Genomic DNA, 1,106,124 nt, shown 5'->3' with positions numbered 1-1,106,124 from the left:
TGGAATTTTTACTATATGAAGGAAAAGTTCGAAAGTTCTGCGAAATTACCTCAAAAGTTGAAATTTTTCGAAAAGTTCGAAAAATATCATAAAATTTTTTGCTAAACAGCTTCTGAATAATTTTAGAGAACAAGACTTCTCTTTTTTTCAGAAACTCGGCAGTAACCACTTTATTTATTTTGCCCATTACAATTTTTTTTTCGCAATTTTAGAAAAATATAAACATTTTTTTTTAATTTTCGAATATTTTTAAATTATTTGGAAAAATATAAAAATTTTGTGTAATTTTGCAGAACTTTCTTCTTTTCGGGAACTCTAAAATTATTTGAAATAAACAATTTTTTTTTTTTAGTTTTCGCATATTTTTAAATTATTTGGAAAAACATTAAAGGTTTCTAATTTGCAGAGCTTCTTGGTCCTTTTGAGAAAATCTAGAACTACTAAAAACCTCCAACATTTATTTTTAAATTTCTTAAATTTTTGGAAATTTTGTAGACTTTGTTTTGTTAGAAACTCTTTAACTATTGAAAAGCGAACCAAAATAGTTTTTTTGTAGAATTTTTTCAAATTTGTTTACATTTTTGAAAAATAAAAAAACTGTTATAATGTTGTTGCACCTTTCATGAATCGTAGAACTATTGAAAAATTATCCAAAACAACTGTTCCATTTCTTCAAATTTAACTTCTTTACACCAAAACAAAAAAAGTTGAAATTTTTCAAAAATTGTTGAACTATGCAAAAGATATTCAACACAACCTTTTAACTATTGCCACCTCTATAACTATTGAAAAGTGACCAAATAAACTGATTTTTAACTCCTTCAATTTTTTTAATTTTTAGACTTTTGAAAAGAAAAAAAAAAACTTGTGTTAAGCTGCTAAAATTTTCCAGAACTTTTAAACTATTTAAATACTACTCACAGGAACCTTTTTTAATTTTGCAAATTAAAATGTTTTCTAATTTATTTAATAATTTGGGAAAAATTTAAACAACGTGACATCAGGACGGACAAGGCGACAGCTATTTCGATTATACCTTGTAAATCTCTCCAAAGCCTTTTCTCCCGGGAGTGGGAGTCGAACCCGCACTCCTACGATAGTTGAAATGGTTATAAACGCATTCAGCTACGTCATGCCTTAGTTGTTGTAAAGTTTTTTCCCAATTGCCTCCTTTTTTGCATATTTTAATCTTTTTACACATGCATACTTTGTATGCAATTATGTGTTAATGTGTTATGTGTTTTCTTTTCTCTTAACGAAAAAAAAAAAATAATAAAACAATTTTTGGAGAATTTTTTTGTCTTTTTCAAAATTTCTAGAGCTGTTGAAAAGATATTTTAAACAACTTTTCCTGAATTTAAAAAAAAATTTTTTTCTGTTTTAGAAGCTCAAAAACTACTCAGATTTGTTTTTTTTGAGTTTTTCATATGTTTTTCTACCTTTTAGAAGAAATGTCTGTTTTCGGTGCTCTAGAACGACCAAGTAGCCCAGAACAATTCTTTTTTGCTATTTGGTGAAATATTGCAGAACTTTTTCAAGAACTCTAAAATTATTGAAATTGGTACAATTCTGAAATTTCTGTAGCTTTTTGGAAGCTCTATAAATAGCATAAAAAATTTGAATTTTTTTTACTTTATGGAAAACAATATTTGGGAGCTCTAGAACTATTGAATCATAATTTACAATTTTTTTGTTTGTTTTTGGATAGATATAAAAATTTTTGTGTAAATATAAAAGTTGTGGGCAACTTTTTAGAACTTTTCTACTATTTGGAAATTCTTGAACTATTGAAAATCTACTCAAAACAATTCTTCCCTCAAAATCTTTTAAATATTTTAAAAATTTTCGAGCATTTTGAAAATTAATAGAATTTGACTATTGATATTAGCGAAAGTTGAAAATTTTATACACAGCGATGGTTACCAGGACATGTTTCTGAATTTCACTTCTTCATCAGGTAGCTTTTCGGGTGCTGAGTTTTAAACTGGAAATCATCTGCATTTATACTGGTGTTATGGTAGATGACTTTTAGTATTTTGCCTTTGTGTTGCTATTCCTTTTATACACAACTAGATACATATAATTATACTATATGCGTTTAATCCAAAATTGTGGGGAATATTTTAAGGCTCGTTCAACAGAACTTTTTGGAAAATTGAAATACTTTACACAATTTTCCGGAAGTTTTTAATCCTGTTTAGAAGCTTTATTTAGACATTTTAAAAGCTACGTAGAACACCTTTTTATAGCAATTTTTTTTTGGAAATATCAAAAAATTTAAGTAATTTTGCTAAATATTTTCTCACGTCTCAGGTGACAAGCTACTTAGAATTTTAAAACTTTTGTTTAACTTTAAATTTTGGAGAAATATTTAAACATTTTCCTCCTTTTTAGAAACTTTAGAAATATTGAAAATCAACCAAGAGCAACTTTCTAAAACTCTTCTTTAACTTTAAATTAAACAAGTAGGTCCCGGCCCGGCAATTTGTAGGAAAAAATTATAAGGAGCACGACGCAAATTGGGAGATAAGCGCGGTCTAAAATCTCTACGAAGGTTATCGCGCCTTTCATTTATTTATTTAAAAATTTTCGACATTTTGGACAAATATGAGAATTTGCTCTAATTTTGCTGAATTTGTTTAAATTTTTCAGGGACTCTAGAGCTATTGGAAAGATACGCGGACAATCTTTTTCGTTTTGCGAGATTTCGTAACCCAAATTCAAAGTACAATTAAAGAGAGATCCCGTATAGTGTTCATGTGATAGCCACACGAAGTCTGCATTACTCTTCGCTTGAGTAGTAACTTGACTCTCAGCTCTACCAAGCATCAGTCATCCAACATTAGCGACGCTAAAACCAAAACTACGTTGATTTGTGGAAACACGTTAAGCAATATCACGTGACAGATATTGGTAGAATACCTGCTTAGGGTGTTCAGTAGTTGGTTAAGTTAAGCTTAAACTAAGTTTGCTTAAACTCTAGTAAAATTTAAACTCCAGTTAAGCTACTGATCAGCTTTTCAGTCACAGTTTAAGGCCGCCTTTGGGGTAGGCTTTTTGTACGGCAACATTGGTTTTTTATTATCTCGATAATTTGTAGATTCGACAACAGCTGGATTTTGTTTACCCAACAAACATTTAAAATACATTTCTCCAGCGAAATATATATCTAGTTCCGGAGGTGATATCCAACATTATTATTTAATTATTGTTAAAGCAGATAGTTCTCCAGATAGTATCTGTAGGTTTAAAGTGTGTAAAACGAATAATATTTTATTCAGAACTTTTATAACGTATTGAAACAATGCTTATTATGATCCAAATAAATTAGTATACAAAGTTGTTCATTTGCAAGTACATATATAAACATATGTCTATATAATAACTTATCGAATAAGTTCCAACACCTCCCCTCAAATGACAGCTCAAAACGAAAAATTATTTAGAATTGTTCTGACCCATCATATTTTTGCAATTTTCGTGTTTCATGTGCGATATTGCTTTTGTTAATATATCCGCTGGCATATTGTTAGTGTCGACGTATTCAACTTGAATATCTCCCCTTTTTATTGCTTCTCGTATGAAATGGTAACGGATATCGATATGTTTTGTTCTGTTATGAAAAACTGAGTTTTTGCAAAGTCTTCCAGCACTTTGATTGTCATTAAAAATTACAGTAGGCTCTTGGGCATTTAATATTTGTGCTAAAAAACTTCTCAGGTATATAGCTTCCTTCGATGATTCCGATATGGCCATATATTCTGCTTCGGTACTTGACATAGCAACTGTTCTTTGCTTTCGCGATTTCCAACTAACTGCTGCTTTACCAAATGTAAAAACATAGCCTGTATACGACCTTCTATCGTCTATGTTAGCACCCCAATCAGCATCTGCATAGCCTGTTAAACTTTTACCGCTCTTTTTAAATAGAAGTACTTGATCCTGTGTTCCTTTTAGATAACGTAAAACTCATTTCGCTGCTATCCAGTGACCCTTTCCAAAATTTGAATTAAACTGGCTAAGCACGTTGACAGCATGTACAATGTCCGGTCGAGTAGATACAGCTAAGTACATTAGACATCCGATTAGATTTTGATAAGGTAATTTTTCAACTTCTTCCTCTTCTTGATCACATTTTGGACACATATTCTTCGAAAGTTTTTCATTTATATTCATTGATGTTCTAACGGCCTTGCAGTCATTCATGTTAAAACGATTCAATATATCTTTAATGTATTTAGTTTGCGTCATTAAAATCTGGTTTCGCTCAAAATTACATTTAAATTCAATTCCTAAATAGTAGTCTAAAATTCCCAGATCTTTCATTTCAAATGATTTGCAAGTTCGAATTTTAATTTATCTAATTCATATAAATTATCTGACGCCAATATAAGATCGTCTACATAAATTGTTAAGATAATAATATAATTACTTGTTTTCCTAATATAAACACAAGGATCTGTTTTTAGTGGGCTCAAGCTAAGTTCTTTAAGTTTTTCATCCAACTTCTTATACCATTGTCTTCTGCTAAACCAGCAAAATTAAAATCAACCCAATCCGCTTCTTCGTTTGTTGTAACCATGTTAAATAACTTCCTTGATCTACCCCGCTCGCCTGTTAACAATTTCTTTGGTCGTCCAGGACCTTTCTTCGATGTCTGTGGGGTTTGGAATTCTTGCTCTGATTCGCTGCTTTCATCAAATACCATTTTTTCTGGGGTTTCATTTTCTTCATTACTTATTGATTTGCTTTGTGAATCGTTGCTTTCATTTAGTACCACATTTCCTTGGTTTTCGTTTCCGCCATTATTTATTGGATTTCTTTGGCCTGTTTCTTCTTTAAAATTTATATCTATTACATTTCTTTTCCAGTATTCTGTATCTATGAAATCTTGTATTTCGTTATTTCGCTTCTGAAAATGTTCTGTAAATATTACATCTCTACTCCGTAAAATTTCTTTAGTAACAGGACACCATAATCTATAAGCTTTGGACTGTAAGGAATAACCAATGAGTACGCATTTTCGAGATTTGGCTTCAAATGTATCTTTATTCCCTCTCTTATCTAGCATGTAGGCTATCGAACCGAACTTTTTAAAGTAACTTACCACAGGACTGCGACCTGTCCATAATGTGTATGGTATTTGTCCATCTAAGCTTCGCGATGGGCATCTGTTCCTGATGTAATTTGCCGTTAAAATTGCTTCTGCCCAGAAACCACCCGACAAACCTGATTGTAACAACATACATCGCGCCATTTCAATTAGAGTTCTATTTTTCCTCTCAGCGACACCATTCTGCTGAGGCGTATACTCCACTGAATATTCATGTTTTATACCTTCCTCTTTTAAAAAATTCTCTAGCTTCTGTAAAGTGTATTCAGTTCCGTTATCTGATCTCAATGTTTTGATTTTCTGCCCAGTTTGTTTCTCTACTAAATTCTTATATTCCTTAAATTTATCTGCAACTTCGTTTTTATGCTTTATAAAATATACCATTTTGTTTTATCGTCAATAAATGTGACGAAATAACGTGAACCCCCAATAGAGTTTATTCGCATAGATCCACAAACATCGCTATGTACAAGCTCTAGAATATCTTTACTTTTAGATAATGATATACGATATGGAGCTTGGACGTGTTTTCCTTGAATACAAATTTCACATTTTGGAACGTCTACATTATTACCAATACTTACACCACGGATTTTATTCTGCTGTATGATTTCCTTCAAATTCTTGAAATTCAAATGGCCGAAACGTTCGTGCCAATCAAGCAATGACTGTGTAGACATCCGTGCCGTTCTGCTTTCTTCACTTGATTCGCTAATAAAATATAAACCTTTGTGCTTGTGAGCAATCATCATAATGTCACCTGTCTCTGGATTTTTCACCACAGCCTGTTTTTTCGTAAAGATGACTTCAAAACCGTGCTCTGTAATTCTTCCAACTGATTACAAATTTGAACGAAGATCCGGAACGTACAATGTGTCCTCGAGTTTCAGATGCCTACCCTCTTCTGTCTGCAATTTTACGACTCCGTTACCAGCAATATTTGTTGACTCATTATTCGCTAAATTCAAAATGTTTGATTTTGGTGGTTCAATCTTTAAAAATTTAGAATTCTACACTTTCTTGCTTCGTACTCTTCTAGTAATTTAATCTTCAATATTTCTATTTCTGGAAGCCTTTCTTGTGTCTCAATCGCAATCCTGAACGTTTCGTACTCATCTGGAATGCTATACAGAAGCAAAACAATGAGCAGATCTTCAAGCATTTTAACGTCCATTTCTTCCAGACGGTCGACAATCTCGAAAAAATTACGCAAATGATCTCTTACATCATCACAATTCTTCATCTTTGACAAAATTAAAGACTTCAGTAACATGGCCTTTTTAGCTGGACCTTTCGATTGATATACAGCATGCAGCTTGATCCATATATCTCTCGACGTAGAACAATTCCTTATTTGCCTTAATTCTGGTGGTGAAAGCGTAAGATTTAAATCCGATCGTGCTTTAGCGTCCATTGATTCCCACGCTGTAACATCCTCTGCAGGTTCTTCTGGCTTCACACATGTTCCGGCTACATATTTCCACATATCATTCTTGATGAGTAGAGCCTCCACCTGAATTTTCCAGGTATCAAAATTCTCCTTCGTAAGAGGTTCTATCTTGAAGCTTGTGTAGCTCATTTTTTTATATTAGTTTTTTTTTTTTTATTTAAACGGCAGCAAAAGAAAAAAACTACTTTTTATTTTTGATATTTTCCTGGGCCCATAACCTGTAGGTTTAAAGTGTGTAAAACGAATAATATTTTATTCAGAACTTTTATAACGTATTGAAACAATGCTTATTATGATCCAAATAAATTAGTATACAAAGTTGTTCATTTGCAAGTACATATATAAGCATATGTCTATATAATAACTTATCGAATAAGTTCCAACAGTATCCAACTTCATTCTCCAATCACTATCCAACCTTTGAGAAGTTTTGTAAAATTTAGAATTCTCGAGTTGATCTACAACGTTATTATCTTATCAAATGACTATCCAACGCATTTCTCCAGTTGATATCCTACATATATATTTATATTTTATCTTATTTTCGTGAAAATACTGTAGTATGAAATCTTACATTTGAGTCCAGGTAGAGAACCACAAGTTGGGAATTAAATTTTTTTAACTTAAGAAATAGTAGGTTTTTTTTATCTAGGAATGATCCTAGACAGTGAGCTGTCATGGAAGCTCAACGTGGAGAAGAGGGTGAAGAAGGCCTCAATGGCACTTTATGCATGTAAAAGAATACTGGGGCGTACGTGGAGCTTATCGCCCTCTCTTTCTCATTGGGTTTTTACAGCGAATGTAAGCCCTATTTTATACTATGCAGTTCTTGTTTGGTGGAAAGCCACACAAAAAACAACCTATCAATGCTCAGCATTGCGGGAGCCCTGAAAACAACCCCGACGGCTGCACTGTATGCCATTCTGCACATTCCACATGTAGACCTGGTAGCAAATAACATAGCGTTAACAACTGCAACCAGGATCGGTGCCTCGAAAATAAACAGATCCTACAGGCTCCCAGATTACTGTATCGTTTTCGAAGCGGAAATATTAGCCGTAACCAAAGCAGTAGAAACCCTGGAAGAGAATAGCTTAAGCTGCAACCGTGTTAACTTTTATATTGATAGTCAAGCAGCAATTAAGGCAATAATCTCGCATAGCACAGCATCTAAATGCGTGTTAGAGTGTAAGCAGTCTCTGGAGAAGCATACATCTATATTGGGTCCTAGAGCATATGGGAATAGATGGGAATGAAAAAGCGGATGAACTAGCTAAAAAGGGCGCATCCCTTGAAGCTTGCTCCGTAGACGTCCCAATTAGACATGGCGAGATTAAGCGAAGGCGAGAGGTGCACATGGTCGACCAAGCATGAAAGGCGTGGGTTCAAGCGCGGGGCTGTAAAGTGTCGAAGATTATGTGTAGGTCTTACAACGTTAGACTAACAAAGTTGCTTCTATCATTAAAAAGAGAGGACTGTAGACTCATGACGGGTATTCTGACTGGACCCTGCCTTCTGGCGTCACATTCCTTTAAATTAGGCTTGCTCAATGATAGCAGATGTAGGAAACGATCGAGCACGTTCTATGCTCGTGCCCTGCGCTTGCCAGGCTAAGACTCCAGCTATTAGCAGTGATACAGCTGTCAGATCTAGAAGCAGCAAGTGGCTTAAGTCCTAGGAAGCTTCTAGTATTTGCCAAGGGGACACAGTTATTTTATAACATACGATCTGGTTTTTGATAGGGTTTTTCAGTTTGGTCGTTAAAACAAACTTCCTTCTTTTGCTGAGAACGCCATGATTCTCGAGTTGAGCCACTGTTTCGAAACAACTCTTGAGTTTTTAGAAGTATGCCTAGTTATCAACATGAGCTCTAATGGTACTCAAGCCCAAATGCTTGTTGGGTATACTCGACGCCATTTCGAACGAACGCAAATAACTGATAGGTTAACTAGGGTTTAATCCTGCCAGATCGGCCGCTTAAGCTCAGCTTAAACTTCAGTTAAAGTGGACTGAAAAACTGCAGATTTGAACTTGTATGAAAAACCGGGCCTTAGTGGCAGTAAGAAGGAATCATTTTTTGTGCCCTTTTTGATCTGTAAGAGTGTTCTTCGAGGATAAGGCTAATTTCAATACACTGTTATTTACTATCATTTACGCTGTCTGTTAAGTCTTGGTTCCTAGTTTTGGACAACACTAGTCAATCCTACTATGAGATAAGGTAACTAGGAACGAGGAAACTTGGGTCTCAACAGAAGTTTAAGTGAGGTTTTCGACTATGAGCTAAACTAGCTCTGAGAACCGAAACTTTACAGGAATTTTGGCTGTAATCAGCAGTTTTTGTATTTAAAAGTAGCACATTTTGAAATATAATTCACATACATACATACATACACACATACCTGCCTAAATATTAACATTAAATGCTACCCATTATTTATTGGGTTCACACAATTTGTGCCATTTAGTACAATTCATATATATTTTTTTTTAATAAAAAGATAGTCATAAATTTATAGAAAACTGAGTGAATAGCACAAATTCGCCCATTATGAGCCAGCAGAATACAATAAAATGGTTCTTATCATTTGTGGCTGGGGGAATGAGTGGTACGAGTATGACCACTTTGTATCTCTTGAATGGCGCATGTCCTTGTGCACACAATAACTCTCCGTATGTATGTTTGTATGTATGTAAATGGTCCAATGTTCGTTAGTTGGAAAGCCATTCCAGCTAATGCGAAAATTTATTGTTTGAAAAACAAGTTAATAATTCATGATTTAGTAGCAGCAAAAGCGCAACGCAGCACAGCTGAAGTGGATGATAGAGGAAAACAGAAGAAATTTTAATGGTAAGTCAAGAAGGACAATAAGAGCGTCAGCTGAAATTTAAAATAGCATAAAAGCCGTTGAAATATTACATAAAAGCAATTGTAGATATTTTTTTGGGTAAGACTGAAAAATGTGCTATTAGAACCCTATAAAATGATATTGAAGCAGTGATAGAGGCACACCACGAAGGTTTCCAAGTGATCTCTGACAAGGAGTATTTCGATTCGGAACGTTCCTTCCAGCTGGTGGCAGAGCAGAAAACTCACTTAGTTTCCTTGATCTTGTGTGAGAACCAAATCCATTTCATAAAGACGTCTAGAGGGATAACAGATTGTTTGTCCGTCAACATAAACAAACGAAACTGGAGGAGCATCACAATAACTGCAACCACACTGCTGGGTTAAAAAGCTATATTTAACCTATTTATCGTTGCCGCATCCGACGAAACGTGACGACAAAGTGCTTGTGGTACTTGACGACAAAGTTCTGTCGCTCTAGAAAGAATGCGCTGTTACCCATTTGCATCGCAATGGCAGAGATTGATGAGGCCAGCCGAAAGCCTAAACCTTTAATATAATTAACCCGAAAGCACATGAAAAATGAAAGCCTGGAAACCCAGCTAACCGATGAAGAGTTAACAATTAGCTGTACGGGCTTTATGTCGCCAATAACATAGCACAGCGAATCAAAACACAGCGGCTATGCTTGCTTAACCATGTTATGCGAATGAAAGATGATGCTCTGGTCAAGAAGGTATTATTACGTAAGTAGACGAAGAGCGCGCTACCGCTCTGCTGGAAGCACCAGGTGGAAAAAGACTGAATCCTTTGGTGTTAGCAACGAAGAAGGGACGGCTGCGACTTGTTGGGCGGTCAAAACCGGTAAAAGGCTAAGCACCAACCAAGTACTTAAGTAGGTGAGGAAATCAGCTAACCAAGGAGGAGGGTCTTATCATCATCAGATATTTCGTCTTACGCCAGATATTGAAACCGTTTTTCTTCCTTACTTCACCGCAAATCTTCGGTCGTAAGTTATCACGAAAAAACCAACCCAAGGGGCCGGCACTCGGGTATTTCACCTGTTAAAAACTTTTGAGATAGTAACCATGGCACACTTCAACTAGATCTAGATGTATCATATCCTCATCCCAGACTAAAAATATGTATCGAAACTATTTCAATGATACCCAGAGGTTTGTGCAATTTCAAAAATGTAACATCCAAATCTAGTAGAACTAAAGAGGGAGTGCCACGTAGTGAGGTCCTTCCCTTACCAACCAAAAAGAAGTGAAACGACTGTATGGAAATGCACCCAAGCACAAAAGCCCCAAGTCCATTCACAGATAAAGTATGGTCCAAAATAAACAGCGATTTTCCAAGTTTACGGCCCTTTACTCACGTCGTGAGTGGAGCAGAGGAGAACAATTTAATAACCGCAATGGCCTCTTGCAACAAAAAAATCATGAAGTCACTTGTCGATAGGTCACACCTGAAACTTGGGGAAAATAAACAGGAGCGCTAATTTCGATTGACCAGTGACACACCCGGGAGAACGCCTGTCCTTATGTCTCCTGCGCATTTTTTGCCTGTTTACGCGAAAATTCTCAATATAAAAGATCAAAATGAAATTCTGAAGTGGCAGTTCCTGCTGAAAAATAGAAAATCAGGTGAACCCTCGTATACAATTACTTGATTTAACTCCGCCTCCTAGGCAAATATGGGTACATCTCCATCAGAACTGTGAAGGGATTGGATCTGTCATCATGCCAACCTTATCCACACATGTTGGTCAACTTCTTTGTGAAGTCACGGCCGGTGATCAACGATATCAGAGCCAAACACCAAATTTTGTCATTCTTAACCAGAGTCACCTTCGGTATACGTGATGTACATATGTCGGGCATAAGATGTGTCCACACTTTACAAAAAACCATTTTTCAGTAGTAAAGTGGAATCAACGACAGAACTGAACAGCTTTACCAGATACATCTTATTCGAGGGCTCAGGCTCAATACACATCTAACCGCAGTTCCATCTCACGACAGCGTCGGAAAAAATCTTTAACATGCTTCAGTAAGCACTTGGGAAGAAGATAAGGACGTGCTGTTCGATGTATGTCTTAGATGAGAAGTGTCTCCACATGATAGAAACGATATTTTCAACAGCAATGTGTAACAGTGCCAACAGGGTAATCGTCCTCTGTATAACAGCATTTAAATGGCTACTTTTTTGGGCTTCCGTTGGAGTATTTTGATGAGACGGTTCTTCTTAAGGTATTACACTGGGAAGGGCAACTAGGTCTTCCATTCCATTTGCGACAATCTGATCGAAAGAAGCTGCAGGATAGGTAGGGTGCAACGTACAGCAGCTATTCCTATAACTTGGTTATTTTCCTCCACATCCTTACTCCTTACGACTAAACCATGATATGAGTTATCCGGGTATGAACTGGCTGTGGGAAGAATTGTCTGGGACTAATTGTCGAAGTTCCCCACAGCGATTTATATTGAAGTAAGACTAAATGCAATATTGTCCTGAATCAACATCAGATTTCTTATCCGAATTTCGCGATACCTGACACCAATTTGGAGTACCAAGAAAGTTGTTGTTGTTGTATTAACGTTGCTTCGCCCCACTAAATAGCACGAGCACTCACAAATTGTCATCAAGATCCTCTAACGGAAGTCCAAGGAAACTGGCTGTTTCAACAGGGGCGGACCACAGGGAGATGGGTGTTAGAGGCGTAGGTTCCACATTACAATTGAAAAGATGGTTGGTGTCATGTGGGGACACATCGAATGCAGGACATACATTACGTATCCCGGGGTTGATTCTGGACAAGTAAGGGTTTAACTTGTTACAGTAACCAGAACGGAGTTGGGCCAGGGTGATTCGTGTTTCCCTTGGTAGTGTGCTTTCTTCTTCTGCAAGGGTGGGATATTGCATATTAATAACGGGGTTCACCGGGCGCGTCCTGACAAAGGAGTTTACCTATTCTGTGTGGATTTGGCTTAAGGGCCTGCTTATACTTGCCTGGATCAAACGACAGTGTTGGCAGGTGTCGGATCTCGTCATAGTGCTTTAGGAGATGTTCCCTTAATCCCCGAGGAGGCGGTGCTAGATCAAGCAGTTGTTTGCTAGGATGTCCTGGTTTGTGACAATTAAGCAAGAACTGTTTCTTGAGCATTTCATTGCGCTCCTTGATATTGAGGTCTTTGGCCTCATTATGTAGATGGTGTTCGGGAGTCATAAGGAGACATCCGGTGGCAGTTCTGATTGCAGCATCTTGGCAGGCCTGTAGTCTCTTCCAGTGTGTATTTTTAAGACCAGGTGACCAGACTGGTGATGCGAGCTCAAGAGCGGCCGGCCAATTGCTTTGTGCCTGTCAGCGACATTTCTTTATCTTTTCCCCATGTGCTGCCGGTAAGCGACTTGAGGATTTTGTTGCGACTTTGTACTTTGGAAACAATCTCGGTGGCATGAGCCTTGAAGGTTAGAGTATTATCGAACGTTACCCCTAAGATCTTTGGGTGACTGACAGTCGGTAGTGTGACACCATCGACGCGTATGTCCAGTATTTGCGACATCTGTTCCTTCCACGTCGTAAACAGGGTGGCCGTGGATTTTGTCGGTAATAATGTCAAGTTGCGCGAGGTGAGGAAACCGGAAAGTTCGAGTCTTCTATCGCCCTTCCTAACAACTCAGTATTTAGAGGGCTGACCAATACCAATACCGCAGGCGCATTAAGTCTTGTTTGATAAACATACTTCATTCCCTTAACAATTCGAGTAGCTCAGCTTGGAAAACCGAAGCATATTTCCTAAAAGAAAATGGAATTGGCCATCGCTTCCTTTAACAAAGTTAGATTTGCAGCCGTCAGTAGAGGTTCTGATGACTATGTAAGCCTTTCCTATTCCGTGATATTTTAAAATTGTTGCTGTGTTCTCGCATTAGCTTATCACGAAACGAATGTTCAGTGGCTAACCAGATGATATTTGGATGGAAGCGTTCAGAAGTATTGGGCTACTTGAGTCGCGTGCATAGGTGAATGATATCCTGAGCTTTTCCCACTTGGGTGAACGAAAATATGATACCCACATTGTTACTCTGCTTCGTCGGCTCACCCTAATCTATGTTGTAAACACTCATCAAACTCAAACATTTTTTTCAGTGTAGCCAGCCAACCTGTTGAATATGGTCTTCACTTGTGTCGTCTAGCTCTTTTTGTGTGCCATTATTTGACAAATGCCATTGTGTTACAAAAATAAAACCAAAAGTTTCAGTGTCCACAAAACTGGTTAATGTGTGGCGTACAAGAACAAAGATTGTAAGCAATAAAAGGGGACTTGTATGCATGTTGTAGCCAGTATCGAGGGATTCATAATAGCCGCCCACTTGCAGTCAAGTGTAAAAATAACCGTCTACCATACTTTTCAACGGTATGAGCTCTATTTACGTATTAGAAGTATGAGTGAGCTTATCGTGGTGAGGGTTGCCGATGGTTTGTGTTGCCGGTTTGCACTATGCCATTGGCCAAATAATTTGAAAAGTGTTCATGCGCGTTTCGCGTTTGTATTTGGCGGTGTGAGCAGGTGGCGGCTCAAAAGCAATGTTTTATGGATTGAATTCCCATACACATGCATGCCAACAAACGCACAAACAGCCACCAAAGTGTTCGAGATTGCGAACTTTTACACATACACATGCACTCTCCTTTGCTTGTATGTACGAGAAAAGCTTACAAGGGTGGCAGTTGCCATTTTCAATTGTGCGGTGATTTCCTTTTATTTTATTGCGCTCCATCGTTTATTGTCAGTGTGTTGTGTTTGTGTATGATTGTTTATTCGGGCGGGGGTGGGGGTATACCGTTTTCAGATTTGTTTCTTTTATTTATTTAGTCAATTGGTTCATGACTTTCGCTTCGTCGTGGTTTAGAGAGGGAGTAATTTCTACGAAAATATTGGAGACTTTACTGACGCATGCGCTTTGGTGCGTTAATTTTTTGGCGCCAACATATCAAGAATCATTACACTGCTAGAATATGCTGAAAACGGTACTGCCAATTCAAATTACTACGTCGAAGATCGTGAAGGTGATATGCTCACTCATAGAATTGTCATTAAAAACTCGCTACCGGATGACGTAGGAAAGAGTTTGTTTAAACATGACATTGAAGTTTTAGAGAGCGTGTTTCGCCGAACAACTAAAATAGTGTGGCGAATATTAACAGTTCTATACATCACTACCCTGCTACTAAATAAATGCACAACAAAAATAAAGCAAGCAGCCATACTTATGTACATGTACACAATAAAGCAAGCAGCCACACTTATGTACATGAAAACATCATAGGAAGCAGTCACATATACAAATAAGCAGCAGCTTGAAGAAAGAGAAACAATCATACATCACGTTATCATCAGCTAAGAGCAGAAGTTGTTACTCACACAGAAGTTGTTATTCACACATAGCTAAATAACCAAGTATGAGATACAACTAACTGTTCCAAAAAGTATGTTCGTGAAAAGTCTAGATCTTAGGAGAAATATGCGAACGAGGCAACAGAGAGTCTAAAAGAAGCGCAAGTTGAGGAATGACAAGTCAATTTGATTTTAACACGCTCTAGCGAAGTACGCAATTATTGTTATTGTACTACTCACAAAGTAGTCTTAATAAAGACCATTTTGCCATACTGAATATTGAAGTTACTTATTCGACAGTTTAGAGATTCGAACGATAGAACAAGGTGCAAAATTGACAGGAATTTCGCAAAATTCGTTACAATAGAAAAGGATTTAACTTAACCTAACCAACTTCCGCTGTGCTGTCGAGGTAGTACGCTGGCTCAATCAAACAAAGTTCTCCGAAACAAGTGACAGGTCAATCAACATAAAAAAACTTAAGAGCTGCTTCGATTAAAGCTCTTCAAAGAAAATACTCCTTTCGGAGTTGGCATAAAAACATGCAGGTCCGCCAATTTGTAGGATAATTTAAAAGAATGCAACACCGTAAATGTATTTATGTCTTGAGAAGCTTTTCAGTAAAACTACTCAAGCTCGGCCACAAGAATTTCAAGGTAAGGCTACCGTCAAGAATGGATTGGTTAGCAGGCAAAGTCAACAAAGAGGGCATAATAACCTCTGTTTGAATATCCATCCACCTTCCAAACTCAATTAGTATCTTCCAAGCAGAGATATTAGGTATAGAGAGGGCCTCCATTTTCCATGAGATACGCATATACTCGGACAGCCAAGCAGCGAGCAAAGCGCTAGATTCTCTAAGGCCATCGAAAGGCTCTCAAACCTTGCGCTTAACACGCTCACTTTCGTATGCGGTCACAGGAGCATTGAGGGCTATCAAAAAGCATATGAACTGACAAAGGCCGGTGCATCGTTAGACTTTTCTAGAAAGTCATAGTGATCCTGCCAATCAATCTCAATTAGTACTCTACGGATACCTGCAAAATCACCCAGAATACATGGCCTTACTACAACCAAAGAAGATCAGAGTCTCTACTGAATATGTTCAGGAGAGAGATATTCAGGCGAAATGAATGCGAATTGCCTGCAACGACATGTGCTCGAGCTGTAGTGCGGAAGCTTGTAAATAGACTTTCATATATTTTCTCTACGAGTGCCCAGCCGTAGCAAACATAAACCTCTAGAGTCAAGGAAGTTTTGTGCTCATTGGCCTAGGGAGCGGTGTCATATTATTGAACTAATCAAATGGTTTTAGCAAGCACACAGGTTAAACTATGCTATTGGTTCCGGGAGACTGTGCATCAAAATGATGCCTAGAGCACTGCTTGGGCGCGGTCTCTTCGGCCACGCAGCGTAGCAAGCAGTCAACAGGTATAAAAGAATCAAGGCAGATATAAGCTTCCATATATCAAAATCATCAGAATCGAAAAAAAATTGATTAAACCATGTCCGTCCGTTAACACGTTAACTTGAGCAAATATTGAGATATATTCACCAAATTCGGTATACGCGCTTGTCTGGACCCAGAATAGATTGGTATTGAATATAACTACGCCCACTTTTTCGATATCGTAAATTTAGAAAAATGGAAAAAATGAGATATTTGAAAACTAACACCGCTAAGCTAATGAAATTTGGTGACTTCATTGGATTTATGACGCAAACATAAATCCAAAAAATTTTGGAATATGGGCGTGGCACCACCCACAATTAGAAGTAGAAAATTTGGAAGTTTAACAAGTTTAAGTTTAACAAGCCGTTAAAGATATTACATTACAATTTGGCAGAGATACTATCCTTGCCAAGTTATATAGACTGAGTGAAGATAATCAAAATCGGCTTAAGACCACGCCCACTTTTCTTAAAGGTCTAACATTAACAAAGTTTGCAATAACTTTATGATATTTAACTATATTTGGCTGATATTCTGCCTCAGTAGTGGTATGGTTGGGTTAAGAACAAAACTTAAACAAAATTTGAAAATGGACGTGACCCGCCGCTCTTTTTGTTACTCTTTCCAAAATACTTTATTTATTTATCTCGTATTAATCTAGATAATGCGAACATTTTCATATAGATTACAAGAGAAAAAATTAGACACACAGTTTTTTAATCGTAAAAACTAAAAGTTACCTAAAAGTTTACGTATATAAGTCATTTAATATCGATTTAAACATATGTTTTGTGGAGGAAAAGTCCAGACCCACAGGATTTGAAAGCATATTAAACTCTTTTAAAGCTATCGAAATTGGAGCATTGGACGCGTAATTTGTTCTAACCGTGTCGAGCCAGAAAGTATCGTGATTGCGTAGGCTCCTCTGTGGGATGTTGAAACAAATGGCCAGTAGAAATGGGCAGTCAATCGCTCCACATATCAAGTCGAAAACAAAGGTGAGAGACAGAATAGAACGTCTGCTGTTTAACGATTTTAGGCTTATAAGCAAACAGCGACTACTGTAAGAAGGAACCGGGTCATTGAAATGCAACGACCGTAGGGCAAAGTGAACAAAAACTTTTTTCACACGTTCTAGCCTGGTAATGTGACAATTATAGAATTCAAATGGGTTTGAAACAGAAATTTACAACCAAATACAACACAAGATCAGTAATTTCACTTAAAGTGGATAATCGAAGACCATCGATTTTATACCATGTAGGTAACGGACAGCGAGACTTTTTTAAATGCCATAAGTCGAACAGAAGTCTGCCAATCCGAACGAAATTTGGCTTAACATTTTTTTTTATAGCTACAACTCTTAAAATGCATTTTTAACCGCTCAAGGTCATTAGTGGTAGCCTCTGTATACTTCTTGCTTCTTTTGCACCAAAATGAGTTCAGAATAGAACCACATATGTAGGTAATATTGCGCAGCCTTATCACACTATTAACCACACAAAGCAAACAACAACAGCGTTTCCATAGAACAGTACTCGTTGCGCTAGACCTATCAAAAGCTTTTGATACGGTCAACCATGGCACGTTACTGCAAGACCTGGAAGGATCCACCTTTCCTCCAAGTCTTAAAAGGTGGACTGCAACTTATCTGGATGGTCGGCAGGCATCGGTGCAATTTAGAAACGCAACAGCAAAACCAAGAATAATTAAACAAGGGGTGCCACAGCGTGGACTCCTATCCCCACTTTTGTTTAACTTCTACATATCAAAGCTACCTTCGCCACCAGAAGGAGTTACTATCGTTTCCTACGTCGATGACTGCACAATAATGGCCACAGGCCCACAGATCGATGAGCTTTGCAACAAAATAAACGGCTATCCCCCTGATCTCTCCAGTTTTTTCACCTCGCGAAACCTGAAATTATCACCGACTACATCATCGCATACCTAATTTACAACATGGACTTCTCAAATGTCGACCAGTTTGAAGATCTATGTCAATAAAGACTACTCACTGGAAGAAGCTACAGGCCTGCAAAAATACTGCCCTCAGAACCGCCACAGGTTGTCTTCTTATGTCCCCCGAACTCCATCTACATAATGAGGCGAGAATGCTCCCCATCAGGGAGAGAAATGGGATGCTAACCAAACAGTTCCTGTTGAATACCCAGAAACCTGGGCATCCCTGCAGACATCTGATTGATGAGCCGACACCGCCCAGGGGCTAAAGGAGTAATCTCCATTAGCATTATGAGGAAATACGGCACCTGAGAACACAGCCGTATGAAGCCAAAAAACACAAGCAAGTCATCAGCGAACTCCACAAACAGGCGTCGGACGTCTATGCCAGGAATTGCCCGGTGAATCCTGTACTCAAAGACCAATACCATAAACTTGAAGAAGAGGAACGCACACGCCCTAGGGAAACACGAGTCACTCTAGCTCAACTTCGATCTGGATACTGTAACAGGTTGAACTCTTACCTATCCAGAATCAACCGCGACATACAAAACATATGTCCTGCTTGTAACGTGTGCCCACATGACACCAACCATCTCTTCAACTGTATTGTGGCGTGGCACCAACGCCTCTAACACCCCTCTCATTATGGTCCACCCCTGTTGAAACCGCAAGTCTCCTCGGACACCCGTTAGAGGATATTTATGACAATCTGTGATCGGTCACACCTATTGGATGGGGCGAAGCACTGCTATAACAACAACAATAACAACAGCGTTTCAAGTGCAGAGCTGGGTATGTAATTTTCTGTTTCACCCGAACTTAGACTTTCTTACCTGTTTAACTTGGTATTACCGTTTGAAAGAGCTAGACTGGAAAAATTTCTTTATTTCAGTTATAAGAACCACCCTAATGCGCATACATACCTAAGATTTTACAAATTGTCTCGCGATAACGAAACGAAACCAACCAAATATTTACTCCCAAGGAACATGATAAACAAAATTTTATACACCAAAAAGGAAAGCCTCAGAATGAACAAAAATTCTATGTAGTGTAAGCATTCAATGATTTCCGAATGCATATTTTACAATCGGTACATAAATTACAACAACAATTTAACAATTGATAAAATAATAAAATGTTGCACGGCTATTGCGTTGCATGGTAGTTGTGTGTATGTGTGAGTGCATCACTTTTTTCATAAATGTTTTTTTTTTGTACACAAAAGATCGTAAACAAATCGAATCTGCTGCACGATTTCCTGTACACTCACACAAGCACAGTTTTACGAACTCTCCAAACGGCATATACGCCCACCGATTTATAAAAGGACTCAAACGCGCACACCAACGTATGTATATACACTCTGAAAACACGAGGCACACACGCACACATTCACAGTGCCAACATTGTAAGTAAGTTCAAGCAAGGCAACAACTCCCCCTTCACAACCATTTTTATGCTATTACTCCAATTGTTTTATTTTGTTGCGGTTATGTGTTTGGGCGGTTGTGGGTTTATGTATGCTTGAGTATGTGTTACACTTGCAATGTGTTTGTTGTAAATTCTTATTGTTTGTATTGTTTTGTTTCGTGGCTTTGACTATTTGATAACAAATTCTATGCGACACTCGTCTAACTCGTACGCCTGCTTCGACACCTCGTATGCAACGGTGTTGTGCTCCGTTTTTTTGTTTGCACTGTGCACATGGTCGCGCGTTGTTTCTTACTTGGTTTGTTTTTTTCGTACACAGGCACATTAATTTTGCCGCTCATTTTGTATTTTTCACTTACGCGCTGAGCGTTGTAGGAGCGCATGGGCGCGAATTTGAAATTTGTTGTGATAAAAAAGGCGACACATTCGTATTGCGTGCGTTTCGTGATTGAATACCTTTTCGGAAAATTTGACATACATATGTACATATATTAGTGTGTGTGTGTTTGCGTTTTAAAGAAAAGGTGTGTATGTGCAACAATGCTTGCCATTTGTATAACAATTTGAAAATCACTTGTCAATTGACGCGCAACGTGTTCGGATGTATTTTTACGCAAATATTCTTACATTATTTTAATTGTTTCGTTGCGTAACTGTAAGGATAACGGCAACTTAAACGAAGTTAAAAAGTGTTTAAAAGAAACATTGCAATATAAATAAATATACTATTGTGAATATCCGTAACAGCTACATTGTGCATAAAAAGCACTTTTATTAAATGGAATGAGTGCAATCATTTTTTTTTAAATATTTTAACAAGTAAAAGTTAAATTTAACAGATTTTGACAGTGCGTTAAAAAATTTGTTTATGTTATCGAATAACAGAATATTGCATTGACAATTCTACGTTTAGCAAATGGTGAGAAAAATTGTAACGGTAAAGTTTGTTTTTTCCAAAACTTGTTAGGCAAATATTAAAATACAGCTCGATTATCTGGAACACTCGTTATCAAGTCCATGCAAACAAGCTCGTATCAATATAAAAACAATTTTTAATTTTTGCTCTATGAATTTTTCAATGGGATTCTTTATTTAATCTTGCACCTTATATTAACCGTGACGGCCGCCGTGGTGTGATGGGTTCACGCCCCGGGCAAAGCAATATCAAAATTTTTGAAACAAGTTTTTTCAATTAGAAGAAAATATTTCTAAACGGGGTCGCCCCTCGGCAGTGTTTGGCAAGTACTCCGAGTGTATTTATGCCATGAAAATGCCGTTCGGAGTCGGCATAAAACAAGTAGGTCCCGTTCCGAAAATTAGTAGGCTAAACTAAAAGAAGCACGACGCAAATTGGAAGAGAAGCTCGGCCTAAAATCTATTTATTTATTTATTTATACTAACCGGTTAAAGCTCAACAATCTTCCTACTCTTTGTAGTGAAAGGGAAACGTTTGGTGTATTATTTTAGTGTTCCCTCTAGAACTACGAGACAAACATCTTCTTCTGAAACAATGTAGAGCAAACTGCGAACCAAGTGAACCTTTTTGGTGCTTACGCCAGGATTGTAACTCTCACTCAAACCCATTTGATAGCTCGTACTCGCTTTTTTCTCTAAAAAAAATACTGTTCTTACCTCACTTAATAATTAATGTTGTTGTTGTTGTTGTAGCGATAAGGACACTCCCCGAAGGCCTTGCGGAGTGTTATCGATGTTGATGGTCCTTTGCCGGATTCAGATCCGGTACGTTCCGGTACCAAGCCCGACAATCACGGGAACGATTTGTTATGACCACATGCGACCTTCTTGGCCATACCACCCTCCCACCCCCTAGATCCATGAGGAGTTCGGGGTCGTCTCGGCTGTTAATGAAATAGGAACGTTCGCCACGGAAAGGTGAGGTTGACAATTGAGTTTGGAGAAGCTATGTATCGCGCTGGCAACCTGAAAGGGTTGCGCTGTACAACCCCTTGAATATGGTATTTTAGTCGCCTCTTACGAGAGGCATACCTACCGCGGGTATATTCTGACCCCCTAACCCGCTGGGGGATAATATAATTATTTTTAATAATTAATGTAGTATTTGTATGTTTTGTATGCAACCGCCGTGGTGTGCTGGTAGCGTGCTCCACCTACCACACCAAAAATTCTGGGTTCATGCTCCAATCAAAGCAGCATCTGAATTTTACAAACATGTTTTTCTAAGCGGTGTCGCCCCTCGGCAGTGATTTGGCAAGTATTTATGCCATAAAAGCTTCTCAGTGAAAACTCATCTGCCTTGCAGTTGCCATACGGAGTCGGCATTAAATATGTAGATCGCATCCAGCCAATTAGTAGAAAAAATTAAAAGAAGCACAACACAAATTGGAGAAAAGCACGGCCTAAAATATCTTCGAAGGTTATCACGCCTTACATTTATTTTTATTTATTTGTATTTTTCTTATACTTTTTCTATTTATTAAAGTATTATACACTCAGCTAAGATCTCGACGCTTGACAAACCGCTGCCCATCAACGACCCGGCACAAAAAGAAAAAACTAGAAGAGGATTACCCCGGTTTCATTGGCCACTTGAAGGCAGCGCGCTGTCACAACGTCCATTAAACAAAAAACTTGAATTATTGTATAATATTTTTTTTTATGAATCCGCTTGTATTTTTTCAAATTATTCCAAATTCTGAGTCCAGATCTTTCCCATCCCGTAAATGACCTCTTCTTAAAACAACAACCTTGTTCTTGAACTGACACCATTTTCTTGAAATGAGAACGGCTGGTCTTAAATTATGAACAAATGTTCTATTAATGAGAAAAATGTTCTTAAAGTAAGTTCAAGAAAAAAGAAACGGTACAATTCGTGTGCACTACAATGCTAAATACACCATTTGGCATGAGCTATTAAGCACTTGTATTTGCCCAGCGGCTATGATGTTGTGGTTGCGATCGTGTGGCGCGAGTTCGATCACCGTCAAACTCTAAATTTGTTTAAAACAATTTTTTATGTTCTATTTTTTTTATACTCATTAACTTATTATTAACTTTGATTGGATAACGGTTGGTTGTACAGGTATAAAGGAATCGAGATAGGTATAGACTTCCATATATCAAAATCATCAGTATCGAAAAACAAGTAAGGAAGGTTAAGTTCGGGTGTAACCGAACATTACATACTCAGTTGAGAGCTATGGTGACAAAATAAGGGAAAATCACCATGTAGGAAAATGAACCGAGGGTAACCCTGGAATGTGTTTGTATGACATGTGTATCAAATGAAAGGCATTAAAGAGTATTTTATGAGAGAGTGGGCCATAGTTCTATAGGTGGACGCCATTTAGGGATATTGCCATAAAGGTGGATTAGAGTTGACTCTAGAATTTGTTTGTACGATATGGGTATCAAATTAAAGGTACTAATGAGGGTTTTAGAAGGGAGTGGTGGTAGTTCTATAGGTGGTCGCCTTTTCGAGATATCGCCATAAAGGTGGACCAGGGGTGACTCTAGAATGCGTTTGTACAATATGGGTATCAAACGAAAGGTGTTAATGAGTATTTTAAAAGGGCGTGGGGCTTAGTTATATAGGTGGACGCCTTTTCGAGATATCGTCATAAAGGTGGACCAGGGGTGACTCTAGACTTTGTTTGTACGATATGGGTATCAAATTAAAGGTACTAATGAGGGTTTTAGAAGGGAGTGGTGGTAGTTCTATAGGTGGTCGCCTTTTCGAGATATCGCCATAAAGGTGGACCAGGGGTGACTCTAGAATGCGTTTGTACAATATGGGTATCAAACGAAAGGTGTTAATGAGTATTTTAAAAGGGCGTGGGGCTTAGTTCTATAGGTGGTCGCCTTTTCCTGATATCGACAAAATGTGGACCAGGGTGACCCAGAACATCATACATATGTAATACCTGCCAAGATTTCAAGGGTTTTTTATTTCGCCCTGCAGAACTTTTTCATTCTCTTCTACTTAATATGGTGGGTGTCACACCCATTTTACAAAGTTTTTTTCTAAAGTTATATTTTGCGTCAATAAACCAATCCAAATACCATGTTTCATCCCTTTTTTCGTATTTGGTAATTTTCGATATCGAAAAAGTGGGCGTGGTCATAGTCGGATTTCGTTAATTTTTTATACCAAGATAAAGTGAGTTCAGATAAGTACGTGAACTAAGTTCAGTAAAGATATGTCGATTTGTGCTCAAGTTATCGTGTTAACGGCCGAGCGGAAGGACAGACGGTCGACTGTGTATAAAAACTGGTCGTGGCTTCAACCGATTTCGCCCTTTTTCACAGAAATAAGTTATCGTCCCAGAATCTAAGCCCCTACCAAATTTCACAAGGATTGGTAAATTTTTGTTCGACTTATGGCATTAAAAGTATCCTAGACAAATTAAATGAAAGAGGGCGGAGCCACGCCCATTTTGAAATTTTTTTATTTTTGCATTTTGTTGCACGATATAATTACTGGAGTTGAAGGTTGGCATAATTTACTTATATACTGTAAAGACATTAAATTTTTTGTTAAAATTTGACTTTAAATTTGACTTTGACGTGATCGTTCTCCGATTTTGCTAATTTTTATTAATAGGGGTAACGTTCCTGCCAAATTTCATCATGATATCTTCAACGACTGCCAAATTACAGCTTGCAAAAATTTTAAATTACCTTCTTTTAAAAGTGGGTGGTGCCACGCCCATTGTCCAAAATTTTACTAATTTTCTATTCTGCGTCATAAGTTCAACTCATCTACCAAGTTTCATCGCTTTATCCGTCTTTGGTAGTGAATTATCGCACTTTTTCGGTTTTTCGAAATTTTCGATATCTAAAAAGTGGGCGTGGTTATAGTCCGATATTGTTCATTTTAAAAAGCGATCTGAGATGAGTACTCAGGAAGCTACATACCAAATTTCATCAAGATACCTCAAAATTTACTCAAGTTATCGTGTTAACGGACGGACGGACGGACGGACGGACATGGCTCAATCAAATTTTTTTTCGATCCTGATGATTTTGATATATGGAAGTCTATATCTATCTCGATTCCTTTATACCTGTACAACCAACCGTTATCCAATAAAAGTTAACATACTCTGTGAGCTCTGCTCAACTGAGTATAATCAAGAGGAGCATGACGCAAATTGGAATAGAAGCTCGGCCTTAGATCTCTTCGGTGGTTATCGCGCCTTACATTTATTTTTTATTTTTTTATCGTGTTAACGGACAGACGGACGGACGGACGGACATGGCTCAATCAAATTTTTATACTCAGTTGAGCAGAGCTCACAGAGTATATTAACTTTGATTGGATAACGGTTGGTTGTTCAGGTATAAAGGAATCGAGATAGATATAAACTTCCATATATCAAAATCATCAGTATCGAAAAAAAATTTTATTGAGCCATGTCCGTCCGTCCGTCCGTCCGTTAACACGATAACTTGAGTAAATTTTGAGATATCTTCACCAAATTTGGTACACAAGCTTATCTGGAACCAGAATAGATTGGTATTGAAAATGAGCGAAATCGGATGATAACCACACCCACTTTTTATATATATAACATTGTGGGAAACAAAAAAACCTGATTATTTAGTAAATAATACACTTAGAATGTTGAAATTTGACATGTGGACTGATATTGAGACTTGATAAAAATATGAAAAAAAAAAATTAAAATTTAAAATGGGCGTGGCACCGCCCACTTGTGATAAAATCAATTTTACAAATATTATTAATCATAAATCAAAAATCGTTAAACCTATCGTAACAAAATTCGGCAGAGAGGGTGCCTTTACTATAAGGAATGCTTAGAAGAAAAATTAACGAAATTGGTTAAGAACCACGCCCACTTTTATATAAAAGATTTTTAAAAGGGTCGTGGACGAATAAAATAAGCTATATCTTTGCAAAAAAGAGCTTTGAATCAATGATATTTCACTTATCAAGTTTTATTTAAAAAGGAAATGGGGAGAAATTTTTTTCTTAAACGGGCGGTGCCACGTGCTATGTAGAAAAATAATTTATCTGAAATGAAATGTACAATTGAAGCTCACGCTGAGTATATAATGTTCGGTTACACCTGAACTTAGACACCTTTACTTGTTAACTCTTATTTTTCGTTCAGTCCCATTCACATATGCAGAGGTAATTCTCAAACTTGTTATGAAATGTTTTAAATATATATGCAGATTACGTCTTCAAATAAGAATAACTTCTCAATAAGAGAAATATATGATAAAATGCATAAATAAAAAAGATAAATGTAAGGCGCGATAACCTCCGAAGAGATCTAAGGCCGAGCTTCCTTCCAATTTGCGTCGTGCTCCTCTCGATTTTCCCTACAAATTGGCCGGACGGGACCTACATGCTTTATGCCGACTCCGAGCGGCATCTGCAAGGCGGATGAGTTTTCGCTGAGAGCTTTTCATCGCAGAAATACACCCGGAGCGCTTGCCAAACACTGCCGAGGGGTGACCACGCTTAGAAAAATTGTCTTCTAATTGAAAAACCTTATATCTAAAATTTTGATGTTGCTTTGCGCGGGGTGTGAACCCTGGGCATACGGTGTGGTAGGCGGAGCACGCTGCCATCACACCACGGTTGCCGCCATGCTATGCATTTTTTCTTAACCTTTTGAATTTAAATAAACATTTTTTTGTTCTAAATATTTTTTATTTACGACAAAAAAATTATTATTAACAAAAATAAATGGGTACCTATTGAAAAAAATACATTCCCCTCCCACCAAAGATCAAGCACGAACCGTTCTTGAATTGAGACCGAAAAATGTTAAATCGACCCCAAATCGTTCTCGAAGCGTGAGGGCGACAAATCTTAAATCAAACCCAAGTAGTGCTTGAAATGAGCACAGAAATTTCACACATTAATACCAAACTGGTCATAAAATACGAACGGTGTGCTTGGAAAAACTGTTCTTAAAACAAGCCCATCGGTCACGAGTTAAGAAAAAACGTACTTAACAGGCTTTTGTCAACGATGTTCTTAATTTTGAACTTGTTTCGTTCGTTTTAGAACGATTTTTTCTCTGAGTGTATAACAAAGCTTACAATAAAGCAGAACATTTTTTCGCTTTAAACGATGTAGAAGCTGTTAATTTATTTTTAGAAATTGCAAAAAAATTTTACCAAATCCATGTATGTACAATCTAATTTTTTTTATCAGCTTTTCATTTTTTATGGCGGCCGGCGTGGTATCGTGGCAGCATCACATAAAAAATTTATAAACAAGTTTTTTCAATTAGAAAAAAGGTTTCCTAATCGGGGTCGCTCCTCGATTTGACAAACACTCCGAGTGTATTTCTGCCCTGAAAAGCTTCTCAGTGAAAATTCATTTGCCTTGCAGATGCCGTTCGGAGTCGGCATAAAGCATGTAGGTCCCTTCCGGCCAAATTGTAGGGAAAATTAAAAGGAGCACGACGCAAACTGGAAGAGAAGCTCGGCCTAAAATCTTTTCGGAGGTTAACGCGCCTTGCATATTTTTCTTTACTATTTTATTTGCGAGCATATACAAGTCCAAAAAAGCTCTTTGGTTCGCTAAATCTGAATATCGAACCAATTAGAAGCGGTATAAGTTAACTATTTCCGCCGAATTTCGATGAATTCATTATTTTCCTATATATTTCAATACGAAGTTGTTTACCGTGTGTGAATTAATATTGTGAAAAGCAAAATAGTAGAAGAATTTGTATGCACATGCATAAGCTTTGCAAAAGTTCAAGTTTTGGCGTAATTTTAAAATACATATTTCAAGTATTTCTGCCAATAAAGCCAACAATTGTGCATTGTTAGACGCACAAACACTGCTGGAATGAAAATCTAAATTTCACTGAAAAGCTTTTCATGGCAAAAATGCAATCGGAGTATTTGTCAAACCACTGTCGAGGGCTCACACCTCTTTGTTTAATAAAAAAAACTTGTTTCTAAATTTTCGATGTTACTTTGTCCAGGATTTGAGCCCAAGAACTTTTGGGTGGTTGTCGGAGAACGCTACCGCCACACCACGGCGACTGTTAGATAACGGTTAAAAGGTTACATATATCTGCCTATGAAAAAATGAGGTGTTTGCCTCCTAACTCCCGATATTGAGGGTTCATTCGAAATTCTTAATTTTCAAATCCCAACAAACACCCTTAAGTTAAATAAAGATTAGATTTTGATCAGATAAATATTCCCGTTCTCGAATCTCTAGTATCTGGATTTTGTGCAAATGGTCTAGCATCATTGTATTTGTAAACTGGTGTAGTAAAAAAATTATACGACTATGCATTTGCTACGTCATGGCAAATATGCAACATTAAAACCCGTAGTTTATTTTTTCAATTTTGAATAGCAAATTTACAACTGTCAAAGTAAAACAAAGTATGCAAGGAAAAAATTGAAAACGAAAAAAAGTTGTTCACGATCCGTAGCTTTCATTTGTTATTGCAACGTATCCAACACCAAATACACCAAATACACAAAATTCTGAATTCCCTTATAATAGTACTTCAGTCGAACTCTAAGGTATTCCTCTAGTGGCATGCTAATATGAATTGAATTTGCAAAAGTTCTCTAATCATTTTCGACTGGATTACTAGTGTAGTTCTCCAACAACTTTCTCGAGTCCAATTTGCACTAGTTATCAAACGTGTCTACAGAAAAAATCAAAATAAAATAAAGGAGTTAAGGACTTTGTGCAAGCAGTCTAGCATCATTGTATTTGCAAAAAATTGTTGTATATTTGCACAATACACTAACAAAATATACGACTTTTTATTCGCTACGTCATTGCAAATATGCAACATCAAAATTAATGGAGTTTAAGATTTTGTGCAAATGGTCTAGCATCATTATTATTCAAATAGTGCTAATAAGTTTGATGTAAGATACACTTTAAAATCACTTCTGATATATTTATTATTTGAACTTGGAAAACAAGGGTTCTTTTGTAAAAAGTCCTTTCCATAGTTTTTTAACCCTAGAAATGAAAATGCCAAGTAAATATTTAGAAACACGTCTCAACAGGACGTAGAATCTCCCTTCCTTCGCAAATATTTGACGTTGACGTCAATGGTGTTACGAGTGAGAGTTCACCTTCAAGACGCATGCCATGGAAATTGTAATCAAAAGTTTAAAGCCGCAACAAGGAACGTTGCTAACCACGTACAAAGCAATTGGCCGTCCGCTCATGTGCTACGCGTCACCAGTTTGGTCGCCTGGTCTTAAAATACATACTGAAAACAGTTGCAGGCCTGCCTGCTGCAATCAGAACTGCCACGGGATGTTTCCTTATGACTCCTGAACACCACCTACATAGTGAGGCCAAAGAGCTCAACATTAAATAGCACAACGAATTGCTGAACAGACATTTTCTGCTAAACTGTCACTGCCTCCACGGGGTTAAGGTAACATCTCCATAAGCACTAAGATGAAATGTGAAACCTGCCAACACAGCCGTTGGATCCAGACGAGCATAAGGAAGCCTTAGGAAAAATCCACACAGAATTGGTAAACGCTTTTGTCAACCCGCGCCCGGTGAACCCTGTTATCAATATACAATATCCTACTCTTGCAGAGATTGTGCTGGGGTATGGGGTTGCCTGTTTCAAAAATTTACATATGTATCTCCATCCACTTTGTGTCAAGACAGAATATTTAACATTACCAGAAAATGTTAGAAAAAATGATTAACATAACCTTTGCCAATCCGCCTGATAGATAGGCAGCTTTGACCATTAGGAGTAATTAAACGAAGATAGAGTTCCAGTTTTAGTGACAGCTGTGAAAGGCAATATTAGTCATAAGACTCCAGCAGTTATTAGGGAAGAAGGTCGAATCTGGCTGTGTGGTAAAATGATCGACGTATCGTTTACTGGAAAACATCGAAACAGGGCTTAAGAAAAGAGCAGAAAAGGCAAAAACGAACTCACACGGCTTGCAGACATCAGATACTGGAACTCATTAAAAAAAAAATTGTTTGAAGCGTTTAACCATCCAATGTGCCTGAAATACCAAGGTGTCCTGGAATACCGAGCGATGTTAACCATTAAGTGGACCTGAAATATTGAGGTATTGGGCGTTTGCGCTTAACTTCACAAGAAGGCTAATGGGGAGTGTTGCCGATATTGGTGGTTCTTTGCCGGATGCAGATCCGGTGCGTTTCGGTAATAAGCACCATTAAGGTACTAGCCCGGCCATCACCAGAGCCTCGGTTCATAAGGAAACAGGATTTGCCACGGGAAGGTGAGGTTGAAATTTGGGTTTGAGAAGCTATATATTGCGCAAGCAAACCCTGAAAGGGCCGCGCTATACAACCCCTTATATCAACTTGGTATTTTAGTCGCCTCTTACGACAGGCATACCTGCCGCGGGTGTATACTAAGCCCCCACCCGCTAGGGGTGGGTAACGAGAGAGACCCGCCATATTTTACTCACCTAGGAATTCCTCTTCCCATGATACCCTTTGTGTAGAACCTATGACACTACAATGCATTATGTTAGCTTGAACTGGCGGTTCAATGTACCGAATTTGTTCATAGTGTCACCAGAATTTGTTTGACGACCAACGGGAAGAACCACAATCAGCTGCCAGGACTTATGTTATAGAATAACTCCGTTCTAATACTAGAAGTTTTATAGGGCCTAGTTTAACTGCTGCCTCGAGATCTTGCAACTTTGCCGACCCCAATAGCTGGAGGCTTGACCTGGTGAGCGCAGGACACAAAGACAGGACGTACTCAACCATTTCTTCGTGCAGCTCGAACTTCCTGCACATGCTGTTACTGACGACGCCCAACTTATCAGCATGTGACGCCGGAAGACTGTGTCCAGTTAGTATGCCATCGTGAGCTTTAAGTATTCTTTCTTCAGAGATATGAGCTAATTAGTGAGTCTAATATCGTAGGCTTTGCACTTGATCTAAGAAATTGTGCAGCCCCGCGCTTTTGTCGACGCCTCTCCTGCTTGATGGATCATATGCAGCTTTTGTCTCCTTTTTATTTCTCCGAAACGGATTGGGTGTTGCACCCTTCTTTGCCAACTCACGGGCATTTTCGTTACCTCCTATCCCTTTATGACCGGGAACCTAGTATAGATGTATGGCCCGGTCTGACAGAAGTTTTTCCAATGCTTGTTTGCATTCTAGAACACTTATTAATGAAGTACTATGTGAGATTATTGCCTTAATCGCCGCCTAGCCATCAATTTATATATTGACGCGACTGCAACTTAAACACGCTTCCTCCAGTATTTTTGCTGCTTTCTTAACGGTTATAATTTCCGCCTGAAAGATTCTACAGTAATCTGGCAGCCTGTAGGATCTACTTTCTGGATCGCCACTTTAAACGGCAGACCTAACGCCTTTCGTTAACTTATAACCATCGATATAAACGTGAGTAGTATGTTCTGTCGCCAATCCTCCGGCTCAATTTCTTTACACGCTACCACTAATTTTTATTTTCGAACCGCATGAGACTCTTATTTCTGTAGAGAGAAGGCTTGAGGCTCATGATGGGCGTAGTAATAGGGCATTGCTTTCTACTGTCTCATGCTAAATAAGGCCTCGCCAGCAACAGGACAAGTAGGAATGGTTGTAGGCAAAATAAAACAATTGAGCACGTTCTGTGTTCGTGTACTGCGCTCACGAGGCTAAGACTTCGGCAACCAAAGGCGACAGGCTTATCGCATATCGAAGTAATGGGTCCTAGAAAAGTGATCGTTTTTAGAGTTAAGGTGATTGTCATCACTAAGCTGCTACTAAATAAATGCACAACAACAATAAAGCAGTCACTCTTATGTAGAAGGCGACGAAGAGATATCTCACACATACAAATATGTAGTCATCAGCCGAAGTAGTTACTCACACATGCACGCTCATATGGCTACAAACTACAAATAAACATGTATATAGCTGGTAACCAAGCATGAAGTTCGCGAAAGTACCAGACCTTAGCAGAAACGGGTGAACGAGGAAACCGAGAGTACAAAAGCAGCGCAAGCTGAGTAATAACTGATCAGTTTTGATTTAAACACGCTACTGATTGGGAAGTATAATTGTGAAGTACTATTCCCAAAGTAATCTAAATAAAGACCAGTTTGCAATACTGAATATTGCAGTGATTTATTCAACAGTTTAGCGATTCGAACGTCAGCAGAAGGTTTCAAATAAGCGGAATTTCCCTTATTTCGTTACAATATGTGTATACATATTTTTAGGCTGAGCTTTTTGCATATATATTACGAAATCTAATTATAACGATGCTGCATATGTAAATGCTTAAAATTTGTTTTGCATACTTTTAGGTGCCGTTCACAAGTACAAAAGCTTAATTCAAACATTCGTGGCATACCTAGCAAAAAAAGGGACTTTAAAAATCACTCACTATTCGGGCTAAAACAGTGGCGCTGTGCCAAAATAAAACCCAATCAAGTTTACCAAGTGTAAAAAGCCAATTCGCATTTTACGTTGGCGCTTAAATTACAGAACAAAAATGACAAGCATCACTACAATTCTACAGCAACAACATCAACAACACAAAGAACAACACCAAAGACCAACACAATACCGTTCACATTTACACAATGGCGTCGGCGCTGGTGGTGGTGGAGGTCACAGTAGTCGAAGTAGCAGTGAAGTTAGTAGTGATGGTGAGTCGCCACCGCAATTAACTGGATCGGATGCGTTGAACATGACGATGGCGGCGGCAACAAACACAACGCCAACAATGCCACTCAAGCACAATCATCATCATAACCACCAACAGCAACAACAACAACAAACAAGTATAACAGTAAACACCTCATTTTCAGCTGCCAATGCAGCGTACAATACACAACAGCAACAACAATCGAACCAGCAACATCAACAGCCCCATCATCACAATCATCATCATCATCAACAACAAAACGACCATATTAAGCGGCCAATGAACGCATTTATGGTTTGGTCACGAGGACAGCGACGCAAAATGGCACAGGATAATCCAAAAATGCACAATTCAGAGATTTCAAAACGTTTGGGTGCCGAATGGAAATTACTTACAGAGGGACAAAAGCGTCCATTCATCGATGAAGCGAAACGTTTACGGTGAGTGATTATTGTATTTGTATTTCTAGTACAAAGTAGTTGTTGTTTTATTTTAAACTTACTTGTTAATGTGTGCACTGTTTTTGGGCATGTGAAGTTTAAAAAAAATGTTGAGAGAGGTGCAGAGTGTCTCCTAAAACAACGACGCTTATTGTTCTTTACCACCCACATTATCCCCGTATCCCCCCTAATTTCATGTAGTTCACAGTTCCCACACATTCTTACGTATGTGCTTACATATGTTGCTGATATTTTTATATCTATATATAAGGCAAACATTAACGGTGAAGTGGGTATAATGAGATTTAATTATTTACCCCCTAATAAGTTTACACATAAGTATTTGATAAACAAGTTTTTTGGGTGTATCGCGTGAAAAAATCTCGTATCATTGATTACGTGTGTTGGTGGCTTTCAGTAAAAAGTATTTCCTGAGAATAAAAAATTGTGTTCCTAAAAAAATTTAGCAAAGGACTAGCTTCATAAAGCTTTATACTATTCGTACAGATTGTGACTTTCGAGCTCTGTTGCTCAAGCTAAATCCAAAATTTTTCTGATAGGATTCTTCTGACGCTACCCTCCAAAAACAAAACATACGTACACAAAAGGCAAGTCTCTAAACAGTAGATCGTCAAGAGTAATTCGAAGTGGGACTGTATGAGGCCACAAAATTGGTGGACAGAGGCACGCCGCAGGGCGCGGTACTATCACCTGTTATATGGACGTTTGTCATTAACTAACTGCTCATGCGGTTCGATGTGGGACCCGTCAAACTTGCGGCGTACGCAAATGGCGTTGTCATAAGTATAAAATGCCTTCCAGCAATTAGCTCTTTGATGGATCGGGAGTTTCGGGATATACATACCTGGGCATCTAATGTCGGTTTGAGCGCCTAAAGCGGATATCCATTCTATTCTTGTTTACTAGGAGGCATAAGGTCCCGAATTGGACTAGGCCTTAGCAAGGAGGGGTGAACTTGTACAAAAACAGAAGACACTTTGTACAAAAATATCTAGGGATCATTCTAGACAGTAAGTTGTCGTGGAAATTCAACGTGGAGGAGAAGGCCTCGGCAGCGCTTTATGCATGTAATAGAATGTTGGGGTAAACGTGAGGTCTATCACCTTTTCTCTCTCATTAGATATTAAGAGCGATTGTAAATCCTATTCTATTCTATGGAGTTCTTGTTTGGTGAACGGCCACATAATAAGTACGCTCCTCAAAAATTTAGCAGCGGAATGCAGACTATCAATGCTTAGAATAACGGGAGCACTGTATGTAATTCTGCACTCCACATAGTGGCGAAGAACATAGCGTTAACGACTGCTACAAGAATCAATGCCTCGGAGCAGCTTGAGCGCAGCCCATACGGCCATAGTGGTATAGCGTCATTAAATATAGGGCGAACGGGGACTACATGGTCCCTTGCCTGAGCTTCGAAAGAGATCTTGGTGCCATAGATGGCAGACCATACTATACACGTATATACTGATGGCTCTAAATTAACGGAAGCGCTCGAGTCTGCTGTTTACTGTGTAGATCCTACAGGCTGCTAGAGCACTATAGTGCCGTTCAGGCGGAAATTGTAGTCTTGAAGAAAGCAATAGAAATTCTGGAGGAAGTTTTCTTACGCATCAGGCGGTGATTAAGCAAATATTCTCACATAGTACTTCAAAAGGAAGTTGAGTGGAATGCAAAGAAGCACAGAAGGTTCAACTGGCCGGTCAATAAAGACCTCACATAGACTGAATGTGTTCAAAGTGTTACCAGAATTTGTTTGACGCCCAAACCGAAAAAACCCTAATTAAATACCGGACTTATTTTATAGAATAACTCCATTCTCTTGTGAAATACTAAACGTTTCCTAGGACCTAGCTTAATTGATACCGCGAGATCGTGCAACTCTGCCGCCCCCTTGTCGCTCGAAACTTGACCACGCGAGCGCAGCACACCAACAGAACGTGCTCAACCATTTCTTCTTGCAGTTCGTACTCGTTCGATTTTTATAGCCTTCGAAGTTTGGATCATCTTACAATCTTATAAACTGAGCTTTATTAGTGGATACTCAACATGCAAATAAAAGACTTTTTCAATTTTCAGAAAGCTCGACCTAATTTAGAACCACAAACTATAACTATACGCCATTGTATTGGTGGCTTGGAGTGAAAGGAGAGAGACGAATAAATTTTGTCACATATCCCTGTTTCAACATAACTGAAACCAAGGAGGATCAAGTCTTCTTGGCGGAGATCGCCACTTCGTATGTAATGGAGAGGACCATAAAGCATTGCCAGTACTTTTCTTCCGAACACTTAAAGGACAGTTCCATCGCCTTTCGACACGGAAGCTTTGGTTGGAAATTTATAGAGGGTTATTGAAAAGAGTTATTCTACGTTTGTTCTCTAAGCAAACTTTGCAGAGAGGACAAAGGTTAGGTTAGGTTGCAAGGGCTGAGCTGAACACTATGGTAACAGCTCACTACTTAGGCCACCAATGGGCCCATTGTAATACCCTATACGGTCTCAAAAGAGGACCCCTACCCTGCCTAAAGCGGGTCAAACCACCTCGTGGAAATTATAAATTTTGCCAGAGCCTTTACTTCATAGCAAGAGACCTCAGCGAGGTCATGTAGAAAAGGTTTATCGAGGATAGTCAACCTACGCCTACTAAGCGCTGGACAGTGACAGAGAAGGTGCTGGACGCTCTTTTCCTCTTCTATACATCTGCAGCTGCGACAATATTCGAAGGTCGTTACCCCCATTCTAGCACCGTGCGTGCCTATTAAGCAATGCCCTGTTAGAACCCTTATCAGGGACGATAGAGCTGATTTGTTTAAAATCATAAGCGCTTCTGTGCGCCCCTTGTCATATGAGGGCCAGGTTTGCCTGGATGTCTCACACGATGATATGGCTGACCATAGTCCATTTGCAATTCTTATAGTGCTTTCGTTCACACGAAGCCTGAAAGTGGCCATGGGTATGCCTACCGAATCATTTCCCGGAAGGATATGGTCGGTGGTGCCTCTTCTGGCCAGCTCGTCTGCTCTGCAATTGCCCTCAATATCCCTGTGCCCAGGTACCCATATAAGGTTGATACTGAAGTGCTGAGCCATCTCATTAAGATATCTGCGGCATTCAGTGACCGACTTTGCGTTGTCGACGAATGAGTCCTTTAATGCGGCCTGGCTGTCTGAGAAAATAAACACCCGTTTACCATCCTTAGGCATAGACCCGAGATGGTTCACAGCCCTGTGTATTGCCAGCATTTCCGCTTAGTAAACACTGCAGTGATCTGGTAGGCGGAAAGAGACCTCTAGACCCAGATCCGGCGAAAAAAGGCCTGCTCCCACCTACCCGTCAAGCTTAGAACCATTCGTGAATATGTTGATGGCACCCGGTACCGTATGTTGTCTGGTATTCCAGTCCTGTCGCGATGGTATATATATACTATAATTTTTAACGAAGACGTTATTTGGCGTGCAGTAGTCAGTGCGCACCGGTATTGGGACTGGGGCGCTAGTGCCCAGGATTGTCGCGTGTCCACTACATCCATTTGACCAGAGACCTGTTTCCCTTATGCGTAGAGCGGCAATGACCGCTATTTCCTTCGCGACCAGGTCAAGAGGTGGAAGGTATAGCATTGTGTTGAGTGCTTCTGATGGAGTGGAGCCGAGAGCCCCGGTGATACAGAGCTCCGAACTCCGTTGCACCTTTTGAAACGTCTTAAGATAGGTAGTTGTAGCTAGTGCAGGCCACCAGACCAAGGCACCATAAAGAAGAATCGGGTGCACAATGGCTGTATAAATCCAGTATGTCACCTTGGGGGAGAATCCCCAGGAGGTGCCAATTGCCCTCTTGCAGGTGAACAGCGCTGCTGCTGCCTTCTTGTATCGCTCCACTATATGGTCATTCCATAATAGCTTCCTATCCAGAATTATTCCCAAATACTTGACTCGATCGCTAAACGCTAAAAACGTACCCCCAATTCTTGGCGGTGTTAGATTTGGTACTTTATACCTCCTCGTGAAGAGGACAAGCTCGGTTTTATCCGAGTTGACTTCCAAGCCTGTGGCTGTGGCCCAGTGCGAGATTTTGGATAGTGCCCCTTCCATTAGGTTGCAAAGAGTTTGCGGAAATTTCCCCCGCATGGTGACGCAGATGTGATCTGCATAAGCGATCACTTGGTGACCTTGCGATTCCATGAGGCGGAGTAGTTGGTTGACGGCAACCACCCAAAGTAGCGGAGAGAGGATACCTCTCTGCGGAGTGCCTCTGCTGACCGGTCGGCGGATCACGCATCCACCTAGCTCAGTTTTAATCTGCCTACACGTAAGCAGATTGTATATAAACTCCACCAGGCACGCGTCCACCCCCAGATCGGTCAGCAACGAAGTGAGGACCTCCGGGAGAACGTTGTTGAAGGCACCCGCTATATCTAGAAATGCCACCAATGTGTATTCCTTGAGGTCTAGTGACCTTTCGATAGCGGATACCAGTGAGTGCAAGGCCGTGTCAGTTGACCTGCCCTTAGTATAGGCATGCTGTGCTTGCGAAAAAAGCGACGGCTCAATACTCCTCCTGATGTGGAAAAGAAGATAAGCTTATAGGCCTATAATCATTTGGTTTAGAGTGGGAGGGTTTCCCTGCCTTGGGGATAAAAACCACGTTGACTTCCCTCCACGATACTGGTACGTAATTGAGCCTAAGACAACCTATAAACATCCCTTTAATCCAGGGCCTTATAAGTTCGGCAGTATACTGGAGCTGAGCCGGAAAAATTCCATCCGGCCCCGGCGATTTGTAGGGCTTGAAGGTCTGTAAAGCCCAATCTATCCTTTTATCATCTGTGATTTCGCTTATCAGCTGATCATTAGGTGACCCTCCGCTGACAATATTTGAAGACACGCCCGTTATTGCTGGGAAGTGCGTATCCTTTAGCAAGTTTATGGTTTCAGCGCTGGAGTCCGTCCAGTGCCCATCCGGCTTTTGGACGTAACTTAGCTGAAGAGAGGACAAAACTTACTAAAGAAATTTTTCTGTGCATAAAACTGGAATGTGTTAAGAAAATTGTCTATGCTCTATGGTACCCGAGGTCGGTCTCTCTACTATAAATAAATTTGAAAAACACAAAAGGTATGATATTTCAGTATCGAAAATACGTATAATCCCTATGGGAGGAACAAGTGAAGAACAATGTGGTACTCCTCGATGTTGCCAATTATCCTCAGTTTACGAAACGAGGAAGAAACTGGCGAGCGCTATTAAATGGTAAAAATTGAGTAAGCAATTGAGTAGAAATCACCTTTTTTCACTCGGTTTAATCGATTAAATTGATTTTTTTTTTTGAATCGAATCGAAAAAATCAATTCTCCAAAAAATCGAATCGATTCCAGCTCTATTGTATATCCTAAAGTGCCCGATCAATAAGACATTGAGTTTTACCAGGAATTTGGCACTTACGATTACTGAAAGGCTTTGAAGAGATTTATAAAGAATAATCGTAACCACTGTTGCTTTGTCCATCCTTATGTCACGCTGTTTAATTTTTTTTCCAAATTTTCAAATAAATTCAATATTCATTATTTACATACAAACACTTGAATTGAACTGTCATAATTCTTTAATGATTATTAAAACACTATGGGCTCCCTCATGTCTATGTTTCCCTGTTCATGATCAACAGCAACACGATTAACTCTATACATTACATATCTGTCATACATTAATTAATTGCTCAAAACACTTGTGAATTTATTTTTATGATTAAATAAACTTTAAAATAGATAATAAACACTTGAGAACTCTTACTCGAAACGCCGATCTTATCAAGTGATCTCTTTTTACGTGGGTAGAGCTCACGATGTTATAAGAACCCAGCGCTGTCAGATACGCATATGTCAGAGTTTGAGCAGTCATTTATGAATTTTCAATATTATAATTAATTATTTATATATGTGGGTTTCCTTCTATATTTATTTAAAATAACTATCTACGTGATCGTCAATTCGACATTTTGCTATGAATTCACTTATTCTTATTTAACACCATGAATATCTATTTATCTGTTTAGCTCATCATCATGAGCTATCAAAATTGTCAATCAGTGGTTTTTTCCAATCTTGTACGAATATTGATGATACCATTTTTTGACATTTGTATTTTATTTTTTGTTTATATTTGATAAATTGGATGTTATAGACAAAATATGAGTTATCAATTTTGCTTTTAAAAAATTGTATGGAAGTGGATAGCAAATATTATTTTTAATTGTAAAATGCAAATTGCCGTGATGAGCAGTAAAATTCAATGGATGCGGCCAAAGTAAACTGACCTCAATTTCAACTGAAGTTGAAACTTTCATTGAAAAACGGGACATGGAAGGAAGATGTGTTATTCATATATTGTACGTATGTATGTCAGTTATTTAGTTGAACTTTACTGCCTATTGCGGCACCTAAATGGGGTTCGGATTCGATGAAAAGCTTTACAGTCACACTTGGAAGTGATCGTTATACTCTTAAATGTGTTTCCATTCCTAAAAATTTATTGAAATGTTCATCAGCTCTGTTGATTTGTCGTTGAGAGTCAGAAGTAAATCATATGCCCTTCTATATATTGTAACGAATTTAATGCAAATCCTCTTATTCGCAACCTTCTACTAACGTTCGTATCGCTAAACTGTTGAATAAATACCTCCAATATTTAATAATGCAAAATGGCCTTTATTAAAGTACTTCACAATAACACTGATACTTCACAACCAATAGCTTGCTTAAATGAAACTGATTGTCGCGCCTTTACTGTTGCTGCCTTTTATACTCTATGATTTCTCGTTCGCATCTTCTAGGCGCTTCCATTTTCAGAATCTACTAGTTGGTTATCTGCTATAAATTTCTCAACTATAACTACAGATGCACAATTTTTATAGCTTCTCTCACAGCTCATGCGCGTGTGTTTGTGAGTAATACTTGCACAATTATTGCATACTTTCAGGAGTATCTCAGATATATGCATGTTGTTGTGCGTTGCTTCTCTGCTGCGCGTACGTACATATTAGTACACATAATGATTAATTTGGTTATGTGCATACAAGTCACTGCTTAGCATCGGCATAGAGATGACAGTACCCCTTAGTGTTGCTAATATTCGTAACAATATAAACTTAATCATAAGATCCCCCAAAAACTCTTGACAGTTGTATTCATGAGGAATTACTAATGTTACCAAGTTTTTATATACCAAAATTTGAGGGAACAGACTTGCCCAACGTCTGTTGGCCTAGAACCAGAAGATGCTGATCCGAAGCGAGTCGGATTCATATATTCTAAATTACAATCCTTAAGTGTAGCACCAAAGATACCCAAATGATGATTCTCTCTAATTAAATCCATTAAAGGTCCATTGATATTCACCTAATAGTTTATGTGAAAAAAGTACTAAAAGTGGAATATATTACTCCTAAAAAATGCAAAAAGCAACACTTTTCCGAGGACAACATTGGTGAAAAATTTTCAGATAGCCGAATGACAGAACAAAGAAGAATTTAGAGTAAGACAATTGGCGGCTTACTTCATCTGGTTATTTCACCATGACCGTGTTTTAGAGCGGAGCAAATACCAGAAGAAAAACCATGAATGAAATGATATTTTTAGTGGAGCGATAGAAAAAAAAATATATACTTATTGCAACTACTTTCAATGCAACGTGGGAAAAGAGATGGCTGATGTAATAACATTAACAATAAAAACTAAAAGCTACAAGAACAACTTAAATACCGACAAATAAAACCAGAAATACAAAAGCAAAAACCATCTCAACGTTACATGGGTTCCAATAACAAAAACAAGAGAAAGGATACAGTTCTGCATAACAATGCCCGACAAAGCAAATAGCAATAAATACATTTGTTTGCTATTGCTCCACTACAAATTGCATTTCGTTCTTAGTTTATATTATGATATTTCCTCCTATTTTTAATGCTACGGCTCTGCTCTATGCTCTGTTGATGTTCAGAGCCAGAGCTGTAGTAGAGCATATTTTTCGTAGCAACATATATCTAGGGTATATATACTGTCACGGATATTAGCATCACTAAGCTATACCATCACTAAGGCGATGCTAAGGCCATGCTAAGCGATATTTAGGTCAATAATCAAATCATGTATACACATATATAAGGCAGCCGAGAAATGTCACACACAGATGCATTTACTTATACGCCTATGTGTGCGCGAGAGACTGTAAACTACAAACAATCACATCAATAATTCAATCATTATGTCCACACATATGTAGGTACACGCAGCTGAGAAGCAAGGCACAACCATATGCAGACATCTTATTTGAGATGTTCCTAAATGTAGGCAATTATAATTGTGAAAGTGTCGCTCACACATACAAGCATGTGGTATGAGAGAAGCTATAAAATCGTGCAATTTTTGTTATAGCTGAGAAGTTTGAGAGCTCATGGACAATGCTAGTAGATTCTAAAAGATGCTAACGAGGAAACCAGAGAGTATAAAAGGCCGCAGATATAGAGGCGCTGGAATTCAGTTTGATTTGAGTTGTGAAGCAGTTACGACTAAGACGATATCTAGCGAGCAATAGCAGTATTATTTTGAAAGTCAGTTTCCTTTAAGCTATCAGTTTGGTTATTAAGCTATTCGTTGCACAGTTTGAGTGTTATTGTGAAGTATTTTAATAAAGGCCATTTTTCCATTATTCAATATTGGAGTTATTTATTCAACAGTTTAGCGATACGAACCTAGCAAAAGGGCAAATAAGAGGATTTGCAGAAAATTCGTTACAATACTCTAGAGTAGCAATTACAAACAGTGCAACAGATATCTTTTCGAGATGATATATTTGCTTTAATTTAGAAAATAAAGGAAATAATTTTGGTGTTAAAAGAAACAATAAGTAGTAAAAATTTTGCCAGGATGGAACTCTGCAGCGTTGGAACCACCCAAATTTTATGAGGTTTTTTCTTCGAATAGTTTCATTATAACTTCTAATCGTCTAGACGATTTTGGGACTAGCGTACCAAGACACTCCTAGCTATCCCTGTTTCGCTATAACTCATGCCGATTGGAAGCACCAATGGAGTTCAAAACTTCCTCTGCTTCCGAATATGGGTGCGAACAGGAATACTATCTGATGGATCAAGGACAGAAGAACCATGCATTTACCGTAGAACTTTTCTCTCGAACTCGACAATGGTCATCAAATCTTGCCCCAATGCAGTACATGTTTTGGAGCCATACGTCAGGACGGGTATGATGAGAGACTATTAGAGCGTAACTGTTATTTTCCAAGAGAATACTTTACTTTTCAATTTCCTACTCAGTTCAAACTAGCACTTTTCGACAAGGATGATTCCCTGTATATTTTCTAATCTGACATTGTTTTCGCTACTAATGTCGGTTTCCAGTTAGACAAAGTCTTCCACAGTCTCGCGTTTATATATGTAGTGGTGGGTAGGGCGCTAAATCGTCCATTCTATCGTTGATGACAGCAAGTACGCCGTGTTGTCGTCCTTCTTTGAAATACTAAATTTTTTAAGTTTTTATCCAATCCGGAGAAGACTTTCGGTGCGTTTGTTAAGTCTAATAATATCAATATCATCAAGATGCGCCAGCAGTTGTTTGCTCTTATAAAATATTGTACTCTCTTCCATTATCAGTTCAAGGAAATCGTACGACAGGAAGCCGCCTTGTATAAAGCTTGGTTTGATTTCGAATGATTTCAAGAGGTTTTCCTCATTTCTTATGGAGCCGGTGGTTGCTATACGTCCTTGAAAAAGCCTTGTAAGGTTTGCAGGGAACCTAGATCAAACGACAAAACTACGTGTCGTTTCTTTTATCATCTTCAGGATATAGCATATCGTCTGCTAATACTGCGCTTTCGTAGTTGGCACTCAGTCATAGTCGGTCGGTGAAACGCAAACTCCGCTTTCAGGTTTTGGGGTTGTTAGGCGTCGTACATAGGTGATTAGCTTCACAGCTTCCCCAACCCAATTGTCAACATCACCTACCCGAGGCGAATCGTGTTACAAGTATGAAGGTGTCATACACATATTTATAAGGTGGGACTCTGGCGACCTTAAGTTCCTCATGGAATAAAGGTAGGGCGGGGGATGACCTAGAAGGCTTACCGTGATCATATAAAATCGTTCCCGAGAGGGTCGGGCTAGTACCTTAACGGTGCTTGTTATCGAAACGTATCTTTATCCGGCAAAGGACCAGCAACATCGATAACACTTCTCGAAACCTTCATGGGCTGTCTTTATCGCTACAAGAATAATAAAAAGAAGAGGAAGAATGTTCGTACCCTTCCTCTTTAACTAGCAATATTGCGAATTGTTCGCCATTATAATTCCTGTTGTAATTTAACCTTGTCCTGAAACCTTTCGTCATTGGTATAATTTTTGAGCCTTATTTCTTTGCGACAGCATCCGAAAAGCCTCGGGATTGCGAGTTCGGTCTCGTATTTTTTTCTGAGTAGGCGTCTCCTATCCTGCGTCGGATCACAATAATTTTATCGCCCACTGCCGTACGTCCTCCCACTTCCTCCAGCTTCTCAGCTACATCGAAAGGTAGAAAATGTGGAGTAATCAGCCACTCTCTTTTTCGTGAGCAGCTTCCTTCCTTGTATCGCTGTGTATTTTTTCTTTGCTGCCTTTAATCACCAAGCATAATGGCTATGCCAAGTTTCTATAAGCCTCAAAGGCCTTATCCACGTCTACCGCTAATAGTTGAGGTACGTAGCCGTTGATAAATGTTGTTTTAAGGACTTCGCCTCGTTTACAGAAGTCCCTTTGCCACACAAAACCAACTCCGTGCCTACGTTTTGTGCTTCCCCATTATGTTCACAATGGTAGAGGTCTCAATTGCCTGTGGTCGCGTTGCCTTGCTCCGTAGACTGAATATGTGTCCAGTTAGTATGCCACTCGTAAGCCTTAAGTCTTCTCTCTATAGACATATGTTTGAGCAACATTTGGATATTTTGCGTAGGATTTGTACACGATGAATAATATTAATAACAGAAGAAAATAGTAGGGCAACATATTCGAAAGACAACGTATGATTGCATGCAGCCGCAATTGTACCTAAAGCCCAGAGATGTAGCAAAATCCTTAAAACCCTTGCCTCGCCGAGCCTAAAGGAAACACACTTGAGAAAACTGCAGGCCTGCTAAATCACCGCGCTCAGAGCAGCCACGGGATGTCTTCTTCTGTCTCCAGAATGCACACAAATAGTGAGGCGAAAGTACTCTCCATAAAGAAGAGAAGTGAAATGCTGAATACCCAGAAACCAGACATCTCAACAGACATCTGATTGAGGCACCACCTCCCAGGAACTTAAGAAGTAATCGACGTAAATACCATGAAGAAATACGGAACTTAAGACTTTGATGAAAACAAGCATGAAAAGGGCATCAAAGACATCCACAAAAAGGCGCCGGCATACTGTGCCAGTGATTGCTCGGTGAACTCTGTCCATAAAGACTAATACCCGTACCTAACAGTTGAGAAAAGGCAACCTCTCCAGAGAGACGCGCTTCACTTCGATCTATATACTGTAATAGGATAAGCTCTTACTTATTCAGAATCAACCCCGACATACCCAATGTAAGATCCTGCTTGTAACGTGTCTCCACATGACACAAGACCTTTTCAATTGCAATGTGGAACCAACGCCTCTAACACATCTATCTCTCTGTTCCAATCCTGTTGGCCCAGCAAGTTTTCTCGGGCTCCCGTTAGAGGATATTGATTGCGAGTGGTCGCACCTATTGGATGGGGTGAAGCACTGCTACAACAACAACGCTTGGCAGAATATATCCGAAATCTTCGCCATTATGTGCTACACAAAGAACAAGGTTTCGAGCGACACATAAACTCTCGATAAAAAAAGACAAAAAAAAAAAAAAACAATTCCTGCGCATGACAATTTGCTGATAAGAGAAAAGAGTCGCAAGGCGCTCAAAAATTCAAAAATCAAAACCAATAAAGTCGTAAACCAACAACGATCGTCTACATATGATACACGATCCGTGTATAAAAAATCGTCGACGTGAGATTAGCAAGTTCGCATATGCACGATCGGGCCGAGCCAAAGTCAATGTAAACAAAAATTTCTTTCGCAAACAAGGAAACACATTGTTTGTCGCACCAAAACCGAGCAGCTTTTCATTGTTGGTATTGTCTTGTAAAGGTGTTTTTAGTATGTTAACATACAAACATACATACAAACATTTATGATGAGCGCATACAAAAACCTTTATCGATCAATAGATAAGCGCATATCAATTTGAGAAAAGAACAAAAAGAAGCGAAGATTCGCTTGTTTACAATCAGAGTGTGTGTGTGTATGTTTGTTTGTTTGCATATCTCATGTTGTTTAACTTAACCAAATGGTATCACCACATTGAAATGGGCTATAGGGAATTGTCAGGTAAGAATGGCAGTTATTATTTGAATTATAATTGCTGGTATTATCGATTGACAAATAAATGCAGAAAGAATGAAAAATGAAAAGCCAACATTGCTGAGACATTGTCGTTATAACAATGAAATACTTTTGATTTTTGAATAGCATTAGGGTGACTAAAAATTGTGTTATTTAGAATGTATAGTTTTAGGATCGTATGCTGGACAATTTCTGGCTAAATAAGAAACTGCTTTGTGAACAGTTTTAACATTCTCACATGGTGTGTGCCGGGTGGCGGTACATTCGTTATACCAGCTTACTTCCTAGTGGTCCACAACGAGCCAATTAATTTCTCAGATACACTTAAATAGGAGTGAAAGTACTACCTTCCCAACCTTTGCCGGACTGTTAAAAAATTACGCGCCTAGAAATCTAAGTCGTCTTGCTACCACTGCTCGGCATTGGCACAGAAAGTGATTAATGAACACCCCTTCATACTTGCCCTGATAGCTTCTGCAGAGGCAACTGCACCATCGTCAGAGCATTGGTGCAATAGCGCAATGATCTGTGATTTGTTTAGCTTGAGAAGGAAGCTAATTCCTTTCCTACCTGCATTAGGCACCTAGAGACCTCCCAATCATTCCGGTTTGTCCGGAGCAAGTCCGACCCTAATCTTATATTACTGACGAATAGAAATCAGGCTCTACAAGTCCTTCATTACACACCTCCTGATGTATGGCTCGGAATCATGGACGGTGTAGAGAATTTAAGATGGCCCTTAGAGTGTTCGAACGCGCAGTTCTGCATAATCTGGTATAATGATGAGCTGTATGAGCTTAACGCAGAAGAAGGTAGTGCAGCGACTAAAAGCTCAAAGGCTTTGCTGGCTAGACCATTTTATGTGAATAGACGAAGATACACCGGCTAAGAAAGCCTTTCAATCGACACAGCAATTTGGAAACAGAAGAAGGAGGAAGAAACCTCCATTGAATTGGGAGTGGCAGGTGAAGGATGACTTTATCTCCCAAGGATAGCTGGCGTGACTTATTACGAAACGGCCAAAATCGCTTAGGCGATTAAGCGCCAAATAATAATGATGATATCAGTGGATGATTGACAGATTTTATGCACCCGTTTCCAACCAGATTTTCGGATTTTAAAAAGCAACCGGTTCCACAAAAGTTATAAGAAAACGCAACTAATTTTCAAAAAGAAAAAGAGTTCCCGAAAAATGGAATAATCACAAATATTATCGTTTCCAAACAAGAAAGGAAGAAGTTAAAAAAGTAACCGCTTCTTTAAAAGTGTCAACGAATTCTTTAAAAATAACCGGTTCCAAAAAGAAACAGTTTTTTTAAAAGTAACTGCTTTCAAAAACAACCAGTTCTTTAAAAGTAACTGGTTCCAAAAAACAACGGGTTCTTCAAAATAACCGGTTCCGAAAAGTAGAAGTTTGTTTAGAAGTAACCGGTTCCAAAGAGTAACCACTTCTTTAAAGGTAACCGGTGCTTTAAAAGTAACCGATTCCAAAAAGCAACGGGTTCTTTAAAAGGAACCCGTTCCGAAAAGTAGAAGTTTGTTTAGAAGTAACCGATTCCAAAGAGTAACCACTTCTTTAAAGGTAATCGGTGCTTTAAAAGTAACCGATTCCAAAAAGCAACGGGTTCTTTAAAAGTAACCGGTTCCAAAAATTAGCGCTTATTTAGAAGTAACCGGTTCCGAAAAGTAGTCGCTTGTTTAGAAATAACCGGTTCAAAAGAGTAACCACATCTTTAAAGATAACCGGGTTTTTAAAAGTAACCGGTTCCAAAGAGTAACGCTTCTTTAAAAGTAACCGGTTCCAAAGAGTAACGCTTCTTTAAAAGTAACCGGTTCCAAAATAACCGGTTCCAAAAAATAGCCGGTTCCGAGAAGCAACCGCTTCGTTAAAGTAGCCGCTTCTTTAAAAGCAACCGGTTCCAGAGGGTAATCGCATCTTAACCGGTTGCTAATATGACCGATTTCTTTAAAAGTAGCTAGCTGAAATAAGTACGTATATAACAGCTTTTCTTAAATTAACTGTTTTTTAAGAAACCCGCCTTCAAAAGTAACCGCTTCTTGAAAAGTAACCAGTTCCAAAATTGTAACTATTTCGGTAAAAGTAACAGTTGGCAATTTAATAACCGGTTTCACAAAGTAACCGGTTCCAATAGAAAACCGATGTCGAAAAAGCATCAGCTTTTCAAAGAGTAAGCGGTTCCAAAAAAAATTACCGCTTCTAGAATGTAATCGATTCAAAAGAGTATTCGCTTTCAAAAAGGTGGGTACTCGGTTTCAAAAAAGTAATCGGTTTAAAAATATTAACCGGTTTCAAAAATTTAACCGCTTATGTATACAATTTAGCCACTTACCAATAATGTGTACGCATATTTGGCTTTTTGATGAACCACATTTTTGTATCATCGATACCAGTTGGGTTATGTAGAAGAAACCAATCCAAAGACTTCACACCTTCTTTGTGGCACACCCTAATTTACTGCTACATCCCAGACTATATTTTGTTTTATTAGACTCTTAACCACTAGAGGGACTATACACATATATATATTCAATGTGGCAAGCAATAAAGCACTAAAAGCCCTCAATTTCCGTTTCCACCTTTAAATTTGTTAAAATTTCTTTTTTTTCTTTTTAATTCTACTTGCAGTGCCCTACACATGAAAGAACATCCCGACTACAAATATCGGCCGCGTCGCAAACCTAAAACTCTCAACAAATCACCAGTCCCTGGCTCAACAACGAATGTTACACAAAAAGATTCACAAACTAGCCACTTAGGTGCCTCAGCGGCAGCAGCGGCTGCGGCTGCTGCAGCTGTTGCTGTAGCAGCGCAACATCCGCACCATCCACATCATGCACATCAACAGCATTCACCGACAAGTCATCATCATCATCATCATATTATAAGTGCGGCTAAGTATGGTTTTGCTGCTACACCATTGGAGTTGACGTTGAATATGCCAACGCGACATTTACCTGGCGCTTTTCCCGCGGCTACAGCGCTCACTCACTATCCTCTGGATCCAACAATTGCACTTGATCTACAAGCGCGCCTTCAGGCTATGTATGCAGGTACTTTGTATCATCCTTGGCGTTATTTTGGTTGTACGCCACTTATTAGCCCCGAGACACCGCCGTCGCCACCTAGCAGCAATGGTACGGGTAGTATATCTTCATCCTATGGCTGTGGTATTAAATCGGCTAAATCTTCACCTACATTGCCGTCGTCGGGCACACAAGCGCCGAGTAATATTATTTGACCAACTCCGCTGCGTTTTGGTGGGAGTGCGGGGAGTAATGGCACTGTAGCAATGGTAGCTGATTCGGCCTTGTAGGCTTTTAAGTGAATTTACGTAAGCTTTAGTGTAAGTATTTCAGTTTTTATTGTTTATATGTTAAAGTGCTTAAATATTTTAGCTGCCAAAGGTTGATAATTCAAAGTGCTTAAAATTTTTTTAATATAAATAATAATATCATGTACATATTTCTATGTATGTATGTACATATGTGTAAGATCTAAGATTATCGGTAGTTACATAAAATATTAGATATTTAGGTATTTTTAACTTGATTCCACCGAAAGTTTAGTATAACAACTTGTAAATTTAGTTCTACCGCTCAAATTCTAACCAAAGAGCAGCAGATCAAATAAGTTTCATTCCCAAATCAGGCAGCGAAATTCCGAAGGCAGTCTCAAGCTCAGAAACCGAAGAGAAGCGGTTGTTCTTTGAAACCGGTCACTCTTAAAGAAGCGGTTACTTTTTTAACTTCTGCCTCTGTTGGAACCTTTTTCTCGTTTGGGAACGATGATATTTGTGAACGATTTAGATTTTCGGAAACACTTCTTTTAGAAGAGTAGTGCCGTTAATTTATTACTTTTGTGGAGCCGGTTGCTTTTTTAAACACGAAAATCTTTTTGAAACCGTTTGCATAAAAGCTGCATCCACTGATATCATCATCATTAATTGGCGCTTAGCCGCCCAAGCAATTTTGTCCGTTTCCTAACAAGTCACGAAAGCTAGCCCTCCACGCGCCTCTCCCAACTCAATGGAGGTTTCTTTCTTCCTCTGTGTCTAAATTGCAATGCCGATTGAAATACTTTCTTAGCTAGTGCGTCTGTGTCTATTCACATAACATGATCTTGCCAGCAAAGCCTTTGGCCTTTCAGTCGCTGCACTGTCTTCATATCTGCGTAAAGGTCATACAGCTCATCATTAAAGCAGATGCGCTGTCGGCATTACGGACAAGACCATTTTCCGCAGAACTTTTTTCTCGGACTCTTCAAGGGAAATCTTATCTTTTCTCGGCACGGGCCGAGCCATGCATCAGGACGGGTGTGATGAGGAACTCTTATAGCGTGCATTTTATTCGTCTCCACTGAAAGGCATGTTTAAATTATAGGTACCTGGTCGGACGAGTAGATCATCATGACAGTTGCAAGCTGTATGTGGTGCCCCTGGGATAGCTTGTATGAATATGAGGATCGACGCCACTTGGTGCGAGGTCAAGGCATCACTCGACCTCACTATGGCTGACTTTGGCTTTGAAAAAGTGGAAGGCGCTCAGAATACTACAGTTTACGTGATTCACAAGCTCATATCCCTCGTATCGGAGTGGTATTGCCACCCACACCACTGCCAATTTGCACAGGATGTTAACGGAATACAAGCTCACCATTACGTTTAATGTTAGTATAGGCGCTGCACTAAGTGCTCTGCTTATTCTAACAAGTGCCAATCACTGCAGCGCTCCCTTTTGATCGTGAAAGAAGTATGTAGTCCAGTCCATTATAGAGGAAGTCCATGAACAGAGTCGATTAGCCACTTGACATCAAAACAAGGAAAACGAAACCTTCCGGTCTTTTTGCTCAATATTAAGCTTCCATGACAACTTTCTGACCAAAATAATCTACGGTACTCAACACTTACAAAAGTACTAAAAAATGGATACTTTTCTTATTGAAAGGCATGCAGAAAGACTACGAGTGCCTATCACCGATGCTTTACGAAGGGAGTCTCAAGCTCGGAAGGTAAATGAAGTGCCCGACAGCAGATTTCTAGTTCGAGTCCTTGACTGACTGTCACCTAAAATTCCATTCAAAGCGTTCGACTCTTCAGTTTGTCACCGTATATGTAGTACTTATTATGCATATACCTAGCCGTCAGAAGTTTTATCGGGGTCACCCACTGAGCTTATAGGGATGGTGGAAAGAGTTTGCATGGGAGATCCGCGCACTTCACTCGTAAGCATCCTCAGTGAGTTATGTCTGGGAATATATTCGTCAAAACAGATATTAACTTAACAAAACTGCGTACTTTATACTTTCCCATTTGAACCTAGTAAGAGCCTACGATCCAACTCCCTTACCTCTAGTAGACTTTCATTTTTGGTGTGAAAACCCCATTTTTAACAGTATACGTAAGACTACTTATAAAATATTTGTAAATTTTCAGTTTCAGAAATAAAAAATGCAATTATCATAAAAAATTACTATTGAATAAAAATGAGAAAAGTATTGAAAAAATAAAAATTGGCTTGTTTGTAAAATTTGGCATGATATTTATTGTTAAGTTTTGCAGAAAGGTATAACTGGAGAAAGGTCTTGCGACAGTCGACCTGTGAGATTCTCTAATTTTAGCGTAATGTCAATCGCACATATGATCCTGTCAAGCGTTTTGTGCGAAAGATTGAAGTCCATCGTGAATCAGCTTATTGGACCTTATAAGTGAGGCTTCAGACCATCGAGCCAATTTTCAAAATGCGCAAAATCTTGGAAAACAAACGCGAAAAAAGAATTGACACACATTACCTCTTCGTCGATTTTAAAGCCGTTGGAAACTAAACGAGGTTTCAGACAGGGTAAAGCCCTATCGTGCGATTTCTTTAATTTGATGCCAGAGAAAACTATACTGGCCGCTTTGGAACAATTCTCTATAAACTGGTGCATGATGACATTGATATCATCGGGCTGAAAACCCACGCCGCGAGTTCTACTTTTTTCAAACTAGAAATTGAAGCGGAAAATATGAGTTTGGTGGTGACTGAGGACAAAACGAAGTACCTGGTTAGCGGTACCACAATCTGTCTGCCGTTTGTCAACTAACGTGTAGCCATAATCGAATCTAACCTTTGTACAATAGGTAGAGCGACACTTTGCTCATTTAGAGCACTTAGAACTTCTCAGGCATAAGCCATTGGGATCGACCAACTTACTTACTAACTTCATTGGCGCTAACCGTTTAAACGATTGTGGTCGTCCAACATGGCGCGCCTGTCGCTTCTTCTCTGGGTTAATTGGTCACACCAAGAGAATTTAAATCGTTGTCCACCTGGTCTTTCCATCGGAATTGGGCCGCTCTCTTCCTCTGCTTCCATAGGCGGAGCATCGTTTTTCAATCACATAACACGGCCTAGCCAGCGTAGCCGTTGTGTTTTAATTCGCTGGACTATGTTGATGTATCATTAAATCGTCTTCGCCGTCGTCAACGCATAAAGGTCTGTAAATCTTTTCGAAAAACGTTTCTCTCGAACACTCCTAGAACCCCTTTATCTATGCTTTTGCACCATAAATGACTTGTAGAGCATGATTTTCGTTTGCCGAGAGGGGACTTTACTTTCAATTGCCTACCTAGTCCAAAGTGGTACTTATCGGCAAGAGCTGATGTTGTTGTTAGTGTTCATGCTGGTTACCAAATAAACGAAATCTTTTACAATTTCGAAGTTATTGCTGCCAGAAGTAGCATGGTTTCCAAGGGGCATATGGGCTGACTCTACTCGATGACAGCAGGTACTTCGTTTAGTCGTCATTCCCCCACCGCTTCGGTTTCTAGTTTGGAGTAAACAGAACTTACGACGAGGGTGTTCAGGCTGATGATATCAATATCGTCATGCACGCTTTTATAGAATATTGTTTCAGAGCGGTTAAGTTCTGCAGCTAGTATACTTCTCTCTGGCATAAATTTAAAGCAATCGCACTATAGGTCACTCTGTCTGTTGTTTAGTTTCGGACGACTAGGAGAGGTCCTTCCCTATTCTGACTGAGCTGGTGGTGTTGCTCAGCGTCATCTTTCTCAACATCCTCGTCAATCTAATAACAAATCGATAACTTTCCGATAATTAATAGATAACTTTTCGATAAAAAATCGATAATTTTGCAAGACCAAATATATACATCTTCTATATCATATCGATAAGTTGTAGAAAAAAAATTGCTAACACTCCGATAAAAAATCGAGGACTGTTTGACAACATATCGATAAATTTGCGATGAATACATACTCGATAAAATTTCGATAGTAAATTAATAACAATTCAATGAACAGTAAGCTGTTACTTTTCAAAAATAAATTACCTTTTTGTTAATGAATCAATTACCTTTTTGTTAATTAATCGTTGATATACCAATACCAAATTGGCAATGCCACGATAACTTTTCGATAATCAATAACATTTGGATAACTAATCGATTACTTTTCGATTACAAACCGATAACCGGTCGATAAAAAATCAGTAACTCATTGATTATATTTCTTATCGGTAGCAAATTTACAACACCTGGATAACAAATAGATAACTCGTCTATACCTCATCGACAACGCACCGCCAACAGACATGTTGTCCTTTCCTTTCCTCTACTATACTTTAGTTTCCTTTTCTACCCTTGTCTTTGATCGTATCAAGTATACCACGTTAGAAAAAACGAGAAAAAGATAAAAATAATAGTTAATATGATATATGTTAACGACGAAGAGTGGACGAAGATGTTGAAAAAGACAAAGTCGAAAATGAAGAAGCTAAGCCCGATCATACCGTGACGAATATTAGCATCACTAAGTGATACTCAAATCACTATTCTGATACTAAATAAATAAAGGCACAACAACAATAAAGTAACCTGCCACTCTTGTGTACATCAAATCAATCATCATTTACTCACTTACATACAAGGCAACGGAGAGATACGCACAAACACATGTAATCATCAGCCGAAGTAGTACTCACATATACACACGCATATGGTTACAAACTACAAATATACATGTGTATGGCTGGTAACCAAGTATGAAATTCGCGAAATTACTAGACCTTAGTGGAAATGAGTGAACGAGTAAAACGAGAGTATAAAAGCAGCGCAAGCTGAGGCATGACTAAGCAGTTTGATTTAAACGCGCAATTAGTTGTGAAGTAAGATTTACTGTGAAGTATTCTCAAAGTAGTCTAATAACGACAATTTTGCATTACCGAATATTGGAGTTATGTATTTAACAGTTTAGCGATTCGAACGTTAGCAGAAGGTTTCAAGTAAGAGGAATTCCTCAAAATTGATTACAATACTAACAGTTAAGGTTACAGTTACAGTTATGGTTACCAGTACGAAGGCAAAATTGTTTACATATTAAAAGTTTTTAGGCCTAGATTTTTATTTCGGAAAACTTCGAAAAACCATTTTTAGCGAACCTTTGATGCTAAAGCCTTATTGCAATCGCTTTCCTTAAATCACAGCTCAAATCTTTGTTCATAAAAAAATCTAAATATAAAGCAATAAAAACATAACAATCAACATCTTCACGCCTGATTAATTACGACACTTGCTAAACAACAACAATAAACCTACCACGAACTCAAAACATATTTATTAAGCCCCCAAGCGAACGTTGAGATTTTGAATAAGGCAACTGTCAAATCAACTTTGCATAGCAGAAACGCATAAAGATAACAAATTAAGAAGGCAGCATAAATAAACAACCCCCTTTACGCTGCCATACACACACGCAAACACACACTTTTGTTAATACATCATAATACAAGTGTGTGTGAATGAATGAACGAGTGTGAATATAAATGAGTTTAACAAACAAGCAACAACAACAGCGGGGGAAAAAGAGAATAATAGAAAAATCACAACATTGTTTGTTGATGCGTTGATTATTAGGTTAAATTGCAGCAGAAGCCAGATGTAAAAAAGGAGGGGATAAATGTCGCATGCTGTGGGCCAAGCACCATACGCGCGCATGTGTGTGTGTGAGTATATCCTTTTTTTATTTCATAGCATAAATATAGGCGTTTAGGCGTAGCAAATTGAATATAAACGCCCACTTATGTGCGCACTCAGCTGTGGGATTATGAAATGCCGCTTTATGTAAGTATGTGTGTACGTAGCTCTATAATAACTGTATTTGTTCTTTGTGAGACGCGTTGTAGGGTAAATTGTGGTGAGTATGGGAATCTTAGAATTGGTTTTTGTATGAGTAAATAATTTGAAATCTGAAGAGGAAATACTTAAATAAGCAAACAAAAGCTTAAATACAATTTACTTATATGACGTTCTAACATTGAGGCGCAAAGAGATTTGAACAAAAGAATATCTTCAAAATGTGTATGTGTGTGTGTTTTTGTGGAAGGGGTGTGGAGTATGAGTTGATGATTGTAAAAGGATTATTTATGAAGTGGTAATGAATAGATAAAACTATTGATAGATGCATATTAGGGTGGAAACACAAAAGCGATAAAATTCCAATTATAGAGCGCTGTAGTTGTTTTTAACGCGGGGACAGTGTCTTGCGGTATACGAAGCATATTCATAATCTTAATATATAAATATCACGTGTCACTATGTTTGTTTCCGATGGACTCCTGAACTACTGAACCGATTTTGAATTTGTTTTGCACCCCGTATGTAGTTTGATCTAACTTGAAACATACGATACGTTATATCTCAGTTTATAGTCGTAATATTATTTTATTGCAATTTTTTTAAATGTTTATACGTAATAATAAAATGTTACGTATACGCAGCGGCACTGATATTTTCAGGTGGTGCGGATATACTTCCGTGTAATTGGTTGGTGTTTAATTAAATAACGTGCTTATCAATAAAAAATATTATAGCGAATGATATCAAGTGTAGCACATCACCAGGCCGGCGAGAGGGGGGGGGGGAGGGGGGGGATCTGCTTTTCGTTTTAATATTATAGTGAAGTATGAAAAATAAAAATCTATATATATAAAAGGAAAGGCTAAAATGTGTGTTAATTTGTCGCCAGTGTTTGAAGAGATGCGTCGGTCGATTTTGTTCAAACTTTCACACAAGTTGCGTAAACCTCACGGGGTGGTTACTAAATAGGTTTGGTTGCGATCGACGTACAGGGTCTCGATATATAGACCGACGCGTGGACCCGAGTACCCCTACAATGTGTTTATAGAATATGGATAACAAATGAAAGCTGTTGATGAATGCTTTAGTTGAGGGTAATTTTCATAGTTCTGGGTGACTAGAACTGGGACTGAGACTCGGAGTGGGACTGGGACTAGAATAAAATACATACCACCCTCTGGGACAGGCAATAACGGATGCAGAAGAATAAGAAGAAATTGAGAGAAGAGGAAAGAGAGAAGGAGATTGAGAAAGAGATAGCATGAGACGAAGATGGAGATAGTTGAAGCGGAAAAGACGGAGGGAGGAATGAATAAAAGGATTAGGAAAAATTGAAGAGGGGGGAGGGCAGATTCAGACGGAAAAATCTTATTAAAATGTATGCAGATAGGCCAAATTTAGGGCAGAACAACGACTGCCGGATCTTCTAGTATACCATATAATGCTGTTCCTTTAAGGATTACGGAGACGCTGAGATTACGTCATATAGAGGGACTAAACGAGATATGCAACATGTCGCCTTTCGACCTTTTTATCAAAAAAAAGATATCCCGAACTGCCCTTAGACAGTTGGGACACTGGAAAGAGAGCGCACACGAAGGAAGGCACCTCGGCGGTTCAGGGGGTTTGGAAGTTTGCCGTGGCAGGCATGCATAAAACCGACTAAAATCTACAGACTATAAGGTTCAAGGGATAAAAAATCGTTGCCTAGGCAGTCGGTATAGTGTCGAAGTTTACCGTATTCATTTCAGGCCAAGGACGCCCCACGTTCGAAGCGCTTCACCAACCTTTTTTGCGGCTACAACATAAACAGCGCAGATGGACGCGGCAAATCATAACGACATATATGTTCATCAAAAGGCGAAGAATCACATTATTTTCATGATGGTCTTCGATACAAAATGATAAATGATTTTGTTTGTTGCTATCAAAGGTTAAGAAGGTGATAAACTTTCCAGGGATTCAACATTTTAATTCGCATGGACGGGTTCATAATGGTATGTGAAGTTGGAACGCGAACCTTCTGAAAGTGGGCGTCCAGCTTCAGAGAACATAGTTCAATTCGAAGTCTTCGCTATACAGGAGACGTGTAATCCTTTCCTACCTTACGAACAAAGAACGTACTTTCATGCGTTAGTAACGAATTCACTCCGCTGTTTTAAATAAAAAACTCGCGGTTAATTGCCCTGTTCGTGATCTATGAGCTGAATGGTATGCGATATTGAGTTCTCTGGTTATTCTATCCTCTTTGATACCAATAGTCACGGTAACAGAGAAACCAACTGCATAAATAGCCATGCTACAACTTTAGCAATGTTCCAGGGTAGGTTGGTTGGTTGGTTAAGAGGCTGAGGACATTCTAGCGATAGACACGATTGCCGTAAGGAGGCGACTAAAATTCACAGAACTAGACCAGGTTAGACGTAGTCATATCATATCGTCCTCGAGAAGATTGGGATAGGACCTCAATGGGGCTAATTTCCAAAACGTACCATATCAATATCAGGCCAGGCACATCATGATAGAAAAAAATGCCACAAAACCTTTTAAAAGCGTCTTTATCTATTTGGCTCCTTGCAGAGAAGCTTCTAAGATTTCATATCCCGGAATTCTGACAGCCTCTATAAAATGTTTTTTAAAGGCACTAATATACAACTGCCTGTTCCATTCATCATGCGAATTTTTGATGTCTGTAATTCTTTGTAACTCTGCCTAGTAGAAGCACTGCTCGTGATGAGCTCAGTAGTTGCAGTAGCCAATCTCTGCTGACTCGTCACCTCTTTCCTCAATTTTTGACTTTCCGGCAAGAAAACCAAACTCTATGTAGGTTACCCTAGCTTATGGCACACTCTCAACAACAAGTGACCAGACTCAGCACTAGTGACGTTTACCTGAGAGCTTGACAAGCTTCTTGGTTCATCGGAAGGATGGCAATCCGATTATCGGTGCTATCATCGGTTTGAAAAACATTCGCTGAATCTGGAAGCCGAAGAACTTGGGAAGTGACGTGTGAGTGTTGTATGTGCTGAGGTCATGTATTCCTGGTTCGGTGTCGCTTTAGACAAAGATCTGAAATTTTGTTAGCACCGAGGTATCCATTCCTTGTTTTAAACCTCGGTGGTAAATTTTGGAATAAAACCATCGTCAATTGCTCTCCAACTTTGGGGAACACCATTCAACCAAATGCACGCCCTCTTAATACGTACAATACAACCAGAGTGGGTTTCTTGTAGTATAGCTAGAAAAATTGCATCCAGATTTGGAGACTTATGTGACCAAACATTTTTGCTCCGTCCTTACCTGGCGTTATAAATCCACTCTTTTTTAGCAGAGGGAAGACTAAGTCTTCAGTTTACTGATTTCATTTAATTTGGTTTGGAACTAAGGCCTGCTCTTTTTTGTTGTTGGTGTTGTATGATAAAGACCCTACTGGAAGATTTAATAGGGCGTTCTGTGTTGATAGTTCTTTGCTATATATAGATCCGGTATTCCCCAGAACTCGAACCTTAAGATATTAGCTCGGCCATTTCGAGAACGATTTGATATGATTACATCGAACTACCTAAGTTATCTTCTCCGCCTCACCCTCCTTCTATGAAGAGTGTCGCATTATACCGTTGCATCTTTGAGATACATTTGAGGTTCTTATAAATTCCTTGAAAAACTCTAACACTTAGTGCGTCCGGTGGCCCTAGTGGTTTAAAGAGGGCAGAAACTATTCTTAATGACGTCTGGCTCCTAATGGGTTAATGCATACTTTTTTTATTTCAGCTCCTTGAGTTTATCACGTAACACTTTCCTAGACAAGAGTACAAAGAAAAAAATTTACAACAAAAAATCTGAGAGTTATATTTTTTCACGTTCACTTTTGTATAAACTAATTTCAGTGGCAACGCCCCCGCGGCCGCTATTCATCTTAACACAATAAAACCGTTACAATAGTAAGTAGTATGTGCGTGTAAAAATATATATAAAACAAGTAAGGAAGGTTAAGCTCGGGTGTAACCGAACATTACATACTCAGTTGAGAGCTATGGTGACAACATAAGGGAAAATAACCATGTAGGAAAATGAACCGAGGGAAACCCTGGAATGTGTTTGTATGACATGTGTATCAAATGAAAGGCATTAAAGAGTATTTTATGAGGGAGTGGGCCATAGTTCTATAGGTGGACGCTATTTAGGGATATCGCCATAAAGGTGGATCAGGGTTGACTCTAGAATTTGTTTGTACGATATGGGTATCAAATGAAAGGTGTTAATGAGGGTTTTAAAAGGGAGTGGTGGTAGTTGTATTGGTGGTCGCCTTTTCGAGATATCGCCATAAAGGTGGACCAGGGGTGACTCTAGAAACTGTTTGTATGATATTAGTATCAAATTAAAGGTATTAATGAGAGTTTTAAAAGGGAGTGGTGGTAGTTGGATATGTGAAGGCGTTTTTCAGATATCGACCAAAATGTGGACCAGGGTGACCCAGGACATCATCTGTTGGATACCGCTAATTTATTTATGTATGTAATACCTGCCAAGATTTCAAGGGTTTTTTATTTCGCCCTGCAGAACTTTTTCATTTTCTTCTACTTAATATGGTAGGTGTCACAACCATTTTACAGAGTTTTTCTAAAGTTATATTTCGCGTCAATAAACCAATCCAATTACCATGTTTTATCCCTTTTTTCGTATTTGGTATAGAATTATGGCATTTTTTTCATTTTTCGTAATTTTCGATATCGAAAAAGTGGGCGTGGTCATAGTCGGATTTCGTTCATTTCTTATACCAAGATAAAGTGAGTTCAGATAAGTACGTGAACTAAGTTCAGTAATGATACGTCGATTTTTGCTCAAGTTATCGTGTTAACCGCCATGCGGAAGGACAGACGGACGACTGTGTATAAAAACTGGGCGTGGCTTCAACCGATTTTGCCCATTTTCACATAAAACAGTTAGCGTCATAAAATCTATGCCCCTACCAAATTTCAAAAGGATTGGTAAATTTTTGTTCGACTTATGGCATTAAAAGTATCCTAGACAAATTAAATGAAAAAGGGTGAAGCCACGCCCATGTTGAAATTTTCTTTTATTTTTATATTTTGTTGCACCATATCATTACTGGAGTTAAATTTTGACATAATTTACTTATATATATACTGCAAAAATATAAAATTTTTTGTTAAAATTTTACTTTAAAAAATATTTTTTTTAAAAGTGGGCATGGTCCTTCTCCTATTTTGCTAATTTTTATTAAGCGTACATATAGTAATAGGAGTAACGTTCCTGCCAAATTTCATCATAATATCTTCAACGACTGCCAAATTACAGCTTACAAAAATTTTAACTTACCTTCTTTTAAAAGTGGGCGGTGCCACGCCCATTGCCCAAAATTTTACTAATTTTCTATTCTGCGTTATAAGTTCAACGCACCTACCAAGTTTCATCGCTTTATCTGTCTTTGGTAATGAATTATTGCACTTTTTCGGTTTTTCGAAATTTTCGATATCGAAAAAGTGGACGTGGTTATAGTCCTATATCGTTCTTTTTAAATAGCGATCTGAGATGAGTGCTCAGGAACCTACATACCAAGTTATCGTGTTAACGGACGGACGGACGGACAGACGGACATGGCTCAATCAAATTTTTTTTCGATCCTGATGATTTTGATATATGGAAATCTAAATCTATCTCGATTCCTTTATACCTGTACAACCAACCGTTATCCAATCAAACTTAATATACTCTGTGAGCTCTGCTCAACTGAGTATAAAAAGAATCAATATTAAATTCATGACCCTCTTTATTTGTCTTTCATATACTTTTGTATTTGTAGTTACAAAAGTAAAAAAAAAAAATAAAGAAAGAAGTAAATCGAAAATAAAGAAGTCAATAGATGAAACTTTTTTCATTCGAAAGTAAACAAAAGCATTTGGCCATGCCACCAGTCAGTCCGCCAACCAGCCATTCACAAACATAAGGGAACATACAGACAATGAATTGGCGAACAAAAGTCATCATAATGTCAAACGATGCTCATAAAAAACAAAGTGTTGCAAACTAACAAAATAGAAGCTGGCAACAGACGTACTGATAAGACACAGGCAAGTACCGCCACCACAACCACCACCACCCAAGTATCATCAAAACATAACAGACTCACGCCCTAAAGTATGCTTTGGCCACGCGCTCATACACTATCAGTATTATCATCGAAATGTTTTTATTTTTTGAGTGTGATACGTAGTTGTTGTTGGAAGTGGTTAAAACTCGTATATGCCATGTAGGAAAATCGTATGGACTTAGCTAGCTCTAAAGTATGCTATTTTGATATCTTAACTTTTATTTTGTGTTTGAAAATTTTAATTCCTCCTCATTATAAAAATTTTGTATAACTTCCCCGAAGATCATGCAACACCATTGCTGACATAGTTTCACCCTTCTAGTAGGAAAATCTATATAACTAATTTGATTATACACCTTATCAACCAGAGGTTATCCAGTTGCGTCGCACCGTATAACTTCCGGTTGGAGTGTCCTGCCAAAATATCAACTACTGGGTACTAATGACCCTCACATAACCCAATGCATTGGACTAAGCGCCACCATCTTTCCAAGAGCTGCGTCTGTAAACTCCCTGTAGTCCAACATATGTGGAACTCCGATTAAATTTATCGTATAACACTCGAATGAATTACTGTTGAGTATAGAGCAATACAAGAGTACAAAATACTATCATATCCTCCACATATTTGTCTTTAGCAACCACTGATTGGACGTGCCGTAATGGGTAGAGACATGCAACTCAAAGGCTGTGGAACAGATTTCATATCTTTCAACTCTTCCAAACAATATCCTGTTATTCTTCAAGTTGGTTGCATTTCAAATAACTTTTGTATTGCATGGTTAGGGGACTCTAAAGTTCTAAAGTTGAAGGAACTCGCTCCCGAATGTGTCTGGTTGTTGTTGTTGTTGTAGCGATAAGGACGCTCCCCGAAGGTCTTGAGCAGTGTTGATGGTCCTTTTCTGGATGCAGATCTGGTAGGTTCCGTACAAGCAGCATTAAGGTACTAGCCCGATTATCTCGGGAAGTATTTGGTATGACCACATGAAACCTTCTAGGTCATCCCTCTGCTGTTAAAGAAACAGGATTCGCCACGGGTATGTGAGGTGTACAATTGGGTTGGAGAAGCTATTTATTGCGCTAGAAACCCCTTGAAAGGGCTGAGGCATACAACCCCTTGATTGAATCTGGTACTTTAGTCGCCTCTTGCGATAGGCATACCTGCCGTGGTTATATTCTAAGCCACCTAACCTGATGGGGTGCACGTGTCTGGCTCGTATCAGAAGGTGCAGTATCGTATTGTGACTGAGATTTCTCATTTGCTGAGATATTTATCCGTGACTGCGACCTCACTATGAAAGAGGACCGTCTCGCCTGGTTATTGCCGTTTTAAGCTTAGGTGCATAGGCTAAGAGCGCCTACCATATCTATTCCTATCTCTGTACTAGACTATGAAGCTTTAGTTTACAGGGTTCAAGGACATTCAGTCCATACGCAGTCTTAATGTCATCGTAAGCGAGTTACGCTCTGTGATAACCATAAATGATTTTTTTGAATCTAAATTATCATCTTGACTGCGCTTGACGTGACTTGTGAAACACATATAATTGGGTGTTGCGCCAAAAACCGACTAACTTGCCAACTCAGTGCAAGTCTGTGTCTTTGAGTCGTATGTAGCAAGAGATGTTAAGGATTTCAATTTATCTTTAGCTCTTCCATAGCTTGTAGGATTTCTTTTGACCATTCAAAACTAACTCATTAAAAAATTTCCTACAGGGCATGCATCATTACACATTTACTCTCGCACTTGAATTCCGACCAAAACAAACACACATAACTAGCCGTGGGGCAAGGCCATTTTCTGCCAATCCTTGCCATTCACACCCTCCACAACTTTAACCTCAAATATATTTATTGCCTTTTCTTCTTCTTCTCACCATCAATATCATATTTTATGAGCTTTCAGTTTCAAACTCTCCGTTCAGTCTGCCATTGGTTTTCTTAGACATTTGTATGGTTCATTGCAAATATTTGGCTATGTCATTGTTTCTTGTGGTCTATGCTATGTCTGTGTATGCGCTATTCGTTAAACGTTAAACGTTTTCTGTTTGTCCCGACATTTTTTTGTTTCTTTTAACCGCAAACAAGAGCACAATGAGCAATCTTATTGTGGTTGGTTTCATTGCTGATAAAATTCTAAAAAAATATTTATACAATAAAGATGTCAACGATTTCAGCAAACTCTAAATGAAGTAAGGGGACATTAAACAATATTCGCCTGTCACTTGCGTGGGATGGGAATAAAGAGATGAATTACAAAGACGCGCTGGTCTGCTATAAAGTATTTGTTCTACCTTATTTTAAAGTTAATTTAGTGTGGATGAAGATCTCATCATCTCGGTAAGAACAGGTTTTGCAGAACGATAGATATATCCCTAGACCGGTCTGAAGCAAGCGCAATACAAAGCTTAATAGCTTCATGACTTTCGCAACCAAATTGTCAACCTCACCTACGCGAGGGGATTCCTGAAACAAATATGAATGTATCTTAAATATATTTAGCAGGCGAGGCTCTAGTTACCCCAAGTTGCTAATGAAACTAAGGGTGGAGGGGCTGTATGGTCTAGAAGGTTTATTGTGGTCAAATTTATTGTTCCCAAGATGGTCGGGCAAGTACCTCAATGGTGCCTGTTACCCGAACGTAACGGATCCATGTCCGCCAAAATACCATCATCATCGATAGCACTCCCCAAACCCTCGGGTAGTGTCTCTATCGTCAATACAACAACAACCGTTCAGAAGCAACAATTTGCCTCATAGCATTACAATAAAACCCCATCACGGATAACGAAATCTGAATATATTTTCGGTTCTCCAACCTAATTGTTAACCTTACCTGCTCGAGGCATATTCCGTTTATTTAGAAGATGTGGCTCTGGCGTTTTAAGTTCAAATCGGGGGCAGGGGATGACTTAGAAGATTAACGTGGCCATATCAAACCGTTCCTATGAAGGTCGGGCTAGTACCCTAACGTTACTTTTTTCCGGAAAGTATCAGAAAGATATATGACAAGGGACCACCAATATCGATAAAACTCCCCAATATCTCCGGGAGGCCTCCTTATCTATACAAGGAGAAGAAGCATAATCGCAAAACAATTTGCGAAGAGAAGCGCCCGACGGTATGAGTAGGAAGGGCTTCAGATTCTGACTGATAGAACGCAAGTTTTGGAGAGATCCTTTTTTTTATTGTGGAGGAGATGACGAGGGAGATCACGAACTCGACTGCCCACTCTACGTTTCGCCACCCTACTATGGCAATGTCGGGTCAGCTATTGCGAAACAGGGATTACTGGCGCTACCTTCTAACAACGGTCAAAATCGCTTAGACGGTAGGATGGGTATCGTGTGAAATACTCAGCCTCAACTAACTGAATGGACCTCATCAGTGCGCTTCATGCCTGATAAATCTACTATCGGCCAGATCATAGATAAGACTCACGTAAAGAAAATCGGGACGCACCAGTTTTTCGGTTTCGTCAGGATTAGGACGTATTTTCTGAGCCATTCAAAACCAAGCGAAGCTTCAACAAATTTAGTTTGGATAGTTCCGTTCCCATATGAGTTTAAAGCCCATTCTCCAAAATCCTATGGGCGGCTACGCACCAATTAAGGATGAACGACGATGAGTTTTAGGCAGATATAAAGACAGAGCAAGGAATAAAAACCCCATTGGATTTGCTGCCTAAGTCATGTTATGCGAGGCTGAATAAAATATTTCAAGATGCCATCATTTGGAAGTAGTGGAAAGACTTACACTGAGTAGGGGGAGATAGGTGAAGACCGAATCAACCTTCCTTGGTGTTCCCAATTGGCGTCGGTTATCGCGAAGCAGGGATAGTTACGAAACGATCAAAATCGCTTAGGTGGTTAAGCGCCAATTAGTGATGGATGGATTGGACAGGTTTTGCTGGGCTGGGATACGACAGCTCGAAGGGAAGGCAATCGTCTTCAACGTATGCTATGCTACTTCAATTGTGGACGTTTGCGCTTTCAGAGAAATTTGCATTTAAATGTCAGCACACCCAAAAGACATTAAAGCTTGAGTCGCATTAGACCTCAAATTGAAAACTAGCGTATGTTGTTTCTCCTCAGCAAACCCATTATTTAACGTTAGAGAATGTTTGCTCTACTCAAGAAATTGGTTAGAGAACTATACTAGTAATCGAGACGAGAATGATTAGAGAACAAGTGCAAATTGGACTAAAATTAGAATCCCATTAGAGAAATGCTCGATATAATTTCACCACAGGTCGATATGGTAAGTCAAGGCAAGGCAAGAAAGAAAATGAAAAGGAAATGAAGGGATTGTTATATGTGTGCTATAGATTTGTTGTCTAAGTTCTATAAATTTGTTATCGATAATAAATGTTATAAATAAGTTATTAGTCTCTTATCGATGTTTTACCGATATTTTATCGAAATTTTGTCGATATATTGTAGAATAAGTAACGGGTTTCTATCGAAAAGCTATCAATTTCTTATTTATGATTTGTTATCAAAAAGTTATCGATTTGCTATAGAAAAGTTATCTATTTTTTATAGGATTTTTATCGATTTCTTATCGTAGTGCTATGAGTTTTTTATAGGCGTGGTATCGATTTTTAAACGACGATTTATCGGTTTGCTATGAATCAGATTCCGGTAAAGCATCAATATAAAATCGATGACACATCTGTAACCCGTCGATAACAAGCCGATAAGAAACCATCATCATCATTAATTGACGCTTAGCCGCCTAAGCGATTTGGCCGCTTCGTAACAAGTCACGCCAGTTTTCCCTGTTTCGCGATCAACGACGCCAATTGGGAGCACCAAGGGAGGTAAAGTCTACCTCCCCAACCCAGTGAAGGTCTCCCCACTTCATCTGCTACGATACCACTGTTTCGACTAATACTTTCTTGGTCGGAGCGTGTTCGTTCATTGACCTAGTCAGCGAAGACCGATAAAAACCAATAAGATTTCGGATTAGGAAATTCTGTAATTTTCAGTTCCGATATCTAATCGCTTGCATTAATTTTAAAGAACAGCTTACATATCTAATAATGAATATGCATTGATCGATTTCCTTACATTTACACATACATTCACTCATATTCCTGTATATTGTACGTATTTATGAGTTTCGATTTACGCAAGGATATTGCAAGCAGTTAATCAATTCAAAAGTTCAATCTACGGAAATTTGCAATAAATTCTTTTTCTTTAGCTCTCCTACATAGCAGTCGGATCTATACACACATGCTTACTTCTATAGAAGGATATCAAAAAATAAATCAAAAAGTATTGTAATTCCATACAAGGTTTGGTGTTAAACAATTTGTGGCAACCATTAAAAGGTTTATATGCTTGGATATCCCTACATAGGACTTGATGTATGTATGTATGTAAGAAAACTTATTTGATATTAACATAATCAGAATATGCTTATCAATTATTGAATCATAGGAAATTATATTAATATAAGGAGAAATAAGATTTCATTTATTGTATTAGTTATTTACTAAGGTGGAGCTGGAGAAATGAGATTCCGTGGTAGTTTCAGCGTTACTGAGTGAGGAACTTAAAAATAAATAAATTTAGGGCGCGAAAACCTTCGCCGGGCTTTTCTTCCAATTTGCGTCGTGCTCCTTTTTTAATTCTTCCTACAAATTGGCGGAACGCGACCTACTTGTTTTACGCCGACTCCGAACGGCATCTGCAAGGCAGATGAGTTTTCACTAAGATCTTTTCATGGCAGAAAAACACTCGGAATGCTTGCCAAACACTGCCGAGAGGCCACCCCGCTTAGTAAAATTTTCTTCTAATTAAACAACTTTGTCTATCAAATTTTGATGTTGCTTTGCCCGTTGCGTGAACCCAGAATCTTCGGTGTGGTAGGCGGGCAAACTGCCATCACAACACGGCGGCCGGTAAAATTACTGTTGACATCCCGTTAGCGCCAGACCAGTGACCAATACTTGTATCAGATTTATTATGACTGAGGAAGAGATGCTACAGACCTCTGATGGCAAATATTTTTTGTTGATATTGTGGCGAATATTATCAGTTCTATACATCACTATGCTGCCAGTAAATAAATGCACAACAACAGCGAAGTAAGCAGCCAAACAAATGTACATGTAAACATCAAAGCAAGTCGCCACACATACATAAATCCGCTAAGCTAAAGCAAAGAGAATATTTCACATACATATATGTAGTCGACAGCTAAGAGCAGAAAAAGTTATTACTCCGGCATATACACGCATATAACTAGAAGAGAAACATAAATATCAGATACACAAAGGAGACATAAATAAGTAGCTGTTGGCAAAAAGTCTAGACCTTAGGACAAATGGGCGAACGAGGTATCCGAGAGTATAGAAGCAGCGCAGCTGAGGAATAATGAATCAGTTTGATTTTAACACGATATTAGTGAAGTGTGCGAGTATAGTAATTGTGAAGTATTAGGTAGGTACTACAGTAAAGTTGTAAATAAAGGAGATATTGCTATACTGAATATTTGGGTTATTTATTCGACGGCTTAGCGACTCGAACGATAGCAGAAGGAGATAATCAGAATTTCCCAAAATTAGTTACAATATTATGTGAGAAACATTTTCAGCACTCTAAAAAATAAAAAAAAAAAATAAATGTAAGGCGCGATAACCTCCGAAGAGATCTAAGGCCGAGCTTCTCTTCCAATTTGCGTCGTGCTCCTCTTGATTTTCCCTACAAATTGGCCGGACCGGACCTACATGTTTTATGCCGACTCCGAACGGCATCTGCAAGGCAGATGAGTTTTCACTGAGAGCTTTTCATGGCAGAAATACACCCGGAGCGCTTGCCAAACACTGCCGAGGGGCGACCCCGCTTAGAAAAATTTTCTTCTAATTTAAAAACCTTATTTCTAAAATTTTGATGTTGCTCTCTAAAGGGGAGGGGGGATTCATCGATTTGTTATTGAAAAGTTTTCGATAAATCATCGATATGGTAACCAAAAGTAATTTAACAGTTATCGACCCCTCATTAAAAATCTAACGATTTGTTTTTGAAAGTCATTGGTATTTATCGATTTATATCGAAAATATAGCAATTTTGCATCGAAAATTTATCGACTTAATTAAAAAATATAATTATCAAAAAGTTATCTATTTGTTTTCAAAAAATGTCGATACGGTATCCAAAAGATAGGCAATAATCTCGCACATGATCGACCAAGCAGAAAAGGCGTGGGTTCAAGCGCGGGGCTGTAAAGTGTCGAAGATTATGTGTAGGTCTTACAACCTTAGACTAACACAGTTGCTTCTATCATTAAAAAGAGAGGACTGTAGACTCATGACGGGTATTCTGACTGGACACTGCCTTCTGGCGTCACATGCCTTTAAATTAGGCTTGGTCAGTGATAGCAGGTGTAGGAAGTGCGGGTTGGAGGAGGAAACGATCGAGCACGTTCTGTGCTCGTGCCCTGCACTTGCCAGGCTAAGACTCCAGCTATTAGGAGTGATACAGCTGTCAGATCTAGAAGCAGCAAGTGGCTTAAGTCCTAGGAAGCTTCTAGTATTTGCCAAGAGGACGGAGTTATTTTATAACATAGGTCCTGGTTTTTGATAGGGTTTTTCAGTTTGGTCGTTAAAACAAACTTCTGGTAACACTACGGACTCAATCAGTCTATGTGAGGTCCTCATGGACCGGCCAGTTCAACCTACCTACCTACCTATTTGTTAACGGTATGCTATCGAATTCTTATCAAAAGTTATCGATGATTTATCGAAAGTTTAAGATTTCTGATTGGAGTGTTACCAATTTGTTAAGATAAAATTTCAATGTAAAATCGATAACACTCTTGTAAACCGCCAAGCCATCGATAACAGGCCGATAAGAAAAGAATTACTTGTAAGTATCGGTTGTTACCGACAAGAAGCCGACAGAGCTCTTCTCGAAAAGCTTCATCTGTCTGTAAAAACATTGATATTGTTACGAATATTAGCAAAATTAAGCCGATGCTAAACAGTGATATCATGCACATCCATAGATCAATCATTATGTATCTACATAATAGACGAAACAATAATTGCGTCTACAGATATGTACCATGTACTTGTACGAGCAGCGGAGAGCCAATGCACAAACGCATGCATATATCTGACATACTCCTGAAAGTATGCAATGAGACAAGCTATAAAATCGTGCAATTGTAGTTACAGCTGAGAAGTTTGAGAGCTGATGGCAACTAGTAGATTCTGGAAGCGCCTAGAAGATGCGAACGTTGAAATCAGAGAGTATATAAGGCAGCAAATGTAGAGGCGCTGGAATTCAGTTTGAGTTGAGCTATCAAGCAGTTATTGATTAAGCACGCAATCTGGCGGGCAATAGTAGAGTTTCATTTGAACTATCAAGCAGTTTGGTTGTTAAGCAAGCTAGTTGCAAAGTATAAGTGTTATTGTGAAGTACTTTAATAAAGGCCATTTTTCCATTATTCAATACTGGAGTTATTTATTCAACAGTTTAGCGATACGAACTTAGCAAAAGGGCAAATAAGAGGATTTGCAAGTAAATTCGTTACAATTGGTGTCAGAAGAGGAATTGTTGAATAAATTCCAGAGGACACCAAGGACACGGCAAAGTTCAGTGAATTGAAGATCCAGCAACTGAAGAAGGAGTTGGATAGCCGTGGATTGAATACAAGCGGCGTTAAACTCGAACTTCAGGCACGGCTACGAGAGGCAATGGAAGCAAAAGGAATTGATGTGGACGAGTATTTCTTTTACTGATGGGGACGAGACAACAACAAAAATTGAAGAGAAAAACGAAATATCGCAGACAGTTACGAGTACAGATTTGAACATGATTTTGGTTGCAATATCTGCTCAAACATCGACAATGTCATCTCAACTAGAAGAATAGAAAACGTATATGTCATCACAGATGGAATCCCAAGAGACACGAATAACATCGAAGATTGAAGCACAGGAAACACAAATTTCTTCACAACTGGAAGAACAGAAGACGTATATGGTATCCCAACTGGAATCGCAGGAAACCCGTATAACATCACAATTGGAAGAACAGAAGACATATTTGGCATCTCAACTGGAAGCGCAAGAGGCACGTATATCTGAAATGTCGGCACAAATTTCGGAACAGGTATCATCGCAGCTCTTTGTGAAACTGGAAGAGCAGGATGCAAAAATTTTACAACTCGAGGACAAAATTGATGCCGAAATAGAAACGTTAAAAGGTCGTATGGAGCAGTTACAACTAAACCGCCCAGCTGTTTCAGCAAGCAATCCAAAGGTAAAAACACCATCATTTGACGGTTCTGTTCCTTTCCATGTCTTCAAGCTATACTTTGAGAAGACCGCAGCAGTGAACAACTAGAATGCGGAAGATAAAGTTGCAGCACTGTTCGTGGCATTGAAAGGGCCTGCAGCGGAAATCTTACAGACGATTCCAGAGTACGAACGGAACTGTTATGAAGCATTGATGGGCGCTCTAGAGAGACGATACGGAACTGAGCATAGGAGACAGATATACCAAATGGAGTTGCTGAACCGCTTCCAGAGGCCTGGTGAAACATTGCAAGAGTTTGCGTCGGATATTGAAAGGCTAGCACATTTAGCGAATGCGGACGCACCCGTGGAATACACTGAAAGGGTAAAGATTCAGAGCTTTATAAATGGCATACGGGACGTCGAAACAAAGCGAGCTACATACTCAAACCCAAAGCCAACATTCGCAGAAACGGTATCACATGCTCTGATTCAGGAAACAGCGTCGCTTCTGTGTAAGCCAGTTTTCAAAGCACGCCGTGTGGAAATAGAAAGGCCAGAGTGGGTAGACGCAATATTGGAGGCGCTGAAAGGATCGCAAAAGCGGAGTGAAAAAGTTATCAAATATTTCAAATGCGGGAAGCCCGGTCACATTGCACGTCATTGCGAACTTGGTCCTGGTAGTTCCAACTTGGGTGGAAAAATCGAGAGCTAGCTTCAGCTATTGAATGTCCTGTGATATGTGAAGTCCTAATTGGGAAGGTCATGGTTTTACACAAATTCGTTGTTGCGGAGATCGTTGTTGAAGTCATATTGGGAGTGGACTTCTTGGTTGACCATGACATCAAGATCGATATGCAGAAAAGGTTGATGCGTTATAAGAACCAGGATATACCACTTAACTTCAGTTTGCGGAAAGGATTCAGTAGTAATCGAGTACTGGTGGAGAAGACTCGACAAAAACCACGGAAGTCAAAGGCAAACGTTAATAGGTCGAATGGGCCAAATAAAGCAAAATCAAAAGTACCTGCGAGAGAAACACTGGCATTGACAAAACCTCAAAAACACAGGAAAACGAAGCAACGAATTTCCGAGAAAGAATGCGAGGGTAGTTTCAAGCCGGAGCGCACTACTGTTGTGAAACGTGGGAACGATATTGATTATGCGAAGCCAATCCGTCAAGCGCAAGCTCTACGAAGTAGTTCATTGGCCAAGCAACAGAGTGCGAGGGAACGATCCAGGATAATGAGTAGTAAGATGAAACACAGGTACGACAAGGAAAATAATTTGGAAGGTTTCCGGGAGGGAGATTTGGTACTGTTATACAACCCTCACCGGCGGAAAGGTGTTCCATCCAAATATCGATGCAGTTGGGAAGGCCCGTATAGAGTTGTGAAGACGATCAGTGATGTCATCTACCGCATACAAGCAATTGGGAAATCACGAAATAGAAGAGTGGTACATTTGGCCATGCTAGCAGCGTTTAGATCGAGAGATTTGTCTGATCGGGACGATCAGACTTAGGTGGAGGGCAGTGTTATGAATATTAGCAAAACTAATGGGTGCTCCTATCTCTAAGCTGAGAAGTTTGAGAGCTGATGGCAACTAGTAGATTCTGGAAGCGCCTAGAAGATGCGAACGTTGAAATCAGAGAGTACATAATGCAGCAAATGTAGATGCGCTGGAATTCAGTTTGAGTTGAGCTATCAAGCAGTTATTGATTAAGCACGCAATCTGGCGGGCAATAGTAGAGTTTCATTTGAACTATCAATCAGTTTGGTTGTTAAGCACGCTAGTTCCAAAGTATAAGTGTTATTGTGAAGTACTTTAATAAAGGCCGTTTTTCCATTATTCAATATTGGAGTTATTTATTCAACAGTTTAGCGATACGAACTTAGCAAAAGGGCAAATAAGAGGATTTGCAAGTAAATTCGTTACAATATTGTGGCGAATATTAGCATCACTATGCTGTTAGTAAATAAACACAACAACAAAAGCAGCAACATTTATGTAAGTTAACGCAAATTACACAGAAATAGGGTTACACTATTTTACCCAAACAACCAATGTCCCATCGCTGGCGTAAGCTACTAAACGCTTACGATGCGTTATTTCGCATAACCAAGGCAACGAAGAATATTCCATACACATAACCAGCAGCTTGAAGCATATAGATTATTTCACATACATATACGTAGCCGGCATCTAAGATTAGAAGTTATTACTCACACATACACACGCACATGGCTAGAAGAAAAGCATAAACTACAGATATACATGTATATAGCTAATAACCAAGCATGAGATACAACTGTTCTAGAACACATGTTCGTGAAACGACTAGACCTTATGATAAATGGGCGAGCGAAGTAACCGAGAGTATAAAAACAGCGCAAGCTGGGGAATCAATAATCAGTTAGATTTAAGCACGCTATTAGTGAAGTATACTTTTAGTTGTGAAGTACTACTCCAAAGTAGTCTAACTATAAGGTCATTTTGCAATTCTGAATATTGGAGTTATTTATTCGACAGTTCAGCGATTCGAACGTTAGCAGAAGGTTTAAAATAAGCGGAATTTCCCAAAATTCGTTACAATATTCTAGACGTACACCGCTATATTTACACATCGACCTTCACGAATACTTAGTACTCACATCTTTTTTTCGCTAATCGCATTCAGTCATTAGAAATATCTACATGCGAAAACATTCATACATATTTAGAAATTAGAAAAATTCCTTAAGGGACCTTATTAAGGCAAACAAATTTACTTTGGCAGTACCATCATCCCATTAACATTTTATCATATTAATCTCATGTAATAAATTTTAAAGCTGCGTTCTCAAAACATTCCTAACCTTTTTATCACTTAAAAGCTCCAAAAGAAGCACAAACAACATAGCTCACACAAATAAGTTAAAAAAACAAGATTTTCTTCTTCTTCAAAAAAAAAAAAAAAGCAAAGATTTACGCATTAAAATAAGGGAGGGTTGGGTTGGATGTTTAAGTTCAGGACAATGTTGATGTGGTTAAAGATAGGAGCATTGAATGTGTAACAAATTAGCGAAACATTGTTGACTTTTTTGTGTGCTTTCGAGTGTCAGTCGTACGCTCAAATACGCTATGAGTGTGAGGAGGCTGAAGTGGATGGGTGTGAACAGCAGCCAGGAAGGCTTCGTGAAGATAAACAAAAAAGTGCGCAGGGAAGCGATGAAATAAAAAAAATGTACTAAACCTTATTTGCTTAAGCCGCTGATACCACATACGCATACGTGAATAACATGCTCACCCCTCTTGCTTTTAGCACAGTTTCAACAGGAACATAATATTTTTCATTTGCTACATCTGCAGCCTGAGAAAAATCTCGTTTCTTTTTACGCACGTATAACCAATCCATAGACAAACGTTTTACCCTACTTAAGTTCGCGTTCAAGCAGAAAACTCATTGCGTCAAAGGAAAGCTGAGCAAAATAGCAAAAGTATTCAGCATTACTGTAAGCATAACTTCCTTTTAATTCGTTATTCGCCGCAAATCGTATACATGTGAGAGGTAGGGGGTGACTGTGGAACCCATGAATACAGGTAGGTCCTTAAGATTGTGCGCTTACAAGTGCCTACATCGTACTCCTAATTTAATATTGGTGCTATATGTTGGTGTAGACTTCCGTTTTTGAATGGTGTCAAACGGATTCTACTATACCGATAAAAAGAAAGGTGAGTAAGTAAGCAAAGAAATCTTGATTCATTCCGATTGTGCTGATTGATTCTGCTGAGAAGGATCCTTGGATGAATATTTATCTACGCACAGGCAACACTTTCGGCCGGTTTAATCAAACATTGCGCTGATCAAGGTAAGGTACCATAAAATAATTAAACAAATTTTAGTTAAACGGTTTTATTGAAAACAATAATTACATGAAGTAATAATAATACTAAAAGCTAGAAAATAATTAGGTAGGTCCAAAAAACTAGTCGTCACACTCCTCATAAATCTAGGGCGTTGATTAGACAATTAAATAAAAGCGTTGGGCGCGTGAAATTTCTAAAAATGTGAGGTGTGGCATATCCTGATTAAGGTTCAGTTGGTCTTTTATATGACTGTCAATAGACATTTGACGCGTCCAGTGCTTTTATGTAATTGTCTGATCAACGCCCTTGATTTATGAGGAGTGTGAGGACTAGTAGCTAGGACTTAACTAGTTATTTTCAAGCTTTTAGTATTATTATTACTTAATGTAAGTATTGTTTTCAATAAAACCGTTAAACTTAAAAATTTTTTTAAATTATTTTATTTTCAAGTTTTTAGTCTTTATTTAATTGCCTATTATTTTTCATTCTATTTATTTCATTTAGTTACTCATTATTTCAAGGACTCTTTCCTGACAATTTCTTACAATCTAAGTCCTCAATACATAACCCTTCCAAAGACTTTGCTCGACTATGCGCTACGTATGCTTGTCCCTCCTCCAACTCTAAAATATTTTGATGTCACTACTACCGGACTGTATATAATATTTGTTCCAAATATGTGCCAAATCGGACATCATAGGTCGCTTTCTATTCATGTATGTATTATGTGTTCCAAATATGAGCCAAATCGGACCACAAATACGATTTTTTTCAATATATCTCGATCCTTGCGCCACCTAGCGGCGATTTTTTTCATATGTCGCTTCTATTCGTGTATGTATTATGTGATCCAAATATGAGCCAAATCGGACCACAAGTACGATTTTTTCAAATACTTCCATCCATGCGCCACCTAGCGGCGATTTTTTTCTCATTATTGCATTGTCATCGGGTTCTAAACTGTATTCCAAGTTTCAAGCTTGTAGTTTATCGGGAAGTCACTTAAATTTTAATTACAAAATTCGTTCACAAAGGCCGTGCGGCCGGCCGGCCTGTCAAGTTAAGCTATATAAAATCGGTTAATAATAGACAGCTTCCATTTACGCAAAAACTAAAAATAAGCTGTATTGAAATTTCCTATTGAATTTGGACGTTATTTACTAAAAAGCTGTTCTTTTCCTCCTCTACCTCCTTTTCCATCTCTCTACCTTTTTCTTCTTTCCTCTCTCTCTCTCTCTTTTCCTTATTCTATCTCACTTTCACACCTTGTGCTGGCTTGCAGCTCCGTGAACTAAGGCAGCTACCCTTACTCTGCTCAAATCTTACTCCTTTGCCTCCCCGTCCCTCCTTATTTTTTCCTGGATTTTTCATCTCCACAAACCTCTTCATTTTGATTCCCTCTGACCAGTGGCGGATCTAGGGGGGCTATTGGGGATGTATCATGTCTTCTCCGTTCGAACTAAACTTGTGGAGAGAATAAAAAAGGCCAAATTTTACGTTTTGATAGCTGATGAAACAACAGACGCAAGTCATAAAGTTCAGCTAACCTTATGCATCCGGTATGTCGATGTGAGGACATTGTTCTACGCGAGGACTTTCTAGGATTTATATTGTTGACATCGACTACTGGACAAGACGTGAAGGGGCGAATATTTGAAGAATTGAACGTCCTAGGACTGTATATAATCAATCTTCGAGGACAAGGCTACGACGGGGGATCGAATTTCTCTCGAAAAGAAAATGGAGTTAGCGCATTGATTTTGAAAGAGCAACCACTTGCATTTTACACTCATTCGAAATATGCTTGGAACCGTTTCTGCATTAATAAATTTTTTCACATCATCACACAAAAGAACGCAAGCACTTGAGGATGAAATCAAAGAAAGATCACCCGAATCACAGAAAACTCGCCTCAGAACACTTTGCCTCACTCGATGGGTTGAAAAACACGATAGTGTGGAAACCGTTAGTGAATTTCTCCCACATATTGTTGAAGTGTTAGGTAACTTGAAGTTTGATAAAGATTTTGAAACGTCTTCAAAAGCGTCGCAACTTCTCAGTGCTATTGAGAAATCCAAATTTCTGATCGCTCTCCAAACATTCAACGATGTGAATTCGCCGATTGTGACTCTCAGCAGAACACTTCAACAACCTGAATTCCAACTGAAATCGGCCTGTGCTCATATTGATCATATAGTCATAATTTTTGTCAAGACACGTGAAGACGAAACATCGTTCTATGAAGTCTTCAAGAGAGCCGAGGAAAAAGCATGTGAATTGGGAATCAAACTCGAAATTCCCCGCATTTGTGGCCGACAAAAGCACCGCTCCATTGTTCCAACTAAGAGTAGGCTCGTCTTGAATTTTTCCGGTGAGTTCTTGTTGATTAAATGCGTTTATTTACGTTTTTAGTAGGGGTGAATGATTCGTTGACATTGTACTTACAGATCTACAATTTACTACCCTTTACGGGACTACATGATTTCTTCATTGACGTCAAGGTTCAAAAGTGAATTTTGAAGATACTGCCCCTGAATGGACTGATTCCAGCATACTCTGCAGGAGTAACTATTGAAGAAATTGTACTTGCTGCTAAAGTTTATAAAGAAGATTTCCCCAGTCACAATGAGACAGTACTGAAAAATGAGATTTTATTGTGGCATAACCATTGCAAAAGTGATCCATTCAAGAGTGCCCAAACAGCTACTGATGCCCTGAAAATCATTAAATCAGCACGCGACTATCACCGTGATATCAGCGACCGCAGAGCGTTCTTTTTCTGTTCTAAAGTGCTTGAAGACTTATTTGAGAGTCAACATGTCTGAAAATCGACTGACTGGTCTGGCATTAGGGAATGTCTACAAAGAAATAGAAACGGACATTGAAGAAATAACCGATCTTTTCTGTAAATCGAAGCCCCGACGACTCGAATCTTTGGATTGGTCGAAAGAAGATTGAACCAGCAATAAGTGGGTTTGAAAGAAAGGTTTTTATGACTATTTTTATATGGTTGTTATATCATTATCTCGAGTTTGCTGAATAAAAGAAGAACTTCATTTCAGAAAATATTGCTTGTACTTTATTAGTAAGTTATTTAATTTTTTTTAATTTTGAAAATCCTCGTTTTGTCATGTCATTTTATATTCTGTATATATTTATTTAAAACATCATGGAAAACAAAAACAAAATTTGATAGTGAAAAAATTTCAAGCCGCCCCAGTACCAAATCCTAGATCCGCCACTTCCTCTGACATTGTTTTTTCTATCATTCTCCTCCTCTTTTTTCTGTTGTTTCCTATCCCTATCTTCTCTCTCGTATTCACTTTGTATATTTTTGTTTATTTTTCCCACCTATTTACTGCATTTGCAGGAGCTGCGGTGAGGAAGGCATCAAAGAAACAGTCGCGCTCTATTTGTGTGAATGCCCAGCTTTAGCGTGCACTAGGTTTCTAACCATGGGCAGTTATGTACTGCCGGAACTTAAGGAAGTGGCTAAATGCTCTGTGAAAGATATCAGCAGGTTCATCGTCCGGTCCGCAAGGTTCGAACGGAGTGCCTACTAGCCATACGAAATCAAAACTTTTCAGGTGTAAGCCTGGAGAACAAGAGTACGTCTGGTCCGTCTCGCGGCCTTGGGACTGGACCATTTCTTCTTCCTCTTGTTTCTGTTGAGCTTGGGTGGACCACTTCTCCCAAGGGTTAGACAATTAGTGATGCACCTTACTACGAGAGAGCTCTCTTGCTTCCTCTGCTTCATACTCTTCTCCACTCTAGTTTTTCGTTTGTATTCACCTTGCGTTCCATCACGGAGCTCGTTGATTCTCCACTATTCTCGCTCCCCGAGTTCTACGCACCGCTTATAGCGATTTTGTCTTCCTTGGCTTGGGACCTCGTTCTCGGGGGTAGTTCCTGGTCAGAGACATCCCGCCGCCCTCCTATGAGGCAGAGCGACGTAAATGTAAGGTCCCTATTATGGTTACTCTGTTGTCAAATTGCTGTTGTACAGTGTATTTTTTTTCTTGCATCATTAATCGGAACAATTTTAAAAATTACCAGCTATTTGCAATTTGCACCCAATTTGTTGCATTTTCTTTTTGATGACCTTTTAAATAATCTATTATAACTGTAAACGAAAACATATACTTTCATGTGTGTGTGTATAGGTATATGCGAACACTAAAGTAGATATTTCATGAATAACATTTGCTAGTGAATACAGTAATAGATCGATATATGGACATGCCGCAACTGTGCCGAACTATGCCATAACTTCTTTCCAGCGCTAATAGGTCGATGGGAACTGTTCCGCTAATCACTTGTATGGCTGGTCATGATAGAGTGCCATAAGTGGAGACTACTTTCAGAGCTTCTGTTCGCTGTACAGATGTTCGAAGCTTACAACGATACTACTTAGGAAATATATTTCCCTACAGTTCGGAGCCATACAGTAACGGTTGAAAGCGTTTCTTACGCCCAAGGTTGCAAGAAGGACAGCTCGCTTGGATTTAATTTTACCTCCCTGTGCTATTTCTATGCTTGTAAGGACGTCTTCTGATACGTTTTAAAACACACTGATTGGGTGTTAATTGTCCTGCTTATTCTACTACAACACGTGGTTTTGGAACTCGGGTCGCCCTTGCCCGACTATTCCGACATGAACATCCCTACTTTCATTCGAAGCCTGACTGTTTCAAATTATACTCTAAATTGCATTCAGAATTGCATATCCTACACACATATGCATGTTTCATGTAAAAACATATTCAAACACGCACACACTTTAAGACTAATGAAATTGGAAAACTATTTTATGGATAATTGACAATTTTTACCATTAAAGATTGTATTATGTGAGAAGGATATGGTTCACGTAAGCAATATCCTACGCTTTTAGTCTAATATTTGTTTCTTTCCCACGTCATTGCCAGTGGCTGGTAAGAGTTTGCGGAGCCTAGATTGTATAAAGTGGTGGGCTCAAGTCGGAGCATAGCCTAGAAGGGTTTGCGTTTGGACAAGCTAAAGCCATGAACACTTTCACTGAACGAAGTTTTCCCGTATGCATATTTGCAGTTCAACACTCACGTCTTGCTTTCTTTCAAGCAGTCGGACAAAAACTTGCAAAAACTGCATCTAAATTTGACGTGGAATTTTTTTTAAATCTTTGTAAATATTATTATTATTATTATTTCAGCCTAATTTTGTATGTGGAGGCTTTTGATGTATCTAAGTACCTCTTCAGGCGTTTTACTCCATATCACATAGGGATTAAGAGTCACACCACCTAGATGGGAGAGTCTCTGCGTTGCCAGAGCGACGCATTCGCAGATAATGTGAACCAGCGTTTCGTCCTCCAACCGAAGCTGGTTTATTTTAACTGGGTTATGTGGGCCACGGTATGGGGGAATCGAGAATATAAGCGTAAGGCAAGGTAAAGCGTATGCGGAGTCTTTGGCAGGAAAGGAAAAGAGAAAAGAAGAAGAGAAAGATAAGTCAAAACTGAAGCCGAAACCGCAACTGGGATGCGTGTTATTCATTTTTTTCTCGAAGTGTTAACGGTTTGTTATCGGAAAAGTTATCGATTTTTAATCGAACAATAGTGGATATTATTTCAAAAGGTTATTAAATTGTTATCGAAAAGTTATATGTTATCAACGTGTAGTAGATTTGTTATCGGAAAGTTATGAAAATGAATATATTTGTTATGAAAAAGCTATCGATTTGTTAGTAAAAATTTATCGATATGCTAAAGAAAAGGTGTCGATATGTTATCGAAAAATTGTCGATATCTTACTAGAAAGTTATAGACTGGCTATCAAAAAGTTAACACTTTGTTATAGCAATGTTTAAAATTTTTCATCGAAGTGTTATCGTTTTGCTATCGAAAATTTATATATGTGTTATTGAAAAGTTATCGACGTGATATTAAAATGTTATCAATTTGATATCGAAAAGTTATCGCTGTGTTTTCGACGACTCATCGGTTTGTTATGAAAGACGTACCGATAAAATTTCAATATAAGATCGATAGCACATCTGTAACCCGTCGATAACTAGCCAATGAGATGCCGATGACTCGGTAATAACAAACCGATAAATAAATAAAAGTAAGGCCCGATAAGCTCCGAAGAGATTTGTGGCCGTGCTTCTGTACCACTTTTCGTCGTGCTCCTTTAATTTTTCCTACAAATTGGCGGTACGCGAATTACATGTTTTATGCCGAATTCGAACGGCATCTGTAAGGCAGATGAGTTTTCACTGAGAAGCTTTTCATGGCAGAAATACACTCGAAGTGCTTGCCAGATCACTGCCGAGTCGCGACTTCACTTAGAAAAACTTTATTCTAATTAAAAAAAGTTGTTTTTTAAAATTTTGCGGTTTCTTTGACCGGGGCGTGAACCCATGCTCTTCGGTGTGGTAGGCGGAGCGGCCGATAACTCGACGATAGTAACCCGCTATCGATAAAAGGTCGATAATAAAATAATAACTTGTCCGTATCTGTTGTTACCGATTAGAGTCCAAGCTCTTCTCAATGAAAGCCAAAAATGTGTTTGTTTCTAGTAAAGTTATCTCTGTTGTCGTATAGTTTTTACCTTTGGGGGAGTTCTAATTAACTTAAAAACATTAGTTTTCTATACATACAACTGTATGTTTACACAACGAATCTAACGGTATGCATGCCTTTTTGTGTCCTGGGAAGCTCTACAAATCTCCTTTAGAGCTCTGAAGTCGTTTTCATATGCTTCTGTTAGGTAAATCAGCTGTAGCACATTAAAATATGCTTCCCGGCTTCCCAAATTGTGAAAAACTGACTATATGAGTCAGTGGCGTAGATAGCTTTATTATTAAGTTATTTTTATTGGTTTTTTTTTTTTTTTTGTAATCATGAGAATCACTTATTATATTGTATAAAAACAAACGAAAACTAGGTATACATATTTTACTTAGGTGCCCTCAATATGCGAAAAAGTCTTTCAATAATTGAAAAATGAAATCAAGTTTTCGGGATACCGTTACTCGGAGAGAAAATTTTGTACATAAGCTTTGTTCGCGTATTTTTCCAACAGAAATTTACAAACAGCCAAAATCCTTTCCACTATTAGCTATTTCCTCTCATAGAGAAAAATAAGTAAAAAAGTATGCGAACAGAAATCCATCAAAAACTATCACAAATTGCGAACAGCTGATAAATTTTTTGGCGGTAATTTTGGCAATGTTGTGTCATAGCTAGTGGATGTCCGTAAAGTTTGTCCATCTTGTTCCGCGAGAGTCACCAATTCATCCAGATGTTCGCCCTGATCATTTTCATTAACATATATATTTTCCATGCTTTATTTTCCGGCTGCAATACTTAATTAAATTTTGCAATTTACGTAAATTACAACCAGCAGTTTTTCGATTAGCTGTTTTTCTGTTTGTAAATTGCTGTTGGCCAAAATTTTACCAACAGAAAATTGCAGCTCTCAGCAAAATGAAATGCCACTTTACTCTCTCTTTTTCTTAATTTTTTGTTGGAGAGCCGGGTACGCTAACAGAAAAACCTGCAAAATCAACAGAAAAGTGAAGTACCCGAACGAAGCTATAGTCGACCGAATGAGCTGATTATAGTAGTCACATTTTATTTTTTCATATGTAACGGAAAACTACAAAATTTTAAACGTCAGCCAGACTCTTCTACATCAAGGTCGACTGAAATTTGTATGTATTAGTGTAGTCGAGTGGTGTCGTGACACAAATTCAAAACTATCATGAAAATATTTTTTCTTTTTAATTTTAGAGTGATATAAATGATTTAATACTGCAAGAAGGCTACAGAAGGTACCCGAATATTGTAAAGATTTTTGTGGAGCTGCTGATAATTATGTACCTTCGGCTAAGGTTCGAATCGCTGAACTCCAATACTTAGTATTGCAAAATGGGCTTTATTTAGACTACTTTGAGAGTAGTACTTAACAATTATACTTCATTAATAGCGTGTTTAAATCAAACTGATTACTGATTCCTCAGTTTGCACTGCTTTTATACTCTCGGTTACCGCGTTCGCCGATTTGTCCTTAGGTCCAGACGTTTCACCTTCTAGAACAGTTGTAGCTAATACTTAATTATTTAGCTATAGCGAGTGTATGTGTGAGTAAAAACTTCTGCTCTGCTTCAAGCTGCTTGTTATGTATATGGAATATTCTTCGTTGCCTTGTACATAAGTGTGGCTGCATGCTTTAATGTTTACTTGTACATAAGTGTGGCTGCTTGCTGTTTTGTTGTTGTGATTATTTACTAACAGCATAGTGATGCTAATATTCTCTACAATATCTACATATAAGTACAATTTTTCAAAATTATATTTCAATTTCCCATGGGGGGGATTGATCCCCTTGCTCCTCCCTGTCTGCGCCACTGATATGACAAAAATAAAGGCGTACCTATTTTAAAAATCGGATGTCAAATAACCAAAATACAATATATAAAAAGCCGAGCCCCTCTCCTCATAAGCTTTAAATATAGGGGCGGTCATTTGCAGCTTTTTTATTTCGTTTGAGGGCCGCCTTTATGTTCCAGAATTATATTTTTTCCTAAATGGTACAAATATCTGATCAACCTGCACTTCTATGGTGGCAACATCATTCAATTAACTTGCAATATCAGCACAAAAAGTCTATAGAACCGCAGATATGCCACAACAATGCGAATCACACACCGCCATCGCCATTAAAAACGATTAACTGCATAAATTATGTGGCAAATCCAAATTTTATTACTAATGAATGAATAGAGGAACACTCCTACCAAAAAAAGGGGGTGTTTTAAGTTTACGCTCACAAACGCACACAATCGCAGAAAAAGAGAGAAGAAAGGAAAGAAAGAGAGAGGAGGATTTAAGTGTTTTTTCAAACTGCAGCCAAAAATAGCAAAACAAATAAAGTCATTAAGCTAGGCGAAGAATAACGCGAAGAGGATGACCGGGATGTGGCATATGTGGTGTAGGAAGTTGGGTGGTATTCTTTTGCATTCTGGTTGCATTTGTTAAAAAATATTTTTAAATGTAGACCGAATTTATATGAACAAACCCACGAAAATTATGCTTTATTGTTTATTTTCAATTTGAATACAAATCTAATGCAATTGTGGACGCAAAACTGCGTGCATTCACAAACACATAAAATGTGCCTACAGTGGTGTGCATTAAAAGTGCATAGTTCGAAAAATTGTATTCCTAACACAAACTCAATGTTGATGGCAACAAATGTGCAATGACTTTTAGAGCAAGGGGTGAAGCTGATTTGGAATAGCTTTTCGGTTCCGGTTTTGCTAAATGTTACGTTCAAAGTTTTGGTGTTATTCCTCAAGCCTAATACCAGTTTCAGTTTTGTAATAAAAAAATTGTTTGAGAAGTAAATTGTCTATTTCTATAAAATTCAAGATCATGGGCAGGTATCTTCTGAATACAGGTGGAAGGAAGCTCTACTGCCAATTAAAATAATGCGAGGATTTAATCTAAAGAGAATTGATGAATTTGCCCTTTTCTGGTTGCATTTACAATTAAATAAATATATTAAATGCTCCGTTTAATTCTGCGTGCGATTCGGCGGAACGTGACCTATATACTAATTTACGCCGACTCCGAAAGGCAGCTGCAAGGCAGATGCATTTTCACTGAGAAGCTTTCATGGCATTTAATGCGCTCGGAGTGCTTGTAGAATCTCTACCGAAGGGGGGGATCCCGCTTAGAATAACGTGTTTTCTAATTGAAAGGACTTTTTGCAAAATTTTTGATGTTGCTTGACGCGGAGCACGCTACCACCATACCACGGCGACCACCAGCCTTCACTTTACTTCAGGCGTTTTATTAGAGCCACCTCCCGCTTCAGCGTATTGGGTAGGTTTCAGCTTTATTAAGTAGTAGTCTGAGATTCTAATCTTGAAAACCGAGAGCGTGCTGTGAATGTAATTGGTGGAGGCAAATGCGAAACAATGCCAAAAAAAGAATATTTTGGTCACTGAAAAATCATTGTGGTAGGTAGAGCCGATGGTTTTTGCAATGAAGTATATCTTTCCTTGACTGGGAATGAATCATGACCCCGACAGATGTGGTCTGTATGCAAATGACTCGGAGATTAACCAACCAAGGGATGTTAAATCAGTATAAGTGACCCTAACTAGTTCAGTTTCCAATGAATCGATGTACCAACGAGGCATTACAGAAATAGAGATACGACCAAATCTCCCAACCGTAGTGGCCGCTTCGCCACTTGTCGTTGAAAGGAATATCATTATCTCCTCATGCAGGCATAATGCACCGGGACTGCCTCAGAATTATCTGTGATTAGCTACCGAAATTAGTTTGAAGGTTTTTGTCAAAGCCGCAAAAGCACATTGAAGGTTGAGGAAGTGTTGTGACTGTGGGCAGCCCTTTGGATAATAATCTGGTACTATCCGGTAGTAGCACCCCAAACCGTCGGGCCGGTGTATTTTATTCGCTTCATAAAGCACCAATGTACAGTTGTGGACATCCTTACAAGACGTGAATGGGAAATCTAGTGCCATTACGCTCTGAAATGCATACATTACGACCACATTGTCTTGACAGGTACCAACTGAGTTTGGAGAATGGAGAGCAGGACTTTTAGCTATTGTAAAAAGATAATGTGGCGAATTTTAGCACCACTATGCTGTTAGTAAATAGTCACAACAACAAAAACAGCAAGCAGCCACACTTATGTACAAGTAAACATTAAAGCAAGCAATCACACTTATGTACAAGGCAACGAAGAACATTCCATACACATAACAAGCAGCTTGAAGCAGAGGGGTTATGTAGCCGGCAGCTAAGAGCAGACATTTTTACTCACACATACACACCCATATAGCTAAATAATCAAGTATGAGCTACAACTGTTCTAGAAGGGGAAACGTCTAGACCTTAGGAGAAATGGGCGAAGAAATTACGGAGAGTATTAAAGCAGCGCAAGCTAAGAAATCAGGAAGCAGTTTTGATTTAAACACGCCATTAGTTGTGAAGTTAAGTATAATTGTGAATTACTACTCCCAAAATTGTCTAAATAAAGACGATTTTGCAATACAGAATATTTGAGATATTTATTCGACAGTTCAACGATTCGAACGTTAAAAAAAGGTGCATAATTATCAGGAACTCCCCAAAATTCGTTACAGTATAAGAGGGTGTGTGCACACGAACGATCTGACTTGCATTTCTTTTTCTTAATCCGAGGAAGTTTGCAAGTAGTGTACAAGAAGGGCGGACGCCCACGCACAACACATAACTAACATATCAGAACGAAGTATGTGTATGATGTCAAAGCCTAAAACATATCGTCCTTCTCCTACCATGCCTTTATTGTCTTCAAATTTACTAAAACTATTACTTATACAGGTGTTTACAAAAAGATAAGGCATATCAGCCTCGAGAGTGTTTCGTCATCGTAACAACTTCAAAAGATACATCAATTATTTAAAAGTGGGCTTAAAGTTACCAGCTAATTAAGATTATGAAAAGAACTGCTAAGTTGACGATAAATAAGTAGCCGCTTAAATTGTTTTGCTCACCACTGTATGTTACGCAAAAGCAATACATTCTGTTGCAAAAATGAATAGAAAAAGTTGCATAATCAACAAAGTGGTCCTATGCGTCGCATTAACAGCGTAAATAATAAAAACAACAACACTCAAAATCAACGCCGAATATTCGTTGGATAGACCAAAATAGCAACTCAGCTAACACAATGCACAAATGAAAATGAAAGAAATAACAAATTCACACAAATAAATAATAATGAGTAGAGCTAGAGTTTTGGAATAAAGCCATGATGACAGAAGCCTGCGAAGTATCGAGGGAAGCATGATGTGATGATGTGACATTTCTGATGTGATGCATATAAACAAATCGCAAATTTTTATTTTATTTGTTTAGTCAAAAGTGATGTAAATAAAGGACCGGTGCTTAGATGGGCGTAGTGGTGGGTGGGAGCGTGAAATATTGATTGTGATGTGACCACAATAAAAATAAAAGCTTTGATGAGCCTGAACTCTGAAGGGTTGTTCGTAATACAATGATAGTCTACTTGAATGCACTTAAACCAAATAAGCGCTTTGATAAACATATACATATGCACATGGCAGTATGCACAAATACACTAGCATTTATTCATAAAAAATATGTGTGCATGTGTATACTTTTGTTGTAATAAAATAATTGCAATGCACGTGTCATAAATATACAAAAAGGATGCAAGGATTAACTATGGCATTGTCAAATGTTATTGTTGCTATGATACGCTCACACAAACACACACATAGATACAATTCAAAATGAACTGACAGACTAGCTCACAACTTATATGAGTCCCCACTCGCATTAGTCAACCGACAGTACTTCTTAAGACTTAGATAAAGGATGAAAAACGCGTTATAAGGAGCAGGTCATGCACCGGAGTCCTAGTACTGTACCGTCCAATTTAAGCCAAAATGCTATTTAGTTTGAGTCGTCCCGCCTCAAAACCTTAGGGCTTTACATAGACTGATTAACTCTGATCCTTTTCAGACCAGTTTGATATCAGCGACAAGCATATGTGAGGTACAGGAACACGCGAGTGTTACTATCGGCATCGCAGCATATCAAGTTGATGAGGGTAGGACATCGTAAATGGCTCTTCAATCGATTATAAAACAAGAAGAAATGCCCTTAGAAGGATCAGAGGTGGCTACCTTTCCAGGCATAAAAATGGCCTTTAATACTACCTTGCCTGGGGCCATAGAAATAAGTCGGTGTAGGTCTGGCTGAACTCATTAACAAACTTCAGCGAAACTGAGCTGGCACAGTGGAATGTGGTGGGCAGGGCACGCCACAACGAAGTGTTCTGTCTTTCCTCCTCGGGATTATGTTAGTAGCTCGAAGCCATCGACTATGAATAATCCTGGTCGGGGTTCTTGTGTAATTCTTTTTACCAGGATAGACCATTGCAAAAGGACTCTCAAAAAAAGTCATATACTGACTTATTAAGACGTTATTAAAACGACTGTGCTCTAGGGGTGCTGCTCTGGTAGAACGCACTTCTTCTTTTTATTCCCCTCCCTTCCAAAACCCTTCTTCCATGAGGAATTTGAGAGTACCAGAGCCTCTCCGAGAGCACCAGAGCCTACCAGAGCGGCCACCGTGGTGTGATAGTAGCGTGCTCCCCCTACCACACCGTATGCCCTGGGTTCGCACCCCAGGCAAAGCAACATCAAAATTTTAGAAATAAGTTTTTAAATTAGAAGACAATTTTTCTAAGCGGGGTCGCCCCTCGGCAGTATTTGGCAAGCGCTCCGGGTGTATTTCTGCCATGAAAAGCTCTCAGTGAAAACTCATCTGCCTTGCAGATGCCGTTCGGAGTCGGCATAAAACAAGTAGGTCCCGTCCGGCCAATTTGTAGGGAAAATCAAGAGGAGCACGACGCAAATTGGAAGAGAAGCTCGGCCTTAGATCTCTTCGGAGGTTATCGCGCCTTACATTTATTTTTTTTTGTTAGCTCTTGAAAGGATTGCGCTACAAAACCAATTGAACTCCGGTTGAACGCACTGGATACGGCGAGCACTATCAAAATCTTCGCGTTCGGACTATAACTTATTTGGAACAGAACATTTTGCTGATCATACATCTGGTACATATTGCTGAGAGAGTACCTGAGACCGGTTTTTTGAAATGGGGGCGGTTACTCTAGCAATCCCTTAAACTTCGACCGTATCCCCAGGAGAGATTAATAAGTTGAGGGATTAATTTGGGGCAAAGCACTTGTAACCCATTTCATGGATGGGTGGAGGAAGGTTGGTGGTGGTTTTCAGTCGGAAGTCCGTGTAAAGCCGCATATTTAAAGTTATCGATCACTGAAGCGTCTTCCAAGTGGAAATCGACATGCAGCTCGAAGCTACTACGCTTAGATAGTTTAACACATAAGGAATGGGGCGACATCCATTGCCACTACGGTTAAAGAGCTCACCATCTACTCGGATAGCGGCTATTATGGCCCTGTGCTCGTGTGTGTTCTCGGAGCGCCTGGCATCGCTTTCGGTGGTCTCGAACCCGTTGTAGTATTATGATCATACTGTCACACTGATCTCTTAGCCCTCATGAGAGGAAAATAGTTACGCCGGTCAATAGTGAAGAGGGATGTGGAGATTGAGAGGGAGATGGAAACCAAAAGAGAGACGGAAAGGGAGCTTGAATGGAAAAGGGAGAGGAATAGGAAGAGGAGGAATAAACTATGAGGTAGAGTGACTTTGAGAAATTAGAAGGTTCTTAAAATTGTGCAGATAAGCTAAAGCTAGGACATTACAACATCTGCTGGTGTGCTGCTTTTGTTAACTACCGCAGAGGATCAGCACGAGTCGATACACGAAACGTAAACAAGAAAAAAACTTCACAGGTATCTTATCTACCATGCTCAGTAGTAGACCATATTTAGCATTTTGTAGTGCACAACGACCCAGAAAATAGCAACTCTACAATCACAGATAAGAAAAAATCTAAAAACAGTGGCAAGTGCCATTATGTGCTGCCTTGCGACATGCGCTTACGATCCATGTCTTCCGCGCGACTTCCTCGCTTTGTATCGCATTGTATTTCATTTCCTTTTCATTATTAAGTTTGGTTTGCCTGCCGAGTGGGGCGGGATTTCTTCAGCATTTTCATTATTTCATTTCTGCTGCAATGCTTTTGCGACCAGCACACACTCACACATACATGCATACAATCAAATACTTTATCAGAATTTTACCGTTATTTGCTTGTTTATTATTATTTTTCTGGTTAGTTTCATGGCTGTTTTTTCCCCATGATTCGTGGGGGTTTGTTTTCTAGTACCGTTTTGTCGCCTCTCTATGTGTGCATTTAATAACAAATATGTGTTTGTGTGTGTGTAGATTTTTATGTCAGTGTAAGTGCGTTGGTGTGTGTTGATATTCGACTTCCTGCTATCGCGCTAATTTCCGTTTCTTTATCTTGACACAATGGTGCACATTAAGACGAGCAACGAACTACACAACAACACCAACAATTGTGAATGGGACTGTCAAATGGACGACGTTAAATTTGTTGCTGCTTTTGTTCACGCCAACAGTCAATACTATAAACGTTTTAGCTACTTAGTCCGTTGAAAGAATATGAACAGAGCTTTGAGTATTGTGCAAGACTAAGAAGAAAGTATGTTTGCCAATTTGGCGCTTAGAGTAAAAAGCACTTCAAGCTGAGTACCAAGGACTGGACGGGACTGCACAAAAAATGCCAAAATGGACACAGTTGCTTTATTTAAGCGATGCCTAATAGAAGAGCGACGCCTAGTATTAGATCGTAAAATTATATCTGCAGTCCTTTGCGCACCAATAAATAGACCAGCCTATGAACTTCTATGATGGGGCTTCAAAGTTGTGACCGGTTTAGCAGGACGCCAGGATAAAGGATATCTTTTTTCCATCACGAAGGCTATCACCTTGAGGTCTTCAGGGCTGAAATTAAACAACAAAACAGAATTGGCGGCGGCTGTGATGTGGTGGTAGCGTGTTCCTCTACCATACCGAAGCTCTCGGGCTCAAGCACTGGAAAAAGGAACTTCAAAATAGATGTATACTGGATTATCCACCCTGTCCGAAAAAAAAAGTTAGTCAGCTTCAAAATACTTAAGAAAAACGTTTTCCAAGCTGGGTCGCCTCTCGGCAGCCACTTGGCAAAAACTCGGAGTGTATGTTCGCCATAAAAATACCCTAACCAAAAATTATTTTGTCGTTCGGAGACCGCATAAACCACAAGTAGGATTGACGGAAAAACTAAAAACTAGCACGTCCCAAATTGTAATAGAAGCTCGGCCTAAATCTCCTCGGAGGAACATCCGTATACCGCTTCAAGTTATTATTATTATTGATGAGTTTATCTGCAGCTCTCACCCTGGACTCTGTTTTCGCAAAATAAGTACCGAATGCAGATGCTCTGAGTTTATAAAAATTTCCTGCAGATCAGAGTCATGGCTCTTGTTTTAGCACCACGTCAAAGGAACGATTCTCAAAATTCAAATGGAGGAGATCGACACTGTTTTACTTGGTCGGAGATTTATCTGTAAGATTCGCAGCATCATTGAACTGTTTTCCCTCTTCAACATTCCCGCCGTTAGGCCTCTCTTAGGCTCTCAGGAGCCTTAATGCCTACTCCGAACGCCAGCTGCAAGGCGGAAAAATGTACCCTGAAAAACTTTTTATGACAGAAATGCTTTTGGAGTGTTTGCCAAAACCACTGCCGAGGGGCAACGCCGTGAATTCAAGCGAGGGCCTGTAAAATCTCTAGGACAATGCGCCTGTCTTACGATATTAGACTAAATAAGTTACTGCTGTTTGTAAACGGAGAAGTTTTGAGGCTTCTGATGGGCATACTAACAGCCTACTGCCTTCTGGCGCCACATGCTTATAAATTAGGCCTCGACGTTGACAGCTGATGTAGGTAGTGAGGTCTGTACAAAGAAACGGTTGAGGTGTTAAATTTTTATGTCCTCAAGGAAACAAGACTCCGATAGCTAGGGTCTACAGAGTTAATAGAACCCAAAGTAGCATTAAAGTGAAAATTTATCAGAGGGGATCTGCTTTAATATTAGCTTGCGCTTTAAAACATAGTTTAGCTTCTTCTGAAAGCAAAGCCCTCTTTTTTCGGACGGTAAATTTAAACGGCTCATTGAATATAATTCGACATCGCCTAGCTGAAGTGTCCGAGTCCTTATAAGGAAAAGAATAGCCACCTGCTTGTCGATACCCTGCAAAGGCTTACGTTACGGTCCTGCAAAAAAGGCGGTAGACGTGGATATATCTGAAAAATATTGGAGTTTGCGACGTCTGCTACAGAGATAAAAAGGCGCAGTCGGAATGTTGGATTTGTGAAGGGAAAGAGACAGTACATTTTTTCTCATTCGTAGTGAACATCACGTTTCCCGAGTTTTTTATTTCATCCTCAAATGGAGAGATAACCAAGAGCTATTAGTCTAAGCCCCTGTGAAACCGCGGAGAGTATAAGTCCCGAAGACTCAATCGACCAATCATGCCCTTTTGGGGTACTGGAAATATGTACCCGAAAGCTGGGCGATGCGAGGAAGGAAAATAATTTTCCGAATCTGCTAGTTGCGCAGGAATATTCTTCACCAAAAGCGATTGAAGACCTAGGAGAAATTATATGCGGAAACTTTGGCAAGGGAAACTAGCTAGGGTCACCAAATCATTTAATCCCCACTTGTGTCTGGACCAGATGGGAATTACCCTCAGCTAGTAGTTCCTATTTACTTCGACTGCGATTGGGCTATATCCCCAGACCTTCGCTTCAAAAGCACTCACATCACTCGCAAAGACTTAAGAACAATCTGCCTTCTCTCGTTCATTTTAAAAACTTTGGAAGGCCCGATTCATATTTATTTAAGAAGCAGCGTTCCTGGATAGTCGCTTCGACAATCCCACTTTAAGGCAGTTCTACAAAAGCGGCCATCTATTAAGTTTTTAAACTGTAAGAGAGGTAGCTCGAGAGTTTACATTTGTGCCAGCCTCCTTTTTTGGCAGCGAAAGAGCCTTTAAAAATGTTCTTTCTCCCCTGCCTTGAGTTGTGGCTATGAACAACCAATGACCTAAAAGACCGGCGATGATGACCTATCAACCCTTGTATGGGGAATACACTAAGGGAGTTTTTTGCTAGGAGCTCGATGTCAGGCGTAAATTCTGGCTGCCCAAACACTGCAGCGTCTGCCAGGCGGAGGTCGCCTCTATCAAGCATGTCAAATGGCTATCAAAGGAATAAGCTCTACAACCATGCTGTAAGAAATTGTTTTATCTCACTCAAGCTGACAGCTGATTTCTTGACACAAGTCGCCATTGGAGAAGACTTTTGTTTAACACCACCTCTCGTCAGGCTTGGAGTTCTTTCGGGCAAGTTGTTGACTTCAAAAACTCGGTAGAATATTAGGGTATATGAAATTAATATGTCAGTGGGAATTAGGCATTGCGTTAAGGGGGCTTTGTTCAATGGGTGACCATCTTAAGCACCTCAGCTGTGTGGACTGTATGGAGGACTAAGCGTAAATATCTCAATCGGAACTTATTCAAATGTCCGAACGAAATATCGGACATCGATGTCAGTCTTGTCCGTAATGCGGTATTATTGATAGATACACAACGGAGCATTAGTATCCAAGTGAGTTGACGACCATAAATCTCCCGGTGAACTTTCCTTCGTATACCCCCCAATTGTCCACTTTATAGGGGTGTGTTGACCTTGGGATATAAGACAAAATGAAGATCCAATTAAAGGAGTGGGGAAAAAGACCTTGCAAGTACGTTATCAATATATTTACTACAGAGCTTTCATATCTTCACAGCCTTACACTAATCTCGAGATACATAAAGAGTCCACCATAAAAATACCATTGTTTCGTCATTGTCTTGTTACCGCCCACACTGTCTTTCATTGGCGGAAATATTTCCTGTCCTCATTTGTACAGTAAATATTAGCTACGCCATTGTTGTCGAGTATCCACATTTTGGTAGCATTGTCATTTAGTTGTTGTAGACATAGCTTGGAGTGATTTTTTTGGATGGCGAGTTCTTTGTTTGACGCTTTGCATTATGGTCATTCAACGAATTAGTAAAAAGAGCAATGGTATTTCATAGTCACAATGCTTCTCTTAGTGCTTGTACCAATAGATGCCATATTTCGTTTCTTTTGCATGGAAGATTGGTTGTACGGAGGTAGGTAGTGTTTAGAAGTCGACGCAAAAAGAAGAAGACGCCAGCTTCTGATCGCTATTCACCAGGACATGGACGGTCTTTGTGAGGGCAAACCACGTAAAGTGCATGAACTACCTTTTCAGCTCTCACTTCTTAAATCTACTGTCAGACTGGGCGATTCTTTTACAAGACCACGCTGACATAATCGGTTTAGCAGATAGCTGAGGGGATTTCATCGGCAGCGTCTAACCACCACGGCATGCGGCTGCAAGTGTCTTGGATTAAGTGGCCCGCTATACGTACATGTAACGAAATATCATTAAGCTGTGAACCGTGATAATCAGCATAGCAAACCTATGATTAACTGCAGGCAATGTAGTGACGTCATAAACTACATTCACACAGATTTCTTCCAACTTCTTTGGCAGCTCTCCACGGGTGAAAAGCGATCGATATCGGAGCTATAATAGATAGGTCACATTTCGGGACCGGTAGAAAACTATCCAAAACATATATGGGCTGTCGGCTGTGGAAATGGTTTGCGACAAGATGTGAGGTAGTGTACTGAGCGACAGTGATATCGGCATTTAAAACGTCAATGTACGTTAAATTGTAGGGCTCGTTAAATTGTATAGTACTTTGACAAATGTTCTGCTGCGGTCAAGTCGATCGCTGATGATGTTGTTGTTGTTGTTGTAACCGCAAAAACGCTCCCCAAATGTTAACGGTTTGTGTCCGAACCAAAATTGACAAGGGATGTCGGAAAACTGATCTAAAATAGTTATTACTCTTATCCTAACGGAAGAATAAAAACAAAGGATACTAAGCCCCTATAAGCAGCTAGGTAAAGTCGATCGCCAGTCTTGGGTTGCACAGCGTCCTTCAGACATCTCAACAGAAAAGCAATATGAGACCATCTGTAATGTTCGATATGCTCAAAACTTATCAGCCGCACAAAGCTCTGGGTAGAATCTTAAGACGTTGGCTTCCGCGCCTTTTTTGCTTTGACTATGGGGCAGCACACTGCCGTCAAGTGGTCCAATGAAATCAGGCTAATCCTCTTCATGTACCCACACTTTGCGGTACGCCGTTAAGCATAACGTCACGTGGGGAAAGGGAATTTTGTCGTCACTGCTTCGCATGCGCCATTTAACTCACAGCAATTCAAGAGTACATTTCTCTGCACATTAGGGGAACTTACTTCCTAATGGAAGGCTCTTCTCCAAAAACTCTGTACACGGAGAGTCTTTCGCCGCGAAAACGAGGGAAATGAAAGAATAACTGTTCTGCGTTCTCCACTTTGGTGGGATAGTGTGAAGAGAAAGGATCCTCTCTATCCTGCGGTTATGTACATAGATACTGCTTAAAACGGCTGTGACCACTCAATATCTGCGTGAGGTGGTAGTTTAGCTCGCCGTGCTTTCACTCGTATCATTCTGCTAAATTCCAAACTAACATGAAGCGCCAGCGCCCTTTCCCCGATTCTTACCACCGTTCTTGCCACCCAACTATTGCTCGTGACCTCACGCTTTTCTTGGCATCTTCAGATGGTCGGCCGATTCCATGACCATTTCACTTGACAGTATATCTACTAGGATTTCCGAGATAAAACAAGGATTGCGTCGTCGGATACGGTCCAATAATTACATCCTTTTCGTATAGAAGTAATACGGTAGGCTGCTTGTTTATCTTTTTAGTGGGTCATTTTAGATCCGTACCATACTGCTGCTGCATATAACATTATTCGCGCTGGTTACGTTGGATAATCGCTGACGGGTAGCTTCGCCTGAGCCGCTGTTGTTGGGCATTATTCGCGTTGGAGCTCCACTAACTCTAGCAACGTTCTCTTTCACCGCCCTCAAGTGCTCCTTAGAAGTTAGTTTTGAGTGGATGTTTACTCCTAAATATTTCAAGAAAGGCTTAGACTTTACTTCATAATCTCTTATGGTTAGCACTAACTCATCCACTGTCGACTTTGAAGTCACCAAACCAATGTTCGTAAGCCATTCTTTTATCCTTCTTTCGGCGTCACAACATAATGCTTGCTCAGCTGCAGTTTCTTGGCCACTACTACTACGACAATATCATCCGTATAGTCGACAATTTGTGTGCCTCCGGAATGGTCGATTTGTAGCGAAACGTCATACTTGGCTTCCGTGTAAAAGACTGTCACTTCGACGATACCCTCTCAACCCTGCTAGGAAGCTTATAGCTGTTAAATTAACAACAACAGGTACATAGTTGTAATGCGATCGCTCAGTTTTCGTAGTAAAAATAATCATATATATTATTCTAATCGCTGTTTTTATGTACGGGTCCCTTTTTCGCTTTTATTTGGAATCCAAATCTATAAATAAAGTTTTGGTTGTAAAGATGAAGATTCGGGCCATTAGCGAGCTTTGGGCAATTTTCGTCGTAGTGCTTTTGCTTAGCTATATTTTATTAAAATAATTTGTTAAAAATAAACGATTGTGAGCACACAAATAAATATTTTTACTATGGCAAATATTCGCACTACATTACCGACAGTTGCTACCGTACGCCCGACGGCAGCGCAATTTTAATTGATTGATAGAACAGCTGATTTCTGTTGATATTTGATAAGAGACATTTAGATTGGTTGCGCACGGGTACGGCTCGTAACAACAAAAAAGTAGGCTTTGTCGTTTTTGCTGTGGATCTTCCATAAAAAAAAGCTTTTAAAAAAACTAATTTACTTAAAAAAAAGAATTCATTAGCTGCCTATTTAGCCACAAAACCCCTATTTTATTATTTAAATTTTGGGTTCAAACTTTTTTTTTGAAACGTTCCAAGTAATATTTGTAAAATGCTTTGCTTTGAGAATTCAAAGTTGAATTTGAATAACTTTTTTTCTTTTATATTTCTTTCTATTTATTACATTGGCTTTTTATATGCCTTAATTGTCAAGCTTCTAAAAACTGAACTTGGCTTGCATAGCATTGGCTACAAGCCATGCATAACGGTATTATTAGCTTACCCAAACCCTAATTGTGAATTTGATGCACAAGTGGCATAATTAACGGCATTTGCTGTAAAAGCCGTAAATTGAAAGAAAGCGAAATTATTTAAAATTGTATTTTGCTTTTTTTTTGTTTGTTCTGTGGCGCTGGAAAAATTAAAAGCTTTCACTTTTGCTGTGCCTGCATATAAAATAAGGGAAAGCTCTACAATAATAAAATTTAATAAGCTAAAATGTTCTTTATAAAAGTTTATAAATGATAATTAGTAATATTTATTGTCGTCCTAATCGAGGATTCTTCTTAAGTCAACCGCAAATTAAATATGAAAAACTTACATTTACTTGAGAATTTGTTGTCAATAAAAGCTAATTTTCTTAACAACAAGTAAGTAAGTCTAAGTTCGAGTCAAACCGAACATTACATACCCAGCTGTGCATTTGAAATGCTGTTGTTGTTTGCTTTGTGGGGTTAATAGTGTTATAAGGCTGCGCAATAATACATAAGTATATGGTTCTTTTCTGAACTCGTTCTGGTTCAAAAGAAGCAAAAATGATACAGACGCTACCACTTATGAACTAGAGCGGGTAAAAGTGCAATTTTCCATCAGATATGAAGGCGTGGGTCCAGATAGCCCATATACCGAATTTGGTGAATATATCTCAATATTTGCTCAAGTTATCGTGTTAACGGACGAATAGACTGACAGACGGACGAACGGACATGGCTTAAACAATTTTTTTTTCGACAGTGATTTTGTTGTTGCTGTATTAAGGCCAAATACTCTCCCTGAAGGTTTTTGGGAGTATTATCCATGTTGATGGTCCTTTGCCGGATATAGATCCGATACGTTCCGGTAACAAAGCACAATTAAGGTACTAGCCCAACCATTTCGGGAACGATTTACATGACCACATTAAACCTTCTAGGCCATCCCGCCCCCCCCCCCCCCTCTCCACACCCCCTCGTTCCACGAGGAAATGATCAGGATGAATAGCTGAGTTGTCTGTCCGTCTATCTGTTTGCACGCAAATTAGTCCCTCAATTTATGAGATATCTTGATAAAATTCTGTGAGCGTGTATATTTAGGTGCCCGATTAGAACCGGCCGAATTGGACCTTTATAGCACATAACCCCCATACAACCGTTTTTTTAGAAAAGAGGATTTTGTCAAATCTTCCTGAATTTATCAGATTGAAGTTTCAAACTTCACTAAATACTTACGTATATAGCGTATATTGTTGTCTGAAAAAATCATAGCGATCGGTCGTATATATAGCACATATCCCCCACAACCGATTGTTCAGATAAGCACCTTTTCGTAATTGTTGCCCCATTTTAACAGCTAGAGGCTTCTAATTTCACCGAATGCTTACGTATAGAGCATAAATTGTTGTCTGAAAAAATTGTATAGGTCGGTGGTATATATATTATATACCCCATATAAACTGTCATTTTTGCCTCCTTTTTAACGGTTAAAAGTTCCAGACTTCATCTACTTACGTTTACGTTATATATTATTGAGATAAGTAATTAATTGCCATAGCTATTTCATGCAGACCACAAAAACGTGAAACTTATCTTAAAAATCGCTTCGGTATGTGCGTCTGTCCACTATATATTACACATATTGCACATCCCATTATTTGAATATTACGAATGGGATAAGATTATTGTAGAGCTCCATTCATGAATTTTATGAAGTCTTCGGTCTTCGTGAAAGGTATGAAGACGGCCGAAGACAGTCCGGTCCTTACTTGTTTGTATTTAATTTTACTTCTTAGCTAATTAGGCCTATCATTTGGCGTGAATAAAACAACAAAATTGAATGAGCATTGCCTACATTTATTTCATACAAATCTGGATAATCAGCAAAAAATTTCTTTTGATTTTAGCGCGCTATCACAGCAACCCTTTTTTTGAACATAAGTATTGATGAAGCTAAGTAATTCACTTGAAAATCCCTTTAAAATCACCGTATGCCAATTATATGCATTTCACACACAAACAATAATTTCAATTTACATTTACCCCATTACCATTTCTTATTTGATTCCAAATACCTATTTGGTTGCGCAAGTCGCGGGCGGAGCGCTCACTTCCACCCCAGCTATTAGAGCATTTACCACTTGGCGCTTATCTGTCAAGGAACACACGTCATATCTTATGCTTTTAATAACCTAACAATTGCAAAACTTCGCATGCCATCTCATTCATACTTTGGCTCTTCAATGTTTTACTCTTTTGTCAAATGCTATAAAAAGTTGCCTTCCCCCTTTTTTTGCGCATTTTAATCCTTACACTTTTTGGCAAACATTTTTTTCAGTTTGAGTGTTTTTTTTGTATGAAGTGAGCATTTTGTTCGCCTGTCTCGAAAAAATAAAGAGCAAGTAAAGTACAAGCTTAGACAATTGCATTTAAATGTTTGCATTTGTTTTTATACATTCATTCAAAAATTTGATGATACTCCAGTGCTCTCTTGGTTTGCACAATGGGGCCAAACTCAGAAATAATGTCACTTATAAAAAAAAAGTTACCGATTCCTTTAGAACACAAACGAAGTTTAAAAGTAAACGAAACATCTCTCTAGAGCAGTGCTGGGAATTTTTAAGCTATTACCTGGGGCATATCTTTGGTACTATTGTCAGTTGATCTTATGGCCATTGACCTTATGTCACCCAACCATGAAATGTAGAAATAAAACGTAAACCGATCCTGATATTATCCATAAAACACTCCCAACACAGTCCAGAAATCAATTCTAAAACACTCTCTAAGTAAAAAAGTCTCGAAATGAAAACAATCCCGAAATGGTCCAAAAATAATCTCGAAATGAGCCATGGATTGTCTTGAAATGATGTGAAATCAATCCGAAATATTCTTGATATGATTCTTAAAACAGTCTCGAAAAGGCAGCTAAAACCATTCCAAATGGTCTATTATTGGTTTGTTGATTACTGTGCTGCCTAGCTAGAGGCCAGAGCCCAAGTAGTGTACGGGACTCTATTTTGATGCACTTTCCCCTGGAACTAATCGTTGTTGTTTTTTTTAGTAGTGCTGTGCTAGAATTTCCGACAGTATGTAACTGCCCATAGATTCAAACCGAGCGGGTGGTACAGCTGCGGTGAAGGGGCAAAGGTAGTGCGCTCCTGTTTCTTTGCTGCCCTGCTCACCCCAGCTTTCGAAAATCCTGTTACAAGGGATCATCATTCTCCCAGCACGTCGGCCAAGCGGCCAGTGATTGGTAGGTCCTCTGTTATCCTACCAATTTTGCTTGGTTATCTTGCAGATGTCTGAGGAGTATCATTTACCAGCAGGATAATATCCAAGTTGAGAATCCATATGTGAGGATTTATAGAGTTGAACTGTCTCGCTAGGTCACATCTAGGTCTTGCTAGGTTTGCGGCTTCAGCCGGGAAACATGGTATGATTAAGGGTTTTCTACCGGCCGGAATAAAGCGTGCCAAAGCTGAAGCGATGACTTTGTGGAACGCGCGCTAGCCTTACCGGACATTAGTCGGTATGAGGTGAACAGCAAAAGATCGATATGTGAAAGTTGTACAGTCTTCCCAGCATGCTTTATTTTTTAAATTATTAAAAATTCGCCTTCGAAACGTGATGAAATTTGTTAATCGCTGTATTAAGTGGAGCTGGGCAGGTGGTCTGATGCTAAAGTAAGCATTGACTGCCATTCAACGCAGGCCTGCGCTTACGATGGAAATGTTTGGCAAGCTGTGGCAGTTTCCTGCGATTCGTGTGGGAGAATCGTTTATCGTGCAGAAAGTCGCATTGTACATTTGATGTGCTAGCTCTCCGCCTGTGATGCCAGCTGGCATTCTGGATTAACAGTGATCGTGGTATGCGTTAAAATCGCCAAGAATAAGACGGTGTTTGCCTCTAAGTAACGCACTGATATCATGGCGATAGAAACTTGGGCAGCAGGTGGCAGGAGGAATATAGATGGTAATCTTTTCAAGGTCAACCTCACCTGACAGGAGGGTTATACCTTGACCTTCTAAGGTTTTGCTCTTGCGGCTGATGTACACCGTATTTCACGGTGTGTTGGGTCATAAAAGTAAGGCTTCCACCATTATCCCATTCGCGATCTTTTCTATGCATGTTGTAGCTTTCGCAAGTTCGGAAGTCCGGTCTGGCTGTTAGGTTTGTTTCATGAATTTTGTGCTATACGGATATTATTTTTATTCATATAATCGATTATCTACGCGACCTTTCCGGTCAGCCTGTTATAATTCAATTGCAAAATTCTTAAGTGCAACGAGGCGGCAGTCCTCGCTCTGGGAGTCAGGGATGGGTAGACACGCCTTGAAGGATTAAGGTTTTGTCGTATGTGCGGTCCGAATACTGCTGGTGCTTCTATTGTTGATGGACTGGTACTTGTATTTTAGCAGTACGGTGCAACGAATATGCCCGTCGGAGGGTTGCCATTGCAAGGCCCCAAACATCTATGAAGGTGGGAGAGTCCAAGGCAAGAACCGCATTGGACTCATGTCGCAATCATAAATATTAGCTGGCATATGGAGCACGTGGTGTGGGAGTCTAGGAGTTTATGAATCCATTTTACCCGAATGCGTGTAGCGGAAAAGGAGAGGCGAGACGGGTTTAGAGGCTGGTGCTCGAAATTGCTTTCATCCATGCTACGTGTGAGCTGGAGACGGCGTTTGGTGCAAGCAACAGTGGGCAGTTGACGTGGCCTACTGGGCAGCGTTGCTGGTAGAAGGTGGCGGAGGTACGCTTGAGCGGGTCGTCCTTGGACGCGAACGGCAGTTTTGTAAAAATGTCGGAGTTCACGAATGTTGGATCCTCCTCAGAAGATCTCGAACGATGGAACCATCTTTTCCACGTGACACACTAACAGGAGTATGACCTTCTGAGATAGATTCTTTTCCGGCATATGCAGGAGAACAACAACCTAGGACTGGGGCTGGGGTCAATATCTTCCCAGAGCAGGAGGGTATGGAGCAGTCCAGCTACCAGGCTTACACTAAAACTACAGGAAAAAAAGTTCCGAGTCGCCACGGTATATAGAACCGGCTGCCGTGGGAAGCGGGATAACTTGTCGGTACCGATTGTTACCGATAAGAATCCTAGGAAGCTCTTCTCAAAACGCCCGAAAATGTTTGTTTTCGGTTGATTCTACCAGCTGTTTTCTTTCAGTGTAATATAGAACTGCTACAAACGCCTTATTAAAGCTTATTACAAGTAAGTATTTCAACCAACTTTTCATTATTTCGCCCCATTGTGAGTTACTCCTTTGTGCCACGTTTGTGTGTGTGTTTATTTGATTTTGAATGTTAGCTCATAACTGGCAATACCGCCTGCTCCTTCTCGTATTTTAGTGCTTATTTCCTTAAATACCAGTTCTTCTTAATATTTGTACAAAGAATAATACCCACAACAACACATACAAACACACTAACTAGACAAGTCTCCAATTTTAAATGTGACAAAATAAAGACTTCACCCACATAAAGCTACATATTTATTTGCGGGCATGCTTCTTAATACACCACTTCCATTGTACCATTGTACTATGGGCAAAGTGATTTTATTTGTACATTAAATTAAATTTAAATCGTTAGGTATAACATTTTCACCAGCAATGGTGAAATTAGTGCGCAATAGTTCTTAATCAGGGTAAAGATATTAGGTTGCAATAATTCATAATAATAATAGCGACCTCGCATATGCACAACCAATACAGCCAATTTGCGTTCTTGTTGACCAAGAGAGCATAAATTGTGGCGAATATTAGCAGTTTCGATACGTAACTATGCCGCTGGTAAAAAATGCTGGACGACAACAACAGCAAAGCAAGCAGATCCCTGCAGAAAATGCGATTAGTCTAGGATGAATCCGAGATGAGTCGCAAAGGAGTATGCGACCAATACCAGTTTTGATCTCTTTGTATGAGTTCAACTGTTCCCTTTTGTTTGACCATGTCCAATGAAGAGACTAGTTGTACCTATTTATACCCGAAAGGGATCGATAGGAACAATACCCTTTGTAACCATATGGGAACATATGAAGACTAGCTCTTTTCGTATCTATAAGAATTGGCTCTTATTGGTGTTGTAGAAAAATATAACAAAAACATATCCTGCGATATTGAAACGTAGCATACTGGTATATTAGGCTCGGTATGCGGCTCCGGAAAATTAGGAAAAAATTCGTTTCAATTCCATAATATTATTTTTTAATTTACACTTTTCGTTTCCTTTTGTTTTGTTTGATCGGTTCATAAAATTGGCTACATAAGTTTCAAACTAACTTATGCCAACTGCACCCGAAAGGGACTCGAGGGGTTCAATTATACTCCAATGAAGACAAAAGAGACCAATCACAGATCACTCTCTTTAGGGATTAATCACATGATTTTTTTGCAGGGATGAAACAGAAAACATACAAGCACACAGCAATAAATAATACTCTGACATTTACACACATTACATAGAAGTAGGAGATGTAGAGATAGGAGAGAAGTAAATAAAGAACTAATCCAGAAGGCTGCTCGCGAAAAGTCTGCACCCTGGAAGAAATAGGCGAGCTGAGAGTACAAAAGCATAAAAGCATCATCAGTTTGATTTTAATACGCAATAAGTAAAGTGCGCTAATACATTAAATTGTGAAGATCTACTACCATAGTAGTGCTGTTAATAAAGGCAATTTTTAAATGGCGATTGCCGCAATCGTAAGCATTGCTCGTTTGATAATAAAGCTGAAATTGCGATTACTCGCGATAACACATTCAATCTTCGCGCCCACAGTGCATTGTAAAAGAAAGGCTCTGTATATTTTGGCAAGATTCTACTGCCTGTTTGTTATGATTATTGTTTCTTATATAACATTGTATGAGAGTACACATGATTCTATATTATGTTTATGTTCTTATACTTGCTGTGTGTACTGCCAATGATTTTGTGATTTTGTCAGTTTGTTTGTCGTGTGTGGTTTTATGTCTGCCATTGTAAGGAATATTAAAGACACATTTAATTTTACTATTATGCCATTTTTTTGATACTTTGTCTGTTGTTGCAACATCTTTTTGTTATCACATAATAGTCATAAAGTAGAATGACAGTATATACAGGAAGAAGAAGATGAAACGACTTAAAAATTCGAGAGCTCTTTTATTTTGTGACACTTGCGATATTTTTCACGGAATAGTATTTGATTTCGGTAAGAATTGCGAAAATTATGTCAGAGAAGTATTATCTCTCAACTAAATATTGCTCCTGCCTTCGCTTTTAAAGAGGACGTGGCATACTTGAGGAGATAATAAGGTGAGGTTGAGCCATTGGGCTAGACCTTTCAGTAACGTGGTATGCTTAATCCTTACTCTTGCGCTCTCGTACGATAAGATAATCAACCTGTTTGGTACCAAGATAAAGAGAGAGTCTCGGGAGAGCTACGCCGGCTTTCTTTGCCTATGTATTAACCGAGGATTGGAGCTTATATTCACTATAAGGTGTGGCAACAAGCGAGCTAAGTGCTGTCGTTTAAGGCTGTCGACTCGAAAGATCACCTTTTGGCAGCCAATATACGTGCGCGCATCTGTACAGCGAGTTAAGTGCCAGGAGCGATCTAATGTAAGTATGCTGCTACTTAATAGATAGCTGTCAATGAAAACACCCGCCTCTAACACCAGCTCACAGCGAGAGATCTTCGGCCTGAAGTTATAACCAAGTATCGGGAGCAAATTTATCATGCAAACCGTATCCCTACTTCTGCCGTCATTAGGCTCCAGCGAGCGCGGCACAATAATTAATACTATCACGATTAAGAGAGAGGCGTAGTTTTAAGAAAGAATCGTAAGGAGAAGCGGTGTGGGGCGAAAGCATAAAATATTTGTTAAAAATAATTATTCACTTTAAATCTACCAGAAAACTTGACAGATGACAGAGGATTTCAAAGTCCAGGGAAATTCCTGCAGGAAAGATAATGATGACGTGGTAACTAATATTCGGATCGTGCTAAAATTGTTGAAGAAACATGTTGTTGTAGCGATAACGACACTCCCCGAAAGCCTTGGGGAGTGTTATCGACGTTGATGGTCCTTCTCCGGATGCAGATCCGGTAAAGATACTAGCCCGACCATCTCGGGAACGATTTGGTATGATCACATACAACTTTCTAGGCCATCCCGCCCTGCCACTTCATAGATCCATCAGTTCGGGGTTGCCAGAGCGTCGGCTGTTAATAAAACAGGATACGCCACGGATAGGTGAGGTTGACAATTAGGTTGGAGAAGTTATATATTGCGCTGGAAACCCCTTGAGAGGGTTGGGCTACACAACGCTTTGAATCAATTTGGTATTTTAGTCACCTCTTACGACAGGCATACCTACCGCGGGTATATTCTAAGCCCCTAAACCGCTGGGGCGAAGGAACATGTCACTTCATTGTTTGATAAGGAAGAAGATGACGAAGCAGACGCCTTAATTCTTGGCGACGAAATAAGGCGATATACCGTTTAGTAATTAGCCAGCGCCGCACGCTGATTGGAATACAAGTATGCTCTGCCCAATCCACAAGAAAGGCTGCCAAATGCCAATGGGCCTCAGCCTGCTGAACATCGAATATAAGTTCTTAACTAAGATATTGTGCTAAAGACTGAAGCGCATAGACAAGGAAGAGGTGGCAATGCTATGAACGACCTGAGGCCTTGCAAAAGCTCATACGGTTTTATAAAAAATAGGTATTAAGCAACACACAACCAGCTCCGTCAGGATTGGGAAGAAGGCCTTGAAACTTTCGAAATCAAACAAGCCGAATCCCCACCCTTTTATAGCTTAGACCTGATGCTCGAGAAGGTAATTGTAACAGATGATGGTTCAATCGATTCAATCGAGCATAATATTGGCAGCGAATGCTGACGATTTTGATATCGTTGATCCTGATAAGCACGCTGTAGGTTAGGTTAAGAGGGTGTGCATGGGGACTTTTTTGCCAAAAACCAAATTTTAAGTCCTAAGGCCTAGTTTACTTATAACGAAATTATTTAAATTTTCGTACTTAACTGTTAATCGGTAATTAAATGACTCGATTTTCCATATAAATTTTTCTTTAACATAATCGTCCATTATTTCCTAGACATAGAACCATCTCTAGGCTGTCATCTCTAGATGGAAGAACGAGATAAAACGGAAACAGCAAAATGTGACAACTAATAATCTAGTTCCAGGGTATGGGACATATGTGAACGCCTAATCTTCTTATCATGGTTTATTGTAGATTAGTGCCTGAGTAAGCGTGATCTAAGATTACAACTCTCTACAATATCTGACCATTTAAAGCTTTCAAATCACAATAACTGACATCCAATAACTTCCATTAACTACGTACTTTTTGTATTTGCTATTTGAGCTAACAAATTTGCAAATAATTGCAGAGTTGCATTTTTTACAAACTACAATACATTGCTATCAAATAGAGAAAAATGAAATAAAAAACGAAGTGCACCCACGTTTCTCACAGTTCCGGTGCATTCAAATTCAAATGCGAACACATGAAAAATGACGTGACAAATTGGCAGTGATGTGCATGCCACGCCTCTTACCACCACCCTCTACAAAATGTACTTACATATTATTTCTTTGGCTTTTTGACAGCTCGTTAGTGGCACGTAAAACCCTTTAGCACCAAAAAAAGATGCAGAAAGTGTTGATAAAAAGCACAAAAAAAAAACACAGTAACTTAACGACACACAGCGATTGTCCTTTGCAATTTTCAATTTTGAAACGTTTGATTTGCATTTGGATTTCAATTTGAATTTGCATTTGAATAGCAAAATTGCAATTGCGTTGCACATCAAAACAAAAAAACCAGAGCACCCATTTGTGTGTGTTAACATTTTGCGTTTGTTTTCCACATCCATCAAATTATTTAGTACAACGTGAATTGACAATCGCCAATCACCGCCGAACAATCAGTCAACTCAATACATAACAATCGACATCACAATTGCATTTGCATTCGAATATTTTTTCTTCTTCTAAACGTTTCGTGTTTTGCCTCTCGCTTTTTGACTCACATAATTGATTCTTTTCTTCTTGTATTTCTGCACCCCCTTTTTGCTATTGCAATGTTTAGAAATTTGTTGCTGTTTGTTATTTTATGCTAACAATGGTCGAAATGTCATTTGGCGGTTCGTGTTGCCACTTTGACTTTGACACTTGCATACTGATGAGCTGACGGTCACGCTTTTGCGGGGTTAATAATAATGCATTCAAATGAAAAATAAAAAATTTGCAACACCCTGTACTAACCACATACAAATTTATAGGGCTTATTAAACTTCCTTAACCCTAACGCCATAGTCGTAACCATACCCATATCCATAACCATCTCAGGTGATCGATTAATGGTGCCTTAACCTAAGAATCGTGAAAATTTCATAAAAATGAAGAAAACGCAAAAATTACAAACATATTCCACAAAAAATAAGTCTCTTAGTCATAACGTATCCAAAACAATGAATAAAATCTACAAAAAGTTATTAAATTCACCAACTCAAATATTTTTGGGTTATGGATATGGCGAGAAACCAAAAATGAATTGGTTGGCTATGGTATGGTTATGGCGTTAGCGTTATGGTACGGCACCATTAATCGATTACAGTGATTTCCATAAGGTAGGTTCGATCAGCTGTTTTATCTGGTTATGGTGATATGGTTATAAGTCACATTGGCCCTTATCACCCGGTACTAGCGCCCGCCGTGGTGTGATGGTAGGGTGTTCCGCCTACCACATCGAAAATCCTGGGTTCACCCACGGGAAAACCAACATCTACATTTTAGAAACAAGTTTTTTCAATTAAAATAAAATTTTTCTAGCGGAGTCGCCCCTCGTCGGTATTTGGCAAGCACTCCGAGTGTACTGCTGCCATGAAAAGCTCTCAGTGGAAACTCATCTGCCTTGCAGATGCCATTCGGAGTCGGCATAAAACAAATAGGTCCCGTCCCGCAAATTTGTAAGAAAAAATTTAAAAGAGCACGACGGAAATTGGAAAAAAGCTCGGCCTAACATCTCTTCGGAGGTTATCGCACCTTTCATTTATTTTTATTTATTTACTGGTAGGGGATGATGTGATGTTTTCACACACTTTTCTTCCAACCATAACCTTTCGAATGTGGAATAAAAAAAATTACCACACCCTGTACTATCCACATACAAATGTACCACCCGGTGCTGATATTTGAAGACTGGGTGTTCATATTACATATTTTTTTTTTTTTTATTTCATTTTAAAAGATTAGTTTATTTTTAGTAGTATAGCATCATCAATCACAAGACGAACAGACTACCTGATTCCCTATCTGCGCCTCGAGGGCGATCTTAAGGCCACAATAGAGGTGGACGGTTGGCGAAAGGGTGCTCAAATGGCGGACGAGGCGATACATGTGTACACAGATGGTTCAAAAGTAGCGGAAAGAGTAGGGTCTGCGGTATACTGTGCTGATCCGGAAATAAATTAACAGATCCTACTGGCTGCCGGTTTTCCAAGCGGAAATAGTAGCCGTAACCAAAGCAGTGGAAACCCTGGAAGAAAATAGCCCAAACTGCAATCGTGTTAACTTTTATACATCTATATTGGGTTCCAAGGTATATGGGAATAGATGGGAATGAAAAAGCGGATGAAATAGCTAAAAAGGGCGCATCCCTTGAAACTTGCTCCTTAGACGTCCCAATTAGACTGGACGAAATTAAGCGAAGGCGAGAGGTGCACATGATCGGCCAAGCAGGAAAGGCGTGGGTTCAAGTTCGGGGCTGTAAAGTGTCGAAGATTATGTGCAGGTCTTACAACCTTAGACTAACAAAGTTGCTTTTATCATTAAAAAGAGAGGACTGTAGACTCATGACGGGTATTATGATTGGACACTGCCTTCTGGTGTCACATGCCTTTAAATTAGGCTTGGTACAGTGATAGCAGATTTAGGAAGTGCGGGCTGGAGGAGGAAATGATCGAGCACGTTCTTCGCTCTTGCCCTGGGCTTGCCAGGCTAAGACTGCAGCTACTATTGATACAGTTGTCAGATCTAGAAGCAGCAAGTGGCTTAAGTCCTAGGAAGCTTTTAGTATTTGCCAAGAGGACTGAGTTATTTTATAACATAGGTCATGGTTTTTGATAGGGTTTTTCAGTTTGATCGTTAAAACAAACTTCTGGTAACACTACGGACTTATTCAGTCTATGTGAGGTCCTCATGGACTGGCCAGTTAAACCTAACCTAACCTGGTTTATTTTAGTCCAACTATACAACGCAAGCATCCGACCAGTAACAGAAGGTGCTCATACTGGAGATAGATAGATAGATAAGTGTTGAGGACTGCACTGCGACCATTTGTCTGTTTCGACCTTATCTCCTTAACAGCACTTCATTCAAGCTGGCTTCCCTTATAAAGTCTGGCAAATTGGCTTAAGGGTTTATATGTGTGAATGCTAAAAACTAAGCCCCACGTCAAATTCCAGGAGGATATGCTCAGCAATCTGTACCATAAGACACCGGCCTCAATCTCCTTTTGTGTTTTCGAGTCATCTATAAATCATACGATTTTGTAAAGGCCGTAGATAATTTCTACTCTAGCTGTTGTCTATGTTGTCGGGACTTTCAATTCTACTTTTTATCTTTTCTAAAAGACTATATGATTGGAATCTTCTCTTCTATATGTTACCGGAAGGATTAATCTCTGTTCAGGCTACCAAGCCATAGGTCATAATGGGTTTTATCTTGGTAGTATACATCAATCTAAGGGTATGTGGGCTGCAGCTCTATGATTGTTTGCTACTATTCGTTTGCATTCCATGGACTTCGTCCTTCTAGTTGACATGGAATTAAAGTGTTGTTTCAAAACGAGCTTGGTGTTAAACATGACCGCCAAGTATTCTGTTCCGCACCTGTTGATTAAACTCTTCTTCTGAAAGAGATGAAGGCCGCCTTTGAAGGTTGATGTTGAACCCCATACTGGCGCACCATCTCTTTGTTATAATTTAATTCTCTCTGTATGATGTCACATAGCGTGCTCTAGAATTTAGTCCTTGCAACAGTTACAGCGTAGTCCGCGTAATCTTGCCGTTTGATACCATTGTCTTAGAGAATTTGCAGGAGTTCATCTACTACTAGACTCAGACAGAAGAGGTGAGAAAAGCTCTCGTGGTATTGCCCTTCACTGCGCTTTTGATAGAGCTCTCAATTCCTCTTTTCACGGTGGTGAGATGTATTATCGACAGTTGATAGGGAGCTATGTTCGTGGACCTGCCAGCTCTATGGAGACTATAATGTAGATTGCTGGTCTATTATTTGTTCCGTTGCATTCAAGACAAAGGAGGTCAGACCTATTGGTCTGAAGGTCTTCGCTTGCGAGTAGCTTATTTTTCCCATTTTGGGTATAAATACCATTTTTGCTCTTGTACTCACCGTAGGTATGTAGGCCAGCGCCAAGCTATCTTTCATGATCCTGTCGAGGAAGTGGAATAAGATTAGGCCCCTACTGCAAAAGCATTGGATTCATATCATCGAATTCCGTAGATTTGTTTTTCACAAAATATCCCACTGGTCAATAGGATGAAAAAAGATGAAAGTGTTGCAGGAGAAGATGAACGTGTAACTTACAGCTTGTAGCCCAGTTAGTGAGCCTCTTAGTAAGTAAAAGAGTCGCACTCATCTATTTCATGGATTAATATCCAAAAAAAAAAAAAAAACCATCTATGCTATTTGGTGCATACTTGGAACTAGCTTACCCGACAGGCGTTGGGTTAGGGGGTCGGTATATACCAGCGGTAGGTATGCCTGTCGTAAGAGGCGACTAAAATACCAGATTCAAGGGCTGTGTAGCACAATCCTTTAGGTTGCCAGCGCAATATATAGCTTCTCCAAACTCAATTGTCAACCTCACCTATCCGCGGCGAATTCTGTTTCACTAACAGACGAGGCTCTGGCGACCCCAAGCTCTTCATGGAACTTGGGGGTGGGGCGGGAGGGATGGGCTGAAGGTTTAATGTGGCCACATAAATCGTTCCCGAGATGGTCGGGCTAGCACCTTAATGGTGCTGTGTTACCGGAGCGTACAGAATCTGTATCCGACAAAGGACCATCACATCGATAACACTCCCCAAAGACTTCGGGGAGCAACCTTATCGCTACAACAACAACAACAACAACAGGCGTTGTCCTATCCGAAAGTTGACGGACCTTTTGATTTTCCCCATCTTTATCACTTCCCTCCTCCCAACTTGCTTTCTGTCCTGCATTTTTCTTCCTACTCTTGTACTTCTCTCATTCTCATTCTCCCTCCCCCTTCACTATCACATTCCCACTCTCACATACTTTTTCACGCTCAGTCCCACTCTTGCAAACAGTTGCAATTCAACTTCCAATCCCATTCCGCCCTTTGTCTCGCCTTGAAGCCTTACTTAAGGTTGGAATGCGGCAGCAGGGCTCTACAAAGAACAGCAAACTGAGCAATCAACGAGCTCGAGCTTATCGAGGACTTTTGGCTAAGGGTCAAACCATCATTCATAAGTTTCACTAACTTCATAAGCAAATTAAGTCAACAACTTGTGGTCGGAGATCTTTTCCCAAAAACACATAGAGTGCAAGTGTATAACAGCCCATTTAGATATAAAGAAAGTGGTCAACAAGGAAATGCAGTGTATCGTAAAGTGAAATGTGAAAAATTGCAATACAACAATAATAATGCATTAAGCTTTGACAATGAGCTATCGATGATGGGCGGCGATGGACGACGCGTGAATGGAGCAATAAGTGGTTGATTGTATGGTTAACACAGTGACATGACGATTCCATTTGATTGAATTGGTGGAATCTTTTTATACTCAGTTGAGCAGAGCTCACAGAGTATATTAAGTTTGATTGGATAACGGTTGGTTGTACATATATAAAGGAATCGAGATAGATATAGACTTCCATATATCAAAATAATCAGGATCGAAAAAAAATTTGATTGAGCCGTGTCCGTCCGTCCGTCCGTCCGTTAACACGATAACTTGAGTAAATTTTGAGGTATCTTGATGAAATTTGGTATGTAGGTTCCTGAGCACTCATCTCAGATCGCTATTTAAAATGAACGATATCGGACTATAACCACGCCCACTTTTTCGATATCGAAAATTTCGAAAAACCGAAAAAGTGCGATAATTCATTACAAAAGACCGATAATGCGACGAAACTTGGTAGATGAGTTGAACTTATGACGCAAAATAGAAAATTAGTAAAATCTTGGACAATGGGCGTGGTACCGCCCACTTTTAAAAGAAGGTAATTTAAAATTTTGCCAGCTGTAATTTGGCAGTCGTTGAAGATATCATGATGAAATTTAGCAGAAACGTTACTCTTATTACTATATGTACGCTTAATAAAAATTAGCAAAATCGGAGAAGGACCACGCCCACTTTTAAAAAAAAATTTTTTTAAAGTAAAATTTTAACAAAAAATTTAATATCTTTACAGTATATAAGTAAATTATGTCAAGATTCAACTCCAGTAATGATATGGTGCAACAAAATACAAAAATAAAAGAAAATTTAAAAATGGGCGTGGCTCCACCCTTTTTCATTTAATTTGTCTAGGATACTTTTAACGCCATAAATCGAACAAAAATTAACCAATCGGTTGATGTCACGCCCAGTTTTTATACACAGTCGTCCGTCTGTCCTTCCGCATGGCCGTTAACACGATAACTTGAGCAAAAATCGATATATCTTTACTAAACTCAGTTCACGTACTTATCTGAACTCACTTTATCTTGGCATGAAAAATGAACGAAATCCGACTATGACCACGCCCACTTTTTCGATATCGAAAATTACGAAAAATGAAAAAAATGCCATAATCCTATACCAAATACGAAAAAAGGGATGAAATATGGTAAGGTAATTGGATTGCTTTATTGACGCGAAATATAACTTTAGAAAAAACTTTATAAAATGGTTGTGACACCTACCATATTAAGTAGAAGAAAATGAAAAAGTTCTGCAGGGCGAAATAAAAAGCCCTTAAAATCTTGGCAGGTATTACATATATAAATAAATTAGCGGTATCCAACAGATGATGTTCTGGGTCACCCTGGTCCACATTTTGGTCGATATCTGGAAAACGCCTTCACATATACAACTACCACCACTCCCTTTTAAAACTCCCATTAATACCTTTAGTTTGATACCCATATCGTACAAACGCATTCTAGAGTCACACCTGGTCCATCTTTATGGCGATATCTCGAAAAGGCGTCCACCTATAGAACCAAGGCCCACTCCCTCTTAAAATACTCATTAACTCCTTTCGCTTGATACCCATATTGCACAAACGAATTCTAGAGTCACCCCTGGTCCACCTTTATGGCGATATCTCGAAAAGGGGTCCACCTATAGAACTAAGCCCCACGCCCTTTTAAAATAATCATTAACACCTTTCATTTGATACCCATATCATACAAACAAATTCTAAAGTCACCCCTGGTCCACCTTTATGGCGATATCTCGAAAAGGCGAACACCTATAAAACGAAGGCCCACTCCCTTTTAAAATGCTCATTAACACCTTTCATTTGATACCCATATCGTACAAACGCATTCTAGAGTCACCCCTGGTCCATCTTTACGGCGATATCTCGAAAAGGCGTCCATCTATAGAACTTAGATCCACGCCCTTTTAAAATACTCATTAATACCTTTCATTTGATACCCGTATCGTACAAACGCATTCTAGAGTCAACCCTGATCCACCTTTATGGCTATATCCCTAAATGGCGTCCACCTATAGAACTATGGGCCACTCCCTCATAAAATACTCTTTAATGCCTTTCATTTGATACACATGTCATACAAACACATTCCAGGGTTTCCCTCGGTTCATTTTCCTACATGGTAATTTTCTCTTATGTTGTCACCATAGCTCTCAACTGAGTATGTAATGTTCGGTTACACCCGAACTTAACCTTCCTTACTTGTTTGTTATTGTTTGCATTCATACAAGGCATTTGCTTGCAATCCTTAATTACTCCTTTGTATGGGAAAGCGCGTTTAAAAAATGCGTAAAAAATATTTTTTGATTTGCATCGCTCAGCAATTATGGACGCAGCAATTTTTTGGTGTGCACAATTTAATTGCTCTTTTGTGTGCAACGAATGCAGCGGCATTCAAATTTAAATGAGACCAACAAAGAAGACACAAAAGTAAAGATAGAAATAAATTAATGCAGTTGTTACAAACTTGTCAGTATCCTGTAGTGGGGCTAGTGCCAGAATATGCTGGTACCGCATTCGTGTTCGGCAAAGGAATGTCCACATCGGTAGCACTCCCTCGGATTGTGTGTTTGTAGTTACAACTACGATATCAATCAGGCCTAGAAAGATTAGCTAATATCTCCTCAGTAGGAATTAAAACTCAAATCTCGCAGAACTTGGGCGCGTTGGCTAAGGCCAATGATATTGTAACGAATTTTGGAGGGTTCCTGATAATTATGTACCTTCTGCTAACGTGTGAATCTCTGAACTGTCTAATAAATATATCTAATATTCAGTATTGCAAGTCTTTATTTATACTACTTTGGAAGTAGTACAATTATACTTCACTAATAGCGTGCTTCGTTCGCATATTTCTCCTAAGGTCTAGACTTTTCACGAACATGCCTTCTGGAACAGTTGTATTTCATACTTGGTTATTTAGTTATATGCGTGAGTAACAACTTCTGCTCTCTGAGAACTTCATATGTGTATGTGAAATAAACTCTTTGCTTCAAGCTGTTGGGTATGTATGTGGAATATTCTTCGTTGCCTTGTACATAAGTGTGGCGGCTTGCTTTAATGTGCACATGTTCATAAGTGTGGCTGCTGGCTTTTTTTGTTGTTGTGATTATTTACTAAAATCATATTGATGCTAATATGCGCCACAATATCAACGTCATCAGCATATGCTAGCAACTGAACGTTCTTAGATTGGATTGTGCCATCGCGTTTACAAATACACCACAGCGGGTTACGTGGCTTAGAATATACTTGCGGCAGGTATGCCTGTCGTAAAAGGCGACTAAAATACCAAATTAATTGAAGGGGCTGTGTAGCGAACCCTTTCAAGGGGTTTCCGGCGCAATATGTAGCTTCTCCCACTTAATTGTCAACCTCACCTACCCGTGGCGAATCATGTTTCTTTAACAGCCGAGGCTCTGGCGACCCCAAGTTGGATCCCTACAACAACAACAATGTCTTACTAGCTTTGTATGGAATTTAAATTCAGATATAGCAGCATACCAAACCAATCCTTTTCAAACTGTCGAAATCGGCTTTGAAAGCCGCCAAAAAATGGGGCGTACACATTCTCTTATCGTGGGTGTTTTTCATGATCTGGCGTATTGTAAAAATTTGCAGCTGGCTATATCATGTTATGCGAATGGACGAAAACGCTCCGGCCAAGAACCACCTTTTCTATTGACACCCGTATTTGGAAGCAGTGAAATTGAGGACCTCCACTGAGTTGGGGAAGCAAGGAGGTGTACGAGTTGACCTCCCTTTGAGCTCTTATTTTGTGTCAGTTGTCACGAAACAGATATAGATGTCGCGACATATTAAGCAGTGGCTTAAATAGCCTAAACGGCTAAGTTCCATTATTGAAAAAATAATAATGAATCAACAACAAAGTCTCGGATATTGAGACAACCATTGCCATGCACCTGCTTTGACCATGCAAGACGAGGTGACATCATCAGCAGTCAAGGCGAAATGGATGAAACCTGAAACCGTAATCCTAAAGCAAGTCCCCGATACATTATTAAAGCTAGACGATACAATACCGTCGCCTTGCTGGGTCAACAAATTTTCCACAAAATTCACAGAGAGGAACGAGTGGGCAAATTGCATGGAACCGGGAAGACAAGAAATCTCTGTCTTCACGGACGGCTCTAAAATGAACAACAAAGCTGGCAGTAGAATGCTCTCAAGGAAGCTCAATATAAAAAGGAGCCTACGTTTTTACCGGACCACTGCAGTGTTTTTCATGCTGAGCTTAGAGGAAGCTGCTATGTATCTAATTAACCTGCCTGCCATTAACGCTATTTCCATTTTTTTCGACAGCCAAGCTGTCATAAAATCTCTGCAATATAGTGATACAGCATCACTAATGGCGTTAAAATGCAGGTAAGCTCTAAACCTGCTAGCTGATAAGTGTAACCTGAGCATAATATGAGTCCCAGACCACAGTTACAACTCGGAAAACTGCACTGCTGGTGAGCTAGCAAGGGATGGCAGCAGCTTGCAAACAATCACCTCTGCTGGCGGGGTTAATCCTCGCTGCGATCTCAGTTCACGAAACAAGCTAATGCGAGATGGGCCATGGAACCAAAATATACCCTGCATGGCGCAAGCTGGATGCAAAAAGATCGCATTTGGTCATACTTCTTAATCGGTAGCCCATAAGTGGTATTCTGAGAGGTCACTGTCTTATGGGCGGTCATGATGCTCATATGAGCCTGCAAACAAACGAGGGACTAGTAAAAGATAGAAATCGTAGAGCATTATCTATGCCATTGTACCGAACTTTTGAAGACCAGGTACCAATATCTCTACAGACAATTCTTTGCATGCCTTGCGGATCTAGAATATGCAAATATAAACAGAATTCTGCGCTTCATTAGGCAAATGCGCTGGCTTAGCTTCATGGGTGTATTAACCACATTCTTCAGAAAAAAACAAGGGTTCCTTCGTGGTATCACACCAGACCAACACGGCCTACGTGAGTATCCGCTTGGGCAGCGGTGGTGGCCACTTTAACTTTACCTAACCTGACCTACAACGACAAAACGAAGTAGCTGTGGTCATGCAACAAAGATTCAGCACATTTGCGCCTTGTCAAACCACGTCATTCTTGGCAGCCTCATTTCGAAATAGTAAAGAACTTCGTTTATCTGGGAACAAGTATTAACACAAGCAACAGTTTAGAAATCAGTCAGCGGAGAAATCCAGCGAAGAATCACTTTTTCCAATTAATACTAGTTTGGAGTAGGTAGACAATTGAAAAGTAAAGTGCTCTCTCAGACTTCTAATTGATTGAGAATACCGAGAAAGATCTAACGATGAGCTCTACACGTTTTATGCAAGCACGTTCCAACTGATCAAAACACAGCGGCTACGCTGGCTAGAAAGAAGGAGAGTCGGCTCAGAAGGTATTCTTATCGGAAACCTCCTATGGTAGCAAATGAAGATAGAGTACCACACTCCTGTGGAAAGACTAAGTGGAAACGATTTAAGTTCGCTTTGTGTTTGTAATAGTTTACTGTTAATTAGTTATTGGCGTTATTTGTTGGACTGCGAAAACCTGTTAAGCGTTTAAGCACGAACTAAAGCAGATGTATTGAAAGTGCTCAGTATCTTATCGATCATGTACTAGTCCTTTTGCCTGCTGGGCACATTTCGGTTAGCTGTAGAGCTCTGTGCTTGAAACAATACAGCTTTAATTGATTTAAATATGTTTTTTATTATCTCTGAATGAATTTATTTTATTAAGCTTTACATGATATGAAGCCTTTATTGTTGTAATTGCACTTTTTTCTACGTGTAGCTGTTTCATTAATTCAACACTGTAAGCTTTTATGAGTACCTTAGCATTGTAAGCTTTACAAGTAATTAATTACTAATAAACTAACACAATCACATATAAAACCGTATATTTTTAGGTGTGTATATGTGTTGTTGTTATCTACGCTAAACTTTGCGTAATTCTTGCAGTATTTAGCGCCTATCATCGCGCTATAATCTTAATTTGTAAACTTTGCTTTGAAAAAGTACTAAGGCCCGGTTTTTCAGTACAACTTCAACTCAGTTAAACTACGCTTAAACTTATTCTGCAGTTTTTCAGTGTACTTTAACTGAAGTTTAAGCTGAGCTTAAGCGGCTGATCTGGCAGGGTTAAACTCTAGTTAACCTATAGCCATCATCCAGTGAGTTTTCTAGCTCCGTATCACGCTCAATTCTCACGGGAATGCTCTGGATCATTCGTCGTGATATTTTCGTACACATGAGCTGTGATAAGCAGATGCCGCTGTTGTGTTTCATTTAGCTCATACGAATAAAGGCCATGCTGTGACATATATTTTTCAAAAAGATGGTTTACTAAAGGCAGCGTTGCCAAACTAAAGACAAGAAATTAAAAAGTTATCTGGCTCACCAATTGAACCAGACTTCCAGCTGGATTTATCTGGCTCAAATCGTTGTTGTTGCATTTACATGCAAAATTGTTTATCTGGCTCTTGATCATTACGACGGAATGATTGCGTCGAATATACTCAACAAGCATTTAGGCTTGGGTACCATTAGAGCTCATGTTGATAAGTAAACATACTTCTAAAATCTCAAGAGTTGTTTTGAAAGAGTGGCTCAACTCGAGAAACATAGAGTACTCAGCAAAGAGGGAATTTTTTATAAAACAAAAAAAATGATATTACTTAAGTTGAAAAAATTTATTTCCCACTTGTGGTTCTCTAACTGGAATCGAATTTAAGATTCCATACCAGAGTATTTTCACGAAAATAAAATAAAATATATATAATTTATTTTTGATTAACTACGCTTTATTATTGCTATCAACCAGATGTTTATTTCTCAAAATAAACAGCTGTTGGTTTTGGTGGTACCTCCATGGAGATTTTGTTTTCAACTCCACCTCAACTCGATATCCAATGTGGGTATCAACTGAAGAATGTGGTGGATATTCATTTTAGAACTGTACATTTCTCAAAATCTCTCAAAGGTCGGTCAAATAATTTAACAATAACGTCTTAAGGAAGGTTTCGACGTTGGAGATTTGAGAGCTATACATTTTACAAAATTTTTCAAAGGTTGATAGTGGTTGGAGAATGAAGTTGGATATCAACTAGAGAACTATCTGGTTTGAGAATAATTAAATAATGATGTTGGATATCACCTCCGGAACTAGATATATTTCGCTGCAGAAATTTGTTTCCATGTTTGTTGGGCAAACAAAATCCAGCTGTCATAGAAAATAAAAAAACAAAGTTGCCGCACAAAAAATCCTACCCCAAATGTGGCCTTAAACTGTGACTGAATAACTGCTCAATAGTTTAACTGGAGTTTAAATTGTGACCAGAGTTTAAGGAAACCTAGTTTAAGCTTAGCTTAACCAACTACTGAAGAACCAGGCCTTAAACGGTAGTAAACGCCTAAAAGTAGATAATAAACTTTTGCAAACTAAAAACAAGCAGCATAAAGCATAGAAAAGCGGGCACGTAAAACTTAGCGTTTGGTATTGGATAAGCATTGCGGAAAATTTGCAAAACTTTTGTCACAAACAATAACAAATAATACACACAAATAACAACAACAATTAGCTAACTCACGATTTTTCGCTAAAATAATTTGCAAACAAGCAAAGATGCGTGATCATTAATTTGCGTGTGCGCGCCTAAAACTATGCAACAGCAATACAAGGAGGGGAGAAATTGTACAACAAATGTTTCTAGAATAAATATAAAAGAAGAAGAAGCAGCAACAGCCAGCAACCAAAAAAAGGCTTCAAACTTTTCAACGCTCGAGACGGAAATCGCTCAACTGATGATGAAGTGGTTGATATTTACAAAACCGAGACAACATTTCCGTTTGGCAATAAATTGTGAAGACACTCTCCACACTCACACTGTACACGCCTAACGCTGTGCTATGCTTACCGTTAATAAGTTTTGCGTTGCGCGCTTAAAGGCTGCAGCACTCTTCAGCAGTTCCTCAGCAAGGCTGCGCATACGAATTTTTCACAAAAGTTTATTAGCATTTAATTTTTACATTTTTGTTTAATTTCTTTGATTTTTATGTTGATTGTAATCAGCAAAGTTTTTCACTTGGAAAAACACTTGTATTACCATTCTCACAATTTGTGTTGCATACTTTTGTGCGCTTTATAATGAACTTAACGAACAGACAATTAGCTTTGCAAAAATTTTTGCGCACAAAATGCGCAGCTTAAAAAGAAAATTATGAAATGAAAATAAAACTTGCAAAATGTTTCACTTGTTATCTTTTGTAAGAGCACTCAAAAGTTGGTGTTTCCTCTCAACTGTAAAGGCAAAGGTTAAATTTGAGTTAAGAGTCGACCGCCTTTAGGTATGCAAGTAGGCTAAGCAGCACTAAGCTTTATGTTTGTTGCGATAGAATCTTTTTAATTATTTTAGCATTTTATTATCTCTTGTAAATATCAGTTAAGAGTAATTACTAAAATTGTTAGAGTTTTCTTATACAAGTGCTAATAATAGTTGATAAGTGCCTTGCATCTGAAGATGAGTATAAAAAAGTGAGGTTAGGTTCGGCCATGTTAAACGAATGCTTACAACTGCTTCTGCTGAGTGTTGGGTCCACCAAACACATACCAAAGCCTGCAGATCGGCCACAGAAGCACCATAATAAACATACCGAGCATAACATATGCGATATGAGTGCTAAGTATGACCCCTTAACAGGCCAGCTGATGAATCAGACATTGGCATTGTGATGCTGTAGCTTCGAAAGCAGAATATTTCGGCCAAACACTTTGCGTAGCGAGATTAATTTAGATTGAACTGGCCGCACCGTGAGAATCTGACATCGACTGACTGAGTCCATAGTGTTACCAGAAGTTTACATAACGACCAAACTGAAAAACGCTATTAAAAACCAGGACCTATGCTATAAAATATCTCCGTCCTCTTGGCAAATACTAGAAGCTTTGTAGGACCTACGCCACTTGCTGTTTCTAGATCCGACAGCTGTATCACTCCTAATAGCTGAAGCCCTAGCAAACGCAGGGCACGATAACAAAACGTGCTCGATCGTTTCCTCCTCCAACTCCCACTTCCTAAATCTGCTATCACTGACCAAGCCTATTTTAAAAGCATGTGGCGCCAGAAGGCAGTGTCCAGTCAGAATAGCGGTCATGAGTCTTCAGTCTTCTCTTTTTAATGATAAGAGTGACTTTGTTGGTCTTAGGTTGTAAAGCCTACACATGATCTTCGACGTTTTACAGAACCGCGCTTGGCTCCACGCCTTTCCCGATTGGTTGATCATGTCCAACTCTTGCCTTTCTTAATATCGCCCAATCTAATTGAAACGTCTACGAAGCTACCTTCGAGAGATGCGCCCTTTTTAGCTGGCTTATCCGCTTTTTCGTTCCCATCTATTCTCATATGCTCTGGGACCCAATATAGATGTGCTCTGCGTAGCTAGGTGCTGCTCTGTTTTCAATTTGACTGTCCGCTCTCCTAGCTCACAGTTTATAGCATTCATTCTGTTTAATGACGTTTTTGAAACTCAATTTTGAGATATGAAATTCAACGGAATTCAGTGAAATCCAAAGAGAGAGATATTTCTTTACAAATTTGATGACGTAAGATATTTTCTAAACGAGTTTTATATGATGTAATCTTAATTGATATATCTCCAAGTTAGCCAACACACCAGGAAGTATGTATCGCAACAACCGCCTTTGGCTGCAAAGTTAAAGAGAGTTCTTTGCATCTTTGGAATAAGGGAAAAGTTGGCTTACCTCGATAATGGCTTTGATTTTATCGGGATCAAAACTAATTTCTGTGGTCCGGTAACTAACTACTAGCTCGGATAGGCAGAAAAGAATAGAAAATAAGGCATTTTGGGCTGCGAATGGCGCAAGTTCCTCAAAATATTTCAAACAGAAAAAATATCATCACTAACCCGAGAAAAAATACGTACCCGGCGACTGCCACGCTAGTCTCTTGGCCCGCACTTTGTATTCACACATGGTGGGCAGCGAAGAATTAGGTGATTCGCTGGTCACCTGTTATCTGCCGTTTCACAGATTGACTTGACAAACCTTCCTGCAGAGTATAGAGATCGTTCCGGCAAGATGAAATCGACAAGCGCTGAGCCGGTCTCATTGTGTATTACAGTGAACGTGAGCAATCTATGTACAGATTGAAGAACAGATAAGTAAGGGCAGTGAACTCGAAGTTTCAAGGACTTAAACGAATCGCTTCCGCGGTAATCGGGTTGGCATGACAAGGTGCTGGTATCCAAGCGTATCGACGATTCGATCTCCTTTAGAAAAAGTATTTTGATGTTGCCTTTTCAAAACTTGAACCTGTGACCTTCGGTTTAGTTCGTGAACACACAACCATCATCGATGGATGGAGTAATCGTGTCTTATGACATCTGCTAAAGTGAAAATGAAGTAAGAAGACGAATAAGCAATCATCTGTGGTAGGAAGGAGACTGCGCCGCCAAATACTATAGAGAATGTCTTGCTTCAAATGAAGGTACCTCACAAGACGTAGGAGACGCAGGACGTTCTATGATCACACCATCGCTGAACTTGAACCCATCACCTCACAAATGCATCTTCCAATCCTGCCGCCCCTCTCGCGGTATCTAAGTCTTTGATGTTTGTTAACAGAGATATATGGGATGCATTCATCTGGGGTTCAAACTTGCTTGTTCCATAGTTAAGGAAAAAAAAGAGTAGACGTATTCAAGAACTTCGTTATGAGCTAACTTTCTCACTTTTCAGTTGTCGTTGGTGTTTTCTTTATTGACAACGTTATTCTGTGATCTTATGGTTTGAAACGGCATCCTTCCACATTCGCACGGCTTGATTCCTTTGACGGGAAAGGCGTTCGGGTGTCCCATATTCTACCTGATGCGGAAGCCTGTGCGCTGGAATCGTTAGCTGCATTACTGAACAATACAGAGCATGACATGATCCACAATTGACCAATATAGTGGGCATGTATATTCTATACAAATGAGCTGTGGAGAACGTGTGAATTACTTGGGCGAACGGTTTTCTTTTTCAATTAGTTGGCATGCTGAGAAATTATCTTGTAACCGTTGAGAATACGCTACCGGGATCGTAACTTTGTGCAAGCCGTTGAGGCGCTCTAAACCAGCTCTTAACGTCACATCCACGAGCCTAGAATCGGAATGACCTAGGTCAAATGATGGCCCTCGAGAGGAGTAGTAACAGTATCAAGTGGACGAGAAATTTGAGATTCCCCCTTCTTACACGAGTGCATGTGCGGAAAGAGGAGGGGCGGGACGGAGGTAAGAACTGGTGCCAAGCATTTCGCCTGCTCATGCTACGTAAATTTGGCGCGAGCAACAGCTTATGTGGCATGCTGGATAGCTTTGCTGATAGAGGTTGGCGGAGGTACGCTTGAGTGCGAACTGCGGAATGTCCTTGCACGCGAACAGCAGGGAGCCACAAAAGTTTTGTAGAAATTTCGTGTACGACGAATGTTTGGTTCCAATCTAGAACAACCCAAACACTGACAAGAGTATGACCATCTGAGCTAGATCCTTTTCCAACATATACAGCAGAACCACATTCTGGAACATGGTTAGGTTGAATAGTTTCCCGAAACGGGAGAGTATGGTGCAGTCCAACTGCAAGGAGCTGCTCGGAGAATGACAATTTGTGGGAGGGACGCAACAAACTAATGGGTTTAACAAACGGTTTGCTGCTCATAGTCGTATGCTCTTTAACACACACATTAACCTACAGCACAAGTGAATAGAGGGCTTCGTTTGTTTATTTCATCCTGCGCATTGGGTGGTCCTGTCGCAACTATTCAAAAGTATCGCATATGGGTATTTTCACTTTTCCAAGTATTTTTTAAGTTGGTTATTATATTCTTTGGATGTATGTATGTATGTGTGTGTATATTAGTGTGCTGTTCCAGCGTTGAAATAAGATGTTTTATGCTCAACTTGATAGCTAAATATTTCTATTTTATGCAAACCCATTCTCCGGCTGGTATCCTTTTTACAAACTTTTTTTATTTTTGTTTTTTTATTTCTTCAAAATTTTCACTGTTCTCCGCCTTTGAGTAGAGCCCATCATGCATACAATACATTCCAATCCCTTCATTCAAATACGTGAGAATATTTATATGTGAATATGTATATTGTTGTTGTGGTTATACTCTTTTGGTGCTTCCTCTTCTTCTTCGTCTTAGGACATATTTAAATGCGGCACAAGTCGTCTTTCACTTTGATTGTATTGTAATTCCGTTTTGTATTTTTCTTGTCATTTCTAATATTCCCCACACGGCGCTCAAGTCTTGCATGTATGAGTAGACAATTTTATATTTGCCTATTATTGCAATTTGTTTGTGTTATAAAAAAAATAAAAAAATTGCTAAAAAATAAAATCACACATCTATACAAATCAATTTGGCTTTACACTTACACCTCACTTCCCTTCAGCTCATCCGCCCATTCATAGTTGCTTTTGTTGCGATTGGTTTTCAAGTTGAATTATTTTTTTTTTCGTGCTCACTCCACCCATATCCTCTTTCCAAATTTTCCTTACAGTTACTTTCTCGTTTGTGTGCTTTGAATAGAAAGAAGTGGCGTTTATTCTCAAGCTTTATTCCGTTGTGATTCCTTTTGATATTAAATCATTCTACAATGATCGTCTTCTAAAAAGCCCCTTGTGTTGATTGTTGAGTAACGTGTTTCGTATTTGGAAAGGGTACAAAGGATGCTATGCATGTACGTATGTATGTATATTTGTATGTGTGTACTCGTACATGCTTATGATTCGTTTATACAGCAGGATGCTGGTTTTTGGTTATGTTAAAAGGTGTTATAATGACTCAAACGGAAGTGAGATTAGTTTCGCATTGTGCTCGATGTTTTTTTTATTCTTTGCATACATTAAGGCGCTTAAGTCTTATTTAATACATTTCAAAACGATATGCCTGGAAAGGCAGACTTTTCTGAATTATCGTTTGAACCAATTTCCTGCTCGTGCCAAAAATTCATTTAAACTAGCCAAAAATGTATTACACATATCACTCAGTTTAATTTTATCTAATAATTTTTCTCCAATGATTGCATATAACAGTTAATCAGAACAAGTAAGGAAGGCTAAGTTCGGGTGTAACCGAACATTACATACTCAGCTGGGAGCTTTGGAGACAAAATAAGGGAAAATCACCATGTAGGAAAATGAACCTAGGGTAACCCTGGAATGTGTTTGTATGACATGTGTATCAAATGGACGGTATTAAAGAGTATTTTAAGAGGGAGTGGGCCATAGTTCTATAGGTGGACGCCATTTAGGGATATCGCCATAAAGGTGGACCAAGGCTGACTCTAGAATTTATTTGTACGATATGGGTATCAAATGAAAGGTGGTAATGAGTATTTTAAAAGGAAGTGGCCCTTAGTTGTATATGTGAAGGCGTTTTCGAGATATCTACCAAAATGTGGACCAAGGTGACCCAGAACAACATCTGTCCGGTACCGCTAATTGATTTGTATATGTAATACCACGAATAGTATTCCTGCCATGATTCCAAGGGATTTTAATTTTGCCCTGCAGAACTTTTTCATTTTCGTCTACTTAATATGGTAGGTGTCACACCCATTTTGCAAAGTTTGTTCTAGAGTCACATTTTGCATCAATCATCATGTTTCATCTATTTTTTCGTATTTGGTATAAAGCTATAGCATTTTTTAAATTTTACGAAAACTTCGATATCGAAAAAGTGGGCGTGGTCATAGTCGGATTTCGCCCATTTTCAATACCAAGATAAATTGAGTTCATATAAGTACGTGAACTAAGTTTAGTTAAGATATATAGGTTTTTGCTCAAGTTATCGTGTTAACGGCCGAGCGGAAGGACAGAAGGTCGACTGTGTATAAAAACTGGACGTGGCTTCAAACCGATTTCTGGCATTTTCACAGAAAACTGTTATCGTCATAGAAGCTATGGCCTTACGAAATTTCACAAGGATTGGTAAATTTTTGTTCGATTTATGGCATTAAAAATATTCTGGAAAAATTAAATGAAAAAGAGAGAAGCCACGCCCATTTTGAAATTTTCTTTTATATTTGTATTTTGTTGAACCATATCATTACTGCAGCTGAATGGTGACATAATTTACTTATATACTGTAAAGATATAAGTTTTTTTATTAGTTACTGTAGACTTAAATTTTTTTTTATAGGTGGGCGTGTTTGTCATCCGATTTAGCTAATTTTTATTCAAGACACATATAGTAATAGGAGTAATGTTTCTGCCAAATTTCATCATGATATCATCAACTACTGCCAAATTACAGATTGCAAAACTTTTAAAGTGCCTTGTTTTAAAAGTGGGCGGTGCCACGCCAATGTCCAAAATTATACTAATTTTCTATTCTGCGTCATAAGGTCAACCCACCTGCCAAGTTTCATCGCTTTCTCCGTCCTTGGTAATGAATTATTGCAGTTTTTCGGTTTTTCGAAATTTTCGATATCGAAAAAGTGGGCGTGGTTATAGTCCGATTTGGTTCATTTTAAATTGCGATCTGAGATGAGTGCCCAGGAACGTACATACATACCAACTTTCATCAAGATACCTCAAAATTTACTCAAGTTATCGTGTTTACGGACGGACGGACAGACGGACGGACGGACATACCTAAATGAATTTCTTTTTCCGCCGAAATCATTTTGATATATAGAAGTGTATATCTATCTCGATTAGTTTATGCAGTTACAGGGTACCGTTATGCGAACAAAATTAATATACTCTGTGAGCTGTGCTCAGGTGAGTATAAAAATCAATTTATCACGAATAAAACAGCAAGCATCCGGGATTGCTATGCCGATGCTTAAAAGCCTTGGATATGAGGGATTAATATACCTGGCGCTCGTCTTAAATCGGTCTCTGTCCACTTTCGAAATTCCCGAAAAATTAAAAATGGTGGAAGTGGTACTGCTATTAAAGCCAGGAAAACCAGCTAACGTATTAGAGTCATGGCGTCCGATATCTGTACTATCGCGAGTAGCCAAGAGACTTTAACCTGCTCCTTTTTTTGAACTCAAACCTGCGACTTGCCAATTTTTAGCAAAGCACCACCACCGCGCTAAACGTCATAACCCACAAATAAATTGCGTATTAAACCAAGAAACTCACCAAAGAACAGTACTCGTACCGCTACCCCAAGACATGGAATGGTCTATCCTTCCACCCAGTCTTATATGAAGGATCGGCAAGCATCTGTGCAGGTCAGGAAAGTAACATCAAAACCCAGAAGAATTAAGTAAGGTTTACTTTTTGCTCAATGAGCTTCCTTCTCTACCAGAAGGAGTTACCATTGTGTCTTACGTCGATGACTGGCTTATACATTGATGAGTTTTGCAGTAAAACTAATGACTATCTCCCCAGTCTTTCTAGTTTATTCACCTCGCAAAATTGGGTACTGTTACCGACCAAATCCTCAGCAACCTTATTTATAACGTGGACGTACATGGATGCATTATTATCCTATCCACTATACTAAACCCACGAATACTCGGTGCGACGTTCGATCTTGTTCTACATTTTGGTAGCAAGCAGCCGCAATTGTATCTGAAACTCAGAGCCATAACAAAAGCTTCAAGTCCCTCGCTGGCAGCACTTATAAATTAGTTGCCCAGCCGATTGCAGCATTGTGTGTCAAAACATCGCGCTCAGAACTGCCACGATATGTCTGAGTATCACCTACACAGTGAGGCGTGAATAATCCCCGCAGAGAAGAGACATTAAATGCTGAACAAACAGTTTTTCTTGAAAACCTAGTAACTTGGGCATCTCAACAGACATCTGATTGAAGAGGTCCTGCCTCCCAGGAAGTTAAGGAATCATCTCCGTAAGCTTCATAAAGAAATTCGGCGCTAAGGAAGTCAGCCGCATGAAGAAAATAAGTACAAAAAGGGCCGCTCAGACATCCACAAAAAATCGTTAGACTATTATGTCAACAATTGTCCGGTGAACCCCGTTCTCAAAGACAAATAGCCTAAACTCGCAGTTGAGAAAACAACCAGCACAGAGATAGGTGCGTCACTCTGACCCAACTTCGATAGTGATACTGTAGTAGGTTAAACTTCTACTTATCCAGCATTATCCACACACCCAATGTATGCCCCGTTTGCAACGTGCCTCACATGAGACCAACCATCTCCCACCAATATCTCTTGTGTAAAACCCTGTCGGAAAAGTAAGTTTCCTCGTACCACCGTTAGAGAATGTTGATGATAATTTGTAAGTGATCAACCTATTGAATGAGGCGAAGCACTGCTACAAGAACTACAACAACAAAGAGCTCTTTCACAGTAAGAAATGTTTATTTTTGAATTTTTTTTGGTTTTCATAGTGATTCATTTTTATTTTCAATGTTTTCTCACTGAGATGATTTAGTGTGATTTATTGCCTAAGGTTGTTTAAAACTGTTATTTCGGGAACGAAATTTGTTTCGGGAATGGTAAATCTCTCTTTTCCTCTGTTAGAATTAGCATAATCTAAATTTCTCGCTATGTTGTTTTTTGGGGTCTGTAAACAGCAGTGTATCTTCAAAATTTGTACGGAAAAATCATACTACATCCCGTTAGTATATTTTTGGGGACCATTGAAAATATTTGCTGAAATGTTCGGGTATAATTTTGGCATCACTTTTGTAGTAATGTTGAGATCATTTTGAGATTATTTTGGAATCATTTCGGATTACTTTGGATATTTTCGGAATTTTTTTAGGTACTGTTTCGAGTTGATTTTGGGAGGGTGTTAGGGAATAATTTGGGACTATTCGTACGACAATTTCGGGGTCGTTATTTTCGGAAAATTTTGGGGTTAGTTTGGAATCACTTAGCATTTTTCAAAATATTCATTTATGAACATTTATGAAAACGGAAGTAAGATGGTTTATTACTGAAGTGTTATCAACTTGTTATCGATAACGCTTGTTATTATTGGTAAATAATCGACGGGAATATCGATTTGATGTTGAAAAAGTATAAATTTTTTGTCGGAGAACATCGATTTGTTTGAGAAAAGTTATCGATTTTTATCGAAAATATACCCATTTATCGATTTGTTATCGAAAAACGAACTGATAATGAAAAATTATCGATTTGTTATTGAAAAAATATCGATTCCGATAGCAGGTAGATATTTTTGTGATAACAAATTGCTAAACTTTCGATGACAAATCGATATTTTTTCGATTGGGAATCGAATTTTTTCTACATACAATCTATACGTAGATAGCTTTTCAGTACTAAATTACTTAATCATTGATAACGATTGCTTTCGATACCAAAATTAAAATCCTCGATAACAAATCGCTAATTCGTTTTTACCTTGACGATAAATGAATAATAATAACAAACCATAACCCAACCAAAAAAGATATTTAACACACAATAAACTGTGAAAAACAATTAAAAAGCACTTCGATAGTGGTTGTTATCTGTTCTTTAAATTTCCCTTCTTTCTTTCCTTTCCTTTTCTTTCCTTTCCTTTCCTTTCTTTTCCTTTTCTTTTCTTTTCTTTCCTTTCCTTTCCTCTCCTTTCCCTTTCTTCCCTTTCCTTTCCTGTCCTTTCCTTTCCTTTCCTTTCCTCTCCTCTCCTCTCCTCTCCTCTCCTTATCTTTCGCTTCCTTTCTTCTCCTTTCTTTTCATTTCCATTCTTTTCCTTCCCTATCCTTTCCTTTCCTTTCCTCATCATGCCTTTTTTTCCCTCTCCATTAAATTCCCTTAAAAATATTTTATCAGCCGAGTTTCTCTTCCAATTTACGTCTTGCTCTTTTACATTTTTACTACAAATTTGCGGGGCGTGACCTACATGTTTTACGCCGACTCGGAATGGCATCAGACAATTTCAGACAAATTCGTAACTCATTCAAATTGTACAACTCATTGAATTATAGCGAGTAAGGGGCAAATTCGACGTCACTAAAATTGTTTAATGATTTTTAATTCAAGGAGCAAAGAACTTTATAAAAAGGTGAAATTGTGTTTCACCTCAAAATATGCATCCATATTTCCATAAATTTTTTTGTTTCTCTTCGTTATCTTTCGAAAATAACGGCATTGTTGCTACAAATATTGAATACCCCACCAGTTCAAATATTAAATGCCAAGCTGATAAGGAATACAAAGTATTTAACATAATAAATAATTTACTTATTTCTACGTTTTTTCGGTCAAATCAGTATTTTTAGAAATATTATAATGAAATGTTGAATCATTGAACTGATATTGCTGCCGAATTCACATTTGATTTATTGACAGATCTGCCGGCGCAAGCAAATGAAGAAGGTTGATTAAACTGAATAATATTAAAAAGTTGCGATTTCCCTTTCTCTTTAACTGAAGAGAGGGAGATTTGACATTGATATATCATGTGTCTATATTTACTAGAGTTCGCCCAGTGATTGAAATTTAACCACTGTAGTGGTCACTAAGCATACCACACACAACAATAAAACCCCACAGTCTTTCATTTCTTCCTTTCTATTCATTCCAATTCCTTTTACTTTCATTTACTTTTCTTTTCATTTCATTTGTTTTAATTTCCTTTCACGTCTTTTCCTTTCTCTTCCCTTCCATTTCTATCCTTTCATTTCTTATCCTTTCCATTCCTTTCTTTTCCTTTCCCTTCCTATCCTTTCCTTTCTTTTGATTTCCTTTCCTTTCCATTCCTTTCCTTTCCTTTTTTCCTTTCCTTTCCTTTACTTTCCTTTGCTGTCCTATCCTTTCCTTTCTCTTCCTTGACGCCCGTGGAGCTCCTTTTCCCACACTATCTTCCTCCTCCTTTCTAATAGTATCTCTATTGTACTATGAATACAGTTTTTTCAAAAGGACCCAACTTCGTAAATTCCCAAAAAAAAGTATACCAAATATTAACTCAACCAAAAATTTTATTTTTTACCAAATATCAAACAAACCGCTTTATGAATAAGATATTTAGAAAAAAGTCGATTTCTGGCGTACTTCCCAGAAGAAAAAGTTTCCCAAATATCAACCTAGGCAAAATGATGTCGATGCAATAAGTTTTAAGAATATTGCATTGCACAAACGATTTTTTTGAATATATCGGCCCTGACCCTTTTCCCTAAAAGTATTTATTACAAGTATTATAGATAGGGCCTTGGCCCATTTTACGGAAAGAAAAGTTTCTCAAATATTAAGGTATTGGTTCCCCTGCACCAAGTTTCAGCAAATACGATTTTTAGAAAAGGCCGGCCCCTGTCCCACTTGACGGAAAAAACAGAAAGGAAATGGAAGAAATTGTAGATCCATAATATTCTCTAATCCCCATAAATACATGTTTAGAAGAAGTACAGTGACATACATACGCACACAAGACATATATAAATATATATATATAAAGACTAGCTTTTACCTAGAAAATCAAGCAAAACTCCTTCAAATATAGGCTTAGTCCAATTAGGGAACTTATATTTCCTAGTATATAATACCCTATTAGTTTTTTCCACGTTGGCAATCAACATGACTCTAGATGCCCAGGCATGTACATCCCGAAATGCCTGATCCATCAGAGAGCTGATTGTTATTAGGCGTCCACAACACTGGCGATAAAACCCCACCCTGCGGCGTTCCTCTGTTTACAGATTTTGTTGCCTCGCATAGACCCCATTGCGATGTAATCATTATGCAGGTTAACATGGAGTCGAGCGAATTGATTTAAGCTGGATGAATTTCAATCGTGTTGAGACTGTCCATGATTGCTCTTTTCGAAACATTGTTGAAAGCTGCGACAATGTCCAGAAAAACACCTGCGACATATTCATGGTATCCCATGGCTTTCTCTATATTCATGACCATCTAATGGAATGCAGTATCAACTGACTTGTCTTCGGTGTAAGCATGTTGCGCTGAAGAGAATAATTTTTCGTTCATAATTGATTTTATATACACATCTATTAATCTCTCTAGGGCCTGTAGTCTTTCGTATGCAGGTGACTGGCTTTTCCAGCTTTCGATTCGAAGACTATTTAAGCCGTTATCCAATACTGCGGGACGTGGTTCAGTTTCAAGCCACCCTGGAATTTATTTATTCTATATAGCTTCATTATGATTCTTAAAACTGTTCCGAAATAATTCGAAGATTAATCTTCAAACTTAGCAATGAAATGTTCCATTGATGGACGATCCAAAGGTAGTTTTGAAATTATCCCGAAATCATGCCGGACATAATCTCGAAACTACATTTAGTATCACCAAAACTGCAAAATTTTCCAAGACTTTTATACTCAGCTGAGCAGAGCTCACAGAGTATATTAATTTTGTTCGCGTAACGGTACCCCGTAACGGCATAAACTAATCGAGATATATATAGACTTTTATATATCAAAATGATCTGGGCGAAAAAAGAAATTAATTTAGCCATGTACGTCCGTCTGTCCGTAAACACCATAAATTGAGTAAATTTTGAGTTATCTTAATGAAATTGGTATGTAAGTTCCTGGGCACTCATCTCAGATGAACGAAATCGGACTATAACCACACCCACTTATTCGATATCGAAAATTTGGAAAAACCGAAAAAGTACGATAATTCATTACCAAAGACGATGAAACTTGGCAGGTGGGTTGACCTTATAAAGCAGAATAGAAAATTAGTAAAATTTTGGACAATGGGCGTCGCACCGCCCACTTTTAAAATAAGGTAATTTAAAAGTTTTGCAAGCTGTAATTTGGCAGCTGAGTATGTAATGTTCGGTTACATCCGAACTTAGCTTTCCTTACTTGTTTATACGAAAATCTGTACGAAGAATAATCTATAAAAAAAAATATTTTACTAATATATGTATCTTCGAAAAGATTTACGCTGAGCTTTTCTTCCAATTTGCATCATGCTACTTTTTACTTTTTCTTACAAATTATAGGGGCAGTGCTTACATGTCTTAAGAAAACTCCGGACGGCATATGCAAGGATGAATTTTTGACGAGAATCTTTCTACACACAGGCGGCTTGCTTGCCAAACCTTTGGCACGGAGCGACCTAGAAGGTTCGATATAGTCATAGTAAATCGTTCCCGTGATGCCAGTTTTCTGAACGAACTGAATCTATATCCCACTAAAGGCTATCTACATTGATAACAATTACGAAAATTTTACGGATCATTCCATGCATGCAGCTCACCTTGATTGCCTTGCCTGCCATCGCACCCAGCAATGCCCCATAGTCTCTTAGTATGCCTATAAACTGTTTACAACTCATACACAGTACAACAATGCAGACATTGTGCTTGAGGCTCTGACGAACCCACATCATTTCACACTTTCTATGGCAAGGTAATGGAAATTGTTCTTATACATACATACTTAGTATTGTAGGTAGATGGATTACATATCTAGCATATTCGGTGCATTGCATTTTTATACTCAGTTGAGCAGAGCTCACAGAGTGTATTAAGTTTAATTAGATAACGGTTGGTTGTACAGGTATAAAGGAATCGAGATAGATATAGACTTCCATATATCAAAATCATCAGGATCGAAAAAAAATTTGATTGAGCCATGTCCCTTCGTCCGTCCGTCCGTCCGCCCGTCCGTCCGTTAATACGATAACATGAGTAAATTTTGAGGTATCTTGATGAAATTTGGTATGCAGGTTCCTGAGCACTCATCTCGGACTATAACCACGCCCACTTTTTCGATATCGAAAATTTCGAAAAACCGAAAAGTTTTTATTTTTATTTTCGGCCTTTCAAAAGTTATATCAGTGCATTCACAAGTCCCTGAAGATGATTTCTAATTGAATTCGAAATATCGACAAAATAAATAAATACAACATATATGGTATAATTAATTGCATTTTTATTATTAATATATATGTGTGGCCTAGAGCTCGGAAATTCTTCTTGATATAATTTTTTTTTAAAGTAAAATTTTTACAAAAAATTTAATATCTTTATAGTATCTAAGTAAATAATGTCAACATTCAACTCCAGTAATGATATGGTGCAACAAAATACAAAAATAAAAGAAAATGTCAAAATGAGCGTGGCTCCGCCCTTTTTCATTTAATTTGTCTAGAATACTTTTAATGCCATAAGTCGAACAAAAATTTACCAATCCTTTTGAAATTTGGTAGGGGCATAGATTTTACGACGTTAACTGCTTTCTGTGAAAATGGGCGAAATCGGTTGAAGCCACGGCCAATTTTATACACAGTCAGCCGTCTGTCCTTCCGCTCGGCCGTTAACGCGATAACTTGAGCAAAAATCGATATATCTTTACTAAACTTAGTTCACGTACTTATCTGAACTCACTCTATCTTGATATAAAAAATGGCCGTAATCCTACTATGACCACGCACACTTTTGCGATATCGAATATTACGAAAAATGAAAAAAATGCCATAATTCTATACCAAATACGAAAAAAGGGATAAAACATGGTAATTGGATTGGTTTATTGACGCGAAATATAACTTTAGAAAAAACTTTGTAAAATGGTTGTGACACCTACCATATTAAGTAGAAGAAAATGAAAAAGTTCTGCAGGGCGAAATAAAAAACTCTTGAAATCTCGTCAGGTATTACATATATAAATAAATTAGCGGTATCCAACAGATGATGTTCTGGGTCACCCTGGTCCACATTTTGTCGATATCAGGAAAAGGCGACCACCTATAGAACTAAGGCCCACTCCCTTTTAAAACCCTCATTAATACCTTTAATTTGATACCAATATCGTACAAAAACATTCTAGAGTCACCCCTGGTCCACCTTTATGGCGATATTTTGAAACGGCGTCCACCAATAGAACTAAGGCCCACTCCCTTTTAAAAATACTCATTAACACCTTTCATTTGATACCCACATCGTACAAACAAAGTCTATAGTCACCCCTGGTCCACCTTTATTGCGATACCTCGAAAAGGCGTCCACCTATAGAACTAAGGCCCACTCCCTTTTAAAACCCTCATTAATACCTTTAATTTGATACCAATATCGTACAAACACATTCTAGAGTCACCCCTGGTCCACCTTTATGGCTATATTTTGAAAAGGCGACCACCAATAGAACGACGGCCCACTCCCTTTTAAAACCCTCATTAATACCTTTAATTTGATACCCATATCGTACAAACAAATTCTAGGGTCACCCCTGGTCCACCTTTATGGCGATATCTCGAAACGGCGTCCACCTATGGAACTAAGGATCACTCCCTTTTAAAATACTCATTAACACCTTTCATTTGATTCCGATATCGTAGAAACAAATTCTAGAGTCAACCCTGATCCACCTTTATGGCGATATCCCTAAATGGCGTCCACCTATAGAACTATGGCCCACTCCCTCATAAAATACTCTTTAATGCCTTTCATTTGATACACATGTCATACAAACACATTCCAGGGTTTCCCTCGGTTCATTTTCCTACATGGTGATTTTCCCTTATGTTGTCACCATAGCTCTCAACTGAGTATGTAATGGTCGGTTACACCCGAACTAAACCTTCCTTACTTGTTCACTATGTATATGGAAGCTCTATGTATGTCTGTATGCATGTATATAATGCCAACCATACTCCATTATTTTCAAGAGTACGCTAAAATAATGAGTTTTTGTCTGCTAGAGAAAATGAATTTCTGCTCCATTACACTTAATTCAAAAACTGTTATTATATGCAATATTCGATCACAACTACTGATGTAATTTGTGGTATATACGAACGTACATATATATGTACACATGAATGAAGTGTGTGGCATGTCTTTTATCAGGGATCGTACATGTTGTTGTTGCAGCGATAAGGACGCTCCCCGAGGGCCTTGGGGAGTGTTATCGATGTTGATGTTCCTTTGCCGGGTGCAGATCTGGTACGTTCCGGTAACAAGCACCATTAAAGGACTAGCCCGACCATCTCAGGAACGATTTGCTATGACCACATGAAAACTTCTAGGCCAATCCGCCCTCCTACCCCCTAGATCCATTAGGATATCGGGCACCTGCCGCTGGTATATTCTAAGCCCCCTAACTCGCTGGGGTAGGGATAGTACCTCCTTAAATTTTATTTAAAAAAAAGTTTTAAAATTTTTTTGAAATAACAGTTATTTTCCGATATTTTTTTATTTTGCTTGGAAAAACAGTTATTTTATGATGTTTTTGTTTTGCTTGGAAGATAATTGTCATATTGTGAGTTTTATAATTCGATCTGAAAATAATAGTCATTTTTTAACTTTTCATTTATCTCGGGGGAAAACATTCAAATTTTGAGTTTTTTTCGCTCGGATAATTATTTACTTATTTTTTTCGCCTGAAAATGAGGGTTACTTTGTTTTTAATCAGGGAAACTAAAAGTCATTTTTTTAGCTTTTTTTCGTTTGGAAAATAAGAGCTATTTCTTTGAGCCTTTTACTGTCACTATTTGAAAATTATTCTAAAGAACGGTTATTTTCCGAATTTTCCTTTAAGTTTTTCGTTTTACTTGTAAAATTAAAGTCATACTTTGTGTTTTTATTTCGCTCTGGAAATAACAGTTATTTTTTAGAATTTTATTTTTCTCGGAAAAAAAACTGTTTTTTTTTTTTGAGTTTTTTATTTCGGTCGGAAAATAAAAGTTTTTTTTTTTTATTTTGCTTAGAAAATAACACTTATTTTCCGATATTTTTTATATTGCTCGAAAACAGTATTGTATTTTTTAAGTTTTTCGTTTCGCTTGGAAAATAACAGTTATTTTGTGAGTTTTTTATTTCGCCTTGAAAGTAACAGTTATTTCTTGAGTCTTTTATTTTACTGGGAAAATAACAGTTGTTTTTTGAGTTTTTATTTCTATCGTAAAAAACAGTTATTTTTCGATTTTTTATTTTTGCTGGAAAATAACAGTTATTTTGTGAGTTTTTTATTTCGCTTTGAAAGTAACAGTTATTTCTTGAGTCTTTTATTTTTCTCGCAAAAAAAACTGTTTTTATTTCGGTCGGAAAATAAAAGTTATTTTTTAAATTTTTCGTTTTGCTTGCAAAATAACAGTTATTTTGTGAGTTTTTATTTCACTTTGACAGTAACAGTTATTTCTTGAGTCTTTTATTTTGCTGGGAAAATAACAGTTATTTTTTGAGTTTTTTATTAATATCGTAAAAAACAGTTATTTTCCGATTTTTTTTTTGCTGGAAAATAACAGTTGTTTTGTGAGTTTTTTATTTCACTTTGAAAGTAACAGTTATTTCTTGAGTATTTTATTTTGCTTAGAAAATAACACTTATTTTCCGATATTTTTTATATTGCTCGGAAACAGTATTGTATTTTTTAAGTTTTTCGTTTCGCTTGGAAAATAACAGTTATTTTGTGAGTTTTTTATTTCGCCTTGAAAGTAACAGTTATTTCTTGAGTCTTTTATTTTACTGGGAAAATAACAGTTGTTTTTTGAGTTTTTATTTCTATCGTAAAAAACAGTTATTTTTCGATTTTTTATTTTTGCTGGAAAATAACAGTTATTTTTTGAGTTTTTTATTAATATCGTAAAAAACAGTTATTTTCCGATTTTTTTTTTGCTGGAAAATAACAGTTGTTTTGTGAGTTTTTTATTTCACTTTGAAAGTAACAGTTATTTCTTGAGTATTTTATTTTGCTTAGAAAATAACACTTATTTTCCGATATTTTTTATATTGCTCGAAAACAGTATTGTATTTTTTAAGTTTTTCGTTTCGCTTGGAAAATAACAGTTATTTTGTGAGTTTTTTATTTCGCCTTGAAAGTAACAGTTATTTCTTGAGTCTTTTATTTTACTGGGAAAATAACAGTTGTTTTTTGAGTTTTTATTTCTATCGTAAAAAACAGTTATTTTTCGATTTTTTATTTTTGCTGGAAAATAACAGTTATTTTGTGAGTTTTTTATTTCACTTTGACAGTAACAGTTATTTCTTGAGTATTTTATTTTGCTGGGAAAATAACAGTTATTTTTTGAGTTTTTTATTTTCCTCGAATAAAATTAGTTATTTTATGAGTTTTTATTTTGTTCGGAAAATAAAGGTTTTCTTCGAGTTTTATTTCTCGCTCGACAAATAACAGTAGATTAGGTTAGGTTGAACTGGCAAGTCAATAAAGACCTCACATATACTGAATGTGTCTATAATGTTACCAGAACTGATGTGATGACCAAACGGAAAAACCCCAATTAGACACCAGGACTTCTGTTATAAATTAGCTCCGTCCTCTTAGCAAATACTAGAAGTTTTCTATGACATAGCTTAATGGCTGTCTTGAGGTCTGACAACTCCTCCGCCTCTAGTAGCTGGAGCCTTGATCTCGCAAGCGCAGGACATCTTCTTGCAGCCCGCACTTCCTACATCTGCAACCGATGACGCGTAACTTATTAGCATGTGACGACAGAAGGCAGTGTCTAGTTAATATGCTCAAAATGAGACATAAGTCTTCTTTCTTTAAAGATATGATTAGCTTTGTAAATATAATACCGTTGCAGCACCCTAATTTGCTCAATAATTGGTTTTTTCTTAAACTTCAAACCTTTTATAACCGGTAACTCATTATGGTCCGGCCGGCGCGAAGTCTCTTCAAAGCTTGCTTGCATTCCAGGATACTTCTAGATGGAATACTGTATGAGATAATTGCCTCAAGGTCGCTTCGCTTAAGCCCGCTTCCTATACAATCTGCTTTACTTCCCCCCGACATTGTAAGCAGCAGATTAGACCCGTTACCGTACCCTTGCGCCAACCATTCGAGTCTATTGTTGCTTCAACATCTCCTTCGATGCTCAGGCACGGAGAGACTACAAGTCTTCAGTATAATTTTTTGTAGTTAAAATTTTGAGTTATAAAATTTATTTGCAATCCCTGGTTTTTATTGAAAATTTTCACTTTTTCGATTTTTAAAAGCTATCAATATTTTTATCGACACATACATATATACATACAAATTATATATTTTTAATTACAATTTATAGCACACGCTCTCTCCTCTTTCGATATGCATTCGCCTTTCGTGAATGGTATTATCTCGACAGCTCAGTATTCAAGTCGACCAGTCATGAACTTTCACTTGCTTATCATGATAGATTTTCACATCCATCAAATGCACATTCGATGCTGACAAAAGCTCTGATGCACTATTTACAGAACGATCCATAGGGAAACCGAGTGGTAGAAGATCCAAATTTGCGCTACCAACACCAATACCGCATACACGCTGATCCAAAGACCATTTTTGCACACTGCGGTCTTCATCTACGACTGGTGTAATCACAACAAGCATTTGCATTGGCAGACCATCCTCTCGACCGCGTGGTAAAAGTAAACGATGTGGGAAGCGACAAGTTTGTCCACGTACCTCATCGACAGTGATTTCTACTTCAGCACCCTTTAGTGCACGTATTACGCGTTTGTAAATTTCAGTAAAGGGTGTGGTGTCTGCAGCAGTCCATGTGATGTCACGTGACTTACGTTTCAGCTGATTGCGTCCACTGTGAAGTTGGACAATGTGAGCATCAAGTAAGATGTAGTTATGACGTTGGTCATTTAGTTGCGCTATAATTTTATCGCTAGATCCTTCAATCTTCGGACCGAGCAGCGTGCGTACAACTACACGTTGATTGTGTACCGCTGTGACATCAAGTTTTATAGTAAACTCTTTGTGATTGAGACGTTGTTGACGCGCGACAATCATGCGTGTTGGTCCATCCGCAGTGTGCTTGATCGTTTGTGTTGCATCAAGCGCATTTATGAGATCCACATCTGTTGGCTCCACGTAAGTACATAATTTGTCTACTTGAACTTGGTTGATGGTAATACCTTCCGCCTGAATATCTTCCTTGCGATATTCATCCACGTTTTGTTGACGTTGCGCATCGCCGATGTGCACAATTCTGCGGAGTACATGCAAGATCGCGGGATTCTTTACATTCAAGGACGTTTGTGTTAGCTTCTGCGCATCACTTTGCGCGTCTTCAGTTTGTTTAATAATTGCGCGTAAAATACTTACGATATTCAACGCATTTTCATGTTCCCTGTTCTTACCCAAGAGCGCGTCTCCAATCACGTTATCGATCTCAGCTTGATTACGCAAAGTTTGTTTTTGGGTTGTGCCGATCTTTTGCTCCACTTCAGCTCGAATTATGCTTTTGAAATGTTTTTCAACTTCATTAATGTTCTCGCGCAGCCCTCGATTTTGATCCGTCTTTAGGTTCGCCTCATCGGTGCTGATTCCTTGTAGGCTGTTTCCGCGCCTTGCGGTGTCGACATCATACTGTGATTCAAGTTCATCTCCACTATGTCCGTGTGAGATCTGCTCCAAATTAATACGCGCTACTAGTTGTTGTAAATTGTGCAGTAACAATTCTCCGCCACGCATTTGCTCAATACTACGTTCGTGGTCCGCGTTTGTGCTACTACTCCAATTACGTAAGGAACGTTTATGACGTAAGTTTCCCAAACCAACTCGTGCTCCTTGTGCGTGTTGGGAGCCAAGTTCAGGACCATTTTTGTCAGTTTCATCTTCCCACTGTGCCCCCTTTTGTGTTTCATCGGTCGAGTGTGTTTTCTGACTACCGCGGTTTTTCATTGTCCAACGTTCCATATCATCTGTTCTTGTTAATACATTATTTCTGCTCACTTCATGTGCCTCGTGCACACCGATATTACCCATACCACGTTCTGTTTTCACTGTCCATGCTCCATCGTTGCTAATAAAACTCATCCCTTTTTTGTTCTTTCCTTGCGCCGTTTCCATCAAACTATCATGCGCCCAACGTTGGGATCCACGACTTCCGGTATATTGATCGTCTCTTTGTTGTGGCTCATCTTGTTGCTTGGACCAATTAATGTTGCTAATCTTACGCCGACTTATTGGTAATAAACGTTCATCGTCAATATTGACTTCGCGCAAATTATGTTCCACTTCATCCTCACCCGTGTAGCCACCCTGGTGTTCATCAACAGCTTTTGATTTTTGTCGGTGCATAGCCATTTGTCTATTCCAATCCATTTGCATTCTATTCGTCCAGCTTTCGTGCATACCCGCGGCTTCATGACCCTCTGGCAGCGCTCCACCCTGGCTTTGAATTGGGTTCATGAAACGTTTATGCGTATTGGCTTCATCGCTGTCATGTGATTCATGAGTCCAATCTGACACCACGTCCCGTCCACTATGCGTATAAAGCTTGTCGTTCATTACAGCGGCATGTTGTCTGAGTTGGCTGCGGTAAAGCAAGTTTTCATCGTCGGCAGTGTGTGTTGGGAGTCCTCCACCTAGAAGTTGGGAACTCCTCATAGAATTACCATCGAAGCCATTTCTCTGATGCATCTCATAATAGTTTCTTGGTGCATTCCGTTCTAGCCACTGAAGATTTGAGGTGTCATCTTCCAAACCATAGTTGTAGTGTCCGCTAGTTGGTACATGTTCGTCACTATTTGTGTACGGATTCCATTGAGACCATATTTGTTGTCCACCCTTCATCGCAGCATCATTTTCGGCATCGGAATCCAAATTTTGCTTGTTCCAGATATCCTGTTTGTTCCAGACACCCTCTTTTGCGGCTTTTCCAATCTGATTTCGTGTTCCGCTATGAACCATTGCTCCCTCATTCCTGTTCAAGCTTACATGACCAAATCCAGCTCCACTTTGATACTGATTGCCTTGCGCCCACTGACGGCGAGCAATAGGTAGTGAACGTTCCTTGACTGCATCAATATTCATATCTGTATCTTCAATTTGGCCATAATGATTCCGTAAACTGCTCTTCAACATTGATCCTACATTTCTATTCAAGCCAACGCGCCTTATTTGCGCAACATTTTTATCGCGATTCATGTGTTCCTCGTTTGTCATCCAGGTGTCGTGTTCTCCATTCGCATTAACATCATGTTTCACTGGAGTCCAACGGCGACGAGCAGTATCTGTATTCCACGTATCGTCATCTCCGGATTGTTGATCATAATACCGCATCTCTGTTGGCGATGTCGGTACTACATTCTTCCTCAAACCCACTCTAGCTAGTTCATCTCTATTTTGTTGCTGCCCACTCATCTGCTTCGAATCCTTTTCGTTCAAACATAAATCAGCCATAAAACTTTGCAAGTATGCCTGAAAACCCACATCTTCGGTTAGCAGCTGTAGTCCGCCTTCGTCTCCATCCTCCCCTTGCGATTTCGTATCCGATATAACAATGCGATCATCAGCCGTCAACGATACATGCATTGGAGCCTTACCAGCCTTACGTGATTGTATTTCCAAGCGCATTTCACGCCAAGGCATCCACAACTCCCGATCATCCAGAGAGCTTACGTTCTTGCTATTCTTGCTACGCAACAATTTATTCATACCAATCATTTCGAGTATAGTAGGAATATGTAGTCCTGTGTTCATCTTAGCTTGTGCATCATCCAATTGATTTAGATTTATATTTTTAGCGTGTTCTATGAGCTCCTCATCGAGATAGAGTTCAGGCAAAATTTCATGTATACCAGGTAAAATCAATGTTTGCGTATCCTTGCGATCTCGTATGGCCGGAAGCAGCGCGTTCACAAAGAGTGCGTCATTAATGTGTGTGCGTGCATGTATTATATTCTTTTGTAGAGTTTCCCAATCTCGTGCGCAGGCCAACAGACGATAAAGTCCGATCATTTGGCGCATATGCTCCTCATTGGCTAATGTGAATGGTTCATTCTTACTTAAAAGCTTTTGATTGCGACTTAATTGGATTACATGAGCCATCTCCTCATCTATGCCCTGGAAGTGGAGAGTTTGAAAAAGATATAAGTATTATATGGAAGATCTTGGAGACATTAAGAGCTGTACCTCATTATAAAGGTCCTCATCGTCAATAAGTTGATTCTGAGCAGCATTGGAAATTTGCAAGAGCTGCTCATTTTCAATCGGTGCGTTGATGTGTTGGACTATATCGAGCAGGAGTTTTTGATGCATCAAATCCTCATGAGACATTTGAGATATGTGTTGTGTACCTACAGGAAAAAATTACAAGGTGTGTAAATCTTTTAGCTATACTCTGGAAATAGATAGATCAAACGAATTACCACTCCTTCCATTGCTTTCGCTATCGCGCTCCTGTCCGACTATACTCAGCTCCTCGTCTATTTTATCCAGCACTCCAGCCGCTACCATGCCGATCAAGCACATCAGCGTTAGTAAACACCACTTCATTTTGATTGGACTCCTTTTGAAGACTTGAACAACAACTCTACTCTGCTATAAGATTGAAACTGTGAAGTAATATCGCTACTCTGCGACCTTTTATACAAAAATTTCAACCATTTACCTCTACAAGATAATGAACTCAGCGGTAGATAACCACATACCTCCTCATACTGCATGAGCTTGATGAAATTATCTTTCCGCTAAAGTGCACATTTGCAGTGTAAACATATTTTTTAGCCAAACTTTTGTCAATATTTTCGTAGTTCAATTATACTCCTTCCCAATTATCGATAACAATTATATGCCTGCTTAAGTTTTTTGCTTTGTTTAAGACGCCTTATCAGCTTGCTGTTGTGAGGCTCCGATATAGCTGTAGGTATTATGCAATCTTACCTTGCATATTTCGTCATCTATAGAGAGAGTTGAAGTGGCTCTGGGAGTATTCTGGAGAAAAGTTCTATGAAGGATTTACGGATTTCTGCGAATTGGCGACGATACGTATAGAATGAGATTTAATGATAAGCTGTACGAGCTTTACGCAGACATCAACATAGTCCAGCGAATTAAAATACAGGGGCTATGCAGGCTAGGCCATGTTATGCGTATGAAAAAAGGCGTTCCGCCTAATAAATTTTTTCATCGGAACCCGCTTATGAAAGCAGAGGAAGCGGGTGGCAACCACTCCGCTTGAAGCTGCAGATGGAAATTCCTTTGATGCCACCAATTGGCGCCAGTTATCAGAGCAAATAAGCGACTGGCGCACCCTGTTGGACCGCCACAACCGATGAAATGGTTTAGCGCCAATTAGGTAAGTAATCCTCCAGCCACCTCTTTGAGTTGCCCAAGTCTTGCCTCTATACATATCCAGAACTTGTATCAGTCCGTTGTCCTAGGTTTCTAAAGTTTCCCGTTTCTCTTTAGGGAGATGCTGAAGCTGATATATGCATAGACTGAGAAGGAATGCCTGTCAAGGACCCTCTATTTATTCCCTGGTACATCATGCTCAGAATTTAAGCACATTACTTGACGTTGGCCCAGCATATACGTAGGAACGCTACTCATCTAAACGAAGTAGAAAATAAAATAATAGGGATGCACCTCTATCGTTAATATCGTCCCCTCCCCGTAGACTGCGATGTGCGTTCACAATCACGGCTATCACAAACCAGCCCTTGCACGCTTCTCGGTTCACTAGCTCTTTAAACTCCTCTGGTGGAGCTTCCATGTTTTGAGTAGCCTGCCAGGATAAGGGACTGTTCTTTCTTCCGATCTATTGCTGCTATTGTTAGGTCTTCAGTACTGAAGTTAGATATCATAAAATAGGTTTTTCCTTACCATTACTGTAGCTCTACCTCTGCCTGCTGTCTTTGCGTAATAGACTCTGAAAGGAAGTGATATAACCTGCAATGAAAAAAGCGTACCGCTGAAGCTCTTGTTTAGGTTTTACTTTTATATGAAAAAACTATTTTGTAAAACTTTCCTTCTCCTTCAAGTCTTCCTTTACACACTCCTCACCCTCCACCTTCACTCTCCGCCACCACCTCTGTTTTGTTTTACGTTTCTCTCTCCTGCTTTTCACTTAATTTTGAAATATGTGCAAGGTTTAAAGCCTGTAGCTCAATAGAAAGTGCTATAAAGTTTATAGAAAGACTCTCCCGTTTGCGCATGAGATATCGATCAGTGCGCCCTCTAGAGAGTTTTTTTATTCTCATTTTACTGCCATTGACCTCTGAGCCACATTTCATATTCCTGGTACCTAGCTTTTTCCTCTGAAATACGTTTAAAATTTCAGTTCTCTAGCTTACCGGGAATTTGCTTAAAAATCGATCAGAAGACTCCAAGTCTTGTTATAATTTTCATTTCGACCCGTGCGCCATCTGGCAGATTTTTTTTTTCACCTTTTGTTGCATTTTCTCGGTGCTCGGAACTATATGTGAAGTCTCAAATTTGCAGCTCAATGGCGATTCTTTTGCAAATTCGTGGCAAGATCGTGTACGCTTAATACCTCGATGGGTGCGACCCCTAGCTAAACTTTTTGTGGTAGATGTTTCACACACTTTAACATCAAAAATACGTGTCAATTTTCAAGATTCTAGATTTCCAGGAGAATATACATAAAAAACCAGCAAAATATTCCAAATCTCATATGAATTTTGTAACTATTTATACCCGCGCGTCACCTATCGGACTTTTTTCTGCTTAAGTTGCATTGCCTCGATCCTCCTATAAATATAAGTGAGCTTTCAACTTGTAGCTCAATGGAAAATTTATTGAAACTTGATCGCAATGTTTCTTCGTTTGGTACGTACTTTCTAAAAATCCTGCCCGGGGCCGCCGCCTATTGGCATTTGTCCACTCTCTAATATATTATCATCAGGTTTCCAACCAAGTGTGAGATTTTTAGTTGGTTACGCAATGTGAAGTATCTCGAAAATTGATCGCAGGATTATATCGGATCCGAGAAAGTTTTCTAAAGATTTAGATCCGTGCTACACTTAGCGACAAGCCTTGCCATATTTATTAAACTGTCACTGATCACTGAAATTTTCTCTACTTCGATTACATTGTCACGGTCCTGATCTGAGTGAAAGGTTTCAAGTTTCTGGCAAAGTGACTTAAAAATCAACCGCAAGATTCCACATGCTCTTCAGGGAATTTGTAAACATCTTTAAATATATAGGCCCCATCCGGTAGAACATTTTATCCTAAGTATTGCAATCTAAATAGCTATTCAAATCTCTAGCTCACCGGAAAGTTATTTGAAAACGGACCGGACAAGTTTTTTTAAATATCACGATCCCTGCGCCACCTAGTGAACGTTTTTTCTCTCATGTTTCATTGTTATCGGGCTCTGAAGTATGCCCCAAGTTTGAGGACCACAGCTCCACAGGAAGTTACTCAAGAATGCATTGAAATATTCAACGTATTCAGCTACGTTTATAGTACCCATAGTTTTGAAAAAGTACAATCGTATTGAAAATTCCATCAACGCATCCACACTTGTGATGCTCTCGAAGTCATACCCCTAGTTATTTTATTGTGTACTCCTAAAACTATGCAGTATAAAATTATATGATGTAGTATTGGATGATAAGACCGGATATGGCCTATGTACTGTCATGGCGTAGAAGGGTGTAGAGCCCTGTAGGAATTGAAGTCAAACTTAAACTGGATTCGAACAATTTTTTTGATAGTAACTGAAAAAATTTTGAGTTGGTTACATTCACATTACTCCGCAGCTGCGTAATAGTGCACTTACTTTTTGGGTAATCTCACTACCTATCAGTTTGATGCCTCTTACAGAATAAATCAGTCTAGCTTTAACATTGGTTTGATAGTGAAATCTTGAGTTCCCATGGTTTTAATACTCCCGGATATGAGTGAAGTCGACTTCGGTTTAATACTGCAGAGCTTCGAAGATGGAAGAGCCTGTCCAGAATGTTGACACGCGCTGCGTGTAAGATCTATATTGCAATGTCCTGTCGTTTACCAGTTAATTAAATCTGGAAAGTTCGACTATACGTTTGGCCAAAGTACTTAGTCTGCCTATCTATAAGAGCGTTTCACCTGACCGAAAGCCCAAAGGCCAGTTAGATACTGTCAACATTTTCTTATTGTGATTTAGGTAATGCTTAGTAAAGTATGTAACCTAAACTAATGGCCAACCGTGAATCCTAAACAATATTTCTCACCTTTTATACACCCACACATACGTAAAGTCAGTACAGATGACTACTTAAGTACTCTAGATAATCTCTGCCGGCCCCTCTACTATATGTGTTTGATGAAGTCGATGATAGTAAATTAGGAGTCTTATTGTAGCAGGGGCTGAGACAGGTTTAATGATGAACTGTACGAGATCTACGCGGACAAAAGTATTGTGTAACAAAAGTACAAAAAATGGAACAAGGCGCTCCGGCTCAGAAGATATTCTTGTCGGCATCCGTATTTGGAATCAGAGGAGGGAAGGCCTCCACCTGTAGAAATTGTTAAATGGCTCGATATACAGTTTTCAGAATAGCTTGCTATCTAGTAGATATTGAGCTTTGAAAAAAGTACTTCCGTAAAACAATCAATTCATTCGCTCCCTGACTTCAACGTGACTGTTCGCGAACATTGAAGAGCTTCGTCAAACTTCCAGTCAGCCTAAACAACGAAAACAATATCAGTAGGCAACAGAAAACTAAAGTGATCTGTACAGATGGCGACGAATCATGCACGGTGTAGAGGGAAGATGAGTTGACGCGAGGAGTATTCTAGAGAAAATTTCGTCGAGAAATGTATGCTTCTGTGCGTGATGATAAAGGTGTAATTCGAGGGAGCTTTAATTATATACTCTATGGGCTTTACGTAGACGTGAACATAGTCCAATGACAGCTGAAAATGAAAATGACGCATTTCTTGCGGTACTCGTTTGTGAAAACAGAGGAATGTAAACACCACTACTCAGTTTGGAAGGACACGTGAAGTGTGCCATTGGAGTCATAAAGGTGATAAAAAACTCCACCTAATTTTCCTTCGAAATTCTGGAAAGAGCGTGCCTAGGCTGCAGTTGCGTCAATATATATATATATATATTGAAGCTCGGCCTTAGATCTCTTCGGAGGTTATCGCGCCTTACATTTATTTATTTTTTTTATATATTGATTGTCAGGCGGCGATTGAGGCAAATAATCTCACACAGTTCAATGTTGTTGTTGTTGTAGCAGTCCTCCGCCCCATCCAATAGGTGCGACCGATCACAGATTTTCATCAATATCCTCTAACGGAAGTCCAAGGAAACTTGCCGTTTCAACAGGGGTGGACCATAATGAGAGGGGTCTTAGAGGCGTTGGTTCCACTATACAGGTGAAGAGAGGATTGGTGTCATGTGGGGACACGTTACAAGCAGCACATATGTTTTTTATGTCGGGGTTGATTCTGGATAGGTAAGAGTTTAACCTGTCACAGTATCCAGATCGAAGTTGAGCTAGAGTGACTCCAGTTTCCCTAGGGAGTGTGCGTTCCTCCTCTGCAAGTTTTGGGTATTATTTTTTGAGTACAGGATTCACCGGGCAATTCCTGGCATAGAGGTCCGACGCCTGTTTGTGGAGTTCGCTGAGGACCTGCTTGTGTTTTTTGGCTTCATACGGCTGTCTTCTCAGTTGCCGTATTTGCTCATAGTGCCTACTGGGATGACTCCTTAAGCCCCTGGGCGGCGTTGGCTGATCAATCAGATGTCTGTTGAGATGCCCAGGTTTCTGGGTATTCAACAGGAACTGTTCGGTTAACATTTCATTTCTCTCCCTAATGGGGAGTATTCTCGCCTCATTATGTAGTTTCTGTTCTGGGGACATAAGAAGACAACCCGTGGCGGTTCTGAGGGCAGTATTTTGGCAGCCCTGTAGCTTCTTCCAGTAAGTAGTCTTAAGGTTTGGCGACCATATCGGGGACGCGTACCATGCAATCGGCTGGTCAATTGCTTTGTAAGTGGTAATGAGCGTTTCTTTTTTATTTATTTTATTACGGCTCTGGATTTTCGGTACAATTGCGGCTGCCTGCTCACCAAAATGTAGATCCTGATCAAAGGTAACCCCATTTAATTTGTTGTAACCCCTCACACAGTTCATCATCAAGAAGTGTGCTGGAATGCAAAGAAGCATTTGAAAAACTTCACTCAGGCCAGAAAATACATCTAGGTATACTGTGTTCCTAGTCGTAAAGGGATAGAAGGTAACGAAAAGGTCGATGAAATGACAAAGGAGGTTGCTGCACGCGCTGAAGCGACAGTAGACGACACAATCCGTTTGGGAGAGATCAAAATTAGGAAGGAGTTGCCTATGATCCATGCAGCAGTAAAGGCGTGCACAGAAGCGCGGGATTGCAAAATTCCTAAAAGCATATGCAAGTCCTACAATATTAGGCTCACAAAGTGGTTCTTATCGCTGAAGAGAGATAGCTGTAGGCTCATGATGCGCATAATAACTGAACACTACCTTCTGGCGTCACTTGCTTATAAGTTAGGAAGTACCGGCCAGTTCAACCTTAAACTTACACCCCAGCGGGTTAGGGGGTCAGAATATACCCGCGGAATATCAGAATGTACCCGCCTGTCATAAGAGGCGACTAAAATACTAAAATACCAGATTCAAGGGGCTGTGTAGCGCAACCCTTCAGGTTGCCAGCGCAATATATAGCTTCTCCAAACCCAATTGTCAACCTCACCTATCCGCGCCGAATCCTGTTTCACTAACAGATGAGGCTCTGACGACCCCAAGCTCCTCATGGAACTTGGGGATGGGGAGGGAGGGATGGCCCGAAGGTTTAACGTGGCCATATAAATCGTTCCCGAGATTGTCGGGCTAGCACCTTAATGGTGCTGGTGGTGGTGTTACCGGAGCGTACCGGATCTGTATCCATCACATCGATAACACTCCCCAAAGACTTCGGGGAGCAACCTTATCGCTACAACAACAACAAAAACAATAACAACAACCTTAACCTTACCTTGATGAAATGCAGATGCCTCCTTATTCGAAATTTCACGAAATGTAGAAGATACAATTAAACCTTTGTACATTTAGTAAATAGAGTTGCTATCAATTCCGAAATGACAATTTTCTTTTATTATTTTAATTAAAGTATAAATTGATGCATTGAAAAAATATTTTTAAAAATACATGAGTAATTTGACGTATAGAAATTTAAACACGAACACTATTGTCATGCCTAATCGCTGTCTCGATCACTTGAACATTTGGAATATTCAAAGCTTCCTCGTCGAAGATTTGTCTATCCAGTGGGTAACCCAAAGGCAATTGATCTGCACCAACAGCAGAGATGCCAAAACCACTAATTTGCTGAGGATACACATCTCCACTAAGATATTGGCGATACTCTTCAGTCGACGGCGTTGCGATAACCAAAATTTGTACTGGCAAACCACCGTTAACGTTGGTGCCATGCGGCAACAAAAGATTGCGTGGTAATTGACGAACGCTGCCAGATTGTTGCTGCGTTATTTTCCCAGTCATAACTTGACGATAGAGTTGACTAATCGTGGTAGCATCATTGTCATAGCCATTAAATTGACGTGAACTGCGTTGTATATAGTTTTTGCCAGACTTAAGTTGTTGTACAAAAGTATCCATAACAATATAGTTTTGATTACATGCTGTCAATGGCACATGACGTCCATTATAATCGATTTGTGGCACCAATAATACACGTATTGCAACCTCTTGTGCCTGCTCCACTGCAATATCCATAGAAACGGTAAAGGGTTCATGGTTCAAACGCTGCTGACGTGCCACTACTTTTTGGTTCAAACGCTGCAAATTGTTGGTATTTGTTTGTAGTAGCTGTTCATCGAGCAAATTGATGAGATCGGCATCGTAATTTTCAGTGTAAGTGATTAAAGGTGTGATTTGCACATTTTGCACCGCAATATCACCGCTCAGCTGGTCTTTGGTGTAGGGTTGCAATTGTTGACGATATTCAGCTATCAACTCAGCATATGCGATTATGATTTGTTGTGTGAGTGGTTCACGTAAATTACCATAAAAGAGTGCAAGTGGCATAAGTGCATTCACTGCACCAACTGGATAGCCGACTATGTTGGCGATTTGTTGTTGTAAGGTGAGTACTGTACGCTGTGCGTTATACGGTAGTTGTTGTTTCTTCAATATCAAACGTCCATTAATAATATCAGCAATGATTCTGAGTGTTGCTTCGCTGCTCTTGCTTATCTTGTGCTCCTCACGCACTTGCTCGATGAGTGTATGCATTAGTTGCATCAATTGTGCGATTTTTACGCTCTGTGCTTGAGAATATTGTTGTTGTTTGTAAGTTTTATGCTCAATAGCATCAATAATTTGCTCAATATTCAAACGCGCCGCTAGCTCTTGTATGCTCTGCAAAAGTATTTCACCACGCCGTTCATAACTCAATTTCTCTGCAGTGGCAATGTATTGCTCAGTTTCACCACCCGACTTAATGTCGTTCCCGTTTTGGTTTTCACCATGTTTGCTGTCACGTTTACTTTCACCATCACGACTACTCTTTTCACCCTTCTGATGTTTGTGTGCATCACGCACCCAACGATTCAAATCAACCAAGTCTTCGTCATTATTGTATTGTCCATAAGGTTTATATGCCTGCTGACTCTGATACGGAGTTTTGTATTGGTTTTTGGTATGGTAACCGTATGGCAGATTACTGTAGCCATACGAAGCGTCTTCTTGTCTTTGCTGGCGTCCGTAGCCACTAGTATAAAATGGATTATCGTCAACATTCTGAGCTCCATACTGAGTATCTTTACGCCCATAAGTGCCAGTATAGTATGGACTGCCTTTCTTGTTTAGAGATTCATACTGAGTACCTGGATATTGCTGGCTTCCGTAGTCTCGAGTGTAAGATGGATCGTATGCTTGTTTTCTGTAACCCTGGTATTTGGGAGAATCATACGCACCGTTAACATCTCGCTCATATCCCTGATATTGTTGAGGTACGTATGATCCTGTATAAGTTGAGTCATACTGCTCACCCTTGTAACCATATTTAGTAGCGTCCTGATATTGCTGCTCAACAGCTGACTGTCCGTAAGGACCATATGAACCATACACTTGCTTACCATAGCCGTATTGACTTTGTATACCGTAGAATGGATTCGCATGCACTGAGTATGCACCATACTGTTGTTGTTTAATCCCTGTATAAACTCCATGCTGATATTGCGAGTTCTGTGCTCCGCTGCTGATCCCAACAATTTGTTGCTCATACTCAACAGCTTCCGTCGCTGTTTGTGCTAATTGATCAATAACAATATTACGCCATGCAACATCAAGTTGAATATCATTTGCAAGTTCAGTTGAGCTATCGTCCTGCTGCCCCACTGGCACAACAACTTTTGCTGCTATTTCATGTTTATCCACACCGAACTGATCACGACCTCTCGCTGCGACACTTTGCATACGTCGGTTGCTATATTTGTCTGCGTCGAATAGTCCGCCAAAGAAACCGCGTCTGCCAGATTTTGTAGTTTTATCTGTAACCTCGCTAACCAGTTGTTCAAAGTCTACATTTTGCGCGGCATACAATATATAGTTTTCGTAGTAGAGTTGTGGCAAGATCTCATTGATGGCAGGCAAAACAAGATCTTGTGTGTCTTTACGTTCGCGTATCGCTAATGTGAGTGCATCCACAAACATGACAGCATTGATATAAAGACGCGCATAGACGACATTCTTTTGGAAGACCTGGAAATCTCGTGCTAACACAAAGAAGTGTTTCAATCCCACTAACTGGCGGAGAGTTATTATATCGATTGGGTTGTAAATATTATTGCGTCCGATAACTTGTTTATTGCTTGCCTGGTGCAAGAACTCTTGGAGGGCTACGTCATTGGGCTAAGAAGAAAAAATTTTATTTTTATACATTGTCAGTACATGAGCGACGCAAAGACTTACCTCCTCATACATCTCCGGCTGCGTTACGAGTACTTCACCCATTTGTATGAGCTCTGTGTTGACTAAAGGCTTTTGAACCTGTAATAGGACATCGAGCAAGAATTGCTGGCGTTCGTTTGTAAAACTTTGCTCTAAGTGAATAAAGAATTAATATACTAGCAGTACATAAAGTTGACTCAAACTGTCGCTTACTCTGTGCCAACCCTAAACGTCCTGCTGTGATGGAGCACGCCAAGCAGCTTAGTAAAAGTAAAAATGTCTTCATTTTCATCAAGTACGTCATGTTGTACCACTCAACCATCAGTAGACAACTCTGACAAACTTGTAGCGTACCTGAGCTTATATAGCTAGAACAAAAGATTTTTTTGGCGATTTTTTGGGATTATCAATGTTTTCGCTAGCTGCATTATCTCTAAAAAAAACAAGTAAACGTGTCTAAGTTCGGGTGTAACCGAACATTATATACTCAGCGTGAGCTTGAATTGTACATTTAATTTCAGATAAATTACTTTTCTACATAACACGTGACACCGCCAGTTAAAAAAATTTTTCCCCATTTCCTCTTACAATAAAACTTGATAAATGAAATATCCTTGATTCAAAACTATTTTTTGCTAACTTATAGCTTATTATTCTAGTCTACGACCCTTTTAAACTTGTGTTATATCTAAGTTGTCTTTAACCGATCTCGTCCATTTTTTCTAGAAATATTTCCTGGTATAGGCAAAATTTGTGCACCAAATTTTATTACGATCCCTTAATTTTTCTTCGAGTTACGGCTCCCGAAACATAGAAAATTGCTTAGTCATAAAAGGGGCGGTGCTACGCCCATTTTTTTAAATTTTAAGTTTTTCCTATTTATTGTTATAAATACACTTGGGAAGTGAAATACCATTTATATAAAGCTCTTTTTTGCAAAGATATAGCTTATTTTATTCGTCCACGATCCTTTTAAAAATCTTTTATATAAAAGTGGGCGTGGTCCTTAACCGATTTCGTTAATTGTTCTTCAAAGCATTCCTTATAGTAAAGGCAACCTCTCTGCCGAATTTTGTTACGATAGGTTTAACGATTTTTGATTTATGATTAATTATATTTGTAAAATTTACTTTGTCACAAGTGGGCGGTGCCGCGCCCATTTAAAAAAAAAATTTCAACATTCTAGGATATTATTTACTTAATAATCAGGGTTTTGTGTTTTCCAAAATGTTATATATATATTATAAAAGTGGGCGTGGTTATCATCCGATTTCGCTCATTTTCAATACCAATATATTCTGGATCCAGATAAGCTCGTGTACCAAATCTGGTGAAGATATCTCAATATTTACTAAAGTTATCGTGTTAACGGATAGACGGACGGACGGACGGACACGGCTCAATCAAATTTTTTTTCGATACTGATGATTTTGATATATGGAAGTCTATATCTATCTCGATTCCTTTATACCTGTACAGCCAACCGGTACTCAATCAAAGTTAATATACTCTGTGTGCAAGGCACTCTGAGTATAAAAAAATATTTTGCTATTATGCACTTAGTAAATTTACAAATCATTGAACCTTTTTTTTGACAACATTTGTTATCACTACGTGACCTCATTCACAAATGCTTTCTCCACCGAATTTAAAGATGGCACCTCTTGTTGGCAGTTTCGGTAGCTACAAAAAAGAAGGAGTGCGAAAACAACAGAAAGATCCTATATACGCGCAAAAAAATTTCTTCTTGGTAGCAATCGGAAGGAAGATGTATCTTTAAGTTGTGAAATAGCAGCGATGGAGCAGCTGAATGTACCACTGCGGATATAAAGGATCACAACTTCTTCAAAATCGCATATCACATCTGAAGTCTATGTAATACAAGGGACACACAGGCAAAGTTTCGGTAATGCTTCCCAACAAAACCGTATTCTGAAGAAAAGTTACACTGGCCAAGTTGCACCTGCACCGATTAGAAGACGCTCACTTAGACTGCATAAAGGCTCAAGCAAAGCTGAGATACTTTATAAACCCCAAATACGTCGCCTGTGTGCCTGCTTTTCAACTCCGTATGTTCCTATTACCAGCGACTTAAATGTTATTTAACCTAAAATAGTTCGTGGCAGTCAAAAGTTAACTTAAGCTTTCCCAAATCAACTCCCAGCACACCTTCGTTGAGGTTGAAGTCTCAATTGTAGCATGGCTCTTCGATTAAATGTCTAATTACTTTACCGTATTAGCCCTGGATCCCATCTCCCGCTTCATTAATCACAGTAACTTTCGTGTGGAAGAACTTAAGTCATTATGTTTCAGTAAGAATACCAAACTGTTCCCTTCCATCATCGATCCATCCGTGACCATATTCAGAAGTCAACTGCAATATACGAGTTTTACAAAACATTTCCCTCTCGAGGTAATGAAAGTGTAAGCTAGCAGAAGGGGTAGTTGTCGGCACACGATAATGGGTCTTCCTTGGTATCAAGTTGAAGCTGGTATAAATGCTGGAGTTTCCGCAGTCCTCAAGCCCATATGCCTTGCTCGGCATATCCACTGAATGTATATTGTGGCGAATGTTGACATCAACCCTAATCCAGGGTGTTATGCGGACCGTGCCTATTGGACGATTTGCAGCCAGGGGATAAATTCGGCTGTATTCGAACGGAGTCTTCCCGATACCGGGCCACCTCGGGAAGTATTAATGGTAGTAAGCGGCGCTGCTGTGGCGGACGGTTCTTTCCCCGTATATAATACTGGACCGCTGAGCCCGCCTTGTCGGGAAGGTGGTCGTACGACCAAGATGAACGACTCATTACCTGATTGCAATAAGGACGATGTAAAGAGGAGGAGTGAGTCGCAATCCCAGGACGACAAATACGAATTAAGCGATGCGTCGGACTCGGGGAGCGAGAGTAGTGCTGATTCAATGAACTCCGTGTTGGAGAAGCACACAAATGAAAACGTAGTAGAAGAGTGGAGAAGGGTACGGAGCAGAGGAAGTAAAAGAGCTCTCTCGTAGTACCGTGCAGCACTAAGAATTGTACAACGCTTGGGAGCAGTGGTCGACCCAACAGAAGTGGAGAGCGAGCGCTTGGAATGGGCCCATGAAGCGGTAGAAGTAGGTCAAAGGCAGTTCAAAAGGTTTGTTGCGAGAAACCCTCAGTTCTGCAACCGGTACGAGGCGGAAGAAGCGTCCAATGGCAGAATGAAGAGGCAACGTTCGGCGGAAGGCGACAAGCCTGCTTTCAAGAGGCAGAAAGGGCCCAGTCCTAGAGCCGCGAGGCAGGGCAGTCGCATAGACAAGACAAGTAGGCCCAAAGCTGTAAGACAGATGGGCTCCAATAGCGAGGTAGCAACTACCTCGAAAGCTGCGAGTCAGAGGGAAGTTCCAATTAAGGAAGTAGGAGATAAGCCAAAGGGAGATAACGCTAAGACTCCGGCTTTCTCGGAGGCGCTAAAGGGAGTTAACGCTAAGACTCCGGCTTTCTCGGAGGTGCAAAGGGAGATAACACTAAGACTCCTGCTTTTCCCGAGAAGATGAGTGATGTGGCAAAGCAGTCACTGTCCTTTCGGACAAATGACTACTGAAATGTGGAGATCTGTGGAAAGGGAGCTTATTAGCTTAATGCTTAAGATGATGCGGGAACAACCAAGTAAGCCCCTTCCAACCTTTGATTCGGTGGGATGGTATAATGGTGTGAAGATGATAGCGTGCGACAACATCGCGAGCTTGCGGTGGCTAGAGGAAGTGGTTCCAAACCTCCAAAGGCAAGGCACGAACGCGCGGTTTGAGGTGGTGGATAAAGCGCAAATCCCCATGGTACCAAACGTTAAGGTATGGATACCATGCGTGATGAAGTCGGAGGATACACTGCGACTTCTGCAGAATCAGAATCCGAACATACCAACACAGGATTTGAAGGTACTTACTGTATCTCGGCCTACCGAGGATGGTCAGTTCTACATCTTCCAAATAAACAAGCAGGCGGAGGATATTTTGTACACGCAGCTTGGCAAAATGTCCTTTGGCACTGGCAAAATTTACATGCGACTCAGGAAAAGAAGTCCCGAGGATAAAAACCCTAACACGATAGAGGTGGGCGAAGTCGAAAAGGACCTCAAAATCCTAAGGGAAAAAAGACAGGTGGAGGTCCCCGACGTCACCACAAACGTGCTAGAAGAGGACCAACCGCTAAATGGTGCTGTGACTCGCACAGAGGGACACCCGGCACATCAGTCACGACAGGCTGAAGGGGGCCTCGAATACTCTAAACCAAATGGGAAAGGGGAGGACGACGACGTCAAGACGAAGGTGCTGGAGGGGGACAAACAGCCCAATGGTGCTGCGAGTCCTACAGATAAACCTCCAACTCAGTTAAGTGGCGTCGAGCGAACTCCTCCTAACCCTTGAGGGGGGTTCGTTTGACGTGGCGCTGATCCAGGAGACGTGGCTCTCATCGGGAGCAAAGGTTTTTGGACTTAGCGCGCGCGGGTTTGGCGTTTACTACGCGCAAACGGAAGGACGGGTGCGAGCTGTAGTAACGGTAAGGAAACAGCTGCATTCATATATGCTGCCTAATTACACCACTGAGGATCTCGTAGCGGTGGCCGTTGAGCAAAAGAATAAGCAGGCATTTATCCTGGCGTCCTGCTACATGGCCCATGCTGCGGAGGTTCCACCGCTGGAATGCAACAAACCTAGTACAGGAGGAAGGGCGCAAAGGGCGGTTGGTCATAGGCGCAGATGCAAATGCGCACCACAATGCTTGGGGAGGAGCAGATACGAACGAGAGAGGCGAATATCTGTTTTGTTACATCCTGCAAACCAATTTGCAGATAGCCAACAGGGGAAATGTCCCTACATACATTGGTACAACATCCAGCAATGTTCTGGATATTACATTGAGCTCCGAGCGTGATATATCAAGGTATGATTGGATGGTTCTTGATAGACCATCCTTCTCCGACCATGTGTATATCAGCTTCAGCATCCCCCTAAAGAGGGTAGAGAAGGGAGGAACCTTTAGAAACCCTAGGTCAATGAACTGGTCTAAATCCCAGAAACATGTAGAAACAAAACTGGGACAAACCCAAAGAGGTTGCTAATGTAGGAGAACTGGAGGAGTCGAATGAATTCCTAACAAGGACGCTTATGACTGCGTATACCAAAGCTTGCCCTCTAAGAAGATTCAGAGGAAAAGCAAAGCCGCCATGGTGGAGCAATGAGCTGAGTCTTCTAAGAAGACAGGTAAAAGAAATGTTTAAGCTCGCAAAGACCGCGGAAAGCGAAGCGTGTCGTGACGAGTACAGGGATCTACTGAGGATTTAAAAGCGTGAAATTACCAGGGCGAAGAGAAACTCATGGAAAAGTCTCTGTACGGACCATACAGTGCTCCAGCGAAACAGCACGGTTAAAAAAAGTCCTAGCAAGGGGAAACATAGCCCAGGGACTAATAAAGAAAGAGAACGGGGAATGGTCACGTAATAGTGAGGAATCCCTTGAGGTGCTTCTCGATACACATTTCCCATCGGGAGACAGTTTAGAAGAGCCAGCAGACATCACTCACACTTCGATCACGGAGCTAGTAGTGCCGGGCTTGGTGACCGATACCAAGATCAAGTGGGCAGTGAAGACGTTTTCTAAGTTTAAATCGCCGGGCCCAGATGGTATATTCCCAGCCATTCTACAAGTCTCAAGTAGGGCGGTCGTGGAATGGCTTAAAATAATATTCGATGGGTGCATAAGACTGAGTCATGTACCGCACTCTTAGAGAACTGCTCGTGTAGCTTTTCTACCAAAGGCGGGAAGATCGGTCACGTGTATCCCAAAGACTATAGACCCATTAGCTTAACATCATTTCTGCTCAAAACCTTTGAGAGGCTGATAGATCTGTACATAAAGTCCAACGTGGATGAAAAGCTGTTCTCCACAACACAGCATGCGTACACCAAAAGCAAGTCGGTAGACACCGCATTGCATAGGGTGGTAATAAGCATAGATAAATCCCTGGAATATAAGGAGTATGCTCTAGGAGTCTTCTTGGACATTGCCGGGGCTTTCAATAATGTTTCTACTGGCCGATTATGGATGGTCTTAATTAAATTAAAGTACATCCCACCTTAATTAGATGGATCGGTTGCATGTTAAGTAGCAGGAAAATTACATCACAATGGGGACTGTCCGAGGCCACGAAATCAGTGGACAGGGGCACGCCGCAGGGAGGGGTGCTATCACCTCTGCTGTGGACGCTGGTAATCAACCAACTGCTTAGGCAATTCGATGAGGGACCCGTAAAACTTACAGCTTATGCAGATGACGTTGCAATTGTCATAAGTGGAAAGTGCCTTCCAACGATTAGTTCTTTGATGGATCGGGTGCTTCGGGATATTCATACCTGGGCATCTAATGTCGGGTTGAAAGTCAATGCGGAGAAGACGGATATGGTCTTGTTTACAAAGAGGTACAAGGTCCCAAATTGGACCAGGCCTAAGTTAGGAGGGGTGACCTTACAGGAGGAACCTTGCACAAAATATCTAGGAATCATCCTAGACAGTAAGCTGTCATGGAAGCCCAACGTGGAGGACAGGGTCAAGAAGGCCTCAACGGCACTCTATGCATGTAAAAGAATGCTGGGGTGTACGTGGGGCCTATCGCCCTCTCTTTCTCATTGGGTTTTTACAGCGATTGTAAGCCCTATTCTATACTATGGAGTTCTTGTTTGGTGGAAAGCCACACAAAAATAACATACCTCAAAAAATTTGAGGGGGTATGCAGACTATCTATGCTTAGCATTACAGGAGCCCTGAAAACAACCCCGACGGCTGCACTGTATGCCATTCTGCACATCCCACCTGTAGACCTGGTAGCAAAGAAATAAGCGTTAACGACCGCAACCAGGCTCGGTGCTTCGGGGCAGCTTGAGCGCTGACCATATGGCCATAGTAGTATAGCGTCATCAATCACAAGACGAACAGACTACATGATTCCCTATCTGGGCTTCGAGGGAGATCTTCAGGCCACAATAGAGGTGGACGATTGGCGCAAGTGTGCGCAAATGGCGGACGAGGCTATACATGTGTACACCGATGGTTCCAAAGTAGTGGAAGGAGTAGGGTCTGCGGTATACTGCGCTGATCCGAAAATAAGCAGATCCTACAGGCTGCCGGATTACTGTAGCGTTTTCCAAGCGGAAATATTAGCCGTAACCAAAGCAGTAGAAACCCTGGAAGAAAATAGCTCAAAGTGCAACCGTGTTAACTTGTATATTGACAGTCAAGCAGCAATTAAGGCAATAACCTCGCATAGCACAGCATCTGAATGCGTGTTACAATGTAAGCAGTCTCTGGAGAGAATCGGGACAGGGAGAAGCAAACATGGGTCCCAGGGCATATGGTAACACTACGGACTCAATCAGTCTATGTGAGGTCCTCATGGACCGGCCAGTTCAACTTACCTGACATCACTAGGCTGTTAGTAAATAATCACGCAACAACAAAAACATGAAACAGCCACTCTTATGTACATGTACAAGGCAACGAAGAGATACCTCACACAAACAAATGTAGTCATCACCCGAAGTAGTTACTCATACATACACACGCATATGGCTATGGGAGAGGATTGGACTACAGATATACATGTATATAGGTGGTAACTAACCATGCATGAGCTACAACTGTTCGCGAAATTACTAGATCTTAGGAGAAATGTGTGAACGAGGAAACCGAGAGTATACAAGCAGCTCAAGCTGAGTATAACTAATCAGTTTTGAATTAAATACGCTATTGGTTGTGAAGTACTACTCCCAAAGTAATCTTAATAAAGACCAGTTTGCAATACCAAATATTAAAAATAAAATAAATGTAAGGCGCGATAACCTCCGAAGAGATCTAAGTCCGAGCTTCTCTTCCAATTTGCGTCGTCCTCCTCTTGATTTTCCCTACAAATTGGCCGGACGGGACCTATATGATTTTATGCCGACTCCGAACGGCATCTGCAAGGCAGACGAGTTGTCACTGAGAGCTTTTCATGGCAGAAATACACCCGGAGCGCTTGCCAAACACTGCCGAGGGGCGACCGCGCTTAGAAAAATTTTCTTCTAATTGAAAACCTTATTTTTGCTGTTGCTTTGCCCGGGGTTTGAACCCAGGGCATCCGGTGTGGTAGGCGGAGCACGCTAATCACACCACGGTGGCCGCCAATATTGAAGTGATTTATTCAACAGTTTTGCGATTCGAACATTAGCAGAATAGCAGAAGTCCCCAGAATTCGTTATAATATTTAGTATACTTAATACCCTTAGATTAACATAGGTTCTGGTTTTTGATACGGTTTTTCAGTTTGATCATTCAGTAAACTTCTGGTAACACTCTGGGCTCATTCAGTCTACATGAGGTCCTCACGTACCGGCAAATTCAACCTACTCTATACCGTAGATCGTAAAGTTCTGATTTTCTTATAGCAATATTTAAACAGCAGTGTCCGGTTTGTTGCATCCACCACCCCGTAGAAAACTATCTTCTTGACCACCCCTTCCAAAAGATAGTGCACAACATTCAGGGAGGAGGTTCAGACTTTTTCTGGAGCCCTTTGTTATTACAAGAGCCCTTTGTCACCGAAGCGTTGTTATCTATATCCTAAACCTAAAGTTTCCAGATCAGCTTCGTACCCACTAATATTAATCCCCCAATCAAGGACCTATTTAAGGCAGGTATCATAAAAATTCTCTAAAGAAGAATGTGCTCCCTTTTGCTATAGTAAGCCGCCAGATCGCACAACTTTGTCAACATTGTCACCTCTGACCAGGATGCTAAGATCATCTGCGATAGATGATTTATAACAAGGGTGACTTTATCGATATTTAAGACTTCAAAGTGGGATCCTCCCACGATTTTTCTTTTAAAACGCGACGCGAAGGAATATGTAAAGTGCGAGCTTTTTAGAGGTTAAGTGCGTATGACCAGCTGGTTGATGTCCTAGTTCATGCAAAGTTTGATGTCCTTGCCCTAAGAAAAGTGCAATGAATTTAACAAGGACGGAGCTTGTATTGAGACTAGCGACTGTTGTAGACAGTATTAATCTGAGAGGAATTTTTACAACGAAAAACGTAAGCCCGTGGTTGATGATATGTTGTAGCATAACGCTTTCAAGGCATTGCGAGCCCAATTTACAGCTTCTACAACCTCACCAGCACGTGGCGAATATTACTTATTTATAAAGCGAAGCTCTGCGGACTCCAAGCCCAACACGAAAAGATGGTTCGTCAGACTAGTATCTTAATCCGAAACGTACCGCATCTGTATCCGACAAAAGCCCATCAAAACCGATAAAATGCCCCAAAATCTTTGGGGAGTCTCCTTATTCCTAGAAGAAGACGAAGAAGCATGACTCAATAAAGCAGTTATAGAAATGTCTCATTTAGGCCGTACTACCGTTGCTGATATCTTGAGACGACAGAGAACCGAGGAGAGTATGCTGGAAACGGACTGTGTGCGTTAAAGAAGCGGAGAGGCAGAAAAAAGTGGACCGGAAAGGTATGAGTATCACTGTGGAACACGGGGGGTTTTGAGATTACACATAAGTGAGCATTTCCCCCCATAGTCGGAGCCTAGCAGAGGCCGTATCTTTAGGTAGATACTTGCAAATTAAGAATGTTTATGTATCTCTCTTGAAACATTCATTGGCAATAAGACTTCCTGACTGTTGGAACTCAATGTAATATGTTCATCTCATCCTCAGCAGGCTTCCCGGTATAGTTTCGAAATCAGATTATCTATCGCACGCGCTCGCTTAATTTTGACAACACCAATATGGTAGGTTTCCCCTCAAGAAGGCTTTAGTGGAGACGGAGTGAGATGGCATTCAGCAATGACGATGAAAATCGGAGGCATATTTGAACCCTGCTGACAAATTTGTATCACAGATTTCAGGACATAGTTTTGTACAGCTGACTTACATTGGTTAGAGAACAAGGAACCTGCAAAGTAAGCCATGAGAAGAATTACTGTAACAAACACGGGTCACCGGCCTATTGGCCTGCAAGAGAGAGTATGGGGATCCCATTCAACAGAATTTTTAGGAGTTGAGGAGCGAAAGGCAGTTATATGCTGCCGAAATTTCAAAAGCTTACAAGATGATCCATAAAACATATTTGCAGGTTCATTGACTAACGAAAATGGTTTGAAGAGTGTCGCGCAGTCTTACTGCTGTCATGAATAACTGGTTCCTACGGAACTTCATCGAAATGGCGCTGTCCGCGCTACTTGGGAACTTGTTTTTTATAACCAGGCAACGCATCAATCAAACAATGAACCGTATCAATATCGAAATCTTCAACTGCCAGTTTCGGGTATTGGACTACGCGAGCGAAGTTCACTGGGCTTTTATCGGCACAAGGTTTCGCCGCCTCATTGTACATAAGGCTGAAGACCTTTTTATGCTCATCTGGGTCAAAAGGCTGAATTCTTGCTCAGCATTTACTTTCTCTCCTTTATCGGGAAAATGATATTCTGGCGACACAAGATTCGCGATGCATGTTGCCACCACATTAGTAATCCACTCGTACCGTCGACAAGTGTCTTGAGGTTTTCTTGGTCGTTATGAGATTCTGGCAAGAATTTCTATACGATACCATATAGATATAGCTCGATCTCGATTTTTTGTGCTCGATACTTTTATATATTGAAGGATCAAGTATCCAAACGCTGATTATGAAAAGAATTGGATCTTGGCTTGCACAAACGCCTTTTGGTGCCATTTGCACGTCTGTTTTGAGCCGCTGTAATACTCGTCTGTGTACTTTACTTAGCTTTTTCCAGAAAACTTTATCCGGGAAGTGCGTCGAACACCGATCTTTTTTTTTTTTTCTCGGACGTTGTGACAGCGCACTGCCCTCAAGTAGCCCGATAAATCCAGGCTAATCCTGTTTTTTGTTTTTTTTTTAATTCATACATACTTGTTTTTTTTTTTTTATCCTAATTCTTATTTATGTGTTATTTATAATTTTTTTTTGTTACCGAGTCTTTGAGAGGCAGTGACTTCTTAAGCGCCGAGATCTAAGACCGCTCAGCTATAGAGAAACTCATCAGCTGAGAAATATAGATTCACAAAATACAATAGATTAAAAGTATAAATATAATTTTTTTATTATTAAGAGAACACAGAACCGTCTTTTTTATGGCAAAGAGCGAGTCCGAAACATCAATTATTCTCGAGTGAGAGTTATAATCTCCACACAAACAAAGAAAAGTTCGTGTAGTTGGAAATTGCTTCTGCATTGCTTAAGAATTATAGGTTTATAATGCCTTGAAACTCGGCATGGAACATTCAAGTTTACTTCGTTCAAAAGAAATGGGTTTGAAATCGATCAATTTAAAAGTCTAGCCATAATAGTACACCTAGCATTTCTCTACGACTTGCAAGGGTAGGAAAAAATAATATTTTTAATTACTCCATTCGCCTGGAATTTGCTGCTTAGGTAGCCTTTTCTCTAGGTTATTATTTGGGGCGCCTTTTCTGCGAAAAATGAACCGAAGGCAGACCTGGGGCCCGCTTCACAAAAATACAACTCTTGTAATACAAGTAGATGTGTTCTGACAAATTGTTTTTTCAAAGATAGTTGTAAAGGGATGGGATGGAGATAGGGACGCGGATAGGGTCATCAGCAGCAGATGCAGAGCCAGACGGAGGGGAGAAGTGAGAGTAAGAAGAAAGAGGTGATGGATAGCATGAAGGAAGGAGAGGAAGTAGAGAAATAAAGGAGGAGTGCGAGCAGTATTTTGTAATTTTTCGATAGATAGAATTTAAGATAGATAGAATTTAAGGAAAATTGCAGATAGGAAACCCCAAGTATACCACTAACAACGTCGGATATTCTTTTAAAGAACAACAACAACATAAACAGTTCGTGTTTTATAAAGTAGTATTTATTTTTCGATTATCAAAGTATTTAACTTCCAAGAGAGTTTACTCTTTTAATATATTATATTTAAATACCTATAAATCTTTTAACAAACTAATAATTTTCTTGGTATCTTCACGACATTGACAGACTAACCACGAACAACATCGTCATACTGGATCGTGGTCTCGATCACCTTGATATTTGGTACATACAAACATTCTTCATTGTAAATTTGTCTATCCAATGGATAGCCCAAAGGCAATTGATCCGCACCAACGGCAGCGATACCGAAACCACTAATTTGTTCAGGGTACAAAGCCTCGCTTAAGTATTGGCGATTTTGTTGAGTCACTGGAGTAGCGATAACCAAAATTTGTACTGGCAAACCACCGTCAACGTTGGCGCCACGTGGCAGCAAAAGATTGCGTGGCAGTTGGCGAATGCTGCTTGGCTGATATTGCGCTTCCGATAATATTTGGCCGGTCATTACTTGGTAATAGAGTTGACTTATGGTAGTAGCGTCATTATTGTAGCCATTGAATTGACGTGAGCTGCGTTGAATATAATTTTTACCAGCTTCCAAACGTTCTACGAAAGTATCGATAACAATATGGTTTTGAGGATATTCTGTCAACGACGCACGACGTCCACTAACACCGATTTGTGGTACCAGTAAAACGCGTATAGCGACCTCTTGTGGTTGCTCTACAGCAATATCCAGAGAAATTGTGAAGGGTTCATAGTTCAAACGTTGTTGACGTGCTACCACTTTTTGGCTCAATTGTTGCAAATTGTAAGTATTCGATTGTAAAAGTTTTTCATCGAGCAAATTGATGAGATCGGCATCGTAATTTTCGGTGTAGGTAATCAAAGGTGTAATACGTACACTTTGCACCTCAATATCACCGCTCAGCTGATCTTTGCCGTAGGGTTGCAATTGTTGACGATAATCAGCGATTAAGTGAGCGTATGCGATTATGATTTGTTGGGTGAGTGGTTCACGCAAATTACCAAAGGAAAGTGCGAGTGGTGTTACTTCACGCACTGCACCAACATCGCTGCCGAGTATGTTAACAATTTCTTGTTGCAGTGCTTGCAATGTGCTTTGCACAGCACTCGAAAATTGTTGTTGTTTCAATATCAAACGACCATTCATAATATCTGCAATGATGTTGAGTGTTGCTTCACTGCCTTCGCTTATGCTACGCTCTTCACGCACTTGCTCGATGAGTGTGCGCATTAATTGCATCAATTGTGCGATTTTTTCTCTCTCTGCCTGATAGTATTGTTGTTGTTTGTCAGTCTTATGCTCAACAGCATCAACAATGCGCTCAATATTGAAACGTGCAGCCAATTCTTGTATGCTCTGCAAGAGTATTTCACCACGTCGTTCATAGCTCAATTCTTTCGCATAGGCAATGTATTGCGCTATTTCACTCAAAGATCTTTCATCGTAACTGTATTGGTTTTTGTTACCATAACCGTGTTTCTGATATTTGTAGGATCCTTCAGTTTGTTCACCACCATGCCGACCATTATAATATGGCGCATATCCTTGGCGGTAGTGAGGTTCGTAACTTGGATAGTTTTGGCTATAGCTATTATAATATGGACCATATTTGGTGTACTCTGCACCATTGTGTGGTCCCTCATAAGGCGTAGTATAAGCTGAGCCGTATTTCTCGTAGTTGTAGCTGTAAGGGCCCTGATACTGCTGTTTATCACTACCACTCTTGTAACCATAATCAGCACTCTTATATTGTTGGGGTTCATAGCGACCATATTGGCCTCCTTGATGATATTTTGGTGCATAGTGGCCAGTATAAGCTAAACCATATCGCTGATCGTGCACGTCACGATACTGTTGGCCCGCATAACCATTTGAACCATATCTCTTGTCCGATGCATCATATTGAGCTCCTTGGTAATATTTAGCCGCATAAGGCGCATAGTAATCTCCCTGATAATACTGAGAAGCATCGGGTCCAGTATAGGCTGAATCATAACCCTGATCGTATAGTCCTTGATATTTTTGCCCGGCATAGTCATTATATGAACCATGTTTCTTGTTGGGTGAGCTATGTTGTGCTCCTTGATATTCTTCGTATGTTCGTGGTCCGCCGGTATAATGTGAACCATAACTCAATTTGTTGTAACCATATTGACCTACACCGCCATATTGTTGACCCTTGTAGCCATATTTTGTTGCGTCTGGATATGGTCCGTATGGGACGTATGAACCCTGGTATGAACCAGATGCCGCATATCCTTTATTTCCGTAGCCATATTCGCTACGTGGTCCATAGAAGGGATTTACATAAGTGGAATATCCACGACTTGGGTCATATGAGCCAGATGTGCCGTAATCTTGACTTCCGTAGCCATATTGGTATCGTGGACTGTATGAACTGTGTTCTTGACTTCCGTAGCCATATTGGTATCGTGGGCTATATGAATCATACAAGCCAGATCTTCCGTATTCTTGATTTCCAAAGCCATATTGGTTACGTGGTCCATAGAATGGATTTACATAGGTTGAGTGTCCGCGTGCTTTATTACTGATGGGTAGTAAACGTTCACTGTCAGCGCTAACTTTTGGCAACTCGTTGATGTTGACGAAATCTTGTACCTTGTCTGCAACACCGAGGAAACATTTTATTGATTTCTTGACAGGATGGGAAGTTGCTATATATTTGTACGATTTTCCGTCAACCCTTGTCAAATATAGTTTGGGGAGAAGACTTGTGATATCTTCTGTGCTATCTGTAGTTCACGTGCGAAGAATGGTACTGAAGATGGCAGCACCACACAACAAATTTTTTCCCCAAAGTAGTTTTGACAAGGGACGATGACAAAACAACCCAATACACATCTTGTAAAAGTGACTTCACTTGCAGATTGAGAAATTTTTGACCTTTCAACTTACCTCCATATCCCTGGTATGATCCTCTATATTGATCTTGTGCGCCGTAGCCATAATAACGTGGGCTTTGTTCATAACGTTGGCTCTGTCCATAACGTTGACCATATCCTTGTGCGTAAATATTTGAGTAACCACCTCGTTGATATTTCTCTCCTTCGCTATAGTATACACTGCTGCCTCCACCACCAATTCGTTGTCCACACTCAATACTTTCAGTTGCAGTTTGTGCCAATTGATCGATGATAATACTCTTCCATGCGATATCGAGTTGAATGTCGTCGGATAATTCAGTTGGAAGATCATTTTGATTCTCTACTTCCAAAACAATTTCCGCAGATATTTCCTTACCTGCACCATATTGTTTACGTTCCGGTAGCTCTTCATTGTAGCTAGCATATTTACCTACAGGGTAGAGAGCACCAAAGTAATCCAACAGACGCGAACCGGTGCCCTTAACTTGATCAACTAATCTTTCAAAATCCACATTTCGTGCAGAATACAAAATATAGTTGTCATAATAGAGTTCAGGTAAAATCTCATTCATGGGCGGCATAACAAGATCTTGCGTGTCTGGACGTTCACGTATCGCTAGCGTGAGTGCATCTACGAACATAACGGCATTGAAATAGAGACGCGCATAGACAACGTTCTTTTGGAAGATTTGGAAATCACGTGCAAGCACAAAAAAACGTTGTAAACCCACGAGCTGGCGTACGTGTGTCATATCGACTGGATTGTAGGCATCGTTGGGTCCAAGAATGTGTTGACTGCTTGCTAATTGCAAGAATTCTTGGAGTATGATGTCGTCGTGCTTTAGGAAAGAAGTGATTGCTTTGTGATACTAACATCTGAGACGCTTTAATTTTCAAAGACTTACCTTAATATACATAGCCGGTTCTGTCACGAGCTCTTGTCCCAATTGTATAAGCTCAACATTTGCTAAGGGTTTTTGAACTTGTAGGAGCACATCGAGCAGGAATTGTTGCCGCTGTTGGGCACCTCCATACGCATAACCTTTACTTTCATTTAAAGTGGAGTTTAATTCCCATTACGGTTATAAAGATCTCATCACACGCTTACCTTGCTTACTTTCACCGATGCTTTCCAAAAATCTTGGCTTAGTCGTCGCGCCTAAACGCCTTGCTACGACGCAACACGCCAAGCAGCTTAGCAATATTACGAAAGTCTTCATTGCCAGAAACAAAAATTTCTTCCGCTCTTAGTTTTCAAATTAAGAATGCACCGTTATGCTCTACCACTCAGTATCGGTAGACTACTATGCCAGACTTCACACCAACCTGAGCTTATATACCTGCAGCCGAAGCGCTTTTCCTTTGCCAGATCTCTTAGGTATTATCAATGAGTTTGTCCATCGCGCATTATCTCGTTTGTATAGAAAAAGTATTTGCAATATTTTTTGGTAATTAAATTACTTTGTCGCTTTATCATTAACGAGCATTTACATTTCCGAACCATTGAACTTCTTATTACCCATTAGTCTTATCACCTAGAGTCGAGTACGTGCATACCAAAGATATTTTGCATACGAACGTAGGTAGGCTCACAGCCCAGCATTGTTGGAGTCGAGATTATTTTTAATGGGCATATTTTTCATATATTCCTTCGTTTGTTGTGAACCCAAACTCGACCCTTTAATAGGCATAGCATGTTTTTATAAAAACATACATATGTAGGCACTGTCAAGATAGATCAAAGGAGCGCCTAGCAACAGCTGGAGCTTTTGTTCAAAAAATGAAACCAAAACCGTAATCGTCAACTTTTTAGATCATTCGGTTATATATAAAGGAAACAAGCATCTTCTTTTTCTTGTAGCAATGAGTGGATTCCAGAAAATTTTAGAAAGTTTTACCAAAGTTGGGATGTTGATCCGGTAGGTTCCGACAAATAGCAGCATTAAGATAGCACTCCGACCATCTCGGAAACGATTGAATATTCTTTTGTTAGGAGCTTTGAATTGTCCGAGCTTCGCCTGCTAAAGAAACAAGATTAGCTCCGGGTAGGTGAGGTTTGCAATTGTGTTGAAGAAGGTGCAAATTAAGCTGTCAGCTCCTTGAAATGGTTGAGATACACAACCCCACGAATCCCCCAAAGCTGTTGGTTAGTACACCTAAGAAGCGCGATTGAATTATTTGCCCTAGTCACAAGACTGACTTTATTGTGCGGGTTAGCTGGCTAAGAATATACCCGCAGTGGATATGCCTGTTGTAAGAGGTGACTAAACTCCAAGTGTTGTTCCTGGAGTAGGCGCTACGCTTGGGATTCGCTAAGTAAAAATGATATCCAAAGAAAAATGCAACAAGCCTTGGATATGATCTATTTTTTGTGATGGCGAGCCCAGAAAACGATTAACGGACTATGATTTAAAGGAGCACGATCTTATAACATGCACCTGGAATGTCCGCACTCTGTCAGGAGAAGGCATTGATGACTGGCTGTTTCGGTTATTTGATGTTTTCATCAACGTAAATGCCGAAATCACCACAATAGAGGAATCACGTTGGACGCGGCAAGTTAGAAAGACAATAGGACCTTGCGACGTCTACTACAGTAACCATATAACCATAAGCGCAGCTAAGTGTCAAGATGCTGGTTTTGTGGTGGGAAAGAGACTTCGCCGGCAAGTACTGTCGTTCACTGTTGTGAGCGAGCATCTAGTCGCAATCCGCGTCAAGGTGAGAGTTTTCTATAGACTATGCGAACGATAAGGATAATCACTCATTCTATGAAAAAATACATGACGTATGGTATATTCCGCTGCCGTGACATCAAAATCATGATTGATGACTTTAACTCCAGGTTGAGCAGGAAAGGAAAGTTTATTTGATTCTATTATTGAAACTCACTCTCTAGGATGTTACATCAGCCAAAGGGTTGAAGCTTATTGACTTCGCATCATCATGATCGGCGACTGGCATAGCACCATTACCCAGAATGTGCGAACGCAACGAGTTCAAATATCGGCATTGCCTTGTGGCAGCCAAGATTAACTATAGCCTCAGTGCAGTGAAGAAAGAAGGCGCAGTGACATATAAATATTTACCAACGAGAAGCTGCGAGCAGGACAGACAGCTGGTAAATCTCTCCAATCTGCGCTACCTCGGTAAGAAAATACGCTGTTTATAAAAACATGCTACCTAGGGGCGCGCAATGCATTAGAGGGATATCGTGGCGCGAAAAGGAAAGATAGATGCCTCCAGATACTGGCTGATGGAAATTGTACCCGAAAAATTGTAGCGATGGATGGTGGATGGTTCCAAGACCGTGACTGATTCTTGCAGTTATGATAACGGCGACCTGGTTACTGACGTACAGAGTGTGCTTTGGTTGTGGACGATGATGGAAAACACGTTCGACTATGACGAAATGAGAATGCCAAAATCCGGGCTTAAAAATAGCAAGGCGCTGCGTAACGAGGAACTACCCGCTCAGCTGTTCAATATCGCGTATAATGCTCTATCCAGGGCATGGTGCGAATGACTAAAGGCCGAAGCCAACGAATTGATTGTACCTTAGTGCGGCTGCAGACCTCGTAAATATCGACCAGATCTTCACTATTCGTTAGATCCTGGAGAAGATTAACAATAAGTGAATCGACACGCAACATCTCTATGTTGACTTCAAAGCAGCCCTAAACAGCGGTAAAAGGACTTGCTTATATGCTTGTAAATTCCGAAGAAAAGCAATATTCGCGAGCTAGATCTTTATTATGGATGAACAAAAAAGTGTCGGCCAACAAAATATCAGCACACATATTTGGAAGCAGAGAAAGGGGCAGACCTCCACTGAGTTGGAGAAGCAGGTGGAGGAAGATTTAATCTTCCTTGATGCTCGCAATCGGCGTCCGCTATCGCGAAACAGGGGGAGCTGGCGTGTCGTGTAACGTATTAATGATGATGATGATGTACTACTGCATGTAGTTAGAGTAGAGACACCGAGTCCAAAGATCTAACCTAAAAATATCGAATCAAAACACGAAAGCAATATAATTTTTATTCTTTCTCAATTTACCTTACTAACATATAAATCTGATATACTCTTGTGAATATGACCAATGTACTCAAATGAGATCAATTTTCTTGATTCATATTTTTCTATTTTTCCATTTTCCTTTAATTAAGACTATTTAATTAGTTCTTCATTAATTTTTAATGAACATCAAACGCGACAAACTTAATTATTATTCTGAGGCAACAATGCGCATCTACATTTACATATACATATGTTTACCTAATAGGGCGGATACAGAGGGAAACTTGGGATTGGTTAAGCCCTGTTCTGATACTAACATTCGAAGTATCAGTAGTCAAAATGAAACCGATGGAGAACTAGCAACTTGGACTTACGATGGCACAGCACTGGACGACAATAATCCCACAGCGGGTTAGGGGGTCAGAATATACCCGCGGTAGGTATGCCTGTCGTAAAAGGCGACTAAAATACCACATTCAAGGGGTTGTGTAGCGTAACCCTTTTAGGTTGCCAGCGCAATATACAACTTCTCCAAACCCAATTGTCAACCTAACCTATCCCTGGCGAATCCTGTTTCTTTAACAGCCGAACTACTCCTGGATCTAGGGGGTGAGAGGACGGTATGGCCAAGAAGGTCGCATGTGGACATAAAAAATCATTCCCGAGATGATCGGGCTTGGTACCGGCATCCGGCAATGGACCATCAACATCGATAACACTCTCCAAGGCCTTCGGGGAGTATCCTTGTCGCTACAACAACAACAACTGGACGACAAATGTCATCACCAATGACATCACCGTCTAGAAGTTGATAGTTGAATCTATTGGTTGTGTATTGAGCTAGAAATTCCTAGAAGTTTTTTTAAAACAGTACAGCGCCATCTAATAACGGGCAAACGGAATATATGGTCCCGTGCCTGAGCTTCGAGAGAGGTCTTGGGCCACAATTAAACCCTTGGGTTGGTGCGGAAATGGTAGAACATACCATGCACGTGTCTACGGATGGTTCCAAATTAATGGTAGGGTGGATCTGCTCTTTACTGTGTCGATCCAGAAATAAATAGATCCTACAGGCTGCCAGATTACTGCTGCGTCTTTCAGGCGGTTAATATAGCCGTGAAGAAAGCAGCAGAAATTCTGGAGGCAATAATCTCACACGGTCCTTCGTCAAGAAGTTTCCGGAATGCAAAAAAGTTCAGGCCGCACCATACATCTATACTGGGTTCCCGGTCATAAAGGGATAGAAGGTAACGAAAAGCCTGATGAGTTGGCAACGGAGAGGGGAACACTCGCTGAATCGACGATAGACGTCCAAATCAATTTGAGAGAAATCAAGAGGAGACTGGAGTTGCATATGATTCATCCAGCAGGAAGCAGAACAAAAGCGCAGGCTGCATAATTTCTAAGATCATGTGCAAAGCCTGCAATATTAGACTCACAAAGTGGCTCATATCTCTAAACAGAGAAGACTTAAGGCTCGCGATGGGCATACTAAGTGGATACTGCCTTCTGGTGTCAAATGCTCACAAGTTATGCCTCGTCAGTAACAGCAGGTGTAGGAAGTGCGAGCTGCAGGAAGAAATGATTGAACACGTTCTGTGTTCATGTCCTGCGCTCGCCAGGTTAAGGCTTCTGCTTTTACGGCCGCAGAGTTGCCAGATTTCGAGGTAGCAATTAAGCTAGATCCTAGAAACCTACTAGTATTTGCGAAGAAGACTTAGTTATTCTATAACATAAGCCCTGGCACCTGATTGGAATTCTTTCGTTTGGTCGTCAAACAAATTCTGCTAACACTATAGACACACTTAGTCTATGTGAGGTTTTTATTGACCGGCCAGTTCAACCTAACCAGTCGATAAAGTATCGAAACGGAAAATAATGTCTTCTCTACTGTAATGCGTCAGTTAGCGTTTTGAAGCAAACTTATTGAGAAGGGTAGAGCTGACATTGATGCCCACAAAAGTTGTTTATTCAGAACTACGCTCAGAACTAACAGCTTTGGTACTAGCCCGAATGTCGCCTAGATCGTCCAACCTTGCTTGAGTGAAAAACCGGAAATTTATGGTGATAGATGAATGGCAGCATTTCCCGGGCCGCAGAGTTTGCATCACAACCTCCCCCGTAAAAAAATTTAGGGTAGGCAGTGAACGCCGCACACACAAAAACGAGTACATATACTTGCTTACATACTACATAAATCCTTCTTACATAGTATTTCCGCACCTGAACACAACGCCCACAAAGTCGTACATGAAAGCGTACTTACATACTTATGCATTAGAGCGTCCAGACAAAAAAGGAACTGTTTTATATTTGCAGGATAATCCTAATGACGTCTTAAATATTTTGTTATTCTTCTTTCTAAAAGCTTATTTAGAAGCTAAGGAGATACTTACGAAGCTGAATAAGCGCGCCAGTCGTCCCTTTTTGAGATGACTGATGCGATAAAGAGACACGCACGTCTTCCTCCGCATGATTTTCTCAAAGCAGTGACATCAGCAATTAATTTATAATTTTTTATTTATGGCTCAGTTACCTGGGATCCAAGCACAGATTGCCCAATAAAGCCTCAAAAGATTAGAATATGAACTTTAATCACTGTGTGACACCCCTTAACCGTGTGGGCCCAAAACGTACATTTAATATTTTTGACCGACCTAGGTATTATCATTTGAAGCAGTTAGACTAGATAAAGAGAGCGCACCAGTTATTCCATCGTTGGGCTAACTGACGCCAAGGGAATTTTAATCGTTTTCAACTTGGACCTTAGACCCTGTGGGCGGGTTCCGAAAAGAATACGTTTTTGGTCGGAGCATCGTCTTTTATTCAATGCATCTGCAGAACAAATGGAGCATCACGTAAATTGGAAGAGAAGCTCCGTTTAAATCTCCTCGGAGGTAAGTCACGCCAAGAATTTATTTTTTTTATGTTGGTGTCTGCATAAAGCTCGTATCGCAAAACTCGCCACCGCCGACCCGTAAATGCCGATGAATCTTTCCAAGAACTTTTCTCTCGAACACTCCCAGAGCTGCCTCATCTGCTGTTGTCATGTCCCAAGTTCCTACACCATTTAGCAGGTCGGGTACGATAAATGACTTGTAGAGCATGATCTTCGTTGGCCGAGAGATGGCTTTACTTTTCCATTGCCTACTCAGTCCAAAAGAGCACTTGTTGGCAAAATTAATTCTTCGCTGAATTTCTGGGCTGACATTGTTGTTTGTGTTAATATTGGTTCCCAAATAAACGAAGTCCTTTACAACTTCGAAATAATGGCTGCCAACAGTGACGTGCTTCTCAAGATGCAAATGCGCTGAATACTTTGCTTAATGACAGCATGTACTTCGTTTTGTCGTCATTCACCATCAAAACCATCTTTTCCGCCTCTTTTTCCAGTTTGAAATAAGCAGAACTAAAGGCGCGGGTGTTCTGGCCGATGATATCAATGTCGTCAGCATACGTCAGTAATTGTACTCTCTTATATAATATCGTTCCAGAGAGGCTAAGTTCTGCAGCTAGGACCATTTTCTCCAGCATCGAATTAAAGAAATAGCATGGTAGAGGATAATTCTACCCGTAACCCCGTCTAGTTTCGAATTGCTCGGTGAGGTCCATTCCAATTCTGACTGAACTGGTGGTATTGCTCAACATCATTTTGCACAGGCCCTTAATATAGACAGCACCTCGACGAAGAGGTGATGCGTGTGAACTCTTTTTCTTGCGCATAGTGAAAATCTAGTCGATGTATATTTGCCAGGTCTATGACCGCACTGATAGGGTCCAATCAACCGGTTCACGGTGGGCTTCAATCCCTGATTCTGCGATAGTTGACGCAGTTTGCAGGATCACTCTTCTTGTGGAGTTTGCAATAACACTTATGGTGCTTTCTTTTCTTAAAATAATGTCACCCTGTTGCTTTTTTCTGCTCTCTCCTAAGCTGGTGGGCTCCTTTCACAAAATGTTTCCCCTTGAATAGATATTACCTACAATATCAGCCGTTGTGCAAGGCGCTAGGTGACCTAGTTCAAAGGATAGATTTTTAAAGTGCTATATGAGGGCAACATATTTTCCTGAAAAGAAAACGTCATTAGATTCCAATCGTCGAGCATATCCGACCACATATTGCATAAAAGTTGATGCATGCGCCTAACAAACTCCTCGCCGCCGTAATTGAATAGTTTCGCATGCAATCCATCAGCGCCAGCGGCCTTGTTGTTTTTTGGGTGTGTATAACATAATACAGAAGTACAAAATCCCGAAACACATAATGGCGACATGACCAGATCCAGACAATTCATAACCACGACCATTCATAATCCCGACACCACCAAACTGGCAACATGTAAATTGGGATATTGCACGGGTGTATAACATAATACAGAAAATCAAAATCCCGAAATTCAAAATGTCGACATTCAAAATGCAGACAAATCAAAAAAAGATAATTTAAAATACGGACAGATCAAAATATAGACAAATACAAACAAACCAAAAAATGGTATTTTGTTGGCCCCATCATCTGATTCTTCTATTAAGAACACTTTTCTGCCCGACTATGGAAGCAGAGGAAGAGGGCGGCCCCCACTCCGCCGGAAGGACCAGGTGGAAAACGACTTAAACTCCCTTGGTGTGACCAATTGTCGCCAGTTGGCAGAGTTTAAACGGTTAAGCGCCAATTAAGTACGTAAGTAAGTCATCTTGTTCTTCCCGTAGCAGCACTTCGCTCCATACAACAGGACGGACCCTTAGCCGATCCAACATCGGCTACGCGATCCACAGTATTTGTGCGCAGAACACTTTTCTGTGTAGGCGGTCGGCCGCGCTTCAAAAAAAAATCCCCTTAGCCGATCCAACACCGGCTACGCGACCACAATATTTCTGCACAGAACACCTTTCCGCGTAGGCGGCCTTCAGCCGCGGTTCAAAAAAATAACCCTTAGCTGATCCAACTCCGGCTACGCGATCCCCACCCTTTCCGGCTACGCGATCACCTCGCTGAGCTTATTTAAACATACATACATAGGTTTATCTTCATTTATGAAGATACAAAATATTAATTGAAATAAAAATCCATAGTCGTTTAAAGTATGTACTTATTCAAGAAATCACATTTATTTTTGAACGGAGAGTCTAGAAATTTCCGTATTATGATTAGTCTGTATTTTGTTTTTCCTGAATTTACATTCGTCTGTATTTTGATTTGTCAAAATTAAGATTTGTCTGTATTTTGGTTTGTCAAAATTTTAATTTATCTGCATTTTGATGTGTCTATTTTTCGATTTGTCTTAATTTTGGTTTGTCTGTATTTTGACTTGTCGTAAATTTAGAATTTTCTCTGTATTTTGGTGTGTCTGGATTTTGATTTTCGACATTGGGAATGTTTCCCATATTGCACATGATGACACATCTTCGGTACTGTTCTTCAGAAATCTTTGTATTACAACACTTACTCGATCCAACATCGGCTACTCGATCGACAGTATTTCTGCGAGGAGCACGTTTCTGCCTAGGCGTAATGTGCACGAACGAAATCTTAGTAAGTTTGTCTGGATTGTGTATTGTCGAGATTTGCAGTTGTCGTGATTTTGTCTACTCGGGATATGATGTTGTCCACATATTGTGTTGTCGGTATTTCGTTATGTCTGGATTGTGTCTAGTCGGGGTTCTGAAAATTGTTAAGATTTATTTATTTTCGGGATCCTGAAATAGTTATGCACACATACACACGCATATGGCTATGGGAGAGCCGTGGACTACAGATATACATGTATATAGCTGGTAGCTAACCAAGCATGAGATACAACTGTTCGCGAAATTACTAGACCTTAGGAGAAATGGGTGAACGAGGAAACCGAGAGTATAAAAGCAGCGCAAGCTGAGTAATAACTAATCAGTTTTGATTTAAACACGCTATTGGTTGTGAAGTACTACTCTCAAAGTAATCTAAATAAAGTCCAGTTGCAATACTGAATATTGCAGTGATTTATTCAACAGTTTAGCGATTCGGACGTTAGCAGAAGGTGCATAAATATCAGATATCCCCAGAATTCGTTACAATATTTATGTTATTAATATAATGAAATATTCCTACATGAATATCTAATAAAAGCAATTTACCATGATCGAAAAACATGTCGCCCGAACTAAGCTAAGATGACTAGTGCCACCCTAGTGACGCGAAATGTTCTTTCGTATCCACTCTAAAGCTGCACACATTGGTGCTTTATCGGTAACCGTATCGGTAACCTTATAACAGCTGATTCGACCAACCTTATGGGAATCAATGCAATCAATTATTGGTGCCGCTAAGGTCGTAACCGTATCGTAGCCAACCAATTGGTTTTTGGTTTACCGTCGTAACGATAAACAGCTGATTACGTTAGGGATACGACTACAGTGATACGACATACGGCACCAATGACTCCCGCTTAATATACAGACAATATGTATGCTCTCTTTATTTACCACAAATCTAGACAATAACCCCCCCTAGAACAACTGTATATGTATTGCAGTATATGTTGTCTCATCCAGCTTTTAGAGCTCGTCCATCTAGGGTTGACAAATAAATGCAACACATTGGCCCTTTGGTTGTGTAAAATATTACATTAAATATCAAATATAGACAAGACTTTATTGCATTATGTATGGCACAATGAATTGTTGTTTATTGTGGCAAAAATATTGTTGCAACAACAGTGACAGGCAGCAACACGAGTACTAGCAATAGTTGCTGAGAATAGCCTAAGGAAAAGTTAAAAAAAAAACTCATAAGAGCTTTACACTCCATGAGATACAAAAGCTACTGCAGCAATGGCCGGAATGGAATTGTTGGCTTCAAATAAGTAAATAGTGATGAATGTTACAACTCGTACGCCACAGGGGTTGAATGAATGTGAAAAGCGTATGACAAGTGGAGATTTGACTTCATTTTAATACACTTTATACATTATAGGGATTCACATGTTCATACACATTAGGGTGTTCAAATAAAAGTTTCAGTTATTTTCATAATGAACTTACGCTAGGAACGTAGATTAAAAGGGAACGTAGTTTGAACTGATCGGTCAATATAAACCTCACATAGAAAGATTGTGTCCAAAGTGTTACCAGAATTTGTTTAACGACCAAACAGAAAATCCCATTACTTAGGCCCGGTTTTTCAGTACAAGTTCAACTCTGTTTGTCAGTAAAACTATGTTTAAACTTATTCTGCAGTTTTTCAGTCTACTTTAACTGAAGTTTAATCTGAGCTCAAGAGGTCGATCTGGAAGGGTTAAAGTCTAGTTAACCTATCGGCGATTTGCGTACGTTCGAAATGGCGTCGAATATACCCAACAAGCATTTGGGTTTGAGTACCATTAGAGCTCATGTTGATAACTAGCATAAAGCTAAAATCTCAAGAGTTGTTACGAAACAGTGACTCAACTTTAGAATCATAGTGTACTCAGAACACAAAAGGGAATTTTATGTAAAGCGGAAAACGCTATTACTGAAGTTGAAAAAATTATAGTTCCCAACTTGTGGTTCTTGAACTGGACTCCAGTGTAGGATTCCAATACTACAGTATTTTCACGAAAATAAAATGTAAAATATGTATAATTTATTTTTGATCGCTACATTACTGCTATCAACCAGGTGTTTATTTCGCAAAACAAAAAGATGCTGGTTTTGGTGGTACCACCTTGGAGATTTTTTTTCAACTCCATCTCAACTCGATATCCAATGTAGGATATCAACTGGAAAAATGTGTTGGATATTCATTTGAGAACTATAAATTTCTCAAAATGTCTCATATGTTAGAGAATACTTTGATTATGCCGTTAGAGATCAACTCGATAACTTAAGAATAATTGGAGCATGGTGTTGGATATCAGCTCCGGAAATAGATATATATTTCTCTAAGGTTGGAGAAATATTTTTGCCATGTTTGTTGGGTAAACAAAATCCAGCTGTTGCCGTATCTATAAATTATCTAGATAATAAGAAACCAATGTTTCTGTACAAAAAAGCATACCCCAAAGGCGGCCTTAAACTGTGACTGAAAAACTGCTCAGTAGTTTAACTGGAGTTTACATTTGACTAGAGTTTTATGCAAACTTATGCCCCTATTACCGTTTACAACTCAACTCTGATTGGGTTGAAATTTCGCAATTTGGTATTACAGATTACAACTCAACCTGTCAAAAAAATTTCGGTTGAGTTGTCTAGTCTTACAACTTTTTGTGGTATTGCCGTTTACAACTTTGTGTTGGTGTAGTTGTCAAAGACGTCAAAATCTTACAACTGCTTACTAGCAGTTGTCTCATACAATTTTGCAGTTGTTTTGAAAAAAATTTTAACGGTTTAGAAGACGGTTCACCACCTAATTTTTAACAAAAGTTTTCAAAGTTGGTATCAAAAGACACGTTTCGACCTCCGATTTAAGAATCCGAAAACAAAGATGGTAATTCTTTACGACAGCATGACACTGCTAATACGCGTCCAGAGAGAGGTGTCAAAATACGCGTATTAATCTCTAGAACAATAACCCGAAGACGGAAAAGAAACATTTTATCTCTGTCCGGAGACATTTGCAGTTGAAGTTGGCGATTTTCATGTGGTTGTTGTAATGTTGTTGTCTTTTTTCGGTTTTTGTTTAATATCTTTTGAACGAGTTAAAATTTTTATTTTCCGCCTTCGGATTATTAATACTGATGTCAAGACGCGTCGTTTAATACCTCTACCAATATTTTTGGACTCGTATTAGCAGTGTCGTGCTGTCGTAAAGAATAAAATCTAATTTCATGTGGTTGTTGTATTTTGCCTGATTTTTTGTACACAGCAATGCAAAAAGGTGTTGGACCCAACCAGGGTTATCTTTACGAATCGCGGCTAAAGGCCGCCAACGCAGACAGATGTTCTGTGCAAAAAAACTGTGGAACGGGCCTCATATTTCAGCCCCTCTCGGGCCATTTTGTGGGTTTTTGTAAATATCTTTCGAAAGAAATAAAATTTTTAATTTCCGCTTTCGAATCCTAAACACGGAGATGGAAACCCGTCTTTTGATAGAGTTAGCTGGAGCACGGGCTCATAAAACGTTACCAAAAAAAAACAAAAAAATTAAAGCCGGTAGCTAAACCTTTTTTTAACAAACAATAATCAACAATTTTGTACATATTTATAGAAAAAACAAGGTTTAAACGAATTACATTGAATAAATTTTTGACTTTATGTAGCGACATTCCAATGTTGGACGAGGCTGGCCGCAGTTCGGATGCAGCCAAAATAGGTGAAATTATGCGAGTCCCATTGATACTAATCACTACACCTGAGAACCCTGTTTGAGTAAAATACAGTTTTTTCTGTTTGGGTTTTAATCCACTTCCCACAAATATGCTCCTCACTAATGTCTAAAACCAGTCCAACACCAAATTCCTGCCGTCAGCAAGGAATCCGAGTGTGGCGCATAATTTTAAAATACGAACGCGGATGCGGAAATGGTCCTTAATTTTGTTTCAAATCTGCAAAATAACTTCATATGAAGCTCATCGTTTGTCACTTAAACATTTTCTTACTTGGTGCTTGGTAGTTCCAAGGTATTGGAATGATCACGCGAATGTTTTCCGTATTCGCGACATGTCAATCACCAACATTTTCGCCATTATAAAATATATTTTATATAATATTAATAATAAAATCACATTTGAAAATGCTTAAATTTCTGCCACAAATTGATCAGCTGTTTTTTTATCTGTCAAATCATCACTTTCTGAAGTTGGCAACTTAATTCAACTTCAACTGAAATAAGTTGTAATTCGTAATACCAAACAGGGGCCCTATTCGCTAACTGTGAGTTTTAAAATGTACACAAGAAATTGTGTAATCTTTGAAATTCTGATTCTGTAAAGCAAAACTGTGAAAAAAAAACTCACTGATAAAAACTTCGTGAGTTTTCTTGGCAGCCAGTGTACACTATTCTGACATTCAAAACTCATACGCACTGTTGCAGAATGACTTTTTTGTTTTCATGGCGTTTGATGAATATTTTCTCACTGACATAAGACTTTTACATTCAGCGCTCATTCAGTAAAACAATGTACACAATAATTTACATAATCGCATGATAATTTAAAGTGTAAATTGTGTGTGCAAATGAGTTTTCAATGAGTGTACATTTTTCAGTTTTTCTCAGTTACGGAATTGACCCCCAGGAGTTGTGTTGTCTTAAAGTTTAGTTGTTTTAATTACAACCCAACTAAGCTGGAAACGGCAATAGGGGCATTAGTTTAAGCTTACCTTAACCAACTACTGAAAACCGGGCCTTAGATGCTAGCGTGTCTGCCTAAAAGTATGCAATGCTAATTTTACTGATTTACAAGAAGCAATACAATTAATGAGAAGTGTCCGCTTGTGTAGTTCTGCGAGCCTGGTGACTGATCACTGTGATCGTTGTAGATGCGAAAAACGCCAGCACCGACTGTGGCAAACAAACAAACAGATTCATTCATGGATACAGATAGTGATTGATTTCTAATACTGTTTTCACACAGAAACTTAATGATCTCATTTCACCTGCTAATGAAATCGTAAATTTTTTGCTTTCACACAGAGGTAACTGCTCGATTAGTATGAAGGATGAGACAGACAATCATGGCGGAACGATACAAGGTGGGAGCATGTTGACATACCTACAAACAAAAAAAATTCCATGTGCTTGTAAATTCGATGGACAAATGTCAAAATCGTACTGCGCCGGTAGTTGATGTATCAAATCAAATAAAAAAGGTTATAATCAGCTGTTCGATGCGGCCACCTTGTATCGTTCCGCCATGCAGACAATGACATTTGCTTTGAAAACTAAGAAACGGAAACGGAAGCGGAACGCTGCCAACAGAGTTGCATTGTGCTTTTGACTTCATTAGGCATTCGATTAGCTACTAATGAAATAATAATAGATTCGAATTTTGTAGGGAAGATTGAGCTCAATAAGCGTCTTAATGTAGAAAATTGCCTTTATTATTCAATAAGCCGTCTGTGTGAAATTAGTATAAGGCCGCTTTGTGATAGCTGAAGGTAACAATCGCATTCGGACAGTCAGTTGACAGTATTACAGGGTTACACTGAAATAGCAGCCTTGGGCGGGTCAAAACGAGTAATTTCCGATGTAGACCCAAAGGTTGTGGTAACTCAGTGGTGCGGGTGTCAATTTACAGCTGTAACGAATTTACTTGCAAATCCTCTTATTTGCCCTTCTGCTAAGTTCGAATCACTAAACTGTTGAATAAATAACTCCAATATTGAATAATGGAAAAATAGCCTTTATTAAAGTACTTCACAATAACACTTATACTTTGCAATTAGCTGGCTTAATAACCAAACTGATAGCTTAATGAAACTTACTTTCAAAATAATACTGCTATTGCTCGCTAGATATTGTCTTAATCGAAACTGCTTATAGCGCCTCTACCGCTGGTGCTTTTATATTCTGTGATTTCCTCGTGGCATCTTCTAGGCGTTTCCAGAATTTGCTTAATTGCCGTCATATAATCATAACTACAGATGCACGTATATAGCTTCTCATATGCGTGTATTTGTGGGTGACACTTCAACAATTACAATTACATACTTTTGGGGGCATCTCTTCTCTGCTGCGTGTACGTACATATGTGTAGACATAATGTTTTATTCATTTATGTAGATACATAATGATTGAATTATTGATGTGAATTCCCGTCACTGCTTAGCATCGGCTTAGAGATAGCAGCACTCCTTAGTTTTGCTAATATTCGTAAGACAGCGGTATACCTTGGAATTTCACTGCTGAAGACTTATGAAGAAAAGTAAATCCGCATTCAACGAATAAAAAAACATCGCGTTTCCTTTCGCTATATTTAAGCACTGGTTTGGGTATGACTTAACATAAGAAGCAAGTTCCAGATGGCCGCTAAAACCCACATGTGAGATGTCTAAGCAAATTTGACCCAGCAAGAATGGGAGGGAGCAAATCTGCTGATTACCCACCATTGGCTCACTCTAGGTCTACTCGTTTAGGTATTAGCAAATAAACCACCGCCTGAAGGAATGGCAAGCGCATGTGACCTGTCACGAATGATATTATAGCTACAGGGCCTGCTCTATTGCATCAAACGTAGCTCTTTAGTTCATATAAATTGTACCACAAAGCGACTGCTGGCCTTGGACAACCTATCATATAAGAGCATATCCGAGTTGAAATTCACTACCACTTTTGTAACCATTCTAGATAACCTTAAATACCACCTCCTTTGAAAGGTCTTCCAAAACGAAGTTACATCTAACAACCATCCTCCATACCAGACGTAGTTGATAGGAGCTCTTAACATTTGTCACATCTGCTAAGAATGCACGATTAGAGAATAACTTCATTTTCAAAAACAATTATGAAATCACTCCTACTAACAGCTAGACCGACCGCAGCAGCTGGATCCTTGACCGCGGGCGCAGGACACGTACACAGAACTTACTTCCTATATATCCTGTTATAGTGTTCCGTTAGTACATTCATCATGAGTGGTATGTCTTCTCTTTTAAGAGAAACCCGCTTCGATCCACGCCTTTTCTGCTTGATAACTGTATGCAGCTCCTGTCCCTTTTTAATTTCTCCCAAGCGATTTGAAATGTCTATCGTATATTCATCAAGTGCTCCATACTCCTTTGGCAACTCAGCGGCCTTTTCGTCACCCTTATGACTGGGAACCCAATATAGATGTACGCATCGACTTGAGTGATCCTCTATAATGCTTGTTTGCATTCCAGGACATTTCTGACTCGCCTTCAGCGCGTATTTTTGCTTGCAATAAAATACAGTTAGTTGATAGCCTGTTGGTTTTACCTTTTTTGGATCAACCCATTATACAGAAGACCCGACCCATTTCGTTAATTTGGAACCATTTGTATGGTATATGTTCTGCCCTTTCAGCACCCTTTCTCCATCCCGCCAGCTCCATTGTGGCTTCACGTGCTCTTTCGTAGCTTAGGCATAGGACCTGATCGCCCTCCCGGCTCCGGTTATGTTTATCATTAAGATGACTCTACTATAGTCTGGAAGTTGGCTTTCTGAACTTCAGATACTTCGAGTATCGAGTCAGCGTAGAACCTATCCTTCCAATCATACCTCTATAGAAGGACATTTGATATCCTATCTTGAAACCAAAGCGTTGATGTTGTTTAATGATGTGGCGGCCGCCGTGGCATGGCACTAGCTTGCTCCGCCTGCCACATCGAAGATCCTGGACACAAGTCCCGTGCAAAGAAATATCAAAAATTTAGAAACAGGTTTTTTCCACTAGAAACAATTTTTTCTTAGCGGGGTTGCTCCTCGTCAGTGATTTAGCAAACACTCCGAGTGTATTTCTGATATGAAAAGCTTCTCAAAGAAAACTCATTTACATTGCAGATACTGTACGGAGTCGGCGTATAACATATAGGCCTCAACCCGCCAATTTGTATGAAAAATTAAAACGAGCACGACGCAATTTGGAAATTGGACGTTCACTCATTTCTGTGGTGCGGTACGTGCTGCGCTTGTTATTCGTAGGTTTTTCGGTGCTAGTTTTAACTCAATTTAAAATTTACTAGAGTTCAGCTTTGACACTTTGGTTGATAACTGGAGCTTACAGTCTTCTTTGTTCTCTTCTCTGCAATTTTCAGCTTGGGATGTCGACGGGCAATATGGCCAGGTAGCTGACTTCGGAGAGCAGATTTATCGTTGTGCGGTCCAGATTCGTTAAGCTAAGAAAGACAGATTTATTTTCATATTGAACAGAGCCTCCAACAACCCTGTCAAACAAGTAATATCGCACAGGACTGTTTCCAAGAGCTCAATAGGCCATAACTGAATGAAACTGGTTACATTGCAGATCCTACTTCAATAAATAAAGCTCATTCATGTTTCTACAGGCATTGAGTTACATGACGCAGATTTGCCCTGCAAAAGGCCTTTGTTTCTTTATTACCGAAAACATCTACATCAGAGGGTACAGTTTGTAATATCAGAATGCTTTCGATAATGCAAATGGCCTCATGTAATACTAGTCTATGGATACTGGGTTCTTTACCTCTCGCTATTCTGATTTCCTTCACGAAAGGTGGCTCTGTTAACTACAAATATCTTTTATAGAACAAAAAGCCAGGTGAGACGACCCGAAGGTTCAAGGAGCTGGTTACGTGTTAAACGAAAAATGGCTTATTGGATTATATGCTTCATGCCCAACTGCTATGATAGCAAACGGCCTCGGCAATTAAGCAATCTCCCAACAGGCCCTAGTGGTGTGAAAGACAGACTCGACAGCGGTTACAAGGCGCTAAGGACGTACTTAAATTATGCAGGGAAAACTTCCCATTATTGGACCTCATCGGTCCACCACCCGACTAGACGAAATGAGAATGGTACTATCTCTCCTGAAAAGCAACAAGCTACTGGGATTACCGGCCCAGCTGTTCCAGCATCGAAGTGAGGAGGTGGTAATGTGTATACAGAGTTTGGTCTGATCAGTGTACTTGTGTATACCTTCTGATTAAAGTCCAAACCGGCGCTACTGAATACCCAAGCAAAACTTCCATTAAAAGGTGCATAAATTAGGTCTAGGGTTTAGCTAGGACAAGGCTACAAAGAAAAGTTCTGTGTACTTGCAACTTGGTAGCCAAGTAAGAGTTTACAGCTACAAGTTTACGATTGTGAGGGACTTTGGCTATGCGAGAACCTATATTATCACGTAACGTGTAATCAATATTTCCAACAGTGCTACTTTGGAATGGATAGACAATTGAGAAAGTCTCTGGCTTGATGATCAAGGATCATATGCTATAAGATAAGATTCTAAGATCATATGAGAGAAATGTTCCTCGGATGCTTAAAATACCTTTACGTTATGCCAACGGCAAGTATCGCAGGAGATTTAGAGATGGGTTGAACTAGCATTGTACAATGAATAGAAGGCCAACACATTCGCTAGCTAAGTCATGCTATATATGTGTAAATAGCATTTCATCCAGAGGGTTTTATCATCGACACCGCTCTCGTTACGAAACACTGATGGAGAAGTATTTAGCTTCTCTTGGAAGTACCAACTGACGTCAGTTATCAGAAAGGTATGATGAATGCATCGATTTGTGTGAGACAGTAGCAGTTTCATTTACGTAGAGAAGTAAAAGTTGGGAGATCTAAGACAATTCCACTGCTTAAAATTAAGAGCCACCCTCATAAGGGTCCCTACAGGCATTCTTACCAACAAGCGTATATGCCTTTTATATAATAAAATGAGCTACCGAAAGGGAAGAATAATGGAAAAATCTTTAGAGCACATGTGTGGGTGTAGATGTAAAGTCCCATTCGATACGTCAACAAGGGGCTCACCCTATATGAGCCAATATTCAAGTACCTACACCTTTACGTGTGTCTGCAACCATTCGTCGCAGCCACTAACAAAGCCAGCAAAACAAACCCAATGTGTAAAACCATAATAAAAAGAAAAAAGAAAAAATAAAGAAAGAAAGAAATACGCTATTTATGCGATGCGAAGAATGGAACCCACCAGTGCACATGAGCTGAGCTGAGCAGACAGTAAAAAAATGCTCCACACAATCTCCAACGGCGTAATCATTAAAAGCAGCGAAGCGTATTTAATTGAAATGTGATTGAGGTAGCGAATAAGAGATGAAGGATATACAAACACCCACAAACGAACGTAGCGATGTATGTATGTATATAAAAACATATGCTATACTCGAGTGGACCAATAGAAAGATATATACATTTGTCTGTACATGCCGACGCATAAAAAAGTCCGTGATTTGTATTATGGATTGTGAGTAAATTGTTTTTGAAAATGAAGTTCAGCTCTAATCGTGCATTCTTAGGAGATGTGAGAAATATTGGGAGCTCCTATCAACTACGTCTGGTATGGAGGATGGTTGTTAGATGCAACTTCGTTGTGGAAGACCTTTTAAAGGAGGGGGTATTTAAGGTTATCTAGAATGGTTGCAAAAGTGCGAAGGAATTTCAACCCGGAGATGGTCTTATATGATAGGTTGGTATAAGAGAGTAATGCCAAGGCCAGCAGTTCCTTTGTGATACAATTGATAGGGACTGAAGAGCTTCCTACTTTTTTACAGCAGATCCCAACTTTTCTATACGTTTGATGCAATAGAGCAGGCCCTGTATCTACAATATCATTCGCTAAAGGTCCCATGCGCTAGCTTTTCCTTCAGACGGTGATTTGCTAATACCTCAACGAGTAGACCTAGAGTGAGCCGATAGTGTGTAATTAGCAGATTGGCTCGTCTCACATTCTCGCGGAGTCAAATTTGCTTAGACAGCCCACATGTGGGTTGTAGAGGCCATCTGGAACTTGCTTCTTTTGTTAAGTCATACCCAAACCAGTGCTTAAACGTAGCAAGAGGAAACGCAATGTTTCTTTATTCGTTGAATGCGGATTTACATTTCTTCATAAGACTTCAGCAGTGAAATTCCCAGGTATACCGCTGTAACCTGAGATCCGCACCACTGATTTACCACAACCTTCGGACATACCTACGGAATTACTCGTTTTTAACCCGGCCAAGGCTGCTATTTCAGTGTAACCCTATTAATACTGTCAAATCCCATTTCATGAGTAAATGTACCGACTTAGCGACTGCCCGAATTCGATTTTTACCTTCAACTATCGCAAAGCGGCCTTAAGCTGCAGACATTGGTGCTTTATCGGTAACCGTATCGGTAACCTTATAACAGCTGATTCGACCAACCTTATGGGAATAAATGCCATCGATTATTGGTGCCGCTAAGGTCGTTACCGTATCGTAGCCAACCAATTGGTTTTTGGTTTATCGTCGTAACGATAAACAGCTGATTACGTTAGGGATACGACTACAGCGATACGACATACGGCACCAATGACTCCCGCTTTAGAAATCAATCACTATCTGTATCCATGAATGGGTTTGTTTATTTCTTTGCCACAGTTGGGGCGGCTAATTTTTTCCATTCGCGTTTTTCGCATCTACAACGATCACACTGATCAGTCACCAAGGCTCGCAGAACTACACAAGCGGACACCTCTCTTAATTTTATTGTTTCTTGTAACTCAGTAAAACTAGCATTGCATACTTTTAGGCAGATATAGTAGAACGGAAGTGAATATATGAGATCGCCACACATATTCACAAGTGGATGTCAGCAGCCTCTAAGTATGCAATGATTTTGAGGAAGCTACACAATTTTTCACAACACACACACCCACACGTATTAGTGGGAAGTAAATTATCCGCTTTTGTATTTCTGCGAGCCGGGTGACGGGTCAATGTATCGTTGTAGATGCGAATCGAAAAAATTAGCCGCATATTTGTTGTGTGAGGGGTAATTTTTGGCAAATGGCTTGTACCAAGTGGGAGATACATGATGCGGGCGGTAATTCTGGGTAGATGATTGTATGATATATCAAGTTGAGCCATAGTGACGCGTGAAATTGGGTTCGGAAAACGTGGTTCACCATGCATAATTCGCAAAGTAGGTTAAATATTCCGTCGGATCAAACATACGAGTTATGGGTGGCCCAATATAGATAGCCATAGTGCGCAGGGAGATGTCTCTTTATTTGTTTGATAGTCGAAGCGGCATCACAGAGTTGTCTACTAGCAGGTTTCCGCTTGGGAAACCATTTTATACCGCATTTTAATATGGTGTACTTCCTCCTCGCTGTATTGGTGGTTTTCAGGCAACATAAAGAGGAGTCTCATGGTAGTCATGAGTACAGAGTTTTGGTAGGACTGCGTTTTCTTCAGTGGATATCTTCTAGTTGGAGAGACCATACTGACGATGCGTAACATCGTAAACTCCGTCAACTGGCAGCCGATGGTAACATTGGCATCCGACCACCTGCCTATACTTATTTCATTCGAAAGTGGGACGAATACAAATCTTTTACAGGCAACCTCTTTGCTGCCCTCCCTATCCCGACTGATGCTCGCCAAGGGGAGCGTGCTTTTCGCAAGGTCGTTGAATCCGCCTCGGCACGTTTCATTCCTGCCGGGAGAATTCCCGAAATTCGGCCCCACTTCCCGGCGGAGACAGCAAATTTAGCGAGAGAACGTGACCTTATAAGACAGCTCGACCGAGGCGACCCCCAAATAAGGGATATAAACCAACGCATCAGATTGCTTGTTATGGTATCGCATTTACGATGGAAGCAGTAAGGAAGGCGGTCGGCATGATGTTGTGGTGCACAGTGGCTAGTCATTGTCGGCTGGGGCGGGTCCTTGCCAACCTTACTGTTCCTGCGCCATAAACAGAGAAAATGGTCATATCATGCCTGTTCAAAAGCAACAGCTGTCAAATTCAAAAAAACCTGACAGAAGCGCAGAGACCGACTCAAAACGCTTGAAATTCAAAATAAAACAACATCCGGCTGAACCGGATGTCACGGACAGACCGTTGACATTCAAAATTTAAAAATTCAAAAAAAATAAAAAAAAATAACCGCAAAAAAAAGAAATTGACGCAAAAAAAAATTACCGAACCGGAGATGACCGGTTACTAACCGTTAAAATCAAACTCGGAAAAAAAACGCTGAAAAATAAAAATAATATACAAAAAGCTGAAAGATAAAAGGGCCGAATATACAGAGGGGGCGCCGCGGGTGGTGTTGCGACGCCCGGTGCCTATACCCACCCTCAAAATCCATGGCCACCGACGCACCTAAAATTTCGGTGGCCCCTTACCTGTTAACCCTACGTGCCCTCTAAATAAATGGCGACGCCAGCATTCCCATTTTAAAGGTTAATTTATTTACAGTTCATTATCAAAACATTTCAGTAAGACTTATTCCGTATATACCTGGCATTACAGGCTATATAACTAAAGCTATACTAAGGCTTATGAAAAATTATTATAAGGGAAACCTTAAGCAAAAGAAAACTCAAGGGTAAGTGTATTTTAAGATGTGAGAGTATCTGACTTACTTGGATATCCGTTTCTACGGCGAGTACAACCCAAAGGCTCCTAAGACAATTGCTACTCTAAGTTTCCTATCTCTTTCTTACGCTAGACTTACGCCCGATGCGTACCTGTACACCCTCTCTAAAAGTTTCCTCAACTTCCTACCTATTCTACCTTTATTGAGTTTTATTTTATTTTACCTTACGTTCCTTCCTTTTCTATTTCTTTTCTTGGATAATCCTGGTAAGTAGTGTTGTTCGGGTTTTAATAAGGTTTCCAAATAATATAGATACATAAATAATATAGCAACTTAGGAATAACTACGCAATATATTTACAGAGGCACGTCTCTTAAAAATTCAATTTTGTGCTAAATAAACAAGACTGTCATATATTTCTTTTTATCATTTACGCAAGCTAGCAATTGATTGTTAAGACCTCGTCAAATCCGAGTTTGATTAACATAGTGTTAGAAGGTTTTTACTTACAAGCTCAAGTAAAGTTACTATAACTATGATTATATATTTAACTGATGCTGTGGTTCGCTGTTTTATAAGCAATGGAGGGAGAAAACTTGTAATAATAGCGATATTCTTTCGTAATCGCACTGCAAAGAAAAACAGCCTGAAGAGTATTGGAAGCATAAGACTTGGGCAATATCAAGCCGTTTGGAAGCAACTCGCTCTGCTTAAGTTACAAAGACTCTTTCGATTCTCACGTTCTCACATACGTCGGTTGAAGATGTAAAGAGTCGACGATTTTCAACAGTGATGATTTCGAAATTTCATCAGTTCCTTCGTTCATTTTAGTTAATAAAAGAAAGATTCTTTAATACCGAAATCTTTATAAACTGACTCTAATATTTTAGAAAAGTTAGAGGATTCACCAAAAGGAATCTTTTATTGAGAATTTCAAAAAAAAAATTTAGAAGTTCAAGAAACTTTCTTAGTATGAAGCCCGTTTTCGAACGTGCCTTCGAGAAGTTCCAAAGATTACCCAAAATTTTAGATAATTCCAAACCGTTTCCAAGCATTTACTTAGAATTTCAAGAATCTTATAGTGTGCATGGTTCCAGTTCAATTAATGTTAGTTAGTTAATCAAAAATATAATTTTCTTTGTCCATCCCTCTTAAAGAGTACTCCAAGTTTTCTCCCCTAAGAAAAACTTAATTTTACATACATTATATAAAAAAATCCACAGATGCCTTTGAGAAAAAAAAAATTGTCAAAATTAAGTGTTATACCGGTCTGGGCCGAAATGAATTAGACGATACAACCCAGGGTAAAAGTAAAGTTTTGAAGCTTAGATAAAAATTTGTAGATTTAACAAAAAAAAATTCATCAGAATTTCTCATTCTCTTGTTTTGAAAATATCTTCCGTAACCGGAACGAACTCACCGCTTTAGATGTTGTTGCTGGTAGTTGGTACTATGAGGTCATTGCCGGTAAGTTGTCACAGCTGGGTGGTAGTAGCAGGCCTATATGCGGCGGCCCTGCTATTGCTGTTACTAAAATCGGTGGTGGTTACGCTCGTTGTTGGCGCAATCGATTTGGTAGCGCGCGGTATTGCACGCAATAATGGTGGCAGCCCTTAGGCCTGACGATGCTGTTGGCTCCGCGAACGTCCAGATGTGAGGAATGTGGATTTTGAGGTGCTATCAATTGTTGATGTTGCTGTTCGAAAGATTGCACACGCTGTTATTGTCGATATGTCACTCTAGGAGTGGTACGTCTGGCGTCTTGGCATATGACGGTGCCGGGGTCACTGGATATGGTTGGTGCTATTGTAGTTGGTGTGGATGGAAATGACACCGCTAAGCCAACACCACTATTGCTAAGTTGAGGAACCATGTATATTACGTGGCAATCGTTGGGAATATTCCAACATTCCCGTGCTCCTCGCATACGCGGAGAAGGCAACGCCGATGCCTTCCAATTACTATTTATTAGTATTCACGATGTTTGGGAATTTAGCACGTCCTGAGAGTAGGTTAAAACAATTTCAACGTGGCCACCGGCTAGCTTACTTCGTTTTTAATTGAATTCACTCATTTCGGAGACAATTTTCGGGTTAAAATGTTGAAATGTAACTTCACGTATGAACATAGCTCCTCAGCCTTTCAAAATTTGGCTATGTACATAAGCACGGCTTTGAGGAATTCAGAAAATACGATGGACATATGTAGAGGAGTGGTTTTATGGTTGCTATAAACCGCCCGATTTTTGATGGTGAACTATCTGTATTTGAGGGCGGCGCTCGTCAGTTCCACCAACTATATGTGGATGCACTTATGTATCCTGTCTGCCGAATGTAAAACAAATTTTCGTGCAACTTTTTACCGGTAACCTTTTGCAATTGTAATCGCTGCAATTTTCACTTGGCCACTTTTTGGTCACGAGGGTTGTCTGCTCTACCGCTTCAGACCGCAAGCAAAAAGGAAAAGGATCTTTTTCTTTTTCGGAAACTCGTGGTGGTTTTTCTTTTTTTTTCTCCCGTCTTCTAGTGATGGCCGGTCTGTCTGTTCCCTTCTTTTCCGATATTTTTCATCGAAACCTTTTCCACATCGCTAGGTGTGTTCCCGTGAACACGCTCCCAAGTGGGTCGTAGCCGTAGACCGTAGCAGCAGACCGTAACAAACCTGCTTCGCTTTGAAGACCTGACGATGAAGCGAACAGGGAACCGGATCATCTGTGGGAAGCTATTGCCAGGGATCTCCGATGACAAGCAACGTGGGGCACGACTCACCCCTGAGATAAGAGTCTCAAAGTCCTACTACGAAGCTAGCCGGGCAACATGGGTCCATCAAAAAAAAAGTTAAGTCAAATTTGGGAATTAATTCTGTTTCCTAGTTTAAAAGGGCTTTGCGGCAATTAGACATTTGTTATGGAGAACTCGTCAAAACTCCGAAAGGTTTTAGTGGTTATCGCCCCCACAAAAGGCAAGACAAAAAAAAATAGACATTTTGATATGGAGAACTCGTCCAAACTCCGAAAGGCTAGTCCGACCTAAGCGGGACTGCCAGGGTGTTCACGGTCCTCGGTGAGTACGCGCGTGAACATCCTATGAGGTCAGTGCTCGGGGAGAATACTGGACGAGATGTCCCCGACCGCCAAAACGCCCAGACAAAAAAAGTCCAATAGGTGGATATATAAACAAAAAAATCAAATTGTAAATTGGCAAAAGAAACGCCCTTGTTGGTTCATTGCGGACGAATATCCGAAGCATGGAAGCGACCTATCAATTTCCCGTTTAGGTCCTCGAGATCATACAATGCGTTACCTATTTTTCGAAGCACGCGACACTTCAGGTATTTGGGTAGGAATTTGGCATTAATGCCCTGTTTAAAATTACTTAAGGCAAAGTTTCTCCGGAAAACTTCCTGACCTTCCTTATAGTTGACGTGTCTAGAGCGCTTGTTATAGGTGGTTACTCCCCTATCTTTGGCCTGATCTAAATTTCTGCGGATCTGCTCACGAATATTAGTCAACTTGTCAGCTCGGCTTACTACCGTAACCTGGTCTTCTCGAAGGCTGCCGAGTTTCCCTAAAATGTTGTACGTTGAGGCATGTTGGACCATGTTTTGGCCATATAATGCAAAGTACGGAGAACACTGAATCGCTGTATGAAAATCACTTCTCAAAACTGATAAAATTTCGGGTATATGCTTATCCCAATTAGTGTGGTCAGGTTTATCCTTCAGGAAAATCCTAATCTTAGAAACAATTTCTCTGTTGACGCGTTCGGATGCGTTCGCTTGGGGAGAATATAGCCCCGTCCTCACGTGCGTCACCCCGTAGTTTGCAAAAAAATTGGTTCATTTCCTTCGAGATAAACTGTTTACCATTGTCACTGTGAATAAACTCAGGGACCCCTACAGCCGGAAAAATTTCTGAAGCGAAGTAATTTATAACGTTTACAGTGGTGGCTCTCTGCATGGGCTTTAGCCAAACGTATTTTGAAAAATGGTCTAGTACTATGAAAAGAAATTGATTTCGCCGCTTAGATCTCGGATACGGCCCTAGAAAGTCGCAATACAACCGCTGAAATGGCCTTTCGGATTCAAAGGTACTCCCTATAGGTGGTCTCGACTGCTGATTGGTGGGTTTTACCGTTTTGCAGGTGTCACAACGCTGGACGTAGTCCCTGACGTCCTTAGTCTGCTGCGGCCAGAAGTACTTCTGCCTAACACGTTCTAAGGTTTTCAGCCATCCGCCATGGTAACTCCGGTTAGCGTCATGTGCTAATCTCACTGCTTCCTCAGTCAACCCTTTTGGCAACCATAAACGCCACAGCGAGTCTTCTTCCCCTTCCATCCCCTTACGAAACTTAACTCTTTTGAAAATTACACCGTCCACCACTCGTAAATCCGGAAGTGATTCCTCGTTTTCGGTGACGGTCCGAATTAAGTCTAAATACTCATTGCTGGTAAATTCGGGAGAGACTAAGTCTATTTCTCCGGGTGTGGTAGTGAAAGTTAACTCGTCAACGTCAAAACGCGACAGCGCGTCTGGTACTACATTCAGGGTGCCCTTACGATGTTCCATTCTAAAATCGTATCTTTGCAGTAAGAGTGACCATCTCGCCAACCTCCCGCTCAAGTCCTTTTGTGTCATCAACCACTTGAGACTGGAGTGGTCCGTAATAATCCGAAAAGGTAATCCTTCGACATAGGGTCGGAAACGCTTCACGCTAATTATGGCTGCAAGACATTCCAGCTCGGTTACTGTATAATTGCGTTGAGCATTATTCAGCTTTTTCGACACGAATGCGATTGGATGCTCAGCGCCATCATCATCGACCTGAAACAATACTCCGCCAACACCTATTTTGGAAGCGTCACATTGTATCACGAATTCCTTTGAAAAGTCTGGTTGGGCCAAAACAGGGGCGGAACTCAAAGCTACTTTTAGTTTTTCGAACGCCTCTATAGCTTCAGGAGTGAGTTTAAACGGGCCTGCTGACTTGCGGAGACAGTCGGTTAAGGGACCTGCCAAGTCAGCAAAATTGGTAATAAATGCCCGGTACCAATTCGCCATGCCCACAAACCTACGCACTTGCCGAGGGGATTTAGGGATCGGGAAGTTTTGTATTGCTTCTACTTTTCCCGGATCCACTTTCAGGCACCCGCTGCCTATCAAATACCCTAAGTAGCGTATTTCCTTCTGACAAAATTTACTTTTTTCCACATTTATTGTCAGACCTGCATCTCTCAAACAGTTCGCCACTTCCGCTAGCAATTTTAGATGATCCTCAAAATTAGTGCTACATACCATCAGATCGTCCAGGTAGATAAAGACGTTCTCTCGCAGACGCGAAGGGATCGCCTTGTCCATCAGCCTACTCATAGTCTGCGGTCCATTGCACAGACCAAATGGCATCACCTTGAAGTGGTACAGAGGCCTCCCCGGAACTGCGAATGCTGTTTTTTCCTTCGAGGACTCTGTCAATTTGATCTGGAAGAACGCGTCTTTCAGATCAATGCCACTAATAAAATGCGTATCTTTCAGTCTGCTCAATAAGCCGTTGATATGAGGCAGGGGGTACGAATCCTTCTTAGTCACCGCGTTGACCTTTCTCGAATCTATACACAGCCTGACTTTGCCTGGTTTCCGGACCAGTACTACAGGACTACACCACGGGGAGTTGGATTCTTCTATAACTCCTAACTGTAGTAACCTGTCTAGTTCTCTAAAAGCTTCGGCTTGCCTCGGCGGCGAAAGAGGAAAATGCTTGCTTTTTATAGGCACAGCATCACCGGTGTCGATGTGATGCTCCACTAATTTAGTTTGCCCTAGGCCTAACTTCTCGTACGAAGGAAACGTCTCGATGACTTTTCGCAATTCTGATTTCTGTTCTGGTGACAATTCATGGAGGTTAAGTTCCTCTTCCTTTTCAAGCCTAGTCTCTAAGCACTCTACGCTCGGGAATATTTCGGGAGCTAACGCAAATGCTCTCCAAAAATCTACCCCGAAGTATGCTTCTTGGAGCAACGAGGGAACAAGGTAAAAACGAATAATCTTTGTGATATTTTTAAAAGTGACCGGTAGGGATACTGAGCCTAAAATTTTTTGCTTGTTGCCGCCCGCGGTATATACGAACGCATGTAAGGGCTGATATTCGAAGCCGTTATCCTCTAGGAATTCTACTCCATTTTTCCCTAAGATGGAGACGTTGGCTCCCGAGTCTAACAACCCTACAAGAAAACTATTTTTAATTCTAGCCTTTACTAAAGGCCTTTCGTCCTCTGTAAGCGTTAACGTGGTGGCTTGCAGCAGTCTACGCTCCTGTACTCTCCGGTGGTATCTCTTCCTACACTTCAAAATATTGTCCGATACCGGATATTGGTCAAAAATGGTATGTCTCATTTGTTCATACCTATCCTCCCTTCCTTTTAGGGTTGGGAAAAGTTGCGTTTGGCACGCGACATCCCTATGCTGGCGTCGCAGGATTTTGATTTGCTCGCCCATCGTGAAAGAGGACGTTCGACTCTCGGATTCAGAACTATTCGAATCGTCAGTACTATCGGGGAAGGTTATTATTACAGTCGAGGGTTCTTCTGCCAGGGTACTACTGCACCTCGGAAGCTCACCACCTCCATGCAGAGATTCGCCCTCTGGTTCAGCGCACGGGACGACGCCTCGAGCACTGGCTGATGTGGGAGCTATGAAGCCGAACGAGGTTCCCCCATCTTCTCGCTCGGGTACTGGTTTCCCTGCCTGCGATGGTCCCTAGGGCATTTAGGAGTGAATACACCCTTATACCCACATTTAAAACAAAAAGGACTTTTTATGGGTTCCTCGCAATATATATAGGAGTGCCCCATTCCCTGGCAATTCCAGCACTGGATTCCCGAGTAGTCCGGTCTTCTGCTGCGTCTATATTCCAGCGCCTCTATCTGCGGATCTATCTCGCCGTTCTCGCCTTCCATCGTCATGTCCGGGGTTGTCACGCGTGCCTCGCTTACATGCCGTCCTGGGTAATTGGCTCCCAGCAGCTTGCTCTCTTTCAGCACTTGTTCACCTCGGCGTGCTACATCGCGCAGATCATGGAGGTTCCTTACGTCCGCATTAAAAAGCATTAGCTTAAGGCTACTGTTGACGTTCCTTTTTATTATGTCAATCAGTAGAAGCTCTGACATCGGCTCCCTTAAGCGCGCGTTCAAGGAGATTATGTCCGCGTGAAACACGTCATAACACTCACTTGCCTTTTGCTTGCGCATGGAGATCTCCATCATGATCTCGTGGTCCGTTTTCAAGGTGCCAAACTCTCTTTTTAAGGAGTAGCACAAAAAGGCATATGTCGCATTTGGGTTTTGTTTTGTGAACAGCCAGTACCATTCTTCGGCTCGTCCCGAAAGGAATAAGTGGAAACTGGCCATTATTTGTTCGTCAGGGCATTGTGTGCGCTCACACAAGGTGTTTAATTTGAAGAGGAAATCGCTTACACTCCCAGTGCCGTCGAATGCGATTTTCCACTCCTGCGGTTTTACTGTTATGCTGCTTGGAGTCGGGTACATTGGCGGTACTACCGATGGCAATGGGTTACGGTCCATCCTGCTTGCGTTCCTGTGTTGCTGGTGTGCTTGCTGCGTGGATTCGAGAGCGGCGTTGAGCTGGGCCATGTTGGCTCTAATTGAGCCCATCTCTCTCCGCATTTCCTCCTGCGAAGCCTGGAACAGTTGGTGTAGCACGTCCACCCACGAGCCTCCACGAGTGGCTTCGTCCTGCATTCCTAGGAGGTTCGCCTGATCGCTGGTAGCGTCCCCAAAATTTCCAACCTCTTGATTTGGTGGTAAGGCACCCGCTCCATCTGGTGCATAGTTCGACACATTGGTCATTATCCCCGAGATGTTGTGTGTGTTTAGCAGCGATGCATTTAAATTGCTGGTGCTTACAGGTATGTCCAGTTTGTCGCGGTCGTCGTTCGGGCCCGAGCCTATATGAGTCCCCGCGGGATTTCCGTAGGATCCTCCTACTGGGGTATGCACCACCAAAGGACGCCTTGCTTTCGAAAAAGCCCCCCTATTAGCACCGCCCCGGTTTTGGTTTCCCCGGAACCCTCCCGCACTCCCGAACGGAGTATTTCGCCCCGGTTGGCCGAACGATTGCTCGCGTGACATAATCAAAATAATTATATAAAAAAAATGTAGCTCGTTACGTAGTAGTTAAAAAAAACTTTTGCCGCGTAGCGCAGTTAGGGGTCAACAAAAAAAATCAGAATTCCCCCTTTTACCTTATATTTTAGGCGATGCCTTGAAAAAAAAATGTGTATATAAAAATTACGCGAGGAGTTGAGAAAACTTGGTAGCAATTGTAATGGGAACGCTGACATCCCATTCCCAGAAGGCACTTGGGCTACAGGTTGAGAAAAAAAAATTTACTACAAACACATTCATACTTGGCCCTAGTGCTCCCAACCGCAGTGCGAGGGGGTCTTAAGGCCCCCCTCCGAGACTGGTCTGAGGCCACTAGGGTCACTCCAGGCACACACGGGTTGGTCTCAACACGCCCAGCCGCAACGCAGGGGCAGTCTCCAGGGGCTTGCCCCTGGGACTGGTTGGGGGTGTTGAGGCCTCCCGTTCATTTTTACTGGACACCCCTCCTGCCTCCGCCGCAATGGGTGGAGCGGTTTCGGAACCGCTCCCCCAGTCTGGCGGGACAGGAAGGAGTGCCACTCTGAATCCCAGCTCAACCCTCCACAGTCCAGGTGGTATTCTAAACTACCACCTGGGGCGTGGGATGAGCCGGGGTTCTTTTTCCACATACATACACGCACTCACACTGACGACACAAAATTCGGCAAATAAAAGAAAAAAATTTAACATTACAAAAAAAAAACCCAATTAGCGGACATATTATTACCAAACCGACTAACGGACAACTTCCGGTAACTAAAATCCCACTTACAAAAAAAATCAAGTGCGTTTAGCACTGCCTCATCGGGTGGAAAAAAAAATCCGGAGACTTGACGTAAAGTCCGTGGCTCCTTCGGCCACTGCCCCCGATGACCAGCCCGGACAACCTGATCTGTCCAACCATCCCACCGCAACGTAGGTGGCAGCTGCTGTGGCTGCTCACTCGGACTGGTGGGATGGTCAACTTCACAGGTTGACCCGACTGACCCCCGCGGCCAGCGCCTCAGGCGCCACGTTGGGCGCCATCTGTTATGGCGCCCTCAGCAATTGTCATCGATGATCATTCTGGACAACTTGATCCGTCCAACCATCCCACCGCAACGCAGGTGGCTGCTCCTGCGGCTGCACACCTCGGACTGATGGGATGGTCAACTTCACAAGTTGACCAAAATGACCAGCGCGACAGCGCCTCGGGCACCAAATCCCGTTGGGCGCCATCTGTTATGGAAACGCATCTACAGTGGAAGCAGTAAGGAAGGCGGTCGGCATGATGTTGTGGTGCACAGTGGCTAGTCATTGTCGGCTGGGGCGGGTCCTTGCCAACCTTACTGTTCCTGCGCCATAAACAGAGAAAATGGTCATATCATGCCTGTTCAAAAGCAACAGCTGTCAAATTCAAAAAAACCTGACAGAAGCGCAGAGACCGACTCAAAACGCTTGAAATTCAAAATAAAACAACATCCGGCTGAACCGGATGTCACGGACAGACCGTTGACATTCAAAATTTAAAAATTCAAAAAAAATAAAAAAAAATAACCGCAAAAAAAAGAAATTGACGCAAAAAAAAATTACCGAACCGGAGATGACCGGTTACTAACCGTTAAAATCAAACTCGGAAAAAAAACGCTGAAAAATAAAAATAATATACAAAAAGCTGAAAGATAAAAGGGCCGAATATACAGAGGGGGCGCCGCGGGTGGTGTTGCGACGCCCGGTGCCTATACCCACCCTCAAAATCCATGGCCACCGACGCACCTAAAATTTCGGTGGCCCCTTACCTGTTAACCCTACGTGCCCTCTAAATAAATGGCGACGCCAGCATTCCCATTTTAAAGGTTAATTTATTTACAGTTCATTATCAAAACATTTCAGTAAGACTTATTCCGTATATACCTGGCATTACAGGCTATATAACTAAAGCTATACTAAGGCTTATGAAAAATTATTATAAGGGAAACCTTAAGCAAAAGAAAACTCAAGGGTAAGTGTATTTTAAGATGTGAGAGTATCTGACTTACTTGGATATCCGTTTCTACGGCGAGTACAACCCAAAGGCTCCTAAGACAATTGCTACTCTAAGTTTCCTATCTCTTTCTTACGCTAGACTTACGCCCGATGCGTACCTGTACACCCTCTCTAAAAGTTTCCTCAACTTCCTACCTATTCTACCTTTATTGAGTTTTATTTTATTTTACCTTACGTTCCTTCCTTTTCTATTTCTTTTCTTGGATAATCCTGGTAAGTAGTGTTGTTCGGGTTTTAATAAGGTTTCCAAATAATATAGATACATAAATAATATAGCAACTTAGGAATAACTACGCAATATATTTACAGAGGCACGTCTCTTAAAAATTCAATTTTGTGCTAAATAAACAAGACTGTCATATATTTCTTTTTATCATTTACGCAAGCTAGCAATTGATTGTTAAGACCTCGTCAAATCCGAGTTTGATTAACATAGTGTTAGAAGGTTTTTACTTACAAGCTCAAGTAAAGTTACTATAACTATGATTATATATTTAACTGATGCTGTGGTTCGCTGTTTTATAAGCAATGGAGGGAGAAAACTTGTAATAATAGCGATATTCTTTCGTAATCGCACTGCAAAGAAAAACAGCCTGAAGAGTATTGGAAGCATAAGACTTGGGCAATATCAAGCCGTTTGGAAGCAACTCGCTCTGCTTAAGTTACAAAGACTCTTTCGATTCTCACGTTCTCACATACGTCGGTTGAAGATGTAAAGAGTCGACGATTTTCAACAGTGATGATTTCGAAATTTCATCAGTTCCTTCGTTCATTTTAGTTAATAAAAGAAAGATTCTTTAATACCGAAATCTTTATAAACTGACTCTAATATTTTAGAAAAGTTAGAGGATTCACCAAAAGGAATCTTTTATTGAGAATTTCAAAAAAAAAATTTAGAAGTTCAAGAAACTTTCTTAGTATGAAGCCCGTTTTCGAACGTGCCTTCGAGAAGTTCCAAAGATTACCCAAAATTTTAGATAATTCCAAACCGTTTCCAAGCATTTACTTAGAATTTCAAGAATCTTATAGTGTGCATGGTTCCAGTTCAATTAATGTTAGTTAGTTAATCAAAAATATAATTTTCTTTGTCCATCCCTCTTAAAGAGTACTCCAAGTTTTCTCCCCTAAGAAAAACTTAATTTTACATACATTATATAAAAAAATCCACAGATGCCTTTGAGAAAAAAAAAATTGTCAAAATTAAGTGTTATACCGGTCTGGGCCGAAATGAATTAGACGATACAACCCAGGGTAAAAGTAAAGTTTTGAAGCTTAGATAAAAATTTGTAGATTTAACAAAAAAAAATTCATCAGAATTTCTCATTCTCTTGTTTTGAAAATATCTTCCGTAACCGGAACGAACTCACCGCTTTAGATGTTGTTGCTGGTAGTTGGTACTATGAGGTCATTGCCGGTAAGTTGTCACAGCTGGGTGGTAGTAGCAGGCCTATATGCGGCGGCCCTGCTATTGCTGTTACTAAAATCGGTGGTGGTTACGCTCGTTGTTGGCGCAATCGATTTGGTAGCGCGCGGTATTGCACGCAATAATGGTGGCAGCCCTTAGGCCTGACGATGCTGTTGGCTCCGCGAACGTCCAGATGTGAGGAATGTGGATTTTGAGGTGCTATCAATTGTTGATGTTGCTGTTCGAAAGATTGCACACGCTGTTATTGTCGATATGTCACTCTAGGAGTGGTACGTCTGGCGTCTTGGCATATGACGGTGCCGGGGTCACTGGATATGGTTGGTGCTATTGTAGTTGGTGTGGATGGAAATGACACCGCTAAGCCAACACCACTATTGCTAAGTTGAGGAACCATGTATATTACGTGGCAATCGTTGGGAATATTCCAACATTCCCGTGCTCCTCGCATACGCGGAGAAGGCAACGCCGATGCCTTCCAATTACTATTTATTAGTATTCACGATGTTTGGGAATTTAGCACGTCCTGAGAGTAGGTTAAAACAATTTCAACGTGGCCACCGGCTAGCTTACTTCGTTTTTAATTGAATTCACTCATTTCGGAGACAATTTTCGGGTTAAAATGTTGAAATGTAACTTCACGTATGAACATAGCTCCTCAGCCTTTCAAAATTTGGCTATGTATATAAGCACGGCTTTGAGGAATTCAGAAAATACGATGGACATATGTAGAGGAGTGGTTTTATGGTTGCTATAAACCGCCCGATTTTTGATGGTGAACTATCTGTATTTGAGGGCGGCGCTCGTCAGTTCCACCAACTATATGTGGATGCACTTATGTATCCTGTCTGCCGAATGTAAAACAAATTTTCGTGCAACTTTTTACCGGTAACCTTTTGCAATTGTAATCGCTGCAATTTTCACTTGGCCACTTTTTGGTCACGAGGGTTGTCTGCTCTACCGCTTCAGACCGCAAGCAAAAAGGAAAAGGATCTTTTTCTTTTTCGGAAACTCGTGGTGGTTTTTCTTTTTTTTTCTCCCGTCTTCTAGTGATGGCCGGTCTGTCTGTTCCCTTCTTTTCCGATATTTTTCATCGCAACCTTTTCCACATCGCTAGGTGTGTTCCCGTGAACACGCTCCCAAGTGGGTCGTAGCCGTAGACCGTAGCAGCAGACCGTAACATGCTTGTGGATGAACACAAGCGGGCGAAATGAGAGGAGCATCTAAGAGGTTGTAACCTCTCTGCCGGTGTGGGTAAACTTTGGTCCACCGTAAAGTCCCTATCGAATCCGTCTAAGCACAATGACAAAGTTTCCATCGCCTTCGGCGATAAAGTGCTGTCGGATTCGAAAAAATATCACTGATGATAATTAAAAATTTCAAAATGTTCTAGTTACCCTTCAACGAGATACTATTTCTAAAATTTTTGACGTTATTAACCCTCCTCCTCTTTTCAATAAATATGATACAATCAAAAAAATTGTATGTGAAATATTTTCTCTTAGCGAAGAAAAACGATTAGAACAATTATTTTCAAAAATTGAACTTGGTGATCGTTCACCATCTGAATTATTCAGATTTATGAAATCACTTATAGGTACTGACTCCATTGTAAGTCAAGAATTACTTTTCAAATTATGAATTCGTAAATTGCCACAAGAAATACAAATCCATTTAACTTCTAATAACAATCAATATAAAGATGAAGTAATTATTTTAGCTGACAAACTTTTTGATTTAATCAACAAACCTCATTCTTCCAAATCTCCTATAGTTTCGAGTATAAATAATAATATTTTAGAACAATGCGTTAAAAATTTAACTGAATTAACTGCGGCTATTTATCAAAATTTATATAAAATGTCTAATGATATTAATCAATTACAAATCAGTTCAAGATCTAAAGATAGAAATAGATCTAAATCTCGAAATTTTTCAAGATCCAGAAATTTTTCAAACACTCGTAATTTTAATTCACAAACAAATATTTGTTGGTATCACAAAAAATTTATGAATAACGCGCTACAACCCCCATGCAACTTTAATCAAAATCATAATTCAAATTCCGAACAGAATTTAAACTGAAACGATCCATTATGACGGTGACGGATAATGGAACTTTTATTAAACCTACTCCTCGCCTATTCATATTTGATAAATTCAATAAACTTAATTTTCTTATCGATACCGGCGCAGTCGTATCAGTTATTCCTTTTTCTAAATTTAAAATTTATAAAAGAAATTCGGATCTTACTTTGACTGCAGCAAACGGTTCTTCAATTGAAACTTTTGGTACACAACCACTTAAAATTGATTTAGGTTCAAGAAGAGATTTTGAATTTCCATTCATTATTGCGAACATTGATACACCAATTTTAGGAGCAAACTTTTTAGGTAAATTCGGAATTATTGTCAATATTAAGAATAAAGGAATAATGGATTCTACTACAAAAATTAAAGTTGCTGGATCTTCTGGATTTTCTGATATTTTCTCACTCAAAATTCCTATTGTCGAAAATAAGTTTTCAAAATTACTTAATGAATTTCCGTCTATTACCAGTGAACCAGATTATACTAAAAAAGTTAAACACCATACGGTTCACAGGATAGAAACAAAAGGTATTTTACCATTTTCGAAACCCAGACGTCTTGATCCAATCAAACTTAAAATTGCTAAAGCTCGGTTTACGAAACAGTGCTCAAACTTTCCAACGCTTTATTAATGAAGTAATTTCTGATTTCGATTTTGTATTTGCATACATTGATGACATTCTTATTGCCAGTGATAATGAAGATCAACATATAAATCATTTAAAATCAGTTTTCAAAAGACTTGAAGAATATAATTTAAATATCAAAATGTACTCTCGGTGTAAATAAATTAAATTTCTTAAGTTACGAAATTTCAGGCGAAGGTATTAAACCATCTTTAGATCGAATTGAAATCATAACAAATTTTGAAAAACCAATTTCTATAAATAAATTACAAAAATTTTTAGGTATGATAAATTACTATCACAGATATATTAAAATGTTAGCAACAGAACTTAGTCCTCTGCATGAAATGTTAACACATGCAATTAAAAACAAACTCAAACAATTAAATTGGACAAATGAAACCACAACAGCTTTCGAAAATGTTAAAAAACTTTTTGCTAAAAATACTTTACTTACACATTTCGACAAAAATGGTACTTTATCATTAGCAGTATATGCATCAAATGTTGCCATTGGAGCAGTTCTTCAACAAACTAGCAATAATATACTAGAACCTTTAGCTTATTTTTCAAGAAAATTAACTACAACAGAAACTAAATATTCAACATTTGATCGTGAACTTTTGGCAATTTATAATTCAATTAAACATTTTAAACATTTTCTTGAAGGTAGAACTTTTACAATTTATACTGATCATAAACCTTTAATTCATGTTCTAAATTCTAAAGTAAATAGATCTCCTCGACAACTACGTCATCTTGAATATATTGCTGAATTTACAAATGACATTCAATATATACGTGGAAAAGACAACATTGTTGCCGACACACTTTCCCGTATTCCAGAAGTAAATGCAATTTCAACTCAAGATATAAATTTAGAAACTTTATATAAAGAACAACAAACTGATACATTTTTACAAAAAATCATTTCTGATCAAACTTCTAAAAATAATTTAAAAGAAATTCATATTCCAGTTATTAATTTAAATATATGGTGTGATGTTTCTCTACAACCTTTAAGAACTTATGTTCCACATTCTATGAGAAGAATTATATTTGACAAAATTCACTCATTATCTCATCCAAGTATAAGAACAACTAGAAAATTAATTCAAAATAAATATTATTGGCCTAACATGCGTAAACAAATAAACGATTGGACTTCATCTTGTATCAATTGTCAAAAATCCAAAATTTCAAGACATACTAAATCTCCTATTCAAAAAATTCAAATACCGTCAGGTCGTTTTGAACATATTCATATGGATATTGTTGCACCTCTTCCATTTTCAAATGAAAATTGTTATATTTTAACAATTATTGATAGATTTTCACGTTGGCCTGAAGCTTATCCACTTAAAGACATTTCAACAAATACTATAGTAAAAACTTTTATTCAAAATTATATACCACGATTTGGTATACCATTAAATATTACAGTAGATCAAGGTTCACAATTCACATCAAAATTTTTTACGAAATTAACTAAACTTTTAGGTTCTCATAAAATTCATACATCTCCTTACCATCCCCAAGCAAATAGCATGATAGAGAGATTTCATCGAACTTTAAAAGCAGCAATTATAGCATCAAACGGCTCGGTTCATTGGTCTGACATTTTACCATTCATTCTTCTTAGTTTACGAACTTCTATTAAAGAATATTTAAAATATTCTTCTGCTGAACTTGTTTATGGCCAAACACTTAGAATACCTAGTGAATTAATTATTTCAAATAGTAATAAAGAACATGATTTTTCTAATGACGCTCTTCACAAAACAAGAGAATATTTTTCACTTGTTCGTTCTAAAGTTTTTCATCATAGCAAAGACAACTTTTTCGTTCCTAAAAAATTGGAAAATTGTGAGTACGTTTTTGTTAAAGTTCTTCGTAAATCTAATTTAGAATCACCTTATGAAGGACCTTTTAAAGTTATCTCTAAGAAACATAAAACATTTACAATTCAATACAAAAATAATATTAAAAATATTTCAATTGATTTACTTAAACCAGGAAACATACTTATTAACACTAATTTAAATACAAATACATTAAACAACAAAAAACAAAAAAAGGTTACATTTAATATTAATTAATAAGCCATGCCGATGCTTAAAAGCCTAGGGAAAGAGGCTTTCAAATACTTAGCACATGTCTTCAACCTGTCTCTTTCCACCTTTGTCATACCCGAAAAATGGAAAATGGCCAAGGTGGTCCCGCTACTAAAGCCTGGGAAACCAGCTAACATAGGAGAGTCGTATCGTCCGATATCTCTCCTATCGCCAGTAGCAAAAACGCTTGAAGCCATTTTGCTCCCCTACTTCCAAGCAAATTTGCAGTTAGCCTGTCATCAGCATGGCTTCAGAAAACTCCATAGCACCACCACCGCGTTAAATGCCATCAGCACCCAGATAAATTGCGGTTTAAATAAAAAGCCCCACCATAGAACAGTACTCGTAGCGCTAGAACTATCAAAAGCTTTTGATACGGTCAACCATGGCACGTTACTGCAAGACCTGGAAGGGTCTACCCTTCCCCCATGTCTTAAAAGGTGGACCGCAAATTATCTGGCTGGTCGGCAGGTATCGGTGCAATTTAGAAACGAAACATCAAAACCAAGAAGAATCAAACAAGGGGTGCCACAGAGTGGTATCCTATCCCCACTTTTGTTTAATTTCTACATATCTAAGCTACCTTCACCACCAGAAGGAGTCACTATCGTTTCATACGCCGATGACTGCACAATAATGGCCACAGGCCACACAGATCGATGAGCTCTGTAACAGAATAAACGGCTACCTCCCTGATCTCTCCAGTTTTTTCTCCTCGCGAAACCTGGCATTATCACCGACTAAATCTTCCGCGGCCTTATTTACGACATGGACGTCCCAAATGTCGACCATTTTGAACATCCACGTCGATGGCACTACGCTACCGACTGTCCTACACCCCAAAATCTTGGGTGTGACATTTGATCAGGATCTACATTTTGATGAGCACGCAGCCGCAATTGTTCCGAAAATCCAGAGCCGTAATAAAATCCTCAAATGCCTTGCTGGCAGTACCTGGGGAAAAGATAAAGAAACGCTCATTACTACATACAAAGCAATTGGCCAGCCGTTTACGTGCGTCACCCATATGGTCGCCAAGCCTAAAACCTGCCCACTGGAAGAAGCTACAGGCCTGCCAAAATACTGCTCTCAGAATCGCCACGGGCTGTCTTCTTATGCCCCCAGAACACCATCTACATAATGAGGCGAGAATACTCTCCATCAGGGAGAGAAATGAGATGTTAACCAAACAGTTCCTGTTGAATACCCAGAAACCTGGGCATCCAAACAGACATCTGATTGATGAGCCAACACCGCCTAGGGGCTTAAGGAGTCATCTCCGTAAGCATTTTGAGGAAACACGGCACCTGAGAACCCAGCCGTATGAAGCAAAAAAACACAAGCAGGTCCTTGGTGAACTCCACAAACAGGTGGCGGACCTTTATGTCAGGAATTGCCCGGTGAATCCAGTACTCAAAGAAAAGTACCCAAAACTTGTGGAAGAGGAACGCATACTCCCCAGGGAAACGCGTGTCACTCTTGCTCAACTTCGTTCTGGATACTGTAACAGGTTAAACTCTTACCTATCCAGAATCAACCCCGACATACAAAATGTATGCCCCGCCCCACTTGCAATGTGCCCCACATGACACCAACCATCTCTTTAATTGTAATGTGGAACCAACGCCTCTAACACTCCTTTCATTATGGTCCACCCCTGTTGAAACAGCAAGTTTCCTCGGACATTCCGCATTCGACAACTGGGTGTCTTTGGTCTTGAGGATCGTGTTAGAATCTTTCAGGGGCAGGTATGTAGCAGCTAACTGGTGTGGTAAACGTCAAAAAGGCCAAACATTATTATCTAAACAACAGCAACAGTACGTAGTCTGATATGCGCCAACCAACATGGTTCTGTTAGGTCCACAGTATTGTTGTTGTTGTAGCAGTCCTCCGCCCCATCCAATAAGTGCGACCGATCAGAAATCAATCATCATCAATCAGTCATCAATATCCTCTAAAGGGAGTCCAAGGAAACTTGCTGTTTCAACAGGGGTGGACCATAATGAGAGGGTTGTTACGAGGCGTTGGTTCCACAATACAATTGAAGAGAGACACGTTAAAAGCAACACATGTGTTTTGTATGTCGGGGTTGATTCTGGATAGGTAAGAGTTTAACCTGTTGCAGTATCCAGATCGAAGTTGAGCTAGAGTGACTCGCGTTTCCCTGGGGAGTATGCGTTCCTATTCCGCAAGTTTTGGGTACGGTTCTTTGAGTACTGGATTCACCGGGCAATTCCTGGCAAAAAGTCCGACGCCTGTTTGTGGAGTTCACTAAGGACCTGCTTGTGGTTTGGCTTCATACGGCTGTATTCTCAGGTGCCGCATTTCCTCATAATAATTACGGAGATGACTCCTTAAGCCCCTGGGCGGTGTTGGCTCATCAATCAGATGTCTGTTGGGATGCCCAGGTTTCTGGGTATTCAACAGGAACTGTTTGGTTAGCATCTCATTTTTCTCCCTGATGGGGATTATTCTCGCCTCATTATGTAGATGGTATTCTGGGGACATAAGAAGACAACCCGTGGCGGTTCTGAGAGCAGTATTTTGGCAGGCCTGTAGCTTCTTCCAGTGAGTAGTTTTTAGGCTTGACGACCATATCGGGGACGCGTAACATGCAATCGACTGGCCAATTGCTTGTAAGTGGTAATGAGCGTTTCTTTGTCTTTTCCCCAAATACTGCTAGGAAGAGATTTGAGGATTTTATTATGGCTCTGGATTTTCGGTACAATTGCGGCTGCATGCTCACCAAACGTAGCGTAGTGCCATCGACCTGGATGTTCAAAATGTTCTTGAGGTCTTTCAAAGCTCTTCTCTATGCTGATGACCTTAAGATATACTCCGTGGTTCGAGGTTGAAAAGAAAAGGGAGGGATAGAGTGAGGAAGAGCAAGAGGTAAAAACTTAAAAGTTATGCCAGACTAAAGTGAGGGCAGAACAAACTCCGCCGGATCTGCTAGCTTTTATATAAAAATCCAAACGGCATACTTGGCTCCGGCCTTCTTTAAGTCGAACTTATTCGTACTGTTAAAAATTCCTCTTGCATTTATTTGCGAAATAGAACTTAAAAGTCCCAAAAATTAATAAGAAACCAAACCATTTTATAACATATCTACAAGGTAGGTACATATTTACACAAAGCATGTAAATATGCGACCTGAATACAAAAATAAAATCAATTTACGTACTATTTTAAAAGGTAAACAAAAATTTCAAACCCCAACTTTGTATGTACAAACTCCCAACTATGCCAGCGTGGCTCGCTTAGCGACAAAGTCACGTGCACCACCGCGTTCCTTATTCGTGAAACGAGCATAACTGCAAAACAAAAGAAAACAAAAAATCACATTTAGACAAAGAGTTAAGTAGTTATTTATGTAATATTTCTAATTTACGACTTACGTCTTTTGATATTTGGCTAAATCAGCTGCACTAAGCGACGGACGTGTTGAGTTGAAAGCTTCAATTAGATGCTTCTGTCGTACCAAAATTCTTGTTGGTAATTTCTGTAAAGAGGCAAATTTGTAGATAAACAACAGAACAACAAATACATACCAAAAGACCAACGAGGCCAAATAAATGTTTAGCTATTAAAACTTTATGACTTTGCTAATTACCATTTATGTATGTAAATCAAAATGCACAAACACCCACACATCCACACATCCACACGCAGGCATTAACACATTCATTTGTAAACTATCAATTTGAGACAATACAAAATGAAACAAAACTTAGAAAGTATCAATGTAAAAACAATTTGTCTGCTAGCGATAGGACTACATCGACAGTCTGTCTGTAACATCAACAGACAGACAATCAGGAAGTTTGAACCTTTTGACTTGTCCGTAACGGTGTTTCTTAATTTGTGGTAAGGTCATGCATGTGTGAATGACAGTTGGTATATGTTTATAGTTTCAAGATTCAATTAGCACGTGTTGGCATCATTCATACATTATTGGTTGCTTGGGTGACCCAAGATGACAATGATGATAGAATTTGGAGTAATGTGTAGCATAAATTCCCAAAAACTTTCTTAATAGAGACAACATTACCAAACTAAGTGGGATTGCACGTGAAGTTTAGGCCACCGCGTATATCGTCCTCACACAAAAGTACCAGCCAACGAACCTATACATACGGGCACGGCCGTATCCTGCTCAATATTAACGACTCCCGCATCTTGTCAAAAACGGACTACATATGTCCAAGGAAAGTCTTCGACACAAACTACACAATTCTCTTCCCCAAAAGGAAAGATTGGAAAGTTGGGGGGATCACTCAGAGATGCGACATCTCGGATGGTTCTAAAATGGCTTGCGGACGTCCTTTCCCCACTTTCAAAACCAATCTTTACTGAGTTTTGACATATCCTATGGAATGTGCTGCTTGGTTTGGAAAACTCAGTAACGATTGGTTTTGAAACTGGAGCACGAGCACGCGGCAAGAAAATGAGACTAAGAACAATGGCCTTTAAGATGCGTGCACATTAAGTGATGAGAAATGTAGCTACAGCAGCACGATACTTTTTTGCCTTTTTGATAAGCATTGTCGCTCAATGCTGCGTCGCGTAGTGTTGTGCCGCTAAGTGTGTCCAACGCTTTATAGTTTTGGCTGGAAAAGGCTCCGAATAATGAATAACTAAAAAATTCGTATGTCGTGCTACTCGAACTTTGGCGTACCAGCAATTTCTGGCTTTCCCCATTCTTCTTTCTTTTTAAGCTATTGCATAGATTTTATCGCGGGCTTGGCGACTAAATCAAAAAAAACCGTAACGGATATTTGTCAAAAAAGGCTCGAAAAGGCTCGAAAAGGTTCGAAAAGGTTCGTAAAGGTTCGGTGTTAGCAACAGGCCAAATACATAAAATTGGATCTCTATCATAAACAGCGGTGGGCACCACTACATTTACACGGTTACCAAATTGAGAATGTGTTAGTAAACACGAACGCGTAGCGAGCACGAAAGCAAAATCAATTATTTATTTAGTTTGATTTCAATGCTTGAACGGTGAAAACGTGTCGCACGCACTCTTTGGTACTCTGTTTAAAGCGCGCGTGCGACACTTCCTCACAGTACGACCATCGAAATCAAACTAAAAGAGCTGTCGTTGATTTTCACGAAGTAGCCATTGTGCTATCGCTTATCGTATACATATATGGTCGCTTAAAAGCCAACCTAATAAAACCGCACTGCGTTTTTTTAGCGCACGCAAACAACCGGCGTTTTTTGCCCTAACCCAAATAAGCATGCGTTGCGACAATGTAAAGCATGTGTGCAAACGTCAAATCTAAATGTCACGCAGAACAAAAATTGGAAATCGAGTTAGGTTTTCACACAGCAAATTCAATTTGAGTTGCTCTCATACAAGTTGTATGTGCATGAGATATTTTTGACAGAAAATGACTTGCGTGCGTTTATATTAGGTTGGCTTGTTAGCAGGTGCTAAGCTCACGCCCACCCCGAATCATAAAGTTAAAGCAACACTGAATAAATATAGTTGGTAAAAAGGAATAGAAGTAGCAAATTTGCCAGTCAAACAAACCACCGCTGTATAGCTAAATGGTTAGCGCAGCATGCCTAAAGCGTACTGATGATGAAGGCTTAGCACCCTTCGAAATGGATCTATCTACTTACTATTCTAAAAACAAAATACAATTTTTCAAATTTAGAAAAATTAAAAAATAACAATAATTATCATTAGAAAAAAATTATTGCTCTCGCCTTGAGCTCGATTCGAACCTTGAATGATTTATCAATAGGCCGATAAAAACAAAAACAATTGTTAAAGTTAAACATAAAATTAAAGTTAAAGTTAAAGTGAATGTTAAAGTTAAAGTTGAAAATAAAGTTAAAGTTAAAATTAAAGTGAATGTTAAAGTTAAAGTTAAAGTTAAAATTAAAGTTAAAGTGAATGTTAAAGTTAAAGTTGAAAATAAAGTTAAAGTTAAAGTTAAAATTAAAGTGAATGTTAAAGTTAAAGTTAAAAATAAAGTTAAAGTTAAAGTGAATGTTAAAGTTAAAGTTGAATATAAAGTTAAAGTTAAAATTAAAGTGAATGTTAAAGTTAAAGTTAAAGTTAAAATTAAAATTAAAGTGAATGTTAAAGTTAAAGTTAAAGTTGAAAATAAAGTTAAAGTTAAAGTTAAAATTAAAGTGAATGTTAAAGTTAAAGTTAAAAATAAAGTTAAAGTTAAAGTGAAAGTTAAATATTCACTTCTCATTTATTCAATAAAAGTAAAAAATTTGTTTTCTTATCGGTCACCACGCTTAAAAAGGTTAACTTGAATTAATATCAAAGACAAAACTTGAATTAATATCAAAGAAAACAAAATGTTGCATAAATATTATAATTGCATAAGTTGATAATATGCAATAGCTTTACCGCGACAGTCCCCGAGTGCCACACGTCCTTTTTTATTTTTCTCTTCCTGTCACTCGCATCTCTCTTATTAATTAGGCGGAAAATACATAGAAATCGAAGCAGCGGCGCAAAAGTATTATAGATCAGTGGTCGGCACGCCATAGCTCAATTGAGCCAGACTTGCTTCACACATATTCTTACTCTCCATCATCAGTCGTTAGCGAGACAGCAACGAATAAACACTGCGCACGGCTTTCGCAAAAATGTTAAGGTTCTTTGTGAGAAATATGACGATTGGAAACTGGTATGACGGCCTTTCCATATGTATTTCATCTTCCAAACATGTTTAGGTGTGGGTTTTACCTTTTTGGGTATGTTATATTAAATAACTTTTCACTACAATATGAGTTTTTTAAATTATTTTAACAAAAGTTGTAACAATTTCACATTCAAAAAAATGTTTACTTCAGCACTGCAAAAAACTACTACTTATGACCTAGAGCCAGCTATTAGTTAATAAATATAATTGAAATCAAAGGTCGGAAAAACAATAATATTACTATAGAATGTTAAAAAAACTTAGCGAAATAGTAAAAAATGTGTTCTATAATTCGTTTTTTATGTCAGCTCCATATATTTTAAACATTTTGTATTTCCCCGGTTGCGGCAAATCGCCTCTATTTTTGCGATATTACTTGAGAATATTTCAAACTATTTCTGAATCAAAAATGAAACTTTCCAAAATTTTTGCTATAAATGCATCCTCTGCATGTTGTAATTTTTACTTTAATTTCCTACTGGGATGCTCATGCTCTCGCTCTCACTAATACACTTACATTTTAATTTTTGCCGGCCACTGTTATAGATACAACCGGGCTTACTATTCCTATTGATTCATTCCTCTCTACCTCTCCCTCCCTTTAGCTTTTTTTTCATATTTTGTTTTATGTAAAGTGCATCTGCCCGCTTTTTTAAATAATCTCGATTTGCATTTTATTTTATACAATTTGCATATACAATCTTATTATAAAACAAGTAAGAAAGTCTAAGTTCGGCTGAAACCGAACATTACATACCCAGCTGTGCACTTGACGCGGTGTTGTTGTTTGCTTTGTGTGGTTAATAGTGTTATAAGGCTGCGCAATAACACATATAAAGAGTTTTAGGAAAAGTGGGCGTGGTCTTTAACCGATTTTGATTATCTTCTATATAATTTGGCAAGGTTAGCGTGTCAGAATATTTCAATGTAATATATTTAACGGCTTTTGATTTACGGTTTAGTAAACTTCGACATTCTCTTCTTCTAAATGTCGGTGGTGCCACGCCCATATTCCAAAATGTTTTGAAATTTATGGTTTGCGCCATAAGACCAATCCACCTACCAAATTTCATTAGCTAAGAGGTATTCGTTTTTGAATTAGCTCATTTTCTCCATTTTTCTAAATTTTCGATATCGAAAAAGTGGGCGTGTGGTTATCGTCCGATTTCGTTCATTTTCAATACCAACCTATTCTGTCGCCCCTCGTCAGTGTTTGGCAAGCACTGCTAGTGTATTTCTGCCATGAAAAGCTTCTCAGTGAAAATTCATCTGCCTTGCAGACGCCGTTCGGAGTCGGCATAAAAACAAGTATGAGATCCCGCCAATTTGTATGGAAAATTAAAAAAGGAGCATGACGCAAATTGGAAGAGAAGCTCGGCCTGAAATCTCTTCTTCTTTTTCTATTCTGGGTCCAGATTAGCCCGTATACCGAATTTGGTGAAGATATCTTAATATTTGCTCAAGTTATCGTGTTAACGGACGGACGGGCGGATTCAAATTTTTTTTCCATACTGATGATTTTGATATACGGAATCGATTCCTTTATACCTATACAACCAACCGTTATCCAATCAAAGTTATAATACCCTGTGTACAAGTGCAGCTGGGTATAACAAATAACTTAAAATTATAAAGATGGCACTAGGCACCCACGATAAGTACAAATCTCTTAATTAAATATGAGAGTTATTTATGTGGCTAACTAGCTTTGTAATCTTAATTTTTTGTAGCTTTGGGAGTTTTGAGTATTTCGTTGTACAAAAAATTTAAAAGCTACATATAGATGGGGCATTCTATGCTAAATCATTCTACCGATGGAAAATGCATAAATGATTTTGATGCAATTTAAATATCTTTTGCACCACTAAAAAAAAGTTCTATGATTTTTTTTAAACTTTTTTTTTTAACCAAACGTCAGTGATTAATTTGCAACAATTATTAAAAAACTCGAATTGTTTTAAAAACTAACCTAAATTTAGGTATAGTAGACAAAAAAAACGTATAACATACAGCAAAACAACAAAAAAAGATGTGGAAACATTTGATGCAAAACCCAGCAGTGGGATAAGTTGACAGGAATGGCCCATATACAGTTGCAAACACGAAAATAGCAGCGAAAATTTTTGGCAATTTTAATCAACTATTTTCTTCTAAAATAAAAAAATCTCCAATGAATTACGAAAAGGCAATTGCATAGTTTCAATTTCAAAAATGTTTTCGAAAAAATTCGATAAGGGTGTTTCAGATTTGCTATCATAAAAAAATTAAGATTATGCGCACTTTGTATGGAAGCAAATCTAAAGCACGCTCAGAAAAAAAAAATTTCAAAAACCGATGCGTATTTTGATAGACCTATAACTTGTACTTTGTCACAAGGAACTGCGCTCTCTTCTTCATATGGTCTTTTCAGCGAAGTGGGGGCCGCCCTCTTCCTCTGCTTGTATAGGCGTGTTCCGATGAAAGTACTTTCCTTGCCAGAGTAGCATTCGCATCACATGACTTAAATAGCGTAGCTACTGCGTTTTAATTCGCTGGACCATGTTGATGTATGCGTAAAGCTCGTACAGCTCATCATCGATATTCGCCGTCGCCAACGCATACAAGAACTTTTCTCTCGAACACTTCTAGAGCCGCTTAATCTGATGTTGCTTCTGCACCATATAGTTAGCAGGACAGGTACCATAAGTGACTTATAGAGCATGAGTTTCGTTTGCCGAAGAGGACTTTACTTTTCTTTTTAGTTATAGCCGGTCAATAATGTTTACATTTCTGTGTTATGGTGGGTTTTCCTTGACCATAATATTGCTTTTAGTGCAAGTAAAACTCCACAGGGGCGAAACTGCATTTATTTAAATATTTTTTACAATTTAACAACGTAATTTGACATGAACTTATAAAAATTATTGTATAAAATTTAAACAATGCCCAAAAATTTGGTTTGTTTTTAATTTGGTAAATTAGAAAAAATACTTAAATAAATGCAGTTTCGCCCCTGAGGAAGGTAAGGTGTTTAGCGAAACGTTGGGACGCAATAGTGGAGTTTTACTTGCACTACAAGCAATATTATGGTCAAGAAAAGCCTATCATAACACAGAAATATAGACTTTACTTTTCAATTGCCTGCCTAGTCCAAAGTAGCATTTAGTGGCAAGAGTGATTATTCGCTGGATTTTAGAGCTTGATATTGTTCTTTGTGTTATTCAAAATTTCAACACCTCTCAACAAAAAAGATTGAAATTTTCGTATGATCTTCTAGAGTTCTCTATTTTTTCGAAAATGTTTTTGAGAATGATTTAATAATTTTTGAAAAATTTAAATAACGTGACACAGGACGGACAAGGGCGCTCGATTGTACCTTGTAAATCTCTTCAAAGCCTTTTCTCTCGGGAGTGGGATTCGAACCCGCACTCCTGCGATGGTTGAACTGTTTACAAACTCCTTCAGCCAAAGCAATGCCTTTGTTTTTGGCGGTTCATTTTGAGAACTGGTTGTGCTTTGTCTAAGTTTTTTTCTTAAATTATCGAAAATAAAAAAGGAATTTAATGAACGAAATTTAATAAAAATTGTCACTGCTATTTTCGTGTTCGCTGTTTCGATGTGTTAAGGCAAATATTTTAGTATTAGTCACACCGACATATCTCTGGCTTATTCGTGAAAATCAAAATGAGTTTGATATTGACAGCGATGACAGATGACTCGCGAGTCAGACGCGCTGTGTGTAGACCCCATTACATTTAAGATACCAAGTATGCATACGTATTTCTAAATTCAAGTTTAAAACTATTTTTTAAGTCATGCCTTAAAATATTTTATACTCAAGCATAAATTTGAATGAAAGCAATCTTAAAAATCTTAAATTTATGCTTAAAGCAAAACTTGATAATGAAGTTTAAATAAAAGCCAACAAAAATGCTCGTTTCAACAATTAATCGAATAATTCTAAAAAGTAAATGCATCGTACAATTAAATTTATCGTGTTATTATAAAATTAAAATTTGTTTCTTATAATATAGCCACTAACTTAAGTAACCTGCGCTAGGTTAAGTCTTTTCGTTTTTTTTTTTTTTGTATTATATGTATATTTATGAATGTAATTCAATGCAATTAAAAATTGTAGTATGTAAATCATAACGTTTAAAAAAAAGCCATTGCGATACAGTGAAACCTCGCTATAAATTATTCATAAGTTTTTACTTTTAAACTTTTTGGACAATTTTTTGGCATAAACATATCTTTAAAGCTCACTTGCACAAAGGAAAGTTTTTTTTCTAACTCAGAGTTAACCTGTCATGGAGGGTTTAACTTATGCATTTTTGACAAATTTTTCAAACTAACTCTGAGTTAAAAAGATTATTTACCGTTCTGCAAGATGAAAAGCGAAATCCTAGCCGAATTAAATCTTTGATTCATTGGTAAAAGGACACCTTATCCTTCTTGGCTTTCCAATTCTCGCAAACATTCATGCATCGTCTAAGGTAATTGTTGTTTTTTATTTGGGACGGTGACTTTTCAGGTTACACTCAATTTTATGGCAGCGTTGACTTTATCGCTACTGGTTACTTTTTTAGAACCGGTTACTTTCACGAATTCCATTATTTTTTCCATACCAAGACCTTTTGCAGTAGCTACAGCTACAGATAAATATTTGTCAGCGGCATTTCCTTTAAAAGAACCGGCAGTTTTAAGTGAGTTTTAAGGAACCTATTCCTATTTCGTTTAATTTCCAAAGCTAGCAACTTTTGCGAAACGTTTTACTTTTTTTTGCTAAACTGTTTACTTACAGTCTGCGTGACTGCTTTTACCGTAACCGCACCTTTTTCGAAACACGTTTCTTTATCGGAAGTGGCTTGTTTTTCGTTACCACATATTTCATTGCAACAGGCTTTTTTCGCTAGAGATTACTTTAACATTACAGCTTACTTTACCGAATCCGTTTACTTTTTAGTATAGAAACTATTGGTCGATATAGCTCCAAAATAAAAGCTTGGGACGCTAAGAAGAGTTTCCTTTACTCTCTTCTTCTCTAAGCCAACTTTTTTATCCATACATTTTCGTGTAAAAAAAAAATGTCCTCAAATCCATAGTGGATTAAGAACTCACAAAACCAATGGTCTATAAATGTTGCGAAAAACTTTTTCGTATACCGGAGCCCCTAATCAGGGCATAAACGGGTACATTGAAGTTACAGCGCATACATTTATAGCTATAGCACACTTGATTTTTCTAGCTTTTTCGAAAACTTTTTTGGTGTTGCTTTACTTAAGTTTCAAAATAAAATTCATTAAAGCTTCTTTCTAAAATTAACAGAAACAAAGAAAAGTTTTACTTTTTGAATTTTCACCTTTTTTCGAAAATGATTTTTAAATTGCTTTACAAAGTTTTTGATATACAATTCACTAAATTTTTTTTTTTTTTTTGATAACTGAGAATAAGTAAAATTTTTAGGGTTTTCCGAGCTTTGAACTGTTTTCGAAAACGTTTTTGAAATTGCATTACAAAGTTTTCGATATAAAGTTCATAAATTTAGGAAAATAATAAAAGTTTTAGATTTCTAAACTTGTGTGCATGTTTCATTTAATTAAGACCTTGAGCTCAAAAAATTTTCCGAAATTTATATATTAAAGGCCAATAATTATGTCAAATATTTTACAAATTTTTTTTTTCAAATTTTGAACTTTTTTCGAATTTTTTTTTTGAAATTGCTTTTCATAGTTTTCGATATAAAGTTCATTAAATCAGATTTTAAAATTACGAAAATAAATAAAAGTTTTAGGGTTTTTTCGAACTTTAAAATATCAAAAATGTTTTAGTTTATTTTTTTTTTAATACTGAACTTTTTTTGAAAACGTTTTGTAAATTGCTTTTCATAGTTTTCGCTATAAAACTTATTAAAGCATGTTTTAAAATTAACGAAAATAAACAAAAGCTTTAGGAATTTTTTCAAATTTTGCACTTTTTTCAACAACTTTTTTAAAATGTTTTTCATAGTTTTCGATGTGAAATTCATTGAAGTTTTTCTTAAATTAACATAAAAAAATAAAAGTTCAAGGATTTTTTTTTATTTTTAACATTTTCGGAATTGCTTTTCATATTTTTGGCATAGAGTTTATTAAAGTATATTTCTTAAGTTAACGAAAATAAATAAAAGTTTTAGATTTTTTTTCAAATGTTAACTTTTTTGGAAACAGTTTTTAAAATTGCCCTACAATGTTTGCGATATAAAATACATTAATTCTTGTTTTCTAAAATTTAAAAAAATACATAAGATTTTTAAACATACCATTAAACAAACAAACATTTACGAAAACAAATAAAACCGAAAGGGGTTTTTCGAACATTGAATTTTTTCGAAAACGTTTTACAATTGCTTAACAAGGTTTTCGATACCAAATTAATTAAAGTTGTTTTTCCGAAATTAACGAAAACAAAGAATAATTTTAGGTCTTTTTCGAATTTTCAGCTTGTTTCTATCTTCACGAAATTTGGTATACCGGGTTTCATATCTGGACCCAGAACGATAACCACGCCCATTTTTTTGATATCACAATGTAAAAAACGCGATAATTTATTACCAAAGATTGATAAAAAGATGAAACTTATACAAGAATTGACGTTATAACGAGAAAAATAAATTTGGTGAAATATTGGAGAATGGGCGTGGTACCGCCCATTTAAAAATTTTAAAGTTTTCAAGGCGTAAATGTTCTTCAAAGATATCATATAGAGATTTGGCATTAAGGATGTTTTTGTTAATATACAAATATACATTTATGAGAACTAATAAAATCGGTTTGGCGACCATGCCTACTTTGTAAAAAATCTATATCGAAATTTCGAAAAATTTATGCGAAAATTCATTACCGAATACCGAGGAGGTGATGAAATTGGATATGTGAGTTGATTTTATGATGAGATATTGAAGTTTGGTAAAGTTTTGGAAAGTTTGGGTGGTCACTCACATTTTTTAAACTTTTTTTAATTTCCTGTTTTTGTATTTTATAATTTATTATTATTATAATTATTTTCTTTGTACCTATAAAAGTAGTAAAAGTAACGTTTGTCCCTCCCAGCGTGGTTTCACTGTACTCACATTCCCATTTTCTCTTCAAGCCTTACTTTGCTTTATACAATTCGCTTAATTCATTAAAACATTTAAATATACTCATATCCTACTTAATTCAATTACATTTATATGTATATTGATAGCGTAATGGTGATGTTTCTTGAAATGTATCCGCTTCCGATTCATCATCACTCGATGATGGTGGCGTCTCCAACATTGGCATTGACAAATCCAAGTACTCCTCATTTGTAGCATGATTCGATGCCAATTGCAATATTTTGTCTAAATTCTCAACAATCTCAACAAATGTCGGTCTGACGTTGGCGTCAAAATGCCAACATTGCCGCATTAGCATATAAATATTTAATGAACAACGTGCCGGTTTCTCCATACGTTTACCAGTTATTAAATAGCTGTAAAGCTCTTCAGCAGACATTATATTCGGATAGGGTTGTTCGCCAAATGTCATTATTTCCCATAATAGTACACCGTATGACCAAACGTCTGATTGTGAATCGTAAAATTTTTCTTGTAGCGATTCAGGCGCCATCCATTTAATGGGTAAACGTCCATTTGTATTCTTTCTATAATAATCTGTGTCCTGTATGTCGCGCGCCAAACCGAAATCGGCAATTTTCATAACATAATCATCGCTCACGAGTACATTACGAGCAGCCAAATCACGATGTATGCACTATGGAGAATATAAATTTAAGTTGACATTATTTTTTTTTTAAGTTCAAGGAGACTTACAAATTGATCGTGTTTGATAAGAGCGTTATCAGAAGACATTTTAGATAACTAACCTAAAAATTGGAATGAGAATTCACTTGACTGCCCTATTAAGTGCATACTTTTAGGAGTTAAATGAAAGTAATTGTATGTGAGTCGCTTTAAGCTGGAAGGTACACGGTGTCCAGAAATGTGATAACTTTGAAGCTGAGCTCAAATTATTATACAAATCCAAACTTGGAAATCTGGGAGGTTGTGTTTTCTCCAAAATAAAAGATCAAAAACATCAATTGGTCAAGTCAGGCTTACATGATATAGGACTCCCTGAAAACTTCGGAGTTCACTCTCTCTCTAATGCGCCTGTTTTATGGTCGAATAAGAGCTTACTTTTAGGAGTTAAATGTAAGTAATTGTAGGTGAGTCACTTTAAGCTTGAAGGTATGCTTGGTCTCCAGCAATGTGATAGCTTTGAAGCTGAGCTCTCCGATCTATGGAATCTGCGAATTGGTCCTCATTCCAAAATAAAAAACAGACCAAAAACCAACATTGACCAAATGTTATGCTCATATGATATCAGGACTCCCAGAAAACCTCGGAGCTAACTCTCTGTAAAACAGGGGTCCAGGAGATCTTTCGAACATTTGGGAACTCGATTCAGAATGAAAATTCGTGGTATTTGCGAGAATCCGGTCAATCTTGTAGGATTTGGAACTCAGAGAATTAAATTTATACAAGATGTAGTGCAGATTTGAAGCTCAATGGGCTGATAGGAACAAGTTTGTTTCAACTTCCTGTTTGTCTCTTCAATACGCATCTGCAAGAGTGAAACGTCGCTCGAATATCATCAAGGGGAGCGAAAAGACTACTCCTTTCCTTATTAGCTTATCTGCTTCCGCAGGGGGAGGTTTCTATAATAGACGTTGAAGATGACTGTCCGATTTTTATACAAAATGAATATCCCTCCACGTCAATGCGCTTTTAACCCAACCACTTACCACTGAGGGCGTGTCGGATAGGTTAAAAGCATGGCATAATTCATCTCCCGTGCCAGATGACCTGCCCTACTGTAGGCTGCCACGTTCAAATCCTTGGAAGTACTGGGGCGTGGAAAGAGAGTCATTCCATCCTGCATTACAAAAGAGATAAATTAGGGGATAAACGGAAGACCCATCTCCTTGATAACAATCGAAAACGTCGGCCATACACAACTATCGTTTTAGCACTACACACAGAGACTTTCTAGACTCTGAAGTGCATTTTGAGCACAATTAAGTCCTCCAAAAGGTGCTGCGCGATGCAAAAGGATGAAAAAGATATTGTGGCCACGTGGCTCGACTTTTCCAATGCGTTTACTTTAAAGTCGCACTCGAACTTAAAATCGTTTCAGTTGTTTCGCCTTTCAAGAAAAATCATAAATGCCCATTCAGCCCGATCGTTGCCAATCTGCATTAAGCGGTCGCCATAGAGGCACTGGCTCAATAGAGGCTCAGGACTGAACGCGGATTGTCCTAGAGGTATGACTAAACTTTTCGAGGTAGCCTATCTAACTACTCTTCTTCGTTCAAGGTTAACCTGTAATGACATCAGATACGAGATACAAGTTCGGCAGCTCCCGATGAGCGGGGGATGGCGCAGGTCCAGTGCTTGGCGAAAGCTAGAAGCCGGTGCAATCGTTTACTGAAAATACAGTCAATATGCTATGGTCGCAATGCTGCTGCCCCTGTCCGACCTGACAGACCTGCTCGCGGTAGCTCACGCATTTAAACTGCTGAATTCAAACGACCCGGCAGTGAGAAGCTTAAATTTAAACACTGTATTCTTTTTTGTTTACTGCACGAATACGCTCTCATAGAAACATATAGCTTGGCACGCCCCAGGAACGTGTACGTAAGTCATAAAAGACAGCATATTGAGGCCTGACGGGAAGTGAGATGTGATATGAAGTCAGCGGGGGCATCACACAGTAGAATGAAAAACTTCTCTAAGGACCTTCAGCAAAATTTTATGAAGTCTAGCCATTAGCTGACCTGCTGACGAAGTTAGAGTGTGGTATTTATAGTGGGGGTTTCGGCAGAAGGGACAATGCAAACAAGCGGAACCTCCTCATCAATGAGGAGGTTTATGATATTTGATACCCTTCGCTGATCCAAGCACCATGGAAATACCAACTATTAGCAAACCCGGCACGATGTCAGGGTACGGGTGTTCATAGCGGGGGCCCGCAACTGAGCGGGTGTTGAACCTTCTCAACATCTCGCGTTCAACCGGGATGAAAAGTTATAATAAGCTGTAGCCCCCCGGACAACATTCAAAAACTCTTAGCTGTAGAGAATTGTTTTGGTCTTATGGATAAAAAGTGATAGTAGATGTAGGAAGTGCGGGTTGCAGGAGGAAACGATCGAGCACGTTCTGTGCTCGTGCCCTGCACTTGCCAGGCTTAGACTCCAACTATTAGGAGTGATACAGCTGTCAGATCTAGAAGCAGCAAGTGGCTTAAGTCCTAGGAAGCTTCTAGTATTTGCCAAGAGGACGAAGTTATTTTATAACATGGGTCCTGGTTTTTGATAGGGTTTTTCTGTTTGGCCGTTAAAACAAACTTCTAGTAACACTACGGACTCAATCAGTCTATGTGAGGTCCTCATGGACCGGCCAGTTCAACCTAACCTAACCTATGGATAAAAAGTCTCAAGCAGATCTAAAACATTTTACCTAAACCAGACTTCTGGAGCATATGCGTATTTCATTAAGAAGGATTTCAAAAAGCACTCAGATCTCACTCTTATCAATTATACAAATAATATCATGTACTCACCCTCCGTGAAGCGAGATATTCCATACCACGCGCTATTTGAAAAGCGAACGATACTAAATTCTTCTCCGTCAACTGTGGCATATCCTCCAGACAATCGCTGCTACGCTGCAAACTCGGACTGCCCACAAAAAGAGGGCGATTCTTTTTCAAAAAGTCTTTCAAATTACCATGCGGAGCAAACTCGACAATAACCCACAGTGGACCATTCTGCGTGCAACAGCCCAACAAATTGATAATGTTGATATGCTTGCCAATCATTTTCATAACCTCCATTTCGCGTACCAAGCTCGCCATATCCGCATCGGTATGTTCCTCCTTAACCATTTTCACAGCCACTATACTGGATGTATTTTTAGCGGTACGTGACAAATTGCACGCATCAGCCATCACAACACGTCCAAAAGCGCCTTCACCCAAAGTCGAACCTAGATTGAGCTGTGTGCGTGGAATTTCCCAATTCGAGTCGAGTGGAAACTCATATTCATTGAATGCTTGTGATGGATCCATGTTCGAAGCTTGAAATGTCGTGCGTTGTTTCTCAATTTTAATAACAGGCATGTGAAGATCGCACGAACTACCCTCTGATGAAGCGGGTTTGTAGATGATTACCTTTTTCGTCCATTGATGTACCGTTTCAATGCGATGTTTAAGTAGCTTTTCATGTTTCAGCTTACGCAAAACATATATAATGAAAATGGAGCCGAAGAGAAAGAGCAGTACAATGACCATTACCGCCATAGTCGTCCACACAGGATGTGCGCGCCACAGCAAATAGACCTCGCGACTCGGTAGCTTATCAACAACATGCAAGTAAGCGCTAGCCAATGACTCGCCTAGTCTGTTCGCTGCCACACAAGTGTACCAACCCTCATCGGCATGTGTGACATTCTCTAAACGCAACACATTCGGCTTATCCGGATCGCCCATGAGCTTGATGTAATCCTTTGTTGTGTGTTGATCAGAGTTTGTATTCGCATTGGCGCTCGAAACCAAACGCTCCAATCTATCTATGCTCATATTTGCGCTTTTATATTTAATCCAATATATATGCGGTTCCAGATCGGAGACGACGCGACACTCAAAGTAGGCGCTGCTATTGTTTAGCACGGTTTGATTTTGTGGAAACTTGTCGCTATGTATGGGACGTGAACGCAAGCGATCCATAATCGTTAGCTTCCTCAAACGTTCAATGCAGCCAAGCTTATTGCATACGGTGCATTTATAGGTACCCGAATCCTCGGCAATTACATCATCCATATGCATAGACCACTTTTTATATGTTACTTTACCAATATGACGCATAATTTCTGTGAAGTTCTTATCACCCACGCTACGTGTCCACGTGATATTAGGCATTGGATTGCCATGCGCAGCGCAAGCCAATTGTATTGTAGCACCAGCGGGCTTATGAAGTGGACCATCGTCCTTGTCGGTTTTTTTAAAACGTGGTGCGCTTTCAACTTCAGCTGGCTCTGCCGGCTCATCATTGGTATCGGCAGCATCTGTCTCGGTAGCCGCGTTTAGCTTTTCATGATCTGCAGCAGTTGGGGATGAACTGTTTCCGCTTTCTGTTGAATTGGTGTCGTGCTCCTCTGCTGTGAGATTTGTTGTGTTTAAAGGCGTATACGCGTTTGTACTTCTTGGCGCGACAACGCGCAAATATGTAGTAGCCATTGCTTGTCCTACATCATTGACGCCCATGCAAGTGTAAAACCCTTCATCTGCAAGCTGTACTTGTGGTATTTCCAAGAACGCTGGACTTTGCTCAGTCCATGCATACGGCGAAACATCCAAACTATGCGAAAAGTTCGAGAGATCAAGTTCGACGCTTATGGGTTGCTTATGCTTTAACCAACCCAATTTTACTGGAGTTGACGCCTCGACCGCACACTCAAGTCGCGCGCTGCTATTAACCAACAACGTTTGATTGGCTGGTAAGACGCTTACGATGCGCGGCTTAATAGCTGTGTGCCGTGGCTCGACTATGTCTAATCTTATATTATGGTCAATTGTGCCAAATTTATTACTCACTTTGCAGGTATAGACGCCTGCGTCTCCAGGTGCCAATTGCTCTATAAAAAGCGTCCACTTTTTTAGTCTAAAACGTATAGACGTCAAATCCATTTTGGTGTTATTGTGCCACCAAGTGATGATAGGTAACGGATTGCCGAACGCTGGGCAGCTTAATTGTACTAAACTATCAAGCGCTTGTGTGACGTTTTCTAAGAGTTTGTAACTCTGCTGAAATTGTGGCGGTCCGGAATTGGGTAAGTGCACGAATTTAAAAGCAGTATTATTGCTGGTTTTCAACACAATCATTTGCGTTGTTGTCTCCTCTTCTGCTTCGTCTAAAATGTCATCATCATCATCATTTTCTTCCCAACGCAAACGCGCATCAGCCTCATCTTCTACCTTACTAAAATCCGCAATGTCTTCTTGAGTTTCAGTTTCAGCGCGTATTAGCTTCTGCTCACGCTGCTCTGCTGCTGTTTCAAGCACTTTCAATGCTACACTTACATACTTGGGACCCAAATGCACTTGCACCGCTTGACAGCTGTAAACACCAGCATCTTTACGCTGCACCTCCTTCAGCACTAACAATCGATTTGCGCTCAAGAACTCTTCATCCTTGTACCATTTTATCATACCACTTAGCATGCACATTAAATGCACTTCTGTATTCGGCGCCACCACACGTTTGGTGTGCCTAAAACTAGGGCTAAGCGTGACATTGACAATACGTTGTGGGTAAACGCTATGTGCGCTGTGTTGCGCCTGACTGTCGCCTCCTAAACTTTTGGCTAATGTCAAATATGGCGCGCTACTCGAATAGCAAATGATCGTGATGATCAACAGCGATAAACTCAAATTGGGCGGTTCATAAAAAAATGATTTCAGTCTGATTTTGGTCATCTTTGCGGTGTTGTATTTGGTGTGGAATTTGGTATGATTGCGACGGTAGTGACGCCAAAGAAGAAGGTAGCTTACATCTGCTGCATTCGTAACCTTCTAATTGCGCGTCTACACTTTTTTTTACGTTTTACTTTTTTTACTTCTTTACACTAGTATTCGATGTTTGCCCCGCGTCACACGCGCGGCTTGCATTTACCGGCACTCTCACTTGCGCTGTCGCTTCTCTTCTGTCCTGTGCTTTATATGCGCACACTTTGTTGTTCTTAGTATTCAAAATTCATATTGTTATTGAGTGGCTTTGCATGTCATCGTAAGGTGATGACAGTTTTTATAACTACACATAAATACATCTCGTATTGCTTGCTACTAAATATTAAAATGTCGTCGTTTATTTAATTTTATCGTTTTAGTTGCGAATGTCCTCAACATTCACTGTGCAACACATTAAAAGAAAGTTGTCACCTTGTTTGATTATTGTTTAAATTTGTTCGAGTGGAAATCCCCATCGTTATTAAAAAACTATAAGTAAAACAAATATGAATGCCTTTTGTTCGAAAGTATGCAGTCGAATTTCCTTCTCCCATACCGGCTCTAACCCTCGTAATCTCCTTCGACCTACTCATCTCGTTTTCAATCTACATGGCACTTTCTTTAGCGACCGGAGCGCCTCCTATCTCAAACAAATGAAGCCTATAACTATGTATAAGGGGAGTCACGCAAGCGTATACCGAATTTCCACGACACATCGTAATTCAAATTTATATTAGCTGTGTTCTTTCACATCTATATACGTTTACGCTTAAACTTTATATGGACTGCTAAGCGACAAACATTAAATACACCTCTGAAATTGCTACGCATAAAATTAGCACTACTAAATTTCAATACGCATTATACTCAGATGTAACTGAAATATGTGTCTATGTTTCACCCTCTGCACTAATTCTATGTATTCTATGCGCGCCCACTATTTATCACACTAATTCAGCTATATGGTATCCACAGAAATACAACAGAGGATTGTGTCTCCGCTTTTCGGTACACCCTGTGCTGTAGCTAGTTCTTTAACCACTGCCGCTAGATGGGCCTCCTAAGCATTATCTAAGCGAGGATAGACGTTTTTTTCACGCGCAAACCAAACGTATACGCCTGTAAAAAAACACGGCTAATATGTGTTACGAGCCGGACCCGTGGGCATCTTGCACAACCAATATAAAAGTATCTTATCAAATATCAACAGAAATCAGCTATTCTATCAATCAATAATCAATCAAACTTACAGCTTGTGCTGCCATCTAGCGTATGGTAGCAACTGCCGGTAATGCAGTGCAAATATTCCCAATAGTGCCATAGTACAAATAGATTTCTTTCTGGTGCTGATCTAAAAATTCAATACGTTGACATGCGCTCGTCCGACCTATTTTGCCTAAATTACAACAAGTATTCAATAAACATTCGCCTCCGTATTTTAACTGGTCCTCCATTCCCTGGTGCTTTATAATTTTTGGGCCAGAATGTTGGTTTTCTTACTTCTTCATGGCCGTCGGTTGGAGTATCGGCTTCCTCGTCACTCTAGCTATTCACCTATGAGGATAAGTGTGCCCAAAATTCTTCATACAGATTCTACATTGCAGATATTCGCCCCGTTCAACTTTTCGGGCATTATTCTTATCAGTCAGCATTTTCTACGCTGCACAAAGGCATGTGCTTAGCACAAACGTCGACTAGATGTTGAAACCTCGTAGATTGTGGAACGCAGGAGCTATGCGTGCCTTCGTAATTAATTTTGTTTTGCTGTTTCATTGATAATGGGATAGCCATTTAGATAGAAATCTTAATATATTTTTAAGCTGGGACCTGGTATTGGATATTGCCATATTTTTAGGTGTGGCAAAGTCAATCAGCCTATTTTCGTTAGACTGCATTTTTAGACTGTATTATCAAAAACTCGACTCCTCTTTTCTCTTCGTACATATTTTCTAAATTAACACAGGCCTTAATGGCAGCTTTTTGGGGTACAATCACTTCCCACTTAATACACAATACTATGACTTCGTATTTTCAATTTCTTCGTTGTTAACATGGCTACTGCAGCGGACGTTCCAAGCAATAATTTTCCTTTTACCTTGTCCGCCACATTTCGTGTAGGCTCTTCTTGCTTTCATGATAGCATCAACCAGCTGCTCAGCGGCATTTTTCTTGATTGGCTTGCAGACCCATTTATCTTGGCCGAAAATAAAAAAATAGAGCGCTCATCCCGGGTTAAAAGGGGTTATATTGAAATAACAGCCTGGTAGAGGAAAAGACCCCAAGCCACTCAATCGCATAGAACATAGACATTTGCCAGCGTCCTAATTATAAAGTATAGTTCTTAACGGGGGTTAAACGCGCTTGCATTGAAATGACAGCCGAGTCACACCGGACTCAGAACTGATAAGAGATGTCTTTAAACAAAGCCTGAAAACCACTTACACAGGGAGGCCAAAATATTCAATGTTAAACAGCGTAATTAACTGCCATGATTGACCTTCAACCTTTTACTTTATGTGGAGGCTTTTAATGATTTTAGTCCCTCTTCAGGCTTCTTAATCCATGACACGGAGGATTTAGGAGTCACGCCACTTATAAGGCAGTGGCCTTGCCAGAGCGAGGGTGTGAACAGGCGTTTCAACCTACAGCGCACAGTAGCGACAGATTTGCGTATCGGATAAATTTAACTTACTTAAGTGATATCGTTCTACAGTGTCACGTATAGTACTCAGTGAGAGTTCATAGGTCCTATCTGCTTAGATTAATGAATTTGGCTGATACTCGCGTTGCTGGGAGATTAATAAATCATTTGGCCTGCCTTTGCCCTGGGCATTCAATCCTGTGTCATCTCATCGCCTTTGTTTCCCAGTTACTTATGTTGACTTTGTAAGTCCACAGAAGGCCTCTTGACCATAGAAAGCTGCTAAATCACGCAGCTTGGCTATGTGATCTGCCTGGCCATTAGCTGATGAACGGAAACCCATCCTAACAAAATCTTGTTTTTGGCTGCTAGATCACTTAGGAGCCCAATGCATTCAGCCACTAGCTTAGAAGTAATTGTGATAGACGGAAAGGCACGTAACGCTAACTTCTATTACATGGATTTCTGCCTGAAAAACAGTGGGCCGATGCCGATCGATTTTTTGAAGGTCGGCCCATATACCTCTCAGTCAGGGTGATTAGATTCAATCCCTGTTTCCCAAAGAGTTATGTCACTAATGCACACCTCAAAACTCCGTGATAGTCTGAACGTGACATAGTTGCAATACGGAATTTCCTATTACGTACTTTCATATGCCCTGTCATGTTTCCACTCATTGCCTCAGAAATATTTTGAAGTCATTGTGCAGCAAGTGTTCCCTCTTTCGCTTTTAGAACAGGGAGGCATTCCCACTAAGGCCCTACCTGGTGCATCAGCAGGGGACGTCCTCATCGCACCCGTTATGCCAAAACAAACTGGTCGATGCAGTTTGCTAAATTTTGCTATTCCCGTTCTTTGTATGGTCTTCGGCTACCAAACTAAGGAAGCATAGATTCGGTTCACAACAGTTAGTATCTATTAAATGTACAGTAAACCATTTTGGGAGATAGCGAGAAAAGATATTGTTGTTGTTGTTGTAGCAGTACTTCGCCTCATCCAATAGGTGCGACCAATCACAAATTGTCATCAATGTTCTCTAACGGGAGTCCATAATGAGAGGGGAGTTAGAGGCGTTGGTTCCACATTACAATTGAAGAGATGACTGGTGTCATGTGGGGCACATTGCAAGCAGAACATACATTTTGTATGTCGGGGTTGATTCTGGATAGGTAAAAGTTTAACCTATTACAGTACCCATATCGAAGTAGAGCTATAGTGACGCGCTTTTTCCTAGAGAGAGTGCGTTCCTCCTCTGATAGCTCTTGGTATTTTTCTTTAAGTACCGGATTCGCCCGACAATTCCTGGCATAGAAGTCCGACGCCTGTTTGTGTATATCACTGAGGACCTGCTTGTGCTTCATAGCAATAAAATCTCTTGTTTCTTTGTTTAAAGTAGTATCTAGTGTTGCCCCAAGATGCTAAACAAAATATTTTTTATTTATTTACTTATACATTTTTTTTTTTATTTTTCCTTATTCGTCAGGAAATTTTTGCACTGGCATTTACAATTTTTTTCTTCTTTTTTTGATGTTTTTCTTTAAACTGTGCAAAAAATAAGTATCCACTTTTTTTTATTAATAATTTGTTAAAAGGTCCTGTTTTAGCACTAGAAAATGTCGATTAAGTATTAATTTAATTTAAATTCAGTTCGATTTCCAATTACCCGTAATTGGCCTGTATAATTAAGTGCACAAAGTACAGAATCACATTTGATGTTACACAGTGTAATTGACAGTAACCACGAAAGCGCGCCCTTCACATTCACTCGCACTAACACGTCCGTCCAACGCAGCTTTCGTATCCCAAGAAGGCTCAAAGCAACTCACTGTCACAGCAAATTGTAATGTAAAAAGGTATGTTTTATCACCAACTAAGAGGCTTGACCACTGTGATTTATTTACATACGATTATAAACACATAAACAAGTAGCCAAGACTCGTCAAGTTAGGCCACAGCTATGCTGGAGCAAAATTATTTAGTAGGCACTGTCTGTTTGGGCAGCGCAACGCGAGGACGCGGCAGGCGTAACGAATAAAAGGAAAAGATTGAAAATAAAAAAACGATGTGCATAGATTTCATAATGAGTTTTCTCTTGTTTATTTTCATTTTAAAATTCATTTTAATTTCATTTTTTTTTTTCTTCACTTGCTTGCTTATTTCAATTACTACGCGTTAGCTTAAGCGATGGTGCGCGTGCGCGCGCTCTCCTTACGCGTCACCTAACTTGGTTAAGACAGCGCGTTTACAATGTATGTCTGTATGTGTGATCTTGTATACGGATGATCGCAATTAATGCCGGTATGCGTATTTGAATGCGCGAATCTAATTGCTCCGCGTGACGCTTTTATTGTTAGTTAAGCGTAGAGAATTGAAGCTCAGCTTAAAACGTCGTCTTATATATTAATTCAATTCATAAACGGCAACATCAGCAACAACAACAACAACAATTATACAAATGACAAAAATCTAGCAGTGTCACTCAAGTAGAAAATAATATTAATTGCAAACATTTTTTTATTATTTTTTTCTCACCGCATTAATGGATTTGAGTAAGAAATTTTTGCTTCATAAAAAAAAACTTACTTTCAGAAAAAATTTGATAAAAAATGTCTAATGTACACTAACAATTAGCCAAAGCGAGACCAGCTTGAGGTGATGATCGTTTCCCTGGAAGGAATGCACTTAGAAACCTGAGACAATTTTAAGGGACTTGTGAACGGCATGCTTCAGGACCTAAAGAGCAGGGGCTGCCATGTGATGACCTAGTCTGAAGACCTGGCAATTCAGAGAAGTTTCTGAATATACTGAGGGACGTTCTAATATGATACCTGGGTGCCCACTAGTTCTGCTCATGAGGGAATACAAAATTGTTGAATTTAGACCACCCCAGATGAGGGAGTATGCCTAAAGGCTTTCTGACAGTATTAAAAACCTTGGGAATATTCTGTTCCGCAGGCTACCATGTAAGCTTAATACAGAGGACAGGGCTACGAAGGCTGCCGTTGCCTAATACTGCAGTCGAGGGACCATTGGCGAAGCAGTGCCGCAGGGAGCCGAGCCGAGCCGAGCCCATGAGACAGTTCGCGTTTACGGGCCTCCCCTAAAAAATAAACTCAATCCAGTAAAAAAAATAACATAACATACACAAATTTTTCAATTCACATTGTCAGTTTTATCTAATATAAAATAAGATTTACTGGAGCACTTATGTACATAAATGAAATGTTAGATTTCATTGTTTAATTTGCTTACATTACTCTTTTCTAAATATGTACATTTTAAGAGCTTGAATCACCAAGGAAAACATTCCGTGCTTTTTGGTCTGCGAATATGGAAATTACCGATTCAAAAATAATGCTGCGAGCAAGGCTGGACTCCAGCGCCAATGTTCCAAGGCTTGTCAAGCGATTTTGGCCCATAGTAGAACGTAACCAATTTTTCACGCGAGACAGTAGACTAAAAGAACGCTCTCCCCTTCAGCCACACTGACTGGAAGTGTGCAAAATATTCTTAATGCTATGCAGATGTTAGGAAATAATACTTCCATCTTCAAGTCATTAAATTTGTTTAGAAGTTGAAATGGTGACAGCGAATCACATCCCAAATTTGCTAAGTGGATGGCTTTGAGATGAATGATTTCATCTATTAGATTCGTCGAAATATCGATGCCATAAATCGTGCAGAATGCCGCTGCCTTTTCTCCAGGGTTGCGCGTTTACAACATTTTTTGGATTGTTTACATTTTCATTGTAAACAATTGTAAACATTTACCAGCATATGTCATTTCAACTTATAATGTAAACTGTCAAGTCAAACAGATCGATTTGAAAGGTCCAAAAAGTTACTTTTTTATGTATTATAAAATGGAAATTGACCAAAACAATGAAGAATCGGACAGTGAAAATGAATAAAAATATTAAAATACTAAATATTAAAGCTTATTTTTTATTATTTCTTTACAGGCTTGGAAAACTGTTTGAAAAATAGTGAAAATGCTTAATTAGTAAAAGCAAAAAAATGAATTGTTTACGTAAACAATTAGCTTGTAAACAATTACATTGTTTACATGTAAACAATTGATGTAAACAATGAGGCCCAACCCTGCTTTTCTCTGAGCTCTTCTTCCGTCAGATCCCGATACTTCCACAAAAAACTAAATTTAATCGCAATGTCGTTTACGGCTTCGAAACGTCTTGTCATGTTACCAAACAAGCAGTCAAAAAGAACGTAAAAAAACTTGCTGTTTGAATTGAGTTTCGGAATCACACTCAGGTGTTTCGCCAGATAATTCATCGAACTGGCGCTTTCTTATTTTCCTTCTTTTCTCTGCGAAGGTATTCACAACTTCTATACTCCCTGCCAGAACCTTACATTCTTAGTTTAGTGATTTTCAATTTTAAAACAATTTTTTGTAGCAACAAAATATGTATGTATCTATTGAAATCCTAGTTAGAGTACTGTCAATACTGCTTTGACTTTGCGGGCCCCCAAAAACCTTCCGGGCCCATGGGCAATTGTCCTGGCTGCCCCCCCCCCTCTCCACGGCCCTGTGACGAAGGCCGGAAGCACTCACCAGGGGTGGTACATCGGTTATATGAAATTGTTGTCGAGCTGATTTGCTTCTAGAAGTAATGGTGGACAGCACTGTTCTTGCATGGTCAAGCAGATTGAATACAGTACAACGATTGGTGTGGGTGCAAAAAAAAAACCATCTTAACGAACGACTGGCTGTCAAAGCAATACAATATTTCTACCCGGTTGGCATTATTCTTAAAGACTCTGGATATGAGTTTATGAATCACAAAGAAAATAATATTGGGCGCCATCTTTCGCCCATGCCACTAGATCAACCACCTATGTATATTTTCTCAGGAGTAAGAGCGGCTGGCACACTTCTATGGGCGGTAGCCTCGTGAGACTGGTAACGCATGTATCCTGGTTGGAGAGAAGAGCTCAAAGAGAAATTTCAGAATACGCTGAGGTATGCCTGTCGTAAGAAACGACTAAAATACCAAATTGATTCAAGGGGTTGTGTAGCGCAACCCTCTCAAGAGGTTGCCAGCGCAATATATAGCTTCTACCAACCAATTGTCAATCTCACCTACCTGTGGCGAATCCTGTTTCACTAACAGCCGAGGTTCTGGCGACCCCGAACTCCTGATGAATCTAGGGGGTGAGAGGGCGGGATTGCCTAGAAGGTTTCATGTGGTCATACCAAATCGTTCCCGAGATGGTCGGGCTAGTACCTTTATGGTGCTTGTTAACGGAACGTACGGGATCTGCATCCGGCAAAGGACCATCAACATCGATACCACTCCCCAAGGCCTTCGGGGAGTGTCCTTATCGCTAGAACAACAACAACAACAACAGAATACGCTGAGAAATGTTTTGCAGGCTTGCCTAATACCAGATGGTCTGAATCATGTCGATTAAATGTCAACTCTGGTAAAACTGGGGAGGAACAAGATCGCTGAATTAACACCTGCCTCAATTGAGGACAGTTTCGGTTGCCTTTTACGGCGTCCCCTAGTGGCCACAAATGAATGAATTCATAACTCCAATTAGAAATTTTTAACCTACTTTTGACCTGCATCAAAGCAAGTTCGAACTGCAAAAATACGGATGTGTTGTCGTATTGAAATTAGTGTTCCCAATCAAGCTCCTATCATGAAACAGAATTCTAAAATATCCAACACCAATCTCAAGCAACAAATAATATAATAACGAAAGCTTATCAGACCAAAGAAATATAATCTAAAATATGGGTTTACTTAAGCGCCTAAAATGTTCTTTACAAAGAACTTCAACTGGGTCAACCGTTAACCAAACAAATTGAGGTGATTTGACCTTAAGTGTTTAACTCAATTAAAAAGTCCCGATATTGATCAAATAACAAATTTGTTCAAATAATTTAATACTTTTTATTGGCTACAATCGCCTTTGTCATACGCAAAGCAATACTTCACTCCAATTTTCTTTCATTTTTTTTTTTTTTCAGAATTTAGTAAAAAGTGGCATAAGAAGAAAATAATTGGACTCTATACCAATTATAGGAGCAGCGTTTTCTTTTTTTGCTTTTGTTGTTGTATTGCCTTTTTGACATACTGTTAGCTTTTTAATGCGTCTGCCGCCACTAAAGCGTCTAAGCGTTTTCTAACGTTTCGATTCAAAAGGTATGGGTGCGCATGCGCAGGTGTTTGTACATTGTGATATGTAGATGAGCGTGTTGGAATACTTGGCTAACAGCGCTTACAATCGATCATCGACAATTTTTAATTCTTTATATGGTGTTTATATTATTAAGAAATCGCATTATATATATGTAACTGTTTTATTGGATTTTCGAAGCTAACAATCTCATACATTTGGCAAGTGCTCACCATGGGCGGCAAATTTCCATATATGGCAGTGTATGTTTGTAGGTTTACGCATTTGTAAGCCGTTTAAAAAAATTTGTGCGTTTTGACTTTGATATTTAATACTCTTTGTATGCGCCTGCGCATGCAAATTTGTATGTGAACGTATGGCAATCAAGGGTACAGTGGCGGGTAAAAGTCATTCCACCAGCATTAATTTAATTAAGCAAGGCGAAAGATTTCTTGACTTCCTTATGAATATGCATTTCTCTGGCTGTGATCGCACACCAAATAAAATAAACCTTTTGAGTCACTCTCGAAGGATCTGCGTTTTTGATAACAGCCAATCATAACTCAAGACTTGCAATCAACAGCTTTATTCAATACTCATTGTTTGACCCTCATTACGACACAGAATCTGGGTGATCGCACTCAATGGCTGGAAAGTAAATATAGTATGGAATAGACGTATAGTGGCCGGCGTTGAGCAAGGCGTCAAACCTAAGCTTGTTGGGTAAAGTCCCCAGCTCAAATATGATCAGCACGAGTTGTGCACTAAGAGCAACGCCTAGCGAAGCTCTTCAGAGCCTCCTTGACATACTACTATTGGATCTAGATGGTTATCGATAGAACAGCGGCAACGCATGAACTGCCCTCCAAGTTTAACATTAAAACCATAGGACACTATAGCATACTTAACAGATACAGCTTTCTTCTTACTGGCGCAGATCCCTGTGCGACCACACCAGTTGCGAAAATTGTATATGGTATGGTACAAATTTTCCGTAGAGATGATTGAACGAGCCGAATAGGCATAAATATCAACCGTAATGGGAGCCGCAGTTAGTATAGGGACACATAATATCGGCAACGAAATATTTATTTTCACCGACAGCCAGGCTGGTATAAAATTCTTTAGCTCTTACTCCTTCAATTCTGAACTAACACTAAACTGTCGCCAATATCTTCAAGAAATGGCCCAATAGAACCGTGTACACCCCACATGGGTACTGCAGCACAGGAACATCGCGGGAAACTGCATTCCACACGCACTTGCTAGAGAGGGTACGACCAAGCAGATTCTTCCTAACCAAGAACGCTTAGATATACTCCTTTCCAATATGCAAGCTAATGCTAAAAAAAAGAGCACATGCGCTGTCAAGTGGACGAAAGATGGCTACAAACACTGGGTTGTCGGACATCGAACGAAACATGGCCAAAATGGGATCGTAAAATGTTCCTTCACGTTTACACCCTAAAAAGGGATAAAATCTCCGCACTTGTAGGAGTACTTACTGGGCACTTCCTTCTATTAAGCCATGCAGAAAGGTTAGGAGCACCTTAATGTCGTGGTTGCAGGAGTTGTAAAGACGATGAAGTGAAGGAAACGGTGGTTCACCTCACCTGCAACTAGGCGGCGGTAAGTGGCGCAAAACAGCGTTTTTTGGGAGCTCCCTTTCTAGATAATTTGCGCCAAGTCTTGGAGTATAACATCAAGGACTTGGTATGGTAGCCTTGATCCTCAAAATAGTTCAAAGAGGAAAGGTAATGGTGTCTTTTCATGGTATCACAACGGGTCTTATGTCACTGGCCTAGGTGTGCCCTCGGGCTGCTACTTCAACCTAACCCAACCTAATCATAGAGTGAGTAGCATTATATAATATTGCATATAGATGGAGGAAAGTCAGAGTAGTATTCGTAACAGATTTGCATATGCCAAATACCGTAGTCCAATAAGCCTCACGACCTTTACGTTGAAGGTCCTGGAAAAAGGCCTTAAAAATCGATATGCCATCAGTTAGAATAAGACCCAAACCATCAAAGCATAGCATGCGTACATAAAGGGCAAATCAATCACAACTTTTCCCATTTTCCAATTTTATGCTATTGTTTTCACCACTGCTGTAACTACATACGTATGTATGTCTGTACTTAATTCGCAGTGACAGGCACGCAAATGAACTTCAATCATTTACTTCCACTTGACGTTTTTTCAAGAATTTTTGTTTGTTAAAAAAACAGTTAATGGATTTTTGATGGAAGGTGTTGATGGATTAACGGTCGTTAGCAAAAGTTATTTGATTATTATTTGTTGCCTAACTTTTTTGAGGCAAGGTACGAAATAGCAATATTTCTGACTATTTTAACTTTTGGATTTCTTTACCTATTACCCGTGGTGCTCTTCCATTTTTGCTGTGCTTTGTCCTAAAAAAAATTCCCCCTTGGCTACCCACAGGGGTATGCAAACTTCGACGCTGGTCTCTTCCTCCTGCTGAGCGCCTACGTTTCAGCTCATCCGCCACCTAATTTCCTTCGGTTCTTATCGTGCAGCTAGCCCCTTTGTTGCTACTTGGCTGTCGAAAATAGATACTTTGCCAGTTATGTTCGGGACCTCGGGTAATTTACGTGGACTTCTGGTAGAAACACACGTAAGTAAGTAAGACGGCTCAATAATTAAACAAAATGGTAAGCAGGTTTAAGACAGGTTTAAGATAGGGTCCAAAGGCGCAGTGTGGCAAATGCGGCAGGCCCCGGTGACACCAGCGCACACACTGCGCTGATCTCTCTTTAGGCCGGTAAGATAAATAGTAGTTAGTTAATTTTTATGTAAAAAGTATTATTACATTATGTATTTATTAAACAATTTTGTTTATATTTTTTTTTTTACTATTTTTCATTTCTTTTTTAATATTTTTTATTTTTTTTTATTATTTTTTTAACGAAAATTTCTTTTTAAATTGTTTTGTTTCCAATTTCTTAGGTTTTCCTATTTTAATTTAATTTGTTTATATTTTTTAAATTCCTTTATTATTTGTTATTTTTTTTCCATTATTTTTTTATTATTGTTTTTTCTTTTTTTACTATATTCTTACTGAATAACTCTTATTGAATTTTTTAATTTCCAATTTCTTTGGTCGTTTCTTATTTTATTTGTAGAAACTTAATTCTTTCCTGTTTATTTAAACTTTGTATCTTAGATTTGTTAATAATTTTTTTAATATTGTTTTGTTAAGTAATTAAATTTTTTTATATTTTTTACTTTTTTCTTGTTGTCTTACTTTTTTCATTTTCACAGTTTTACACTTATTAAATTTTTTAGCATTATTTCGACAATTTTATATACTTATTTGGTAATTTTTTAGTGTTTTTTGCTGTCTTTTAATTATTTTTTGTGGCATGTTTTGCTTATATTTTTATTTCAAATTTTATATTTTTATGATTTTTTACTATTTTTTTATAATTTGCATCATTTCATTAATATTCATTTTCTCAATTATTTTTTATCCTTTTGCTTTTTTTAACGAAATTTTCTTTTTTAATTTGTTTTGCTCCAACTTCTTTGGCCATTTCTTGTTTTATTTGTTTAAATTTAATTTTCTTTTAATTTTCTTTTATTTTTCTTATATTATTTTTATATTTTTTTGTTTTCGTTAATATTTAAATTGTTTTCTTTATTTTTACTATTTTCGTAAGGAATATTTTTTATTAAATTTTTTTTCCCCAATTGTATTTGTCGTTTCTTATTTAATTTGTAGAAACTTAATTAATTATATTTATTTAAATTTAGTTTTTAATAAATTTAAAAATTATTTTTTGTCAAGTATTTTATTTTTTTTTATAATTTTGCTCTTTTTTACTTTTTCTTATTGTCTTACATTTTTATTAATCACAATTTTTTTCTTATTACATTTTTTAACATAAATTCGTCTTTTTGTTATAATTGTTAATTTTTTTATAGTTATTTTTGGTAATTTTGTATGGCTTTTTTTGCTGTTGCTTAATACAATTTTTTTTGCATGTTTGCTAATATTTTATTTTATTTTATTTTATTTATTTTATAATTCTTAGCTAGTTTTTTTATATTTTTTTATGAATTTTTTCTAAATTATTTTTTATTTTTTTTTACGAAAGCTTTTTATAAAATTTTTTGTTTCCAATATTTTTGGTTGTTTTTCTATTTTATTCATTTATTTAAACTTCGACTATTTTTTCCCAAATTTTGTTTCTATATTTTTTTAAATCACTTACTTTTTTTACGTCTTCTCACTTTTATTTTATTTTTATTTATTTTATTTTTTTTTTTTTTTTTTTTGTGTATTTTATTTTTTTTATTAATTTTTATTTAAATATAATTGCATTAGGTATTGATTTTTTTGTTGTTACAGTAACTTGTTAATTTAAATTTGTGCTAAATATATAAATATTTGTTTAATTTTTTAGCAATATTCGTGATTTTTATTTATGGTTTTTTGTTTCTATTTTTTTTATATTCAAATTTTAAGTTTTATATATTTTATGATTTTTCATACATTTTTTTTTTATATTTTGTTTAAATTATTTTTTATTATTACCTTTAATTATTATTTGTTATTATTTTTTTTATTATTTTTTTTTATATTCTAAATTTAACAAAGATTCCTTTCAATTTTTTTTTTGCCCCCAATTTCCTTCATCGTATTCTATTTTATTTATTTAAATATAAATTTTTAATTGTTTTTAATTTTATTCCCTTAATTTTTTAAAAGATTTATATTACTCTTTTTTTGTGAACTAGTTTAAATTTTATATATATTTTCCTACTTTTTTTATTTTTCATACTTTTTTTTTTCTTGTCAATTCTTTTTTACTGTACTGTATGCTGCTTCTTTGTTAATGTTTTTTCTTTTGTATGTTTTGCAAATATTTTTATTTCAAATTTTTTATTTGCATTGACATTGCCTATTTTTTATATCGTATTTATTCTATTCTTTTTTATAAGTTATATTGTTTTATTTTATTTTTCTTTCCACATACATATATTTGCTGTTATAAATATTGCGGTATATACACATTTGTTTCTTCAAATTTCTTTATTGAATATTATTTATTTAAGTTTTAGCAAAAGTATTTTAGAGTAAACAATTAACATGAAAGTAAAAATTGCCAATAATTTATAAAAAGATTTTTTCTTGTAATAACTTTTTTTTTAATATTTGTTAAAATTAGATATTATTATTGCATGTGTTGAAAATATTATTAATTATGTAAGACACATATTTTTTCTTATTAATTGTTATAAATATTATGTGCAATTATATTTATGTGTAAAAAATTTTTTTAGTGTTGTTTTTTAATTATTTCTTTATATTTTTTAGTTTTTATATTTTTTTATGCTTTTATACATTATAATAAAAACATTTTTTAAATTATATATTTTGTTGTTTTTTGTTTGCCAAAATATTTCTTCGCGCACTAACTCAGATCAGTACCCATTGGTCATTTGCATAACTATTGTTGTTGCCGCAATTGTTACTGCAGCACGTACAGAATTCTATAAGTATTTTTTTAATAATTTAACACGCATTAAATGCCATACTAACGGTGCACAAATTATTATTATTTTTTCTCTTTTGCAATCAACGACAGTCATAAATCTTCGGGCAAGCACACTCTAGTGGCCTTTCCAAGCTTAACGACATGTACATATATCCATACAAATGTACTTTCGTAAAATGCACAAAATTATACGAATAAAGATCATAAAAAGTCCATTAAGCGACACAGTCAAATATTCAGTCAAGTTTGAAAGGATTATACCGCAGGCACAAACAGCAAATCAAACGAAACGCTTCGTTCCGCAGCCACTTCCGCAAACTGTTTCCGCTTCACGCACGCGTACCACCCGCAAAACGAGCGCAAGAAAGCAAGAGATAGAGAGAACACGGTAAGAACTTTTCAGGTACACACCCTCTTCAAATTTAGAATATAAAACACCTTCAATCATTCACTTTAACGTTTATTCAACACTTGAATCATAAGAATTGCGCGCGTCCATTCGTTGCCAATGTTAAAACTCAACTGATCGTGCGCTCAGTAGGGAATTGCGGCCTCAACATGAGCGCTTATGCATGTACAAATACAAAAACTTTGATATGCGTTCAAAATCCATTGTTAAAACACAAAAAAAAAAAAACAACAATAATCGTGAAGCAAAAACAAAAAGGCAATATGCAATACAACAACAACCAACTGTGAATTGAGAAAAAAATTACAAACGATTTGCTGGCAGCATTAAAGCACTTGCTAACACAACAATAACAGCAACAACAATAAGCAATGATGGTTATATGGTGACGTTATTGGCTGTCAACACGATTCATTGCCACTACCAACACCACTACATGTTTATGCTCTACCGGTCGATGACGTACGCGCTGAAGAAAAGAACTCAGAACAGAAATGCATTTGAGGGTACTAGGAACCCTTGCAACGATGCTGTTGTTGTTGTTGATCCCACAGAAACACCTCTGGAATGTTGTAGGCCAGTGTTGTGATTCCAGTAGGTTCGGTGCCAACACCTTCTGATAGAAGCCCGACTGCCAGGGGAACGATTTGTTAACCGCTTCAGAACTTTTAGTCTGTAGATTCTACTCCGCTCTTACGACAGGCAAGCCTTACCACTGGTATAGCCTAAGCTCAATTACCCGCTGGGGACACCGTTGTGGCAATATCCTTTTATTTTAGCTTAGGTCGATGCTTACTTGTACCAAAAAATTGCTCAGGAGGAAAAGATTGGCTCATTATGTTGCTGATCACAGTATTGTGTTTAAGCGACCTACTAACAATACTTCAGATTGTATGCAGTTCCGTCATGAGATAAGAAGTCAAGCCAGACCTTCTGATGTTAATGGCATCAAGAGTTAACTCGTCGATGCTTCCCAGTCGCGACTGTACATTCTTAAAAACTTCCATGTAATACGTCATCCATAGTATACTTAAAGATATTAGGTTTGAAGACGCAACTTACATTTCCGAAGTTCGCAGTCTTCCTCCTTTGAAAAAGTGTCGTTTGAGAAAGATGCGAAGTTCACAACATAGAGGGAACTGGTGCGAACTGTACTTGACCTATGCTAGGTTGAATTTGCTATACGAGTATATTTTACTGGTTGTATGAGGGATTAGGAGCTGGGTGTCTTGTCGTACCCGTGTTAAAGAATAAAAGAACTCGCAGGATTGCCGCAGAATGTGGGGCAAGAGAGGTGCCGTTTGGCTATGCTCCTGGCTGCATCGTATCTTGATTGTTATTATGAGAAGTCAACTAAGCAAAGCTCTATTCTTTCTCCTCTTCTTTTGCAGTGGAGGCCCTCTTAAAGAGAGCGGAGCAGCTTTGGCGGCACTTGTACGGGGACACTAAAGTGCAAGATTACCCACGTGGCACAGCCTTTTTGCATGAGCCACAATTAATCAAATATCAAAGTTCAAGGTATTTATTTTTCCGGCAGATATTGTAATATGTATATTGTTATATAAAATCGGCGGAATTTTACCAAGAAACTCCAAATGGCGATATCAGAGCAAAGTTCTTATGTGAGTCGAATATAAAATAACTGATCAAGTTGTCAACTCCGTTGAGTCTATGACTTCGGAAGGCGGAGGGACAATACAGTGAATGTTTTGACTAAATTGCCCGTACGAGGTTGGCGTTTCCGAGGTAACGTTACCACGACAACCTTTCCACGATATTGAGTGTTCCATATATTTACCTATCTACCCTACCAGAAGCAGGTTCTAGTGGGAGTTTTGTCAGCGATACTAGTACTTGGATTCACGAGTATCTGAAGGAAAAACAAGCAAAAGTCGAAGTCTTCGACACGTTCTGGAGCATAATTTTGAAGTCATTGACTGGGTCGTTTAGTAACATCAGATCATTGAGGGCAGTAGAGCTGGTGATTTCGCGACAGCCGTATAAACGAGGCTGAAAGAACATTCAAATAATGCTCGTTTCCGAAGATGGCCAATTCAAGGACTCATAGTTGTATGAAGCTGGAAAAGGGGCACCCCTAGTATAGTCGGATCCACAAAATCAAGCTACCACAATAATCTGATGAATCTGATACGTTGCACGGATTGGAAGTTCAATGGCAAGGTCATTTAGAGATATAAGAGAGTTTTATGCAACTTAGAATCTTAAAAAAAAAGACTTTTCCAAATGCCTCTCACTTTTCGCCAGCTGGGGTACATATATATGCATGCACATAAGTATTCAGAACCAATTATAGAATTGTTATTGTAATATGTCTTCAAAGAGTAGTGTCTACACAAACATGATAATGTGAATGTAAATATGTTTTTAGTTGACAGCGGCATTGGTGACATTTTGCTATCTTTACTATCACTATTTTTCTGTCTTGTTTAATGCCTACCGTCGGCTTTGATTTCCACCAAAGTATGTACTTTGCATTAGTGTTTATATGTTTTTTGTGATATGTTTGTATGTATTGATTTCCTTCGTTTGCCATTTGTCTTAATTTATGCGCATGCGCGTGCGCAACAAGCACAAGTGCAGGCCAAATGATTACCGGCGCACATACACACTCATACTCCCTCACCCACAACAAACAAACGAGCACTTGAATTATCAAAAAGGCAGTACAACAAAGTCGGAGGTGGAATAACAACCAAAAATAATTTTTTTTCAATAATTCTCATAACACATCTGCTTGGGCGCGCTTCTGAGGACGGACCGCGTACACTATTCATTTAAATATTTACCCACATAGTAAAATTCTAAAGCAGTTAGGAAGGGACTAATCTTACTAAAAATTTTTAGAATTACACTGTTGCTTATTTCAAAAAGGGAAAATTGCAAACAAGACGCAACTAATAAGCTGGGTCGATTTATTAACCTATATCGCGCCATCGATTTTTCGATAGGTTTTGGGCTCAGGAAAAAAAAGTTACACTAAGCATACCAAAAAAAAAATAATTTTCGAGCCTGCAAAATTTGAGTTTTTTGACTTTTTTTCTTTGATTTTTAAGGTTTTTTTCATGACCTACTTAAAAAATTTTCATTTGATTTTAAAATTTTCATGTATACCCTCCTGTCCGACTCAAAATTCTCCGCTAAAAACTTTGGCGATAACAGTTTTTTGAAAAAAAAAAAAACTATTTTTTGGGTTTTGAGGAGTGTTTTGGTGAAAAAATTTATTTTTTCGCTATTTTTTTTAAGGGTTTCTTCAGAAACGTGCAAAAGTGTTGCCGATGAAAACGAATTTGTCTAATAGTTCCTATCCCACTTAAAATTATGCGATAAAAACGTTGGCATTAACAGTTTTTAAAAAAATTTTTTTTTTTGTTTTTGGGACTTGTTTTGGTCGAAATCGATTTTTTTCATTTTCAAGGCTCCAGATCATTTTTTATGTATATGTTTCCGTTAGACCCACCAATAAGTATACCAAAATGATCGGGGGACGAGCTGAGTTGATTTAGCCATGTCCGCCTGTCCGTCTGTCCGTTTGTTTGAACGCAAACTAGTCCCTCAATTTTTGAGATATCTTGATGAAATTTGGTAAGCAGGCATATTTTGATGGGGGATTTGACATTTGTCGGAATCGACCGGATCGGACCGCTATAGCATATAAAAGGGTTTCGCCATTTCTGCCCTATTTCTGCCTCATTTTAAGAGCTAGCAAGATCAAATTTTACCACAAGCTTACGTATTGGGCATAGATGGTTGTCTGAAAAAATCGTCAAGATCGGACATACATTTTTTTTTTTAAACTGCACTTACCACCGTCTTTACCGCATGAATTCACTTGGAACAAAAAAAAAATATATGTCCGATCTGGACGATTTTTTCAGACAACCATCTATGCCCAATACGTAAGCTTGTGGTAAAATTTCATGTTGCTAGCTGTTGAAATGAGGCAGAAATGGGGCAGAAATGGCGAAAACCCTCTTATTGAACAATCGGTTGTATGGCAGGTATATGCTATAGTGGTCCGATCCGGTCGATTCCGACAAATGTCAAATACCCCATCAAAATATGCCTGCTTACCAAAATTCATCAAGATATCTCAAAAATTTAGGGACTAGTTTGCGTTCAAACAAACGGACAGACTGACGGACGGACGGACAGACGGACATGGCTAAATCAACTCAGCTCGTCCCCTGATGATTTTGGTATGTATACTTATTGGTGGGTCTAACGGAAACATATACATAAAAAATAATTTGGAGCCTTGAAAATGAAAAAAATTGATTTCGACCAAAACAAGTCCCAAAAACCAAAAATATTTTTTTTTAAAAACTGTTAATGCCAACGTTTTTATCGCATAATTTTGTGTTGGATAGGAACTATGAGACAAATTCGTTTTCATCGGCAACACTTTTGCACGTTTCTGAAGAAACCCTTAAAAAAATGGCGAAAAAATAAATTTTTGCACCAAAACACTCCTCAAAACCCAAAAAAAAATTTTTTTTAAGAAACAGTTATCGCCAAAGTTTTTAGCGGACAATTTTGAGTCGGATAGGGTATACATGAAAATTTTTAAATGAAAATTTTTTAAGTAGGTCATGAAAAAAACCTTAAAGTCAAAGAAAAAAAGTCAAAAAACTCAAATTTTGCAGGTTCGAAAATTATTTTTTGGGTATGCTTGGTGGAACTTTTTTCCTGAGCCCAAAAGCTATCGAAAAATCGATGGCGTGATATGGGTTAACTTTCGTCCATGCAAATTAACCCAGCTTAGCAACTAATCACAGAAAAGTCCAAATATACGAGGTTTGTTCAGAAAATAACGGGAACTTTTCGTTTTTGAAAAAGATATTTATTTATTCATCTACATTAATATTGTCGCCTTCAAAAGAGCCCCCATTAGATATTATGCATTTGTGCCAGCGCTTCTTCCAATCCTCGAAACTCTTCTCAAACTCAATCTTTGGGATAGCATTCAGCTCTTTCAGCATGCGTTTTTAATTTCCATTGAATCAAAGAATAATGTGAGCATAACCTTCACGTTCGACCGCACTTGTCGAGCCTTTTCGGTTCTTGGCGATCCAGAATGCCTCCACTGTTTTACTCATTGCAGACTCACCGTAGGCCTTTGTTAACATTTCGCACACTTTGTCACACTTTATTTCATTCTTTACGCAAAATTTGATACAATTAAAAAATTCCCGTTATTTTCTGAACACACCTCGTATTTCGGACAAATTGGTTTTCTAAAAAACCCACAGTTTTTTGAAATATACTGAAGCTTTTTGAAATACTTTTGAGCTTTTATAATTTGCATTTGAGCCTTTTTTCAATACTTTTGAGATTTTCTAAAATACAATTTAAACTTTTTGAAAACCGCTAATATTTTTCTTGAATATGTATGAGCTTTTCTGAAACACATTTAAGCTTTGTGCTTCTCTTAAATATATTTGGGCTTTTCTGAAATATATTCGAACTTTTATCCATTGTGCTTTTTTTAAATGCTTTCGAAGCTTTCTGAAATACTTTTGAGCTTTCCTAAAAATATTTGAGCTTTTCTGAATTACATTTGTACATATCCTATATGCATTTGAAGCTTTCTGAAAAATACTTTTGAGATTTTCTAAAATATATTTGAACTGTTTTTTAAATACCTTATACTTTAAATACATATACATACTTAAAAAAATTGCCTTTTTCTAAAGTTCATTTCCGTTTTTCTGAGACACATTTCAAACAAATCGAAAGGGCTGAACCGAACTAGAAATTACGACACAATAAGGCCATAAGTGGGCAAGACGTAATGAGCCAGTTGAAGTACTACATATGTAGATGGAACCAATTTGTGGAATCAATATATTCAGCAGCCGCTTTCTTTCCCGTTTTGATGCCTCCATAAGGTAATTTAGAAACGATTGACCGAGAGTGACTAAGCAGCCTCTGCTTAGTGCCGCACTTTGACATAGCAGATCTTTACCGTAAGCTCTAGTGCCCATCCTAGTGGCGTGTGCGCCTATGAAGTACGCGATGTCCAGTGAGAACGCTGTGACAACATTCTAGAGATATTCTGCGTCAAAATTAGTTTGGGTTCCGTTATGATATGAAGACCAAATTAGACCTAATATAGCGGTCATAACTGGATGACCATCTTAACTGCTTTACAATTGCTTTAAATATCCCTCTGCCTAGTTGCACATATAAAGCTGATACCGAAGCGCTAGACAATCTCGTGAAAGCTCTGCAAAACGCAGTGATCGAATTTGTGTTGACCAGACATGAGTATAGTGGCATTAGCTTTTTGTCGCTATATTCAAAACTGCTACTGCACCTTCTTCGATTCTTGCAGGATCTCAGCAAAATATACTTCATCTCATATGCAAAGGAACAGAGTGAAACTACATAGTAGAAGAGCTTTCAGTAAAAAAACGTTCAAGCAGATTTATGCATGCGTTGTGCCGCTTGCGGAGTGAGAGTGAGAGCCTTTGCAACACTTCCGCCACGTTCATACTCATGCGCCCTATCGACTCAGCCAACTTACATCAATTCGAAATTTTCCCTATCAATGAGCCATGTAAGCAATTACTGGCAGTACCGAAAACATGGTAGCGACGATACCATCAAGTATGGTTGGTCAGTGTTAAGAGTGGGTTATGAATTTAGCGAGTCGACATAGCTTCGCCTGATTTGGGTGTCGAGGCAGCGTAACCCTGCAGAGAAAATGAGGTTTAATGACACCTGTATGGTGCTAATCGCATGCAGAGCGGGACAGTTGGCAGCTTTACTTGTACCAACAATGCTCGAGTCTAAGTTAAATGCATTTACATTAATCAATCAAGGGCTGCGACTATCTCAGATCCACCTACAACTGGATCAGTTCAGAACGACTTAAAAAGGTCCCCATAGTGCAGTAATTGCCATTTTGTAGGATATAACAATGTTAAAAGTGTCAGTTGAAAGCATTTGGAGGGGGCCAGAGTAGAAGTAGTACTGACTCTTTGTGTAATAGTTAGGAGGTACACCTTATTCAGTTTTAGCTTAGAAAGTTACAAATGAAGTTCAGAATTTTCAATTGAAGTTGGGAAAATTGCAATTGAAGCACAGAACGGTTCAATTGAAGCTCAGAATTTCTATTTGAAGTGCAGAAAATTACAATTAAAGTTCAAAATTTTCAATTGAAGTTCAGAAAATTACAATTGAAGTTCAGAAATTTCAATTACAGTTCAGAAATTCTATTTGTAGTTCAGAAAATTAAAAGTCAAGTTCAGAAAATTAGAATTCAAGTTCAGAAATTTCAATTGAAGCTCAGAATTTCTATTTGAAGCTCAGAAATTAAAATTAAAGTTCAGAATTTTCAATTGAAGTTCAGAAAATTACAATTGAAGTTCGGTAATTCTATTTGTAGTTCAGAAAATTATAAATCAAGTTCAGAATTTTCCATTGAACTACAATTATAATTTTGTGACCTTCAATCGTAGTTTTCTGAACTACAAATTGAAGTTCTCAACTTCAATTGCAACTTAAATTGGAGAAGGTGTAGTGCGATTGGCTGCAGCGAACATACAGGGCAACGAGATGGCTGATGAGCTAGCACGGTGAGGATCGGCTCTTGACGTTCTAGGAGCGAAGAAGATCCTTGCAGTCCTGTAGAGGTCCAACGAGCATGCGACCATCGTACAACAAAAAACATCTGTAACGGTTTTGAAGATTGAGCGATATCTTGTCTCACAGCGGATATCTCGTCTCGCAGCTCCAAAAAGCAGAGGAAAAGTGGAGCATCTACTATGTTAGGAGTTTCTTAAATTTATAGAAGGAACGGAATGGGTATAGTGAGGCAGAATTCCCATGGCGGCTTTTGATTCATATTCAGTTTTCGTATAATATTTTTCATTCACGAGCTGTTGTAGCAGTCAACCACGCCGGATGCTGCTTGTTAAAAATAGAGTTAAGAAGATTCAAATTGGGGGACCGAATTCGGCTTACAAGCGGAATAAACTGATTTTTTTGATACCACAATGACGTAATGGACGTAAGTGTGCCACTGATTGGCGGCAGTTATTCCTACCTACCTACTAATTCTTCACCCTCAAGATAAGTAAAGTTGTATGAAGGGAGTTTCATTCTAGTGTTGAAGCGGTTTGACCCCTGGGTGTATCAACTTATAGACAACTATTGCATTTATATTTGGTTACATTATGCTTCTACAATACTTACTCCACAATGATACGCTGTAATTCTCAGCGACATTGTAATATGCATATTACGCTTTCCTTTTTTATTGTTTTTTCACCATTTCCCACATACTTTGTTTTTACGCGATCGACCCTACATAACTATGCAGGTGAGTTCGTTCGTAACTACAAAACGTTATTTTTACATTTGTGTGTGCATACATACAGTGCTGTGCATTTAAATAGAATCAACTTGGCACGAGTGAATAAATCTGGTATGAAACAATAGGATGGATGTAGCAGTGAGCTCGGGTGTACCGACTAGACGGTGCCGAGCAAAATTTGAACTCAGTCGTTGTATTTACAGAGGACGTTAAACCAGGAATAAAATATATTGTGCTGTTTTAACAGAAATCGCCAAGTCTGCGTCAAGTCAAGCGGTAGATTGGTCGTTAGACGTAAGTTTGATTCGTTTCGGAGGGAATAATAAAAAATTACTTCAAATCACACCGTTTTTAACTGAATAGTTGCTTCCTGGCTTAAATCAAACCCACTTTAGTTTAGTGTGGCAGTTGTTTCCCGTATATTACCTCAGCATTTTATGGCGCTAGCACCTTCATGGGTCAGCTCGAATATCATACGAGCAAATTGATTTGACCACTCACTTTCTTTAGGATACTGGTAGTTTGAGGTGAAAGACGTGACATCAGTAGATCAGCCACCATCATCTGATGTTGCCCTCGTTCGTGCTTCTTATAAAAAGACGAATATTATAATAACTTATAAGGCATGATTTTTAGATGCTTTAAAGATGTCGCTGATTATAGATTTTTAAAGTCAGAAGACCCACCCATAATATCCAAACAACTTATTCATAATATGACATATTGAGGATGCTGATTTAAAATGGGTCTGGGCCAAGCATGCCTTTCCGAATAGAGAATATATAAATTTCAATTGGCAGGGTTTCAATCCATATAATTTAAACAGTTCAAGGGGTTGTTCAGCACAATACTATCTTTTTAGCTGTAGCTACTCCAACACAATTGTCAATCTCACCTACACGATACGATATCCTTAATGTGAATGTATACGTACTCATATTTAGCAGACGAGGCTCTTATTACGGCAAGTTGCTTGCGGAAAGAAGAAGTGGAGGGAAGGATGACATAGAAGCATGTTCAACGTGGATACATGAAATCGTTGACGTGATAGTCGGGCTGGTAACATAAGCGTCAACGTCCGGGCTTTACGGATATATATCCGGCAAGAGCATGGCCGATCGAACGCACTCCATAAAACCTTCGCGGAATATTTTATCGGTATTACAAAAAAACCACCAACCTTTCTTCGACATGCTTGAATAGATCGATGGGTAATCGGTTATTTACCGATGTTTTGTTGTCTTTGAGGAAAGATATCGTTATTTTCACTTCATCATAACCGGTTAGCTAACGTAGATTTCATAGCTTTTGTTAAAAGTATCGGGTTCATCATTTCATTCTTCGCCATTTAACAATTGGGTGAAGTGTGAACTACATAATTCAAGTACGCTCTAATCTTCAAATACCAGAGGTATGTACATTAAGTAGCTTCTAATCCTATGTCGGTATATTCGGGTTCTGACTTTGCAGAAGTCGCAGTGTATCCTCCGACTTCATCACGCATGATATTCATACTTTGAATTTTTGTATCGTGGGAGTTTGCACCTCCATCCGCGCGATCTTTCCTTGCCGCAAGCTCGCGATATTGTCGCATGCTATCATCCTCACGCCATTGTACGAGCCCGCCGAATCAGAGGTTGAAATGGGCTTATTTGGTTCTTCCCGGATCATCTTGAGCATAAAGCTAATTAGCTCTCTCTCTCTACGGAGCTCCTTATTTCAGCAGTCATCTATCCGAAAGGATTGTTACGATGAACCAGCGCCACAGTCAATGACTGCTTTACCTGCTACCTGCCTTTGCACCTCGGAAAAATCCGGAGTCTTAACGTTATCTCCGTTTGGCTTCCACAACCGTGGTTGGCACATCTCCGCCTCCAACGTCCTCTCTCTGACTTTCAGCTTTCGAGGTTGTTGCTTTCAAGGGTATTACTACCTAGCTATTGAGGACAATCTGTCCTCCAGCATTAGATCCACTTGTCTTGACTATGCGGCTGTCTTGCCTCGCGGCCCTGGGTCCGTTCTGCCTCTTGAAAGCAGGCTTTTCGCTTTCCGCCGAACATTGCCTCTTCTTTAGCTTCTTCCTCCACGTAGCAATCGCAGGACCAAGGGTTTATCGTAGCAAACCTCTTGAACTGCCTTCGGCTTACATCTACTGCCTCACGAGCTCACTCCAAGCGACCGCTCCCCAGTACTGTTGGGTTGACCATTGCTCCCAAGCGTTAGTGCTGCACGGTACTGCGAGAGAGTTTTTTTACTCACTCTGCTCCGTACCCTTCCCAACTCTACTTCTCCGTTTGGATTTGTATGCTTGTGCATCACGGAGCTTGCTGACTCTTTACTAATTTCACTCCCCGAGTCCGAAGCATCGCTCATTACATATTTGTCTTCCTTGACTCTGTTCTTCCTCTCTTATCCTTCTTTTTAAAATAAGATCTCGAGTCGTACGACCACCTGCCGTATAAGGCCGGCTCAGCGGTCCCGTACTAAATATGGGAAAAGAAGCGTCCACCACAGCAGCGCCCCTTACTGTGGTAAGGCCATTAATACTTCCCGAGGAATGTGTCTCCTTGCTGCAAATCATCCAATAGGCACCGTCCGCATAACACCATGGATTGTGGGGGTTGTCATTTATATATTTTTGCCTCGCAAATCTTGTATACAAACAAGAGCTTTTTGTTTCCCCTTCATTGAGTGTTAATGATATTTCAAATTATTTATGCTCTAAACTTAACCTTAATAATTCTAGTGTAGAAGTTTTCAAATTTAACTTTAAATATGAAAGAGAAATTTCATCTTTCAAAATAACTGTGCCAGACCTTTATGTTGATAGTGTTCTTGACTGTTCTTTTTGGCCGGAGCATTCTGTGGTGCATTTGTACAAGAAAAAGACCAATATAGTGCCAAACGACTCATTCTCTCTTGTCGTTCACTACCAAAATGTCCATGGTTTACGATCTAAATTAAATACCTTTTTTCTTAAAAGTTTCGCTTTTACAGCGCAGGTTGTCGCTTTCCCCTAGACCTGGTTAAAACCTGCCCATTTTAACGCTGAGCTTTTTTCAAGCAACTACGCCGTTTACCAGCGTGATCGTATATGTAGAGCAGGCGGTGTTCCCATTGCCGTGGACTCAAGCCTTTCATCCGAGTTGTTGTCGGACAACACATTTGTTATTGAGTTTATAGCAGTAAAGATTTCATTGCGATGTGTTAGCTTATATATTTGTTGCTCATATATTCCGCCCGGTCGGATATGTATGTTTACAATTGCCATAAGTTAGCTATTCGCAACTTGTACTCTCGGTTGCGAGACAAAGATCGCTTAGTAGTTCTTGGCGATTTCAATTTGCCCTCGGATTAGCTTGAGCGACTCAAACACTTTGACTCCCACCTGCCAGCAAAGCTGTGTTCTCCTCCGATGTGTTAGTGTTGGAACAAGTAAACCACCTTGGTTCACAAGACAACTTATGAGACTCAATAACATAAAATCTAGGCTTTATAAACGTTTCAAGGGATCAGGATCTTCTGCCGATTTTTCTAAATATTTTTCTCCGGGTCCAGATGGTGTTCCTAGTTGTGAGCTCAAATACTGTGCAGTTAATTTATCTGAGCCGATATATAAATTATTCCAATGAAATCTGCCACTTTTCCGTTGATTTGGAATAAATCATTTATTATACCATTGCAGAAAAGAGGTAGTAAGTCTAGTATCGAGAACTATAGAGGTATAGCTAAGGATTCAGCTATTCCCAAACATTTGAGCAAATAATTACATGTCAACTTCAACACATGTGTAGCTCTATATTGTCGCCCTGCCAGCATGGTTTTGTGCCGCGTAGATCAACCACTACCAACTTGCTAGAGTTCACTTCTTTTGTAATGGATGGTTTTTTAAACAATAGGCAAACGGATGTGATCTATACCGACATCAGTAAAGCGTTTGACTCTGTCAATCATGAGCTTTTAGTTTACAAACTTGATTTACTTGCGTTTCCGAAGCATTTACTTGTATGGGTCGAAAGCTATCTCGCGAATCGCACTCAACAAGTTTTGTTTAAAAACAGTCTTTCAAGGCTGTTTGATGTAACATCTGGTGTGCCTCAGGGTAGTCATTTGGGTCCATTACTTTTTACCTTGTTTATAAATGACTTACCACAAACTCTTATACATTACCGAACTCTTATGTATGCGGATGATGTTAAACTCTGCTACTCATACTTGCCTTCGGAGTCTTCCCGCGTGGAGTTTCTTCAGGCAGACTTGGATTCATTTCAATGCTGGTGTACTGCAAATCTACTAGTTTTGAACTGCTCGAAGTGCAAACTATTGACATTTCACCGAGTGAAGCCAAGTTTGACATCGTATACACTAAAGAGCACGCCTTTGGAGCGTATATCTGTTATAAGTGATCTGGGCGTTCTTTTTGATCCAAAACTAACTTTTAGTACGCATATTTCATCAATGATAAGCAAAGCAATGGGTATACTCGGTTTCGTGAAGCGATGGGCTAACGAGTTTAATGATCCGTATCTGACTAAGACGCTCTACACATCGTTGGTACACCCACTCTTAGAGTATTGTTCGTGTGTCTGGTGCGTGGTCTTAACTGGGATTCAAGTGTGCATTTGCCACCATATAGAAATAGGCTTCTCCTTATTAATCTGCCAACTTTAGAAAATCGAAGAACTGTACTAGAGGTAATGTTCATTCATAAGCTCATTATGGGCGAGATTGACTCCTCTGATCTTGTGAGTCGACTAAATTTTGCTGTGCCTGGTAGAACGTCCAGGCACTTTGTGCCTTTTAATTTACCACTTTGCCGGCAAAATTTTGCCAAAAATAATCTAATGCGTAACTGGTGTTCGCACTACAATAACTTGTATAACTACATCAGCTTGTATCTTCGAGATGTTCGTTAACCGCGTTGCATAATTCAATACTCTCACGTCTGGCCTGATTATTTGTACTTTCTTTCATATGTATGGTTGAATTTAATATATACATCTGTATTTAATTATTTTTAATTGTAACATTAATTTATGTTAATATTGTCTTAGTAGTCGACCGCTTTGTGTCTGTGTCGACTTTAATCCAAATAAATAAATAAATAATTATATATATGGGAAAACAGGTGATGGATCTCGATTCCGTATTGCGAAGTCCTTTGAAAAAGTGCAAGCTGTGTCGGCAGGTGTTATTAGCCTTATCAAATGTAGGCAGTTAATATCATTGACGCTGATTCTATTTCATCGCACAATACTGTATTGCTAGAACCGTATATAAATTTGTGTGTATGCGTGTGCGCGATTATCGAATATCAATTGGTGAAACATCCGTTACGTGACTTATGCATACCTTTCTTTTGTTCGATCAGTGTCAACAGTTCGTTAGTTTTCTTTTCCATTTCACTGATTGGGATTTGTAGATATTTGTATATACTTCAGTTAAATTGTTAAATTGTCTTTACGTATTATAAAACGATAGGTACTACTTCATCTTTATTGCTATCATTTTTCTTCTAGCTTCCAAAAAATACCGTACGTATTCGCTTACCATTGGTTGTTTGAATAGGGATGGGATGGCGATAGCTGCGTAAGTTCACGCTGCATAAAAACATGCTAATATTTCTCTATGATTTTATAAATATGTAACTATGTATGTATGTTGTTTATGTATGATTGTGCATATAATTTACAGCAAGCAGATATCCTTTTGTTGAAAAACAATTTAATATTTTTTACTTTATTCTCTCTCACACTCACTCTTTCACAACAGATATCCATTGCAATGTCATCAATTTATTATCAAAACTTCAACGCACGTATCTTTTGTATCTTCAAGATGTTTATGACGGTACTGTGAACCTAATTCTATGTACTATAGACGTGTACCTACGTATTTTCAGGAGCATATGAATAAGTATGTATGTGTGGTAAACTATGAAGATATTATTTTACAGGAGTAAAAAATTTGTGTTTTTTGTTTGTTGTTATAAAAGAGTTGCACAGTGGTTAGGATAGGTTGAACTGGCGGGTCAATGAATACCTCACATAGGCTGAATGTTTTAGGTTAGGTTGAACTAGCCGGTACATGAGGACCTTACATGAATAAGTCCGTAGTGTTACCAGAAGTTTGTTTAACGAACAAACTGAAAAACCCTATCAAAAACCAGGACCTACATATGTTATAAAATAACTTCGTCCTCTTGGCAAATACTAGCAGCTTTCTAGCACCTATGCCACTTGCTGCTTCTAGCTCTGACAGCTGTATTACTCCTAATAGTTGGAGTCTTAACCTGGCAAGCGGAGGGCACGTGCGCAAAACGTGCTCGATCGTGTCCTCCTCCAACCCGCACTTCCTACATCTGCTATCACTGACTAACCTCAATTTAAAGGCGTGTGACGCCAGAAGGCAGTGTCCAGTCAGAATATCCGTCATGAGTCTACAGTCCACTCTTTTTAATGATAGAAGCAACTTTGTTAGTCTAAGGTTGTAAGACCTACACATAATCTTCGACAGTTTACAGCCCCGCACTTGGACCCACGCCTTTCCCGCTTAGTCGATAATGTGCACCTCTCGCCTTCTCTTAATCTCGCTGAATCTAATTGGAACGTCTACGGAGCAATCTTCACCGGATACGTCCTTTTTAGCAACCGCTTTTTCATTCCCATCTATTCCCATATCCCTGGGACCCAATATAGATGTATGCTTTTCTCCGTTCCGATTCTTTCCAAGGATTGCTTGCACTCTAACATACTTTTTGATGCTATGCTATGCGAAATTATTGCCTTAATTGCTGCTTGGCTGTCAACATAAAAGTTAACACGGCTGCAGTTTAAGCTATTCTCTTCCAGTTTTTTAATTGCTTTGGTTTCGGCTAATACTTCCGTTTGCAAAACGCTACAATGATCTGGCAGCTTGTAGGATCTGTTTATTTTCAGATCAGCACAGTAGACCCTACTCCTTTCGCTACTTTGGAATCATCTGTGCACATATGTATCGCATCGTCCGCTATTTGAACACCGTTGCCAATCCTCCACATCTCTTAAACTACTCGAAGCGCGGATAGGGAATCAGATAGTCTGTTCGTCCTGTAAATGATGGCCGTATTGTCTGCGCTCAAGCTGCCCGAGACACTGAGCCTCGTTGCAGTTGTTAACGCTATTTTCTTTGTTACCAGGTCTTCAGGTGGAGTGTGCAGAATGACATACAGCGCAGCCATCGGGGTTGTTTTCAGAGCTCTCGTAACGATAAGCATTGATAGCCTCCATACCCCTTCTAATTTTTTGAGGTGGTATTAGCAGTTCGTTTGACGACCAGATGAAAAACACCAAATTACGTACCAGGACTTATGCTATAAAATAACTATGTCTTCTTCGCAAATACTAAGTTTTCTAGGACCTAATTACTACCGCTATTTGGCTGGAGCCTTGACCTCCCAAGCGCAGAACGCGAACACTGAACGTGCTCAACCATTTCTATCTGCAGCTCCCACTTTCCGCAACTGCTGTTACTGACGAGGTCTTATTTATAAGAATGCGACGCAAGAAGGCAATGTTCAATTAGCATGCCCATTCATAAGCCTTAAGTCTTCTCTCTTTAGAGATATGAGCGATTTTGCTAGCCTAATATCATTGGATCTGCACATGATCTTAGAAATTTTTGGGTAGTTTTATCGTTGTCGATGGGTCTTTGGCCGATATTGATCCAGTACGATCCACAAAATATCACCATTAAGGTATTAGCCCGACCATCTCGGGTTGGATTTGGTATGACCACTCTTAGTCTTATAAGTCATCCAAATCCCTCCTAATGTGAGGATCTTAAGGTCAACAGAGCCTAGCCTGCTAAAAAAATGCTGAGCCTTTGTTCCCGTTTCTACTTTTGAGCCTTTCGTGAAAATCGAGTTTTCTAAATAAATAAACTTATAAATAACTAAGCCCTTCTCCCAAAATATACTCTACACTTTGTTCATGGAAGTGCAAAACTAGCATGGTATAGTTCATGCCAGATGTTAGATCAGTTCAAAAACAATTAACAAGGGGAGATATGGAGAGTCTTATTATTTAATATGAAGGCAGGCGCTTTCTTTAAACTCTCCTCAACATATTTCGCTTTCAAAATAAGACTGTGCAATGGTCGAGAACCTTCCTCTCGAATATTCCCAGCATCATCTCACCAAAATCTGTTAGTGTCCTTAATTTTTCCTGGAGATAGAGAGCAAAGAGGTCAAGTTCTACCCTCTCGGACTACACCATTTGCAGTTATAAATGAGAAAGCGTCAGATATAAATGCGAAAGCGATGGAAATGAGAATAGTCAATTGTAAATGCGAAATCGTCACTTCGATATGAGAATACCCCCTTGTAAATAAGAAAACGGTAAATTGAAATTTCGAAAGCGTCAATTGTATTTGAGATAGTCAGTTGTAAATAAGAATAGTGTATTGTAAATGCGAAAGCGTCATTTGGAAATGAGAATAGTCAGTTTTAAATGCAAAAGTTTCACTTTTAAATGAGAACTCGTCATTTGAAAATTAGAAAGCGTTAGATGTAATTTCGAAAGCGTCAGTTATAAATGAAAATAGTCAACTGTAAGTGCAAAAGTTTCATATGGAAATGAGAATAGTCAATTGTAAATGCGCAATCGTCACTTCGATATGAGAATAGCCACTTGTAAATAAGAAAACGGTAAATTGCAATTTCGAAAGCGTCAATTATAATTGAGAATAGTCAGTCAGTTGTAAATAAAAATAGTGAATTGTAAATGCAGAAGCGGCATTTGGAAATGAGAAAAGTAAGTTTTAAATGCAAAAGCATCACTTGTAAATGAGAAAGCTTCATTTGAAAATTAGAAAGCGTTAGATGTAATTTCGAAAGCGTCAGTTATAAATGAGAATAGTCAATTGTAAGTGCAAAAGTGTCATATGGAAATGAGAATGGTCACTTATAAATGAGAAAGCATCAAATTAAAATGCGAAAGCGTCATTTGTAATTGAGAATATATAACCAATTATAATAAGAAAGTATCACATGAAAATGCGAAAGCGTCATATGGAAATGAGAATAGTCAATTGTAAATGCGAAAGCGTTATATACATAGTTAACACTTGTTTGCAAGAGGGATTCTCAGTTCATTTCTATGCTGACATATTTTTATTTGCGAATTGCTCCACTGTTCTAATTGTCCTTCGATCAAACATATACCATTTCGTTTCTTGTCTCTATGAATTTATAATCGTAGTTGGTCTTAGCGCTTTTATAGCGTCTATGTAGTTTGAAAAAACAAAAATATTATATTGTAACACGTATTGATAATAGCTATAGTTGTTATTGCTTTTGTCGCAGTTATGATTCTTTTAATATGCCAAGCACAACCTTTACTCGTACTCAAATACTACAAACATATAAATTGTTAGTTCCTCTCTTCTTGCCTTTTATTTATAATCGCTTATTCGTACGTGTATAAATGAGGCAAGAGTTCAAGGGATGAAGAAAAGAATCGTGGTTTTTCTTCTTTTTCCATTTAAGGGGACAAGTGCTTCCGTTGTGGATTTCAAACATGAATTACAACATCCGTTACACGAGGTCAAAGGCTCATTTTGATTAAAAATTAGAGAGTGCATCCTTCATTGAAAGTATTTTCTCAAGATTACGCAAACCTTTTGCTCATTCAAAAGTCACATTTTATTCAAATCCATACATAATTCATTCCTTCACGCTCATCGCATTCTCACCAATAACGTATTTGACTTATATATGACCAATCAATCACACAAATTTTACTCACCTCATGTCCATGTTGTGCCAGAGCTTCCTTTACCGCCATCATATTGGCTGATGTTAGTAAACTTTGTATATCAGCACCTGTGTAAGTTAGTGTGCGCGTTGCAAAATAATCGAAATCGACAGAGTCATCCAAATTCAGTGATGCAGATAATGCTTCAAAGATGCGTACACGCGCCGCTGCATCTGGTAGGCTACATTCAACTAAACGATCTATTCGTCCTGAACGCAGTAAAGCGGGATCTAATAGCTCGGGACGTGAAGTCGCTGCAATTACAGTTACACCTTGTAAACTCTCCACACCATCAAGTTCAGTTAGTAATTGATTGACCACACGATCAGTAACTCCTGTTGAATCATGTCCACGTTTTGGTGCTAAGCTATCGAATTCATCGAAGAATAGTACACAAGGCTTGGCGCTGCGAGCACTAAAATATAAAAAAAAAATATTTTTATAATTTTTGTTGTACGAAAATAGGATAAGCACATACACCGGTCAAAACATATATGCGACAAAACTATTTTGATGTGTAAACATCTTTGGTCACGGCATGCAAAATAACGAATTTGAGCGTAAGGTGAGCGTAATATTTGGTACGCTGTGTAGAAGAATATAGAATGTATGTAAGTATAGGCGTAATATGGAAAGGGAAGTAAAGGAATAGCAAGGAAACAAGAGGGGAAGGCCAGGAAAGTTAAGAACCAAAAACTGTTGTTGAACTGTTAATGGTTTGTTATCGATGAGTTATCGGATTTTTATTGACGGATTGTGGGAGTGCTCTCCATTTTTTTCGGGGAGTTATCGGTTTGTTATGCATTCGTTATCGCCGTTTTGTCGATGACGTATAGAAGAATTATATAAATGTTATATATTAGTTACCGATAACAAGCTTTATAGATGAGTTATTGGTTTTTTATCGAAAACTTATCGATTTTGCCGCAAAAATGTATCGATTTGCTATCGTTTTGTAGATGAGGTATAGAAGAATTATCTAAATGTTATAAATTAGCTCTCGATAACAACCTTAATCGATGATATATCGATTTTTTACTGATTAATTATCGATTTTTTATCAAAAAATTATAAATTTGGTAACGAAAATGTATAGATTTGCTATCAAAAAAAATCGATTTGTTATGCACTTGTTATCGACGAATTGTCGGTTTCTCATCGAAGTATTATCGGTTTTATCGATAAATTATCGGTTCCTCATTTGTTTGCCAAATGACGTTGAGCAAAACCACCAGATCCGTATGGGTTGGGAAGGACCTCACCGAGGTATTTGGAATCAAACGAGACTTCAGGCGAGGCGATTTCTTTAATCTAATACTGGAAAAGATAATGCTATTATAAGAGCGTACAATTGCTGATTTATGCTGATTGATATCGCGCACTAAGTTCTGCTTTCTCTCGATTGGATAAGCGTACAAAAATCACGCTCTTTAAGTCGCACATCGCCAAGATATCAATACCCCTGGGAGCATACCCGAGCATTTTTCAAGCGGAAGTATTCGCCATAAGCCAGTGCGCGGACCTGAACCTTCAGCGAAAATACTCTAATGAAAAAACTACAATACTCAGCGACAGTCAGGCCGCCTCAAGGCGATCTCGGCATTTGAAATAAAATCAGCACTGGTCTTTGAGTGCGTTGAAAAGCTAAATCAACTAGGAGCACACAACGAACTATTGTTGGCCTGGGTTCCTGGCCACAGGGGAGTTGAGGGTAATGAGCAGGCGGACAGCCTGGCCAGAGAGGTAGCAACGAGACGGCCTATTGGTTCTGAGCCATTCCTGCCAGTAGGCCCGCAGGAAATTAGGGGGCATCTATTAGTAGAAGAAAGGGAAAAGAGGGAAGAACACTGGCGTAATATGCCAGGCCTGGCACACGCCATCATTTTCAATATTACTAAGTGATCATTAAGTTAATCATATATTACCGATTAAATAAATTTCGCACATTCTCCTCACTCTGGCCAATATATTTAGCCAAGAGTTCCGGACCCTTAACAGATATTGTACGTAAATTCCATGAGCTGGCAATTTTCGATACCAAAAAAGTTTTACCAGTACCAGGTGGGCCATAAAGCAATACACCAGCTTGATTGCGCAGGGGTGAATTTTGAAAAATATTGGGAAACTGAAAAATAAAAATAATATTAATAACATAATTATACTGTTGATGCCGCAGTAAACACTTACTCTTGAGGGCCACATTAAAACCTCTTCCAACACCGAAACAACTGGCTCCAGACCAGGCACTTCATCGACAGACAATTCTTCAAGATTATCATCATCATTAAGCTTTTGATTATTTTCAATGCCTTGCAGGCAATAAGAATTTGTATTCGCCAGTGACTCAATTAACAGCTCATTTGTAAGTATTGGATGAGTTTTACCTAATAATAAAGTTGCAGAGATTGTAATAGTACAGCGTTTGAAACATTTTTTTTTTTACAAATCCACTCACTTATTCTGTATGCATAGAATATGGCACGTTCAACAAATTGCACTAAATCGCCTTTATTGTAGCCCTCGGTCAAGTTGGCAAATTTACGCAATTCTAATTTTTCCGATTCAATATGACCACAAAGCTCTTTGAGTATAACTTCTCTACCTTCGCGCTCTAGACTAGGCAGTTTGATAACATTTTGAAAGAGGTGACGTCCACGTGGTGAATATAGACGTTTATTTAAGTTCTGCAAGCTATTAGCTGTTGCAATTACAGCAATTGGATTGCTGGTGGTGTATTGCACAATTAGTTGATGCACTGTATCAGCAATGCGATTATAGTATTCACCATCTTGCGTCACCTGATCGCCCGCAGCATGTGCTAATACATCCAAATTTTCCAATACAACAATCGATGGCGCATTTTGTAGGCAAGTGGTGAATATGGTGCGTAAGTCTTTTTGTATTGATTCAGCCTGTTGATGGAGAGTGAAATAAATTGTGTTATTTGCTTTTGTTTTTTTATATACAAGTTTTTCAAGCAACCCTGTTATGTATTATCAGTTCAACATGCTGCGATTAAGGATGCGGTGTATGAAATGCTATCCAGTGCTACAACGGTTAGGAAATTAAGCATCTACTCTGATAGCCAAGCGGCTATCATGGGCTTGAGTTCAACTATAGTGCGTTCGAGTGTGATATGGGAGTGACTGAGCTCGCTTGCGATTGCATCGAACTATTTTATGATTAAGAATATCTGGGTCCCGGGCCATAGTGACATCCCGGGCAACTGTCAAGCGGACCTCTTAGCCCGCATCGGTACAGCTGAAGATGGGCAGGGATTTCGGGACTCCGCTGGCCACATGTGGTTTGCTCCTGCATAGAAGGGCCTCGAGTCAGCACAGCAAGCGTTGGGCGGACACCACCTCTTGCAGGATAGCAAAATCTTTCTTAGCGGAAGTGGATGGCATGCGGTCTGCCGTAATCATTGGGTTGGCTCATCTATCAATGGTCATTGGAGTTTTGACAAGGCACTGTCCAATGGGAGTCCATGCCGCACGTCTCAATATACTGGAAACTGGGGTGGCATCATCTTTTTTTCACGAGGACGTCGGGTTTTGGGTCTAGCCTAGAACATCCCGTCCGATGCAACCATCCCTTGCACGTGACACACTGACAATAGTGTGACCGTCCTAAAAAGATACTTTTCCGGCAAACGCAGCCAAACCATTTCTCTTGACCGGGATCAGGTACAGGTCCCGGATGGGGTTCGATACCTTCCCGAAGCAGGAGGATATGACGCAGTTCCGCTGCAAGGATCCGCAGGGAGGATGACAATTTGTGGGTGGGACAAAACAGATTAAATGGAGTTACACCGAAATGACAGCCCTTGGTCGGGAAAAATTCCGAGTATCTCCGGTACATAAAACCGGATGTCCTGCTTGCAATGTGTACCCACATGACACCAACCATCTCTTCAACTGTAATGTGGAACCAACGCCTCTAACACCCCTCTCATTATGGTCCACCCCGGACCGAATTTATATTGGGCAACATCGATAACACTACCCAAAACCTCTCTGTCTTTATCGCTACAACAGCAACAACAACAACGCAGTCTTGAAAATTTTAGATTTATTACATTTATCTGTTGTTGTTGTTGTAGCGTGTTCGCTGGGGTATCTCGCACCTGTCGATGTAACTCACGTTCCGCAGCGCCCCAACGGGTTATGGGGCTTAGAATATTTCGACGGTAGGCATGGCTGTCGTAACAGGCGACTAGTACCTTAATGTCGCTAATTTCTGGAACATGTCGAATGAATATTCGGCAAAATACCACCATCATCGTTAATATTATCCAAAACCCTTTTGGGAGTGTCTCAATCGCTACAATAAGAAGAAGACTACGTTACGTGTTTCGGCCGCACAAGGGAGATTGAAAGTTATATGACAAATGTGGGCTATTCTCATAAGGCATTAAAGCGCGACGAGCGGTATATTTTAATGTTATAGTGACGCGATATTTCAACCGAAAAATTTTGTTTTCGTTTCTGCACACTTTTACTAGTCTCGTCTAAACCGAACGTCCAGTGACGAGGTAAAAACAGTCTAACGAGACTTTTAAATTAGTGAATTTTAGTACATGATATAGCCGAACAATCTTTTATTTGTAGTCAAAGAAAAATACATACCTTTCGACCTTTACTCCGCGAACAGTAGAAGATGTCAAAGAAACAGCAAAAGGGCTTTTTCGTCAATTCATCCAACACCCGTTCGACTAGCACCGTTTTTCCCGCACCAGAAGTGCCTGTTGGTAGAGAAAGCAATCGTTTCGTGTGTAATTTGAATGTTTAGTTTTACACTATCATATACACTTACCCGCTAAAAGCACATTCCCTTGCTTAAGCACAGAGTTTTTTGCATCCAAGCACAAATTTGTTTTCAGTTCTTCTGCTAAATTGACAACAATTTCATCAAATGCTGGCAGTCGTATTAAATCTTTAACACTCAATGGTGACTCTATTTTCGATTGCGTTTCAACTAAATCCTCAACTTCACGCAGCAAATCGGCAGCATAAATTTTTGATTCCTTCAAAAATTGCGCATCTATAACGCAATAACGAAAATGTGAGGGCAATATGCCAGCAGTCACCACAAGATTATCTTCTAAGCGTAAAACTTCATTTTGATTTAGCAGCATTGCTGATTTTTGTGTTCTCTCTATGACATAGCGTTTAAAAGCATTTTCCAAAATTTTATAATGCGTCTTTTTTTGCGCGAATAGCTCAATTTTTTCTACAAAATTTACAACTGCCGCTTTCGGTTTAAGCATCACTTTTTCCATTTCTTTTAATTTTAATTTTTGCATAAGATTTACATTGACTTGTATGCTGGCGTGTGCAGTGCGTGGCAGTTCATCATCTGCCAACACGCGCACTTTAACATAATATTCTTGTTCGCTTAACGTTTGTATACAATAAACATTATCCAATTCCATATATTCAGGCCAATTACTTTTACTTAAATAAACATCGGAGATTTGTGCATGATCTAGCCAAGCACCACTAATAGCACGAAATTCAAAAATACGCGTACTTTCACGCAGCAAATCCTTTTTCAAACGTACCATTTTATCCTGACGATTTATTTTGGCTAAGGAATCTGAACGTGTTAACTTTTTAATATTACTCGCCGTGGTGGAGCGTACCAATTGAGTTGGTTCAACTTTGGTGTCATCCTTTTGATTGCGTAGCCGCGCTGTGGTCCGACTGCGTGTTAAATGACCTGTACTATGTTGACTGGACTCACTGGTATCGGATGAATTTCCATTGGTAGTGCCATTTGTAATATTTTTGTACAAATTTGGTGATATAACCAATTCTGTATTATGATCTATACGGCCATAGGCGACAATGGGACGTAAACGATCTGCAAAGAATTTTATTTGTTTAGTTTATTTGGGCAGTTTAAATTGAAAAAAATTAAAACCAAGTTTCACTTACCTACTGTTAAGGCCACTTGCATTGATTTGTTTATCCATATTATAAGAATTTGTGTTGCGTTGACAATGCGTGTTTGATCTAGGACAGTGTTAGAGATTTTTTCGCCGCTAAGCTCCTGAGAAAATTAAGAGAATAAATATGTAAATAAAAATTCCGAAATTTGTATACTGAATTTTCTTAACTTATAGGAACAGACTATTTTTACTTAGAGTATAGAAACCAAATTGCATTATTTTATCGATATAGCTAGATAGATTTGGCTGTTGTGAGGTATTGCCATGAGACCTATAGGTCTATTGTACCCTCAATCACTTCACAGCACCTCATCCATGCTAATCTCCCTGAAGAAATCCAGGGTGGTGCTCGGCTTTAGAGGGTGTATATGCTTACTTTATAGTTTAAGCGCTTCAAGGATCCTTAGCCTTATTCTCGCGACAACATCACATTAGAGAAGGTTGTGTTCTCATCCTCGCTGTCACAGAGCCGACGGAGATTATGTGCCTAGTTTTTACATGTGGCTATTACGTCTGCAGTGACTTATGAGTATACTTGGTAAAATTCTAAGACTTCTTTTTGGGAGGTTAATTATGGCTTTATATCGTTTTGTGTTATATCCTCCTATCAGTGCCTTTGCTTGACGTAGTTCAGGAATTCCATGGCAGTATATGAGGCATGCCTCGCACAGTCTGAATTCTTCCCTCATTGTGTGAGACCCTATAGAAATGGTCTAAGCCTTTCGGTCGCTCGTTCGCTTCCTCGGTTCTCTCCACTCTTCTGTGGCCCGGTACCCAAGCCAAACTATTGGTGTTATTAGCCCCTAAGGGTCCAACCATTTCGGGTTTTTCGACCCGCCAAACCAAGTGTCCAAGAACAATGACAACCACAATGCGTCTACTTCTTCAACTAACATGACATCAAAGTATACAATGTATTATCACAACGTCAGCGGCATGCGAACAAAATCAACGCAACTTCGGCGTAACGTATGTGCTCATGATTATGATATTGTTGTGATATGTGAAACGTGGTTAAATCAACATATTTCATCCTGTGAATTTTTTGATGATTACTACCATGTTTATCGCTTGGATCGTTGTCCTGAAAGTTCAGGGCTTGAGCGTGGCGGTGGAGTGCTGATTGCTATTAGAAATGACTTGTGCAGTAGTGCTGTGGATCTTAACTCATATGGCAATAAGATTGAACAGATCTGTGTTAAAGTTAAATTTTCTAAATCAAAATGTATTTTCATTGCATTTAGCCAACCTAATCTTGGTATACAATAATTTAACTCAATTCGATGAACTTATTTACCTTGGTGACTTTAATTTAGGTAATATTGAATGGATATCCACTGATAATTTAACCTCACCATCCAATTTGAGACCAGATATCGATATACTGTTTGTGAGCAATATATTATCTTATAACTTAAATCAAATTAATTCTATTGTTAATTATTTAAATCGCTTTTTAGACCTAGTTTTTATTTCTGCTGATTTGAATTCTTCTTGTGGGGAATGCATTGCACCATTATTAAATAATAGTATTCATCACAAAGCACTAACCATAGAATTTCAATTCTGCGAATTCGATAAGAACGTCGTTGATGATACCAAGTCATATAACTATAATAAAGCAGATGTTACTGGAATTAATAATTATCTTAATAATGTTGACTGGTCATTTCTAGACTCCCTAGATGATCCACAGTTATTATACAGCAAGATAACCCAGATATTTACTCTTATGATTTCAAATTTTGTTCCTAAACATAAATTAAGGTCCAACAATAAGCCTCCTTGGTTCAATCACAGATTGTGTCATCTCAAAAATTTAAAAAATAAAGCCTACAAAAAGTATAAAACAACGGCTTCAGAGGCCGACCATTCAGTCTTCATCCGTCTAAGAAAGGACTTTGATTGTTTGAATAATTTTCTCTACAAGCAACATATGTTTAGAATTGAATCCAACTTGAGACAAAATCCTAAAAGTTTTTGGCAATACATCAACACGAAACGGAAAAGTTGTGGGTTCCCAACTACCCTGTCCTACGATGGTACTGTATCCGACAACATAGTTGATTCTCTTCGCAAATTTTTTTCAAAAAGTATATGAAATTCATGCACCTAGTGACTATGCAACGCCCAATGCCTTGACATTGGATCAAGTTGATGGCTTTAGCGTCTCGCCACAGGATGTTGCGAACGCAATATCTATTCTAAAAAACAGCTCAAAAGCTGATCACGAGGGGTTTCCTCCAATATTTTTCAGGCTACTTAACTCAATCATATCTACTCCCATCGCTAAATTATTCAATAAGTGCTTAAGTAAAGGTATCTTTTTAGACTCTTGGATGCTTTGCACAATATTGCCAGTCTACAAATCGGGTAACCGAAATGACGTATCTAACTATAGACCCATTGTGAAACAAAGTAATTTTGCAAAAATCTTCGATCACGTGGTCAAAGCTAAACTGTACGATCACGTTCAATCATATATCTCTATACATCAACACGGATTTGTACCCTCGATATCAACTTGCTCAAATCTGGTCTTAATTACAAACAAAATAGTTAACGCCTTTGAGAGCCAAGCACAGTTAGATGTAGTTTACACTGACTTTTCTAAGGCATTCGACAAGGTAGACCACTCCATTCTCTTGGAAAAACTCAAAGCATTCGGCATTAACGGAAACCTTCTAGATTTTTTCTCAAGTTTTCTTATGGGACGAAAACTTTTCGTCCAATTGGAATCCGCTAGATCTCAAACTTACATACATGATTGGTCAGGTATCCCCCATGGTACAAATCTTGGGCCTCTCCTCTTTTTACTATTTATTAATGACCTTCCTGATCAATTTTCAACTGCGGATTGTCTTATGTTTGCGGATAATGTTAAATTATTCCTAAAAATTCAAAATACAATTGACTGTTCTAGTCTTCAGTCTGATCTAAATAATCTTTCTAATTGGTGTATATTAAATCATCTCCATCTAAATGTTAGTAAATGTTGCGTCATCACGTTTGCTAAAAAGTCTAAGACAGTGACTTGCGACTATGTACTAAATGGACAAAAATTGTGCCGTAAAGATACTATTAAGGATCTAGGGGTTATTTTCGACTCTAGGTTGACCTTTTCCAACCATGTAAACCATGTGGTGTCGAAGTCTTTTTCTATGATTGGTTTTATACGCAGAAACACTGTGGATTTTGTTGACCCACTTACTCTCAAAGCGCTGTACATATCTTTAGTGCGTAGTCAATTGGACTATTGCTGTATAATTTGGAACCCTTACTATCAAAATCTTAATTCTATAATTGAAAAGGTGCAAAGGGTGTTCACTAGAATGGCTTTGCGTCCTCTGTCGTGGCCTGATGGGCTTCCAAACTATATTGGCAGACGCAAGTTGCTAGGTCTACAAAGTTTGGAAGAGAGAAGGTCTTATTTTTCTATTATTTTGGTGTATAATGTGATGAATTCTAAAATCAACTGTGAACTCATTTCTAATTTAATACATGTTCACTCATCAAGTCTTAATTTAAGGACAACTCGTTTATTCGATGTAATTTTTCATGCAACCAATTATGGTTTCAAGGAGCCACTCACAAGATGCGTTCGAATATGCAATTCATATGCTAAAAATTTGAATTTCAGTTTAGAGATAAGTAGCTTTAAGACTAGTCTCTTTATACTTTTTAATTAATGAGTCTGTTAGAACTATTCGGTAGACAATAATAAATAAATAAATAAATATACGATTCAAACTAGCCACGCAATCCTATTGTGCTTTCTGGTGTTATCTCTGAAAAGCAGTATGTGTGGTATTTGTTCTTTTATTATCTCAATATTCCGGGACTGTATCACATTGTCTCTGCCAAACCTTCCTTAGCTATGTTTATCAGCGTGCGCCTGGCTGCCTGCTCTATCACTATGTGTATCAGTGTTAGCTCGAAGAGCACCTCGATTACCGCCTTCGGGCATGTACGCATGGTTCACGCAAATGCAGACTCATGCCCTGGTTTGGGCTTGTTAAGTGATTCCTTATTACTAGAATTGCTCTTGGTGACAGCGCAACTGCTACATACAGTATTATAGGTCTTACTATCATCGTGTAAATCCACCTAAGTATATTGGGGCTACATCCACAAGACTTTCCTGCAGTGCGTCTGCACACTTTTCTATCATGGCCTTTGATACGATGTTGTCGACGTACTTGGAGTTGAAAGTGACCATAAGTATTTCATATTTCTTTATTTCAGTCTATGGCATTTAAAGCCCTTACAGAGTAGATAACAATGTTGAATTAAAATTAGATAATTATTTAATAGTATAGTACATAAGTTGAGTATAGACACAATAAAACTTACATGCTATAACGAGATTGACCAGTACATTTATCTGTTTGAAAAGATATCAGTAAGTATAGTTTTAAAAGTAAACTTAGAAAGAGCAAAATCAATAGCTGAAGAATCCGAGATGCGATTAAAGTCGGCCATAGCTCTAAGCAAAGGTGCGTTTGAGGCATAGAGGGTTCGGACAAATTGGTATATTGCGAAGAGGCCTTATAGGGATATGGAATTGGAGATTCCTGAGGAGACAAGGTGCATCAACTACACCATTAATGATGTCATAAACAAACGTGAGCGATAGGACAGTTCTTCTGCATTCCAGGGACTCTAATTTGATAAGTGAGCACCTGGATTCATAAGATGGAATCGGTTCAGAAAAGTTCATCGAGCGCGGCGCGAACCGAACAAACGCTTTCTGCACACGTTCAAGCCTAACAATATGGCATTCATGATACGGCCTCCAAATAAAACAGGCATATTCCAGCTTCGAACGAACTAGTGCAGTGAACAATAACTTGAGGGTGTAGGGATCCGTGAAGTCTGTGCAGGAACGCCTAATACAAGCCAGAAGTGAATACGCCTTAGCAATAGTAGAATTTATATGAGTCGTGAAAGAAAATTTCGAATCGAAGACAACCCCCAAGTCCTTTATCTCGTTAAGAGTTGAGAGGTGGGTACCATCGAGAGAGTAGGAAGCATTTGCTAACATTTAGTGGCAAGTTATTGGCACGACACCAAACAGCAACGTTATCTAAATCAGATTGTATTTTACTCACGTCGTCTGAGTTTGCGATTGTATTTAAAATCTTTAGGTCATCAGCGTATAATAGAAAATTAGAGTGCTGGATGCAGGTGGAAATATCGTTTATAAAAATTACAAAAAGTAATGGGCCAAGTATGCTACCTTGAGGCACCCCGGAGGTGGCTGTGAATGTGTTTGAAGAGTTATTGTCAATAACCACAACACAGCTACGCTGGTGGAGGTATGATTTAATCCATGATAAAAACATCGAGTGGAAGCCCACGCGAGTCAATTTAGAAATCAGGATAGAATGACTAACTTTATCAAATGCTTTTGAGAAGTCGGCGTACACAGTATCAACTTGACAACGGTCATTAAAAGAAGATATGCAAAAATCAGAGAAGATAGATAGGTTTGTTACAGTGGATCTACCGGCCATAAAACCATGCTGATTTTCAGTGATTAGAGGTTTAACAGCAAAGTACATTTTTTTTTTTTCACAATGTACTCGAATAATTTTGAAACAGATGATAATTTTGCAATGGGCCTATAATTCGCGACATTGTTCTTGCTACCACACTTGAAAATAGGGCTGATGAAGGTTATCTTCCACGCATCAATAAATTCGCCGCACTCTAAAGATTTGTTGAAAATTAAAAGGAGGGGAAATACCAGAGCCAAACAATTTTTCAAAAGATAAGACGATAAGCCGTCAATATCAGTATGGGTAGATGATTTAATATTCTGGATTCCATCGACCATATCTTCAATTGATAGAGTCAGCGCACCAAAGTTAATGGGACTGTCAACCACAGTGGGCAACTCCTACGGGTCTTCCGGTGGTGTCACGAAATTGGAGCTGAAGAAGGCTGCAAAAAGGTTGGCCGCTTCAGCTGTTGATGAAGCATGCTAAGAATTATAGATGACTGAGGCAGGGATACTTGAGTATCGTTTTTTGGACTTTACATAAGTCCAAAATGCCCTAGGGTTTTCCTTAATGTCGGATTCAAAATTACGAACATAGTTACCATGGAGCCTCTTGCCTAACGCTTTGAACGATTTGGAATAACGCAGGTATTTTTCTTTATACGCCATTAACTTAGTGGCCTTGAACTTTTTGTAAAACCTATTCCTCTGATTCTTAAGCCTCTTTAGTTTTCTAGTATACCATGGTATTCTGTAACACCGCTTCATTTTCTGAGGTATATTGACCTCGCCCTCATGTTCTAATCGTACTCCATCCATTCCTATTTGCTTAATATTGTTCAGTTTTCTTCTCCAGGTAAATTTCGGAATTGTCGTGGTCAAATGAACTGAATGCTGTATCTTTTGACCTTCCCGTCCTATAGGCATGCTGACCTGGATGCATCCGTATTTTCTGAAGAGTATTTGATCCTTATCTTTTCAGGAAGAAAAAAGCAGAAGCAAAAAGGCGTGAGTGCGAGGAGCTTGAGCTGCTAGCCACCAGGAATAACGCCCGAAAATTTTACCAAAAAATACGGTGACAGACGGAAGGTTTTAAGACCGGGGCAAACTCCTGTCGGAACGAAAACGGCGACCTTGTAACTGATGACCAGAGAGTGCTTAGATTATGGAGGGAACACTTCTCTGCTCTCTTAAATGGAGACAGTAATTCACCGCGCAGAGATGAAGAACCCGATCCCGCAATCGGTGATGATGGAATATATGTCCCCCCGCCCGATTATGACGAAGTTAGAATAGAAATAACCAGATTGAAAAACAACAAGGCCGTGGGCGCTGATGGATTGCCTGCGGAGCTATTCAAGTACGGCGGCGAGGAGTTGGTAAGGCGAATGCAGCAGCTTCTTAGCAAAATATGGGCGGACGAGTGCATGCCCGACGGTTGGAATCTAAGTGTTCTTTGCTCAATCCACAAGAAGGGGGATACTGCAAAATGCACCAACTATCGTGGAATCAGCCTTCTTAATATCGCATATAAGGTCCTTTCAAGTGTATTGTGCGAAAGATTGAAGTCCGCCGTGACCCGGCTGATTGGACCTTATCAGTGCGGCTTCAGACCTGGTAAATCTACCATCGACCAGATTTTCACAATGCGCCAAATCTTGGAAAAAACCCGTGAAAAGAGAATCGACACACATCACATCTTTGTCGACTTTAAAACCGCCTTCGACAGCACGAAAAGGAGCTGCCTATATGCCGCTATGTCTGAATTTGGTTTCCCCGCAAAACTTATACGGCTGTGCAAAATGACGTTGAGCAACACCATCAGCTCAGTCAGAATTGGGAAGGACCTCTCCGAGCCGTTCGAAACTAAACGAGGTTTCGGACAAGTGACCCCCTATCGTGATTTCTTTAATTTGATGCTGGAGAAAATTATACTAGCTGCAGAACTTACAATATACTATAAAAGCGTGCAATTACTGGCATATGCTGATGACATTGATATCATCGGCCTAAACACCCGCGCTGTTAGTTCTGCTTACTCCAAACTGGAAAAAGAAGCGGTAAAGATGGGTTTGATGGTGAATGAGGGCAAAACGAAGTACCTGCTGTCATCCAGCAAAGAGTCAGCGCATACGCGCCTTGGCAACCACGCTACTGTTGGCAGCCATAATTTCGAAATAGTAAGACTTCGTTTATTTGGGAACCAGCATCTAGCAACAACATCAGCACTGAAATACAGCGAAGAATCAATCTTGCTAATAAATGCTACTTTGGACTAGGTAGGCAATTGAAAAGTAAAGTCCTCTCCCGGCGAACGAAAATCACACTCTACAAGTCACTTATCGTACCCGTCCTGCAATATGGGGCAGAAGCATGGACCATGACAACAGCAGATGAAGCGGCTTTGGGAGTGTTCGAGAGAAAAGTTCTTCGAAAGATTTATGGACCTCTACGCGTTGGCGATGGCGAGTACCGAAGAAGATTTAATGATGAGCTGTACGAGCTATACGCAGACATCAACATAGTCCAGCGAATTAAAACGCAGCGGCTGCGCTGGCTAGGCCATGTTATGCGAATGAAAGATGATGCTCCGGCCAAGTGTTTCTATCGGAACCCGCCTATGGAAGCAGAGGTAGAGTGTGCCCCCACTCCGTTGGAAGGACCAGGTGGAAAACGATTTAAACTCCCTTGGTGTGACCAATTGGTGCCGGTTGGCGGAGCGAAGGAGCGACTGAAGTGCCTTGTTGGACGGCCATAACCACTTAGACGGTTAAGCGCCTATTAATTAAGTAAGTAATTTGATCTTATTTCGTGGTTGTTGTTGTTGTAGCGATAAACACACTCCCCGAAGGTTTTGGGGTGTTATCGACGTTTACGGCCCGTTACCGTTTATAGATCCGGCAAATTCCGGTAAAAAGCACCGTTAATGTACAATATCCACCATCTCGGCAACGATTTAATATTTTTAAATGTTTTAGAAGTCCTTTTGACTGAACCAATTAAATGAATAAAAAAGATAAGCGCACAAAAGAAAACACGTTTAATTAACAGTTGAACAATTCGCTTTTATGGAAAGAAAAATTTATTGAAGTGCTTCTTCTATAAACGTCACATTTCAACTGTAGTTAACGAAGGTAAAAATAGTAAAATAGAATACAGAAAAAAAGGTTGCCATCTTTGTTTCGACAATGGATAATTCCAATACTCCCACTCATTGTTGTAAACAAAATCGGCGACGTTCTCTTATGATGTCATCTCCATCAAATTACACAAGTATTTATGACGATTCCTATTCAATGCTTTCGTAAATATATCCGCGATCTGCTCACAAGTATTTATATATTCTAAGTTGAATTGACCATCTTGAAATTTTTCTCGGATAAATTGGTACTGGACATCGATGTGCTTGGTTCTTTTATGAAAGACGGTATTCTTAATTAAACGAATTGCGCTTTTTTTGTCCATATATAGGGTTGTTTTTAATTTGGTTCATACAACAAACTAATTTAAAAACTTTTAAGCCAGATTAGTTCCTTGATTACCTGACAAGCCGCCACATATTCAGATTCCGTTGTTGATTTGAGACCGATTTTTGCCTTACTGATGCCCAGCTTACGACACCGGACCCAATATGAAAAACATACCCCGATCGTGTTGTTTCGCTATCGCCAGCATAATCGGCATCACTGTAGCCGACCAAATCAAGAACACAATCATTTTTATAAACAATACCCATATCGATTGTGCCTTTAATGTACTTGAATATGCGTTTCACCGCAGTTACGTGTGCTGAGCTAGGCTGTTCCAAATATCGACTTACCACACCAATTGCGTAGCTTATGTCTGGTCGTGTCCCAATAGCCAGGTAAATTAAGCTACCGACCGCTTCATGATATGGATATACAGCATCATGCTCATCTCTTGCGAAATCACCAAGGTTCTGATTGTTATCCATTGGAGTTGATACAGTTTTGCTTTCAATCATACCAAACCGATTCAATAACCTTTTAGCATAAGCCTGCTGATGTATGCGTATTGAACTATCCTGACGTTGATCAATTTCGAGACCCAAAAATCGCTTTGCCTTGATAACTTTTACTTCAAAACTGTCTTGCAAGTGTGAAATTATCGTTATTTGTTACCATCAACCCATCAACTACATAAATCGCGATGATCGTTATTGTCTTATCCTTTCGCCGTATGAAAACGCATGAGTCTGAATAACTTTGTGTGAAATCAAATTTGCAAAGAAATTACGTAAATTTTTCATTCCAACATCGTGATGCCTGTTTCAGACCATATAAACTTTTGATCGGCTTGCATACGCGTCCACTGTTGTCATTATAGCCGACTGGCTACTTCATAAAATCGTTTTCTTTCAGCTCACCGTACAAAAATGCAGTTTTAATGTCGAACTGCTTTGGCCGCATTTTATTCATTGCCGCTAGAGACAGAATTGCACGAATCGATGTATATTTGACGACAGGACTAAAAGTCTCTTCGTAATCGACACCGTATTGCTGAGTGAACCCACGAATCACAAGACGCGCTTTATATCTCTCAATTGAGCCATCAGTATTTTCTTTGATTTTAAACACCCAACGATTATCAATAATTTTCTGATCATCTAGTGGCTCTACTAAATCCCATGTATGATTCTTGATCAATGAATTAAACTTCTCATCCATTGCACTCTTCCATTGTTGTGCATCGGGTGAGTTCATTGCCTCTTCAAGTGTTTTTGGTTGAACAATTGTTGCTGAAAATCCCCTTTCAATTAACCGATCTGGACTCTTTACACTTTCTCGCAGATCGTAGCGTTGATTACTTCTCTGGGGTCGAACCCGTTCATGAGTTTCCGCAGTTGATTCTCCTTCAGCGTCAAGAAAAACATCATTATTATCAGCTGATTCAACGACGATTTCACCTGAAGCATTTTCAGACACTTCTTCATCATCAGTATCAATGTAATCCCGAAGTAAACATTTTTTTGATACTTGCTCATTAAAACGGACATTTTTTGATACTTGCTCATTAAAACGGACATTACAGCTGAGAAAAATATCTGTCTATTGTTCGGATCAAATAGTCGAAAATTTTTGGTTGTGGGCTCAAATCCAATCAAAAATACTTTCTTCGCTTTTGGATCCCTTGAACAAAACATTCTGTTCCAAATATTTTGATATGATCCAAACATGGTTTTCGACCAAACCATTTTTCATAAGGTGTACTCCCTGCTATTTGTTGTGCGGTTCAATAAATACGTTGCTGTACGAACAGCTTCAGACCATAAATATTTTGGTAAACCACTAGCAATAAGCATAGTTCTTGCACATTCTTGAATTGTTCGATTATCACGTTCAATTCTCCCATTTTGCTCTGGAGTATACGGTGCAATATATTCGATTTGAATCCTATCATTTCTTAACAATTTCTTGACTTCTTCGTTGACAAATTCAGTACCGTTGTCGGAACGAAAAAATTTAATTTGAAAGCCAAAAGCCTTTTGTACCATTGGAATGAAAGAGCTCAAGCATCCATGTACTTCACTTTTCGACTTTATAAGATATGTGAAACGAAACGTAGTTGCTTCGTCTTTAATCAACAAGAAGTAACGAGCGCCACCAATTCCAATTTCTTCCATGGGACCACATAAATCTGCATGCATGTATTCTCCAGCAACTGATGGTCGTTTGATCGATTCCTTATGAGTTGATCTCGTCATTTTTCCGTATTGACAATCCTCACAAAAAAATCTTTCACTGTTGGACAAGTCGACACCTGTAATGAGACCATCTTTAACAATTTTTCTTATTGAATTGATGTTGACGTGGCCCAATCGACAATGCCACTGCTCGAGCGAAACAGCTGCAACATTTGCAACTTCATTTGTACGTACACGAAATTCCATGCGTATTTGTGTCATTTTATCACGCTTACCTAGTGCAACGATTTTACGCTGTTTATCAAGTATTTTGCAACCACCACTTTCAAATAAAATTTGAAAACCTTTATCTGTCATAACTATTGTCGAAAACAAATTTTCACCAAGTTCTGGAAGATACATCACGTTTTGAAGGCGACGCTGCTCCCACTGATTGTTTACCTTCGCATCTATAAGAATGGTACCAATTCCATGAATCTGGACACGATGACGATCGGCTAATTTTACTTGAACACTATGTTCTCTTAGCTCTGAGAACCACTCACGACGAAAAGTCATGTGACTTGTTGCACCTGAATCAGCACACCAGTAATCTGGATTTAATTCGTTTGATTTGTCCGAATATACTACTGTACACCATGCCAGTTCGTTTTTATTTGCAGTTTTATTGCTATTCGACGAATTTGTTTTCTTTGGAATTTTTATTCTTTTGCCCAATGGCCCATTTGACCACAAGCGTTGCATTTCGTTCTCTTCTTCAATTCATCAACATTTGACTTTGGCTTGAAATCTTTTTTGTAGTCTTTGTGTTTATTGTATTTAAACCTAGCAACAAATGCCGCATCTGATGAATCATAATGTTCATTGTTCATTCGATTCAAATTATCCTCCTCTAATTACAAAAATTCCATAAGCGTATCAATTGTACGAGTTTCTTATGTATTATACCAAACAGATTTGCTTTGGCTACGTAAGAAGCGACAATTTCATCATCCTTCATCTTGAGTGAAAAATATTTTTCATACAAAGTCATGGCACGAATTTCCGAATTTTTTCGTATACACTTTCCAATTTGTCAATCATTTCTTTAGCGGTTTTGCATGTTAGAACAAGATTTGCGCGTTCTATATCCAGCGATTGAAATATAGCATTCATGGCTTTACCTTCATTTCTTTCAAAAATATTCCTTTCATCCCCTGTTGCATTTTCTGTCGGTACTATCCCGCCATTATCTGGAATTTCCATAAGCGATAGTTTGAACCATTTAATACGTGGCCACTAAAATTGTTTTCATTTTTATTTCCATCCATTTTAACTGAACTTTAGTTGTTGTGAGACGACAAAGCAACTTTACATAAAACTTGTTGTTGTTTTGCCTACTAGTCTGCGAACGAATATATGTACAATATTGTATGCACAAACGTGATAACGGGAATCCTATAATGTTGATGCAATTTTTTTTAAGGTAGTGAAATTAGATTTTACCTCATGCGACGATGCTTTCTTTGTTCTGTAACACAGCAATTATTTCCACATGCTCTATTTTATTTACGCTACCAGAAACGGTATAATATAGAGACATTGCATGGACGAAAAATCGTGTGAGGCAAGCTTCACAAAATTCTAGTAGGTCACATTCACCACTTACCACAGCAGAATTTGTTAAACTACCACTGTCTGTATTTGTTATTTAATAATTATTTGTACACTTTTTATTCAGCTAATGTGTTCAGAATTCACATTTTTACTCTCTAAAACTCCAATCAGTGTATTTCTGTGCTTATATTATGTTAAAAATTGTGTTAAAGTTTTTGGTGTGGTGAAAGTGACTTACTAGAATTTTGTTACGCTCCGCTGCTTTCCACCGAAGTTCGCGCATGCAATATCTTTATATTAAAAAATTTTTGACGCTACGAAGAGACGACTTTTTTCTAAATGTGCGCGCAACTTTATACAGTACGACGACTTGACTCAGTTGTATTAATCTCTTTTAATTTATTCACTGAAGCTCTCTGAGCACATAACTTTTTAAATGTTTTAGAAGTCCTTTTGACCGAACCAATTAAGTGAATAAAAAAGATAAGCGCACAAAAGAAAACACGTTTAATTAACAGTTGAACAATTCGCTTTTATGGCAAGAAAATTTTATTGAAGTGCTTCTTCTATAAACGTCACATTTCAACTGTAGTTAACGAAGGTAAAAAATAGTAAAATAGAATACAGAAAAAAAGGGTTGCCATCTTTGTTTCGACAATGGATAATTCCAATAAATATGACCACATTGAACCTTCTAATTGTATGGAATGTGGAGAGGCTAAGTTTATATCTCAAATTTTGAGAACGGCCTTTTTCCAAGGTCTCATCACCTTTGCAAACTTATCAATGCTACTACATAAAATATGACCACTAAACAAATAATAACATATCAAAAAATTAAAAATTTTGAGTTACATCTGTTTTTAATAAAGTGATCTGTATATGAGGTGTCATGAAATAATAAATAAATATAATGTAATTTGTGTCAAACGAAGCATTCGCACGTTTCGCAAGACATCAACCAAATGTGCACTTGCTCTCAAAAACAAATGTGTTCATTAAAACAACAAATCTCTTAAGCTTTTGTAAGCCAAAACAAATAAAATACTTCAGCTGCATGAAAAATTATGTTTGTAGAAGCATGTGTAAGTATGCACAAGTGCATTAAAAAAAAAATAATTATAACAAACACAAATATTTGAAATTCATTCATAAATATTTTCCAAGCGAATTTGTTTTTGAATTTTTTTCTTTTTGCATTTACAGTCAATTAGACGCGCTCCAATAAAAATTGCGTCAGTTGTGCTGAATATATACCTGCATATATTAATTCAGCAAGGTGCGTTACGTTATTTACGAAAGTTTCTTTTTTCTCTTTTTTGCTTTGTACTATAAATAACTTTCACTCACAATAATTTCCCAGTCCTTGGCCGAGACCGGTGTAACGAAAACGCTCTTCAATGTCAATACGTCAGCAATAAGCGTACACTTCACCAAATCATTTTCACACAAACCTAAAAAATAAAAATAATCAGAATTAAAAATATAATAATTATAATTAGCATTATACACTTATCAAATCGTCTTGAGACTGCTGACAACAAATTTGTCTCGCGTGGGTTATATATATATATTTTTTTTCATTGCGCTATATGAATAAGTGATATGTATGAACAAAACACATACAGTTGTGGTCATACAATTGAAAGCTTCGCAAATTTTGACCATACTATAACTAAGCTTTGGATTAATCAAAGAAGCATACGTTATTCACTGAATACATATAGGGCTACATATAGGGCTAAAGTCACGCGAAGTTGCGTTAGCAATTATAGCCACCATCGATTTTCGCTTATAGAGCTGATTGGAGGGCCTGCACACAATTGATCTTTCAATATAGCAATCAGTCCGTGCATATCCTTGCCATTTCTAGTAAGAATGAACACTATAAACTCTCTTAATTGCTCTGTTTATAATTGTATCAGCAGAAACATTCATTTTAAGTGTAAAAGAGTACTGCTAAGTCACAGTCTTTGTCTATCTGTACTTTGTTCTCTGTGTTGTGGACAAGCGCGATATGTATTGCATGCATTGAATAATTGATTGCAAACTTGTATGAGGCGACTTTCGAAAATATGTAATGTGGTTGTTGTTTTTGTTCTTATAGCGATGAGGATACTCCCCGAAAGTTTTACATAGTGTTATTGATGTCGAAACAGGATTCGCCACGGGAAGGTGAGGCTGATAATTGGGTTGCAGAAGCTATAAATTGCGCTGCCAGCCCGTTGCTTTGAACAAGACAGAGTTCCACAATTTCCATAAGTTCAATCTTTAATATATTTGCTATGAAGTTTCTCGGCCACCGTGGTGTGATGGTAGCGTGCTCCGCCTACCACACCGTATGCCCTGGGTTCACACCCCGGGCAAAGCAACATCAATATTTTTGAAATAAGGTTTCAATTAGAAGAACATTTTTCTAAGCGGGGTCGCCCCTCGGCAGTGTTTGGCAAGCGCTCCGAGTGTATTTCTGCCATGAAAAGCTCTCGGTGAAAACTCATCTGCCTTGCACATGCCGTTCGGAGTCAGCATAAAACATGTAGGTTCCGTCCGGCCAATTTGTAGGGAAAATCAAGAGGAGCACGATGTAAATTGGAAGAGAAGCTCGGCCTAAAATCTCTACGGAGGTTATCGCGCCTTACATTTATTTTATTTTATGAAGTTTCTCTAAAAAGATACAAGCTAACACTGGTTTATGAACCACACCACCTTTAGCTGATTATTCAGTCCTCCCCAACAAGCTTGGTAGATACATCCAGCTAGAAACTGGCTGTCTTATAGCCGCCAATGCAAAACGTTTCGTGCGAGGTTCTGATTGTTCTCACTATTCGTTGATTTGATTCTTAATTTGATTAATTGTTAAAATGTTCACATGAATTATATTCGTTCATTGGGTATATCGACGTCTACCCATGCTCTTCTTATCTTCTTTGGAAATGATCATGCTATAAAGATGACTTTCTGGCATTCTGGTTTTCTAACCAGTTTGCTATAACGACCTTATGCGTAGTGCTAATTTTTTTGGTTTCTTCATGGCTAGAGAAGAAAATTTACCGTATTTTGCTTCTTGAACCAATGCGACTTATTTGATTTGATACTTCCATACAACTCGTACTTAATCCCTGTTGTTGTTGTTGTTGTTGTTGTAGCGATAAGGTTGCTCCCCGAAGGCTTTAGTGAGTGTTATCGATGTGATGGTCCTTTGCCGGATATAGATCCGGTACGCTCCGGTACCATAGCACCATTAAGGCGCTAGCCCGACCATCTAGGGAACGATTTATGTGGCCACATTAAACCTTCAGGCCATTCCCTCCCACCGCACCCACAAGTTTCATGAGGAGCTTGAGGTCGCCAGAGCCTCGTCTGTTAGTGAAGCAGGATTCCCCGCGGATAGGTGAGGTTGACAATTGGGTTTGGAGAAGCTATATATTGACCTGGCAACCTGAAGGGTTGCGCTACACAGCCCCTTGAATCTGGTATTTTAGTCGCCTTTTACGACAGGCATACCTACCGCGGGTATATTCTGATTCCCTAAACCGCTGGGGAGTACTTAATCCCTCAAAAGTAGCGTTTAAGCACCGGACCAAACTGAATGCATTCCTGCAGCAACTTTATGGGAGGAATTGTTATTCAAATGTTTAAAAACTTAGTTTCACTTGATCCTTTGAAAGAATAAGAATTTCTCCCCAGGTTCTGTTGAGGTTGGCATGGACTGATGGTCTCACAACTCGGGATATTGTACATTTATACGTTGTTGTTGTAGCGAGCAGTGTCCGTGCACGCAGTGTCCAGTTAGTATGCCCATCGTGAGCTTTGAGTACCGTCTATTTAAAGATATAAGCCACTTTGTGAGTCTAACGTCGCAGGTTTTTCGCATGATCTTAGAAATTTTGAAGCCTCGTGCTCCTTTTTACGCCTTTCCTGCTTGATCGATCATATGCAACTCCTGTCCTCTTTTGATTCCATGTCTTAGAATTAATTGATTTATTCTCATTCGCTTTATATGGTCGTGACTGTAATACATAAATAGATTTAATCGAAAATATATTCATGATTTTATAAATAGATTCTCGCATAATTCTGGAGGCGTTGTCTCTAATAATTTGTTTACATAAAACACGTGTGTATTGTTAATGAATGAATATTTGTCAGGTTGAAACCACAAAATTTATTGCGCCAACTGAGCTATTGTGGCCTTAGTAATCTATGCATTTGAGGCGCATTGGTTGCGTTTTTGTTTATATTTTTTTGTCTTTGTTGGCAGTATTTGCAATTGAGAATGATGCATTAGTGCTTTGAACAACAAAATGGATATGCAATAAAGACCAATGTGATTTTTCTTATTTCTCGCTCTATTTATTACCTACCGATTTCTTTCGCCACCCTGGCATTGATCCCAATTTCGGTATCTTTGACAGCACCAGCGTTAGGTGCCCAAGATGCGTAATGTGTATGCCCATTATATTGCAAACTCAAGCAGCCAGTATCCTACATATTTATATATAAGTGAGTTTGTGGGATTCGTCAAGTCCGCAGCAATGCAAGCAGGCGAGAAGCGCATATAAAGTAAAAAAGAAAATGTATTTTTAACTTTTAGTAGTACGATATAAAAGGGTAATAAATTATGCACATTATAATGTGTCTAAAAATCAAAGTTCGTTACACACGTAAATACAACTTAGTCTTATCATTCGAATATTCTTCTCAGCCACTAATGCGTTTATGAACCTCCGACACATCAACCATTTCAATGGCCACTGATACTTACAGTTGTTCTTAACCAGTGGATGCATACTCACATATGTTGATACGACGCCATAATAGTTCTCCGGCAGCAATAGGAAATTACTTTTTGTTGGACGGATTACCACTTTAAATGTGCGTTTAAACATTTTTTTGTATTAGAATCTTCGTTTGTAATTCAACCGCTCACACATCAAATGTTTTGGCTTACAGTTTCGCCGTTGACTTGCTCACCGATTGTTTCACATTATCATTGTGGGAAAATTATTCTCTAAATTCACTCAATACCTTGCTAGTCGCTGTATAAATATATTTAAAACTGTGCCAAACTAAACCAAATACCAAAATATACTGCCCATTGGCCGCTATTGAACTTTTGAACGTTGTGTTTGTTGTGTTGATGAAATTTCGCTAATTTCCACTTTGACAGTTCGAAAACGGAGTGCTGCCACACGGCGAGAAAATTTTACAATATAAATAAATCAACTGGCAACACTAAATGTATTTCGAAGGAGTTTGACAGCAATTTGGAATAACGTTAAGAAGATGAAGAGCAGCAGAAGCAGACGTATTTAATTCACACATATTTTATAGCTTGTAATTTGTATTAATGTATTTCATAATTCTAATGAAATAAACCTTATATTGTCTTGGTAATAATCAACGCGTGATAAGGTCACAACAGTAATAGAACTATGCAGTTGCAGTTGGTGCTGTGATCGCGAAAACTATGATGGTCTCCCAGTCTACCTCGGGAAGACTTCGATTGGATGGTTTCACCAAACAGACAAAAATTTACGTAACTGCTTAACTCAACTTATCTGCCTATGTGGTTATACTTTATAAAATAAAATACACTCTAGAAAATAGTTTTTAAGCATCCCCTTAAACATTCTCGGAGCGCTCATAATTTTAGAATCTAATATGAGTCCGAAATATGTATGTGAAAAATATGAGCTTCAGAAATATGATCATAAAGTATCCTTTAAGGTCTCCGATATAATGAAAAATTTGAGCCTTTTGCCAAGAGAATAGTGTGTATTATGGACTTTTTTTGACAACAAATTGCTTCCATTGTACGTCCCCGTTGGTGTGTGGGTGTGGTGTCTTTTATATCTTCGATAAACCCTGTCGCCCAATATTATACTTTCCAACAAGGCTTCCCAATATGCTGCCCACATCGGACGACCATCGCAAGAAGGGAATATCCATCATTTCGGACCCCAAAACGAGCTCGTAAAGAGCGTATACGATTTAATTTAAGACACCTTTCTGGCTCTTTTAAAGACTCCGAATGTATGCTGGGATATACACAAATTGATAACGAGCGTTCATTTAAACGTATAAAATCTGTTTATTATAATGCATCAATCTTAAAGACTTAAAAGGTTCCATACATACATAGATAAAATAATATTTATTTAATCATTCTCAGTTTTCCATTTTTCACGCGCCTCCACCATAGCTTCAGGTACAAGTGAGCTCTTCACCCCGCCTAAGATGTTTGTAGTAGCCTGTGTAGCCAAAACCGCCGGGCAAACAACCAGTTGCGGTATCTGTCGCATAACAGCACCCACTGCACCCGTATAACCTTTTTGATCATGCTCAGCCACTGCTGTTTCAATGAGTGTCGCAGCTGAATCATTTATACCCTCCTTCACTATCAGGTACGCATTTGTCACACCTTCACGCATATCTTGGGGACGATGTGTACGTCGCTTTTTATCCTTACGATGCTTACGACGAACGGTGGCTATGGAAGGACCCGAGGAAACCAAATCAAAAGCAGTCTCAGCTGTAAATTGTAGTAATTGTATGACACGTGCTGTTATTTCCAAAGCAGCCAATGCGGTACCTGCAGTAAAGCTTTGTGCGCCTAATTGTAGACCACGTATTATACGACCATCCCGTTGATATTGTTCAATTGGTAGGCGAAATAGATCAATTACACCTTGAACAAATTGCACAAATGAATATGTGGGCCCGACACCTTTTAAAATTCTTGGTAATTGATTACGTTTGATATCATTCAACCATTCCTTACATAAATAAGTAACTAATTTTTCAATACCCAAAACACCACGACGATGTACAATTTTCTTTAAACGTATTTCAGAGCATTGTAACTGACCCAAACCCATAAGAAGACCGGCAATGGGACCGCGTGATAACTCTACGCGATGTCCATGATAATCGAAGCGTATGGGTACATCTGGGCTAAATGACACCTCGCGAAAATATATGGGTGCTGATTTCTGCTTTGTTTCTACTACTTCATCAAGCGCCTCCTTATTTATCACCTCATTTTCGAGTAAGTCAAGATTTGTTGAAATCAATTCTCTTGCCTGTAATTCATCATCCAAATTGGAGATTGTATCAACGCCTTCCACAGCCAATATAGGCGCTTGTGGCTCATGCGTTGGCGTTGGTGGATTATTAACAGTGATTGCGCTTGTTTGTGGCTCTTTCGTGTTATCACCGATATTGGTAAAGAAATCAGCTAAGAAAACTAATGTATCCTGGTCGATATGCAGACGGAGCGGAAGCAACGAAATGCGTAACGAACACTCCTCAGATGCGCTCAATTTGGGTTGCGGGCGTATATGCAATGCTTTTATCACCAACATTTGCTGTGGACTCTTATGTGTTTGTTGCGCTCTTGGATGATAGAGAAATTTATTTATTTCTGATGATTGCAAACGATCTCTTATTTCAATGTCATTGATTACAAGCACCTGACGTGACGCCTGCGTTGTATAGCTTGGATAGATTTCGTGTGATAGACGTGCTTTTGTCAGTTGTATTTCAACGATTACTTCATGATTGCGTTGCTCACCACCCAATGATTTCCATGAGATATCGCGCGGTTTCTTAATCGCATGCACCGTAGTATCCCCCTTAGAGTATGATACGCCATGTCTATAGGCATCAGACATGCGCAAATGACTTAACTCCTTTTTGGAGGTAACATCTTCTGTGTTGGTTGTGTGCGGAAAATCGTGTCCACCATACAAATGCCAAGTAATAGTCATTTCACAAAGCGTGTAACGCGATACTGGCGTGGGGAAATCATCTGGCGCTTTCAGTAAATCTACTCTGTTTGTAGGCAAACTGAAGTGATTGTCGACTATGCATATAGGATCCTCGGTTAGTTTTAAATTTTTTATGCCACATTGTTTTATTAATTGGAGTTCATCCTCGGTTATAACACAATAACCCTCCTCATGCACTCTGGGCTTACGTTGCTGCGTTTGATATTTAACTTCTGGAATATTTACATCACCCAAATCGGACTTGACTTGCGGTAGTACATCATCTTCAACTGGTACAATTGCCGTATATGATTGTAACATGACATGTTGCTCAAAGTTCTTTATTTCTGCAAATTCCATTTGTTCTTCCAAATCCACTTCCGATTCGCTTGTTTGCTGCTCATCTGGAAAGTAGTAAGGTTCTATGCCATAAACTGTGCTGAATGCTGTGTGCTTTGATGTTGTAGGTATTTTCGATATGGTAACAGTATCACAGAGTGCCTCAGCCATCATTAAGTTTACACGCTCTTGTTTCAACTCCAGCTGCTGTTGCGTCGCACTCTCACGTCGCAGCCGCCGCTGCAGCTCTTCATCTGACAGACGCGTTGATGAATCAACACTAGCATTATCACCACCAACGCCACTACTACATTCGCTCGATTGTGTTGTTATGCTTGTTTGTGCTGTAGCAGTAGCAGTATCCGCTTCAACACCATCACCATCATTTGCCAAATGTTCAATAAGTTGCGCAAGTGCTTTAGCAGAATCGCAACATGTGCGTAGATGTGCATCATGCATGGAGCAGCGCAAATCAAATTTTGGATATTTATCACGTGCATGCTCATTCAATCTAAGTGAAATATCAAAAAATCCTATATCTAGTACTGGCACCAACTGCTTGGAATCGATAAGTAGCTTGTGCTGCAACTTTGTCTCTTCATACGGCGCTAAAGATAAAATGAAATCCTCTATTATGAAACGTAAATTACAACCAGCTGCGGCGGATATTACATTAGTACTTGTAGTGAAAGCGCCTAGCTCTATAAGTGCGCGATATTCAAAATTCTTGGGTCTATAATCGATTGCACAATTCCATAAATGTAGTTGCATTTCAATGACTACACCAAATGGCACATAACCGTCTATGGGATAATAAAGTACATCAAAGAAATCTATGAGTTGATGCAACCAAAACTGATTGCCCAACATGGTGTAGTAGCGCAGCGTAGTCTGTTGCACGCCAGTAGACAATCTTAAACGTTTTATACGCTGATCTGGGACTCGTTTTGTTTCGATTACCATAGAGAACATTTCACGTTCTTTAATTTTTGTTTGATTCGATTTTGTTAGACCTTGCGGTGTTTTATAGAGCGTGTGCAACATTTTACTCCCTGCAGAAGCGCCTGCTGTGTATAGTCCACAGTGCTGCATTTGAAAATCACTTAATTGTAAACATAAATAACAAAGATCCTTATTATCATTATAGCCGTTAACTGAAAATATTTTAAGATCATTAAACATAAAATCAATTTTACCTATACCATCTGTTAGGGCTTTATTATCTTTATTGCGTACGGGCACACATAAACCAAGCGTGCCGTTCTCAATAACAATTTCTATAGCAAAAGCACTCTTTTGTAAAGCAGGCTCTTCTCTATCGCATTCTTCTGCCGTCACTGGAGCTGTTTCATGTAATGAGAAGTATATGCTCTCTGTCATTGATATATTATTTAGATTGATTTTAGTGCGACTGCTTGTTGTGTCACTATCCGCATCGTCAGAGTCATCAGATGCCGCCGTGCGCTCATTTATTTGTTTATGAATTATATGTGCAGCCGTTGCTGTTGTTATATTGCGTATGCTTTGTTTATTTTCTGACGTGCTCTGTGCATTATTTGTGCTCAGTATAGGAGAACTGGGTTCCCACATGAAGATATCTGTATTGAAGCGATTGTATATGATTTCATAGAATTGCTTGGACTCCAAGAAAATTTCTATCGAGGGTACATGCATTTGTACTTGTATTTTCGCGCTGAGCATTGTATTGGCACAAAACTCAGCCAACTCTGCTGTTTCGCCAGGCAGTAATATGGTCTCCGATTCTGTTGCATCATGTTTGTTATGCAGCGTATCGCTTTCGCGACATACATACTTAGCGCTGAAGGGTAACCTATCAGTGGCTTGTGCTTTCGTTTTATTTGCGCTGCTACTGTTGCCATATAATAGGGCATCTAGGCTGCTACGTTTTAACTTTGTCCAGTAGCAATCATCTGGTATTGTTATTGTAATTTTTAAAAAGTCTAATTTATTTGTTTTACTTGTGCGCGCTGCAATTTTGGAACTTGTTTTTAATAACCAAATCTTTTGCTCCTCATTCTCTGCAACATAATGCACATTTAGCTCATTGGAAAGCAGTTCCAAACCCCCTGCATCTATTTTCATATTCAAATATTCGAGCGTTAGGAGTATATAATCAGCGCGTATATTTTGTTGCCACCAAGGCACGCGTTGGGGATCGTGTATTGGTCTGGCATCGTAAATGGGAAACCGCAATTTTAACTCTAATGATTGTGCAGTTACATTTATAGTTACAGTGCATTTCGTGGTGGCTGTTGCCTCTGATTTTAAGTAATAGCAAGGCGTTTGTAGTGGCGTAGAAAATGTATCAAATGGCGATGAGCACCAGATAGCGCTTAAGCGATCATAAATTGATATATCAAATTCGATTTGACATTTCTGCAAGAGAATGTCTAAAGTTTTTGCATTTGCTTCCGATTTGATGTTAATGCTGAGGTCAGCCGTATTTAAACCATCAGGGCGCTCAAATGTTATGAGTTCAGTGATTTTACCGCTCAACACTTCGAATAACTCCAATCTTTGTGCTATGAAATTAATATTTGATAAAATCAAATGTTTAATTCTATGTTGACTACCTTCCGAAATTATTGTCGCTATGCGTATGTAAATATGATTTTTACCCTCAGTCAACTTTCTCGTATCCACTTGATTATCATGTATTTGATGCGTGCACTCAAAGAATTTATCAGCGAAATTTATCATAGCTTCTTCGCTACTTTTATTTAAAGGACTTTGTGCATTATTGCTGCTTTCTACTAAAATATCCTCCATTAGCACGACTGCAACAAAAGAGCATATTTTCAATGAAAATTTTAATATTTCACCAGTATAATCCAAATTTGTTGTTGGTCTGCGTTGCCATCTAGAGTAGCCAGTTAGTGTTGTGCTCGAGCTCATCGAACTGCTAGGCGGTGAGTAACCTCCTCTGGTTATATCACGCAAACCTGCTGTACGTATATGCTGTTGTAACGTGTTATCTCTTTTGCTGCTGGTGTTTGTATTGTGCAGCGTGTCACAATCCATCCAATTACCCAACTCAACAATGTCATCACCACGCCGCGCATATATAACACCACCGTGCTCACTCGGCGCATCACCACAATAGCTTCCCGCATCTAAATTTGTGTCATGCTGTTCATATGGCTCATCTTGAAATGCGTCCATCAACTTAACGAGTAAATGTATTTGCCTTGGCGTTAGTAGCATATAGATTGCACCCATTTCTGTGTCAATCACAACTTTTGGTCCATTTATGCTTTCAGCTTGTTTCATTTTAATGCGCATATTTAAATGTTCATTTATTTCGAGTATAGGTATAGTAGCACCAGCACCATTATTTGTATTATCTAAGTGTTCTTCGCCGCAAACCTTCAGTTCTTCTGTATATATACGCAAACCTCTTATGCTAATATTGTGCTTTGCGAACATTGGCAGCAAGTAAATATTTTCGTCCTCAGCATGACCAGGTGGTTCTACACTGCCAGGCAGTGATGCTGTTCGATTCGTATTATAAGCGCTATATTGCTGTTGTTGTTGTTGTACAGCATCCTTTGACAAACGCTCACAACCAGTTTCATTTTCATATAATAGTTTATTTATATCGATACATAGTGATATAGCATTTGTACCATTCGCAGCGTGATACTCCAAGCATAAAGTTGTATTTGTGAATGTTGCTTTAATGCGATTCAATATATTATCTATAGTTTCTGCGAACTTTTCTAGGCCCGTTAATGATTTATTATCGATTTCTGTTGTTGTATTGTCATCGAAATCATCATCTTTTTGTTTCATACACTCCTCAGCTAATTGCATAGAGCTACTTGCTGATGACCACATTGATTCCAACATGGACGCACCTGTATTTTGCCTTTGAACTGGTCTTACTACTATGAACGCATCTTCAACTTCTATGTAACTATTATTAGACATTAATGCATTCCACGGCACAGTGACTGTGAGTAGTCCAATGTGTCCACTGATGATTTCTAACGACCATCCTTGATCTTCGAATAGTTTATTGAATGCATTCACATTTAGTGATACATTTTTAATTGTAGCTTTACCATTGTAAAGATCAACTTTGAGCTGCTGCAAATTGATGCTTCCCTCAAGGAATTGTCCTAAATAACGTTCTAAAAGATATCTACATGTTTTATTTTTGATGCCCGTCCACACATTAAACCACGACATCCTGGCTTTTATATCACTCTAAAACTAAAATATATAGGCTTTGTCTTACTCATAGTGTACCTATACCAAGTGTGTTCACTAAGCGATAAACGTCAAAACTACAAACAGCCTCGCTCACCTGATGGAAATCTCAGGTCTAGAGTCGCATTTTTGGTCTCAACGACAACATTTTTGACTACCAATCGTATGGACTTTTTCAATTTTTCAATCATTCGGAGCATTCGGTAATGGTATCCATTTTGAATTCGCTGTCATTCCGAATCTAGCGAGTGCCTGTCAGAATGCTTGACAGATAAGTCAACACACTTGTACTTGTACACTATGGTCTTACTTTTACACTTATATGCGACGAAGTTATTATCGTTTTTCAGGTAAATATTTTTCAGATGAAAACAGTGCTACCACATCCATATGTTTAGCGAAAAGGTACTTTTTTGGTTTGTTCGGCTTCGTTGGTAATACAATGACACTATTAGACTTTAGGGAGATTATTTAAATTAAACGCATTTGCAAATCATCCATGAATTAATGAGCCCCATTCTGCATTTCGACTTGGATTGGAATTTTTTCGATTTGGCGATTTTGGTATTCTGTGTTCCAATCTCTTTCGATCCAACTTCGAATCGTTCGATTTTGTGTATTCTGCATTTCGATCGTAGTTCCGTTTTTCTACGTTGAAAATTGGTTGGCGGAAAAATATTTTCTTTTTATTTTTTTATTAATTTATAACAGAATTTTAGCAAAAATATAAGTAAAACTTGTTGAGAAACGTAAAAGGTTTGATTATGATTGTTTTTTATACGTTTCCAGGTCAAAAACAACAATTTGATGTCGAAGTCCTTGGACGTATTTGCCCCGCAAAAGTATCTAACACATACTTGAAAGCATCCTTGTTAAGTCGAAAGTTTTTTTGAACCTAAATAAGAAAATAAGTCATTAAACTTTACCACTTTTAAGTTCAATTTCTTACAATTCGTCACTCATCTCAAATGGATTACACAAATTTCGCAATATTTGCCTTTCCATTCTCGCCTGGCAGTTTTCGTATGCGTTGCTTTCCAACTCTATAAATAATGCCGCGGCTATTGATTCCATTATAATAGACAGCTATATGTTGTGTCCGTTCGTTGGGTCCAGTTATATGTCAAAGCAAGCTACCTGCGTAGAGGAAGGTGAAGCGAAAACGTAAACAATCCTTGCGGAAAGAATAAATAAACGTTTATAAAGTATTTTAGGCCAGTGCAATGAAATTAGCATCCTTAAAATTCAGAAAATGTCAACTATATTCGTGCAGGAATCCGTTTTAACAAAACTTGGTGGCCACGGCAGGGAATTGGCCAAAACAACGACAAAGCACACTTACAATTATGAAAGTAGTTCACTCAAAAAAATATAACACTGCGGCAATATTTTCTATTGCTTTTTTTTGTACAAAATTGCGTGGATAATAAAATATAAACGTTTTTCAGTATTTTTTACAAATTTTCTTTAATTTATTTTTTTCCAATGTTCACACATTCCGTACCAACATCTGATTTCGAAAAATTATTTGCTCTTCCTCTTCTCTTTACGATTCCGTCGTAATGCAGAATACCAAACTTCGATTAGAGCGGAGCGTAGAACGGGAACGTAATCGAAATGCAGAATAGGGGTGAATACCTAGAACGGCTGATGATTTAAACAAAATTTTACGAACGAAAGACGATGGCATGGTAAAAATGTTTGAATTTAATTTACACATAATCTCTTAGAAACGTTTTGGGTAACATTTTACAAGACGTTGCACCACCTAATTTTAATCAATAATTATCAAAGCGTGCTATCAAAAGACGCGTCTCGACCTCCGTTTTTAGAATCCGAAAGCGAAAATTAAATTTTTTATGCCTGTCAAAAGATATAAGCAAAAAATCGGTTCAAATTTTCATGTGGTTGTTGTTTTTTGCCAGATTTGTTGTACACACACACATATACTAATGCAGAAAGGTGTTCTGCGCGCATTTAATTTTAATCCCCAAACCGGTGTCGCACCTACCCAGGGTAATTTTTTATAAGCAGGGCCGAAGGCCGCCAACACAGAAAGTTGTTCTATGCAAAAAAAACTATGGATCGGGCCTCATATTTCGGACCCTCTCGGGGTAATTTTACGATTTTTTGTGAATAACTTTCGACAGAAATTGATTTCCGCTTTCGGATTCTTAAAACGGAGATCGAGACGCGTCTTTTGATACCACCTTTGATAATTTCTGTTAAAATTGGGTGGTGCACCGTCTTGTAAAACGTTACATTTTGTAATGGTTACAACCAAATTAATAATAAATAGAGACAGTTTATAGTGCTTTGTAAAATAGTGTTTAAAACCCAAATATGATTTATATGAGCATTACTAACCACTTTGGGTTCTAATTAGCTTGGGGTTTTTTTTTATAAAAAATGGCAACAAATGGTTTCGCTTTGTAAAATTTCCTCGTACTTATCATTATCTTCTCACCATAGACGGCACCTGGTCGTTGGTGTGAGGGCTTAGCCGAATTCCATGAAGCCTGAGTATAGGGATGAGTGGTTAAGGGACCTGAATCTTCGCCGTTTCGCTCCATACGAGGGCGGCGGGATGTCGCTGATCAAATTCCAGCCCCCTAATGCAGGGTGTTATGCGGACGGTGTCTATTGGACGATATGCAGCCAAGTAGCATTTTGGGCTGTATTTGAACGGAGCCTTTCCGACACCGCAGTACATTACAGCAACGGCAGATGTCTACCAAAATCTGAAGATCCTACTAGTCGGATGATTAAAATGATTCATAATGAACCGAATAAAGCGCTATGGTACAATGGGGTTAAACTGATGACCTGCGCCAATAACGCGACTCTACAATGGCTGCAAAAGTTCATCATAATAAAACACTTATAGGGTATATCCGTTCTCTCTTGTCAAGCGTGATTTATTTTTTGAAGTCTGTGCGCAATTTTAAATTTAAAAATCAATATCAAAATAAAAGGACATAGCAAAATAAAATATTCGAATTGGGGTTTGTTTGAGAAACTGTTTACATATATGTGCAACTTAGTAATTTGAAAATGTTTTCTATGCGAAAGAACGTCAACAATGTCAGAAGCGGCGAAGGTTTGGTTTCCTCGAAAGCGGTGCCGTTATATACCGGCCAGTACATAGCGGTAGAGTACGTTGTCAAAAATGCTGCAATGTAAAAGTAATTATGTGGAAACTAAGTATATGCTGAAGTTCACCGTAACGTAAAATAGCAGCAGTGCATAGAATATTACGGTCGTTATGACGGTAGAAACTCGTTCATTAACTCCCCCAACACCCGCTAATCCGAAAGCGGTGAATATTTCTTCAAATATCTAAAAAATAAACAAATATTCAATCTTCAAATTTATTTTTGAAAATCTATTTACAAATAAAAAAAAAGCAAGCAAAAAAAAAACAGGAAAAAGAATCAATTAGGTCAAAAGATCATCGATGCAACCGGCTGAATAAGCTCTTTCAGCTTTACAAACAAGCGGTGCCGCTAATGACGGTGAGTATAAGCAAACGTTCTGTTCTTTAACAGCACTGTTTTCCGAGGATACCAAGTCTTTATACTTAGGTTTTTTTCCTTTTAAAAATTTTGCTCAGTGTATTAATTATTTATAACCAAAAAAAACGAATACTTCAAAATTTCCCTTGCGTCAAGAAAATGCTACAGATTGGCAGCATCGTTTTCCTGGAACCAGCTGAGATGCGAATTTCGAAGGAATTAGTTGTTTATTGACATATGATCTTAGAGATGTAAAGTAAATTATAACAGTACCGAATGGTGGCCAGCACGGTATTTAGGTAGCTGAAGTCGGTACATATATTCAGGGCCGTAGAGAAAATCCGGGCCCGGTACTAAACAATTTACGGGCCCCCTATAAAAAATCCACTAATACATTTGATAAATTTGAATTAATGACGTCTCAGTCATGAATCATCATTGATGGATTACATCAAAAAAAAATTTTTGCCACATCAACTAAATGATTTTTGGACTAACAGCTGACAATAAAATTAACACAGAATATTTACTATTTATACTATTTTATTGTAACGTAGAAATAAAACCCTCTTTTACCACTAATTGTTTTAAATTATCTGTTCTAGTTATCTGGTAACATTTTAATACATTTCTGATAAATTTAATAATGATTATAAATTTTAATAAACTGTCTTGCCAAAACGGATTCAACACAAAGCGTGGCAAGTCCTGAAACTCGCTCTTGAGATGAACACGATCTATGAAAGTTTTTGATTCTTGAAAGGACGCTGAAGGAACGTTCTGCACTAGCTACAGTGACAGGTATGGTTAAAAAGATACGTAAATCAACAGAAATGTTGGGGAAAATCGTATACAGATTTTGAATATATGTAGATGGCATTTAGCAATTCCAATGGTGACAGACCTTTATCAAAATTTGCTTCGTAAATGTGTTTCAAGTGAATTATTTCGTATTCTAAGCTTTGAGAAATGTCCGACTTGTATTTTTCGACAAATTTTGCCGTAGTTTCATCCATGTCTTCAAATTGCCACAAAAAGTAAAACGTCTCGCTCAAATTTCTCATAGCTGCAAATCGTTCAGTAATGCCAGTGATCACCGAATCGACGATCACCAGGAATGTGTTGTTTTGAAAATCAGACTCTGAATCATCCGTAATCTTCTCATTTAAATTATCTTCAGAACGTCTTTTGGGTTTTCTCTTTCGAATGTCCGGAAGGTAGGTAGGTAGGTTGAACTGGCCGGTCCATGAGGACCTCACATAGACTGATTGAGTCCGTAGTGTTACCAGAAGTTTGTTTTAACGACCAAACTGAAAAACCCTATGAAAAACCGGGACTTATGTTAGATCTGACAGCTGTATCCCACCTAATAGCTCGAGTCTTAGCCTGGCAAGTGCAGGGCACGAGCACAGAACGTGCTCGATCGTTTCCTCCTCCAACCCGCACTTCCAACATCTGCTATCACTGACCAAGCCTAGTTTAAAGGCATGTGACGCCAGCAGGCAGTGTCCAGTCAGAATACCCGTCATGAGTCTACAGTCCTCTCTTTTTAATGATAGGAGTAACTGTGTTAGTCTAAGGTTGTAAGACCTACACATAATCTTCGACACTTTACAGCCCCGCCGATCATGTGCACCTCTCGACTTCGCTTAATCTCGCCCAATCTAATTGGGACATCTACGAAGCAAGCTTCAAGGGATGCGCCCTTTTTAGCTAGTTCGTCCGCTTTTTCATTCCCATCTATTCCCATGTGCCCTGGAACCCAATATAGATGTATGCTTCTCCCTGTCCCGATTCTCTCCAGATACTGCTTACACTCTAACACGCATTTAGATGCTGTGCTATGCGAGATTATTGCCTTAATTGCTGCTTGACTGCCAATATAAAAGTTAACACGGTTGCAGCTTAAGCTATTCTCTTCCAGGGTTTCTACTGCTTTGGTTACGGCTAATATTTTCGCTTGGAAAACGCTACAGTAATCCGGCAGCCTGTAGGATCTGCTTATTTCCGGATCAGCGCAGTATACCGCAGATCCTACTACTTCCACTACTTTGGAACCATCGGTGTACACATGTATCGCCTCGTCCGCCATTTGCGCACCCTTGCGCCAACCGTCGACCTCTATTGTGGCCTTATGATCTCCCTCGAAGCGCAGATAGGGAATCATGTAGTCTGTTCGTCTTGTGATTGATGACGCTATACTACTATGGCCATATGGTCGGCGCTCAAGCTGCCCCGTAGCACCGAGCCTGGTTGCGGTCGTTAACGCTTTGTTCTTTGCTACCAGGTCTACAGGTGGGATGTGCAAAATGGCATACAATGCAGCCGTCGGGGTTGTTTTCAGGGCTCCCGTAATGCTAAGCATCGATAGTCTGCATACCCCCTCTAATTTTTTGAGGTATGTTGTTTTTTGTGTGGCTTTCCACCAAACAAGAACTCCATAGTATAGAATAGGGCATACAATCGCTGTAAAAACCCAATGAGAAAGAGAGGGCGATAGGCCCCACGTACACCCCAGTATTCTTTTACATGCGTAGAGTGCCGTTGAGGCCTTCTTGACCCTCTCCTCCACGTTGAGCTTCCATGACAGCTTACTGTCTAGGATGATTCCTAAATATTTTGTGCAAGGTTTATCCTGTAAGGTCACCCCTCCTAACTTAGGCCTGGTCCAATTTGGGACCTTGTACCTCTTTGTAAACAAGACCATATCCGTCTGCTCCGCATTGACTTTCAATCCGACATTAGATGCCCAGGTATGAATATCGCGAAGCGCCCGATCCATCAAAGAACTAATCGTTGGAAGACACTTTCCACTTATGACAATTGCAACGTCATCTGCGTAAGCCGTAAGTTTTACGGGTCCCTCATCGAATTGCCTGAGCAGTTGGTTCATGACCAGCGTCCACAGCAGAGGTGATAGCACCCCTCCCTGCGGCGTGCCCCTGTCCACTGATTTCGTGGCCTCGTACAATCCCCATTGTGATGTAATCTTTCTGCAATTTAACATGCAGCCGATCCATCTGATTGAGGCAGGATGTACTTTAATGTAATTAAGACCATCCATAATCGCCCATTTTGCAACATTATTGAAAGCCCCGGCAATGTCCAAGAAGACTCCTAGAGCATACTCCTTATATTCCAGGGATTTCTCTATGCCTGTTAGCACCCTACGCAATGCGGTGTCTACAGACTTGTCTTTGGTGTACGCATGCTGTGTTGTGGAGAGCAGCTTTTCATCCACGTTGGACTTTATGTACACATCTATCAGCCTCTCAAAGGTTTTGAGCAGAAATGATGTTAAGCTAATGGGTCTATAGTCTTTGGGATACACGTGACCGATCTTCCCCGCCTTTGGTAGAAAAGCTACACGAGCTGTTCTCCAAGAGTGCGGTACATGATTCAGTCGTATGCACCCATCGAATATTATTTTAAGCCATTTCACGACCGCCCTACTTGAGACTTGTAGCATGGCCGGGAATATACCATCTGGGCCCGGCGATTGAAACTTAGAAAACGTCTTCACTGCCCACTCGATCTTGGTATCGGTCACCAAGCCCGGCACTACTAGCTCCGTGATCGAAGTGTGAGTGATGTCTGCTGGCTCCTCTAAACCGTCTCCCGATGGGAAATGTGTATCGAGAAGCACCTCAAGGGATTCCTCACTATTACGTGACCATTCCTCGTTATCTTTATTTATTAGTCCCTGGACTATGTTTCCCTTTGCTAGGACTTTTTTCAACAGTGCTGTTTCGCTGGAGCACTCTATGTCCGTACAGAAACTTTTCCATGAGTTTCTCTTCGCTCTGGTAATTTCACGCTTGTAGATCCTCAGTAGATCCTTGTACTCGTCCCGACACGCTTCGCTTTCCGCGGTCTTTGCGAGCTTAAACATTTCTTTTACCTGACTTCTTAGAAGACTCAGCTCGTTGCTCCACCATGGCGGCTTTGCTTTTCCTCTGAATCTTCTTATAGGGCAAGCTTTGTTATACGCAGTCATAAGCGTCCTTGTTAGGAATTCATTCGCCTCCTCCAGTTCCTCTACATTAGCAACCTCTTTGGGTTGTCCCAGTTTTGTTTCCACATGTCCAGTTCGTCGACCTAGGGTTTCTAAGGTTCCTCCCTTCTCTACCCTCTTTAGGGAGATGTTGAAGCTGATATACGCATGGTCGGAGAAGGATGGTCTATCAAGAACCATCCAATCATACCTTGATATATCATGCTCGGAGCTCAATGTAATATCCAGAACATTCCTGGATGTTGGACCAATGTATGTAGGGACATTTCCCCTGTTGGCTATCTGCAAATTGGTTTGCAGGATGTAACAAAACAGAGATTCGCCTCTCTCGTTCGTATCTGCTCTTCCCCATGCATTGTGGTGCGCATTTGCATCTGCGCCTATGACCAACCACCATTTGCGCCCTTCCTCCTGTACTAGCCTTTTGAACTCCATCGGTGGGACCTCCGCAGCATGGGCCATGTAGCAGGACGCCAGGATAAATGCCTGCTTATTCTTTTGCTCAACGGCCACCGCTACGAGATCCTCAGTGGTGTAATTAGGCAGCATATATGAATGCAGCTGTTTCCTTACCATTATTACAGCTCGCACCCGTCCTTCCGTTTACGTAGTAAACGCCAAACCCGCGCGAGCTAAGTCCAGAAACCTTTCCTCCCGATGAGAGCCACGGCTCCTGGATCAGCGCCACGTCAAACGACCCCTCCTCAAGTGTTAGGAGTTCGCTCGACGCCACTTTACTGTGTTGGAGGTTTATCTGTAGGACTCGCAGCACCATTGGGCTGTTTGTCCCCCTCCAGCACCTTCGTCGTCCTCCCCTTGCCCTTTTGGTTTAGAGTATTCGAGTCCCCTTCAGCCTCTCGTGAATGTTGTGCAGGGTATTCCTCTGTGCGAGTCACAGCACCATTTAGGGGTTGGTCCTCTTCTAGCACGTTCGTGGTGACGTCGGGGACCTCCACCTGTCTTTTTTCCCTTAGGCTTTTGAGGTCCTTTTCGACTTCGCCCACCTCTAGCGTGTTAGGGTTTTTATCCTTCTTTTCCTGAGTCGCATGTAAATTTTGCCAGTGCCAAAGGACATTTTACCAAGCTGCGTGTACAAAATATCCTCCGCCTGCTTGTTTATTTGGAAGATGTAGAACTGACCATCCTCGGTAGGCCGAGATACAGTAAGTACCTTCCAATCCTGTGTCGGTATGTTCGGATTCTGATTCTGCAGAAGTCGCAGTGTATCCTCCGATCACACATGGTATCCATACCTTAACTTTTGGTACCGTGGGGATTTGCGCTTTATCCACCACCTCAAACCGCGCGTTCGTGCCTTGCCTTTGGAGGTTTGGAACCACTTCCTCCAGCCACTGCAAGCTCGCGATGTTGTCGCACGCTATCATCTTCACACCGTTATACCATCCCCCCGAATCAAAGGTTGGAAGGGGCTTACTTGGTTGTTCCCGCATCGTCTTAAGCATTAAGCTAATAAGCTCCCTTTCCACAGATCTCCACCTTTCAGTAGTCATTTGTCCGAAAGGAGTGCTACGATCAACCAGCGCCACAGTCAGTGACTGCTTTGCCACATCACTCATCTTCTCGGGAAAAGCAGGAGTCTTAGTGTTATCTCCCTTTGGCACCTCCGAGAAAGCCGGAGTCTTAGCGTTAACTCCCTTTAGCGCCTCCGAGAAAGCCGGAGCCTTAGCGTTATCTCCCTTTGGCTTATCTCCTACTTCCTTAATTGGAACTTCCCTCTGACTCGCAGCTTTCGAAGTAGTTGCTACCTCGCTATTGGAGCCCATCTGTCTTACAGCTTTGGGCCTACTTGTCTTGTCTATGCGACTGCCCTGCCTCGCGGCTCTAGGACTGGGTCCTTTCTGCCTCTTGAAAGTAGGCTTGTCGCCTTCCGCCGAACGTTGCCTCTTCATTCTGCCATTCGGCGCTTCTTCCTCCTCGTACCGGTTGCAGAACCGAGGGTTTCTCGCAGCAAACCTTTTGAACTGCCTTCGACCTACTTCTACCGCTTCATGGGCCCATTCCAAGCGCTCCACTTCTCCACTTCTGTTGGGTCGACCACTGCTCCCAAGCGTTGTACAATTCTTAGTGCTGCACGGTACTGCGAGAGAGCTCTTTTACTTCCTCTGCTCCGTACCCGTCTCCACTCTTCTACTCCGTTTTCATTTGTGTGCTTCTCCAACACGGAGTTCATTGAATCAGCACTACTCTCGCTCCCCGAGTCCGACGCATCGCTTAATTCGTATTTGTCGTCCTTGGATTGCGACTCAGTCCTCCTCTTTACATCGTCTTTATTACAGTCAGGTAATGAGTCGATCATCTTGGTCGTACAACCACCTGCCCGACAAGGCGGGCTCAGCGGTCCAGTATTATATACGGGGAAAGAACCGTCCGCCACAGCAGCGCCCCTTACTGTGGTAAGGCCATTACTACTTCCCGAGGTGGCCCGGTATCGGGAAGGCTCCGTTCGAATACAGCCGAATTTATCCCCTGGCTGCAAATCGTACAATAGGCACGGTCCGCATAACACCCTGGATTAGGGGGTTGGCAGTTCTTGGTCACCGACATCCCGCCGCCCTCGTATGAGGCGAAACTGCGTAGATGTCAGTCCTAAACAGCTCCGCCTCATAGTCGGGCGCTATGAAGTTCGGCTAAGCCCTCACACCAACGACAAGGTGCCTACCCTAGTGAGGGCGAATGTCCGGAAACTTTGGCGGGATGTTCAATTGAATAGCAACTGTTTTGCATTCGTTAAAAATTGTTTCCCATTGGTTCCTGATCAACTTCAAATCAGCTAATAACGCATCTATATGTCGGACCTCAACATCTATGTTGGCGTCTCTAGCTCGGAGGACCACGTTTCTGTCATTAATGGTAGTCAGTATTTTGAACCAAATTGAGGACAGCAAGATACATTCGAACTTGTTGATGTACTTGAGAATGCCGGTAACATCGCCGTATGCTTGCGCAGTCAAATTTGGCTGTTGGCTGAAGAGAGCTTGGTGATTTTTTTTGATGTCCCATCGTTGTGGAGTGCTGCTGAAAATAGTAAAACATTTTTTTACAACTCCGAGAAAGTAATTGCAGCCGTACAACATTCTGCAGCATCAACACCACATAAATTGAGACTGTGGGTTGCACAAGGCGAGTAATCAGCATTCGAGTTTATGTCGAGAATGTTACGTAGTGCTCCGTTGTAAGCTCCTTTCATATTGGCGCCGTTATCGTACCCTTGTGCACGACAATCTTCAATCAAGGTTTTCTGACCAGTTTTTTTGGTTACAATTCACGAAAGCCAAAAACCGTTCTTTAATTATAAAATTTGTTGTTTTCGAATTGAAACGGAGTTAGCGCAAAATAAACGTAGTCAACGTGACTAGATCAGGCTTAGCATCAACGATAACAGCAAAATACTAGGCTTTCTTGCCTTGATCTAATATAGTTTCCCTCACGTGCTTTGCACAAATTTCTATAAACTCGTTCTGAATGTCTGGGGAAAGATAGTGAACTTGTAAACGTTTGTGCTGCTGTTGTGAAATCCTAACTTTCTCCAAATGATCTCTAAGTATCAGATCATATTGGCTTATGAGATCTTAGATGCCCAAAAAATGTCCATCGTTTCGTTCACCAAGATATGTATATACTTTCGCCGCTAGGCCTCTTTCAACCAAAAATAAAAAAGTGTCCAAAATTCTATACAAAATTTCTTTCCACTTTTGAGTTTCAGTGATTAGCTGGTCATTGATAAGTGTATCAATTGTAGCTTCCTTTTGAATTAGATTTCGTAAAGATGGCCATTTGAATATAACATTTAATGTGATCTTGGGCGTTTTCGTGTAATGGCAGTTTATCGTATAGCTTCTTCCATACCTGGAATTTCGAATATCCGCAGAACAAATTTTAGGTCGATTTAAAGCATTGGTGCTTAATAGACGACATGGTAGGCAATAAAAAACATTGATAATGGCACTCCATACTAACCAGTCACGCTTCACTTTCTCTCCATTTGGCAAGATTCTGTTTAACAACGAGGTAGGAAATGCCTCGTCATGACAATCACGTGGAAAAATAACGGGATACTTTTGATGACCTAGACGAATTATTTCGTTGACTTCTTCAGATCGCAAAAACTCATTATTCACGGTACCGATATAGAAGTCGTTTAAATAATCTGGACTTTGATACAGAGTTGGTGGTATTGTTGGAAGACTTTTTGAAGATGAACCTTCATCAGTGTCACCACGAAAACTTTACGATTTCAGATTCATATAAAGCAAAAAATCATTAACAATATTCGTTGCTTTTGAAATTCGGCTTAAAATTTGCACATGGAAAAATGTCTTAGTACCTCTAACTCGCGAGCCCGCTCTCGTCGGGCCCGGGGAAGTCCCCCCCCCCCCCCCCCCCCTCTCGTCGGGCCTGCATATAATGTTATGAAACTTACCTGCTCATTGATTTAACGATAATTAAAATATTATTTTGGTATGATTTTCATATTTTAATTTATTTTATGCATTTCTAGGCATAACGCATTGAGTGTGAATATTAAGGACTGTTTAATTTTGATAAATGTTTACGTTATACTTAATTCATATAAGTAGTACCTACATATTTCTTAGAAAATAATTTCCCTGTAACAAAAGTTAATACATACAAACCAGTTTAAAACTATGCAAACTCATTTAAAGGCAGGTTAAAACATCGTGCATATTTTCTAAAATTAATTAAATTTTTTTAAATGTGGCTTAAGCATTTTTATATTATTAATTTGTGTTTAAAGATACATATATTTAAGAGTAACTACATATGCATATCTATATTTGCTATAAAAACATAAAAAAATCAATAAAAAGTATCAATTAACATAAATAAATTTCATAAAAAAAAAACAATTTTATAATCATTCATAACTGTGCATTAAATATTAAATTAAAAAAAAAAACACTAATTATCAAAATTTTAATTCGAATTTTTTGATTGATTCTCTATACGAAATAAAAATGTTGGAAAAACCGGCTCCTATATTTAAGGTTATGCTGAAAAGGTCTCGGAAAAATATATTTGCTTGAAAATGAAGTCGAAATAACCTATTTATGTCACTATGATTATCGGTGTATCTGTTCAAAAATTATTTCTGTCTAGAGCAGTTTGTTTTTCTAATAGTGTAAAAAATATAATCACATAAACAGATATCCTTATAAGCATGCCTACGTGAATAGCCCAAAGAAGAGAATATAAGTTCATTAAAAACACAAAAAATACTCTAACGGAATTGTTTCCTCCAAGGAGATATTTAGGCGAATAATAACTGTGACGTTTTAATTTTTCCTTTACTCAATTAAATTCATTCACTGAAAAAGTGTACTCAACAAATGTTATCGACTAGAAGGGTTCATGTGGTCATACTAAATCGTTCCCGAGATGTTTGGTGCTTGTTACCGGAACGTACTGGATCTGCATCCGGCAAAGGATCTACAACATCGATAACACTCGCCAGGGCCTTCGGGGAGTGTCCCTATCGCTACAACAACAACAACATTCGGTTATTTGCTTAATTGTGCTCACATTTGAATGACTCGGTACAATTGGCATGGAAACAAAATCAGAAATCAAATTCCCAAAAATTATTTTCACAAACGCGACATGAGTTAGTTAAAACATCCCCAAAGCTTTCTTCCCTTCGCTTCTGCCTTAATTCGAATGCTGGCGTTTTGCGAATAGGAGATATTGTGAATTGCTTATATTTTTCGCAAATTTTAAAGTTCAAACCCCTCTGTACATGTAAGTGTATATTGTTTAAAAAAATTTCAAAAAGCGTATATATTTGCAATAGCTTTTGGGGTACTTAATTTTTATTTTTTTTATGTGCATTGGCAATAATTTTTCATAGATCTTTAATTTTTTATTATTAGTTTTTTATTTAATTTATTTACATTTTAAAAAATTCTGTTGATAATTGTTAAAGTACTATTACTAGTTGTTCTACCTGCATATTATATAATTTTTGTAAATTTACTTTGAACTCTATAATCTCACTATAACACGCTAGACGGATGTATGCATGAAATTGGTATTTTTCCGTACGTTTTTATGTTTAAGACCCGGTTTTTAGTGCGAGCTTAAATTCCAGTCAAAGTTGACTAGAGTTAATCCCAATCACTTCGCCGCATAAGCTGAGATGAGTAGCAAAATTTTATGTTATCGAACAAAGTGGCAAGGTTAACCTCTATTGAACTTTAACTGGAGTTTAAACTCGCACTGAAAAACCGGTCCTTAATCTGGAAAACTGTCAAAAGCACAGAACTCACTGAGAGCGACAGAGTAAAACTGTGCATTACCTAATTGAGGTCCTCTCAACAGTCAGAGAACCGAGTACGGGATAGACTTCCTGCAGTTTCTAACTGTTGGGAATTGAACCTTATTCACATGTAGAAAGAAACTTATGTATGTTAGTTATTTGCTCGCTTAGAACCTCAACGCATGGTGAAAGGTCTTTAATGGAGCCAATATAAGCGACGAAGATGACGTAATCTTGTTGTAACAAAATATTACCAGTTCCCTGAGTATTTATTGCCTCGCACAACATGACGTTACGATAATCTGTTAAAGTTGTCTGGATAGAGTTCCAACCACCCACAGTGAATCTTAACAGAATATATTTATTTTGCCCTTTCTCAATCCTATTCTGACCAATTTATGTTTTTGCGATTCCAGCTTTACATTGGGAAATTCTATTTGTGGTAAAGTCGCGTCTTTTCTAGCCAAGACCCATAATATCAGAATTTTTCCATAAGCGGCGCTGTACCGTTAATATTCTAGTTTTTATGTTTAAACTATCTTTCTATACCGCGGTAATTTCGGGAGCAGTTGTAAATCTATTTAGAAGATCTTTATTGAAGGTATCCCTAAGTTGTAGCAGTGCTTCGCCCCATACAATGGGTGCCACCACTCACTAATTGTCATCAATAACGGAAGTCCAAGGAAGCTTGCAACCATAGCGGAGACTCGTAGCATACAACCCGCTCGTCAATTGATTTATATTGTAACGAATTTAGGGAAAATTTAGCTTATTTGAAACCCTCTGCTAATGTTCGAATCGCTTATCTAAATTACTCCAATATTCAGTATTGCCAACTGGTCTTTATTTAGATTACTTTGGGAGTAGTACTTCACAATTATACTTTACAACCAATAAATAGCGTCCTTAAATCAAAACTGATTCGTTATTACTCAGCTTGCGCTGCTTTTATACTCTCGGTTTCCTCGTTCACCAATTTCTCCCAAGGTCTAGTAAGTTTGCGAACAGTTGTAGCGCATGTGTGGTTAGTTACCAGCTATATATGTACATGTATATCTGTAATCCACGCATCTCCCATAGCCATATGCGTGTGTATGTGTGAGTAACTACTTCGGCTGATGATTACATATTTGTGTGTGTGAGTTATCTCTTCATCGCCTTCTACATAAGAGTGGCTGCTTTATTGTTGTTGTGCATTTATTTAGTAGGAGCTTAGTGATGCTAATATTCGTCACAATATGTAGGTAGCTACGAGCGCTTCTTTGTTTTTGCCCCAAAGTCTTCCAGCAAGGAGCTGGAGGATTTTGTTACGTCGCTGAAATGCTAATCGTGATCGCAATTCGCACCCAAAATTTTTGAGTGTAGGACAGACGGTAGCGTAATTGTTACGACGTGGATGTCCAATATGTTCGACATTTGCAACGTCCAAGTTGTAAATAAGTTCGCCTTAGATTTGATCGGTGATAGTGTTAAATTTAGCGAGTTGAAAAAACTGGAAAGAAAACTGAATTTCTACCAAAACACGTATGTCGCAATACATATCCATTACGACTGTTTTTGTGTGGAGATCCGAGTTTGCTTGAAATGGCACAATAACATACTTCTAGGTAGGCTTCCAATATTCTTATCCCTAACATCCTATCGATGGATGATCTGCTGATTTGATACCCTTGCCCTCACACTGTAAATCGCTTGCTTTCCGTTGCGTTATGTGGCACTGTTGACTCCAAAACATTAACGGAATTTATCCACAATTTAACGACAGTCGTAATCAATAACCTGACATAACCTTAATTATAACAATTTTGTTAACCATTAAACATTTGATTGCACAATTCAACAAAAAAAATGTACAAAGTCGAAAATGGACAGCTAAAAACCAATGGATTTTGGTTTGCTGAACACGAAACCGTTGTTAGAATTTGAATGTCAGCTCCTGCTTTCTTCCTAACCTCAAAAATTTCAAGTTCGTCGGTTTTTTTTAGTTCGGGCAGAACAACGTACGCATGGCTGCTTTGCATTAATTATAAATAATTTAAAAAGAAATCTATCACTAAAAATCATAAAAAAATAAAACATATAGTTTAATGTTGTAACACATATTAAATTATTATTATTATTATTGCAATATATTTACAGACAATAGAAAATTAGTTAACAATAAAATCGTTAATACATACGAAAGTATATGTACAAGTATGTGTATGTAAAAAAATAAAATTATATAAAATTACATATACTCTATGTACATCAAATCATAAAATATTTGTTTGCAAAGTAAAAAAAAATTAAATGAGATTTTGAGAAAAAAAAAACAATACTTACATACATTATTTAGTATTGTAAAAATGCATTATATCTAAAAATATAATTATTTTAGATATAAAATTATAAATCTGCATTTGATTGTAAGTACCGCTGTACAACGGTAAGTCTGAGCTGACAGATATTCACTTAAAGACTTTTATTCGATTTATGTGCATAATTACATATTATTATTATTTTTTTTTTTTTTTGTATAAAAACATAATTTATGCTAATTTAAAAATGCATTGCTTCAAATCTTAATTGGATATGCTAAATTTAATTAATTTTTAAATTAAAAGCTACTGCTCATTAACTACAACACAGAAATACCAGCGCATTTTTACATAACTGTACATTCACAATTTAAAATTTAAATTTTTATTTAAGAAAAGAAATAAAAACAAAATAATTTTGTTATCATCGAAAGGAATGTGGCATTTAATTAAAAATTGTTATACAATAAAACGAATACGGTTTTTTAAATTTTTTGCATATAGGGACACAAAATGCATTAGTGTCGATAACACTTTTCCTACTCGATACTCGAATATCAATTACTCGATAGTTTTATAGCGAAATTTCATTTTATGCTGAGTGTATGCACTACAGTACCATATCAAGTCACCAAATACGTTTTTTTTTGTACGGCTCGTATTGAAAAGTGTAGGAGTAGCTAGTTTGGTTCGGTTTAAACATGTATTGGAATAAAGTCGTTTCACCGTTTTATATGCGATTAGGTGCGAATAGGTAAAAGTTAAATATTTTTGTTTCGATTGTATTCTTTACTCAGAGATCAGGTGAGCCTGAGCCGAAAGTTGCTTGCATTAAGCTGGGCTGACTGCTTAGAACGAATTTAATTTTCGTAAATTTTTGCTTCGATTTTAACAAGACAGTTCGATAACTTTGTTTCATTTCTAGTAATTAGTTATTATGAGGCTGCTTGTGAATTGATATCGATACTTTACTTAGCTAGGAGGCTGTCAAAGTAAGCAGCCCACACATTAATGTAACGATCTTTGTCGACAGCCAGGTCGCCTTAAAGGCATTAGAATCCAACGTGATAAAGTCGAATACCGTGCGGAGGTGTCGAGCATCACTTGTGTCTATACGGCACTTAAATGTCTGGATCCCTGGGCGATATTGATTGGGTTTAATTTGGGGGATGGCGAAGACGGTGACGACCACCGTATCTCCTGAGTAAAATCGAGGAATATGGGATTAGGGTAACAAATTTGCTGTGGACTAACCGCGCTGATAGTCTTATGACCATGTTGGGGTAGGAAAGGAACTGGATTCTTTCTCCAGCTAAACAAATCTGCAGTGAGAGTAGTAACAGGCGTCTTCACAGGTTATTGCTTCGACGTTAGCACATACCAACAAGCTTCCCCTGCAGAAGCAGTCAGGATGTCAGGAATAGAAACAAGACGACTCAGTTTTCTTTACGCATGGTTTTGCGACAGTCTGGCAGAGGTCGCGCTAAGTTCATCAGAGAAAGCAAGTGGTTTGTTGAGCACGACTAGATAGTAACATGGTTAAACGAATGTGCTGCCACTTGGGACTCTCTGAGGGCACTCATAATAAACGAAAATGTCTCCATATGGAAGTGTGTGAAATTCCCAGGCACGCCCTCTTAACCTAACCTAACCTGTGAGTGGTATCGATATTTTTACGATTTACTACTCATATACTATTCGAATATTTTTAGAAATTACCACATTTCTATGCTGAAATAGTGGTGCAGAACGCCGCAGAGCTTCGAATACAAACGCAACTTTATATGTAGTAGTAAGTTTCAACATTGAAAACGTTTGAGCATAGAATTCACGCATGAGATGTTTACTGCTCGAAGTATAAGCTAAAACTGAAAATCGCTGCGCTCACACGACATGTAGGTGAACGTCGAATATTTTTCCGAAGCTCTCGAGTGCACCACTGTGCCAACATCGTGCCCCTATATACTAATTAGAATATTTTTATAATTTTCATCATCTTCTTCGTATGCACAGCTGTTTGTGTTTTATGGTATTACATATTTATGTCTAAATTGTGCCAAAGTAAAAATTACATAATATTACATTTAGATATTGTATATATGTATGTAATTATAATGTATATTCGTTTATGGCAATTTATATATTATATATATGCATATGTATATATTTACTATATATTAATGCATTTCTATGTATGTATGTACGTATGTACGCTATTCGAAAAGTTTATCAAAAAATTCTATTTTTCTATTGGCATTTAATGCTATTGTAGAAAATACAATTAAATTTGTTTTTTAAAAAATTTGTTTGCTTATAAAAAACAGTTTAATATATATAAAAATTGTACATGCAGCACTTAATTTTTTATTTTATTTTTTTAAATCTTATTTTTTCTATAACTTCGAAATTTCGTTATTCGAAACTTTTTACTATCCTCCTTCACTCTCTTACACGTCCAACTCTTCGAGCGTACGCGATAGCCGATTATTATCGATGCGTCGCCGTTGGCTACGTCGCACTGCATCGGCCCGTCGATAGGGTTCGCTCTTCAAGCCCAATAATATATCTTCAAGCGCACCGTTATACACTTCATCCTGCTGCAGTAATTTCTTTTCACGCACCGAATTCGTTTTACTTTTCAGCTCATTAATGACAGCTTCCTGTAAGGAGAAGCCACAGCCGGGCAACTGTTATTCCAAATAATTTCAAAATGTTTACATACATGGTAAAAAAAAAATACAACAAAAACCGAAATTCGAAATTTTTTGTTTGTTTATCGTTATATCATTTTAAACGCATTCCAAAACGTAAATCAGCAAATAAAGGAAAATTTGCCCCCATCCCAGCACAGAGTAAAGTAAGCCAAGTTAAGCGCGTATGTAGAATGCACATGAAAATAGCAGAAAATATAAAAAGAAATAGAAAATAATTAAGTTAGTTTAAGGCCATCACCAGATTTTTTTTATTTTTATAAAAATCAAATCATACATACATAAATAAAAACGATACAGCGCGTTATGAATTACAAACTAAAAAAAGGATTGACGATTTGGAAATGGTCGGAATCAAATATCTCACACACATTCACATTTTTCCCTTACCTCCTATTTTCGAACACTCTCCAAGAACCAGCACACTCTATTTCTATCTGTAGCACACAAGCAGACCCAACTAACGTTGTCCCACCCGTGTTTTTGTTAACAAAATAACAGTGTTTTTAAACTATTTACTCTTGCACTCCTTTCATATGTATAACCTTCGACCTTCCTCTTATTATACCTTTCATGAACATGAAATGGTATATTAACTTTGGTCCGATGTTTGTAACGTTGAGAAATATAGAAGATAGACTCACCATCAAGTATACCGAATTGATCAGGGCGACGAACCGAGTTGATATAGCCATGTCCGTCTGTCCGTCCGTCCGTCTGTCTGTTTGAACGCAAACTGGTTCCTCAAATTTTGAGATATCTCAATGAAATTTGGCACAAGGATGTATTTTTGTATTATATTAGACATTTGTCGGATCCGCTAGGATCGGACCACTATAACATATATCTCTCATACAACCGATCGTTCAGATAAGACGATTTTGGTCATTCCTGCCGCAATTTAGAAAGTATAAACGTGAAACTCGGTGATATATATTCTAATATATCATAGAATATATCCTGAAAAAATCACTTTGATCGGAGCTATATATAGTTATATCCCATACAACCGATCGTTCAGATAGAAAGATTTTTGGCCATTTCTTCCTTAATTTAGAAAGCATAAACGTGAAACTCGGTGATCTATGTTTTAATATATCATAGAAGATTTTCTGAAAAAATCATTTTGATCGGAGCTATATATAGTATATATCCCATACAACCGATCGTTCAGATAGAAAGATTTTTGGCAATTTCTCCCTTAATTTGCAATATAAAAACGTTAAACTTGGTGATATTTATTCTAATATATCATAGAAGATTTCCTGTAAAAATAATTTCGATCGGAGCTATATATAATATATATCCCATACAACCGATCGTTCAGATAAGGGGGTTTTTTGCCATTTTTATACTCAGGTGAGCAGAGCTCACAGAGTATATTAACTTTGTTCGCATCACGGTAATCCGTAACGGCATAAACTAGTCGAGATAGATATAGACTTCTATATATGAAAATGATCTGGGTGAAAAAAGAAATTCATTTAGCCATGTCCGTCCGTCCGTCCGTCCGTCTGTAAACACGATAACTTGAGTAAATTTTGAGGTATCTTGATGAAATTTGGTATGTAGGTTCCTGGGCACTCATCTCAGATCGCCATTTAAAATGAACGAAATCAGACTACAACCATGCCCACTTTTTCGATATCGAAAATTTCGAAAAACCGAAAAAGTGCGATAATTCATTACCAAAGATGGATAAAGCGATGACACTTGGTAGGTGCGTTGACCTTATGACGCAAAATAGAAAATTAAAAAAATTTTGGACAATGGGCGAGGCACCGCCCACTTTTAAAAGAAGGTAATTTAAAAGTTAAAAATTAGCGAAATCGGATGACGAACACGCCCACTTTTAAAAAAATTTTTTTTTAAGTCAAATTTTAACAAAAAATTTAATATCTTTACAGTATAAAAGTAAATTATGCCAACATTCGCCTCCAGTAATGATATGGTGCAACAAAATACAAAGATAAAAGAAAATTTCAAAATGGGCGTAACTCCGCCCTTTTTCATTTAATTCGTCTAGGATACTTTTAATGGCACAGCCGAAGACAGTCCCATCCTTACTTGATTTTTCTTTCACTTCGCTTTTTTTCTCATTTCTCTCTTATAGCTCTCTTTATGTTTCTCGTTCTCCTAGCTTCTCCAGTTTGCGAGGTCGCTACCCTTACTCCCTCGCTCTCTTTCTCTTTCCAGTTATCTTTTTCCATCCTTCTCTCTTCATTCTTTCCCTCTCCTTTGCAGATAATTCTTCCTAAAACTCTACTGTGATCTGGTAACTTGTAGGTTCTGTACAGTATAGCGCAGCACAGTATACCGCAGAAACTACTCTTTCCATTGCTTTGGAACCAACGGTGCCCAAGTGTATCGTACCGTCTGTCATTTGGACATCCTTACGCCAGCCATCCACCTCTATTGTGGCTCTAAGAGCCCCTCGTAGCGTAAATACGGAATAAGGTAGTATATTCGTCCAGTATTTGATGATGCTATATTACTATGGTCTGAACTTAAGGTGTCCCCAAGCACTTAGACTTCCTACAGCTGATAACAGCATGTATTCTACCACCAGGTGGAATGTGTCGAATGGCATAAAGTGCAGTCGTCGGAGTTATTTTCAGGGCTCCCGTTATGCTAGGCATTGAAAGCATAAACATCCGCCTTAATTTTTTGCAGAAAGTACTTTGTTTGTGGGGCCTCCACCAAACAAGGACTACATAGTATGGTATATGCTTTATAATCGCTGTAAACATCCAATGAAAGAGAGGGTGATAGACCGCACGTACACCACTGCATTCTTTTATATACATAATGTGTCGTCAATGCGTTCTTCACTCTCTCCTCCACGATGAGGTTCCACGACAATTTACTGTCTAGAACTATTCGTAGATATATTGTACAAGGTTTCTCATGCAGCGTCACCTCTCCTAGCTTATGCCTAGTCCAGTTCGGGACCTTCTATCCCCTAGTAAACAATATCAGCTAGAACTAAAATTGTTTTTTGTTTTTCGATTTGTTCCAGAAGGTTACACTATAACAGAGCGTTCTTTATAGAGTGCGGCTGTTTTAAGTAACTGGACTGAACAATAACATCACCTTTTAGAGAAATCGATTCCGTCGATCGTCGGATTATTATATTTGAAATCTTTTATATGGAAGAGTTGTTTTCTTATCATTACGCACTGTTCACACACTTGTGAGCACAAAAATAGCAGTAAAATTATAACCAACATTTGTTCAAAATCAATACTTAAAACTGATTGAACTACAAAACTGCGTACTCAAAAACTTTTTGAAACTTTTCAAGTAGTCATGAATATTTTCAAAAAAATTGTTTTCGAAAACGGGTTTGAAACAGATAAAAGAAGTTTCAAAGTTTTTCTTAAATAAAAAAAGCAAATATGTATGTTAGTGTTATAAGTTGTTAATAATTTTCGCTACCATTTTTGTACACACCGGTGTATATGTATAAAAAAAACCAAAATTTTTTCTGTACATAAATTGTTTTTAGAATTATAATTTTTAATATTCACACTACAGATCTAATTACATATTATACAATAAATACAAGCAAATATTAAAAGAATCAATTAATTACTAAGCATATTTAAAAAAAGATAATGTTGCATGACTTTGGAAATGTTTAGTAATTTGTTTTTATTGTTATTGATATATGTTTAAACAGTTTTATTATTTAAGAACATACAAAATGGAAGTTTAAAAGTTATTTTAAGGACATTTTTAGAGTAGTTTTATGTGTGGTTTATATGTATGTGTGCGTTATTGACGATTTTAAAAGACTTGTCTTTGATCAGATTTCAGGCTAGGAAATTAACCCTAAATACGCCCCAGATGATCCTGCAAAAACTACCGAAATATTCCCAGAAATCATGCCGGAATCATACGAAAATACGCACGAAACTGTTCCAAAATGATCTTGAAACATACCCGAGTTGATTCAAAAACAATCTGGATATAATCGAGAGATAATTCCGAAATGATAGTGATAGAGCACAGAACTTATCCTGCAATTATTCCAAACCCGTTCTGAATTTATACCTAAAACGATATCGAAAAGACCTTCCGAAACGGTGCCAAACTACCCCTTAAGAAACGCGAAATGATCGGTAGATAATCTCGAAATAGTGCAAATCGACTGCTGAGTGGAATATCGCCCTCCTCCCTATTGCTAGTGTGAATTGCTGTAGATTGTCGACCGCTGAGCTATAATCGATTATCTTTATAATGGATGAAAATTATAAGATAACTGTTTATAATATTGCAAAGATTTAGCGGTTAATTTGCATAGTAACAAAAATGAATGGAAAAGATGGCATCGACAAATAGTCGTATCTATATTGATCGACACCCGCAATAGGGGAGCCTATCTCGGCTGCCAACTCGAAAACGCAGTGCTCAGAATATTTTTTCAAAAGTGCTCGGTATTCGGTTGAAAACGCTCGATATCGGAATTTTTTTTCACTAACGTCATATCTAACTTCAAAATGTATTGAATTTTGACTCATATTGGGTTTTTAAAACAAATTCTGAAATAGGGACTTTTTACTAATTTTTTTGGGTTAGAGCCTTTTCGAAATGGCAGCCGAGATAGGGTGATATGGAACTCAGCAGTCGGAATAATCTCAAAACATCCCAAATTGATCTTGATTTTTTCAATTAGAAGCAAAATTTTCAAAGCGGGGATGCCCCTCGGCAGTGTATGGCAAGCACACCAAGTGTATTTCTGCCATGAAAAGCTCTCAGTGAAAACTCATCTGCATTGCAGATGCCGTTCGGAGTCGGCATAAAAAAAGTAGGTCCCATCCCGCCAAATTTGTAGGAAAAATTAAAAGGACCATGACGCAAATTGGAAGAGAAGCTCGGCCTTAAATCTTTGGAGGTTATCGCGCCTTACATTTATTTTTTTAATTCCGAAATCATCCTGAAACAGTGCTGCAGTAATCATTATACCGAAAGCAATCCCAATACGTACCGAAACAGTTCCGAAATCATTTATAAAAAATCACAAGATTATCTACAAACACATCATTGCGAAATTATACGGATAATTCTGAAACTATCTCGTAACTAGTTCGAAATGATCTGCAAGACAATAACTAAATGATGTCAAAATAGTTTCAAAACTATCCAAAAATACTTCCAAAACAACGCCGAATGCTCCCTTCCAGTGAAAGGAAGTGTTGTTCTACCCACTTTTCCAAATTTGATTAGAAAACGGACTATCTTAAAATTCTATTAAAGAACCTACATCTGAGAGCGCACTGAAAAAAAATTCTGTGATGGGACATTCTTCATATAATCGTTGGCTTTGGAAATGACAGCTGCGTAGGGGGATCTTCCACTTGGCTGTCGCCATTATGCTAATGGTTTCCTACTCAGAAAGGCTTATGTCCTAGATATACGCCGCCGCCGATTCGCGACGTTTTCCGCACGTCGCCGCCGCGAAATAAGTGATGCAAAATGCTTTAGTAGGCTCCAATGGTTTAAATTCTCCTTTGAAATGATTCTTAGCTCATACTTAAGTTGCATATACATACCTTCAACACGTATGAGTAGGGTTTGAAAAATCACTTTATTTGCTGAACTATAAAATAGCGTCTGAAATCTTAATTTTGATTTTCACACTTCATCATTCAACAACCAGGTCTCGCGGTTCGACATTTCCTAAAGTTGGCGGCCCTATCCCCAACTAGTCCCTTGGAGTGTATCACATTGGATATAGCCTATCAACCATGTTTAAATATGACCTACACGTGACGTCTCCTGTTAGAAATGTGAATACATAGGCACATTTTTTAGCCAGGTTAGGCTTTGTCCTTCGCAAGAACACTCAAAGTGGTGAAGCAAAAGCTTTCTCAAGAAAGTTGGGATGGAATAGTTTTTTGAATCTTATCTTGAAATTTTCAACCGAGTCATAGCTTAGCTACAATTTTGTTAAGTTCCGGTAATAGCAACGTCAACATCTTTAGAAAGAGATGTTTCAATTAGAAAAAATATTTTTAAGCGGGATCGTTTCTGCGTTGAAAAGCTTCTCCCGTCAACTCTAAGGAAAAATTAAAAAGTTGTACAACGCAAACGGGAAGAGAAGCTTGTTCTAAATCTCTTCGGAGGTATCGATTATTATGGATTACAATCGGAATCAAATCGGCAAGCTGTTCTGAGTTCAAAACTATAAACAGCATGCCGTTTTTGCTCAACCACTGCTGCCTCCCGGCTCAGTTAAAACGAGTCCTATATAGAAAATTTCAAAAATCGTATATGTAAATGAATGTTACATACATATTCAGCTGCAAAGGATGTAAGGATGAATAAATGTTTTTTTCAAACAAAGTCTGACAGAAGATGTTTGCAGATTAATTCTAATTCCACAGACATTTTTTTTATAACCTTCAAGAATATTTTTGAATAAGAGCGACGTTATTTGTGTTTAATGTTAAACATATATATTTATTATATTATTAATTGTTAGTTACATAAAAATTTAACTTAATAACTAACATAAAATGTGAGTAACAAGAAATTACAATACATAAAATTAAACAAAACACAATGCCAAAAACGAAACATTGAAACACATACACAACAAATGCGAACAAAGCACAAATAAGACATAACACAAACAAATTGAGAAACATACAAATGAAGAGAACAACATAAACCATTAGGAATTTTTACAAGAACTTAAAGGAAGAAAAAAAAAACGCTATTGCTATGCAAAATTTAAATATTTTCTGTCTTTTTTGTTACTACGAAGCAATTCAAGTTATTCTGATTTGTGATGAATGACACTTACTCATTGACGCATTTGGACAGGCGTTGCGAGAGAGAGACAGAAACACACACCCGCAGAGATGCCAATACAAAAACGATATCTGATGGGATTATTAGGAGCATTATCCTTAACGCTTAACAGGTAGATTGGTGATGATTCTTGATTGTGATTGCGGTGATGATCTTAATTGAACGTAGGAGGGAAGCGTTTCTTTTATTTAAGGTAGATAATGATAATTTTTTTTTCTTCTTTGTGATGGTAGTTATTGTTACCATGATGATGATGTTAATATTATTAATTATAATAACTTAAAGGCACTTTTTCTTCGTTTTTCTTATGCTATGTTGTATGTATTTATAAATATATATTTAGAGTTGATTATGTTTTTTGGTTTTGGAATTATGTAAACTAAGCATTAATATATGGACTGGTACAAAAAGTTCTGTAAAATAAAAAATACTCATAAAGTGCTAACAGTTACTTTGTTTGTACTTTTTTTTTTATTAGCATGAAAGAACATACTGTAACGAATTCTGGTAAATTCCTGAAAATTATACACCTTCTCCTAACGTTCGAACCGCTGAACTGTCGTATAATTAACTCCAATATTCAGTATTGAAAAATGGTCTTTATTAGACTACTTTGGTAGTAGAACTTCACAATTATACTTCACTAATAGCGTGTTTAAATCAAACTGATTCCTGATTCCTCAGCTTACACTGCTTTTATACTCTCGGTTACCTCGTTCGCCAATTTCTCCTAAGGTCTAGACGTTTCACGTACATGCCTTCTAGAACAGTTGTATCTCATACTTGGTTATTTAGCTATATGTGCGTGTATGTGTGAGTAACAACTTCTGCTCTTAGCTGATGACTACATATATGTATGTGAGATAACCTCTTTGCTTTAAGCTGCTGGTTATGTGTGTGAAATATTCTTCGTCGCCTTTCAATGTATGTGTGTAAATGGCTTACTTTGATGTGCTCATGTACACAAGTGTGGCTGCTTGCTTTATTGTTGTTGTGCATTTATTTGGTAGCAGCATATTTATGTATAGAACTGCTAATATTCGCCACAATACTTATATCAATGAATGGTAAAGAAAATTCAACAGTTTATTCGTTGCTGTCCATACGACCGGATTTTTCTCAAGAGACCCGACATCAAGTTTTGTACAACGGTTTTCTTACTTTTTGCGATACCGCTCGCCACGTAACAAGTAACACGTTCTGTAGCGGTTTTTGTTGGTTGCCTATTTTCAAAAGTTTTTCTTTTTGCTTTCATCAAAGCCCAATAATGCTCAATTGCCCGCCGCAACTCAGTCACGTTAGGTGAATTCAAATTTTTCCTAACACAATGAACCACTATTTGGTGACACGAGCGTAATGTAAATGGCACGGCCAAAATATAGTTGGACCATTATGAAGACGTAGGAATTAAGTGAAAAGTTTTACGTGAGTGCCTGCCATTGCTGGCCTAACCTCACGGTGCATCCAAGCATACATTACCACCCCAAGACCCGCTACCTTGGTCCCAATCGATGATGTGAGTGCACACACCATCTCCTTGGTGGGGTTGGAGGCCTATCTAACACCTCTTCTATTCTAAGGGTGCCATGAGGTTGCAATGCAACTACACATTCGAGATAACCAACTCTTACCGCATTCGGATATCAACCATAGCCACCACGATGCTCCCAAAAGGGGCCTCCCGCAAACGTAGGAATTGCAGAAGGCACCCCGCTCCTGGCAACGTTCTCAGACGCGTTCTGTCATCCATAATGACACAAAAAATTTTGTTTGCAAATTTGGTCTCATAGAGCTTAGGAAAGCAAGGGGAAATGCTTTTTGACGTCTGTTTTTTTTATTTCGTTTGGGAAATTTTTTCTTTTTGTTAGTTTTAATACCATTTCTCTGCTTAATTTATGTAACCTGTACACGTGTGGTTTGGACTATTTTGGCAATATCTCTTGCTGACATGGAACGATTTTTTCTAATTAGAGATAGAACATTATTCTCCAACTGGGCGTCTCCCGTTCCCTTTGAACGGCAACCCGTATTTTTCGGGCAGTATGATAGAACCATACTGTGAATTTCGCTAAATTTTTGTTAGTTAAATTGGGATTATTCGCCGAAATGTAGAAAAAAAATCTCCGTAGCTTTTCGATCTTATTCATTTTTCTCGCTGTCATTGGGGATAAAACAAGTGTGATAACTTCTGAATAGAGGTCAAAATTACAAATAGAATGGATCGCATGACTTTTAATTGACTATCGTTGTCTCATTCTGTATCTCTTGCTATCACCCGCTGAAGATAGCCGGCCCTATGCTCCGCCATATTAAACATCCTGTCAAGACGCTGCCAAAACGATAAAAAGTGGCTATCTTGAACATCCTGTCAGGCAGTTGACGGATAAGATATCACACTTGTTTTATCCACAATGCTCGCGGTTTAAGGCATTGTGAATCAAACCAGTGTGATATCTTCTGCATAGACGTCAAAGTTCCAAAGGGATTGGATCACCTGATTTGGAATTGACTATCGCTGTCTCATTCTGTATCTCTTTCTATCACCCGCTGAAGATATGCGCCGCCATATTGAACACCCTGTCAAAATGCTAAAAAGTAGCCATATTGAACATCCTGCCACACAGTTGACAGATAAGATATCACACTTAGTTTCATCCACAATGTTTTAAGGCTTGACTTCAGAAGCTTATACTCGTATATTTTTAAAAGTGTCATGAAACGCCCATTCAAAAAATGTATTCAAAGCGTACCAAGTCATTACAAAAAAACTTATAGGGAGTTCTAAATTTTGCAGAGCTTTCTGTGCTAGTCCTTATGTACGTAGGTATGTATGTGAGTGCTTTATAAGTGTATATATAATTACATATGTGTTTGATATTTATGAGCTATAAAATCGTATATGGTATGTATATTTATGTGCTTATGATTGCATTTTAGCAGTGGATTACTTTTTTCTCTTACACCATTTTCAATTTTCGCAATGCAGTTTGTCCTTTTGAAAATGCGCGCTTACGCAGTGCATTTCAGTTTTGCTCTCTAGCTGCAGTGGTAGGTTTGTTTGTATGTAGATACCACCACCAATTTTTATATCACACAATTTATGATTATTTATTTATACTTAAACCGAAAACACCTTACAAATTTCTAATTTTTACAATAACAAAATATATAGGTTTTTTTCATATTTTCCAAAAACAACATTCCACACGTCACAATTACAATTATGCAATACATAACGTTTAACAAATAAGCAGACAATTCATTTTGCTAGTATCTTTTGCTTAACTGTACATCAATCAACATTTCATTTAATGTTTCTACTGCTTAAAAATTTTGATATACTATTTTATTTTTACTTTGTTTTATTTTTTTTTTTGAATTGATTATTTTAACTGCAATTAAACATTTGCTTTGTCTTTTCTTTTTTTTGTTTTTTCTTTTTTTTTCGTTTTTTTTTTGGTTCACGCCGAATTAATAAGCGCTTTGTGTAGTAAACTGCTTTCCATAGTCACGCAACCCAGTTTCTGTATATGGATGAATGAATGAAGAAAAAAAAAACAATAACAACTGCAACCAACACAATTACCAAAAAAATAAATCATTAATAATATATATGAAGTACCGCAGCCAAAATAATGTTTGTCAAAATTATGCATACTTAAATGAGTTTTCGAACATACTTTTCATATTTCAAATACAAATTTTAAAAAAGCCTTGCAGTCTAACGAGCATAGAGTGAATGCTTTAAGTTAAAATAAAAAAGAAGCAGAAAAAGGCACCATACATTTAAATTGGACACTCTCTTACCTGCTGTTTCTTCTGGTTCATTTTATTGCGCAGTAATACTTGATCGCTTTCTTTTTTGGTTGCAGCTTGTGCTGCAGCTTGTTCCAAGCGTCTGCGTTGCTCATTTTCTTGATCGTGAATCTAAAAAAGGCAAAACCATTTTTAATATTGTGAATTTGTATATGAGTTTAATTTCGAAAACAAGTTCGAAAGTAGTTTCAAAGATTAGTTCGAAAGAAATTCGAAGTAATTCTGCAATACTTGAAAAATGTATGTGTCGTAAACAATACTGAAATTATCCTAAAAAGGACAAATTATCCGCATATCAACTGCAACGTACACTGAAACAATTCTGACAAACAAATGCTGGAAAAATCTAATTGAAAATGTTCCAAAACAACAGATCCTGGAATATTTCTGCTAAAATTAAAAAATCGTGCTAAAAAGGCTTTGAAAACTATGCTAACAAAACCAATAATTTCGAAAGGGGTTGATCTCATAGTGAAAAAAGTCCCCAAAACTATACATGATTTCAAAAACAACACCGAAATAGTTTCAAAAATAATTTCGATATGTTCCGAAAGAATCCCACAAAATTTTTGACAGTCCCGAGTTCATCAAAACTGAGGCCAAATAGATCGCCACATCAGCTCCAACGGATCCTGGAATCTATATATCTATCTATAAATCTTATAAAATAAAGTCGCTAAATGCCATGTATGCACATAACTTCAAACAGAATGCTCCGATTTTAAAACGGTTGTTTGCATTTGAAAGCTTAGCTACGTGAGATGGTACGGTTAATATAATTTGACGATATATATTATAGGGGCGTGGCAAATTGCCAAAATGTAGTAAAAAATCATAAAGTTTTTGTTTACACAGCTATAACTCATAAACGGATGGATGGATTTAAAAAATTCTACTTTTCAGTAAAACTTTGAAATATTTACCTTCGATCTGCATCAAAAAAAATACTTGATTCCTTTCTTATATCAGCCAAATTGTTTAAACAAAAGTAACATTTTTACCAAAAAATGTGTTTGTGTGGCTGTTCGCTGTGAACTGTGCGCGCTAATCACTTTTGAGTGAGGATGATGCGACACATACATACGTACATATACAGCATTCGCTGCGTTATTTAACTTCAGGCGTAGGTTTATAGATATGTATGGATGCACATCACTACATAGTATAAAACAAAGTCGCTTTTTCTGTCCCTATGTCCCTTTGAATGCTTAAACCTTTAAAAATACGTAACGGATTTTGAGGCGCTTTTTTTAACAGATAAAGAGTGATTGAAGAGGAAGGAACGGATGAACATATTTGGCTGAAAATTGGTGGAGGGGTAGCTCAGAACCAGGAGACAGACATAGGATAATTTTTATCCCGTTATGGCTAGGGTCTTGAGATTAAAACGTGGACCTGGGTAATCCTGGGATATGTTTGTACAATATGGGTATCAAATGGAAGCTGTTTATGAATACTTTGATACGGGGTATTTTTCGTACCCGCGGGTGACTAGGGTCTCGAGATATAAACGTGGACGCGGGTACCCCTAGAATGTGTTTATAGAATATGGATAACAAATGTAAGCTGTTGATGAGTGCTTTAGTACAGGGTAGTTTTCATACCTATTGGTGACTAGGGTCTCGAGATATAGGCCAAAACGTGGACCCGGGTACCCCTAGAATGTGTTTATACAATATGGATATCAAATGAGAGCTGTTGATGAGTGCTTTAGTACAGGGTAGTTTTCATACCTATTGGTGACTAGGGTCTCGAGATATAGGCCAAAACGTGGACCCGGATACCCCTAGAATGTGTGTGTAATATGGATATCAAATGAAAGCTGTTCCTGAGAGCTTTAAAGTAATTTTCATTGCGATATTCGATTTAGTCGCATCAACCTGGCAATACTGATGCGAAGCCGAAATAAAGACATGAATTAATAATACACACATACCTATTTACATACGTACTATTCGATTTGCCTGAAATTTGGTATGTAAATTTGTCTATATTAGTATTTACGATCCTTTTTTCCGGAAAGTAGACCAGAGACGGACTGGGACTGAGACTCGGAGTGGGACTGGAACAAAATAGATACCACCCTCTTGGACTGGCAATAAATGATGAAGAAGAATGAGAAGAATTTGAGATAAGAGAAAAGAGGGAAGGAGAAGGAGACTGAGAAAGAGATAGAGTGAGACGAAGATAGAGATAGAGAAAGCGAAAAAGACCGAGGGAGGAGTGAATAAAAGGATTAAGAAAAAGTGAAGAGGGGGAGGGCAGAGTTAGACGGAAAAAGCGTATTAAAATGTATGCAGATAGACCAAATTTAGGGCAAAACAATGTCTGCCGGGTCTGCTAGTGATTCATATAAACATTTAAAAATCGCCCTAAAATGATGGTTCCGTAACAACAGATCGTGGAACATTCCTTCGTTCAATAAATAAATCTCACCTTAGAAAACCTTCGAAATTATGCTAATAATAACAATAGATTCGAAAATAATTTTAAAAGAGTGCTAAACTGATCATAAAAATAATCTATAAACAAATATTCGATGCCTAAACCAACACTTTACTAACTCTTCAAAAAACGTTCCCAAAATCAAACCGAACAAGTTCTAAAATATACCTAACAACATCTTAAACTGCCTATAACTTTGGCCTGAAAAGGCTCTGAATTCCGAAAATAATTTCGAGTCTGCAACTGTTCTAAAAATATATTCTAGTTCGAAGACATCACCAAAATGATTCCAAAGTTAATTTCGATAAGCTGTAGAAATATTGCCGCAAGAGTCCCATAATGTTGCATTATTTCCGAAACTAGTTTTGAAATTGTCTGGAATAGTTCTTGAAAATACCTTTTTTTTAAATATATCAATTCGAGTACACCAAAATGATTCTAAAAATAGTTTCGATACATTACCTCGAGTATCTCTAAAGATCCTGTGATACCAACACAGTCCGAAAATTATCCTTCTTAAAATCGAAACATCATCCCGAAAGGGACCTAAAAATAATTTCGTAACGAATCTCAGTTTTACCCAAAGAATGATTAAAAAATGGTCCACAAATCATTCCAGATACTAAATCAAAAAGTCACTTCAAAGCATTCTTGAAATGATGCCAAGCACATGAAAAAATGTCGAAAGTAGTTCGAAAACTATTTCATTTAAAATTTCAAACCTTAACAAAGCCAAATTAAAGCTGAAACGAGCGCTAACATAGTGCCGCGTTGATTCTGGAAAACTGCCGACGGTAATCAACAAATTATTCTGAAGTTACCATGAATGTTGCCGCTTGAAAACTTTCCCGAAGCATTATGTGGTTCCGAAAAAAATTTTGGAAAACATGACCGAAACGATACCGCGTATAAGCCGGAAATAAAAAATCTCTACTTCGAAACAAAATTAATTCCAAAAAATATAAAGAACCCGAAGTGTTTCAAAAATACTCGCGTCTACATTCTGGCAGCTCGTGGAAAATGATATCGAAATAACAGCGAACTCATTAGGAAATATTTCAAAAAGTTTTCGAAATCATTCCGAACTGGTTCCGCATAAGTTTCGAATACAATCGAGAAATAACACTGAAATGAACAAACAAAGGACGCTGGGAAGCCCCCGGTAATAATTAAGATTAATTTTGAAAAGGCCGCGAAAGTATTATCGGAATTGTACCAAAATCATCAAGTTCGCAAATCCTTTACAAAACGTTTCCGAAGTGGTCTAAAATCCTCCCAAACATGTTCCAAAAAATTTCCTAAAATCGTCCAAAAGTCATTCCATTAAGGGCAAAATGCAATGGAACGGAAATCAATAAGAAAAGATACCAAAGTTTTCCAAAAACCAAACGAAATGATCATTCTGAATGAGGAACTGTATTTGAGGCTGGACTAAGCCAAAAGCGATTCTAACTTTTGCTCAACGAGATCTGCATACCGGAGTTACTGTACCATTTGTGGATCGATTAGTGACTAACCAGCCGAACCCTCCAGCGGATTAAGGGGCTTGCGGTATTCAAGCCTGTCGTAAGAGTCGACTCAAATCCACAGTCATAGAAGGTTCGACGTGGTTTTCTTTTTTTGATCACCGCTTGGGGTTATTGCTTCTAATGAATTGAAATTCCATCATAACTTACCTTAAACGCACGCGTAAAACGCACAATCAAAGCAAAAAATGCTGCCGCATCGGCATTACGTGATGATTCACCAAAATACTCAACACATTCTTTGAATGCATCCTGAGCATTTTTCAATTCCATTTTGATCTTTTTCAATTTATCCTCAGAATTGTTGAGAAAATCGCGCAATATATGCGTTTGTGCACCTTTTACACGTTGCTCTGCCTCCTTTTTAACCAATTCCATACCTTTTTCAAGATCATGCACATCTGTGACAATGTTTTCTAATGACACTTGTGACGCTTTATCCGTGCAATATAATTCCGTATCGAAATTTAGTAAATCTGGGAATTTCTGTCTTATCGTAGCAACAATATAATGTAGGAGCGAGGTGCGTTTATCAGTGGATTTGGTGTCGATGAGTGTGTCAAGCGATTGTAGCTTGAAACCATAGGCGGGGCCACGTTTACTGCTATTGAGATAATTACCAAAAGCGAGTACGATTTCAAGCACAGCTTTAAATTTCATTGATTTTTTGAGGGAATTTGATGCGCTGGTTATGGCTAGTATTTGCTGTGGGCGAGAGAGTGAGATAATTTTTTTATAAATTTTTTTTTTAATATAATCAATATCAACTTACCGGGCTAATGAGATGCAGGCAATCGAAGAAATTACCCATGTAATTCATAATTGATAGCTTGGATGAAATACGTTCCACACGCGATAGCTGTAACATGAATTTATCTTCTTCGGTGAGTAGATTTTGATCTTTACGCTCAGCTATGTACTCCTTATAGGTTTTCACCTCAACATCGGTTGGCACCATCTTCTGCAGTAACTCAACATTTTCCAATGAGAGCTTCTTCAAATCTAAGCTATGTATGGCGGCAATGACCTCATCGATGGGCATATCCAATTTACGCCGAGATATTGCTGTAATAAAGAGTGAGAGAGAGAGAGAGTTGAAAACAAGTTTAAGAGCGTTTCGTCATAAAATATTTTCGAAGAGAGTTTCCACTTATTAATAACCTAAGACAAATTGAATTATTTGGTAAAATAGAGTACTAACTACATACTCGTCGGAGGAGACTAAAACACACAGGTCCAAAAGTTTAAGGGGTTAAAAAAATTTGTTGCAAGACGTTCGGAATGGTACCAGAAAGTACTAGTACCGAAGTTTACCGGACTCAAATGTGGCAAAGGAATGCCCGTAACTCCCTAAGCTTTCGGGGACTGTTTTTGCGGTTAAAACAACAACAACACCACTAGTGCATAAAATATAAATCACCTTATTGATCCAAAAGATCTGTATTTGTAAAACATTTTTAGGGATAAGGTGTCATCTGTTTTATTATAAGTTTGCCATCTATTCAAAGATATAGAAATACATTCGACGGTCTTGCGTTGAAGATCATCTTGGCATGGGAGATTCCTAGTAGCCCCCGAGCACACACGTGAATGCCCAAGATGAAGTGTGAGAAAGGAAGCATCCAGTATTAAAGGTGACGTATTAATGGACAACCGAAAGGTTCTCAAAATAGTGCAACACTTGAGAGCACTCGAGCAAAAGGAAAATACGCTAAGGTTCGCCATCAGAGAAACCATGGTAAACATTATCCCGGCAGTGGTTGCACCGGATGACAACTTGTACAATGCCTATCAGCTCCCGATTACCTTAACCTTATACGGACGATTAAGGAATTTCCTCGCCGATATCTGAGCCAAGTGCAACGGTTTCGCTCGTCGACGACAGGTTTGCGCAGATTAATCTACAGAAATCTCATCACTACGGACTAATTCAATTTATGTGAAGTCCTCACGGACCGGCCAGTTCAACCTAATCTGCGGAAATCCAAAATTGCCCAGCACAATCTTATGCCCCCCTTGAATAGGGGGATCGACGATATCTCCTAAAAAAGGAGCGGTAGGTCTGGCGCTTAAATATTATGGGCATATAGACCAGGAATTACAGCCTGTTTTACACATTTGGAAAATATGGAACTTCTTAGATGAAATCTCCTATATGAATCTCCCGAGTTCAGAGAATTTGGGAGAGTTGGGGAAGTTCGTAACATGACTGTAGAAACTGATACCTTGAAGTTCCTTGTAAGGAACTGGGAAGTGTTGTGAAAATGTGCCAGGATAAAAATATAAGATAAGGTGGCTCATGGAGTGTTCGAAAAAAATGCTCCGCAGATTTTTTGTCTTGTCCGTGATGCTGCCGCGAGATAGTCATGTTATGAGGATGGACGAAGAAGCTCTGACCAAGAAAGTATTTGAATCGACAGTGCAGTTTGAAAGCGGAAGGGTGAGACCTCCTGTGTGTTGGAAGAGGTAGGTGCAGGAAGACGTGGCAGCTAGGAGATGGGAATAATCACTCAACAAGAAGTCAAAATAACAAAAAACTTTGAATGGCCGCATTAAGTCTCTATAAAATCGACAGTTCACTCTCGAATAGTAAAGGGCCGAAGGTTACATCTAAAGAGATTCTTCAACGACCGCTACTCAAGAAGGGGAGGTTGCGTGAAGTACTCCTGTTGTGCGTTTGCTGGACTAGCTTGCTTAAGTTCAGCAAGTTTTGACGAGTTGCTTTTCTTACAAATTCCTCCGCTTTCAGATGTTTACGGTATCATTCGGAATAATTTCGGGACTGTACCGGAATTTTTTCTAAGCGTTTTAAGGGACTATTTCAAGACGCCAGATTTAAGGTTCATTTTGGGACTATCTCCGGATCATTTCGGAATTGATTTCGGGATTAGTTGCGTTATCAATTCGATATTATTTTTAGCTTCATTTCGGAACATTTTTAGATCATTTCTTAATTATCTCCGAAACATTTTAGAATGACTTTCGGAACCTTCCGAAATATTTTCGTGGATGCTTCAGGATTGTTTAAAGTTTTATATCAAAATTGCTTCCAGATTATTTCAGGATGGTTTCTGGTTTATGTCTGGGATAATTTCAAAAGCATTTGGATGTCATTTTGGAATGACGTCCGATCACTATTCGGTATTATTTTCGTAATAAATTCAGGTCTGCATATATCGAAATCTTCCTCAATTGGTTTTGAAGTGAGTAATGAATTACAAACTTTTGAACAATATATAACTCTGAATTGACATTTGACTAGACTTTCGGCATTTGGTACACGAGTCATATGTATTAAGGTTTAAGAAATTTCGGAAAAGTTGCCACTGCTACTGGATGCTACTGTTTGATGTATGTAGGATGCAATTTCGGAAAAGCGGGAAATAGACTTTTATGTTTTATTTGTTGCGTGCAAGGGGTTACTACCTGTTTTAAAGTGTTATTTCAGATTAAAAGCATCTTTTAAATACAGTATCCAAAACTCACCAATATTTCTTAATCTCGTGTGCTCCAACAGCGAAACGTGGTCCGGTTTCTTGAATCGTTTACTGGGATATGAATGTAGACCATCAACTTCTGTGTTGCTGCCATTAGACAAACCGCCACCAATGCCGATTTTGAAACGCTCCTCGAATTCGATGAAATCAATATGTTTGAAGATCTTTTCATCGTCCAATTCGTTGAAAATTGTGCCGCGTACCTATAAAACAAAGATGAAGAAAAGTGATTACTGCTACACAGCAAACTTCAAGACCAACACACAATCACACTTACCTGATTTGGCTTCAAAGCTATCCAATTAAGCGTTGGCAGCTTATATTTCGTAGGCACCTTGCGTTTGATTGTCATGGCACCGTCTGGAGCGGGCATGAAACCGGCGACTGGTGGTGGTGGTGGTTGGAATGCACACATCATAGGACCACCATTTGGACCAGTGCCGTATGGTGGTGAACGCGAGCCTGCCGAGCCACTACCATTGGCTGACATTGTGGGTGATAGGGTGCCGCCATTACTCATACAGCCGCCAGGTTGTAGAGGCGGTGGTGGTGGCGCTGGTGGCGCAGGTGGTGGCGGTGGCGGGGGTGCGGCGTTACTCGGTGACATAGCATGTGGCAAAGGAGGCGGTGGCGGCGGCAGCGGAGGTGAAGTACATTTATCCGGTGATACACCACCATTTTGCAGTGATGTTTCACTATTCGAACCGGAACGTGGCAGTGAACGCGTTAAAGTTTGTAATTCGAGGTTTTTGCTTTGTAATAAGGAATCACGTTTCTTCAACTCTTGTTCATTTTGTTTGAGTATGCGTCGTAGTGTTGTGACCTCTTCATCAAATTTCAATTTTGTGGTAAGCAAGTCTTCACGTTCCGCCTTTAGCACTGCCACTTCGGTTTCGAGCTCTGCAAGCTTATACATGAATTCTGAATTACGATCGACTTCGCGTTCCAACTGATCCTCAAGCTCTTGCACACGCTCTAACGCAGCAGTCTTTGTTTCGGAGTCTTCCATTAAACCCGCCACATCGAAAACGTTGTCCAGATAAGCGGATATTTGCACTTTCAACTCTTCCGATTCAGTCATGCGTAACTTCTCCAGATATTTATCCAAACCTAACGCAGTAAATTCATATTGTAAATGCACGCGGTAATTCATATCCTCCACCGAGTGTACGACGATATTCATGAACTGCATGCAGGCTACCATAAAATCAATATTAAAGGCTTCAAAGTTCATAAAGTATTCCATGAGTGTTTGGAAGCGACGCTTCTCTTGGCACACATCTTTAAAATTATCGAATGAAGACAATATAATCTCGTGACCACCCTTCACCAAGCATATGGCGGCTAAGAGTTCGAGCACCAATGCCTTCGTACGCAACGATTTATGTATCAAACTCAACGCAATACAATTGATCGCCTCACGATGTTGTATCACCATATTGAAGCCATATTTATTATTCATAATTGCACGCAGACACATTATACAGACGTGTATATCATCTGTAGATGCGCCCATATTCAATTTAGCTATGTGTCGTGAACGTCGTTTTATGCTGGGACTATCGAGTACCTCGGCCAGCGAGGGACGTAGAAAACCATTGAGATTATTACCGCTGGAACCGTGCGCCGATGTATGCGAATGTGTGTGATGATGTCGCGTACCATCCAAATTGATGCTACCACTTAAAGGTGAACTCACGCCAACGGATGTCGTACCCAAACCATCTGCTGAGCCAGCACCAACACCAACGCCAACCGTTTGACTGCTGGTCATATTAAGACGTTCATCCGAATCGGAAAGTGCTTCTTCAACGCGCTGTTCATGACGCATCATTTGCAAACGAAAACTTAAATAGTCAACGAGTGCATCGAGGCCTTGATTCGTATCGTCTAGAAACTCTTTAACCCATTCAATGTGATTGGTACGTAACGAGATCTCAAGATCACGCAAAACTTGCGTCGATGTAGACTCGCCAACCATTTTACGTTTCTGACAAAGAAAGTAGAGGAAGAATAGCTGTAAGTGTACAAAATTGTCCCGGGCAGGAAGCGGAGAGGAAGCGGGGAGGAAGATGGAAGGCGTTTGAGTGAGTGTAGTTTTTTTTGTTTTCAAAAAGGTGTGCGGATTGGTTAAGGAAATAATTTGTATTCCGCAGATCAATCACATATATTGTGACCCACGGGGATAACACAAGGGTTAATAGGATATTATAGGTTAAAACACAAATTTGGGACAGTGGGTGGAGTGCGCAAAAGCGTACAGAAAACAAAAACAAAAAATTGCATATTACGTGTACATATAGTGGTTTTATCCAAAGAATTTAGTGTAAGGAAGAATAAAGAAAGTTATGATTGTAAGTTCAAAAAAACAAAAGCATGAAACGAAAAAGAAAGTAAGAAAGGAAGGAAGAAAATGAAAAACAGAAAAGAACAAGTTACAGTGTAAGTGTGTGAGTGTGTGAGTAGAGAAAATGAAAATATTGCATTAATTTTCAGTATTTTTTTTTAATAGAAATTTTATTTTTACTACATACAGAAATTTTAAGAAAAATTCTGAATTTTTTTCAAGCCGCAAAAGTATGGATAGTAGTAGCAGGTGAGTCGCTTAAAGGCCAAAGCCAAGGCATTCAGTTCAATAATAAAAATGTATTTGATGGTTAATCAAAATCTTGAGGCGTCTAAGAATAGCTTGAGGAAAATATGTTAAGGGTATATTTTTTATATTAAGTTAAACCAATATTATAATGGCTGTTAGATGTGCTGGATAAGATGGAGCTATAAGCACAAAAGTATTTCCTAAAAAAAGCTAGATAGACGGCAAAGCTTTCATATGGGTACAAGCTTTAGCTTTAATAACAACTACTCCGTAGTATCTTTCCCTTTTTGATAACTTTTCCTTAAACGATCGTTTATCAATAGAGGGTGAAGCTTTTAGCCGTTTAAGGAAACGAATTGTAAGCTTTTAAACCATCCACTGCTTTAAATCTTTGCTTTTAAGAGAAACATTTTTCTAAAACTTCCTTTTATTAATAGTGTTCCAAAATTTAGAAGTCAATGCTCAATGGAAAGACAAATTTTAAGTTGTTTATGTGAGAAAGCTTTCAGCTTTGGTAGAAGTTTTTATATGAAATTCTTGCCTTCTTTTCAGAAAATATCATTCACAGCTTGTGTTCAGTACTTACTAATAATGGACGATTGCTATATGGAGTCCTTCAAACCAACAAAACACAAATAAAATATTTCTGGTAAACACTCATTGCTTGGAAAGTTATGTAGGTCTAATAAGCTTTCAATGGCTCAAGGAGCGCATAATAAACCTTAAAAGCTCACTTATTGGCGCTAATAGAAAAATTAGAGATAAAGTTTAGTACTGTGCAATTCGATAAGCTCAATGGAAAGAATAAACACTTTTATTGGGTAATAGAATCTTTTTTTTTTGTTGTAGGAGTATCTGTATAAAAGCTGTATTCTTTCTTTTTAATAGCTTACGTATATTGAGTAGTTTAATTTTATTTATAGTGAGTACTGAAAAATAGCTGCTGGGAGTCTGTAATAAAAAAAAAAGCTTTAACTTTTTTATAAATGAAAGGTTGGGATATATCTGCTTTAAAACCAACCTTGTCGGCTGTTAGCGAAAAGCTGCACATGGAGAAAAAGCTTTTAACCTCTATAAGAGAGTGAGCTTAAAAGCTTGCGTATAGAAAGTAATGGAAAATTGCAGCGTGGTATCTCCAAAACAAAAACAGGGTTTCCTGTAAGAAAAATGCGGGAAATGACACCAGCTGGTTAAGAGGCTTAGAACTTACTCGCGGCAGGTATGCCCAAATGATTCTAGGGATTGTAGAGCCAGATTGGTTGCCAGCACAATGTATAGCTTCTCCAAGCTAATTGTCAACCTCACCCTACTCGTGGCGAGTCCTGGCCTAGAAGGTTCAATGTGGTCATATTAAATCGTTCCCGAGATGGTGGGGCTTGTAACTTTATGGTGTTTGTTATCGGGACGTACCGAATCTATATCCGGCAAAGGACCATTAACATCGCTAACACTCCCCAAAACCTTCGGCGAGTGTCTTTACCGCTACAACAACAACATAAATGGGGGAACCTTGTATCCCATTTAAAAGCCTCTGTATAAAAACTTTATCTTCTTCTCACAAAGCGAGCTTTGAAAGTTGCATATAAAGGTACTGGAAAATAACCACCCGGTGTTCGTAAAATAAAAGACAATAGGGAAAATGCGTTTTCCAATGAGAAAAAAATCTTCTTTAAAAGCTCGCTTGTTGGCTATGAGGAAGAAACCTTCGCGCTGCACATACAAAATATTCGTTAGGGAAAATCCTTCCGACATACACATCACCTTTTCACTCGGCCTGTAAGTTATCATAAAACGAATAACCGAGTACTAGGACGAGTTCTTAATTCGATACGAAAAAATTATACAAACGACAACACTCCAAATAAGAATTCAAAAGAACTTGCCATATCCACCAAGTTCGCTTGGATCATCATCATTTATTCGCGGTTAACTGTCTAAGCGATTTTGGCCGTTTCGTGAGAACTCCCACCAGCAGTTGTAGAGATAACTGACGTCAAGGGCGGTCACATTTTCACCCACCTACCTCTCCCGACTGAGTGTAGGTCTTCCTCCTACCTTTAAACACGAAAATTGGAAACTATATTTTCGAACTTTAGAAATCTCAGAAAAATGCGCTTAAGTAAGAATGTGCCATTAATTAGTTAATAAATTGTCAATTAATATCATATTGTAACGAATTTACTGCAATTCCCGTTATTTGCAATCCTCTGCTAACGTTCGAATCACTAAACTGTTGAATAAATAACACCACTATTCAATAATGCAAAATGGCCTTTATTAAAATACTTTTCAAAAATAATACTGCTACTGCTCGACAGATGGAATGCTTAAATCAAACTGATTCTCGCGCCTCTACTGTTGCTGCCTTTTATAGTGTTTGGTTTCCTCGTTGACATTTCTATGCGGTTCTGTTCTAGAATCTACTAGTGATTATCTGCTATAAGTTTCTCAGCTACAGACGCACTTCCTCAATTATAATTGCATACTTTTGGGAGCATCTCAGATAAGATATCTGCATGTGTTTGTCCCTTGCTTCTCCGCTTCGTGTACGTACATATGTGTAGACATAATGATTGAATTATTGATGTGCATACACGTCACTGCTTAGCATCGGCTTAGAGATGACAGTACCCCTTAGTGTTGCTAATATTCGTAACAATATATATTATTTCTAATTGCTGTTTTTATGTACGGGTCCCTTTTTCGCTCTTATTCGTAATCAAAATCTATAAATAAAGTTTTGGTTGTAAAGATGGAGATTCGGGCTATTAGCGAGCTTTGGACAATTTTGGTCGTAGTGCTTTTGTTTAGCTATATTTTATTAAAATAATTTGTTAAAAATAAACGATTGTGAGCACACAAATAAATCTATTTGTACTATGGCACTATTGTGAATATTTGCACCGAGCATATACCGCCATGGAATATGCTATTCGGAGGGTCTGTATATGAAGTCAATGGTAGGAACAAGATGACTATTGTTAAAAGAATCAGGTTTTCTTATAAAAGATTCTTCTTTTAAACGAATAGCTATAAGGAGACTCTTTTCAGGGTTTTGGGAGTTTTATCGATGTTGATGGTCCTTCGACGGATACTGATCCGGCACATTGCGGAAAACGGCACCGTTAAGGTACTAGCCCGACTATCGCGGGACGGATTTGAGTACCATACCATTTGTTTTATTTAGTTCGTATTTTTCTAACATGAAGTTTCCTCGATAAAAGATCTTCCGTTTTAGTAACCGCATCCTGATTATAAGGTGAATTTATATACATTTTACAATATATAGCTGTATATTATATCGATACAAAGAAAAGGATATCTAAATGTAGCTTTAGAAAAAATTTAGACATACTACTCTGGTTTAACTTTCCTAACCATATACCTTGAAGAAAGTTGTAGCACCCAAAAGCCATTATAAAATATATTTAGACAAATTAAAGAAGAAAGAAAACTAGAGAAAATAATACAACAACATTGTAACAAGAAAAGGCGACTAAACTACAAAAACAGAACGTAGGACAAACAGAAAATTACTCTTTCAACCACAACTGCAACTACAATACATTTACGCAAGAAAAAATAAAAATTATTTACTACAATAAGTTATAAGTATATAGCTTTTGAAATAAATTAACTTACCCGATGACTTCGCGATGCTTTTGGATCCAAATATGTACGCAGTTTGTTTAAATAATGAGAAGGCGGATCTTTTGCCTGAACCATTTCCTGTAAACAAAAGAAGTTTTGAATGAATAAAAACTTTTCGTTTTGTGGCGAAAATTCCTTGACAAGGAGAGGAGAGCGAGATGGCGACTAATGGGAGGTAAAAAGGAAGAAGTAGCTACAAAAAACAGCAACACGATAGAATACCAAAGAAAATTTGCAAAGTTTACAAACGGCGATGGTTACTAGGACATGTTTCTGAATTTCACTTCTTCATCAGCTTGCTTTTCGGGAGCTTGCAAAGCGTGCAGTGGGCCATTCATAGGGCTGAGTGGTTAAATGCATCTTCCTTTACACTAGTGTGAATGTTGGAGATTCGAGTTCAATACTCAGCTCCCGAAAAGCTAGCTAATGAAGAAGTGAAATTCAGAAACATGTCCTAGCCACCATCGCCGTTTGTAAACTTTGCAATTTTTCTCTAATATCAATACAAAACAATTGTATAAAGCAATATGAGCAAGTCTCGCTAATTAAATACAGATGATAAATAATTCAAATTTGCCAGGGTGCTCATAAAGGGAGCATGTCCCGCACTTAGACCTCGTTGTTTCTATAAACAATCGTTCTTAGAAGAACACTAAATACCTGCTGCCTCTTTCTGGATTAACAAAACAACAAAGCATAATTGAGCTTACTGGTCCAATCAAACCAAATTAATTCTCTCGCAAGATAGTAAGGATAGTGTTAGTTGGTTGCTGTGCAACCCGAGCGGCGAGACCGGGCCCATGTATTGCTCTACGTGCCATTTTGATGCATTTTCTCCTGGCACCTATTAGTTATCATGTATGTATATTAAATTAGTGTACAATGAGCTTGTTTTTACTCGAACAATTTGGTTAGTGCAATAAACCTGTTGATGTGCATTTCGATACCTCTCTTAGATCAGACAGCAAAAAACCGATCAGAGTTCGGTATCTGATATTTCGCCAGGGTTGCACATTTGCAGAGGTAGTGGATTGCAGTTTTCTTAAACCTTTTGGTTGCATTGGAGGGCATTCCCATTCTTTCAGTGTGTATGCAAAATCACAAATGTGCTGTAATTGTTGATGTCATCATAAATATTTATTTCCTACAAATTTAAGAGAACCCTGTTTTTTTTCTTGTTTAGTCTGGTCAACTTTTTTTGTTGATCCTACACGAGTCCGTAGATTACTAATTTTGAACAGCGGTCGATGTACCGCGATTGTCTCAGTGGTGTCTAACCGTGCATCGGCCTCTGTCAGTTCAGCCTCATTTTCATTGCCGTCTATATGTTGCTGTGACCTGGTACCCATGTGAGTGTAATGCTCCCTGAGTTTTCTGCATTGCGCAGCACCTTTTTACAGTCATCGACGGCCTTGGGGGACGTAAGTGGTGAATCTAACGTCATGAGCGCTGCTTGGAAGATACTAGCTGAGTTTAGACGATGGATTGAAAGTGCCACATCTAGCTGTTTGGAGAAGACCCCTACACCAACACCTCATTCCATTTGGGACCCGCTAGTAAATAGTGAGGTGACACCCTCACTACATACCATGTGACCTGAACAATCCGTTCTCGAGGGTATCCTCATCTTGAAGTTCTTGTCAAACTCCAATATAGCCGAAAGATAATGTTTTGTCCAATCTACATCGGGTAGCCTTCTAAGGACACCGCTGTGGCCATACTGCTTCTCGTTCTAGCACCTAAACTCCCTAGATCTGATGGCAGAGTTTGTAGCTGTAAGGCGTATGTGGAGGTCCAGTGACAACTGTTTAAGGATAAAATTTAATGCAGCCGTTGCACACGAATTAAATGATCCTGTTACCCTTGTAGAAGCAGGCCCGTTGTACTTTTGATACGTTATATTGCTTGTCCAGGCTTGCCACCACAATACCTATTCGTACAATAGGATGGATTATATAACTGCTGTGTAAAGCTACATCGTAAGTTTTGATCATAGGCCAGAGTTTCTGCTAACTTTCCTCTTACACGAGTAGTAGGTTGTTGTTGTTGTAGCGATAACGACACTCCCCGCATGCTTTTGGGAGTGTTATCGATGTTGATGGTCCTTTGCCGAATGCAAATCCGGTACGTCCCGGTAACAAGCACCATTAAGGTACCAGCCCGACCATCTCGGGAACGATTTAGTCTGACCACATGAAACCCCCAAGGCCACTCCGCCCTCCCACCCCCTGGATCCGTGAGGAACTTGGGGTCGCCAGAGCCTCAGCAGTAATAGGATTCGCCACGGGTAGATGAGGTTGACAATTGGGTTGGAGAAGCTATATTTTGCGCTAGAAACACCTTGGAAGGGTTGAGCTACACAACCCCTTGAATGAATTTGGAATTTTAGTCGCCTCTTACGACAGGCATATTCTAAGCCCCCTGACCCGCTGGGGGTAGTAGTAGTAGTAGGAGATGTCATCCCTACTCTTCGTTCAATATTGAATTGCCAGTTTAGCTTATTTATTATCTGTTTGGACTCCAACATATTTAATCCTGGTTGAAAGCGAGAGCTCTGTGCCGTTTAGTGAAGGCAGGCGAAATTGAGCTACCTTTGCGCTATTCTTAGCAAGCTCGAGTGTTATATCGGGAGAACACCACCATGGGGTGTTCATCTTTTCACGTTTCGGGTTGTTGTCACCTAGCCCATGCCTGCCTGTATAGTTCTGTTCTCCCGCATTGATTGTGTCCAACCGCGAATGTGCTTGTCTACTACGGCGATTTCGAAGGCTTGACAATAGCGCTGGTTTCTATATTATTCAATGCACCCTCTGTCTAAGAAGGCAGCTAGGATGTTATATTTGTCATGGAGTGACTTTTCTACAGTACAAACGAGCTCGAGGAGGGCGGTTTCTGTTTACCTGCTCTTCATTTAAGCTTACTACGCCTTTGAAAGATTTGGCCTGTTATTCTTGACCTAATATAGATATCCAAAAGTCTCTCAAGCACCTTAACCTTTGCTCCCTGGGGCAGAAAGGGATAGGGTTAATATCCTAAATTATTACATTCGGTAAGTGTTTTTCCGACGAGGAGAATAGATCATGATAAAAAGTATAAGCTCTCTCTATCATAGATAGCATTTCAATGTTATATATAAACCTACATATTTCATTTGAGGATCGGCGTCTTTTTGTGACACGACTGCATAAGATCACAGCTAATGCAATTTTTATCTAACGTATACGCAATAAAAGCATAAACCGCCGCGAAATGCATTGAAATCGAAAAGTCGTCTGGTGTATCAGCATTGGTTTTACTATTAAATAAATCCAAGCGATATGACCCATTGTGATGCGACATACAGAGTCATATATCAGCGTATTGAGTGCAATAAACTTTGCTTTGATATTTTGTGATCCACTTTCAAGGGGAAACAAACAAAAAGATATAAATAAAAAACATTACAATATTAAAGATAAGAAAATCCCATGCGCAATTTGCTTTTGGTTTCCTGCTTGTTTAACCTTTTTGCGGATATTTAGAACTGAAGTTTATCTGCTTAATATAATTCTTATAACCGAGCTTGCTTGTGGTTTTCCTTGTGATAAATGGTTTCGCGAAGCAAATATAAAAGAATAAAGCAATATCCGCTACCCCTGTGTTTAGAAAAAAGGAAGCGCTCACGCAAAGTAGGTCGTTGATATCTCGAGAGATCCAAGTATGGAGTCTTAGGCTTAGTAGTAGTTAGCCACCGCCTTTGGTGGTTAAGGCATAACAAGCTATTCAATAGAAAGATTCGCATGTTTAATGGAGCAAACGTTGAGTACGTCCACACGGTTATACGCTGGTGGAACCAATATTCAAAAGACACTATGTCAGAGATTCGCTGAAATTATTGGGTACCATGCTAGAGCTAGTTGAGCCGTATGTCGCTTAAACAAGCCCAGTGCCCAGGCACCAGCTATGGGTCCGCCTCCAATCAATAGATCAACTCCCTATGTGAGGCCTAGACTCCTTCGGCTCAGTAACAGTCACAGTGCGAAGTAGTACCGAAAAGAAATTGATGGCGTTATTGAAATCTTTGATCATCAGTGCGGTCCATTTAGTTGCCATACGTTACTTAATAAGCCGCCGTGCCATTCCCGCTCGAATAAGAGCTGGTAATGGGAAACATTTTGCTGGTGCCGACATGGAAACAAAAAGGTTCAACGATGTGTTTGATGGTGCTCGCTTACAGAGTGAATTATCGCAAAGACGCCGTGCGTATTCACCCCAGCGGAAGGAGGCGGCTGGGAACGGTTGATGCAGTACGTCAAGCGAGTTCTTAGCGGAACTTTAAAGGGAAGCCTCGAGAGCTACGCTTAACTGTTTTCGAAGCTGAGAATATTGTTGATTCTCAGCCACTGACGCAATTGCCCATCGAAGCCGACCAGGAGCAACCAGAAAACATTTAGAAGCGATAGAAAAAAAGGTCCAAATATTCAATACTTGAAAACTTCATGAACAAATTTTACGCCACAGAAAGTTTCACGAACGTGGATGGCACGTCAAATTAAAGTTGTAGCGAAGCGTTGCAGTAGTATGACCACGCTGTTATTATACGCGCGCCTAAAACATCACTATCTTAAAACACACAGAGACCAGCTTACCAACAGCGAGCGAATATCAGCTGAAGGTGACAAAAATGCTATACTTCTCTACCACTTTATGTGATTCGCTATTTAAGTACAGATTAGGCCAAAATTATATATATACTCTACGTTGCCAGCTGTCCAAGAGGAAGGGAATTGATGCTTCGGCATAAAATATAATATTCGCTTTGCTCTGATCTTGATTGTATGACAATTTGCGTGTTGGGGAGAGCTGGGATAATTTAGGCTTAGTGGTTGCCTTAAAAGATTTGGAACTATTATTATATGAGTATATATTTCATCCAGACTCCTTTTGGCCCCGAAATTGTTGCGCAGTGTTATTGATGCGACGCAGTCATGACCGAACTATCTTAACTTCTTCATTCATGCAGTTTTGTAAACTGAAATATGGTTTCAAATAAAAAACTATTTTTATAATCAGCTGAGCAGAGCACACAGAGTATATTAATTTCGTTCGCATAACGGTACCCCGTAACGGCATAAACTAATCGAGTTAGATATAGACTTCTGTATATCAAAATGATCTGGGCGAAAAAAAATTAATTTAGCCATGTCCGTCGGTCCGTCCGTCCGTCTGTCCGTAAACACGATAACTTGAGTAAATTTTGAGGTATCTTAATGAAATTTGGTATGTAAGTTCCTGGGAACTCATCTCAGATAGCTATTTAAAATGAAAATCGGAACATAACCACACCCACTTTTTCGATATCGAAAATTTCGAAAATCCGAAAAAGTGCGATAATTCATTACCAAAGACGGATAATGAGATAAAACTTGGTAGTTGGGTTGACCGTATGACGCAGAATAGAAAATTAGTAAAATTTTGGACAATGGGTGTGGCACCACCCACTTTTAAAAGAAAGTAATTTAAAAGATTTACAAGCTGTAATTTGGCTGTTGAGTATGTAATGTTCGGTTTCACCCGAACTTAGCCTTTCTTACTCCTTATTTTCCAATTTGTTCAAAGTATTATGCAAATAATAATAAATGATAATTAAAACTAAAAAATATACATCCATAGAAAAGGTGTCATCCAATTAGCATATCAATTTATTTCATTGTTACTTTGTTTAACTTAATTCGTAATATTAAATGTATATTACATATTTCATTTTCGTATTTTAGATTACTAATTAAGTTAACAAGTAGCATTTTGTCAGCTGAATTGGTTGATTCCATAATCATTCGGACATCGTGCCGTTGCTATTTGGGTTCGAAGAGTAGGCAATCATCAATAGATGCAGCAAATGTTTACGTGTTTCTTGTTTGTTTTTTTTTTCGCGGTGCTGCTGTTTTTTCTTTGTTTATTTATGCTCCCATAATTCGCATTGAGCATTTGTTATTTCTGTTAATGTTGTATCACTTCTTTCCGCACTACTTACATATTTATGAACAATTTGTCTGTTAAGCTATATAAATACATAGAAGTAAAGGGTGTAGCAAAAAGTTGTACGATATTTAAAAAATTCAATATTTAAATTCTTTCGCGAAGTGACGAAATCAAGTATTTGCCAACAAAGTATATTGAATCGCTTTCCGTTGTACCTTGTCAAATTTTGTTTGGAGAAAAAACGGTTCCGCCGCTGCACCATCTTCAGTGCATTTTTTACAGGGTGGATAATTGATGTATATCATAACGATATTCCGTCATCGCTTGCCATATTTGATTTAGAGACAAATTGGTAATAGTGCTGTGCCATCTTCAGTGTCTTTTGTGTTGATTTTTCGAGAGGGTGGATAATTGGTGTATATTTGAACGATTTACCCTTATCTCTCGTAAACTTTGTAAAGTTTGGTTTGAAGGCATATGTTGTTGTTACTGTTGTAGCAGGCATATCGTATTCGGCGTCTTCAGGGACATTTTATTATTGTTTTGTAAAATTTCTCACGGGCCGCTTTTCGTATTTGGTTTTGAGATAAACATGTTCTGGGGCTTTGTGCATGTAGGGTTCTTATTATTTTTATTTTACTTTGTATTTTAGTTACTTTGAACTTTTTAATGTTTAAATGTATTATCAATATTTTAAGTTTCAAAATTGATTTTCAATTTTCAAAAATTTTCATTATTGTGAAAAATAAAAAAATAAAATAGACGCATACTTTTAGGCGTCGATCTAACTCGAGTAATAATCCAAATTGGTTGTGTAGATTTCACTACAAATTTGGAAATAATGCTAGAAGTTATGAACATCCTTGTTCTTATAACAAAAAACAAAGACTCAACAACCTAAATTCTTCCGTTGTTGCAGCGACGAACAACGGAAACTTAGAATTTTCGACGCGTCGCTTATTTATTTTTGACAGAGAAAACAAACAAAATTTTTTAATTGATAGTGGAGCAGAAATTTCGGTATTACCCGCGTCTAAATTTCCTCATACGAAACGTTCAGACATAATTCTCACTGCAGCTAATGGCTCAACAATTGCCACTTACGGGAAAAGGCTTTTAAACGTAAATTTGGGTTTAAGACGTGAATTTCCGTTTACATTTTTGATTGCAGATATAGCCAAGCCAATAATTGGCGCTGATTTTCTTTGTAAATATGGTCTTCTTATAGACATTAAACATAAACGTTTGGTAGATCCATTAACCAATCTCTCAGTTAATACAGTATCCTACTTTTGTGATATTCCATTACCGAAATTATTTGTGGTTGACAATAAATTTACAAAATTATTAAAAGAGTTTCCGTCACTTATTTCTGAACCAGATTATACTAAACCTGTTAAACATACAACAGTACATCGACTTGTAACAGAAGGTAATCTTCCATTTTCTAAGCCCAGGCGCTTAGATCCGGTAAAATACAAAGTCGCGAAAACGGAGTTTGATTTCTTAGTTAAAACAGGCATTTGTCGGCCTTCAAATTCTTCAGTAGCATCACCACTTCACCTTGTACCTAAAAAAGAGTTGAATGATTGGCGTCCATGTGGTGATTTTAGAAGATTGAATATTGTAACTGTTATCCCTTACCTCACATTCAAGATTTTAATATGAACCTTCATAATAAAAATATATTTTCAAAATTAGATTTAGTTAGGGCATATCACCAAATTCCTATGGCTGAAGAAGATATTTATAAAACTGCTATTACAACTCCTTTCGGTATGTTTGAATTCATGAGAATGCCTTTCGGACTTAGAAATTCTGCACAAACCTTTCAACGATTCATAAATGAGGTAGTAGGTGACTTAGACTTTGTATATGCTTACATCGACGACTTACTTATTGCAAGTACAGACGAAGAACAACATTTAAAAGATTTACGTATCCTTTTTCAACGCCTTACAGAGTACGGTTTAAACATTAAACCAAGTAAATGTACTTTTGGTTTAACGAATATAGATTTTTTAGGACATAACATTTCTGGAACAGGTATTCGACCTTCCGATGAAAAGGTATCAGCTATTCGCAATTTCGAACGTCCAAAATCAGTTAAGCAGGCACAGAAATTTATTGGTATGGTAAATTATTATCATAGATACATTCCAAAACTAGCAGAATTTACAAACAAAATTTATGATCTAATTAACAAAGTAAATAAGAAACGTGACAAAACTTTGGTATGGGATGAGAATTCGAATGAAGCTTTTGAATGCATTAAAGATAAATTTGCATCTACGATATTGTTAAATCATTTTAACAAAGATGCTAAATTATCTTTAACAGTAGATGCATCTAACACAGCGATTGGGGGCGTTATACAACAAAATTACAATAATAAAATTGAGCCCATTGCATTCTCTTCTAAAAAAACTTTCTCCAACTGAAATTAAGTATAGTGCTTTTGATAGGGAATTATTGGCGATTTATTTAAATATAAAACATTTTAGATATCTTTTGGAAGGACGACAATTTACAGTTTATACGGACCATAAACCTTTGACTACTGCTTTAAATTCAAAAACAGAACGAAGTCCTAGACAAACGAGACACTTGGAATTTATAGAACAATTTACTGATGACATACAATACATTAAAGGAGAATCCAATGTTGTAGCAGATACGCTATCTAGAGCTTTTGAGGTTAATGCAATATATAAAACAGAACTGAATTTTAAAATTTTACAAAGTGAACAACAAAAAGATGATGACTTAAATCAATTTGTATCTGATTCTCAATATCTAAATTTAAAGTTAATTAATATTCCCATTTTAAATTTTGATATTTGGTGTGAAATTTCAGGAGAGACTCCTAGGCCATTTGTACCGAATAATTTGCGAAAGACAGTATTTGATATTTTACATGGAATAGCACATCCGGGTACAAGAGCTACACGACGGCTCATAGTTAAAAAATATTATTGGCCTAATATGAATAAGGATATTAATATTTGGTCAAAAGAGTGTCTTAATTGTCAAAAGTCTAAAGTTTATCGTCATACAAAATCCCCTGTTGTCAAAATTCAAATTCCCAAGAATAGATTTGAACACATCCATTTAGATATAGTTGGACCATTACCTATTTCAAAAGGACATCGCTATATTTTAACGATTATTGAAAGATTTACCCGTTGGCCTGAGGCATATGCATTAAAAGATATTTCAGCAACTACAATTGCAAATAAGTTTTTTAGAGAATATATTTCTCGGTTTGGAGTTCCGTTAAAGATAACAACTGATCAAGGTAGCCAATTTACATCGAAATTGTTTTCAGAGTTAACTAAATTACTTGGTAGTCACCAAATTACAACATCCGCATATCACCCTCAAGGAAATGGTATGGTTGAAAGGTTTCATAGACAATTAAAGACTACTATAATAGCTAGAGAGGACACAAATAATTGGTATGACAAGTTACTTGGTTTGCGATCTATTTACAATGAAGATATTTCGGCTACACCAGCGGAAATGGTTTTCGGTCAGAATTTACGTTTGCCAGGGGAACTTGTTGTGCCATCAGCTAAAAATTTCTCATCAACTGAAGTTTTAAGTAATTTACGTGAACATTTTCGAAATGTTAGATCAAATTTAAGTCATCATAAAGATGCTGATACTGGAATTTATGTTCCAAAAGATCTTCAAACTTGTAAATTTGCATTCGTTCGAGTCATTAATAAACATTCATTACAACAACCATATGAAGGACCTTACAAAATTGTGGAAAAAGACCAAAAATGTTTTAAACTTGAAATAGATAATAATATTAAAACTATTCCTATTGATAGATTAAAGCCTGCAATAATTGAGACAACAGACACAAACAACACCAAGAATTTACATAAAAAGAGAGTTACATTCAATTTGTTTAATGATAAATTTTCTTGAAGGGGGAGTAATGTAGGGTTCTTATTATTTTTATTTTACTTTGTATTTTAGTTACTTTGAACTTTTTAATTTTTAAATGTATTATCAATATTTTAAGTTTCAAAATTGATTTTCAATTTTCAAAAATTTTCTGGATTGTGAAAAATAATACGTGGTTTAAATTACTACAGTGCAATCTGCCTTTTGTGCTTTTTTTGTTTTTCCGACAGGGTAAAGACAAACAAGTTTCGGCGTTGTGTCATCTTCGGGTCTGGCTTATTCATGCATGTTGGAACAATTTGCTGTAACCTCTTGTCGAATTCTGTTTGAAGACAAACCGGTTATGGCGTTGACTTCAGTGCCCTTTTTGTTGATTTTCCGACAGGGAGATTAGTTTTATGTACGATTGATGGAACGATTTTTCCTCATCTCTTGTGAACTCTGGTTTGGAGTAAACCGATTTCAGCGCTGTGCCATCTTCAGAGGCATTATTATTATTATTATTTTTTATTTTTTTTTGTATACTTTCTGGCAGCGTGGATAATTGATAATTAGTGGAATGATTTTTCGTCATACCTTGTCAAACTTGGTTTGGCGACAACCCGGTTTCAACGTTGTGCCACTTTTAGTGGTCCCAATATTAATCTTCCTTCTTAGTTTCTGGGAACCTAACTACGCAAATCTTTTGAGATACCCTTGCTCGGACTTCCTTGGCTAGGTATTGTAAATTTTACGATCTTCAGACTAAGTTGCAGAGAATATGTGAACCGGACTGATTTTGTGTCAAAAAATACCCGATTTTGTCCTGTAACCTACCACTCAATTATTTGTGTCCCTGCAAGCAGGTTTCCATTTTACACGGCTACCTCGATCTACAAAACTTTTTCTTCTTGATAAATTGGTATAGAATCAACAGTTTGAGATCGATTCTTTCGGCCTTAAGCCGTTAGGCTTGACTGACGCTCTCAGCGTGACTACTACAATTAAACTAGCAAAGACCAAATAATTTTTTTTTTTGTAGTTTCATTCATCGAATTTTTTTTTTTTAATTCAATTCCTAGCCTTTTATGCCAAGTTCTTCCTGACTATAACCAGATCCTAGTCTGTTATCTCAAGTATTAAATGATTATCGTTCAGAAAGAGTTTTCCGTTTAATAAAGCAATCTGCAATTCTTCATGAGCCTTATAGATGGGTAGTTTCTGCGCCGCTTCCTTAAGTTTAGGCAGCATAAACCTTCTTACAGTTGTGTTTCAGACATTAGTTGATCTATGGAAGAAGTGACATAGGATCGATGGAAAGCGTCCGGTTGCCAGTGGAATCGGTGGACAAGCGGTGGAAACGGGTCAGCACCTTACGGTTACTGGTGTAATCGGTAAATGGCGACTGGATTTGCAGCGGACGAGTGTACTTTCGACCAACTGGAGGTTACGATGGTTGGAGAGGTGATTGGTGGCGTTGATGTCCTGCCACAACCGATGGAGCGGTGGATCGGTTTACAAACAACCGGTTGTTTTTGAAATCGGTACTCCGCGAGTCGTAGCTGAAGAATCTGTGTATTGATGAATCTCGGAATTTTCGAGCCACTGAAGGTTGGTGAAATCGATATCCGGAGTTCCAGGCGACGGACTGGTGGATCGATTTCCAAATAACTTATGGTTGGTGAAATTGATAATGCCTAGTGTGATTTATATGGTGGCCTGGCCCCGTAGGTATGGCGGCAGTGGACGCAGTTGTGTCTGGGAAGAGGATGCAGGAATTTGGTTCCTTTACGCCGAACACCAAAAACTAGTGGCGACTGAGGTCACCTACTTGCAGGCCTATGCAAGCTAAGGAAATAACATCTATTTTTAAAGTATTTGCGGTACAAATTTCCCTGATCTTAGGTCGCGGCTTCGATCCCCTATCAAATGCAAAATGTTTCGGCTTAAGTTTAACTCATTTTTTCTGTGCATTGTTGTTGTTGTAGCGATAAGGACACTATCCGAAGGCCTTGGGGGTGTTATCGATGTGATGGTCCTATGCCGGATGCAGATCCGGTAGGTTCCGGTAAGAAGCACCATAAAGGTACTAGCCCGACCATCTCGGGAACGATTTGGTATGACCCCATGCAACCTTCTAGGCCATACCGCCCTCCCACCCCCTAGATCCATCAGGAGTTCGGGGTCGCCAGAGCCTCGGCTGTTAATGATTCGCCACGGGTAGGTGAGGTTCACAATTGACCTTGAGTTGGTTGCGCTACACAACCCCTTGAATAAATTTGGTATTTTAGTCGCCTCTTACGACAAGCATACCTACCGCGGATATATTCTAAGCCCCCTAACCCGCTGGGTATTGTCCGTGCATTCTTATTCGCTTGCTGATCGCTGATACAGTGGCGTCGTATGTATTGGTAACTATATGAATGTGTGGTGGTGATGCTACTAAATACTTGTGATGCTACTGAAAGCGGCTTTATAGGTTTTCTAACATGAATCCGTAGACCCTTTTAGTTTCTATTACTTCTTGAAAATTACTAGTTGGGTTTGCAATAAGGTTAGAAACTCGAACTTCTAGTTGTTCTTCTGATACACCTGTGACATATTTGAGTACGTGTGTGAAGTGAGATATGAAACCTCCTTCTTCACCCCAGTGAGCTTTATAAAGTATAGACAATAGATATACAAGTACGCAGGTTGATACTGAAATATCCTAAAAAGTTGAATACTTTTTGCAGCACCTTGTACAATTACTATTATACTTCATAGTTTCTGATGTTTTGCCAGCCGGTGGTATGCTTTTTTACGCTCATTGCTTTCAATAACAAGCGGCTTGAGCCTAAGCTGCGTTGATGTTTCACTCGTTGGTGGTGTTTGTGGTTGTTGTTGTTGCTATCAAAGCGTCTATTACAATTTAGCGCTGTGCCAAATATACATATCATTTTGTGTTGTTGTTGATTATACAAACAGATGGTAGATGGTTCATGTTTCGTGAGCTGTTCTTGTTTTGGTGTTTTGGTTTTTGGTGTTTTTAGCTTTTTGTTTTTGCCTAAAATATATGTTGAAGCTTTATTTGTATTTGCAATAATTCAACGGTTTGTGATTCTTGCAGTTGCTGCCAACTATTTTCGTTGTTGTATTGTTTTTGTGTTTTTTTGTTTAAACAATGTATTACATTCATTATAATTACGTTTTTGCTATGGCTTTCGTAATATTTTATTTGTGTATGTAATAATTTGTTTTTAATTTTAAGGCTTTGGTCATTGACGGTACAATTTGGTGTAGCAATTAATTTAGTTTTAATTGCATTTATTTATTTATGTTGGTTAACATGTTGAGGATTTTTGTAGACGGAATTCGGTTTCTTCGTTGGTAAAATAAAAACTATAATGGTGAGGTAAGGTTAAAAGGGCTTGGTCGAGAAGCTGCACCCCAGCCCGCCACTTAGGCCATCAATGGGTCCATTGTGATGACCTAAACGGTAAGTAACCCTTACTGTACGAGCTACTGCGGATCGAACTACTTAGTGGAAGCAATAAATTTAACTAACGCCCTAATTTCGTGCTTGGAAACCTCCGCTAGATAATTTAAAAACGGTTGGCCGAGAGCAGCCAATCTCCTTCCATTTAGTGCCGAACAGTGGGACAGAAAATGCTGCATGCTTTCCTTCTCCTCTGCATCTGCAGCTGCCGCAGTAGTCGTAAGATTCGATGCCCATCCTAGAGGCGTGAGTACCTATCAAACAGACGAAATCCCTTACTTATTATTATTATTAGGCCTGGAAGCACTGCGACATTTGTGCAAATCTATTGTGCATGACTCTTCAGCCTAATTTTGTATGTGGAGGGTTTTGATGTATCTAAGTACCTCTTCCGGATTTTTACTCCATACCACATAGGGATTAAGAGTACCACCAGCTAGATGGGAGAGTCTCTGCCTTGCCAGAGCGACGCATTTGCAGATAATGTGAACCGGCGTTTCATCCTCCAGCTCACAGAAACGACAAATTTTTAGTATCGGGTAGATTTAACTTATTTGGGTGATATCGTAGGCCACAGTGTCCCGTATAGTACCCAGTGAGAGTTCTTAGGTCCTCCCAGCTTAGATTAATGACTTTGCCTGATACTTTAGTTGCCGGAAGTATAAACAGTTCGGCCTGTCTTTGCCTTGGGCAATCAATCCAGTGACGTCTGAATTGTTTTGTTTTCCAGAAGCCCTTATTTATTCAGAGTCAAAAGAGTGTTAGTGCTTACTTTATCATAGGAAGGCCAAACCAAACTTGATGGCCAGAACAGGTTAGCCTGCTTACGAGTTCTTGCTCGCACGAAACTGAAAAGAGGCCATGGGCATACCTGCCTAGTCATTTTCGGCAGAGGATGTGGACGGTCATATCCCTCCTGGTCAGCTCATCCGCTATATAGTTACCTTCAATACCCCTGTGTCTAGGTAACTATACAAGGCTCATACTTAAGTGCTGAACCACCTCATTGCGAGATCTGCGGCATTCAGTGATCGATTTTGTGTAGGCGAGGACTTCCGCTTGATAAACCCTACAATGGTCGAACAGCCGCAAGGAGATCTCTAGTCCAGAGTGCCGATGAAAAAATACCACCATCCTGTTAAGCTTGGAGCCATCACTAAGTATGTTGATGACAACCTGAACAGCATGTGGGCTATTCGCGGATTCTTGTCGTGTGAGAATGCACACTGTGTAGTTCTTAGTGAAAATATGGCAGGGGGTGCAATAGTCAGTGAGTACTGTTATTGAAAGTGGGTGCTCAAGATATAAGTTTGGCCACTTTTTCCAATCTTCCAACTGTCAGTTTCTGTAATTCGCAGGGCCGCGATAACAGCTTTTCCCACGCTACCAAATATAATGGTGTTAGATGCAGAATTGTGTTGAGTGCCTCTAACGGAGTGAAGACAAGAGCACCGCTAATACAGAGATCCTAACTCCTCTGGATTTTTTATATACATTTGAGCTTCTTGGCCTTTGTAAGTGCCGGCCACCAAGCCAGAATACCAGATAGCAGAATTGGGCGTATATTGGCTGTATAGACTCAATTTACTACTTTTGGCGAAAAACCCCACGAGACAGCAATTGTTCTTTTACAGGATAAAAACACAGGTGTTGCCTTTTTTACCCCATCAAGAATAGTTTCCTATCCAGAATGATTTCCAGAAACTTGACTTTATCGCTGAAAATCAGGCATTTGTCTTCCCCTTTAAGTGGTATAAAATTCGGCGTTTTGTACCTTCTTGTGAAGAGGGTCAGCTCAGTTCTCTTCCACCCATTGTAGCTGGAGCCTTAACCTGGACAGCACAGGACACGAACACAGAATGTGCTCAATCGCGTCTTCCTGCAGCTCGCACTTTCTGCATCTGCTGTTACTGACGAGGCCTAACTTATAAGCATGTGACGCCAGAAGGCAGTGTCCAGTTAGTATGCAATCGTGAGTCTGAAACCTTCTCTCTTTAGAGATATGAGCAACTTTGTGAGTCTAACTTCGTAGGCATTGCACATGATCTTATAAATTTTGCAGCTTGATCGATCATCTGCAAATCCTTTCTACTTTTGATTTCTCCCTAGAGATTCATCGAGTGCTGCACCCTCCTTTGCTAACTCCCTTTATGATCGGGAATCCAATAAAGATGAATGGTCCGGCCTGAGGGGAGTCTTTCAAATGCTTCTTTGCATTCTGGGACACTTCTCGATGAAGTATTGTGTGAGATTATTGCCTTAATCGCCGCCTGACTTTCAAAAAAACTTAATTTATATATATATCTATATAGGCGACTGCAGCTTAAGCACACTTCCTCCAGAATTTCTGCTTCTATATTTAAGGCTACAATTTCCGCCTGAGACAGAATGCAGTTATCTGGCAGCCTGTAGGATCTACTTATTTCTGAACAGCAGAGCCGACCACTTCCGTTAAATTGGAAGCATCGGTATGCACGTGTATCGTATGTTCTGCCATTCCAGCACCCTTTCCTCTACCTTCCGGCTGTATTGTGGTGATGTCCTTCGAAGCTCATGCATGGGACCATGTAGTTCGTTCGCCCTATATTAGATGGCGCTATACTGCTATGGCTATAAGGCCTGCCCTCAAGCTGCCCCGAGGTCTTAAGCCTGGTTGCAGTTGCCTGTGCTGTATTATTTAACAAAAAATAAAAGTATTTAGTCTCCGCCTAGATAGTGTTCCCAACCTGCTGGTTCTATAACATGTTGGCATCAGCGTAACTCATGGTATCCGCAGGATAGTTCCAAGAGCATCCCAGTATCCTTACTGCTTTGTTGTTCCCTACACTGTAGTTCTTATCATGATACAAAAAAGAAGGTAGTTCCACTCAAAATTCTTTGACGTATTTGGGGATTTTTGAAGTTTAATAATGTTTATTGTTTTTCCAGAAGCATTGCCATATCGTTACTGTTTAAGGCGAAATTGTGGTTTTTAGGGTTGGAAATTTCCTTTAGGATAAAAACGCAATGATCATCTGAGACCATGATAATATGCTTTAGCACGATTTATGTGAATTCATATCGATTGAGAATACAGTAAACATGCAATTTTATTGAAAAATAGAGGATAATGACTCATACATTGGTTAGTGACTCATATCTTCATGGCAGCTTGACCCCTAGACAGAAAAAATACACGAAAAATCCTGTTGTTCTAGCATGGCCCTATTATCATGCCCCTACAGTGCATATTTATCAAGGCATGTTGAGAAAACGTGTACCTCCAAAGTCTACACATCTATGTCAATGCTAAAAGGGCACAGAATGTGCATAGGCGGGGCTGCCACAAGGTGACCCCTAGTACAACGGGCAAAAACACTCTCATAACTAGTGGCTAACCTGCAGAGCTACAGGGCAATGTTCTCCCTAAAAAGTGGTTTAACAATTCCCTCATAAAGCGCAACGCTTGAATTATACAATAATAAAAAAATAAAAAATGTGGACTTGTAGCCCATTTATCAATAAATTGCGGTGTCGACTTATAAGGACCTCCTTTGAGCAAGCAATTGACAAACGTGTATGTTTTGTCAAAATGTTCTGAGTAAACGTACGGACACTTAAGAAGGCTATATTCCCTTCCTTTGCATACTTCGATCCATGTTTCTTCTACCAAAACAATTTTCGGGAGCCCGAAAAACTTATTAAAAACCTTCTTTTCTAGGCTGATATTTCGTATTAAAATATTTCCAAGGCATGGAGCTCGTTTTTTTCTTTTTCATATAAAATAACTATGAAAGTAATTTAGTCGTATTCCTTAATATGAAATCCATCAAAATTAGAAAAATTCGTAACATTTTTCAATCTGGTAGCTTGTTTTTGGTGAAATTGTCATTGTCCCCGCAAAAGTCAAGTGGCTAACGTCACACTAAATGGAACTATCTCCGTTTTTTGTAAAATGGTTCTTATTAAGCACTGTATTGTAAGTAGAGTTTTGTTATAAGTGGGAAAGTGTTCTAATGTCACTTTTGTCTATGGGTCTGTAGGTCAATATTCAATTGGCAAATACAAAAAAAAAAAAGAAAAACAATCTCGCATATAAAATATTTCCCTAGCCGAAGAGAACATATTTTAAAAGCCTAAATGCACATTTAAATTTACACACGTACATATAAGTGTTTACATATGTAAATTACGTTTGGTTAATGAATGAAATTACAACAAAATATATAAGATGAGCACAAGTAATGACCCTGTCACTTAACCTGCTGACAGATGTACAGGCTGCAAGTTCCTTCTTTTCTTTCTTTATTAATATTTTTATATACATACATACATTTTTTTATTAACCCACTTTAAGGCGAGAAAAACATTTTTGATTGCGCACCTTGTCATCTTGACTTTGAAGAGTCACTCAGTCATGATCTAATTTAGTTTGGTGTATTTTGGAATTTGAACGTGACGTTTGTTGCCTTCTTCTTAAAAAGGTGAACTTTGTGTGCGTAAATTTTTAGTATTTTTGTTAATTAAAATTAATTGAGTTAGTGTGATTTTGAAGCGACAGAGAAAAAGTGTCTGGAAATTAATGTTTATTCCGCGTTTTGTTTTTGTTGTTTTGCTCCAATTTTTATTTCCTGTTGCTTATCCATGCAGCCGCCATGATGTGGTGGTAGCGTGCTCCGCCTACCACACCGAATGTCGTGGGCTCAACTCCCGGTCAAAGCAGGAAAAGAAAGAAGTTTTTCTAAGCGGGGTCGCCCCTTGGCAGTGCCAAATCACGAACACTACGAGTGTGTTTCTGCCATGAAAAGCTTCTCAGTGAAAATTAATCTACCTTGCAGATGTCGCTCGGATGCATAAAACATGTAGGAAAAATGAAAAGGAGCACGACACAAATTGGAAGAGAAGAGAAGCTCGGCCTAAAATCTCCACGGAGGTTGCCTTGCATTTTTTTTTTGTTGCTTATGCAATATATTTTCATTTAGCAGTTCCCGAAATGGATCTATACAACGAGCTTTGGCAGTTGTCTAAATTTTTTCTTTCTTCTATTCTAATTTAAAAATTTTTTCAATTAAGAAAAAATTTATCATAACAATAATAATGATAAAAAATTATTGTTAGGCCTTGAGCTCGATTCGAAACGATCTTAAAATCAGTAGGCCGATATAACAACAAAAATTGTTTTCATTTTTCCTTTAACTTTTTGTTATTTTCCTCTTCTCTTTTTACATTCTTGTTGTTTCATAGTGTTCCTTTTTTTGCTTGTGTTTCAACTGTTTTTCATTTTTAATTTTGTTTTTATGTATTTATTTGACATTTACATTTGAGTATGATCACCTCGTCTTTGCTTTTTTGTTATATTGCTTTGCACGCAGAGAATATTAACTTTGGTAATATAACGCTTGGTTGCACAGGTAGAAAGGAATCGAGATATATATAGACTTCCAAATATCAAAATCATCAATATCGAAAAAAAAAAAATTTTTAGCCATGTACGTCCGTTCGTCTGTCCTATAACCCAAAATAGATTGATATAGAAAATTAATGAAATCGTATGGTAACCACGCCTACTTTTTATATATATAACATTATGGAAAACAAAAAACCCTGATTATTTAGTAAATACTACACCTAGAATGCTGAAATTTGACATATTGAGACTCTTGATAAAAATTTGAAAAAAAATTTTTTTTTTAATTTTTAAATAGGCGTGTACTGTATACACCGCCCACTTGTTATAAAATCAATTTTACAAATATTATTAATCATAAATCAAAAAACGTTAAACCTAACATAACAAAATTCGGCAGAGAGATTGTTATTACTATAAGAAAAATTTACGAAATCGGTTAAGGACCACGCCCACTTATATAAAAAAAATGGTAGAATAAAATAAGCTATATCTTTGCAAAAAAGAGCTATACGCGTACTCTTTATTTTTTTTCCACTGAATCTATTTTTTTCTCTATTTGAAGTCTTGTCTTAAAACAATCTCTATGAATACACAATTTATTTATAAAAGGTGTGAAAAGTTAAAGTTACAGCGCCACAGTTTGGCCATCCTGATTTGCAATCGCCCCGATTGCTTCTAAGTCTTTATTTACCAACCATGATTTCATATTCGCCGCTTCCCACACACCCTCGTACGGTATGTGACTAACCTGGAACCCTTCAATATCAGTTAACAAATATCGGTCATTGGGCAAAACTTTGGATACTCGATACGGCCCTTTATATTTAGGAATAATTTTCTTACAAGCCTCCGTCAATTATATTTCTTTTCCCAAGTGGAATTATAACAAGAAATAGAAGAAAATAAAATGTTTGAAAATGGGCGTGGCGGCGCCCTTTTTATTACTAAATAATTTTCTATGTTTCGGGAGCCATAACTCGAAGAAAATTTACCGGGTCGTAAGTTGAGTACACATTTGTTCCTTATAGCAGGAAATATTTCTGGACAAGATCGGTTGAAGACAACGCCCACAATTGTATAAAGGACTTTTAAAAGGGTTTAAGACGAATATAATAAGCTATACCTTTGCTAAAAATAGTTTTGTATCAATGCTATTTCACTAACAAAGTTTTATTGTAAGAGCAAATTGGAATACTTTTTTTTAATGATCGGAGCCACGCCCATATTTCAAGCATTATACAACATTTCTAGGGCCTCAAAAAAAAAAAAATAAATCCCTCGTAACAAAATTGGAAAAAGTAATTTATCTGAAATGAACTGTAAAATTGAAACTCGCGCTGAGTATATAGTGTTCTGTTACAACCGAACTTAGACACCCTTACTTGCTAGTTTTGTTTTAATGTATTTGCAGGACTTTTTTGCTTTTTTATTTGTGTATGCTCGCCTCGTCTTTGTTTTCAGTTATTTTTTATTATTGACTATTTCTTGTTTTTCACTGTGCTTTAGCTTTTCCTAAATCTTCATGAAGTTCCATGATTTTTGCTTAAGATCTATACCAAATGGTCTTAGTTTTGAACTAAAAAACTTAGCCGCCTAAAAGCTAAACAAATTTTGAACCACCTCATCTGCGGACAATCTAAAAAATATATATATATAACGATCATCAAACAAATTATTAAACCAAATCTGTCATCAAGTGAGATATACACTTCAGAACATAATCTAATACTCTTTTAAGCCTAAAAATAAGCGTGACATACTATTGAGAAAAGCACTCCATCTCGTACTAATTTCATAGATATTTTAAAATTTAGAAAAGCACAAAGATCTAAGAGAATTGGATGTGCTAGAAGCCGTTAAATATTTCCGACTTTTAAATATTTAGTCATAGAACTCCAAAAGAAAAAAAGATGAAAAAACATTTTTAAGAGAGCATCTCTAAACTAAAATTCGTAAGTATTTAATTAGCGAGCTTTGTTCATATTGCTTTATACAATGGTTTTTGTAATTGATATTAGAGAAAAATTGTAAGTTTACAAACGGCGATGGTTACTAGGACATGTTTCTGAATTTCACTTCTTCATCAGCTAGCTTTTCGGGAGCTGAGCGTTGAACTCGAATCTCCAACATTCATATCAGTGCAAGCCTTTAGCTGCTAAGCCATATGAATGTCCCGTTGTTCGCTGTACAATTGGTCTCTAATACTGTTTTCACACAGAAACTTAATGATCTCATTTCACCTGCTAATGAAATCGTAAATTTTTTGCTTTCACACAGAAGTAACTGCTCGATTAGTATGAAGGATGAGACAGACAATCATGGCGGAACGATACAAGGTGGGAGCATGGTGACATATCTACAAACAAAAAAAATTCCATGTACTTGTAAATTCGATGGACAAATGTCAAAATCGTACTGCGCCGGTAGTTGATGTATCAAATCAAAAAAAAAGGTTATAATCAGCTGTTCGATGCGGCCACCTTGTATCGTTCCGCCATGCAGACAATGACATTTGCTTTGAAAACTAAGAAACGGAAACGGAAGCGGAACGCTGCCAACAGAGTTGCATTGTGCTTTTGACTTCATTAGGCATTCGATTAGCTACTAATGAAATAATAATAGATTCGAATTTTGTAGGGAAGATTGAGCTCAATAAGCGTCTTAATGTAGAAAATTGCCTTTATTATTCAATAAGCCGTCTGTGTGAAATTAGTATAAGAGTTGCCTTTTTGTTTATATTCCTTTTGATCACCATGTAGGCACATACACTCTGTATGTAGTTTATTCCTAATGGTGTGGATATGATTTTTAGGCGCGCTTTTGAAAGCTTAGTAACATTTGTTCGGATTTTTACAGTATTTGTTTTTTTTTTAATACTTCCGCTGTTACTATTATATCAATATGATCATATGTATTTAATTAGCGAGCTTTGCTCATATTGCTTTATACAATGGTTTTTGTAATTGATATTAGAGAAAAATTGTAAGTTTACAAACGGCGATGGTTACTAGGACATGTTTCTGAATTTCACTTCTTCATCAGCTAGCTTTTCGGGAGCTGAGCGTTGAACTCGAATCTCCAACATTCATATCAGCGCAAGCCTTTAGCTGCTAAGCCATATGAATGTCCCGTAAACTTACAATTTTTCTCTAATATCAATTACAAAAAAATTCGTAAAGTTTAGCCACTGTAAGACTCACTTGCAAAACAATAAGTTTTTTTCCCAACAAACACTGAAGATAGAGTGGTAAATATTAGCATCACTATACTGTTAGTAAATAATCACAACAACAAAAACAGCGAGCAGACATACTTATGAACATGTTCACATTAAAGCAAGCAGCCACACTTACGATTATCTCACATACACATATGTAGTCATCAGCTAAGAGCAGAGGTTGTTACTCACACATACACACGCATATAACTAAATAACCAAGTATGCTATACAACTGTTCCATGTTCATGAAAAATCTAGACCTTAGGAAAATATGCGAACGAGGCAACGGAGAGTATAAAAACAGCGCAAGCAGAGGAATAACTAATCAGTTTGATTTAAACACGCTTTTGTGAAGTACGTGATAGTGAAGTATAATTGTACTACTCCCAAAGTAGTTTAAATAAAGACCATTTTGCAATACTGAATATTGGAGTTATTTATTTGACAGTTCAGCGATTCGAACGTTAGCAGAAGGTGCATAATTATCAGATATACCCAGAAGTCGTTCCAATAGGTAAAGATTAGATAACAACACTTGTTCTCGAATATATAATGTTAGAGGACGACTCGAGAAACCATAGAGAAACATAGCGTTCCCAGACAAAATTTTACTTTATTATCAAATCGAGAAAAGATATCGTTATCCAATCCAGCTCTAATGTATTTCTCTAGTGAGCTTCTAGTGTGAATATAATTGGCAATAGCTCTCTAACCATTCTCGACTCGACTACTAATGTAGCACTCTACCAATTTTCTCGAGTCGAAATTACACTCGTTATCTGACGTGTCCACATAAGAAATATCTCACGTTAGATACTGTGTTTACAGGGTTTTACTTAGAGTTTACCTAAGATGAGCCATTAAAAACCTAAACTGTTTTGCACAACGACGAGTTAATAAAGTATTATTTGCTCACGCGCGAGTTTCTGTGTAAAAAGTGGCTTGTCTAGTCTGAGTTCACAAGCTATAGATATGTTTGGTATGTAGAAACTGCTATTTACATCCAGGTGATATCGCTACAACATCCAGAAATAGTATAACTGATCTTAATGGAAAAGAAAATAGTTTTTCAAATCCAATTCTCAATCGATAGTAAAAAAGTAATGTTTCTTTCACATATAAACTCCTAATTACAACTACGGAATCGGAAAAAAAAGTTAAGATGTTATGAGTTTGGGTCCTCGTGTTTTGAGGTATGCCCGCTTAATTTAATAACTAGTTAATTGCTCTACATAAATTGTATTTTAGGCTTAAATAGTAATTAGTAAAATGCTCCCATTTTGTGGTTTTGCGGCATTGCGGCAATTTGGTGTTTTTTTTTTTTAATGAAGTGAGAAAACGACAGCTAGGCTAGTAAGAGGATGCTAAACCGAAAAACCAAACAAAACAAAAAGCACCGGATGAGCAACTTCACCAACGCGCATGTAGTAATAAGCAAGTACAAGGATGCCGTGTAGGGAAATTGAAACAAAGGTTAAGGTTCTTTGAAAAATAAAAACTAAACTAAAATATTTCTATTTTAGAACTTCTGGGACTTGATTGGGTACACATTTGCTCTATCTTCGTTATTCTTCTTGACTGGCAACCCAGTCGCTTCTTCGTTGGGTCAAATGTCGCCAATTCGTTTGACCAAGCGAATTAAAATCGTTTTCCTACTGGTCCTTCCAGAGAAGTGGGGCCGCCATCTTCCTCTGCTTCCACAGGCGGGTACCGACAAAAAGACTTTCTTATCCGGAGCATCATCCTTCACTCGCATAAAATGACCTAGCCAGCGTAGCCGCTGAGTTTTAATTCGCTGGACTATGTTGATGTCTGCATAAAGCTCATCATTAAATCTTCTTCGGTACTCGCCGTCGCCAACGCGTAGAGCTCCGTCATCTGATGTTGTCAGTGTCCATGCTTCTGTGATCCTGCGCCATATGTTAGGACGGGTACGATAAGTGCCTGGTAGAGCATATTTTTCGTTTGCCGATAGAGGACTTTACTTTTCAATTATCTACCTAGTCCAAAGTAGCGTTTATTGGACAGAATGATTCTTCATCTTCATTGGGATGCCTTCATTTATCTTCTCGACATTATGCCTCAAAGGGCTCAGTTGTTAGAACTTTCTGAGTTCCAACTTTTTGAACAACGGATGTCTTCGATGCAAGGGTTAATCGCATACTCTGAAATGACAACTATCACCATCCGACTAAAGACTGTTACACAATAGAATTGCTAAGACCATTCGGGGGAAGTTTTATTCTGTTCAGCAGCAGCAGATATCTTACAACCCAAAATTAATCTTGAGCAGGGCGAGACCAAGTTGTGAAGTACCAAACAGCTGCGCATGCCTGCAATAGTTCCATTACAGAGTTTTCCAATTGGCTCTCGTCACTCCTGAAATATTACTGATTTCCGCAGCAGTGAATGCACTAGAAGCATCGAGGACTAAGATGTAGATCGGAAGTTGTTTTCTATTTCAACTAGACAACGAGATGTGCGGAAAATAGCACTCAAACCAAACAGGATGTTTGTGTATCAAAGGGCTAAGATGTTCGTCACTTAACACGTCCATCCCAAGAGCTCCATACCTGATCCTATCGAGGGCGAAGACAGACGCATAGATAATGTTCCACCGTCTCGTCTTTTTCAAGGCAGGAAGAGCACATTTAAAAAAATAATAAATTAACAAATGTAAGGTGCGATAATCTCTGAAGAGATTTGAGGACGAGCTTATCTTCCAATTTGCATGGTGCTCCTATTACTTTTTCCTACAAATAGGCTGGACGGGACCTATGTACTCGTTTTATGCCGACTCCGAACGGCATCTGCAAGGCAGATGAGTTTTTACTGAGAAGCTTTTTATGGCAGCAATACACTCGGAGTGTTTACCAAATCACTGCCGAGGGGCGACTACACATAGAACAACTTTTTTATAAAAGGTGCTTTGCCCGAGGCGTGAATTCAGGAGATCTTCGGTGTGATAGATGGAGCACGATACCACCACACCGCGGCGGTCGCCGTCAAATATTCCTTTCCTTCCTTTAGTACGGCAGGTAGGCTGCTCAGTAGACGATTGGTGAAGCATCACATCCAATGCATCTACGAAAGAAAAGTTCTTTGTTTTTGGAACATTAAACCTCTGGTTCCGCTTACTCCAACACAGAAAAACCATAAAGCTATTTTTTTCAGCCTTCAGGTGGAAATCCTTCCATAGAAGCCAATAGACTTCTAGGACAGCCCACGTGCTATGAATTAAGAACTTCATTTCCTACCAGGTATACATGCGAAACCAATTAAAAGCCGGGCACCTACATACTTCTATAAGCGGCATTCGTTTTGGAGTTTGCTTGTGCTTGTACTATGTGTTGTACACCTTTGCGACGCGTCAGTCAATAGTCACAGCAACAACTTCTTCTTCACCACCTAGTTTTGAGCAACCTAAAAAATTTTACTATTAAAAAAGTTGCGATAGATACTTTGTATGTTGAGCGAAGTTGCAGTGGTTTGAGTTGCGCGCATGCGCGTGGGATATCCTCTTAGTAGTTGCACACATTGCCGCATAATCGTCCGGATGCTAGTTTGAGTTTACAAGTAGGCAACATACATAACTAGCAGCATACGCCTATTCAATATGTTTTAAGTGTCACAATTTTGAAATTGTATGCTGCTAGAGAGAAATGTGGTGGATCAGGGAGAGGTCACGGAAATGTGGTAATTATCAAATTCACTTCTAAATTTAGTTAAGATGGCTTTGAGCAGAAATAGGAGTATTTGAGTTTGAGAGATAGGTCGAACAAGTATGATGATATTGCCATGGGTTATCGATTATATTAATGGTGATCATAGGTTTGCTCTAAGGACTGTCTCGCAAAGTTCACAGTCATCATAACCTGCACCAAGGATGCTCCCAGATTAGCTCTAAAAACAGATGTGTAGTAAACAAACCATCAAACGAGCATGACTGCCGTTCGTTTGTGAGCATAACTACAATAGATCAATCGCAAAAGCGAAGAACGATCAATCTCGTTAGTTTGTTAGATACTGATCTCATTTTGAATTTTTTGGTATGTAGAAGAGATAAACCGATTCAAGAAATGCATTGTGAATGATGAAGGCAGTTAATATTAAAGTTTCGAAAATTAAGAAGTACAAAAAATAACCTTGAGTACTATGTACTCCTAACGTTCGATGTTTGTGTTTTTAGGTTAGGTTAACTAGAACCCACCCAGAGGTGGAGTTGAGTGGAGTTAAATTACAGCAGAGGTAGCTTAACCAGAAACAAGTAATTTCGGGATTTTTGAGAAAAGTTTCGGCTTATTATCGGTAGCGAATTATTAACACTGAGTTATCGGCTTTCTAACGCAGTCTTGGCTTCTGACCGGCTTGTTATTGACGAGTTACAGATTGGTTATTGATTTTATAACGATTTTTATTCGGTATATGATTCATAACAAACCTATCCGTCGTTGATAACAAATCGCTAACACGCAGATAACAAATTGGCGACTCTCCGATAGAAATCGATAACGTTTCGATATCAAATAGATAACTTTGTGATAGTAATTAGATATTAATTTCGATAACAAGCCGGTAGCACGCTGATAAAAAATTGTTCCGGTTTTATAGAAATCGATAACTTTTAGGTATAAAATCGATAACTTTTTATAAAAATCGATAATTTTCGATAACAAACCGATACAACGCCTATAAAAAATTGGTGGCACTGTTATAGAAATCGGTAAGTTTTCGATATCAAATCGATAACTTTTTGATAACAAATCGATAACTTTTTGATAACAAATCGATAACACGCGGATAACAAATTGGCGACAGTCCAATAAAAATCGATAAATTTCATTAACAAATCTGTAGCACGCCGATAAAAAAACTTTTGTCTAACAAAACGATAGCTTTTTGATAGCATATCAATAAAATTTGGATAAATCATAGATAACTTCGAGATAATAAAAAGTTCAGTTTTCGATAAAAGATCGATAACTTTTACTTGTCAATGACATATGAATAGCCCTTCAATAAACTTTTGATAACATATTGATAACTTTTCGCTTAATAATCGATAGCCTTTCGTTAAAAAAGTGATCGATTTTCGATAAAAAACCGATGCCATATAACACTTCGATAACAAATAGATACCTCTTCGATAACTAGACTACTACAACAAACCGAAAACTTGTAGATAAGAAATGGATATCAAGCTCATAACCCGGCGATAACACATCTATAGCAAACCGTTAACACTTCGATAACGAATTGAACGCCGTCCGGTTTCAGTTCCGGCTTCAGTTTTGGCATCGGATTTGACTTTTAATCCTTCCTTTCTTCTTCCGACTTTTCTTTTTTCCTTTAATCCTCTACTTTCTTTCTCTTCCATTTCCTTGCCTTGCAATGCAATGCTTTGATTTGTTGTCATATTTGGTTCATATCAACGAACTTTACTTATTCCCACATTAAGCTGCAGTGTAGTGACTACACCTACGCTTACCTTCTGTATCCCCCCATACATTCAGCAAATATTTTTCGAACAAAGCGAACTTTTGTTAATCCCTTTATATACTCGTAAGCACGCGTAAGTTTAAAATTTTATTTAGCATTCTCAATAATTTGTTGATGTTATGTGATAAAGAAAAACTTGTTTGTCCTGTTCGCTTTGCACTGTGTTGTTGTTCTGTATAGCGTTTTGTGTGTGACTTTATTCTAGCCTGTAGGTGGTGTAGCGCACAAAATCGCATTGCGATCACAACACACTAACTTGCCATATTGTTTTCATTTCATTTTTGTTTTTTTGTTACATTGTTGCCAATAAATGGTTTAGTGCAATATTATATGAGCATACCTTACTTTTTTCCAATCACCATGATTTAGATGAAACTGAGGTCAGCGTACGCTATTGACCCATTTATTGTGAACGATCTAGATTGATACTCTAAGCATATGCTGGAGAATTTAAGGCAAGCCTTTGAAAAAAACACGTTGTGAGTAGCAAATACTCATGAAATTCAATAGGGGGAATCATGAAAGCATATAAACTTATAAGGTGTAAAATTATATCCATTTAGACACGCTGTTATATGAACGCACCTAGTAATACTCTTGATAAACTTGATTGTTTATCAGCTGTATTATTGCCAAACAAAATTTTTTTGATTGTTATACAAATTAAAAAATGCCAAGATTAAGTGAAAAATCAAAACTAAAACACCTTTACTTGCTGATGTTGGAGATTTCTGATGAAAATGCCTGCTGTAATGTCTGCAGGGTTGCATTCCTTTGAGTTTATCGCGTTTACGCAATGAAATGTGCGCGTAAATTTATACAAATTGTGTAAATGATTTTTCATACAAAATTTGACAGCTCGTTTACGCACTAGATAAATTTATACGTTTACACACTTTATAAGGCATTTATACGGTTACATGAGTCCCCCTAATGTGTAAACATACGTCAATGTGTATGTCTGGAAACTAATGTTTTCAAGCCGAGCTCTAGGCCCAGGAGTTGGAAGTTAAAACACAATAGCGTCCGTTAACACGATAACTTGAGTAAATTTTGAGGTATCTTGATGAAATTTGGTACGCAGGTTCCTGGGCACTCATCTCAGATCGCTATTTAAAATGACCGAAATCGGACTATAACCACGCCCACTTTTTCGATATCGAAAATTTCGAAAAACCGAAAAAGTGCGATAATTCATTACCAAAGACCGATAAAGCGATGAAACTTGGTAGGTGAGTTGAACTTATGACGCAAAATAGAAAACAAGTAAAATTTTGGACAATGGGCGTGGCACCGACCACTTTTAAAAGAAGGTAATTTAAAAGTTTTGCAAGCTGTAATTTGGCAGTCGTTGAAGATATCATGATGAAATTTGGCAGGAACGTTACTCCTATTACTATATGTATGCTTAATAAAAATTAGCTAAATCGGAGAACGACCACGGCCACTTTAAAAAAAAATTTTTTTTAAGTCAAATTTTAACAAAAAATTTAATATCTTTACAGTATATAAGTCAATTATGTCAACATTCAACTCCAGTAATGATACTAAAATAAAAGAACATTTCAAAATGGGCGTGGCTCCGCCCTTTTTCATTTAATTTATCTAGGATACTTTTAATGCCATAAGTCGAACAAAAATTTACCAATCCTTGTGAAATTTGGTAGGGGCTTAGATTCTAGGACAATAACTGTTTTCTGTGAAAAAGGGCGAACTCGGTTGAAGCCACGCCCAATTTTTATACACAGTCGACCGTCTGTCCTTCCGCTCGGCCCTTAGCACGATAACTTGAGCAAAAATCGATATATCTTTACTAAACTTAGTTCACGTACTTATCTGAACTCACTTTGTATTGGTATAAAAACTGGCCAAAATCCGACTATGACCACGCCCACTTTTCCGATATCGAAAATTACGAAAAATGAACAAAATGCCATAATTCTGTACCAAATATGAAAAAAGAGATGAAACATGGTAATTGGATTGGTTTATTGACGCAAAATATAACTTTAGAAAAAACTTTGTAAAATGGGTGTGACACCTACCATATTAAGTAGAAGAAAATGAAAAAGTTCTGCAGGGCGAAATCAAAAGCCCTTGGAATTTTGGCAGGAATACTGTTCGTGGTATTACATATATAAATAAATTAGAGGTACCCGACAGATGATGTTCTGGGTCACCCTGGACAACATTTTGGTCAATATCTCGAAAACTCCTTCACATATACAACTACCACCACTCCCTTTACAAACCCTGATTAATACCTTTAATTTGATAGCCATATCGACAAACCCATTCTAGAGTCACCCCTGGTCCACCTTTATGGCGATATCTCGAAAAGGCGTCCACCCATAGAACTAAGGCCCACTCCCTTTTAAAATACTCATTAACACCTTCCGTTTGATACCCATATCGTACAAACAAATTCTGCAGTCAGCCCTGGTCCATCTTTATGGCGATATCCCTAAATGGCGTCCACCTATAGAACTGATACACATGTCATACAAACACATTCCAGGGTTACCCTAGGTTCATTTTCCCCTTATTTTGTCTCCATAGCTCTCAGCTGAGTATGTAATGTTCGATTACATCCGAACTTAGCTTTCCTTACTTGCTATCTTATCTTATTTTCACTCCTTTGTATACAATTTATTATTTCATATAAATCTAACCAAATAATCTAAAAAGATTTTACACTTCGTATATATCTGGCTCTTTATTTCCAATAAAACAGCAGTGTATATTTCTGTTCGTGCACTTGTGTATATGCTCAGAGATTTTGTGCACAAAAATCGTGTATATGCTCAGAGATTTTAATTTAATTAATATGTACATAGGTGGCATGTTTGCCTTGAGTTTGTGGGTGACTTCGCTCATATTAACTCTACCATATAACATACTACGCTTACTCTTTCACCTTACGCTTACATCCAGGGTTCCCCCATACCGTGCGCAATGATATTTACACATCAAAAAATGTTAAAATTTAGTTCTATCAACTTTTCGTACTGGCAGAGCTTCCCAAATCAGTTGCAATTCCTCTGGAAAAATTAATTTCGAACGCGCCTTTTATTAACCACACCATATCAAAGCGAATTTAATGAGAACTCTTTTATTTAGGATGGTGTAAAATTTTTCAAAAACGTGCTAATTTAATGCTTAAATGGCATGCGGCACCATACCTAAAATAGACACTAAACGGCATAAACGAAAAGGTGTGTGTTCCATCAAAAAAAGGAGGCAATGCGCGGTTATTTTACATAAAACAACAACAACAAAATAACAACAATAACATCCCAACTTCATGCATGCATTTATAGTATATCGGAAATTAGTAGAAAAACTCATTTAACCGGTTTTGACAGAACTAAATTTTGAGCCATTGAAGCGCAACGTTACTAAAACAAAAATTACCATACAAAGCCAGACAATTTTTTTCTTAATATTAACAAAAATTTAAAAGGCACTTAATTATTTACATATGTATGTGTGTATGTGTGTGTAAAAAATTAGGAATCACTCAATATTTTTATGTCGACATTTTTTCTGTGTCACATAAAGCATTTTTGGGCATGCCACAGAACGAACTATTGCATCTGCCCCAATATGCATGGAGCATGTACAGGGTGATGCAAAAGCGATAAATGTTTGATAATGATGTCCGTAGTCTCGGCGACAAATAGAAGGTTTTAAGCTCGGGGCAAACTTTTGCAAAAACGAAAACGACGACCTGGTAACCCATTTCTAGAGAATGCTAAGATTTTGGAGTATACATTTCTCTGTGCTCCTAAATGGCGAGAGCGTTGAAACACGCAGGGAAGATGATGAGCCCGAGTTCGTAATAGATGATATAAAGGAGTCAGAATGGCAAAATCCAGATTAAAAAACAACAAGGCCGCGGGTACTGATGGATTGCCTTCGAACTATTCAAATACGGCAGAGAGAAGTTGGCAAGAGACATGCGTCAACTTCTATGCCAAATATGATTGGACGATTGCATGCCCGACGATTAGAATCTAAGCACAGTCCAAAATTAGGTGATCCAGTAAAATACGCCAACTGTAGCGGAATCAACCCTTTTCTTATCGCATATAAGGTTTTGTCCAGTGTATTGTGTGAAAGATTGAAGCCCACCGTGAATCAGCTGATGGGACCTTATCAGTGCGGCTGCAGACCTGGCAAATCTACCATCGATCAGATTTTCTCAATGCCCCAAATCTCCGATTTTAAAGCCGCCTTCGACAGCCGCTATGTCTGAATTTGGTTTTCCCGGAAAACTTATACGGCTGTTTAAAATGACGCTGAGCAACATTATCAGCTCTTGTCAGAATCGGGAAGGACCTCTCCGAACCGTTCGAAACTAAACGAGGTTTCAGACAGGGTGATCCCCTATCGTGCGATTTATTTAATTTGATGCTGGAGAAAATTATACTAGCTACAGAACTTAACCGCTCTGGAACAATGTTGTTGTTGTATTAACATAACACTCACAAATTGTCATGAAAGTCCTTTAACGGTAGTCCCAGGAAACTGGCTGTTTCAACAGGGGCGGACAATAGGGAACAATATTCTGCAAAAGCGTGCAATTGCTGGCATATGCTGACGACATTGGCATCACCTGCCTGAACATCCGCGCCGAAAGTTCTGCTTACTCCAAACTGCAAAAAGAAGCGGAAAAGATGCGTTTAATGGTGAATGAGGACAAAACGAAGTACCTGCTGTCATCGAGCAAAGAGTCAGAGCATTTCTAAATTGGCAACCACGTTGCTGTTGGCAGCCATAATTCTGAAATAGTAAAAGACTTCGTTTTTTAGGGGATCAGCATTCACACAAACAACAACATCAGCTCTGAAATACAGCGAAGAATTACTCTTACCAATAAACGCTGCTTTGAACTAAGGAGGCAATTGAAAAGTAAAATCCTTCCTCGGCAAAAGAAAATCATGCTCTACAAGGCATTTGTCGTACTCGTCCTGCTATATGGCGCAGAAGCATGGAGGCTGCAAATGTCTGATGAAGCGGCTCTGGGAGCATTTGGGAGAAAAGTTCTTAGAAAGATTACGGACCTCTGCGCATTGGCGACGGCGAGTATCGAAGGAGATTAAATTATGAGCTGGACTAGCTTTACGCAGACATCAACGTAGTTCTGCGAATTGAAAAACAGCGGATGTGCTGGCTAAGCCATGTTATGCGATTGGAAGATGATGCTCCGGCTAAGAAAGTATTTTTATCGGGAAGAGGGCTGCCCCTACTCCGCTGGAAGGACCAGTTGGAAAATGATTAAAATTTCCTTGGTGTGACCATTTGGCGCCAGTTAAGCCAACGAAGAAGCGACTTTCGTTGGACGATTAAGTAAGTTATAATCGATGAAGTAAATTTTATTATTAATTAAAAAAAAAAAAATTGTCCGACATACATCTGAAAGCATCGCATCGATCAATTCCAGCCGCTGAAGCTCTTTGCGAATTTTAAATGCCTGCTGTTGCAAATCGAGAATGTGATGCACTCAGTCGTAAATTAACGCTCCAAAGCAGACACTAATTTAAATGATTGGTAAATAAACAGGGGTACATATTTAAATGATATGAAATTTAATTTTATTTGGAGTAGAGCGCATGGAATTAGAAAACTCGGCGCGAAGCCCCACAAAGATACATATATACAATCACATGAATTGATAATATTTATATAAAACTTATTTGACCATGAACTGCCATGAACTTTGGTTGCCTTTTTACGGTTTATGAAATCGGCGGTTCAGTGAAAGATTACGCTGCCAGTTCGAAAACGCTCTATATCAACAAACTTTTGAAAAGAGCTTTATATCTCATCGCCTTTAGAGACATCAGAGGTAGTACTTTTCAAAATGATTCTAAGGCAGGGCGTTTTTGGGTTTGAGGCTCTTCTGATCTTCGGTTCAACCCGACGATATGCTGTTTAGGAACCCTGCCAAAAAAATGGGAGACAAACACGCAAAGCGACAGTTTTGCCATCGAACTTGGGCTAAACAGTTGGTAACCACACTACTACCACATCGCTGAAGTCTGAACTATGCATATGTATTTAAATTAGTTAATCAAAGACTGCAACTATTGTGGGACTACCTACGACTGAACGAGTTGTGTGTGGAAGCGTTCAAAAGGTCTGCAAAGGAGGGCTATTGCTTTTTCGTTGGATATCATAGCATTAAAATTGTTTATTGAAAGCACTGCAAGGAAGCAGAATTAGACCTAATACCGTCTCCTAATACTATAGTTCTGCGCTAGTTCGGTGCAGGCGTAATACAAAGCTTCACAGCTTCTCCAACCCAATTGTCAACCTCACCTAGTCGAAGCGAATCCTATTACAAATATGAAGATCTGATAAACATATCGAGCTGTACTGACAAAGGACCATCGACACTGATAACACTCCCCAAACCATTCGGGAAGTGGCTTAATATTTAAAAGAACAACATGCCCTCACCCTTTAGACCTTACTCTCATTCTCCCTCGCACTCATCCTCGCTTTCATCCTAATCCTCTTTCTCTTCCTCCTCCTCACCATCACTTTAACCCTTATCCTTACCTCCACGCTTATCATTTTCACTGTCACCCTCACCGTGGTCGCATTGACGTCATTAGAGCAAGATATGCTGTTTATAACCCGCCCTAGACATCGTCATTCATTAATTGACGGTTAACCGCATAAGCAAGTTTCGTTGATACCTCAAAACCCCTTTAAAAGGCTACCAGTTTTTTGGACATGGTGATATCAAGCTCTCAAAGGGTTGGGCTTCTTTAGGATCCCATTTGTGCAAGGTTTACTTAGACGTCCGACATCCCGACGTTAGTATCCATCTTTCGTCGGCTTGACTGTAGATGTGCTCTTTTAGCAATAGCTTGCATGTAGCATGTTCTGTATCAGGAAGAATCTGCTGGGTCGTATCCTGCCTAACGAGCTCATCTGCAACGCAGTTTCCCTCTATCTTCCTGCGCCCGGAACACATGTGAAGTGTACACGTTTCTGTTGGGCCATCACTTGCAAATATCGGCGACAGTTCAATGTTAGTTCAGAATTAAAGTAAGAGTAAGAGAAAGTAAGAGCCAAGGTATTTGATAGACGTCTGACTGTCGCAGAAAATAAAGATTTCGTTGTCGATATTGCGTGTACCTACGCTTCCCGTAATGTCTGATACTTCTGCCTGGAATAAACTACAGTGGTCGGGTAGTCTGAAGAGGAATTTGAGGTTTAGTTCATTTGGAAATACTCCTCCTCCTCGAACTCTGCCATTTAGCTTAGAATGGTCGTTGTATATGGAAATATTTGCGTCAAAAGCAAGGCACCTATCCGATTCCACCCAATCATCAAAGTTGCTTTACGAAACAGTTATGGCCGCACAAGAATCTGTGCTAGGAGGAAGAAATCTGTATTTGTTTATTATGGCCTATGAGTTTAGCGGTTCGATTGGATAACTCTTTAAACGCACCGCTTATGTTGGCCCTGATCGGTAACCAGCAAGATTTAAGGGTAGGATGTCAGGAATGATCTGAAGATATTCGATAAGCGTCCTTCTTAGGGCAGTAGTTATGCTGATCACACTAGATCTATGACGCCTTGCTCAAGGCTGGGTAAATAGAACGTATTACTTTGCCCAACACTGTTTTTGAAATAGTACCTACTGAATAAAACAAATTATAATTATTTAAAAGAGAAATCGGTCCAATTAAACTTCAATTGCTGTCCAAAATTTTGTTTGAAGATGAATGATGACGGGTATAAAGCTTTTCTAACGCTTCGTTCAACAATTTGTTGTTATTTTTTTTTTATGACGTAAAGCATTTTTTCCAAATATACCCATCAAACAAATTGCTACTCACAAATACACACGCACATATCTATAAACTAACAAAAGAGACCACCTTTTGAAAAATTGGGCTAATGCACCACTTCCTACTGAACACGTCACAATACAATAACAAAATGTAAACAAAGCAAAAACAATTTATAATTGACAATTACGACAGCAACTCGTAAGCGGGTCGCGCGACCCACACGTCAAAAATGTCGACGCAGCATCATAAATACAAACAGTAAACAACTTGTTTATGCAGGTTAGAGATTAACTTTTTGAATTACTGTATGTATGCGCCAGCCAGTGTGCATAAAATTTACCTGCTACATAAACCAGTTTTCTTTTTGCTTAAGAAAAGTCGATATGGCAACATTGAATTTTCGAAGCGCAGCAATTTATAATATTTTTACTATTTTTATTACTTTCATTTAAGCTCTATTGCACACGCATTTGAAACTAACGCCAACGCACGAGACTACCCAAAATTATTAGGTAATAAATAAATATGAAAAATATTTCAAGAAGTAGGAATGTGCCGAATATTTGAAAACTCGGTACCTCCGTATTACTTTTAACATTCGCTTTCGAAGTGCCAAGTCCAAGACAAGAAATCATTTGAATGCCTTATAAGTCTGAAATTATAAGTTTAAGGTTAAAGTAACCAACAAAAAGAAGGTGGTGACACGCCCCTTTGGGGAAAAACTGAATTCGGTAGATTTACGCAACTGTTTTCAAGTAAATATTGCATTCTTGGTGTAGTGATCCTATATTTGTAAGATGAGTCGGGGTAGAGCGAAATTAAGGGGGAGAGGTAGAGAAAAGGTAAGGGGAAGGGGCTGAAGTAGGATCGGAAAAAGGAGAGGGATACAAAACCGCAAGAATAGGAACAGGAGGAACCGATCGTTGGAAAAACAGATGGAGGGGAAGAAGGAACGTTAGAAGAAGCGTAGGGGACATATAAAGAGGTTGGAGAGGAGTGGGAAGAAAAAGGGGACAGAGAAGGAGTGAAGTAGAAGAATGGCAAGGAAGAGAAAGGAAAAAAGAGAGGGAGGGGCCTTTTCAAGCTAGAAGCGAAGTAAGGAAAAGTGCAAGATGAAGGATTAGAAGCGGCCGGGGGTATTGGTAGTGAGAGACTCACCCCCCTCATAGATATGGAATGAGAAAACAGAAAGCTCTGAGCAGCGTAAGAGAAAAAGGGAGGGATTGGTAAGGAATAGGGAATGAAAAAGGAGTGGGGGAGGAAGAGAGAAAAAGAAGAAGAAAAGAGAAGAAGGATAAAGGGAGTGTAAAAATAGAAGAGTAGAGAAAATTAAAAAAATGGAGGATTTGGAACAAGGGGGGGGGGGGGGGGGGGGGGTAAAATAAACGGGAGTGGCAGTGAAGAAAAAAAATGGAAGGGTAAAGTACAAAAAGTTGGGAAGAATAGGAGAGTAAGACGAAGAAAAAGAGAATGAAGATGGGGAATAACATGCAAAAGTGAAAGAAAAAGTGAAGACAGATATACAAATATAGACAGGAAAAAGCGACGGATTGGAAGTTGGGGAGTGGGAGGGGGCTAGAAAGGGAGCGGTAGAGAACAAAGCTGAGGCGACGGCTAGGGGAAAAAATGTAGAGAAAGAGGAAGAAAAGGATAAGTAGCCGCAAAAGTAAGTGCAAATGTAAAACTACAAATAACAAGAAGATTCAGGCAGAAAGAGATCGGCTGATGGTAATACAATGTATTGATCACTTTTCAGAAAAGGATCAGGAAAAAATTCTACCTCAATACTGGTAGCATTGCGGTGGGGAAGGAGGTGAAGTTTCGCATGAGAATCTCTACTGTAGTTGGGATTGTAAACGAAGTACCTGCTGTCATCGAGCAAAGAGTCAGCGCATATGCGCCTTGGCAACCACGCTACTGTTGGCAGCCATAATTTCGAAATAGTAAAAGACTTCGTTTATTTGGGAACCAGCATCAACATTAGCAACAGCATCAGCACTGAAATCCACCGAAGAATCAATCTTGCCAATAAATGCTACTTTGGACTAGGTAGGCAATTGAAAAGTAAAGTCCTCTCTCGGCGAACGAAAATCATACTCTACAAGTCACTTATCGTACCCGTCCTGCTATATGGGGCAGAAGCATGGACCATGACAACAGCAGCTGAAGCGGCTTTGGGAGTGTTCGAGAGAAAAGTTCTTCGAAAGATTTATGGACCTCTACGCGTTGGCGATGGCGAGTACCGAAGAAGATTTAATGATGAGCTGTACGAGCTATACGCAGACATCAACATAGTCCAGCGAATTAAAACGCAGCGGCTGCGCTGGCTAGGCCATGTTATGCGAATGAAAGATGATGCTCCGGCCAAGAAAGTGTTTCTATCGGAACCCGCCTATGGAAGCAGAGGTAGAGGGCGGCCCCCACTCCGTTGGAAGGACCAGGTGGAAAACGATTTAAAATCCCTTGGTGTGACCAATTGGCGCCGGTTGGCGGAGCGAAGGAGCGACTGGCGCGCCTTGTTGGACGGCCATAACCGTTTAGACGGTTAAGCGCCAATTAAGTAAGTAAGTAATCTTGGTAGCATACCACCCTCACCCTCCGACGCCCAGGCAGTCTGGGAGATTAAGTGACTTCTCTACACATAGCGACTGTGTGGATCCGTGAGCAACACCTTTCGTGCACACTCGTGCGGCCGAAAGTTGATTCAAATTAGAAGAAAAATAAATGGAAATATTTAAAAAAACAACGACCAAAAATAACACGACCGACAAGAGACTTAGGAGGCGCAAGACCAGACGACGTGGACAGCACGAGCTGAAACGAGGACATCACTGTAATAAGCATAAAAACAATGTATGGCGCTAGGCTGGGCGATGTCGTCTCTTCGGTTGAGATGCTGGTATCTTCCTGTCAGGATAAAGGATTGGATAGTGGCGTGGTAGTACTTTGTGCAACAGTTTTCCACCACGATATCAACAAGTTCCGAATAGTACTAGGGAGCAATGGATACTAGTACGAGGAATAGGTTTCTGAAACCGGCCTGGGAACGGACTGGGAACGGACTGGGACTGAGACTGAGACTCCGAATGGGACTGGAACAAAATACATACCACCCTCTGAGACTGGCAATAAGGGGTGAAGAAGAATGAGAAGAACTTGAGAGAAGAGAAAAGAGAGAAGGAGACTGAGAAAGAGATAGAATGAGACAAATATGGATATAGATGAAACGAAAAAGACGGAGGGAGGAGTGAATAAAAATATTAGGAAAAAGTATAGAGGGGTGAGGGCAGAGTTAGACCGAAACAGCTTATTAAAATGTATGCAGATATACCAAATTTAGGGCAGAACAACGTCTGCCGGGTCTGCTAGTTTTTTATATAAATAGAAGGATTACTAACAGAGCACAGTCGAAATAGATTGGAGTTTTTGGAAAACACTTTTTCCAGAGCCTCTCAGAGCTCTGATATGTTAGGCCTAGGGACTTCTTAAATATCTTAACTCAACGAGATTCAAATTGCTTATTCACGAGCTGTTGTATTTATGGAGAGCTTCTCAAATATTCAACTCAACGAAATGGAATCGGCTGGGACTCCCACCGGGGATTTTAAACATTTGTTGGTCTTCTTACGGCACATACCAACCAATCCCAGCCAGAGTCAAATATAGCATATAGAAGTAATTTTTTGGGTTCTCTAGCTAGATTCCTTGTGTGATGTGTCTTGCAAAAAACCGTACCACAGTCACATACTAGGCTTTCATTGATTTTGGAAACGATTTAAATCTCAGCAACACTAATATGGGTTTTCATATAACAAGACGGAAAATTTTCAGAACGAACTCTCTTTTTTTTTGTTGACAAACTCTTGTCCAATACGCCAACCTGCAAATTATGTGCATTTAACTTGGCTGCATCACGTACACCGTGAAACGTGATCGAACCATTGTGATACAGTTCTCTCGCTAAATTTCCATTATGGTCCGTATATGTGTGTATGCGTCCATAGGTATGTACATATGTAAACCAGATTGATAGTGTGGAAATTTGTTCCATCAGAGGCGACACACTTCTAGCTATGCGCCTATAGAAGCCTTCACAACCCACCAAATATGTAACATGGAGCCCTGCCATTTTCAGTCAATCGACGCGCATAAACGGCGGTAGTCGTGGAATGATTATGGATTAAGTTGTGAATTTGAATGCATTGGAGAATAATTTGAATGACTACTTTGACCATTAAGGCTATCCACTGACATGTATGCAGTTGCACGTGCATATAGAGTACATAAATACAAGACATTATGCAAGTGTATTTGTTTATAAAATTGGCATGAACTGTCAATTTTCATGATAAACACATTGGCTTGGTTGATATGGCCAGGGGCGTATAGGGAGAAGGGGTGGGTAAGACACGAAGATGAGATCAAGATATTATCATTACATATTGAATACTTTAAAACCGAACTGCTGCCACTAGCTGATTTCGGTATTATACCGAAGGAAGTGAGTGGGGTGCACCTCTGGACGCCGTCCATTTCTTTTTTCTCTGGGGTAAGGTGATCATGTGGAAGATTTGGATCTGCGAAGACTTCCAAAGGAGGAATTTCTGTCTCTGAAAGAGATGCTGCAAATGTGTCTATTTAAAGGCCTTGAAGGCATAACCCAAGAAGCCAGCGATAAAGGATTCAGCTAGGATGCATAGATTAGTTTAGGATAGGTTGGGTGAAAGCTGACACCGGTTAGAGAAGCTCACATAGCCTGCGTTTCAACGTACCGTAAAAGGCTGCTCTCGATCTAAATCTGGGAAAATCTGATTGAACCGCCTAGTTCTGACAAAAGCTGGATAGTTAAACACGAAGTGATTCGCTGATTTCACCTCGTCGTTAACCATGCAGCTGCATAAGAAAGGATTTTTCAATAAGTATGTTGAGTCGCACCGCAAGGACTGTTATTTCAGAACAGGCGTAAGCAAATTTAGACATAGTGAAACCAAGAATATAGCATAGGATCTTGAATTTTTTGAGACAAAGGTCTTTCAGAAGATCCATGGTCCTTCCCGTGACGTAAACGGCGTTTATAGAAGAAAGTTTAGTGACAAGCTGTAGAAGCTTTACGCAGATATAAACATAATGCAGAGACCGACAGCATTAAGGCGAATGGTTGAAGACGCTCCAGACCAAGAAGTGTTTCTCGGTGGCATAGAAGACACGAGACATCTACTGCTTTGGGAGAGACAAATGGAGGAAGACTTGATCTCCTTTGGTGCTCCCATTTGACGTCAGCTATCTTGAAGCAGAGATGACGGGCATAACTAGGAACCCAACAGTCAAAATCGGTTTGAAAGTAAAGCACCAATTAATGATGATGATGAGCTCAAGAAGTTCGGCAGATCATCTGCCATTCACTTCAGGCCAGAAGCATCTCGCTACATTGCAAGAGGCAGTGTCTGTCAAGCGTTTACTCAGCCGACTAAAGTTCTTCTTATATAAGACAAGCCTGCAGGTGGCGGGCGCAACTTCGAATTCCCAACAGCTCGCCACGTCCGGTTCGCAAGCTCATAACAGGGTAAAAATATCTGTTTGACAGTTGTTGGGAATTGGTTGCCCACTGAAAAGATATTACCCTTTCGGCGGTACTACTCGGATACAGTGCGTTTCTCATCAGACAAGACCTCCTTAAAAGTCTTGTACGACCATGGCGGAAGATCACAGCTTAAACCAATGGCACCAAAGCCTTCAAAGCCCTATTCTGAGTTTTCAGGGCAACTTCTTGTCCAGTTAAATAATAAAAAAGTTTGAGAGATATTATGTCTTCTTCTAAACCATCCACAGTACTTATAATTCTGCAAAACATCGTTATGAAAACTGGCCTCTAAAGAGGATTGTAAGCTCATCAACCACCAGTCAGTCACTGGCTTTAAAGTTCACCTAAGTCTAGCTTAATTCCAAGACCCTGATTACAAGAAACATAAAATACCTTAGGACTACATTCTCCGCTGTTACTTAGCAGGCTCTAAATAAATTCAACCCGACCTTTTTACTCCTAAACTTACCAGGACTATTTCGATAGCCTCAAGCTGGACATTGTTAAACGCATATTTGATGTCTAGAAAGGCATCCAGAACTCCATATGTGTATTAAGATCAGGTCGTTCGTGATGGCCTGCCCTCTCAAAAGGCAGAAGGCATGCCTTTAAAAAAATTATGAAATACTGCTTTGTATGAGGTCCTAAAGTCATACATGAGAGTTTTTACCCGACTTAGCAATCAAGGTAACTTTGGCCATGTTCTAGGATTTCTAGATGTAGCGTAGTTTAAGGCGGTAAGCGTAATCGATAGCCAACCAGTCGCAGGAAATATCGGATTTTGGCTCCAGGTGCAAGCTTCCACGTCTCTTTGATCCACTTCTGTTGAAACTGCAAGTTTTCTTGGACTCCTGTTAGAGAATGTTGATGACAATTTATGAATAGTCGTACCTATTTGATGGAGCGAAGCACTGCTACAACAACAACATCACATGTCCAAATGGATCTCGGCCCAATTCACTAAATCACGGTTTCACCCGAACAGTATTCAAAGGGATGCCAGTTTTATGGCGTATGAAGAAGAACAATCATTCGGCCACTTCATACTTAATTATATCCCACGTGTGGCCAAGCCCTACCTACGCCCTGCAAACGCTCGTCAATCTAAAATAAAAGCACTTGTTTGACAGCGACGTTGTCGCCATTCCAGCAATTGCATTAGTGCATTGGTTCATTGGTGGTGGTTGTGCCCATTATTAGTCATCACCCGTCGATTAATCGTCATCATAATGAGCAATTGCATAAACTTGGTAACAATGGCATAATAACTTTTAGTATTATCAAGTTCTGGTTGGTGTTGGGAAATGCATGCATATTCGTACATCCATACTTAGAGAGTAATTAACTTCTTGTGTCCGCTTTTGTTGTGACAGCGCCGATATCACCAACAACAGCTTTGAATTGCTCATCAAAGCTTATCAGATAGCAATTATAACTTCAGTTGTTGCTTGGCAAAAGCACAATAAAAGAACTGGGATAGTCTAGTATAACAAAAAATTGTCAAATTAAATTGTAATAACTTTTGAATTTCAGAAATGTTGCGCATGCGCAGTGAACGATTCAATTTTTCTGCTGATTTTTTGCTGTTTGACAAAATTTTCGAAATCGCTCTATCAGCAGTTTAGGTAACTAGGTTGAACAAATAAGGTATTTGCATTGCGGCATTTGCTGCGCTTGTTTAGATGCTTTTTCTTGGTGCTGCGCTAAATTTACGTGAACCAAAATAGTAACAAAATTTTTCTTTTCGCACCTAATTAGCGCATAATACTCGACAAAATACCATATAAGTCGCATTTCGTTTCGTCAGTTTTTACTAGGTTGCTTTGCTACATTCACGTGAACACCCAAAACAGCACTTAGAAAAGCGCAACGAACAATTTCTCTTTGCAAAAACTAGCGACTTATTTGCGGCAAAATACTAATATATTAATTTTTTTATCCGCCGAAGACTTCGCTAACTTCATGCTCATCGAGAAACAATTCACTTGTTTGGAAAAAGTTTTTTGCGTGTAAGATTTTAAAGAGTGATGCGAAAGGGACTATCCTATATAATTCTGTATCACTACTGTACTTATGAAGATGCGACTATATTAGGCTTACGAGAGCTTAAATGTATCTTGTTTGATAGTATTTAGATATTAGCTGTGCTTTTTTTACATATGCACTTAAACTTTATATGGACTGCTAAGCACAGAACTTTATAGACACTTATGAAATTGTTGCGCAAAAAATAGTACTGCTGAGCTTCAGTATGCATTATACTCAGTATCAACTGAAATGTGTCTCTACATTTTATCTCCATACTATTTTTCCCTTCTATGAGCGAAAAGTGTGTGCTTCCACGATTCATCGTAACCGATTCATCTTTAGATTATACACTATGTCCAACAAAGGTCTGCCGCGAGTCTTCAATAATTGCCGCTAGACGGGTATTTTAAACATTATCTAAGTGCATTTTTTTAACTGGAAATGTAGATGTATATACATGTAAAAAAACATGGCTATAATTGCTACCTGTGACGGTGAATGCTCTCTATATTATTGTAACGAATTTAGTGCAATTCCTCTTATTTGCAACCTTCTGCTAACGTTCGAATCACTAAACAGTTGAATAAATAACTCCACTATTAAATAATGCAAAATGTTCTTCATTAGACAATAACACTTCTACTTCTCAACAGATAGCCGGCTTAAATCAAACTGATTATTGCTTTACTCAGCTTTAACTCCTTTTATACTATGTGATGTCTCGTTCGCATACTACGCGATCCTATTTCTAGAATTTACTACTAGTTTACCAGCTATAAATTTCTCAGCTATAACTACAGATGCGCGTGTATAGGTGAGTGATACTTCCACAGATGATTGCCTACCTTTGGGAGTATCCCAGATATATGCATGTGTTTGTGCCTCTCTCCGCTGCTTGTATGGATATATGTATAGACATAGTGATTGATTTGTTGATGTGCATACAAGTCACTGCTTAGTATTGGCTTAGAGATGATAGTATCCCTTAGTATTGCTAATATTCGTCACATTATTAAATTAGTCGTAGTAGGAAAATCACGGCGTGAAAGTTTTGAGTAGTGATACGGTATAACTAATTATATTCGGTCATGCTTCTAAGTCACTAAGGTGCTTTTATACGAGTGTCTTACTTCCTCTAGATTTCCTTCTGAGCCTATTGACGAAATTATATTAACTGTTTGGTATTTAGAGATGAACGATACCGTGACTTTTGAGCAACTACTTAATAATAAATTTTAATAAACGTTTATTGCCTACCGTGACTTTTATTGGAAACGTGCTCGGCGCTGCCGGTATGGCGACCAAATTTTAAAAATTAGCGTCACTTTTTGGTGACTTGAAAAAATTTGAAAAATGTGCAAATTTTATGAATAAACTCATCTTGGAATTTGCGCATTTATTGGAATGTTTGATTTAAGCTTATGTGTTGGAAGCAATCTGAACATAAGTTTCTTTTGCTAGCGATTTAACTGACAAAATGTACACAAAATGTTGAGATTTTGGCGATATTGAAGGAGCTAGCTGGCGGCATTATGTAAAGCAATGCACACTATCCAGCAAACAGTGCCAACCCAAAAACTACATAAACACTTAACTCCGCTTTTACTGTTACTGTCACAGTTAGGGATAGTAAGTCTTAATGCTTTTTCTTAGTCGTCGTGACTTGAAAGCTTTGATTTTGGTTGGTTTTAGTGAAGTTTTTTAAAATATCTCGGTGCAGTTGTTGCGAATTTTAAGTAACGATGACAAGGTCACAGTTCCTAAATCATTTCTCACCTCTAGTTGTATTAATAATAATAAAAACTTTACTTACCTGATCACATATTATGTCCCATTTTTTTTCATCGTCATAATTCTTAAGCAGTTTCGCTTTATCCGGCGGCAAGTCCATGGAAGCCTGAAAGAAACAACAACAAAAAGTTGGTTATAAAAAACCCATCGTTAAGTGAAAAATGTGGCACACACTTTGAAAGATCGCACGTGACATTATAGATATTTGACGATAAATCATTTGATTATATTTAGTGTGTAACTGAACTTCATAAAAAATTGTAGTAGAAAATCCATAAAAAATACATAAAAACAGATTTAGGTCCCATACTTGACATTAACTAATAAAAATATGACAGCGGAGTACAAAATTCGTTAAAGGGGTTTACTGGCTGAGTTTTATTATGACACGTTATATATAAAAAACTATCCAAACTATAATGGCCTGGGCATGCTTACAATGCATTTTCATGACAGTTTCAAACATTATTATTACGTGCATTGTTGGCATTTTGTCACACCTTAAAAAATAGAAGAAAAAAACGATTAACTTCACTGAATGCATTGTCACAACTTCCACATTTACCCAGCAATTATAGTATGCCACATATTGCAGTAAAAAATGCAAGTATGTACAATGCGTTACAGAAATGTTCATGAAAGTAATTTTTTCGTAAGCAACCCATGTAGCAAAAGTAAAGCCAATTGGTGACTTTTAAGACAAAGGCGAGAGAGAAGACCCTTCACTACTTCATATTATTATTTTTGTTTTGTAAAGTTATGCTATATGTTTTGCTATGCTATGGTATGCCATGTTATTTTATGTTATGCTATGCTATGCTATGTTATTATATGGTATGTTATGTTATGCTATGTTATGATATGATATGGTATGTTATATTATGCTATGGTGCGCTATGTTACGTTTCGTCATATTATCCTATGCCATGCTCTGCTTTATTATTTTATCATATTGTGTTCTGCCGTATCCTTTTATGACATGTTATGTTTCTCTTTTGCCATTTTATGATTTGTAACTTTATTGTATGTTATATTATGTGAGCGTTCATTTTTGCCACATTTTGGTATATTTTGTTATGTATTTTATGTTTCAAAATCATGTTTCATTATATTTTATTAGCGCGCTTGGTCCCGTTATGTTTTGGAATGGTATATCATGTAATGATATGCTATTGTGAATTGTCACGCTTGGATATGTAATATGTTTTTTTATGTTACGTAAACTTATGTTTTTAATTTCGTTATGTTCTATGCGATGCCAATTTGTGCTATTTCTATATTTTTTTCCTCTCATTTTCTTTGATCATACTAACCAAAGTCAGTGATTAAATATAGGGCGAAGGCACTACATGGTTCCGCGCATGAGCTTCGAAAGTGATCTTGGAGCCACAATAGAGCCTAAGGGTTGGCGCAAGGGTGCGAAAATAGCAGAACATACCATACACGTGTATCCCGATGGTTTCAAAATAACGGAAGGAATCGGGTATGCTGTTTACTGTGTCGATCCACTAAGTAGATCTTGCAGGGTTGCTTGTATTTAAGGCGGATATTGTAGCAGTGACGAAAGCAGCAGAAATTGTGGAGGTTTCATAGTGAGGCGGCGATCAAGGCAAATATCTCTAACAGTACTTCATATTATGTTATTATATTTGAGCAAACTCAACGCCATTTGAAAGAAGAAGACTTGATGATGCCATTCTTCAATTTTGGTGAAAGAAAACATCTGCAAGGCTACATAACCTCCAATCTGGGCAAAAACGGTGTTTTTTGCACTTTTAGGTTAGGATATCTCGAAAACCGGAGCTGATATAGCTATTTTGAGGCCAGATTTCGATTCATCGTATCAAAATCCTTCGAAAATATTTAGTCCGGTTTCTGGGTCTGAGATGCTGTCTGCCTGTGTAATCTGCTATGGCGTCAGCTAGGTTGCAATCTAACGGAAAAACACCATATGAGAGAGCGAGTTACTTGGCAGTTAAGAAAAAAGTTGTTCCGGAATATTTTAGTAAGGCACTGTAAGTGTGTTAAGCTTACATACTTTAAAGGCGGGATGTCTAATTGCAATGATATATTTAATATATTTAACCTAAATATTTGTAATGTTTATATCTATATTTAATCGGATTTCCTATCAGACTGCAGTCAGTAGCAAGCAACAACAAATAAATACACACATACATATGTATGTCAGTGTTCCAATGGGTATATGATTATTTTATAGCACCACTTCTAATCTTTTATTGCTTTATTATTTATTGACATAATGTCTCATCTTTTTGTTGAAGTACAATATGCTTATTGATAAGTAGTTATATTGAGTCGGTCTGGTATATAGAGTATGTGGACTATAGCCATCATTAAATTCTAAAATAGTTTTCAGGCTATATGGATCAGCTTTAATTAAGTATTACAACTTTTACAGTTATAATACAAAATACAGTTAACGTCATCATAATCACTCTAAGCTCTATTGTTTAGCTGAGCTTTATAAATTTGCTATTGTTGCTTATTTCATATATACTTAGTATGCATTACGTAATACCGTTAGAATTTTTATACCCAGCTGTACTTGTACACAGGGTATTATAACTTTGATTGGATAACGGTTGGTTGTACAGGTATAAAGGAATCGAGATAGATATAAGTATAATTCCATATATCAAAATCATCAGTATCGAAAAAAATGTGATTGAGCCATGTCGGTCCGTCCATCCGTCCGTCCGTCTGCCCGTTAACACGATAACGTGAGTAAATATTGAGATATCTTCACGAGCTTATCTGGACCCAGAATAGATTGGTATTGAAAATGAGCGAAATCGGATGATAACCACGCCCACTTTTTATATATATAACATTTTGGAAAACACAAAAACCTGATTATTTAGTAAATAATACACCTAGAATGTTGAAATTTGACGTGTGGACTGATATTGAGACTCTTGATAAAAATTTGAAAAACAATTTTAAAACGGGCGTGGCACCGCCCACTTGTGATAAAATCAATTTTAAAAATATTAATCATAAATCAAAAATTTAAACCTATTGTAACAAAATTCGGGAGAGAGGTTGCCTTTACTATAAGGAATGCTTTGAAGAAAAATTACCGAAATCGGTGAAGGACCACGCCCACTTTAAAAGATTTTTAAAGGGTCGTGGACGAATACAATAAGCTATATCTTTGCAAAAAAGAGCTTTATATCAATGGTATTTCATTTCCCAAGTGGATTTATAACAATAAATAGGAAAAACTTCAAATTTAAAAAAAAGGCGTGGCACCGCCCATTTTTATTACTAAGCAATTTTCTATGTTACGCGAGCCATAACTTGAAGAAAAATTAGTTCAGAATAGAACCATATGTATATGTATTGTTGCACAACCACACTATTAAGCACACAAAACAAACAACAACAGCATTTCAAGTGTACAGCTGGGGATGTAATGTTCGGTTTCACCCGAACTTAGACTTGCTTACTTGTTTTAACGAATGTTCATATACATAACAAAAACCTGTTGTTCGGCGAGAGTTCTAAGCTTTAGTAATTTTATAATTTTTGTATTATGGCTTTGTTCATAATTCAACTTTAAACTCAATATTTCGCATTCCGACAGATAATTCGGATCTTTCTGATGATCGCTATACAATCCAATATGTTTAGTTAGCGTACATTCTAACCGCACTTAGCATTAAATTTGACAAATCATATAATACACAAATTTATCTAATCCACTTGCAATTTACTTGCTGTCATCTTAGGTGCCATTATTCTGTGGCTTCATGTCGTTTGACTAGTTTTAAGATTTCGAAACTGTGTATGATGCATAAACGACGTACAATTGTACTTACTGGGCTGAATGTTTTCTTGTGTTGGAGATGGATAGTAAATAAACTTTTGTTCATCGAGAGGACTTTACTGTTTTCAATTGCCCACTCAGTCCAAAGTAGCACTTGTTGGCAAGAGTTATTCTCCGTTTGATTCCTAAGCTGACATTGTTTCGCTGTTAAGGGTGGTTCCCAGATAGACGAAGTACTTCGCAGTCTCAAATGTATATCCATCAACAGTAACGTGGCCCGAGTGAGCCGATTATTTTCTGAATGAGCGCCAGTACTTCGTTTTGTTATTATTTACCTCAAGACCCACTTTTTCGTAGGCTTACGCTAGTAATTGTACGCTCTTACCACAGATTGTGCCACTACAGTTTAGTTCGGTTGCTGGAACTATCTCCTCCAACACGAAGCTGACTACCTCCTTGTCTGAAGCCTCTGATAGGTCCTTCCATTCCTAACGTAGCTGGTGGTGTTGGACAGCGGTAATTGGCAGAACCTTTTTAGATTTGCAGGGGGCCTAAATTTTTAAACTACTTTTCGTGTTATCAAAGGCTGATTTGAAGTCGACATAAAGATGGCAAGTCTTCAGGATAAGGCGCATTGTGAAGATCTCGTCGATGGTAGATTTACCAGGTCTAAAGCAGCACTGATAAGGTTCAATCAGTGCGTTGAATGTAGGCTTCAGTATTTCACACTGTGCGTTAAATATAATCTTATACGCGATATTAAGCAGGCTGATTCCACGGCTGTTGGCGGGCTTGTGCGATCACCTTTCATGTGAAGTGCACTTAAATTCCAATCTGGAGGCATGCGCTCATCCGACCATATTTTGCTTAGGAGTTGATGATCTTTCCCAACTCTTAGCCTACGTGTTTGAACAGCTCGGCGGGTATTATCGCATTATTCAGCGCCTTCTTATTCTTTAGCCAGGATATTGTCATTCACACTTCAATTTTCTTTCGATTAGGTATCGAGTTAATCTTCTCCCTTGCCAGTTAGCAATGATGAGAAGTGTTCTTTCCACAGCTTAAACACAATCTGTAGATCAGTAACCATCCCGCCATTATCATTTCTGTAGGTGCCTACCCTGGTCTTGAAACTTTTCGCCATCGTCGGACTTTTGGTAGAATTTTCGCGCAATATTCCTATCAGCCACCATCTGAAGGTCCTCGCACTCACGCCGCTCTGTATCACATTTTTTCCTTCCAAACTCGGCGTGTTCTAAGAGCAGCTTCATTTTTTCCGAGCAGCGCGACATTCCTCATCATGCTAGTAAGCAGGTTGTTGTTGTTGTAGCGATAAGGTTTCTCCCCGAAGGCTTTAGGGAGTGTTATCGATGTGATGGTCCTTTGCCGGATACAAATCCGGTACGCTCCGGTATCACAACACCTTAAGGTGCTATCCCGACCATCTCGGGAACGATTTATATGGCCAAATTAAACCTTCAGGCCATCCCTCCCTCCCCACCCCCAAGTTCCATGAGGAGCCAGAGCCTCGTCTGTTAGTGAAACAGGATTCGCCGCGGATAGGTGAGGTTGACAATTGGGTTTTGGGTTTGGGCTATATATTGCGCTGGCAACCTGAAAGTGTTGCGCCACACAGCCCCTTGAATCTGGTATTTTAGTCGCCTCTTACGACAGGCATACCTACCGCGGGTGTATTCTGACCCCCTAACCCGCTGGGGGTCTAGTAAGCATTGTGAGAGCCGAGTGGAGTAATCATCAGCTCTCTATTTGGCGCACAACTTTTCGATGGCAAACTTTCCCTGCATCAATGCGCATACTTTCTTTGCTTCAGAGAAGCGGGTATGTATCTTGGCGGTCCCAAGGTAGTGTTACGAGTCGATATTTGGACCTCGTAGAGTTCATACACCCAGGACAATGGCGCGATCTTCTCCATACTCAATATAATTCCGATATAGGGCCAAATATATTTTGAAAGACAAAAGAAAAAATTAAATTGAGGAGGTGGTTATAAGAACATCGTTTCACGATTTTCGGAGCCTTGATAAACTTGAAAATTCTAGAGTAAAAAATGTATGTTCAAACTTAATTTTAGAAATCCATCTTTAACCACTGAATTATTATAATTTCAAATGTTAGGATTTCATTTTGCTGGAACCATGAATATCTGAAAAATCTTTTATTCTTACCGTTAGCATCTCACATGCCCAAAAGTTTGAGTCATCACTCATTATCTACATCACTCGCCACTTAACATATCATTAAGTGTATCTCATCAATAACGAAAAACACTCACAATTGCAATAAAGTGCCCAAAATTCGCACTTATTCAAAAAACTTGTTTATTATTATATAATGAAATAAAAAGCTAACAAAAAAAGACCACAAAGCAACGCCCACAAATGTACTACAAATGCGCACACGACGCACATTTGTATGCTACAAAACGTCAATTGACCCAATTCCGAAATACAATTACTTTCAAAATCCCTAATCGAATTGTGATGTTGAAGAATATAAAAATTTAAGTGCCACAAAATATGGTCTAAGTATCATAACGCATAAATTTAATCATAATTGAATAGATAATGTGCTGCCACATATTTTTAGATACAAATTCACATACGAGTGCTCTGTAGATTTTGCAAAATAATACGCTGACTCACATGATTTCCCGCAAGTGATATTTAACGCCCATCAAATCGCGTCATCAATATCTTAGCAACTTCTCATTCTCACACACACATACACATCTTAAGAATATAGACAATAAAAATTCTAAGGAATCTCTTTTCAAAACATTCTACATATAACTTCTAAAACGCTGAGCACTGGAAAAAGGCAAAGATACTTGATTTCGGTTCTTTTTTTCATTCTGTTTGGTTTCTGGATTATTTATTACATTTGCAGTCATAAAGTGTGGAAAAAGCTTTTAGCGTCACTGTGTTTTCTTTTTATTATATTTGGTTCTTTTCTTCATCCAATTTTTTTTTTTGTTTTTTATATTTGTTTTAGTTTTTTTTGTTGTTATTTCATACGTTTTCATTGTTTGTATTATATTCATTTGTTTATAAACAAATGTGTTTACTCTTGGATATACGGTTGTTTATCTATATATTTTACGAACCTATAGCAAAACGTCAACCTAGTCAGACAAAATACTAGATTAAAACTAGATAGGTTTTGCTTGAAGTTTTAATAGCACGGAAAATTTCAGTCCTATATTAAGTAAAAAAGCATACCCTTGAAATCTATATATGTCAAATGAAAGTTTTTTCAAGTCAAATGAAACTTTTTTCAAGTCAAATGAAACTTTTTTTCAAATTAAAACTTTGTTCAAGCCAGATTAAACTTTTTTCAAGTTAAATGAAACATTTCTCAGAGGAAATGAAACTTTTTTCAAAACAAAACAAACTTTTTCCAAGTCAAGTAAAACTTTTTTCAAATTAAAACTTTGTTCCAGCCACATTAAACTTTTTTTAAGTCAAATGAAACTTTTTATTCAAGTCAAATGAAACTTTTTTCAAATCAAATTAGACTTTTTCAAGTCAAGTTAAAGTTTTTTCAGGTCACATGAAACTTTTTTAAATCAAACGCAACTTTCACATGGAACTTTTTTCAAGTCACGTGTCAAGGTGTATTTTAATCAAGTTAAATGAAACTTTTTTCAAATCAATTGACACTTTTTTTATATGAACCCTTCTTCTTCGTACCGGTTGCAGTACCGAGAGTGTCTCGCAGCAAACCTTTTGAGCTGCCTTCGACCTACTTCTACCGCCTCGTGAGCCCATTCCATGCACTCGATCTCCACTTCTATTGGGTCGACTACTGCTCCCAGGCGTTGGGCAAGTCTTAGTGCCGCACGGTACTGCGAGAGAGCTCTCTTACTTCCTCTGCTCCGTAGCCTTCTCCATTCTACTACTCCTTTTTCATTTGTATGCACACGGAGTTCGTTGAATCAGCACTAATCTCGCTTCCCGAGTCCGACGCATCGCTTAATGCGTTTTTTTTCGTCCTTGGCTTACGACTCAGTCCTCCCCTTATTATCGTCCTTATTGCAATTAGGTAATGAGTCGTTCATCTTAGTCGTACGACCACCTTCCCGACAAAGCGAGCCCGAGGGTATTATAAACGGGGAAAGAACCGTCCGCCACAGCACCGCCCCTTACTGTGGTAAGGCCATCAATACTTTCCGAGGTGGCCCGGTATCAAGAAGACTCCGTTCGAATACAGCCGAATTTATTCTCTGCTGTAAAACGTTCAATAGGCACGACCCGCATAACACCCTGGATTAGGGGTTTGGCAGTTCTTGGTCACCGACATCCCGCCGCCCTCCTATGAGGCGAAACGGCGTAGATGCCAGTCCTAAACCGCTCCGATTCACAGTCGGTCGCTATGGATTTCGGGTAAGCCCTCACACCAACGACAATGTGCCTATCCTAGTGAGTGGTTTAAGTGTGTAAATGAGAGTAAATAAATACGCGAATGTCAAAAGTTATATCTTTAGTGAGGGTCCTCAGTTTCTTACGACCACCCTGCTTCAGCAGGACTGCACTTGAATTTTTTTTTTGATATATGGTTTCCTAAATATTGGTTCTTTTTCGCATTCACATTAAGTCTACATACGTACGACTGATTGCTCTGCATTAAGGTAGCGTTTTAGCAAAATATTAATGACTTCAGAATAATTGTACCAGTAAGCCACAACTCGGCAGACCGAAGGCTTCACAAGTATGTTGTGTTTAAATTGATTTTTTGATACACTGATAAAACTATTGTTAAGAAATGTTTAAAGACCGACAATTGTTTAATATGTAATATGGAATTTAATTTAATAAAATAATTTAGAGAAGTACAATACAAAGTTTAATTATTTTAATATATCAAAATTAAGTACGTTCGTCGTGATGGCCGTTCATCTACCAACTGACTAGCTGCTCTTCGTCTCACATCTTCGCTGTCGTCGTGACTTCGCTCTCTCTCATCTCTTTATTCTCCAGGCTTGCCATCTGACTTTGACAGCTAGGCCTTTCCTGATCGATCGTATCTCCGGACGATTCTTCGCTGTCGTACCCATCGATATTATTGCAATTGTTGCGGTGATCGGATTTTTCAATCTCCAAGTCGTCGTCTACTAAACTTTGAGTACACCATGGTTTCATGTTTTCATTTGTGAATACGCCTATATAGGGTTTTCGTCGAGTTAAATTATCTGGGAGATCTTCTACTACGTAGCGGTTGTTAGGTAAAACTTTGGTTACCAAATACGGTCCTTTGTACGACGGATCAAGCTTGTGCGAGGTACCAGTGGGTTGAGGTACATAGTTAACCATGATCAAATCTCCTTCGTTGTATGTTTTTGGCGTTTTATGGTTCGCATCAAACCGTTGCTTCCATTTGGCCCTTTCAGAATTAATTCGTTCAGCCACTGATTCCATGCGGAAGTCGTCGTGGCGACTAGTATCATCACGTTCATCTTGCACGGCCTGAATCAATCGATTTGTGGTGACGTCACGAAGTTTATATGTAAAAATGAGGCTATTTGGACTCTGCTTGGTCGTTGCATTACTTTGAGAGTTGATGCACCACTGAAGTTGTGGCAGTGCTTCGTCCCAATCCTTGTCGGATTTAGTGCTGCATTTAAGCGATGCCAAAATAGTTTTATTAACACGTTCTGCCTGACCGTTGGCACGAGGTGTGCGTACTGCTACTTTTGTATGACGGATGTCGTATCGTTCGATAAAGTTTTGAAACTCTTTGGAAGTAAATGCCGTTCCTCTGTCCGAAACAATTTGCCTGGGACATCCGTAAACCGTCATAAAATCACGTAATGCCTTTAAAACTGGAGTTGTTTTCGTATTCCGTAATGGTCGTATAACTACATATTTCGTGAAAGAACAAACAATTACAAGAATGTACAAATTACCGTGTTTACTGCGTACGAATGGTCCTAAATGATCTATATGTACGCAACGGAATGGTATTGGGACAACATCGCTAATATGTAGCTGGGCTTCTTTTTTACCCCCTGTGACTTTATTGATACAACATTCTGGACATGATGCTATGTAAGATTTCACATATTGACGCATACGAGCAAACCAAAAGTCTTTGGATAACCGTTCACAAGTCTTTTCCAACCCGAAGTGACCTGCTTCGCCATGGCACGCTCTTGTTATTCGCCATTTCACGCCCTTCGGAACTACCAGTAGTTTATTTCCATTGACTTTACGATATAGACGTTGACCTTGTAGTACGTAGTCATCCTTCAATTGACGTGCGTTAAATGTTTCCTTACCGTTAAGAACATCGACGATCTCTTTTAGGGTTTCATCCTGTCTCTGCATTGCCGACACCCAATCGTTGTCGATATTGACCAATTGGTATACTGATTTCGCTATCGTTATTGGTTCCGTTGGTGGAAGAGTTGGACTTCGGCTTAAGCCGTCAGCCAGTGTATTCTTTGCACCTGCCCGATGGATACATTGAAAATCAAACTCCTGTAGTTTGAGCCACCATCTAGCCACTCTGGGTAACAATGGGGTAGTTGCTTTTGTCACGGCTATAGCATTACAGTCCGTGATTACGTTAAATTTCTGTCCAATTAAATACATTCTGTATCGTTGCAAAGTTTCAACTATTGCCAGAACCTCTAGCTCATGGCTGGCATAGTTTCGTTCAGCTTCGTTACATTGTCTACTAAAATAAAATACAGGTTTCCATTCAGTGCCGTTGTCATTTTGTAGTAATACTCCGGATAGTCCTATGGAACTCGCATCTGTATGCACCTCATGTGGCTTAGTTGCATCGTATATTGTTAGTACAGGCTTCGTGATTATCATTGTTTTTAGTTTTTCAAAAGCGTCGTTTTGTTCCTGATTCCAAACAAACTCTACATTCTTTTTAAGCAACATCGTTAATGGACGAGCCAATATACGATAATTTTTAACAAATTTTCTGAAATAACCTGTCACTCCTAAAAACTGTCGCACCTCTTTGGTTGAAGATGGTTTTGAATATTCTTCGATGACCTTTGTCTTATTTTCGCCGGGGCGTATTCCCTCACTGTTGATATCGTGACCAAGGAACTGAACCTGTTTGGCCATAAACCTACACTTAGATGGTCTAAGCGTGAGACCTGCTACTTCGATAGCTTCCAAAAACCCTTTAAGTACCGTGACACCTTCGTCGACTGTCTTCGTGGCTATAATGACCTCATCAACATAGCTTACCACCTGTTCACGATGCTTAAGTGACTTGATTAAGTTTACAACTATTTCCTGAAAAACCATCGGCGCGTTGACTAAACCAAAAGGCATAACGTTATGCTCAAACAAACCCTCGTGAGTTAAAAATGCTGTATACTTTTTTGATTCTTCGTTCATCGGTACCTGGTAATAACCGGACGTCATGTCTAATGTCGTATAATATTTATTACCCGAAAGACGTGAGAGTTGTTCCTCCACTATTGGCATTAAGTAGTTTTTCCTTACCGTAACTTCATTAAGTGCACGATAGTCGATACACATTCGATTTTCGCCATTGGATTTTTTTACTAGAAGTACTGAAGCTGCATGTGGTGAACTACTTGGACGTATAATATCGTTGTCCAACAGCTCTGACAAAATTCTCGATAGCTCTGGGCGTTGTGAAAAAGGAACTTGATATCGTTTACCAAGTATAGGACCTGATTTAGTTACCTCTATCGTCATTTGTGCGTTTTTGCATCTACCAATGCGGCTTATATCTTCCGCAAAACAATTTTGCTTAGCAATTAAAAGATTACGTACCTTGTTTTTCTCTTCTTCAGATAAGTCGCTGAATATATTAAAACTATTTGACTTAGCTTCGTCTAGATGTAATACATCTCTGTCTATAACCATGTTATACCCATTATTTTGTAAGACATCCCGACCCAATAAAATTTCGTAGGGCAGCAGTCTATCCGCGACAACATAAAGAGTTATTTCTTGTTTAACGTCATTAATATTTGCGACGACGTTGACTTGCTTTGTCACTTGGACCTTGGACCCGCCAAATCCCGTAAAGCATCTGTTAGCCTCCAGTATTTCCATACCATCTGTAGCTGATTCGCGTATCAAGGAACAAACGCTTCCGGTGTCAATAAATGCTTCGAACTGTTTTCCATTTAACTCAACCGATTTCATGACCGGAGGAGCTTCGTTGCTTTCATTGTGGTTACCAATCTTTGTGACTGTTGGTTTCTTGTTGCAGTTCTTAGCTTCGTGCCCTATTTTCGTACATACAGTACAACGTATCTTTCGTTGAGGTTGTGGACACTTGATTGCGATATGACCGTTCTCATTACAATTGAAGCACTTTATTTGCGTTGGCTTCGAATTAGATTTCGTTTCGGACTTCAATGCTTGCTGCGTTGGAACTGTGGATGTTGTTGAAATACTACTTGTCATCGTTAAGTTCTTGAGTGCAAGTAATAATTGACTACATGTACCAAAGCTCATTGCTGCTAGTGCTTTTGTTAATGCACCGTCGTTGATACCACTAATTATATGTGTATTGATGGAAACATCATCCACCAAACCCTGTCTACCTATAGTTAGCATAGAATAATAATATTCTACATAGTCTTCACCATTTTTCCGCTTGCGTCTCATAAGCATTTTATGTGCCTCAGCTGCATTGTGTGTTGAAGGAAAATCGATTTTAAATGCGTACACGAATTGCGACCATGACTGAAAAACAGGTTGTGCATCCAGCCAACGTTTGGCCATACCCTTCATTTTGTGCTGAACTGCAATCAACACCATTTCTTCTTTCCAACCGTGGCATTTTTGCAACTGCTCAATTCGAATTAAAAACTGCGTTGGTGATGCTGACGTTTTGAGTGGGTCGAATTCGGGCATCACCCCGATCATATCTTGAATAGTTACTCTTGGATACGATACTCTACGTAAATCATCAGCCGACGCCCAAACTGGTTCATTTACAACTGACTCAGCATCGTCGTTATCGTTAAATACTGGTTCAGGTGCGCTGTTGTTTGGTACCTGTGATCGATTTAAATTGAATGTCCCAAGTGCTGACGTTAACCCCGCCATTGCTTCCCTCAAGCTGTTGAGTTGTGTTCTTAAATCATTTGTTGACTCGACACTCTCGTCTTCCAGTTCTGCCGGATCTATTTCATCCACGCCTAAAATTTCTTGAAGCTTCGATACTTTGGCTGCCTTAATACCAGTCGTTGGCAAACCATTGGCCCGCAGCAGTGTATTCAACTGAATTACCCTTAGCGTATTCAGTTTAATCATTGTGCATGTAAAATAAAATATTTTATTACTATAAAATACAATTCGTTTATATTTTATTTCACCCTCCTTGTAAATTTTAGCATTTGCCGTTCGCTAAAATTATACTACCCGTTCTTATTTCTTTTCCTTCCGCTGTATTTTACTTTGATTTTTCGTCGTTATATATTCCTATTCGTATTAATTTGCTTTGCTACAAATTATGTTACCGATTTTCAATGCTGTATACACACTAATACCTATGGCTGTGTGTGTTTCGCTCTTCAAATGGGTACGTTGGTTCTTTTCAGCAGTGACGATGAGTTGAAGTCGATTCGCTTCGTAGCTGCGCAGTCGAAAATGTATGCGCAGTGAAGTTAGCGCCTCTGTTGGTTTGCGACGTCAACTGCTCTGTCGTTTATCTGCTGATCGTTGTTTGTGAACTTAAGCGTAAAAGTTCTACAAAATTTAACGTTTTTCGTATTTGCAATTCGTTGCAAAATTCGTGTATTAAATAATTTTCGTTATACAACGTTGACGATACGTTGTTGCGTTTTATTGCAGTACTAATACCTGACTGCGTCGTTGAGACTTCTCTGTCCAAAAGCTGCTGCCGTTTAGCAACCACTTGCAATTTGCGCTGCTTTTCACGTTGAAAGTTCTCGAAGAATTTTTTTTTTTTTGTACGTATGTATATTTGTACAACGTTTCGTTTTGTTGTAGGCGTTTGGATATACAATCCCGCTGTCTGAGTTGTTAAGAAATGTTTAAAGACCGACAATTGTTTAATATGTAATATGGAATTTAATTTAATAAAATAATTTAGAGAAGTACAATACAAAGTTTAATTATTTTAATATATCAAAATTAAGTACGTTCGTCGTGATGGCCGTTCATCTACCAACTGACTAGCTGCTCTTCGTCTCACATCTTCGCTGTCGTCGTGACTTCGCTCTCTCTCATCTCTTTATTCTCCAGGCTTGCCATCTGACTTTGACACTATCGTATTCGCTTTGGTACAAGGCACCACGTTATCAAAGATATTGTCTTAAGTTCTAGACAAGTGCCTACATTTTAAAACAAAGAACCCAGCCAGCATTTTTTGAAATTTTTGATCATAAATTATTCAACTATCATACCCCAAGATGATTAAAAACGTTAAAATTTAAAAGTATTTTCTATTCGAAAATTAATGTATCGTCGGGAGAAAAATGTACCATAAATGTGATTATTCTTGAATAATCATTTTTGGTTCATGTTTCGAAACGCTTTTTATTCATATTTGTTATCATTGTAAAATTGAACTTTAATTCTTTTAGAGTAATATTTGACTGCTTTTCATAGTTATTTTCTAATTATATTCGTGAACATGTTTCAATCGTTTTGGTTGAGATTTTTGAATCATTTTTGAATACTATTATCATGATTTATTCTTCATATCTCATACAAAATAAAATACTACATGATAATCATATTTCATCAGGGGACGAAAGCATGCAGAAGTGCGCTATTTGAACCACAGGTAATTCGCAAACAAAGTTGACCCATATACACCTGCGACTACAACATCCAACATCAGCATTATCGTCTGCATCTTAAAATACGGATACGATACGAGATGTTGAAGCCGTATCCAGGTATGTCAAGAGAGTTTCACTTACCTGGGGTTAAAATAGCTCACAATCTTTGTATTGTCCAACCATTTTGTATTTTCTGGGAAGCCGAAGGTGAAGAAATAATTGGAGACATCTTCGGTTACGAGCAGCATTTACAATATCTTTTGTATAAATACAAAAAAAACTTTATATATTTTTTCTAACTTCGTGATGGAAAAAATGTGTGCACGTGAAAAAAATAAGATTTTCAATGAAAAGTCAATTTTTAAAAAAATTTAAAATTTATTGTTCAGTCAACAAAGATAGTCGGAAAAGATTCGGAAAGCTGATTGAAAAATGATTATCAATTTTTGATCACCTAAAGTAAACACATTTGATTCAAATATGATTCCAAAATGTGATTGAAAAACAATATTCAGTTTTTGATAATCAAAAGTATTCATATTTGATTATTCTTTTTGTTGATTTTTATGAAATATTAAAATTTAATCATCAAAGGGCTTCAAAATTGATTCCAAAAAGTGATCGAAAAATGATTTTCAGTTTTTGATCATCAAAAGTATTCAAGTTTGATTATTTCTTTTGTTCAATTGTAGGATAACTCATTATTTAGTCAGAAAGAGTAATCAAATTGTACTGATATGTAGGGAAATTCAAAATTTAATCACCTAAATGCTGAGTGGGAAGAGGCTTTTAATAACATGCGAATCGGCTTGATTTCAGATACTCGATATGGCGGTGGAATTAAAAAACATTTCTGTACATGGGCGCTATTAAGCGGAGAAATAGGACAATACAAGTTGAAATGGTTTTGATGAGAAGCCACTATATAATCAGAGGAGTTCACCAGGACGCAGCTCTCTGTTCACTCACGTTGTCGCACTGAATTAGTTTACGCAGACCACGTTACTTTCGCAGTATCAGGTCCATCCCCCTTAATGTAAAGTAATGCCCACTCAGTCTGGTACTGCATTTTCTAACTCATCTGAGATGGTATCGCGGCGTCGAAACACACAATAAGCTCAGCTTAAAAATCAATATCGCAAGAAATTATCAAATTCAAACCAAACTTACGATTGGCGATTTACAGACCAGCTCAGACCTGCAATAACGCATGAGGCGATTATGCTGCCCCACACTGGGCCAACAATACAACACCAAAAATCTTAGTAGGGTACAGCGGAAAGCTTTTGGAGCAGTCATATGCTGGTTACAAATGTGATCTACTAAACGTGATCCTATGTCAGTTACTTCCGGACCTTCTAATGTAGTTTAACGATATGGTTTCCACATCTTACCATCATACTAGTCGCGGAGGTACTTTATAACCAGTTGGTTCAGACGGCTGGGCATGTCTATTAAGTAAATATGTGCATAAGTACACATGTGCATGTAAACGACTCATCGAATCACACATTTTTCTCATATGTTAATGCTTTTGATAGCTATCAGTTGGGAATTATCGTTCTGAGCTTAATAAATATTTAAAATCAATAAATTTAAGTATGTAAATCTGTATGAAATTATTTGCAGATGTCGATTTGTATTTACTTGGACTACTTAATGGTATATTGATTCGGTGAAAAATCATTCACTTTTTTGTTTTTTTTTTATATATTGAAATTTCTGGTTGCACCGGAAGTGTCTGGGAGAAGTTATGTTTCCAATATAGTTACTTAGAAGCTGAAAACACAAACAGACGTTATTACATATTGTAACGAATTTACTTGCAATCCTCTTATTTGCCCTTTTGTTAAGTTCGAATCACTAAACTGTTAAATAAATAACTCAAATATGTAATAATGCAAAATGGCCTTTATTAAAGTACTTCACAATAACGCTCAAACTGTGCAACAAATAGCTTGCTTAATAACCAAACTGATTGATAGCTCAAATGAAACTCTACTATTCAAAATAATACTGCTCTTGCTCGCTAGATAGCGTCTTAATCGAAATCTCAAATCAAACTGAATTCCAGCGCCTCTACAATTTTCGCCTTTTATACTCTCGGATTTCAACGTTCGCATCTTCTAGGCGCTTCCAGAATCTACTAGTCCAGCAGCTCTCAAACTTCTCAGCTGTAACTACAATTGCATGATTTTATAGTTTTTCTCATTGCATACTTTCAGGAGTATCTCAGATATATGCATGTGTTTGTGCATTGACTCTCCGCTGCTCGTATACGTACATGGTACATATGTGTAGACGCAATTATTGTTTCGTTTATGTAGATACATAGTGATTGATCTATGGATGTGAATTCATGTCACTGCTTAGCATCGGCTTAGAGACGATAGCATCGCTCAGTGCTGCTAACATTCGTTACAATATGTATATATACGTGTGTAAGAGTGTGCATATTAGCGTTCGAACGAATATTGCATTTGAGTTTGGTTCGGCCTGGTAGAGTACGCGTTCGATTCGGATTCGGCTTAAATGTTCCTCGAATAGATCTTCACCTTTTGGTAGACATTTGTTCATAGCGATTGCTGCGATCTATTAGATTCACAGTCAAGGAGTGCATCATTACCAAGTTTATCTTCTTGCTATAGCTGGAGTCGTAACGATAGCACTTTATGCCATCTTGGCAAACTACTACTCTCTCCCTGCTTACAGCTTCCAATGTACGCAGTTTCTGGCAATTGCAAGTTGCTCCCTTACTTTGGCATGCAGCTTGTCGTCGCGGTTAGCTTGATTCACGGTCCTGGAACTAGCACGTATCTCCTCGCCCTTCCGCCTTATAGGTGTTGACTGCCTCTTCGTGCCAAAGGTGGGTTGTTCTTCCTGAATTCGTATGCATAATCAAGGACTGGCTTGTCAGCTGCCTTTAACTTGCTTGCATTTTCTCACTGGTACATACTAAAGTCTCGCTCTCCAGGCCAGTTGGGTCGTCGACTACTGCTTTCAAACGCGGGATAAATATAAATGCCTGTCCGGCATTCTCAAAGAGTTATCTTACCCGATCTGTCTTGCTCTTTTTTTTCAAATGTATTTGTCCAGGCTCGGTGACCACTCCCTCACTGACTCAACGCTTCCCCCGCTATTCAGATCCGAATTATCACTTATAGCAATTTCCTTTCTACAAGTTGACAAAACCTTTATCCCTTTCCTGATCCATATCACCGTCAAGTCTTGGCAGAAACAGAATATATCCGATAAGTTATAAGTGCCCTGTACTGTGGTAAGGCTCCCTTACCTACAGAGGTAGCCGTGTGTCGGGAAGGCTCCGTTCAAATATATACGATATATACCTTATGGTGGCACATGACAGGCACGGTCCACAGCATAGTTTCACAGCAACCATGGGAGTCTTCCTTTGTACTTTTTCTGGAAAGTGGCCCGGGGGACTGATATATTTGAAAACAGCCTGTACATATATGATGCGATTTGCGAGAAGCGAAATAGGGGAGAACGAGAAGAAGGAGAGTTTAAGGCTAAGCAGATGGAGTGGGATAAGGAGAGGGGAAAATGATAAGAAGATAGGATCATGTGTAGGATAAGGATAGGGATACGGATACGAAAGAGAAGTAGAAGAAGTGGAAGAAAGAGTAGAAGTAGAAGTGGAATTTGAAGTAGAAGTAGAAGGAAAAGGGTACGTAGAAGGAGGATAAGGACAGAAGAAAGATAAGGATAGGGAAAGGATTAGAAGAAGAAGAAAAGGGAAATATATAAGGATAAGGACGAGGAGATAGAGATGGAGGAGAAAAAGAAAATAAAGGTAAGAGAAATGGAAAGTTGAAAGGAAAGAGATAGATAAAAAGGGAAAGAAGAAGAAAGATAAAGAGAAAGGGGAATCGAAAGAGAAAAAGAGGAAGAGAGGTAGAAGGATAAGGCCAAGAAGGAAACATAGAGGTAAGGAACGAGACGAATAAGGATAAGGAGGTTGAAAAGGTCAAGGTAGAGGAAAGGTAAAGATAAAGGTAAAGATAAAAGCAAAGGTAAAGATAAATTTAACGTAAAGGTAAAAGGAAAAGTTAAGGTAATAGTAGAAGAAAAAGGGAAAGAAAAAGGGGAAGAAAAAAAAACAGAGGGAACAGAGGAAGGAAAATGCAACAGAGAAAGGTAAAGCAACCCGATAAAGCAAAACAGGAAACATAGAAAGGATTAGGAACCAGAGAAAGGAAAAAGTTGATTAAAATGAAAATTAAAAGGAAAACGAAATAGAAAAATAATAGGTGAAAGAGAAGGAAAATGATAAAAAGGAGAAGGTGAAAAAGTAGAGAAAGAAGGATAAGGAGAACAAAAGGGAGAATATAAGGAGAAATAGAAGAACCAAAAGGAGAACAAGAATGAGATTGATGGGAGGAAAAAGAAATACAGAAAGAGGAGAGGAAGAAACAATCCAATATTTATTTCTCACACCTCACGAACATTTCGAAACCTCAGCTTCAACTTTATGCACTCAAACGTCTTCAGCTCTTATTTTCAATGCCATTTCATCTCTGAATCGTCATTTAAGTAAATAACTCAAATAAATATTTATGTCTATATGACAATCTCATTCCTTGACACCAATAAAAATGCTCCAATAAATTGAGTTATCAGCAAAAATATTCAATGTAACAACAAGTGTGTGTGCCTTGCTTCCTTTATTGTTGTAGCATCTTTTTATATCTGAACATTTGCTTCATTTTATTGCACTTCTACGAATAAAACTACAAAAAAATAGTTCTATAAAATGCATTAAATCATTAGCGTACTTGGCACAAAGTTTGCTGGAAGAGATACAGAAATTTTTAGAGATATACAGATGTATGTACTTAAGATATTTACAATCTGACGCTAATAAAGACATAAGAAGATGATAAAAGAAAATAAATTGAGTAAATGTAAATGGCACTGAAATATTCTGAATTCCTGCCTCATAGTTTGTCAATTATGTTGAGTGAATCTCTTCATATATGGCAACCATAAAATGGCAGCTGACATGGTCACGAACTTTTATTGTATACCTACTACACTAAGCTTAGCTGGAAATCGAATATGGAACGTAAAGTCGAAAAGACTTACGTAGCCTTCTATTCGTTCAGAAGAATTGTCAGCACAAATCGCGGTCTAAAATCCAAAATTGTGATGTGGATATATCAGACCCATACTAACATATGGAGCTATAGCATGATAGCCGGCCATGGACACACAGTACAACATTTAAGACCTGAATAGAATACAACGGGCAGCTATCGGAGGGGCAACAGGTGCACCAAAGTCTTGTCAAACTAGCGCATTAAATGTACTCCTAAACCAGCTAACTATGAACCTTCGCATACGTGAAAAGTGAAAGTTTCAAACTTGTTCGCTAGTGAGACTTTTTCAGTCTTGGAATTCGAGGTAGTATGGCCACAGACGTATCCTGAGAAGGCTTCACGGTGTGGCTCCCTCATCAGATTATCACTCGCCTTCACTAAGTCTTAACAGGTATCCTAAGGTTAAGTTCCCTTCCAGAGGGAAATGGAGGGGCGACAGGGTGCAAAGGAAGCACGCAATTTGATTTTACACCGACGGTTCCGAAATGGACTGCAGTGTGGGAGGAGGTGTGTTCTGTTAATATCTGAAGGTGTCGCTGTCAGTGGGTTTAGTGGTTTTTGCTAGTATATTCCAAGCGGAAGAATAGGTGGGGGACACGAGGTGTGCATTTACTCAGATAGGCAAGCTACGCTCATGGCGCTTACTCCCTCGCCACTTCGTAGTAGGAGAACTGAAGACCTACTAAATAGGTCAAGGAAAGAAATCTTTAGGATCACTGCCGCAATCACGGCACACTGGCTGTTTGGCCTGAATGCCAAGAGAATGCGGCGGGGAGGGCAGCAAAGAAACAGTCGCGCCCTAACTGTATGAATACTCAGCTCCATCACACACTCGGTTTCTAACTATGGGCCGGAACTTAAAGACGTAGCTAAATGCGCTTTAACACATATCAGCAGGTGCATTGTCCGTGTCAAATGGAGCGAAAGGAGTACCGACTAGTTATAATAAAACAGTAGCAATTGGTTCCAGGATAAATATTCCGTGCTAGATCAGAAACATGTAACTCTTACTTACGAGCTTTTGTCTTGTTATGGATTTTCATATTCCCGAGGAAAAATTCTATTAGGGACTTTAACGCGTTCTTTTTTATCTCATTTCAAAGTGCCTTAAACTCAAATCAAAATAAGCAAGCAACTATCAAAAAATCTTCGTTATTGCTGCACATATTATAGTTATGGCCAAAAAATTACCACAGAGCAATTTTCCAATATCCTTAGAAGTTCCACCAAAAATTTCGTTGGCCAATCGGGGATGGGCTCTGAAATCTCGTCATTTTAACAATATCCGAAGTTGCATGCTTTTATAAAAGCACAAAAAATGTATGAAAAAAAATTGTATGTGGAACCTAAGTCCAAGTAATGTGGTTTTGTTGTGACGTGAAAAATAATTTATTATTGTAACGAATTCTGGGAAATTCCTGATAATTATACAACTTCTGCTAACGTTCGAATCGCTGAACTATCGAATAAATAACTTCAATATTCAGTATTGCAAAATGGCCTTATTTAAACTACTTTGGGAGTAGTACTTCACAATTACAATTATGCTTCACTCATAGCGTGTTTAAATCAAACTGGTCATTATTCCTCTCCGTTGCCTCGTTCACATATTTCTACTAAGGTCTAGACTTTTCAGGAACACACCTTCTGGAACAGCTGTATCTCATACTTGGTTATTTAGCTATATGCTTGTGTATGTGTGATTTATTTAGTAGCAGTAGTAGTGATATATAAATCTGCTAATGAAGTGCTAAAATCATCATTTTCTAGCCGCGTAACTTTACATTTTAATTGATTAATCAAAAACAAGGAATAAAAAGTGTTAGCCCCTTATACATGAAAGACTTAAGAGTTTAGGCTATCCAAAAGTATATAAATCTTTAAATAGCTTGATATTTGCGGGAGATATTGACTACTACGCAAATCCATAATTTCCCACTATGTTTAAAACAAAATTAGTTACGTGTTTTTGTTCTATCATCGCGTGTGCATCAAAATGGCGCCCCGTGCGCTACTTGTGCTCGGGTCTTTGGTATCCGCGATACAGCAACCAACCTACTACTCGTAGTTGGTTTTATCGAAACAAGATCTTTTCAAATAATTTGTGTCAATTATTGGCATAGCATCTGCAGTAATTACAACACATCTGAGTTTATTTATACGAAAAGCTCTTGTAGAAAACTGTTACTGCAATGGTGCAAGGTTGTAAGAGGAAGAGTGCAACCCGCAAGGCCGATAATTAAGACACGCGAGCATTCTATTTCATTCGCCCTAAGTGAACTCGCTTTGTTTCATTTTTCTTTGTTGTTCTTTTTTTCTAAGTTTTATTGTGCCAGAAAAGAATGTTGATAAGCTAGACAACATGACAACGGAACATAACATCAAAAAAATAAAATAAAAAACCATAAAAAAAAGCATAAAACGAAATGAAAAAGAATAAAATGAGAATAAAAACAAGTAAGGAAGGTTAAGTTCGGGTGTAACCGAACATTACATACTCAGTTGAGAGCTATGGTGACAACATATGGGAAAATAACCATGTAGGAAAATGAACCGAGGGAAACCCTGGAATGTGTTTGTATGACATGTGTATCAAATGAAAGGCATTAAAGAGTATTTTATGAGGGAGTGGGCCATAGTTCTATAGGTGGACGCCATTTAGGGATATAGCCATAAAGGTGGATCAGGGTTGACTCTAGAATGCGTTTTTACGATATGTGTATCAAATGAAAGGTATTAATGAGTATTTTAAAAAGGCGTGGGCCTAAGTTCTATAGATGGACGCCTTTTCGAGATATCGCCGTAAAGATGGACCAGGGGTGACTCTAGAATTCGTTTGTACGATATGGGTATCAAATGAAAGGTGTTAATGAGCATTTTAAAAGGGAGTAATCCTTAGTTCCATAGGTGGACGCCGTTTCGAGATATCGCCATAAAGGTGGCCCAGGGGTGACCCTAGAATTTGTTTGCACAATATGGGCATCAAACGAAAGGTGTTAATGAGTATTTCAAAAGTGAGTGGGCCTTAGTTCTATAGGTGGACGCCGTTTCGAGATATCGCCATAAAGGTGGGCCAGGGGTGACTCTAGAATTCGTTTGTGCAATATGGGTATCAAACGAAAGGAGTTAATGAGTATTTTAAGAGGGAGTGGGCCTTAGTTCTATAGGTGGACGCATTTTCGAGGTATCGCAATAAAGGTGGACCAGGGGTGACTCTAGACTTTGTTTGTACGATATGGGTATCAAATGAAAGGTGTTACTGAGTATTTTTAAAAGGGAGTGGGCCTTCGTTTTATAGGTGTTCGCCTTTTCGAGATATCGCCATAAAGGTGGACCAGGGGTGACTTTAGAATTTGTTTGTATGATATGGGTATCAAATGAAAGGTGTTAATGATTATTTTAAAAGGGCGTGGGGCTTAGTTCTATAGGTGGACCCCTTTTCGAGATATCGCCATAAAGGTGGACCAGGGGTGACTCTAGAATTCGTTTGTGCAATATGGGTATCAAACGAAAGGAGTTAATGAGTATTTTAAGAGGGAGTGGGCCTTAGTTCTATAGGTGGACGCCTTTTCGAGATATCGCCATAAAGATGGACCAGGTGTGACTCTAGAATGCGTTTGTACGATATGGGTATCAAATGAAAGGTGTTAATGAGTATTTTTAAAAGGGAGTGGGCCTTCGTTCTATAGGTGTTCGCCTTTTCGAAATATCGCCATAAAGGTGGGCCAGGGGTGACTCTAGAATTCGTTTGTGCAATATGGGTATCAAACGAAAGGAGTTAATGAGTATTTTAAGAGGGAGTGGGCCTTTCTGGACCAGGGGTGACTCTAGACTTTGTTTGTACGATATGGGTATCAAATGAAAGGTGTTAATGAGTATTTTTAAAAGGGAGTGGGCCTTCGTTCTATAGGTGTACGCCTTTTCGAAATATCGCCATAAAGGTGGACCAGGGGTGACTCTAGAATGAGTTTGTACGATATGGGTATCAAATTAAAGGTATTAATGAGAGTTTTAAAAGGGAGTGGTGGTAGTTGTATATGTGAAGGCGTTTTCCAGATATCGACCAAAATGTGGAACAGGGTGACCCAGAACATCATCTGTTGGATACCGCTAATTTATTTATATATGTAATACCTGCCAAGATTTTAAGGGTTTTTTATTTCGCCCTGCAGAACTTTTTCATTTTCTTCTACTTAATATGGTAGGTGTCACAACCATTTTGTAAAGTTTTTTCTAAAGTTATATTTCGCGTCAATAAAACAATCCAATTACCTTACCATATTTCATCACTTTTTTCGTATTTGGTATAGAATTATGGCATTTTTTTCATTTTTCGTAATTTTTGATATCGAAAAAGTGGGCGTGGTCATAGTCTGATTTCGTTCATTTTTCATACCAAGATAAAGTGAGTTCAGATAAGTACGTGGACTGAGTTTAGAAAAGATATATCGATGTTTGCTCAAGTTATCGTGTTAAGGGCCATGCGGAAGGACAGACGGACGACTGTGTATAAAAACTGGGCGTGACATCAACCGATTTTGCCCATTTTCATAGGAAACAGTTAACGCCAATCTATGCCCCTACCAAATTTCAAAAGGATTGGTTAATTTTTGTTCGACTTATGGCGTTAAAAGTATCCTAGACAAATTAAATGAAAAAGGGCGGAGCCACTCCCATTTTTAAATTTTCTTTTATTTTTGTATTATGTTGCACCATATCATAACTGGAGTTGAATCTTGACATAATTTACTTATATACTGTAAAGATATTAAATTTTTTGTTAAAATTTTACTTAAAAAAAAATTTTTTTTTAAAGTGGGCGTGGTCCTTCTCCGATTTTGCTAATTTTTATTAAGCGTACATACAGTAATAATAGTAACGTTCCTGCAAAATTTCATCATGATATCTTCAACGACTGCCAAATTACAGCTTGCAAAACTTTTAAATTACCTTCCTTTAAAAGTGGGCGGCGCCACGCCCATTGTCCAAAATTTTACTAATTTTCTATTTTGCGTCATAAGTTCAACTCATCTACCAAGTTTCGTCGCTTTATTGGTCTTTTGTAATGAATTATCGCACTTTTTCGGTTTTTCGAAATTTTCTATATCGAAAAAGTGGGCGTGGTTATAGTCCGATATCGTTCATTTTAAATAACGATCTGAGATGAGTCTTCAGGAACCTACATACCAAATTTCATCAAGATACCTCAAAATTTACTCAAGTTATCGTGTTAACGGACGGACGGACGGACGGACATGGCTCAATGAAATTTTTTTTCGGTCCTGATTATTTTGATATATGGAAGTCTATATCTATCTCGATTCCTTTATATATGTACAACCAACCGTTATCCAATCAAACTTAATATACTCTGTGAGCTCTGCTCAACTGAGTATAATAAAAATAAATAATAGAAAAGTATAAGAAAAACAAGTAAGGAAGGCTAAGTTCGGGTGTAACCGAACATTACATACTCAGTTGAGAGCTATGGAGACAAAATAAGGAAAATCACCATGTAGGAAAATGAACCGAGGGTAACCCTGGAATGTGGTTGTATGACATGTGTATCAAATGGAAGGTATTAAAGAGTATTTTAAGAGAGAGTAGGCCATAGTTCTATGGATGGACGCCATTTAGGGATATCGCCATAAAGGTGGACCAGGGCTGACTCTAGAATTCGTTTGTACGATATGGGTATCAAATGAAAGGTGTTACTGAGCATTTTAAGAGGGAGTGGGCCTTAGGTCTATCGGTGGACGCCTTTTCGAGATATCGCCATTAAGGTGGACCAGGGGTGAATCTAGAATGTGTTTGTACGATATGGGTATCAAATGAAAGGTGGTAATGAGTATTTTAAAAGGGAATGGGCTTTAGTTCTATAGGTGAACGCCTTTTCGAGAAATCGTCATAAAGGTGGACCAGGGGTGACTCTAGAATATGTTTGTACGATATGGGTATCAAATGAAAGCTGTTAATGAGTATTTTGAAAAGGAGTGATCCTTAGTTCCATAGGTGGACGCCGTTTCGAGATATCGCCATAAAGGTGGACCAGGGGTGTCTCTAGAATGTGTTTGTACGATATGGGAATCAAATGAAAGGTGTTACTGAGCATTTTAAGAGGGAGTGGGCATTAGGTCTATAAGTGGACGCCTTTTCGAGATATCGTCATTAGGGTGGACCAGGGGTGACTCTAGAATGTGTTTGTACGATATGGGTATTAAACGAAATGTGTTACTGAGCATTTTAAGAGGGAGTGGGCATTAGGTCTATAGGTGGACGTCTTTTCGAGATATCGCCATTAGTGTGGGCCAGGGGTGACTCTATAATGTTTGTACGATATGGGTATCAAACGAAAGGTGTTACTGAGCATATTAAGAGGGAGTGGGCATTAGGTCTATAGGTGGACGCCTTTTCGAGATATCGCCATTAGGGTGGGCCAGGGGTGACTCTAGAATGTGTTTGTACGATATGGGTATCAAATGAAAGGTGGTAATGAGTATTTTAAAAGGGAGTAATCCTTAGTTCTATAGGTGGACGCCTTTTCGAGATATCGCCATTAGGGTGGGCCAGGGTGACGCTAGAATGTGTTTGTACGGTATGGGTATCAAACGAAAGGTGTTACTGAGCATTTTAAGAGGGAGTGGGCATTAGGTCTATAGGTGGACGCCTTTTCGAGATATCGCCATTAGAGTGGGCCAGGGGTGACTCTAGAATGTGTTTGTACGATATGGGTATCAAAAGAAAGGTGGTAATGAGTATTTTAAAAGGGAGTAATCCTTAGTTCTATAGGTGGACGCCTTTTCGAGATATCGCCATAAAGGTGGACCAAGGGTGACTCTAGAATGTTTGTACGATATGGGTGAGTAAGGGAGTAATCCTTAGTTCTATAGGTGGACGCCTTTTCGAGATATCGCCATTAGGGTGGGCCAGGGTGACGCTAGAATGTGTTTGTACGATATGGGTATCAAACGAAAGGTGTTACTGAGCATTTTAAGAGGGAGTGGGCATTAGGTCTATAGGTGGACGCCTTTTCGAGATATCGCCATTAGGGTGGGCCAGGGGTGACGCTAGAATGTGTTTGTACGATATGGGTATCAAACGAAAGGTGTTACTGAGCATTTTAAGAGGGAGTGGGCATTAGGTCTATAGGTGGACGCCTTTTCGAGATATCGCCATTAGGGTGGGCCAGGGATGACTCTAGAATGTTTGTACGATATGGGTATCAAACGAAATGTGTTACCCAGCATTTTAAGAGGGAGTGGGCATTAGGTCTATAGGTGGAGGCCTTTTCGAGACATCGCCAATAGGGTGGGCCAGGGGTGACTCTAGAATGTTTGTACGATATGGGTATTAAACGAAAGGTGTTACTGAGCATTTTAAGAGGGAGTGGACATTAGGTCTATAGGTGGACGCCTTTTCGAGATATCGCCATTAGGGTGGGCCAGAGGTGACTCTAGAATGTGTGTACGATATGGGTATCAAACGAAAGGTGTTACTGAGCATTTTAAGAGGGAGTGGGCATTAGGTCTATAGGTGGACGCCTTTTTGAGATATCGCCATTACGGTGGGCCAGGGGTGACTCTAGAATGTGTTTGTACGATATGGATATCAAATTAAAGGTATTAATGAGGCTTTTAAAAGCGAGTGGCCCTTAGATGTATATGTGAAGGTGTTCTCGCGATATCGACCAAAATGTGGACCAGGTGATCCAGAAAATCATCTGTCGGGTACTGCTAATTTATTTATATATGCAATACCACTAACAGTATTCCTGCCAAGATTCCAAGGGCTGTTGATTTCGCCTTGTAGAACTTTTTCATTTTCTTCTACTTAATATGGTAGGTGTCACACCCATTTTACAAAGCCACGGAGCCACGCCCATTTTGAAATTTTCTTTTATTTTTGTATTTTGTTGCATCATATCATTACAGGAGTTGAATTTTGACTTAATTTACTTATATACAGTAAAGATATTAAATTTTTTGTTAAAATTTGAATTTATAAAAAATTTTTTTTAAAAAGTGGGCGTGTTCTTCATCCAATTTTGCTAATTTTTGTTTAGCACATATATAGTAATAGTAGTAGCGTTCCTGCCAAATTTCATCATGATATCTTCAACGACTGCCAAATTACAGCTTGCAAAACTTTTAAATTACCTTCTTGTAAAAGTGGGCGGAGCCACGCCCATTGTCCAAAATCTTACTAATTTTCTATTCTGCGGCATAACTTCAACCCATCTGCCAAGTTTCATCGCTTTAACTGCCTTTGGCAATGAATTATCGCATTTTTTCGGTTTTTCGAAATTTTCGATATCGAAAAAGTGGGCGTGGTTATAGTCCGATATCGTTCATTTTAAATAGCGATCTGAGATGAGTGCCCAGGAATCTACATACCAAATTTCATCAAGATACCTCAAAATTTACTCAAGTTATCGTGTTAACGGACGGACGGACGGACATGGCTCAATCAAATTTTTTTTCGATCCTGATTATTTTGATATATGGAAGTCTATATCTATCTCGATTCCTTTATATATGTACAACCAACCGTTATCCAATCAAACTTAATATACTCTGTGAGCTCTGCTCAACTGAGTATAACAACACCACAAACGCCCCATAATTGACCCCAAGCACAAAGAAACAGCACATAAACGTCCAACTCTTGTATAGAAAGCGAAAAGCGACAACTTCATCGACAAGAATTTTTTCATTACAATAGCTTGTTAAGTACGTTCTGTCAATAGCACCTTGATTATGTTAGCTTATGTGCTTAGATTGTGTTGTATGTATGTATCGTATATCTGTGTGCATGAAATCTTACCTAACTTTATTCGGGTTACACAAGTTTACCAGCGTAGCAAGTACCAACAACAGTTTAATTAAGCTCAAAAGTGACAAAACAAAAGGCGAGTAAATCACACAATCTCTCAACACACGTGCGCCTTTTAATTTATATTTAGATTAGCAGACCCGGCAGATGTTGTTCTGCACTAACTTTGGTCTATCTGCATAAGTTGTATGAAGTTGTTACCTCATACTCTACCTCCGCCTCTCAGCTCCTCCTTTCCATGTCCTTTTATTCACTCCTTCCTGTGCCTTTCTCTTTCTAGACGTCTCTTTCTCCCTCTCCGTCTTTTCCCTCACTTATTTTCTGATCCATCTGTCCTTATCTCTTTATATTCGTCTAACTTTATCTCTTTCTCAGTCTCTTACACCTTCCCTCTTTTCTCTTCTCTGTAGTTCTCATTCTTCTAAATCCCTTCTTCCCAGCCTCAATTCCAGTTACACTCCCAGTCAAAGCCCTAGTACCAGTCTCATTCGGATCCCCGGTCCACTTCCCGAGAAAATTACTTAAATACTAATCCAGGCAAAGGTAGAAAAACAAATTAAATTTGTTCGAATAGATCGGCTTCTGGTCCACTATCTGGAAAAAAAATTCCGTAAATACTAATCTAGGCAAAGGGCTACCAATATATCAAATTTCAGGTAAATCGAACCGTAACTAGAATTGGTTCAAATTGATCGGTCCCTGATCGACTTTCCGGGAAGCAACTTCGAAGAAACAGTCTTCGAGTTGCTGTAAAGCGACCCAGCAAATTTGAATAAAATCGAGGGAGTGGTTTCGGAGTCCATAAACTGCATACAAACATACATACTTCTTTATATATATAGAGATAGATTAAATCTCCTTAGTGCACAAACATTATTAGCATATTCATACAAACATACCAAAGGATAGAACACTTGTTTAAAAATTTTAACGAATGTTTAACATTTTCAACGAAAGAGTATTTTTCAAGAGATGTCTGCATTCTTAACCATTTATGATGCATTAACTTGGCAAAACGCGTAAATATGTAATACATATGTATGTCAAACTGATATGAAATGAAAATACATATATACTTCCGAAGTTAAATAACGCTAGCGAATGCTATGCATGTATGTATGTGACCAATAATGTCCCACTCAAAGCAAGTGTGCTCGTAGAGTTCACAGCGAACAAACATATGCACTGCATTTTTTGGAAAAAATGTTACTTTTGTTTAAACAATTTTGCGCATATTAGAAAGGAATCAAGTATTTTTTTTTATGCAGAACGAAGATAAATATTCAAAGTTTTACTCAAAAGTAGAAATATTCCAATCGATCCATTCGTTTTGAATTTATGGCAGTGTAAACAAAAATTTGATGGTTTTTTACTACATTTGGGCAACTTGCCACGCCCCTATAATATATGTCTTCTGACTATATTGAAAATGTCCATCTAACGTAGCTAAGCTTTCAAATGCAAAAAACCGTTTTAAAATCGGACCATTCTATGTGAAGTGATGGGCGTACAATGACATTTAGAGACTTTATTTTATAAGACTTATAGACAGATGAGTCTCTACTCTACCTTATACCTAAATTAAAACCCCTAACTTCCTTAGAGCAATACAGCCGATCTACTGGGCCGATTTTCCTAATTCAAGTCTTCAAAGGGCATATGTCTGTCCCAAATGTACATAAGATTAATTTCGAAATAATATATATATCCATGTACAAGAACAGTTCTGTTTGGTAGTTCTTCAAAGATGCACTTCTTGAGCAGGTAGCTCATTAATGCGGCAAATGCGGTTGTCATATACTTATTATAGACAAATATTTTGTGTTTAAGATTCTGTCATTCTGTTTTCTTAGTTTATTTATCTCGCATGGCAGTTCTTCAGTGGTTAGTCAAGACAGCGGAACAAGATATTGCTGCGGCATATGACAAAGAAAAATTTGCTGATATTACTCTTGCTGTTAAAGCAAATTGCGTTTTAGTTGTAACTAATACCAGCTCGTATTGTGTAAATCTCTTTTATGATTGTTTTTGTTGTATGTGAACAGGAGATTAATTGAAAACAAGAATTTACAGTCTTACTTACAAATTTTGCTATGGATATTCATTACATCTTTATATCTGTCTCTTGCCCATACCTCGATCTGTTTCTAGCCCTTCGCTCTCCAGAAATACGGCTGAGTTGTATGGTCTATTTCTCTATCTTTCCATATTATCTTCTACCTAGCCATTTTTTCTAGAATTGCGTTTTATGGAGGAAAATCTAAAACAACCTTCGGGAAAAAATTTTGAGAGACCTGTGTCCTGTACTTTGTTAGACTAAAATTGATTAAAAATATATAATAATATAATAATAAAAAGTTCAAAATTTTCGTACAAGTTTCGAAAATGTTTTTGAGATTGGGATTTCTTGAGTATCTTCTCAGAATGATTAGTTGGGAATATCTTCGCGTTAATTTATCACGTTTTTAACTATAGTTTGAGATCTTCTTGGAACGACTTCGGTGAATAACCGTTTTATAGCAAACTTCGAAACTTATCGTGTTTTCAGAAGTACTTTGGTACAGTCTGCAATAAATTCCAGACCGTAATTAAGTCATTGAATTTCGGCATTGCTTTCGGGATTATTTTGGAACCACGTTGGTACTACTTTGGTGCTCGTTGAGATTGCTCCGGGATATGTTTGAGATCATTCCGGAACTAAGGACTATTTAAGAACAATTTTAGAATTGTTTTGGGTTTTGCTTCGGGATTGCTTTCGGGTCCACATTAGGATTACTTTGTAACTTTTCGGGATAAGTTTGGGACCACTTCGGTATTATTTCGGGATTATTTAAGCAAAATTTCAGTATTTTTTTCAGTTTTGTTTCGGGATCGCTTTCGTGTTTATTTCGGAACCACATTGAGACTACTATGAAACTTTTCGGGATTGTTGCGGTAACAGTTTGGAACCGATAGGTGACTTGTTGAGCTTTATTTTCGATTGCCGAGAATACTTTACTTTTAAATTGCCTACTTAGTCAAAACCCGAATTTATTGGCAAGAGTGGTTCTTCGCGGGATTTCAAAGCTGTCCTTGTCGTTTGAGTTTGTGCTGGTTTCCAAATAAACGAAGCCTTTTACTATTCGGAAATTATGGCTACCAACAGCGGCGTGGTTGTCAAGACGCAAGTGCGCTGACTCCTTGCTTGATGATAGCAAGTACTTCGTGTTTTTGATACTAATTCCGAACAATTTCGTGTTTGCTTCGGAATACCGAGAGAACAGTTGTACACAAGATTTTGCGCTTTTACGCAAATGTGAACATAGTACAATCAATAAAAGCCAAAAGGCACCGCTGGATAGGTTATATTGTAAGAATTTATGAAGATGCTCCGGCCAAGAAAGTGTTTTCACTGCACCCGTATTTAAAAGCAGAGGAAGCGGGAAATCTTCACTTAGTTGGGAGACACGGGTAAAAGCATTGATATATTTTGGTTGTTGGTGTAGCGATAAAGGCATTCCCGAAGATTTTGGGTAGTGTTATCGATGTTGATGGTCCTTGGCCTGATATATCCAGTAAGAAGCATACGCTACTTCTTCAAAGCGTAGCTTCAGATTTCTGAGGATGACTTCAAACTGAAGTCGAAATATTGAAAAATAAAACCAAAATAAAATACACATCCAAGTGTTTTATTTAAGAAAACCCGGCCTTGAGCCCAACCAAAAAAAAAATAATAATAAAAAATAATAAAAAAAAAAATAATAATAAAAAAAAATAAAAAAAAAATTTAGAAAAGAAAAACATTTACTTTTTGTTTATTTTACCGGTCGAAAATCTTCAATAATCACAGCAACAACTAAACTCTTGGGTTATGGTTGGTTGGCAGCTGTGCTGCACGGCTACTAGAGAGCCGACCCCAAGTAGATCACGGAGCGCTATTTTGATGCACCTTTCTCATCGAACTTATTACTGCGGGTAAGCCCTCCAAGTGCTTATTATTTTACTGTACTGTTCGAACCATTTAATTCGATCAATCAACCTTCTTATGCTTTTTACAGAGCATTTAGCAACTTCTTGAAGTTTCGATAATATCTAACTACCCATAGTTTGAGACCGAAAGTGTGCTAGAGTTGGCCATTAACACAGGTAGCGCGTGAGTGTTTCTTTGCTACCCATCTCGCAGCAGATCCTGCAAATGCCTTTAAAAGGGACCTCTTTTCTTTCAGCATGGAGAACAAGTGGCCAGTTACCGTTGATTGTGGCAGTGATCCTAAAGATTTATTTTCTTGATCTGTAGGTTCTGTTCTCCTATTTTCTTAAGTTGGCCGAACTTGCTGGGTTATAGCGCAGGTGTAAAATGCTTGTTTGCTACTTTTCAGTGATGTGAGTGGGTGCCGCTGCCTATGCAAGTTGGTTTGTCTTCTCGTTGCCCTCAATGTTCCTATGACAAGGAATCCACATATGGGTAATACGTGATAATAAATACCTCGCCTTTACTTTAGGGTCACTCCTAAGGGACACTACTTTTAGGGTCACATTAAGTAACAATTTTACAAAAAAGTTATACTCATGAACAAATTTTATAGTAATCTTTCTAAAGACCTACCGAAGTTTTTGTGCTCTTTTATTTTTCAATTTCTAAAAAGAAACCACTTAGTGAGCCACCGACTGCAGATAATGCTTGCAAACTTTAGGGGGTTTGTTTATTGTCAAATGATTGTTTATCATTTTTGTTTCATTCTTTCTTTGCTACATGAATCAGTGCAGTGACCACAACAACAAAAATGGCAGCAAAAACAAGCAAAGCAACCCCACGCATTCAAAGCAAAAAAGCAGTGGGTACATAAATTTGCAAAAAAAAAATTTAAAAACAAAAAAATATTGCAAAAATTAATCATAACCAACAACAAAGCCTAACAATGTCAACAACAGCAGCAGCAGCAGCACAAACCCACCGGACGTGTCCATTTGAATTTATTCAATAAAAGAATGAATGGAATAGAAATAAATTAAGTAATTTTAATACATTTTTTTTCATTTATGTATATGTACATTGTTGTTGTCAACGGGGTTATATGCGTGGAACGAATAAAAGAATAGGGAATATTGTCTAGCGTATGGCGTCGTTGGGTGACTCACGCGGTGTTTTATTAGTGATAAAAATAAATTATGGAATAAATTACTATTCATTTTTTTATTGGCCTTATTTATTTATAGACATGGCCTTTGATACAGCGATAAATTGCTAAAAAATACAACAATAAAATTAATTATTACAGGCAACTTAGGTAACAGTGATAGCCTACGGATTTGGCTTGAAGCGTTTTACTTCCTGAATAAAGCTCTTATTTGTGGCCATTTGAGAACTTCAAAGCTTTGCAAACCTTTGAAATGCTTCTGGCCTTGTTTTTATGTTAAGATTCCAGGATACAGCATTACTTTTTGTGTTTGAGAGCTTAACAGTTTTACAAAGCTTCTGATCAAGGTTTCTTTCCAACTTGTAACAAGGTTTTTTCAATAATTTTTTAAGCACGGTTGCATGTAGGCCACTAGCAAATTATTGTGCTGTTTTTAATTAATATTTTTTACTAAAAGATTTTACTTATTTTTATTGGTTGTAATACTGTTGTTATTGCTGTTGTTTTAATAATAACAAAAGTGTATGCCTTTAGATTTTTATTGCTATATACAACTTTGTTAAAATTGGAAAAAAATCGGATTAGTTTTGTAGAAGCTTTTTGAGCTTTAAAGCTTCAATAAGTTTATTGCTCTGAAATTTCAGCCTTTGTAATGTTTCTGTCATTATTGTTGTCGTTTTAACAGTAATTGTGCGCCGTAAGATTTTTTTTATTGCTAGATGAACATTTGTGAAAATTGGAAAAATCGGATTAGTTTTCTAGAAGCTTTTAGACCTTTCAAGCTTCAAGTATTTGTTATGCACTTTTACATGGCAGTTATCTAATGCTTTTTATAACAGAATTAAAAAAAACAGTTTTTTTTTTGCCTTAAAGCTTCAAGCAGTTGTTAGCCCATCCTCCCAGGCACCTTTTTATACTCCGCGTGCTTTGCACACAGAGTATATTAACTTTGATTGGATAACGGTTGGTTTTACAGGTATAAAGGAATCGAGATAGATATAGACTTCCATATATCAAAATCATCAGTATCGAAATCGGATGATAACCACGCCCACTTTTTATATATATAACATTTTGGAAAACACAAAAAACCTGATTATTTAGTGAATAATACACCTAGAATGTTGAAATTTGACGTGTGGACTGATATTGAGACTCTTGATAAAAATTTGAAATTTTTTTTAAATGGGAGTGGCACCGCCCACTTGTGATAAAATCAATTTTACAAATATTATTAATCATAAATCAAAAATCGGTAAACCTATCGTAACAAAATTCGGCAGAGAGGTTGCCTTTACTATAAGGAATGCTTTGAAGAAAAATTAACGAACTCGGTTAAGGACCAGGCCCACAGGGTCGTGGACGAATAAAACAAGCTCTATCTTTGCAAAAAAGAGCTTTATATCAATGGTATTTTATTTCCCAAGTGGATTTATAACAATAAATAGGAAAACTTCAAATTTTAAAAAATGGGCGTGGCACTGCCCCTTTTATGACTAAGCAATTTTCTATGTTTCGGGAGCCATAACTCGAAGAAAAATGAACGGATCGTAATGAAATTGGGTACATATGTATGTAAATTTTTCCTATAGCAGGAAATATTTCTAGAAAAAAATGGACGAGATCGGTTAAAGACCACGCCCACTTTTATATAAAAGATTTTTAAAAGGGTCGTAGACTAGAATAATAAGCTATATCTTAGCAAAATATAGTTTTGAATCAATGATATTTCACTTATCAAGTTTTATTGTAAGAGGAAATGGGGAGACATTTTTTTTAAAGGGCCGGTGCCAAGTGTTTTGTAGAAAAGTAATTTATCTGAAATGAAATGTACAATTGAAGCTCACGCTGAGTATATAATGTTCGGTTACACCCGAACTTAGACACCTTTACTTGTTCAAACTAAGTTTTAGGAAAGCACAAATCAATTTTAGATGTTTTAGAGAGAAATGTCAATATAATTCATGAGAATAGCATTTTGTATCAAAGAAAATCAAACGAGATTTAGAAAATTTCAAATAAGATGGTAGTGGGAAGGAGTTGAACAAGCATTCGGAATTTGGTGTGCTTTCCTAATGAGAGCTTTATAAACTTTTTCTATTTTTTTTATGGTGTAAGAGCTTTAAAGGTATTCGAGTTGATATGTAGACTTGATTTGAATATCTCTATAAAGATAATCGGACGGTCTTGTGTTTACAAAGGCTTGTAGCGCTTGTTTTTATGTGCAGAGCTTTAAGGCTGATATAATTAAAATGAAGACTTTATTTTAGACTTTTTAAGATATATCACTGCCTTTATTTCGTCAGAGATATGTAGAACAGTTTACATATAAGCGCTTTTTTATCTTATTCTATTTTTTCCATGCTGCGAGAAATTTAAAGCATTTCGAGTTGAAATGCAAACTTCATTTTGGGATTTTTCAAAAAATTTTAACAAGCTCATTTAGTCATAGTAGCTTTTCTAAAGCTTATTTTCTATGGGAACTTTTTAAGTTTTTTCTATGCGGCAAGAATTGTTATGAAGACTTGAAGCTTTTTCTACTTTTTCTAAGCAGAAAGTGCTTTTAAGCTAATCGAGATGCGATGGTTCAAAATTTTTCAAAGAGCTTATGCTGTCAGAGCTTTTTACTTATGAGGGCTTTTAAGATTTTGTTTACATTTTCTATCAAGAAATAGCTGTAAAGCTGTTCGAGTTGCAATGCCGACTTTGTTTTGAGATTTTTAAAAAATTTTAAGCGACTTTTTTGTCAGAGCTTATGTAGAGCTTGTTTCTTATGAGAGCTGTTTAAGCTTTTTCCACTTTTTCTATTTTTTTATGCTGATTCGTTATATTTTTTCTATGCAGAAAGTCCTTGAAGCTAATCGAGATGCGATGGTTCAAAATTTTTCAACGAGCTTATGCTGTCAGAGCTTTTGTAGAACTTGTTACTTACGAGGTCTTTTTAAGCTTTTTTTACATTTTCTATAAAGAAATAGCTGTAAAGCTGTTTGAGTTGAAACGCCGACTTTATTGAGAGATTTTTAAACTTTTTTGGTCAGAGCTTATGCTTGTTCCTAAGAGAGCTTTTTAAGCTTTTTCTACTTTTTCTTTTGGTTTTATGCTGATACGTGTTAAAATATTGACTTGATTTTGAGAACTTTTAAGTTATTCTAGCGACCTTATTTTGCCTAAGCTTTGTTTATACAACCATTTTTAGTGTTTTTTGATTTGTTTGTTCTTATTCTGTAGAAACTGAAGCACTTCTGTAAATTTTAGAGCTTTTTAAGATTTTTTACGCTATTTTGGAGGTTTTGTGGGAGCTTTCTATAATTGTTTCTTTAGAAATAAGAATAATCATTTAACTATCATAACCAGAGCTTAAATAAATCTGTAGCTTTTTAAAAGCTTTTTCATTTAGTAAATTTTTCTAGTTTGCTATTGTTTTATTTTTTAGCAATTGCGTATCTGTATAGAGAAATATTGCTAAGCGCAGCAAAAGCTCTGTAAAATGAAAATTTAAAATTTGGCTAAGAAGTTTAGGATAAAGCTTAACAAAAGCTTAAAAGTTTAAGATTAAGCGTGATTTGTTACTTTATCAACAATCAAACTAGGGCCTTAATATGCAATCCGATTCGAAAAAAAACTTTCGAATCTGAAAAAAAATGCATGTGATTTGACAGCTTTCGATTGGCATTTCCATTCGAATCGAGTTACAGATTGTTTACAGCCCCTGAAATTCCCACAACAGCTGTGTAAACAAAACTATTTTAGAAAGCTCAAACTAAATACGACTCATGTTCGAATTAAACTTGTTGTATTAAGCGAAAAAAGAAATTAAATACTAGACAAAGCTCAATCAAGCTCCCCTCCATAATTATATTTTTTTTTATTTCCTACGCAACTACAACATCTACATAACTCAACCAAGCGAATTAAAAACTGTATATTGTAGTACATTTTTAAAAATTTAACCAGCAATCGAAATAGCAGACATGCCCATTTTGCCGCCGTATTCATGCATATGGTTAATATTTTTTTGTACGTACTTTAATCAGTGCATAACCCTCGATAACTAAGCTTTTTTTTGAACATTTGCTTTGCAACAACAATAAACAAATGCAGAACATAAAAGAGTTGATGTTTTGAATTCAACATGTGTTTCAATGGCCAGATAAACAATCAAATTCATTATTTAACAGCAGCGCAGCTCCGCCACACGATCAACAGTTGCAATTCTTATTAGATTTTATTTGTATGCCTGTGGATACAGTGAGTCATAAAATTGTGTCTTTTGTGTGTTCTTTCGTAGTTCATGTAGGAGATCAAGACTTTTAAGTCTTTAATGTATGAGCTCCTTTCGCCGTTGGTTTTCTGAATGTTATTGTAAGTGTTAGGTGATTCATCGAGTTATCTGCAGCAGTTCCATCAAGACTCACCGTATCCGAAAAATTCTCAGGAAATAATTTTTTAATTATTCTGGCCGAAATGGTTTTTTAACTGTCGTTTAGTACTCCATATTCGATTTTTAAAATTGATGTCCTTATTTTGGTCTTGAGCAGCCAAATAATTAGAAGTAAATTTATTTAGGATGAAAAAAAACTAAAATTTGTTCCAATACGCTGTCTGGTCTTTAAGTTTTTTGTTCGACACAGTTTTACGTTTATACGTTGGTATTCAGGGCTCGAGCTCAACCGCTCTGTGCTTCAAAAAGCTTGAGCCATACGTTTCTTTTAAGAATCACCATTTCACAGTTTCTTCCTTCGCCCACTTATATCGGATTGAGTTTGGCTACACAACAGTCATGTATATCTTCCGGATTCACGGTTGTAATTTATAAGATATCGGCAAAGAACCACTGTTATTCAATTTGCATGATGGGTCCTTTTCCTATGCTACTTCCCCCTATCAGTTTATCTTTCTCTTCTAATACTTTAGACATCCACTTCTTTCACTCTTGACTCCCTAAATCACTACATCTGATCCTCTCTCACTATATCTTTTCCTCTCCTTTCGAACGCATATCCTTTCTCTCTTCTCTTATTTTGACTTAATGTTCTTTCTTCTTATTGTATTTTTTTTGTCTTGTAGTTTTCTTCTAATATTCTTGTGATTTCTTCTTGTCATTTTCGTCTAGTAAATTTTCCACTTTTATTTTTCCTCTTGTAGTTTCTCTTTCTGTCTTTTTTCATCTTGTCCCTTTTCTTCTTTTCTCTTATCTTTTTACTATTTCTTCTTGCCCTTGTTTTTTTATCTTTTTTCTTTATTTTTCTTCTTATCGTTTTTTCCTCTCGTTTGGTCTTTTTTGGTTGTTGTTGTTGTAGCAGTGATTACACTGAAATTAAAGCCCTTGGTCGGGAAAAATACCGAGTCGCTCCGGTACATAGAACCGGCTGCTTTTTCTTGGTCCTGCCGGCATCTTTTTTCTAGTCTTTTTTCTTCGAGTCTTATTTCTTCTTGTGTTTCTCTTCTTGAATTTTTCTTCGTCTGTTTTTGTTCGTGCCCCCTTTATGTCTTTTTTCCTTTTGTCTTTTTCCACGTGTTTTTTTTCCTTCGTATATTTTTTCTTCTTGTCTTTTTTATCATATTTTTTCTTCTTTTTTTCATGTCCTTGTCTTTTTTCTTTCTTATTTTTTCTTGTCTTTGTCTTATTGTGTTTTTATACTCAGTTGAGCAGAGCTCACAGAGTATATTAACATTGATTGGATAACGGTTGGTTGTACAGGTATAAAGGAATCGAGATAGATATAGACTTCCATATATCAAAATCATCAGTATCGAAAAAAAATTCGATTGAGCCATGTCCGTCCGTCCGTCTGTCCGTTAACACGATAACTTGAGTAAATTTTGAGGTATCTTGATGAAATTTGATATGTAGGTTCCTGGGCACTCATCTCAGATCGCTATTTAAAATGAACGATATCGGACTATAACCACGCCCACTTTTTCGATATCGAAAATTTCGAAAAATCGAAAAAGTGCGATAATTCATTACCAAATACGGATTAAGCGATGAAACTTGGTAGGTGAGTTGAACTTATGAAGCAGAATAGAAAACTAGTAAAATTTTGGACAATGGGCGTGGCACCGCCCACTTTTAAAAGAAGGTAATTTAGAAGTTTTGCAAGCTGTAATTTGGCAGTCGTTGAAGATATCAGGATGAAATTTGGCAGGAACGTTACTCTTATTACTATATGCATGACTAATAAAAATTAGCAAAATCGGATAACGACCACGCCCACTTTTTAAAAAAAAAATGTTTTAAAGTCAAATTTTAAAAGAAAAGTTAATATCTTTACAGTATATAAGTAAATTATGTCAACATTCAACTCCAGTAATGATATGGTGCAACAAAATAAAAAAATAAAAGAAAATTTCAAAATGGGAGTGGCTCTGCCCTTTTTCATTTAATTTGTATAGGATACTTTTAATGCCATAAGTCGAACAAAAATTTACCAATCCTTGTGAAATTTGGTAGAGGCTTAGATTCTAGGACGATAATTGTTTTCTGTGAAAAAGGGCGAAATGGGTTGAAGCCACGCCCAGTTTTTATACACAGTCGACCGTCTGTCCTTCCGCTCGGCCGTTAACACGATAACTTGAGCAAAAATCGATATATCTTTACTAAACTCAGTTACTAAACTCAGTTCACGTACTTATCTCAACTCACCTTGTATTGGTGTAAAAATTGGCCGAAATCCGACTATGACCACGCCCACTTTTTCGATATCGAAAATTACGAAAAATTAAAAAAATGCCATAATTATATACCAAATACGAAAAAAGGGATAAAACATGGTAGTTTTATTGATCTATTGACGCAAAATATAACTTTAGAAAAAAACTTGGTAAAATGGGTGTGGCACCTACCATATTAAGTAGAAGGAAATGAAAAAGTTTTGCAGGGCGAAATCAAAAGCCGTTGGAATCTTGGAAGGAATACGGTTCGTGGTATTACATATATAAATAAATTAGCAGTACCCGACAGATGATGTTCTGGGTCACCCTGGTCCACATTTTGGTCGATATCTGGAAAACGCCTTCACATATACAACTTCCACCACTGCCTTTTAAAACCCTCCCTAATACCTTTAATTTAATACCCATAGCGTACAAACACATTCTAGAGTCACCCCTGGTCCACGTTTATGGCGATATCTTGAAAAGGCGTCCACGTATAGAACTAAGGCCCACTCCTTTTTAAAATACTCATTAACACCTTTCATTTGATACCCATATGGTACAAAAAAATTCTAGAGTCACCCCTGGCCCACCTTTATGGCGATATCTCGAAAACGCGTCCACCTATAGAACTAAGGCCCACTCCCTTTTAAAATACTCGTTAACACCTTTCATTTGATACCCATATCGTACAAACAAAATCTAGAGTCACCCCTGGTCCACCTTTATGGCGATATCTCGAAAAGCCGTCCACATATAGAACTAAGGCCCACTCGCTTTTAAAATACTTATTAACACCTTTCATTTGATACCCATATCGTACAAAAACATTCTAGAGTCACCCCTGGTCCACGTTTATGGCGATATCTCGAAAAGGCGTCCACATACAGAACTAAGGCCACTCCCTTTTAAAATACTCATTAAAACTTTTCATTTGATACCCATATCGTACACAAAAATTCTAGAGTCACCCCTGGCCCACCTTTATGGCGATATCTCGAAAAGGCGTCCACCTATAGAACTTAGGCCCACGCCCTTTTAAAATACTCATTAACACCTTTCATTTGATACCCATATTGTACAAACGCATTCTAGAGTACCCCTGGTCCACGTTTATGGCGATATCCCGAAAAGGCGTCCACCCATAGAACCAAAGCCCCACTCCCTTTTAAAATACTTATTAACACCTTTCGTTTGATACCCATATCGTACAAACAAATTCTAGTCACCCCTGGTCCATCTTTATGGCGATATCTCGAAAAGGCGTCCACCTATAGAACTTAGGCCTATGCCCTTTTAAAGTACTCATTAATACCTTTCATTTGATACCCATATCGTACAAACGCATTCTAGAGTCACCCCTGGTCCACTTTTATGGCGATATCTCGAAAAGGCGTCCACCTATAGAACTTAGGCCCACTCCCTTTTAAAATTATCATTAACACATTTCATTTGATACCCATATCGTACAAACAAATTCTAGAGTCAGGCCTGGTCCACCTTTATGGCGATATCCCTAAATGGCGTCCATCTATAGAACTATGGCCCACTCCCTCTTAAAATACTCTTTAATACCTTCCATTTGATACACATGTCATACAAACACATTCCAGGGTTACCCTAGCTTCTTTTTACTACATGGTGATTTTCCCTTATTTTGTCTCTACAGCTCTCAACTGAGTATGTAATGTTCGGTTACACCCGAACTTAGCCTTCCTTACTTGTTTCTTTTTGTTTTTTTCTCTTGTCTTTTTTCTTATCTTTTTCAGTCTACTTCTTTCCTTTTCCTCAATTCTTTTTTTAGCCTCTATTTTTTACAATATCTCTTTCCTCGCTCTATCTCACTTTTTCTCTATTTCCCTCTTTTTTCTCTTTCGTTCCATTTTTATTATCTCTCTCTCTCTCTCTCTCTCTCTGTCTGTCTGATTCCCTATTTGCACACTTTTTTCTCCCTATATTCCTCTTTATTTTCTGACCTTATATCTATCTTCTTCTCATTTTTTCTTTCAGATATCTTTATCTTTCTCTCTATATAGTTCCTAACTCTCTCTTAGCCTCTCGATTTTTACTACATTCTTTTCACATCACACCTTATCGCACCCTTTTCCGCTCCGCTCGCTCTCTCGTTCACCTACTCTCTTATCCTACCTACTTTATATGTTTTTCTCTTTTCACACTATTTTTTCTACCTGGCCACCGTGGTGTGATGGTAGCGTGCTCCGCCTATCACGCCGTATGCCCTGGGTTCAATTCCCGGGCAAAGCAACATCAAAAATTTTAGAAATAAGATTTTTCAATTAGAAGAAAATTTTTCTAAGCGGGGTCGCCCCTCGGCAGTGTCTGGCAAGCGCTCCGATTGTATTTCTGCCATGAAAAGCTCTCAGTGAAAACTCATCTGCCTTGCAGATGCCGTTCGGAGTCGGCATAAAACATGTAGGTCCCGTCCGGCCAATTTGTAGGGAAAAATCAAGAGGAGCACGACGCAAATTGGAAGAGAAGCTCGGCCTTAGATCTCTTCGGAGGTTATCGCGCCTTACATTTATTTTATTTATTTTATTTTTCTACCTTATTTCATCTGCATGTGTTTACTTCTTTAAATGTATCTCACTTTTTCTCTGCATATCTAAGACCCCCTACTTTCTCTTGTGTCTTCCCTTATTAAATCTCTTCTTCTCTCAATCGCATCAGACTTCAGGCCATGTAGTTCTCAAAAATCTGGTGTTGCCAGGCTTGTCATTGTTCATATGGATGGTGCAGGCCCAGCCGCAGTTTTGGTTTCAACTTTCTCAGCGATGAGAGTGGCAGGGAAATTACCCTTTAAAGCGTTCACGACTCTGTGTGTTACCACGCCCATTTGTCATCCAAAACTTCTTTTATGTTGCCTATCATATTGTCATGGCTTCGGAATCATCACATTATATGAAGGTTCGGTAGATTAAGTGCTACCTCCGTCATCTTGATCACAGGACTCCAAATCTGACGGGTCAAAGCAGTTATTTCAAGAAACTTTAGGATCGATAATTAGAGTGTAAACTACGTAAACTAGAGTCATTAGTCCATGAAAAATGTAATATATTCGAATTCCACAAACTTTAGAACCCAGATGAACAGTCACAGTACACAAGGTGAGTCCTGCTCTAGAGGCTACTAAACTAATACATATGAGGGGATGGTACTGAACGTTCAATACACGAATAGGCCAATCATAATGTCGACTAGGCAGGATGAAGTACCACTACAACAACAAGACATCCGAAAAACTGAAGGCACTGTGATGCTTTTTTCCACCAATCTAGCAATTTGGTTTGCAAGACCAGAAATTTAAGGAAAAATCACATCAAAGAAAGTCAATGCCAATCCCTAAGCAATCCATAAATGCAAAAATACAGATGTTTGCGTCCAAAAAAAAATCCCTAAAGGACACACACACACGCACATGCATAAAACTTTTTCCAATGAATTCGTCACAAAAAAGGCGTTGATGAGTAGTGGTGTCTGGCCAAAAGACGGAAGTGATGGTTGGTGTGGTGTGGGATATGGATGACATATGCGAAAAACAAATACAGAGCACATGCAATATGCAATTGAGGAAACAACACAACAACAAAAACAAATAAACAGAATAAAAACAAATGTGCCAAGCAACATAAGAAATTCCCATCATTAGAATAACATAAACACATGTGAGAACATTTTCAAAACAACCTCAAGAGCCATGATGGGTATTGGCCTACCAAGAAGACGAACAATTTGCAGTACCCTCACGGGATTTTCACAAGTGCGTAAGTGTAAGCGTACTTTTGTTTACTAACGCCCCGATTCTAGTGTGGTAACAACATTCTTCACCACGGTAACGAAATCATGTGGCAACTTTTACACCCTTTTGGTATTCTACCCGCGAAAGTAGCCGGATAATTTTTTATCCACAAAAGGTTACATCGAAATAACCACACAACAGCTTTTGTTTAGAAAAAGAAAAACGGAAAAATAAAGAACTATACGCGCAAATAAGTAAAGATAATAGTAAAAAAGTGTTGCCTCTTGCTATACATATTTGTTTACATTATGTACTTTCACAGAATAAATTACAATATACCTATGTAGAAACTTATCATGCATAATATGCATATACACATCGTCCCGTATAATTTTATACAAAACATTTCTTCCGAAATCAAATCTCTTTTGCATTTGCTTCCTTCTGTCTTCGAGTTAAAATTATTCTTGTGCCAAGATACTTAACACCACAATAGTCCTGAAATTCCTTGAGCAGGGTGAGAAAGATTTAAATATCAAAGTGCCAAACGAGAAGTAACGCATATAATTTCTTTGTATAAGTTTTGAAAATGTTAGACTCACAGCAGAGTGCCCGTTATAGGCTATGCTAGGCGAGAAGCAATTTTTATTTTCATATATTTTACAGTGTTGTATAACCGATCGAAATATCTAGCCGTTATTAATATTATTATAAAACAAGAGTTTTTTTTTGATTAGTCGGTTATTTCATCATCAATTAAAGACAATGTGTTTGCCAACACTCTTCTTTTTAATGCCTGGCATAAATTATATCCTAGGTGAAATGTTATTGTTCTCATACATTTTATTGACTGAGCAATTTTTTATGGTGAGAGTTCCATTGAAGTAAATTCAAAATTATATGGGGCTAACGAAAGTGTGGCGAATTTTTGGGCAATATTATGTATTTTTACCTGAGTGAAAAATAAAGAAAAGTACCAATCGTGGCTACTGCCTAAAAAGGACCAAAATTGAAGAAAAGGGACCAGCGGACCAAATGGGTTTGGAAGGGACCATTTTTGGTCCAAATGGACGGAAGTTGCAACCGTGAAAGCGAAGCAAAATACCTTTCAAATTTCTCCACAGACGCTGGTGCGTTTTTCGTTGATGAAAGCGTTACCACTTGGGCCAGAATCGCGGATAAAAGAACTGGTAACGATATTCGGTTACATAATGTTCTGGGTACTATTTTACCGGTAACGCTCAGAATCGGGGCGTAAGTCACATTTACATATCCTTCTTTATGTATGTATGCTTGTAAGAAAAATTTCAGTTTGTTATTTTTATGAATTTCTAATGTCTTTGTATCATTAACGTAGCCAGTTGTTGTTGTTCTTATTTTACTGTGGATTGATTTGTAGTATTCAGTTGTTGTTTTTGTGCTTGTTTTGTGGTCATATTATTGTCTGTAGTTCAGCACCTACCTTCTGCTACATAAATTTTCGCCATGCAATGACCTACGTTGGACTGTTAATGACCTCGACTGGCTATTTGCTGTGATATTTTACGATTCTAAGGATTCACTTTAAGCTTGTGGCTAACTGCTTGACAGAACTGAACTGGACGTGTGTTAAGGCTACATTATGTCGCAACAATGTGCGTCGTTTCACTTACATATATCACTATACGAATTTGTTGGTCTCGAATTACATACCAGACCAGTCTGGCACGCGTTGTGCGGGTCAAGAGCAATAAGGTAAAACAAAGCAATAGGAAGTAGGTGGGGCATTTATTTGTTGGTATGTAAATTTAAGTGTACTTTGTGTTAATGGTGGTTTTTTAAGTCTTTGGAATCAATAAAATAAAAATTCAACTAGTGGTATTTACAACCCTTTCAATACATGGAAATTCTGAAAGAATAGTTACAGGGTGATACAAGCGGCCTTAATTATATTTAACGTTTTAAAGTTTCTAAAGACAAACAACATCTCATTGTAACCCCAGTGACTGCTTTAGTAGCATATACGTCGCTCATCTCAAACTATTGATGTGTGGGTCCAAACAGAACCTATTCAGTAGAATTTCAAATGTAGTATCGAACCTTCTAAACCTACTTCGCTTCCATTATTAACGTTGTTTTTTTACTTTTCAACTAAGTCCCAGTTTCCGTTCTTTTAAAAACTACCCAATTTCTCGTAATCGTTTCTCTTTCCTTTATAAACATTTCTGATCGATTTATTTTGTTTTGCTGATTTTCCCACAGGGTGAATAAATGATGTATCGTTCAGAATGAAAATCGACACTGATAATGGCACAACGCCGAAACCGGTTTGTCTCGAAACCTAATTTCACAAGGGATGACTGAATCGTTCCAATATACAACATTTCTGATCGTTTAAAACCGTGTCTCAGCTTCTACGCTCAGCTTGGTTCCCGACGTTGTTTCCGTTCCCTCTCTGTTATTGGAAGTCTCAGTTCCTGAGTAACCTTTTTCTATTGACATTTTATTCGTTTGGAACTTATTCTCGGTTTCAACGAACTGGCTCCACACTCAGTTTCCATTCCTTTGCAAACAATTCCCAATTATTCTTTTGCAATTAAATCTCGGTTTCTTTGCATTCCGTTCATTTGTAAACGATTTCTGAAAGTTCGGAACTAGGTCTGACCTCAGTATGGTTCGGTTCCTGCCCAGTTTCCGCTCCTTTGAAATCTCTTGTACTTCCATTTTTACCATTGGAACGCACTTCATAGCGCAATAACAATGAAACATTAGAGAAAAAAGTGTCTGATCGGTGGAGCCAGGAACGTTATATTCAAAAAAAGTCATCTGAATTCGGAAATTATGTGGCCGAGTTTAAAGTAACTTCCCGGCAACCTAGAGACCTGAACCTTTGAACAAGGCTTCGAGACTTTTAAAAATGCAATATTTAGTATAAAAAATGCTTCTATATAGGGCAGGGATCGAGAGATTTGTGGCAGTGATAGAGTTATTTGGAAATTTTCAGATAATTCATACAAAGCAGGTGGAATTTTGCGGTGGCTTTTAAGAAACTTCTCATTAAGCTAGAAACTTGAAACCTAACATTTAGTTCAGGGCACCGAGACAATTCAACGAAAGGGGAGGGCCTAGAATGTTTAATGTGGTCATATTAATAGTATAGTGATGGTGCTTGTAACTAGAATATACCGGATCTGTATCCGGCAAAAGACCATCAACATCGATAACACTCCCCAAAACCTTCGAGGCGTGAGGATCGAGGTACTTGGACAAATCCTACTAAACCGAGGAATATCGGGAACACCGAGATATTTCAACAAAGGGGGGAAAAAGGAAAATTCTTATGAGATTTCGAATCTTGGTCAAGCTTTATAGGTATTAGTCATCAGTCCTTAGCTCACGGACGCACCGAAGATACTGAATTAAAAGTGGAATAGAAGTGGCACTAGAATGTGTGGTTACAATATGGGCATCGAATTAAAAATATCAGTGAGAGCTTTTGCACAGGATTATTTACAGTTCAAACTCATGCGGTTGCAAAGGCTTTTCGGCATCTAAAGTGCCTAACAGATTGCGCTGTCGTCAACATATTTCAACAGATACCAGGCAGGTGCAGAGTTAGATTTACAAATTGAAATAAAAACAGATGTCGAGATAGGAGATGGGATAGAATAAGAGGTAGAGGTACAGGTAAGAGTTAGAGGCAGAAATACAGGCAAATTCAGAAGAAATATAACTTGACGTAGGAGAGGTAGACAAAGACAAAGGTACGGCTAGAGGTGGAAATGAAGATAACGATAGATATAGAAATAGATATAGATGTAGATTTAGATAAAGATATAGTTATAGATATAGATATAAATATAGATATACATTAGACTGGGCTGGTCCCCCATACAAAAAGAAAAGTTGCTAGTGTCCGCCCCTAAATTTGAAGATTATGTTGAGAGGGTTTCGGAAAATTTTTATTTTATTCTTATTTTTATTTTATTTTTTTTTTTGATCCTTCGAAAAACAGCCGAAAAGGTTTTTTCGTTGTAACTTGGATATTTGAGGACCGATTTTTAAAATTTATATGCCATTATTTTGGCCTTGAGAAGCTTCACATTTCCGTTTAATGTCCTTTTAAGCTATGAAATCGTATTCACATGATTAGGTCAGCTAACAAAGTTGTACCCCCCCCCCCCCCCCCCCCCTAAATGTAACATTTTTCCCTTCCAAACGAAAGTACTTCAAAATTCAAGATAATGTTGCTTTGATACCATATTACTAAAATAATAAACAAAGAGGCCACCGTGGTGTGATGGTAGCGTGCTCCGCCTATCACACCGTATGCCCTGGGTTCAACTCCCGGGCAAAGCAACATCAAAATTTTAGAAATAAAATTTTTCAATTAGAAGACAATTTTTCTAAGCGGGGTCGCCCCTCGGCAGTGTCTGGCAAGCGCTCCGATTGTATTTCTGCCATGAAAAGCTCTCAGTGAAAACTCATCTGCCTTGCAGATGCCGTTCGGAGTCGGCATAAAACATGTAGGTCCCGTCCGGCCAATTTGTAGGGAAAAATCAAGAGGAGCACGACGCAAATTGGAAGAGAAGCTCGGCCTTAGATCTCTTCGGAGGTTATCGCGCCTTACATTTATTTTATTTTTATTTTTAATAAACAAAGAAGTTATAGAGGTCCATTAAGCTGGACCCCCCCCCCCCCCTCCACGATGGATTCGAAATTTGGTAGGCCTGGTATTATTTGCTATGTATGCGCTAATTTGTTCCCAAAATAAAAAATGTTGTGCTCAAAATTTAAGTACCTTTTTTAACCTCAAAATGGGGGGTCCAGCTGGACGCCCAGCTAGACCCCCCTCCCCCCTCATAAGCACTAGGTCGACCAAAAAATTTAAATGTGGGAATTATGTGCTATTTATGTGCTCAATAGTGCCAAAAAGCATTCGGTTTTTTGACAACTTTTAATGATTTTTTTAAAACTTCAAAAGTGGGGGTCCAGCTGGACGTCCAGCTAGATATCATGATATTTTTGGAGGAAAAATTATTATTAGGGTTTGCATTGAAAAGTTAATAAAGATATGTCAAATATCATGAATAGGGGAAGTCAAAGTAAATAAGTGAGTCAACCCTGTTGTTTCATATTTATAATAATAACACTATGCTACAAAATCAACTTTTTTTCTGGGTATTGGACAAAACCCACATTTTCGTAGAGATTGAGGCTTAAGTAGACAAATTACTATCTCCGTTTTTCGAACTTAGCTGATAAGGAAAAAAGTATACATTAGGGGGTACAATTTTGTTAACTGACCTAATCATGTGAAAAGGACTTCATAGCTTAAAAGGACATTAAACGGAAATGTGAAGCTTCTCAATGCCAAAATAATGACATATCAATTTTAAAAATCGGACGTCAAATATTCATGTTACAATGAAAAAACCTTTTCGGCTGTATTTCAAAGGATCAAAAAAAAAAAATATTTCCGAAACCCTGTCAACATAATCCTTAAATTTAGGGGCGGACATTAGCAACTTTTTTTCAACCCAGTCCAATATACATATAGCTCTAGATACAGATACATATATGAATATAGATAAAGATACAGATATATGAATATAGATAAAGATAAAGATAGCGATCAAGATAAAGATAAAGATAAAACAAAAGGACAATGATAAAGATAAATATAAGGATAAAGATAGTGATAGGGACAGATATAGAAACAGGGACGGACATGGAGATATGAATAGAGATGGAAATGGAGATAAAATTACAAATAGAGAAAGAGATGTTTGGTTTTCGTTACGTCAAAATGAGAATTTAATATCAAATTTACCATTGTATTGGGCAGTGGTCGATTTCACTTATTGGTCCTTTCAAGTCAAAATTTGACAGTGTATGACACGCCGTTTTCTTGATATGGCCATGACTGTGCTCAAATTTCACCTTGTGAAAACCAAGCAAGAAATACAGGTAGAGGTAAAGGTTGAGAGAGGAAATAAGGAAAGTTGGCAACTTTTTGGTTGTACTTCTTGTTCCCGGCTCGTTGCTGCCGCAGAAAAAGTTAATTCAGAAACTAGTTTTTCTCTTCTATACTTTTTTTCCACTTCTTCTCTTTACTTCTTTTTGTAGCCATATACTACTCTCTCTCTCTCTCTCTCAAACTCCCTCTCTTACAACGACATTTCCTCTACCTTTCTCTATGCCTCACAATAGCCCTTTTCTCTTCCTGCGCCACTCTCCTCCACTCCCTCAGCCATTTCCTGTCTCTTTCCCCGACTTAGTTCCTGTCCCGCTCCCGCCCTTGTACATCTTCCTTTACCTTTTCATTACTCTATCCGCGTCTTGCTTCTTTTACCTCTCCTCTTTTTCACCGTCCCGCATCCTCTCCCTTAGCCACCTTCTAGCGTAACTACCACTCTCCTCCTCTCTATCGAGCCACGAATATGATTTTTTCTAAAGAGTTCGTTCGCAGGGATCGTGAATATAAATTACAGCATATTTAGGAGACTTCAATAGCAAACAAAATTGTAAAAACTACAATACAATCTGAATTTCCGGTCGATGTTGAATACACATAAACATATTTACACACTTAAGTACACATCAATCGCGCTTACAAATATCTCAATTTAAAACAGCATTGTCTACTCGTTTATTTTATATATATATATATATATTTTTTTCATTATCCAGGAAATCTAAAAATACACAATGCCAATACAAATCGTTGAACAAAAACAATTACAAACGCGTGCTAAAAGTATTAAATACATAACTACTCTTACATACTTCATAGTACATATTTAATGCGTAATGTGGAATGCCCCTCGACAAATATCTACTCGTAACACTCGCTCATATGTAGATATCTACATATGTATGTAGGGCTGTTGTATGATAATTTAGTCTTTATTCCTGATAATTGTTTGCAACTGCGTCTTTTGTATCCATTTTCAATTCCACAATCGTTCTATCACGCCATGCCACATTTAAGGCTCATAAGAAAGAGTACGATGGAATGTTTTTCTTTTGTTTTGTTGCAAGTTGATTGGATGATTGACTGTTTGTTGCAGACTGTAAACTGGTTGATTGAGTAAAATTGACTATTTGAATTCTTACTTTTAGTTTAAAGGGCTTGATAAGTCCCTGTGTTGGTGAATTTTTTCTTGCTTTTTTAATAACTAATCACTGGAAACTGGTTTAGTTTAGATGAGATTGCATATTTTTCACTTAATTAAGAAACTTTTTTTTCTATGTACATCCTTTTGTTGCAACCCTAGAAGTTCTACATGGGAACGATCAATCTCTTTCTGTTACTCAATAATTACCAACTAGGGCTTGTTTTTAGGATGTTATGGACGAAGCGTAACACGCCTCAAAAATGTGAGCTGCTTCGATGTCCTTACTCTAATTTTCTCTCAATGGAGTATGCACTTATAAACAAAACTATTCGGGGTGGCAGATATTTTGCAGAATAGCTAAGATGTGGTTTTGGCAACTAGCCAAGATTCTGAGGAAGCGACAGGGGGTTTCGTCACTTGCTAATTGAAACATTATTATGATGGATTAAGTGGTTCTCAATTCGATTGTAAAGCAAATTGAGGTTGGAGATACTCGTGAAGCACAACGGTTTCGTTCTAAGCAATTTATCAAGTCAACATACATATATATCCGGCGTCTATAAAAAGAGCTCCCGTTATACTTTTTCACAAGATGTTCGACCTTGCTGACGAAGCTGAGTACTATAAATCAAAGAAAGGCGAGAACGGTTAAGGCAAAAAGCTAGATGTCGTCCAATAGGATGGATGTTATCCAGTGCTCATAGATAAGAAAAACACCACGGCCTCTGGCTTTCTTAGATCTCTACAGGACCAATCAAAAGATGTGTGATCAGTGTTATCTTAAATAATAGGTATCGTCGCAACGCCGGAAATCCCTAAGTAAATAAAGCTGGGTATGTCAGGGAGAGCTACTCCTGAGACTGCTACTTAGATTAAGCGTGTGTTGAAGGGCTTGGCAACACGCCGTATAAGCTTATGTTTTGTAGATACAAAAAATCAATATAACGGTGATTTAATAATATCATATTTCTACTAAATTTACTTTTGCTTCTAGTTTGCGCTTTTTTGTTTCGCTAATGTCTTTTTGGCACGCAAAAGGCTTGAGTTCTTCATTCATCGTTGGGTGTGCCACAAAAGGGACATTCACAGCGTTGAAGCAAAACTAAACACAACAAGTAAGGAAGGCTAAGTTCGGGTGTAACCGAACATTACATACTCAGCAGAGAGCTTAGGAGACAAAATAAGGGAAAATCACCATTTAGCAAAATGAACCTAGGGTAACCCTGGAATGTGTTTGCATGACATTGCTTTCAAATGGAAGGTATTAAAGAGTATTTTTAAAGCGAGTGCGCCATAGTTCTATAGGTGGACGCCATTTCGGGATATCGCCATAAAGGTGGACCAAGGGAGACTCTACAATGTGTTTGTACGATATGGGTATCAAATTAAAGGTGTTAATGATTATTTAAAACGTAGTGGGCCTTAGTTCTATAGGTGGACGCCTTTTCGAGATATCGCAATAAGGGTGGACCAGGGGTGACTCTAGAATGTGTTTGTACGATATGGGTATCAAATTAAAGGTATTAATGAGGGTTTTAAAAGGGAGTTAGTTGTATATGTGAAGGCGTTTTCGAGATATCGACCAAAATGTGGATCAGGGTGACCCAGAACATCATCTGCTACCGCTAATTTATTTATATATGTCATACCACGAACAGTATTCCTGCCGAGATTCCAAGGGCTTTTGATTTCGTCCTGCAGAACTTTTTCATTTTCTTCTACTTAATGTGGTAGGTGTCACACCCATTTTACAAAGTTTTTTCTAAAGTTATATTTTGCGTCAAAAAAACAATCCAATCACCATGTTTCATCCCTTTTTTCGTATTTGGTATAGAATTATGGCATTTTTTTCATTTTTCGAAACTTTCGATATCGAAAAAGTGGGCGTGGTCATAGTCGGATTTCGGCCATTTTTTATACCAATAGAAAGTGAGTTCAGGTAATTATGTGAACTGAGTTTAGTAAAGATATATCGATTTTGCTCAAGTTATCGTGTTAATGGCCGAGCGGAAGGACAGACGGTCGACTGGGCGTGGCTTCTACCGATTTCGCCCTTTTTCACAGAAAACAGTTATCGTCCTAGAATCTAAGCCGCTACCAAATTTCACAAGGATTGGTAAATTTTTGTTCGAATTATGGCATTAAATGTATCCTAGACAAATCAAATGAAAAAGGGCGGAGCCATGCCCATTTTGAAATTTTCTTTTATTTTTGTATTTTGTTGCGCCATATCATTATTGGAGTTGAATGTTGACATAATTTACTTATATACTGTAAGGATTTACATTTTTTGTTAAAATTTGATTAAAAAAAATTTTTTTTCAAGTGGGCGTGTTCGTCATCCGATTTTGCTAATTTTTATGTAGCATACATGTGGCAATAGGAGTAACGTGCCTGCCAAATTTCATCATAATATCTTCAACGACTGCCAAATTACAGCTTGCAAAACTTTTAAATTACCTTCTTTTAAAAGTGGGCGGTGCCACGCCTATTGTCCAAAATTTTACTAATTTTCTATTTTGCGTTATAAGGTCAACGCACCTACCAAGATTCAGCGCTTTATCCGCCTTTGGTAATGAATTATCGCACTTTTTGTGTTTTTCGAAATTTTCGATATCGAAAGGGTGGGCGTGGTTGTAGTCCGATTTCGTTCATTTTAAATAGCGATCTGAGATGAGCGCCCAAGAACCTACATACCAAATTTCATCAAGTTACCTCAAAATTTCCTCAAGTCATCGTGTTTACGGATGGACGGACGGAGGGACGGACGGACATGGCTAAATGAATTTCTTTTTTCGCCCAGATCATTTTGATATATAGAAGTCTATAACTATCTCGATTGTTTATGTCGTTACGGATTACCGTTATGCGAACAAAGTTAATATACTCTGTGAGCTCTGCTCAGCTGAGTATAAAAAGAACTAGCAAACGAACGAGTATTTAGTGGGTACTCAAAGTAAATGTTTAAAAGTAAAGTAATTAAAGCAAAGATAAATGAGGGTACTGACAAAAGTTCGCTTTTCAGTTATTCTACCACACTTCTTCCAAAATTTTAGCTACTAGGAGCAGCAAGGTTGACAGATCTCAAGGCAGCTATTAAGCTAGTACCTAAAAAGCTTCTAGTATTCGCCAAAACGATGGAGTTATTATGTAACGTAAGTATTGGTACCTAACTGGAGTTTTTCCGTTTGGTCGTCAAACAAATTCTGATAACAGTATGTACATTAGACTGGGTCGATTTATTAACCGATATCGCGCCATCGATTTGTCGATAGGATTTGGGTTCAGGAAAAAAAGTTCCACTACGCATACCCAAAAAAATAATTTTTGAGCCGGCGAAAAAAATGGCGAAAGGGTAAATTTTTAGACGACATATAAATATATGGGGTATTCCATCCCATTTCGACCAATTTTGAACCCGATCCCCTTAGAATTGGCTGAAAGTTTTTCTTCTTTTTCTAGCTTACGAAAGACGTTTTTCAGAATTTTTTCAAATTTTTTCATCCAACTCAAAAAAAGTTATGAATTTTTAAAAAAACACCGTTTTTGTTTTCAAAATGCTATAACTTTTTCAAAAATTTACCGTTTGGGATCTTTTTTTTTTTAAATTTGTTTTAAATGTACTTTTCGGAAAAATACAAAAAAATTTTTAGTTTCTTTTTTTAATTTTTCAGTTTTTCGAGATTTTTCGAATTTCGCCATTTTTTTTTTATTTTTCTCGTAAAAAACTTCAATCAATTCTGCAATCATCCCCACTAATCCCGGAGTGGGCTGATTTTTTTTATATTTTTTTTTTATTTAATTGAAAAAAAAACTCAAAAATAAAATTTTTTTATCAATTTTAGTTATATAACAAAAAAATGTAAGAAAATGATTTTTAAGTATTCTCTTCTTTATATATTATGGTAATCTACGATTAAAATGACTCGCTTTCGCTGTCCAGCAACTGCATCAGGCCGGTGTACACCATAATTACCATAATATATAAAGAAAAGAATACTTAAAAATCATTTTCTTACATTTTTTTGTTATATAAATAAAATTGATAAAAAAATTTTATTTTTGAAAATTTTTTTTCAATTAAATAAAAAAATATAAAAAAAAAATCGGGCCACTCCGGGATTAGTGCGATGATTGCAGAATTGATTGAAGTTTTTTATGAGAAAAAAAATGGCGAAATTCGAAAAATCTCGAAAAACTGAAAAATTAAAAAAAAGAACTTTAAAAATGTTTTTGTATTTTTTCCGAAAAGTACATTTAAAAACAAATTAAAAAAAAAAAAAGATCCCAAACGGTCAATTTTTGAAAAAGTTATAGCATTTTGGAAACAAAAACGGTGTTTTTTTTAAATTCATAACTTTTTTTGAGTTGGATGAAAAAATTTGAAAAAATTCTGAAAAACGTATTTCGTAAGCTAGAAAAAGAATAAACACTTTCAGCCAATTCTAAAGGGGACTGGTTCAAAATTGGTCTAAATGGGATGGAATACCCCATATATAAATATATTTTTTTTTTTTTTCAAAAAACTGTTATCGCCAACCTTTTTACAACAGTTTTTTGAAAAAAAATATATATATTTTTTGGGGTTTGGGGAGTTTTGATCGAAAAATTTACCCTTTCGCCATTTTTTTTTTCGCGGGCTCGAAAATTATTTTTTTTGGGTATGCGTAGTGGAACTTTTTTTCCTGAGCCCAAATCCTATCGAAAATTCGATGGCGCGATATCGGTTAACTTTCGTCCATACAACACTCAGGTTAATGTACATATTCAGTCTATGTGAGGTCTTTATTGACCGCCCATTTCAAACTAACCTTTCCTATTCAAATCAACTGGAAAAAGCGGCATTCTAGCAGCGTGTTACAACATAGACTGCTGTCGACGACAAAAGCAGAAAAGCGATCTTTTGTTAAACACAATCCCAAAGTACTAAGCACCATCACAGATAGCCTAACAAATGTACATCGAACTTCTGTTTTGGGTATAAAAAATTTCTAATTCTTCAAAACTTGATAACATTGCATGTCACACTTGAGCACACCCAAAATAAAAAGAACCAGAACAAACAATAAGATAAATTTCTTCTCATTTAACAAAAAAAAGGACATGCATTTGCCGCCGTCTTCATGGCGCCTGGATGTCAGTATAAGAAACATAATCAAGCAATCACATATACGATATCTGAAGCAAAAGGACTGATAAGCTAAAAGGAAATACAAACGTAACTACAATGCAGAACAGTTAAATACACACGAAAAGTCATACCAGAAGGCATTCAGTATAAAACACTTATGATTGTCAGACTAGCGCATTGAGGCTGATAGACAAAAAGTCAGATAAACAGATAACAAGAAACTGAACAAATAAAGGAAAGTAACGGCAAACGTGAGCAAACATTGAACCGGTTTAGTCAACTGTAAACATTTTGGCGTGGAATATAAGAACCTACGAATATCATCTCATACATATGTATGTATGTACTTCGTCTCCTACTTTATCTCTGTCTGTTTTTAAATAGATTTTTTTTTTCAAGTATTAATACACAGATTTTATTGCATATTCCTTAGAGTTGTGATGTAAGTACTGTTATGTATAACATGCATTATTCAAACCGACTGCGCAAACAGCCAAAAACTCAATGAGTCAAAAGCAAAAGTACACAAGGTTATAGCTATTTTTCCCCAAGTTTTTCTTTATTCTATCGAACGCGTTTCGGTGCATTTTGTACCTTCCTCAGCGATATCTGTTGTTGTCTCGCGAAGTTTCTCCCGCAGTCTAATCTACATCATTATATGAATATTGTTTCGGAGTGGGTAGAAGGTTACATTACAAGGGAAAGGCTTTCATAATGCACTTATCCTGAGTCGCATGTGACTCGAGTAACTTGTTACAGTTGACATTTCGAGCTATGAAGAAGGACTACGTTAATGCGCTTGGACTTCATCACAAGTGGCTCGCGAAACTCGAAGTCAATACCTTGTTATATAGGTAAAGTTTGCACGCAAATGGTAAGAGTTTCTAACTGAATTTTACAAGGCGTATAGTTAATTAAGGTTTTCCTTAGTTGGTTTTGTCATTTTTAAAAGAAATTAAAGTGATCAAAGCGAGAACACTGCGAGGCTCTACTTCATAAGTAAAAATAGCGGATTGTGGAATAGGAAATATCCAGTAAAGCCAGCTGCTGATAAACGGTCGGTCAGCTGTAACCTGAAGTACATTTAGCCTAGGATAAAATTAACGTATTTCGATATCTAAGGCAAAAGTTTAAAGGATATCGTTTGTAAAGATGCTCATATAATGTCTGATCTCTTAGTTTCGGTGTAACTTATGCCCTTGTATTGATGAAAATTGGTACTATCGCCACTTAAGCCGAGTTAGTATGAATCTCAAAAGGCACCAGAATGAGCAGTGCTGTAAGTTTTGGTAAAACAAAGAAAAGGATAGCGAAGCATTTTCAAAGACATCACACAAAGTATGTAATTTCTTCCGCAAGTTCCGCTTGGCGAATGTCATAATTGAAAAAAAAAACAATAACTGTTGGTGAAAACGAAATAATCTCCCAAGGGATAGCGCATTAGTCTGACATAACTTCGATCAGAATGCAGAAATAGGTACATCTCTACATATGTACACAGGCTAAAGCCTGACTTACCGTACGTAGTAAGACATTTCCTGACAAGCCCCTTGAATCAAGGTCATCTACCACCAATGTGATTGGCCCGGATCCTTTTGAAGCGGTAGGCGTTATTGGCATATCCTATAAGATGACACACCAAAAGGAGGAACCTATTAAGCTTTGAGAATGCTGTTCATGCCTTTAACGGCATCCTTTATGCAGTTGCGGCGTGCATATTGGTGTAGTATTAAAGGTAACTTCAAAGACTTTTGGGTGGTTGAAAAGCAATCGGTCATCTGCAGAAGAAATGATCCTGTGGAAATATGCTACCATTTCCATGAGAGGAGTGAGGGTAAAAACGTGAAATTTGATGGCAGATCTAAAGTCTAAGATGTTCACGGATATGACCCCTACTACGGATCTTGTGCTTCCCTTGACGTTAGATAACTCCTTTTGCTCCAAAAAACAGTTGTTGGGGAACAGATAAGCAAGATCAATCAACTTGAAGGTTCAGCGAGGTCAATCATCGTTTCCACCGCATAGCAGTGGGTAGTGCTGAAGTGTGCTAAATTTAAGTACGCCTAAGGTCTTCGTAAGTTAAGTAAGGTTTTGTTAAGACTTGTAAGAGCCTCTGAAGCTACATTGGAGATATCAAAGTCTTCTTCTTTTCTTTTATGTAATTGCCTATGCTTGATGTAGGGCAGTTTGCACCAAAGTTATCTCAGATATAGCGTCCGAACGATGCCCCTATAACGAATCCGGCTTGTTCCAGTTCCTGAACTAACCAGTCGTGGGCTGACATTACAAAGGCCAACATTTTTTTCTTGTTTAAAAGCTCGATGTTACTCTTACTTGAAGTGACTTTCTTCTTCTTCTTGTAGCGACTACACTACGAAGGTTTTGGGGAGTGTTATCGTTGTGAAGGGTTGTTTGCCAAATATAGAGCCACTACGTTCCGGTAAAACACCATTGAGGTACTAGCCGACCATTTCGGGAGCAATTTTATATGACCGCGTTGAACCTTCTAGGTCATGATAGGATGTGTGCATGTTAGGATGTGTGCTTCGGTGATCCCGCTGCAATAATGTGTAAATATCTATCATTACCGTAAACGTAAAAACCTCTCACATATCAATAATATCAATTAGTATACATTGAGGGCAAGTACTTGTAGTGTCTGAAGTTTTTTAACCGAAGAAATGGATTCAAGGCTGACATCATCGCCATACAGGAAATGTCAGAAAGGCAATATGATCCTCGGACATCTACCAAAGCGGCGAAGAAAAGGAAACTTAAAAGACATATGTACATATATCATACATAAAAACATGTTTGGCGACGTTCACGTCGAGGTGAACAAGGAAGGAATCTTTGCTTATACAGTCGTAAACTTCAGGCTCCATGGCGTAAGAAAGTTGATCGATTTCTGATGAGTACCAGTATTCAGCTTAAAACGATACGCCAGGATAAGTCGCTGAATCCTGATCAAAGTATATGAAATCTAGGGTAGGCGTAGCATCAGTGTCTTGAATATCCGCACTCGACTCCACTCGGTTTTTAAACCTGCTCCCTGTAGGCAGTATCTGACCGTGGATAAAACTTCTTACTTCGTCATGAAAAGTGCTTTAAAACTCGACAAGAGAATCTGAGCGATGATAGAAATTTTCTTATCCAGATTAAAATCCTATGGTATGGAGGGGCAAATTTTTGGTCTAGCTAGATTGCGAGGAAGATGACGAAGCCAACCTCCTGATACCTGATGACAGAATATTGTACCGACTTAGCTATTCCATCACGGAGGCGAGCAGTTGGGACTTGTTTTATTCTTAGTTGTACAGTTATTTACTAATCGAAAATGTATTTCTCCTTCTATACCAGTTATTTTGCGATTTTTTTAAATGGTCTAGAAAGATCCGAGAGCTCTGGTTTTATATGCTATAGGTTATATCTGATCAGCAAGGGGTTTCATGAAATTAAATGATACTGGTTTGGCCTTACAACTGCATTCTTTTTCTGGAATAATTTATTCACATACATCTATAAGTACTATCACCATAACTAGTCATAACTGTATTCTGTGACAACCTATTCACCTTAACCTGATCTACTTTAAGTAGTTTCCGGAATAAACTATTTAAAGAAAACCAACTCCTATTGACAATAAAATTTAAGAGCAGGCTCCTTATTCGTAGATATGTACCTATAACAAAACACAATAACAAATCTCTTGCTGACGCCACACCCTGAGGTGTCCCAAATTATCGATCTCCAGAACGGTCTTATCTTCATTCTTTCTTTGATGGAAGTCTGAGAAATTTGCAATCCTGGGCATCGGCAGAGAAAGTGATGAATCGACTCCTCTTTCTTCTCGTCCTGACAGCTTATACAAAAGAAGCTTGTTGGTAAGCACCCCGTCGGATTATTGGTGCAATAGCGCAATAATGCTATCACTGCAGATTTGTTTAGCCTGTGAAGGAAGCCAGTTTCTATCCAAACATGGCCATAGGGATCTTGAGGCCTCGCAATCACTTTGGTTGTTCCACAGTGAATTTGTTGTCCTAATCTCATATTCCTCAAATTTTCCTCAGGAAATAACCCAGCAGTGGTCGCACGGAGCTGTCAGCCTCTCTGATGTCCATTTCGGTCATCTCCACTGCAAATTCATTCCCTTCAATGGCGCTGTTTCCCAGGATCCAGCAAAGGAAAACATTTAGGTGTCTTGTGGGCTCAAGCAAGGCTCGACAACTCCGCACGATATACGAATTCATCACGTTGGATTCTAATGTCTTCAAGGCGGTCTGGCTGTCGACAAACAATGTTACGTTGATATCTAGGACGCAACTATCATTGAGAAGTCTGGCTGCTCTCGCTATGGCATAGACCTCGGCTTGGAAGACACTAAATCAGTATGGAACGCGTTACGATTGATCTACCTGCAGATGCTTTGAGTACATTTCAGCTTCAGTTCACATTTCCATTTTCGGGCTTTTTGTGTGGAGTATAATGCCCCTCCCGTTCCTCCCTTGAAGGATATCCTATGCTCTGCCCCTGAAACTCAAAAGCCGGCACGTCAAGTCAGTTGTGATTCCGTTTCATCATCCCTTGTTATCTAATATTGTCGTGTGCCCCTATTCGATTGATTTCTTCATGTTGGGTTCTCTTAGCCATAGAGCCTCTTTCGCAGCCAATACTGGCACGAAATCGAGTGAAAAATTAGGTTAACCCTTCCTGAAGTGCGCTGTTCACTGGCTCACTGTGTCTGACATACCCACCTTCGCAACCCTGTTTTGATTGATCTAAATGATGAAAACTAAACAGAAAACTCATTTTAAAAGCCTAAACAAAGCATACGAGTAAATACCACTTCAAAATCTTAGTAATTTGAGTCAACCACGATATATTGACATCTTACACGCCCACTTCTTTAGGCAATGAATTTGCTTTTAATATAAACTAAGTACATATTTAAATATACTTAGTAAGCAGCATTTAAATATCTGCGCAAGTTTATGTGGAGATACACTTTTTAAGAGCACCCCTCCATGATGTATTTGAAAAGCTATAGATTTCCTCCTTATTGTTTGAAGCCATTCAAGTGTCAACTTTCACTTGAATGTAAGTCCACATTATCTTCAAATAAGTAAATATGTACGTCTTATGTATGTGGGTATATGAGAGTATGTCAATCAATGACATTTATGATCTGTTTATGAATTTGAATGATAATCACAAATGAATATTGAAGTCACCAAAGCAAATTAATTAGCGTTTGAATGTGAGAAAAAATAAGGGAAAAGGGAATAAACTTGTGATGAAAGTTGTTTTCTGGCTAATGAATGATAAAATTTGAATGCTTAGTCTTGCTGGTGACAGTTATATTCATGATAAAACTATAAGAAGGTAAGACCATTCTCTCTTCTCGGCAGCCATAATGGTTTTTTGATTTTTTAAAAATTTTAAAAACCTCACTCCAAAATCTTTTGTGAATGCCAAACCAAAGGAAACATATATAAATGTGATACTTTTTCAAATGTTATATAAAAGAATTATAATAAATTTATCGAAAGTTATTTTAAAATGTTGTGTTGGCGGCCACCATGGTGTGATGGTAGCGTGCTCCGCCTATCACACCGAATGCCCTGGGTTCAACTCCCGGGCAAAGCAACATCGAAATTTTAGAAATAAGGTTTTTCAATTAGAAGACAATTTTTCTAAGCGGGGTCGCCCCTCGGCAGTGACTGGCAAGCGCTCCGAGTGTATTTCTGCCATGAAAAGCTCTCAGTGAAAACTCATCTGCCTTGCAGATGCCGTTCGGAGTCGGCATAAAACATGTAGGTCCCGTCCGGCCAATTTGTAGGGAAAATCAAGAGGAGCACGACGCAAATTGGAAGAGAAGCTCGGCCTTAGATCTCTTCGGAGGTTATCGCGCCTTACATTTATTATTATTTTTTTTTTTTTTAATGTTTACTATTTGTTTATTTTTTTTTTTGTTTAATTTGGAGGACAAACCAGCCCTTTTTGTTTAATCAGGTTGCACGTGGCCTTGCAGGGAGACCATACAATGGGGCAGTATACTTGCCATTAACAGCACACTGATAAAAGGGACACCTTTTTCCATTTTGGCGCTCAGTCGGAAAATCTGATCTTAATGTCAAGCAGATAACAGCGCTCGAACGACATCAATTTTATCACAAATCGGGTCCTTATCGGCGGCGACAAACCTTTTCCGTCCACCGAATTACTATTGCAAAAAAGCTCCGCTCAAAATGCTCAAGAAGCTTTAATTCAACTTTTCTAATGGTTAAGGAAACGAGCAGTTACAACGAGGCTTGGCCATAAGAATTAGTTTTTTTTATCACATCACAGTTGAATAGACCCTTTGCGTCATGTGGTGATAATCCGCACAGTGGCTGATCTAGTTAAAGCAAGGCGACCGGCGTCTTCCTGGGAAGTGGGCTTTCTTCTGCAATGCCTGTAGAGGTTCACCGAGCATGACTTTTTAAAGGAAGCCCTTCTACCTGTGTGCATACATTTGCGATCCAGCTCCTGTTATGTTCTAGTTCATATGACTGTCTTGTACATTTGTGGCCGGATGTTAACTCTGCAAGAGTGCGGCTGCTAGCAGGAATGCAATACGGGCCCCGTATTAGTGAATCAGTGCACAGACAGCCGAACAAAACCATGCCCTTCATTAAAAGTCCAGCATTATACCCGAATGGGGGCGGGGACTTTTAATCTAATTTGGAAGGAAGTTCGCTTCCATGTCGCCCTTGCACCGTTGCTTATATTTCGCATACTAAAGGGCGGATTCAGTATTGTACATGGCCGTTATGATAGCTCTCCCAACTAAAATAATTACAAAAACACCAAAAGCTTCAAAGAAAAATGTTTCATGTAATAAAGTTAAATGAAGAAAAAATGTTTTTTATGTTTGATTTTTTTTTTTAATAAAAAACATAAAGTCAAAACAAAAAAATAAAATAAAATAATTTAAAAAAAATTGTAACTTAAACGGTTTTATTAAAAACAATAATTACATGAAGTAATAATTATACTATTAAAAGCTAGAATAGAATTAGGTAGATCCTAGGTATCTATCGGGCGTTGATAATACAATTAAATAAAACAAGTAAGGAAGGTTAAGTTCGGGTGTAACCGAACATTACATACTCAGTTGAGAGCTATGGTGACAACATAAGGGAAAATAACCATGTAGGAAAATGAACCGAGGGTAACCCTGGAATGTGTTTGTATGACATGTGTATCAAATGAAAGGTATTAAAGAGTATTTTATGAGGGAGTGGGCCATAGTTTTATAGGTGGACGCCATTTAGGGATATCGCCATAAAGGTGGATGAGGGTTGACTCTAGAATTTTTTTGTACAATATGGGTATCAAATGAAAGGTGTTAATGAGTATTTCAAAAGGGCGTGCGTCTTAGGTGGTCGCCTTTTCGAGATATCGGCATAAAGGAGGACCAGGGGTGACTCTAGAATGCGTTTGTACAATATGGGTATCAAACGAAAGGTGTTAATGAGTATTTTAAAAGAGAGTGGGCCTTAGTTGTATAGGTGGACGCCTTTTCGAGATATCGCCATAAAGGTGGACCAGGGGTGACTGTAGAATGTGTTTCTACGATATGGGTATCAAATTAATGGTATTAATGAGGGTTTTAAAAGGGAGTGGGGGGTAGTTGTATAGGTGGCCGCCTTTTCAAGATATCGGCATAAAGGTGGACCAGGGGTGACTCTAGAATGCGTTTGTACAATATGGGTATCAAACGAAAGGTGTTAATGAGTATTTCAAAAGGGTGTGGGGGTTAGTTCTATAGGTGGACGCCTCTTCGAGATATCGCCATAAAGGTGGACCAGGGGTGACTGTAGAATGTGTTTCTACGATATGGGTATCAAATTAATGGTATTAATGAGGGTTTTAAAAGGGAGTGGTTGTAGTTGTATAGGTGGTCGCCATATCGAGATATCGGCTTAAAGGTGGACCAGGGGTGACTCTAGAATGCGTTTGTACAATATGGGTATCAAACGAAAGGTGTTAATGAGTATTTTAAAAGAGAGTGGGCCTTAGTTCTATAGGTGGACGCCTTTTCGAGATATCGCCATAAAGGTGGACCAGGGGTGACTGTAGAATGTGTTTCTACGATATGGGTATCAAATTAATGGTATTAATGAGGGTTTTAAAAGGGAGTGGTTGTAGTTGTATAGGTGGTCGCCATATCGAGATATCGGCTTAAAGGTGGACCAGGGGTGACTCTAGAATGCGTTTGTACAATATGGGTATCAAACGAAAGGTGTTAATGAGTATTTCAAAAGGGCGTGGGGGTTAGTTCTATAGGTGGACGCCTTTTCGAGATATCGCCATAAAGGTGGACCAGGGGTGACTCTAGAATGTGTTTGTACGATATGGGTATCAAATTAAAGGTATTAATGAGGCTTTTAAAAGGGAGTGGTGGTAGTTGTATATGTGAAGGCGTTTTCCAGATATCGACCAAAATGTGGACCGGGGTGGCCCAGAACATCATCTGTTGGATACCCCTAATTTATTTATATGCAGAACTTTTTCATTTTATTCTACGTAATATGGTAGGTGTCACACCCATTTCACAAAGTTTTTTCTAAAGTTATATTTTGCGTCAATAAACCAATCCAATTACCATGTTTCATCCCTTTTTCGTATTTGGTATAGAATTATGGCATTTTTTCATTTTTCGTAATTTTCGATATCGAAAAAGTGGGCGTGGTCATAGTCGGATTTCGGCCATTTTGTATACCAATACAAAGTGAGTTCAGATAAGTACGTGAACTGAGTTTAGTAAAGATATATCGTTTTTTGCGCAAGTTATCGTGTTAACGGCCGAGCGGAAGGACAGACGGTCGACTGTGTATAAAAACTGGGCGTCGCTTCTACCGATTTCGCCCTTTTTCACAGAAATAAGTTATGGTCCCAGAATCTAAGCCCCTACCAAATTTCACAAGGATTGGTAAATGTTTGTTCGACTTATGGCATTAAAAGTATCCTAGACAAATTAAATGAAAAAGGGCGGAGTCACGCACATTTTGAAATTTTCTTTTATTTTTGCATTTTGTTGCACCATATCATTACTGGAGTTGAATGTTGACATAATTTACTTATACTGTAAAGATATTAAATTTTTTGTTAAAATTTGACTTTAAAAAAAAATTTATTTTAGAAGTGGGCGTGGTCTTTCTCAGATTTTGCTAATTTTTTTTAAGCATACATATAGTAATAAGAGTAACGTTCCTTCCAAATTTCATTATGATATCTTCAACGACTGCCAAATTACAGCTTGCAAGTTTTAAATTACCTTCTTTTAAAAGTTGGCGGTGCCACGCCCATTGTCCAAAATTTTACAAATTTTCTATTCTGCGTCATAAGTTCAACTCACCTACAAAGTTTCATCGCTTTATCCGTCTTTGGTAATGAATTATCGCACTTTTTCGGTTTTTCGAAATTTTCGATATCGAAAAAGTGGGAGTGGTTATAGTCCGATATTGTTCATTTTAAATAGCGATCTGAGATGAGTGCTCAGGAACCTACATACCAAATTTCATCAAGATACCTCAAAATTTACTCAAGTTATCGTGTTAACGGACGGACGGACGGACATGGCTCAATCAAATTTTTTTTCGATCCTGATGATTTTGATATATGGAAGTCTATATCTATCTCGATTCCTTTATACCTGTACAACCAACCGTTATCCAATCAAAGTTAATATACTCTGTGAGCTCTGCTCAAATGAGTATAAAAAGCGTTGGACGCGTCAAATTTCTAAAAATTTGAGGCGTAGCATAACCTTATTAAGGTTCAGTTGGTCTTATATATGACTATCAATAGAAATTTGACGCGTCCAACGCTTTTATTTAATTGTCTGATCAACGCCCTAGATTGATGAGGTATGCGATGACTAGTACCTAGGACCTACCTAATTATTTTCTAGCTTTTAGTATTATTATTACTTCATGTAAGTATCGTTTTCAATAAAACCGTTTAACTTAAAAAAAAAATATTTTTTAATTATTTTATTTTCAAGTTTTTAGTCTTTATTTAATTGCCTATTATTTCTCATTCTATTTAGTTCATTTAGTGACTCATTATTACAAGGACGCTTTTCTGACAATTTATTTCAATCTACGCCCTCAATACATAATCCTTCCAAAGACTTTACTCGACTCTGCGCCACGTATGCTTGTCCCTCCTCCAACTCCAAAATATTTTGATGTCACTTCTACCGGACTGTATATTTGTTCCAAATATGAGCCAAATCGGACCACAAATACGATTTTTTTGAATATCTTCATCCTTGCGCCACCTAGCGGGGATTTTTTTCATAGGTCTCTTTCTATTCTTGTGTGTATAGTGTGTTCCAAATATGAGCCAAATCGGACTACAAATAAGGTTTTTTTTAATATCTCGATCCTTGCGCCACATAACGGCGATTTTTTTCATAGGTCGCTTTCTATTCATGTATGTATTATGTGTTCCAAATATGAGCCAAATCGGACCACAAATACAATTTTTTGAAATATTTCGATCCATGCGCCACCCATCGGAGTTTTTTCTTACTATTGCATTGTCATCGGGTTCTGAACTACAATTCCACGTTTCAAGCTTGTAGTTTATCGGGAAGTTACTTAAATTTCAATTACAAAATTCGTTCACAACGGCCGTGCAGCCTGTCAAGTCAACCTAAATAAAACCGCTTAAAAAACCAAAAGCTTCCAGGAAAAATGTTTCGTGCGATGTCCGAACAATTTGAAACACCCTATACAATTTAGAGCACTTACAGTTTTTATTTTCAAATATGACTAATCGCATCATCATTAGAATTTGCATTGCGTTTAATTGCTGAGAATTTTTTTTTACGTCTCTCTAAAAAAGATTTTTCTCAAAAAGGCATGCATGACTAATAACAGTTATAAAATTATAAATGTATTAGTAGTTATCGTATATGAGACAGTAAGTATTATATGAAATATTTGATTCTTACCAAATAGAATAGAATATAATATAAAAGGCAGACCCGTCATTGAAGCGAACGATAAATAAGATTTACTCACCTGAAACGAAAAAAAGTGTTACGTTTGAGATTAAGAAAAAAAAGTTTAAATGGTGTTAGAGAAATTATGTGCCCAGTGAAGTGAGGGAAGTGAGTAACTAATGATACAAATTTCTAATTCAGAACTAGACCTTTAAGGCCAAATAGGAACTAGTTTGATAGTAGATAGATATTCGCTAGTTCGGAACTATAGAGATAATCACCCCTATTCTGCATTTCGACTTGGATTGGAATTCGATTTGGCAAATTTGGTATTCTGTGTTGCAATCTCTTTCGATCCAACTTCAAATCGTTCGATTTTGTGTATTCTGCATTTCGATCGTAGTTCCGTTTTTCTAAGTTGCAAATTTGTTGGCGGAAAAATATTTTCTTTTTATTTTTTTATTAATTTATAACAGAATTTTAACAAAAATGTAAATAAAACTTGTTAAGAAACGTAGAAGGCTTGATGATGATTGTTTTTTTATATGTTTCCATGTCAAAAACAACATGTCGATGTCGAAGTCCTAGGACGTATTTGCCCCGCAAAAGTATCTAACACATACTTAAAAGCATCCTTATTAAGTCGAAAATTTTTTTGAACCTAACTAAGAAAATAAGTCATTAAATAATATTTTTATTGCAGCTTTTCGGCCGGGTTTTTTTTTTTTCCTTCTTAATAAAACAATGTTTTATTTTGTCATCCTACGCGTTTCGAGGCAATTTTTGCGTCTTCATCAGGGATTTTTTAATTATAATTTTTTGTACATTAACACTAATTATTTTTTGTTAAATAACATTTAAAGTATAGACATACACATCCATAAATACATCATTGACTGTACACCCTTTGCTTTCACCAGTCAAAAATCTAGATAGATAGAAAGAAAAAAAACCCCGGCCGAAAAGCTCCAATAAAAATATTATTAAAATTGTTACTTGGCCCAATAAAAATAATTAATAAGTCATTAAACTTTACCACTTTTAAGTTCAATTTCTTACAATTCGTCTCTCATCTTAAATAGATGACACAAATCTCGCAATATTTGCCTTTCCATTCTCGCCTGACCATTTTCGTATGCGTTGCTTTCCAACTCCACAAATAATGCCGCGACTATTGATTCCATTATAATAGACAGCTATAATTTGTGTCTGTTCGTTGGGTCCAGTTTTATGCCAAAGCAAGCTGCCGGAGTAGAGTAAGGTGAAGCGAAAACGTAAACAATCCTTGCGGAAAGAATATATAAATCTTAATAAAGTATTTTAGGTCAGTGCAATGACATTAGCATCCATAAAATTCAGAAAATGTCAACTATATTCGTGCAGGAATCCGTTTTAACAAAACTTGGTGGCCACTGCAGGGAATTGGCCAAAAGAACGACAAAAAAAAAATTATGAAAGCACTTCACTCAAAAAAATATAACACGGCGGCAATATATTCTATTGCTTTTTTTTTGTACAAAATGGCGGGGATAATAAAATATAAACGTTTTTCATTGCTTTTTTACAAAATTTCTTTAATTTATTTTGTTCCAATGTTCACACATTCCGTACAAACAGCTGATTTCGAAAAATCGTTTGCTCTTCCTCTTCTCGTTACGATTCCGTCGTAATGCAGAATACCCAACTTCGATTAAAGCGGAGCGTAGAACGGGAACGTAATCGAAATGCTGAATAGGGGTGAATAATGCAGCGGGGGACAATTTCTACCGCGTATGACATCGCTATATACAATTCGTAAGTTGAAAGCCTGTAAACGAGATTGAGGGCGTACTAGTAATGGTTCTAAATGCACTAGAAATTTACCAGTTCAGAACTATATATTTTCCCTACAGTGAGAATTTTTACCAAATTTCGTCAATTATATGCTTCTTTTTTTATTTTCGAAATTTTAGAAAAATTCGAGAAAATTTACAAAAGTTTCGAACCTTTTTTGGTTTTAGTGTATAAAAACATTTTTCAAAGCAATTTTTTAATTTTTATTTGTTTATAAATTCGGCAAAATAAAAAGAACCTGACATCAGAACGAACAAGGTGGCAGCTGTTTCGATTATACCTTGCGAATTTCTACAAAGCCTTTTCGCCCGGGAGTGGGATTCGCAACCGCATTCCTACCATGATTGAACTGTTAACAAACACATTCAGCCAAATCCATGTCTTTGTTGTTTTGCAACTTTTCGCAATTGCCTTAGATGTATTCTTAGGGTAGTCATACTTTATATGTTAGCTTGTGCCAAAGCTATGCTTTGTTGTTGGCGGTTCATTTTAAGAACTGCTCCCAAAGTGCAGCTTTCGCTAACGCAAAATTTAGGATTCTTCTCCAGCCGGCCGTAGCGATTAGCAGACTCTACCTCCGCTAGCTCTTATACAGACAGGGCAATATAGTAGGTTAGCCCTTAAGACCTTTTTTTAGAAGTTTGCAAAATACTCGTTTATAATTTAAATTTGAAAATACTTTCCTTTTATATCTCAAGTAGTAGGCACTCTCTCCCCCTATTTATAGGAACCCTGGACGGACCGAGCACACCCCGTCACATTTTGGCGTCCGAGCAGGTTTAATAAACAAAAAACAGAGATGCCACTATCGAGTAATTAACAAGGACGTGGAAAAACATCACATAACATGGAGTAGAAGGCTACAGCAAGATTTTCATCGTAGAGCCACATAGAGAAATACACAAGGAATATACAGGAAAAGAAAATCAATAGAACAGCCAGGTACATACGCCACAATAATGGACCGCGTAAGGAAGTAGGGTTCATCGCACGTGTCGAAGAGCTGGCAGACCGACATGAAATCGACCGGGACTCCGTCCCAAGAGCATTACCAGAAAATACAATTTTTAATAAATTATGCCAATTAAAGTCTTTTTTGTACTTGCGATAATTTATGAAAAAATTCATCCATTTTCGTTACTGGAATAAGCAAACCAACCTGAAAAACGTTCGAGAAAACGTAACGAAACTTCTCGAACTTTTTATTTAAAGTTTTCTGAATTTGTTTGAGTATGCGATTTCGTAGCACAATCAAGTTTAACAAAGTACAATTTATAAGTCTCTCGAAATTTGCATTGACGTTTGAAAACGTTTTTTCTGAAAGTTTTTTTAGCTTATTCTATTTAGCGTTTGTTTATCGTATTTTTTATAAGGAAGGAAATCGTAAACACCCTTCGAACAAAAATTGTCAAAAATCAATGCGAATTTTGAGAGACCTCAAGCGTGTAGTTTGTGAGAATAAAATTGTTTGGGCTACAAAACTGCATACTTAAAAAAATCAAAAAAAAAAAAAATGCAAAAAACAAAACATCAAATCGAAAGTTCGAAATTTTCGTAAAATTTTTTCGAAAGTGTTTTTGGAGCTAGGTTTACATAGTTTTAATTACACAATTCATGGCAGTTTTTTCTTAAATTATCGAAAATAAAAATACGAAAAATATAGACTAAAATTGTTTGGGCTAAGTCACTGTATACTTAAAAAAAATAAATAAAATAAAAATATCAAAAAAACAAAACCATCAAATAGAAAGTTCGAAATTTTCGTAAATTTTTATTAAATACGAAAAATATAGACTAAAATTGTTTGGGCTAAGTCACTGTATACTTAAAAAAAATAAATAAAATAAAAATATCAAAAAAACAAAACCATCAAATAGAAAGTTCGAAATTTTCGTAAATTTTTTTCGAAAATGTTTTTGGAGCTTGGTTTACATAGTTTCAATTACACAATTCATGGCAGTTTTTTCTTAAATTATCGAAAATAAAAATACGAAAAATATATACGCCGAAATTTGCTTAAAATGGCACTATTTTCGTGTTCGCCGCTGTACATTGAACAAAGTATCTAAATACCAAATAAGTACACTTATTTCACATAAGAATTTTGAAGAATCGGGTATTTCAAGGGTAAAGATTGAAATATCCCTATCAACTCACCCAAAACACATTTACATATACATACATACTTCTCGCAGATGTTCTTATTTATCTATCCACGACTGTACATATACACCACTGGGGTGGCGTGACATGTGGTTGGCATTTGCGGCAGGTCCCTACAATTACAAATTGACCTTCAAAACAAGTTCAAATGAATGTCCAATTGCGTTACTTGTTGAAAATTCATTTCGCGTTTGTTGTTTATTTTTCCTTTTTTTTATTTTTTTCACGCTTGAGCTTAAGTTAACTTTTATTGCTAATTTAGGTATGCACAAACATACGCAGGACGTAGGAAGATAAATTTTATTTGCGAAAACAATTTGCGTGCAAACTCAAACTAATGACAGCAAACAGCGACAAAAAGTGTACTAAAAGAAAATAATAAAAAGCTATAAACAAGCAGAAGGAAAGATGAAGCAAAAAACAAATTAAATTATCGCAAGTGTTAAAAGCTGCTTAAGTGAGCCGAATCAATGTGATACGCATTTCAATGGCATTTAGATTTAAACACCTTGATAGGTAAACAATTTCAAAGTGAGCAACAATTTTTACCAAATCGATGATTCAGATAAAAAAAAACTCCTATGCATTTTGTAACTGAAACTATTCAAAACAATCTCAAAAACGTTTTCGAAAAAATTCAAAAACTCTAAAAAACTTTACCAACTTTTTATTTTGAGTTCTCTTTTGGCACTTTGTATGGAGGAAAATCTAGAACACCATTTGTTAGACTAGATGGATCGGGCTACAAAGCTGCCTGCTCAAAAAAATTCAGAAAACTTAAAAAAAAATTTCTATAATTTTCTCGAATTTTTTCCAAATGTTTTTAAGATTGGTTTTCATAGTTTCAATTACAAAAATCATAGAAGTATTTCCCTAAAATATCGAAAATAAAAAGAGAAAAGGCTTTGCAGAGATTTGCAAGGTATAATCGAAACAGCTGTCGCCTTGTCCGTCCTGATGTCACGTTGTTTAAATTTTTCCGAAATTATTCAAAAAAAAAAAATTAATTGACGAAATTTTATAGAAATTTATACTGCAATTTTTCTGTTCGCTGCTGTAATTAGTGTGTGCTTACGTAAACTAGGGATGTTGTGGATCTTCAGCTGCAGAAAACCTAAGGTTTTTACCTTGAATAATTTACAGCATGGAAAGACCTCTTATATGCATTGTTGGTATTTCCTTAAGTCCAGAGTATTTCGGAATCTTGACGGTGTCGAGAGAAGATGTGTTGGATCTTGAAGTGTTGGGAAATTTTTATAATGGTGACTGTGATGCTGACGGCGAGTATTGAAAGAGGAATGATAAACTGTATGAGCTTTACGCAGTTATCAAGATAGTGCAGCGAATAAAAACCCATAGGCGTCGCTCGCTAAGTCATGTTATGCGAATTAGAGGTTTACGCCGATCACTTTATCGGCGGCGGCGGCGTGAGCGGCGCGCCGACGTACGCCGGTGTTCTTACTTTTCTTGATTTTTCTATTTAAAAAAAAAATATTTAGGAAATTAACGTTTTGGCCATTTCGGAAAGATCCTAGGTTTTTGCCCCAAAATCTCTCAGATCGTTCAAAAATTTTCGGGAGTAGCTCTTTGCGGAGGGATTGTCCCTCGTTCACTTACTCCAGGAATTGGTACTGCTGCGTCTGCTGAAGAGAAATGGAGATACATAAAATGGTGACACTTTTGTCTGTATATCTGGGGTTAACTCCTAATAATCGTCGCAAACACAATTTCTTTAAATCATTTGTGGCTCCTTGGCGGTCACGCACAAAGGCGACTTATGGTTGCTATTAATGGTCTAATACTCAGGATTCTCGTGGCACATGGGCCTCCAGTCTTTTCGGCTGTGTTTAAGAGCTACAATTCCCGATGTGCGAACAGTAGCAATCCCGACCACCAGTCGCTACCACGCCTCCTGCCCTCACACCATATGCCAGCACAGCCAGCAACGTCACTTTCCTAGAAGCTCTAGGTGTAGCTCGGAAGACTTTAAAACGGATGTTTTTGTCTCGCTATGCTGCCTAGCTACAACAGAGAAACACCTTGAAACGTTAGGGAGTGACTATTCGGCCATGGATGCCGCCCTCGAAATCATAAGCAGTCTAAGTGGATGTCATTGCGTAACTCATGGGTGAAAACCTCGGCGCATCTATATAATTAAAATTTTACAAGGACCCTGGATAAAATTTCTAAAATGTAGACCAAAGTTTGCAGACGTTTGTGTTCACAACATTAATTTCGATAGTCTTCGTTAAATCAAAACGATATTTAAGAATGAAAGTCGACCGATTTTAAGCTGAAAGATGTTAACTGCTGTTTTCCGGCTTTATGATATAAAAGCTCAATATGGTAGCACACACGGTCATTAGTTCGACTGTCTTGGGAAAGCTTTTTTGTCGCCCCTTTGAGTGTTCTTGCGAAGAACAAAGCCTCACCTGGTAAATATATGTATGTGCCTACGTATTCACATTTGTAAAAGGAGCCGTAACGTGTAGGTCATATTTAAACTTGGTTGATATGCCATAATCAATGTGATTCACTGCAAGGGACTAGTATGGTATAGGGCCACCAACTTTAGAAAATGTCAAACCGGGAGACTTTGTTGTTGAATGATGAAATGTGAAAATCAAAATTAACATTTCAGCCGCCATTGTATATTTTCGCAAATAAACAACAGATGTTTGAATGTAAGCCCTTCTCATACGTACATATATCCTCAACTTAAGTATGAGGTAAGAAGCATTTCAAAGGAGAACCTACTAAAGGATTTTGCCTCACTGATTTAGCTTATTCTTTCAGCCAATCGCAATATAAAATTCTTTAAAAAATCGGCACCTTTTTTGGGTAATTTGACTTTTTTAACAAATTGAGGACAATTTGAAAACATGTTCGCCGTGGGTCATTTTATTTGAATTCATTAGTCATTATTAATTTTTTGAAAAAAAAAAACATGCAAACTGAGCATATATGTAAATTTATTATATAACTTTTTTTTTTGGTGTTTTGTTTTAATAACTTGGTGAATTGGGTGACATCGAAAGCGCCTGTATTTTTTTAAATAACTTTTGAGCAGTTAGAAAGAGTTAAATTTCGCAATTAGTTTGGCAGTGATGCGCATCCCTTGATACCATTTTCGACCATATCCGACAAATTCTCGACATGAACAATAAATGGCCTAAACAGTCTTAGTAGAAAATATAGTAACGCGCCGGACGCCGCCGCCGCCGCCGAATGTCAAAAATATATTTTTGACATTCGGCGGCGTATATCTCTAATGCGAATGGACCAAGACGCTACGGTCAGGAAAGTATTTCAGTCGATGCCGAAGTTTGGAATCAGAGAATTGGGTCACCTTTACTGAGTTGGGAGAGGTAGGTGGAGGAAGACCCGATCAATGCTTGGTGCTCCCAATTGGCATCAGTTTTCGCGAAACAGAGATAGCTGGTGTGGCTTCTTACGAAACGGTCAAAATCGCTTAGGCGGTAAAGCGCCAATTAATGATGAATGATGTTGGTGAAAGAGACCATCCAGCGGGTCAGGGGGCATAGAATATACCCGCGGTAGGTATGCCTGTAGTAAGAGGCGATTAAAACACCAAATTGATTCAAGGGATTGTGTGGCGCCACCCTTTCAAGGGGTTGCCTGCACAATATATAGCTTCTTCAACCCAATTGTGAACGTCACCTACTCGTGGCATACTCCTAATGGATCCAGTGGGTGAGAGGGCGTAGAAGGTTGCATGTGGTCATACCAAATCGTTCCCAAGATGGTCGGGATAGCACGTTTATGGTTCTTGTTATCGGAACGTACCAGATCTGCATACGGCAAAGGACCATCAACATCTATAACACTCCCCAAGGCCTTCGTTGAGTGTCCTTATCGCTACAACAACAACAACATGGTGAAAGAGACAATTACCCTAAAAAAATTTTTACAAAACCCACCCAGTTTTCATACGAATACTTAACATACAAATTTTGCCAAGTGCAATGAACTTGAAACTACAAAAGAGATTCAATGGCAACACCGATGATAATTTGAAATATGACAACACCAAATTGAATATGAATGCTGAGTGTATACAACAATAAACCTTTGTTAGAGTGGCTTGAATTTCAGCTACGTACACAATTGAATGTGGTGCATTACAACAACAAATATTTTCCAATAACAACATATTTACTGCAACAAATGACTCATACTCATATTTCTTATACTCTTAGTGCATGTTTGTGCGTATGTATTTTTATCCCAAGGAAGAACGCAACACTGCAATTGACAACGAAGTCTGCTGCTGCCAGTGCTGCCTTCCCAACATCTACAAACGTTATCTTTTGCGTATACAACAAAACTAAACAACAACTACAACAGCAATACGAACTTATAGCAGATGCAAAATGTATGCTTCATACTGTTTTCGTATTTTTCGTTTTATTTTTTATTTTTATCCTTTATTTTTATTTATTTACACACGCCCTTTTGAGGAGAACATTTTGTTGCGCAGACATAAGTAGAAATTGCATTAACCCAAACATACACACAACTTATGCTTATTCTTCTTCGCTGCAAAACTCTTGTGCAACATCTTAACAGTGGCGTAGTGAGGTTTTCTTGCGCCCGGGGCGTAATATACTTTTCTCCTAGGGAGTACAATAATTGGGGAATATAAATTTCGAATTTTCGAAGTCAGCTGTTTTGTCAATAGCAATTTCGTTGCGCATTTCTTTTTTTTGTTTAAAGGGTTGAAAAGTTTAATTATTGTTGCGAATTCGTTTGAAATTAAGAAATAAAATATAAACAATGCCCAGTATTGCATTTCATGTGGTATTCACTGAAATGAATAATGAATTGGTGCCACAGCAACATCAACAGAGGAGCATAAGAAGAAGAAGACGGCGGGATAACACAAATCTGCCGGAGGTGCCTGCTTCCATTCAGCAAAGCAATTTTCTGGCGGCCAAGTCAAGTTGAATTCGTCTTTCGTCATATGCCAAAATCTATTTAAGCCTTCTTAATGAATCCTTGCGCAATTTCTGGATGGCTGCATCAAATATACCAAGAGCTCTTCCGTTGCTTATGATATACTTTTCGACTTAAAATAAAGAATATTGTGGTAGAATGTAAATATTTTAGCACAAATTTGTACAAATAAGTGTTCTTTCTTATAAGAACCAATTTCCTTTAACTATTTCGATGCATTTCCTTTAATTTAACAAGTGAAAAAACTCCTAAGTAATGGCAGAGGAATCTCCTTCTCACTCACATTCATAATACCTACTTTTCTCCCATAACCGGTTTCCGCTTTTTCGAACATTGTTCAGAATAGGAGGAAAGGGAGAAGTGAAAAAACTCACAACGAATTTTTATTTAGAATACAAGGAATGGGAGAAGGGAAAAAACCCGCACGGAATTTTTGTTTAGAATTGGGCTGTATATCAATGATATCATCAAAATTTATCATTTCAAAATTTTCTTTTTCCACATTAATAATGTTAGGTCACTAAGGCGACCCTGCCCCATCGCCGATAGTAAATATGTCAAAATCAGTTTTAATTTCGCAGCTAGCAATTGATACTGAGATAGTCAAGAGTATTTGAGGTGCCGCTCGCAAGTTTGGAAACACATCTTCTCCATACGAGATTATAAATGTAAGTAATTCTAACGGAGTTTTAGGTTCAATTTATTTTCTACTGCGAAGTAATATTTTGCAGTCACATATTTCGATAAAAAGTTCTGTTCCATCGAAATCTGTATTATAAAATTCGCCCAAGTCCATACAATTTCTTTCTAAGTCGTTAATATCCTTGTTTAACAAATTTCCAACGTCTAACAGAAATCCAAATATAAAATTAAGGTCATTTAGTCGTGTAAATCTTGTACGTATTTCTTGTTGCAGACGATCGAGAACACTTTTCATAAGGCGAGAAATATCACATTATGCGGAAAGACCAACATAGCCCATTCTCCGGGCATTTTGCGGTGCCATCGTTCTTACACGTTTTACTATATTGTAACGAATTTACACCTTCTACTAACGTTCGTATCTCTACACTGTTGAATAAATAACTCCAATATTCAATAATGCTAAATGGTCTTTATTAAAATACTTCACAATAACACTTATACTTCGCAACCAATAGCGTGCTTAAATCAAACTGATTGCCCATGCCTCAGCTGGTGCTGCTTTTATACTCTTCGGTTTCCTCGTCGGCATACTTCTAGGCGTTTCTCCTTCTAGAATTTACTACTTCTTTACCAGCTATAAACTCACCAGCTATAAACTACAGATGCAGGTTTATAGCTTCTCATATGCGCCTGTATATGTGAGTGATACTTCGACCGATGATTGAATACTTTTGTGAGCATCTCCGATATATGCATGTGTTTGTGCATATCTCTCCGGTTCTTGTATGTACATATGTGTAGACATAATGATTGATTTGTTTATGTAGATACAAGTGACTGCTTAGTATCGGCTTAGAGATGATAGTATGCCTTAGTGTTGCTAACATTCGTCAAAATATCAATATCCAATTCTTCACAAAGAGACTTCGCTTTTTCTATTGTTTCTTCAGAGAGAATGCCTCGAATTTCGAATAGTTCAGTCGCTAATGATTTATAAGATCATGATACGCTTCTCTAAAATTCATCCCCGGATATCGTAATCTGAGCTGCACACGATCAATCCTACTTAAAATTTCATACCAGAAATGAACTAGTGTAATGAAATTAAAATTTAGTATATTTTGCAACAGAATTATAACTTCGCTTCTGGTGTCACTTATTAACACCACTAATGTCCTCTGCTAATTGTTATAAGTGTTCTACTACATTCTCTAGCTAATGATAACGACTAATGATAACGCTAACCGCTTGTATTCTGGTGTTCCGGATATATGCATGCATATTTTAGTATAGAAAATTTTTTCCAGAAATCAATATTTTCCAGAAATCAATTATAAAAAATTACAAATTATCCAGGAAGTTCGGATTTTCGGACCATTTGGCGTCCCCTTGTGAGTAGCGCCCGGTGCAAGATGGCCACCTTTTCCCCTCTCGCTACGCCACTGCATCTTAAAGAAAAACTTCCTTATAGTCATGTGTTTTCGCCTCCTTATTTTTTGTCGTCTGTTCAACTTTGTAGCGGCAATAAGTAGTCAACTTCGTCTTCCTACACAATATCTTGCGCTTCAGCATCTTGTTTATCATTGTGGCTCATTTCGTACGCGCGTAGTTTTAAGTGATACTGCAACAACTGGCATTTTCTGTTCGCCTGTTACTCACGCAGCATCAAATGTTGCATGTGTTATTTAGTTTGCTACTCATGCTGCATGCAAGCTGCAGTTTGAAGAGCGTTGTTGCTGCAAATGTTGCAAGTGGCAAGTTTAGCGATCTTTGGTGTTGCAGCATAGCAAATTTGTTCTTCAATGACTTTGTGTTGTGCGCACTTTTTTTCATTATTTTTGGTTGTTTTGTTTTTTCTTCGGAATTGTACTTGCATAGCTGCATAATGTTGGGAAGCCTATTTATCTATTTGTGTTTGTTTTGCTGTTACACTTTTGTTTTTTGCTCTTTTGCTCATTAGTTCAAGAGTACAAAAAATTTACAGATAACATAACATGGCTTTGCTTTTTGTATGTGTTGTTGTTATAGAAGTTTAGCGCTGCTGTGAAGTATTTCTTTGGGTCACATTCTAACAATTCTCAGACGTTTAATGGCAAAACCACACAGAGGTAAAGATTTTTTTGTTTTACTTCTAACAATCAAAAACATGCGGTTTTTGCATATAGCGTCATAACCGTAAATTTAGTGTAACCAACAAAAATAAAATTTTACATCATCATTAAATGACGCTTAACCATCTAAGCATTTTGTAACAAGACACGCCAGCTACATATATCTGCTTCACGGTAACTAACGCCAAATGGGAGCACCAGACAGGTCAAATCTTCTCCTCAAACTCAGTGGAGGTCTTCCCTTCCTATGCTTCCAAGATGCGGTGCCGATTGAGTTACTTTCTTAGCCGGGGTGGCTTCGCATCGATAAGGTCCAATCATTTCGTTGATATCAGTCTTTCGCACAGTACGCTAGATATAATCTTATATGCGATATTAAGTAGGCTGACGCTGCAGTAATTGTTGCGGTTTTTGGGTTCGCCTTTTGTTGTGGATTGTGCAGAGCATACTTAATTTCCAATCTAGAGGCATGTGCTCATCCGACCAGTTTTTGCATAGGAATTGATACATGCTCTTCATCAACTCTTCGACTCCGTGTTATTGTTATAGTCGGGTGCCGGGTTCGTTGTTGTTGTAGCGAGTCGAGTGTTATCGAGTTGATAGTCCCCTGCCGGATGCAGATAAGGTACGTTCCGGTACCAAGCCCGACCATCTCGGGAACCATTTGTTATGACCACATGCGACCTTCTTCGCCATACCGCCCTCCCACTCCCAGCTCCATGAGGAGTTCGGGGTCGCCAGAGCCTCGGCTGTTAATGAAACAGGATTCGCCACGGATAGGTGAGGTTGACAATTGGGTTTGGAGAAGCTATATATTGCGCTGGCAACCTAAAAAGGTTGCGCTACACAACCTCTTGAATCTGGTATTTTAGTCACCTCTTACGACAGGCATACCTACCGCGGGATATTCTAACCCCCTAACCCGCTGGGGGTGTGTCGGGTTCGTCCTTCCCTTCGCTAGCTAGCAATGAGGAGAAGGGAGAGAACACCCTCCATAACATAAGCACACTCTGTACGTCAGTTACCAGTTCGCCATTATCATTCCTACCGTCATCCGCACGCGAAGGGGCAAAACTCCAAGAAACAAGTTGGGAAAAAGGGAAGAACTCAGAAACAGATCCAACCTACAAACATTCGCAGGGTGAAACTTCCACAACGTTCATCCCAGACGTGCAGTATTTCTAATCAATGCTAACATTGGTTGTAAGAATAACAGCGACTTCATACGACGTAATGCCAGTCGAATTTGGCAGTATATTGTAGTGGACAGAATCTTACGGAATCAGTGTCGCAATATTCAACCCAATGGGAGTAGTTGCAAACTGTTGCAAGCTACCAAAAATTTCCACCGATTGCTAAAACTACATTTCCCAATGGAGTCGACTTTATCATCACACAACTCGCAACCTTTGTCGACATCACCAACAGCCTATGCTTTGGCTACATTAGCTGGACTTTGGGCCAGACTGGTTCCAAACACTCCTTCCTTCCGTCATCGAAGTAAGAGTCAAAATCTGACTGAATACTTTGTTCATTCATGACTGAGGATCATTGCAGGGCTGCGGGTTAACCCTTCGCGCATCTCGTCGTCTGTATGCTACGAAATCCTGGTACGCAGATAAAGAAATTTCTATGGAGTTTTGCCAAGTCCAATGCCAACTGCAATATCTAACAGGGCTCGATTTTAACATAGCTGAATATTTGGCTTACCTATTGAAGAAGTTGGCAGTCTCTGAGGGTTTACGCAGTAACCTGGGGTCAATGTGCATCCACTGAAATCATTGCCATTTACCAGTGCTAGTAGTACTTTTCTTCCGATATTATGCTGTGTGGTCACAAGCTCACAACTTTGCCGCCCTTATCATTCTGAGAGGCGGGACCAACACTCTCCAATTTACAATGGGCTCTCCAATACCAAAAGCAGAGTCGTTTTCTATCAAATATACCTATTATATGTCCTGGTGAAAAGGGTTGTACTTTAGAAATACTGGAGACCACTTCGTGTAAAGGCGTTCCTGTAGAACGGCCCTTGAGATAAGTTATTTTGAGCTGATGACAACATCGGATTATTAAGGCCGATAAAGATGCGGTGGTAATGATGCGGTTTTTTATCCGTACATTGCATAAGGGCAAAGGTAGGTTGAAGACCTTCCTGAGATTATGATCGTCATATTAGCATAGCCAAACAAAAAATTGCACAATTCCGAGTCCGTTTTGTCTCCAGACCAAATCTGCTAAGGGAGAATGGAAAATCATTCCAATTTACAGTAGGTAGCCCAACTTTACCGAAAGGTTAGCTCGTCTGTAAAAACTTAACGTATGAAAGCTTTCAATAAAGTAAACTGTAGTATTTAATTATTAAATAAGGAACATTTTTAATTTCCGCAAATGAAATTGAGTCTTTATAGCTCGCTTTTTAACTTTAATAAATAACAGTACAGCACTAGCCATAACGCAAGTTTGTATCTATGTATCGTTCATATTGTCATTTTCAAAAGGCGCTTTTGTGTACTTGAAAGTGTCATACATGACTGCCTCTAACGTCAGCGCGCTGCTCGCTTCTTCCCCTCCCACTCATTCACTATTTAATAAACCTTCGTGCTGTTTTTCTTCATTCGCCTTCAAAGTCTCAATGCCATGTGGCCTTTATACCACATAAAATAAAAACTACTTAAGAAATCTTCAACTCTACCATTGCTACGTTGTGTAGTGGTTTCACACAACGTCTGTGACAGACTCAATTTGTTGGCGTATAAGACAAAGACAGCACCACAACGAAACTTCATAAAACAGTTGGGGCTAAGCTTAGTTGCGTGTAGCTTTATAGCTGGCGTCGTCGGTGTCGTCTTGGGCATATTACGTATGCATATTTTGTAGGAGACGAGTATAGGACAGTTTCGGAAATCGACGACGTCTCCTATGTACATATATACACTTCTACACATACTCCCAGCATAGTTAGTTATGAGAACAGGGATCTATTAAAGGATGACAGTCACGTCTCAAGCCAAACAAATGCAAAACGCTTTACGTTTTAGCGCTCGCTTTTTCTTTGTCGTGATTTTCACCACAAATGCTACGTTCGACGTACAAGAGTAGTGTGCTGGATTACAAGGGCAAGGGCATCGTAAAGAAAAATATATAGTTAGATACGCACAGGGTGAACCGTAAATAATAGGACAGTAGACAATGTCCTTTGCTTCAAAGTAGTTAATAATTAGGAAGGGGCTATTAATTAGGAAACGGCAGCAGCTACCATTAGACCAGTGAATGTGAATGTTTGTTTCACACCTGATTACTACAATATTGTAACGAATTTAGGGAAATCCACTTATTCCAAACCTTCTGCTAACGTTCGAATCGCTAAACTGTTGAATAAATAACTCCAATATTCAATAACGCAAAATGGTCTTTATTAGACTACTTTGAAAGTACTTCACAATAACACTTATACTTCACAACCAATAGCGTGCTCAAATCAAAACTGATTAGTCATGCCTCAGCTTGCGCTGCTTTTATACTCTCGATTTCCTCGTTCACCCATTTCTCCTAAGGTCTAGTAATTTCGTGAACTGCATGCTTGGTTACTAACCATATACATGTATATTTGTAGTTTGTAGCTAAATGCGTGTGTATATGTGAGTACTACGTCGGCTGATGATAACATGCGTTTGCATCTCTCCGCTGCCTTGTATGCATGTGTGTAAATGGAGATTGATTTTTTTACGTACATACGAGTGGCTGCTTAGTATCGGCTTAGTGATGATAGTATCGCTTAGTGATGCTAATATTCGTCACAATATTATAAATGAGATCAATATCAGATGAACTACCCTCTAAGCGCGATCGTAGTTCATTATTAAGATTACATAAGAGTACAAGTGACTCGCAATCATTTTCGCTTGATGGTTGTTTGCTACTAAACTGCTTTGTCGTACTTCGCTCTCGTGCATGTGAGCTCTGCTGATACCTGTGTTAGACCCTAGATGCATAGGCTTGTATGCGGGTAGCAGGAGGGCTTGTTTGCTGGCTGTTCTATTCGTAAAATTCCTCATCCTTCTTCTTGGTATAGAAAATCTATGAACAATCGGTAGACTCTCCGTTCCAACCCTTCAAAGAAGTTCTGGTAGAAATAAGTTTAAAGTAAGGTAACTTCAAGATTATAAGAAGGCAAAGACATTCTACTTCCCAAAAAGTAGTTTTTTTGGGTGCTTCGCATATTTCACGTGACGTTAGTGACCAACGATAAGGGAAGTCTGTATCGCAAAAACCTTTCGTGAACAGACAAAATTCCCCTATTTTGCACAGGCCCGCCACTTCTGATTAGTAGGTGACCTTGGTCGCCCACTAAGTTTCGGTATGTCCGGAGATGGGCGTAAAGGAACATAGTTCCTACTTCCACCCTTTCCCAGACACAATTACGTACACCGCCCCTTCTGTATGGGGCCAGGCCACCATTTACATATATTAGCTGCATAACATCGTTTCCACCAACCGTCGGTTGCTTGGAAATCGATTCACCAACTACCGATTGCTTGGAAATCGATCAGCTGATTTGTCATGTGCCCATCGCTGATTTACCAATCTTATCCCGCGACATTCACTCAATTGCCGGCTACGAATCGCCGGGTATCGATTCCACTAACCACCGGCTGCTTCGGAATCGATCAACCGATTCGTCATCTGCGCCCCGCCGACGTAACAATCCTGTCTACCCACATCCACCAATTCGCCAGCTACGAATCACCGGGTATCGATTTCGCCAACCACCGCCTGCTTGGGAATCATTCGTCATTGCCGCCACCAATCGCCTGTCCAACCAACGTAAGCTTCCTTTACTGGTCGATATGACACTAGTTCGCTGCAAACCCAGCCATCGTTCACCGATTACAGCAGTAACCGTAAGGTGTGCGCCACCAATACACCGTTCTAACGTTTTCCTCCGCCTGTCCACCGATTTCATCGGCAGCCGGACGCTGTTCATCGATCTTACGCCTGCCATCGCTTCCATCAATCAGCGGTTGGTTACAGTTCCCCTTTAATATCACAACTTCGTGTGTGTGTACGTCTGAACAAAATACCACCAAAAAAGTCACGTGTTTTCATTTAGAAAGGAAGTAAGTGCATTCTCGACTCTGGATTGATCGAGTGCAACCCAGCATCGACGAAACCCACCTTTAAGTTTTTTTACAATTACTGAAGTTTATCGAGCATTTTCGAGTTCGCTCAGTCGTCTTGGTACTTTTGGAAAGCGATGTAAATGCATTTGAAAGCGAATTGCAAGAGAAAGAAGAAGAAGCATGTAAAGAAGTACTGGAAATAATAAAAATTCAAATAAAAACAGCAAAGCACCAGGAACTGGTTAGAACAACAACAATATCTACAATGTCAGTGCAACGCTCATAGACTTTGGAATGCAATAAAATAATAAAAGCGACATCAAATTTTAAAAATACTTTACAACAACAATATTGTATGTTAACTTTGTCTTTTGAACATTAAAACTAAAACAAAAAGAAAAGAAAATAAAAAAGAACAACAGCTAGTATAAGGGGGAGTAAATTGGTGTGTTATTGCTGGAACTAACAACGAAGAAAGACCTTCCCGAAATTATAATTTTTTTATTGATTTTTTTTTGTACAACACATCCATATGCATTATTATTTTTTGTTTTTACTCTCATCATGTAGCGTTGCCCTCTAACGAATGAGGCGTTCTGAACGCAATATCGATGAATGACTTGATGCCAAGGAAAATGTTATAGAGGAAGTTTTATGTTATTGCTGCTGTAAGGTGAACGTTGCTTGGTTCTGATTGTTGAGGGCGGACACTTGCCTATGACTGATCGACTGGGTCGGTTGATATGTGTATGTAGCTGAGTGCTGGTGATTGTGAAGTTCAATGATGGGGCACAAAAATGTTGGCTGCTCGTAAAATATTGTTGATTAGTGCAGTCAAGTTTTTAGATTCAGTTGAAGTTTGCTGAGTTGTCTATACATCAATCCGACACCTAGAGCGGCACAAGTGAGTCGGCTAAGAAACAATATTGACGGCTGTGTAGCAGATCGGCCTTTTCGACAGCGTGGTGAAAACAAACGCCTTAGCTCGGCGAACAGATGAAGTTTATTTTTTTTTCAAACCCTCTATCTCAACAGAAACAAATTCTGATAAAAAGTATTCCTTAACTCAATTCTGATGAAGTGAGTTCTTCAACCAAGTTCTGATATGGCATGGTTTTGGACCAAATTCCGTTTGCTGAATAAGACTCGGTGATAGCCAGTCCCATCATACCTCGTTCGAGCAGCACCATAGTAAGTAAAAAAAAAACTCAACAAGCACCCTATCGAAGGTCACCACTGATGCATCAAACTTAGAAAAACCACATTGCTGGTGTGGAAGGAAGTTCGCAAATCAATAGATCAATATGTCCTCTCCACAGCTTGGCTAGGCGAATTCGGTAGATAATTTTGAGTGGAAATAACTTTCTCGCATAGTATCAAAGTCGTCGCTGACTTCTCGTCGCTCATTTTCATTACTCGTTCAGATATCTGGGTTATTCAGTGACAGTATTTGTGCTATTGGTGAACGAGTACAAAGCATTCAATGCTGCCTGACTGTCTAGTACTGCTGCATAAAGGCTGATTTCCCCTCCTAGCTCTCTCTCTCTCTCTGAAGTCGACACTTTGGTGAAAATGTAATTGCGCCGAAAATATGATGAAGTCTGGTATCCACTTTTGGTTCGTAAGCCTATTGTCTTTAAGAGTGTCAACAAATGTGTTGATAGACGTAGAATGTTTACCATTGTTCCAGTTCATTTTACTATTCAAGATATGGTTGTGGTATTTAGCCTCCGGTAGACCATTGGGCTTCACTCGATTTAAGAGCAACGGCCTGAAGAGCATATTTTGTAGAGCCTGAGGGATAGAACCACAACAATGCTCGCAGGATTCCCTTTGGGGCCACATATACGTAACCAGTCTTCCACGAGTTTCAATGTGTTCTGCAGTAGCTCGACAAGAGCTTGAATGGCATCTGCAAGGCAGATGGATTTTCACTTAAAAGCTTTTTATGGCAGAAATACACTCAGAATATTTGCCAATTCACTTTTTTCCAAGTAAAAAAATTTGTTTCTAAATTTTTGATGTGTCAAGTTTGAAGAATTACCTGGCAGTGGGATCAAACTTTCCAGTCATTATATCAAATCTCAAAAAAAAATTTTTTTTGGATGTTACTTTGCCGGGAGTTGAACCCAGGACCCTCGGTGTGGGAGGCGGGCCACCACACTACGGTGGCAAAGTCTCTCCATAAAGTTAGGGGCACGGAGCGCCTGTGGACGTGCACCTTTTATAGAAGTCTCCCAGACTTAATTGGATAGTCCTTCTTCCAGTAAAAAATTTGCTCACAAATTCCACATGCGGCCGATCCAGTCACAAATTAAGACGTCAACAACGGTTTACGGTTATGTATTGTTAACCGCCAGCGAGTTAGGGGGCTTAGAATGTACCCGCGGTAGGTATGCCTGTCGTAAGAGGCGACTAAAATACCAAATTGATTCAAGGGATTGTGTATCGCAACCCTCTCAAGGGGCTGCCAGCGCAATATATAGCTTCTCCAACCCAATTGTCAACCTCACCTACCCTTGGTGAATCCTGTTTCATTAACAGCCGAGGCTCTGGCGACCCCGAAATGATTCCGTCGTCAGCAAGCTTCTTGGACTAAGCCTACAAGATCGTACCAAATTTATATCGGGTGCTTTACTCTCCAAACCATGAGAGCACTCTGACAGCGTTGCTAAGTATGAGCTTTTTAGCGTCACTTAAGGTTAAAATATAATAAGGCCTTAAGTACCTATCAGGTGCTCAAAAGTCAAGTAGTAGTCACACTTTCCGACGCTGAATGAAAAGAAAATGTTTTTTTCATATATGATTGAACACAAGCACAAGGCTAGGTGTACGAGCAGACGTGCAGATTTTTGGTCAACAAGAAAGTAAAGAAAGCTAGCAGGAAATTGGGAGTTATTAGGCCGAAATAGTTGACGCTCCCGCAATAAAATATCGAATATCTAAATAACATACAAGAGGCAACCAGTGCCAACTTACAGGAGCACTCAGTGCATATCTAACAGGCGTACTAAATATGATACGCGACAAGCTACTGCTGGACCTTCACATACGAGTAACTACAGTACGTTCACGCATAAGGCTACAGAGTCTCGGTATTAGAACGAATAAACGAAAAGCAGTATTGGCCATAGGCGGCTTCGCAGCGTAGACTCGAAACAGATTACCTTCCGGTCTTTTGAACTTCGAAAACAATTTTAAGATGAGGTTAAAAAGTGTATATAATATGTATATATATACTTAAGACGGGGATGAATACAATTTATACAGATGGGCATAAACGGAATGTAGTGCCCGAGCAGGGACCTTTCTTTAATTTTCAATCGAATATACTTACTACAAGTTGAGAGGTCCTGCAGCTTCAAGTTAGAAAACTTAAGCACTGGGAGAGGGGAAAGTATCTGAAATGACGAGTTGCGGCTAAGAGAATTGCAAAGAACCGATTGCTCCTTAGCTATTCGAATATCAAGGACAAAACTTTGGACAGGTTTGTGCCTAATCGCCAAGAAGTACCCAATAAATATGAAGCTTCATAAGTTATATCACCAGATTTGTTGACCAACGCACAATGTTTGAAACGAAAGACGAAGAGAGTAAAATAGCTTGATAAGCTATAACAAAGTAGGCCGCATGTATAGGACTTAGGCTGTTATTGGTTGTTATTGGCGCTGATTGGGATCAAACTCTTAGGTCGGGCGCACACATAACAAGCAGCCACAAAAGACGTAAAAGGATTGGAACTAGTTGGCATTAAACTCAAAATACACTAGAAAATATTGGAAATTAGATCTGAATTTCAAAGAAGACTTTACTATCCAAAATATATTCCCATCTCAACTGCTTCTCCCTCCCACAAGCAATCAATCCATTTGTGATTTTCGCAATCTATACTGATGATGATAAAAACAAAATTAAATGAGGTGTGGTACAACATAAAATTACCCACATACAACAACTTCAGGAAACATCAAAACAGCTTAATTCTGTTGTAGAAAACACACCTAAAAATGTCATAGAAGCATTTCGATTTCATTCTGTATATACATATTACATGGATTACTTTTCCTAGAAATTGGATTACAAAGGGAGTATACAACAACAAATAGAGCTTAGCTAAAATAAAAGCAAAAGTAAGACAAAAGCAAGAAAAGAGGTCAACTCCGCACACGAACTGCAGCTGATTCTAGGCGAGTTCCGCGTGCCAACTACTGTTTTTCAATTAATCATTGCCGACGTTTACATACGTACATAAGTACCAGTACGAGAGTGGAAGTGGGAACCCCAAACCACTGAACATAAGACCATATGTTTCGGTTCAATCTATGTACGTTAATACATAAGACATACATAATTATGTACGTGCATAAAGGCATGAAAGCACATAAATATGTTGGCAGGAATGAATGGTCCTACTTATGGTACAATAGTACTTATGTATGTATGTCAGCATGTTTAGGATCTAAGAATTAGAAATGAAAAGATTACATAGTTATCAGAAAATAGGGGAAATAACGGAAGTGTACACATGTGGAAGAATAAAGAGCGCTTAAAGTGGCATGTACTATGCTTTTGAGGTAAAGCTCGAGCAAAAGTACATACTAGGGTAAGTCATTGACGAAGGTATATAAATAAAAAAAGATCTGGTTTTTGTACCCCTACACTTACAAAAATTATTTTTAGCTTATGAAGTTTCTCTTATAGTTTCTTTAGCAACATTTTTCAGAATGAGTCGTAAAGCATTAGCCGCATATAACAGAGTTGTTAAGGAATGCATTCCATTCGGAATAATTTGCAGCCCTAGAGAATTGCAACACTTTTTTCGTTAGTACAGAATAATGAATAAAAAAGTTTAGCCATGACTATTTTTTGGAATTGCTCTTTTTTATTCCATGGATTGCATTCAATGGATTGCAATATACCGAGTTATGCATTCCGGAATCCTTTGCATTCTTTTTGCTGCGGACTGCTTTTGATTTTTGTTATTCCACATTAGAAATGCAAAAAGGAATAATTAGTCCGAACAAACAAAAAATGAATAATGACAAAAAAAAACCTTTCATTATTCTAAAAAAATGAATGAAGACTGCAATCCAAAAGCGTTAGTCCAGGAATGGGAATGCCTAGATTGCATTCCGGGATGATTGCATTCCTGAACAACTCTGGGATATGAGATTTTCCCGCTGTAATACTTACAGTAGCTCTAATAAATATAGCAGCAAAAATTATTAACACATTTCATTATTTTTTATTTTCGTAAATTTTAAAAAGAATACACAGGCCGGCAGCATCTCAGACCCAGAAACCGGACTATATATTTTAGAAGGATTTTGATGCGATGAATCGAAATCTGGCCTCAAAATTGCTCTATCAGCTCTGGTTTTCGAGATATCCTAACCTAAAAGTGCAAAAAACACCGAAAGGATGGCATCTTTAAATACAAGTCTTCTTCGTTCAAATGGCGTTGAGTTTGCTCAAATATTATTATTCGCTGAGATATCGCATTTTGAAATCTTCATGTGTATAGGGATTAGGAGATACATGGTTATATGATGGTTTCTAGGGATTGGGAGATACGTGGGGGGTTGGTGGATTAGGAGTTAAGTGAATAAGCCAACTTGTGTTATGAGACATCAAGAAAAATAAGACTTATTTCAAGAAAAATATGCGACTAAACTCGCTGTTCCTAAGGTTAGGTGGGTTTGCCTGCTTGTGGTGTGGTAGGAGTGGTTTCTAGGGGTTAGGGGATACGGGAGATGATGGGTTAAGAGTTAAGTTGGTTAGCCCACTTGTGGTGTGACATATCTAGATAAATAAGACTTATTTTAAGAAAAATCTGCGAGTAAACGCTGTCTCCAGGGTTAAGTGGGTTAGCCTGCTTGCGGTATGATAGGGGTGGTTTCTAGGGGTTAGGGCTGTGTGTGACTTGGTACCCGAGGGTTAAATAGTGTAGGGGTGTGGTGATATTTGAGCAAACTCAGCGCCATTTGAAAGAAGAAGACTTGTACTTAAAGATGCCATCCTTTAATTTTGGTGAAAGAAAACATCTGCAAGGCTACATAACCACAAATATGGGCAAAAACGGCGTTTTTTGCACTTTTAGGTTAGGATACTCCAAAGCCAGATTTGGATTCAGCGCATTATAGACCTTCGGAAATATATAGTTTGGTTTCTTGGTCTGAATGTTGGTTAAATTTTGTCGACCTGTGATATCATAACAATCAAATTTTGAAAACATTTTTGAAAAAAATAGAAAATTCTGGAAGTGTTTGAAAATTTTTGAAATTTCGTAATATTTACTTTGAATTATCAGAAGCTTTTCGGTTTTTCGTCCTATCTATTTCTTATCTATTTTCTAACAAAGTGTAAAGCCAAAATTCGCATTAATTCTTCGCAATTTTCGGTATGGAAGAAAATCTAGAATATCCTTCGGAAAAAGTTTTCGAATTTTCAGAAAATTTTTGATTTTGTGGTTTTTAGTCCAATTTATTTTAAAAATACACAATTCGCAGTGATTTTTTCCAATTTCATGTATGGAAAAAACCACCCGTCGAAAAAAGTTTTGAAATGTATAAATTTGTACTCTGTTGGGCTAAAATGCGTTGGACTGTAAAACTGCATACTTGAAAAGTATCCAAAAGTTCGAAGTAAAAACAAGTAAGGAAGGCTAAGTTCGGGTGTAACCGAACATTACATACTCAGCTGAGAGCTTTGGGGACAAAATAAGGGAAAATCACCATGTAGGAAAATGAACCTAGGGAAACCCTGGAATGTGTTTGTATGACATGGGTTTCAAATGGAAGGTATTAAAGAGTATTTTAAAAAGGAGTGGGCCATAGTTCTATAGGTGGACGATATTTCGGGATATCGCCATAAAGGTGGACCAGGGGTGACTCTAGAATGTGCTTGGGAATCAAATGAAAGGCGTTAATAAGTATTTTAAAAGATAGTGGGTCTTAGTTCTATAGGTCGACTCCTTTTCGAGATATCGCCATAAAAGTGGACCAGGGGTGACTCTAGAATATGTTTGTACGATATGGGTATCAAAGTAAAGGTATTAATGAGGGGTTTAAAAGGGAGTGGCCCTTAGTTGTATTTGTGAAGGCGTTTTCGAGATATCGACTAAAATGTGGACCAGGGTGACCCAGGTCATCATCTGTCGGGTACCGCTAATTTATTTATATATGTAATACCATGAACAGTATTCCTGCCATGATTCCAAGGGCTTTTGATTTCGCCCTGCAGAACTTTTTCATTTCCTTCTACTTAATATGGAAGGTGTCACACCCATTTTACAATGTTTTTTCTAAAGTTATATTTTGCGTCAATAAACCAATCCAATTACAATGTTTCATTTCTTTTTTCATATTTGGTATAGAATTATGGCATTTTTTCATTTATCGTAATTTTCGATATCGAAAAAATGGGCGTGGTCATAGTCGGATTTCGGCCATTTTTATACCAAGATAAAGTGAGTTCAGATAAGTACGAGAACTTAGTTTAGTAAAGATATATCGATTTTTGCTGAAGTTAAGTTATCGTGTTAACGGCCAAGAGGAAGGACAGACGGTCGACTGTGTTTAAAAACTGGGCGGGCTTCAACCGATTTCGCCCATTTTCACAGAAAACAGTTATCGTCATAGAATCTATGCCGCTACCAAATTTCACAAGGATTGGTAAATTTTGGTTCGACTTATGGCATTAAAAGTATTCTAGACAAAATAAATTAAAAAAGGCGGAGCCACGCCCATTTTGAAATTTTCTTTTATTTTTGCATTTTGTTTCACCATATCATTACTGGAGTTGAATGTTGACATAATTTACTTATATACTGTAAAGATATTAAATTTTTTGTTAAAATTGGACTTAAAAAATTATTTTTTTTTAGTGAGCGTGTTCGTTATCCGAGTTTGCTAATTTTTATTTAGCTCGCATATAGGAATAGGAGTAACGCTCTTGCCAAATTTCATCATTATATCTTCAACGACTGCCAAATTACAGCTTGCAAAACTTTCAAATTACCTTCTTTCAAAAGTGGGCGGTGCCACACCCATTGTCCATAATTTTACCCATTTTCTATTCTACGTCATAAAGTCAAAGCACCTACCAAGTTTCATCGCTTTATCCGTCTTTGGTAATGAATTATCGCACTTCTTCGGTTTTTCGAAATTTTCGATATCGAAAAAATGGGTGTGGTTATAGCGATCTGAGATGAGTGCCCAGGAACCTACATACCAAATTTCATCAAGATACTTCAAAATTTGCTCAAGTTATCGTGGTTACGGACCGACGGACATGGCTTAATAAATTTCTTTTTTCGCCCAGATCATTTTGATATATAGAAGTCTATATCTATCACGATTAGTTTATGCCGTTACGGATTACCGTTATGCGAACAAAGTTAATATACTCTGTGAGCTCTGCTCAGCTGAGTGTAAAAAAATAAATCTTGTAAATCTCGCAACATACCTCCGAAAAGATTAGGCCTCTTCGAATTTTCGTTGCCCTTGTTTTTAATAATTTTTCCTACAAAATTTTACGCCGGCTCCAATGGCAAGCAAGAAATCGGGGTGTTATCGACAAGCTATAAAAGTGATATAAGCTTGCTATCGATAACAAAGGATATATATTTGTTGCCGATTTTTCAAAGATTTACATATCGTTTTGGTATGGAAGAGTAGTCGATTATTTATCGAAAACTTATAACTTGGTCATTGGAATGGTTAGCAATTTATTATCGGAGCGTTATTCTCGAAAATGTATCGATTATTTATGGAAAAATTATGGATAGGTTATCGAAAAAATTTCGATTTTTCAACGAAAAGTTTGTTATTGATTTTTCATCAATTTGTTTTTAAAGTATTATCGATTTGTTGTCGGCGACTCATCGGTTTGGTATGAAACGGATGCTGCTAAAACTTCAAAATAAAATCATTGACCTAACCGTAACCCATTGATAGCAAGCCAAATAAAACGCCGATGACTGACCGATAACAAGCCAATAACAAACCGATAACTCGACGATAATTTCGGTTTTGATAATAAGCCGATAATAAAAATATAACTTTTGAGTATCGAGTATTGCAGATAAGAATCCGACGAAGGTTTTCTCATAAAACTCGAAACTATTTATTTCTAGTAGTTACCTCTGTTGTGGTTAAACTTCAACCCGTAGAGGGGGTATTCACACCTTTTTTAATGGGCGTGGGCCACCACCTTTCTTATTTAATCTCTCTACAATACCTTTTAATGACAAATTTAAAAATAATGGACTTATCACAACAAAATTTGGTGGAAAACTTGAATTTTTATTTACGTTGAAAGTTTGCAGTTAAAATGGACGAAATCTCTTGGAACGAGTACTCCTTTTTTACAGAAGTCCTAAAAATAAACTCGATACAATTTTAAAAGCGACATCACTGTAACTAAATAAGATATACATATAAACAGCATTTTTCATACCGCTATTACTATGGAGCCGTACACTAGTAAGCCATAACTTCAGAAAATTTATTTTTTGACTTAGCTTCCTCTAGGTGCAATTGGGCGTCAGATGAGCACATAATTATGTGCATATATAATGAATGTAGTAACCCAAAGAAACTAAGTATTAACATTTTCCTGGCAATATTACTAATACGAGTTTGGAACCAAGAAAGCAGGTAATGAGCGATGATCGGATCATATTTATGCTAATCAGAAAAAAAGAACCAACTACTTGCTATGCTTATAACAACACAGTTAACATTTTGAAGATTGTTCCGCCCGAGATGCAAATACTTTTATACTAAATGGCTGTGTTCATATGAGCGCAACAACTATGTACAACAAGAGAAATACATAAACCAAATCAGAAAATAAAAAAGAAAAGAGATAGCGAAGTAGGAAGAAGAGAAATAGGCGGAGAGCGAAAGGAGAATGGAAAAGAAAAGAAAATCGAGAAAGGACTGAAAAGGAAGGAAAGCAAATCTAATGAAAGTATGCTCACTAGACTGGGTCGATTTATTAACCGATATCGCGCCATCGATTTTTCGATAGGATTTGGGGTCAGGAAAACAAGTTCCATTACACATACCCAAAAAAATAATTTTCGAGCCTGCGAAATTTAATTTTTTTCGACTTTGATTTTTAAGGTTTTTTTCACTACCTACTAAAAAAATTTCATATTTATGTATATATTTTTTTTCATAAAACTGTTATCGACAACGTTGTTAGCGAACATTTTTGGGTCGGACAGAGTATACATATGAACATTTTTTTTTTGGTATGCGTAGTGGAACTTTTTTCCTGAGCCCAAATTCTATCGAAAAATCGATGGCGCGATATCGGTTATCTTTCGTCCATACAAATTGACCCACCCTAATGCTCACACCATATTCGTGTTCAATTCATATTCGGCAGAAGACTGTCGCATCATAAACACCGTCTTTCGTCCATACAAATCGACCCACCCTAATGCTCACACCATATTCGTATTCGATTCATATTCAGCAGAAGACATGCGCAACAGAAACACCGTCCAAAATGTTTGGGTAATATTTTTACCACCGAAACAACACTTATAGCATAACTATTATTTTGGCATTAAAAAAGCGGTCTTCCACGATTCGTTTCCGGTATACACCAAAACGCTGACTGGGTATACATGTGTTGTACATTATGCTAATATGTGGCCCACTTAGATAGAGTTTGACTCCGCAACGCCCACTCATTTTAACTGTAAATTCGATATGCTTTCATTGATATTTTAACTTTTCTTTTTCTCATCTATTTGACAGATTTACATCATAAAACGAACAGAATAACATAAACAAACAAAAGCAAAATAAATGAACAAAATCGTGCTTTAAACTTGTTTTTTTAAGTTGATACCAAATATGTGTGGAGCTTTGCTGTGTTGCACTGAAAAAAATCTATTTTGTAATAACTTTCTAAATAAGGTCTGAGACTAAACCGTCGCCGATCTTTTCAAGAGATTTCCCAACAGAACCGTGTACATCTCATGGGCATGGGCATATCGAGAGCAACTGCATTGCAGACGAACTCGCTAGGCAGGATACGACCAGACACATTCTTACTGACCAAGAACGCTTATGTGTGCCCTTTCCCACATGCAAGCTAATGATCCCCAGATCAAGCCGACGAAAGATGGCTACAAACATCGGGATATCGGTCAACGAAAGAAACCTGACCAAATTGGATCTTAAAATATCTCGTCACGTTTACACTCTAAGTAGGGATCCGATTTTCACACTTATTGAAGTTATAACTGAACATTGCCTTGTAGATAGGCATGCGGAAAAATTAGGAGCGCCCTATCATTGTCGCCATCGTTTCTTTTTATACTCAGTTGAGCAGAGCTCGCAGAGTATATTAAGTTTGATTGGATAACGGTTGGTTGTACATATATAAAGGAATCGAGATAGATATAGACTTCCATATATCAAAATAATCAGGATCGAAAAAAAAATTTGATTGAGCCATGTCCGTCCATCCGTCCGTCCGTCCGTCCGTCCGTTAACACGATAACTTGAGTAAATTTTGAGGTATCTGGATAAAATTTGGTATGTAGGTTCCTGAGCACACATCTCAGATCGCTATTTAAAATGAACGATATCGGACTATAACCACGCCCACTTTTTCGATATCGAAAATTTCGAAAAACCGAAAAAGTGCGATAATTCATTATAAAAGGCAGATAAAGCGACGAAACTTGGTATATGAGTTGAATCTATGACGTAGGATAGAAAATTAGTAAAATTTTGGACAACGGGCGTGGCACCGCCCACTTTTAAAAGAAGGTAATTTAAAATTTTGCAAGCTGTAATTTGGCAGTCGTTGAAGATATCATGATGAAGTTTGGCAAAAACGTTACTCCTATTACTATATGTACGCTTAATAAAAATTAGCAAAATCGGAGAACGACCACGCCCACTTTTAAAAAAAAATTTTTTTAAAGTAAAATTTTAACAAAAAAATGTATATCGTTACAGTATATAAGTAAATTATGTCAACATTCAACTCCAGTAATGATATGGTGCAACAAAATACAAAAATAAAAGAAAATTTCAAAATGAGCGTGGCTCCGCCCTTTTTCATTTAATTTGTCTTGGATACTTTTAGCGCCATAAGTCGAACAAAAATTAACCAATCCTTTTGAAATTTGGTAGGGGCATAGACTTTCTGACGGTTGACGCCACGCCCAGTTTTTATACACAGTCGTCCGTCTGTCCTTCCACAAGGCCGTTAACATGATAACTTGAGCAAAAATCGACATATCTTTAATGAACTTAGTTTACGTACTTACTTGAACTCACTTTATCTTGGTATGAAAAATGAACGAAATCCGACTATGACCACGCCCACTTTTTCGATATCGAAAATGACGAAAAATGAAAAAAATGCCATAATTCTATACCAAATACGAAAAAAGGGATGAAACATGGTAATTGGATTGTTTTATTGGCGCGAAATATAACTTTAGAAAAAACTTTTTAAAATGGTTGTGACACCTACCATATTAATTAGAAGAATATGAAAAAGTTCTGCAGTGCGAAATAAAAAACCCTTGAAAGCTTGGCAGGTATTACATATATAAATAAATTATCGGTATCCAACAGATGATGTTCTAGGTCACCCTGGTCCACATTTTGGTCGATATCTGGAAAACTACCACCACTCCCTTTTAAAACTCTCATTAATACCTTTAATTTGATACCCATATCGTACAAACTCATTCTAGAGTCACCCCTGGTCCACCTTTATGGCGATATCTCGAAACGACGTCCACGTATGGAACTAAGGATTACTCCCTTTTAAAATACTCATTAACACCTTTCATTTGATACCAATATCGTACAAACGCATTCTAGAGTCACCCCTGGTCCACCTTTATGGCGATATCTTGAAATGGCGTCCACCTATAGAACGATGACCCACTCCCTTTTAAAATACTCATTAACACCTTTCATTTGATACCCATATCGTACAAACAAAGTCTAGAGTCACCCCTGGTCCACCTTTATTGCGATACCTCGAAAAGGCGTCCACCTATAGAACTAAGGCCCACTCCATTTTAAAATACTCATTAATTCCTTTCGTTTAATACCCATATTGCACAAACGAATTCTAGAGTCACCCCTGGCCCACCTTTATGGCGATATCTTAAAATGGCGTCCACCTATGGAACTAAGGATAACTCCCTTTTGAAATACTCATTAACACCTTTCGTTTGATGCCCATATTGTACAAACGAATTCTAGGGTCACCCCTGGTCCACCTTTATGGCGATATCTCGAAACGGCGTCCACCTATGGAACTAAGGATTACTCCCTTTTAAAATACTCATTAACACCTTTCTTTTGATACCCATATTGTACAAACACATTCTAGAGTCACCCCTGGTCCACCTTTATGGCGATATTTCGAAACGGCGTCCACCTATAGAACTAAGACCCTCTCCCTTTTAAAATACTCATTAACACCTTTCGTTTGATGCCCATATTGTACAAAAAAATTCTGGGGTCACCCCTGGTCCACCTTTATGGCGATATCTCGAAACGGCGTCCACCTATGGAACTAAGGATTACTCCCTTTTAAAATACTCATTAACACCTTTCTTTTGATACCCATATTGTACAAACAAATTCTAGGGTCACCCCTGGCCCACTTTTATGGCGATATCTCGAAACGGCGTCCACGTATGGAACTAAGGATTACTCCCTTTTAAAATACTCATTAACACCTTTCATTTGATACCCATATCGTACAAACGCATTCTATAGTCACCCCTGGTCCACCTTTATGGCGATATCCTGAAACGGCATCCACCTATAGAACTAAGGCCCACTCCCTTTTAAAATACTCATTAGCACCATTCGTTTGATGCCCATATTGTACAAACAAATTCTAGGGTCACCCCTGGTCCACCTTTATGGCTATATCCCTAAATAGCGGCCACCTATAGAACTATGGCCCACTCCCTCATAAAATACTCTTTAATGCCTTTCATTTGATGCCCATGTCATACAAACACATTCCAGGGTTTCCCTCGGTTCATTTTCCTACATGGTTATTTTCCCTTATGTTGTCACCATAGCTCTCAACTGAGTATGTAATGTTCGGTTACACCCGAACTTAACCTTCCTTACTTGTTCTTACAAAACTTGGAGTCGCACTAGCGTCTAGAGTTTATCCTTAAAATATATTCTTCAGCACATACACATTTAGATATAACAGCTGGTAAAGCAACAACATTTATACCTTTTTTGACCACAAACTTCACTACCACCCAACGATTAAGATGACTTTTTAGGCCTACTGTCACAAATGCATACAAATTCAATAAGCTATGCTAAAGACTGGATCTCCAAAACATATACATATGTACATATATGAATGATGAAAGGAAGAAAGACACCAAAACAACAATGTCTACGCCAACACCAGTAATGGCACCACCACCGCCACAGGCCAATGACAAAAGCAACAGGAATGACAACAAGGCAAGCTAAAGACAACTAGAGAAGCTGTAGAAAAAAGAATAATAACACTTACAGTAACAGCAAGAAAGACAACAACAGCGGCAAAATTAAAATTGTTTTCTACCAAATATATAGCCATACAACGAACACCCAAAGTCTGTTAGGTTAGTAAAACTTAGGTTTTTATTTGTGATTTGTATCTTGTTGCTGTTGGTAACAAACTAGCAATAAGAATAACAACATCTACAACCTACAACCGCAACAACACTACAGAGCATAATCACACATTGGGCTAACAGTAAGTTAAAACTAGATACTTGAAAAAAACTTGAACTGTCGAAAACGTTCATTTGTTTTTCCATTGTTCGGTTTATGTCTTTTATTTTCTGTGTTTTATAGTTTCTGTATCCTTGCTCTTGTTCTGTAATTCTGTTAGTGTTCCGTGCCTATTTTTCCTTTTCTGATGCCAGGTTTCAAGTACCATATGTACGTTTATGTTTATGTAGGCCTAAATTTTTCGGTTATCTAATTACCTCTGTTATGTTTCTTAGTTCCGGTGTTTACGTTTATCTGTGCTTACTCTGTTTCTATTTTTTTGCTTCTGCGCCTATTTTGTTTTTATGTTTCATTATTTCTGTGTTCTTGTTGTTGTTTCTTTTTTCTGTGCTTATATTTCTGTTCTTTTTTCTATGTTTATGATTCTTTGCTTCTGTGTTAAACTTTTTGTGTGTAGGTTTATTTGTTTCTGTGTTTAAGTTTCATTCCTTATGTTACGTTATTTCCCTGTGTATACCTCAGTTTTTTTGTGTTCACTGTTGCTGTATTAACGTTTCTCTGTTTCTGTGTGTATGTTTCATCGTTTCTATGTTTATATTCCTTCGTTTCTTTGTTTATGGTTTCTTTGTGTTTTTTTTTTTGCTTTTATTTCTATGTTTGTTTTATTTCTGTGTTTTTTCATTTCCGTTTTTTTATTTGACACAAACTCTGTTTCTATATTTCCGAGTTTTTGCATGTACTTTCTATCCCTTGCTTCTGACCGTTTTTTCTGCTGCGGTTTCCCGCTTCTATGTTATAGTTATTTCCGTATTTTTATTTCTGCTTTCGTGTATAAGTTTCTGGTCCTGTGTTTGTCTTTCTTTGTTCATACTTAATGTTTCTCCTTCTGCTTTTCTCGTAATTTTTTTTTGTTTCTTTGCTTTTTTTGTCCGTTTTTCTTTTTTCCCAAATTTCATTTATATATATCGTATTTTTGTTTCTGGAGCCTGTGTTCTGTTTTCGTGATTATGCGTTTCGTTTTCTGCTTCCGCGTTTCCGGTTTTGTGTAAATGGTTCTGTGTTCTTGCTCTAGTGTAATTGTTTCTTTGTATCAGCTTTATTTTTCTGTTCTTCTGCTCTCTTGTTTACATTTCTTTAATTATATTTCTGTGTTTTTGTTTTTTATTTAGGTATTTCTACTAAATCTTCTGTTTGTGCTTATGTATTTTTTCTTATTAATGTCCGGCCTGCTTTGGTGTTTTTGCTTCGTATTTTTTTTTATGTTTCTTGGTGCTATTGTCGTCTTTCCGTGTTATTTATCTGTGTTCCTGTTTTCGTCTTTAATTGTTTGTGTTTCCTTGTTCTGTTTACTTTTATCATATTCTCACTTCAATGTTTTGTGTATCAGCTTTATTGTTATTGTTTCTGCTTCTGTTTCCTGCTTAAATAGTTCCGATTAGGTGTTTTCATCTAATTGTTTCCTATTCTGAAGCCGTGTTCTCATATCGCTTTACATTTATTCTCATTAAATGCATATTTTGGATGGCAGGACGAAGTGCTCAGTTCGTGATTTTGTTCCGCAGAGGGGCTCATGTTTATTCATCAGGCGGTATCGGAGATGATAGATGAATTTGCATTTTCATCGACTTTATTTAGATGCTATTCCTAGGAAATAGATATATAGCGGAAATCCTTCATATAAACTGACTAAACCTGCTAAGGAATCGTTGAAACGTAGCCAGACTTAGGGGTCTAATGAAGTGGTTCTATCAAAAAATATATCGCTTTTATCACCACAACTCCGACTTTTTCTCCGTTTTTTTTACCGATTCCAGAAATTTGCTTTTACCTCCAAATCAAATCAACATGCCCACAGTGCAATGCAACAATATTGCAAAAGCGCCTAAGCGAACAAAACAAATCGTTGATGTGTATTTGTTTGGGTTTGGTGGTAGAAAAAATTTCAGAAACGTGTTGCGGTTTTTGGATTTCTTCTTAGTCCACACACACACACGCACATAAAAAGATATCGGCGCATACCTGTAGAAACATTTCTTACAAATATTTTTATGCTCACATATTTACATGGTAAGCTTTTTATTTAACCGCACACCGAGCTCTCTGGTGTATTATGCTGTTATGGCTATGCGGTTGGTTGAATGGATTATTGACTAGATCTGACTGGTTGGTTGAGTTTCATGGTTTTCCGTGGCGGCATTTGAAAAAAAAAAACTGGTTCCGTTTATACTCGCTCACCAAAGCCAAACGTAATCTAACGCGCGCTGCTTTAATCGCAGATCGCTGTTACTGCTAATGCTTCTTAAAAGTATCGTAACATTACTTTTTCACTGCCACATCAAGCCATGGTTGTGATCGTCGTCTAAACACATTTGCGGCGTCTAATTTACAAATTAAATAGCGACTAATTTTTTCTGATGATTGAATGCATTCAAGTGTTAGGGGAACGTCTATCATAATTGTGTGTTTTTTTTTTTCATTTCTGGTTTTGAAAGCTCGGCGTGTGGTCTCTTCTCTATAATTTTCACATATTTTTCGTGACTGCTTGTAGCATTTTATGATAATTATATGTAAGATGTTAGAATGTGGCGCGTGGCTTTTATTTATACCATAATCAACAAGTGTGGATAAGAGGATTTCTGTATGAGCTCATAAGATACCTGGGTTTTCAAGTCAAACGTATCTTAGAACTGCAATTTATCACCTGTTGAACGGTTGCTTACTAAAGCCAGTTTTCTATCCTTTATATCTAGTTTACGATATGGAAGTCTTCGAACTTAAATTCTACGAAGATGAATTGGCTTGTAACCACAGTACCGTGTACCCAAACATACAAAACTCTCAAAAATTATCCTTAACTGATGAATTATATTTCTTAATTAGATAGGAATATTACCCTATTAAATAAAGACCTCAATACTTAAGACCCAGAAAGCGCGAAGAGGGCATAATGATGTCGGTGTTGGTACTACAGCTGTTCCGTTCCTTAAAAAATGAGTGAACTCATTTTACGTCCTTTCTTGCATTAGTCATATCATTTACCGCTTAACCGCCTAGGCGATTTCAGCCGTTTCGCGAAAATGTCACGCCAGCTATCTTTGTTTCGCGATAACTGGTGCCGCACAGTGTAACTTTTTTCACTTTTAGGATGCCAAAAGTCCAAAAAACAATGTTCTCCAATCTCAAAAATGTTTTGACATGCAACAGATTAATAACCAAATGTTAAGAAAATGTATACAAAGCAAAGCAAAAAACCCACGATCGCCATGATAAGCATTATGAAACTTGGATAATTGAAACAAGTGTAAAAATTATTTCACAGTCCAAATTTTTTTACCAACTTTATGGCCACGTGGTGGATTTTTCGATAACTGTTTTGACTTCAAACTATTTTATTTAACATACTTGGGTAGTTTATAATAGCGCTGGTAAGTTTCAGCCCCGTAGGCATTTTTTAAATGTTTTTTTTTTGTTTTAGACAGCCACTAAAAGTTTGGTAAGCTTAGAAAATGTTTCGTTTTCAATAGAATAAAACTTGCCTGATTCCGCCCAATTCCATTGAACGAATACATACACATTAAAGGGAATTTCATATAGTTTCAGATAAAAAAAACCCATTGCGAAACTTAAGGTCTATATGCCCTCGCTCACGTAGGAAGAGCAGTGACCTAACAATGGAATGTCCTCAATTTAAGTCTACAATACTAGATCCCAAAAAAAGACAGTTATTCCTGAAATGGTAAAAACCCAGAAAAAGGAAATTTGTGCACTGAATAGCCTTCATTGTTTGTCATATGAGTTTTCCCATAGTTAACGAGTTGTGCACTTATCCCATCAACTTGTGTTATGTATGCACGCCTATCTGATGGTCGTCTATTATGGGTGATACTTCTAAGCAATTGAGTGCTTCTTTCCCTGAGGTTAAAGAACTAAATGCAATTATAAAATGGGGATGTGATGGAGCTGAGCATATCTGTTACAAACAACAATTTTCGGAAGAAAACAAATCGGACATTAGTATGTTTAAATTTCACTAGTACTCCTTCAAATGTATACAATAGTTGACAAACGAAAGGTTATAGTTTGGACTAATCCTGCTCCATCTTCCACGAGATACTGCCGCCCGATAAAATTTGTTTTTACAAAAGAAACACGAGATGTCATTTCAAAGGAGGTGCAATCTGTCAAAGACCAAATTTCCAGTCTTCGTCCTACAACAATTCAAAGAGATAACCTAAACTTACTGGTGAAATCAACGTTTGTGTTGTGCATGATTGATGGCAAAGTTTGCAACGCTCTGTCGGAATATACATCATCGCAAAAGTGCTACATATGTGGGGCTTCTCCAAAAGATATGAACAATATGCGAGCCCTGTCAGGGCGAAATGTTGACAAAAGCAGGCTTGCTTTCGGAATTTCCCCTTTTACATTCTTGGAAACGATGCATGGAATGTATGCTACACATCGCTTATCGAATGGAAATGAAGACCTGCTGTGTGCGGGGCGAAGAAAATAAAGAAAAAATTGAAAAAGAAGAAAGAACATATCCAAAATAGATTCAGGAAAGAAGTTGGTCTTTTAATTGATATGCCAAGGCAAAAAACCGGCAACCTAATTGATGGCAACACTGCGAGAATTTTCTTTGGAGATCTTGAAATAACATCAGACATAACCGGCATAAACATCAATCTTTTGAAAAGGTTTCATATAATACTTTCATGCATAGGATGTGGGTTTCAAATAAATTCCGAAGCTTTTGACCACTATGTGACAGAGACAAGGGTTGCTATATTTATCGGAATATGCTTGGTACAATATGCCAGTGAGCGTACATAAAATTCTGTTTCATGGAAAGAGTATAATCGTGTCTGCATTTCTTGCTATTGGTCAACTTTCGGAAGAAGCTCAAGAGTCCAGAAACAAAGATGCACGAAACTATCGTGAACTTTTCACCACAAAAAGTTAAGAATTTGTAGTAACTTGGATTTGCTGCACATATTGCTGATACCGTTCATAAACAGTTTGCGGAAAACCCCTAGGTCAAAGCGGCAAGCATTAATGAGTGAAGTTATTGGCTTATTATCTGAACCAGAGCATGCCGACGATATTGACTCCGACTAACTTTATACCAGTTAATTTATCACTTTTTATTTATAAGTATGTACATATTTCGATTCAGTTTTTACAAATATATGTACCTATGTTTGTGTTTGACTTTGAAAATAAAATTTTTTAAATATTAATCAAAAGCCTCTAAGCTAAAGTTGAGAAATCTAAACAATTTTTATTTATATTGGCACTGACTTTGAAAACAAATTTTTTAAATATTAATCAAAAGCCTCTAAGTTAAAGTTGAGCGATCAAAAAAATTTCTATTTATATTGGCACTGGAAAATGCTTTAAAGTAGAAAATATGATTATGTGAAATTTCACCTTATATGAGGGCAAGAAGAAAAAGTGGGCGGATCACGCCCATTTTTATTCTCAAATCAGATTTAGGTATCTGCAACCACACTGCAAAATTTAAAATGAATTACTCTATTGGTTTGGCCGATTGGGATGAACGTGATGTTAGCGAAACACCTTCGCTGAATCAAAAAATTATGAGATCTGCATTTTGCCGCAAATTATTGGCTTATTAGTTGCGAAGAGTTACAATTTGCCGCGCTTTTCTTAGTGTATTTTTTTTTTGGGTTATTCGCTAAGTTCACGAAGCAGACTGAAAAAAGAGTGCTACAATTTTTTTTCGCAAGAAAATATTAGCTAATTCCCATTTCGATCGGAGAAGTGTAAGTCAGTTTTTACTAGAGTGCTTCGCTAAGTTCACGTGAAATTAAACTTAAAGCAGAAAAAGCCATAAATCTAAAACATGGTGAAACAATCTATTCTTTTCGCAACAAAATATCAGCTAAATCGCATTTCGAAAGTGTGATAGAAGTCAGTTTTTACAAGGGTGCTTCGCTAGCTTCACGTGTACATAGCGAGCCACCCCAAAAAGAGTACTTAAAACATTTTATCTCTGCGCAACTAATTAGCAATAATTTGCGGCAAAATACCGATGTATTAATTTTTTGATCCGCCGAAAGTGCTTCGCTAACTTCACATTCATACGATTGGGCGCCTCTTCCAACTCAGTCTCTCCCCTTCCTCTGCTTCCAAATAACCGACACCCTGTTGAAATACTTTATTTGAATGCGCATTACGAACAGCACTTTAATCTTCTGGCTAAGCCTTCTTCGTTCTCCTCTTCTGCTATCGCAACTACAGGGAATTAACTTAGGGGCCTGATTTTCGTTATACTTCGGCAAAGGTGCTTCAACGTTTTCACAGACCGTGAAAAATTGCATTCACGAAACTGAATCGTGTTTTCCAATGCCAATCGTATTACATAGGCTCCAGTAGCCTAGTGCTAAAGTGATTAAAACAACTAATCTAAATATGTCCCCTGGGTTCCCGCCCCGGGCAAAGCGGCATCAAAATTTTAGAAACAAGTTTTTTCAATTAGAAGTCAATTTTTCTAAGCTGTGTTACCCCTCGGCAGTGTATGGCCTCAAATCTCTTCGGAGGCTATCATTGTTGTTTAAGGAATGTTATTTCGTGGTGCAAGACAAAGGTAAACAATAACTTCCGTTGCTCCTACCATATCAAACGCCGATTCCCGCCAAACGGCTGGCTCGCTTCGCTAAACGTTATGATGACCGTACAGCCAAAATTAAAGAGTGAAGCAGAGTTTATTCTAGCGTTGCTCTGCTTAGGGCCCGAGGAGCTGTGCCTGACTATTTGAGAAAATGACTGCCCCATTGTCACTTCCTACAAAATGAACAAGCCTTTTGTATAGCGGGGACGCAAGATTCAAACACGCCTCACTGAATCGTGGAGACGCATATACTTTTCTTTAGGTGATCGGTAATATTGCAAAGATTCTCGCTCCTATTCCATAGACTATTTTGGATTCATAAAACTGATGTTTCGAGTAGGAAACAGTTTTATCGAATACAGTCGTGGGACAGACGTAGTGCGTTTTTTAATTGATAGCGGAGTCATTAACATTGTGCAAAATATGGCCGTACAAGCAGCAAACTAGGGGTACCTTGGGATGCCGTTTCCTTGATCGACATGTGACACCCTGCCTATCGCATACGGAAATTCCTGTTGAGCTCGGTCTCATTGTACTTTACCTAACATCTAATCTGGAGTAAAACTCTATAGATCTGAGCACACTTTCGCCTTGCAAAATCTTTCCAGGAAACAAAAGCATTAGTGATGAAAAAGTTTAGAAGGTAAACTTCTAAATATTTAAATTCAATTAGACATTTAATAGCCTTCAAATTTACCGCATTGTACGTCCTTTATCATTTTATAGAAGTTGCGATTGAGAATAAAGAATCACAAATAATAAATTTATAAAATGACCTCAACTGAGTGACTCAATCAATTTAAAGTTAATTGAATTTATTGCAAATATGATGTATGTGTTTTTTTATATTTCCTAGAAAACAAAATCAAAACTGAAATTGTATGGACACGCCTTAGAACACGTAAAACCACAAGCAAAACAAGGGATAATGCGCATGAAAGAATTTATTTCATATTATTTTATTAGGGTGGGTTTGCTGTGGAGGGACATTCTACTTTTGCCACTAAGTATGTGTCATAGCTATAATAGAGACATCTTCACCATATTAGTTCAATGAGCCAATGACGGGATCCTACTCATTGCTTTCTTATAGATTGTTTCCTTTGTAAGTCTAAAAACGATTCCGCGTTCACTGCAAGTGAGCCGGAATATTTCACTTTCCTATTCTGTTAGAGAAATTTACCACACTTGGTGTCCCAAGACAAAAAAAATTCCTCTGATATAAAGATCAGGAAAATGGCGAGACATTTGAAGAAAATAATAAGTTCAAAAAACACCAAAGTTCGAATCCAATGTAACTCTAGGAAACAAGAAGTTCAGGTACTGACCCGTTCTGTCAACTAGTCGCGTTCATGCCCCACTCTCTATAATTTCCAACCAGACTCCATGTTAGCGTTTCGAGCTCTAAAACGTTGCTAATCCGAAGATCAGCTTTGCGAAAGGAGAAGATGACTACTCAATCATAAACATACGCCAAAAATTTTGGATCAGCATATTAGTTAGTTCAACATAAACAAACTCCCTCTGTATAGGAATCAGTTTTTCTATTAGTCAGTAAAGTCAACGGAGATGGTTATTCATAACCTCAGGGAAAAAATTCAAAAGTCTTTGGAGTCTAAAAATATATAGCACCTGTGCTTTCATTGGCATTTCAGGGGCTTGCGACAACACGACACATTAGGGATAGCTTTAAAAGCTATGACTGGCAAGGATATAAGCCCAATGATCATTCGCTGGTGTTATCTATGCTAAAGGGGAGAAAAATCAGTCTTGAGCTGGGAGGAACAACTGAGGGAATTGGAGCCACTAGGGGCTGTACTCTCTCCTCTCTTCTGGACTCTAGTCATATATGATCTATGATCTCCTTCAGTAACTGAAATCCAATGGATTTGACACAAAAGGGTATGCAGATGACTTAGTAATCTGCCTCACAAGGACACGAGGAAACAATATCCAATCGCATGCAAAAAGCCCTGTGCATCATAGAAAGGTGGTGTGATACCAAAGGAATGTCTATCAATGCCAACAAAATTTACCTAGTGCCTTTTACCCAGAAAAGAAAACTATCGATGCCAGAACCATCCCTAAGTGGCAATAAAATCGGATTTTCAATGGAAGCAAAACACCTAGGGGTTACTATGGACAGAACCCTCACGTGGAATGCTCATCTAGAGGCCACCTTGAACAAAGCAACAAGAGCTTTCTTTATTTGATATACTGGATATTTAATACTAACAGTCACCTATGCTTTCTTAGTTTCGTGGCCGAAGTCTCCGCAAAGCAATAGCAAAATGAAACAAAGTGCATCGACTAGTTTGTATTGCCATAACGGGTGCGATGACAATGTCCTCTGCTGATGCACTTAGTGCCTCTGTGGGAATATCTCCATTACCTATTTTGATATTGATTTTTTATAATCCCAGTAACGAGAGTATCAGCTAAACGCGTTAATCTAAGCAGATAGGATATACAAACTCCCCCTTGGTATTATAAGGGACATTGAAGTCTACGATATCATCTAAGTAAAATAAATCTAACCGATACACAAATGTTGTTGTTGTTGTTGTAGCGATAAGATTGCTCCCCGAAAGCTTTGGGGAGTGTTATCGATGTAATGGTCCTTTTCCGGATACAGATCCGGTACGCTCCGGTACCACAGCACCATTAAGGTGCTAGCCCGACCATTTTGGGAACGATTTATGTGGCCACATTAAACCTTCAGGCCATTCCCTCCCTCCCCACCCCAAGTTCCATGAGGAGCTTGGGATCGCCAGAGCCTCGTCTGTTAGTGAAATAGGATTCGCCGCGGGTAGGTGAGGTTGACAATTGGATCTGGAGAAGCTATATATTGCCCTGGCAACCTGAAGGGTTGCGCTACACAGCCCCTTGAATCTGGTATTTTAGTCGCCTCTTACGACAGGCATACCTACCGCGGGAATATTCTGACCCCCTAACCCGCTGGGGTCGATACACAAATCTGTCGCTTTTGTAAGCCAGTACACATTCCCTGCTAATGCGTCGCAGAGACTTTCCCATCTTGGTGGCGTGACTCTTAAAGAATTTATTTTCATAGAAAAACAAAATTGTTATATTAAGATAAAATGGCCCTCCTTAATACAATTAAATACCTATACGCATTTTTTACATAAGTAGGCATGAGTAGGCACAACAAAGGCCACACACAAACCAATGAAATACAATTCAAAATTGATTAAATGTTTCACACTTGACATGCAATCAAAACTAGATTTGCTTAAGTGGTCATACTAGAGATGAGCAGCACTGAGCAGACGGACTCGCTTAACCGGTCGTTTAAAGAAGAGACGGGATTACAGGAAACCGGTGTAAAGGTGTAGATTCCAGAACAAACACAATTAGAAGAAAAAAGGGTCACAGAAGTGGGAAAAAAAAGTTTAAAAGAACCGACCTTGTATAACTATTCCTTGAGTTTTTGTTAGGATTATTACTAAGGGAAGGCAACAAACACATCACTAAAAATATAAATGTCTGTGTTGATAAGCAATACTCGGATAAGTCCCATGAAAAAAGATATGACTTAGGCGTTTATTACTTGTGGCCACAGCTTCATGGAATAACTCCAGTACTAGTCCCACACTTTACTTACTTGGGACCCTTTAAAAAACTTTTAAGTTCATAAAAAGTGCATCATATTTCGAAATATTAATTTGTATGCTTTCAATACAGAATTCATGGGAAAATTCCGTCGTTTAACATAAAAATAGTTGAAACCATGTCGAATGCAATTAAAAACTAATATTGAATACCATATGTTGGGAAAATATTTAACATAAAAACATATATACAGCAGCGAGCAAAAAAATTGCAGTGACAATTTTCATCAAGTTTTGTCCATTATTTATTTTTTTTTTATTTATTTGTATACATACTTAACAATAAATCAGCCTAAATATAATTACAAATTGAATGCACATAAATATACAAAGTGATCGAAGCTTATACTGTAGAATATATGTTATTAAATAAGCTGTTGGGATGAACTGTAATGCCGAGCAACGGGAATTGGTTATGCTGTCGCGATGGACTGTGATGCCGAGCAGCTAATATATATATTTACAACCCCATAATAAGGGCTGTGTTGTCTGGGAACTTGGAAAGGACGTGATTCCAAGCCAGCCGCCCAAATCATTGGAGCTGGCGAAAAGTGTGGGAGGTTGTAAAGGACGTGATTCCAAGCCAGCCGCCCAAATCATTGGAGCTGGCGAAAAGTGTGGGAGGTTGTAAGGGACGTGATTACAAGCTACCCACCCAAATCATTGCGTATTTTAGGTAGTGAGGAAGTATTTGTTTATTCCTCGTAATCGTGAGTCGCAAGTGTACGTAATTTTGCAATGCTTATTAAAATCAGTACACAGACAATGAAGAGGTTCACGCATTTCGAAATTCGATCTGCATGTTCTTATATGAAGTGGTTGAAAATTCGTGTGAACATTAAATAAAATATCACCAAACAGAGTGGCGCCCGAGGGATGGTAACCTCTAATAAGTTTTACATAAAATAACACACCTACCATTTCTCTATAACTCTGTAACGTAGGAAGCTGAATAAATTTTAAACGGGTGGATTAGGGGAGAAGCATGCTTGAGGTACCGCTAAGACGCAAAAGCAGGAATTGTATGACGTCTGATAACGTGGGTTCCATATTATCAAAGCATATTCCTATATTGGTCTCACCAAACATATATGGCCGAATTCTCTATTACGAAACGAACGTTCTTTTCGCTTCAGAGATGAATCGCTAGTGTATTTGAACTATTTAAACGATGTCAACATATCATTGGACAATTGCGTTCGCCTTCCTGTTTGACATAAAGTAAAAAACGTAAAGGCCGAACAAAAATTATAGACAATAACATTGCTAGACAAAATCGTTTGGAGCGAATCTTCCGTCTGAGCTACCGTTTGTAATACAGAATGAAGCCCATAAAGAGTTTCTTCAGGCCATCGTTCGACGAACACTAAAGTTCCTTTGGCTCTGTTCATTCTGCAGCGTTCTACGTGCAATGTAATGTCAACCTTAGGGCACATTGTAACGCCTAAGTTTACAAAGCTAACGATTTGCTTAATATGATAACCGTCAACAATGTACTGGGGGGATGGGTAGGATTTCCCTGTGAAGTACATGAACTTGCACTTCGGCAGGTTAAGAGACATTCCATTTACGTTACACTATTCAAGTACGCTATTCAGATTCAATTGAAGCTTGATCTACCCGCTGGTGAACAGATAGGCATAACAAGTTCGACGTCATCAGCGTACATTAGCGGCTTATAGAACTTCAAAATATTTGCAAGGTCATTATTGAACAGCAGAAACAGCACTGAACCAAGGTGGATGCCGTGTGGAACGCTAGAAGTAACATGGACAGATTCTGACCGGCAATTGTTAAATATAAACGTTTATTTTCTTTCCTTCAAGTTTGAAGATACCCAGGAGAGAAACAAAGGCGGCAAACACAATCGATCGAGTTTGAACAGAAGAAGTGACCTCTCTGAAGTTGGCAAGACAACTATTACGTGGAAAAAAATTACCTATTGGGAAAATTGCGGTTAATTTGCCGTAATTTATCCGTGAAACAAAAAAATTTGCCGCGGCCATATTTTAGAAAATACAGGGTGGCACGCTAACTTCACGTGAAGTTGACGGTGCACCATAAAAAAAGTAAAATATTCTTTTTTCGAAATTATAAAATATGCCACAAATTTACGGCAAATTCGCGTGCAAGAATTATTTTCCTAACTGGTGTCTAAGGTGGTGTTCGAAAAGTGGCACGCTAACTGCACACGAATTTGCCGTAAATTTGCCGTAGATAAGTGGCATATTTTATAATTTCGAAAAAAAAAAATTATATTTTTTTTTATGATGCACCGCCAAAAAAGTTTCCATAAAAGAATTGTCAAAAGTCAATGCGAATTTTGATAGACCTCTAACTTTTACTTTGTTAGCCTAAAACTGATTGTGCTAAATGACTGCACACTCAAAAAAATTCGGAAACATTTTTGAGATTGGTTAACATAGTTTCAGCTACAAAGTTCAAAGAAGTTTTTTCTTAAAATACCGAGAATAGAACAAAAAAAAAAAAAGAATTTAATTGACGAAATTTTAAAAAAATTATACCACTGCTATTTTTCTTTTCACTGCTGTAGTACAAAGTTCAGTAGTATGAACTAAGTAAGTCTGCACATATCTTAAGTATACTAAATACATATGCACATATGAACAAATTTAATAAAATTTGAAAATAGTAAATAAGCAATTTCACTTTCATCTTCCTTTTTTATGAGCGCGACTAATTTTCAATTTAATAGCTTTTGTACTCCCTAAGTTGCTGCGTCTGCGAGAGGCAAATGCTGAAGCTGAACTCATGGTATTTTTTTGATAATTGCATCTTAAGACAATTCATTATGTTTAAGACTTCATGCTGAATATGTTATTAAAAATTTTTAAATATGTATATGTAATTAATATTTTTTTAAATACAACATAGGCAAATTATCACAGTTTGAGATTTTGCAAAAAATACCAACCAAATGAACGAGAGTCACACTCGGTTGATAGCACGTTTTCTACTGATCTATTTTTCTTGTTGTACCTAAAATTCAGACAGCTGGGCAAGCCGTGCTTTCCTTCAAGGCGAATATATACAAGCAAATCGAATTCCGCCCAATTCGCCATAGAGCGGAATGTCAAGCAAAAAGAAAATTGACATTGATTTCGATTAATGACGCAAGACTAATCTATACCAGATGGTGGCAAAGCGAATTCAACGAATTCGCCGTGAAAACTAATGTCAAATCAAAAGAAAAATTTAATTGATTTCCATTAACTGACATATTAAACTACAAGGCGCTGTATGGAAAATAAACAAGAAGAAGCAATCAGCTCTTGGGATAACAACACCTGATACTGAATTCGCTTTGAACGGACCTCTTGTTTTACCAAATTTCGTCAGAAAAATCGCAAGAACATTCAATCAGCTGATGGGATAACACCGGCCGTTACATAGCGGTAGAGTACGTTGCCAAAAATATTGCAATGTAAAAGTAATTATGTGGAAAATAAGAAGACGGCGAAGTTCACCGTAACGTAATATAGCGGCCGGGCATAAAACAACACTGCCGTTATGACGGTAGAAACTCGTTCATCACCGTTTTTTCACAGCGCTATTGTCAAAGCGGTGAATATTTTGTCAAATATTTCAAATTATTTATAAAATAAACAACATTTTTGAATTGAATTTTTTTTCTTGTGAGTTTATTAAAAGAAAAATTATAAAAAAAACCAAAAAACATGCAAAAATGTTAAATTAACTTTTGCAACTCGTCTGCCATAGCAGTTCGTAGTTTCCAACAAAGCGTTGCCGCTAGAAACGGTGAGTATACCGGCCGCTCTTTAGCGGCCGTAACATAGCGGTACCGCTTTTGGAGGAAACCAAGCCTTTAGAGATCTCCCTGCCATTGATTTAAGGCGAAAATAGTTTCGAAATTTCCCCGAAATGATCGCTCGAAAATCTCGAAATGATTCCGAAAATAGTGTAGCACTTACGTTTTCTTTGTAAAAAATTTTGAAAGTGCTACTTTTCGAAGGGGACGCCAAAATACATTATTTACAGTATTATAATTTCAACTCATTTGGGAGATTTTGTAAATCGCTTAACGAATCCTTCACTTATCACATTCTGACAGTCCAACAGTACTTAACGCACATTAATCTTTTAATTCATACTTTCAATAATCTTGTGTTTATTCTAAATTTAAAAGCAACTTCTCATGGGTCTTATCACATCTTTCATATAAGGCCTAAACACACTATCGACGAATAACAAAATTTTCGGCGCGAATATTCGCGAGCAAAATTAAAATGCGCTAATAAACATGAAATCGGCCAATCAAAAACGAGTGATCAAATTCTTGTGTCAAAATTTTATTAGATTTGTTGTTATTTTCTGAGATCTGAGATATGTATTGGTTATTTTAAGCGCAGGAGAAGTTACTACGCAGGGCTTGGAGCCTCCTAGCCGATTGAATTTTTAGCTTAATTTTTTGATGTTTAACAAGCTGTTCCGGGCAGGTGTTGACCCTAAGACAGGCCCCAGAACGTGCACCTATTGCAGCGCGGACTTGACACCACCGCAAGCAGACATAATATTTTCTTATCCACTATTGGGTCTTACGCAATTGTTAGAATAGGCAGCTTGTCACTGGTGCGAGGGCTAACTGACGCAGTATTTGAAAAGAGTCTTCCCATTACTGCACCGACTTGCGAAATAACGGTGCCTTGTCGCCGCTAAGGACGCTTTTGCTACGAAGTGATTGATAAGCCTAAGGGAGGTAACACAGAGACTCCGGTTTTGCTCTAAAATTCTAAAAGAAGCAATAGGAGTTTCGACTATCGCGGTAAGAGATCGCAAGAATTCCTATGGACAGATGTGGAGATTTTAAGAAAGGAAACTGCCTAAATGTCATGGTTAGAATAATGCGGGACGAACCAAATAAACTTTTAACACTACTCGATTCATCAGGTACAATCGAGTTCAGTTTAAAAAAGAACACAGGGATGGTTTCAAGGTAGTGATGAGGCATTGGCCAAACGGCAGAGTGAGAAACAGCACGATCCTACATAGTAAGATGAAAAACAAGTACAAAAAAGACAAAACTTTGGAAGGCTTCCTGGAGCAAGATTCGGTACTGTTATACAACCACCAACGGCGGAAAGTGGTTTCACCCAAATTTCAGTGTAGCAGGCAAGACGGCAGAAAGTAGTGAAGCGGATCAGCGATGTCGTCTATGGCATACGAAAAATTTGCAAACCAAAAATAAAGGGTGGTTCATTCCGAGAGGATAGCAAAGTTTGGATCGATAGATTTGTCTGACCGTGACGAACAGACTTAGGTAAGGGGCAGTGTGGCGAATATTAACAATTTCGATACGTCACTATACCGCTGATAATAATAATACCCAACGGATTAATACCTTCCAAAGCCCGACCGACCGGCGCGAGGGGCGCATCCGCATGACGCACGGATTTGTTTTTGCCGAGTTGTTGATAGGCGGAGGTTTGTTAAGCGTCGAGATCTAAAACTGTTCAGCTACAGAATAAAAATCATCAGCTGAGTAGGTACTATACATAACAGTTAGAAATTACATAACAGTTAGAAATTATACATATACTTACTACATTGTTTTTGTTAAGAGTTAAGATAGGATAAGACAGTTTTCTTTATGGTAAAAAGTGAATCCGTTATATGAAATGAATTCGAATGAGAGTTAAAATCATGACACGAACACCGAAAAGGTTCATTTAATTCGAAATTATTTCTGCACTGCCCCAAAAGAAGAGGTTTGTAATGTCTTGAGACCCGTGATGTGACGTTAAATTTTACTTCGTTCAAAAGAATTGGACTAGAAATCACCTCTCTGAAGTTGGCAAGACAACTTTTACGTGGAAAAAAATTACCTATTGGGAAAATTGCCGTGAATTTGCCGTAATTTATCCGTGAAACAAAAAAATTTGCCGTGGCCATATTTTAGAAAATACAGGGTGGCACGCCAACTTCACGTGAAGTTAGCGTGCCACCCTCGGAAAACCACCTTAGAGACCAGCTAGGAAAATAGTTCTTGCACATGAATTTGCCGTAAATTTGCCGTAGGTAAGTGGCATATTATATAAATTCGAAAAAAAAATTTTTTAATTTTTTTTACGATGCACCGCCAACTTCACGTGAAGTTAGCGTGCCACCCTGTATTTTCTAAAACGTGGCCGCGGCAAATTTTTTTGTTTCACGGATAATTCACGGCAAATTTACGGCAAATTCACGTGCAAGAATTATTTTCCTAACTGGTGTCTGAGGTGGTTTTCGAAAAGTGGCACGCTAACTTCACGTGAAGTTGGCGGTGCACCATAAAAAAAAGTTAAATTTTATTTTTTCGAAATTATATAATAATCCACTTACCTACGGCAAATTTACGGCAAATTCGTGTCCAAGAATTATTTTCCTAGCTGGTCTCTAAGGTGGTTTTCCGTATTTTCCGTGTATTTTCTAAAATATGGCCACGGCAAATTTTTTTGTTTCACGGATAAATTACGGCAAATTCACGGCAATTTTCCCAATAGGTAGTTTTTTTCCACGTAAAAGTTGTCTTGCCAACTTCAGAGAGGTCTAGAAATCAATCCATTCAGGAGTTTAGCCAAGAGTTGGAAGATTGATAAGCTTCAACCGACTAGTATAAGGTGGAAGATTATAAGCAGAGTTCCACTGAAAATTCCTTAAACAGAAAAGTAGAAATTGTTTTTGTATTGATTCAAGTCTATCTGTATGAACTCGATATTGTGGATTCCAGACTGTTGATCCGTATTTCACTAAATTCTTTGGACCACCGTTTCAGGAATGAAAGAACACCTCTAGCATTATTGACAGTATCATTAATATGAAGGTTGAAACTAAGTTTAGCATCCATCGTGACTCCCAAGTCAACAAAATAATTTACTGCTAGCAGACAAAAATTGTTAATTACGTAAGAGGCTGCTGGCAAAGATCTTCGAGAAAGGCACATGAATTTGCATTTACTGAGGTTCAGCGGCATTGAATTTACGTTGCACCAAGTAACTAGACAGTTTAATTCCGCTTGAAGCAAGGGACGTTCTTCGAAGGACGCATAGGACCTAAAAAGTTTTACATCATCAGCATACATTAAGATTTTGGAATATTTTATTGTGGTACAGATATCATTAGTAAATAGCAAGAACATAATTGGACCAAGGTGACTGCCTTGTGGGACGCCAGAGGAAAAAAACATCGATGACATTTGAAAACGTATTTTTAAAAATAACTTTTTGCGTTGAAACGCAGAGATACGACAAGATCCACTGGGTGAGGCCGAGTTGAAAGCCAAGCCGATTCCGCTTGAAGCTAAGTAAGGAGTGGGATACTTTGTCAAATGCTTTACTGAAATCAGTATAAATAACATCAGTGTGAAGATTTTCTCTAAATCCATTAGGAACATGAGTTGTGAATTCAAGAAGATTAGTATTGGTAGATTTGCCTTTACAGAATCCGGGTTGCCGTTCTACAATCAAAGTAGAAATGGAAAATGTTAGCTGATTGGTAACGATTGCTTAAAACAACTTTGGGATGGCCGGCAACTTTGCTGTTCCTCGATAGTTTTCTACACACGACCTACTACCACTTTTGTGAAGGGGTATGAGAAAATATTCCTTCCAAGCAGAAGAAAATACTCCACGTTTTAGGGACAATTGAATAAATCAGTTAGAGGCTGATAAATGTGTTCAGCGCATTTTTTAAGAAAACAAGTGGGAATTAAATTCTTTAAAACAACAACAACAGCAAGGCAAGTAGATGAAATAGGAAACAGCCACACATACATGTACCCAGCAATAAAGAGCGCCTATTATTTAGAATTATACACACATATCCAAAGAAAGCGACAGTGAATATGAGATGTAGAGGTATGAGAGAAGTAAATAAGCAACTAATCGATAAGGCTGTGCGTGAAAACTCAAGTACCTGGGAGAAATAGGTGAACGAGGCAACTGAGCGTATAAAATCAGCGTAAGCTAAAGAATATTCATTAAGTCTGATTGAAGATCTACTACTATAGTATTGCTGTTAATAAAGAGCATTTTATATACAAAATATTTGCTTTTATTTATTCAACAATTCAGTGATTCGAGCGATAACAAAAGGCGCAGAATTAACAAGAATTCCCTAAAATTCGATACAATAAGTGACTTTACTGAAAAATTAGCTCACAATTTACTTTTTAATTTTTTTTAGTTTGTTTTATCTGGTGAATCCACCCAACTACGAGTATGGTTATTGCGATCATGAGCAGAGCGAAATTCGTCGTTCGTCTATGTTGTGTTTTTTTCGATCAAGCTGCTCTACGTATTTCGTATTGGTGTATGTTTACTCACTCAATTTTGAATTTTTGTACTTCGTGTTCTACAAATTACTTGACCAGCTTTATTAATCTACTGAGTAAACGACAAATGAGCCTGGGAGTCGGGATGATGATGTCAGCGTTTGTTTTTTATAAGTTTAAACACACTCTACAGACTTTAAAGTACATAAATAGCTACATACACGTATGCTCATTAGTTTATACATACATATATGTATACAAGTACATATATTGTACTTAAGTACCTGCCACATGCTATATAAAAACTACTTACTCATATTCATATCTAAACAAATAAAAAAAGCCTTTTAATTTAAAATATTCAAATAAATCTTACGTTCTGCTTTGGTTTTACTTAAAAGTCTAAAGCGGCAATTACCCACCGACGTGTGCCGTACGTACGGACGTTGGTCGTACGAAACACGTTTGACCGAACCCTCAAGCCCGTACGAATCAATGTGTGCGTCTGTGTACATGTACATAACATATTTGTGTGTGTATTGGTTACAGATAAGCACTGTTACCAATGCCCATTTTGCATGCATGCTTATGGAAACATCAACTTTTTCCAATTTAATTTTTGATGTTGTAAAAGGCTGGAATTAATATTAAATAAATATAAATAGATTACATATATATAATCTGCACTTTTACATAATTATTTCGAATTATTTTCACAATTTTTCAAACTTTAATTAGGTGTTTTTGCATAAAACTGCTAACGGTCAAAAATTAGCGCACAAAAATTTACTAGGCAACTCTGTCTAGTGAGAGAGCGATCAGCTGACACGTTCTTAGGGAAAAAATCAAAATTGTTTTGATTTTAACATTCCGGGCTACGTACGTACGGGCGTTGCACGTCGGTGAGTTTTCGTTTACATTGCACACTCATAAGATAGGTCGTGTCAGCTGACACGTTTTTTCTACGTACGTTCGTGGGTAACTGCCGCATAAGTAGGAACGAAATAAATCGTGAAGCACTTGCTACAGGTTTTTTTTTATGATGTCACGGTGTTAATTAAGAAAAATGTTTTTATATAAACAATATTGAACTTCCTGTGTAAATTATTCAATTGTTAAGAGCAATTAGAGTCTTGACTTATGTTATTATGTATTATAGTTATTATATTATTATATTAACAGCATATTGACTCGGCTTGATTTTGTTAGGTTATGTTAGGTTAGGTCGGAGGAAGTTTTAACTGGATTTTCTTCTCGTAACATTGCTTAACTTATTGAAACTTTGAAGCGGCAATTCGACTGCGTATCACTACGTATGTTGGGACTCGTTTGGAAATACTCTCGACGTTATTTTAAGAAAGCGATTACCCAAAACTCCAAACTACGATTTCCCCGAAGGCCTTGGGGAGTGTTATCGATGTTGATGGTCCTTTACCGGATGCAGATCCGGTACGTTCCGGTAAGAAGCACCATTAAGGTACTAGCCCGAACGATTTTTCGAGATATCGACCAAAATGTGTACCAGGGATCACCCAGAACATCATCTGTCGGGTACCGCCAATTTATTTATATATGTGATACCACGAACAGTATTCCTGCCATGATTTCAAGGGCTTTTGATTTCGCCCTGCAGAACTTTTTCATTTTCTTTTACTTAATATGGTAGGTGTCACACCCATTTTCCATTTTTACGTCAAAAAACCAATCCAATCACCATGTTTCATCCCTTTCTTCGTATTTGGTAATGAATTATGGCATTTTTTCATTTTTCGAAATTTTCGATACCGAAAATACCAAGATAAAGTGAGTTCAGATAAGTACGTGAACTGAGTTTAGTAAAGATATATCGATTTTTGCTCAAGTTATCGTGTTAACGGCTGAGCGGAAGGACATACGGTGGTCTGTGTATAAAAACTAGGAGTGGCTTCGACCGATTTCGCCCATAGAAGCTATGCCCTTACCAAATTTCGCAAGGATTGGTAAATTTTTGTTCGACTTATGGCATTAAAAGTATTCTAGACAAATTAAATTAAAAAGGGCGGAGCCACGCCCATTTTGATATTTTCTTTTATTTTTGTCTTTTGTTGCACCATATCATTACTGGAGTTGAATGTTGACATAATTTACTTATATACTGTAAAGATATTCAATTTTTTGTTAAAATTTTACTTTTTAATTTTTTTTTAAGTGGGCGTGTTTGCATACGATTTTGCTAATTTTTATTTAAAACACATATAGTAAAAGTAGTAACGTTTCTGCCAAATTTGATCATGATATCTTCAACGAATGCCAAATTACAGCTTGCAAAACTTTTAAATTACCTTATTTTAAAAGTGGGCGGTGCCACACCCATTGTCCAAAACTTTAAAAATTTTCTATTCTGCGTCATAAGTTCAACTCACCTACCAAGTTTCATCGGTTTATCCGTTTTTCGTAATGAATTATGGAACTTTTTCTGTTTTTCGAAATTTGCGATATCGAGAAACGGGCGCGGTTATAGTCCAATTTCGTTAATTTTAAATAGTGATCTGAGATGAGTGCCCAGGAACTTACATACCAAATTTGATTAAGATACCTCAAAATTTACTAAAATGATCGTGTTTACGTACGGACGAACAGACGAACGGACATGGCTAAATGAATTTCTTTTTTCGACCAGATCATTTTGATATATAGAAGTCTATATCTATCTCGATTAGTTTATACCGTTACAGGGTACCGTTATACGAACAAAATTAATATACTCTGTGAGCTCTGCTCAGCTGAGTATAAAAACTGAATATGCAGCTTGTACGCAAACTTTTCAACGCTAGTGTAAATGAATTTTATTTAAAATAGAACATGAATATTTTATCACAATATAGCGCCGATATCAAAATGCGAGCCCAGGCAAAGGCAACGACCTAATCTGACAACTGTAAATATTGTCATGCATTCGAAATCCAAACTATGCCCATATAACAGAAATTACATATTTAGAATAGATTTGAAGAGGCATTAGAGTATGAGCTCTAATAAAATAAAATTGTATACATGAGTGTTTATTGTTGTATTTTTTTTTTTAGCGTTAATGTGTGACCAAAGAAAGCATGCTCAAATTCTTTTGTTTTATTCCCTACTTAGGTGGAGAGTGGAATGTACAAATAATATTTATTTTACTACAAAGAAGTGATAATAATAAAAAATTTGGTTTAAAATGATAAAAATGTAGAGCATTTCAGGTTTGTGTAGCAAATTTTTTTAGAGAATGACATCATAAATGAAGTAAGTAATAGAAAAAAGATATTACTACAACATTTCGCCTGATATTGATCGTGAAAACAACGTGGCAAGCACTACAACCTGAGCACCTTTTCGGCTAGACTTCATTCACTTATTCGGCACAGCATTCGGTCTGGCGACCCTTATGGTTTTCTAGTGTGTGCCTTTTTTAGTCCACCGAAGGACGATAGAATGCTGCTATAGCACCCTGCTAGGCTAGATTATCTGCATGTTCATAACCTCCATGTCAATGATAACCGGAGGAAACGGTAGCAAAAACAAGATAAGGAAGCTAACTAAACCTACCATTAAAAAGAACGAAGACGCAAAAAATAACACCTAAACAAAAGTTGTAAACTTCATCTATCATAAACAAGGTATCGGGTGTACTTGGATTTATTAAAAGATGGGCTAAAGAATTTGACGATCCTTATCTAACCAAGACCCTTTACACATCATTGGTACGCCCAATACTAGAGTATTGCTCCTGTATTTGGTCTCCGGGATATAAAAATCATATAGATCGAATTGAATCGGTACAGAAGCAGTTCCTAATCTTCGCATTACGTGGTCTTAACTGGGAATCAAATTCTCATCTCCCGCCTTATAGAAATGGAATTCTTCTCATTAGTTTACCAACTTTAGAGAATAGAAGAACATTACTCGGGGTAATGTTCCTTCATAAACTGATTATCGGAGAGATAGAATCCACTGACCTTATGAGCAGACTAAATTTTTCTGTTCCCGCGAGAACTTCGAGACACTATGCTCTCTTTCATTTACCCATTCTCTGGCGTAATTTTGCCAAATTTAGCCCTCTTCGCAATTGGTGCTCGCGCTATAATGAACTGTATAACTGTATTAGTTTTGAATATTCGGCTGCTGCTATCCGTAAGGAAATACTCTCACGTCTGGCATGTTATTTTTCAAAGATTTTTAATTAGATGACGTTTTTTTTTTCAATTTTAATTTTGATTTATATATTGATTAAAATTAAAATTTAACTTAATTAGTTTTATTCTTTATATTTTTGTGTTTTATTTTAAATTTTGTTTTTACACACGTTTTTTCTTATTATTTTTACTGTATCTTGTATCCAGTAGTCGACCGCTTTGTGTCTGCGTTGACTTTAATATAGTAAATAAATAAATTAATTAATTAATTAAAGGCAACCTTATTTCGAGAATAGAAAAGGCCATAGCTCTTCCATAGCATACGAAGAAGAATTTCGAAATGTTTATTAGTAAAATTTCGAAAAAAAGTTTGACCTTTGCGAAGAGATAAAAGTGAATATGACTTCTTTAAATGTTTCTTCCAAATATAAGCCAAAGCGGATAATAATACAGAATTTCCATGGATCCTCTCTCGTTTTTATTTTTAATTTTTAAGATCGCGTAAGGAAGGAGAGTTATCGATGTTAATGGTGCTTTACCGAATATAGATTCAGTACGTTCCGTCAACAAGCCTCCGTACAAGCCTGACCGTATTGGGAACGAAAAAAAGTTGTGAAGTCTGCGTGTTCTTTTCTCAGCATCATCCCATGAATATCACATTTTTATCAAATCCGAAAGAAAGAAGTTTCTTTCGAATCGAGTTACATAATGAGTCCCCAGAAAGGCTTCCGATTATTAGGTACGTTGAAGTTTCCAGAAATTGCATAGCCATCCGATCGGTTGTCGAATTAATATTGAGAAACAACTTGCAACAACAACAACAACATGCAGTAAGGCATCACGAATGTGATTTCCATAACTCCGACTATATTCCAATATTCTGTAGGTAAATTGAAGATCAACAAATCGGAGTAGTGCAACAGTCAGCTAAGGTTATATTATTATTATTATTATTTATTTATTATTACGGCATTTTAAGCCTAAAAATTAGATTATTACAAATTTTTTAATACATTTTAATAATAATAGGATTTCTAGCGTTTGGGGTGTCTTTGCGAGTCTTGGAGTCATATCATTGGGGGTTGGAAGGACGTGTTCTCGATCCTGCCCTACTCCAAGACGTATGATAACACAGTTTTATTATTTATGCTGTCGGAATGCATTTGATTCCGGTCAACCCAAAAGCTAGCAGCTCAGCAGAATAAGCCACTCTTATCGGACGGTTGGAAAGGACGTGTTTCCAATCCTCCCTGTACCAGCCTTTATGTAAACATAATTAATTATAATATATCATTGTTGTAGGAATATACGTGATTCACATGAACACTCCAACTGTTTGTCTGGGACGATATTTTCAGGAATTCTTTACTAATTTGATTGCGAGCAATATATGTATTTGACCTGATGCATAAGGTTCCTCTGTGTCTATTTGGATTGCCGTGTACGCTCAAGGATCAGTAACATGAAATACAGATACAAAATATTTTATCTTATTGGAAGGGTTTTGCAATATTCTAATAAACTTTTTTTGAAGGTGTTTAAGTTTTCACAATTTTTAACATGATTAGGTAGTTCATTAAAACATTTCAGGCCTTTGTAAAATATATTTTGCTTTTCCATTTCTGTTTTGAGAAGAGGTAATCTAAAATTATTATTTTCCCTGATTATGTAAGAATGGGTTTCATTCACATAAACAAGTTTTTCACTTAGGTAGGCTGGTAATTTACCATGCTTGATATAAAATACAAATTTCATACTATGGTAAAATATCAACTGTTTCACGCTCAGCCAGTTTAGTGCATCAAGCATACTCTTTATGGAAGTGTCGTACCTCACTTTCAATATAAATCTCATAGCTTTGTTTTGCGTAATTTGTAACCTGTCTACTTGTGTTTCATTGGCAATAAAGAATATTGTAGGGCAATATAAGAAGTGCGGTTCTATGATGGATCTATAAACTTTCTACTTATATTTCTTACTAATAAGTTTACACGATCTCTTCCAAAATCCAATTTTTTTTTGCCCATTTTGGCAACAATATAATCAATATGATCTGCAAACATCAGTTTATTGTCAATCAGGATCCCTAAATACTTAAATATTTTGACATCCTCAATGCTCGTATTCATTATTTTTAGATCAAAATAAAGTGATTCTCTATTGGTCGTCCTAGATAAAACCATGAACTTAGTTTTGTTAACGTTAAGCTTGAGTTTATTAGTGCAAAGCCATCTATACAATGAGTCCAAATCTTCTTGCATTTTGCTCCTTGCTATTGAAATGTCCGTTTCATTTACTTCAAGTAGCGCATCATCAAACAACCTGACTTTACTATATTTCAGTGCTGATGATATGTCGTTTATGTAAATGTTGAAGGATTGGTGCTAATACCGACCCTTGTGGTAAACCTATGTCCACTTGTGCCTCGGATGAGACTACTGACTCGATGGTTGTTCTTTGTTTCCGGTCTGATAAGAAGCTTCTAAACCACTGCAATTCATTTTCCCTAATACCAATTGTTTGTAGTTTATCGAGCATTATATTCCTATTAATTGTTTCGAACGCTCTTTTCAGGTCAATGAAAACTGCTACTATATGTTTTTTTAGGCTCAGCTCTTCCTTCCAGCTAGATATGACGTAATTTAACGCCGTATCGCAAGAGTGCCTTTCTCGGAAACCGGATTGTTCCTTTATAAGGATTTTATTATTTTCTAAGTAATTAAGCAGTTGATTTTTTATTACAATTTCCAGAATTTTTTCGATGTTCGGCAATGTATTTATCGGCCTTAGTTCTTCTGCCATTATTGAATCTTCTACTTTCCTAATTGGTACTATTGTCGAAATTTTCCACATGTCTGGTACTATTCCAGTAGTCATGGATTTGTTTATAGCGGTTGCATAGAAGAAACCCATGTACGATACCGAATCTTTAATTACGCCTTCTGAAAGTAAATTTTTCCCTCCAGTTTTATTTTTGAACCTTTTTGCTATACGTATAACATCCTCAACCGTAATTTCTTCGAATTTTAAACATGACCTAGTTGTAAATTGGAAGTCGTTCTGACTCTGAACAACTTCAATTTCCCTGTTTATATCAACAATGCTATCTATAAAGGAGTTCAATGCTTCAGCAGTATCGCGGGGTGTATCATATGTCACACCTTTTACGATCAGCGTCAAGATCTTTTCTTTTGGCCCCGTTAAGTTTACAGCATGCTTAAGATACTTCCACATTAGCCTGCTATCTGAACAATTGATATCAATATTAGCCGTGTTTTTTAACACGCGTATATCCGTTTACGCTTAAACTTTATATTGACTGCTAGTCGACAAACTATAAATACACCTCTGAAATTGCTGCGCATAAATTTTGTCCTACTAAATTTCAATACGCATTATACTCAGATGTAACTCAAATATGTGTCTTTGTTTCACCCTGTACACTAATTCTATGTATTATATGTGTGTCCACAATTCATCGCAACTGATTCAGCTATATGTTATACCCTATGGCCATCAGAGCGTTGCGTCTCCGCTTTTCGCTACACCCTGTTGCTGTAGCTAGTTGTTTTACCACAGCCGCTAGATGGGTCTCCTAAGCATTATCTAAGCGAAGATAGGCGTTTTTTAACACGCGCAAACGAAACGTATACGCGCGTGTTAAAAAACACGGCTATTATTCTCCATGTATTTAATCTTTTTAAATTTGATTAGTTTTTTGTAGTACTTCGCGACCATGTTATATTCGGTATAGTCACCCGTTGCTCTAGCTTGTGAGTGCAATCGGTATTTTAGTTTATTCAATTCTGTCAATTCTTGGTCATACCATTTATTTCTTAACTTTACCGTACTGTTTTTTTTTCAAACGTTAGTACTCCCATACAATCTAGTAAACAAGTATTTATATAGTTGACCATGTCGTTGACATTCATGCTTCTTATTAAACTGAGATCGCAATTCCTCAGTAGAGTCGTCAAGTTATCGGCCGAATAATTCTCCCAGGATGTTGATGAAATGACTCTTCGTAACGGGTTTGAATTACTTACTTTTATAGCAAATGAAATAGTTTCGTGATCGGATATTCTGTGGTCTTCAAGATTTACACAAGACAGTATATCAGCGTTTGCATATAATAAATCTATTTTTGTTTGAGAAGTTTCCACGACTCTTGTATTGAAATTTATTTTTTGTTTCATTGCGCTACGTGCACAAATTTCATTCAGTTTGTAGCTACTCGAAGAGTTAATATTTAAGTTTATATTGAAATCTCCAACTAGAAGGGAATTCGTACCTGATTCTAATACTTCTGATAAAATACTCTCTACGTGATTTAAAAATTCACTGTCACTAGAACTTGGGGAATGGTACAACACACCTATTTGCCACTTAATGTCCACTTTGTACTTGATTTCCTTTTTCAGTAATAAAACGACCCCTCCCGTATGTCTACTATGAGAGTCGCAGCGAATTAATGTATACGGTGCAATATTAATTTCAGAATCAAGAATATCTGAAGTTATACGTGTTTCTGAGCATAAAACAATGTCCGGATCCACTTCTTCTATCATTTTTTCGAGCTCTGCTTTATTTGCTAACAAACTACAAATATTCAAGTAGACACATTTCAAATCAAAAACATTTATTACTGGGCCTGTACGTCTTGGTTGCTAAAAACCAACTCGTTGTCTTTCCAGTTTAAGCTTCCTTTGATAAGCTGGGCAGTCATGGCTCATTATGTTATGGTCTATATTGAGCTTAAAACCTAACTGATTATTGGCATCTACGCAATGACCACATTTATTAATGGGCATGCTCTTGTGGTTTGGGCGGCAGCTGTCGATACTGACGTCACTAGGTGCTATAGGTATAGAAAATCGACCGCTATATTCCGTAGTCAAAATAGACTAACTCTTTATTCACATTCCTTCTTACTATCTATATGTAATTACAGTTAGGTATAATGTATGTATGTTTGTGTTATGTGGTGGCCTGATTTAACAGGGATATTCCAAGAGAGTTGGTATTCAGTATTTATGTAAATTTGTATGTGAGAGCATATAGAGTAAAGCTAATATAATACAGTGTTGCATTAAAGCGTATGTAATATACCTAAGATAAGCTGTATACATTCTGCGGGATTAGGTACATGTATTTCATGTTGTGCGCGCCACACTCTCCTTGCAGTTTTCTGCCCCATGTTCTCCCAGACATTTACTACATCTTTGTTTCAGAGTGCAATTGGCAGTTATATTATACACATTTTTATCCAACTTTTCTGTTAGCGTATCTCTAATTTTATCCTTATCGCCTGCGGTATTAGCGCTTATAATTATCGTGCCCATTATTTTTGTTTTGTACCCTTCCTATATTTAAATGGGATGGATCTATTTTGTTTAAATCCGTTTTTGTTTTCTCAATGGCTTGTTTCACTTTGGGCTTAATAACAATTGGAGGGATGCCTTTTGTAACAGTGGCATATGTAGAAACATTTCCACCGTCAAAACCTTTATTCTGATTTGCAGCCTTCTTAACCTCTTTTATAATTTCCTCTTTCTGTTTATTAAATGCCTCATTAGGGATATTAGCAACCTTTTTAACTTCATTAATAATTTCATCCTTTTGCTTAGTGAACGCCTCGTTCGGTATACTAACTTTACTTAGTTTATCCTTATTTTCTAAGCACAAGCATTCTATTTTTTTCATTAACTCTAGTTTTTCTGAGTTCACCTTATAGATTTTTTCTACTATTATTTTCATCTCTCTTTCGTTGTGAGTTATGGAAGCGCTTATTTCCCTTTTATGCTCACTCAACATTTTTTCAATTTCGCTTTTTTGCTCTTTCAAATTTACTTTGTTTACCTCTGAAATAGCCAAGATTTCCCTTAAAGCCTCATCAACATTGCAAACATAAGTCATGCAATCATCACAAATAAATCTTAAGTCTTGCTCGGCTTATTTGTCATATTTACAAGTTCGTAAATATTTTGAATCTAATCACAAGGAAGTAGTCGGTGTAGACTCTAATGCATACCGGGAGCACATATGTACCTCAGAGCTTACGATTTCTTCTCGAACACAAGCGAGATTTTTGAGACCCGAGAAAGCGAGAACTCAACTTCTCGCGAGATTCTGTTGTTGTTGTAGCAATGTTTCGCCCCACCTAATAGCTGACACATCCAGGCAAACCTGGCCCTCATATGACAAGGGGCGCACAGAAGCGCTTCTGATTTTAAACAAATCAGTTCTATCGTCCCTGATAAGGGTTCTAATAGGGCATTGCTTAATAGGCACGCATGGTGCTAGAATGGGGGTAACGACCTTCGACTATTGTCGCAGCTGCAGATGTACAGAAGAGGAAGAGAGCGTCCAGCACCTTCTCTGTCACTGTCCAGCGCTTAGTAGGCGTAGGATGGCTATCCTTGGTAAACCTTTTCTACATGACCTCGCTGAGGTCTCTTGCTATGAAGTAAAGGCTCTGGCAAAATTTATAATTTCCACGAGGTGGTTTGACCCGCTTTAGGCAGGGTAGGGGTCCTCTTTTGAGACCGTATAGGGTATTACAATGGGCCCAATGTTGGCCTAAGTAGTGAGCTGTTACCATAGTGTTCAGCTCAGCCCTTGCAACCTAACCTAACCTAATAGCTGCGACCGGTCACAAATTGTCATCAATATCCTCTTACAGGGAGTCCAAGGAAACTTGCTGTTTCGACAGGGGTGGACCATAATAAAGGGGTGTTAGAGGCGTTGGTTCCACATTACAATTAAAGAGAGGTTGGTGTCATGTGGGGACACATTGCAAGCGGGGCATACATTTTGTATGTCGGGGTTGATTCTGGATATGTAAGAGTTTAAACTGTTAGAGTATCCAGAACGAAGTTGAGCCAGAGTGACTCGCGTTTCCCTGGGGAGTATGCGTTCCTCTTCCGCAAGTTTTGGGTACTGTTCCCCGAGTACTGGATTCACCGGGAAATTCCCGGCATAAAGGTCCGACGCCTGTTTGTGGAGTTCACCAACGACCTGCTTATGTTTTTTTTGCTTCATACGGCTGAGTTATCAGGTGCCGTATTTCCTCAAAATGCTTACGGAGATGACTCCTTAAGTTCCTAGGCGGTGCTGGCTCATCAATCAGATGTCTGTTGGGATGCCCAGGTTTCTGGGTATTCAACAGGAACTGTTTGGTTAGCATCTCATTTCTCTCCCTGATGGGTAGTATTCTCGTCTTATTATGTAAATGCTGTTCTGGGGACATAAGAAGACAGCCCGTGGCGGTTCTGAGCGCAGTATTTTGGCAGGCCTGTAGCTCCTTCCAGTGGGTAGTTTTTAGGCTTGGCGACCATATAGGGGACGCGTAGCACCCAAACGGTTGGCCAATTGCTTTCTATGTGGTATAGAGCATTTCTTTGTCTTTTCCGCAAGTACTGCCAACAAGGGATTTGAGGATTTTATTACGGCTCTGGATTTTCGGAACAATTGCGGCTGCGTGCTCACCAAAATGTAGATCCTGATCAAACGTCACACCCAAGATTTTGGGGTGTAGGACAGTCGGTAGCGTAGCGCCTTCGACGTGGATGTTCAAAATGGTCGACATTTGGGACGTCCAGGTTGTAAATAGGGTCGCGGATCATTTAGTCGGAGATGCCAGGTTTCGCGAGGATCAGGGGGTAGCCGTTTATTTTGTTGCAAAGCTCATCGATCTTTGGGCCCGGGCCTGTGGCCATTATTGTGCAGTCATCGGCGTAAGAAACGATAGTAGTAACTCCTTCTGGTAGCGAAGGTAGTTTTGATATGTAAAAATTAAACAAAAGTGGGGATAGGACACCACCCTGAGGCACCCCTTGTTTAATTCTTCTTGGCTTTGATATTTCGTTTCTGAATTGCACCGATGCCTGCCGACCACCCAGATAATTTGCGGTCCACCTTTTAAGACATGGGGGAACGGTAGACCCTTCCAAGTCTTGCAGTAACGTGCCATGGTTGACCGTATCAAAAGCTTTTGATAGGTCTAGCGCTACGAGTACTGTTCTATGGTGGGGCTTCTGATTTAAACCACAATTTATCTGGGTGCTAATGGCATTCAGCGCGGTGGTGGTGCTATGGAGTTTTCTAAAGCCATGCTGATGACAGGCTAGCTGCAAATTTGCTTTGAAGTGGGGGAGAAAAATGGCTTCAAGCGTCTTGGCTACTGGCGATAGGAGAGATATCGGGCGATATGGCTCTCCTATGTAAGCTGGTTTCCCAGGCTTTAGTAGCGGTACCACCTTGGCCATTTTCCATTTTTCGGGTATGACAAAGGTGGAAAGAGACAGGTTGAAGACATGTGCTAAATATTTGAAACCCTCTTTCCCTAGGCTTTTAAGCATCGGCATGGCTATGCCGTCTGGGCCCCCTGTTTTGGATGGTTTAGCATGACCGATGGCATCCTCAACCCCGTTGGCGGTGATGGTAATTGGTGGCGCTGAACTTATGTTTACGTGCGTGTCTGTTGGCCCTCCGTCTATTTTTTTCGACCGTAGAATGCATTATGTATTGCCGGCAGAAAGCGCTCGCGCATTTTTTCGCATCCGACAGCACTTTGTCGCCAAAGGCGATGGAAACTTTGTCATTGTGCCTAGACGGATTCGATAGGGACTGTACAGTGGACCAAAGTTTACCTACAACGGCAGAGAGGTTACAACCGCTTAGGTGCTCCTCCCATTTCGCCCGCTTGTGTTCATCCACAAGCAATCTGATGAGTTGGTTTATATCCCGGGTCGCCGGGATCGAGCTGTTTTATAAAGTCATGTTCTCTCGCTAAACTTGCGCCCTCCCCCGGGAAGTGGGCAGAATTTCGGGAATTCTGCCGGCTGGAATGAAACGAGCTGAGGCGGATTCAATGACCTTGCGGAAAGCACGCTCCCCTTTGCGGGCATCAGTTTGGATAGGGAGGGCAGCAAAGCGGCTGTCTGTAAAGGATTTGTATTCGTCACACTTTCCTTTTTTAAAGTTAATTAAAGTGCATTTTTCTGCTACGATGAAGTCGGCGGGACGCTCGAGTGAAATAAGTATAGGCAGGTGGTCGGATGCCAATGTTACCATCGGCTGCCAGTTGACGCAGTTTACGAGTTCTGCGCTCACGATTGAAATATCCGGCGAACAGCTTCCTACCATACGTGTGGGGACGTCTCCGTTTATAGTGCAGAACGTCGTTTCTTCTATTTGATCCGCTAACATCTCACCCCTACTGTCCACCCGCAAGTTTGAATGCCAAAGATCGTGATGGGCATTGAAATCGCCTAAGATAATGCGATTGTTTCCAGTGAGTACGCCGCTGATATCAGGGCGGTATCCACTGGGGCAACAGGTGACAGGAGGGATGTAGATGTTGATGATTTCAAGATTTGCATCGCCTGACCGGACAGATAATCCTTGACGTTCTAAGACACTGTCCCTGCGGTCGATGTCGGGATCAAATATATGATATTGCACAGTGTGGTGTACGGTAAACGCGAGGCCGCTTCCATTTCCGCTCTCGCGATCTTTTCTGTGGACATTATACCCAAAACAGGTCTGCAATGCAGATCTTGCTGTGAGTTTAGTCTCTTGAATCGCAGAAATGCGGATGTTGTACCGCTTCGCGAGATTGTCGTGTCTCGAAGTACTCGTAAATCTCGCGAGCTTCTCGACATTCTTACTTAATCTGTATAGACTGTATTTATACACTTGGTTTTTTTTTACTTTTGACTTTTTTGTTGATTATATTGCTTCAATGACATTTAACTCAAAACATAGTTATTATACATATAATTTTGTTCGCAATATTTTATTTTTTAACGAGACATCAAGAACACGTCTTTCCGCGAGATTCTCGAATCTCGAATTACTCGTAAGGCTCGCGAGACTCGAATCTCGAATTATTCGTAAGGCTCGCGAGATTCTCGAATTACTCGTAATACTCGCGATCTTCTCGACTTTCAACTCAGTCACTGCATTGGCAATATTCTATACATTTCGGGGTTTTTTACTTGTGGTTTTGCCAACATTTTGGCTTGTGCTCCAGAAGAAATCGTAAGCTCTATATAAAACAGCCAATAATGAATCGATTAAGTTGAATGTCGAGAAGTGCGAGCCGTACGAGTATTTCGAGATTCGAGAATCTCACGAGGCGACACTCGAGAAATCTCTTTTCGAACATGTTCGAGAAATCGTAAGCTCTAGTATGCATATCTTTTCATAAAAACATACATATATTTTTTTTTTTTCTTATAAGCTACTTAGAACATTAATCAACATTGAAAAGTTACTCACCAAAACTTTTGCGAATCTTCGATCCAATTCATCTGCGGTGGGCATCGGCTGTTGACTGCGGCTACGTACGCTCGGTTGACGTACATGATGATATTGTGAACTTGAGCCGATGTCATAATGTAAATCTTGTTTTTGTAGAAAACCACCACTTGCTGTGGTTATACCATTCTTATGTGTAATTGAATATTGACCATTGCCATGATTATGATCGTGACTGCCGCCGCTGCCATGATGTCCGCCACGGCCGCTACCACCACTGCCGCCTTCCTCTACCAGCACATCATTGGTATTAATGTGACGCGAACTGACGGCACCCATTATAGATGCTAAGCGACTAACGCCCGCCGCACCACCACCACCACCGGGTCCTGGTCCGGAACGGCCACCGGTGCCGCCACTGCTATCCGTCGATGATGATGTAACTGCCCCACCGCCTCCACCACCACCAAGTGCTACGTTCAATGAGGATACAACAGCACCCCACACTGTCGTCTGAACAGTGCGACAGAGTGCGCGTGTCTTCTCGGGGCAACTTGAAAGTTGCTCTTTTAATTCGTTGAACAGATCCAAAATTTAGCGTTTATAAAAATGTGGGGTTATAAAGTTTTTACGGTTTATATGCCACTAAAATGACTCGGCTAAGTTAATGTGCACTTTTTGGACGTAAGTTTTGCTTATGCGTTGTGCTCGATGATGATGTTGTCGTTTATTTGGACGGTTGTTGAAACTGGAAGCCAGTACAATAAACATGTGCCCATTTAATGTGTTGAAATAAGAAGAGTGAGATGAGTTCAGGTTAAATTAAAAATAAAAAGGTTCGGAATCTGAATTAGGAGAGGTGGATCGCTTTCGTTGAAAATTTATATAGTTGCTGGCTTTATTATTAATCTATATGTTTAGCCAATTTTTTAATAACCAATTAAAGTTTTTTTGCTCAAATTATTTTTTTTTATCTCACTGATAATTTTTAACACAATTTCCAATGGCATTTTTTTAGTTTTGACATGCAAAATTAATTTCGAATTTTGTCTTCAATTTGTGTATTGACAAGTGTTGCATAATGAACGGAAATATATTGGGATGGTGGGAAATTAAAAGCTTAGTTAATACAGATTCAGCAGATATTTCAAAATCCATATTTCGAAGCAGTGGAGTACAAGCCGTATAGAACTAAATGAGACCTATTTAAACAGAATATAACTTTATAGATCGAGCTTTGGGTGTATAGAAACCCTTCTGAAAATCAAGTATATGTTTTGGTATAGAACTTTCGTTTTTTTGCCAGTGTTAGTTTCACCGCAGAGAAGTTGTGGTTTTTATGCTCAGACTGCTTATTTCGTAGCTTATTTTCCTTCTTGTAGCAGTGCTTCGCCCTATCAAATAGGTGCGGTCACTTACAAGTTATCATTGATACTCTAACGAGAAATTGCCAGTTTCAACAGAGTTATACCTAAGACAGATGAGTGTTAGAGGCGTTTGTTCCACATTGTAATTGAAAGTATATTTGGTGTCATGTAAAAAGCATACATACACTGCGTATGGCTTAGTTGATTCTGGATAAGTACCTTTTTTACTTTAACCTTTTACAACCTCCAGATCAAAGTTGTGCCAGAGTAAGGCGCGTCTCCTGGGCTCGTATTACGTTTTACGATTCGTGTTCCGTGTGATTTTAAATCACAATTGCTCTGAAATGGTGGATCGGATTAATAACGTATGTAAAGTAAGAACAAAAAGCGTATACCCCAGAGGGTTAGGGGCCTTAGAATATGCCCGTGGCAGGTATGCCTGTCGTAAGAGGTGACTAAAACACCAAATTTATTCAAGAGATTGTGTAGCGCACAACAGAGTGTCCTTATCGCTACAACAACAACGGCATAATTAGATAATTAATTGAGGATCGCACTGCGACCATTGGTCTATTGTGCCCCCACAACAACGGCATAACTTATTATAATTACATGTTTAAAAATAGTTTGAGGGTTGGATAGTTCTCGTTTGAGAAAGGTTTTCAATCACTGATCATAGCACGTAAAACGGGCTCAGCTTTAAACACCTGCGAGCTCGATATAGTATGGTATAACTTAACAATTCAAAATTTCTCCGTGGTACTATACTTCAGTTGTTGGTATTGTTGTAGCAGTGCTTCGCCTCATCCAATAGGCGCGACCGGTCACAAATTGTCATCAATATCCTCTAACGGGAGTCCAAGGAAACTTGCTGTTTCAACAGGGGTGGACCATAATGAGAGCGGTGTTAGAGGCGTTGGTTCCGCGTTACAATTAAAGAGATGGTTGGCGTAATGTGTGGACAAATTGCAAGCAGTGCATATATTTTGTATGTCGGGGTTGATTCTGGATAGGTAAGAGTTTAACCTGTAACAGTGTCCAGATCGAAGTTGAGCTAGAGGGACTCGCGTTTCCCTGGGGAGTGTACGTTCCTGTTCCGCAAGTTTTCGGTACTGTTCTTTGAGTACTGGATTCACCGAGCAAATCCTGGCATAAAGGTCCGACGCCTGTTTGTGGAGTTCACAGAGGACCTGCTTGTGTTTTTTCGCTTCATACGGCTGAGTTCTCAGGTGCCGTATTTCCTCATAATGCTTACAGAGATGACTCCTTAAGCCCCTGGGCGGTGTTGGCTCATCAATCAGATGTCTGTTGGGAAACCCAGGTTTCTGGGTATTCAACAGGACCTGTTTGGTTAGAATCTCATTTCTCTCCCTGGTGGGGAGTATTCTCGACTCATTATGTAGATGGTGTTCTGGGAACATAAGAAGACAATCCGTGGCGCTTCTGAGAGCAGTATTTTGTCAGGCCTGTGACTTCTTCTAGTGAGTAGTTTAGTTAGTAGAGTTTAGGCTTGGCGACCATATAGGGGACGCGTAGCATGCAATCGGCTGGCCAATTGCTTTGTAAGTGGTAATGAGCGCTTCTTTGTCTTTTCCCCAAGTACTGCCAGAAAGAGATTTGAGGATTTTTTTACGGCTATGGATTTTTGGTACAATTGCGGCTGCATGCTCACCAAAATGTAGATCCTGATCAAACGTCACACCAAAGATTTTGGGGTGTAGGACAGTCGGTAGCGTAGTGCCATCGACGTGGATGTTCAAAATGGTCGACATCGGGACGTCCATGTTGTAAATAAGGTCGCGGAGGATTTAGTCGGTGATGCCAGGTTTCGCGAGGCGAAAAAACTGGAGAGATCAAGCAGGTAGCCGTTTATTCTGTTGCAAAGCTCATCGATCTAGACCATTCCAGGTGTAGCAGTAACGTGCCATGGTTTACCGTATTAAAAGCTTTTGGTAGGTCTAGCGCAACGACTACCCACATGTCGTTGTCGTGTTTATAGGTAACCTCAAGTCTGCCTCGTATTCTAGAGAAAACTATCAACAAGGCTGCTGCTTAAAGAGTCGAATACTAAATTCCTTGAAATCAAATTATAGCCATACAACTTTTTCAAACGCGATAACATACAAATTATTTTTTAATTTTACTTGCACAACGTTCATTGCAACAAAAAAATTTTAAAATATTAACCGTATTTCATTTGAAAGAAGAGTAGCAGTACTTCCGTGCTGAAAATTTCTAGTGTTGTTAAGCGAGTACGTAATCTAATAAGAAGAAAATACTTCAAAGATACATAAATCCATATACTCCATAGATACATAACAAGTAGTATTCCCTAGAGTGAAATATCTGTATTCTCTTCCCATCATTGTGCATATGGATGTATGCATGGGCAAACGCCGGCCGTTGCATATACCAACACACAACCAGATAGAGTAGCCAAACGAACTACGAGCACTAAATACATGCACATCCATGCATGCACATTGTATGCAGCGCCTTTGTTGTGTATCTCGCAAAATGCTGTCTGGCTTATTTTTTGTGCTTCTTGATATGCATCAAGTAAAAACGAAGTTAAATTTGTGTAGTAGTTAAGTATGTATATAGGTTTTTATTAATAAGGAATTACCGAATTCGGTGGACCGATGAACTCGCGATTTAACTCACGTACGCAAAAAAAAAACAAAAATATTTTCACAACCACCAATAAATTGTTTTATAGCTACTAAACTAAGCAGAATTATTAATTCACTTTACAGATATTCAAAAATATATTTCGCATCGAATTCGTAATTGTCGTTTTGCTTATTTTGCGTTTCGCATATACACAAACTTTTTCCAATTTGCTCTTATAAAAATTACACATTCACATATACTCCAGACTTTTACCTATACAAATGTTGAAATTTATGCTTATTTCAGCAATTTGCTCTGTTTTATTAGTATAAATTTTAATCAAAAGACGGACGCGTCCCGGCACAAATTTCTATTTAATTTTTTTTTGTTTTATTTCCTTTCTTTCTTTATCCACTCGGCTGGACAATCCGCAACTTAACACTTCAACTTCACCACTCCAAGACAAAACAAAGACTGACAATTAGGATTCAAATTTGTATTTGCAATTGCGTAGAAATGTCAAATTGAATGGAATGTGTGGTGAATTTTAATTGGTTTTGTCAACATATGTGATACCAGAGCGATAAAAAATTTAGTAATTTAAATTTTAATTTCGTGAAATATTCGGCGTGTTCCAATGAAGAGTGAGCCAGATGCAAATAGAAATTTAACATGCAAATGCAACAATAATGTGATTAAATTTGTTGTTGCATTTGTAGTTAAATTTTTATCGGTATCTGGATCACTGCGCATTGGAACACGAGGATTGTATACTAAGGCCCGTTTTTTCAGTAGCTGGTTAAGCTAAGCTTAAACTAAGTTTGCTTAAACTCTAGTCAAATTTAAACTCCAGTTAAACTACTGAGCATGCTTTTTGTGCGGCAACATTGGCTTTTTTATTATCTAGATAATTTGTAGATACGGCAACAGCTGGATTTTGTTTACCCAACAAACATGGAAAAAAATTCTCCAGCGAAATTTATATATATAGTTCTTATTCTATAGTTCTTGTTCTATTGTTGATATCCAACTTCATTCTCCTATCACTATCCAACCTTTGAGAAATTTTGTAAAATTAAGAGTTTTCGATTTTATCTCCAACGTCATTAATATTTTCCAATTAATATCCCTAATTGAGAAATGTACAGTTCTCAAATGAATATTCAACAAGTTTCTCCCGTTGATATCTTACATTGGATATCGAGTTGAGGTGAAGTTGAAAAAAATCTCCAAGGTGGTACCACCAAAGCAAATACCTATTTATTGTGAGAAATAAACACCTAATTGATAGCAGTGATGAAGCGTAAGGAACCAAAAATAAATTATATATGCGGCCGCCGTGGTGTGATGGTAGCGTGCTCCGCCTACCACACCGAAGATCCTTGGTTCACGCCCCGGGCAAAGCAACATCAAAATTTTAGAAACAAGGTGTTTCAATTAGAACCCAAATTTTCTAAGCGGTGTTGCCCCTCGGCAGTGTTTCGCAAGCATTCCGTTTGTATTTCTGCAATGAAAAGCTCTCAGTGAAAAGTCATCTGCCATGCAGATGCCGTTCGGAGTCAGCATAAAACAAATAGGTCTCGTCCGGCCAATTTGTAGAAAAAATTAAAAGGAGCACGACGCAAATTGTAAGAGAAGCTCTGTCTAAAATCTCTTCGGAGGTTAGAGTGACACATTTATTTATTTTTTAAATTATATATATTTCATTTTATTTTCGTGAAAAAACTGTAGTATGGAACCTTAGATTTGAGTCTAGTTAAAGAATCGGAAGTTCTTAATTAATCAACTTAAGTAATAACATTGTTTGCTTTATAAAAAATTTCCTCTTTTGCTGAGTACGATATGATTCTCGAGTTGAGCCACTGTTTCGAAACAACTCTTGAGATTTTCGAAGTAGAAGTTTAAACTCCAGTTAAACTAGAGTTTAACCCCGGAAATCTGTTCGATAACAACAAACTTTGCTGCTCATCTCAGCTTAATTGGCCGAAGTGGCAGGGTTTAACTCCAGTCAACTTTAACTGGAGTTTAAACTCGTACTGCAAAACCAGACATTAGAGGAAGAATTTGAAATAATAACCAACACTTCAAAATTTCAGGTAGCTACAGAAACACGTTCAGCGAATCCTGCGAAAAAAATGTTCCTCGGTAATTTGACGTAAAAAAATAAGTGCATTCAAAATGTTTTCCCTTGACGACTGTGTTCGTGCTGAGAGAGCCTTTTGTATTGAAAATTAAAAAAAACTTTTTCCCCACTTCTTCTGGCAACGCTGACCGACAGCCGGGACCCTTCCACCCTTCCATTTTCTTCGATTTTCTTATTTCCTTTCATTCGTGCCACACAATATTGTCATCCGTTTTTTTAAGCCTACTTCTTTATCACAGTTGCCATTGCTATTGCCACATCTCCTTAGTTTCGACCCATAGTGATAAGAGTTTCACCGGTATTGTATGTATGTACTGTTTAAAAGTTATCGATATTTTTTGATTCATTAATGAGTATCTACAAACCATGAGCTACTCCACAAACGTGAACGTAAATGTCGAAGAAACACCCGCCAGTTGCTTCCCAAGACCGAAAACGTTCAACCTTGCAAGATTTCCTGTGGTGAATTAGTTGTCAAAAGTGAGCTGAAGGTTTAAAATCATTTCAGATACTCTTTTAAGATTAAATATGGCGGATCTGCTTTTTAAAAACCAATGAATTTTTATCAAAATCAATCTGAGTGTGCTTCGGCCAATCCGTAAGCAGAGCGATCCCCAAACTGTGTTGATTAACCACCGGGGTCTTTCTACTTGTTATCGCACACAGGGTTCCATCCACATGTAAAAACTTAGCAACAATTTTCGCATCAGGGTTTGTATGGCGATAGATGTAAAAAAATACGATAGCAATGAGAGAGCTGTAGGAAAATAGTTAGAGAATTTCCCTCTCCAAGCAATTCGCAGCCGAAAGGGGCTTTAGAAAAGGTCACTCTCCATCATGCGACTTCTTTAACATATTATTCTTATTGTGTATGTTTATGTCGAAGGTAGAAACCCAAGAGAAAGTCACTTTTGACAACAAGTGATGGAGAGTTACAGAAGTATTGACTGGCATTTTTTGCTTCGCATTGCCTGTTTGGGTGGTGAAGAAAAAATAACGATTATAATAACAAAACCGAAATAATTGTCCTTAGTTAGGTAAAATTCGTCCCAGGTGGAAAAAATTATCATTTCTCCAACTTTTTCAACGAGACTATGTGCATAAGTGTAGGAAAGCTGCTTTCACTTCACTATAGGGCTAATTAATGGTGACTTATAACCATAAAACCATAACCAGATAAAACAGCTGATCGAATCTACCTTAAGGGCCAATTAATGGCTTATATTGGTATAACCATTTAACCAAAAAAAAATAAATAAATGTAAGGCGCGATAACCTCCGAAGAGATCTAAGGCCGAGCTTCTCTTCCAATTTGCGTCATGCTCCTCTTGATTTTCCCTAAGAATTGGCCGGACGGGACCTACATGTTTTATGCCGATTCCGAACGGCATCTGCAAGGCAGATGAGTTTTCACTGAGAGCTTTTCATGGCAGAAATACACCCGGAGCGCTTGCCAAACACTGCCGAGGGGCGACCCCGCTTAGAAAAATTCTCTTCTAATTTAAAAACCTTATTTCTAAAATTTTGATGTTGCTTTGCCCGGAGTGCGAACCCAGGGCATACGGTGTGGTAGGCGGAGCACACTACCATCACACCACGGTGGCCGCCAATATAACCATAACCAGATAAAACAGCTGCTCGAACCTACCTGATGGAAATCAATGTAATCGATTAACCATAAGCAGATAAAACAGCTGATCGAATCTACCTTAAGGGCCAATTAATGGTGACTTATATCCATATAACCATAACCAGATAAAACAGCTGATCGAACCTACCTTATGGAAATCAATGTAATCGATTAATGTTTCCATACCATAACGCTAACGCTATAACCATACCATAGCCAACCAATTGGTTTTTGGTTTCTTGCCATATCCATAATCTAAAAATATTTGAGTTGGTGAACTTAATAGCTTTTATGACTAAGAGGCTTATTTTTTGTGGAATATTTTTGTAATTTTTTGCTTTTTCTTCAGTTGTATGAAATGTTCACGGTTTGTAGGTTAAGGCACCATTAATCGATCACATTGGAGATGGTCATGGATATGGATATGGGTACGACTATGGCGTTAGGGTTAAAGAAGTTTAATTTGGCCATATCTCGCATGTTCGCGTATACAGGAACCTCTTCACAGTTAAATGCCTTCTCAGCACCATACTTTCAGTTTTTACTCCACCTTAATTGATCGATATCACAACACAATTCTCAACATCGATATTAAATATCGATATATTGATTATTGTACGGATTACACACATACCTAGTCGCCAGCAAAATTTTTTCCAAAAGAAAAATTTTTCTCAAATATCCATTTTGTGTTTTAAATTGTGTTTATAATCTCTAAATGTTTATAAATTACAAAGTAAGTGCAATTTGTAATAAAAGCAAAACAAGTGTGCAGTGTATATCTAGAAAATGGAGGCCGTGGTGAATTGAAAAAATTTTTATTATACATATTCCAATTGCGAATTGGGAACTTTTTGTTGGTGTTTTTTTATACTTTTACACATCATAATTGGTGGTATTTTTATTTTTTTTTTTGTTTTTTATTTTTAGCCTGGACAATGCAACACTAGCGACGGATGAACCAGTAATTACAATATAACTAGTATTATAAGTTAAATAGTGGTGGAAGTTGCACCGAGTGCCACTGGTAGTACTACCTTGATTATCAATGATGGTAGCACTAGCAATACAAAGTAGTGCTGGATTAGTTGGTGGTGGAACATCGGCAGCAGCTGCAAATAATCAACTAGAGCAATTAAATAATATGCGTGAGGTACTATTTTCCCAGGATGGTTGGGGGTGCCAGCACGTTAAACAGGACACCAATTGGGATGTGCCAAGCTCACCGGAGCCCACTAACAAGGATCCAGCTGGTGGACCAATGTGGACGCCTGTTACAATCAATAATGGTACTGAATTATGGGAACTCAATTTGCGCAATGGCGGACAACCGCCAACTCAACCAGTACAAAAAACTCCTTGGGGCCATACACCATCATCGAATTTAGGTGGAACATGGGGTGAAGATGATGATGGTGCAACCAGTAGTAGTGTGTGGACTACATCAACTAATAATCCCCCAGCTGCAGGTGTAGCTGGTGCGACTGGTGTTACATCGGCGGGTGTAAGCGCCAGTAGTTCCGGCAATGCGCCACAATGGGGTCAAAGTGCTGTGGGCGTGGGCGTTGGCGTTAGCGCTGCTGGTAATGCTACTGGATCATCAAATGTTAATCTGGGTGGTGTTTCTGCAGTAGGTGGGTATTGAAAATTCTGCTAAATGCTTATATATATATGAATAATATACATATGACGTATGTATGTATGTATATTCAAGCTGGTGCTGTAGGCGGTGCTGGAGTAAATTTACCTGGTAATGTTAATACTGCGGCAGGAAGTAGTTCTGTTGTTGGAAGTAATTGGGGTGATACACGTGATCTAAATAGTGGTACAATAAATATGCGTGGTATGGACACGCGTGATCCATTGCGCGATCCATTGCGTGGAACGTCAGCGGGTGAAAAACGTGATTTGCGGCTCTTAGATCCGCGTGATACAATACGTGGTGATCCTCGTGGCATTTCTGGACGCTTAAATGGTCAGTCAGAAATGTGGGGACAACATCATAACATTGCACATAACCAAATGCCAACTATGAATAAAATAATGGGACCAGGTACCGGCATGTCTGCCAGTGCTGTAGTTAACACAGGTGGTGTTACTGGTATGGGACCCGGTGGTGTTAACAATATGAATACTGGTGGTGTAAGCGGTAATGCGAATGCTCATTGGGGTGCATCTGCGGTCGCTGGCGGATCAAAAGACATTAGTTCGTTGGTAGGAAAAGTATCTGGATGGGGTGAACCATCTCCACCTGCACAACGACGCAATATAACGAACTATGATGATGGCACATCATTGTGGGGACAACAATCTCGTGGTGTATCTGGTGGTAATGCATCTCATTGGCAAGATATTACAGATCCAATGAATAGAAATTTGACACGCAACATGTTGGGCAGTCAAAATACTACAAACCCGGGTGTAGGACTCGGTAATGTCTCTGGTAACAATTTGGGTAGTCAAGGTGGTGTACTAAGTGCGCCAGTCGTTGGTAGCAATACGAACAATCCTCTTAGTGGTGTTGGTGTTCCTCAGGGAAGGCTTGGCGGTTCGGCAGTTGGCGCTGGTATTGCTGGGGTTAATCAACATAAACCTGATAATAATATGTGGGCACATGCAAATAATCCAAATGTCAGTGCACGAAACACTACTGCTGCTTCTTGGGGTGATGAAATCAACCATAATGCTGGCATTAATTGGATGTTGGATGATAAACCCAATACAAATATTGGCCAAATGGGTGGTAGTGCTGGTGGTGCTGCAAACTCTTGGAACGATCCCTCCGTTTCATGGAATAAAAATCAAAATAAAATGCCTGGTGGCATTGCAAGCGGTTGGGGTACAACAGGTTCCTCAAATGATTGCCCACCTGACTTATCAACCGACTGGAGTGGTCACAGTGGTATTATGAACAAGGCGCCACAAAAAATGAATAATATTAATGTTGGTTTGGGTAACCTAAACACCGATCTAATCAAACAAAGTAAACAGTATCGAATTCTTGTTGAATATGGCTTTAAAAAGGAAGAGGTTGAACGCGCACTAATTAATACTAATATGAACATCGAAGAGGCAGCGGAATTATTACGTGCTAATGCAATGTCTATGGACTGGAGAAGACGTGAAGACAAAACGCTAGGTTCCTTTAGTGAGCATACTAATCCTAGTGGCAGCTTTCCGGGACGCTACCCGCCAACTGGCAATCAGGCCACCAATATGCCATTCCCTCCGGTATATAAATTGCTTATATTAATAAACGTAGCTTGTGTTTGATTGCTCTATTATTGTGTAACATTTCCAGAATATTATGAATCAACATATAAGTGGTAACACTGTTGGCGCGAGCAGTAATAACTCTAATCTAGCAGCGCTCAATTCCATGCAACCACCAAACCCAGTGCAAAAGTATCTGAATCCAACACAACAACACAATATGACAAGCGGGCATCAGAATATGAATCCTGCAGCGTTAGCATTTGGTCAGGGACTTGACGGCAATAGTGTTACAGCAGCTGTTAATGCAGCTACTAATAGCAACAATCAACAGCCATCTGCACAGCAGCTACGCCTTCTTGTACAGCAAATTCAATTAGCTGTACAAAGTGGATATTTGTCTAGCCAAATTTTATCAGAGCCTTTGTCATCATCAATGCTTGTACTTTTATCTCAATTATTAACTAATATAAAGGTAAAATGAAAAAGTATTTATACTGTAGAATTTAATGTAATTCAAAAAACTTATTATAGCATCTGCAAGCAGCACAACAGTCTTTGGTTCGTGGTGGTAACAATGCCAATACTAATGCTCAGATAAATTATGCCATTTCCAAATATAAGCAACAAATTCAAAATTTACAAACACAAATAAATGCACAACAAGCGTTCATGAAGCAAAAGCAACAACAACAACAACACCAGCAACAGCAGCAGCAGCCTATGCCACAAAATATGCAGCAACAGCATCCTGCATCACATGCCAACAATTTAAGTAACTTAGATTATATGAGAGGACAGCATGATGCAATTAATGCTTTACAGAGCAATTTCTCAGAAATGAACTTAACCAAGGTAAATGTATTTTTTTTATGTGTCAGAGCTTTTAATCTAATATTCGTATGTGTTAAAAAATTACAGCCCAGTGGTTATCCAGGCGCTCCTACTTCACAGTCAAAACTTATAAATCATTGGAAACTTCCAGAAAAGGATTTAACGTCTGACAGCACAGATTTCTCTCGGGCACCAGGTGCCACCACTAAACAAAATCTATCAAATACTCCTTCAAATACAATGGGACTTTTGGGTCTTCAAAATGATGGGTATGTTTTTATACAAATTTCAATCTTGATAATAGCTATGCTTTCTATTACTAATGGCGTTTTCTTTTCTGAAAATGTTACCCTGTGTTTATTTTGCGCAGAGTATGCAAAGAAACAAAGATATGTCTAAACATTTTCTAGTGATTACACAAACTTTTAAAATGTTTCCCGTGAGTAACAAAGAACCATTACTGGAAATTCCTGGAATAATACCTGAATATCCCCAAAACAGTCCACCAAAGATGTATTATATTGAAGTGATTTATAAAGAACCTTGCCAAAGAATGCCGAACTTGAATTATACAATTATTGGGAAAAATCTTAGAAATTATTCAAAAGCAGTTGCGAAATATTCTTCTATAATCATGCCACCATCCCTAAAACAACGTCAAAATCCTTTCAAAGTAATCATGATAAGAAATCAATTTCGAAAATGTCCTTAAAAAGTATCGAAAAGAACGCAAGTTGATTTTGAAAACCAAATGATCCCAAATGATGCTATAAAACTATACGGCAAATAAATCTTATTATTCTGGGTATTGTGCCTTCATTTTTTATTTAAACTAAACACATTATTTTCATTTTCAGCCTATATAACAAGTATTATAAGGGTCAAAAGCAGATCTTCGAAAAAATTAAATGTAATAAATTTCACATGTACACAAAAAAAAAAAACAAAAAATGTGCAGAACAAGTTTGTACTTCAACACGCTGAATCCGAACCCACTGGAATAGTTTGTTTTGTTGATTTTCCGAAAATCGACACTAATGATGACACAAACCGGTTTGTCTCGAAACCTAATTTGACAAGGGATGGCGAAAATCGTTGCAATATACACCACTGGCATAGCTTAATCGCAAATAATTTAAATTTTTTAAGGTTAGGGCCGAACAAAAGAGTTTTTTTACTCTTTATTTATGAATAAAAACTCTTTGGCCGGAAGACCTACATATGTTGCATTTCGATATTCGCGATTTGTATGTGCATCTGTGTAATTTATCGCTTTTATTTTCTGTGAAGAATATTTTTTTGACCCTTTATAAAACCTGTTGTATAATTTGACTTTAAAAATTTTAAAACACAACTTTTAAAATATATAGGAGCTAATAGTTATTTGCGTGTGTTATGCTTCAAAAAGTAGATTTGGTTCAATACGGCATAACACAAAAAAAAAAAACATCCAGAAAATTCGAAATGATTCCGAAATTGCTGCAAGAAGAGTGTGCGAACGACCGCGAGTTGAAAAGTGAAGCGAGGCGCTTCTACAGCCCCAGCGGGTTAGGGGATCAGAATATACCCGCGGTAGGTATGCCTGTCGTAAGAGGCGACTAAAATACCAGATTCAAGGGGTTGTTTAACGCTACCCTTCAGGTTGCCAGCGCAATATTTAGCTTCTCCGAACCCAATTGTCAAACTCGCCTATCCGCGGCGAATCCTGTTTCACAAACAGACGAGGCTCTGGCGACCACAAGCTCCTCATGGAACTTGGGGGTGGGGAGGGGGGAATGGCCTGAAGGTTTAATGTGGCCACATAAATCGTTCCCGAGATGGTCGGGCTAGCACCTTAATGGTGCTGTGGTACCGGAGCGTACCGGATCTTTATCCGGCAAAGGACCATCACATCGATAACACTCCCCAAAGCCTTCGGGGAGCAACCTTATCGCTACAACAACAACAACAACAACAACAACAAGCGCCTCTACAGGAAGGAAAAATCAGAGGCAGAAAGGCGTGAGTGCGAGAAGCTTAAGCGGCTACGCACCACCAGGATTAATGTCCGTAAATTTACTAAAAAAATCGGTCTTACGAGTGCATGCCTGACGATTGGATTCTTTCTTTGTGTGTTCTTTGCCCAATCAACAGGAAGAGGAATCCTACAAAATTCGCCAACTATCGCTTAATTAGCCTTCAGTATTGTGCGAAAGATTGAGGCCCACCCTGAATCGGCTGATTGCACTTCATCAGTGTGGCTCAGGCTTGGTAAATTTACCATCGACCAGACTCACTAGATATTCACTACGCCAAATATTTGAAAAAAAAACCCTCGGAAAAAGATTTGACAAACATCACCTAAAACAGTTTCGCCTTCGTTCTATCACGTATCCAAATAACGGTTTCGGTTATGGAAAATGAAACGGGTTTAAAAGGTTAAGGTTGACATAATGAAAGAAACTGAGCATATTATTATAGTTAGATAAATAGCTATAATTCGTCTTTCTGAAGATGAGAAGCAAAACATGCCCACACATTTTTAAATGATCAGCAAATGCCAACACTTCGCTTTAATTTGCAGTTTTTTTGTGCTTTGCTTTATATATACTAGAGCAGAAATATTTGATGTTGTTTGTTTGCTTACTCTGACTTTAAGTACATACACACTACTACACACGTACTAAGTATTGATACTCTAATATATTCTAGTACTTGGTCGTCGACTGCACGAGGATTGGGAGGTGACGGTTGGCCGGACTCATCCACTGAAACTGAGAATAAAGACTGGTCTCTTGCACAACATATACCTGCTGTGACTTACACTGATTTAGTCCCAGAGTTTGAACCAGGAAAACCATGGCAGGTTTGTAACTTAATAAAAAGTTATTACTTTTTAAATATATATATACATACAAATATTTGGTTTTTGTTAATGTTTAAGGGCGCTCATCTCAAAAGTATAGAAGACGATCCAACTATAACTCCTGGCAGTGTAGCTCGTTCTACGTTGTCCATTAATTCGACGCCAAAAGAAACAACTGACATATTTACGAATCCCAGCAAAAGTTCTCCGACTGATTTAACACCGCTAAGTTTGTCTTCATCCATTTGGAGCTTTAATCCATCATCATGCAATCAAAACTTTCAAATGTAAAGCTTCTAATGAAACAAAAATTATGTATTTGAAAACATCGTAGCAGTAACCTATGGCTTTAAATGGGTATTTCATGAATAAACTGCGTTATAATGACCTTAAGGTTTGTGTAGGTTTTAGATTGGTATGCAAAAACAAGTACACTCGGTTGGGCCACGGAGGCTAATGCTTGAGGTAAGTCAGTTTTTGATTTTTTCTTAACAGAGTCTTTATGTTTTTCTAAGCGGCGGATGGCCCAACTGGCTAGACGCTTGCTCTGGTCAGATGCACTAAACGACACTTTATTAATTCCAAGAGTAACAAACTGCACGCAACTTTGGGTTGTATCTACAGAAATTGAAATTGGAGAGGTAAGCGGAACAGCTTATACCAAAAAGTGGGGAATGGTTGTTGTGGTTGTAGCGATAAGGACACTCCCCGAAGGCCCTGAGAGTGTTATCGATGTTGATGGTCCTTTGCCGGATGCAGATCCGGTACGTTCCGGTAAGAAGCACTATTAAAGTACTAGCCCGACCATCTCGGGAACGATTTGGTATGACCACATGAAACCTTCTAGGCCATTTCGCCATACCACCCCTAGATACATGATGAACTTGGGGTCGCCAGAGCATCACCTACCCGTGGCAAATCCTGTTTCATTAACAGCCGAGGCTCTGGCGACCCCGAACTCCTCATGTATCTAGGGGGTGGGAGGACGGTATGGCCTTGAATGTCGCATGTGGTCATAACAAATCCTTCCTGAGATTTTCGGGATTGGTACTGGAACGTACCGGATCTGCATCGGCCGAAGGACCATCAACATCGATAACACTCCCCAAGGCCTTCGGGGAGTGTCCTTATTGCTACAAAAACAACAACACGAAGAACGTGGATGAAAGAAAGCTCTTCCTACCTTGAGCGGAACGGCTTAATAGATTAACTCCCGAATAGACAAAGCAAAATTAGTGAAAGTGCAAATTTAAAAACCCACACTTACTGAATCTAGAAGGGGAGAAACAACGTTTCGAGAAGTACATCGCCACTCTGCACATATCCCAGTTGTGGTCACATTTGATGACGAGCTTTAGGTCAACTGATTCGATGATTAAGCAAATGAAGAAGTGGAGCAACGCCAAAGACGCAATATATTATGTAGCAATACGTTGCCCTGCTTAGTGAGGACGCGACGGATGGTGTAAGTGTAAAAACGCTCCCCAAAGACTTTAGAGAGCTTAATCGTGTGCTAGCGAGACTCGGGAACGATTAGATATGGCAACGTTGAATCTTCTAGGCCATCTAATCTTCTTCCGTTAGAAGGTCGGGATCGGCGCCACACAACCCCTTGAATCCGCTATACTGGAACAACAGTCCTCGCAGTGGTTAATATCTATGCATTGCTATACCTTGAACCGGCTGTCGTCTAATATTACACTTGCTATATTTTGTGCTTACAACTTCCCAGGCGAATTTAGTACCAGGTGTTCTTAACCCAACAGATGTCTGCTTCTTTATGATTATTTTCAATACAACGACTTGGTACAACAAGTTGTCAGTTGAGCGAAATCAGAACGATTTTTTTTGACATTCTTCAGCGCGGCGAATCGAGCTGAATTCGTTTTGCCAAAACCAAGGCGAATTCAATACCAGTTGTTATCCCAACAGCTGATTGCTTCTTCTTGATAATTTTCCATACAACGCCTTGTACAATAATATTTCAGTTAATTGAAATCAATGAAAATTTTCTTTTGACTTGACATTCTTCTGCACGGCGAATTGGTTGAATTCGCTTTTCCACTACCGGTATGGATTCGCCTTTGTTTTGCCAAAACGTAGAATCCTCATCAAGGCGAATCCATACCAGGTGGTGGCAACGCGAATTCAACCAATTCGCCGTACAGAAGAATGTCAAGTCAAAAGAAAATTTTCTTTGATTTCGATTAACTGGCAGTTGCAGTACAAGGCGTTGTATGGAAAATTATCAAGAAGAAGCAATCAGCAGTTCGGATAATTTTTTTTTCCTGTTTTGGGAATTGAATCTTTCAATTCCAATAAATGGCAAGAGGACTTTTAAATTGTCTCTTAAATCGCCAGGTTAACAAACGTATAAGGGTAATATACAAACGTATAAGGGTAATATATGTCGCACAGTAAAAACCCGTAGCACAAATTTTTTCCTTGTACTTATTAAATATATGACTTTTTGCCATGTGCTTTATCAAGATTTGTAAATCTTCATGAATTATATTTTTATGTCGGTACTATCATTTCTTTTAGGTAATTCCCAGTGATGACTTGTTTTCTTTATACCAGGTACAAACACACACCAAATTGGCAATTTATACCATTTGGGCAATTTATTACGCAATTTATCATATAATAAATTGTAATAACAAATTGCCAATTTAAAAAAAATTACGTTATGAATTGTTTCAAACTGCAAATACAACCTTGTAAAGTGTGTTTATTGAGTAGATTTAAACGTCAGTTGCGCATGCCTCAACTACATGGTTGGCTCATCTCATCAGCTTATATTATTTTTTTAATTTCACTGGAGTAGGAATTGTCAAAAGAGGATGGCAAACTCAAAATGAAACTAAAACATTGAACACATTTTCTTACAACACACAAAAATTTCAAAGTTTTATGTTTTCATTCCATTCCATTCGCCTAATTTCAACACGCACATTTTGACATTCTGAACAAAGGTATGTTGTTGCTGTAGAGATGAGCCGACCGGCTATCAAATTACTATTGTGTAAGCTAAATTGAGTTGTATGAACACCACTCAATTTAAATTGAAATTGCCTCAATTTATTTTTCTGTTTGAACATAGTAGATTATTAAATTTTTAATTGTAATTTCAATTGTAGACTTATTTTTGTAGATGCCCTGCAAAAATTGTTGGATTACGTGTTCCATTTTCTTCATGTTGGAGTACTCTAACAATACTCCTTTGCAATGCGTTTGCGGACCACCATCAGCCGATCATTGCTCGTTTTTTAACGACCGTGATCACGACACGATGACGATCGAACAGAGTTGCCAAAAGTAAAATATTGCATACAAATAACTGATAATAAAATTTTACTCTGGCAACTCTGATAAAATGCAACCGCGCACTGGTTTTATCTATACATACTATAGTATAGAAAAATATTAATTTCTTTATTCACGAAAATGCTAAATAAAATAAGAATATTCGTAGTAAAAAATATAAAAGTTGTATTGCCCCTCTTCATTTACTTTCATTTTAAATTAAATTCACTCCGATAATTCTTTCCGACACAATTCCTCTTTAGTAATTTGGCATATGCTCCTCTGGGGGTGCTCCATGGAGCACTACAGTGAAAGTACTTTGGAAAGTACTCTCACGTATGTACTCTATGGAATACCGCAAACAAAGCGAGAGTGGGATCACCTACTCCTCTCCTAGGACATCGCAATGTTAATTAGAGCACATTTTTTGTATGAATACAGATTAGTTTTGGAATACTCCCATACTCCCAAAGGAGTATTCCTTACATTATTTATGGAGTACTCGCGTTTTTTGAAGGGTAGGTAAAAGGTGTGACATATGATACACCCCGCGATATTGCTGAAGCATTGAACTCCTTCTTTATAGATAGCATTGGTGATATAAACAGGGAAATTGAAGTTGTTCAGAGTCAGAACGACTTCCAATTTACAACTAGGTCATGTTTAAAATTCGAAGAAATTACGGTTGAGGATGTTATACGTATAGCAAAAAGGTTCAAAAATAAAACTGGGGGGAAAATTTACTTTCAGAAGGCGTAATTAAAGATTCGGTATCGTACGTGGGTTTCTTCTATGCAACCGCTATAAACAAATCCATGACTACTGGAATAGTGCCAGACATGTGGAAAAGTTCGACAATAGTACCAATTAGGAAAGTAGAAGATTCAATAATGGCAGAAGAACTAAGGCCGATAAATACATTGCCGAACATCGAAAAAATTCTGGAAATTGTAATAAAAAATCAACTGCTTAATTACTTAGAAAATAATAAAATCCTTATAAAGGAACAATCCGGTTTCCGAGAAAGGCACTCTTGCGAGACGGCGTTAAATTACGTCATATATAGCTGGAAGGAAGAGCTGAGCCTAAAAAAACATATAGTAGCAGTTTTCATTGACCTGAAAAGAGCGTTCGAAACAATTGATAGGAATATAATGTTCGATAAACTACAAAAAATTGGTATTAGGGAAAATGAATTGCAGTGGTTTAGAAGCTTCTTATCAGACCGGAAACAAAGAACAACCATCGAGTTTACATAAACGACATATCATCAGCACTGAAATATAGTAAAGTCAGGTTGTTTACAGATGATGCGCTACTTGAAGTAAATGAAACGGACATTTCAATAGCAAGGAGCAAAATGCAAGAAGATTTGAACTCATTGTATAGACGGCTTTGCACTAATAAACTCAAGCTTAACGTTAACAAAACTAAGTTCATGGTTTTATCTAGGACGACCAATAGAGAATCACTTAATTTTGATCTAAAAATAATGAATACGAGCATTGAGGACGTCAAAATATTTAAGTACTTAGGGATCCTGATTGACAATAAACTGAGGTTTACAGATCATATTGATTATATTGTTGCCAAAATGGGCAAAAAAATTGGATTTTGGAAGAGATCGTGTAAACCTATTAGTAAGAAATATAAGTTGAAAGTTTATAGATCCATCATAGAACCGCACTTCTTATATTGCCCTACAATATTCTTTATTGCCAATGAAACACAAGTAGACAGGTTACAAATTATGCAAAACAAAGCTATGAGATTTATATTGAAAGTGAGGTACGACACTTCCATAAAGAGTATGCTTGATGCACTAAACTGGCTGAGCGTGAAACAGTTGATATTTTACCATAGTATGAAATGTGTATTTTATATCAAGCATGGTAAATTACCAGCCTACCTAAGTGAAAAACTTGTTTATGTGAATGAAACCCATTCTTACATAATCAGGGGAAATAATAATTTTAGATTACATCTTCTCAAAACAGAAATGGACAAGCAAAATATATTTTACAAAGGCCTGAAATGTTTTAATGAACTACCTAATCATGTTAAAAATTGTGAAAACTTAAACACCTTCAAAAAAAAATTATTAGAATATTGCAAAACCCTTCCAATAAGATAAAATATTTTGTATCTGTATTTCATGTTACTGATCGTACACGGCAATCCAAATAGACACAGAGGAACCTTATGCATCAGGTCAAATACATATATTGCTCGCAATCAGATTAGGAAATAATTCCTGAAAATATCGTCCCAGACAAACAGTTGGAGTGTTCATGTGAATCACGTATATTCCTACAACAATGATATTATATTTAATTATGTTTACATAAAAGCTGGTACAGGGAGGATTGGAAACACGTCCTTTCCAACCGTCCGATAAGAGTGGCTTATTCTTAACCCAGCGGGTCAGGGGGTTAGAATATACCCGCGGTAGGTATGCCTGTCGTAAGAGGCGACTAAAATACCGGATTGGCCTGAAGGTTTAATGTGGCCATATAAATCGTTCCCGAGATGGTCGGGCCAGCACCTTAATGATGCTGTGTTACCGGAGCGTACCGGATCTGTAAACGGCAAAGGACCATCACATCGATCACTCCCTAAACCTTCGGGGAGCAACCGTATCGCTACAACAACAACAACAACAGTGGCTTATTCTGCTGAGCTGCTAGCTTTTGGGTTGACCGGAATCAAATGCATTCCGACAGCATAAATAATAAAACTGGGTAATCATACGTCTTGGAGTAGGGCAGGATTGAGAACACGTCCCTCCAACCTCCCAATGATATGACTCCAAGACTCGCCCGTTGGGACCACCAGTTCCCGTGCTGATCGGAATCTCATGCATTCCGACACCCCAAACGCTAGAAATCCTATTATTATTAAAATGTATTTAAAAATTTGTAATAATCTAAGTTTTAGGCTTAAAACGCCGTAATAATAAATAAATAATAATAATACCCATTTAAGCGCCATAACATTATTTATGGAGTACTCGCGTTTTTTGAAGGGTAGGTACCCATCTAACGCCATACGCCTATTCTCTGAGATCCACTAAATATATATAGACACACAATCCACAAATTTTATATTTTCCGGTGGCATCATTGAATTACGCCCAATGAAAAGTGAAATTCTGGCAAGGCCAGTAAAGTGCAACCCTGGGTAGTTCACAATAATGATTTTCTTCATTTTGTATATTCGGCAGTGAGGTTAAAACAAAAAATTAATAAACAAAAATAATACAGACAAGCGCTCATTTTAAATAAATAAGGAGGATAAATGAGACTAAAAGCAAATATCTAAAAAATTTAATTCAATTTTTCATTAAAATTTGGCATTGTTTTTTCCTCATTCCTTCATTACACATTCGTGAATGTAGTTTTTCTAAAAACAAAAAGAAGGTAGAACATTTCAAATTAACAAAATAAATAACAACAGAAAAATGTCGCGGAATTATGCATCCCCTTACGCCAAGCAATTGCCCCAATATCCCTCACAGTCGGAGGATTACATATCATTGGAAATAGGCGGCCCAGGCAAATGTTCAACGCCAGCGCGCCCCCAATACACCAACCGCCTTAATAGCAAAGGAACAGGAGGAGGTAACAGTTATTATCAAAATAGACAGCAACGAGGACATGGGAGCCATCAAAAACAACAAAATCGATTTTCAGGCAACTGTCAAAATAATCGCAACAGTACCGGAGGTTTTGCAGGAGGAGAGTGGCAGCAACAGACACCACGTAGCAGCGGTGTGAATGAATGGCAGAGACGTGGTGGTGGTGGCGGTTATAGGCAGCGAAATAATGTAAGTAATTCATTAACTTATTAACATACTTTATTAACTTCTTAGTTTTGCTTTTCTAGCGACAATCCTTCAATAGCAAAGTATGTGATATATCATCTTATGTGCATCCATCTATGCTTGAAGATCCGTGGAAAGATTTGAACGAACGACGTGATGCAATAAAACGTAGCGAGATTAATTTAAATACATTCACGAAAGAGAATAAAGAAATTGATGAAGACGATGCGGCGTCCAGCGCTAACGAGGGCAGTTGCAGTGATGGCAATGATGATAAAGAAAGCGAGATGTGTGCTGTTTCAGCAGAAAATAATGAAGCAACTAGTCCGTAATAAAAAAAGCTGCGAATCTTGATAAATGTATGCAATAGCTCATGTAGTTGGTAATGTTTACCAAACAAAATAAGAGATTTTATCCAAACTCAGCAATGACGTACTAGTTACATCGATAAATTAGTAATTTAGTATAATCAAACTGTACTTTTAATTAGAAAAAATAATCATTGAGCTCAGTTTTCATAAAATACTTTAACACAAATTAGCTCAAATGTTTCATATTTCCAGGCACTTGTTTGAATACGATGTACATTTAAATATACTACTTTAAAAATATGAATTAGATTATTGAGTTTAAATTTGATTCGAGGCAAAATTCTTGCGTTTGGTACATTTGAAAATAAGAATTTTAAACATGCAAATATTGTGGTTAGTACTAAATTGTATAATGATAAGGAAAAGAGCTGTAAAATATGTATGTCTTAAATAAAACAAATCTGTATATACTTAAGTGAAAGCTTGAAAATTTTTGTCGACTAAAATAGGATTGCAAATTGTTGAGTCCAGGGTGTAGATTCTTCATTGACTGTCCGTTTGAATTCAATCATTTTAAACCCGGTGAACGGATTTGGATGCATTTTGACAGACAGATATAAAGTAGTCTATAATAATCTTCATGGCAGAAGTAAACACGGAGTGTCGGAATTGTTTTATGTATGTTTTCGGATCACATCGGGCTCGTCGTGCTATTTCGTAACTATTTGGAGTTCATATCGGGACTATCTCCGGATCATTTTGAGATAATTTGTTGTTGTAGCGATAAGGACACTCACCGAAGGTTTTGGGGACTGTTATCGATGTTGATGGCCCTTTGCCGAATGCAGATCCGGTACGTTCCGGTAAAAGGCACCATTCAGATACTAGCCCTACCATCTCTAGAACGATTTAGTATGACCACATGAACCTTCTAACCCGTCCCGCCTTCCCACTCCCTACATCCATGAGGAGCTTGGGGTTGCCAGAACCTCGGCTGTTAAAGAAACAAGATTCGCCACGGGTAGGTGAGGTTGAGAATTGGGTTGGGGAAGCTATAAATTGCGCTGGTAAACCCTTGAATGGGTTGCGCTACAAAACCTCTGGAATCAATTTGGTGTTTTAGTCGCCTCTTACGAGCATACCTAAAATAAATAAAAATAAAAGATCTAAGGCCGAGCTTCTCTTCCAATTTGTATATGTATGTATATGTTTATTAAGTCTATGATCGAAAAGAACCTTACAGACTAGATACAAATGAATAGAAAGATATAAAAACTATATAGTCAAACTTATATATGTAATTACCGTGTAAATAATAAAAAAGAAAAAAGATAACAATGAGATGAATAAATAATAAAAATAAATTACAGCCACAAATCCAGAGAAGACTTGAACGTACTTCTCGACAAAGAGAAATCAAGAAGGAAACTCCCTGAGAGTCTATTAAATACGGTAAGTGCGCGGAAAATCGGGTAAACATGCAATAGTTAGCTCTACCGACACGCAAGTAAAAGGGCAAAAAAGTACGAAGGCACCTATTAGGTACATTAAAATTAACTTTAGCTAGAAGAGCTGAACAATCCAAAGAGCCAGTGATGAGATCATAAACAAACATTAGTAGATGCGCAGTTCTCCGGATTTCAAGAGACTGGAGATTGATAAGTATGCATCGCTAGTAATAGGATGGGGTTGGGTCGTCAAAGTTAATAGAAATTAAGCAAAATCTAATGAATTTTCTTTGAACCCTCTCTATTCTGGCAGAGTGGCCACTATAGATAGGATTCCAGACAACTGAGGCGTATTCTAATTTTGAGCGAACTAAAGAGATAAAAAATGCCTTCCTCGTATAGGGATCCTTAAAGTCTTTTGCATATCTGCGAAGGAAGGCAAGGTTTCTGTAAGCCCTCGGAAGGACATAACAGCTATGACTAACGAAGGAGAAAGAGGTGTCGAAGACAACACCTAGATCAATAAACTTCTTTGACAGAAGCCAGTGGAACACCTGAAATACCGTAGGGTGTGGTATGCAGGGTAGACGACTTGGAAAAAGACATTTGAAAGCATTTTTTGACATTTAAGTAGAGACTATTGGCATTACACCAAGAAACAAGATTATTTAAATCATTTTGTAGGAGCACTGCATCTGACGGGCCAATAATTCTACGAAAAATCTTAAGATCGTCTGCATATAAAAGGAAATCAGACGAATTAAAGCAGGAACCAATGTCATTAATAAAGAGCACAAATAAAAGAGGACCAAGAATGCTACCCTGAGGTACCCCAGATGTTGCCAAGAAAGGTTGGGACTTACAGTCTTCAATTTCGACGCACAAGGACCTATTCGACAAATAAGATTTTAACCATGATAGGAAAACAGAGTGAAATTCAATGCATTCCAGTTTAAATAATAAGATTTTATGAGATACTTTATCGAAAGTCTTCGTGAAATCGGTGCTCCTCTTGATTTTCCCTACAAATTGGCCGGACGGGACCTACATGTTTTATGCCGACTCCGAACGGCATCTGCAAGGCAGATGAGTTTTCACTGAGAGCTTTTCATAGCAGAAATACACCCGGAGCGCTTGCCAAACACTGCCGAGGGGCGACCCCGCTTAGAAAATTCTTCTAATTTAAAAACCTTATTTCTAAAATTTTGATGTTGCTTCGCCCGGGGTGCGAACCCAGGGCATACGGTGTGGTAGGCGGAGCACGCTACCATCACACCACGGTGGCCGCCTACGAGCATACCTGCCGCGGGTATATTCTAAGCCCCATAACCCGCTGGTGGAGATAATTACGCGAATACCTTCCGATCATATCAGTGTGTTTTCGTGTTCATTGTAGGACTATTTCGTGGTTGTGTTCCGGATTTCATACGCGGCTTATTTTAGAGATTGTATTCAGGATTATTTGAGGTCTATTTCGTATCCGTTTCGATATGAAGTGATTTCGGGAGTAATTCGTTAAAATTTTTGATGTTTCCGAGGTAATTTCGGACTATTGGCAGTTTCCACAATTTCGGAATTGATTTGGGGCTAGTTCAAGATAGTTTTGAGTTGCATGATCCTGGAACTATTTCAGAATTGTTTAAATTTTTATATTAGGGTCACTTCGGGACAGTTCATACTTGTTCTAAGGATTATTTAAGTATCATTACAGGACCATTATCGTATCAGCATACCACGTTTACTTTTCTATAAGTTTGAAGCCTTCTTTGTAATGCAATACGAAATAAAGTACTATTCGAAAGCTAATTGTCCGAACTGTTCCTTTTCTTCGCAAGCGTGAAAGCTCCCAGCTGTTCATACTATCCTCTTCCAAACAAAGATGGTATATCATATCCCAGTTAAAATGAATTCTAAAATGCTTACGGGGAATGATATTTCTCCTTCGATGGATATATTTACGAAGCTTCCTAGGGTGTCTAAAATAAAACACACGTTTGAAAAGTAAACATTTTTTAATATGAATAATTGTATATTAAATAATTCTTAACATATTTCATTGTTTATTATCTTTAACAATCGATAGTAGTCGTCTTCTTTTACTTGCAATTATACATTTACAAATAATAATTATAATTAATAACATAAAACGTACTACAAAATTACTACTGGCCCTAATTCTGCTAGTTTTAAGATCAGCGTAAGACGTTTTGCTTTCGTAAAATGTGAAAATGTTTTTTTGTTATAGACTTCAGTGTGTGCAGGTTTGTGGATTGTGTGCAAAAACGAAGATTGTACGAAAGGATTGGGTCCCAAAACAAATGGTATTTATATTTTTTCGTTTTAAATTTTTTTCTAGCCAAGTGAGATTTTTTTTGTAAATGTTTAATGTTAAATTTTACATTGTTTATTACATTTTTTGTTTTAAATTTGTTCTTGTTTTATGTTAAGTAATTTTTTATTGTTGATTCCGTCAATGACGTGAGGTGAGATGCGCATACGAGTAACTTAAGCCTAAATTCATTTAATCGGCACAATGTGTACAAGTAGGAAAAAAAAAATAATGTTATTTTGATAAATAACAATTAAATGAAACCAAACTCTTCTACTTTTTACAGTTTGGCTTGTTTATCCATTAGCGGCAACTATTTGTGGAGCCTTTCATGATTTTGTAAATGTTTTTCCCAATCACTACTTAAACGATTATAAATTTTCATGGCTGCGCGAGCATCTTCTATAGAATTATGTTCACCAACTTGTATTTCTATGCCCAAAATCGCTTGACTAAGTAGTTTAAGGCTTGGTGTGCGTCCATTAGAGACTAGACGGCACAATGGTTTATAACGTGCAGTATCGCGTATATTTTTGTATGGATGTTTGATGTGTAACACGGCCAAATCGTTACGTACAGCATGCCCAACAAGAATTTTACCTGCAATGGAAGTGAGGTGAAAGTTATTCATTAATATAAACTCAAAGCAAAAATAGCGTATTTCATGTAGTGTTTGGGAAGCGACAACTTCAGTGAAAACTAACACAAAGAAACTAAAGAATAAGCATAGGCATACCAGTACATATAATCCTACAACTAAACAACAGCCCAAGTATGGCTAAACAAATAAATGACTTTGATTTGAGGATATGTATTTGGAGTGCTTGTATCCTTAGTGAAGTTGTGTTGTTGTTGTAGCAATGCTCGCAACACCTAATAGCCGCGACCGATCACAAATTGTCATCAATATCCTCTAACGGGAGTCCAAGGAAACCTGCCGTTTCAACAGGGGTGGACCATAAGGAAAGGGGTGTTAGATGCGTTGGTTCCACATTACAATTAAAGAGATGGTTGGTGTCATGTGGGGACACATTGCAAGCAGGGCATACATTTTGTATGCCGGGGTTGATTCTGGATAGGTTACAGTATTTAGAACGAAGTTGAGCAAGAGTGACACGCGTTTCCCTGGGGAGTATGCGTTCCTCTTCTGCGAGTTCTGGATATTTTTCTTCAAGTACTGGATTCACCGGGCAATTCCCGACATAAAGGTCCGACGCCTGTCTATGGAGTTCACCAAGGACCTGCTTGTGTTTTTCCGCTTCATACGGCTGGGTTCTCAGGTGCCGTATTTCCTCAAAATGCTTACGGAGATGACTCCTTAGGCCCCTAGGCGGTGCTGGTTCGTCAATCAGATGTCTGTTGGGATGCCCAGGTTTCTGGGTATTCAACAGAAACTGTTTGGTCAGCATCTCATTTCTCTCCCTGACCTTAGTGAAGTGTTTACCCTGAGTCAGAAAGTCGTGACTTTTAGGTACTGGCCCAGAAGTAAAATGGCCATAATTAAAGTAAGAACATGTTGCAATGTCTTTCTTTATTTATATATCCTAAGCCACATGTATTTTTGCTAAGCTGAGAAATACACTCGGTGTGTTTGGCAAACGATTGTAGAGGGCCTTATGTATGCTAGCTTCAAATTTAAAATGTTTATTGTGTTACAACATTTTATCAAACAACCACTTACCCTGTAGTATTTCGATCACTTGATCTTGCACCACATGAAACTCTTCACCATTTTCAATGTCCTTGGGTCTAATGCCTGATATGCTTGTTCTGTAATCGATTACTTTTTTAAAAGGCTTCACAAATTTATCCAAAAGTACTTCGCCCTGCTTATTAACGATTGATACACGTGCCAGCATATCGTCTTGTCCCTTATGACCCACACCAACCATCTCACAATCAATAGCCACATATTTATTACGCAGCGTCTCTTTGCGTTTTCGTCGTAGACGTGCTGATTTACTCAGTGGTCGATTGTTTTTGACATTAAGTTCATATTCTGTTGTTGGTGATGGCGGTGATGAATCAGATTTGTGTCGTTGCAGTTCCAAGTCTTTACTACATAATAGGATTGAGTGCATTCGGCGCTGCAAATGATCTACATAAATATTTAAAAGATTGGCATCAACTGCTATGTTGTTGTTATGGTTCAGTGCATCAGACTTGGATTGTAAAGGCTGTTTTGATATTTTCGTTTCGAAGTTTGTATGCTGGATCGGTTGTTGATGCTTATTTTTGTGAGTCCCACCATCGCCAGCTCCTTCCGCCGCTAGCGAATTATCCTCATGCTTGAATTGTTGATTCTGATGGTTATCGCCCTTTTTCATCCTTTTGCCTCTATGTCTCCTTTTCTTGCTTTTACTTGTTGCAACATTTTCCTCGTTTGGTTGGTGCGGCTGTGGTTGGGACATTGTTGTTGTTGTCTGTGGTATACCTCACGCCACTTGACTGCTTGTTGAAAAGATTTAGAATTTTGCGTATATATTTACTTGGGCACTTCTGTAATTTATTGTATTAATGATTTTTAGTTTTTTCTATAAAAGTTAAACTAAAAACTAAATGAAAATTGAATGTGTGGAAAATTGACAGCAGCTCACGCACAAACGCACAAAAAAATTGTCTTCTTCTTCGCTTGTCTATTGCATATGCATTAACAATCATTGTTTACTATATAGTTTGGCAGCTTAAGTAGAGGTTATGTTGCGAATATAGTGGAAGGCAGTGGACTAGGCAGTCGAATGTCATATAATGAAGGAATGGTGTTCGGAGATTTTTCAAAGTTAAAAAAAAAAATGATAAAAGCTTTAATATAAATAAAACTATTATTTTAATAACTGAGTCGAGAACTGGGCAGTGCTGCTGCCGCTAGGTGTGAATTGCCTCATAAGAATACATGCAAAGAATTTTGCACCATCTTTTATCAATCTGGGCAAAAGAGTGTGGAACTCTCCTTCCTCATATCTTGAGGATGAGATGCCTTGGACCCATAGCCACGACCTTTTTCTTGTCCTTTCCCCTTCTTCGCACAAAAATGAAATAATTACAGCTTCAAAAACTGTGTCGTCCATTTTGCAAACAAAAATAAACAGAAACTTTTGCCGCAATGTGTCGCTCGATTGCCGCTTAATGTGAATTGCCAAAATTGTCGCTCTGTGAGGCGGCGCTGCTGCTACGTGTCACGCAGCGTAATGTGCGCGTACCTTTAGCGGCACCAATAATCGATTGCATTGATTCTCATAAGGTTGGTCGAATCAGCTGTTAAAAGGTTACCGATAAAGCACCAATGTCTCCAGCTTTATTTTCGTGTATTTTTTCTTGTATTTTATCTTCAATTTTTTGTCGCACTCCCTTCTAATACGGCTTCAGTACTGGTGTAAGTGTGTAAACTATATTTCAAAAAACTAACGAAATACAAGGAAAATACAATCTAGTTCATTAAAAACAAACGAGCCAGTTTGTATTTCGATAAGTTTTTTTGACATTCGGCCGTTTTTTCTTTATTTTTTCTGACACATGAAAATTTTGTTTTTAGTTTGAAAATTTGGTGCATAAAAACGCATCTAAAATCAACTTTCTTGTGAAAAAAGTGAACCATTAGAGACCGAAATAATTTTTGAGTGTTATAATAAAATGTAAAATATAAACAAAAACATGTCAAACTCACTAATTTTGGGAGAATAGTGGTCTCGCTTTTTCATGATAGAAATTGTTTTTGTGTTTTGAAGTTCCGATAAAGTTTCGTCAGTCAAAATTTTTTTGGATCACTTTTACAAGCATTCTCACTATAGAGTTTTTTGCTGTGAAAAATGTTAGACAAGCTACAAAGAAGTGGGAAAAATAAAATAGTCTAGAACAGCGGTTGGCTGCAAATATGCGTCCAAAAATATTGAGAGAGGTGTCAAAAGATACGTGTTCACATCGACAACCGAGGGGGGGAAATAAAAAGGTATATCTATCCTCTTTGCTATTATTATTATTAAGTTTGCAATAGGCCGACATACATGCAAACATACATACAAATTCCATTTATTTTATTTTGTAATGCCTTAATGTCTAATTCGTTTTATGCCAGAATATGAAATGTCATATCTGATGAAAAAACTACCAATCAGCTGATTTCCTTCCAACGACTGTATGCTTCGAAACGAATCGAAGGTCGACACATTTTCATAGCGTTTTCTTTTCCAACTTCGGGCTATTTATACCGAGGCCAAAAGGTGTCTCGTCATTTTTCTTTCAATATTTCTGAACGTGTTCTGGCAGTAGACCTCGGTCGAAAAGTATTACCATTGATTGTGTCATGCTCGGGTCCACCGTATCCCTAACTGGAACGTGGTGTTGATGCCGTTTATAGGGCGAATTAATGGTGACTTATAACCATATAAACATAGCCAGATAAAAAAGTTGATCGAACCTACCTTATGGAAATGATTGTAATCGAATAATGGTGCCATACCATAACGCTAACGCCATAACCATTCCATAGCCAACCATTGGTTTTTGGTTTATCGCCATATCCATAACCTAAAAATATTTGAGTTGGTGAATTTAATAACTTTTTGTAGATTTTATTCATTGCTTTGGATACGTTATGACTAAGAGACTTATTTTTTGTGAATATGTTTGTAATTTTTTGCGTTTTCTTCATTTTTATGACATTGCCACGATTTTTAGGTTAAGGCACCATTAATCAATCACATTGGAGATGGTTGTGTATGGTTACGACTATGGCGTTAAGGTTAAGGAAGTTTAATTGGCCTTATGACTTAAGAAAACATTTGGGCCGTTCCATTGGTTTATCGAGCTCTGGCTCTAACTCAAATCTCATTGGAACGATCTGGATCAACTTTATGAGAGCTGGCAGCACTAATATAAAACATCTGTTTTGTAGAAAATAAGAAGAAACGTAAAAAAATGTTTAAGATACTGATAGAATTATTAACATTTAAATAGTTTCGCACGTAAGCAAACTATTTATTTTCTTTACATCATCTTCAAGTTGTTTACTCTTTCAGTGTTTTTGCTTTTAAATATGGCGAGATCTTTTATGTATACACAAATGTACACGTATTTAGTTCAGTGCTACAATGGCTCAACTATATGGTTGGCTCATCTCACCAGCTGATTTTATTTTTTTTATTTCACTGGAGTAGGGATTGTCAGAAGGAGATGGCAAACTTAAAAAGAAACCAACGAATTTACAACATTTTCTTACTACTTACAAATTCTGCTAAGTTTTATGTTTTCATTCCATTCCATTCGTCTAACACCAACAGGCTAATTTTGGCAATGTGAACAAAGGTATGTTATTGCTGTAGAGATGAGCCAACCATATAGTTGAGCTATGAGTGCTACCAACTCAAAAGTGGTTAGCTGTCAAAAAATCTACTACAGAAAACGAAACGAACAGAACTGCTATACGGATCAGAAATTGAACGAGATAAATATCAGGATCACAACGTTGTTGTTGCATTTGCATGTTAAATTTCTATCCGTATCTCGCTCAAGTCTCAATGGAACGTAACTATTGCCAGTGCGGCAGCACTTTTCGATTTAACGAACATAGGAAATGTTCTTTTGACCGCCCATGATCGAACAAAGCAGCCTTCTGTTTAACTACCACGTTTTCTCCGGGTTGTTGAAAATGCCGCCTTTGTTTCCACAACGACAAAGAAAACACGTCTAAAGGGCCTATTACGGTACACAACTCAACTTGGTTGGGTTGTAATTAAAACAACTCAACTTTCAGACAACTCAACTCCTGTTTGGTATTACGAATTACAACTTATTTCAGTTGAAGTTGAATTGGTGCTGCCAAGCTAAGAAAGTGATGATTTGACAGATAAATGAACAGCTGATCAATTTGTGGCAGAAATTTAAGCATTTTCAAATGTGATTTTTTTATTAATGTTATATGAAATCTATTTTAAACTGGCGAAAATGTTGGTGATTGACATGTCGCGAATACGGAAACATTTGCGTGATCATTCCAATCCCTTGGAGCTACCAAGCACCAAGTAAGAAAATGTTTAAGTGACAAATAATGAGCTTCATATGAAGTTATTTTGCAGATTGGAAAGGAAGCATTTTACTCAGTACTAAACAAAATTAAGAACCATTTCCGCATACGCGTTCGTATTTTAAAATTATGCGCCACACTCCGATTCCTTGCTGACGGCAGCTATCAAATATGCTGTGGAAATGATTTTGGTGTTGGACTGGTATTAGATATAATTGAAAAGCGTATTTGTGCGAAGTAGATTAAAACCCTAACAGAAAAAACTGTATTTTACTCAAATAGGATTCCCAGGAGTAGTGATTAGTATCAATGGGACTCGCATAATTTCACCTATTTTGGCTGCATCCAAACTGCGACCAGCCTCGTCCAACTATGGAATATCAATAAAGTCAAAAAGTTATTCAATGTAATTCGTTTAAACGTTGGTTTTTCTAGAAATGTGTACAAAATTGTTTATTATTGTTTGATTAAAAAAGGTTTAACTACCGGCTTTAAATTTTTTGTTTTTTTTGGTAACGTTTTATAAGCCCGTGCACCATCTAACTCTTATCAAAGGTGGTATCAAAAGACGGGTTTCCATCTCCGTTTTTAGGATTCGAAACCGAAAATTAAAAATTTTATTTCTTTCGAAAGATATTTAAAAAGACCCACAAAATGGCCCGAGAGGGTCCGAAATATGAGGCCCGGTCCACAGTTTTTTTGCACAGAACATCTTTCTGCGTTGGCAGCCTTTGGCCGCGATTCGTAAAAATAATCCTGGTTGGGTCCAACACCTTTCTGCATTGCTGTATACAAAAAATCTGGCAAAATACAACAACCACATGAAATTAGATTTTATTAGAATTAATGTTTGTGGTAATTCTTTACGACAGCATGACACTGCTAATACGTGTCCAAAAATATCGAGAGAGGTATTAAACGACGCGTCTTGACATCAGTATTAATAATCCGAAGGCGGAAAATACAAATTTTAACTCGTTCAAAAGATATTAAACACAAACCGAAAAAAGACAACAACATTACAACAACCACATGAAAATCGCCAACTTCAACTGAAAATATCTCCGGACAGAGATAAAATGTTTATTTTCCGCTTTCGGATTATTGTTCTCGAGATTAATAGCGTCTTTTGGCACCTCTCTCGATATTTTTGGACGCGTATTAGCAGTGTCATGCTGTCGTAAAGAATTACAATTTTTGTTTTCGGATTCTTAAATCGGAGGTGGAAACGTGTCTTTTGATACCAACTTTGAAAATTTTTGTTAAAAATTAGGTGGTGAATGAACCGTCTTCTAAAACGTAACATTTTTTCAAAACAACTGCAAAATTGTATGAGACAACTGCTAGTAAGCAGTTGTAAGATTTTGACGTCTTTGACAACTACACCAACACAAGGTTGTAAACGGCAATGCCACAAAAAGTTGTAAGGCTAGACAACTCAACCGAAATTTTTTTTGACAGGTTGAGTTGTAATCTGTAATACCAAATTGCGAAATTTCAACCCAACCAGAGTTGAGTTGTAAACGGTAATAGGGGCATAACATTTGTAAACAGATTGATGCAACCGCAGAGGAGAAATCTCTAAAAATCATGATAACAGAAGAAAAGGATTTTATATTAACAGTGAAATTATATCCAGAGCTTTATAACTGTTATAAAATACATGGACTCAAAGAGCATAAAGACAGCGACGAAAACTGGAAGAGGTTTGCGCGAGAAAACAAATTCCAGAGTGGTAAGTGCTTGTTGCCCTTCATTACTTGATATGAACGCACTTAAGCTCTCCCCTCTTTCAAGGTCCTGCAGCAGAATCTAAATGGCGAAAATTGGTTACAAATTACATATCGTTTTTAGTTTATGGTACATCTTTTGCTTATGAAAAAGAAATGCAATTTATGCAAATGCCACTACTGAGCGCCATGCATCTAGGGTAAGTCTTCAAACGCAAATCAAGCTAGTATGTCTGATAAACACATTATTTATAACGCTTGCAGCGATGATGACACACAATCTGAGTCCGATATTGATGAAGAGATGTTGAAAACTGTGTTAAATACTTACGAAGACGACGATGGTCCAACAGATAACAAAAGGCAATGCAATGAAACAACAGACGTTAGTGCAGAAACGTATAATAATGAAAATTTTAAAATCGTGAAATTCGATTATGGGGAGGAGAAGCAGATTACACATTCTTCCGAAGTTACAAATATAACTAGTAAAGTACATACACATTTAATAGAAAACGCAGAAGCAGATAACAATAAAAATGTAGAATCTCATGGTGGTGAAGATGGCAAACTTAAAAAGATTGAAACGTTCGTTCAGCCAACTATTGAGCCACCCACAATATCTACAAACATCGCCGATTATACGCAGAGCATGTCTGGTGGTTTTACAAATTTGACTTCATTGGAACTGATATTTTTGGGTTACGCCAAGGTATTGCAGCGAATGCCCAAACGTCTACAATTACAGACTAAACGCAAAATAGCAGATATAATGGATTATGCAGAATTGCAAATGCTTGAAGACAGAGGCAATGTAAATTTCATTAATTAGGTAGTTTAAGCTAATTAAGCACTTTGTTTTATATACTACATATTCTTCATCGAAGGGTCTTCAATACATTTGTTAATATTTCTTGGCTGGGTCTGTTTCAAGCCTATGTTATTTTTATTTATGCCATGGTAAAAGTCTAGAACAGGGACGACTAGTAATACGCTTCCAAAAATATTGGGAGAGGTGTCAAAAGACGCGTATTGACTTCGATAACAATAATCCGAAGGCGGAAAAGACACATTTTTTCTCTGTCCGGAGATATTTGCATTTGAAGTTGGCAATTTTCATGTGGCTGTTGTGATATTGTGCACTGAAAAATTTTGTGTACTAAGGGATTTTGCACGGATTAAATTTTGATCCCATCCCATTGGTGGACCGGCCAGAGTAATTTTTTATAAGTGCGAGCGAAAACCGCCAACGTCCAGAATCAACCCCGACATACATAATGTATGCCCTTCTTGCAATGTATCTCCACATGACACCAACCATCTCTTCAATTGTAATGTGGAACCAACGCCTCTAACACCCTTCTCATTATGGTCCACCCCTGTTGAAACAACAAGTTTCCTTGGACTCCCGTTAGAGGATATTGATGACAATTTGTGATCGGTCACACCTATTGGATGGGGCGAAGCACTGCTACAACAACAACAACAACAACAACAACCGCCAACGCAGAAAGGAGTTCTGCGCAAAAATGCTATGAATCCTGCCTCTGGTTTCGGATTGATACGTGGTCATGTTGTTGTTGTTGATTTTGAAGCCAGATATACATAGATCCGGTACGTTCCGGTAACAAAGCACCATTAAGGTACCCGCCGGACCATATCGGGAACGATTAAACCTTCTAGGCGTCGTTTGACACTTCCCGATATTTTTGAATTAAACTTACCTTTTATTTATTTATTTTTTAAATCTAAAAAGCACAAAGCATTTGTTTATTTTTAAATGTATTGTATATTTATTTATGCATTTTTATATGTATTACACGTAATTATCATATTTATTTTTTAGTCTAAATGTTTGTATTTATCATAAATTACATATAACTTTTATCATTTAATATTTTTAGGAATGCTTTTTTTTTACTTTTGTTCACATATACAATGGTAAGATTATGGTGTTATCTGGATTTCTTTAGGTAGTTTTATATTTTTAGTTTTATCATTCGTTTTATTATGCATCATAAAATATATATTTATTTTACAAAGATGAACAGTACTATTTTAATTTTTTTTTGTATACAATAAAGTAAGTGATTACTATTACGCCGAGTTCCATAACGGCTATCATATTTATTTAAAAAACAAGCTGAAAATAACTAATTAAATTCAATAAAAAATGGAGTTTCATTTTAATTTTTAAGTCAGAAAAAAATTTGCAGTTCGACCGTTTTAAGTAAAAGAAATGTTACTTTGCTTTTAGTTTTATCTGCAATAAATCTATATATATATATATATATATATATATATATCTAGATATATATATATCTAAAAATAATATCATAATATATAAAGAAAAGGATACTTAAAAATCATTTTCTTACATTTTTTGTTATATAAATAAAATTGATAAAAAAAATTTTATTTTTGAAATTGATAAAAAAAAAATTAAATTTTTGAAATTTTTTTTTTTTTTCAATTAAATAAAGAAAATAAAAAAAATTATTTTTTTACATTTTTTGTTATATAAATAAAATTGATAAAAAAAAAATTTTATTTTTGAAAATTTTTTTTTCAATTAAATAAAAAAAAATATAAAAAAAATCGGCCCACTCCGGGATTAGTGGGGACGATTGCAGAATTGATCGAAGTTTTTTATGAGAAAAAAAATGGCGAAATTCGAAAAATCTCGAAAAACTGAAAAATTAAAAAAAAAACTTTAAAATTTTTTTTGTATTTTTTCCGAAAAGTACATTTAAAAACAAATTAAAAAAAAAAGATCCCAAACGGTCAATTTTAGAAAAAGTTATAGAATTTTGAAAACAAAACGGTGTTTTTTAAAAATTCATAACTTTTTTTGAGTTGGATGAAAAAATTTGAAAAAATTCTGAAAAACGTCTTTCGTAAGCTAGAATAAGAAGAAAAACTTTCAGCCAATTCTAAAGGGGTCGGGTTCAAAATTGGTCGAAATGGGATGGAATACCCCATATATAAAAGCTGACTACTTTTTCCATCCAAAAATAAGAGATAAAATATGACGTTTAATTTTTTCAATATCAAGGAATAAATTTTAAAATTGAAATTTAATTTTTTAAGCCTGAAAAGAAGGGAATAAGCGAATAAAAAACTTCGAGAAACCTAAGAGAATTTTATTCAACAGTACTGGCACTAGAGGGAATGTTTCTCATAAACCATCTTAAAATTCAGAAGTGGAATGTCACCCTATCTATGCAACTGCATCAGTAATGCCCAATCTAATAAAATGTAAATTGGACTTTAAGTTTATCGAATTGTAATATGCAACTGCGAAAAACTAATTAAATTTTTATCAACAGTCCCGGGAATGTTTCGCATATACCATATTAAAATTCAGAAGTGGAATGTCATCCTATCCAGGCTGCTGGATCAATAAAGCCGAATTTACTTGAGGAACTAATTTTTACACAATGTTTTTCAAACCGTCCTTTTCAAACGTTTCTTTTTTTTTCATTAACCTCAGAACACTATTGATGAACGCTTTAACTTATAGCTTTTTCCGAAAAATTCATTACATCTTAACTGATATACATAGGTCATTTATGGAACAAATTTATGACAGGGCGTTTGGTGAACATAAATCTGCGATATGAAGTTCGTTATTCAGAAACATTCAGACATATGGCACTTAGGGATAGAGCTTACGATTTCTCGATCATGTTCGAGAAGAGATTTCTCGCGAGTTTCGCCTTCTCGCGAGATTCTCGAATCTCGAATTACTCGTAAGGCTCGCGAGATTCTCGAATCTCGAATTATTCGTAGGGCTCGCGAGGTTCTCGACATTCAACTTAATCGATTCATTGGCTCTTTTATATTGAGCTTACGATTTCTTCTGGAGCACAAGCCAAAATGTTCGGAAAACCACAAGAAAAAAAAACCCCGAAATGTATAGAATATTGCCAATGCAGTGACTGAATTGAAAGTCGAGAAGATCGCGAGTATTACGAGTAAATCGAGAATCTCGCGAGAAGCCATGTTCTTGATGTCTCGTTGAAAAATAATAATAAATAAATTTTAAGTTAAATGTTATTGAAGCAATATAATCAACAAAAAAGTCACAAGTAAAAAAAAACCAAGTGTATAAATACTGTCCATACAGCGATTAAGTAAGAATATCGAGAAGCTCGCGAGATTTACGAATACTTCGAGATACGAGAATCTCGCGACAAGTCGAGTTCTCGATTTCTCGGGTCTAGAAAATCTCGCTTGTGTTCGAGAAGAAATTGTAAGCTCTACTTAGGGCTGGTTCTAGTAGCCGAGCTCAATATTTTGTTTTCATTGTGTAACTTAAATTTTTACTCATGGATTTAAAAGGAAGGTCAGGAAAACACCGTTCGAAAATTTCCGGATTTTCATATTCCTTATTTTGTTATCTTTTTTCCATGTACTTTATTTCCCAACAAAATTTGATTCGCCGAAAGAATAACCAATATTGACAAATAAAATTCCGAATTTAAGTGTTTTAAACAGAAACTTGAATGGTCCAAAATTAACTATTATATTTGGATATAAAAAATATAAGTCCAAGTTCAACAGTTATATTTGCAAATAAAAATTTAAACTTTAAATTTAAATTTTTTATTTGAACATAAAAAACTACGTTCTTAAATTGTTATTTATCAATATTGTTTGAAAAAGTACGAAAAGAGAGATTGGTCGTTCTTCAAAATTTGTATACAAATATTTAATTTTTTTTCTAAATTCTAGAAACAAAAAAAAAAGTTTGGAAAATACGTTGGTTTAAAAATAATTTATTTAAGAAAATGCAGCAGTTTAATAAATGTGGAATTTGGACATAAAACAATCCGAATGTTATTTATAAATGTGAACATTTTTCTAAAAATATATCGACTGTTGAGTGGAATATTACACTATCTCTGCTGCCTTTTCGAAAACGCCCTATCTCAGAAAACTTCTGAATAACGCCCTATCTCAGAATTTGTTTTAAATGCACCCTATATCATAATTTGACGTTTGAAGAACAACCTATCCATGGCTCAATTATATGGTTGGCTCATCTCATCAGCTGATTTTATTTATTTCATTGCATGGTCGATGGGATTGTCAAAAGGAGATGGCAAACTCAAAATGAAACCAACACATTGGCAACATTTTCTTACAACATACAAAAACTGCTAAGTTTTATGTTTCCATTCCATACAATTTGCACCAACGCCAACACGCAGATTTCGACAATCTGAACTAACATATTTTGTTTTTTGTACAGATGAGCCAACCATATAGTTGAATCGTTGTCCTATCTCAGAATTTTTTTCAAAAGTGCCCTATCTAAGCTCAAATTCAATATATTTTGACTTTTGCTGCTGCGTCTACTTCTGCTGGTGCACCTATTATTAAACCGAGTTCTGAGATATGACGTTTTTGTATCAAATTCTGAAATAGCGCGTTATTCAAACGTTAGGGTGTTAGGGTGATATATATATATATAAAAGTCCACAAAAACAATTAATTTTATAAAAAATATAAGTCCAGTTTTTTTTTTGTATAAAATAAAAGTTTAAATTAACGCTTACTTTTTAATATACAAAATCGAGGTCCCATATATTGACATTTTCGAAAGAGTCCGTAAAATAAAAATAACATGTTCTATATATGCATAAATAAAATAAAAAATAAAATAAATAAAAAAATAAATAAATTAATTAAATTAATGAAACGAATTGTAAAATTTTCAGTTCAGATACATATATTTTTTATTATACATATAATATTATTCTTAAATAATGATTTTTTTGTTTTGTTAGGAAAGTTGTTTGCATACATTTTAAAGTTTTTAGTTATAAAAGTAGTTAGCGTTTTTTAAATGTGTGAAATCGATTTTTTTCCTTGTAAAATTAAGTGCTCATTTTTTATTATTGTATTACAATTTCCCTCACAATGTCATTTATACGCAAGCATTTTTTTAAAGATTAAAAATTTTTTTTTTTGTAATATAGCCTATTTTAGTTAAGTAGTTAAGATGATAAATTTGAATACATATTAGTATATTAGTTTTTCTTTTTCGTTAGTCAAGTTTACATGAGTTGTAAATTTAAATGATTTATGCACGTTTGTTGCTAGAAATTTGTGTAATACACCGAGACTAATTTTTTTGATTTTAATATTTATTTTTTACATTTATATATTTATATTTATATTTATATTTTTTTATTACTATCTAAAGTTTGAAATAATTTTACATAAAGGTATGCGCGCTTACATATATGTACATATATGCATGTATGTATGTTTGTATTTTTTATATACATATACTATTTATGTATATGTACTTAAATATATATACATGTATATATAACATTTTTCGCCACAAACATTTTTTAATCAAAGGTTTCAACTTTTCTCAAAACAAACAGAAAATTCTTATAAACACTAATATTGTTTTGCATTATTCGAAAGTTCTTATATGTACTTCTAAATAAAAAACGTCCATGGCCAAAAATAATTCCCATTTTGTTTGTTCTGAGAAAGTTGTTTATTTTTTTTTTTTCAGTGTACATACTATTAAAATATGTGTACGAATGCTCTTATGTACTTTTATATACTTATACACACATAACTATACACAGGTACATATGTTCTGTATTTATGTAGTATATATGTATTTTTGTATGTATGTATGTTTAACTATATTACCTCACCCTTTTAAACGCTATTGTTAACCTCACTAAAGTGCAAGTGTTCATACATTGTTTTTTGTTTATTTTTTTCGTATACATAAATAATATTTATTTTATTTATAATAATTCATTTCAACATTTTATATACACCAAACATAAACAACAATTATTTTTTTTTACTGTTTGTAAATATAATTTTTTGTATGAAATATTTTAAATTTGCTTAAATTTCCTTTTTTATTTGTATGTAGTATATGTAAATTTTATTCTGTTGTATATTATGTTATATATTAATGTTCATGCATGCATATAAGTGCAAACCGTTTTTGATTTTGGAACAAAATTTTGCATTTTGAAACCTTTGTCAATAGTTTTTTTCTTTCAGCAAATTTTTTAGGTGGACTTATGTTTTTTGTTGTACTGAATTCGGAGCAAAAGTTGTACTTGAAGTTGGATTTACATAAATATGTACTTTTAAAAGTTTTGGTTTATTTTAAGATGAATATTTATTTCATTTTTTTTTTAATTATTAAACCTTTTTATCATATCTTTTTTTTTATTTTATACTTCTTACTATTATTTTTTTGGTTATGGCATTTTATTTACTTTACAATGTTTAAATTATATTTTTGTTAACTTATTAAAGTTTTTTTATTTATTTATTCTGTTTAAACTCCTTTTTTGTTAATTAAAAATTTTTTTTATCCCATTATTTTTTTAGTTATTTTTGTTTTGCCTTGTTAATTTACGGGCTTTTTATGTTTTTTAATTTGTTTTTGTGCTTTCTCAAAGCTCTAAAACCCCCAATGATACACAAATTTAAAAACAAAATTAATTTTATAAATATTTTTTTAATTAACTGAATTCAAAATTATTTAAATCATTTATTTTCACGTTATTTTAGTTTTTGTTCTTTATCTAAATATTTTATTTTAATTCCTATTTGATATATATAAGAATATATTTATTTACTTTTTTAGCATCTAAATCTGGCAGATAAGACCAAGTTCCTAGGCGTAGCTTTGGGCAAAAAGCTGAACTAGAAGGATAAGATCATTCGGCGCCAAAAGAAAGTCTACATTACATTATATACATACATACGTGTAAAAAGAGACATTGGCAGCCGACTCATACTGCTGTATGGGAGAATCGTATGGTAGCCAGCCTTGAACAGGGCGTCAAACTTAAACTTGTTGGGTAAAGTCCACAGATCTAGTATGATCAGCATAATTTGTGTTCTGAGAACAACGTCTACCGAAGTTCTTCAGATTATTCTTGACATTCTGCCGTTGGATCTAGCTGGTTATCGAGCAGCGGCAACTTCAATGCTCCGTTTAAGAGAGTTGTCCAATTGGAAAACTAAAACAATAGGACACTCAAGCATACCAAACAAATTGCAAGCCCCAGCGGGTTAGAATACACCCGCGGTAGGTATACCTGTCGTAAGATGCGACTAAAATACCAAATTTATTCAAGGGGTTGTGTAGCGCAACCCTCTCAAGGGGTTACTAGCGCAATATATAGCTTCTCCAACCCAATTGTCAACCTCACCTACCCGTGGCGAATCCTGTTTCATTAACAGCCGAGGCTCTGGCGACCCAGAACTACTGATGGAACTAGGGGGTGGGAGGGCGGTATGGCCTAGAAGGTTGCATGTGGTCATACCAAATCGTTCTCGAGATGGTCGGGCTAGTACCTTTATGGTGCTTGTTACCGGAACGTACCGGATCTTCATCCGGCAAAGGACCATCACCATCGATAACACTCACCAAAGCCTTCGGGGAGTAACCTTATCGCTACAAAAACAACAGCAACAGTTGTCTCCATCGTAGCGCGAATCGCTGTGCGAACACAACATTTGCGGGAAACAACTTTATGGTAAACATTCCAATTAGGGATGATTGGGCGGAGTCCGATAGGTGTCTTGCTGTTGACGGCAGCATTTCCATATACAAGTATACCAATGGCTCCAAGCTAAACGGCATAGTTGATCTCTTCAGACTACCCGATCACTGTCGTGTCTTCCAAGCAGAAGTATCAGCCATTATGGAAGCCGCAGCTAGGATAGGAACACAAAATATCGGCAATGATATCCTTATTTTCAGTGATAACCAGGCAGCTATCAAATCTCTTGGCTCTTACTTGTTCAACTTTGAACTAACACTAAACTGTCGCCAACGTCTTCAAGATATGGCTACAACGTGTACACCTCACACGGGTCGAAGAGCACAGGGATATCGAGGAAAAATACATTGCAGTCGATGTCGCCAGGTAGGGTACGACCAGGCAGATTCTTTCTGTCCCAGAAACTTAGGTATACCCTCTTGCAAACTTATACCAAAGCAGCACATCCACCGACGAAGCTTGGCTACAAATACCATGGTGTCGGATAGCGCAGTAAACCTGGCCAAAATGGGATCCTAAAAGATACAGTCATGTTTACACACTAATTTGGAATACAATTTCCGCACTTGTAGGAGTACTATTTGGGTACTACCTTATAGATAGGTATGTATGGAAAAAGGTTAGGAGCGCCTCATTGTCAAAGGATGGAGTGGAAGAAATAGTTGTTTACCTCATCTGAAACAGACCGGCGCTAAGTGACGCTCCCTTTCTATATAATCTGCGCCAGATCATGGAGTATGACATGAAGGAATTTGTATCCTTCATCACGTCTTCAAAATGGTTCGTCTTTTTCGTGGTATCGCAAGGGGCCTTATGTCAGTGGCCACGGGCAGCTACTTAAACTTAACCTAACTTTATTTTTTGTAATTTTTGTGTTGTATTTATCAACTTTGATTTCTTAAAATGTTTGTTAATATATTCTTGATTTTTATTTTTATATATATTTTTTGTATAAATTTTCAGTATACAATGTATGTTAGTTAATTTACAGTTAAATTTTTTTCATAAAATTTTATGTTTAGATAGATATTCTATTTGTTTTTTTTATTTATTTCTTTAACAATCATTTACAAATTATTATTTTATTTTCTTTTTTTGGAGGCTGTTCAATTATAATTTTTATATATTTATTTTAGACTTTTTCTCGTTTCAACGTCTTTATTATTAATTGAATTTCTATGCTTCTATATGTTTTATTTCAAACTATTTATTTTTAATTTTTACTAAAATTTGTATATGTTTGAACATTTTTCAAACTTTTTATATAATTTTTTATTTTTTTAGTTTTATAAAATTAAATTTTTAGTTTTATAAAATATATTTTTTATGAGAACATGTTTTATTTATTTATACATAATTAGATTTTTACTGAACGTTTTTCCATTATTTTCATAATGATAAAATAATTCCACAATGTTGTAAAATTTGTAAAATCCAAAAAAAAAAAAAAAAAAAAAATATTTTTTTTACCTCAGTTTTTTATTGATGATTTAATTGAAATTTATATTTTTACCATACAAAGTCAAGGCGAATCTATACCAGGTGGTGTCAAAGCGAATTCAACCAATGCGCCGTGCATTTTCATTGATTTCGGTTAACTGACATATTGTCGTACAAGGGTCGTACAAGGCGTTGTATGGAAAATAATCAAGAAGAAGCAATCAGCTGTTGGGATAACAACACTTGGTACTGAATTCGCCTTGTACACAGTATTATATAGAACCTTTTTTGTGTACTGTTATTTTTGATTCTATTGGATAATTTTTTATTTTTACTTATATTTTTTTTACTACAAGTATTATTTATTTATGTTAATTTGTATAATTTTAGTAATACTTAGTGTATTTCTTGTAAGTTGTATCTTTTGGAAACATTTGTCGTTGGTTGAAATGTAAAGTTATTCCTTTTTGGACATTTCAGCTAAAGTAAATATTAATTTGTTTTTAGTTCAGTGTTTAGTAGTAAAAAATAAAAGACAATTTATTTAAAAAATGGACGCTTAAGATAAACTGCGAGGAACTTTTTTTAGAGAATCGCACTAAATTAAAAAAAAAAAACAGTATGTAGTAAATGTATAGTAAATTTAATGTATATAAATTTTTAATATATAAATACAAAAGTTGTAATGAAATACTAAATATACTTTTTAATTGTGTTTTAAAAATTTAAATTTATTTTTTTTGTTGTTTTTTATATGTACATATAATAGACTGTATCAAAGCAACAAAATTGTTTTCTAGTCACCGTGAAGGACACATTTTCACATCTTACGTCATATTTTGGGTAGTTCTTGCAGATGTTTCAGTATTACACATACATATTTTTGATTTTAATTTAAACAATGGGAATAACCCATTGAATTTAAAATGAGTTTTAAGAAAAAGAAAAGCCCCATGGTGACCGGAGTTTGTTTTTAAGTACATTGCAGAAATACTCAATATTGTGGATCACGTCGATATTTTCCATATTCGATACGCTATAGTGTAAAAAGTTTTAGGTATATATGTAAGTATATATAAAAAAAAATTACAAATGTACATTTTGTGTCACGAAAACATGTCTCTCTAAGTAATTTTTTGTTAACATTTGTTTACACATGTTAAGATTTATACATTATGGCATACATACAAGCAGACAATTTAATTTTTATGTTTTTGTTTAATTTAAATATAGTTTTTAAAATCAGTTTCTTTTTTTTTTTCAATTTTGAAGACGAATTTAGTTTTAAGCTTAGTACTAAAAACTAAAATTTTGCCATTTAAGTAACTCAAGCCATCTTTTGAATTATAAAAATATTACATTACAATGACAAAATTTGAACCAAATTCGATACCGAACGCATTAAGCTCGATGTCTATTAAATTTTTTATGTAGTGATCTAAAGATTCATGTTATACTCGAGTGGTGACTGTCAAGGTAAATGATTTTTGTCAGATATTTTTTGACTTGATATGCAGTGGCCATCATATAAAAATGTCCACTTAATTAAAACTCAAAAAATTACCAAAAACCCAAAATCAGAATCTTTAAAACTCCTTGTTTCCGTGTAACAACGAAGGATAGAAATATTTTGAAGACTCTCATTGGAAAACTTGCTGCCTCTCGTGGAAAATAAATATGTTGCCATCAGAATCGAGATGTCTTTTTGCGATACACAAATAGTTTCACTTGTGGGATTGTTTCTAGACCGAACTAGTGCGATTAAGTTCAATCAACACTTTGAGCACACAGTATAAAGTCCTGTCCTAGGATAGATATTACGCAGTAACATTGAGTTTTAGATAGGTAGAGCCTTACCTCTATAAGATTGCAGGCACCCAGAAAGCCATAAGCGATACTTCAAAAATGGCATGCTAGGTTCCTGCGATACTTTCCAGGAATAGCGAAGTGGAATAACCAACTGGATCCTCTTGGCGATTCCAATTCTTTGCTTTAAAGCGACCAAAGCGTTTGTGTAAATTCGCTATGCAAATTATCGACGCTTTACTGTATCTTCAAATCCTTTTGGCAAAACTGCTATTTGGCGCTTTGGTACATCAAAAAGGGTGCTTTCGCACGAGTGCATTGACAATGTAATGTTTGTGTGTCACTACTTATTTGCTCAATCTGTCATTCCGCTCAACCACTTAACACATTCATTGACTCTTTAGATTTATTGTCTGCCAAAGAATGATTGATGGCAAATTATGAATAAATTATAAATCCTTGTAGTATGTAATACAAACTCCATAGAGGGCTATTCTTAAAGAAACATACATGAATAGATGCTCAAGTTGACAAACGCGTTGACAGAACATATTTACAATGATACCTATACGTAGGGTAGGTTTCAAAGTTTACCTTTGCACCCGAGTAAGATATTCGCTAATTGAAATATCGCTTGACATTTGACAGGCATAAGTACTTATGCACAGTCGAGGATAGTTAAGAAAAACGAAGGAAAAATTTCAACTTTTCGAGAACAAAAAAAATCGAGCTCTTTTTTTAAAAGTGTGTTTGTTCTTTTAGGTAATTTAAGAATACCCAAGAAATGTGCGATTAGTTAAATGTATAGTCAAGTCGCACTTTGTTAAGCTTTTGATGTTTAAGGTATAGAAGGGCTTTTGAAATTTTTAAATATGTAAGGCATTTCGAGTTTGAGATGACAAATATGTATAGTTCTACAAAACGGCAGTGAAGTTGAAGGGAAAGTCATGCAAAAATTATATGGTCACCCTATATGAATTTTAAAATGAGAACTATAATTTATTTTTAAAGAAAATATTCTATTAGTACGATGTTTGCTTCCTTACAAAACAACAACATGCTCGTCTTTTTGAAAAGCAAAAGACAAATCTCATGCACCAAAAATATTATTCCACATCGTCAAAGTCTTCGAAAGAAAGCAGCCCGATGTATGTTCGACAGGGCTGCGTGAAACGGCTCCAACAAACGTCTTACATGAAGAGTGGACCTTATAAAAGGTAATCACCTCTGCAGCTGTTCGTACTATTTCGATAGATGGATCAGAGAAAATTATCGCTAATTGTTCTGGCAAAGGTTTCAGCCTTACACAGACGATGTCAAAGCGCATGCCAGTCAGACCATAAGACTTTGAAACAGTGTTCTAAAATAGAAAATCTAAGGAGGCCGGTAGATTAATACAAGCACAGCAAATGGGAAGTACACCTCAGCGTTCGCAAACTCCAACACTGGAATTAACAATCGTACAAACCTTATCGAATCCGTCCAAGAATAACCAAATGTGTTGTCCCACTCTTGGCGTCAATGTAGCGTCAGAGCTGAATCGAATTTCGAGACAATTATGTCGGAAATTCGTTTTGTAGCACCCTTTTTCTTCTCCGCAGTAGTATACAGGAAGACTTCAAGTCTCCATATCCACTCGTCTTGACTAAATATATAACCTGACACTGAAACGTCTCACACCACAGGGATTACGTTTCAAAATGAAGATGCTCAACTTTTTACTATTCTCTCGTATAATTTATGAATTATGGAAATTAATAAAAGCAGCTCCTTGAAGCCCAGAAACCCGCTAGCCCAAGAGTGTTATAGCAGCATCTGCTTCTCATTTAGGTGATAGGAGTTTAAACTAGAGTTAAAGTTGCCTAGAGTTTAACCCTGTCACTTTGGCCGCTTAAGCTGAGATGATCAGCAAAATTGTATGTTATCGAGCAAAGTGGCAATGTTAAACTCTAGTCAATTGTAACTGAATTTAAACTTGCACTGAAAAACCGGGCCTTAATAAGGGAACTTGCTAATGCCATATTTACATAGAACGCTTCGTTGCGTTGCTTCGGCTGACAAATGAGTTGAATGCATGATTGCACATAAATATTGCTACACAAACTTTGTGGAATGTAAAGCCAGGCAAAAAAGTTGAGATATTGTTAGCTTATGGCGCTGTCAAAGCCATTCCATACATTGAACTCATCTGTCAGGCGAAGCAAACCAACAAATACTTTTATGTAAATTGGACATAAGCGTCAGAACACATTATGCTGGCATAATGCCAAATATTTTATGACACCTTGTAGATCACCTAATGCCCGGCTTTTCAGTGCGAGCTTAAACTTCAGTTAAAGTTGACTTCACCTTGCCACATTGCTCGATAACATAAAATTTTGATCCTCCTATCAGCTTAAGCGGCCAAAGTGGCAGGGTAAAACTCTAGTCAACTTTAGCTGCAGTATAAATTCACAATGAAATCGGGCTTAAGGTCCGGTTTTTCAGTAAAAGTTCAACTCAGTTTGTCAGGTAAACTACGCTTAACCTTATTCCGTAGTTTTTCAGTTTACTTTAACTGAAGTTTAAGCTGAGCTTAAGCGGCTGATCTGGCAGGGTTAAACTATAGTTAACCTATCAGTTATTTTCGTTCGTTCGAGAGTATTTTCACGAAAATAAAATATATATAATTCATGTTTTCATTACTGCAATCAACCAGGTGTTTGTTTCTCACAATAAACAGCTGTTGTTTTTGGTGGTAACTCCTTGGAGATTTTGTTTTCAACTCCACGTCAACTCGATATCCAATGTGGGATATCAACTGGAGAAATGTGTTGAATATTCATTTGAGAACTGTACATTTCTCAAGATATCTCGAAATTAGGATAATAATTGAAAATATTAATGACGTTGGAGATCAACTTGAAAACTTTTAATTTTACAAAACTTTTAAAAAGTTGGATAGTGATTGGAGAATGATGTTGGATATCAACTCGAGAACTATCTGGCTTGAAAATAATTATGTTGGATATCACTTCCGGAACTAGATATATATTTCGCTGGAGAAATTTTTTTCCATGTTTGTTGGGTAAACAAAATCAAGCTGTTGCCGTATCTACAAATTATCAAGATAAGAAAAAACCAATGTTGCCGCACAAAAAAGCATACGCCAAAGGCGGCCTTAAACTGTGACTGAAAAACTGCTCAGTAGTATAACTGGAGTTTAAATTTGACTAGAGTTTAAGCAAACTTAGTTTAAGCTTGGCTTAACCAACCACTGAAAAACCGGGCCGCATACAAATCTATTTTACGTATACTTAAAACTAAAGGGTGATTAGGTTTCATATTTAAATTGAACATTTTCGGACAAATAGGAACTGTCATATTATTTGAACTCATTTATCTTAGTTTTGGCTAGTCATTATATGAATGTCTACAAATTTTTTGTTTACTTCGAAAATAAAAATTTCTGAAAAAGTTTCTTAGCTATTTTACTCAGCTAAACATCTGATATAGTCCAAATATTTTTCAGTTAGATTTTGCTGGCGTGAATACATTTATACGGTTAGAATTGAGCTTGTGCGATTAATCAGTTCCACAAAATTTTATTTTCAACATTTCTGATTAATCGAAAGCTTTGATTGATTAGATTCGCACTTAGCTGAGTAAATATTATTAGTTACAAAAAGCTTTAATTAGATTACCTACTATATTATTTTTCAGTTACAAAATTGGGTTAAAATACGTCAACAATAAAAAATTCTGAATAGTCGGCTTAATGATAATGATGAAACAATGTGTGACTAATCGGATTAATGAAAGGACAATGACTACTATTTGAATAATAAAATAAAGCATTTTTTATTTAACGGCAACTAATTCAACTAATTGATTAATCGCACATCCCTTGTTAGAAGTGTGAAGCACTTTTATATTTAAAAATTAGTTCTTATTTACTTGACAGCATTTTTAGCGTATGTAATGCCACATTGCAGTTGGTTTACGAGCATTATTTATCATGTCATGCCAATGTTGACAACCAGTGCCGATTTCTTGTGGCCCAAGGCCACAGCTTCCAATTTCAGTACCTTCACCACCGGCATCAACAACATAAATCTGTAAGGAGTATGATGATTAAATTTGTGATTATGTAGGTATTTTATTATAGCTCTAGGTACATAAGATAAGTCTGATATTAAACTGTGGTAAGGTATTGTCGTGATCCAGGTAATGCACTTTTAGGGATTGTAACGATTTTCCAAAAGACGAAAATAGGCTTATTTAGTTATATTGTTTTGAGATCTATGTACAAAGACCTCCCAACGATTGTTGTTCAAGTTTTGGAGTTGTGTTTTTGTTGTAGTGGCGCTGAAGGGACTCGCTAAAAATACTACAAGGTTTTATATATGCTGACAGTCTTTTGGTGGATACGGATTCGGTACCGTTCACTATAGGTACCGCAAAACCTGAACACCGTAAACTGCTTGATCCAGCCGCCCACGCCTCCAAGAGGGTTAAGGGAACATCTCTATAAGCAATATGATGAGATTCGGCACCTGCCAACACAGCCGTTTTATCCAGACAAGCAATAGAGGGCCTTAGGCAAAATGCAAATAGAATCGGTAAAAACCTTTGAAAGGACGCGCCCGGCGAACAACGTTATCAAGGGGTTGTGCAGCGCAATATATAGCTTCTCCAACCCAATTGTCAATCTCACCTTCGAACGGCGAATCCCGTTTCACTAACAGACGAGGCTCTGGCGACCCGAAGCTCCTCATGGAATTTGGGGGTGGGAAGGGAGGGATGGCCTGAAGGTTTAATATGGCCATACAAATCGTTCCCGAGATGGTCGGCCCAGCACCTTAATGGTGCTGTGTTATCGGAGCGTACCGGATCTGTATCCGGCAAAGGACCATCACATCGATAACACTCCCCAAAGCATTCGGGTTGTAGCCTTATCGCTACAACAACAACAACAACAACATCGTTATCAATATACACTACCCTACCCTTGCAGAAAAGGAATGCATACTACCAAGAGAGACGCGCCTCACCCTGGCCAACTTCGTTCTTGATACTGTAATAGGTTAAACTCTTAATTGTCCAGAATTAACACCGACATACGTAATGTATGTCCTGCATGCGAGCTGTCTCCACATGACACCAACCATCTTTTCAGTTTTAATGTAGGACCTACGCCTCTTACACTAACTTCCTTCTTACACTAACTTAACCCCTGTTGCAACTGCAAGTTTCCTTGGACTCCCGTTAGAGGACTTTGATGACCATTTTTGAGTGGTCGCACCCAATGAATGGGGCAAAGCGCAGCAACAACGTAGATACCTTAAAGTACTAACACGTTTGACTCATGATTTATTAAATGAACTTGCCTATCCTATACGGTCAACTCACTTCTTATAACCGTAGGAAGCTTGGAGTCGCGAGAGCCTAATCTGCTAAATATGTGTACGTGAACATTCATATCAAATTGAAATAACTCTTTTAAACCCCTTCAATCCCGAAGTTTCTGAGGAATAGAATTCGTTGGAGCCCTAGCTTTGAAAAGGATATATGATTTATTTCCGATTCACTCTAAGATATACGATGCCGGAAATAATTAATCGATTTGTTCAGATTTCGTTACTAAGACGTGCCTGAAATCTAAGTTGTAAGTGTAAACCTATATCGAGAACTCCCAAGCTACATTCATTACGTAAGTCATACATCAGGTAGGTCAACAAGGCCAAAAACGTTGATAAAGAAATTCGTTTTGAAAAAATAACTGCGAACGACCTCAGTGCTGATATTGCTGATCCTTCCAGATTTAGCTCGACTAGTATATCAAAATCCTTTACGATCCCATGGGTTGTCTTACGTGGCGGGAAACTATAGAATTTCTGCTAAATACTTTTCGTCAGCGGAACTAGCTACGTCCTCAGGGCTACATCCAGTAAATTTAGTGTTATTAGTAAAAGCTCTTAACGGTACAAAAGGGCGGGCTCGATGTGACGGGATATGAATGCATTTTCGAGGCGTGTCCTACTTTCAATTTCAATCCAAGGACGTGGAGTTATATTTTGGTTGTTTTTATTCATATAGCTGGTAAAGCATCGGTCTACGAAACTTCAGACCTCATAGTACGCTCTTCCTTCTTTGTATTTTAAAGCAGCAATGGAATCGTAATATACGATCACGGATCGAAAACTATTTTCACTCAAGGGATTAAAATTTGGCTATCCAACTATTTAAAAAAATAATAATATATTATGGATCCAGTGAGTACGCGTTGTCCCTAGTTCACATATTTCATTAACCCGATACATCATTTCGGAGCTATTGTGAATTAAAAAACGGCATTCGTTCACGGATCGTATGTTACGATTCAGCCACTGGTTTCTGCCGTTTGATATTCCTTAAAGATTACGGAAAATTGTCCTGTAGCATTCCTCGACATTGGGAATTCTTTCAACTTGCTTTACTCCTTGCCTGATTATATGAAGCCTTGAAGCGCAGAGATGGAAGGGCTTAGCAGAGATCTTAAAATAGTTTCGAGCGAAGCGTTGAACCTTAGACTTTGCCGATCGCAGCTTTATGGTCAAAATAGTCGACTCAATGGGATTCAAAAACCAGTGTGATCGAAAGGGCCTGTGCGAAAGTAGCTTGAGTTCTTTGATTCGCAGTACGAACGCTTTAGCTCAGCCAGGTGGGAGGATGACATACTTGAGGCAGTTTCAATGTCTAAATTTCTTGAAGGACTGTGGACCAACAAATAAAACACCGTAGATTGGCGAAATGATAGGGGTAAGGCTAGAAAGAAAGCTTACCTTGTTGGAGGGCATTCGAGGAGTCTGCGAGGGGGTTACGTATATAGTTTACGAATATGAATCGCTTAGTGACCAATATGGGCGGTTATAAGCCATGCCTATTCAGGATTCTATACTCTTTTACTGCGCAGAAATTTGGGCGGATGCTATGAAATCGCTCAAACCACGGTTCTATAAAAGGGAGCTCTGCGAATTCCTTCAGCTTAGCGCACCGTTTCTGCAGAAGCTGCCTTGGTTGTTGCTTACTGATTTATATTTAGCTTGAGGAAAGAAAAGGAACATGCGACATCGAGGCAAAAGCGAGTAAGAATGTATTTGCTATACAGGTATGAGAAGAATCGATCCGACGCTGACGCTGAAGCCATAATTAAAGCGACCACTTACGGGGGTCGATATTAGCTTGACTCATACACGGACACAGTTACTACTTGTGATATCAATAATCGACCTGCGGAAGTGACAGACAGGATAGGGCCAGCAGATACATGAGACACACACTTCTCACGCAGAGAAGATCATTGTCTAGCCCATATGTGTGAGAGTTTGATGAAAGGATAGGGTTTTAATAGGTAGCTCTCAAAAGAAGAAGGAAATATTTCTCCCTCGTAGAATATTAACATCGATGGTGATGGTTTTGCGCAAAACGGAAGAATTGGTGGCGGAGTATTTTATTTTAGGATGGAAAAGATATTTTCATGTCTAATCAAAACCAGGTTGCGATAAAGAGTTTGACGTCATTCTGCACAAAGAACGCAGCTTTAGCACCCCTCCAGGTGTTATTGTAAACTTTATAAAGGGTAAACTTTATAAAGTAGGGTTTCCAGTCGGTTAAAGGAGGTAGAATAAACTAAACTTGTGGTAACGATATACTCTAAGAAATGGCTTACCTCTATAGCCGCACTGTGCAAGTACATCGAAGGTAAACTAAATGTGAATGCTTCATTCCAAATAGGATTCACTGGATCATCAGATTTGCTAATGCTAGTCTTCTTCTTCTTAATACGTTTGCCATTCTGAATTAGATAAACCTAAGTAATGAGGAAAAAGCTGATAACAGAGCTTGCATAAAAACAAAATATGTGACGCAGAGTTACCTTCACGTAGGGCTCCTGTATAGTATCCAAATTCTTAGCTTTCATAATCACCACAGTCAGACGTTCAGCCTGTGGCAGGTAGTTGAGCGAACATAAAAGCTCTGGACGATTCTCTTGTGGTTTCTTGATGCGCAACAAATCACCCCAAATCTGAGAAGAATGAATGATGGAATGTATTTTTTTCAAACTCGATACATGGATATACATACATGAATATTAGGCCGGGTCGATTTGTGGGGAGGCAAACAAATCGGCCATTGCTCTGTGAAAATCATATTCTAGGGATCAAAATAAGAAACTTTGCCGAAGGAACCATACCTCTAAAACGAATTCTGATGTCCCCCAATTTGGGTAGAACTTTTGGGTAGGGGCAAATTTTGAAAAATCCTACTTTGACCCATTTAGAGTGCTCCAATCGAGTCCAAATGTATGACCGACCCCCACTAACTTTGGAAGCCCGACCCACAGATGCCAGTGGCACACCCCCTGGAACCCCCCTGGGGGTTCACCATACACACATTTCAAAAAATCGCCGGTTTTGCACTTTACATGAAAAAATCAGCGAAATGCCTATGTTTTTTCTTTTTGGATTTTATTTTTCTCTTTAGAAATTTATTTAGTCAGAAAATATGTAAATGAAAAAATGAATTTAACTTAGTAATAGAAAAGAAATTAAAAAAAATTATTAGAAATTAGCGTTTTTGCAACCCTTTTAAAACCAAGGCATCACTGTGATGCATTTGCATGTCGTAAACAAAGTTGTGTGGGCTTTTTATTCAACCGTTTTAAAAAATGAAGGTATCACTGTGACACAATTGCAGATCGTAAAATTGCTTGTGTTGTTTTTTTAAGCCACCACAAGAAACAGCAGGTAGAATTGAAATTACCATTTAATTCTTATTACCTCGCCTCGTAGACCATATATATGTGAAGTGACCATTCCAAATCAAAAAGTTTACAATGAATCCACCATCCTCTACACCGCAAGATGAAGCAACTACATCAACAACTATCGAAAACCCAATGAGTCATATACCCAAGCATGATGTTCCTGTTTTTGGTGTGTCTACTGATTTAACTGATCTTAATTTACCAACCCATCTGGATATCTTGAGATATTGTTTTTACTTAAGCGAACGTGCTAAAACAGAACAAAAAAAGTTTTCCCATAAATCATTCACTATTCAAGTACAAGAGAAGTTGATTGGAATTTGGGAAAAACTTGGCATGGAAATAATGCTGAAAAAAAGTGTATTTAATAAATTGAATAAATTGCTTGACAAGTATCAAGAGCAAATCAAGAGAAGAAACAACACCCAACAATTTACAGAGTATGTAAAATCTCTGGAAACAATTTTTGACTTGTGAAACTCTTCCGGTAAGTTATTGCTATCACTCATTTATTATAATTGTCAACCATTTTTAATTATTTTATTATTAGATATTTTCAGGTGGTGGACAGCTTCCAGAAAATTGAGTTGCAAAATATGCCCCCTGCTCCAGAAAAAATTGAATTTTCCACCGATTCGAAGTACTTATACGACATGGCCCATGCAATTTCTAGCGGCGTGGTTCCGGTGGATCTGGCTAACATCAAACCAGGGAAAATTGTACATTCTCGGTGGTTCACCAAGGTAGCTAGATTATTGCGATAATATGTGACAACGGAAAATCCAGATGCAAATTTAAGAATTCTGGTTGAATTTATATTAAATGTTATGTGCCAATGTACTTCTATATCAAGTATTACAGCTCTGTTGTTGTTGTTGTTGTAGCAATGCTCGCCACCTAATAGCCGCGACCGATCACAAATTGTCATCAATATCCTATAACGGGAGTCCAAGGAAACTTGCCGTTTCAACAGGGGTGGACCATAAGGAAAGGGGTGTTAGAGGCGTTGGTTCTACATTACAATTAAAGAGATGGTTGGTGTCATGTGGGGACACATTGCAAGCGGGGCATACATTTTGTATGTCGGGGTTGATTCTGGATAGATAAGAGTTTAACCTGTTACAGTATTCAGAACGAAGTTGAGCAAGAGTGACACGCGTTTCCCTGGGGAGTATGCTTTCCTCTTCCGCGAGTTTTGGATACTTTTCTTTAAGTACTGGATTCACCGGGCAATTCCCGGCATAAAGGTCCGACGTCTGTTTATGGAGTTCACCAAGGACCTGCTTGTGTTTTTTCACTTCATACGGCTGGGTTCTCAGGTGCCGTATTTCTTCAAAATGCTTACGGAGATGACTCATTAAGCCCCTAGGCGGTGCTGGTTCATCAATCAGATGTCTGTTGGGATGCCCAGGTTTCTGGGTATTCAACAGGAACTGTTTGGTCAGCATCTCATTTCTCTCCCTGATAGGGAGTATTCTCGCCTCATTATGCCGATGGTGTTCTGGGGACATAAGAAGACAGCCCGTGGCGATTCTGAGAGCAGTATTTTGGCAGGCCTGTAGTTTCTTCCAGTGGGTAGTTGGTGATAATGCCAGGTTTCGCGAGGCGAAAAAACTGGTGAGATCAGGGAGGTAGTCGTTTATTTTATTGCATAGCGCATCGATCTTTGGGCCTAGGCCTGTGGCCATTATTGTGCAGTCATCGGCGTAGGAAACGATTGTGACTCCTTCCGGTGGTGAAGGTAGCTTAGATATGAAGAAATTAAACAAAAGTGGGGATAGGACACCACCCTGTGGCACCCCTTGTTTAATTCTCCTTGGTTTTGATGTTTCGTTTCTAAATTGCACCGATGCCTGCCGACCACCCAGATAATTTGCGGTCCACCTTTTAAGACATGTGGGAAGGGTAGACCCTTCCAGGTCTTGCAGAAACGAGCCATGGTTGACCGTATCAAAAGCTTTTGATAGGTCTAGCGCTACGAGTACTGTTCTATGGTGGGGGTATTGATTTAAACCGCAATTTATCTGGGTGCTAATGGCATTTAGCGCGGTGGTAGTGCTATGGAGTTTTCTGAAGCCATGGTGATGAGAGGCTAGCTGCAAATTTGCTTGGAGATAAGGGAGCAAAATGGCTTCAAGCGTCTTTGCCACTGGCGATAGGAGAGATATCGGACGATACGACTCACCTATGTTAGCTGGTTTCCCAGGCTTTAGTAGCGGGACCACCTTGGCCATTTTCCATTTCTCGGGTATGACAAATGTGGAAAGAGACAGGTTGAAGACATGCGCTAAATATTTGAAACCCTCTTTCTCTAGGCTTTTAAGCATCGGCATGGCTATGCCGTCTGGGCCCACTGCTTTGGATGGTTTAGCGCGACCAATGGCGTCCTCAACCCCTTTAGCGGTGATGGTGATTGGTACCGCGCTGAATTTGTGTTTATGTGCGTGTCTATTGGCTCTCCGTCTATCTTTGTCGACCGTAGGATGCATTATATATTGTCGGCAGAAAGCGCTCGCGCATTTTTTCGCATCCGACAGCACTTTGTCGCCAAAGGCGATGGAAACTTTGTCTTTGTGCTTAGTCGGATTCGATAGGGACTTTAGGGTGGACCAAAGTTTACCCACACCGGTAGAGAGGTTACAACCTCTTAGGTGCTCCTCCCATTTCGCCCGCTTGTGTTCATCCACAAGCAATCTGATGCGTTGGTTTATTTCCCTTATTTGGGGGTCGCCTGGATCAAGCTGTTTTATAAGGTCACGTTCTCTCGCTAAGTTTGCGGCCTCCGCCGGGAAATGGGGCCGTATTTCGGGAAATCTCCCGGCGGGAATGAAACGTGCCGAGGCGGATTCAATGACCTTACGGAAGGCACGCTCCCCTTGGCGGGCATCAGTCGGGATAGGGAGGGCAGCAAAGCGGTTGTCTGTAAAAGATTTATATTCTTCCTTTTTTGAAGTTTATGAAAGTGCGTTTTTCAGTGACGATGAAGTCGGCGGTACGCTCGAGCGAAATAAGTATGGGCAGGTGGTCGGATGCCAATGTTACCATCGGCTGCCAGTTGACGCAGTTTACGAGTTCTGCGCTCACGATTGAGATATCTGGCGAGCTGTGACAGCTTCCTACCATACGTGTGGGGGCGTCTCCGTTTATTGTGCAGAACGTCGTTTCTTCTATTTGATCCGCCAACATCTCACCCCTACTGTCCGCCCGCAAGTTTGAATGCCATAGATCATGATGGGCATTGAAATCGCCTAAGATAATGCGATTGTTGCCAGCGAGTAAGGCCCTGATATTAGGGCGGTATCCACTGGGGCAACAGGTGGCAGGAGGGATGTAGATGTTGATGATTTCTAGGTTTGCATCGCCTGACCGGACAGATAGGCCTTGACGTTCTAAGACATTGTCCCTGCGGTCGATGCCAGGATCAAATATATAATATTGCACAGAGTGGTGTATGATAAACGCGAGGCCGCCTCCATTTACGCTCTCACGGTCTTTCCTGGGGACATTATACCCAGAGCAGGTCTGCAATGCAGATCATGCTGTGAGTTTAGTCTCTTGAATCGCAGCAATGCGGATGTTGTGCCGCTTCATGAAATCGACTATCTCCGTAATCTTCCCAGTTAGTCCATTACTCTTTAACTGCAGAATTCTGAAGTGCATAAGGGGAGACGCCACCACTCTGGGGGTAAGTGACGGGTGACTACGCCTGGGTTGAGGAAGGCCAGGACGCAATTGCTGTTGTGGCCCTGGGACTGGGCGTCCTTGGGCAAGCATTGGGGTACCCGGATGATTTGGGTTTGCGACCTGGCAACATGGCGCGATGAAACCCGTCGAGGGGTTTCCGTCGCGGAGACCAGAACATCTAGGAAAGTGGCACCACCCAAGGCAGGAGCTGCATTGGGCGGATGTCGCAAACCTATATATTCTGTGCTGGCAGACGGTGCAAACGGAGGTAGGGACTAAGAGTCTGTTTCCCTGACCTGCACGATTGCTGCCGGAAAAGAGGGGGGGGGGGAGAAGACGGGGGCAGGGGCTGATGCTCAGCATTGCTACCAACTCTACTACGAAGGTAGTAGTTATGAGTGGTATCAGCTGTTTGAGTTGTTGGCGCCGTGGGGCGCGAGCAGCAGCGGGGCTTCTGGAAGGTAGTGGGGGGGCGCTTAGGCGTAGACTACGGGACGCCCTTGGGCGTGAACAGCAAGGAGCCACAAAAGATTTATAAAAGTTACGTGGACGTCGGGTTTTGGGATCAGCTCTGTCGTGTACGGCAGTGCATTATTTTTCAAGTTCATTGGTTGGTCACGATTTCTAGAACCTCGTTTACGCAAAATTGTCAATCAAGTAATTAAAGATAATTCATATTATGCGCATTCGGAAAATATCTTGTTATCAATGTTGTTTGATGATAGCAAAGAAAAGCGCGACTGAGCCATCAAGAAAATTCTACGCTATCGAACAGATGTTGACGAGCCAATGAAACTTAGAGTTTATAAAAAACCAGATATAAACTTTAGTTGCACAAGTTATACGGAAATGATCAATTTGAATGATATAAATATCGTATTTGAACCACCATTCACGCGAAGCATTCCGTACGATACATTGAAAGAATATTTAAATCAAGATGATCCACCGTTTAATGATCCAAAAATTCCATCACACATATAAGGAACGGAACGACATGTTCAATTGCTAGCTAACATTTCCCAACAGGTTATACCGGGAAATGTAGAGGCTGTTATGGCGACGACATTAGAGAGCCGTGCGAAATTGCCCAGACTTGAAAGTAAAAAAGACTTCAACGAATAATTTGTTTTTAGTTTCTTTTCTATAACTCACTTAAATTAATTTTTTAATTTACAAATGTTCTGACTAAATAAATTTCTTAAGAGAAACAAGTAAGGAAGGCTAAGTTCGGGTGTAACCGAACATTACATACTCAGTTGAGAGCTATGGAGACAAAATAAGGAAAATCACCATGTAGGAAAATGAACCTAGGGTAACCCTGGAATGTGGTTGTATGACATGTGTATCAAATGGAAGGTATTAAAGAGTATTTTAAGAGAGAGTAGGCCATAGTTCTATGGATGGACGCCATTTAGGGATATCGCCATAAAGGTGGACCAGGGCTGACTCTAGAATTTGTTTGTGATATGGGTATCAAATGAAAGGTGTTACTGAGCATTTTAAGAGGGAGTGGGCCTTAGGTCTATCAGTGGACGCCTTTTCGAGAAATCGCCATAAAGGTGGACCAGGGGTGACTCTAGAATATGTTTGTACGATATGGGTATCAAATGAAAGCTGTTAATGAGTATTTTGAAAAGGAGTGATCTTTAGTTCCATAGGTGGACGCCGTTTCGAGATATCGCCATAAAGGTGGACCAGGGGTGTCTCTAGAATGTGTTTGTACGATATGGGAATCAAATGAAGGGTGTTACTGAGCATTTTAAGAGGGAGTGGGCATTAGGTCTATAGGTGGACACCTTTTCGAGATATTGCCATTAGGGTGGGCCAGGGGTGACTCTAGAAAGTTTGTACGATATGGGTATCAAATGAAAGGTGGTAATGAGTATTTTAAAAGGGAGTAATCCTTAGTTCTATAGGTGGACGCCTTTTCGAGATATCGCCATAAAGGTGGACCAAGGATGACTCTAGAATGTTTGTACGTTATGGGTATCAAACAAAAGGTGTTACTGAGCATTTTAAGAGGGAGTGGGCATTAGGTCTATAGGTGGACGCCTGTTCGAGATATCGCCATTAGGGTGGGCCAGGGTGACTCTAGAATGTGTTTGTACGATATGGGTATCAAATGAAAGGTGGTAATGAGTATTTTAAAAGGGAGTAATCTTTAGTTCTATAGGTGGACGCCTTTTCGAGATATCGCCATAAAGGTGGACCAAGGGTGACTCTAGAATTTTGTACGATATGGGTATCAAACGAAAGGTGTTACTGAGCATTTTAAGAGGGAGTGGGCATTAGGTCTATAGGTGGACGCCTTTTCGAGATATCGCCATTAGGGTGGGCCAGGGGTGACTCTAGAATGTGTTTGTACGATATGGATATCAAATTAAAGGTATTAATGAGGGTTTTAAAAGGGAGTGGCCCTTATATGTATATGTGAAGGCGTTCTCGCGATATCGACTAAAATGTGGACCAGGTGATCCAGAAAATCATCTGTCGGGTACTGCTAATTTATTTATATATGCAATACCACTAACAGTATTCCTGCCAAGATTCCAAGGGCTGTTGATTTCGCCTTGTAGAACTTTTTCATTTTCTTCTACTTAATATGGTAGGTGTCACACCCATTTTACAAAGTTTTTTCCAAAGTTATATTTTGCGTCAATAAACCAATCCAGTTACCATGTTTCATACCTTTTTTCGTATTTGGTATAGAATTATGGCATTTTTTTCATTTTTCGTAATTTTCGATATCGATAAAGTGGGCGTGGTTATGGTCGGATTTCGGCCATTTTTTATACCAAGATAAAGTGAGTTCAGATAAGTACGTGGGCTAAGTTTAGTAAAGATATATCGGTTTTTGCTCAAGTTATTGTGTTAACGGCCGAGCGGACAGATGGTGGACTGTGTATAAAAACTGGGCGTGGCTTCCACCGCCCATTTTCACAGAGAACAGTTACCGTCATAGAATCTATGCCCCTACCAAATTTGAGAAGGATAGGTAAATTTTTGTTCGATTTATGGCATTAAAAGTATTCTAGACAAACTAAGTGAAAATGGGCGGAGCCACGCCCATTTTGAAATTTTATTTTATTTTTGTATTTTGTTGCATCATATCATTACTGGAGTTGAATTTTCACTTAATTTACTTATATACAGTAAAGATATTAAATTTTTTGTTAAAATTTGAATTAAAAAAAATTTTTTTTTAAAAAGTGGGCGTGTTCTTCATCCAATTTTGCTAATTTTTATTTAGCACATATATAGTAATTGTAGTAACGTTCCTGCCAAATTTCATCATGATATCTTCAACGACTGCCAAATTACAGCTTGCAAAACTTTTAAATTACCTTCTTGCAAAAGTGGGCGGTGCCACGCCCGTTGTCGAAAATCTTACTATTTTTCTATTCTGCGCCATAACGTCAACCCATCTACCAAGTTTCATCGCTTTAACCACCTTTGGGAATGAATTATCGCATTTTTTCGGTTTTTCGAAATTTTCGATATCGAAAAAGTGGGCGTGGTTATAGTCCGATATCGTTCATTTTAAATAGCGATCTGAGATGAGTGCCCAGGAATCTACGTACCAAATTTCATCAAGATACCTCAAAATTTACTCAAGTTATCGTGTTAACGGACAGACGGACGGACGGACGGACGGACGGACGGACATGGCTCAATCAAATTTTTGTTCGATACTGATCATTTTGATATATGGAAGTCTATATCTATCTCGATTCCTTTATACCTGTACAACCAACCGTTATCCAATCAAAGTTAATATACTCTGTGAGCTCTGCTCAACTGAGTATAAAAATAGATATTATTATAAATAAATAATAAATATTATTATAAATAAATAAATAAAAATAAAGAAAAAACATAGCCATTTTAGCTGATAGCTGATTTTTTCATGTAAAGTGCAAAACCGGCGATTTTTTGAAATGTTTGTATGGTGAACCCCCAGGGGGTTCCAGGGGTGTGCCACTGGCATCGGTGGGTCGGGCTTCCAAAGTTAGTGGGGGTCGGTCATACATTTGGACTCGATTGGAGCAATCTAAATGGGTCAAGATGGGATTTTTCAAAATTTGCCCCTACCCAAAAGTTCGACCCAAATTAGAGGTATGGTTCCTTCGGCAAAGTTTCTTATTTTGATCCCTAGAATACGATTTTCACAGAGCAATGAGCGATTTTTAAATCGACCCGCCCTAATGAATATCTAATTACCTCCACTGATTTGGAAAGATCCAATTCGTCGACTAAGATGCGCACCTCACCGATTATGTCATTATGCGAGTAGCGATCATAGTCCAAAACTTGTAATTTCAGCTCTTTACCCGGCAGTTGATCACGTGAAACGGGGAACTTGAAATGCTGATCAAAGTAAGGATTTGATTGGCCACGGTGGATGTGAGTCTGTCGCTTTCGATTGTCTACTTCTGGCTCAAGCATTAAACGTACATAGGGATCACGAAAACCACCCTCCTCAATCGGACAAAGATTGTGAGCTAGAGAGAGACAGAAAGAAAAAAGAGATAAAGCTTTTGAACTTTAGATGACAAAAACAAAAATGGATTCACCTTCAATCAAATGCACCGTCAAATCGAAAAGATGATAATCATATTTCACGCGCAAGTGCAAACGTCCCAAAGCTGGACTCGACTCAGGCGCTGTCAGGTAAATTGGACCATCAGGCACGCGATACAAGTCTGGCTGTAAAGCGCCAAGTGGCGAAGCTGGCCCTAGAAGTGGATCAACCCCTGCTGGTGTACGTGGCGGTATTAGTAGCGGCGAGAGACAGCGACCAACTTTTGATGAGTTCATGCTCATATTGGAAGCAACCGAACCGGCGGCTATAGAGACGAGGCTACTTTGTGATGGACTAGGTGTACGCATATCGCTAACATCAGTCGAAGCGGGGCTACCGCAACGCGCATCCAATGAAATAGTGCGCAAAGGGCTTGGTGAGCGCGCCAGCTGTTTGGAAGGAATAGGAAGCGTACAAAAAAAAAATGATTTTTGTTTTTTTTTTTATAGAAAAACAAAATTTCAAATTCATAACAAACTTACGTGATGAGAAAAGCCGTGATCGGTGGGAAGTGAGCTACGTCCATCAGGTCCGAATGTGCGTATTTGTGGCGATGAGCCGCGGTGGGTCTTGTATAGAAAACAAAAAGTTCGGTTAGTTTGTACTTTCTTGGAAATGCACATATTTTCAACTCACCGAATGCTTTGATGGTGCGCTATCCACGCTCGACTGACTGGATATTGATGGCGTGCGTTGTAGACGCGGTGGAAACGAACGACTCTGGTGATGTAAATGTAACGGACTGTGTAGCATTTCGGCAGGACCGCGTAATATATCAGCGTTTACCATATGCGGTGGGCCAACCAAATTGGATGGTGGCTGTATGGGTTGAGTCTCTTTTACGACGTTAACTTCCTGTGTATAGAAAAAGAATAACATAAAGTAGGCAATTAGTATGAGACCTTAAAAAAGTAGTTTGTAAAAAAACAACCTCTGTATCCGTTGGCAAATCACAACTATCGCTGACGCTGCCCGCTCCACTGCCAATACCGCTAGTAGTCGATGTGACCGACGAAGCGGATGGTGGCGGTGTCATTGGCGCTGGCATTGGTGGCATTGAGGACGACGATGTCGTCGCTCCATCCTTATCTTCCGCATTGCGATCGAGTGTTACGCGACGCACGGCACCGACACGCTCTTTGGCCATACGCGACCACGATTCGATACGTTTGTGGGCGAGCCAACAGGCGGCGGGTCCGAGACCGCTCATTCTCTCAAAGAAGCTGATGGCGATGGTTTTTGTTTAATATCAACGTTGAAGAGTTTATTTGTTGTTTTAATTTTTTTTGAACTTTTTCGGTTTTTTTTTTTTTTGATTTTTTGACTGCGTTTCAACGGTTCATTGTTGGGTTGCGTTTTATAAATTTTTAGCCAAATAACTTCATTTTCCTTCAATAATTTCCTTTTATTAAGGAAAAGTTGATTACAATTCTCATTTAGTTAATAATAAAAAAGTAAAAAAAACTTAGTCACATCAATCTCTGAGTTTGACCATCACTTCATTTTCCTCGTCATCTGCTGTTCGAAACTCATCGTCGCAGCCATTTTACCTACATATGTACCTACCTACCTGTCGTCGTCTCCCTGTTATAGTATCCTATCTTATATGCATAAGTAAATGGAATAAAGCTAATGATAGGCCTAAGTTCATGAAGAGCTCATGCCCAACGTCTGACACTCCAAAAAGCATGGTGATCCAGTTCAAGACAAAAGATCAGGAAAGGCAGGCAGTTTCAAAGAAAATAAATATATGTGGTTCCTTCAGACCTTAACTCCTTAGGCAGAAAAGGTTTTCATTCTCTTCGATGGATGTTTATATCTTGCAGTAATCTGATGATCTGTTTTTGAGTGATCAATGTTACCAGGATTATTACGTTCTCCTAAGTGTGGTTCACGTTTCAAAGCTCGTTTGACGCATATTTGCACATGGCCCAGACTCCGTGGGTTATTTATATCCCTTCTCGATGCTTTCTTATATCAGTAATATAATGTTAGTGTGTCTAAGCGAAATTCTTTTTAGGCCCAAGCTACGAAGTTTATCCGTCTTGAGTCATGTTTAGTCTGAAAAACCTTAACGAAGCGAAAGTGGACGACACTCACGAAGTATGATGGGTTTTGAGACATATGATAGCTATAACTGTGCCTGAAATCTTACTTTGAGTAGAAAAAACCAAGTCCTACTTAAAGAAGCCTCCGTCCCAACCCATATCCGCTGGTAATGGTATTGTAGAGATAACGTATCCCAAACAAGCCTGCCTCGATAAAAATTCATATTTCTCTTTCCAATGCAACAATATAAGTTAATTAGTGTTTGGTCCATTCAGCCCGATGACATTAAATTTAGCTTACTGTCTGACAAGTTCTAACAAGTGGGAACGGCAGTAAGAAGGAAATTTTAAAGCTTCGCCATAAAAACAGCCATCGAATTGAGGACATATCACCATCGACTTTTTTTAACAAAGTCCGGTACATTTTTGTTTAGTCACTTGAAGGCTCGGTCGTAGTCATATCCGATATCTTAAACAACCTCCTACTAAGGCAATGACTAATGTTTGGAAGCAAGTACTTTTAGCGAGTCAACACGGATATAGGATTTTTTGAGAGCGAGACTTTCGCCTGACGGCAATGAAATGGCTCGATTTTCTTACGCTTAGAAAGATCCACAGAAACTATACGAGTACCATTCCTAAATGCTCAGGGCCGTGAAGCTAGTGCTTTGTCAATCTCCCACTCCTACAGCTCTATAATTCTTTTGAGAGATAGTATCGGAATAGTTTTGAACTTCACCAAAATATTTAGATTCAGGTCGGGTTAGACCTGTACTTCATTGACCCATTGAGGGCCCAACCTCTTAAAACAATCCTTTTCTTATTTTGTGACGATAGGCTGGGAGAGTTTACTACACAAACTTGCATTTGGAATAAGCGTGTTGCGAGCTAAGGAGTTTATGCGTGTGTGAATTATTTCTAAAAAATAAACCTGCGAGCCTCCCAAGCCTGGGAGTTTTAGGCTCTCTTCTTTAAATATAATGTGATCTGCCGCCATCACGACAAGGTTAAAGACCTAAAGTGTTTGTAAGATATTTTTATTGAAAAAGTCTGTTGTCCATAACACAGGCTTAACAAGAGACCACGCCAGCCAAAAATATCTATCAGACCATCCAAATAAATACAATCATCGTTATCCAAAGTTGATTGCGTTCACATTTAACCATACGTGTTCCCTAAATATCAATATGTTAGCCAATTTGAGTGGACGGCTTTCATCAAATGAGCTGTAAAACCCATCAGCAACTCCTCAGGCGTCCACTGCTAGTTTGCAGTGCTATTTTTATTTCATGCATTGTGTTTGCAAAAAACTCTGAAGGTGGTTTCCTAGCCAAAGCATTAATTAGCTTCATTCCGGTATTGTGGTGACTACGAGTTCAGTTCGAGTGCTGATGTAGCATTAGAAAAAAAACACCGATAGGTAAAATGCGGCTGAATGTGATATGCATAGCTGTGGAAGTGTCCATGTTTGCTCTCACTACATTTGTGTGTCGCATTACCAAGGACTAAAGGGATTAAAGGGAGGATTATAATCGAAGCTAAATTACAATGTAACTGTGTTGGTAGAGTCCATATGAGCTCACTTAACTCTATATACTTTACTCTAATATGGAAATGGCTATTTTGATATGCATGTAAGTATGCACCTTAGCAAATGAACTCTGCTGTGGATCACTAGACTAGTCAAAAAAAGAAATAGTTGAGTCACTAGATCTTTGAGATCGAAATAGTATGAAGAAGACTTCACTTGTACTTGGTAAGGTTAGATTGAACTGGCCAATCAATAAAGACCTCACATAGACTGAACGTTTCCATAGAGTTACCAGAATTCGCTTGACGACGAAACGGTAAACCCCCAGGTAGGTACCAGTACTTATGTTATAGAATAACATCGTTCTCTTGGTAAATACTAGAGGTGTTATATGACCTAGTTTAGTTGCTCCCTCGAGATCTGGCAAGCCTGCCGCCCCTAGAAGCTGGAGCATGACCTTGCGCGACAAGAACACAGCACTTTCGATATCTGCTGTTAGTGACGAGACCTAACTTATAAGCATGTGACGCCAGAAGGCAGTGCCCATTAGCAGCCTTGAGTCTTCTCTCTTTAGGGATATAATCAACTTTTTGCGTCTATCGTCGTAAAATTTTGCACATCATCTTAGAAGTTGCGCTCATCTACCCACGCCTTTCCTGCTTGGTGGAGCATATGTAACTCCTGTCTTATTTTTATTTCTCTCAAATGGATTCGGACATCTAACTTCGATTCATCGACTGCTGTACTCTCCTTTCGCAACTCATCAGCCTTTTCGTGACCTTCTGTCCTTTATGACCTGCAACCCAGTATAGATGTATGGTCCGGCCTGAGCGCAGTCTCTCCAATGCCTCCTTCCTTTCCAGGACACTTCTTGATGAAGTACTGTGTGAGATTATTGCCTTGATCGCCGCCTGACCATCAATATATATACTGAAGTGACTGCAGCTTATGAACGCTTCCTCTAAAATGTTTGCTGCTTTCTTTACGGCTACGATTTTCACCTGAAAGCCACTGCAGTGATCTGGCAGACTGTAGGATCTGCTTATTTCTGGATCAACACAGTATACAGCAGACCCGACCTCTTCTGTTAATTTGAAACTATCGGCATATAGTTGTATAGTATGTTCTGCCATATCCGCACCTTTGCGTCAACTCTCCGGCTCCAAGTTTACCGAATGATTCTTACAAATGACCATTTTTGAGTGAACTCGATTGAGACTGAAAACTATCCACACTTGTACAAACAGCTTCATAAACGGCTGAATTGAACGCATCCGGTGTTTCCGCCGCCTAAATGCATCTCGAGCATGCGAATTCGATATTCCCACTCCACTACTATAACAGAGAGTACCGCTCACGGTATTACTGCCGTCGCCCATACTTATTCCCCAATCACCAATAGATTAAAGGACAATTTACTGTGGGCAGAAAAATGAAAATCAGATTTAACCTTAAGTATCAGTCTCTTGACATAATTATCCTGGATAACCGATTTGCCGGGTTTGGCTAGCCGGCAAACACGACTTACGCTTCAAAGTTGTACCATATCCCTTCATGTGAGTTGTAAGAAGACGAAAGACGTCTCACCACGTCAATTTAGGCTTGACTGTCCTATATTTGCGAGGTTCGACTTCGAATAGTCGAGCACTTTTTTGCCAGTTGCTTGTATTGGGCAAATATTAACTAACTTTTTCTGGGTAGGATTTAAAACTAGTTGTGAAGTAGGTTATAACTGGTTGATTGTACTGCAGGGTACATTTGCTCGTATGTGCGTTTAAGAGCTGATGCTTTTGTCATTAAGGGTTCTTAGTGCTTGAGGTAGTATGTGAATATGCGGCTAGTGTTTGAGGTTGTGTTGGTGTCATTTGAGTGGATTAATTAACGTGACAATGTAGTGGAATGTACATATTTATGTATGCTTGCGAGCCATCTTGGACAATGCAACAGCGCTGGTTACACTCACTTTGGTTTGAACATAGTCATACATAGAAATATGGAGATGTGCGTTGCCGAGTAATTAAAAAAATCGGTTTTTTACAGTCTTGCTATTTTGAGGAGTCTTTCAAGTATTAGCCTTTCCCGAAGCAGTAGAGCAGTACTGTAGGAAAAGATCATATCAGCTATTAAGATAATAAATCATGCGTCGTCAGTGATAGCAGACGTAGGAAATATAGGGTTGCAGGTGTTTATTTCCTGAGCTCATCAGACTAAGACTGTAGCCATTAGGACTGACAAAGCTATCAGATCTGGAAGCAGTACATAGGATAGAAATCTTCTATTATTTTATAACTTAGGCCTTGGTTTTTCGATGGGGATTTTTAATTTAGACAAGTAAACAACATAGACAAGCGTAGTCCATGTGGTAATTGGCCGGCTAAACTTTATCTACCGTAATGCTTTTCACTAGGTCAAATTCGACTACAATCCTGTCCATATCCATGAAAACGGCTTGTCATACCACGTCAAATTAATTTGCCGTCCGTTTTGACTATTAAGTGACAATTAAATTGAATAATAAGTGAAAACGGCAATTGCCCAACAGTATGGCAAATTTGACATTAAAATTTCATTTGCTAACATGTTGGCAGTTTATTTTAATTTGCCAACTGATGTCACATCATAATGCCACATCGTGTGAAACAACGGGAAACAATGTAGCGGGTTGTGAAATAAATGAACATAAAATTTTAGCGCGGGTTTTGAGCAGACACTGCTTTATCGACTTGGGGTCAGTAGTGTGACATATGGAACACGCCTTTGAATCGAATTGGCCAGCGAGTCAGCTTGAGCCGGTTTTTGATGTCAGTCATTTCGACCCACTGAAAACCAAGCATAAGATCTACTTTGGGTTCATTTAGAGCCGTCGCATTCGGCCTCAAACATTATCATTTCAATCAAAACGGCTTGTCATATGACGTCAAAAGGGGTTGCTGTCTGCTTTGACTGGGAAGTGTTAGTTGCAATAAAAAATAAGTCAACAGTGCGACTGCACACTGATATGGCAAATTTGACATCATTTCCTTCATTGCGTCAAGGTTTACCTCGAACTTTGCAATTTTAATGAAAACCGCTTGTCAGACAACGTCAAATGCGTTTGCCGTATGTTTTGACTAAAAAGTGATAATTAAATTGACCAATAACTGAAACAGCGAGTCCCCAACGGTATGGCAAATTTGATACTCAAATTTCATTGGTTGGCAATTTATTTTAGTTTGCCAACTGGCATATGAATAATATCACAGCGTATGACCAACACTGTCCAGCGGGTCAGCTTGGGGCTGTTTGTGATGTCAGTTATTTTGACCTAATGAAAAGTAAGCATAACATAATGGCAGCTCCATTTCGTTCGCCAACTGTCCTCCTTTCAATTTATGCTGCGTCAGCATGTGAAACAATTGGATGAAAGAAAACGGTATGTAAAATGAATGAACATACAAGTTGTGGTTATTTTGACAGGCACTGCGACTTCAAGTCAGTTCTGTGACATATGGGAAACACATTTGACACTAAGCAACCAACCATTTAGTACGACGCAGTTTTTGATGTCAACATTCTAGGTGTATTATTTACTAAATAATCAGGTTTTTTGTGTTTTCCAAAATGTTATATATATAAAAGGTGGGCGTGGTTATCATCCGATTTCGCTCATTTTCAATACCAATCTCTTCTGGGTCAGGATAAGCTCGTGTACCAAATTTGGTGAAGATATCTAAATATTTACTCAAGTCAAGTACTGATGATTTTGATATATGGAAGTCTATATCTATCTCGATTCCTTTATACCTGTACAACCAACCGTTATCCAATCAAAGTTAATATACTCTGTGAGCAAAGCAAGCTGAGTATAACACAAACCCAATATGGGCTGTTCATAACCATAAATAAAAACCACGTTCCTTTCCGTCTGGTTCATCAATTCTATGCATCACTACTATAAAAAAAATTGCTGTATGTACAAAGATTAACAGAACAAACGTCATATGAGATAAATCAGATAGGTGCATGTATTATGTATGTACACTAGAGCGGGTCAAATTGTATGGATGGATTTTTTTTCCATCAGGAGTATAGCAAAACCGTAACCTACAGATGATTCTAAGAAAAATTGCTGAAGACACCATATCTCTAAGTTCGATTTCGAGTCCCCCACTTTTGCAAAATAGATATTTTGCCAAATGAATGTAGGGTTTGGCCCAAAAATCTTCATAGCTTCTGATAGAATTATAGGAAAAATATTATATTGGGCTTACATAAAGGTATTTTACGCAGGGCGGAAATTGTTATTCCTCTTATAATATAATTCCTTGCCAAACTATTAATGTTGGACTTTTAATAAATTTGGATCAAGATAAAAATTATTTTTGGATTTTTATTACCTGAGTCCGATAGAACTAGTTAAACTCGGAATTTTAAAAATAAAAGTCCGGAGATAAAAGTTAAATCCGGACTTTTATTTTTTAAGCCCAAAATTAAAGTCCGGCTTGATAACAAAGAAACGGCTTATCCGAAATAAATTTTTTTTTAATTCGAATAAGCCGTTTCTTTGTTATCAAGCCGGACTTTTATTTTGGCCTTAAAAAATAAAAGTCCGGATTTAATTTTTTTTACGTACATTTCAGAATCTGTATTAATATCTATAGTGTTTTTGAATTTTAGTAGAGATATCAGGCTTAAATTATGAGAAATTAGCCTAAAATGAACTTTTTATATATATATTATAATTTTTAACAAATTTCCTATGGAAATTTTTTTCTTTGCAGCTAAAATAAGTTCAGAACATTTCGAACAATTTTCATTCAGACAGTTTTTCTTTTTTCGAATTCGTTTTAGTAGAAAAAATTTTCAAAAAAACTGTATTTTCAAGTAATAAGCAAAAAAACAAAATTTTTATAATTTTAATGTAATTTATTTAAAAAATTATTTCTTTACTTAGAATTGACCATTTTAACGTATTTTTCAAAGTAGAAGTAATGTTATGTTATTATTTTTCAAAATCTTTTTTGCTCTTCATTCGGACCTGTTTTTCACGACTTTCTGTTCACGTTTTTTTCTATAAGACGTTTGGAAACAGATGTTAACAACTGTACATTATCGATTGCTAACCAAAGCAAGCATGGTATTACGTCTATATACAACAACTAATACACCATCGGAAAATTTGAAAACTCTAGCAGTTTATATTATTAGAATTTATGTGCCAATGTATTTCAATGTAAAATACTATAATTCTGTTGTATAAAATATTTGACCCGCTCTAATGTACACCCCTCTATCTTATATTATCTTTGGCTACGTAAGACAGATTAATAAACTTGGTAATTTATGCATACATATGTACAACAATTTAATATGTTGTAATTTGTTTTTATGTGTTTATTGATATATGTTGACCTGTCGTAGATACATATGCTTCAATCCCTAAGGGATGATTAAATTGAGGCAGTATTTAAAGTAATCTAAAATTATGCAAAAATCAAGGAAATACCTTCATAAGTAAAATTAATGCATAGGTTGACCTGGCGGGTCAAAAAGGGCCTCACATAGGCTGAATGAATCCATAGTTTGTAAGAATTTATGCATAAAAAAATTGTTTTGGGTCCAGCTTCGAAGCCAGTATTGACTTTACTGTTTTTAAAGGTTCGCTGGCTGAACCGAAAATAAATTAGCTTAACTCGAAACACCTGCAGGTCGAACAGTTAAATCGTCTAGTGCTGGTACAAAAGAAAGCCTATGACAGACAGATGCACATCAACTTCTATAGAAGCTTGCAACTGATCGATTTGGCTCTTGATATGGCGATCTCTAATCATACTTTAATGTTTGAGGATGAATCAAGATACATATATAAATCTAGGTAAGCGATTTGTGCAAGTTGTGATCAATCAAGAGGCCGAGCCTCAACGAAACACAATGTTTCTCTAGTCCAATTCTTAATCTCACATATCCGAAGCGAATACTGTTATCAATATGAATGTATCATACACATATTTAGGCAGCCTCTAGCGACCACAAGTTCTTCATGGAGGGGCGGGATGACTTAGAAGGTTCAACGTGGTCATATTAAACCGTTCCCGGCATGGTTGGGCTAGTATCTTAATGGCGCTTGTACCGAAAAGTATCGTATCTATACCCGGCAATTGACCCTTAACATCGATGGCATTCCCTATAATCATTGGGGAGTTTCTTTATTGATATAAGAATAAGGAGAGGGGAATTTAAGGATGTTCGAAGATATACGACTCTGAAAAAAATTCTATCCCTATAAAATTTAGACCCCAAATCTGCAAGTTTATTCTAAATTCAATCACACCATGTCCACAGAATATATTACTTACTTAATTGGGGCTTAACCGTTTAAACGGTTATGGCCGTCCAACAAGGCGCGACAGTCGCCCAGAATATATACAAGGCTTACAATCTAAACCGCCTGCTCGAGCTGTATAGGGACCAGAGGTCTGCTTTGAGTACTAATAAAATTAGTGCACTTAGTCATGAGCCAAAAAATTGTGTCTAAATGTGTACTTAGGCAAGTACAGACAAATACTATGAGTGATAGCACATAAAATAGAAAATACATACGAGTGCCCCGCAACACATATGTCCCATACATATATGATATTGCTGAGTATAAACTGAAATCATAGTCGCTTTAACTCAGTAGCATGTTGGTTTCGTGGGTAATACACTGTAAACTTCGTTTATTATCGGTTCTTCTTTAGCGCTGTATTCAGTTTAGTTTCGTGTACCTCGTTGAGTTACTAGCGTCAGAAGACTGATTTGACTATATTCATTTTATTGTACTGTTAGTCATACTGATTCAAATAAGTGTTTTCGTATAACACAGTTGACTTTCTAGCTCAATAAGACAATTGAGTACTGAACTGCTTCGTGGCTTATGAGCGGTTATTCATTTTACGAAGCATGACTATGTAAATGTGTTTTAGTGGATATAAGTGCTTGATATTCTTTGTTTGTGTACGCACTAATACTAATTTTTTGGTTAGTCCACTAATAACTTTAAAACATGAATAATTGCAGCTCACTGATAGGGACTGATACCCCTCTTCTCAAATTTGTTTTACCCAAGAATAAGGAAGCTATCTGGGTAATTCACAAGAGTTTTATTCATTGTGGATTAGATAAGTGTGATATCTTCTGCATAGTGTCCAAATTACAAAGAGAATTGACCACCTAATTTTTCAAGTGATTATCGTGATCTCATCCTATATCTCTTCATATCACACGCCGAAGATAGCCGATCCTGTGCGTCACCATATTGAGCATCCTGTCAAAATGCTGCCAGTACGTTAAAAAGTAGCCATCTTGAACATACTTCCAGGCAGTCGACGGATAAGATATCACATATGTACACAATAGTTTCGTTTTTGTTGTAAAGTCTGAAGTTTTAAGTTGTTTCCATGGCTTCCAATAGAAAATTTCATAACGGCCAAGTCACAACCTTCTTAATCAGTATTTGAAGAGTATGGTTTTTTCAAAATCAATGTGAGCTTCGATCTCCAAAAGAACGCCTAGAAGTTTCAAGACCCTGCCTAGTTCCGGTTCATATTATTGTAGCGATAGAGACACTCACCGAGGGTTTTGAGGAGTGTTATCGATGTTGATGTTAGTACCGGTAAGTACCATTAAGGTGCAAGCCCGACCATCTCGGGAACGATTTAATATGACAGCATTGAACCTTCTAGGCCATCCCGCCTTCACCCCCTATTTACAGTCGCCACGAGTAGGTGAGGTTGAAAATTCGCGAAGCTATAAATTGCGCTGCCGCCTTTTATGACAGAAATACCTGAATCGGACAAATTCTAAGCCCCTTAACCCGCTGGGGGTACCCTGACTTGTCGAAGTTTCTAAATATGTAAAAAACCTTTGACCGATTCGAAGGTCACTATTGTTATCGCACAAGTTCTGGGATAAAATGAAGGCCAAGTCATTAGAACATTTCACGTTAGTTTAGCGGCCATTCAAATAAAAATTAGAGTGCGCTCTTTTCGATATGCATTTGGTCCAAGCTGCCATTTAGCTACCTTATGAAATGCCTGCTGGAGAGTTCAAGAACGAAAACCACCAGACCACTTCCCAATGAGAAACGCTTGAGCCTAGATGGTGTAGTGTTAAATGGCCTAACGAAATAAGAACACTCACGCGTGCAGACATCACCTATTGAACTGAGTAATCGATAATAAGTTAGGGGAATGCACGTTTTTATTGCTTCTTAACACCCCAAACTGATATTTTAAAAGTTTAGTCATCCACAAATTAGGCTCGAACGTATCGTAGATGAGCTCAATGTCTTGATTATTAAATTACGTGTCATAAGAGTAATCGCCGAAGTGCTCATCTTTGGCTTTCTTGATGTTGGTAGCATACAGAGGTGTTGGCAAAATGTCTTACATATAGTAAAAATGGGTGATAACATTTGGGTCACACTAGGCCAAGTAGTCTAGTGAGACCAGTGCATGTCAAAAACATACTGCCCAACGTTTTTCTTTCCCGCTAAATCAAAAATTTTCCTTTTGCATGGATTAATATTTGTTTTATATAATAATTTGGGAAAAATTGAAGCAATGGGAAATCACGACGGACACGGCGAAAGTTGCTCGATTATACTGTACTATGCCGTTAGTAAATAATCACTACAACAAAAACAGCAAGTAGCCACACATGTGTACAAGGCAACGAGGAATATTCCATACGCATAACAACAGCTTGAAGCAGAGAGATTATTTCACATACATATTTGTAGCCAGCAGATAAGAGCAGAAGTTGTTACTCACACATACACACGTATATGGCTAGAAGAAAAGCATTAACTGCAGATATACATGTGTATAGCTAAGCAACCAAGCATGAGATACAACTGTTCTAGAAGGCATGTACGTGAAACGTCTAGACCTAAGGAGAAAAGGGCGAACGAGGTAACCGAGAGTATAAAAGCAGCGCAAGCTGAGGAAACAATAATCAGTTTGAATTAAACATGCTATTAAGTGAAGTATAATTGTAATTGTGAAGTACTACTCCCAAAGTAGTCTAATAAAGACCATTTTGCAATACTAAATATTGGATATATTTATTCGACAGTTCAGCGATTCGAACGTTAGCAGAAGGTGCTTAATTATCAGGAACTCCCTGAAATTCGTTACAATACGATGTAAATTTCTTCAAAGCCTTTTCTTCCGGGAGTGGGGTTCGAATGCGCACGCCTTCGCTTGAACTGTGAACAAACACATTCACTCAAAGCCACGTGTTTGTTGTTGGTTCACTTGCAATACAATATGAACTTAAAGCTATATTAAAAATTCCGTCATATTACAAGGACTTCAAAAATACAATGAATCGTGATTACGATAAACATCAAAGGGATTATCGTTTTTTTGCTTGTCAGTTGTGACTGATTAATGTTTGTTACATTAAGTTCAAATTGAAATTTAACGCTGAACTTAAATTATTTTTAATGCACTCGAATCACAGAAAGATGAAAATAATAAAAAACGATAAATATAAAAGAGAGGGAAGACGAAAAGTGAGACAGAGCGAAGGGAGGAAAGAGCCACAAAAACATGTTCCATTGAGGAAGAAAATCAAATGCTATTCACTTACGTAATTGATTTCAGTTGACAGTTGAAAGTGGTTGATAATAAATTTTCATTTGATTTCCCTAAAGTATTTCGAGTGCAATATTGGAGTACGTACCTACCAACAAATGAAAAGCAAATCCTTTTAAATGCATGAAATGGAAAAAATGCAGGAACAAATTTTATTGTGGCATGGCAGTGGAAAAGGGGATGCGCCAATAGATACAAAGGTAATACATACATATAGGGTTTCGCAATAAGGGTGGGTTCTTGTTGAAAGCAATAAATAAATCAAGGTGGCTAAAATTTTTTTATAAATATCGTTAAATCGAACATAATGAGGCTCTTGTGAGGCATTTACTCGATCTCGAGTTTCTAAGTAAAAGCTGAGTATTTTATTTCTTCAGCAACAACAGACAAGCCACCTTTTACTTAGGAAATTGAGTCTTAGCAAGTGCTCACTTTTAATGCATGATGCCCAATATTCAAGAGAATGTTTCTTTTGCGAGCTTGACTGATATTGCCGTTAAAGAAAGCTCGAGGTGCATAGCAATCATGAATAAAAAAAATAAATAAATTCAAAGCGCAATAAACCTCCGAAGAGATCTATGCCGAGCTTCTTTTCCAATTTGCGTCGTGCCTTTCTTAGTTTTTCCTACAAATTGGCGGGACGGAATCTATGTACATGTATAACGCTGACTCTGAACGGCATCTGCAAGGCATATGAGTTTTCACAGGCAAGCTTTTCATGGCAGAAATACACTCGAAGTGTTTGCCAAATCGCTGCCGAGGGGCGAACGCGCTTAGAAAAAATTTATGGACCTCTACGCTTTGGCAATGGCGAGAACCGAAGAAGATTTAACGATGAGCTGTATGAGCTTTACGCAGATATCAACATAGTCCAGCCAATTAAAAATGGGTGATGAAACGTCGCTTCACATTCTATGCGAATGAGTCGCTCTGGCAAAGCAGAGACTCTCCCATCTAGGTGGTGAGACTCTTAATCCCTATGTGATAATGAGTAAAAAGGATGAAGAGGTACTTAGACATATCAAAAGCCTACACATACAAAATTAGGCTGAAAGGTCATGCACAATAGATCTACACAAAGATTGCAGTGCTTCAAGGCCTAATAATATTAATAATAACTCCTGTTTGAGTCATGTTAAGGTCAAGAATATAGCTCTTCGGTTGGAAATGACGGCAGTCTTCGCTGATGGGTCATAAAATATATGTGATCTTATATCTGCTAGAATTCTTAGACAAAATCAGACGTATTGTGTCAATACTCTTGCCTTTTATTCCTTGATTCGCGCATTATAACGATCCTAATTATAAGGGGCTGACTGTGCGTTCCTCTTTAAGTTATCCGCTTGTTCATTACCAGTCATCCGTTTGCCTGGAATCTAAGTCAGTGTTATCTTTCACGCACAACAAGACTAGCGCTGATTTTATTTCGTATTGAGGCCGGTTTGACTGTCGCTTAGAGTGCCGATTGTCGCCTTAGAATGTCCACGTTGTAGGTGCTCCGCTTGAAATACATTTCCAGAGGTACCGATATTCGTGCACTCGGCCCAAAGAAAGCGCCGACGGATGGTATATGCGAGGCACTAATACGACATAGACCTCAGGGCTTCACGATTATAGCAATCATTGACTCAACGCATAGCAGTAGATTAACTAATGCAATTTTGGGCTCGGGTTATGTATGTTAATTGATTGACAGGGTCAATTTTAAAGTAAAAATGATGGAAACTCCTCGCAATATTTTATGAAAGACAAGGGAAAACGAGCTGGAGGTGAATCCCAACTACACGAAGCTCATTCTGGTTACTAGAAAAACCAAGATATACTTTTCGACTACCGCAGTTCAGCATCATGATTAACCTTATCTCTGATACCGACTACCAGGAGGTATTGAGAAAGGGTTCAGGCTGCTTTTAAGGCAATGGAACAATAGCGAGAAAATTGCTAATTGTGCAAAATTGTTAGCCCCGTTGGTGTCTTAGGAGCATCTCCATATTTCTTATTCTTGGAGCGATAAAGATACTCGGCGAAGGTTTCGTGGAGTATAATCGATGATGATGTTCCTTTGCCTGATGTTGAATCGGCACGTTCGGTAAATTAGCATTAAGACCCTAGCTATACTATCTCGGGAAGGATTTGACATGACCACGTTGAAGCTTCTATATATGCGTATTTTATTCGTCTCTCATGATATTCTAAGCACCGTAACACACTGTCAATGCAATATTTCTCGCTGATAGCTTCCTGGGAACAACAATAACTAATGATATGGAAGATGTCAGCATGAAAAGGAAGGGCAATTGCAATGCAATCTGAATACAATTTCAAAAAAAAAAAAAAAAAAAAAGCACAAGCAGGTCCGTAGTGATATCCACAAACAGGCGTCGGACCTCTATGCCAGGAATGACCCGGGGAATGCAGTTCTTAAAGGAAAGTACCCAGAACTCGCAGAAGAGGAACGCACTCTCCCTAGAGAAACGTGCGCCACTCTAGCTGAACTTCGATCTGGGTACTATAACAGGTTAAACTCTTACCTATCCACAATCAACCCAGAAATACAAAATGTAGGTCCTGCTTGCAATGTGTCCCCCCATGACACCAACCATCTCTTCAATTGTAATGTGGAACCAACGCCTCTAACACCCATCACCTATTAGATGGGGCGAAGCGAAGCTAAAACAACAACAATTTCGGCTTCGTGATCTCTCGATAGTCTTTTGAATGTCTTTAGATGAATGAAGACAAGTACTACCTTGTAATACCAATGTTAGTGGCCTATATTTTCATGAGTCATGAGTTAATGACTGTTTTAGTTAAATGATCATGGGTGTAAGAGTCCATGAATAGGAGGGCTTTTCCGAGCATTATTACAGGAACACGCAGAACACAAAAGATGCAAACTTTGTTTGAGTAAACGATATATATTGGAATGATTTTCCGTCTTCCTGAGCTAAATTTTGTTTGGAAAACACCCACTTATGGCGTTGTGTTATCATCAGTGCCTCATTTGGCTGTTGCTACTTCTTCATGCCGACTACTGAATTTCGCTGCCATTGTATAAAAAAATGGCTTTAGTCGTCGTGAGTCCAAAAATACCACCAACATTGCTCGAACCCATGCAACAAACTCTGGATATCTCAAATGATTTAATGTGGCCACATTGAAACTTCTAGCCCATCCCGTTCCACCCCCTATTTCCATAAGGAACTAGCGTTAACCAAAGCTTCGCTTTCTAAACAAATAAGATTCGTCACGGGTAGGTGAGGTTGAAAATTTAAAGGATTGCGCTACACAACCCCTGGAAATGGTCCTTCATTGCTCGAACCCAAATGGTATACCCTTTACATATATACGACTAGATAAAAATGAATTTGTCTATTGGGTGGTGAGTACTTCGACAAGGTGCTAAGTATTTGCAGGACATGCAACAAACTCTTGAAATCTCAAAGTCGCTACATTCGTAAACCGAAAACAAATATTAGCCCATCTCCTTAACTGACTTCATATTTAAAAACGCTTGGTAACACGTACTCATAACTACTGTCCCTTTTATAAAAGATATGAGCATCATGCACACAAGCACTTATGCGAGCTCGAGGGTTGATACTCTCCCGTGTATGATGTTCACTCATCGACACTCGAAACACCCGGCGTTATTAAACGCTATTACCGCTATCCACTTTCCATTTTCAATCATACATCCATTTTTCTTTCTCCTTTTTTTTTTGCTGTTCTGTGATATTTTGGCTTGCATGTCCATTCGTTCCACACGCTTTTACGCCTCACCTCATTTGCCACCAATTTGTCGTTTAGATTTAATTTATTTAATAGATGGTAAATGTCTTGTTGGTCTTTTTTGTATTCACTCATTCTCATTTTCGAATTGTATTTTAGTGCGAAAATCATAGTTCGTTGCAATGAGCGACGTACGTTGAGGGTCGACCGTCCCCACTTTGTTAGTTCGCACGAGTTGGTTTGGTTTTGTAAGAGGCGTAACTGTTACGAAATTAATTTTATTTATAACAAAAAAAAAACAAAATTATTTCGCAAAAAAGGAACATATTTTCTATGCTTAGTTAAGTGTTGTTGTTGATGTGATATACTTCGGAAAACTGCATATCTGGGTGGGGCAAGGACAAATCGACTAACATCATAGGGATGATGCCCTGTGCTTTTAAGGTATGCGGCAAAATTAAAAATTGCAATGGGACAAAATTTGGAAAAACTTTGATACGAGTTGTCCATGCGGAATCGGGTTGGGGTGGCTGTTAGCTAAGAAGCTAAGGGGGACACATTTTGGAGCGCCATCGTAGGAGGAGACTAAAAGACATTGACCCTATTGTTGGAGGCAGCGGGGCTGGTACCAGAACCTTCTTTTACCGGAGAGTGCCGGATTCATATCCCACAGAGAGCTGCCTAAACCTTTGGAGAGTATTTTTGCGGTTTCAACAGTGCAACAACAACTTTGAACTGAGTTACTCATTGATAGGGAATAACTAGCTTCTCATTATTTTATGCCCTACCGTCTCCTGTATGAGATGGCATAGTTCCTGAGCAGCTACAGAGTTCTCTGGCGGTTAGTTGCAGCTGGATGAGTCCTATATATGCCAAGTCTCATTATATATGGTAAAATCTCCTTAATTCAGAAGGCGGCAAGAGCTCCAACGTCTTTTTCTTTCATTAACTGTTTTAGGAAAAATTGATACAACATCAGGACTGATAAGGCGACAACTTTTTTGATTATACCTTGTAAATCTCTTCAAATCATTTCCTCCCGGGTGTAGGATTTGTTCCCGCCTTCTTGCGAAGATAGATTTATTTACCAACACTCGCGACCAAAGTCACGTCATGACGTAATGCAACTTTATCCCAATTGCCTTCTACTGTTCAGAAAATTGGGACGCCTCATCGATCACTACGTACGAAGTAGCATCTGTTATCGGCATGGCATCATATGCATGATCTGAAGGTGGGTCTACTTTCAAAGAGTTCGTGTGTATTGCCTTCCACAATATCAGGCGTTGCTAAGAGGTGGACTATTCCTACGAGTCCAGATCCAGACACCCTATGGGGCGTTTTGGGATTCAAGGTTCTTGGCTGGGATATCATATGTGGTTCCAAGCTCTGAAACAGTGACTTTTAGGAGCCAAAGACTGGCTATAGTCAAGTGATTTCACATCCTGCTATGATCTGTCGATGGTTGGATAAGATTGGCTTCTGGGCTGTTGGCTTCGGTATTCTGGCTCCTCTGTAAGTGTTGGTGAAACCCTGCTGAAATGGCTGGTAGATTAACATATCGGCTGCCGTCATAATTAAGTTGGTGGTGTAGGTGCGGTTCAAGATTTTCCCACATATCTAATAAGAGCCTGCGCCTACACTCAGTGGCTTCCTTGCTTACGTAGGGCGACTACATATCTAGGTCCAGATAGCGAACCTGAGTGGGGAATAATTTAAAATGGACAATGTAACAAACAACAGCTACAACAAATACAAAGGGACGGTAGTAACTTCGACAAGGACAACGATAACTACAATACAACTGGACATTCCAATGCTGGGCGTCATCAAAAAGCTGCGGTTTAGGTAGTCGAGACGGCCACAATAGCAGCGACAGGACTAGAAATCATAAGCCCTGACATGACGCTCCCGGATGAGATAGTAGGGTTGGCTGTAAGGACGAGAGAAGAGGATTGAAAGCAACTTTAAACCTGGGGGTACTACCCACAATGTGGGGACTGGTGATGCTTGATATGAAAAACGTGGGTTGCAAACCTTCGATTTTCAACCGCTCAGTCGCGTGGACATCGATTAGCTTGGATAGAAAACTTGTACCTTCTGAGCGAGCTGGCATTATTGAAGTGTATATGCGGAATGGAAACCCGTGCTTTCCAACCTCTTCACAAGACCAAAAACGCGTACTTGAAACCCAAGTTAGTCAGTACCAACGAACATTAGTGCAGATGTGAATCTAACACCGACCGAGCTTTAACCAATAGCCGAAGATGAGAAAGTGAAGTAACGGATTGGAGATTAGCTGCTTTCCAACCGGAGGTTCGTTTTCTGTATACAAGCGAAAGCAGATACCTAGATGATCGAAAACCTACGGGCTCTGCAACGACATGCGCTTCATTCATATTTTCCTGAAAGATTTTCAGAATTCCCCGCGAGCTCAGTGCCGCATTTATAAACACTATGGACTACATATGTAAGGTTCATTGATCGGCCAGTTCAACCTAACCGTTTTCATATGGCTTCCACACTGGAATTGTTTTAATCAAATAAAATTGAAGTTCATAAACCTAGTTCAACTGTAATCTATAATCATTTTAAGTGTTACATAATACTCTTAGATTAATTATCAGTTTCTAAATTCCTAAGTGAATTTGTTGAAGTGTTTTTATGAAATTAATGACATATCCATAGCAATTAAGAGGTAAATACAGCGCAAGCGCAGCTACGCCTATTTTTGGAAGTGTTGAAATGCGACTTATTTAGGCTTCGCAGTACTTAACCACATCAAAACATAACTGTATATGTAATTACATGGACTTAAGTACAAAACTGTGGGGTTGAAAATAAATCCCAAAATTTCTGGTCTAAAAATACACGAAAAGACAGCAAAAAGGGAACATGTCATACCTAAAATTGAAAATTCGATCGTATAAATAAGATGAATTGAAGGGTGCCGCATAAGCTCTTCTGATGCATAAAATGTGGCTATTCAAGCTTAAATCAATTATTTTAGTTGCTTGGATTCTTTAATCCCAACCATTATCATTATTAATTGGCGCTTAACTGCAAAGGCGACGATATTGACCCCTACGTAGCAAATCCCGCCAGTCATTCCTGCCCTGCGATAACTGACGGCAACTAGGAGTACCACAGCGATCAAATCTTCCTCTATATGTCCCTCCCAACTGAGCTGAAGTATCCCTCATCCTTTGCTGCCAAATATAGATGTCGATAAGAATTCTTTGTTGGTCGCAGTGACTTCATCCATTCGCATTACCTGCCATAGCAAGCGTAGCTTTGGTGCTTTTATTCATATCTGCCTTCCTACCTCATCTCTCACTAGAATTATGTTCTCCATATGATAAAGAGTTGTATTGTCTGAAGCCTTGTTTAGTTTCCATATGGAGCTATTGGTGTTGTATAATTTGGCAAAGCCTCATACGAATCAGTCCCAAATAAATGGCATCGAAGACACATAGTTAAGAGACACTTCGAACTTTTCCTTATCGACAATCCCTTATCACAACCGCGGTCCGAAATGGTACCGGTTTAGAAGAAGCCAAAACGAAGGTACCTCAGAACTTTCTGTAATTAAAAAGGTTGAGTACGAGTTGCGAAGTAATGCACTGGGAAAAAATTTACCCCATCATCGTCCTCGTCGTATACAAGTTGAAAGCATTGATGAGCTCTTTAGCTAGAACTACCTAGTAGTGTAGGCAATTGAACCACGTTGCTATATGAGTTTTCTGCAGGGCTTTTCCTTTGGAAGCGAAAAGGGAATGCCTTCCAATGAGACATTTGTGAATAACCTATTCTATAAGCCAGGTTTGAAAAGCTAAGCCCATTCAAAATGTTTGGAAAAGTCGGTGCCACTTTAGAAGCAGCAAGTAGCATAGGTGGTAGAAAACCTGCTCAGTATTTACCAAGAGTACGGAGTTTTTTAAAACATAGATACTGGTTTCTGATAGCATTTTGTAAATTGGTCGTTGAGCAAACTTTTGGTAACACTAAGGCCTTATTCAGGCTATGTGAGGTCACGGACCGGCAAGTTCAACCACGGCTAGGCTGTCATACCTCAAGCAAAAAAAGTGTCAATTGTTAAAACTTTGGAAAAGGATGGGAATATGTTTACTAACATACAATTCTGCGAAGGTGGGCGGTGCCACACACCCTAAATTTGCTACGCTTCAGTGAAATTTTGTATCAGCAATGTGTTGTGGCGAATCTTGACATCACTAGGCTGTTAGTAAATAATCACGCAACAATAAAAACAATAAAGTAAGCTGCCACTCTTGTGTACATGAATACATGAATTTAATCCATTTACACACGTACATAAAAGGCGACGAAGAATAACCCACGCATACACATGTAGTCATCAGCCGAAGTTAGTTGCTCACACATACACACGCATATGACTACGAAAAACGCTTAAACTACAAGTATACATCTATATAGCTCATAACCAAGTAGGAGATTCTAGAAGGAGAAATATGCAGACGAGGCAACAGAGAGTATAAAAGCAGCGCAACCTGAGGAATTGGTGGTCAGTTTGATTTAAACACGCAATAGTTGTGCAGTATAAGTGTTGTTGTGAAGTATTCTCAAAGTAGTCTAATAAAGACCATTTTGCATTACTAAATATTGGAGTTATTTATTCGACAATTTAGCGATTCGAACGTTAGCAGAAGGTGTATAATAACAAGGATTTCCCAAAATTCGTTACAGTATCTTATATTTTATATGTGGGGAGACACAGAGTAAGGCGAAGGAAAAGAAAGAGGGAGAAAAATAAGAGGTATAGGGGGAAAAAGAGGAAAGTGTACAGAAGCAGAGAAATAGGCAAAGTAGAGAATATACTGATATTTTATAGAGGAAACAGAAAAAGAAAGAGGAAGATTGTGACGTTGGAAAAACCTGAAATCGGATTCGTGACCAAGAATGGTGCCTTCAAGATGTTTAATAGCAATAGGGCCACTTTAGACTCGTAAGATTGCCACAGCCAAACGGCATGATTGTGGTGGACAAATGTTACTCACATTGAAAAGGAATGTTAAACGTCGCCCTTGCAATGGACAAGTTTACACTATACAGTGAGATATGAAAATGTTAAGTGTCTAAAATAAGCTACAATAACATTAGAGTCAATGCAGAGGGGGCAGCGGCATTGATAAGCCGCAACTTCCAAGGTCCTTTTATAAGAGCAAGCACAACAGGCGTTCGACGATGCAGTATCTAATCGTTAAACTTGCATTGGAAGAAAGACCCATTAGCATAAAAGGAGGATGATAGCCTTCACGTGCCATGTACGCAGTACCCCTAAAGCTTACTTTGCTTTGTCTAAGTTGAACTTGCGGTCTGTACTGAATATGGTAATAGTGCTTTGCTGTGCACTATGAGTCCAACATTCTTTACGTTGTGTTTCTCATGTTATGTTACCTTTTCTTACTTAAGCGTTGTCGAATGTGGAATCCATACTTCTTAGCTAACAAGAATTGGATCTGCCTTCTTAGCTTTCAGCGTGACGTCAAACGCACTTGCCTTGAACTTCAGTGGCCTTTCGACATATCACCTTAGCAGTTGGTGAACGAACATCATACAAAGCTCCAAGCTTCTTTTCCAATTTGCGTCGTGGTCCTTTTAATTTTTCATACAAAATTGGCGGAACCTACGTGTTTTATGTCGACTCCGAAAGGCATCTGCAAGGCAGATGAGTTTTCACTGCGAAGCTTTCCATGGGTAAAATGCGCTCGGAATGTTTGCCAATTAACTGCCGACGGGTGACTCAGCTTAGAAAAACGCTTTTCTTATTACAAAAAAAAAAAATTGTTTCTAAAATCTTGATGTTGTCTTGCACGGAAATTGAACTCAGAATCCTCGAAGTGGTAGGCAGAGGACGCTACCAACAAACCACGGCGGCCGCCTACTCCTTAATTATCACACTCTCACAATTTTTTTTCCGCCAACATAAGGTTAATCAATTGACTTAAATTCCTTCTTCATGTACCTATTTATGACCATCAAGCAAAAGAGGGGCGTAAGTAAAAAATTCCAGCATTTTTACTTGTTGAATAGGCAATTAACTACACAGTAGGGTGGGTCGATTTGTATGGACGAAAGTTAACCGATATCGCGCCATCGATTTTTCGATAGGATTTGGGCTCAGGAAAAAAAGTTCCACAACGCATACTCAAAAATATAATTTTCGAGACTGCAAAATTGAATTTTTTTTTGACTTTTTATCGACTTTGATTTTTAAGGTTTTTTCATGACCTACTAAAAAATGTTCATACGTATACCCTGTCCGACCCAAAAATGTCCGCTGAAAACGTTGTCGATAACAGTTTTTTGAAAAAAAAAAAAGTGATGGAAAAATGAAATGAAATTTTTTTTAGTAGGTCATGAAAAAAATCTTAAAAATCAAAGTCGAAAAAAAGTCAAAAAATGAAATTCCGCAGGCTCGAAAATAAATTTTTTGGGTATGCGTAGTGAAACTATTTTTCTGAGCCCAAATCCTATTGAAAAATCGATGGCGCGATATCGGTTAATAAATCGACCCAATCTAGTATACATACACTCGGCTGTATCTACGTATGTACTTAGGTGCTATGTATGTAAACAAAGTTTCTGGAATTAATTAAATGCCAATTGATGCGTCAAATTCCTGTGTTACAAATCATTAGTTATGCAAATGAGGTGCTCTTGTTAATGCTAACATTTCCATCGAAAATGCAAGAAATAACAACAAATCTAAGTAAATAGTTAAACTGGTTTTTCGCGGAAACATGCGATTTGTCTAACAATAAAGCAGTTTTGGTTGGTTGATTGTTGTTGTTGTTGTTGTGTTTTGGGGAGTGTTATCCATGTTGATGATTCTTTGCTGGATGCAGATCCGGTACGTCAATTTAACAAGCACAATTAACGTACTATCCCGACCATCTCGAGTACGGCCACTGAAACCTTCTATGCCAAACCGCCCTCCCACCCCTTAGATTTATAAGGGACTTGCGTTCGCCAGAGCCTCGGCTGCTAAATAAACAGGATTCGCCACGGGTAGGTGAGGTTGACAATAGGGTTCGAGAAGCTATAAATTGCGCTGGAAACCCCTTGAAAGGATTGCGCTCCACAACCCATTGAATAAATTTGGTATTTTAGTCGCCTCATACGACAGGCATACCTGTCGCAGGTATATTTAAAGCCCCCTAATCCGCTGAGGTGGTTGGTTGATTGGTGGGACCGAGTTTCCAACGAGTAGAGAGTAGGTCTCTCATAGTGATGGCGACGAGACATTAACAAAAACCGAAGAGGAGAATGAAAGCCGAACCCAGTCGCAAGCGGTTGATACTAATGCGATATTGGCTTTGTTGACTTCGATATCGACAAAAATGGAAGCCCACTAGATACGTATAAGAGAAATGTCATCACAAATATCTATACATCGAAAAACAGAGGCAGATGCGAGTATAAATAAATAAATAAATAATTGATGCGATATACCTCCGCAGATGTTTAGACCGAGCTTCTCTTCCAATTTGCGTCGTGTTTCTTTTTAATTTTTCCTACAAATTGGGGAGACGAGACCTACGTGTTTTATGTCGACTTCGAACGGCAGCTGCATATGAATTTTGGCCGAACTACACTGCGCTTGTTTGCCATAAATGTTTGAATAAATGTTTTCCAAATTTTTGTTGTCGTTTTGTTCGGGACGTGAAGCCAGGGCCGATGGGTTCTGAAGTTAAAAACTCCATCCTTTGACGGCTCTGTTCCTTTCTAGGTATTTTGCGCCGTTCAGCCAGCTGCACTGTTCGTGACATTGAAAAAGCTTGCTGCTGAGATCTTGTCAACCATCGTAGAGGGAGAACTAAACAAGTATGGATCACTGGTGGCCACCCCTGCCGATCGAGGTTACGGAAGCGAGCATATGAGGCAGATATACCAAATGGAGTTAAAAAAAGCTAGTGAAATATTGCAAGAGTTGGCGGCGGACATTGAAAGATTGCCTAGCCATGCAAATGTGGACTCTTTATTGGAGAGCTGAAATTCAGACGTTTATAAATGAAATTGGGGATGTCGAAAAAAAGCCTCGTTAAGCCAATACTGAGGAATTGTTGCCGAATTGCAAAGCACTTTCTCCGCTCATATCTTAATCGTTGCTACTTAACCGGTTTCAATCAAATTTGCTTACCGTGTGTAGTTTGATCCAACTTGAAAGATAGGATAGCATTCCTGTGAAGTTTCTTTCAGGGAAGTGGCCCAGGGACCCATCTATTCGAAAAAATTCCATTCACGGTTCGATTTGCCTGAAATTTGGTATATAGTTAGCCCTTTGGCCAGATTATTTAGGTTAGGCTGAACTGGCCGGTCCATGAGGACCTCACGTAGACTGAATGAGCCCGTATTACTACCAGGAGTTCATTTTATCAAAACCAGGACCTATGTTATAAAATCACTCCGTCCTTCTGGCAAATACTAGAAGCTTTCTCGGACTTAAGCCACTTGCTGCACCTAGATCTGACAGCTGTATCACTCCTAATAGCTGGAGTCTTAGCCTGGCAAGCGCAGGGCATGAGCACAAAACGTCTGCTATCACTGGCCACGCCTTACTTAAAGGCATGTGACGCCAGAAGGCAATGTCCAGTCAGAATAACCGTCATTAGTCCTCCCTTTTTAGTAATAGAAGCAACTTTGTTAATCTAAGCTTAGTATTTGCGATTCTTTTTTTTCCGGGAAGAGAGCCAGGGACCGATCTTTTCGGGAAATGGAGCAGGAACCGACTGGGACTGGAATTGGAAGTGATACTGGGACTGGGACATGGACTTGGGGACTTTGGACTGGGACTGGGGAAAAGGGATGGAGAAGAACAAGAAGAACTAGAGAGAAGATGGAAGGAGAAAGAGATAAAGTTAGACGAAGATGGAGAGATATGGATAAATGGAGCGGACATGAAGTGAGGGAAAAGAAAGAGAGGGAGAAAGAGGCGGAGAAAAAGAGAAAGGCGAACATTAAAGCAAGCAGCCACACTTATGTATAAGGCAGCGAAAAATATTCCATACACATAAGCAGCAGCTAAGAGCAGAAGTTGTTACTCACACATGCACGAGCATATGGAGATACATGTATAAAGCTAAATAACCAAGCATGATATACTACTGTTCTAGAAGTTGAAACGTCTAGATCTTAGGAGAAATGGGCGAACGAGGTAACCGAGAGTATAAAAGCAGCGCGAGCTGGGGAATCAGTAGTCAGTTTGATTTAACCACGCTATTAGTTGTAAAGTGAAGTATAATTGTGAAGTACTACTCTCAAAGTAGTCTAAATAAAGACCATTTTGCAATACTGAATATTGGACTTATTTATTCGATAGCTCAGAAATTCTAACGTTAGCAGAAGGTGTATAATTCCCCTAAACTCCGTTCCAATATGTATGTATATAGGTATACATATAAATTAAGGTAGTATATGTTTATATTACAACTGATATTCATACATCAGCTTAAATGCCAAAATCAAAGGACACAACTTTTCCGCGACTTTTCGTATTATTCACATATCCAACACGAAGCAACGTCTTAAATTCTGTTGTTGTTTTTCACACAACTGTTTGTATACATCTTTAGTTGTCAACAAATATGTTAACTGGATACAGTTAGCAGGTGTAAGCCATCTCACGCTTAATACGATTTTGCCAATGTTAAGGGAATAATAAAAATGTCTTCATTGTTCAATTTTGCTGTGTCCTTGTTGTTGTATATGGAATTTAAAATGATTGTTACACGCTTGGATGGCATGAATTTCAAGATGAGAGTTATATGATAAGAGATGAGAAAATTAGAATAAATTTGAATTTATAAAAATAGAAAATAAAATTTCTCTAGCAGTTGACTTTCATGACTCATTGCAGTGTGAATATTTTCTCGCGATTTGACGAAAAGAGTAGTAAAGAAAAACATCGCCTTAAAATTTTTGTTACCGAACAACCTCGATGGTGGTCTGGGAGTGCCTGGCCTCGCTTGCGATTGAATCGAACTATTTTATGATTAAGATTATCTGGATCCTGGGTCATCCCCAGGCAATTGTGAAAACATATATCTTAGCCTGCATAGGTACAACTGAACCGGATGAAGATGGCTCTAGGGATTTCGGGATTCGCTGGCCACCTGTGATTTGCTCCTGCATAGATGGGCCTCGAGTCAGCTCAGCAAGCGTTGGGCGGACACCAACTCTTTCAGGGTAGTAAGATCTTTCTGAAGATATGTGTGTTTTTCAAGCAGAAGTCTTCCCAATTCGGCAGGCCTGTAAATTACTCGAGGCCAGGAGCACAACTGACAAAGTGTCTATCCTTTCTGACAGTCAAGCAGCAATTAAGGCATTAGCTGCACCATATACTAGCTCCAAGCTGGTACGGTCATGGAAACAACCCTTATCGGCGCTGAGATGGCTGACGAACTGGCACGTAGGGGCTCAGCAGAGGGGGGTGAGGGAATAAACAGTGTCGAAGTAGGTATACCCCTGGGGGTGGCCAAGGGAGATATTCGAGGTTTTTATGTGAACAAAGCCCAACAAAAATGGAAGAGCACCACGGGTTGAGCGATTTCAAAAGCCATTTGGCCGGACTACAACGAAAGGAAAACAAGGTATCTGCTGTGGAGATCCAGGACCGACACCCATATACTTATAAAGGTCTGCACTGGTCACTTAGGCACTTTAGGTACGCATGCGGAAAAGATGGGTATTTCGCAAAATGACCACTGCAGAAGTTGTAAGGACATAGATGAAAAAGACTGTCGAGCACTTTCTGTGTAAATGCCCGGCTCTAGCTAGAACCCATTTAAGATCATTCGGGAGCCCTTTTTTGGAAGATCTAGGAAGATTAGCGGAAATAGGGATGGCAAACATTCGTGATTTTATAAACAACTCAGGCTGGTTGTAAAACATATCCATGTAGTACTCAGTAGATTCAGACGAGTTTTATGGCATCAAAACGGCTTTTTATTAGCTACTTTGGCGACCAGGGTCGCAGCCGTTATACCTACCTAAGATATTTCTGGCCGGAAGCGGAAGCCAGGAGGTTAACCGAAATAGTTGGGTTCATCAAAGCTCTTCTATCAGTGGTTATTGGGGTATTGACAGGGCACTCTCCAATGGGAATCTATGCGGTACGTCTCAATATACTGCAAACTCCATCCTGCTGTAGCTGTGTGAAAGATAACGAGGTGAATTCGTTTAGGTTTAGGCGAAAGTAATTCACTCGCGGCTCACTTGAATCTCCGGAGGATTTATCCAAGGCTGAAATCGGCCGCATTCGAAGCTATATCGTTGTAACACAACGATTCTCTAAGTATCTATATCACAACGGGCCTTCATGCTGTCCAAGTGAGCTTACCCTATCAGGTTGGCTACCACTTAACCTAACCTAAGGTTTACTTTTTGTATGGCGTTTGTTAAACTATGAGCAATAAGATTTTGACCTGATTTCCGGCTAAAGTAAATTACAACCACTCACTTCATCCCAATTTCAACAACATGTAAGGAAGGTTAAGTTCGGGTGTAACCGAACATTACATACTCAGTTGAGAGCTATGGTGACAACATAAGGGAAAATAACCATGTAGGAAAATGAACCGAGGGAAACCCTGGAATGTGTTTGTATGACATGTGTATCAAATGAAAGGCATTAAAGAGTATTTTATGAGGGAGTGGGCCATAGTTCTATAGGTGGACGCCATTTAGGGATATAGCCATAAAGGTGGATCAGGGTGACTCTAGAATGCGTTTGTACGATATGGGTATCAAATGAAAGGTGTTAATGAGTATTTTAAAAGGGAGTAATCCTTAGTTCCATAGGTGGACGCCGTTTCGAGATACCGCCATAAAGGTGGACCAGGGGTGACCCTAGAATTTGTTTGTACAATATGGGTATCAAAAGAAAGGTGTTAACGAGTATTTTAAAAGGGAGTAATCCTTAGTTCCATAGGTGGACGCCGTTTCGAGATATCGCCATAAAGGTGGACCAGGGGTGACCCTAGAATTTGTTTTTACGATATGGGTATCAAATTAAAGGTATTAAGGAGGGTTTTAAAAGGGAGTGGTGGTAGTTGTATAGGTGGTCGCCTTTTCGAGATATCGCCTTAAAGGTGGACCAGGGGTGACTCTAGAATGCGTTTGTACGATATGGGTATCAAATGAAAGGTGTTAATGAATATTTTAAAAGGGAGTAATCCTTAGTTCCACAGGTAGACGCCGTTTCGAGATATCGCCACAAAGGTGGACCAGGTGTGACCCTAGAATTTGTTTGTACAATATTGGTATCAAAAGAAAGGTGTTAATGAGTATTTTAAAAGGGAGTGATGCTTAGTTCCACAGGTTGACGCTGTTTCGAGATATCGCCATAAAGGTGGACCAGGTGTGACCCTAGAATGCGTTTGTAAAATATGGGTATCAAACGAAAGATGTTAATGAGTATTTTAAAAGGGAGTAATCCTTAGTTCCATAGGTGCACGCCGTTTCGAGATATCGCCATAAAGGTGGACCAGGGGTGACCCTAGAATTTGTTTGTACAATATGGGTATCAAAAGAAAGGTGTTAATGAGTATTTGAAAAGGGAGTGATGCTTAGTTCCAGAGGTGGACACCGTTTCGAGATATCGCCATTAAGGTGGACCAGGTGTGACCCTAGAATTTGTTTGTACGATATGGGTATCAAATTAAAGGTATTAATGAGGGTTTTAAAAGGGAGAGGTGGTAGTTGTATAGGTGGTCGCCTTTTCGAGATATCGCCATAAAGGTGGACCAGGGGTGAGTCTAGAATGCGTTTGTACGATATGGGTATCAAATGAAAGGTGTTAATGAGTATTTTAAAAGGGAGTTATCCTTAGTTCCATAGGTGGACGCAGTTTCGAGATATCGCCATAAAGGTGGACCAGGGGTGACCCTAGAATTTGTTTGTACAATATGGGTATCAAAAGAAAGGTGTTAATGAGTATTTTAAAAGGGAGTAATCTTTAGTTCCATAGGTGGACGCCGTTTCGAGATATCGCCACAAAGGTGGACCAGGGGTGACCCTAGAATTTGTTTGTACGATATGGGTATCAAATTAAAGGTATTAATGAGGGTTTTAAAAGGGAGTGGTGGTTGTTGTATAGGTGGTCGCCTTTTCGAGATATCGCCATAAAGGTGGACCAGGGTGACTCTAGAATGCGTTTGTACGATATGGGTATCAAATAAAGGTGTTAAAGAGTATTTTATGAGGGAGTGGGCCATAGTTCTATAGGTGGATGCCATTTAGGGATATAGCCATAAAGGTGGATCAGGGTTGACTCTAGAATGCGTTTGTACGATATGGGTATCAAATGAAAGGTGTTAATGAATATTTTAAAAGGGAGTAATCCTTAGTTCCATAGGTGGACGCCGTTTCGAGATACCGCCATAAAGGTGGACCAGGGGTGACCCTAGAATTTGTTTGTACAATATGGGTATCAAAAGAAAGGTGTAATGAGTATTTAAAAAGGGAGTAATCCTTAGTTCCATAGGTGGACGCCGTTTCGAGATATCGCCATAAAGGTGGACCAGGGGTGACCCTAGAATTTGTTTGTACAATATGGGTATCAAAAGAAAGGTGTTAATGAGTATTTTAAAAGGGAGTGGGCCTTAGTTCTATAGGTGGACGCCGTTTCGAGATATCGCCATAAAGGTGGACCAGGGGTGACTCTAGAATGTGTTTGTACGATATGGGTATCAAATTAAAGGTATTAATGAGAGTTTTAAAAGGGAGTGGTGGTAGTTGTATATGTGAAGGCGTTTTCGAGATCGCGACCAAAATGTGGACCAGGGTGACACAGAACATCGTCTGATGGATACCGCTAATTTATTTATATATGTAATACCTGCCAAGATTTTAAGGGTTTTTTATTTCGCCCTGCGGAACTTTTTCATTTTCTTCTACTTAATATGGTAGGTGTCACAACCATTTTATAAAGTTTTTTCTAAAGTTATATTTCGTGTCAATAAACCAATCCAATTTTTTTTTTTTAATTATCTTCTTTTAAAAGTGTGCGGTGCCACGCCCATTGTCCAAAATTTTACTAATTTTCTATTCTGCGTCATAAATTCAACTCATCTACCAAGTTTCGTCGCTTTATCTGTCTTTGGTAATGAATTATCGCACTTTTTCGGTTTTACGAAATTTTCGATATCGAAAAAGTGGGCGTGGTTATAGTCCGATATCGTTCATTTTAAATAGCGATCTGAGATGAGTGCTCAGGAACCTACATACCAAATTTCATCAAGTTACCTCAAAATTTACTCAAGTTATCGTGTTAACGGACGGACGGACGGACATGGCTCAATCAAATTTTTTTTCGATCCTGATTATTTTGATATATGAAAGTCTATATCTATCTCGATTCCTTTATATATGTACAACCAACCGTTATCCAATCAAACTTAATATACTCTGTGAGCTCTGCTCAACTGAGTATAAAAACACAGTCGTAATTTGTTCCGAATCTAATTTATCCAATTAAAATTTACAATGAAGTCTTTTGAATTAACTTGATTTGAATATTTCCTCACATTTTCTTTTGATTGTTCTATTTGTATTCACTCATTTATTACTTTTTTTTTGCGTTCCGCAAAATTTTTTGCAGTCACTCAAATCGGATAAGGTTTCGTAGCATAGTTGGGCACAGTGCGCTGAATTTGTATTTGCACTAAAACTTAAAACTTTGTGCTAGTCAAAGAATGTGCAAAAATAACTGAAAACGTTATTCGAACATGATTTTTACGCACTAAAACTTAATTAATTAATTAATTATCATTAGGGGCGTGCAGTTTTGTTGTGCTTCAAATTTGAGTCGCCAAAGTATCTTGACAATATTTTAATAGTCGCTGTTGTTGGGAATGTACACATGGGGAATGAATGTTTCTAAATCCCATCTGTTAGTAATAATGCAATGCGTATTCAATGCACTAAATTTTTAGCTCACTATGCCCATCTATGTGTAAAAATTAATGACAGTACAAATAAAAATGACCAGTAAAACAAAATTTGTTAGTGTTCTCTATATTTCGTTAGTAATATCCAATGCACTACATTTTAAAAACAGTATGCCCATCTATGTGTCGAGGTAATGAGATGTGCAAAAAGTAAATGATTTAAATACTTTGTGCGACACGTTTATTCCAATAATGTTCAATGAAGAAGAAAGATAGTACATACAAAGTCGTTTTCAACCAAATGAGCTGTGAGCCAGAGTTTGAAGACCCACACGCGTATGAATAAAAACAATGACAAATATGCCGACATAACAAGTAAAATGTTTGTATTAATATAATCTGAACGAAGTACAATTGATTCAAATTTTCTAATGCTAAGATGATTGTATAAGCAAGTACTGGGCACAAAAAAAGACTGGTGGTCTTAAACAATAAGCTGCGTCTCAAGAATATGCAAAGACCAGCGAAGGTGAGTGAGTGGAAAACGAAATCATAAGCAATCTAAGTGGAAGTCATTGCGTAATGGGTGAAAATCATATAATCCTCGGCGCATCTGCATGATTAAAATTTTACAAGGACCCTGGATAAAATTTTTAAAATGTAGACCAAAGTTTGCAGACGTTTGTGTTCACAACATTGATTTCAATAGTCGACCGATTTTAAGTTGGAAATGTTTACTGCTGTTTTCCGGCCTTATGATATAACAGCTCATTTTGGATGACCGCGTAGCTTCAGTTTTCAGACTAGTTCGACTATCCACTACGTTAGGGTAGTAGCACACACGGTCATTAGTTCGACTATCTTGGGAAAGCTTTTGCTTCACCACTTTGAGTGTTCTTGCGAAGAACAAAGCCTCACCTAGTAAATATATGTATGTGCCTACATATTCACATTTGTAAAAGTAGCCGTAACGTGTAGTTGATATTTAAACTTGGTTGATAGGCTATAATCAATGTAATTCACTCAAAAGGACTAGTTTTGGATAGGACCGCTAACTTTAGGAAATGTCAAACCGGGAGACTTGGGTGTTGAAGGATGAAGTGTGAAAATCAAAATTAAAATTTCCGACGCTATTGTATAATTTCGCAAATAAACAACAGATGTTTGAATGTAAGCACAAGCGATTTTTCAAACCCTTCTCATACGTAAATATATCCTCAATATATGAGGTAAGAATCATTTCAAAGGAGTGTTCATGCCCCTAGAACCTACTAAAGGATTTTGCATCACTGATTTCGCTGTTCTTTCAGCCAATCGCAATATAATATTTAAAAAAAAATAATCGGAATCTTTTTTTGGGTATTTTGGTTTTTTTACAACTTGAGGACAATTTGAAAACAATTTGAAATGCCTTGGGTCATTTTATTTGAATTCATTGTTCATTATTAATTTTTTGAAAAAAATATACAAAGTGAGCATATAAATTTATTATATAACTTTTCTTTTAGTGTTTTGTTTTAATAACTTGGTGAATTGGGTGATGGAAAGTCCGTGTTAAGCAGATATCGAAAACGCCTGTTTTTTAAATATTTAGAACGAGTTAAATTTCGAAATTAGTTTCTTATAACTGGCAGCGATGCGCATCCGTTGATACCACTTTCGACCATATCCGACCAATTTTCGACATGAAGAATAAATGGCATAAACAATCTTAAACGAGTAGAAAATATAGTAACGCGCCGGACGCCGCCGCCGCCGCCGCGCCGATATTTTTGGCTTTCGGCGGCGGCGTGCGAAAAACGACCCTAATCGGCGGCGTATATCTCTAATATATACAATATATCTAAGATATGATGTTATTCACGTCATATTATCCTATGCGATGTGAATTTATTTAACAAAATGCGGTATGTGAAAAGGCAACTAACTGGCCCTTCACCATACTCCAGTTAAGAAGCATACGACAACAAATAACGGAACACTAGGCAAGAAGCGAAAAGAAGAAGATATGAACTTTATATGTAATAGAAAATCATATCACATCAGCTAAATTTAGTTAAAAGTCAAGAGTTAGAGTATGCTCAACTCCCAAAGTATATTGCATTCTCATACTCACATTTAAGTAGTACATCCGTACACACCATGTAGGTATGTAAGTTACTTACAATATATATTACATGCCAATTGAACTCTTACATGCTGGCAAATTTGAATACCCAATAATTAAGTTTCCGTCTCACTTTGTAATTTCCGGCGCATACTCTCTCGTACATTTTGAATTAAATTTAAATTTGTTTCCACTTCCGTTGGCTGAACGCACGTTTATAGCAAACATACTCATGTAACTGTATATATACCTACATAAAAATATGTAATAAGCGTGTAGGCTGTCATTGCCATATTCTAGCTATTCGAATTCAGCTATGCTATTGGCATAAGTCTGCGTCAGTGATGCACACCACCAAAAAACGTCCAAATACAAGTAAAATAATTTATGTTCAGTAACTTTGTTACCAAGAGAGTCGTGAACGTTTGGCATAGGCTGAGCGCTTGACATACAATCGAATTCGTAACCAAAGCTCCATAAAGCACTTTAGTGCACGGCTGGAGCACTTTTATAGAGTTTGCAGGGCCTAATGTCGTAATTGAAAAACTTGCACGGCATACGTTTAGTATGCTAGGATTTAGTCTGGGTAATATGAGCAAACATTTAGATCGTAGTCGCTCTAGAGTAATACGGTTCTCCATGGGCAGGATGCGTTTGTTCTTTGCTCACGTGTTGGAATCGAGCTTCAAAAACTTGACGAACTGCTTATTTTTGTCGCTAAGGACAGATCAGTACACCATTTGATCAAAGGACTGTGGAATGTTTTGCCAGATCCCATATTTCCGCTCATCAAGGAGCTTCCTTATCTGTCTGGAAGTTGATTCGACGCCAAGCACATTGTATGTTATTTATCAGTTTACTTTCGAAAGAAGCTGTATGTAGGATTTTCTCGAAGGATTTTTCAGCATTACTCTTACCAGCCAGAATCTAAAGGAGATGGCACTTGTACACTACATTTATCAATCTGCGATTTTGGCCGTTATGTTCCTAGTGGGAGTCTTCTTCCAGCTGTCTCTTTCAGCTCAAGGAGGTCTTCCTGTTTCTCAAACTGGCTTTCCCAACTCAACGAGGTCTTCCTCTTCATTCACGGGAGCTGTTGGAATTTTATTCGTTACAAAGCCATTTCTGAGTAAATCTATAAAGCTTCTCTTTTAACTCCTCCATTGGCATTACGGGAAGGATTATAAATCTTTCGACAAACTTTTCTCCGCTGCCCTTCTAATGGCTGAAGCCTTGTGGGATTTTATCAGTTAAATACTGAGTTTTTATTCAGTATGCATTTGTGGAGCTTCTACTTAACCCTGAACTAGGGGTGATTCCATAGCACAATTCTGCTCTCATTGCGAGACTCTCGCCCTGAATTGACTGAGTGTCAGCTCAAAAATCCATAAAATCTTAGTAATGGCGCCCGAGCCGGCATATGTCATCTTTTATCTTCCATAAACCTGAATCATACTTTAGGACAAATATCATGATACATCTCTAATTACACCAGTCCTAAAGTATGTTTCGGAATCATGGCCAATGTGAGGATAATATGGGATGTCCTGCTCAGGCACCATTTATAAGATGGATATTACTACAGAAAGGTAGTAGAGCAGAGCGGCCGGTGAAGTCAATCGGTCCTAAATTTTCGTTTAAATCGGTTTGCACGATTTTAGTAGCATGGCTGGGTCAGCACTTTCACCAATTTCTGAGGTGTCATATTAACCCTTTTTCGCGTTTTCCCTCGACACCTGAACTTACATGGTCACATGGTCGTGGGCACATGGTCATAATGACTTGCATGCTGGTTTGACTATCACTGCAATCTTCTAGATAGTAAGACTGGCTTGGAAATATTTCATATCAATATTATTTAAGACTACTTTGGTCTCTGGCTGACCTAGACATACTTTTGTTAATATTTTGGTGGATGTTTTCCCCACTGTGCGTCAGTAAATTTCTTGTGAAAGCATACGCTCTTAATTGCTATCAAGAAATTACATATGTATGCGCAACTATCGATTGGGCATTTTGTGCCATGGGACAAAATTTAGTCGAATGTACAAATGTATGTGCGAAGTAGTAAAAAAGTTTTAAATAATGCACACTTAGGTATCTATCTACATACATGGAAAGCAACCCTGCAGGGAAGTCAATGGCTATAGATCTGGTTTAATGGTAAAGCTGCAAACAGGAACTGGTACGATAGACATTAGATTGGAGCTTATTCAGTAAGCCGAAAGTGTCATGTCAAGGAGCTCGTGATTATGGCAATCAAAACTAAGACAATTTTTGAACAACGTCAACGACTTCAATCTGATTAATAAAGATAGTTTACTCAATTTGCTTGATTCACTTTGTTAAACCTGCTGTTCCAATAACGGATGTCGCTAGTGCGCCGTGATTTGCTAAGCTATGTTTGCCATTAGAACAACAACGGCATCTGTCTCCTATTTGAATTGAAATTCCGGCAGGATGACGACTAAAATGTAGAATTTAGCTAGTTTCGAGCTACCCAGATTCTTTATACTGCAAGTTCACATAAACGCTTTGTTCGCGTTGCTTTGCTTCGACGCTTGGCGCTGCCAAAGATAACGATGAAACGCTTTGCCACTTTCTTCGCTTTGAAGAGACCAAAGCGTTTATGTAAATCCACCTTAAGTAGACACTATTGATATTTTTCGTACTACCGACTGTTTTCCTTATTTATTGTAAATTTGTTTTTTGGTTTCGGGTTTACAGTCCAATAAATCAGAAAAACGTTTTTTTTATTTTCTCGCCAACGACACTATTGGTTTTTAAACCACTAAGTTCCGAACTATTGTAAAGATAATGCAGCTGTAACGCTTTCTAATTCCTGGGAAATATTAAATGCTCCCGTGGATTGCTTGCATAAGACATTCAACACTAAATTTTGCGAATCATCCTATCTCCACTTAGGCGATAATGATTTGTGACCACAGAATTATGTCAAACTAGAGAGATTAGGAATTCCATTAACGTTATAAGTGTACCAGTTCAGAGTTTGAGTGATTCTTTCCTACAGGGTAGCTTGAGGTTGTGTAAGCTTTTTTACCACATACATGTCTAGCAAGCAAATTTTAAGAAAGTCAGCCACCTACTAACATGCATGTATTTTCCAGCCATAGCTCCATCCTTTGAAGTCTACGCCATTGATAATCTCTCTGTTCACCCACTTAATTTGTGAGCTTAATCCTTTTAAAATTATCTGGCACGCCGCATGGTGCCATATACTACACTGTGGAGCTTACTCGTACGTACTTCTGTAAGTATTTAGATATATGTCTACAAGCGTTTAAACTCATTTGAATACAACGGCAGAGAATAAGCAAAGTTCAGTTTAGCTTAAGCGTCTGATTTCTTAAAAGCCAAATATACGAAGGCGGGATTATCTTTCATCAGAGCCCAAACTTCCCCTTTAATGCAAACAACTGAACCATTTTGGCACATATTGCAAAGCCACGCCGGAGAAGGCCAAGAAAGTAGTGGGAGTACTTCTAAAATATAAGAAGGTCTCCTTTTACACACTACCACTTCTAACATTGAGCTCTCTGATGGATCGGTCTTTTCGGGAAATACATAACTGGGCATCGTTGAGTTGAGTTTATCGCCAACTCTGAGAAAACGGAACAGGTGTTGCTTACGAAAACGCATAAGGTCCAAAAAATATCTTGGATTCATTCGAGACAGTAAGTTCTCGTGTAAGGTCAACGTGGAGGACAGAGTTAAAAAGCACCTAGGGCACTTTATGCATGTGAATGAATGCTGGGGCGAACGTGCGGCCTATCGCCCTCATTCTTTCAATGGGTATTTAATGCGATTGTGAAACCTATCCTAAATTCTGGAGTCCTTGTTTGGTCGAGAAGATATGCAGGCTATCAAAGATTAGCACAACGAGAGCCCTGAATCGACGGCTGCATTGTATACCATTCCGTACATTCCAATGCCTGCCCTTCGATGGGGATCTTAAAGCCACAATAGAGGTGGAAGGTTGATGCATGAAAAGCAATAGCTAATGGGGCGATGTGCGTCTACACCGAAAGTTGAAACGCATTGGAAGGGATATGGTCTGTGGTATACTCTGTTGATCCGAAAATAAACAGATCCTCGAAGATGCCGAAACACGGTAGTGTCCTTCAGGCATATGCGATAGTCGTGATGGAAGCAGTAGAAACCCTGGAGGAAAATTGCTTAAAGTGCAGTCAACATCAGAGTGCAAGAAAACTCGAGAAAGAATTGAGATAGGGGAAGCATCATCTATATTTGGTCCTCGGGGAGATGTGAAAGGGTGGAAATGAAAAAAGCGCAGACGCCTCAATCAGATGGGTCGAGATTAAAAGAAGACACGGGAAAAGCAGAAAAGTTGTGGAAACAAGCGTGGGTCTTTTAGCAGGACTGTAGGCTCATTGTGGGTATTCTGATTACACTGTGCCCTCTGCCGTTACATGCTTTTAAATTTGACATCGATAGTGAGAGTAGATGACAGTAGTTGCAGGAGGAAAATATGGGGTACGTTATGCACTCAATACTCCGCTTACCAGACTAGGATTTCAGCTATTAAGAGTGACTTACCTATTAGATCGTAGAATACTTCTAGCATTTGCCAAGAGAATGGAGTTATTCTATAAAATTGGTTTTTGATTGGGTTTCTCGGTTGAGCAAACTTCTGATAAAACTATGTACAAATTAAGTCTATGTGAGGCCCCCAAGAAGGGATCAGCCCAACCTAACCCCGGTTCTAAAGAATAGCACCAACTTACCGAATCCAACACTCTTTTTTGCCCCATTTCTCTTCCTCCTCCAGTAAATATTACCTCTCCTCTTTCTCTTCCTCTTAGACTTACTCCTCCCCTTACTCTTATTTTCTTTCCTACGCTCACCCTTGCTTTAACTCTTACTCTTAGCTTTTTCTTACTCTCTTTTTGACGCTTATTCTTACTCTAACCCCTGCTATTACTCTCACTTTCTCTCTTAATTTAACCTTTACCCTAACTCTTATTCTTACTATTACTTTTACTCCTGCCCTAGCTTTTACTACTTCTCTTACTCTTACTTTTACTCTTACTCTTTCTCTTACATTTACTTTTATTCCTATTCTAACTTTTAATTAGATTTTTTTGGAAGCACCCATTGCGGTTCTTCGTGAAGGGGTTTTCCCCCACAAGAGCACAGCATCGCTCTGACAATTTATATCAGAAAGTCCTTTAAAGTGATTTATTCTGGAGGCTATGAGTGTTAAAGAGCGGCAATCTTGGCCCTAATAACAATAAATACCACCATACGTCATGTCTTTACTGACTTAAACCTAGATCACGCTCTTAGTCTCATATACGAGCTCATTTTAAAGTGGAAAATTTTAAATATTTGACGCAGCAGCTGTGTCTTTATGGATCACATATATATGATAAACATCCAAATGCAATCGGCGATAAAAAAATGCATTTAACATTTTTATATATATGTTTCAGTATCTGTGCTTACGTATGAGTACTTTCGCAGAAAGTTCGCTTCCATCGTCTATGGGAGCTCTATAAATTTTTATAGCATTTGTTTTAATGCAATTTAAAAATTGAGTTCGCGTAAAGCAGCCGCGTCGAGAATGAGTTTGTTTGGTGACAGTGTTTTTTTGTTGTTGGTTTATTTTCCATTTACTAACTATTTGCAGTAAACCAATGTTGAAAATTTAACCATGTGTGATATTGACACTTAACAACTTTGTACTTTGGCACATAGTAGTGTTAACTAACGTACGTACTTATATAACAATATTTCTTTCGTCCATCTCCCTCTCACTCTCACCCCTACTCTCCTTTTCCCTCTCACTCTCACCCTCACTCTAATTCTCACTTTTATGATGTATATTGGAAGGACTTTCCGTCATCCCTTGTCAAATTTGGTTTTGAGACAAACCGGTTTCGGCGTTGTGCCATCATCAGTGTCAACCGGTTTCGGCATTGTTCCATCATCAGTGTCAACCGGTTTCGGCGTTGTGCCATCATCAGTGCCGATTTTCGTTCGCTGGAAACCAAATTTGACAAGGGATGACCGAAAATCGTTCCAATATACATCATTTATCCATCCTGTCGGCATATCAACAAAACAAAATAAGTCTCACTTTTACCTTAACACTATCCTTAGCCTTCTCCGTATCTCCCGCGCAAGATGAAGGAATGTTATTTAAAGGAGTATTCTCTCTTCTCTACTCTGGGACCTGATTAAAATTTACTTGCTACCAAGTTGAACGCATACACCTTTCTCATAGTTTTAATGGCAACCGGGAATAACCTATACAATCTCAGCGACCTTCCTCTAATGTCGATTCTTGTCCTATAAATCCCTTCAAGGCAGAGATGGTGTTGTTTATAAGGCGCAACAGCTTGCTTCACGTATAGCCCATAGAAACGCTATGGGATAATTCAGCACTCCCGTGTAACAAACTATAGAGCTATAACGGTTACATATGCAAAAAATCAGATTGCAAGCTAAGGATGCGACATTAAAGTGGATTCAAAGGGTTGTGTAGCGCAACTCATTTAAGGGGTTGCCTTCGCAATATATAGCTTCTCCAACGCAATTGTTAACCTTACCAACCCGAGGCAAATCCTATTCCTTTAGTAAGCGAGGATCTGGCGACACCAAGCTCATCATGGAATTATGCGGCGTTGGGGTGTTATGGCCTCGAAGGGTCAATGTGGTTATATTAAATCGTTCACGAGAGGGTCGTCGTTGTGCCTTAATGGCGCCGGATCTACAACTGGTAAAGGACCACCAACATCGATAACCATTCGAGCAGTGCCTCTAACGCTACAACAATAGCAACAACATGGGATATTAAACTACCTATGATATATAATATAGAGGACTAACATTGGAATGGTCAAATCCATCCTCCTCTGCATATTTTCCATCTTCCCCTGCGTCCTGATTGAGTGGTATTGCAAATTGTAAGCGAGCTGCTGCCGCTATGTAGAACAAACGGTTCTTCTTGTGGTTCTTGTGGTTGAAATATAATCTCGAACACTCTTTTTATCACTGCTCTACCCTAAACCACGATGTCAATTCGTAACCCAATACTTTTAAATTAGGTTAGCCTTGCGAATACCTTATGAGGTTATAGTACGCCATGATACGTGGATATGGCTAGCGCTATCACAATGTCACTACAAACTTAAAAGTGCCTCCCTGTCTTTAGCGCAGGCCAGTTCTTTTCATCTTATCTTATCGGATCATACTGTTTTTCTGGATTTGAAATGTATTGTTCATACGTGTGGTAGATATGCCACATATCTTCGGCCACGACAACATCCTTGCCAACTTCCACGTCAGCTTAGGTGAACCGAAAATTGCCTTCTGTGTAGGCTTCAACCCTTCTGCTTTAGTACATATAATGCTAAAGTAATTTAAGCTATGGCTGGGGAAATGCTTCTTATTGTTGTTGTTGTGTAGCAGTGCTTCGGCCCATCTAATAGACGCGCCCAATCAAAAATTGTCATCAATATCCTCTAACGGGAGTCCAAGGAAACTTGCAATTTCAACAGGGGTGGACCATAGTGAGAGAGGTGTTAGAGGCGTTGGTTCCACATTGCAATTGAAGAGATGGTTGGTGTTATGTGGGGACATATTTAATTTGTAACCCCAGAAATGTTTCTTCTTGTAGGTCAGTAAAATCTTTCTGGTTGAAAGTGGATGGCGGGTAAAGTATTCTGCTTTTCATTTACTTCTGCGGAGGATATTTAGATCTGCGAGGGATATTTAGAATGTCGAGATCAATCCTGCTCTTAAAATTCAGAATACTCGTCACGCAGCGATTCTTCAAGTAATTATAGCGTATGTCACCTTTGTTACCAACGGACATTTAAGTAGTCCAAGGGTTCTCACAACGGACTTTTATTAAGTTCAAGCGAGCTTATCCTGCAGGGACTAGGTAGAACTTGAATTAATCTAGCCGAATATATTGTCTCTAAGATTCCTTAAGCGGCTTGAATTAGAATACGTAAAAAGTTACCGATACAGCGATGTTGTATAAATATTGTTCTAGGCTTTGGGTTTTCCGGAAAAAAAATCTTTTTCTAGAAAAACCACACGTTTGCTTAATTAAAAACAAATAATCTCGTAAGTCAAGATCGGGAGATATAAAAAAGAGGTATAGCGAGAGATGTCAAGAGGGGTGGGGGGAAGAGGGAAAACATGTAGTGTTGCTGGGCATTATAAAGGATAGAAGCGGAGAGAAGAGACAGTGATAGTGGATTGGTGAAGAGGCAGGTAGGAAGGCCAGAGTAAGGAAAGTGACCTCTCCTCCTCCCTGGAAAAGAGTGTGAAACATAATAGGAACGGCTGGTATCCTGTAAGCATGGAATATACGTATGTATACTCTCGTTCTCGCTAGTAAGCTTCCCATATTTAACCGAATATGAGTCCATGGCAAATAATCGCATGCTCGCAGCATAATCATAGAAAGAAGTTAATGACATAGAAAACAGAATTGGCACAAATTAAGGTATAATGCGTTGAAAAAAGGATAACAAGCAAATCGGCTGACATGTAAAGCAAACAAATACACACACACACATACACGCACACTCAGATGCACATCCTTACATTTAGGGATATGTGCGGATATGCTCTTAGGATCATTTGCAAAAAATGACAATGGAATGCCAGAAAGCAACTAACAAGGTTAACAATTCTATAAACAACACTAGCAAAAACAACAACAGCAACAATGGACAATGCAAACAAACAAAGAAATCAAACAAAATGCGGCATAAACAAATAAATAAATAAATATACGTAAACAGGCATTCAGACGATGGAAGCAGCGATGATGATCGACGTATGTGGCCCCAGGCACAAAAGGGTTAAATGCATCTATGAAAATCAACAACAACAACAACAACAACTATTATAAGTGGCAGCAAACATAGTTTTGTTGGATACACGGATTAGAAACAGCAATAGAGGAGAGACACTGCAGCCGCCGGGCAGTCAATGGGACTGAAACTCTTGAATGGTGTTTGAAAAAAAAAAAATTCGCACAACGATTTTTCACAACTCAACAATGGATTGCGCGCTTTCGAGTGCATTCGAGTATGATAAGATGAGCATTGTTGTTTTGCTGAGTATTTGCAATAAAATTGCAGCTTATTTATGTAGTTGTGGATTTCATTCGCCAAAATAGTCAGTCCGTCACCTTTGTATGGAATTCCATAATATCATTTCGTTTCTTTTCTGTTCTTCATGTGCTTTATGTTTGAATTTTTTTTGATTCAAGGATTTATTTTTTGATCTCAACCGCAAATATTGTCATTGATTTTTTGGCTGATTTGAGATGCATGAAGATGAGAAAGTTGCAATAGTTCATGTGAAAATTTCGCACGGAAATATATGTACATATATACAGCTCCAAGGCAGGGAGAGATGAACTCTCACAGGAATTCTTCTTGTTAATGGCTAAATAAAATACGTCTCGCCTCTACTTCCAACACTCAGTCGTTTGGAAGGAAACTTGCTTTCGGATACATTTCTGTCCCTTGTGTATGTTCTCAGTGAGTGCCGAGTGTTTGCACATTCGTCTATCCAAATTTTTTCTTAATATTCCTCAACGAACCACTTGCTTTCTCTGATGAACTTAAGTAGTAGGGAAAGATCCACCTTCCCAACCTGTGTCAGACTGACGCAAAACCGTACACTCAGAAGTTTGAGTTCTCAGTGAACGGCGGGGAGATTTGTCCAACGAGTTATTTCCTACTTAAGTCCTATTCATCATCATCTCAAGCTATTCTGAACCGGCTCTTAAGCGTATAGGCCATTTTGGCCAATTGGGAGATCCAAGGAAATCAAGTCTTCCTCCAACTATTGCTCTCAACTTAGTAAAGGTCTCTGCTCCCTTATAATTGATGATGAGAGGAATACTTTCAATGCCGAATCATCGTCATTCATTCGCAGAACATAACATAGCTTAGGTTAGGTTGGATTAGGAAGGGGAGCTTGGAACTTTCCACACTTCCTTCCACTCAGAGACATTTTTGTCCATTGTGAATGCTCTCAGTGAGTGCCGAGTGTTGGCACATTCGTCTATCCAGATTATTTGCTAATATTCTTCAACAAACCACTTGCTTTCTCTGATGAACTTAAGTAGTAGAGAAAGATCCACCTTCGCAACTTCTATCAGACTTACGAAAAACCGAGCATTCAGTAGTCTGAGTTATTTTGTCTGCAGTGCTGGACAACGACCGAATAAGTGATGCATCGACTTCTCTTAATCCTCCATACCCTGACCGCTTCTGTACAGAAAGCTTGTTGGTATGCTTCACCATCGGAGCATTCGTGTAATATCGCATTGACCTACCATAACACCCTTTAGTATTTTCACTACAAACTTCTTTAACCTCAGAGGGAAGTTAGTTCCTTTCATATCTAAACATGATCCTAAGGACCTTGAGATCTCGCAACCATTCCGGGCGATCCAGCAATACACCAGCGTTTCTAATGCGTTCCGCTCTCATCGAATTCTCGATATATCTGCAATTCCCAATCAAGTTCAATCTTCAATTCGTTGCGCAGTGCCGAACAATGACTGCAACGTTTGATTGAAATATTCAGTTATGAACTCTATTGCCCACTGAAAGCTCTATGTGGAAGATGATAGCTTTCATGGCAGAAGGCGCTCCTGACGACCTTAAAACTTTCAGCAAGCGGCTCGAAACTCTTTATGTACACGTTTTTTCACTGTCCTGGTTGCTCAAATATTCGCTTACTCATCACCACCGATTCCATTGAGATGCTAGTTTTCGCATGGTGAAGAGCTCGTTGCCTATTGTAAAGGGGTTCTACAGTAATGACATTTCGTTGTTAAACTATTAGAATAGTCACTCGGAAGCATGTACCGGGCGTGTCTCTTCACATCAAAGGAATATTCAAAATGCTCCTTCGTTGAAAAGGTCGAACTGAGTCTGGTTGTGTTTAATAAGGCACTTTTTGAATACCTTTCAAGAGCGAAGAGGTGACATCAGACTGAGTTAAACTTTTTCTCTTCTGGGGTGAAGTTTCAGGAACGTGTTTCCGTTATATCTCGATATGGTGAAGAGTTGGTACGAACCCTGCGGTTTCGCTGTCAACACAAGTAAACCACAGCTAATTTTCCACAGAAGGAGCTAAAAAATTCTTTTAATCAAGTAGTACTGCAGATACTGTATGATGTGGTTAATTATATTAACATAGACCCGATAGTAATTTGTAGGGAAGCTTCATGGAGAGGACAGAGCTAAGACGACCTCTGTTTCCATATTTCTGTCTTGGGGCTATTGGCAAACGCGGTGGAGTCCTCTACTTGCTGTGAGATATGGCGATTGATATTGTTCACGATACTTGTAATTAGGTTTCGTGATGAGGGGTATAAATTCGAGACTGTTAAGGATTTCGTCTCCTTGGGATCCAGCATTAACAGCAAAAACAATGCCAGGCTAAAAATCAAACAAATAATAACTATTGGCAGCAGGTGGTACTTTGGACTGAGTAAGCAGCTGCAAAGTAATGTCCAGTCCCGACAAGCAAAAATCACGCTCTACAAGTCGCTCATCATACCTGTGCTGAAGTATGGTTCAGAAGCATGGACGTCGTCGAGAGAAAATGTAATGGCTCATGTAGTTTGCGAGAGAAAAGTTCTCCGAAAGATTTATGGTCCTGTACGTATTTTGAAGGGGGCATAATGTTGAGCTGTATAAGCTTTACACAGATATGACGACAGCGCAGCGAATAAAAACCCAAAGGCCTCGCTGGCTAGGACATGTTATGCTTCCGCCAAGAATGTTTTTCAGTCAACACCGCAGTTTGGAAGCAGAGGAAGGGGGAGAACACCACTGACTTGGAAGAGGCATGTGAAGGATAACTTGACATCCTTTGGTGCTCCCAATTGGCGTAAGTTAGCGCGAAACACTGGTATCTAGCGTGACTTGTTACGGAACGGCCAAAATCGCTTAGGCAATTAAACGCCAACTGATGATGATGATGTTGAAAGATAAAGAAAGATGCCTCATTAATTTAAATAAATACATTTAAATTAAATACGTGACAGTTCCATCAAAAAAGGGTATTCCTTAAAGTTTCTGTCGCCGTTGATGTCTTTGTTTTTTTTTTGGAAATTTTCTTAATGCTATTGTTGTAAATTTTTAAAAGCTTTTATAGCTCACTCGCTTACTAAATTAGTGCCAAAAAACCAACAACCATATATACATATTTACATATAAATATATAGTCGGATATAAGTCTTAGAAAGACTTTGTAAAAAATATTCAAGATGACAGTAGCGATTGCCCAAAGCTGCGTGGCCAAGTAAACAAAAAAAAACTAAAAGGACAAAACACCACCACAATACATCATTTCTTAGTTTAACAATACAAGATACAATTCAAAAATGTACATCAAGCCTTTAGATTATTTAAACGCATATACTACAGTATATGTAGATTAGCCTGTTCCAGTATTTGTTCTTTTTTTGTCTCAGCGCGAAACTAGCAAATTTCAACTCATTGCATAAAATAATGCAATCAAAGACTTTTCGTTTCGGAATTGTCATTGAACGTAACTTTAAAAGATTATCAACTATTTGAATTAAAAAAAATATTGTGGCGAATGTTGACATCAGTATGCTGTTAGTAAATAATCACAACAACAAAAACAGCAAGCAACTTATGTACAAGGCAACGAAGAATATTACACACACATAACCAGCAGTTCGAAGTGAAGAGATATCTCACATACACATATTTAGTCACCAGCTAAGAGAAGAAGTTGTTACTCACACGCATATAGCTAAGTAACCAAGCAGGATATACAACTGTTCTGGAAGGTGAAACGTCTAGACCGTATGCGAACGAGGCAACAGAGAGTACAAAAGCAGCGCAAGCTGAGGAATCAGAATTAAAACACGCTTTTGTGAAGTACGTGATATTGAAGTATAATTGTACTACTCCCAAAGTAGTCTGAATAAAGGCCATTTTGCAATACTGAATATTGGAGTTAATTGTTCGACAATTCGCCATTCGAACGTTAGCAGAAGGTGTATGATTATCAGGAAATCTTCATAATTCGTTACAATATGTATCCCAACATGGGCATAAAATGAAAGGAGTTATATGTGGTATTTTGCAAAGAAATTTACCACCTAGCGTTAAATTGATGTTTATTATATTAGTTAATTATACATCCGCTGCTACTTCTCTGAATATAAGTTAGTTTGTCTATAAAATGCTCTAAAATATCTCAATTTTGACGGCCTTCCCTAAATTGTACTGAACTTCCTCTCTCAACGAGACACAAGTATGTTCCTTGTTGCGAATAGTCAGCTGGAACTGTGGCTTAAAGCCAAAGATTTTGGTGTGGTTCTACACAGTGATCAAAAGGCCAATAGCAGCGTACGAAGTGTTAGTATGGTGGCCATCCGTAGACAAGCAGTATAACATTAAAAAAGAATTAAAAACACAAATTTAAGTTAAATGGTTTTATTGAAAACAATACTTACATAAAGTAATACTAATACTAAAAGCTAGAAAATAATTAGGTAAGTCCTAGGTACTAGTTATCACACTCCTCATCAATCTAAGGCGTTGATCAGACAATTAAATAAAATGGTTGGGCGCGTGAAATTTCTAAAAATGTGAGGCGTAGCATAACCTTATTAGGGTTCAGTTGGTCTTACTTATGACTATCAATAGAAATTTCACTCGTCCAGACTGGTAAAATCAACCGTACGGGCCAATTTAACCGAAATTTCTGTAAATGTTTATCCATCGCAACAAGATGTTGAATCAACTGCGCACAAATCGTTGATTCGTAATTGACCGTTTTAGTAGTCAAATGACAAAAAAAGTTGTTACGACAGCTTTGTACGAAAGTACCTATGTTGCGGCATTTGCAAGGCAGATGAGATCTTTTCATTGCAGAAATACACTCGAAGTGCTTGCCGAACAGTACCGAGGGGTGACCCCGCTTAGGAAAATTTTCTTCTAATTTAAAAACCTTATTTCTAAAGTTTTTATGTTGCTTTGCCCGGGGTGTGAACCCAGGGTCTTCGGTGTGGTAGGCGGAGCACACTACCATCACACCACGGCGGCCGCCATATACATACGTAAATATGTGCATATATTTAGTACACAGCATACATAAGTACAAAGTAGAGAGCGCAGTGAGCGTAAAATTCTCTTTGAAATTTGCTAATGTATTGACTGTTGATCGCTGTTGAAATGACCAGTGAGATCAGTTGTGTTAACAAAAAAATCGGTTAGATTGGTTGGGAATCTGTCAATTTTACAGAATTTTGTTAACCTAAGAGCGACAATTTCTCTTCTGTTGAAATGACTAATTTGTTCGCTTGACAAAGAACTCGGTCGAATTAACCATAATTCGATCAATTTCACCGAATCTCCGTGAAGTCAAGAACAAAAGAACCGATTTGTTGATTTCACTAGCACAATTTCTTTCAGTGTAGGACTTACCTAATTATTTTCTAGCTTTTAGTATTATTATTACTTCATGTAAGTATTGTTTTCAATAAAACCGTATAACTAAAATTTTTTTTTTTAATTATTTTATTTTCAAGTTTTTAGTCTTTCTTTAATAGCCAATTTTTTCTCATTCTATTTAATTCATTTAGTGACTCATTATTATAAGGACTCTTTTCTGATAATTTGTTACAATCTAAGTCCTCAATAAGTAATCCTTCCAAAGACTTTACTCGACTCTGCGCCACGTATGTCTTTCCTTCCTCGAACTCCAAAATATTTTCATGTCACTTCTAACGGACTGTATGGAATATTTCTATTCATGTATGTATTATGTGTTCCAAATATGAACCAAATCGGACCACAAATACGATTTTTTCGAATATCTCGATCCCTGCGCCACCTAGCGGCGATTTTTTTCATAGGTCGCTTTCTATTCATATATGTATTATGTGTTCTAAATATGAAAAAAATTGGACCAGAAATGCGATTTTTTGAAATATCTCGACCCAGCGCGATTTTTTCTTTTTATTGCATTGTCATCGGGTTCTGAACTATATTCCAAGTTTCAAGCTTGTAGCTTATCGGGAAGTTACTTAAATTTCAATTACAAAATTCGTGCCGGCCGTCCACCCTGTCAAGTCAAGCTAAATAAAACCGTTAAAAAAAAATGAGATACTTCAATCTGATGATAGTATGCCATCTTGTCATACCTTTGATTCTGTTAATTATTGAATTTTATTCTTCCTCTTCTCATTGTTTCGGTCAAGGGCTCAGAATTTTTCTTCGCTCTCCATTCTGATTTCGTTTTGGTTGCGCTTTCGGTTAATTGTTCAGTGCAGGTTTTGATTTCAGTTAAGCACTCGATTCGGACATTCGTTTCGGCTTTCAGTTTCATTTGCAAATTATGCTGGTTTCAGTTATGGCTAAAATTTCATTTTTTCCTTTTTCATCATCTTCGGAACGATTTGATATGAGCAAATTGATCTTCCTAGCTCATCCAACCCCCTCCTTCCGTGTGGAACTTGGAATTTTGTTTTCGTTTTAGCTTTTAGTTGTGGTTTTGTTTTCTGTCTTTGTTGCTCTTTCGGTTACGAACTTGGTTTCCATCTCTATTCCAGTATATGTTTTTGACAATTTTCTACGGGTTGTAGTTTCAGTTGATTTCGGTTAGAGTTTCCCTGCCGGGGTTTGTTCTTGTTATGGTTTCGATTCAGTTCCAGTTTTCATTTCGGCTTCCGTAAGATGCTCAGTTACAGATTCCATTCTAGTTAAAGTTTAAGTTAGAGTATCAGTTCCAGATTTCATTTTGGTTTAAGTTGCTGTTACAATTTCTGTTCCAGATTACATTCCGGTTTCAGTTTTAGTTACAGTTTCTGTTCCAGATTCCATTTCGGTTTCAGTTTTAGTTACTGTTTCTGTTCCAGATTCCACTCCGGTTTCAATAGCAGTTACAGTTTCTGTTCCAGATTTCTTTCCGATTTCAGTTTAAGTTACAGTTTCTGTTCCAGATTCCATTCCGGTTTCAGTTGCATTTACAATTTCTGTTCCAGATTTCATTTCGGTTACAGTTGCTGTCTCCAGTCAATTTCGGATCCGCTTTTGATGTTTTTCTGTTCAGTTTTGGTTACTCTTTTGGTTTAGTCACGGTTATAGTTTCGTAATTGGATACTGTTATTGTTTCGTTTCTTTTTAAAGTTCGGATTGCAATTGGTACAGAGTTCATTTATCACCTCAGTTAAAGTTTTGTGTTCAGTTATTGGTTGGGTTTTTATTCCATCTTTCGTGTTGGGTCTAGTGGTATATTTTACTTAGACGAGGAATGGGAAATGTTCGAGTTTTAATGGTTCAAACTTTTCATAAATAAGAATTTCTATTTTAGATCTCAGACCATGATCTTATTTTTTGTTCCTTAGATATACAATTTAACCGCTGTGATACTGGTAGTACCTTTAGTTTTAGGGATTACCGCTTACTTGACTATAATGCTTTGTGTTCTGATTTGTCCTGTGTTAATTGGAGTGATTGTTGGTTACTAGTTTCTGCTGATGAAAAACTTGAGTTCCTTAACAGCAAAATCGTTAATGCCTTTAACATACATGTGCCTATTCGCTCAAGTAGACCGAGAAATGTTTCGTGTCCGTGGTTTAATGGCCAAGTTCAAGCGGCAATAAAAGCACGTAGTAGGGCATACCAATCGTGGAGGAGGAGTAAAAGTAATGTTGCATGGCTTGCCTATAAAGCTGTCAGAAATATCGCTACTAAGATAATAAGGAACGAAAAAAGTAGATTTTTTACCTCAAGGCTAAACCCTTCGCTACCTCCAAAAACTTTTTGGCGTAATCTAAAAAGCTTGCGAGTATATGGAAGGGACAAACATGTATGCGAACTAAATGCTGACACCCTTAATGATGCGTTTGTGAGTAGTCCTGCTGTAAATCCTACTGCACCTTTTCCAAATGCTTATGGGCGCTACTGTGGAGAAAATTTTGAGTTCAGGGCGGTATCCGAATGCGACGTGGTAAGGTGCTTACTTAAAGTTAAATCCAATGCCATCGGGGTTGATGGTATACCAATAAAATTTGTAAAAATTATTCTACCATTTATACTGAGTACGTTCACACACATCATCAACCATTGCATCACAACTTCTCGGTTTCCTGAATCGTGGAAATGTGCTATGGTAAGACCCGTCCCGAAGAAACGGCTTGCAAACTCGGTCCGTGATTATCGACCCATTAGCATATTGCCCGCGCTGTCGAAAGTTTTTGAAAGGCTGCTAGCAGAGCAAATAATTTTGCACATTTCTAGAAATAACCTCTTATCACCACACCAATCGGGCTTTAGAGCCAAGCATAGTTGTACAACGGCACTACTTAAAATTCTTGATGACATACGCATACCTTTTGATAAAAACCAACTAACTCTGCTTTGTCTATTAGATTTTTCTAAAGCTTTTGATTCTGTTGACCATGCGTTACTTTCTTATAAACTTAAAACATATTTTGGATTTGCCTACAGTGCTTTGATGGTAATGGAGAGTTACTTAACAGGAAGGTCACAGCTTGTTAATACTGGTTGCGAAATTTCGGGGACCAAACACCTACCCCGAGGTGTTCCGCAGGGTTCCATTCTTGGGCCTTTGTTATTCAGTATTTTCGTAAACGATATGTTTTCGGTTTGTCAGCACATGAAAATGCACGCATATGCAGATGACATACAATTATATTTGTCTGGTAGTTTCACGGACGAAGCCAACCTCTGTCTTAAAGTAAATAATGATTTATTGTCAGTACAGAGCTGGACCAATAATAATGGTCTCTGCCTTAATGCAACTAAATCGTTCATTTTGCCCATTTCGAAGAATAGGTCCGTTGATGCCCTTGCCTCACCAATATACATTGGAAACACGGCTTTACAAATTGTTTCTAGAATTAAAAATTTGGGTTTCGTTATCAACTCTAATCTAACTTGTGAAGACCACATCAATACAGTCATGGGTAAAGTGTATACCACTTTGCGCAATCTTAGGCAATCTGCACCTTTCACACCTCCGCATATTAGAAGAAAACTGGCCGTACAGCTTCTTTTGCCAATAATAAACTATTCAGAGCTTATTTATAACAAGTTGGACTCATGTTCTGCACACAAAGTTGACGTCGCCTTTAATCATGTAACTCGTTACGTTTTCGGGTTACGAAAATTTGATCATATTTCGGCTTGGAGGTCCAAGCTATTAGGATGTAACATATTTGACTACCAAAAAGCTAGAAGTGTTATTTTTTTGTACCGCTTGATTGTCACAAAATCACCAGCATATCTTTTTGAGAAATTGCCATTCACTAGGTCTCCCAGGACGAGTAATCTAGTTGTGCCTAACCTTAACTTCGTTGCTTCGACAAGGCTGTTTTTCGTCAACACCGTACGTATTTGGAACTCTATCCCAGCTGCAATTAGGAATAATGTAAACCAAAGCAACTACAAACATATTATCTTCAGTTATTTTTCTAGTCAACAAACTTAAACTGGGCATTTATTTTATTTTTATCTTATCTTAATCTAATTTAACCAAAATTTAAAATTAAAAAAAAAATAAAAAATTAAAAATTTTGTGTATTGTTTTGATATTCTTGTTTTCTAGCATCTTTTATTTATTTATTTAAATGAATTATATGAATTATGTTTGTTGTACTACAAAAGACAATTTGTCTTACTGTACTAATGTATTCTCACCGAATAAATGAAATGAAATCTCTGTTTTTGAACGAGCATATATGTATGTATTAATTTTTCGTCGTCGCTGTTGTTTTCTATGATTTTTGCTCCACCCTAAAGAACAAATCCATTTTTTACTCAAACTTGTTCAACTGTCGGCTTATTGAGGTTGGATTAATGGATTATAGACATGATTTTCATTATAATTTTCATGCAGGCAAAACGTGTATATAGTACGTTCGTAAATGCAATGAACGTGTTTACCCTGCGGTGTACATCCTTTTCCAATATTCTGCGAACACGTAATGGGAAATTATGCGTAAAAAGACAAGTTGATTTCGAATTAAGCAAATGTAGCTTGTTTGGCAGCATTATTGAGTAATGACCATAACACCTATGCCAGAACCCAATTTCTCCAAGAGATATTTCCCACTCATTATCTTTGTCCTTATGTTTCTCTTTCTTATTCTCTTTTCCTTCCAACCGCCTTTGTCTATTGGTCTGTCTGTGCCCTCTCTGACGTCCAAATATCGTAGAGCATGATTAATCACTTCTATGTAGCTCTCACTATTGACGGATGTACTACTGCGCCAAAGAGGACCTTGATTTAGCTTGGTTTGTCCGAACTACGAACATATATAGACGACGTACGCCCCATCTTCTTTGAGTACGATCTCTATACTGAATGGCCAGAAAAAGTGGTAGAATCCCTTCGTCACATGTCAAGTCCAGTATCATTCTTAAAATGACCAACGAAATGGTCAGCAGATATGCGAGGATCATTCTCACAAAAACGGAAAGCTGGTTTCCAAGTGCCAAGTGAAATAAGCGGAATGTGAAGGTTGAAGAGGCGAGTTCTACAGTCGCAGAGCCTCGCAGATAGAGCATCTCGTGTCTAAGCATAAATAATCCAATTAGTACATATACAAATCATTTCTACGTAACCAAACAAAAATCACTGAAAGACCACGTTGAGAGAGATGAAAGAACTGCAACAAAATCACATGCTAGCCACAAATCTAAAAATTCCAGTACTAAAGCCGATCTCTACCTATAAGGCAACCTAAGCCGAATGGACGAAGCTCGCGAAGCGAAAGCCGATACCCCTGTTTGCGGAAACGGTGGAACTCGGTTTGATTTTATGCATCTTAGGAATACTGATACTGTTCAGCTGAAGGCTAAATCGATTTTTTCTTCAAGACCGCCAATCCGCTGCTAAAACAAGTGCGAAATTGAGTGACTATATCTCCAATCGACTTGACCTTGAGTCCTTGGACTTTGGTTCTGAAGCGTAAATCAAAATTATGCACCAGAACAAAGGTAACTCGGCTGCGACCACCCCAAAGCGATAAGCAATGGTCTCGAGAAAATACCAAAAGACTATACAAGGGGTGTGAACTTTTGGATGTACTAAGTAGCAGTACATAGGGGAGCTGAATTCCGTGCTGAACTATTGATGCCAGAGGTGATTCCGGAGCACATTCGTGAGTGAGAGTGAAGAAGGCATCCTTTTTTATCGCAGATCTCTGTTACAAATATGCATGCTTAAGTGCATATATTTAGTATGCGAGACTCTGATTGACCCACATTTCTTCAACATAAACATCTCAAGTCCTTTCGGAGATATTCGGGTAAATACTTTAATGTGCAAAGCTCGGAGCGTACCGGATCGATAACTTTTCGTTAAAAAAAACGGAAACTTTTCGAAAATAAATCGATAACTTTCGATAGCAGGCCGGTAGCGAATTGATAATACTACGATAGTAAATCGATAACTTTTCGATAGCAAATCGATAACTTTTTGGTAACACATCCATAATTTTTCGATAAAGACAATGCTTTTTAAATTTCACACTTAATCAACATCGTCTAATTTTCTAAGTTCATAAGCTTTGTTGTCTATTGAAATATGTGCGTATGTAACATTTTATGGAATTCTATTGAAACGATGAAAAGTAAAGGCCTCTCTCCGTAAACGAAAATTATACTCCACAAGTCACTTACCGTACTCGGCCTGCTTTATGGTGCAGAAGCATGGACCATGACAACATCAGATAAAGCGGCTCTGGGAGTGTTCGAGAGAAAAGTTCTTCGAAAAATTATGGACCTCTACGCGTTGGCGATGGCGAGTACCGAAGAAGATTTAACGATGAGCTGCACGAGCTCTACGCAGACATCAATATAGTCCAGCGAATTAAAACGCAGCGGCTGCGCTGGCTAGGCCATGTTATGCGAATGAAAGATGACGCTCCGGCCAAGAAAGTGTTTCCATCGGAACCCGCCTATGGAAGCAGAGGTAGAGGGCGGCCCCCACTCCGCTGGAAGGACCATGTGGAAAACGATTTAAACTCCCTTGGTGTGACCAATTGGCGCCGGTTGGCAGAGAGAAGAAACGACTGGCGCGACTTGTTGCACGGCCATAACCGTTTAAACGGTTAGTGCCAATTAAGCAATTAAGTAATTTGATATCTCACTAAGTTGAAACACTTGAGGGAGCGCATTCAATGAATGGTTATAATTTAACAAAATTTTCGTTTAGGCATAGTCGAATATGGCAAAAGTTGTGTTGAGATGCACGTTGTAAAGTACGCTAGCAACAATATAATTAGGTGAAGCACTTCATCGTAATTGCAATTCGACAAAAGCAACAACATATAACATATATACACGTACGTAAGTAAAGTAGCATGGGAGGTATTAATAGATAGGCATGTATATATCTTTATAACCAAAAATTTCCATAGAAGCCAAAGTAAAAGTGTTCTTATATTAAGCAGAAAATTGGTCTTGTCTTATGAACCAACAACAGCTTATCACATGAGCTCCAAGCTATTATAGTTTTGTAAGGAAGTAACAAACTTTGTACTTTAACCATGTTCACACAACTAATGGTTTTGAAAGGCATCAGATTTACCTAGGTAAGTTAAGACATAACTCATTACGCGAACTTTCAGGGAGTGAGCATAAACCATATAAAAACAATAAAAGCGGGAAAACTTGGAGAACAAGAAAAACAAAAAATGTAAGTAATGACGTGAAATTCGATGTGTAAACATACAGGTGTACGTCTTGAAAACTTATTGATTTAATATCGCCCTGTTAACGACGGGGTATGGATGTCCTACTGATTTTATAGTGATGTTTTATCGATATCTGATTCATGACAAATCGCCGAGTCGTCCATAACAAATCGAAATTATGCCGATAACACATTGGTAACACTCCGATAACAAGTAATTTTTCTAACCTTTCGACAGTAAATAGATACATTTTTGATAGCAAACCCATAGCTCGTCGATAGAAAATCGATAACCTTCGCGGTGTTGTACCAAAGGCGATTACTAAGCAGAGAGAGAATCAGAGAGGAAGTGGCCAACGCAATCCTTTCCACACAGTTAAAGGCGTTGTTTGAAGTGTGCCGGTTTATGCCAACAATGTAAATCGCTAGGCCGCTTCGATCCTGACAGTGGAAAAAGTGTACCACCAGACCAGAAGCCTCAGCGTTTTCCAGTTGCTCCTCTACAGCAGTACAAAGTAACCGAACCCTTCCTGGCCCTATATTCCCTATTAAGTTTCTGTAACAGCTTCTTGTCAAGAATAACCCCAATTGAGGGTGGTCTACATTCAGGAATTTTTGCTTTGTAAAATGTCTCTTATTGTATTCAGAAATTTTCAGAAAGATTGCCGGGTCCGCAGCTACCATTTGACAATCCTTCCTTGTAGGTCTTGAAAACGGTCGTTCACAACCACGATCCAAAACACCTTTGTCTTTTCTCTTATTGAACCTCACTCCGACGTAGTAGATACGCCACTTAGCACTCTTCTATTCAATTCTAACAGAGCCGATTCTACTCCCAGTGCTAGAAAGGCTCTTTCAATGGCCGCTAGTTGAAAGCTCGCTTGACGTCCAGAAAGGCGCCTATTACGAAATGATTTCTCTCGAGTGACTCTTCTATCACTTTGTCATATGAATGAAGTTGCCGATAACTGGTCCAGAGGAATCTTGTTTCTTATGTAAAAGGACGAGCACAGGCTGATAATTTAACTACCTTGTTGTTTAAAATTTGTATTTGAATATAAAACAATTTGTAAAAAATGCTGTGAGCATCAATTAACTTTGGTCTTAACCGTAACTGTTACCTTAGCGATAACAGTAGCATAAATTTGATTTTAACACGATATCAGTGAAGTACGCGAGTAATCTAATTGTGAAGTACAACTACCAAAGTAGTGTAAATAAAGAACATTTTGCTATACTGAATATTTGAGTTATTTATTCGACAGTTCAGATATTCGAACTATAACAAAAGCTGCAAAATAATTAAGAACACCTTGAGTTCGTAACAATACAAAAAAAATTCGAAATTTTCATAAAATTTTCCCAAATTTTCGAAAACGTTTTAAAAATTGGTTTGCATGGTTTCAGTAACAAAAATCATTCAAATTTTTTTGGAGTTATCGAAAATAGAAAATTTTCCACTGCTGTTTTCGTGTTCACAGAGTACATGTATACGTTCTTAAAAAGGACACCCTAGGACTACAAACATTGATTAGCATAAATGTAAATATTTTTATCGCAACTATGAAACTGTCATTACAAATGGTGGCAATTAGCTTTGAGGCCGCTGTATTAAAAAAAAAATAAAAAATTAAAATAAATAAAATAGTCATAAATAAATCCTATTGACGTATATGCATGTATGCTTATATAGAAATAATTTTCAATTTATTTATCGTATTTTTATTGCTCTCCTCTCAAAGGGCTAAATTTATGTATTGCTGTCATAATTAAATGTTAGTTTTTATGGATACCAAAAAATGATTTTGCATTTCCTAATTTTTGAAGTTCGGCCGCCGTGGTGTGATGGTAGCGTGCTCCGCCTACCACACCAAAGATCCTGGGTTCACGCGCCGGGCAAAGCAACATCAAAAATTTTATAAACAAGTTTAGAAAAAAACATTTCTAAGCGGAGTCGCACCTCGGCAGTGTTTGACAAGCACTCCGAGTGTATTTCTGCCATGAAAACCTTTCGATGAAAGCTCATCTGCCTTGCAGATGCCGTTCGGAGTTGGCATAAAACAAGTAGGTCCCGTCCCGCCAATTTGTAGGACAATTTAAAAGGAGCACGACGAAAATTCGAAGAGAAGCTCGGCCTAAAATCTCTTCGGAGGTTATCGTGCCTTACATTTATATAATTTTTGAAGTTCAGATCACGTTGACGACAATTTCGATAGCGTGATGAGAGGCGATTTTGAATAAGAAAGTTTTGGATAAAATTTAAAATTAGCTTTTTCGTAGATGCCGCAACGTCATCGTATTCTTCTTTTCTTTCTCCTCAAAATGCTTACATTTTATTTTTTGTTTCCTTTCTCCCTTCTCTTTGCTTTATTCTACTAATTCTCCAATCTCACTGTTCTAAGTTAGGTTTATGTTCACTCAGTAAGACTTTCTCTTAGTGTTTAAATTAGATCATATCAATTGAACTGTACTTAATCACGAAACCTTCCGCCAGCATTCGCAATCTTAATCTGCCACTTTTACTTACTTACTTAATTGGCGCTTAACCATCTAAACCGTATATGCCACTTTTGCTGAGTTCAAAATTGATAAGCACCTGCATTATATGCCTAAGCAAAACGATGACCAGAACATCAAATGTTACTCATACGCCCTGGCGTACACATTTTGCCACACATAACAGAGGACAACAATTAGCTGCATTGCTGCCTGACTTCTATTATATCATTCGTGGTAAACCAAACCAAATGAGCTTTTAATGACAATGCAAAGCATTCTTCACTGTGTTAACCAAATGAGTATGATGATTGGTACAACTTAATTACCCTCACACATTTCGTTAAGTTAATACTATGTACGCACGTATATGCATTGGCATATGGCAAAGAGAAATATCAAATTTGTAAATGTATACTGTATTTGAAGCTACATCGATTCGGAGAATTACTTTGATGATTATACGGATTTTTGATCTAATTTATAACCACAATAAATTCGTCGAATTTTAGCGAAATGCCAGCATTTGATTAGAATGAAAAGGTTCTCCTTGAGGGCTTAGGAAAGGAAAGATGAGGAAAAGGAAAGAAAAGTAAGGAAAGGAAAGGAAAAGAAAGAAAAGGAAAATAAAAGAAAGGAAAGGAAAGGAAAAGAAAATAAACAACTAAGGAAGGCTAAGTTCGGGTGTAACCGAACATTACATACTCAGTTGAGAGCTATGGAGACAAAATAAGGGAAAATCATCTCGTAGTAAAATGAACCTAGGTAACCCTGGAATGTGTTTGTATGACATGTGTATCAAATGGAAGGTATTAAATAGTATTTTAAGAGGGAGTGGGTCATAGTTCTATAGATGTACGCCATTTAGGGATATCGCCATAACGGTGGACCAGGGGTGACTCTAGAATTTGTTTGTACGATATGGGTATCAAATGAAAGGTATTAATGAGTATTTTAAAAGGGAGTGGGCCTAAGTTCTATAGGTGGACGGCTTTTCGAGATATCGCCATAAAGGTGGACCAGGGGTGACTCTAGAATTTGTTTGTACGATATGGGTATCAAATGAAAGGTGTTAATGAGTATTTTAAAAGGGAGTGGGCCTTAGTTATTTATTTATTATTATTATTATAAATTTATTAGTTCTATAGGTGGTATTAGGGCTGCTAAACTCATGCGGTCAAATATGAAACGGGTCTTTCAAATTTGATTGATTCGTATTATAGTCCGGGTCGAAAACTATAACTAGCGGGTTTAGAAAATGGATGTTCTCAGTGTGCAGTTGAACCGATGAATGCAAAAACTTGTTAAGAAGCAGGAAGTTGCATTTCTCCTCTTCAAAATCTTGACCTTCTCTGTAGTACTTATCGAACGCATTCAAGAAGGCTTCTTTAGTTATCATGATATATGCATTACCCTGCAAAAATCTTTGGATCATGTAATCCACTTGTGTCGCACTGGAGTACTCCATGGATTACTCTGATGTAATGCTGAGCTGGAGTATATGGTCCAGTCCTAGGACATCGCAATGTTAATTGGACTTTTTTTGTGTATGAATTGTGGTTAATTTTGGAGCACTCGCTTGGTCCATAGCGAGTACTCCATACATGCATACATGGAGTACTCGCGATTTTTGCAGGATATATTCACTGGCACCATATCCATCTCTTTCTGTTCCCCACGCATATTTTCGGAGGTGTATTATTAGCCGGCATTCGGTAAGATTTCCAGGCTTCGTTTGCTTAGTTTCAAGTACTTTGGGTAACAGTAACTTTCATTCACAGCCGGCACTATAATAAGGTCAGATTGTCTATGACGCCGAGACACTTTGCGTCGCAGACACTCACATTCATAGTTACCACAATATAATACCAAAAATTGTATAAAGGCATTCAGGTTTACAGACACTCACTGAAGTAAATTAATGCTATTATATGAGAGGAATATTGGTTCACACGAGAAAAAATGACTCGTTGCGTTATACATAATTTGCCCCTAAAGTAACATAGCTACTCCGATTCACTACCAGTAACTGAATTAAGTGACTACCTGCATTGCGTTATTCATTATATGGCACTAAATATTATTGGAAAAGTTCGTTTACAAAAATACATATAACTGGATAGATGTAGATCAAATCGTTGTTTTTGCTCTCACATGCAACTCTTTTAACTGACTTAGAATCATTACCACGAGTTGACAGCTATTGGTTTTTTGGCCATATTCGATGATATGATGTCCACACTTCACTAGACTGCATTTCCACATTCGTTACAGCTATTTCGCCTCTTTCAAATCGAAGTTTAAGTTTCGTAATATCCCTAGGCCATTTGCATGTACAATAAAGATCGAATGTATGCAGCTGATTGCAGAAAGGAAATGATTGCAATAATATTGTGGCGAATTTTCACATCACTAACGGTTATTAAGTAAAGGCACAACAACAATAAAGCAAGCTGCCACTCTTGTGTACGTAAACAAATCAATCATCATTTACACACATACATACAAGGCAACGGAGAGATACTCAAAAAGACATGTAATCATCAGCCGAAGTAGTTACTCACACATAGGTACACAAGCATATGGCTATGGGAGACGCATGGACTACAGATATACATGTTTATAGCTGGTAACTTACCAAGCATGTATTGCAACTGTTCTCGAAACAACTAGATCAACAGACAAGGCAACAGAGAGTATAAAAGCAGCGCACGCTATTGGTTGTGAAGTATAAGTTTTATTGTGAAGTACTCTCAAAGTAGTCTAATAAAGACCATTTTGCATTATTGAATATTGGAGTTATTTATTCAACAGTTTAGCGATTCCAACGTTAGCAGAAGGTTTGGAATAAGCGGAATGGGGAAAAAAAATTCGTTACAATATTCACCATTTCATATGCGATTTTTATATGGCAGTGTATACGTGCATTAGGCTACCGCAACTCTATAAGTACATTAAAATGGACCGAACTGTATGAAACGATTTGCTGAGACATCGTTCTCAGCTTGTTCATAATACTGCTATAGTTATTATGACCGTAACTGTAACCGTAACTTATACTGTTATCATGACAGTAATCATAACTGCTGCTGTGTATAGGCATCGGTAACTGTTTCCGGAGCGCAAAAACTTAGCCAAGGTATTCGTAAGCGAAGCCGTCGCTTTTCCAGTCACTAAAACCATAATGATCGCCGTAATCCTGAACAACTTGTGTGGTTAGCTGAGGCAGTTAGAAGTAGAACGATAAACATAAGACAAACGACAACAACAAGTCAGAACGAAAAATGATACTGAAGATGGCTCAATGTCGAAACCGGGTTGTCTTTAAACCAAATTGCACATGGGACGACATAAAATTGTTTCAATATGCAGCAATTATGCTCCCTGTCGGAAAATTAACAAACCAAAATGAATACCTCCGTCGCCACATTGTGGATGGGGCTCAGGCCTGTTTTCTACAGTTCAAAGGGGTGAGTTCTTGTATGTCGGATTTCTTTATAGTGCTCGCGAAAATGGCTTCCTTAATTTGTTGCTGTCTTCGTATTCGACATCGTCTTCGTTTTCTTCTCCGTCTTCGTCTTGATCTTGGTCTTCGCATTCGACATCGTCTTCGTTGTGTCTTCAACTTCATCTTCATTTACATATTAATCTCCATCTTAATTTTAACCTCCGTCTTCATCTTTGTGTTCCTCTTCATCATCGTTTTCGTTTTCGACATCGCCTTCGTTTTTATTTTCTACATCTTCGTCTGTGGCTTCGTCTATTAGGGGCACACATAGGCCAACTGGCCTACTGTGGTAGTAAGAAATGAGCTAATGCTCTTCCTCCTTAAAAAATAAAAAGTCATCGCCATTTACCTCCGGGGAGATTTTAGACCGAGCTTCTCTTTCATTTTGCGCTTTACTCCTTTTTTAATTTTGACCACAAATTGGCTCGGACGGAATCAGCTATTCAATCTGACTCCGAACGGCAGCTGCAAGGCTGATGTGAAGCATTTCATGGAAGAAGTGCATTCGTAGAAGTTGCCAAGTTACTACCGAGGAGCAACACCGCTTAAAAAGACTTTCATTTTCAAAATTTTCGATTTGGCTTTGCCCGATAGGCGTAGCAAGCTAACATTATATGTAGCCTAGAGTTGAGTTTAGAGTTTTGTCCACATTTGCGCATAACGTCTTCATAGTAGTTATATTGGCTGATAGAAGCTCTCTACAAAACTCTATACGAGTGGTAATAGCACTCCTATCTTCAAAGTTCGTTACTGCTTGAAAGTTCCCAGCAATTGCTTCGCCATTTCTTGTTCGCCGCAGAGGTGGTTTTTCCTATTACGTATCATCCTTTGAACTACTTTCTCCTGTTGTGCCCAACATCCCTTACATACGCTGCCGAAAGCCTATTTTATGTCCAAAAAGCAGCATAGCACTATTTCTTCCGCAATCGAGCGCAATCCGACTGTGTTTGGTGAGTTGGTGAACCGCTGTGTTGGATATAATGTAGCGGCTCAGAGTAGGCATTCGATCTAATCTTGTTATTAACCTCGTCCCTCATCTTTTTGCTTAGTATGAAACTCTCTTTTGGCCCCCATTGCCAAAATGTGGGCTAGGGCTTAGCTGTCCCTCCTAATAATCACATAATGCAAAAAGGTCGGGTGGATGGACTGGTGCCGAAAAAATATTCATACTTAAGCACAAAAATATTTTTGAACAATTCTAATAATAAAGTAATACAACGTCAAAGTAAATTTTACAACAAATAAGTTGATATTGAGCTTATAAAATTTATAAACAACTTTTTTTTTTATATTTTAAAACTTGTTCTTTAAAATGTGCAGACAAAGGGGACATTCACTGTGACATCAAAGTTAATATAAAATGTATCAAAATAGAAATGTGTGCTCAATCGTGCCACAAAATATTTATAAAGGCATTCGCACCAAAAATTTAATTATATGCTTAGACCTTTCGATTTGACATGTAATTGTCCTCCGGACAAAGTGGACAACAAATAAAATTTAAACATGCGTAATGAATGCTTTTATATACAGTAGCGAGCACGAAAATGGCAGTGGCAGTTTTTTCTTTTTTACTTTCGTTAATTTCGGCAGTCGCCGTGGTGTGATGGTAGCGTGCCCCGCCATCCATACCGCAGATACTGGGTTCACGCCCCGGACAAAGCAACATCAAAATAGAAGAACATTTTTCTAAGCGGGGTCGCCCTCCGGCAGTGTTTGGCGAGCACTCCGAGTGTACTTTTGCCATGAAAAGCTCGCAGTGAAGAACTCATCTGCCTTGCAGATTTCGTTCGTAGTAGGCATAAAACAAGTAGGTCTCGTCCCGCAAATTTGTGGGAAAAATTAAAAGGAGCACGACTAAATTGGAGAGAAGCTCGATTTTAATTCTCTTCGGAGGTAATCGCGCTTTAAATTTTGTAACTGACTTCATGCGAACTAATCTCAAGACGTTTTCCAAAAATCCGAAAACTCGAGAAAATTTTACAAAAATTTCGAACTTTCCAGAGCTTTTTTAATTTTTCTAAATATGCAGTTCTGTAGCTCAATCGATTTTAGTCTAATAAAGTACAATTATAGGTCTCTCGAAATTTGCATGGATTTTTGAAAACTTTTTTTTTCGAAGCGTGTTTTAGATTTCTCTTCGGAAAAAATTAAAATTTTCCGATTTTTTCGGAAATGATTCTGAGATTGGTTTACATAATTTAAGCTACCAAAATTTTAGATTTTTTTTTAATACCTTTTCCGCGATTTTTCGAATTTTTTTTCGAAAACGTTTTCGAGATTGTTTTTGTATAGTTGCAACTACAAAATTCATAACAAAGTTTTCATAAATTATTAAAAATAAAATAAAGAAAAAATTGTTTGACGGAATTTGACAAAATTTGCTACTGCTTTTTTCGCACTCGCTGCTGTATATAAAAAGGACGTAATATTTTGTAAGTATGTATGTATATTTGCAGTAATTTGGTCTAAATCGCGCGCTTGGCTAATGTACAAAACATTTATATTTTGCCTTCCTTTATTGACAAAGCTTCAATGAGACCCATTTTCAAATGCCAAAAATACGTTTGAATTGCTGTTGTTGTTATGTACATATGTATGTAAATGTGTAAACCCAAACTGACCATACAAGTACTAATTTTACACCAGTCATCTCTGACTGAAATCGTACTAGTCCTTAAAAGATCAGACAAGTAACAATTTACAGCAGCCTGACTTGCCGTCCAGTTCCGTGGTATGTCTGAGGACTTTATTTGTTTTAAAGATTCATACTGATGTCTTTTCAGGCTTGCACTTGTTCACTTGGCTATAGCAGGCGGGGATTGGTAAAGGAAACAAGTAAGGAAGGCTAAGTTCGGGTGTAACCGAACATTACATACTCAGCTGCCAAATTACAGCTTGCAAAACTTTTAAATTACCTTCTTTTAAAAGTGAGCGGTGCCACGCCCATTGTCAAAAATTTTACTAATTTTCTATTTTGCGTCATAAGCTCAATCCACCTACCAAGTTTCATCGCTTTATCCGTCTTTGAAAATGAATTATCGCACTTTTTCGGTTTTTCGAAATTTTCGATATCGAAAAAGTGGGCGTGGTTATAGTCCGATTTCATTCATTTTAACCAGCGATCTGAGATAAGTGCCCAGGAACTTACATACCAAATTTCATTAAGATACATCAAAATTTACATAAGTTAGCGTGTTCACGGACAGACGGACGGACGGACGGACGTGGCTAAATGAATTTCTTTTATCGGCGAGATCATTTTGATATATAGAAGTCTATATCCATCTCGATTAGTTTATGCCGTTACGGGTACCGTTATGTGAACAAAATTAATATACTTTGTGAGCTCTGCTCAGCTGAGTGTAAACAGGGATGTAACAGTTGCCCTATCACTTCGGCATCAACGCAGTCTTATTGAGTTTATACACAAACAACTTATTCGCGGAAGGACTAACACATAGCCAGATAGATATACGCACCATTGGCATAGAGGCACATTGAAAGGAGGTGTTCTCTCTACGCTACTTTTGGTGGTGAACGGTAAACAACTACAACGACTCATGAAGATGGAGGGCCATAAAATGATTACCTTTGCTGACGACATCTGAGGGGTTATGAAGGGAAAATGCCACTTTTATTGTTGTTTTAGCGATAAAGACGCTCCCCAAAGGTAGTGCACAGGGTTATCGATGTTGATGGATCTTTGTCGGATATGGCTCCGGTGCGTTCCGGTAACAAGCCTCAAGGTACTAGCCCGTCCATATTGGTAACAATTAATGTGACCGCATTGACGCTTCTAGGCCATTCCGTCCTTTTGTATACCGGGAAATTCTCTCAAACTCTCTGCCATATAATGGCGGCATTTTCAAAAAATTATAGACTGAACAGATCCTCTTCACGAGAAGATACAGGTTATCTTGTGAAGAAAGTATTTCTATGTACACCCGTGTTTGTAAATAGAGAAATGAGGACTTTCACTGAGTTGAGAGGTGGGTGAAGAAAGGCTACATCCTCCTTGGCACTCCCGATTGGCGGCAGGTCTCGTTAAATAGGGATAGCTGGTGCGACTTGGTCCAATTAAAATGATGATGATGAGTTGCCTCCTACTACTTCGTTTAGGTTTGCTTCGCCCTATGCAATGGGTGGGCTCACTCACGAGCTGTGCTCGATATTCTCTCACGGAAATCTGGGAAAAGCAGCAGTTGAAATAGGGTTGCGCCAAAGAGTGGTGTCATAGGTTTCATAATTGAATGGTTAGTGTCATGTGGGCCTTATTATACGCAGGACGTATATAGTGCGTCGGTATAGTTTCTAGCTAAAAAAGAGTTTAGCCTACTACAATATCCAGATCGAAGTTACGCCAAAGTAACGCGCGTCTTCTTGGGGAGTCTGCTTTCCTCTACTGCGAGTTTCGGATATTGGATTCTGAGATCGGGCTTAATGGGACATAAAGACGAATAAGATTTTACCGACTGTGTGAATGAGGTTGAGGGGCTGTTTATAATCTCCTAGTTCAAACGGCTTTATTCTTGAGAGGCATATCTCTTCACAGTGCTTACGGAAATCTTCTCTCATATTCCAGAGGAGCGGAGGGCGCGCACCAATCAGTTGCCTGTTAGGTTGCTGTTTGAATGAGTACTTTCATACTAGTTGGGTGATTGTTTCAAACTAGCTCGTTCCACTGCAGTATACATTGATATATCTGTATGTAAACTTCATCCTTTTGTACTTGCATATAAAACATTGGGTTAGCCCTCACCCACACACACACACACACACACATACTCTAGCGTTTATGATAATAGCTACATTGCCATGATTTTTTGCATATTTTATTCTTACAATATCGAGAAATGGGAAAGTTTCAACATTGTTAGTTTTATCGATTTAGTCCCTTTTTGATATTTTATTACAAAGTTTATTATTAACATAGTTAGCACAGCTTGTGCTTTACAGATGCTTACTCAGCGGAAAAACTGTGTATTTGTGCGTGTGTATGACGTACATATGAATATTTTCCTTTTATGGGAGGACCCCGCGTTTCCGAGTCGAAAAAGCTTATGCGGCATATTCGTATATTTGCTAATGTAAGAGTTTATTTGGTGAAATGAAAAAAAGGAAAATGGTATTCTTCCCACGGCTGAATACTTTTAATCCAAAGTGGAGAGGAGAATGCGCCAATGAAACTGAAACTGCAGGTAACATTTGTCTTCCTAGAACTGCGAGCTACTGACGTTTTTGGACAGCCCCTAATGAGATATAGGAACTGGAAGCTGATAGAATAAACGAGATGTAAAACACTTCCTCATTGAAGGATCTTAGAACTTAAACATACCCGGAGTTCAGAATAACCAACCGGCAAACTTTTTTTTTAATAATGGCGCACAGAAGTTCACAGTGCAATCAATTACCCTCCAATGTTTCCTGAGCGATATATAGCCTAAAAATGGCGTTGGTGCCAAGTACTCTTAAGATGAGAACAAACCGGTAACACACCGATAACTCCATGTAACATGCCGAGAGCAAGACGATATATTTTCAATAGTAAACCGATAACTTTTAGATAAAAGTCGGTATTATACCTATAACAAATCGATAACTTCCAACAAATCATCCATAACGACTGTTATCGATAACAAATTTGTAACACTTTGATAACGAGTCGATAGCTCGTTGATAACACCGCCAATAACATACCAATAATAAATGGAGAACAAACCGATAGGGCCAACTCTTCGGAATGCGATGTATGACGGCGTGCTACAAATCAACCTTCCCGGAGGCACGCAAATTGTCTGCTATACAGATGATATTGTCTTAGTAGCAGTGGCCAATAAACCTGATCTGCTTCATTATGTAATGACGCCGCGGGAAGAATAAAGGAATGGCTGACGAACATGGGGCTGGAGATGGCTAGCAATAAGACAGAAGTGGTTTTGGTGAGCTCAAATGTGGATGAGTTAGTCCTAGCCATAGGAGATTATCAAATAAAATCAAATCCTTCCTTGAAATATCTAGGAGTAATCATTGACTCAAAACTAACTTTTAAGGAGCACTTCAGGGCGGTGGGGGAGAAAGTTTCTAGAGTTAGTGGAGCCCTAACGCGAATAATGCCCAATATCGGAAGCCCAGGCGAAGCTTCCCGTAAGCTATTATCCAACCTAACCAGCTCGATAATATTATATGCAGCACCAGTATGGCACGAATCCAAAAAGGTCCACCAAAAATATATACTAGCAGCCTGCAGCATTACTGCTATACGAATAGCATGTGCTTATCGGACGGTAGATTTACTCTTAGGTGAAATGGCCGATCTGTACGGCATTGGAATCAGCCGACAACACGAACAATAGTTAGGTGGCAAGAACGGTCGAGAATCGAGAAAAGGGCGCTGGACCTTCATGCTAGTTCTTAATATGGCGGAATGGTACGAGCGAAAATACGGCGAACTAAATTACCACCTCACACAGATATTGAGCGGGCATGGCGGCTTAAAGGAATATTTACGTAAGCGAGGGATAGAGGAGGATCCTTTCTGTCCACACTGTCCCTCCGAATTGGAAAGCAGGGAACATATAATGTTTCACTGCCCTCAATTTTACGGCGAAAAACCCACTATATACAGAGTTTTTGGAGAGGGGCCTTCAATTAGGAATTTAGTTCCACGAATGTGCGGACAAATAGATTGTTGGACTGCTGTGAGCAGGATGGCCTTTACAGTTATGACGAAATTGATGCATGCTGAAAGGGAGCGCAGAGAAATGCGCATACGAAATAGTGGCGACTAAATCGCCGTTCACCGATTCACCATTTTCCTATTCTAGCGGCAGCTATGGATCATGCCAATACGCGACATCACCATTACCCGTGGGACCTCTACTCGACCTTCGCCGAGGAGCCTACCGACCGAGTAAAAAATGCTTTAAGTTCGCCGGAGGACAGATTTGTGGACTCGAAACTGTGAATGACCTTGTATGTCTGGGGGACCTTCACTGATTTGGCAGAAATAGCTGGAGAAAGCCTTGATCTTCCTACGCAACTGCCAAAATCGCCCATGCATTTAAACTACAATAAGTCATCTTAATATATTTCCCGAACAGGGCGTCTTCCAGAATAGGTTTTAATTAAACACCTCCATCATAAGCTCACCAGATCAAAGCAACGATTTCAAAAACAATGCAATCTGCAGCGGTTCCATATCTATGGATTCAAGAGATTGTGTGGCGAAACCTCACCAAGCGGTTGCCAGCGGCTCCATGGTTAAACGTCAAATGGCTATCGACTTTCACAAAACTGAAGAAGAATCGATTTCAGTGATCGCGGGATTCAAGGGCTCTATAAGCGCAATACAAAGCTTTATAGCTTCAAAGCTTCCGCAACCCAATTGTCAACCTCACCTACGCGAGGGGAATCCTGTTGCAAATATGAATGTAGACCGTAGACACCATACTTAATATAAAATTTTTTTAACTTAATTTTCTGAAATCTAAAGTTTCAAATATTTACCTTACATGGAACACCCTGTATGATAAAATTGTTAAAGCTGTGGTCGACTTCATTTATTTTCATTATTTATTGCATTCCTATGCATGACTGAATGTTCAATATTGACACTGCACCAACAAAAACAATTATTTATTTTTCGGTACCTTTTCAGTGGAGAAAAAAAAGCAACAAAATATTCAAACAAATGTGAGCATACATTGGTTGTTGATCACCCTATACAAAAAGGCATACAAAAGTGTTAATAAATTATGCAATAAAAAAACTTACAAAAACTATACAACAGTTTTTGTTAGTTGAACAAAATGTATGTATGTATTTTAAAATTCACAATCGGAGATATGAATTGCTTTTGCAAAGGGGTAGAAGAGGAACGAAAGTGTGGACGCCCACTATCTATGAGCGCAATAGAGGGCAAACTGCTGCCTTCTCAATATTGCATAAGTCAAGTCGAAAAGGTAGGGGAAGGAGAAAAGGGGTAGTTGCAATGTGTAGATCTTGAGTTAGTACTAGATGTCTACGGCCTTTTATAGCGAAGCATTTGGGAGTCTAAGGGAGTCTTTGTATAGGGATAGAGAATTCGCTTGAATTTCTCTTAAACTAAAATTTTTGCCACTGAGGAAGCTGCCAGAACGCCATACTGTATGCCATCGGCTATATAGTTCAATTTTTACTTGGAAAGTACGGCGCAGGGATTGCTTGATTTCAAGAGGTGCTACTTGCGAGTGTCCCAAACTAACAATTTATATATTATATGCACTTCAGTCACGTATATGTTTGCTTTCTTTTGGGTCATCACGATCAAATCTAGCAAACACTGGGCTGATTCTGCATCTTCCTGGGGCTATCTTAAACTTTCTGTATAGTTGTTCAGTAAAACTTCATAGAATTTAAAAATTTAGTTTATTTTGCTTTCTTAACCGAGCTTAACCGTGTACGAATGCAATAGCGGATTTGTTCTTCAGTAGGCATATCATAAGCATATTGTAGGTTGTAGACAATAAGACCTTAGGTCGCATTCTTAGAACCTAATCAGATTCTTGGTAGAGCGTGTTCGTATTTTCTACAATACGCTAGATGGAGCATGAATTGACGTCTAAGCGCCTCGGTTGTTTCAACCGTTGTTTAACAAGTAATGTCATGCCAATAACTGACGCCAATTGAGTGTGCCCAGAAAGATTTAGTCTACCACCAACTGTCGCTTTAAATGCAATTGGGGTCTACCGCTTCCTCTCCTTCAAAACACGGATGCCGGAGCTTATTCATCCATTCGCAAAAGATGACCTAGCTATCGAAGCCTTCAGGCTTTTATTCATTATTATGTCTTCTTCCAAACACGCTGTATACATTAAGGGGAGTATAATAAATCTTGTGGAGAACTTTGCTCTTAAACACTTCAAGGTCCTTTCCATCCTCTACAGACACTATATATGATATCGAGCCATAAACCAGGACAAGTATGATGAGTGGCTTGTAGAGCATGATATGCGTTTGTCGAGAGAGGACTTTACTTTTTAATTGTATTCAGGCATACGAGAGACTGGCAGCGCAGCTTGTAGCGTCTTCAACTCAATTGTCAACCTCAACTACCCGTGGAGAATCCTAGTTTAGTTTGATGGCCTAGAAGGTTCAACGTGGTTATATAAAATCATTCCCTGGAGGACCAGATCCAAATTTGACAACGATAACGCAAAATCGTTCTAATTTACATCCTTAATGGTTTTCTTTCCGAACGCACTGTATCATTAACCGGCAATGGATCATAAACACCGATAAAACTCCCCAATGGAAAAACTAATCAAGAATTGCCGTCAAAATCATCTAATGGTTAGACCAAAGTGAGTTTGATGAGTTAATTTAAACAAAGGTAGTGATGAGTTATTTCACACCGCGTAAGGTGGCGCCCGAGCTTTTTGAGATGGTTTTTATTCGGCAGCATAGCGCCACTGATGGGTACATCTAATAATAACTGAAACTTCGATGTCTATTTCGTGTTTACTTGGTCGCGAGGCGAAGCACCTGCAGAGAGTGGTAAAATAGCCTAGAGCCTTGGTAGCAGGAATTCACATAGTTCTCTGGTCACGATAATTAGTAACGAAGGAAGTCGAGTTTTTTTAAATCGAAAAGAAATCGAAAGGTCTTGATACACCCAACGTAATCAATGGTTAAGACTGTAATTAAATCAGGTAAATTTAGCCCAACGAGCTAAGGGATTTAGAATATTCCCGTTGTTGGCATGCCTGGCGTAAGAGGCAATAAAATCCACTAACTCGACGTTAAGAGGTGTCGAAAAAATATGTTTCCGAGGTAGTTGGGTTAGTGTCAGAAGTTGCTGTACTGTGGGGGTAGCGTATTCTTATCCGGCGAAGGACTGCTCACATCCACAACACTCCCCTAACCTGCGGTGCGTGTTTTTGTGGTACAATAAAAACAACTAAAATAATTAAATATTTTGTTATTTATGAAATTTCACTGCGTAAACATTTTCCTTAAAATGAATTTTAATATTGCCAAAAGTGCTGCGACAAATATTAAAATTTTACAATAACAACAACATTGTAGGCAAGTTTTTATACTCAGTTGAGCAGAGCTCATAGAGTATATTAACTTTGATTGGATAACGGTTGGTTGTAAAGGTATAAAGGAATCGAGATAGATATAGACTTCCATATATCAAAATCATCAGTATCGAAAAAAAATTCGATTGAGCCATGTACGTCCGTCCGTCCGTCCGTCCGTCTGTCCGTTAACACGATAACTTGAGTAAATTTTGAGTTATCTTGATGAAATTTGGTATGTAGGTTCCTGGGCACTCATCTCAGATCGCTATTTAAAATGAACGATATCAGACAATCACCACGCCCACTTTTTCGATATCGAAAATTTCGAAAAATCGAAAAAGTGCGATAATTCATTACCAAATACGGATTAAGCGATGAAACTTTGTAGGTGAGTTGAACTTATGACGCAGAATAGAAAACTAGTAAAATTTTGGACAATAGGCGTGGCACCGCCCACTTTTAAAAGAAGGTAATTTAGAAGTTTTGCAAGCTGTAATTTGGCAGTCGTTGAAGATATCATGATGAAATTTGGCAAGAACGTTACTCTTACTACTATATGTCTGCCTTATGAAAATTAGCAAAATCGGAGAACGACCACGCCCACTTTTTTAAAAAAAAATTTTTTTTTAATTCAAATTTTAAAAGAAAAGTTAATATCTTTACAGTATATAAGTAAATTATGTCAACATTCAACCCCAGTAATGATATGTTGCAACAAAATACAAAAATAAAAGAAAATTTCAAAATGGGCGTGGCTCCGCCCTTTTTCATTTAATTTGTCTATGATACTTTTAATGCCATAAGTCGAACAAAAATTTACCAATCCTTGTAAAATTTGGTAGAGGCTTAGATTCTAGGACGATAACTGTTTCCTGTGAAACAGGACGAAATCGCTTGAAGCCACGCCCAGTTATTATACACAGTCGACCGTCTGTCCTTCCGCTCGGCCGTTAACACGATAACTTGAGCAAAAATCGATATATCTTTACTAAACTCAGTTCACTTACTTATCTTAACTCACTTTGAATTGGTGTAAAAAATGGCCGAAATCCGACTATGACCACGCCCACTTTTTCGATATCGAAAATTACGAAAAATGAAAAAATGCCATAATTATATACCAAATACGAAAAAAGGGATGAAACATGGTAATTGTATTGGTCTATTGACGCAAAATATAACTTTAGAAAAAAACTTGGTAAAATGGGTGTGATACCTACCATATTAAGTAGAAGAGAATGAAAAAGTTATGCAGGGCGAAATCAAAAGCCCTTGGAATCATGGCAGGAATAATGTTCGTGGTATTACATATATAAATAAATTAGCAGTACCCGACAGATGATGTTCTGGATCACCCTGGTCCACATTTTGGTCGATATCTCGAAAACGCCTTCACATATACAACTAAGGGCCACTCCCTTTTAAAACCCTCATTAATACCTTTAATTTGATACCCATATCGTACAAACACATTCTAGAGTCACCCCTGGTCCACGTTTATGGCGATATCTCGAAAAGGCGTCCACACATAGAACTAAGTCCCACTTTTTTTTCAAATACTCATTAACACCTTTCATTTGATACCCATATCGTACAAACAAATTCTAGAGTCACCCCTGGTCCACCTTTATGGCGATATCTTGAAAAGGCGTCCACCTATAGAACTAAGGCCCACGCCCTTTTAAAATACTCATTAACACCTTTCATTTGATACCCATATTGTACAAACAAATTCTAGAGTCACCTCTGGTCCACCTTAATGGCGATATCTCGAAAAGGCGTCCACCTATAGAACTAAGGCCCACACCCTTTTAAAATACTCATTAACACCTTTCATTTGATACCCATATCGTACAAAAAAATTCTAGAGTCACCCCTGGTCCAAGTTTATGGCGATATCTCGAAAAGGCATCCACCTATAGAACTAAGGCCCACTCCCTTTTAAAGTACTCATTAACACCTTTCATTTGATACCCATATCGTACAAACGCATTCTAGAGTCACCCCTGGTCCACGTTTATGGCGATATCCCGAAAAGGCGTCCACCCATAGAACTAAGGCCCACTCCCTTTTAAAACACTTATTAACACCTTTCGTTTGATACCCATATTGTACAAACGCATTCTAGAGTCAAACCTGGTCCACTTTTATAACGATATACCGAAAAGGCGTCCACCTATAGAACTAAGGCCTACTCCCTTTTAAAACACTCATTAACACCTTTCATTTGATTCCCATATCATACAACCAAATTCTAGAGTCAGGCCTGGTCCACCTTTATGGCGATATCCCTAAATGGCGTCCATCTATAGAACTATGGCCCACTTCCTCTTAAAATACTCTTTAATACCTTCCATTTGATACACATGTCATACAAACACATTCCGGGGTTACCCTAGGTTCTTTTTACAACATGGTGGTTTTCCCTTACTTTGTCTCCACAGCTCTCATCTGAGTATGTAATGTTCGGTTACATCCGAACTTAGCCTTCCTTACTTGTTATATATCAAGCATACAAATTTTCAAATATTTTAAGCTACAAAAAGGGCAGCGCGCAAAGTAAATATTTAAGTATAAGTTTTATCCCAAAATGAGAAGCGATTTTAATCATAAATAACATGTGGGCAATTCCATGCAAATTGATCATATTTGTGGATTTTGCAATCTTCTTTTTAAGTGTAACCTCATTTAGTTATTTCCTGACCGCGTTCGCTGACATTTTGACACCTTTTTAAGATATTCTTTTTTTGAAAATTTGAGAAATTCTTTTTGTGAAACTTTTTTTACAAATGTTTAAAATTAAAAAAAAATTATTTTAAGATAAATATTTTTTTGTTTTTGAAAATTTATCGAATACAATACATTAAAAGAATTAATAAGTTTAAAAGAATTTAAATATTTTTTTGCAAACAATCGTAAGATATGATTTTTGGAAAATTTTAGGAATTTTTTTGTCTGAAACATTTGTTTCATGAATATTTCAAAAATTAATAGACACGTTTTTCGAAGACTACGAAAACGTGTAGAAATGAACAAATTTCATTTCGGTGATTTGTTCATCAATGATTACACTGGATCACAAATTCTAACTTTTTTTCTGCACCATAGACGCCATTATGAAATTCCTATGTAAAATCACCCTCTGATTCCGAAAATCAAGGTTATTTTTAATTCTATGGTAACGTTTTTGAGATAATTTCGAATTACCGTTATTTCAAAAAAAAAAAAACAAAAAAAAAAATTGGGTTCACTTAATCATATATATCTCAAGAACGAATTGAGCAATTCCAAATGGTTTGAAGTTTTTAAAAGGTAAGAAAATTTGCTATAAACTGTGCATACAACACTTTTTGCGGGGCTCTGCAGATTCAAAGATAACGAACAACTATTACGGATTTTTAAAATTTTTTTTGTAAAGATATAAAAAAATTTGTATTTTGGGAGGGTACTTAAGTATTAAATGGGAATATTTACTTGAATGCTTATAACTTTTGTATTAGTCCATCGATTTTGTTGAGTGAGAGCTTATTTTTTTTTGTAAATAAAACAAATTGGATGAATCTTACTAAAAAGTTAATAGCAAAAAAAAATTAGAAACTTAAAAAATCATTAAAAAAATATTTAAAATTAAAAAAAAACTCACATCATTTTCCATTAGAAAATATTTCACAAAGTTCATTGGAAAATTTTTCATAGAGTATAAAAAAATTACAGAAAAAATTACAGTTTTTAAAATTTTCAAAGACTCGTATCATTTTCCATTAGGCTGGTAGAAATTTATTAGCAAAAAAATGATTTTAAAGAAAAAAATTTAAAACTTTTCAAAACCTTATATTATATCCTCATAGGCTAAAAGAAAATATTTCACAAACTTAATAGAACATTTTTCATTGAGTGGAGTACACAAAAATTATAGATATGATGAATCTTAATAAAAAGACATTTTCTCAACAAACAAAAAAAAAAAAACTGAAATGTTCAAAAATTTATATATATAAAAAAAGTTTAAAAATTTTCTAGAATCATATCATTTTCCATTGGGCTTAAAGGAAATATTTCTAAAATTTTATAAGCAACATCTTGCATAGAGTACACAAAATTTTAGAAATGGATCTCAATAAAAAATTATTAGCAAAAAACAAAAAAAAAAAAATGGAATAAAAAAAAATAGTTTTAAAGAAAAAAATTTAAAATGTTTCAGATAACTCACATCCTTTTTCATAGAGTATAAAAAGTTTATAGAAATAAAGAATCTTAATTAAAAACATTTTTCTAAGAAAATTTCAAAAATGCATTGTAAATAAGAAATAAATATAATATAAAGAATAATGTCATAGAAATGATAAATAAGTACATATGTTTTACCTTCTAACAACTTTAAAATTAAAAAAATTTATTTTGGAATTTTTTTTTAAGAAAATTGTATCGAAAATATACCAACAAAGAAATGAATAAATTTTCAAAAGAAAATATTCAAAAAAAATCTTAATTTAAAATTAAGTAAATCTTAATATGTATATTTCCTTATTTCTTGCAAGAAAATATGTGTTCCAAAAAAGTCTAAGAAACATTATTCGAAGGGCACATACAGATTAAGAAAAGGGAGAACTACATCAAAATCTGTGCTACAAAAAAATGATTAATAAAAAAATTAGAAAATTTCTAAAAATTATATCTTAAGTTTAGTTGGAGGAAAAAATTCAAAAAAGTCATAGATGTGGTAAATAGATATTTATAAAAGAAGACATTGCAAGAAATTAGTAATAAAGAAAAGCTTATACATTTTTTTACTTCCACATTTTCAAAAGTTGATTTGAAGAAATAATTTGAAAAAATTCATAAACACTTTTTTCTGCGGAAAGGAAAGGAAAAAGTTCGGAAATTTCAAAATAGCCCTGATTAGATGAAAAAATGAATTAAAAACCTTTTTTGAAGTGTACAAATAAGTTTAAAAATTTGAAAGAATCCTGACTGGTTAGAAAACAAATTTTAACAATTTTTGAAATCTTTTCAAATAGTACAAAAGAAATGTGTGTGAGGAAATTTTGGCGAAATGACAGACGGCAAAAAAATTAATACCAAAAAAAAAAAAAATTCAGGAATTTTCAAAAACTTTTTTTATTTAAAATTCTCACAGAAGAAAAGTTTGAAAAAAGTTACAGAAACTTTTTTTAACACGTTTATGTTAGGTTTACGTATTTAGTACATGTTTGTATATATGTATATAATTTTTTTTTATAACAAATCATAAAAAAATTTTACGCATACGGCCGTACCCGTACTTTCAGGTGGTACGGAAATGTTTGGTTGGTTTTTGATGACGCAACGTGCTATTTAAGGATATACATATATGTAAAAAAAGGCTGATGTGATGAAACTTCAGCATAATCTGCAATACAGGAAAATGACAAAAAAAAAATGTATTATAGCACAGAAGTTCCAACTGGCTGCAAGAAAAAGTCGAAAAAAAATTGTTCGAAGGTTACAAGGAATGCAAACTTCAACGCAAAGTTGACTTGGTATAGAATGGATCCATATGTACTAAAATTTTCCTGAAATTCTCTTTGAATTCTTGCGGTTAGTGTGAGAATGACAATGAATTTGAGCCATTAAATGATACAAACTCTTAGAAAATATCTTAAATGACTAAAGTAAACATGGGAACGCGAAACTTTAATTGTGAATGGGGTTGAGTTTGATGTCAATTTAATTTAATAATGAAATCATAACAAAGGTTGTCCTTGTTACGCACAAATTTTAATGAAAGTGTGACAGCGTAGTGATGGTTGAAATGAAATTTGAGAAAACTTAAAAATAATATGTACGTTTTTATGCAAATGAAGTGAAGTTTATGGTTAGATCAACAAAACATTATCAGCGAGCACAATGAATTGTCTTATCAGTGCAACATGTGGGCGACAAATTTAAACTCGAAGTTGACGGATGGACAGACGGACGGACGGACGAACATGGCTCAATCAAATTTATTTTCGATACTGATAATTTTGATTTATGGAAGTCCATATCTATCTCGATTCCTATATAACTGTACAACCAAACGTTATTCAATCAAAGTTATAATACCCTGTGCATAAGTACAGCTGGGTATAAAATTCATGAAATGAGATAGAGCAGATAGCCTGTGCTGGAACAACAGGAGCACTTAGGACGTGCCCAATAAGCGCATGCCGTCTGATATGAACGTGCCATCGGACTCGTGATTGTTGTTATTAAGCATTGACAACAATTCTAAAATCAGATTTAACTCAAGAAAAAATCAATCGGTAGCAGAGTAGAAGAGGAATTGGATGGCTCGCTATTTGATAGTAGATGTGAATTGATTTGATAATTGACTGAACGTATGTGGGTATCACAACGCTTCGATGTGTCAGAAAAAAGAAAAATTGAAGTGTCGGAACAGGTTGTTGTTGTTGTTCTAGTAGTGCTGGTCTCTTCCCTTCAACTTCAGACCAATTTTTTCATACCTTCTTCCGACTCGACAAGTAGCTTCCAACCTGAGGTATTAGGAATCGGTAAGGCTTTTGACTTATTGGTCTTAGCAGGAAGTATACATATTCTCAGTCAGCCAAGCAACGCTCAAGACACAGGATTTTCATACTTCAAGCAGTAGCTGATTCCGCATAACTGGGTTGTTCTCGCCGTTGTTTTGAGTGTAATGAGAAAAGGGATGACTAAAACCGAAGCGGAGGATACATTGAACGCTACTAAGAGAGTCACGGTATGTCATTCACTCACAACAGTCAAAACCATTCTTCTCGGTTGATATGAGACAGCGTCTCAAAAGGGGAGTTAGTGGTCAGCTTTAGCCAATAGTCGGCATATATTTTGGAACAGGCCCATATTTGCAGGCATCAGGGTAGTAGAAAATGATCAACAAACGATATTTAAAGTTTCATTGACCAAACCAAATGGTTTCGCTAAGCGGCGATTAAAGTATAACACCAAGTTACGGATGATTCCAGGAGATTGTACATTTTCTCATTTGCGAAACAACAACCAACCCAACAACACTCATAATTGTAGATTTCTTGCAATTTCTGTTCAAGACTCTATCAAAAACGTCCGCTGGTCGTGTCTTCGCAATTCGAGTCTTCGAAAAGCATTTCTTTAGATAGTTAGTACGTTTAAGTACATGTCCGTTGTACTCAAAATACCCGATCGATTTTGCTAAAATTATTTATTTATTTGAGTGGCCATACGAATAAGCGCAGTTTCGGCGCGGATTCGTGGTGGGAGAGAGACTCTGTCGCCAAGTTCTGGCGTTTACACCTGTGGACGAACGTCTCGCCGCTATCCGAATAAAAGCAAATTGTTTTAATATATCATTCATCTGCGCCCATGCGCCGACAGAGGAGAAAGACGATGAGGTGAAAGACACTTTTTATGAACAATTAGAACGCACATACGAGTGCTGCCCCCGTCACGATATATAAGTCGTGCTTGGTGACTTTAACGCCAGGGTGGGCAAAGAAAGTGTTTTTGGCCCTACAGTCGGAAAGTTCAGCCCACACAATGAAACTTCTCCTAACGGACTGAGGCTGATTGACTTTGCCGGTGCTCGAAACATGGTCATATCCAGCACGAGGTTCATGCATAAAAAGATACATCAAGCTACATGGCTGTCTCGTGATCGAAATACTCGCAATCAGATCGATCACGTTGTGATAGACGGACGGCATGCCTCCAGTGTTTTAGATGTGCGCACGATCCGAGGACCTAACATCGACTCGGACCATTACCTCGTTGCAGCCAAAATACGCACCCGCATCAACGCGGCTAAAACCAAGGAACAAAAAACACAAGGGAAGCTACACGTCGAAAAGCTTCAATCACAACAGACTGCCAATGATTTCGCAACTCGACTCTCACACCTTCTCTCTGAGAGCACAACTCATCCTAAAGGAATACAGAGCAGTCGGAGCATATTTCCGAAGCACTTCGTACTGCCGCCGAGGAAAAAATTGGTTACCGGCGACCACGAAAAAACAACTGGTAAGATGAAGAATGCCGCGTTGCAACTTAAAGAAAAGACGCTGCCTACAGGGCTACGTTAAAAGCGAGCGCGACAAGAGGAGTGTGTGAACGCTATCGTAAGTTGAAAAAGGAAGCGAGACGCCTTTTCAGGAAGAAAAAAGGAGAAGCAGAAAGGCGTGAGTGCGAGGAGCTTGAGCTGCTAGCCACCAGGAATAAAGCCCGAAAATTTTACCAAAAAATACGGCGACAGACGGAAGGTTTTAAAATCGGGGCAAACTCCTGTAGGAACGAAAGCGGCGACCTTGTAACTGATGTCCAGAGAGTGCTTAGATTATGGAGGGAACACTTCTCTGTTCTCCTAAATGGAGGCAGCAATTCACCGAGCAGAGATGAAGAACCCGATCCCGAAATCGATGATGATGGAATATATGTCCCCACGCCGGATTATGACGAAGTTAGAATAGCAATAACCAGATTGAAAAACAACAAGGCCGTGGGCGCTGATGGATTGCCTGCGGACATATTCAAGTACGGCGGCTAGGAGTTGGTAAGGCGCATGCAGCAGCTTCTTAGCAAAATATGGGCGGAAGAGTGCATGCCCGATGGTTGGAATCTAAGTGTTCTTTGCCCAGTCCACAAGAAGGGGGATACTGCAAAATGCACCAACTATCGTGGAATCAGCCTTCTCAATATCGCATATAAGGTCCTTACAAGTGTATTGTGCGAAAGATTGAAGCCCACCGTGAACCGGCTGATTGGACCTTATCAGTGCGGCTTAAGACCTGGTAAATCTACCACCGACCAGATTTTCACAATGCGCCAAATCTTGGAAAAAACTCGTGAAAAGAGAATCGACACACATCACCTCTTCGTCGATTATAAAGCCGCCTTCGACAGCACGAAAAGAGCTGCCTATATGCCGCTATGTCTGAATTTGGTTTCCCCGCAAAACGTATATGGCTGTGCAAAATGACGTTGAGCAACACCATCAGATCAGTCAGAATTGGGAAGGAGCTCTTCGAACCGTTCGAAACTAAACGAGGTTTCAGACAGGGTGACCCCCTATCGTGCGATTTCTTTAATTTGATGCTGGAGAACTTAACCGCATTGGAACAATATTCTATAAAAGCGTGCAATTACTGGCATATTCTGATGACATTGATATCATCGGCCTAAACCCCCGCGCTGTTAGTTGTGCTTACTCCAAACTGGAAATAGAAGCGGTAAAGATGGGTTTGCTGGTAAATGAGGACAAAACGAAGTACCTGCTGTCATCGAGCAAAGAGTCAGCGCATACGCATCTTGGCAACCACGCTACTGTTGGCAGCCATAATTTCGAAATAGTAAAAGACTTCGTTTATTTGGGAACCAGCATCAACACCAGCAACAACATCAGCACTGAAATCCAGCGAAGAATCAATCTTGCCAATAAATGCTACTTTGGACTAGGTAGGCAATTGAAAAGAAAAGTCCTCTCTCGGCGAACGAAAATCATACTCACCAAGTCACTTATCGTACCCGTCCTGCTATACAGGGCAGAAGCATGGACCATGAAAACAGCAGATGAAGCGGCTTGGGGAGTGTTCGAAAGAAAAGTTCTTCGAAAGATTTATGGACCTCTACGCGTTGGCGATGGCGAGTACCGAAGAAGATTTAATGATGAGCTGTACGAGCTATACGCAGACATCCACATAGTCCAGCGAATTGAAACGCAGCGACTGCGCTGGCTAGGCCATGTTATGCGAATGAAAGATGATGCTCCGGCCAAGAAAGTGTTTCTATCGGAACCCACCTATGGAAGCAGAGGTAGAGGGCGGCCCCCACTCCGTTAGAAGGACCAGGTGGAAAACGATTTAAACTCCCTTGGTGTGACCAGTTGGCGCCGGTTGGCGGAGCGAAGGAGCGCCTTGTTGGACGGCCATAATCGATTAGACGGTTAAGCGCCAATTAAGTAAGTAAAGATTGACCAGGAGTCAAGGTAAATTACCACAAACAAAAAATGTCAGGCTTTTCGACGACAAGTAAGTGTTTTATTATCAATATCGAGTTGAAATCGGCGAGTGATCAGTTTGTTTCGGCTTGTTAACGCCGTTCCACCATTTTCTTATTGATTAACTTTCGGCTTATTACCGACGGTTACAGATGCTTCATCGAATTTGTATCCAAGCCTCTTTGGACTCTGTTTCAAACAAACCTAAACTCTATAGTTTTTTGGTAACAAATCGATATCTTCTTGATAGATTTAAATTTAAATTTTCGATAACAAATATATAACACGCCGATAACAAATCGATACCTTTTTGATAAAATATCGATAGACTTTCGATCAGTAATCAATAAATTTTTGATAATCGATTTTTTGATTGCAAATCGACAACGCTCACTTTTCGATAAATAATCGATAACTTTTCGAAACTAAATCGATAAAAATTCGACGAATCGTCGATAACAAATCAATAACTCATCGATTACCTTTCAAATTAGTTTACACATCGAAAAATCGGTCCACAAGAATCGGTCCATGCTGTTTGTAAATAATCACAACAACAAAAACAGCAAGTAGCCACACTTATGTACATGTACAGATTAAAGCAAGCAGACACACTTATGTACAAGGCAACGAATAATATTCCATACACATAACCAGTAGCTTGAAGCAGAGAGCACATACATATATGTAGTCGGCAGCTAAGAGCAGAAGTTGTTACTCACGCGTAAACATGGATATGGCTAGAAGAAAAATATTGTTACGAATATTAGCAAAACTAAGGAGTGCTGCCATCTCCAAGCCGATGCTAAGCAGTGACGTGAATTCACATCAATAATTCAATCATTATGTATCTACATAAACGAATCAATAATTGCGTCCACACATATGTACATATTCCGACGAGCAACATTTACATACAAGGCAGCGAGATATGAGATGTCACACACAGATGAATTTACTTATACGCTTATGTGTGTGCGAGAGACTGTAAACTACAAACTCACATATGTACATCTGAGAAGCGCTAAAAAGTAGACAATTGTAAACAAGTAGAAACTATATGAGAACTATACACACACGAATATAGTTGGTAAGTTCTGGAAATGGAAGAGCCTAGAAGTATGCAGCGTAAACTATAAAAGCGGGGCAGGCGAGTAAGAAGTAATTCAGTTTGATTTGAGATTTCGATTAAGCGCTATCTAGCGAGCTATAGCAGAATTATTTTGAATAGTAGAGTTTCATTTGAGCTATCAATCAGTTTGGTTATTAAGCTTGCTATTCGTTGCAAAGTATAAGTGTTATTGTGAAGTACTGTAATAAAGGCCATTTTTCAATTATTCAATATTGGAGTTATTTATTCAACAGTTTAGCGATACGAACTTAGCAGAGGGTTGCAAATAAGAGGATTTGCAAGCAATTTCGTTACAATATAAACTACAGATATATATATGTACATGTATATAGCTTAACAACCAAGCATGTGATACAACTGTTTTAGAAGGTATGTTTGTGAAACATCTGGACCTTAGGAGAAATAGGTGAACGAGGCTAACTGAGAGTATAAAATCAGCGTAGTGCAAGCGATAATCAATCAGTTTGATTTAAACACGCTACTAGTAAAGTATAATTGTGATTGTGAGTACTAATCCCAAAGTAGTCTAAATAAAGACCATTTTCCAATACTGAATATTGGAGTTATTTGTTCGATAGTTCAGCGATTCGAACGTTAGTAGAAGGTGTATAGTCATCAGGAACTACCCAAAATTCGTTACAGTATATAGTATTTAACTGAAAATTATATTTGTTGCCATTTCCACAATACATACATACTTACTTAGTATGCACATGTCTAAACTTAAGCTGAAGTGTACTTTCAATATTAAATCTCAGTCAACACAAAAATATTTCCCTCTCAATTATTTATTAAACGATTATATTTTATTCAATGACCCTTGATCACAGGATTACTTGAAATTGTTGTGTAAAAACAATATTTAAATTAAATTTTTTCAATACTAAGAAGTAGGCACTTGTATGTATTCCCACTTCGTTTGGTAATGTTGGCGACTGCTTATTTGAATGCTTTATATTTGAGCGAGCTCATTTGCTCCGCTTCCTCTGTGCTGCACAACGCGCACACAGGAATCACATCATTCATAGTGGTTTCTGTTGCTCTAGCCACACCATTAATAGTCTTCCTGTTGTGTTTTTATGTAAGTTAAATAAAAGCAAATGAGATATTCTCAATGGAAATATCATTTGATGCTTTTCCTTGCCATTTCCTTGGTTTTTTATGCAAAGCGACATTTACAGTAAAGATTTTTCTAAAGTTACTATAACGGCAAATTGCTGCACGCCCCTTCACCACTATCAATTCCATTTTAAACTTACTTCCTATTCATTCTCCCTTTCACTTTCAGTCCTCTTCTTTCCTCTCCTTCATGCTCCTTTTTATATTCTCTAGGGCAGTTTGTTGTTGTTAGATAACCGTCCAAAGCATTGATATCTAGACAAGAGTATCTTAACTATAGATGAAAATTAAATCACCTCGGGAGCGATTTGGTATGATCACATGGAACCTTCTAGGCCATACCTCCCTCCCACCACCTAGATCCATAAGGAACTTGGGGTCGCCAGAGCCTCGCCTACTACGACAGGCATACCTGCCGCGGGTATATTCTAAGTCCCCTAACCCACTGGGGCGAATTAAATTACCTCAAAGCTGCGCTTAAGTTCGCTGTCCCAACTTTACGGCAGGTCATCATCAACACTTCTATTAAAGGGGTAGCTTGCCATCCAGGCAATTGACACAACAGGCGGTTTCGGTATTACAACAAATGAGGCCACAAACAAGCTGTAACTAGGTAGGACGTAAGCCCCCTGATTTTTAGTTGATTACTGCCCATGCTAATGAGAAGAAAAATTAGTCTGAAGCCAGCAAGGACAACTTTTGCAATTGCGACCACTATGTTATGCCCTTAAAAGGTATCTTCTCGACCTCCATCATCACAAGGATGAGTAAGAAAACAGTGTTCGATCGCATTCAGCTTGCAAAAATAGATGGTGTGATACCAAGGTATCATCTATCAACCTTAACAAAACCTTCTAGGCACCTTTTCCCCGAGGGAAGAAAATATTCATGTTATAACAATGTTTGGGTGACACCACAACGGAAACAAAATAGCCAGGGGGTTAAACTGGACTGAAACCTTACGTGGAATAATGATCTGTAGGCTTAAACATGGGATCTGTCTCTCAAAGAGCCACATTCTTGATTTAATGCCTTTGTGAAGCTAATCACTTGAGCTTCATTGGCCTAATACTCACAAAAACCTGCAATGTACTAAACTGCATAGATTGGTTTCTGTGGGCTCTTATTATGCCCACGATAAGAACATGCCCTACTAATGACGTGTTGCTCTAGTAAGACCATCTATCTTCCCTGTTAAAGCACTAAGTGTCGTCTCACTAAGAAATAGGGCATTCTGATTATGATCTAGCGGTTTGGTACAGGGGTACCGACAAATTGAGGATGTATGAAATGAGTTGATAAGTATGGGAGAACTTAAAGAAATCGATACCAACGGGATGAAACCACTCTCTCCAACTCTCGTGCAATAAAAGTATGCAGAACAGCATACCTTTGAAGAGGTTTATAATTGAAGCGGATCTGTATTATGTCAGACAGTAGCCTTACGCAACTGCTCCTAAGCACGTAGCTGAATATGTTAGTATCCTCGATGATCTCTGGCAGCTGAAAAGGTAGCTGAAAATTCAAATTTTAAGCTAACACTAGAGGACCTACGAATTTTGACGGAGTACTATACTGGGCATTGTAGTCTATGCTAAAATTAAGATCAATCTATCCTTTACCAAACCCTTTTTGAAACGCAAAGTTTGAGAGATTAGCCAAATGTATTTCAATGCCATAGAAAGAGCTCTTATAACCTCTGCTATAACTCCGGAGAGCAATGGCAACTAGGCTTACTGTTATACTTACAATTGTCCAGTACTGGATCGCTTTTAGAAGGGGAGCACTTAAACGGTATCCGGATCAATTAAAATCTCTCAGTCCCGAAAGATAATGCACTTAAAGATGAGGTTGGACATAATAGAGGTATTCAGATTTAATCTGAGACAGTGTGACTCGAATGCACACAGTAGTGAGCACAGAAATGCCCGAAGGGAGTTTCCTAAAAGGCCAGTTGTGTGAACACCAGTGGCTTCTGACTCAAAATTGGGTATGATCTGATTAGACCACATATTGAAAGTAAAACAACTTGAGCCTAAACTTTGCCCCAGACTTAAGTTCAGATCTCAAACCCTCCCACTCGCCTGCACATCCTCAGACGTATATACTCAGTAGGTTTCTCACACACACCTGATGCCCAGATTTCTGTGGAAATCAACATCAAACTCTTTATAAATGAAACATATATTGTTCTAAAGGCACAATAAACAAGGCTCATAATATGGCGAACCTGCCCTGCTAACACGTAACATTTAGTGGCTGAGGCCAGTCTAAATGTGAGATTCAACTAAAAGAAGCCTACGTAGCGAGCTTACGACAGTGACACTACAAACCAAGTGGAACATTATTGACACTTTTCCAAGTAATTTTGTGGTACAAAATCGAGTAAGAATGTTTCTACCGAGACTTTGGGTACCTTGCAGAAATAAGTTAAGATATATTAAAGAGTATAGTATAAACCGAACGTGTGTAATGTCCTCTATGAAAGCGAAATAGGTAGATACTCAAGTCTTCCAAAAACCGTAACACAAGTCACAGAACGGACAAATGTTATACAAAAGATTGTAACCGGATATTTTACGTTTAATCTAAAGCGAAATCAAGTTAAGCTCATTGACTCTGTTGCTGAGCCTTTTTTCTTCGTATTTCACTTCGCATGAACTTTAAAATTTGATTTTAATAAATCGCTTTGAATCTTTAGCATTCGGAGTACGGAGGTCCCAGAGGATCTAACAACATGTGCTCAAGTTCTTTTTAAAAGGAAACTCATACAATATTATATTAAGGACCTAAAAAGCTAAAAGCAAAAAGCTCTCATACCCCCCCCAAACTGTAATTAAATATGTGCGTACGTGGATGTTTCTTTTATTGTTGTTGTTGTTGTTGAAATATCAAATTAAATGTCACCAAGCAGTCATCGCGGATTTATCTATTCGCCATGTACACTTTTTTCTATTTTTTTCCTTCTCAACAACGACGTCTCACACCTTCTTTTTCGTGCGCAAAAATTAGCTTCCCTGTAGGAAGATTGTGGATTTGACTATCGATTTGAGCTTAGAAAGCTGTAAAACAACAATCTTGAGTGGTAAGCACACAGATATTCGTGCTCAAGCGAAGTGGAGAGAGTTTTTGGTTTATTAGGTCACACATCAAGAGTTTCTTTGATATAAGACATACTCACAATGCGTTGGAAGGATACATTCTTGAAAGTTTGAAACAAGTTATAGAATAGAACGTTTCGAGTTCCCAAAGCGTCTAAGAAATAAGTTTCGTTATTTGTAGGGTAATAAAGAAAGAACCTACTTATACTAAGCCAGGAACCTTATTCCGCCTAACATCCAGAGAGAACCAAAATTAAATATAAATGCCCAAAATCGGTCGTCCTAGAACTCGTCGCAGCTCACGACCGTACATAGCACCGTGCTTCCTTCGACAATCAGTTAAAATGAAACATAATCCCAAAAAGACGATATTCATTGAATTAGTCCTAAGTTATGAGTTTACGAGGTGTGGAAATTAAGTGCCGCATGATATTAGGCTAGGTTAGGTAAGGTGGGAAGCTTCTTTGTAGTAACACATTATTATAGGCGACAACACTTCCTCATCATTAAGTGACCACCTTAAGGAGCCACGCCTAAGCGATAAATGACGACAGTTATGATCACCATTCTTATTCTTTTATCTGTTACTAATAACTTAGTGCAGGTGTCGCCATCCTCTGCTTCCAAATATAAGTGATGATAGTACAACTTTCAGAACTAGAAGGCCTTTTATCATTCGCCACACAAATCAGTCAACTAGCGTAAACTTTGGACTTCATTCACTGCACTATGCTCATGCGTAAAGCTCATACAGCTCCTCTCCTCTGCACAATGTCCATGATGCCGCGCCATACTTTCAAAAAGTGTGAATTTTGTTCATCCACAGAGGACTTTACTTTACATGCACCTGTGATCGTCTGTCTCTGCAGTTCGTGTTGGTATCGAAATAGACGAAGTCAATTTTGTATACGTCAACAGTAACTTGGCAGAAAAGGCACGAACGAGCCAAGGTTATTTACTTTGAGCTCAGCCTTTCGCACAGTACTGTATCTCATATTAAGAAGCCAGCGCGGTTCACGGGTTCGTCTTTTCTCTGATTGAGCAGAGCAAACTCTTACTCCAATCTAAAGATGTCCACTCGTCTAGAAATAAGTCATTTTGTATTGGAGTTGCAGCGTTGCTCTCAATCAAAATCGTTGTTTGATTGAGCACATATACCGTCAGCAAGGATTGGAGCGTCGCTTCTCCGCTTCTGCTTATTTGCGGTAGGCTCTTCGGGAGCATCGTGGTGGCTGTGGTTAACACTCCAATGCGGTAAGAGTACTCTCGAATGTGGAGTTGTATTGCAACCGGTTGCCATGACCTTTACATTGGAATAGGTGTTAGATAAACCTCCAACAACACCAATGTGATCCTGTGTCCACTCACATCATCGATTGGAGCCAAGGTAAGCGAGCCTTGGACGCTGGGCACGTTGAGCTTGTTTGTATACACCGTGAGGTTAGACCAACAACGAGAGGTACTTACGTAAGACTACTCACTGCAATGCCCTTGAAATCTTCCGCTTTACTCAACATTTTTTTGGTAGAGCCTTCGGGTAGTAACCTTATTAGTCACTATATGTACATATCCATATTTAAGACGTTAGGTCTCACATTTTTTTCTCGAAGTAGTCGTATCACCTTCCACCTTCGCTTGCATATAGCACGCGTTGCTCTTTACGCAGAGTCCTTTTTTCTCAAGAAAGAGCGACTTTCCTAATTATAGATTGCAGTTGTTTTGTTTGGGCTCATTGGGCCCTATACTGACTGTTGTGCTTTTGCATGAGATTCTATTACCGTGCTATACTAAAGTACGGCATTTACATCAGGCAAGCAAGTGTCTTTTCGACAACAAAATACATTTCTATTTACTTGATAATTAAGTGCGAAGGTGGCCGCTTCCCGCTTGTCTGCACTTATATTAGGTACGAAGTAATGGGACAGTCTACTATAACGACTTGTGGCTCATAGCTACGCGTCTCTAATGAACTCGTCAAGCCTTAAAGAAACACACTGGAGGCAAATGTAAACCTGTCAAAACACCGCCCTTAGAACTGCCATAGTATGTCTTCTTATGTCTACAGAACATCATCTACACAGTGAGGCGAGAATACTCCCATAAAAAGAGAATTGAAATGCTGAAAGCAAAGTTTCTACTGAATAGCCAGAAACCTGGAGATCCCAAGAGACATATGATAGAAGCGGCAAACCTTCCAGGAACTTAAGGGTCATCCCCGTAAGCACTTTGAAGAAATCCGGCGCTCACGAAGTAAGCCGTATGAAGAAAAGAAGCACAAAGGTACCCAATGTATTGCGAATTCAATTTGCCTATAGGGTGCATAGAAACGTTTTGTTGTTGTTGTTGTTATCTGTCTGTACACGCACAAAAATAGGTGCGTAGACATGCAGGTTTTCAGCTAAATTGAAATAATCCATAAAATGTCAAAAACAGAAATTGATGTAAAAACAATGTGCCTCACCGCATATTACACACGCAACAATATCAACAACAACAAAAATCTCACAAAAAAAAAAATAAAACAACAACAATCAATTTATAACTAAAAAAGTGCTAGCCAAAACTTAAATAATTTGTTACTGTAAAAAAATTTTCAATTCAGTGAGACCCAGAGCTTTCTTGTTGGAGCTACACGCCGACCACTCGATCGGCTGCGGCGGCCCACTGGATTGCGCCTTCGTACTTACCATAAATAACTTGGTTTTAGCTACTTAAAAAGGAAGGAAAGTTCTTGATTTTGTTTATTTAGAAAAGTCCGCGTTATAGCCATTTCGGACCCCCACGGCAACCGTTACTATGTACTGGGGTGATTTGGAGTTTTTTCCAGGACCAAAGGCTGGTACTTCAATGTAACGCGGCTCAATGCCTTGCGGTTAGTTCAAAAATTGCCATCCAGAGAGTAGCACCTTACAGAGGTACTACTCCTCACAGAGGCACTACCCCTCACTCACTTACTCTAAGGAGACTTCGAGCCTAAGCCCGATCTTAGAGCCTGGTGCTGCTGCGTCTGCCAAAAAAAAGATGTATAATGCAAAGCCGAAGGAGATATTCTGAATTAACCTCTAATACTCCTCATCGGCGTGACTTCTTTAAAACAATTTTGGTTCCAAAGGCGACTTACGACGCCGCTATTAATAGCCTTCCAGACCACCGCACTGAAATCTTCCACAGTGTACCTCTACATGGCGCCTTAAAAATCATATTTATAGTCAGTCTGTTTTTGCTGATTTCTGCCCACCACGAGACACTTAAACAGACAATTTGTTGAATAAGAACTGCTCCTAGGCGAAAAAGATCTCCCTTTTGATAAAAGCCTACTTCTATTGCATTAAATTCGATTCGATTCGAACCCGCGATCTACAGATATAAATGTATATAGCTAAATAACTAACTTCGAGACAACTTAGAATAGACAGCAGAATTGCGTGATTTCAAGCCCCAATGGTGCTCGCTCCATTTCGACTGATTTTCGGCAAGGCGAGCGTGCGTTCCGCAAGGTCATCGCTTCAGCTAGATACGCTTTATTTTGGCCGGTAGAATACCAGATATAATATCACATTTCCCGCTTGAAGCTGCAAACTTAGCAAGAGAACGTGACCTGGCGAGATAACTCGATCCAAAGACCACCATATTAGTAATCTTAACTAGGATATCATGCGGCTAGTAAATGAACACAATCGTGCAAAATGGGAAGAGCATCTAAAGAACTGCAACCTCTATATGGATGTTAGTAAACTGTTGTAGAAGTCATGCTCAACCTCCTCCTGATAGACCTGTATGGCAAATTCCAAGCAAACTAAAATCCAGTGAGGCTGAACGCTATCCTGCCCTGGAGGGACATCAGATTCGGCCATGCCAGCATTTTGGCAACCATCCCCGAAAACGTACGTCAACTAGATTACACCACATCGATCCTCTCCCCGGAGGGGCACGTATGGGATAACGCCACTAACCTAGACCCAGAGTGCGCTACCATCTTCACGGATGGCTCCAAGGTCAATGGTAACGTGGGTAGTGGAATCAATTCAGATTATCCGTGACTTTCCCTAAGCATAGGGCTGCCAAGCCACAGCGTCTTCCAGGAGGAATTAACTGCAATAATGGAGGCCGCCTGGCTGTCATCCTAGAATCCCACATCAGTAGCAATTTACTCTGACAGTCAAGCGCCAATAAAAGCCGTCCAAGAGAAGAACCCTTCATCGAAATTAACAATAGAATGCAGAGAGACCCTGAACGAACTTGCATCGCGGTGCGAGACAGCTGTTGTATGGTTGTCCCAGGCCACAGCGGTGTACCCGGGAACTGTGCTTCCGATAAACTAGCGAGGAAGGCTACTGAACAGACATAGTTAAGCCAGCTGAAGGACATTGCTCCCCCTATTGCTGCGTGCAAATCTTGGCCCACATCAGTTTTCACCAAGAAGGCATATTCCAAATGGACGCTGGAACCCACATGCGAGGTGTCCCAACAAACCTGGGATCGCATAAATGAGAATCGAACTAGGTTCCTAATTAACCTCAACCGTCTCTCCTTAGGTCCACTGGTCGGGACAATAACGGGCCACTGCCTGATGGGAATACACAGCGAACGCATGGGAATTCCAACCAACGATTTTTGTCGGAGCTGCAGGGATGAAGATAGAAAGTGTGTAGCGCTAACTCTGTAGATGCCCTGCTCTGGCCAGTGTACATATGGAATGTCTGAATAAGTATTTCATCGCCTTCTTAGCGGAACTTGGATCTGTGGAAATCGAAAATATTCTACGTTAAATCAAAAGGGCAAATGGGTTCAAATTCTAACACTTCTAAAGGAGGAAGGACTATAGCCCACACAGTGGCATCACAATGGGCTAGTCGGCCTAACTGTGTCCCTCACATTGCTATGGGGCAGCCACTTTAACCTAACCTGTGATCAACCGTGTAGTCGTTGTTCAATCCAACAAAACACATTGATAAAGTATTCATTTCTTTCGGCGATAAAACTTTATCGGATTCGAATTTTGTAATGCATCCTCCAGTAGACAAGGCCAGACGTCGGGCAAACAGACGGGCACACAAACACGAGGCGTCGTCCATTACCATAATGCCCACAGAGGTTGAAGAAACCTACAAAAAGAATAAGCCCTCTAAATCAATAGGCGCAGATGGAATAGTCATGCCAATGCTAAAAAATCTTGGCGCTGAGGGCATAAACTACCTACCTTGGAGGAATACATATGAGTGATGTCCAGTCACTTTAATAAATACAATGCTGAATGAGCAAGTGGGTATAGGCTAGGGACATCATTGATATAAAAATACTTACAAACATAAACTCCACTTATTGGTGATGTGGCCTATATCAATCTGACGTAAAGCAAAAATTAATGGTCACTAGGTTAGCAGTCGATTGAACAAATTTGCGTTAAAGCCGATGGATGGCTGGACAGTTAAGATTATAAGATATGTATGTACATATGAATACTATATGTCCATATATTATATAAATACATATACACTATATGTACTGAAATGGTTGATGAATTAGAGCTATAGTCTTAGGTGCCACGGCCAATGCACAGTTGACTTTGCAGCGACGCGTTTGAATGAACAATAAAATTGCAAAAATATTAATCTAAGGCTTGATTAAAAACTTAATTTGGCGAAAAATTTTAGCCGGAGGAGATATGTAGTTTGCGCTTGATTGGGCTAAAGCATTTTAATTGTACTGGGCTGCCGATTTAGATAATACAACCTTTTTCATGAATTTTGCCTACTTGATTTTATGAAGCACGATTGTGAAGGAAACATCACGATATGACTATAACGCACAGCTGGATCAATAGGGAGCATAGGCAAAAATTTGAAATTTTGAAGTTATGCATACGACCGGTTTCCTATCGTTTTGTATACTGTCTACTCTTTTGGTCGCAACCAAACCATCCAATCGCTTATCGGTAGTTTATGTACCATGTAATGGGCCGATCCATCTGGAGATATAGAGAATGAAGTTACAGACCTGTCAGACCACCGCACTGAAACCTCTCACAGTATACCTCCGCCTTATAATCATTTTTATACTTAGTCTCTTTTTGCTGATTTCTACCCACCATGAGACACTTAAATAGACAATTTGTTGAAGAAGAACTGCCACCTGGGCGAAAAAGATGCCTCCTTTTGAATTCCGACAAAATCTTACTTCTATTGCATTAAAAAATATTTGGAAAACTTATAACGGATGGTGCTAGGAATGGAATAAATGATGCCAGAGAACTGTTTCAAATCTTCAAATCAATCTATGAGAGGTAAATGTTGGAGATATGTCCGATAGATAAGCCATCATAAGGCACCAACAAAGAGCAAAAGCAGTATTAGTTCGAACTAGCTTTCATCTTCATCATCAACTTTAGGGAGACATGAAGGTAATCAAAATCAGCAGGAGGAATTTTAATATTACTATCAATCGTCTTCAAGTGCCCTGGTATGAAGTAGTATACTTACCTACCATATATAACGTGCCAGGCTAAAATCTCGGGCAGGTTACATCGAAAAATTTTCAAAAAAACTGTGATGTCGCTTCTCGGCAGTAGTTCGCAAGGAAGCCTTACGTTACGACGACAGTTCTAGCTTCCTCTTCGTTTATTTGATGGTACCATTGATAACTAGAAGACGAACTTAATGTAAGAGCTGGCTTAGTGGGTTTAATACTTCCCCGACGTGTTTTTTTAAGTCATTGGAGGCCCTCTAATTCTTCTGCTTCAAATTACGGGTGCCGAAGTGAATACCTTCTGAGCCAGAGGGCATCCAGTCATTACCAGATCTAGCTAGCGAATCTGGTGGGTTTTATTCGTGGCACTATGATTATGTCTGCGTAAAGCTTATAAAGCTCGGTATTGAAAAAAAGCTTGCGGAGTACTCTTCCCACAAATAATCTATAAACATTCTAGACCCTCTAAAAATCGTCTATGATTCCGAGCTATACATCAGGCGAAGTATTATGACAGACTTTTGAAGCGTACTTTTTGTTCGAGAGAGCTACTAGAAAAATCTGTCATTTCGTCAGGTGATTGAAGAGCAGGGAGCTGATATTGTGATTATAATGTTACGAAAGTGTCGCATATCATTACTCAATTCAAAACAACGGGTCCAGTGTACAATGCTGTTACAACAACAACAACGACAACCTAAGCACAATATAATAAAAGCTAGACATGTGTGCAGGAAGAACGAAAACAGCGATGGGGTAGCAGTAGCACTGGCAGACTATATAAGCAGCATACGAGCAAGCTACGCTGATCAGTTTGATTGCAACATCAATCCGAGAAGTAACATCAGGTAAGGTTAGGTTGAACTGGACGGTAAATAAGACCACAAAAAGACTGCATTTGTCCAGAATTTGTTTGACGACTAAAGGTAAGAGCCCCAATAAGGTACCAGCACTTATATTATAGAATGTTTAAGTGACTTAAACTATGAATATTTGTGTGTGCTTGTAATTCTCAACTGGTTAGTGAAATATTCTAAAGACATAGTTTAAATTTTATATCCCAAAGGGGGGTTTTCAAAGCAAAACAAGGTGGTTCAACCCTTAGCCAATACCTTGGAGCCCCCAGTGCTCGCCCCCAATGAATACATGCAACGTGTAACAGGCGCATAGCGACCTCTCTCTAAACAATAAAATAATATACAGTCCACTAAAAATAACAAAATACTATAAAAAAAACAAAAAACCTATTCGCCCGTCAATCACCAAAGCTTAGACATAAATAACTCGGCAACTCTGCCACCCCTAATAGCAGGAGCTTTGAGCTGGCGAACGCAGGGCACGAACACCGAACGTGCTCAACCGTTTCTTCCTGCAGCTCGCATTTCCTTCATCTGCTGTTACTGACGAGACTAATAAGCATGTGACGCCAGAAGGCAGTGTCCACTTAGTATGCCCTTCTCTTCTATCTTCAGAGATATGAGCCACTTTGTGAGTCTAATATCTTAGAATTTGCATATGATCTTAGAAATTTTGCAGACCCGCGCTTCCATCCATGTCTTTCCTGCTTGATGGATCATATACAACTTCTGTCCCCTTTTGATTTTTCGCAAACAGACATCTGCCGTTGACTTATAGAGTTCTGCATCCTCATTTGTTAACTCACCTGTCGACCTTTTCGTTGCCTTCTATCTCTTTATGACCGGGAACCTAGTATGTATTGTATGATCCGGTCTGAAAGAAGTTTCTCAAATGCTTCTTTGCATTCCTGGACACTTCCACATGAAGTACTGTGTGAGATTTTTGTTTGATGGCCGTCTATAAATATATATATTGTGATAAATATTAGCAGCACTAAGGGATACTATCATCTCTAAGCCAATACTAAGCAGTGACTTGTATGCACATCAACAAATCAATCATTATGTCTATACATATGTCCATACAAGCAGAGGAGAGAAACGCACAAACACATGCATATATCTGAGATACTCCCAAAAGTAGGCAATCATCTGTGGAAGTATCACTCACATAAACACGCGCATATGGCTATGTGAGAAGCTATAATAATCGTGCATCTGTAGTTATAGCTGAAAAATGTATAGCTGGTAAACAAGTAGTAAATTCTAGAAATAGAAACGCCTAGAAGTATGCGAACGAGACATCACAGAGTACAAAAGGAGTTAAAGCTGAGTGAGCAGTAATCAGTTTGATTTAAGCACGCTATCTGTTGAGAAGTAGAAGTGTTATTGTCTAATAAAGACAAATTTGCATTATTGAATATTGGACTTATTTATTCAACAGTTTAGTGATTCGAACGTTAGCAGAAGGTTGCAAATAAGCGGAATTGCTCTAAATTCGTTACAATATATATATTGACGCGACCGCAGCTTCCTCCAGAATTTCTGCTGCTTTCTTCACGGCTATAATTTCTGCCTGAAAGGCGGTGTAGTAATCTGGCAGCCAGTAGGTTCTATTTACGACGGGATTCAAGGGGTTGATAAGCGCAATACAAAGCTTTATAGCTTTAAAGCTTTCGCAACCCAATTGTCAACTTCAACTACGCGAGAGGAGTCCTGTTACAAATATGAATGTATCATACATATATTTAGATAGAGAGGATCTGGCGACCCCAAGTTCCTCATGGAACTATAGGGTGGGGAGGGCGTTATGGCGTATAAGGTTTAATGCGATATAAATCGGCAAGTAATATAAATTGCGGTTTAGACTAAAGTGCAAACAGTATTTTAGTGTTCAAAAACTTCTAAAATGAAGTCGACTCAACTTCGCTTCTAGCACCTTAAAAATCAAAAACCTACTTTTAAACTTTTGATGATATCGTAAACATTCATTCGGTCTATGTGGGGCCTTCACGGACCGATTTGGTCAACATATCGTCGTTTTACTGTATTTGCAGGCAAACTAATAGTGAAGGTGTTGTGTTAGATGTATTAAAATGGGTAATGAGCAAAATAAAATACTTTTATATCGAAATTTTATGAGCGTTTTTATTTTCAGGTATTCTACACACATAACAAAAAAAAAACCGAAAACTGCGAAAGTACGTGCATATGTATTTTTGCTCGTAAACTTTGCACTTGCCTAAAGAAGAATATTAGTGGTTCCGTGTTGTATTTCTGACTTGCACTACATTTGTTAATGGCTTTCTAAGTGAAGCTATAAAAGAAGATTTTTGTTTTAGTTTTTTTTTTGTATAGAAACATTAGCAAGGATATCAACACACAGTGTCCTTCGAGAGTTGCAAAAGATATACTTCCAAAGAAATAGTAATCAATAAAATATATCATGAAGTATTTAACATCTATTTAAGTTAAGTATGATAAGCAGCAAGCGCTTATAGCGGCTCCGAAGCTTCGAAACAATTATAGATCCAATTGGTATCATAAAAAGCGCATGTGTTTGTACTGTATCGGATAAGATTATCACCTAAATCTATTCACAAATAAAGCGGCGAACGATTGTTAGGATTGAATATGCTTTGCCTATGAATACGGAGGGATACTGCCCCAAGAGCACAAAGGAACTAGAACGTCAGGCGCAGTGAGCAGCGCACCTGAGTAAGGGTTTAATGTAAGTTTTCACTTGATGCCTCTACAAGTGTTCTTGTTATGAAAGTCCAACATGTGGAAATCAACCAAATTCAGGCATGCGGCGATACTATATGACATGACGAGGAGACGATTAAACTGAATCGTAGCTGTTCTAATGTCTGACGCCGACAATATGACTGCGGCTTTTGATTTTCAGGTGCAGAACATAAGATATACTTAAAGAGAAGAATGTGAAACTAGCCTAGGCAGAGGTAAGGATATTAAAATTTACACCGATTCATCGAAAATGGAAAAATATGCTAGAATGTACTCAAAGCATCAAAGCAGGTAAATCAATCGTAACGACTTCCTGACTCATGCAGTGTCTTCCAGACGTAGGTCTATGCCATATAAATAGAGCAACCATACTGCTACAGGATAGTATGGTCGCATACACTATTGAAACGAACTTTGACGACAGCCAGGCCGCCAATCAACGTAATAAAGAGGAATATGGTGTGGAGGGTACAAACGTCGCTGCCGTTCATAAGGCGTCTCCATGTATGTCGTTTCGTGGGTCCCTGTATACAGCTATATTGATGGAAATGAATTTGCAGATGACATGGCCAGGAAATTTTCATAAATGGACGTAAGCGAGGTGGGTAGCTGCGTACGACCATCGCTGTGTTATCTCCTAAAAAATCGAGAAATTTAAGATTAGGGCAACGGTCTTGCCGGAGACCAAACCGGTCTCAAAGTACGTATGGCCATGCTTGGATAGGCAAGAAACTAGCTTCCTTCTCAAGCTAAACAAATATGGACTGAGAGCACTTACGGCTGTCATCACAGATCAATGCGCTCTTGCAAAAATGCTCAGATAGTTGCACTACCAACATGCTGTCAGGATGCGAAGGAAAATGAATTAATTCATAACTTGCTCTGCCGATGTCAGGACTGCAAATAACACGTCTCAGATTTTTGCGCACTTGGTTTTTGGACAACCTGGCAGAATTTGCGAGTGTGGATTTTTCACTCCTACTTAAGTTCATTAGAGAAAGCGAGTGGTTCATTGAAGACCAGCAGGAAGTAATCTGGTTAGACGAATATGGGGCCACCATGTACTCACTGAGGGCACTCACAATAGACAAAATGTCTATGTTCGGAAGTGTGGGGAACTCCCACGTACGCCTGCTTAAGCTTACCTCACCTAACCTTTATTATTATTGTTATCTTTATAAATAAGGGTGTTGAGTGGCAACATTTTCGGTATGGTTTCGCATCGTATCGAAATTCACTTACACAGCAAATGGTTTGATATCGACTCTAAAAGATAACGAGTAGTTAGTACAGAGGCATCTTTTGCCCTCTTTTTCTATATTTTTCCTCTTTGTATTTATTTATAATCTCCAGATCTTTCACAACGCTCTCACCTTCCGCCTTTCGCAACATCCCGACCAACCATCTTAACAAACTTTAGTTGCCTCAAAAATTATTTTAGCTTAATATAGTCGTATGGCGGCCACCGTGGTGTGATGGTAGCGCGCTCCGCCTACCAAACCGTATGCCCTGGGTTCGCACCCCGAACAAAGCAACATCAAACATTTTAGAAATAAGGTTTTTAAATTAGAAGAAATTTTTTCTAAGCGGGGTCGCCCCTCGGCAGTGTTAGGCAAGGGCTTCGGGTGTATTTCTTCCATGAAAAGCTCTCAGTGAAAACTCATCTGCCTTGCAGATGCCGTTCGGAGTCGGCATAAAACATGTAGGTCCCCGTCCGGCCAATTTGTAGGAAAAATCAAGAGGAGCACGACGCAAATTGGAAGAGAAGCTCGGCCTTAGATCTCTTCGGAGGTTATCGCGCCTTACATTTTTTTTTTTATATAGTCTGAAGTCGAGCAAACTTCTGGTATCACTTTCGACACTGAAGTTGCAGTGTCGTTCGACCCCACTACCCATGGTCGACAATGCCGCAATTACAATTGGTTGTCTGTGCCCAAAATTCGTACCTCTTGTCTGGCCGAATTCTTATTCAATGCGAAGGCTGACTTGTCAAACCGACTTGTCAAAAAACAGTTGGCCGCGATCTGAGTTCACAGAAAAAGCTAACGCGAACTGGGTCCTGAAACCAGCATGTAGGGTGTCCAGGCCCAAGCTGGGCGAAAAGAGATCGTAATGGGTCATAATTCTGAATCGGCTCTCTATTGGCCCATTAGTTTTTAGAAAGTCACCCTCTTATGGGCTCCCATGGGGCTCATATGGGCCTTCCAACAAGTGAATTCTGTCGTAGCTGCAGACACGAGGAAGATATAGAGAGCGTAGAGCATTATCTATGCCAAAGAAACTTCTTTGGGTTCATTGCGGAACTATAATCCGCAAATATAAACAAAATTCTACGCTACATTAGGCAAACGCACTGGTTTAGCTGTATGGGTGGTATGAACCACATTCTACAGAAAGGTGTTATCACAACGGGCCATAATGGCTAATGTGTGTCCCCTCTTGGGCAGCAGAGGCAGCCACTTTAACCTAACCTATCTCATGAATCAGAGAAATTCAGAAACGTGTCGTGTGCAATTATTGGAATTTTTCTCTAATATGTTTGGTAATTGATACGAAGAAAAATTAATAAACAATTTTTATATTGATATTAGAGAAAAATTGCAAAGTTTACGGCGATGGTTACTAGGACTTGTTTCTGAATTTCATTTCTTCACTAGTTAGCTTTTCGGGAGCTAAGTATTGAACTCGAAATGTTCAACATTCATACTTTGTACCATCGCTTTGCAATTGGTCTCTAAGTATTGCCTTTTTGTTGCTATTCCTTTATTTAACATTTAGGTACATACTAATTCTATGTGTTTTTTAACCCTAATTGTGTGGAATAATTTTAGGCGCGCTTCTCAGCTCCCGAAAAGCTAGCTGAAATTCAGAAATATGAGCACGTCTCGCTAATTAAATACAGATGATACAAAAAAAAAAAGTATAGCAATAATGTTTCTATAAATTAATATTAATAAATGAAGGTCGTCATCTATAAAATCCAATAGTATAATTTTTCTTAAAAAAAGCAAAAAGTTTAAAGCAACAAAACCTCTTCAATCAACGTAACCTCTCGTAAGGACACATGCATGCACATATATGAAAAAATTTTAAAAAAATATTGCCTTTGATCACTCTGCCATGTACATATGTATATCCTGCGCATTTTTGTTAAGGACTAATACGAAAAATTAATTGGAATGTTTGCAAAGAGTGTCGTTTTTACTTTAACACAAATTAATTAATTACTTTTATCAGAAAAGACAAATTAAGGTAGGTGGGTAGGTACTTGAAATTGTAGTTTACAGAATTCTTCTACATATGTAATTCCAAAGGACATGTGTATATACATAGGTAGGTAGGTACATATAACTGTATATCAAATGTATTAAATTTTCGGCTTTCACTTTTATTTGCCATAACTTAGAAATGATGAATACATACTCGTTTCTTCACTTCAGTGAGTACTTCCATAAAATTTCAGCGAGTCCATAAAATTTCACCAAATATTCCTTATATTCTTTTGCTTTGAGCTAACCCATAAGCACACACATACATCCACGCCAAGTAATTTTGTACAACTTGTCTTGGTTACTGCGTATTTTCATTAAACATTTCATACTCATACACTTGCAGTACAAATTGAAATACACCAAAAAAATAAAAACAACACCAACACAAACACTTGTACATAAAATTGTATTCGTAGTATGACACCTTATTTCTCCGTCCACATACACCGTTAACCGTTAACCATCAAGCATTGTACCGTTATCCCGCACAAGAGGCAAGCAACGTTACAGTCGCGTTTCTTCTCTTCGTTAGCAAACCGTCCAAAAGCAAAAATTTTAGCAATTTATTTTATATATACTTTTTTTTTTTGGATATTAATCGTCAGTGTATTTACTTCTAATCACAATCCGCTCTAATTATAATAGTTCAAGTCGATGTTGTGGCGCACGGACAACTGATAGCTCGTTATCCTTTTGGCAAGGACTCCACCAACAAGTTGCAAAAATCCTGCTTTTAACGTTCGAAAAGCTTTATCAACGCAAAGTTGGCATTGAAATTACATTTCGACGCCATGGAATAAAGTCACACACACACACAAACTTTCTTTGTGTTTGTATTAGTGTGTGTGTTAAGTGTGAGTTTGGAGTAATTTGGGGGTTGGAGCTTTTTCGCAACTTGTTGCCATTTTCGAAGTAGACGCATGAAGCAATTTACGAAACAGCTGTTGAATTACTCGTGCAAGTTAGTTTATTCGAGAGAGTTTGTTCGACAGTGACGTTTGCAGTAAGAGGGGACAGGTAGGGACGTTGTTGTTGTTGTTATAAATAGTGCACGGAACGTCATGATATTTGATTTTCCAAATTGTTTGGTATTATTCTATTTGCTTGTAAAATATTTTTAACGTCACTCTTTTATACCAAATATTAAAAAAAATTTTACGTATACTCACCGGTACCCGTATTTTCAGGTAGTACGATACGTGTGTGTGTCTTTTTAATAAAATAACAACATCTTTTTTTTCTTTAGCTGATGAGTTCTTCGCTGTAGCTGTGCAGTTTTAGATAACAACGCTTAACAAGCCTTTACATTCAATCACTCAACAAAAAAGAACTGGAACGCGTGAGTACGAAGTACTTGTGAATTTCGACGTGTAGGTCTATAAAACTGGTGTAGAGCTCTCCCAGTGAAAGAAGCCAAATCACAAAAGAGGTAACTTTACCAGAAACAAATATTATCGGACTTTTTGAGAACGACTGTGTCGGCTCTTTATCTTTCACAGCCGACACCGACAAGATGTTGTTTTGTTATCTGCTTTCGATCGAATTATAAACGCCGATTCACCGGCTGCTGTGTTTTATATATAATGTAACTTAGCTAGCGAAGTCTTCGGGCTCTTAAAAGTTATACTATGTTCATCTCAGCTTAAGGCTTGAAGGGATTCATTTAATTTTCTTGCTTATAAGCCGCTGACATCTGACTTACTGGCAATCATTTAATGGCAGGGTGATTCTCCGTTGGAGCTCTGACACTGTTTGCATTGTTAGCGCTCGTTCTGTGACACGATTTCCACGGCCAAAACGTGCCGATTCTCTCTTCGATGACAGCAAATACTTTGTATTTCCCTCGTTCTGTGAATTTTTTTTATTTTTTGCTTCTTTATTTAGGTGAGAAAAGAAAAAATATACGGTCCGTTTGTTAAGAGCTATCTATATATATAAAAATCAAATTCTGTGTGTGTTCGCTTTGGGAAAGGTATTTCCCATTAAATCATCACCAAATTTGGCTATAGGTTCCTTCGATCACCACGAAGGTTTTAGGCTAAAAATAATTTCGATATAAAAAAGGGGCATGGCACCTCCCATACAAATGGAATCTTTGGTATTGCATAACTCTGAAGGTATACATGCCAGAACATTGAAATTCAGTTAGGAGTTATATGAGGTCAATCCCTAACACCACCAGAAAAATGTGGAATTGTAAAAAAGGGGGCGTGGCACCTCCCATACAAATGTAATATATCATACTGCATATCTCTGGATGTAGTAATGGTAAGATAATGAAAATGGGTAAGGAGCTACATATATGCCGTTAAGTCCTAACACCTCAAGTAAAATGTGGAATTGCGGAAAAAGGGGCGTGGCACCTTCCCTAAAAATGGGATTTTAACACCTAAAGTTTGACTGCATTGTTGAGTTTGGCTGTTATTCCTTTTGGACGTTTAGTAATCTGCCGCCGTTATTAGCTTCAGTCTATCTACATCTATATATATAAAAATCAAATTCTGTGTGTGTGTGTGTGTGTGTGTTCGCTATGGAAACGTATTTCCCATACTTCAATCATCACCAAATTTTGGGTATAGGTTCCTTCGATCACAACGAAAGTTTTAGGCTAAAAATAATTTCTATATAAAAAAGGGGCGTGGCACCTCCCATACAAATGGAATCTTTGGTACTGCATAAATCTGAAGGTGTACATGCCAGAACATTGAAATTCAGTAAGAAGTTATATAAGGTCAATCCCTAACACCACCAGAAAAATGTGGAAATGGGAAAAAGGGGGCGTGGCACCTCCAATAAAAATGGAATATATCATACTGCATATCTCTGGATGTAGTAATGATAAGAAAATGAAAATTGGTAAGGAGCTACATATGTGCCGTTAAGTCCTAACACCTCCAGTAAAATGTGGAATTGGGAAAAAAGGGGCGTGGCACCTTCCCTACAAATGGGATTTTAACACCTAAAGTTTGACTGCATTTTTGAGTTTGGCTGTTACTCCTTTTGGACGTTTAGTAATCTGCCACCGTTAAATAATTTTATTAGCTTCAGTCTATCTACATCTTTTATAAAAATCAAATTCTGTGTGTGTTCCCTACGGAAACGTATTTCCCACACTTCATTCATCACCAAATTTTGGCTATAGCTTCCTTCGATCAAAACGGAGGTATTTCATATTTCACAATTAAGAATTTTAAATAAATTTTTGTTTTTGGCTATGCAAACGAGCAATCTTTGATCATGTTAACAAAATCAATGATCACATTAAAAAACAAGTTCCAGTTGAAGTGACGAAATATAAATAGTTCGACACAGTTGCAGATGAATATCAAATTGTGAATTATCCAATTGAATTTCTAAACTCTTTAGAACCATCTGGAATGCCTGTGCATAGATAAACTTTGAAAAGTAGCTCACCAATCATGCTTCTTCGGAATTTGGACACACCAAAATTGTGCAATGGAACCAGACTTTGCGTTAAGAAATTATTGCCGAATGTAATCGAAGCAACAATCATTAGCAGTAAAAGCAAAGGTGAAGATGTGCTCATACCATGGATCCCATTGATTCCTACAGATTTGCCATTCAATTTTAAGCGGTTGCAGTTTCCTGTGCGCCTTACTTTTGCAATTACAATCAACAACGCACAAGGACAATCGCTTACTGTTGCAGGATTAAATTTAGAGGCCGTGCTTTTCCCACGGCCAGCTCTGTTTTATACGAAAATTTCACCAAATATGCGTACAAAATTCAATTCAATTTACAGAACAATAAACTAAATTATCAACAAACAAAACAAAATTTATCATCATTCCATCTCGAGCGTTACAACGTACGCCGGGTAAAGCTAGTTATATATAAATATCATCAGCGTATGCTAGCAAATATACGCCTATATAGTTCACTGTATCGATCCGGTTTTGATATGCTACTAGAAGCATACGAGGCCTCGTTTAATTTGGCATGATTCGAAAGGTCCTTCTGAGCCGATGGTGTTGCTCCACGTCATTTCACAAATCTATATAAGAATTGCGTTGATTTGGGTTGTAAGCTGGGCTTGGGAACCTCTGTGTAAAAACTATTTGCAACAAAAAAGTAGTTTCCTGGCGAACGTTCGTTTTTTTTTTGTGTTAGCCTACCAAACAAGGACTCTATATCGTGGGATAGATCCCATTATTGCTAAAGGACTCTTTTAGAAATAGATGGTGACAGGCATCAGGAGCCTTCCAGCACTCTTTTGCATAGATATCTATCTGCGACTGACGTGAATTAAGTTTCCCTATTCCTCTGACGTGGTAGTCCACCATAAACCATTACGATAGCTTATATTTTCTCGTCTAATTTGGCAAACGTACTGAACGCATTCCTGTTTTAAGTTCCAAGCTGAACGTTTTTATTTATTGTATTTTTTTTTATAATTCAAAAAGTCAATTCATTTTAAACGGTATTTATTTACATGGCTCAAATTTACCCTGAAAAATTTATATCTATAAAAAACAACAACAATATATTCCATATTATATTTTTTTTCGACAAAAGCTTTTTCTTATTTTAGTGTACATTAAAGTTCATCAATCTTTCAAAAAAGAGAAAAATTCAGCGGTTAAATAAAAAGATATTTCATGTCAAGCATGCCGATATGCATTTTATAGTTAGGCTTTCCAAAGCTTATACGCGGCTTTTAAAAGTCCCGAATGAAGTTCTCTTAGAACAGTGAGGGCGATTATTAATGCCTGAGTAATCCATCAGAGCAAAATAAACTAGAAATATAAGATATGGAAACAACTTCATTCACGCGGACGCTAAAAAATTATGACTTAAATACTGAGATGGTTGTCTCCCAGACACCTACCTTAAAACTGACGTGGTTGACTCATAGACACTTTTCCGCTCAAAACAACGCATGTGCTTTCTTCAATCGCTTTCAACACACTAACTTACGCATGACTATGCAATATGAAAGTAAAGAGAGAGCGTGAGGAAAAGTGAGAAAATAACGGCGCAAAATCTATTTTTTTGCTTATTGGTGTCTGTCAGACTACCACGTCAGTCGCAGAGGGATATTGTACAATTTTTGGGTGTAAAAGCGCGGGTCGGAACCTGTAGATCGCATAAGATAAAAACTATTTTCACTTGAAATGATTTCATGTACTTGAAAAAGTTTCACCTGATTTGAAAAAAGTTCTTTTAATTGAGTTTCGTTTCATTAAAAAAAAATTTGTTTGATTGGAAAAGATCATTGATTTAAAAAGTTTAATTTGATTTGAGAAAAGTTTCATTTTATTTGAAAAAGTTTAATTTGATTTGGAAAAAGTTCCATTTGATTTGAAAAAAAATTTCATTTGATCTGACTTGAAGAAAGTTTCATTTGATTTGAATAATCTTCCATTTAATTTGAGAAAAGTTTCATTTGATTTGAAAAGTTTGATTTGATAAATTTTTGTTTGATTTGAAAAGGATCATTGATTTAAAAAGTTTAATTTAATTTGAGAAAAGTTTCATTTTATTTGAGAAAAGTTTAATTTGATTTGACTTGAAACAAGTTTCATTTGATTTGAAGAATCTTCCATTTGATTTGAAAAAAGTTTGTTTTGATTTGGAAAAAGTTTGATTCGATTTAAATTTTTTTGATTTGAAAAAGATCATTGATTTAAAAAGTTTAATTTGATTTGAGAAAAGTTTCATTTTATTCGAAAAAAGTTTAATTTGATTTAGAAAAAGCTTCATTTGATTTGAAAGAAATTTCATTTGATTCGAGAAAAGTTTCATTTTATTTGAAAAAAATTTAATTTGATTTGGAAAAAGTTCCATTTGATTTGAAAACAATTTCATTTGATTTGACTTGAAGAAAGTTTCATTTGATTTGAATAATCTTCCATTTAATTTGAGAAAAGTTCATTTGATTTGATGAAATTTTTTTTGATTTGAAAATGATTATTGATTTAAAAAGTTTAATTTAATTTGAGAAAAGTTTAATTTTATTTGAGAAAAGTTTAATTTGATTTGAATTGAAACAAGTTTCATTTGATTTGAATAATCTTCCATTTAATTTGAGAAAAGTTTGATTTGATTTGGAAAAAGTTTGATTCGATCTAAATTTTTTTGATTTGAAAAGATCATTGATTTAAAAAGTTTAATTTGATTTGAGAAAAGTTTCATTTTATTTGAAAAAAGTTTAATTTGATTTAGAAAAAGCTTCATTTGATTTGAAAGAAATTTCATTTGTTCGAGAAAAGTTTCATTTGATTTGAAAAATCTTCCATTTGATTTGAGAAAAGTTTCATTTGATTTGAAAAAGTTTAATTTGATTTGGAAAAAGTTTCATTTGATTTGGAAAAAGTTTAATTTGATTTGAATAATCTTCCATTCGAATTGAAAAAAGTTTCATTTGATTTGAAAAATCTTCCGTTTGCTTTAAAAAAAATTATATGAAATGTAAAAGGTTCATTTCATTTGAGAAAATTTAATTTTGATTTGAAAAATAATTTTATTTTATTTGAGTTTTGACTTGAAAAAAGTTTCAATTATTTGAAAAAAGCTACTTTTGATTTGAAAACAAATTTCATGGATTTGAAAAAATTGTATTTATTTGAGAAAAGTTTTATTTGATTTGAAAAGAGTTTGATTTGATTTAAAAATAAGGTTTGTTTGGTTTAGAAACAAAAAATTATTTGAAATGTAAAAGGTTCATTTGATTTGAGAAAAGTTACTTTTGATTTGAAAAATAATTTCATTTTATTTGAAAAAAGTTTTGTTTGACTTGAAAAAATTTCATTTATTTGAAAAAAGCTACTTTGGATTTGAAAACAAGTTTCATGGATTTGAAAAAGTTTTATTTATTTGAAAAAAGTTGATTTGGGATAAGTTTCATTTGATTTGAATAATCTTCCATTTGATTTGAAAAAAGTTTGATTTGATTAAATTTTTTTATTTGAAAAAGATCATTGATGATCATTGAATTAAACTTTTAAATTTGGTTTCAGAAAAGCTTAATTTTATTTGAAAAAAGTTTAATTTGATTTGGAAAAAGTTTCATTTGATTTGAAAAAAATTTCATTTGATTTGAATTAAGAAAAGTTTTATTTGATTTGAGAAAAATTACGTTTAATTAGAAAAAAAGTTTCATTTTATTTGAAAAAAGTTTTGCTTGATTTGAAAGAAGTTTCATTTGATTTGAGAACATTTTTATTTGACTAGAAAAAATTTCATTTGAATTGAAAAAAGTTTCATTTGATTTGAAAAAAGTTTGATTTTATTTGAAAACAGTTTTGTTTTTTTTTGATAAAGTTTCACTTGGTTTGAAGAAAGATTTATTTGAATTGAAAAAATCTGATTTGATTTGAAACAAGTTTCATTTGATGTGAAAAAGTTTAACTTGGTTTAGTGACCAGCGCACATAGGTAGATTTTAGATATTTGGGCGGCCATAATAGAATTTCTGAAAGTTGCCACAATTACAAAAAAAAAAAGCGCTCCCACAGCTTAAGTATAGACAGGGGAACAATGATTCTACCCCTTCCCATCCATCGCATACCTGGCGATAGCTGTCAAATAATCGGAATTTAGCTATTTCTGAAACGCGTGTTATAGTTTTTTTAACATATGTGAAATCGCATGTTTGAACGTGAATATTTTAAGTTTTAAGACAATTGAATTGAGTAATTGTGATGGATTCTGATATTTCAGGTAAATACTAACATTATTAATGGTGTTTGTGATTTTTAAAAGTTATAAATTGATAAAGAACCTATTTTATTTAGGATGTTAATAAATTTTTTTTTTCGATTTTAGGTGTTAAAAACCAGTTTTTGTTTCAAAGTCCGTCCAAGTGAAAATTGGTTTTGAACATGGTACTTGGCACAATTAGCTTGCCAACTGCATTAAATTTAGCTGCAGATACTTGCAGATAGGGGGTTTTATACACCCTTGTTGCTGTACAACAAGAAAAATAGCCTCACTGCGCAGGTATTTTTTTAGTGTTACACAATGTAATATCAATTTTTTTAATATAACCGATTAATTACACAAATTATTATAATTTTTCATTTATTAAACAGTTTTCAGAAGATATAGGCAATAAAATATTTTTGGCCGCCTAAAACTTGAAAATCTACCTATGTGCAGCGTCCATAGCGGAGGTGAGACTACTCCGCCCTGCGGTGTTACCCTGTTCATTGTCTTCATGGCCTCATATTTACAATACCAATTCCAGCAAAATCAATGTACTCCGGCAAATCAAATCAAATCTTTTCAAAGGTCAATTAGTAGTAAATTAACGTTTATGTATCTATGTATGTATGTAGGTAATATAAACAATGTGTGTATGTACTTATACACATACACATACATTTATATGAGTTTATGTGTAAAACATTGTTGTGCAAAAGTAATTAATAAATATTACAATACATTCTTCCATGTTATTTCCTTGGCTCATACATTCTCACTACAAACAACTGCATACGTCCATACATTGATAGCTGCATACATATCTATAGGCAAAAACAAATGCATATAAATGTATGTATAGAAATGTCCTTGAACTTTAATTGAACTATATGTTTTTGGCATTCAACATGTAGAAAAATAGATATAACAAATCAATTGTTATAAACGTACACCTCTCTCACAATATCTGTGTGCTCTATTTGCAATACATGCATACATTCATACATATATGCATATTAGGGTGGCCCTTATTTTCCAAAGTGTTCCTTTTCTCGGTCCCAGAATATGCGAATAGCCTAAAAACTAGAATATACAAAGTTTTAGGTCAATCAAAAAATGGTTAGAGGTGGCGCAAAGAACTTGAAATCCTGAAAAATTACGAATTTTACAATTTCTTAAATTTGGTCAACCATATTTTATTTGTTATGGGCGACACGTAATTTATCGTGTTATTAGTAAGTTCTAGAGATATTTGTCTATCAAATAATTCGAAAACAACAAAAATTGGTCAAATAATAATAATGTTATAAAATAAATTATGCCTTAAACACGGTGTCATTACTTCAAGAATGTGCATATAATGAGTATGCGTAAACGAGTTTTTTGCATTTTTTTTAAATATAACCTTTTTTGAAAATACATTTTTAAAACATATACATACATATATCTTGTGAAACTTTAGCTGGCACGTATATAATATGATATTATTTCCTAGGATCTAATTAATGACGATTTATTATGTGATTCAAATTGTTTTTGTAATCAGTTACAACTTGTAATAAATATTGTTTTCCTTGTTCATCATTTGTAAGTATTCTACTATATTCTTCCAAAAGTTTTACTCCACGTTCTGCTGTGTCGTTAACTACTTTTATATTTATAACAGTATCCTTAGATTTAATACGTTTCTGTATCGCCCGGTATAGGGGATCTACCTCCAGAAATTGAGATGATATCCCAAACCGACCAAAAAATCAATTGTATTTCCTGTTACAAAATCGTGTAGTTCTTTTTCTATGAATTTATTGATTTCACTGGGCCTTAAGTGTAACCTCTTTAAATTTTATGTTTCCTTGTCGCAGTTGTCTATGCTTTTCGTTTTTTCCATAGTCTTTTTATTCATGGTACAAGAGATGTCATCATCGAACAATGCCAATGCAATACATTCTTCAGACAGGTACCATAGGTGGTTACAAAACTTTTTTATTGTAATGATAGATTTTTTTTATTAACATTTCTGTATTTATAAATTTCTTTAATAAAAGATAAGTCTTGAAGAGGTGCTCTATGAGGATTGGTAGAGTTAAACCAAAGCTTAACATAGAATTGTATAATAAAAGCGCATATACTTGCTATCGAATTTTCTTCATACTCAGTTAGTTTAAGCTTTTCACGAAATAAATAGATTTTTCAGCAATACATTGCCTTAGACATCCACCGAGCATGATAAGTGGGTCCTGGTACACAAAACTTTATGCCATCACTTCTCTTATACATATAGACGTTAATTCCAATAATTCCCTATAGTCATCTCTTACTATTTTCTTTTTCAACTCTTCCTTAGAGAAATTTAGAATAGTATCTTTGCTATCGCTTAAAAGTAATTTCAATTCGTTATTTTGTAGCAAATCTTTAAAACTATTTTTTCGATGTTTTTTCAATTTTCTTGAAATCGCCGAAATAACTGGACGTCCTTACTAGTATTTACTGGAAAATAACATTCGAAAACCCCTCTCAGCAAAACTTCAAAAATATGATGACGACAAGGTAGATACAAAAGTTCTCGCTCAAGTTTATTTTCTAATAACGATGCAGCTCCTTTTATAACGCCTGTGTTAACCGATGTCGTATCAAAACAACAGGCCACAATATTATCCTTCAGATCCCATTCAAATAACAGTTCATGCCACATATCAGCTATTTCCGATCCTGTTGCAGCATATACTATTGAAGCTTCTATTAACTGTTCGCCATTCCTGTAAGTAACAACAACTGGAAGTCGTTCCACCTTTTCACGACCTGTCATTTCTGGAAGTAGTTTTCCATCCCAATGCAAAGTGCCGCAATTTATCTATTTAATAAAACTTACTATTAAAAATTTGTTCATTCAAGAGCAGTATAGTTTTAATAAGAAAACGTCGAAAGTAATATATATTTTGCCCTGTAACTCTGTTATTGATCGACCGATTTTGAAGATTGTGGCCATTTTAGAAAAGTAAGAAAATATAGACCTAATTACGGTATGGAGAAGCAGTAAATTTTCTTAGGGTTTAGAAATATGGAAGTCTGAAACACGAAATTGTAAAAATTCGTCATTTTTCAAGATTTCAAGCCCTTTGCGCCACCTCTAAATCTTTTTTGTTTGGCCTTAAACTTTGTATATATTCGTTTTTGAGCTATACGCATATTTTTAGGGGGTGAGATCAAGAATCCAAACACTTTTTTTCCCCTCCATACAACGAAGGGCCACCCTAATGTATATATATGTACATATCCAGGTGTTTTTTTGTACTCCTTTTCATGGCAATGCCATTCGACGAGACTTCGAAAAAGCTCCAAAGCATTTGCGTAGGCGTATTGGAAAACAAGCTTTTGTGCGTATTTTGATGTTAATGCATATCAATGACTTTCAATTTGTTACGGCAACTTATGCTTACATACATACAAAGATATATATATGCACTTACACATTGAAAGTTATTTGGAAATGTCGTTTTGTAGAAATTAGAAGTTTTCTCAACATTTGCATATATGTACATAATAGAAAGAAAACTTTAACTTGCGAGAGTGTGAACGAAAAAGAGCGCGCGTCGAGCCGAATCCTGAATGTCTTTCCGAAAAATATATTGATTTAAGGCATTGAAATCATGGCTGTGAAGTTTTACGTTAACATCAGTACAAATATACGACTAGTCTAGCATGAGTCTATCACTAGTGCTAAATGAAGATCTTATACAACTTTTCTTGAGAATGTTTTGCTAAATGTAATGAACTGCAGTGACGAACTCCAGCGAGCTAGTTGTGAGTTAGTTGATCTTGGGATTTTTGAGCTTTAACAAATTTTTTTGATTACTTTCTTGACATTTCGGTCGGTTTCATATTTGTCAGCGAATTCCATTACGAAGACCTCAGAGGGTTATCTGTGATAGCAATCCCGAATATTATTAATTTTATCAACAACTCTGGCTGGTGGTAATACGTTGGACGTTCAATTCCGTAGGTTTTTAGACGAGATACATGGCATCAAAACGGCTTTAAATAGCTACTTTGGCGACCAGGGTCGCAGCCATTTCACGTACCTACCTACCATTACGAAATTGGGGAGTCTTTTAATAGATTTCTGAGTACCATCTAGTAGAGCTAGAGTCCTGAAGTATCCTTACGCTTAGGTCAGGGATTCGTGCAAATGCCACAATAGGAAAAAAATCCGGTAGCTGGCGCAAAAGTCGGTATAATTAGAAAACAAAAACGATAACTTTGTGAGATACGTCCCATTATGCTACAATCTTAATACCTCAGTTGAAAACCCGGTGGTCCCGATGTATTTAATAAGGAAAAAATGTGATGAGTGGCGCCCGAGGCAAGATACTTAGAAATCTTGCACCAAATTAGATAATCTTGCCACCATGTTTAAATTAAATTCCTGTTGAGCTAGATACTTGCAAACGTTCACTTATTCTAGGGCTGCGTGACAATGAAACAAAAGAAGAGCAAATGTCCGCTAGGTGGCTCATGGATCGAGATAATTTGACAATTTATACGAAATTTTAATTTAACTTTTGGGCAAGCTAGATATTTGAAATTTTTAATGCATTTAAGAAGTTAAAGAGAGTGCAATCTCAATCACTTTAAGTTCCGCTAGGAGGCGCATGGATCGATGTATTTATAAATGATACGGATGGGAGAGAGATATCTTGCTATACATTTTTAAGGTAGCCTTCAACTGAGTTACTACGCGGGGAAAAGGCGTCCTTCAAGTGGTTCACGGGTCCATGTTAGGTTAGGTTGAACTGGCAGTCCGTGAGGACCTCACATAGACTGAATGAGTACATATTGTGCGAATATTAGCATCACTTTGCTCTTAGTAAATAAGCACAACAACAAAAACAGCAAGCAACTACACTTATGTACATGTACACATTAAAACAAGAAGCCACACTTATGTACAAGGGAACGGAGAATATTCCATGCACATAACCAGTAGCTTCAAGCAGAGAGATAATTTCACATACATATATGTAGCCGGCAGCTAAGAGCAGAAGTCGTTACTCACACATGCACACTCATATGACTAGAAGAAAAACATATACTGCAGATATACATGCACCATATATATATTATTTCTAATTGCTGTTGTTATGTACGGGTTCCTTTTTCGCTCTTATTTCGAATCCAAATCTATAAATAAATTTTTTGTTGTAAAGATGGGGATTCGGGCTATTAGCGAGTTTTGGGTAATTTTGGTGGTAGTGCTTTTGTTTAGCTATATTTTATTAAAATAATTTGTGAAAAATAGGCGATTGTGAGCACAGAAAGAAATCTATTTGTACTATGGCACTATTGTGAATATTTGCACTGCATTACCGGCAGTTGCTAACATACGCCAGATGGCAGCGCATACTGTAAGTTTTAATTGATTGATAGAACAGCTGATTTCTATTGATGTATATGGGGTATTCCATCCCATTTCGACCGATTTTGAACCCGACCCCTTTAGAATTGGCTGAAAGTTTTCTTCTTTTTCTAGCTTACGAAAGACGTTTTTCAGAATTTTTTCATCCAACTCAAAAAAAGTTATGAATTTTAAAAAAAACACCGTTTTTGTTTTCAAAATGCTATAACTTTTTCAAAAATTTACATATACATAAATACATATGATCAAAAATTTACCGTTTGGGATCTTTTTTTTTTAAATTTGTTTTTAAATGTACTTTTCGGAAAAAATACAAAAAAATGTTTATTTTTTTTTTTAATTTTTCAGTTTTTCGAGATTTTTCGAATTTTTTTTTTTCTCATAAAAAACTTCAATCAATTCTGCAGTCATCCCCACTAATCCCGGAGTGGGCCGATTTTTTCTTATATATATTTTTTTTATCTAATTGAAAAAGAAAAGAATACTTAAAAATCATTTTCTTACATTTTTTTGTTATATAAATAAAATTGATAAAAAAAAATGTTTATTTTTGAAAATTTTTTTTTTTCAATTACATAAAAAAAATATATAAAAAAAATCGGCCCACTCCGGGATTAGTGGGGATGATTGCGGAATTGATTGAAGTTTTTTATGAGAAAAAAAAAAATTCGAAAAATCTCGAAAAACTGAAAAATTAAAAAAAAAAAATAAACATTTTTTTGTATTTTTTCCGAAAAGTACATTTAAAAACAAATTTAAAAAAAAAAGATCCCAAACGGTAAATTTTTGATCATATGTATTTATGTATATGTAAATTTTTGAAAAAGTTATAGCATTTTGAAAACAAAAACGGTGTTTTTTTTAAAATTCATAACTTTTTTTGAGTTGGATGAAAAAATTCTGAAAAACGTCTTTCGTAAGCTAGAAAAAGAAGAAAAACTTTCAGCCAATTCTAAAGCGGTCGGGTTCAAAATTGGTCGAAATGGGATGGAATACCCCATATATATGAAAAAAGTTTAATTTGAATTGAAAAAAGTTTTATTTGATTTAAAAAAGTTTCACTTAATATGAAAATGCTATACCACTTCCAGCTTCGGGAACTAATTCTAAATAGTACTAATACTTCCTACTACCACGTCAAAGATCCAGGAATCTATGCATATCCCAAAGAGCACGACCTATCAGAGAGGTAATTGTTGGAAGGCACTTAACCAATAGTTGCAGGGATCATGAGCAGCTGGATTAAAATTAGTATCCCATTGGTATTTTTGGAGAATATCAGAAGTACGTTCCCGATATGATCGGACTAGTAGCATGACGGTTCCAGTCACCAGTAACCTATACCGGAACTATGTCCGGCTAGGCTTGGTTTGTTACGACCGTTAGAATGGCGAAATTTTGAATCTATTCCAACGTTAGAGAAACTGTCACCTGCATAATATGATCAAATGCACCATAAATTCGCAAATAACGGACGTCAATATAGGGCTTAGGAGACTGATAACTTATCTTGCTATTTTATTTATTTAGAGTTTGCGGACTGGCGAATTGATGATGTGAAAATTAAAAACAAACACACAAACATAGTTATAAATATACATCCAAATCTGCAAACAATTCAGCTTATTTACACATTTGTGGGATTTCTCGGCAACAAAGGACGAAAGTGCTACCAAAAGCGTCTTGCGCGCCTCAAAATAGTTTACAAGTTCAAGAGCTTTTTTTTGTAAAAATACGCCAAACTGGCGACAACTTGAGTCAATAATCACTTCAGTTAATGAAATAAATGCTTGTTTTTTTACGGAAATCTATTACCGAAACAAGCGAAAGAAAAATAGTTAATTTCTTTTTCTAGCAATAATTTCATATGTCGCCTTGTACAGTGTTCATTATAACCACATATTTCTTAAAATTTTGTGCCTTAAAATATGCAACAGTGCTGCTAAGCTTTTGTCGGAAGCAAAAGTATATCGGTATTTAATAGAATGTTATGTGTTATGTTCTTTAAGACTTGTTCTTCTCTTTCTCCGAGAAAAAATGTTTAGAATTTTTTCTAGTTACCTTTACTTTCCTGTGAGAATACAGAAAATAACTAATTTTCAGTTAATTCCAAAGAAGTCAGCTATTAAACTAGTCATACAGCGTTTCCATACAAGGGATCTATCGCTCACTACTTATTGGTTGTAATCTCGTGCAGAAGTAACCAGCACTGGCGTTTTTTGTCGTCGAAATTGAAAAAAAATCTGCCTGACTAAAAAGCCATTTTTGAAAATTTGGAATGCCAGCTGATAATTTAAAAAAACGGTTCCCAGGGGGAACTACAATCTAGATATAATTATCAAATAGACTCGATAAAACCCTGAAGACAAACCCGTAGTTGTCCAGCAAATATTTTCGAAATAGTCCTAAAATTATCTATCAACCGTCTTAAAGTATAACAAAAACAATTCCAAAATGTAGCCAAAAACACATAAAAAGGTATCCCGAAATAAATTTTAAAGCAATAGGTATTGGTACCGAAATAGTGCCGTTATGACGTCTAAATCAGTACTGGAGTAAACTTTAAATTAGCCAAAAGCCACCTAAAGTCAAATCGAAATCACCGATAAAAACGATCCAGATATGGTCCTGAAGTACTCCCTAAACAATAGCCGTGCAGTAATCCCAAAATCCAAGATAGTCTCAAACATCTCTTAAACAGTTCCGAATTGGCTCCAAGAATATTCCGAAGTAATCCGGAAATAATACTCAAAATGATCTTAGAATAGTTTGAAAATCATTCCGAACTTGGTCCCGAATCTAAAACTGAAACGATCACGAAACAAATTCGAAATACTTCCGACAAAAAATTCCAAAATGATCAAAAGAGAGTCCGAATCGATTCCAAAATAATCCCAAAATTAAACCTAACATAATTTCAAAACAAATTAGAAAGCAATCACGAACGGTCTCGAAATAGTACCGAAATTGTCTCCTAAACCTAACTTGAAAGAGCTCCAACGTATGCTGAAATTTTTCAAAAATGATTTCAAAAATAGTCACGAAATCTTATTGATCAAGTTTAAGACCTTGAATAAATATAATGGAATAGTTTCAATAATCTATTATATAGTTCCGAATTGGTTGCGAAAATATTCCGAAGTCATCTTAGAACAATAAAATAATAAATTCCAAATTATCACGAACATAGTCCCGAAATTAATACCGGAACTATAGTGAAACATATTCGAAGTTCTCCCGACAAACAATTCCGCAAAGATCCGAGGACAGTCCCGAAATGATTCCTAACCCAACTCCGAAATACACTTGAAAGCAAATAAGGTCTCGAAATAACGGCACGACCCTTAAAATAATAGCGAATTAAACATTAAATTATCCTGAAAGTCATCCCAAACTTATACGGAAATTACCCTTAAAACGAGCCCGTATTAGTATTAAAATGATCCCAAGCCAGTTGTAAATCTGTGATAAAAAAAATAAAATAAATGTAAGGCGCGATAACCTCCGAAGAGATCTAAGGCCGAGCTTCTCTTCCAATTTGCGTCGTGCTCCTCTTGATTTTCCCTACAAATTGGCCGGACGGGACCTACATGTTTTTATGCCGACTCCGAACGGCATCTGCAAGGCAGATGAGTTTTCACTGAGAGCTTTTCATGGCAGAAATACACCCGGAGCGCTTGCCAAACACTGCCGAGGGGCGACCCCGATTAGAAAAATTTTCTTATAATTGAAAAACCTTATTTCTAAAATTTTGATGTTGCTTTGCCCGGGAGTTGAACCCAGGGCATACGGTGTGATAGGCGGAGCACGCTACCATCACACCACGGTGGCCGCCGTCTGTGATAATGGTAAAATTATTTAAAAGCTAGGAGGCGTGGCACCTCCCATACTATGCTAAACTTATATAACATTTTTTTTTCGTATAATTTAGATTTTTCCGGGACTTGGGCCAGGGTCCGACCAATTTAAAAAAATTGTTTTTATGGTGCAATTTTTTTGAAACTTGGTACAGGTATATTTGAAACACTTTTACTTCCAAAAAGTGGACCAGGGCCCAGACTGTTGTAATAAATCGTATTTATTGTGCGATTTGCTTGAAATTTGGTACAACGGAACTTCTTTGAAAATGTTCTCTCGGGAAAGTGGACCAGACTTATTCTAAAAAAACTAATTTTTGTGTGATTTGCTTGAAAATTAGTTCAGAAGTTGTTGTTTAGTTGTTTTTTGGTTAGATAGGTAAGAACAGGTATTTTTGGAAGAATCGTATTCATTGTTCGATAGGGCGAGCGAAAGGTAGGGGAAGAGGAATATAGAGAAGTAAAGGGATCGGGACGGGGATATAGACTGAGAGATTCAGGAAAAGAAAGATTAACAGGGATTGGAAGAGCACATGGATAGACACTAAGAGAGGACCAGGGACAAGAAGATGCAAGGACAAACGGTTAACGTTGGAAGTGGAAAGAGAGGAGGGAATGGAAATTGAAAGAGAGAAATCCAGAGGTAAAAAAATTAATTTATAAAATTAGTTTATCTTGCACAGTTTAAAATAAACTAAATTACAAAAATTATATAAGTAAGAACAAGTAAGAAAGTCTAAGTTCGGGTGAAACCATACATTACATACCCAGCTGTGCACTTAAAACGCTGAAGTAGGAGTGGCTTTCAGGCGATTTCGCTCATAGCAAACAGTTGTGGCTATGACTGAAAATATTTATACCAAATTTCCATCGGATTGGGAGTTCTTTGTTCGACTTATGGCATTAAAAGTATTTTGGAAAGAGTAAAGTGCGGGTCACTCCCATTTTCAAAACTTGTTTAAGTTTTGTTCTTAACTCAACCATACCACAACTGAGGTAAAATATCAGTCCAATGTAGTTAAATACCATAGAGTTATTGCAAACTTTGTTAAGGCTAGACCTTTAGGAAAAGTGAGCGTTGTCTTTAACCGATTTTGATTATCTTCACTCAGTCTATATAATTCGACAAGGACAGTGTCGCTGCAAAATTTCAATGTAATATCTTTAACGGCTTTTGATTCACGGCTTTTTAAACTTCCCAATTTTCTTCTTCTAAATGTAGGTGGTGCGACGCCCATATTCGAAAATATTGTGACGAATATTCACATCACTAAGTGATACTAGCATCCCTAATGCGATACTAAGCAGCCACTTGTATGTACGCAAACAAATCAATCATCATTTATACATGTACATACAAGGCAGCAGAGAGATACGCACCATCAGCCGAAGTAGTACTCACATATACACATGCATATGGCTATGCGAGAGACTATAAACTACAAATATACATGTAAATATATGCCTGGTAACCAAGCATGGAGTTCGCGAAGTTACTAGACCTTAGGAGAAATGGGTGGACGCGGCAACAGGGAGTATAAAAGCAGCGAAAGCTGAGTAGTCAGTAATCAGTTTGATTTAAGCACGCTATTGGTTGTGAAGTATAAGTGTTATTGTGAAGTACCCTCAAAGTAGTCTATTAAAGATAATTTTGCATTATTGAATATTGGAGTTATTTATTCAACAGTTTAGCGATTCGAACGTTAGAAGAAGGTGGAAAAAGCGGAATTTCCCTAAATTCGTTACAATATTTTGGAATTTATGTTTTGCGTCATAAAACCAATCCACCTATCAAATTATATTAGCTTAGTGGTTTTTGAATTATCTAATTTCATACATTTTTCTAAATTTTCGATATCGAAAAAGTGGGCGTGGTTATCGTCCGATTTCGCTCATTTTCAATACCAATGTATTCTGGTAGGTGCAGATAAGCGCGTATATTGAATGTGGTGAAGATATCTCAATATTTGCCCAAGTTATCGTGTTAACGGACGGACAAGCGGACGGAGGGATCACATTTTTTTCGATACTGATGAATTTTATATATGGAAGTCTATATCTATATCGATTCTTTTGTACCTGTATAACCAATCGTTATACAATCAAAGCACGTACAAGTACATCTGGGTATAAAAATTTAGATTCTACATTAATATGCTCTGTTTTATAAGCTTAGCCTCCAGCTGTTCTGGTATGGCGCTCAGTATGCACTCCATAAAACCGGACAATTTCGTACATATTCTACGCTTATAAATTAATGCCACCCAGTCACGTAAAGCATTAACAGCCATAAACTACTTTTCTCATAGACCAACTTATGACGTGTTGCTTCAAATTGACATCCGGTTGCTTGTACTTAGGCACTTAGTAAAAATATATGTATGTATGTATGTATGGCCGTTGGCTACATATTTTCCAATCGTGCTTAAAATTTTTATGATTTGTTTTTGTTTTTATTTTTATTTTATTGCTTCTTTTTCCTTGCTACGTCGTCCCATATAAATTAAACGTATGGTACACCTACACATGCAGACTTAAACCATTTTTTATCACGTTTTTCTTTGACTTCGCAAACGCAAATTTTCTGTTTCCTTATTTTGCTTTTCTTCTGAGCTTTTAATAGCAATATCATCGCTAGGAAACCAACTTTAATTACCAAATAAAAAATTATCAGTTTTATGCTAAAAATATTTGCCATCACAAAAAAGGTTCTGCTGGTGTTAGCGACAGCAAATATGTGGGATGAATCACACTACCACTACTCTTCCAATACCGCCTATGCTTATAATTTACGTTGAACATTATAACGGCACCACATATGTACATTGGGACGGTCCTTATAAATCAATTTCCGCAATCTTCCCAGTCTCATGCTCTCAAACGATAGCACCAAGATTAAAATAAGCAAATAAGCACATTTGTGACCCGGCCTATGAAAAGGTGGCTTATGACTCAAAAAAAAAATTATGCAAAAGAAAAACTACTAAGAAACTGAAGAAATGCATTGTTTATCTTTAACAGCTGTTTCTTTTTTGAGTCATAAGCCACCTTTTCATAGGCCGGGTCACATATAAATTTTAGGCTCCATTGGAGACGATGAAGAGCTGGATCAAAGTTATGATTTTGTGATGAGGATTCAAAAAATAAAAAACAAATTTTTTGTTTACGAATACCCATAACCGATAATATTATAGTAATGTGATCCTAATTCGATCCAGATAACACTAAAATTTCCTTGCGATATTGAAGGGAAGGAATTTGCAGATGGGATGTGGCCAGGAAAAGTTTCGAGATGAACATAAGCGAGGCGGAGAGCTCTGTACAACCAGCGCTATGTTATCTCCTAACGAAAATCGATGAATTTGATATTAAGGCAACAGACCTGCTGTGGACCAACCGGGTTGATTGCGGGCTCTCACATACAATGAGGTGAGAGTAATCCCCATTAGGGAAAAAAATGAAATCCAGAACAAACAGTTTCTGTTGAATGCCCAGAAACCTGGGCATCCTAACAGACATCTGATTGATGAGGCTACGCCTTCAAGCGGGCTAAGGTGTCATCTCCGTAAGCATTATGGGGAAATATTGCGCCTGAGAACACAGCCATGTGAAGCAAAAAAGCACAAACAGGTCCTCAGTGATATTCACAAACATGCGTCAGACCTCTATGTCAGGAATTGTCCGGCGAATACAGTAGTTAAAGAAAACTACACAGAACTAGCAGAAGAGGAACGCACTCTCCCTAGGGAAATGCGCGTCACTCTAGCTCAACTTCGATCTGGGTACTGTAACAGGTTAAACTCTTACCTATCCAGAATCGACCCCGATATACAAAATGTATGTCCTGCTTGCGATGTGTCCCGATATGAAACCAACCATCTTTTCAATTGTAATGTGGAACCAATGCCTCTAACACCCCTCTCACTATGGTCCAACTCTGTTGAAACAGCAAGTTTCCTTGGACTCCCGTTAGAGGATATTGATGACATTTTGTGATTGGTCGCACCTATTGGATGGGGCGAGTCACTGCTACAACAACAACAACATTGCGGGTTCTCAAGGTGCATGTGGTCATGGTTGTATCGGAAGGCAACTAGCTTCCTTTTCAAGGTAAACAGGCATACAACGAGAGTACTTACGGGTGTAATCACTAGTCTTTGCGGTATTACACGAATGCATACCAACAAGCTCTTTCTGCAGAAGCTGTCACGATGACGAGGGAGATGAGTCGCTTCATCACTTTCTCCGCCGATATCCAGGACTGACAACAAGAGGACTCAAATTTATTAGTGCACGATTTTTCGACAGTCTGCCAGTGGTTGGAAAGGTGGATCTTTCACGCCTACTTAAGTTCATCAGAGAAAGAAGGTGGTTCATTGAGGACAACTAGGAACTAATGGGTCTGGTTGGACGAAAGTGCCGCCACCCGGCACACACTGGGGCCACTCGCAATGAATTGGAAACCCCTTAACCATAACAATGTCGATAATGACATGGGTGGGGCATAGCAAAGGAAAGATTAGAAATGAAAACTGAAAACGTACGAGATGTTGTCAATTTGCTAACGAAGTTGCTGCTGATGGTCCTTTGCCGGATATAAATCCGGTACGTTACGGTAACAAGCACCATTAAGGTATTAGCCCGACCATCACGGGAACGATTTAATATGAACACATTTAACCTTCTAGGCCAATACCGTCCCCACCCGCTTGTGGGTCGCCAGAGCCTCGCATGTTAACTATGTGTATGACACATGCATATTTGTAACAAGTTTTTATTCTCCTATGCAGCAAGCTATGAGTTGCGCTTAGCAATCCCTTGAATTCCCTTTACGAAGTGTTAATAGTTTGTTTTAGATGAGCTATCGGTTTTCTATCGAAGGAATATGAACGTGTTATCGATTTTTTATCGATGTGTTATCGTTTTGTTGTTGGCCGTCGTGGTGACGGGATAAAGTCCAGGTAAAAGCAACTTAAAAAACTAGAAACACGTTGTCAAATTATAAACAAGTTTTTATAACCTGGGTCGCCACTCGGCGGCAGTTTGGCAAAGCTCCGAGTGTATTTCTGTCATGAGAGGCTTATCGGTGATGATGTATCTACCTGGCCGTTAGGAGTCGGCATAAAACATGTAGGCCATCCCGCGAATGTGTAGGAAAAACTTACAAGAAGCACGCGGCAAAATCGAAGAGAAGCTGGGTCTAAATCTCCTCGAAGTCAAATCGCGCCAAATATTGTGTGTTATCTACGAGGTATAAACGAGTTATGGATTTGTTATCATGTAATTTTTTAAAAACGAGTTATCGGTTTTGTTATATGTTATTGATTTGTTATCACAAAGTTGTCGATAATTTATTAAAAAAATAAACATATAGTATAAAAAATTATCGATTTGTTATCGACAAGCTATCGATTTCGTATCGATTTATTATAGAAGTGTTACCAATTTGTTAACGCTGTGTTAAAGATTTGTGATTAAAAAGTAATCGATTGTTTATCGAAAAATTACCGATTAATTATAGAGTAGCTATAGATTCTTTATCGAAATGTTATCAAAAGATTATAAATTTACTATCGAAAAGCTGTTTATCAGTTATCGAAAAATTATGCATTTGTTGTCGAAAATTTATAGATTTGATATCGGAATATAACTCATTTGTTATTGGTTAGATATTGATTTTTTTCGTAAATTTATCGATTTGCCATCGAACAGTTATCGATTACTTTTCGAGAAGTTATATAGAAAGTTGCCGATTTTCTAACAAAATATTTACGCTTTGTTAACGAAAATTTATCGATTTGTTATCGGAGTGTTATCGACGACTCATTGTTATAAACCAGATACCGACAAAACTTCAATATAAAATCTATGACATATATGAATGCCGTCGATAACAAGTACTTGATAATCACACCTTTTGCTTTAACTGATTATTGTTAAATAATCGATAAAAGCTACTGACTTATCAGACTATCACTGCACAACTAGCGCACGGAAAACGCATTGTTTCGTTGCCTCTTTAAATATAACCTCACTGACGTTGTTAGTAACAGTGACGACTGCTATTGCTCATTAGTGTGTCATAGAGTGCCTGCTATATTTAAAATAATATTAACAGGAGCAAAACATTAGTTTTATGACTAGATTCACGGCAAAAATAAAAAACCATTAAAAGCGTCACGACCAGGCGGCCGGAGAACCATGAATAAAATATTGCGGCTGGCGCCATTGGGTAATTGATTTGTGTGCTTACGTTCATGTTTGTAGGTAAGTGCATATGTGTGGATATTCACATAAAGGACCTGCCAATATAGTTTGTTCTCAAAATAGTTCAAATTTTTGATGGATAGTCATTTTCGTCGTATAATGATTACAGGAAGGGGTCTTTATTATTATTATTATTTGGCCTGGAAGCACTGCGACCTTTGTGCAGATCTATTGTGCTTGACCTTTCAGCCTAATTTTGTATGCGGAGGCTTTAGATGTATCTAAGTACGTCGTCAGGCTTTTTACTCCAGATCACATAGGGATTACGAGTCACACCACCTAGATGGCAGAGTCTCTGCCCTGCCAGGACGACGCATTCGCAGAGAATGTAAACGGGCATTTCATCCTCCAGTTCACAGAAACGACAAATTTGAGTATCGGATAGATTTAACTGACTTAGTGTCCCGTATAGTACTGAGTGAGAGTTCTTAGATCCTCCCTGCATAGATTAATGAATTTGGCTTATTTCGTTGCCGGAAGTATAAGCAGTTTGGCCCGTCTTTGCCATGGGCAGTTAATCCAGTGACGTCTGAATTGTTTTGTTTCCAAGTTACTTATGGTTTCCCTGGTGTGTACTTTTGTGAGTCAACAAAAGGTCTCTGGACTATAGAATGCTACTATAGCATCCTTTGCTAGGTAATATGATTGTTCATTACCTTCATGTCCCTGATGTCCGGGAACCCATCCTAACAAAAGCTTGTCCCAGGTCATTAAGTATTTCAATGCGGTCATCCACTAGCTTAGATATAACTGTGTAGGATTGCAAGGCACGCAGGGCCGCCTGGCTGCTCAACACAATGCAGATGCTCTTCGAGGATGAGCCTCTCCGCAGCCTTCTATTGCATGGATTTCTGCCTGTAATGTGGTGGGGTAGCATCCCATTCGTATAGATTTCTTGAAGGGATCTTAAATGCGCCAACTTAAGACTCTAACTCTAACTGGAACTTTACTTGACACATCACCGAACGATTTCTGCCAAATTTTTATTTATTTATTTATTATTTAAAGTCGACGACAAACTATGGTCGACTGCATAATATAAAAGATATATAAATATACATCTCAAAAGATAAAATTTAAGATATATCGAGATTTCAACAATGTTATATTACAAACAAAGATATATTAATGAACATTACACTTTAATTTCAGAATATAATAATAATAAGAAATATGAGCAGAAATAAGATCTTATACCGAAATCTTATACTGGCGGAATGCATTAGATTCCCCTCAGCATGATTTCGGAATGCAGTGGATTCCAATCTTCCTGTTGTAATGCAACAAGATTCCAATCAGCATGTCATGGAAATCCGGCAGTGCTAAGAGTAGTGTAATGAGGATACGCCATCACAAGGCATAAAAAAGTAACATGATCTGTGTTGTTGGAATGCACCGGATTCCAATCAGCTCGATGCCTGACCCATAAGATTATACTGCCGGAATGCATACAATTCCGGTCAGTGACTCATGAAAAAGCATGTTTTTTACGTTGTTGGAATGCACCAGATTCCAAACAACACAGTACTGTCTTGTTCCTTCTTAATGATACATGTTGATAAATGTTACTCCATCCTTAAACGAGATAGTTCCTGCTTTTTACGGAAGAAATAAAATGCCGGCAAATTAAATTAAATTAGCTTGTATCTCTTAAATTAGATAGGCAAGTATTGCATTACGTATAGTGGCAAAAGTACATTCAAGACTGATACAGCTATACAAGCCATTGTAGTGCGCGCACCAGATAAGAAGAGGATTGTTTTTAGCAAAGTTTCGTCGACAAAAGGGTAAATAGAAAGGAACATAGTGTCTGGATACTCTAGGGGAACCGCAAAAAAAAAAACAAGCGGCTGAGAAGGTCCGCAGAATCAATTTCTCCAATAATGAGCTTATGAATGAACAATACCCTCAGTAAAATTCTCCGATTTTCCAGAGTGGGTAAGTTAATAAGAAGAAATCTACTTCTGTATGGAGGAAGGTGGAGACTTGAGTCCCAATTAAGGCCGCGCAATACAAATATCAAAAATTGACTCAAGACGCTTTATATGCTTTTGAGAAATAGGGGACCAAACGCATGTGCAAAACTCGAGTATTGGACGAACCAGCGATGTGTAAAGAACCTTAGTGAGGTACGGATCATCGAACTCTTTAGCCCATCTTTTAACAAATCCAAGTAAACCCAACTCTTTGTTGGCAATAGATGAAATATGCATATTAAAATTCAATTTCGGATAAAAAAGGACACCTAGATCATTTGCAATAGATATACGCTCCAAAAGCGTACCATTTATTACATAAGGTTTCAATGCTGGCTTCACTCGGTGAAATAAAGTCTTAGCGTCAACCAACGGTGGTTAAGGTGGCGCTAAGCAACAGAGCTTCTAGAGTCCTTGCCTTAAACAGATTTTTAATTGATATTGTGGCGAATATTAGCATCACTATGATGTTAGTAAATAATCACAACAAGAAAAAAAGCAAGCAGCCACACTTATGTACATGTACACATTAAAGCAAGCAGCTACACTTATATACAAGGTAACGACCAGGAGCTCGAAGTAAAGAGGATATCTCATATACACATATGTAGTCATGAGCTAAGAGCAGAAGCTTTTACTCACACATACACACGCATATCGCTAAATAACCAAGTATGAGATACAACTGTTCCAGAAGGCATGTTCATAAAAAGTTTAGACCTTAAAAGAAATAGGTGAACAAGTTTAATTGAGAGTATAAAAGCAGCGCGATGCAAGCGATTGTCAATAAGTTTGATTTAAACACGCATTAGTGAAGGATAATTGAATTTGTGAAGTACTGCACTCAAAGTAGTCCAAATAGAGATCATTTTGCAATACTGAATATTAAAGTTATTTATTCGACAGTTCAGCGATTAGAACGTTAGCAGAAGGCGCATACTTAGCAGGAGCTCCCAAGAATTCGTTACAATATATTTAAAATTTTTGACACTAGAATGATTTAAATTGAAATTGCTACCTTAAAATCGCATGCTGCAACGTAATCTCCAAAGGCTACGGTGTGACTAACTCTATATTGATATATAGTGTGCATCTTCGATAACACATCTCGTAAGTAGAAGTATCACTTCGACCGGACCACTTCAAATTAACTTTTCACCTAGCATGGCGTCCAAATAAAGCTTAATGCCTTGAATTGTACTAGATTCGGCATTCCATCTGAACCTTTGGCTGGCCAATCTCGTGGTCTGCACTGCCCCTCATCTGCTTGGTCTCGTAAGTGCCATAATTATTACGTTGGTCTTATTAAGACAGTTAGCATCAAATCGCCTCTTAAATACATCATAAAATATTCCATGGGGTGCATTTTGCGAAGAACTAAGGTAAGCTCTCAAGTAACAATAAAACTTCCTTAAAGAAAGGAAAGTAGGAAAAATTAAGCATTATATAGAATATTGATGTGTGTATAATGTACACTGTACATTTGCATGTCCTGAAGCGAGAGTAAAGTGGCTTGCAAAGCACTTGAAAATAGTTAAAACTAAAAGCTTTGACAAAGCTCTTTGGCCGGCGAGCTTTTATTTCGGAAGCATAAGTTCTCAATTACATACATACTACATTGATTTTGTTTGATATATACTTTTATGCTTTCTCCTTTTAAGTTCTAATTAAAAAGATATGTAATGTTAGGTGATACAGGGTAATCCAAACGCTAAAACTTTAAATTTAATTTCTACTCAAATACAATATGTAAAGCATAGCACATAGTTTATTGTATCCAGGCCCGTCGAGAGGGGGAGGGGGGAATGGGGTGATTTCCCCGGGCCTGGGGTTTAGAGGTACTAAGACATTTTTTTTTTAAATTCAGGAGAGTCTTTAGTTGTTCCATGTGCAAATTTTAAGCCAAATTTCAAAAGCAATGAATATTGATAATGATTTTTTCCCTGGGCCTGAGGAGACTATAAAAACTTACTTACTGACTTAATTGGCGCTTAACCGTTTAAACGGTTATGGCCATCCAAAAAGGCGTGCCAGTCGCTCCTTCGCTCCGCCAACCGGCGCCAATTGGTCACACCAAGGGAGTTTAAATCGTTTTCCACCTGGTCCTTCCAAAGGAGCGGGGGCCGCCCTCTACCTATGCTTCCATAGGCGGGCTCCGATAGAAACACTTTCTTGGCCGGAGCGTCATCTTTCGTTCGCATAACATGGCCTAGCCAGCACAACCGCTGCGTTTTAATTCGCTGGACTATGTGGATATCTGCCTATAGCTCGTACAGCTCATCGTTAAATCTTCTTCAGTACTCGCCAACGCGTAGAGGTGCATAAATCTTTCGAAGAACTTTTCTCTCGAACACTCCCAGAACCGCTTCATCTGCTGTTGTCATGGTCCATGCTCCTGCACCATATAGCAGGACGGGTACGATAAGTGACTTGTAGAGTATGATTTTCGTTTGCCGAGAGAGGACCTTACTTTTCAATTGCCTACCTAGTCCAAAGTAGCATTTAGTGGCAAGAGTGATTATTCGCTGGATCTCGGAGCTGATGTTGTTGCTAGTGTTGATGCTGGTTCGCAAATAAACGAAGTTTTTACTATTTCGAAATTATGGCTGCCAACAGTAGCGTGGTTGCCAAGGCGCATATGCGCTGACTCTTTGCTCGATAAGAGCAGGTACTTCGTTTTGTCCTCATTCACCAACAAACCCATCTTTACCGCTTCTTTTTCTGTTTGGGTGTTTAGGCCGATGATATCAATGTCATCAGCATACAACAGTAATTGCACGCTTTTATATAATATTATTCCAGAGCGGTTAAGTTCTGCAGCTAGTATAATGTTCTCCAGCATCAAATTAAAGAATCGCACGATAGGGGGTCACCCTGTCTGAAACCTCGTTTAGTTTCGAAAGGCTCAGACAATAAAAACACCAAACAAAAATGTATGTTTACATGAATCCGAAATCGTAAAGTTTTCGTGGTGACACTGGTGAAGGTTCATCTTACAAAAGTATTCCAAAAATACCACCAACTCTGTATCAAAGTCCAGAATATTTAAGCGACTTCGATATCGGTACCGTGAATAATGAGTTTTTGCGATCTGAGGAAGTGAACGAAATAATTCGTCGATGTCATCAAAAATGTCCTGTTATTTTTCCACGTGATTGTCATGACAAGGCATTTCCTACTTCGTTGTTAAACAGAATCTTGCCAAATGGAGAGAAAGTGGAGCGTAACTGGTTAGTGTGGAGTGCCAGTAGCAATGCCTTTTATTGCCTACCATGTAGTCTATTAAGCACCAATACTTTAAATCGACCTAAAATCTGTTCTGCGGATATTCGAAATTCCAGCTATGGATGAAGCTATACGATAAACTGCCATCACACGAAAACGCGCAAGGTCACATTAAATGTTATATTCAAATGGCGATCTTTACAAAATCTAATTCAAAAGCAGGCTACAATTTATACACTTATCAATGAACAGCTAATCACTGAAAGTCAAAAGTGGAAAGAAATTTTATATAGAATTTTGGACACTATTTTATTTTTGGGTGAAAGAGGCCTAGCTTTCAAAGGCGAAAGTATATATCTTGGTGAACGAAACAATGGACATGTTTTGGGCATCTAAGATCTCATAAGCCATTATGATCCGATACTTAGAGATCATTTGGAGAAAGTTAGGATATCACAACGGCAGCAAGTTCACTATCTTTCCCCAGACATTCAGAACGATTTTATAGAAATTTGTGCAAAGCACGTGAGAGAAACTATATTAGATCAAGGCAAGAACGCCAAGTATTTTGCTATTATCGTTGATGCTATGCCTGATTCTAGTCACGTTGACTACGTTCATTTTGCGCTAACTCCGTTTCAATTCGGAAGCAACAAATTTTACAATTAATTAATTTTTGGCTTTCGTGAATTGTAACCAAAAAACTGGCCAGAAACCCTTGATTGAAGATTGTCGTGCACAAGGGTACGATAACGGCACCAATATGAAAGGAGCTTACAACGGAGCACTACGTAACATTCTCGACAAAAAGTCGTATGCTGATTTCTCGCCTTGTGCAACCCACAGTCTCAATTTATGTGTAGAATATTGTACGGCTGCAATTACTTTCTTCGGAGTTGTACAAAAATGTTTTACTACCACAACGATGGGTCATCCTCAAAAAGAAAATGTACCGAGCTCTCTTCATAGTCTTTCAGCCAAAAGCCAAATTTGACTGCGCATTCTCAATTACATCAACAAGTTCGAATGTATCTTGCTGTCCTTAATTTGGTTTAAAACACTGACTACCATTAATGAAAGAAACGTGGTCTTCCAAGCTAGAGACGCCACCATAGCTGTTGAGGATCGACATCTAGATGCCTTATTAGCTGATTTGAAGTTGATCAGAAACCAATGGGTAACAATTTTGAACGCATGCAAAAATGGTGCTATTCAATTGAACATCCCGCCAAAGTTTCCGGACATTCGAAAGAGAAAACCCAAAAGACGTTCTGAAGATAATTTAAATGAGATGATTACGGATGACTCAGAGTCTGATTTTAAAAACAATACATTCCTGGTGATCGTTGATTTGGTAATCACTGGCATTACTGAACGATTTGCAGCTATGAGAAATTTGAGCGAAACGTTTTCCTTTTTGTGGCAATTTGAAGACATGGATGAAACTGCGGTTTTGGCGAGCGCAGCAAAATTTGACGAAAAATACAAGTCGGACATTTCTCAAAGCTTAGAATACGAAATAATTCACTTGAAACACAATTACGAAGCAAATTTTGATAAAGGTCTGTCACCATTGGAATTGCTTAATGCCATCTACATATATTCAAAATCTGTATACGATGTTCCCCAACATTTCTGTTGATTTACGTATCTTTTGCACTATACCTGTCACTGTAGCTAGTGCAGAACGTCCCTCAGCGTCCTTTCAAGAATCAAACACTTTCATAGATCGTGTTCATCTGAAGAGCGAGTTTCAGGACTTGCCATGCTTTGTTTTGAATCCGTTTTGGCAAGACAGTTAAATTTTGAAATTATTATGCAAATTTTGCAGCGAAAAAAGCAAGTAAAGCCACTCTTTGATATCCGAACTTTCTATATTGAATAAAAAAATATATAATCATCATTGAATTTATCATAAATGTATTACAATGTTACCAAATAACTAGAAAAGATTATTTGAAACAATATGTGGCTGTTAAAAGAGAACTTTATTTCCACGTTACAACAAAATAGTAAATATTCTGTGTTAATTTTATTGTCAGCTCTTAGTCCAAAAATCATTTAGTTGTAGTTGCAAAAATTTTTTTTGATGTAATCCATCAATAATGATTCATGAATGAGACGTCATTAATTCAAGTTAATCAAATGTATTAGTGAATTTTTATAGGGGGCCCGTAAATTGTTTAGTCACGGGACTGGATTTTCTCTCTACTGCCCTGATTGTATCCACTGGAAATGGGCTACGACTCTTTTAACGGACAACTAACTTACTACTTACTAGGCGCTCTAGTCGCTTCTTCTCTCTGTCAACTGGGGCCAATTGGTCATACCAAGGGAGTTTAAATCGTTTTTCACCTGGTGGAAGGTTGGGAGTGGAGGCCGCCCTCTAACGGACAACACTATGTGAAAATGATGACTCAAATGGACACTATATGCAAATATAAACTTCCTTAGGAGTCCCATGTCCAATAACCATACTAAAAACGATTTCGGATATATATGGGGAAATCCTCCAAACTTTGGTTTTTTTGGAGAAAAAAATTTGTTTCTGAAACATGGTATCACACAAATATCTTTTTGTTAGGAACATTGAGGGGTAAATGGGAGCTATAGTGCATCGCCGCTACTCGTCTTACATAATGCCTTAAAAAGATATAGTCAAAAGGTCGAACAAAATATATATAAATTTAGGTCGCAATGTTTTTCAACACTTCTGTACGAATATATCGAAATTTTATCAAGATATGGAGGTAGATGCAGATGTTAGCTATGTAAAATTTTTTTGATATACGAGACCCGGTTTTGTAGATATCGGTAAAAATATAAAAGCGATTAACCCCCAAATATTTTTTAATGCAAAGTTTGCAACACATTTATTTTAACACCTTTCTACCGATTCCTTTGAAACTTTAAAAACATATAGATATGTGAACGAAGTATGTTTAGGTAAAAAAGTTTTAATAACCGAGATCCGGTTTTGGAGATATTGATAAAAATATAAACCCGGAAAACCTTAAATTTTTTTACTTATTTAAACACTTCTTAACCGATTGTGTTGAAATTTTATCAGGATGTACATATATTGTGGGGTACATTTAGGTAAAATTTTGTTGATACCCGAAACCCGGTTTTAGAGATATCGGCAAAAATATGAAACCGTCATATATTTCATACCCGTTTGTCAATTTTTTCTCTACACCACAGTAGTATACCATCAATTGCCTCATTTTGGAATATTCACGCAAGGAAAGTTATTGATGTTTGTACATGGGGCAAATATACGAAATTTTCGCCAAAAATTGGCAATCGTCAAAAAGTGTAGAAAAAGATTTTTTTTATTATTTTTGTACCAAATTTGTGTTGTTTTCATTTACTTTTAAATAAAACCTGGTCTACACATTTGACGATTCATTTTTGTCGGAAATTTCGTACATTTGCCCCATGTACGAACATCAATAACTTTCCTTGCGTGAATATTCCAAGATGAGGCAATTGATGGTATACTACTGTGGTGTAGAAACAAAATTAACAAACGGGTATGAAGTGATAAAAGTAAAATTGTAGCTGTGCCCACAAAGAAACGTGCTTCCACTTTTCTGCCTCTACCTTCAAAACTGAAAGGGGCACATCGAATTTGAAGCCCCAGATATTTTAAGTCCCTGATAGGCTATTATCGTGTATAATCCAAATTTCCATACTCAGTTGCCTCAAAAAGCTATAAGCAAAAAACTGTCAATATTGAAAATGACAAAAAAAAAAAAAAAAGTATCGCTACTTTGATTGATGATAGCTTTGAGTATTGCGGGGCACATTAATTTTGCACATACTTTTAGAATATCCGTCTCAAAAACAACATTCAGTTTAAGTTCCATAGCGTTTCAGCTATGCCTCAAAATTTTATCGAAAAAATTAAAAAAAAAAAAAATCAAGGGTATCGCTTGAAAAAGTGTAAAAATCGACGTTTTTACGTTTCGAATTTCTGCAAAAACTTATTATCAACTTTAATGATTTTTAAAATCATCAGATCGGATAGTCAAAAGGTCAAACTTAATGTCCTTGTACTTTTTTCTGGCCTTAAGTTTTTTGTCCGTGTGTAAAACCCGAGTATCCAAAAAAGTAAAAGTTTTTGGGATTTGCCCATATACAAGAACCAACTAAGAAAAGGGAAACAATTTTATTCCGATACCCTCTCAACATGATCTTCTAGTTTAACGGCGCTCTTTTGCTAAATTTTTTCGGTTCGTTTTAGTGACCACATGTGTGTCCGTTAGATGTGGTGACTTGCATTCATCCGAACCAAAGGAACTAAAATGGTTTACTTGTCTAAAAGAATACATCTATATTGGGTCGCAGGTCATATGATCGACCAAGCGGGAAAGGCGTGAGTTCAAGCGTGGCGCTGTAAAGTGTCGAAGATTATGTGTAGATCTTACAACCTTAGACTAACAAATTTGCTTCTATCATTAAAAATAGAGGACTGTAGACTCATGATGGGTATTCTGACTGGACACTGCCTTCTGGCGTCACATCCCTTTAAATCAGGCTTGGTCAGTGATAGCAGATGTAGGAAGTGCGGGTTGAAGGAGGAAACGATCGATCACGTTTTATGCTCGTGCCTTGTGCTTGCCAGGCTAAGCCTCCAGCTATTAGGAGAGATAAAGCTGTCAGATCTAGAAGCAGCAAGTGGCATAAGTCCTAGAAAGCTTCTCGTATTTGCCAAGAAACGGAGTTATGTTATAACATAAGTACTTCTTTTTGATAGGGTTTTTCAGCTTGGTCGTTAAATAAAATTCTGATAACATTACGGACTCATTCAGACTAAGCGCGGTCCTCATCAACCTAATCTAATCTAAGCACTCGATGTCAGATTTTGAGTCATATCACTCCTAAGCCGGTGCTAGTGTTGGTCGATAGCACACTAACCTCCTCATATAAACTGCGGAAAGAGCGTAAAACCCACTTGAGACTCCCTTCTTGATACACAATAGGTTTGTTACTTGGTACCAAGCTATCGCATATCATTTCAGTAGCGTTTTTGTTACAATTGTATCGATAAAGTTTCGTATAAAACTAGTCTCGACCCTAAATAAATCATACGTAGATGCTCTGAGTCGAAACCCAAATATTTGCTTTCTCCTATTTCTAACAAAAGCTGAGCAGACAAGTATGAAGCCACCCGGTGATTCCACCTCATCATCCTCTAAGTCGTTTAAGGTAAATAGGGGCTTCTAATATAACCTGGAATCCCATTAGACAGACATACATTAGCACAATGAACACCCTTGATTCCATACATGTCTTATGCTGAGTCCAAACGGGATCTGCAAGGCAGCTGAATTTTCGTTTATGCTTTTAAGAGCAGAGATGCACTCGGAGTGTTTGCCGAAACCCTGCCGAAGGGCGACGCCGCTAGGAATTTTATTTTAATTGAAAAAACTGTTTTTAAAATTTTTAATGTTACTTTGCCCGGTAGTTCAACCCAGGAACCTCGTTGTGGTAGGCGGAGCACGATTCACCACACCACGACGGCTGCCGGAGTAAAATATGTCAGAAACAACCAGTCTGTTCTCGATCGCACCAAGGTTGTGCGCAGGGCTGAATAGCTGCTCTCCGAATACTTTTTGAATTCTCTAAATGCGATCAGGCAGCTTAAACTTGAGGCCTACGTTGGTCCATCCGTGAACCAGTTAACTAATCCACTGCCTTAGATTAGTCCCTGTCGGGAGCCCTCTATCGCGCAAAAGACTTAGTTGGAGTTTGCACAGAGTGAAGTTGTCGACACACATTAATCTGTTCTATTACGGATAAAGACAAAGTTGGTAAGTTGCTGCAATGCCCGAAGGTAGTAAGGTCATCGTTTTTATAGCGTAGTCTGATCCTCGACCGCAGCCGCTTCGTAGGTAGAATTTTTCTGAGTTACTATATCGCCAGTAAATGACTTGAGTATGTAATTCCCTTCCGCATATCCAAGAGAGGTAAACTTCCTATTGAACCATTGTGCAATACTTGACAAAAGCGCTGGTCTTTTACCTTTATTGAAAGTAACATAACCTGAACTTTGGGGTATGCTATAAAGTAGTATGATTTCAATTTCCGCACAGTCAAAGTCTGTTAGGTATCGAAGAGTCAATGATTTAAAATAGTTTTATTGTTTATTTAATAATTTGGGAAAAATTTAAACAACGTGACATCAGGACGGACAAGGCGACAGCTGTTTCGATTATACCTTGTAAATCTCTTCAAAGCCTTTTCTCCCGGGAGTGGGAGTCGAACTCGCACCCCTACGATAGTTGAAATGGTTGTAAACGCATTCAGCTACGTCATGCCTGTTGTGATTTATTGTTCTCGCCTGGCCACGGCACTAAAAAAGGCATTCTATCTCTTTATCATACCATGGAAAGAGGTGTAAATGAAAAGAAAAACGGATGTGCTAACTGATAAAGGCGCGTAGCTCTGAGCTAGGACCGTAGACGTTACTCTCGTTACAAAGTTACTCTCATTACCAAAGAGAAAGGACTGTAGGCTGATGATGGGTATTGTCTTCTGGATTCACATGCTTTTGAACTAGGACTCGACAGTGATACAAAATGAAGGATGTGCGGATTGCAAGAGGAAACGATGAAGCACATACTGTGCTCGTGTTCGTCGGTCGCCAGGCTAAGACTCCTGCTATGAGGTATGATTCAGCCACAGATCTAGAAGCAGCAAGTGGAATCGGTTTATGAAAGCTTCCAGTATTTCCCAAGGGCACAGAGTTATTTTATAACATTGATCCTGGTGCTTTTTGTTAGGGGTTTTCAGTTTAATCGTTGAGCAAATATCTGAGTTCATAGTTCATTCAGTCTGTATGAGGTCGTCACGGACCGGCCATGTCCACTTAACTTAGACAGCAGCTGTGAAAAATGTATTTTTCGCAATTCTTATACGTTCCTATGTATCCTTGCTAAGGCTTTTCTAGAAATATACAGTCGACCCACACCTGCTTGAGCTCATACGTGTTGCTTGGCCGATCAGTGGTAGATCTGTGATCCTTCCAGCTAGATTTTCTGTTGTGAATAACATGACTAGAATGCTGGAATTTCCCCGAAAACATGATCTACGCGGACAGTCAAGCTGGGGTCAAAGACCTGGAGAGAACTAACAGCCGTGGGATGGAGTGGAGAAGGTTACGGAGAAGAAGAAGTAAAAGAGCTCTGTCGCAGTACCGTGCAGCACTAAGAATTGTCCAACACCTGGGAGCAGTGGCCGATACAACAGAAGTGGAGATCGAGCGCGTGGAATAGTTCCATGAAGCGGTAGAAGTAGGTTGAAGGCAGTTCAGAAGGTTTGCTGGGAGAAACCGTCGGTACTGCAACTGGTACGAGGAGGAAGAAGCGTCTAATGGCAGAATGAAGAGGAAACGTTCGGCGAAAGGCGACAAGCCTGCTTTCAAGAGGCAGAAAGAACGCAGTCCTAGAGCCGCAGGGCAGTACAGCCGCAAACACAAGATAAGTAGGCCTAAAGCTATAGGACAGATGGGGCCCAAAAACGAGGTAGCAACTACCTTGAAAGCTACAAGTCAGAGAAAGGGCATCAAAAGTGGCGAAGTGCCAACTACGGAAGTAGGAGATAAGCCAAAGCGAGATAACGCTAAAACTTCGGCTTTCTCGGAGGTGCCAAAGGGGGATAACACTAAGACTCCGGCTTTCTCGGAGGTGCCAAAGGGAGATAACACTAAGACTCCGGCTTTCTCGGAGGTGCCAAAGGGAGATAATACTAAGATTCCGGCTTTCTCGGAGGTGCCAAAGGGAGATAACACTAAGGCTTTTCTCGAGAAGATGCGAATATTTATGCCAGGTAACCCAATGCTGCTGTTAAGGGATAGCTCTTCCATCTGCTAATAAGTAAGTCAGTCTGTAAAACCCGACTCAGTATCTACATACGCATACATACAAGTGCGAAATATTTTCAAACATTTAACTAATTCTACGCAAGCTGTGACTAAATAACATTCCCACCAACAAATAAGAAAGTAATATTTCCCACGAGACGAACAGGTACAGCAGTTGAGCATACCACAATGGAACACCGAGCAAGCCAGACAGACTGTCGCCAAGATTTTCAAATTTAAGAATAACCAAAAAAATTTGGCGACAAACTGTCTGCTGGTCAGCGTGAGAAGATAAAAGAAATTCTAGCGAATGTCTGAAGATCAGTGCCATGAAAGGCACAAACAAATGATTTTCAAAATACTTTTGAGAAAAGTCAAGAATTCAAGACAATTAAAACTCGAGTCTTTGCAACAAGAAAATTCGTAGAATTCACAAGTGCTCGTTCACACAATGCAAACTCTTGTGCAGCAACAACAACAGCAAAAGCGAAGTTAGTGTTATCTACAGGTATTTGTCGGCTAATGATTTTTTAAATAGATTTCAAACATTTTCGAACAAAACATTTAGCCAGATTGCCAAATCATTCTATTGTCTTAGCTTGTTTCGACCTTCGTTTGGTCTTCTTTGTTATATTTACGCTTTATTGTATTGTCCAGCCATTCATGCGCAACTGCGTTGTAAAGTGGGCTCATTCATAGCAAATATCTGTTTGGCTATTGAAACTGCGCAGATATGCACTTAAAGTCAAGAGATACTTGTAGTATGGCAAAAACAAAAAACAAATACTAGTATCCTAGTTTGGTTCTTATTTCATCCATTCATGAAGTACTCATATGTAAGTGATCACCGCTGCTTGGCATTGTTCTATTCAAATACACTCGTACAACACAACGGTTGCGCATGCGCTGCAGGTGGGTGTGAGACATTGCCATGGGGGGTACCTGGTGTATATGTACATGTATGGATATAAACCTGAAAAGAATTGTATGCGCAGAAAATTGCACACCTGGCAGAAGTAAACTGAATGAGTGGATCGTCGATACGTCTGTATGTAAGTACGGAATACATTTGTGTTGCAACTGTACCAATGTTTGTTAAATTATTGTTCGTGTAAATGATTGTAATCAAGGCAAAAAAAGTTAAATCTGCGTTTATTTCAACCACATCCTCGATTGTAGTCTGTATGTACCTACATTTGGTACGCACAACTCGTCGTTGCAGAAAATCTAAGGATAGACACATCAACATCGGTAGTTGATCTTCCAGGGCAAGGTCAGAGGTGCAAAACCTGCTCTTTAGGCCAAACTCTTTCCATAACATATCAACAGACCAAAATGAAGCCGAACGATGACAGACTAAAGAGACGCAGGGCAATATGCCATTGACAGCTCGAATAAAAACAAAGACGACAACACAGACAGAGGCAGGGAGAACCATAAATTCCAAAGCTGGATGATATTGACCGTTTGAGTGAAGAGTTTTTTTTAATCATCAGACTAGGTTAATAGAAACGAGAACTAGTACTCCGAAGTATTCAGATAGTTCTAGTAATGCGCGGTCCAAAGCATCAACAGGGAGAAGACGGTACAAGCTTGCTCTCTTCCTTCGTTAGGATAAAGCGGGACAGATAAATAGTAGAATCCGTCCTATAGTTGCGACCGAACGCATAACTTTTCAGATGGTGATGGTACAGAATGTACTTTAAGGCAAAGGAGACATACTCTAACCATAAGAGAAAAAGCTCCTTAGACGAGGTCCCAGGTATCTAAAAGTGTATCGTAATTAGCGGAGATGGCTCCCTTACAGCCAAAGCGCTATTGTGGCAATACAAATGGAACATGGCTTATTTAAATACAGTAGGATGATTTTTGTTTGTAAGCGAAATATGTATCCTGAGGAGGCACCTCTAAGAGGTGCAAAATAACCTGTGAGAATGCTGCCATATCAACGCTGGTGAGGGCACATTAAAGGGGTACGGGGGAATCTAGTAGACGTGCGTTCGAGCTATAGCTGATGGCGGGAAAGGCTTAAGGACGTAGCTTGCCCCAGGCGTCAGAACTCCAAACAGGAACAGCAGAGCGAGAGTACGTTGTTTATATATCTGCATGCTCACAACCGCGTGAAATCCACGGATAACTAATCATCTAGGCAGATGAATTTCGGCGAATGAGCCTTTCCTTCGTACTTTTCGTAACCGAAGACTGTATTGCTCAGATAGAAAAAGCTTATATTACCCTCGTTGTAGCGATCTCTGATTAGGTTGAAGCCACGAACAAGTTTCAGGAATACTTGCAGGCCCTCTTCCAAGAGTTCGAACATCAATAGGGTCATGGGTTAAGCAGAAGGTAACACCATCTCTGAGTGGGAAAATACGTGTGGATGAAGATTAATCGACCTTGTGGCTACCAATTGGAGTCAGATATCGCCAAGCAGATAGCACAGGTGGGCTGTATAGTATATGTATAATGGGGCACCGCATTGACTCCCTCTGCGAGAGATTTTTTAACACTCCAATGACCATGGATAGATGAATTATAGCTCCGCCAAGCGCTTGGGTGCACCAGCAGGCCAAAATGATCTCGCCACACGACAATATGTGGTTTTAGCCCGAGGCTCACCTGTCCAGAAGCAGATATCAGTAGGCCAGCAGAGTCCCAAAGTTGCCACTGATAGACACGTTCAATACGCTCGTGCCACCAGGGTGAGGGGATCAGCCTGACAGTTGCTGGAACAGAGGTAAGCTCTTTAATAGCCGTCTGGCTACCTGAGTAAACATTAAAATACCTAACAGTGCACTGATCGGGATACCTAAATTTCGGGCTTACAACGATCCCGTAGCAAAATAGACTAACCCAACCCTCCCATCCAGCCTGGATCCATTCGTGAACAGGTTCCCCACACTCCTGTCCCATTATAATTCCCCACTCCATTCATCCCTTGAGGGTATATGAGTGGCGAATGTGGAAACACGAGCGGAAGCTAACGCACAATAGTCTATCATGCCAGGAGAAGGCGAAGTCGGTCAATATGCTGCAGTGCCGTAATTTACAACCTTATAGCCCGCGTCACGAAGCCGAAGCCCAACAATCCCCAATGGTTACACTGTTTCCAATCTTTTGATCGTGAAAAAAGTGCTCTCCACCAGAATAGAAGGCCATGCACCTCCCCAAATACGGGAATCTAAATTTAGGAATCTTCCTCCGCGTAAACAAAACGAGCTCGGGCTTAGCCCCGCAAAATATCCGTCAGTGTATTCACAAAGGTACTAATGACAAGAAGTGCTCGGTCATCGGTATAAGCCACTACTTGGCTGTCTCTACCCTCAAGATTCTAAAGCATTCATTACCACGACCCAAAGCAGGGCAGAATTAACACCACCTGTGGTGCAACCCTTTCCACAATTTTCACAGCCGTTCCTGAGCCCCCCCCCCCCCCCCCCCCCACACATTTTAAGCCACAGCAAGAAACCCTAACGATAGGGCTATATTACTCTAATAAGTCAGAGAATAATGGCGCGTTGTACTGCTATTCAGGCTTCACGACGAAGGAGAAGACGAATCTGTCCTGGGATTCCAGAGAACCCTAGCAGGGCAGTATAAAGAAGTAACACAGTACTGAATATCTGAGAAGCATACAAGACAGTAAGTTCCAGAGAAAACTTGATGTGGAGGAGAAAGCGAAGAAAGCACACATAATTCTCATTTATATCCAATTCGCACGCCAGATTAACTCTCCAGCTATTGTAAGTGGTACAGCTATCATATCATATCAGATAGGCAATTATCTACCATTCTCCAACAGGACGGAGTTACTTTATAATATGGGTTTTTCAGTGTGGTTGTTGAACTAATATCTAGATAGTAAGGCTATTATTACGAATATTAGTAACACTAAGGGATACTGTCATCTCTAAGTCGATGCTAAGAGTGACTTGTATGCACATCCATAAATCAATCATTATGTATCTACATAAACGAATCAATCATTATGTCTACACATATGTACGTACACGCAGCGGAGAAGCAACGCACAAACACATGAAGGTATCTTATTTGAGATGCTCCCAAAAGTATGCAGTTGTAATTGTGGAAGTGTCGCTCACAAATACACGCGCATATGAGAGCTACACACGTGCATCTGTAGTTATAATTATATACCAGTAACTAAGTAAATTCTGGAAGCGCCTAGAATATGCAACGAGGAAATCACACAGTATAAAAGCAGCAACAGTAGAGGCGCGAAGATCAGTTTCGATTAAGCACGCTATCTGTCGAGCAATAGAAGTGGTATTTTGAAAGTACTTGAATAAAGGCCATTTTGCCCTATTAAATATTGGAGTTATTTATTCAACAGTTCAGTGATTCGAACCTTAGCAGAAGATTGAAAATAAGGGGAATTTCAGTAAATTCGTTACACTATGAACACATTCTGACTATGTGAGATTCTTGTCGCCGTGCAGTTCCACCTAACCTAACTTACATAACGGAAAAACGGTGTTCCTGAGTGTTTATTGCTCAGGGGAAAATTTACCACAATTTTATGTTCATTTAGCAGCATTACAGTGACATAATTGCCAGCAAAAAAAAGTTGCTTCATCATGCTAAATTTAATTAATCATAGCCTTACGAGTATCTTACACTAAAAAACTGCTACTCAACTGAGACGACGGGTTTTTTACCAGATGCATTTTGGAGATTCCCACGACACTTATAGACGTAGGACTCTTAAGTAATTGGCAAAGTCTTTTCACAACTTTCTTCTTGATTTTTAGCGCATAAATGATGATGCAAAAATTTAATTTGTAAATGATATAAAGAAGGCGATCAAAGATAACGTATTTGATGGTTATCTAAAATGAAGGCAATTAACCGAAGAAAAGAACCTGCAAAATCATTGAGACAAGAGGATGAGATGTATGAGAGTGCGGACTCCAACGCACAGACGAGTTAGGTATGCCTCAAGTGTGTCTACTTGAGATTTTTTTTTACAATGTACAGCACATGAAATAAAATCAAGAAACAAACCAAAGAATGCAATGAATTTGTATACGTAATTTGTTAACAAAATAAACAATCGAAAATTGTGATTTGAAAATTCGAAAATTAATCTTTTGTTTATTTTGCAAAATGAGAAAAGAAAAAGGGTGTGTGTGTACTTAGGTACGCGCATGAGAAGTTATACTTCTTTGGCATCATTAAAATAGGCAAGGGGCTACCTATGTATATACCAAATTTCAGGCAAATCGAACCATGAATAGAGTATGTTCGAATGAAAAGAAACTTCACAGGATCGCTTTCCGCGTCGTACATCGTTCTTTATATATATAGAGATAGATAGATTAAAACTCCTTAGTATAAACATTAAAAACATACCAAAAAATTGATATAACAGTGAACAACAGAAGTACTGCTTATAAAACAATCCTAAAAAAATCCTATGTAACTTACCTTTTGAGAGCGCGCCTATAAGTATTCCACGCAATTAGGATTAAAAAACATACAGAATTAGTATGAATTAGTATGTACCTAACTATATACAGACAATGGAACTTTTGCTTAAGAATTTTAACGAAAAGTTTAAAGTTTTGAACTAGAGAGTATTTTTTAAGAGATGTATGCATTCTGAAGCATACAGATATCCATATATACCTATAAATTTACTCCCGAAGTTAAGTAAAGCCAGCAAATGCTGGTTTTCTAAACGGTTTTATTTAACTTGAAATTTAAGTAACTTCCCGATAAGCTACAAGCTTGAACCTTCAGAACCCGATGACAATACAATAATAAGAATAAGGTGGCGTATGGAAATATTTCAAAAAATCGTATTTGCGGCCCGATTTGGTTCATATTTGGAACACATAATACATACCAGAATAGAAAGAGACTTTTGAAAAAAATTGCCGCTAGGTGGTGCAAGGACATACATAATACATAAGGACATACATGGTACATAATACATACATAAATAGAAAGTGACCTACGATGTCTGATTTGGCTCATATTTGGAACAAATATTGCATACAGTCCGGTAGAAGTGACATCAAAATATTTTGAAGTTGGAGAAGGGACAAACATACGTGGCGTAGAGTCGAGTAAAGTCTTTGGAAGGATTATGTATTGAGGAATTAGATTGTAACAAATTGTCAGGAAAGAGTCCTTGTAATAATGAGTCACTAAATGAACTAAATAGAATGAGAAATAATAGGCACTTAAATAAAGACTAAACAATTTTTACGTTAAACGGTTTTATTGAAAACAATACTTACATGAAGTAATAATAATACTAAACGCTAGAAAATAATTAGGTAGGTCCTAGGTCCTAGTCATCACACTCCTCAGCAATTTAGGGCGTTGACCAGACAATTAAATAAAAGTGTTGGACCCATCAAATTTCTATTGATAGTCTTATATAAGACCAACTGAACCATAATTAGGTGATGCTACGCCTCACATTTTTAGAAATTTCACGCGCCGAACGCTTTTATTTAATTGTCTGATCAACGCCCTAGATTGATGAGGAGTGTGATGACTAGTACCTAGGACCTACCTAATTATTTTCAGCTTTTAGTATTATTATTACTTCATGTAAGTATTGTTTTCAATAAAACCGCTTGACGTATTTTTTTTTGAAATTATTTTATTTAGAATATATACATGCATATATATCCCACTCAAAGCAAGTTTTCTCGTACAATTCAAAGCGAACAAAACACACGAACCGCATTCTCAACCTTAGAATTTTGTGTCAGATTTTTTCAAATTTCACTCTTAACATTTTCTCTTAACGCGCCTAAAGAAGTATAACTTCAAAAAAAAAAAAAAAAAAAAACTCTGCACTTGGATGACAACACACCTCGAAAACTCACGTATTTGCCAACTGCCCAAACTCTATTGCCAATTGTTAACTATTCTACGCCCCGTCATTGCAATTGTCATTCCTTGTCGCTGCATTTAATTTTCGTTCCTCATTCCATTTTTTCTTTGTAATTATTTTTCATTCATTCATGTATTTTCTTAGCTCAATACGATTGATCATGGCTTTGTTGTTGTTTTTGTTGTACTGCGTATGTAATGAAAAACACCGTCAGCGGTTTTAAAAAGAATTTGCTTCGCCTCCAAATTTTTTCTAACATGAGTTCTTTCATTTCGTTTTTGTAGTACATTCACTGTAGAGTTTTGACCATAAAACTCCTCCAGTTCCATACAAAGCCTTTCATTGCTGGATACTTTTATGTATTCAATGGATTGAACGATTCATCGAACTTATCGCATGCTTATTTGGCACATAGAGATTTGATGCGTTTGTTGTAATTTCTTTCAAGTGGATACTCGAATCAGATACTTGAATTTGAAGTGTCACCTGGGAAGTGAGTGCATGATGTAGTTACAGTTTGCTGATTTTAGTCTTTTCGTCTGTTAAGTGTTGCTAAACTATTTTATGGAACTGTTCCATCATTAGCAATAGGGCCATTCCGTCTTGTTCTTTGCTGAGCAAAAGATGCAAGCAGGGCACCTTGGAGTGATGAATCGTTATTTGACAGATCATCATCAGCAAACTTTGTCAGCACTCCAGGGCTGATGCTTTCCCCAGCAGAGTCCAAAATATTTTCTCCACTCTTCGAATTGGTAGAGCGAGCATCCATGGTCATTGGTACGTCAATGAGCACCAACTCCGGGTCTTGCTCTGAGGGCGAGTGGCATATAACCCCTGGCGGTTAAGCGGCTTAGAGTATTCTCGCTGTAAGTAAGCCTGGCATAGAAGGCTACTAAACTTCACAGACCAGAAGGTTCGAGCAGTAGAAAAGCAGCCGGGTAATACCGGAGAGTACCAGACTTAATCTGACAGAGATCGGCTCAGTCCGTTACACTCCTATAACTTCCTAAACTGTTTTTAAGGGTAAAAAAACCAACATGGCTAGTAGTTAAATTTCCTGGCATCGGCTGGATAGGTCTTGAGGATTACCCGCTTAGTTTAGTTAATGGACTATGGCATGCCTTGTGTCACGTTAAGGGTCGGCTGATTCTGATTTGGATCATGAACACCCCTACCCTGAGACTTTTCAAGGATGAACCGCAAGGTTATGGTTATGGTACCTCATACGCTCAAGAATTTTGTCAGGTTTGGAAGGTTCTGCTCACTCCTTTCTACGGCTTTAAGTCTTGCTTTTCTCCTAACAGTGAATAACCAACCCCGTTGGTAGTGGTAGCTTGTTGCTCTTCTTACCATACCGAAGGTCTTGAGTTCATGTAAAATGCAAAGCAACATCACAAAAATTAAGAAAAAAGTCTCACCTCGGTGGTCGCCCCTCGTAAGTTATTTGGCAAACGTTCTTTGGCAATCACGCCAAGTATTTATTTTTTTGTATTTAGATGTTGTTCCTGTCTTGTTGTTCCTGAATTACACCGATGCCTGACGACAAGACAGCTAGTTTTCAGTTCACCATTTTGGACTAGGAATAAGGGGGGACACTTCCAAAGATTGCAGAAACGTGCCGTGGGCCACTGTATCAAAAGCTTTTTATAAGTGTAGCGCCACAAGTACTGTTCTGTGGTGGGGTTTAGGATTCAATACTCAAGTTATATATGTGGGTGTTGTTCTTGTTGTTTTATTAACGATAAAGACACACCCCTGATGTTTTGGAGAGTGTTATCGATGTGAGTGATGAGGGTCGCCTTTAGTAGCTATTTTACATATTAGTCAGCTTCTAAAGTTTCGTTGACAAACCTTTTTCTGAGCATAAAACCGATCCACGCAACTATAGAGTATTGGGTTCGATGTCGTAAAAGCGTCCGACAGATTGCCTGCGTTTGAACATTGTTGAAAGCAACTTCAATGTCGAGGAAGCCTGCAGGTTTTACTCTTTGCAGTTCATTGATTGCTCGATGACGCTGACCATCTCAGGAAGGGCACTTTTAACCGATTTGACCTTCCTGTGTGCGTTTTGAATTGCGTCCATCCTGCAGTCTCTCGAGTATTTTAAGGATAAAAAAAGTAGAAGCTTATTGACCCGTAATCTTTGGTTTTCGAGTGATTTAGTTTCATTGCTTTAGAAACGAATACCGCCTCTATACTTCCCCAAGCTTCGAGAACATAACCATGTAGATGGGATATCAGTTTGTCGTCCTCGTGTAGAAAGTGCTACTTGGTTCTAACGTTAAAATTATGCACAACGAAGTAAAATGTACTATCAAATATTTGTTGATGCTCATGAAAAAAAGAAACCTAAGCTACTTGCTAATTGAAATTAGAATAGATGCGTATGAATATTTTAAAACTTATTGCACAGCTCATCCCTTTTAATCCTGCCATTCAAAGCTACGTAGTAAACTCTTAATCCTGTCAAAGTGCGAAATGAGCAAAATTGTTATCATACAACGGTACTTTCGCTTGAACGGAAATTGAATGAACTAAGGAGAATGCGGAAATTTTTCTGATTAAATTTTCACACATTTTAAGAGTGTCTATAGACGAGTATGTGCCAAATACGTTTCATATCCGTACATAGGCATATCCTTTTAGGAAAACGTCTATTTCACGTATATTTCTCTTTTGTTTAATCGGGCAGTGTGATGGATTTGTGCTCTAATTTGACAAGCATAACAAAATAAAAAAAATTTTTACTACAGAAATGTAATTAGAATGATCTCATATTAATATAAATATTTGAAAGTATTTGATATGAGTTTAACGGAGTACCGAACGTATCCTTTACAGCTGCGAACACGAAAATAGCAGCGCCAATTTTTACCAAGTTTCCTCAATAAAATTTTTATTTTTTATATGTATTCGGTAATTTGAGAAAACACTTCTTTGTTATTGAAACGAAATAAACCAATCTCAAAAACTTTTTCGAAAATTTAAAGAATATTTCGAAGTTTTTATTTAGTGTTTCAACATTTTTTTAGCATATAGTTTGTAGACCAATCAATTTAAGTCTAACAAGCTATGTGTAGATCTGGCAAAACTGGCATTGATTTTCGCAATTTTTTTTTCGAAGAGTGCTTTGAATATGCTTTCCACACAAAGGGCGCATATTAAATTTTTTATATGCCAGAAAATCTGAAACACTCTTCGGAAACAAATTGTCAAAAATCAATGACAATTTTGCGAGACTTATGACTTGTACTTTGTTGGACTAAAATTAGTTGGGCTATAAACTACGTAGTCTAAAAACTAAACAATAAATTGGAGAATTTCTTAAAATTTTCTCGAATTTTCGAATTTTTTCGCAAACTTTTTTGAGATTGGTTTGCATAGCTTTAGTTATAAAGTTCATGAAAGCTATTTCCTAAAACAAAACTGAAAATTAAAAAAAATATTCGAAATTAACGTAAAATTTTTGCGATGTTTCGAAATTTTTCGAAAACTATTTTGAGTGTTAACTAAAAACGGTCAGTAAAAAAATTCGAAAATTCCTAAAATTTTATCGAAATTACAAATTTTTTCGAAAACGTTTTTGAGCTTTCTTCGCACAGTTTTAGTTATAAAGTTCATGAAAGCTACTTCCTAAAACAAAACTGAGAATTAAAAAAATATTCGAAATTAACGTCAAATATTTGCGATTTTTCGAAATTTTTCGAGTCAGTTAAAAAATTCGGAAACTTGTAAAATTTGCTCAAATTTTCGAATTTTTTCGAAAACGTTTTTGAGGTTGGTTAGCATAGTTTTAGTTATAAAGTTCATGGAAGTTTTTTCCTAAAACAGAACTGAAAACTAAAAAAAAATATTCAAAATTTTCGTAAAATATTTTCGAATACTTTTGTACTATCAATAAAAGATTCGGAAATTCGTAAAATTCTCTCGAAAATTCGAATTTTTTCGAACATGTTTTCGAGATTGGTTTACATAGTTTTAGATATAAAGTAATATTATCCTAAAACAGAACTGGAAACTAAAAAAAATCGAAATTTTCCTATAATTTTTTTTCGAAATTTCGAAAATTTTTCGAATCGTTTTTTACTATCAATAAATAATAATTGACGAAATTTAATAAAAATTGCCACTTCTATTTTAGTGCTCGCAACTGTATATCAGTGATGGCCATACTATGCTTACATATTCACGAGTAGCATAATCACTTAATCAACAGTGGGAAGAAATACTTCATTAGGAGCCATAAAATATACTTTTGTAGCGCTTCCATCATTGATTTGGACTCTTAAATTAGAAAAATAGTTATACGTGCATGCATTGCAAGAAATCATAAAAATGAGTCCGAAATGACTCCTAGTCCGATGAATTTGAAGCTTCTGATGAGTCCTTTTGAGCCCTTCGAAACATCCATTTACTTAATTAGCGCTTAACTGTTTAAACGGTTATGGCCGTCCAACAAGACGCGCAAGTCGCTTCTTTTCCCTGCCAACTGGCGCCAATTGGTCACACCAAGGGCGTTTAAATCGTTTTCCACCTGGTCCTTCCAGCGGAGTGGGGCCGCCTTCTTCCTCTGCTTCCATAGGCGAGTTCCGATAGAAACACTTTCTTAGCCGGAGCGTCATCTTTCATTCGCATAACATGGCCTAGCCAGCTCAACCGCTGCGTTTTAATTCGCTGAACTATGTTTATGTCTACTTAAAGTTCGTACAGCTCATCGTTAAATCTTCTTTGGTACTCGCCATCGCCAACGTGTAGAGGTCCATAAACCTTTCGCAGAACTTTTCTCTCGAACACTCCCAGAGCCGCTTCATCTGATGTTGTCATGGTCCATGTCTCTGCACCATATAGCAGGACGGGTACTATAAAGCTTCATATTGCATTTAAACCCCGATAAAATATCTAAGGAGACTTCTTCATGAGTGAAAAGATGAAATCCAGCAAAACACAAAGCAACCATGTTATAAGACAAACCAGCAAAGGCATTTGCAGAGAGGTGGCACGTTTTTTTCTCAACTTCTGACCGGAGAAGGCGTATTTGGAGCCCGATCACCAACTATTGCAGAAGATGAACTAAACCTTCCCTGACAGACTGCCAACACTGTAAAACAACTTTGTTTTGGAAACTCCAAAAGATTAGTCTCGAAGATAGCAAGCTTAAACACTGATATACTTAACGCCTGTTCGACAAATGAAGAACTCTGGTACGGTATGAAACAGCCGAAATCATTTAGCTTGAATGCCACAAATGAGCCTCATCAGTGAGTACCCAACATATGTCGGACATACCTAGCACTCAAATGCTCATAGCAGGTCTTGGTGAATCTTGGCTACTGCGCAAATGGCTCAATCAACACTATAGATTTTTATGGGACTTAAAACTAAGAAATTACAACTTCCAACTTACCAAATTTTCAGAATACTCATTAAGGAAGTGTTCGGTGCTGAAGAAGTCTTCAGTACTTCTGCGGTATCAGTCATCAGCAACTTGTTTTTCACACAAAAACCTTCCGGTAGAGCTTTTGCTATGACATCAACGTGAACATACAGAAGAAGTAAATAGTGTTCCCAGAGTCCAATGCCCGAAACTCACAGTAGAGGAAAACAGACTTCCCAGGGAGTATAGTGCAACTCTTATTAATCAAGAATCAGCATCAAAATATGCAATATATATCCTCCATGTATTGTGTCCCCACATGAGACCAACGTTTTCAATTGTAAGTTGGAAGGAAGACCCCTAATACCTACATATATATCTTTGGTCCAACTATATTACAAGTTTTCTTTCATCTTCTTTCTTCTTTATTGGTCCACGACCATAAAAAATATAAATTTACAAACCAGAAATTCAGCGAAGAAAGATGCATAAGCGAAGGAATATAAGATAAACTCAATAAATTTTTTAAATTCTTCTTTTAATGTCTTTTCTAAAATATAACATTTAAACAATATTCTTAAGACTGGTAAAACTTTAAGCTAAGTATTTACAGTTAACACGGGGTTTTTTCGAATCTTAATTACCTAAAACTTACTTAAGCTTACTCCTACATTTCAACTAAACCGCACGATCGGTTCATACAATATGACTGCCCATCAGCATTTCCCTTCGTTTCCAGCTTCACATGTTTCGCACAACAGCAATGCTGAGTACTAGTGGAACGCACTGGTGAGGAGGTAGGACTCTGCGGCAACTGCATCTCACTCGACGATGAAGATGGACTCTTACCACCGCTGGAGGTGCCAAAATTGAAGGTAGGACTTTCTGACCCCTTCTTCTGCTTAACACGACGATTTTGAAACCAAATCTTAACTTGTTTCTCTGAAAGTCTCAAACGATTAGCAATCTCAATGCGACGTAAACGTGACAAATAAGCATTCATTGAGAATTCGCGTTCCAACTCGAGCAGTTGAGTGCTTGTAAAAGCGGTGCGTATGCGCTTGCTTGAATCCGCATAATCAGTTATGACTGGAGTAATTTCTGTTGGAATATTGCGACCACATGACGTTACAGCAATAGCGGACGTTGTATAAGGAGAACATGAGCTCGTTGATACTATGCAATGATTACTCGGATAAGCGGAACTCCCGAGATTTGTAGGAGTGCTGCTGCTGCCTTTATTTGGTGAACTTGCAGGCGAGCACGAAGCTGAATCTTGTTTGTAACGTTTTGCCGACGGTGTTTCATCGCTAAAGCTACCGCAATCAATTGTTGAACATGTCGACGAGGCGGATGGTGATGTGCAAAAAGCGTCGGTTAGAGGTAGCGTCGGGTTGTTGTAGGTGATTGGTGTGGGTAGTATGTAATTTTCATAGCCGAGCGTTCTACGTTTTTGCGACAGGAGTGAGGCAGTGTAGGGATGCAGCAGTGGCGCTGTGTGTGCATTGGAGAAGGCCGCTACTGCAGCTGCTGCTGCGGAGTGTTGTTGCTGCTGCTGTTCGCGCTGTATTTGCTCTCTTTGTTGTAGTTCTCTTTGCTGTAGCTTATGTTGATGTTGCTTTAGTTGCTGTTGCTGCTCGAGCTGTTGCTGTTGTCTTTGCTGTTGTTGTTGTATGCCCAACGAAAAGAGGTAACTTCCCACATAACTCGCTGGGTATGGAAAAATGGACATGTTGGGCAACATTGCTGCTGCTGCTGCTGCCGCCGCCGCTGCAGTTGCTGCATCCATTGCTGGTGGTGTAGTGGTGCATCCATTGCTGCCGTTATTAGGCAGTGTTGTGGCCGTTGGAGAGCCCAGCGTCTCTTTCTTCGTTAGCGGCACATCGCTGAGTAGCGAATCCATAAGAAATGAGCGCGACATTTTCACTTAAATTTTAAAAAAAATTTTTTTGATATACGAAAATATATGTAAATTTTTTTTAAGTCAGATTTTATCTTTCGTTTAGTCCGTTCACGATCACTCACAATTTGTAACTGTGCCAGCAGCCACCAAGTGATCCTGCTTTATATACCAGGGTGTCCGATGTAAGGGAGGATTGCATTTGAGTTGGGAAACTACCCTCCGTGGCACACGGCCATATTGTTAAGCAAAAACAATAATAGCAACAACAAAAACAACATCAAACCATCCAAACCTTCCTACCACAAGAAATTATCATTTGAGGGTAGTTATCGTTGCCCTTACTTTCAAACTCATTGCTTGTTGGCTTCAGCCAACCAACTATTAAGGGACCATTTAGAGAGTTTTCTTAACACGCTGTCAATTAACAAATTATTTTAGTTGTTGTTGTTGTTTTTTGTGTTTACTTGTATGCATTTTGTTTGTTGTTTTTAAAAAGGCGAAGTTGTTAATAGTTTGTAATTGTTGCCATTTATGCTCCGCCCTTGCTTTCCGTTTGGCACTTCAAAATTTGGTCTTTGTGCCGTGCTCAAGAGGTCCGTCTGTCTACCTATACCTTTGGCAGCTGGCAGGTAGTTACATTTGTGATCTTAGTTATATATTTCGTATCATATGAATAAATAGAATGTAGTAAATGGCTTATGCCAAGCAGGTGTGTGGTTGCAAAGATGCTGAGATGCTGAGTTTGTATATCTAGCGAGTTGCAAGATGGGGTGATATTTTGATTTTAAATATAATTGAAAACCTTATATAATGATGATTAAGCTCGATCCACATTTAAATATAGTTAGCTGCTTTAAAATGATTATTATTCAAATTAATATTTCATCTACCATACGCTCTTGCACTTATCAGTATAAGTGTGAGTTTTGTTATGTTATAAGATTACCGCGAGTTGAAAAGGGAAGCGAGGCGATTTTTAAGGAGGAAAGAAAAAGACAAATGTAGGAAGGCTTGAGTGGGAAGAGCTTGAGCTGTTTGCCGCCATGAATTTTACGTTTTAAGTCCGGGGTAAACTCCTGTAAGAACTAAAACGGCGACTTGATAACCGATGTACAGAGATTACTTAGATTTTGAAGGGAATACTTCTCTGCCCTCGCTTAAATGATGTCAGCGATGTATCGCCAAGAAAAGATGTTGAACCTGAGCCCGCAAACGATGATGATGGAATTTATGTTCCCCATCCCGATTATGACATAGTCAGAATAGCAATAACCAGACTAAATGACTACAATTCCGCTCCCCAGCGGGTTGGGGGGTTAGAATATACTCGCGGTAGGTATGCCTGTCGTAAGAAGCGACTAAAATACCAAATAGATTCAAGGGGTTGAGTAGCGCAACCCTTTCAACCTCACTATCCTTTCAACCTCACCTATCCGTGGCGAATCCTATTTCATTAACAGCCGAGGCTATGCCGACCCCGAACTCCTCATTGATGTGGGGCGGTCTGGCCTAGTCGAGATGGTCGAGCTTGGTACCGGAACGTACCGGATTTGCATCCGACAAGAGATCATCAACTTCGATAACACTCCCCGAGGCCTTCGGGAAGTGTCCTTATCGCTACAACAGCAACAACAACATCAACAACTACAAGTCCGCAGAGGATGATGATTTGCTTGGAAGAGCTATTCAGAGAAATTTGTTAGGCGCATACATAAGAATTTTCCAAAATTTGATCGGCAGAGTGCACGCCAAAATGTGCGCCAACTATCCCATAATCAGCCTTTTTAAGCGCTTTAGTCGCTTTGCTTCGCTTTGACGCTTTAATATTGCTATTAGATAACAATGAAATGCATTCGCTTTGAAGCGGACAAAGCAATTGCAAATAAGGACCTGTCAGGTGTATTAGGCGAGATATAAAAGCCCGCCGTATATCGGCTGATTGGGCCTTATCAGTTCATACAATTTTTGAAAAAATCCGCGACCCATCTTCGTCAATTTTAGAGCTACCTTCGGCGACACGAAAAGGAGCTGCCTATGTACGACTAAAGCTGATTTTGGTTTACGCGCAAAACGTTTACGGCTGTGCAAAATAACGTTGAGAAATACCATCATCTAAGTCAGCATTGGAAAGGACCTCTTCGAGCCGTTTGAAACTAATTGAAGTTTCAGATATCATGCTGGAGTAAATTAAACTAGCTCTAGAATTTAATCGCTCTGGAACAATATTCTATAAGAGCGTTCAATTACTGGCGTATGCTGACGACATTGATATCATCGGCCTGCGCACCCGCACCGTAAGTTATGCTTACTCCAAACTGGAAAATGAAGCGGGAAAAGTGGGTTTGATGGTGAACGAAAACAAAACGAAGTACCTGCCGTCTTCGAGCAAAGAGCTAAGCCGTAATTAAGTAAGTAAGAGCACAATTTTAAGAAAGATCTGCCTCGCCTTTTACCCTTCCTTCCCCGCTTCTCTTCCCCACACTTACATTCTCCCTGCAACTTCCACTCTCACTCTCTTTCGTACTTTCGCTCTTTCTCACAATCCATCCCTAAATATTCCCCTCCATCTACCCTTTGTGAGTATTACTGGTACGTAAGTCTTCACCGAATATGAGTCTGGAACTTTACGGTTAGTAGAACTTTCAATTACTAGCCCGACTGTGCATGAGCTATTTGATATGACAACATCGAACATTATTGGGCATGTCACCTCCCTTTTCTTATCTATGCATATTAAGCAAATTCAAAAAATTGGTGTTCAGATGTGAAAAGCGTCATACCCAAGTACCCAAGACATATCGGCTTATAGGTAGCTAATTTTTGTGCTATCGAAAGCGTCTTTCAAAGCGAAAATCTGGTCGATATTGGCCTTACCAAGTGAACGAGCCTGCGCCAGATAGAACCTTATATTCGCGACTGAAGAGACTGATTGAAGGTTCTGCTTTCTTGTATATTGGACAGAGAGCAATTAAATAGAAGCTGGTGTGTACGCATTATTAACTCCACGCCGCGGTTTTTTAATAGCCCTGCAGGATGACTTACGGCGCCCGCAGCTTTGTTGTTTTTTAATCGGAATATGTTTCCTCATAACTTGAGAGTTCTCTGGACATCGGTAACCCGGTCGCCATTTTCGTTCTTACATAATTTCTCTCTGGATATAAAACATTCTCTCTTGAAGGTGTATTTTTTAAAGCCATTTTTTGGCACAATTCTTGTTCCTCGCTTTAACGCTTGTTTTTTTTTGAATAGGAATCACGCCTTCTTGGTTTTCATCATACAAAGAGATTTTCGGGATCTTCGGAATTCAATAGCGATGGAACGGAATGCTTCCTAGATATACTCAGACTACTCATTAATATTCCGGTGCGTGAGATGAGTTGAGAAATCCTTCGACGCCTACCTCTTTGCCGTTTTGGATGCACACTTTTAGCCGACACAAGACCGCTAGAATTATGGCTCCAAAGGAATGGTGATCCCACTCGATATAAGGCTTTAAATTGCACGTCCATAACATTGAATGTATGCCGCCAATTTTTCAATTGGGATGCTGCCATGTAGATTGAAGGATCAAAATGAAAGGAAGGCGCAGAATGGAATTTTAAATTGTTATAATTCGAAAACTGGGATACCAGTATACCCTTGAACAGAAAATGAAATGACTTAATTTGCTCTAGGTCGAAAAAGGAAACGAATGAAGAAGCCGAGTTTTGAGTTACAACTCAATTACTTTTTCAAATGCGGAGTACCGAACAGCATACAATAATCTACACTACATATCCGGCTACTGAGGATATGCAAATTTGTGTTCTTTTATTTGAGGCTTAAAAAATAACGGATTTTGAATTTACAAATCTCTTTGTTATACAAATTGTATCGAAACACAAAAAGAACTCGGGACTCACAGAACACACGTGGGACTCATGAATGAATTTCGACGCATAACAGAAAAACAGTTTAAGCATTTCTGAAGATCAATTACACGATCTGTTGAACGTGTTTAATCGTTTGTGAAGAAAACAAAGAAAATTAATTATGTAGAAAAAGAGCAAAGAGGCACCATAACGGAAATTGGTCAAAAAGTATGAAAAGAAAAGACTTAACACAAGAGATTAACAAACAAAAAAAAAAATAGCAAAGAAAAAAGTACAAAAATCTTAAGGATCAACTCAAGTGGATAAGAACAATGAAACAAGACAACAAAAAAGCAAAAAATGGGCAACGTCCAAGCGTAACGCACGAGACCAACAGACGCCCCAACAACAGATGCGCTAATAAAATTAAAAAAAAATTGTTTTTCGCAAAATGGAACAAAAAACACAAAAACTGAAAATGCAAAGCGAAAGAGCAGCTGTGAATGAAGAAAATTGAAGCAAAAGAGGCACGATTTGTAAAAAATTTTCTTTATAAAAAAAGAAAAAATAAAAAATAAAAAAAAAACATTTTTAAGTACTTCCTTTATATAAATGGACAAAAATTAAGCGAAAAATGTCTCCTTATATAAAGCCATATTTTTGCTAAATTTTGATTTTTAAATTTTGACATAGAAATTGCAAAAATATTTATGAGAAGTAAAAATATAAAAGCGGAGCACACATTACTTGGATTGGAAAGTTGGTAGATAAGGAGACATTATTAGTCAATCAATTGCGCTCCACCTTTATATTTTTACTTCTCATAAATATTTTTGCAATTTCTATGTCAAAATTTAAAAATCAAAGTTTAGCAAAAATATGTCTTTATATAAGGATACATTTTTCGCTGATATTTGTCCATTTATATAAAGGAAGTGTTTAAAATTTTTTAATTTTATTTTTATTTTCTCCTTTTCTTACATTTTCTCGATGTCTTAACCTATCTGTTAAGTTATACGTTTGTAGCTCAATGAGAACTTACATAAAAATCAATCCCAAAATTCCCTACGTACCGTTTGATTTTTCTAAATATCTCAGTCCGTGCGCTCCCTAGCGAAACTTTTTGTATTGTGTCATCGGCTTTCATCGGCCTCCGAATTAAGCTCTAAATTTTTAGCCTCTAGCCCGTCGAGAAGTTACTTAAACCCCGTTTTCAAATTTCCAAATTATTATCTAATTTTTTCGATCCGTGCCCCACCTAACGGAATTTTTTTCTCCTTTTGTTCCTTAGCCGCGGTGTCTTAACCTGTCTCTGAGGTTTCATGTTTGTAGCTCAATGAGAAGTTACTTTAAAATCGATATCAATGCACGAAATTTCCAAATTCTTATTAAATATTTCGATCCGTGCGCCACCTAACGGATTATTTTTTTATCCTTTTCTTAAATTTTCTCGGCGTCTTATCCTATCTGTGAAGTTTGACAGTTGTAGCTCAATGAGAACTTACATAAAAATCAATCCCAAAATTCCCTCCGTTTCGTACGATTTTTATAAATATATCATCCCATGCGCCCCCTAGCGAACCTTTTTGTATCGTGTCATCGGCTGTCATTGACCTCTGAGTGAAGTTTGAAATTTCAAGTCTCTAGCCCATCGAGAAATTACTTAAAAGCTGGTTTGAAAATTTTCAAATTCTTATCTAATTATTTCGATCCGTGCGCCGCCAAACGGATTTTTTTCCTTGTCACGGTGTTCTAACCTATGTGTAAAGTTTCACGTTTGTAGCTCAATGAGAATTTACATAAAAATCGATTGCAAGATTTGTATGAAAAGCGGACAAACATTCAACCGACTTAATATAAAGGAAGTAAAAATTGAAGCAAAAGAGGCACGATTTCTAAAAAACTTCTTTATAAAATAAAAAAAAACCAACAATTCAAAAATATCTATTAATGAATTTAGAAAAAAAAAACTTGCGAAAATGTCTGCAGAATTTCTATTTACTGCAATTTTATTCAAAAGAAATGGAACGGGACATAAAATTTTAATGCCAATTAAAGAGAAAACCGAAAACAAATGGGCGAAAGGGCATTAAAATGAACAATACATGGGCGGTACTTTGCTTGCTTGGTAGTCCTATATTGGCTATTGATACTTGGTAGCCGATATGCTTGTAGTATTTCCACAAACTCACCTACAATGGAAATTCGAAAATTACACAATTAATGCCAAATTGACGGGCATTTGCTCAAAAATTAAAGAAAACAATTTTTTTTGTGATAACGTACAGTCGCTGGTCATTAATGTAGGATCAAGTAATACTTTTTGCAATTTGTTTATGATTTTACAGCAAAGCGTTTACTCAGGCCAAACACGGGCAAGGATTTTTCGAGGAATTCAATTCAAGTATTGTAGTTTGAAGGCGAAAAGAATAAGTCATGAAGTAACACGATGATGACGCAACTCCTGGCATCTCATAGAAAAGTTACCCATCAGACACCTAATCAACAAGAGATAGGCTAGGTTGAACTCACCGGTAAATAAAAACCTCACAAAGAGTGAATGGTCCATAGTGTTAGCAGAATTTGTTTGACGATAATTTTTTGATAACGATAGCATTTTTATATACGAGCCGGGCCCGTGCGCATCTTGCGCAACCAATATAAACGTCTCTTATCAAATATCAACAAAAATCAGCTGTTCTATCAATCAATAGCTTTGTTCGCGTATTTTTCCAACAGAAACTTACAAACAGCCAAAATCCTCTCAACTATCAGCGGTTTCCTCTGATAGAGAAAAATATGTAAAAAAGTACGCGAACAGAAATCCATCAAAAACTATCACAATTTGCGAACAGCTGATGAATTATTTGGCGGCAAATTTGGCAATGTTGTATCATAGCTGGTGGATGTCCGTAAAGTTTGTCCGAGTCACCAATTCATCCAGATGTTCGCCCTGATTTTCATTAACATATACCTTTTCCATGCTTTATTTTCCGGCTGCAATACTTGAATTAAATTTCGCAATTTGCGTAAATTACAACCAGCAGTTTTTCGATCAGCTGTTTTTCTGTTTGTAAATTGCTGTTTGATAACAAAGCGATTACTTTGCGGTGGCAAATCGATAGCTCATCGTAAACTCTTGTTTTCGATAGCAAACTTATAAGACTTCGATAAGAAATCGAGAACACGTCTATACTTCGGTAATAACACATCGATAATAGACCGATAAGTAATGGATAACAAGCCCGCATCAATTTAATAACAAATTCACGCTTTTTATGTGTGGAGCCCAAATTGTATACAACTCACATTGAATTTCGGTACCTTCAAACTTAGTGCAAGCATCAGCTACCAGGACTTATGTTTTAAAATATATCCGTGCCCTTGGTGGATAACAAATATTTCCTAGGACCATAGCTGACTCGAGATCTGGCAACTATCGATATATATATTGATGCGACTGCAGCTTAAGCACGCTTCCTCCAGAATTTCTGCGAGACACTGCAGTGATCTGGTAGCCTGTAGGATCTACTTATTTCTGGATTGGTGCTTAGCCGAAGGGGCACCATTGATAGACAACTGAAACCTGAAAAAGGCAAAAAATACAGGTGACACTTACAACCCTGTATGAGATTGTGTGTAAAACAAAGTACAATACCACCTAAAAACACACCCCACGTATTCTTGTGAAGAATACTCCTTAGACATTCTATGTAGAGAATACACATAAGTCAGGCTGCGATCGGGCTACAGGAAATGCCATCCGCCAGAGGTGCAAACAGTACCCACAGGGAGCACTTGAAATCGCTTATAAAAAAGATCGTATCCGCAAAGACCTTGCGATTTGCAAAACTTAGTACACTCCCGCGGTAAGGCATGCTTGTCGTAAGTAGCGCCTAAAATCGTCCATAGACGCGATGGATTGAGGGGTCAAAGAAGCGGGTTCTGCGATAGTCGGTCTTATACCAATGGGTGGAAATTGCGGAGGGTACCGGTAATTCATATCGATAAGACTCCCTCAAACCTTCGGAAAGTGCTTTGTGGTTAAGAGAGCAACAACAACAAAAATGTAACAATTCCTAATTAAAAGCTGATAACGTCTCTACGCAATCCAATCGTGTGGATGGCTTAAAAATGTCCAAACAGCATGTGTGACTCTAACCTCAAAGCTGGAGAAAAGTTAAGAAATCATTTAACGTAAGTCGGTTTGCTGAATACACGAAAACTCCGATAATTGTAGACTTATCTTCTATAATGCTTCGCCGTGTTCCAAATAACATAGCGAAAAAGCATGATATTGATAATGAGAGGTGAAAAGCATTATATCTATAGATCGTAGATCAAGTAGCACATTACTGTCCCTTGCGTAGAACTATCCACCTGTATTAGCTAAAGTTCGCCAAATCGACGTCTGCTAATATTTTGACTTATTGACTCGTATTTAAATGACTATTAACCGGACGTAAATAAGACGATGGACGATTGTTGATACTAGATTGTCGTTTGATTTGGAGATATCATCGATATGCAATCAATCTCAAATGGTTCGACTTCAAGACATCAGTAGAATTACTTCTGTAAGCGAGGGATATCTAAGCTATAGAAAATGAAGAGCAGAACCGAAGAGCTCATACTATGTGGCATCCGATTATTGTGACACACTAATATTATTCACAGTTCACACTTTAAGCTCCACTTTTGGGGGTGAACCTCCCAATATGATTTCGTAGCATTGTTTTACTTGGTCGAAGAGCTTTACTAGGCCGAGCGAAATTATTATGGTGACAGCCTTTGAATTGTCTCATGTGACAGCGTTTGAATTGTCTCATGTGGCATCGCTACCGGAGAAAGGTAGAAATTTTGAACGTTGTTTTTACGAGTTTTTTCTCTCCGATGATTGAAATAGACCCCGATTCACCAGTACAGAAATATTGTGATTTAAATAGTTTTCATTCATGGAACGTAATAGTCTCTATGGACCCTGAATTTCCACTTTTGCCCGGAATCCAATCAGCTGATGCGGCTAAACAGAACCTCAACTCCGATCAGGGGAAAATTTTTGTTTTGAATGACATATGTATAAGACAATCGATATGAGCACCTTCCTAAGCACTCTCGCATAGACATTTTCATTATTGGTAGAGGGTACTGTGGTCGAGGAGTGGGAGTTGGGATTCAAGGGGTTGATAAGCGCAATACAAAGCTTTATAGCTTCATAACGTCCGCAACCCAATTGTCAACCTCACCTAAGCGAGGGGAATCCTGTTACAAATACGTATGTATCATACACATATTTAGCAGGCGAGGCGCTGGCGACCCAAAGTTCTTCATGGAACTAGGGGGTCGGAGCGGGATGGCCTAGAAGGTTTAATGTGGTCATACAAATCGTTCCCGAAATGTACCTTAATGTTGCTTTGTTACCAGAACGTACCTGATCTATATCGTACAAAGGACCATCAACATCGATAACACTCCCTAAAACCTTCGGGGAGTGTCTTTGTCGTTAATACAACAACAACAGGAGTGCCGACAGATCAGGCTTTCCTAACGATTCATATTGGGCTTAAGAAGACTGGGAAAAGGGAAACTGATAAGCCTTTGAAAGTATCATATTGTTTCAAACAATAACTGTACCTCGACGGCGCCATGAATGTAATGACTCCTAGCAAGTGAATGACTGGTCATTGATGACAGTGTAGGCTCCCTTGCTGAGTATGAAAACATCTTCTTCATGTAGCGATGCAGACTCGCTCTGAAGGATTTGGGGAGTTTTATCGATGTTGATGGTTCTTTGTCAGAGTTATGCAGATCTGGTACATTCTGATAACAAGAAAAAGCTGCGAAGAAAGAAACAGTATGAAACGATATAGTTTTAATGTTCCACTTCCAGATATTTTAAGCCAGTTTGCAAAGGTTGACGCAACAGATCGTACGTGCTTCATTGGTTTGCTTGAATAAGAATAACCGAAAACCCAGTGCTACTCACCAAACTGATAATAAAATTTACTGTTGCCAGGGAGAAGCAGAGTTACGTGACTTTGGTCACTAGCGACGAATCGTACTCTGGTGTCGAGGTCTGTAATAAAGTCATAAACTATTGATTTAACTCCAACACCCTGCGGATGCAAAAGAAGTCCGAATTAGCAATGGACGATCTAGCGATGTATGCGTTGTAAGAACCGAAAAACGTCAAAATATTGCGCGCAAACTGAGGTGGTGGGGACAAGAAGTCTGCAAACGCTTTGAGCGTACTGGACAATACCGATGGCCATATTTCACTTGATTCAAACTAGCCGCTAGTGGGCGGTAGTAACTCCTACCTATCTTATCATTCCTTCAGTAATCTTAGATCAGTGCCCACCTACTGTAGGTATGTACATAAGTACTTGTAGACAGTGTTAAGAGCTCTCCTCAATACGGTGGTGACTTTTTGACATTTTATAGCCACTTAACATGTGATAAAATATTATCAAAATACAAAAGGACCACCGCTGCGACATCATTGCTGCTCGATCTTGTACGCAGCAACACTTCTTAGGCCCATACGAGCACACGATCACACATTGTCATTAACGCATTCACTCCAATCAATCGATCGAACAAACAACCAAAAATTGTTAACAAAAGCCCAAAATCTTACAATCAATAAAAAAACAGAGCAAAAGCAAGCAAATAAGACCCAAAGACAAAAAAGGACAATTCATAATCCTTAAATGCTATTATTTAATAGAATTTATGTAAGAAAATCTTCTGTATTTTCGTATTTTCGACGAATTGTCACCATTGTCCATAGCCAAACAACGCCAGACAAACCGACGACATACCCGACTCGCCCTTTTTTTGTCTATTTGGTGTTATGTAGCCTTGTTTAAGGATAACAAAAGCAACTATGCAACATCGAGTGTAGTGCTTGAGCTCAGTGATCGATGAATGAAAGTGCGAGTTTGTAAGACTCTTTGAGCCATTGTGGCTTTGATTCTCAATTTGACAAACTACGCAGGACACATACAAAAAAAGGTAATAAAATATTTGACAAAAAGTTACGAAAAATGTCCTGAAAATTTGTATGCACAAACACACGCACATTCAGCAAAAAAATCGATCATTGATCGTTAGCCATAAGAAGATCGTTGCTGAAGTTGAACTGCGCGCCGTTTTGTCTGGCTCGGTGACGTGCTGTGTTGTACTGTTTGGTGTTGTACAATCACTTTTAGTGCTGAATAAAATTGGTCCCTTTGGATTTTTTTTTGCTGTTAACAAAAAAATTGATTTTGTATGGTATGTAGGTAATCGTAAGGCTTGGCTCAAGAGCGTGTAAAGTGTGTTAATGAATTACCTAAGTAATTGCTATTATTTTTATTGGCGCAATGGTGTAAAATTGTAAGAAAAACTCGGCCGAGTTGACGGTAGCGTCATTTTTAGCTACTTAAACATCAACTTTTAATAAATTATTTGTATTTCATTTAATATCTGAGCACTATGATGGAAAAAGGAGATTTTATATGCTTTGAATCTGGCATTGAGGGATTTGGGATTATGGTAGACGTTGACATAGACTACACCATTTCCAGTTATAAATGAGAAGAAACGTAACATGAAAATAAGAACAAGCAATTGTAAATGAGAAACCGTCATATGGAAATGAGAATAGTTACTTGTAAATGAGCGTCAGTTAGAAATAAGATTTGTCAGTAGTAAATTAGATTAGTCAATTGTAAATAAGAAAGCGTGAAATGTAAATGCGAAAACGTCATATGAGTATGAGTATCGTCAATTGTAAATGCGAAATCGCCACTTCGATGTGAGAAGAGTCATATGTAAATGACAGAGGGTCAAATAAAAATGCGAAAGCGTCCTTTGTATTTAAGAATAGTGAGTTGAAAATGAGAAGGCGTCAAATGTGAATGCGAAGGCATCATATGGAAATGAATAGACAGCTGGATATGAGAAATGAGTATGGGAAAGCATCACATGTAATTGCATGAGGTTCATACATTCATTTATACGGCGCGATATGTGTATCTACTCCATATCCAGTTGTGAATGAGAAAGCGTTAATTGAAAATAAGAACAGGCAATTGTTAATGAGACACCGCCACATGGAAATCAGAGTACTTGTAAAAAAGAAAGCGTCAGTTAAAAATAAGAATTGTTTGTAGTAAATTAGATTAGTCAATTGTAAATAAGAAAGCGTCATATATAAATGCGGAAACGTCATATGAAAATGAATACAGTCAAATGCAAATGCGAAATCGCCACTTCGATGTGAGAAAAGTCATTTTTATAAATGACAGAGCGTCAAATGGAAATGCGAAAGCGTCATTTGTATTTGAGGACAGTGAATTGTAAATGAGGAAGCGTCAAATGTAAATGCAAAATCGTCTTATGGGAATGATAATAGTCAGGTGTAAATTAGAAATGAGTATGCGAAAGCGTCTAATGTAATTGTAAGTGGCTCATACATTCATTTATACGGCACGATATCAGTATCTACACCATGTCCAGTTGTAAATGAGAAAACGTCACTTGAAATAAGAACAGGCAGTTTTAAATGAGAAACCGTGATATGGAAATGAGAATAATCACTTGCCAATGAGAAAGAGTCTATTAGAATTAAGATTCGTCAATAGTAAATTAGATTAGTCAATTGTAAATAAGAAAGCGTCATATGTAAATGCGAAAACGCCACATAAAAACGGGTATTGTCAATTGTAAATGCGAAAGTACCACTTCGATATGAGAAAAGTCAAATTTTAAATGACAGAACGTCAAATTGAAATGAGAAAGCGTCATTTGTATTTGAGAATAGTAAGTTGAGAATGATAAGGCGTAGATGTAAATGCGAAATCGTCATATGGAAATGAGAATAGTCAGGTGTAAATGAGAAATGAGTATGCGAAAGTGTCACATGTAATTGCAAGAGGCTCATACATTAATTTTTTCGGCGTGATATAAATATCTAGAGTGCCATCGATGGACCGACAAAGGAACCGTTTAGCATGAGCACATGTGCTGCTTAAGTTAGGTCAGTTTTTCAACGATGGGAAGAGTAGGCGAAAGATTTAAATTACTTAGTTGTTGTGTGCAAGTACAGGCCAAGCCATTCGCGAATAGAGCTGATGCTTATAATGGCCAAACGGAAGTGCTGCGTTTAGCACCATGCTCGCCAACGCTGATTCCCATCGAAAATATTTAGGGAAAGGTAAAAACGTAGGTGTAGGAACACATTACAACTCTCCTGACAATTTTATCATGTATGTAGAGCGACAGCTGCAATTTTTATGTAGATTAATCGGTAGATAGAGCGAACAGATGAGCAACTAAATGAGACGGCGCACAGAGCGCCATTTTGATGTATGTACATTTCTCCAATTGATGCTGATATCGTATGGCTAGTCGGTACTCTATTAGAACCATTTGGAGCGAACGATGAACCTGCTGATAACTTTCACAGAGCATTTAGCTACTTCCTTAAGTTCGGGCAGTATATAACTGCCCATAGTTAGAAACCTAATGTACGCTAGAGCTAGGCATTCACACATGTATTGCGCGACTGTTTCTCTCTTTCATAAGAGGTATTTTAATTGTTCTTCAACGAATCAAGAATGCAGATGAATGATATGTTTAGAAAGCTCCACTTGGTATAGATTGGGGCAAAACGCTGGTACATGTCAGTGAATGGTGGCACCTAATGTTGTAGTCTCTCTCTCTCGGTAATGACAAGCCCTCGCTGTAGTTAGGTGCTACCACGACTGTAGCATTCCTTGAAGCGTGGAACTGGAACCTTTTTAAAATTACTCAGAACACGTGGACAAAACCGAATTGTCCTCAAGCTCCCAAGCGAGTCATGAAATCGAGCTATGGTAATCAGATCAAAGGAAATTATGCCGCCAAAACTGCGGTATGAAATGGTAAATATAATAAAATATATATTTTATTGAAACAATGAATGCTCAGATGTTCAATGCCTAAATGAAATTTTTTGTTGTAAACAAAAGTTCTTCGGTGTTTTTATTTGTTTTTCATTCAAGATCATTTCATTCATACGAATAAAGGACGCGTACGGTTGAGACGACTACTAATGTTCGGCAGTGCTTCGTCGTACAACCAGTCCAGGTGTGTAGGTAATAGGATTAGCATTTTTTTAATCTCATCTTCATTTTTATTGAAAAGGCCAAAAGAAGAAAATAGAAAAATTGTATATCGAGTGATGTTGGAAAAACTGACCGCAGACACAATAACAGCGTAGATTTGGGGTTTTGGCTGAATACACGCAGCCAAAAATGGACCTGTTTTGATGCGAAAGAATTCTTTAATAGTGTCGCCATTGTGGTCACTTTGTGGTTTTATTATTGTTTATATTAATCAATGAATGTAGTACAAATACAAGTTATTTATCATTAAATATAAAGGTTTGCTTTGTAAGCATTAATTTAAGGGAGCTATAAAGATTCAAAGCAAATAAATCTATTTTTGACAAATGAGATAAATTTGAGAGTTGCTTCCAACTTTTATGTCGAATTCATTTACGAAATCAACTCCGATCAAGTCTTAAACTGCGATGTCCGTCTAGAGGAAACACATAGTAAATTGACGTCGAGCGTAGACCTCTTATCCCTTAAGAAGGGTCCGTTTGACGGAACGCTGATCCAGAAACCATGGCTCTCATAGGGAGGAAAGATCTCTGGGCTGAGCGCTCGCGAATTTGGAGTTTACTAAGCGCAATCTGAAGCAAGGGTGTGACCTGCAATCAGCCACACTCAAATAGGCGGTCCAATTACACTATTGAAGACCTCGCAGTGGTGGCCGTCGAGCGGAAGAATAAACAGACATTTACTCTGGCATTCAGCTATATCACCCATACTGCGGAGGTATTTGTGGGACAGGGCAAGAGGCTAGTGGAAGAAAATGAGCACTCAGGGCTTTTGGGCATAGGCGCCGATGCAAACTGGAGGAATCCAATAACTTCATAATAAACACGCATATGACTGCGTACAACGGAGCTTGTTCACTAAGAAGAGCAAGGAGTTTAGTCTTCTAAGAAACTAGGTAAAATAAATGTTTAAGCTGGTCGAAATAAAACTGAAACAGCCCAAAGGCGTTTCCAATATAAAGAAACTGGAGTAAGCCTATGCCTTTCTATCAAAGACGCTTATGACTACTTATAATAGAGCTTGCCCCCTAAGAAGAGCAAAGAGCTCAGTCTTTTTAGAAGATTGGTAAAAGAAATGTTTAAGCTGGCAAAGGTCGCGGAAAAGGAAGCGTGTAGGGACAAGTATTGGGACCTGTTGAGGATCTACAAAATGTCTGTGCGGACATCGAGTACTCCAGCGAAGCAGTGCTGTTAAGGATAGTTTTAGCTAGAGCAAATATAGTACAGCGACTAATAAAGAAAGAGAACGGGGAATGGTCGCGTAGTAGTAAAGAAACCATTGAGGTGTTTGCCGACACCCATTTCCCATCGAAAGATGATGCAGAAGAGCCAGTAGTCAACACCAACACTTCAATTACCGAGCGGGTTGTGCCGGGTTTCGTAACTGCCACCAAGATGGGGTCTTATTTATTAAGAGGTATAAGGTCCCGAATTGGACTAGGCTTAAAAAAGGTGAGGTGACCCTGCAGGAGAAACCTTGTTGGAAATTTCTATTAATTATTCAAGACATTAGGTTCGTCGTGGAAGCTCAACTTGTAGGAGAGAGTAAATAAGTCGCACTTTATGCCTGTGAAAGAATGCTGGTATGTACGTGGGGACCATCGCCTCCTCTCTCTCATTGGGTAATTACAGCGATTTTCAAGCCTATGTAATACTATGGAGAACTGGTTAGCTGGACTGCCACAGAGAAAATAATCTATTAAATGTGCTATCCAGGATATCAGTGATTAGCATAACCTGAGCGCTGAAACCAACACAACTCTATGTTTGCACTGTATGCCCTTGTAGACCTGATGCCGGAAAATTTAGTGTTAATAATTTCAACGAAACTTAATTGTTTCGGGTCACCATACAACTTGAGCGCCGACCATACGGCCATAGTGGTATAGCGTCAGCAAATATTAAACGAACAAAATACATGATCCCGTAGCTGCGCCTTGATGGACTTCTTAGAGTCACAATTGAGTAGGAAGGTAGGCGCAAGTACGCTCAAATGGCGTACGAGGCGATACACGTGTAAATATATGCTGCCAAAGCTTGGAAAGAGGTTTCTGCGGTCTGTGCTGACACGGAAATAAATAGATCCTACAAGCTGACAGAAAGACTGCAGGAAAGTAGCCTAAACTGCAGCAACGTCAAAGTCTTAGCCAAAAAGTATCCAAGGCAATAATCTCACATGACAAAACATCTAAAAGTGTGCATGCAAATATATTTACATATATATTGGGTCCCGGGAATATGGGAATATACAGAAATAAAATGGCGGAACAGCTAGCAAAAAAGCGCATGTTCCTCGAGGCTTGTACTGTAGCCGTCACAATCAGATTGCGCGCGAGATTAAAAGAGGAGAGGGTTGTACATGATGAACCAAGGAGGAAAAGCGCGTAACCAAGCGCGGGGCTACAAAGTGTTGATGATCATGTGCAGGTCTTTTAACCTTAGACTAACAAAGTTACCTTTATCATTAAAAAGAGAGGATTGTAGACTCCTGACGGGTGCAGGTTTTATCACCTTGGACTAACAAAGTTTCGCGCATCATTCAAAAGAGGGGACTGTATACCCATGTTTGCTATTGTGACTGGATACTGCCTTCTGGCGTAACATGCTTTCAAATTAGGACTCGTCAGTGATAGCAGATGCAGAAATTGCGGCATGCAGGAGGAATTTATCGAACATATCCGTTTCTCCAGGTTAAGACTATCAGGAGTGCCACGACTTTAGATCTATAAGCAGTAAGTAGCATAGGTCCTAGAAAGCTTCAAGTATTTGCCAAGGGGCGGAGTTATATTATAAAATGTGTAGGTTCTGGATTCTGAATGAGTGTTTAATATTTCGCAAACAGTTTTCGAGAAATCGGACCACTAACGACTGAAAGTTAATTGAGCATCCTGTGTGCTTTATGCCTCCCCTACAGTAAATCTAAAATCATTTATCATATATATTATTTCCAATTGCTGTTTTTATGTACGAGTCTCTTTTTCGCTCTTATTTGGAATCAAAATCTATAAATAAAGTTTTGGTTGTAAAGATGGAGATTCGGCCTATTAGCGAGCTTTGGGCAATTTTGGCCGTAGTGCTTTTGTTTAGCTATATTTTATTAAAATAATTTGTTAAAAATAAACGATTGTGAGCACACAAAGAAATTTATTTGTACTATGGCACTATTGCGAATATTTGCACTGCATTACCGGCAGTTGCTACCATGCTCTAGATGGCAGCGCAAGCTGTAAGTTTTAATTGATTGATAGAACTGCTGATTTCTGTTAATATTTGATAAGAGACTTTTATATTGGTTGCGCAAGATGCGCACGGGTCCGGCTCGTAATTTAATATCACCGTTGCCCTTATATTGAAAAAATTTAATTAAATTAAAACGCACTGTTGTTATGGTAACGATAAAGGCAATCCCGAAACGTTTTGGGGTGTGTTATCGATGTTGATAATCTTTTGGCGGGTACAAATCCAGGCCATCACCCGCCCTCCCCCCTCTCGACAGAGTATCGCCTGCTAAATATGGTACAATCATATTTGTAACAGGATTCGCTTCGCGTAGGTAAGGTTGACAGTTGCGTTGCGGAAGCTCTAAGGCTTAGAACTTTGTATTGCGCCTAACAACGCATTCATGAGGATAAACGAATTTTTAAATCATTATAACTTATGGCATATTAAAATGCAAATAAAGAAGTTATAAATTAATCAATAATAGACAAAAAAAAACTGAAACTTTTATATCCCATTCAAATATACAAAAAATGATGTTTGTAAACAACGAGATTAAAAAACAGAAACTATAAAACCGGCACAAGGAAAAAATAAATCCTTTTAATATGCAACAATGGCAGCTTAATGGTATTTATTATACAGACAGACGGACATACAGACAGACAGACATACAGACAGACAGACATACATACGCACACATGTATCTATAACGAAATGCTACACAAAGTCAACCCAAATCTAAGTACCTACGTATGGTAGCGATGCACTGAGAACCGTGTAACCGGGTCCCAGGAAGCAAGTACTTTTATAAGTACAACATATTTATATAGAAATTTTCAGCCGTATCTGAACATCTCAAACTCAGACGAAGGTTTGGCTTTCAGAGGGCTATACCTTAATTAAAAATTAGCTTTTGAGCGAGGAGGTGACTTTCGCCGAGGAGAGCATTTTGCAAAATTTATGAGGTACCTACAAATTAACTTTTAAAACAGCAAAGCAGCATAGGTTTGTAGGCGTGGTAGACATTGTACTGGTTCAAGTACCATGGCTTACTGGAAATAGAATCACAAACCTCAACTTAGTGTAGGTGAATAGACATAAATCAGCGTTGAAGCACCAGGAAAGACCTTTAATTTATGCCATTCGGGGGTTCACTATGGACATCGGAGCTTGGTTTAATAAATTCTCAGAGGGTTTTAAACATTTTTTTTATCGTATTACAGTTGGTCAGTAATTTCTTTGAACAAGTAATGTAGTGACTAGAGCCGGTGCAATTTAGAAGATAAAGGTATCACATAAACCACTATAATTGTCATTTGAATTAGATAAACTTGGCAAAGTGAGATGGTTAAACGTCTTCTTGCTACCTAATGAGGCCTCCAACACCACTTATTTATGCCCAAAATTCTGACGAAAAGTTGAACCGATTCCATCGTGGATACCATGAACCTGATTTTACAAGCACACTTCTAGCATATACTAACAGGTTAGCTATTATAACTAGAGAGATTGTACCTTCAGATCAGCTTTTAAAGTAGGGTCACCAAAGAGACTGCGCTAGACTTGGTCCTATCAAATTTTAGGCTCTACAACTCCCCACAGTGGGATGGAAGAGGCTCAACTGCACCTCAAAGCCGTGTTTAACCTACGTTAGATAAAGATCAAATTTGTATATATGGTGGTGTTGTTCTTAAGACTCATCACTTTGACCTTAAGGAGCTGGTATGCGCTTGCTTCTTCTTATCACCCAGCTTAAACAAACTTCTGGTAACACTATGGGCTCATTCAGTCCATGTGAGGCCCTCATGAACCGGCCAGTTCAACCTAACCTTATATAGACGGTTTGTAACATCAGGTAAAATTGGGGACCTGAATGTAAAGTTCAGTGTTAAAGTATCTGGGAGGATTTTGCGACATCAGTTCCCAAATTTGATTTGGAAAAAGAACAAATAGCACTGAAGATGGCACAAGGCCAAGAATAAAATTTTACTCCGGATGACGGAAAATCGCTACAATATAAAGGTCAAATTTTAGAAATACGAAGGACGGTAAAATATTTGACGGCTATGTCTATCAGGCAGCCATGCTTCATTGCGATATTTAAATGCTGCAGATATGAACAAGACTGCCCAGCATTGCAGTAACAGCCTGATATGCATGCTTGACTTCAAGGAAACAGATATATTGCAGTCAACTACATATATGTAGGGTAAATGATTTGGCAGGGATAGATGAAAGTTTGAATGTCCGGATGTCTAGACGCTTATCTTTGTTACGCTAGAGCGGATGGCCGCATTTAAATGCAACTGGGAAGGCAGATAATCAAGAATAGTCCAGTAGGATATACTGGAACAACTCCTTCCCCAAGACAAGTGAGATGTGGCACACCACCCCATAACTTCCAGAGCAGTTTTTATAAATCGCCAATTTCCTGCGAATTTTATTAAGACCAATGTTGTTTTTTTTATGTGATTAGAGTTTCGATGACTACCAATTTTAGGAAATCAAGGAATGGCACTACTCCCCTGGGAGCTTTGTACGGGACTATTTCCGGATCTTATAGCGATGATTCCTAATTTCGGAATCTGGACTACTTTGGAGAATTTTTCGGTCTGTTTCGAGATTGTACTAGAAATAGTTTCGGAACTGTTTCTAGATAATTCCAGAACTGTTGCGAAACCATTTCGGGGCTCTTTTCGGGATTTTTCAGAGCTATTTCAAATTCGTTACGGACTATTTCAGAGCATTTTAGGTATTGCTATAGCAACTTTTTCGGATTAGTTTCTTGGTTGCTTTCAATATAATGGCACAAACATTTTTCATCAACTTTTTGGGTTTATTTCCGAAAAACTTCGGGATTGTTTTCGGAATTATTTCGGACCGTTTCGGGACTCTACTGTTTTTCGAGCTATTTCAAAATTGAAATCGAATCATATAAGAATCGTTTCTGAATTCTTTAGAAAAAAATTCGGAATTGCTTTCGGGATATGTCAAGACCGCTTCGCGAATACTAATGGATCATTTCGTAATAGCTATTCCTCAGCGTGACTGACCACCACCTTAAAAAGAACGAGTAGTGCGGGAGGATTTTTCAGCATCATTTGCTGCTCTTTATGCCTATCCAAATATTTAGAAACTCATACATCTTGACATCCAGGCATCAAAAACTACACATTAAATAGTTCTCCGTTTCGGAATCATTTCGGTATGATTACGGGATCATGGTTGGATTATATTTATATCGTTTCATCGGGTTTTTTTCGGATTACTTCGGGCCAGCCGTTTCGCGGCTGTCCCTGATAATGTCAATGCCTTGGATAGTCTCGGAGCCATTTATCGACTATTTATTGAGTCATATTGGCAATACTTCCGGATGATTTCAGGACTATCACCGGTATAGTTTTTGCACTGTTTTCTGATTGCGGCTTACTTTGAGATCATTTTGAATTATTTTCGGATTACTTCAACATTCATCATTTATGATTTATTTTCGGATTACTCCAACATTGTTTGCGTTATCAAGGGATCGTTTCAAGATTATTTTTTGGACTCCGGATTACTTGTTGTTGTTGTTGTTGTATTAACGAAAAAAAGATCCGCATTACTTCGCCATTGTTTGCGTTTGGAATCGTTTCAAGATTATTTTTTGTACTGTTACGGAACTGTTTTAAGAGAGTCATAACGGGCATATATTAAACAAATTATATGTTATATTTTCTTCGTGTGGATGGAGCTGCGGGGAAAGACTTGTATCCAAAATGCCTACTCGTAACTTTCAACCTAACCTATAAGAGGTGATATAAGCACCGTGCTTGGAACGAGTAACATTAGAATCGGTTCTTTAGAAACTCTTAAACACGCACATCACTAGCGTATACTCATAAATCCAACAAAAGTTAAAACATTAACAACAACATAAACAAATTAGTAACAAAAAAAAAAAAAAAATATTGTACATATTGTTAACAACAAAACAATGGTAATCAGTCAAATGCAAATGTCATTGCCAATTAATGTCAATAAATGACTGTTACAACAACACGCCAGAATTTCAAGTAGCAAAAACAACAACAACAACAACAGTCATAACTCTTCAAGTAAGTGAGTGTTGTAGTGGTGGTAAAATAAGTAAGCCACAAGCAAACACAATATGAATACAACAAAAAAAGCAAAAGGGGCACAAAAAAATGAGCGACCCTTTACACAAATTCACTTCATATGGTCGCTGACACTTTTCTTCCAGTGTGCACAAGGGAATCTCTATATGTGTAGCTCATGGTAACTGACACACATGCAGACATTGTGCAGCCCTTCAGCCTGCATCCTTCCGAGCGCGCATCCTTATCCCTTTCCGCGTTATTTTATTCAAAAGGCTTTACTCGCTCACAGACCCTTTCCGCCCGGCCTGCCTAACGCTCAGTGGTAGTGCTGTTGTTGTTGCTCTTGCTCTTGTTACTGTTGCTGTATTTTTGATCCTAGCCGCGAGCTGAGTTTCGTTACACTATCATTTGTTCACATTTTATGGCCGATCAGTTCACAATTAAAATAAAATTGCACGCTTCCGTGCGTCTCAACCAGTTTGCCCATGGCCAACCAACGTACATTGATGTTGATTATCATTTTATAGCTTAACAATGGGAATGTTTTTGATTTGTAATTGTGTCTGTTAGTGATATGAATACATTCATTTCCATTTTTTTTTATTTCACAGCGACACACCAACTCACATAGGCTTCAACTCATGAATCTCTATGGCAGCGCAATGTTGTTGCGAGGCGAGACTGAACAAATGGTGGTGGAAAATCTTGAATTCATCTATATCGAATCTAAAACGCCATTTTGTACTGAACTAGCCATATTTCAAACCCGTGTAATTTGAACATTTTCAATTCCTTGTCTTTGGGTAGAAAAGTTTCAATTATCCCAAGATATAAGGCTTGATAAATAAACAACCAGGTTGACGACTACCTAGGTAACACGGCCTCTGAGGTGGATAATTTCCTTCAGCTAGCACCAAATTTACGAATTTTGCATCTTGGACGTAAGAAGCTATGTAAGATATCTTAGTCTAATAGAACAAGCCTTAAAGGACCCGCGAAGCATCAGCCCAAAGGACGGAGGGACCCTTGTAACCTTAGCTACGATGAAATTTTCAACCAAGATTATACTCTCTTAATCCGACACGAAGATGGCACTGTTGTGAAAACTGTCTGTATTTTGACCAAACTTAAGCTATACGACACTATACATGGCAAATTTATTGCAGAACTGAACAATGCCATGCTCCGAAGCAAGGAATGGTTTTAATTGCTTATAACTGAGACGCCATTAGTGATATAGAAAGGCGAGTGAGAGTCGAAGAGGGAAAAACTGGTGAAGGAGAAGAGGTAAGCGAGACAGCTGGGTGCGTAAGAAGTTGAGTTGGTGTGGGAAATGAAAAGGAAAAATAAAAGGGAGCGAAGAGGAATGCGTACAGAAAAGCGAAGGGATAGGACAAGGGGTATTGGGAAGAGAGACAGAGATAGGGGTAGGAGAGGAGCAGGGAAGGAAAGAATGAAAGAAAAATGAGATGGAGACGGAAACGGAAACGAGGTTTGGAATTGAATAGGAGTGGAATGGAAGGGGGAAGGAAAGGGTTGTAAAAGAGTAAAGAGAGGGAGCAGGAAAGGAAAGTGGAAAGCAGGAGGAAGAGATAGTGTTAGGAAAGGAAAACAAGCAGACCAATAAGGATAGTAATGGGAAAGGAAAAGACAAGAGAAACAGTAGAAAAGTGGAAACGGATAGGAAAGATAAGGAGATAGAGTGAAAGCGAGGAAAACGGAGAATAACGAGATCAGGCAGAGGAAGTAAGGAAAAGGAACAGTGACAGTAAGTGAAAAAATAGAAATAAGATCCGGGGGGATCCGCATACGGAAATACAATACATTCGGCTAGGTTGAAGTGGTTAGTCAGTAAAGACTCCACTTAGACTGAATAAGTACATAGCAGTACCAGAATTTATTTAAATGATGAAACGGGAACCCCTAGAACCAGAATTTAAGTTATATAAAACCTCCGTCTTCTTCATAACTACTCAAATTTTTGTTCGAACCCAACTGCAACTTGTTCGGGGCCTTTTAGTTCGCGGGGAGGTTTTGAACAATTCCTTCCAAGGTCCCTTTATTGTTGCACTTTATAAATTTAACCCCATCGTATCATCCTGCTAATTAAATATGGGAACAGGGTATTTCATCCGTCCCTCGTCATACTGACCATGACACCAAGCAGCTTCCTTCCTACATCTCCCCAACTTTTGGTAGATGTTAACCCATAGGATTTGCTGCTTTTTATTAGCGCCACAGTCAGGGACTGCTTTCACAATTCCTTTATCTTTTCGGGACAACCGGAGTCGCGCGTTAGCTCCGCTTTGAAGCTGAAGTGTTTCTATTCCATAACTTCTTTGAGCGTTTGAACTACTTCATCATTTTTTGGCATGTTACCCTTTTCCTTCCTCTTGCTGCATTGGAGCTTTCGAGGCAGATGGTTATTCGCTATTAAGGGTTCCACCTTTGCTCCGCCTTGCAGAACGCATCAAACTTGTATCACGGTCCTCCATTATGTTATTAAAGGTGGCTTATTGCATCTACTCGATCGCTGCCCCTTCCCCGCCGGGGCTTCTAGCTCTTCTTCCCATTTTGGGGAATCGAGAATAACTCGGAGTAAAGTTCTTCTTACTGAACTGCATGAAGCCCGCTTCCATCGTCTTAGAGGTCAGTGAAAACAGCTCTTTTTTCGCTTTGGATCGACTATGACTCTCAAGCGCTGGAAAGTTGTTAGTGCCATCCGGTAGTGTTAGAGGTCTCTCTTGTAATTCTGCAAGTCTGCCACTAGGCCTGACAATTCTTATAACGCTACACAGTGCAAACTCAAAACCGCGAGAAATATTGCATGAAAAGAGCAAGAGTTAAGGCTTACCTACTCTCACTTATTCCAGACTTCAGGGTACTTTTCTTCTCAAATATGCCACACACCGCAAACTTGCAAACTTTGAGGTACACTTCTCCTCAACTTTGCATACTAAATGCCTTTATACATATCCTCCAAAAAAGCTTGATAATAGGGCCATAAGAAAGTACATGTCAAATTGCGGATCTTGCCATTGATAGAACATAAGGGTATCGCTTCCCTCTCTGTCTTGTTCCTCTCTCAACTGTTTATCTTTTCCTTTGCTTTCCACGTCCGAGTCATCGCTTAGAACACTTTCTTCTTTGGCGGCTTGCGATGGTTTTATCTATATCTCCTAGTCCTTAGCATCTTTAAAACTTTTTGGGTTAATAATATTGTTCGTATTAAAACCTGCCCGTCAAGGCGGGCTCAATGGGTCTAGTAGTAAATAAGGGGAAATATAACATACCCTACCATGGCCACCGTGGTGTGATGGTAGCGTGCTCCGCCTGCCACACCGTAGGCCCTGGGTTCACACCCCGGGCAAAGCAATATCAAAATTTTAGAAATACGATTTTTCAATTAGAAGAAAATTTTTTTAAGCGAGGTCGCCCCTCGGCAGTGTTTGGCAAGCGCTCCGGGTGTATTTCTGCCATGAAAAGCTGTCAGTGAAAACTCATCTGCCTTGCAGATGCCGTTCGAAGTCGGCATAAAACATGTAGGTCCCGTCCGGCCAATTTGTAGGGAAAATCAAGAGGAGCACGACGCAAATTGGAAGAGAAGCTCGGCCTTAGATCTCTTCGGAGGTTATCGCGCCTTACATTTATTTTATTTTTTTATAACATACCGCCACGACAGCGCTCATTACTGTAGACAGATGCTCAGAGATGTCTTAATCGGAATTCTGTGCGTATTTGTTTATGAAAGTCTTTATCTATCCCGATACGTTAAGAGATTCAAGTTATAGAACGATTGTAGATAATTTGGAGCTCCTAACTCCAAATTTCATTCAGCGCCGCTCTTGTGGTCAATAACCTTATAACGAATTTTCCATATCTTTGTATTTGTATTGGTGCGTGACAAATGGCGCGTGGTGCTGACTGAAGTGGAATCAGCTGCTCTCGAAAGCAATTTTGTAGCCATACAAAATATTGTCCTCACATACCTACTTTGTACATAATGTTCAGCACTCATTTTTTGTAACCAATCTTTTCAATTCAAATCAATAAAATTATAATAGGGGAAACCTCTCAACAATTACACAATATTTCCATATGTTTTGCTCTTTCTTTCTTTATTCATTTTTTTTATTGCTCCGCACATTAAACGCGTGCTTTAATCGTATCCTTTCTATAGATTTGTCCTTTGTAATTGATTCCGTTGACATATTTTCGTAGTTATTGTTCACTGAGTGCCACTCATGATATTGTTGATATGTTTGTTTATACATATGTTTAATTTAATTTATGACATTTAATTGCTAAACAAATGTTGACATTTTTTCTTTTGGAAAACATGATTGAATAAGTGTTTCTGATTGTTAATTGTTAAAATATAAAATTAACTGTTACGTTGGCGGAAGTTTGGATTCTTCGCCACATAGAAACCTATTTTCAATGAAAGGAGATTTAAAGCCGACAGATCCAACCACGGCTGGAGACGGGGTCCCTGGTTGCTTTCCACTTGAGAGCAAGAGATATCATAGCTGCTATACAAAGATTGCAATGTAAATGCAATGATGTGTTGGAAACCAACTCTCCAGAAAGCATGATCATTCCTTCATATAGCATTTTCAAGTAAAATTAAACTTTTTTCCAGTCAAATGAAACTTTTTTAATTTTAAATGAAACTTTTTTATTTTTAAATGACATTTTTTAATATTAAATGAATCTTTTTCCAGTCAAATTAAACTTTTTTAATTTTGAATCAAGCTTCTTTAATTTTAAATTAAACTTTTTTAATTGTAAACTAAACTTTTTCAAGTCAAATAAAACATTTTTCAAGACAAATAAAACTTTTTTAAGTAAAATTCAACTTTTTTCCAGTCAAATGAAATTTTTAATTTTAAATGAACTTTTTTTAATTGAAACTTTTTATCCTTAAATCACACTTTTTAATTTTATATTAAACTTTTTTCCAGTCAAATTAAACTTTTTTGTTTTCAATCAAACTTTTTAAATTTTAAATTAAATTTTTTAAATTTCAAATGCAACTTTTTTAATTCTAAATGAAAATTTTTTAATTCTAAATGAAACTTTTTTAATCTTAAATGAAGCTTTATTCATTTTAAATGAAACTTTTTTATTTTTAAATCACGCTTTTCAATTTTAAATGGAACTTTTTTCCAGTCAAAAAAACTTTTTTTGATCAAACTTTTTTATTTTAAATTAAACTTTTTTAATTTTAAATGAAACTTTTCTAACTTTAAATGAAACTTTATTCATTTCAAATGAAAATTTTTTCCAGTCAAATTAAACGTTTTTTTAATTTTAAATGAAACTTTTTTAATTTTAAGTGAAACTTTTTTTCAGCCGAATTAAACTTTTTTATTTTAATTTTAAATTAAACTTTTTTGATTATACTTTTTTAGTTTTAAATTAATCTTTTTTAATTTTAAATGAAACTTTTTCGGTTTTAAATTAAACTTTTTAATTTTAAATGCAACTCTTTTAATTTTAAAGGAAACTTTATTAATTTCAAATGAAAATAATCAAATAAAACTTTTTTTATTTTAAATTAATCTTTTTTAATTTTAAATGAAACTTTTTTAATTTTAAATGAAATGAGACGCAGGATGAGACCATGATAGTTTCTTTAAAAATCAGATGATCGTATCAATTTATTATTTTGTGGTATATGCTCAAGTTATCACACTTGTCTCATCCACAATGGAAAGAGATATTCAAAAATTTTTATTTTAGATATTTCATTTTAAATAAAAATTCCATTATAATTTACTATTTACAAACGGCGACGAAAATGATTGTTGCTTTTTTTTTTATAACCTGCCTTCCTGTCTCTCTTTTGCATTGGCATGGACGCCTTTCTTTATATTGCCCTTGAATGTCACTGTGATTTTGATCACCGCGTTACTCTCTGGCATGTGAGTCAATCCTCTTTGTATCCAAGTAGCGCTGTCTGCACTGGCATTAGTATGCCAGTTAGTTATGGAGAAAACATTCATACTGCTTTCGTATTATGTTTATTCTAAGTGCTTGCTACCAAATATGTTGTTTTCAAAGAGATTCTAGCCTGATTCGCAATTCTAATGTCAAGCATATTTAATTTACCGGCAGTTAATAGGGCTAGGAAGATTCATATATAGTTCTGAAAATCGTCTTAAGTCTTTTCAAACTCCGATAAGTGTAGAAAATGATTTGTTTAGAGTTCAGTAGGTGTCATACATATATGTATAACTCCTATCGAGACTCGCCGTTTCCAAAAAAAGGAAATTATTATATTCATTCCGGACTCATAAATGAGCACATAATGAGCGTAAACGATAAGTGTTAGGACAACGGTTGCCACTCTTAGTCCATTTGGACCAAAAATGGTCCCTTCCAACCCCATTTGGTTCGCTGGCCCCTTTTTTCAATTTTGGTCCTTTTTAGGCAGTAGACACGATTTTGGTACTTTTCTTCCTTTTTCACTGAGGTTCAAAATTCACAACTCTGCTCACAACATTTGGCACACTTTCATTAACCCACATCTAATTTTCAATTTACTTATGTATATGAAAATCTTACCACAAAAATTGCTAAGTCAATAAAATGTAGCAGACCAATGACATTTCATAGGAGATATTTTAGGCGAGGCATTAATAAGAAAAGTGATGGATCTAAGGGCAAACACATTACACGTACTTATCGGAAAAAATTCTTGTCTTAGTATCCAAATATTTCGATCGGTTATAAAACACTTTTCGTGATAGATTTTTTTCACTAGTTGAGCTAAGAAAATTTTTCTCAAATGCACGTGTGCCTCTAAGAAATTTGGCAGGGCTTTCCACTGATGGAGCCATTACGATGGCCGCCGAGTTAAAATTTGAATTGAAAACTAAGTAAAACAAGTAAGGAAGGCTAAGTTCGGGTGTAGTCGAACATTACATACTCAGCTGAGAGCTTTGGAGACAAAATAAGGCAAAATCGCCATGTAGGAAAATGAACCTAGAGTAACCCTGGAATGTGTTTGTATGACATGGGTATAAAATGGAAGGTATTAAAAAGTATTTTAAAAGGGAGTGGACCATAGTTCTATAGGTGGACGCCATTTCGGGATATCGCCATAAAGGTGGACCAGGGGTGACTCTAGAATGCGTTTGTACGATATGGGTATCAAATGAAAGGTGTTTATGAGATTTTCAAAGGGAGTGGGCCTTAGTTCTATAGGTGGACGCCTTTTCGAGATATCGCCATAAAGGTGGACCAGGAGTGACTCTACAATGCGCGTGTACGGTATGGGTATCAAATGAAAGGTGCTAATGATTATTTAAAACGTAGGGGGCCTTAGTTCTATAGGTGGACGCCTTAAGAGTGGACCAGGGGTGACTCTAGGATGTGTTTTTACGATATGGGTATCAAATTAAAGGTATTAATGAGGGGTTTAAAAGGGAGTGGCCCTTAGTTGTATATGTGAAGGCGATTTCGAGATATTGACCAAAATGTGGACCAGGGTGACATCTGTCGGGTACCGCTAATTTATTTATATATGTAATACCTGCCAAGATTTCAAGGGTTTTTTATTTCGCCCTGCAGAACCTTTTCTTTTTCTTCTACTTAATATGGTAGGTGTCACACCCATATTACAAAGTGTTTTCTAAGGTTATATTTTGCGTCAATAAACCAATCCAGTTACCATGTTTCATCTCTTTTTTCATATTTGGTACAGAATTATGGCATTTTTTTTCATTTTTCATAATTTTCGATATCGAAAAGTGGGCGTGGTCATAGTCGGATTTCGGCCATTTTTTAAACCAAGATAAAGTGAGTTCAGATAAGTACGTGAACTAAATTTAGTAAAGATATATCGATTTTTGCTCAAGTTGTCGTGTTAACGGCCGAGCGTGGCTTCAACCGATTTCGCCCATTTTCACAGAAAACAGTTATCGTCATAGAATCTATGCACTTACCAATTTTCACAAGGATTGGTAAATTTTTGTTCGACTTATGGCCTTAAAAGTATTCTAAACCAATTAAATGAAAAAGGGCGGAGCCACGGCCATTTTGAAATTTTCTTTTATTTTTGCATTTTGTTGCAGCATAACATTACTGGAGTTGAATGTTGACATAATTTACTTACATATATACTGTAAAGATATTAAATTTTTTGTTAAAATTTGACTTAAAAAAAAAATTTTTTTTTAAAGTGGGCGTGTTTGTCATCCGAATAATAGGAGGAACGTGCCTGCCAAATTTCATCATGATATCATTAACGACTGCGAAATTACAGCTTGCAAATCTTTTAAACTACCTTCTTTTAAAAGTGGGCGGTGCCACGCCCATTATTTAAAATTTTACTAATTTTCTATTTTTCGTCATAAGTTCAACGCACCTACCAAGTTTCATTGCTATATCCGTTTTTGGTAATGAATTATTGCACTTTTTCGGTTTTTCGAAATTTTCGATATCGAAAAAGTGGGCGTGATTGTATTCCGATTTCGTTCATTTTAAATAACGATCTGAGATGAGCGCCCAGGAACCTACATACCAAATTTCATCAAGATACCTCAAAATTTACTCAAGTTATCATGTTTACGGACGGACGGACGGACGGACATGGCTAAATGAATTTATTTTTTCGCCGAGATCATTTGGATATAGAGAAGTCTATATCTATCTCGATTAGTTTATGCCGTTACGGATTACCATTATGCGAACAAAGTTAATATACTCTGTGAGCTCTGCTCAGCTGAGTATAATAATGGAACTAATTGGTTTTATGTTTGCTAACACTATCAACATTTTTTACAAAGAAATCCAATGTAAAAATTGCAGGAGTCTTGTGGTGTTAAGGAACACCGAATAAAGGGGTCCCCCCTCGCGAACTAACAACACAAAACTGAAAGTTAAACATCAACAACATAAAAAGTTTTCAGTTCCTCATCTTGATCTAGACTCCCTAATTTGCTCTCTAAATAAAAGGTTTTCGCAGCAAAATAATCCTGATTTTTTTTGACTATTAAAGACATTGAAAGCAAACTTGCCGATGCCAAGGTTTGTTATAATTTATACGGTATTGAAAATGAACTGCAATTGTGGTACAGGGCTTGCCAAAACCAGGGACCAACAGATTTTGTATGTGCCTTCAATAAGACAGCATTCCATCCAAAGATAAGAGAAGCACTTGGAATTCTGCTTGCAATGCCCTGCACAACCGCGACTGGAGTGTAAGACGTGGTTGAGGACAACAATGGCAGAATCTCGCCTTAATGGTAAATAAAGTTTTTAAAAAATTTTTTTTTTCAAAGGGTTATGTGTGCTAAGTGTTCACAGAAAATTGGTAGCGGAAAATGATACGGAGTTAAAAGATCTAATTTTAGATGAATTTACAATAAACACCCGAAGAATTATACTTACTTAGCTGGTTTCCTAATACTCAGAGAATGAGTAATGCAATTTAAAATACATCTCTGTAACTAAATAAAGTATGTGGAAAAATACAATTTTGTTGAATCTGAAACTCCCTTGGGGGATCACATTTCTAAAGTAATTACACCTTGTACTGACTATTAAATTAATCTATCTAATTCAATAAAATTTTGAATTACCAAATCCTAGACATGGTAGATATTTTAGGAAGCTCTTGATAAATAAATAAAAATTTTAACGGACTGCCAGAGCTCACAGCTTGGTCTATAAAGCAGGCCTACCTAGACGTCATTACTCTTTATACTTATAAATACGGTATATATGAATCTCAAAAAAAAAATTGTTTAGCCTTTTCTTACTAAAACCTAACTGCGCTATATATTTTATTTCTTTCCAATTAACAACATAATGCTGGAACTAAGAGCTTTGTCAGCAAAACTACATTCAAAACGTATAGTTAGTGAAGGCATAGACTTATTCTAGAAATTTGAAAATGTAATACTTAAAAGTAGTGTTTTTGTTTCTGCAGTTTGAATTAAGTCACATATTCGCTAAGTTTGTTAAAATTTTTTATAGGAAACCATGGAAACATCCTAAAATTTTATATTTATCAACGACTACTCCACTTTTGTGAATTGCTTGTATCACAATCAAATAAAACAAAAATTTGGTCAATTTTTCTGAGATTTGGTTCTTTTTTTTCGATGAATTTTGGTCCCAAATGAAAACATGGTGTGGCAACCGTGGTTAGGACTCCATTCAGACTCGTTTTTGACTCAGAATGTTTGCTGGGACATGCGATGGCAAGGCGTACGCATACAAGCGAGTGTGAGCTCGTAAATTAAGTATATTCACATTTTTTAATTACTTTTAAACATGTTATTTAGAAAGATTTTTAAATTCTCTTTCATTTGATGCATAAATTGTGGCGAAGAGCGCACGTTCGCCTTAAAGAGCTCTTCCATTGCTTGATTTGATTTATAAATTTTGCAACTTTCACATGTTAAACCATATAATTTTATTATATTTAAATCACATCACAATCCACACACAGCAATATTATATAATTTAATTTAATTTTTTATTTGTAAAACTCAGAGGACACGACACACGCACTAACTGAAGAATACCAAAAAACTAAATCACGTCACGTGCCAAAGAAATTTTTTTCAATAGTGATGCTGACGAGTGAGAAATAACTGTAAATTTAACACGCAGCAAAAAAATTAGTTCACCAGAGAACACTTTCAAACATATAATCAACAGCTGTAAAGGCACTGGGAGAGGTGGTTGTCTTAACTAAGCAGAAAAGTAAAGTTAAAATGTCCCTCTTTAATAAAGTTGGATACTTATAAGGAGATGAAATTATTTATAAGCAGTGTTGTTGTGTGGTGCAAGTTAACAAGTTTAGACTCGAACTAGTTTTAAAGGATGGTTTTCATTTCAAATAAAAATTTTTCACTTCATTTTAATAGGCAAATTCTAAAACCGAGGGAATAATAAACGGTAGAACTGGTGATCGTTGCTTGAAAAGTCTAATGCCCAAAACTCGCAGTTGAGAAGTTACTCCCTCCAGGGAAACGCTCATCGCACTGGCACAACTTCGACCTGGATTCCGCATTAGGTTAAACTCTTACTTAACCAGAATCAAAGCCGGCACAATGCATGTCCTGCATGTAATGTACCTCCACATGATACGAGACATATTCTCAATTACAATTTGGAACCAACCGCTCTAACACTTATGACTCTTTGGTCCAACACTATCGAAACTGCAAATTTCCTGTGACTTCCATTAGAGGATGGCACTTATTGGATGGGGGAAGCACCGTAATAAGAAGAAGATCCCGCCTCCTTGCAAGAGATGGCGTCAGCACGCGCTTGGTTAACTGATTCGAGTCACCTATGAAGAATAAGAGAATACGTGTCCTTCGGAGTCCCAAAGTCATTACTGGCAGGCACGGTAGGTTCGCAAATAGCTGCGTGGGCCAAGAGATCAGCGTGATAGTTTTCAAGTATCTTCGTGTGCTTTGACAAATAGATACTTTTTTTGTAAGTGCACCTGCTATCTGATCAAATGTTAAATATTGTAACTAATTTACTTGCAATTCCCCCTATTTGCAATCTTCTACTAAGTTCGAATCACTAAACTGTTGAATAAATAACTCCAATATTGAATAATGGAAAAATGGCCTTTATTAAAGCACTTCACAATAAATAATACTGCTATTGCTCGCCAGATAGCGTCTTAATCAAAACTGAATTATTACGCCTCTACCATTGTTGCCTTTTATACTCTATGATTTCCTCGTTCGCATCTTCTAGGCGCTTCCATTTCCAGAATCTACTAGTTGGCCATCAGCTATCAAATTTCTTAGCTGTAACTACATATGCACGATTTTATAGCTTCTCTCATTGCATATTTTCGGGAGTATCTCAGATATATGCATGTGGTTGTGCGTTGCTTCTCAGCTGCGTATACGTTCATATGTGTAGACATAATGATTGATTCGTTTATGTAGATACAAGTGACTGCTTGCTTTATTGATGTTGTGATTTCATTTACTTAGCATCAGACTAGGGATGTGAGTATCACTTAGTGTCACTCATACTCGTCACAATATATTCTCTCTCAGTTAAAACGGTGCACCGCATTGTGGTTGCGGCTACTTCCTCCTGGTAAACGTTACAGTGAATAGGCAGCCCAAATTTCCAGCTGCTACTGAGCTCCTGGCAGAACACTTCCCGCCCAACCCTACCATCAATGTTAGATGTATTTCCTCACAGCTCACTGGTTAAACGGCGCAAAGCATTACATCTAGCGCATCTTAGGTAGCTGCGATCTACGCCTGGAGAACGCCGCAGTGAATGGGCAGCTCAAGTTTCCGGCGACCACCGAGCTTCTGAAAGAATACTCCCCACAATACCCCACACAGTCCTGAAGGCAGCGAGAGGAGCAAAGTTGTTAGTCTTTTTTCCCAGTTTCGTATCTCTCGTCTAATGTAGAAAGTTATAACTCTTTGTGAACGTGAACATGGAGCTGTGATGAGTTTTGAAATCTTCGCAAACGCAAACTATTCCGGCTGAGCTCTTTTCATGCACTGCTGTCCATTGAGTCCATTTTCAACAAAATTTAGAATTCAAATCAAAGTTTGCCGTGTTAAACACGAAAATTCGATTTTTACCTCCCACAAACATTCTCGGAGCGATCATAACATAGAATTCGGGTGTGAGTCCGAAATATGTGAAAAATATGAGCATCAGAAATATTATAAGAAGGTAGGATTATTCTATAACTCTGATTATTAAACGAGGCAATTTCGGAAGAGACACTCCTCGTGTTCCTTTGTTGCTGCATTTGCATGTTAAAATTTTTTCGGCGTCTTGATAACTGTTCATTGGAACGCGGCGATTGTGTACAAAACAAATGCTATATCTTATCCGTCAAACCAACTTACAGGATGGTCAAGATTGCTTTTTTAACATTTTTTTTTTACAACTCGCCTTCCTGTTTCTCTTTTGCATTGGCATGGACGCTTTTCGTTTTATTGCCGGTGAAGGTCTGAGTGATTGTGACCACTCAGACTCCGAAAAGTGAAAATGATTTGTTTATGAGTTCAGTAGGTTTCATATCTGACTCCTAAAGTATATGAAATTATGCTCATACCGCGCGACCTTCGCAAAAAGGAAAATATATTCGATCCGCACTCATAAATGAGCACATAATGAGCGTAAGCGATACGAGTTACGACTGCTTTCAGACTCTTTTTTAACTCGGAATATTTGCTGGGACATGTGATGGCATACCGGACGCAAACATTCGAGTGTGTGATCCTAAATTAACTAAATTTCACGGATATTAACATCACTAAGTTATACCATCACTAAGGCGATGCCAAGGCCACGATAAGCAGTATTTACGTCAATAATCAAATCTGTATACACATATATAAGGCAGCCGAAATATGTCACACACAGATGCATTTACTTATACGCCTATGTATGCGCGAGAGACTGTAAACTACAAACATTCACATAAATAATTCAATCATTATGTATCTACATAAACGAATAAATAATTGCGTCTACACATATGTACGTATACGAGCAGCGGAGCGGCAATGCACAAACACATGCATATATCAAGAGAGAGCAATAATTTGTGCACGTAGTTGTGGCTGGCGATTTTGTAGCCGAACTAACTAGTAACTTCTGGAAATCGAAGAGCCTAGAAGTATGCAGCGTAAACTATAAAAGCGGAACAGGCGAGTAAGAAGTAATTCAGTTTGATTTGAGTTGATCAGCAATTACGACTAAGAAGATATCTAGCGAGCAATACCAGTATTATTTTGATTAGTGGAGTTTCATTTGAGCTATCAGTTTGGTTATTAAGCTATTCGTTGCACAGTTTGAGTGTTATTGTGAAGCATTTTAATAAAGGCCATTTTTCCATTATTCAATATTGGAGTTATTTATTCAACAGTTTAGCGATACGAACCTAGCAAAAGGGGCAAATAAGAGGATTTACAAGCAAATTCGTTACAATTGGTGTCAGAAGAGGAATTGTTGAATAAATTCCGGAGGACAACAAGGACATGGCAAAGTTCAGTGAATTGAAGATCCAGCAACTAAAGAAGGAGTTGGAGAGCCGTGGATTGAATACAAGCGGCGTTAAACTTGAACTTCAGGCACGGCTACGAGAGGCAATGGAAGCGGAAGGAATTGATGTGGAAGAGTATGACTTTCATCTTGATGGCGAGGAAGTAACAAAAATTGAAGAGAAAAACGAAACATCGCAGACGGTTACCAGCACAGACTTGAACATGATATTGGCTGCAATATCTGCACAAACATCGACTGTAGCATCAATGTCGTCACAAATGTCATCACAACTGGAAGAGCAGAAGACATATATGGCATCACAACTGGAAGAACAAAAAACGTATATGTCATCTCAACTGGAAGAACAGAAAACGTATATGTCATCTCAACTGGAATCGCAGGAGAACCGTATAACATCGAAGATTGAAGCACAAGAGGCACGAATATCCGAAATGTCGGCACAAATATCAGCGCAGATCTCTGCTCAACTGGAAGAGCAAGAAGGACGTATTTCCTCGAAGTTGGAGGCGCAAGATACAAAAATTTTACAGTTTGAAGAAAAAATCGAGGCCGAGGTGGATGCTTTGAGAGGACGTATCGAGCAGTTGCAACTAAATCGCCCAGCAGTTTCAACGAGTAATCCAAAAGTAAAAACACCTTCCTTTGACGGTTCTGTTCCTTTTCAGGTCTTTAAGCTACAGTTTGAGAAGACCGCAGCAGTGAACCAATGGAATGCTGAAGATAAAGTTGCAGCTCTGTTCGTGGCACTGAAAGGGCCTGCCGCGGAAATCTTACAGACTATCCCAGAGTATGAGCGGAACCACTACGAAACATTGATGAGCGCTTTAGAGAGACGTTACGGAGGCGAGCATAGGAAACAGATATTCCAAATTGAGTTGCAAAACCGCTACCAAAAAGCAAATGAGACATTGCAGGAGTTTGCTTCAGATATTGAAAGATTGGCTCATCTTGCAAATGCAGACGCACCCGTGGAATACACTGTAAGGGTAAAAATCCAGAGCTTCATAAATGGCATACGAGATGTGGAAACGAAGCGGGCTACATATGCGAATCCAAAACTAACGTTTGCTGAAACGGTATCGCATGCACTGACTCAGGAAACAGCCTCACTTTTGAGTAAGCCAGCGTACAAAGCTCATCGCGTGGAAGTGGAAAAGCCAGACTGGGTAGACGCAATTTTGGAAGCATTGAAGGGTACGCAGCAGAAGAATAATGATGCAGTCAAATGCTTTAAGTGTGGAAAGCCAGGGCATATTGCGCGTTATTGCAACACCAACCCTAACAGTTCCAAGAATGTGGGTGGTCGTAAACGCAGAGCAGAAAGAGATGAGCAAATCTCCAAGACAAATCAATCGTTAAACTAAAGCGAGTCAGCAGCAAGGGGCGACAGCTGACTCCCTCAATTGAATGCCCCATAATCTCTATCTCACAAGTTGGAAGAAGGTCGAGCAATCTTACTGTCGGAGGACATGTGGATGGAAAGGAACGTTTACTGACTGTAGATACGGGTGCATCTCATTCCATCATTCGAGCGGATTTAGTCAACAAGAAGATAAAACCATTGCATGGAGCAATATTGCGTACAGCCACTGGAGAAGACACCCAGGTAATTGGAGAAGTAGAATGTGAAGTAGCAATTGGGAACGTCACGGTACTTCACAATTTTATAGTGGCAGGTATTGTTGATGAAATCATAATTGGAGTGGACTTCTTAATTAACCAAAGCATCAAAATCGATATGCAAAGCAAGACGATGCGATATAAGAACATGGATGTGCCACTTAATTTCGGCTACGAGAGAGGCTACAGTAGTAAACGAGTGCTGGTGGAAGAGAGTCAGCAAATACCACCAAAATCAGAAGCAGTCATCTGGGCAAAGGTTGATGGAGATTGTGGGACAAACAAATTGTGGGTTGTCGAAGCAGCAAACAAATCAGCACTAAACATACTTGTAGGAAAAACCCTGGCTATGACAAAACAAGATGGACGTATTCCGGTAAGAGTACTCAATGAGTTCAAGTCACCACTCAAACTGACTAAAGGAGCTATTTTGGGAAGATGCCAAGAGGCTGAAGTAGTTATTAACTGTGAACAGTTCCAGGAACACGTTTCAGCTAGTAATACTGATCTTTCAAATGACATCACGGCATGGATGCAGGGGCTAGAGGAAGCATATCAGAGTAAGGCAAAACAACTGCTCCTAAAGTACGCGAACATATTTGACCAGGATGATTCTAAACCAGGCCGCACCAACGTTGTGAAACATCAAATTGACACTGGAGATGCGAGGCCGATCCGTCAAGCTCCACGTAGTGTTCCACTGGCGAAGCGGGAAGTTGTGAGTCAAATCATTCAAGAAATGAGCGACAGCGGCGTCATCGAACCATCAGCTAGTCCATGGAGCTCACCGGTAGTACTTGTAAAAAAGAAGGATGGAAAAATGAGGTTTTGCGTGGACTACCGGAAGTTGAATGACTTAACGAAAAAGGATAGCTACCCATTGCCAAGAATTGACGACACTCTGGACTCACTTTCTGGTACGAAATGGTTTTCCACGCTGGACTTGAAAAGCGGCTACTGGCAAGTGGAAGTGAAGGAGGAAGATAAAGAGAAAACAGCCTTCAGTGTCGGTGATGGTCTTTGGCAATTTACAGTGATGCCTTTTGGACTTTGTAATGCACCAGCTACTTTTGAGAGACTCATGGACCAGGTACTGAAAGGACTACATTGGAAAACATGCTTGGTATACCTGGACGACATCATCGTATTGGGCAAGAACTTTGATGAACATCTTAAGAACTTGGAGGAAGTTTTCCAGAGAATAGCTGGCGCTGGCCTGAAGTTAAGTCCCAAAAAGTGTGCGCTGTTTAAAAAGGAAGTCAATTATTTGGGTCACAAGGTAACGACAGAGGGCATCTGCACTGCGAACGAAAAAATAGAGGCTGTAAAGGATTGGCCAAGACCACAGAACCTACATGAATTGAGAAGTTTTCTTGGGCTGTGCACATATTACCGCCGATTTGTACCAAATTTTTCCAGCGTAGCCCATAGCCTCCATGAGCTTACAAGAAAAAACAAAGCTTTTGAATGGAAGAAGGAGCAAGAAGTGGCTTTCCAAACATTGAAGGAGCGTTTGTGCACTCCCCCAATGTTAGCATATCCGATTCCAGGAGCAACATTTATTCTAGATACAGATGCGAGTGGATATGCTATAGGAGGCGTTTTATCACAACTGGTCGATGGACAGGAGAAGGTAGTTGCATATTACAGCCGTTCGATTGAAAAACCAGAGAGGAACTACTGTGTTACGCGGAGAGAGCTGTTGGCATTGGTAGAGTGCATTAAACATTTTCACAAATACCTCTACGGCCAGCGATTCCGTGTCAGGACAGATCACGCAGCGTTGAAATGGCTTCTGCAGTTCCGTAATCCGGAAGGACAATTGGCACGGTGGATCGAGCGACTACAAAGCTACGACTTTTCCATTGAGCATCGAAAAGGTAGTACCCATGGAAATGCTGATGCAATGTCACGAAGACCATGTAGTCTGGAATGCAAGCACTGCTCAAAGGCCGAGGCTAAAGAAGACATTATAGATGTCCGGCTAATGACTATAACGTGTACGGATGAATGGGACAAGGAACAATTAAGAAAGTGTCAGCTAGAAGATACAGATCTGTCACATGTTATGCAAGGGCTCGAACGAAACGAAAGACCAAGTAGAGAGGAGATGTCAGCAGAGAGTCCCATTGCGAAGTCATATTGGGCACAGTGGAACAGTTTAGAATTGATATCCGGTTGCTTGCATCGAGTATGGGAGAGTGAGGATGGTCAATGCAAGAAGAAACTGATAGTTGTTCCCAGGAAGTGGATTCCTGACGTGCTCAGCGAGCTGCACAATGGGCCAAGTGGAGGTCATCTGGGAATCACGAAGACACTCGAAAAAATTAAGCAGAGATTCTATTGGGTTGGTTGCCGTCAGTCGATCACCGAGTGGATTGCCAACTGCGAGGTATGCAACAGAGCGAAAGGGCCAAAAACCCGAAGTCATGGCCAGATGAAGCAGTATATTTCAGGTGCACCATTTGAAAGGATCGCCATGGATGTCGCAGGTCCATTTCCTACTAGCAACCGCGGAAACAAATACGTACTGGTGGTTATGGATTATTTCAGTAAATGGCCAGAGGTATACCCAATCCCAAACCAAGAAGCAGAAACAGTAGCAGAAGTGGTAAAAAACGAATGGGTTGCAAGGTATGGTGTACCAATGGAGTTACATTCTGACCAAGGCAGGAATTTTGAATCAGCTGTGTTCCAAGAAATGTGCAAGAAGTTGGGCATTCGAAAAACACGGACAACTGCATTGCATCCTCAGTCCGATGATATGGTGGAACGCTTCAATAGAACATTGGAGGAGCATTTAAGGAAAGTTGTAGACAAGTACCATAAGGACTGGGATACACACATATCATTATTCTTGATGGCCTACCGATCGGCAGTACATGACACAACGGGCCAAACTCCCGCAAAGGTAATTTTTGGCAATGACCTTCGACTGCCAGCTGATTTGAAGTATGGGATAGATGCCGATGCGGAGAGGAATGTCAAGAAATCCACTGGTGTCTTGGAAGAAGAGCTGAGAGAGATACACGATCTGGTAAGGCAACGAGCAAAGATTATGAGTGACAAGATGAAAGCGAGGTACGATAAAGCAATTAATTCGGAAGGGTTTCAGGAAGGAGATTTGGTGCTGCTATACAACCCACAACGAAAAAAAGGTTTGTCCCCGAAATTGCAGTGTAACTGGGAAGGCCCATACAAAGTTGTAAAACGGATCAACGATGTAGTGTACCGCATACAAACCACTACCAAACCACGAACCAAACTGAAAGTGGTTCATTTGGAGAGATTAGCAGCGTTTAGATCGAGAGATTTGTCTGACCGGGACGATCAGACTTAGGTGGAGGGCAGTGTCACGGATATTAACATCACTAAGTTATACCATCACTAAGGCGATGCCAAGGCCACGATAAGCAGTATTTACGTCAATAATCAAATCATGTATACACATATATAAGGCAGCCGAAATATGTCACACACAGATGCATTTACTTATACGCCTATCTATGCGCGAGAGACTGTAAACTACAAACATTCACATAAATAATTCAATCATTATGTATCTACATAAACGAATAAATAATTGCGTCTACACATATGTACGTATACGAGCAGCGGAGCGGCAATGCACAAACACATGCATATATCAAGAGAGAGCAATAATTTGTGCACGTAGTTGTGGCTGGCGATTTTGTAGCCGAACTAACTAGTAACTTCTGGAAATCGAAGAGCCTAGAAGTATGCAGCGTAAACTATAAAAGCGGAACAGGCGAGTAAGAAGTAATTCAGTTTGATTTGAGTTGATCAGCAATTACGACTAAGAAGATATCTAGCGAGCAATACCAGTATTATTTTGATTAGTGGAGTTTCATTTGAGCTATCAGTTTGGTTATTAAGCTATTCGTTGCACAGTTTGAGTGTTATTGTGAAGCATTTTAATAAAGGCCATTTTTCCATTATTCAATATTGGAGTTATTTATTCAACAGTTTAGCGATACGAACCTAGCAAAAGGGGCAAATAAGAGGATTTACAAGCAAATTCGTTACAATATTAACATTTTTAAATTACATTTAAACATTGCATTTAGAAAGATATTGAAATTCTCTATTATTTCATGTATAAATTATGCTAAGAGCGGAGCAATAACATAGATATTGTAACGAATTTTACTTGCAAATCCTCTTATTTGCAATCCTCTGCTAAGTTCGAATCACTAAACTGTTGAATAAATAACTCCAATATTGAATAATGGAAAAATGGCCTTTATTAAAGTACTTCACAATAACACTTATACTTTGCTACTCGCTGGCTTAATAACCAAACTGATTGATAACTCAAATTAAACTCTACTATTGGCCGCCAGATCGCGTGCTTAATCAATAACTGATGGATAGCTCAACTCAAATTGAATTGCAGCGCTTCTACATCTGTTGCCATTTATACCCTTTGGTTTCCTCGTTCGCATTTTTCCAGAATGTACTAGCATTGTCCATGAGCTCTCAAACTTCTCAGCTTTTATGCACGTGTTTGCGCATTGACTCTCCGCTGCTCGCATTCGTACATGGTACATATGTGTAGACGCATTATTTATTCGTTTATGTAGATACATAAAGATTGAATTATTGATGTGAATGTTTGTAGTTTACAGTCTCTCGCGCGCACATAGGCGTATAAGTAAATGCATCTGTGTGTGACATCTCTCTGGGCTGCCTTATATATGTGTATACTTGATTTGATTATTAACGTAAATACTGCTTGGCATGGCCTTTTTTTTTTTTTTTTTTTTTTTTTTTTTGTTTCGTGGAAGGAGGAAATGCTTTATGCACTGACCGGGATATTTAAGCCTCACTGCGAGACTCTCCGAGTGTAGGACTCCCTTCTTCCATGAAGGCCTACCCACTAAAACCTAACCTCCCACGGCCCGCGCAAATCCCCGTACCTGGGACCGCGTTTAGCATTACTTCGGGTACGGGTGCGCGCTACGTGAGCTCTATGGCTACTCTCACGCTAATGGGCTAGGCATCCGTCTTCTCGTTTACTGGTAAGTATATGCCTCACATATGTGCTGACCGTATCCCATCTGTCTCTTCGACAGGTCATGTTATTGATGACACTGCCCGGGTATAGGTCGCCAAGTACCTCTTCTACCCTCCTTCGCTGATGGGAGAAGTGCCTGCATTCGAAGAAGGTGTGGCGTACATCGTCTATTTCCCCACAGTACAGACAGCTCGGGCTATCAACCTTACCCATTCTGTGTAGGTATTTGCGGAAGTAACCATGTCCCGTTAGAAACTGGGTCAGGTAAAAGTCTACCTCTCCGTGCGGTCGCTTCAACCATGGATCAAGTTCAGGGATTAGTTCCCTAGTCCACTTTCCTACGATGCTGTTGCTCCACTGATCTTGCCAACGTCGGATCGATTCTTCTCGCGCCTGCATGGCAACAGCAGCTCTACTTGCTTGCGATCCGTTGTCATATATTGTTTTTCTTTCCTCAACGAGAAGATATATCGGTATGGTTCCCGCAACGACCAGGACAGCTTCAGCTGATACCGTGCGGTAAGCCGAAGATATTCGCAGCGCCCCTCTGCGTTGGACCGAGGTGAGGGCGACTCGGTTCTTCCGGTATTTCATTGCGTCCGCCCAGATTTCTGCACCATATAAGAGTATAGAATCCGAGGCTGATGCAAGCAACTTCCTTGTGCATGGCTTTGGGCCACCTGTGTTTGCCATTAATCTACTCAACTGCGCTATTATGCGCGCAGCTCTTTTGCAGGTCCCTCGTATGTGATCCGAGAAGTTGAGTTTGCTGTCTAACCTCACTCCCAGATATTTCGTTGAAGCGAGTGTTTCTATTGGCTGGTCCCCAACCATCATGTTCCTGGTAGTGGGAATACGTCTCTTTGTGAGGATGACGATCTCCGTTTTGGCTGTTGCTAACTGAAGACCGTGCTCAGCCATCCACCTATTTACATTACGCATGACCTGGTTTAATTTTAGCTGTGCCAGCTCGCAGCTTGGTGCTGTTATCACAGCTGCCACGTCGTCTGCAAATGCAACGAGGAAGGTGCTTTCTGGCATGTCTAATCGAAGAAGACTGTCGTAAGTTATATTCCAGAGATCGGGACCTAGTACCGAACCCTGGGCTGCTCCACCTGTTATTTTTACCTTTTTTTGACCGTGAGTACTTTCATATATTAGATACCTCTCTCTTAGGTAGTCCCTTAAAATTTCTAACAAATATTGCGGTACTTTGAAAGTGCTTTCTAGTGCCTCAAGCATGTCCTCCCACCTAGCTGAGTTAAAAGCGTTTTTGACGTCCAGCGTGACCAGCAACACTATAGGTCTTGCTCTGTGGCACGCTGTCTCGGCTTTCTTGACTGCTTCTATAACTTCTGCTATGGCATCTATTGTAGAGTGCCCCCTCCGAAAACCATGCTGTCTGGGCGACAGTCCTCCGGCGTCCTGTAACGCTCTGGTGAGGCGTTGCTTCAGGAGACTCTCCATCAATTTTCCTGCTGTGTCCAACATACATAGGGGACGGTAGGATGATGGAGAGCTGGGATCTCCTTTCCCTTTTGGAATGAGAACCAGTCGTGCTGTCTTCCATATGGTGGGGAAAATTCTTTCTTCGAGACATTTGTTGTACATGTGCAACATAAGTTCTGGGCAGTCGTTTGCAGCTAGTCTAATTGCCTCTGCGGGTATTCCGTCGGGCCCAGATGCTTTCCTAGGTTTCATAGTTCGCACGGCAGTTTTAAGCTCTTCTTCTTGGAATGGTTCCACGTTGCGATCTTCATGGGTAACGTACCCGCCCTCCCTAGGCAGTTGGGTGGGAAACAGGCCATCCACAATGTTCCTTATTTGGTTCTCGTCCATCAGCTGGTTTGGCGGACGGAACTTCTTCATTACTATCTTATATCCCTGCCCCCATGGGTCTCGATCCACTTCCTCGCAAAGCGCTTTCCAGCACTTAAGCTTGCTTTGCTTAATGGCAGCACTAAGAGCTTTCTTCGCTCCTTTGTACGCTTCCGACTTTTCTAGAGCCTCAGGCCTGCCGCGCGCGCGAGTTGCTAGCCTTCGCATCCTGTGGCATATTTTCCGCAGCTCCGCGATTTCGCTATTCCACCAGTATACCTGCTTTTTACCCCTCCACACTCCCCTCCGTGGCATAGAGAAGTTGCAAGCGTGGCGAAGACAGCTCATTGTCTTTTCAACCGTCTCTTCCGTCGGACTGGAGTTGTTGATTATCCGTCGGGCATCCCCCAGTACTGATGCGGAGAACGTGGCAGAGTCGACCTTGGATGCGTCCCATGCTTTTGTTCTGCGTGGCCCGTTCGGAATCTGCCTCTGACCGGGATCGTTTAGGTGGAAAGTGATGTAGTTGTGATCGCTGCCAGTCAGATCCTCTATGACTCTCCATCCAGCAGCGGTCAGCAGCAGGCTTTCTGACACTAGTGTTACATCGGGGATCGAGTATCCAAAGCCTGGCCGTCGGTATGTAGGGGTCGTACCAGTGTTAAGCACGTTCAAACCGAGCCTGGCTGCCATCTCAAGGACTAACCTTCCACGGGTGTTAGTCTGCGGCATTCCCCATTCGACGGCTCTTGCGTTAAAGTCTCCCGCCACAACCAGGTTACTAGTTAAGTCCCTCAGGTCGTCTTCAATAAGTTCAAGCTTCTCCCTGAACGTTTGAATGGGATCATTCGGGGACAAGTAGCAGCTTACTATTGTGGTATTATTCGTAGTTAGGCGGACGTAGCCTTGTCCGGCAACACGGTTCACAATATTGGCGTTTGCATCTGTCATCCAGATTGCGGCGGTGCCGGTTTTGTCTATATGCCAATCATTTCGGGCTCTATAGGGTTCGCTGATGATAACGCTGTTAGCTTTATGGTCTAAGACCAACTGTTGTAGTAGCTCATCAGCAAGTCTGCTCCGGTTTAGGTTGCCTTGGATAAAACTAATCACTATTGAATTGAGACTTTGGCCTTTGCAACAGCGAGTGCCGCTCTGAAAATGCTGCATGCTCCAGATCCAGGGACATGATCGAGCTTCTGTGTATTACACAGGTAACATTTTGGAGCTGCGGTACAGGCCGAAGCTTTGTGGCCGCTTTGCCCACACTTCCAGCAGGCGTTACTCCTGTCTGGACCCTTGCATTCTGCCTTCCGGTGTCCGTAGCCGAGACACCTAAAGCAGCGTTGTACTTCTGCTCGCTGTCTGATTCGGCACTGTATCCATCCGATAGGAATTTTACCTTTCTTTAGTAGGGCGTTGCCAATATTCTCGTCCACTTCGACGACCGCCATTTTCTGTTCTCTTTGGTTTGCTGCGAACACAGAGACACGGAGAGGTCTAGTGATTTCTTCTTTTCCGACCTCCCTCCTTATTGCGTCTTGGATTTCTGTTTCAGTTGTGAGACAGTCCATGCCAAGTACTTCCAACTTCATCCGCTTGGAGAGCTGTTGTGCTTCACCGACCTCTCCTACTGCACTACCTATAGCTGCTCTGAAGGCCGTCCGGTCACTGCAGCGCGCCGTTAGGCATGGCCTAAGCATCGCCTTAGTGATGGGATAAATTAGTGATGTTAATATCCGTGACACTGCCCTCCACCTAAGTCTGATCGTCCCGATCAGACAAATCTCTCGATCTAAACGTTGCCAGCCTTTCCAAATGGACCACTTTCATTTTGGTTCGTGGTTTACCGATGGTTTGTATGCGGTACACTACATCGTTGATCCGTTTTGCAACTTTGTATGGGCCTTCCCAATTACACTGCAATTTCGGGGACAAACCTTTTTTACGTTGTGGGTTGTATAACAGCACCAAATCTCCTTCTTGAAAACCCTCTGAATTAATTGCTTTATCATATCTGGCTTTCATCTTGTCACTCATAATCTTTGTTCGTTGCCTTATCAGATCATGTATTTCTCTTAGCTCTTCTTCCAAATCACTAGTGGATTTCCTGACATTTCTCTCCGCATTGGCATCTATCCCAAACTTCAAATCAGCTGGCAGTCTAAGGTCATTGCCAAAAATTACTTTTGCAGGGGTTTGGCCCGTTGTCTCATGCACTGCTGATCGGTAAGCCATCAAGAATAATGGTATGCGGATATCCCATTCTTTATGGTACTTGTCTACTACTTTCCTTAAGTGCTCCTCCAATGTTCTATTGAATCGTTCTACCATACCATCGGATTGAGGATGCAATGCAGTTGTCCGTGTTTTTCGAATGCCCAATGACTTACACATTTCCTGGAACACAGCTGATTCGAAATTCCTGCCTTGGTCAGAATGTAACTCCATTGGTACACCATACCTTGCAACCCATTCGTTTTTAACCACTTCTGCTACTGTTTCTGCTTCTTGGTTTGGGATTGGGTATACCTCTGGCCATTTACTGAAATAATCCATAACCACCAGTACGTATTTGTTTCCGCGGTTGCTAGTAGGAAATGGACCTGCGACATCCATGGCGATCCTTTCAAATGGCGCACCTGAGTTATATTGCTTCATCTGGCCATGACTTCGTGTTCTAGGCCCTTTCGCTCTGCTGCAAACCTCGCAGTTCGCAATCCACTCAGTGACCGACTGACGGCAACCAACCCAATAGAATCTCTGTTTAATCTTCTCGAGCGTCTTCGTGATTCCAAGATGACCTCCGCTTGAACCATTATGCAGCTCTCTGAGCACGTCAGGAATCCTCTTTCTGGGAACAACTATCAGTTTATTCTTGTATTTACCATCCTCACTCTCCCATACTCGATGAAGGCAACCGGATATCAATTCTAAACTGTTCCACTGTGCCCAATATGACTTCGCAATGGGACTCTCTGCTGACATCTCTTCTCTGTTTGGTCTTTCATTTCGTTCGAGCCCTTCCATAACACGTGAGAGATCTGCATCTTCTAGCTGGCACTTTCTTAGCTGTTCCTTGTCCCATTCATCTGTACATGTTATATTCATTAGCCGGACATCTATAATGTCTTCTTTAGCCTCGGCTTTTGAACAGTGCTTGCATTCCAGACTACATGGTCTTCGTGACATTGCATCAGCATTTCCATGGGTACTACCTTTTCGATGCTCAATGGAAAAGTCATAGCTTTGTAGTCGCTCGATCCACCGTGCCAATTGTCCTTCCGGATTACGGAACTGCAGAAGCCATTTCAACGCTGCGTGATCTGTCCTGACACGGAATCGCTGGCCGTAGAGGTATTTGTGAAAATGTTTAATGCACTCTACCAATGACAACAGCTCTCTCCGCGTAACACAGTAGTTCCTCTCTGGTTTTCCAATCGAACGGCTGTAATATGCAACTACCTTCTCCTGTCCATCGACCAGTTGTGATAAAACGCCTCCTATAGCATATCCACTCGCATCTGTGTCTAGAATAAATGTTGCTCCTGGAATCGGATATGCTAACATTGGGGCAGTGCACAAACGCTCCTTCAATGTTTGGAAAGCCACTTCTTGCTCCTTCTTGCATTCAAAAGCTTTGTTATTTCTTGTAAGCTCATGGAGGCTATGGGCTACGCTGGAAAAATTTGGTACAAATCGGCGGTAATATGTGCACAGCCCAAGAAAACTTCTCAATTCATGTAGGTTCTGTGGTCTTGGCCAATCCTTTACAGCCTCTATTTTTTCGTTCGCAGTGCAGATGCCCTCTGTCGTTACTTTGTGACCCAAATAATTGACTTCCTTTTTAAACAGCGCACACTTTTTGGGACTTAACTTCAGACCAGCGCCAGCTATTCTCTGGAAAACTTCCTCCAAGTTCTTAAGATGTTCATCAAAGTTCTTGCCCAATACGATGATGTCGTCCAGGTACACCAAGCACGTTTTCCAATGTAGTCCTTTCAGTACCTCGTCCATGAGTCTCTCAAAAGTAGCTGGTGCATTACAAAGTCCAAAAGGCATCACTGTAAATTGCCAAAGACTATCACCGACACTGAAGGCTGTTTTCTCTTTATCTTCCTCCTTCACCTCAACTTGCCAGTAGCCGCTTTTCAAGTCCAGTGTGGAAAACCATTTCGTACCAGATAGCGAGTCCAGAGTGTCGTCAATTCTTGGCAACGGGTAGCTATCCTTTTTCGTAACGTCATTCAACTTCCGGTAGTCCACGCAAAACCTCATTTTTCCATCCTTCTTCTTTACAAGTACTACCGGTGAGCTCCATGGACTAGCTGATGGTTCGATGACGCCGCTGTCACTCATTTCTTGTATGATTTGACTCACAACTTCCCGCTTCGCTAGTGGAACACTACGTGGAGCTTGACGGATCGGCCTTGCATCTCCAGTGTCAATTTGATGTTTCACAACATTGGTGCGGCCTGGTTTGGAACCATCCTGATCAAATATGTTCGCATATTTTATAAGCAGTTGTTTTGCCTTACTCTGATAGGCTTCCTCTATCCCATGCGTCCATGCCGTGATATCATTTGAAAGATCAGTATTACTAGATGAAACGTGTTCCTGGAGCTGTTCACAGTTAATAACTACTTCGGCCTCTTGGCATCTTCCCAAAATAGCTCCTTTGGTCAAATTGAATGGTGACTTGAACTCATTTAGTACTCTTACCGGAATACGTCCATCTTGTTTTGTCATAGCCAGGGTTTTTCCTACAAGTATGTTCAGTGCTGATTTATTTGCTGCTTCGATAACCCATAATTTGTTTGTCCCACAATCTCCATCAACCTTTGCCCAGATGACTGCTTCTGATTTTGGTGGTATTTGCTGACTCTCTTCCACCAGCACTCGTTTACTACTGTAGCCTCTCTCGTAGCCGAAATTAAGTGGCACATCCATGTTCTTATATCGCATCGTCTTGCTTTGCATATCGATTTTGATGCCTTGGTTGATTAAGAAGTCCACTCCAATTATGATTTCATCAACAATACCTGCCACTATAAAATTGTGTAGTACCGTGACGTTCCCAATTGCTACTTCACATTCTACTTCTCCAATTACCTGGGTGTCTTCTCCAGTGGCTGTACGCAATATTGCTCCATGCAATGGTCTTATCTTCTTGTTGACTAAATCCGCTCGAATGATGGAATGAGATGCACCCGTATCTACAGTCAGTAAACGTTCTTTTCCATCCACATGTCCTCCGACAGTAAGATTGCTCGACCTTCTTCCAATTTGTGAGATAGAGATTATGGGGCATTCAATTGAGGGAGTCAGCTGTCGCCCCTTGCTGCTGACTCGCTTTAGTTTAACGATTGATTTGTCTTGGAGATTTGCTCATCTCCTTCTGCTCTGCGTTTACGACCACCCACATTGTTAAAACTGTTAGGGTTGGTGTTGCAATAACGCGCAATATGCCCTGGCTTTCCACACTTAAAGCATTTGACTGCATCATTATTCTTCTGCTGCGTACCCTTCAATGCTTCCAAAATTGCGTCTACCCAGTCTGGCTTTTCCACTTCCACGCGATGAGCTTTGTACGCTGGCTTACTCAAAAGTGAGGCTGTTTGCTGAGTCAGTGCATGCGATACCGTTTCAGCAAACGTTAGTTTTGGATTCGCATATGTAGCCCGCTTCGTTTCCACATCTCGTATGCCATTTATGAAGCTCTGGATTTTTACCCTTTCAGTGTATTCCACGGGTGCGTCTGCATTTGCAAGATGAGCCAATCTTTCAATATCTGAAGCAAACTCCTGCAATGTCTCATTTGCTTTTTGGTAGCGGTTTTGCAACTCAATTTGGAATATCTGTTTCCTATGCTCGCTTCCGTAACGTCTCTCCAAAGCGCTCATCAATGTTTCGTAGTGGTTCCGCTCGTACTCTGGGATGGTCTGTAAGATTTCCGCGGCAGGCCCTTTCAGTGCCACTAACAGAGCTGCAACTTTATCTTCAGCATTCCATTGGTTCACTGCTGCGGTCTTCTCAAACTGTAGCTTAAAGACCTGAAAAGGAACAGAACCGTCAAAGGATGGTGTCTTTACCTTTGGATTACTCGCTGAAACAGCTGGGCGGTTTAGTTGTAACTGCTCCATACGACCTTTTAACGCTTCTATTTCGGCATCAATTTTGTCCTCGAGTTGTAAAATTTTTGCATCCTGCTCTTCCAGTTTCACAAAGAGCTGCGATGATACCTGTTCCGAAATTTGTGCCGACATTTCAGATATACGTGCCTCTTGCGCTTCCAGTTGAGATGCCAAATATGTCTTCTGTTCTTCCAATTGTGATGTTATACGGGTTTCCTGCGATTCCAGTTGGGATACCATATACGTCTTCTGTTCTTCAAGTTGTGAAGAAATTTGTGTTTCCTGTGCTTCAATCTTCGATGTTATTCGGTTCTCCTGCTCTTCCATCTTGGATGTTATACGGTTCTCCTGCGATTCCATATATGTTTGCTGTTCTGCCAGTTGAGATGACACTGTCGATGTTTGAGCAGATATTGCAGCTAAAATCATGTTCAAGTCTGTACTGGTAACCGTCTGCGATGTTTCGTTTTTCTCTTCAATTTTTGTTGTCTCCTCACCATCAAGATGAAAGACATGCTCTTCCACATCAATTCCTTCTGCTTCCATTGCCTCTCGTAGCCGTGCCTGAAGTTCAAGTTTAACGCCGCTTGTATTCAATCCACGGCTCTCCAACTCCTTCTTCAGTTGCTGGATCTTCAATTCACTGAACTTTGCCATGTCCTTGTTGTCCTCTGGAATTTATTCAACAATTCCTCTTCTGACACCAATTGTAACGAATTTTACTTGCAAATCCTCTTATTTGCAATCCTCTGCTAAGTTCGAATCACTAAACTGTTGAATAAATAACTCCAATATTGAATAATGGAAAAATGGCCTTTATTAAAGTACTTCACAATAACACTTATACTTTGCTACTCGCTGGCTTAATAACCAAACTGATTGATAACTCAAATTAAACTCTACTATTGGCCGCCAGATCGCGTGCTTAATCAATAACTGATGGATAGCTCAACTCAAACTGAATTGCAGCGCTTCTACATCTGTTGCCATTTATACCCTTTGGTTTCCTCGTTCGCATTTTTCCAGAATGTACTAGCATTGTCCATGAGCTCTCAAACTTCTCAGCTTTTATGCACGTGTTTGCGCATTGACTCTCCGCTGCTCGCATTCGTACATGGTACATATGTGTAGACGCAATTATTTATTCGTTTATGTAGATACATAAAGATTGAATTATTGATGTGAATGTTTGTAGTTTACAGTCTCTCGCGCGCACATAGGCGTATAAGTAAATGCATCTGTGTGTGACATCTCTCTGGGCTGCCTTATATATGTGTATACTTGATTTGATTATTAACGTAAATACTGCTTGGCATGGCCTAAGCATCGCCTTAGTGATGGGATAAATTAGTGATGCTAATATCCGTGACAATATTAAACAAAGGAAAATACTCACGTTCACGTTCGCTTTAAAGAGCTCTCCTATTGCTTGATTTGATTTATAAATTTGCAACTTTCACATGTTTCACCGTTTGAATCACATCACAATATAGGTATTAAATGATTTCATTAAATTTTTCATTTGTACAACTCATAAGACACGACACACGCGCTCGCTGAAGAATACCAAAAAACTAAATCACGTCACGTGGCAAACGAAATTTTTTTCAATGACGACCGCAAAATAACTGTAAATTTAATATCTAGTTCACCTTTCACCTGAAACCTGAAAACACTTTCAAACAAATGCGTAACACTTTTAAGGCCACTGTACCAGGAAAGGTGTTTGTCCGAAACAGAAAGGTATATTTCAAATATAAATTTCCCTCTTTAAACATATAAACAAGTTGGGATATTTATAAGGGGATGAAATTATTTATAAGCAGTTGTTGTGTGCAATTAACAGCATAGACTCGAACTAGGCTGAAACGGATGAGGTTGTATATATGCGGTAATATATACCTTACGTAAGTAGTTCGAGTTACTGGATTGAGATCCGCCACTTAAAAACTTCTACCATTTCATAAAATTTCACACCTGGGCAAATGATGTCCTTCTGGCATTTAAGGTCAAATTACCTTCTTTTGCAAATGAAATGAAACTTTTTCGAACCATATGAAAGTTTTTCAAGTCTAATGAATGTGTAAGACCATTCTTATTGACGTGAAGGCAAATTCTAAAACCGAAGGAATAATTAACGGTAGAACTGGAGATCGGTGCTTGAAAAGTAAAAGGGTTAGTGAGACAAAGTTACTAAGAAGCGGCATGAAACAAAAACAGAAATCGCTTCGAACTTTCCGGCAATATAATAGTAAGTAAGATTGGATGCTCGCTTCCCAGTAAAGGGCCTACTCACTTAGACACTTTTGTTGGTCCTTTGTGTTACCTTTGGCAAACTGTAACGGCCTCGCCTAGCGCTTGCAGTAAACAACATACCAAAAAACCTGATGAGCAAAAACAGGCCCTCAGCCTCATCCTCGACGAGTCTGCATAGCACTATCTCGATAAATGCGCGACGAAACCCGTTCTTATAGTCCAATGCACAAAACTCGCAGTTGAGGAGTAACGCCAGGGAAATGCTCATCGCAATGGCACAACTTCGACGTGGATTCCGCATTAGGTTAAACTCTTACTTATCCATAATCAAAGCTGGGATACATAATGCATGTACTGCATGTAATGTAACTCCATATGACACGAGACATATTTTCAATTGCAATTTGGAGCCAACCGCTCTAACACTTATGACTCTTAAGTCCAACACCATTGGAACTGCAAATTTCCTTTGACTTTCGTAAGAGGATCGCACTTATTGTATAGGGGAAACACCGCCATAAGAAGAAGAAGATCCCACTACCTTGCAAGAGATGGTGTCAGCCATGCGTTAAATGGTTCGAGGCTAACTTATCAAGAATCAGAGAGCACGTGCTCTTCGAAGCCCAGAGTCATTACTAGCAGGTACGGTAGGTTCGCAAATAACTGCTTGAGCCAATAGATCAGTGTGACAGTTTTCAGCTATCTTCTTGTGCTTTGGCAATTATATAAATTTTTTTGTAAGTATACTGCTGCCAGACTATCTGATCAAATGTTAAATATATTCTCCCATAAAAGGTGCACCACATTGTGGTTTGCGGCTACCTCCTCCTGGAAAACGCTACAGTGAATAGACAACCCAAATTTCCAGCTGCCACTGAGTTCCTGGCAGAATACTTCCCGCCCAACCCTACCATCAATGTTAGACGTATTCCCTCACAGTTTAAACGGCGCAAAGCATCACATCTACCGCGTGAACAGTAGTTCCTCTCTTATGGGAATATGAGTGGTGAAGGCAGCGAGAGGAGCAGAACCGGCGCAAAGTAGTTAGTCTTTTTTCTCAATTAATGAAGTTAAAACAGGTCAAAACGCTGGTGTGACGTGACTCACCAGCATGGATCCCCAATTTCGAAGCATTATGCCGCCTGCGCTGCGGCCATTTTGTAGACGATGCCAACCAGGTACAGACTTATCATTTCGTTTAGTGCCAATATAAGTGTTGAACGAAGAACCCTTTAATATATAGCATTTTTAGATCAAATATAATTTTTTCAAATCAAATAAACCTTATTTGAAATTTTATGAAATTGTATAAGTTTTCAAATGGCGGATCCCAAGCCCAACGCAAAATCCGGATTTCATATGACCGGCTTACATTAACACATTCATTCAAACCCATCCTTTGCAGTTTAGTTCGAGTATAAACTTGTTACTTGCACCACTCAACAACACTGCTTATAAATAATTTCATCCTTATCTTAAAGAGGGAAATTTAAATTTAAAATTTACTTTTCTGCCTAGTCAAGACGACAATCATCTTTCCTGGTACATTGGCCTTAAAACTGTTAAGCACTTGATTTGTTTGTTTATTTTATTTACACTGAATTGAATTTACAGTTATTTCGCGCTCGCCAGCGTTCACTATTGAAAAAAATTTCGTTGCCACACGTGATTTAGTTTTTTGGTATTCTTCAGTTAGTGCGTGTGTCGTGTCCTCTGAGTTTTACAAATAAAAAATTTAATTTAATCATATAATATTGCTGTGCGTGGATTGTGATGTGATTTAAACGGTAATTCATAATAAAATTAAATGGTTTAACATGTGAAAGTTGCAAAATTTATAAATCAAATCAAGCAATGGAAGAGCTCTTTAAGGCGAACGTGAACGTGAGTATTTTCATTTGTTTAATATTTTCGGTATTACTATTTACGCTCTTCGCCACAATTTATGCATCAAATGATAGAGAATTTAAATATCTTTCTAAATGCAATGTTGAAATGTAATTTAAAAATGTGAATATACTTAATTTACGATCACACACTCGAATGTTTGCGTCCGCCATGCCATCGCATGTCCCAGCAAACATTATGAGTCAAAAAAGAGTCTGAAAGAAGTCCTAACTCGTACCGTTTACGCTCGCTGTGTTCTCATTTATGAGTGCGGAATTAATATATTTACGTCCTTGCAAAGGACGCGCGATATGAGCATAATTTCATATACTTTATGAGTCTGAATAGGAGTCAGATATGAAACCGACTGACCTCATAAACAACTCATTTTCACTTTTCGGAGTCTGAAAAGACTTAAACAATTTTCAGAGCCCAACATATCTGAATCTTCTTAGCCCTATTCACTGTCGAACCTGTTTGAAAACAAGATATGTATTTGTCATTCGAATAAACAGTACAGTCAGCGCTACTTGGACAAAAAGGGCATTGGCTCACATAAAAACAAGCAACAAGCATTTTTATGTAAAATGAAATATCTGAAATGAAATTTTTTGAATATCCTCTTTCCAGTGTGCAGGATGAGGCTGGTGTGATATCTTGAGCATAGGCATCAAAATGAATAAAAAGATGATACAAAAAATGTTAAGGACTACCTTTATATAAATGGACCAAAAAATAGAAGGCGATTTTTCCTTTAACATACAGACATAGTCTTGTTGAATTTTGACTAAAAAACTTTAACAATAGTTCTTGTAAAAGACTTTTGGGACTTAAAACTATAAAGGTGGAGCGCAATCTTTCAATTTAAGGCAAACCATGTAATTCGGATTAACTAATTTATTATTTAAAATTTAAACACTCACTCTACCTTTATAATTTGAAATCCCAAAATTCTTTTACAAGAGCTATTGTTAAAGTTTTTTAGTTAAAATTCAACAAGACTATGTCTGTATGTTAAAGGAAAAATTGTACTTCTATTTTTTGGTCCATTTATATAAAGGTAGTCCTTAAAATTTTTTTATCATCTTTTTATTTTCAATTTTTTCGTATTGCCTACAAAAAGGCAATTGCAACTTTGATTGGTAATTTAAGTCATTCCTTTATTTATTTGTTCAAAATAGTAAGATTTAAGAGATTTACGACCCGATTCTAGTGTGGTAACAACATTCTTCACCACGGTAACGAAATCATGTGGCAACTTTTACACCCTTTTGGTATTCTACCTGCGAAAAAAGCGGGATAATTTTTTACCCACAAAAGTAGGTGGTTACATCGAAATAACCACACAACAGCTGTTGTTCAGAAAAAGGTAAAACTGAAAAATAAAGAATTGTAAGCGCAAATAAGTAAAGATAATAGTAAAAAAGTGTTGCCTCTTGCTATACATATTTGTTTACATTATGTACTTTCACAGAATAAATTACATAATACCTATGTAGAAACTTATCATGCATAATATGCATATACACATCGTCCCGTTTATTCGTTAACCTCGTATCTACAAGTGAGACATTTTCGGTAAAGCGAACACGGTTGCCACACGTTTTCATTTGGGACCAAAATTCATCGAAAAAAGAACCAAATTTTTGTTTTATTTTATTAGTTAAAATACAAAATTTTAGGATGTTTCTATATAAAATTTGACTAAACATAGTGAAGACTTTCCTTTAATTCAAGCTGAACAAACAAATATATGGGCATGCAACCAAAAATGATACTATATTTTGACATAGGATAAGTCTATGTCTTCCACCAACCAAACGTTGTGAACCCAGTTTTGGTCACAAAGCTCTTGGTTCCAGCATTCTGTTGTTGATTGCAATGAAATAAAATGTATGGTGCAGTTAGGTTTTAGTAAGAAACGGTTCAAAATTTGCGTTCTGGTGTTGCCGAACTATGTATGTGGAAAACTCAGTAAATCATAAATGAAACTAGTCAATTTTGTTAGTGCTATTTTTATAGATGCTTACCTTTTCTCTCAGCGTTTAAACTTAATATCAGAGCCTAGATTCAGTAAGTGTGAGTTTTGATCCCAGGACTCAGGGATTATGCTAGTACCTACGGGAATAATTTTATACAAAACATTTCTTCCGAAATCAAATCTCTTTTGCATTTGCTTCCTTCTGTCTTCGAGTTAAAATATTCCTTGTGCGAAGATACTTAGTTTTCAATTACCTTGCGTGGCTTAACACCACAATAGTCCTGGAATTCCTTGAACTCATTGAGCTGGGTGAGAAAGATTTAAATATCAAATTTCCAAACGAGAAGTAATGCATCGAATTTCTTTGTATAAGTTTTGAAAGTGTTAGACTCACGACAGAGTGCTCGCTATAAGCTATGCTAGGCGAGAAGAAATTTTTATTTTCATATATTTTACATAGTGTTGTATAACCGATCGAAATATCTAGCCGTTATTAATATTATTATAAAACAAGAGTTTTTTTTTTATTAGTCGGTTATTTCATCAACAATTAACGACAATGTGTTTGCCAACACTTTTCTTTTTAATACCTGGCTTAATTATATCCTATGTGAAATGTTATTGTTCTGGTACATTTTAGTGACTGAGCAATTTTTTATGGTGAGAGTTCCATTGAAGTATATTCAAAATTATATGGGGGCTAACGAAAGTGCGGCGAATTTTTGGGCAATATTGTGAATTTTTACCTGAGTGAAAAAGAAAGAAAAGTACCAATCGTTGCTTCTGCCTAAAAAGGACCAAAATTGAAGAAAAGGGACCAGCGGACGAAATGGGGTTGGAAGGGACCATTTTTGGTCCAAATGGACCAAAGTGGCAACCGTGAAAGCGAAGAAAACTACCATTCAAATTTCTCCACAGACACTGGTGAGTTTCTTTGTAATGACAGCGTTACCACTTGGGCCAGAATCGCGAATAAAAGAACTGGTAACGATATTCGGTTACATAATGTTCTGGGAACTATTTTACCGGTAACGCTCAGAATCGAGGCGTTAATGGAATTTTCGCTGACAACACTGGCGAAAACAACAGAATTCCACCTCGTTTGTCAGCTACTTAATTTGCACAGATGAAAATCGTGGTGAAATTCGCTAACGCCTGAAAGTCTAAAAGAATCGTTGTGAAAGTCGCGTACGCCTAAAAGTATGCAAGGACGTGCATTGAGTCGGGCCTTCAACGAGGTGGAACTCTACAACGCCTGCAACACTCAGGAGGGTATGGCCTAATCTTTTAAATAGTTCGACTTGTGCGTTACGTAGCTAAAATTTTTTGATCAAACGTTGCACTGTCACCGAGTTTTAAACTATATTTCAGGTTTCAAGTCTGTAGATATCCAGGAGGTTACTTAAAAATCGATTGCAAGATTCCCAATTTAAAACTAATTTCTCAATATCTCGATTTTGATATAATATTGCATTGTCACCGTGTTCTGACTTACGGCCCAAGTTTCATGTCTCTAGCCCATCGGGAAGTTGTTCGAAAATCGATCGCAAGATTCCCCCCGTTTTTAAAGGATTTGCAGTTATCTTGACTAGTGCGCCACCTAGCGGAACTTTGTTTTCTATAAGTTGTATTGTCACCAGGCCTCTAACTAAGTGCCAAGATTCAAGTCTCTAGGTAACCGGGAAGTTAGTTAAAAATGGATTGAAAGATTCACAAATTAAAATTTGTTTTCTTACTATCTCGATCCACGTACCACCTAGTGATTTTTTTGGATCAAATGTTGCATTGTCACCGGGTTGTCACCGCAAGTTACTCAAAAATCGATCGCAAGATTCCCCTCGTTTTTCAGGGATTTGTAGTTATCTCAATTAGCACGCCACCTAGCGGAACTCTGTTTTCTATAAATTGTATTGTCACCGGGTCTCGAATGTGCTAAGTTACAAGTCTTTAGGTAACCGGGAAGTTAGTTAAAAATGGATTGAAAGATTCCCAAATTAAAATTAATTTTCCTAATATCTCGATCCATGCGCCACGTAGAGGAATTTTTTTTATAAAATATTGCATTGTCACCCGGTTCTGACTTACGGCTCAAGTTTCATATCTCCATCTCACCGGGAAGTTATTCAAAAATCGATTGCAAGATTCCCTGCGTTTTTCAGGGATTTTCGTTTATATCGATTCGTCTGCCACCTGGCGCCATTTTGTTTAACACGAATTGTAGTGCCATCGACTCGCAAACTATGTGCAAAGTTTCAAGTCTCTGGATCACCGAGAAGTTAGTTAAAAGTCGATCGCAAAATTTCCATTTTAAAATAAAATTTCTGTATATCACAATTCGTCCGCCACCTAGCGGATTTTTTTCACTTACGTTGTAATGTCTCTCAGATCTGAGCTATGTTCTAAATATCAAGTGTCTAGCTCAACGGGAAGTTACTGTGGGTCAAAAATTCGTATGGAAATGAGGGGACAAACATGAAAGCGACTTAATATAAAGGTAAAAAGAAAAATAGATTCGATCATCTGATTTTTAAAGCAATTATCGTTGTCTCATACTACGTCTTTTTCTATCACACGGTGAATACAATCGGCCGTATTCGCCGCTGTATTGACATCCTGTCAAAATGCTAAAAAAAAGTTATCTTGACCATCCTGTAAGTTGGTTTGACGGATAGGTAGGTAGGTTGAACTGGCCGGTCCATGAGGACCTCACATAGACTGATTGAGTCCGTAGTGTTACCAGAAGTTTGTTTTAACGACCGAACTGAAAAACCCTATCAAAAACCAGGACTTATGTTATAAAATAACTCCGTCCTCTTGGCAAATACTAGAAGCTTCCTAGGACTTAAGCCACTTGCTGCTTCTAGATCTGACAGCTGTATCACTCCTAATAGCTGGAGTCTTAGCCTGGCAAGTGCAGGGCACGAGCACAGAACGTGCTCGATCGTTCCTCCTCCAACCCGCACTTCCTACATCAGCTATCACTGACCAAGCCTAGTTTAAATGCATGTGACGCCAGCAGGCAGTGTCCAGTCAGAATACCCGTCATGAGTCTACAGTCCTCTCTTTTTAATGATAGGAGCAACTGTGTTAGTCTAAGGTTGTAAGACCTACACATAATCTTCGACACTTTACAGCCCCGCGCTTGAACCCACGCCTTTCCCGCTTGGTCGATCATGTGCACCTCTCGACTTCGCTTAATCTCGCCCAATCTAATTGGGGCATCTACGGAGCAAGCTTCAAGGGATGCGCCCTTTTTAGCTAGTTCGTCCGCTTTTTCATTCCCATCTATTCCCATATGCCCTGGGACCCAATATAGATGTATGCTTCTCCCTGTCCCGATTCTCTCCAGAGACTGCTTACACTCTAACACGCATTTATATGCTGTGCTATGCGAGATTATTGCCTTAATTGCTGCTTGACTGTCAATATAAAAGTTAACACGGTTGCAGCTTAAGCTATTCTCTTCCAGGGTTTCTACTGCTTTGGTTACGGCTAACCGCTTGGAAAACGCTAAAGTAATCCGGCAGCCTGTAGGATCTGCTTATTTCCGGATCAGCGCAGTATACCGCAGACCCTACTCCTTCCACTACTTTGGAACCATCGGTGTACACATGTATCGCCTCGTCCGTCATTTGCGCACCCTTGCGCCAACCGTCCACCTCTATTGTGGCCTTAAGATCTCCCTCGAAGCGCAGATAGGGAATCATGTAGTCTGTTCGTCTTGTGATTGATGACGCTATACTACTATGGCCATATGGTCGGCGCTCAAGCTGCCCCGAAGCACCGAGCTTGGTTGCGGTCGTTAACGCTTTGTTCTTTGCTACCAGGTCTACAGGTGGGATGTGCAAAATGGCATACAGTGCACCAGTTGGGGTTGTTTTCAGGGCTCCCGTAATGCTAAGCATCGATATTCTGCATACCCCCTCTAATTTTTTGAGGTATGTTGTTTTTTGTGTGGCTTTCCACCAAACAAGAACTCCATAGTATAGAATAGGGCTTACAATCGCTATAAAAACCCAATGAGAAAGAGAGGGCGATAGGCCCCACGTACACCCAGCATTCTTTTACATGCATAGAGTGCCGTTGAGGCCTTCTTGACCCTCTCCTCCACGTTGAGCTTCCATGACAGCTTACTGTCTAGGATGATTCCTAAATATTTTGTGCAAGGTTTCTCCTGTAAGGTCACCCCTCCTAACTTAGGCCTGGTCCAATTTGGGACCTTGTACCTCTTTGTAAACAAGACCATATCCGTCTTCTCTGCATTGACTTTCAATCCGACATTAGATGGCCAGCTATGAATACCGCGAAGCGCCCGATCCATCAAAGAACTAATCGTTGGAAGGCACTTTCCACTTATGACAATTGCAACGTCATCTGCGTAAGCCGTAAGTTTTACGGGTCCCTCATCGAATTGCCTGAGCAGTTGGTTGATGACCAGCGTCCAAAGCAGAGGTGATAGCACCCCTCCCTGCGGCGTGCCCCTGTCCACTGATTTTGTGGCCGTAGAAACGAAGCGAGCGACATATGCAAACCCAAAACCCACATTCGCAGAAACGGTATCCTATGCACTGACTCAAGAAACAGCGTCGCTATTGAGTAAACCAGCATACAAAGCTCATCGTGTGGAAGTGGAAAGACCAGATTGGGTAGACACAATTTTGGAAGCACTGAAGGGATCACAACAGAAAAATGCCGGAGTTATTAAATGTTTCAAGTGCGGCAACCCAGGTCATATTGCACGACATTGCAACACCAACCCTAACAGTTCCAACAATGTGGGTGGCCGTAAACGCAGAGATATTAGCATCCCTAAGCTATACCATCATTAAGGCGATGTTAAGGCCATGCTAAGCGATATTTACGTCAATAATCAAATCATGTATACACATATATAAGGCAGCCGAGAGATGTCACACACAGATGCATTTACTTATACGCCTATGTGTGCGCGAGAGACTGTAAACTACAAACATTCACATCAATAATTCAATCATTATGTATCTACATAAACGAATAAATAATTGCGTCTACACATATGTACCATGTACGTATACGAGCAGCGGAGAGTCAATGCACAAACACATGCAAATATCTGAGATACTCCTATAAGTATGCCATGAGAAAAACTATAAAATTGTGCAATTGTAGTTACAGCTGAGATGTTTGAGAGCTAATGGACTAGTAGATTCTGGAAGCGCCTAGAAGATGCGAATGTTAAAATCAAAGAGTATAAAAGGCGACAGATGTAGAGGCGCTGGAATTCAGTTTGATTTGAGTTGTCAAGCAGTTACGACTAAGACGATATCTAGCGAGCAGTAGCAGTATTATTTTGAAAGTCAGTTTCATTTAAGCTATCAGTTTGGTTATTAAGCTATTCGTTGCACAGTTTGAGTGTTATTGTGAAGTATTTTAATAAAGGCCATTTTTCCATTATTCAATATTGGAGTTATTTATTCAACAGTTTAGCGATACGAACCTAGCAAAAGGGCAAATAAGAGGATTTGCAGCAAATTCGTTACAATACATACGAGTTTGGATTTAGCGAGGGAGAAGGCGCACCCGATACTGTAATGGCCGATGACGATAAACACGTTCCGGCACCCGACTATGACGAAGTGAAGTGAGAATGGCATTTTTCCGGCGAAAGAATAACAAAGCGCCAAAGCATATGCGTAAACCTGTGAAAAGCTTGGTTGAACGAACGCATACCTCCAAATTGGAGTTCAAATATGCTTTACCTTATCCACAAGAAAGGCCCCTGCAAAAAATCGTGCGATTAATCCCTAAAGAGATTGTTCTCCGATTGAACTCTTGTCTACATTTGGGCATAATTGATCCCCTATAGTCCCTTTCGGGTACAGTTGGGATTAGTCAGTTTGATATCTATGTAGAAATATTAGAAAAAACAGCAACGAAGTAAAATAAAAAAGAATACAGGTGATTGAATCGAATTATTTAAGAAAAATGCGGAGCCCTATACCGAACCTAAATTACAAGGACTTAACGACTACGCCGGAGTTAGGGTTACATTTTCGAAGCACATTTCAAACCCTTCGATTGTGTTTCTGTCATGAAAAATGCGTCTGGGCCCTATTTGAGTCCTTATAGAACCGAAAAGCGAATAGTCTTCTTATGTTGACATATGGGTACAAAGAGGTTGGTCCTATCGATCCCTTTCGGGTATAAATGGGCACAATTAGCCCCTTCATAGGACATGCTCAAACAAAAGGGAACAGTTCAACTCATACAAAGAGATCAAAACTCGCCTTGGTCGCATACTCCTTTGCGACTCATCCCGGATTCATCCTAGACTAATCGCATTTTCTGCAGGGGCGTATAAGTTTATATGAAACGTTCTGAGTGACACATTGAAGCCCAAAATCAACGAACTTTTTGATCTTTATTATTGCAGCTTCTCATTAATTGGAATATGCTAACGACCAAATTTTCAAAGTAGACTTTGACAGCGCTCAAAGGAGGTGCTTGTATTCTGCTATGTCTAAGTTTAAGGTCCCTGCAGAGCTAATAAGACTACGTCAAACGATGCTGAGCAACACCACCAGCCACGTAAAGATTGTACGAGCGTACAATTGCTTGCATATGAAGATGATATTCATATAAACAAGCGCGGCATAAGTTCTGCTTTCTCTGGACTAGATAATGAGACAAAAAAGTGGGTTTTGCGGTAAATGAGTACAAAACGAAATATGTACTTGCGGTCTTCCAAAAAAAATCGGCATTTTCCAATTCATTCACTCACTGTTGTGGGAAAAAAATTTGTGAAAGACTTTGCCTGTCTGGGCTTAGGAGCCAAACGGAGAACAACTCTTGCCAATTAGAGTTACTTTGGACTGAATAGGCAATTGAAAGGTAAAATTCTCTCCTGACGAACAAAAATCACGCTCACCAAGTCGCTCGTCATACTTGTCGTGATGCATGGCTGGGAATCATAAATGGTGTGATGAGAGGATGAGATGAACCTTTAACCCTGCAAAAATCGTTGGATCATGTGGTCCACTGGAGTACTTACCATTATACTCCACTGTAATGCAGCAATAGACCAACTCATGTTTCTACACGAACATATTGTAAGCCGATCATTGCTCGTTTTTAACGATTGTAATCACTACACGATGTTTATTGGACTGTGGGTACTCCATGGATTACTCTGATGTAATGCGGAGCTGGAGTATATGGTCCGGTCCTAGGACATCGCAATGTTAATTGGACCATATTTTTTGTATGAATTGTGGTTAATTTTGGAGCACTCGCTTGGTCCATAGCGAGTACTCCATAGATGCATGCATGGAGTACTCGCGATTTTTGCAGGGAAGTGCTCGAGGAGAAAAGTTCGGCGTAAGACTTATGGCCGTGTCCGTGATGCTGATAAAGAATATCGAAGGTCATTCAATCATGCTGCTTCTGAGATGCAATATGATGTCCCCTTGTAATACGATATCCACTATGAATGTGCGCCGAACAACCTCCGAAGAGATTTTAGGCCGAGCTTCTCTCCCGATTTGCATCGTGCTCCTTTTGATTTTTCCTACAAATTGCCGGGACGAGACCTACTTGTTTTATGCTGACTCCGAACGGCATCTGCAAGGCAGATGAGATTTTCCTGAGAAACGTTTCATGGCAGAAATACACTCAGAGTGCTTGCCGAGGGTGACCTCTTTTACACTTTTATACCTCTCTCTGATCGGACAGTACAAAACTAGAAGAAATTAGTCCTCTTGTCTTCCTCGTATCCCTGCTTCACAAATTCTGAGTAGTTAATAGTTTGGAAGGCGCAAAGACGACTTTTCCACCCATCTGTAAATATTTTTGTTTACCCGTCTGTAGGGATTGAACTGATGCTCTCTAACCCACTTTCCAAGGAAATCTCACTTTAAAGATCTTCCTTAAGATACCGCTATTGTCATACGGCTTTTCTTTTCATCATCAAAACTCACTAGATCTTACGGCAGGGCCTATAACTGTTACACGTAAGTGAACCGTTCGTAGGTATCTCCCGGATTAGAGTCAATCATCAGTGCTTAATGCGACTAAGTGACCCCAAATAGTTCAATGAAGCACTTAGCGACAAGTCTTACCCGAAACACCGCACTACCTTACAATAGGGGAGCAACCTTATCGCTACAACAACAACAACAACAACAACCTTACGATAGGTAAATAGGTAAAAGGTAATTTGTCATAGCTTACTAAGCTGTTCAAAAGCTCACCTATTCAAGAGTAGTCCGCAAGTAGATAGAACATTTCCATGACACCTAAAGTTTTTGCCCCCAACTGTCTGATATAGCCAACTCCTACTTACTGTAATTATCCGGGACTATGAGGCTACCCAGCACGATTTGCATCCTTGAAAATGTCTCAGGTCTACTCAAATCATTGGTAGCAGCTTAGACTGTCAAATTAGATCAGACGTCTATATTCCATAGCATAATTGTGCTCTAGTTGCGTATATGAAGGGGAAATTACTCTAAAATTTTGGGGACTAATGAACTAAGCGGCCACCGTGGTGTGATGGTAGCGTGCTCCGCCTATCACACCGTATGCCCTGGGTTCAACTCCCGGGCAAAGCAACATCAAAATTTTAGAAATAAGATTTTTCAATTAGAAGAAAATTTTTCTAAGCGGGGTCGCCCCTCGGCAGTGTCTGGCAAGCGCTCCGATTGTATTTCTGCCATGAAAAGCTCTCAGTGAAAACTCAGGGAAATTGTAGGGAAAAATCAAGAGGAGCACGACGCAAATTGGAAGAGAGCTCGGCCTTAGATCTCTTCGGAGGTTATCGCGCCTTACATTTTTTTTTTTTTTTTTTAATGAACTATATACTGAACTCTCTGATCGGATGATCAATGGGTAGTGATCAATCAGGCGTCCTTCCTTTTGTAGCGATGAGAAGACTGTCCGAAAGTCTTCGGGATTTTTACCGATGTTGATAGTCATATGCTGGCCATTGATTCGGTAATCTTTCCTTGAAGACCTTGGGGTAACCTTCGCTTAGAAGGCTGTACAGCCTTACAAATAACTTCAAATGTCTAAAACTACTCCGCAACTCCCTCTAATTTTCACTAATGAAATACTCTTCAAAGATTTTGGGAAGTGTTTTGCAGCTCTCTGCCAGGTACGAAACCACAACGTTCCGCATTTAAGGATTCGATATAACTCCAAATTTATTAGACCTATCAAGTTCATAGCTGACTGTTTTCGGGTTAAAAATATGTAAGATAAAAGTTCATGAATAAGTATGTGCATCATAATCGAGAAAGCTTTGACCCGTCAAAGGGTATTCGTTTAAGTTATAGAAGACTATGCATTGTGTGAAATGGTTCGAGAACTAAATAACAGAAATTTAGCCGTTAAAGTCATATCTTAGCATTTGCCGCAGTCCAGCGATAGTTGTGCCATTCGTAATACACCCTAACTATGTACATATGTATGTATCCATTCAGTTCAATTTAAGTTATTTGACTTTAATATTTTCCGCCAGTATACTCACCTTCAATTGTAGTTTTCTCATGATGCGTGTCTCCTCCCAACGATCCAATTCATCCCATTCTTTGCCACGTCTACGCGCCAAATAATAACGGTACATAACAATTGTGACCGCAAGCATCAAAGCCAAACCAGTGCCAGTGGCGGCGCCCAAAACCGCTGAGCTCACCATAACCGCAATGTTTATTATAGAGGACAGAAATAAACTCAGTCTTTCAATTTCATGCAGGATTGGCGTTGAAGTTGATGGAAAATAAGTATGCGGATATTCCCAGTTTATCGATGTGAAGATACGATATGGAACTGCGAAGATTTGTGGTTATTAACTGGAAAGATATGGAATGGGTTTTGAAATTTAATAAATTGTATATTAAAATACTAAAAATTATTGAGATATTCATATTTGGACATCGTAAGAGACAGTATCGAGTTGTTTAAAGTCATTTATGAGATCCCAGAAGAAATAAGTACAGTGAAAAGAATTAAAGCGTTACTGCCCTGCAGAAAATCGTGCCCGTTTCGGCTGGAGGAGAGTCGATCGTCGTCGCTCCATTAATTAATATCTGAAATTGCTGTGTAAATGTATTTTTTGAACAACTAGCAAACCTGGCAGACATTGTTCTGCCCTAAATTTGGCCTATCTGCATTTTTTAATAAGCTTTTTCCGTCTAAATCTGCCCTCCCCCACCCCTCTTCACTTTTTCCTGATCCTTTTATTCACTCCTCCTTCCGTCTTTTTCGCTTCTTCTATCTCCATATTCGCATTATTCTATTTCATTCTCAGTATCCTTCTACTTCTCTCTTTTCTCTTCTCTCACCTTCTTCTCATTATTCTTCATCCCTCTTGCAACAGATGGCGCAACGCTGAATAAATATGGTTGGTAGGAAGAAATAGAAGTAACAATTTGTCAGTCAAACAAACCACCGCTCTATAACTAAATGGTTAGCGCAGCGTGCCTAAAGCGTACTGATGATGAAGGCTTAGCATCCTTCGAAATGATCTATCACCGCAGCTATGACAGGTTGTCTGAAAAATTTTCCACTTACTATTCTAAAAACAAAATAAACATTTTTCAATTATAGAAAAATTAAAAACAAACAATAATAATTACCAAAACTTAGTGTTCTGGCTGTAGAAAAATAGTAATTTCCAATGCGACTCTGTATTGATAAAATCACCTTTGCTTATATTGATACTTTGTGGATATGAATACTTTGAATTTACTTATGTATATTAATACTATGCAGATATCAATACGTGGAATTTAAAATTCTAGGAAATATTAATATTCAAATTACTTTTATGTTTGATGTTGTCATGTATGTATTGTGAAATAATGTGTCAAGTTCAGTTGAAATAAAGAAATCAATTCAATACTGGCCTTGAGCTCGTTTCGAACTTTGCATACTTTATCAATAGGCCTATAAACAAAAAACAATTATTATTATTTTGTGTAAGTATTGTTTTCAATAAAAGCGTTTAACTTAAACATTTTTTTTATTATTTTTTTTTTTTTTAAGTTTTTAGTCTTTATTTAATTGCCTAGTATTTCCCATTCTATTTAGTTCATTTAGTGACTCATTATTACAAGTGTCTAAGCTTTGGTGATCCGACGGGCGAATATTTTTTTTTTTTTGTTATTACATTATTTGTTATTTAAGTGGGCTGTATATTATTTTATTTAGAGAGAGGTAGCTATGCGCCTGTTACACCTTGTATGTATTCATTGTCGGCGAGCACTGGGTGCTGCAAGGTATTGGCTGCGGGTTGAACCACCTTGTTTTGCTTTGAAAACCCCCGTTTTGGTATAAAAAATTTAAACTGTGTCTTTAGAATATTTCACTAACCAGCTGAGAATTACAAGCACACTCAATGGCTAATGAAACAAACGAACGAAAAATGTTCATAGTTTAAGTCACTTAAACAACAAGGACTCTTTCCAGACAAATTAGTACAATCTAGGTTAGGTTAGGTTGAAGTGGCTGCCTCCGCTGTCCAATCGGAGGCCGTTGTGGCCCTTTGTGCTACCACGAGGGGCCCCTATTTCCTATTTCTCTACTTCCGAAGTATGCTTAGACCCCAGTGAGGCTAAACCAGCTCGCTTGCCTGATGAAACGCAAGATGTCGTTTGTGTGTGCAGATTCAAGTTCCGCAAGACCCCCAAAGGAGTTTTTGTGGAGGCATCAGTACCTGGTTTTTGACAGTGCGGGACAATGGCACAGATAGTGCTCTACGCTTTCTATTTCCTCCTCCTCCCTACAGATGCGGCAGAAGTCATTTGTCTGTAGGCCCATATAGCCACCATGAGTGCCCATGAGACAGTGACCTGTAAGAAGGCCCACTAGTGGGCTTATAGAGATACGGTTTAACTGTATCACCGATTGCGATCTCTTTTCATCCAGCTTAGGCCAGATTTGCTTGGATATTCTACATGTAGGTTCCATGGCCTATCTGGCGTTTGTTTGATCCGTGAATAGAGATCGCAAGCAGTGCTTGCAGGTGTTTAGAGGAGCGCTGGCCCAACCAGCGGAGGTTATTGTTTGCAGATTGGTGCCTTACCTAGCTAGCTCATCCGCAGCGCAGTTTCCTGAGATGTCACATAACCCATATAATGCTCAGGTTGCATTTATCAGCTAGCTTGTTGAGGGTTGCACTTCAACGCCACTAGTGATGAGGTGTTACTGCATTGCAGGGATTTTATGGCGGCTTGGCTGTCCGAGAAAATTACAATCTAAGTCCTCCATACATAATCCTTCCAAAGACTTTACTCGACTCTACGCCACGGACTCCAAAATATTTTGATGTCACTTCTACCGTACTGTATATAATATTTGTTCCAAATATGAGCCAAATCGGACATCATAGGTCGCTTTCTATTCATGTATGTATAATGTGTTCCAAATATGGACCAAATCGGACCACAAATACGATTTTTTTTGAAAATCTCGATCCTTGCGCCACCTAGCGGTGATTTTTTCACAGGCCGCTTTCTATTCGTGTATGTATTATATGTTCCAAATATGAGCCAAATCGGACCACAAATAGGATTTTTTTGAATATCTCGATCCTTGCGCCACCTAGCGGCGATTTTTTTAATAGGTCGCTTTCTATTCATGTATGTATTATGTGCTCCAAATATGAAAAAAATTGGACCAGAAATGCGATTTTTTGAAATATCTCGATCATTGCGGCACCTAGCGGGATTTTTTATTTTTATTGCATTGTCATCGGGTTCTGAACTATATTCCAAGTTTCAAGCTTGTATCTTATCGGGAATGTACTTAAATTTCAATGAAAAAATTCGTGCCGGCCAGCCTGTCAAGTCAAGCTAAATAAAACCGTTTAAAAATGCGCATTTGAGTATACAAATATTAACGAAATTTTGTGTAAACAAGTGCTAATATTGTTTTTAAGCTCATGTATTCTAAGCTGGATACACATTCTGTTGATTTTTCTGTTCAAACAAATTGTTATTGAGTGCGCGCAATTTTGCTTGCTTAGGGCTGTTTTCACCGCATTTAGTTAACGCCAGCTTTCACTTTTTTTGACAGATCTACGGACAATTTTTGTCAGATAAAGAGTCAGTTAGCCCTAGCCTTAAATGGCGAAAAGGCATTAAAAAGACGTAGAAAATAAGAGGTTTTTAAATCTAAAATATAAACAAAATTTCACTTGTGTCATTTTAAACTGTAGATGTGCCAGTTAACGAAGATAACAGTATAAGCCCATTCTGTGCTTAAAAGCCGGCTTTTATCAAGCACTTTCCGCTTGTTAGTGCTGAATCTCATGAATTTTCAATGGTACTTATATCCAGCAAATACTGTACTGTGCCTTGTCGAAGTATATGTATGCTTTTGTGGCAAAATAATACAAATAATTCCATAGTACACAATTTAACTATACTATAAATAAGCAAAAAACTACCAATGCTTTTATCAGTCCAAATTTGCTTGAACGGTAACAATATGAAATCGATCATAGCTTTGCTATCGCACCTGCTATGCTTCGCCTCGGCGTTTCAAATTCGAGAAATTAGAAATACACAAGGTAATATCATGGGGTCTGTGGAACCAAATATAGTTCCAAGTCTACGTATATTAAATGGTCGAAGTGCTACTGCTAGTCAATTTCCTTATCAAGCTGGTTTATCGTTGTATGATGGTGGACCAACGCGATGGTGGTGTGGTGGATCGCTAATTAGCAACGAATGGATTTTGACGGCTGCTCACTGCATGACTGAGTAAGATATTAACGGACTAAATCAGCTTTAAAATCTGCGATTAATTGCTAATTTATTTTCTTATTTCTTATACATCTTTCCAAATTTTAGTGTATTAAGTGTTAACGTAATTCTTGGTAGCACCACTCGTTCAAATGCCCCCGTAAGCTTTGATGTGGACAGTAGCAAATTTATATTACATGCCGAATTCAACGCTGACACTGTTTTTCATGATATAGCTTTGATTAGAATTCCTGCAGTAACATATACAAATGCCATTCAACCTGTGCGCCTGCCACCACGTGCTTCATCTTATCCCACATACGAGGGTGAAACGGTTGTTATGGCTGGATGGGGTCGTATTGTTGCTAACGCAACCGCTGGTTCACAGACTTTACAGTTTGCAAATTTTAAAGTGATCTCGAACGAAGCATGTACAGCTGTCTATGGTGAATCTTTAATATTTGCTGGTAAACTTTGTACTGCTACTACAAATAAAGTATCTATTTGTGCTGGTGATTCTGGTGGTGCATTGGTGTTGACATCTTCAAACATTCAAATTGGTATTGCATCATTTAATACAGCCGAAGGATGCGATGTTGAATTACCAAATGGATATACTCGTATTCCTCACTACTTAGATTGGATTAAGGACAAGACAGGCCTTAATGTTTGAAAATATAATTTAAAAAAAATTGTCAAATAATATACATTAAACTAATTAATATGTACGAGCAGGACCCGTGCACATTTTGTGCTGCCAATATAAAAAAAAATTTCTTTATCAAATATCAACAAAAATCAGCTGTTCTATCAGTCAACTAAAACTTACAGCTTGCGCTGCCATCTGGCATATGAAAGCAACTGCCGGTAATGCAGTGCAAATATTCACAATAGTGCCATAGTACAAATAGATTTATTTGTGTGCTCACAATCGTTTATTTTTAACAAATTACTTTAATGAAATATAGCAAAACAAAAGCACTACGACCAAAATTGCCCAAAGCTCGCTAAGAACCCAAATCTCCATCTTTACAACCAAAAATTTATTTATAGATTTGAATTCCAAATAAGAGAGAAAAAGGGACCCGCACATAAAAACAGCAATTAGAAATAATATATATGATGATTCTTAATTTTACTAGCATAACGTCCGTTACTTCACTACGTATAATTCCCTTTCTTCAATCTGTCTGTGCATTTTTTGTGAAGCTTAACTCTTGCTCTTATTCTCACCGCTATCTTCTCCCGTGAACTTTCTTCAATCTGTCCCTTCCCTTTCTTTGTAACTTAACTCAAGCTCTTACTCTCACTGTTGTGTTCTTTGAAACTTTGGAGTTAAGGTGAAAGGTATAAAATCTATCCGAAGTATCCATAATCGATAGAAAATAAAAATTTCGCTTGTTGCTCAGCCAAATACCCATATTCCGTGAATTGCCTAAAAACATGCATTTATGACAAAATGTTGAAAACTATCCCCTAGTACGCCATTGAACTATACAACCAAAATAGTCAATGCGCGAGTCAGTCTGGATTTGCTCGAACAGCAGCAACATGAAATCGTTGATAGCTTTATCGCTCCTACTATGCATCGCCTCGGCATTTGAACCGTCCCCCTAGAATTACAGAATGTGCACGCTTGGGGTGTATGGTGCAAAAGGCAGTTCCAAGTCCACCATGTATAACAAGTGGTCAAACGGCTGCTACTAATCAATTTCCTTATCAAGATGGTTTGTCGGTATTTGATGGTGACATTTCTCACTTTCGTGTCATAGGTAGCATGGATATGAACTATGTACAGTAGAGGTAGCATGGATATGGATATGGATAGAGACATATCTGGCAACTATGTAGCAGATGCACTAACAAGAAGAGCCAGAGATCTATCAGACGTCGATCAACAGACGCTAGACATATTTCTTCGTTTCTCTACTTGGAAGTATAAGCTCCAGCTTATGAACACAGAAACCCACCTGCAGGGTGACTTCGCAGATCTGGCCACTTATCCGAATAGATTAACTGTCTTCAGCCTGCTGGTTGACCTAATAACGGTGCACAGCTTGACTGGGATGCAGGAGTAACACATGAGACTGTCTATAAAGTCGATCGTCGTCGCTCCATTAATTAATATCTGAAATTGCTGTGTAAATGTATTTTTATGAACAACTAGCAAACCTGACAGACATTGTTCTGCCCTAAATTTGGCCTATCTGCATTTTTTAATAAGCTTTTTCCGTCTAAATCTGCCCTCCCCCACCCCTCTGCACTTTTTCCTGATCCTTTTATTCACTCCTCCTTCCGTCTTTTTCGCTTCTTCTATCTCCATATTCGCCTTATTCTATTTCATTCTCAGTATCCTTCTACTTCTCTCTTTTCTCTTCTCTCACCTTCTTCTCATTATTCTTCATCCCTCTTGCAACAGATGGCGCAACGCTGAATAAATATGGTTGGTAGGAAGAAATAGAAGTAACAATTTGTCAGTCAAACAAACCACCGCTCTATAACTAAATGGTTAGCGCAGCGTGCCTAAAGCGTACTGATGATGAAGGCTTAGCATCCTTCGAAATGATCTATCACCGCAGCTATGACAGGTTGTCTGAAAAATTTTCCACTTACTATTCTAAAAACAAAATAAACATTTTTCAATTATAGAAAAATTAAAAACAAACAATAATAATTACCAAAACTTAGTGTTCTGGCTGTAGAAAAATAGTAATTTCCAATGCGACTCTGTATTGATAAAATCACCTTTGCTTATATTGATACTTTGTGGATATGAATACTTTGAATTTACTTATGTATATTAATACTATGCAGATATCAATACGTGGAATTTAAAATTCTAGGAAATATTAATATTCAAATTACTTTTATGTTTCATGTTGTCATGTATGTATTGTGAAATAATGTGTCAAGTTCAGTTGAAATAAAGAAATCAATTCAATACTGGCCTTGAGCTCGTTTCGAACCTTGAATACTTTATCAATAGGCCTATAAACCAAAAACAATTAATATTACTTTGTGTAAGTATTGTTTTCAATAAAAGCGTTTAACTTAAACATTTTTTTTTTTTATTATTTTTTTTTTAAGTTTTTAGTCTTTATTTAATTGCCTATTATTTCCCATTCTATTTAGTTGATTTAGTGACTCATTATTACAAGTGTAAGCTTTGGTGATCCGACGGGCGAATAGTTTTTTTTTTTTGGTTATTACATTATTTGTTATTTAAGTGGGCTGTATATTATTTTATTTAGAGAGAGGTAGCTATGCGCCTGTTACACCTTGTATGTATTCATTGTCGGCGAGCACTGGGTGCTCCAAGGTATTGGCTGCGGGTTGAGCCACCTTGTTTTGCTTTGAAAAACCCCGCTTTGGAATAAAAAATTTAAACTATGACTTTAGAATATTTCACTAACCAGTTGAGAATTACAAACACACTCAATGGCTAATGAAACAAACGAACGAAAAATGTTCATAGTTTAAGTCACTTAAACAACAAGGACTCTCCAGACAAATTAAAACAATCTAGGTTAGGTTAGGTTGAAGTGGCTTGGACAGCGGAGGCCATTGCGGCCCTTTGTGCTACCACGCGGGGCCCCTATTTCCTATTTCTCTACTTTCGAAGTATGCTTAGACCCCAGTGAGGCTAAACCAGCTCGCTTGCCTGATGAAACGCAAGATGTCATTTGTGTGTGCAGATTAAAGTTCCGCAAGACCCCCAAAGGAGTTTTTGTGGAGGCAGTACCTGGTTTTTGACAGTGCGGGACAATGGCACAGATAGTGCTCTACGCTTTCTATTTCCTCCTCCTCCCTACAGCTGCGGCAGAAGTCATTTGTCTGTAGGCCCATATAGGCACCATGAGTGCCCATGAGACAGTGACCTGTAAGAAGGCCCACTAGTGGGCTTATAGAGATACGGTTTAACTGTATCACCGATTGCGATCTCTTTTCATCCAGCTTAGGCCAGATTTGCTTGGATATTCTACATGTAGGTTCCATGGCCTATCTGGCGTTTGGTTGATCCGTGAATAGAGATCGCAAGCAGTGCTTGCAGGTGTTTAGAGGAGCGCTGGCCCAACCAGCGGAAGTTATTGTTAGCAGATTGGTGCCTTCCCTAGCTAGCTCATCCGCAGCGGAGTTTCCTGAGATGTCACATAACCCATATAATGCTCAGGTTGCATTTATCAGCTAGCTTGTTGAGGGTTGCACTTCAACGCCACTAGTGACGAGGTGTTACTGCATTGCAGGGATTTTATGGCAGCTTGGCTGTCCGAGAAAATTACAATCTAAGTCCTCCATACATAATCCTTCCAAAGACTTTACTCGACTCTGCGCCACGAACTCCAAAATATTTTGATGTCACTTCTACCGTACTGTATATAATATTTGTTCCAAATATGAGCCAAATCGGACATCATAGGTCGCTTTCTATTCATGCATGTATAACGTGTTCCAAATATGGACCAAATCGGACCAGAAATACGATTTTTTTTGAAAATCTCGATCCTTGCGCCACCTAGCGGTGATTTTTTCACAGGCCGCTTTCTATTCGTGTATGTATTATATGTTCCAAATATGAGCCAAATCGGACCACAAATAGGATTTTTTTGAATATCTCGATCCTTGCGCCACCTAGCGGCGATTTTTTTAATAGGTCGCTTTCTATTCATGTATGTATTATGTGCTCCAAATATGAAAAAAATTGGACCAGAAATGCGATTTTTTGAAATATCTCGATCATTGCGGCACCTAGCGGGATTTTTTCTTTTTATTGCATTGTCATCGGGTTCTGAACTATATTCCAAGTTTCAAGCTTGTATCTTATCGGGAATGTACTTAAATTTCAATTAAAAAATTCGTGCCGGCCAGCCTGTCAAGTCAAGCTAAATAAAACCGTTTAAAAATGCGCAGTTAGGTATACAAATATTAAAGAAATTTTGTGTAAACAAGTGCTAATATTGTTTTTAAGCTCATGTATTCTAAGCTGGATACACATTCTGTTGATTTTTCTGTTCAAACAAATTGTTATTGAGTGCGCGCACTTTTGCTTACTTAGGGCTGTTTTCATCGCATTTAGTTAACGCTAGCTTTCACTTTTTTTGACAGATCTACGGACAATTTTTGTCAGATAAAGAGTCAGTTAGCCCTAGCCTTAAATGGCGAAAAGGCATTAAAAAGACGCAGAAAATAAGAGGTTTTTAAATCTAAAATATAAACAAAATTTCACTTGTGTCATTTTAAACTGGTTATGTTAGATGTGCCAGTTAACGAAGATAACAGTATAAGCCCATTCTGTGCTTAAAACCTGGCTTTTATCAATCACTTTCCGCTTGTTAGTGCTGAAACTCATGAATTTTCAATGGTACTTATATCCAGCGAATACTGTACTGTGCCTTGTCGAAGTATATGTATGCTTTTGTGGCAAAATAATACAAATAATTCCATATTACACAATTTAACTATACTTTAAATAAGCAAAAAACTACCAATGCTTTTATCAGTCCAAATTTGCTTGAACGCTAACAATATGAAATCGATCATAGCTTTGCTATCGCACCTGCTATGCTTCGCCTCGGCGTTTCAAATTCGAGAAATTAGAAATACACAAGGTAATATCTTGGGGTCTGTGGAACCAAATATAGTTCCAAGTCTACGTATATTAAATGGTCGAAGTGCTACTGCTAGTCAATTTCCTTATCAAGCTGGTTTATCGTTGTATGATGGTGGACCAACGCGATGGTGGTGTGGTGGATCGCTAATTAGCAACGAATGGATTTTGACGGCTGCTCACTGCATGACTGAGTAAGATATAAACGGAATAAATCAGCTTTAAAATCTGCGATTAATTGCTAATTTATTTTCTTATTTCTTATATTCCATATTCTTATATTTCCAAATTTTAGTGTATTAAGTGTTAACGTAATTCTTGGTAGCACCACTCGTTCAAATGCCCCCGTAAGCTTTGATGTGGACAGTAGCAAATTTATATTACATGCCGAATTCAACGCTGACACTGTTTTTCATGATATAGCTTTGATTAGAATTCCTGCAGTAACATATACAAATGCCATTCAACCTGTGCGCCTGCCACCACGTGCTTCATCTTATCCCACATACGATGGTGAAACGGTTGTTATGGCTGGATGGGGTCGTATTGTTGCTAACGCAACCGCTGGTTCACAGACTTTACAGTTTGCAAATTTTAAAGTGATCTCAAACGAAGCATGTACAGCTGTCTATGGTGAATCTTTAATATTTGCTGGTAAACTTTGTACTGCTACTACAAATAAAGTATCTATTTGTGCTGGTGATTCTGGTGGTGCATTGGTGTTGACATCTTCAAACATTCAAATTGGTATTGCATCATTTAGTACAGCAGAAGGATGCGATGTTGAATTACCAAATGGATATACTCGTGTTCCTCACTACTTAGATTGGATTAAGGACAAGACAGGCCTTAATGTTTAAAAAAAGATTGTCAAATAATATACATTAAACTAATTAATATGTACGAGCAGGACCCGTGCACATTTTGTGCTGCCAATATAAAAAAGTCTCTTTATCAAATATCAACAAAAATCAGCTGTTCTATCAATCAATTAAAACTTACAGCTTGCGCTGCCATCTGGCATATGAAAGCAACTGCCGGTAATGCAGTGCAAATATTCACAATGGTGCGATAGTACAAATAGATTTATTTTTGTGCTCACAATCGTTTATTTTTAACAAATTATTTTAATAAAATATAGCTAAACAACAGCACTACGACCAAAATTGTCCAAAGCTCGCTAAGAACCTAAATCTCCATCTTTACAACCAAAAATTTATTTATAGATTTGAATTCCAAATAAGAGAGAAAAAGGGACCCGCACATAAAAACAGCAATTAGAAATAATATATATGATGATTCTTCATTTTACTAGCATAACGTCCGTTACTTCACTATGTATACTTCCCTTTCTTCAATCTGTCTGTGCATTTTTTGTGAAGCTTAACTCTTGCTCTTATTCTCACCGCTATCTTCTCCCGTGAACTTTCTTCAATCTGTCTCTTCCCTTTCTTTGTAACTTAACTCTAGCTCTTACTCTCACTGTTGTGTTCTTTGAAACTTTGGAGTTAAGGTGAAAGATATAAAATCTATCCGAAGTATCCATAATCGATAGAAAATAAAAATCTCGCTTGTTGCTAAGCCAAATACCCATATACCGTAAAATTGCCTAAAACATGCATTTATGACAAAATATTGAAAACTATCCCATAGTACGCCATTGAACTATACTACAAACAAACCAAAATAGTCAATGCGCGAGTCAGTCTGAATTTGCTCGAACAGCAGCAACATGAAATCGTTGATAGCTTTATCGCTCCTACTATGCATCGCCTCGGCTTTTGAAATTCGGGGACCTAGAATTACAGAACATGCACGTTTGAGGTGTATGGTGCAACAGGTAGTTCCAAGTCCACGTATAACAAGTGGTCAAACGGCTGCTACTAATCAATTTCCTTATCAAGATGGTTTGTCGGTATTTGATGGTGACATTTCTCACTTTCGTGTCATAGGTAGCATGGATATGAACTATGTACAGTAGAGGTAGCATAGATATGGATATGGATAGAGCCGTATCTGACAACTATGTAGCAGATGCACTAACAAGAAGAGCCAGAGATCTATCAGACGTCGATCAACAGACGCTAGACATATTTCTTCGTTTCTCTACTTGGAAGTATAAGCTCCAGCTTATAAACACAGAAACCCACTTGCAGGATGACTTCGCAGATCTGGTCACTTATCCGAATAGATTAACTGTCTTCAGCCTGCTGGTTGACCTAATAACGGTGCACAGCTTGACTGGGATGCAGGAGTAACACATGAGACTGTCTATAAATGACTTTTGTCGCAACTGTAGAGATGATGATGAGATAAAATAGGTGGAATACTTCGTTTTTAATATCAACAGAATGCCAAAACCACGCCCCCGGTTTTTTAACCGATTCGATAGCCATGCAGATCTTAGCTCTGCGGAAAGAGGAAAATTACTACGATGTGCCAAAGAAACAAAGCCGTCCATGTCCAATTGTCCAAATGTCCATGACAAATTGTAGAATATTAGAACTCCTCTGCTTTGAGCAGGAGCAGAATTTTCAATCGAATCCTAAGTCAGCTGTTCATAGTACAACATTCCTGAGTACAGATCGATGAGCTCAGACAACACTATTAACCACAGAGCTATATTGTTGTTTCTATTGACGACATCGACCAATGCTATGTCGACTATGATATCAGGTTTTTATACTCAGTTGAGCATAGCTCACAGAGTATATTAAGTTTGATTGGATATCGGTTGGTTGTACAGGTATAAAGGAATCGAGATAGATATAGACTTCCATATATCAAAATCATCAGGATCGAAAAAAAATTTGATTGAGCCATGTCCGTCCGTCCGTCCGTCCGTTAACACCATAACTTGAGTAAATTTTCAGGTATCTTGATGAAATTTGGTATGTAGGTTCCTGAGTACTTATCTCAGATCGCTATTTAAAATGAACGATATCGGACTATAACCACGCCCACTTTTTCGATATCGAAAATTTCGAAAAACCGAAAAAGTGCGATAATTCATTACCAAAGACAGATAAAGCGATGAAACTTGGTAGGTGGGTTGAACTTATGACGCAGAATAGAAAGTTAGTAAAATTTTGGATAATGGGCGTGGCACCGCCCACTTTTAAAAGAAGGTAATTTAAAAGTTTTGCAAGCTGTAATTTGGCAGTCGTTGAAGATACCATGATGAAATTTTTTTTTTAAGAAAATTTTAACAAAAAATTTAATATCTTTACAGTATATTAGTAAATTATGTCAACATTCAACTCCAGCAATGATATGGTGCAACAAAATACAAAAATAAAAGAAAATTTCAAAATGGGCGTGGCTCCGCCCTTTTTCATTTAATTTGTCTAGGATACTTTTAATGCCATAAGTCGAACAAAAATTTACCAATCCTTTTGAAATTTGATAGGGGCATAGATTTGATGACGTTAACTGTTTTCTGTGAAAAAGGGCGAAATCGGTTAAAGCCACGCCCAGTTTTTATACACAGTCGTCCGTCTGTCCTTCCGCTCGGCCGTTAACACGATAACTTGAGCAAAAATCGACATTTACTGAACTTAGTTCACTCACTTTATCTTGGTATAAAATATGAACGAAATCGGACTATGACCACTCCCACTTTTTCGATATCTAAAATTACGAAAAATGAAAAAAATGCCATAATTCTATACCAAATACGAAAAAAAGGATGAAACATGGTAGTTGGATTGGTTTATTGACGCGAAATATAACTTTAGAAAAAACTTTGTAAAATGGTTGGGACACCTACCATATTAAGTAGAAGAAAATGAAAAAGTTCTGCAGTGCGAAATAAAAAACCCTTGAAATTTTGGCAGGTATTACATATATAAATAAATTAGCGGTATCCAACAGATGATGTTCTAGGTCACCCTGGTCCACATTTTGGTCGATATCTGGAAAACGCTTTCACATATACAACTACCACCACTCCCTTTTAAAACTCTCATTAATACCTTTAATTTGATACCAATATCGTACAAACACATTCTAGAGACACCCCTGGTCCACCTTTATGGCGATATCTCGAAAAGGCGTCCACCTATAGAACTAAGCCCCACGCCCTTTTAAAATACTCATTAACGCCTTTCATTTGATACCCATATCTTACAAACATATTCTAGAGTCACCCCTGGTCCACCTTTATGGCGATATTTCGCAACGGCTTCCACCTATAGAACTAGGGCCCACTCCCTTTTAAAATACTCCTTAACACCTTTCGTTTGATACCCATATCGTACAAACACATTCTAGAGTCACCCCTGGTCCACCTTTATGGCGATATTTCACAACGGCTTCCACCTATAGAACTAAGGCCCACTCCCTTTTAAAATACTCATTAACACCTTTCGTTTGATACCCATATTGTACAAACGCATTCTAGAGTCGCCCCTGGTCCACTTTTATGGCGATATCTCTGAAAAGGCGCCACCTATACAACTACCACCACTCCCTTTTAAAACCCTTGTTAATACCTTTAATTTTATACCCATATCGTACAAACACATTCTAGAGTCACCCCTGGTCCACCTTATGGCGATATTTCGCAACGGCTTCCACCTATAGAACTAGGGCCCACTCCCTTTTAAAATACTCCTTAACACCTTTCGTTTGATACCCATATTGTACAAACGCATTCTAGAGTCACCCTGGTCCACCTTTATGGCGATATCTCGAAAAGGCGACCACCTATACAACTACCACCACTCCCTTTTAAAACCCTCATTAATACCTTTAATTTTATACCCATATCGTACAAACACATTCTAGAGTCACCCCTGGTCCACCTTTATGGCGATATTTCGCAACGGCTTCCACCTATAGAACTAAGGCCCACTCCCTTTTAAAATACTCCTTAACACCTTTCGTTTGATACCCATATTGTACAAACGCATTCTAGAGTCACCCTGGTCCACCTTTATGGCGATATCTCGAAAAGGCGACCACCTATACAACTACCACCACTCCCTTTTAAAACCCTTGTTAATACCTTTAATTTTATACCCATATCGTACAAACACATTCTAAAGTCACCCCGTGGTCCACCTTTATGGCGATATTTCGCAACGGCTTCCACCTATAGAACTAAGGCCCACTCCCTTTTAAAATACTCCTTAACACCTTTCGTTTGATACTCATATTGTACAAACGCATTCTAGAGTCACCCCTGGTCCACCTTTATGGCGATATCTCGAAAAGGCGACCACCTATACAACTACCACCACTCCCTTTTAAAACCCTCACTAATACCTTTATTTTATACCAATATCGTACAAACACATTGTAGAGTCACCCCTGGTCCACCTTTATGGCGATATCTCGAAAAGGCGTCCACCTATAGAACTAAGCCCCACGCCCTTTTAAAATACTAATTAACACCTTTCATTTGATACCCATATCTTACAAACATATTCTATAGTCACCCCTGGTCCACCTTTATGGCGATATCTCGAAAAGGCGACCACCTATACAACTACCACCACTCCCTTTTAAAACCCTCATTAATACCTTTAAGTTGATACCAACATCGTACAAACACATTCTAGAGTCACCCCTGGTCCACCTTTATGGCGATATCTCGAAAAGGCGTCCACCTATAGAACTAAGCCCCACGCCCTTTTAAAATACTCATTAACATCTTTCATTTGATACCCATATCTCACAAACATATTCTAGAGTCACCCCTGGTCCACCTTTATGGCGATATCTCTGAAAAGGCGAATTTTATACCCATATCGTACAAACACATTCTAGAGTCACCCCTGGTCCACCTTTATGGCGATATTTCGCAACGGCTTCCACCTATAGAACTAAGGCCCACTCCTTTTTAAAATACTCCTTAACACCTTTCGTTTGATACCCATATTGCACAAACGCATTCTAGAGTCACCCCTGGTCCACCTTTATGGCGATATCTCGAAAAGGCGACCACCTATACAACTACCACCACTCCCTTTTAAAGCCCTCATTGTTGCAGAACGCCCTGTGTTCAATAATTTTAGTAGTAAATTTTTTGATCTGGTAACCTTGAAATGTAAACTCGCCGCTGTCTGCCAAGTCCCATTTTGTAATATGAAAAACCACCATTCGTTGGCAAGCAGTCGGATAAGGCACACAGCGGTAAGTAGAAAATTTGTCATTTGTCATTTTGTAATGTGATTTTACTAATTTGTAACCTGATTTAGAAATAAACCACCCAACCTACCATCTAATAAACCAACATCAATTGTTCACAACTGGGTGCGTTAAATTCGCAAGCCTGAGCCAACGACATCAAACTTTATTTCGCTACAAATTTTATTTCGCTGTTGACCAAATGGGCTGCGCTTACTGCGCCCGTCACATCAGCGACGCCATGCCCGTAATACTTTGCCAATAACAGCAGCGATCATTTTTATTGCCAAAAAAATATTCTCCGTTAAATGTTCAACAGGTGGATATGAATGTTGTAATTGTTCGCCATTTTAACGCCAGTAACACACCACCGTGAAAGCCACTACAACGCCACGTCAACGTCGCCGTCTCATTCAGGAACGTCGCAGCGCTAGCAAAGTCGTAGCACCACTTCGCAACGCAAGGTAAATGTATGTATGCATATTTCTGCCTATATTTCCCAAGATCGCCGCCACAAAGTAGTAAATACGTTGCTATTTGCGCCATATATATCAAACAAAGATTCGGGTAATTAATAAATTTAGAGCCACGAATCTGCGTAGTTAAGCCACGGGTGTGCATCTATACATATATGTAATTTAATAGCCACGCTTCTGTATTAACTGCTTCAATACACTTGCTACATATGTTGCACAACCCGCCACGTAGAAGTGATCGCCTTATGAATAGTAGTAACAACATGGATAAGAACGCCACATTATCCCCAATAACGGAAACGCCGTGCAGCATATCTGAATCTGCCACAAGGAAACGTTCAGAAACACAGGTATACAGTGCCCCAAGTAAGTCCGCGGTAACCGAACGAGTACACATCCATGATGGAGCCCCAATTGCCTCAGCCAGCCAAACGGTTATAACCACGGGCACTTCGCCGACGCCAAGCCATGCCCAAAGTAACCACGGTGGTCATAACTACGACGAGATGGAAAAACGTATAGCCATGTTGGAGCTCCATCTGAAAGCCACTCAGGTACAGTTAAAAGAACGGCAGTCCCAGAACTATGCCCTTCGGTCAACGGGATTGCATAACGGTAGTTCTGCTGTTACCTACGCCAGCAGCATCGTCGCGCATTCACAGCTAATGCTGCCGCAGTCAACGCAAGCACCTCCAGTGCTGCCACAGTCAACGCAGACGCGGATTGAGCCGTCGCCAATGCCAACTAGCACACAGTCGAATGCCTCCACGCCATTTATCGAAGCCCCTTGTGTACCTCCGCCCAATTCTAGAAATTTATACAATTTTTGTCAACCCAATGCAACACCTTATGATTTGCGCTATACCTCCGCGCTACATTCAAATAATTTATTTTCAGCTGAGTCGTCAGCCGCTCCGACGTCGACGCCTCAAGTCAGTGGGGCTTGTAATAACGTACAGTATGTACCCTATAATTTGAACCCTCCCAAAAAATTGTTAGATTTGCCTGAGTTTAGCGGTAGGGCTGAGGACTGGCCTATGTTTTATGCATTTTTCGTAGAGTCGACCGCGGCATACAGATATACCAACTTCGAAAATAACCAGCGTCTCCAAAAGTGCCTTAAGGGTGATGCACGTGAAACGGTCAAGTCACTACTCATCCACCCTAACAACGTAAATTGCATTCTAGAACAATTGAAGTTTAGATTCGGACGACCAGAGCAGCTGGTTCGTAGTAAATTAGCGCAGGTTAAAGAGATAGCACCAATCTCTGAGAGTATGTTAGGGAAAGTTATATCGTTTGCAATGAAAACGAAAAACATCTGCGCACTTTTGGAATCTGCCGGTGCCGAGCATCATGCCAACCCTATGTTACTCGACGAACTTATCGCCAAGTTACCCATGAGCAAACGCATTGAGTGGGGTCGGCATGCAGCCACCATACCCGCTCGAGCCACAATATTACATTTTAGCGACTGGCTCACCTCACTCGCCAATGACATATGCACCATCAATGATGACTGCCAACTCGCTGCTCGTGAACCTAAACGCCGTACAGTCCTCCATGTAGATGATGCTACTCTGCGGAGTTGTCCTATTTGCCAAGGTCAACACAAGCCATTACAGTGCAAACGCCTAACTGGAGCCACGGTAGCCGATCGATGGACCCTAGTTAAATTTCGACGATTATGTTTTGCCTGCCAAAATGGGGGTCACATCACCAGCAATTGCAGAAGGCGAAAGGTTTGCGGCATCGATGGATGCAGTAGAGCACATCATAAATAACTTCATGAGTCTCGGTCAGAGCGTCCGCCAGCTCCATCAACATCGTCGTCACGAGGCGCCTCCCTTGTTACGTCCAGATCTACCGTTTTAAGCTGTTCTACCAACTCGCCGAAGGTTAAGTTACTCTACCGCATTCTCCCTGTCACACTGTATGGAAAGCAACGTCGCGTGGATACATATGCCTTACTAGATGAAGGTTCATTTATAACGATGATGGAAGACAGCCTCGTGAAGGAGTTAAACCTAGTAGGACGCCCGTACAGTCTGAACGTTCAATGGTTTGGGGGAGATTCGATTCAAGAGCCCGCCACCTTAGTCGAATTACAAATAAGCGGTGCTGGTATGAACAAAAAACACAAGCTGTGACAGGTCCATGCCGTACGTAATCTAAAGTTGCCAACACAAAGCCTTAGTTGGAGTGACCTGGAAATGGACGACAAGGAAGCAGGTGAACTGCCAGTGCAGCCGCACTCAGGAGCCACACCTCGACTTCTCATCGGGATTGATAACTGCCACTTGGGCATAGGTTCAAAAATCATCACGATGAGGAAACACGGCCCGTTTGCAGCCAAAACAGAACTGGGTTGGGTAGTGTTTGGTCCTGTCAGCAAATCCCCTCCTTCGATAGCTACATGTCTTTTCTTGAAATGCAATCCAGATGAAGTGCTTCATAACATGGTTGCCGAAAGTTTTGGCGTTAGACCATCGCCACCAATCGAAAGCGACGCCGACATCCGCGAACGATCTATTTTGGAGTCGACAACTTGTCGTGTTGGACGAAGATTTCAGACGGGTCTTATATGGAAGGATGATAATATTCAGTTGCCAAGCAGTTACAATATGGCGCTCAAGAGGCTAAAGAGCGTTGAAAGGAAAATGAACTACGATGCCAAGTTCGCTAAAGTTTATAAGGAAATCATTGATAGCTATATAGGGAAGGGTTACGTACGTAAACTCACTACGTCGGAATCTATCTTGTCATCGCCGCGTACCTGTTACCTGCCCCATTTTGCCGTAGTAAATCCGAACAAGCCTGGAAAACTTCGATTTGTGTTCCATGCCGCCGCCCAGGTCAATGGTATCTCCTTGAATAGCTGCTTACTTAAAGGACCGCAGGAGTATAAGCCGTTGCCTTCGATTCTCTTCCGCTTTCGTGAACGAGCGGTGTGCCTGTGTGGCGACATTAAGGAAAGGTTTCATCAGATATTAATACGTCCGGAAGATAGGTGTGCCCAGCGCTTTCTGTGGCACAGTGCTGACTCTGGCCAACCACCCGATATATACGAAATGTGTATAATGAAGTTTGGAGCTGCTTGCTCCCCTTGCGCGGCTCATTATGTTAAGACGCGAAATGCGTTGGAACACGTCGATGACAAACGTTATACGTCACGGGCCGTGACTGCAATCTTCGAAAATCACTATGTGGACGACTTGGTAGATAGTTTCGACTCAGCAAAGGAAGCCATAACCGTTGCAAACCAAGTAAGGGAGATCCACAAGGATGCTGGCTTTGAGCTCCGTAATTTCACGTCAAACTCGGAGGAAGTGATTGCAGCATTGGGTGGAGTGGACGTCGACAGGGTCATCGGATTAAAAGATGGACTGCAGACTGAGAGAGTTCTTGGGTTGCACTGGCACTCTACGACGGACTACTTTAAGTTTGGACTGAAGTTTAACAAAGTAAGCTGGGCGGTAGTGAACGGAGGTAGGTGCCCTACAAAGAGGGAACTTCTCAGTGTGGTTATGTCCATATTCGACCCACTGGGATTTCTAGGTAACTTCGTGATAGGAGCAAAGTTATTGATGCGAGAAGTGTGGAGGCACGAAACACCTTGGGATGACCCACTCCCAGCAAACATAGCCGAATCATAGGAAAGATGGCGAAAGCAACTGCCAGCGGTAAGGGAGTACGCCTGCCCTCGCTTCTATTTCCGAAATGGTACGCCGAAATCTCTACAGTTACACGTATTCGTCGTCGCCAGCGAAAAGCCTTTGCTGCTGTCACATATTGGAGAGCAACGAATGCCCGAGGTGAGATAGAGGTCACATTCATCTGCGCGAAATCAAAGGGCGCTCCACTAAAAACTTTGACCATACCGCGATTAGAGCTGCCGCCCGCAGTTTTAGGAGCTCGTCTTCAACAAGCTGTGCGAGAAGCGCATTCTTTCAAAATCGACAAATGTTTTCTCTGGAGTGATTCGGGAACAGTGATCAAATGGATTCGCAGCAAACATCGTAAATATAAGCCCTTCGTGCAGCATAGAATCGCCGAAACTTAGCCGCTACTCACGAGTCCGATTGGCGCTGGATACCCACAGCACAAAACGTGGCCGATGAAGCCACTCGAGCCCATCACAATATCGTGCTTGGCCCTAAGACTCGTTGGGTACAAGGTCCATCATTTCTGCGCGAAGAGGAATATGCTTGGCCTACTGAAGATGGAATCTCTGCCGATGTTGTTCATGAAGAAGAATTGCGCCCACAGCAGACATTTATCATCGTATGCAAAAATTTCATTGACTTCGATCGGTTCTCTTCATACAATAGGCTACTACGAACTACCGCCTGGGTTGTGATGTTCGTCGAGATATGCCGCCGAACCCAAAATAAGAATCCGTATGGTCTTACAGCTAACAATCTCGAAGCAGCGAAGCTTCTCCTATGCCGCATCGTTCAGAATGAATGCTTCTCCGAAGAAATCCAACAGATCCAAGATGGAAAAGAAATATCAAATCAGAGCCCTTTGGTGCAGTTGTCGCCGTATCTGGATGAGAATGGTGTGCTACGTGTTCGTGGACGTATAGATACAGCCAGCTGGCTCCCGATATGTACTAGACGCCCTATAATATTGCCGCCAAAACATGTGTACACGAAACTGATAACGGAGCATTATCACATTCTCATGGGCCATCAAAATACCGAAGCCATCATATGCGCTATTCGCCGAGAGTACTGGGTGCCACGTCTAAGAACGCTTCTACGAAATGTCATCGCTAACTGTAAGGTTTGCCGCCTACGGAAAGCAGCACCAGTCCCGCCATTAATGGGGCCGTTGCCAGTGGATCGACTTACGCCCTACGTAAGGCCGTTTGCTTACACTGGTATGGATTACTTCGGTCCACTTAACGTAACAGTGAGGCGGAGTACAGAAAAGCGGTGGGTAGCGCTTTTCACATGCCTAACCACGCGGGCTGTCCATCTGGAGGTAGCTCACGATCTGATCACTGACTCCTGCATCATCGTAATTAAAAATAAATAAATATAAGGCGCGATAACCTCCGAAGAGATCTAAGGCCGAGCTTCTCTTCCAATTTGCGTCGTGCTCCTCTTGATTTTCCCTACAAATTGGCCGGACGGGACCTACATGATTTTATGCCGACTCCGAACGGCATCTGCAAGGCAGATGAGTTTTCACTGAGAGCTTTTCATGGCAGAAATACACCCGGAGCGCTTGCCAAACACTGCCGAGGGGCGACCCCGCTTAGAAAAATTTTCTTCTAATTGAAAAACCTTATTTCTAAAATTTTTGATGTTGCTTTGCCCGGGGTTTGAACCCAGGGCATCCGGTGTGGTAGGCGGAGCACGCTACCATCACACCACGGTAGCCGCCATCATCGTAATTAGAAATTTTATAAATCGTAGGGGCGTCCCTACAAGGTTGAGCTCAGACAATGGGAAAAACTTTGTTGGTGTGAACAACGAGGCCAAGAGATTCACCGAGGTATTCGATTGCGAGCGTGTCCAGGGCGAGCTTTTTCGACGAGGTGTAGATTGGGTGTTCAGCTCACCGTATAACCCAGCTGAAGGTGGCGTTTGGGAGAGAATGGTGCAGTGTGTCAAGCGAGTCCTACATCAAACGCTTAAAGAGGTTGCACCTCGGGAACATACACTATATAGCTTCCTTGTTGAGGCGGTAAACATCGTTAACTCCCGGCCACTAACGCACTTGCCCATCTCTCCAGACCAAGAACAGCCATTGACGCCGAATGACTTTTTATTGGGGCCGAATAATACTGCGCATACGCCCAGCGTCCCGTGGCTCTACGACAACAGTGGCGCGTGGCTCCTCAACTCAGAGATCACTTCTGGAAAAGGTGGGTGCTGGAATATCTCCCCACGCTAACACGTCGAACGAAGTGGTGCCAGTCTACGAAACCGTTGAAAGAAGGAGCGCTAGTGTTCATCTGCTACCCAAATGTGCCAAGAAGAGAGTGGTGTCGTGGCGTGGTGGAGCGATTGTATCCTTCGAAAGACAGAGTTGTCCGCCAAGTTGATGTACGAACGAACTCTGGGGTGAAGAGAAGAGCTGTAGCCAAGTTGGCCGTTCTGGACGTTGAGTCTGGTGAATAGAGTGATTCACGGGGGCGTGGATGTTGCAGAACGCCCTGTGTTCAATAATTTAGTAGTAAATTTTTTGATCTGGTAACCTTGAAATGTAAACTCGCCGCTGTCTGCCAAGTCCCATTTTGTAATATGAAAAACCACCATTCGTTGGCAAGCAGTCGGATAAGGCACACAGCGGTAAGTAGAAAATTTGTCATTTGTCATTTTGTAATGTGATTTTACTAATTTGTAACCTGATTTAGAAATAAACCACCCAACCTACCATCTAATAAACCAACATGAATTGTTCACAACTGGGTGCGTTAAATTCGCAAGAATGAGCCAACGACACTCATTAATACCTTTAATTTTATACGCATATCGTACAAACACATCCTAGAGTCACCCCTGGCCCACCTTTATGGCGATATTTCGCAACGGCTTCCACCTATAGAACAAAGGCCCACTCCCTTTTAAAATACTCATTAACACCTTTCGTTTGATACCCGTATTGTACAAACGCATTCTAGAGTCACCCCTGGTCCACCTTTATGGCGATATCTCTGAAAAGGCGACCACCTATACAACTACCACCACTCCCTTTTAAACCCCTCATTAATACCTTTAATTTGATACCCATATCGTACAAACAAATTCTAGGGTCACCCCTGGTCCACCTTTATGGCGATATTTTGCAACGGCTTCCACCTATAGAACTAAGGCCCACTCCCTTTTAAAATACTCATTAACACCTTTCGTTTGATACCCATATTGTACAAACGCATTCTAGAGTCACCCCTGGTCCACCTTTATGGCGATATCTCGAAAGGGCGACCACCTATACAACTACCACCACTCCCTTTTAAAACCCTCATTAATACCTTTAATTTTATACCCATATCGTACAAACATATTCTAGAGTCACCCCTGGTCCACCATTATGGCGATACCTCGAAAAGGCGACCACCTATACAACTACCACCCTTCCCTTTTAAAACCCTCATTAATACCTATAATTTTATACCCATATCGTACAAACGCATTCTAGAGTCACCCCTGGTCCACCTTTATGGCGATATTTCGCAACGGCTTCCACCTATAGAACTAAGGCCCACTCCCTTTTAAAATACTCATTAACACCTTTCGTTTGATACCCATATTGTACAAACGCATTCTAGAGTCACCCCTGGTCCACCTTTATGGCGATATCTCGAAAAGGCGAGCACCTATACAACTACCACCACTCCCTTTTAAAACCCTCATTAATACCTTTAATTTTATACCCATATCGTACAAACATATTCTAGAGTCACCTCTGGTCCACCATTATGGCGATACCTCGAAAAGGCGACCACCTATACAAATACCACCACTCCCTTTTAAAACCCTCATTAATACCTTTAATTTTATACCCATATCATACAAACGCATTCTAGAGTCACCCCTGGTCCACCTTTATGGCGATATTTCGCAACGGCTTCCACCTATAGAACTAAGGCCCACTCCCTTTTAAAATACTCATTAACACCTTTCGTTTGATACCCATATTGTACAAACGCATTCTAGAGTCACCCCTGGTCCACCTTTATGGCGATATCTCGAAAAGGCGACCACCTATACAATTACCACCACTCCCTTTTAAAACCCTCATTAATACCTTTAATTTTATACCCATATCGTACAAACATATTCTAGAGTCACCCTTGGTCCACCTTTATGGCGATACCTCGAAAAGGTGACCACCTATACAACTACTACCACTCCCTTTTAAAACCCTCATTAATACCTTTCATTTTATACCCATATCGTACAAACGCATTCTAGAGTCACCCCTGGTCCACCTTTATGGCGATATTTCGCAACGGCTTCCACCTATAGAACTAAGGCCCACTCCCTTTTAAAATACTCATTAACACCTTTCGTTTGATACCCATATTGTACAAACGCATTCTAGAGTCACCCCTGGTCCACCTTTATGGCGATAACTCGAAAAGGCGACCACCTATACAACTACCACCACTCCCTTTTAAAACCCTCATTAACACCTTTCATTTGATACCCATATCGTACAAACAAAGTCTAAGTTGCGACACCTCGAAAAGGCGACCACCTATACAACTACCACCACTCCCTTTTAAAACCCTCATTAATACCTTTAATTTGATACCCATATCGTACAAACAAATTTCAGGGTCACCCCTGGTCCACCATTATGGCGATATCTCGAAACGGCGTCCAGCTATGGAACTAAGGATCACTCCCTTTAAAATTCTCAGTAACACCTTTCTTTTGATACCCATATTATACAAACAAATTCTAGGGTCACCCCTGGTCCACCTTTATGGCGATATCTCGAAACGGCGTCCACCTATGGAACTAAGGATTACTCCCTTTTAAAATACTCATTAACACCTTTCATTTGATACCCATATCGTGCAAAAAAATTCTAGAGTCAACCCTGATCCACCTTTATGGCGATATCCCTAAATGGCGTCCACCTATAGAACTATGGCCCACTCCCTCATAAAATACTCTTTAGTGCCTTTCATTTGATACACATGTCATACAAACACATTCCAGGGTTTCCCTCGGTTCATTTTCCTACATGGTTATTTTCCCTTATGTTGTCACCATAGCTCTCCACTGAGTATGTAATGTTCGGTTACACCCGAACTTAACCTTCCTTACTTGTTTTTGATAGGTTTCGTTCAAACTAGTATGGATCACAAGTCGAGGAAGTCAGGCAACTGTATGTTCTCTATAAATTTCAGTTGTGCTTGCTGGCAGATCCCCGGTGCTTTATTCTGATCCATCTGCTCTTGATCCATCTGCTATTGTGCATTACTTGCCCTTTTGCTTTCTTTTGACCCTCTATTGTATGCCATCAGCCAATATTTAAGTTGTTATTCCAAACTGAAATTGCTGCAACATATTAGTTTGTAAAGAGTAAAGCGCAGATAAATCGCAAGACGTATGACAGCGCTTAAAAGCTCAATCGGTAAATGTCGTATACATCTAAATTGTTCTTCTTCTTCTTGTACCGATATATTGATCGCTACGTTTCGGAAGCTAACATCATTAAGGTGTCTGGTCTGTAGATTATAGTCGCCTACCGCCATACTTACCGCGGGGATTTCCAAGACCCTTAACATGCTGGAGGAGCCCTTTTACTATAATGCACTTCAATTGCAAGGATAAATGAAAATATGAGACCTACTGCTAGTTTGACATGAAGACTGCTTCAGACTGCTTGATAGCGACAGATATTATACGAATTTTCTTGCTTATAATGTGCCAATCGCTTCCATCCGATTTCTTCCAAACACGCATTTGCCATATTCGTGTACAAAGAGAAAGAGCCAGGCGCCTTGATCCTTCTAGAAATTATGCCGCTAGGAGTTAAGAAGGCTCTGAAACTTGTGTTTAAGCCTGCGGTTGATGTTGTCGTGGAGTAGGTACCACGGCATGAGTCTTCCCTTAGGTAATCTTGCGTGGTAATTTCACCTCATAAGTAGAAACACATTTGGACATTGTTCGGTATGACACCACATTATTTAAAGCGCTACCAGCTTTTAGTTATTTAACGGGACATCTCGTTGCAGCCTTTTAATTAAGGAAGAAATAGACTTCGGTTGAGAATAAGTTATTCGAAGATTTATTGAGCTAAGAAGGCAGTGTCTAGTCAGAATGCCCATTGTGAGCCTAGAGTAATTTCTTTTTTGTGATAAAAGTAACTTTTTGTTAGTGTAGCAAGCTTTGGCTCCACGCATTTTCGGCTTGTTCGATCTGTGCTGCTCTCCCCTTGGTTTAGTCTGGCTCAATCTAATTAGGACGTCTATGGTACAAGCTTCGATAGATATGCTGTTTTTGGCTAGCTTATCTCCATTTTCACTTCGGTATAGTATTCCCTTACGTCCGGAGAACCAATATAGACGTGTTTTTGTCCATACACCAATTCATTCTAGGAATGGTTAACACTCTAACAAACTGCAATTAATTCGCCTGAAAAACACTGCAGTGGTCTGGCGGTTTGTAGGATCGGTTTATTTCCGAATCAGCACAATATAACGCAGACGCTACCCTTTCCATAACATTCATTACCATCGGTGTACACGTGTATCACCCCTTTCGCCATTTGAGCGCCTTTACGCCAACCTTCCGTCTATATTCAGTCCTATTCTGCACTTCGAACTGAACTGAAACTTTTTCAGTTTGATAACTTTGCTTTCCTACGTTCCGTTTTCATTCAGTCCAACTTCGAAAGTCGCGAATTGACGTATCCTACACTTCGAGCGGAGTCCCGTTTTTTCAGTTGCAAATTAGTTGACGGGCATTGTTTTGATTTTTATTTTCGCGGGCTTTAAAGAGTAATTTTTTAAAAAATATGTAAGTAAAATATAAGTTAACACAAGCTAATGCTTCTCAATAATTCTATCCTCGCATGGCCTGTGTCAGCGAATATCCATTCTCACGCTGACGGATAAGCCACAACGATTGCGTAACATGAGCAGTGCTATGAAACAACAATTTGCGCGCATGGCCTGTGTCAGCGAATATTAGTTAACACAAGCTAATGCTTCTCAATAATTCTATCCTCGCATGGCCTGTGTCAGCGAATATCCATTCTCACGCTGACGGATAAGCCACAACGATTGCGTAACATGAGCAGTGCTATGAAACAACAATTTGCGCGCATGGCCTGTGTCAGCGAATATTAGTTAACACAAGCTAATGCTTCTCAATAATTCTATCCTCGCATGGCCTGTGTCAGCGAATATCCATTCTCACGCTGACGGATAAGCCACAACGATTGCGTAACATGAGCAGTGATATGAAACAACAATTTGCGCGCATGGCCTGTGTCAGCGAATATCAGTTAACACAAGCTAATGCTTCTCAATAATTCTATCCGCGCATGGCCTGTGTCAGCGAATATCCATTCTCACGCTAGCAGGTGCAGCGATTAAGAACGCAAGCGTCTGTGTCGCTTTGGCTGCCTTCAAGACTAAGGTGCAGGGTTTTTAAGTAGGCACTTTAGAATGTAAGTTCAGTAAGTTTTTGGCATGACAAGGAATAAAACGTATTATTGTAATAAACTCTAAACTGCAAATGACTTTTAATGGATTATCATGAAACGGTAAAACTGGCGCTCAACAACGGGAGAAAAAACGGATAACAACTAGCAGCAGTGACAACAAACATTTTCAGCATTTTTAAAGTTAAGTGGAGCAGAAAACAAAACCAATCATAAGATGAAGAGAATATTATCAGTAGTTATAAAACAGATGTAAGTAGAGTGTTGTCAAACAAAGAAATCTGTGTCAATTAAGTGTTATCAATGTTTATAAACAAAAAACTTGTGTTTATTAAAATTTTTTTAAATAAGACCCTCAAAAAAGAAAAACAAACAAAAATGACGAAATTTTCTTTAAAGCATCAAATTATCTGTAAATCTTTGCACGGGTTGAGTAGAATTAGATGTGTTGTGGACCAAATTTATTGGAATAAAATCAGGTAACCTGTTTCAGTTTTGCTCTAAGCCTATGAGTGACCAAGAATTAGATCGGCTATTTGAGAACGTAGTGGTAAACAGAAGACAGCGTAACAGTGGTCAGGAAAATTGGTGGACGAATAATAGGGTAACGACTGAGGAACGAAAAATGGCTATAGAAGCAGATCAGTTGAAAGCTCTTGTCGACACTGCAGTGGCTCATGCACTTTCAGTGCAAAGAGAAAGTTTCGAACAGAGACTGGCGACCATAAGCCAGCATCTAAACGACGTTAGCATTAGTGCACCCACAATATAAACATATTCTGAAGCACAAATTGTCCCAGGTATCAAATGTGAGGAACCCCTTGACATCGTTAAATCTCTACCAGATTTCGATGGTAAACAAGAAAACTACGTATCATGGAGACAGGCAGCACACACCGCCTACAAAGTTTTTCAGGAATACGAAGGCAGCAGCAAACATTTCCAAGCTGTCGCCATCATTAGAAATAAAGTAAAGGGTCCAGCCGACATGGTTTTGGCCTCATTTAACACCGTTTTGAACTTCAAAGCGATAATTAACCGCCTTGACTTTAGCTATTCCGACAAGCGACCAATTTACTTGATCGAGCAAGAAATGTCAACCCTCCGCCAGGGAAATTTATCTCTTCTCCAATACTACGACGAAGTAGAGAAGAAATTGACGCTTCTGACCAACAAAACCATAATGACTTACGAAAAGTCAATAGCTGCTTCACTTAATGAGAAATACAGATTAGACGCATTGCGCGTATTTATATCAGGGACCCAGAAACCGCTTAGCGATGTACTATTCTCAGCCCGGCCTAAAGATCTGTCTTCGGCCTTAGCACTGGCACAGGAGGTTGAATCGAACCATGAGAGATACCGATTCGCAAGCACCTATGCCAGGAGCCTAGAAGATAAGACACAAAGGCTAGACTCAAAACCACACTCTGGGGAGAAAGTTACAGGGGGAAGATACCAAACAAACGATATGTATCACTCAAAAAACCCTTACTTTAACAGAACTCGGGACTTCAACAACAAGAGTCCCCAGAAACTGGATAAGGTAGAACCGATGGACGTCGACACGTCACAATGCTTCCGTCAACCTACTGCAAGGCAGGAAAACACTGGCTCTTATCGATACCAAAGTAATCCAAATCAAAAATATCCACAGGCAGTGAAAAGGCCAAACAATGGCTCTGGAAAATTTACAGGACCAAAGCAACAACGAATAAACTGCCTTTCAAGCGGAAATTCCACTTCTAATCAAGAAGATTCCACCTATAGTGATGTGGCAAACGCGGAAACATCAGCAATCGAGGGCGACCTTAACGATCCCGACTAGATACATTTTTTTAGACAGAACTCGCTGCTACCGTTCATTGAAAGAATAGTTGCAGGGAAGAAAACAAAATTACTAATAGATACGGGTGCATCTAAAAATTATATAAAACCCTTAAAATTCCTTAGGCACATTACACCGGTCGAAAAGTCTTTCTTGGTAAAGTCAATTCATGGTTTTACTAACATTAAAGAAAAACGCGCGATCAACCTTTTTAACATAAATAGTACCTTCTTTATTCTTCCTTCTCTTTCAACGTTCGATGGAATAATAGGTCTGGATTTGCTTACGCAGGCAGACACGACTATAGATTTAAAGTAAAAAAAAAAATAATAACCAATGTTGGTTCAGAGGGTATAAAATTTTTAAAGTGTGCTAATTTAAATTTCACACGAGTAGAGGACATAGAGGTTCCTGAAATTGTGAGGATGAAATTTCAATGAATGGTAAAACATTTGTTGAAAGTTTTCTCTGACCCCAACGAGGCACTCCCATTTAACACAAACATAGTCGCCACTATTCGCACCGAGAGTGACGATTCGGTTTATTCCAAGCTATACCCCTATCCTATGGGCGTAGCAGAATTCGTGAATACTGAAATTCGCGATTTACTGAAGAACGGTATCATCAGACCGTCTCGGTCACCATATAACAACCCAATCTGGGTTGTTGATAAAAAAGGAACGGACGCACAAGGAAATGTAAAAAAACGACTTGTCATAGACTTCAGAAAACTGAACAAAAAAACTATCGACGACAAATATCCCATCCCGAACGTAACGGTTATACTATCAAATCTAGGAAAGGCCAGGTATTTTACAACGCTTGACCTAAAATCAGGATTTCATCAAATAACGTTGGCGGAATCCGATAGGGAAAAGACCGCTTTCTCAGTAAGTAATGGGAAATATGAGTTCTGCAGGCTTCCCTTCGGTCTGAAGAATGCACCCAGCATTTTTCAAAGGGCGATCGACGACGTCCTAAGGGAACAAATAGGGAAATACTGCCACGTTTACGTGGATGACGTTATTATATTTTCAGAAACCGAAGAGGAGCATGTCGAACATATTGAGTGGGTCTTAAAAATGTTACATGAGGCTAATATGAGGGTTTCTCGCGAAAAATCGCAATTTTTTAAAGAGGACGTTGCAAGATAGATGCTATTCACAAATATGAGAAACCCTCCACTCTTTTCAACGTTAGATCATTTCTGGGTCTGGCAAGCTATTACCGTTGCTTTATACAGGATTTTGCTTCAATAGCGAAACCACTAACGGATATGCTGAAAGGAGACAATGGCAAGGTTAGTGCCACCCAATCAAAAAAAATAAAAGTGGAATTAGACGAAAAACAATTACAAGCTTTTAATAAATTAAAAGAGGTCCTTACATCAGAGGACGTCATGTTACTCTACCCAGATTTCAGGAGGCAATTTGATCTAACGACGGATGCCTCCTCTTTGGGTTTGGGGGCAGTGCTCTCACAGGACGGTAAGCCAATTACCTTTATTTCACGAACTCTGAAAGATCGTGAACAAAACTTCGCAACTAACGAGCGCGAGCTACTCGCGATAGTCTGGGCCTTAAAAAGTCTTAGAAATTATCTCTATGGCCACTGACATTTGCGGTTTCAGACCGAAACCCAAATGCGAAAATTAAACGATGGAAAGCGTTTATCGACGAGCACAACGCTCAAATCTTTTACAAACCCGGTAGAGAAAACCATGTTGCCAATGCTCTGTCCCGACAGAACATCCACACTCTAGAAGAGGAAGGTCAATCAGATTTAGCTACAGTTCATAGCGAAATATCGCTATCTTATACGGTGGAAGCATCCGAAAAACCGCTAAATTGTTTCCGAAACCAAATTGTTTTAGAGGAAGCCAACTTGAACCTAAAACGGAATTTTATATATTTCGGCGAGAAAACTCGTCATGTTATTCAATTCATAAATAAAGATAATCTCATTGAAGAAATTAAAATAGCTGTGAACCCAAATGTGGTAAATGCCATATACTGTTTTCACACAGACGGCTTATTGAATAATAAAGGCAGTTTTCTACATTAAGACGCTTATTGAGCTCAATCTTCCCTACAAAATTCGAATCTATTATTATTTCATTAGTAGCTAATCGAATGCCTAATGAAGTCAAAAGCACAATGCAACTCTGTTGGAAGCGTTCCGCTTCCGTTTCCGCTTCTTAGTTTTCAAAGCAAATGTCATTGTCTGCATGGCGGAACGATACAAGGTGGCCGCACCGAACAGCTGATTATAACCTTTTTTATTTGATTTGATACATCAACTACCGGCGCAGTACGATTTTGACATTTGTCCATCGAATTTACAAGTACATGGAATTTTTTTTGTTTGTAGGTATGTCACCATGCTCCCACCTTGTATCGTTCCGCCATGATTGTCTGTCTCATCCTTCATACTAATCGAGCAGTTACTTCTGTGTGAAAGCAAAAAATTTACGATTTCATTAGCAGGTGAAATGAGATCATTAAGTTTCTGTGTGAAAACAGTAATACATTGCGCTTTGCCAATACTGGCCAGCATACAACATGAACTTATAAGGTGCTTTCCGGCAACAAGGTTCTGGCACTGTAAAAATATGGTGACCGACATTGTAAATAAAGACGAACAGAGGGAGATTGTTGTTGCCGAACATAATCGAGCTCACAGAGCTGCCCAGGAGAATGTCAAGCAAATCCTTCGTGATTATTACTTCCCAAAAATGACCAAACTGGCAAACGAAGTGGTCGCGAATTGTAAGATCTGCAGGCACCCACGAAAGCAGGAGTATGGTGTAACACCGGTCCCATCCTATACCGGAGAAATTTTGCACATTGACATATTCTCAACAGATAAAAAATACTTTTTGACTTGTCTCGACAAGTTTTCGAAATTTGCTGTGGTACAGCCTATACCATCTCGACCAATCTCAGATATAAAATACCCAATTATTCAACTAATGAATATATTCCCAGGGACAAAGACTGTTTATTGTGATAACGAGGCCTCTTTAAATTCTGAAACGATAACCTCGTTACTAAAAAATAGCTTCAATGTTGACATCGTCAGATGTCTGAAATTGGACAGAAAAATCTGCGAGACGACAGACCTTATATTACTGGCAACAATTGAATACAACCGAACGAATCATTCGGTGACCAATGAAAAACCTATTGATATAGTTCACGCTACACCAACCGACATGAGAAATGAGATAACCATGAAAATAACGAAAGCACAACAGGCACAATTGGAAAGAAATAACCCTTCCAGACAGAATAGGGTGTTCGACGTAGGGGAACGCGTATTAGTAAAGATGAATAGACGACTGGGAAATAAACTGTCCCCTTTATATGTCGAAGAAAGGGTTGAGGCAGATCTCATAAAAGGGAGGGTGGTCCATAAGGACAACCTGAGATGAAAACCGTGGAATATCTTTCAATATTATAAGGTAAATTAAAAGGTTATTTTCCCCCATCTTTCAGGATCCCCATTATGATGCTCTCCATCCAAACGGCAATAGCAAAATTGACGGACTACTCGACTTCCGATTATGTACCGATCCAGGATGGCGACGTAACAGTTTGGACACACTTCGGCTATCTTAAGCATAGCACCAATCTTACGGTATATAAAGAAATAGCAGAAGAAACGAAAGGACTAACAACGCATTTCCCTTTATCCCATATGAGAATGCTACTCGACTCAGACATTTCACACATAAAAGTTCTTTTAACAACACTGGACATTCACCATAGACAGGCTAGGAGTATTAACATTTTAGGTACTGCTCTAAAGGTGATTGCAGGAACACCCGACTTCGAAGACTTTGAAAACTTAAAATTTCGGCAGCAAGAGCTAATAAAATCAGAGGGACATCAGATAGAAATAAACACAAGGATACAGGAAAAATTAAACCAGCTAACGGAAACAGTTAACAAAATTATTAAAAACGCAAAGGCTGTACAGATCGATACTCATCATTTGTACGAAGCGCTGCTTGCGCGAAATAGAATCCTTATAACCGAAATCGAGACTTTAATTTCAACCATAACCCTTGCAAAGATAGGAATCATAAATCCCCTGATGCTAAACTCGGAAGATGTAAAAAATATTTTTGAGGCACGTTCTACAAATACAACAATTACTGACCTAATGGAGGTATCATATATCAAAGCCCTTTTAGATGGGAGCCTTCTGCATTTCATAATAAAGTATCCTAAACCTACATTAGTTTGTAAGAAAATTATTATTTTCCCTGTTCAACACAATGGAACTATCCTGCACCTTGGGAACAACAACAACGTTGCCGACTGTGGGAATCAACATTTGGCGATTGGGAACTGCAACACAACACTCACAACAACATGCGCACAACAGCTGTATTCGAATAATGTTGCTCGCTGCAGTACTTGCCCTAGCAACCTTGAACCTATTACTGTGGTTGACGATGGCATTATCATTATAAACGATAACACCGCTTTGATCAAAACTGGCGAAGACTCCGAAAAAACAATAAGGGGAACTTATTTACTTTCCTTCGACGATGAAGTTTACGTTAACGGATCTAACTTTGTAAACCGAAACGGTATGTTAAAGAAATTACCAGGGCCAGCGGCGACCGTTCTCCTTAATATCACCATCCATCAAGAAGTATTGAGTCTTCCATACCTTCACAGGATAAGTATGGAAAATCTGCGCTTTATCGCAAAAATTGAATCAAGAACTATGACGGGGCCAACAATATCAGGCTTCGCTAGCATTATATTGATTATCGTTTGTTACACTCTAGTTAAAATATGGCAGAGGAGAAGGAAAAGACGCCAATGCCAAGACCTTCAGCATGTCATTGATAACTTTAAGAAGTCCGTGGATGGCCTTCACTTAGAAGGGGAGGAGTTAACACAAGCTAATGCTTCTCAATAATTCTGTCCGCGCATGGCCTGTGTCAGCGAATATCCATTCTCACGCTGACGGATAAGCCACAACGATTGCGTAACATGAGCAGTGCTATGAAACAACAATTTGCGCGCATGGCCTGTGTCAGCGAATATTAGTTAACACAAGCTAATGCTTCTCAATAATTCTATCCGCGCATGGCCTGTGTCAGCGAATATCCATTCTCACGCTGACGGATAAGCCACAACGATTGCATAACATGAGCAGTGCTATGAAACAGCAATTTGGCCTGTGTAAGCGAATATCCATTCTCACGCTAGCAGGTGCAGCTCAACGCTGGCAGCGATTAAGAACGCAAGCGTCTGTGTCGCTTTGGCTGCCTTCAAGGCTAAGGTGCAGGGTTTTTAAGTAGGCACTTTAGAATGTAAGCTCAGTTAGTTTGTTGCGGTCACCCTATGGGAGTTAAGCCAAGAAACGATCTGGCAACCTCTTTACTTGCGGGCCGTGTCAAGAATGACAGCTGTCAGGCGGCAATCACAGCCAACTCTCGGTCATCGCTATTTCCGCCTTTTCATCGTGGAATTCTGGCAGCGCGGTCATTGTAAACCCAGCGGCAAACTAAAATTCCATTCGGGAATCCAGCGGCATCCCATAGAGGACGCGGCAAATCTCAGGAACACCAGCGGCTCCCGGGAACAGGAAGCGGAGAGCCAGGAATCCGTGCGATTATTTCGGGTCGCAAGCGAACGGAAACCATTTTTATAGCGTGGTAAGTAGGTACCCTGTAAGCGAGGAAAAATCAAGGTAACAAAAGTATCATTACTAGGAAGTGTCGGGCGGCGTCCTCGGCGGATAACAGACGGCACACCGGCGATTTTAGCGGTTGACAACGGGGGGTAAGCGAGCGAGCGGACGCACCTACACCTTACAAGAGCGCAGGCAGCAGTGCCGCCTGCACAAAGGAGGCCTCCACGCAAAGATAACGATACCCGTGGCGTGGCTCCACAGCCCACTACATGACGACGGTGCCATCGCCATTGTACACCGCGTTGCGGCGACTGTAACCACCAAGGCGAAGACACGCAATACATGCCCCGTTACCGCCACGACTTCCACTACCACCTGCATGTATAAAACCCCATCACCGCCACGACCAAGAACGCCCAAACACACCAGGGTCACAGTGGATGTACCACATGCACCTATCGGAGTCAGGTTTCTTAGGTTAAGCGTAGAGGGGTAGTGAATGTAGTATATGTTGTAAGGGGAGCAAGTTTGAAGCGGGGTATATATGTATGCGGGTTGTGCACCCGAATAGGCAGGGTAGCGGTAAGCAGGGGCGGGGAAGTTGAGAGGGCACCCGTGCCTACATACACATAAGTTCAATTACACGTAAAACCTTAATTATACAGAAAGTTTAAACGTATTGTGAGAGGACGTGCATGCCTACGCATGCATTGGTCCGGTTGCACCCAAGGAACTTTGATTCCATATAAAATTTGAGATTATTGTGAGGCGTGAGCCTCAGGTCAGTGGTGTCGTCACCTGACTCCCAAGAGGGGTACTAGGCAAAAAAAAGAACTAACATCTCATCATTGGCGTAATGAGGCCAAGTCCCATTCACCTGTAACCCAAGACGTCTTGTAGGCCAGGGAAGTGAGGGGAACATAAGCTGTAATTTAAGCCTGTTTTGGGCCGCTGCCACCCAACGAGGAGTAGGGATTAGATGGGGCCATAACCTAGAGGTCATGTCCGATTTGCGTTAATGCTATCTTTGACCACAATACATACTATCGTTTTTTTTAACAAAGCCATGCTTGTGTGGAGCCAAGTGGATGCATGTGCGTGTGTGATGAAAGTAAGCCCATTCGTCTTGGGAGGGAGCGTAAATGCAGTATATGAGATTGGTCGACAGGGGTTACAGAAACATACACACCCATGCACACATTAGGTCCAAGTCGAGGCTCAAGTCACACATAAATATAAACGCATATATGCGAACACCCATAGTTTAAGATAAGCAGGCCCATGAAGAGGCGGGCTGTTGGAGTCCAGAGTTCATTTTCATTAGATATAAGGACAGGAGCATATGACTTAATTGATAGATTTTAGAATTGAAAAGTTGGTAACTGACCCAGGTGGTCAATAGGTGTAAGATCACTCAGATGTAATTTCTTTTGAAACACTTTGATATTGACGCGCTGCTGCATGGAAGCAAAGAGGCAAGCGTATTTCAAACATCGAATTTCGTACACATTAGCTGCATTAGCATGTAGTTTGAAAGTGAGGCAATAAAATCTATAATGCATTGTTGAATTTAATATTGAAAATAGTGGACTTCTTATTTCAGATGCGGTTGGGACGAACGGACATGGGGGGGACCTGGGCGGGTGAGGATTGAAAAGGTAAGGAGGGATGAGTTTTGGGGTCGGCAAAACATCAGCAGCATCGCCGCAGCCGGCCGAGGAAGGGTGGGTGTAGAGCGGTTGACCAACTAACATCTATGGCCAAGCGGGGGTTTCAGGGGTGGTCCGATGAGGGGTTTGGGCACGGAGGAGAGACAAGGGGGGGCCAAGATGATGAGACATCCCTGGGGTGTGAAAAGTGTAGATCGGTACGATTTTTTTGTATTGTGCGGTGCATGATAGGGGGCGGCGCAAGAACCACCCCACAGTCCGGCGAGCTAGTTCGTGCAAAAACGCAAGCGTACCGGCGCTGGCCCCGACATGCCAAGCGGATGGGAGTGAGGGAGTAGGTCGGTCCGAGAGTTTAAATTCGCTCCACCGCCGGTGAAAACCAGCACGTAACAGAAATGGCGCCCAACGGTGAGGCCCACAGCTTGGTGGACCTTAAATAAAATAGTCGGACACACTTCAGGGGTATTCGCATCTTCTTTAGGGGGGACTTCCAAATTCAAATTTAGATCATTTTTGTTTTCGAAACGTCGGTAGCTTGACTTGGCTCCAGTAGAGCTGATCAATAGTATCGAGGTTGGGAGGGTATAGTGAATGGAGTCGCTCGTCTGTCAGCTTGTTTTGGTGAGGTTCGATCCGGACAACAGTGGCAGAGGACTGGCTTGGTTCGCTGAGAATCGCGAATAACTCGTTTTGCCAGTGCTAGAGCGGACGATAGTGTTCGCGGGAAGGTTCCAATCGGGGGGCAGGCTAACTAGGTAGCTTAGGTGGTTAGTGCAGCGCCAGCTAATAGTATCTAGGGCTGGAATGGAACAGGAGATTACAGCTAGAGGGGGGACAGAATTAGACGGACGACGTGGGTAGGACAGGCTCATCGTATCTGAAATGGAATGAGTCACTGTTTTCGTTTTAGTTTAACTTGCTGCATATCATTACATTTTGCATTCTATTCATAAACACGTTTATACAACCACGTATATATACCTGATTTTCATTTCATTTAGGTTGGTAAAGTTTTATTAGGGGGAGTTGGTTGACCAAGCTGACGGAGCACGGTTGACACTGCAGTATTACTTAAGTGAAGTCTACCTTCCCGGAGGGACGACCTAAATTGAGAGTTTTTTTGAGAAGTATAAAATCACGCTTCGGTATACACCTTAGGACTTTTTTTTGTTTTTATAAAATTTCAAGCGTTGGTACTTGTGTCTGCCGTTCGGCGATCCGAGGGCCAGGGTAAAGAATAGCGGTAACATCGCGCCAGCAGTAAGGCGGTCAGTCCCATAGCCGGCGGTGGGTTTGTCGCATCGACACGTTAGTGACCTCGAGGGAGCGCCGTAGTCTTCTTGCGTAAGTCGGAAGTCAATTCGGGAAATACAGCGCGTCGCACATAGCAGGATACGGAGATGACCAAGAAGAGGACAGGGCTTCGAACCGCCACGGGTGGCGAGGTCGACGAAAACACCGACAATGAGAACGGGTCACCGGAGCAAGTGAAGGAGGACGGCACGGGAGCGGGCTCCAATCAAGAAAACAACAACGAAGCCGGAACGCGAGACCAGCAGGACCAGTCGCACCCTGTAACGCACGCGCCGAAAGTGGATCCCAGCCCCAACAACGCAACTGCCGATGCGATGAGCAGCGCACTGATGCAGAAGTTCGAGATGATGTTTGTGCAGTATCAATTAGAGATGAGTCGCTCGACCACGGAAGCGGTCAAGGAGGCCGTGCAGACACTAAGAAGGGACATGAACGGTTTGGCGGGCAGACTGTCGACGCTAGAGGACACAGGCGCACGCGATCGGGGAGAATCAGAGCGCGACGATTGGCTGTTGCACACGGAAGCTGGAGCGGCAAGCGCCAGCGCCGATGAGCAAGAGCAAAGCGGAGGCGCGCACCTGAACAGCGCGAGTCGAAGATCAGCGCGTCCAACGCCGGAACGTCGAGTGGAGGCGGGCGCGCGCTGCGAAAGAAACCATACGCGATTGGCACCTGAAGTTCGATGGCGGACCGAAGGCAATACCAATTGAACGATTCCTATTCCGAGTCGACACGCTTCGTAAAAAGCACAACATATCGTCGCGGGACTTGTACGCGAATTTTCATCTGTTGCTCGATGGCCACGCGCAGGAGTGGTATTGGCTGTACACTGAAGAACATCCGGATGACAGCGCTGTGAACGTCCAGGCATTCCGAGCGGCGATAGTGGAACATTTTCGCAAAGCGGATTGCGATGAAGAAATTCGTCAGACGATGAACGAGCGCAAGCAGGAATACAACGAAAAGTTTGAGGAGTATTATGCTGTGGTGCGGGGTATGGAGCTGACGATGAGGACAAGGTTACCGGAGCTGAGTTTGGTTAACCTAATGCGGAGAAACCTCAAGCCCAGGATCAAAAATTTAGTCTTCGGCTGCCGTATTGAGTCGTTGGAGGACCTTAGGAGGGAATGTCGACGAGCGGAAAAGCACTTGGCTGACTACGAAGCGAAGCCGTACCGCAGGAAGGCCCTGGACGAGCTGGAGGACGCACGCAGCGAAGAGGGGTCGGAGACACTCGAGGCATTTCACCGATCCGCAAGGGACAGGCCGACGAGCAGGGGGACCTCGACGGAAGACAATGCGGCGGAAAAGGATACCCAATCACCGGGAAGAGTCAACGGCCGCGGTTGCGACGGTAGACTTCATGGCATGGTTTGCTATAAGTGCAATCAGCCCAACAGGCAATTGTGCTGGAGTTGTCAGTCAAAAAACCAGGAGAACGGCGGGAAACCCGGGGAACCCTGCCAGCGTCGTCTGACCCAGGAAAAATAGACGCATCAAATTTCGATAGTGACATCCGTGAAGGAAACCCTATCACGATTTTAACCAGACAAGACCATACATTTCTAACGAACCAAAATAGAGTATTGAAAGACAACAACGAGGCGAAGTCTACGAGCAGACCGTCGCAATATGCTTCACTTGGCGAAAGGCAAGCCAGGTACGATGCTGCGCGGAGTCGAATATTCGGAGTTTCGCCGAAGTTGGAGTCCACGAGCGAAAAGGACGGCAATCCTAGGACGTCAGAAGCGGGGACGAGCCGCAGGTGGCGGAAGGTTCTCGATATGCGCAGGCGGTCGCGCGAGAAGCGACGCGAGGCGAAAGCGATCGAGGAGACCGTAATCCGCGACGCGAACGATAAGCGGCCATACGTGCAAGTGGAGATCGAAGGAACGAAAGTGCAAGGATTGCTGGACAGCGGCGCGTCAATTAGCTGCTTCGGATCAGTGGCGCGCGCCTGGGCAGAGAGGATGGGAAGCAAGTTGTGGAAGCTGAGAGAGAGCCTGAAAACGGCGGATGGGAAAGCGCAGACGGTGGAAGGCAAAATTCGAGTTGACATAAAGTGGCGGGGAAAAACCAGACAGATGACGCTATACTTGGTGCCCAGCTTAAAGCAAGAGCTGTACCTGGGGATCGACTTCTGGGACACCTTTGGGGTAGCGCCCATGGTTGTCTCCGAATTGGAGACCCAGGGGCAGATTGAGCTGTCAGCGGCCCAAGATAGTGAACTGGAGCGAGTGAAGAGACTTTTTCCGTCATTCCAAGAACTTGGCCTCGGTAGAACTCACCTAATGGAACACGTAATCGAGGTATCCGATGATACTATACCCATAAAGCAGCGCCACTACCCGATGTCGCCCGTCAAACAGAAGTACGCGTATGAGGAAATCGATCGCATGCTAAGGTTGGATGTCATCGAGGAAAGCAACAGTGCGTGGAGTTCACCTATAGTGCTCGTGGAGAAGCCGGGAAAGAAGCGATTGTGTGTGGATATGAGGAAGCTCAATGAGCGCACCAAAAAGGACGCTTATCCAACGCAGCACGTGGAAGGGATTTTGGCACGGTTACAGGAAACTCACTCACATCTCGGGCATCGATCTTAAGGATGCGTTCTGGCAAATCCCACTGGAGAAATCATCAAGGGAAAAAACGGCATTCACGGTCCCTGGGAGGCCGCTCTATCAGTTCAAGGTGATGCCATTTGGGTTGTGTAATGCGAGCCAGCGACTATGTAGGTTAATGGATAGAGTGATCCCGGCGCGTTTGAGAGAGAATGTGTTTGTGTACATAGATGATCTCTTGGTATGCTCCTCGGACTTCCAGACACACCTGATACACCTGACGGAGGTGGCCGAATGTCTCGCCAATGCAGGTCTAACAGTAAATTTGCAAAAGTCGAAATTCTGCCAGAAGGAGCTTAAATACCTCGGTTTCATAGTGGGGCAAAGAGAGCTGAAGGCGGATCCGGATAAGGTGCGATCGATTGTCGGATTTCCAATACCCGCGACGGTAAAACAATTGCGTCGATTTCTGGGCATGTGTGGGTGGTATATGCGATTCATACCAAATTTCGCCACCATCGCCGCCCCGATGACTGAGTGCTTGCGCAAGGCAAAAGTGTTCGCGATGACGGAGCAAGCGGTGGAGGCGTTCAACGAACTAATGGCGGCGCTAATATCAACAGACGTATTGGTCAATCCGGACTTCACCAAACAATTTTATGTCCAGAGATGATGCGTCGACCCAAGGTATTGGCAGCGTGCTGTTTCAGAAGGATGAAGAAGGCAACGAAAGACCTATCGCCTTCATGTCGCAAAAGCTGAATTCGGCCCAACGCAACTATACAATTACCGAGCTTGAGTGTTTAGCAGCAGTTGTAAGCGTGAAGAAATTTCGAGCTTACATAGAGGGTTTGCCGTTTACCATAATCACGGATCACATGAGCTTGAAGTGGTTAATGGGGCAAAAGGACCTATCCGGACGTTTAGCGAGGTGGAACCTGAAATTGCAAGGTTTCGACTTTAAAATCGAACACAGGAAAGGATCGCAAAATACCGTGCCTGACACGCTGAGCAGGATGCATATGGAGGAGGTTGCCGAGCTGGAAGGGGAAGCCGACATAGATTTCGCGTCGCCCGAGTTCGCCAATGAAGCCTATACATCATTGAAGTGCCACATAGAACAGAACTCCGAGCGGTTGCCGGATCTGCGCGTGAAGGATGGTGTGGTCTACAAAAGAGTGCAGCCGAGATGCATGGAGGAGTCAGAGGAATCGGTGTGGAGAGTGTGGGTGCCCGAGGGATTGAGAAAACACCTTTTAGAAGAGGCACACTCCGATCGATCGGTTGGACACGGTGGCATGGCGAAGACCCTGTATCGCCTGAAGAGCAAGTTCTTTTGGCCGGGAATGGCGAGAGCGGTTCGAGACCTTGTTGCGAGGTGCGAGTTATGCAAGTGCTCCAAAGCCCCGAATCAGTCGTCTCGTCCGCCAATGACCGACCGTTTCGTGACTGAGAGACCATTCCAGAGGATATATGTAGACTTCTGTGGGCCATACCCACGTACGCGGGCTGGAAACACCGTCATATTCGTGGTGCTTGACCACTTGACCAAATTCATTTTTTTTAAACCAATGCGACAGGCGACGGCGTCGGACGTCGTAAGTTATCTCGAAAAGGACATATTCCATACCTTTGGCGTTCCAGAAACCCTGCATTCGGACAATGGGAGACAATTCCTGGCGGACATCTTTGTGGGACTTCTCGCCACATACGGGGTGAAGCACGTCAAAACCGCCCCTACGCGCCACAGGCGAACGCGTCGGAGAGGGTGAATCGCTCGTTGCTGGCCATGCTTAGGACGTATATTAATGGGGCGGATCAACTCACCTGGGATAAGCACGTATCGCATGCGGCGTTTGCGTTGCGAAGCGCGATGCACGAGGCCATAGGCATTGACCCTTACAAAGCGGTGTTCGGACAGACGATGATTCAACATGGAAAAGCCTACGAAACTCTACGGCGACTGGAAGCGTTGCGAGAAAGTGACATGAGGGTCCTACACAGGGGGGATCGGATGAGCCTGATGCGAGAAGGATTGATCCGCAGTCTGGAAGAGGCACATAGGAAGGGACAGCAAACATACAACACGAGGGCTCGACCGGTCAGGTACCGAGCAGGAGAGATAGTTTACCGGCGGAACTTCAAACTAAGTAACGCCACAGAAGGGTACAACGCGAAGCTCGCGCCGAAATACCTCCGCTCTATGGTGCTAGCGGCGAAAGGGAATGCCCTCTATGAACTAGGAGACCCGTCGGGACGACCCGTGGGAGTCTACCATGCAAAGGACATACGGCGATAAGGAAGGGACCAACTGATTGACCGGCCTTTCGAGGGCATCGCCGAGGGGAGCTCAGCTACAGCACTCGCCCTGTTGCGGTCACCCTATGGGAGTTAAGCCAAGAAACGATCTGGCAACCTCTTTACTTGCGGGCCGTGTCAAGAATGACAGCTGTCAGGCGGCAACCACAGTCAACTCTCGGTCATCGCTATTTCCGCCTTTTCATCGTGGAATTCTGGCAGCGCGGTCATTGTAAACCCAGCGGCAAACTAAAATTCCATTCGGGAATCCAGCGGCATCCCATAGAGGACGCGGCAAATCTCAGGTACACCAGCGGCTCCCGGGAACAGGAAGCGGAGAGCCAGGAATCCGTGCGATTATTTCGGGTCGCAAGCGAACGGAAACCATTTTTATAGCGTGATAAGTAGGTACCCTGTAAGCGAGGAAAAATCAAGGTAACAAAAGTATCATTACTAGGAAGTGTCGGGCGGCGTCCTCGGCGGATAACAGACGGCACACCGGCGATTTTAGCGGTTGACAACGGGGGGTAAGCGAGCGAGCGGACGCACCTACACCTTACAAGAGCGCAGGCAGCAGTGCCGCCTGCACAAAGGAGGCCTCCACGCAAAGATAACAATACCCGTGGCGTGGCTCCACAGCCCACTACATGACGACGGTGCCATCGCCATTGTACACCGCGTTGCGGCGACTGTAACCACCAAGGCGAAGACACGCAATACATGCCCCGTTACCGCCACGACTTCCACTACCACCTGCATGTATAAAACCCCATCACCGCCACGACCAAGAACGCCCAAACACACCAGGGCCACAGTGGATGTACCACCCGCACCTATCGGAGTCAGGTTTCGTAGGTTAAGCGTAGAGGGGTGGTGAATGTAGTATATGTTGTAAGGGGAGCAAGTTTGAAGCGGGGTATATATGTATGCGGGTTGTGCACCCGAATAGGCAGGGTAGCGGTAAGCAGGGGCGGGGAAGTTGAGAGGGCACCCGTGCCTACATACACATAAGTTCAATTACACGTAAAACCTTAATTATACAGAAAGTTTAAACGTATTGTGAGAGGACGTGCATGCCTACGCATGCATTGGTCCGGTTGCACCCAAGGAACTTTGATTCCATATAAAATTTGAGATTATTGTGAGGCGTGAGCCTCAGGTCAGTGGTGTCGTCACCTGACTCCCAAGAGGGGTACTAGGCAAAAAAAAGAACTAACATCTCATCATTGGCGTAATGAGGCCAAGTCCCATTCACCTGTAACCCAAGACGTCTTGTAGGCCAGGGAAGTGAGGGGAACATAAGCTGTAATTTAAGCCTGTTTTGGGCCGCTGCCACCCAACGAGGAGTAGGGATTAGATGGGGCCATAACCTAGAGGTCATGTCCGATTTGCGTTAATGCTATCTTTGACCACAATACATACTATCGTTTTTTTTAACAAAGCCATGCTTGTGTGGAGCCAAGTGGATGCATGTGCGTGTGTGATGAAAGTAAGCCCATTCGTCTTGGGAGGGAGCGTAAATGCAGTATATGAGATTGGTCGACAGGGGTTACAGAAACATACACACCCATGCACACATTAGGTCCAAGTCGAGGCTCAAGTCACACATAAATATAAACGCATATATGCGAACACCCATAGTTTAAGATAAGCAGGCTCATGAAGAGGCGGGCTGTTGGAGTCCAGAGTTCATTTTCATTAGATATAAGGACAGGAGCATATGACTTAATTGATAGATTTTAGAATTGGAAAGTTGGTAACTGACCCAGGTGGTCAATAGGTGTAAGATCACTCAGATGTAATTTCTTTTGAAACACTTTGATATTGACGCGCTGCTGCATGGAAGCAAAGAGGCAAGCGTATTTCAAACATCGAATTTCGTACACATTAGCTGCATTAGCATGTAGTTTGAAAGTGAGGCAATAAAATCTATAATGCATTGTTGAATTTAATATTGAAAATAGTGGACTTCTTATTTCAGATGCGGTTGGGACGAACGGACATGGGGGGGACCTGGGCGGGTGAGGATTGAAAAGGTAAGGAGGGATGAGTTTTGGGGTCGGCAAAACATCAGCAGCATCGCCGCAGCCGGCCGAGGAAGGGTGGGTGTAGAGCGGTTGACCAACTAACATCTATGGCCAAGCGGGGGTTTCAGGGGTGGTCCGATGAGGGGTTCGGGCACGGAGGAGAGACAAGGGGGGGCCAAGATGATGAGACATCCCTGGGGTGTGAAAAGTGTAGATCGGTACGATTTTTTTGTATGGTGCGGTGCATGATAGGGGGCGGCGCAAGAACCACCCCACAGTCCGGCGAGCTAGTTCGTGCAAAAACGCAAGCGTACCGGCGCTGGCCCCGACATGCCAAGCGGATGGGAGTGAGGGAGTAGGTCGGTCCGAGAGTTTAAATTCGCTCCACCGCCGGTGAAAACCAGCACGTAACAAGTTTTTGGCATGACAATGAATAAAACGTATTATTGTAATAAACTCTAAACTGCAATTGACTTTTAATGGATTACCATGAAACAGTAAAACTTATACATTAATGTTTATAAAAATTATTTTAAAACAAACTTTTTATTGTTTTTGCAAAACCACAGCAGGGCAAGGAGTACAACACCAGAGCAATATGAAAATTTTTTGGAAATGCTGTCAACAAAAAGAGACATTACACAAGGTTTCTCAAAAAGGCCTAAAGAAGAAGTGCAGGCGTTTTGGTTGCTTCGGCATTGAATGTACTTGGTCCCCCATCGAAAGAAACGAATTTATGGAGAAATGTACGGAGCCGTCGCTCCATTACATCCAGAAAATAAGATATTTACTTCGAAACGGGTGACTGACCCATCGCCACATTGTAATCTGTACCAACACCATGGTGTGGTAGCTGGCTTCGGCAAAAAACCTCAAAGCAGCCATTACGCGTTTAATTGCTGTTAAGGAAGTCAAAGTATTTCTCGGAACTTCTGCACCTAAAATATTTAACATGTATGAAGTTTTAGCACTTTCAGCACCACCTTACAATTCATCGCTCATCCTAAATGGATCACTGGTGTCACTCAATCTCCGTCTTTTCACTCTCACGTCTACATTGTCGGACGCATTGTCCTCCTCTTCAACTAAAACTGCAAGGGGTAATGTTTCCATAATTTATTTATGTTATATAAAATATTAAATAAGGAAATGTTCACTAATTTATAAAATTTTACACAAATATTTCTTTAAATTGTTGTGTTCTAATTTCATCAAGTTCTCACAAACAGCTGATTTCGAAAATTCGTTCATTCTTCCTCTTCTTCTTTCAATTCAAGCGGAACTCAGCATACCTACTTTCAGTTCAAGTGGAGCGGAGAACTGAAACGGACTTGTAATGCCGAATAGGGGTGATTGTGACTCTAAGAGCTCAATCGAAGCGCATGTATGGGATCGGGTAGTCTGTTCTACCACAGGACAGTGCACGTGCAGTACTGAAATTGTGCGGTTTTTCTTCTCGCACGCAAGCGTAGTTTTCTGCAAAAGTTTTGATAAATTTGTGCTGCCATTTCATTTATTATTCGAAATCCTCGGTGGTTTTCTGGGCTTCCTTATGAAAATTCTTTTCCATGAAACCCTACCTCGGTCTCGTTTCTTTTTGTAGCAATAAGGAGACTACCCCAAAGCTTTGGGGAGTTTTATCGATCTTGAGGGTTCCCTCCCGGATATGTATCTGATACGTTCCGGAAAATAGAACTATTAAGGTACTAGCCTGACTATAACGGGACAGATTTGACCACGTTGAACCTTCCAGGTCATCAGAATTTGACTTAATATATTGTTAAAATAAAACTTTCTGTAAAAACCTTAGATTGATCCGCCTCGTGAAGTTGAATTAAGTATACTCGTTCAATTAAGACCTGCATTAGAACGACGCTTAACCACTGAAAGCATCAGTTAAATTATTTCTAATTGCTGTTTTTATGTAAAGAAATCTATGTGTACTATGGCACTATTGTGAATATTTGCACTGCATTACCGGCAGTCGTTACCATACGCCAGATGGCAACGCGAGCTATAAGTTTTAATTGATTGATAGAACAGCTGATTTCTGTTGATATTTGATAAGGGACTTTTATATTGACTGCGCAAAATGCGCACGGGTCCGGCTCGTAGTTTTTATTTCCCGGTGTATGGAAACAAAATAAGCTTCGGCACAATTACTATAAAAGGAGAGCAAATATGCCCAGCACTTGCGTAAACAGTTACAGTAGTCAATATAAGTTTGAGACAGACAAATGCAAGTGGTTTTTAAAGATTTTTAAAACGAATTTTTTCACAAACTTCCTATTATAGGATCTTTATAAACTTTGTTTATAGTTTTCTATGAATAAGGGGTTAACAATATAACAATGGACGCTTTCAGCAAACATAAATGTTGCTCAACTATTGAGTGCTCATCTTCGGAACTAAACAAATACAGTTTTCTTCCTCCCAGCACGGATCGCTGTGCGACTCCATACAGTTGCGGAAACCAACTTCATGATAATCATTCCCAATAGCGATGTTTGGGCCGAGTTGAATATGTGCCTTGCTGTTGACTGGGGCATTTCCATATACGCGGAGGGCTCTAAGCTAAATGGTACAGTCAAATGAGGAGTCCATTCAAGGGACCTGTAGCTCCAACTCTCCTTCAGACTACCTGATCACTTTAGCGTCCTCCAGGCAGACGTTAAAGCCATAATGTTGTTGTTGTGTTAACAGTGTCTCGCCCCATTCAATAGGGGGAAACTTGGGAAGCCGCAGTTAGGATAGGGACATACAATATCGGCTAACAAATCTTTATTTTCGGTGACAGACAGGCTGCCTTCCCATATATTGGCTCCTATTCGTTCTATTCTGACCTAACACTAAACTGCCGCAGATCTCTTCAAGAGATGACCCAACAGGACCGTATAAACTTCACATGGGAGGGAAACTACATTGCAGACGAACTCGCTAGGCAGGGTACGATCAGGCAGATTCTTCCTGACCAAGAACGCTTAGGTATGCCCCTTGCGACATGAAAGCTAATGCTAAAAGAGCACATCCACCGGCAAGCCGACGAAAGATGGCTACGAACACCAGTGTATCGGACATCGAAGGAAACTTGGCCCAAATGGGAGCCTTAAAGATCCCGCCACGTTGACAACCGAAGTAGGTATACAACTCCCATGCTTGCAGGATCACTAACTAGGAATGCAGAAAGATTAGAAGCGCCGTATCGTCGGAAAAAGGATGAAAAGGAGGAGACGGTGGTACATCTCATCTGCAACTGCTTGGCGCTAAGTGGCGCAAGTTCACGCTGAACTACGGATATGTCTTCAACTCCCTCAGATGCTATAAGCATCCCAAAGATCGGTGCTAGGTCCCGAGTTCTGGAATTCTACTTAGGAGATTGAATTCAACTAAGTAATGCGTGTGGTAAATAGATGGATGAATGATCAAGATCTTCAGATGTCGATAGCGAGAATTGACATAGTGATCCTCTCAAAAAGACGAATGCCTGCCGTTATCAATATGATGCTTGGGGACCAACAATCAGATTGCAAACTTGCCATGTCAATGTATTTTCAAAGGGGCCTTCGGTAGGACTGCCCACACCGCAAGCAATCTGAACCGATTAACAGCAAACATAGGCGTGCCGAAGCCATACCTAAGAAAGCAGCTTGCAAGCACTTCGGGTTTTATAAACTCTTATGCTGTAGATATAAATCCGAGCGAAAGCTTTGACACTTTGAGGTTTAGCGAGGGAGTGGAAGTGTTAGTGTGAATAGGAATAGGACAGGAATAGGAAATGATGAATGAACACAAACTATCCAAATAGGAGGAGCATCTAAAAAGGTGCAAGCGCTCTGCTTGTGTCCGCAAATCTTTGTCTAGCCCGAAAAAATGCAAAATGCAATCGCCATTGGCGACAAAATTCTGCCGGATTCTAAGAAATGCGCGAGCGGGCACATAAACAGAATCAAGCCCTGCCACCCGTTGCGATCACCCCCGCAGAGGTTGAGGAAGCCATTAAAAAGACCGAGCCTTATAAACCAATAGTTCCAGACAGTATAGCAATGCCAATGCTAAAACACTTTTCTGCTGAGGGAATAAACTACACGACGCACGTTTTTTTTTTTTGATCTTTCGTCGAAGTTCTTTGCCATTGCCGAACAATGGAAAATGGCAAAGATAATTCCACTACTTAAGCCTGTAAACCCAGGTAACGAAGGTGAGTCATATCGTCCGATATTACTCTCTCGAGCGTATCGAAGACATTGCAAACCGTCTTGTTCCCTCATTTCACTGCGAATTTTCGCTTAGACACCCATCAGCATGGCTTCTGGAAAATGCATATCACTACCACCGCGCCAAACGTAGTTCACCCCTTGCTACTTGTCATAAAAGATGGAGCGCAAACTTTCTAAGTGGTCGGCAAGCGTCGATGTAATTTAGAAACCCGAGAAAAATTAAGCTTCAGAAGTAGTTGCTATCATTTTCTATACCGACGACTGCACGATAATAGCAACAGGAGCTGGCCCTTAAATAGACGAATTACTCTTTAATTTTTCACCTCGCGTGACCTGGTACTATCACCAACCAAATCCACGTGGAAGTAACCGATGAAAAAATATTGGACGTTCACGTGGATGGTGTAATGCTACCGACTGTCAGTCACCACAAAGACATTCGGGGTAACGTTTGATAACACTCTCACCTTCAAAACTCCTGCCTCCGAAAGTGTATGTAAAGTTCAAAGCCGTAACGAAACCCTTAACATTAAAGAGCAATCCTCACAAACCGGGACACCCTAGCAAAAAATTGCTTGATCTAGCCTTGCCTCCAAGATGGATAAGGAAATATCTCCGTAAGTACTTTGATGATATTCGGCACCTGTCTACGCAGCCGTTTGATCCAGATAAGCATAAGGATGCCCTAAGCTTAATCTACATAGGTTCGATAAACACCTTTGGTAGGCCAATGAACCGCGTTATCAAAATACATTATCCAACCCTTGCAGAAGAAGAAAGCAGACTACCAAGGGAAACACGAATCAGGCTAGCCCAACTTCGTTGTGGATACTGTAACAGTTTAAACTCTTACTTGGTCAGAATCAAACCGACATATGTAATGTATGTTCTGCATGCGATGCATCCCCTCGTCACACCAACCATATTGTTAATTGTAATGTGGAACCTAGGCCTCTCACAGTAACTTCCCTATGATCCACCCCTGTTGAAACTGCTAGTTAAATGATAGTGATAAGTGGTCGCACCTATTGAATGGGGCGAAGCACTGTTTACACAACAACAACAGCAATAGGAAGGTAAAATGGAATATATAGAAGAATAGAAATGGGGATAACGAGTTGAAGAAATGGGAAAGCAGCATTTTTCAAATGTTGCTTATGACAACGTCAACATAAATCATATAAACCAACGCATCAGATTGCTTGTGGATGAACACAAGCGGTCGAAATGGGAGGAGCACCTAAGCGGTTGTAAACTCTCTGCCGATGTAGGTAATTCGTCTAAGCACAATGACAAAATTTCCATCGCCTTTGGCGATAAAGTGCTGTCGGTTGCGAAAAAATACTCGAGCGCTTTTTGCCGACAATATATAATGCATCCCCCGATATCTCTCCTATCGCCAGTAGCCAAGACGCTTGAAGCCATTCTGTCCCCTACTTCAAGGCAAATTTGCAGCTAGCCTGTCATCAGCATGGCTTTAGAAAACTCCATAGCACCACCACCGTGTTTAATGCCATTATCACCCAGATAAATTGCGGGTTATATCAAAACCCCCACCATAGAACATTACTCATTGCGCCAGACCTATCAAAAGCTTTTGATACGGTCAACCATGGCAAGTTACTGCAAGACCTGGAAGGGTCTACCCTTCCCCCATGTCTTGAAAGGTGGACCGAAAATTATCTGGGTGGTCGGCAGGCATCGGTGCAATTTAGAAACGAAACATCAAAACCAAGAAGAATTAAACATGGGGTGCCAAAGGGTGGGGTCCTCATGGGGTGCCAAAAGGTGGTGTCGTATCTCCACTTTTGTTTAACTTCTACATAGCAAAGCTACCTTCGCCACCAGAAGGAGTTACTATCGTTTCTTACACCGATGACTGCACAATAATGCCCACAGATCGATGAGCTTTGCAACAGAATAAATGGCTATCTCTCCAGTTTTTTCGCCTCGCGAAACTTGGCATTATCACCGACTAAATCCTCCGCGACCTTATTTACAACATGGACGTCCCAAATGTCGACCCTTTTGAACATCCACGTCGATGGCACTACGCTACCGACTGTCCTACACCCCAAAATCTTGGATGTGACGTTTGATCAGGATCTATATTTTGGTAAGCATGCAGCCGCAATTGTACCGAAAATTCAGAGCCGTAATAAAATCCTCAAATTTCTTGCTGGCAGTACTTGAGCAAAAGACAAAGAAACGCTTGTTACCACTTACAAAGCAATTGGCCAGCCGATTGCATGCTACGCGTCCCCTATATGGTCGCCAAGCCTAAAAACTAATAAAATACTGCTCTCAGAACCGCCACGGGCTGTCTTCTTATGTCCCCAGAACACCATCTACATAATGAGGCGAGAATACTCCCCATTAGGGAGAGAAATGAGATGCTAACCAAACAGTTCCTGTTGAATACCCAGAAGTCTGGTCATCCTAACAGACATCTGATCGATGAGCCAACACCGCCCAGGGGCTTAAGGAGTCATCTCCGTAAGCATTATGAGGAAATACGGCACCTGAGATCCCCCAGCGGGTTAGGGGGTCAGAATATACCCGCGGTAGGCATGCCTGTCGTAAGAGGCGACTAAAATACCAGAAAACCCAATTGTCAACCTCACCTATCCGTGGCGAATCCTATTTTACTAACAGACGAGGCTCTGGTGACACCAAGCTCCTCATGGAATTTTGAGGTGGGGAGGGAGGGACGGCCTGAAGGTTTAATGTGGCCATATAAATCGTTCCCGAGATGGTCGTGCTAGCACCTTAATGGAGCTGTGTTACCGGATCGTACCGGATCTGTATCCGGCAAATGACCAGCACTACATCGTTACAACAACAACAACAACGGCACTTAAGAACTCAGCCGTATGAAGCCAAAAAACACAAGCAGGTCCTCAGTGAACTCCACAAACAGGCGTCGGACCTTTTTGCCGGGAATTGCCCGGTGAATCCAGCAATCAAAGAACAGTACCCAAAACTTGCGGAAGAGGAACGCACACTCCGCAGGGAAACGCGAGTCACTCTAGCTCAACTTCGATCTGGATCCTGTAACAGGTTAAACTCTTACCTAATTAGAAAACCCCGACATATAAAATGTATGGCCGGCTTGCAATGTGTCCCCACATGACACCAACCATCTCTTTAATTGTAATGTGGAACCAACGCCTCTAACACCCCTCTCATTAAGGCCCACCCCTGTTGAAACAGCAAGTTTCCTTGGACTCCCGTTAGAGGATATTGATGACAATTTGGATCGGTCGAACCTATTGGATGGGGCGAAGCACTGCTACAACAACAACGACAATAATCCGACACTTTCCTCTCCTATCTGTCACTCTCTTCTCCCTCTTTTATTTACTCTCACCTTTACGTTTTTCTAGCTTACCTAAATCGGCTCACTTAATTTCCTTATCTTGTTTTGTTGATTTTCCGACAGGGTGGATAAATGATGTATATTGGACCGATTTTCCGTCATCCCTTGTCAAATTTGGTTTTGAGACAAACCGGTTTCGAGAACGAAAATCGACACTGATGATGGCACAACGCCGAAACCGGTTTGTCTCAAAACCAAATTTGACAAGGGATGACGGAAAATCGTTCCAATATACATCACTTAATCTCCTTATATCTTTAATTTTTCCGTATTTCCTCTTACTTCTCATCGCACTATTACTCTTAATCTTATTCTTCCTGTTAAACTATTTTTCTTAATCCTTCTCAAACAATTGCCTTTATTTTTACCATCGCTCTTGTTCTTTTTACTTTTCCGATTTCCAGCCAACTTCTTCTACTTTCCTCTCCCAATTTCCTCTTTTTATACCCAGCTGCACTTGTACACCGGGTATAGGTTAAGGTCGCACCTATTGGATGGGGCGAAGCACTGTTACTGGAACACGAACAGCCTGCTTTCGGACACCGGACCTATACACACTTGGGAAAGTATAAAGATACTTAGAGTGAAATTTATAGACGTTAAATATTTTCCTAATTACGACATTTCCTATCTCGATATTTTTCAAATGAAGTACGCTGATATCGACGTCTAAAAATTGTGTATTTTTATAAAACAGACTTTGTACATACTTTAATTGCCACCACTGTACACAAAATATCTTTCAGAGTAAAATTAAAACCGAAACTACTGAAAAATTAATCGAATCAAATTTTTATGTTTGTTATTGCTATATTAAATTAATGTATAAATCTATTCAGCAATTACTTTATCGTGAGCTTCATCGCTTACGTTCTTATCAGTTTCAGCAGCCTTGTGCGATTCAACGCCGTCGTTAGATTCTTTTTTATCTTCAGCGTCTTTCACTTTTTCTTCTTTCACGACATCTTTGTCCTCTTCTTGATCAGTAGCTACTGCCTCATCAACTACTTCTTTATCATCATTAGCGACATCATCATCAGCGAACTGATTATCAGCGACCTCATCATTAGCGACCTCATTATCAGCCAACTCATCATCAGCGGCAACATCATTAGCGACTTCATTATCAGCGGCATCATCATTAGTGACATCATTATCAGCGACCTCATTATCAGCTTCCACTTTGTTGTCATTGACATCGTCATCGTCCCCAACAATGTCAATATCATAAACCGGAACTGGATCTACAATTCCTGCTGAGGGTGCTGATGGCCTCGCCATCAAAGGAAAACGCTCGGAGAGTAAATATTCAATATATTGCAGTTGTTGGTTGATTGAAGGCAAAAAGAATAATGATCTCTCGGCTATTTCGTCTTTTTCCGTTTCCTTTGATGTTTCATTTGACGTTTCCTTCTTCGCTTCCTTCTTTGCTTCCTTTTTCGCATCCTTTATCTTTTCAAATAGGGACTCAACTTTTTTGACCGCTTTATCTATAGCGGATATGAAAGCTGGTTCCCTTACAGCTGCCGTCTCACCCTGTTGGGCGACCGCAACAATCACGCTGAGTAGTGCAAAAATAACCCACGTACGCATTTTGATTTTTAGTTGTTTGGTTTTTTAGAGGAGGATTCTATTTTCTAACTAGTTAGAATTTAAACTGTTTTTGGAATGCGCCGCAAATCGCGTTTAAATACTTTCTGAAAATTTGTTACGTATTAAGGATTCATTGTTATACTGAAATAACTTTTCTTATGCAAAGAAAAACAATTTAAGTAAATTTTTGGTATTTGTTAGAGTTAAATATTTAAACCTTTTTGCAAAGTGCATGTAGAAGTGAAACTTCTTGTTTGTGCGGCGTTATTTTTGTAACTCAAATTCTTTTAGTTTCAAAAGCTGATAAAAGCTTATTTGGGTTGATCACTTCGAACCGTTTAAGCAGTTGCTTGATGACCAGGTTACACAACTTTGGTATTAGAACCTTTTCAACTCGTTTACAAGAAACAAAATAATCACGCAGGTACTACAGACAAACACAGGAGGTAAAACGACTATAATTACTGACTTCTACCTGCCTCAAACAGCCACAAAAATCGATCAGTCGGCTCTGAATGAACACACAGAACATACACAAACATCCACTTTGATAATACCTGCTCATGTTTCTACGAACTGCAACAGATCAGGACAAAATGACACTGACACAACGCTGAAACCGGATGGTCTCTAAACCAAATTTGACAAGCATTGATGGAAAATCGTTCCAATATACATCAATTATCCACACTGCCGGAAAATCAGCAAAACAAAATGGGTTAGATAATACAAAACTCGATAGATTTTTCACAATGGGGTCTGCCAAGCACTACAGTGAAGTATCGTTGGTACCAAATTTGCTTGTAATCGGATGTACTATCAAAAGTTCTTACCTTGGTAAGATACAAGATCTACCTAACGCCTTTTTCATTTTATGGCTAATGGCATCCGGTTGCACGTCAACTTTACCGTATTAAGGGATTTGATTACCACCTTTTTGTCACATCGAATCAGAAATATCTCAGGTACTCATCACATTTACACAAAATCCGATGCCACTTAGTGCAGCCTAACGCAGTTTCGAACATTTCGAAAGAAGAGTGACCTCTTCTGGAACTATCAGTTGTTATGCTCCAAGCGTAAACTCTATTGCAAACTTTTTTTTTTTAATGAGGAGACCGCTTTACTCCGAAGAGAGTGCTTAATTATCAATTTCTTTTCACGAGGAGATCGCATTTCTCCGAGGAGAGTATATTGTTGTTACCTTCGAGAGCCGTAGAGACCGCATTACACCGAAGATAATACTTTATTTTAAACTTCAGCAGAGGAGAGACTCCATTGAAGTTGTTTTATTGCCAATTTCCCAAAAGTAAACTCCTCTCGCATTTGTGGCGAACCCAAAGCATCCACGGTACGCTCACTTGGTGGCCAACATAAGGTTTGAAGATAAGATCTAGATACATGTATATTTGATACTAAATATATACAGATCACAACTGCTTTTCCTCATCGCCACAAGTACACTTTTTAAAAACGACTGTGAGAGGGTTGTGCAAGTGATATGCCGCGTCCACATTGCTCCCTTTCGAGTAATACACCACAGAATTGGGTAAGATATGGTATTATAGACACCCTTTTACGCCGGGTGTAACCTACCGCGTGCAGGGGGACAGAATAGGGTCTTTGAGAAACCATGAAATCAATAACCAAGCGCACGCCACGGGGCGGGGCTTAATCGCCCATAAAAATCCTCCGAAAATGGGATTGGCAGAATTTGTTCCATAGTTTTTTTGTTTTGGCTATTCAGTAATAATTATTTTCTTAAAAAAGAAATTTTCCGCGATTCGCTGGGCAATTCCTGGCAAAGAGGTCCGACGCCTTTTTGTGGATATCACTGAGGACCTGTTTACGTGTTTCTTCTACATACGGCTGAATTCGAAAGTGACCCATTTTCCCACAATGCTTGCGGAGATGACTTCTTAAGCTTCTGGGAGGCGTGGCCTCTTAAATTAGATGTCTGTTGGGATGTCCAGGTTTCTGGGTATTCAACAGAAACTGTTGGTTCAGCATTTCCTTTCTGTCCGTAATAAGGAGTACTCTCGCCTCACTGTGTAGGTTGTGTTCTGGAGACATAAGAAGACAATTCGTTACAGTTCTGAGAGCAGTGTTTTGAAGATCTTGATCTAACGTCACACGTAGTATTTTTGGGTGTAAGACAGTCGGTATCCCTTGTTCAATTCTTCTGGATTTAGACGTTATGCTCCTGAATTGCACCGATACCTTGCGTGAATTGTAGGAAGGGAAGACCCTCCCAAGTCTTGCAGTAACGTGCCGTGATTGACTGTGTCAAAAGCTTTTGATAAGTCTAGTGCTATTTGGGATGAGTAGATGGAAAAAAAACCCCAACATTTACCTATATAAACCAAGCGTTAAAAGGCAGGCTCATTGAGCAGAAAGAGGCGAATGGTGTAAAAATATATCTCATCAGAGGTTTTATAAGAAAAAAGAACATTTTTTTATCAGAGCTTTTAGATTTATCTAATGGCAGATATCTTTATTTTAAATAGTTGTGGCTAAGCCTTTAAACGTTTGGATAAACATGAAATACTGCCCAACGGTATGATCAACCCCGATACTTGTGGGAGGAACGCAACAAATTAAATGGGCTTACTGGCAGTACTTGGGGTAAAAATAAAGAGACGCTCATTACCACTTACAAAGCAATTGGCCAGCCGATTACATGCTACGTGTCCCGATATGGTCGCCAAGCCTAAAGACTACTCACTGGAAGAAGCTACAGACCTGCCAAAATACTGCCCTCAGAACCGCTACGGGTTGTCTTCTTATGTCGCCACATCACCATCTACATAATGAAGCAAGAATACTCCCCATTAGGGAGAGAAATGATATGCTAAACAAACAGTTCCTGTGAATACCCAGAAACCTGGCATCCAAACCGACATCTGATTGATGAGCCAACACCGCCCAGGGGCTTAAGGATTAATCTCCGTAAGCATTATGAGGAAATACGGCACCTGAGAACACAGCCGTATGAAGCCAAAAAACACAAGCAGGTCTTCAGTGAACTCCGCAAACACGCGTCGAAGGTCTATGCCCGGAATTGCCCGGTGAATCCTGTACTCAAAGAACAATACCCAAAACTTGCAGAAGAGGAAGGCACACTCCCTAAGGAAGCGCGAGTCACTGTAGCTCAACTTCGATCTGGATCCTGTAACAGGTTAAACTCTTACCTAATTAGAATACCCCGACATACAAAACATATGTCCTGCTTGTAACGTATCTCCACATGACACCAACCATCTCTTTAACTGTATTGTGGAATCAACGCCTCTAACACCCCTCTCATTATGGTCCACGCCTGTTGAAACAGCAAGTTTCCTTGGACTACCGTTAGAGGATATTGATAAAAATTTGTGATCGGTCGCACGTATTGGATGGGGCGAAGCACTGCTACAACAACAACGACAACAACCCGACACTTTCCTCTCCTATCTGTTACTCTCTTCTCCCTCTTTTATTTACTCTCACCTTTGCGTTTTTCTAGTTTACCTTAATCGGCTCACTTAATTTAATTATATATTTCATTTTTCCGTATTTCCTCTTACTTCTCCTGCTCTTGCTATGATCTCAATCTCAGTCATCTCACTATTACTCTTAATCTTATTCTTATTCTTCCAGTTAAACTCTTTTTCTAAATTCTTCTCAAACAATTGCCTTTACTTTTACCATCGCTCTTATTCTTTTTACTTTTCCGATTCCCAACCAACTTCTTCTACTTTCCTCTCCCAATTTCCTCTTGTTATACCCAGCTGCACTTGTACACCGGGTATTATAACTTCGATTGGATAACGGTTGGTTATACAGATATAATGGAATCTATATTGATATAGGCATCCATATATCGAAATCATCAGTATCGAAAAAAACGTTCGTTAACACGATAACTTGAGCAAATATTGAGATATCTTCGCCAAATTCGTTCACGGGCTTATCTGGTCCCAGAATAGATCAATATTGAAAATATACGTAATCGGACGATAACCACGCCCACTTTTTCGATATTGAAAATTTAGGAAAATGAGATAATTCAAAAACTAATACCTCTAAGCTAATGAAATTTGGTAGGTGGATTGGTTTATGACACAAAGCATGAATTCCAAAAAGTATTGGAAAATGGGCGTGTCGCCATTCACATTTAGAAAAAAAATTTAGGAGTTTAACTAGTCGTAAAGCAAAAGCCGTTAAAGATATAACATATAAAAATGTTTACCTTCAACGAGAAATTTAAAGTTTTCACTTCAAAACATAAATTTGCTAAGCACATGCGAAAACATTCAAATATTGGTTTAACAAAATATTTTTTGAATGAAATGCAGTTGTGTTTGATTTAAGCATTTAGTTTAAAGCGAAGCATTCTCGTACCCAATTGTGCTGACAACAAAAAGCATCATAACATTGTTCATCTAATGTTGTTGTTGTTGTAGCGATATAGACATTCCCCAAAGGTTTTGAGAAGATGAGCGATTTCACGATAGGGCTATTGAGATATGTATTTTAACAAAATTACACAATAAATTTGTATACAAGATGGGCACAATCGGACGATAACCACATTCACGTTTTCGATATCGAAAATTTGAGATACAATGATGGTTCATTCATAAGGCACAGACTACGGGAGGTCCTTGGGCGTGATCGGCAAGGTGTAAAAATTACGGGAACGACGGATGCTGGGATCAAACCCAGAACACCACGAGCGGTGTGCTGGGACAATAACAATTTGTGGGGTTACACTGAAATAACAACCCTTGGTCGAGAAAAATCCCGTGTCGTTCCGGAACATAGTACCTGCTGTCTTGGGAAGCCCCTCTTAGTGCTATAGTTCTGCACAACTTCGGAACTAGTACGATGCAGGGTATAGGGTATAGCTAATATCACTGTGATTTTAACCATTTCTTTTGACCGGGTTCAGGTACTGTCCCGGATTGGGTTCGACACCTTCGCGGAGCATGAGAATATGGAGCAGTCCCGCTGCAGGGATCTGCTGGGAGAATGACAATTTGTGGGAGGGACGCAACATTTTAAATGGGGTTACACTGAAATGGCAGCCCTTGGTCGAGAAAAATTACGGGTCGCTCCGGTACATAGTACCGGCTGTCTTGGGAAGCGTCTATTAGTGCTAAAGTTCTGCGCTACTTCGGGACTAGTGCGATTCACTGAAGGGTATAGCTATAGTTAATTATAAAAACTATTTTATAAATCTGTATATTCATTTATTTTAAATTTTTAATCAACCAAAATTATTTGTTTGATATATTATTATTATTTTTTTTGATTAATATAAAAATTTTCATTTAAAAAAGATAACTTAATTATTTAAAAAAAAAACTTAAAATATCACAAGTAAGAAACAAGTAAAAATATTAACATGAATAAAATAAATAACTAAATATAGACCCTACATTTACTCCCCCTCCAGTGAAACGATCCATAAAATTAAATATTAATTAATGTTAAATGAAATTTTTTTGGTGGTCATTATTGTATGTGCGGGTTTAAGTAAATCTATGGAAACAGTTTTTATAGTATTACCATGTTGAATTTTGAATGTTTTATTTTGTCTGGAAATAACTTTAAATGGTCCCTCGTAAAGTGGTTGTAAATTAGACTTATGAATAACTTTAAGAAAGACGTATTCACAAGTGTCTAAATTTTTTGGAATAAAATCATTTTCTTTAATAGATGAGTTATTTTTGATCGAATAATTGAGAAATGTTTTCTTAGTTTATTAAGAGTTTCATTTGTGTTATCAATTTCATTATTATTATTAGAAACAACTAATTCACCAGGTAGTCTAATTGTTTGTCCATACACAAGTGCAGCGGAAGAGCATTTCAAATCTTCTTTAATAGAAGTTCGTAAACCTAAAATTATCCAAGGTAAAATCTCTGACCAATATGTGGAGTCGTTCGAAGCTGTAATTGCCGTTTTTAAAGTTCTATGAAATCTTTCAATCATTCCATTTAACTATGGGTGATATGGAGAAGTGTGAATTTTATGAGCCCCTAATAAAACAGTTAATTCAGTGAATAATTTAGATGTAAATTGTGAATCTTGATCTACTGTAATTTTGAGTGGAATACCGAAACGAGGAACATAATTTTGAACAAATGTATTTGATACTATTTTGGCTGAAATATCTTTTAATGGATATGTTTCTGGCCAACGTGTATGTCTATCGATAATAGTCAATATATACCGATTTTTTTTGGATATAGGTAGTGGACCAACTAGATCCATATGTATATGTTCAAATCGTCCTGAAGGAATATCAATTTTTTGAATAGGACTTTTCATATATTTAGAAATTTTACATTTTTGACAGTTAATACAACTAATTGCCCAATTATTAATTTCCTTACGCAGTTCTGGCCAAAAGTATTTAGATTGAATGAGGCGTCTAGTTTGACGAACACTCGGGTGAGATAAACAATGAATTTTGTCAAAAATACTTTTTCTCATCGAATTAGGAACATATGGTTTAAAAGGTTTTTGTGTAATGTCACACCAAATATTGAGATTGAGAAGAGGAATATTAATTTCTTTTAAATTATTTTTGGAACTAAGATCTGAAATTAAATTTTTGAGAATTTCATCTGTTTGTTGTTCATCATATAATGTTTGAAAATTAATATCTTTTGTTAAAATTGTATTAATATCTGGAATCCGCGAGAGAGTATCAGCTACTGTATTATTTTTGCCAGAAATGTATTGAATGTCATTGGTGAATTGTGCAATATATTCAAGATGACGATTTTGACGAGTTGATCTGTCTGTTTTTGAATTTAAAACATGTGTTAAAGGTTTATGATCAGTGTTTATAATAAATGTTCTTCCTTCAAGAAAATGTCTAAAGTGTTTAATAGAGTTATATATTGCTAGAAGTTCTCTATCAAAAGTAGAGTAATTTATTTCAGTTTGAGTTAATTTTCTTGAAAAATATGCAAGTGGTTCTAATGAGTTATTACTTGTTTGTTGTAGAACTGCTCCAATTGCAACATCTGATGCATTTACAGCAAGTGATAGTTGACCATTTTTATCAAAGTGAGTGAGTACTGTTTTTTTGTTGTAAAAAGTTTATTAATATTTTCAAAAGCTGAAGTAGTTTTTTCTGTCCAATTTAATTCTCTAAGTTTATTTTTGATAGCAAAATTTAACATTTCATGTTGTGGACTAAGTTCTTTTGCCAACATTTTAATATATCTATGATAATAAGTCACCATACCTAAAATTTTTTTTAATTTATTAATTGAGAGGTTTTTCAAAATTATAAATTATTTCAACTCGTTCAATAGAAGGTCTGATTCCCTCACTAGAAATTTCGTAACTTAGAAAGTCAAATTTTTCAACTCCAAAAATACATTTTGTAGGTTTAATATTTAAATTATATTTCTAAGTCTTTTAAAAACTGTTTTTAAATGTTTTATATGTTCTTCCTCATTGTTACTAGCTACTAATATGTCGTCAATATAGACAAAAACAAAATCTAAACCTGAAAATACTTCGTTTATGAAACGTTGAAATATTTGAGCACTGTTTCGTAATTCAAATGGCATTCGTGCGAATTGAAACATTCCAAATGGAGTTGTTATAGCTGTTTTGTGAATATCTTCTTCTGCCATTGGTATTTGGTGATATGCACGAATGAGGTCAATTTTAGAAAATATCTTTTTATTTTTTAAATCTATGTTAAGATCATGAATATGAGGTAATGTATACCTATCTGGTGTTGTTATAAAATTAAGTCGTCTGTAATCTCCACAAGGTCTCCAGTCATTTGGATCTTTCTTAGGGACGAGATGGAGTGGAGAAGCGATGTGAGAGTTAGAAGGTCTACATATACCAGTTTTGACTAAAAATTCAAATTCAGTTTTTGCTATTTTTAGTTTTATAGGATCTAGACGACGGGGTTTAGAAAAAGGAGATACTCCTTTTATTTCTATTCGATGAACCGTTTTGTGTTGTACTTTTTCAGTATAATTAGGTTCACACGTAATAAGAGGAAATTAATTTAAAATATTTGTAAATTTATTTTCTGAAATAGGAATCTTAAGAGAAAATATGTCGCAAAAACCAGAAGATATAGAAACTTTTAATTTTGTTTTCAAATCTCTTCTTTATTTTTAATATCTACCAAACTACCAAATTTTTCTAAAAAATGGGAGTAGAAATATCTGCAAGAATGAAAGGGAATTCAAAATCTCTTCTAAGACCTAAATCAATTTTTAAAAGTTTTATTCCAAAAGTTTCTATGTTAGATCCATTAGCTGCTGAAAGTTTAAGGTCAGAAAAACGTTTATATGTTTTAAATTTTGAAGAAGGAACAACTGAAACTATGGCACCTGTATCAATTAAAAAATCTAATTTATTAAATTTATCAAATATGAATAGACGGTGGGAAGATTGATTATTAACTCCATTATTACCCACAGTCATAACGGATTTGTTTAGTTTAAAGAATTAGAGTTTGAATTTAGATTATTTTTGTTTGAATTAAAATTACACGGTTTAATACATTTGAAAGCATTATGTTTAAATTTTCGATGATACCAACATATATTATTATAATTATCCAAACTTCTAGATCTAGAAATATTTCTCAAGTTAGACAGATTTCTTTCTCTAGATCTAGATCGAATTTTTAATTCATTAATATTGCTAGTAATTTGATTTAAATTTTGAAAAATTGTAGTAGTTAAATCAGTTAAATTTTTTATACATTGTGTAAGAACATTATTTTTAATACTAGCTATTGAAGAAATTTTAGAGGAATTTGGTTTATTAATTAAATCAAAAAGTTTGTCTGCAAGTGAAATTATGTCGGTAATATTTTGAATATTACTTGAAGTTAAATGTATTTGAATATCTTGTGGTAATTTTCTGATCCATAATTTAAAAAGTAACTCTGACTAACAATAGATAAGGATCTTGTTAGTGACTTCATGTATCTTAAAAGTTCAGATGGAGATCGATCTCCCAATTCAGTATTTGAAAATAATTTTTCAAGTCTTTTTTCTTCATTTAGAGAAAATCTTTCACAAAGAATTTTTTTAATTGTATTATATTTGTTAGTAGAAGGAGGAGGATTGATAACATCAATAATTTTGGATATGATTTCTTGTTGAAGTGTAATAAGAACATTTTGAAATTTGATGTTATCATCAATAATGTTATTTATTTCAAATTGTCCTTCAACAAGTAAAAACCATGTTTCAGGACAATCTGACCAAACTTGTGGTAATTTAAGGGATTTATTTGAATGGAATCTAAAGTTATCTCCTTGTGTAGAATTGTCTGAATGTGTGTCTGAAGTAGTATTAATATTTGTATTTTGTGTTTGATTTAGAGACATTGTGTTATTATTTAAATTCTCTGAAGATGTAAGGGAACGAGTTTGTATTGGTGAACGTAAAACCATTAAAACTAAAAATGTAATTGTTCTCTGGAAAGGAAGTTAACAAGATAAAAACTAATACTTAAATGTGAAATAAAATTAAAATATTAAAATTTTATAATAAATTAAAATAATTTGTTTATAAACAAATATATATATAAATTTATATTATTTAATCTTGATTAAAAATTGTATTCATATAAAAATATATATTTATATTCGTACTTACATACAATGATCTTTTTAATTATTTATAATTAAATTTTAGTTAAACATTTTTATTGTTGATTGTTGATATTGCCGTGAAAAGGTTGTTGCTGTTTAAGTATCTTCAATAATGTTGCAATGGCTTTATAAAGGATGTCTAATAAATGGTTAAAGGAAGTATTAAGTGTTGTTGAAGTATCTTCAATGATGCTTTGTATGAGACTATTCACATTAAAAATCAGCTTTTATTGAGGTGTAGATGAGACGTCGACGTTGCGTACAATTAATTAACAAAAATTACAGTAAGTACACGTAGTAACAGGAACAGCAAAAATACTTAATATTCGAATAAATAAGACGTTTATAGACACAAAGTATTTGCGAGTGACGTAATGTTATTGCTATGCTTCATCGTTGGTACCACTCTTATGTGCAAATAATTTTAAAAGTAGCCACATATAATATTTTTATTATACCGGCAAAAAGCAGATTTTCTTCTATTTAATATATAAGTAAGGTCTTTATATATGTATATTATTTATTTATCTATATAAATATATATATTTTATATCTGTATCTTTGGACTCGATCGAAAATTGCACATTTACACATATAAAGATATACAGATTTTGACTTGTAAAAATTTTCATTGTCACATAATAATAAAGTAGGTCTGTACATGTTCCACTTCATCCATTTAATCTTGAAAGTATGCACATTTTAGATTACACGCTGCTCACAATGGCGTTGCACTTACATATATATACAGCAGGATATTTGTAGGAAACAGAGCAAAATTTATGTGTTATTGATTTAAAAGTTCTTCTTTCCAAAATGTTATTATTGAAAATATATATATGTATAATTTTATTTCAAGTTGAATTTATTTGCAAATTAGTTGTAGCAGTTTGTTTGAAAAGCGTTGATGTAGAGTTAACTCTTTTGACTAATGTAGCGCTCGACAGCTGCTTAATATAGCATAGAGCTATTGTTATTTAGTTATATTAGTGTGGCAAGATCGCCATTATAGTTAATTATAAAAACTATTTTATAAATCTGTATATTCATTTATTTTAAATGTTTATTCAACCAAAATTATTTGTTTGATATATTATTTTCTTTTTTTGATTAATATAAAAATTTTCATTTGAAAAAAAATAACTTAATTATTTTAAAAAAACTTAAAATATCACAAGTAAGAAACAAGTAAAAATATTAACATGAATAAAATAAATAACTAAATAAAGACTCTACAATAGCTAACGTCGCTGTCGTTTTAAATGGTATCACAACGGCAAAAGGTTCGTGTCTAAATGTGCTTCCCCTACTGAGGTGGCTACCACTTAGCCTAACCCACATGTAAGTCTGAGTCTAGACACCATATATTTTTAGCTGATAAAGGCTGCTATCACCTAAGTGCTTTAAGTGCACCTGGAGCAAACGTATTGAAATAAATCTTATTATATCTATATATATTAGGGTGGGTCGATTTGTATGAACGAAAGTTAACCGATATCGTGCCATCGATTTTTCGATAGCATTTGGGCTCAGGAAAAAAGTTCCATTACGGATACACAAAAAAATAAATTTCGAGCCTGCGTTTTCTTGACTTTTTCCGACTTTGATTTTTTAGGTTTTTTCACGACCTACTAAACAAATTTTCATATATATAAAAAATTATTTTTTTTTCCAGAAAACTGTTATCGCCAACGTTTTTAGGGGACATTTTTGGGTCGGAGAGGGTATACATCAAAATTTTACAATCAAATGAAAATTTTTTTCATGAAAAAAACCTTAAAAATCAAAGTCGAAAAAAAGTCAAAAAAATTTAATTTCACAGGCTCGAAAATTATTTTTTTGGGTATGTGTCATGATTCAATTATAAGAGGTTTGTTCTTTAATGATGACAGATCTTTGACACTCCCAAATTGAAAAATCTGGACAAGTTGCTTTTACGATGTAAGGAAAACGGGGAATAATTCAATCCCCTTCAGTGAAATTGTAGTAGACAAGTATCTTTGGTAGAATATTAGTAGTGATAACAAATTTGTAAATGCCAAAAGCTTTTGGGGAAATAGTTCATTTTCTGCAAAATATTTCGTGAATTGATAAAGTTATGTTGGTTTGGTCATTCTTTCAGATATTGTTTGAAGAATGCCCTGTTGCCGTCAGAATTTTATTCAAAAATGCACTATCTAAAAATTTTTTTTAAAACTTCAGCCGAGCTTATAAAAAATTACCCTGGCCGGTCCACCAATGAGGTGGGATCAAAATTAAATGCGTGCAAAATCCCTTTGTACACAAAATCTTTTTCAGTGCACAAAAACATTACAACAACTACATGAAAATTGCCAACATCAACTGCAAATATCTCTGTACAGAGATACAATTTTTCTTTTCCGCCTTAGGATTATTTTTGTCGAGGTCACCTCTCTCGATATTTTTGGACGCGTATTAGCAGTAGACTCCTGTTGTAGATTTACCTGAATAAGTTAACATGCCCAATGAGTACATTTCGTAATGGCATCTCCATTATTTACTAATGACATTTTTACGTGGATCGATTTAATAGTCGGGTTTTGACGTTGAACGATGAATTTTTAATTGGTTTAAGCTTCGATTCCTTGGTGTTCGTACTTTTCACAAAACCTATGTTCAGCCACACTAATAGATCATGGCATAGATAATAAATTAATCATAAAATTAAAATAAATATTCTAAGGAATTATGCAGTTAAGTACTTATCAAAATCTTAACTCAACCTTACCTACCGATAAGCTGTAGGATCTTGGAGGGAAGATTGGGGGGGGGGGGGGGGGGGAGCAGAAGAAAAAGGAACAGGAGCAAGTAAGGACGGGATTGTTTTCGGCTGTGCCGAAGACTTCATACCTTTCATGAATGGGGCTTTACCAGGCATGCTTAACGAACGAAACGATATCATTTCGTTACGATAATCAACGTTAATAAACGAAACGAAATGAAAGTCATTTCGTTTCGTTTATTAACGTTAAGAACGACAAATTAACGTTAATTTGACGATCTTAACGTTAATAAACGAAACGAAGTGACTTCGTTTCGTTTATTAGCGTTGATTATCGTAACGAAATGATATCGTTTCGTTCGTTAAGCATGCCTGGGCTTTACAATAATCTTATCCCGTTCGTAATCTCCAAATAATCGGTTGTATAAAATAAGAAATATATAGTGAACAGATGTACATACCTAAACGATTTTTAAGATAAATATAAAATAAAAAATGGCAAAAAACCCCCTTATCTGAACGATCGGTTGTATGGGATATATATTATATATAGCTCCGATCGAAATGATTTTTACAGGAAATCTTCTATGATATATTAGAATATATATCACCAAGTTTCATGTGTTTATATTGGAAACTAAGGGAGAAATGGCCAAAAATGGGATATATATTATATATAGCTCCGATCAAAGTGATTTTTTCAGAAAATCTATGATATATTAAAATATATATCACCAAGTTTAACGTTTTTATATTGGAAAATAAGGGAGAAATGGCCAAAAATCTTCCTATCTGAACGATCGGTTGTATGGGATGTATATTATATATAGCTCCGATCGAAATAATTTTTTTATGAAATCTTCTACGATATATTAGAATAAATATCACCAAGTTTAACGCTTTTATATTGGAAATTAAGGGAGAAATGGCCAAAAACCTTTCTATCTGAACGATCGGTTGTATGGGATATATACTATATATAGCTCCGATCAAAGTGATTTTTTCAGGAAATCTTCTATGATATATTAAAATATATATCACCGAGTTTTACGTTTATACTTTCTAAATTAAGGGAGAAATGGCCAAAAATCTTCCTATCTGAACGATCGGTTGTATGGGATGTATATTATATATAGCTCCGATCGAAATAATTTTTTTATGAAATCTTCTACGATATATTAGAATAAATATCACCAAGTTTAACGCTTTTATATTGGAAATTAAGGGAGAAATGGCCAAAAACCTTTCAATCTGAACGATCGGTTGTATGGGATATATACTATATATAGCCCCGATCAAAGTGATTTTTTCAGAAAATCTTCTATGATATATTAGAATATATATCACCGAGTTTCCCGTTTTTACTTTCTAAATTGCGACAGGAATGATCAAAATCGTCTTATCTGAACGATCGGTTGTATGGGAGATATATGTTATAGTGGTCCGATCCTACCGGATCCGACAAATGTCTAATATAATACAAAAATACATCATTGTACCAAATTTCATTGAGATATCTCAAAATTTGAGGGACTAGTTTGCGTTCAAACAGACAGACGGACGGACACACGGACGGACAGACGTACATGGCTATATCAACTCAGTTCGTCGCCTCAACGTTACAAACATCGGACCAAAGTTAATACATCATTTCATGTTCATGAAAGATATAAAAAGGGCGGGTGTTGGAGAGCAAGTGTTAGGAAAATAGGATAAGAAAAAGGAAAAGTAAGTGGAGAATTATTATTATTATTATTTATTTTAAGTGGAGAATAGAGAGGGAAAGGAGGAAGAAGAAGAGTTATAGGAAGAAGAAGAAAAGGGAGAGAATATAGGAATAGGAGCAGGGAGAGGAATAGGAGTAGGATAAGTAGTAGGTATAGGATTAGGAGTATGAATAGGCATAGTATTAGGAATGAATGGGAATGCATAGAAAAGGTATAAGACTATCAATAGAAATAGGAAAAGGATTAAGCTTAGGAATAGGAATAGAAATAGGATAAAGAATAGGAATAGCAGGATTAGGAGTGGGAAAGAACTAGGAATAGGAATAGCTTTGGGAATATGAATAGGTAATCCTCAACCTAAGCCTAAGAAACAGAACAATAATAGGAATAGAAATAGAAATAAAGAAAACAACAAGAACAGGAAGAGGAATAGGAATAGGAATGGGAAATTGGCATGGAAAATAACTAGGAATAGGAGAAAGACTAGGATTAGAAAAGAAAAGGAATAGAAATAGAAAGAGAAATAGGGGAAGTGAAAGGGTTTAAATAGGGAAAAGAGCAGGGACAGGAAGAGGAATAGGAAACGCGATAGGAATTGGAATGGGAGAGAACTAGGAATAGGAATAGCTTTAGGAATAGGAACAGAAAAAGGAGTAGGAATAGGTACAGGACTAAGATTAGGAATAGGTACAAGACTAGGATTAGGAATGGAAATAGAAGCAGGAATAGAAATATGAATAGGAGTTGGAATAGAAATAGGAAAAGGAATAGAAGTAGGAATAGGTAGAGGTCTAGGAATAGGAATAGGTACAGGACCAGGAATAGGAGTAGGAATAGGTACAGGACTAGGAATAGGAATAGGAATAGCAAAAGGAATAGGAAAACGATGATTAGGAGGAAGTGAAAGAGGTCGAGGAAGAGGGCTAGAGGGGAAGTAAAATGCGAAATGAACGAGTTTTATTTTTTGCGGGTTTTACCAGCGACAGAACTATTCGATGAAATCTTATTACTGAGGAAATGGAGAGAGAGGTAAGAGAAAGATGCAGCTAGAGTGAGTTCAGGCAGAACGATGTCTGCGACGTCGTCTTGTTTTTAACTAATGACGAAGATTGGAAATATCGATGCCGTGGATGAAATCTATAGAACGATGAGTTCTTAAAAGAAGGACTTCGATGAAAATAAGTTGAACCCATGTTTCTATCGATTAGCCGAGTCAGATATTAAGACTGATTTGACTGCCTTTGCTGGTCAATGTCATTATTCTTTTAGAAACTGGTTTAAGCTAAAAAAAATAAGAATAGATCTATTTATAGCCGTAAAGAGATTTTCTCTTCATAAAAATTAAAACTTCGGTATATTTTTTGGTACTATAAAATAATCCAAAAAAGTGCATTTAATTGAACTTTAACGCCACATTACGTAATTGCGATATACATACGTATAAATTATGAATTCATGCAAAATACATATTAATTGACTCGATTAATAATATAACCGTATTGGTCATAGCGTTCCTTGCTTTCACTGCTGTTGCTATTGCTGTCGCTGTCGCTCTCACTGTCGCTATCTCTACCATACGGACGTCTCCTTCCATACGGACGTTGTCCTAGATACAATACACCGTAATTACCTAAGGATGCTTGATTTCTTTCTGCTGATTCGTATGATGGGTTTCTTCCATACGGACGTTGTCCTGGATACAATGAACCGGAATTTCCTAAGGATGCTTGATTTCTTTCTGCTGATTCGTATGATGGGTTTCTTCCATACGGACGTTGTCCTGGATACAATGAACCGTAATTACCTAAGGATGCTTGATTTCTTTCTGATGATTCGTATGATGGGTTTCTTCCATACGGACGTTGTCCTGGATACAATGAACCGGAATTTCCTAAGGATGCTTGATTTCTTTCTGCTGATTCGGATTGAACATTGCTGACTGGTCTACCTATAGCGGCCAAATTATCTGTTTCCCCTACAGCTGCAGCCTCACCCTGTTGGGCAGCGGCAACGATCACGCTAAGTAGTGCGAAAAGAATCCAAGTACACATATTGATTTTTTTGTTTTAAGTTTACAAACGCTTACAATGAACTGTTGGTACAATGTGCAGAGCGTCGCCTTTAAATACGTTTTGGAAACTTCATTTAGTTGTTTATTGAGTAATGTATGTAAATTGGTAGTTTTGCGTGAACAAAAAAATTTTTTTCACTCAAATTTAATAATAAAGAGCGAAAACACCTGCGAAAACATTCAAATATTGATTGAATCAAAAATATGAAAACAGGGGAATAAAAAAAAATTTCATGAAAATATTTATTTATGGCCAAGACCTCAATGAGTGATACGCCTGGAAATATGTGACAGTGAAATGGAAACAATTGCTTACGGTGAAGTGGTACAGGGGAACGACCCAAAAGATCGCCGATCTACACCCAAATTTCCAGCACTCGCTACGCTAAAACTCCATCGCCTACGATCTGTAAAACAATATAAAGTGCGCAGAAAAGTATGCAACATTTAGTACTATATTAACACAAGCAGAAACTGCTTAGCTCCTATACTTTTACGGTAAGATGACATGATACTAAATCTTGCAGGCTTCTCTTGCACTTGATACTGTTTTAGAGATTTTTGGGGATGGAGCTTTAGCGTAGCGAAAGATGGAATTCGGGAGCTGTTTATATTCAAATCAAAACAACTAAGGAAGGTTAAGTTCGGGTGTAACCGAACATTACATACTCAGTTGAGAGCTATGGTGACAACATAAGGGAAAATAACCATGTAGGAAAATGAACCGGAGGAAACCCTGGAATGTGTTTGTATGACATGTGTATCAAATAAAAGGCATTAAAGAGTGTTTTATGAGGGAGTGGGCCATAGTTCTATAGGTGGACGCCATTTAGGGATATCGCCATAAAGGTGGATCAGGGTTGACTCTAGAATTTGTTTGTACGATATGGGTATAAAATGAAAGGTGTTAATGAGTTTTTTAAAAGGGCGTGGGGCTTAGTTCTATAGGTGGACGCCTTTTCGAGATATCGCCAAAAAGATGGACCAGGGGTGACTCTAGAATGTGTTTGTACGATATTGGTATCAAATTAAAGGTATTAATGAGAGTTTTAAAAGGGAGTGGTGGTAGTTGTATAGCTGAAGGCGTTTTCCAGATATCGACCAAAATGTAGACTAGGGTGACCCAGAACATCATCTGTTGGATACCGCTAATTTATTTATATATGTAATACCTGCCAAGATTTCAAGGGTTTTTTATTTCGCCCTGCAGAACTTTTTCATTTTCTTCTACTTAATATGGTAGCTGTCACAACCATTTTACAAAGTTTTTTCTAAAGTTATATTTCGCACCATATCATTACTGGAGTTGAATGTTGACATAATTTACTTATATACAGTAAATATATTAAATTTTTTGTTAAAATTTTACTTAAAAAAAAAAAATTTTTTTTTAAAAGTGGGCGTGGTCCTTCTCCGATTTTGCTAATTTTTATTAAGCGTACATATAGTAATAGGAGTAACGTTCCTGCCAAATTTGATCATGATATCTTCAACGACTGCCAAATTACAGCTTGCAAAAGTTTTAAATTACCTTCTTTTAAAAGTGGGCGGTGCCATGCCCATTCTCCAAAATTTTACTAATTTTCTATTCTGCGTCATAAGTTCAACTCACCTACCAAATTTCATCGCTTTATCTGTCTTTGGTAATGAATTATTGCACTTTTTCGGTCTTTCGAAATTTTCGATATCGAAAAAGTGGGCGTGGTTATAGTCCGATATCGCTCATTTTAAATAGCGATCTGAGATGAGTACACAGGAACCTACATACCAAATTTCATCAAGATACCTCAAAATTTACTCAAGTTATCGTGTTAACGGGTAGACGGACGGGCATGGCTCTATCAAATTTTTTTCGATACTGATGATTTTGATATAGGGAAGTCCATATCTATCTCGATTCCTTTACACCTGTACAACAAACCGTTATCCAATCAAACTTAATATACTCTGTGAGCTCTGCTCAACTGAGTATAAAAAATTCAAACCAAATGATTAGCGTCAAAGAAATCGCGATCGTGTTCTGAATGTCCGAGGTTCTATCCGATGCGCCGCTTCAAATATCTACTTTGTTGCAGCCCAAATGCACATACTTACTTCTTTAGCGCTTAACTGCTTAAAGAGCTCTCTCTGTCTTACAACTACTGTTAGCTGGTTTGACACCGGGCGCCAATAAAAGATTCCGAGGAATATTACTTCATTCTTCATTCAGTACTTCCTAGGGAGTATGGCTCGTTCTGCATGTGCTTCCATAGACTTCTTCTGTTAAGAATACGTTCTGTACCGTATCATCTTCATACATCTTAAATTTTACTATGTAAGAGTCATATAGCTCAACGGTCAATCTTCTTCGGTACACGCAGTTTCATAATGAACTTTGATTGGTTCTTATTGTAACGTTGCGCTATTTACCCTTTCACATGTCGGTTCCAGTGACCAATTGGCTTTAGCCGACATCACGTCAAGCCCAAGTCAGTATGCGCGATGTTCTTTATCTGATTCATCTCTATCTGGCGGCCTTTCTCGCTAGCTTGTCGACTGCATAGTTTTCAGGAAATCTGCTGTAACCTGTAAACCACATCACTGCTGTAGTGTAAATCTAGTCCGTTTTATTTAGCAATAGTCTACATTCAGTTGCGCTCTTCGAACAAATATTTCAGCCGAGAAGGCCTTTGATCGTTGCTTGATTGAAGATATCCTCCTATCAGACACCGCTGCCATCTTGGCAGTCAATTTGATGTCATGCGGGAATATAACTGTGGACTGAGGGTTTAGACGATAGAGTATAAACGTTCTTCAATTCGTGTTTCACTGGGATTATCGGAATAAAATATGGCACATTGAGCAAATTTCTGCGTATGAGCTCCTCTATGAATATCACGGCTGGTTTGTATTGAGCCTAACAGCATTGGCCCCTTGCCTGAAGTTTCGGTTAAGGTACCCAGATCTTCCGCGAACATTTCTTTGCAAGACTGAAAAGCGCATCTAGTTTTATATAGTCATCAAACTTGTGTAACTTACGGCAGGTATGAAAGGAGACTTATAATATGGACTAGGGCTTTATTTTTCGATAAATAGTTCCCGCCCTAATGATGTTAGTCCGTAGAGTATTTACTGAGTGCGTTCTTTTTGCGCTCGCTATATTTTCTCGATAAATAAATATATGTCTCTTCGGTCTTCGCTTCGGAAAGCTGTTGCCCATACTTCTCTTTCTGTTAGGGCACATTGCACGTGAATGCAGTATTTCGATATTTCGCATCGTAGCTTAAGTTTTTCCGAGCTCTCTGGATTCCTATAATACCTTCGACGACGCTCAGTGATCATAGAGAAAATGTTTGATTTCATCCCTTCTTAACATGGACGCATATGAGCCATATGTGGAAAAAATAGCTTTACGACGGATTGTAGCGAATTATAATTCACAAGAGGTAACGATAATATTTTGCGATGTAGTTCCCATCTAATCTTCCTAGTCAGTCGTAATCAACAACATCAGAGCTAATGTAATTGATGTACGATCGAATATGATTCTAAGTTGTCCCAGGTGTACACATTTCTAGATGTTGTTGTTGTTTTTTACACAATGGACATCTATTCCAAAATGGCCATGTTTGAATCAGCGAAGCTGAGTTGAAACACACAGAAAATCTCAGCTATTCCATCTTCGTCAAAGTTTCGCGCAAACAATTTTCAGCTGTTTCCTCCGCCTCAATGCCGGTAGCGCAGTAAAGAATAAAAACTTACAGCTTACATGTCTTGCTTAAAAGTCACACACCCGATGCCAGCGATATCTGTACAGGCAGATGGGATTTGCTCTATTATTTGATCGTCTTCAAGAAAGGAGATGTAGTAAAGAGCTTAAACTATCTAGAAACGCAGCTACCGCAAAAACCCAATATATGATCCTAGAGAAGACCAGGCTGAAGCACAAAAACCCAACCCAGCTAGGAGGAAGCAGACGTATAGAAAATGTTTATTCTTGGTCATCCTTCACAGAACTGAAAAGATAGTTAAGCGTCAAAAATATTTGTCATGGCCGCCATAGTTCCTCTTATTCTTTCTTTTGCAAAGAATTGCATCGGAAGTCGGCCTTATGTGGCTGGTTTCAGTCTCAGCGCACAACACTATCTACGCACAACATTTTGATGGGCAAGCCTTGATAACATACATAGGTGAAGCTTCAAGCCAAATATGTGGGAATGACCTAGCAGAAGCTCCCTCTGCAGCTTTCGGAAGCACTAGAATGTAATATTAAAATAATTAAAAGTCTCTAACGAAAAAAATTGTTTACCTTGCGTTTCTCATTAAGAGATTTCAGAATTGTCACGACTGACTCTCAGAAGAGTTCTGAGAATTTATGCTAGATTTTTACGAACTTAACCTCATCAGAACTCTCCTATTACGAAAAAGGAATGTGTCCGATGTAACCTAAATATATCAGAGCTAGTAAAGTTCGTAGAGGCGTGATTCTGGATTTCTTAGTGGTAACAAATCTATCTTCGCTTCGAAAACCAAAAGGCACCCCATGGTAGCTCCTGACCCTTCAACCTTCCGAATTTTCAATACAGCATCAAAATAGTTCGGTAGTACCACAATGCATTGCACCGGTAAAAAAAGAAATTCCGCCGAGTTTGTGAAGCTAAAAAAAGCAAAGGAACTGTTTATTTCTCCATTAGCGGAATACTGCTATATATATACATACGCAAGCATGAATGTAACGCGTTATACTAAACAAATATATGAATTTAATCATCATCTTCAGATTCACTATTATTCCTATAATCATCATTGTCCTCCTCACTATCAGCCGCCTCATTATCAGCCGACTCATTATCGGTTTTCTCATCGCCTACAACATTGCTAGCCTCATCATCATCATCATCTACAACTGGTGTTTCTGGTTCTGCTGGCGCCGCTGGTTTCTTTCCAAATGGACAGCGATGGAACAATGAGCCGTGATGACATAAGTGTTCTCTGATTGCAGGCAAGCTGGATAGTGATCTCTCAGCAACTGTATCTTCGTCGTCTTCTCCTGAGAATAGGGCTTCAATTTTTTTGATTCCTTTATCTACAGCACCGATAACATGTAAGATTCCAGGCTCATGTACAGCTGCTGCCTCGCCCTATTGGGCGGCTGCGACAATCACGATGAGAAGTGCAAAAATAACCCACGTACGCATATTGACTTTTTTATTTTTTGTTTTTAGTTAACTTTTTTTTAGTTTACTTCGATTTAGACTAATGCTTGAAGTTGCAGAAGATCGGCTTTAAATACCTCTTGTAATATTCGTTCCGTATACAATTTGTATTTACTTACATGGTTTAGTTGTTCTTGACTAACCAAAGACAAGAACTGTTTATTTGCAAACATGTAATAAATTTAACACCTGCCAAAACGTCCAAAAAACTTAATATTGATTTAACGAAAACAATATTTTGAATAAATAAAAAGTGAAACATTTTTTTGTAGCCATCAACCCAATGAGTTTTCGAACCAACTATTTTGTTATTATTTAAAAGAGATAATCATTCATTAATTGGCGCTTAACCGTTATTGGCGATATTGGCCGTTGCGCACCAAATCACCCAAGGTATCCCTGTTACGCGAAAACTGACGCCAATTGGCAACATCAAGGGCGATAAATTTGGTTAGAAAAATTTAAGGCCCTATGCAAACAGTCGAAAATTTTTATGGTATTGGTTGTTGTTGTAGCGATAAAGACACACTCCCCGAAGATTTGGGCAGGGTAATATCACCTCTGTTGTGGACACTGGTTATCAACCAACTGCTCAGCCGTCGATGAGAGACCCTCAAACTTACGGCTTACGCAGAGATGGTCCAATTGTCACAAGTGGAAATTGCCTTCCAACATTTTGCTCTTTGATCGATCAGGCGCTTCGGGATATAAATACCTGGGAAACTAAGGTCAAGAGGGGTGACGCAGGAGTAACCTTGCAAAACTATCCAGAAATCATTCTAGACAGTAAGTTGTCGTAGAAGCTCAACGTAGAGAGAGAGTGAAATAGGCCTCGACGGCACTTTATGCATGTAAAATAATGCTGGGGCGTACGTGGGGTTTATCACCGTCTCTCTCGTCGAAGTATTTTTTTTCGTGGACAGCCACACAAAAAAAGAACCTACCTGAAAAATTAAATGGAGTATGCTGGCTATCAATACTTAGAATTATGGGATGCCTGAAAACAACCCCGACGGCTGTACTGTACGGCATTCTGCACATTCCACATGTAGACCTGTTGGAAAAGAACATGGCGTTAAAACTGCAACTAGGTTCAAGGTCCCTGGTTAGCTTGAGCCCAGACCATACGGACATAGAAGTATAGCGTTAACAATTACAGGACAAACAGACTACCTGATAGAGGTGGATGGTTAGCGCAATGGTGCCCAAATGGCAGACGAGGCGATACACGTGTACACCGATGGTTCCAAAGTAGTGGAAGGAGTATGGTCTGCGGTATTCTGTGCTGATACGGAAATAAACGGATCCTACAACCTGCCAGATGAACGTAGCTTTTTTCAGGGGAAATATTAGTCGTAACCAAAGCAGTAGAAACACTGGAAGAGAATAGCTTAAACTGCAGCCACGGCAACTTTTATATTGACAGCCAAGCAGCAATTAAGGCAATGATCTCTTATATAACAGCATCTGGAAGTGTGTAAGATATCCCTGTAAGCAATCCCTGAAAAAGGGGGTAGGGAGAAGCATACATCTATACTGAGGGTAAATGGGAATAAGTGGGAATGAAAAAGCGGATGAACTAGATAAAAAGGGTGCATTTCTCGAAACTTGCTCCGTAGACGTCTCAGTTATATTTTAAAAAAATGCAAGGCCCGAAAATTAATTTTCTCTACAAATTGGCGGAACCGGACCTATATGTTTTATGCCGACTGCGAACGACAACTGCATGGTAAATGAATTTTCACTCATAAGCTTTTCATTGCAGAAATTACCCTTTGGCCGAGGTAATATTCCCATGGGTGCCGGAATTTGGCAGAATAGAACAAATCCCTACTGTTTGGGGGAAAAACAGAACAAATATTGGAGAGGAGACGAGAAGAAAAGGGAAAAGGAAAAGGGCGGGTGTTGGAGCCAATATTAGGAAAATAGGAAAAGTAAGAGGAGAATAAACAGAAAAAGATGGAAGAAGAAGAGTCATAGGAAGAAGAATAAGGATATGTATATGGAGAGGATATAGGAATAGGAATAGAAATAGGAAGGCGAATAGGACTAGATATGGAGTAGGAATAGGCTTAGGAGTATGAATAGGAATGAATGAGAATAATAAAAGGTATAAGAATAGCAATAGAAATAGGAATAGGAATAAGAGTAGGAATAGGAATAGAAAAAGGACATGAGGAGGAAGAGGAATAGAAAAAGGGATAGGAGTAGAACTAGGAATAGGAAATAGGAAAGATCCAAGAAGAGGAATAGCACTAGGGATAGGACAAGGAATAGCAATAGAAACTGAATCAGGAATAAGAATAGGAAAATGAGTAGGAATATGTATAGGGCTAGGAATAGGAATTTTTTTTTTGGAGTTTTACCAGCGACAGAACTATTCGATGAAATCTTATTACTGAGGAAATGGAGAGAGAGGGAACAAAAAGAAGCAGCTAGTGTGCGATCAGGCAGAACGATGTCTGCGATGTCGTCTTGCATCGATGCCGTGGATGAACCCTATAGAACGTTGAGTTCTTAAAAGAAGCTCCACGATGAAGTTAAGAGGACACCTAAGTTTCTTGCGATTACCCAGCTTTTATTGGAATCGGAATTTTAAGTCAGATATTAAGACGGATTTAACTGCGTCAATTTAACCGGTCAATTTCATCATTCTTTTAGAACTGGTTTAAGCTAAAAAAAAAATAGATCTTGTAATAGCCGTAATGAGGTTTCCTCTACATAAAAATTAAAACTTCAGCCGATTTTTTGGTGCTATAAAATAATCAAAACAAGTAAGGAAGGTTAAGTTCGGGTGTAACCGAACATTACATACTCAGTTGAGAGCTATGGTGACAACATAAGGGAAAATAACCATGTAGGAAAATGAACCGAGGGAAACCCTGGAATGTGTTTGTATGACATGTGTATCAAATAAAAGGCATTAAAGAGTGTTTTATGAGGGAGTGGGCCATAGTTCTATAGATGGACGCCATTTAGGGATATCGCCATAAAGGTGGACCAGGCCTGACTCGAGAATTTGTTTGTACGATATGGGTATCAAATGAAATGTGTTAATGATAATTTTAAAAGGGAGTGGGCCTAAGTTCTATAGGTGGACGTCTTTTCGAGATATCGCCATAAAGGTGGACCAGGGGTGACTCTAGAATTTATTTTGTACGATATGGGTATCAAATAAAAGGTATTAATGAGTATTTTAAAAGAGCGTGGGCCTAAGTTCTATAGATGTACGCCTTTTCGAGATATCGCCATAAAGATGGACCAGGGGTGACTCTGGAATTTGTTTATACGATATGGGTATCAATTGAAAGGTGTTAATGAGTATTTTAAAAAGGCGTGGGCCTTAGTTCTATAGGTGGACGCCTTTTCGAGATATCGCCATAAACGTGGACCAGGGGTGACTCTAGAATGTGTTTGTACGATATGGGTATCAAATTAAAGGTATTAATGAGGGTTTAAAAGGGAGTGGCCCTTAGTTGTATATGTGAAGGCGTTTTCGAGATATCTACCAAAATGTGGACCAGGGTGATCCAGAAGATCATCTGTCGGGTACCGCTAATTTATTTATATATGTAATACGACGTACAGTATTCCTTCCAAGATTCCAAGGGCTTTTGATTTCGCCCTGCAAAACTTTTTCATTTTCTTCTACTTAATATGGTAGGTGTCACACCCATTTTACCAAGTTTTTTTCTAAAGTTATATTTTGCGTCAATAGACCAATACAATTACCATGTTTCATTCCTTTTTTCGTATTTGGTATATAATTATGGCATTTTTTTCATTTTTCGTAATTTTCGATATCGAAAAAGTGGGCGTGGTCATAGTCGGATTTCGGCCATTTTTTACACCAATACAAAGTGAGTTCAGATAAGTACGTGAACTGAGTTTAGTAAAGATACATCGATTTTTGCTCAAGTTATCGTGTTAAAGGCCGAGCGGAAGGACAGACGGTCGACTGTGTATAAAAACTGGGCGTGGCTTCAACCGATTTCGCCCTTTTTCACAGAAAACAGTTATCGTCCTAGGAGCTAAGTCTCTACCAAATTTCACAAGGATTGGTTAACTTTTGTTCGACTTATGGCATTAAAAGCATCCTAGACAAATGAAAAAGGGCGGAGCCACGCCCATTTTGAAATTTTCTTTTATTTTTGTATTTTGTTGTACCATATCATTACTGGAGTTGAATGTTGGCATAATTGACTTATATGCTGTAAAGATATTAACTTTTCTTTTAAAATTTGAATTAAAAAAAAATTTTTTTTAAAAAGTGGGCGTGGTCGTTCTCCGATTTTGCTAATTTTTATCAAGCAGACATAAAGTAATAAGAGTAACGTTCCTGCCAAATTTCATCATGATATCTTCAACGACTGCCAAATTACAGCTTGCAAAACTTCTAAATTACCTTCATTTAAAAGTGGGCGGTGCCACGCCCATTGTCCAAAATTTTACTGGTTTTCTATTCTGCGTCATAAGCTCAACTCACCTACCAAGTTTCATCGCTTAATGCGTATTTGGTAATGAATTATCGCACTTTTTCGATTTTTCGAAATTTTCGATATCGAAAAAGTGGGCGTGGTTATTGTCCGATATCGTTCATTTTAAATAGCGATCTGAGATGAGTGCCCAGGAACCTACATACCAAATTTCATCAAGATACCTCAAAATTTACTCAAGTTATCGTGTTAACGGACAGACGGACGAACGGACGGACCGACGGACGGACGGACGGACGGACATGGCTCAATCGAATTTTTTTTCGATACTGATGATTTTGATATATGGAAGTCTATATCTATCTCGATTCCTTTATACCTGTACAACCAACCGTTATGGAATCAAAGTTAATATACTCTGTGAGCTCTGCTCAACTGAGCATAAAAAGTGCCTTTAATTGAACTTTATTACATATTGAGATATACGTATAAAAATATGAATTCATGCATAATACATATTAATTGATTGGATTATTAATATAACCATATTTTTCATAGCTTTCCTTGCTTTCACTGCTGCTGCTGTCGCTGTCGTTGTCATTATCGGTAGCACTGCCAAACTTAGTGTTCTTCTTTGATGTTTTGTATTTACGTTGACGTTTCCTGCCTTGACCATATAACTCTTCACTGGATGCGCTGTCATCTATGAATGATGGTTTTCTTCCATACGGACGTTGTCCTGGGTACACTGAACCGAAATTACCTAAGGATGCTTTGTTCCTTTCTGCTGATTCGAATGAGGGGTTTCTTCCATACGGACGTTGTCCTGGGTGCAATGAACCGAAATTACCTAAGGATGCTTTGTTCCTTTCTGCTGATTCGTATGATGGTTTTCTTCCATACGGACGCTGTCCTGGATACACTGAACCGAAATTACCTAAGGATGCTCTATTCCTTTCTGCCGATTCGGATTGAACATTGCTGATGGGATTATCTATAACGACCATATCGTCTACTTCCCCTACAGCTGCAGCGTCACCCTGTTGGGCAGCGGCAAAGATCACGCTAAGGAGTGCGAAAATAATCAAAGTACGCATATTGATTTTTGTTCTTTTTTTGTTTTCAGTTTTCAAACGCTTGCAATGAACTGTTGGTACAATGTGTAGAACCTCGCCTTTATATACGTTTTGGAAGCTTAATTTGGTTGATTATTGACTAATGTTAATGAGTGTTTTATTGTTTTCGCTAAAATTTAATAATAAAGAGCGAAAACACCTGCGAAAACGTTCAAATATTGATTGAATCAAAAATATGAAAACAAGGGAATAAAAACAAAATTATGTGAAAATATTTATTTATGGCCATGACCTCAATGAGTGATACGCCTGGAAATATGTGACAGTGAAATGGAAACAATTGCTACAGATAAAGTGGTATAGGTGCAACGACCCGAAAGATCGCCGATCTCTACCCCAAATTTTCAGCGTTCGCTACGCTAAAACTCCATCGCCTAGAATCTGTAAAACAACATCAAGTGCACAGAAAAGTATGCAACATTTAGTGTCATTCAAATAAAAAAACTCCAAACGAAATGATTAGCGTCAAAGGAAGCGCGATCGTTACTCTGAATGTCTGAGGTTCTATCCGATGTGCCGCCTCAAATATCTACTTTGTTGCAGCCCAAACACACAGACTTACTCCTTTGGCGCTTAACTCCTTAAAGAAATTTCTCTGTCTTACAACTACCGTTAGTCAATTCTGCCTTGACACCGGGCGCCAATAAAAGATTCTTCTTACTTCACGAGCCGAACTCATGCGCATCTTGCGCAACCAATATAAAAGCCTGATAGCAACTGCCGGTAATGCAGTCCAAATATTCACAATAGTGCCATAGTACAAATAGATTTATTTGTGTGCTCACAATCGTTTATTTTTAAAAAATTATTTTAATAAAATATAGCTAAACAAAAGGACTACGACCAAAATTGCCCAAAGCTCGCTAATAACCCGAATCTCCATCTTTACAACCAACACTTTATTTATTGATTTGGATTCCAAATAAGAGCGAAAAAGGAACCCGTACATAAAAACAGCAATTAGAAATAATATATTTAGTACTTCCTCTTCAAACAAGTATTTCAAGGGAGAAGGCCTTTGGCCGTTGCTTGATTGAGGAGATCCTCCTATCAGATACCACTACCATCTTGGCAGTCAATTTGATGCCATGCACGAATGTAACTGTGGACTGAGGGTTTAGACTATAGATTAGACTATAGAGTATATAAACGTTCTTCCATTCGTGTTTCACTGGGATTAACGGAATGGGCTCCAGAATATCAGATTTTTGTAAACCGAATTTCCCTCCACGGCTGGATTGCATTAATCCTAACAGCATTGATCCCTCGCCTGAAGCTTCGGTTAAGGTAACCAGATCTTCCGCGAACATTTCTTTCGAAGACTGAAAAGCGCATCTAATTTTATATTAACTTGTGTAACTTACGGCAGGTATGAAAGGAGACTTATAATATGGACTAGAGCTTTATTTTTCGATAAATAGTTACCGCCCTAATGGTGTTAGTCCGTAGAGTATTTACTGAGTGCGTTCTTTTTGCGCTCGCTATATTTTCTCGGTAAATAAATATAATATCTTTTCGGTCTTCGCTTCGGATAACTGTTGCCTATACTTCTCTTTCTGCTAGGGCACAGTGTACTCGTGAATGCAGTATTTCGATATTTCGCATCGTAGCTTAAGTTTTTCCGAGCTCTCTGGATTCCTATAATACGTACGACGACGCTCAGTGATCATAGAGAAAATGTTTGATTTCATCCCTTCTTAACATGGACGCATATGAGCTATATGGGGAAAAAATAGCTTTACGACGGGTTTTAGCGAATTATAATTCGCAAGAGGTAACGATAATATTTGGCAATGTAGTTCCTATCTAATCTTCCAAGTCATTCGTAATCAACAACATCAGAGCTAATGTAGTAGACGTTGTATGATATAATAGAGTTTTAAGCCGTGGTCCATGGTCTACCCATTTCTAGATGTTGCTGTTTTTTTTCATACACATGGACATATATTCCAAAAGGGCCATATTTGAATCAGCGAAGCCGAGTTGGAAACACAGAAAATCTCAGCTATTCCAGCTACATCAAGGTAGCGCGTAGAAAATTTTCAGCCGGTCCTCCTCCTCAATGGCGGCAGCTCAGTAAAGAGTAAAAACTTACAGTTTACATTCCTTGCTTAAAAGTCACACACCCTATATCTGAATAGGCGGATGGGATTTGCTCTATTATTTGAACGTCCTCAAGGTAGGAGATGTAGTAAAGCGCTTAAACTAACTACAAACACAGCTACCCCCAAGGCCGTATAATAATCCTAGCGAAGACCAGGCTGAAGCACAAAAAGTATCCGCCCTGCCATCGTCCTCTAGACAGGAGGTGCAATAATGTGCAAATGTTACTGCTTGCCCGTCCGTTTGAATTACCTCACTCCTAATCCTAGCTGGGACGAAGCAGACGTATAGAAAATGCTCATTCTTGGGCATCCTTCACAGGACTGGAGAGGTAGTAAAGCGTTCAAAATATTTGTCATGGCCGCCATAGTTCCTCTTATTCTTTTTTTTGTTAAGAATTTGATTGGAAGTCGGCCTTATGTGGCTGGTGACAGTCTCAGAGCACAACCCTAGCTACGGGATAGATAGCACAATGAATAACATTTTGATGGATAGACCTTGATAACATACATAGGTGAGGCCTCAATCCAAATATGTGAGAATGACCTAGCAGAAGCTCCCTCTGCAGCTTTCGGAAGCACTAGAACGCAATATTAGAATTATTAAAAGTCTCTAACGAAAAAAATTATTTACCTTGCGTTTCTCATTAAGAGATTTCAGAATTGTCACGACTGACTCCAAGAAGAGTTCTGGGAATGTATGCCTGATATTTTCGAATTTAATCTCATCCGCACTCTCCTATTGCGAAAAAGGAACGTGTCCGATGTAACATAAAATATCAGAGCTAGTAAAGTTCGTATAGGCGTGATTCTGGATTTCTTAGTGGTACCAAATCTATCTTCGCCCGACAACCCTTCAACCTTCCAAATTTTCAATACAGCCCCAAAATAGTTCGGTAATACCACAATGAATTGCACTCGTAAAAAAGAAATTCCGCCGAGTTTGTGGGGCTAAAAAAAGCAAAAGGAACTGTTTATTTCTCCATTAGCGGAATACTGCTACATATATACATACGCAAGCATTAATGTAAACGTCTTATACTAAACAAATATATGAATTCAATCATCATCTTCAGATTCACTATTATTGCTATCATTATTATCGTCCTCCTCACTATCATTATTATCTTCAGATTCACTATTATTGCTATCATCATCATCGTCCTCCTCACTATCAGCCGCCTCATTATCAGCCGACTCATTATCGGTTTCCTGATCGTCTACAACATTGCTAGCCTCATCATCATCATCTTCAGATTCAGCATTATTGCTATCATCATCATCGTCCTCCTCACTATCAGCCGCCTCATTATCAGCCGACTCATTATCGGTTTCCTGATCGTCTACAACATTGCTAGCCTCATCATGATCATCTTCAGATTTAGCATTATTGCTGTCATCATCCTCGTCCTCCTCACTATCAGCCGCCTCATTATCAGCCGACTCATTATCGGCTTCCTCATCGTCTATAACATTGATAGCCTCATCATCATTATCTTCAGATTCTTTCTTATTGTTATCATCCCCATCGTCCACCTCACTATCAGCCGCCTCATTATCAGCCGACTCATTATCGGCCTTCTCGTCGTCTACAACATTGCTAGCCTCATCACCATTATCTTCAGATTCGCTATTATTGCTGTCATCATCATCGTCCTCCTTACTATCAGCCGCCTCATTATCAGCCGACTCATTATCGGTTTCCTGATCGTCTACAACATTGCTAGCCTCATCATCATCATCTTCAGATTCAGCATTATTGCTATCATCATCCTCGTCCTCCTCACTATCAGCCGCCTCATTATCAGCCGACTCATTATCGGCCTCCTCATCGTCTATAACATTGATAGCCTCATCATCATTATCTTCAGATTCACTCTTATTGTTATCATCATCATCGCCCTCCTCACTATCAGCTGCCTCATTATCAGCCGACTCATTATGGGCCTTCTCATCGTCTACAACATTGCTAGCCTCATCATCATTATCTTCAGATTCACTATTATTGTTGTCATCATCATCGTCCTCCTTACTATCAGCCGCCTCATTATCAGCTGACTCATTATCGACTTCATCATCATCTACAACAACTGGTGTTTCTGGTTCTGCTGGCGCCGCTGGTTTATTTCCAAACGGACGGCGGTGGAACAATGCGCCGTGATGACATAAGTGTCCTCTGATTGCAGGAAAGCTGGAGAGTGATCCCTCAGCAACTCTATCTTCGTCATCTTCTCCTGAAAATATCGCCGCTGGTTTCTTTCCAAACGGACGGCGGTGGAACAATGAGCCGTGATGATATAAGTGTCCTCTGATTGCAGGAAAGTTGGAGAGTGATCCCTCAGCAACCCTATCTTCGTCATCTTCTCCTGAAAATATCGCCGCTGGTTTCTTTCCAAACGGACGGCGGTGGAACAATGAGCCGTGATGATATAAGTGTCCTCTGATTACAGGCAAGCTGGATAGTGATCTCTCTGCAACTGTATCTTCGTCGTCTTCTCCTGAGAAAAGGGCTTGAATTTTTTTGATTCCTTTATCTACAGCACCGATAACATGTAAGATTCCAGGCTCATGTACAGCTGCTGCCTCGCCCTGTTGGGCCGCTGCGACAATCACGCTGAGAAGGGCGAAAATAACCCAAGTACGCATATTGACTTTTTTATTTTTTATTTTTATTTAACTTTTTTTAGTTTGTTTCGATTTAAACTGATGCTTGAATTAGCAAAAGATCGTCTTTAAATACCTCTTGTAATATTCGTTTCGTATATTATTTTTATTTACTTACATGCTTTAGTTGTTCTTGACTAACCAAAGACAAAAACTGTTTATTTGCAATAATGTAATCAATTTAACACCTGAAAAAACGTCCAAAAAATTTAATATTGGTGAACGAAAAAATATTTTGAATAAAATAAAAAGTGAAAGAGAAATTATTGACATAAACCCAATGAGTTTTCGACCCAACTATTGTTTAAATGAGACAATCATTCATCATTCATTGATTGGCGCTTAACCGCCTTGGTGATATTGGCCGGTGGGCAACAAATCACCCAAGGTATCCCTGTTACGCGATAACTGACGCCAATTGGCAACATCAAGGGCGATCAATTTGGTTAGAAAAATTTTAAGCCCTATGCAAACAGTCGAAAATTTTTATCGTATTGGTTGTTGTTGTAGCGATAAAGACACACTCCCCGCAGATTTGAGAAGTATTAGCGATGCAGATGGTCCTTAGCCAGATATAGACCCGGAACGGTCCGGTAACAAGCACTACTAAGCTGTAAGTTCGAACATCTCGGGAATCATTTAATATGACCACATTGCACCTTCTAGGTCATCCCCCCGGAGCTAGCTACTAAAGAAAAATGGCCTCGCCACGGGTAGTTGAGGTTGCCAATTCGGTTGGAGAAGCTGCGCTTGCATCCCTTTGGTAGGGTGGCGCTACACAGCCTCTCGAATCAATTGGGGTTTTTTAGCCACCTCTTACGCCAGGCATACCTGGTGCGGATATATTCTTGGTCCCCTAACCCGGTGAGAGTTTCATTTTATTGGTCTTTAGCACTTAGGGTCATTCCGCCAGAAAACGTACCCCGCATAAATGATTGTCTTTTAAAGCATGACTACTTTTTTGGAAAATATACCAATCCTCCAGGAGTTATATTTTGTTAAATTTTTTTGGTTTATCAAGAAAGACAATAATATTTACAGCTAATCAGTCAGTTGATATTTATTCACACATTGTAGGCGTCCAATGCAATATGTCTCACCCGTCACAAGCTAAAACGAATTTTGTGCTCGTATCCTGCGCTATTAGATGCGGCAGAGCTGCCTGACCTCGAGGCAGCAACTAAGCCAGGTCCTAGAAAACTTTTAGTATTTTCCCAAAAGAAAACTGCTCTCCACCAATATGCTTACACAAAAGACAAGTCGGTAGACACTGCACAGCATAGTGGTTATAAACAGAAAAGCATGCCCTGGATTACAACGAGTATGCCTTAGGAGTCTCCTTAGACATTGCCGAGGCTTTCGAGAATGTCTCTAAACGGACGATCATGGATGGTCTTAACTACATTGAAGTACATTCAGCTATAACAAGATGAATCGGGTGCATGTTAAATTACTGGAAGATTGCCTCACAAGGGGGGTTGAATTAGGCAATGAAATCAGTGGACAGGGTTATGCCGTCGGCGGGGTGTTATCACCTCTGTTGTGGACACTGGTCATCAACCAACTGCTCAGCCGATTCGATGAGGGACCTTTCAAACTTGCGGCTTACACAGAGACGTTGCAATTGTCACAAGTGGGAAGTGCCTTCCACCATTTTGCTCTTTGTTGAATCGGGCTCTTCGGGATATACATACCTGGGCATCTAACGTGGAGAGAGAGTGAAAAAGGCCTCGACTCACTTTATACATGTAAAAGAGTGCTGTGGTGTACGTGGGATTTATTGCCGTCTCCATCGCGATGGGTATTTACAGCGCTTGTAAAGCCTACGTTATGGAGTCTTTGTTCGGTGGACAGCGATACAAAAAAGAACCCAACTCAAATAAAATTAAGGAAAAAAAACTTTTTTAAAAATAAGATTTTATTATTGGTTAATAAAATTAACTAAAAAGTAAACAATAAATTGACTCTAAAGAAATATAACACTTTATAAGTTCATTGTAAGCTTTAACGATAATTAGGCTTTTTCGTCTGCGACAAAAAAATTCTATACTGTACATAATTATATATTTTTAACATTAAAACTTTACACCTAAATTATTAAATCTTACAGTTTATATCACAGTCTTAATTGTTCTAATAAAAAGCGTGTTAAATTTTGATGGTATAATTAAGAACATTTAGGATCTCCCTTTCTTGCTATCGCAATATAACACGCTTTTATTAGAACAATTGAAAAAAATAATAAAAATTAGAACAATTAGGACTGTGATATAAAATGTAAGATTTAATAATTTAGGTGTAAAGTTTTAATGTTAAAAATATATAATTATGTACAATATAGAATTTTTTTGTCGAACACGAAAAAGCCTAATTATCGTTAAAGATTACAATGAACTTATAAAGTGTTATATTTCTTTAGAGTCAATTTATTGTTTACTTTTTAGTTAATTTTATTAACTAATAATAAAAGCTTAATTTTAAAAAGTTTTTTCTTTAATTTTATTGTTCATTTTGTTCCCACGAGTATAGGACAAAAACAGTCCATCCCCCCAGAGGTCCATTGTAAAGGGATAAGGGCTTCATTACAACAGGGTTCGCTCTGGTACCCTGAGGCGCAACGTTAGCGATATGAAATTTTTATACACCCTAATATCATTCAGCCCTCGGCACCATTGTAAATTTTACCAAGTAGCGCAACTAACAGCTGATCGGTGAAAATTCGCACATTCACACGCACAGTTCTCCACTCAGTTTCAAAAAAAAAATTTCTTCATTATATGACATTCGACTGCCTAGTCCACTGCCTTCCAGCGGCTATTATACATATATTTTATACACAGGCATACAACAGAGGGTCGTGTCTCCGCTTTTCAGTACACCCTGTAGCTGTAGCTAGTTGTTTAACCACTGCCGCTAGATGGGTCTCCTAAGCATTATCTAAGCGAGGATAGGCGTTTTTTTTCACGTAAACATATACGCGTGTGCGTGTATAAAAAACGGTTAATATTCCAACTTTCGCTTAGCTAAAATTCCATCGCCAAAAATCTAAAACAAAATCAAGTGCGCAGAAAAGTATGCAACACTTACCGATAACAGCCTAACCGCGTTAGCGTTCTTTGTATCACAGAATTTTTACACTTTCAAAATGACGGCTGTTGTTTGCAAGGTTGCATTCCTTTGGGTCTTCGTTTTCAGATGGATTAACAAATTCATGAGCCTGGACATTCGCGCAATTTTAGTGATGTAAATTGCATGGCGCCAGCGCCAATGCGGTGCCAGCTCAATGGTAGCTCATTGACGAAATGACTCCAATCGAATTTTTGGCACTACTTAGTAGTGAGTGCGTAGTACATTTCACTTGCGCTATTGAGTGAAACGAATTTTGTGTGTCAGGCAGGAGTTTGGTGTTATTGGCGCTATTGGCAATGATGACATTGAGCTGATGTCGGTAGCGCTGGTAGTTCAGCTTTTAAATCAGAGAAAGAATTGATGACCCGTGCAAATTATTATGGCTTTGGCCGTGTAAATTATTATGGTGTATTTGCACAAAATAAGTGCTGCGGACACAACAACCGGAGTCGTTTTTGAGTTGTATATTTTAGATTTAATGCACAATTAATATGGGTGTGTTTGAGCGGCCAAATAATAACAGTAGTATTGCTAAGTGCTGCTAAGTTGATGGAATGTCGCTAATTTCCTAGCGATGATCAATAGATTGTGAATATTTCGTTCAATGGACGCGCGAAATTGCCACATCTGCTCAAATTTTCCAAGATTTTCCATTCTTGATTTAACTTAAGCTGTTATGCCAATATTTTTCAGCCAGCTTTTTTCAAATAGGTAATTTTTCCAAAAGCAAAATAAATTGCAGAAAAGCTTACAGAGTTAAACAGCCTTAAAAATTCAGCTTTGTTGATTATACACAGAAATACAACAGAGGGCTGTGTCTCCGCTTTTCGCAAGGGTGAGATTCACCACGTGTGACACACGTGATTCATCACGTCTAAGTCCCAAAATCCAGGGTTAAGTACCGGCGGGTTTGTATGGGACTTAGGCTGTTATGCCAAAATAAACACAAATCTTTACCGATAACTGTGTTATCGATTATTTTATCGAATTCTCGCAAAGTAGTATTGCATTGTCATCGGAGTTATACATGTGTGCTCAATCGGACACCGGGAAGTGTATCAAATTTAACTTGCAAGATTCCATTACATACAACAAAAGTGAAACTAAATAAAAGCTTATAATAATAATAAAATTAGATGAAGTATACAGTCTATCAATGCTTAGAATTATGGGATGCCTGAAAACAACCCCGACGGCTGCACTGTACGTAATTTTGCACATTTCACATGTAGACCTGTTGGCAAAGAACATAGCTTTAGCAACTGCAACTATGCTCAAGGTCTCTGGTCAGCTTGAGCGCAGACCATACGGTCATAGAAGTATAGCGTCAACAATTACACTGTGGAACAAATTCAGGTTAGCACGAGTTAGGTCGATTCTGACAGTGAGGGGTGAAAATAGCGGCTAAATTAGAAGACCCGTATCGCGGTGTTTGTTTATGTTAGTTCGAATTTTTTTTTAATCGACCAAAAACGAGGAAAAAGAGGAAGAAGGGGAAGAAATTTATTGCATTTGACTGCAAAGTTCGAAGGTCGATTAAAAAAAATTCGAACTAACATAAACAAACGCCGCGTTACGGCTCTTCTAATTTAGCCCCCATCACTCACAGAGTCGACCTAACTTGTGCTAACCTGAATTTGTTCCACAGTGTTACAGGACAAACAGACTACGTGATTCCGTATAGAGCCAAAATAGAGGTGGATGGTTAGCGCAAGAGTGTCCAAATGGCAGACGAGGCGATACACGTGTACAACAATAGTTCCAAAGTATTGGAAGAAGTGCGGTCTGTGCTATTCTGGGCTCTTCCGTGAATAAACCGATCCTACAAGCTGCCAGATGAACATAGCGTTTTTCAGGCGGAAATATTAGTCGTAACTAAAGTAGTAAAAACACTGGAAGAGAATAGTTTAAACTGCAGCAGCGTCAACTTTTATATTGACAGCCAAGCAGCAATTAAGGCAATGATCTCTTATATAACAGCATCTGGAAGTGTGTAAGATATCCCTGTAAGCAATCCCTGAAAAAAGGGGTAGGGAGAAGCATACATCTATACTGAGGGTAAATGGGAATAGGTGGGAACGAAAAAGCGGATGGACTAGATAAAAAGGGTGCATTTCTCGAAACTTGCTCCGTAGACGTCCCAGTTATATTTAAAAAAAAAAAATGCAAGGCGCGAAAATTAATTTTATCTACAAATTGGCGGAACGGGACCTATATGTTTTATGCCGACTCCGAACGACATCTGCAAGGTAGATGAATTTTCACTCATAAGCTTTTCATTACAGAAATTACCCTTTGGCCCAGGTAATGTTCCCATGGGTGCCGGAATTTGGCAGAATAGAACAAATCCCTACTGTTTAGGGGAAAAAACAGAAGAAATATTGGAGAGGAGACGAGAAGAAAAGGGAAAAGGAAAAGGGCGGGTGTTGGAGCCAATGTTAGGAAAATAGGAAAAGTAAGAGGAGAATAAACAGGAAAAGATGGAAGATAAGAGTCATAGGAAGAAGAATAAGGAAATGTATATGGAGAGGATATAGGAATAGGAATATAAATAGGAAGGCGAATAGGACTGGATATGGAGTAGGAATAGGCTTAGGAGTATGAATAGGAATGAATGAGAATAATAAAAGGTATAAGAATGGCAATAGAAATAGGAATAGGAATAAGAGTAGGAATAGAAATAGAAAAAGGGATAGGAGTAGGAATAGGAAATGGGAAAGCATCAAGAAGAGCAATAGCACTAGGAATATTTAATTTAATTTATTTGGATTAAAGTCGACACAGACACAATGCGGTCGACTACTAAGATACATAAAATATAAAATTAATGTTACAATTAAAAATAATTAAGTTCAACCATACATATGAAAGAAAGTACAAAATATCAGGCCAGACGTGATAGTATTGAATTATGTAACTCGGAAAACGAACATTCAAAACTGATGCATTTATACAAGTTGTTGTAGTACGAACACCAGCTTCGCAGTGGATTATTTTTGGTAAAATTTTGCCGGCAAAGTGGTAAATAAAAAGGCACAAAGTGCCTGGGCGTTCTACCAGGAACAGCAAAATTTAGTCGACTAACAAGATCAGATGAATCGATCTCGCCCATAATGAGCTTGTGAATGAACATTACCCCGAGCAAAGTTCTTCGATTTTCTAAAGTTGGCAGATTTATAAGGAGAAGCCTATTTCTATATGGTGGCAAATGCACACTAGAATCCCAGTTAAGACCACGTAGTGCAAATATAATGAATTGCTTCTGTACTGACTCAATACGCTTTATAAAGTTTTGATACCCTGGGCACCAGACACACGAACAATACTCTAAGACTGGTCGTACCAAGAGCTGTGGATAAAGAACTCGAAGACGCAGGATATACGTGGAATGACATCACAAGAACTGCACCTAACAGAATAAGATTTAAGTCGGTGGTCGAGGCCCTATGCTCCAATAGGAGTTGAGGAGGATGATGATGATGATGGTGGTCGTACCAACGATGTGTAGAGGGTCTTAGTCAGATACGGATCATTAAAATCCTTAGCCCATCGCTTCACAAAACCGAGTATACCCGTTGCTTTGCTTACCATTGATGAAATATGCGTAAGTCAGTTTAGGATCAAAAAGAACGCCTAAATCACTTACGACAGATATACGCTCCAAAGGCGTGCTGTTTAACGTATACGATGTCAAACTTGGCTTCACTCGGTGAAATGTCATTAGCTTGCACTTCGAGCAATTCAAAACTAGTAAATTTGCAGTACACCAGCATTGAAATGAGTCCAAGTCTGAAGGCAAGTATGAGTAACAAAGTTTAACATCATCTGCATACATAAGAGTTCGGGAATGTATGAGAGTTTGTGGTAAGTCATTTATAAACAAGGTAAAAAGTAACGGACCCAAATGACTACCCTGAGGTACACCAGACGTTACATCAAACAACCTAAAAATACTGTTTTTAAACAAAACTTGTTGAGTCCGATTCGCGAGATAGCTTTCGAGCCATGCAAGTAAATGCTTCGGAAATCCAAGTAAATCAAATTTGTAAACTAAAGATCTCTTCCATGTTTGAGTCGCTCAAGCTAATCCAATTTACCGATGGTAAGTTGAAACCACCAAGAACGACTAAGCGATCTTTGTCTCGCAACTGAGAGTACAAGTTTCGAATAGCTAAATTATGGCAATTGTAAACATACATATCCGACCGGTGCGGAATATATGAGCAACAAATATATAAGCTAAAACATCGCAGTGAAATCTTTACTGCTATAAACTCAATATCAAATGCGTTGTTCGACAACAGAATAGGACAAGGAATAGGAATAGAAACTGAATCAGGAATAAGAATAGGAAAATGAGTAGGAATATGTACAGGGATAGGAATAGGAATTTTTTTTTTTTGGAGTTTTACCAGCGACAGAACTATTCGATGAAATCTTATTACTGAGGAAATGGAGAGAGAGGGAACAAAAATAAGCAGCTAGTGTGCGTTCAGGCAGAACGATGTCTGCGAAATCGTCTTGTATCGATGCCATGGATGAACCCTATAGAACGTTGAGTTCTCAAAAGAAGCACCACGATAAAGTTAAGAGGACACCTAAGTTTCTTGCGATTACCCAGCCTTTATTGGAATCGGAATTTTAAATCAGATATTAAGACGGATTTAACTGCGTTAGCCGGTCAATTTCATCATTCTTTTAGAACTGGTTTAAGCTAAAAAAAAAAAAGATCCTGTAATAGCCGTAATGAGGTTTCCTCTTCATAAAAATTAAAACTTCAGCAGATTTTTTGGTGCTATAAAATAATCAAAAAAAGTGCCTTTAATTGAACTTTAACGCCACATTACATATTGAGATATACGTATAAAAATATGAATTCATGCGTTATACATATTAATTGATTGGATTATTAATATAACCATATTTTTCATAGCTTTCCTTGCTTTCACTGCTGCTGCTGTCGCTGTCGTTGTCATTATCGGTAGCACTGCCAAACTTAGTGTTCTTCTTTGATGTTTTGTATTTACGTTGACGTTTCCTGCCTTGACCATATAACTCTTCACTGGATGCGCTGTCATCTATGAATGATGGTTTTCTTCCATACGGACGTTGTCCTGGGTACACTGAACCGAAATTACCTAAGGATGCTTTGTTCCTTTCTGCTGATTCGTATGAGGGTTTTCTTCCATACGGACGTTGTCCTGGGTGCAATGAACCGAAATTACCTAAGGATGCTTTGTTCCTTTCTGCTGATTCGTATGATGGTTTTCTTCCATACGGACGCTGTCCTGGATACACTGAACCGAAATTACCTAAGGATGCTTTATTCCTTTCTGCCGATTCGGATTGAACATTGCTGATGGGATTATCTATAACGACCATATCGTCTACTTCCCCTACAGCTGCAGCGTCACCCTGTTGGGCAGCGGCAAAGATCACGCTAAGGAGTGTGAAAATAATCAAAGTACGCATATTGATTTTTGTTCTTTTTTTGTTTTCAGTTTTCAAACGCTTGCAATGAACTGTTGGTACAATGTGTAGAACCTCGCCTTTATATACGTTTTGGAAGCTTAATTTGGTTGATTATTGACTAATGTTAATGAGTGTTTTATTGTTTTCGCTAAAATTTAATAATAAAGAGCGAAAACACCTGCGAAAACGTTCAAATATTGATTGAATCAAAAATATGAAAACAAGGGAATAAAAACAAAATTATGTGAAAATATTTATTTATGGCCATGACCTCAATGAGTGATACGCCTGGAAATATGTGACAGTGAAATGGAAACAATTGCTACAGATAAAGTGGTATAGGTGCAACGACCCGAAAGATCGCCGATCTCTACCCCAAATTTTCAGCGTTCGCTACGCTAAAACTCCATCGCCTAGAATCTGTAAAACAACATCAAGTGCACAGAAAAGTATGCAACATTTAGTGTCATTCAAATAAAAAAACTCCAAACGAAATGATTAGCGTCAAAGGAAGCGCGATCGTTACTCTGAATGTCTGAGGTTCTATCCGATGTGCCGCCTCAAATATCTACTTTGTTGCAGCCCAAACACACAGACTTACTCCTTTGGCGCTTAACTCCTTAAAGAAATTTCTCTGTCTTACAACTACCGTTAGTCAATTCTGCCTTGACACCGGGCGCCAATAAAAGATTCTTCTTACTTCACGAGCCGAACTCATGCGCATCTTGCGCAACCAATATAAAAGCCTGATAGCAACTGCCGGTAATGCAGTCCAAATATTCACAATAGTGCCATAGTACAAATAGATTTATTTGTGTGCTCACAATCGTTTATTTTTGAAAAAATATTTTAATAAAATATAGCTAAACAAAATGACTACGACCAAAATTGCCCAAAGCTCGCTAATAACCCGAATCTCCATCTTTACAACCAATACTTTATTTATTGATTTGGATTCCAAATAAGAGCGAAAAAGGAACCCGTACATAAAAACAGCAATTAGAAATAATATATTTAGTACTTCCTCTTCGAACAAGTATTTCAAGGGAGAAGGCCTTTGGCCGTTGCTTGATTGAGGAGATCCTCCTATCAGATACCACTACCATCTTGGTAGTCAATTTGATGCCATGCACGAATGTAACTGTGGACTGAGGGTTTAGACTATAGATTAGACTATAGAGTATATAAACGTTCTTCCATTCGTGTTTCACTGGGATTAACGGAATAAAATATCCCACATTGCGCAAATTTCCGCGTATGGGCTCCAGAATATCAGATTTTTGTAAACCGAATTTCCCTCCACGGCTGGATTGCATTAATCCTAACAGCATTGATCCCTTGCCTGAAGCTTCGGTTAAGGTAACCAGATCTTCCGCGAACATTTCTTTCGAAGACTGTAAAGCGCATCTAATTTTATATTAACTTGTGTAACTTACGGCTGGTATGAAAGGAGACTTATAATATGGACTAGGGCTTTATTTTTCGATAAATAGTTACCGCCCTAATGGTGTTAGTCCGTAGATTATTTACTGAGTGCGTTCTTTTTGCGCTCGCTATATTTTCTCGGTAAAAAATATAATATCTCTTCGGTCTTCGCTTCGGATAACTGTTGCCTATACTTCTCTTTCTGCTAGGGCAGATTGTACTCGTGAATGCAGTATGTCGATATTTCGCATCGTAGCTTAAGTTTTTCCGAGCTCTCTGTATTCCTATAATACCCACGACGACGCTCAGTGAGAAAATGTTTGATTACATCCCTTCTTAACATGGACGCATATGAGCCATATGCGGAAAAAATAGCTTTACGACGGATTGTAGCGAGGCATAATTTACAAAAGGTATAATATTTGTCGATGCAGTTCCTATATAATATTCCTAGTCATTCGTAATCAACAACATCAGCGCTAATGTAGTAGACGTTGTATGATAGAATAGAATTCTAAGCCGTCCCTGGTCTACTCATTTCCAGATGTTGCTGTTGTTTTTCACACACATGGACATATTTTCCAAAAGGGCCATGTTTAAATCAGCGAAGCCGAGTTGGAAACACAGAAAATCTCAGCTATTCCAGCTTCATCAAGGTAGCGCGTAGAAAATTTTCAACAGTTTCCTCCTCCTCAATGCCGGCAACTCAGTAAAGAGTAAAAACTTATATCTTACATGTCTTGCTTAAAAGTCACACACCCTATATCTGAATAGGCGGATGGGATTTACTCTATTATTTGAACGTCCTCAAGGTAGATGTAGTAAAGAGCTTAAACTAACTACAAACACAGCTACCCCCAAAGCCGTATAATAATCCTAGCGAAGACCAGGCTGAAGCACAAAAAGTGTCCGCCCTGCCATCGTCCTCTAGACAGGAGGTGCAATAATGTGCAAAAAGTTACCGCTTGCCCGTCCGTTTGAATTACCTCACTCCTAATCCTAGCTAGGAGTAAGCAGACGTATAGAAAATGCTCATTCTTGGGCATCCTTCGCAGGACTGGAGAGGTAGTAAAGCGTTCAAAATATTTGTCATGGCCGCAACAGTTCCTCTTATTCTTTTTTGCTAAGAATTTGATTGGAAGTCGGCCTTATGTGGCTGATGCCAGTCTCAGCGCACAACCCTAGCTACGGGATAGATAGCACAATGCACAACATTTTGATGGACAGGCCTTGATAAAATACATAGGTTGGGCCTCAAGCCAAATATGTGGGAATGACCTAGCAGAAGCTCCCTCTGCAGCTTTCGGAAGCACTAGAACGTAATATTAAAATAAATAAAAGTCTCTAACGAAAAAATTGTTTAACTTGCGTTTCTCATTAAGAGATTTCAGAATTGTCACGACTGACTCTAAGAAGATTTCTGGGAATTTATGCCTGATATTTTCGAACTTAATCTCATCCGCACTCTCCTATTGCGAAAAAGGAACGTGTCCGATGTAACATAAAAATATCAGAGCTAGTAAAGTTCGTATAGGCGTGATTCTGGATTTCTTAATGGTACCAAATCTATCTTCGCTTCGAAAACTTCAAGGCACCCCATGGTAGCTCCCGACAACCCTTCAACGCTTCAACCTTCCAAATTTTCAATACAGCCCCAAAATAGTTCGGTAATACCACAATGAATTGCACTCGTAAAAAAAGAAATTCCGCCGAGTTTGTGGGGCTAAAAAAAGCAAAAGGAACTATTTATTTCTCCATTAGCGGAATACTGCTACATATATACATACGCAAGCATGAATGTAAACGTCTTATACTAAAGAAATATATGAATTTAATTATCCTCATATTCAGCATTTTTGGTATCATCATCCTCGTCCTCCTCACTATCAGCCGCCTCATTATCAGCCGCCTCCATATCGGCTTCCTCATTGTCTACAACATTGATAGCCTCATCATTACCATCTTCAGATTCAGCGTTATTCCTATAATCATCATTGTCCTCCTCACCATCAGCCGCCTCATTATCAGCCGCCTCATCATCAGCCGCCTCATTATCGGCTACCTCATCGTCTACAACATTGCTAGCCTCGTCATCATCTACAACTGGTGTTTCTGGTTCTTCTGGAGCCGCTGGTTTCTTTCCACACGGACGGCGGTGGAACAATGAGCCGAGATGACATAAGTGTCCTCTGATTGGAGGCAATCTCTCAGCGACTGTATCTTCGTCGTCTTCTCCTGAGAAAAGGGCTTGAATTTTTTTGATTCCTTTATCTACAGCACCGATAACATGTAAGATTCCAGGCTCATGTACAGCTGCTGCCTCGCTCTTTTGGGCGGCTGCGACAATCACGCTGAGAAGTGCAAAAATAACCCAAGTACGCATATTGACTTTTTTATTTTTTGTTTTTAGTTAACTTTTTTTTAGTTTACTTCGATTAGACTGATGCTTGAAGTTGCAGAAGATCTACTTTAAATACCTTTTATAATATTCGTTTCGTATATAATTTTTATTTACTTACATGCTTTAGTTGTTCTTGACTAACCAAAAACAAAAACTGTTTATTTGCAAAAATGCAATAAATTTAACACCTGCCAAAACGTCCAAAAGCCTTAGTATTGATTTAACGAAAAAATATGTTGAGTAACAGAAGAAGAAACCTTTTTGTTGTTGTCATGAATCACCAATGAGTTTTCGACCCAACTATTGTTCATTGTTAATTCATCATTCATTAATTGGGAAAAATTTGGGAAGTATTATCTATGTAGATGGTCTTTAGCCAGATGTAAATTCGGAACATTCCGGTAACAAGCACCATTAAGGTATATAAGCCCAACGGGAATTATTTAATATGAATACACTTAACCGTCTAGGAGATCCTCCACTGAGCATAGTCCGCTAAAAAACAGGATACGGGTAAGTGAGGTTTACAATTTGGTTGAAGAAGTTAGAAATTGCGCTGGCATCGCCTTGAAAGTGTTGTATAAGGAGTATGCCTTAGGAGTTTTCTTAGACATTGTCGGGGCTTTCAGCAATGTCTGTAATTGGACGTCTTAACTACATTGAAATACATCCATCCATAACAAGATGAATCGGGTGCATGTTAAACTGCAGGAAGATTACCTCACAATGAGGGTTTAACGATGCCACGAAATCAGGGTACAGGGCCATGCCGTGGGGCGGGGGTGCTGTGGACGCTGGTGATCAACCAACTGCTCAGGTGATTTGATGAAGGACCCGTCAAATTTACGGCCAACGCGGAGACGTTGCAATTGTCACAAGTGGAAGATGCCTTCCTACATTTTGCTCTTTGATGGGTCGGGCGCTTCGGGATATACATACATACCTGGGCATGTAATTTCAGGTTGCCCGTTAAAGCGGAAAATACGGATATGGTCTTGTTTACCAAGAGGTATGAGGTCCCAAATTGTACCAGGCGTAAGCTAGGAGGGTGGACCCACGAGAAACCTTCCAAAAAATTTCCAGAAATTTTCTAAACCGTAAGTTGTCGTGGAAGCTCAACTAGGAGAGAGAGTGAAAAAGGCCTCGACGGCACTTTATGCATGTAAAAGTATGCTGGGGTTTACTTGGGGTTTATCGCCATATTTACAGCGATTGTAAAGCTTACACTATGGGGTCTTTGTGTTGTGGACAGCCGAGAAAAAGAACCTCATACTTCAGAAATTAGATGGAATATGCAGGCCATCAATGCTTAAAATTAGATTTCAAAAAATAAAATGCAAGGCGCGAAAACTTCGGAGTTTTTGCCGTATCACTGCCGAGGGGTGACCTCGCTTAGAAAAGGGTTTTTTCTAATTAGATTGGGCGAGATTAAAAGAAGGCGAGAGCTGCACATGATCGACCAAAAGGGAAAAGCGTGGACCCAAACGCGAGCCTGTAAAGCGTCGTAGATCATGTGTAGGCCCGTGAACCTTAGACTAACAAAGTTACTCCTAACGATCGAGCACGTTTTGTGCTAATGCCTTGCGCTTGACAGGCTAATACTCCAGCTATTAGGAGTGATACAGCTGTCAGATCTAAAGGCATCTGGTATTTGCGAAGAGTACAAAATGTATCGATTTATTACCGAAAAGTTATCAATTGTTCATAGGAAAGTTATCTTAAATTTTTTGAAAAATGTATCGACTTGTTATCGAAAAAGTGTCGATATATTATGGAGTGTTACTAATTTGTTAACGGCGTGTCATCGATTTGTTATAAATTTTTTATTGAAAAGTTATCTATTTTTATCGAAAAGTTGCCAACTTTTATCGAACTTTTATCTAGTTTTTATCGATTTGTTATCAAATTCATTGATTTTTATTGATAATTATAAATTTCTCAAATTAATTGATTTATTATCGATAGTTATCGATTTGTTATCAAAAATTCAGAAAAAGTCATAGATTTTTAATGGAAAAGTTATCGATTCACTATCGAAAAGTTATCAATTATTCATAGGAAAGTTATCGATACTTTTTTCACAAATGTATCAATTTGTTATCGAAAAAGTCTCGTTATGCTATCGGGGTGTTACTAATTTGTTAACGGCATGTTATCGATTTGCTATCAATAATTTATCGTTTTTTTATCGAAAAGCTGTCGGTTTACTATAAAAATTTTATCGAATTGGTATCGAAAAGTTATCAAAAGTTATGGATTTTTAATCGGGGTGTTACCAATTTTTTGTCGACGTGTTATGAATGCGTTAACCACGACTGATCGATTTGTTACTAAAGGTTCAATATAAAATGGATGACACATCTATAAGCCGTCGATAACAAGCCGATGACTCGGCGATTACAGGCAGAAAACAAGCCGATAATTCAACGAAGTTCAGCGCAAAAGGCACGAAATTTTTTGTTTCTGTTAAAGTTACCACTCTTGTGGTTTAACTTTAACCAGTGGGCGAGCTCGAAATAAATTAAACGCATTAAATTTCTACACGTACACCTTCATTCTCACGCATTGAGCTTCAGAAGTACTTGGTACACAAACATTTTTAAACGGTTTTATTAAGCTTGACTCAGTGTAGCGAGCGAACAGAATTTTGTAATTGAAATTTAAGTAATTTCCCGATAAGCTATATGCTTGAAACTTGAAATATAGTTCAGAACCCGAAGACAATGCATAATAAAAATAAAATGTAAGGCGCGATAACATCCGAAGCGAGATGGGGGATTCCCCGGGCTCGGGGTTTCTCAGGGGCCCGCGATTTAGAGGTACTAAGGCCTTTATTGCCTACCATGTCGTCTGTGGGAGGGTGGAGCCGTGTACAGAAGTCCACGAAAGTGGGGAAAGCTTCTGACCGCCATTCACATGGGAATAGCCAGAGCGACTCTTTTGCATGCGGTTCAATCAGCTCACTACTGCCGGTCGCTTGCGGCCAAGTATCATCTGGGTAGCCGCTAAACATCCGTTTAGCGGTGAGCTAATGTGAGAGGGCGAAAACCTGGCTAGGCCACTCTGACATAATCGGTTTAAGGGCTAGCCGGGAGAAATCTCATCGGCAGCGTCTGTACACCTCTAGGTGCGGCTGCAAGCAGGCGTCTGTCTTGTAGAAAGCGACTCGCTATATAAACGTGCCAAGTAATATTTTCACCTCCGCTGAGCGGCTTGTGCGCTGGGCTTGGGACCCGCCACGTAGAACCATACTCCAATGAAATATAACAACAAGCCTCGGATAAATACACTCTCTATTGATGACGACCATGGCAAACGTTTGAAGGACAATGAATTGAGGACATGCACCTGGAACGTCCGCTCCCTGAATGGGATTGGTGCAGATGCCCGGCTGGTTGATGTCCTCGTCAAAGCTAAATCTGACATCACCGCCATCCAAGAAATGCGTTGGGCGAAGCAAGGAAGAAATAAGATCAAAAATTGTGATATATATTGGAGTGGCCATACGAATAAACGCAGTTTCGGCGTCGAATTCGTGGTGGGAGAGAGACTTTGTCGCCAAGTTCTGGCGTTCACACCTGGGGACGAACGTCTCGCCGCTATCCGAATAAAAACAACATTTTTTAATATCATTCATCTGCGCCCATGCGCCGACAGAGGAGAAAGACGATGAGGTGAAAGACACTTTTTATGAACAATTAGAACGCACATACGAGCGCTGCCCCTGTCACGATATAAAAGTCGTGCTTGGTGACTTTAACGCCAAGGTGGGCAAAGATGGTGTTTTAGCCCTACAGTCGGAAAGTTCAGCCTACACAATGAAACTTCTCCTAACGGACTGAGGCTGATTGACTTTGCCAGTGATCGAAACATGGTCAAATCCGGCACGAGGTTCATGCATAAAAAGATACATCAAGCTACATGGCTGTCTCCTGATCGAAATACTCGCAATCAGATCGATTACGTTGTGATAGACGGATGGCATGCCTCCAGTGTTTTAGATGTGCGCACGATCCGAGGACCTAACATCAACTCGGACCATTATCTCGTTGCAGCCAAAATACGCACCCGCCTCAACGCGGCTAAAACCAAGGAACAAAAAACACAAAGGAAGCTAGACGTCGAAAAGCTTCAATCAAAACAGACTACCAATGATTTCGCAACTCGACTCTCACACCTGCTCTGTGAGAGCACAATTCATCCTGAAGGAATACAGGAGCAGTGGGAGCATATTTCCAAAACACTTCGTACTGCCGCCGAGGAAAAAATTGGTTACCGGCGACCACGAAAAAACAACTGGTAAGATGAATAATGCCTACAGGGCTACGTTAAATGCAAGCGCGACAAGAGGAGTGTGTATACGCTACCGTGAGTTGAAAAAGGAAGCGAGACGCCTTTTCAGGAAGAAAAAAGCAGAAGCAGAAAGGCGTGAGTGCGAGGAGCTTGAAGTGCTAGCCACCAGGAATAACGCCCGAAAATTTTACCAAAAAATACGGCGACAGACGGAAGGTTTTAAGGCCGGGGCAAACTCCTGTAGGAACGGAAACGACGGCCTTGTAACTGATGTCCAGAGAGTGCTTAGATTATGGAGGGAACACTTCTCTGTTCTCCTAAATGGAGGCAGCAATTCACCGCGCAGAGATGAAGAACTCGATCCCGCAATCGATGATGATGGAATATAAGTCCCCCCGCCCGATTATGACGAAGTTAGAATAGCAATAACCAGATTGAAAAACAACAAGGCCGTGGGCGCTGATGGATTGCCTGCGGAGCTATTCAAGTACGGCGGCGAGGAGTTGGTAAGGCGCATGCAGCAGCTTCTTAGCAAAATATGGGCGGAAGAGTGCATGCACGACGGTTGGAATCTAAGTATTCTTTTCACAGTCCACAAGAAGGGGGATACTGCAAAATGCACCAACTATCGTGGAATCAGCCTTCTCAATATCGCATATAAGGTCCTTTCAAGTGTATTGTGCGAAAGATTGAAGCCCACCGTGAACCGGCTTATCAGTGCGGCTTCAGACCTGGTAAATCTACCATCGACCAGGTTTTCACAATGCGCCAAATCTTGGAAAAAACTGTGAAAAAAGAATCGACACACATCACCTCTTCGTCGACTTTAAAGCGGCCTTCGACAGCACGGAAAGGAGCTGCCTATATGCCGCTATGTCTGAATTTGGTTTCCCCGCAAAACTTATACGGCTGTGCAAAATTACGTTGAGCAGCACCATCAGCTCAGTCAGAATTGGGAAGGACCTCTCCGAGCCGTTCGAAACTAAATAAGGTTTCAGACAGGGTGACCCCCTATCGTGCGATTTCTTTAATTTGATGCTGGAGAAAATTATACTAGCTGCAGAACTTAACCGCACTGGAACAATATACTATAAAAGCGTGCAATTACTGGCATATGCTGATGACATTGATATTATCGGTCTAAACACCCGCGCTGTTAGCTCTGCTTACTCCAAATTGGAAAAAGAAGCGGTAAAGATGGGTTTGATGGTGAATGAGGACAAAACGAAGTACCTGCTGTCATCGAGCAAAGAGTCAGCGCATATGCGCCTTGGCAACCACGCTACTCTTGGCAGCCATAATTACGAAATAGTAAAATACTTCGTTTATTTGGGAACCAGCATCAACACTAGCAACAAAATCAACACTGAAATCCAGCGAATAATCAATCTTGCCAATAAATGCTACTTTGGACTAGGTAGGCAATTGAAAAGTAAAGTCCTCTCTCGGCGAACGAAAATCATACTCTACAAGTCACTTATCGTACCCGTCCTGCTATATGGTGCAGTAGCATGGACCATGACAACAGCAGATGAAGCGGCTTTGGGAGTGTTCGAGAGAAAAGTTCTTCGAAAGATTTATGGACCTCTACGCGTTGGCGATGGCGAGTACCGAAGAAGATTTAATGATGAGCTGTACGAGCTATACGCAGACATCAGCGTAGTCCAGCGAATTAAAACGCAGCAGCTGCGCTGGCTAGGCCATGTTATGCGTATGAAAGATGATGATCCGGCCAAGAAAGTGTTTCTATCGGAACCCGCCTATGGAAGCAGAGGTAGAGGGCGGCCCCCACTCCGTTGGAAGGACCAGGTGGAAAACTATTTAAACTCCCATGGTGTGACCAATTGGCGCCGGTTGGCGGAGTTGTACAAAAATGTTTTACTATTTTCAGCAGCACCCCACAACGATGGGACATCCTCAAAAAAAATGTGCCGAGCTCTCTTCATAGTCTTTCAGCCAAAAGCCAAATTTGACTGCGCAAGTATACGGCGATGTTACCGGCATTCTCAAGTACATCAACAAGTTCGAATATATCTTGCTGTCCTCAATTTGGTTCAAAATAGTGACTACCATTAATGAAAGAAACGTGGTCCTCCAAGCTAGAGACGTCACCATAGATGTTGAGGTCCGACATCTAGATGCCTTAGTAGCTAATTTGAAGTTGATCAGGAACCAATGGGAAACAATTTTTAACGAACGCAAAAGAGTTGCTATTCAATTGAACATCTCGCCAAAGTTTCCGGACATTCGAAAGAGAAAACCCAAAAGACGTTCTGAAGATAATTTAAATGAGATAATTACGGATGATTCAGAGTCTGATTTTAAAAACAATACATTCTTGGTGATCGCTGATTCGGTAATCAATGGCATTACTGAACGACTTGCAGCTATGAGAAATTTGAGCGAGACGTTTTCCTTTTTGTGGCAATTTGAAGACATGGCTGAAACTACGGTTCGGGTGAGCGCAGAAAAATTTGACGAAAAATACAAGTCGGACATTTCTCAAAGCTTAGAATGCGAAATAATTCACTTGAAACACAATTACGAAGCAAATTTTGATAAAGTTCTGCCACCATTGGAATTGCTAAATGCCATCAATGTTCAAAATCTGTATACAATTTTCCCCAACATTTGTGTTGCTTTATGTATCTTTTACACTATACCTGTCACTGTAGCTAGTGCAGAACGTTCCTTCAGCGTCCTTCCAAGAATCAAAAACTTTCATAGATCGTGTTCATCTCAAGAGCGAGTTTTAGGACTTGCCACGCTGTGTGTTGAATCCGTTTTGGCAAGACAGTTAAATTTTGATGTTATTATAAAAAATTTTGCAGCGAAAAAAGCAAGTAAAGCCACTCTTTGATATCCGAACCTTCTGTATTGAATAATTAAAATTTATAATCATCATTAAATTTATCAGAAATGTATTAAAATGTTACCAAATAACTAGAAAAGATTATTTGAAACAATATGTGGCTGTTAAAAGAGAATTTTATTTCTACGTTACAACAAAACAGTATAAATAGTAAATATTCTGTGTTAATTTTATTGTCAGCTCTTAGTCTAAAAATCATTTAGTTGATGTGACAAAATTTTTTTTGATGTAACCCATCAATAATGATTCATGAATGAGACGTCATTAATTCAAGTTAATCAAATGTATTAGTGGATTTTTTATAGGGGGCCCGTAAATTGTTTAGTCACGGGCCCGGATTTTCTCTCTACGGCCCTGCTCATCAATCTAGGGAATTGATCAGACACGCGTTGGGCGCGTGAAATTTCTAAAAATGTGAGGCGTAGCATAACCTGATTAAGGTTCAGTTGGTCTTACTTATGGCTATCAATAGACGTCATCGCGTGCAACGCTTTTATTTAATTGTCTGATCAACGCCCTAGATTGATGAGGAGTGTGATGCCTAGTATATAGGACCTACCTAATTATTTTCTAGCTTTTAGTATTATTATTACTTCATGTAAGTATTGTTTTCAATGAAACCATTTAACTCCAACGATTTTTTTATTATTTTATTTATCATTAGACGATCAAATTTGAGCCTACGATATCGCTGACGTCAAAGAGCGTTAGCCGCCAAGCTGTGAAGCTTTCCGTAAAAAATAAAACTTAAGACGTAGTTTTTACTCTTTTTATTTGTCAAATTGTTCAAACAGCAGTTTTTAGGGTAAATAAATGATTCCTTTGTTTATTCTTAAAAAAAAATAAAAAAAAGCACCGTTTTTTCCGAATCTTTGCTTTGTGATATAACCGAGAGTAAATATTTTGGTCTGAAACAAGTAAGGAAAGCTAAGTTCGGGTGTAACCGAACATTACATACTCAGCTGAGGGCTTTGGAGACAAAATAAGGGAAAATCACCATGTAGGAAAATGAACCTAGGGTAACCCTGTAATGTGTTTTTATGACATGGGTATCCAATGGAAGGTATTAAAAGTATTTTAGAAGGGAGTGGGCTGCAGTTCTATAGGTGGACGCCTTTTCGAGATATCGCCATAAAGGTGGACCAGCGGTGACTCTAGAATGTGTTTGTACGATATGGGTATCAAATTAAATGTATTAATGAGGGTTTTAAAAGGGAGTGACCCTTAGTAGTATATGTGAAGGCGTTTTCGAGATATCGACCAAAATGTGGGCCAGGGTGACCCAGAATCACCATATTTCATCCCTTTTTTCCTATTTGGTATAGAATTATGGCATTTTTTTCATTTTTCGAAATTTTCGATATCGAAAAAGTGGGCGTGGTCATAGTCGGATTTCGCCCATTTTTAATACCAAGATAAAGTAAGTCGAGATAAGTACGTGAACTAAGTTTAGTAAAGATATATCGATTTTCTCTCAAGTTATCATGTTAACGGCCAAGAGAAAGAGCAGACGGTCGACTGTGTATAAAAACTAGGCTGGCTTCAATCGATTTCGCCCATTTTCGCAGAAAACAGCTATCGGCATAGAAGCTATGCCCTTACCAAATTTCACAAGGATTGTTAAATTTTTTTTCGATTTATGGCATTAAAAGTATTCTAGACAAATTAAATGAAAAGGGCGGAGCCACGCCCATTTTGAAATTTTCCTTTATTTTTGTATTTTGTTGCACCATATCATTACTGGAGTTGAATGTTGACATAATTTACTTATATACTGTAAAGATATTAAATTTTTTGTTAAAATTTGACTTTCAAAATTTTTTTTAAAGTGGGCGTGTTCGTCATCCGATTTTGCTAATTTTTATTTAGAACACATATAGTATTAGGAGTAACGATCCTGCCAAATTGCATAATGATATCTTCAACGAATGCCAAATTACAGCTTGCAAAACTTTTAAATTAACTTCTTTTAAAAGTGGGCGGTGCCACACCCGTTGTCCAAAATTTTTCTAATTTTCTATTTTGCGTCATAAGGTCAACCTATCTACCAAGTTTCATCGCTTTATACGTCTTTGGTAATGAAATATCGCACTTTATCGGGTTTTTCAAATTTTCGATATCGTAAAAGTGGGCGTGGTTATAGTCCGATTTCGTTCATTTTAAATAGCGATCTGAGATGAGTGCCCAGGAACTTACATACCAAATTTCATTGAGATACCTCCAAATTTACTCAAGTTATCGTGTTAACAGACGGACGGACATGGCTAAATGAATTTCTTTTTTCGCCCAGATCATTTTGATATATAGAATTCTATATCTATCTCGATTGGTTTATGCCGTTAGAGATTACCGTTATGCGAGAGAAGCACACTTGGACAACATGAAGGTCCGTTGTAAGCTAGACTTACTGAGAGAGTCGTTGAGTAGCAACGATATAGCTTCGAATGAGACCAATCTCAATCTTGGATAAATCCGCCGAAGATCCAAGTGAGTCGCGACCGAAATACTTTCGCGTAGCTCTGGCAAAAGCGGCGATTCCATCTCCTCATTCTCCATACAGCTGCTGCAGGATAGGGTTTCCAGTATATTGAGACGTCCCGCATTGTTTCCCATTAAACAATGTCCTATCAAAACCCCTATAACCATTGATAGATGAGCCTTAGTGAACTCAATCACTGCGGCAGACCTCTTGCCATCCACTTCCGGCCAGAAGCATCTTTCTGAGCTGACTTGAGGCACAAATATGCAGAAGCAGACCATAGGTGTGCAGTAAAATCCCGAAACGCCTATAGCCGTCTTAATGCAGTTCAAGTGTACTGCTGCGGGCTAAGAGTTCCGAGACCACACTCGATCGCACCATACTTGAACTAAAGGCCTTAATAGCCGCTTGGCTATCCGAGTAGGTGTTGAATTCCCTAACCGTAGTAGCACTGGATAGCATTTCATCCACTGCATTCTAAATCGCCGCAACTTCCGCTTGGAAGACGCTGCAGTGATCAGCTAACTTAAACTTGCGGCTTACATATAGCTCTTAACAATATTTTGGTCGTGCTCGCCGTGTCCAGTGCATTCCACCAGACCAGTAACCCATAGAGCAGAATCAGTTTGACTACCATCTCATAGCCAGTGAACGGTTGTGAAGTGATGAAAGGTAAAAAATATTTCATATAAAAATTTATTCAAACGTATCAACATTTTTTTCACTTCATCGTTTCACAGAATACATCTTGCAGGTTATTGTCTAAACCTTGTTCCTTTCAGGGTTGCGTGATTTTTATTTGAATGAATCACGAATCCAAAAATAAAATTTATTTTTATTTGAAAATGTTTTCAAATCAAAGATATTTTTTACCTTTTTTTTGATTCAGCATTCAAATAAAAGATACTTTTTATTTGTTATTTGATTCTTCAGCCGAATCAAAGATAATTTTTATTTTTTATTTACTCGTCGTCCAAATAAAAAATATTTTTTATTTGTTATTTGATTCTTCAGGCGAATCAAAGATGCTTTTTATTATTTATTTGATTCGGCATCCAAAAAAAAATATTTGTTATTTGTTATTTGATTCTTCCTACGAATCAAAGATACTTTTTATTATATAAAAAATATTTTTTATTTGGATGCCGAATCAAATTGATTGAAGCAGCGAATCCCTTGCGGCCAAGAATACGTCAACAAAGTTAGTTATCGAGTAAACACACTCACTATATCATTTAAATAGGTCGCAGTTATATCGGTATAGCTGAGAAATGTGCTGCCGACAACCTAGTGAGAAAGGTCAAAGTTCAGACCAAGGTAAATCAGTGAGGGAAGGTGGCGCTTCTTCAGGCTACGTGCAAGTACTTTTATAGTTCTAACCGCACGGAGAAAGTAAATTCCATACAGGCACACCGACCCGTATTTGCAATTTCCAGTCAGTGATTCAAAATGCTATATTACTCTGAAGTTTTTTTTTTTGTTGCTATTACTCCGGCAATAAACACGAACAGAGCATAGAGCAGAGCTGTAGCATAAAAAGTGATAGCATTTATTATGCTCTGCTACGAGCTACGTCGTGTTTTAAAGCGGAGCAAACAGCAGAATTAGAACCGTAATCTAAATGGTATTTGTAATGGAGCGAGAGTAAAAAAAAATGGTATGTGCTCTATTAAGCATTGTTACACACAACTTTGTATTTTCTCGCGCAAATCACTTTTATAAACTAGGGCTCTGCTCTTTGCTCTGTAAGTGTTCCGAGCCGGAGCACTAACGGAGCGTATTTTGCGCTGCTATTGCTATTCTGGAGTAGCAACTGCAAACACTTTTTCCAGTCCAATTTCGCTCAGTTTCAATTAGAATCGAACCACGATCTTGATTACGCTTAGCCCTGTCTCCATTAGTTCGTAGGTTAGTCGACTGAAAAAGTCACAGACTAAAAACAATGCATGGTGAGCGCATGGGGATTCCAGCGGATGAACAAAAAATGGATAAAGTTAAATACAGAGTTCCTACTACGTAATACTGCAATCGGCAACATGCTGTGCTATAGGAGATGAATGAAATGGTTAGACTTATTACACATCTAGAGCAAGAAGCTATTAGGAGTGACACGGCTGTCAAATCTAGAAGCAGCAAGTGGCATAGGTCCTAGAAATCTTCTCGTATTTGCCAATTGGACGAAGTTATTTTATAACATAGGTCCTGGTTTTTGATATTGTTTTTCATGTTGGTCGTTAAACAAACTTCTGGTGACACTAAGCACTCATTCAGTCTATGTGAGGTCCTCATGGACCGACCAGATAGATAACCTAGAGTAAAAAGGTATCTAGCTCATACCAGTGGTACCACAATAGGCCTAAAACTACAATAGCTGTAAATTATTTTCATAATCAAACACTTTTTCGTTTTTTTGGTCATATGGCAACACGTGATGGGGATCTTTTCGATGATTTTTTATTATACAAAACAGGAGGCAACCTCGGCGTTTGTATTAAAAAAAAAAAAAATAAATGTAAGGCGCGATAACCTCCGAAAAGATCTAAGGCCGAGCTTCTCTTCCAATTTGCGTCGTGCTCCTCTTGATTTTCCCTACAAATTGGCCGGACGGGACCTACATGTTTTATGCCGACTCCGAACGGCATCTGCAAGGCAGATGAGTTTTCACTGAGAGCTTTTCATGACAGAAATACACCCGGAGCGCTTGCCAAACACTGCCGAGGGCGACCCCGCGTAGAAAAATTTTCTTCTAATTGAAAAACCTTATTTCTAAAATTTTTATGTTGCTTTGCCCGGGGTGCGAACCCAGGGCATACGGTGTGGTAGGCGGAGCACGCTACCATCACACCACGGTGGGGTTTGTATTATCACGTTTCAATATAAGTTATGCAGCGCCTTGTCTTATTTTCTTTAATCTTAAAACAATTGGTAGCCTTATTTCAAAATCATATTTTAACTAAGCACTTTTTCGTTTCAAGATATTTTTATAAAAATAATGCTCAAATCTTTTCTTATCAACAACTTAATTTACCCCTTGCGTCACAAATCACAGCAGCTGCCCGTCGTTTCCACATCAAAAACTAAAAACAACGTTGTTAACAAACACGAATTTGCCTCACTTACAAATTTACAAAGCTTTTGTGACGATAGCATATTTTCACAAATTGACGTTATTAAATTGGTCTGCAACTGTTGACTATCTCGCATATTTATTTATAATTTTATAATGACTTAAGTTAAATCCCCAATGGCATGTAAATAAAAAGGTACAAAGACGCTTTGAAAATTGATCAAAGTACACGATTGTATTCATAACATGCGCCTTAAATTATGCCACAAAACGTATTATTTTGTGTTGTATATGTGTATACGTACGTTGCTATAGTTTGCCGCCCACATGAAGAGTGCGTTGTTTGGCAACTTGTTATACTGGTACACACATTATTTCTGTCTAGATTTAGAGAAGATTTCTAAATTAATGGAACAGCCCCTAAATTTCAACCTTCGCTAATGCTTAAACACCATCGCCTAAAATATCTAAAACCGTATCAATTGCGCAGAAAAGTATGCAACATTTCGTATCGTACGGTCTTCAGGAATAACAGTCTAACTCCTATACTGTTACATACGACTTAGGCGGTTATTCCATATGACCATATGGTACTAAATGTAGCATACTTTTCAGCGCATTTGATACTGTTTTAGATATTTTTAGCGTTGGAGTTTTAGAGTTACCGAATGTTGGAATTCCGGTGCATTTAGGCTGTTATTCTTTGTGATCGTATGATACTGAATATTGCATACTTTTCTGTGCACTTGATACTGTTTAAGATATTTTTGGCGACAGAGGTTAAACCTCATTAGCGAAGGTTGGAAGTTGGGGGCTGAAATGCAAAGAAGCAATGGTAAAACTTCGCTTTGGCCGGACCATACATCTTTACTGGGTTTTCGCTCATAAAAGGATAGAAGGTAACGAAAAGGCCGAAAGGTTGGCAAAGGAGGGTGCAGCACTCGCTGAATCGACGGTAGACATCTAAATCCGTTTGTGAGAAACCCAAATCCCTGAACCCGCCTGCATGCAGTTATTAAGTGACTAACGTGCCTAAAGGTAGACTTAAAATTTGTAAAATAAGTTTTGTATGGAGAACATATCGTAGAACTAATGCAGTAAAGAACAATGTCTGAACTCCCAACCCGAACTTTTTAAAAAATGAAGTCACATTTTCATAGAAAAAGCTGCACTTAAAAATTGTAATGTAGCGTAATCGATAAGTTCCATACAATATATGTATATGAAATAATCTAGGCGGCCGCAATGGTGTGATGGTAGCGTGCTCCGCCTACCACACCGAAGATCCTGGGTCCACGCCCGTGCAAAGCAACATCAAAATTTTAGAAACAAGATTTTTCTATTAGAAGAAAATTTTTCTAAGCGGGGTCGCCCCTCGTCAGTGTTTGGGAAGCGCTCCGAGTTTATTTCTCAGTGAAAACTCAGCTGCCTTGCGGATGCCATTCGGAGTCGGCATAAAGCGAGTAGGTCCCGTACCGCCAGTTTGTAGGAAAAATTAAAAAGGAGCACCACGAAAATTGGAAAAGAACCTCGGCCTATAATCTCTGCGGAGGTTAACGCGCCTTACATTTATTTATAATCTAGGCGGGCGAGGTAGAGTGCTTGGAGTGGGAGTGAAACAAAAATGTAAACTCGTGATATCTCCATATATTCGGTATATAGATTCCATATATGAAGTACTTTAGGCTCGATAGGTTGAGGGCGTGAGAGAGGGCGTGAGAGTCAGAACATACGCGCTCGATAAGGTATTAAAGATATTTTTTTTTTGATCACCTGTGTATACACGCGAATATGGGAGCACAACATGTTTTTATGCGCAAAGAAAACTTTTTATACCCTGCTGCACTATTCGGTTTCATTTGAAATGAAAAAAATTCCATTTGATTAAAAAAAGTTTGATTTGGCTTGAAAAGGTTATATGCAAAAGTATATACTCCGTGGTCGTACAAAGAAAGCTGCCCGTCTCGCTTATGTCCATGTCGTAAACCTTTCTGGTCATCACATCTGCAAATTTACTCGCTTCAATATAGCTGTGCCCCGGGACCTAACAAACGAAGGCATTTAGGTGTCTTATAGAAGCCAGCGATGCTTGACACCTTCGCACGTTATCCAACTTTATCACGTACGATTCAAATGTTTTAAGGTGGCCTGGCTATCGACAAAGATCTTAACATTAATGTCCGGGAGCGTCGTACTCTTCTGGAGCAATATGGCTGCTCCCTCTTTAGCACAACCTCCACGTGGAAGGCACTAAATGAGTCAAGAAGTTGGTACGATTGTTTTAACTGCAGATGCTTTGAGTACATTCCAGCTCTACCGTTTTTCGAGCCGTATGTATAGATATAGGCCTTCCTCCCTGAAGGATATGTTATGTTCTGTATCTGGAAGATAAAAACCGCCGTGATATGGTCGGTATCGCACGTTAGGTCAGTTGTTATTACACTTAATCGTCCCCTTGTCATGTTATCTAATATCGTCTCGTGTCCGTACTCGGTTAATTTCCACATGTTGGGTACTCTCATTCGGAGAACCCCTTTTGCGATCAATCCCTGCACGAACACTTGTAGAAGAATAAAGTGTAGACTACGTTTAACCCTTCCTAAGGTGCGCTACTCACTGCGCCTGACATACCCAGGCATGCACTTTCCCAACCCTATATTGATTGCTGCTTTTGTCTAGCGCCAGACAAGTACTTCATACGTCAGTATCGGTTTAGTAACTGTATTGTACATGCCATGGCTGATATACGGTTATAGTTGTTGTTGTATTAACGATCAAGTCACTGCCCGAAGGCTTTGGGGAGTGTTATCGATGTTGATTGTCCTTTCCCGTATATATATCCGGTACGCTCCGGTAACAAAGTACCATTAAGGTACTAGCCCGACCATCTCGGGAGCGATTTATATGACCACATTAAACCTTCAAGGCCATCCCTCCCTCCCCACCCCCTAGTTCCATGAGGAGCTTGGGGTCGCCAGCAGGTGAGGTCGACAATTTGGTTGGATAAGCTATATATTGCGCTGGCAACCCCTTGAGAGGTTTGCGCTACACAACCCTTGAATCCCATGCAGTTACAGTCTCCAGATCCTACCGAAAGCAGATGTAATATGCTGCCAGATTTCGAGGATGCTATTTCCAGCTTAATTTAGAATTGAGTATTATACCAAGGTATTTGGCTTTAAACGAAACATTTTTGAACAGTTTAGCTTCGGTAAGTTATGGGAAGGAATTTTTGTTATTCTTGTGAACTGGAAAAGTTTTGTTTTTGTTGATATTACCCGCAATCCGTTTGCCTATCGCGAAACGCCGCAAAGTACCGTATTCACGAGCTTGCTTATCGTTTGCAGGAATTTTACTGTGATCAGAATCACTAAGTATGCGACTATCCCCGTTCCTTCTGCCCTAAATATTTCTAGAGTTCCATCAACTGCCAGTATCCAAAGAAGATGCAATAGCACGCCGCTCTGAAGTGTGCCTCTGACAGCTACTTTACAAACTGATCCAGCTGCTAAAGTTGCGTTAATGATCCTACTCCTGAGCATATAATCGATCCATTCAACTACAAAGTCTTGAGTTTCATGTGTTATAAGTACGCTTCATATGGCCCCCGTTTGAATGTTGTTGAAGGCACCTTCAATGTCGAGGAAGAGTCAAAGAGGTAACCCTGGGTATAACAATACCACCCAAACATAGATTTCCTTACTTGTTACTTGTTTCCTGTATTATTGTGTTATACAGTTAAAAACACCGATCCAGCTTTTATTTTGTAATATATTTTTATTATCGTGCTGTGGAAATTTGCATTTTTCTAATCGCTACTTGCAATTCAACACAATTTTTCTTACTTATTTCTGGAATTTTCCACTTTTTTTATTCATTGTTTATTCTTTTGCCACATTTGTTGCGAATGTGCCGAATTGCTTATATAAACATTATTACATACATTTTTATAGATAAATTAGACCGTATCGAAAAATTGTCAGCACTATAACCCCAAAAATGAAATATCTTTGCGAGGCACTTGCAAAAAAGTTGGTCAGCACCCAAACTCCAACCTTCGCTAATGCTAAAATTCCATAGGGGCGGAACATTTTTTTTCCTTTTTTTTTTTTGTAACGGTTTTATGCACACCGTTTAATGTTCTCTAGTTACAAATACATTTATATGCAATATTCTGAATGTTACGCAACTTTTTCATATTCGCAATTTATTTATTCGTTCTTTTTGCCTTCAATTGCGCGTGTATCTTTGAATTTACCTCTCAGTTGGATGCCTTCGCAAAAATATTTTGTATTCAAGCTACACCTCTTTGCTTCTTTATGCACCTAAAGGCATTCTTTACATACACGTGTTTTTATGTTTATTACATAGTTCTAGGCAAAGGTTGTGCATTAAGACGGGTCGTAATTTTGAGAAGCAACAAATAAATAAGGAGATTTTAACTTGAAGCTAGCGGTGGTCGTTGTTGTTCTCAAAACCGCAAAAATACTTCCAGAAAGTTAAGGAGAGTGTTGCGTATGTGGATAGTTCTTTGGCGGAAATGAACAAGGTACGCATCGGTACCTCTGATACTAGCCCCACTGCCTGAGGAACGATTTGTTCACCCCTCGAACCTTTGTGTCTCTCTGTCTAGATGTTAGTCGCCTTACACGACTGCCACACCTACCGCGGAAATATTCAAAGCCTTTAACCTGATGGTGTTAGCCGCTTGAAGCTATAACTACTTGATTGATACTATCCATCTTTGTATAAAATAAACAAGTATAGCAAAGAGCGTCACGCTTATCATTTTAAGCTTAGGAAAGGAAAGTACCTTTGGCGTGATAAGGCTGCCCAGGCAACCTATGCAAATTGATTCCATTTTCTGCAGACTGCCGGTTACGACCAGGGTAGAGTACAGCAAACAAAATCTTAAGGTAATTGATCGCAAAATCTGCGTTAGCCATTTTTTCTTCTCATCAGTTTCCACGCAAAAGTCGATCGTAGTGAACGAAGCTACAAACATGCTAGAAGAAGAGTCCTAAGCCGCTATCATCATTTTCGTGCCGTACATGAGCAGAACAATTAGAGCCGGCAATACACCAAAACGAAAGACAATTCAGCTTTTGCTAGTTCTTTACTGATGATTTTTGTAGCCCCCATTGGTCAAAAACCCTTTAATCTCCCAATAAGGCCATCGAGTTCTATTGTAATTTAATCAACTCTCTGACATTCGTGCCTGAACGATACGAAACACATCTTCAGACTCTCTCCTAAACAAGCTCACTCAAGACGAAAACAGCAAAGGAAGAAGACAATCATCGTGAGTGACTAAGCTGAGGTTCCCCAGCGGGTTAGGGGGTCAGAATATTCCCACAGTAGGTATGCCTGTCGTAAGAGGCGACTAAAATACCGGATTCAAGGGGCTGTGTAGCGCAACCCTTCAAGTTGCCAGCGCAATATATAGCTTCTCCAAACCCAATTGTCAACCTCACCTATCCGTGGCGAATCCTGTTTCACTAACAGACGAGACTCTGGCGACCCCAAGCTCCTCATGGAACTTCGGGGTGGGGAGGGAGAGGATGGCCTGAAGGTTTAATGTGGCCACATAAATCGTTCCCGAGATGGTCGGGCTAGCACCTTAATGATGCTGTGGTACCGGAGCGTACCGGATCTGTATCCGGCAAAGGACCATTACATCGATAATGCTCCCCAAAGCTTTCGGGGAGCAACCTTATCGCTACAACAACAACAACAACTAAGCTGAGTAAATTTCGCTACAACAACAACAGATGAAAGTGGTGGGATTATTCAAGCTATCTTTTATGAAGCCAGCTTTTCCATAGCAGACTATCGGTGAATATTACCCCAACCGCATGTATTCCTATCAGATCATGTTCAATCGGAGCCACCGCCACCGATTAGGTAGAATTTCCGTTTCAGTAGAGGACTTCTCAGCTTTTGTTATCACGCATTTCATCCATTATTTTTTTAGTTCGGAAATATTGCACTTCCTTTATTTTGCCCCGAATTATAGTCTTATCCATAGCCTCTCTAGGTACGTCCAGTATATCCTCCTAGAGACATTTTCGTCCATTATGAATGTAGTCAGCGAGTGTTGGATAGTGGCACACCCGTCTAATTAGATTACTTCCTCGTAATACTCAACGAACCGCTTGCTTTCATTGATACCTTAGTATACGCGAAAGATCATCTTTCCACTACTAAACTATCGAAAAACTGTGTGCTCAGAAATCTAAATCGTCGTGTCTGCAGTCCTAGACATAGACAGAGAAAGTGATCAATCGACTTCTCTTCCTCCTCACCTTTACAGCTTATACATTGGGAGCTTGTTAATATGTGTCGCCGTCGTAGCATCGGTGCAATAGCGCAAAGAGCTGTGTTGATAGCCGTAAGTACTCTTACGGCAGATTTGTTCAGCTTGAGAACGAAGCTAGTTGTTTTCATACCCAAACTAGGCCATAAGCACCACCTTAAGAACTCGCAGTCAACCCGGTTGTTCCACAGCAAGTCCTTTTATTCCTCGATTTTCCTCAGGAGCTAGATAACCGAACGGCAGTCGTACAAAGATGCCGCCTCGATACTGCCCATTTCATCTGAAAATTGATTCCCTTATATAACTCTGTACCCAGGGACCCAGCAAATATAGAGGAACCAGCTAAGTTTCACTTTTGTAAATTTTAAGTCCGCAGCTCATTGAGTATTTTTACACTATAGCAAGGTAGCCTCGAACTGCCGTGGTTTAGCAAGTATTTTTATAGTCTCCTTCAATAACAAGCGTCCAGAGCCAAAGTTCAATTACTTTGCCTCAGTCAAATGGGAGAGGAAAACCTCATTTTTCCACGTATTTTTAATTCGAAAAATTTTCCGACTATTCCAAAGGATACAGGGGACTCAAAATATCGTGAAGAATATTAGCATCACTAAGCTGTTAGTAAGTAATTACGCAACAACAAAAACATGAACTAGCCACTCTTATGTACAAGGCAACGAAGAGATCTGTCACACACACATGTGGTCATCAGCCGAAGTAGTTGCTGACACATACACACGCATATGACTTTTAGAAACGCATAAACTACAAATATACATGTATATGGCTGGCCACCAAGCAGGAGATTCTAGAAGGTGAAACATCTAGACCTTTGGAGGAATATGCGGGCAAGGCAACAGAGAGTATAAAAGCAGCGCGAGCTGAGTAATGACTAATCAGTTTGATTTAAACACGACATCAGTTGAGAAGTGAAGTATAATTGTGAAGTATAGATGTACTACTCCCAAAGTGATTTATTCAACAGTTTAGCGATTCGAACATTAACAGAAGGTTTCAAATAAGCGGAATTTCCCTAAATTCGTTACAATATCTTTGCCTAAAACTCCTCTACTAAAAATATCATATTAGCCTAAAAGTATGCAATTCATATATGCATATATCGTTTTTTCTTACTTCCCGCAGTGAGCTGCAATATCACACTTGTGTTTCGGTAAGGAAGTTTCTGCTGTAATTGACGCCCAAATTTCGCCGACAGAAAGCTGGACACACATTTCCTCTTTCGGTCACAAGACAAGCTACTTTTAACAACTAGCTGAGGTGAGACAAAAAGTAAAATAAACGCCAGAAATCGATAATCATTAGCATAGCAAAAGTCGATTAACAGAGGGTAGGTAACCGGATTTCACTTACTTTCGGCATCAGTGCCGAGTTCTAAGGCTTTCGGAGTCCGCGAGGGAAACGAAGAGCTGGTTCGACCTGATGACCAATATCTCGTAGCGGGTATCAGTATTAACGAACCATCGGATCACCGCAAGTGCTGCTATTTGGTACCAGAACTACATACTCTTCACCGTCCTTAAAGCATTAAAAACTAGCTCCCCTAAAATTCGGCCCTCCTTAGTGTCAGAAAAAAACGTTACTATAGTGTCTATTTATTTACTTTTTACTACAAACCGCACTCCCTGCTGTCAGTCCTTCATTAAATTTTTCTATGATTGCTAACACATACGATGCGCAAAGCTCCATAACCCTGGCGCCAATAATCAGTTGGCTACAATCAAACATAGTTACAGCAGCTTTACTTCCTGATGAGTTATGTACGAGTATTATAGTTTTTGCATGAATCAACACAACAACAAAGGATGTATGTAGTATATAAGTAGTGTATGTCAGTCATGAACCCTGTCAGTCGAGACGGTGATGGGCAATCTGGCAGCTGCCATAAGCAAAGAACACACACACACAATACGCACACACAAGGACCTAGTAGATACGGTTGTGGATAGTGCTAGAGGAAGTGGTTTAGTATTTGACTCTGTTAATGCGCCATTTTTTACATCTTGATTTTCTAATTACATTACTGCCTTGAAAGCACTCTTTTCATCCTTGAAAAATGATTTAGAATACTTTTAGGCGCTTGCTTCTTTTCTACCTTTCACTCCAAACCAATTGGCCGGAACAATCATTTTTTTGAATTCCTTATCTAACAGCTGTTGGCAGCTTTAACGCCAAACAGCATTTCGAGTTGATGTGGCAGGTAATTGGCATCATGTTTGGCATATGTGTTAGCGTGTTAGTATTAGAGTAGCACAGAAAAGAGAAACCGAGTCTCAAGTACCGGGTTTTTACAAGAACTCAAAAATGGGTAGAAAGACTGCAATATGATACAAAGAACGGACGGCATAATGCTGTTGTAAAAATATTCCCGCAGGTTTAGTAGTGAGTTGTGGAAACAGGTAGTGGAATATATATAAATAGGACACGCTCCGGTAATAGCAAACTTTTACAAATCCGAGTTTTGTGTAAAAAATTGTATGCCGTCGCTTACGATAGGCATGCCCAAAAGGCCCAGAAACTTGGGCATCACAAAATATCCGACTGAAGAATCCCCTCCTCCCAGGGACTTGAGGAGGCATCTCCATAAAACCTATGAAGAAATCCGACGCACATTCATTTGAACCTGATGAGCATAAAAAGTCCCTCAGCTTCATCCACGATGAGTCGGCACAGGTTTATTCCGATAATTGTCTGGCGAGCGTCGTTCTAAATGCCAAATACCCGAAACTCACAATTGAGGAAAGCAAAATCCCTCATGATACGCGCGTCACACTTCCACAACTTCGATATGGATACAGTGACAGGTTGAACTCTTACTTATCTAGAATAAACCCCGATATATCCAAAGTATAACCCATATGTAACGTGTCACCACATGACACCATTATGGATTCCAAAAAATCTCACGGCAACAGCCAAGATCTTGACAACCATGAGATCTCTTTACAAACATACGCAACACAATGACCGAGTTACATTTATCAGTCGACGAACCATCTTACTACTTAGCTGAAGATGGGAGATTGAGTTTATCGAAGAGTAAGTAGGTGAAGTATTGAATCACTGAAGAGGCGGTCAAAAGCCTGCATCATATTTTGTCCTAGATTCTAAAGGACGTACTTGCTCCGCCAAATTTCTTCTAATGAAGTTGAAATATCTTACTTTGAACTAGTTAATCACAAAGACAGCATTTGCCCATAGTATTGAGGTCGAAGTCCTTATGGATAGCAAATTTTGCTCGAAGGAAGGGCTATTAAAAAAGGAATAATGTAGCTTTTGGCGGTTATTGGAGATAATTTCTTTGGAGGCCTATATTATTCTGGCGCCAAGATTCTTTCGTATACGTCCAAAAATATGAACATGTAGGTTAATCTGAATAGCAGTCAAAAAAGTTAAAGAGCGCCAAAGTTTAATTCAGGCCTTATGCTCTGACTTCAGACTTAGTCAACACAACTCATCGATGAACTCTAGCTAAGACCTTTTACTTCCTAAGCTACAACCCTAAGGCGCAGATGTAGTCTCTTATGACTTTGCTTCATATTTGGAGTTGAACGGAGGCTATCTAAGGACGTACTCTCAGCCGAAACGATTGCAGCCGATTGGCATCTCTGTCATTTCAGAAATCACTCCTATCAACAGGCGCTACTTCGATTTGAGTAGACACGTGAAGCCCTCTTTCAGCGAACATAAATCAAGACCTATATGTCTTTCATCACACCTAATGTATGGCTTGGAAGTATTCAACGTTGTCGAGAGAAGTTCGCCCTTAACTCAATATGGAGCTATATGAGCTTTACAAATGAATGGATGAATACGTTTCGGACCAGATAGATTTACTTTAGACCCAAGTGTTTGATAACAGCTGAGTTGGGAGAGTCAGGTGGAGGAGGGATTGTATATTCCTTGGTGATCCTAATTAACATTACTTGTCGTGAGGAACTAAGCCAGCCGAAGAGGTATACGATATTAGTGGTGCTCACCGTAATAACTTCAACCGACACACTAAGTCACGTGGCGAAACCAGTCTGCATACATTGAAGCTCCCATCCTACCAGCCAAATTGAACCAAATTTACAGTTAGATTTTACAAGCGTCAGTCATATGTCGTCATCGTACATAAAAACCAAGAAATGGAAATTAAAGGCGGGTTGTGCCGTATTTAATCAGTGAATGTCGAGACTTCCTGAATCACCGGCACGGAATTTCTTTGTTTCTATCCTCTACTAATTGCTGCTAGTGACGTCAGGTAAAGTGCCAATATAATGCATGCACTGCTGAAGGCTCATATGTCGCTCCTAAAGGAAGAATGAGCCCGTCACCATATATTTCCTCACATATTCCTTAGGTCACACTCTTTACTGTCTGAATGAAATAATCTCGTTCCGTACTTTGTTACGGCTATAAGACCTGGCAGTATTTCGGAATTACATGGGTAAGGACGCCGAGCCGTCAGATCAGTTTTGGTCATCTCTTGTTTGCCCGACACCAAGAAAAACCTAGTATTTTTCTGTCTAATCCTTCCAATGTAGGAGAAGCACCGATTATTTATAATGCCCAGCCCCAAAGAAAATCAAATAGAAATCAGATAGAAAAGAAGTACTTTCTGGACTAGAAGAACCCTAGTCAGCGTAGCTACTCGGTTTACATCGTGTTAATCATGGCGTTTTCTGCGTGAAGACCATTGCGATCAACATACTCCCCGTAGGAAAGACTTAGCCGCTCTATACATTCCTGAAGCAACTTTGTCCTTATTCTAAAGACTATATCATCTGATGCTCTCAATTACCATCTCGGCGTATATACCAACGGGCTACATGTTTCTTTGTTGAGAGCACTTTACACCTTTTTTCATATTTCCTTGCCTAAAATATAAGCCCCATATTCCCATATCACTTCAACAGGTTCTCCAGTACCCTGAACTACTCATCACTAGTTAGCGATTCAGTGAATCCCAATGAATGTTGCATATAAAGCGATTTTTTACATCTGGCCGCGTTTAGCTTTTAAGTATTCAGAACACGCGCACCAGTTTCCTGTAGTTTTTGTTTTCCAAAATGCTTTATGAATACAGCCGAATTGCCCACGCGCAATCTGCGATAGGCAAAAGAAGCGCACTTTTCGCAGTACGATGCTTATCCCTACCAAATACAAAAGCTCCGCTAGCTTAGTCATGTTATGTGACTAGATGAATACACTCAAGCACAGAAAATATTCCTATCGGCACCCAAATGTGCAAACAGAGGAAGTAGAAGACTATAACTAAGAGAGACATTACTTTGATGGTCCGGGGCGACTTTGTAAAGCCTTGATATGTGCTTAGATAGGATTATAAACGTGTAAGGACATATAATCGAAGCCCAGGGAGGACAATTGCCGCATAACCCAGGCTTGCTAGCTTTTCGCGATATAAAATGTAGAGTTCATCATCCCTCACAGTTCACAGCTCAAAATGCAATACCTGAAATGGATACATATAAAGCAGAGACGGATTTGAGAATTACTTTGTTCATTAACAGCACAACCTTTCAACTAATGCCTTAGAGTTGAGGATGAGTTCATATTCAGAAATATTCACAGGTTTGTCTGTGGATTTTTGACAGCCAAGGGGGGAATTGCCAATTCTTAAACCATCATAATGTCAAAAATGTCAGTTGAAAGCACTGCGAAGGGAAAGGACTGGAACTAGTACCGTCTCCTAATGCGATAGTTATGTGCTAGTTCGTATTCGGTGCGATTCGCTGCAGGGTCGTGACCATTCAAGTTTTTTGGACGTGTACACCTAATGACTTAAATCAATCTTTAATTTCCTGGGTCCTCAATTGAGAAAATACTTCTGACTTTTATCGTTATGTACACACTAAATTTAAAACATAAATCGCAGCCCAGGAAATGCAGTTTACATAGCAGGAGCATCATCTTTTATGCGCATAACATGACTCAGCGAGCGTTGCCACTGTGTTTAAATTCCCTGGAACATGTGGGTGTCTCCCTAGAGCTCGTAAAGTTCATATTTAAATGTTCTTAGAACGCAGACACGTAAAACCCACAAATCTTTAGAAGAACTTTTCTCTCCAATAATCCCAGAGCCGTTTCGTCCAATGCTGTCATGGTCATTGCTCCCTCACCATACATATATCTGTATGGGCAGGATAAGTGACTTGTAGAGCATAATTTTCAAGAAAGGACTTCACTTTTGAGTTGCCCAATCAGTTCAAAGTAGCCTTTGTTCGCAAGAGTAATTTTTCGCTGGATAGACTGACGTTGTTGTTTGTGTTAATGCTTGGTCCCAAACAAACGAAGTTCTTTACTATTTCGAATTTATGGCTGCCAATAGTGGCATGTTCACGAAAACACAAATGCGCTGACTCTTTGCTTAGTGGCAACAGATACTTCGTTTTTTCCTTATTCACTACCATACCCATCTTCTTCGCTTTTTTTCAGTTTGGAATAAGCAGATCTTACGGCGCGGATGTTCTGGTCCATGATGTCAATCTCGTCAACGTACCCCACTAATCACGGTTAAACTCAGGTTCATAAAATCATGATCGGTAAGGAAAGACTCTGTGAAGATTGAGAACTCTGTGAAGCCCATCTAACGTGCAGTATTCGAGTGAGGTGACATAATATCAACGGACCTAAAGTCACTTTGGACTTATGGCCACTTCAAATGGCCAAGGATCAATTAGCCTTATGACCATTTCAAATGATTATAAGGTCAAATGACTTTAATAACTTTGCAAATTTGACTTAATGGCCATGTACGAAGTTTCTGTTTGATCAAATGACCATATCAGGAAAAATGGTCTTAACCATATTTAAACTGAATTGAGGGCAAAAACAGAAAAGCGCCGCAAAATCAATGGGATGTTTAGTTGAAATACATAGTTCTTATTTCAAATAAGTTCTCGCCTGATCAGTTTTTAATCCGATTGCTCGCTTGAATGAAACTAGAAATAAAGAAAACAAGTGCCGATTGGCCTTTTGACCATTTGAGCGAAAATTTGTTTATTTTATGACCATGTCAAAATGGTGGATATGTAAATATTTGAAATTTTACATTGCGACCGTTTTAAGTAGTCCTAAAGTCAATTGACTTTGTGGTCATTAACCTTATGTCACCCCTCCAGTTGATTTATCCTTCAATCGTATTTAAAACCATTTTTGAGAGCTTTTGATTTTATTTATGTCACATCTAGTAAATCGAAAGAGCCACGTCGTTTCTTCCGTTCTTTCGTAATTTTCAAAAAAATTGGCTATCGAGAACGCACGGCTGTTATTACCTTATCCGAGTAGATTTATACCGAAGCCAAATTTTAAGCAATCCTGCAACGATTATTCCCGCAGTCTACTATAATCAAACTCACAAACCCATGGTCGGCCATATTTTGAAAGTACAGCAACATGACACCAACCGATATTGAGCCTGTAGCTGAAACCATATGCCAACCGAATATTTAACGGTAGTACTGATGGGATCATTACTTGCACGGTAGAGTATTAAGTGTGGTTAGAAACTCACATTGGCTTCGAGACTTGTGATGATTCTAGCATCACAAAACCAAAAAAGAAAAAAAAAGAAGGAACTAGTCCGAAAAAACCTAAATTGGATCTTATACGAATCCTGATGTGAGCGGAGCAGAAAAAGAGCTAACTAAAAGTTCGTTTCTAATAAGCCAACCTGCACTATTATCTGTTTATTTGGTTTGAGAAAATCTAACTACTTTTATATGACAATAACTGAAAAATAGTCAGAGGTGGTTATATATACACTACTCGTCAACTAACTACTAGTCAACTTAGTTTTGTCGAAATATTAGTTAGGTTCAACTGTTATATACCTGCCGTCAAAATGTGAGGCAGCCACGCAGAGCGGCAGTTTCGCACTACATGTTTAATGTATATTTCCGGACTGGCGCTAATCGGATCAAGAGCAGGACAGCTCGTAGCCACACTTGTACCAACAGCGTTTTAGCTAAAGCTGTATTTTAATAAATGCATCAAAACAGTGAGTATCTCAGAATCACCTACTGCTTAACCTGTTTAGAATGCATTCAAAATGTCTGCAAGGGGGGAGAACTGCCATTTCATGGGACGATCACAGCGCATCACACACACCATTTCCAAACTAGGGCATAAGGAGGCGGTACTAGTTCTAATGCTGTCCCCTCGCAGTACTTTCAACTGACGCCTTTAACATTGTGCTGTCCTACGAAAAGACAATTGCCTCTCTTTGTCCCGCAATAAACCTGTAGTGCGAAACAGTCGCTTAGCGAGGCTGTGTCTTATTTTTTCTGCAGGGGTACTAGTTGATTTGACTGCAGTGTATTTGAGGATGTATCCTTGTGTGTGTATATACATTTTGTAAATACATACCTATGAGTATTGAGTACAATGACGTACACACTATTTGCTATTATTTTTGGTTATAAATTAAGTGATTAGATTATGTTGTCACTCTTGGTATTCCAGCACTTCCATTTTATTCGCATGAATAATAAAAAAAAAGATAATGACATTTCGTAATCACAACATATTTTTGAACGCCATAAAATTATTTCAATAATGGAATTTTGTGTGTTGTCAAATTAAACCACAGCTGAAGGGGCTGAAGTTGTATTTTAGCTAAGAAGAATATGTAAATCAATTTTATGTAAAATAGATGCATACAGAGTGTTTTGCTATATAATAAAACGTAAAGGTTATATTCTGCTAATTTCTTGAGGAAAGAGAGTCCCTAAGAATTGCAGACATTTTTGTTTTCACCCACTTGACGATGTCTGCAGTGTCGTTCAGGCGGAAATTGTAGCCGTAAAGAAAGCAACAGCAATTCTGGAGAAAATGTGCTTAAGCTGCAGTCGCCTCAATATATGTATATTGTAACGAATTTTGGAGAGTTCCTGATAAGTATACACCTTCTGCTAACGTTCGAAAAGCTGAACTGTCGAATAAATAACTTCAATATTCAATATTGCAAAATGGGCTTTATTTAGACTACTTTGGTAGTAGTACTCCACAATCGCAATTATACTTCACTAATAGCGTGTTTAAATCAAACTGATTAATTATTCTTCAGCTTGCGCTGCTTTTATACTCTCTGTTGCCTTGTTCGTATATTTCTCCTAAGGTTTTAGACTTTTCACGAACATGCCTTCTGAAACATTTGTATCTCATACTTGATTGTTTAGCTATATGCGTGTGCATGTGTGAGTGACAACTTCTGCTTTTAGCTGATGACTACATTTGTGTATGTGAAATAATCTCTTTGCTTCAAGCTGCTGGTTGTGTGTGTGGAATATTCTTCGTTGCCTTGTACATATTGTGGCTGCTTGCTTTTTTTTTTGTTGTGATTATTTACTAACATCGTAGTGATGCTAATATTCGCCACAATATATTGATAGTCAGGTGGCGTTCAAGCCAACAATCCCACACAGTGCGTAATCAATGCAAAGAAGCATTTTGCAATGCAAAGAAGCATTTGAGAAACTTTGCTCAGGTCGATGAGTTGGCAAGGAGGATGCAGCACTCGATGAATGGAATTTAGATGACCAAATCCATTTGGGAGAAATCAAAAAGAGACAGGAGTAGCATGTGATCCATCAACCAGAGCAGGCGTGGAGGGAAACGCGGGGCTACATGCTTATAACTTAGGCCTCGTCAATAACAGTATCGCGAAACGAAAATACAGTAAATTTTTTAAATGGGCGTGTTACATTTCGCAAACTAAGTGGTCAGCATTTCATATCTCTCCTTAAAGGGGAATATTCCTTTATTTTGTGTAGATTTTAAAGAAACAGTTCCTGTGGAATTCCCAAAAACCTGAACATCCTAACACACAACTGCTTGGTGCGGCCACACCTCTAAGGGACATAAATTTTACGTAGAGATTCGGTACCAAAGAGTGAAGCTTACATATATATATGGTGTGTGGCTTGGTCAGAGATGGCCCAACACTGTCATGATCTCAAGAAAAACGGATTGTCGATGTGTAGTAACTCATATGTGTCTCAATCCTAATCAAAGCTGCACTTGACGCTTAAAGTCGGCCCAACAGTTAGGCTACCAAAGGGCCACAGCTAACTGGGTGGTTGGAAGGTTGGAAGCATTTCGATCAATTCATCCTGCAGATGTAAAGTGCATCAAGAGCCATTTAGTCCGCAGCCTAAACGTTTTCAGACGCGAAGTGCATCTCTCGTGCCAGCATGGACGTACTCAAGACGACAAAGGAAAACTTCTCTCAAATCAGGGGGAGTTAAGGAGGGTATTGCGTCATTTTTCATTCATGTCACAGGATATGCAGGACATGGAGAAACGTTCTTTAAGTTTCCTTATAAGTAAACGGTCAGCAAAGCCCCCATCAAAGGATCTCTGGCCTAGACGATGTATGTACAAGGGTACCTCCTAACTAAGCCAAATCAGCTTGTATTGGGGTGTGTTCGTAATTTATTTTAACCCACTGTACCTCCACCCATAAATAACCAATATTCAACGTGACTGACAAGCGAACAGTTTTAAATCCCGTTAAGCATGTCAACAACTACATACATCCATCAATAGCTATGACAATCATTATAAGAATATATCATTAAATGTAATTGATGTACGTATGTATTAGAATATGTTAGTAGATAATAAAAACAAATTTAACACACACAAGTATAAACTTGTAGCCAGGCGAGCGGTAAAGCTCACAACGTTTTTCAAAAGCGGTTGAAAAGCAATCACTAAAGACGTCACCTTTGCCTTTCTTTGCTTAATTTCTCTTCATTTGCTACAACTCCTTTTCTTTCCTTACATGAAGTCTTCTGGTTTTCTCAACACAACAACATCAAACAAACTTAGCGTCCAGCGTACGTGTTTGGCATTTGTAGTGGTGTCATCTTTACCTTTTTCTTAATGGCCTGCACTGCTCCTTGAGAAGACCTATCAACATATGCATAATTTTTCTACCTTGGAGCTATAGTTTAACTGTAAAAGGGGCGCAATGTATTCAGTTTACCTATTTATATATAGATGACGAAGGATGACTAGAGAAACCTCGCGTAAGTAGTCTGCAAAGCGTACTGCATAGTCTTCTCAATTCGTCTATAACTTTATTTACATATGTATAAGTCTCGTACTAGTCTCGTGCTGAGCCAAGGGTCTCCTTTGTATTGCTCTTGAGCAGAGCTCCTCGACCCCTTTCGATATCGAAGATTTCGAAAAACCGAAAAAGTGCGATAATTCATTACCAAAGACGGCTAAAGCGATGAAACTTGTCAGGTGGGTTGGCCTTATGACGCAGAATAGAAAATTAGTAAAACTTTGGACAATGGGCGTGGCACCGCCTACTTTTAATAGAAGGTAATTTAAAAGTTTTGAAAGCTGTAATTTGGCAGTCGTTGAAGATATCATTATGCAATTTGGCAGGATCGTTACTCCTAATACTATATGTGTTCTAAATAAAAATTAGCAAAATCGGATGACGAACACGCCCGATTTAAAAAAAAACAAATTTTAAGTCAAATATTAACAAAAAATGTAATATCTTTACAGTATATAAGTAAATTATGTCAAGATTCAACTCCAGTAATGAAATGTTGCAACAAAATACAAAAATAAAATAATTTAAAAAAAAATTTTAAGTTAAACGGTTTTATTGAAAACAATACTTACATGAAGTAATAATAATACGAAAAGCTAGAAAATAATTAGGTAGGTCCTAGGTACTAGTCATCACACTCCTTATCAATCCATGGCGTTGATCAGACAATTAAATCAAAGCGTTGGGCGCGTGAAATTTCTAAAAATGTGACTAATTAAGGTTCAGTTAGTTTTACTTATGACTATCAGTAGAAATTTGACGCGTCCAACGCTTTTAAGCTATTGCATAGATTTTATCGCGGGCTTGGCGACTAAATCAATAAAAACCGTAACGGATATTTGTCAAAAAAGGTTCGAAATGGTTCGAAAAGGTTCGAAAAAGTTTCGGTGTTAGCAACAGGCTGAATACATAAAATTGGATCTATTTATGCGAATATTGGCTGTTGTCTTTGGTGTTCATTTATCTTCACTATTGCGCTGTAGATGGTACCCATTGAATTACGAACAGCAAATATTTCATTAACATCGGATAGAAAATGTATAGCCAAACGCAAACATTTTCCATTAGCTTTAGCTCTTGCTCTAACTATAGCTGTATTTTGTTGCAAACTATTACAATTAAAGCGGGAGTCATTGGTGCCGTATGTCGTATCGCTGTAGTCGTATCCCTAACGTAATCAGCTGTTTATCGTTACGACGGTAAACCAAAAACCAATTGGTTGGCTACGATACGGTTACGACCTTAGCGGCACCAATAATCGATTGCATTGATTCTCATAAGGTTGGTCGAATCAGCTGTTAAAAGGTTACCGATACGGTTACCGATAAAGCACCAATGTCTCCAGCTTAAAACACTAGCTAGCTTACCGAATTGCATGGAAAGCAACAATAAAAAGTAATCGAGTTGAGTTAGCTAAGCGCTTTCAACTGAAAAAAACCGCTTAGGTAATTATCGACCTGATTGATAGTGTTGTATAGTGTTGCATATTCAAAAATAGGGCACTATTGTGAACGAGCGAATGAAATGAACATACGAATATACAGATAAACAAAAATAACAAAATAACAGCGTGGCGGCAGGGTGACATACATACAAACAAACACACGCATTTCATGTACTTTGTTTTTGTAATTCTCTGGTTGAGTGTCAAAAATATACTGCGCTAGAAGTAGAAATGTCAAAGCAGCTAAAAAAGTAACCATCTGTATGGTTTTGCCATAATGAAACTGTTTAGCTAGTTGAAGCGTTTTTTTCAAGCTCGCTTGCAAAAAAAACGCCTTATACATAAGTCGCAAGGTGGAACTTTTGAAGAAATAGTATATGAGTATAGTAAAGCACATTCTCAGGAACTCGTTTATGTTGCGCTCTCTCGGGTGACAAATATTGAAAAATTGTATATCACGACAAAAAACGATAATGCCGCATTTAAGTTTTATCATAATCGACAGCAAACTGCATCGACTGCATCTTTGTTGCAAGAATTCAAAAGACTGTCTTTAAATAGTGTTCAGACGATAGCTCAAAGTGTCTTAGATTTCATTAGTAATATAAATGGCATTTCAATAATTACTTTCAGTTGCCAAAGTCTAAATAGTCACAAATACGATTTACAAGATTCAGTTACGAGACAAATAAATGTCTTACTTCTTACCGAAACTTGCATTACGCGTGATAATCCGATTGAAATACATAATTTCAAATGTATTGTTCAATTCAAACGAGATACTGCTCCAAACGGTGGTGTAGCTATTTACCAAAATAACAATAACGTTACTAATATTATGATTCCGAATATTGAAATAAATATTGCACACGTTAGCGATGTTAATTTTAGGTGCTCATTTGTTGGAGATATGTGTGCGTGCTTATGCAAACTTAGAAATGGTCTACACATTGTCATGTTAGCAATCTACATTTCTCAGAATCCAAAATTGAAGGAGGTAGAGCATTTTATTCATCGCACTTTACTGGAGTACTCTGAAGAAGAGGCAAAAATACTTGGTACAAATGCTAAAAAATTTCCACTTATTTTGGCCGGCGATTTCAACATCAATTTCGCTGATAAAAAATCAGAGCGGTTGACAAGTCTTCTTTTTGAAAAATTCAATTTGAAAAAACACAACAACAAAATATGGGACCACCATTGACGCGGTATTTTCAAGATATTTAGAGGATATCAAGTGTCAAACGTATGTTTCCTATTACAGTTACCATAAACCTATAATTTCCATTATAAATATTACTGAATAACCTATGTATGTACATTAGGGCGGGTCGATTTGTGGGGAGGCAAAAAAATCGCCCATTGCTCTGTGAAAATCATATTCTAGGGATCAAAATAAGAAACTTTGCCGTAGGAACCATACCTCTAAAACGAATTCTGATGTCCCCCCCCCAGGTAGAAGCAAATTTTGAAAAATCCCACTTTGACCCATTTAGAGTGCTCCAATCGAGTCCAAATGTATGACCGATCCCCACTAACTTTGGAGGCCCGACCCACCGATGCCAGTGGCACACCCCCTGGAGTTCTCTCCTCGAACTCCAAAATAGTTTGATGTCACTTCTAACGGACTGTATGTAATATTTCTATTCTTGTATGTATTATGTGTTCCAAATATAAGCCAAATCGGCCAAAACAAAACGATTTTTGCGAATATCTCGATCCATGCGCCACCTAGCGGCGATTTTCTTTCAAAGGACGATTTCTATTCTTGTGTGTATTAAGTGTTCCAAATATGAGCCAAATCGGTCCACAAATACGATTTTTGCGAATATCTCGATCCATGCGCCACCTAGCGGCGATTTTTTTCTTATTATTGCATTGGCATCGGGTTCTGAACTATATTCCAAGTTTCATGTTTGTAGCTTATCGGGAAGTTACTTAAATTTCAATTACAAGATTCGTTCACAGCGGCCGTGCAGCCGTGCATGCGGCCATGCGGCCTGTCAACTCAAGCGAAATAAAACCGTTTAATAAAAGAAAATTTCAAAATGGCCGTGGCTCCGCCCTTTTTCATTTAATTTGTCTAGAATACTTTTAATACCATAAGTCGAACAAAAATTCACCAATCCTTGTGAAATTTGGTAAGGGCATAGCATCTATGACGATAACTGTTTTCTGTGAAAATGGGTGAAATCGGTTGAAGTCAAGGCCAGTTTTAATACACAGTCTACGGTCTATCCTTCTGCGCGGCCGTTAACACAATAACTTGAGCAAAAATCGATATATCTTTACTAAACTTAGTTCACGTACTAACCTGAACTCACTTTATCTTGGTATTAAAAATGGGCGAAATCCGACCATAACCACGCCCACTTTATCGATATCGAAAATTTCGAAAAATTAAAAAAATACAATAATTCTATACCAAATACGAAAATATGGATGAAAGATGGTGACTGGATTGGTTGTTTTACGAAAAATATACATAACTTTAGAAAAAACTTTATAAAATTGACACCTACCATATTAAGTAGAAGAAAATGAAAAAGTTCTGTAGGGCGAAATCAAAAGCCCTTGGAATCATGGTAGGAATACTGTTCGTGGTATTACATATATAAATAAATTAGCGGTACCCGACAGATGATGTTCTAGAGTCAGCCCTGGTCCACTTTATGGCGATATCCTTAAATGGCGTCCACCTATAGAACTATGGCTCACTCCCTTTTAAAATGTACGTTAATACCTTCCATTTGATTCCCATGTCATACAAACATATTCCAGAGTTACCCTTGGTTCATTTTCCTACATGGTGATGTTCCCTTATTTTGTCTCCAAAGCTCTCGCTTACACCCGAACTTAGCCTTCCTTACTTGTTACTTTTGTGATGTTTTTTAAAAGCACCGCGTTTTTGGTTGACTGGGTTTTGTACATTTGTTTGTGATTAAACATGTAAGTAGTGTGTTGAAATTGTCGTTGTATGATAATATGTTAATTAACATGGACTCCCTAGTTTTCATATACAATAACTTTAATGAAGTCTTAGCTGGCACTTGAGTAAATAACTAAAACATGAGCACTAACATTGTATGTTTACATTTGCATATATAATATTTAATTATGTGCGATTAAATACTTAACGGTGGACAAATTTTAATAACAAATTTACTTGTTGAGCTTGGGACAGCGACTGCAAATAATTTTTATTAATGAAAAATTAAAACAAACAAATAAACAAGTGTAAGTTGGAGCGAAACCGAACATTATGTACCCAGCTGTGTGCTTTTACTTACTTACTTAACGGTTTAAACGCTATTGTCGGTCCGACAAATCGTTTTCCATCTGGTCCTTCTAGCGGGTTGGGAACTGCCCTCTTCCTCTGCTTCCATATACTGATTGCGATAAGAATACTTTCTTAGCCGGAGTATGTTCCTTCATTCGCATAACCTAGTCTAACCAGCGTGGCCGCTGCATTTTGATTCGTTGAATTCTTGATGTCTGCGTCAAGCTTGTCCAGCTTATCATTGAATATTCTTCGGTATTCGACGTCAGTAACACCATTCAAACCATAAATATGTGAAAACTTAATTAAGGTTTAATTTTTAAGCTACTTCTTTTAATAAGTGGGCTGGTCCTCAACCGATTTTGCACAGATTTAAGTATAGAAAAACCAAAGTGCCGCATCATAATATGCATAAAAAATTTAGAATCAAATTTTTATTCGATATTTTCGATTTTTGGAAATTTTGGAGTTTAATGCGAATAAATTATTTTGAAATTGTGCCATAATATCAAATGAAAATTTGTGCAACTCAGCGGTAGATACATCAACCACAGTACCTTTTGGACGGTGTTACAGCGCAATGCATTCATTTTCCTATAACTCAGGCTTCATTAAATGGTCGAAAAGCGTACCAAAGTCAACTGATATTAGATCTCTTATTTGTTTGAAATTTATGTCATTGACTTTAATGCTCTTTCTAAAAAAGAGTTCCATGGACACTACAACACGTTACCTTTTGCTCGCTTAATTTGTTTTTGTATTCCAATTTAAATTTTTTTCCAAGCAAACAGAAAAAGTTTAGAAGTGTTACAAAAACAGGCCCTATTATTTGTTTAACTTGTACCACGGGGCGTATGAGTAACAAATTGCAGGTGTGAAAAGCTGTTGATGGCACTATCGATACAGACAATGGAACATAAGGATGGCTACTATCGATTACCAATAGATTACCGTTGGCTATAGAAGATACGTAGAACAACTAAGGCTGATTATGATGCTGTTTGGTGTGCTACCCGGCATAAGAGAATGGATCCAAGCAGTGTTCTAAGCATCATTTTGATGCACATTCTGCTGGAACCATGTACATAATATTGCCTGTGTGCTACCATTTGATGTCCTTTATAAAGTATTTTGACAACACCCAACGCAGCACAAAACTGCCAATAGTATGGAACCTTATGTTCGCTGAGGCTGGACACTTACAAGAAATTATTGACTTTCTTCCTACAATCGTCCACACTTTAGCTTCCGAAACCGTTGTTGAAGGGGATACCCATACCAATGGCCGGTGTCCTGTTATGGTGGATGTGATCCTGAATATCTTTTTCACAGACACATTCAGGAAATACTTTGTTTTCTCTGGTTGTACTCAGGCTATCTTTGCTTGGTGATTTTGCATGTTTCCGTAGAGTACCAATTTTGAATTGTGGTTTTCTTGAGATTTATTAGAATGTCACTCTTTATTGATGAAAGTGGCCGGTGCATCGTAATTGCCCTTTGAGGTATCTAACGATGCACCGGCCTTCACCAATGCATCCGCTGTTTCATTGCCTTTAATGTTCCTGTGACCGGGTACCCAAGTGAGAGTGATGTGCGAAAGCTTTGCTGCTTCGCCTAGCACCCAATTTTCGCTGGAAAAATAAAGGCCTCTCTATACCTAGTATCTCTGCTTGAAAGATACTAGCTGAGTTTGGAAGACGGATGGATATTGTGACATTTAGCTGTTTCGTAAAACCCCCGCTCCAACACCGCAGGCCATTTTGGACCCATCAGTGTAGAGTGAGGTTACGAACTCTTTTGTAAACTTTGCCTGCTGAACAACCTTCCAATTCATGAGGGAAAACTCAGCTTAAAATTCTTGACAACGTCCAATGTGGGTGATAGTTAATCCGTAGTCACATACACGTTGGGAGGCATTCTCAGGATACCGCTGTGACCATATATCTTTTTAATCCAGCTTCTCAGTTCCCTAAGTCTGATCCTCTTAGGCGTATGTGGAGGTCCTATAGCAGTTGGTTAAGCATAACATTTAGCGCCTCCGCATAATAACAGGTCAAATGGAAGCCAAGACTTCCTTTTTTATGTGTAAACATCTTTGCTCACGGGTACACAAATTGTAAGCCTAAGTTTAGTGTAAGCCTAAGTATAATCATTGGAATATAGAATGTGGGGAATATAGAATTAAGTGTAAGCGTAGTGTGTGGTATTGGTATTGTAACGAATTTACTGCAATTCCGCTTATTTGCAACGTTCTGCTAACGTTCGAATCACTAAACTGTTGAATGAATAACTCCAATATTCGATAATGCAAAATGGTCTTTATTAGACTACTTTCAAAATAACACTTCTGCTGCTCGAAAGATAGCGTGCTTAAATCAAACTCATTCTGATTGCTTAGCTGGCGCTCTTTTATACTCTGTGCTGTGTCGCTCGCATACTTCTAGGCGTTTCTATTTCTAGAATCTACTACTTATTTATCAGCTATAAACTTATCAGCTATAACTACAGATGCACGCCTATAGCCTCTCATATGTGCGTGTATATGTGAGTGATACTTGAACAAATTATTGCCTACTTTTGGCAGTATCTCAGATATACGCATGTGGTTGTGCGTTCCTCTCAGCTGCTTGTATGGAGATATGGGTAGACATAAGGATTGATTTATTGATGTGCATACAAGTCACTGCTTAGTATTGGCTTAGAGATGTGAGTATCACTTAGTGCTGCTAATATTCGTCACAGTATTTTGTATAGGGAAGCGTAAGTTTGATAACGGTTTGTTATTGATTAGTAGTCGGTTCAATATCGACGGGCTATTTAGGTGTTATCTATTTTTTATCGACGACTTATCGACTTGTTTTCGCAGTGGTATTAGTTTGCCATCTATAACGAAGTTTACCGATGACTCATGGGTGTTTTTTATCGACAAGTTGTCACTACAAACTTATCTATTTACTATCGAATATTTATAGATTATCGAAAAGTTAGCGGCCGACGCAGTGTGGCGGGGTAGCGTGCTCCGCCCACGACACCAAATATCTTGGGTTCAATTCCCGAGCGAAGCAACATGAAAAATTTAGAAACAAGTTTTTTCAATTGGAAAAACAAGTTTTCTAAGCGGCGTTGCCTCCCGGCAGTTATTTGGCAAATAGGCAAATACTCCGAGTGTATATCTGCTAGGAAAAGTTTCTCAGTGAAAACTTATCTGCCTTGCAGATGCCGGTGAGCGTCGTCGTCCCGTCGCGCCAATTTCTGGGAAACATTAAAAAGGAGCATGACGTAAGTTGGAAGATAACATCGGCCTAAATTCTCTTCGGAGGCGTATTGCGCTTTGTGTTTTTTTTTATCGGAAAATTATCGATTAGCCATCGAAAATTTATCGCTTGCTTATCTAAGTATTATCGCTAACAAAAAATTATCGATTTGTTATCGAAATTTTACCAATTTGTTATCGATTTGCATTCAAAAAGTTAGCAATTTGTTATCGGAAAGTTATCGATTTATTTTCGGAGTGTTATCAAATTGTTAGCGGAGAGTTATGGATTTGTTGTGGACGGCTCGGTATCGGTTGTTCCCGATAAGATGCCGACGAACCTATTCTCAAAGTGCCCGAAATTATTTGTTTTTGGTAAGCTTACTTCTGTTGTGGATTAACTTCGATCCATTGGCGAGCTCAAGTTAACTTAAAGACTCGGATTTTCCAGACGTACCCATTTTATTTAACAACCGAACTTTACGAGTACTTGGTAATCATGCCTTTTTTTTAGTCAAACACGATGTTTGCCACCGCAGGTTTAAACTAAACTTACAGTTCTGTGCAGTTTTAGTCCACTAAAATTGAAATTGAATTAAACTAGGAAAATCAGTTGTCAAAACATGAATCCAAAAAATCCTTTGTTTGAAATAAAGTTGTTTTGGTAATACAGAAGCCAACAATCAAGTAGGTCATCGATAGAAAGTCGCTATAGTAGGGACCTGTGGCTATTATCGAAATTATTTAGGGAAAGCCGATGAAAACTAGAACATAATCAGCCCAATTCTAAATATTCCCTCGGAATTTTGTTCTCGCGGATTTTTTTATTCCCGCGGAAAAATTCCTGCAATGCTTTTCAATGCGAGAACAATAATTGTGGAATAGGAATTTCGAATTTTCGAAGTCAGCTGTTTTGTCAATTGAAATTTCGTTGCGCATTTCTTATTTTGTTTAAAAAATTTAAAAGTTTAATTATTGTTACAAATTTGTTTGAAATTAAGAAATAAAATATAAACAATGCACAGTGTTGCATTTCATGTGGTATTCACTGAAATGAGTAATGAATTGGTGCCACAGCAACATCAACAGAGGATCATAAGAAGAAGAAGACGGTGGGATAACACAGATCCGCCGGAGTTGCTTAATTCCATTCAGCAAAACATTTTTCTGGCGGCCAAGTCGAGTTGAATTCGTCTTTCGTTTCTGGTTGGCTGCATCAAATATACCAAAAGCTCTTCCGTTGCTTATGATATACTTTTCGATTTAAAATAAAGAATATTGTGGTAGAATGTACATATTTTAGCACAAATTTGTACAAATAAGTGATCTTTCTTAAAAGAACAAATTTCCTTTAACTATTTTGATGCATTCCCTTTAATTTAACAAGTAGAAAAACTCCTTAGAAATGGCAGAGAAATCTCCCTCTCACTCACATTCATAATACCTACTTTTCTCCCATAACCGGTTTCCGCTTTTTCGTACCTTGTTCAGAATAGGAGGAAAAGGAGAAGTGAAAAAACTCACAAGGAATTTTTATTTAGAATATGAGGAATGGGAGAAGGCAAAAAACTCGCACGGAATTTTTGTTTACAACTGGGCTGAATATGATTTTCATTACTGGGTTATCTACATAAGGGTGACTGTTGACAATTTGATTCCTATTGCCTATTTTCAGGCGTGAATAGATAACACGAACAACTTAAATACGCATGCATAAATTTAAATGTCACGGATCGTTTTCCTTTTTTCGTTGCTATATGATAAAGTAAGTAAATAAGTACTCACATAACATGCGGGCTTAAAGTTAAACATGTGTGCACTAAGCACATATATTTATAAACTATACATATATACATATATAACAATTTATATATGTTGTATATAGGCCTACAAGAATCCAATGTCATTTTTAATTGCATACGCACATCCCATGGTGTGTTAATTTCACATATATGTACATATGTATTATTATTTACTACAAAGCTTGTTATCGGTTAATAATTGAGCTATTTATTAACAAAATCAGCCCAAATCAAAATACATAGAGATGGGGGAAAAATCATTATTGGAGTTGGGCACAATATGTATGCAAAGTCGTCCCGCTGTTGATTTTTCCATATCGCCATATCAGAAACCAAATACTAATATATCTTTTCTCTTTTGGGGTTTCGAAGCCTATGCTACTCATGCCACGAAGTGTCTCTAAATTTAAAATAAATTTGTTCAACGAACAGTTGAGGTATGTTATGGTATCAGTATAACCATAAGTTCCCGCGTGCATAAGTATATGTAAACACATGCGAAACCTAGTATGGCGCGTTATTCTCTGGTGAGTCTCTAAGGCAAGTATAAATCTGTGCAATAAAAGTGTAATAAAATAATGGTAATATTCAATGTTCACGTTTGTACTTTATGGTGCAATATTATACGCCTTTAGGCTATTTTATACATATGTAAGTATGAACTGGCTTATTATAAATCAAATTTGCGATTTTTTGAACGTAGATAAATATATATCTTTGTATACATACTGTGGCGAATATTAATAGTTCTATACACCACTATGCTGCTACATAATAAATGCACAACAACAATAAAGCAAGCAGACACACTTATGTACATGTACACATTAAATCAAGCAGTCACACATACACATAACCAGCTGCTTGAAGAAAGGAAAACAATCATACATCACGTCATCATCAGCCAAGAGCAGAATTTGTTACTCACACACACACATAGCTAAATAGCCAAGTATGAGATAGAACTGTTCCAGAAGGCATATTCGTGAAAAGTCTAGACCTTAGAAGAAATATGTGAAAGAGGCAACGAGTCATTTTTATTTAAACACACTACTAGTGCAGTATAATTGTAATTGTGAAGTACTACTCCCAAAGTAGTCTAAATAAAGTCCATTTTGTAATACTGAATATTGGAATTTTTTATTCGACAGTTCAGCGATTCGAACGTTAACAGAAGGTGCGCAAATATCAGAAATTTCCCAAAACTCGTTACAATACGATTCAGCAAAAACATGTTTATTTTTGGTATGGTGTAAATCTTGTTCACGCCATCCAAACCGATAACCTAAAGGAATTGCGGCTTTTGATTTTAGTACAGGAACACCCGGTCGACTTTGTTCCGATTTTCTTTTAATTATTCTGCATCCTTTCTTTCATCTATCCTCCACACACTTCCGAAACCATTGCCTCCAACTTAGGCTCCCACTTGCACTCTTACTTACACTCCGACTCCCATTCGCTCTACCTCTCTCACCTACATGTCCTCCTATATTACATATCTATACCAAATATGGAATACTTGCTTCCTCTGACCGACCGATTTCAATATATTTGTTTGTTAAACCCCTATGAAACTATATGACACTAACATAAGTAAAATTTTTATAATTGCAGTTATCTTTACATAAAAAATATAGATATATAATTGAGATGTTCTGCTGCCGTATGATATTGCTTTCTATGTCGCATCTAATTTCTCTGGCATTTGCCATAGTGTAGCTTCTTCTCACCTTTCTCTCATCCTCTCCATGTTTGATCCATGTCTCCACTCCGGCTGAAACTTTTACGGGTTATCGGTTTGGATGTCCTGAACAATATTCTCATTATACCAAAAGCAAATATATGTTCGACTCAGCCTTATGTACAGGCTATTCGTCCCTCGCTTCGCTAGAGTTTCGTCTAATGTAAATTCATTGTTTAATATTTCGTATTCTTCTTCTCAACTGTTATTTTCACTGTGTATTTTCGTTTTCTTCTCCTTTCGTCCTTCTTAGCCCTCTGCCTCGTTATGCATCGCACTCTTCCTGTCTTTCGGTCGCCTCACACCTTTTTCTCTCCTTCCAATCCCTTTACTTCCTTCTTTATGTATCAGTTAAGGTGTCCTTTTCATTTCCCCCTTATATTTTGCTCCATATTTGCCGTTTTATTTCGTGTCTTGCTCCTTGCCTTTCGCTTCTCTTCCCTATTACTGCCTCTGCCATATTCTGCCCAGCCTATCCCTATTATCTGCCTCCATTCCTCTGTTTATTTTTTTCATTTTACTTTCTTCCTTTTTTATCTCTTAAGCTGCTCCCTCAAAAAGTGATCTTCTTACTATAGAAAAGCTTAAAATTTCTTATCGAAACGTTATAGATCTCTTATCGGGGTATTATCGATTTGTTTCCGAAAGGTTATAGATTTCATAGCGGAGAGCTACCAACTTGTTTCCTGGAATTTTATCGGTTTGTTATGAATCAAATACCGAAAAAACTTTAATATAAACCGATAACAAATATGTAACCCGTCGATAACAAGCCGATAAGAAATCAATAAAAACAAACCGATAACTAGACGGTAAAAGTTCGCTATTCATAATCAACCGATAGTAAAAATAGGTCTTGTCGCTATCGGCTGTTACCGATAAAAAGCCGTTAAAGCTCTTCTGAAATAGCCCGAGGTTCTGATAGAGTTGCCTCTGCTGTGGTTTAATTTCAACCCCTAGCCGAGCTCTATTCTACTTAAAAACATTAATTTGCTAGACGTACAGCTGTATATTTGTGTATCGAACATAACGAGTTAGGTTAGGTTAGGTTGAACTGACCAGTCAATGAAGACCTCACATGGGCTGAATGTGTCCAGATTGTCACCAGAATTTATTTGAAGACCAAACGGAGGAACCCCAATCAGGTGCCAGGACATACACTATAGAATAAAGCCGTCCTCTTGGCAAATACTAGCAGTTTTCTAGGACATAACGAATACTTTGTACTCACTACTTGTATTCGGGGTGTACTAGTAACACATCTCTATTTTACTCATACGCCATGGCATGCCTTAGCAGTGTATAGAGTGCGACACTAAAACTTGGTCCTAAAATAGCACTACATATTAAATATTGGAAGAGTAAAATAAAAATAAATACAAGGCGCGATAACCTCCAAAGAGATTTTAGGCCGTGCTTCTCTTCCAATTTGCATTGTGCTCCTTTTAACTTTCCTACACATTAGCGGGAGGACCTACTCAATCCGTAAGCTAGACGACTATCCCTTAGCTTATCACTTTAAACTGCTTTGGTGATTTTGGCCGTTACAAACGCAAATTGAACATGCCAAGGAAAATCAAGTCTTCCTCGCCCTACCTCTTAGAAATTTTTAAAATTTCGCGTTTCTTCTGCTACCAAAAACGAGTTTTGATAACAAAATTATCTAGGTCTATTATAAGACCTACCCAGCTATATCTTTGGGCTTTTGTTCGTTACTTACTTACTTACTTATTTGGCGCTTAACGATTTAAACGGCTATGACCGTCAACCAAGGCGCGCCAGTCGCTTCTTCACTCTGCCCACTGGCGCCAATTGGTCACACCAAGAAAATTTAAATCGTTTTCCACTTGTTCCTTCCAGCGGAGTAGGGGCCGCCCTGTTGTTGTTGTTGTTGTAGCAGTCCTCCGCCCCATCCAATAGGTGCGACCGATCACAAATTTTCATCAATATCCTCTAACGGGAGTCAAAGGAAACTTGCTGTTTCAACAGGGGTGGACCATAATGAAAGGGGTGTTAGAGGCGTTGGTTACACATTACAATTAAAGAAATGGTTGGTGTCATGTGGGGACACATTGCAAGCGCGGCATGCATTTTGTATGTCGGGGTTGATTCTGGATAGGTAAGAGTTTAGTCTGTTATAGTATCCAGGACGAAGTTGAGCTAGAGTGAATCGCGTTTCCCTGGGGAGTATGCGTTCCTCTTCCGCAAGTTTAGGGTATTGTTCTTTGACTACAGGCAATTCCTGACATAGAGGCCCGACACCTGTTTCTGCAGTTCACTGAGGACCTGCTTGTGTTTTTTTGCTTCATACGGGCCGCCCTCTTCTTCTGCTTCCATAGGCTGGTTCCGATAAAAATACTTTAATGGCCGAAGCATCATTTTTCATTCGCATAACATAACCTAGCTAGCGCAGCCGGTGCGTTTTAATTCGCTGGACTATGCTGATGTCGGCGTAAAGCTCGTATAGCTCATCATTCGATCTTCTTCGGTACACGCACTCGCCAATGCGCAGAGGTGCGTACGTAAATCTTTCGAAAAACCGTTCTCTCGAACATTCTCAGAGCCGCTACATATGATGTTGTCAAGGTGCATTGTTCTCGACCATATAGCAGGACGGGTACGATAAGTGACTTGTAGAGCATAATTTTCGCTTGGCGAGAGGAGACTCTACTTTTCAATTGCTTACAGAGTACAATGTAGCACTTATTGACAAAAGTGATTCTTTGCTAGAGAGCTGATGGTATTTGTGTCAATGCTGGTTCTCAAATAAATGAAGTATTTTACTATTTCAAAGTTATGCCTGCCAACAGTGACGTGGTCGCCAAAACGCAAATGTGCCGACACTTTGCTTGATGTTGCTGTTGTAATTGCAGCGATAAGGACACTCCCCCTAAGACCTTGGGAAGTGTTATCGATGTTGATGGTCCCTTGCCGGATGCAGATCCGGTACGTTCCGGTAACAAGCACTTTTAAGGTACTAGCCCGACCATCTCGTGAACGATTTGGTATGACCACATGAAACCTTCTTGACCATCCCGCCTTCGCACCCCCTAGATCCATCATGAGTTCGGGTCGCCATAGCCTCGGCTGTTAATGAAACAGGATTCGCCACGGTTAGGTGAGGTTGACAATTTGGTTGGAAAAGCTGTATATTACGTTGGCAACCCCTTGAGAGGGTTGCGCTACACAACCCCTTGAATAAATTTGGTATTTTAGTCGCCTCTTACAACAGGCATACCTGCCGCGGATATATTATAAGCCCCCAACCCGCTGAAGTTGCTTGATGACAGCTGTACTTGGTCTTGTCCATCAAGGTTCATCATTAACAATATTTGCTACATATTTATGGTACATAACTACAATACCAATAGTGGTAAAGTAGCGAAAAGTACTAAACTTAAAAAAAATAAATAAATAAAGTGGTATTGGTGCGCTCCTTTTAGTTAATCTCTCCGCAAAGCTTTTCATACCATAAGTCGAAAAAACTCGACCAATTTTAACGAGATTTGGTAAGTACATTTTTTTTATGATAGTAGCTGTTTTATAGCCTCGGACAAAAAAATGATATCTACATATGTATAAATGTATATTAAATATGTATATGCGGGAGAGTACACAGCTGGGTATGTAATGCTCGGTTTCGCGTAACCTACACTTGCTTACTTGTTTTCCATCAAAGTTATAAAAAACGAATGCTTGGAATTATTATTATCATGTCTCGATGCCCTGCGACCTATATCTAGATCTATTGTGCTTGAAGTTTAAAACTTCTACTCCCAGTTGAAATAAATTGTAAGCATGCAGAAGGTACGTATGCTAAGTGCATGAAAAAGTATGTAAAATTCATATTTTTTGAATTCTAAACATATTTATTTATACAAATATTATGCGTGCTGTATAAGTGAAAAAGTATGCACAATTCATTGTTGTATTATCGTATTTTGGCATATATTAACATCGCTATGCTATTAGTAAATAATCCCAACAACAAAAACAGCAAGCAGCCACAATTATGTACCAGTACACATTAGAGCAAGCAGCCTCACTTATGTACAAGACAACGAAGAATATTCCACACACATAACCATCAGCTTGAAGCAAAGAGATTATTTCACATACTTATATGCATAGCTGGGTAAATTCAATTCCATTACATTACCCATTACATTCCTCAGTAATTCCTCAATTCCTCACAAAAAAATACCAAAAGTAATTTCGTTTTTTGAGGCTCGAGTAGAAAAAATTGTTTGTTTGTAATTTAAAAAAACAAAATACTTTGCGCAAATGTAATTTCTTTCCCAGTACTTTCGAAAGGAAAGAAATTTTTTTCAATTATATTACAAGGAATGGAAAAAGTAATTTCGAGTTTCCCATTCCATTCCTCAAAGGAATTGCGAAAGTAATTGAAAAACTACAAGTTAGTCTGTGTATAAGAACTTACTCCAGTTAATGTGGGTGACTTTTCGGGTCACACTTTTCATTATTTCATCAGATTTTTCTTGTGAGTGGTAACTGAAGTCATTTTGAAACACCAATAAATATCAAATAATTATCCTCTTAAAATTCAGTGTCAGCTAAGTAAGGGCATCTCCTTTCCTTCCTCCGCTATCGAAGTGTGCTGGAAAGCAGCATACATTTTAATTTTCTGCGATACATTCAGCTGGCATAACGTAAACACCATTAATGTTCCTGAAATCTCGTATTCTTGGTATTTTAATCCTCTGAGCGGTTTAGGACTGGCATCTATGCCGTTTCACCTCATAGGAGGGTGGCGGGATGTCGGTGACCAAGAACTGCCAACCCCCTAATCCAGGGTGTTATGCGGACCGTGCCTGTTGGACAAATTGAAGCCAGAGGATAAAAGCGGCGCTTGTATTCAAACAGAGCCTTCCAAATAACGGGCCACCTCGGAAAGTATTGATGGCCTTACATAAGGGGCGCTGCTGTGGCGGACGAATCTTTCGCCGTATATAATACTGAACCGCTGAGCCCGGCTTTTGCGGCAGGTGGTCGTACGACCGATGATAAGAGGAGGACTGGGTCGCAAGCCAAGGAAGACAAAAACACATAAAGCGATGCGTCGCACTCGGTGAGCGAGAGTAGTGCTGATACAATGAACTCCGTGTTGGAAGAGCATACAAATGAAAACGGAGTAGTACAGTGAAGAAGGGTACGGAGCAGAGGAGGTAAGAGAGCCCTGTCGCTGTACCGAGCAGCACTAAGAATTGTCCAACGCCTGTCAATTAGGAATCAACGATTTGTGCGCAGTTGATTCAACATCTTATTGCGATGGATAAAAATTGACAGAAATTTCGATTGATTTTACCAGTCTTCAAAAAAACGACGAGCCTCAAAAAAACGAAATTACTTTTGGTATTTGTTGTTGTTTTTTTTTTTTTTTTTGTTGAGGAATTGAAATGTAATCAATTCCTTTGCTGTGGAAGAATATTTAATGAGCAGAAGGCGTATAATTATCACGAATTTTCCAAAATTCCTAACAGTATGTAAATACACTTTTCTGTGTTTAGTCTGCACGCATATAGTTTAGGAATATTTGATTTCCTTTAGTGTCTTGAATAATTTATTCGTATCATGACGCAATAAAACCAGAGAGGCGAAATGAAGTTTACATAATGAAGTCGCATTTGACAAAACTAGCACTCATAAATTAATTTAAGTGTTGCTTCTTGACTTATGCGCAGCACTGATTTTTTCAGTATCATAAAAAATACTATATTAATGCCTTTCTCGTATATGTAGTAACGTGAGAAATATGGAAAAATACTGCTGAAGTCAATGAGATGACTGACGATCTGTAACAATATCATGAAGTTCCGTATTGGTATCTGGGATGTTTGTACCACTAGAACTCGGGACTGACGGTATACGGTCCCAAGACCCAACATTTATCTATGTAAACCAAGCGTTGAAGTAGACTCATTGAGCAGAAAGAGGTGGGTGGTGTAAAAATATATAGCGGCAGAGGCTTTACGGCAACGATGCTTCAACAAATAAGAGCTTAAATATTTAACTGATGGCAAAAAAGTACTTTGGATTATCAGAATTTTGTTTTAAACAGCTCTGGCTATCCCTGGAAACGTTTAGGTAGGCATGATATACTCCCAGCCATATAACTCAAATCCAAAAGACATTATTCTGACTTTATCTATACACCTGCCTCTTCTCTGTCTAACCCTATTCCTCTCTTAATTCCTCTGCCCTATGCATTTTCTAGTTAACCCTATCTGGGTCATTCAATTTCCTTATCCCTTTCATCCTCCCGTAAATCTTCCCGCTTTTCCTCTTACTCTATTGCTCCTACCCTGGTCTACCTCTACTATTACTCTTAATCTCATCCTTATTCTTACTGCTCACACCTGCCCCTATCCAAGTCTATCTCTCAGAATTACTCTTAATCTTACCCTTATTCTTAATCCTCCTTGTTTTTACTACTTTGTCTTAAACCATTACCCTTACTCTTAGTCTTACTCTCACTCTCCATCTTTTTCTTGTTTTCTTTCATATCCCCGTTTCCAATGTGGAGATATATCGAGTTTGGCTTTTTTCCGCACATTACATTACTAAGGTAGTAAAAAAGTAGCAAACTAGTAGCAGAAATTTCCTCCATACTACTTTAAAATGAACTTCAGGATATAAAAAACTGATGAGAGATTAGGCAACTTGTAGAAATAAACTTGGAATATGTTTTAGATTAATGGCGACCGCCGACCATTTAGCTCAGAATGCTGTGAAGTCAATTTTCAGGATGGTGAAGTTCGACCAAATCGGTAAGAACTGTACGGGTATTAATGGACCATGTAATCCAAGATGTGAGAGTTTCAGCCTTGCATTCGCAGAGAACGCGAATAGCCGTTTCAGCCTTCAGCTCACAAAAGTGACAAATTTGTGTATCGGATAGATTCAACTTACTTAGGTAATATCGTAGGCTACAATGTCCCGTGTAGTACACGGTGAGAGTTCGTAGGTCCTTTGTGCTTAGATTGGAATAAAGATTGTATCGTGTGATAGTTTCTAAAAGCTAATTTTCGTAATGGGAATTTAGATTATTTTTCAGTTTTAAGGTTTTTTCAGAATTGGCAGATTCGATAAAATGGAGGCTCAAAGTATTTAACTAAAAACAAAGTAAGACTTACCAAACTCGAAGCTTTCCGATATAGAGATTATTATTTGAAGCGTTTAATCGTTATATGGACATTTGCATTAATGCTATTTGATAACGGCATATGTGTGTTTGTATATGTTCTTATACAACAGATTTCATCAAAAAATTTTGTTTCACTAAAACTATACAGCAGTGAACAGAAAAATAGCAGAGGAAATTTTCGTTAACTAAACTCTGCTTTTTTTATTTGCTACATTTTAAGAAACAACTTCTATGCTTCTATGTATTTTCTAACTAAAACTACGCAAACCAAATTCAAATTTATTTTCGAAAAAATTTCGAAAATTCAAGAAAATTTTTAGTTGGAGTTCTCTTAACATTTTTGTATATGCAGTTTTGTAGCCCAATCAATTTTAGTATAAGTTATAGGTTTCTCATAATTTGCATTGATTCTTGACAACCTTTTTACCCCGAAGAGTGTTTTAGACTTTCGTTAATGCAAGGTTAAACTGGGTGAACCGTGAGGACCTCACATAGACTGAAAGAGTTCATAGTGTTGTTACTCCATACAAAGAGTGAACAAATTTTTTTTTAAATGAGTTAACCGGGGATTGTCGGTATCGGTTTAAATGTATGAAAACATTTATTTCAAGCAATTTTTAATTTTATTTATTTAATAATTTGGGAAAAATTTAAACAACGTGACATCAGGACCTTGTAAATCTCTTCAAAGCCTTTTCTCCCGGGAGTGGGAGTCGAACCCGTACTCCTACGATAGTTGAAATGGTTATAAACGCATTCAGCTACGTCATGCCTTAGTTGGTGTAAAGTTTTTCCCAATTGCCTTCTTCTCATATATTATCTTCCACACATTACATAATTCGTATGTAGTTATGTGTTGAAGTAATGCCGTTGTGTAAGGCGGTTTTCAGAGAAACTTGATATTTGTTGTTGTTTTTGTTCTATTTATAGAACTACAACGAATTAACCAAATCTTGTCTACTTATATAAGTTAACCGGGGATTGCCTGTATCGCTTTAAATGTATGAAAACACTTATTTCAATCAATTTTTAATTTTATAATTTATTTAATAATTTGGGAAAAATTTAAACAACGTGAGATCAGGACGGACAAGGCGACGGGTTCGACTCCCACTCCCACTTTTTATTTTGTACGCTTCAGACTACATATGTAGATATTGAAAAAATTCAGACTACTTCAAATAAAAATTTCGAAATTTTCGTAAAATTTTTACGAATTTTCAAGTATTTTCGGAACCGCTTTTGAGATTGGTTTGCATAATTTCAGTTAAAAAGTTCGAAATTTCGTAAAAGTATCTCGAACTTTTTCGAAGGCGTACTGTGTTAGACTACAAATCTGCAAATTGAAAAAGTGCAGATTACTTTAAATTAGCGAAAAAAAATTTCCGAGTTTTCGAGTTTTTTCAAAATTTCGAAATTTTCTTAAAATTTTTTTTTCGAAATTTTCGTAAAAGTATCTCCAACTTTTTCGAAAACGTACTTTTTTCGACTACAAAGGTGCAAACTGAAAAAATGCAGATTACATAAAATTTTTGAAAAAAAATTTTCGGAGTTTCGAGTTTTCCAAAAATATTAAAAATAAAAAAGGCAGAATTTAGATCACGAAATTTAAAAAAAGGAAGTTGCCACTGCTATTTTCCTGCTGTATGTTTGTATTTACATTAGAGCTTATGATTTCTTCTCGAACACCCGAGAAATCGAGAACTCAACTTCTCGCGAAATTCTCGTGTCTCGAAGCCCTCGTAAATCTCGCGAGCTTCTCGACATTCTTACTTAATCGCTGTATGGACAGTATTTATACACTTGTTTTTTTTTTTTTTTTACTTGTGACTTTTTTGTTGATTATATTGCTTCAATGACATTTAACTAAAAACATATTTATTATACATATAATTTTGTTCGCAATATTTTATTTTTCAACGAGACATCAAGAACACGGCTTCTCGCGAGATTCTTGAATCTCGCATTACTCGTAATACTCGCGATATTCTCGACTTTGAATTCAGTCGATGCATTGGCAATATTCTATACATTTCGGGGTTTTTTACTTGTGGTTTTGCGGACATTTTGGCTTGTGCTCCAGAAGAAATCGTAAGCTCTATATAAAACAGCAATGAATCGATTAAGTTGAATGTCGAGAAACTCGCGAGCCTTACGAGTAATTCGAGATTCGAGAATCTCTCGAACCTTACGAGTAATTCGAGATTCGAGAATCTCGCGATAAGGCGACACGCGCGATAAATCTCTTCTCGAACATGTTCGAGAAATCGTAAGCTCTAATTTACATGCGTTGTGGTTTTAATATTTTATATTTACCTGTTGTTATTAAATATTAATTATTACGAAGTTAAATATTTTTTACACATTCCACAAATTTTACAAAAATTTTTTTTTTTTCTTTTAACTTTTTTGGATTTTCAACTACTTAGTGCTTTTCTGTTTTTTCTTTGTTTTGTAATTCTTTTTTTTTTTTTTGAAAATATGTGCTTTGTAATTTTGTTTTTTTATTATGATATTTTTTTTAATCGTTGTTCTGAAAATTTGTACACTTCGTTTTCAAATGTTTGTTTAGTAAAATATTTTCGTTACACTTTGAATCCTTTCTTTATATAGTTAAATACAAAATTATTCAAAAGCACTTTTTAATATAAAAAATTCTATAAAAATTTAGTACGCTGAACTTTTTCTGATTCCATGTGACTTTTGATAATTTATTCATTTAAAAAGTAATATCAAAACTACAAATTCTGTAAAAGAACGAATCGAAAAAATCTCGTTTTTTAAAACTACTAAGTTTTTTTAGCTTTCGCATACATAAAACGTTCACTTAAGTTTAAAAATTTAATATATAAATTTTTATAAATTTTTTTTGTTGCTTGAAGATTTATGCTTTCTTTTAAAGCCACTGTGATTATTTCTGATTCTTAAACGTTTTACAGTCCCTTTTCAATCATTTAAAACACCCATCAATTATTTGGTTTAATACGAAAACTATGAAAACAAACAAGCACTCACTTTTCACAAATTAGCCACTTTTGTATGTATGTGTGTCCAATTAAAGATTTTCCAGCGCGTTTTGCACCGCTCACATTAACAGCAGGACAACAAATGTGTTGTCAAGTACTCTTCACTATGCAGCCTACCATATAAACAGTTAACTCTTAAACAACAGCGCTGCAACCATATGGTGCAGTTCGTTTTTGTTTTCGTTATACACACACACACACATTCGGTTTGTATCCGATAACCGTTAGAAAAAGCTTCTACGCACTTTGCCGCTACAAAACTAAAGCTCAACAAGCTCTTCGGCAAAAAAAAACAAAAAAACAAAAAAAAACATTTTCTTATCACTCGTTGGGGAATAGCCACAAGGGTCTTATCATTTGACACCGCATACCGTTGCTCACTGCCGGCTTTGCGTTTTAGGTTTTCTCGCATTTCAATAGGCTTTTCAAAGTTTCAGTATTGTAGAATTTTATTTAGATTTACACCTACACTATATGCTTTTGCTATTTTTGTTACACGCCTAATATCATGCTAATAATTCAGTCGTTTTTTTTCTTTCTTTTGTTTGTTTTCTGCCTCTCTCATGGCGTTGTCCTTCTACACGTCTGGGCATTAGTTACGAGTACCTTCAACAGCGCTAACAGCGCTATCATTTCATTATGGTACGAAAATAACAAATATGTTGGTATATTTACCAACTTGCCAACTTGTTGATATTGGTATTGAGACAAAATTGAATGCCTACTTATAGGCGCTAAATATTTATCATTTCATTTTTCCTAGTTAAACTAAATTGGATTAATGATATCCAAAGTGTAAACTCTAAGTTGTTATAAAAATTAGGTTATAGTCACAAGGAAAGCAGTTACGTAGTATTTCAGCCCTGTTCCTTCCTAACTCTCAATTAATTTTGTATTTTTGTCTATGTTAGGTTGAAATGGCACCTGGTACGGACACCACATAGACTGAATTAATTCATAGAGTTACCAAAAGTTTACTAAACGAGCAAACTCAAAAACACATTTTATGTAAACCCAAGACTTAAGCTATAAAATAATTTCGACCTTTATTTAGATCTATTGTATTTGATTCTCAGCAAATTAATGTATGTGAATGCTTTTAATGCATTTAAATGCCTATTCAGGCTTTTGTACCCGCCGCGCAAGAGCAACGCATTCGCAGAGAATATGAATCGGTGTTTCATCCCCCACCTCACAAGAGTGACAAATTTGTGTATCGGATAGATTTAACGTACTTAGTAGGTGATATCGTACCCAGTGAGATTTCGTAGGTCCTCTCTGCTTAGATTAATGAGTTTGGCTGATACTCTCGTTGCTGGCAGTATAAAAAAAGTGGCCTGCCCGAAGAATTTCATCCAGTGTGGTCTGTTGATTATGAATGTCCTAGTGTGTGGATTTGTTAGTCGACAGGAGGACTCTCATTATCATATAAAGCTGCTACAGCAATCTGCTTGGCTAGGTAGTATGTCTGTTCATTACCTCCGTGTCCCTGACGCTCAATGCGTTCATCCACCAGCTTAGAGGTAATTGTGTAAGGCCGCCTATCTGCCTGACTGCCTGACATAATGAGGATACCTCTCGAGGTTAAGCTCGACGTCTGAATCAGGGTCAATATGTGTCAACAATAGACAGTGAACTTAAAGGCCATTGCATCATGTAGTTGCAATACAGGATTCCCTATAAACTTTCTTATAATTCCATATGCCCTATCATGCTCCCAACCTTTAGCTCAGAAATATTTTGAAGTCCTAGTGCAGCAAGTGTTGCCTCTTGCTTTATTAGAATAGGGAAGGGAGGTATTCCCGCTAGGACACTAAATGCATCAGCAGGGAACGTTCTTATCGCTGCCATCGAGTTATTGCTAGTGATCCTCGGCCACAAAACTAAGAAAGCACAAATGACTATTGGCTTTACAATAGAATTAAATGTCGAGTATACCATTTTGGGAGATAGCCTCCATGTTGCGCCTAAAGGTTGAGTGCAGACGAAGAAGGATCTTGTTACTTTATTCTAGGTACCATCTAGACGAGTATTCCCGGTAAAGGTTCTGTCCAGTGTATCCCCTAGGTATCTTGGCAAATACTAGAAATTTTTGGAACCTATGCTACTTCCTGCTTCTATATCTATTAGCTATGTCACTCCTAAAGCAGGAATTTTAGCCTGGCGAACGCAGAGCACGAGTACAGTAGGTGCTCGATCATATCCTCCTGCAACTGATCTTCTTGTTTTACACCTTCCTCCAAGCTTCTAGCCACATGTACATAACAATGTTGTAGATACCATGGATGATATATGGTAACAGCTCCCCATTTCGTCTTTGATCTACCCCCAACATTGCTATCCCTGCTTAGTAAGGACAAGTTCCGTTTCATAGGGATTCGCGCCTAGCTCGTTTTTCTCTGTCGCTAAATGCTGTATTCCTGAGCTCATTAGTCTTTGAAAGAGATTTGCCTATGATCAAAAACAATATGTCTTCATCAAATGCGACCATTCTCGTTCGTAGCTTGATTTGAGAATGAGTATCACCATTTTAGTCTTATCGATATTATCTTCTTCGAGTATACGATGTTTCTGAGTTCGGTTTATCGAGAACCAGCGCCACTCCTTGACATAGCTTTCGACGCTTCTGCGTATGCTGGTGTGTATCCTTCAAAGTTAATTGGCTCCGGACCAGACTTCTTTATGCTACTCAAAGCTAAAGTTGATCGAGATAGTACTAGGGCAGTCTCTATGTTCTGTTTGTTATCTCTAGGTTTTCACAATATTACTTTCATGATGATGTAACGAATTTTGAGTAATTCCTGATAATTATACACCCTCTGCTAACATTCTAATCGCTGAACTTTCGAATAAATAACTTCAATATTCATTTTTGCAAAATGGTCTTTAGTTAGACTATTTTGGGAGTAGTACTTCACAATCACAATTAAACTTCACCAATAGCGTCTTTAAATCAAACTGATTACTGATGCCTCAGCTTGCGCTGCTTTTATACTCTGTGTTGCCTTGTTCGCATATTTCTCCTAAGGCCTAGACGTTTCACAACATGCTATCTCAATCCACTTCGGGTCGGCTATTATAAACATTACTCAAAAGTTTCCTCGCCATCGTCCTAGCTCTGCGTTAAATGAAAGGAAAAAAATTATCGGTTCATTATCTATTTGCTGTCGGTTTTATATCAGCGTGTTATCGACGAGGTATATGATGGTAAACATTTTTTTTAAATCAGCTTGTTGTTGTTTACACTTCAACATAAAATCGATAAGCCGCCGTCAGCAAGCTGATAACACGTCGATAACCAACTAATGACACTTCGATAACAAGCCGAAAATTCGCCGATATCGGCCGTTAAAGATAAAAAGGCGATAACGCCTCATAACTCGCCCATAAAAAGCCGATAACTCCTCGCATTCATAAATTAATTTTTCCGAACACAACAAAAATGATAACCAAATAGTCTAAAAATTATCCGCATCATTTTCTTGGAGTTATTTTAGTATATACAACACCGGAGTCCCAAGGTGTTTCATTGATCGGCGTTAACATGTTAGAGAAATACGAATACGCTGGTGGTCTGCATTCTGATCATGGACAAGTAGGCATCTACGTAGTCAGCCGAGCAATTGACCGAAGACGCTTCAGGCCATCAATAGGTGACAGAAAATCAATTTTAATAAAATATAGCTAAACAAAAGCTCTGCGACCAAAATTTCCCAAAACTCGCTAATAGCCCTAATCTCCATCTTTACAACCAAAACTTTATTTATAGATTTCCGATCGACAGCATCGGCCGTAGGCCATGATTGCTAAGTCATGATCTGGGAAATTGCTTCCTCTGCCGATTGCCTTTGCGGGTGCACCAGTCGTCGTCGTCGTCGTCATAATGTTTTATTATTTTTACTGCGCATAATTCAACTCGAACGAGTTATTGCACAATATACATAACACGTAGTGCTACAAATAGATTATGATACAATGTTGTTGAACAGTATATAAGGCAATGTGTCACATTAGTTATATTAGTATGTTGACACACAGGGACGGATTTACATATCCAGGGTATAATTATTTTGGGCCCGGTAATACAATATACAAAGATGATGAACCAATTAATGATGTGGATGTTGATGCATATATACACGATATAGAATATGAATTAGCTACAACAAAATCTCAAATTAGAGAAGCAGATCGTGAAGCAATATTAAATTTTATAAAAGATTATCAACATAATGAATCTTTAGAAGAATTACTTGGTATAATTGGTATAACTATTAAATATGGTTTTGAAACAATATTTGGGGTTCATTATCCAAATATGAGTAATGTTCAAAAAACGTTTAATCAAATTGTATATGCAAGAAGAGAACAAGATATAGCCGAAGAATGGAATAATATTAAATTTCAACCAAATAAAGGTGGATGCAGAAATATACAAGATTTTAAATCGACATCACAAATAGCAAAAGCAATTTATGCATCATATAAAACAGGAGGTTATAAGTGGCATTTAATAAAAGCAGAATTTGATGCACAACAACGTGCAAGAGCTAATGAATCATCTAGCTCCGGAGCCAATAACGAACCCCCCAAGAATTGAAGAAGATAATTCAATCGATAAATCTGTTGAACCACATCCTATTTTCATTGAAAAACCAAATCATCGTGGTAATAACAATCCTACTATGGATGTTGATATGCAAGAAAATATTCATCAGCAAAGTGGTTCAGGTCGTGGCCCGAATTCGTGGGCGAGATCGGGTGCAACAGGAAGTGGAGATTCCTCTTCTGAGAGTATCACATGGATGAGACCAAGTATACCATGTTCAAATAATCATATGAATTTCACGAAAACAAAAATATTAATTAGCTATGGATATAGTACTGAAAATATACAAACTTCACCAACTATTGATCAAATAACAACACCTTTAGCTTTAATTCCAGTTGATTTTGTTCCATTTTATTTAAGTGAAGCAGAATTTGATATGTTACCTAGTACAGCCGAAGTTGTAAAAGTTTCATGTTCTGTTACATCATTAGGAACTAGAACTGCTTTTGATGTTGGATCTACCATTTCAGGTACTGCAACGTCTGAATATGTTCCTATTGGATTAATTGCTATAGGATTAAATAAGAAATGTTATGGTAAAAATGTTTCATATACATGTAGTACTACTGATCCAATGAAAGTTACTGATGTCAAAGATATGAATGTGAAAGAAATATATGAAAAATATTATAAACATGTTCCTTCTAATGCATTGTGCGTACCTCAGCCAATTGAATAATATTTTATACATGAATGGAATAGAGAAAAGAATCCAGATGAAGCTGTATATAAAGGTTATATTATTCACAACAAAGGAGCAATTCGAATGGACGAACAAGTTCATCAATTTTTTATTAATCAAGCAATTGGAATACCAATTGCCCATTATGAATACCAACCTTAAAGTGGTTTTATTAAGAGAGGAAAAGAACATTTTGTTCCTTATACACGCCAAACTTACAAAGTGCATTCAAATAAAACTCGACCCCATAGTCATGTATTGCAATTTTTTAAAAGTGCAAATGTGCCAGTAAGTGGAGATATTGGTTTAGGTAAGACAACAACAACTCCAATTGTAATTAATAATATAAATGATGTATATGCAAGAACTATTGAATCTTATGGAACATATCATCCAATTTATGGAGGTTTTGGGTATGATGCACAACCTCAATTACATGTTGGTATAATAGCTACACCTCAATTAAAACCTGGTAATAATTCAAAGACGTATTTGAATAGTGCATGTTATTGGAAAGTTGAATGTTCAATCGATATTAAGTGTAATATTTCATCATGTTTTGGTAAAGGGTTCAGTGTTAGTTGGCCATTGGAAACGAACTTTTGTGCAAATTATGATCGAGTCTATACAGATGGACAAACACTATTTGGAGTAACTAATGATGTCAATAGCAGAGTATCTGCCAAACTTACTGCAGATGAATATGATGATAATGAAAATTACATAGTAATAAATAAAACACGAAAATTAAATTTATAATCAATTTATATTTTTATATTTATTCAATAAATAATAACTTGACAATGGATGTGGCTTCTTTTTATAACTTTTCAGTTTTTTATATGATCTCCATTTGTAAGTATACATTCTAGATCTAAATGCAGAATCATTTGGAAAAACATCATTATTTGATAATACAATTATTGGAGTTCTCATTATTACAGCATCACTTGCATATTTTACTTTTGCAACAACTGTATCGCCACCAAATAACATTTTCAAAGTTTCTGTTGCTGAAGGTTCTAATAGTGGTTCATTCCATAAAATTATTCTTTTATTTACACATTCCATAAGAGGAAATGAACAGTATCTATTAAAATTACCTACTTGACCAAAGTTTAAAATAAATAAATAGTGTATAAATGTATCAAAAAAGAAATTTTTTCCTGCATTAGGTGGTGATAATATAAACATGGTATTTTTCTTTGGAATATTTTTATCTATAATGTTATAAAGATTTCTTAAAAATATTACAAGTTCTTCTTCATTATTAGTAAATTGATATTTTAATAAATCTTCTAAAATTTCTATTGATTCTGGTATAGTATAATAGTGATTATATAAATTGCCAATTGGAGCATTAAAAATTAAATTTTGAGGTTCAATTGTTTTTAAATACATGAATATTTCCTTAAAATTTAAATTGTTAATATCATTATTTATTATTTTTAAACAATTTTTTATTAATATAGAGTCTATATTCCAAAATTTGAATTCTGATGATAACCACATTGAAGTATTTAATATATGATGAATTGGAGCTGTTGGATGCTGTTTCAAAAATTCTATTACTTTGTCTCCCTTTCCTCTCTTTTTACACCCGGAATTTGAGATATCTGGTTCATCGCTGAAAGCAGCAGTTTCATTACCATTTGGTGGTTCGGATCCAATTGTGAATTTATTATAAAAGTCGACCGATAATTCGCTTCCTTCCACCATTCTGTCTTCGGTTTCTTCGATATCTTTGAAAAATCGAATACATCGATCTTCACCACTTGGTAGCCACGTTCTCCCGGCGATGTTAAAATAGATGTACTGCCTGGAATCTTTCTGCAGATAGATTGACAAATTAATCCAGTGTTGGATCGTGAACTGCCAACTCGGAACGATTCGTCTAGCATATCTTCTAGGGAATTGTTGTCTAATGTTATTGTAGAAGGAACATCTGCATGAATTGTTTGAATAGGAACAGCCGTGGTACGAAATGATGAGGATGGCCCCTGAAAATTTTCTGCATATTTGTTTGTGATCCAATTGGATGTCTCCAATGTCATATGGGCATCCGCGTACGTCGTGTACCACTCGCTGTTTAAGATGATACTTACTAAACTCCTCATTGAACACTTGCCTGTTAAAAAAAAATAATTAATTTAAATAAAAAAAAATAAATGTAAGGCGCGATAACCTCCGAAGAGATCTAAGGCCGAGCTTCTCTTCCAATTTGCGTCTTGCTCCTCTTGATTTTTCCCTACAAATTGGCCGGACGGGACCTACATGTTTTATGCCGACTCCGAACGGCATCTGCAAGGCAGATGAGTTTTCACTGAGAGCTTTTCATGGCAGAAATACAATCGGAGCGCTTGCCAGACACTGCCGAGGGGCGACCCCGCTTAGAAAAATTTTCTTCTAATTGAAAAATCTTATTTCTAAAATTTTGATATTGCTTTGCCCGGGAGTTGAACCCAGGGCATACGGTGTGATGTGCGGAGCACGCTACCATCACACCACGGTGGCCACCATTTTTATATTATATAAATTATTTGTATTACCTAATTCCTTGTTTTGGTTCAGCAGTTGCTATTGAACAAAAGCCATCGATTCCATCAGATTGTGCAGGTACCTCTTCGCCTCGTACATCTTCTCCACCAAAGAGAGAGATATCAATATCTCCAATGTCCAATTTATATCCAACAGAAATTCCGTCGTCCATATCACCAGCAGCACAGAAAGAAGAGAAATATTGTCCGAATTCTCCGGTAGAATCGATGCCTTCCTCATTTCGCCATCTATATCCAATTTCGTCACAGCCACTTCCACCATCTGAGTAGTTGGAAGAGATTGAATTTGATCTTCGTCTTTTTTCGACATTTCTTCTAATATCGCTTCCTTTTCGTTTTCTGTCATTACCGGCGACACATCGTCGTCGATCACCACCGGTTCGCGATTCATCTTCACTTGTTTCCTCAACATTATTTTCAGGTGAATAACAGTAACTACACACACTATTTTCACTGTCACTCTTCAAAAACATTTAACTTTTAATTTCAAATAATCGCCTTTATATACAATTTTCATGTCTAAAAATACATTTCGTCCATCCGCACTATGCGTGGTAAAAATAATAAAACATTATGACGACGACGACTGGTGCACCCGCAAAGGCAATCAGCAGAGGAAGCAATTTCCCAGATCATGACTTAACAATCATGGCCTATGGCCGATGCTGTCGATCGGAAAAGGGACCCGTACATAAAAACAGCAATTATATAATATATATGACATAGCGTGTTTTCGCAGGTGATCGATAACCTCTGTAGTTTTCGCTGACTTAATATAGTAAAATGTGAAACACAGCAACGATATCGGAAGGTCAAATGCATACTTCGGTTCCTGAACAGTCTCGAAGGGTATTGATGTCATTACCTCAGCAAGAGTATTTGAAATATGAGGCACCCAACTTTAACCAGAACGACACGCTCTTTATCCCCAAACACAATAAAATATCCTTTTCGGAACCAACTTTCACCATTTTATACCTTTTACGCCACCTTTTTATCCCTTGCAATGCCTTCGCTCTTTTTTTGCATCGCCTCCTACTGCTGGACTTCCACAAATTGCATGCAAATTTGATTTGAAAAGCACGCGTTATTTACACGTTCGTGGTTTGATTCAGTTTCGTTCGACGCTTTTGCATCCTTTTTTCGCTCGTCCTCCTTTTTTTGATTCAGTTTAATATATGTCTACCATTATAATTTCTGTGTGTATGTTTGTTTTCTATTCGTGCTGACCTCGACATTGCGAGGTGACGCAACAGTCATTTACCTCTACGTTGCATCAAGTTGAAGGACTATTAGCTATCAACGGCAGCTGTGATGTATTTACTCTAGCATATGGCACGCAGGAAATGTTTATTTATGTAGTCTAACGGTATTTAGGCGGCTTACAGTGAAGCTGATGAAAAAGAGAAAATGTATCGATAACGCCCCGCTCCTGAAATCTGAGCCTATGTGCATGTATCCTTAGACATCCATTTTCGTCGTTCTTATATTGGCAGATAGCCTCTTGGTTGTTGTTGTTGTAGCGTTAACGATAAAGATCCGCACGTTCCTTTAGCAAGCACCATTAATGCACAAGCCTGACCGTCTAGGAAAATAACCACATGGAACCTTTTAGGCCATCCTCCACCCCTTATTTCCATGAGGAACGTAGATTCGCCCCAGCCTCGCCTGCTAAATATTGTGACGAATATTAGCACCACTAACCTGACACTTGTATCACTAAGCAGCCACTCGTATGTATCTAAACAAATCAATCATCATTTACACTTACATATGTACATACAAGGCAACGAAGAGATACTCGCAAACACATGTAATCATCAGCCGAAGTAATACTCACGCATACACCCGCATATGGTTATAAGAGAAACATAAACTACAAATAGGTATACATTTATATAGCTAATAACTAAGCAAGGGATACAATTGTTCTGGAATATAGTTTCGCGAAATGACTAGACCTTAGGAGAAATGGATGAACGAGAAAACTGAGAGTATAAAAGCAGCGCAAGCTGAGGTATCAGTAATCAGTTTGATTTAAACACGCTTTTAGCTGCGAAGTATAATTGTACTACTCCCAAAGTTGTCTAATAAAGACCATTTTGCAATACAGAATATTGGAGTTATTTATTCGACAATTTAGCGATTCGAACGGTTGCAAAAGGTTTTAAATAAGCGGAATTTTCCCTAAAATCGTTACAATATGTTTATAATGCATTCGTATTTCCCTCAGGTAGATGAGGTTGACAGTTCGGTTGCGGAGCTGTGAAGCTATAAGTTTTGTATTTGAATCCTAGCTGTTAGTGTATGACATATTCACCCTTATCGCGAAGTTCACGCCGAAAAGTGTTCGCCTTCACTTTGTTCGGGTGAACTTTTTCCGCCTATCGGCAATTTCGGGCGAACAAAAGTTCACTTCGAAACAGCTGATGCTCTATTGTGAAATAGCAGTGAACAAATAATTTACTTGCAATTGTGTAAATTTTGTAACCAAGCATATATTCCCTTAAAATACAACAAAAATAAAGATAAAAATTTATAAAATAATTAGAAGACCCGGCAGACGTTGTCCTGCCCTAAATTTGGCCTATCTGCATACATTTTAATAAGCTTTTTCCGTCTGACTCTGCCCTCCCCCCTCATCACTTTTTCCTAATAATTTTATTCACTCCTCCCTCCGTCTTTTTCGCTTCATCTATCACCATCTTCGTCTCATTCTCTCTTTCTCAATCTCCTTCTCTCTTCTCTCAATTTCTTCTCATTCTTCTGCATCCCTTATTGCCTGTCCCAGAGGGTGATATGTATTTTATTCCAGTCCCCCCACTCCGAATCTCAGTCCCAGTCCTAGTCCTAATCCCAGTCCCAGTCCGTCTCTGGATAATATATTACTCTGTTCTAAAGCACTCATCAACAGCTTTCATTTGATATCCATATTGTATAAACACTGTCTAGGCATTCACTGGCCCACGTTTTGGCCTATATCTCGAGACCCTGTACGTCGATCGCAACCAAACCTGTGTAGTAACCACCGCGTGAGGTTTACGCAACTTATGTGAAAGTTTGAACAAATTCGACCTACGCATCTCTTCAAACACCGGCGACCAACTAACACACATTTTAGCCTTTCTTTTTATATATAGATTTTTATTTTTCACACTTCACTATAATATTAAAACGAAATGCAGATTTTCGTTGCTTTTGAAATTCGGCTTAAAAATTGCACATGGAACAACTATAGACTCTCCTGTATTAAAAAAATGTCATAGTACCTCTAAATCGCGGGCCCCTCAGAAACCCCCCTCACCCCCCCCCCCCCCCTACACACGGGGTGCAAACCAAATTCAAAATCGGTTCAGTGGTTTAGGAGTCCATCGCGGCCAAAGATTTGTGACACGTGATTTTTATATATTAAGATGTTTAATATTGCACTTAGGTTGGTATTGATTGAGAGCGAGGAGAATATAAATGTGAAAGCGATTCGGAGGCAATTAAGGGACAGTCCTAACCCTTTGGAGCTAAATGATTCCTTGTAAGCTAAAAATTACTATTTTCAGCACTTTTGAATAACAAGTTAATTTCATTCTAACATTTGCTAGATATTCTTACCAACTCCTTACCACCATTGAAGCAAAAATTTGGAGCTCCACCAATTGTAAAGTTGAGTACATGTCTTCGTTTTTGCATAAGGAAAAGGGGTTGAACATCAAAATTTTAGAAACAATGTTTTTCAATTATAAGAAAATTTTTCTAAGCGGGGTCGCCCCTCGGCAGTGTTTGGCAAGCACTCCGAGTGTATTTCTGCCATGAAAAGCTCTCAGTGAAAACTCATCTGCCTTGCAGATGCCGTTCGGAGTCGGCATAAAACAAGTTGTTCCCGTCCCGCCAATTTATAGGAAAAATTAAAAGGAGCACGACGCAAATTGGAAGAGTAGCTCGGCCTAAGATCTCTTCGAAGGTTATCGCGCCTTACATTTATTTTTTTATTTTTAAAAGGCGCTGTAAAGGACCATGAAGTGGGTCTTAGCCAATATTTTTTCAGTGAGGTGCTCAACATTTTGGAACCGTTGCTTTGTCCACAATGGATGGCTGATGCGTTGTCATAAAAATAGCTCAGCTTCCGATTGTGCATTATTTATTGATTTATTTCTAATAATAAAAGTACATATAATTATAAGAGTATAATATATATTATATGTATAATATATGTGACTTGGAATCATGAAACGACCCTATTGTGCGAAAATACCGTTCTTCACTTTTTGAGTGATTCTTATAGCAAACTTAACTCTCTTTCCAATGAAACAAACCGCAGTTTTCTATCTTTCTTCGATTTTTCCACAAATCGCATTTAAAGCCAAGTCGGACCACAAATACGATTTTTTGAAATGTTTCGATCCATGCGCCACCTATTGGAGTTTTTTTATTATTGCGTGGTCATCGGGATCTGAACTATATTCCAAGTTTCAACCTTGTAGCTAATCGGGAAGTTAATCAAATTTTAATTACAAAATTCCTTCACAACGGCCAGCCGCTACACAGAGTCAAGCTAGAACAAAAACTTTAAACGCGTTTTCTCGAAAACTTGTTTTTGCACAATAGGGTCGTTTCATGATTCCAGGTCACATATATTATATGTATAATATAATTATAAGAGTAAAAAAATACTTACATTTTGTTTTCCCCTCGTTCGCCTGTAAAATATAAGTGAACAAATTTCGGTTTCCCCGCTGTTCATTTTCCCCGAACAAAAAGTTGTCAATAAAAAAATAAATAAATAAATGTAAGGCGCGATAACCTCCGAAGAGATCTAAGGCCGAGCTTCTCTTCCAATTTGCGTCGTGCTCCTCTTGATTTTTCCCTACAAATTGGCCGGACGGGACCTACATGTTTTATGTCGACTCCGAACGGCATCTGCAAGGCAGATGAGTTTTCACTGAGAGCTTTTCATGGCAGAAATACAATCGGAGCGCTTGCCAGACACTGCCGAGGGGCGACCCCGCTTAGAAAAATTTTCTTCTAATTGAAAAATCTTATTTCTAAAATTTTGATGTTGCTTTGCCCGGGAGTTGAACCCAGGGCATACGGTGTGATAGGCGGAGCACGCTACCATCACGCCACGGTGGCCGCCGCGTTGTCAATAAGGCGACATCTTTTTCGTTCGTTTCGCCACCCTCTGCGATGCGATAGGGTGAACAAAAACTGTGAATATTTTTGGGTGAAAATAAAACTCGCGATAAGGGTGATTGAGATATTTGTTTAGTTTTGGGCAGAAGTCTATTTCTCCTCTCACATCAAACGAACCCTGTACACTTTTTTCAATATCTTTGTCTTTACGCTTACCACTTGTTCTTGCCCTTTCTACCTCGCTTGATTTTATCATGTTACGGGCTTCTTTTCTCAAGGCGCAGATAAAATGTCCATGCTCCAGCCACTTTTCCCAGCTCCTTGTATGAGATAGCCTTCGCCTGCTTATTTACTTAGAGGGTGTAGTGCCGACTCTTCTTCGTGGGCCACTCGATGAGCTTTCTCGTCTTGATACTAAGAAGCTCCGTTTCTACAGATGTCCACCATGCGAAGACATCTACCCAGAGAATAAAAATTGGCACCGATGTCAGGGATTGCTTCGCATGTCAATCTCCATCTTGAGGAAATACAAAGTCACAGCGGTTCTCTAAGAAATACCGTAGTCTTGACGCCCTTTCCCCTTAGCTTATCAGCCACTTTATCCATCTTTCTCTTCTTTGTTAGCATATTACGACTATTTCCGTTCTCCTACTGACTTCCAACTTTCCAGGTGATTTATCACTGCTTACTGGAGTCCCTCTTTAGAACTTGGTGCTTGTTGAGTGTAGACGCTTCTTTTTTCAAGTTATAGTCTCTCATCGCCTTGGTGGTGTGAAGTAGCGTCTATCTGTTCTATCTATTTAAAAGCCTGTTGAGAAAAATCCCTCAAGAAACAATTAAAAATTCTGCAACTCACTCTGGTACGGGCACGATTTTGAATCAGATGCCAGTAAAAGTCAATTAAACATTAGATGGCGACCAATATAATTTCGTGAAAGTACTGTATAATATGTTGTGTAAACATTTTTATGCCTCACTGTATTTATATCCATACATTGAAGCCCAGGACACATTCGTAGGATGTGCAGTAAGTCAACATTAACAAGTACTTATCTCGTAGTACTTATTCCTGTAAATACAATTTGTCGTAATATCCGTTTCATATTTAAAGTGTATCTTTTCTAAAGGCTAAAGTGTAAATGATTTGTCTTCAAAATGGGAAGTAAATAGATTACCAGCATGCGGCATCGGGATGAATTAGCACGAATGAGAAAAGAAGTAAGGCTGACGTTAAGCTTATGCTGCTATGACTGCGATAAGTTCATACCTAGCAGCTGCAGGTAGGGAATTTTCAGCAGAAGACTAATGATAGCATGGATACATGATGGCGGTGAGACACCCTAGCGGGTTAGGGGATCAGAATATACCCGCGGTAGGTATGCCTGTCGTAAGAGGCGACTAAAATACCAGATTCAAGGGGCTGTGTAGCGCAACCTTTCAGGTTGCCAGCGCAATATATAGCTTCTCCAAACCCAATTGTCAACCTCACCTATCCGCGGCGAATCCTGTTTCACTAACAGACGAGGCTCTGGCGACCCCAAGCTCCTCATGGAACTTGGAGGTAAGGAGGGAGGGAATGGCCTGAAGGTTTAATGTGGCCACATAAATCGTTCCCGAGATGGTCGGGCTAGCACCTTAATGGTGCTATGGCACCGGAGCGTACCGGATTTGTATCCGGCAAAGGACCATCACATCGATAACACTCCCCAAAGCCTTCGGGGAGCAACCTTATCGCTACAACAACAACAACAACATGGCGGTGAGACCGGAACAACAGTCAGAAAATCGGCTACCATCAAGAGAAGAGACAGCGCTTCAACAAAAGGGGACCCAAACCCATCCTCAGTATACCAGCCATTATGAAGGCTCAATTTGGTCAAAAAGATTTTTGTAAACGCTCCCAACTAATTGGCGCCACCATAGTACAAGTAGGAGAAACAAGGCAGAACTTTAGACATGGAAAGAGCGTCATTAGCCTGCAAATTGATGTAGTATGCTCCTTCGACTTTCAGATCGTCTCACCGTTTCTTTAGAATGTCGTTAGAGCCATATATCAATTGCGGTTTTGTCTCACTAAGCAAGGATATGAACGGTTGTTCTAAGGTGACATTCCGCGAATGTTCTGAGTGCTGTGTTCTGGCCTCTCTTCTATGTCAGGCGTCAATGCCGGCGACGCATAACTGATGGACAGCACACCAATGCCTTTCTTTGTCTCTCTGCCAAATCGTGTCAACAAGTATGTATCTTGAGATTTGTTTATTTTTGCTGGTTTGTTCTTTAGAGATAAATTCGGTAGCATGGGAATGCAAAGTGAGACTACTAAAGAGTTTCACGCCCAATCTTTTTGAATATGTAATTTAGAGGAAGGCCGGTCGGCGGCACAGTTAAACCACGTGAGACGAAATATCTGAGAAGATTAGCAAGATTGCTGCTTACTAAGGATCATGGCTCATCTATGAAATTGCTTTCCTTCTCGCTGCTTGACGTTTTTTGGTATATAAGATAGGGGTAGGGTGTGCGCTATACCTATGCGACGGAAGCGTGCACGTTGCAGAAACAATAAATATACAGGCCAATTCTAAATATTCTCGCGGAACTTTGTTCTCGCGGATTTTTTTATTCCCGCGGAAAAATTCCTCCAATTCTTTTCTCCTAGGGAGAAGAATAATTGGGGAATAGGAATTTCGAATTTTCCAAGTCAGCTGTTTTGTCACTTGAAATTTCGTTGCGCATTTCTTATTTTGTTAAAAAAAAATTGAAGTTTAATTATTGTTGCGAATTTGTTTGAAATTAAGAAATAAGGTATAAACAATGCACATTATTGCATTTCATGTCGTATTCACTGAAATGAGTAATGAATTGATGCCACAGCAACATCAACAGAGGAGCATAAGAAGAAGAAGACGGCGGGATAACACAAATCCGCCGGAGTTCCATGCATTCATTCTGCAAAGCAATTTTCTGGCGGCCAAGTCGAGTTGAGTTTGCCTTTCGCCATATGCCAAAATCTATTTAAGCCTTCTTAAAAAATCCTTGCGCAATTTCTGGATGGCTGCATCAAATATGCGAAGAGCTTTTCCGTTGCTTATATATATACTTTTCGACTTAAAATAAAGAATATTGTGGCTGTTGTTGTTGTTGTATTAACAGTGAGAATATTGTGGTAGAATGTAAATACATATTTTAGCGCAAATTTGTACAAATAAGTGTTCTTTCTTAAAAGAACCAATTTCCTTTAACTATTTTGATGCATTCCCTTTAATTTAACAAGTGGAAAAACTCCTTGGAAATGGCAGAGAAATCTCCCTCTCACTCACATTCATAATACCTACTTTTCTCCCATAACCGGTTTCCGCTTTTTCGAACATTGTTCAGAATAGGAGGAAAGGGAGAAGTGAAAAAACTCACAAGGAATTTTTATTTAGAATACGAGGAATGGAATGGAATTTTCGTTAAAATCGGGCTGATAATTTTTTTTTATTCCACTTCTGAGCTGTTAAGCCGTATTCGAAAAATCTCTTCATTTAAGGATCGGCATATTTCAACTATAAACACTTGCATATTAATTTCAACATTTTATATAGTTTATTGTTAAAAATATGTTTTTTTTTAACAACCATTTATGTTAATTCTTATTGATTATAAATATTTAGTTTTTTTTTTTTATTAAAAACAAAAGTATTTAAGGCACTTTGATTCAGTCGAAGTGTGGTTGACGACTCAAATGGAAACTACTTAAAATCGGAAGATAAATAAGATGAAAAATAATAAAAAAAATTGTCCTCATATTTATTTTAAAGAAATTTGTAGAAAAATTATATGTAAAAATAAAAATAAAAATTATAAAAAAAGAGAGCAATACGAAAAAAATATAACAAGAAATAAAACAATAACAAACAAAGAATAGAGGTTTAAAATTTATGATCGGTCGCGTCTTCTTCTTAAAAAGTTTAGAAAGTAAAAAAAATAACAAATAATTATAAAAAAAAGATATAAAAATAATTATAAAACAAGAAATAAAATAAAATAAAAATAGAACAAAAAAGTGGTAAAAAATTATAATTTGTTTCTTTTTTTATGGAAAACTCATCGCCAGTGCTATAGTTAACCCATAAGGCAAAAAAAATCAAAAATTAAACCAAAAGCGTTTTTCAATTACAAACAAATTCACTTTAATTTTAGAAAATTATTAATGAACGCGAAATCTAAACATAATAATTAATACAGTTAATAAGTAAAAAAAAGGTGTAAACTAAATATCTAATATCTATAACACATAGAAATGTCAATTTCTTAATTAATCATAAAATTAGAAGACACATTAAATAATAAAATTAGACATCAATGAAAAATTTGATTTTTTTAGTTATTAGAAGTTTGGAAGAATACCAAAATATGTTACATAGTAAAATTTAAAATGTTGTTTTTAAACGCATAACAATTGCGCCTAAATATATGAATATGATATGAGAATAAAGGGTATTACATTAGGTAATTATAAACACACTAGCGACTAGACTTACAATTTACAGCTTTTATGACTAAATTTATGCACAAATTACAAGGTAAATAACTTTTATGCACAATTGGCGACAATGCTCAACTTTTTAAATTTTTATAAATTTTCAAAATACATATTTGTAATTTATAAAACTTGTTCAACTTTTGTATTATTTTTTTTTGTTTTTTTTTGATTTTCTGTTTTTCCTTATTTTGTAGTTTCTCTTATTATTTTAATGCTTTTTAAAACTTTCACATTTTTGTAATTTTTCAAACTTCTTAAATAATTTTTTTAAGAACCCACACGTATGTATATCAACTACTTGTGATTTATTTATTTTTTTTTTGTTAGGTTTAGTTTTAAAACTTAACATTGAATATACTTATTGTTATGATACACAAGAAAATTTGAAATGAAAATGCGCTCGCTTTCCTCCAACTACAACAAAACCATTCTTTCATAGAGCTTTTTTGAGCATTCAATACTATTTATATACACATCTCATGTACTTATGGGCTATTGTCGGGGCTCTGGTTGTAGCAAATGCTACTGTTGAAATGTATGTAGGCGTGGCCAGTCGAATATTGGCACTGGATTTAGGTTTGTTGTTGTAGTTGCTGTTGTAGATGAAACGCCATCATCAAAGCCGATTCCACTCATACAATCATGTACTAATGCAGGTGATTTCAATGATTGATATTGGCGATCCCTTTGTCGTAGGCCGTTGAGTGGTTGATTAAAATACTGCGTTGCTGATGGGGATTTTGGGCAGGATGAACTGGCAGCAGCAACAGCGGCACCACACAAAAGTGTTGGTGTTTGCATTGGTCTGTGAGGAAAGAAGAAATAGCGTATTAGAAATTTTCATTATATTTTTAATTTATATGTAGCCTTATAACTGTATTGCATTGAAAAAAAAAGTACTACTAAAAAAAAAACAAATGCAAAAACTTAAAATAGGAATTTCCCGTTTGGAAATCGTTCGTTATACTCTAAAAATCGTACCTACCGCTTGTGTTTTCTCGATATTGGGTAAATAGGGGTTTCTACGTTACAATATTTAATACGACAATGAAAAAATACAAAGAACTATTTACAGAACAGAAAACGTGTTAACTGCGTTTCGAATCTCGCGATTTTTAGCAAACCCAAAATTAGGTAAAAGTATGAAAAAAATGATTTAAATAAAAACGCGCTATTTCGTAAGGTTCCCGATTTTAGACAGTCTCGGTGAATTATTTAATAAGAACTAAACTCAAAAGTAAATTTACGTAGCTAAGTACATTTGGTTGATTACATAGCTACCAGTAAAAGAGAATAGAGTACAATGAGAGAATTTAATAATGTAAATAACTATGTAGGTATGTATATATATGTCAAGCTATTGAGTGACTGAATTCTGTTATATATTTAATTTTCTACATCCTCGGCCCCGGAGATGGATGATGTAATTTCGAGAGGATATAGAAGTTGGATAGGTCTCTTTAGCACTTGCTGATTTGCAAGCCGAATGTCGCATGCTCTAACGCGGCCTTCTCGTCCAGGATACGTAGTTTGTACAACTGCCAACCACCTTAGAAGACGTGGCTTGTCATCTTCGTGGACCAACACAACATCGCCTATTTTAATGCTGCGAACTGGGCCGCCTTGGTTATGGTGAATTGAACGAAGTTGATTTAGGCAGTCTTGCTGCCAGCAGCGCTTCTAGAAGCGCTTCATTAAGGCTTGTCGCAAATGCCATGATTGTGAAAGGGCACTTCCGTCATTTTTGAGATCGGATGGATTTACAGTCAGTGAGAAAATTAGATGGAGTAAGTGGCTCCATATCGTTATGATCGTTTGTTATATACGTAAGAGGTCGCGCATTTACAATGCTTTCTGCCTCTGCTAGGAGTGTAGCTAATTCATCGTATGTTAGACGCGCTTTTCCAACAGCAGCTTTCAATGCCGTTTTCACACTTCTAACGGGGCGTTCCCAGAAGCCACCTCACCACGCTGCTCGTTCGGGTATGTACTTCCAATTAATGCCTTGGTGAGCTGTTAGTTGCTGCATTTCATTTATTTTCATAAGCTCGTTTAGTTTAAATAGTTCCAGGTCTGCGCGCTTAAACGTTTTGGCATTGTCAGAGACTATGGTCGCTGGCACTCCACGACACGCTATAAATCTTCTTAGTGCATCTATACAGCTTTTCGTTGACATATCGCCAACCAGTTCTAAATGTACCGCCCGAATCGCCACACATGTAAACAGCATAATTTAAACCTTTTTTTGTTGTTTCTCGCTCTCTGAGTTTATAAAAAGAGGTCCGGCAAAGTCAACACCAGTCGTTTCGAATGGGCGACTAGCTGACACTCTCTATGTAGGCAATACAGTCCATGGCTCGGAAGCGCTCTTACCATGCAGCCGCTTACAAATAACGCAATGTCGCAAAACACTCTTTATCAGCTGCCTTCCTTGTACTATCCAGTACTTCTGTCGAATTTGGGCTAAAACCGCATTAACACCGGCATGAAACATATTTTTGTGCACTTCAAGCACGAGCTGCTATGAGACTTTTTTGGTAATATCATTGGCATAGAGATATTCTTACCAAACTTGTCCGCCGATAAACGGCCAGTTAGTCGTAGGATGCCGTTTTCCAGCTTAGGGATTAAAGAATAAATTTTTTAATCATACGAAACCGTCGATCCTTTGGACAGGGCCCGAATCTCATTGCAGTAAAATTTATGCTATGTAGTTTTTATCCAGTATAGCTCCGCCGATTGTAATTCTTGGGACGTCAGCTCTTCTACTTCTCTAATTGATATTACATGTTGATTTGAGGAACGTCACTTTAAGTTACACAAAAACCTGAATATGAATGGTGTGACACGCAAGAGCCGCTTAAGTTGACTAAATTTCTCGATGGGTAAAATTGACATTTGTTCTGCTACGCTGTTTGTTTCAGGGGTAGCTACCTTTAAATTAGTAAAGTTTTCAATAACAAATTTCGAGGGCCAGCTTGATGAATCTTCTGATAGCCAAGGTGGACCATATTTCCATAACTTAGATTCTGCAAGTACCTTGGCTCGAACGCCTCTGGTCAAAAGATCGGCAGGATTTGTCTTACCGTGACAATGTCTCCAATCATAAATATTGGTAAGGTCATTGATCTCGCTTACCCGCGCTGCAATATAGTTTTTAATTTTCTTACCATCACCGATTATCCAGTTAAGTGCTATTGCGGAATCAGTCCACAAATGAAAATTTTAAATGTAAAAAATTAAGAATAAAAAAATTAAAAATATAATTTTTTTTAAATATGAAATATATAAAAAAAATAAATTAAAAAAAATGTAAAACAAATAAATGAAAAAAAATATGATAGTATAAAATTATCAAAAAAGCAACAAAAAATGAAGCTTTATAAAAAACAATAAATAATAATAATAAATTGTAAATCAAATGAAAAATATAATTCCTTCTCAAAATATATTAGTTGAAAAGCATATAATAAAATCAATCGATAAATAAAATCAGTTGAAAAATAATAAAAAAAAATAATGTTACTTAAAATAAAATTAGGTAATATCTAAATTAAAATAAATAAATAATAAATTTTAAAAAACTTCAATTTAATCGAAATAAAAAAATGTAAGGGAAAAATATGCTAAGTATATAAAAATAAAAGTTTACGATAAAGTAAATATTAAAAACTAAACAATACTCGCATATATAAAGACAATAAAAAAATTTAAATATAATAAAAAAAAAAATTTTAAATATAAAAAAAAAAATAAAAATGTAAAAAAAAATTTTAAATATGAAATTTATAAAAAAATGACAAATATATAAAAAATGATAAATACAAAAAACAATATAGGTATTTACAATTAAAAACAAAAAACGATAAAAAAATATAAAACGCAAAATATAATAAAATAAAACGAAATATATAATTATAATTAAAAAGTACAAAAATTAAACAAAAAATGTAAAGAGTACACAAAAATTTTCATAATACAAATATTAAACAGTAAAAGTTTTACATTTAGATGAAGTGGTTATATATGAACGAATTTAATCGTCTCTTGTAAAATTTGGTTTGGAAACACCAGTTTCTACTGTGTTCCATCTTTAGAACATAACGAAAGATTGCACTGAAGGTAGGACAACGACGAAATCGTTCGTCATAAACCAAATTTGGCAAGGAAATCAATAGTACTTCAATATATTAGGCAAATTTTTAAACTCTGTCCGATCAAAAAAACATTCCGAATCTTTTGAAACAACTTTAATTTGAAAACTAGCAAACATCCAAATAAGAAAGTTATATAGAACAAATAAAAAATAAATAAAAAATACATACATACCAAAAAATTAAAAGAAGAAATGCAAAGTGGCACAAAATACATCTATTGAAGTGATGTTCATCTAACTACTGTATAACTCAGCTACCAACTTAAAAATGTACCATTTCAGATTAGTTTTCAAGAATCCCTTAACTCATTTCTCCCATCTCAGTTAGATCTGTATCGAATGTATATTGAGATATATGGGTTTTGAAACGAGTTCTACTATATGAGATTTCCGAAAAAAAAAAAATTGGGATAGAGCATTCTTCAAACTACTTCTGTGGTAAGGCGTTTTCCAATCGCTTTCTACTATATGGCGGTTTCGAACCGGTATGCGAAATATGTACTAGCAATGTGCTCTTGAAAAAACTTGCGCTACGTTTGTGAAAATTACGCTTAATCATATACTCTTATGTTAAGTCTACAAAATATATTTACTCACTTAAGTCTACACTTGCTTCTTATCTTTTGTAACTTTATTAAGCTTAACTTGTAGATTAACAGTCACAGAAGATTTTTTATGTTTATTGGAGCTGAGAGGGTTAAGAAAAAATAAAGGAAGGTAAAACATAAAAGATGATAGAATATATAATATACTATATTTAATAGCTTTACAAAGGATATTATTTGTCATATAAAATTTTTTTAAATATGATCCTTTGATGGTCTTGTAATCTATCTTCTACTGGAAAATGTTTTAATAGTGCGATTTTAAATTTTTCCTCGAGCTCGAAATGTATGAAGATGCTTAAAACCAGCTCAGTTAAATGCCCTAACTATCGACCATAAATAATAAAATCGACCATTTAAAGGAACGTTCTAAGATTATAAAATAATTTGTCCCAATAAGAAAAATAGGGAAACCAAAGCCATTGCATAGGTGCGAAAAATAAGAACACGTCTTGCGGTCTCAATTTGGGTATATAAAACCAGCGACGTACAGGTGAGCCGAAGTTGGCCGAGATGGTTGTAGGTGGCCTTTAGTCAGGAGCTCTATGTAGCCGCAAAATTTAAGCTGTCTGATCACTGAAGCGTCTTCCGAATGGAAGTTGCCGAGATTAAGGAAGTACTGAATAGGACTCTGTCCAGTGTTACTCTGATTAGAGTATGCAATATCTATTCGTATAACCATGTGGGAATGCCTAATCGGGTTGGGATTGTGTGTACCATGATTAAGATCACACCAACCGGGCAACTCTAACGCGCATCTCTAAATTGTATTAGCATTTCTATCTATTCGTATAACCATGTGGGAATGCCTAATCGGGTTGGGATTGTATCGTACCATGATTAAGATCACACCAACCGGGCAACTCTAACGCGCATCTCTAAATTGTATTAGCCATGAACTGAACCGAATGTTAATAGCTGCAGGCTACTCGGAGTTTCCCTAGCTATCTGCGGTGCACTCCTGTATTGGAGTCGAGCCAGCAAATCAATCGCTAGGTGGACACTGCCTCTCGCAAGGAAGCGAGGACCATATAGCCGGAAGTGTATAGCAGACAGACTTCCGAGCTTGTCGGGTTTTTTTCTAGGCTCACATACCAATGGTTATTGATGCTTTGACGGGTCACAGTCCAATCGAAATTCATGCTGTTCGCCTTAACTTAATGGAAACGCCCTCCTACTTACAGCTGCATTTGGGATGATGAAGTGGAATCATTGATTCACTACAACAAGTGACTCGAATGTTCAAGGGGTCAAGGAAATTGTACCCGCGGCAGTCCGTCACGATAGTGTTTCTATCGGAACACGCCTATGGAAGCAGAGGTAGAGGGCGGCCCCCACTCCGTTGGAAGGACCAGGTGGAAAACGATTTAAACTCCCTTGGTGCGACCAATTGGCGCCGGCTGGCGGAGCGAAGGAGCGAGTGGCGTGCCTTGTTGGACGGCCATAACCGTTTAGACGGTTAAGCGCCAATTAAGTAAGTAAGTCCGTCACGATCTATATCAATGATTGGATGTACCAAGGGAAGTACTACGTAATGCTACAACAACAATAATAGCGGGAACCCCGTGGAGGAATTACTATTTCTTGTTATTGTTGTTGTATTAACGATAAAGACACGAAGGTTTTGCCGGATACAGATCTGGTACCTTCCGGTAACAAAGCACCATAAAGGTACTAGCCCGATCATCTCGGGAACGCTTAATGTGACCACATTAAACCTTCTAGGTCATACCAACACCCACCCCCTAGTACCATGAGGAACTTGGGGTCGCCAGAGCCTCACCTGCTAAACATGTGTATGATACATTCACGTAGGTGAGGTTGACAAATTGGTTACGGAAGCTTTGAAGCTATAAAGCTTTGTATTGTGCTTATCAACCTTTGAATCCCTATTTATCGCTGTTTTTCCATTCACCTTCCCGCAGTATGCTTACACTGAATATACTTAAGCCAATTGAAAATGTGATTACAACTTCCCTGTCAATTTGATTTGAGTGACCTGAACTTACTTCTGTTGAGTTATCGTAAACACTGACTTCGAAACAATGCGCTTTCCAGTGCGCCAAGAACGACCAATAAATTTCATGCGTTGAATAGCTACAACTGCCAAAGCGACGGTTCTGCAAAAGAGCAGAAAGTGAAACGAATTAATATTTTTATACCGCTACTTGTACACAACTCACTTGAACAACTTGTTTTTGTTGCGCTGCATTTGTTGTGCGCGTCCACCATTGAGCGCTGTCAGCGCGCGCTGTTCACTTTCCTGATAGCTTTGTAGCGAAATTTTCAAATAACGCTTTTGATAAACCAACGCTTTACGATGTGATTCGACGCGTAAATAACGACCCAACAAATGATTGCAACGCTCCTCCAATTCTGCCACTGTCGCCGTACCACCCATTTGTCCCTCAAGCTCTTCGCATCTCTTTTGCAGTTGACGACGTTCTTCGACTAAAAATTGCACGGTTTCCGCCATTTGTCGATTCTCTTGTGTATTCTCTGCCAACAAAGCATTGATTTCTTTCATCTTTTGCAAGAATTGTTGCGGCACAGATGTTTCAGCCGCTGCCATATTTGCATTAGCAAGCGCTTCCGCTAGCTTCGCTTCACGCTGCGCCGCGCGTTCAACTTCGAAACGTAATTGCGTTATATTCTTAACTAAGTTATCGCGCTCTGCTTCAGTAGACAACAGCATTCCTTTGACCTCCTGTATTTCGCCAAGTAATTGCGCGCTTTCTTTTTGCTGACGATCGCGCCGCGTTGTGCGGCGTGTTTCTGCCTCTTGCAGTGTTGCTAAACGCGCTTCCAAACTTTCGATTTCCTGCGTTTGTAAGGTTAAACGTTCTTGCAAGTGTTCGCATTCTTGCTCTATTGAATCCTTGTCGCGCGCTTGCTTTTCCATTTCGCGCTTCAATTTGTCACAATATTCAATGCGCTCTTGTAACTCGTTTTCATAGCGTTGACGTTCGCGTTCACCAGCGCGCATCGTATCAGCACAGCGTTCACGTTCACGTTCATTTTGTGCTGTTAACATTTTGATTTCACTACGTAAGCGCTCCGCCAACTCAGACTCGAAATCGTTGGCAAGTGCGCGCGGTGATTTACGCGGTGAATCGGTGGGTGATTTAAGCAACACAGAATTACGACGCGACTCAGCACGCTGCATAGCAGTCAATTGCGTTTGTACGCGTTCACAGCGCTCACGCTCAATATCCAGCTGCTTATGCAGCTCATCTTCTTTTTCAAGCGCGGTTTCTAGACGCTTGCGCATTGCCTCAATAATTAATACATCTTGCTCTTGTATCTCTTGTGAGTGTTGCTTTTCTAATAACAACTCTTTTCGTATCTCTTCGCTTTGTTCGCGCTCTACAGCGATTTGTGTCTTCAACACTTCCAGCTGATTTAGCAAATCACGTTCGCCTGTGAAATTTTCATCATCCGTGCCGTGCGCTTCAGTCTTATTTGGCTCTTGTGTAGCTTTTTCACGTGATTTGCGATCTAAATTATTCTCTTCTTCACTCTCGATGGCACGTAGTATGTTCGAATCTAGTTGTACTGAATAGTTGAGCTCTTTTTCAACTTGTTGTGCGATTTCGTCTACCGAATATTGCTTCGAACTGTTATCGCTATTCGGTTGTTGGCGTAAACGTTCAACTTCCTCTTCTAGCGCTTTGATTTTCTCTTGTAATTCACTCGCTTTCTCATCCGCTTGCAGCAATTTATTGGTAAGCATTTGTAAACGCTGTTCCTTGGCTTTGAGCTGCTCATTAAGCTGCGCGCTCTCTTGCTTACGCTTTTCTAGCTCGCGCACTGTATTTTTGCATTGCTCGTGTATTAAAGCAAGCGCTTGTAACTCTTTACGCAAACTTTCGCGCTCATTTACTTCATCTTTTGTTGTTTGCAGTAGATTCTCTTTCAGCTCTTTAATGCGCTTTTGCAAGCGTTGTTCGTTCTCTTTATAATTTAATAGCTCTTTTTCGCTCTTTGTTAAGCGTTCTTGTTGCTCTTTATTCTCTTTGGTGAGCAGCTCTTGTGAGCTTAGAAGCAGCTCGATTTCTGCGGTCTTTTCAGCGATTTCCGTTTGATATGCTGCACATTTTTGCGCTGCCTTCTTCAGCTCATCGATTTCGCTCTGCCTCTGCTCCAGCTCGTGTTGCAAGCCACCGAGGCGCACTTGCGTGGCCACCAATTCCTCTTCCATAGCTTGTATTTCTTGAATTTTTTCGCTTAAAACTTTTCCTTTTTCCAAAACGACTTTATCTTTCTCACTCACGGCTCTCTCTTTCTCTGTTGATACTAATAAAAGTTGTTCTTTTAGTTCTTTAACTTCTTGCTGCAGTTTCTCGAACATCTCTTTCTCTTCCGCCAACTTTTTCGGCGTACCCGGCTCAGCACCAGGCGTTTTAAGCTTCGAATCTTCTGTTAAGCTTGAGAAATTAATTTGACGCGGCACAATTGGTGGTGTCGCCGTTGCAGTTGATTGCCCGGTCAATGTAAGCACATTGGGATCTTGGAAGTAATGCGGGTTTTCGAAAGTGTTAACTGGACGCAAAGTGGCGACGGCAAAACCTGATAAATCCTCTGTACGCTTATGCGTCAAATTTGCCACAACTTGCTTGGAGGTATCCTGCGTAAGGAGCAAAGTTAAAACATCAATTAAAAAAGCTTTAAAAAAGTCATATTCAGCATTACCAATCCCATTGCACGATAGTCTCCTTGTGGCAGCTGTAATGGCGTCATTTCCTGCGCTACAGCTGCGCGTCTCATAACACCCGGCTCATCAAACTCGCTTATCGATACAATATCGCTTAGTGTGCGAGCGCTCAATTTTGTGCTCGCTTCATCTTTACCTGCGCCAATGCTCTTGGCGCCATCATCGCCGCCGCCTAAGCTAGAAGCCTGACTTGAATTCAATTTTTGTATTTCCTTCTCTTTTGATTCTAATTGCTCACGCAAATGGTCGATTTCTTCATTCTTATCCGCCAACATTGTTTCCATTAAATCGGGTAAGGCCAGCTTATTAATCATTTCATTTTTAATTTTCTCCTTCAACAGCTGTATTGTTGAATTCTTCTGCTTCAACTCGGCCTCCAAGCGCTCAACCACGCTACGATCTGGCTGATGTTGCACAGCCAATTCGGCTTCAAGCCGATCCATAGCTTCCTTACTCTTTTCCAATTGCTGTTTCATTGTCGCTATCTTCTTGTCACGTACGGAGAGTGTTTCACGTAGATTATGCACTTCGGTTTGGAGATCGTGTATGCGCACATTGAAGTCAGTTGAGCCGGCACGCTGTAACTCCATTGCAAGCTTGCGCTGTTCTTCGAGTCTGGATTGTAGTGTGGAGATGCGTTGATTTTGTTCGGACATGCGATCTTGTAAAGAGTCTCGCTCATGCTGAAGTTCCTAAAGAGAAGCGAAGAAAGTGGTAGAGAAAAAAGCGAGATATATAAGTCAATAAAAGGAGTTTAAAATAGTAGCGGGTCATACGGGATGCAGTTATATACAGTTTATGTGGAAGAACACGATATTGAACTCGAATGCTTCATCATGAAGTAAGAAAGCAAAAAAATGTGGTCAGAAGGGGTTCTTCGATTGAAGAACCATAAGTGGACCCAGCAATTGATGCCTCTAAACTCCAAATACCAAGGAATCTGCTGTTATCACAAAACGGGACTACAGAATAAAAAGAGGGGTGGGCAGAAATTATACGAATAATCTTTCGCACGATAGTCGATTATAAGGGGAGCATATATAAGCACTCATATCTAGCGAATGAAGACACGTTTGAGTACTCGTTTCGACGACAACTGGGCCTATGGCCGTAAAGATTCGAATGCAAAACCTAGCAAGCACTTTCAAGAATACCTCCCGCAAAATCTTCGAAGTGCATTTTCGTTACAACTATTCATGTACCTGTGATTTTGCCAGAGCGACTGAAAAATCGCAGTATGTCACAGTGACAGCTTCAAAGAAATCTGCATACTTGTTTGCTGTGACGCCATTTACTTCTGGTTCGCAATCATGATTGCCGATGATGCTAATTTCAAATCTCCACATAATAATACACACGTAATTCTGTCAGAACGACTGGAGAATTGTTGTAAGTCGCAGCGACAGTGTCGAAGTATATGCCTTGACTGTCTTGACATCTGCGTCTCGTTTGCAATCATAATAATGCTAATTCAAATTTAAAATTGAGTCACAGCTCTCGTCACAGCAGAACAATGAGTTGCGACAATATGAATCACTGAATACGTGATTTATTCTGGGACCCAGTGCGGAAGTATAGCATAAGCATAGCCAATACGTAGCAGCATATTGCTATAAATGTCGACCATTTTGAACATACACGTCAATGGCACTACGTTACCGATTGTTTTACACCCCAAAATTTTGGGTGTGACGTTTGGTCCGGATCTACATTTTGGTAATCATGCAGCCACAATTGTACCGAAAATCCAGAGCCGCAATAAATTCCTCAAATCTCTTGCTGGCAGTACTTGGGGTAAAGATAAAGAAACGCTCATTACCACTTGCAAAGCAATTGGCCAGCCGATTCCATGCTACGCGTCCCCGATATGGTCGCCAAGCCTAAAGACTACTCACTGGAAGAAGGTACAGGCCTGCCAAAATACTGCTCTCAGAATCGCCACGGGCTGTCTTCTTATGTCCCCAGAACACCATCTACATAATGAGGCGAGAATACTCCCCATTAGGGGGAGAAATGAAATGCTAACCAAACAGACAACTGATTGATGAGCCAACACCGCCCAGGTCCTCAGTGAACTCCACAAACAGGCGTCGGACCTCTATGTCAGGAATTCCCAGTGAATCCTGTACTGAAAGAACAACACCCAAAACTTGCAGAAGAGGAACGCACACTCCCTAGGGAAACGCGAGTCACTCTAGCTCAACTTCGATCTGGATACTGTAACAAGTTAAACTCTTACCTATCCAGTATCAACCGCGCCATACAAAACATATGTCCTGCTAGTAACGTGTCCCCACATGACATCAACCATCTCTTCAACTGTATTGTGGAACCAACACCTCTAACACCCCTCTCATTATGGTCCACCCCTGTTGAAACAGCAAGTTTCCTTGGACTCCAGTTAGAGCATACTGATGACAATTTGTGATCGGTCGCACCTATTGGATGGGGCGAAGCACTGCTACAACAACAACAAGAGCATATTGCGCAGGCACCGTTTACTACGACATCAAGCTGGAGTCGTAGATTCAAATTCATCGCAGCTACTTATAATGCTGTGAGGATAGATGTGATTGTGATCTGTTTTAAGTCAACATTTTTAGTCTGTCGCAAGATCCGACTAAACTTGCGATGCATACTGGATGATTTTGGTCTTCTTTCGGCTAATGGGTCTGACCATTCTGGTGCCATAAAGAATGAGCACGGCTCTTCAGAGAGAGTTCCCAGAGAGCAATTGCGCATAGAGTTGATAAACATTGTGAAAGCATGCAGAGGCGTTGAATATACAGCGTGAGCGAATCAGTTGAAGTTTGAGAGGCTTTATAAGATTTGGAATGATATAGAGCAAATAGAGAGCATATGGCTAACGCTCGCCCATTGCGGATGTAAAAGAGCGGTAGGGACTTTAATAGGTATCGAATCGTGGCAAGATAGTCACTGTGTACTGCCAGTGGGCACGGAAGTGATTTGACGGCGGAAATCTGGTCAGTAATTTATATCAATCCAATATTATGTTTAAGCATCGTGTCGTTCAGCTGATGTCGCAACGAGTCAGCAGGCTCATGCATAAAACACTTCACCTTTCAGCTTTGAAATTAAATTTGGTAGAATTGCGAAAGTCTTAAAAAATGTCAGAATTACTAATCTAATTTGAGCTGATTGGAAACCTGGTTCAAATTTTATATAACCAAAAAGATTGGAAGAACCAATGGCAAGGAAACCATAACTCTCACAAATTTAGATTTCCATTTGCATTGCAAAAGTTCATTGTCTTCCACTATTGGCGCGCAAATTTGCACAACTTCGTCGTTTTATAAGAGACGTAGAAAATTTGCATTTAAATTAACTCATTGCAAAGGAGGGAATGGGAAAATGATTAATTTATGCGGCGCTGAATTATGAACGGATTGTTATTGTCATCGAACTCAAGTGGTAGAATTTCAAATATGTATATATCCAAAACACCAGTCAAGTGGAAAATGCAAGTTCAATGAACAGCGTTTGTTAGGTTACGTTAAAAGTGGATGCCGCTGTAAGAGAAGTGCGTGTGTGTGAGGGTAGATGCACTTGAGAGACAGGAACAGATGTACTTGAGGTCGTTAATTGATACATACGACCAACTCATAGGTCATTTGCAAATTTTCATGTGGAACGCAAAGCTTTAATTACAGAAATCCATCTAAAGTTCATTACAGATCTTTTGAGGGCAATAGCCTAACTTTTTTGGCCCGAGAATTCAACGAAAGGTGCCACATGGCAGAGGGCGTTAAGACGGAAATCGCAAACATTTGCTACTCAGTTGCTTCCTCTCAAACAATCAGGAATTGTTGACAGAATCTGATTCGAGGTTAGGTTAGGTTGAACTGGCGCCAGTCCATGAGGACCTCACATAGACTGAATGAGTCCGTAGTGTTATCAAAAGTTTATTTAACTACCAAACTGAAAAGTCCTATCAAAAACTAGGACCTATGTTATAAAATAACTCCGTCCTCTTGGCAAATACTAGAAGCTTCTCAAAACTTAAGCCACTTGCTGCTTCTAGATCTGACGGCTGTATCATTCCTAATAGCTGGAGTCTTAGCCTGGCAAGCGCAGGGCACGAGCACAGAATGTGCTCCATCGTTTCCTCCTCCAACCCGCACTTTCTACATCTGCTATCACTGATCAAGCCTAATTTAAAGGCATGTAACGCCAGAAGGCAGTGTCCAATGAGAATACCCGTCATGAGTCTACAGTCCTCTATTTTAATGATAGGAGCAACTTTGTTACACATAATCTTCGACACTTTACAGCGCCCTGAATGAATCCACGCGAAGTTACCAGAAATAAATCTTTTGATAGCTCACGACAAAGCTCAAAAGCCACGTAGGAAAATTATGTTAATTAATTGGTGGGCGCTGTGCCGCGCCGAAGGGGCTTAAGCATTGTATTGGAAACTCTGAGAAGACTCTAAAGTGATTGCCGAACCATCATCGCCCTAAACCAAGGTGAAAAGGTGCCCGTGCCGCTGAATAGTCAGCAACCTGTTATCGAAGAGCTGGTGCCCTTCGAAGCCCGACCAAAGTCGGCTGAAATAAGAGCCTTACCCCGGTATGCTAGTTTTGCCGGGGCATCCAGACCTCTTCCAGTTTACTCATGGGAGCTATGTGGATGGAAGCAATATAGGTGGAGGGAAAGAAGATTAGTAGAGCATCCTAGGGATGCTTTCGGGGGATGATCTCCTGAAAAGTGGTTAAGAGAGCGCCGTCAAGTTAGGGGTCGGCATGAGTGACAGTCATAATACCCATGTCGCTCCAAACCAATCAGGCGGAATGCCGAGGACAGGGTATGATGTGAGGCGGTGGTCAAACAGCACGAGACTACCCTCGCCAAATAACTCCCGACACAGCCATGACAGCAACAACCATAAACACAGCAGTCGACAAAGCATAATCGATCGAAAGCGGTGAACGAGCGCCATGTCAAAAAGGGCAGCTTCAGGCAGAATGATGGTCCCTTTACTAGTGCTTCAACATTGGTAAGGCAGAGCTACAGAGAGGTGTTTAGATATGCCTCCTAGTGCGCTTGCAGAAAGCCAGTTCTGGCAGTGTGGAGCTGCATTGAGCGACAACTGTCTGAGATGGTCATCGAGCGCCACTGTTTCCGCCTACAACTGCGATCCCCCGCCCCCCCCCCCCCCTCCCTTGTTCCATAGTCTGCGGCAGAACCCATTCATTCTGGCCCTCCATGCATTTCCCATGTAATATAGCATCAAAAAGGACCCAGTAGCTTTGCACACAGCTAGAGGAAGAGCGAGGGTCCTCAACTAGTTAGCGTGGTATCTTCAGACACCTTCCTTGTTAGTTGTCGGCAGCACATTTCTGAGTTACACCACTGCGAGCCGGGTGATGCACCCCAACGTTTGAGCTACAAACAAAATCAGAGAAATTTTTTCGAACTTTTAGGTTTTGCAAAGTTTCAGTTACAAAATTCAAAAAGTTGTTCCTTAAAATATTGAAAATAAAAAGAACTTAATTGACGAAAATAAAATTTTACACTGCTGTTTTTCTGTTCGATGCTCTACATTACTATTATCCTGTTACCTTGCTTCTCTCGATAAATCTCTTCTTGCCTACTCTTTTCTCTTCCCCATACTCTTTTCTCTTTCCTTTTCCTTCCACATCCCTCTCAACTATCTGAAGTATCTGAGTTTGTTCCTCTGTCTGATATGTTTAATGTGCAGCACAATTTCCTATAGGGTTCACATTTCTTTTTATCCACATAATTAAGGCTCGGTTGGTGTCATCACGCACACTTGATTAACACGCACACACACCCACAGAGAGACAACACTTGAATGGCCTCAACGACCGCTGTGAATGTGACGATGCAGCCACTTCACCAGTACATGAACAAATCTTCTTTATGCGTAAATGGGTCTGCATATGATTAACCACAGTTTCCTAATTTATGTTTTCTTGTTTGTTTGTACGTTTGTGTGTTTAGAATTATGTCGGGCCATCTGTCTGTCGCTACTGGCTACAATTACACTTCAAACTCATATAAAGAGACACAATTACTTCCCGTGTAAATGATACTCGTACTTTTGTTATGTACTTAAGTTCATTTTAGTGCTTGTTAAGTGGTGAGTTGATAGCTCATACGAGTTTCGATCATAATACATAGAATGTCTTATGTTTTTTGTTTATCAACTTCAGTTGGGTTATTGTATGTGTTATGCTTCAATAAATTTATAAGGGAGTGTGAAATAAACTTCAAATGGTAAACACCATTGTAATTTAGGTGAAGTAAAAAGTTGTATTGAGTTAGGTTGGGATAAATCAAATAAACTATGTGAAAGTGAGAAGCCGCGCAAGTTAGTATGTTGTACTCAATATGCTGAAATAGGTCTTGAGATATCGTAAGATGACCTAACGTAGCATAGGTTAATGTAACGATCTCAAAGCCTTAACAGGTAATCTGATCGTTGCCCATTGCGCGAGTCTTCAACGTAAGTGCCGCTGCTAAGGGAATGACTCAGACTAATAACCGGAGAAAGTTGTTCCTTGAGGTAGCAGCCAGGCTCAGTGCTGAACATTAAGGTGATTACATACAACATATCACCGACTGGACTTTGGATAATCCATTATCGATATAACTTTAGTTTTCGAAAGCTTGCTTCTAACTGCTGCTAGAAGGAAAGTCCTGTAGAGCCTTACTGAGAACGATCGCAATCAGGAACTTAACTTTTTACATCAATAATAGCGGCCTATCTCCCCTCACATCATGCAAAAAATTTACACAGGACGCAGGTTTTCAGCATCGCTATTGGCTGACGCCTCCGCAGAGAATCAAGAAAACAGTATCCTCGCGAAACAGCAAAATCCCGGGGCTTAGATTAGCAAGGAAGCATACAAAGAAACGAAGAAAGCTCTCGGTAGAAAAAAGTAAAATTAGGTGCGAGAAAATGATAAGAGAATAAGTGGATCGAAATACCTATAAAGCCCAAACGAATAGATGAAATACTCGCGGAGTCGATTAGGCAAACTGCACATAACTGCTCAAACCTCTTGTTACACATTTATTACGAATGACTGGAAGCAAAAATCTACACCGCCCTATGAAAGACTTCAGGGTTAATTTTTTCCTGAAACTGCGAAGGAAATGATGCAACGCCTGCTAAGGGCAGTCATAGAAGCTGGTGGAGGATTGATTCATCGACATCATGGTTTTCGTTGAGGGCACTCCACAATAGATGAAATAGCAGAAGTAATAGAAGCAGGCAAGAAAGCCTAGATCCTCTGACAACGCGCTCGAGTCACTCGAACGAAGGTACCTCGATACTTACTAGATATCTTGTGGGACTACATGAAAAACTAGTATTCAGCCTATGTAAAAAGTCACGGTCAAAAAAAGGTTATGATAGAAGCTGGGCAGCCCGAAAACTCTGAAAAGTTACATACTATCATTTTGTTCACATTGATATTCCACTCTTCAATACTGCAAACTGGGAGCTGACTCAGCACGCTTGTGCGAAGCGTCAATATGATGATGAATAGATAAAGAATTGTCAGCGTCACGAAAAGACGGATCCCCACTATCATTAATTTGACGCATCGGAACCAACAAGTAGAAAAACGCTACTCTACGATTTATTTGAGCAGAGCACTATTGAGGAGCATTATTAACGAATCTGATTCGATTAACGGCAAGTATAGAATGGATTCGGTCTTTTGCTCATCCACAAGATGACCTGTGGTAGTGGCAGATAGGCTGCAGTTACGGGAATCATATAAATCTTACCGAGCGGTAAGATGGTTCCCTAAGTCCAGTGGGTTAAGGGACTTAGAGGGAACAGAGGTCACTTTATCAGAAGCAACAAATATCGGGCTATTTGAGAAGAGCTCCATCGGTTTCTTATCGATGACAACCGATACCGGGGAACCATTGTTTTATTATCAGCAGGTCATCGATTTTATATTATTTATCGATATTTGTTTCATAACATGACGAGCCGCCGAAAAAAAATCAATGACACTCCGATAGGAAATCGACAATCTTTCCATATCAAATCTACAACTTTTTTAAAACAAATCCACAATTTTTTTAACAAATCGATAACTTTTCGAAAACAAATCTATACCACGCCGATACAAATTTGGTAACACTCTTTGGTAACAATCGATAACTTTTTGATAACATATCGATATTTTTTCGAAAAATAATCGATAATATATCGATAACTTTCTGATAACACCCATATACCTCCACCAAAGATGTTTACACATCAAAATATGTCTCTCGGATATGTCTTGTATACACTGAAAGAAATGGTGCTAGTAAAATCAACAAATCGGTTCTGTTGTTCTTGGCTTAACGGAGATTCGGTGAAATTGATCGAATTATGGTTAACTCGACCGAGTTCTTTGTCAAGCGAACAAATTAGTTTAGTCATTCCAACAGAAGAGAAATTGTCGCTCTTAAGTTAACAAAATTCTGTAAAATTGACAGATTCCTAATTAATCTAACTGATTTTTTTGTTAACACAACTGATCTCACTGGTCATTTCAACAGTGATCAACAGTCAATACATGAACAAATTTCGAATTTTACACTCACTGCGCTTTCTACTTTGTACTTATGTATGCACATATTTACGTATGTATATGGCGGCCGCCGTGGTGTGATGGTAGCGTGCTCCGCCTACCACACCGAAGACCCTGAGTTCACACCCCGGGCAAAGCAATATAAAAATTTTAGAAATAAGGGTTTTCAATTAGAAGAAAAATTTCCTAAGCTGATACAATTAATACATACATACATATGTACTTATTTTGATCATAAGAGCAACCACAGCAATAAGTTCAACAACATAAGTAAATGACCTGCATTGTAATACTAAGCAATGCGACTGATGTAAAGAGAAAACATGTAAATACATATTATAAATAAATAAATGTAAGGGGCGATAACCTCCGAAGAGATCTAAGGCCGAGCTTCTCTTCCAATTTGCGTCGTGCTCCTCTTGATTTTCCCTACACATTGGCAAGACGGGACCTACATGTTTTATGCCGTCTCCGAACGGCATCTGCAAGGCAGATGAGTTTTCACTGAAAGCTTTTCATGGCCGACCCCGCTTAGACAAATTTTCTTCTAATTGAAAAACCTTATTTCTAAAATTTTGATGTTGCTTTGCCCGGGGTGTGAACCCAGGGCATACGGTGTGGTAGGCGGAGCACGCTACCATCACACCACATATTACCCATCTTGAAAAGGGAACAGTTGAGCTATGAAATAAAGTTGTTATGTTTATATTGTCTTTGGCTGCTGCAGTGTTAACTGCTGACAACCAAAAGTACACATTATAGTACAAATAGAAAAAAACAAACTTAAATTCAATTTAAACAGATCGTTAACCGTAAAATGCAACTGTAAGTTTACTCAAAGAAAGTGTAAACAAGTAGTCTATATTTTATGATTGTTTGTGAGTAGTGTTTACATTTGCACTCATTTTCCCTTTTGTGTATTCAATTGCATCACTGTTGCCATATGTAAGAGGCATCTTCATAAGAGGTGCGTGTAAACAAAACATAATTCATTGTAACCTTATTTTTACAGTTTTTACACCAATAGTTTAATATAAGCAAATTAGACAGGTAACTTTTGTATCAGTTCAATGAACCAAATCGAAACAAATACGTGTACAAAGAAATGGTTAGTTTGAATTGTATCTAAAGATAGTTCCGATTTTTGTACCTAGTCGTTTTTGTACTGCCAACCTGTCAATCATATCTACAGTGCCAAAAGGGTATAGCTGCGGAGACTTACATATATGATGTCCAGGTAGCACTATCATTCATAGTTTAGTCTCCCATTCGTCATTCGACACAACGAAGAAATCGGCGCAATCAGTTTGATCACCCAGACATATTTAACCGTGGTTAAGTGTGGGACGCTGTTATGTTGTGGTAGCGTACTCCTACCAGATTTTAAAGCGGTGAGCATACTAGAGCAGGAGACAAATTATAGCAAAAGGTTTACGTTAGAAATGCTACACATAGCAAATACACCACCAAGCAAGAGACTAAACTACAAAACGGACACAGAAAATTGCTCACATATTTATAGACACTTACTTGACTCACAAAAAAACAAAAAATTAGTTCTGAACTGCATCGCGAACTAACAAGTGTCGTGTATCGGACAAGAGAATTAATGTATGTATGTATTGAAAAATTGTATCCCAATTGTATTCAGTTTTATATGTGAATATTTGTTTGTTATTTTTATAGCCCCTGAAGACGATCTCCGAAGGAGATTGAAATATATTGGGAAATATTTAAAAAAGTGTTTTATTACATTGGACCTTGAGCCGGCAAAAATCACAGTTTGATAAAGTCAAAGTAAAAAGGTCGCTACAATCATATTTTAATAGTACTCCGACTTGCACACCGAAGGTCCTGGATTCAAGTCCAGGGCAAAGTAATATCGAAAATTTAGAAAAAGTTTTTTCATTTAGAAAGTCTTTCTAAGCGGCGTCGGCCCGAGGTAGTGATTTGGCAAACACTACGCGTGTATTTCTGCCGTGAAAAACTTCTCATTGGAAATTCATCTGCCTGCCGTTCGGAGTCTGCATAAAAAATGGAAGTTCCCTTCCCGCCAATTAGTAAGCAAAATATATAATGGGGAAAGACCCAAACTGGAAGAAAAGCTAAGCCTAAAATCTTTTCGGAGGTCAATCGCGCACAAATATTTATTTATTTATTTAAGTGCGATAACCGACTACCATATTTTCTAATATCATAGAAGAGGAGCACGATGCAAATTGGAAGAGAAGCTCGGCCTAAGATCTCTTCTGAGCTTATCGCGCCTTACATTTATTTTTTTTAATATTTGTTTCAATGTTTCAATTTGAAAAAAGTTATCATTTGTTTATTATATTTTTATTCCTTTTTTATTTTCAATTTGTATTTTTACAATTTTTTTTTTATTTTCACTATTTTTACATTTTATTTTATCTTTTTTACTATTGTTTTTGTTTGTTTAACAATTTTGTTTATTTTTACTACATATACTTTTTATTTTATTTTTTGTTTTGTTCTTTTTCATTTAAAATTTTTTTAGTTTTTTTTTTTCAAATTTTAAAATTTTTTTTGTGTTATTAAATTATTTTTCTTTTACATTTTTATATTTGATTTTTTTATTTTTATTTTTGTTTTATTTTTTTTTTTAAATACTAATTTATAAATTTTTTTTTAAACTTTTTTATTTAAAATTTTTTTATCGTTTTTAATTTTTTATCATTTAACTTTTTATTGTTTTCTATTTTAATTTTTTTTTATAGTTTTATTGTTTTTTTTTTTTACTTACACTATTTCTAATTTAGTTCATTGTTTCTTTTTTTTTTGGTTTGTTTGACTTATTATTATTATTATTTTTTTTTTTTTTTTCAGTTAATATCATGAAACACCAAATCAAAAATAATTAATTTAAAGTCGACTATGCCATTACTAAAAAACTTATACCGAGTTCTAAATCTGCAGAACTTTCTGTACCAGTCCTTATTGCCGTTTCGAAAACGCGCCAGCTCAAAAAACTTTTGAATACCGCCCTATTTCAGAATCTGTTTCAAAAAAGTCCCATCTGAGAATTTGGTTAAACGACGCGTTATCCCAGCTTATGTCAAAATATATTGAATTTGAGCTCAGATAGGGTATTTTTAAAACAAAATCTGAGAAGGCGTTCTTTAAATTTATTTTGATATGGGGCGTTGTTGAAACAAATTCTGAAATAGGGCGTCTTTTAAACGGCAGCCGAGATAGGGTGATATTCTAATCAGCAGTCGATTTGTATAACAGCTCATTGAATTTGTCGAACATTGTTTTTTTTTTTTTTGCATTTGAAACTTTTTAAAGTTGTTTTCGGAGTTTTCTTTTTTTTTAATTTTTAAATTATCTTTTATAGTTTTCAAAAGTTGGACTTTCAAGGGAGTATCAATTCTATTTTCAGCAATTTCACACAAATAATGAATGCATTCTCTACAATCCCCACATAAAAATACGCACACACAATGAAGCATTTGAACATATGTAAATATGAATTTTGGTGCATTTGCTCTGCTTTGCTGAAATTAAATTTGAAATAGCACGGAAATGTGTCGTACAAAATTTTGCATAAATTTTATAACATACAAAAAGGTTAGTGTAAACACATGTAGTTTATATGCGTGTATATGAACGTGTGCTTTTTCGAAATATTTCTGTTTGTATGTACATAAGTGAAAACATAGAAGTATTTGGGCGAACAAAAATAATTACGACAAAATATGGACCAAAACTATTAAGTGGAACGAGTGGTGGCAGAAGAGAACTTTTATGTGTTTATAAATACCAACACATTTGGATGCATTAACACAAATCTAAGCACGCATAATTACACGTGTGTTCCAGCCATTTCGAGAAATTTAAAAATTTAAAGTGAATTTAAACTTCGAAAATTTTCGAAGTTGCAGTAACCTAAACTTCCAAATTTCAACTATATAATAAAAACCATCTTATTTCGAAATAAATTTTCATTTTCAAACTCAAAGTTTAAACTTCGAAACCTTTAAGATGTTTAAGTCAAAATTATTTTCAAACTTTATTATAACTTAAGTAAAATTAATCGATTTAGATAATTTTAACAATTTGGAGGAAAAAATCAGCTTCAAAAACTTTTCGAAATTGAGAGGGATAAGGTTAGGTAAAACCAGAAACAACTACTTAATTTGAAACTTTAATAAGAAAAAAGAAGCCTTTTAAAAGTGAAAACAATAAATTTGGAATGGAATAATTATTTTCGAAAATGAGTTGGATATGTAAAATTAAAACTATTTCGAAATTTTCAAAAGAAATTTTCAAAATTTCATTTTAAGTGAATAAAACGTCCTGAGCATTTTCTCGAACTGGCCCAAGGTTATTATTTGAGACTAAGCCGATTTTACGATTTTGGTCAAAACATGATATTTAAATGAAGAATTCAACTTCGCAAAAATTTCGAAATTGATCTACATCAAGATTTTATTTCAGACTAAACTGATGTTACGATTTTGGTCAAAACATTATATTTAAACGAAAAATTCAACTTCGCAAAAATTTCGAAATTGATCTTCATCAAAATTTTATTTCAGACTAAACTGGTTTTACGAATTTGGTCAAAACATGATATTTAAACGAAAAATTCAACTTCGAAAAAATTTCGAAATCTACCTACAAAATTTACTTTATGATGGCCAAACTAGTTTCTGCCACGAATAAAAAAAGAAAAAAAATTCACATAAATACGAACAAGCATTCGAAAATGATGTTGAACTGTAAAATCAAATAAGAGTCGAATTTTAATGTGTAAATACTGAAATTTTATTAAGTAATTAGAAAATCAGATTCAATTAGACTACAAATTCTGGATTTTTTTTCGAAATTTATCTGGATAAGTGAAAGCTGAAAAAAAACTAACGCTATTTGGCTGCCACAAAATAGAGTGAGTCACAATGTTGAAAGCTCATAGCTTTTTAGTTACAGGTTATTGTTAAAGGGAAAAGAGACTTTTCGACACTCTGCCGTATGTGTGAAACCGTATAGATTTTCAATAGTTAATTATACACTTCCAAAAAGTAGGAAAAAAAGAGATTTATCTAAAAAGCCAATCTTCGAAAAGTTTTCGAAATTGGTACAATTCAGTTAAAACATTTTCCTACCAAAATTTGAGCTTTACGAATGTAAGAATAATTTTTATTAATTCACAAAGTAAACAATGCACACCTCTGTGAAAATATAACCTTGAGACTTATCCGAAATTGATGAAGATCAGTAAAAACCGAACTGTTTTCTGAAGCTTTCATTTACACGTAGTCTTAATTTTGTTTGTCTGTTGCAAATGCAGAAAAATTCAGATCCATGCCAAAAAATTAACTTCGAAAATTTCCGAAATGTATTCGAATATGTAAAAATCATATTTTTTAAGTGTCTAACTTGTTAGCAAAACAAGTAAATGCCGAATGCGACTTTTTCAATACATCTTCTCTTATACTGGCTTTCGATTTATCTTCTCTTATACTGGCTCACCTTAAGCGGACTCAATCTAAGCGCGGCAGTGCTTTGGCTATACTGACTGAACATAACACAGCAATTTTTTAAAATTGCACACTTTAGCATGAATTTGATTCAAAAATACATTGATTATAATTAATAACGAATTTCGCATGAATAGTCAGCCGGAGATTGTTTTGATTGGTAAACAAAAGACATTTAAACACATAAAATAGCAACAAAAATATATATAATAAAACTTATGTTTATACGATTGTATAGATGTATATTCCAATAACAACACAATAAAAACAACAAAGAAATTTTATCTCAAGCAAGCGCGTTCTCTTCAGCTCAACAACAGAGATCAAACTAAATTACAAGCCCACAATCAGCCGCCTTCTTTGTGGTCCACAAAGCAAAGCGATGTCATAATCAATGCGAGAAAAAATAAATAAAAAGCACCCCCATCTATAAACATATGCACATATGTACGCATGTAAACACATATAGAACACTGTTACTGTGGTTAAAAAGGGAGACACGCGAACTCAGTGGATGCTGTGCAGTTGAACAAATAAATCCAATAAAGACACAAAAGATGCTCCTATTATCAACGCATGATATGTAATTCCTACAGGGTACATAGTAAATTAACAGAACGCTGCTCTCACTTTCAATTAGGAAAAATTTTGTTCCAAAAAAATTTTCAGCAAGGCATTCAATTATTTTAAATTATTAAACATCAACAGCTTTTTAACGCTTCCATAAAAGCTTTTCTCTCTACTTAGCAGTGGAGGAAATATGTAATATAAAAAAGTTTAAAAACTCACCACACAGGCATCACGCATTTGTGTAACTTGCATTTCTAAATCTCGAATACGTTTAATAGCTGCCTCTTCGACACGCGTATGCTTGGCCACCTTATCGGCGATGCGTTGTACGCCTTCCATGGTGAGTGAATGTTGACGTGGTGATGGATGCAAAGGTGAGCCGAGTGTTGGTAATGCTGTTGTTGGATTATTTGTACTTTCGTGCATAGGAGTTGGCTGGGGGCGTGTGCCATTGACGGAGACATCTTCTGTGGCACTGTTTGCATTGGACGAGATCGAATGATGTATAGATTCCAGATTTTTAGTTTTTTGATCGAGAAGATTTTCAATATCGCGTAGCTGAAAGAAAGGGTATTTCAAATTAGTTAATTAAATTTACTTTATCTTATAACTTTAAACGAGCAATTTTTGTTTGTTTGTATAGCCGAACGATCTCGGGAACGGTTCAACCGATTTAAACCAAATTTGGCACAGAGATAACGTTTCACCTTCTATGACTTTCTTCCTAGGTGTTGCCACTCAGAATGTTTCACAAGGTTGCCACCTATTCGAAATGAAAAAAAATTACATGAGATATGCCGGTATAGGTACCAAACGAAAGGTATTTCACTTCGCATTACAATAAGGATATTTTTGAGTAGGGTTGCCATTTGGGGTTGCCACCTATTCGAAATAAAAAAAAACATGCATGAGACATGCCGATATGTGTATCAAACGAAAGGTATTTCACTCCGCATTACAATAGGGAAATTTTTGAGTAGGGTTGCCGTTTAGGGTTGCCTATTCGAAATGAAAAAAAATTGCATGAGATATGTCGGTATAGGTATCAAACGAAAGGTATTTCACTCCGCATTACAATAGGGATATTTTTGAGTAGGATTGCCATTCGGGGTTGCCACCTATTCGAAATTAAAAAAAAATTGCATGAGATATGCCGATATGGGTATCAAACGAAAGGTATTTCACTCCGCATTACAATAATGCCATTTTTGAGTAGGGTTACAATTTGGGGTTGCCACCTATTCGAAATTAAAAACAAATTGCATGAGATATGCCGATATGGGTATGACAGGGATGCACCTTAACGTTAAGCTAATCGTTTATCAAAAATTTTCCACTGTTTCCGTTGAAACACTTCGAAATATTATCGATAAAGAAATTATCAAGATAAATTGTATCTCGTTTTTAACCGAAACGAAAAGCTTTCGTTAACGTTAAAAACGTTAACAAAAACGTGATACTTTGTGTTTGAATTGTGCTGGCAATGCTATAGCCATGGTGAAGCCGTAAGGTGGTAACAGCGAGCGGACATGCACACACAAACTCCATGTAATTTGTTTGTGTAATTCGTTGGTGGTAATGCCAAAAACACTCTTTGAAATGTTCGTACTGTCAAAATTAATGAGAAAAGTTGCAATCAGCTTGGCTAATGCTTTCACCTTTAATGACTCCGCCATCAATCAGCTTTGCCAGCATAGTTTGAAATTAATAATCAACATAAACGATTTGATTTCGTTTTGATATGGCAGAAAACGAAACAAAATCATTTCGTTAATTTGACGTTCTTAACGTTAATAAACGAAACGAAATGACTTTGTTTCGTTTATTAACGTTAATTATCGTAACGATATGATATCGGTTCGTTAGTTAAGCATGCCTGGGGTATGAAATGAAAGGTATTTCACTCCGCATTACAATAGGGACATTTTTGAATAGGGTAGTCATTTGAGGTTGCCACCTATTCGAAATTTAAAAAAAATTACATGAGATATGCCGCATTACAATAAGGACATTTTTGAGTAGGGTTGCCATTTAAGGTTGCCACCTATTCGAAATAAAAAAAAATTGTATGAGATATGCCGATATGGGTATCAAACGAAGGTATTTCACTCCGCATTACAATAGGGACATTTTTGAGGTTGCCATTTAAGGTTGCCACCTATTCGAAATTAAAAAAAGAAACGTTGCCAGCACAACGAAACGTTGCCGAGCAACGCTCGGTCACCCAGGTACTTTAATCTAAATATAAAATATTTAAAAGTCACGAGCTGTGTGTGTGTGTTCAGCGTCCTTCTTAAACCGATTATGTGTTCATACAAACTACTTATCTATATTTAAAACTACATTTATAAATAGGCAAATAATATATCTAAAACCACTCACCTGTTCTACAACTTGATCCAACACCATACTCTGTTCTGCAGATGGGCGCATATTTTGCAGTTTCTCTTCAAGAAGTCGTATACGTTCTTGATAACCTACGCCAATTTCTAATTTGAGGCTTTGTACCTCGTTCTGTAGGGTTTCATTTGAGCGTGTTTGAGAATTAATATAATCCTCCAGTTGCTAAAATATAAAATACACGGAAAAAAATAAGATGTTAGATTAGTTTAATGACTTCTCTATATTTTGGTCCTCAGGAGTAAAGTATTTAATTAAAGACCTCAGCTTGAAGCTAGGAATTTAACCTTATAAAGGGGTTGCCACCTATTCGAAAACGAAATTGGCTTGGTTTTTTTTTTTTTTTTTTTAATTTTATTACTTGGACAATGGTTTGTGAGACTGGACTTGTCAACTACCTGTTGCCACCAATTTGTTTATTTGAACTATTAGTTAATGGAAATAGTACTTAAAAATATAGACTAAAACCGATGGGATTTGAAACTGTTTCGAAAAAGCTTGCTTATATCTAAAATCGAATTCCAAAAAGAAATACTAGGCATGTTTTAAGACTAGGTAGGTATGTTTTAAGACTATGTAGGTATGAAAAGGCAAAATATTTAGAATTGATTTTTTTTTTGTGCAAACTTTTTCGCCATGATTTTCATATGGGTAAATAAATATTTCTTACTTCAGTCATGTAACTGACCCTACTCTGAAAAAAAAATGTACCTGCCCTTGGACGGGCCAATATAATCAGTTATTTTCTGCTTACCCTATTCTTTTCGGCCAAAACTTGTTCATTGAGCGCTTTAGTCTCCACCTGCGTTTCCAGCTCGGTAATAATTTCACGCAAAACGAAAATTTTATCAATTGAAGCTTTAAGCTCAATCTCAAATTTTTCACGTTTGGCATTTGAATCTGCAAGTTTTTGCGTGAGTTCACGTATTTGAGCTTCCAAGTATTCGACCTGTAAATTATTTCAATGCATAAATTATTTTGTGTTTGTTTACAGGCATGTATGTGTATGCAAAACGAAAATTTGAATTAAAAAGAAAAGAAAGTCATTACAAAAATTTATTTGCTGACACCTTATAGACAAATATTTTTGTATAGAAATAAGAACTTTAAAAAACAAATAAAACATAGTATGACTAAAAAATCAAAAAAATTAAAAAAAAGAAATAAAAAAAAATAAAAAAAATTCACAAAAAAAGAAATAAAATTTTTTTTTTAAATTTTAAAATTTAAAATTGCCCTCTTTCTTATTTTTATAAAATCGATATTTTGAAAGTATTTTTATGTAATATTTCTTTTATTTTCAAAAAAAATTTCATATGAGACTCAACAAGATGTTTTTTAATTCCTTGTACTTTTTTGTTTGTAAATAAGGTTTTGGAAATTTTTAATAAGCCTTATAAAATTTTTATATAAAATAAATAAATAAATGTAAGGCGCAATAACTTCCGAAGAGATCTAAGGCCGAGCTTCTCTTCCAATTTGCGTCGTGCTCCTCTTGATTTTCCCTACAAATTGGCCCGACGGGACCTACATGTTTTATGCCGACTCCGAATGGCATCTGCAAGGCAGATGAGTTTTCACTGAGAGCTTTTCATGGCAGAAATACACGCGGAGCGCTTGCCAAACACTGCCGAGGGGCGACCCCGCTTAGAAAAATTTTCTTCTAATTGAAAAACCTTATTTCTAAAATTTTGATGTTGCTTTGCTCGGGGTGCGAACCCAGGGCATACGGTGTGCTAGGCGGAGCACGCTACCATCACACCACGGTGGCCGCCGTTATTGAACAAATACTGATTTATAAAAATAATCTATAAATAAATAAAAAATTTAAAATAAATAAGAAATAAGGAAAAAAATAATATAACTTACTTAATTGGCGCTTAACCGTTTAAAGGATAATATTAATAAAATAAAACCAAATAAAATAAAACAAAACAAAAAATTGTATTAAAATAAAGTAAAATATAACAAAAAAATAAATAAAATTGAAACTAAATAAAATAAAATTAAATAACACCAAATAAAATAAAATAAAACAAAATTAATTAAAATAGAAAAAATAAAATATAACAAAGTAAAATAAAAAAACTAAATAACATAAAATAAAGCAAAATAAAATTAAAAAATTTTAAACAAATTAAGTAATAAAAAAAAATAAAAAAAATAATAAAGTTAAATAATAAAAAAAATAAAAAAATAAAAAATAAATAAATGAAATAGACAAAAAAAATTGATTCGCCGTTCTATTCGAGCTAAAGGCCAGAACAATAATTTTTTTATAATGATAATTATTGTGCTTTTATTAAAAAAAAATAAATTATTGTTCCGGCCACGAGCTCGAATCGGACCTTGAATCCTTTATCAATAGGCCGATAAAACAAAAACAATTGTCAAGATAAAATAAACTAAAATAAATTTAAATTAAAAAATAAAATAAAGTAAAAAAAGAAGATAAAATAAAATAAAACAAAATACAATTAAATTAAAATAAATAAAAACAAAAAGAAACAAATAAACGTTAAACGCTTAAGAAAATAAAATATAAAAATTAAAAAAAAACGTAAAAAATAAAAAATATAGAAAAGGGAGGTTTGATAAAAAATGTATTTACAAAAATATAATGATATAATTTTTTGGAGGAAAAAAATGTGTAAATATTTTTCTGTGGTGACTAAGAAAAATTAGCGAGCGTTAAGTTATTAAATTTAGACCATTTCTAGTCAAATTGACATATATAAATATTTTTTTTTAAGTTAGACTGATAAAGAAAGAATATAAAAAAATATATATATGGGGAATTATTTATCAAATCAGAAAAGTTCCATTTTTTAGTAAAAAAGGATCGAAAAAAATATAATTCCCCAATAATAAGGACCAAATTACTTATTAGAAATATTGTGGGGGTCGCTAAACAAGAATCTGATGTCAAATTTCAAATTCAAGAGACAGTATTTTTCTTACTGTTGACCCATTTCTACTAAATTCTGTATGTTGGGCGCCATCTTGAATTTGAAATTTGACACCTGATTCGACAAGAATTCCCCATATATATAATAAGGTTAACCAGTTTACGTAGTGAAAACTTAAGCGGTTTTCGATTTATGATCAATTACACAGTGTTACAAGAAAAAGGTGATAATACTTGGGAAGTGATTCCACTTTTCTTGTATATCTTGAAGATTTAAGAATGGCTAAATATAAGATTGTCCCGGGACAGCCTTAAAACCGTGAGTTACGGTTAAAAAACCGAAGTTTCGTGCCTTTGGACACCTACGAGGCAATAACTTTTTTGGTAAGAAGACGATGTTCAGTCACTTTCCATATCTCATAAGAAGAGATTAAGACTTCCACCAACGATATACATTGGCTCGGGTTGATTTGTATGGGCGAAAGTTAACCGATATCGCGCCATCGATTTTTCGATAGGATTTGGGCTCAGGAAAAAAGTTCTACTACGCATACCCAAAAACATAATTTCCGAGCCTGCGAAAAAAAGTCGATTGTTCGATCAAAATTCTTCTAAATCTCCATAAGAGAAATTTAATTTTTTTTTTTTTTTTCAAAAAAACTGCATTTACCAAATCTGCATTTGCCAATTGACAGGGAAAAAAAATACATAAAAAATGATTTGGAGCCTTGAAAATGAAAAAAATGCATAAAAAATCGAAAAAATCGATCAAATATCGCAGGCTCGAAAATTATTTTTTTGGGTATGCGTAGTGGAACTTTTTTTCCTGAGCCCAAATCCTATCGAAAAATCGATGGCGCGATATCGGTTAATAAATCGACCCAGTCATATATATATATATATATATATATATATATATATCAACTATTTAGGAAAACGAACGCAACTGTAAAACTTTTCCAAATGAACAAATTCTTTTCGTATGCACTTTAAATTAATATACTCCAATGTGCTTCGCTCAGCTGAGCATAAATTAAATAGAGGCCAAAATTAAGTATAATGGTCGCATGTGTATACTTATATCCCTATGCGTTATTTTACAAAAACTTTTCGGATTTAAAAGCTCGTTAATAATTAAATGTATTGCCTCAATAAGTTCATTTAATGATTTTGAAACAGTCAAAGCTTGCGTCACATGATTTTATTTAGAAAATATAAATGTATATATATAGTGAATGTATATATTTGCGTGCATTCAGATTGTTCAACACATAATACATATGTATGTACATTAGACTGGTTTGATTTATTAACCGATATCGCGCCATCGATTTTTCGATAGGGTTTGGGCTCAGGAAAAAAGTTCCACTACGCATACCCAAAAACATAATTTTCGAGCCTGCGAAATTTCATTTTTTTACTTTTTTTCGGCTTTTTTAGAATAAACATAAACAAATAAACATTAAAAAAATAAATATAATTATTAGCTAGGCGATGTTTTAATGTAAAGTATTTCATAGGGTCGTTATATTTTATAAATTTTTTTTGTTTTTTTTTTGACAAAATGGAAATAAGAAAACTTGAAAATTAGTGGGAGTGATAGATTTGCACCAATTTTAGAAGTCAAATTTTGCTTGTAAATAAAACTGTTTAAATATTGTCTTTGTTTTAGTAAGTTTGAAGGGATCTATCATTCCATTAATTACGTGTTGATAGTAGAGCAATTTTATATGCGCTAATACAAACGAATTGTAAAAATATTGCGCAGTAAGTTGTCGAAAATGCCGTAACAGCGCAAAAATATTTTACTACAAAAATTTTTTAGAGATATAAAAAGTGCTGCTGTTATGTTGCTATGATTTTTGAATTACCTGGGCAATTCGAAAGAGTTTCGTATTAATGTAAAATTTTAAGCTTTGAGTTGATTCCATGGTTTCCAATATAAAATTTGATTCATGCATAGCAGACACGGCGCATATGAGACTGTGTGAAATGCCCAATTGCGTTTTCAAGTTACATTAGTCGTGTTTTTTTACATGTATATACATCTACAATTGCGACTAAAAAAAACGCTCATCGACAGTTACGCATAGTAGTAGTGTATGGAGAAATAGTGGATAATAGTGGAAAAACACACTTTTTATTTCCAGCTGTACTTGTACACTTGGATAACGGTTAGCTGTACAGGTATAAGGAATCGAGATAGATATAGACTTCCATATATGAAAATCATCAGTATCGAAAAAAAATTTGATTGAGCCATGTCCGTCCGTCTGTCCGTTAACACGATAACTTGAGTAAATATTGAGATATCTTCACCAAATTTGGTACACGAGCTTATCTGGACCCAGAATAGATTGGTATTGAAAATGAGCGAAATCGGATGATAACCACGCCCACTTTTTTATATATATAACATTTAGGAAAACACAAAAAACTTGATTATTTAGTAAATAATACACCTAGAATGTTGAAATTTGACGTATGGACTGATATTGAGACTCTTGATAAACATTTTAAAAAAATGTGTTTAAAATGGGTGTGGCACCGCCCACTTGTGATAAAATCAATTTTACAAATGGAAGGAATGCTTTGAAGAAAAATTAACGAAATTGGTTAAGGACCACGCCCACTTTTATATAAGAGATTTTTAAAAGGGTCGTGGACGAATAAAAGAAGCTATGTCTTTGCAAAAAAGAGCTTTATATCAATGGTATTTCATTTCGCAAGTGTATTTATAACAATAAATAGGAGAAACTTCAAATTTTAAAAAATGGGTGTGGCACCGCCCCTTTTATGACTAAGCAATTTTTATAATTATTAAACAAGCAACAACAGCATTTCAAGTGTACAGCTGGGTATGTAATTTTCGGTTTCACCCGAACTTAGACTTCCTTACTTGTTAGTACTAATTTTATGCGCAACAATTTTATAAGTGTAGTTAAAGCTGTGCACTTAGCAGTCCGTATAAAGTTTAATTGCATATGTATATACATGTAAAAAAACACAGCTATTATAGCATTAGCGGTGCTAATGCAGCACAACGCACATAGGTAGATTTTAGACATTTAGGCGGCCATAATTAAGTTTCTGAAAGTTGCCACAATTACAAAAAAAAAGCACTGCCACAGCTTAAGAATAGACAGGGGAACAATAATTTTACCCCTTCCCATCCATCGCATACCTGGGGTTAGCTGCCAAGTAATCGGAATTTAGCTATTTCTGAAACGCGTGTTATAGTTTTTTTACCCTATGTGAAATTGCATGTTTTAACGTGAATATTTCAAGTTTTAAGGCAATTGAATTGAGTAATTGTGATGGATTCTGATATTACAAGTAAATACTAACATTATTAATGGTGTTTGTGATTTTTAGAAGTTATAAATTGATAAAGAACTTATTTTATTTGGGATGTTAAACAAAATTTTTTTTTTGATTTTTGGTGTTCAAAACCAGTTTTGTTATGTTTCCAAGTCCGTTCAAGTTAAAATTAGTTTTGAACATGGTACTTGGCACAATTAGCTTGCCAACTGCAATAAATTTAGATGCAGATAGGGGGTTAGATAGAGGGTGTATGTCGCTGCACCACAAGAAAAATAGCCTCACTGCGCAGGTATTTTTTAGTGTTACACAGTGTAATATGTATTCTAATATAACCGATTAGTTACACAAATTATTATAATTTTTCATAAAACCAATTAAAAATTTACCCTAGATAAAGACAGAACTAAATTGTTACACTTCTTGCTGTACAACAAGAAAAATAGCCTAACTGCGCAGGTATTTTTTTAGTGTTACACAATGTAATATCTATTTTTTTAATATAACCGATTAATTACACGAATTATTATAATTTTCCATTTATTAAACAGTTTTAAGAAGATATAGGAAATAAAATATTTTTGGTCGCCTAAAACTTGAAAATCTACCTATGTGCAACGTCTACTCGTTACTGCCGTTTGGACTAAATTAATCGAGTATCATTTTTTCAGTAAGTCTACGCGTGCAGAAAGTCAAATTAGCTTAAAACTATTAAATAATAAATATTCGATAGGTTGTTACAGTAAATTTATTTCTTAAATCATAAACAAATTATATATTATAAACATAAATAACAATAATCGGGAATATTTATATATTCACATGCATTTTCAATAATATTTAGATGTACACAGACTTCATGACAAAAATTAATATATATATCAACAGGAAAGTTAATTAAATTTAAAGTTTAACGTAAGCAACCGTAATGTTATCAGTAGTAACAAATAAAAGTACACACTAATAAAAAAGATAAAATAAAAGCCCTTTTAGAAAATAAATTCATAATCCCATTCATAGTACTAGAAATAGAAAATTGAAATTATATTGTTAGTAAATCCAGTGAAACCTCACGAATGAAAATATTAATAACAAAAGTATTTGCAAAGATTCTTAAAACTGCTGTTTTTGAGACGCATTTCATATATTAACATTGCGCCATAAACTCCCGTGTATGGGCTATTTTGGAGTTTAACAGTAATAAACACGAAAATATCGCCTAAACACTAGTTTATGGCGCAATGTGAATGCTATATTAGTTTTTTGATAAATTCGACAACAACATTTCCCAACACGATCCAATGAAAAGATGCGAAAATTGAAAATATTTCGAAAACGTTTCAATATCATTGTATAGACGTTCAGGTCAGCAAAGGAGCTAATTTTTTTATTTTTTATACAAGTTTTGAAAAATGCCTTTTTATTTCAAATATCGACAAGACAATTTTGGGAAAAACAAGCTATTAGGGCTGTTTTCGAGATGAATTCGGTATTAGTGCTGTTCGTGCCGTTTTCGAAATTATTTCGGCATCATTTCGAAATGCTTTCTAGATTAATCTTGGATATTTCTAAGTTGATTTTGAGATTATTCTATAAAATTTCGAAATATTTTTAGGAGTTATCCTAGCACAATTTAGTATTATTTTCGCGGCCATGTTTCGGTATTGATTTCAGGATTATTCTGGAATAAATCAGAACCATTTCGAGATTGTTTTAAGACTATTTCCAAGATCATTTCGAAATTATTTTGGCAGGAGCGATTTCAGTATTGGGAAAGTAAACGAAATTTGCTATGAAAAAGTAGCCAATTTTGAAAAACTTGCCGGTTTCGAAAAAATAGACGGTTTATAAAAAAACGGTTTCAAAATATTAGCCATTTAGGAAATTGTAATCGTTTTCGAAAAATAATCGGATGTGAGACAAGTTTCGACAAAGTAAAAGGGGGCCAAAAAACCCGGTTTGAAAACAATGAGTTGATAAAATTCGACGGTTTCGAAAAAAAGTCGTTCAGAAAAAAGTAGCGTTTTCGACAGATAATCTGCTAGGAAGCCAGTCTTAAAAAGATAGCCGGTTTCGAAAAATAATTGATTTGAAAAAAATAAACGATTTCGAATAGTAAGGGGAAAGGTGTCCAGTTTCAGAAAAGTAACCGATTTCGAAAAAATTATTTGTTATGAAAAAGCAATTGAGTCGAAAGAAGTACCCGATATAATAACCGGTTCAGAACGAAATGGATAAGGAAACATTTTACGGTTTCGAAAACTGAGTGGGCTAGGATAAAGTTACCGGTACTAAAAAAATAATTGGTAAGGAAAAGTAAGCAGTTTCGAAAGAAATTGCAAAAATAATGAGTTCAGGAAAATAACTGATTTCTAAAATAGAATCCGCTTGGAATATTGAGCCGTTTCGAAAAATGCTAATACGAGAGACAATCGGTTAGGAAAAAGTAATCGCTTTCGAGAAAGCAATCGTTTTCGAAATAATAATGGGTTAGGAAAGAGCAAACGATTTCGTGAAAACATTGAACATTGAGTTGAAAAAAGTAAACGCTTTTTTTTTTTTGAAAATATAATCGGTTAGAAAGAAATAGATAGATTCAACTTCCAAAAAATTGCTTTTAAAATATGGTCGGTTAAAAAAAAACTAACCAGTTTGGAGAATGCAGCGGCTATCGAAAAGATATTTGGTATCGAAAAAATAAACGGTTTCAAAAATAACCTTTTTTCGACAATTAAAATGGGTCAAACAGTAGTCTATTCCGAAAAAATTACCGACAGTGAAATATTTGACAACCGGATCTATCTATCTAGCGGATACTATCTTTCTATCGAGGTCGTCAATATTCTAAGCAAAATATTGCAATTTTTTTGATATTACATTTATTCGAATATCGTATTCTGTTAGAAGTAATCTTCGAAAATATTGTAATTAGGTTGTCCTATAACAGAATAATTTTCAGAAAATAAAAAAAAAATATTTATGAAAAAACAATCAGTACTTATTTATAATTATTTTTTATTTACTCTTCATTCCAAAAACAGCAATGTCGATACGCTTAGGTACATATAAACCAATTAAAAAATGTTAAAAAATAAATAAAAACTTAAAAACAAACAGCAGATAAAGAGTAGAAAATAGAAAAAGTTATAAACGAAGCACCAAAAAACCACCAAATCAAGAAAATGTAACGTTGAACAGCTGATAGCAGAATGGAATCAAGGGGAAAATTGTTAGCCACTCACCTCCTTGGAGGCATTTTCAAAGGTGCTACGCTCCTTCTCCTTTTCGCGCAGTTGTATTTTTAAGCGCTCGATTTCACGCAAAAACTCATCACGTTCCTGTTCACGTTCACCAGCTTGTTCTTCGAGAAATTGACGCGTAGCTTTTAATTGTTTATCCGCAGCGTCGATCTGGATATTTTACATTAAGGGGTAATAGATTACAATTATACAATATTTATTATTAATCATATAGTTCGCATACATGTCATGCAATCACACTTTTGTCTTGAAGATCTTACTAATTACACAGTTAAGTGCTTTGAGCTCAAACTTACAAACATTCAAGACAACTTATACAAAAGCACAAAAAATATCGCATGCGATAAAAAGAACAGTATTTTTAAGTATAATAAATATAATCCTCTCTCTCTCTCTCTCTGTCGTTCACTCACCTGCGCTTGCAAATCTTCGCGATCTTTCTTTCCACACTCCATCACCTTTTCGCCTTCACGACAAAAATCTTCAATCATTTGCAACAACACCACAGTCGCATCTGCACTCGGCTGTTGTTGTGTTGGCGACGAAAGTATATTGCGCGCTTTCTCTTGCAACTGTGTAAAGCTTGTCGAGGAACGCTCCAAACCCGAAACGCGCGGTGGACTTCGTAGTGAGCCATGCCCATAACCCTCACTAAAATCAGTTTGATTCGGTGAATTTAATTGCGATAATTGATCGCGTAAGGCCTGTAGCTCTTGACCCAACTCTGCATTACGTTTTATTGTGTTTTCTAATTCTTCTTGTAGCTTTACACGATCACTTTCCGATTTAACTAAACGATTTCTCAATTCATGGACTTGGAAATTCAATTCAGATGCATTGCCGCCAGTTGTGGAGGAGAAGAGCACATCATCATTATTATGCATCGCCTGTTCATGTCGCAAACGATTCAAATCAGGTGGCAACGATGTGAGTAACTGTGCTTGCTGATCTTTCGTGTGCTCTCTGTAGGTGGGTAATTGTTGCTCATTTAACGAGCCCGTGCGTATGAAACGATGTTTATTTTCACCCCGTGATGGCAGTGACTTTTCACCTTCGCTGTCGCCCTCGCAGCAACTGTCGATCTTTTCCATGCCGCTTGATAAACTTGAAAGCCGACCTTTTTGACGCTTATGCAAGTCTTCGGAGAGTTTAAGCAGATAGAGCGCTTCGGCGTTTAAACGTTCCAAACATTCGCGCAAATCAAATTCTTCTGCTAAATCTCCACCACTTTTGTTACTAACAAAGTCGACCAAACTCGGATCTTCCACCACCTCCAGCAAGCTTTGCACATCGGGTATGAAGCGCGATTGTTTAGTGGAATTGAAGGACGCATTCAAAAGTGATAGATTTACATCCACTTCAGGTATTTGTTCATCCAAGGTGCGATTATGTGCCACTAGGCGGTGCACCTCCTGCATCAGCGTGGCATTTAGGTCATCCTCACAGTTCGCTACACATTTTGCTAGCTCAGCTAAAACGCTGCGAAAAGTCTTGCATAACTCACGTAAATTGTCGCGATCACTAATTATTTGATCAAAGTCGCGTGCTGAATCGAAAGTTGAGTGACGCTTATTCTTTCGATTCAGCTGCTTTTCATAGTCTAATTTTAGGCGCGACATCTATGAAGAAAGAAAAAAACATGGGAGAGTTTTTATAAAATATGAAGCAAATGTAAAAGAACAGGAAAAGAGGAATCTGAATAAATAGATGAATATCATAGGTTAGGTTAGGTAAGATTGTGCGACAAAAGACTTCGATAGGTGGGTGTAGTAGAAGAGCAGAACGGTATCGAATATGCAGGGAATGATTAGGATGACTCTACTAGATTAGTTGCCTTCCGAGTTTCGCAATCAATATTCCGAAACTGATAAAGTCAGACAGAGAAATAGTTGAGACTCCCCAAGTTAGCTCCATCACTCTCATGCCGAAAGCATCCGCACGACGATGTCTTTCGCGTTTATGGGCACGTAGGGTAGTCTACTTGACGGTCTCCTTCACCTCGTGGTTTAATGCTGTCTCCCAAGGAATGCATTATGAATTTTCGACTGAAGCTTGCAGCCCATTTTTAGCAGACCAACACAACACTGCCACCAAAGGCAATTGAAATCTTGCTGTGCTCGGTGGAGACAGGTTTTGGTAGTTGACTATAACTTGCTCGATTAAACTGCTGGCTCGGCTATAAAAAGTTTGATTGAACTTTCAGTAATGTATAACCCTCCCTTGGGTTCATATTTCTTTCTCACTACATGCCGCCGCTGCTGCCATCATAGAATTTCAGCGAGCTTGCAAAAACAACTGGTACAATGAAGAATGTCGCACTACCTCCGAAAAGAAGGACGCTGCCTTGAGGACCAAGTTTAGAACGGGCGCGACAACGCCTGGTATAGCTGAGCGTTATTGTCAAGCGAAGATGCAACAGAGAGGCCTATTTAGAAAGAAAAACCGTCAGGCAAAACGGCATGAATGCAAGTATCTTCAAATGCTGACCTTCAGGAATAATGCCCAAAAATTTTACCAAAAAGCTCGCCGGATGACGAAAGATTTCAAGACCGGCGCAGATTCCTATAGGATGGTAATGGCAGCTTGGTAGCTGTGGAGGGGACACTTCTTCGCATTGCTAGCTAGAGAGGGAGAAGAAGAGCCCGATACTCTAATCGCCCATGATGGAAAACACGTTCCGGCACTAGACTATGACGAATGGAAAATGGCTATATGCCGGTTAAAAAATGACAAAGCGACACGAAATAACGGACTCCCCGTCCAGCTGTTCACACACGGAGGCGAGCAGTTGGTAAAGATCATGGATCAAGTCCTACGCAAATTTTGATCGGATGAGGGCATGCCCACAGATTGGAATAAAAGTGTACTTCGCACCAATTACCGCAGAATCAGCATTAGCATTTAGCATTGCGTATAATAGAACCTTATATTGCGAAAAGACTGAAGCCTAAATTCAACGGATTGATTGGACCTTATCAGTGCGGCTTCAGAGCTGGTAAATCTATCATCGACCAGATCTTCACGATGCGCCAGATACAGAAGAAGACTCACGAAAAAATAATCGATACTCAATATCTTTTTATCGACTTCAAATCAGTCCTTGACAGCGCGAAAATTGGTAGCTTGTATGCTGCTACGTCTGAATTTAAGTTCCGTGCAAAGTTAATAAGGTTGTGCCAAATGCCGTGAGGTAACACCGCCAGCTCCGTAAGGATTGGGAAGAACCTGCCCGAGCCTTCTCTGGATAAGATAAAGAAGCAAAAAAGATATTTTTGGTAAATGATGATAGGATGAAGTACATGCTGTCATCCAAGAAAGAATGGGCGCATTCGCGTCTTGGGAGGCACGTCACTGTTGACGACAATAAGATTCGAGACAATAACTCTACATGTGCTATTTTGGACTGAGTAGGCTATTGAAAAGTAAAGTCCTCTCCTGACGCCTAAAAATCGCCCATCATACATGATAAATAGCTCGGAATCAAGAGCCGTATCGAGAGAAGATAAAGTTTTGGAGAGATAATTTCTCTTTAAGATTTATGGTTGTGTCCGCGTGCTGACGGCGATTTTCGAAGAAGATATGATGATGAGCTGTATGTGCTGATATGAAGATATTGCAGCGAATAAAATCCCAAAGGCTTCGCTAGCTAGGTGTTGCTATGCGAATGAACAACGAAGAAAGTATTACAGTCGACACCGCAGTCTGGAAGCACAGGAAGCGGGAGACCTCCACTGAGATGCCTCTCTCGGCAGGTGGAGTAAGATTTGAGCTCCCCCTTGGCACTGTCAATTGGCGCCTGTTATCGCGAAACAGGGATAGCTAGCTTGACTTGTTATGAAACGGCCAAAGTCGCTTAATTAAGGATGATGATTTTCTCTGACACAGTTGGTAATGGTAATGGTGTATATCTACTTAGAATGACGGTTGCCCTCTATTTATGTGATTCCTCGAAGGAAAACTGAATGTAGCAATATCGAAAATGTTTAACCCTAACTGAGCCAACCTAATGTATAGAAATATCTACTCATAAACATTTCATTTACAAATAAAATGCATAAATACCTCTTCTTCATGTTTAATTTTCAGTTGTGCAATTTTCAATTGGCTTTTAGCAGTAAATTTCTCACGTAATAAAATCAGTTCCGGCGGCCAATGTTGATCATCAGTTGTTGAATCTGAGAGTAGAGTCTGCAAGAAATTAAAAAAGAAAATAAAAAAATGATTAATAACAACAAAAGTTGGGTGTAAACATTTAAGAGAAAAGATGCAATTGAAATAAATAAAAATAGAAAAAAATATACACCCACTCATACTGCTTTCATGACCGCAGCAAGCTATTGCAACCCACAAGAATTAAAGTATTGAAAAAAGGACGACCCGCAAAGCTTTTGAATTTACATTAGGGCAAAGTTTATTGCAACCACGAAATTTCAATAGTTTATTATAATTTTCCATTTTACTTGCGTACAAACTTATGAATCCGTAGTGTTTACATTTCAAGCAAAACGCATTCATGTCCAGTCAAGGCGCCCAAAGTGTCAAGCATTTCATTATTCAATGTTTTCATTCATCAAACGATTTTCAGGGGCGACTCAACTTGTATGTAGTTCGGAGACTGAACAAGGAAAGCTTTTTATTTTTATACTCAGATGAGCAGAGCTCACAGAGTATATTAACTTTGTTCGCATAACGGTAATCCGTAACGGCATAAACTAATCGAGATAGATATAGACTTCTTTATATCAAAATGATCTGGGTGAAAAAAGAAATTCATTGAGCCATGTCCGTCCGACCGTCTGTAAACACGATAACTTGAGTAAATTTCGAGGTATCTTGATGAAATTTGGTATGTAGGTTCCTGGGCGCTCATCTCAGATCGCTATTTAAAATAAACGAAATCGGACCACGCCCACTTTTTCGATATCGAAAATTTCGAAAAACCGAAAAAGTGCGATAATTCATTACCAAAGACGGATAAAGCGATGAAACTTGGTAGGTGCGTTGACCTTATGATGCAAAAGAGAAAATTAGAAAAATGTTGGACAATGGGCGTGGCACCGCCCACTTTTAAAAGAAGGTAATTTAAAAGTTTTGCAAGCTGTAATTTGGCAGTCGTTGAAGATATCATGATGAAATTTGGCAGGAACGTTACTCTTATTACTATATGTATGCTTAATAAAAATTAGCAAAATCGGAGAACGACCACGCCCACTTTTAAAAAAATTTTTTTAAATCAAATTTTAAAAGAAAAGTTAATATCTTTACAGTATATAAGTAAATTATGTCAACATTCAACTCCAGTAATGATATGGTGCAACAAAATACAAAAATAAAAGACATTTTTAAAATGGGCGTGGCTCCGCCCTTTTTCATTTAATTTGTCTAGGATACTTTTAATGCCATATGTCGAACAAAACATTAACAATCCTTGTGAAATTTGGTAGAGGCTTGGATTCCAGGACGATAACTGTTTTCTGTGAAAAAAGGCGAAATCGGTTGAAGCCACGCCCAGTTTTTATACACAGTCGACTGTCTGTCCTTCCGCTAGGCCGTTAACACGATAGCTTGCGCAAAAAACGATATATCTTAACTAAACTTAGTTCACGTACTTATCTGAAGTCCGATTTTGACAACGCCCACTTTTCCGATATCCAAAATTAGGAAAAATGAAAAAAATGCCATAATTCTGTACCAAATATGAAAAAAGAGATAAAACATGGTAATTGAATTGGTTTATTGACGCAAAATATAACTTTAGAAAAAACTTTGTAAAATGGGTGTGACACCTACCATATTTAGTAGAAGAAAATGAAAAAGTTCTGCAGGGCGAAATCAAAAGCCCTTGGAATCTTGGCAGGAATACTGTTCGTGGTATGACATATATAAATAAATTAGCGGTACCCGACAGAAGATGTTCTGGGTCACCCTGGTCCACATTTTGGTCGATATCTCGAAAACGCCTTCACATATACAACTAAGGGCTACTCCCTTTTAAAACCATCATTAATACTTTTAATTTGATACCAATATCGTACAGACACATTCTAGATTCACCCCTGGTCCACCCTTATTGCGATATCTCGAAAAGGCGTCCACCTATAGAACTAAGGCCCACTACGTTTTAAATAATCATTAACACCTTTCATTTGATACACATCTCATACAAACACATTCCAGGGTTACCCTAGGTTAATTTTGCTAAATGATGATTTTCCCTTATTTTGTCTCAGCTGAGTATGTAATGTTCGGCTACACCCGAACTTAGCCTTCCTTACTTGTTATTATTGCTTGTGTTTTTTCGTGTTATATAATGCATTTTACATGTAGAATGTAAGAGATTGGTACCCTCAGTAAAATTTGTATACACACAACAACTCCTCTTTTCAAAAGCAAAAGTTCCCTTTGATGACAGATGGCAGACATATGCCGACAGATGGAATGACATTTTGTTTATTTGTGGCTCTGGTTAGGGAGTTTTCATAGATTGAAGATGGTTGCACTAGCTTAGGTTAAATTTAAGAGTTGAGTATTTTGAACTTCAAATATGGGTCAGAAGAAATTGCATTTTGTTTACACCTGCGATTAAAAAAATACCATCAAAAATTATTTGCAAATTGTATCTATTGTTTTTAGTATTTTGTTACGAATTTTGGGAAACTCCTGATAATTATGCACTTTCTGCTAACGTTCGAATCGCTGAACTGTCGAATAAATAACTCGAATATTCAGTATTCCAAAGTGGTCTTTATTTGGCCTACTTTGGGAGTAGTACTTCACAATTATACTTCACTTCGCAACTAATAGCGCGTTTAAATCAAACTGATAAGTTATTCCTCAGCTTGCGCTGCTTTTATACTCTCTGTTACTCGTTCGCATATTTCTCCTAAGGTCTAGACTTTTTACGAACATGGAAAAGTTGTATCGCGTACTTGGTTATTTAGCTATATGCGTGTGTATGTGTGAGTAACAACTTCTGCTATTAGCTGATGACTAGATGTGTGTATGCGAGATATCTCTTCATTTCGAGCTGGTTATTTGTGTGGAATATTCTTCGTTGCCTTGGACATAAGTGTGGCTGCTTGCTGTTTTTGTTGTCGTGATTATTTACCAACTGCATAGTGATGTCAACATTCACCACAATATTAACTTTGGTTTGATCAAAATGCTCAAGATGGAAAAAGGAATTCATTTACCCATATCCATCCGTCCGTCTGACCGTCCGTATGTATGCGATAACGATAACTTGAGTAAATATTGAGATATATCACTGAAATTTGGTATATGGGTTCTTTCACACTCATCTTCCATCGCTAATTATGAGCGAAATGAGCGAAATCGGATGATAACCACGCCCACTTTTTATATATATAATATTTTGGAAAATACAAAAGGCCTGATTATTTAGTAAATAATACACCTAGAATGCTGAAATTTGGTGTGTGGACTGATATTGAGACTCTTGATAAAAATTAGAAAATTTGTTTGAAAATGGGCGCAGCACCGCAAACTTGCGATAAAATCAATTTTACAAATATTATTAAACATAAATCAAAAACCGTTAAACCTATTAAAACAAACTTCGACTGAGAGGTTGCCTTTACTATAAAGAATTCTTCGAAGAAAAATTAACTAAATCGGTTAAGGGCCATGCCCATTTTTATAAAAAAAGATTTAATAATCTATATCTTTGCAAAAAAAAGCTTTAGTCAATAGTATTTATTATCCCAAGTGGAATTATAACAAGAAAAAGGAGAAATTAAAATTTTTGAAAATGGGCGTGGCTCCGCACCTTTTATGACCTAGCAATTTTCTACGTTGCGGGAGCCATGACCCGAAAAAAATTAACGGAAAAATTAGTGAGATTGGTACACATATTTTCCTTATAGCAGTAAATATTACTAGAAAAAATGCACGCGATCGGCTAAGGACCACGCCCACATTTATACAAAAGATGTTTAAAAGGGTCTTAGACGCATACCATACTTTGTAAAAAAGAGCTTAATATCAATACTATTTTATTATTATTTACATATATAAATGGAATCATAACAAAAAGTTAGAAAATATTGAAATTTAAAAATATGGGCGTGACACTGCCCCTTTCGAGCCATAACTCGAAGACAAATTAACATATCGTAATCAAATTGGAAATACATAAAAATAGACGCGATCGGTTAAGGACATTTATGAAACCGTCAGTATTCGAAAAATGACAGTCAGTTGTATGTTACCTTGAAAGGGAATACCATTCAATCAATGCAAAAGTTGCTACTCAACTAGTCGATTAGCCAATTGTGAACAAGAGCCCTAACACCACGTTCCTAATTCCCAAAGTCAGTACTCTCGAAAATTTTCGAAGATAGAAAAGTTGGGCGTCGCGAAGAAAGGACAAGGATTTAAATTTGTATTATTCAATATTAAATAAGACTCACATACCCAGGACTGAAATCGTCGCCTGAGTGGAAGATAACGCTTTCTCGACTGCCATTTCGAAAACGCATTATGCCAAATTATGGTTTTCACAGACTCCCTCGTTTCGCAAAAGTTGTTTCTATTCGAATTCATAACTCAGCTGAAAAACGCCCTAACTCAGACCTTGCGTGAAAAACACCCTACCGCAATGTAAATGCAACACATTTGAAGGTGGTATAGGGTGTTTTCGAAATAAATTCTGGGTTTTTATTGTTATTAATTTTTTTAAGGTAGTGTATTTTTGAAATAAATTTTGAGATTTTTGTTTCCTCTTCTGTTGGTTAAAAAAAAATCTATGATACGGCTTACTTTTGAGATAGCCGCCGAGATATGACCTTTGACATAAAGTTAAGAGAATGAGACCGATAGCTCATATCGACTGCTGAGTGGAATATCGCCCTATCGCAGATACTGTTTTGAATATGCTCTATATCAATAATCTTTTGAAAAGCGCTTTATTGCAGAATTGATGTTGCTCATATAGAGATCGGAGGATAAGCATCAGTAGTAACTGGGGTTCGTAGCCCGATATTTCGTATATTTGATGATTGTATCTTTTCGACTTATCTTTATCAACGCCAATATCGCTTTTGCTCACATTCAGTCACAGCAGTTCTATTTGAAATTTGCCTGTACGAATATCAATATTAAAATAATGCGTTAGGAAAGCGCTTTAGAATGCGAATATTCACAACATCTCCAATAAATATGGTAATTGACTGCCATGCTGACGTCTAAACGCAAATGAGCCATTTAAATCACTTATAAAATTATACGCATTTCAGCATCTGCTTAAAACAAATATATTAAAAAATATTTCGTAATAGAAGCAGAAAATCTTGAATATATACAGCAGCGAGCAGAAAAATAGCTATGGCAATTTTACAAAATTTCGTCAATTAAATTCCTTCTTATTTTTTGATATATAATGAAAAAGTTCTATGAATTTTTTAACTGAAACTGTGCAAAAAATTTAAAAACGGTTTCGAATAAATTCAAAAATTTGAGAAAATTTTACGTATATTTCGAACTTTTATTTATTTACTAGCAGACCCGGCAGACGTTGTTCTGTCCTAAATTTGGTCTATCTGCATACATCTTAATAAGCGTTTTCCGTCTAACTCTGCCTCCCCCCTCTTATATTTTTCTTAATCCTTTTATTCACTCCTCCCTCCGTCTTTTTCGATTCATGTATCTCTATTTCGTCTCACTCTATCTCTTTCTCAGTCTCCTTCTCCTTCCCTCTCTTCTCTTCTTTCAAGTTCTTCTCATTCTTCTTCATCCCTTATTGCCAGTCCCAGAGGGTGGACGTATTTTGTTCCAGTCCTATTCCGAGTCCCAGTCCCACTCCCAGTCTCAGCCCCAGTCCTAGTCCTAATCCAAGTCCCAGTCCGTCTCTGGTCTAGTTCCCGGAAAAAAGGATCGTAAACACTAATACAGGCGAATTAATACACAAAATTCCAGGCAAATCGAATAGGACGTACATATGTATATAGGTATGTGGGTATTATTAATTCATGTCTTTATTTCGGCTTCGCATGCTTATTTATCAGTTCTGCCATATGTCAAGACCCTAGTCACCTAGCGATATAAAAATTACTCTGTACTAAAGCACACATCAACAGCTTCTAGGGGTATCCGGGTCCACATTTTGGCCTATATCTCGAGACCCTAGTCACCCAGCGCGTTGCAACCGAAAGAAAAGACGCTGCCTACAGGGCTACGTTAAAAGCGAGCGCGACATGAGGAGTGTGTGAACGCTATCGTGAGTTGAAAAGGGAAGCGAGACGCCTTTTCAGAAAGAAAAAAGCAGAAGCAGAAAGGCGTGAGTGCGAGGAGCTTGAGCTGCTAGCCACCAGGAATAACGCCAGAAAATTTTACCAAAAAATTCGTCGACAGACGGAAGGCTTTAAGACCGGGGCAAACTCCTGTAGGAACGAAAACGGCGACCTTGTAACTGATGTCCAGAGAGTGCTTAGATTATGGAGGGAACACTTCTCTGCTCTCCTAAATGGAGGCAGCAATTCACCGCGCAGAGATGAAGAACCCGATCCCGCAATCGATGATGATGGAATATATGTCGCCCCGCCCGATTATGACGAAGTTAGAATAGCAATAGCCAGATTGAAAAACAACAAGGCCGTTGGCGCTGATGGATTGCCTACGGAGCTATTCAAGTACGGCGGCGAGGAGTTGGTAAGGCGCATGCAGTAGCTTCTTAGCAAAATATGGGCGGACGAGTGCATGCCCGACGGTTGGAATCTAAGTGTTCTTTGCCCAGTCCACAAGAAGGGGGATACTGCAAAATGCATAAACTATCGTGGAATCAGCCTTCCGGTCTTGTCTTTTCTCGCGAGCGGTCGTTCGGGTCATCCTCTACTCAACGTCAATTTTCGGGCTTTTTGCGTTGAGTGAAAAATTAAAATAGGCCACAAGGTTGGCTTCTGTGCTTCCCTCGGGCGTTTTGGCGGAGTTAGGAGACCCTAACCTGGAGTTAGGGCGGTTTTATGCACTCCTAATAGGAATCAGTGACATTGAAAAAATGGCGTAGTGCCAATTAAAAACCTAACCTCAATATTATACATACATATATAAACTAACGGAAAACCTGGCGTGATGCCATAAAAATCAAACGGTTTTTATATACGAACGGGACTTGTACCCGAATCAGTAACATTGGAAAAATGGCGTGGTGCCAAGAAAAAACCTAACCTAATATTATACATACATACATAAACTAATGGAAAACCTGGCGTGACGCCATAAAAATCAAATGTGTTTTATATACGAACGGGACTTTACCCATAACGGGATACTGGAATAACGTGGCAACAAGCCATATAATGAATTTTAATAATTAATAATTTTGTGCCTGGCGTGGTGCCATAAAAAAAAAAACCAAAAAATTAACTTTATACAAATAACGGAATTGAAAGATAACCTGGCAGTATAAGGGCTCTTTAAAGAACCTTGCCAACCGACGCTTGCGTATGCGGTAACAATTAAAACAAACAAAAAATAATAATAATATAGCATGTAAGGTCCTTTCAAGTGTATTGTGCGAAAGATTGAAGCCCACCGTGAACCGGCTGGTTGGACCTTATCAGTGCGGCTTCAGACCTGGTAAATCTACCGCCGACCAGATTTTCACAATGCGCAAATCTTGGAAAAAACCCGTGAAAAGAGAATCGACACACATCACCTCTTCGTCGATTTTAAAGCCGCATTCGACAGCACGAAAAGGAGCTGCCTATATGCCGCTGTGTCTGAATTTGGTTTCCCCGCAAAACTTATACGGCTGTGACGTTAAGCAACACCATCAGCTCAGTCAGAATTGGGAAGGACCTCTCCGAACCGTTCGAAACTAAACGAGGTTTCAGAGAGGGTGACCCCCTATCGTGCGATTTCTTTAATTTGATGCTGGAGAAAATTATACTAGCTGTAGAACTTAACCGCACTGGAACAATATTCTATAAAAGTGTGCAATTACTGGCATATGCTGATGACATTGATATCATGGGCATAAACACCCGCGCCGTTAGTTCTGCTTACTCCAAACTGGAAAAAGAAGCGGTAAAGATGGTGTTACCGCCATAATTAATACTTAATGTGAACATGATATTAGTTGAATTCATTTGTAATATTAAACCTTGTACTTATTTAAGCAGGCTTGGAAACCCTAAAAGTCTATCTTCTCTCAGGCAACTCTGAACGAATGTCATATTCGAGCAAGAGTTGGTAATTGTCATCGTCACTTGATAAAAAGAGAGAAGAGAAGGAAGATAGATTAAAATTTTTAAAGCCTGCTGCGCTATTAATTATATTGTAAATTAATAAATAATAACGTGAAATTTAGCTTGCTTGAAAACAATATTCTTTCTCTTACTCCGTGAACAGATGGGTTTGATGGTGAATGAGGACAAAACGAAGTACCTGCTGCCATCGAGCAAAGAGTCAGCGCATACGCGCCTTGGCAACCACGCTACTGTTGGCAGCCATAACTTCGGAATAGTAAAAGACTTCGTTTATTTGGGAAACAGCATCAACACTAACAACAACATCAGCTCCGAAATACAGCGAAGAATCACTCTTGCCAATAAATGCTACTTTGGACTAGGTAGGCAATTGAAAAGTAAAGTCCTCTCTCGGCAAACGAAAATCATACTCTACAAGTCACTTATCGTACCCGTCCTGCTATATGGAGCATGGACCATGACAACAGCAGATAAAGCGGCGCTGGGAGTGTTCGAGAGAAAAGTTCTTCGAAAGATTAATGAACCTCTACGAGTTGGCGATGGCGAGTACCGAAGAAGATTTAACGATGAGCTGTACGAGCTATACGCAGACATCAACATAGTCCAGCGGATTAAAACGAAGCGGCTGCGCGGGCTAGGCCATGTTATGCGAATGAAAGATGACGCTCCGGCCAAGAAAGTGTTTCGATCGGAACCCGCCTATGGAAGCAGAGGAAGAGGGCGGCCCCCACTCCGTTGGAAGGACCAGATGGAAAACGATTTAAACTCCCTTGGTGTTAACAATTGGCGCCGGTTGGCAGAGAGAAGGAGCGACTGGCGCGGCTTGTTGGACGGTCATAATCGTTTAAACGGTTAAGCGCCAATTACGTAAGTAAGTAAAATGTTATATATATAAAAAGTGGGCGCATCCGATTTCGCTCATTTTCAATACCAATCTCTTCTGGGTCCAGATAAGCTCGTGTACCAAATCTGGTGAAGATATCTCAATATTTACTCAAGTTATCGTATTAACGGACAGACGGACGAACGGACGGAAATGGCTCAATCAAATTTGTTTACGATACTGATGATTTTGATATATGGAAGTCTATATCCCGATTCCTTTATCTCTGTACAACCAACCGTTATCCAATCAAAGTTTTAATACCGTGCGTAAAAGTACAGTGGGTATAAAAACCTACTAAATCGAATGCACCGCAATCCATTAAAGACACTGACTATACTTCCCTGCAAATATCGTTGGATCATGTGGTCCACTGGAGTACTTACCATTATACTCCAGTGTAATGCAGCAATGGACCAACTCACGTTTCTACACGAACATCCCTGCAAAAATCGTTGGACCATGTGGTCCACTAGAGTACTTACCATTATACTCCACTGTAATGCAGCAATGGACCAACTCATCTTTCTACACGAACATATTGTTAGCCGATCATTGCTCGTTTTTAACGATTGTAATCACTACACGATGTTTATTGGACTGTGGGTACTCCATGGATTACTCTGATGTAATGCGGAGCTGGAGTATATGGTCCGGTCCTAGGACATCGCAATGTTAATTGGACCATATGTTTTGTATGAATTGTGGTTAATTTTGGAGCACTCGGTTGGTCCATAGCGAGTACTCCATACATGCATGCATGGAGTACTCGCGATTTTTGCAGAGATATTGTAAGCCGATCATTGCTCGTTTTTAACGATTGTAATCACTACACGATGTTTATTGGACTGTGGGTACTCCATGGATTACTCTGATGTAATGCGGAGCTGGAGTATATGGTCCAGTCCTAGGACATCGCAATGTTAATTGGACCATATTTTTTGTATGAATTGTGGTTAATTTTGGAGCACTCGGGTGGTCCATAGCGATTACTCCATACATGCATGCATGGAGTACTCGCGATTTTTGCAGGGTTTGACTACTTTCCTTATTGTATTCAATTGTGCGTGATGTCTTAGCGGTCAGGGCAAATCGAAAAAACCATGATAGTGCTACTACGGCGGCTTCCTTAGTAATCAAAAAAAGGAAATTATTTCCCGTGTAATCAAATATTTAATATTTCAAAAATGGGACTTCCTTATATGAAACAGAAGTTCCAACTTCAAAGCGAAATTGGAGGCGATGAGAGTGCAACCAGGGCTTGTATAAAAATACACAAACAATGCCCATAAAGTGCCACATGTGTTGGAACATCAAACATACCGTTAAGATTTCGAAGAAATTCGTTAGAAATCAAAAATAGTATATCAAAGAATTTACACATGCAGTAAATACATACACAGATATTGATATCAGGCTTGTATGCGTGTTGGATTTCTACACAGTCATGAGCAACAAAAATAAAATAAATGAAGTCCAATGTTGTGAACTTCATTCAATTCAGAAATTGTAAATTAACCACAAATTGGCGCAATAAATATGTAAATGAACAGATCAAACTGATTGTGTACATATGTCAAGCTAAATACAAACATAAGTTTGTCCCCTCAATTACTTTATGTAGCTTAAGGGGAACTAATAATTGGCTTCTAACGGCTACAGATAAATCAAACTAAATGTCTCATACAAATGTTTTAATAGAAGTTAAAGAGGCATAACGCCAAAACGACAGTTGAGTTTTGAATTTGTTAAAAAAAAATATAATGGGGAGTGTACTGGAAATAGCTCATTGCACACACATACATAAATGCCTGTGTATGGGAAGCTTTGTACAAATTTAGATTTTAACAGATGATGCAGCAATAAATAAGCAGAGTTTACCTACAAAAGTCGAAAAGTGTCAAGGTTTTTGGAGGAAGTGATGAACAAGATCAACCGAAAAAAAACAAATCTGATAACAAATTCAAACATACAAAAAAATAAAGTGGAGTTAGTGGAGTTAGTGTTACCATACCATATTGTTTTCAATATCTGTAGTCATTGAAATAAGTAGATCGTGAAAAGTAATCCATCAAAAAAAAGTATCGAATGAAAATACTCGATACCTACGCGTTACTTATTCTTCAAAAACCTCAGTCAAACTTATGGAAATTATTCCTTTAGTTCGGTTATGTTATATTCTGTGGTAACCACCCCGACAATGGAAGCCCACTTAGGCAACATTCGAAACATAAACTCGTATGCTGATACATGAACTCGCACGGTTTTCAACATTTCAAATATAAAAAATAGCTGTTTAATATAGGATAGGATAGCTGTTTTACCACAATTATATGTACATGTCTACAGCAGTGATCACGAAAATAGCACTGCCAATTTTTATCAAAATTCGTCAATTAATTTCTGTTTTTGTTTACTTTCAATAATTTAAGAAAAAACTTCCGTAAAGTTTGGAACTGAAACTATGCAAACCAAACTCCAAAACTTTCGAAAAAGTCCGAAAATTCTAGAAAATTGTGCGAAAGTTTCGAACACACTTTAGAGTTTTCTGAACATTTTTTATGCAATTTTTAGTGAACAACCTATTTTAGTCTAACATTTTTTTTTTTTTTTTCAAGGATGCCCTTCCATACGAGGGGCGCATAACTTTATTTTTTATATAAAAAAACTGAAACACTTTTAAGATAAAACAAGTAAGAAAGTCTAAGTTCGGGTGAACCCGACCATTACATACTCAGCTGTAAACTTGAAATGCTGTTGTTGTTTGTTTTGTGTGCTTAATAGTGTTACAAGGCTGCGCAATACTAGTATCGCCTGTGGTTGAAATTCGACCAACTTGTATTTTTTCAACTCAGTCTATGCATCCAGTGTTGGAAATATAGCAAACTGGTCCAACTTTCTTAAATTTTTCATTAAAATTTTGAATTTGTTCTAAGACGATTGTATTTTCTTAAGTTTTCTACAAACATTTCAAATGTAATTATAACGTTTTTGTATGGAGCTCCTTAAACAAAAATGTAAAAAATATGTAAAATCAAATGAAATTGACATAGAATTATGGTGATATTACTTGAAATTGAATCGAAAAATAGCTTTTTGCACACCACCCGGAAGGTCCCCGTTGGCGCGCTACCGTTAAAATATCGGCTGTGAACGATATAATACTAAGATATAACAAAGCAGAATAAATTAGAAAGAAAGGAAAAAGAAACAAAAACATTGATATTATTCACGCAAACATATTTACTAAAATAAAATTAATTTCATAACTTTAAGCGACATTAACAAATTAGAGTTATGGTATCTAAGCATCCGGTTAATGGGCATATAATGCAGCAAAGTTAGCCTAATAATAAATATAGTAGGTAATATACGGCCTATGCAATACGGTCGCTATGATGCCGGTTGCCTATGTCGAGCAAATGAGAAACAAATATACAAATCAGCTTTTTTTATAAATCGCTTGGTTAAGATTTTCAATTGTTCATTTAACTTAAGCTCTCATGCCGCTATTTTTCAGCCAGCTTATTTTTTTCAAATAGGCCATTTTTCCAAAAGCAAAATATATTACAGAGTTAGACAGCCTCAAAAATCAGAATTCAGCGGGGTTACATATGTTGGTTTATGTCTTAGAGCACTAACATAATTGGTCCTACAGATGGCGCACTTTTGGGCACGAAAGTAAATTTCGATTTTTGCAGATATTGTTCGAATTTACAAAAAACTTTCTATTAATTATAAACAAATAGAGTAATATTTGTTAACAAAAATAGGCCTATGCACTGCGGCTGATCCATACGAATCGATTCATATAACTTCTATATGATTTTACGTACGCTAACTATGCGAAACAGCCTGTCAATTAATTGTATGGAAATCTTGTTAGCGTATTAATATATAGAGACATATGGTTCTATTCTGAACTAATTTTTCTTCGAGTTATGGCTCCCGAAACATAGAAAATTAAAAATAAAATAAATGTATAGCGCGATAACCTCCGAAGAGATCTAAGGCCGAGCTTCTCTTCCAATTTGCCTCGTGCTCCTCTTGAATTTCCCTACAAATTGGCCGGACGGGACCTACATGTTTTATGCCGACTCCGAAGAGCTTTTCATCGCAGAAATACACCCGGAGCGCTTGCCAAACACTGCCGAGGGGCGACCCCGCTTAGAAAAATTTTCTTCTAATTGAAAAACCTTATCTCTAAAATTTTGATGTTGCTTTGTCCGGGGCGCGAAACCAGGGCATACGGTGTGGTAGGCGGAGCACGCTACCATCACACCACGGTCATTGAAAATTGCTTAGTCATAAAAGGGGCGGTGCCACGCCCATTTTTTTAAATTTAAAGTTTTTCCTATTTATTGTTATAAATCCCCTTGGGAAATGAAATTCCATTGATTTAAAGCTTTTTTTCGCAGATGTGGCTTATTTTATTCGTCCACGACTCTTTTAAAAATCTTTTATATAAAAGTGGGCGTGGTCCTTAACCGATTTTGTAAATTTTTTCGTCAAAGCATTCCTTATAGTAAAGGCAACCTCTGTGCCGAATTTTGTTACGTTAGGTTCAACGATTTTTGATTTATGATTAATAATATTTGTAAAATTGATTTTATCACAAGTGGGCGGTGGCACGCCCATTTTAAAAATGTTTATCAAGAGTCTCAATATCAGTCCACACGTCAAATTTCAACATTCTAGATGTATTATTTACTAAATAATCAGGTTTTTTGTGTTTTCCAAAATGTTTTATATATAAAAAGTGGGCGTGGTTATCATCCGATTTCGCTCATTTCCAATGCCAATCTATTCTGGGTCCATATAAGCTCGTGTACTAAATTTGGTGAAGATATCTCAATATTTACTCAAGTTATCGTGTTAACGGACAGACGGACATGGTTCAATCAAATTTTTATTCGATACTGATGATTTTGATATATGGAAGTCTATATCTATCTCGATTCCTTTATACATGTACAACCAACCGTTATCCAATCAAAGTTATAATACCCTGTGTACAAGTACATAGCACACACAGCTATAAAAATAGCTGTTTAATATAGGATAGGATAGCTGTTTTACCACAATTATATGTACATGTCTACAGCAGTGACCACGAAAATAGCACTGGCAATTTTTATCAAAATTCGTCAATTAATTTCTTTTTTTTTTACTTTCGGTAATTTAAGAAAAAACTTCCATACATTTTTTAACTGAAACTATGCAAACCAAACTCCAAAACTTTTTCGAAAATTTGTAGCATACTATTTAGAGTTTTCTGAACTTTTCTTATTGACCAATCTATTTTAGTCTAACAAAGCCGAAGTTATAGGTCTCTCAAAATTCGTATTATTTTCTGACAATTTTTTTTGTCAAAGAACTTCCATTGGAGGGCGCATAATTTAATTTTTTATAAGAAAAAAGTGAAGCACCTTTAAGAAAAAAAATTTTTTTTTTCAAAAAACAACGCGAATTTTGAAAAACCCTGTACATTGTCAGACTAAAATTGACTGTACTGCAAAACTGCATATACAGAAAAATTCAGAAAATTTTACATCAATAGTTCGAAATTTTCGTAGGAATTAATCGAATTTTTGAATTTTTTTACAAAATAAATAGAAGCCTGTTTTTTAAATACCGAACAAAACATAAATTTAATTGACGAATCTATTTTTCTGTTCGCTGCTGTAAATACAAACACATATATCTATGGTCATATATATGTTTTCAGAGAAGTTCGCCGTGCATGTTAGTTCATGTCTTTAGGCACTTGTTTTGTCAATCCTTTATCGTTATCTATTGAAAACCGCAGGTAGACATACCTACACATGTGCTTGATTACATTCATAGTTATGTACATTAGGGTGGTCGAATAAACGATTTTTTTTCAGGTACATTCAAACGGTAATACTAAGGTCAAAAATATTACATTTGTACACATTTTGGTCACGGTGGAAGATGGTTAAGGTGTGCCACACCAGGGGTCTATATTAAGAGAGATTTTTCTAAGACATAAAAAATTCAATTAGGGCTTCATTTTGTATTGCGAACAATAACTCAGACGAACGATTCGTCTCCAAACGATTTCGTCTAGCAATGGTATTCTTTACCATTTTCGTTCGGCCTTTACGTTTCTTACTTTATGTCAAACAGGAAGGCGAAAGCAACTGTCAAATGGTATGTTGCCATCGTTTAACATAGTGCAAATACACTAGCGATTCGTCTCTAAGGCGAAACGAACGTTCGTTTCGTAATAGAGAATGAGGCCCTTAATTATTCTTTTATCTGATAGCAAAAATCGAAAATCTAAAGATGGTAGCAAATATAAAATTATAAAATATAAAATCTTAATTGTAAACGCTTATGAGATTTTCTTACAGTCATCTGAAACTGAACCACTGAAAGGTAGTTCTTAGCCGTTTTTTGTCCGGTTCCAAATTTAAATGTGATATCGCCGATTTTGTGAATTAGATACCTACAAAGAAAAATAAATAAAAATGTTTGTCTCTACAAATAAAAATTTAAATTTTTTGACCAATGTGCGACATTCCTTAACAGCTGCAGGCGGGACAAAACTTTACGTATTATATTTTTGACCTTGGTGTTACCGTTTGAAGCGGCGAGATTGGGAAAAACTTATTTATTTGATTTATAAGTACCACCCTAATGTATATACATGCATGCGTAAAGGGATCAAACTGCTCCGTAGTTAAAATTACAAATAGCTTATCTAAAAATGTTGTTTTCCTTTTGAATGTTTTATGGTAAAATCATTCTTTCGAATGGCAACAATTAGTGCTGTTGACATTGCTATAGATTTTGTCTTCTGCTTTCATTTAGGTAATTCACAAGAATATTGTATTTATTGTAAATTTTTAAATTTTAAGCAGGGACGGAAAATAATTTTTTTTTTTTCTGAGTCGAAAAAGTCCGGGTCAAAAAATTGTCCTAGGTGAAAATGTTTGAGTTCACAGGTATTCCTATAGCAATATCATGTCGAATCATCCATCCTTTTTATTTTTCGAAATTTTTCCATAGAAGTCCACATATGTAAAAGTAAAATCTGTATTTTTATTTTTTGAGTCCGACAGAACTAGTTAAACTCGGACTTTTATTTTTTAAGGCCAAAATAAAAGTCCGGCTTGATAACAAAGAAACGGCTTATCCGAATTAAATTTTAAAAGTCCGAGATTAGCTAGTTCTATCGGACTCAGGTAATAAAAATCCGAAAATAATTTTTAATTTGGTCCAAATATATTAAAAGTCCCAATTAATAGTTTTGCAAGGAGCTATATTATAAAAGAAATAACAGTTTCCGCCCCTGGTTTTAAGTGGTTTCCATGGTTTCCAATATAAAATTTTGCTAAAACATAGGACACATAATGAAGAGGAGACCTTGTTGTTTCCCTAATTGATTTTGCAGGTGTTGTTGCCTTTAACATTCTCATTTATATTTCAGATGTTTTTATATTTCTCATGAATCTCGAATGTTGTAAGTTCTTAAAGGATAAAAGATAGACCCACTAATAAGTATACCAATATGAGAAGGTTGACGAGCGGGGTCGATTTAGCCCTGTTCGTGTATCTGTCTGTCTGATTGAACAAAAACTAGTCCAACAATTTTTGAGAAATCTTATAGCGTTTTCTTTTCTGGCTATAGTGTTAAGGGCCCATTACTGATACTTAGCATAGACTTGACTTGGCTTGAGAACTGTCACAGTTCTGTTAAATGAACATTGCATGTTACTGATTACTCAAAACTTAGCAACACTTAACTTGATTTAGAAGTCTGTTGAATTTTGATTTTCTATGTAAGTTCTAAGTGACGTTTACATTTTGAGATGCCATTTGTTTGTTTCCATTTCATTTTGACATTTTGTCATACAAATTGACATTTATTTAAAAATAAATTTCAACGCTGATTATGATGCCAGGTTGTATGCGCCAAGTGGAGTATAATCGTGGCTAAGTTGCCAAGTTTACGCCAAGTCAAGTCAAGTCTATGCTAAGTATCAGTAATGGGGGCTTTACGCTTTTTGTACGCCGCGCAAGGGTTGTTGTTCTATTCTAAAAAACAGGCAACGCCTTTACGGGGTATTTCGTTCTTTTGTGAAAATTGTTGCCTGCTCGCAACGCAAAAGCGTTACACTTTTACCCTGTATAAAATGGCGGTGTGGCAGTGCAACTCTGTGAAACTCTCAATTCGCTCTTGAGTTCCACATATACTCTTTTAGTATGAGTGCACAAATCACCTACCCAGATTGCGCATTCACAAGTTCAAAATTGTTTTGTTCTGTGCATCTACGTCACAGTTGACTGTTTGAGCGATCGAAAGAGCGAAAAAAAACAAGAGCTAAAGGAAAATGACGTAAGAATTGCCCATAAAAAAGAGATGATGTAATGTTTACATGCACAATGCGCAATCTTCTTGTGTGATTTGTGATATGAGTGAATATGGTGAGATGAGGTAGGAGTAACACTATTAAGGCGTTACCATTTACATAGACAACAATTTATTTCAGAAAAGAAAACGCTATTAATGCAATTCGGTGAGCGGGTTTATTTGGGTGTTCGATTGATCATTTATCTCCCATACAATTGCTTTTTCGGACAAGAACGGTTTACGTCATTTCTTCTTCGTTTTAACAGTTAAAAACTTAAACTTTTTTTAAAAGCTTAAATATACATAGCACACATTATTGGCTAAGAAAATCGCCAAGACCAGTCGTATACTCAGTAGGAGGATTCGCTTTTTCTTGCAACCGGTGCACGTATTGCACGGATTATAAAAACACAACAACCAAATACACGCAAAAAATTATAGGCAATCCATGCAATTTATAGTATGCTGAAACCTATGTACATTTTCGTTCAACCACTGGTACGAAATGAATATCAACCCTGCTTCAAGGGTATTCCTCTCATTTCTCTCACGAAGAGATGGACCAATTGATTTTGTATTTTTTCGTCGTATTTTGTAATTTATGTGCCAACTTTATGGCAGCCACCGTGGTGTGATGGTAGCGTGCTCCGCCTACCACACCGTATGCCCTGGGTTCGCACCCGGGCAAAGCAACATCAAAAATTTTAGAAATAAGGTTTTTAAATTAGAAGAAAATTTGTCTAAGCGGGGTCGCCCCTCGGCAGTGTTTGGCAAGCGCTCCGGGTGTATTTCTGCCATGAAAAGCTCTAAGTGAAAACTCATCTGCCTTGCAGATGCCGTTAGGAGTCGGCATAAAACATGTAGGTCCCGTCCGGCCAATTTGTAGGGAAAATCAAGAGGAGCACGACGCAAATTGGAAGAGAAGCTCGGCCTTAGATCTCTTCGCAGGTTATCGCGCCTTACATTTATTTTTTTTATTTATGTGCCAACTTTTTTGCGCTTCGTACTGATGCATGCTATAACTTCGCAATAGGATGCTCTCATAGTCTTCATATTTTGTCGTAGGATATTAACAATCCGTGCACCTTGCAAGACAAAGTGAGTCTGCCTAATATATATTGCATACAACAGCTTGTTCAAATTTTATGAAATTTTCAAATTTCATTAGATTATTTGTCAGACCCATTAATGAAAGCTATGAGGTCTTCGGCACAGCCAAAGATAGTTCCGTCCGAACTTGTTGTTATTATTGTAGTTTCAGTTATTATAACATTTTGTCTTATTGCCTTGTTAAGTGCTGTTGTTCGCGTCATTTTTGTTGCTAGTTTTTTGTTTAAAAAGTTTAAAGCTGAAATTTGGTGGTTTTCGAAACAATTTCCAAGATAGCACGTTCTATGAATTTTTTTTTTCTGAGATGATCAGATTTTATCGAACCTACGCTGACATCTATGTATATTCGGCGATATTTTCTTTAGAATATTGAAAAAATTCTCAGCTCAGAAGTGAAATCTAGCTATAGTTCGTACAAAGAAACTTGGTCTGAAGAATGATTTAGGCTGGGTATGGGCTTAATTAAGTACAAAAGTTAACGGCAATTGCCCCACAGTGGCCGGAAAAACGCTGATCATAGACACAAGCTTATCCTAGTGCTATATGCAGCAGTTACGATGCAAAGAAACGAAATTGATAATGAATTTAAAAAAACAGGTAAAAGTCTAGCTGAGGGGTCGACTGCTAACACGCGTCAAAAAATATCGAGAGAGGTGTCAAAAGACGCGTATTGACCTCGAGAACAATAATCCGAAGGCGGAAAAGAAAATTTGTAACTCTGTCCGAAGATATTTGCAGTTGAAGTTGAAGATTTTCATGTGGTTGTTGTAATGTTTTTGTGTCCACAAAAAAACTGTGAACATAAGTGCTTTGCGCGGATGTAGTTTTGGTCTCCAACCCGGTGTTGGACCCACCCAGGGTAATTTTTTATAAGCAACGCAGAAAGGTGTTCTGCGCAAAAATACTATGGATACCACCCCCGGTTTCGTAAGGACCCGCGGGTCATTTTTGGGTTTTTCGTTAATATCTTTTGAACCGCTCTCGATGTTTTTGGTAGCGTATTAGCAGTCGACCCCTCAACTAGACTTTTATCAAATACAAACAAATAAAATATTTACACTCACAGTAGAGAAAAATTTTATATTTTTTGTATCTTCTTCACACTTTTGAGGCCATCATATGGCTTCACAGCAAAATGCGGCTGCAAGCCCTTTATGTGATACGATTGGAAAATAAGAGTATTAAATTAAATACGGCGTCTATAAAGCTTTACTATCTACTGCTTCAATTAGTTATCATTTTCAATGCACCAATTATTTCAGCAAATAAAGTAAGCAGTTGATGGCAATGAATAGAAATTATAGCCCGGCAACAAATGTACGTCTTAACTTCATTCGTCTTTCTCATTTCGCTATACATAATTAGTAGTGATCACATTTACTTAAAAGGGATTCAATGAAAGATTAAAGGGCAAATATTGATATGATTAAAACGTAAATGAATTGTTTATAAATGAGCGAAGAAGCGTTTTAGCGGCGTGCAAAATCAACACATAAAGGGTGTTTCATATACGTAGGTAAATACTTGAATTTTGTTCACAAAACCAATTATCAAAAATCAAGTTTGTTTGAGTTTTTTTGCACTTATTTATACTTTCTTATTTTCATTTTATTTATTTATTTCATATATGTATGTAATACACCTATATTGCTAAAAGAAAATGCTCGCAATGTGTTTTGAATTCGAAATCAAAAAAAAGACAGCCTATAAAATGTTTGTGATTGTAGCAGCCATGGCGGAACGATGCAAGGTGGCAGCATGGGACAGCTGATTATAAACTTTTTTTATTTTATTTGATACATCAACTTCCGGCGCAGTACGATTTTGACATTTGTCCATCGAATTTACAAAAACAAAGTACATGGCATTTTTATATATGTTTGTAGGTATGTCACCATGCTGCCACCTTGTATCGTTCCGCCATGGTAGCAGCATAAGTGTGACAAGAAAATATTTAAATTTAGGTACATTCGATTATTGAATACAAAAACAAAAACGTTTAAACAGCAATATATCGGCACTCTGATGTTTAGGAATGTACCTAGCCTATTGCAGCAATATAGAAGTATTACATATATGATTTATTTTGAACTAGTATCGCCTGTGGTCGAAATTCGACCAATTTTTATTTTGTTTCAATTTTCGATTCAGTCAAGTTGCATTTAAATAATAATAAACTAAGTTGAAATAAAAGAATATATAATAAAATAAATAAGAAAGAAAATAAATTAGCATAAAAGACAATATAAAAAATGTAATGTTATATTTTTGTAGCAAATTAATTATTTTTTGTTCAGTATAAGACGTACTTTATCTAAAATGAGGATTAAATCTGCAAATGCAAAAACATTTTCGGGCAAATTTACCATTAATTGTTATAAATAAATTTAGTTAGTTTCAACAAAAGTTAACTAAATATTTGTGATTTCATGTTTTTTTGAAAGCAACTAAAATAAAAAACCAAGAATCTGTTAAATAAAGACCTATGTCTTTACGTGTAAGTAAAATTTGTCCAAAAAAATGGGCCGGTTAAATTATTACTTCTCTTTAAAGTTTTTTTGTGCGCTAACAATTATTTTGGGTCAATTTTTTTGGGATTTTGGTACAGACCAATACAGGTAAGTGGCAACAATGGGGAAACAATATTTTATTCGAACTGAAAATGAGTGAGGGAGTAGTTCTGTCGCCGTTTGGTGCCTGCGAGCATTTACAGTTTTGAAATGGGAAAAAGCCGTTATGATGCCGATTGCCGTTTTGACCTAAAATCGAAAACGTTCGATTCGTTTCATATACAATGTGAAATTTTGCGATGCAATCAAGTTGCATTTAAATAATAATAAACTAAGTTGAAATAAAAGAATATATAATAAAATAAAATAAGAAATATCGAAATAAATTAGCATAAAAGACAATATACAAATTTTAATGTAATATTATTGTAGCACATTTATTTATTTTTTGTTCAGTATAAGACGTGCTATATCTAAAATGAGCATAAAATCTGGAAATGCAAAAAAAATTTGGGTCAAATTTGCCATTAATTGTTATAAATAAATAAATTTAGTGAGTTTGAACAAAAGTTGACTCATTATTTGTGATTTCATTTTTTTTTTTTTTTTTTGAAAGCAACTAAAATAAAAAACAAAGAATCTGTTAAATAAAGACCTATGTACTTACGTGTAAGTAACATTTGTCCAAAAAAATGGGCCGGTTAAGTTATTGGCGGCCACCGTGGTGTGATGGTAGCGTGCTCCACCTACCACGCCGTATGCCCTGGGTTCACACCACGGCAAAGCCACATCAAAATTTTAGAAATAAAGTTTTTCAATTAAAAGAAAATTTTTCTAAGCGGGGTCGCCCCTCGGCAGTGTTTGGCAAGCGCTCCGGGTGTATTTCTGCCATTAAAAGCTCTCAATGAAAACTCATCTGCCTTGCAGATGTCGTTCGGAGTCAGCATAAAACATGTAGGTCACGTCCGGCCAATTTGTAGGGAAAATCAAGAGGAGCACGACGCAAATTGGAAGAGAAGCTCGGCCTTAGATCTCTTCGGATGTTATCGCGCCTTACATTTATTATTTATTTAAGTTATTACTTCTCTTTAAAGTTTTTTTTGTGCGCTAACAATTATTTTAGAACAAGTTTTTAAGGATTTTGGTACAGACCAATATAGGTAAGTGGCAACAATGGGAAACAATATCTTATTTGAACTGAAAATGAGTGAAGCATTAGTTCTCTCACCGTTTGGCGCGTACGAATATGTACATATGTAGATGAAACCTTTGAGCAACGAGACAATGCAGCTTTTGGAATTTCGAATTCAGAGGGGTTTGTGAACATAATGGGTCCTACAGATGGCAATTTCGATATCTGCACAGATTTTCGAATTTACAAAAAACTTTTTCTATTAATTATAAACAAATAGAGTAATATTTGTTAACAAAAATAGTCTATGCGAAACAGCCTGTCAATTGATTGTATGGAAATTTTGTTAGCGTATTAATATATAGATATTTAATATTTTTTTATATTTATCCATCTACATACATATATGAGTATTTATTTTTTCTTTTCATTTGTGTTTTACTCGTTTTTTTTTTCTTATTTAGTTTTTTAAATGGTTTTGTTTAGGTTGAGTTGACTGGCACGAATTTTGATAAGCTACAGGCTTGAAACTTGGAGTATAGTTCAGAGCCCGATGACAATGCAATAAGTAAAAAATCGCCGCTAGGTGCCGCAACGATCGAGATATTCACAAAAATCGTATTTGTGGTCCGATTTGGCTCATATTGGGAACACATAATACATACAAGAATAGAAAGCGACCTATGAAAAAATCACCGCTAGGTGGCACAAGGCTTGATATATTCACAAAAATCGTAATTTGTGGTCCGATTTGGCTCATATTTGGAACACATAATACATACAAGAAGGAAAGCGACCTATGACAAAAAATCGCCGCCAGGTGGCGCAAAGATCGTGATATTCAAAAAAATCGTATTTGTGGTCCCATTTGGTCCATATTTGGAACACATAATACATACATGAATAGAAAGCGACCTATGATGTCCGATTTGGCTCATATAAATAAATAAATGTAAGGCGCGATAACCTCCGAAGAGATCTAAGGCCGAGCTTCTCTTCCAATTTGCGTCGTGCTCCTCTTGATTTTTCCCTACAAATTGGCCGGACGGGACCTACATGTTTTATGCCGACTCCGAACGGCATCTGCAAGGCAGATGAGATTTCACTGAGAGCTTTTCATGGCAGAAATACAATCGGAGCGCTTGCCAGACACTGCCGAGGGGCGACCCCGCTTAGAAAAATTTTCTTCTAATTGAAAAATCTTATTTCTAAAATTTTGATGTTGCTTTGCCCGGGAGTTGAACCCAGGGCATACGGTGTGATAGGCGGACATATTTGAACAAATATTACATACAGTCCGGTAGAAGTGACACCAAAATATTTTGGAGTTGGATGAGGGACAAGCATACGCAGCGCAGAGTCGAGTAAAGTCTTTGGAAGGATTATGTATTCAAGACTTAGATTGTAACAAATTGTCAGGAAAGAGTCCTTGTAATAAAGACTAAAAACTTGAAAAAAAAAAATAATAAAAAAAAATTTAAGTAAAATTTTTTTTTTTTTTTACGCCTCACACTTTTCGAAATTTCACGTGCCCAACGCTTTTATTTCATTGTCTAATCAACGCCCTATATTGATGAGGAGCGTGATGACTAGTACCTAGGACCTACCTAATTACCTAATTTTAGTATTATTATTACTTCATGTAAGTATTGTTTTCAATAAAACCGATTAACTTAAAAATTTTTTTAATTATTTTATTACTACTTTTTGACAATCTTTTCATTTATTTATTATCAGTATTTACTTTTTCTTTTTTTATTCTTTTTTGTTCTACTTATTTTTGTTTTTTATTTTTATATTTTTTATTCATTTTTTAGGCCGGATTTTTAAATAAAACACTTGAATGTGTTTTTATTTGGATTTTATTGCGCTCAATCAAAATTTTTGTTATTTTAAACACCAACGGCCAAAAACGAGACAAATAATTATTTTTTGTATTTCATTTTGTTTATTTAAATTTTTTTATTCGTTTTAATTCGACTTTTTTAATTTTTTTACTTTTTTCTTTTATTTTATTTTGTTTTTATTTTTTTTTTTCTTCTATTTTTTATTCATTTTATATTTTTAATCTTTGTGTTCAATTAATTTTTTTTTTATTTTTTTTTATTTGTATTTAATTTTTTTCTATTTAACTTTTTTAATTTATTTTTTTATTTATTTATTTTTTTCATTTTTATATTTTATATTGTTTTTTTTTTACTCCGAAAAAAAAAAATCAAAGATCAATGAGAATTTTGAGAGACTTATAACTTGTAGTTCGTGTGATTGAAATTGATTGGCTATAAAACTACAAACTCAAAAAAATTCAGAGAACAATTATTTTGGTAACATTTTTCGAATTTTCGCATTTTTTCCAATTTTTTTGAAAACGTTTTTAAAATTGGTTTGCATAGTTTCAATTTAGGAGTCTTTTCTTAAATTATCGAAAATAAAAGAGCTTAATTGGAAAAATTTGATAAAGAAAGGCTACTGCTATTTTTCTGTTCGCTGCTGTATATATTTTTGTCTACAATTCGCTTATCAGTTATTGCGATTATTTTATTATGCTTTCTCATTGAGATATGTTTTAAAACAACGCTTCGATATTTATTTATTTATTTGCTCTACTAGCTAATCTGATGTTAAATTGTTGCACAGTTATGATTTTTTGCAAAAACTTGCTGAACTTTGGATCGTCCAAGCAAAATCGGTCGGGATTTATTTTTACTTGGCAACATAAAAATTGTTAAGGATGAGATGCGAACAAATGTGTCTGTAAAAAGCCATGCGAAAGTATAAATATGCACATGCACCATAGTTGGGCACACGTTATCAAATTGAAATTATTGCTAAAATTAGTGAAATTGGATGCGCAATTTCTTTTAAACTCGGTTATTCCAATATTTTTCACTTCGCTAAAGTTAGACCAATTTGCTTTAAAATATATGTACAAATGTTGTTGTTGTAGTTGTTTTAACAACACTTTTCTGCGTAGGCGATACATCCAACCACACCAATGGAAATAGATTGATTAAATGGCATTCCCATGACAGTGGGGTCTATGTACCGAAATAACTCGGGTTTTACCCAATCAAGTCCTATTATTTCATTACACCTCTACTTAATTCCGTTTAAAATGTACGCCTGAATGTGTGTTATACCGAAATGTTAGTGCAGTGCATGCAATGCACTGTGCCCAACTATGACATACAACATAAATATTGCAACCATTTGAGTTGCCGTTTACTTCTTGCTATGTTGCTAATCTGTAGCATGTTTGCTGCATATGCAATTAACTATTTTTGCTTCAAATTATTTGTAGTTGTTGTTATATTATTTTTAGCTGGACATTAGCAACACTTTTTCAGTACGAGGAAGAATTTTTGAGTGTTTTTGGCAGCGCTATTCGACGGTAGCAAACGCATTTTATTCGTAGCTGTACTTTTCGAATATTTTCGCTTGAAGTGTTTTGGCGCGAATCACGCTATTATATATACAACAGGGTGACACTGGATTTGCACTAGTCAACTTTTTAAATGAAGTCTGTTTAAGATGGGGCTTTCGTCAACAGAATTGTGAAAAAGGCATTCCTCGAAGGAAATTCTAGGACGGGCCATGCTTGAAATATATCTTTTGTAAGGCGCTTTCTAACCTGCAGCAGGTTGCGGTGTTTTTTTTTACTAGGCCGACGATAAAGTTAAACAAAAGACTTTGTTGACTCTTCCTCATAATTTCAAACTAACGTTTCATTCGTTTCAGTTAATCGGCGCGCACAAAAATACAGAATTTAACCCCAAAAAATAAACACATAGAATCACATCAACAAATCACATGTAGCTATAAGCATTACACTGCATACAAGACATAAAAAGTAGAAAAACAAAACAGGAAAACGTAGGACTATGTAAACATGTAGCCAAACACGAAAGCGACAGAACGATAAAGGACACTGAAGATAGCACCACGCCATAACTAGTTTATCTCCGATACTATTCAAGTCGGACGTAACTTTTTCCATACTGATTCCAAAACAAAACTTAACTTAACGAAGGCTGGGCAGACGCGGGAAAAATGCTCAATTGCCTCATCCGTCTAAAGGTAAAGTCAAAATAGAAAAAGGCCTGCGCATAGCTCATCCTGAAGAAGTGTCAATGAATTAACTAACGTCCTTCTATCGAGCTGCATGCTTTCCTCCTCCTCAATACATCTGCAGCTAAGCTAGTAATCGCAATGATTATAGTGTTCGTAGTGGCACGGAATTTAAAAGAGCTCATAGGTATATCATAGCGTGCACCGCCCACCACACCGTATGCCCTGGGTTCACACCCCGGGCAAAGCAACATCCAAATTTTAGAAATAAGGTTTTTCAATTAGAAGAAAAATTTTCTAAGCGGGTTCGCCCCTCGGCAATGTTTCGCAAGCGCTCCGGGTGTATTTCTGCCATTAAAAGCTCAGTGAAAACTCATCTGCCTTGCAGATGCAGTTCGGAGTCGGCATAAAACATGTAAGTCCCGTCCGGCCCATTTGTAGGGAAAATCAAGATGAGCACGACGCAAATTGGAAGAGAAGCTCGGCCTAAAATCTCTTCGGAGGTTATCGCGCCTTACATTTTTTTTATAGGTATACCTACCGAATCATTTCCGAAAAGGATGCGGATAGCCAAACCCCTCCTGGCCAGCTCATAAGCTCTACAGTTCCCTTCGACATCCCTGTGTCCCAATACCTCACGTCACATGTGTCCAAGCCCTGTCCGAGAAGATAATAACCCTTTCCACGTCTTTAGGCATGGGTGCCAAATAATTTAGAGAACAGCGTATCGCTCTCGTTACCATATCTTCAATAAACAATTTTCGTTCTTTTGCTTTTGTATTTTCGTTAGTTTAAGAAAAAACTGCAAAGAATTGTACTCTGCAAAACGACCTCAAAACCTTTTTCGAAAAAAATCGAAAAATCGAGAAATGTTTAAAAATTTGCTTCAAAATTTCAAATTTTCATTTAGAATTTTCAGAATTTTTTGAGTACGCAGTTTTGTTGCCCAATCAGTGTTATTCCAGTTTTTCGAAAGCATTCTTTTAGTTTTTTTATAATTTCAGCTGCCATTTTTGTGTCCACATATGTAGCATATCAATATTAATTTCTATTTAATTTGTGAAATTTAAATAAAAGGTACATAATACTAGTACTTTACCAATGAGCATCCAAACTGCCGGAGCTAAAGAAGATGTATCGACGACACACAGCAGCACATTTGCCGGTACTTGAGTTTATTTATAGAACTGTCACCAACAATTTTCCACAATCAAAAAATTTATGTAGTTTGTATACACGTGTAGATATGTATGTGTATTTGAACTAAATGTATATTTTTATGTCGAATTTTTAGCCACTATTAATATATTAATGTTATGAGGAAGAGAATAAAAAAAAGCTACGCAATTTGTGCAAATATTTAAGTTCAAGTTGGATTTAAGGATTTTTTTTATTATTTTCAAAAAAAACAGAAAACTAAATTTCAATGTATGAAAATTATTTAAAAAAAAATTTAGTTAACATTTTTCTAATGCAGTTTTTTAATTTAAAGATTTAGCCTATGAAAATTTTTTTTTCACATTCCCTCCTTGAAAAACATTTTTGTTTTTTAATATTTTTATTAAATCTTTGATATAATTTTTTTTAGTTATTTTCTAAAATTTTTTCTAAATTTTTCAAAGTTAAAAGTTGATCCTTAACGAATTTTTTTTTAATTTTTTTCAAAAAAAAAATTTTAACTAAATTTATTTGTATAAAAAGCATTTTAAAAAAATTATTAGTTAACTTTTTTGCAATGCAATTTTTATAATCTTTTTTAATTTAAAGAAAATTTTGATCAAAACAAAAATTTTGCAATTAAGCTAACCCATGAAAATTTTTTAACTATTTTTTTTTTTCATTTCACTTCTTTAAAAACATTTTTTTTTTTGTGTAAAATATTTTTATTAAACTTTTTATTTCAGTTTTTTTAAGTACTTTTTCGATATTTTTTTAAAACCTTTTTTCTTAATTTCACTTTTTTGCACATATGCCTTTTTACTAAATTGTATTCGAAATACTTTCGAATGGCAAAGACATGAATTGTTGTCCTCAATTTTCATTTAGCATAGAATTTGCACGATTTTCTTATGCCATAACATAGCGAAATCAAAAATTTATTTATTTGTTTAATACACCGAAATGCCCTTCGTACGATTACAGTCGCACGCACGCATATAAAACTCACGCTGTACTGATTCTGTTTGCTAACAAATCGAAAACTTTTATTGAATGAAATGAACAAACTAGAAAAAACAGAAAATAATGCGAGGAAGAGAGGAAATATAGACAAAGCATTGATGCTGGATGATAACAGAGAGTTTACGCTCAGTGTTGGAGAGTTATTGGAGAAATGGAAAAGGAAGAGAGAATTTCAGAAAAGGTGGGGAGAGAAGCAGAGAGAAACAACAAAACTTAGTCAATGATCTTTGCAATGATCATTAGCTTGATTGAGTGCTGCCTGCTGGGAAATCGAAATAGTTTGTAAATAAAAAGAAATATTAATGAGAACTTTGACGCAAAAAGAAACTCAAATTATAAATCCAAAAATGTCGTAGAGCGGAATTTGGTTAGTTATTTTATTAATATGTGTACGAGAGAAAGTATAGACGCCTTTATACATTTCCAACAAACAAAAAAAACTATTTTCCAATCCTTGAGGAATTTGAAGTTTTTATAAGAATATCGAACATTCTTTTACAACTTTTCTCAGATTATACAAAAAACGGTCGATTGGGGTGCGTACAGAACCGCTCTAACATTATACAATAAAGAGCTTAGGAGTTCGAAGTGGGCTAGCTGGAGAGAACATTGCGAGGGAAGTAATGATCTTCCAAAAGCGGTGCGATCCAATATAATTGGCACTCTGATGTGAACTACACAAAGTAGTCGAAAGAGACATGTTAACTATAGCTATCAACACTCAAATATGTACAATGGGAGGCCTGTCCACCCTTAGTGGTAGAGATAAAACCGAGTAACAAAGCTCACCGCTTTGAAAGCATGTGTAACGGGCTTTGTCCACTTTCAGCCTATTCAAGTCTCCAGGCCCGTTTGCGGTCTAACCCTACCTGTTACATCAGAGAAAAAACCATATAGCCCCAGTCTTATCGAACCTATATAATGCATATCTACTACTCGGCTACATTTCAAACATTTGGACAGAGGTTAAAGTAATATTCATACCAAAGCCAGGAAAGCCCGAGCAACTGGCCTCGCTCATTTTTCCTAAAGGGTATGGGGACAATTTTTGATACTGGGAAGATCAAGCTAAACAAACTCCCTCAGTGTAGGACTCAATTTGCCTATCAGTCAGGAAAATCCAAGAAGACGGCTATTTATTTTGTTTTGTTGATTTTCCGACAGGGTGGATAAATGATGTATATTGGAACGATTTTCCGCCATCCCTTGTCAAATTTGGTTTCGAGCAAACCGGTTTCGGCGTTGTGTCATCATCAGTGTCGTTGTCAAAACGAAAAATTTAAAAACTCTGAAGTCTAAAAATATAGCCTTCTGCGCTTTTATTGACATCTCAGGGTCTTTCGATAACACGACACAAGGATATAAGCCCAATCTATTCTAATGTAAAGAAAAATCAGTATTCAGCTGATAGGGCAACTGAGTCAATTGTGGTCACTAGGTGATGTCCTCAAGCGGCTGTACTCGCTCCTCTTTTGTTGATCCCAGTCATATATGACCTCCTACAGTTACTCGAGTCCAATGGATTTGACACACAAGGGTATGAAGATGACTTAGTAATCTGCATTGCAGGGATGCACGAGGAAACAATACCCGATCGCATGCAACAAGCCCTGCGCATCATAGGATGGTAGTGTGATACCAGAGTATAATCTATCAATCCCAACAAAACTGTCCTAGTGCCTTTTACCCGGAGAAGAAAACTATCCATTCCGGAACCATATCTGGATAGCATCAAAATTATATTTTCAATGGAAGGAAAATCCCTAGAGTTTACACTGGACCGAACCCTCGCGTTGAATGCTCATCTAAATGCTACCTCAAACAAAGCAACAAGAGATTTCTTCGCCTGTACTCGAAGCTAGGGCAAAACATAGGTGCTATCTCGCAAAATTATGAACTGGCCATTTAATACTGTGATGAATCCTTAGGTTGGCAGCCGAAGGTTACGCAAAGAACAGCAATAACACAATTAAGCAAACTGCATCGACTAGTTTGTATTGGCATAACGGATGCTATGAGAATGGCTTCTCGGATATATTCCCCTAGCGGATTACGGGGTCAGAATATAACCGTGGTAGGTATACCTGTCGTAAGAGGCGACTAAAATACCAGATTCATGCGGTTGTGTAGCGCAACCCTTTCAGGTTGCGAGTGCAATATATAGCTTATCCAAACCCAATTGTCAACCTCACCTATCCGTAGCGAATCACGGATCTAGGGGGTGGGAGGGCGGTATGGCCAAGAAGGGCGCATGTGGTCATAACAAATTGTTCCCGAGATGGTCGGGCTTGGTACCGGAACCTACCGGGTCTGCATCAGGCAAAGGACCGTCAAAATCGATAACACTCCCCAAGGCCTTCAGGGAGTGTCCTTATCGCTACAATAACAACAACAGCAGAATGGCGCGCAGAATCTCATGTTATTTTGAGGTGTCCATTGTGGACAGAGCTCTTTGGGAAACAGGGAATCAATATACTGGCCATGACTCAGAGGTCTCGTTCACGAACGGATCAAACTTTGATAATAGCCGAACTTCAAGAAATTGATACCACTCTCCACTATTTTTTCAGGCAAAAAGTCTATGGAATAGAAGTTTAAGGTAGAAAATGGCTTCCAAGAGGCTTATCCGTCAAGATTCTGTTTCATTTACTAAATAAATTAAAATACAAGGAACTCAAAATATTTCTTCTAAATCAAATATATCTCAACGCAGCTAACAACTCAATTTAATGCGGTTGTACGTCTTTACAAATCGACGTCACCAAAACTTGAACACCAAAACAGTCCAAAAATAGGTTTGGGGATACAAAAAACTGAAAGAAGGAAGTCAACAACTTGCTTTTGGACCAAAATAAATCAATACCGGAGACGGAGTTGCTTAAGCGGCAAAACATAAATGATTAGATATGCATGTGCGTTCTCTAAACTTGTGTGCATTTTGATACAAATAAGTTTTGAGTTGTAAACACAAGCATGAAAGAAAGAAAACATGCAAGTAACGAAAATATAAATCAATGCTTCTGACAATATTGATGTTTTTTCATTTTAGACTCTTAGTACAGGCTTTTGAAATGTTATTAAGGTTGTTGATCTCATTTGTGGTATTCGATCAGGATGGTTTTTTATATGGTTTTTGAAGAATTTGAGGCAGTTGTAAGTAACTAAGTCGCTTAGGATATGTAATTAAGTAATTAATATGGGATGGTCATCATTCATTGGCGCTTAACCGCCTAAGCGATTTCGACCGTTTTGTAACAACTCAAGTCAGCTATCTCCGTTTCACGATACCTAACGCCAATTGGTTACATCGCTTCCTCCACCTGCCTCTTTGAACTCAGTGGAGGTTTCCACCTTCCTCTGTTAACAATTGGCGGTTGTGCTTGAAATATTTAGGAAAAATATTTACTTACTTAATAGGCGCTTAACAGTTTAAACGGGGTTGGACGGCCAACGAGTCCCGTCGGTCGCTTCTTGTTGGGCTAACTCGCGCCAATTGATAGGTTAGGTTAGGTTAGGTTGAGGTGGCTGCCCGAGGGCACACTTAGGCCAGTGACATTAGGCCCGTTGCGATACCACGAATAAACACCATTACCAAGTCCTTGACGTCATACTCCACAACCTGGCTCAGATTATCTAGAAATGGAGCACCCAGAAAGCGCTGCCGTGTTCCGCTTTATGCCGTGCAGTTGCAGATGAGGTGAATCACCGGTTCCTCCTCCTCACCCTCTTTGCAACTCTTGCAGCATCGACGAAAAGGTGTTCCTAACCTTTCAGCATGCTTACCTATAAGACAATGATCAGTTAGTACCCCCACAAGTGTGGAAACTGTATCCCTACTTAGGTTGTACACATGACGCGCCAATTGGTTACACCAAGATTATTTTAAACGTTTCCCACTTGGTCCTTCCAGCGGAGTGGGCCCGCTCTCTTCGTCTGCTTCCGGTTGGCCGGTTCTGACAAAAATATCTTCTTGGCCGGAGCATCACCTTTTAGTCGCATAACATGGCGTAGTCAGCGCAGTCGCTATGTTTAGATACACAGGATGATGATTGTGTAAAGCTCATCATTAAATATTCTTTCGATGATCTTCTCTCTCGAACACCCCCAGAGCCGCAGTCTCTATGCTTTTGTGTCATATATTCATATATTAGGACGGGTACTATAAGTGACGAGCATGATTTTCGTTTGCCAAGAGAGGACTCTACTTTTCAATTGCCTACCTAGTCTAAAGTGGCATTTATTGGCAAGAGTGATTATTCGCTGCATTTCAAGGCTAACGTTGTTGTTTGTGTTAATGCTAGTTCCCAAATAAAACAAGTATTTTACTATTTCAAAATGATGGCTTTCAACAGTGGTGTGGTTGCCGACTCTTTGCTTAATGACACCAGGTATTTCGTTTTGTTCCCATTCACTATCAAACCCATATTTCTTTTCCACTTTGGCGTAAGCAGAACATACGCCAGTAATTACACTCTCTTATATAAACTTCTTCTAGCTTTGAACGACTTGGAGAGGTCCTTCCTAATTCTGACTGAGTTGATGGCCTTGCTCCATGTCATTTTGCACAGCCGTATACGTTTTGCGGGAAATCATTATCAGACAAAGCGGTATATAATTGAACAAATACAAGGAGCGATATACGTCCGAAGAGATTTGAGGCGAGCTTCTCTTCACATTTGCGGCGTGCTCCTTTTAATTTTCCACAAATTAGAGGGACGTGACCTACATGTTGAACACCGACTCCGAATGGTGTATGCAAAGCAGATGAGTTTTCACTGAGAAGCATTTCATGGCAGAAATACACTCAGAGTGTTTGTAAAACCACTGCTGAAGGGCGACCCCGCTTAGAAAAGCTTGTTTCTAATTGAAAAAACTTGTTCCTAAATTTAGATGTTGCTTTGCAGTATCTTCGGTTTGGTAGGCAGAGCACGCTACCACGACATCACGGCGGCCTATAGGCAGCTCCTTTTCGTACTGTCGAAGACGACTTTGAGGAAGAAGTGATGTATGTCAATTCTTTTTTGGCAGTTTTGTTTTTTCACGATTTGATGTATAGTGAACATCTGCTCGATGGTAGATTTACCAGCTCTAAAGCCGCACTGATAAGATCCAATCAGCCGATACACGGTGCGCACAATACGCTTGAGCGGACCTTATATGCGATACTAAGAAGGTCGATTCTGCGAAAGTTTGCAGGATCTCACTTCTCTATTTTGATTGCTTGCCTCTTTCTATACTAATAGAATATTCATAATAGAGCAGTTTTAGAAATCACTTATGTATCAAAGATAAAAATCACAGCGATTTTGTAAATAGGGTTATTGATGTAAAACTTTGTCGTGCAGTTTCATCAGAAAAATCCATTTTTTAGTACATTCAAGCGAACTTTTATTAGTTCTGTCCCATTGACAGATGCATAATAAAATAAAGAAACAGAAATATAATTAAACTTTTGTAAGTAAAACAAATAAAACACAACATAAATACACGGGATAAGGTGGATGCATGCGATGCTGAATGAATCACAAGCAAAATTACGAGATGCATGGTGTATGCAATATATACAAAAATAAAATTACACCAACATGATGATTCACAAAATGAAAAATAAGTTTCATCATAAAATGTTAGAAATCATTTAATTCAAAGTTTTTAAAAACTTTCAATGCTTTAATCAAGATAGAAAAATAATAGTTTTCAATAAGCAATATGACTATACGATTAGTTGATTACACAAAAATTTGATTAATCATATCATCAATCACTCAACGAATTGATTAAGTTTTGGAGAGAAATTAATTTTGAGATTAATTAAAAACCAAGTTAATAGATTAACTCAGGGATGATAAATCGATTTTTTTCATTTTGTACCAAACGAGGAAAAAAAATGTACCAAATCTTCCAAAAATGTACCAAAAGTGTTCGGATGTGAGTTTGAACTAAACTAGAGCTATATTCTGCTTCTTTACCCAAAAACTGTTTTTAGTCAGGAAACTTACTAACACAAATTAAAGGTAGTGTAACACGGAAATATGATTTATGAAGATATACTTTTTCAGTAAAAATAATAAAAGAAGTTTATCGATTGAAGTGTACAATTATGTACATATAAATAAAAAATAACAGCTGCATTCAATGCAAAAATATTTCATAAAAACATTTTAGGTACAAAAGATGGAGATTCAGGTATAAAAGTTGATAAATTGTCGCCTACATCTATATTAATAACTCATGTTTCAAGCACTACATAAACAATTCTTCTTTTTGAGTGTTTTAAATACCTCAGTTGACAAAAAGTTTTTTTTTTTGTATCTATATTATGACAACTACTGTTAGCTGATTTCATCAAGTCTTTAGTTTTTATTAAATTGGAAACTGTGTTTATTTGAAGTATATTTCTACACTTAGTTTTTATTAAATTTTGTATAAAAAATATCCTTTCTAAGTTTGTGGATGAATATGGAATCGACAATATGCCTTCAACTATTCTATAAGTATTGGAAAACATTTGCGCATTTAATTCATTTTTAACTGATCTGAATTCTTCCCAAAAGCTGCATATATTTAAATTCTTGAATTTTTTAAGGCTCTCATGCTCTGCTAAAGCTCTAAATTCAGAATTAATTTTCTCTATTTTATCAAATGCAGATTTCGGAAAGAAGTCCTTAATTAAAGGCACAATACTATTTGTTGCACCGCTTAAAATACTTTATTGTAAAAGCTTCGCAGCCCACAATAAAGCTTCATCATTTCAATTTACTTTCTTTAATAAAGTACAACAAAATTGTATATAAAATTGTTTAGCACAGCTCTTAAATATGTGTACGTCATCCTTTTCGAAAAGGTTGTTTGATAGAATAATATCCACATTAACACCGCAGTAAACTTCATCTGGAGTTAAATGATTTTCGTCTGAATCAATATTCAATATCCAAATAGGAGTGGAGTCTAAATAAGATTTTTTTATAAAATGTCTAATTTGATAATAAGTTAATGTATGCGAATATCTTCAGACTGCATTTCTATATTCACATTATTCATTTCATTTAAAATATAAGAAAGAAATGTAAAATAAACAACATTATAAATAGGACTTTGAAAATTTTCAGATATAAGATTAATATTTTGATTGCTGCTTTTATTTTCAAATACGTAAAGATTTAAATAATACTTGAGGGCATCCCATTGCTCAAGAATTCTATCTATAACTGCTTGTCTAGAAAGCCACCTTGTGGGGGCGTACTTTAGTATAATATACATTTCTGTACCGAAATATTCTTGAAAACTCTGAAAGTCTGCCCTCCTAAGGGGGCTGTTACAAAAATGATAGTTTACGTTTTTTAAAAATTTATCAATTTTGTTGGGAAATACATCACAAGCGGCCATTGAAGCTAAATTTAAAATGTCACAAACACATCCATTAACATGCAGATTTTGAACAACTTGCTTCAGCCTTGCTTGGCCTCCGCTTTTTGCTCCCATCATAACCGAGCAATTGTCGGCAGTGAAACCAATCATTTTTTCAATTGGTATTGAATGGCCTTTAAAAGATTTAATAATAAAGGCATTAAAAATACCCTCTGTGCTACTATCGGTCAAAAGTATCAAATCTAAAAATCTATCAATGCACTTTTTATTAAAAATTCGTATCGAAACTGCCAAATTTTTTGATATACATATGTATATCAGTCGTTTCATCTATTATTAGAGAGTAATAATTCTTCTCACAAAATGCAATTATGGATTTATTATTTTCTGTGCTTTAATTCTATTAATGCAAAATTTGATCACAATTTTAGAATCAGTTATGCTATTTTTCATAAGCATATTTAAATGATCCATAATTGTAAATGGCAAATTGTGCTCGGCAACAAAACAACTAAACTATATATTTTCTTCGAAATATTAAAAATTTTTTTGTACATTCAGAGCTGCTTTGCAAATGACTTGAAGTGTAGTGCTGTATTTTACAAAAATGTACCAAATATGTATATGTATGTAATGTAGTACCAACGTACTTTCGGGAAGCGAAATGTACCAAAAAAAGTACAAATGTACCATGATTATCATCACTGGATTAACTTATTAAGTGGGTAATCAGGATTGTATACAACTAAACCAAAATTATCTTGGATTTTAATCGTGTGTTAATCTCCGCATTTGTAAAATTTTAATAAAACAAAGTAAGTTAATATTTGTGCTTAAGTCAAATGTATTATTTAATTCGGCTTCTTAACTAGTCGTTTAATACTTATGTTCGATTATTCAATATTGTAATGTATTTCTATATGAAACAAAAAGTGAGTAACGCACTTGAATAGACTGAACTATCTAATTCGCTGCACATTCCGCACTTCGACTATCCGATCGAAATGGTAATTTTTTAACTGAAATAATTTTTGGTTCAGTCAATCAAAATGTTTATTTGTCATTCTAGGCCATCGATTACCAAGCCACACACATGCCGACAAATTTTCGACCCAGAAATGAGCTAATACTTTTCTAAAGGCCTTTGTAAGCTGAACCGGAAGCCGGTGTCAGAATTTTTAAAATGGTTTTGGTTTTCGAGATATTCGTACCTGAAAGTGCTAAAATAACGTTTTCTGCTATATTCACGATTCCTCACGAATACTTCTTTTTATCAAAAAACAACATATAGTTTGAAAGTCCAACAAATTTCCTTGAAAATGTAGTTTCACTTATTCGTAGGGTTTGCGATATTTTCTCTTTGCAAAACTTTTTCAGAAATTTTAAACCTACTTTTAGGCACGTTAGTCAGTGAATTCCTGCATGTAGGCGGGTAAAGCAAACTATGCACTTTCGATATAAAATTATATAAATATTACAAAACAAAAAAGAATTATAAAAGGAACTATATCGACTACTCTATCTGCTACACAACTCCATGCCGAATATAGGAAAGCAGAATATAAGAAGCCTGCCTGAAGTGTGCTACTTTTGTATTCAAACGGTATATGTAAATTTTTAATGATATTTAGATTTCGTAGCAAAATTATGAATGCAGCCAAAAAAAGTTATTTTCGTACACGACGGCCGCCGTGGTGTGGTGGTAGCATGCTTCGCCTACCACGCCGAAGATCTCGGATTCAAATGCCGAGCAAAGCAACATCAAATATTCTAGAAACAAGTTTTTTTAATTAGAAAAACGTGTTTCCAAATTTTTAGCAAACACTCCGAGTGTATTTCTGCCTTGAAAAGCCTCTCAGTGAAAACTCATCTGCCTTGCAGATGCCGTTCAGAATCGACGTAAAACATGTAGGTCCCGTCCCGCCAATTTGTAGAAAAAATTAAAAGCAGCACGACGCAAATTGGAAGTGGAGCGCAGCTTTAAATCACTTCGGAGGCTATCGCACATTGTATTTATTTTATTTTATTTAAAATGCAAATATCTTCAAAACAAGAACCAAAACGAAAAAACTGATTCGAAAATCAGGTGTAGCTTATTGAAGACCTTTCGAAAAGTATTAACTCATTTCTGGGTCTGGACTTTTTTCAAATTTTGTCAGCCGACGTTATTGATCTTAATCGAATAACCGCATAAGCGAACAGTCCTACTAAAAATTGCTTTATTTTGTCATCAACCTACCTGTATTTGTACTTCCAACTCACGCACAATATCTTCACGTGCCAAAGTTAATTGCTCTTGCAAACGTCTCTCATATTCTTCGATTATTTTTTGTATCACTTGTGATTCATTGTATAGATTTAGCTCATCTTGATCGATGATAATGAGAGATGTATTAGCATCGCATACTTGCAATGAAACGGTTTCTTGACTTGCGTTGTTGTTGTTTTTGCCATGCGTAGTGGTTTTGTTTGGTTGATTTACCTGTTTGTCAGTTGTGGTATCTTTGTTGCTTTTGTTGTTAGTTACATTAGATTCTGTTGTTTTATTTGTTATCTTTTTAGCGCATGCATCAGTTGTTTTTGTTGCGGACGTTTTATTTGCCGACTGTATATTTGTTTTTGATATGATGAATATTTACAAATGTACACAGGAACGTGTATGATTGTTTTGAATGATGAAGGGTTAAGAGTCACACATAAAAAAAGGATGCAAAACAAACAACATGCGGTTAGTGTTTTGATATTAGTTATGAACTTAAAACTAGCAGTTAAATATTTATATAAAATATCATATTTTCAAATTTTAAGCAAAGCTATACCCTTATAAGGTATGTGGGTCAAATGTGACCCGCAAAATTTTTTTTTAAATTTTTTGGTACGGTATTCGTATACTGCAACTAGCCCCACTTTAAGCTGAATGCACATTAAACATTTAAAAATAATTGTTTTTACCTTTCTGGTTCAAAAGTCATATCAAACATGATTTTAGTCTTATTAATATCGGCTGTCAATTCAAAAACATCCTATTAGAATTTTTTAATCAATAGTTAATCGCAGCTGCGTGTATGGAATTCATGGAGTATTCCATTCTTCAAACGGTTCTGATAAAGAACGATTTTCAGAAGTTAGGGGCATGCAGTTGAAATTTGAAAGCCTGAATGTTAACATGGTTGGTTGGTTGATTGATGTGCCGCCTGGATACCAACTATCATAGCCCAAGTAGCGCCGCTTTGATGCACATTTCTCCTGGAACCAAATGCTGCAGCTTTAGTAAGGCAAGTCAATACTCCGTTTGAGCCATTTGCTGCGGACCATAAACCTGCTGATAGCTTTTACAGAGTATTTAACTAATTCTTTAAGTTCTGGCAGTATATAACTGCCCATAGTTAGATACCTAGTGTAAGCTAGAGCTGGGCATTCAAAGACGCGACGGTTTCGCCGCAGCTCCTGCAGATGCTATTAAAAGCGATCCACATTCTCTCAGCATGCAGGTCAAGCGGCCAGCGTCCCGTGATTGTGGCTGTGATCCCAAAGATTTCTTTCCTTAACCTATTTAGTAGGTCCTCTGTTCTACTGTCGTAATTCGACCAGGTTTGCTTGGTTATCTTGCAGGTGTCCGACGAGTACCAGTTGCAAACTGCTTACTGCTTGAATCGGATATGTAAGTTTCTTTTGATTGATGAAAGTGGATGATGCATCTCGACCGCCTCCGAAGAATCCATACAAGGGTTAAGTTTGCGAAGTTAGCTACTGCTTGCAGTTAGATTTACGAAGTGTTACTGCCGAGCAAGTCGCAGTTTCACGTATGTGAAGGTCCAGAGATTGCTGGTTTAGGAATGTTAACATATTTCGATGTTAAAATATCTGACCGGATATTCTGTGTGTTTTCGTCTTTTAGTCATGCCTATTAAAGACTGGAGATATTTAAATGAAATATGGTCTAAAGGTGGCTTACATTCTACTGGCTAAGTTTTTTAGGACATTTGCACTCCTCCTGGGAATAGGTATCTTTTTTAATTTTTTCCGCAGTCAGAACTCTGAGTATACATGACCTAGATCAATAAGTTTATGGGTCATATAGATCGAGTTGTAAGCAATTTTGGTAAAATGACTAATGCCATCAATACTTCTCAATGGGGAACAGTTTTTTTAACGGCCCAATGAAGTGTGGGTCATATAAATCGAATGCAAGGCACTTGCTGTCGATGCATTTTTAACTGCTATTGCCTTACATTATTGCTTTGTGCTAAAAGATCAGAAAAAATCACTGCCAAGACTCGATGTTTTTGCAGAAAACCCAAGAATCGAGCCCAGGTCCCATTTGTATATCATTTAGTTTATTACAGCTTCCTGGACAAAGTTGTGGCAAGGTGAAATTAGTTCTCGAACAACATTTTATTACTATTTGGCTATGGGTAGTGCTGACCCCAAATTATAGCATTCAGAATGAGAAATGACAACGAGGTTGACGGATTCTTGCTTAATGTCTCGTATATCCCGGATATCACCGCATAGTTCATGAAGGGTCATCTGGGAGATTGCTTCACTTCAAACACATAAAATCCTACTATTAACTGCTTGGTTGGGGGTGTTAAATTCTAAAAATCTGTAGCTCTCTATGGGAATTGTGTTCGTGCGTAATAAGAAGACATCCCGGGCCACGTCCGAGTGCGAGGGAAGGAATAATAAATATTATCAATACAACCGTTCCGGCGAACCGAAAGACAAGACCGCACGTCCTTCACGCATGTTGCACAACTTCCTTAACATAATAAGCCAACGCATGTCGTATCGGGCAAATGCAGCCACAGCCGGTCACTAGAAAGCTCTGGTCTCATGAGTACATCGCAATGTACTGCCTAGCTCACGAAAATCGCGACACCCGAAACGCTGACAGAACTGGCATCCTGCGCTAGTAAACTTGGTCTTTTCGTCTGTCATTTAGCACTACCGACTGTTTTGTTGTAATTAGAGTTGTTAGAAGATCGGGTTTACAGTCTAATAAATTAGAAAAACGCCTTTTTTATTTCGTATGGTGTCAACGTTTCCACCTTTTATTGTGGTCTTCTTCAGGGCCCAGTGACAAAATTGTGAAATTAAAATATTACTTATAAAGCCTTGCATTCAAGTAAGGGTTAATTCTATTACTGGTACATATATAATTTTTTCAAACTTACTAAGGGTTAATTCTATTACTGGTACATATATAATTTTTTCAAACTTACTAAAAAAATTATATATGTACCTGTAATAGAATTAACCCTTAGTTGAATGAAAGGCTTTATAGGTAATATTTTAATTTCACAATTTTGTCACTAGGCCCTGAAGAAAACCACAATAAAAGGTCGAAATGTTGGCACCATATGAAATAAAAAAGGTGTTTTTCTAATTTATTAGACTGTAAACACGATTTTCTAACAACTCTTTTCGTCTGTTTTCATCTGTGTTCGTGTCCTCGGCGCTACTGTGCAAGCAAAAAGGAAAATGTTGGTCTTTCCAAGTTCTCTCGTGGGTATTAGATTTGGTCGCCAACAACTTCTTGTAACACTATGTATATATTCAACTTATGTAAGATTTTGTTTAAGAGGACAGTTCAAACTAGCCTAACCTATATACTTATTGAAGACAGACATTTGTCAAAAGAAAAATACTTACCATAAATTCATCATCTGGATAACGGTTCTCATAATACTTCAATTTCTCAGTAACTTTCCGTAATTTCTCATCATACGTGCGCTGAAATTCATGCAACTTCTGCTGATAGAAAGTTTTCAACTCGGCAATTTCCGTGGACTTCTAAAAGATAAGTTGATAAAATAATTAGAAAAACAGTAAATATAAAAAATTAAATGTAATTGGGCTATTCACGTCGCCGAGGTTATCAGGTTATTTGCCTATATGATTATATTTTTTACTCTAATACAATAACAGTAGGTATGCCTGTCGTAAGAGGCGACTACAATACCAAATTTTTTCAAATGGTTGTGTAGCGCAACCCCCTCAAGGGGTTGCCAGCGCAATATATAGCTTATCCAACCCAAATGTCAACCTCGACTACCCTGTTTCTTTAATATCCGAGGCTCTGGAGCCCCAAGCTCCTCATGGATCTAGGGGGTGGGAGGGCGGTATGGCCCAGAATGGTCATACCAAATCGTTCTCGAGATGGTCTAGTACCTTAATGGTGCTTTTTGACGGAACGTACTGGATCTGTATCCGGCGAAGGACCATCAACATCGATAACACTCCCCAGCGCATTCGGGGAGTGTCCTTATCGCTACAACAACAACAAGAACAATACCCAGAAACCTGGGCATACCAAAAGACATCTGATTGAAAAGGCCCGCCTCCCAAGAATTTAAGAAATCATCTTCGTAAGCTTTAAGAATTAAATCGTAACCGTAACTTTTCAATCACAATGTGGAACCAACGCCTCTAACACTCTTTTCTCTCTGGTCTGTCCACTGTTGAAACTGCAAATTTCTTTGGACTCCAGTTAGGGAAAATTTATGGCAGTTTGTGATAAAATCAGACAGACCTAAATAGCCCAAATATTCCTACATTTTCATTTTCGTTGAACACATCAGCGAAAGGCGTAATTTGACGATGGCTAGGACTAAGTAGAAGTTCTGCACGTGTGCGCTTGCGCGGTGAGGTGTCTTTACAGCGTGTCACACTAGACGCTGGCGCAATTTCCTCAGGCATTTGCTCTTGATCGGAACCCTCTGAGGATGATGTATCACCGGTGTGATTTTGAGATTTATGCGAAAAGACATCATCGGAAAATCTGAAAAGATGCAATAACATAATGAGTTGTTGATATAATTTTTTAATTTAGCTCCAAACTTACTGTTTCTCAAACTCTGCGCATTTTGTTTCAAAATATTTACGCAATTCCTCCACTTCTTTGGCATGTTTTGTGCTCTGTTCTTCAAGAGTTGTAGTCAATTTGCTAACTTCAGCTTCTTGTCGCTTTTTCTCCAACTCAAGCTGTTCGATCAAATCCTTTTGTTCAAGTTCAGATTTCATTTTATATTTTTCCAATTCTTGACTCAAATAGTCATCGAATTTCTTTTGTACCATAAAAAAGAGTCGCACTTCGCCTGGATTCAGATATTTTTGAAATTGTTCGATTTGTTTGCTAAATGGCGGTTGTTGCCATTCGGGTGGCTCCATATCGCCTGCGCCGCTACCAAACAAATCTGTTGATGTATTGCTCTGCTGACGTGGCACTGAAAGTTGTCGTTCGCGTGAATTGCGTGAATATTTATCTTCATTGTCGGTGAAAAATTGACGTTCTAAGTCGTCATCACTTTCACTTATCAAATCGATTGATATCTCTGATATCCGTTGACCACAATTGCTATCCAAATCCGTGCGCGGCCAGTTTGGACGGCGGAGCGTATCGAGCGCATCAGTGAGCTGTTTACGCAGCGCTTGTACTTCGTTCGTGAGTTTGTCGCTCTCTGCCTGTAGCTGTTCGCGTACGTTTATTGATTGTTGTAGAGAATCGGTGAGTTTGGCAATTAGTTCGTCGCGTCTTGAGAGTTCCACGTAGAGATCGGTGGTCTGAAAATGTTTATTAAATGATTAACTTTCAAATCTTAAGTACTAAAGGATGCACTAGTAAAATAATGTTGCGCCTTGTTGTTTGTGCTCATCACCATAGCCATAAAGGGTTCGTTCCTACTACTATAGTTTGCATAGTATGCACGCATAATATGAACAATACTGAGCAGCAACGCATTTAGTTTCATCGGTTGCTTTTATTGTGATTAAATCAGGAGCAATCCCCGAAGTATTATGGGAGTTTACTGTAACGACAGATCACGACCGAATTGGAACGTGGATCGTTCCGATGCTTATTCCAGACTGCTGTAGAAATGCCTGTCCATCGTCACTGATCTAGCCCGTTGCCCGTTGTAGTAAGCGAGCGTGACGAAACGCCATTCGCACTGTACATCTTGCTTTGCTGTAGACTACGCATCCCAAGCTCTGGGTCCAGAGGGCGAACACTAGTCTCAGACTTTCCTCGGAAGTTTTGTAGAGGTGACCATATACATATATGAAACAAAACCCCCCGCAATGAACGTAGCCCAAAACACACATGCTGTGTGCTTAATGTTCCTATGTTGAGCTTTGGGGTTCTAATTCGAGTATGGAAGGAATATTGGGAATTCCTCACTATTTGCTTTCCGAGTTAGCAGCTTTAACCAATGAGTGTTGTCAATTACACCCGTCTGGCGCTGGGTATTTCCACCTGTGTAGGTGTCTGTAATCGGTGTGCTATGTCTCAAAGTGATGCATGAGCTTCTTATTCCCTTGTGGACAAAGGTATTAATCAAGTCGTGGGCAGAAGTTCTGGAAGATAGCATGGGAGATATCCTTCAAAGATTAGAGACCAATCGCATTGCCCGCGACAGTAGTATCAAGCTAAATGTAGCTCGTATCTAGGCCGCCGTTTCCTAACAGAGATGGGAAAGTTGTTTCTTATCGAAATTAGTTGGTCGATAGAAGTTCCGAACGCTCTATTCAAGGGTGCCTAATTAAGGCAGAGTTTAAAGTCAATCATTAATGGGAACAGGAATTCTAGCAGCTTCAGAATGAGTGGAGAGATTGAAATCTCAGTATTTAAGCCTACCAGATTCTGTTATACGAATGTATAAACTCTTGTCATAAGATCGAGGAAAATAACCTATGTGATTCTTATAAAAGAGTTGGGTCCATATGAATGTGCTCATGGATGGATTCGAGCTTTGAAAAGTAGTGGGGCGCTCTAGGCAAAAGGTTAGGCCCAAGAAACTGCAGACCTTTTGAAGATCACAAAATCGGTGGAGGTTTAAAAAGTCTTGTCCAATTTATGATTATTAAAAAAAACAAAAACGTAACTAGTCTCTTTATTATTGTAGCGATAAGGACACTCCCCGAAGGCTTTGGAGAGTGTTATCGAGTTGATGGTTCATTGCCGAATGCAGATCCGGTCCGTTCCGGTACCAAGCCCGACCATCTCGGGAACGATTTGTTATGACCACAAGCGATCTTCCAGACCATCCCACCCTACCACCCCCTAGATCCTTGAGGAGTTCGAGGTCGCCAGAGCTTCGGCTGTTAATGAAATAGGATTCGCCATGGATAGGTGAGGTTGACAATTGGGTTTGGAGAAGCTATGTATTGCGCTGGCAACCTGAAAGGGCTGCGCTACACAAACCCCATGAATCCGGTATTTTAGTCACCTCTTACGACAGGCATACCTACCGCGGGTATATTCTAACCCCCTAACCCGCTTGCGTCATAAAGTACACAAAAACTTGAATTCAATGACTACTCACCGGACCGCCAAATTCCTCTTGAATTGTACGATACTCAGTTGAGCTCGTAATCAGCGAACTATTCGTATCGCGACCCGAACCCAATTGATCTGTCGTGTAAGCGCCACTCGATTCACGTCTTTGTGCTGTTTCTAACTGCAAATTCAAAGCCGCCAAACACGCATCCTTTCCAGATACCATATCCTGCAAAGCCGTAACCTTATGCTCTAACATTTGCAACATATTCAAGCTAACAACGCCACTCGAAGTTGTCACATCCTTCAGTTCATGCGCTGTGTGCTCAGAGCGCATAGTTTTACTTTCATCTTCTCGTACATCCGCAGATGTCGCAGAACGTTCCATTGACAACGAACGATGCTCTTCGGCTGTCGAAAGCGAATAACGCTCACTCTCTTCGGTAATATCTTCAAGTGCATCACCTAATGGTACACGTTCCATTGGTTTGATTTGCTGTGAATCACCAGCAGTGCTAGCGTTAGCATTCATGGTAGCCGCTTCATTAGTCGATGTCGTTGTTTGTTGTTGTTCTATGATGCTTTGTTGCTTCATGGCTAGAATGCGTAATTTCATCAAATTCATAGATGTATCATCGTCGTCTTCTTCTTCGCTGTTGGGCGCTTCGAGTTCTGGTGATACGCTGGTTACTTGCAACTTGCTACCAAGTAAATTTTGAAGCGCAGCTCGCAGCGCATCAGTGTCAAATGTTGATGACTCATCGTCTTCTATATGCTCCACACAGGTCTCTAAAGTCTCCACTTCCACAGCAGCCATGCCTTGCAACGGAAATGTTTCTGAAATAGTAGCGAGTTTTGTTTCGAGAGTTTTGTTTTCGTGTAATGGCACATTTTGATTACTTTCATTTCGCTCTTTGAAATTGTTGGCTAACAAAGTTCTGTCAGTGTATTCAGTCTCTTCGAAGTTTTTATTTTTGGCGTCTTTCAGCGTGCTTTGTTGTTGCTTGTGCGCTACTAAGCTCGCTTCAGTGCTCATTCCTTGTTTCATTGTCACTTCTGAACCACAGCCAACATCCAAGTCAGTAATCAATCGTGGAGAGATACCACTTTTGTCTTCCATTTCCGTGGAACGTAACTGAGGATCCACACTTGTAGAATTGGCACTAGTATTCTTCTCAATTGGCTCATGCTCCTCAATTGTGTCCGTCAGCAAACGGTTTACTAGCGATGCATTTTTTGCAAGAAAGCTAGGATTCAAGGAGCTTAGGTCACGTTCATCAAAAGTATATTCAAAACTATGACTACGTTCCACAATCTCATCAATTGAGTTATCCTTTTCACCGTGCTCTGGCGAACCAGCCGTTAAGCGTTTTTTGAGCTCTATATCATCCTTTTTACTCGCGCTCTCTTTGTGCTCCTTAGAATTGGAAGATTTGCTGAAGGATGTCTGAGATGCGCGCCGCTCATGTTCCACAGATGTTTGCGTCTTTTCTGCTACTGGCATTTGAAGCTCTTCACTCTTTAATGAATCCGCGCCTTGTCTAACTTCTTCAAGCAGTTCGGACACATCATTCGCTGTACTCTCATCACCTAAGCTCGGCTGTTGTGCTACACCATCGAAATTGCTGATTAGCGATTCTTCATGTCGTGAATGTGGAACGCGCTTTTCTAAAGGCAAACTTACATCCACATCGCCAAAGTCCACCTCGACTGAGTCTGTTACCGATTTGCTAATTGGCACACTTCCTTCACTAGACGATACGTGTCTGGAGTGTACTGGAGCCTTAACTAGCGGCACTCCATGAGAGGCTCTAGCATCGTCTTCCTCATCAGCCAATATAAAATGTTGTGCTAATTTTCCGCCCGACAATTGATCATCATCAATCTTAAACAGTTCATTTTCTTCTTGATTTGTATGTTGTTTCCTCTCTATGCCTTTTGCTGCTATATTCCTTATTTGCTGCCCAAAACTATCATCTTCGGCCGTTTCAGTATCTTCTGATAGTTTTTTTTGTATTTCGTGCTCCTTTTTTCCCTTTTGTTTTGAAGAGGGCTTTATATAGCCTGCTGCTTCAGATAACTCTGTTGAATGTGCTGCGGACGAAATGGGCACATCCTCTTCACTTATTTCAATGGCTTCTTCAATTTCTTCTTCTATACTTTGTTCCTCGCTGCTACTTTTCGTTGTGTTTGAAGTGATGGCACTTGTATTACTATTCTTACGAGACGTCGTAATATCTGTGGACTCAGCAGGTACTTCATCGGTCGTTGTCGTTCGTGTCGGTGTTGTCGTCGCTGCTGTTGTGGTGGCTGTTGTTGCACCACTTTTACCTAAATTGTACATTTCAATGGCTATCGAGCCCGTTGGCTCGTAGTAAAGCGAAGGTTCTGTTGTCTCGTTTGTGCGACAACAACGGATGATCTCTTGCCGCAATAGGTCTTCAGTATTAGTGCTGCTACTGGTGTCGCTATGACGTTCAATTATATATGTATGTCCAGAATGATTGCTATCAGCATCGTTATCTGCTTGAGCATCATGCGTATCAGCTTGGAGCTGCCGCAGTATATCGTTAACATGTTGGAAGTCGAGCTCTGTGGCGGCAGCTGGCTTATGTATCACAAAATCTAATGTTGGTATAAGTTCAACTTTTTCTGTTGGTTGTTGTTGAGATGTTGGAAAATCAGACGCCTCTGTTGTTTCAACAACGGTTGCTGGATCGATGGGCTCGGATTGTTTATGCTCGAGAGGCTGAAGGTGACCACGCGGTCGCAGGAGCGAGGTGATCTGCCAATAAATAGAGAGGGATATTGAAGTTTATCTTGAAAAATCTAGAGAGATATCACATATAAATTAATTAAATGTAAGCCCCCGTTATGATCTTCTGAGAATATAGCTTTCCGCCTCTCGATCAACTTCCATAAAGGAACAAAATTATATTGAAGCCACCTGCTTCGTCTACACATGAACTGACATATAGAGGTTGTAAATGTTGATAGACCTAGTAAAAAATAAATCCGTTGCATTTAATGAAATACTCTCCAGGACCGAATTAGCCAATTAGAAAGTAGATAGCTTTGGTTTTGGTCGGTCTGAAGTACTTGTGACACTTTAGGCTTTTAAAAACTAAAAGACGCAAACTGCTTTCCACGGCAGCCGGTTCTCTGTACCGTAGCTACCAAGGGTTGTCATTTCAGTGTATCCCCATTGAATCTATTGCGTCCCACCCACAAGTGGTGTCCTTTTGGCAACTCCTTGCAACGAGACTGCTTCCTTCTCTCTTTCATTAGGCTGGCGTTGAACCCAAATCCTTTTTTCTTAGGATCACCTTACCTTCTTTTTACAAAACCTCAAATAGTTCATGGTGTGTTGGACTTAGCTCCGCGCTCTCTTCATGCCTTCAAGCGAGCTTAAAATACAATTTTAATGTTTATCATTGAAAGCTATCTAGATGCTGGAAACCTCAAATTGACAATGACCGCTAGGATCTTCATAACCTTATTACTCGCGTGAAACTAAATACCACTGAAGAGCAAGCTAACGAAGGACACGTGGAGCCGTATTTAGCCTGTTCTTAATGCCAAAGACGAAGAGGAAGTTATATAAACCCTGAGGGCCACCACGAGCAAATAAGAGTAGTCTTTTGCCTGTAGCCTTATTCGGCTAATGCTTCGATGAAGCAGGAATGTGTATTTTCACATTAACTCCCATCTAAAAAGGTTGTTATGTTTTTAGCTCCCAAGAGGCGCGAAGGGAACTAGAACATAGTATAAGTCGTAGCATTGCGTGAAAAAAAGAAACGGGGCTCCTACTTTGGGGTAGACCAGCTCGCCACCGCAGACGAATGAGATTTCTTAGCAAATTATTAACTAAGGGCATCTCTGAACTCACGAAATTTGATGTTTTGGGAGCTAGTGAGGAATTTTCTTCTTGATATCATCTTGATAATGCCTTTGTTGACAAGTGGTTTTTTGCCTAGATTGTGCCCCGTAATCAATCTCCCTTGGTGTAAGCAATTGGCGCTAGTTGGCAGAGTGAAGAAGCAACTAGCGCTCCTTGTTGGATGGCCACAAACGTTTCAACGGTTAAGCGCCAATTAAGTAAGTTAAGTAATCAGTCCAAATCTTTATTTTCTCGCTTTCTGTAAAAGGAGGAAATTCTGAACCAACCTGTCTGACTTTTTCAAAAACATTTGATTACTTTGCAGAAGTCAGACTGTTGTTGTTGTTGTGTAGCGATAAGGACACTACCCGAAGGTTTTGTTGATGGTCCTTTGCCGGATACAGATCCGTTACGTTCTGGTCACAAGCACCACTAAGGTATTAGCCCGACCATCTCGGGAACGATTTAGTTTGACCACATGGAACCTTTTATGCCATACCCCCACCCCCTAGATCAATGAGAAACTTCGGGTCACCAGAGCCTCGAATGTTAAGGAAACAGGATTCGCCACGGGTAGGTGAGGTTGACGATTGGGTTGGAGAAGCTATAAACTGCGCTGACAACCCCTTGAAAGGGTTGCGCTACCCTTGAATCAGTTTGGTATTTTAGTCGCCTCTTACGACAGGCATATCTGCCGCGGTTATATTCTAAGCCCCCTAACATGCAGATGGGCAGAAGTTAGAAGTCATACTGTGGCCACGGACTTCTTAAAGTATTTCATAGTTGTTATTGTTGGAACGATAAATACACTCCCCGAAGGTTTTGTTGATTGTCCTTTGGCGTTGTTTGTTGTTGTTTTTTTCGTTGCCGCTAGGTTCCCATCGCGTGCAAATCAGCCAATCAACGCAATAGTTCGACTCAAAGACCGATACACTGGTCTGGTAAGTCCTCACTAATGGCGCTCAAATGATTGAGATTGATTTGCCTTTCCACCGTCTCTTTGATATTCACTTTTGGGGAATCCAGACAACCAATTTACATGTGTGAAGACAGTGGACAAAGGGCAAGTAATCCACTAATTTGGAGTGGAAAAGTTAGTAATCGACCCTTCCTAATAGAACCCCCCAGTTTTATCTGATAAACCAATTCCGACGAATTTATTCTTTCGTCTACTGCGAAAAACTGAAAAACTTGTGCTTTATCATTCATTCGTAAAGACTCCAGGGGTCGACTCTGATCAGTCACAAACTGCATATTGAATTTGCCTTAAGTGGTTGTGTTTGCAGTTCAGAATTAATTGACCTCCGACGTCGTAGTTGCATTACAGTCAATTTTTAGTCGCTTTTGTTTGAAAATTAATTTTGCCAACAATTTTTGCGCAATTAAAAGTATGCAACTGACGTGCCTTCTTAAACGCGAATTCATTCCATAAACCAATGAAGAAAAAGAGGGGAAGAAGGAAGAAGAGCAATGCGTAATCATATTTGAAGTGCATTGAAGAAAATAACAATTGAAAACGTACGCAATTTTACACAATTGACCTATTTTCAAATTTCTTAATAATGCAATAATTAAAAGGAACCAAATGCTACTTATATGTAGAGTAGATTCTAATTTTTACTGATAGCATTAAAAATGTATTAACAATATGTATTTGGAACTTGTCCTGATCGAAAATTGGTTTACCTTAATTCAAAAAGTGAGCCTTGCTTCCCCTCTTTTCTCTCTATACCATTCCCGTCTACTATGTCCTCCATTTTTCTTCTTATTTTTATCCATCCCTTATTCCATTCAGCTCCCTCCCACTTCAACTCTCACTCTCATTCCCACTCCAACTTCCACTCCCATTACCATTCCTACCCTCACTCCAACTCTCGCTCCCACTCCAACCTTCTCCATCCACCTTCACTCCCACTCTCTATCCACCCTCACTCCCACTCTCACCCCAATTGCGAAGATAGAGCGAATTTAAATGTTTTCTAATAGGGGCGTGATATCGCCTATTTTTCCAAAAACAAATTCTAAATGATCCTTGAACCATAACGAACGAAACAAATAAAAAAATGTCTAAATCGATCGAGTCGTTTTTGAGTTTTAGGGAGACTAACACACAACAACACAACAATTCCTTTTATATATGTATACAGATTAGGGTGGGTTGATTTGTATGGACGAAAGTTAACCGATATCGCACCATCGATTTTTCGATAGGACTTGGGCTCAGGAAAAAAAGTTCCACAACGCATACCCAAAAAAAAAATTTTTGGAGCCTGCGAAATTTCATTGTTTTGGCTTTTTTCCGACTTTGATTTTTAAGGTTTTTTTCATAACCCACTATAAAATATATATATATTTTTTTTCTAAAAACTGTTATCGCCAACGTTTTTAGCGGACATTTTTGGGTCGGACAGGGTATGCATGAAAATTTAACAATCCTATTTTTTTCGTAGGCCATGAAAAAAACCTTAAAATTCAAAGTTGAAAAGTCAAAAAAAATTAAATTTCGTAGGCTCCAAAATTATTTTTTTTGGTATGCGTAGTGGAACTTTTTTTTCTGTCGAAAAATTGATGGCGCAATATCGGTTAATAAATCGGTCCAGTCTAATATAGACATATGTACATATATTAGGGATGTTCGCTCACACAAATGTTATGAAACATTGCCGAACTCAAATTAATTTCGCCAAGAAAACTTCAGAGTTAGACCGTAGAGATAGTTAATAAGAATAGTAAGCATTGTCCTGAATGTCCTCCATGAAACACTCGGATAAATTACTCTTCACAATAACGCAACAATAAGAGAGCTGATCTCGTGGCACTTAACATACCTAATACTTTCGACATAGTCAGCCATGCCATTTAAAATCGAACCAAGCATGGCAATAGCAAGCAAGCGGTAGCACAGCGTGGTAGGGATCTGCCTTTTCCTTATACGGATCTAATAATAATCCCTCCTGTTAGTTGGTTATGAGCTAGACGTCACAAGGACAACATACTCAAAACAGGCAAGCCAGATTATTAGAATAGCAGCGGCTTGTCTCTTAATATGAGAACACTATTTACACATTGAGGCACAATCACGTGGAACTCAAACTAACCTAATTTTATTTCACCTATTAAAGCACATACAGCTCACGATTATATCTCCTTCCATACCCAGACCACGGACAGGACCATAAATAAAATAAAAAGGACCATAAATCTTCGGAACACACATCGGTAATACTTGTCTGCTTTACCGTTACAACAGCAACAACACTCTGTACGGTATGATACCCGATTCTTTCTGTGACTGAAGATTACATACCATTCTCATTCCCTCTGCCTCTGAACTGAATTAGCCGTATAGAAGATCCCAGCCCAGTCCGTTTTCTGAAAAGCAACATTTCGTATATAAAACAATGTTCGCTATGTAGTATTTGAAAGTTTGAATTAATTGCTCTATAAATTCCATTTGTGCCAGAGAAGTAAGTACCTATGACGTTTCTAATTCATTAACATAAGGCACTCGAGCTATGTTCGCGAATATCACGTTAAATAAGTCCAACTGTACGAAGACACCTTGGTTGACATGCCGTTCAGTTCGGAATGGCTCCAAGTGGTCCTTTCCAATGCTGACAACTCTCTTCTTCGGGTTCAAGTGTTATCGCGGATTCGGAAGCACTTGGAGGATACAATCCAAATTTTCAAACACCGAGACAGATAACCTCTAGGCTTAAAAATTTAATGTCAGGAAGGGTGGTGAACAAAAACTAAAATTTCAGAACAGGCGATATCGAGAGATAATATTTAGTCCAGGTTTCATCCCTAATAAGTGGTGTTAGAAAATTTGATAAATTACAGCTATACGAACGAGGGTAGAGGAGTAAAACATAAAAAAGAAGGCACTTGAAACAGTACTTTTGAATACAATCAATAAGTACATATAAAGGGTGCATAAATTCGAGGTATAGAATTTTCTAAAGAGAAAGTTGCCAAATAAAAAGGTAAGGTAGAGTTACAGCAACCTCGGCTGGGATATTAAAATTCTAAAGAGTTTTAAGACTCCCGCTACCTAAATGGGAGTCTATGCTTTGTGCCTTGCCAGAGCGACGCATTCGCAGGGAATGTGAACCGGCGTTTCATTCTCCAACTCACAAAAGCGACAGATTTGTGTATCGGACACATTTAACTTACTTTGGAGAGTTTGTAGACTACAGTGGCCCGTATAGTACCCAGTGGGAGTTCATAGGTCCTCTCTGCTAAGATTAATGAGTTTGGTTGTTACTCTGATTGCTGAGCGTATTTATTTATTTATTTATTTATTTATTATTTAAAGTTGACGACAAACTATGGTCGACTGCATAATATAAAAGATATATAAATATACAACTCAAAAGATAAAATTTAAGATATATCGAGATTTCAACAATGTTATATTACAAACAAAGAAATATTAATGAACATTACTATTTAATTTCATAATATAATAATAATAAGAAATATGAGTAGAAATAAGATCTTATGCCGAAATCTTATACTGGCGGAATGCATCAGATTCCGCTCAGCATGATTTCGGAATGCAGTGGATTCCAATCTCCCTGTTGGAATGCAACAAGATTCCAATCAGCATGTCATGGGAACCCGGCAGTGCTAAGAGTAGTGTAATGAGGATACGCCATCACAAGGCATAAAAAAGTAACATGACCTGTGTTGTTGGAATGCACCGGATTCCAATCAGCTCGATGCCTGACCCATAAGATTATACTGCCGGAATGCATACGATTCCGGTCAGTGACTCATGAAAAAGCATGTTTTTACGTTGTTGGAATGCACCAGATTCCAATCAACACAGTACTGTCTTGTTCCTTCTTAATGATACATGTTGATAAATGTTCCTCCATCCTTAAGCGAGATAGTTCCTGTTTTTTATCGAAGGAATAAAATGCCGGCAAATTAAATTAGCTTGTATCTCTTAAATTAGATAGGCAAGTATTGCATTACGTATAGTGGCAAAAGTACATTCAAGACTGATGCAGCTATACAAGTCATTGTAGTGCGCGCACCAGATAAGAAGAGGATTATTTTTAGCAAAGTTTCGTCGACAAAGGGGTAAATAGAAAGGAACGTAGTGTCTGGATACTCTAGAGGGAACCGCAAAAAACAAGCGGCTGAGGAGGTCCGCGGAATCAATTTCTCCAATAATGAGCTTATGGATGAACAATACCCCCAGTAATATTCTCCGATTTTCCAGAGTGGGTAAGTTAATAAGAAGAAGTCTACTTCTGTATGGAGGAAGGTGGAGACTTGAGTCCCAATTAAGGCCGCGCAATGCAAATATCAAAAATTGCTTTTGAACTGACTCAAGACGCTTTATATGCTTTTGAGAAACAGGGGACCAAACGCATGAGCAATACTCGAGTATTGGACGAACCAGCGATGTGTAAAGAACCTTAGTGAGGTACGGATCATCGAACTCTTTAGCCCATCTTTTAACAAATCCAAGTAAACCCAACGCTTTGTTGGCTATAGATGAAATATGCATGTTAAAATTCAATTTCGGATCAAAAAGGACACCTAGATCATTTGCAATAGATATACGCTCCAAAGGCGTACCATCTATTACATAAGATTTCAATGCTCGCTTCACTCGGTTAAATGTCAATGCTTACATTTAGAGCAATATAAAGCTAGTAAATTTGTTGTGCACCAACATTGGAACGAGTCCAAGTCGGCCTGAAGAAGATCCAAGGAACTCAAATCGGTAGGACAGTAAGTGTAGCAAAGTTTTACATCATCCGCATACATTATAGTATGGGAATATAATATTGTCTGTGGCAAGTCATTAATGAAAAGGGCAAAGAGCAAAGGGCCTAGATGACTTCCCTGGGGTACGCCGGAGGAAACTCCGAACGATTCCGACAGATTGCACTTGAACAGGACTTTTTGGCTTTGGACTTTTCAGCCACATTAATAGGTGAAATGGAAAGCCCAGTAAATCAAGCTTATGAATAAGCAACTCATGGTTGACGGTATCAAATGCTTTGCTGAAGTCCGTGTAGATGATATCCGTTTGCTTGTTCGCTAAAAATCCTTCCATAACTATAGAGGTGAATACAAGCAAATTTGTAGTGGTTGACCTTTGACGAATAAAACCGTGTTGGCATGCAGATAAAAGACTAGAACACTGATATTGCAGTTGACTGGTGAAATCTGTTCAAAGACTTTAGGAATGACTGAAAGTTTAGCAATACCCCTGTAGTTTTCAACTTTTGACCTACTACCTTTTTTATGCAGGGGTATAATAAAAGACTGTTTCTAAAGTGCCGGGAATGACGCAGATCCCAGAGATAGCTCAAATAATTTTAAAATAGGCTCATACATGTTCTCGGCGCAGTACCTAAGCACGCAACTAGGAACACCGTCCGGTCCCGGAGAAAAGGTGAGCTTCAAAGATTGAAGACTCTGAAGAACAATCTTACCATCAATAGCAGGATTCCTAATGTAATTCGAGCTATCTAAGTGATAGGGATATTGACCGGAATGAAAACCACTGGATGAATACGCGGACTTAAAGAACTCAAAAAATAGTTCAGCAACGTCGTCATCAGTGCAAGCTTTTTTACCTCCAAAGGTTAATGAGGAAGGATACCCAGAAGTTTTCCGCTTTGAATTTACGAAACTGTAAAACTTTTTCGGATTTCTAAAAAATTGGGCTTTACAACAACTCAAGTAATTTTTATAACAAAGCTGATTAAGACGGTGAAATTTAGAACGAGCTATTAGATATTTAGAGAGGTCTGCAGATGCTCCAGATTTCTTGAACCTCTTATAAAGCCTAGATTTAATGTTATTAAGTCTGATAAGTTTCCTTGAAAACCAAGGGGCTTATTCGAACATAGGGTATAGCGAGTAGGAATGCAGGTATCAAAGAAGCCATCAAGCGTACTGTAAAATATAGAGATAGCCGAATCGACATCAGTGCAAGCATAGAGATCCGACCAATCATGGGAAGCCAACAGATCATTGAGCATAATGAAATTCGCTTTGTAGAAGCATCTAGATCGGGAACGAGACTGTACTTGAATCCTACGGGGTAGGCTGATATCAAGTGATATCTCTAGCGTAGGGTGAAGAGGGTCTTCTGGAAGGGATAAAGGTGGTATTCGCGTAAGGGCAGTACCCACCGAGCCATCCACAAATACTAAATCCAGCATTTTATTTCCACTATTTGGAACATTGTTAATCTGTAAAAGAGATGAGTCTAACAAGCAATTGAGAAACTCATGTTGAGCAGTGGGAGTTAAAAAGTTTGAATCACTTATATTAACCCAACTAACTGTTGGCAAGTTAAAGTCACCAACAACAACGAGTCGATCGTTATCTCCCAACTGCGAATGCAAATCACAGATGGCCGAGCTATGACTAGCATAAACATCCATATCCGAACGAGGTGGTATATACGAACATCAAACAATTACGCTATAGCTACCGAATGAAAGCCTAACTGCTATGAATTCGATATTAGAGATATTGTCCAGCGAAATCAACTCAGACGATAGGTTAGATTCAACAGCAATAAGGACACCTCCCGCTCTAGAGATGCGATCACGCCGATAAACAGCATATTTATTTGAAAAAACCTCAGAATTGTAATTATCAGGCTTTAGCCAGGTCTCCGTAAAAGCTACAACTTGTACAGAAAAGTTGAAAGAATTAAGGAAGCATGGAACAAGTTTTGATCGTAAACCATGAACATTTTGGTAATTAATGAGAAGACGGGACAGATCAGCAATTACCTTCCTTTGTGTTGTTATTACTGTGTTCGTCATACCGTTTTTTGGCTGTAATAAAACAGGTTCGGCCCTCGCCTTTCTCGTGAACAAGTGAACCACAGTATGCTTGGGCCAAAAAGAGGAATCAAGTACCTTATCGAAATATTCATCTGAAAGGGATATTTTAAATGAGGAGATGTCTCTCTCATATTTAAAGTTAAATTTATACACATTGATGTTACTAGTGGGTGCAACACCAAGTTTAGAGCAAACGTAATGAGAATGTCATTTTCGGTAAGCGAGGCGTGTAATCGGGACACAAATACAGCCCTACGAGGTGGCACGGCAGTCACCTGCAAAGGAGTAGCGGATAGCGCACCAGAGAGCTGGGAAGGTGCGGCCGTTATAGCGTTGGTTATCGAGCCCGTACTATTTTTTTCAGGTACACTTGTATCGCTAGCAACAACCCCAGTATCGGTAACTGTTATTGTTGGAGCTAAAGATACCGGTGGAGGTGTAGGATGAATTGGGGAGTCCAGCGAAATCAACATTGGTGACGTAGAACAAACAGCCGCAAAGGTACCACTATTAGTTCGTGCATCGTTTAATTCGCCAGAAATCGTCTCACTGGAAGTCTCGACACAACATTGTGGAGATGTCTTTAATTTGGCCAATCAATCCAGTATCGTCTGAACTGCTTCGTTTTCAAGTAACTTATGTTTACCCTGTGTGTGCCTTTGTGAGTGCATAGAAGGGCTCTGGAAGTCGTAATGCTGCCAAAGGACTATGATTGGCTGGGTACTCTGCCTGTTTATTACCTTCAGCATCTGGTAATTGGAACTCAAAGTTGCTCTTCGAAACTTTCGAAAAAGGAGATTTCGCGATCTGTATCACAAAATCATCTTTTTTTGATACTACATCAAATTCTTCAGCTCACGAAAAGCACCCGTTACAAGTTGAAAATTTTATAAATAATCCGAGATATTCATAAATATATGTACACAAAAAGTTTTTTTTTTTTGCAATTATGATTTATTATACGAAGCCGCTGGAAAATATGAAATATGTATGTATATCTTTTTGTGTGAATTGGTTTCGAATTATTTTCAGTCAAATTGTTGTTACCTTTAAGAATCAGTTGGGCACCATGTGATGATGAAGTAAACAGTCTGGATATATTTGGCATTTATGGCGTGTGCTACACATACATGCATACATCCCACCCAACCAGAGAAGTCTGGATGGTATACCATTTTTACTTCGAGAGCGATATTCTTTAGATGGAGGTTCCGAAAAATTGCCTGGGGAAGCATATTGTGACGAATATTATGATCACTGAGCCGATGGCAATCGTATGTACGTAAACAAATCAATCATCATGTACACACATACATACAAGGCAGCAGAGAGATACTCAAAAACGCATGTCATCATCAGCCGAAGTAGTACTCACATATACAAACGCATATGGATACAAACTACAAAAATACATGTAAACAAGCATGAAGTTCACGAAATTACTGGACCTTAGGAGAAATGGGTGAACGAGGAAACCGAGAGTATAAAATCAGTTCAAGCTGAGGCATGACTAAGCAGTTTTGATTTAAGCACGCTATTGGTTGTGAAGTATAAGTGTTATTGTGAAGTACTTTCAAAGTAGTCTAATAAAGACCATTTTGCATTATTGAATATTGGAGTTATTTATTCAACAGTTTAGCGATTCGAACGTTTGCAGAAGGTTTGGAATAAGCGGAATTTCCCCAAAATGCGTTACAATATGAAAAAATGTATTTATTAGAGTCCCCAAAATGTTTTGGAGTTCCTAAAGACATTCCCAGGTTATCCGCCGACTCCGTGACCACATCTTTTCGCATATATGTAAAGAACATTATTTATATTGCGTATTAGTAGAGCTTCCGTTGTTGTTGTATTGACAAAGACACTCCCCGAAGGTTTTGGGGAGTGTTATCGATGTTGATGGTCCTTCGCCGCATATAGATCGGGTACGTTCCGGTAACAAAGCTCCACACTCAGAAAAAACTTGAATGAAATGGCACATAAACAATTTTTTCCTCTTCTCATGGCCAAAATTTCTTCAAAATGAGGAATTATTCCTCAATTTAAAGAATTTTTCCTCATTTTAAAGAAATGTGGCCATGCGAATGAGGAAAAAATTTCTTAAGTGCCATTTCATTCCCATTTTTCTGCAATCGGGAGAAATTTTTTTCTGAGTGCATTAAGGTAGTACCCCGACCATCTCGCGAACGATTTATATGACTACATTAAACCTTCTAGGCCATCGCCAGCCTCGGCTGCTAAATACATATGTGTATGATACATTCATATTTGTTACAGGATTCCCCTCGCGTATGTGAGGTTGACAAATGGGTTGCGGAAGCTTCGAAGATATAAAGCTTTGTATTGCGCTTATCAACCCCTTGAATAGGAGAGCTTCTCAGACGGCTTATCGTCAGGGGGCCTTCCCTAATTTGGAGCAATCTGCAATTGGTTCGCTGGGCTACATCTTCTATTAGCTATGTAGATGTACATATGTATGCATATGCGTTGAGGTATGAAGATTCAGTTTTTAACTTAAGAATTATGAAAAGATTAAAAGATTACCGGCACAAGTTCTGAACGAAATGGTATGCAAAGAAAACGTGTATTTGGCTCTTACATGATGATGACAGCTTGGATTTGTGACAGTAGAAGTTTGACAGATCGTCATCTATATGATCAGAAAAAATGGCACACCTTCGACAAGTGTTGACAAAGCTTCCGATTTATATTATGCCATAAAAAAATACAATTTAAACTTAAGTAGATGTCAATCATTTTCTTATATGTTTGATGATTACTTAATTAGAAAAATATATAGTTTTGTTGAGGTGCCTTTTAGGTCTTACACGCCCTGTGCTGCTGCTATCTGTAAAAGGTCCGTAATCCTCCAACATAATTTTAAAATTTAAACGCGACCATTAGCAAGAAAACTGGTGAAAAAAAGTTTGGCCAGTGCTCAAAGCTTGATAAGCATGGTCCCAATTAACGATACAAGTGCAAACACCACCACCATCGCATGTTGGAGGCCTATATAGAATCTTCTCTATTATATGGGTCATGACACCCGTTTGCAGTGCAACTTCGAATCAAAAACCCTTCCGTCTTTGGAAGCTACGGAAATTCCTTTCCCAATGGGCAGTTGGAAGCAAGCTACATAGGCTACCTGCTCACCATGGTATTAGCTTTAAAGTCGCTGTTCAGACTTTTTGCAGTCGAAGCTTCCGGTTGAGAATCCAACTACTTCGGATCGGCAACATAGATCGAGTTGGGTGCAAAAAACCCTCAGTTCAAAGAAAACTCGCACATCGTGCACCATTTGTCCCACAAATTCAACAGATCCACACAGCTGCCTAAGTCCCTAATGTCCGATGACTCCAGACATTCAAAAAACACATGCAAACAGTTTCGCATGCAAAGCTCCACACAAACACAACCCTGCGTTTAGCGCATCAATTTGGTTTTATGCAGAGATGCACTGAGAGGTCCATAACATGTTAGCAGAAAACTTATATAAATCTAGGGTCCAGAATTACTGCCAGGAACGAAATGTTCAGTATGTACTCGAATGTAACGCTACCATTGAACCTGTAATCCTAAGGGTCCTGACACTTTCCTAGAAAGTAGCCTTTCTATACAACACCGTTAGCAGACCACTCATCCAGCAATCTGAAGACAACAGCTATGTTAACCAGATCGAGAGGGCGAAACTTCTACCGACCCGCAGGAAAACACACAATCATCATTGACTTTTGCACATTCAGAACACGTCTAGTATAGCTCGGACAATCCGATTGAAGCCTTTGGACGTCTAGCTTTCATTGTCTTTTTGTGCTTTGGTCTGAGCGGCGCAGGGGCAGGCGCGCATTTTGGCTGCGACGATATAATGGTCCCAGTCGATCTTAGGACCCTCGGATCGTGCGCCCATCTAAAACACTGGAGGCATGCCGTCCGTCTATCACAATGTGGCCGATCTGTATGTGTGTTTTTCGATCGCGGGACAGCCATATAGCTTGACGTATCTGAGACATTCGTCCACAGATGTGAACGCCAGTACTTGGCGACAAAGTCTCTGACCCACCACGTATCCGACGCAGAAACTGTGCTTATTTGTATGGCCACTCCAATAGATGTCACAATTTTTAAACTTCTTTCTTCCTTGCTTCGTACAACGCATTTCTTGGATGGGGGTGATGTCGGATTTTGCTTTGACGAATACATCAACCAGCCAGGCATCTGCACCAGACTCATTTAAGGAAGGATGTTCCAGGTGCATGCCCTCAATTCATTGCCCTTCAAACGATTGCCATGGTCGGGATAAGTTAGGGTTGTCTTCTTATCCGAGGCTTGTTGTTGGTTTTCATTGGAGTGTGGTTTGACGTAGCGGGTCCCAAGCACATCGCACAACCCGCTCAGCGGGGATGAAAATATTATTTACATGTTTATAAGACAGACGCCCTCTTGCAGCTGCACCTCGTGGTGGGCAGACGCTGCCGATGAAAAACCCCCAGCTAGCACTTAAACCGAATATGTCAAGAGTGGCCTAGCCAGGTTGTCCCCTTCTCACATTAGCTCACTACTAAACGGATGTTCAGTGGCTACCCAGAGGATACTTGGTCGCAAGCGACCGGAAGTAGTGAGCTGCTTGAACCGCATGATCGCTTGAATCGCTCTGGCCATTTCCAGGTGAATGGTGTCAGAAGCTTTCCCCACTTGCGTGGACTTCTACACCACCCTACCCGTTACATCGTTTAAGGTCAATATTTTGAAACGTGATAACTTATTGTCTTCAATCGATAACAACCATAGATGAGTTAAGATCTACGCACAAAAGTTCCCATAAACTTGCTACTTGTTTATTTCGAATCAGGGATGCGTTTAATATAATTATCAACATTCACACATGACCCAAAAATGACAGAATCAAAATCTCTACTTAAAAAAAACTATTTCTACGCGGTATTCATCAAATGATGTCACCTAACAAGAACACCGCATTGTAATAACTAAAACAAAAAACAGAAAATGTGAACAAGTGCATTATTGCTCAACATAAAAAATAAAGCTTGAAAAACAGGCGCACTTGTGCCACAAATAATGAATTTACAAGAAAAGAAAAACAATTTTTAGGTGGCTATGAAAAACATAAAATTAATCAAATAAAACAACAAATAATGGCTTTGGCTGGGTTGATATAGAATCAGTAAGATAAACACACAGATCTTAGACAATTTTTTCCTTCTCAAATTTTCATAAAGCCGAGTGTGACAAGCACTGATTTGGTAGCCAAGTAGTTCAGTGCACGAAATATATTTCTTCATTTGTTAATTTAATTTATTTCCATTTTTAAATAAAGTTTTCCTGCTATCTAACGCAATATGACTTACGCATAAAAATTTGAGATTTGGCTGTCATTCTCTATGTCACATTCAATAAATCAGAAAACAAGTAAAGGTGCCTAAGTTCGGGTGTAACCGAACATTATATACTCAGCGTGGGCTTCAATTGTACATTTCATTTCAGATAAATTACTTTTCTATACAACACGTGGCACCGCCCGTTTAAAAGAAAAATGTCTCCCCATTTCCTCTTACAGTAAAACTTAATAAGTGAAATATCAGTCATTCAAACTATTTTTTGCCAAGTTATAGCTTATTATTCGTCTACGACCATTTTGAACTTGTTTTATATCTAAGTTGCCGTGGTCTTTAACCGATCTCGTCCATTTTTTCTAGAAATATTTCCTGCTATAAGGAAAATATGTGTACCCAATTTTGTTACAATATTGTAACGAATTTACTGCAATTCCGCTTATTCCAATTCTTCTGCTAACGTTCGAATCACTAAACTGTTGAATAAATAACTCCAATACTGAATAATGCAAAAATGATCTTTATTTAGACTACTTGAAAATAACACTTATACTTCGCAACTGATAGCTTTCTTAAATCAAACTGATTTTTCGTGCCTGAACTGTTGCTGCTTTTATACTGTTTGGTTTCCTCGTTGACGTATTTCTAGGCGCTTCTATTTCTAGAATTTACTAGTTAGTTATCAGCTATAAAATTAGTAGCTATAACCACGTTTATAGCTTTTCATATGCGCGTGTATATGTGAGTGATACTTGCACAAATTATTGCCTACTTTTGGGAGTATCTCAGATATATGCATGTGTTTGTGCGTTGCTCTCCGCTGCTTGTATGGACATATGTATAGACTAATAATTGATTTATTGATGTGCATACAAGTCACTGCTTAGTATTGACTTAGAGATGATAGTATCCCTTAGGTTGCTAATAATCTCTCGATCTAAACGCTGCCAAATGAACCACTCTTCAATTTCGTGGTTTCCCAATTGTTTGTATGCGGTAGATGACATCACTGATCCTCTTTACAACTCTGCACGGGCCTTCCCAACTGCACCAAAATTTGGATGGAACACCTTTCCCCCAGTGAGGGTTGTATAACAATACCAAATCTCCCTCCAAGAAACCTTCCGAATTATTGTTCTCATCGTACCTGCGTTTCATCTTACTACTCCCTCGTACTCTGTTGTTTGGCCAATGAACTACTTTGTAGAGCTTGCTCTTGACGGATTGGCTTCACATAATCAGTATCGTTCCGACGTTTCCCAACAGTAGTGCGTCCTGGCTTGAAAGCACCCTTGCATTCTTTCTGGGAAATTCTTTCGTTCGTTTTAGTGCGTCCATTAGGGCTCTTCAATACCAGTATTTTTCTCGTAGGTACCTTTGATTTCGATTTATTTGGCCCATTCGATCCATCAACCTTTCCCTTTGACTTTCGTGTTCTTTGTCGAGTCTTCTCCACCAGTACTCGATTACTGCTGAACCCTTTCTCCAAACTGAAGTTAAGTGGCACATCCTGGTTCTTATAACGCATAGCCCTCCTTGCATATCGATCTTGATGTCATGGTCAACTAAGAAGTCCACTCCCAATATGACTTCACCAACAATCTCCGCCCCAACGAATTTGTGTAGAACCATGACCTTCCCAATTAAGAGTTCACAGATCACTTCTCCCCGGGCTTGGTTATACTCGCCAGTGACCGTACGCAACCTTGCTCCAGGTAATGGCATTACCTATGCCAGGGCTATGCGTTACCTGTTGACCAAATCAGATCGAATCAAGGAATGAGATGCCCCCGTATCTACAGTCAGTACACGTTCTTTGCCATCCACATTCCCTCTGACGGTAAGACTGCTTGATTCCTTCCAATTTGCGACACAGATATCACAGGACATTCAATAGCTGGGACAAGTTTTCGTCCTTTACATCTGACTCGCTCTTGCTTATCTCCTCCAGCTTTGCGTTTACGGCCACCCAAGTTGGAACTACCAGGACCGTAGCTGCAATGACGAGCAATGTGACATGGGTTACCGCACTTGAAACATTTGACTGCACCATTATTCTTCTGTTGCGTTCCTTTTAAAGCTTCTAAAATTGCGTCTACCCACTCTGGCCTTTCTACTTCCACACGATGAGCTTTGTATGCTGGTTTACTCAATAGTGGGGCAGTTTCCTGCGTCAATGCATGTGATACCGTTTCTGCAAATGTTGGCTTTGGGTTTGCGTATGTGGCTCGCTTCGTTTCGAAGTCCCGTATGCCATTTATAAAGCTCTGAATTTGTACCCTTGTGTATTCCACGGGTGCGTCGGCATTCGCCAAACGGGCCAGTCTTTCGACATCCGACGCAAACTCCTGCAAAGTTTCATTCGCTTTTTGGTAGCGATTTTGCATTTCAATTTGATATATTTGTTCCCTATGCTCGCTTGCGTAACGTCTCTCGACAGCGGCCATCAATGCTTCATAACTGTTACTTTCGTACTCTGGAATAGTCTGTAAGATTTCAGCTGCAGGCCCTTTCAATGCCACGAACAGTGCAGCAACTTTATATTCAGCATTCCAGTTGTTCACTGCTGATGTCTTCTCAAATTGAAGCTTAAAGACCAGGAAAGGAACAGATCCGTCAAAAGATGGAGTTTTTACCTTCGGATTGCTTGCTGAAACAGCTGAGCGATTTAGTTGCAACTCCTATATGCGACCTCTCAAAGCATCCACCTCGGCCTCAATTTTTTCCTCAAACTGCTTTATTGTCTCGTCCATACGCGCTTCGAGTTTTGATGATATACGCGCCTATTGCGCATGGAGTTGTACTGTTATGCGTGTCTCTTGTTCTTTCAGTTGTGCTTCCATCTTTGATGTAATCTGTGTCGACATTTCTGAAATACGCGTTTCTTGTGCTTCAATCTTCGATGTTATGCGTGTCTCCTGCGATTCCAGTTGAGATGCCATATATGTTTTCTGTTCTTCCAGTTGAGCTTCCATCTTGGATGTTACTGTCGACTTTTGTGCAGATATTGCAGCTAATATCGTGTTCAAGTCTGTGTTCGCCATTGTCTGCGGTGTTTCATTTTTTTCCTCCAATTTTGTTGTCTCATCGCTATCAAGATGAAAGACATACTCTTCCACGTTAATTCCTTCTGCTTCCATTGTCTCTCGTAGTCGTGCCTGAAGTTCGAGTTTAATGCCGGTTGTATCAATCCACGGCTCTCCAACTCCTTCTTCAGTTGCTGGATCTTCAATTCACTTAACTTTGCCATGGCCTTGTTGTCCTCTGGAATTTATTCCACAATTCCTCTTCTGACACCAATTGTAACGAACTTAGTGCAATTCCGCTTATTCCAATTATTCTGCTAACGTCCGAATCACTAAACTGTTGAATTAATAAACAGATTTTTCGTGCCTGAACTGTTGCTGCTTTTATACTGTTTGGCTTCCTCGTTGACATATTTCTAGGCGCTTCTATTTCTAGAATTTACTAGTTAGTCACTAGCTATAAAATTACCAGCTTTAACTACGTTTATAGCTTCTCATATGCGCGTGCATATGTGAGTGATACTTGCACAAATTATTGCCTACTTTTGGGAGTCTCAATATCAGTCCACACGTCAAATTTCAACATTCAAGGTGTATTATTTACTAAACAATCAGGCTTTTTGTATTTTTCAAAATGTTATATATATATATGTGCAATGCACGCTGAGTATAAAAAAAAGTGAAACATTTTGACGCCACTGAAAAACATTTTGGCGCCACTGTAGCATTGCGAGAATGTAGAACAAAATTTATAGGTTATAAAGTATTTAGCAGAAGAAAGCAGAGCAAGAGGGAGAAATGAAAGAACACAAGTGTAGACCAAACAACACTAAACTACGCTAACGAACGTCCTTGAACTTGTTACAGTGACACGAACTACCAGCTGAGTGTATTTCAGCGCTCTCATCTTCTCAAAAGTAACGGTAGACGATTGTAACCATGGTGATGGCATAAATAACAGCCAGGTGCATATGTGTAAAATTTTGTTTATTGCTGAAGCTTGCTAAAAATCAACACACCTTCAGTAAAGTGACATATTAATGCATATATACTTTTAGGCGCAAATTTTAATTTCGTATCCTTAAAATAACTTTCAGCCAGTAGATTATGGTTGGCACTCCTTTGAACATGCAAGCTTTTGTATTTTACGTTTAGTAGACATATTCTAATAAATATAAACGACTTCATATATTTACTAATGGAGAAGCGATAAGTAGTTAAAGATATTTTATTTCTTTTGATCAACTTAGTTGACACACTTTTTTCGCAAATATGAGATCAGCATGCAAATTGAATTGAACAAAAGTATAACTTATAGCCTTATATACAAAAATAAAAAAAAAATCTGTGAGAAATTATTATGATAGCGAATTGCCAAAGTTTGTATTTGCATAATTCTTTTTTCATTCCTTGGCGTGACGCATTTCTCATTTGGTTTATTAATTTTTTGTTTGCCCTTAGCCGTCGTTATCAAAACAATGCGAGCGTCTACAAGCGAAGTATCTAGGACATATATGTAATACTCCTATATTGCTACAAAAGGCTAGGTACACTCCCAAACATCAGATATATTGATGTTTAAATGTTTTTGTTTTTGCATTCAATAATCGAATGTACCTAAATTTAAATTTTTTCTTATCACACTTATTCTGTTACAATCACAAAAGTTTTATAGGCTGTCTTGTTTTGATTTCGAATTCAAAACACATTGCGAGCATTTTCTATTAGCAATATAGGAGTATTTCATATATGATCTAGGATTAGGCTCAGATCCATAAAGTTCGTCCCAATTTTTGATTAAGCAAAGCACTCTGAAACTCATAACATTAGCTTCAAGGATACCCGTAAGCCACACTACGGATTCTTTATTTCAAAAATACTTCATACAGACGGAAGGTAAGAGTCACTCTTTGGTTGATGAAATCACAATCAAACATATTATTTCTACCTTAGGACGGTCAATGGTCGGCAACCGATCGTGGTAGTATCCGGAAGGCAGCAGCTGGGCACCAGTATTGTATGGTCGAAGAAGCGGGCGGCCAATGGTCGTAGTAGAGTAAAGGGACAGAAACAGCTGGATGGCTGTATAATAGCGGCTTCAGTAGCAGGCTAAAAAACAGAACCTGCAAAGCTTCGAAGCGCGTACCAGTAGCGGAGCCAGAGATGGGGGTGTCAGTGATGATGCAAACTCTCGGGGTAGTTGATGGTAGGTACTCGTTCGGTGAGGTTGTCATCTAAAATGATAACTGCGAGGACACATGACCCATCTTGGTAGGTATACCGATCGTAAAAGCCAATTGTCGTCATCTTACTAACCAATCCTGAAGTAATGTTTAGTCGAAAAACAGCAATTCTTCCGCAATGCATCGCTTGTGTTACCCTAGCATGGTCACGAGAACTGTACCGCGGGGAGCAGGGCAAGCCAGTCGTTACCTCATACAATGTACCGTATGATGCTGGTATTCAGACCTTATCTCCTGCCTTGAGGATTCGGATGAACCGCGGGTACTGTGGTTTCATATCGCATCTTGGATTTTTCCTTTAGTTTTTTCCTCTCTGCGACGAGTTTACTTACAACAGGAAAGTTGCCAACAAAGCAAACTTAACCATGCAGCCTGTTCTTCGCTGAAGTTGGTAATAAAGTATCGTCTTCGAAGGAACGCGGTCACTTCATCCTCGAATCAGACAATAAAGCATTGTCTTAAATTTTTCCCTAGGTCCGCCCACAAGGGATAACTGCCTCTTTACTTGCTCTAACCTAAGCATAAATATTTCAAAGATTATTCTGCAGAAGGTCAAAGAAAAGGTTGATCACATCCCTAACTTGTGACCCCGGAGTATACCTGTTGAGAAATGTTTAAAAAATGGTTCACTAAATGTTGGCTAAGCAGGTGCCTATCATTTGTGGAGTTGATAATTTTAAAAGTGGGCTTGTGTCACTCTTCTTTTTGAAATATTTGAAACTGCGTTAGTCTATGCTGAACGGTGGCATCGGATCTGATATATGTGATTAGTAGCTGTGCTTAATGAAGGAGGATACAACTCAAAGCGTTTTAGGTCATGACCAACCTCCCAAAAAACAGCCTTTGAATTTAAGCAGGTATACTCACAGGTCAGTGCGGACAAAAAACCCACATGCACAAATTGGGTACATGGTCTAATAGCCTCTGTCGATTCTGTGACAGCGAAGATGAGACAGCAGAAAGCACATATATACTCTAAAGACGAGCACCATTCTGAATTTAACGAACTGCAACCTCTCTGGGAGTGTTGGCAAACTGTGTTCAACCGTCACATTCTTTTGCCGCCAATTTATTATGCATTCTTCAGTAGACAAGAACAGACTTCGTACAAACAGAAGGGCATATAAACACAAACACGGCATGTCACCCATTACCATCACCACAGAGATTGAAGAAGCCATCGAACTTGAGGCCCGCTGAATCAATAGGCCCAGACGGAATAGCCATGCCGATGCTAAAGCGTACGTTTCAACCTTTCGTTAATCTCCTTTGTCATTCCCGAACAATTGAAAATAGAAAGGATAACTCCACTACTAAGGCCTGGGAAACCAGCTAACGAAGGCCACCAGCAGCCGAAGACATTGGAAACCGCCCTGCTCCTTCATTTCACTGCGAATGTTCGCTTTCCACCCACCAACATGGCTTCCGCAAAATGGATAGCACTACCACCGGGCTAAATGCCATAAACACTCAGATAAATTACGGACTAAATTAGGAATACCCCAAAGATGAACCGCAAATTATCTGAATGTTCGGCAAGCGTCGGTTGTAGTTGTGACCAAACCTCAAAGCCAGGGATAAGTAAATAAGAGGTACACAGGGTGGTGTCCCATCCCCACTTCTGTTTAATTTCTACATATCAAAGCTCTCTTCACCACCACAAGGCGTTACTTTGGTTTCCTACGCCTACGACATCACGATAGTGGCAACGGGACCTGGCCATCCAATAGACGAAATAGTTTCTAGAATAAACAGCTATCTCCCCACTCTTTCTAGTTTCTTCACCTCACGAGACCTGGCATTATTACCGACCAAATCCACGGCCGCTCTGTTTACGACATGGACGGAACAGATGGCGCAAATATCGGACGTTTACGTCAATGTTGTTACGCTATCGACTGTCAGTCACCCAAAGATCTTAGGGTAAAGTTGGATAATATTCTACCTGTAAGGCGCATGCCACCAAAACGGTATCTTAAATACAAAGCTGCAACAAAATCCTCAAGTCACTTGCCGGCAGCACTTGGGGAAAAGATAAAGAAATATTGCTAGCCACGTACAAAGCAATTGGCCGCCCGCTCATGTGACACGCGTCACCAGTTTGGTTGCCTGGTCTTGAAAAACAGACAATGGAAAAGGATACAGGCCTGCCAAAATGCTGTACTTACAACTGTCAATGGATGTCTCCTTATGTCCCCATGAACATCACCTATATAGCGAGGGCAAAGAGCATAACAAAATGCTGAACATGCAGTTGTTGCTTAATTGTTACGAACCTGGATACCCTAGCAAACAACTGCTTGATCTAGCCTCGCCTCCACGGGGGTTAAGGGAACATCTTCATAAGCACTATGATGAGATCCGACAGCTGCCAACACAGCCGTTTGATCCAAACAAGCATAGGGACGCCGTAGGCAAAATCCACACAGAAGCGGTCCAGAATCAAACCAGACATATGTTATGTAGATCCTGCATGCGATGTGTCCGCACATGACACCAACCAACCTCCCTATGGTCAACCCGTGTAGAAACTGCTAGTTTCCTTGGACTCCCATTAAGGGTGGTCGCACTGCTAATACAACAACAATACCATTTTGAATTTCCTCATCGAACTCGGTTTGAACGAGGTGCCGTGAATATTCGCCGCCCCTAGGCAATACATAACTTGCATAACACTATTTAACACAATGATTGCGATTTTCAACAGTTCCAGCGGAAACTAATTTGAAATGTTCTTTTCGATGCGTTACCTTGAAAAGAGTATTTTACTTCCCAAATTTTCCTCAAGATCTTGAGTGTAGTAGTTCCTCAATATAGTGGATTTCTTACGTAATTCTTCGTTGCCTAGATGTTTAATATCAGTGATGAGAGAAAATTTATCGCGCGAGACAAACAGAAGACTATATACTGCCTATTATTTGACGTACGACCAGACTTTACCCTCAGATTTTATGCATTATAATTTACTTGTGAAGAATAGAAGAGCTTGAGCTCAAGAATTGCATCGAATGCACGCTAGTTTTTTGGCAGTGATATCAAGTGTGCTAACCTCTTAGACGATTCTGATTCTCAGGTTGGCGGGTCGGCTGTTTCTTAACGCCACGCACGGAAAATAATTTACAGCTTCATTCTAATTTCGAAACGCATAAAAAAGAATGAATTATTAATTAAAATGTACAGACAAAAATACTATTTTAAGTGCAGCAAAATATGAATGCAATTTTTTTTTTTTTTTTCAAAAATTAATCGACTCGAATAATTCCGCCCCTCAATTTTGCCGCCCTAGGCTATAGCCTATGTTGCCTATATGGTAAATCCGCCACTGATGAGGGCACAATATAGCTGTAGGTCGCAGTGCAAAACTTCACAAAAATTGATCTATCTATGTAAATTTATCGGCAATGAAATAAGTAATTTTTCTTATTTTCTTATTCATTATTCACGCTTTTCTAAAAAAAAATGTAAGAGACTTAAAATATTGCACAATTAAAAGGAAAATGTTTGATTTTTCGGTTAGGCTGCTTCGCACTCACATGAAATTTAGGCATTTTTCCCTGTTCTTTTTCTGTTACGAGCGTTCGTTGATTTTATAAGTTGCATACATTATGCACAATATTTAATTTGAATCTTTACATAATTATTGTTGTTTGATTTGTTCACTTCCACGTATCCAATAACTTCCTTAATTATTCATTATTTCTTGTACTCAAAGCACTTGAAGTTCAAAAATTTTATACAATTTCCTTCATTTAATCATTTTGAGTTTGATTATGTTTGTGTAGAATTCAGTGCATATTTTAGTTTCTTGTAATCAGATGCAATTACACCAAGCGTCCCGCCGTCATGTCATCATCAGAGTATATACATACATCGGTATGAACTAAAGCCAAGCGATAAGCGAACACAATAAAGACCACCACAAACTAAAATGCGACCGTTGAAAGCGAATGTTTTATTATAAATAAATACACGACGTTTGGTGCACCCATTCAACGTCACTGGTATCGACATCAACCAAGACGAAAACAACGGCAACATCGCTGGCAATAGCAACAGCAGAGCAGTGACAGCAGCAGCAATATTGTGGCAGTGCCAACAACATCATAAACTAAACTGCTGCGTTAGTGGAAACCCCAAACTTACATACTCGTATGGGAAAAACATCGAAATTTCGCAAAGTGCGCTGAGCAATGTACAGCGCTTCAAGAGTTAGCAGTGATGCCAAAGTAGACACAAGCCGGCGGCAGATAGTTATGGGAGAGCACGCTTACCATTACCGTTGGGAGATAGGATGGCTGATAGAGCAATCAGAGTATTTTTTGAGAGTATGAGCATATTTGTCGGAGCTGCAGACCACATGATAGATCGAAACGCTTCGGTTCAGTTGATCGAACCACTTAGAAAGAACTTTTAGCGGTTGCAGAACTGATTGCAAGTACCCCTGAACCACCAGTTCGGTTGCATTCAAATTATTCTAGGTTTTATATTAGAAAGCACAACGAAAATATGTATAAGTACATTTTGAACCGTACAGTTGCACATGAATTTAAAAGGTACAGTAGCCAACACTATAAGGCGCTGATAACAAATATTATTATAACAAATATTATAATCTGTGCTGTCTGTGGTGCTCTGTTAAATGGTTGAGTTTCTTAATGATGGTGCTCTTTTGCTTATTCGAAGGGAAAAATGCACAAACCTGGGAGGGTGCTGATAACAACCAACAGGATGGGATTATACATAGAAAAGGAACGCCCTTAATTAAACTTGCAATTTTGAATCTGAAGAACTCCAAATTAAAGTGTAGGCTGTTGTTTTTGGGGTCACTAATTATGAGTTTACAAGTTCAGCCTGAAGATGGCAATTGGTGGAATTATTTTCGAAGTAATACTGGAAAAAACTAACATTTTCCTTTAAATATGCACATGATCTAAGCTTTGAGGAGAGATGAATGAACATTAAACAAAGAATTATGTAATCGATAAAGTGAATCAAAGTGATATATGTAGATAAAACATCTTAAAATGTTTGATTGTTTTCCTTTCCAACTAAACAAAGCTTGGCTTGTGGTTTCGTTGCAAAAACCGAAAAACGCTGTACTCTGGTTTGCACCCCTGATATTTAATTTTGTTTATTTATCAAACACTATTGACTCCTTGACTTTGTTTTACGTGAGCGCAACAATCTATGAGCGTTGTGCGTTGTTAGTGGCAGCGCTAGCGATTGCTGTAAAGACTGAGGCAACTACAGCGGTTCCAAACGGTTCCGTGCACGGTTTACTTATTTTTAATCTACTTGTAGAACGTATGTATAACGTATGGGGTAATATTGAGCATATTTGTATCGGTATTGAATGAGAAGAAGAGATCGAAGGAGGCAAAACGCATTGGCTTTGTTTAAGTGTTATCGTTGCTCATTATTAAAGAATATGGTTTAGGTATTTGTTCTTATTAAAGGACGTATATTCGCCTTCTCAAACAAACTAAAAGAATAACAAAAACAGCCCTCCTTCATCCACAATATTTCGAGTTTTGGTTCGATAGTGAAAAGAATTTGTTTACCAAAAGATTTGTAGACTCTCTTACATTTTTAGTCTTTAAAGGAGTATGATGAAGCATGCTTTTGCTTTACTTTCACTAGGTCATAATTTAACGCCAAAAATTGCCATATCAATGAAATGTCAATGGACGCCGTTCACATTGACTACGAAGTGACGTGAAGTAAAAACGTGATGAAGTAAGTGAACGGCATCAAAATGGTGCCTAGAGCGCTACTTGGGCCGGCTCCATAGCCGGGCAGCACAGCAACCAACCAACCAAGTGAAAACGGCAATTACCCACCGGTATAACAAATAACAAACGGTATAACAACACAAAATTTTAGCTAGTCTTTGATCAAACTTTGCTTCACCGAGTTTGAGTCAGTAATGTAACATAAAAACCTTTGACCGCAAATCACCAGCGTGTCAGTTTGAGGCAGTTTTTGATGTCAGTAATTTTGACATTAAATGAATACTAGGCATTTGAATAGCAAATCGATAAACCATTTACTTTTTGATAATATACCGATAAATTTTTATGAATTATCTATAGCTTTTTTAAAAAAAACCGATAAACTTTCGATAACACACAAACAACTTAGCAAGCGATAGCAAATCGATCATTTTTTGATAATATATTGGCAAACGTTTGATAAAAAATAGGTATCTTTTCGATAACAAACTGATAACTCATCGATAAAAATCGATAACTCATCTAAAAGACTTCGATAACTCGTCTGTACCTCGTCGATAACACACCTACTACAAACCTTTTCTATCTTTTCCCTACTTTCCCTTACTTTCTTTTTGCTTTCCTTATTTTTTTCTTTTCTTTTTTTTTCCTTTCCTTTCCTTTTTGGATAAATTTTCGATAACTAATCGATAATTTTTTGATAATATTTCGGCAAATGTTCGATAAAAAGGAGTTATTTTTTCGATAACGAACCAATAACTCATCGATAACTCCTCTTTAACACTTCGATAACAAATCCATAACTCGTCTGTGCCTCGCCGATAACACACCTACTACACACCTTTATTTTATTTTCCCTCCCTACCCTTCCTTTCCTTTTCTTTCCTTAATCTTGTCTTCCTTTCCTCTCCTTCCCTTTTTTATAAAAAATATATAAACTTTCGATAACACACCCACAACTTTTTGATAAAAAATCTACCATTTTTCGATAATATATCAACATATTTTCGATAAAAATTCGGTATTTTTACGATAACTCGTCGATAACAAATAGATAACTCATCTATGAGACTTCGATAACAAATCGATAACTCGTTTGCACCTCGTAGATAACACACCTACTACATGCCTTTCCTTTTTTTCCCCTCTCTACTCTTCCTTTCCTTTCTCTTCATTTCCTTTTTTTATAAAAAATCTATATGCTTTCGATAACACACCGACAAATATTCGATAACAAGTCCATCATTTTTTGATAATAAATCGAAAAATTTTCGATAACAAATCGGTATTTTTTCAATAACGAACAATAACTCATCGATAAAAATCGATAACGAACAACAACTCATCGATAAAAATCGAAAACTCATCTATAATAATTCCTTTTTCTTTCTTTTCCCCCTACTCTTCCTTTCCTTGTCTTTTCTTTTATTTTATTTTATTTTGTTTTATTCTATTTTATTTTATTTTCTTTTCTTTCCTCTCCTCTCCTCTCCTCTCCTCTCCTCTCCTTTCCTTGTCTTGCCTTGCCTTGCTGTGCCCTTCGTTGTCTTGATTTGCTGTCTGATTTCGCTCATATCAACTCTACCATGTACATTGTTCTCACATTACGGTACAGTGGAGTGACTTACGCTTACGGGATAACAATAACACACACTACACCTACGCTTACACATTCTCTAGCACTCCATAAAATATAGTAATACCCCACACCGCGCCTGCATTTACATTATACATATGTGTATCCCCCATATAGCATACCACCTACAAAGACTACGCTTACGCTTTCACTTTACAACTTACGTTACATACAGGATTCCCCCCGTACTGTAGGCAAATTCAGTTAAATGAGGCACCTCATGCAACTTCCACAAGAGTTTTCAATGAGCTGCCCCATTTTTACTGATTTTTTTGTTTTTCTTTTTTGTATGTATATCCCTTTTTTACGGACATATTTATAAGTTTAACTTTTAACCGCTTTTAATACAAATCTCAATTTTACTGCCAGTACATCGTATACCCCAATCAGTAAGGGCGATATTCGACAATCATTATATAGAGCATATGTGATTATATTTTATAGGTATTACTCGTACATACCCAATCGTAGAGTGAAAAAATATCCATCGCTGTCGAAAGACCATCAAGTGTGCTCTTATAATCTAAACTCTCATATCACTCACAGAAACTGTTTAATAATCTTTCTCTGCAAATTTTCTTTTATGCATTGAACAACTTCCACAAGTTGCATTATTAAGATACAACAAAGAGTTATAGCCAATGGAACCAAATGTGGGATAACAAACAACAACAGCAATAGATCTTATTTGTTTGTTGTGATCTTTAGAACGTAAAATGTGTCTCTCAACGAAACAGATGTGGAGTGGATGAAGACAAACGCTAGTGCTTCAGCTAGAAATAAATATATTTCTTTTTTTTCGTGTGTATTTATGTGACAGGTGAATGGGATAAGAAAAAGCGAGGCGATCGCTTTGCTTTTAACTTTAAAAATTTTGGCATTCACTTACTAAGGCCCTTCAAATGCACGGAGACTCGTTGGCCGTTGGCTTCTCATCATCATTTGTTAGAGGCAAGGCCGACGTAAAAAAATAATTTAAAGACGCACCGTATCACTTTTGCCTGACATTTTTGGAAAGATGTTTGGAACTACCTTTGTATTCCTCTGTGAAAATCGTATTCTAGGGATCAAAATAGGAAACTTTGCCGAAGGAACCATACCTCTAAAACGAATTCTGATGTCCCCCCCCCCCCCCCAACTTTTGGGTCGAACTTTTGGGTAGGGGCAATTTCAATTCTACCTGCTGTGTCTTGTGGTGGCTTAAAAAAAAAACAACACAAGCAATTTTACGATCTGCAATTGTGTCACAGTGATACCTTCATTTTTTAAAACGGTTGAATAAAAAACCCACACAACTATGTTTATGACATTCAAATGCATCACAGTTATGCCTTGGTTTTAAAAGGGGGTTGTAAAAACGCTAATTTCTAATAATTTTTTTTAATTTCTTTTCCATTACTAAGTTAAATTCATTTTTATACTCAGTTGAGCAGAGCTCACAGAGTATATTAAGCTTGATTGGATAACGGTTGGTTGTACAGGTATAAAGGAATCGAGATAGATATAGACTTCCATATATCAAAATCATCAGGATCGAAAAAAAATTTCATTGAGCCATGTCCGTCCGTCCGTTAACACGATAACTTGAGTAAATTTTGAGGTATCTTGATGAAATTTGGTATGTAGGTTCCTCAGCACTCATCTCAGATCGCTATTTAAAATGAACGATATCGGACTATAACCACGCCCACTTTTTTTCGATATCGAAAATTTCGAAAAACCGAAAAAGTGCAATAATTCATTACCAAAGACAGATAAAGCGATGAAACTTGGTAGGTGAGTTGAACTTATGGCGAAGAATAGAAAATTAGTAAAATTTTGGACAATGGGCGTGGCACCGCCCACTTTTAAAAGAAGGTAATTTAAAACTTTCGCAAGCTCTAATTTGGCAGTCGTTGAAGATATCACGATCCTATTACTATATGTACGCTTAATAAAAATTAGCGAAATCGGAGTAGGACCACGCCCACTTTAAAAAAAAAATTTTTCTTTAAGTAAAATTTTAACAAAAAATTGTATATCTTTACAGTATTAAAGTAAATTATGTCAACATTCAACTCTAGTAATGATATGGTGCAACAAAATACAAAAAACAAAGAAAATTTCAAAATGGGCGTGGCTCCGCCCTTTTTTATTTAATTTGTCTAGGATACTTTTAATGCCATAAGTCGAACAAAAATTTCCCAATCCTTTTGAAATTTGGTAGGGGCATAGATTTTATGACGTTAACTGTTTTCTGTGAAAATGGGCGAAATCGGTTGAAGCCACGCCCAGTTTTTATATGCAGTCGTCCGTCTGTCCTTCCGCATGGCCGTTAACACGATAACTTGAGCAAAAATCGGCATAAATTTACTGAACTTAGCTCACGTACTTATCTGAACTCACTTTATCTTGGTATAAAAAATTAACGAAATCCGACTATGACCACGCCCACTTTTTCGATATCGAAAATTACGAAAAATGAAAAAAAATGCAATAATTCTATACCAAATACGAAAAAAGGGATGAAACATGGTAACTGGATTGGTTTATTGACGCGAAATATAACTTTAGAAAAAACTTTGTAAAATGGTTGTGACACCTACCATATTAAGTAGAAGAAAAAGAAAATTTCTGCAGGGCGAAATAAAACACCCTTGAAATCTTGGCAGGTATTACATATATGAATAAATTAGCGGTATCCAACAGATGATGTTCTGGGTCACCCTGGTCCACATTTTGGTCGATATCTGGAAAACGACTTCACATATACAACTACCACCATTCCCTTTTAAATATCCCATTAATACCTTTAATTTGATACCAATATCGTACAAACACATTCTAGAGTCACCCCTGGTCCACCTTTATGGCGATATCTCGAAAAGGCGTCCACCTATAGAAATAAGCCCCACGCCCTTTTAAAATACTCATTAACACCTTTCATTTGATACCCATATTGTACAAACGCATTCTAGAGTCACCCCTGCTCCACCTTTATGGCGATATCTCGAAAAGGCGACCATCTATAGAACGAAGGCCCACTCCCCTTTAAAAATACTCATTAACACCTTTAATTTGATACCCATATCGTACAAACAAAGTTTAGAGTCACCCCTGGTCCACCTTTATGGCGATATCTCGAAAAGGCGACCACCTATACAACTACCACCACTCCCTTTTAAAACCCTCATTAATACCTTTAATTTGATACCCATATCGTACAAACACATTCTAGAGTCACCCCTGGTCCACCTTTACGGCGATATTTCGAAACGGCGGCCACCTATAGAACTAAGACCCACTCCCTTTTATAATACTCATTAACACCTTTCGTTTGATACCCATATTGTACAAACGTATTCTAGAGTCACCCCTGGTCCACCTTTATGGCGATATCTCGAAAAGGCGACCACCTATACACCTACCACCACTCCCTTTTAAAACCCTCATTAATACCTTTAATTTGATACCCATATCGTACAAACACATTCTAGAGTCACCCCTGGTCCACCTTTATGGCGATATTTCGAAACGGCATCCACCAACTAAGGCCCACTCCCTTTTAAAATACTCATTAACACCTTTCATTTGATACCCATATTGTACAAACGCATTCTAGAGTCACCCCTGGTCCACCTTTATGGCGATATCTCGAAAAGGCGACCACCTATACAACTACCACCACTCCCTTTTAAACCCCTCATTAATACCTTTAATTAGATACCCATATCGTACAAACAAATTCTAGGGTCACCCCTGGTCCACTTTTATGGCGATATCTCGAAACGGCGTCCACCTATGGAACTAAGGATCACTTCCTTTTAAAATACTCATTAACACCTTTCTTTTGATACCCATATTGTACAAACAAATTCTAGGGTCACCCCTGGTCCAACTTTATGGAGATATCTCGAAACGGCGTCGTCCTATGGAACTAAGGATTACTCCCTTTTAAAATACTCATTAACACCTTTCATTTGATACCCATATCGTACAAAAAAATTCTAGAGTCAACCCTGATCCACCTTTATGGCGATATCCCTAAATGGCGTCCACCTATAGAACTATGGCCCACTCCCTCATAAAATACTCTTTAATGCCTTTCATTTGATACACATGTCATACAAACACATTCCAGGGTTTGCCTCGGTTCAGAATTCGTTTTAGAGGTATGGGTCCTTCGGCAAGGTTTCTTATTTTGATCCCTAAAATACGATTTTCACAGAGCAATGGGTGATTTTTTTGCCTCCCCACAAATCGACCCGGCCTAATGCATATATTTCTCCATATCAAGCACTGCAAAAGGAGACATAAAAAAAGCAAACACGATATACCTGCGAGTAGATTAAGGCCGAGCTTCTCTTCCTTTTTGTGTAGTGCTACTTTTTAATTCTTCCTACAAACGGTACGGGACCTAAATATTTTATACCGACTCAAAAGGACGTCTGCAAGCAGGTGAGAAGCTTCTCAATGCAGAAATATGTTCGTCATTCTTTGAAATGCATAAAGTGCCGTTGAGGCCTTTTTCTTACTGACTGGAATTATTTCTAGATATTTCTAGATATTTTGTACACGGTTTCTCCTGCAGGCTCATCTAGCTTAGGCCTAGTCCAAATCGAGACCTTATACCTCCTATTAAAAAAGACCATATCCGTATTTTCCGCGTTGGCGTTCAACCCAACACTGTATGCCCAGGTATGTATGTATATTCCGAACCGCCCGATCCATCAAAGAACTAATTGTTTGAAGACACTTTCCACGTATCACAACTGCAACTAAAAACGATTGAACGGGTTCCTCATGGAGCAGTTAGTTTATGACCAGCGTCCACAGCGCTACTGCGAAGTCTTTCTGCAATAAGACCCCCCATGATCGCCTGTTAAGAAACATAGTTGAAAGTCCCGTCAATGTCTAGGAAGTCTCTTAAAGCGTATATATGTTTATAACCACCCTAGGCAATGCAGTGTCTTCCGACTTGACCTAGTATGGAGCTAAGTGCCAGCTTTGCATAACGGATTGACGGACTTCGAGTTTTTTCGGGGCTGTTTCGTGAACATTTCGGGATCTCTTCAGGAACATCTCGGGATTGTTTTAACGATCATTTCGAAACTATTTCGGAGCAATTTTGAGGCAATTTTAGGATTACTCTGGGATTATTTTTGGAATCATTTCGATCCAATTCAGCACAACTTCAGCATAACTTCGGTATTATTTTACTTGGGTATCCCTTCAAGATCAGCACGAGACTATTTCAAACCCATTTCGAAATAATAACAGGACAATTTCTGAATTACTTCTTAATTATTTTCGGAATTATTTCGGAACCAATTCGGAACAATTTCAGGATCACTTCGGGACTATTTAGGTATCATTTCCGGGCAACTTCTCGGGATCATTTAGAGACTATTTTGAAAGCATTTTAGGACTGTTGTAGGATCACTTCGGAATTATTTTAGATATCATTTCGGAACAACTTCTATATAATTTCGAGGCCGCTTCGTGACAACATTAAGTATCATTTTAGACAAATTTGGAAAAGTAAATACCCCAGTTCAACCGAATACCGCTAGTCTAATGAAGCAGCTACCGCAATTATCAATATCAAGGCCTGTCTGTATATCATGGAACCATATCACTGTCTAGTTGAGCTAGCATACGATTAGTCTGCATAGCGTTCAATCTATTGTTGGGTGTAGACGGTGAACCCCGAAAATTTCAGTGTGCAACATTGACATGTACATTAACATCGTAATATTTATTTAGGGCGCGTATATATGTTTGTTTACACAAAGCTTGTATACATTGGTATGTATACAGGTTCTTTGCCTGTTTTAAGATTGAAATGGGGCCAGCTATTAAATACATCTTTTAGTCAAAGTGTAGACGGTTATGACAAATGTTTTAAATATGTCGAACGTTTGACATATTGAGTTTGAAGTGACGGATTTCTTTGGATAAGATTGATTGGAGAGATTTTAAATGCATGAGTTCCGATAACGCTAGAGGTCTTCTGAAATTCTGTGAGTGATGAGTGCTACATCCCGAGAAAGCGCCTCGCTGAACCGAAGCAGAGGGAAACAAAAGCTACAGTAATAAAAGTATTAGAGGGATCTATAAAAAATAGCAAACTGAGTATAAGTTGCCAGTCGATTTCGGTCGGGAGGATATCTGAAGACACTTTAATAGCGAATTTGCCCCAAGAAAGTTGAAGTGATTAGCTCATTTAGTTCTGTGACAGAATTCTACCGCAAATGAAGAACAAAGGGCGCCGGCGACTTATTTCCTAATTTCCAGATGTCACTTTTATTCTGAATATATCTCTGCTTTTTTGGATTATGAAAACTTGAGAGAAGATGTTGAGAAGTTAAAAACTACTTCGTAAATCTACAATTGGAGAGTTTTTACGAAGCCCCAACCGCTTTCGTCCTACACCCTTCAATTCCTTCGAATCCAAAAGAGTTGTTACATAAGGGGCCTTCTATTACCATTCAAGATCATTCACGCAGCAGAAATAAATCGCTTAGGAACCATCTTTATAACTTTACCTACCCCTGGATCCAGATTAAGTTATATCGTTAAGATTGATCCAACGGCCACGACAGCCGAAACCTTGCGATAAGCTGTATCATTCGTAGAGGTTCTTTGGCTTTGTATTCTCCCCGAGCATACAAGAGTATAGAATCTTTGCCGTGCAGTCTTTTCTGAAAATTTTCGTAGCGCTGCGGGTTTCTACTTTTTTGTTATCCTATTACGGGGATCCGCCACATCTTGGGGATAACATTTTCGCCTTCGCCTGCTGACGACCGTGATCCTTCCATTAATGCTGATCAGTTTTTTGTTGTTATGAAACCAGCGATATCATGCTAGCGAAATAGACTGTTTTTAGAGATCTTGGGCTAGTACCAAGTTATCTCTATTTTTCTTAAACGTTAGTCGTTTCGTACAGCAGATAACATCTCTCAGATAACCCCCTCAAAATATTTCCATACCTAGAAATCCGGAAACTCGAGCAAAGCATTTTGGGCGCCCATCGTAACCTGTATAATTTGCTTGGTAGAAATGTTTTTGGGTTTTTTGGACTATCACTTCATCTATTTTGGAATGCCCACTCCTAAAACCATATTTGCGGTTATTCAGCCCTTTGTCGGCTACGAATAAGGTACAAAACCTTCTGTTACTAGTCGAACTTTCAGGTCTGTGTAATTTACTTTATTTAATCTTGCTGCCTCGAGGTGATGCTTCAGCAGACTCTTCATAAATTTTCGCAGTGTCCACGGGGAAGATTAATAACGAAAGCCTTGGGCGGATAGTTACTGTTAGCCTAATAGCCTCATGGGGTATTCTATAATCCCTTCAGGCTTTTCGTACTATGCAATGCTGTTTAATGCTATTCTAAAAATAAAAGGGATTTAAGGGGTTGGGTAGCGCAACTCGTTGAAGAGTTTTATGACGTTTTATGCATTTATTTTGGATAAGATAGGTTTATTCACTTGTTATCTTTCTGTTTAATCGGTTTAATAACGAAAAGTTGTCGAAAAAATATCGATGCTGCTGAAAAGCTATCGATCGTTTATCGAACAACTATCGATTCATCATCGAAATGTTATCAATTTGTTATCGATAAATATCGGTTTTTTATTGAAAGTTCGTCGATTTTTTTGGTCGGCCGCCATGGTGTGGTACTCCGCCTACCAAACCTAAGATCCGTGCAAAGCAACATAAAAATTTTGGAAATAAGTTTTTTCAATTAGAAGAAAGTTTTTCTAAGCGGCATCGCACCTCGGCAGTGATTTGGCAAGTACTCCGAGTGTATTTCTGCCATGAGAAACTTTTCAGTGAAAACTCATTTGCCTTGCAGATGCCGTTCGGAGTCACCATAAAACATGTAGGTCCCGTCCTGCCAACTTGTAGGAAAAATTAAAAGGAGCTCGACGCAAATTCGAAGAGAAGCTCGGCCTAAAATATCTTCGAAGGTTATCGCGACTTAAATTTATTTATGTATTTATCGATTTTTTATCAAAAAATTAACCATTAATATTGCTGTCGAAAAATTGTCTGTTTGTTATCGAAAAATTACTGAAAAAACATTGATTTTGAAATCGAATCGATATTTTCTCGGTAACAAATCTATATTTTTTTGATAACAAATCTGTAACTTTTTGATAGTAAACCGTTAGCACGTCGATAGTTCACCAATAGTATGCCGAAAACACCTGTCATAATCCCAAAATATTCCCGAAAAATTTCCAAACGTTTCCCCAAAATAATTGCAAAACAGTACCTAAGATATCGAAAAAGTTCAAAAAAACCGAAATAATCTTAAAATAGTCCCGGAATGATCCAAACTACGAAAAAGCCTCGAAATAATTCCAAAACTATCCCCGAACAGTTCAGAAATGATAGTTCCTACATGACTCCAAAATATACGTCCTGATCGTAGTATAGTGTTTGTGGTTTAAATTTTGCGGACCATTAAAATAGCTTCATTAACAACAACTAAGGCATTACGTGGCTGAATGTGTTTATAACACTTCAACCATCGTAGGAGTGCGGGTTCAAATCCCACTCCCGGGAGAAAAGGCTTTGAAGAGATTTACAAGTATAATCGAAACAGCTGTCGCCTTGTCCATCCTGATGTCACGTTGTTTAAATTTTTCCCAAATTATTAAATAAAAAGCTTCATTTAAGTTTACGCCATGTTAATATTAACACATCAGAAGAGAGATTTATCACTCTCGAAACATATTTCGGTCGCAAAATAACAGTTTTAAAAACCTTAGGAAATAAATTACACTACATGACCTCAGTGATAATGATAAAACATTTGAAAATAAAAATTAATCACTGAGAAAACCCTTTCTTGTTCTTGGGCATCGGTTGTTATCCGTGATAAACCGAATTGGCTTTTCGGATGAACCGTTAAATGCAAGCTCTGATTGCTATCGGTATCAGAAGAAAGTGAAGCTGCCTTCTGTTAATGAAAGGGCGTGCTCTTTGAAATTCCTGTTGGCGTCCGAGTTGGTTAAATGGTAAGCACAAAGAAGAAGAGATCTTTAATAATTTCGTAAATGCCAAAATTCTTAAACGTGGCCCAATTATTTTACACAATCACAGTAATATAATACGCTTCCAATAGCGACTAAATTTACTTTTTAGGTTAAGTTCAAAACTTTACGCAAACAATTTCACAATAACGTTACGAAAACGATATTTTTTTAAACTTGTGAAACGCAGAACGCACGATTCCGATATGAAAAACCAAAAATAAATCGAAATACAAATATTCATTTGACTAACAGTACAACACACAAACACACCGAGCCACCAATTAGTGGATTATTGCAACATTTTTATTTTTTTTTTTTTTCTTTTTTTCATAATTTTATTGCATATTGACACTGGTTGTCTTTCATCAAAATTTCAGTTTGCCAATTATATTGAAAGCTCGCGCAACGCGCGCCCACCGATATTAACGCACACAAAAACACACCGCAACTGCCCACTCTAAACCTAATCTATTGCGGCATCACAGCAATATGATCAACAAATTCCGAGCGAATTACTCAACCGAAACAACGATGCAGCGAACTTGAACGAAAATTCTAATTTGTGTTCTCCAAACAGCAAAAAAGAACAAAAAACAATTTTTCAAAAACCAATGCACTATGAGAATTCACACAGTGCACATTCGAATTCAAAAACATGAAAATTGTTTACAAATGTATTTAATAGTCAATAGGCTTAGCGGTTGGTTGGATCTGGTCGCTAGCTCATTACGAGCTCCTCGTCGCGCTAAACGTTTTGTGAAATGCAGTCAATGTTATTGTTAAGAAGAATATGGAAACATTTTTTTGACACCCGAAAATTTGTGGTCTTCACATTGCATTCGGTTTTACATTTGTGCGGAGGAAGCGTGTGCTTACTACATGGAAATACGCGTATTTTAGGCGACGAACGCTCCCATGTATTTCCGCGTACTGGGTGAGAATGCATAAGTTCACATATTACGAGTGGGTCGGCGTGTTTTGTTTTCTAAAAATAGTTTCATTGTGCTTCATAGGCACGAACTGCAGCTGAAGTTGTTTGTTTCTCTGGTTGGAGGAGGCAATTAATTCTGAGACTCAAATTTCTTAGGAGAAAGGGGAGTTGCAAAGTATTGAAATTGCTGGAAGTGTTGAAATTTTTAAGCGTAATGTACACTGGAGCGAGTGTGATGAAAATAAATTGAGTTATATTAAGGCTTTTGGAAAAAAGACGTAGGGTTCTAGCTGTGGAGAACTCTACGGAGTAACAGCGCTTTGATCATATACTCTGTTTGTTATGCAGCTGTGGTATACTGGAGCAGACTCAATCAATACATAGCATGAAAAAATATTCACAAAAAATCACCGATAGCTAAGCGTAAGCTTTCTCACGCAGCGCAGGTTGTTCGGTTGGTTGCTGCCACTGAGTTAATTAACCAATGTACCAAACAGTCCCTTTCACTGCATCCAATCTGTTGATTTCAAATATTTGCGAAGCTCTGCAGCCTTGATTAACTTGAGACCGAGGTACTCTCGTACAATCTGCTCTCAGTAGCTTTATTCCATGCGTTCCTCATAGCCACAGTAGTATAGTGCCTGGTGTATACCGCAACTAGTCAGTATATGTGATTTCTGTTCAATCAATTCAATTGCGCACGAACTTATTTCTTTGTACGAAGGTCATAAAATTATGATACCTTTGTAGAGCTACAATAGTTGCCGGCATTTATAAGAAGAAAGATTGCGTCTTGATAAGTTGCAGGTTCAGAAGATCTTCCTACGCTACTGCAACGTCAAAATACAATATACCTCAAGCTTGCTCTGGTCGTTTCCTTGTATGTTGCTGTGTACTCGACACCTAAAGGAGGTAAGCGCTATATCGACCAGTCATCTTCACGACTCACTCTCTAAAATTCTTAACCAAATTCGATGTTGCCGTAAGCATGGAGATCCACTCTCTAAACTATTCCGGCACTATCTAAACTGTTACCGGCACTATTTGTCTTACATGTCTCTTAAATAGTGAAGGCTCCCGGCCAATGATTATTTAAGGATATTATGCTTTTCACGTCTCACTATCAATCCCCTGCTTTCCTTCACATTAGCAAACGATGTAAACAGCGAAGCTACTTATTGCGTTCTAATTCGCACATTCTAGGAAATGTGATCAAATTATGAGCGAGATGCAGTATCCAACCCGTGGTGATGGGTTTACTGCAAAAGAAGAGAGAACTTCGTTCCCTTTAATGGGAAAGGTGCCTTTGCCCGGCCTTGGTGGACCAAACGCTGACACCACGATCCAGTAAATGCGATCTCGCTTATAAAAAATCGATTATATCGTGACGGATGGTAGGTTTACCTCGATCTTCTTTGATGTGCACACTTTTCTAAGCGGCAACAAAATTTAGCCACATGCACAAAAAAAGCTATAATTTGCTAAGACTGGATTTTCTGAATCAATGTTCCACACATTTAATTCAATAAACCGAAGTTGAGTAAATACTCTCTTTTTATGCATGACGCCTATCGACGTCTGGTAGTTAATGTAAGCAAAAAAGGCGTGCACATTAGCACAAGGAAGTTTTACCATCGAGCAGCTTTAGACAAAACAGACAATTGACAAACTTCTTTAGCTGGCGGACTATGTTCGACCTGACGATGTAACCGCGCACTGGAACGATATTTCTGATTTGCACCGTGGATGTGATGGTAGCGTACTTCGCCTATCACACCGTATGCCCTGGGTTCGCACCCCGGGCAAAGCAACATCAAAATTTTAGAAATAAGGTTTTTCAATTAGAAGAACATTTTTCTAAGCCGGGTCGCCCCTCAGCAGTGTTTGGCAAGCGCTCCGGGTGTCATGAAAAGCATCTGCCTTGCAGATGCCGTTCGGAGTCGGCATAAAACATGTAGGTCCCGTCCGGCCAATTTGTAGGGAAAATCAAGAGGATCACGACGCAAATTGGAAGAGAAGCTCGGCCTTAGATCTCTTCGGAGGTTATCGCGCCTTACATTTATTTTGTATTTAAAATGAGGACTGTTGTATGCACTGTCAAGGAAGTTGCTTAGCCACGTTACGAACGAGCGCAAGCCACGGTAATTGCAAAGCATTGCAAAAAGGATCACCGTCCTTATACTTCAGTCGATGACTGCGGAATCCAAGTTTCCTCCACCCAACTACGGCGAAGGGGAAAGAGAGAAGGAACAAATACCCAGCTTAAAAACAGGAAACAGAACTAGGAAATGATGGCCTAGCTGTCAAACCATTCAAACATAGAAGTGAAACATTCCGTGCCGAAGTGGTCATGACATTTCTAAAATATTACTAGAAATTCGATCCAAATTTAACGTAATAGGTGGGCCTTATTATAAACACGAAGGGTTTTTACTAAAGACTTTGAGCGGGCGCGGGAAATTCGGTTAAATTTGTAAAAAATTTAAGAATAAGAAGGAGCGTGAGCATCTGTAATGAACATTAATTTTTCAAGAAGAGCTGGACAATCTTCCTTGTTTCAAGGGATTAGCACTTAACAGATATGGTTGGCACAGGCGAAATTGGGGTCAAAACAACACTAATTCAACATATTCATTAATTGATACCAACTGGCTGCCTGAAATATAGTAGAAAAAGGAATGAAAGCTAGCGTACCTAGAGAATGGCATTTGGAACATTTATGTGCAGATTTTGACGCAACAGCAATCAGCAAAATTACTACAGAAGAGCGGAAATGATCATAAATTTAACTTAAGAGCTTAAGCTGCTCAGCATATAGCAGACACGAAATTTGAGTCCGGAGCCTCCTATAACATTGATGAAAAGAAAAAACAGGAGTGGACCAATCAGTTTTAGCGAGAATTTCATGGTGAACATCTTGCTCGATGATTGTAAGGAATGCAAATTTATGCATTGAGCATTAAAGTGCCTATACACTGGAATGCTGGAAGGCTCGCGTTTGGAGGAAACAAACTTTTGAAATGTCCTTGAGATCAGTTTCGAGCCTTATCATATATTGTTTGCAAAGGGCCAATATATGGTGACTTATAACTATAACACCATAACCAAATAAAACAGCTGATCGAACCTACCTTATGGAAATCAATGTAATCGATTAATGGTGCCATACCATGACGCTAACGCCAGAACCATACCATAGCCAACCAATTGATTTTTGGTTTCTCGCCATATCCATAACCTAAAAATATTTGAGTTGGTGAGTTTAATAACTTTTTGCAGATTTTATTCAATGTTTTGGATACGTTATGACTAAGAGACTTATTTTTTGTGGAATATGTTTGTAATTTTTTCCGTTTTCTTCATTTTTATGAAATTTTCACGAGTTTTAGGTTAAGACACCATTGGAGACATCACATTGGAGATGGTTATGGATATGGGTATGGTTACGACTATGGTGTTAGGGTTAAGGAAGTTTAATTGGCCCTTAAAGAAATTTATCCAAAGAACTAAATTTTTCACACAATATTTGTATTGCGCTTTGAGAAAGGAATGAAGAGTATTTGTCTTGCGGTTGCATATTGCTTTTTCGAAATCTACCTCTTCTTCTACTATTCGTCTTCAAGCATGACAGTAATAGCTAGGCGCTTCTGTATCTGAAATGGTACATTGAATATTCTTTTTATGTAGTTGCTAGGTTTCATGCACACTCTCCGAAGATATAAGGAAGTTCTGCGGATTTGGACAGTCACCCGCCGGATACGAGTCCGGTATTTTCTGGTGATAGCCCGCTGTTCGCGGAAAACCTTATGTTCTATGGATTTCAGTTGCCTCTTACGACAGACAAACCTCCAAGTGGGCATATTTTAAGCGCATTAGTCCTCGATAGCATAGTGGTTAGTATCCCGGCTGGTTTTAAATTTTAGAATCAAGTTTTTAGCCGTGAAAAAAATGGTTTTCTGAATTAATAAGTACCGCCCAAATCAAACATTTTTATGTTTACAAATCATTTATTTATAATTTTTCATTCGTCCATATTCATAATACCATTACTTGTTAAAAATATGTATAATAGATACATACATATGTATACGTAACTATCTTATTGTTTAAATTAGTATTTTTTTTTTTTTTTTGATTTCACACCATTTATATCATATTTAACAATTCTTTTTGTGCTACAAAAATATACATATTTATTGTCTATAAAGAAATTTTTAATAATTTGGCAATGATTAGCGTGATATATTGTAGATAAAAAGAAACAAATTATTTTAGAGTAATGTTTAAATATCAAAGGCAATTTGGGTATTGACTTGAGCTTGGTTATCAAGTTAGTTGTTTAAAAATTATTGTTCTGTAGTGTACGAGTTGAAAATAAAATAAGTAACAGATAACCTGATAAGCTAACCCACGTGAATGCAGCCAACATTATTATTTCTTAGCTCAAGTAAATAATCATGGTATGATTTTTATTGACGTTTTCAATTTGAATGCAGTCATAATCAAGGCGAATTCCGTACCAGGTGTTGTTATTCCAAAAGCTGATTGCGCCTTGACTGTTTTCCATACAACGCCTCAAGGCGAATTCAGTACCAGGTGTTGTTATTCTAACAGCTGATTGCTTCTTCTTGATAATTTTCCAAACAACGCTTGTACAACAATGTGTCAGTTAATCGAAATTAATGAAAATTTTCTTTTGACTTGACATTCTCCTGCACGGCGAATTGGTCGAATTCGCTTTGCCACCACCTGTTATGAATTCGCCTTGCAACACATGGCACAACAATATGTCAGGTAATCGAAATCAATGAACATTTCTTTTTTGACTTGACATTATTCTTCACGGCAAATTGGTTGCATTCGCTTTCCCGTCACCTTGTATAGATTCGCCTTGGTCACAATCAAAGCGAATCTATAAAAGGTGATGGCAAAGCGAATTCAACCTAATTCGCCGCACAGACGGAATGTTAAATAAAAAGAAAAATAGAATTGATTTCTTTTAACTGACATCTTGCTGTACCAAGTTGTTGCCTGGAAAATATCAAGAAGAATCCATCAGCGGATGGGATAACACCATCGTGTACTCAATTCGCCTTGATTCACAATAGTATAATTTTTTACACAATACTTCATTTCTTTTTGTAAATATTTTTTTTTTAATAAATCTATTTATATAAAATATCAAGAAGAATCCATCAGCGGATGGGATAACACCATCGTGTACTCAATTCGCCTTGATTCACAATAGTATAATTTTTTACACAATACTTCATTTCTTTTTGTAAATATTTTTTTTTTAATAAATATATTTATATAAAATTTCAACAGGTGCATTTCTAAAAGTTGTTTAGTCTTTTTTTTTTTTTTTTGTAAAATTTTAACAATTCGTTGGGTCTAGTCATAGTTCGTTAACTGGTTATTTAATTAAATTTTGTTCGTATTATATTAAGGCATCTTCGTTAATTACATGCATAAAATAAATATGGTATATCGTATAACAAGCATCATAACCGTAAAATTAGGGTTTTCTAAACTCCATCGCTTTGAAGCAGTAAACTGTATTATCACAATACATAACGTGAATGTGCGTACCACGCCTACATGCCACAAAATTAAAAAACGAGAGCAGTAGTAGAGCTATAAATTGCGCCGACAGATCGGCGCGATATACCACGACAATAACTGCTTTAAATCAAGCCCATACGGAGTTCAAAAACAACGCAAATGTGTTGCTTGTGAGAAAATTTTTAGTCGGACTTGATTTACCAGCAAAATGTAGAGCTTACTTTGACTAATTTCATCGAAGCTGGTCATGAAATAAGCGAGATACTTATTTATTTTCTTAATTTCGGTCATAGCTGGTGTAACGTAATGTCGCGGATCAAGTTTTCTAGTCTTAATTGCATCCATGTTATTTAAAAATATTATTCGACTCCGAAATGACCTCTAGAGGGAACTCAATAAGCTTTGTGTTCGTACAAAATGTACTAAGGTGGTTAAATCTAGTATAAGTCAAGATGAAGCGGAGGCAGAAATTTCAGCATTCCAGCTCTAATTAAAAACTAACTTTTTGAACTAAGCTAAAAAAAATCTTTAATCAACCTGAGGAAAATATTTAAACCCAAAATCGAGTATACAATTTGTATAATTCAATGTCAAATAAAGATTGAAAATATCGAAAAACGCATTATTCAATTACTGCAGGTTTGTTCTCCAATGATGACACTCCCAAGTTTAAAAATGTGGACGGGTTGCTTTTACGAATTAAGGAAAACGGGTAATAATTCCATCCCCTTCAGCGAAAATTTTAGTAGAAAATTACCTTTAGTAGTATTCTAGTAGTGATAGTAGTTTTGTAAATGCCAATATGTTTTGGGGGAAATAATTAATTTTCTACTAAACGAGCCGGACCCGTACGCATCTTGCGCAACCAATATTAAAGTCTCTTATCAAATATCAACAAAAATCAGCTGTTCTATCAATCAATTAAAACTTACAGCTTGCGCTGCCATCTGGCGTATGATGGCAACTGCCAGTAATGCAGTGCAAATATGCACAATAGTGCATAGTACAAATAGATTTCTTTGTGTGCGAACAATCGTTTATTTTTAACAAATTATATTAATAAAATATACGTAAACAAAAGCTCTACGACCAAAATTGCCCAAAGCTCGCTAATAGCCCGAATCTCTATCTTTACAACCAACACTTTATTTATAGATTTGGATTCCAAATAAAAGCGAAAAAGGGACCGTACATAAAAACAGCAACGAGAAATAATTTATATATTTCGTGAATTGATAAAGAGTTAATTTGTTTCAAAAACTCCCTATCTGAGCATAAATTCAATGCATTTTGACATAAGAGGGAGTTAATGAAAAGCATTCTGAGATAAGGCGTTCTTCAACCTAATTCTGATATAGGGCGTTTTTGTGACATATGCTGAAATGGGAAATTTTCGAAAAATATGTTGAGATACGACGATTTCGAAATGGCAGCTGAACTGACAAACAAAAAGGAAAACGGCTTATTGTCTTAGAACTTTATATTCCGCCTCCACTTTGACAGCAGAGTTAAGCTTTTGTGCTGTCCCGCTAAACAGGGAGTATTTACCATTTTCTCTTTTCCGTTTAAGTATTAATGGAAGTGTTCCGGATAAACCGTTAATTTAGAATATTCCAAACACGCTCGTTTGAAACTACCTCACCAGGTCCGAATATTCAAAAAAAACGATTCCACAAATTCTTAAATGGAGACGAATGTTCCCAACATGCTCAATAAGTGCATTTCGCTATGACATATCCATTATTTACTAACAGAGCTGGGGAACTTCGATTAGAATTAGAAATCATTACGATTAGAAAAATAAAATAATCTAATCATTAGTTTTTTTTGACGTTGAACGATTAATTTTAAATTGGTTTAGGTTTCGTATGTCCATAGGTTTACGAAAGTTTTTCCTTGGTGTCCGTACTTTTCATAAAATTATCTGTTTTCAGCCACACTAATTGATCATGGCATAGTTAATAAATTCATCATAAAATTAAAAAAAATTATTCAAAGAAACTATTCAGTTCAGTACTTATCGGGTATTTGTAAACTGATTGCGTTCTATTTCTACTACTAATATTTTTCGAAAAATCGCAAAGAAACAACACAGTTTACGGATATCAATTCGATTTGGGAGCAAAATGGCTGCAACTGTCACAAAAATTTGTCAGTCGAGCAAACCTCTTGCGATTGAATCATGCGAAAAACGTACATAACCTCAACGGGTCAGAGGGGCTTAGAATACAGCCGCGATTCAGGTCGTAAGGCGACTGAAATTCAAACCACATCCTCGGGGCCAGTATTACGTTTACGATCCGTGATTGAAACTAGTTTTTTAAATCACAATAACTCTGTAATGATGGAACGGATTTATGACATATTTCAACCAGCAACAAATAGAACTTGTAAGATCCATAACTCATTATAATTTTTAGAAGTAGTTTAACAGTTGCATAGTAATCATTTGAGTGAAAATGGTTTTCAGTCACTGATGGTAAAACGTAACATGGGCCCGGCTTGTGTGCTGAGCCGCGTAAAAATTCTGAATTCTAGGTAACAAGTATGAGATCTCTATTTTTCTGGTACAGGAAGGCAAAGAAAATGGAATTGGCAATCATCGTTCCGAACAAATTTTTTCAATAATTATGTTGACCTCCGTTTATAAACGACCTTAAAATTTAAACAAAACTTTATGTTCTTTTCCAAATCCTTTTTAAAAAAGGACATTAATGAGCAGCGGTCCCAACAAAGCTATTGTCCTTGTATTAAAGCATCGATAATGACATTTTGTTCGTTTAACCTTGTTCTAACCATTTGATTAAGAGATTATTAAGCCTTATATCACCCTAAGCTCTAAACTATGCATGTTACAAAACTTTTACAACTAAAAATTAAAATTAGTGTACTAAATTGCTTACGACGAAATAGTGTGGAAAAAGTGAAGTCCTTAAAAATGTGATGTTTGTTTGTATAATGTTGCTTTGGTAGCTGCGGTTCAAACATTAGCTGCAATTCAAAAACAGTTTAGATCAGTGCAGTTGGAATGACAGGAGTATTCATACATATTGCTTATATCTTCTTAATTTAAGCTTGGCCATCCAGCATAGCGTACTGCTGTAGCTTCGTTTTTCAAAATTTTGTTATCGCTCTGGGGTAGGACTAATTCCTATATGTTAGTGTTCCGCATTCGCTGCACCTGAAGTGTCTTTCTGTCGAAATTTAGTTGAATATTTATAAAAATCTGACATTTCGAAAGGTTTCGTCTCCTCTTGATATGGACGAAAAGTAGCAGGTTTAACAATAGTAATATTCTTCGGTGATTCAATGCGTATATCTGTGGGCGATAGAGCACTTGGCGTGGCAACAACTCCCACCACACACACGCCTAATACTTTTTCAGCCATGGGCGGTGGTCGTGGCGGTGGTGGTGGCGTCAATTGTGAGGCATTAGTGGTGTTGCTCGGCTTTGGTGGCAAATATTTGAATACTCCCGACGATGGTGTGGGCAGTTCAATTGTAGTATTACTTGAGCTGCAATCCAATGGATAAGCAGCCGATATCGAAGGTGACTCACGTTGACTATTTAAATATGAAGTTGATTGACTTAATTTGGCATAACGTCCATCATCATCCTGCAACATTTTTGCTTGCGCATATGGATGCTTGTGTGATGCAGCCGACATGGAATAGTGACGGGTTGCACCGGCAGACATTGATTGTGACGATAATTTTGTGCGTTCACGTGGTGCTGCAGTGGGTGGCACTACAATACCTACAATGCCACTAACGGTACTAATACCGCCACTTCCAATACTAGTAAATCCACTACCAAGCATCGGTGCACCAGCAGCTGATGTTTTATTTCCACTTGCACGCGCTGCAGAGCTACTTCCGTTGCGTTGCAGATCTTGCGCATGCGTAGCAGCTTTACTGCCTCCGCTACTTGCTGATGTTGGACGTATAACAGGACCATCTAGTGAAGACTCCATCCATTGTTTGGCTTTTGGTTGTTTCGATTTTGTTTGGGTTTCGCTATTCAATGAAGATATTGAAATTTCATCGGGCGGTTTTGTTAAGGATTTTATAGATGCGGAAGGCAGTGCAGCTGATGTATTATAATAAGCATTGCTTGAGAGCATATCACTTGACTGGGATTTAATATCCGAGGATATTTGACTTGTTGAATTGTAGTTGTTGCTGTGATGTTGTGGTGATGTCAGTGGTGAAATTGGTGGCAGTGTGCCTTGTGAACGCCAACGTGAATTGTGAGCAGCAGTAGAACTGATATTATCTACATCAACCGATATGTATGAGGGAGCTAAAGAGATAGCATCCAATTGTCTATTAGTGGTATTATGTTGTTGTTGTGGTGAATGTAACAAAATTTGAGGTGACAGGGGCGTGAGTGTGAAGAATTGCTGTTCTGATTGCGTAGGTAAATGTAGCTGTTGTTGCTGTGATAGTTGATGATGTTGTTGTTGCTGCTGCTGCAATTGCTGTTGATATTTCTGCTCAGTCACAGCTCCACCTGTAGGCATTAACAAATCTTGCTGATACATATACGCTTCTTTGTGCACGTGTTGTTGTTGTTGTTGTTGTTGGTGATGTGTTGGCGATGCTTGTGGTGATATATATTTTTTGATATTTTGACTGGATTTAATGAAGCCGCCATCATTATAGCTCTGATGTGTAGGCGATAAGTAGTAACGATCACATTGCACAACAATAGGTTGTTGTTGTGGCGCAATATGTTGTTGGCGTAATGTAGCAACATTTGCTGAATTCACCGAATACAAAGAAATAGCATCAGCTGGATAGTGGCGTGATTGTGTATGCGCATGTGATGGCGAGTGTTGTGATTGCTGCTGTTGCTTATATTGTTGATATTGTTGTTGTTGGAGTTGTTGCTTTAATTGCTGTTGCTGCAGTTGTTGTTGTTGCTGCTGTATTTGCTGTTGCTGGTGTTGCAATTGCTGTTGCTGCCCCTCAAAAGCTTGTTGTAAATGCATTTGTTGTTGCTGCTGATGGTAGTGTTGATGTTGCAATAACGCATTATATTGCATATGATTTTGTAACATCTGTTGCTGTAGCAATTGTTGCTGCTGCTGTTGTTGTTGTCGTTGATGTTGTTGTTGTGCTACTTGCAAATAATTATAATTACCCATTGTGGAAATAGCAGAAGTGACTGTGCTAGCGCTGCGTTTTTTTAACGATTGACTTTTTTGTAGTTGTTGTTGTTGTTGAGGTGGTCCGCCACTCAAGATCGATACATTGCAATCACCAATAGTCGCATTTGCACCAGGATAGTTATCATACTCGGATGAACGATTCGAAATTTCTGATTGTCGATTATTATTGCTGCTCATATTATTGTTGTTGTTGTTGGTATTGATTTGGTTCTCTTTATAGCTATTACCGCTGATAGTTTTTCGTCGTAAAATAGCTGTGCTGCCACCACCCATACTGCCTCCACCAGCTCCTCCACCTTCAGTACCACCACCACCCCCATATTCCTTTTTGTACTGCCGCGCCAACATAGCAAATATTTCATTTACATTCACATATTCATAATTTCCATTAATTATTTGTGTTTCTTGCTTTTGTATTTGTTGTAAAAGCCAATTCTTTTCGCTTAGCTCACGTTCTAGTTCTTGTTTGCGTTGCTCCAATGTTTGACGTTTCAATTTAAGTTCGGCTTCGTCCATTTGAACAGCAGACAGATTTTGGCTAGTTGTACTATCATCATTATTGTTGTTGTTGCTATAATTATTGTTGTTGTTGCTGTTAGAATTAGTGCTGTTGGCGCGAGTACCACTCCCCCCGCTGCTCTCTGCGTTTTCATCATTTGAATTCGCTCTTGTGGCGGCAGCCATTCTAATTTGTCTCTGCGCTTCTTTATTCTCAAGCGTACCTGAATTGGTAGATTTGATAGCTGCCACCGTTGCTGGTTTCCAGTGCATTTGTGCTAGTAATGGTGAATAAACTGCTAATATTCATATATCACGACAGGCAGTTTGGTTTTATACCAGCTTTTTTGAATCCTTATAATCCTTTGGTTTATTCGTGTCTTCTAAAATTTCGTTCGTTATGCATTTCAAACCCAATAATCAGCATTCCACCTCTCCTAGAAGAGAACACAAGGAGAGGAGTGGTTCAGCAAAATCTTTTTTCGTTTATTTTTTGGGTTTGTTGTTAGTCTATATACAATTTCTTTTAATTTTCTTTTACCACAACCACTTAAAAGTATTGCTAAAACTATCATCACTTTTTTCGTGATTACGTTCACTGTATCCGCTTATTTGGTGTAGCACGCAAATTTACATCACTCGGTTAGCCAGGCAAAAAACCGTCTTTCTAATGTGACATAACATAGCTTACCCAGCATAGCATAACAAATCATAGAGTAGCATCATATAAGCCCTAATATGACACAGTGCAATATAATATAATACAGCATAACATAACATAGCATAACACAGACAAGAAGAAGAAAATAACACAAAATAACAATACAGTATAATATGTGTCGTTAATATTATACTATTACATAACAGCATACCATAACACGACATAACATAGCATAACCTAACATCACAAAACACAAAATAACAGAATATAACTCATAATAGAAGAGTAACATAACGCAACATACCATCAAAATAATATATCATATCAAAACAACATTTAAGCTACAACAACAACAACAGAACAACATTTAACACAACATAACATTGCATACATAACTTGCCCCCAGCGGGTTAGGGGATCAGAATATACCCGCGGTAGGTATGCCTGTCGTAAGAGGCGACTAAAATACCAGATTCAAGGGGCTGTGTAGCGCAACCCTTTCAGGTTGCCAGCGCAATATATAGCTTCTTCAAACCCAATTGTCAACCTCACCTATCCGTTGCGAATCCTGTTTCACTAACAGACGAGGCTCTGGCGACCCCAAGCTCCTCATGGAACTTGGGGGTGGGGAGGGAGGGAATGGCCTGAAGGTTTAATGTGGCCACATAAATCGTTCCCGAGATGGTCGGGCTAGCACCTTAATGGTGCTATGGTACCGGAGCGTACCGCATATGTATCCGGCAAAGGACCATCACATCGATAACACTCCCCAAAGCCTTCGGGGAGCAACCTTATCGCTACAACAACAACAACAACATACATACATAACTTAACATAGAATGATATATAGATAATAAAATCAAATAATAAAAAACAAGCAAAACATACGGTATCATAACATATTAGAGACAAAATAATATAACATAATAACATTACACAGTCGGATTTCATGTGCCTGAATAGCCCGCATTCAAAACCATGCTGAAACGTTCGCGCTTATGATTTGTTAATTCTTCCGCGCCGTCTTCCTAGCATAACATAACATGACAGAATATTACATAACCGCGCAAAATCTTGCAAGCATGGAACTTTTTGAATTGCCAAACATCAGGAACATAATAGGAAAATTGTATCGGGAAGTACAGATTATCCTCAAATTAAGTTAGGACGGAAGTTTTGTAGCGCAAACATTGACGAGCTTTTTATAGTCATCTTTGTAAGCTATCATTCTTAGGGATTAGATTACTGTAGTCTTTACCAAAGCCTTTTTTAGCTATTTTTAACATCGTTCGAGAAGGCTTTGTGCTACAACAAAAACAACAAGGACTTGTGCTTGACAACTTAGCAGTTTCGAGGCTAAAAACTCTTTATGAATTTCGGAAATATAATTATTACGGTTGACAGACGATTGAACCTTTGAGTAAAAGCTGGCTTGTTTATTCTTCTACACAAGCTTAATACCCACCATATACTTGTTGATGCTTCTGTAGTAGAAGACACTCTCTGAAAGCTAAGATATCATCATTGTTCAAAATATGGCAGCACTATGGACCTGATTTAACGCCACGTAGTTATGAATAAATACTGTTGTTGCTGTTGGTAGGGTATGTTGGATTTGCTGAACGCTATGAAAGTGTTGGCAGGATATTATCGTACTCGAAAAAGCAGCCAGCAGAGATTTATATGCTCTAAAGTGGATCCAATTCGGTTAAGGATAGTCACAAAACCAATAACACCCAAATATTTGTGGATGAACAAGTTGGAGGGTAAAGACATAAGCATCCAGGATATTTGTGCGGTATCTGAAAATCACAATGGAACACAGTAACAAATTTTCTGCTAAATGAGTTACAGCGGGTTAAAATACCAAATTGAAACAAGGGGTTGTCTAGCGCAACCCTCGCAAGGGACTGCCAGCGCCGTGGCGAATACTGTTTCATTAACAACCGAGGCTCTGGCGACCCCGACCTCCTGATGGATCTAGGGGTGGGAGGGTGGTATGGCCTAGAAGATTGCACGTGGTCATACCAAATCGTTAACGCGATGGTAGTAACTGCATCCGGTACCGAATCTGCATCCGGGAAGGACCATCCTCAAGGCCTTCGGGGAGTGTCCTTATCGTTATAACAACAACAGGCTTTGTTATCATCAATGGACGCTGTCATAATATACCGGGGCATATCCAAAAATGACATTTAACCAAAAACATTCTTATGGAGAATCACGACTTAGTAAAAAAAACTAAGGTGATAAGCAGTTGGCGGAATCAATAAGATGTACTTTAAACTATGCCGGAAAACTACGTATAGCCACGCGTAAAATAATAATAAAAAGATATTTAACATGAGATCGGAAATTTTCTTTTGGCACACTGCACTCATTACTGTCACACGAAAACATCTTTGGTATAGAAGCGAAAATGTGCTTCATTTAGGAAGGTAATAAAATGCTGAAAAGCCGATTTTGTAAAATTCCCAAAAAGATGTGCATAAAAACAAAAGGCGCTTTGGTCCTGCTTCCCAGGCTAATAAGGAGGCATCTCTAAACCCCATTCTCACAGATTAATACCCAATTCCTGTACAAGAGAAAGCTTTTTAAATCACGCGTAATCCAGGCCAAATTTTTAAGTTAATTAATGAGGAAACATTTGCAATCATAACCAATCATAATTAAATGTAACAAAAAATGTATAAGAAAGTATGTGCTTATATATAAATATACATATAGGATATACAATAGTGATGAAATTGCAAATTTTTGGTAAATTAATTTCGTGCATAATTTTCAATTTAGTTAAATTAACAATATGTAATCCAATCCCAACTTACCTAGTATGTTATAAAAAGCTTTTCGCTTGTATGCCGGTAAAATTGCTTTGATTTTCTTTCAATTTTTTTTTTCGTTTGATATGTAATAATTTCCAATAGCAATAAGGCGGTGACCAAACACAACTTTGGAATCAACACAAATAGCAAATGTAATAATAACAAACAATTGGATGTATAAAAAAAGAATCCAAGTTAGTTTAAATTGAATGATTACTAATTGTTTAAATACTTCGGTCACAACAACAAAAAATAAAGCCAGCAGAGAAAGGTAGCAGCTGCAAATGTGCGCTTAGGCATCATTTTAGAAAATCTGAAAAGGAAAGTACATAAATGCGATTAGTATTACAAATACTTTAAAAAATAGTATTACAAATACTTTAATTTGTATATTACTTAATTAATTACGCAAACTATTAAGAAGAAATAAAAGCTAATATTCTTTTTTCTTTGCTTAATGGCTTTTTTCGTCTTCGCTGGCTGCTGCCCCCTTGAGCACCTTCTAAATATTTATGTTTTCACTTCAAAATCACTTTTTGCTTCGATTTCCTTGCGAAATTTCTTTGATTCCTTTAAAAGCATATTTTTACAAGCTTTTTATGCACTTATTTGACTGGTTTTTATATTTCTTTGAGCAATTTTTAATTAAAAACTATTTTGCGAAACACAACACACATACGAAAGAAGCCAAAAGAACAGGAAATTAGAGTTGGTAAATATCCGTGTACCTGTGATTTCGTCACAGCTACCGAAATATCACAGTACACTTCAGCGACAGATTACAAGGAATATTCGTGACTGATTGCCTGTGACAGCATTTATTTCTCTTTACCAATCACAGACCCAAACATAGCTCTCATCACAGGAGCAAATCGCTTCTATGCTATAAACCAGGGATGCACCTTAACGTTAAGCTAATCGTTTATAAAAAAAATTTCCACCGTTTCCGTTGAAACACTTCGAAATATTATTGATAAAGAAATTATCAAGATAAATTGTATCTCGTTTTTAACCGAAACGAAAAGCTTTCGTTAATGTTAAAAACGTTAACAAAAACGTGATACTTTATGTTTGAATTGTGCTGGCAATGCTATAGCCATGGTGAAGCTGTAAGGTGGTAACAGCGAGCGGACATAAACACAAACTCCATGTAATTTGTTTGTGTTATTCGTTGGTGGTAATACCAAAAATACTCTTTGAAATGTTCGTACTGTCAAAATTCATGAGAAAAGTTGCAATCAGCTTGGCTAGTGCTTTCACCTTTAATGACTCCCCCATCAATCAGCTTTGCCAACATAGTTTGAAATTAATAATCAACATAAACGATTTGATTTCGTTTTGATATGGCAGAAAACGAAACAAATTCATTTCGTTAATTTGACGTTCTTAACGTTAATAAACGAAACGACATGACTTTGTTTCGTTTATAAACGTTAATTATCGTAACGAAATGATATCGGTTCGTTGGTTAAGCATGCCTGCTATAAACCAATACAATGACCAAGTTACTTATCTGCGACTGAATAACAGTAGATGTCCCAAAAAATTACGCGGAGTTTATTATTCGCAGCATAATCCACAGGGAGAAATATAAAACTGAGGTAACTCTATATTGCAGCATGACACTGCTAATACACGTCGAAAAGTATCAAGAGAGGTGTCAGAAGACTCTGTTACGGTCCACTTGGGAGCGTGTTCGCGCGAACACACCTAGTGACTGGTGATGGGGCGAAAGTTGCGATAAAATAGTATCGGAAAACAAGAAAAAAACAGACCGGCGATCACTAGCGAAAATTGTAATGAGTTTCCGGCAAGAAGTAAAAGGAAGAAGAATTGTGATTTTACTGCAGCTAAATTTGTGGCTGCCCGGCGATGAGAAAAAAGGATCGTGTAACATCTGTTGGCACAACTTCAACAGCAAGGCGCCATTGCACTATTGCTACATCAACTGCACACCCCACGTATATTTAACTAATCGCCAAACACCCTAGCCGGCTGTGCTCGTAATCAAGCGAGCATTGTGGACGAACCAAAAGACTGCAACGAGGAATTGCAGGCCGATTCCTTAGCCCAACTACTAGAAGAACAAACAGGTGGTAGTAAACCTTATCACGGTGGTGTCGTGTTGACGCAAGCTCAACGTATATAATATCCAGTGAAGTAGGTCGGCGTTTCACAGTCACACTTAGTGAGGAAAGTTCTAGTGATTCCGATTCGGACGGCACTAAACTAATTGTTGACGAGAACCATTGGTATCCGAGAATAAACCCCTTTCTCTACGTTTACGAGGTACACTACCACCTTTGGAAAAAGCGTCCGACACCAATTCCGCCTCCAGGGCCAGCAGTATGCTGCCGCGTAATACACTTAACGCCAAAATTACCAAGTCACCCAGATCGTAAGGGTCAGCACGAAGTTTTATCACCACCAGGTTCACTCGATTACCTCGGACCAGAGCGCAACAACCACCAACAGTACCAACACCAACCTGCAACGACAACGACGGCACAGCCAACACCAAGGGCCTGCAACCTGACTTGGGTGAGTTCGTTCCGGCTACGGACAACCAATTTTTTCCCCTACCTTTAAATTTAATTACTTGTGATAGATTGAGTAGGTAATACTATTTAAGATATACTTATAATTACGTATGTACATGAGCGGTAAAGGGGGGGATACAGTCAGTTATACCCAGTCAGCATTTTGGAAGTGTATCAGGAAGTTGATTAAAAACGCTCAGATGTAAAGTGTTTCTTGTATTCGAAAATCAATGTACCGTCGGGAGAAGGGTGTACCCTGGTTGGGAATATTCCTGAATGACCATTTGCAAGCCACATTTTCTTTTCCCCTTTATTCGTTTTATCATCATATTTGCTATGACATTCCATAAGCTTACACAATATTTTTTTTTCGTATTTAACAACAATTAACAATCTTATGAAATGTGTTTTGAAATCATTTGGGAATATGCTTACGATTCATTTTTCCATCATATTTAGTGCGTAATCCAATATTATATTATAAACGTATTTCCTCAGCGGATGAAAGTGTCAGGAAGCCCGAAGGTGAGCTAATTAAAACCTCAGGTAATTGCCGATAGTTAACTTGAACGAGGTTTACACACGACTGCATCATCCAGCATTGTCTATGGTCATCCTCTTGAATAATGGTAGTGTGATGTTTTAACAAGCATAGCCCATGTGGGATGTTGAAGCCGGAGCATATTGAGCTTAAATTACCAGCGGTTCACCCACATCGGAGATTCCGTACCACGGTGTCATACACTGTAACCTTTTTCTTTTTTTTTTTTTTGACGACATAAATGCTGTCGGACATCGTAGTCTAGGCACATCATCCACATTTCTTTAGGTCTAACCATATTTTTGTATGGCCATAATTATTTTTTTTTACTCATTTATTGAGAAGTGTGAGCTTAAGAAGGCAATCGGATTTTCAATGAATAGTTGGTTCCAATTGTTTAACTAGATCGATATTTAGCTGCAAGGAATAATCAAGGCGTATTGATACGGAAATAAATTCGTCATCCGGATGCTGGGTGGGTATGAACTCCATTTAAGAATGTTCATGCATAAAAGTTAAAGGCGTGAACTAGGGTCATTATAAAAGCGTAATTAACTACGGCATAACCAATTTGAAATCTCGGATTATTCATTTTTAAACTAAGGTTAGCATAGTTAAAGAATTAATGTCAGCGGCTGAAGCATGATAAGCCTATTAGTGCGTAAATACATACGAACTTTAAACGTAGACTAGGAATAAAAAGAGTACTTAAATGTTTTTGAGAAGAATAAGAAGCATAAATAAGCTTAAAATCTATAGCACTTGCGTTGTTCGCATATATAAGGATATACACACCTACCTGGAATTACATACATAAAAGTGCATATGTTCATAGACATGCAAACCTTATTATAACTAATAGTAAAAGTAGGCAATTTAAAGACAGTTTCTGAGGCGGTCACACACCGATACAAATAAATATTACGACCAAAATAATTAGTCGTATATGTTCAGACACATTTTTTTTTGCGGATAGAATAAAATTAAAATACAGTTCAATAAAATTAAGCTAAATATACAAAAGAAAAAAATTGAAATAAACTATAATAAAATAAACTTTGATAAGATAATAAAGTTTAGAAATAATAATAATAAAAAAATAAAAGAAAAGAAGACCCAGTAAAATTAAACTAATTCTTCAAAAGAAAGCATAAAATAAACAAAAATAAAATAAAGTAAACTAAAATAAAATAAACTGTAATAAAATAAAATAAACTAAGATACAACAATTTTTTTTGATTTCTACTCTTCCGCCCCTTTATTAATTATTAATAACTGTACTTCCCCATAAGCTTACAACTAAAATCTACAACTAAAAGCGTACAGTAAGAATTATTCTCTGTTTTGCTAGTAGAATAGATGAAAAATCTAAATGAATTTTTGTAACCATTTTTCCTTAATGTATCTTAAATAAATTGTACTATAAATGGGAATGCTGACTTCCATATTTATTTAGAAGGCAGCACCGGACGTCGCACCACCACCCGTGGCGCCCCTCTATATATTCGTCCCTTTTCGATTTTCTTTACTTTTCAGCTTTTTTTTGTTCTTTTGATTTTCAGAGTTTGGTAACCGGTCGTTTCCGGTTCGGTAAATTTTTTTTGCGTTTGATTTTTTTTTTGAAGTTTAAATTTTTCGAATGTTAACGGTCTGTCCGTGACATCCAGTTCGGCCGGATGTTGTTTTATTTTGAATTATAAGCGTTTTGAGTCGTCTCTGCGCTTCTTTCAGTTTATTTTAAATTTGACAGCTGCTAGTTTGATAGGCATGATAGAAACTTTTTTCTGTTTATGGCGCAGGAACAGTAAGGTTGGCAAGGACCCGCCCCAGCCGACAATGACTAGCCACTGTGCACCACCACATCATGCCGACCGCCCTTCTTAATGCTTCCACTATAGATGCGATTCCAGGTTTGGAGACCAAAACTATATCCACGCAAAACACTTATGTTCACAATTTTTTTTGTGGGTATCACAAAATCTTCAAAATTACAAGAACCACATTTAAATTTTCAATTACTTTCGCAAATATCTGTTGACAGACCCAAAATTTTTATTTGTCGCCTTCGGATTATTGTTTTTGAGGGCAATACGCGTCTTTTGACACCTCTCTCGATTTTTTTTGGACGCGTATTAGCAGTGTCATGCTGTCGTATAGAGTCATCAAAACTGATTCCTGTTGGCGTGGTATTTGTTTTGTCCAATAACAGCCAATGGGCAGTATATTTTAGTATTTGGTTGTTTGGCACAATTTTAGATATATTTATATTTATACAGCGACTAGCAGATATTGAGTGAATTTAGAGAATCATTTTCCCACAATGATAATATGAAACAGAATCGGTGAGCAAGTCAACGGCGAAACTGTAAGCCAAAATATTGGATGCGTGAGCGGTTGAATTACAAACGAACAAACGAAGATTCAAAGAGAAAAAAATGTTTTCTTTTTTTACTTTATATGCGCTTCCCGCCTGCTTGCATTGCTGAGGACTTGACGAATCCCACAAACTCACTTATATATATGTTGAGTAAGCGAACCTGTAACCGACTCTTTATTTGATTTTATTGTATCTGTTTTACCCTGCGTTATAAATTGACAATCCAAATTTGAATCAAATTGAATTTTTATATTTTATGTTTTCTATGCCACCCTGCAACATTTTCCTTAACATTCTCGAACAACTACTTGAAAGAATGTGAAAAATTTTATCAAAGAAATGTTGGTGGAAAATAATAGCAAATAAGTAAGTTAAATTACTTGGAAACTGTCTTTTGTTAATTTGCATTATTTAATACAGATAATAAACTTCACTCCACATATTATACGTACTTTACTGGGTCTTTTATTTTCAATATTTGGACATAAACCGGAGTTCTGTTATACTTGCATTGAATTCCCAACATCTTTATTATTTATTTGATTTGCCAAATAAATCGTTTATGCCTCGTCGCAGCGAGAGATTTAAAAATCGTAACAAGGAAATGTCCTCAGAAAAACTTAATGCCACTCTCAGCGATGAGGAACAAGAAAAAACAATAGTAGAACAAAACGAAGCTACTGAACTTCACCAGAAAATTGCAGAATTGCAGCATTTGTTTCAAGAATCCAATATAAAGAATGCTAAACTCGAACAGCTGTATACGCCAACAACAGTCCCCTCAAGTTTTCCAGCACATATTTTAACTTTGCCGAATTCATTCACCACGAGCATGCCTGTGTCAACGTTTTTGCCGCATATGCCTGCATCCGCCATGTCAACTGTGCCGACATACTCCACTGTAGGATATGCAGCGACTACAACTCCCCACGCCATGTCAACTGTGTTTATATACACTACTGCAGGATACGGAGCTATCCTATCCTCTAATGCCACGTCAATTCCGCCGACGGGGGACACGTAAGTGTACCAACTGCCAACACCACGTCAACTTTGCCGACATACCAATATACGTTTTCAATTGCGACTAATCGACCAGCAGTATTCGAGCAATCATGTTTACCGTATACGTCTACATACTTTATGCCGATAGGACCACCGTCAACCGCCTGGACGAATCCTGCCACAATGCCTATAAACTCAACAACGCCGCTCCAAATGAGCAATCCACCTCAACAATACAGCCACGTCATACGTAAGTTACAAGATCTCCCAGAATTCGCCATCGCATACAAAGAAACAACAGATGCCTATCGCTACACGAATCTAGAGAATTTGACACGGCTGCAGAAGGCGCTTAAGGGCGCAGCAAAATCGAAAGTTGAAGCCTTTTTAATACACCCAGATAGCATTAACATGGTCATGAACGCATTGGAGATGCACTATGGAAGGCCAAAAATACTGATTAAGAGTCAATTAGCGAAAGCGAGAGCCTTCGCACAGATTTCAAATTCGAAAATTTCCGATATGGTTGATTATAGTACAATGGTGTCGAATCTGACAGTATTTTTGCAGAATGCATGTGCAATACCACATCTGCATAATCCAACACTTTTAGATGAGCTTGTAGGTAAGTTGCCTTTATTAAAAAGAGAAGAGTGGGTACGTTACATTTATACAAATAGAATGGATTATCCGAGTATAATGGATTTTAGTCAGTGGTTACACAATGTTCATATCAATCGCCGCAGATACTGAGCCAACTAAGACTGATGCAGTGCTCAATACACGAAGAGATAGAATCTCCAAGCCTACATACGCAATCACTACCGAAAAAAGGAACAGGTGTGCTTTCTTTGTCACGAACAGGACGATATTTACCAATGCACAAAGTTTTGCCGCAGTCTTGTTGGTGAAAGATGGAAAATAGCCAAAACAAATCGTCTTTGTTTTTGTTGCCTTCGTGGTGGTCACAATTTAACAAATTGTACAAAACGCCGTGAATGTGGTATTAATTATTGTAAGAAATATCACCATCCACTTTTGCACGAAGAAAGTAAACAAACAGCTGCTATTGACAAAAACAGCAACACAGAGAAAATGTCAAATGCAGTGAGAGAAGAAGTGAATCCAAATGAAACTACGAACGTTGCCACTATATTTGAAAATGAATTTAATAAGAAAACGCTATTTAAATTTTTGCCAGTGATAATGAAAGGCCCAGAGGGGTGCCGTAAAGTTATAGCATTCATAGACGAGGGCTCAAAAATTTCTCTTATCGAAGAACAAATTGCCAAATCAGTTGGGTTAAAAGGGCCAGCTGACTTACTGTCACTGCGATGGATTGGTGGTAAAACAACAAGCGAAGTATCTCAACGCTTGAATATTGAGATTTCAAGTGCAAATATTTCTACTAATACCTTTGAAATGAGAAATGTTAGAACCACAAAAAAATTAGAATTACCTTCGCAAACATTAGATTTGGAAAATTTTAGAAATAAATTTGATTGTTTAAAAAATTTGCCCGTCGAAGACTATGTTGACGTTTTGCCGCAAATGTTAATAGGTATTCCACATATACAGCTTGTACGGACAATAGAAGTTATTAATTTAGATGAACATTTTGCAGTACACAAAGCAAAATTAGGTTACATACTTTTTGGTTCTAATGAAGATAGTTCCGAAGAATTTGTTTGTCGTATCGATTGTGAGCAAGACAGTTATAATAAAATTCAGCAACAAGTGTCCGAATACTTTACCATTGAGGATTTCGGGGTAAAGCCGTTGAAGCCAATTATTTCGGAAGCTGACAAGCGAGCCGAACGAATACTTTTGTTACGGTCTGCTGTTATGGTCTACGGTTACGGTCCACTTGGGAACGTTTTCGTGCGAACACACCTAGTGACTGGGGATGGGGCGAAAGTTGCGATGCAAAAGTATCGAAACAAAGAAAAGAAAAATTCGGCGATCACTAGCGAAAAAAGCCATGAGTTTCCGGCCATGAAGGAGAAAAGAAGTGTGAAAAATTTAGAAACCACGACTAGCAGAGAAATGGCCATGAGTTTTCGGCCGGGAAAAAACAAGGATGATTTGTGATTTGTTTGAGCCTCATTTGTTGGCGGCCCTGCGATTATACAAAAGGATCATATAACATCTATGGACACAACTTCAACAGCAAAGGCGTCAAGCTCAGATAATATACTGCTTCATTAACACTATTGCTTACATCAACTGCACATCCCCGACTATATTCAACTCATCGCAAAACACCCTCGCAGTGCTGTGCACCTATTCAAGAGAGTATTGTTGAAGAACCAAAAGACTGCAACGAGGAATCGCAGGCCGATTCCTTCACCCAACTACCAAAAGAACAAACGGTAAAATGCCCAGAAACTAGGAAAGAGTCGATAGCGCAAAGTATCGACACAGTTCATTCCGACAAACCTCGTTTTTACTCGTCTATTTTGGGTGGTAATAAACCTTACAACGGTTGTGTTGTGTTGACACAAGCTCAACGTAAAGAATATCCAGTTGAAGTAGTAGGTCGGCGTTTCACAGTCACACCTAGTGAGGAAAGTTCTAGTGATTCCGATTCGGATTCGGACGGCACTAAACTAATTGTTGATGAGAAACCCTTGTTATCCGAAGATAAATTCCTTTCTCTACGTTTACGAAGTACACCACCACCTTTGGAAAAGCGTCCAACACCATCTCCACCTCCATAGCCACCACAACCGCAATCCCATCGGTAGCGCCAACCAAGCGCGTAACATCCACCAGGTCGCTTCATATAGGCCCACCGACCTAAGCCCGGCATAACAAACGCCGGCCACCACAACCGCAATCCCATCGGCAGCGCCAACCAAGCGCGTAACATCCACCAGGCCGCTTCATATAGGCCCACCGACCTTAGCCCGGCATAACAAACGCCGGCCACCACAACCACAACCATTTCGACGCACCAAACACGAGCGCAACTGCCACCAACTGCGCCAACCACCATCGCCAGTGGCCACAATGACCGCGCAACCACAACCGTACAACCCCATCGGCAGCGGCAACCAAACGCACAATAACCACCAGACTTACCACTTCCAGCACTAGTAACAACAACCAGCCGGGTCGCCGTATATAGGCCTGCTGCAACCACCCAGCTGTGCCAACTTACCGGCAATGAATAGTACCAATTTACCAGAAACAAGCGGTGAGTTCGTTCCGTATTCGGAAACCAAATTTTTTTTATACCTTTAAACTTAATCAATTTATGAAATAACCTACTTAAATATACACTTGCAATTGTGCATATACATGAGTTGTAAAGGGTGCTTTTAAGTTTATTCATCTTAGGTTAGAGTCGTGAAATAATACACTTTAAATATATACTTACAATCATGTATATACATAAGTTGTAAGGAAGCTTTTAAATTTAATCAGTTTAGGTTAGATTCGTGAAATAATACACTTTAAATATATACTTACAATCATGTATATACATAAGATGTAAGGAAGCTTTTAAATTTAATCAGTTTAGGTTAAATTTATGAAATAATCCAGTCTAAAGTACGCTTAAAAATATGCATACAATTTAAAAATGCGCCTATACATAAGCTGTAACCGGGGCTTTTAAACTTAATCAATTTATGCTAGATTCATAACCCATTTAAACATATATACGCAAAGCCTTGCAGCTTACCCACCCCCATCTATACTGGGTGAGGTTTTTTGTTTGTTTTTTTTTTGCGGGTGCAAGCAGCAGCGGACATATTTGCTTGAAAAAAAAGGGAACCAATGAACAAGGGGAATAAACTGTTCGTTCATCAGAAAGAACTAAGGAATCGAATCTCTGAAATGAACGAAAAAACACAACTCTAATCCATATGAATGCAAATTGCAATCTTTTTTTCAGGCCTGAAATGTATCTTTTTTTATGCTATGCACATACATTACGCCTAGGGCGTATTCGTTCTAATATAATTAGATTGTAAGGAAGAACACTTCTGAAGGGTGTGAAATAGTGCCGCTGACGGCCAATAAGCGTGAACCTTTTACGCTAGGTTCATGGTTATCGAGCGCTAATATGTACGGCATACCAAATTTGTAAATTTCGAATTATTAAATTTAAAATGAATAACAATTAAATATTTGATATCACATGCGTAGGTATGAAAAATGCATTAACTATAGGTGCTTAATTAGCTTTAGAGAATATATTATTTAGGCGGGTCCGGACTACTTTCATTTGCCCGTATTGAAAATAAGTACATTCATATGTACATAGATATATTTCAGTTTTTTTTAAATGATTTATAAATAAAATATTGTAATAATGGGAATGCTGGCGTTCACATTTATTTAGAAGGCACTAGGTAGGATTTACAGTTAAGGGGCCACCGAAATACAGGTGCGACGGTGGCCATGGTTTTTGAGGGTGGGCTCCGCACCGGGCGTCGCAACAACACCCGCGGCGCCCCCATGTATATTCGGCCTGTTTCTTTCTTTTGTAATTTTCAGCATTTTTTTTTTTCATTATTTGATTTTCAGAGTTGGTAACCAGTCGCTTCCGGTTCGGTAATTTTTTTTTGTTGCGTTAGATATTTTTTTTTGAATTTAAATTTTGAATGTTAACGGTCTGTCCGTGACATCCGGTTCGGCCGGCTGTTGTTTTAATTTGAATTTCAAGCGTTTTGAGTTGCCTCTGCGCTTTTTGCCAGCTGAGTTTTTTGATAGGCATGATATGAATTTTTTTCTGTTTATGGCGCAGGAACAGTAAGGTTGGCAAGGACCCGCCCCAGCCGACAATGACTAGCCATTGTGCACCACCACATCATGCCGACCGCCTTCCTTACTGCTTCCATAGAAGACGCGATTCCATAACACTTTTAGAGACGACC

At 38.3% G+C, this 1,106,124-nt stretch overlaps 18 protein-coding genes and 2 long non-coding RNA genes across 52 annotated transcripts; 8 read left to right on the top strand and 12 right to left on the bottom strand.

Annotated features, from left to right (window-relative positions):
* The first annotated feature begins 31,998 nt into the window (after nt 1–31,998).
* On the top strand, nt 31,999–48,580 carry Sox21a. Its single transcript, XM_067791062.1, has 2 exons — nt 31,999–32,737; nt 47,854–48,580. The coding sequence occupies exons 1-2, from the start codon at nt 32,142–32,144 to the stop codon at nt 48,464–48,466; spliced, it is 1,209 nt and encodes a 402-aa protein (XP_067647163.1). The 5' UTR covers nt 31,999–32,141; the 3' UTR covers nt 48,467–48,580.
* An 88,320-nt stretch (nt 48,581–136,900) lies between these two features.
* Nucleotides 136,901–166,719, bottom strand: Fbp1 (Fat body protein 1). The gene is made up of 7 exons (XM_067791887.1): nt 166,544–166,719; nt 166,341–166,477; nt 165,467–166,274; nt 162,701–165,174; nt 141,095–141,266; nt 140,859–141,022; nt 136,901–140,789 (listed from the first exon to the last, which is right to left on the bottom strand). The coding sequence occupies exons 1-7, from the start codon at nt 166,653–166,655 to the stop codon at nt 137,079–137,081; spliced, it is 7,578 nt and encodes a 2,525-aa protein (XP_067647988.1). The 5' UTR covers nt 166,656–166,719; the 3' UTR covers nt 136,901–137,078.
* On the bottom strand, nt 147,783–150,958 carry LOC137253685 (fat-body protein 1-like). Its single transcript, XM_067791056.1, has 3 exons — nt 150,854–150,958; nt 150,662–150,792; nt 147,783–150,601 (listed from the first exon to the last, which is right to left on the bottom strand). The coding sequence occupies exons 1-3, from the start codon at nt 150,942–150,944 to the stop codon at nt 147,899–147,901; spliced, it is 2,925 nt and encodes a 974-aa protein (XP_067647157.1). The 5' UTR covers nt 150,945–150,958; the 3' UTR covers nt 147,783–147,898.
* Nucleotides 166,720–207,829: 41,110 nt separating the features above from the next.
* Pex1 (peroxin 1) lies at nt 207,830–281,782 on the bottom strand. The gene is made up of 12 exons (XM_067787473.1): nt 281,416–281,782; nt 280,984–281,104; nt 277,970–278,073; nt 263,842–263,956; nt 262,718–263,767; nt 262,531–262,646; nt 260,358–260,814; nt 260,090–260,286; nt 259,828–260,027; nt 257,894–258,317; nt 208,217–208,320; nt 207,830–208,132 (listed from the first exon to the last, which is right to left on the bottom strand). Exons 1-12 carry the CDS (start codon nt 281,506–281,508, stop codon nt 208,060–208,062), a joined length of 3,054 nt encoding a protein of 1,017 aa, XP_067643574.1. The 5' UTR covers nt 281,509–281,782; the 3' UTR covers nt 207,830–208,059.
* On the bottom strand, nt 217,314–243,454 carry btl (breathless). 4 transcript variants are annotated; one of them, XM_067787472.1, is made up of 4 exons: nt 239,770–243,454; nt 229,513–229,675; nt 222,103–225,349; nt 217,314–219,252 (listed from the first exon to the last, which is right to left on the bottom strand). In XM_067787472.1, exons 3-4 carry the CDS (start codon nt 225,013–225,015, stop codon nt 218,674–218,676), a joined length of 3,492 nt encoding a protein of 1,163 aa, XP_067643573.1. In that variant the 5' UTR covers nt 225,016–225,349; nt 229,513–229,675; nt 239,770–243,454; the 3' UTR covers nt 217,314–218,673. The 4 variants fall into 4 exon arrangements, with proteins under 4 accessions (XP_067643573.1, XP_067643570.1, XP_067643571.1 ...); XM_067787469.1 differs by lacking the exon at nt 229,513–229,675 and having other exon boundaries at nt 222,103–225,381; XM_067787470.1 differs by lacking the exons at nt 229,513–229,675; nt 239,770–243,454 and adding an exon at nt 239,620–239,763 and having other exon boundaries at nt 222,103–225,381.
* A 911-nt stretch (nt 281,783–282,693) lies between the features above and the next one.
* Nucleotides 282,694–289,191, bottom strand: Atg2 (Autophagy-related 2). The gene has a single exon (XM_067791182.1). The coding sequence runs from the start codon at nt 288,940–288,942 to the stop codon at nt 282,781–282,783; it is 6,162 nt and encodes a 2,053-aa protein (XP_067647283.1). The 5' UTR covers nt 288,943–289,191; the 3' UTR covers nt 282,694–282,780.
* Nucleotides 289,192–304,871: 15,680 nt separating this feature from the next.
* On the bottom strand, nt 304,872–513,116 carry Frl (formin-like protein). 9 transcript variants are annotated; one of them, XM_067787703.1, is made up of 11 exons: nt 512,665–513,116; nt 510,258–510,377; nt 508,693–509,419; nt 376,830–376,913; nt 332,141–332,227; nt 326,180–327,919; nt 325,892–326,105; nt 323,178–323,470; nt 322,556–323,110; nt 318,426–318,545; nt 304,872–307,775 (listed from the first exon to the last, which is right to left on the bottom strand). In XM_067787703.1, the coding sequence occupies exons 3-11, from the start codon at nt 509,008–509,010 to the stop codon at nt 307,536–307,538; spliced, it is 3,651 nt and encodes a 1,216-aa protein (XP_067643804.1). In that variant the 5' UTR covers nt 509,011–509,419; nt 510,258–510,377; nt 512,665–513,116; the 3' UTR covers nt 304,872–307,535. The 9 variants fall into 9 exon arrangements, 8 of the variants coding, with proteins under 8 accessions (XP_067643804.1, XP_067643807.1, XP_067643805.1 ...); XM_067787706.1 differs by having other exon boundaries at nt 512,925–513,116; XR_010953490.1 differs by lacking the exon at nt 510,258–510,377 and adding an exon at nt 314,611–318,142 and having other exon boundaries at nt 307,655–307,775.
* Nucleotides 513,117–517,032: 3,916 nt separating this feature from the next.
* Nucleotides 517,033–523,709, top strand: gw (trinucleotide repeat containing adaptor protein gawky). Its single transcript, XM_067792298.1, has 8 exons — nt 517,033–517,160; nt 517,355–518,058; nt 518,139–519,655; nt 519,726–520,112; nt 520,172–520,492; nt 520,559–520,740; nt 523,163–523,316; nt 523,395–523,709. Exons 2-8 carry the CDS (start codon nt 517,473–517,475, stop codon nt 523,605–523,607), a joined length of 3,360 nt encoding a protein of 1,119 aa, XP_067648399.1. The 5' UTR covers nt 517,033–517,160; nt 517,355–517,472; the 3' UTR covers nt 523,608–523,709.
* A 6,110-nt stretch (nt 523,710–529,819) lies between these two features.
* Nucleotides 529,820–532,060, top strand: LOC137254548 (uncharacterized). Its single transcript, XM_067792291.1, has 2 exons — nt 529,820–530,448; nt 530,508–532,060. Exons 1-2 carry the CDS (start codon nt 530,083–530,085, stop codon nt 530,775–530,777), a joined length of 636 nt encoding a protein of 211 aa, XP_067648392.1. The 5' UTR covers nt 529,820–530,082; the 3' UTR covers nt 530,778–532,060.
* A 2,137-nt stretch (nt 532,061–534,197) lies between these two features.
* LOC137254477 (uncharacterized) lies at nt 534,198–537,162 on the bottom strand. Its single transcript, XM_067792174.1, has 2 exons — nt 536,215–537,162; nt 534,198–535,133 (listed from the first exon to the last, which is right to left on the bottom strand). Exons 1-2 carry the CDS (start codon nt 536,942–536,944, stop codon nt 534,847–534,849), a joined length of 1,017 nt encoding a protein of 338 aa, XP_067648275.1. The 5' UTR covers nt 536,945–537,162; the 3' UTR covers nt 534,198–534,846.
* A 3,061-nt stretch (nt 537,163–540,223) lies between these two features.
* Nucleotides 540,224–544,451, top strand: LOC137233855 (uncharacterized). The gene is made up of 3 exons (XM_067757332.1): nt 540,224–542,287; nt 542,350–542,482; nt 542,547–544,451. The coding sequence occupies exons 1-3, from the start codon at nt 542,143–542,145 to the stop codon at nt 543,112–543,114; spliced, it is 846 nt and encodes a 281-aa protein (XP_067613433.1). The 5' UTR covers nt 540,224–542,142; the 3' UTR covers nt 543,115–544,451.
* A 12,239-nt stretch (nt 544,452–556,690) lies between these two features.
* Sytbeta (Synaptotagmin beta) lies at nt 556,691–937,798 on the bottom strand. Of its 6 annotated transcripts, none has more exons than XM_067790880.1 (10): nt 937,719–937,798; nt 937,020–937,306; nt 787,637–787,958; nt 571,795–572,013; nt 571,641–571,727; nt 571,151–571,547; nt 570,798–571,078; nt 561,999–562,148; nt 561,792–561,932; nt 556,691–558,196 (listed from the first exon to the last, which is right to left on the bottom strand). In XM_067790880.1, the coding sequence occupies exons 3-10, from the start codon at nt 787,802–787,804 to the stop codon at nt 558,050–558,052; spliced, it is 1,590 nt and encodes a 529-aa protein (XP_067646981.1). In that variant the 5' UTR covers nt 787,805–787,958; nt 937,020–937,306; nt 937,719–937,798; the 3' UTR covers nt 556,691–558,049. The 6 variants fall into 6 exon arrangements, with proteins under 6 accessions (XP_067646981.1, XP_067646979.1, XP_067646980.1 ...); XM_067790878.1 differs by adding an exon at nt 934,693–934,843 and having other exon boundaries at nt 937,020–937,792; XM_067790879.1 differs by adding an exon at nt 934,693–934,765 and having other exon boundaries at nt 937,020–937,792.
* On the top strand, nt 672,656–675,150 carry LOC137253621 (uncharacterized). The gene is made up of 3 exons (XR_010953845.1): nt 672,656–672,801; nt 672,861–673,043; nt 674,981–675,150. It is a non-coding gene; the product is annotated as an uncharacterized lncRNA (long non-coding RNA).
* ind (intermediate neuroblasts defective) lies at nt 720,802–722,055 on the bottom strand. Its single transcript, XM_067790883.1, has 2 exons — nt 721,781–722,055; nt 720,802–721,696 (listed from the first exon to the last, which is right to left on the bottom strand). The coding sequence occupies exons 1-2, from the start codon at nt 722,053–722,055 to the stop codon at nt 720,802–720,804; spliced, it is 1,170 nt and encodes a 389-aa protein (XP_067646984.1).
* On the top strand, nt 791,601–792,603 carry LOC137253755 (collagenase-like). Its single transcript, XM_067791183.1, has 2 exons — nt 791,601–791,873; nt 791,964–792,603. The coding sequence occupies exons 1-2, from the start codon at nt 791,689–791,691 to the stop codon at nt 792,526–792,528; spliced, it is 750 nt and encodes a 249-aa protein (XP_067647284.1). The 5' UTR covers nt 791,601–791,688; the 3' UTR covers nt 792,529–792,603.
* On the top strand, nt 797,370–798,320 carry LOC137254150 (collagenase-like). The gene is made up of 2 exons (XM_067791886.1): nt 797,370–797,654; nt 797,756–798,320. Exons 1-2 carry the CDS (start codon nt 797,380–797,382, stop codon nt 798,318–798,320), a joined length of 840 nt encoding a protein of 279 aa, XP_067647987.1. The 5' UTR covers nt 797,370–797,379.
* On the bottom strand, nt 867,985–868,703 carry LOC137253756 (uncharacterized). The gene is made up of 2 exons (XR_010953881.1): nt 868,418–868,703; nt 867,985–868,330 (listed from the first exon to the last, which is right to left on the bottom strand). It is a non-coding gene; the product is annotated as an uncharacterized lncRNA (long non-coding RNA).
* Nucleotides 937,799–954,267: 16,469 nt separating the features above from the next.
* On the bottom strand, nt 954,268–1,079,704 carry Plp (Pericentrin-like protein). Of its 15 annotated transcripts, none has more exons than XM_067792325.1 (17): nt 1,079,224–1,079,653; nt 1,070,554–1,070,883; nt 1,040,439–1,043,177; nt 1,037,960–1,038,678; nt 1,037,671–1,037,896; nt 1,036,768–1,036,908; nt 1,033,352–1,033,717; nt 995,316–995,441; nt 991,667–992,872; nt 991,236–991,403; nt 982,519–982,713; nt 981,747–981,929; nt 979,584–979,922; nt 964,684–965,388; nt 962,175–964,618; nt 962,001–962,111; nt 954,268–956,035 (listed from the first exon to the last, which is right to left on the bottom strand). In XM_067792325.1, exons 2-17 carry the CDS (start codon nt 1,070,578–1,070,580, stop codon nt 955,753–955,755), a joined length of 9,978 nt encoding a protein of 3,325 aa, XP_067648426.1. In that variant the 5' UTR covers nt 1,070,581–1,070,883; nt 1,079,224–1,079,653; the 3' UTR covers nt 954,268–955,752. The 15 variants fall into 15 exon arrangements, with proteins under 15 accessions (XP_067648426.1, XP_067648425.1, XP_067648422.1 ...); XM_067792324.1 differs by having other exon boundaries at nt 964,684–965,397; nt 1,036,768–1,036,905; nt 1,079,224–1,079,652; XM_067792321.1 differs by having other exon boundaries at nt 964,684–965,397; nt 1,079,224–1,079,651.
* A 3,385-nt stretch (nt 1,079,705–1,083,089) lies between these two features.
* On the bottom strand, nt 1,083,090–1,095,465 carry sstn (stepping stone). Of its 3 annotated transcripts, XR_010954030.1 has the most exons (4): nt 1,095,172–1,095,465; nt 1,094,779–1,095,088; nt 1,088,665–1,091,726; nt 1,083,090–1,088,608 (listed from the first exon to the last, which is right to left on the bottom strand). XR_010954030.1 is itself a non-coding variant. In XM_067792338.1 (3 exons), the coding sequence occupies exon 3, from the start codon at nt 1,091,560–1,091,562 to the stop codon at nt 1,088,776–1,088,778; it is 2,787 nt and encodes a 928-aa protein (XP_067648439.1). In that variant the 5' UTR covers nt 1,091,563–1,091,726; nt 1,094,779–1,095,088; nt 1,095,172–1,095,465; the 3' UTR covers nt 1,083,090–1,088,775. The 3 variants fall into 3 exon arrangements, 2 of the variants coding, with proteins under 2 accessions (XP_067648439.1, XP_067648440.1); XM_067792338.1 differs by having other exon boundaries at nt 1,083,090–1,091,726; XM_067792339.1 differs by having other exon boundaries at nt 1,083,090–1,091,726; nt 1,095,275–1,095,465.
* Nucleotides 1,095,466–1,100,545: 5,080 nt separating this feature from the next.
* Nucleotides 1,100,546–1,105,548, top strand: LOC137233860 (uncharacterized). Its single transcript, XM_067757336.1, has 2 exons — nt 1,100,546–1,100,599; nt 1,100,654–1,105,548. Exon 2 carries the CDS (start codon nt 1,102,334–1,102,336, stop codon nt 1,103,327–1,103,329), a length of 996 nt encoding a protein of 331 aa, XP_067613437.1. The 5' UTR covers nt 1,100,546–1,100,599; nt 1,100,654–1,102,333; the 3' UTR covers nt 1,103,330–1,105,548.
* The last annotated feature ends 576 nt before the right edge of the window (nt 1,105,549–1,106,124 follow it).

The sequence above is a fragment of the Eurosta solidaginis genome, chromosome 5 (assembly GCF_040869045.1).
Source record: "Eurosta solidaginis isolate ZX-2024a chromosome 5, ASM4086904v1, whole genome shotgun sequence".
In the NCBI taxonomy this organism is placed as follows: Eukaryota; Metazoa; Arthropoda; class Insecta; order Diptera; family Tephritidae; genus Eurosta; species Eurosta solidaginis.
This window is presented reverse-complemented; position numbering and strand designations above follow the sequence as displayed.

Bases quoted from the DNA above. Each gene is read 5' to 3' on its own strand.
- Sox21a (XM_067791062.1), top strand. From the start codon at position 32,142: ATGACAAGCATCACTACAATTCTACAGCAACAACATCAACAACACAAA. The intron at 32,738-47,853 runs GTGAGTGATTAT...TTCTACTTGCAG, and splicing joins GATGAAGCGAAACGTTTACG to TGCCCTACACATGAAAGAAC.
- LOC137253685 (XM_067791056.1), bottom strand. From the start codon at position 150,944: ATGACGTACTTGATGAAAATGAAGACATTTTTACTTTTACTAAGCTGC. The intron at 150,793-150,853 runs GTAAGCGACAGT...TTATTCACTTAG, and splicing joins ACGTTTAGGGTTGGCACAGA to AGCAAAGTTTTACAAACGAA. The intron at 150,602-150,661 runs GTAAGTCTTTGC...TTTTCTTCTTAG, and splicing joins AGCCGGAGATGTATGAGGAG to CCCAATGACGTAGCCCTCCA.
- Fbp1 (XM_067791887.1), bottom strand. From the start codon at position 166,655: ATGAAGACTTTCGTAATATTGCTAAGCTGCTTGGCGTGTTGCGTCGTA. The intron at 165,175-165,466 runs GTAAGTTGAAAG...TCGGTGTTGCAG, and splicing joins ATCATACCAGGGATATGGAG to ACAAGGTACAAGATTTCGTC. The intron at 141,267-162,700 runs GTTCGTGGTTAG...TCAATCTTATAG, and splicing joins CGATCCAGTATGACGATGTT to CAGAGTAGAGTTGTTGTTCA.
- btl (XM_067787472.1), bottom strand. From the start codon at position 225,015: ATGACCAAAATCAGACTGAAATCATTTTTTTATGAACCGCCCAATTTG. The intron at 219,253-222,102 runs GTGAGTACATGA...TATTCTCCATAG, and splicing joins AATATCTCGCTTCACGGAGG to TGCATACATCGTGATTTGGC.
- Pex1 (XM_067787473.1), bottom strand. From the start codon at position 281,508: ATGTTTAAACGCACATTTAAAGTGGTAATCCGTCCAACAAAAAGTAAT. The intron at 260,287-260,357 runs GTGAGTGGATTT...CTTTATTATTAG, and splicing joins ATTCTATGCATACAGAATAA to GTAAAACTCATCCAATACTT. The intron at 208,133-208,216 runs GTAAGTCGTAAA...TTTGTTTTGCAG, and splicing joins TTAGCCAAATATCAAAAGAC to TTATGCTCGTTTCACGAATA.
- Atg2 (XM_067791182.1), bottom strand. From the start codon at position 288,942: ATGTCGTGGTTTAATGTGTGGACGGGCATCAAAAATAAAACATGTAGA.
- Frl (XM_067787703.1), bottom strand. From the start codon at position 509,010: ATGGGTGCCGTCAGTTCGCGTCACATTAATACCAATGATGTGCTGGTA. The intron at 323,471-325,891 runs GTGAGTTTTGGA...TCTTTATTACAG, and splicing joins CACGAGATTAAGAAATATTG to CAATATCTCGGCGTAAATTG. The intron at 318,546-322,555 runs GTAAGTTATGAT...TGCCTTTTTTAG, and splicing joins GTTTTACGCGTGCGTTTAAG to ATTCACGATCAAGAAAATGA.
- gw (XM_067792298.1), top strand. From the start codon at position 517,473: ATGATGGTAGCACTAGCAATACAAAGTAGTGCTGGATTAGTTGGTGGT. The intron at 520,113-520,171 runs GTAAAATGAAAA...AACTTATTATAG, and splicing joins AATTATTAACTAATATAAAG to CATCTGCAAGCAGCACAACA. The intron at 520,741-523,162 runs GTATGTTTTTAT...AATATATTCTAG, and splicing joins TTGGGTCTTCAAAATGATGG to TACTTGGTCGTCGACTGCAC.
- LOC137254548 (XM_067792291.1), top strand. From the start codon at position 530,083: ATGTCGCGGAATTATGCATCCCCTTACGCCAAGCAATTGCCCCAATAT. The intron at 530,449-530,507 runs GTAAGTAATTCA...TTGCTTTTCTAG, and splicing joins GTTATAGGCAGCGAAATAAT to CGACAATCCTTCAATAGCAA.
- LOC137254477 (XM_067792174.1), bottom strand. From the start codon at position 536,944: ATGTCCCAACCACAGCCGCACCAACCAAACGAGGAAAATGTTGCAACA. The intron at 535,134-536,214 runs GTAAGTGGTTGT...CTTCCATTGCAG, and splicing joins AGTGATCGAAATACTACAGG to GTAAAATTCTTGTTGGGCAT.
- LOC137233855 (XM_067757332.1), top strand. From the start codon at position 542,143: ATGATAACAGAAGAAAAGGATTTTATATTAACAGTGAAATTATATCCA. The intron at 542,288-542,349 runs GTAAGTGCTTGT...CCCTCTTTCAAG, and splicing joins AGAAAACAAATTCCAGAGTG to GTCCTGCAGCAGAATCTAAA. The intron at 542,483-542,546 runs GTAAGTCTTCAA...TAACGCTTGCAG, and splicing joins CTGAGCGCCATGCATCTAGG to CGATGATGACACACAATCTG.
- Sytbeta (XM_067790876.1), bottom strand. From the start codon at position 572,368: ATGAGCGGTCTCGGACCCGCCGCCTGTTGGCTCGCCCACAAACGTATC. The intron at 571,728-571,794 runs GTGAGTTGAAAA...TTTCTATACAAG, and splicing joins GCGCACCATCAAAGCATTCG to ACCCACCGCGGCTCATCGCC. The intron at 562,149-570,797 runs GTAATTAGATAT...CATTCTTCTCAG, and splicing joins ATCTTTCCAAATCAGTGGAG to ATTTGGGGTGATTTGTTGCG.
- ind (XM_067790883.1), bottom strand. From the start codon at position 722,055: ATGTCGCGCTCATTTCTTATGGATTCGCTACTCAGCGATGTGCCGCTA. The intron at 721,697-721,780 runs ACAGCTCGAGCA...GCAAATACAGCG, and splicing joins CAACAGCAAAGACAACAGCA to CGAACAGCAGCAGCAACAAC.
- LOC137253755 (XM_067791183.1), top strand. From the start codon at position 791,689: ATGGGGTCTGTGGAACCAAATATAGTTCCAAGTCTACGTATATTAAAT. The intron at 791,874-791,963 runs GTAAGATATTAA...TCCAAATTTTAG, and splicing joins GCTGCTCACTGCATGACTGA to TGTATTAAGTGTTAACGTAA.
- LOC137254150 (XM_067791886.1), top strand. From the start codon at position 797,380: ATGAAATCGATCATAGCTTTGCTATCGCACCTGCTATGCTTCGCCTCG. The intron at 797,655-797,755 runs GTAAGATATAAA...TCCAAATTTTAG, and splicing joins GCTGCTCACTGCATGACTGA to TGTATTAAGTGTTAACGTAA.
- Plp (XM_067792321.1), bottom strand. From the start codon at position 1,070,580: ATGGATATTTTTTCACTCTACGATTGG. The intron at 982,714-991,235 runs GTGAGTGGCTAA...AATAATTTACAG, and splicing joins TTGAAAATGCCTCCAAGGAG to GTCGAATACTTGGAAGCTCA. The intron at 962,112-962,174 runs GTGAGTTGTGTA...GCTCTTTTGCAG, and splicing joins AACAAAAACAAGTTGTTCAA to AACCGTCGCTTTGGCAGTTG.
- sstn (XM_067792338.1), bottom strand. From the start codon at position 1,091,562: ATGCACTGGAAACCAGCAACGGTGGCAGCTATCAAATCTACCAATTCA.
- LOC137233860 (XM_067757336.1), top strand. From the start codon at position 1,102,334: ATGTCAAATGCAGTGAGAGAAGAAGTGAATCCAAATGAAACTACGAAC.